Consider the following 1,153,433-nt stretch of genomic DNA (forward strand, 5'->3'; position numbering starts at 1 on the left):
AAAATGTCAAAACTCGTATTGCAGAAAAAAAAAAAAAATCAGTAAAATAGGGTGCAAAGAGAGGCATTTGTATTAACTTCCTGGGGCTGCCATAGCAAAGTGTCACAAACTGGCTAGCTTAAAACAAGGGACATATATTCTCTTACAGTTTTGGAGGCCAGAAGCTGAAATCAAAGTGTTGCAGGGCCACGCTCCCTCTGAAGGCTCTAGGGAGAATCTGTTCCACGCTTCCTTAGCTTTCGGGGTTATGCCAATCCTTGGTGTTCCTCAGTTTGTGCATGTGTCACTCCAACCTCTGCCTGCAATGTCACATGCTGTTCTCTTTGTGGATCTGCTGTGATTCAATGTGCCCCCTAAAGTTCATGAGTCAGAAGCCTAATCCCCAGTGTAACAGCACTGAGAGGTAGGACATTTAAGGGGAAGAATGGAACGGATTAATGTCTTTATGGTGATAGTGGGTTTGTTATAAAAGCAAGTTTGGGGCAGGTGTAGTGGCTCAGGCCTATAATCCTAGCACTCTGGGGGGCCGAGGTGGGTGAATCACCTGAGGTCAGGAGTTCGAGACCAGTCTGGCCAACATGGCAAAATGCTGTCCCTACTAAAAATACAAAAAAATTAGCTGGGGGTGATGGTAGGCACCTATAATCCCAGCTACTCAGGAGGCTGAGGCAGGAGAATTTCTTGAACCCGGGAGGCGGATGTTGCAGTGAGCCAAGATCACGCCACTGTACTCCAGCCTGGGCGACAGAGTCAGACTCCATCTCAAAAAAAAAGCAAGTGTGGGCTCCCTCTTGCCTTGTGATGCCATTGGCCATGCTGTGACTCAGCAAGAAGGCCCTCACCAGATATCGCCCCTTGATTTTGGACTTCCCAGCCTGTAGAACCATGAGCCAAATAAACTTCTCTTGTTTATAAATGACGCACTCTGTGGTTTTCTGTTATAGCAGCACAGAATGGACTAAAACAGCATCTGTGTCCAAATTGCCCTCTTTTTATAAGGACATTGGTCATAGTGGATTAAAGCCCACCCTAACGGCTTCATCTTAACTTGATTATATTTACAAAGACACAATTTCCAATAAGGTCACATGCATAAGTAACCAGGGGTGACAGTGACATTATATATTTTGGGAGGGACAGAGTTTAGCTCCCAGCAGCCATTTGGAACTGGGATTAAGAGCACAGGCTATGGCCAGGTGCAGTAGCTCACACCTGTAGTCCCAGCACTTTGGGAGGCCAAGGCGGGAGGATTGCTTGAGCCCAGGAATTTGAGACCAGCTTGGGCAACATAGGGAGACCACATCTCTACAAAGAAGAAAAAACCACACATTAAATTAGCTGGGCATGGTGGCACATGCCTGTAGTCCCCGCTACTCAGGAGGCTGGGCTGGGAGGATCGCTTAAGCCCAGGAGGTCAAGTCTGCAGTGAGCTGTGACTCCACCAGTGTACTCCAGCCTGGGTGACAGCGAGCTTGTTTCCAAAAAAAACCACAAAAAACATAAACACACACACACTCACACACACACACACAAACCAACCAAAAAACGAGCAATAGGATTTGGTATTAGACTGTTTCAAAGGCCTCAAATTTGGTATGGTATGATCTTTGCCAAATTAGTTAACATTTCTGGGATAATAAAGACTACCTCATGATATTGTGTGAAGATTTAAAAAGATTATGTGTAGAAAGCACGTGGCTGAGTGCCTGGCAGGAAGAAGCACTTGGTGGCTGGCAGGTCTCCTCCCCTTATTTTTCTTTGCATTATTGTTATTGGCAGTTTAGTAGTAATTATTAACAGTCTGTGGTCTAAGCAGGCCTCATCATGAGGGTGAGGTTTCAGCAGGACTTGAAGGAGGCAGGGGAGCTGGCCCAGCTGGTATCTGGAGAAAATATTCCAGGGAGAGGAAACAGCTGTAGCAAAGCTTCCAGATCCTTCTTACATTGCTCTGCTTTATAATATTTTTTTCTTTTTCCTTTCTTCCCCCACACTAGAATGCAAGCCCCTGAGCATGAGTTTACTGCCTCCTAGATGAGTCCTAAGCCCCCAGAACAGTGCCTGGTGCGGAGCAGGGCACTCTGTGGGCACAGTGTAACAGTTGTTAAAGAAATCAGTATTGGAGCCCAGAGGGATTGGGGATGAAACATCTCTTCTGTGTCTTTTTTTGTTGTTGTTGTTTTTTGAGACAGAGTCTCACTCTGTCGCCCAGGCTGGAGTGCAGTGGTGCAATCTCGGCTCACTGCAAGCTCTGCCTCCTGGGTTCACGCCATTCTCCTGCCTCAGCCTCCTGAGTAGCTGGGACTACAGGCATCTGCCATTACACCCGGCTAATTTTTTTGTATTTTTAGTAGAGACGGGGTTTCACCATATTAGCCAGGATGGTCTCGATCTCCTGACCTCGTGATCCACCTGCCTCGGCCTCCCAAAGTGCTGTGATTACAGGCGTGAGCCACTGCGCCCGGCCTCTTTTGTGAAGTTCTAAAAAGTCATGAGATGATGTGGACTGTGAGCCTCATGAGAGCCCCCTCATTGCAGGCCAGTTTGTTGGTCCTGTTTTTGAGAGACTCCTCCAAACCAGGGGTACCACCTCCCCCTCTTTCCACTGGACATTTCTGATTAGAACTTATTCCAGGGGCTGGTCCTAAAGCAGTATTTTTAAATTAAATTAAATTATGTATTTATTTAAAGACAGAGTCTTGCTCTGTAATCCAGGCTGGAGTGCAGTGGCAAGATCTCGACTCACTGCAACCTCCGCCTCCCAGGTTCAAATGATTCTCCTGCATCAGCCTCAGCCTCCCTAGTAGCTGGGATTACAGGTGTGTGCCACCACACCTGGCTAACTCCTGACCTCAAATGATTGCCTGCCTCAGCCTCCCAAAGTGTTGGAATTACAGGCGTGAGCCACTGCGACCGGCCTACTGTTTTTTTTTTTTAAACAGACAGGACCTTGCTCTGTCACCCAGACTGGAGTGTAGTGGCACCGTCTCGGCTCACTGCAGCACTGATCTTCTTGGGCTCAATTGATCCTCCCACCTTAGACTCCGGTGTGGTTGGGACCACAGGCACACATCACTACACCAGTTATTTTTTTATTTTTTGTAGAGACGGGGGTCTCACTGTGTTGCCCAGGCTGGTCTTGAACTCCTAGCTTCAAGTGATCCTCCTCCCTTGGTCTCCCAAACTGCTGGGATTAGCAGTATGAGTCACAGCATCTGGCCCCTAAAATAGTACTTTAAAAAAGTTTCTGGAAATTGTTTCATCTGGCAAAAGTAAGACAAGGGCCAGAGATGGTACATGGAAATTCTCAAAACATCATGGAATCGCAGGTTTGGATTTCAAGAGGCTCAGGAATGAGCCCATCAGATGTCTCCCTCCGTGCAGGTGAGGCGCAGTCTTTTGTACTTCTGGCTCCCGGAGCCGGCCTTGCTTTTCTTTCTGAGCAGGCACTGGGACACTTTGCTCCCTTCTCCTAAAAGGCAAGGGGGGCTCCCTCCACACACGGCTACATCGTGTTCTTTGTGCACGGTTGGTCTGTGCACTTGGCCACCTCTGGATTTGTCTGTAACGCTGCAGATTATGTGGCATCTCTCTAACTTTATCAAGTCAACTGGCAATCTAGAGGGAAAAGCTTTGTGCGACGGGGACATTGCACCAGCGCCAAAATCCATGTAGATGTGCTGGCCTTCACCAGCCACTGTCCAGACTCTGAACAGACATCAGTCGAGCACCTGCCACATGCCGGATCCTTGCCAGAGCTCAGAGCATCGAGATGAACAGGTCACCCTCCTCAAAGGACTCAGGGGACCACCGTGTCAACAACTGCTACTAACATTTATATGGTCCTTTAGAGCTGCAAAGTGCTGTTGCCTATAAACAACTTGCCAGGTGAGAAAAACCAGTCTAAGCAAGGTAAGGGATTGCACAACAGCTTTCTGGCAGTGACAGCAGTGCTGGGTAGCAAACCCTCCTTTGACTCCAGACGCCAGCTGCTTTCAACCACTGCTCTCCACTGGCCAGGAGGGAGTGAGGGTAGGGAAGGGACAGTGACTTACAATAAATACAGCTGTGTGTGTGTGGCGGGTCTTGTGCAGCATAGAGGGAGGAGGCCTCTGTTTGCTGGGGAGGGTCACAGCAGAAGTCGTATTTGATTCAGGCCTTGAGAGATGAACAGAATTGTTCTAGATGGAGAATCTGGAGACAGGGCGCAGGCAGGCAGGTGTGGAAGCTGGGGACCCTTCTGGAGTGCAGGGGAGTGTATCAGAGTGGGCAGAGGCCAGTGAGGGCCTCCATCTCCCAGCTCAGTAGATAAGGCTGGATTCTCCAGGCAGTCAGGGTTTCCCAGCACTGAAGTGATTCAATTTTGGTTTAAAAATGCAGCCAGGCATAGTGGCCATAATTTGGAAGGGACACCTCTTAGGGCTTACAACTCGAATGCATTCAAAGTTGTTGGAAATGCTGCCCTCTTAGAGGTCTTTTCAAAGGGGTGGGGAGGAGGATTTAAAAATGCACAGAAAACGAGGAGGTTCCTAGCTTTTCTGCTTTGTGTGTGGAGGAGCAGAGGTGAAGGAGGCTGTGTTGGAAACGGGAGTGAGGTGCCCGGCGGCAGGGCTGTAGACAGAGGCGAGGGCTCCTTCCCTGCCACCCTCTCCCCTTGCCTGGCGGGTGAGTGAGGCCCCTGGGGGAGCATCGCTTCCGTGTCTCCTCTGTTCTCTGCAGCTCAGACAAGTCGGCCACAAGCGCAGGGCTGGCTCTGGCCGCTTCTTCCCCAGTGGCCCAAAGGGCACAGGTGAGGAGAGGGACAGCAGGAAAGGAAGGAAGCTGCTCGGAGTGCGGCATCAGCCCGGCTGAGAGCCCGCCGCTGTGTGCCAGGGACAGCTCCCATCCAAAGCCTTTCGCCCTCCAATGCCTGCCAGGCCCAGGCGGTGGCTTGAATGAGCGAGCTAGGGGGCCCAGGTGTGGGCAGAGGAGCAGGGCCTGGCCCATCGCAGCCCCCTCTCTCCACCCTGAGTTGTGACAACCGAAGATGTTTCCACATTGCCAAATGCCCCCCTGGGGAACAGAATCTCCCCTGACCGTGAGGACTGTCTGCTTCCCTGAGTTTAGAAGACTAAACCCTCCTAAGAAATGTCCTTCCCAGCACTTTGGGAGGCCGAGACGGGCGGATCGCGAGGTCAGGAGATCGAGACCATCCTGGCTAACACGGTGAAACCCCGTCTCTACTGAAAAATACGAAAAACTAGCCGGGCGAGGTGGCGGGCGCCTGTAGTCCCAGCTACTCGGGAGGCTGAGGCAGGAGAATGGCGTAAACCCGGGAGGCGGAGCTTGCAGTGAGCTGAGATCCAGTCACTGCACTCCAGCCTGGGAGACACAGCGAGACTCCGTCTCAAAAAAAAAAAAAAAAAAAAGAAATGTCCTAAGAAATTCTATCAGTTCAATACATTTACATTATAAACTCTTCTTAGAGATTAGAATGCGAAACAGAATCAACATCCTTGATTTGTGACATGCACCTGCCCTTATCCACCACCCAGGTGACATTCAGGACAATCCTCTCAAGTGCTCTCAGCTCCGCCTCAGGGCGGGGGTGGGACAGCACAGGGAGCCAGTGCCCACGGGGTCCCTGCGAGCCTCACCATGACAAGGTCAGGGCAGACACCTGGGGGTCAGCCAGCAAGGGTTTCTCTATCTAGAACTACTTAAAACGTATTCCCTTCAAATCTCTCCAATACATATTTACCAATGTGCTGCCTTTAACTAGGCTTGGCCTCTTTCAGGGCCACTTTCCCTCATTCCTACAAAGGCACCGAGCAGGAGCAGCACGCTCACCACAGCCAGGTCTTCCCCATTTGCGAGGAACAAATGCCAGCCCTTCATTGGAAGAGGGTACAGGCCTCTCTTAGTTGTAGTCTGACAACAGGAAGAGAATTCTTCAAGGCCAAGCCCCAGCAAGAGGCCTGTGGTGCGCCATGCTGTGCCTGGTGCCTCGGCACCACTCAGGAGCCCGGAACAAGCTCGCTTGAGGGAGACCAAGCTCTGCTGAACGAGCCTCGTGGGAACAGGAATCACAAGGACCTATGTGGCCCAAAACCCTTTTCTAAAGCAAAAACATGCCATGTCACCTACACATCTAGATATATGCCACATCATCTATGTAACTATACACGTAGTTACCTACAGTCATGTGTTGCTTACCCATGGAAATGCACTGAGAAATGTGTTGTTAGGTGATTTCATTTTTTTTTAGACGAAGTCTAGCTTGGTCGCCCAGGCTGGAGTGCAGTGATGTGATCTCAGCTCATTGCAACCTCTGCCTCCCATGTTCAAGCGATTCTCCTGCCTTAGCCTCCCAAGTAGCTGGGATTACAGGCGCCCGCCACCACGCCTGGGTAATTTTTGTATTTTTAGTAGAGACGGGGTTTCACCATGTTGGCCAGGCTGGTCTCAAATTCCTGACCTCAGGTGATCCACCTGCCTCGGCCTCCCAAAGTGCTGGGAATACGGGCGTGAGCCACTGCGCCCAGCCTAGGTGATTTCATCTTTGTGTGAACATCATGGAGGGTACTTGCACAAACCTAGATGGTGCAGCCCACTACACGCCTGGGTTATATGGTATGGCCTATGGCTCCCAGGCTACCAAACTGTACAGCATGTTACTGTAGACAATTGTAACACAATGGTATTTGTGCATCTAAACATAGAAAAGGTACAGTAAAAAGATGGTATTTTAATCTTGTGGGGCCACTGTAGCATATGCAGTCTGTCCGACTGAAGCATCTGTACACGGCCCATGACTGTACCTGTGTATGTGCCACATCACCTGTATGTAGATATGTAGTCTGCACACACACTCATGTGTTGGGCACACAAACAAGGAACAGATTGATAAATTCTTTGAGTTTCAAAATTGTGTTGTTTTGGCAACTTTGTGACTTTTTCCTTTCTCCCAAATATTACCATTAGCTTAAATCACAACCACTATTGTTTCTATGGGGAAAACATACACATTTGCTGTCTCTCTCATATTTGGCCTACTAGGAAATGAAAAAACTGACAACTTAGCACACATGCAAAAAACCTGTGTGGCAATTTTAAATTAAACATATTCATACTCGGCTGGGTGCGGTGGCTCATGTCTGTAATCCCAGCACTCTGGGAGGCTGAGACGGGTGGATAGCCTGAAGTCAGAAGTTTGAGATCAGCCTGGACAACATGGTGAAACCCCATTTCTACTAAAAATACAATTAAAAAAAAAATTAGCTGGGCGTGGTGGTACACACCTGTGATCCCAGCTACTTGGGAGGCTAAGGCAGGAGAATCGCTTGAACCCGGGAGGCAGAGGTTGCAGTGAGCCAAGATCGTGCCACTGCACTCCAGCCTGGGCAACAGGGCAAGACTCTGTCTCAAAAAAATAAAATAAAATAAAATAAAATAAAATAAAATAAAATAATAATATATTCACACTTAACAGTGGAGACAGATAGTTTACGAATTAAACCCTGACTCTTTTTCCTGATAACGGAAAAGAGATGAAATTCACGTACTTCTTTATTTGGGGAGAAATAGCTAAGTGGAAAACTGCACGTAGAATTTTAATTGATAGGTGCTGAAATACAAGGCATTTTAAATAACTTCTTTAACAAAATGGTAGATAGTAGGATTTATTTTAATTTTTCAATCTGAAAAAAAAACCCAAAAACAAAAAAAACCCAAACTATCCTCATATATATATATACAGTGTCAACATTTTCAGAGCACTTACATTAGGAAACATTGTTTCTCTTCAACTGTATGACAATACTGTATATGCCACAATAAAATTTACAAACACAATCGCATCGGCAGTCATACAAACATCATGATTTTACATTTTAATACACAAGAAAAAAAATAGACATCTTCCCGGCACTTGGCTCCCGCCTGACGGCAACGTCTCCTACACGTTTTGAGAGACCTCAGCTTTGAAAACCCAGCAGCGGCTGTTTCAGAAGTCATGTCCTTTCCAGATCCAAACTTAAATAATGAGAAATTTGCCATTTCAAAATAACTGAGAGTTTATTCATGGGTGTGGTGAAGTTTACCCCACCAAAAGATGTGTAAAAAAATGGCATGAAAGTAAAACTAAATAAAGCTGTTGTAAAGCAGCCTCGTTGACACGGTAGCCCGGAACGAAACACTTACGTGTAAAAGTGTCATTACAGTTTTAAAGTCATTCGTTATATTCAAATGACAACTTTTTGACAAATCTAATGAAAACAAACTGATTTGGTAAAAGGTTCAAAGACTTCCACATTCAAGCTCGGTGTGGCTTCGCACGCGTGCGCCCCGGCTGCGGAGGTGACATATTGCTGTATTCGGACATAAGGCACTGTGATCTGAACATGCCGTGCACTCACCTTATGTCGCATCACCTGTTCCATACCAGTGAACTCTTTGAAATGAAAAATAATGAAAACTTCAGGACACAGTGCACTTTAATGACATACAGCATTTAAAATCCGTCAGACAAAGGTCTGAAAACAGTCTTTTAATGCAAGCCTGAATCTTCAAGCACATAAAATCTTTCTTTTTTAAGCTTAATTCCAACATCACTGGAAGAAATACCCATCATTAAACCCTGATATACATTCTTAACCACTTGCAGCCAGTGTTCATGAGGCAAAACGTGACCCAGAAACTTTGTTCAAGTTCTCCTCCTAGGGCGTCTACATTCACGGCGGTCACTCTGTTTCCGTCTCCTTTTGTTTGGCACCTGTCAGTGGATGGAAGACGAAAGTTTCAAAGCTCATGGTAACAGCAGGGTTCTCTCCCCCAGGGGTTTCTACCTGTGCCTGGCAGTGCCTTAGAAGGATGATCCAGAGGCTTCGGAGGAGGGCAACGTGGGAAGGAGCAGGTGGCCCAAGCTCCCATCTCCCACCCAATCGTTCCTGCAGCTTGGATCCATGTAACATCTTGTCATTCTAAATATGTTAGATTTAATTTGGAAAAAAAAGAGTTCCACTCCTAAAAAAATTTACTAAGAAATATGTAGGTATGTTTTAGTGAAGGTGTGAAGTATTTCAGTTGTGCACACTTAAAAATATGTGTTTAAAAAAGCTTAGGCCAGGCGCGGTGGCTCACACCTATAATCCCAGCACTTTGGGAGGCCAAGGCAGGCGGATCACCTGAGGTCAGGAGTTCAAGACCAGTCTGGCCAACATGGTGAAACACTGTCTCTACTAAAAAGACAAAAATTAGCTAGGCATAGTGGTGGGCACCTATAATCCCAGCTACTTGAGAGGCTGAGGCAGGAGAATTGCTTGAATCTGGAGGCAGAGGTTGCAGTGAGCCGAGACCACACCATTGCACTCCAGCCTGGGTGACGAGTAAAACTCCGTCTCAAAGTAAAAAAATAAATGAAATGAAATAAAATAAAATAAATAAAATAAAATAAAATAAAAACTTTATGGTATTCCTAAGGATAATGGCACCTAACAAGTATCTGGCTAGGACATTCCACAGTGGATTGGCAGGAGAGCTACTATTTTTCTCATCACAGGAGTTTCTCTCCTATTTTTTCACCAGATGCTAGACCCCTGAAAGACATTGGCAATCTATTAGAATATGTGGCTAAAATATTGTAGCTCCTAGCATCAGACTGCCCACGCACTGGATGCACGCACACACAGGTTCATTCAGGCAGTCTAAGTTTGACAGTGAACTATTGCTAAAAACTTTCTGAAAAAGAGAAAATGTTATTGTGTTGAACCAGTATCCCTATGGGGAACGGTGGCCATTGCCTAGTGAAGAGAGTCACCCTAGTACCTTTCAATCAAGTAACAGCAGACGCTTCATCAAACTGCCTCTTACTGACTATTCCACGGACAACCACCTAACAGTGCTGGTCCTGGGCACCGCGCCTCATCGCACACACATGGCTTTCATGCACGGCTTTCAGCTTTTCTCATAGCATCCTAGGAGGGAGACTGGCCTGTATCAGCCCACTCCTTCTCCACTGAAGAAATTGAGGCTGAAGGAGGTGAAGTGACTTGCTTACATTCAGATAGTGCTCGGGTGGGATGGCTGGGACTTGGCCTCACAGTGGGGGCCTCCTCGTTCACTGCTTGTAGTCGGCTGTCCGCTGCACACGGAAGCACGTCAGCGACTGTTGATCAGATGCAGGCGTCCCACTCCAAAAGTTCACGTGCAATCCAGTTATTAGTAATGTGGAATATTTTCCTCAATGAATCGTGTTGTATACGCTGCATCATAAGGAATTCCAATCCAGCTACCCCCATCTTCACGGCACAATTTCTATGGTAACATACATTCCAAATTCCAGCTGGAAATAGATTCCTCCCTGCGCCAGCACGGATGGGAGGGGCATTGCAATGACTTAGAATTTTTGAAATACCAAATCTGGATGGAAATTTGAACTCATCCAGTACAACCGTCTCATTCTCATGGTTTGAGATCTCAAGAAACAGAGAGGATGAATCACTTGACTTGTTTACTCTTTTTGTAATGTCCAAAGAGACAGCCAAGAGCTGACATTCAGCCTGACCCTGCTGGGCAGACTGTGTCCCTTGGTCCAGGGCTGGAAATGGGCTTTTTCTGAAGGTGCTAAGCTATAATACATGTGGGGATAAATCTGCCCAAAGAGGACTTTTTCTAGTGAGCACGAATGTGCTGTGCAGTTACGCCAGCTTGGAAATTTACATGAATTTAATACGATGGTCTGGGTGAGTCGGGTTCCCTCTCTTCAGTGTTGCCTGTGAGATTCCTCCACAGCTGCACTGTTCGTTTTCAATGCTGTGTCGTATTCCATCGAATGAATGTGACACAATTTATCCATTCTTCTTTTCAAAGATATTTGGATTATTTCCAGTTTTATGACGTTGACATGCGTTTAGTTCTTAATATTTCATGATTATAAAGACTATTGTGAGATTCAGGTCTTTCAAACACTTGAAGTTTGCAAGTGACTGCACCAGGCCCCATTTCTAGAGTTTCTGATTCAGTAGATTCGGGGCGGGGCCCCAACGTGGACATTTCCTAATAAATTCCAGGTGGCGGTGATGATGCCTGGCCTGAGGACCACCTCTGAAAAATCACTGCCATACTGGAATTTCTCTTGGTGTTCTCATTTAGTGAATGAGACATGTTTGTTGCAGGTGGTGAAGATTCCTTTAGGGTAGGTATTTTTGGGTTACAGACTGTAGAAACTAGTCTTAGCTGAAATTTCTGAACTAAAGAGAAATCAATACTGTAGTACACACACCATTTAATATTTGATTCTTAGAGTTCAAAGGGCATGCTGTTTGCTCCCACATTGGGTCGATGTGGCCCTGACAAAGGCTGGGTTGTTCATATTTGACTGGGCTGGGGAGGCGCAGGGATGGGAAGAGGAGGAAGAGGGAAGGGAGGGCTGGGGTTTTAAGAACTCTGAAGCCCACCTCTTACTACTGAGTGTGTGAAATGAGAGGACGGCCAGCTCCTCTTGTCCAAAGCCCTCTCCTCCTCTCTCTGCTCCTCGCTGTCTGAGACCCTGGGGGCTTGCTCAAAGTCAATCTGTCAGAAAATGAGTTTAACCACACTCTACTTGAAAGTGAATAGAATTTCTGTGCAATATTAATAAAAGTTTGTGTAAGTATTCTGTTTTATCTACTAAAAAATACAAGGTTTTTATTTTATTTTTTCTCTTTAAGGAAAGATGAAGGTATCAGTAGAAGCCAATGACATTCCCTCTATGTTTCTTATGTTTCACTAGTTCTCCCACAAAGCACAACTGAAGAGGTGTTTTCAGTGGAAAAGGTTATGATGAACATGGCAATGGCTCCCAAGTCATTTAGGGGCCACTGGACCTTGATAGGATGCTCTTAACTTAGAATACATTCTATACACTTTCCTCACTCACGCAGAACACTTAAACTTCTCAACTGAAAAGAAAACGAAAACGGTTTACAAAGTAATATAGTCAAAGCCTTGATCTGTAGGTGGGTGGTGGAGAAATGATGGTTTAAATGCTGCACTTCCTGTTCTGCCCCCCACCCTTCCTAGATGCCAATGGCAAAGTCAGAAACCAGCATTTTACCTGCTGGTGTGAGGATCAGGGCTTGCAGAATATCCGACAGGGAAATAATACCCACGATACTATCTGCTTCATTTACCACCACCAGCCGATGGACCTGCCAAGAGAAAAGCAGGACACGTGAAAATTAACATTTAAAAAAGGTTTAAAATGGACATTAGGAAAAAATATCATGTCATGTTTTTATACGATAAACACATCCCTCCAGCCTGGGGAATATAGTGAGACATCATCTTTAAAAAAATGAGACAGTGGCTGGGTCTGCTGGTGCACACCTGTGGTCCCAGTTACTTGGGAGGCTGAGGTGGGAGGATTGCTTGAGCCCAGGAAGTGGAGGGTGCAGTGGGCCAAGATCACACCACTGCACTCCAGCCTGGGTGACAGAGTGAAACCCTGTCTCAAAAAAAGAAAAAAGCAACACACACACACACACACACACACACACACACCCCATAAATGAATGAGGGAAAGTAGCAGCAGACAGACCCAAACGACGACCCTGGGCTCTAACATTCAATGTATTACTGTCTGATTACCTGGAAGACCCACTGCGTACTGAAGAGTCACAGCCCTGGTGGAAAACAGGGACACAGGCCGGAGAAGGAAAGAGGGGAAAACTATCTATCTACTGTCTCTAATGATACTGATTTGTCTCTAATTCAAGCGGATTTGCTTGATTACTTTTAAGAAAAAAGAGCTAGCTATGCCCTGCTGAGTTTTCAATTTTCAAAATATTAATATAGAAAAGATACACCTCAAAACACGAAGCACAATGTAGCTATAACATGCTCTTAAACATAACAGTTTTAATTTCTAAAAGCTGTATGTCAGTTTCTAATAACTATCAGGTACTTGTCTTATACATGGGAAGGAAGTCCAGATGATGACGGAAATGAAGAAACAAGGTCGTGGCTCTTACAAGGGTTTTATTTTCTGCAGTGTCTTTTCTCTGTGAAGTTCATATGTTAAGAATCGCATTCAGGAGGATAAATGAGCTATAATGAAGTGGGATAGATTGCGTTCATCTCTAGTTCTCTACTCTGAAATCTCTAATGAGTGACTGCAGAGTGTTTTGTGGTGTTTCTGTAACAGGCATTTCATCCGCAGGAAGGGAGCAGTGTCGCTATTCTCTTAAAAACTTCAGAACGGCTGGGCGCGGTGGCTCATGCCTGTAATCACAGCACTTTGGGAGGCTGAGGTGGGTGGATCACAAGATCAGGTGTTCAAGACCAGCCAAACATGGTGAAACCCAGTCTCTACTAAAAATACAAAAAAATTAGCCGGGCATGGTGGTGAATGCCTGCAATCCCAGCTACTCAGGAGGTTAAGGCAGGAGAATTGCTTGAACCTGGGGGGTGGAGGTTGCAGTGAGCTGAGATCATGCCATTGCACTCCAGCTTGGGCAACAGAGTGAGACTGTGTCTTAAAAAAAAAAAAAAAAAAAAAAAGACTTTAGAACTCGGGCCGGCCGCGGTGGCTCACGCCAGTCAATCCCAGAACTTTGGGAGGCTGAGGTGAGCAGATCACAAGATCAGGTGCTCGAGACCAGCTTGACCAACATACAAAAATTAGCCGGGCGTGGTAGTGCATGCCTGTAATCCCAGCTACTCAGGAGGCTGAGGCAGGAGAATCGCTTGAACCTGGGAGGTGGAGGTTGCAGTGAGCCAAGATTGCACCATTGTACTCCAGCCTGGGCAACAGAGTGAGACTTCATCTCAAAAAAAAAAAAAAAAAAAAAAAAGAAAAGGGCTTCAGAACTTGGGCCAAGGCAGCTCTGTGCCAGCTGTGCCCTGGGAGACCCTCTCTGTATTGAACAGCGATACCCCGGTAGAAAACAGGGACATAGAAAGGAGATAGGAAGAGGGGGAAATCCAGTTTTTATATTTTGTCTCAAATAATACTATGTTGGTGATGTTTCTGTCATAGCTTGCTTTAGGTAAATAATAATAATAATGTCTTGGTCATCTTTCATATGGCAGTCAACATAAATTTCTTTTAAACATTTCTCTAAAAAAGCTTTTAGGTTCATCAGTAATCCTGTGATATAACATAGCACAATTATTTGCTAACTATAATCACACATTAAAATGATAGTTCACATTTGTCTTCTACACTGAACACATTTTATTGGTTACATTCAATAGTGGATATTAAACAGTTATCTCTTGAACTCTGAAGGGAAACCATCTCACTCAGAGAATCTCTCAAGGGAAACTATCTCGCCCAGAGAATCAAGTAGTTCTTTCAGACTGAAATGACTTCCCAAATATTTTCTTGTCATCTGCTGCTGAGTCAAACTTATGTATGTCCCTTGTTGGAGGTACCTAAAAGTTAGTGCTCTATTTATGTCATATAAATAAATGGAATCATCACTGATACTGTACACCCTTCTCCTAGCTACATTAAAGCTAAAAACTTATTTTTTTGGTCCTTCTGTGAGGAGTCATCTTGTGAAGGAATTTTTTTTTAGATGGAGTCTTTTATTTAGGGTGTTACACAAAGTATATTTTAAAATCCTATAAGCATTAAAGTCTAAGGAAATCGGAGTGCTGAGGTGCAGGAACCTGGGAGTTACTACATTATTTGCTATTTATCTAATTGAGGAAAAAGAGATACTGGTGGGAAGAGAGAAAAAAGTTTATTGATTTATCATTCACTTTGTTAAAATGTACATTTTGCACTTTAGATTTTGAATTCATAAATACTCAAATGGAACTTAAAGCTTCCGGGACAACTTTTGTTTTCTCAAAACAAAATGTATCTATAGATATAGATACACAGATCTATTTAGAGACAGGGTCTGGCTCTGTTGCCAAGACTGGAGTGCAGTGGCACCACCACAGCTCGCTGAAATCTCAAGCTCTTGGATTCAAGTGATCCTCCTTCCTCAGCTTCCCTATTAGCTATGACTACAGGTCCAAGCCACCATGCCCGGCTAATTTATTTTTATTTTTAGTAGAGACAAGGTCTTCTTATGTTGTCCAGGCTGTCAAACATATATAGTTTAAACTATGAATGTATCTTACCAGTTTATTTGATTTAGCTATGATATCATGACTTTTCAATTCAATTCAACAAATCTTTAGAGATTGCCTATGTGCCAATAGTGTGCCAGGTTCTGGGACAGGAGAGAATCCCATCCGACTGAACTTGGAGGCTGCCTCGCTGGGCCCTTCCTGAGAGTCAGGCTTCCGGAGGCACCATTCACTACTGGGGACTTGTTGCAGTGGCCTTCGGGGGAGCAGGACTGGGAAAGCCGTCTCACCTCAGCTCTCACTATTCTGTCCACAATGGTCTCCAGTATTTCCAGCTTATTGCACTTTACAACACCTTCAAAATACTGTGAACGGTGCTGAAGGGCCTGGGTCACTGTGATATCTAGGTTATTGTATGTTTTCTCAGCAGCAAGATTCTGTAATGAAGCAAGAGAATAAATTATATCCTTTCATTTCAGTTCACTTCAATGACCAAAATTAGTGAGCTTAAGACAGCCTGATTTCTAAAAACTTTAATGCTTATCTGAATTTAGTACCTGCATACATCAGACGTTCGTTCTGGCTTACAACATACCATTGGTACTGTTATTTCATCAACGTAACAATCACAATTAAAGATAATCATGTTACGAGGTCTACCTTCCTTATGAAGCAACATTGTTAAACTTTGATAGCATATCCTGCCAAAGATTGCCCCCCGTTTTTACCCTCTAATGCTCTCTACCATGCATGGATAAAATCTCTGGCAAGGTGGGCTGACACCTGTAAAGCGTGGTGAGTGCTGCAGCAATGGACCTTCTCAACGAGCTCCCTGGGAAACAAGGTTTCTGCTGGGAAGAATTTGGAGGGCCCAGGGGGATCAAGCAACCATGGAGGAAGAACAGGCTTGATGAGCCCCATGGATCCAAACGGCTGCATGGGGCTCTCATTCATTTTAGTGGGTCCCACTCAACCAAAATGCCCATCAGCATATTTCTCGGTGACTATTATGTTTAACATAACAGAATAGTGTGAAGCAAAGGGTTTGAGACAGCTACAAAAGAATGTTCAATGCGGGGTCAGCATTGTGGCAAAAAATGGCGTGCACATTTGCGGCTATAAAGTGTCAGTCCCCTTTTCTTCTTTAGAACAGTGGCTCCCATCAGTAAGCAATGGGATGTGCCCGACAAAGGAGCCATGAGTCCACGTGTGCACTACACATACGCCTAGAGGCGAATAAATCAGTCCTCCTCCTGGGAAACAAGAACATTGAAAATACATACACATGCTGTGGCAGTGCATAAAATATTCATGTATTGTAAAGACGAGGAATTATAAAATGTTGCTAATGTATAACTAATTGCTAAACCAATGCATATTAAAAGTACAATTACTATAGAAGGTCTATAAAATTCTGATAATATCCTCACACCCCAAAAGGTTAGAAATTATTAAATTAAGAAACAAGAGAAACACATAAAAACATATTACATGAATGTTTAAAATGCATTCTAGGTGACAGATCGAACAAAATTAAAATACTTACAATTACATCAAATTTGGAATAAATATCTACAACTTTTCCTAAAAATGAAAAATACATGTTAGAAAAATGTCTTAAAAAAGAAACTCATTTAAAATCAGTTTTAATGACATAATTACTAAAAGTTAAACGCTAATAACCTTGTCTATTTTTAAATGGAAACTTAGATATAAAATCATATTTTAATGGACATATGAAAATAAACCAATTAAACATTTGTATGACCCTTTGTGCCCTTTGGTGCTGAATTTATTCACCATATCCAAGTTTTCATTTTCCCCACGTATCTCCTGTGCCAGGTCATCTCACAATAATTGCACCCTGAGATAAACAATTATTTCTGTCTGACTGTCAGCGCCAAACACACAAACCTGACTCATCCACAACAGGCAGAGCTGATATTCGTCTTTCCACAAATATGTTCAAGGCTTTAATTATGGGAGTGTCTGGATGTATGAAGGCAATGTTGTGGTACGTTCCTATTCCAAGCTCATCCAGGTTCTGCTTCATGAAGGCAGGCTTTGGCATATCAGACATCTAAACAGGAAGATAAGCGCAAATGTTCTAGACCCAGAACACACCCTTTTCATGTTCAAATGTCCAGATGTGAATGAAAAAGTATGTTCAACAAATTAAAGTTCGTTTTTTCTAACAGTCTACCTGGATGCCTGAATTCACATGAGAAATTACAAAGAACTATATCTTTTGTTTGAACCAGTCTGTATGTCTATGCTTATATTTAACCAATCACAAACTCTTGCAAAGCATTAACACTGTAACATTTTTTCATCTCCCCTTCACTCACTAAAAACGTGCATAGAACCAGGGAGGAACAGGTCTATTTGGGATATTAAGACCTGTAAGCCACCAAGAATTGAATCCTTTATTCTTAATTGTTCATGTTAAATTTCTGGTCCTGCTGTCAGGATTAAGTAATATTTATTAAGAACCCACACATTTCCAAACCCAAAGCATTTGACAGCAGCTGTCTGAGCCACTGCTAAGCTAGTCCTCACGCCACCCGCCTCTACATCCTGAATTCTCCTTGGAGAGCTCCAATTTTTGTCTACTAGGAACAAAGCAGCCAGCTGAACAGAATTAAAAGAATCTTTAAAAATTAACTTTTCTTTTCCGGGGCTGTTTTAAAGGAGGAGGGATATGGCAGGAGAGAAAAGTCTAGGGTCATGTTTGAGTATAACAAAATAAGGTCTACGGTTTCAAAAATCCACCTTTTATAAAGGGTATAGTTGATTCCATCCTCCTGGTGTACCTTATAATTATCAGGAAAAGATGAACAATTAGAAGAAACAAAATGTTCAAGTCAAAGAGTTCATCAACATTCAAATCATGAGACTCCTAGAAATTTAGAGAAAAAAAAGAAAGACCTATTAGGTCATCTAGTCCATCTCAATATAGCTAATTCCCTGTTGCATACTATATGCTTAGGCTAATTTTCAAATGTCTTGAAGGGAAATGCTCCTTTTTTTTTTTTTCTCAGAAAATGATCTCATAATTCAGTACAAAACAGGCTCTGAAATTTCTTTAAGTTCTCTATTTTTATCTGGAAACCTTTAGTTAGCTGAATATTCTGGCAGCATGATTCTAATTACCATATTGGCCCAAATATGAGGCAGTGCTGGGCAGGGGCAACTTCCTCTCCTTTCTATAGAAGATAAAAATCTAAAGCAGCTCTGCGAAAGAATGAGCTCATGCTTTGACTCCCTCTTGTGCAACAGCACACTAGCAGAAATAGTTTGGGCTTGGGAGTCGGAGAGACTCCCGGGTTTGAAATCTACCACTCAATATCCACGTAACTTGGGGCAGGTTTCCCAGCCAGGTGTCCTGTGGATGCAAGGTGTGCAAACGCCTCCCTCCCACGGCCCCTGCATGGAGGAAAGCGTCAGCAGTGAGGAACGCTCGACAGGGATGCTGGCTCTACCGCTCCCCAGCCACGCAACCTTGGCAAAGCTACTTAACCTCTCTTAGCTGCATCCCTATAAAATAGGATTAATAAAAATACCTACCTGATAGGGTAGCAGCAAGGATGAGATTATGTAAAGTACTTAGAACAGTGCTGGACATACAGTAATCAGCTCTCATGATTAATATTATTTAAAAATGACTCCAAGGATTAAGTGAGCTGCAGGCCTGGCACATGGGGGCCCTGAATACATCCTTCCCACTCCATGCTCCCTCTGTTCCTATGAAACTTCAACTACTAAAGCGGCTGCATTCCCAGATGTACAGTATGATAATGTGGATGCATCCCTAATCCTTTTTTCCTAGATGATCGCCTTTATTAAACTTCAAACTTTAGTTTTTCGTAAATTATTCTTCCCTACCTTATTTCTTAGCATAGCATGGTTAAATAAAAGTTATTTATATATGTAAATAATTAAAATATAAGACTGGGTTGATTGACAAGGTATTTCTCTCAATCACTAAGCCCTCTGTGCTTCTGTAAGCAAAAGGGGCCCTCCAGCTGCCTCCAGGGCAGGAGCTTCGCTCCTTCACGCTGCACCGGAACGCTACTTTAGGTCCTTAGGTGAAGCCATGGGGAGGAAAATGGGAAAGCTAATTTGAAGTACATTTTTAATATCTGTTACATTCTTTAAAAACAACTCTTCAAATTACCTCTTCAGAACCCCTAAGACCTTCTACTGGTTCTATCTGACTGATTACTTATAACCTCAAATTCCATACATGTAATTAAAAGGAAAACATAAAAAACCCTCTTATAAACTCTCTGTTCTTCCTGAGTCTCTTTTAATGTTTCCAACCAAACACGCTCAAAGTTCTGGATGACTATGGAGGCAGCTCATTTCAAGTAGCTGAGAAACCCTGCAGGTAATACAGGCCTTATTTGGGCCAACATGGTATTCTTGTGTCAAAATTTTATTTGTTTTGGGTTTTTCTATCACTGCTGCAGTTTATAATAAGATAATCTTGAGGACAGTATTTTTTTTTTGGAACATGTTTCTAAAACTGTGACACCAATAAAAGCAACATAAAGCAATTTTTACTCTAGATATTAGTTCAATTTATCTTGTACAACAGTCCTTAATTAGACTGACTTGCAGATTGCCTTCTTTCCCCTATGTTGGTGATAAATGTTTTAATTTAATGAGAGAATGCCGAGTTTTGTTTTTAAAGTTATTTTGATACTTGCACTAAAAGGACATTGCTTTTAAATTGGAATCAACTTTAAGAAAGTACAATTCAGATAGTAGTAAGTTGAGAAACTGAAGTTTAGAAAGGGAGATCTCAAAACTAACAATTTCTTCTATTGAGGGTAACAGGAGCCAATTTACTTGAAGTACATTATTTAATAAGTAAATGCAATTATGTCTTTAGAAACGCTAAAAACAACTTACAAAAAGCTGGAGGAACTTGAGGATTCTTTTGTGGGTGAGTATATAAAGTGCATTCCCACTGATAGGGTCAATAACTGGCAATCTGTGGATTTTATTTTTGATCAAGGAGTATACAGCATCGAAGAGGCTGTGGGAAAAGTCGTTAAGAGTTGTTAGGAGGCTTTCAAGAAAAATCAGAACATTTGGACTACCCCTGCCTTAAAGCACTTCCAGTGTTTTTATTATTACAATAATTACAGTGTTTTGGAAGAGTTTTAAATTAGAGATCTCACCAAATTTTTCATTTTTCACAATCTATGTTAACATATCTCAAATACAAGTGCAAGCTACAAATCTCTAGAAGAGGAGATTTTTTTTTGGTTTGTTTTTTTGAGATAGGGTCTTGCTCTGTTGCCTGCTGTCATGGCTGACTGCAGCCTTGACCTCCCGGGTTCAGGTGATCCTCCCACCTCAGCCTCTTGAGTAGCTGGGACTACTGGCATGCACCACCTTTATTTTTTGTAGACATGGGGTTTTGCCGTGTTGCACAGGCTGCTCTCGAACTCCTGAGCCCAAGCAATCCACCAACCACGGCCTCCCATAGTGCTGGGATTACAGGCATGAGCCCTTGCGCCCAGCCAGGAAGAGGAGTTTTTTTTTGAGTGTATTTAGTGATTTTATTTGAAAGATAATATAACCTAAATCCTTAGAAAAGCAAACAGATGCATCATATTAGCAAGAGAGCAAAGGCTGTAGCAGCAAGCCCCGTGCATTGGTGAGTGGGCAAACTGGCTCTACCCTGGGCCGGCCTGGCTAGTAGATATTGTAGGGCCAACACTTCTGTTCTACTTGGTGCCTCTCCTGGGACTGCCAGTAAGAAGGTTGTTACATCTTTTTGTTAGGACTTGTAAATAAAATGAAAATAAATGCTTTAATCTTTCTCTGTACAGGATTTGAGTTTGAAAGATGCTTTTATACAAATGTGGAAATGTATCACAGCCAAACCAGAAGGCTGGATAAAAAAGGATGGCCCAGACGACTACATAGAAGGCAGCTCACGTTCTGACCACATCTGAACCGACATCTCACATACACTGATGTTTAAACACTAGTGTGGAGCTGAATTGCCACAGGAGTTGTTTAAATGCATATTCCCAGGCCCTATCCTGATTGAGCAGGTCAGGGGTAAAAGCCCAAGAATCTGCAATTTCAACACACCCCCCAGATTGGCCGAGATCTTCATGATGGTTTAGTATGACCCTATTACTAGCCCATTATCAATCCTTAGCAACACAATGGCTGTGATTTTTCTAGTGCTACTAGGTTTACTGAATGCATACAGTGTAGTTGGAATTAAGGAGGCCATGGGAACTGTTTAGAATAAAGAACATGTTTATTTGTTTCTTTCTATCATGGTGATAAAACACATACATCTGAATGAATGTTTTCAAAGGAAAAAAAAAGTTTACCTTGCATCTGGAGATATATTCACTAAAGGCTTAAATGTTTCTTGTAAATAAAGCTCTGTATTTATAGAAAGAAAATATGCAGTTAGTAACACATTTGCTGTTTGCAGTTATTACATAAATTCAAATACCCTTCAGTTTACAGTTAATAGAAGGATTAAAAACTCAAAAAGAAATTTAATTTGCCTAAAACCCCTGCATTAATTACAGTTATGGCTATTTTAAACAACTTCCAAACTGTTTTCAGGATGTTGCATTTGAAGAAAAATTAAATATTAAAAACCAATTTGACAGTAGGTGTTTATAAAATCAGGAAAAAAAGAAATCTGATAAAAGAGCAATACCAGCAGAGGTCACTAGAATGCTATCAGGTTCATATTACTCTCAAGAAATGAAGCAATTATGAAATTAAAAAAATTAATTTCCATAAGTTATAAGATAAAATCAGTTATAACAAACTTTGTTCTTTAAATATTCTTAAGTATTATACCAAATTAATGCTCAAAACCTACTGCATTGTGGGCATCTTTCCAGCATATAAAAACTTTTTTTCTAAAGATATCAACTGCAATTAATTTGCTTTTCCAAAGTTTCTTTTTTTTTTCTGAGACAGAGTCTCACTCTGTCGCTCAGGCTGGAGTGCAGTGGCATGATCTGGGTTCACTGCAATCTCTGCCTCCCAGATTCAAGCGATTCTCCCACCTCAGCCACCCAAGTAGCCGGGACTAAAGGTGCATGTCACTACACCTGGCTAATTTTTTTTGTATTTTTAGTAGAGATGGGGTTTCACGATGTTGGCGAGGCTGGTCTCGCACTCCCGACCTCAAGTGATCCACCTACTTCAGCCTCCCAAAGTGCTGGGATTACAGGCATAAGGTACTGTGCCCAGCTTTTTTTTTTTTTTTTTTTTTTTGAGAAGGAGTTTTGCTCTGTCACCCAGGCTGGAGTGCAGTGGCATCATCTTGGTTCACTGCTTCCCAGGCCCAAGCCTAAGCCTCCCAGGCCCAAGCAAGTCTCCTCCCTCAACCTCCCAAGTAGCTGGGATTACAGGTGTTTGCCACCATGCCTGGCTACTTTTTTGTATTTTCAGTAGAGACAGGGTTTCACCATGTTGGCTAGGCTGGTCTCGAACTCCTGACCTCAGGTGATCCACCCCTCTCGGCTTCCCAGAGTGCTGGGATTACAGGTGGAGCTACTGCATCCGGCCCTAATTTTGTATTTTTAGTAGAGACGGGGTTTCACCATGTTGGTCAGGCTGGTCTTGAACTCCTGACCTCAAGTGATCCACCTGCCTTGGCCTCCCAAAGTGCTGGGATTACAGGTGTGAGCCACCACTCCCGGCCTTGCTTTACCAAGGTTTCTATACAGAAGGTGTTTAAGAATATTTTGGCATTATTATTACTATCAAATACCATGTAATGTCAAAATGTAAATATACTTAAACCTTGGTCTAACAGTACTTGTACAGTAGAACTGGATAAGTATCTATCTTGGTGTTATACAATCTCTGTACAACAGGCCGTACAGATCCCATGACAAATTTGTTTAGCTTGGTTTGACAAAGCCGTAATAAACCAAATCCATCACTCAGTGAAACTTCTAAATCACATGGATTTGAAAGGGCCCCTGGGGTGTAAGAGAACTCCAAGATGTGTTCTGATTTCACAGCCAGTTACAAAGCTTGCTTCTCCTATCAAGCATATTATGGGAAACATAGAACCAAACTCTTCAATTTTGAATTCAAAATTTTCCTTTAGTTGGTCCCTCCATTTCTACCAGTGTTTCCTTCAGCACCCTGCAGACTGGGTCTGCCGTGATTCCCACCCCCGGTCCTCTCCACCAACCCACCATGACAAGTCTCCGTGAGACCACCACCTTCACAATCATGAAATGTGAATTCAAGAAATGGTTCCATGGCAGAAAAGAGTATCATGATTTTATAGGGTGAATGTCAATGTGACAAAGAAAAGAACATGGTCTTCAAATTACTTCCATGCTATTTGCTCCAAGCCATCTAGTTTGAGGTTCATTTGTCCTAAGTTTCTCCATAATTTGTAAAGAAACAATTATTAGGTTTAAATAAGAACAGATGCTTGCTTTGGTTCAAGTTAGGCATGCCTCTGATGCACTTCTTAATACCAAGGCAAATCTCTGAGGGTTGGACTTAGTAGAGAACGGTGGCCCCACTGTGGACAGCGGGGTGGAGCTTGGTTAGCTCATTCATCTTCACATTCCTGGCCCTAGGATAAGGCCCTGCCTGCTGTAGGTGTCCTATACATGTCTATAAACAGAATGGACAATACTTATATTGTTCAGCTTTAGTACAGTAGCATACTATCAAAATTAAGATAGAAATAAAGAGAATGTTTTAAATAACATTTTATGATGAGCATTTTTTCATGTGTCTGTTGGCTGCATAAATGTCTTCTTTTGAGAAGTATCTGTCTGTATCCTTCGCCCACTTTTTGAAGTGGTTGTTTTTTTCTGGTAAATTTGTTTGAGTTCTTTGTAGATTCTGGATATTAGCTCTTTGTCAGATGAGTAGATTGCAAAAATTTTTTCCCATTCTGTAGGTTGCCTGTTCACTCTGATGGTAGTTTCTTTTGCTGTCCAGAAGCTCTTTAGTTTAATTAGATCCCATTTGTCAATTTTGGCTTTTGTTGCCATTGCTTTTGGTGTTTTAGACATGAAGTCCTTGCACATGCCTATGTCCTGAATGGTATTGCCTAGGTTTTCTTCTAGGGTTTTTATGGTTTTAGGTCTAACATTTAAGTCTTTAATTCATCTTGAATTAATTTTTGTATAAGGTGTAAGGAAGGGATCCAGTTTCAGCTTTCTACATATGGCTAGCCAGTTTTCCCAGCACCATTTATTAAATAGGGAACTCTTTCCCATTTCTTGTTTTTGTCAGGTTAGTCAAAGATCAGATGGTTGTAGACATGTGGTATTATTTCTGAGGGCTCTGTTCTGTTATGTTGGTCTATAGCTCTGTTTTGGTACCAGTACCATGCTGTTTTGGTTACTGTAGCCTTGTGGTATAGTTTGAAGTCAGGTAGCATGATGGCTCCAGCTTTGTTCTTTTGGCTTAGGATTGACTTGGCAATGTGGGCTCTTTTTTAGTTCCATATGAACTTTAAAGTAGTTTTTTCCAATTCTGTGAAGAAAGTCATTGGTAGCTTGATGGGGATGGCACTGAATCTATAAATTACCTTGGGCAGTATGGCCATTTTCACAATATTGATTCTTCCTATCCATGAGCATGGAATGTTCTTCCATTTGTTTGTGTCCTCTTTCACTGGCCATTAGAAAAATGCAAATCAAAACCACAATGAGATACCATCTCATGCCGGTTAGAATGGCGATCATTAAAAAGTCAGGAAACAACAGGTGCTGGAGAGGATGTGGAGAAACAGGAACACTTTTACACTGCTGGTGGGACTGTAAACTAGTTCAACCATTGTGGAAGACAGTGTGGCGATTCCTCAAAGATCTAGAACTAGAAATGCCATTTGACCCAGCCATCCCATTACTGGGTATATGCCCAAAGGATTATAAATCATGCTGCTATAAAGACACATGCACACGTATGTTTATTGTGGCACTATTCACAATAGCAAAGACTTGGAATCAACCCAAATGTCCATCAATGATAGACTGGATTAAGAAAATGTGGCACATATACATCATGGAATACTATGCAGCCATAAAAAAAGGATGAGTTCATGTTTTTTGTAGGGACGTGGATGAAGCTGGAAACCATCATTCTCAGCAAACTATCGCAAGGATAAAAAACCAAACACCGCACGTTCTCACTCATAGGTGGGAACTGAACAATGAGAACACTTGGACACAGGAAGGGGAACATCACACACCAGGGCCCATTGTGGGGCGGGGGGAGGGGAGGGGGGAGGGATAACATTAGAAGATATACCTAATGTAAATGACAAATTAGTGGGTGCAGCACACCAACGTGGCACATGTATACATATGTAACAAACCCGCACGTTGTGCACATGTACCCTAGAACTTAAAGTGTGTGTGTGTGTGTATATATATAAAGTATGTATGACCACACACACTGCAGTCTTTCCTGCTACAATTATGATTCTCAATGGAGAATAATGTCAGCACATCAAAGAAGTTGTATTATGGCCAGGTGGCACATGCCTGTAATCGCAGCGCTTTGGAAGGCTGAGGCAGGTGGGTCACCTGAGGTCAGGAGTTCAAGACCAGCCTGGCCAACATGGTGAAACACCATCTCTACTAAAAATACAAATATTAGCCAGGCATGGTGGCAAACACCTGTAATCCCAGCCACTTGGAGTGTGAGGTAGGAGAATCACCTGAACTCAGGAGGAGGAGGTTGCAGTGAGCCGAGATCATGCGACTGCCCTCCAGCCTGGGCGACAAGAGCGAAACTCTGTCTCCAACAAAAAATAAAAAAAAGGAAGTTTTATTAATAAATCAAATTCATACCATTTTACTTTTTTGTACTATAATTTAACAGCAACTGAATACAAAGTACATTAGATTAACTAAATGTAGAAAACCAGGAGAAATCGTGTTTTTCATGGCTCAGTTTAACCATGTCCTCTGGTTTGAAAGTGCTTAAAGAGTGTTACTCCTTGGTCTTTGTTCATTTTGTTCTTTTCTCCATAACTTAACAGTCTCAACTCTTTCTCATACCCCCATTCCATCAGGGCACCTTTGTCTTTTTTAGGTAAAATCTTTTACTTTTTAAATTTTTAAATTATCATTAAAACAACTTTTAAATGTTCAAAAAAAAAAAACATTTTATGGAGCAGAGAGAAAAGGATCTGCAAAATTAAAACACACTTTTCATACTAAGCATAGCTTTCCTGATACTAAAAGATTTTAAAAGTCCAACAGTGCTTACCCCTCCAGGTTTCAATTTTATGTTCCTCTAATTCATAAATCTGTACCTGCAAATAAAAGAATTCTTATTTTTATATATATATATATACGACATAGAAAAAATATTTGGAAAATGAAACAAAACATAGCTTTCATAATAGCATTTTCTATTTACAATTAGAAAATGAGGTGGCCAGGTACGGTTGCTGATGCCTGTAATCTCAGCACTTTGGGAGACCAAGGTGGGCAGATCACCTGAGGTCAGGAGTTTGAGACCAGCCTGGTCAATATGGTGAGACCTCATCTGTACTAAAAATACAAAAATTAGCCAGGCATAGTGGTGGGTGCCTGGAGTCCCAGCTACTCGGGAGGCTGAGGCAGGAGAATTGCTTGAACCCAGGAGGCAGAGGTTGCAGTGAGCCGAGATGGTACCACTGCATTTCAGCCTGGGCAACAGAATGAGACTCTCTCTCTCAAAAAAAAAAAAAAGAAAGAAAGAAAGAAAGAAAATGAGGTGAGATATAGAGGAAAAAATGTATCTGCAAGTTTTTTGTTTTTTGTTTTTTTTTGAGACGGAGTCTTGCTCTGTCACCCAGGCTGGAGTGCAGTGGCACGATCTCCACTCACTGCAAGCTCTGCCTCCCGGGTTCACGCCATTCTCCTGCCGCAGCCTCCCAAGTAGCTGGGACTACAGGCACCCACCACCACGCCCAGCTAATTTTTGTATTTTTAGTAGAGATGGGGTTTCACTGTGTTAGCCAGGATGGTCTCGATCTCCTGACCTCGTGATCCGCCGGTCTCAGCCTCCCAGAGTGCTGGGATTACAGCTGTGAGCCACCATGCCCGGCCTTTTTTTTTGAGACAAAGTCTCACTCTGTCACCCGGGCTGGAGTACACAAGTGTGATCATGACTCACTGCAGTCTCAACCTCCCAGGCTTAAGTAATCCTCTCAACTCAGCCTCCTGAGTAGCTTGGACTACAGATGCACACCACCATGCCTGGCTAATTTTTGTGTGTGTGTGTGTATTTTTTTTTTTTTTTTGTGGAGATAGGGTTTCACCATGTTGCCCCACTGGTCTCAAACTCCTAGGCTCAAGTGATCTACCCTTCTTGGCTTCCCAAAGTACTGGGACTATAGGCGTGAGCCGTGCCTGGCCTGTATCTACAGATATTAGAAAAACTTCGGGCTGCATATTTAGATATAACTGCTTTTTTTGTGATTTTGATATCATAATCTACTGCTGAGATTTCTTATATGGGATTTGCTGCATGTCATAGAAATCTATCTATTCGGCCAGGCGCGGTGGCTCACGCCTGTAATCCCAGCACTTTGGGAGGCTGAGGTGGGCAGATCATGAGGTCAGGAGATTGAGACCATCCTGGCTAACACGGTGAAACCCCGTCTCTACTAAAAATACAAAAAATTAGCCGGGTGTGGTGGTGCGCGCCTGTAGTCCCAGCTACTCGGAGGCTGAGGCAGGAGAATGGCGTGAACCCGGGAGGCGGAGCTTGCAGTGAGCTGAGATCGTGCCACTGCACTCCAGCCTGGGCGACAAAGCGAGACTCCGTCTCAAAAAAAAAAAAAAAAAGAAAAGAAATCTATCTATTCAAAAATCATACTTGTGCTGATTTTGCTAGTTCAAAAGCAGAGGTATGACCATTATAAGGAAAGCCAGTATTCATTTGCATTGGTAATATTTAAGAAATAATAGATTTCATGGGAAATAAATACAAGATATTTACAAAACCTTCAGTAAAACTTCCTAAGAGTATGGGGTTTTTTGTTTTGTTTTGTTTTTCGGAGACGTAGTCTCACTCTGTCATCCAGGCTGGAGTGCAGTGGCACGATCTTGGCTCGCTGCAACCTCCATCTCCAGGGTTCAACTGATTCTTGTGCCTCAGCCTCCTGAATAGCTGGGATTACAGGTGCCCGCTGCCACACCCAGCTAATTTTTATATTTTTAGTAGAGACAGGGTTTCACTATGTTGGCCAGGTTGATCTCAAACTCCTGACCTCAAGTGATCCACTGGCCTCGGCCTCCCAAAGTGTTGGGATTATAGGCATGAGCCACTGCGCCTGGCAAGAATATGTTTTATGAAGAAACTCATTTTTGTATTTTATGTAAGAATTTAATTATTGGATAATATTGAGCATTATGCATAAAGCAGTATTAATTGAATTAACTTATACCTTTTAAGTACCCCAAATAGGACCAGTTAAATAGAGTATGCAATTCTGTCCTTCCTCCCACCCTCATGAACAAACAAACAGAAACTAAAAACACAAAACCAAGCAGGCCGAATCTCAGACACCACAAAGTTAGATGAAGGACAAAAGTGGTTTTGAAGCTACGCTCTTCCAGAACCACTGTACCAGGGACCAGAGAGTTCTACTACTAAAATTAGCCAGTAGCTGTCTTTTCCTAATTAGCAGGAAAATGTCAAAACTGAATTTCATTTTAATGACTCATTTTTTCTTCTTTAAAATCACAAAGTACATAGAATTCTTGTTCTGCAATTGCTGGGATAACTGAATTAAGCTCTACCACATCAACAGGCCTGAAGAGATAAGCAAAACGTACAGAACGTCTAGCTAACAAATAGAATTCTGCTAAGCCGAGGAATTCTGAAAGCTGAATAAAGAATCTATTTCCTTTTATTTTTCCTGAGAATCCCTTCTTTGAGTTTCATATATACGACTTACGGTAAAGATAGTTTTATACTTAAGTTCCCTGCACGTTATATATATTTGGAAAATCAACCACCACCAGCACTCCATACCAAAAAAGAAAAACCTGAAAACATTAAAAATCTTAAAATACACACATATACCTATACACATACATAGATATGTACAGCCCAACTACTGACATAGGAACTGGTGCCACTTACCATAGGCGATTTATAGTATCTATGTAGTATATTTATGAAATCTGTAATTGTTAGCATTCCTGGAACAAAGAATTATATGTTAAAAACAAAGCTATGAAAACATTTTAAAAAATTCCAAATGACAAGTGAGCTTAGAATATATACTAGAAGAGCTTATAAAATACATTTTGAAGATATCAAGCAGAGTTTAATATATTATTTAAAACTATTGATGTGTTAATTGTGCATACCAAATTGGATATACAAATTTAGCTGAAATTAAACCTGACAGTAAGTACTATGGAACTAACCACAGAATTTGGAAATCAATGAGAGAAAACTTATTAACTGATACAAATTTGAAAAAAGAATTGCAGTTACATGCAAATAATTTTAAATACTTTAAGATAAAGTATTCCATAAGCTTGAGAAACGTGACAATTCTGGACACTTGGATTGTTTCCCAAGAAGCATTCTAAACACAATGGTTTTAACAAACAGTTGCCGTGTATTGAGTGCTTTTGATGTGCTGGACACTAGGATGACAGGGATGAAAAAGACATGAACTTCTTCCCTGATGAAATTAAAACCTAGAAGCAGGCGTAACAATCATTTCAAAATCATGTGAAGAATACTAAGAGAGACAATGACATTGTCTGCTGTGATTCATAAGGTAAGTAACGATGGCATTTAGATAGCTAAGTTACACAACAGTTTTAACAGTATAACAATGGTCTGGCAGAGACATCAGTCATGTTTACAGCATCTAATTTGCCCTGCCACAAAGGTGTGCACCAGCGAGATGAGTGTGAGGCCCAGGGATGCTGTATGCCATGTGCGGCCCAAAGTAGGGCGGCTGGCTCACATCTGACTGTGGTGTCCTACGTGGGGTTTGTTCACTGGGCTGGTAAAGACATATAAGCTCTTCAGAGAGCCAAAAAGTTGCTAAATTAAAAGAAATTCAACAACAACAAAAGCTCCATAAAAGTTACAACAGTGTGTATTCTCAATGAGGAAGCAAAGAAAAACAGGACAACAGTGTTTGGACCTTACTAGCAGTTCCACCTTCTTACTCAGTATGTAAAAGCAAGGATTTGTGTGTGTGTGTGCGTGTGTGTGTTTGTTGTTGTTGTTGTCTTTTTGACAGGGTCTCGTTCTGTCACCCAGGCTGGAGTACAGTGCAGTGATCATGGCCTCGATCTCCTGGGCTCAAGTGATCCTCCCACCTTGGCCTCCTGAGTAGCTAATTTTTGTATGTTTTTGTAGAGGTGAGGTCTTGCTATGTTGCCCAGGCTGGCCTCGAACTGCTGGGCTCAAGCGATCTCCCTGCCTTGGCCCCCCAAAGTGCTGAGATTATAGGCATGAGCCACTGCACCCTGCCAGCAAGAAGGTTCTTTAACTTGGAAACATGTTTACTAGGTTGAATTCCAAACTGGCATCTATTAAAATACTTCAGGCTTTCTGCTTTCAAGGTTTCCATTTTCGGTTTTCCTCAGGCCCACACTGCTTACCTACAAAACTTTGTTTTTTACTCTCCCACAGTGGTGCTGCTCGGACACCGTTGGCTACCAAAGCAAAGAAGGCCTTTTTAACCTGAAGAAGAAGAGGAGAAACAAAACACACTTTCAAAGTCCAGGAAGAAAAATATGTTTTTTTTTTTTTTTTTTTTAGACAAGGTTTCACGCTGTTGCCCAGGCTGGAGTACAGTGGCACGATCTTGGCTCACAGTAACCTCTGCTTCCCGAGTTTAATCAAATCTCTCACTTCAGGCTCCCGAGTAGCTGGGATTACAGGCATGCACCACCATGCCTGGCTAACTTTTGTATTTTTGGTAGAAACAGGGTTTCACCATGTTGGCCAGGCTCGTCTCGAACTCATGACCTCAAGTAATCCACCCACCTCGGCCTCCCAAAGTGTTGGGATTACAGGTGTGAGCCACCGCACCTGGCCAGAAAAATACCCTTAACGAACACATTTGACCAAGTCTTACCAGTTATCTTCCACAGTAAGTTTTGTAAGTTTGATAAGCTAAAAATAACAGAATTTATTAACATTACACCTAAAGGCATACAGGGATTAGAAATTATTTTTGAAACTGAAATAATGCAATTAACTTCTATATTTTTCTTATTGTATCTGAAGACTCTTGTCTGCATAGATACTTTATATAATTAAAACCATACAAAAGAATTAAACTTCAGGGTCTAATATCTCTTATATACGGTTATTAATTCATCTGAAAACACTGAAATTGTATCAAATTACCTGAAATAAAAATTTTAATTAATTTTCAGCTCAGTGCTGAAAATGATCCTGTAAATTCAGACAGCAAATAAGTACAGGGAAAATGTCCAACCTTATTAATAACCCAAGAAATGCAAATTAAAACAAAGTATCATTTGTAGATGCTAAATAAGCCAATATTTTAAAGCCGTAGCTCCTAATACAAGGGCTATTATAAAACCACTGGTAGCACCAAACATTGAGAAAATATTTTTTCTAACACAGCTTGTGTCAAGAATCACAAAAGTATTCATATTGCTTGAGCAACAGCTTTTTCTCTTTGAATTATTTTAGGAGTAGGATTCCTGAATCAACAATGTTCCATGTGACATTACTTCTAACCTTGAAAACTGAAAAAAAATCCACCTCCCAAACAAAAGAAAACTTACCAAGTACTAGCATACCAATGAGAAAAAAAATCAAATAATTAACATAATTATGATGTTTTCATAACTATATCAAGAAAGGTCAATGACAATAAAAATGTAACTGTAAAATTATACATTATGATACTTATAAAAATACGTGTTTAAATGGAAACAATGAGAAATGGGCAAAAAAAATTAAACTGATATATTAAGAAGCTGGGATGGTAAAATGTTTCTTTAAAAAAAGTGTTACACTACAATATGGTATAGTTTTTTTTTTAACTAAAAGTAAATTATTCTCTTCTCACTCACTACTTAAAAAAAACTCTTGTTGGCCAGGCATGGTGGCCCACGCCTATAATCCTAGCACTTTGGGAAGCCACCTGAGATGGGCAGATCACCTGAGGCCAGGAATTTGAGACCAGCCTGGCCAACATGGTGAAACCTCATGTCCACTAAAAATACAAAAATTAGCTGGGCATGGTGGTGCACACCTGTAATTCCAGCTACTCGGGAAGCTAAGGCACAAGAATCACTTGAACCTGGGAGGTGGTGGCTGTAGTGAACCGAGATCACGCCACTGCACTCCAGCCTGAGTGACAGAGTGAGACTCTGTCTCAAACAAACAAACAAACAAACAAAACAAACAAAACCTTTGTTAACTTAATAATGAAAACAATTGCAGGAACCTAGGGCAGATTACTTTAGGACTAATAACTTAGTACCTATTTATTCCCTTATTGTGATACACTTTGCCTTATATGGAACTACTCATGATGTATCTAGTTCACCTACACAAGAATATAAGGACTACTGGTGCATCAGGGGAGCTCATCGATTATTTCATGCATTTATTTTAATCCATCCAGCACTGAGTCCTGAATATAGCAGGGATTGTATATATTAGTCAAATGAACTACAAGAGAACGAAGATGGGGAAATGAGTAGAGCCAACCCAGTGATATGGGAGAGCAACAGTAACTGAGCGGCATCCAGAAACTCATCAACTGTTTCTGAATCACACCTTTATCAAAAAGGCACAAATATACACTGTTTCTGTAACTAAATGGCATCCAGGAAAGGTGTGCCCATTTGAATGGTTTGCTATTTGTACCCTGGGCATCTCTGATCGTGGTCCTAGAATATATTACAGAAGAATATAGTGGAGAAGTCGCATGTAAATAGACTTTAAAACACACTGAATATCTAGTAAGTTTGCTAAACTGGTTGGAATAGAATGGGAATGGGGGCACCTTTTATGTTTTATTTATATATATTTTTTTGGGGACGGGGTCTCACTTTGTCACCCAGGCTGGAGTATAGTGGTGTGACCTTGGCTCACTGTAGTCTCACTGCACCCTGCCCCCACCTGCCCCTGCCGGGCTCAAGTAATTCTCCCACCTCAGCCTTCCAAGAAGCTGGGACCGCAGGCACATGCCATCATGTCCAGATAATTTTTTCTTGTAAAGGCAGGATCTTGCTATGTTGCCCAGACTGGTCTCACACTCCTGGGCTTAAGTGATCCTCCTGCCTCGACCTCCCAAAGTGTTAGAATTACAGGCATGAGCCACTGTGCCTGGCCAGGGGCATCTTTTAAAAGCACAAATTGCTTACCGTTTCCTTCAAAATGACAGATTTAGCAGAGAAAATAAATGTTAAAAACCATTCATGAGGATCATTCATGAAACCCTAAGTAGCCATAGGTATTGAAAAGCTATTCCAGAAAGTTCCGAGTTTGGCATAATGAAATAGTTGAAAACAACTATACAAGTTGTACAAAAGCCAGGAAACACTATTTGAAGGCTCTGGAGGGCATCAACACAGGGAGGATTCTGGGAGCCACAATTCTTGAAAGAAAAGAAGGCTATGAACTGAGCACCACATTCATTCTGCAATTTTTCTGAGGGCTTTTCCCACATCATCTTCACACAGGTGAATTTCAACAAGAAGCTGAAATTTATCAAGAAGAATCAAACAAATCCCAGGTAAGATAAACACAAAGAAAACCATAACTAAGCATGTCATAGACAAGATGCTAAAAACCAAAGGTAAAGGGAAAGTCAGCCAGAGGGAAAAAGACACATTGACTTTCAAAAGGGTAACAATCAGGCTGACGGTTGACTTTCCAGCAGAAACTGTGAAGGTCAGAAGACAACAGAAAGAAAACTTTAAGATGCTAAAAGAAAAAACCTGCCAAGCTAGGTTAGAGCATACATCCAGTGAACACATCCTTCAGAAAGGATTTGCAAAATAAGATTTCTCGGATAAACAAAAGCAGAGAAAATTGTCACCAACCAACCAGCATTAAGAAATACTTAAGGGAGGCCAGGCGCAGTGGCTCATGCCTGTAATCCCAGCACTTTGGGAGGCTGAGGCGGGTGGATCACTTGAGGTCAGGAGTTCAAGACCAGACTGACCAACAGGTGAAAAAACCCTGTCTATACCAAAAATACAAAAATTAGTCAGGTGTGGTAGTGAGCGCCTGTAATCCCAGCTACTCGGGAGGCTGAGGCAGGAGAATCGCTTCAACCCAGGAGGTGGAGGTTGCAATGAGCGGAGGCCATGCCACTGCACTCCAGCCTGGGTGACAGAGTAAGACTCCGTCTCAAAAAAATAAAAAGAAATACTTAAGGGAGTCCTTTGCACTGAAGGAAAGATTCTAGACCTGCACAGAACTGTAGGAGGGAACAAAGAGCACAGGAGAGGGCAGAGATGTAGGTAAACATAAATCAATACTGTGTAAAGCCAGAGTAATGATATCCTGTGGGATTCATAACTTATATAGAAGCAAAATATACAACAATAGCACATACGGTAGGAGAGGGTTTAACTTCTGTATACTTTTTTTGCATTGTTTGGGAGATGGTAAATTATTATTAAAAGATGGAGAGTAGTAAGCCAAAGATGCTACGTAATCTGTAAGATAGCCTCTGAAAGATTAACAAAAGAATGTATAACTAAGTTCACATGTTCTCCTTCATTTGTGGGAGCTAAAAATTAAAACTGAGCTCATGGAGATAGAGAGTAGAATGATGATTACCACAGGCTGGGAAGGGTAGTAGGGGTATGTGGGGGGGCAGGAAGTAGGGACAGTTCGTGGATAAAAAATTATAGTCAGCATGAATACGATCTAGCATTTGATGGTACAACAGGGTGACTACAGTCAACAATTATTTATTGTACATTTAAAAATAACCAATAATTGGGATGTATGTAATGTAAATAAATGATAAATGCTTGAGGTTATGGACACCCCATTTATCCTGATGTGATTATTACACATTGTATGCCTGTATCAAATTATTTCATGCACCCCTTAAGTATATACATACGATGTACCCACAAAAATGAAAAAAGAATGTATAACTAAAAAGCTAGCAGAGGAGAAAAATGGGTTAAACATAGTTTGTTAAATCGAGCGAAGAAGGAATAAAAGAACAAGTCAATAGAAAACATAAAAAACACATAGCAAAATGGTAGACAAACCTACCTATAGCAGTAATTGCATGAAATGAAAATGGACTAAACAGTAATTAAATGCTATTCTAGGCATTTATTGTATGGTTTAATTGCAATTGTTAATATAGAAAGTAAATGAACCTTGTATGTGACCTAAGTCCTGGGATCCTATTAAGGACTGCCTTTCTCTAATAAGGGCGGAGGAGTCCAATGGATCTAAACCATAGAAGAGACCATGTGAGAGCCAAACAAGAGGCCTTCCTTTAGTGGACACATTTCTAGAAGCTTCTGGAAGAGACTATTGTATCCAGCTTCAAGACATAAATGACTGAGCACAGTGGACATCTACAATCAAAAATCTCTGGTCAAATGATGTAGTAATTTAAAAAATCCAAGAATAAATATTGTTATTAGCTTAGTTTGTGAATATTTTGATATTTAATGTTTACACCTTGTACAAATGATCACATGTAGATCCAACAGATTTTAATGGACACTTTTACACTACAGTGAGCCTCATCACACCTCAAGCTTAAAAGAATGACACCAACAAAAGCAGGGGTTTAATTTTAACACTCAAATATGATGACTGTTACTTCAGACTCAGAAAAAAAATCCTGCTTCCCTATGATAAATTCTCAGACTAATCTGCTACGAAAACGTTTAGTCCCCCAAATGCTGCAGTTACTGTTTACAGTGAGGCCACTGTGAACAACACAAACAGGAAATAACTGCATAACACCAATTCTTAAGGTGGCAAATACATGTATGGAAACTATACGGGGTAATAATACGGATGTTAGAAACTGATCACGCATGCTGAACCAAGTTAATTCTGAGATGAAAGACACTGATGCTGCATGGTCAATGGCAAGGAGGGATGGAGGGAGGAATTAATTTCAGACAGTATCGGTCCAACAGACAGATCGATGTATGTATGTATGAACGACAGGGTCTCGCTCTGTTGCCCAGGCTGGAGCGCAGTGGCAGGAACATGGCTCAATGCAGTCTCAACCTCCTGGATTCAAGTGATTCTCCTGCCTCAGCCTCCTGAGTAGCTGAGACCACAGGTACACACCACCACAGCCAGCTTTTTATTTTGTTATTTTTTGTAGAGACAGGGTCCCGCTATGTTGCCTAGGCGGGTCGTGAACTCAAGTGATCCTCCTGCTTCTGCCTACCAAAGTGCTGGGATTCCAGAGGCAAGCCACTTCACCCAGCCCAATGGCAAGGTTTATAGAGAGAAAAGTCCCAGTGAAGCAGTAGTTCACGGGCAAAGAGAATGTTAAGAATTTAATGTGAAAAGTGGTATCTCTTCTGCAACAGAAGGTAAAACAACCAGGGCTCACAGAAGTACATGGAGTGAATTAAGACGCCATCCCGCTGCTTGTCAACGAGCTAAGGTGCTACACCTACTGGACTTCAGCTTCTTGTTTTCCACATAAAATGCGTATCTCTACAGAACACGGACACTGCTTCATTTCTCAAACTGAAATCACATGCACAGCAGCTCACTTCATTTTCCTGATGGCCTCAAGCACCAAGGCTTTCCCACAGGCCCCTTCGCCCGCCAGCTGGGTGGTGTCCACTCAGTCACTTAACTCTCTGTGAGCCTCAACATTCTGTTATAAAATGGGGCTAATGGATATTTCCTCACAGGTGTAGCGTGTGGATTGAATGGACTAGTATTTGAAGATATTCAGTATAGTACTCAGCATTAACAGCCAAGAAGAACAAATGCTTAAAATTTCCACCCTATACTGACCAAACCAGAAGCCAACAGAAATTTATTTATTTTTTTTCATTTTGGAGACAGGGTCTTACTCTGTTGCCCAGGCTCGAGTATAGTGGTATGATCATGGCTCACTGCAGCCTCAACCTCATAGGCTCAAGTGATCCTTCTGCCTCAGCCTCCTGAGTAGCTGGGCTCACAGGCACATGCCACCATGCTTGGCTAATTTTTAAATCTTTTTGTAGATATGGGGTCTTGCCATGTGCCCAGGTTGGTCTCAAACTCTAGGCCTCAAGTGATCCTCCTGCTTCGGCCTCCCAAAGTGCTGGGATGAAAGATTTATTCTTTTAATTTCACCCACATACACCATTGACATGTCTGCAGGTCACGGAGGAAGTCTCAGTTCCATCCTTCAAAGACCTCATATAATATTCCAAATGTACAAGACACTCATACAATGCATTAAAAAGCAGTGTCCTGGGCGAGCTCGTGAGGGGCCTGACACTTTTGTGGTTTTGCCGACCATCTTCGCAATAATGAAATCTTCTAAAACTTGGCTTTAAGAACACATGCATGGAGCTGTTTATAAAGCAATTTAAAATTACACTTGGAAAATTCTCCATAATTACAGATGGCACAGGGTGTTCCAATTAACTAATAAACAGGATACAAAGAGGACTAATACAATCTGGTTCTAATTTGCAGGAAAAATCCTGTCAGGGGTCTCGAGTACCTTTGAAAATTTCTTTCCTTTTAACTGATATGCAATTTGCTCGAACTATGATTAATTTTAAAATTTACATTTTAATAGGATTTTCAAACAAGCAAATGTGATAATTAGATAAGAAAAGATGGGAAATAAAATTTTCATAGAGAGGTAAGTTTTTAGAATAGTGGGCAGGCCTGAGCTGCTCTAAGAGACTCTGGCAGTCTCTACCAAGGTGCACATCTGTGTTCCCAGAATGGGAAGCTGGTTCCTCTGATGCCTCACTGCTTTCTACACAGCTTCACGCTGATTTTCAGTAATTGATTGTGAAGCTTTTAAAATTAATGCTGATATCTACTGCATCAAGAAGGGTCCAGCTTCTGAAATATGGTCCTCGAGACTCTTCTCCGTCCAGGCCCAGGCCTCCCTTGCCAGCTGCATGACTCCTTCCTCCCTGAACTCATCTTCCGTGCCCCTCCATGCCCCAGTACTCCTTCAACTTCAGAGGAACAGCTGTCCACCATCATCATGGAAGGACTGTTTTCTGGAGGAAATGAACTGCTCCAGAAAGAAAACACACAGATAGGAACATGTGGCCTCCAGTGAAAAAGACGGCTGGCTACTGCTCTTCAGTGAAGCCCACCAAGCAAGAAGCCCACGTGTGAACTTGGTGTGTCCATGCCAACTGTTAGCGGTCACTCTTAATTATGAATGAATGGGCAGCCATCTGACAGGGCCCTGAATGCTGAAGTCACACAAGTCCCAGTTTCATACAGATCTCACTAGAACGGTTAGGGGAAAAAAAATCTTCCAAAAAGTGGAACAGAAAGAAATGGAAAAAACGATGGGAAAAGAGTATTAAAGATCAACTCAGGGGGTCTCAGAGCTGCTCACTGAAGTTCCAGAGAAAAGCAAGCACTGGGAAGAAAACAATTGAGGAAAGAATGTAAGGAAGGCTAGGCACGGTGGCTTTGGGAGGCCGCAGTGCTGAGGATCGCTTGAGCCTAGGGGTTCAAGACCCATCAGGGCAACATAGCGAAACCCGGCTTCTACAAAAAATAAAAAAATTAACTGAATGTGGTGGTGCACGCCTGTAGTCTCAGCTACTTGGGAGGCTGTGGCAGGAGGATCGCTTGAGCCCAGGAACTGGTGGCTGCAGTGGGCTGTGACTGCACTATCATACTCCAGCCTGGGTAACACAGTGAAACCCTAACTCTAAAATAAATAAATAAAAAATTTAAAAAAGAAACAATGCAAGGACTAGAGACCTGGATACTAAGAGTGTCAGGTTCCAGCAGGAAGTCACCTGCCTGGCACCATGAACTGACCACAAGACACATGATGATGGAATCTTAGGGTACCAGGTAGAAAGCGAGAGCCACAAAAGCTTCAAGGGGGAAAAATAAAATCACATATAAAGGTTGGGGATTTTAAAAAAACAACAGATTTCTTTTTATCAGCACTGGTAGCTAGAAGGAATGGAATGATATTAGTACCTTCCAAATTCTTAAAAATGATTTCTGTTATGGAATTCTAGATGTAGCGGTCTACAGGTTGAACATAAGTGATATATAAAATTTCAAGTAATACATTCCCACGCATCTTTTCTTGGGAGGTTTTATGGACTCAGTGTGTTTGGTTCAACGGCTCAACAGGTTGTTTCTGTGGAATATGACAAGAGTAAGTAAGGCACAGGAGCAGGAGACTATGTCTTTATTGTCAGTTTTTTGGTACCACTTGACAGATGTTATTAATACTGCTTTGAAAAATTCTCAGTCACTAGTCACAGCACATTCCCGAGCCCCAGCCCATGCGTGGCAGGGGCTGCCATTTTCCCTCCCTGGTTCTCAGCCAGTTTTCATCTTTTCTAGAATATTCACATGCTCTCATTTCTTCTGTCCTTGATGCCATATCAAGTGATCCTATGTATAATTTTGCATACTGAGGAATCTTTCTGCATTTCCATTACTATCAGCTACCCCACCTGGTTTCAAGTCATCTGTAAATCAGATGATGCCATCAACAAAATCAATATTCAAGTCATCGTTCCAAAGCTGAAGAGCGTGGGGCACAAGAAAGCTCTGGCGTACCCCCAGTTTCTCAGCTGGGGCTCCCCAGAAGGCAGAGTGTATTTGGGAATGTGATGCCAGGGAGCAGAAGTACAGGAAGGGAGGAAGGAGACGGTGGGTGGGTGAGTCAGTGCAGGACGCGTTCCTGAGCCGCCGCCGCGGGGCCCACTGATGCTGATGCCAGCGAGATCTTCCTAGGACTGCATGTAGCTGCTGGCTCCCGTCCTCCCCTGGCGGAGGAAGCTGGGGCACATGGCATGGTCCTGAGCTGAGGGCCGTCCCACTGCCCCTGCACAGAGTAGGGAGCACTGGACTATGAGGTGATGTGAATGGATTTGGAAATGGCACACGAGAGGCATCCAACACAATTAGAAACCTTACTCCAGGTTGATTGAGATTTAAACATTAATTGTTCACTTGGCTGCCAAGCTGCAGCTCTGCGTCTCATCCTCTGGGACCTCGTGCCAGGCTCTGCCAGCCTAGTCTAGCTGGAATCCAGATGTGCCTGTTGTGGCATGGCCATCTATGCAACAGCCACAAAAGAAAGGCAGGTGAATCTCCTGTAAATTTTGTTTTGGTCAATTCATGACAGATTGCATTCATTCATATATCTCAGCTGGGATTGATACTACATTCCCCAGCCTCTGCTTTTTGAGAAATCTATCTGCTCTTTCAACTCTGGCCTCCGAAATCAGATCTCTTCTCCGCAGTTCCTCTAATACCACGAACATTAGGAATCTCCTTTGTAAGTTCCCTTTGATGCTAGAATGTGATTCATCTGAATCAGAAATGAGACAGGGTTTGTGCTGACAGGTGCTCTCCACAACTATTATGGGCTTTAGTTTCCTCGAATCACTATTACTTTACCTCTTCCACTTTGAAGATCATTTTCCTTGATAATGAACAAAGTATAATTTAAGCTGAACAGTTCTGTTTTCTCTTTGTTGACATCAGCAGCATCAGCCTGGAACAATAGGGCTGGGACTTCTCTTTCCTTCTTGCTTTTAAAATAATCAAGCGCCCCTTCCCTTTGTGTCTCTTAATTTTAACACTAAACTAGGATTGTCCTGGGCAGCTCCCTCCTATTCAAGCTCTCCTTTTACTTTACTTTTGATCATGTGCTCTGCATTCTATATTCTCTACTCATTCTTTGAGGTGGGTGGATCACTTGAGGTCAGGAGTTTGAGACCAGTCTGGCCAACATGGTGAAACCAAGCCTTTACTAAAAATACAAAAATTAGCTAGGTGCCTGCCTGTAATCCCAGCTACTCAGGAGGCTGAGGTGGGGAGAACTGCTTCAAGTGAGCCGAGATTGTGCCACTGCACTCCAGCCTGGGCGACAGAGCGAGAGTCTGTCTCAAAAAAAAAAAAAAAAAGTGCTTGGTAAACAGCCACTTATTTGGATACTTGCTTGGTTTTTATTGGCATTATTCAAAATCACAATGCCTGGAATAATGTAAGCAACAAAATGAAGTTGTTCTGGATTATAACCCAAAGAATAAAATAAATATCCATAAATCCATACTGGAATAAATGACTGAATAAATAAATAGATGGAGAAGAGACAAATCTCCCTTGCAGAAAAATCTCAACGAACTCACGTAGCTGCTCAGCTCTCACAGAGGTGAAGCGTCACTCCCCACTGGCTAAGTGTGGGCTGTAGGTGGTGACTTCCTTCTTGGGACTACGGCATGGAAAGGAGAAAGAAGAAGAAGAATCTCATGGTGGAAATTCCTGGCACACCTCAGCCAGGTAATGGAGAGTGGTAAGTCCCGCAGGCAGTAAGCACCCTGGAGATGGTGTGATGAAAAGGGCACTTTACCTGTCTCTGGCCTTCCTCCTCCAAAGCCACATTCCCAGTCTAATCATGATAAATCATGCAAATCTCAATAGAGGGCATTCTAGAAAATACCTGACTGACACACCTCAAAACCATCAAGGTGTCAAACACAGGGAGCGTCTGTCTGAGAAGCTGTCTCACCTAAGGAGGCATGATGATGAGACGTGATGGGGTAACCTAGATGGGATCCTCCAACAGAAATGGCATTATGTAAAAACTAAGGAAATCTGAAGAAAGCATGGACTTTAGCAAATAATCATGTATCAACACTGGTTCATTAACTGGGACAAATATAGACCCACACTAACGCAAGATGTCAAAATTAAACTGGATGTGGGGTATATGCAAACTCTCTGTACTAGCTTTGCCATGTTTCTGTAAATCTACAACTCTTATAAAACATTTGTTAAAAAAAATAAAGCTATCATTTGTAGAGTGTTACTAAAAGAAGTCACATTGCCACTGTGAGGAAAAGCCTAGATCGTTCCTAATGCTTCCCCCACCAATCCTAGGGTGTGAGAATTTCATTATGAAATTTTATTTATTTTTGGGCCTCTCATAATTCTTGAGGTGTCATCTTTTGGAATCACTAACTGATGTGGTTTGGCCGTGTCCCCACCCAAATCTCATCTTGAATTGAAGCTCCCATAATTCCCACGTGTGGTGGGAGGGACCCAGTGGGAGGTAACTGAATCATGGGGAAAGTCTTTCCCGTGCTGTTCCCACGATAGCAAGTCTCAAAAGATCTGAATTTTTTTTTTTTTAAAGACAGATTCTTGCTCTGTCACCCAGGCTGGTGTGCAGTGGTACAATCTTGGCTCACTGAAACCTCTGCCTTCTGGGTTCAAGCAATTCTCCTACCTCAGCCTCCCGAATAGCTGGGACCACAGGTACCCACCATCAAGCCCAGCTAATTTTCATATTTTTAGTAGAGACAGGGTTTTGCCGTGTTGGTCAGGCTGGTCTCAAACTCCTGGTCTCAAGTGATCCACCCACCTTGGCCTCCCAGAGTGCTGGGATTACAGGTGTGAGACACCACACCCAGCAATCTGATGGTTTTAGAAAGAGGAGTTCCCCTGCACAAGCTCTCTCTCTCTGCTTGCTGCCATCCATGTAAGACATGACTTGCTTCTTGCCTTCCACCTTGATTGTGAGGCCTCCCCAGTCACATGGAACTGTGAGTCCATTAAACCTCTTTTCCTTTATAAATTACCCAGTCTCAGGTATGTCTTTATTGGCAGCATGAAAACGGGCTAATACACTAACTGATACCTATCTTTCTCTGAATTCCTGGGCTTGTCTGGAAGGGAATGGGATGTCCCCCCTTTCTACTGTGCCAGTCATTAAGTTACTGTCTCTTGGCTCCATGTCCACCCCTCTAACTTGGCTCCGTGATGCTGGGACTTTGTAGGCCCTGTTTCGGTGTTGCCAGCTGGCTCTATTTCAGGCTCTGACAATAAAGGAGTCTAGGGAGGGATTCAAAGCCGGAGCAGGAGGAAGCTTGCTCCTCCCGTCAGCGGCCAGCAGGGTTCCTGTCTGCCTGCAGCTCCCGTGAGTTCCACCCAGGCAATGCCTTACCTGGGCACTGTAGGAGCAGCAGCTGAATACAGTTTGTTGTTTTCCCATTTTGTGCGAAATGAGCTTCCTCAAGCCCCCCACTCAGAGACATAAGCACCAGCTAGAAGGCACATGCCAGGATGCCCTCTCCTCCATGACACTGTAGAGTACATCAGACTCAGCATCATGGTAAAATGTGGGTCACTGAGCCTCATCTCCCCATTTCAGATTCGGGTCTGAGATTGGGTCCAATGAGCTGTGTTTTTATAAGTTCCAGTTGATGCTGAGCTACTGGTCTGGGAACCAGACTTTGAGAACACTGCCTTAGAGGTCTTTATTTATCCTTTCAGTTACAAGTTAACTTAGATCCAGTTAACATTTGCTTATGTTCTTTTTCTGTTTAAATAACTGGTGTGGCTTCTGTCTCCTGACTGAACCTTGACTGATCAAGAAACTGGCACCATGGCCAGGCACGGTGGCTCAAAACTGTAGTCCCAGCACTTTGGGAGGCGGAGGCAGACAGGTCAAGAAGCCAGGAGTTTGAGGACAGCCTGTCCAACATGGTGAAACCCCACCACCTCTACTAAAAATACAAAAAATTAGCCAGGTGTGGTGGCGGGCGCCTGAAATCCCAGCTACTTGGGTGGTTGAGGCACAAGAATTGCTTGAACCTGGGAGGCGGAGGTTGCAGTGAGCCAAGATCATACCACTGTACTTCAGCCTGGGTGACAGAGTGAGACCCTATCGTAAAAAAAAAAAAAAAAAAAAAAGAAGAAGAAAGAAAAGAAACGGCCAAGACTGGTTCCTAGAAACAGAGGACTTGGAATTGGTTTCCCATCAGTGGGTTTAACACAGTGTTGAGCTCTTTGTCAGTGGGAAATCAGATTCCTGTAATCCAGGGCAGGCCATGGCACTGTGACTAAACAAGTCATCATCTGTGACTGTGGTGACATCTGGGTGCCAGGGCCCACATGGCCACTGTACTGGCCACTGACACAGAAGCCAGGACCAAAGGACTCAGTGTGAGAGCCTCCTGTGAGTATGCTGGGGCCTCTGAGAAAACCACAAGCCCGGGTACGGGACCTGCACTTACAGACAGAGAACCCAACAGCCTCTATGGTAGTCCCCAGAGAATCTATTTCTCGTAGCTACAGGGCTGTTTCCAAAACCAAACACAAAGCATAACTCTGCGGGGTGTGGATGCACAGGCAGAATTGGCGGCATCTCTGGGTTTGATGGGAAAGCCGGGCATGGATCTGGAAGGAGCGGGACCCCGGCACCGGACAGAGGGACGTCTGACTGGACTCAGATGAAGGTGAGATTCCAGATCCGGGAGTTCCTCCGAGCCTCCCATGGCAGTGGGAACGGCTGGCTCTCCAGTGTCTGAGAATCACCTTTCTTTACTCGAAAGCCTAGTGACAGGATGGGGCAGATGCCTAGCGCAGGCCTCTCACCCTCCCAAAGAAAACCCCAGCCGGCCATTGCCGCCCCTTGACCTGTAACTAGGGACAGGTTTCTGCATGCAGCAGGGGACGAAACCACTTATACGCCAAACAAACTGTGAGATCTTGCCATTTCACAGTTGCAGAAACCCAGGAAGGGAACCGTGCTAGTAAGTCAGGACAAAGACGAGAAATTTAACACTCGTTTGGTGGGACTGATTGCTCTGAGCGGTCTCACCAGTAATTGTCCGTTAACATTTTGCAAACGTAGCCGCAGTGGCTCTAACCGCTCACTTGGTTGACTGCCCGAAGTGCAGGGCACTGCTGAGTCCGTGTTTAATAAGGCTGAGATGCCAGGCTTCTGTGGCACAGTGAACTATACAGAAGGAATCCACAGGCTAAGGGAGACAGGGGCACTGGCACGGATTTGTCACGTGTCACTTGCACATTCCATACCCAGAGGACACTCCTCCTGGAGCCCCTGAGGAACATACAGGTGAGGGACCCCTTCAATCGGAAAAGTGAACTTGTCACTGCAGCAGCTGTTCCCAATGTAGTATCTTGGGGGACCTACAGCCCCTGCCTGGGCACATACTCCTTTCTCTATACCAATCTACAAGGACCCCCAGACAGAGTCTGCTTTACCTGGCAACAGGACATTTTCACCCACATGTCTCAAGGCTGCAGCACCCCCGCTCTGTACATTATGGTCTGCAGAGAAGCTGGCCATCTTCACACTGCACATTGCCACACTGGCCCATGCGCTGATGGCAGTGTGGGCTGGACTGGACAGGCAGGAAGTAGCAGAGCTCTAGGTGCCTCTGTGAGATATGTGCAGGGCACAGCGTGAGGGACAGACCCCAAAGAACCAGCGGTCTCACACCCCAGAATGGCCTGAAACACTGGAGACACCCCTCCAATGAGAGCTTCAAGTTGTCACTCCACACTTCACCTGCCACTACAACCACCAGGCAGGTGTTTTGGAGGCAACGTGCACCACATGTGTGTGTGCTACTCTGACACAGGTACTGAGTGACACTAAAAGCTGTTTTCAGAGAGGCCTGGGGCAAGATCAGGCATGTGGCAAGTCCAGGTTGCTCTTCTGTATAGCCTTAGGATCCAGCAAGGTTGATATCAGGGATGCTGTAGGAAGCCTCCACCAAAAGGAAATTTACAGAGTAGACATTGAGGGTTTTGAGGGAAGATTAACTCCAAAACAACCATATCTTCTCCTACAGATGACTTTCGCTGGGAAACAGTTCTGGCTGATTGCGCCAGGCCCTTGCAGAGACTGAACAAGCTAGCCATGAGACGCGGAGACCATGCAACCTGAGCTCCCCATCGCAAACAAGGAACTACCAGGCCCTCCAGGCCGAATGCTGAGTGTGCACAGCAACCCTCTCTCACCAGGCAGAGACGGGGCTTGCCCAGGCCTGTGAAGCACACGGACGCTGCACGGGTACATGATGCAGCTGCTCTGCCACTGGTGCCTCCCCTACCTCGATCCACACCCAGACTCGGGGGAGCTCCTTATGAGCCACTGACTGACGGAGAAAAAGCTGGGCTTGGTTTACAGGTGCTTCTCCTGCTGGGCTGGCCGCTGCTGGCACTGCTGAGTGTGGCTCTTGAGGACAGTGGGGATTACATCTCCCAGCAGGCAGACCTCCCAGCTGGACATCTGATTTCCACTTTATCAGGACTGAGATGGCCAGGACATATCTACACGGATCCCCAGGGTGATTCCAGTATTAAACCAGGGGAATCTCATGGAACCCAACCGCAGGGAGTCCAGTCGGCCTCTCAAGAGACTGAAGATGGAAACAGAAAAGCCAAGCCCGAGACTGCTCGTCCCCCCTCGTTCTGGCGGCACACCCTCCCATTCTGCTCTCCTCTCGTGGGCTCTGTTCTACTCCTGTCTGCACACACTCTTTCAGCTTCCCTGCAAGTGGCTCGCCTTGGTCCCCAGAGCAGTTATGGCTCTGAGGATGTTGTACCCTCAGAGTAACGTGGTCATTTTGAGTACTGTTCTGCAGCTTACTTTTTTTTTTCCTAATAAATGAATATACTCTTGACAAACATTTTCTCCAGTATGCAGTATTCTGTTATATGCCTATGCAAGGATTTATTTAATCTCTTAGGTTGTTTTGGGTATGCGGCTATTTTCTGTTTGCTTTCTTAGCTCTCGAGGGTGTGTCAATAACTATTACTGCAGCCTGTGTCTAGAAAATACTCAAATCACCCCCTTGCAAATACGTCTTTTACTCTGACTTAACCAATGCCAAACAACTTTCTCCCCCTATTTCCATGGTAATGCATCTCAGCTCCTCTCAAACTCAGAGCCTCACAGGATAAACGGCTTCCCGGAGATGATGCTTACAGCTCCTGTTAATTAGGGAAGTGATATTTACTGGATCGGTGATCTTGGACATCCATAAGGTATCGCATTTTTCATGTATTACTCATTCGATTTTCTTTAGGGTTTAGCCAAAATGAGTAATACGTGGAAAGCTGGGTAAAAGTCAAACCAGCCGTTACTTGTTACTGTCATTTTTTGAGAGTCTTGCTTTGTTGGAGTCTCACTCTGTCATCCAGGCTGGAGTGCCGTGGCACGATCTCGGCTCACTGCAGCCTCCACCTCCTGGGTTGAAGCGATCCTCCTGCCTCAGCCTCCTGAGTAGCTGGGACTACAGGTGCCTGCCACCACACCCAGCTAATAATTTTAATTTTTGTATTCTTAGTAGAGATGGGGTTTCACCATGTTGGCCAGGGTGATCTTGAACTCCTAACCTCAAGTGCTCTGCCCGCCTCGGCCTCCCAAAGTGCTGGGATTACAGGTGTGAGCCACTGTGCCCGGCCTACTGTCACTTATTTTTATGTTGGTAGAAATGCCGGTGGTCAGAAGATCTGGTATTTTACAAAGTAAACCTCCTGGGGGATGGGGGTGAGGCTGAAATAGGCTGAGCCAGTAGTTCCTTTATCTTGGGAATTAAGAACTTCTTGTTAATTTGTTATTGAAACACGTGGTCACAGTTCTCGAGACGCCATCTCTTAAAACGACTGCCTACCATTTTCCCTACTATAAGATTGTATTTGCATGCTTTCCTCTTTGTGTCAAATAATCAGAGAATCTTAGGGTTTTAAAAGTGGCTCTGAAGGTCACCTGGTCCAAAGTGAACTCAGCAAAGACAAAGGATATAAAGCCAATTTGCAAAAATCAATTGTATTTCCATATGTTAACAAGAAACAATTGGAAAATGAAATTAAACGAAAGCAACATCATTTTTGGTCATCCTGTAAGTCCTGGGTGGCAGGCACAGAATACAGGTAAGGTGCTCCAAGAACCCGGGGAGCCCTCTGAGGACGCATGGCAGGTGTGGGGCGTGGGAGCAGAAGCAGGCCACACCTGGGGGTTCCTGGGGAGGTCTAAAGGGTCTGGTGGAGCAGGAAGAGCCTGGGAGGATCACCTAAGGCAGGGCTATGGGAGGGGTTGGACACGCTCCAGGGCACCTTTCAGCCGGAGCTCCCGAGGGCTCAGGCTGAGGCCACCCTTGCAGGGCCCTGGCTGGGTGTCTTCCCCTGCCCTGCTCTTCCTCTGATCCCTTCATGCTTCCTCCTGGGAGTGCATCCTTCATAAACCACTTGCCCGTGAACTCTTGGTTTAGCATTTACTTCTGAGGAACTCGACTGAGGACAATCCTACTTGGAAAATATTTATATAGAAACAATACACTAAATGTATATGCACAGATATGTGGGTAGACACACATTTGATTACATTGAATGTAGTTTGATCACTGTATTGAGTATAATATTTAGGACTGTTCGTATGTGATTATAAGTTACATTGATATAAAGTAAGTTGCAACAAACATAATTTTAATACCAAAATGTTAAGATTCAAATGTTCTGTGAAAAGAGATTGGTAAGGTTCTTCTCTCAAGAGATTGCCCATTTTAGTGATTGTCTTCTTTTTCACCATTATTATTTCAAGTTTATGTATCATATGTTCAACTAAATAACTTAAAGACCATGAGGATATACTGAGTGAGGCTCTACAGTTTAATAATGAACAGCTTAGGTTCTAACACACATTAGACAGCCCTGTGTTCAAAACCCCATCTTGTACTAGCTCTGTGGATTAGGTCCTAGCTTGCTTTCTTTCTGTTTTTTTTTTTTTTTTTTGAGATGGAGTCTCGCTCTGTTGTCAGGCTGGAGTGCAGTGGCATAATCTCGGCTCACTGCAACCTCTGCCTCCTGGGTTCAAGCCATTCTCCTGCCTCAGGGTCCTGAGTAGCTGGGACTACAGGCATGCACCACCGCACCCGGTTAATTTTGTATTTTTAGTAGAGATGGGGTTTCACCACGTTAGCCAGGCTGGTCTCCAACTCCCGACCCTCAGGTAATCTGCCAGCCTTGGCCTCCCAAAGTGCTGGGATTACAGGCGTGAGCCACTGCACCTGGCCAAAGCTTCCTGACTTAAGTTCTTAAACTCTATAATTTGAGCTTCCCTGTCTTCAGGAAGAAGACAGTAATAGCACATGTTAAGAATTCAGATAAAACCTCTGCACAGTGCCTGATAGTGCAAAGGACTCAATAAACGTTTGCTGGCATTGCTGGTTTTAAATGACTGCATAAAGCAGTAGCCATCCAAAAGTGAAACAAAAAATTCATGAAAACTGAGTACACTTACTTGTAATGTAGTATCAAAGACGACAAGCTTTGAACTGGTTGGAACGATGTCATAACACTTGTGTGACCTCATGAATCGCATGTAAACACCACTTTCTGAGTCTTCTGCTATAAGAAAAAAAGGCAAAACATCAGTAACAATAAAGAACACCCTCAATCGGATGAAGAGCATATACATAAACCTATCACTAACAGACTTCATGGTAAAATACGAAATGTCTCAAGGGCCAGGCAAGGATGCTCACTCTCACTAATTCTATGAACACTGTACTGGAGGTCCCAGATGGGGCAATAAGGCAAGAGAAAAAAATGAAAGGCATACACGTTGAAAAGGAAAAAGCAAAACTGTCTTTACTTGCACACTGTATGATTCTCTATATAGGAAAAACCAAAGAATCTAGAAAAAGTTCCTAGATTTAAAAAGAATGAGTTTAGCAGGGTCACAGAATTAAATACGGGGTTAATAAAACAAAGACAAAGCTAATCGAATGGGGAAAAGTTGGAAGCTTTCCCTTCAAGATCTGGAACAAGGCCGGGTGCGGTGGCTCACACCTGTAATCCCAGAACTTTGGGAGGCTGAGGTGGAAGGGTCGCTTGAACCCAGGAGTTCGAGACCAGCCTGGGTGGCATAGCAAGACCCAGTTTCTACAAAAATAATAAAATAAAATAAAAATAAAAATAAAGGGGGAAAAAAAAAGACCAGGAACAAGACAAGAATGCCTGCTCTTGCTACTCTGTTCAACGTAGTACTGGAAGTCCTTGTCAGAGCAGTCAGGCAAGGCAAAGAAATAAAAGGCATCCAAATATGGAAACAAGGAAGTTAAACTGTCCCTGTTTGCAGATGACATAATCTTACATATGGAAAACCCTAATGACTCCATCAAGAAACTGTCAAAACTAATAAATTTGGTAAAGTTACGAGATATAAACTCAACATAAAAAATCAGTAGCATTTCTATACACTAATAGACAACTATCTGAAATAGAAATTTTAAAAAATCCCATTTATAATAGCTACAAAAAACCAAAATACTCAGGATTTAATTTAACCCAGGAGGTGAAAGATCTCTACAGTGAAAACTATAAAACACCGATGAAAGAACTGAAGCAGGCCAGGTGTGGTGGCACATGCCTGTAATCGTAGCACTTTGGGAGGCTGAGGTGGGCAGATCACCTGAGATCAGGAGTTTGAGACCAGCCTGGCCAACATGGAGAAACCCTGTTTCTACTAAAAATACAAAAATTAGCTGGGCATGGTGGCACGGGCCTGTAATCCCAGCTTCTCAGGAGGCTGAGGCACGAGAATTGCTTGAATCTGGGAGGCAGAGGTTGTAGTGAGCTGAGATTGCGGCACTGTACTCCAACTTGGGTTACAAAGTGAGACTGTCAAAAAATAAAGGAAGAATTGAAGAAGACACAAATAAATGGGAAGATATCTTGTGTTCATGGATTGGAAGAATATTGTTAAAATGACCATACTACCCACTATGATCTACAGATTCAACACAATGCCTATCAAAATACCAATTCTTCTCAGGACAAGAAAAAAAAATCCTAATATTTGTATAGAACCACAAAAGACCCCAAATAGCCAAAAGAATTTTGAGCAAAAAGAACAAAGGTGAAGATATCACACTACCTGACTTCGAAATATACTACAAAGCTACAATAACCAAAACAGCATGATGCTGGCATAAAAACAGACACACAGACAAAGAGAATCAGAAAGCCCAGAAATAAATCCACACATTACAGTCAAATGATTTTTGACAAAGGTTCCAAGAATACACGCTGGGCAAAGCGTGGTCTCTTCCATAAATGGTGCTGGGAAACTTAGATATCCACATGCAGAAAAATGAAGCTGGACTCCTGTCTCTCATCAGATACAAAAATCAACGGAAAACAGATTAAAGATTGAAAAATCTATGACCCAAACTATGAAACTACTAGAAGAAAACAGGGGAAATGCTTCATGACTTTGGTCTGGGCAAATATTTTATGGATAAAACTTCAAAAGCACATGGAACAAAAGCAAAAATGAATAAATGGGATTATATCAAACTAAAAAGCTTCTATCCTGCAAAGGAAATAATCAACAGAGTGAAGAGACAACCTACAGAATGAGAAGATATTGGCAAACTATACATCTGATAAAGAATTAATATCCAAAATAGATTAGGAATTCAAACAACTCAACAGCAGGAAAACAACAACAACAACAACAACAACAAAAAACCAAATAATCTGATTAAAAAATGGGCAAAAGAACTGAATACACATTTCTCAAAGAAGACATAGAAATGGTCAATGGGTATATGAAAAAATGTCCACCATCGCTAGTCACTGGAGAAATGCAAATCAAAACCACAATGAGATATCACCTCACTCCAGTTAGAATGGCTATAATAAACAAAACAAACAAAAGATGAATGTTGCTGAGGATATGGAGAAAAGGAAGCCCCCCCCACTTTTTTTTGAACTATTGGTGGGAATGAAATATAAATTAGTATAGCTATTATAGAAAACAGTACAGAGGTTCCTCAAAAAAATAAAAATAGAATTACCCCATGATCCAGCAATCCCACTACTGGGCATACCCAAAGGAAATGAAATCAGAGTGTTAATGACACATCTGCACTGCCATGTTGAGTGCAGCACTATTCACAACAGTCAAGACATGGAATCCACCTAAGTGTCGCCAAAAGATGAACGGATAAAGAAATGTGGTACCCACGCACAACAGAGTACTATTCAAGCATAAAAAAGAATGAAATCCTGACATCTGTGACCACAGGATGAACCTAGAGGACACTGTGCTACATGAAATAAACCAGGCATGGAAAGGCAAATACCATCTCATTCATCTGTGGAATCTAAACAAGTTGATCTCACAGGAGTAGAAAGTAGAGAGTGGTTACCAGAGGCTGGGGAGGGAACAGGGTGGTGGTAAGAGAGGTTGGTCAGTTACAGTCAGACAGGAGGAATGCATTCTGGTGTTCTATTGCACAGTGTGGTGACTATAGTTAACAATAACGTATTGTATATTTCAAAATAGCTAGAAGGGAGGATTTTGAATGTTCCTGCCACAAATGATACATGTTTTAGGTGACAGATACACTAATTATCCTGATTTTATCAGTACACAATATATACATATATTAAAACATCAAACTGTATCCCATAAATATGTACAACTATGTGTCAACAAAAAATTTAAAAAAACGAAAAAAGTACAATAAAGCAAATGCAAATAGAAAAAAAGGCTACTATATTTGTATCTACTAACTCATTGTTAGCAGACAGAAATTTTAAAAAATTTTAAAGGTATTAATTACATAAATGCTGTATGGAAACACGGACCTACACAGGGAACACAGAGCACTGAAAATGGTAACGATGTGGACAAATATATAAATGCTGTCAAAAATTATTTAAATATCTCTAAAAGTTAATTGGCAATTTATTTTTTATTTTTATTTTTTTTAAGATGGAGTTTAGCTCTTGTCACCTAAGCTGGAGTGCAGTGGCTCAATCTTGGCTGACTGCAACCTCCGCCTCCAAGGTTCAAGCGATTCTCCTGCCTCAGCCTCCTGAGTAGCTGGGATTACAGGTGCGTGCCACCACGCCTGGCTAATATTTGTATTTTTAGTAGATATGGGGTTTCACCGTGTTGGCCAGGCTGGTCTTGAACTCCTGACCTCAGGTGGTCTGTATGGCTTGGCCTCCCAAAGTGCTGGGATTACAGGCTTGAGGCACCGCACCTGGCCCTAACAGACAATTTAAACAAAAATAATGACAGTGTGTTGTGGCGTTGATAGCACGCTGATAAGGAAAAGGCAACACTGTCCAACCGATCATGGAAATGTAGGAGTCATCCTTGCCATTGTCCTCTTGTCACCCTAACCAATTTATCACGATCCCTTGATTTTGCACCCCAGATCCCTCCAATCCACTCATTTCTCGGCCTCCATGGCCACCCCCCTAGATATCCTAACTTCCTCATCAATCCTTCTGCCCCCGTATCTTCACAGCTGTCCACACTGCATCCAGGAAGATTTTGCCAGATGCAAATATAATCTAATCCAGCTGCTTTAGAATAAAGGCAAAACCCCTTAAGTCACCTACAACAGCAGTCCTTAGGACTGGTTTTGTGGAAGACAATTTTTCCACGGGGGTTGGTAGTGGGTGGTTTCAGGATGAAACTGTTCCACCTCAGATCATCAGGCACCAGATTCTCATCAGGAGCACACAACCTAGATCCCTCGTGGGAACAGTTCGCAACCGGGTTTAGGCTCCTATGAGACACTAAAGCTGTCCCTGATCTGAGAGGATGCACAGCTCAGGCCATAATGCTGGCTCACCCACGCCTCGCCTCCGGCTGTGCAGCCCATTTCCTAACAGGCCAGGGAAGAGTACTGGTTCATGGCCCCAGGATTGGGGACCCCTGACCTATAAGACCTGGGAGGCCTGGCCCCCCCAACCTCCCTGCCTCTTGTACTAAACACTACCACTTTGTATTTTCTCCAACCCCTATTTTTTTTTCTAGTCCTCCATCAGTGCTCTGCTATCTCTTCCATAAGGCCTGACACTACTGCATCCTCTGTCTGAAATACTTTCTCCATCTCTTTGTGGCCCAGTGAACTCCTTCATTAGACCTTGGCCCAAGGATATGACTGGTGAGTCAGGGAACCTGAATTTGAACTTGAAGCCTCTGGATTCCAAAGCTGTGTTCTTAGCCAAGCTGATCCCCCTCCTTCCCTCGGCCTGCCACGACCGCTTTCCCTGTTCTGCCGAAATCCTTCCCTATCTTCACGGGTCAGTTCAAATTATACCATCTGCAAGAGACATCCTTGACAGCTCCATTCAGCCCACACCGATCTGTGCATTTTAGGAAGATCTGAACTACTTGGGAAATATCTGAGAAGAAGAAATTGTAGTGTATGAGCTAATTAGCAAAACAAGTGCTAAACAAGTGATACTACCCAAGCTCCTTGGCTGTGGAAAGGAGCCCTACAATTCTGTGTATTTCCTACTGTGGACATCCATGCAGCTGGTTTGCCAATTTCATGACAAATGATGTGGACCACTCCCAAGTCTATTTTCATTCGGACCTCTCTTTGGGATATCACAATTTATAATGCAGAGTTTTGTCACTGCAACTGCCTCCTGCATATTTCCCTCTCAAATGCCTCCCTCCTGATGTGAAATAAAGTCCAGATGCCTCCGTGTTTTGTTTATGAATCTCCACATCTGGCTTCTCCGCAGCCTTATTTCCCACCTCCTGGTTTCATGTCTAGGCAAACGGGCTCCCTCTCAGTCTCCTGTAGCCTTTGACCTCTCCCTTGTTCACTCATGTTACCTTAAACATCCTCCTCCTTGACTTTTCCTTGTTCAATTTCAACCCAGCCTCAACTGACATCTTTTCTCACAAAAGAAGTGAACATCTGAGTGCTCATTATGGACCAGGTACCGTAATAAATCACCTCACTTAACTGATGTAACAACCTAAAGGAATACGGCTTCATGTTTTTTATTTTACCTCTGAGGAAACTGAGGCTAGGACAAGCTGTGTCACAAGGCCCAAATCAGACGGTGAAGAAGTGACCCAAGCGGGATTTGAAGCTCTGTCCCAGCCTCCAGCAGCTCCTTATTAAGCTCACTTTCCTGACTCAGTGGTGCACTCATCTGAGCGCACCTGGGGAGGACCTGTGTCCTGGGTCCTGTCCTGGGGTTACTCACAGGGGGACACAATGACCGGTTCTCCACCCTCAAAGCTTATGCATCAGCCCAGGGTGAGCACTGGATCACCTGAGATCACACAGGTGGGTCACCAGCCCTGACCTGGAAAGAGTAAGGAAATCTAAAATGACTTCTTCCCCTGAACGCTAATGGCATCGTGCTTCTGTCTCATCAGTTATCGCCTTCTATCTCGTTAACAGTGACTGTGTATTTCTAATATTTTTTCCTTCCTGGGTGATAATTTATTTGAATGATTAGTATCTTACTCAAGTAATCCATAAGTTAATTCAGTCTATAAATATTTATTGCATATTGTCTTAGTTTACATTCCTCCCAAAGCTGACCCCAAGACCAGGGAAAGTTAGGGGAGAAAAACTCAAAAGAAAGGGTGCCCAGTAAACAGGCTACACCTTCATGACCCTGGAGTGAAGCTACGAGGGAGGATGCTCTGAGGCTGTACAGACCTCAGAGCTGTCTCAGGGGAGGACCCCTCCTGCCCTGCCTGGGTTCCAGGTAATTCCTGGGACATGACCCCTGGCATTTCTACCCACAAGCCCAGTTGCCAAAGAATGTCCTGGGGCACAGATGTTGAAATATGAGAACTTGGGTGTGACAGGAGGATTCTGGTGAGGCACCCGCGGCATCCACTGTGCGAGAGGCGGGGATGCCACAGGGAAGACAACAACCACAACCCTTGTCCTCACAGACACTGCAAACCAATGGAGGGGACACTGACTGTCATCACACTGCCACCAGCACTACCAAGGACAAGCTCGGCGTTCGTGAATGAATAGCAGCGGCTGTCAGGGAGGGAACGGATGGACGGATGATTCCCATATTTCTCAAAACACTGATAGACTAGACAGTGAGGGCTCTGCTAAAGAAAGGCCTGAAACAGCAAGCTCTCATCAGAGCGGCGCAGACAGCTCTGGTCTGGGTCCGCCATCGCCGCTAAGGATGACGCACCTCACGCAGCCGCATGCGCAGTCTCCTCATGCCTACTGAGTGCGGGATTCGTGCAATACAAAAACCAAAGATCACGGCAGTCAAGCATACATTCAACCAGTATTTAAGTTACAAATTGCCTGCCAAATCTATCATCCTAAAATTCAAAAGCAAGAAATCAAGAGGGACGCTAAGTATAGTAAAATGTAACAAACCATCTCCCAGAAAGGAAACCTCTGAAGATATTTTGTTCATTAATTAAATCAAGAATTTTCATAAAAGAGGTACACATATTATAGACGTATTATACATGTTATTACTATATGAATATGTGAAATAAAAATGGAAAATAAAATAGGGCAGGAATGTTCAAACTTACAGAATTTTTGAAAATTTAAGTTTAGTGTTAGATTATATTTTTAGTATATCATTTTAATGTATTGATTTCTCAATTATTTCAATTCACATTGTATTTTGAATAAATGTATGTTCCAGATTTACAAAAAAGTTGCAAAGCTGGAACAGTTCCTATATACTCCATATCAGGCTCCTCCAAGTTTATCATCTTACATTATTGATACGGTTTGGCTTTGTGTCCCCAACCAAATCTCATTTTGAATTGTAGTTCCCATAATCCCCACGTGCCAAGGGCAGGACCTAATGGGAGGTGATTGGATCACGAGGGCAGTTTCCTCCATGCTGTTCTTGTGATAGTGCCTGAGTTTTCAGATCTGAGGGCTTTATAAGGCCGTTTTCTCTGCCCTTGCTCTCTGTTGCCTGCTCCACGAAAGACATGCCTCTTCCCGTTCCACCATGATTGCAAGTTTCCTGAGGCCCCTCTAGCCATGCAGAACTGGGAGTCAATTAAACCTCTTTCCTTCACAAATTATCCACCCAGTCTCAGGTAGTCCATTTAAAGCAGTGTGAGAACTAACACAGGGTTTTCCCCAATCTTTGGGTTACGCAGTTTCGTTCTCATCATCACGTAGAGGAACACGCTCCATCCTCTTCACACACGGAGGGACACGCTCCATTCTCGACACACGCTCCATCCTCACCACGCAGGAAGGGACACGCTCCGAGCTCATCACGCAAGGAGGGACACGCTCCGACCTCCTCACGCACGGAGGGACACGCTCCCACCTCATCACGCAGGAAGGGACACGCTCCGGCCGCATCACACGCGGAGGGACACGTCCGACCTCATCACACGCGGAGGCACACGCTCCTTCCTCATCATCACAGGGAGGGACCCACTCCATCCTCATCATCATATTGAGGGTACACATGCCTTCTCATCCCATCCTATCTAGGGTATCTAAAATCAACATTACTCATCACCTTAATCACCTGAGTGAAGTCATATTTGTCAGGTTTCTCCAAGTAGAGGTACTCTTTCTCTCCTTTATGTACAGTAACCTTTTTAAGGTCACTAGGACCCCTCACTTAATGGCCAGGAGTTACGCGCTACCTCCTTGTTTAAAATAATTATGTACAGGAGAGTTATTTATTCATTTATCTGATCATTTATTCATGTCAGTGTAGATTCATGGATATTTATTTCAAACTCTGAGTTATAATCCAATCCTAGGTTAGGAGTGGTCAGAGGCTGTGCCCCAGCCAGTTAGGCACCCACCTGTGGCTGACAGACCTGTGGGTGGCTTGTGGAGCCATCTCCTAGTTAAGACAGTTTCCAAGCCTGCTGTGGCTTGGACTTTCTAGCAGGTCCTCCAGCACTGCCTTCACACACAGGCAGCCCCCTAGTTGGCTGGGGGGCTGTGGGAGTGCGGCTTGGGGCTTCCTGCGTGGGCTTCCTCCGTCATCCAAGGAGGTGTGGAGAGCTGGGCTCTTGTGCCTGTCCTGCATGCACACAGCCTCCAGAGCAGCTGGAAGTGTGTTCCCCCATCATCAACATCTTGCATTAGCATGGTACAGCAGTTACAGTTAACCAACCAAGAAAATAATAATGAAAGTGTCCAGGCACAGTGGCTCCCACCTGTAATTCCAACACTTTGGGAGGCCGAGGCAGGAGGAGTCCTTGAGGCTAGGAGTTTGAGACCAGCCTGGGCAACACAGTGAGACCCCATTTCTACAAAACATAAAAAAAATTAGCCAGGTGTGGTGGTGCACACCTATGGCCCCAGCCTACTCAGGAGGCTGAAGTGGGAGGGTCTCTTGAGCCAGGAGGCTAAGGCTGCAGTGAGCTGTGACTGTGCCACTGCCCTCCAGCCTGGGTGACAGAGCAAGACTCTGTCACACACACAGACACAAAATAAAACCAACAATGTATTAACAGAAGTCTCCACATTATTCAGATTTCCTTAATTTTTCCTTAATGTCCTGTGTCTGTCCCAGGATCCTGTCCAGGATTCCACATGATGGTTGGGAGCATCTCCTTGGGCTCCTCCTGGCTGCCACGGTTTCTCAGACTCTCCTTGTTGTGATGGCCTTGGAAGCTCTGAAGTTCTGATCAGGCACTTTGGAGGATGCCCATTGGCTGGAAGAGGTCTCATGCTTTTCTCAAGATTAGAACCTCTGTAACTGGGTTCCAGGTTTGGGGAAGGATCTACAACATTTTTTAAAAATATAAAGCACTTGACTAAAGTAAAATTCATTCATTAATTTATTTATTTTGGAGACAGGGTCTCGCTCTGTCACCCAGGCTGGAGTGCAGTGGCACAATCTCAGCTCATTGCAACCTCTATCTCCCGGGTTCAAGCAATTCTTGTTCCTTAGCCTCCCGAGTAGCTGGGATTATAGGCGTGGGAAACCAAGCCTGGCTAATCTTTGTATTTTTAGTAGAGACAGGCTTTCACCATGTTGGCCAGGCTGGTCTCAAACTCCTGACCTCAAGTGATCTGCCTGCCTCAGCCTCCCAAAGTGCTGGGATTACAGGTGTGAGCCACCACACCCAGCTGTAAAATGTTAAATATTTAAATTGTAATAAATCCTCTTTGTCTAAAACTAGTTAAAACTAATTTAAAAAACAAAAATAAAATTTATAATAAAATTTCTTTAAAAAGATGTTTTAAAATTAAATTTTATGACTGGGTGCAGTGGCTCACGCCTGTAATCCCAGCACTTTGGGAGGCCAAGGTGGGTGGCCTGCTTGAGAAGCCAGGAGTTTGAGACCATCTTGGGCAACATGGCGAAACCCTGTCTCTACTAAAAATACAAAAATTAGCTGGGCATAGTGGCGCACGCCTGTAATCCCAGCTACTTGGCAGGCTGAGGCACAAGAATTGCTTCAGGCCAGGCGCAGTGGCTCACGCCTGTAATCCCAGCACTTTGGGAGGCCAAGGTGGGTGGATCACAAGGTCATGAGATTGAAACCATCCTGGCCAACATGGTGAAACCCTCTCTCTACTAAAAATACAAAAATTAGCCGGGCATGGTAGCACACACCTGTAATCCCAGCTACTCGGGAAGCTGAGGCAGGAGAATCGCTTGAACCCTGGAGGCGGAGGTTGTGAGGTTACAGTGAGCTGAGATCATACCACTGCACTCCAGCCTGGCGACAAAGCGAGACTCTGTCTCAAAAAAAAAAAAAAAAAAAAAAAAAGAATTGCTTCAAACCCAGGATGTGGAGGTTGCAGTAAGCTGAGATCGTGCCACTACACTCCAGCCTGGGGGACAGAACAGTACTCTGCCTCAGAAAAAGAAAAATAATAATTAATTTTAAATAGAGATGAAGTCTCACTATGTTGCCCAAGCTGGTCTCAAACTCCCAGGCTCAAGTGATCCACCTGCCTTGGCTTCCCAAACTGCTGGGATTACAGGCGTAAGCCACCTACAAATTATAATAAAATTTTTGTTTAGTGGGAATAAGGACAGATTATTACTAATGTAATAAAACAACATCAATCACAACAAAAGTATAAGCTTTTTAAGTTAGGAAAAGAAAGTAAAATATAAAATGTTCCTTTTTAATGTCGCTTTTCTACTTTTAGTATAAACTTTACGATTATAGGTGGCACCATCTGTGTTAGTTACATTATGGTGAAGTCTCACATTGTACTTGGAGGAAGAAATATATTGAAACAGAGTGAAAATGAGTGTAATTTGGAGTTACACAACAACAACAACAAAACCCACCCAAATTATTCAACAACAGGCTGTTTAAAATATATTATCAAAATTCCTTGGCCGGGTGCTGTGGCTCACGCCTGTAATCCCAGCATTTTGGGAGGCTGAGCTGGGTGGATCACCTGAGGTCAGGAATTCAAGACCAGCCTGGCCAACATGGTGAATCCCCATCTCTATTAAAAATACAAAAGTTAGCCAGGCATGGTGACGTGTGCCTGTAATCCCAGCTACCTGGGAGGCTGAGGCAGGAGAATGGCTGGAACCCGGGAGGCGGGGGCTGCAGTGAGCCGAGATACTACCACTGCACTCTAGTCTGTGCAACAGAGCAAGACTGTCTCAAAAAATAAATAAATAAAATAAAATATATTATCAAAATTCCTGAGAGGGCAAGAAGTTCCAACTCCATATTCAAAAGCTAACTGGGGTTAAGATATTAACACAATGCTCCCTTCTTGCTTTTGATATTTTCAGTGTTATAGGATAGAAGCATAATTACAGAGTATCACACTGGGACTTGAGTTACTGCTCTACAAAAGGAAGAAACCTGTTTGCGGACTGACTTTAAATCTTACTACTCTTTAAATAGATGCCAACCCAACATTATTATGCAAGGGCGTTGCTAAAGAATAATATCAATAAGTAGCAAGTTTATATTAAAGTGTTTAATTCATAAAGGTTAATAACAAACTTTTACAAATGCAACATCTAAGTTTAAATGCAAGCAATTATAAACACTAAATTGAAACATTGGAAGTATTTCTCCTATTAAAAACAAATCTGATTACATAATACGCTTGCTCAGTACCGTGGTTTTTTTGAGACAGAGTCTCACTCTGCCACCCAGGATGGAGTGCAGTGGTGCGATCATGGCTCACTGCAGCCTTGAACTCTTGGGCTCAACCAATCCCAGTAGCTGAGACTACAGATGCGTGCCATTACATCTGGCTAACGTTTTTATTCTGTATTTTTTTTGTAGTGATGGGGTCTCACTATGTCATCCAGGCTGGTCTTGCACTTTTGGCCTCAAGCCTCAGCCTTCCAAAGCACTGTGGTTATAAGCATGAGTCACCGTGCCTGGCTGCTGGGGAACTTCTGACATGTCCTTCCTACCTACACAATATACCCTGTATCATTCAAGGTTCTAGAAATCGAACTCTAACCTACCTTTCTAGCCTCATCTCCTATCACATCCCCTAGGAATCTCATACTCTAGGATCATTTCAACACATCCTTTTCAAAGGAAGGGTTTGAACTGTGGGAAATCCAATTTTGAGAATGCGTTCCCCATGCTTCTGTTCTGTGCCTCTGCACACACTATTCTTTCTTCCTCAACAGTGCCTTCCCTGTTCTCCCATGGTCTCCTGCCATCCTGCTTGCCTTTCTGCAGAGGGCTGAACAGTGGCCCCCACAGAAAGACAGGTCCACTGGAAATGTCAGAATGAGACCTTATGTGCAATAAGGGTCTCTGCAGGTGTAACTAAGGTGAGGATCTGGAGATGAGGTTATCCTGGATTAGGGTGGGCCCTAAATCCAGTGACAAGTGTCCTTATAAGAGAGAGAGAAGATGCAGAGAGGCACAAAGGGGAGGGCCACGTGAAGACAGGTGGAGGCTGGGGCGACGCAGCGGTGAGCCAAGGATGCCAAGGACTGCTGGCAACAGCAGGAGCTGAGGGCAGCGTGGGGTGAATTCTCCCTCAACCTCTGGAAGGAACCACCCCTGCTGATGACTTACAGAATTCTGGCCTCCAGACTAGAAGGAAATAAACTTCTGTTGTCTAAGCCACCAAGTTGTGGCAGCCTGGGAAACTAATAGGCCTTCAAAGTTCAGTTCAAAGGCTACTTCCTCCCATAAAACCTTCCGTTTGAGCCCCTCAGGTTGGAATTAACTGCTCCAGTTTTGACATGCCTTAATGCTTTGTGAGTCACACACACCTTCTACTGAAGTTACAGGTCTGTTCTTCCCTTAGACATGCGCTCCTGGGGGCAGTGGATGTCCCTTGCTCTTCTCTATAATCCCAGGCCCCTGGAGGGTTCCTTGTAGATATTAGGCATGAGTAACGCCTGGTACCTTGTAAGTCACTGAAAGACGCACAGATCAAATTCGAGAGAGGCACGTATGGATCTGAGACAACTATATTACGTTCCTGTCCTCAGAGAGGAAACGTCAGCCAATGAAGCACACGGGTTTAAAAGAACACTGGTGAATCTAGATTTAATAACCAGTAAAAACACAAAACAAAAAAAAACTTTATATACCTTTATAAGATTAAAGGATTAGACTTTTTTTTTTTTTTTTTAAGAGAAATAACGCACCTATGGAAGTGCCTCGTGATTTTTTTCTCTTTCTTTTTTTTTTTTTCTTTTCAAGATGGGGTCGCACACTATGTTGCCCCGGCTGGCCTCAAACTCCTCGGCTCATGGGATTCTCCCACCTCAGCCTCCCACATAGCTGGGACTATAGTCACACACCACAGCAATATTTGTTTTTAAGTGAAACAGCATTGATCTAAATAAAGCTTTAAAATGTTCGCAAGTATATTTTATATTGAAGCTATTTTCTAACTCTATTAGACAAAAAAATGCAGTTGAGTAAGATTGTAGAAGACCTTCAAATGTTCATTCAACCATACACATTTTAAAAACACCTGCAAATACAGCAAACAACTGGACAAGTATGTTTCAGAGATAAGCACTACAGTCACCAATTACTTCTTCTGAAACCCATTTACATAGAATTTTAATTTTGAAAGAATTTGTAAAAAAAAAAAATGTGTTGTAAGACGATGTAATTCTTCAGTCTTCTTGGCCTTAATTCTATGAAAATGGACAAGACAGACTATCACTAATCGTTTATCAGTCAGGCAAAAATACTAAAGGATAATTTAACAGACAGATACCAGTATGAAATTCGTTTTACTTATACACCTTAATCAAACTAAGCGCAGGACAGTAGATGAGACAATGACTCAAAATGGATTTCAAGGTGTCCGATTTATAAAGATAACAACTGCCAAAAGAATCCACTACTAACCAGACAGTTACCATCAATCTGCCCGTCCCAGGTTCTCTCCCCACTGATACCGGAAACACCCACACAGTGAGGGAACTGGACGCCCTGAGAAGCAGAGCTTAAGGACTCACCCCCACCCTCAAGTTCCACATTTCTTTTGGTCCAGTCCTGTAACTCTTGTTTAGTCCAAAAGGAGGCTCATCCCATCACTCCTGGGAATGGTTACTCCAATTTCAGAAGGGGTTGGCCTCAACTAGAAAGGGAAGCTTCTAATGTGAGAAGAAAAAAAGACCTAAGAAAACAGTCCATGCTTAGTGGTTCCGTGCCCACCATTCGGGGCTCCCTCGCCACACAATCTGGGTGACTGACTGCAGACACACCTCTCCTGTCATGAGCAGCCCGAACTTGCTGACCTAGTCCTATCACCTGTGTAGCTCGCTCTACCCCGGAGGCTGCCAGCGCCACCTTTATCTCCTGCTCCACTTTTTAAAATGTCAACATACACGGGGACTGCTGCTCAATCTCCAGACTATAAAAACCTTAGTGTGGGTCACATCTGTAATCCCAGCACTTTGGGAGGCTGAAGCGGGCGGATCACGAGGTCAGGAGGTCGAGACCATCCTGGCTAACACGATGAAACCCTGTCTCTACTAAAAATACAAAAACAAAATCAGCCGGGCGTGGTGGCGGACACCTGTAGTCCCAGCTACTCAGGAGGCTGAGACGGGAGAATGGCGTGAACCTGGGAGGTGGAGCTTGCAGTGAGCTGAGATTGCACCGCTGCACTCCAGCCTGGGCGACAGAGTGAGACCCTGTCTCCAAACAAACAAATAAACAAATAAACAAACAGACATCTTAGTGTGGGCTGGGCGTGGTGGCTTATGCCTATAATCCCAGCACTTTGGGAGACCAAGGCAAGCGCATCACGAGGTCAAGAGATCAAGACCATCCTGACCAACATGGTGAAACCCCGTCTCAACTGAAAATACAAAAATTAGCTGGGACTGGTGGCGCGCACCTGTAGTCCCAGCTACTCGGGAGGCTGAGGCAGGAGAATCGCTTGAACCCAGGAGGTGGAGCTTGCAGTGAGCCGATATCGCACCACTGCACTCCAGCCTGGGTGACAGAGAAAGACTCCATCTCAAAAACAAAAAACAAAACCTTAGTTAGCACATTACAAATATTTTTTCTTTTCTTTTTTTTTTTTTTTTTTTTTTGAGATGGAGTCTTGCTCTGTTGCCCAGGCTGCAGTGCAGTGGCTTGATCTTGGCTCACTGCAACCTCCATCTCCCAGGTTCAAATGATTCTCCTGCCTCAGCCTCCAGAGTAGCTGGGATTTTAGGTACCCACCACCACGCCTGGCTAATTTTTGTATTTTTTTGGTAGAGATGGGGTTTCACCATGTTGGCCAGGCTGGTCTTGAACCTCTGACCTCAGGTGATCCGCCCACCTTGGCCTCCCAAAATGCTGGGATTACAGGCGTGAGCCACCACGCCCAGCCAATATTTTCAATTCAAAGTTGTGAAAATGGCCACAGGGACCTAAATAAGTCATTTTTTAATATTCTCTGCTTTTAAGTCAAAAGAAGGAACAGAGAAGAGATGCCTGCAGGGTGGGAGCAGAGCACACTGGGGTCAGAATGCCAAGGAGGAGTTCCTCATCGAGAACCCACACACTGAGGGCAGGGGAGTGCTGATCAATGGTTACACCCCTCAGCATCTTCCTCTTTGTATTCTATACCATGATGCAAAGATTTTGTCCACAGAACCACCTTCATTACTAAGCAATGCTTGCTGCAGTTTCAAAGGTGCTCGGATCCAGGGCAGTGCAGTGCTTGTCAGAGGCCGCCCTGTTCCAGGATCTATTCCTCAGCTTCATGCTTAATTTTGTAACCATCAGTCTTCTAGGGACTTGGTGATTCAAGCTAAATAAATCAGTAGGTGATAAGGAAACTGCAATATCAATTAAATGGTACAGAGATGGAGGCCAGGTTACTGAGCACAGACAGAAAAAGGAACGATCTGATCCATGAGTGAGGCATGGATCCCGCAGAGTGAGGCCCACCCCATCCCACGAGGACAAGCGGTGGGAACTGCAGGGAAGGCTGGCAACACAACAGCTTTCTTAGAAGAGACACTGGCGCACTTACGTGGGGTGGTCTAGATCTCACACTCATCATCTCAGATGACATTAAGATGGCAAAAATCAATCTTGGGCCAGGCACGGTGGCCCATACCTATAATCCCAGCACTTTGGGAGGACGAGGTGGGCAGATCACTTGAAGTCAGGAGTTTGAGACCAGACTGGCCAACACGAAACCTCAGCTCAAATACAAAAATCAGCTGGGCGTGTGGGTGCACACCTGTGATCCCAGTTACTTGAGACGCTGAGTCTTGAGAATGTCTTGAACCTGGGAGGCGAAGGACGCAGTGAGCCGAGGTCATGCCACCGCACTCCAGCCTGGATGACAGAGTGAGTCTCTGTCAGCACCAATGTTTTACTCCCTTCAGCACTTTCTGTGCTCCCTTTTGTGGGAGGACAGCGACACCAGCATCACTAAAGGAGATGAATTAAATGCAGTGCTTTTGACTTTGGACTTATGTGCAAAGAGAAAGAGGAGAGAGGAGTAACACACTCAGCACGCCTCTCCCCAGGATGCCCATCCTCTGCTGAACCTGCCCTCAGGTTTGGGAGCCGCTGCGTGCGCTGCAGAGTGAGCGTCAGCTAGCAGAGTCCCTTCTTGCAGGGTGTTCCTACTTTAATCCTTATCTGTATTTGTGAAACGGAAGAGAGCTTTTAGGTATAAGGCTTGTCAACTCTAAAATCACACTGCAGAGACCTGGAGTGTGCCTCTCCCCCACTGACCTACACAGGTAGGGGACAAAGCCAGAGACCCCAAGCACAGAGCCCTCCCTAGGCAGGACACTGCCACCGCTGCTCACTGTGAAGCAACCTGGGGACCCCCCTGCTTCCACCTGTTCTGTCCCATCAGCAGGCGCAGGGGCTGCTGCCATGGTCTGGTTCTGACCCCCATCACTCCAGCTCTGTGCACTGCCCAGCAGTTGTCACCAGTCCAGGGGTCTGACCAGCATACCCACCTCTGCCTGCTCAACTTCATGGTGTGCAGCCCCATTTCTAAGATGATGCTCAGCAAGTGACTGTCTATGGGACCATTCCCAAAGGCAGAGGTGCACAGGGAACCCCAAGAAATAGTGCAGTAGCCTGAAGCTGTTACCAGCCCTAGACCTGGAGTGAGGAACAGTTACAAAACCCAGAAGGAGAGAATCAGGTAGAGTCAGTCCCCTTGGGTGGGGCAGCGACCGTCGTTCGAGGAGTCCAGCCAGGTAGAGGCAGCCTCCCAGGATGAGGGAGCCGCAGGAGTAACCGCCTGCCCCCTCTGGGGGCTCCCCACTGGCTAAGCTCAGCAGGACCCCAGAGGACAGAGGCCCAGTCGATGTGTCCTATGCTCAGCCTCCCTGGTGAGAAAGACGGGTGAGGTAGGGTGAAAACGGGACCTGGGGGCAAACAGGAGCGACCTGGGGCGCTCTAAGACTCGGCAGATGGAAGAAAGACAGTTGGGGTTGATGCGGTATCTTCTACAATAACGCCTGAAATAATTTAAACTTTGTTTTCAGAAATTATTATTTGAAATAGCAATAAGAGGCATGAACACGTTTTCTAAAAATAACAACAGTGATATATACAGGTTGAGCATCCCAAATCTGAAAGCCTGAAATCTGAAATGCTCCAAAATCCGCAATGTTTTGAGCATCAATACAACACTCATGGGAAAAGCTCATCAGAGCATTTCAGATTTTGGATTTTTGGATTAGGAATGCTCGACTGGTATGTGTGATGCAAATACTTAAAAATCTGAAAAAAACCCGAAATCTGAAACATTCCCGGTCCCAAACATTTTGGTTTTTATTTTATCTTTTATTTTTTTGAGATGGAGTCTTGGTCTGCCACCCAGGCTAGAGTACAGTAGCAGGATCTCAGCTCATTGCAACCTCTGGCTTCCGGGATCAAGCGATTCTCCTGACTCAGCCTCCCAAGCAGCTGGGATTACAGGCACCTGCCACCACGCCTGGCTAATTTTTGTATTTTTAGTAGCGATGGGGTTTCACCATGTTGGCTAGGCTGATCTTGAACTTCTGACCTCAGGTGATCTGCCCAGCTTGGCCCCCCAAAGTGCTTACAGGCGTGAACCACCATGCCCGGCAGCAGCCCCAAGCATTTTTTGCTTGTTTGTTTTTTGAGATGGAGTCTCGCTCTGTTGCCCAGGCTGGAGTGCAGTGGCATGATCTCGGCTCACTGCAACCTCTATCTCCCAGGTTCAAGCGATTCTCCTGCCTCAGCCTCCTGAGTAGCTGGGATTACAGGCGCACACCACCATTCCTGGCTAAGTCTCGTATTTTTGGTAGAGACGGGGTTTTGCCATGTTGGTCAGGCTGGTCTTGAACTCCTGACCTCAGGTGATCCACCTTACCTCCAACTCAGACACCCCCACTCCAGTGACCAACTCTCTGGTCTCACTGGAGCGGACCAGGAGGCGCCCCGTTCCCACAGCTCTGCTGAGCGCTCTGGCCAGCACCCCAACACGGCCTCTCAGGGGAGGTGACACTGTCTCTAGCTGCATCTTCAAGGCAGGAAAAGGGATTCCAGGCAGAGGCCTGAGCCCCTCAGATCTGAGGGTGTCCTTAGGAGCTGGCAGGGGACACGGCAGGGGCTGGCACGCCACGGCGATAGGGTTGCAGCAGCAGGGCGGCAGGGAGGCCGTGGGGTCAGTTATGTGGGCGCTTGGCATGTGCTCTGTACTTTATCCTGGAGGTGACCAGGAGCCACGCAGGGGCTCACACAGGAGGCTGAAAAAATTAGGGCCGCGTGGACACTGGGTTAGAGGAGAAAAGAGGCAGAGCAGTCAGTGGACGACTCTGAGACCCTGCTCCCTCCATCGTGACTCTCCGTCCCATCCCTGCGTGCTCTCTTTCACCTCTGCCCCTCACCAGCTTGCTTCCTGCTCTCTCTCCCCATCTCCACTTGACCTTGTGGCGGTTCACTCCACTCCACTGCCTTTCTTTCAGAGCAAACAGCTTGCAGTGATGATCTGCGGCCCTGAGCCCACTTTGCCAGGACCGATCCAGTTCAGCGCTGTGGCATGGAACTCCACCTGGGCCCTCTGATCCCCCATCACCAGCAACCGCTTGGCACTAATCACAATGGCTTTTCCACAATCTCCTTGCCGACCACCGATCGCTTGGCACTGGGCTCTCAGCCCCAGTCTCCTCACCTTTACATTGGAACAAAAGATGCCTCAAAGGGGTCATGTGGATCCAGAGGGAACCCCCAGAGAGGAGCTGTGTGGATCCAGAGAGGACCCTGAGAAAGGAGCTGTTTTTTTTTTTCCTGTATTAGTTTGCTAAAGACAATGGCTTCCAGCTCCATCCATGTTCCTGGAAAGGGCATGATCTCATTCTTTTTTTAATGCCTACATAGTATTCCATGGTGCATATTTACCACATTTTCTTTATCCAATCCACCACTGATGGGCATTTAGTTTGATTCCATGTCTTTACTATTGTGAATAGTGCTACAGTGAACATACACATGCATGTGCCTTTATGGTAGAACAATTTGTATTCCTTTGGGCATCCGCCCAGTAATGGGATTGCTAGGTCAAATGGTAGGATTAAAGACTTAAATGTAAAACTGAAAATTATGATAACCTGGAAGACGACCTAGGAAATACCATTCTGGACATACAAATGGGCACAGATTTCATGACGAAGATGCCAAAAACAATTGCAACAAAAGCAAAAGTTGACAAGTGGGATCTAAGTAAACTTAAGAGCTTCTGCATGGCAAATAAACTATCAACAGAGTGAAGAGGCAACCTACAGAATGGGAGAAAATATTTACAAAGGATGCATCCAGCAAAGGTCCAATATCCAGGATCAATAAGGAACTTAAATAAATTGACAAGAAAAAAATCAAACAACCCAATTAAAAAGTGGGCAAAGGACATGAATGGACATTTTTCAAAAGAGGACATACACATGGCTAACAAGAATATGAAAAAAACCTCAACACTACTGCTCATTAGAGAAATGCAAATCAAAACCCTTGATTCTCTAATGATGTTGCTGTACCTTCAACACCACTGGGAACTCTGCCTGTTGCAAGCCAAATGCCCCCGTCTACCACTCGCACACCAGCAGGATAAACACAGAGCATGATCAGAGCCTCTGTGTACAGAGGAGAGTAACTGCTCACTCACACCAGCTCCTGTAGTTGTGGGGCCCTGACTCAGTCAATTACTGACGTCCTCCTTGGCAAGCAGATTTTGCCACTGGTCAGAGGGTTCACTTTAACAGTGCTGTGGGTGGTCGGGGTGTGAAGACCAGGCGGAATGTATGTGTGCCTTGCAGGGCTCAGTGGCTTCTCCTCAGGGTGGGCTTTTGGAGCTGCAGTCCCGCTACCATAAGAGAGAAGCTCGCTTGGCCAGCGCAGGCAACGAGGTCGGGAGGAAGCAGGTGCACATGCATGCACACATGTACACACACACACACACACAGACAGGCACAAACACACATGCACACACACACGCAGACAGGCACACACACATGCAGACAGGACCACGCACACACACACATGAACACAGACACACATACACACATGCACACACACTCATACACCTGACAAGTTAAACCCCCACCTCTTTTATCACGACCACTATTGTATTTTAATACACATATTCAAGGGAAAATAGTGGATAGGAAGCAGGACTGGATTGCAGCTCCCACTCGGATGGACAGAGCAGCATGTGGAAACTTGCCCTGTGAACTTCTGGTCCAGAACTACCACAGGAATAGACCAGGAAAGCTGAGAGAATCCACAGACCCTTGAAGAAGGCAGGTTGCTTCTGCAGGACCCAGGAGACACCCCAAATACTGCCCCGTGGCAGGCTGGTCCCCGCCCTGTAGGAGTGTTTGGACTGTGCAGTGTGATAAGCACTGCGGGTGAAGTACTGCAAAGTGCTACAGGAACACACACAGGAGGAGCCAGAGAAGCCTTCACGGCCAAGGGGATGTGAGCTGGATCCTGAAAGGAAGTGCTTGCGAGAGAAGAGAAGAAGAAACATTCTAGGAAGATGCAATAGCATATACAAAGACAGAGGTCCCAAAGAGCATGGCATGTTTGAAGAATGATGTAGCTCTATCTTAGTCTGAAACAGCTGCAGTCTAGCACTCATGGGATGTGGCTGGAGATGCGACAGGAATGTTACTCAGGACCAGACCACCAAGGGCCTTTAGAAATGCACACTACTAGGCTGGGCATGGTGGTTCACGCCTCTAATCCCAGCACTTTGGGAGGCCGAGGCGGGCAGATCACCTGAGGTCAGGAGTACAAGACCAGCCTGACCAATGTGGAGAAACCACGTCTCTACTAAACAAATACAAAATTAGCTGGGCGTGGTGGTGGGTGCCTGTAATTCCAGCTACTCGGGGAGGCTGAAGTAGGAGAATCGCTTGAACCCGGAGGCGGAGGGTGCAGTGAGCCAAGATCACGCCATTGCATTCCAGCCTGGCAACAAGAGCGAGGGAGGGCGGGCAGGCAGGCACACTGCTTCGTGAAGCACCAAGGCATCACTGGACCTGGGATTCACCTGCAAATAATTCGAGTGTGGGGATGTGGGTGAGGGTGTTGATGAAACAAGGCTGTCCCAAGAATTGATGTGTTGAAGGTGGACGGTGGCTATTTGGAATGCACTGAACCATTCTCTCTACCACTTCATAAGTTTAGAAATTTTCATAATACAATTTTGAAACAAAAAATATCATCTTATGCAAGGACATTCTTTGATGTTATGTAATATTAGGATATTTTTGTTGTTAATAGCGTTGAGTTTTTTTAAAAGAATCATGTTAACAGAAAAAAACCCCACATATTCATTAATCACAGGTCATAGTAAAAGATTCAAAATTTGTCTTAAAGACTAAGTGTATAAGAATAAAATGCATTTTAAAACAAAATTTGTACACTGTCCCAAACTTCACTTAAAAACTCCCCAAACCAAAAAAAAAAAAAAAACAAAAAAACCCCCAATTCCTTATTCACAATTTTAATATGCTGAATTTCACTGTAATTCCAAAAAAATTATCAATGTTAAAATGTATCTTTGTACTTTATTCTGCATTTAGAAATACAAGTTTACTATATTCATATAGTATTTTCTCTTTTTAGAAAACTTAAAAATATCTGAGTAAGAAATAAGCAAAGAGGAATATGAAAGTCAGAAGTATATGGAAAAGAAAAAATTAAACTTATAAGTTGGCTGGGTGTGTTGGCTCATGGTTGTAATCTTAGCACTTTGGGAGGCCAAGGTGGGAGGATCACTTGAGCTCAGGAGTTCAAGACCAGCCTAGGCAACACAGTTAAACCTCATCTCTATTAAAAAAAAATAAGGCCGGGCACGGTGGCTCACACCTGTAATTCTAGCACTTTGGGAGGCTGAGGTAGGCAGATCACTTGAGGTCAGGAGTTCGAGACCAGCCTGGCCAACATGGCGAAACCCCATCTCTACTAAAAGTACAAAAATTAGCCAGGCATAGTGGTAGATGCCTGTAATCCCAGCTACTCAGGAGCCTGAAGCAGGAGAATTGCTTGAACCCAGGAGGTGGAGGTTGCAGTGAGCCGAGACCATGCCACTGCACTCTAGCCTGGGTGATAAGAGCAAGACTCTGTCTCAAAATAAATAAAAATAAAATAAAATAAAAGTAAAATAGGCGAAGTATGGTGGCTCATGCTTGTAATCCCAGCACTTTGGGAGGCCGAAACAGGTGGGTCATTTGAGGTCGGGAGTTTGAAACCAGCCTGGTCAACATGGTGAAACCCCGTCTCTACTAAAAATACAAAAATTAGCCAGGCATGGTGGTGGGCACCTGTAATTCCAGCTACTTGGGAGGCTGAGGCAGAAGAATTGCTTGAACCCAGGAGGTAGAGGTTGCAGTGAGCTGAGATCGCACCATTGCACTCCAGCCTGGGCAACAGAGCGAGACTCCATCTCAAAAAATAAAGTAAAAGTCCATAAGTTTTTCTAAAGTGCCTAGAAACATGAACAGAAACAAAGGCAAATCTTAAACATAATTTTACAGGATTTACAATTATAAGGTAGCAGAGTAAATGAAGTCTGTTAGTATTTTTCCCCTTTCCATGCTTTTTGCATTTGGTTTTGTGTGTGTGGGCAAATGTGTACATGGGCAAGAAAATGCACACGCTCTTCTAAGTAAGGGGGCAGTAGAAGAGTTATTAGGAAAGAAGAAAAAGCATAGGCAGGATCAAGGCAGAGTTTGCCCAATTAGTTCAAAGTGAGTTGCAATCAATGCCAAAGGAAAGTCAAGGACAAAGCAATGACCTTGAAATTGTATGTGGCTCCCGTCAGAGTTTTAAAACGGCTTTGCATAGAATTCTAGGAACTACTAATACATAATTAAAGCACCTACTACAGCCAATGATTCCTTTCTCAGGGAAGAGAACCCAGTGATGAAGCTGGAGCAATGGTGATGGCCAAGGAGAGCTCACAGGGATGAAGCAGCAAGCACCAGCCAGGCCAGGAGAGTGAGAATCACCTTGGCAGGTACAGTGGAGCATCCATAATCCAAAAACGTAAAATCCCAAATGTTCCAAAACGCAAAACGTTCCGAGCACCAACATGATGCCATAAGTTACCCTCAACATGTCGGTTATTCGCTGTATTTATCAGTAGCATATAAGTTCAGAGTCAGGAACCATGGTTATCAGTAGCATATAAATTCAGAGTCAGGAACCATGGTGATGCCAGACTGTCCACAGGGGTGGCTGAGACAGTGGCACCTTTGCTTTCTGATGGTTCAATCTATACAAACTTTGTTTCAGGCACAAAGTTATTAAAGAATTGTATAAAATAACCTTCAGACTATGTATATAAGGTATATATGAAACATGAATTTCGTGTGTAAAATTGAGTCCTCATCCCCAAGGTATCTCATTACGTGTATGCAAATATTCCAAAATCTGAAAAAAATCAGAAAACATGCTAGACGCTGTGGCTTACGCCTGTAATCCTAGCACTTTGGGGGACCACGGTGGGCAGATCAGCTGAGGTCAGGAGTTCAAGACCAACCTGGCCAACATGGCAAAACCCCATCTCTACTAAAAATACAAAAATTAGCTGGGTGTGGTGGCACATGCCTGTAATCACAGCTATTCGGGAGGCTGAGACAGGAGAATCACTTGAACCCAGGAGGAGGCAGAGGTTGCAGTGAGCCGAGATTGCGCCACTGTACGCTAGCCTGGGTGACAGAGCGAGACTCTGTCTCAAAAAAAAAAAAAAAAAAATTAGAAAACCTAAACATTTCCGGTTCCCTGAATCTGGGAGACTCCACCTGCACCAGGAATTAGACAGCTGCTGCCCCTGCTGGCTGTCAGCAGGTATACCTTTAGCAACTTAAAGAAGTTTCCTCATATCCCTGGTTTATTAAGGATTTTTAAAAAAGAACATATGTTGAATTTTATTAATTGCTACTTCAGTATCTACTGAGATTACTACCAGTTTCTCTCCTTTATCAACGACATTAATTCCTTAAGCAATTTATTCTTTTTCTTTCTCTCTCTCATTCTTTCTTTAGAGATAGGGTCACATTATAATGCCCAGGCTGGCCTCAAACTCAAGAGATCCTCCTACCACGGCCTCCCAAGAAGCTGGGACTAGATTTCTTAATAGATGTCTTTGGTTTTTTTTTTTTTTTGAGACAAGGTCTCACTCTGTCGCCCAGGCTAGAGTGCAGTGGCATGATCATTGCTCACTGCCATCTCAAACTGCCGGGCTCAAACAATCCTCCTGCCTCAGACTCCTGAGTGGCTGGGACTGCAGGCATCTGCTACCATACCTGGCGAATTTTTTTTTTATTGTTTGTAGAGATGGGAGTCTTACTATGTTGTTCAGGCTGGTCTTGAACTCCTGGCTTCAAGCAATCCTTTCACCTTGGCCTCACAAAGTGCTAGGATTACAGGTGTTAGCCACCACATCCAGCTCCTTAATAGATTTTTTAAAAATTATTTTTTAATTAAAAAAAATTAAAGATGGGGTTTTGCCATGTTGCCCAGGTTGGTCTCAAACTCCTGGGCTTAAGTGATTCACCCACCTTGGCCTCCCAAAGCCTGGGATTACCTGATCCGCCCATCTTGACCTCCCAAAGGGCTGGGATTACCTGAGCTGCCCACCTTGGCCTCCCAAAGGCCTGGGATTACCGGCATGAGCAACCTCGCCCAGCCTAGGTTTCTTAATCTACAGAAGAATACTTGTATTTCTAAGGTAAGCCTTACTTGACCACAATATATTAGACTTTTAATACTGCATAGCTAGTGTTTGTTTAGGAGCTTTGTCCACATTTTAAATCTAAGACTGATCACCTGTTTTCTTCTTCGTGTGCTATCTTCTTCTGGCTTTGATTTCAGGATCAAGCTAGCCTTACAGAAGGACCTGGGAAGCTTTCCATATTTCCCTGTTCTAAAATAATTTAAATAAAGCATTAACTGTTCCTGAAAAGATTTACAGAATTCATCCATAAACAGGCTGAATAGAATAGCATGCTTTTCTGTAGCAGAAGAAGAATAAGACCTTTCAATTACCTTATTTAAAAAACAGCTTTATTGGGGCTGGGTGCAATAGCTCATGCCTGTAATCCTAGCACTTTGGGAGGCTGATGTGGAAGGATGGCTTGAGCTCAGGAGTTGGAGACAGCCTGGGTGACAGACAGACACATACACACACACACACACACAAAACCTACAAAAATAGTTTGACATATAATTCACATTCATAGAGTTCGCCAATTTAAAGTGTACCATCTCTGTTGCCCAGGCTGGAGTGCAGTGGTGTGGTCTTGGCTCACTGCCACCTCTACCTCCTGGGCTCAAGCTATCCTCCCACCTCAGCGTCCCAAGTAGCTGGGACCACAGGCGTGCATCAGGACACCCGGATAGTTTTCATATTTTTTTTTTTTGGTCGAGGTGGGGTTTTCCCATGGTGCCCAGGCTGGTCTTGAACTGCTGGGCTCAAGGGATCCTCCCACTTCGGCCTCTCAAAGTGCTGGGATTACAAGCGTGAACCACCATGCCTGGCCAGTGTGCTTTGATCAACATTACTTTTAAAGATCTCTGCATTTATAGTTAAGAAGCTTCTCTTCTTTCTAAAGCTTTGCATTTTCACCCATTTTTTTCCTGAACAGACTTGACAAAGGTTTATCCACTTTATTGACTTCTCCAAAACCTAAGTTTTTGTTTGTATTAAGAATGACTACCTTTGTAATCGATTTCATTGATCTATGTCATTTCAGCAGACTTCAGGAGGGAAAAGAGGTAAGTGAATGTATTTAGCAAACCACCGAGTCACAAGAGTGGCAGAGCAATTCGGTGAATTTATTCTGAGGAATCCAAGGTGGGCAATTCATCCAAGTCCCCACAAGAGTCCTGAAGTTTGAGGCTCTGACAAAAGGCTATCCCAACTCGTAATGAAACACTGGAGTTCCGCAGAGATTACACATATGTCCATAAATGTGTGCACCTTTGCGATTTTGCAATATAACGGATCTTTCTGTTGTGTGTCCTCTGGCGGTTTCTACCATGGCGTGCCATTGTTTTTACACTGTGTGACAGCACTGACAAGAATTACTACTGCAAATCAAAACACGAAAAAACCATTGGCAGAGCCATTACAATAAGTCACCAATAGATGTCAGGTAGGAAGCCAGTGTTCACCAAGGGAGACTACCCAAGGTACTCCGAGTTCAAATGGGAGGCAATGGAGAAGACAGACAGAAGCATCTAGACCAACCCTAGATCAGAACTGTTACAGCCTTTCTTGTGAGTTTGAGCAAATTAATACCCTTGAGCCTGAATTTCTTCATTTGTAAAATGGTGACACATCATCTTCCCTGAGGGCATTTCTCAGGAATAGGGATAAGCACAAACATCCAATCGCAAAAGCTGCCAACTGTCTGTGGCATACACACCTGTGTTCACACGGGGCAAAGTCTGACAGTGCAGAGGAACAGAATCGCTGGAATCGCTTAAAATTTTTGCTCGGTTTCTTCTTGTCTTCCTAGTCATCATCATAGTTACTGCTGATGGAGACTGTACTACATCCCAGGCCCTCTACTGCAGCGGTCCCCAATCTTTTTGGCAGGGACCGGTTTCGTGGAAGTCAATTTTTCCGTGGATGGGGGAGTGGGGGGGATGGTTTCGGGATGAAATTGTTCCACCTCAGATCATTTGGCATGAGTGAGAGTCTCGTAAGGAAGGCCGGGCACAGTGGCTCACGCCTATAATCCCAGCACTTTGGGAGGCTGAGGTGGGCAGATCACGAGGTCAGGAGTTCGAGACCAGCCTGGTCAACATGGTAAAACCCCGTCTCTACAAAAATACAAAAATTAGTTGGGCATGGTGGCAAGTGCCTGTAATCCCAGCTACTTGGGAGGCTGAGGCAGGAGAATTGCTGGAACCTGGGAGGTGGAGGTTGCAGTGAACCAAGATTTCGCCACTGCACTCCAGCCTGGGCGACAAAGCAAGACTCTGCCTCAAAAAAAAAAAAAAGAAAGAAAGAAAAAGAAAAGAAAAGCTCATAAAAAGTGTGCAGCCTAGATCCCTTGCTTGTGCAGTTCCCAATAGGGTTCGCGCTCCTAATCTAATGCTGCTGCTGATCTGACAGGAGGCCGAGCTCAGGAGGTGATGCTCGCTTGCCTGCTGCCCACCTGCTGTGTGGGCCGGTTCCTAACAGTAGTGGTCTGTGGCTAGGGGGTTGGGGACCCCTGCTCTAGTGGATGTCATGCCCATGTTATTTAATCCATATATAATCCTCCTGGCCAGATACTATTATGTCCAAGTTACACATGAAGAAACCAAAGCTTTAAGTAACTTACTAAAGGTTTCACAGTCATTAAGTAGAAGAAAGGAGACTCTAAGGTGAATCCGACTCATGCTCTGAATTGCTATGGCTCTAATTACACATGCATTGAAAAAGGGGGGGTACATCGTATGTATAAGCTTCAAAGCTAGAGAAATCAATGTGAAGAATGAGAGTCAAGGAAAGGGGATAAAGAAGCGTGTTAGAATGCGCATGTGTGTACTGGGGAGGAGGTCTTGATGGAACAATGAAACATTCCACTTCCAAGAAAATGTGGAAAAGGATTCATAAAATAACAATTTATTGCTAGCAACTTCCTGTTAGTTACAAATGACCAAAGTACAACCTAAAATAAAATGAATCAGTTAGCATGATATTCAGAATACTCATTGATGTTATATAAATTCAGATACGTGGGAAACAGCTCCAAGTGGGACAGAAGGCAGCGCGTGTGTGTGTGTGTGTGTATGTATTTTTTGAGACAAGGTCTCGCTGTGTTGCCCCAGCTAGAATGCAGTGATGTCATTATGGTTCAGCGCAGCCTCAACCTCCTGGACTCAGGTGATCTTCCCACCTTCCATGCCTGGCTAATTTTTTGTATTATTTATTTATTTTTATAGAGACAGGGTTTCACCATGTTGCTGAGGCCAATCTCGAACTCCTGGACTCAAAAGATCCATCCACCTTGGCCTCCCAAAGTGCTGGGATTACAGGGTGAGCCACAGCACCTGGCCAAGGCAGCATACAAAACAGATTAAAAGGTGACTAAAATTTAGCCAGAAGGTTCCCAGACGAGTTCCCTTCCCCAAAATCGCTCTTCCCTTTTCATATCAGAGATGAACCTGACTGTTTCCCCTAACCTTAGCACAAGTGTAATCACGGCCATGAAAGGAAGGTGTCAAGGCGCTTTCCTCGGATGCCAGATTCCGCAGGCGAGCCGTCCCACTCTACCCACTTGCTACTGCCTTCGAGTTACTCAACTGCGAACGTCACAAGCCCTGACGTCACCGTATGGCGGAGAAGCCTTTCACACCTCCGGGGTTCACTCAGTCATTTCACTTCCTCTGTTGCTCCGCCCTCACTGCTCTTTGATTCGTGCACCGTCAACACAGCAAATGCATTTTCTCTCATTTCTCCAATGCCTCAAATAGAAATGCCTCATGTCTTTGTAAGAAATAACATTAACCACCTGAAGTATGGCAAGCCTAGGTGCCAGAGTAAAAGCATAAGCTCCGAAATACCTACATTCATTTGTGTGACAAATGTTTACTGAAAACCAAGTTTCACTCATCCCGGTAGCCTCAAGACCGGGCAAATACTAAGTTTTCAGTCTCCATCGTCACAGAGCTTACCATGTAATGGCAAAGAAATAGGAGGGACTACTGGGAAATACAAAGAAGTGCGTCCCCCCAACAGCACCTATCAATTGTGAGGGATCATGAGACAGCATGGGAAGTCCTCATCGGGGCTTCTGGGAAGGCTTCCCTGAGGAAGTGGCATCTAACCTGAGACTTGGAGAAAACAAGCAGGTGGCCAAAAGAGAGGGAGGAACGATCCAGAGAGCAGGAGCTGTCTGTAAAGTCCGGCAGGCCTGGAGAAGCAAGGCAGTTTGAGGAAGCTGACAAAGGCCAGAGTAGCTGGAGGGAAATGCAAGGACAGAGGCACCAGGTGAGGCTGGGGAGGGAGGAAGAGGGGGCAAGGAGGGCGTGCCGGGAAGTGCGGACTCCTACAGGCGAAGGAAAAGTACCGGAGGCTTTAGAAATGAAAGTGACGGGATTAGAAATATGTTTGAAGGAAATATCTCCAACAGCAGCATGGCAAATTAATTGGAGGGGGCAGAGCAGGCGCTGGGAGAGCTCGGCTGCTAGAATGGTTCATAGGAAGATGACACTGGCTGGGAGTGAGGGAGAGAGGTGAACAAGCCAGGAGTAGCAGCGAGGAGCTGTTCTCTTGGACCTGGAGTCAAACAGCTTTCCTGTTAGAACAGCTGGGAGGATGCGGGCATTTATGGAATCAGCCTGGTTAAAAAGAAAGAAAACAAACCGAAGAAGGAAGGGGAGGGAAGGAGATGGGCACAGAAAGATCAGTGTCAGGGGAATCTGAGCCCTGAAGGAGAGCACAACCTCCAGGGTGAGGGCACAGGATGAGATGCGGGCCTTGGACAGGGCAGCGAGGGGTCCATACCCTGTGCTGCAGGAGGAAAGGGAATTGCATGGGCTGTGAGTTATATCACAGGGGTCCGAAGCATGGGTAAGGACTCAGCTCAGCTGGCTGTGGGGTTCGAGCTGAACAGCAGTAGGGGCAAGAGGCCATTCTTCAACACATTCACCAGGAAGCAGAGAAAGTTCTGAGATGGGAGGTTTTGTGGCCCTAAAGCAATGGCCAGAGGTGCTCAATGCCCTGGGCCCTGATGACTTTCCAGCTGGTTCCAGTTACCTGCGAAGCCTGGTGACCAGTCCCACTTACAGATACCCCCGAATCCTCCCGGCACTGTCCACTGCTTAAACTAGTCAGGGATCTTCTGGCAACAAAACCTCTATCTACTCCAAGACAACTATCCTACCTCACCAAGTTGGAGACACCACCAAATGTGAAGTCACATCCTGACTTCAGAGATACTGAAATGTGTACCGAGACCCTACGGAATAGGGCAATATGTTACATACGGGGCCAGCTCCAGAGGAACAACTTTAATTACAGGGATGTCATACAATTGTACCTACTCATAATCCAGAAACAATAAGTCTCTTATCTACGAGGAGTGTGTGAACTCAGCAGGGAAGGGTAGAGTTTGGAAAGCAGATAATCACCTGAGCCTTCTCGTGTCATAAGTAATGATCAGCAAGTACCAGGCTGAGCCCACACACCTGCCACTTTGGTATCTCCACCAGCAGAGGTCAGTGCCCCGCAGCAGAGTCAAGAAACTTGCAAGCTAACTCTTGGCTGTGAGAGCCAAGAGACAAGGCAATAATTCAATAGATGACCGCAAATACACAGACAGGCAATTCTCCCTTAAGCAAGTTCCAGCAGCTTCTAAGCCTTGTTTTCACTATGCTCCCCGCCCCGAGTCTTTTTTACACATTCTCCCCCTAACTGTACTAGCCCCACGACATTTTAATAGCACAGATATACAGTGTATTTATTCAGGTACCGTGGCCCTTCGGGTGGCCAAAACCCACTGTAACAGCTGCAATGTTTTTGTCTCCCAACAAGAACCGATCTCCACTTACTCAGGGTGTTGTGCACTCCAGCTGAGAGTGAATGAGTTTTGAGTGAACACACGTTTTTGTTTTGTTTATTTATAAAGAGTGATTATTGGTTGCTTTGAGGTCTGATTTTGGAGCTAGAGAGAAAAGCAAAAGATCAGCGAGTACCGGCCCCCTGGGTTTACAGAGAAAGCTCTTAATGACAGCAGCAACAACAAAACAAAGCCCCGAGACCTCACGGGTTGTCTGAGGAAATACAGGCACTTCATCACAGATCTGGGCCTGAATCCTGGGCCTCACTGAAAAACAATGCTTTCTTCCCCTCCTACGAAACGTGGCCCCTACTTTTACCTATTTTGATCACTATAGGTGAGGTTGACCAGTTTTGCTAGAAACAAGCAAGACTGGCTGGGTGCAGTGGCACACCTCTATAATTCCAGCACTTTGGGAGGCTGAGGCAGGCAGATCACTTGAGGCCAGGAGTTCAAGACCAGCCTGGGCACCATGGTGAAACCCCATCTCTACTAAAAACACAAAACTTAGTCAGGCATGGTGGCGCATGCTTGTAATCCTAGCTACTCAGGAGGCTGAGGCATGAGAATTACTTGAGCCTGAGAGGTCGAGGTTGCAGTGAACCAAGATTGTACCACTGCACTCCAGCCTGGGCAACACAGCGAGACTGTGTCAAAAAAAAAAAAAAAAAAAAAAAAGGCAAGATTGAGGCAAGTTCTGGAAAGAGGATTCTACTTCATTGTTGTTGTTGTTTGAAACACGAAAATTACTCCAGGCTGAAGTACAGTGGTGCAACCATAAGCGCTCGGGTGATCTTCCCACCTCAGCCTCCTGAGTAGCTGGAACCCCAGGTGTGCACCACCATGCCTAGCTAATTTTTAAAATTTTTTATACAGACGGGGTCTCATCATGTTGCCCAGGGTGGTCTTGAACCCCCGGCCTTAAGCAATCTTCCTGCCTCTGTCTCCCAAAGTGCTGTGATTACAATGGTAAGCCACCACGTCCAGCCTGGATTCTACTTTGGAAAATCTTTGCAAGTGAAGAAGAATAAGACAGAATGGCTGAACTGGGATGAAATAAGCGGCAAATGAGGAGGAAGAGGAGACACAGTCAGTCTGGTAAGACACTCTCTGCTAAGAAGCAGGTAAAACTGCCACAGCAAGTTATCAAAAACTTGAAATAGCCCAACTCCTACGGCAGCTGGGAGAGAATGCAGACAGCTCTAAAGAGGCTGCAGACTTCGTGAAGTGGTGCCAGAGTAGAGCAGGTTTATTAATCATGGATAAAACTGCTGAATAATTACCTACTTCAAAAAGCATTTGCGAGTTGTGTTTAGGTGCTTACAAAGTACCCTGTGCTTGGTCCTGGTCAGTAAGTTAGTTCAAAGCAGTTAATACAGATAAACACAAACACAGCGAAGATGTGGTCGGTGTAACAATCACAAACGTAAAAAGCAAACACAGAAAGGGATTGCTGGCTGGGCACCATGGCTCATGCCTGTAGGTCCCAGTAGTTTGGGAGGCTGCAGTGGCCAGATCAGTTGAACCCAGGAGTTTGAGACCAGCTTGGCCATCATAGTGAAACTCCATCTCTACTAAAGTACAAAAATTAGCCAGGCATGGTGGCATGAGCCTGAAGTCCCAGCTACTTGGGAGGCGGAAGCACTACTTGAACCCAGGAGGTTGAGGCTGCAGTGAACTGAGATCGCATCACTGTACTTCACCCCAGGTAAGAGTGAGACCCTGAGGGAGGGAGGGAACAAAAAAAAAAAGGGGGGGGGGAATTGCTATGGGCAAGGCTTCTCATACACAGAATCATTTCCTCCCCCAATATCCCCACAAAGTAACTACAAACACTTAATGAAATCATTGATATCTGAAGCACTGCTGAGAACTTGCTATAGGCACAGGGGAGAGAAAGGTGAATGCCAGAGAAGTACAGAAGTTATCTAGGGAAGGCCTCGGAGACCAGATAAGACTTGAGCTGCGCCTTGAAGTCTTACTAAGATCGGTGTGGCACGGAAAGCACGCAGCCCTAATCACGTGCCACCTCCTAAGGCACAGACACAGTGAGGGAAACACAGAGCAGGGGGCTGGCACACTATGAGGGCCAAATCTGGATTTTGGTAAAGAAGTTTTACTGGAGCCCAGCCCTGCCCATTGGATTGTGTTAGCTGCTTTCTGCTTTCTTACTACAAGGGTAAATTGAGTGGTTGCGACAGAAACTGAGACCATAACACCCACAAAGGCTAAAATATTTACTATCTGGCTCTTTACAGAAAAAGTTGGCCAGCCCATGTCCTGTTATTCCAAGAGGGGTCTGTGAACCCGCAGCAGCAGCAGCCCGTGTTAGGCATGTCCCACCCCAGACCTAGAGAACTGGAATCGGCCTTTTAAAGAGATCTCTGGCTATTCTTATGCACAGAGAGGGAGGGGCACTGAGCCTGCGGAGTAAGAGAAGTCTGCACTTAACGGATATACAGACAGAGGAACTTGGTCAAGACTTTCCCATAGAGCAGTGAGGTCATCAAACCCACGCTTACTTACAACGTCGCTCTTGTGGTAAGAAGAGTTGACAGCAGAAAAGGGATGGCAGCTCCCGTCATAACCCAGGCCAAAGACGACCCAACTAGGTAGGGTGGAACTCAATCTTTCTTCCTAACCTCACCAGTGCTTCCAAGATGTTTCTAACAAATACAATATCAGTTATAACTTATTAGGAAACAGAAAAATCTTGTTAACGAAACTATGAATAATCATGTGTTTCTGCGCACAGCGAATGTATCTTGGTTGAAGCAATGCCTCCAGACATCAATGCATACATGAAGACATTAATGGGGTATGACGGATGCTGAAAGATGAAATGAGGATCTCATCAAGGGCTCTCTATTATGTAAGATATTTAGAGGTGTAATATCTTACTGTTGGGACTTCTGTCCCTGCTAAATAAGTGTGAGATTCTGCTTGATACTCAATTTTCCTGTATTTTGGATGAATAAGCGATTTAAAGTTCAAAAGAAACAAAGCGGCATTTGGACTACCACGCCAACACTGTTCTTTCTTCCAGCTCAGCTCAGCTTCGAAGTCACTGTTTAACATTCTGCCTCCTTAAGAATCTAGAAAAGTTTGACAGGGTTATTCGTGGGATTCAGTGTGCTTCAAAGGAATGACAGACAGCAATACAGATAAAAATAGATGGGTGAAGAGGGGAAATTCCTTTCTTAGATGCTTAGGTTTAATACTTTACATTCATTACATGGGCAGACACAATGCAAAAGAAAAAAAAAAGAGTATATATCTGCTTAGAGAAATGCATAATTAAATCAATAAATCTCAAGTAAGAAGAAGAAAAGGGACAGGACACCAAATCTGTGTTGAGAAGAATCTCTTGTGTTGAGATTCATTACTAAAAGTCTTAAAAAGCTCATGAATTCAGTACAAGCTTAATGGCACTTAAGCAATAATAGTAACTAACATTTATGAAGTACTCACTATGGGTTTACACTGTTTTTAAATGCCATGATATGGATTGTCTCATTTAATCCTCAAAACCCTGATATTAGCTCTATTTTAGATATGAGAAAACCAAGGCACAGAGAGGTTAAGTAACTTGTCCAAGGTCACACAGCTAAATAAGTAGTAGCGGTTCCTCTCGAACAGAAGCTGCTCTCTAGTCTCTTCTTGCCTCCCTGTTAACATGCAAAAATTGTAAATGTAAAAGACTGTCATTCTTACTAACACGAGAGACAAAACCCTGGTGATTTAGACATTCAAAGTCTCATGGAACGGGCACACCATTCCACCCTGTGGACAGTGGCCAAGATTTGGCCTGCAATATAATAAAAGTGAGGAATAGTGAGATGGGTTCGAATGAAGACCCTGGATTATTTTTCTGTAGGATGAAATGCAAATTAAGTCCAGTAAAATTCTGAAATGCATCATTTGTTACCAATAAATATGGACAAACACTTTTAATGACAATGACTATGAACGTATTCTCTTCCAGCTAACGTGTTTGTGAAATGCTGCAGTGAATCTAAAAGATAACAGGCACCCGGCTAATTCTATTGGGTTAACACGTCCATGCTGGCTGTGCAGGCTTATTTAAGTAATTGCCTGACTGTGAATGAACAGAGGTATTAAAGTAAAGTTGGCACAAGGGACAGCATCCACATGGCACATTCTTTGTCTCGAGAGCTTTATTCTATCCATACTCCCGGAAAAAAGAGAAGTTGCTAAATAAATAATGGAAGCACACAAGACAGTGTGAAGAAGGCCTTTTCAAGTCCTCGAATTGTCAAGCATCTTATATAAAGTTCTTTCCCGACTTTGAGCTCATCACATTTCATTTTACATATTAATTTTGCATAAGAGCAAGCTCATCCCCTTCAAATGTTAACAGCTTCAAAATAAGATCCTGGTGAAAGCTCGTCACATTCCATTTTAAATATTAATTTTGCCAAAGAACGACCTCGTGCCTTTCAAATGTTGACAGCCTCAAGATAAGATCCAAGTTATTTACCTGTAAGACACAAGAAGACAGGAGAGGGAAAAAAACAACCGAGAGGAGAGGCGACAGAAATGACGGAGTGAGAGGGTCGCCTGAACTCAACACCGATTCAATAAGCCTCTTCAGGTTTTCCTATTTAACTTTCCCCATTAAAAAAGAAGACACACCCTGCCGGTGGTATCTTCACAGGCACAGATAAGGGCACCAGTCTACGATTAAGGGTCTGGACTGTGGGTATGATTCGGGGTTGCCTCCGAGTGCATGGTGACAAGCACAAACAATTAGCGCTCCCTGACACCTTGCTCTAATTCGAGTTCTGCGAGTAAGGACAAAAGGGCCGCCCATCCGTGCGGATGCCTGGCTGCGGGCTGCGCTCTGGGAGCCCGGCTCGCGTCCCCTCCGCGGACGCCCGGTACCCCGCAGCCCGAGCTCGCCAGCGCCCGCCTCCCCGCCCTGGTCCCTGCCCCGGCCCCCGGGCTTCCGCAGGACGCAACTCGCCGTGGGGCTGCGCCGGAGACGGGGCGCGGGGTCCCCGGGGGTCCAGGTCCTCGGGCGGCCGGGCCGTGGGAGCGCCGGGCCGGCGGCGGGCGGGGCGCACTCACCTTCGTCCTCGAACTCCAGCTTCTCCAGCATGCCGGCTTCCGCGGGTCCCGGGGCCGCCGCCAGCGCCGCCTGAGGGGGAGGAGGAGGACAGCGATCAGCATGAGCTGCGGCGCTCGTCCCCGGCCGGCGGGCTCGCGGCCGGCCGAGCTCTCGGGCCTGGCTCTGCCGCGCCGCCGGGAGGAGGTGCCTGGCGGGGGACGCGGGCGGCGGGGGCCGGGGGCGGAGCGGGCGCGCGGCCCCCACCCGCCCGAGGCCGCCGCCGCCGCAGGTGGCGCGGCCGCGGCCCGCGTGCCCCTCCGCGAGTGGGACACGCCGCTCCCCCCCGCGCCTTGGTACGGCCCGCCCGGGAGGAAGCGTGGGAAGGGACCCGGGAGCCCGAGGGCGGTCGCGCCTGGGCCCGGGGCGCCCCCTTCCGGACGCGGCCCGCGTCCTCCCCTCCGCGCGGCCACTGGGAGAGGCCCGCGGCCCGCCCCCCCGCTCCCACGCCCCCCAGTGCCGCTCACCTTCCCAGCACCGGCGGCCGCGCAGGCTCCACCTGCGCAGGTGTGGGCTCTGCGGCGCGGGGGCGGGGAGAGGGGCTGGAGGCTGCAGAACGCCCCGGGGCGCCAGCTAGGGAAGCCTTTCTCGCTGTCCTCTTCCCTTTCCAAATTTTAGATATAACTGCCCATCCCTGGCCCCCTTAACAAAAATCGTTCCGTTGGCTGCACGTATTGTAGATGCACTTTGTCGCTATCCATTTTTTTTTCCCCCAACATGGAACTCTTAATTCGCGTCCTCTCTTCGAGCCGAGTGTCTTCTCGGTTGGGGAACCGCTGCCAAAAGCGTACACACGCTGAATCTGGCCCTGGCCGCTCAGGAGCTGGGTATCTGAGTCTCTACTATGGCCAACTCAGGTTGGCAGGCGGCGCGGCCAGCAGCCACTAGCTGCCTGGAAGGGCAGGACAGGCCCAGAGGGGACCGAGGTCCCTGGCCCCACGGCCCATCCCTGCAGAGTGCACTGGAGCCGCGAATGCGATTAGCTCCAGCACCGATTAGGGCTGAACGGAGCTTGGCCCTAGCGCTCTTGCAAGCCGGGCCTGAAAGAGGAAGTCCTGAAAATGCCTCTCATTTTGCTTTGTCATCTTACTTGCGCCAATCTCTAAATCTTAAACCCCTTTAAATAAGAAAAGGGGTGGGGAGAGAGAAAGAAAACAAAGCTAAGATGTTTCATGGTAAAAAGCTACAGCAGACATCATACTTCATAGTGAAAGACTGCTTTCCCTACGAGGTTCAGAAACCAGGCCAAGGTGTCTGCTCTCACTAACCCTATTCAACATGGTTCTAGAAGTACTAGGCCCTGCAATAAGGCAAGAAAAGGAAAGAAAACGCATACAGATTGGAAAGGAAGAAAAACACCTATGCAGATAACATAAGTTATCTACATACAAAATCCCAAAGAATCTACAAAAGAAAAAGAGAAAACAGTCTCCTGGAACTAGTGAGTTTGGTAAGATCATAGCATACAGGATCAACACAGAAAAATCAATCACATTTCTACAAACCAACAATGAACACATGGAAAAATATTTAAAACAATATCACTTATTAATACAATCACTTCAAAGAAAATTAATACTTAGGCATAAACTCAAGAAACCATGTATAGTAGCTGTATGCTGAAAATCACAAAATGTAATGAGAGAAGAGCTAATAAATGGAGAGACATTCCTGAGTTGGAAGCCCTAACACAGTAAAAATGACAGTTCTCCCCCAGATTAATCTTTTGGTTTAATGCAATTGCTACCAAATTCGTTTTTTTTTTCTTTTAACATAAATAAGCTTATTCTAAAATATATATGGAAAGGCGCAAGCTCTAGAATTCTTTATTTATTTATTATTTTTTTGAGACGGAGTCTTGCTCTGTCACCCAGGCTGGAGTGCAGTGGCGCGACCTCAGCTCACTGCAAGCTCTGCCTCCTGGGTTCACGCTATTCTCCGGCCTCCGCCTCCCGAATAGCTGGGACTACAGTAGAATGCTTTAATCTTGAAATAGCTCAATATTAAAGCAAACTATATAGATACAGCAATCAAGACAATGGTATTGGCAGAAGAATAGATTTAATAATCAATAGAAATAAATAGAAAACCCAGAAATAGACCCATGCAAACATGGCAAACCAATTTTTGATGGAGGTGTAAAGGCAATAGAACTGGAGTAATTGGATATCAAAAGGTAAAAATACAAAAACAAACCTCAACCTAAGCCTTGCGTTTTACACAAAAATGAGTTCACATTAGATTGTGAACTTAAAACTATGAAACTTTTTGGAGAAAATCTTTGGGAACTGGGGCTAGGCAAAAGTTAGACTTGACACCAAAAACACAGTCCATAAAAGGAAAAACTGATAAATGGACCTCATTAAAATTTAGAATTTTTGCTCTGTGAAAGACCCTGTTAAGAGGATGAAAAGAAAAGCTACACAGTAGGAGAAAATACTTGCGATCCACATAGCCAATAAATTACTAGCACACTGCCTATGGGTTAGCCCTGCTCTCCAATAAATAGCAAAAATAAAATTAAAATGTCTGGAATACATAAATACTATCAATATTAAACAGAAAAAGGAGAAAATAATCAAATTAGAACATAGGCAAATGACACAGAGCTATTTCACCAAAAAAGATACACAGATGGCAAATTAGTGTATGAAAAGATGTTCAAAGTCATTGATCATTATATAAATGTAAATTAAAACCACAATGAGATACCACTACACAACTGTTAAAATGGCTAAAATCTTAACAGTAACAACACCAAATGCTGGTGAGGATGTGGAGAGACGGGATCACTTCTACACTGCTGGTGGGAATGCAAAATGGAACCATTGCTTTTTTTTTTTTGAGACAGGGTCTACCTCTGTGGCCCAGGCTGGAGCACAGTGGAGTGATCTCAGCTCACTGCAACCTCCGTCTCCCAGGTTCAAGCAATTTTCCTGCCTCAGCACAGATCAGCTAATTTTTGTATTTTTAGTAGAGATGAGGTTTCACCATATTGGTCAGGCTGGTCTCGAACTCCTGACCTCAGGTGATCTGCCTGCCTTGGCCTCCCAAAGTGCTGGGATTATAGGCGTGAGCCACTGTGACCAGTCGAAAACCACCACTCTTAAAAACAATTTGGCAGTTTTTTATAAAACTAACCATGCAACTACCATATAACACATCAGTTGTACTCTTGGGCATTTATCCCAGGGAAATGAAAATTTACATTTACACAAAAACTTGTACATGAATGTTCATAGCAGCTTTATTTGCAGCAGTGCGAACTGGAAATAACAGATGTCGTTCAATGGATGAATGGTGAAGCAGGCTGTGGTAGGTCCATCTATACCATAAAATACTACTCAGCAAGAAAAAGGAAGCAACTATTGACACATACAACAACTTGGATAGATCTCCAGGGAATTATGCTGAGGGGGAAAAAGCCAATCCTAAAAGGTCACATACTGTATGATTCCATTTATATTATAGTCTTGAAATAAAATGGTCAAAATGGAGGAACAGATTAGTGGATGCCGCGGATCAGGGGCTGGGGTAGGGGGCCAGAGGTGCCTATGGCTATAAGAGATCTTTGTGGTGACTGAACTGTTCTACATCTTGACTGTATCAATGTCAATCTCCTGCTTGTGATATCACCCTGTATTTTTCCCTATGAGCCAGGCCAAGCTGATTTAATTCTATGGAGGAAATGACAAAAAAAATCTTTTTTTTTTTTTTTTTTTTTTTTGGAGACGGAGTCTTCCTCTGTTGCCCAGGCTGGAGTGCAGTGGTGCAATGTTGGCTCACTGCCAGCTCTGCCTCCCAGGTTCACGCCATTCTCCTGTCTCAGCCTCCTGAGTAGCTTGGACTACAGGTGCCCACCACCACGCCCAGCTAATTTTTTGTATTTTTTTTTTAGTAGAGATGGGGTTTCACTGTGTTAGCCAGGGTGGTCTTGATCTCCTGACCTCAAGTGATCCACCTGCCTCAGCCTCCCAAAGTGCTGGGATTACAGGCTTGAGCCACCGTGCCTGGCCAAAGAGTCTTTATTGAAATATAATTCACATACCATAAAATAACTCACCATTTAAAGTGTACAGTCCAATGATTTTCAGAATATTCATAATTGTGCAACTATCTAAGTTTACATTTTCATCATCCCAAAGAGACAGCTTGTACCCATTAGCAGTCACTTCCCATTACCTGCTCAACCCCGACACCCATCCCTAGGCAACCATTTCCTGTCTCTATGGATTTGCCAATGCTGGGCATTTCTCATCAATGGGATCATACAATAGGTGGTCTTTTGTGACCAGCTTCTGCTTAATGTCAGGGCCCGTTCACATTGTAACACGGATCAGCACTTGATTTCTGTTTACTGCTGAAAGATACTCTGTTGTGTGGACACACACGTTGTTTATCCTTTTGTCAGCTGATGGGCACTCAGGTGGTTTCCACTTTTTGGCTATGGTGAAAATGCTCCTATGGACATTCCTGTGCAAGTGTTTGTGTGGACACGTGTTTCATTTCACATACACAGGAGTGGAATTGCTGGGCCACAGGGTAACCCTATGTTTAACATATATATATTTTTTTAATTTATTTTTGAAACGGAGTCTCATTCTGTCGCCCAGACTGGAGTGCAGTGGCGCAATCTCAGCTCACTGCAACCTCTGTCTCCTGGGTTCAAGTGATTCTCCTGACTCAGCCTCCTGAGTAGGTGGAACTACAGGTGCGCACAACCATGCTTAGCTAATTTTTGTATTTTTAGTAGATATGGGGTTTCACCATGTTGGCCAGGGTGGTCTCAAACTCATGACCTCAAGTAATCCACCCGCCTCAGCCTCCTAAAGTGCTGGGATTACAGGCGTGAGCCACCACACCCAGCCTCTCTACATTTAATATTTTGAGGACCTGCTGAACTGTTTTCCAAGGTGGCTGCACCATTTTACATTTTTACCAGTAATGTATGAGGGTTCCAGTTTCTCCTGTACTGTTTAGTTCTGCAAGATGTTACCACTGTGGGGAACTAGGTAAAGGGTACACAGGACCTCTCTGCATTATTTCTTACAAATATATGTGAATATACAGTTATCTCAGAGTAAAAAGTTTAATTTTTAAAAAGTTTGGTGGCACACAGGAAGTATCTCTTGTTCTATTTTTAAGTCTATGCTTTTGTTTCTTGCAATAATTTTAGTATAATTTTAAAAAATTCTTATCGGTGTTTCTGATAAGCACCATCAATTTCACCTGTAATCGTGATGGGTTGTTTTTTGGGAGGCAGAAATGGGCAAGTGGCAGTATGCCAGGAGGACTGCAAAAGTGGTTCACAGACTGAAAAGACCTATAAACCATCACTAAGAGGTTGGTAGAGAGTAGAAATTGAAACAATTAATGTTTTATGCAATTCCACTTGATAATGGGTGTACAGGAGTAGCCTAAAATAAAAACGTTTATATATAATGTGCTAGTGGGATTGAATTTATTTCCACAGGTTTTTCACTTAGTAAGACATCTCATGTTTTCTTCCTTAGAAAGGAGGCTAGTCATAGAAGAACAGAAAAAGTCATGAGATTTTTTTTTTTTATAACACACTAAGTCAATTTCAGGAATTTGAGGGCTTTTACTTTTTAGGTATGTACATTAATGTGCAGAGTCAAAAGACAGATGGATTTGTCAGCACACAGAACTTGAAGCTGGTGGTCGTCAGTTGCCCTTTTATGGCAATGTTTTCTTAAAGTCTTAACAGACTTATGCCAGACTTAATTTTAGCTATTTCAGGCAGGCAGGGAAAGCCGGGAGAAGAGGCGAAGGGAGGGGAAGGGCGTGGGCAATGTCATGCAAGCAAAGAGAAGGGGCTTGCACTTGTGACACCAACTCATGTCTCGAGCCATCAGCATCAGGGATGTTTGATGTAGCAAAAACAGACCAAATCCACCACCCAAACCCTCCTGATAATCCAGACCGATCTCTCCAGGGAGAACAAAATGGGCCTACCATGGCAGGGAGGCACTGGGTCCTGCTAACAGCCTGGCGCAGTTCCACCACAGGGAACATTTCTATTTGTATAACATCAGCCAGTCTGAGGTTACTGGACTTTAGTGTGGTGGGAGGGAACAGAGGGACCCAAGTTGGACTTTATTGAGAGAATGAGAAACACGGAGCCACCACAAGTGTGACTTCTTGGTTGGTAAAAAATGCTAAATCATTGGCCGGGCGCGGTGGCTCATGCCTGTAATCCCAGCACTTTGGGAGGCCGAGGCGGGCAGATCACAAGGTCAGGAGATCGAGACCATCCTGGCTAACATGGTGAAACCCTGTCTCTGCTAAAAATACAAAAATTAGCGGGGTGTGGTTGCACGCACCTGTAGTCCCAGCTACTCAGGAGCCTGAGGCAGGAGAATCACTTGAACCCGGGAGGCAGAGCTTGCAGTGAGCTGAGATCGCGCCACTGCACTCCAGCCTGGTGACAGAGTGAGACTCTGTCTCAAAAAAAAAGAAAAAAAAGAAAAGAAAAGAAAAAAAAAATCTAAATTATTAAGGTGTGTCTCACATAATTGTGCCCAGGTGCAGCAAAACACTGTATTTTGAATGACTATCAGAAGGGAAAACTTCAGCCTGAAAACTTAATCATAAAACGACTGCCAAAAAAGCACTCCTTTATGCACAGAGGTCGGATATGAGTTTGCTCTGCCTCTTAAAAAGAAGTCTTAAATAGCTCCTGCAAGAAATAAATCAGCCTCAAATATTGGGTAAGGAGCTCCTGAATAATTTAGCATACAAAACTCTGTTTCTGTGCATCCTGCTGTCTTCCTTGAGCTCCACTCTGCTCTGCAAGGGCGTCCTCCAAAGGGAAAAGAAGGACGTGAAACCCCCTGGATGTTGGACAGGAGCTGCACGTGCACTCTGCTCCCATTCCCACTGGGCATTCTCCAAGCACCTCCAACCCACCACTGTGCCTGGCACGTCCAGGTCTCAGTCCCAGCCCAGCGCTCTCCTGAGCTCCACACTGCCTCCTGCTCCATCTCCATTGGAGTTTTCTACACCAACGCAGATGCAGTTTATCTAAAACTGTGCCCCAGTCCTCTCATCTTGTCGTCTTGGTTTCTTTTAAGGCAATCCACTTGTCTCTCTCCCCACTACACCTACCCTGGTTCAGGCTTCCATTTTCTCAGGCTTGGCCAGCGGGGCAGCTTTGGCTCCTCCAGTCTTGCCCCCTTTCCAGTCTACTTGCTTCTGTGTAGCCAGAGTGCCTATGATAGTTAACTTTGAATCCAGTCATCTTTACTGGATTAAGGAACCCCTAGAGAACCGGTAAAGCATTATTTCTGGGTGTGTCTGTGCAGGAGTTTCCAGAGACTGGCATGTGGGTCAGTGGACTGAGTGGGGAAGATCTGCCCCCAGTGTGGGCAGGCACCATCTAATTAGCTGGGGGCCTAGAGAGAACAATAAAGGTGACAGAGGATTTCCTTGCTCTTTCTCCTGGAGCTGGGACACTTTCCTCTTCCTGCTCTTGGGCATCAGAACTCCAGGCTCTCCTGTCTTGACACTGGGACTTAACAGCAGCAGCCTCCTGGTTCTCAGGCCTTTGGCCTTGGACTGAGAATTACACCACTGGCTTCTCTGGTTCTGAGGCTTTCAGACTTGGACTGAGCCATGCTACCATTACCTGCATCCCAGGGACTCCAGCTTGGAGATGGCCTGCCGTGGGACTTCTCAGCCTCCATAACTGCATGAGGCAATTCCCCCAGTAAATCCCCCCTCACCTACCAATCAATCAATCAATCAATCTATCAATCATCTATTATCTATCTAGCTACCTACATACCTATCATCTATCACCTGTTGGCTCTGTCTCTCTGAAGAACCCTGACTGATAGAGTGACCTTTTAAAACTGCAGTCTTGGCCAGGCATGGTGGCTCACACGTATAATCCCAGCACTTTGGGAGGCCAAGGCGGGTGGATCACCTGAGATCAGGAGTTCAAGACCAGCCTGGGCAACATGGTGAAACCACGTCTCTGTCTCTACAAAAAAAAAAAAAAAAAAAAAAAATTAGCCGGGTGTGGGGCATGCACCTATAATTCCAGCTACTTGGGAGGCTGAGACACAAGAATTGTTCGAACCTGGGGAGGTGGAGGTTGCAGTAAACTGAGATCATGCCACTGCACTCTTGCCTGGGTGACAGAGTGAGACTCTGTCTCAAAAAAAACCAAAAACAAAACAGACTTATTTTTCTCTCACTTAGAACCACTCAACGGCTCTCAGCAATCTTTAGGATTTTCTTGGCAAACTCCTGAGCTGGGGAGAAGGGCCTGATTATTTATTCACCTTCTCTTGCCATGTCCCTCTGTGTACCCCACACCTGAACCTTAAGGCATTGTCCTGGAATAGACCATACACTCACTGCTGTAAGGGTTTCTGAGCATTCTGGCCTCCCCCTGTTACTTCCTCCATTCCTTGGCTAGCTCTTACTATTTTTAAAGATTCAGCTCAATCTTTCCCTGAACGCCTTTCCTGATTCTTTTCTTTCACTCTTCTTTTCCTCCCTCCCTCCGCTTCCTTCCTTCCCTGATTCACGACCTTTTCTCACAACTTGCCTGGTTAATTACTTCTCTGAACCCACATGCTTCCATATGGCACTTAACACACTGGCTTGGGATTTACTTTTATGTTTCCTCTTAAGTCCCACATTGCTCTCTGAAAGGAAAGAATGACTCATCATCTTTGTATTGCCTGTGTGTGACACATAGTAGGCACTCAAAAAATATTTGAGTGAAATGAATTGTTCATTCAGACATCCATTAAAACTTGGTAGGGAAACAGTTGAGTTTAGTAGCATAAATGGGTTTAGAAGTTATTTCACTCAATTTACTCATGCTTCCCTTGGACCTCATTCCTGTTTGGAAATCATTATAGTCACTTTCCGTGTAGTGTTGGAATTAACATTTTGAAGGAAAAAAAGTGACTGTGCTAAGAAATGATGGCAGGACAGTTTTTATTGTAATAGATTCTATCTGAGGACCAAAGTTCGCTGGCACTATGAGATCCTGGCATGGGTACTGGCTGAGAGATTTGCCAGCTCTTGCCACCACCCTACAATTTCAATTTCCTTGTTTCCTTCTTTCTTTTCTCTCTCTCTTTTTTTTTTTTTTTTAGATGGAGTCTCCCTCTGTTGTCAGGCTGGAGTGCAGTGGCACGATCGTGGCTCACTGTAATCTCTGCCTCCCTGATTCAAGCGATTCCCCTGCCTCAGCCTCCCAAGTAGCTGTCACTACAGGCACGCACCACCACACCCAGCTAATTTTTTGTATTTTAGTAGAAACGAGGTTTCACCACGTTGGCCAGGCTGGTCTCAAACTGTTGACCTCAAGTGATCCACCCACCTCAGCCTCCCAAAGTGCTGGGATTACAGGCGTGAGCCACCAGACCCGGCCCTTTCTTTCTTTTTTGAGAGACTGGGTCTTGCTCTGTCATCTAGGCTGGAGTGCAGTGGGGCAATCATAGCTCACTGGAATCTTGAACTCCTGGGCGCAAGTGATTTTCCCATCTCAGCCTCCCAAGTAACTGGGAGTGCAGGCACGTGCCACTATACCCGGCTAGTGTTGCCCAAGCTGCTCTCAAACTCCAGGGCTCAAGCGATCCTCTTGCCTCAGGCTCCCAAAGCACTGGGATTATAGGCATGAGTGACGTCACCTGGCCAACTTTAGTTTCTGTTAAGGGAAGACAATTGATTTTTAAAAGTAGTGTAGAAATTCGAAAAAAATCTCAAATATATATTCAACACTATAAGCATTAATTCTTGGCCAGATTACAGCTCATGTCTGTAATCCTAGCACATTGGGAGGTTGAGGTGGGAGGATCACTTGAGCCCAGGAGTTTGAGACCAGCCTGGGCAATACAGGGAGGCCCCATCTTTAAAAAAAAAAGGCGGGGGGGTTTGGGCGCAGTGGCTCACGTCTGTAATCCCAGCACTTTAGGAGGCCAAGGCGGGTGGATCACGAGGTCAGAAGATCGAGACCATCCTGGCTAACATGGTGAAACATCGTCTCTACTAAAAATACACACACCCACACACAATTAGCCAGATGTGGTGGCAGGCACCTATAGTCCCAGCTACTCAGGAGGCTGAGGCAGGAGAATGGCGTCAACCCAGGAGGCGGAGCTTGCAGTGAGCCGAGATCGCCACTGAACTCCAGTCTGGGCAACAGACTGAGACTCCATCTCAAAAAAACAAACAAAAAACAAAACAAAACAAAATGTAGCTGGGCATAGTGGCTCATGCCTGTAGTCCCAGCTAGCTACATAGGAGACTGAGGTGGGAGGACTGCTTGAGTCCAGGAGTTCAAGGCTGCAGTGAGCTGTGATCACGCCACTGCCCTCCGGCCTAGGCAACAAAGTGAGACCACCCCACTCCCCAGAAAGAAGTGTATTAATTCTGTTGATTGTTTTTAATCAATATATTTGGAGAAAAGGTTTTGTTCATTTTGATATCTTTCTAAATAACAGTTTCAGATGCTATAAAAATTAGTTCCTCCCTAACATTTATTTAAGATTTTCTTTAAAGATAATTTATTCCCCAGTATCTTTTCAGAGAGAGTGGCAACCACTTTGTACAGCTCAAGTCAGCTGGAAACATGTTTCAAAGGAAGTGTTATTAAACAAAAGGTGAAGAAAATTGATTAACCTAAAAAGTCCTTTGTCTGGATTCTCTATGTTAAATTATCTTCGAATTTCCAAAATAGGAGACAATGGTAAGCTTTTGAAGACAGTCATTCATTCAGCAAATACTTACTTAATATGGGCTATGTGCCAGGAACCAGGGTAGTTGGTTAATAAAATAACTGTTGAACGAACATGTCCTGGCATGCCTAGAAACTGGCATAGAAGATATAAAGAAGGAGCTCGACAAACATGGAGAATCAGCATCATTGGCTTGCTACCCTTCAAATTCATTAGTTACAGTCTGAAATGTATACATCTCTTGCCTTTCGCAAATAAATCCATTTTTTTTTGCCAATCAAAATATTTTATTATTAGCTTTGTGTTTAACATGACTTATTGGGAGGTGAATACTTATATTCTCTTGTAGGTTGATAACTCTTAGTATTGTCTTATAATACTTCGCAAATAAAAAAATAAGTATTGCTCACCAAGTTCACCTAACCTTTCAATTCTTAATACAGCCAAGTCACAAACTTTGAAATATGTTGTATCTATATTAGAATGCAACACACAGAATTATATAGTGTCACAAGGCACTCTCTCTATTCTCTGCTCCCTCCCCTGCAACTGATCTATTATTCATTAACCCTTTCCAGAACAGATCACTGTTAACTGTTTTTCAGCCCCTTTAAATCCCATATTGGGTGGAAGCTCTATTCCTAAATTGATGAAAAATTACAAACATGATTGAGACAGAATACTTCCACTTCGGTTCTGCTCTACATACTGTGATCAAAAGGAAGTACAATATTCCAGCTGAAATTAAAGGGACCCCCTAATGCCTCCACCACATCTTCTACATTCTGGAGACTTCTGTGGTCTTCATTTACTATCCAGTGTTACGTAGCTACTTATGGTGGATTAGAGTGAACTGCGGACACAGAGCCAAGGAAATGGAGAAGCAGGATCTTCGTACCTTATAATGTAAATCCTTTAAAGAATGACTTGTAGTGTCCCTTTTTATTGTGGTGCAATTTACCTATAATAAATGATTTCTATTCCAAGTGTACAATTTGATGAGCTAGGATGAAATCACCAGTATATGTATACGATGGAATACTATTCAGTCATAAAAAGCAATAAATTAACAGCATTTGCAATGATCTGGATGAGACTGGAGATTATTCTTCTAAGTGAAGTAACTCAAGAATGGAAAAGCAAACATTGTATGTTCTCACTGATATGTGGGAAGCTAAGCTATGAAGACGCAAAGGCATAAGAATGATACAATAGACTGTGGAGACTTGGAGGGAAGAGTGGAAGAGGGGCGAGGGATAAAAGATTACAAATATGGTGCAGAGTATACTGCTCAGGTGATGGATGCACCAGGATCTCACAAATCTCCACTAAAGAACTTAGTCATGTAACCAAATACCACCTGTATCCCAATAACTTATGGAAAATAAAATTTAAAAAGTAAATATTAAAGAGAAAAATTAAAAAATAAAATGTAGAGAAAAAAACATTTTTTATCACTCCAAAAGTTTGCTTATGCTCCTTTGTGCTTCATCCCTTCTTCCAGGCAACCACTCATCTACTTTTTATCACTATGTCACTATAAATATTTCCTAGAATTTTGTGTATATGGAATCATACAGTATATGTGCTTTCGTTCCGGGATTATTTCACTTAGCATAATGATTTTGAGATTCATGTCACTCAGTATACCAGCAGTTTGTTCATTTCTATTGCTAAGTAGCATCCCATTCTATGGATAGACCCCATTTTGTCTATTCATTCACCTGTTGATGGACATGTGGGATAGTTTCACTTTTTGACCATTGGGAATAAAGCTATGATCATTTGTGGTCAAATCTTTGTAGGAATATGCTTTCATTTCTCTTGGGCAAATACCAAGGAGTAGAATGGCTGAGTCATTTGGTAGGTGTGTGTTTAACATGACAAACCGCCCCTTTCGCAGACTGGCTGTACCATTTTACATTTCTGCCCACAGTGGTCAAGAGTTCCAGTTGCTCCATGTCCTCATCAACGCTTGGTATGGTCTTTTAACATTTTTTGTCATTTTATTCATTCCAGTGGGTGTATAGGTTTCTTGCTATGGGTTTAATTTACATTTCCTTGAGGACAATGATATATTTTTGTGTTTATTGGTAATTCATGTGTTTTCTTTTGTGAAGTGACTGTAGACATCTTTTGTGTATTTATTAGAGCTTTTGTTCTTATTGAGTTGTATGAATATGGCAAGCAGACTCTGAGATGGCCCCCAATGAATGATCCCCACCTCCTGGTATTCACGTACTTGTGTATCCCTCTTCTTGAGTGTGAGCAGGACCTAGTGACTTACTTCTAGCCAACAGAATTCAGCACAGGTGATGGGACACCACTTCCATTATTAAGCTTCTGTCTATATACATAAGACTGTGGCTTGTCTTTCTAGCAGATCACTCTCTTGCTGGCTTTGGTGAAGCAAGCTGCCATGCAGGAGAGGCCCATGTCGATGAACTAAGACTCTCAGTCCAACAGCTTGCAAAGGAACTGAACCCTGCCATTAACTACATGAGCTTGGAAATGGATCCTTCACCAGCTGAGCCTTCAGATGAGACCCTGGTCCTGGCCAACATCTTGATTGCAAGCTTCACAAAAGAGCCTGAAGCGGAGGACTCAACTAAGCTGTGCCTGAACTTCTGACCCACAGAAACTATGAGATAATCAATGCATGATTTCAGCCAGTAAGTTTGTGGTAATCTGTTACACAACTGGATAATACAATGGGTTTTAAAAAATGCATTTAGGATGTAAGTCCTTTGTCAGATACATGTACTGTGAATAGTGAATATTTTCTCCCCTTCTGTGGCTTGCCTTTTCATATTCCTAATCATGTCTTTCAAAGAGCAAAAGTTTTTAATTTTGAAAAGATCCCATTTATCATTTTATGACTCATGCTTTTTGTGTCCTATCTAAGAAATCTTCGCCTCCTCTCCTTTCAAGGTTGTGAGGATTGTCTCAAATGTTTCCTTCTAGAAGTTTTACATTTTCCTTTTACATTAGGCCTAGGATCCATTTTGATTTAATTTTTAAGTTATGATATGTGGCAAGGATTGAGGTTCATATTTTCCACACTGAAATCCAATTGTTCCACATTGCTTGTTGAAAAGATTTTACTGCCTCATTGGATTCCCTTGGTACCTTTATTTAAAATCAATTGACCATATGTGGGGATCTATTTCTGGATTCTCTGTTTTGTTCATTGATTTATATCTATACTTTCATCATGACCACACTGTTTTAATTACTGTAGCTCTATAATAGGCCTTAAAATCAGGTAGTGGACATTCTCCAACTTTGTTCTTCATTTAAGAAATGGCTGTGAGTCCGTTAAGTTCCTTATGTTTCTATATACATTACAGAATTTAAAACAAAATCTACTGAAATCTTGGCTGGGGCTGCATTTGATCTACGGATCAATTTGGCAAGAAATGACAACAGTATTAAGTGTTCCAATCCATGACCATGGAATATCTTTCCATTTGTTTAGCCCTTTGATTTCTCTCAGCAATCTTTTGTAGTTTTCACCATAGAGGTCTTAGATATCTTTTGTGAAATTTATTCCTATTTATTTTTTGACGCTCCCATAAATGAAATTGCTTATAAAATTTCATTTCCCAATTGTTTGCTGTTAGCATATAAAGATACAGTTGATTTATACATTAACCTTGTATCCTGTGACCTTGCTAAATTCACTTGTAAGTTCTAGTGGTTGTTTTGTAGATTTCTTAGGATTTTTCTGCATAAGTAATCACATCATCTAGTGCCTCTTAAATTATTTTGCAGTTCCCCGATACTGTATAATTTTAGCTATGTGTTTAGTGTATTATACATAACTCTGATTCTTATCTAAATGTATCATTTCAGTTATTCCTCAGCTCATACATATAAAATATGTACTATATGTTACACATATATGTAATATCACAGATTACCTATGTCATATTACACATGGATAGATGGATATTTGCCGCTGTCGGCTCGCTTGTGTAACCTCAGTAGTGGTATCTACCATCTGACGTGTGCACACTGGAGCCAGTTGGAGTGGGTACTCATGGCTGCCTATTCGGCATCCATTACTCTTCCTCTACCTTCCTTCCTAGAATAACCCAAATGCTGTTGCAGCATATACGCTTTCATGATAGTGACAAGCTCTCTTGAGCTACCCTGGGCTACCAGGGAGGACTCAGGGTTGGAGACAGCCAGGTCCCACATGCATGTGTGCACAGCCCCCTCCATTCCCTGTTCTTGCCACAAGCAAGCACGCAGCCCCGACTGCTATTGAGAAACAGTCTTCCGATGAAGCCATTGCAGACAGAGAGAAGATTGTGCGTCCTAGGTAACAGCATTGAGCAGGGCTGTGTCTCACCTTGCCTGGGGCCTAGCCTGCTTCTGTACCTGTATAGATGATGCAATAGATGTCCTTATCCTTTAAGCCAGTTTGAGTTGGAGTTCTCTGCTGCTTTGCAGCCAGAAACATCCTAGGTAACATTTGGGTATGCAAGGAGATACAGGCTCTGCCCTCAGAAGATTATATTCTAATTAGGTGACAGTTATAACTGGGGAAACCAGATTTCTGCAGATATCACACTGTAAAAAATTACAAAGTAATATAAATAATAAAAAATTATAGCAACTGCATAGTGGGCACCAATGCTGAGGAAATCTTGAGAGGAAGGCTTCCTATAGAAATGTGCAGAGGCAGATTTTGAAGGGAGCAAGGAAAGGTGGGCATTTGGGTGGCGGCTGTGGCAGAGGAAGAGCCTGAAGGTGAGGATGTGCCGATGGCCTGTATCTGAGAGTGGAGAGCATTCTTGTAGAGAAGTGAAGGAAAGATTGGAGGAGACCACTGGGAGTGAAAGGAATGGAATTGGATTTCATAGGATTGCATGTAAGAAGTGAATGTAGATATTCTCAAATCGTTTTTGGCAATATAAAAAAATCGTAATATCTGCATACAGTAGAGAGGGTTGGCTGCGGGAGAGCCTGGAGTCAGTGGGGATATTGAAGACGTCGTTACAGTGAATATAAAAATTAAGGCAGCAGGTCAGAGGTACTGCAGAGATAAGAACAGCTTCAACTTTGTGGATTAGAAAGTAAATACGAAAGAGATTGGGAATGTCAGGGAACAGAGATGGAATGGGCCTGTGTGAGGTAAGAATAAAGGAGGAATGCTGCAATAAATCTGTTACACTTCAGATATTACTTGGCTGTCCAAAAAAAGTACCTTTGGTGTGTAACTAGAGTAGCTTCCAGCGTCATTTGGCGGAGAGGAGGGGTGGGTGGTGTGGATCATGCTGAGGAAGAATGACAGAGGTTTTTGATTCATCAGCTAAGCCTCCCAAACTTTGGGCAGTTGTCATTCTATCATATCCCCATACAACCTACACAGTTATTTAAATTGACTTTTAAAAACCCCCAAGTCTTCCCTTAGGCAACAATTCCATGAAATCATAGGTTTTGAGGTTCTAGATATATTTTTCCATGATATACAAAAACATCGCTATGAAAACATTCATCCTTATACTGCCTGAAAGCATCTTGCATCCCACTGTGGTCCTCATGCCCCCTGCTTTGGGAAAACTGGTGTGTGAGAACCAGCAGGGTCAGCACGAAGGGCTGGGGGCACCTGGGAAAAGTGCGGAGACATTGCTAGGAGGGGCCGGTAAAAGGGAAGAGACATCGATTTAACAAGCAACCCTAGTAACTGCAACAAAAAGACATTTGCTGCAATTGGAATGAGAAACCAGGCTTTAGGGAATGAAAATCTCAACCATGGCTCAAGCCTGTAATCCCAGCACTTTGGGAGGCCGAGACGGGCGGATCATGAGGTCAGGAGATTGGGACCATCCCGGCTAACACGGTGAAACCCCGTCTCTACTAAAAAGAATACAAAAAATTAGCCGGGCGAGGTGGTGGGCACCTGTAGTCCCAGCTACTCGGGAGGCTGAGGCAGGAGAATGGCGTGAACCTGGGAGGCGGAGCTTGCAGAGAGCCGAGACCACGCCACTGCACTCCAGCCTGGGCGACAGAGCAAGACTCTGTCTCAAAAAAAAAAAAGAAAATCTCAACCAGTGTTTTTAAAACTGTAAACTGTGACCCACTCATGGTCATGAAATCAATTCGAGTCGAGTACTGTAAAATAATAGTTTACCTTAAAATGAAATGTAATAGAGGGCTGGGTGCAATGGTCCGTGTGTGTAGTCCCAGCTACATGGGAGGCTGAGGCAGGAGGATGGCTGGAACCCAGGAGTTTTAACCCAGGGCAACATAATGAGACCCCTATCTCTTAAAACAAACAAACAAACAAACAAAAACAACAAAACAGAAAGAAAGGGGGAAAATCAGGTATGTGAGTAGAGGGCCAGGATTCCTTTTTTTTCCTTTTTATGATCAGAGACTAGATAATAAAGAAATAGAGCGCATCTCTTCTGATGCCCCTTGCCTGAAAGATGTAGTCATTCATATGGGATATGAGTTAAAGGAATGTTCTTGTCACTAAATGTGCTCAAATTTCCCTTCACCCGAAGAGCAAGTAGCCAGCATCTGTACTAAGTTAGGCCTGAGGGAAGGAATGATTTAAACCATTTATTTTATTTTATTTTACTTTTATTTTTATTTTATTTTATTTTATTTTATTTTGAGACAGAGTCTCATTCTGTTGCCCAGATAAGAGTGCAATGGTATGATCTTGGCTCACTGCAACCTCCACCTCCCAGATTCAAATGATTCTCCCACCTCAGCCTCCTGAGTAGCTGGGATTACAGGCGCCTACCACCACACCTGGCTAATTTTTGTATTTTTAGCAGAGACGGAGTTTCACCATGTTGTCCAGGCTGGTCTCGAACTCCTGATCTCAAGTGATCTGCCCACCTTGGCCTTCCAAAGTGCTGGGATTATAGGTGTGAGCCACCGTGCCTGGCCAAGACTGCATTTTTAAGTTGCAAGTAATATGATGAAAAATTAGTGTGTACCAACTTTTGTCATGTTGGTTGTGCTTGATATGGTTTGGATCTGTGTCCCCACCCAAATCTCACACCCAATTGTAATCTCCATTGTTGGATGTGGGGCTGGTAGGTGATTGGATCATGGGGGCGGTTTCTCATGAATGGTTTAGCACCATCCCCTCAGCGCTGTCCTTATGATAGTGAGTGAGTTTTCATGAGAGCTGGTTGCTCAAAAGCATGCAGCACCTCCCCTCCTTCTTGCTCCTACTCCCGCCACATGAGGTATGTGTGGCCCCTTCACCTTCTGCCATGATTATAAGTTTCCTGAAGCCTCCAGAGAAGCCAAGCAGATACCAGCATCATGCTTCCTGTACAGCCTGTGGAACTGTGAGCCAATTAAACCTCTTTTCTTTATCCATTACCCTGTCTCAGGTATTTATAGCCACGAGAGAATGGACTCATACAGCGCTTTTTAAAGGTATATGTAGGTATTTAATTCTACATATATGGAGGACGTGTGCCCCCCCAACACACATCCCCATATGGGAGTGGCAAAGCGTAATGACTACTTGGTATTTCTTTTTTTTAAACAGCAAAAATAAAAAAAAAAAAAATTAACCAGACATGGTGGCACACGCCTGTAGTCCCAGCTACTCAGGAGCCTGAGGCGGGAGGATTGCCTGGGAGGTGGAGGCTGCAGTGAGCCGTGATTACATCACTGCACTCCAGCCTGAGTGACAGAGTAAGACCCTGTCTTTAAAAAAAAAAAAAAGTTTAAAAGAAAAATGGTAATGGTTGACTATTTTCCTGCTGAGAAGTGGGCCTGGTGACAGCGAGACCCAGTCTCAAAAAAAAAAATAGTTTAGAAGAAAAATAGTAATGGTTAAGGACTTTTCTGCTGAGAAGTGGGCAATTAAGCAAACTTTAACTCCAGGGAATGGTTTGCATGTTAAGACTGGAACCAGAGCAGGGGGAGGGGTTATGGTCATAAATCCTACCAAATTCAGCAGTTCCTGTCTCTGTGTTCCTAAAGATCTGTGGATGACAGTAATGCTTGACAACAGTGACATACGCTGACACGCTACACTAGCAGTTTGAAAACTGGCCAGAGGACTCCTGAGGTCCATGAAACCTTTTCAGGGAGTCTACAGCTGGAAATTTCTTGTGCCAACACTAAGGCGTCATTTGCTTTTTACCCACCACTGCTTTTCCCCATCAATGTCAGCACCGTGGCAAATTCTGGTGCCTTAATTCACATCAAGGCAGTGGCAAATTGTGACAGCCTCCTACTCCAGGGGAGAAGGCCAGTGTCACTTAAGAAGGTCTTTGATGATGCCATACATTTTATTCATTTTATTAAATCTCAGCTCTTGAGTATGTGTCTTTTTAATACTCTGTGTGATGAAATGAGAGGTGCACATAAAACATTCCCATTGCAAACTATGATGATGTTCTTGAGGAAAACGTGTGCAACTGAGCTGCTTTTAAAACCCTGAAAAATTGTAGTTATTTGGACCTGGGTATTTGGTAGACAGTTTTTTCCAAAATGAATAAACGGAGCCTGTCACTGCAAGGAAAACAACTGACATATTTGTTGTCAAAGTTTGAGTTTTCAAGCAAAAATTAGAATTTTGGAAACCTTGTGTCTGCCACAATAAGCCTGACAATTTCCCCATACTTAGAGATTTCTCTGGGGAGATGAGTGGTGCTATTAAGAAATGCTTTGTAGTTATCGTGTAATAAAATGTGTTCCTATTTGGAAGATCTGCATTAGTCAGTGATCCAATATTTTCCAAATGACTAACGCATGGTATTACAAAATCATGCACGGGTGAAAGATCCATTCGAAACACAAGATAGGGCTGGGCATGGTGGTTCACGCCTGTAATCCCAGTACTATGGGAGGCCAAGGTGGGCGGATCACTTGAGGTCAGGAGTTCGAGACCAGCCTGGCCAACATAGTGAAACTCCATCTCTACTAAAAATACAAAAATTAGCTGGGCTTGGTGGCGGGTGCATGTAATCCCAGCTACTCGGGAGGCTGAGGTGGGAGAATCTCTTGAACCTGGGAGGTGGTGGTTGCAGTGAGCTGAGATTGCGCCACTGCATTCCAGCCTAGGCAACTGAGCAAGACTCCACCTAAAAACAAACAAACAAAAAACCCAAAATGCAGGATAGATGGACAGATTCTAACATAACAGACTCTAGTAACTAGGCTCCTAAAAGTTCATTGATATGGTGTCAGATTTCACATTGCTGCTAACCTTCAAGGAACTACCACTTGTCCTCTGGGTTCATCCATGTTGTCACAGATGACATCATGCTAAGTGAAATAAGCCAAGCACAGAAAGACAAATACTGCATGAGCTCACTTATATATTATAAACAGTGAAACTCATAAAGGCAGCGAGTAGAATGGAGGTTCCAGAGACTGGGGGTGGGGGTGGATGGGGAAAGGTGGGAGGTTGGCCAAAGTGTACAAAGTTTCAGTTTCATGGGAGAAGTAAGTTCTCTTGGATTGCACAACACTGTGACTACAGTTAATAATAAAAACTGCTAAGTGTAGATTTTAAGAGTTCTCACCACAAAGAAATGATAGGTATGTGAGGTGACAGATACGTTAATTAGCTTGGTTTAATCATTCTGCATTGTAGACACATATCATAGCATCACAGTGTACCCTATAATTATATACGATTGTTATTTAGCAGTTAAATATTTAAAAAACCCTACTGCTTGTCAAGAAGGCTATCCACAATTATCTGAAGAGGTAACCAAAACACTCCTCTTTTTGTCCAACTGCCTATCTGCTTGAGGCTTGATTTTCTTCATGTACTTCAACCAAAACAACATATGGCAACAGACTGGGTGCCGAAGCAGATCTGAGAATCCCACCGAATTCTTCTACCCTAGACATTCAAAAGCTTTGTAGCAATGAAAAAAGAGTTCGTTTTCATAAAGATATATTTATGCTAATATGTAATGAGTTTATTATTGATCTTTTCACAATAATATTTAAAAACAGTTTTAATTTATAATATGGTAATATTTTTTTGTTTTGCTAATCTTCTCTGTATCATTCCAATTTTAGTATATGTGCTGTCAAAGCAGGCACATAATATGGTAAATATTAATAGATGGAATCCATACCGCCCAAAATCCCACTGGGTCTTTTTTGAGATGGGGTCACCCAGGCTAGAGTACAAGGGCATGATCAGGGCTCACTGAAACCTCTACATCCCCAGGCTCAAGTGGTCCTCCTCACGAGTGGCTGGGACTACAGATGTGAGCCACCACACCTGGCTAATTTTTTTTTGTAGAGAGGGGGTTTCACTACGTTGTCCAGGCTGGTCCTGGACTCCTGGGCTCAAGTGATCCGCCCGCCTCAGCCTTCCAGAGTGTTAGGATTACAGGTGTGAGCCACCACACCTGGCTTGTTGAGGTCTCAATAATTATGAGTACACAGGGGTCCTGAAACCAACTGATTTGATAACGACTGAACTGCCATACAGCAAGACCTCAAGCTCAGAAATAACTCAGGTGCTAATAAAAGTTAAAGGAAATATCCCTTGCCTCCTTTTCTCTGAATGTACTGCCCTAGAATTGTGTTAGGTAGGCACTTCTTTCCATTTTTATTAAAATGGAAATCTCACTTTGATTATTAACAGAAAAAACTTTAATTTTAATCATCACAGTAGAGCCCAGCACAGCTATAATCCAAATTTCTACTACCTTTTATAAACCAAGAGGTCCTGTTCCCTTTATCTCAACCACATCATTAGTAGTGTTTTCAATGTGAAAAAATTATCATTAAATTTGCTCGTTTAAAAAAAAAATTAGCTTTTTTGCCTAAATACTTTACCACATACATATCTTAAAGTGCAAGGGGTTTTAGACTATTCTAGTGCTGATTAATATAGCTTCTGTCCCCTTTAGATCGAAAACAGGAAAAAAATTTGTCCTTATGAGTTCTGGGTAATTAACAAAATGTACATAATTTAGTTATTCCCACCCACCGATACGACAACCTGGATAACCTCAGACTACCAGAATCTGAATCATGGGTTGGAATGCAACAGAGAAGCAAACAGGAATGGGTTGAAAATTCTTTTTAACATCTTATAGACTTGGGGCTGGGTGCGGTGGCTCATGCCTCTAATTCCAGCACTTTGTGAGTCTGAGGCGGGCGGATCACCTGAGGTTAGGAGTTTGAGATCAGGTTGACCAACATGGTGAAACCGAGTCGCTACTAAAAATACAAAAATTAGCCAGGCATGGTCATGGGTGCCTGTAATCCCAGCTACTCGGGAGGCTGAGGCAGGAGAATCACTTGAACCCTGGAGCTGGAGGTTGCAGTGAGCTGAGGTTGTGTCACTGCACTCCAGTGTAAGTGACAGAGCGAGACTCCATCTCAAAACAAACAAACAAAAATCATAGAGACTTGGTACATGTCTCACTGCAGATAAGCCCAATCCTTTCATGTACTCATAATGACAGAAATCTGTCAAATTTCTATTCCTCAAAAGAGACTGAACCCTACTTAAGTTGATAAATACCCTTATATGCAATATAATTTCACTTGTTTAAAAATTATCGGGCCGGCGCTGTGGCTCAAGCCTGTAATCCCAGCACTTTGGGAGGCCGAGATGGGCGGATCACGAGGTCAGGAGATCGAGATCATCCTGGCTAACCCGGTGAAACCCCGTCTCTACTAAAAAATACAAAAAACTAGCCGGGCGAGGTGGTGGGCGCCTGTAGTCCCAGCTACTCGGGAGGCTGAGGCAGGAGAATGGCATAAGCCCAGGAGGCGGAGCTTGCAGTGAGCTGAGATCCCGCCACTGCACTCCAGCCTGGGCAACAGAGAGAGACTTTGTCTCAAAAAAAAAAAAAAAAAAAAAATATAATTATTTTAGATGTTTTAAATCATGATGTTTTCAAAATGAGGATAATTTCTTTGTGTTTTATAGATACTGGGGTTTTCTTTATCTGTTGCTGGACAGACAAACCCATCATTTTGAAATAGTCATACAGTGTTCATCGGCTGATCATGGATACGCCAACCAGGAAAGCCTTTCTTCCATTTAACTTTGCCTTCAAAGAAATATGTCTACAGGATGTCCCATGGTGAAGGATGAGGGCGGAGCTTGCAGCAAGCCATCCCCCAGCCTGCCTTCTGTGCTGCAGTCTTCTTGCACCCCAGACACAATCACAGCATTGCTAGCTTCTCCTGCTTAACTCATACGGCTCGCTGATGTTAGTCATTTCTATTTTTTTCCCTATGCCAATCAAGATTACCACTCTCAAATGCACCTTGCCCCCAAACCCTTCCTCCCACTGTCCATACAGTTATGACTTCTTTTGCTATGTCAATATTCAGGGTTTCAACTTATTACGACTATGCAACTACTACTGACACCTGAGCCAAACCATATAGTGTACTATAATTAACCTTCCTTTTTGTCATTTTTCTCCTGTGATTTTACTATGCTCAGTCTGATACTGGAGAAAGTGCCAGAGACAGTAAATGGAGACAAAGTAGAGGAGGAGGAGAAATGTCAAAGTATCTCAGGATATGCTGGATTTTTTTTTTTTTTTTTTTTTTTGAGACAGAGTCTTGCTCTATGGCCCAGGCTGGGGTGCAGTGGTGTGATCTCAGCTCACTGTAACCTCCACCTCCTGGATTCCAGCTAGTCTCATGCCCCAGCTTCCCAAGTAGCTGGGACTACAGGCATGTGCCACCACGCCTGGCTAATTTTTGTATTTTTAGTATAGACGGGGTTTCACCATGTTGTCCAGGCTGGCCTCGAAATGCTGGCCTCAAGTAATCCTCCCACCTTGGCCTCTCAAACTGCTGGGATTACAGGCATGAGCCACCATGTCCGGCTGGGATATGTTGTTGTTGTTGAACTCACTCTTGAAAATGAAATATTCCCAAATTTAACCTGAGGAGAGGGACTCAAGCTACAAGTATTACTCAGGAAATATGTGAACAAGTCATTATATTTGTATTTTTTTTACTTGTTTGTTATTTCTTGGGTATTCTTTCAGAAAGAAACAGCAACGTTTTGTATTCTCGAAGGACATCAAATCAGAGAAATGAAAGAGTGTGCCATCTCCGGACAGACAGCCCTGCACTGCCATTCAAAGGTATTCGGCCCAAAAGTACTCTGTGAGGCATTGCTTTTTCCATTTTCCTCTTCAAAATAGCCTATTAGATATGAGCCGATCACCCTTAAGAATCGTGAGTCCTCCTTAATCTCTCTGCTGCTGGACCCTAACACAGCCCACGCAGGATCACCTGTGTGTGAAGTAGCACCCTGGGCAAGTAGCCCACAGCCGCGTGGTAGCTTGGCAGCCTCTCTGGGACTAAAACTCAGTTTCCAAGGGTAGTTCAGCAATGGTAAGGAGTGTGGATTCTGGACATACTACTTGGGCTTAACCCTGGCTTGAGCAATTTATTAAATTGCTCCAGGACTGGCTATATAATTTGCCAGGTCCAGAGCAAAAAGAAAATGAGAGGTCCCTTGTTCAAAAATTGGGAATTTCAAGACTATGACAATAGAGCACTAAATCAAGGATGGGACTCATCTAAACACAGGGCCCTGTGTGCTGTGAAACATCCATGAAGCTGCCCGTGCCTCAGTTTCCTCATCTGTAAAATGGGATCGTAGCAACACCTACCTCATAGAGCAGTAAGGAATATGCGAGTTAATTACACAGAAAGCACTTATAAGAGTGCCAGCACTTAGTAAGAGCTCAGTAAATTATTGCCACACCCCACATAGCCTACACTTTGAGTCAGCCCATCTCGAACGTACTACCCAAATCTGGTGAAAATTCATTTAGTTATTTCTCTGTAACATGGTAAAAGTCAAACAGGCAAACTTAATTTATAAATTTCATTAACAGCAATACAGCTGTTTGAAACCCTGGAATTTTTATCAGTAAACAAAAACTCAGTCTAATTTTTTTAAACCTGAAACCTGAGTAGCACTATATTGTGCTTTATTGTAGTTAAGTTTTAAAAATTATAAGTACATAATCATTTATCATGACCATTGATAACTATAAATCTGTTATCTAATGAGTCAAGAAAAACTGGAAATAACTGAAAATTTTAAAAGGATGACAATACAAACTACGCTTCATGACAATAAGAAAACCCAGAATTTGGCCGGGCATGGTGGTTCACGCCTGTGATCCCTGCACTTTGGGAGGTTGAGGAGGTTGCCCACCACCATGTGCAGCTGTAATCCCAGCTACTCGGGAGGCTGAGGCAGAAGAATCGCTTGAATCCAGGAGGTGGAGGTTACGGTGAACCAAGACCGCGCCACTGCCCTCAAGCCTGGGCAACAGCAAGACTGCATCTCAAAACAACAACAACAACCAACCCGAGGATTTATTCCATATGCAAATATCTTAATCCAACAACACATTTAGCTAAACATAAGCCTTTGAAGGATTGAATCCATTTGTTAGGATGTAGGTAGAGGGATGTCAATGTCTTAGGTAGCATGTGTAAATAAATCAAAAATGTGTTTCCTCTTTTGATGTTGTTGTTTCCTGATTTGAGAATGAAAGGTAACTTGATTATATTGGATCAGTAGTTTGATTCAAGTAACATCGTGGAATTCAAAAGTGCAAAGGTAAAATCTCAAAAGCATATTTAGGCCAGGCTCGGTGGCTCAAGCCTGTAATTCCAGCACTTTCGGAGGCCAAAGCAGGTGGATCACTTGAGGTCAGGAGTTCGAGACCAGCCTGGCCAACATGGTGAAAGCCCGCCTCTATTAAAAATACAAAAATTAGCTGGGCATGGTGGCACACGCCTGGAATCTCAGTTACTCAGGAGGCTGAGACAGGAGGATGGCTTGAACCTGGGAGGCAGAAGTTGCAGTGAGCTGAGATTGCGCCACTGCATTCCAGCCTGGGTGACACAGCGAGACTCCGTCTCAAAAAAAAAAAAAAAAAAAAAAAAAGGTGTGGGAGGGTATTCATCAGCTGTTAACTGATTTTAATTAAGATTTTGAAGAATGTTCTCAAAGTCAAATCATGTGACCAGAGCGTATATAAAATGAAGAAAGCAAACAGTGCCTGTGGAAGAAGACGTAGGTTGGGCCCAAAGCTTGTACCTTTCCTCTCTCAACAGTTCTGGCTCTGAGTCCCAGCTATGCCAATGACTCACTGCTGGACTGTTCTGTGTGTCAGTCTCTGAACCTCGTGCCAATGTCTACTGTGTGCCTGGTATAGGTCTTGGCTCAGGCTAGGTGGCAGGCAATAAATGCTTTTCTTGGTTTGGGGGTGGAGGGTGCCATTTGGTAAAGTGAAAAGAATGTGGATTCCAGAGGTAGGTCTCAATTTGAATCCTATCTCTATCATTTACTACATACAATCTCCAGTAGATTTCATTTTTCTAAACCTTAGTTCTTAACTTGCAAAATGGACGTAATAACATCTCCTTTATAGGACTGTTGTGAGAATGAACTGAACTTGTATATGGCTGGCCCATAACGAGCACCAACAAGTGGGTTTGAATCCAGGCCCCTACCTTCATAGTCTATATACCAGACAGAAGAGACTAACTGCATTGGGCTGTGAGGATGAGACAGAAAAGAAGCTCCATCTACTTTGAGAAGTCAAATGTGTCAAATGCTTGTATTTATTTGTAAAGTAAGACACATAAACAATATTGTGTTTAAAGAATGATGGAGGCTAGGCTCAGTGGCTCACACCTGTAATCCCAACACTTTGGGAGGCCAAGGAAGGTGGATCACCTGAGGTGAAGAGTTTGAGACCAGCCTGGTCAACATGGTGAAACCCCGTCTCTACTAAAAATACAAAAATTAGCCAGGCAGTGGTGCCTGTAGTCCCAGCTACTCTGGAGGCTGAGGCAGCAGAAGCGCTTGAACCCAGGAGGCACAGATTGCAGTGAGCCGAGATTGCGCCACTGTACTCCAGCCTGGCGACAGAACAAGAGTCCGTCTCAAAATAAATAAATAAATAAAAATAAATAAATAAGAACAATGGGGCCGGGCGCGGTGGCTCATGCCTGTAATCCCAGCACTTTGGCAGGCCGAGGCAGGCGGATCACGAGATCAGGAGTTTGAGACCAGCCTGGCCAACATGGTGAAACCCCATCTCTACTAAAAATACAAAATTAGCTGGGCGTGGTGGCGCATGCCTGTAATCTCAGCTACTTGGGAGGCTGAGGCAAAAGAATCGCTTGAGCCTGGGAGGCAGAGGTTGCAGTAAGCCAAGATTGTGCCATTGCACTCCAGCCTGGGTGATAGAGCGAGACTGTCAAAACAAAACAAAACAGGTGGAAAAATGTATTCCACAGATCCCAGAGCACCTATAAAGCAAGAGTTGTTCTATGCATTTGCCAAGTCCATTGAAAAGTATTTTAAGGCTGAAAATGACATTTTCAAAAATTATTTGCCACCAGATATGCCTGATCTAATTCAGTATTGGGGTGCGAACACACGCCGAAACAGTACAAAATAGGCTTATCCCAAGCACATTAATGAAGAACATGTTATAAGATGATTTTAAAATAACCTACAGCTCTACCACTAAGCATCTAGCAGAACACATTATATGCGTTCTATCAGGTTATTTCTGGTGTAGACAAATGAAAAGCCAGTTTCTATTATTTGACTGGTGCCCATTTATATTAAAGGACTAAGCTGGAAATGAGGCAAAGAATTTCCTAATTACCGATGACGATGATCTGCTGAGTCAACTCAGAATGTAATTCAGTAAGATTGGAGGGAAGGGAATGAAATATAATGGATGGGGACAGTACTGCTGGTACCGTGTTGAGCTGCGGGAAGATTTTGCTGACTTTCTTGAGAAGTGAGGGGATCTGATGCCTGAGCAATCAACCATGATTCAGAGTAACTTGTGACAGTGCTGTTTGAACAGAAATAAAATTTGATCTTTTTCTATGCACCCAAGCCACTCAGTGAAATATATTTGTAAATACAATTCCATCTTCTGACATTTGATCTAAGTGGATTATTTAAAAAGCTGTGTCTTTATGATTTTGTTTTGCACAGACTTAAAAAAAATTATTTGTGTTTGTTTTATCCAGGCCATAGATTCCTGTTCTACTGCTCTTTCTGCCTCCTGCTTCTGTTTCTCAGAAAAATAGAAAATTGACTTTGCTCTGTTCAGGGGAATCCATGGCATGAATACCACTCCCATTTAAGTAGGTTAACAGGGTAAATGCTCATGATGTTCTGAGTTTACTGGTTCTAAAAGCCCTTTGCATGTGCTTTTACCACCTTATAAAAGGGCATGGATCAGTATTTGTGTTGACTTTGAAGCTTTTCTTCTCACACCACACAGATGTCTTAACACAAAGGTTCGTACATGGTGACCAGGCAGACAGATGCGTGTGAAACTATTTTGTAGACTAAATGCAATATACAGTTAATGCCTGGTGTGAAATAGAATTTTTCTTTAATTGGTCATTTGTGAGATTGAATAAGTAGGCAGGCAAGCTGTAAACACAGTCCCATCTATAGACATGTGTCCTGGGAACAGAAAGGATCACATATTCTTAAGCTAAGACAAAGGCTTTAGTTTGAAGATAATGTCTGTGATTATTTCAGCACGGAGTGCTATTATAGACATCCTCTTGGAGGCTATACTAGAAAAAATTCTGAATGAATTAAGTATGTATTTTCCCACTAGCTGTGTCCAAACATATCACCCTTGGCTCATGAAAAATTATTTCTCTGCCAGGCATGGTAGTGCATGCCAGTATTCTCAGCTACTTGGGAGGCCGAGGCAGGAGGACTGCTTGAGGCTGGGAGTTCGAGGTTACAGTGAGCTATGATCATGCCACTGTACTCCAGCCTGGGTGACAGAGTGAGACCGTGTCTCAAAAAAAATTATTTCCACAATTCATTCCTACATTCTGGAAAAGAATAAACCATATTAATACCACATCCCAATGCTAGTATTATAAGATCTGAGTAGTGAACACATAGACTGGTATTCAGAGATTCCCCAAATTAATCTTTAATTGTTAGACATAATAAAAGTGAAAGGGCAGATTCAAGTCCAGGAACGTGGACAGATCTTAAGAAGGAAAATCTCCTTTCTTTCAATCTCCCAGCTTCTCAAACTGGCAGCTGAGTCTTGGGCAGGCAAATGACTCAGAAACTTTTACGGCCTGCCTGGTACTGAAGTACTATATACTTAGTTTCTTAAAAGAATTTGATTCATAGTGAACCATTCCACTGAAATTGCACTATTTTTATCCAAATAGCAATACAATCTCTGTCCAATGGTTTTGGTATACAATAAACGCTCTCCAGGCTATATGTAACATTTGTTGTTTACTATATTAGACCCAGTAGTTTGCTTTATAATTTGAATTGTATGGAGCAACACTTATACTGTGTTGCCTACTAGATTTTATGAAAATAAGACTTTAAAAAATGACATTCCTCCAAGAATGAAACCATGTAAATTGAAGACAGGGACCTGATTATACTATTAAGTGAAAAGCTAAGTTGCTAAACAGTCTCTAGCAGGGTCTACATCTGTTATCTGTCCATTTCTCTATTTGTGTATAAAGGAACAACAAAAGTTGGGCAAAAATGTGACACTGGAATTTATCCATTTGTCTCAAAGTGACGGAATTCCAGGAAGTTTTAATTTTCTTTTTTGTGTTTTTCCTTTTATAATCAGAGGAATGCCATTTTGAAAAAGTTTGAGTTGTGGTGTAATACACCTAGCATAATTTGCCATCTTAACCGTTTTCCAGTAGACAGTCAGTACTATTAAATATGCTCACACTGTGGTGTAACCAACCTCCAGAACTTCTTCATCTTAGAGGAATGTTGTTTTTAAGACAGAACCAAATACTTCTCCAGACGTTTGTGATTTGAAAAATCAAATGCAAAGTAAGTAATGGCTTAGTCAGACCAAACCATCATAATTGAATAGCCTGACCAATTCGTGAAAGAACTAGCCATAGGCTTTTCTCACTGTTTTTTTTTTTTTTTTTTTTTTTTGAGATGGAGTCTTGCTCTGTCGCTCAGGCTGGAGTGCAGTGGTGCAATCTTGGCTCACTGCAACCTCTGCCTCCTGGGTTCAAGCAATTCTCCTGCCTCAGCCTCCCGAGTAGCTGGGACTACAGGCGCGCGCCACCACACCTGGCTAATTTTTGTGTTTTTGGTAGAGACGGGGTTTCACCATATTGGACAGGCTGGTCTTGAACTCCTGATCTCTTATGATCCACCCCTTTGGCCTCCCAAAGGGCTTTTGATTCAGCATGTGAAGAGGAAATCATGGGCAGAGCTGTAGAAATCATATTAGAATTTCATCTGTGTAGTTCCTTGGAAAGCTTTTTATTGCACCACCTGTTTCAATTTCCATTTTTTAAAACATAAAATATACCTCTGTCTGTAATCATGCCATGATGAGCAGTTGACATTCTTACTCAGGACTCAGAATAACAATGCTTTAGAGTCCGGCACAAAGCCTCCAAAAGAGTGGAAAAAATACACAACCCTTCAAAACAGGTTTACTCAAGCACGGTGAGAGAGGCTGGGCGGTCATTTATTAACAGGGCATGCCTTCTCAGAGAGATGGCAAAGGAAGCTTGTTCTAAACTTTTCCACCATTTCAATGGCTACTTTCTCCTGAGTCATTAAGGGAACACTGGTATTAGGTTTTGTGTCACAGTCATACCAAGGATACCTCGCCAGCAAAGTTAATGCTTTTCTAAGTGCTTATGAGTCAGGGGACAGTCCGGGTTCTGAGCTGAAGGAATTCTCATCTAAATGCAAATCAAGACAAGCCCGTCTAGGATGCATAAATAGGTACAGTAATTTTTCCACCATTTAATGTTCAGCCCCCCAAATGCATTTTCACGCAACCCTATTGGTAAAGAAGTGTCTCTTATTAGAATTAAACGACATTTGTTTTCTTCTCCACACTGGCAGTTATATAGGTAGAAAGTGTTCAGTCTTGATTTGGTTGATTTAACGCATGGGAAATAAAATGGACGAAGAGAATCATTTTTCTAACCTCGACTTCTCCACACCAGACTTCTAAACCCACATCCGTGCCATTTCTATTTGATGTCCCAAAGGAATGAAAGAAAATGTGCCCCAAATGGAACTTAAGTTTCATCCCAGCTCTACTCCTTTCAGTGTTTTTCTAATTTAATGACACTGTCATCCTTCCTTTCATGCCAGAAATTGGAGAGCCCCCCTAGAGTCCTCTTCCCACACACCACATATCCAGGCTGTACTTTTATAATGAATCTCTTCCTCTAAATCTCCACTCCTGTGACTTTAATTCAGCCTTTTGTCACCTCTCACTGGGCTACTGCAGCACTTTACTGGTTTTCTGGTTTAGTCTTTTCCCCATAAATTTGAGCCTCTAGCCTGTTACTGGAGTAATCATTCCATAAAATGCAAGTCTGATGCTGGGCGTGGTGGCTTCCAGCACTTTGGGAGGCCAAGGAAGGAGGATGGCTTAAGCCCAGAAGTTCAAGACCAGCCTGGGCAACATAGGGAGAACCTACCTCTTCAACAACATAAGAAACCGTAGTCGGGCATGGTGGTGTGTGCTGGTAATCCCAGCTACTCAAGAGGCTACTCAGGATAATTTGAGCCCAGGAGTTTGAGGCTGCAGTGAGCTATGATTGTTCTCCAGGATGAGTGACAGAGGGAGAGTCTATCTCTAAAAACAAACCAACAAACAAACACATTAAAACACAAGTCTGGGCTGGGCACAGTGGCTCATGCCTGTAATCCCTTTGGATTTGGGATTACTTTGGGAATCTTTGGGAGGCTGAGGTGGGTGGATCACCTGAGGTCAGGAGTTCGAGACCAGCCTGGCCAACATGGCAAAACCCTGGTCTCTGCTATAATTTAAAAAACAAAACAAAACAAAACAAAAAAAAAAGACACAAGTTTGAACAAGTCACTCCTCTGGAAACCATGGCAAGAGAGGCAAGGGCAAGTTTATGATGTTCGTCTGTGCCGCTTTAAATGTGTAGCCCTTCCTTACTCAAGGAGGTTAAGGGGAAGAACAAAGACCCTTCCACCTTAACCTTATGTTACTCCAAATCTCCTCAATCAGCCCAAAAGCAGAGTGTATAATTTTATAATGCTCTGAGGGTGAGGAGTATAATCTTCAAGTCCTAACTCTGCTGGATTATTTACCACTTTGCCAACATTTTTTGTTGCTGTTGTTTTTCTCTTTCAAACAGGGTCTCAGTCCTGTCGCCCAGGCACAATCATGGCTCACTGCAGCCTCGACCTTCCAGGCTCAGATGATTCTCCCACCTCAGCCTCCCAAGTAGCTGGGACTACAGGTGTGCACCACCAGCCCAGCTAATTTTTTGTATTTTTAATAGAGATGGGGTTTGGCCATGCTGAGGCTGGTCTTGAACTCCTGGACTCAAATGATCTGCCCACCTTGGCCTCCCAGACTGCTGGGATTACAGGCGTGAGCCACCATGTCTGGCCCACTTTGCCAGCTTAGTGGCCAGTCTGGTTTCTGGTCCTCATTAAGGGCAAGACCAATGACTAATTCCACTGCCCTCTCCAGTGGAATGCACTCCACATCTTTAGTGAGGCAAAGCACCACTGCTTGTCCCTTGCCTTTCTGGGGATGACTCAATCTGCCCCTTTGCATTGGATGTTCCAACAAGCAATCGGCTAGCAGTATAAAGAGAAGCCCTGGTACAGATTAGTCACAGACTGGCAAACTTTCTGAAAAAAGCCCAGATAGAAATATTTCGGCTTTATAAGCCATACAGTCTCTGTTGCAGTAACTCACTCTGCCGTTGCAGCATGAAAATGGCATGGACAATACATAAATGAATGCACGCGGCTGTGTGCCAGTAATACTTTAATCACAAAACCAGGTGGTGGGCCAACTGGCCCATGAGACACCATGTGCCAACCCCCTAATCAGGTATATGAGCTAAGATGCTGCGTCAACCTTGGATCAGCTGAGAATCTCGGACCTCTCCAGAGGTGATAGACAACCATGCTGAGAACATGGGTTCTGGAGCCCAGCTGCCTTGGTTCAAATCTTGGCTTTAGCGTTTGCTAGCTGTTGAGCCTTTGGGGGAGTAACTTTACACGATTGTCTCATTTGAGCCTCACAGCAACCCTGTGAGATAAACCAGATATTCCCATTTAACAGAGGCCCGGGTGCAGTAGGATCCAAGGTTCAGGAACTTTCCATCAGCACAGGAACATGCCGAGTCACTCTCATCTTTTAAAAGAGTGCCCTCCCTGGGTCCCCCTCCTCCTCCAGCCAAGCCCTCACTCACATCTCCTCTTCACACCAAGCTTCTTGATAAAGCTGTCTACATCCTCCACCCATACTTTGTTATCTCACACTCACTTTGCAACCCTCTGCAACTGGCTTCTGCCCCTGGCTTTGAAATTGGTGACAGTTTTATCATGATGGTTTCTTAAACAAGAAATACACATATTTAACGTCTACTGCATACCTAGGCTATGTCCTTTATCGACATTGCCAGCCCAAGTTAGGGAAAAAGATAATCACGGTGCACTCTGCCTCCCAGTAGATGTGCTATATGTAGGTTACCTGTGATTCACTCTAGTGAATATCCCAACTCTACAACACCAATATTTGAGCCCCAGCCTCATCCAGGTGAAGGCAGGGTTGCCTCTCTAGGGTGGAAAAATTCAAGATGAATCCTAAAGTGGCCATCGTCATGATTAAGGGATGCAGATTTTATCTTGAGAACTCTATCAACCAAGAGAGCGAGATAATACACTACTGGACATCTCCATTTTTCACTCTACACTTACATCCCTGTGACCAAAACGATGCTAATCCAAGGCCATGCGACCTGTGGATCTGTAGGAGTAGATATTTCATCTGTTAGTTTCGCTGCCCAGTGAGTGAAGCAGCAGGATGCACCCCCTCAATGGTTTTAGCTCCAGGGTTCTGCTGCAACAGGATGTACCCTCTTCTTGCTGGGGAGACTCTCAAGGACAGGAATGATCTCAACTGTCTCTGAGTGCTCAGTGCCTAGGACAACGCCAGGCAGATAATAAGCTGTTAGGAAATGACTGCTGAACAAGTGAGTCCCCTCATGGGTGGGAGATGACAGAGGCAGGGTGTTTACCACATTAAAATGATCCAACATCTTTTCTTTGGAGCTTGGCTACCCTGGGGAACAGAATGAATAAGAATCCCAAAGAACCCAGCCACTGCTCAGAAAAAAGGGCCACGCTCCCAGTCGTGTGTGTGTCTCTCTCTGCCTTCTTTCTGTTCATTGAGTCATGATTCCAACAGTGCAGGAACATAGGAAGAATGCCAATTATAATATTTTTTTGACAGCTGGGAGAATAGACGCTCTCTGCCTGTCTCTTCAGCACACAGGCAGCACTTGTCTAAGCGCCAGCTCTCGTGATAACCAATCCCACTGAGAATCAGTTCTCTCTGTAGCTCCTACTCCTTGACCCAATGTGAAATTTTTCCAAACTATTTTTAAAGTATCTAATCTGTTGTGAGTCACAGACTATGGAGCTGCTAGTTTACCATTTCTGGGCAGATAGCTTTAACATCAAGACCTTATGAGGTTGTCACTTGCTATTTAAAATGGCAGACAGGAATATAAGAACAAAGTAGTGCACATAAAATCTTTAACTGTTCCTTTATGTCAAGGGATTTGAGATATTTATAGATTTTTAAAGTGCCTATCTTTGAAAGAAAAGGTGATTATTTCACATAACAACCTTGAAAGAGTGGTCAGTGATCTTCTCCCAAATTTTCATAATAGGAGAACTAGGGGTCTTGGAGATTGACTGAATGGCAAAAGACAGTCCATTTTTAAAAACAACCCAAAGCTCTTGAGTTTATTATCCATGGCTCAATTCACTGAGTTATGCTACCTCCCCTCACACCGGATGAAACAAGTATTAGTTATCTCCTGATCTGCAACAATTCACCCAAAACTCAGTGGCTTGAGACAACAATAATTTATTATCTGTTATGGACTGAATTTATGTGTTATGTGTTTCCTCAAAATTCATATGCTGGATCCCTAACCTCCAATGTGACTGTATTTGCAGACAGAGCCTTTAAAGAGGTAATTAAGTTTAAGTGAGGCCATAGGGTTGGCCCTAGTCCAGTAGGACTTGTGTCCTTATAAGAAGGGGAGGAGACACCAAGGATGAGTGCACACAGAGAAATGGCCACATGAGAGCACAGTGATGCCTCTGTAAGCCAAGGAGAGGGGCCTCAGGAGAAACCGAACCTGCCAACACCTTGATCTTGGACTTCCAGCCTCCAGAACTGTGACACATCAACTTCCGTTGTTTAAGCCGCCCTTTTTTTCTGAGCAGTGGCTGGGTTCTTTGGGATTCTTATTCATTCTGTTCCCCAGGGTAGCCAAGCTCCAAAGAAAAGATGTTGGATCTTTTTAATGTGGTAAACACCCTGCCTCTGTCATCTCCCACCCATGAGGAGACTCACTTGTTTAGCAGTCATTTCCTAACAGCTTATTATCTGCCTGGCATTGTCCTAGGCACTGAGCACTCAGAGACAGTTGAGATCATTCCTGTCCTTGTGAGTCTCCTCAGCAAGAGGGTGCATCCTGTTGCAGCAGAACCCTGGAGCTCAAGCCATTGAGGGGGTGCATCCTGCCGCTTCACTCACTGGGCAGTGAAACTAACAGATGAAATATCTACTCCTACAGATCCACAGGTCGCATGGCCTTGGATTAGCATCATTTTGGTCACAGGGATGTAAGCGTAGAGTGAAAAATGGAGATGTCCAGTAGTGTATTATCTCGCTCTCTTGGTTGATAGAGTTCTCAAGATAAAACCTGCATCCCTTAATCATGACGATGGCCACTTTAGGATTCATCTTAAATTTTTCCACCCTATAGAGGCAACCCTGTCTTCACCTGGATGAGGCCGGGGCTCAAATATTGGTGTTGTAGAGTTGGGATGTTCACTAGAATAAATCACAGGTAACCTACATATAGTACCTCTGCTGGGAGGCAACAAACTAATATAGTATCTCTTACGGTTTCCATGGTACAGGAATTCATGACCAGTTCAGTTGGACAGTCCTGGTTCATGGTCTTTCATGAGGTCTCTCAGTTGGGTATGGGTGGGGCTGCCTAATCTGAAGGCTCGATTGGGGCTGAATGATCCACTTCCATGGAATGCTCTCCCATCGCTGGCAAGCTAGTGATGGCTGTTGGCAAGGGGCCTTAGTTCCTCCCTGCCTGGGTCTAATGAAACTTCTTCATTCAGTCCTAACCAACCATCCTGCAGCCTTCCCTTTAGTTTAGTTATATATTAAATATATAATAAAAAGAGAAATAGGACAGCCCTTATTTTCTCCTGTCAAGATTTTGGTATCATAAATTTAAAAATGAAGGGGAGAAAAATTCCATGTATTTTCCATGGAGCACTACCCAGATCCCCTTTCAGAAATGAAGGGTATTTCCCCAGCTGTTGAGAGTCCTTCCAACTGACAACCTTCAACTATTAGCCAGAAATGACCTTGGCTGAAGAGAGTTGCCTTGCCCAAGGTCAGCTCCCTGCCCAGGACAGCTGTCATCTACTGACTGGCTGGTGTCAGAGTATAAAGGTCTAGTTTCTTTGCACCAACCTGGGACAACTCTGATGAGCCGCCCCTGCTTAGCCCTCCCTGTGGGTTAGCTGATGCCTTTGTTAACACCACATTGCATCACAACCTCACCCTCCACCCAATCTTTCTGCCTTCCCTTCTCCCACAGGTGTCAATCCTGAGAACACTTCCTGATAAACATCCTGCACACCAATCTCTTTCTAGAGTCTGTATCTCAGGGGATGCAAACTGCAACAATCTACTTTACAGGAAGATTATTCTCAGAGCTGTCAACCATCTAATTATAGCCAAATGAACCTCCAGATTCTATCTAGTACATCATGTGTTCAACTGCAGACCCAGCTGTTGAAACCAAGTGATAAGGCAGATTGTCTTGGTAGAGACAGAGGTGCCCAATCCTCCATTTCTTCCTGTATCCACTCCCTCTGTGATGTGACTGCCACTTCTGCTTCATTTTGTTGGCCAAAGCAAATCATAAGGCCAACCCAGATCTGGGGAGGAGGAAACAGATTCTGCCTTAGATAGGAGAAACTACCATGTGCCTGCTCTGAGCCTAGGCCTCAAGGGACCTTACATATGCTTCTGTCTCTCCTGGAACCCTGTCATGGACATTTGAACGAGCTGGGACTAGTCTGCTGGAAGAGAGACCATGTGGAATTGAGACAAGCTAGCTGTTCCTGCTGAGGTCACTCTGGTCCAGCCAGTCCCCAAGAAACCTGGTAAGTGACCAAAGATGTCATATGAATAAGCACAGTCAAGACCAGAAGAATGCCCACCCAAATTGCTGACCCACAGATTTGTGAGTTAAGTAAATGGTGGTTAAGTTTTGGGGAGGTTATTGCTATGCAGCAATAGAAAACCTGATGTAGTACCAGCTATGGCTTGGATGTGGTTTGTTCCCATCAAAACCCACGTTGCAATTTGATACCCCAATGTGGCAGTGTTGAGAGGTGGGGCCTAGGGGGAGGTATTTGGGCCAAGGGGGCAAATCCCTCATGAACAGATTAATACCCTCCTGCAGGGGTGAGTTCTCACTCTCACAGGAATGGATTAGTTCCCTTGAGAGCAGGTTGTTAAAAAGTACCTGTCTTCCTCAGTTTCTCTCTCTTGCCAGGTGATCTCTTTGCAGATGTCTACTCCCCTTCTGCTTTCCATGAGTGGAAGAGGCATGAGGCCTTCATCAGATGCAGCTGCTCCATCTTGAGCTTTCCAGCCCCCAGAATCATGAGTCAATTAAACCTCTTTTCTTTATAAATTACCTAGCCTTAGGTATATTGTTACAGCAACATTAAACAGACCAAGATAGTACTCAAATCTGCTGGATACATGAAACAGCTGGCAAAAGAAGAGCATGGAGAATCCAGACTATAGGAGATGTCCTGGATTCATTTTAATGGGCTCTGGTACACCTAGCTGTTGCAGAAGCTGCTGCTGATGGCTCACACCTACAACGTTTTTAGCAGGATTGTTCTTGGGTGATAGAAGCCATCTCAGCTGGAGGGGCATCTCCCTTGTCCTGGGACATCCTATCACAAAAGGCTGTCTTGTATGAAGGCACAAAATCTAGCTGTCTTGCCTCAAGGTAGGGCAAATTCTGGTGCAATTTATAGCACCAATCTCCTCTCCTCTCATCAGGCTGAGAGTGGATCTCATCTGAAACCACATCTTTGCTCAGCTTCTTCTTCCTCTCACCCTCTTACAGGTTCCTTTTGAGAGCACTCCCTTAATAAACAAACAAACTTGCTCCTGAAACCCCAGCTTAGGCTCTGCTTCCAATAAATCAAAAGTGAATTCCTAGGAGAAAAAGATGGGGAGCATGGGAGTGACTGCTATGGAAGGAAACTGGAAAAGCACTGATTATCCTAACACCTTTGCAGTAGAAGTTTTCAAACCAATAGAAGATGACTCTTCCATTGGTCCAAGACAAACATCTCCATCGCAAGTGCTTGATGTGCTCCCACCACCTATGAGGAAACGCACTCCTTCCCTTTGTAAGACCAGGCATGACACTTTCTTTTCCCTCCTATCTTTAATTTTTCCCTCCACTCACTCATTCCCCAGTGGAGTTTGAGTCTATTCCTCTTTGTAGGAAGATGCCATCACCTCCATTCTTCTAGCTACAGCCCCCGTCCTCTCCCTCGCATCAGGATACTTGAGCTATCTACACTAGAGATCCCCACTTTTTTATCCCTTAATCATCAACCCACACTATATGGCTTCTGCTGTCAACCCTGCCACTGAAAGTATCCTTGCCGCAGTCACAACGACCTCAGTCCTTATGTTACACAACAAGTTGGCTGCATTTGATGTCACTGACCGCTCTTAGTACGCGAAACACGATGACACACTTTCCCTTTGCTCCTGTGATGCTCTGTTCACTTGGATTTCTGCCTACTTTCCAGGGAAGTCAGAATCCGTTTCTTTCGATTGTCCCTTAGATGTCCACACGTTTTCTGGTTCTCTTTTCACCATACATTTCTATGAATTATTTCACCTACTATTATAGCACCAATTGCCACTTACATTTGAATGATTTTCAAATTGAAGTTCCAGCTCCAGACTCAATATCCACTTACCCTTTGGGCGCCTCCACTTAAATGTGCTGCAGGCACCTTATTGGACTACCACCACCTGAACACACACCTGCATGCACACACACCTGCATGCATGCCCACACACACCCACACCTGCACGCACACACACCTGCATGCATGCCCACACACACCCACATACCTGCACGCACACACACCTGCATGCATGCCCACACACACCCACATACCTGCATGCACACACACCTGCATGCATGCCCACACACACCCACACCTGCACGCACACACACCTGCATGCATGCCCACACACACCCACATACCTGCACGCACACACACCTGCATGCATGCCCACACACACCCACATACCTGCATGCACACACACCTGCATGTATGCCCACACACACCCACACCTGCACGCACACACACCTGCATGCATGCCCACACACACCCACATACCTGCACGCACACATATCTGCATGCATGCCCACACACACCCACATACCTGCATACACACACACCTGCATGCATGCCCACACCCACACCTGCATGCACACACACCTGCATGCATGCCCACACACACCCACACCTGCACGCACACACACCTGCATGCATGCCCACACACACCCACACACATGCACTCACATATACACCCTGCTCCTCTTCCTCCTTTGTTCCATACCCCCACAGCTGGAACTATCATCCATCCACTTTCCCATGGCAAAACCTTTGGAATCACCCTTGATTCGTCTGCTTCCCCTTCAATTAATCAACCACTACCTTCCAAATTCCTTTCCGTTTTACCTCCACAATAGCCCTCTACTTTTAGACACAATTCCATTTCTTTCTACCTTCAGCTGCTACCCAGGCCTAGATTATTTCGCACTGCATCTCGTCTGGGCTCTTATTCTAACCACATCCAATCTAATTTCCATACCCAGTTAGGGGATCATCCTGAAATGCAGAGCTGATTATTGCTCTTCCCTGCTGAAAACAAGTTTGACTTCCTCTGGGATCAGCTCTTCCACTCACCAAGACAGGATGGGGTTTCCTCCCACAGTAACGGAACGGGTTCTATCACACTCCATTGTAATGAATTAACTGTCTGTTCTTCCCAAAGAAACGAAAGTTCCTTCCTTTGTTCAATTAGTAGCTATTCACTGATGCCTTCCTATGCATAACGCACGGAGCTGTTAATCAAGTGGCAAGTAAAACATACATTGACCTTCTCCCATCAGCACGGCTCACAGATTTGTCATCCTGTTACCCATGCTAGCACAGTTTTAGGCCCATAAGTTGCTTAATAGGTATTTGCTGAATAAATACATGATAAAATGAGTGCTGTTGGCCAGACGTGGTGGCTCACGCCTGTAATCCCAGCAACTTTGGGAGGCCAAGGTGGGCAGATTCACCTGAGGTCAAGAGTTCGAGACCAGCCTGGCCAACATGGCAAAACTCCGTCTCTACTAAAAATATAAAAATTAGCTGGGTGTGGTGGCACATGCCTGTAGCCCCAGCTACTTGAGAGGCTGAGGCAGGAGAATCACTTGAACCCAGGAGGCAGAGGTTGCAGTGAGCTGAGATCATGGCAAGATACTCCAGCCTGGGTGACAGAGGGAGACTCTCTCAAAAAAAAAAAAAAAAAAAAAAAAAGAAAAGAAAAAGAAAAGAAAAAGAGTACTGTCTTTTAAAGACTAATTTTCTCCATTCCTTTCCTTATTTTAGAATGAAATTCATGGGAACAGATTTTATAAAAATGATCTTCATTGTCCATGTTTACAGAAAGTATCTTTTTATTACAAAAGGCAGAGATAAATTATATCTAAATATTTTCAGACCATCAAAAGTCTTTAAGTAACTCACATTCCTCCACAGATATTATCCTGGTAGCCAAATTAACAGAATCAGCCAAGCTCCTAAGGAACGTACCACATAAATTAAAGATACTCGATAAAATCCAATTATAAAGGAGCAAATTTCTATGAACTTGAAACTACCACTCACCCTGCTGCCAGAACATAATGATATGTTCTCTGCATGCCAAACACATCTTCTCCCAAAAGACAACAACTGTTTTGGGTTGAATTGTGTCCTCTGAAAAGAGGTTGAGGTTCTAAGTGCTGGTACCTGTGACTGCAACCTTATTTGGAAGCGGAGTCTTTGCCGAGTAATCAGGTTAACCTGCTGCCAGGACGCTGAAAGCAGAAAGGGCTTGAGCCAAACTGTGGCCACAGAGGTTGTGAACCGTACAGGCAAAGGCAGCCCTTGCAGGCCTGAGGGCTGAAACTTACAAGTGGGGTGAGGGGCTTGCTTACCATCAGGTAACCAAAGAGGACATTCTCTTCCACTCCTTGAAACACATTCTTTCAAAATTTAAGTGGGGAGCCTTGGGCCATCAGCCTGATTTTCAGAAGCTCAAATGACATAAAAATTGGACTCTTGACCAGATCATTCCTTTTATGGTGGTAAATATACATAAAAGTTACCATTTGAACTATTTTTTATCTTTTTTGAGGAGTCTCGCTCTGTCACCCAGGCTGGAGTGCAGTGGTGCGGTGGCGCGATCTCAGCTCACTGCAAGTTCTGCCTCACAGGTTCAAGTGATTCTACTGCCTCAGCCTCCCAAGTAGCTGGGATTACAGGTGTCTGCCATCATGCCTAAGTAATTTTTTGTATTTTTAGTAGAGACAGGGTTTCACCGTATTAGCCAGGATGGTCTCGATCTCCTGACTTCGTGATCCACCCGCTTCGGCCTCCCGAAGTGCTGGGATTACAGGTGTGAGCCACCGTGCCTGGCCACCATTTGAACTATTTTCAAGTGTTCAGTGGCAGTAGATACATTCATAGTGTTGTGCAGCCATCACCACCGTTCATTTCCAGAACTTTTTCACTTTTCCAAACTGAAACTCTGTCTCCGTAAAACACTAACTCATCTTTTTCCCTCCCCGCAGCCCCTGGCACCCACCATTCTACCTTCTGTCTCTGTTTGGATGACTCTAGGGACTCCCATAAGTGGCATTACGCAGTACGTGTCCTTTTGTGCCTGGCTGATTTCACTCAGCACGAGGTCCTCAGGGCCCCTCCCTGTCACTGCCTGTGTCGGAACTTCCTCCCTTTGTAAGGTTGGGTACTCTTCCATCATCTGTATACACCACATTTGTTTACCCATTCACGACATTTGGATTGTTGTTGAAATCTCACTCGACTGCACACTCCTGCTGCCAGCCGCGTGCTTGGCCCAGGGCACGTGCTCTGGGTCAGCCTCTGAGTATGGGACACAGCTGAGCACACTCACTCCCCCTCTGACCCCAGGACACTCCCTCTCTGACCACCGTGGCAAGCCTGGAAGGACCTATACTTGCTGGCCTTGACCGAGGGCTGCATGGTTGTGTGAGATATAAACAGTTGGGTTATAAAGAGTTAAGAACATCACTTTTCTGTTACACTCCCGGGGAGGAAGCTGACGGCAAACCCAGCGCACTCCCTGGATTCTCTTTTCTTTCAACTGGGAAGGCTCTGGGCTTGTCCCCAGCACAAAGCTGCTGCCATGAAACATCAGGGACTCATGGAAGAGCCCTGCATCTGTCACCATCACTTCAAATGATCTCAAATAAATCGTAGTTTTCTCATCAAACCACTGTCTCTTCTTGAATGGGGTTATTCTAATCATTGATCTCTAGACAAAGCCTAATTTTCTTTTCTAGAAGGTTCTCCCTTCCCTCTCCCTTAATGTAAATCCTGACAGTACTCCAGGCTCAGCCCAGCTGGTGACATGCCTTGAAGCTGTCATCGCCCTTATCCGACCAGCAGTTTTCCCGTTTCTCCCTCCTGTAGGGCCGACTGTGCCACTTGTTATCCCGGCCAAACTGCTTTCCCCCTTTACTGAGCTGTTTCGCCCCAGTACTGTTCAGTTCCCAATCAGATTGTAAGCTCTAGAAGGCAGGAACAATACCTTGCAGTTTAACCTTTGGCACCTAAAACAATACTTTGCTACACCTGCGTTTAATAAAATAATTGAATGAACAAGAAGAATAGGAATGGTATGTTCTCAGCACGGCAACACATCTTCTTCTAAAAGATAACAGTTGTTACAGATTGAACCGTGTCTCCTAAAAAGAGATGTTGAAGTTCTAAGTCCCAGTACCTGTGAATGTGGTGGCTTTTGGAAACAGGGTCTTTGCAGATATAATCAGGATAAGATGATAGGGGTGCAGGCTCATCCAGTGTAGCTTGTGTGTGTGTCATTTTGTTTGTTTGTTTGTTTTTGAGACAGTGTCTCGCTCTGTCACTCAGGCTGGAGTGCAGTGGTGCAATCTCAGCTCATTGCAACCTCTGCCTCCGGGTTCCAGCGGTTCTCATGCCTCAGCCCCCCAAGTAGCTGGGATTACAGGTGCCCACCACCACGCCAAGCTAATCTTTTGTATTTTTAGTAGAGAGAGGGTTTCACCATGCTGGCCAGGCTGGTCTCGAACTCCTGACCTCAAGTGATCCACCCACCTTGGCCTTCCAAAGTGCTGGGATTACAGATGTGAGCCACCATGCCCGGCCTTGTGTTCTTATAAAAAGGAAATTTGGATGCAAAGAAAGACAAAGGGAAGATGGCGATGTGAGAACGGGACAGAGACTGGAGTAACACTGTCACAAGCTGAAGCTGGAGAAGGCAAGGAAGGACCCTCCCTAGAGGCTTTGAAGGGAGGGTAGCCCTGCCAACACCTTGACTTTGGACTTTTGGCCTCCAGGACCAGTGAGACAGTAAATTTCTATTGTTTGAAGCCATCCAGTGTGTGGCACTATGTCATCCTCCAGGAAGCTAATGTGGCAACTGAATGGAGTGGTTCCAGCCATACAGGTTGACTCAGGGATGTGGCTCTCACATTGTTGCTGGGCACTGGAATAACACTGGGTACCTGTGCTATTTAAACCAGCAGTGACAGCTGGGGTCTCGGTAGGGCCCATTGTGTTGAAATGGACAGTGCTTAAGTGCTTAGTGAAGCTGTGGAGATTCGCTGCCTCGGTCTCAGGAAGTGCAGGAGGCTACACGGGTCTGTTGCTTTATCCCACTCCTCTGTGAAATGCTCCCCTTCCTAAGAGCGCATCCTAAGTCTGATGATGTCAGACTCGAAATCTTAAACCTCTAGAATAACACTTCTGTTTGTTTTACTTTTTTTTTTTTTTGCTTTTCCTGTGACATTTTACAAATACTAAAGTATCCCAATCAAGGTAAATTCAAACAAAACTTTCAATGAATGATTTTTAAGAAGCCGAGGGGGAAAAAACCTCCTCCAGGTCATGTCCCAGATGTTATCATTTTTCATTTTGTTTCTTTCTCTCTTTTTTTTTTGAGATAGAGTCTGCTCCATTACACAGGGGCTAGAGTGTGGTGTCGCCATCTCAGCTCACTGCAGTGTCTGCCTCCCAGGTTCAAGCAATTCTGGTGCCTCAGCCTCCCGAGTAGTTGAGATACAGGTGCACGCCACCACACCCAGCTAATTTTTGCAGTTTCAGTAGAGACAGGGTTTTGCCATGCTGGCCAGGCTGGTCTCGAACTCCTGGCTTCAAGTGATCTGCCTATCTCGGCCTCCCAAAGTGCTGGGACTACAGGTGTGAGCCATCACACCCAGCTATTTTTTATTTCCATTTGCTATTGTGCCCTCACCATTTCTCCCTCAGCCTGTGATTTATGATACGATATCCTGAAGACGTCGGGAGCACACAGCCTTGGCCTCAGCTGCAGACAGACTGCGCGGCTTGGGGCGATAACTGCTCTGCCCTCCGTCTGCCACCCGGCAGCCCCACCCACAGAAGGGCCCAGACTTACGGCTTTGGAGGGAGCATAGTGTGTCGGTGATGCCAGTGGAGGCCTGGTCGGGCTCTGGAAGGAAGACGGGCAGAACCTCTGCCCTGTGTCCGGAGGGGAAGACGAGGCATAGATGCGATTCTCTAACCGTTCAGGCTCGTGCTTATAGGATTCCAGGGGAAATGTGTGCTGCTTGGTCACTTGGGTGGGTGTTGACGGAGAGGAGGAGAGGCCGGAGGCTGCAGAAGAAACACCAAGGGTGGTCAGAGGTCTGGCCTCCAGGAAGGGACATCGGGGGCGGTCAGAGGTCCGGCCTCCAGGAAGGGACATTGGGGACAGTTAGAGGTCCGGCCTCCAGGAAGGGACATCGGGGGCGGTCAGAGGTCTGGCCTCCAGGAAGGGACACTGGGGACAGTTAGAGGTCCGGCCTCCAGGAAGGGACATCGGGGGCGGTCAGAGGTCCAGCCTCCAGGAAGGGACACTGGGGACAGTTAGAGGTCCGGCCTCCAGGAAGGGACATCGGGGGCGGTCAGAGGTCCAGCCTCCAGTAAGGGACATTGCGGACAGTTAGAGGTCCGGCCTCCAGGAAGGGACATCGGGGGCGGTCAGAGGTCCGGCCTCCAGGAAGGGACATTGGGGACAGTTAGAGGTCCGGCCTCCAGGAAGGGACATCGGGGGCGGTCAGAGGTCCGGCCTCCAGGAAGGGACACTGGGGACAGTTAGAGGTCTGGCCTCCAGGAAGGGACATCGGGGGTGGTCAGAGGTCCGGCCTCCAGGAAGGGACACTGGGGACAGTTAGAGGTCCGGCCTCCAGGAAGGGACATCGGGGGCGGTCAGAGGTCCGGCCTCCAGTAAGGGACATTGGGGACAGTTAGAGGTCCGGCCTCCAGGAAGGGACATCGGGGGCGGTCAGAGGTCCGGCCTCCAGGAAGGGACATTGGGGACAGTTAGAGGTCCGGCCTCCAGGAAGGGACATCGGGGGCGGTCAGAGGTCTGGCCTCCAGGAAGGGACATCGGGGGTGGTCAGAGGTCTGGCCTCCAGGAAGGGACACCGGGGGTGGTCAGAGGTCCGGCCTCCAGGAAGGGACATCGGGGGTGGTCAGAGGTCCGGCCTCCAGTAAGGGATGTCGGAGGCGGTCAGAGGTCTGGCCTCCAGGAAGGGACATCAGGGGCGGTCAGTGGTCCAGCCTCCAGGAAGGGACGTCAGAGCCAGTTAGAGGTCCGGCCTCCAGAAAGGGACATTGGGGGCAGTTAGCGATCTAGCCTCCAGGAAGGGAGGCCAGGGGCAATCAGTGATCTGGCCTCCAGGAAGGGACATTGGGGGCAGTCAGAGGTCTGGCCTCCAGGAAGGGACATCAGAGGTGGTCAGAGGTCCGGCCATGGCAGAGGTAGGCTCTCACCATTCCTGGTGCCCAAAACCTCAAATGGCAAGAAGCCAAATTATTCTGAATGTTGAGGAAAAGCTTTAAAAACCGATTTCTAGTCTCTTAGAATTGGTGTGTCTAGAAACGCCTCACTATCCACCCTCGGTTGTGGGCAGCATCCCCTCGTTGGGAAGGGGGTGCTCACACAGTCCCGAGTTTTCTGGTGAATTTTTACACACACCCTCCAGATGCTATTGTCCTCCATTCAGCCAAATATCGTTTGATCTCCTCTCCTTCCTTCCCCAGCATGGTGCCAAGAGCAAACACAGTGGTGCCATATTTATTGAGGTAAAACATGGGAAAGTTCAGAAAGTGTGTGGCAGAGATGCCAGCCAATGCTGCAGAAGCCACGGGACCATGTACCTGAGAAGGGGGAGGGAGAAGGGAAGGGGGAGGGAGAAGGGAATGGGGAGGAGGAAGGGAATGGGGAGGAGGAAGGGAATGGGGAGGAGGAAGGGAATGGGGAGGGGAAGGGAATGGGGAGGGGGAAGGGAATGGGGAGGGGGAAGGGAATGGGGAGGGAGAAGGGAATGGGGAAGGGGAAGGGAATGGGGAAGGGGAAGGGAATGGGGAGGGGGAGGAAGCAGGGGAGGGGGAGGAAGCAGGGGAGGGGGGAAGGGGAGGAGAAGGGAGGGGGAAAGAGGAGGAGAAGGGAGGGGGAAAGAGGAGGAGAAGGGAGGGGAGGGGGAAAGGGAAGGGGAGGAGGGGGGAGAGGTAGGAGGAGGAGAGGGAGAGAGGTGGGAGGAGGGGAGGGAGAGAGGTGGGAGGAGGGGAGGGGGAGAGGTGGGAGCAGGGAAGGGGAGGGGAGGGGAGGGGAGGGGTGAAGCAGAGGAGGAGAGCAGGGAGGGGTGGGAGCAGGGGAGGGAAGGGGGAGGGGTGGGAGCAGGGGAGAGGGGGAGGGGTGGGAGCAGGGGAGGAGGAGGGAGGGGGGAGGGGTGGGAGCAGGGGAAGGGGAGGAGGAAGGGGAAGGGAGGGGGAGGGGGAGGGGGAGGGGATGGAAGTGCTATTCCTACCAAAACGTGCAACATGAACATCACCACTGTAAGTTCCCAGCAGCAAGACCTCACTGCGAAGATAAATACCCAAGAAGACTTCAGGGAAAGGGTGGGACTAGGATGGGGTCTAAAAAGTGAAACAGATTTAGATGTCAGGAAAAGGGAGGGAGCAAATACTGGGAGGGGCAATGGTGCTAGTGGAGGCCTGAAGGAAGACTGGAGACATGAATCTTCCGGGAGTTAAACGTTGTCCACTTCAACTTATTTCTAGCTGATAGAAACAAGTCTATTTCTTCTATGGACTTATTTATGTCATTGCTAAGTGGTGAGTGTATGCCTTATTCATTACCACGGTGCTTTTGAAAGCAGAGCTGGGGATGCAGAGGCCCATCAAGAGGAGGTTAAATAAATCATGGCACATTGCACAGGCAGAATGTGACCTGTGAATGTGACCCTATTTGGAAACAGGGTCTTTTCAGATCAACCAAGTCTAGACGAGATTTTGCTGGACTAGGGTGGGCCCTAATGCAACATGACTGTGTCCTTATAAGAAGAGAAGAGACACAGAAACTGATACACAGAGGGAAGGCCTTGTGCTGGCAGAGGCAGAGATCGGAGCAACGCCGCGGCAGCCAAGGCGCGCTAGGGATTGCTGGCAACCCCAGAAGCCAGGGCGAGGGAAAGAGGAATCCTACCCTACAAGTTTCGGAGGGAGTGTGGTGCTGCCAACACCTTGAATTTGAACTTCTGGCCTTCAGGACGGGGCTAAATTTTAGTTGTTTTAAGCCACTCAGTAGGTGGTACTTTGTTATAACAGCCTGAGGAGACTGGTACAATCATGGATTGTGTTCTCAGAGAAGCAGAATCTGGCTTTGGGTCTGATATCGCAAATCTTTTTTTTTTTTTTTTTTTTTTTTGAGACAGAGTTTTCACTCTTGTCTCCTAGGCTGGAGTGCAGTGGTGTGATCTCAGCTCACTGCAACCTCTGCCTCCCGGGTTCAAGTGATTCTCCTGCCTCAGCATCCCGCATAGCTCGGATCACAGGCACCTGCCACCAGGCCTGGTTAATTTTTTAAAAATATTTTTAGTAGACCTGGGGTTTGACCATGTTGGGCAGGCTGCTCTTGAACTCCTGACCTCAAGTGAGCCGCCGCACTCATCATCTGATATCTTACATCTTACAGGTAGAAAAAAATTTAAAATAAATTTTGAATTATGCAAGTCAAACCAAAGATGCCAGTGGACATGGCCTGTTAGATGACATTTAGCCTGGAACTGTATGTAACAGGTGGAGGTGTAAACAGACAGTAGCCTACACGTGTGCCAGTCACTGAGTTTTGGCAATCACATGTAGCCAACTGCTCCAACTGTGTTCAAATAAGACAGACGCTGAGCTGTAACCAATCCAGCTGTTTCTGTGCCTTACTCCCGTTTTCTGTGGTCACTTTCCTTTTTCTGTCCATAAATCTTCTTCCACCACATGGCTGAGCTGGGGTCTCTGAGTCTCCTCTGGCTCAGAAGGCTGCTCGATTTGCGAATCGTTCATTGCTCAATTAAACTCCTTTAAATGTAATTCGGCAGAAGTTTTCCTTTTATAAGGCCCAAGAGCCACCAGTCACTGCTTCTATCTGGACGAGGCTGGGTCACCTATAGAGCTGCAGGCCTGGTTCGCCCTCCCCAGGCACCTCTGCTGGGTTCCTCCTCCTCACAGCTTCCAGACCCACTTGTGCCCCTCCTGCTCCATCCTCATGGGGAAGGACCTGTCCTCCTGTCCCTCATGTCACCGAACTCACAGAGCCTTTTCACTGTCCTGTATGTTACCACTTAATGACAAACTGTTTAACGTTCAAACCAAACATAAAAGTATGTAAGTTCCCTCTCCCCACCAAGATCTACCGTCTGTCTTGGGGACGGGGGTCCTGCCACGCTCTCTGGGCCCCATGGCACCCAGTGCTGTCCTGAGCCAAGGGGTCTGGCAAATGCCTGCTGCCACCAGGCAAGGAACAGGAAGAACAGTGAGAGGGCCGGCTCCGGTCAGGGTGATCTGCTCTCCCTCTGTGGAGAGCGGGCCGCATGTTTTGTTTTGTGTGTCAGGGGGAGGTTTAGGAAGTTACCTATTAGAGAAGGAGCCCCCTTTTCCAGGGAGTCCCGTCAGGAGACTGAGCAGTGTGAGTGGAAAGCCCTCTGGAAGCCCCGGGCTGGCACTCGAGAGGCAGCTCTGGGTGGAAGCAGGAGATGGTTAGGACCCGAAACTTAAAATGTAAAAGGCCCTCACAAGAAAGCCCCAAACTCTTTTGAAAAACAGAGGCCAGGTGCAGTGGCTCATGCCTATAATCTCAGCATTTGGGAGGCTGAGCCAGGTGGATCACCTGAGGTTAGGAGTTCAAGACCAGCCTGACCAACATGGCAAAACCCCAATCTCTACTAAAACTACAAATATTAGGCAGGCATTGTGGTGCGTGACTGTAGTCTCAGCCACTCCAGAGGCTGAGGCAGAAGAATCGCTTGAACCCAGGAGGCAGAGGTTGCAGTGAGCTGAGATTGCACCACTGCATTCCATTCCAGCCTGGGTGACAGAGTGAGACTGTCTCAAAAAAAAAAAAAAAAAAAAAAAAAAAAGGAAAAAGGAAAAGAAAAAAGAATCTTTTTCCCAGAAGGTCTTGAGAAGAAAGCCCTGCTTTGAGGTGGGGCGGGAAGGAAGGAGAGGGAAGAGGAAGAGTGGGAAGGTCCTGATGTGGTTTAGCAGCTCTTCAGAGATGGGGGTGTGTCAGCAGGCAGGACCACGAAGGGGCTGCCGGACCATCCAGACCCTTCTCAGGGCCAGGCTCCAACTGCTTGGCACTGAGAAATGGAGACAGTAGCCGGGGCTTGGGGAGGCCTGCCTGGGGCCTCTCAGGGGAATCTGCAGGGGCAGAGCAAGGAAGCCTTGTGTGCTATTTTGGGTGTAGTGTGGGGCACTGCCTGGGGCCTTAGACTCCACAGCCACATCCTTCAGTGGTTCCTGCAGTGACAGAGTCCCCAGCAGGGGCCTGTCCGGGTCCCACAATGTACCTAGGACAGGCTATTTCCTCTCCTGAGAGTCAAGAGGGAATGTTCTCATCCTCCTCTCCCAGCCCCTTCCCCCACTGGACACAGGGCCCCTTCGGTGACGCTTCCCAAGGGCTGTGCCCCCATTTCCCATAGGCATGTGTGGGGACCTGATGGGGCAGAGCTGAACAGGATGTAGTGGGGGGCATTTTAGGTTCAAAACCCTGTGCCACCCCCCACATCCTCATGACCTGCAACAGCCCTGTAGGCAAACCCCTCTGGGGGGCTGGGGTCTTGGTGTGTAAAGGAAGGGGCCAGCCACAGAGAGCTCTAACGCCTCCTCCATGGACAATGCTGAAAAGGACCTATGTCCGTCCCTGAGCAGGGCATGATCACAACTAGCCCTGGCCAGGTGCGGTGGCTCATGTCTGCAGTCCCAGCACTTTGGGGGACTGAGGGAGAAGGATCGCTTGAGCCCAGGAGTTTGAGACCATCTAGGGCAACATGGCAAGACTGTCTCTATTAAAAACAAAATTGGCCAGATGTGGTGACATATGCCTGTAGTCTCAGTTACACGACAGGATCACTTGAGCCCAGGAGTTCAAGGCTGCAGTGAGCTAGGATAGCACCACTGCACCCCAGCCTGGGTGACACAGCAAGACCCTGTCTCACAAAACACAACACAACACAACACAACAAAATGAGCCCAAACAGCACCCATGCAGGCACTGGGCAAAGGCCCAGAGGAAACAGGTACTCTGTGGTACCTATCTTGGCAACACCTATCAAAACCACAAGTGCCCATGTTCCTGGACCCAGTAATTCCATTTCTGGGGCTTTCTTCCATAGACTTATTTGTGTAATTGCTAAGTGTCTAGTGTACAGCTTATTCATTACCATGGTGCTTTTAAAAGCAGAGCCTGGAGACGCAGAGGCTCCTCAAGAAGAGGTTAGATAAATCATGGCCCACTGTAGGCACGGGCAGCCGCCATCCCTGTCGGAACATGACAGGGATCCTCGTTCCTTTCATCTCCAGGATGCAGCGGTAAGTGAAGAAAGCCAACTGCAGAGCCATCTGTATCAAATGATACCATTTGTAGTTTCAAAAAAAGGAAAGAGAATATCTATATTCTGCCTGTCTGATTTTGCCTAGACTATCTCTGGCAGGATCTGGAAGCGCTGGCTGTCTCCAGGGAAGGGAACAACTGGCAGGGAGGGCTTTCATCATATGCCCTTTTTGATTTTTCAGACTTTCTATCATGGGAATGGATTATCCATTCAGAAAATGACTTCTTTTCAGCCACTGTTTTGCTTTTGAGCCAAGAGGCTGGCGAAGGCCGTATTTAAGCACTGACCTGCCTCCTGCCCTGACTGCCCCAACGCGGCCCCCAGCTCTGTGCAGGGGTGTCTCCCACGAGGACCAGGACCAGGACCTCTGTCCTGTCTCCCGCTAGAACCAGGTCCATGGCTGTGCCTTCCTGAGCTCCCCTCTCCCTTCCTCTCTCTCTGAGAAGCGTTTCCACTTCCAACATTCTTCAGGGATGAAGCTTAGTCACTGTTGTGCAAGGGATATTCACAGACCATGAAAACTCCTTGCTAGTTCTTTGGGTACAGAATGTTCATCTTTCGAGTAAATAGTTTAAAGAGAATGGAACTGTGACCAAGCCCCCCGCCCCCATGTGAGTACTGGAATGATCCTAACCCAGTCCCAACGGAGGTGAGAGAGGTGGCGTGATGCAGGAGTGAACCTGTAGGGGCGAGGAGATGAGAAGGCGGACTGTTCATCTGGGGGTGGGAACACCTCATTTCTGGTGGGGCTGAATGATCCTCTATTATTACAATCTTTCCAAGTTCAGAAGCTGCTCCCATCTTTCCACCTGGCCTTACTGCTCCTTCCTGTTCCTTCCAGAGCTGGTGACTCCTGTGGGGAAAACAGGTGACACTCTGGACCACAGAGGGGGAAGGGAAGCTTTTAGGAGAACAGATAGGTGAAATGCTAAGACTCACAGTGTGTGCATTAGGGATGTGTGTGTAGTTTGGGGGCACAGGGAGTGAATCTTCCTGGAACCAAACATATGCTCTGTTGACTGATACCTGAAATGTTTTTAAGAGGGGGTAGAATCTTGCAGCATCGATGCTTTTTTATTTTTTTATTTTTTTGCACAATGCCACCCTGTTTACAGAGGGCTTACACACTCTGGCTCCATCTGCCCCTCACAGATGAAGAAACTGGTGGCTGGAGAAAGTTCAGTTACTTATCCACGGTCCTTTAGCGAATACACGGCAGGGGCCACACCTCAGCTCCACTGTCCTGACTGTAAAACCCAGACACTTTCTGCCACAATCAAACTGGGGTATCACCAAGAGAAAGAACATGAAGACTTAAAATTACATTTCAGCTGTAGGAGTTACTCTCCCAGAAGTGGCGCTTCACCGGCCAACAGGAAGGAGAGCTTGGATGACACTGGGTGACTGCAAAGGGAAAGAAGAGGTGCCACCTCGGCCTCCTAAGTAGCCGGGACTCCAGACAAATACCATTACACCAGCTAAGTTTTTTATTTCTTATTTTTGTACAGATGGGGGTCTATGTTGCCCAGGTTGGTCTTGAACTCCTGGTATCAAGTCGCCTCCTGCCTCAGCCCCCCGAAGTGCTGGGAATATAGGTGTGAACTGCCATGCCTGGCCCCCCATTACTTTTAAATAGACCAATTTATTTCTCAATCATAGGGTCAACTGGGGAACTCAACCTTGGGTCTGATCAGGAAATGAACAGCTCCCGGACAGCTGCCGTGGGCCAAGCATGCTGGGGGTGTTGAGGAAGGGGGTGTGAAGATGGATTAGAGCAAGTCCCTGTGGTCTGGGGCGGGGGAAATGGGGATGAAAACAAAAAAGCAACCCCACCACCACCATGCAATAAAGCTGAGAACCAAGAAAGCAGGGGGAGCTCAGGGAAGAGAAGAGAGCCTGAGGGTGGGGGTGGGAAGGTGGCTCAGAAACCCCAGGAAAGAGCTGGGCCCCGATGGTGGAGGAGGACACAGATCTGCCCCAGCCCAGGGGCCTCTCTTAAGGCCCCAGGCAGGACTGGGCCATGGCAACTGTCACCCAAGAAGGCTCTGGCCAAAGGACAGACAGCTGCCCCCTTTCTGTTCCTTCTGAGAAGACATCTCCTCCTTTCTCCTGCTCCTTCAGGGCTTTGTTTAGGACACCGCCAGCCTCTGCGGCGAACAATGCCTTTGATTCTCCCAGGGCGGTAGCCAGGCCCAGTGAACAGGCCCAGTGAGGGGAAAGAAACTGCTCCTGGCAGCCACACAGAACACCACGAAAGGGGCTCCAGACACTGGGGAGCCGTGGGCTGGTGACTTCACAGGGCCTGGCCCTGCTGGCAGGCGCTGGAGAGGAGGAGGAGAACAGAGGTGCCCCCGAAGGGAACTGAGCCCTGCTGGCCGTGGAACAGCTGTGCGGGGTGGAAACCGAGGCCTGGCCCTCAGAAGCCCCAAGCTCTAGACCTGGTTTTACCGCCAAGTAGCCATGGGCTCTGGGACAAATCCACCCCTTGCCTTGGTAAAAATAAACCAGGTAGACCAGATGCCTATCTGGTGCAATCCGGCCCCTGCACTGCATACATGCAATGAGCTGGAGCCTCATTCTTGCCTTTTACACGCATAAGGTCTGGAATGACAAGAAGGAAATAATCTGCTGTTGTTTCAAGAGGCAAAGTGAGAAGAGCAGCCTTTCCATTGACACTGGAGGGAGGCTTTGCTTATACAGGGTTTGAAATCTCCCTCCACTCATCAGAGATGAGGAGCCGGGTGTCGTTCTCTACCTTGGAGGGAGGATGGCAAGCATCGTGAGGGGGAACGGTGGCCCAGGGAGGTGCCCAGCGGAAGTGTCACAGCCCGAGAGGGACAGGAGTCCCTGTGCTGGGTAGCTGTAGCACACAGAGCGATGCGACCAGCAGGCAGGCGGAGACCCTGGGTGGCGCAAGTTCAGGCCAGGCAGGTGACCCAGAACCCAGCCTCTGATGTCTGCTTAGGACTCTCTTTTCTCCAGGAGCAAATCCACTGCTTCAGTGTTTTGGCCCTTTCTCAGGTGCCCTCCGGCCTGGCTCCTGCACCTTCTCCCTGCATGGCCCCCATCTCCTGCAGGTTTTACCTTCTCCTACCCCTCATTCCAGAGCCCCACCCTCCAGGGCCGCGGGAGCTGAGTGCTGGGCCCTCTCACTCCAGAATGGCTCTGGGCAGCGCAGGCACCTGCAGGAGCCTCGGGGAGCCGGGGAAGAGAGGGGCAGTATTCTCAGGGCCCCAGCTGCCCCCTCCTGCCTGCCTTGACTCCAGCGACTCCTCTTCCCCTGGTCCCTCCAGGCCTGGGCGGTAATGACTCCTGAAACCCTGCCCACACCCCTGGGAAAAGCCCCTTCAGAACCTCAGCTGCATACCCTTGTTTCCTGCCCCCAGTGATACAGTTTCCAGCCTCCACTCCCAAACCAGGACAAGGACTGACCAGCACTGTGGAAGGAGCTGAGCTCTGGGGCCAGAAACCTGGGCTGGACCCTAAGTCACCACTTGCCAGCGATGCGGCCTCAGAGTCGGCAGCTCAGAGGTTTGGTTCATTCTTTGAACACATGAGCTGCCCGTGGGATTTGTGTGATGAGTAAGAGGTAACAAGCAAAGCACCCTGGGACAATGAACGATAGGGCCCGTATTCAGTATGGGCAGCTGCCATTGATAGCAGGTGATGTCTCTGGGAGAAGACCCTGCTTGTCGGATGCTCAGAGCTGGCTCTAGCTTCTGCCTTGCCTGGGGGACAGGAGTGTAACACACCTAAAGTTCAAGCTGCAGCTCACCCCTGGCCAACTCCACCCTGCGGCCCCTCCACACAGGCGCAGTGTGGAGGTGAGAAATCCCAGTCGAGCCCTCTCTGACAAGTTGGGGTCTCCTTCAGGCAGTTCTGGCCATAGCCATCCCAGCGCCCCCAGCCACAGCTGGCCATGATGCACTCTGAAAGCTGTTTCTGAGGGCGTGGAGGCCAGTCCCTGGTTTCTCATCACCTGGAGATGCAAGAAATTTGAAAAAGCTGGACACCACCAAGACAAGCTCCAGGTGCCACACGTCAGTTCGTTGAACAGCGCCTGGCCTGGGGTGGTGTTAGGTATCACATCACAGTACCACTTAGGCCCAGGAGTCCACTTCCTCTGTAACCCACTGCAGGCTGCTGTTCCGTTTGCACAGAGGCAGGAATACCCTACACAGAGCAGGCCTGCCTGGGCCTTCAGCCATTTCTGCTCTTTCCCCCGAGCCCAAGGTGGCTGTGGCGAGGTCATCTTCAAGACCATTCTACCATTCTCCACCCTCTGTGTTGGTGGATGCATTCCAGAGTGATCCATTCAACCTGAACTATCCTACTTCCTACGGCCCCAACTGCCCAGCACTTCTCTGAAAGTAGCCTGTCCTCAGGGCCGCGCCACCAGCACCCCTACCCCATGCTCAGCTTCTCTTTGAGAACCGCTGCGGTAGACAAACACCTCAGCTTCAGTACCCCTTTACGCTCTTGAAAAATAGGTTAACATGTAATATGTTTATGGTTGTCATTTATAAACGAATTAATGTTTGAAATTTTCTCAGTTTTAATTTCTAACATAGGCTGGGTTTGGTGGCTTAGGCTTGTAATCCCAACATTTTGGGAGGCCGAGAAGGGAGGAGCTGGGACCCCAGGAGTTCAAGATCAGCCTGGGCAACAAAGTGAGACCCCCATTTCTGCAAAAAAATAAAACATTAGCTGGGCATGGTGGCATGTGCCCTTGGCCCCAGCTACTCAGGAGGCTGAGGAGGGTGGACTGCTTAAGCCTGAGAGGCTGAGGCTACAATGAGCCATGACTGCACCACTGGACTCCAATCTGGGTGACAGAAAGACCCTGTCTCTAAAAAAAAAAAAATCCTAATACGGTGAATATTGATTCATATGACCCACAGAAACAAAAGCTGTTTGGGATCCTCATTTTTTTAAAAGTAACTTCTCACCAGTCTATATTTTTTAAAACAAAACAGCCGGGTGCGGTGGCTCAAGCCTGTAATCCCAGCACTTTGGGAGGCCAAGACGGGCGGATCACGAGATCAGGAGATCGAGACCATCCTGGCTAACACGGTGAAACCCCGTCTCTACTAAAAAATACAAAAAACTAGCTGGACGTGGTGGCGGGCGCCTGTAGTCCCAGCTACTCGGGAGGCTGAGGCAAGAGAATGGCGTGAACCCGGGAGGCGGAGCTTGCAGTGAGCTGAGATCCGGCCACTGCACTTCAGCCTGGGCGACAGAGCGAGACTCCGTCTCAAAAAAAAAAAAAAAAAACAAAAACAAAAAACAAAAAACCGAAACAAAAAAGGGGTGGCATTTTCACTTTTTGCAAATGTCTTGAACAGCTGGCTTAATCGAAGATGCTAGGTTTCTGTATCTGTTAGTGCCCTCATTCCCTGTGGGATGGTTTTGCTCTAAACCATTGTCTGGGCAGTCCACAGTCCCTGTTCCCACCGAGTCTAACCCGACATGCTGAGTAGAGCATCTGAGCCACAGGGACAGTTGGGATGCTTCTCAGGCCGCACTTCCCAAACCTGGCTGGGCCGAAAGTCACCCGGGAGCATTAAGAACACATGTGCCCATAGGCCTGAAGATCCTGAGCGATGGGGCCAGGAGGAGCCTGGGGATGTGCTGTCTGACATTCCCCAAGTGATGCGGGTGGTCAGACACATTTTGGAACCATTCATTTAATCCAACTCCCTATTTCATAGATAGGAAACTTCTACAGTAATTTTTAGTTCCCATTGTTTATGGTCATGCGGTGCCAGTGCCTCCATCCTCTGTCTCACGGCTCCCTTCTATGGAAGAGCAAATTCCCTTCCTTCCAAGTCCCCAGTCCCCTGCTTGGTCTCTCCCTGCAGCCAAGGCCAGCTTCATGCAGAAACGCCCTGGAATGATGCCTCGTCCCCGGGTACCAGGTGTCTATGCAGCCGCCGGCCAGGCCAGCTCTCCTGAGCTCTGCTGCTCCTTTCCAGCCAGCTGCTTTGAGATCTTGCCCTGAATGTTCCTAAAAGACAAGTTTCACACCCACCTTGTGTCCTCCCCACCCCACTCCAGCCCTGCCCTTCAGGATCCCCTTTCTCAGGGGGAGTTTCTGGACTCTGGCCCCTTTATAGCTGAATGGCCCTGGCCCTGGCCCTGGCCCTGGCTGAGCCCACTCTCAATTTGTATTTTAATCCGGAGTAAGGTTTCAGGCTGCAGATTTCGGTTCTAGGCTCTAAGAATCTGTTTTATGATCTTTTGTCATTGAAACTATTCAAAATATGTTGGAAATATCTGAGTGATCTTGGAGTCAAAGCATCATGGTAATGTGGAAGGTGAAAAATTATTTCTATTTAAAAAAAAAACTTTTAGGAATTTTTTCAAGGTTCTTATTCTCCTAAAAGGAATCCAGAAAATATCCAGTTTTATGGGGCTTTGTATACCCAATAACATTCTGCACCTAGTTATTAAATAGTTGGCTCTAGCATGTGGGTATTTCCACGGGAACTAACAAAACAAAACAGAAATGGTGGTGGAGGGGAAGGAAACGAGAATCTCACAGGGGCTAATTTTAGATCAGTCCCAACTCTGACAATGTGGTCCCAGCTTCTGCTGTCTGCCCTGTTCCTTCTTCATGCTTGCCTGGAGCTCAGAGTTCTACATCATGGACCCAAAACGCAACCCTAGACACTTCGCTTGAGCAAAAGACAACAGCAGATGTGCGTCTTGATGTTGCACTAGAAAGCAGTCCTGGGGAGGCCCAGGGGAGACCCCTCTGCTGCTTTGTGAGAGAGAGAAACTCTGCAACAGAACTTTTCCTGTACACAGCGGTTTCGGAAAAACAATTCGCTAAGAATTTGTCAGTGAAAGGGAAATGTTAGCAGCCTCAGTCCCTCTAAGTATCAGTATTTGTGGAATCACAAAAGCAACAGGTATTGTTTGGTGCTGTGGAGATGAACCCTGCTGAATGTGACAGAACTGGGACGGGCCCCAGCACGAGAATCATAGGTGGCAAGAATGGGCATGACCTTGGGGGACAAAGGTCTCAGAACCTCATTTTCGGTGGAGGAAGTGCAGGCTCTGAGAGGTGCAGGGTGAAGCCGAGGATCTACCCCCCAGCCCAGAAGCAGGTCCGTGGCCATGACTCAGGTCTTCAGGCCGCAGCCCAGGGTGCTTGCTCCATTCCAGGAGGTTTCCGATGGTGACCTCATCCCTGCAGAATGTTGGGGAGAAGACCGTTTGTGTGGGCAACAGGAAGAAGCCCATGGTCGCACCAGGCGAGGTGGGTGCCTGAGGTCAGAGGTGTGTCTGCCTTGGGCTGCCTCTCTGTGTCCGCCCTCCTCCCCAGCGGGGCTCGCTTGGCCAGGTGCCAAGGGTGTACAGGGTGGAATGGGTAGTGCAAGGCCAAGACTTGACACTTCGGATTTGGAAGGGGAGGGAGGAGGAGGAGGAAATGAGGCCATCCCTGGGGTCCTTGCTGAGTCAGCATGGTGACTCTCATCTCCTAGAAGGAAATAAGGAAGGACACCAATTCAATAAGAGACCTGGGGGACTTTCACACTCTCAGCTGATGCCAAGGTGCCCAGTGAGCAGGGGAAAGGCTTCCTGGCACTGGCTGCAGGATGGGGCCAGAATATTCCTGGGCAGGAGCCCCCCTGGTGGCCCGTCCTGCCTGAACATGTTCTTAGATCAGGACTAGAGTTCAAGATTTCAGAAAGGTCATTCTAACCTTGATCTCTTTGAGATGCCTGTTCATGCCAACTGTTCTGGTAAAGCCAGTATACACGGGTATCGCTATGATGTAAAACAGCAGATCTGATGTGAGGGTAAACTTGGAATTTACCCCGATGAGATGGGGTGTGGGGAGGGTCCGGTGGCTGCAAGGCCCTGGAAGCATGCCTCTTCCAGGGAGGCCCCCATCATCAGAACTTCCACCTGCAATGTCCCTGCCCTGTGCTGGCCAGGGAACTCCGCAGCGGGCTCCCGCACTGTGCCTGGGATTTGGACACTGCTTGCTTCGGACTGTTTCCAGTCCCTCTTGAAATTTCTGGTTGTTGACAAATTGTTTATTATTCTAGCTCTTGAGGAAACTTTCTAAAACTGAGGAAGAAGTAGTTCTTCAACTTTCTTGAATCCCAGGACACTTTGATCATCTGATAAATCTGATAAATGAAGCATGGGTACAGATTTCTCTGTCTCTCAAACCACTTCGGGGCACTTCCAACTCCCCAAAAGTCAGGTTTTAGGAATCTGTATTCCGAGGGGTCTGAAAACGTTTTCGTGGTTCCCGTCTCCTCTAGGGTGGCCTGCCTCCCTGTTCCAGTGTCTGAGAGGAGCTATGCCTATTTTGCACCCTGAACCTCCGAACTCAGAAGTCTCTGAGGAACCCTGAATAGGAGAAAATGTGGCTGAAAATGAAGTGGAAAATCAGTGTGATAACCAAATCAAGATCACGCCTTGCTGGGACCCTGTCACACTAAAGCTTCTAGAGCATAATACTTTTTAAAATCTGTAATAGCACCTGGAGTTTTTTCCTGTGCTTTCTACAATTCAGCTCTTTTAGTCTGCTCTAAACCCTTGGTGGCGGCGGCTCACTGCTCATGAACAGATCCCCTCCTGGGGGGCTCCAGTGGCCCCCCACAATGGTCCCATTCCTGAGCTGTTTATCCTCACCCTGGGGGGCCCCCTCAGATCACCCAGGCTCACTGCTCTGGATGAGGCACAGGTGAGAAGGGCTGTGGGTGAGGCAGGGAGGACTTTGAGCCACCGTCCCCTCCTGGAAGTGTATCCTAGGCCATTTCCAGGTGTACAGCTCTCAGGGGAGACAAGAATGCATTGTTCCACCTGGCACGATGGGCTGTGGGCCACAGAAGCACATTTGCAAACCTCCACTTAGGAGAGCCATGTTCAGCAAAGCAGGAGAAGGCGGCAGAGGCTGGGATGGGGAGACCATCTGTGAGTGTGGTTCCTGCCTGGCTTTCCCCTTCCTGCCAGGTCTCCCAGGAGGCCAGGAGGCGGCTGCAGCCGGTGGCAGACACTCCCTTCCTGGGGTGCTGGCTGCAGCCGGCTGCCATGGGACTCCAACCAGGGCTCTCCTGGGGCTCTGTTGACTCAACACATCATCTGACGCCACCCCGGCAGGCCCTCTGGGTGTCAGGTGCCAGTGAGACGGGTTGGGGAGGCTGGGCCGGTGTCCAGACTGCCGCCTCTGCCCCAGAGCTCGTTTCCATGGTGCCGTTCCCAGCTCTGAGCTCTCCTCATTCACATCACGAAGGCAGGGATCGTGAGCTCTAGGGGTTGTCTGCCTCCAGTGATTAATCGGTACGATTCTCCATGGAGGAGGAAGAGAAGAGGAAGGAAAGCTGCAGATGAAAGGGAATTAAGCGTCTCGTGGTGGAAACAAATGTATTGGTTGCATCCTTTCAAAGACAATCTGGAATCTCAAACCTAGGGTTTATCTCTGCCCCTCGAGAGCAACAACAATTCTGGGAGTTCAGGGCCGTGATAGAAAACGACAGCATCACACCTGAATTGCTGCCCGTGTTTTTAATAGAGAGGTAGCCACTCACCCCGAGGGAGGTGGGAAGGGGGCCCTCTTGCTGGTGAGCTGGGAATTCCTAAGACTTCCTGTGTCTGACACACCGTCACTACCACTGGGAGAGCTCGCTGCGGAGGGAGAACTCAGCCCCCCGTTTGCATAATCTGAGGGTCTGGAAAACCCCCCGCCCGCTTCCAGATACCTCATCTACTTGACAAACTTGCAAGACGCCCTGCCTCCCCTTTCTACACATTGCTCTTCCCTGGAAGATTCCTGCTTTGTTATTCTTGGTCAATCTGCAGAAGGCAGGCTGGACACTCCACAAAGGACCCAAGAGAGGAGCAGCCATTAGGAAGGTGTGAGGCTGGGAGGGAAGAACAGGGCCAGGGTTCCCGGATTCAGTTGTACCACATCATACATGTTGCCTCCATGTATTTTTCTCTTTGGTGTCAGGTTTCTAGAATCAGTGCATGAAAAATGATATCTGAACACGGTGCTTAGGGGAGCCGGGTTTTTTCCACTTATCTTCTGATTCACTCCACAGCTTCCACATCTATTGTCACCTAAGCTCATTGTCTGTGAAGCCCTCACTGGTTCCTAGAGTGAATCATTCCTCCTTTTCATGCACTTAGCACATTCCAACGTTATCAAATGATGGTGTGCTCGGTTGTTTCTTGATGCATCTCGATCCTTCCACTAAGCGTGAATGGCCGTGAGTCTCACTTAGCGCTATCCCATAGGGCCTGGCGCACTGTCCCAGCTCAAGAAAGATTTGCGGAGCTTGCTTTGTGCATAGTGCTCAACAAGTAGACAAATCTAACTTTACATCTTAAGTTCTTTAAAATATACCGTTAGGAAAATGAAACAAGAAACACAGCAGAGGGAAAACACAATTATCCCTCTGTGTCTGCAGGGAATTGATTCCAGAACCCTTCTCAGGCACCAAAGCCTAGGATGCTCAAGTCCCCGATAGAAAATGGTGTAATGAGTGCATAGGACCTATACACACCCTCCTGTATGCTTTAAATTATCTCTGGATTACTTATAATACCCAATATAACGGAAATGCCATGCAAATAATTATTATGCTGTGCTGGTTTTTCATCTGTATTTTTATTGTTGTATTATTATTTTTATTATTATTTCCCCTGAATATTTTTGATCTGCGGTTGGTTGAAGCTGAGGAGGTGAAACCTGCAGATAATGGAAGGCTGACCATATTGCAAAACACATCTATGATAAAGGACCTGTAGCAGAGTATATAAACAACTCTCAAAACTCAGCAACAAGAAAAAAAAATTCTCAGTAAAAAGAAAAAAAGTAGAAGATTTAAACAGAGACTTCAGCAAAGAAGACATACAGATGACAAATAACGATATGACGTTCACCATCATTAATCTTTAGGGATATATAAATTAAAACTACAATGAAACATCACTATTAGACCAACTAACAGCTACAAAAACCTGACAATACTAAGGCTGACAAGGATTTGGAACAACAGGAACTCTCATATGTCACTGGTGGAAATACAAACTAGTATAGCCATTTTGGAAAACGGTTTGACGGTTTCTTCCGTAGTTAAACATACATTTACCATGCAACCTAGCCACGCCACTCTTAGAAGATATGAAACCTTGTTCACAGAAAATCCTGAACGCAAATATTTTCAGTGGCTTTATTCATAGTTGCCCCAAACTGGAGACAACTCAAACATCCTTCAACGGGTGAATTAATAAACTGGTACAGCACTTTGGGAGGTGGAAGCAGGAGGATCGCTTGAGGCCAGGAGTTCAAGACCAGCCTAGGCAACATAGTGGGACCCCATCTCTACAAAAAATAAAAAAGTTGACTGGGTGCAGTGGCACATTCCTGTTGTCCCAGCTGCTTGGGAGGCTGCGGTGGGAGGATTACTTAAGTCTGGGAGTTCGAGGCTGCAGTGAGCCACGACTGTGCCACTGCACTACAGCCTGGGTGACAACCTGAGATCGTCTCAAAAAACAAAAAAAAAAAACAAAAAAACTGGTGCATCTATACAATATACTACTACTCAGTAATAAAAAGGAAAGAACTCTTAATATATGCAACACAATGAATTAATCTCAAACGCATTTTTCTAAGTGAAAGAAGCCAGGTCCAAATATATACATACTACATATTTCCATTTATACAACATTCTGGAAAAGCAAAATTATAGCGGACAGAAAAAAAAGTCCGTGTTTGCTGAGGATGAGGGGAGAAATGGACTATAAAAGGGGATGTGGAAATTTCTTTGGGTGTTGGAATTGTTTTGTCTTGACGGTGGTGCTGATTACACAACCGCAGACGTTTCTCAAAACTCTCAGAACTGCACTTTTTTTTTAAAGGGTGAGTTTTACTCTATGTAACTTATAGCTAAATAGTCCTGACTTTTAAAACAGGGCTCTAACATGAGTTCGGGCAGTCGTCTCTGCAAAGATGGGCCTTGAAGGAGGCACAGGCAGGACTCGGATGGAGACGCCTCAGCGTGATGGTGGAAACCTTGCCTCCGCCCTGGGTCCCAAGACCTGCTCACATAAAAATAGCAGCTGAAATCCCTCTCCCTCTGGCCCAAAGGTCATCTCCTGAAGGTGACAGAATGGAGCCACTACCAGGGGGCAGGGGAGGGCAAGGGGGAAGGAGTGAGGTCTCAGAGGCTCAGGCAGCCCGGGGCCTGTCACCCTGACACCTCCTCCCCTCCTGGAGACAGCTGTGCTCAGACAGCCTGTGCCCCGCCTTCCCCTGCTGTTGGGAAAAGGGGAGGGGGCAGGAGAGAGCTGAAAGGTTAGGCTGGGAGCAGAAATGGAGATCCCATTCCTCCTCTGTGAGGCCCTGGCTGGAGGCTCATCCACCCTCACCTTCCACCGGACTCAGTCACCCAGTGCTCCCGAGGACAGGGGTCTCTGGTGTATCTCTGCATATCCTTGAAAGCTGTGGACAAGTCAATGAGTCTTCTCTACAGGGGCTCTTGGCACAGGTCCGAGCAGGCAGAAAGCCTGATGATGTCCTGCTGCCCAGGGCAGGCCTAAGACCCGTAGCACAGGAGGCCCAAGGCAGCCATAAGGAGACCCAAGGCCCTCTGAGGGGCACACGAGGGGTTCCAGGGAAAAGTGAGAGGGCGAAGCCCTCACCAGGAGGCTGCTCATCCCAGAGAGGCATTTGCAGGCCTGACCATGCCCCACCCGTCCCTCCTCCAGTCCCATCACCTCCCCGGGCCATCAGCGGCCACGCCAGGCCCACAAGAGGGTTCTATGCAGTGGCCGCAACTTGAGAGCTTGCTTTATTTTTAGCTTTAAAAGTTGTGTTTTAAAGAAATCTATATACTGAGTATAAAAATACTTACGAATACCCAAGAAATATGTTAGTAAAACTTTCTGAAGGCTGCGGTCTGAACGTGTGGGTCCCTGCCGAGTCCTTATGTGGAATTCTACCTGCAAGGTGATGGTGTTGGGGGCTGGGCCTTGGGAGGTGAGGAGGGTAGAGCCCCATGCCCTTACAAGAGGGACCCCAGAGAGACCCCTCCTCCTTCCACCATGTGAGGACGCAGCCAGGAGGAGCTGAAGCGAGTCCTCAGCAGACACAGAATCCACTGGCACCTTGGTCTTGGACTCCAGCCTCCAGAACTGTAAGAAAGAACTTTCTATTCTTTTTTTGTTTTGAGACAGTCTCGCTCTGTTGCCCAGGCTGCGATCTTGGCTCACTGCAACCTGTGACCCCCAGGTTCAAGCAATTCTCCTGCCTCAACTTCCTGAGTAGCTGGGATTATAGTTGCTTGCCACCACACCCAGCTAATTTTTTCTATTTTTTGTAGAGACAGGGTTTTGCCACATTGGCCAGTCTGGTCTTGAACTCCTGACCTCAAGTGATCTGCCTGCCTCGGCCTCCCAAAGTGTTGGGATTACAGGCATGAGCCACAGTGCCCGGCCACAATTTCTGTTCTTTTTTTTTTTTTTTTTTTTGAGACGGAGTCTCGCTCTGTCGCCCAGGCTGGAGTGCAGTGGCGCTATCTCAGCTCACTGCAAGCTCCGCCTCCCAGGTTTATGCCATTCTCCTGCCTCAGCCTCCCGAGTAGCTGGGACTACAGGCGCCCGCCACCTCGCCCAGCTAATTTTTTGTATTTTTAGTAGAGACAGGGTGAATAGAGACAGGGTTTCACCGTGTTAGCCAGGATGGTCTCGATCTCCTGACCTCGTGATCCGCCCGTCTCGGCCTCCCAAAGTGCTGGGATTACAGGCTTGAGCCACCGTGCCCGGCCCAATTTCTGTTCTTTATAAGCCACCCAGCCTGTGGTATAGTTATGGCAGTCTGAACAGACGAAGACGCCGAGTTAGTCAATTTGTTGATCCAAACAGTCCACTCTTTTTAAACATTTTTGATTTTGTTAAAATGCACACAACCTAAAATTGACCATCCTCACCATATTTAAGTGCACAGTTCAGTGGCATTAACCACACTGCTGTGCAGCCGCCATCACCACCGTCTCCAGAACTGTTTCATATTTCAAAACTGAAACTCCGTCCTCATAAAAAATAACTCATTTCTCCCTACCTGCAACCCCTGGCAACCATCTTCTACTTCCTGTATCTGGGAATCTGGCCACTCTAGGGACTTCATATGAGTAAAACCCGGCACCATCTGTCCCTTCATGACTGTATTCTCTCACTCAGCACAATGCCCTCAAGGTTCATCCACAAGGTAGCACCTGTCAGAATCTCCTTCCTTTTGAAGGCTGAATACTATTGCACCACATATACACACAGCACGGAGGGCTTTCTCTTACAATTCCCTCCCGGCTTTGCCATCGCTTTGCTATTGCTCTGTTTCTCCCAGGAGATCGCTGCCCCTCCTAGGTCTGCAGCTTCCCTTTCCTGTGGTGACAGCAACTATGGTTGCCGTCTGCATGGCCTGGTGTCCCCATGTGCCCCCAACGCCGAGGGCCAGAGCAAGGAGTAAGGACATCCGATGCAAACACTGTGCCCATACGTTTCCTGGGGATGCCCCAGTCCCTCTGGGTCAGAATCCGTCAGTCTGTGCCCATGCCGGTCCCTTTCTTCTGGGCCACGGTCACAGGACTTGGGTCAGCAGGCCCGGGCAGGGAGGGAGCCCGGGACTACGCCAGACATTCCTGCCCTCCTGCAGCCAAGTTTCCGATGCGCTGTTGGAGGAGTCCTGCCAAGGGTAATGTGACATTTACATGATGCCTGGCGGGGCTGCCCAGTGACATAACAGGGGGGTTGGGGGTGTGTCTCTGGGCACAGAGCCTGCAGCCCGGCAGAGTCTGATGACACTGTGTTGTGTAAATTAAAGCAACAGTCACCTGTTTCTCTAAGTCATGGCTCAAACCTGTTTCCTCCGACATGACCATAAAATCACACCGCCTGTCGCCTTGATCTTTGGGACTCTTCTGTCTTCCTTCTGAAGAAAGCTATTTGGTAAACACCCATCCACTTCCTGCAGGGGGATAAGGCCAAATGCCCTCATGTGCATTCTTTCGAGAGAGTCCAGAGAGGATAAGCCCAGCCGGAAGCAGGCATTTGTGATGGCCTTTCTGTGCACTTGCACATGCAAACATTCTCGTGTGGGTGCCCTGAGTGCCGGCATTGTGCTGGGGGCTGGGAGCACACAGGTAGCACACACCATCCCTGCCCTCTTTCGACTGATTTTGCAAGGACTTCAGGAACACATTTTAGCACTATCACTAACCAGAGTTGCTCACTTATGAGCAGAGCCTCAGTTCAGCCACCAGTGCAATGGACATATCAAATAGGAACTCTTGAATGGGCCACCTCCCCTGGGCAGCAGGGTGGCGTTGCTTCCAAGGTGTGCTTAAAGCGGGCTCTCTTCTTTGTGGTCTGAGCAGAAGCTGTAAGGCTAGGCACTGGCCTTGTTCTTAGCTGTCCCTGGCCTACAGACCTTTGAACTAATCCTGGTGGTCTGAATTCTCTGTAGATGGCGGAAACCGTAGGCGCTGCATCCTCCAAACCTTAGCACAGCAAGAACACTCTGGTGTTCATCCGGGTGGAGGAAGCAGACCCCACCCTGTGTTTACACGACACCAGCTCTTCAGGGGTCCAAGGGGGCGGGCCTGATGCCGGCATAAGGTTTGATGTTGCCAGCTAGAATCGCCAACACATCCCCGAAAGCCCAGTGGCTTAGCCTCCTATTGGTGCCTTCTCTGCAGCCCCTGCCAGGAGCTCAGCCGGCCTTTATTCTATTTCACCCCCCCCCCCAAATACCTCCTCCTCCTCCCTATTCTTTAAAATTCAGCGCATGATGCTGGCAAGCTTCAGCGGCAGCTCACAGCACTTTCAGAGGGAAACGTGGCGTGCCCAGGGCCTTCTCACGGCCATCGTGCAGCGGGCTGGGCTGCTCCCAGCTCCAACGGCAACTGGTAGCATCGGGAGAGTATGGGGTTCCCCAGCGGGGCTCCGGGGCAGCGCGACGCCACAGGACCCTGCTGTGGATGTGGAAAAGCATCTGCTCTGGTGGCCTGGGGCAGGTGAGGAAGTGAGGGCTTCTCAGGAACAGAGCCAGGTCGTCTCTGTGGGCCCAGGCCTGCCGGCGCCTCAGCCCTGATGCCATCATCTCTCCTTTGACTGAGAACAAGGACCTCTTTCCTTGCCTAAATATCCTACGGCTAAGAGGAAATCACCCCCAGTTACAAGAGGTTTCAGGAATCCCCCCTCAACCTTCCATCCACCATCATCAAACTTTCAAAAGCAGAGCGTCTGGGATTTTAAACCCCTGTCTGAAAAGCAGGTTTCAGATCCACGGGAGGGCAGGGTCAGGGCAAACCTCTCCTCTCTTCTCAAGTCAGATAAAAATGATCACACCCGGGAGGAGAGGCCTGAAAAGGGGCAGCTGAAGGGAAAAAGAGCTGGAGAGAGGGGAGCAGCCCGGAGTGTCTCCTCTGGCTGGGAGGGGCCCTGTGGAGCTGGGAGCAGCAGCTCTTGTGAGCAGACGGAAGGCCGCTCCTCAGGATGGGGCGCTGCCACCTGCAGGCTCAGGCCCTGTTCACCTGCCACAGATTGCCTGAGAGCCAGGCAGAAAAAGTGGACCCTGCCCCCAGATGCAGGCCCAGGGAGAGGCAGGCAGGTGGCCAGTCTGAGTCAGCGGGATGGAGATGCCTGGCATGGGGAGGGGTGTGTAGCCTGGGAGGGGCCTTGGGCGGGAGCATCCCTGGGGAGAGAGCCAGAGCCAGTTCCCTAAGGACACGTGATAACTGGCAGAGGAAGAGCAGTTGCTGGGGAATTGGTGGCACGTAGGGAGCTGCACACCCTGGGGTGGTCAGGGCAGAATGGGCACCAGCTGCGGCCCACCAGGCCTGCTCTCTGGGTCCCGACAGGCAGGGAGAAGTGGTGGACCTGTGTCCGAGCACCAGGGGGCGCTGCAAGTGGGCACGCTGGGTGCCCAGCAAGGCACCATCACTCTCCGGGGGTGTAAAGGGGGGGCCGGGCCCAGGACCCTCCGAGGAGGCTCTGCCGCCACCTGGGGGACAGCAGGAGGAGCCTGAACTCTGCAGGGCCTTGGACCAGAAAGGACCCGCTGGAAGTGAGGGTCATGGGAGAAGGGAAGCCCAGGAGCCCCTGGTTCTTGGCTTGGAGAGCTGGGTACACAATGATGCCCAACCCTCATGGGGTCCACATATGACAGGGTCTCTCCAATCCACTTTGGACGGGGACAGGTGAGCAAGGGTCTGACATAACCCCTTGGCTGTGGGGGGCACACAGGATGGGCATGGCTGGGACACAGAGGTGCGCTGGGTGCAGGGAGTGTGGACACAGGGAGGAGGCAGGTGCCAGGAACAGACATCAGAGCCCAGAAAATGCCACAGAAATCGAGCCTCTCTCCACCTCCCTTCCGACCTCATCCACCAATGGCTCAAGGCTGCCAGGATAAAGAAGGATGGGGGTAACGGGTCAAAGCGAACCCAAGCTTTGAGGTGTGCAGGTACCGAGGCCTCTTGTGTGGTCCCCACAGCCGTGGGCGCGCATGTGCGTTCAGGAGACATGGCAGAGGGAGGCGCATTTTTGTGCTGTTTTCCTCTCTGCCAACCCCCTGGGAAGCAGGCACTGTCGATGCCCTGTCCCTAGGTCTCACTTCTGAGTTCGCCTGCAGCTGGGGGGCAGTTCCCATGGGCACTGCGGCTTCCCACCCACTCAACCCTGCATGAGAGTTTCCTTTGGTGGCCAGGAGCTCCCTCAGGAGGAGTGCTGCCAGCTTGGGGAACTAGGGGTTTGGTCCCCACAGGGCCACCTGGGCAGACAAATGCCCCTGGGGGCACATTCAGCCAGTACTTCACCAGGTCCCTTGTGAGGCCTCAGCTGTCCCCACTGGTCCCTCTGAGCCTCCACCTGGTTTTTTCCCTTCACTGTCCCATCCCCACCCCCTCGCTCGCGCTTCCTGGGGTCATCGCTAGTATGGTTTAGGTGTTTTGTCCCCTCCGAATCTCTGTTGAAACGTGACCCCCGAGTTGAAGGTGGGCCTGGCGGAAGATGTCTGGGTCATGGGCGTGAATGTCGTGGTGCTGTCCTCGTGGTAGTGAATGAGTTCTCGCTCTATGAGTTCACACGAGGCCTGGTTGTTTGAAGGAAACAGGCACCTCCTCCCTGTCTCTTGCCATCTCACCATGTGACACCCCAGCTCCCCACTTTGCCTTCTGCCATGACTGGAAGCTTCCTGAGGCCTCACCAGGAGCTGACGCTAGCACCATGCTTCTCCTACAGCCTGCAGAACTGTGAACTGAAATCAACCTCCTTTCTTCATAAATTGCCCAAACTCAGATATTTATAGTGACACAAATGGACTAACACAATCTCCCAAACCAACGCCCTGACCCTTGTCACCAGCTCTGCTTCTGAGAGAATCCACATTACAGGCAGGAGAATGGGTGCAATGGATACCAGCATCAGCCCCTTGGAGACCTATCCAGATGCAAGGACTTGGCCCTTTGGCCCGCTCCAAGCCACCCCGAGATGCAGTGTGGAACCCTAGGGAAACCCACCTCTGCAAGAAGGTCCTGAAATCAGGTCACCTCTCGCTGCAGTATAAATGACTGACAGGCTCAAATGGGCCTTGGCAGGGTTTCAGGAGAGGGTACAGGAAATGACCCGCAAGTCTGCAGAGCCGGTCTGCAAACTCCGGGGAGTGCCCCTCAGTGCCCTAAGCTGTGTCTCCTTGACACCTGGGATGTAGGCTGTGAAAGCTAAACTGCACTGTAGCTGGAGACTCTTGAGGAACCAGATGAAGAATATTTCTGAAAATCTCCCACGAACATTGCCTCCCTCCCTGGGGTGAGGCTGCCTGCGGGCCCAGTCCCAGCAGATCTCGGGGAGATGCTGACTGCTGGCCAGATGCCCGTGTGGTTACAGTCCAGTTACATCTCAGCCCCCTGCTGAGAAAGAGGCGCTAAGGTGGCCCTGGAGCCGTGGATTCACTTCTGGGGCTAAGATCATCTCAGCAACTTTATCATGAAGGCCAGCACAGGAGGCCCCTCCTTCCTGTTGGAGATGTTTATTTTTATGATTAAGAAATGGCAAAGGGCCTTTTCAGACTACTTTTACTTTGAAATAAATCAGTGAATCAATGAGATGAGAAGTATTTACTGGGCACCGGCTGTACAGGGAGGAAATGGAAGTGGAATACACAGGACCTGGGCTTGGGGTAACAGAACCCAGCCTAGGGGCCAGAAAGAACTACATGAGCCATTAAGACAGTGCAGGAAGCGTCTGATGGAGGACACATCAAGCCTTTCATCAATCAGTGAAAGCAGGACGAGGAGGCTGGGACACAGCAAAGTGCTTAGGCCCTCAGAGGAGGCAGTGGGGAGGTTCTTGAAATAGGCTGGTCTTTAAGAAGGACTAGGACTAAGATAAACTGGGGGACATAAGGGAGGAAGAAGGGAGTAGAGGGGCAGTGGTCTGCTGCCACAGGTGGCCACAGATGAGTGCTCCCACATTGCAGAAACAGCCTCAATAGGAGCCTTGTGTACCGGCCAACATTTTGCTGCATATCAGATTAATGAAATGGTTGCACTGAAACCTGGTGATGGAGTTTTTGGCAACGTGGTTTTTGGCTTGTCATTCCATAGGAAACAGGTCTTTGAATAAGTCATTGCATCATTGCAAAATGATGTTTCCTCCCTAACAAGGGAAATAGGAGGTGACATTTAGCAGCTCCTTCTGCAGCACCCCAGTGTTTTAAGTTGAGAGACTAGAAAAGAAAGAGGCGTATTATACGCTGGGCCCTGTTCTGGGTGCTGGGGACAGTCAACGTGACAGAGAAGAGCCCCAGCCCTTGTGAAGCTCAGGTTTGTAGACCCTGGCTCCTTGGAGTATGGTCTGAGGACCAGCAGCCTGTTTGTTAGACATGCAGACCTCCAGGCCTCCACCCCATACCTATGGAGCCTGAATCTGCCCTTTGACAAGACTCTTCAGTGACCGACAGACATGTCAGGATGAGAAATGTGGCTCTAGGCCAGGAGTTCTGAATTTTAGCAAGAATCAGGACCACCTTTTCAAGGCAGCTTGTGAATCTGTGGATTTCTGGGTCCCACCCCCAGAGACTCAGATTTGGGAACTGGGATAGAGGTCCAGAAATTTGCTTTTCGGACAAGGTTTCAGGTAATGCCAGGCCTGCCGGTCTGGGACCCACACCCTGAGAGCCACCTGCTGTAGGAGATCATCTGAGTTCTGAGTGAAGACTGGGGCTATCTCGGCCACGCGTCCCAGGCCCTGGAGAAGCTCACAGTAGCTTCCACACTTCCCCTATGTGGCCAGGCCATGGTTCCCTTGACCTCCCACACCCATCCCCTCCATGCAGGGGGAATCCAACCTTGTGCTGAGCCCCAAATAATCCTCAGTGCTTGGCCTGCCCATTTAGAGGCCAAACATCCATGGAGAATCCATCCAGCCTGCCTGGGAAATCTGAGCAGGGATCACACAGGATGCCCCGGGTTTCCACACAGGCAAGGCCACGGAGCATTACACAGCCTTGATGTGCCAACTGAGTCATGTAATGAGCTACACACACGAGCACCCAGCAGACGCCTATCCTCTCCTCCCCTCAGCTGTCAGGTGTGAGAGTCCACCCCTTTCCACCTCCCACTCCTCAGGGGCTGTCGCCCAGGGAAGCCCCATTGGAGAAGGCACCTGACCTTGACACGGGGCCCAAGTCACTGGGCCAGGGGAGGGTCTGAACAGAAACACTAAATTAGCCGCCTTCTCCCTCCAGTCTCTAGCTGTGCTGTCCAAGAGGCAGCCACTGGCCTCATATAGCTATTTATTTATAAAATTAAAGTTCAGCTCCTTAGTTGCTATTATGGGTTGAAATGTGTCTCCCCAAAAATATACACTGAAACCCTCACCCCAGTACCTGTGCACGTGACCTTAGACATAGGATCACTGCAGATACAGTCAAGTTGAGATGAGGTCATACTAGAGTGCGTCCTCATCCAGTGGCTGGTGTCCTTATGAGGAGGAGGAAACGTGGACACAAATACACAGGGAGATGGAAGCTGAGATTGGAGTGGCGCATCTTTAAGCCAAAGAATACGGATTGTTGAGAACTGCCAGAGGCCAGGAGACAGGCGGCGAGCAGGTTCTCCTTCGGGGCCTGCAGTAGGAACCAACCTTCCCACACCTTGCTTCAGCCGTCTGGCCCGCAGAACTGTGAAGGAGAGTCAGTTTCTGCTGTTTGAAGAAACCCAGTGTGTGGTGCTCTGTTATGTACGGTAGCCCCGGGTGTGAACCCAGCTGCACTGTCCATATTTCCAACGCTCAACAGCCAGATGTGGCCAGTGGTTACCAAGATGGACAGCACGGAGAAGAACACTTCCCCCTGTGCAGGGAGTTCGATGGGAGGGTGGCGTTCTGCAGAATGCTTTCTAAGAAAGAAGCAAAGCTTAAAAGTTTAATTTTCAGAAAAAGTTGCTGGGGTAGCCCAGTTGCATCTTCCACATCCTTTATGTCCCTAATGCCAGTCCCCCGAAAGAGAGAGGAGGCTTCATCATCAAAAGGACATCAGCAGGCACATGCTGACTCTCCTCCCTGACATGAGAAAGTCCACCTAGACATTCAGGCCGGAGCTTTCATCCGTGCCAACAGCAGACGGGCGGGGATGCAGGTCCACACTGATCCCGTGAGTCCCATCCACAGAGGGAGCCCCCACAGCAGTCTCTCCAGGTCCCTGCCCACCGGCTTGCCTTCCTTCCCCTTGGTGCAGGCCTATCTCCTCTCCCCATCTGCCAGGAAGCCCATCAGGGCACTGCCGGGTCCGCGCTGTGCACAGACAAATGCAGCTTTGAAGTTTCACACTCACCAGCTGACAATGTATTCCTTAGGATGGAGGCATTCATAGTCCCAAGTTAAAATACTCTCAGGAGAAACACCAAGTCCCGTTACTGGATAATAAGACTCTAGCATGAATTAATGATCAGAGTGAAGGCCTCGGGGGCACAGCCCCGAGAATAGCAAAGTTTTGGTTGAGGGGATGAGGTGATGGCAAGGAGGGCAAGGACCAGAGGCTAAAGGTCTCCTGGGAAGGGTCCAAGTTCAGGACCGTAGGTCTGGAATGCCAGAAGCTGGGGGTGACACCTCTCGTCTTCCGGTTCTGAGAAGTGGAGCAAGTAAAGTGAATGTCAAACCGCCAAAGGCACAATTTTGCCTCTGAGCACCCGTTCATGTACTCACCTCTGCTCATCTCTCCAGGGACCCAGCCTCTATGCTGGGGTCCCTAACCTGCCTGTCCAGAGAGAAAAGGGAACAGCTGGCAGAAGATACCTCTGTTAGCCCTTCAGCCTCTCACACTGCCTGCTGCTCAAATCGCTCATCTTTCTTCAAGGCCACGTCGCCTTCTTTGACTCACTCATTAGTGCACGCGAGGCAAAGAAGGAAAGAGGAAAAGCTCCCCTTTTCCGTCACAATGAATGGCGCCTTGCAAAGGACTGCAGCTGCTCTCAGAAAGGAAATCTGTTTTCAGAGCTCCTCCGGCTGCTTTTCAGTGTGTCTTCAGTTTATTTTACCAATGAGCAAACAAACGGGTGTTTCCCCTGCAGTGTCTTCTGCCCAAATAGCAGCGATTCTGCTCTCTGCTGTGGCTGGAGCACTGCAGGGCTCCATCAAGCCCCGCGGGTGTCTCACTGATGAAAATAACTCAAGGAACTTCTCCCACATCATCTGGCTGCTTGGGCTTTAAAAAATGTTTTACTGGAGCATAATATAGAAAAGTGCACACATTGAGAGAGTACAGCTTGACATCTGCACAAAGTTCATGCATCCATGTAGCCAGCACCCAGAGAAGGAAAGGAAGGTCACTCCCCCCACGGCAGCCCCCTTCAATCTCCCTGCCGGGTACCACCTGCCTCCTCAGATAATCATCATAATTCTTTTTCTATTTACAAAATGTTTTTTTGGCTGGGTGTGGTGGCTTATGCCTGTAGTCCCAGCACTTTGGGAGGCCGAGGTGAGCGGATCACAAGGTCAGGAGTTTGAGACCAGCCTGACAATATGGTGAGACCCCATCTCTACTAAAAAAAAAAAATAGGCCGGGCGCGGTGGCTCACGCCTGTAATCCCAGCACTTTGGGAGGCCGAGGCGGGCGGATCACAAGGTCAGGAGATCGAGACCACGGTGAAACCCCGTCTCTACTAAAAATACAAAAAATTAGCTGGGCGCGGTTGTGGGTGCCTGTAGTCCCAGCTACTCGGGAGGCTGAGGCAGGAGAATGGCGTGAACCCGGGAGGCGGAGCTTGCAGTGAGCCGAGATCGCGCCACTGCACTCCAGCCTGGGCGACAGAGCGAGACTCCGTCTCAAAAAAAAAAAAAAAAAAAAAAAAAAAAAAATATATATATATATATATATATATATATATATATAATAGCCAGGCGTGGTGGCAGGTGCCTGTAATCCCAGCTACTCAGGCAGCTGAGGCAGGAGAATCGCTTGAATCCAGGAGGCGGAGGTTGCAGTGAGCCGAGATCGCACCACTGCACTCCAGCCTGGGTGACAGACCAAGACTCTGTCTCAAAAAAAAAAAAAAAAAAAAAAAGGTGGGTACATAGTAGGTGTATATTTTTGTGGGGTACATGAGCTGTTGTGAAACAGGCATGCAATGTGAAATAAGCTCGTCATGGGGAATGGTGGATCCATCCCTTCAAGCATTTATCCTTTGAGTTATAAACAATCCAATTACACTTTTTAAGTTATTTTAAAATATACAATTAAGTTATTCACTATAGTCAGCCTACTGTGCCATCAAATAGTAGGTCTTACTCATTCTTTCTAACTAATTGTCATGATTCCAACATCACACGTTTTGCCTGGCTGTGTATTTTGTGACCCGGAGCCACACATTTTTTCTTTTGCTTCAGGCTTCTCTTGCTCAGTGTTGGTTGTGAGATGCAGCCACACTGCTGCGTGTGACTGTAGACCATTTCTCCTTATTGCTGCAGGATGTTCCATTATGCAAATTTACCACCATGTGTTTACCATTTCGACTGCTGATGGGCACCTGGGGAGCGTCCACTTTGGGGCTATCATAAATGATGCTGTATGAACATTCTATACATATGTCCCCCAGAATTGCTGCTTGCTTTTAGTTGATGTATTTATTCAGCACAGAAGGCATTATAGAGAGATGAGGAGAAGGGAGGGGCCCAAGTTTGAGCATTTGTGGAACATCTACACAGTGCTGGGCCTGCATATCTGCTGTAATCCACACAGCGCCTACCGGCTAGGGATTTACAACTCTCTGCCTCCCGGGGTGCCACGGCTTAGAGAAAGAGAGTGAGTATTGCCAAGAGAGGCACAGGAAGAGCAAGGCTGCTCAGCGGTGCACCAGGTTTTGAACCCAAGTGTAACCACCCCAAAGCCTATGATTTAGTGGACAGAGCACGTCCCCAAAATGTTAGCGCTTAGAAGTCCTGCCCCTGGTAGCCTCAGCAACGGGAATAAAAGAGCCATGAATGAAATGAGGTTTCTTTGGTGTGTCAGATGCTATCTTCTATCAGAGATACCACCGAAATTACCAGCCAAATGCTGAACACATTTTTGACGATTAGCAGGTTAATGAGAATTTTTCAACCTTCTGATAAAATGTAAATGCAGGCCGGGCGCGGTGGCTCAAGCCTGTAATCCCAGCACTTTGGGAGGCCGAGACGGGCGGATCACTAGGTCAGGAGATCGAGACCATCCTGGCTAACCCGGTGAAACCCCGTCTCTACTAAAAAATACAAAAAACTAGCCGGGCGAGGTGGCGGGCGCCTGTAGTCCCAGCTACTCGGGAGGCTGAGACAGGAGAATGGCCCGAACCCGGGAGGCGGAGCTTGCAGTGAGCTGAGATCCGGCCACTGCACTCCAGCCTGGGCGACAGAGCGAGACTCCGTCTCAAAAAAAAAAAAAAAAAAAAAATGTAAATGCAACTGAGTTATATACTTCCAGCGGCTCTGAACAGAGGCCTGGTGTCTGAAACGTACAGGATAAAATGTTCAGGTTATCAAGCTGCTCTGGAAATCCCTCTGGTCTCAGAGTTGGCTGAGAACATCAGGTTCCCTTTTCATTCCTACCGATAAGCCCACTTCCTCTTGAGCAACACCAAGGAAATGAGGGATTATGGTGTTTTTTCCCTTTTCTCAATCAGGTTGTAAAACACACACACAGATGTACATGGATTGGAAATTAATCCAGCCGGGAAAGTTGGCTGGCGAGCACTAGGTCCCAAGCAGGATCACCCCGCTATGCCAAACAGCAACCGGCATCTGGCCACAAGCATCTGTCACACACAGCTGGGCGAGGGGACAGTGGACTGTCTGGGACAGACACTCCTTAGGGAGACAGATGGCGGGGGGGCTACGTCTTTTCAGAGAGAAAGAGACATAAGAGGTAAGCACAGTTTTCCCAAGGGCCCATAAAGAAAACAATTCTATGTGTCCAAGATCAGCTCCCTAAGATCCTCCTAGAGCAGGGAGTTCGGTTGGAGGGTGGTCTGCTATTCAAATTTCAGTCTCCCTGCTTAACTCTCCAGGCTCTGGGGTCCCCTCCTAGAGCAAGAGCCTTGACTCCTCCTCACACTGCCCTCTGCAGGTTGGTGGCACTTCCCTGTAGAAGTCTCATGGACAGGGTCAGTTCTACAGTGGCCCTTCTTAGCCGACCTCATCTCACCCGCTGTGTTTTATTTGACATTCCTACATGTTTTATGATTTCACAACCCCCCACCCCCTATCTCTGCACCTGCAACTCCCAAGTTCACTGTTGTTGAGGGTAGAATTTCAAGCCGGGAGCCTGGGTCTCTCAAGTCCTGCTGGTCAGGGTTAAGATGAAATGACAGGTATGTGAAACCACGTTGTACCCTGCAAAGCATGTTGAAAATGCTTCCTGGAGTAAAAGGTTAGGTGCCAGCTACTAACACAACTTCAGTGTGACTCAGCACAGCAGATTTGCAGCACAGAGAAGACCCTGGGACATGCCCAAGGCCACACAGCTGGCTAGTGTCAGTCAGAGCTCCAGCCAAGCCTTGAAGTCTGGCTCTGGATCCAAGCTCCCGACTGCTGTCTCCTCCTGCCTCTTTGCCCTGTGGCACCAAAGGAGAAATTAATCTTTCCTCATAGGTGGTAATGACTAGCTGCAATCGAGGCTGCAGAGAGACCCACTCATAGCCCGGGACCTGGAGGTCAGGCTCCTGCCTCGCCCTGCCTTTAACAAGTCAGATTCTCCAAGACATCCAACTCCACTCATCTCCCAGACCGTGAAACAAGGGGCCTGAAAGGGTCAGGACTGTCTCCCCGCCTGGGACAGCACCTTGCTGTAAAGATTAAGTCCCAGGAAGACACCGAGATCTCCCACCACCAAGCTTCTTGCCGGAGGCCAGAGTGCGAGCAACCAGCACCCTGACCTGCCTCCCGCTTCGAGCAGGTGTGCACTGGAAATGCAAATGATGGTTTTTATAGAATTTCAAGCTGAAATCTTCTTTCTTCCAAGGAATGTATTCGAAGGAAAGATGCAGACCCATTTTGGCTGCCTCCCAGACTAGGCGTTAGCTGTGGCAGTAACAGCAGCTTCAGCAAATGCTCAACACAGGCTGTGTCTAGAATATGTTCCGGCAATGGCTTCTGCTTCTCCAACCTGAGCCAGAGGCCACAGTGGTTCCCCACGCATCTCAGTCCAATTGGAGCCACCTGGCCTGGCCAGGGCACTCAAATACGCCCTCCAAAGGCATCTACCGTGAGGGAAGGGGGTGCCTCTGGCCCAGCGCTGCATCAGCCTCAAATGTTGGGACCTGCCTGCGGTCACGCAGAGGAGGCCTTCCCCCTTGGCTGCATCCTGGGTGCCCCGGGCTTACTGAGCTCAGCACTGTCTCAGTTTCAGAAGGAAATACTCACAGGGGACCACAAGTCCCCAGGACATTTAGCACCTGGTCAGAGGACAAGTCCAAGCACCTGGATAGCAACTGGACCATGTCATGAAACCCAGTCCTCCTCCCTCCAACGCTGCCCAAACTTGAGCTGCCATTGTCCGGGCTGGATGGCAGCCTGGCGGCAGGAGAATGAAGAGCAGTGTCCCATTCATTCAACAGATGAGCAGGGGACCCCGATAAGGCAAGTCCCTGATAGGACATTCCCCAAAATGGAGCATGGAGCAGGGTAGCTGAGGTGTGGCTGCAAATTCCCAGCAGGTCCCTCCTACTAAATGGTGGTCGGAGAAGCCACTATATAATAACCATTCAGTGATATTCCTAGAAATGTTTCTTCCTGCCCGCGAGCCTGCATTTCAGCTTCCAGAGCTCTCCAAAGCTCGGGAGGGTGACACTGTTGGCTCTGGGGGAGATGAACGGGAATTTGAAGGCCAGAGGCTCTCTGGCTCGCACCCGTCACCCTCTCTCCTCTCTGGTGGGGTGCTCCCAAAGGTGACTCAGTTCTCCAAGCCAAGTGCAGCCATCTGATGTCACCACCTCATCTCCGGAAGGAGCCCTGAGAGAGGACTGGGTCCTCGCCACTCCTGCAGTGGCAAACAAAGGACACAAAAATAATTGAGTGGCTGGTCAAGAACCAAATAAAACCGGCCAGCCAGGGAGCTGGGCCTGCGTCAGTAGGGGGCTCAGAATAGCCACAGAGCCTGTGATGTGCTCAACTCCCCCCAGGGCCACCAGGGCCAAAGAAAGCCCAGGCGCGAGCCAGCACCAGCCCCAAGGCAGGAAAGCCCAGTAGCGAATGCGGTGGACATTTACCCAGAGAACTCTCGGCCCAACCCAGATGGGGCGGGGGAGGACGCGCAGAGAAAATGAGCAGACGGTCCACCTGCAAAGGCGCCCGGACATGACCACTGGGTGTGAACTGGCCTCCACCGTCCACAGGGGTGGTGCTGTCCCCGTTGAAAGCTGGGGAAATGGAAGTAGGAAGAGATGAAGGGACTTGCCCAGCATCATTTGGCTGACCTGGACCTGAACCCAGGCTTGTCAGGCTCCAAACCTCAAATTGCTTCTCACCTCAAACTCTCCATGCAGCCAGCTACTGTGAGGTATTGTGAAAGGAAAGTCTGATGGATCTTATTCTCTTTTCTTTTTTGGTTTACTAGACTCCAAGAGGCCACCTTAGTGAACTCGGGACTCTAATAACTCCTAGTGTCAGGCCTCACCCTCAGAACGATCGTCCAGTGAGGCACGGTGTGGCCCCTCAACCCATGCCAACCTGTCACCTGCCAGCCATCGAAGACAGTAGAAGCAACAAAAAATAAAAACCGTAAATGTACCCAGTATCCTCTACGCAGGGTAAAGATGGTTTTCACTCTTCAGCCTTCTCTGTTTAGCAAAGGAGTGCATTTGTAATGATGGATTTTCAGCCACCGAGCCAGCCAGGTAAAGGGTATTTGGAGCCGGAGGGTCCTCATGGTACACCTGTTGGGGCCCGGCAAGGGAGGATACACTGTCCACATGGAGGGCTTTCCTCTTGTACCCCATGTTAGCCATGTAACGTGGGCAGTGACTAGAGGAGATGACAAAGGTAAAATGTCCAGCAATTCATAGGGAACTTGAGCACAGCAAAGTCACTGGGTAAGCGCAGTGGCTGGCAGCTGCCTTTCCAGAGTGCCCTTGGTGATGCAGGGCCTTTTAAGTTCCATGTGAGCCAACAGCCTGGTGCTGCCACCTGACACTAAACCCCAGCACAGGTTCAGCTCAGGGCACCCATGGACAGAGCCGAAAGGAAGCCTCCAGTGCACGCCACTGCTCCCATCGGAGCCCAGCAGACCAGCTACCCAGTCCTGTGAGAATACCAGAAGCAAAGGGGCCAGAAACCATGACATTGTGTGATGGGTAATGGTGACACTGTGTGACACTGTCACATTGCATGACATTGAGTGACGTGTGTGACACTGAGTGACACATGATATTGAGTGATATGTGTGGCATTTTATGATGGTATGTGACATTGTGACAATGAACAATGTATGAACTATATGACATTGACACTGTGACACTGAATGATATATGAACTGAATGACATTGTGACAGTGTTGTGACACTTTGTGTGACATCGAGGTGTGACAATGTGTGACACTGTGTGACGATGAGGGATGTATGGTACTGTAGGACATTGACACTGTGACAATGTGTGACATTGACAATGTGACGATGTGTGACATTGAGTGATGTTGTGACATGATATGCAATGTGTGACACTGATGTATGATACTATATGACAGTGACATTGAGTGATGTATGTGATATTGAGTGCTATTTGTGACTGTGTGACACTTGGTGATGTTGAGTGATGACACTGAGTGATGTGGCATTCTGTGACATTATGTGTTGGTGACATGAGATTGACACTGAGTGACCTGTGTGACACTGTGACATTGAGTGACTTTGATATGTGTGACATTCTGTAACACTGATATGACAGTGACATGTGATACTGAATGACATGTGTGACACTGACACATGTGACTGTCAGTGACATGTGATATGTGACATTGAATGACATGTGTGACATTGTGTGACACTGAGTGAAGTGCACGACATTGTGATATTGGATGTTTCTTACACTGTGACACTGAGTGAAGTGATATGTGTAACACTGACACTTAGTGATGTGTGATGCTGTGATATGTGACACTGAGTGACAATGACGATGTGAGACTGACATTGAGTGATGTGACAGTGACACTGACATGTGATACTGTGTGACACTGAGTGATGTGTGACACTGTGTGCCTGGGGGACTCAATGGCCACTTTGCTTTCCAGAGGGCTTTCAGGAGGAAAAGCATTTACAATAGAGCCCCACAGAGCACTCTCGAGTCTAGAAGGATGACCGGAGCCCAGCGAATAGAAACTGCACTGGTGTCTTCAGCTCAGTTCCCAGTCGGAGCAGCTACCTCAGCAGAAGGGCCCGTCTTTGGGCGCCGCCTCTGCCCTGAGCTGAGGCTTGGATGCACCAGTGGAGAGATGGCAGAGGCAGGTGGAGACTCAGGAGGCACCTCTTACATCAGGATCGAAACCAGAACTCTAGGTCCAGGACTTTCTGCCACCCGCGCCCTGCCCAGCCTGTCTCCATCTCAGTGCATGGCACCCCTGTCCGCCGGCTGCCTCAGGCTTCGCTCTCGCCCCCCACCCCGAGGTAGCACACCACGTGGTCACCCACCAGTGTCCCCACCACAACAGACTCCCCTCCCCTCTGCTGCGCTGCCACACCGAGGCCACATAAACCTTCGTGGGAAGAGAAGATCCCGTCACTCCCCTGCTTGAAGCTCTGCAGTGACCCCATCGCACTTAGAGGAAGACTCAAGGGGCAGCCCCTTCAGGGCCCGTGCATGTGCTGTTCTCCCCTCCCCGGGACCCCTGCCTTCTCCCTGCTCTTGCATCTCTCCCAGGGCCCAGCCACCAAAGTGAGGCCTCCCGAAGCATGCCATCTAAGAGGGCACCACTCACACACCCCTATTCGCCACATGCTCATTCAGCTTCGTTTTTCTCTGTTCACTTGTCATTACCCGCCCAGATACACACATGGAGATGTCATGACATCTAACATACTCTGCCTGCCCCTACAAGCAAATAGGCTCCACGAAGCCAGGGACTTTGTCCTCTGTACCTCTGTGTCAGCAGAATCTAGAATATTGCTTGGCACAGAGCACTCATAGTGGTAGGCAGAGAGTGCCAGCAGTGCTGGGTCCAGAGTACTAAGAGTGCTAGGCTTACAAAGTACTAACAGTGCTAGGCATACCAGCAGTACTAGGCCTAGAGTACTGCGAGTGCTAGGAAAAGAGTACTAACATGCTAGAGTTAGAGTACTAAGAGTGCTAGGCTTAGAGTACTGAGAGTGCTAGGCTTAGAGTACCAACAGTGCTCGGCCTAGAGTATCAACAGTGCTAGGCTGAGAGTACTAATAGTGCTAGGCTAGAGTACTGACGGTGCTAGGCTTAAAGTTCTAAGAGTACTAGGCTGAGAGTACTGAGTGCTAGGCTTAGAGCACTAACAGGGCTAGGGTTAGAGTACTGAGGGTGCTAGGCTGAGAGTACTAATAGTGGTAGGCTAGAGTACTGAGGGTGCTAGACTGAGAGTACTAATAGTGCTAGGCTACAGTACTGAGGGTGCTAGGCTTACAGTGCTAAGAGTACTAGGCTTAGAGTACTAAGAGTGCTAGGCTTAGAGCACCAACAGTGCTAGGCTTAGAGCACTAACAGTGCTAGGCTTAGTAGTAACAGTAATGGGCATAACAGTACCAGTGATCACTAAGCACTTTAGTGTATGCACTTCAGAAAATAGTCAAAGAGTTAATATTCAAATAGGTTAATATATTTCAACACTTTAAATCTATTGCTTCCTTTAATCCCCATCCACCAAGGAGGACAGCAATGTTATCCCCATTTTATGGAAGGTAAAACGGAGGCACAGCAAAGTTAAGCAACCTGTAGATACTTATCAAATGTGTTGAAGGAATGAGGAAGAGAACAGGCTGTCCATCACAGAAGTGTTTAAACTACTTATTAGGGTCACTGTGAGAAGATTAAACTCAGATGCAGGTTCCTAAGAGCCACTAACCTGTCTCAACTCAGATGCGAGTTCTACAATCTAGAAATCTTTGGACCCCAGGACTCCTCCTAGCCACAGCCTGGTGCTAACTCTAGACATGGGGACACAGGTCCAGTGTTGGTGGCCTGCCACCGACTGGGTTTGGCACCATCACCCGGAAGCCACCCTCCTCTGGGTTTCCCAGACGCCCCAGGTAGCTGGGCTGTGTCGCAGGTGACGGAGGAGCTGTACAGATCCCGTGTCAGGGTGTGACTGCCTGGAGGCAGTGGTGGCAGAATGTCAGGTGCCACCAGGGACTCCGGGCCTTCCTCTGCAGCGTGTGCATCACGTGGTGTAACATGACCGGGCGGCTCAGTGTGGCCCCCACCCTCACGTGCCCTCCTGGCCCCCGGCCTCCACCCGACACTCCGACAGCTCTGGGTAGTGTGAACAATGGGATGGGCTCAGGCTCACTCTCCCGGGAGGGACACGTTGCTGGCTCAGTAGGAAGGGGCCTGGCACCCAAAGCCTGGACATCCTGCATGGCCTGGAGTGAGAATCAGATGGGGTGGCCACTGCGGGAGAGTGGGTCCCTCTCTTCCACTCCCTGGCAGTGACTCCACACTCAGGCTCCACGAGGCTGCTAATGGTAACCACAGGGACAGCCCTGAGGGGGCCTTGCTCTGGCCCACTGTGAAAGGGAAAGTCCCCTCCTCCACTGATGTAACAAAACAAATCTGCTCTTGTTGGCCCTGATGAGCTGACACCTGGCCAGAGCCAAGCCCAGGGATGGGAGGTGCCCGCTGGTCTGACCTCGGACACCACCAGCTCCTGGGCTTCAGGTCCAGGAGGGACCCAGGCACAATCAGGCTCCTGTTGCCAAAAAAGGGAGTGCATGCAGAGTAACCAAAACGAGTGTGCCCCATGGCCACATTCAGTCACCTGGGGCCACACTGTGCTGAGGGAGGGTGTGGAACACACCACAGCCCTCTCCAGCCTCCATCTCTGTCTTTCCTGGGAGAGGTTCTGAGGCCTCCTGGAGATTTACACACAGCGCGATGCTTGAGAGGGGAAAATGCTCTGGCCATGCAAATTCATTCCGTTTTCCATCACTCATTTGGGTGCAGGATATTTTCAGCACTTTCCCAGCATGCAAAGCAAAGACAGGATTGTCATGGAGAGCCCTGTGTGCTTGGAACGTGCCAAGAGCAGAGGGGCGTGAGCTGGGTTGGGGCGTTCTCTCTGCTTCCCTACCAATGCCCAGTGGATGGCCCTTCCTCGGAGCTGAAGCAGTTCCCATTTCTCCTGTATGGCACTGTCAAATCGAGGCAGAGAGATGGGAAATGGTGAACAGAGAAGGAAGACTCAAGGGCAGAACTCCCAGGGGGACGGGGGTCATGGAAGAAGGAATTCTGAGCCTGACATCTTAGCAAATGGATATGCAGTTTGCAGATCTACACCCCTCACACTGTCTTCTGGGAATGGCAAGAATTGTGGACTTTGTTTTCTTCTGCTCTGGTATCTTTTCCCCCAACAAAAGCAGACCCTTTTGTTTAATTGTTTAATTCTGATGTTGTAGGACACATCCCGGCTTGCAAGCCAGGCTGTGAATCAGCAGTTTTTAAAAAGGATATGGTACCACAGCTCACACATATATGTAATGCAGATTTTTTTTTTTTTACTTTTTTAGTATGGAAAAATTTAAACACATACATGAAAGTAGACAGAATAATGAACTCCATTTCTCTAGCATGCCATTTCAACTACTATTAACTCATGAGGATGGTGTTTGGTTTTGCTTTAATGTTTTTTTTTTTTTCTTTTTGAGACAAAGTCTCACTCTGTTGCCCAGGCTGGAGTGCAGTGGTGTGATCACAGCTCACTACAACCTCAGGAGGCTCAATGACCCTCTTGCCTCAGCTTCCTGAGTAACTGGGATTACAGGTGCATGCCACTGAACCCAGTTAACTTTTAAATGTTTCATAGAGAAGGGGTCTATGTCGCCTAACCTGGCCTTGAACTTCTGGCCTGAAGTGAACTTTCTACCTTGGCCTCCCAAAGTGCCAGGATTACAGGCATTAGCCACCGCACCTGACCCCAGTGTTTAAATGAAGCTACCACGACGTATGCATCAAAATCACTTACAAGTCTTATGAAAAATGCAAATTTCCTGGATCCCACCCCGGATCAAATATATCACAATTTGGGGGTTCAAGTCCAAGAATCAGCACATTTCCCCAAAGGAGTCTCACAGTCAACTGTGGGGGACTGGTCACACTGGTAGGGGTTAGATAACTTGGGCTGGGGTCCCAGCCCTGCCACTTACTAGCTGGGTAGCTGAACAGGTGTCTCCATTGGAACATGGGCTTTACGTGGTTGTCATGCGGAATAAACAAGATCTCATGAGAAGAATACCTAGCACAGAGTCAGCGCTCATTAAACATCTTATGCAGCCACTCACCAGCCTAACTCACATTTGACTCCTAAGCCTTGAGGAAAATTTGTGCCAAGGGGAGGAGGTGGCAGGGCTTCCGGAAGAGCCGTCCTACCACCCACACGCCACCGTCCTCCCATCTGTGCCCGGCCGTCCTCCCATCCACACCCCACCATCCTCCCATCCACGTGCCGCTGCCCTCCCATCTGCACCCTGCGGTCCTCCCATCCGCACCCTGCGGTCCTCCCATCCGCACCCCGCGGTCCTCCCATCCGCACCCCGCCATCCTCCTATCTGTGCCCTGCCGTCCTCCCATCTCCACTCAGCTGCCTCTCCCTGGTGGCCATGCCCTCCGTGAATCTGTTTAGGGCCACTGACCAACAGAGGAAAAAACTACTCTAGGGGCCACACAAGTAAAAAGCAAGTTTACTTTCATTTTAAAGAAAAGTGAAATAGCCGGGCGCGGTGGCTCACGCCTGTAATCCCAGCACTTTGGGAGGCCGAGACGGGCGGATCACGAGGTGAGGAGATCGAGACCATCCTGGCTAACATGGTGAAACCCCGGCTCTACTAAAAATACAAAAAACTAGCCGGGTGTAGTGGCGGGCACCTGTAGTCCCAGCTACTCGGGAGGCTGAGGCAGGAGAATGGTGTGAACCCAGGAGCGGAGCTTGCAGTGAGCCAAGATCGCGTCACTGCACTCCAGCCTGGGCGACAGAGCAAGACTCCGTCTCAAAAAAAAAAGAAAAAAAAAAAAAAAAGAAAAGTGAAATACGTTGTTAAACCTCTACATCTAAAATTAAGAATAAGTGGGCTGGGCGCAGTAGCTCACGCCTGTAATCCCAGCACTTTGGGAGGCTGAGGCAAGTGGATTGCCTGAGGTCATGAGTTTGAGACCTGCCTGGACAACATGGCGAAACCTCATCTCTATTAAAAATACAAAAATCAGCCGGGTGTGGTGGCACACACCTGTAATACCAGCTACTTGGGAGGTTGAGGCAGGAGAATCGCTTGAACCTGGGAGGTGGAGGTTGCAGTGAGCCAAGATCGTGCCACTGCACTCCAGCCTGGGCGACAGAACGAGACTCTGTCTCAAAAAAATAATAAATAAAAAATAAATAAGAATAAGTGATGTTAAATTCTACCCAATTAAAAGCAATTTTTTTTCTTTGAGATGGAGTTTTGCTCTTGTTGCCCAGGCTGGAGTGCACTGGCGTGATCCTGGCTCACTGCAACCTCCGTCTCCTAGGTTCAAGTGATTCTCCTGCCTCAGCCTCCCAAGTAGGTGGGATTACAGGTGCCTGCCACCATGCCCAACTAATTTTTGTATTTTTAGTAGAGACGAGGTTTCACCATGTTGGCCAGGCTGGTCTTGAACTCCTGACCTCAGATGAGCCACCCACCTCAGTCTCCCAAAGTGCTGGGATTACAGGCATAAGCCACCACACCTGGCCTAGAAGCTTTTTTTTTTTTTTTTTTTTAAGACAGAGTTCCTGTCTGTTGCCCAGGCTGGAGTACAGTGGTACAATCTCAGCTCACTGCAACCTCTACTTCCCAGGTTCAAGCAATTCTCCTGTCTCAGCCTCCCAAGTTGCTGGGACTACAGGCACATGCCAACACACCCAGCTAATTTTTTATATTTTTAGTAGAGACAGGGTTTCACTATGTTGGTCAGGCTGGTCTCAAACTCCTGACCTCAGGTGATCCACCTGCCTTGGCCTCCCAAAGTGCTGGGATTACAAGTGTGAGCCACTGCGCCTGGCCAAAAGCAAATGTCTTTTAAACTTCCAATTTGAGTTGTGATCTAGAAAGGGAAGAGGATTGAGTGGAAGAGAAAACTAGGGGGAAAGCTGAAGAATTAAAGATCATGCCAGGGAGGCAACGAACAGGAAAGCCGAGACCACAGAAAACAGGTGCTCAAGGCGAAAGGCAAAGGCAGGAGAGAGGGCGGGGTGGGAGCCTCGGTGTGGGTCTCCTCCACTCTCCTCGCTCACGGGGTGGCGGGCCTATCTCACGGCATCTTAGGATTCCAGGAAGGATTTTCGAGAGGCACTTTCATATATTTATAGATGAAATGATATGTCTTGGATTTGCTTCAAAATAATCCAAGGGGCAGGGGAGGTGGGTGTGTGCAGGGATGGAGCTTGATTGCCCTTGAGTGTGTAGTTGTGGGGTTGAGCGGAGGACACACAGGGCTTCAGTACGCTCTTTTCGCTTTGATATGCGCCGGAGATGTGCTTAATACAAGTTTAAGAAGTTTAAAAATTCACGACTATACAGAAATCAGGAAGCTCACAGGCTGATGTCAGCCCTGTGGGTCAGATGTGGTGCCGAACCTGAGGTGCCCTTGGCCTTTAAGAAAACCCAGAGATTAGAGGAGGCTGAGTGTGAAAGTGTTGATTATGACACGTCAGACAAATGTTTGCCAACTGAATGGATAGAGACCTCCGTCAGGTGAAAACGCTTTGTATTCAAGCCCCCGTTGTGACCCTGGGCATCTGTTAAAGAAGCAGGAGCTGGGCAGGGGTCCGTGTGTGGACTCCTAACAGAGCAAGCCCACCTTGTCCAGGCAGGGCTTGGATCCACAAGTCCTGGCCTCACTGCTCCAGGCTCAAAGGGCAGCCAGCCAGTTACACACTCGTTCCCATACTCGACACGCACAGAACCCCGCCCAGCCTTGCACTTAACAGATGCATAATAATCTCTTAGGAAGGAGGGTGCGGGACATTGTTTCCCCATTCTGTAGATGTGGAAACTGAGGCTTAAACATAATCAACCTAAGAATGGGACTTCATATAAATTCATTCTGCAAAGAACAGAGACTAGTGAAATTAGCAGTCAGTGTTTTGAATTCCTCTAAGGAAACAGCGTCTGAAACACAGAGTCCTGCAGAAAGCACGTAGGCCAGAGCCACGCAGCTGCTCCCGCCCCCAAGCCCGCATGGAGCAGAGACGGGTACACACCCCACACCTTCAGCTTCCAGAGCATTTTAGGGAAATGAGTGTTGGCAGGAAGGGGAGCAGCGGTGACTTGCTCCACAAGAATTTGAGGTAACAAAAGAAGGAAAGAGACACGCCAGGTGCCGTGGCTCAGGCCTGTAATCGCAGGACTTTGGGAGGCCGAGGCAGGTGGATCACCTGAGGTCAGGAGTTCGAGACCAGCCTGGCCAAATGGTGAAACCCTGTCTCTACTAAAAATACAAAAATTAGTCGAGTGTGGTCATGCATGCCTGTAATCCCAGCTACTCGGGAGTCTGAGGCAGGAGATTTGCTTGAGCCTGGGAGGTGGAGGTTGCAGTGAGCCGAGATCGTGACGTTGCACTCCAGCCTGGGCAACAGACCAAGACCCCATGTCAAAAAAATAAAATAAAAAGAAGAAGGAAAGAGGTTGCCTTCATAAAGCTGTAAAATCACATAAAAAGAGGATGCAATCAGTCATTGATGAGAGTTACCCAAGAGACTGTAATTACATGGTTAAAGAATTTGGAAACACCTAGAACTCCACTCAAGGTGACTGGGGTCATTTGTAGGGAGGCAAGAATAACATTTGACTTGAATTTCATATGCAGGAACTTTTTGGAGAAATGCCAGGTGAAGAGAATGGCAGAAAGGTGGTGACCCAAGGGCAGAAAACAGGAGGCTCCAGATGCCTTTTAAGAGAAGGGCTGCCCCGGCCCCAGACTCACCGGCTGATACAGTGACCACGCGGCAGCTCTGGTCTGGCTCCCGTGTGGCCCTGCCAACAGGATGGGGAGGCCTTGGCATGCATGGGTAGCCACGCCCACCCACATATTTGCCCACTATGCCTGCCAACTGGGATGAAAAAACTGGATCTAAGTTTCAGTGAACCAAGTAATACATCTGTTCTTGGTGTGCTGAAAATTGTGGGTTTTTTGAGCCTCTAAAGCTGATGAGCCATCATGAGCCTCGGTGACCCACCAGGGAAGAATCCCCTCCTGAGAAAGGAGCTGGCCTTGACCTTGCTGGGGACCTGCCTCAAATTCGCTGTCTCTGCGTGGGTGAGTGCTTGTCATCCTTTCTGCCCACGCAGCGTCTTTTTACACCTTCCCTATGTCTGGCCTTGGGAGTGGGGGGGAGGGAGCTCTGATGTGAGGGTTGTCCTGGGCCAGACTCAGCTTCTACTACTTGGAAGCAGATGCCAGGCAGGAGGTCCTGGCTTCCAGAGTGGGCTTAGTCATCTTGGGCTGGCAGAACAGGGCACATAGATGGGGTGGCTCACACAACAGAAGTTGATTTTCTCATGGTTCTGGGGGCTGGAAAGCCCAAGGTCAGGGTGCCAGCATGGTTGGTTTCTGGTAAGGACTCTCTTCCTGACTTACAGATGGCCACCTTCCCATGGTGGTGGGTGGAGGGGGGTAGATCTCTTCCTCTTGTTATAAAGCCACAGTCCTATCAGATTATAGCCCCACCCTTATGACTTTTTACCCTTAATTACCTCCTCAAAGCCCTATCTCCAAATAAGCCACATCGAGGGTCAGGGCTTCGACATATGAATTTGGGGGACACACTCTGGTCCATAGCATGGCACAAGTCCTCCAGCTGCATGCAGGTCATGGTGGCTGTGCCCAGTGCCACATGGGCCTCTGTGTCCCCACTCTGGAAGTCACAGTGGGCTCCTCTCGGAAACCCACCAAAGTCCCCAATAAAAGTACTGAGTAGCTCACAAAGTCCCCAGGACACAAAACAAAACAAAACAAAACAGGTTTTTTGCATCCTAGGGACTTTGTGAGCTACTCAGTGCTTTTAACACATTTTTGGGATCCACAACTAGCCAGAATGAATCTCTGGACCCATAGCTAAGAATACCTCACGGGAGGCACCCCCTTCCACAGAGTCCAAAGGTGACTGCTCAATGGGATTCTCTCGTTCTTGTCCATCAAATCAGAAGGCAGGTCTGCCCACCTCCCATGGCCCTTCTGTTCAAGAGCTGGCTTCATGTCTCTCTTCAGCATCGGCCTTTGAGACCTAAAGGGCTGCCTGTTTCCCTGTGTTCCTGAGGTGCCAGCCTGCATCTTGCCAAGTGGTTTCTCAGACTCGGATGATTCCTGTTCTCTACACGCTCAGACTTTCCAACCCACCCACAAACATTCATTAAGCCCCTGATAAGTACAAGGCCCCAAACTCAGGGAAATGGAGGGGACCAAAGGAGATGCGTGCCACCCTGTTCCCTGAGCGTTGCTCCGGGAGATGAGATGTATCTTGCAGCCAGCTCAGCGGTGGAAGCAGTGGAGGTGCAGACAGAAAGCCCCATGGCAGAGGGGAGAGAGGTCCTGCCCCACTCCTGGTCTCTGCAACACGCTTCCCAGCCCCGGCACGCTCAGCCCTGGCCCAACTTCTCATACAAGTTCTCGGGCAAGTGGGACTTTATGAAGGAGGTGGTCACAGAAACCACCGCTCAGGCCTCCTGCTGGGGGAGCTGGGCTACAACTTCTGCTTCCCCCTTCACACAGAGACCATGCTCCCAACCCACCCAAACCCGCCAGCACCCTCAGCCCCCGCCCTGGGCTGCTCCCAGCCAATGCCTAGGCGCTGGGTGCTGGGCCACCCTGAGACTCTCACTGTCCAATCTTCCCTGCCACTGTGGCCGCAGGGGTCAGAAAGAAGATGCTCCCTGTCTTCTGCCTCCTGTCCTCACCCTTCCCAGGCAGCTCCCCCAATGAGTCTGGTGTGTGTTGAGTCCTGTCCTGGTGCCTGCCTCTCAAGGGACCTGCATTCCTACCTGGGTCCCGCCCACAGCACCACTGTCTTGAGATGGGAGCTGTCACTCCCACCTGGCTTCCCAGAGCCTGTGTGGTCCTGGCGCCCTGATCTGATCCCAACAAGAAACTGGAGCCTGCCCCTCCCCGAGTCTGCCAGGCAGCCTGTAAGTCGGGGCTCCAAGTAACGCCTTCCCTGGTCCCTGTGCCTACTGAGGTAGTCCTGCTATTTCACTGGGGCCGCCACACTCGATCTGCGCATTCCTATGGAACTCTTCCGATCGGCTGTGCTTGCTCTGCCCAGGTCCAGCCCAGGGGCAGCTCTGGCCCAGTCCTGGGCTCCTCCAGGTCTGTGAGCACCCCCAGGGGATGTGCTTAAGTCAGGGTGAGGCCTGGGTGCTAGCACTGGCCCAGGGGCGAGCCCTTCCAAGATGGTCCAATCAGAATCAGGGAAGGACCCTCATTCCACAGTGGGGGAAATGCCCTTTCTTCTTTCTCTCCCACCTGATCATAAATCTACAAACTCCTCCAGCAGCTGCAGACAGCCGTTTGTGACCACGAGGAGAGGTAGTGGAAGCCCAGATGGACAGAGAGAGAAAGAACACGGACTTGCTGGTCTGGGACAAGTGTTGTTGTTCAAGCCAGTTCACGTTCCAGTTTCTGTTACTTCCAGCCCCAAAAGCACCCTAGATAGGACAGTCTACCTAATACAGTGAAACCATGGCCCTTTCCAGAACGGGCGGAGGCTGCTAGCTCAGGAGGTCGGTCTATAGGCAATTAAATCTCTGTGGGTGTAACACAGACTGCGTTCTTACTGCTATTTGTGGAAAACAATTTTCTTAAAATAGATAACTCAGAACAGACCTTGACACCCTGAAGTCAAGCACTGACAGCCTCTGTTTTGAAAACAAAGCACTGTCAAGCTCTAGAAAATGCATTCAGGGCTCTAGAGTCCATCCAGATGAGCAGAAATGGCAGAGGGGGACAGAGGGGGATGAAGGAGGACAGAGAGGATGGAGTGGGACAGAGGGATGGATGGGGACAGAGGGGGATGAAGGAGGTCAGAGATAGTGGAGGGGATGGAGGGGGATGAAGGGGACAGAGGGGATGGAGGGGGACAGAGGGGATGGAGGGGGACAGAAGGGGATGAAGGAAGACAGAGAGAATGGAGGGGATAAAGCAGGCAGAGGGATGGAAGGGGATGGAGGGGGACAAGGGATTGAGGGGAGAGAGGGCATTGGAGGGTTTGGAGGGGATAGAGGGGGACAGAAGGGGATGGAGGAGAATGGAAGGGGATAGAGGGGGCCAGAGGGGATGGATGGGGACAGAAGGTGGTGGTGGGGGGCAAGAATGGGAGATGGAGGGAGATGGAAGGGGATGGAGGGGGGTGGAGGGGGATGGAGGGGGGTGGAGGGGGGTGGAGGGGGGTGGAGGGGGGTGGACGGGGTGGATGGGGTGGACGGGGTGGACGGGGTAATAAGTGCAGAAGGAACAGAAGGAGATGGAGCAGGCAGAGGCGATGGAAGGAATGGAGGAGAATGAAGAACAGAGGGGGATGAAAGAGGACAGAGCAGGGTGGAGGATGATGAAGGGGACAGAGGGGATGGAGGGGACAGAGAGGGCAGAGGGGGACACAAGGATAGAGGATGTCGGAGGGCTGGATAGGGCAGCCTGGCCACCTACCTGGGCACAGGAGCCAGAACCCTGTAGCCAGAAGCAGCCACCCAGCACTCACCTTTTCTGTGGTCCCATCCCTGCAGCCACCCATCCTGCATCCTGAAGTGGCGGCCCTTCTCCCCCCTCTGCATCTCGAAAATGCCCCTCCCTGCTTCCTCTGCCATCTCCTTGGTCACTGTGGAGCTGCCTTCTGTTTACAACTGGAGCTCCAAGGCCAGCAGGAAAGGGCTGAAGACAGGGCCGGGGCCGGGGCCAAGGCCAGCACAGCGCTATGGGGCCCAGCTTGGGTGCCTGAGGGCCTGGCTCCCCCAGAGCACGTCCTCCTTTCAAGGCCTCTCATGCAGAACCGAGGGTGACCAGCCACCTCCCACAGGAAGCGTGCTGCCCCTCTGCCCCACGGTCACCTAATGTCCCCCTCCAGGCCTGCTCCTGTGACAGTGGGGGACACGCGCTAGGACCCTCTGGGGCAGTCAAGGACATTCTACTCTGTTAACCAGGGAGCAGCAGGGCAGGTCCCTCTAAAATCTGAGTAGAGATTTAGTTTGTCTGGAGCAGACAGACATTTTGGCCTCTGGTATTCACAGTGTCAGGCCAATGTCCCATCAAGCATGTACCAGCCAATTACGTTTGCTTTCATAGACGTTATCTGGCCTTACCATTCCTCTCTGACCCATGTCCCCTAGTTCCCATGGCGACTCTGTACAAACACTACACATACTCTGTGTCCTAGATTCTTTCCCCTTATCTGCCTATCCCAACCCTGCTACTCCCTCGAGGCCCAGTTCAAGGCCACCTCCTCCATGCAGCCCACCCTGACTACTCCTTCCCACACAATCACCTTGCAGAATTCCTCAAGTGTGGCTGTGGCATTCTGTCTTGTGGGTGAGCTGGCTATTGTCTCCTGCATGTGAATATGATGGATGTTGTCGAATACTTCCTGGCATAGCTCCTACAGGAGGCCTAGTGCCCACAGCACAGTGAGCCTGTAACCCGTATTTCTCATTAGCTGGCTCTCTCATTTACCCCCGGAGACACTCTTTACAATGCAGGTGTAGACTCAGATGTGACCAAGACTTTGCTATCTTATAAAAGGGGTTCAGTCCATTGCAGTCTGGTTTTCCTAGCACCCTTCCTCCTGACGAGCTGTGGTCAGGGGAGCGTTAGTTTGCTATCTGCTTGACATGGCACTGCCTGCCAACCTCGCCTTAGGAAAAGGGGAAATCGGTTTACAAACATTAGGATAGGTGAAAGCAGCCATCTTTCAGCCAAGGATGCCCTGCCATTGGCATCCTTTCCTCTCCTACTCTCGGCATCAAAACTTCCAGCAAAAGGACTATCATCACTTACCCCCGCTCCCTCCCCAGGGGCCCGGCTTTGATAAAGGAATGCTAGACTTTAAGCAGGCCAGTGGCGGGGGTAGGATCCTGTCTATAACCAGAAATGCCATGAGACTCCAGTGGGGACACGCGGACACGCAGCCCCATGCTCTGCAAGGTTCGTGTGCAAGGGAAGCCGAGCGTGTGCGCTGCCGCCTCCCCACCGTCGGCCAACAGCTCAACACTGATTCCCAGTCCTGGCTGTCACAGGCACTTCTTATTATGGACGTGCTACTAACACACAGCAAAACTGATTAGACAGGCACAGGCCCGGCAGGTCCCGATTAAAGGACATTCCTCCCTGCCCCAGGGGCCTGTTAATCCTCCAGCTGCTCCCCGCTTCTGAGCACCCCAGCCCCACAACCACATCCTTGGCTCCTCTTTTCCTAGGTCTCCACCTCCCAAAAAGTGGAACACGGAAAGACACGCCCCGCAGCCTGCCCACTCCTCCCCTCCACGGAGGAGGAACTGGAGAAATTCTATGCTAGTCACTGTCTCTGTCTGCGTCCACGGCCCTGGCTCTGATGGGTGGACCACAGTGACGTTGTGCGTCTCCTTGGCTAAATGTCAGTTTAGAATCGGTGTTCTGTCGTCTCCAATACCCTTTCCCTAATGCCCAGTTGCCCTGGTAAAAGCCATAAGTCCCTTTGGGGAAGAATGGGAGAGGTTAACAGTATACATTTTGGTAGTGCGGTAGAGTCCTTCTTCAAGGGTACCCAGCCTCCCTTCCACTCAAAGAGTTCTGGGTCTGGAAACTGGCTCAAGCCTAAGAATTGATTGAAGGACCATGATGCATTCGAGCTAGACTTTTGTTCACTTGGCCTACTCTTCTGCTTATACAGGTCAAGTTAGAATGTAGTAGGCATCCCATCGACTTCACTTCTAAGAACATGGTGGTGAACTGGCCCAGGCCCTAGGTCACATGACCCACCCCAAGGAGTCCATTCTGACGCTCTTGATGGCTGCTTGGCCTCTGCTTTCGCCGATGGGCCACACCTGCCTTGCCTTTGGTGATTGTTTCCACTTGGCCCCTGCCATGCTGGGACCCAGATACTTCCACTTCATTTAGGATCCCTGGTCAGTGGCAGTAGGTCCCCCTGTGATTTCCAACCTACAAGGAGCTCTTCCAGGGCACTGGGCTCCCTCAGCAGAGTCTTGGTGAAAGGCGTGTGAGTGGTGGGTGAGTTGATCTCAAATGGCAACTCCTCTCCAGTCTCCCTAAGCCATGATGCCTCCCCCTGCAGCAGACCCAGGCGGTTCTGGTGTTTCAGCTCCATTCAACATGGGCCACCTTTGGGTCCATGTTTCAGCCAACCGATCCGTGGAGCCTGAAGCAGCTCCATCTGGGGGTGAATCCTCCACCTTGGTTTCTGATCAACCCCGGTTCCAGCTGATCTATTGTTCCTGTGTAAGAGCAGGTACTTGCCATAAATCCTGCCCTCAGGGCAAATCAACCTTGATAAACTCCACGGTAAATCCTGCCCTTAGGCATATTCCTACACCTTCCCTCTGGAGCACCATACCCTTGTCCTCTGTACAGAAGCCCTGGGTCTGGGGGGTGATGCTGGGGACCTATCTGTCTTGTGGTTGCCCAAGACCACACTTCTGCAAGTTCCCCCCAAAAAATCACCCTGTAACAACATACATGAATTTGTCTTATCTTGTTCTTTGGTTTCTGGGCTCTTTCTGCATTTGGGGTTCGCTTTGCATACAAGGCCCTTTCACAGACACAGCCGGACAGACTGCAGGGCCCTTCCAGCTCCCAGTCCCTTTGTCATCCTCTCAGCAAGCCCAAGGATGGGCATCTCCACAGTGAGTCTGTCGGCCCTGTTGTCCCTCAGAGGTTGCACCTGCTCCTGTTCTCCCCTCCTGAGGAAGGGGGTGACTGGTGACTTGCCAAGGCAGGAAGGTTCCCACAGGCCATGCTGCTCAGAACCCTAGGATGGGAACTCCTGCGTGGGCCCTTGGAGGGTAGAGATGGTGCTGGCTCACTTCTGTCTCCAGGTCCCGACGTTGCCCTCCCAGGCACTCCCTCCCAGGCACTCCCTCCCAGGCACTTCCCAGGCTTCTTGGGCACCCTTGCTTCCCTCTTTCCAAAGGACCCTGTGCTCTCGGCCCCTGCGCAGGCTGTGCTGGGGTTCTAGAGCTTGCACACTCCCTAGCCAGAGTGACGGCCTGCCCACCCCACAAGTACTGCTGTCTGCGCCGCGCTCCCTCCTGCTCGGGCTCCAACTGCCAACTTGCAGAGCCCTTGCGAGTGAAAGTGGAACAGAGGGTGGCACCGGGACCAGAAAGCACCCCCTGAGCCTGGACTTCTACCTTCAGAAACTCCGACAGTGGGGACTCGAGGTGCAGCGGGGCTGCTCACTGCGTCCCAGCTCCTCCTCAGTGCCCAAGGGGGCTGCCACCGTGGCCGTGAGCTCAGGGGAGGCCTCCCAACCCTGGCCTGCGGAAGCATCGACCCCCTTCACCGCGCCTGACCTGAGTACTCCTGCCCCTTCACGGGCCAACAGGAGCGAGGGCCGCCCTGCCTCAAAGGGCCTGCGGTCTCCCTGCCGAGCGCAATGATATGAAGAGCAGGCGGGAAGCAACCCACACGTCCATCGACAGATGAACAAAATGTGGTCCACGTGCATGCAGAATATTAGCCTTCAAAAGGAGGGGATCCTGCCACCCGCCACACACATGAAGCACATCCGTGCGGACACGATGCTTGAGGGAAATAGACCGCTCACAAACAGACAAATACTGTCTGATTCCGCTGACGAGAGGCCCCTGGAGTCATCGAAGGCATAGAGACAGGAAGTAGAAGGGTGGCCTCCAGGGGCTGGGGAGGAGCATGAGGAGGCAGGGTTGATGGGCCAGAGTTTGAGTGTTGCAGGATGAAAAGGGTTCTGGGGACGGACGGATGGCTGTCCAGCCATGGGAGGGTACTTAACGCTACTGAGCTCTATACTTAAAGATGGGTACGTTGGTAAATTTTATGTTATGCATATTTACCACAGTGGGGGGGAAAAAAAAAAAAGCCGGGCTGGGTGTGGTGGCCATTTACCATTCCACAGAAGAGCTAATATCAAGAAATCAAACAAAACCTAGGCAAAAATACAATTATTTATAATTTGTATTCAATTGTATACACAGTTCATACCAGCCAGGAGCAGACAGACAAGGCTTGAAGCGTGGGGAAGACCTCAGTGCCCCGGGCCCCCGAGGCTGCACGGGGGCTGGTCTGCACCCTGCTGTGCCCTTTCTGCCACTGGTGGAGAAAGAAGCCGGGAGGAGCTATGTCACTGTACCTCGAAATGCGGGCGGCTGAGCAGGTTGGGCCCTCCCCCACTTTGATTTTCTTTGATTTTTTCTATCCTAGGGATGAAGGTGATCTATTTTTAGTGTAGAGGCTGGTATAAGGAGTTGCTATAGCGACAGCTGGTGGTTACAAACCAGGTCCTGCTACAGTTCCCATGAATAAATCCCAAGGCTGAGCCCGAGGAAGGAGGCAGCCTCAGAGACAGAACTCCCTCTCCATGGGGGTCCCACCTGCTATCTTCATGGTGTGTCCTTCATAGGCAGCATCTAAGTCCTGCTAGTGGGGAAGCAGCTCAGGATATGGGGCGCTTGGCACTGCCCATCAGAGGAACCGAGGGCTTCAGCAGAAATGCATGCTGAGCCTCAACTACCAGGTGAGGCAAAGCACCTGTATGTGTGCAGAGCCAGATGGTGGCAGAAGAGGGCTGGCGTGCAGGACACCAGGTTAGGAAGCCTGGGGAAGTGAAGACACAGCACCTGCTTACAGAATCACCAGGGAGGCAGGACACACACACACACACAGAGCTGATGCCACATTATTTACTATGGCTGCGTGCATGCATACCCTACTACCAGCAATCTTAGTACAAGTCCAACAGAAAGGCACGCCAACGCACAAGAGTGTGCTTGACAGCACTCTGTCACAGCCCCGACTGGAAACCACGGAGTCCATTAACCACCGGACGGATGCAGGAGTCGTGGTCTGTGCAGACAGTGGAGGGTCCTGCAGCAATGAAATGGAGTTGATGAACTTCCACACCGCGCACAGGCACGGCTGCATCTCACAAAGTGCAAGTGAAAGAAGCCAGACAAATAAAAAAGATCATGTAAATTCAAAACCACACAATGCCAATCTTGAGGGGAAGTAGCTGAGAGAGAGTGTGCGGAGCTTCTGGGGTGCTGGCTACATGAGTGTGTTCAGTTTGTGCAAATTCATCATCTATGATCTGTGGTCTTCTCCATATGCTTATACTTCAGCAAACTTTGCCTCAAACATTTTTAGAAGTTAGGATGGCATTGTTAGTCAAGTATCAAAAAGGTGATACTGGCCGGGTGTGGTGGCTCATGCCTACAATCCCAGCACTTTGGGAGGCTGAGGTGGGCGGATCACCTGAGATCAGGAGTTCAAAACCAGTCTGACCAACATGGTGAAATCCCATTGCTACTAAAAATACAAAATTAGCTGGGCATGGTGGCACACACCTATAATCCCAGATACTCAGGAAGCTGAGGTAGGAGAATCGCTTGAACCCAGGAGGCAGAGGTTACAGTGAGCCAAGATTGTGTCATTGCACGCCAGCCTGGGCAGCAAGAGTGAAACTCTGTCTCAAAAAAAAAAAAAAAAAAAACACTTAAAGGTATTTGGTGTTGGTGGGCTTTAAGGCAGACCTGCCTGTGGGAGACTGGGACCTCCAGGAGGAGGCAGGACCCTATGCCCCTCCAGGCTGTAATGAGTACAGAGGCAGAAGCACCCAGCCATTGGGATGGGGGGGACCCCAGGCGAGCCACCAGCAGCCACAGGAGGCCCGTGGTAGAGGAAGGCAGGCTGGGGTAGCAGGAGACCAGAGCTGGGGTGCCCCTGGACGGGGACTCTGGAAGGCTCGGAAGCTGAGGCTGATCACCCTCCAGGCTGGCACACCTCGGGGATGCCTGGCCCACGGGTGCCCACCTGGAGACACAGGGGTTTGCTTTTTTCTGTGCTGCCAGCTGGACATCCCTCCTCAGGGTCACTGGCCACAGCTGCTCAGAGGCCACCCCAGACTGCAGCCACTCCCTTTCCATCAGCCTTAGCTATCCTGTGACCAAAACCAGGGCTGGCCAGGCCCAGGAGTGAGAAGCAGGGAGGGCGGAGGGGCCTTCGGGCCCTGTATCCCCTGGGAGGCGCAGGGCAGCCCGGGGCAGCCGCTGGAGTGTGGGTGAGGAATGTGGCAGAGGGCGTATGTCCTGCTGCTGCTGCAGGAGAGGGGCCTGCCTCACGGGAAGCCCCATAGGAGTGACGGTCACCCATGGGCACCGCGGCCGGGACGTGGGCTGAGGGGCTCCTCCTCTTCTGCCCATCTGCTGCTGCCAGGTGTCACGGACACATCTTGGCCTCTCTGGGCCTCAGTTTCCCCATGTGTAAGAGGGGAGCACCACTTCCACCACCTACTTTACCTGCCTTAACAGAGTTATCAAAGGTAAAAACATAGTAGAAGCTGCGCCATGTGGTATCATCATCAGCGGCTGACGATGGCGTTGACCCAGGCCAGCACTCACGGCCCTGGCCACATTCTGGTCTCAGCCTCCCTTCCCCAAATGGCCTTCCTTCCTCTGCATCCCTAAATGATGGACTCCATGTAGCCCCCAGTCCTGGCCTGGCTGCTGCATAGCCTCTTCCCCCTCACGTCTGTCTCTCAAGGCACGAAACGCAGCTCCCCACATGTGGCCTGGGCTGGAGTCACGCCAGCCCACAGGGATGGGGCGGCCATCACCAAATGGCAGGAGGTACAGGGAGGGCTGCTCCAGGCTCCCTCTCTCAGGGACAGTGAAGGAAAAGTGACACAGAATCTCTGGAAGACAACTGCTCACAGGAGAGACCACCCTTGGTCCACACATGGCAAAGCCTGTAGCCCTCCCACACCACAATCTCCTGACACTCCACCCCTGCTCAGACCCCTTCCCCAGCCTGGCAATCAAGGGTTTCTAGAGCCTGGCCTTGTCTTCTCTTTCTGGACTTTTCTTTGACTGCTCTCCTCCCAGGTCTCTACCCATTCAGCCTTACCCACAGGGCCCAGCGGAGACGTCATCCCCATCTCACGGAGCCCCAGAGCACGTCACATCAACAGCTATTGCTGGGGCCTTCTCTTTAGCCAGGTGTTCCTTAACCCCCAGCTAAACTACAAGCTGCTATGAGCCATGTCCTGTAGGTCTTCGCTTCATTTGCAGAGCCAGCCTGACACACAAGCATAATAAATACATTTACCAGACTGAGTATTCTGTAGGCGTTTGGCTTATCCGATGGTATGCATGCAGTCAGATACGTGTCACAAAGGCACCAGGTTGATAAGGAGCCTGTCCTTCATGGCCTACTTCCCAGCTAGACACAGGTACCCAAAAAGCCAGTCTGAAGTTCACCGCGCACCTGCAGCTGAAACGGCACACTCACGTCTCCATGGGTGAACGCTTCTCAAACTAAGTGATTTAAAAGTCCCCAGAGAGGGATATGGCAATTTCAAGAAAATGATCTGTTTGTACACTGATATGGTCTGGCTCTGTGTCCGCACCCAAATCTCATCTTGAATTGTAATCCCCACAATCCCCACGTGTCAAGGGCGGGACCTGGTGGGAGGTGATTGGATCATGGGGGAGGTTTCTCCCATGCTGTTCTCGTGATAATGAGTGAGTTCTCACAAAATCTGACGGTTTTATAAGTATTTGACGGTTCCTCCTACACATAGGGTCTTCTCTCTTGCCAGCCACCATGTAAGACGTGCCTCTTCCCCTTGCTCCATGATTCTAAGTTTCCTGAGGTCTCCCCAGTCATGCAGAACTGTGAGTCAATTAAACCTCTTTCCTTTATAAACTACCCAGTCTCGGGTATTTCTTTATAGCAACGTAAGAACTGACTAATAGATACACTAAGGCATCAACCGGTCTAATTTTATTTTAGTCTAAATTTGGAATATCAGAGTTTTCTGAAAGTGAGTCTGCTTGCAGTACAGTGAACACACAGCTCTAGGTCACATGGAAGGGGACAAAGCTCCCTGGGGGTGACCTCAGAGACCAGCCTCATCCCAGTCCTGGCATCCCTCACCTCGCACCTCATCATCCTCAGTCTAAAGGAGCCAAGACTACACATGGGGAGAAGCTCAACACCCCAACCCCACTTCACCCCACCTCACTCAGTGGTTCAGTCACCAAGTAATTATTAAGTGCCTAGTACAGATCAAGTTCTGTGCTAGGCTGTATCAGTTAGGATAAAGTTTGTCTGCATTTAACAGGAGAATCCAAAAGTAAAACAGCTTAAGGAAGAAAGATACTTCTTTTTCTTTCACATAAAAGACACCTGATAGGTAGGCAGTCCAGGACCACGATGGAAACTTCACAGTGGTAACCCAGGCACCTATTTTTTTCTCCACTAACCTCGGCATGTGCCTTCTCTTCTTGGCAGTCACTCTAAGGTCCAAGGTGGCTGCTGGAGCTCCAACCATCACATCTACATCCAAGACAAGGGGAAAAAAAGTGACAAGGAGGGACTCACCTCTCTCCTCTTTTAAGAGCTTTCCCATAAGTCTCAAAAGCTCACTGAATACTCAAGTCCCATGGCCACTGGGCCACATGCACTGCCACACAACACACAATGAAACCTGGGGTCTTGCTATTGAAGAAGACAGGGAACACGAATGTGGATAACAAATAGCAATATGGCACAGGCAGAGGGAAGAATGAGACAGTCTCCACACCTGAGGAGTTTAACGAGGCGCCCCCATTAGACAGACCTGATGCAAGTTATCATTTAACCGCAAACATGGCTGGCACAGTGGCAGGCACTGGAGTGCCCAGGAGAGTCTGGAAACACCGGGACAGGTGGTGGACTTGGAGGAGGAGGGCAGCAGGAAGGGCCTTCAGGCCAGGGGAAAGCACACTCGGCCCCATCCTCCTTTATGACCTTCTTAGGCCGGTGGCAGAGCTGGAAGGGACCCCTCTCAGCCACGTGACCTGAGCAGTGGCTCTCCTGAGAGGGGGCTGCTGGAATCTCGGCCCCAGCACTTAGCACAAAGCAATGTGGAGGTGGAGCAGGGACCATGCTGGGCCCAGGAACCCTGGAAGGGCAGCTGTGGGCCCGATGTCACCGAGAAAACCCACTTTGCCCTTCATCTGCTGCCCTTAACCAGCCCCTGCCCTTCAGGCTGAGCCCACACTTACAAGCCCAGACTCATTTCCATAGGAGAGTCGGGAGCGGGGACACCCTGGGTGAGGGGTGTGACTGGATAGGCACCTGCCGAGGACACACCCGTGCTGTCTGGGCAACTCCTTTAAGTGGTCCCCACCTACCAGGCCGCCCCTGCTGCAGGAATGTCCCCAGGGCTGTGTTCCCACTACTCCGTCCCCTCCCTCCTGCCATGGCCGCTTCGCTCCTCAGGGCCTGCTCTTGCCCAGACCTCGACTGGCCTTGGGGCTTGCGCGTCCCCCTGCTGCCTGCACGGTGCACCCTCTATTCCTGTTCAGGGACAGAGGGGAAGCAAGACTTGTTCTATCAGGCACCTACCCTGGATATGGATCTAGGTGCTGGGAATATGGTGTGGAACCAGGATGAGAACCAGGGAGGAGAGCACAGAACTGAAACTCCAGGCAGGGCTGAGGGCTCGAAACCAAGCTGGAGTCGGGTGGTTAATGAGAGCCCGCTGGAAGGATCCTTGGCATCACAACGTCTCTTCTGCACCTTGCCAGGTTCACAGGGTGGCGCCCCATCCTCAGTGGGCCCTGTGTTCAGCCTGGCTTCGCCTTCCTGTCACTCTCATCCAGAGAGAAGGCCACCATTAGGCGCGTCCCAGACTCTAGGCAGCACTGGGTTATGTTTGTACCCACGGTAGCAGGGTAGTTTTCAGAATGCCTCCACCCCCGCCCCGACCCCTGACCCATCCTCCAGCCACTGTCAGAGCGGACTCCGGGTTCCATGAAGCAGCATTAGTGGCAAATGGGAGACAGAGGCACCCACAAGCCTGCTGCTGCCACTCGCACTGGCATTTTCTGCAGCCTGGAGCTGGGTGGGCGAGGACCTGAGGCAGCCCTGCCAGGAGCAGACGGCCCTTTAGGTCGTCCCCGGAGGAGAAGGCTGAGCTGCTGGGGCTGTGAGGCCCAGAGGAGAGTCCAGAGCATCTGGGCTTAGGGACGCCAGCCCCGCTCCCTAGGCCCTCCCTGCCGTGAGGCAGGACCTCCCTGGAGACTCGGCTTGGCTCAGAGGAATGTGGACTCCCTAGCCAGCCGGAGCCCCAAACACTCAGAAACGAAAGGTGAAGAGAACAAGTGACCGTAGGGAGCGCCATCTTGCATAAACTCTGTTTCCTTATTTTCTGCATTCTTGGTGCTCTGGCACCTTGGAGCCCTGCTGACTGGAGAGCAATGGGTGCTCCCAGCGTCGGTCAGTTCTTAGAGATGGCAAGGGGCTCACTGAGAGCCCATCTTTGATGTGCAAACCAACCAACCCAGAGCCCATGCTGCCACTCGCCTATCTAGCTCTTACAGCCAGGAGGCAACGCTCCCTGTGTAATCATCCCAGGGCCCGGGACCAGATAACTCGAGACGGTCCCCACGCCCAGAGCCCACCAAAATGATCCACACTCGCCAGTTCTAAGCCTGCATACTCTGCCTTGTGGTCCCTTCAGACGCCGCAGCAAAGACTCTGGCCGCACTCTTCGCCTCACTCCTCTGCCTCCCGACGGACCCTGCTGATTCCCCAGTCCCCTCCCCTGCCATGGTGTGGCCCTTGGGAACTGTGAGTAACAAGCTATCTTTTTCATGGCAGCTGTCTCCTGATCTGCTGGCCTTGCCATACCTGAATAATAAAACCTCTGTTTGAGAACACATCTCCCCATTGTCCATACCAGGCAGCTACCTTTTCCTTTGCTCTGAACTAGCAGACATTAACATGTTCTAATACACACAACATACTCACTCACTCACTCACTCAATAAACTACTTGTCAGGCATGGCGCGGTGGCTCACGCTTGTAATCCCAGCACTTTGGGAGGCCAAGGTGGGCAGATCACTTGAGGTCAGGCATTTGAAACCAGCCTGGCCAACATGGGGAAACCCCGTCTCTACTAAAAATACAAAAATTAGCTGGGCATGGTGGCACACGCTTGTAATCCCAGCTACTCGGGAGGTTGAAGCAGGAGAATCACTGGAACCTGGGAGGCGGAGGTTGCAGTGAACCGAGATCGCGCCATTGCACTCCAGCCCAGGTGACAGAGTGAGACTCCGTCTCAATTTAAAAAAAAAAAAAAGAAATTGCTTGTCAACATAAGTGCTTCAAGGAAAACATGCATTTAAATCTACCAGAGGATTTCTGGAAACCCTGGATGGAGCCTGCCCTGCTGACACGGCTTCCCAGAGCCTCCCTTTCCCGGGTGCTGGCTACGGAGACACAGTCAACACTACGCCACTAGGAGCCCAAAGCTTAGAATTCAGCCGTCAGGGGTATTGTTCTCTGGCTGTTTCAGGCTTGTCTCCTGCACAAAGCAGGAAACGTCTGGAAGGGAGGAACCAGACATTATTTGCATGATGGACACAAAAGTTACGGAAAGGCTGAAAATACATGAAGCTGAGCCCCAGTCGTGTAATCACTCATTTGCTGTTCATTGATGAACTCACTAGCATTAGCTGATTTGTTATCTCTTCCAGCCAAAAGTGGGGCCCAGTCAAGCATCTTAGGGACGTGAGTCATCAAAACTTCCTCCTGGGTCTGCTTTGAGCCCCACCTTCTTCCTCCTGCAGCAGTGCTCTTAGCCTTGGGGCCCTGGGGCGGATGCCCGGACACTCCCCCAGCAGCCTGCTTTCCAGAGGCCACTGTGCTGCTCAGCTCCGGGGGCCGTCCTCCCTGGATCCCTCCAGGCCCAGCAGAGTGTTTGACCAGGGGCCTGACCAGGAAGGGAGACGCCACCTCCTGGGGGCTTGCACCCCAACCAGCACCACCGTCAGGAGACACCCGGAGGCCAGCAGTCCCCAGGGTCTGGGCCGAGAACACACAGAAGCACCAGAGACTGCCTTGCCCTCAGGGAACATTCACGTTGATTTACGCTGAGAGCACTTGGACTTTGCCTATTTTTTTCTTCTCAATCACTAAAAGACAAATTATTACCGCAGGGCAGAATTCATCTTGCTCTCTGAATGTACTAAGTGCTCATTTTCATCTGGAAGTTGGAAGCCTGAGTGACCATCCTCGGGTGCCGAGGCTCCCTGGACCCATGCACATGCCCTGAGTGAGGTCCTGTCTCATAGGATGGGGGTGACAGAGCAACAGGGGCTGGCCAGCACCCAACCAGGCTGCGGCCCCAACCCAGGTCACCAAGCCGTGGGGGTTTCTCTGTCACCGTCCAGAGTCACGATTTTAAAAATATACCCCCTTTTGAATCTCCTTTCTCCCTGTTTCATTATTTACCCCTTCAGGCTCTGAAATCTCCCCCTTTCGTCTTCGGATACTTTCAGACGCTGCAGTCCTGGAATCGTTTGTCCAGTGTCTGGCTTCTCTGCTCAGAACCTGGGCTCTCCACTGGGCGGCTGCTCCCAGAGCCACGCCACTGTCACGACAGCTCACCTTGCACAGCCCTGAGGAGTGCGCCTGTGAGAGCACGTACCTCGCTGACGCCCCACCAGCGCCCAGCCCTGTGCACAGGCGATGCCCACCTGTTTATGGGGCTTTAGTCTTCCTGACACAGAGCAGCAGCTCTGGGTGACTGGGATGGGGGCAGAAAAGGGAAAGGGGCACTTGACTGTGACATCCAAGGACACGCACCACAGTTGCTTTGCTCCCCTGCCACCCTGTGAGGTGACAGCTGCCTGACCTGCTGAGTGACTCCGGGAGTCCTCGGGGAGCAGCACCTCCAGGAGAGCTGGGCCACTTGTCCAGGGTTCCTCCAAGCAGCGCTTGGTGACGGTGACGTAGGGAGAACAGGCAGATGGGTGATGAGCTTTTTCAGGCATGGATAAGAGTGGGGCGGACAGGGGGTGGCAGGCGGGCCTCACGGAACCCACAGCTGGGAGTGGAACGTCCTCAGATTGTGGGAACACTGCCTCATCATCCCAAATGCCTCTCTACTCACTGGCTACAGTGTCCGAAATCCCCCAGAGACCCATCCTCACAAACAAGGATGCTACACCCCAGGAGTCTTGTTTGGACACATCCAGCAGAACAACGGGCACCAGGGCTGGACGGTTTTGGGTAGGAACTGGCAAAAGGAGAGGTGGGTGTGGGCTAGGGCAGGGCCTTGGAGCCAAAGGGGTTGGGGGAGGGACAGGCTCAGCCCCAGTTCTGTCCTCGCTCCACTGTGCCTTGGGCAGGCCCAGTCCTCAGCCTATCCATGCTCAAGACCCCAGAGGGCCTTCATCTCAAGCAGGTGTGATCCAGAGCCCTCCCATGATCCACAAGAGGGGCATACACTGGCTGCTGTGCCCGGCCTCAGCCTCATCTCCTACCTGCCAGAGACAGGCTCCTGTGGCTCTGCCTCCTGCCATCCAGCCCTGCAGGCCTCTCAGAGTCCCTAGAACACACCGCAGGCTCCCTCCTGGGGCCTGGCCTCTCCAGCTCTCAGAAGGGTCTGAGCAGAGGCATCCACACAGCCCTCTCCCCGTCACCCAGTGAACTGATCCCTCACCCTGCCTCCACGGCATCACCACCACCTGACCTGACAGTGAAAACACATTTGCCCATCAAAACAAAGCAGACTCAAAAGGACAAACACTCTGTGACTCTATTTCTATGAGGTCCCTGGAGTTATCATATTCGTACAAAGTAGAATGGTGCTTGCCAGGGGCTGGGGCCAGGGGAGTTGGGAGTTAGGGCTTAGAGGAGACAGTTTCAGCTGTGGGTGATGGAAGAAATGGCAGGTGGTAATGCCTACACAATAATGGGAATGCACGTGAAATGGCGAAGATGGTAGTTGGTGTTATGTACATCTGACCACAGTTAAAATCCTCTCATTCATCTGCCCACCCTCACCAGCCGTGTGCTCCTGAGGGTGCCCGCGTCTCTCACTCACTGCTGCCCCTAGTATGGAAACAGCAGCTGGCACAAAGGCCCTGAGGATGCATTGCTAACCCTGGAAGATGGATGCTTTTATACTATTCTCCCTACTTCTGTATTCTTTTGAAAATTTCTGGCCAGGTGTGGTGGCTCACACCTGTCATCCTAGCACTTTGGGAGGCCAATGTGGAGGATCGCTTGAGCCCTGCAGTTCGAGACCACCCTGCGCAACACAGGGAAACTCTCTTTTTAAAAATAAATTTAAAAAGTAAAACAAAAAGAAAATTTCTATTGGAAAAAGACAAACATATATTGGGATATTTCAGGGCAAAACCAATCAAGATACCAGCAGCCAGGTCAGCAGATGGGCACCAGAGGCAGTGTGAGGACTATGAGGGGTGAGGAGGAGCGGGGGGCTGGATGGGGGCATGATAAACCACAGGCTTCTCAGCCCTGTCCTCTGCTGAGGTGAAGAGCACGAGGTGGTCCCCGCAGGGCCATACTCAGCCAAGGGTGGGAGAGCCATGGCACATGGTATTGGGTGACCTGAATGTTCTGGGTCAGGAAGGATGCTGGCGTTCTGGCCAGGAAGCCATTGCATAGGCATGTGGCGTGGGCTCAGGGAAGGGGAGGTGGGTATAAGGTCCAAGCGTCCTCAGAGGACGTGGTCTCCAGTCTTACCGGGACCCTGGGCACCCAAGGATGAAACACCAGCTTCCTGACGCACTCCTTGCACTCCTGGCTCCAGTGCTGGCCCGCAGAAAGGAGCCATTAAGACGCTCAATGGTTTTTATTTAATTACTGTCCTATAATTGCAGAGGGTGAAAGTGCTACTACAGTTATTGCTCTTTGATCTGATTAGCATAATCCTTTCCTAATCTTCCTTCTACGTTTTTATTATTGTTGCCACACACCCTTTGTCGACATAATCTGGATTTCTCTTTGCCAAAGAGGCCGAAAGAAAGGCTTAGCCAAGCTCGTCACTTGTCTATCGCCTGGAGCCTGAAAGCTGGAGTGAGGAGCTTCCCTTCTGTGCCAGACACGGCTCCCTGCCTGGCTCTGCAGCCAGAGAGGGGTAGGGGCTGAGTGCTCCTGAGTCAGAGCTTCCAGGGCGCTGTCACAAGGCTGGCGGGTGAACATTTCCAGCGAGCGCCACGGGCTTTCCAGTGGAAATGCCATCTACAGCAATTACGAATGGACCTGGTGACTCTGGGGCTGCGGGCCTTGATTTGATGGTTGTGGGGAGAGCTGTGTGTGTGTGTGCGCGCACAGGTACATGACATGTGTGTGTGGATGTATACCTCTTGACCTGGGGAACCGCGGGGAAGCCCCCAGATGAAACAGGGTGCACCTTGTCGCCGGGGGAGCAGCTCCATGCTGAGTTAAGGCAGAGGAGCCTGCGGTTCCTGGATAAGACCCAGCCACAGAGGAAACCCAGTGGATGGGGGGGACCTGTGCTGACTGCCTAGGTGGTGTCCTGTGGAGAGGAGGGAGGAGAAGTCAAAGACAGGGATTTCATGCCCCTCGCAGAAGCTTTCTCAGGGAGAAGAGGTCTCATCTAAGATTTTTGTTTGTTTTTTGAGACAGTGTCTCGCTCTGTCTTCCAGGCTGGAGTGCAGTGGTGCAATCTTGGCTCACTTCAACCTCTGCCTTGTGGGCTCAAGTGATCCTCCCACCTCAGCCTCCCCAGTAGCTGGGACTGCAGGTGCGCACCACCACACCCAACTAACTATTTTTTTGTAGAGAAGGGGTTTTGCCATGTTGCCCAAGTTGGTCTCAAACTCCTGGGCTCAAGCACTCCTCTACCTGCGTCAGCCTACTAAAGTGTTGGGATCACAGGCAAGAGCCACAGCACCTGGCTTTTTTTTTTTTTTTTTTGAGACAGGGTCTAGTTCTGTCACCCAGGCTGGAGTGCAGTGGCATGATCACTGCTCACTGCAACCTTGACCTCCACAGGCTTAAGCAATCCTCCCAACTCAGCCTTCCAATTAGCTGGGGCTACTGACATGCACCACTATGCCTGGCTAGTTGTATTTTTTGTAGAGACGGGGTTTTGCCACATTGTCCAGGCTGGTCCCAAACTCCTGGGCTCAAGCGATCCATGCACCTCTGCCTCCCAAAGTGCTGGGATGACAGGCACGAGCCACCGAACCCAGCCCTGAGATTCTTTTAGCTCCAGGAATAACTGTGTGAAGGAGAGGGCGTTGCTGAGAGGGAATTTAAAACACAAAACTCTGAAGCAATCCTTCCTGGAGAACAGGGAGTGACCCTGGGCTGGACCATTTTCTAGCCATGGCAGAGCCAGGGGTTTTTATGGAGAAGCTGTGATACTACGAGGCCTCGGGTTAGAGCTACAGACCGAGCTCCTGAGACATCGCCCCTGTCCACGAGCAGCCAGGAGATCACAGAAAAGGCAGCCAGGGTGGTTTTTTTTTTCCTTTTTTTTTTTTTGAGACGGAGTCTCACTGTTATCCCCTGGGCTGGAGTGCAAATGGCACAATCTCAGCTCACTGCAACCTCCGCCTCCTGGATTTCAGCAATTCTCCTGTCTCAGTCTCCCGAGTAGCTGGGATTACAGGCACCTGCCAACACGCCCAGCCAATTTTTGTATTTTCAGTAGAGACAAGGTTTCATCATGTTGACCAGGTTGATCTCAAACTCCTGACCTCAGGTGATCCACCTGCTTCGGCCTCCCAAAGTGCTGGGATTACAGTTGTGAGCCACCGCGCCCGGCCCTCAGGGTGGTTTTCTAGACAGTGATCGTTCAGCTGGGTCTTGAGAAATGCGTAAGGTTTAGACAGGCACAGGCTTGGGAGGGAGGGTTTGGTCAACACTCTTGGACTGTTTTTCCTCACTCAGTGTATCCACACCCAACACTGTCTGCGGGGCACAGGGCTCCCGCCTCCCAACCCAGCCTAGCTCTTGGCTCTTCTCACTGGGACACTAACCCAAGTCAGACATACTATTAACCCAGGTCCCTGGGCTCCTGCTGCCTAAGAGGAGCCTCAGCCTGAGCAGGGGCTGTGGCCTCTAGCTGCTTCCCAAATCCCAGAGGAAGGCTCTGGAGGGACCTCCGATTTTCTCAACCCTGTGGTCAGAGCTGGCATCTGCATCCAGGCTCTTACAAAACTTGGTTGAGTGCAAATCTTGTTTTTGATCTCAGAAGCGTAGGAGACAGGATGACAGCCAACCGTTAAACACAAGTGGGGTAGCCACTGTCTGGCACATGATAGGCTCTTAATAACGGGCCTGTCCTTCCCCATTAGCAAAACCCGATTTTTAGTTAATAACAGGTTCTGGTTTAATTCTACAGTATATAAGTGTTTATTACTTTATTACTTAAATAAGAGTCATCTTTTTAGACCATGTCAATGAGCCTCCCGTCTAGGATTCCATCCCTCCTCTCCCTGCTCAGGGCTGGGCATCCTATTTCTGTGCACAGTCACTTTTTTTTTTTTTTTTTTTTTTTTTTTTTTGAGGGTCTTGCTCTGACTCCCAGGCTGGAGTGCAGTGATATGGTTAGAAATCACTGTAGCCTCCACATCCCAGGCTCAAGCGATCTTCCCACTTCAGCTTTCTGAGTAGCTGGGGCCATGGGTGTGCACCACCATGCCTGGCTAATTTTTTATTTTTTTTGTAGAGAGGGGTCTCATGACGTTGCCCAGGCTGGTTTCGAACTCCTAGGCTCAAGCAATCCTCCCACCTCAACCTCCCAAAGTGCCGGGAATGCAGGCTTGAGCCCCCGTGCCTGGCCTAGCCTCACCTACATGTGATCCCCCCGCCTTAGCCTCCCGAGTAGCTGGGACTCTACTCGATTAGACGCTGCTCTCTAGTTCTCTTTATGGGACTTTCTTCTTCACAAGACTGAACACCCTCTGGGTTCAAGAACTGCTGTCTCTTTGACCTGCTCTCCCCCAAGGACTCAGCACGCTCTGAGCCTGCAGAGCCTTCCAGGAGTGCTGGCTGAAGAGGATGTAGCAAGAAATACAGGCGGATTTTAGATTTATCTTTTTCTTTTTCTGCTCTTCCAGTTTTCATTTACAGTTCAGAAGTTATGCCAAAGTCACCTCCCTGTTACACAGAGTGACAATATTTTTCCACTTAACACATCACATTCCAGTCAGGGGACACGGCTTCACGTACCCCCGAGCCTCATCTTTACTCATCCCCTGGGTTGTGTCTCCCCAGCCCTGGTGAAACTGAGCCAATAAATGACAGTGCTGGTTCTGCTGTTCCATCTTGCAGCAGGCTCTTCAGAAATAACCTATGCCATGCAAGCAGTAACACCAGAAATGGGCTGACTCTGATTTCTTTGTTTTTGTTTAGACAGGGTCTAGTTTTGTCACCCAGGTTGGAGTATAGTGGCCCAATCACAACTCACTGCAGCCTCGACCTCCTGAGCTCAAGGCAGCCTCCCAGCTCAGCCTCCTGAGTAGCTGGGACTACAGGCATATGCCACCATGCTCGGCTAATTTTTTAATTTTTTTGTAGAGACAAGGTCTCACTATGTTGCCCAGGCTTGTCTCAAACTCCTGGGTTCAAGTGATTCTTCCTCCTTGGCCTCCCGAAGTCCTGGGATTATAGGCCCAGACTAAATCTGATTTTTTTTTTTTTTTGAGGCCGAGTCTTGCTCTGTTGCCCAGGCTGAAGTGCAGTGGTGTGACCTGGGCTCACTGCAACCTCTACCTCCTGGGTTCAAGCAATTCTCCTGTCTCAGTCTCCCAAGTAGCTGGGACTATAGGTGCACGCCACCATGCCCAGTTAATTTTTTGTAGTTTTGGTAGAGACAGGTTTCACCATCTTGGCCAGGCTGATCTCAAACTCCTGACCTCAGGTGATCCGCCTGCCTTGGTCTCCCAAAGTGCTGGGATTACAGGCAAGAGTCAACGCGCCCGGCCTCTCTGATTCTTAATAAATGAAATCTGCCATCTAATTTTGAGTGGGCAGGTCTTAACCAGGTGTGGAGCTAAGAAAACTTTGGAATTGACCTCTGCGGCTGCAGACAGACAAGGGCAAAACCCACTCCAAGTCTGCAGGTCCTTGGAAATACTTAACCACAGATGCTTCACCACTTGTTCCATTTGCCCGGACCCCAACCCCCTGCACATGAAGGAGCTGCAGAAGTTGCCAGAGACCAGGGAGACCACAATGCAAGCTTCTCCCCATGGGACGCAAATTAGGCAGGTGTTTCCCCTCCCACATTAGCCCACGATCTGTCAGATTACCCCGCTACAGAACCTGGGAAGACCTCTTTCTTCCTGACCTCCAACAGATTCCTCTAAACATGCACGTTTCATTTTTAACAGCTGAAAACAACAGTGCCAATCCACTCTTACTTTCCCCAAGCCACAGTTTTTGCATAAATGAATGAAAATCCAATCTATCACTAGCCTCCTGGAGCCAGGTGGGGCAAGAAAGGAAACAGCTTCAGAAAGAGTATTGTCAGGCGGCTCCCCACAGCAGCACCGCCAAGAGCAAGGAAACACTTCCCACGTATTCCTCTAACCACTGCCTGACGTTATACCCCCGTTGGAAGGGAGTGGCTGGAAACAGCTACTGTTTAGGAGGGTGTGCACACACGCCGTGGGGTTCCCTCCCAAGGACAGACCACCAGGGGCTCGGGAATGGGCAGAGTCCTACCGAAAAGGCCATGGGGCTCCGACTGGCGCCTCTCCGTGCTTCGATTTTGGTCCTTGTGTTTCTTGTTGCTCCTGAGACTCCCAAAGCGCCTCATGGGTAGCTGTGGCCACAGGAGTGGCGACAGGTGAACATATCAGGACCCACAGAACCGGTGTCAGCCCCAGGTGGCAGGGAGCCCGAGGAGCATCAGCCCGACAGGCACAGGGCACCCCAAAAGCTCACAGTGGCAGCCTGTGCTCAGGTGACAACCCGGGTCCAAGCGTCCTCACCAGGGGGTCTTCAGGGCGACCTCACCGCAGCCCCAGAGTCTGTGAGGCGCCAGGGAGTGGAGCCGTCCTGACGGGGCTGCACCTCCGGCCACAGCAGCTGGAGCGTCAGCTCGGCTGTCCTTAAGTAGCAAGAAGCTGCCGGAAGCGCAAACAGAACTTCGCAGGGGATTTGTTGATGTAGTTAAGGTCAGCTGCTCACTGCTACTCTCCAGGGCTTTTTTTTTTTTTTTTCTCCTTAAAATTAAAAAAAAGGAGGGAAGACCAGATAGGCAAAGGAGGCACAAGCCTGCAAGTCATGTGCAGCCGTGCATGATGTCTCTTTAAACAGACTGTAAAAGGAAACCACCCTGGGCAGACAATTCTTGGCACCAATTGGCCGGAGCACATTCCCATTGTGACATGACATCACACAACTATTTTGATTCATGGGTTCCAGGGCCCCACGGGGTCAGAAGGCTCCGGCTGCTGCTGGGTGGAGAAGCCACACAAGTCCCTGGGCTGGAAATTGCTGAATCTACTTTGACTCGGTTCCACTCAATGAAAGTAGCAGCGCCGTCTTCAAGGAGGGGATACGGCTGCCCGACCGGAATTTAACGGAAGGTCTTCAGCAAATGCGTAATTTGAGCTCTGGACTTGCTGAGAATTGCAGCCCGACAGAGCTGGAAGAGATTTTAGAGCGACCTAGTCCAACTCCCTTCTATGACAGATGGGGAAACAGGCTCAGGACAGGGAGCTGACTTCCCCAAGATCCTGTGGCCAGTGGTAGAACCAGGACTGGCGTTTTCAATCTCCTTGACTCCTAAGCCAAACCGCTGATCAAATAAAACCTAAAACATTTATAATTTGTATATATTTTGCAACTAAATAAAACAAATTTTGGAAGCACAAGATAGAAAAAAAAAATCCTCGACTTTTTGGCTGATAGCCTCACTAAAGTTATCTGCTTTGCTACTAACCAGCTTTGTGACCATCAAAGAGTTACTTCCCATTTCTGAACCTCAGTTTCCCCCTTAGTGAACTAAGACAAGACCAGGTCGTTTTAGGATTTAGTCTAGGACCATGCACAGTGGCTCACGCCTGTAATCTCAGCACTTTGGGAGGCTGAGGTGGGAGGATGGCTTGAGCCTAGGAGTTCAAACCCAGCCGGGGCAACATAATGAAACCCACATCTCTATTAAAAAAAAAAAAGAGAGAGAGAGAGAGATTTAGCCAAGTTCCAACAGTCTGAACCTCTCACAGTAATTGATTCTTCTCAAATGACTATGCACATGAGGAGGAGACTATGTCAGACCAGTTAAATAACCCCCGAGCTAAAGATTAGTAGCCTGGGTTCTCCTGGCCGCCCATTAGGGTGGGATAACCTCCCAAAACTGCAACGCCATCAGTTGCTTCAGTGGAATTGTTATTATCTACAGTTCGTCCGAAAACAAGGGGATGGGGTGTGCGGTGGAAGCACCCCAGCCACTTGCCACTGGAGCCCAGGCCTCCCCAGGAACCACGGGTCCAGCCTCCCAACTTGGGTCTGGCTGCTTTTCATGCCTTTTCTCTCGCCTCTTTCACTTGCAGGGCTCAGTGCCACTGGAGTTGTTGGCCCAGTCACTGCAGATGCCTGATGAGATAACGATGGCTCCAGGCTAGGACAGCAGGAGGGAGACCAAGGGAAGTCTTCGATTCTACCCTGTGAGATGAACCCCTGGAATCTCAGCTCCCACCCCAGATCTGCCACTCCCATGGGGCTTCCATCCACAGAAGCCAGAGACGCCTCAGATATGCCATTCCCACAGGGCCAGCATCCACAGAAGTCAGACATGTCCCAGATCTGCCACTCCCATGGGGCCACAATCCACAGAAACCAGACACATCCCAGATCTGCCACTCCCATGGGGCCACCATCCACAGAAGCCAGAGGCGCCCCAGATCTGCCACTTCCACAGGCCCAGCATTCACAGAAACCAGATGTGTCCCAGATCTGCCACTCCCATGGGGCCACCATCCACAGAAGCCAGAGATGCCCAGATCTGCCACTGCCATGGGGCCTCCATCCACAGAAGCCAGAGATGCCCAGATCTGCCACTGCCATGGGGCCTCCATCCACAGGGGACACACTCCAGCTCCCAAGAAGCCTGGTCGGCCCTGGCGTGGCTTCTGTGTGGCTGGAGCTGCTTCTAGCACTTCAGATGCCATTGACTGGTAGAGCAACTGCTCACGTGATTGGACCTGACCCATTCTGTCAAGATGTGTGAGTCTGTCCTTCCCCGCCTAGGGCACCTGGCCCATCTCTGTCTAGAGTGACCTCATAGTCATACCATTGCTTAGCAGATCAAGAAACTATGGTCTCAACTTTTCTCGTGCAATTTCTACCAAATGGACTGAGTGACAACTGTCTACTTGGTGCTGTGCTGAATGTTGTAAGGTCAGGAAGTCCTACAAGGCATGACCCAGCCTTTATTCATTCATTCATTCATTCATTTATATTGAGACAGAATTTTGCTCTTGTTGCCCAGGCTGGAGTGCAATGGCACAATCTGCAGCCTCTGCCTTCTGGGTTCAAGTGATCCTCCCACCTCAGCCTCACAAGTGGCTGGGACTACAGGTGCACACCACCACGCCCAGGTAATTTTTGTATTTTTTGTGGAGATGGGGTTTTGCCATGTTGCCCAGCCTGGTCTCAAACTCCTGGCCTCAAGTGATCCACCTGCCTCGGCCTCCCGAAGTGCTGGGATTACAGGTGTGAGCCACCACACCTGGCTGGAATTTTCTAACCTACCTGCTTTCGTTTACACCATTTGCCCTGCCTCCTAAGCCCGTGGTTTTTAGCTCTGCCTGCTGAAACCCTGTGAAACCCTTACAGCCCAATTCAGAGACCGTGCCTTCCCCCAAGTGAAGCCTCCCTCATCACTCCCCAAAGAAGGGACTTTTCCCTCCTTTGAAAGATTTTAGCTCTTCTACTCTATATGTGAATGTGGCCCTTGCCACAGAGAAGACTGGGAACCCCAAAAAGGTAGGGGCCCAGGCCTCACCCATCGTGGGGATCTCCCAAGCCTCCAGCAAGGCATCTACTTTGGGAGGCACTGGACAGTCACCCTGAACCCCTGCAGTCCCTCCAGCTGCCCCTGCTCCCTGGTGGAGCCGACTGGAGGGGCTTCACGGCCAGGCTCCTCCCAGGCTGCTGGTTAGCTGCAGCCAACAGTGGGCACAGCAGATGCCAGAAGGAGGGAGGAGCTGAGGCTGTCATAGCCCCCTACATCCCTGCAGAGTCACTCTGGCCTCACTGTGTCATCTCCCAAGGGAAGAATTCAGCTCCTCTCAAAGAAACCCTCCCCCAGCCTTCTGTCTTGGGTCAGGGACCAGCTCCTTCATCGTCCGGGCACAGCACTGGCAGCAGCCCTGCTGATATGAACCTGAGTTACTACACCAGCCCTGGGGGTTCCTGGCAGCCTGCCCACACCTTTGAAAGTAGTGTCTTTATTCAATTCTCCTCCAACGATCCAAAAAGTCCAGTGTGCCTCCTTTCTCCTGCTGGGACTGATAGATAGATATGGGGATCAGGTATTTGTAGCACGGATGCATGAATGAACACACAAAATAGGTCTTGCTCTCAGTGACTTTGCAAATGAGCTGGAGACAAAGATAAACAATGCTAACTGCATGCAAAAGCTGTGAGTATGTGAGCTGTGGCTGCAAGTGTCGCCAGCACAAAGGAAGGAGAGGAGAGGGCCCGTGTGGCCCTGCCTGGAGAAAGGGAACTTGAGATGGGCCTTTGGGGTTGGAGGGTGTGAAGAAGAGGGGAGAACCCAGGCCAGGCCAAATCAATGCCTGGAGTGGGGGACCCCAGCCTTCAGAAACAAGCCACAAAATCTACCGCCAGCTGGGTCCTCGGTATACTGTTGGATGATTTCTGTTGTTAAATACAGTAGCCCAAACGTACTGTGATTAAATTCTGGAAGTAGGTAAGTTTAGGAGTTTCATGTGTAGATGTCTTTTTCTTTTCTTTTTAAAAAATCAGCTTCTAACAAAAATTGTTTTCTCAAGCTAAAAATAAAATAACACCCAGTGTGGTGGCTCACACCTGTAATCCCAGCACTTTGGGAGGCTGAGGCGGGAGGACTGCTTGAGCCCAGGAGGTCGAGGCTCTAGTGAGCCATGATCCTGCCACTGCACATCAGCCTGGGTGACAGAGTGAGACCCTGTCTCAAAAAATAAAATAAAATAAAATAAAATAAAATAAAATAAAATAAAACAAAGCAAAACATCTTTATGAAAAGACCTGAACAAGTATCCCAATAAGAAAGAGGCAGATTTGATTAAAAGGCAAATGAAAAGGTTTTGTTTAAGCCAGTGTACTATTCTTACACTATATAATACAACGGACAGAAAGAACATTTCAAGGCCGGTTGCGGTGGCTCACACCTATAATCCCAGCACTTTGGGAGGCCGAGGCAGGCAGATCGCCTGAGGTTGGGAGTTCAAGACCAGCCTGACCAACATGGTGAAACCCTGCCTCTACTAAAAATACAAAATTAGCTGGGCATGGTGGCGCGTGCCTGTAATCCCAGCTATTAAGGAGGCTGAGGCAGGAGAATCGCTTGAAACAGGAGGCGGAGGTTGTGGTGAGCCAAGATCACGCCATTGCACTCCAGCCTGGGCAACAAGAGCAAAACTCTGTCTCAAAACAAAAACAAAAACAAACAAAACAAAAAAAAGAACATTTCAAAGTTTAGTGACTGAAGGTAAATGTATTTAAATTTGTGTGGAAAATAACCAGCAACTTAGGCAGGCCTGTTGGTTCTGTGCTTGAGTTTAAATGGTCATTCATTCAACAGGTAGTTATTAAACCTCTAGCAAGTGTACAGGGCAGTTGTTGATTGAAGGGATGGGGTACTACAAATAATTCAGACATTCCTGTCCTCTAAGAACCATATTTTATTACTAACATAATAACTCCCATTTACTGAATGCCTAGCATACGCCAGCTGGGGTGCTGGTCACCTTACAGTTATTATTTTATTTCATTCTTCCCACACATGAGCAGGGTAGGCATAATTAACAACATTTCATTGAAAGACGAATAACTGAGGGTCAGAGAACTAGTTTGACCAGGATGGCACAGCTGGCAAGTTGACAGAAGATGGACTTGCCCCTCATGTGGACCCCTGATTCCCAAATTCACATCCTTCCACTATTCCATACTTTCTCATCGATGTGCACGGGAAAATTCGTCAGCCATTGAACACCCTACCCTGAATCCCACAGGACTCCCAAGGACCACTGCGGACTGAAGGGATTTGGAAAATAATTTCTTTCTACATCCTGAGTTTTGATTTCAGGCTGGGAAATTAAAAGGCAAAAGAAGCAGCATGTTTAAAAATCCTGACTACAGCGCATGCCTGTAATCCCAGCACTTTGGGAGGCCGAGCCGGGTGGATCAAGAGGTCGAGAGATCGAGACAATCCTGGCCAACACGGTGAAACCCTGTCTTTACCAAAAATGCAAAAATTAGCTGGGTGTGGTGGTGGGCACCTGTAGTCCCAGCTACTCGAGAAGCTGAGGCAGGAGAATCACTTGAACCTGGGAGGCGGAGGTTGCAGTGAACGGAGATTGTGCCACTGCACTCCATCCAGCCTGTGCAACAGAGCGAGAGTTCATCTCGGAAAAAAAAAAAAAAAAAAGTCCTTATTTGCATTAAAGCCATCTCGTAACACAGACTGGACGAGTCAGGTGACCTGCCACGTGGGTGCACCATGCTCTGGAAGCACAAAGCCGGCCGCTTCCTCCCCGAGGCCACTTCGAGGTGGCCGAGCACAGAGGTGGGGCACGAAAAGCTCCTCACTGCTGGGGTCTTTCTGTTTGACTCACACAGGCCTGAAATTCCTCACATGAGGGACAAAGCTTTGGATCCCATGATTAGTGATGAACGCTGATGGGCTGGGAGAGGTGGCGCCTTCCCATTGCAGGGCAGGGGCTAAGGACCCGTTCTTTGGCACATGTGGGCGGGGGAAAGTTGACCACTCACAGGTGGACAGGGACACCAAACCCCCTCTTCTGTTTCCGCCAGCCGCTGGTCCCACATGAATACAGGGGAAACTCGCTGCCACACCTGTGACTCCGCTCAGAGTTCGTTCTGACAGAATGCTTTCCACACTCAGAATTCTTTTTTGAAGGGAGGGGCTGAAAAAGGAAGGAACGAATGGCTCCCAAATAGGAACCGTATTTTCTAATGTATTTTAAAAGGGCCAGGGCCTTTTTGGATCACAGTTTAAAACTCACACCCCTGGTTGGTGCTGCAACCCAAAGCCTGGCACGGGACCAGGTAACTGGGGTGCCAGATGCCTTTATCTCTTAGCAATGCCCCGTGCTGTGTGGCCAAGGCTTCCAGGTCACCATTCCAACACTAGGTTTGTAAGATCTGGGAAGGGGTGACATCAGAGCTCAGCTCATTCAACGCATGTTCTTTACATGTGTCTTCTGGTGGCTGTTCTTTAGATTTCTGACTACAAACCTACCTTTGACAACTCGAAAAATAAAACAGTGTGGAAGAACACCACCACGAGGCGTTTCACACTGTTAGTGTGCTTCATTGTTTTCTGGCTTTTGGTTTAATTTTCTCCCCAGTGAGACTGAAAGCTCCCCCATGGCAGGGATCTCACCCACAGAAGAAAGGAAAAGAGCGCTTACTGAGTTCCTCCAGGTGACTCAGGAGCAGCACGGTGGGCCAGGGCTCGGCAGCCCTGGGAGCAGCATGTCGTGTTCCTGGGGGACACTTTGGCGGCTGTTCTGGAGCCAGGGAGTTTGTGCTGACTGTTCCCCTGCCCTCGGCAGGGCTTCAGGCTTGGCCAGCCAGGGCTGGGCTGCAGGAGGCCATGGCACTGGGTCCCGTTCACTCTAATACTTGGATTCTACCAGGTGCATCAGCACCCCCATCTGGATGCTGCAAAACATTCCACAGCCAGACTGTGCACTACACAGCGGAGCTGGGGGCGAGAGAGGTGAGGAAGGAGAAGTCAGGGGAATTGCAGATGGGCTCGCAGATGGAGCGTGGTCACCCCTGCTTCCTGTGCATTAGGATAAATGGCGCGAAGGTGTCCACCCTTCCACGAGAGAGACGTGACGGCGCTCCTGTGGCTCTGATATGTAACCCCCACCCCCAAACTCTGGTGACCCAAAACATGTGAGTAAACCCTTTAATTGCTGGAGGTTCTCCACCGGTGCCCCGGGGGCCACATTCCAATGGCATGGGAGAAGTGCTAGGACATGTGGCACATGTTGTCCCACTAACCTGGTGCTAGTCCAGGCTGCAGGTTGGAGCCCCACCCCAGGCTTGTCACCTGGTGAATGGGACTCTGGGTCTCTGTTGCAGACACCATGGTTGGCGCCCAGCCTCCACTTGTTCCCCACCCCACCCCTGCAGTGGGTGTCTGAGAGCCGAGGGCCTCATCAGGCCAAACTGCCTCCTCCTCCAGGCAGCCCATGAATAACGACAGGGTCAAGCCCCTTGAAGCTCACCCTATCTCTGGACTTCCAATTATATCAAAACCAAATTTTCAAAAAGACCCCAAGCTTTCCTTCTCATCGAAGCCACTTTGCATGTTATGTGAAGCTGCAAATAGTTTCCTTGAAGTTGTCACTGGGGACCCAGATGAGAGAAGAGTCACTGAGACTCGGTGTAACCACCCTCCCTCCACACGCCTCCATTCATTCATGAGACTGGCGCTTCCCAGGGCAGGGCTGCTGAGGCCTGGGAGCACCGCACAGACAGAATCAGTGCGGCTGACGGAGAGATCTGCCAGCAGAGCAGGGCAGCGGGAACCCTAGTCACCCGCACCCTGCAGTTGTACAGAGCTGGAGACTTTGCCCACAGTGGTTTCCTACATTCTTCTCAACCGTGCTGTATGGTAGGGAGGCCAGCCACGACTATTCAGCTCAAGAACTAAAATTGTTTTAAAACCCAAGAGTTCAGAGGTGCTCAACGATTTGCCCAGTATCTGCGGGCAGCCTGTGGGATTGTGGGGGTTGATGCTGGCTCTGCTGGTTCCTCATCCGGGGGGCATCAGGAGCCGGGCTGCCCCTGCTCCGACACACTCAAGGTCACTCACAGCCTCCTGGTGACCACAGGAACTGGAGCCTGAGTCTCTGAGTGACAAGAGGGTGACTTTTTGGGTAGACCGCTGCAGAAGCAGGTGAGGACGCACCACTCAAACACTTCCGGCTCCTCCTGAACCTTTGTGGATCACGAGGCAGTACCTGAAAAGCACGCAGTCCCCTGCACGGCTGCATTCCAAACCACATCTCATTATGTAAGAGGGCACGGGTCCCCTCCAGGCCGGGGAGCAGCAACACGCGTTAGCACATATTTGCTAGAGCTCTCCTGCTGGTTGCAAAATACTGTGTCATATTTCATGGAAAGTTCTAAAGGTCACTGCTGCACTTGACTCTGAGATCGCCACATCGCCTCTCTGGGGCCTCCCCGTCCCTGCCCCAGGAGGTGTTTATGAGCCGGCACCTCTGTGGAGCACCCTCCGTCCTGACTCAGGCCCCCATGCCTCTGTTCCACGTCAGCCCGACACACTCATGGTCACGCACAGCCTCGTGGTGACCACAGGAACTGGAGCCTGAGTCTCTGAGTGACAAGAGGGTGATTGTTTTGGCAGAGACAAAGCACCTCAGCTCACACAGCTCCACTCACACCAGCGACATCTAACGCCACTGAGAACTGGCAGAGACAACAGGGTATCTTGATTTTAAAAACACAGATAAGTACTAAAAAGGAGAAAAACAATCGCAATAATTATTTTTAGCATGCCGAAATGCAGCACCCAAAAAGTAAGAAATCCCTGGATCTCCTTAAAATCTTGAAGGGGCATCACATTCCCCCATGAGGGCTCGGTGGGGCCCTTTGCAGTCCCTTCTCACGGTGCCTGGCATCCCTGCAGTTGCTCAGCATCCAAGAGCACACCAGGCCAAGAGCTCTGAAGGCTCCACCAGCAAGAACCTGCCCTGATTCCAGCTGCTCCATGGCCCAGAAGCTGAGCCCTTGGCTCAACGGGGGCCACCAGGCAACGGTTTCTGAAAACCAGATTCGGAAACTCTGCAGGCCAGCCATTTGGGTTTTCTGTTTAATTCTCTTTAAGTTATTCAATTCTCTTACAAATGCTGAAGTGAGCTGGGAATGCACCGAAGCCTTGGAGAAGGACCCGGTTAACTCCCGGGCTCAGCAGAAAGCCAGTTTGATCTGTGGTCTCTGACTTCCAGGTGACGGGGCAGGATTTCCAGTGTCCGGACTTGGGCCGGTCACAGAGCAATCCACCTGCTCCTGCATGTCACTCATGAGGAAACCCCTAGCTTAGATTATGAGGGGGGCTGAGCTGAAGTTTGCCTCAGATCTGTTTCTTCTTACAGTGAAATATATTTGAAAACAAGGTGACAGGTAGAAAGGTTTAAAACACCTAGGTCAAACATAGAACCCTAAAGCAACATCAGTTCACCCACTGGCATGCAATTCTGAGCTAGTTTATTCTTCCACATTTCTCCCATAAGAGAGACCATTTTACAGGGTTTCAAGGTGATTAAATGAGATAGAATAGCAAAAATATCCTGTAAGCTGCAGAGCATTTCACAGAGGACATGGCCATTCTCTGTCCCTGAAAGCAGGTTCTCAGGAGCTCCACTAGTCAATGTAGAATTCATGATAAATTTAGATAATCACTTTTTGGTAATTACTATACTAATTATAGTACTGTAATTACTATAGTAACAATTCAGGCAAGAAATATGGATCGATCCTAAAACTAGCAAGTGAAAGTCTGAGGAGAAAGAAGATATTTACACAATCCCAAAGCAGCTTCCCCTGAAACCCTGACTGGTGACAAGGGGGAAGTACTTTATTCAAGTAGAGAACTTTATAGCGGCAGACACCCCCTTCACCAGGTGACTGGCACCCACTTCACCGGGAAGGTGTCGCGGCCGTATCGGGTGCCCGGGCTGAGATGCGGAAGCCCAGGGCAGCACATGGACAGATGGACGCCCTCCTGAGGGTGCAGGCTGGCTCTGATGGTGAGGAAATGTCAGGCAAACGCAAAGCCAAGGGCAGGCGACACAAGAACTGGCCTGTGTCTCCCTGAAAAAGGCTCAGGTCGTGACAGATGAGACAGGACTGAGGAGCTGTTCCCAATGAAGGGACTGAAGAGAAAGGACAACGAAACAAAACGTGTGGCTGGGGATCCCCTCTTCCAAGAAATGATGCCCCAAAGACAAGGTGCAAAACGTGAATGAAGCCTGCAGCTTAGCTGATAGCATATTAGCGCTAATTTCCTGATTTTGACAATTATACTGTGGTTAGGAGAATGACCCTGTTTTTATGAAATATCCACTGAAATATTTAGGGGTAAAGGGATATGATGTCTGCAAATTCCTCTCAGGGGTTCAGAGTTCATATAAACACACAGTGAGAGATCATGAGAAATGAGATACGGGCAGATCTGCTGAAATGCTAACATCGGGCAATCTGGGTGAAGAGGATATGAGAACTCTTTGTATTATTTTTGTGACTTTATGTTTGAAATTGTCAAAATAAAATGTTATTTATTATTTAATGATTTTTTTTGTTGTTGTTAGAGACAGAGTCTCACCATGTTGCCCAGGTTGGTCTCGAACTCCTGGGCGCAAGTGATCCACCTACCTTGGTCTCCCAAAGTGCTGGAATTACAAGCATGAGCCACCTCGCCCAGCCCTAAAGTCTTATTTTAAAAAAGGAATTAAGAAATACAGGCTGAGCACAGTGGCTTGTGCCTATGAGGCCAAGGCAGGAGAATCGCTTAAGCCCAGGAGTTTGAGACCAGCCTGGGCAACACGGCAAAACCCCGTCTTTACAAAAAATGTAAAAATTAGCTGGGCATGACGGTGCACACCTGTAGTCACAGCTACTCAGGAGGCTGGGGTGGGAGGATCGCTTGAGCCGCAGTGAACTGTGATCGCACCACTGCACTCTAGCCTGAGAGACAGAGCAAGACCCTGTCTCGAAAAAAGAAAAAGAGCTACAGTGGGCCTTACTTACGGGTCTTACTTACTACCACTCTTACTTACAGTGTTAAGTGACAGCACGTGTTAGCGCTGCCTTTTACTGTCTCCCAAGGTGGGAGCATCACTGAAGCAGGCCCTGAGGGAACTACAGGACTCTCTGACTCGCTGAGGGCAAGGAGATTCTTCTGGGAATTTTTCCTTGGCTTCTCCCAAATCATAATAATGGCCTGGACACAGGATGTGCAGGCCAGCCCTAGTGGGGGACATCTGCCAGGCTGGCGCCAGAGGGCGCTGTCCCCAGGGACCACACAGGGTGCCAGGCCACATAACTCTGCAATGTGTTGGCTGAACTTTTCAGGAAACTTGGATGCCACACATACTTTTCCTTTCTTTGTGGGCAGGCAAGATGAGTCACGTTTTTCCGGAGTCTGCTCGGCCCCAGTATTCAGACCTCATCAGCTGCCCTGGTCTGGAAGGCTCCAGCGGGGGCCAGTGAAAGGGGGACCAGGGTGCCTGCATTAGCTGGGCCAGCACTGGGGCTTAGGGGCAGCCTTGGGCAAGCCAGAGTCAATCTTTTTTGTCGGGTAAAGGGTAAAGCTCACAGTAATTCTGGATCATGGCAACATTTTCGGACAGACCCAGGGCCCTTTGTACAACTCACAGGGCGCAGCCCTGAGGGAGGCTGGGCTCTGGCTTCATATGGTCCCTGTTCTCCCGCCCACCTGCCCCCCCTCTGCTGCACCTCACTCCCCAGCACCTCTCCAGGCCCTACCTTCGAGTACCTCACTCCCCAGCACCTCTCCAGGCCCTACCTTCGAGTACCTCACTCCCCAGCACCTCTCCAGGCCCTACCTTCGGGGTCCCCTCAGTTCCCCTGCCTCCCTTCCTTCCGAAGGCCACTGTGTTATTGGGACGACGGAGCAGAGACCTAAGGAAGGGACCCCACCTGTGTCCATCTGCAGGCAGGGTCGCTGCAGGCTCCCTGAGAGGCAGGCTCTGGGATGGAAATGAGCACGTTGGATGTACATCAGGGAGTGCTCTCGGGCCCGACAGAGGAGCGATGGAGACCCCGTGAAGTCCCGACAGAGAGTTCTGGCGTTCGGATGCCCCTTTAGAGCTGTCCTGAGCGGGGGTTGGGGGCTGGTCCTTTATGTCCATACATCGGCCGGTTATTGGGCACAGACTGGCTCTGGGAGGGGCTGAAGGCTGGCGATGTGGCGCTCCTTAGCTGAGGGAGGGCTGTCTGTCACACCCACAGCTGGGAGTGAGTTCCTCATTCTTGAAGGAATCGGGAATCTGGGAGGCACAGCACAGCCTCAAGGGTGTTCTGGCTCCAGGGTGTTTTGAGCAGAGGGCCTGGGGACATGCTGAGCATCTCAGGGTGTTTCAGGCAGAGGGCCTGGGGACATGCTGAGCATCTCAGGGTGTTTCAGGCAGAGGGCCTGGGGACATGCTGAGCATCTAAGGGAGCCTGAGCAGAGGAAGATGGGGGGTGGGTGTGCACCAAATGAAGTCAGAGCCAGCCCAGGGTTACCTCAGAGGACCTCAGAGGCCATGTGTGGTGGGGTTTGGAGACTTAATTTAAATGTGCTGGGGAGGCGTCAAGGGGTTGAACAGCAGATGACATGATCAGATTTATGTTTTAAAAACAGGAGTTGGCAAATTACTACCCAATGGCCCAATCCTGCTGGCCACCTGCTTTTATAAATACTTATTGGGACACAGCTGCACCATTAGTTTATATTTTGTCTATGGCTTCGTAGTTGCAAAAGAGACCACGTGGCCTTCGAAGTCTAAGACATTTACCATCTGGCTTTTTACAGGAAACATTTGTCAATTCCTGTTTGAAGAGACCCCTCTCCTTGCTGGGCAGAGTCATTTCCAAGGCAGCAATGGGGCTCCCACGAGGGCCACGGCCCCTCACGCGCCTCCCCAGCTTCACAGCCATGCCTAAAGCAACTCAGTTTAGCAGTCGCTCGTGTTCTTTGGTATTAATGATATAAATCACCTGTGCACACCACGAGGTTCCTCCAGGAGGCTGCAGGGCCCTCCCCGGTGGAAATGGAGAAAAGTCCTCAGTGTCTCTACTCATGTGCAAACACAAACACTTCCACTGCCCTCTCCCGCCTCCTCTCCCATCCCCCATCGGTCTCTTCCTCTTCTCAGGCCTCTCCTCCTGGACCAGCAGTGATGCCAGCAGCCACAGGCCCCTCTGCCCCCAAAACAGGTCTCACCTCTGCAGCTTAAGTAGAGTCCCACAGGCCCCCGTGGCCTCTCTGAAAATGAGGAGTAAAATGACTCATGTGTGGGGCACGCGAGCAATGCCCCAGGAACACACATCACATGTGTGACTGCAATGAAGAAAGTGTGGGTTCCTTTTAACGTCGGAGCCGCCAGAGCTCCCCCAGGAACCTCTCTGCCTCCGAGGCACCAAAGGTTTCCTGTCCTTGCGATGCTGGGAGGGACCCTAGATGGATTTGTGGGTGCATCTCAGGCACCCAGCTCAGCACATGGCTCAGGCACACGCAATGACTCAGTGGTGCCTCCAGGCGAGCGGGTACCCTGCGCTGCTCTCATGCTCAATCCTCACCCCTACTCTGCCTAGATGCAGGGGCTGACCTTTGACCCCTGCTGCCACATGTCCAGGCTCCCACTGGGCAGGGGACAGGGAGACACCTTGGGCAACATCTGACCTTAGCTACAGTCCCTTTGGCTCCCGTTCCTGCCAGACAGACCAACTGCAGCTCCTGGTTCCAGCCCCGCCAGGGCTCCCGGCGTTGCCCTCTTCCCTTCTCCCACCTGGGGTGGGAAAGGATTTTCCTTACTCATAGCTGGGTCGCTTCCCAAACTCTAGTCTGGAGTCTCAGCTCTTTCCTCACCTTTATAACCACGCAGCCACATAATCAGAACTGTGACGTCCTTGTATTAAACTCCATCTGCTTTTAGTATGTAGAGTAGCCCTATTCCAGGTAGGACCCGGGCTGACAGCTGAGCGAGGGCCATCTGCAGGAGACGATTCGGAAGGGGTCAGTGCTGCAATTCTGCAGAGTAATCAGCAGCAAGCTTCAGGTCTAAATTCTGGAGTTCTAAAATTACTCGAGTCTGACCCCCTGGTTTTTGGTCTTGCTCTGTATTTAGGGACAATGGCCCTATTGATGCCCGCTGAACCACTGCCTGGCATTTGTTCTGTAGGGAAAGCTGGAGCAGGGTGCTCCTCAGCCTCGGGAGCCCGTGGCATGGAAATGCAAGACTCAGAGGCTCTAGATTAAAGTCTTAAAAGCTTGGGCTCATTCCTCCACACAGAGCACAAAACCTTTGGCATTTTACAGGAAAACAGACTTTTATTTGAAAAATAAACTCAAGTTGCTGGGATATAAAGGAAGAGCTGTGTGTGATCCAACGCGGAAATGGTGTGAAAGGACCCGAAGTTTTACAAGTTAAATAAACTTCTCTGAAAGACTCATTCGAATTTCAAACAGCTCTCAGCACAGACCCTCTGGAAAAGATCCCCAGATGTAGCAGAATGAGATACAGCGCCCGCCCCAGGCTGGGGGTCAGCCATGTGGAATGGGAGATTTGGATTCAACCACGAACAGAGAAAATTAAATTTCTTTGGATGTTCAAAATACACATGACCTCGGTCATAGTTGTGAGCTGGTCTTGGAAACGGACAGGGGGAACATGTACCATTCCTCATCTCTGGCAGAAACCCAGCACTGACTTCCATCCAGTGGATTCTCTGCGCCTCAAGAACCCCCCAAACCAGACTCGCCTCAAAGGCATTCCAGACGCATTCTGCTGTTCTCTGACCATCTAGGGTGGTGTTTTCCAAACCGCAACCACTGCCCCCACCACCCATCATGAAATCAACTGTGTGGGTCAGATAAAGCAGCTGAAACAATAGAATTGAAAAGAAAACACATAGTCGGGGGTCAATACTGTTTAGTAAAAAAATGGGGTTTTTGTTGATGTGTTGTACGTGCTGGATTATGACATCAGATGGATTTGTTACTGTGGGCTGCAGTCAAAACATTTTCAAACCACTGCTGCGATGAAGCCCTGTGGCCCTGCTTTACCAGCTCAGTGCTACAAACCTTCCCTGGGCAGTGGCAAACTCCCCGGCTGTCGGAGTATATTCTCCGCCTTTTGCTTTGTGCTTGTCCCTACCAGACACCACGGTCATCACAGAGAGTAGCCTTCAGTGTAATCAAAGTAGGTGGCTGTCTAGGTCAGTGATTTTCAACTCTTTTTTTTCTAGTAGGACAGAGAAAATGTCCCAATGTCCAGCAGGGCTGATTCCGTCAGTAGCAGTTACTGGGTGTGCCCTGCTGCCCCCATCAGACAAGATGCCATTTCTTGCTCTGTGGGGGCCAGCTGGCCAAAGGCCACCTTGTCTCACTCCCTAAAAGCCACCACTGCATGATTTTAGGGTTCTGGGAAGACAGTCGCTTACAAAAAGAGAATCTGTGGCATCTGGTTTTGATGCTAGGAATTCTTTCTGAGTTATGAGATAAATGTGTCGACTACCCCTGAAATATGTCACCTTTAAGTTCTGTAATGTCCATCTTAAATATCTTTGCCAGAACCGTTTCCATCTGAGGGAGGAGGGAAAAGGATAAGGGCATGTTGAGCTCTAGGAGCTGGGAGCCCACAGACAGGAAAACAGAGCAGGGAGATCCAAAGTCCCCAGAGATATGGCGTTCTTTCCACGTTGGGTGACCATCAATGTACCCCGAAGGTACCAAACCCCGAAGGCACTGACTGGTCCTGGGGGGATGAGGAGGTACGAACTGGAAGAGCTTGGGAAAATAAGAGGCAAGTGCATGAAAAGCTCAGTGTGTGATTTTTAAAGAGACAAGAAGGCAATAGGAAGTTATCACGAGAGAACACAGACTGCAAAGAGACTTAAAATAACAGCTATATTTCAGGGCTCTGGCAGATTGCTCAAGGCAAACAGAATCCAGTAAGGCTTTCTGGAGCGGGCAGGACTTGAAGGAGGTCGCTGAGGAGGCGGGAGACCACACTAATGTATCTCCAGATCCACTGCAGACACCCCTCGCTGTTCACCCCAGCTCTGTCTCTACCATCTGTTTCCTGCACAGTTGCCAGACATCTCTCTGCATTGCATCCGATCGACATCTGATGGCTTTCTGTATCGCTCAATTAAAACCTGGAATCCTGACCTCTCCTGCAAGGTCCCACCCCACTCCCTGACCTCACTCCTGCACCTGTTCCCTCCCCACTTGGTTCTGGCCACACTGACCAGCTCCCTGCAAGCTCAGAGGCTGCTCCCGTCTCCGGACATTTGCACTACGGGTCCCGCCGCCAGGCACGCCATGGCCCTCACCGGTCCTCTCCCTGGCTGTATCACCACTGGCCAAACGTCTCCATGCCAGAGATGTTGCTGACTTGACCACATAGAGCAGCACCCCTGCAGCCCCTCTCCTTTGACTGTTTTTCCTCCTGGCACTTGGGACATATAACACTTTTCCACATATGGTACCGATTGTCCCTAGAATGGAATCCCCACGAGGGCAGGGATGGGCTCATTCACTGCTGCATCCCCAGCTCCCAGCACTTAGCAGGTTCTCACATAACGTGGTGCGGGTGAATGTCCTCTGTGCCAGACAACTCCCCTTTGAAAGGCCTGGGCAGGCAGGTATCCTTGTCTCCTCCTAACACCAGCTTTCTTCTGTCTGGGAGGCACATGTGAAGGTTCACACGCTGGAAAAAACCCAGGCAGGAACGACCCCTGCTGCTTTCCCCCAGGCAGGAGCAACCTGCCCTCAGTATCAGACTCAGCATGTGAGGCTATGTCACCCCCTAGTGGTCACTCTGTCACAAAGCCAGAAAAACCAGAGATGTGCTCGGCCTGGCCAGTTGTTCCCAGGGCCAAGGGAACCCAGACCTACTCTCTCACCCAGAACTTTTTCTACAGGTGAAATCAGATGTAAACAAACATTCAGAAAATAAAGGTGAAAAGGCGTCCAATATTGAGTCCACATTGTCTTGAATGAGGGAGAGACTGAACATCCACGTTCTTCCTTCTAGTACGGGGTTCCAGGTTGAGCGGCTGTCCCAAGATGTTGACTGTGGTGGGGTAGCATCAGGTCATTCCTACAGAGCTTCTCCGTTCATTGCAGATTATGTGGGAATTTATCAAAAATTAGCCTTTCCTTTTTTTAAAAAAGGAAGCTGAGATGGGAGGCGTGCCAGAGAGAACCTAGAAGTGAATACACAGCAGGCAGAGCTCAGACCTGAGCAGCTGGGTCTCCAAGAAGCCTGTCTCCATCAGCTTGCTTGCTTACTTCTTCGAGACAAAGTTGGGTGTTTTTTGTTTGTTTGTTTGTTTTGGAACAGAGTCTTGCTCTGTTCCCAGGCTAAAGTGCAATGGCAGGATCTTGGCTCACTGCAACCTCTGCTGCCCAAGTTCAAGCCATTCTCCTGCCTCAGCCTCCCGAGTAGCTGGGATTACAGATGCACACCACCATGTCCAGCTAATTTTTGTAATTTTAGTAGAGATGGGGTTTCACCACGTTGGCCATGACCTCGAACTCATGACCTCAGGTGATCTGCCCACCTCAGCCTCCCGAAGTGCTGGGATTACAGGCATAAGCTACTGCGCCTGGGTGAGAGAGTTTTTTAAAAGCTGGGGACTGCCCTACAGCATGAGGCTTTTGCTAACACGCACTTAGCATTTCCTCTGCCCCAGACCTCTGAGTGGCTCTCTCTCTGGCTCCACTGTGGTTTCCTTACCACAGAAGACTTCCCTCGCCATTCTATCCAAAGCAGCACCCACCCCACTACCCAGTCTCTCACTCTGCTTTCCTTTCCTTGACAACATGGGGGCAGTTAAAGTCTATCTGTGCTCCCATGCTCCACCCCTCTTCCAGCCCTCTGTCTGGAAGATTCCAGACTAGCTCTGCCAGCTTGGCCATGATTGCCTTCAGCCAAACAGCACACCTTGTCCACAGCTCGCCTGGGGCAAGGAGATGTGTCAGGATAAAGTTAGGATGGCTTAATGGCAGGTACAGAAAAAAATAACTGGAAGGAGGCTAAACCACAAGGATGCTTATCACCTACAATAATGACCAGTTAGTAGGTAGGCAGTTGCAAAGCAGGTCAGCTTAGTGAAACTGCCTTTGCAAAGTTATCACTGTTAAGAGAAATCTGACATAGCTGATTCCATATTGCTTCTGACCTCCAAGTGTCCCACTCCTGGGCACACACAGGCCAAGCTAATTTTGGGAGAAATTTAGTTTATAGTTTAACCTTAAAGCCAGGATGATACTAGCCCTTCCCCAAACTAAAACACCATTGCAAAACTAATGAGAAGCCACAAGGTTAGGATTATGAGAGGGGCCTAAATTCTGCTACGATGTAGGTGTCGTTAAATGATAAGCAGCCATTGTCCCGAGGTCACAAGATTTGTAATTTCCCCAATTACTCCTGTAGATAACATCACTATTGGAGAACCTAAGATTGGCCTTTTGAGATGTCTTTCCAGACTTTTGCTTTTCTGGCAACCAGTTGACCTCAGCTGGACTCCTGACTCACCACCCAACCGGTCCTGTGGCCCCACCCAGAGGCGGAGTCAGTGTCATTTTCCACACCCCTCTGAAGGCATCCCCAACCAATCAGCAGCACCTATTCCCTAGTCCCTGCCCACCAAACTATCCATGAAAACTGCTAACCTCCGAGCCTTCAGGTAGACTGACTTGATTTGATAGATAACTGTCTCCTGCATGGCATGGCCGAACTCATGTCAGTTAACTCTTTCTTTGCTGCGATGCTGTGGTCTCAGTGGATTGAGTTTCCCTGTGCAACAGGTGGGAGGACCCATCAGGCAATGACATCAGCGCTGCCAACTGCGTGGAGAATCACCTGCCCAACTTTCTACTCAGCCACCTTGTGCCTTGGCCTTTGTCCTCGTGGCCCTAGAAACCATGTCCCCACACCACAAAGGAAGAAAAGGAAATTTATCCTCGTGTGTCTTTTTTGTTGTTGTTAGGGGAGGCACGTTTTTCTTAAAACCCTAGCCGACTTCTCCCATTCACTGGCATGTGGGAAAGGGATACTTTCGACTGAACTAGACCAACTACAGCTCATGGCCTGGGGCCAGGCCCTGAGTAAAACCAGGTTCTGCTATGAAGAAACAAGAGGCAGCCACTGTCCGACGGGTTAGCACAGTCTGCTGCGCACCTCAGAGAGGAAGAAACTGTGCACACGGACAAATGTGATAGACTTAGGGGTAGAAAGGGTCCAGGACAGGTGGGGAGAAGACGAGAGGAAGGCCCTGTGTGGTAGCCGAGGGCAGCAGCTTCCCCCACACGCATCTCCAGGGTGGAGAGTGACTTTCTGCAGTAGGCAGGCAAATGTTGCAAGAATGCGCCCAATGAAGGAAGGAGCCTTGGCTATCTCACAGCATTGACACACGTGCTCACACATGTATGTCAATTCTTACATATACAATGTATATGTCAGCTTAAGGAGCAGGCACAAGAAGCCCAGCTGTGGCCCACTGGGAGCCTCTAAGGGAGCCACCACTGAGAGACAGTGTCAGTTCAGTGAGGACAGGGGCTAGGGAGGCTGGCATGGGCAGGTCAGCTATTCATGGGAGCAAAATACAGGGGTTTGGTGGAAAAGAGGCAAACTATGCCAAGCATCCTGTTGGGGCAGACTAGCCCACACACATCGACCAGCACCCCTGAGCTGTGTGCTGTAGAACAAGCCACTTGCCTTCTGCCAGGACGAGCAGCTGCCTTGCAGGATTGCCATGTGTTCAGAATTGGACTCAAACCCCACTGAAGCTCACTGCTAAACACTGAGGGGTGGGGGACACAAGAGAGGTCCATCTGTAACCCTAAGAAGCATCCTTTACAGAGCAGACGGCACATTCAGACGCATGCCCAAAGCGCGGCTCCCTGACTGATGGCTGGCTGGGGTAAGGGCAGGTCTGGGAGGACAAGCAGCCTCATCAGGACCATGGAGACAAACGGGAGGCATCCCCTAAAGCAAATGAGCCAGCAGCCTGAGCGGGACAAAAGCCAGCACTAGAGATGGGCAGGGCCCCCGAGTCGTGACAGCTCTGTCCCTGCTCCCTCTACCGGCTCCTCCCCTCCCAGTTTGCATGTGGTTCTCCCATCTTACAATGAACCAACTGAAAACGTCCATTAACGTGAATCCATCCCCTCGCTACCAGCTCGCCTTAATTGTCAGATGGGCTTGGAAGTGCCACAGTAAGAACTAAGCCCCGGAATCTTGGCTGTTTGACCTAAAAAGGCCATGCACAGTCAGACGCAGCCAAGGCAGGTCACCCGCTGTCCTGCTCCCTCCTCACCTGTGTCTCCACCTCCAGCCATCCTGGCACAGAGTCACAGAGTCGAGGGCACAGGTTGCTCTTGATGTCTTGGGTGGGAAGTGACAACTGTCCTCTCCCTTTGGTGAAACTCCATCATGTGGTCCCACCCTGACCGCAGGGGTGGGCTGGGAGAGGCAGAGGAGCTCCTGGCTCTTGTACAAGCACCAAGCTCCTGGCACAGATGCATCCACCTGCACGTCTGACCCCAGGGTCTTGAAAGAAGTTTGCTGGCTCCTCAGCCACTGCCCCACGCGCTTTCTTTCCCTTCCTGGCTGCTGAAGCTGCTCTCTTGGAAATCACCAATGACCTGCCAAGTCCAAAGCCTGGTCGAACCTCCAGGGCTGATCATCCCCTCTCTTGAGGGACTCTTCTGGGCCTCTGTGACCCACATGCCTCCTTGGCCTCTTTCATGGACCTGGGCCTCTGCCCTCCCTCTTGTGCCAGCCATACCCAGCTGTCTGTCTCCAGCTGCCGTGCCCGGTCTGGCTGATGCCGTCCAGGGCTATAGCTGCTGCCTGTGTCACCTGATGAGCTCTAACACCCATCTGCAGCTGACAGTGCTCTGAGCCCAGGCTCCCTTTGGGGCTTGCAGGCTGGAAACCCACAAGCTCTGGACAGAACATGCAGCCTCATTGCTTTCCTCCTTGTGCGTCTCTACAAGAGTTGGTGTCTAAAAGGGACAAAGGCACACTCCAGGTGGAGAGGGGCACAAATAAAGTTAAAACCAAGTTAGACAGGGCTGGGACGGGCAGAGAGCCTGGCAGAGGAGGGAGGCAGTGTCTGCGCAGGTGGACGGGGTCTGAATTGGGGGGTGAGGCTGGCTCTGATCTGGCAAGCAGTTCGAGATTTCTAACGTCTCCAGCAAGGGAATGACATAGTAAAAGTGGTGATGGAAACATCTGTGCAGCAGCCGCTTGACAAATCTGCAATCACAGCTTTAATGGCCACAGAGGACACTTCAGGCCACTGCCCTGGGCCAAAGCTAGAGCACGGCCCAGCCCAGGAGAGTGATGGAAAGACCAGCACTCTAGGAGGGAGAAAAGCTGTCCAGAGACCCAGAGTGGCGCCCTTCCCTGGGTGCTTTTTCATTTTGCTTTGTCCTTTAAGCTAACGAGCACTCAACTCCAGCTCCGATTTGCTGACACCTGGGCTGAGGGCCTAAGGACCTGTTACCACCACCCAGTACTTTCTGACCATTCACCCCCCAGTGCCAAGAGCTCTCCACCTGTCAGATGACCCAGGGAGAGCAGGGAGGTGCCTAGAGACATCCCAGGACTGCGATGGCTACATGGGTGCTGTCAACTCCTTAGTTCATGAGTCCCACCAGCAGTCCGGAGACCTCATGACCCACTGACACTGCCCTCCCTCTCACCCAACCATGCTCCCAGGAGCAAGTGGGTCAGGGGCAGAGCCAGGAGGTGGAGGCGGTGCCAGGATGGTCAGGGCTTAGCCCCAGGATGTGGGGGCAGGGCCAGCAGGTAGAGGCAAGGCCTCAAGGTTGGGGACAGACAGGGACTCCTTCCCCATCTGTGAAGCATGGGGAGGCTGGAGTGGGGACACCAAGGTAACACACCTGCCTTCTGCTTCACTGAAAACAAGAGAAGATCATGGCTGAAAGGCCGAGCATCCTGTCTGCTATGCTTTCCCAGACATTTGCTGTGTCTGTTCTCTGACTGCTGTCTACGGCCGGGGGGGCTTAAGCAATGGGATTTATCCCTTCACAGCTCTGGAGGCTGGGAGCCTAAGTCAAGGTGTGTGTGGGCCCGCAGTCCATCTGTATTAGTCCGTTCTCACACTGCTAGAAGGAACTACCTGAAACTGGGTAATTTATGAAGAAAAGAGGTTTAATTGACTCACGGTTCTGCAGGCTGTACAGGAAGCATGGCTGGGGAGGCCTCAGGAAACTTACAATCATGGCAGAAGGCGAAGAGGAAGCAGGCACGTCTTACATGGCGTCAGGAAGGAGAGAGTGAAGGGGAAGTGCTACACACTTTTCAACAACCAGATCTTGTGAGAACTCATTCACTATCACAAGAATAGCAAGGGGGAAGTCTGCCCCTATGATTCAATCACCTCCCACCAGGCCTCTCCTCCAACATGTGGGGATTACAATTCAACAGGAGATTTGGGTAGTAACAAGAAGCCAAACCATATCACCATCTGAAACCTGGTGGAGCCCTTCCTGCCCTGCAGCTCCAGGGATCACAGGCACCACGGCATCCCCATCTCAGCTCCACCAGCTCCCTGGGTGTCCGTCTTCATTTGACACCAGTCATTCTGGACTGGGAGCCCACATGAATGACCTCATCTTAAATAATTACACCTGCCATGACCCTATTTCCAAGTCAGGTCACATTCTGAGGTCCTGGAGGTCAGGACTTCCACAAACCAACCATTTTTGCCGGGAACATAGTACAACCCATAACAGTTACTGTAGGGTTAAATGAAATCCTACAGTGTATTTTAAAACTCTACCTAATTGCACCTAAAATAAATTCTTCATCTTGCCTAATTCCCCAATTAGCCCTGGCCTGATAACTTGATTTTCATTCCTGTGTGACCCCTGGCACTCCTGACCCACTAACTTGATGCTGACGATGGCATCATGTGTCTGGACTGGGGACCTCCCTAACATTGACAGACGATTCATTTGATAATGGTTTCGAGTAGCTATTGTATGCAGATCCTACTCAGGTATTATAGCATCTCCAGGAACTGTAATAAACAGCAATTTCAGACTCAATTCATCTCCTTCATCTGTGACACTGTGTGAACAGGAACACAACGGACCAAAAAGCACACTCAACCCATGCCAAAGTCTCCCAAAGGACACAGAAGTGTCACTGTAACTTCTCACATATGCGCTGCACAAGGACTTAGCTGGGCTGCAGATCTGAAACCTCTGTTCTTCCAACTTCTCTTACAGCAATTAAGCCCATTTATCAAAATCCATTTCCTTTACATGATGGTGGGGAGGGGGAAGAAGTGAGGTGGGGGAGAAACTTACAGGAAGAGTCTTGTCAAAAGGGGACATTTTGGAGTTAACAATGGTAGGTGGGAGGTTAGTGGGAAGTGAGGCTCAAACACAGTTCACTTAACAACTTGTACTCGGTAACAAGAGACATGTTCATCTCACTGAAAAGGAGGAAACCAAAGGCGAGGAGCCCGGATCGTGGATAAGTCCCAGGAGAGAGTAAAAGCAGAGTGCTGAGACCAGCTATCACTCTGATTCGGAACACTGGCTCGGGCCACTTTAGAAAGAGGAACTAGCGATGACCTATTCCCAGGCACTAGTGTGTTTAAAGACATCAGAGGATTCCAAGTCCACGGACACCTGAAGACAGTGGGGTCTGCTACTGTGTGGAAGGCTCCCTCTCATTTATCCTTCAAGGCCCAGCTAAAGTGTCTTTATTTATCACAACACCTTTCCTAGCCAGTCTGGCCTACCACAAACTCATCTTTCTCCAACTCTGTCCATACCTACCGCCTGTGTTGTTCCATGTTCCATTCAGCACATCGATCGTGGAGCAGGCAGGACATATCCATTCCTTGTCATGGGTTGAATCGTGTCCCTCCAAAAGTCACATGTTGAAATCCTAACTCATAGCACCTCCAAATGTGACCTTATGTGAAAGTAGGGTCATTGAAGATGTAGTTAGTTGAGATGAGGGTTATACTGGAGTCAGAGGGTCCCGTAGTCCAACAGGGATAGTCTCCTTAGAAAAAGGGGAAATTTGAACACAGAGATATGTGCACGGAAAAACCTCTGTGGAGATGAAGGCAGAGACTGGATGCTGTGCCTCCAAGCCAAGGAATGGCAATGATGACCAGCACAGACCAGGAGAAAGAACAGAGGCGTGGAACAGACCCCCTCACAGCCTCAGAAGGAGCCAGCCCTCCCCACACCCTGATTCCAGGCTTCCAGCCTCTTGAGATATAAACTTCCGTTTTGTTTTGTTTTGTTTTTTAAAGATGGAGTCTCACTCTGTCACCCAGGCTGGAGTGCAGTGGCCTGATCTCAGCTTGCTGCAATCTCTGCTTCCTGTGTTCAAGCGATTCTCCTGCCTCAGCCTCCCGAGTAGCTGGGACTACAGGCACCTGCCACCACGTGCGGCTAGTTTTTGTATTGTTAGTAGAGATGGGGTTTCACCATGTTGGCCAGGCTGGCCTCAAACTCCTGACCTCAAGTGATTTGCCTGCCTTGGCCTCCCAAAGTTTTGGGATTACAGGCATGAGCCACCATGCCCGGCCAACTTCTGTTGTTTAATGCATGCGGTTTGTGGTGCTGTTATAGTGGCCCTGGCAAATGAATACACGTGTCATGATTTGTAGTCATCCACATTCACTTAGATATCAGTGCATATGAGTGAGGCTCAAAGAGTACCAGCTAATTGTTAAATCCTGTGGCAAGTCACTTTGTGACGTGAGTCATTACTCACTGACTTTTTTGAAACCAAATGTTTCTTAGATCTGCTCAAAGGAAGAACTGGCTGAAGCTCTGGTTCCTTCTTATTCTGATTATGGACCCACAATTAAGTGTTGCTGCCCAGAGATTCTCATTTCTCCACAGCCTCCTTTTTCTCTCAGCCATTTTCCTCTAGAAGCAGAGCCTGAGGCAAGGATTAAGATCAGGGTGAGGTAGGGCAGGAGAAGCAGCAATGAAATGAGTTGTCATGCTGGCTGCTGATGCATGATAAGCTGCAAATAATAAAACAATCAGAATAAAGAGCAGGGGAGCTCAGAAAGTGTGTTCACTTGTCCCATGGGACTACTCCAGGAGGGCTCAAGAAAGGAACTATATCTGGGGGGATCCACAGCCATCATCAAGGAGAAGGAGGTTTCTGCCCAGCTTCCTTAAAGCCATAGTTCCTACTGGTCAAGTATTACTCTGTGGAGAGCTAAACTCCCCCATACTTCTAGGCTGTGTCATCCAGCCCCTTGTCATCATTCAAGAGGCCAAGCTTCCTGCCCATATTTTAGGATATTCTTGAGGTAAGGAGAATACGGCCTACAATGACCCCACCAAAACCCCATTAGCAATGGCAAAGCTTAAATAAATCAGAAGTAAGTCTTCATCAATAAAGCTTAGAACCCTTGGTCTTCAAGATCTCTCTTCCCTTTCTTTCTTTTCTTTTCTTTCCTTTTCCTTTCCTCTTTTCTTTTCTTTTCTTCTTTCTTTCTTTCTTTTCTTTCTTTCCTTTCTTTCCTCTCTTTCTCTCTCTCTTTCTCTCTCTCTCTCTTTTTTTTTTGATAGAGTCTCTCTATTGCCCAGGCTGGACTGCAGTATCACTGCAGCCTCTGTCTCCTGAATTCAAGTGATCCTCCCACCTCAGCGTCCCTTCGTAGCTGGGATTACAGGCACATGCCACCATACCTGGCTAATTTTTATATTTTTAGTAGAGACAGAGTTTCGCCATGTTGGCCAGGCTGGTCTTGAACTCCTGGGCTCAAGTGATCTGCCCACCTCAGCCTCCTAAAATGCTGAGATTATAGGCGTGAGCCACTGCACCTGGCCAGTTTTCAAGATTTTTTTCCAAACAGACCAAGAAGGCTGCAGGTGGTGCCAGGAGTCAATTGGAAAAGGACAGCCTGTGCCAGAAGAAACAGCCTTGCTCCTTCCTCCCATCCTGGGCCACTCTGTCATGATTCTTACCCACTCCCAATCCAATCCCCACTTGAAAGACCTCAACAGACTTGGAGTTCTAATGCACTGTGGTCTTCCTGTCCCCCTGAGATGCTCCAAACTCCATGGAGGGTATTCCCCCAGTGCAGGGAGCAATAACCCTATCTGGTTTTACCAAAGGGCTGTGTCAGCTGTGCTGGGCAGGCAGCTTTCCACAGTGTTTTGCTGCATTTAAGAGTCACAAGAAGAAACTAACTCAGGCAGAAAAGCTGAGAACAAGCCTCGGTCAAGCAAAGAAGAGAAGACAAGTGAAAGTAAACATCAAAGAAAATGGCCCAGGAACTTTGGATGCAGTTGACACCATGGTTGTGGATTGCGCCGGGTTAGATAGTGCCCCCACCAATTCATTTCCTTTCCAGAACCTCAGAAGGTGACCTTATTTGGAAACAGAGTCATTGCAGATGCAGTCACTTAAGTTGAGGTCGCAGTGGAGTAGGGTGGGCTCTTAATCTCCTTTGACTGCTGTCACTTTAAGAAAAGGAGAAGAGACAGACACACAGGGAAGGCCACAGGATGATGAAGGTAGAAGCTGAAGTTACGCATCTACGAGCCAAGGAACTCCAGGGTTTGTGGGCAACTGCCAGAAGCTAGGAGGGAGGCCTGGAACAGAGTCCTCCCAGAGCCTTCAGAGGGAGCATGGCCTTGCCGACACCCTGGATTCCAACTTCCAGCCTCCAGAATTGTGGGAATAGGAATCCGGGTAGCTTAGGCCATGTAGCCTGTGGTGCCTGTATGGCAGCCCCTGAAACTAACCTGTGGGCCATGAAGGCAAGGATGCTGCAGCTGCATCTGGGGAGGTGTGGTGGAAATACAAGGTGGGCAGGTGGCACTGCTTGCGGGGCTGGGGTGCTGGGCTGACACAGCAGAGGGCGCATGCCCACCCCACAGAGTGGGCACCTAACCTGCTGGCCCCAGAGTGCGTGTGTCCACTGCTAGGGACCACAGAGGCCAAGTTCAGTACCTTTTGAGAAATAAAGCTAAAATCCTAAGCCCCCAACCAACTGAAAGAACCCCCTCTTGGCCACGGGGACCCCAGAGAAACCTTAAAACTGAATTCCCGGCCATAATGGGATGAGAGGTCAGATGTGCCTCATTATACCCCCTCCCTTGCTAACCACCATTAGCCTTCCTTCCCCAAGGGTTAAATGGAAACCAGCCCTTTGGAAAGATTTGCTCCATTCCTAAGATCAGCCAGCTGTCTAATGCTGCCCCTTCCTTTTGCAGGCTCGACACAACCAACCAGCATTCCTTCCTGATAAGAGACCCCTGACCATGGGGTGGCTCTGACCAGTTGATGGAGCCTGCACACAGACGGTCTTCGCATCCTCGGCTTTACCCTCTGACATATAGGGCCTACTGTAATACATTTAAAGGTTAAGTCTCCACCCCAGAGTGGAGTGGGTGCTGCACACACATTAGCCAGTTATGCATGTCTATGCTTCCTCTTTCTGAATATTCATAGCTCCTCCTATAACCTGTTGAATATGTATATTTGGCCACCCTGTTCAGCATCAATCTCTGTCTTCCACTCTCGAAGTGCCTGTTTCCAGTGTTTGGCTGGAGGCTATGCTTCCCAGCCTGTCAGAATGGCCACCTGCTGGCTGCAGCCTTTTTTAAGAAGCGATCCTTTTCAAATGTAGGAACCTCACCATTCTTCAATTGACACTTTGCTGGTCACTGAGCAAGGTGTGCTGGGAGGAGTGAGGGCTCTGAGGTCTCGCAGGTTTTCTGGGGAGCTTGATTCTTGGGGAGTGACCTACAAATAGCACACGTATTGAAAACACATCAACCAGTCTCAGAGCAGCCCTGTCTCTTGGGTTTCAAGAGTTCTACCTGGAGCTGTAGGGGGGTGAGATAGAAAGTAGCCTCCCTCCTGGAGAACCCAGTGAACAAATCACCATGCCCTACGCCCCGTCCCCAACTTGAGCACTAAGTGCTGCAGAGGCTGAGAAGTAGGGGTTCCAGCCACAGTTGAGTCTTGTGTTGACCATTTTCTAAATCAACCACAGGCTCCCTAAGATTCAAGCAGCACTGTGGGCTTAAGACGTCACACACTGACCATGCTGCACGTGGAAATTATGCCAAAGCATGATCGAACTACCTGCCCAAAATGTATAGGTTGTTTACAAAAATAACCAGCCCTCCTCTGTTCCTTACTTCAGGCTCTAAGATCTGCCTGATTTCTACCACTGTAAGAACACAGAATAATCTCATTACATGCATGATTTTTACCCTATCTTCATTGCAGCTATGTTATTCTTTATGCTTTTCCTTTAGGTAAAATTTCAATGTCCGCTTTACATTTTTGGCATTTTAAAAGAAAACATTATATCACTTCTACCAGCACCACATTTCTTGTCTTTCCCAAGTCTGCTGATGCTTTCAAAATCCCCATATCCCAAACTCAGCGCCATTAAAGTGGAGTGAAGCTGGTGGTGGAATGGGAGGTGGGTGCTTAGGGATTATTCCACTTCCTCCCTCCCTCCTGCACTGTGTTGCAAAGCCAGAGAGCTCCATGTTCTTTTGCTGTACCTGAACAACTGTGGGAGGAATCATTTCATACGCACGCAATACATACAATGCCATCTTTCCTAGAAGTCTCAAGCTCCAGGGTATATATCAGTATCACCTGAGGAGCCTGTTAAAACTTTTGATTCTAAGACTCAGGACATTGAGTCATTTGTTTCACTGGTATGTAAATATCCTTGTACATTAGGGATGTTAGTCCTGCGTCAATTCATCATTTACTTCTGGTCTAGCACGTGTTTTTCACATTTATATTGTTGTTTTGTTTCATTTTCCATTTGGAGTGGGAGGCTGTATGGAAGTGGTCATCTTGATGTCATCAATGATATTACTTCTGTCCCTTCACAGTTTCTGAACCTGGTCAGGCTTACACATGACCCACTGAAATCCCTGGTCAGTATAGCCATCATCCTGTATTCAGAAGCATCAGCCCACATTTTAGAAAGCATTGAAAAACAAGTTCAGTTATTGGTGAATTAATTTCAAACAACTTGCTCAGTGCCTTCGGGCGCCATTCTAGACCCTAAGAAAGCTTTGAATAAAACAGAATCTCTGTCCTCAGACAGTTTACACTCTGATGGGGAGAGACAGGCAAGTGAACCAGTAAATAGACAGTATATCCTATGGGGAATCAGTAGTGTAGATGCCTGCAAGGAGATTGCTACTACTTTATCCAGGGTGTCAAAGGAAGGCCTTTCTACTAAGATGAGTCCTTTCAGGAAATCTGAAGAGGTGTCTGGAGAGGCTGCCTGGGAGCCAGCAGTGGGCTTATATTCCCAACACACATAATGCCCCTTTCAGTGGGTCATCTCTTCTATCCCTCTTCCACCATCCTACACAGCACAAGAACTGGGCTTCAATCTCTGGTATGATGCTCTAAAACTCTCCAAAATCTTCTCCAACCAAAACTCACCTTCTAGAATCTTCCCTTCACTCACCTGGACCCCAGTTATGCATTTCTCTCTTAGACAGTTCTTCATTTTTTCTAACAGGAATGCATCCAGTTCTCCTCTACCTCATCAATATAGCAAAGCTCTGAGAATCAAGCCTGCAAACTTCGAGAGAAGGCAAGAAAGGCTGTGGATATTTATATCACAAACGTAAACATATTTTTTGCCCCTTCTAGAAAGGTCTGACATCCCAAGATTTAGATATTCAAACGTTTTGGAGGTACATTACTTAAAACATTTAAAGTTTAGTTCCACACGGAAATTATCTTGGTGTGACCAAGAGCCAGGTGTGGTGGCTCACACCTGTAATTCCAGCACTTTGGGAGGCTGAGGTGGGAGGGCCACTTGAGTACAGGAGCTCGAGACTAGCCTGGGCAATACACTAAGACCCAATTTCTACAAAAAGTTAAAAAATTAACCAGGCATGGTGGTGTGCATCTGCGGTCCCACCTATTGTGGGCGAAGGGTGGGAGGATCGCTTGAGCCTGGGAAGTTGAGGCTCTGCAGTGATTCTGCCACTGTGCTCTGGCCTGGATGACGGAGACCCTGTCTCTAAATGAAAGAAAGAAAGAAAGAAAGAAAGAAAGAAAGAAAGAAAGAAAGAAAGAAAGAAAGAAAGAAAGAAAGAAAGAAAGAAAGAAAGAAAGAAAGGGAGAGAGAGAGAGAGAGAAAGACAGAAAGAGAGAGAGAGAAAGAAAGAAAGAAAGGGAGAGAAAGAAAGGGAGAGAAAGAAAGAGAGAAAGAGAGAGAGAGAGAAAGAAAGAGAGAAAGAGAAAGAAAGAGAGAGAAAGAGAGAGAGAAAGAGACAGAAAGAGAGAGAGAGAGAGAGAAAGGAAGGAAGGGAGGGAGGGAAGGTTAGGGAAATGACCAAGGAGCCACTTTTATCTATTTTTTTCATAAATGGCTAGCTGGTTATCCCATTATTGGTTTATAGATCCCTAAGATCTATTCCATTAAAGCAGAGTCTCAGCCCCTGGACTAAAAGCGGACTTGGGAGTTCAACCACCTGACTTCACATTTTGGCTTTACCACTTGGTAGCTGTGAGGCCTTTGTTCAACAACTTAAGCCCTCCGTGCCTCAGTTTCTAGTTTGGGAAACATTGTACAAACACAAGAGTTGCTACGAAGATTGAAAGAATTATATACAATGCACTTAGAACACACACAGATTTTTATAAGGAGCAAAATTTAGCAACACGTGAAATTAAACCATTCTGGAGGTCATGCCATGCTGACTATGTGAGATTCTTTTTGCTTTTTAAAAGACTTTAATCTTATTATTTGCAGTTCATGAACACACAGACATGCACTTTCCTTCCCTCATCTTCAAAGGCAAGAGCACCCTAAACCAACTTGCAAAATCTTTTGAAGCTAAAGATTCACTGTTTTGGAAGCTCCTGCAGCCACCCAGCCACTTAAGAATTCTTGTGGCACAAGGTCAGCCAGGTAAACATTTCAGGCTTTGCAGGCCATGGGGTCTCTGTTGCACCTGCTCGGTTCTGCTGTTGAAGTGTGGAAGCGGCAGGAGAGGAACACACAGATGGGCATGACTGTGTCTCCATGACAGCTTTGTTTACAAAAAGAGGTGGCAGGCCAGATTTTGTCCTGGGGCTGTCATTTGCTGACCGCTGCATTAGAGGGAGAGATGGAAAAGTGGGGCATTGTTTTGGTTGGGGTGTTTGATCATCAAAGCGAAGTAGGTTTGATACTCCACGGTGCTAGAAGGAGTATGATGAGAATGCCAGCCACACCACGAATTCTCACGCTACTGTTCCTCTGTCCAGAGGCAAATGTTAGTGAAAGACTATGGCAACTCCATACAGGCGCCTCCAAGAGGTAAGATCCTTCCAGAAGAAAGGTCTGGTTCTCTTCCCTGGTCAAAAAACACCAGCCAACCTAGGTACTTGCTGGTCCCAAGACTAGCTGTGGAATCCAGAACTGTGGTCTCCATCTGTGTTCCCCCTCCCTCCTGTCTTATAGTATCTGAAGATTGAATTATCTCTTTTTCCTTTTTCATTTTTCCTTCTGAAATGATAGTGATCATAATTTCCATCTTCCTGCTTTCTTTCCCCTTAATAATAGAAAACAGTGTTTATCGGCCAGGCACAGCGGTTCATGCCTGTAATCCCAGCACTTTGGGAGGCTGAGGCCGACAGATCACTTGATGTGAGGAGTTTGAGACCAGCCTGGCTAACATGGCAAAACCCTGTCTCTACTAAAAATACAAAAATTAGCCAGGCGTGGTGGTGGGAGCCTGTCATCCCAGCTACTCAGGAGGCTGAGGCATGAGAAATCGCTTGAACCTTGGAGGCGGAGGTTGCAGTGAGCCGAGATCTCGCCATTGCACTCCAGCCTGGGTGACAGAGTGAGACTCCATCTCAAAAAAAAAAAAAAAAAAAAAAAAAAAAAAAAAAGAAAGAAAGAAAAAGAAAGAAAGAAAACAGTGTTGATCAAGCTCTGGTGTATATCAGTATCACCTAAGGAGCCTGTCAAAACTTTAGATTCTACGTTTGTCCTGTAGGCCATAAATTATAGGACAGAAAGATGAGATGCAAACAGAACTTGAGGAGAAGTGGGCATTACCTTGAGACTGAAGACTCAGAAAACAGGGGGTCATAACCACATCCTCCTTAATGTCAAGGCTGGATGTGAGGCTGCATCGCCCTCCATTGGGGAAACAGTTCACACAATTGTATGTAGGCTCACTGGGCCACGTGTGATGAGGGCATCCTTGCATGCACGCACACATGCTGGCCAAGGAGGGCGGAGTGCCACAGTCCCCTTTCGGTTGCCAGCTGGAACTCTTATCCTGGAACTTCCTGCCCTGCCTCCCGGTTCCTGGTCATTCTGTTTCTCCTGTGTAATCCTACCCCCTAACCCCCACCTGACCCTGATTGATTCCGGGATCCTAACTGGGCTAATCAGATATCCTGTGACAAGGCACTTAGGACAGTAAATGGAGAGACACACAGACTAGGACTTCTCTAGATCTCTTGTAAAGATCCATGAATTCTTGCTGCTGAGGCCTCAGGGCCAGTCTGGTTCCTTCCATTTCTGAGTCCTGAGGGTTCAGCTCTTTTATGAATTCCATAAATGACTCCAAATCCTTCCAATACATTGTCTGCTTATTAAAAAGTAGTCGTGTGTATATAAAAGAAAAGGGACCGAAACTGGATTCAGAAAGGCTGGAAATGCATTCCTAATGCCTTTTGCCCAGATTTGGTTCAAAGGCTTCTAGCAACCAGTGCAGACAGAGGAAACTGTGCTATTACACGATTAATGTCTGCTAGAGACAAAAGCAGTCCCGTTGATCAGAAGTTCAGCTATTCTTGGTACCAAGACCAGACAGCAAGTTCCTCCCAGGGGCCCTGTGTAACGAACGAAGTCTTCACGACATCCCCCAGTGGACACAGTGGCTTTCATGGGGCTGTTTCTTCCTGAGACCCTCCAGATGGGTGGATGGCATTACTCTCAGGCTCAATTTCATGAAGTTAGTTCTGGGGCAGTGGGGGAGCAATCTATAGTCTGGGAACCTTGATCCAGGAATGGATTTTCAAGTACGGAGGAAAGCAGACAGATTTTGCCTCCTCCAGGCCAGCCTCATGCCAAGCACAACTGAAGGGCCATCTGGAAGGAGCTCAGGGTGACCTCCCAGTCACGTAACACCACAGCACAGAGACCTGGAGCTTCGTGCCTCATCAGCCATAGGACTGGGGGAGGGATGGCTTCTTTCGGGGAAAGCCAAGGAGCTGGGTTCGATGATTCTCAACGGCACTAACGTGAGCAATGCCCTGGGGCCAGGCTTGCTCTGTTCTGAACTCCCCATCCCACCGGTCTTCTCTGAAGAAGCATGCCCTCACCCCAACCTAATCAATCCTTGCCCTTGTGAGCGGCTCAGAGCCATGCCATAGCCTTCCGGAGCCCAGCCCTTGGCTGTCTATCCCGACAGCAAAACTGGGCTGTAACAGGCTCTACCTTCTCCACGGTGCCTAACAAGCCAGAACGGTGAACCTGGGATTTTCTAGCCAAGGACACTGAAGGGCCTTGGAAATATTCAACAGAAAAAGGCAGCTGAAGGGAGTTAAGAGTAAGGCCCATCTTCCATGCCCAACGTCCCACCACGTCCACCAACAAGAAAGAGCTGCGGTGCCTGACTCCCTGCATCCCAAGGGAGGGCCCAGGCCCTGGGTGCATACGGGCCCCAGCAGGCAGCCCCAGGTCCCGCTCCCTTTGCAGCTGTCTGCACTTCTGCCATCGGAAAAAGCAATTCGCAGGCTCACTGAGCTCATAGACTGCACTCAGGCCTGGAGGGAGGTGCAAATGGCAGTGCAGGCCCCCTCGGTGAGGAAGCAGCAGTTTTAGGTTTCTGGAATGAGAGGTAGCTGAGGGGCTCATATACCCCAGCACGTGGATTGGGGGCACAGGGGTGTGGAGCTATGAGTGGACTGTGGGCCCCCACCCAGCAGTGAGGCCTTCATGTGCATGGCTGAGGAGGATCAGGGGCCTCACCGTCTCTGCTTCTGAGCCTCACCCTCATCCCCAGGACCCCTTGGCTGCTGGACACTGCCGGGGTGAGGCCTCTTGAAGGTACAACCCCCACATTCCTCAGCCTGCAGCTGGAGCTCCTGCAGTATGGGAGATGGGTTTGGGGGCTCACTCTCTGACTCCACCTGCCTGTCTCGGCCCCTGGCTTTAAGGAAAGAGTGGAGGGGAGTCTGGGGAACATCCTCCTGTGCAGACCACAGGCCCCGATGGAAGGGGCCATGGCCAGGTTCAGCTTGGGCCCCAAGGTCTAGCTCTTCACTGCTGCAGCACCCCATGCGGACATCGGCAGAGTCCGCCCCAGGCCCATGCCTGCATTCCCTCGCTGTGAGCACAGGGTCTGCTGGGACCCGCTCAGATCCAGAGGTGCTGGGAGTCTCGGATCACCTCTGATAGAGGTTGAGTGTTTGTCCCCTCATCTCAGGTTGAAATTGGATCCCCCGTGTTGGAGGTGGGGCCTGGTGGGTGGTGTTTGGGTCTTGGGGGCAGATGCCTCATGAATGGCTGGGTTGCCTCCCTGCAGCAGTGAGTCCTGCTCTCTTAGCTGGGTGTTTTAAAGACTCCACTACCTCTCCCCTCTCTCTTGCTCCCTCTCTCGCGTGTGAGCTCTGTACACCCCGGCTTTCCTTTGCCTTCCTCCATGAGTGGAAGCAGCCTGAAGCCCTTGCAAACACCTTTGCAGAGACCATGACAGCAGGAGAAGGTCCAGCCTGGCTCACTTCATCCTGCATCCAGCCTCATAGGCTGGCTGGCTTTGCTCATTACCTGGGCGGAGGCCAAGCTAACCCAGGGATAATTTAGTTGATAGTTTAATTTGAAAGCAAGGATGATAATAGTACCTGCCTGAAACCAACTCCCTCCTTGCTCAGGGACCAAAAACCAGCTTCGTGAGATGAATGAAAGACCACAGATTAGGATTATGGGAGGGGCCTGAACTCTGCGGACATGCAGGTGCAGTTTCTATGATCTCTTACTGCTCTGGGGTCATGGGGCCAGAGGTCACAAGACTTGTGACATCCCTAGTTGCTCCTGTTGATAACATCACTATTTAAAACTTAAGATTAGTCTTTTGAGATAATTTTTTAGACTTGAATTCTGGCAACCAATGGACCCCACCCAGACCCATGACTCATGACTCAACTGACCCTGTGGCCCTCACCTAGAGGCTGACTCAGTGCCGAAGGACTGTTTCTACACCACTATGATCTCGTCCCCCACCAATCAGCAGCACCCATTCCCTAGCCCCCTGCCCATCATATTGCCCAAAAAAACCGTAAGCTCTGAGCCTTTGGGGAGACTGACCTGAGTGATGGCTCCATTTCCCATGTGGCTGGCCTCATGTTAATTAAACACTTTACTACAACACCATGGTCTCAGTGAATTGGTTTTATCTGTGCAGTGGGCATGAGGCTCCCATCGGATGGCTGCGCCCTCCCCAGAAGCAGATGTTGGCACCATGCCTCTGTGCAGACTGCAGAACCATGAGCCAAATAAACCTCTTCTCTTCATAAATGACCCAGCCTCAGGTATTCCTTTATAGCAATGCAAAATGGAGCAACATCACCTCCCACCCCGAACCTCCACACTCAGCCATCTGCAGGTTCTCCCCATGCCTTCTCCAAGCCCTGCTACATCTCAGCTTTCCCTAGCCAGCCCTTAAGCCTGAGCACGGGGCCTTGGCTGTCCCCAGGCATTCCCGGTGGCTCTCTTTCTCCTGCTGCTACCAACACCCACAACTTCTGTTCCACATCTTGCCACTGGCCCAAAGCTTAGGTCTAGGAGCTTGACTTTTTTTTTTCAGGATGTATTCATTTTTAACTACCAATACGTGAAGATAGTCTCAAAAAATTGGAATGTCAGATAAAGCAACATTTTCCTTCCACCCATCCACTCCTAATTCTTCACTTAGAAGCTGCTGCTAGGCCGGGCGCGGTGGCTCAAGCCTGTAATCCCAGCACTTTGGGAGGCCGAGATGGGCGGATCACGAGGTCAGGAGATCGAGACCATCCTGGCTAACACGGTGAAACCCCGTCTCTACTAAAAAATACAAAAAACTAGCCGGGCGAGGTGGCGGGCGCCTGTAGTCCCAGCTACTCGGGAGGCTGAGGCAGGAGAATGGCGTAAACCCAGGAGGCGGAGCTTGCAGTGAGCTGAGATCCGGCCACTACACTCCAGCCTGGGCGACAGAGCGAGACTCCGTCTCAAAAAAAAAAAAAAAAAAAAAAAAAGAAGCTGCTGCTAGCAGTCCAATGCACGTCCTTTAAAAAAATAAAAAGGTAGGCCGGGTGCGGTGGCTCAAGCCTGTAATCCCAGCACTTTGGGAGGCCGAGACGGGTGGATCACGAGGTCAGGAGATCGAGACCATCCTGGCTAACACGGTGAAACCCCGTCTCTACTAAAAAATACAAAAAACTAGCCGGGCGAGGTGGCGGGCGCCTGTAGTCCCAGCTACTTGGGAGGCTGAGGCAGGAGAATGGCGTAAACCCGGGAGGCGGAGCTTGCAGTGAGCCGAGATCGCGCCACTGCACTCCAGCCTGGGTGACAGAGCCAGACTCTGTCTCAAAAAAAAAAAAAAAAAAAAAATATATATATATATATATAAAAAAAATAAAAAAATAAAAAGGTATGTGTGTGTACCTACATACATATATGCACATACATACACACATACATCTACACAAATCCAACACATACACATACACACACACATATACCCCATATATGCTGTGTTCAAATTATTATATGCATATGCTTGCTTTCCCCATAAATGGTTTCCTTACAGTCCCTTCAAGCTTTGATTACCTATCTGTCTGCAATTCTGTCAGTTACTGGAAGAAAACATTTGAAAGAGGATGAAAATCTAAACATAAATAACAATGAAAGATAGTGAAAAGGAGGAATACTTTAAGAAATTGATATGGTTTCAAGAGGAGATCTTTCTGGACTCAGTTTCTAAAAGAACAGGCCATTTCCCAGGCTGGACAGTGGGCAGCACCAAACCTCCCACTGAATGCTGTACTGAGCTGCAGCCTAGGCCCTGGGGACCAGATAACTTCTCCTGCACCTCCTGGTGCCACTGCTGGGCTCCCAAAAGGGACCCTCCGCCTGCAGGGGCCCCTCCTCCTTCTCTCCCGACTCCTCCCTCTCGCCCTCTCCTCCCACCCCCGTGGAGGGCTCTGTGCAGGAGAACAATGTAGAGAGAGGCAGAGGGTGATGGCCCTTCCCATGGGAGCCAGCTCACAGCTCCGACACTCCTCTGGGCACCCTTCCAATCATCAGGTTCCCTGTGCTGCTGTCTGCCCTGCTCAGCGAGCCTGCCCTGTCCTAACTCAGCACAGGCCTCACCAGGGAGACAATCTCATCCTTTCTTCTAAAGCCTGCTTGCCCCTGACTAGGAGCCCTTGAAGGCAGGAATTCTGTCTTTTCATCCACCAATTCCAGCACTTTCAATCTACACAACATCTCAAGTTCCCCAACAAGGCAAACTGTGGACCCATCCTCCTCCTCTTCGACAAATCCCGCCTGCGTGACGTGGAACTCTCACCCAGCTTTCCCATCAGGCCAGGCCTGATTTCCTTCCTCCGTGCAGCATTTGAGCCCTCATCCCTAGATGATGTTTATACAGGGAGATGGGGGAAGAAAGGGGCATCCTAGGGCTAAAGTGCACAAACTTAAAGGAAATTGTGACAACCCCACAGCCTTGAGGGGTGTGTGCAGAGAATGGTCAGGACCTGCCCCCCAGAACACACACACAGTCCACAGGCAGGAGCACCTTCCTTTGTTTTACGTAGAAAGACAAAGTACAAAATCTGTCCAAGAGATAGATCTGCTCCACTCACACACAATACGACGCACAAACCCCTCCGCCTCCGAGGTGGTGGATGAAGAAGCGAGGCAGACAGAGACCTGGCTTCTCGTCCTACGGCCAACACTGCCTGACGAAAGAGTTTGAAGTCAGAAACACTGAAATTCCCCTCTTGCTGCCCAAAGGCAAATTTGTTTTCCACATCACTATCTTCCCCAATACAAATGTTCTAAGTCAGTAGAAAGAATTGGAAAGAATAGACAAAGGAAAGGAGAAAGTAAACGCCATAAACTTTACAGTTCGTGGTATATTTCACATTATCATCGACGGCGCTCGAGTGAAAATACCTTATCCTTAGATCACAAATACTCATGAGCCTACGGAACTATTTCTTAAACACTCACATTTCCTTCTTCCGTTTCTCCAGCAAATCCCTCCTAGCTTCCATTCCCTGCTGCCCAGAGCCCCAAACAGAAAAAGTCAGGATTTGCCAGAAACAGGTGTAGTCAAACCCCCAAATGCCAAACCATGGAGAACGGGAGCCATACTGGGCTGACCAAAACAGTCTGGTCTCATGGCCCTGGGTGAGGGCCTAAGCTTGGCTCCATGCCTGCAGTCTCCAGAGAAGGCTGGAGGCAAGTGTGCCATCTGATTGTCCATACAAGCCGTACCGTGAGTATCGGGGTATTTACAGTTAACCCAACAACCACGCCGGACCAGAAGGATTATGCTTTGATAGACTGGCATAGGAAGAAAGTGACAGGTGGAAACTGATGTTCTGGAGAGAGATTTGTTTAGTGGGGAGCCGGTGGGGAGAAAGAGACACAGGCACTCAGCACCAAGCCGCTCACAGCCACCCGGCAGCTTCGGTGCCACCATGGATGTTTGGCTGCAGAACAGGCCCCCAGCATCCCAGCACCCACCTGAAACAATAGCATCAAGGTCTTACTTTTTCTGGAGCGGGAGAAAAACCTGATGCCCCCGGGCGAGGTAGCAGGGTTGGAGTTGGGGGAAGACTCTTTGGAGGAGGAGCGGAAGATCCCGCTGAAGCTCATGCGTCGAGGGGAGCGCGGTGGGGACTCCTGGTAGGAGAACGGGAACACGGTTTTCGGAGAGCCGGGGCTGGTCTTGGGCCTCACGGGTGCAGACATGGGGCTGGAGGGCCGGGGCTGGGGGCCTCTGGAGAAGAACCCTTTGGAGGGGCTGCCCGGGCCGAAGGGGCTGTCCACCTGCAGAAAAACAGACGAATGGATGCAGTCACTCCACGCTCCGGACACGCTGCCTCCTGCCCTGTATGGAACTTCTCATCATTGTCCCCTCTCACCACGCAGGCCCCCCATAGTACCCTCCCCGAGAAACAGCCCTAAGCTCTTCCACAGAGGCGGCCACTGAACGGTCTGCAGGTAGCACCTGCCCCAAGGACAACCCCTCACAGGCTGGCAGCACCACATCCTGGAGGTCCACTAACCATCCTGTCCCACTCCTTAGAAGGGGCTTCCAGGAGGTTGAGGGGAGGAAGAGAAGCAGAGCTCAAAATGAGCATCTCCCTCCTTTATTACGGGCCTGCCTGCCTTCACCTCTCAAGACCTCACGTCCGTCCAAGGTCTGACCACAGAGGACCGCAGTTCTCTTCCCTGCCTATGAGATCCCTATGTTCCAGAACAGAGCGGGCCTAGAACTCCATCCTGAGACCTCAGTCCTAGGAGAAGACGACTTTTTCACCTCTAAGCTGCTTCAGCATTTGAAAGACTGAGGTTGCCGACAGAAGTCAGGAGAAAAGTTAACAAAGCTGGCCAGGTACGGTGGCTCACGCCTGTAATCCCAGCGTTTTGGGAGGCCGAGGCGGTGGATCACCTGAGGTCAGGAGTTTGAAACCAGTCTGGCCAACATGGTGAAACCTCGTCTCTACTAAAAATACAAAAAAAAAAAAAAAATTAGCTGGGTTTGGTGGTGGGCGCCTGTAATCCCAGCTACTTGGGAGGCTGAGGCAGGAGAATCTCTTGAACCCGAGAGGCAGAGTTTGCAGTGAGCCAAGATGGTACCATTGCACTCCAGCCTGGGCAACAAAGCGAGACTCCATTCAAAAAAAAGAAAGAAAGAAAGAAAGAAAGTTAACAAAGCCCAACACCTCTGAGACTCACTTCACCGACGATTTAAAATTCTAGTCATGGCTTAAAAAATTATCAGACTCCATAACTTTAAGCCAAGGCACACAGCTCACAGTAGACTTTGAGAAACATCCCACGTGCCCGCAGCCATGTTCTTGCCGGGTGCGTGGAGGAGCTCGTGCCCTCCCTCTGGGTGCCTGTATTTGGCCCCAGCTCTGCCACCTGCTGAGCCAACCTGGGCATGTTACTTGGTCTCACGAAGCCTCAGCTCCCTCAACTATAAAATGAGGACGGTCATGCCTTCACCTCGAGGGCTGCTTGAACGTCAGACGAAGCCACGTGAGGCCGGGAAGCACACGGGCGTGGTAAACAGCTCTTGCCCTACCACTTGGGAAACTTGCAAGCTACACCGAGTGGAAAGGACCTCAGAGATGACCCAGTTCAGAAGCAAGAAGGGCGAGTAACCCGTCCGCAGGGCTCACGGGGTGCCAGGACCAGGGCAGATGTGGGAAATGCTGCATTCCGGCGGCCGCGCTGAAAACGGAGCACAGGACACCCCACAGGCAGCCTCGGTGCCACTTCAGGGTCTCTCTGTTCCACCTCGCGGTGCGCTGTCCGGACCGCAGCCTGGGGACGTTCTTCCGCCACTAGAGGGCGGCCCAAGCCCCGAGCCCGCGGCCCCGGGAGGACAGGATGCCCGTGGCGTGGACCTGCGCAGCACAGCCTCCCTGCGTGGCCTCTCCAGCCGAAAGAGCCGGCGCCGCCACGTGGAGGTGCAGGGCTCGGTCTGGGGCGGACACCTTCGTGAGTGGGCCTGGCAGGAAGACGAGTGTGGTTCTGTAGGACCTTGTAACTCAAACTCTCCTGGCTATAAAGAAATTTGAATTTAAATTTTTTGTGTAGTTCTTTGTTTTTTGTTTTTGTTTTTGAGAGAGGGTCTCCCTCTGTTGCTCAGGCTGCAGTGCAGTGGCGCAATCTCAGCTCACTGCAACCTCCACCTCCCGGGCTCAAGCAATCCTCCTGCCTCAGCCTCCTGAGTAGCTGGAATTACAAGTGTCACCACCACGCCCAGCTGATTTTTTTTGTGACCATTTACTATGAAAAGCATTTAGATTCTCTGTTTATAGAGTATTCCATTTAGCCACCATTCCACCTAACTATGGGAATCAGGACAAATCCTGAGAATAAATTTACAAACAAGAGATTCTTCAGGTGGGGGGTGGTGGCTCACACCTGTAATCCCAGCACTTTCAGAGGCCAAGGTGGGTGGATCACCTCAACTCAGGAGTTCGAGACCAGCCTGGGCAACATGGCAAAACCCTGTCGCTACAAAAATTAGCCAGGTGTGGTGGCCTGTAGTCCCAGCTACTCAGGCGGCTGAGGTGGGAGGATCACTTGAGCCCAGGAGGTGGAGGTGGAGGCTGCAGTGAGAAAGGTGACACCACTGCACTCCAGCCAGCCTGGGTACACAGCAAGACCTTGTCTCAAAAAAAAAAAAAAAGAGGTTCTTCTTCAAGAGGTGGGTACTGTGTGTGCAGGTCTAGGGTGGGGTGGGGGCTGAGAGAAGCCAGTAGGAACAACACACACAGGGACCAGGGTGGTCCTATCACAGGGTGATACAACAAGCTGGTCCTGGGCAGAGGCCCGGGTTTGGTCACAGCTCAGTTTCCCGCAATGTGGACAACAACTTGGTTCTCTAAGCTTCGTTCCCAGGGCTGTGACAATCATGACAGCAGCCTGGAGGGTACGAACCAGAAGAGGAGCCGAGGTCACATGGGAGGACCGGAGGGAGGGGCGGGATTTTGGAGCTGCTGGAAAGGTGAGCCCGGACTCGGTGCCTGGATGTGCTCTGTGTACCGCAGAGCGAGCTTGCTGGGGGGCTGGGGCAGAGGGCCGAGACAATGCAAACGTCCACTCCTACAGGGAAACAGACACACACAGGGGAGTGGGGCCCCAGGAGAGCCTGCAGAGTGCCTGCAAGGCCGAAGCACCATAAGCACCATGCAGATGGATAAAGGACCCAGAGCTGAAACCTGCCCCTCAACAGAGGCCCCAACGCAGAGGAGGCCCTGACAGCTAGCTGGGCTTCAGAGAGGCGATGACAGGGCCGGGGAGGCGTCCAGTGCCCAGAGACAGAGGAGAAGGGGTGTGAAGCACAGAGACAGAGGGCCATTCACTTGGGCCACCATGAGGGTGGGGGTCATGGGGGAAGTTGAGCCATGGGCTCCTGGAGAACCAGTCACGAAAGGCCAGTTTAACCATGTATGATGGGCAAGGGGGATCCCAGGATTATCCTCAATGGGGTTCCATTCTGTATTCTGAATCCAGGCCAGTGGAGTCAGGTGCCCAGTGATCAGGGCTGAGGAGGGAGCCCTAGGAAGCAGCCCTGCTAGTCCTGTCCCTGGAAAATAGCCGAAGCATGGTGGATGCTGGGCCCTGCCTGACCCCTCTCACCGGGAGCCTCGGGGGCCAGCTCACACTCCCGGACGGTGGGAAAGCCAGGCGGAGGGACAGGCCTGCTGGGGTGGGCTGTGTGGCGGTGCAGATAACAGGCGCCAGCTGAAGCCACCAGGGACAGGGCCTCAGCCCTTGCTCTTGGGCAAGCTATAGCTAAATGATATGTTGGTGAATGCAACCGGATGATTCCTCGGGTATTGACGAGACTCCCAAGTGTGTGCCTGGCTCCACAGAGCTAATGGAGAGCAGGCACTCAGGCGTCTGTGGAGCAGAGCTCTGCCTATGGGGCCATTTGTCATGTAGCTGCTGGAGAGGAAGCTGGGGCCAGGGCCAGGCTGTGGCCTGTATGTCTCTTCCGCAGTCTCAGATCTTCCATGCAAGGTTTTCACTGGAAAGCAGGGTTTTGCAGAGTCAAACAGGAGGAAGATGACCCGGCGCCTGTGGGGCCGGTCCTGCAGCCTTGCACAGGGCTTGGGCTTGGTGGCCCCTTCCTGCCACTCCACTCTCTGCTGGCCCAGAAGCTCAAGGCCATTCCCTGACAGTCTTTGCTGGATGGGTCATAAGAGCTGCTAATAAGGTTGCTTGTTGAGGACAGGGCGGGGCAGCCCTATAGGCCAACACCAATTTGATTCAGTTGTGTGTAATTCAAATGATTAAAGAGGAGATTTGCTTTTTCCAGCATGGGAACTCCTGCCCTCATCCCAGGCTGGCCGGCACCCAGAACCCATGCCTAGACCCTGCACGCAGCCCCCAGATCACTAGCTCTGTCCGCTGTCACCTGCCGGAGGGGTCTGTGGGTGGCAGAATGCCAGGAAGTGTGTCCCCTACCAGGCCCCCGCCCACCCTTACTTCCTGGCTGCAGGAGAAACCTGCAAGAAGCCCGGACCTCTGTGTCCTGCCATGGCCACCTCGACCTTCACCTGATGCTGTGCCTCCCTCTCCGGAGCCCCCACCCCACCCCACACTCTTTCTTGGCCACCTGACCCTACACAGTCAACAACCTCCTTGAGACACTGGTTTCCTAATGGGAGGGAAATTCACCAGTAGGGGAGGGACAGCGAGGAGCTAAAGAAAGGAAAGGAAATGTGGAAGGAGAGAAAAAGGCGTGTAGAGAGGGTGCAACACGAGGTGGAAGGAGAGAGCCCAGCACTGGGGGTGGGTGCTGGTGGACAGCAGGGAAAAGTCCTGCCAGTCGAGTTCAGCCCAAAGACCACAGATGGTCTGCAGGGACCGATACCTTCCACTGGGCTTAGCTCATTGCTCATCTTCCTCCACTGCCTCTGCCCACATTAGGGGGGTCTAGTGGGCCACAGTCAGTGCCACGCGAGGAGAAGAAAAAGGAGTGAAGCCCAGGAGGCTCTCCAGTTGGACAGCCTGGCTAATATGCCAGGCTTGGCCATGGTAGGTGAGCTGTCCCAGGATGGGCTCAGCTACGGCCAGGCATGCAAGCGGGCAGGCAGGTGGGCGTGTGGGTGAACACACAGGTGGACGTGGTCTCAGGCTCTGCCTGCCTCCGTGGCACCTCAAGTGAGCTGTGAGCAACTTCCAGAAAGGAGGCCTTACCTTTCGAGAGGAATGCTTTCCGGAACCCTCCAGGTCTCCGTCCAGGAGCGGCATGGCAAAGGAGCTCAGGTCCTAGGGTGGACAGAGAGCACGTGGTCAGTGACAGTGGCCCTCGGACCCAGGGGCTGCAGGAACTCTGTGGGTGTCACCTCCACCTTCCCGAGTCCTTATCCTCCAAATCCACCATAAAGGGACGTGGATGTGTTAGCCACACCCAGCCCCCAAAGCCCCTCACCACCATGCACATTTGCTTCCAGAATGTGCAGTCAAACTTCCAGTAGCAGCCATAACCTCCTATCACCCCAGGGAGGAAGAAAGAAGAAATGGCTGGGACTAAAGGAGACAGGCAGGCAGAAAGGGTGGAGGGACGAGAGCCCCATCTCAGACTGTTCTGCTGATGGACATGATTTTACCCCACAGCACGGAACATGGGTCCAGGGCCATGTGTCTGCCTGGGAAGATGATGGGACAGGGATGGGGAGGGTGACACTGGGGTGGCGGCTGAGGCAAAACTATCAGCAGAGTCTAATGACATCGTGGCCAAAACAGAGTCTAAAACAGATTGGGGGAAAGTAGCTCCCCACACACTCATTGCGTCTGAAACAGCCCTGCCCCTTCTTCCTCTTGAATCTTGCCTTGTGAACGCCTCCACACCAGGCAGAAACCCGCCCAGCCATCCTCAAATCGAGCAGAGCTGCATCCCTAACCTTTCTTTTTTATTTTAAAGTTTTTAGTTGTGGTAAAATACACATAACATAATATTTGCCGTCTCAGTCATTTTAAGTGTGCGGTTTGGTGGCAGGAAGAACATTCACATTGCTGCGTAGTCGTCACCACCATCATCTCTAGAACCTTTCCACCTTCCCAAACCAAAACGCTGTCCCCATCAAACACTAACTCCCCATCCTCCTCCCCCCAGTGCAAAGAGATAATTCCTATGTCTTTGAATCCGACCACTCTAGGTACCTCATATAAGTAGAATCAGACAGTATATGTCCTTTTGTGACTGTCTGATTCCACTTAGCATAATGTCTTCAAGGCTCCTCCATGTGGTAGTGTGTGCCACAGTTCCCTTCCTTTCGAAGGCTGAATAATGTTCCATTGTATGAGTAGACTACATTCTGCTTATGCATTCATCAGTTGATGGACATTTGGGTTGCTTCTACCTTTTGTCTATTGTGAATAACGCTGCTATGAGTATGAGTGTTATGGTATGAATTAGTGTCTCCCTTCCCACCAAAAAACTCCATATGTTGAAGTCCTGATCCCCAGGACCTCAGAATGTGACTGTATTTGGAGATAAGGTCTTTAAAGAGGCAATTAATTTAAAATGAGGTCATTAAGGTGGGTCCTAGTCCAATATGACTGGTGTCCTTCCAGTAAGAGATTAGGACACAGGCACCTACAAGACAGAGACCACACATGGAAACACAGGGAGAAGACAGCCACCAACCCAAAGAGAGGGGCCCCAGAAAAACCAACCCTGCCGACACTTTGATCTTAGACTTCTAGCCTCCAGAATCATGAGAAAACACATGTCTGTTGTTTAAGCCACCCCACCTAATCTGTAGTGCTTTGCTATGGCAGCCTAGCAAACCAATATAACAGGTGTAAAAATATCTCTTCAGGACCTTGCTTTCAATTGTTTTCATTTATCCCCGGAAGTGAAACTGCTGGACATCAGGTCATCCTACTGTTAATTTTTTGAGGAGCCATTCAACTGTTTTCTGCAGCAGCTACCCCATTTTACTTTCCCACCCACAGTACACAGGGTTTCAATTTCTCCACACCCTCACCAACACTTGTTATCTTTGGTCTTTGTTTTCTGATAGCCATCTTAAGTGGGTGTGAGTTCATATCTCATTATGGTTTTGATTTGCATTTCTTGGATAACTAGTGAAGTTGAACATCTTTTCATCTGCTTATTGGCCATTTGTATATCATCTTTGGAGAAATGTCTATTCAGGCCATTTGTCTATCATCTTTGGAGAAATGTCTATTCAGGCCATTTGTCTATCATCTTTGGAGAAATGTCTATTCAGGCTATTTGTCTGTCTTGTTTGGAGAAATGTCTATTTAACTTATTTGCCCATTTTTTAATTGGGTTGATTATGGTTGACTTGTAGGAATTCTTTATATATTCTGGTTATTAACCCCTTGTCAGACACATGACTTACAAATATTTTCCCCCATTCTGTGGGTCGCTGTTTTACTCTGCTGTGTCCCTTGATGTACAGAAGTCTTTGATTTATCTAATTTTCCTTTTGTTGCCTGTGCTTTTGGTGTTGTATTCAAGAAATCACTGCCAAATTAAGTGTCATGAAGGTTTTCTCCTATGTTTTCTTCTAAGAGTTTTATATTTTATGGTTTTAGCTCTTATATTTAGGTCTTTGATCTATGTAAATTTTTGTATATGGTATAAACATAAGGGTCCAATTTCATTCTTTTGCATGTAGATATCCAGTTTTCTTGGCACTACTTGTTGAAAAGATGGTCCTTTCCCCATTGAATAGTCTTGGCGTGACTATGGAAAGTCATTTGACTATATCTCTGAGGGTTTATTTCTGGGCTCTCTGTTCCCTTCCATTGGTCTACGTGCCTGTTTTTTTGGTAGTATCACACTGTTTTGATTATTGTGGCCTTACAGTAAGTTTAAAATTGGGAAATGTGAGACCTCCAACTTTGTTCTTCTTTTTTTCAAGATTATTTTGCCTAGATAGGGTCCCTTAAGATTCCACGTGAATTTTAGGATAGACTAATTATTCTATTTTTGGGAAAATTGATAGGGATTGCACTGAATCTATAGACCACTTTGGGTAGTCTTGACCTCTTAACAATATTGCCTCCCAATCCATGAACATAGGATGTGTTTTCATCTATTTGTGTTCATTTCCATCTTTCATTTCCTTCTGTAGTGTTCGCTGTACTTAACCTTTTTTTTTTTTTTTTAACCCATTCCCTTCTCTCCATGTCCTTGCCCCGGGGGTCCAGGCCTATACCCACTCTCACCCAGTTCCCTCTTGGGCCACCTAATTATTGTACAAATCGTTCAGCCTTACTCGTTCGGATCTGTGCTCCAAATCTCTGCTTAAAGAGCGACCCCTGAAAGGGTGAGCCCCATCACGTCAGTCCCCTGCTAAGGCCCCAGCCTTAGACTCTACTGTCACCTCGGCAATGGCTTCCAGGCCTGGCTGACTGAGACATGCTGGTGAGATCTCAGGTGTGCAGATTCCAGACTCAGCCTTTCTGGTGGTGTTTATCTCCAAAGTTCTCAGCCCTGGCTGCACATTGAGATCACCTGGGGAGCGTGGGGAGCATGCACTGGCCTCGGTACAGCGAGGGCATTTGGAAATTCCACCATAGCCCAGAGGAAGAGCCGTGTGCCTCCCATGAAGGAGTCTCGGGAGTCTCAAACACAGTCAGGAGCTCCCAGCCAGCCCTGCAGACTGCAACCCAAGCCCCACAGATGAGCTGACCTCTGCAGCCTTATTTCTGATGTTCTCTGTTCCTGTCTCCTCCTTTCAGCAACAGCCCAGGCAGAGGGTTTGTCATTTTCCAAACACAGCTATGTATCCATGGACATCCCACCTGGAATGCTGTCTTAACTCCTCAGACACTTCTGTTCATGACTACCATCCACCCGTCCTGTGAACCGCTCCCGCTTCACTTCAGCCACTCAGGGATAGCTCCAGGGTCCCATCCCCAGCCCCCAGCATGGAGCCCAGCCCATAGCAATGCAGGAACCACCCTGGTGCCATTCACCAAACACCCCTAACCCTTTCCTTCCTCCGAGCTCTCTTTCCTTTCTCTTGCTCTTCCTGCCCCGTGCCCCCAAATCCTGGCTCACAAAGTAAACTCCTATGTGTCCTGCAAAGCCCAATTCAAATACACTCTCTTGCTGAGAGTCACCCTCAGACAGAATTAATTATCTCTTATTATTCTAGACTGTGTCCCACAGTACTTCAGACACACCTTTATTACCGGACTCATAACCCCGTATTATCCTCATCTATCAGTTTATTTCTCTAACTAGACTTTGAATCCATCACTGGCAAGAGGAAATCTACCCACCTCTCTATTCTTGGCCTCGTACTGTACCCGGCAAGCAGCAGGTTCCAGACGTGTTTGAATTAATTCCCCGACTAAGCACCCTCTTGCGCCTGCAGCAAGCATGGGGGCCACAGAGTCTGTGCCGCCGGGCCAGTGAACGATCAGGCCACACGCAGTTGCAATTCACTAGGAAGTGACGAGGGACCAGGGTGGGTCTCTTATCGCCCATTTTAATGAGCACATTCCTCTCTGGTTTCAAATTCTCATTACCCTCTAACATTCGTTCAGCAACAGCAGTTTCCACATGCAGAAGCTTTTTCACAAATCCTCGCTTGCTCCTCATGCAACCCTAAGCAGCATCCTTCTCTAACAACTGAGGCTGAGGAGGTTCAAAGGGACTCACGTCAAGATGGTTTAAAAGAGCTGAGGGCAGGATGCAGGGCTTGCTGCTAGCTCAGGCTGCCCACGGGCCCCAGGCGGCTGCCCGGAGTGGCGGAGGCAGGTCCCAGGCAGGTGTCTCGGGCCGGAGTGAGTATGAAAGCATCAAGTCAGGTCCAACATTGTGGCCTGCTGTGAGGCTGCTGGACTCAGGTGTGTGTGCCTGCCTGGTCATGCAGCCCGACAGGGAAGTCCCCTGGCACAGATGGCGGGGTTTGCTGGAAGGCTCCCCACCCCCAATCCCACCTCCCAGCAAGTCCCAGTATTCTAATCTTGGCTCTCATCTCCAGAGCTCACCAGGAAACATCACGCACCTTGGGGCCGGTGTGGGAAAATCTCTAACTGCAACTATGGCAACTAGAGTCTTGGCGTGTAGAATACTTAGGACCTGGCCTCTTAGGTGACATGCCAGAGGCCCAAGCTCCTGGATTTGCCCCATTCCCGTGATTTCTAAATTTAAAACTCCTGCCAGAGCTTTGGGCCTTCCCCACTACCGGTCTCCACTCCCATTCCAGTCCTTCACTTCCTCTTCCTGTCCGCCAGCCACTCAGGCCCTCACAGGACTGGGAGGATATTTAGGGGACAACGCTGAGGTACCAAGAGATGCTGAACTCCTGATCTCTGCCAAGAGACAGCTTTAGCACTCTGATTTTCATCTGCTGCACAAAATGTCAGTTAGACTTTGACCACATGTGTTGGAGATAAAAAAGTGAATTTTCAGGATTTGGACTGATAAAGTCACCTGTCAGGAAAGCATCAGGACCAAAGAGAAAAGCCCCAAATCTAGAGAATTCCTGAGATGTAAGCTGACCTTAAAAGCAACTCATTTATCCATCTCACCACCTTAGAAATCCAGGCAAAAACCAAAAGTCTATCACAAAAAAAGTGAGGTATTAACAACAGAGCCATCATTAATCTGACATTAGTATGTCCTTCTGAAATCTCCGAACTGTTGCCTCATTTGGTCCTTACAGCAACCCATACAAGTGGGAAAGAAAAGTGGTATCATCCCCGACTACAGATGAAGATACTGAGGGTCAGAGAGGTTAAGTCATTTGCCCAGTGCCAGAGAATCAGACAGTAGAAGGCATGTCCTGTAACCAGGTCCACCTACTCCCAGCTCAGAACTCTTTCTATGAAACTCCACCACCTCCCTGGAGTGGCTCGGTTCCAGTAACAGAAAAACAATTTGGTATCAGAGGCTATAAAAAGAGAGCTTTTCTTCCTAAAACAAGTATCCTTGGCACAGTGCGACCTCAGGGGAAGGAAGGAAGGATACATAAGGATTTGTATAGTCCTGTGATTCATTCCCCAGACAGCTTACCATACTAACTTTCTCTTCCAAGTTCTTCTTAACTAAAAGTAACTCATGCTGGTGTTGCAAGGAACAGGAAAGTCTAAAAAATCCCACCACCAAATGCAATCACTCGCGTTCTTGCACTATCCACATTTTGGAGTCATATACAGCTCTTCCTGCCCCCGGTCCCCTACTTATCCCAATATTTCCCCATAGGATAATAGACTTTCTATGTTTGCAATCAACTAATTTGTGTATTCTTGAAGGATGGGGATGGTTTTACTCACATCTTAGCCCTGACAGCAGGTGCTAAGTGTGTGTCGATCAGATGCAGTTCCGACCTTCCAGCGTTTCTGATGTTTTGTCTTACAGAACTCCTTTGTTGAAGCAGCTGGGATACCCCAGAAAGAAGACAGACAAGAGTGCAAATACAGGACAAATAGAAAGGCTGCCAGTGGCAGGGGCCCAAATGGCCCCCACCTCAGGGTCAACTTGAGGTTTAAAATATCAGGATCATGATACAACATTCCTGTTTGATTCCGACCGAGGAAGCAACACATTGAGGATGGTTTGCATTCTCCGCTCCCGCTGAGTGAACCCCAGCACAGAGAGCACCATCTGGAGCTGCTGGGCCGTGCGTCCGCCGAGGCCAGGGCCCCTCCCTGGCATATTCAAGCCCCCGTGTCCCTCAGGCCCGCGAGAACACAGCCTGCAGCGGGGAGGGAGCCGGGGGCTGAGCCGGAGCCCCAGCTCTGTGATCTGCGATCTGGGGCATCTTGGGCATGTCTGGACTTCAGCTTTTCTTCTGTCAAATGAGAGGGTTGAACTGGAGAACCTGTGAAGACGCCTTTTAGCTCACACGTTCTCTGTTTTTACCCGCCGAACTGGGCAACAATAGGTGAGATCGGGAACATTGTAAAGGAACCCCACTAGATTCAGAATAAGATGCACATTCTCATCTCCTATCTTCATCATCAAAATAATTTCCTCCTACTCTCAAACGACCAAAGAAAGACTCTCCACTGCTCTCAGAGCCACAGGGCCTTTGGGTGGAGTCTTGGGGCCTGCACTGCGAGGGAAGGAAGGAACTTCCTCTGCTGCCTTCACAACGCTATCTAGGTGAATGGCCAGGACCCAGCGGCATTTCTGCCTTTCCATCTTCACATGTGTCTTGATATGCCTCTTAGGTTCTAACCCTTAAGGTTTCTCAACTGATTGTTCAGCTCCCTCAATCCTAAGGGCCTGGGCTGTGGGATCGAGTGCTAGGTGGGTTCTATCAGATGCTTAGTGACCCTGGGACAACTGCATGTGGCATCTCCAGCTACAGGCCCGAGGCCCGTAGTTCCCACCTGGACCCTGTCCTGCCCACCTTGCCTGCCCTCAGTCACTGCCCGGGGAGTGGCCCATAGGCTCTGACCATGGCTGAGTGGTGACTGTGGCCTGGAGCTCGCCACAAGTGGTGATGGCCTTGGCAGGCCCCTCTGCTGGGAGGCACAGGGGAGGTGTCTCCGGACAGGCCGGCCTTGCGCAATCCCCAAAACCAAACGGGCAATTCTTGGTACTGATGGGTGGCAGGAGGTGACCAGAGCCAGGTCAATTGGAGCCTTTGAAAAACATTCGTGTTATATAACCACTCTCAGAAAAATAAGGAACAAATATTGAATCACTGGAACCAGGCAGCAGGGGAGGGACAGTGGCCAAATCCGGGAAGGCCTAAGCTCCACTCTCCGAGAAGTTCCAGAGCCGTTTACTTTCCACAGAGGACACAGAGTTTCTCACTGCAGCCTAAGCAACTTCCTGATGTCAAAAGAAAAATCCAACTGTTTTTCACTCCCGCGGCCACCCTTCACCTGGTGGTCCTAGTTCCCACAGCCACCTCGGGGCTCCACCTCCCCGCCCCCCAAGGCCAAGGACCCCGGTCTGGCAACCTGAGCCTTCCCCGGCTTTGAGTACGTCCCCTGCTCCACCGTATTCCCAGTTCCTCATCTGGCCCGAGGCCACCTGGGGCTTCCCTAGCTCCATATCAGCACCAGACATGAAACTCCTTTTGCTCAAAACCAAATAGCTGCAGAATCCCTGGCCCGGAGTGCCCAGGAGACCTCGATCCTCCCCACAGTTCTGCATTCATGTCCTATATGGAGTGCGCCCTTGAAAATCCAGGAGCCTCCACTTTCCAGCGTGTAAAATGAGGCCATCATCCTTCTTATCATGGGCTGGTGGGAAAGCAGACCAGAGGATGTGATCAAAGGCCGTTCCCGCAGTGTGAGCCCCCATGGCACTGGGGATGGCAAGGGCCGCTGGCCGAGGGCACACTGGGGCCTGATGATGAAGGCCGTGGGGAGCGACAAAGGCATCATCACCGGGGCAGCCAGGCCCCTCGTGTGGCTCCCCGCGGAAGCCAGGGCAGTTGCTCACACTCAACCAAGGCCTGAGATCGGGTTTCAGAGGCTTCTGCAAAGACACTGGCTGCCCCCTTATAATTAGAGAGCTGTCTTTATCCCTTTCCCAAGGTGAAAGCCAAGATGATTCATCACTTGTGCACGGCAGTTCTAAAGAGGATCACAGCGTGGCTGCTGCCGGAGTCTCCGGCTCTCTCCTTGTGCAAAGGGCCGCCGAGGTTTTCCCTGCCCACCCAGGGCAGCCTTTACTTGACCAGAGCTCCACGGAAGCTTGGAGGGACCCCACTGGCCTCCTCACGTTGTGGTGGAGGATGCTCTGCAGCGGCCAGCAGTGCCTCTTCTGACCAGCTGGGGGTGGCCATCCTAAACGTCCTGACCTCAGGGCTTGTGCTGTGGGATTCCTGAGAGCCCCTTCCTAGTTCAGGGCCCCAGGGCAGGCTCTTACAGGCAGCTGCTCCCAGGCCAGGTTGAGTCCAGCCTCTGCTAACCACACACGCTTGTCTTCTTCCAGCCTGTCTGAGATCCCCCAGAAGGAGGGAGAGTGGGGGGCAGGGGCACTACCTAGAGGCGCAGGTTGGGTGGAGGCTACAGGAGTCTGGGTCAGCTCACAGTTCATGAGGAAGGAGGCAAGTACCCAGGAGGCCCCAGGACATGCAGGTGTGGGGCGTGTTTGCATGGTCCATGCAGCTGCCTCCCTGGGGACCAGCAGCAGGCAGCCTCCCAGCTCCCTTCCAAGGCTGTGGCCTGGGCTGCAGGTTGCCGCCTCCATCCGGAGTAGCTGTGGTCTCCACAGGTGGCACCCTACGCCTCAGCCAGGGCACAGGGGAGGGGATGTTATGGGACAGGGAGCGCTGGGCTCCACTGACCACATCCCATTGTGGAGTTGGTAACGGCTAATTTGACGTGTCAGCCTGGCGAGGCCATAGCACCCACTGATTCAATCAAACACCAGTCAGGTGGCTGCCGTGGGCGTATTTGCAGACGTGGTTAATATCTACAATCAGTGACTTGAAGTGAAGCAGATCATGCTGAATGATGTGGGTGGGCCTCCCCCAATCCGCAGCAGGCCTGAAGAGGGAAAACAGAGGGTTCCGGAACGGGAAATTCTGCTTCATGATTGCAGCATCGACCGCCTGAGCTTCTAGACCATCTGCCCAGTGGATTCGGGACTTTTCAGTTCCAATCAACGCATGAGCCAATTCCTTCCAACAAATCTCACATATATACATATATATATAAAAAACAATACTATGTATATATTAATCATGTTATATACATTAGATATAGTTAATATGTGATTATATCTCCTTAATATACATATTTTTCTTAATATATAATATATGTAATTATATATATATGTAATTATATATATATATAATACATATGTATATTAAGAAAAATAGGAGATCTATATGCTTGGATCTCTCCTCTTGGTTCTCTTTCTCTGGAGACCCTGCCTAACACAGAGCCCCAGGCCTCCTCACCCCAGCTGGTGGGGACAGACATGGGGAGAGTCCAGGGTAAAAGCAGGCCACTGTTTGGAAGCTCTTAGCCTTCCCTGCATAGATGGATGGGGTCCACTCAGTCATTAGGTGGGCTCTCCGTCCACACTATGGCTCTCTGTCCACACTATGAAGCCTTCACTTTGCCCAGGCCCCAGTGAGACACCCAATGGCCCCAGCTGGATGAGAGGACAAAGACCGATGTGAAGGGCCATCATCCTGGCAGTGCTTGGAGAACCAGAGGAAATAGCCAAATGCCCTGCTTTGACTGTCAGAGAACATTCGCAGTACGTGAAGGGCAATCACAGGTTTAGAAAAGCACCACGATCGCCTTCTAGCCTCATCTCTGAGCCTTGGCAGCAGAGTGGGGCAATCCTCTTGCCTTTGCAAGCTGGGTAACGGTCACACAAGTATCTGTCACAGCATCTTGTCACCCTGTCACTGAGGGCCTGTCTCCTTCCACACCCAGTTGGAGTTCGGCAAGGACCGTGTCTCATTCACCAGCTCCTCCCAGGGCTGGATTCCATGAGCCTCTGTCCTTCCCCCTTGCAGAGCTGACACTGGGAGAGTGGTCATAAGCTGGGGCGTAAATGACTGAGGATGGCCCAGGGGCCAGTAAACACCAAGACCTCGGGATAAGGGAATGATGTCCTCATGCGCCACCTCCAGCCCCTGTACGGAGGGACAGCCCTTCACTTCTAGGGCTGTCTTCAGCTCTGACATTATGATGCTATTAAGACAGGGTGTGAAGAGGCCAGCTCTGGGGTTCTGGGGAGGTTTTATTGGCTTACAGATAAAATGTCAAACCACCAGCTAATACCAGCATAGAGTCCTCCATGGGCACTAACGACCCAAGGGAGAGGCCCCGAGGCCCCACACCCTGTCCGGCCGCCAGCTGCAGCCACACCCTCCAGTCGTCGGCCGCCCAGACTTCAGAGAGGAAAAAACCAGCCACGAGGTGAAAGTGAGCTGGCCCCGGCCTGACCTCTGCCGCATAGGCCCAATGGCCCTGGTCAGATCTGAGGCTTCCCCCACAGTCAGCTTCCTGCCACCCCCTACCCTCCACTGCCGCCTGGTGCTCCCCGCTGGGTACACATCCAGCAGTTTTGGTTAATGCTTGAAGACAAACTGCAGGAGGGACACCGTGAACTACAGTAAAATTGGGCACCCCGGGGACATTTTTGTAAGGTCACAGAGCTGCTGGCTGGCTCGGAGACACACCCTCCTCCACATAGGAGGACCTTGTGTGAGAGAGGACACCTCTGAACGAGGGCTCAGGGACCTCATTTCTGCTCCCAAATAGCTACCCAAGATGTGGCTTTGGGATTCGGCCCAGAGCTGAGGCCTGCAAAGGCTTCCACGTCAGTGCTTTCAGAATCTCAACTGTCCATATTTACAGAGCCCTATATCAAAAGATTCTTCCCCAACACTTTCTACGGGGACCCAAGGATTCCTTCCACTCTGTCTTGTTTCACCCACCTGCTCCGTGCCAGGCACATTATAGATCAAAAGGTACAGGGAGTTCAGAGGAAGGAGGAAATACCACGGACTTAAAAAGCAAGCCAGGGCTTCCCACGCTGAGCGTGGTGAATAGAGGAGCTTTCATGTGTCTCCTCACTTCCATCCCGGGGTGAGCTGGCCACTCCCGAAGCATCTGGCCACGGCTCTTCACACTGACAGTCCCAACTTGTTAGTGGATTATGAAATCAATTTAGTGGATTGCACAACCACCTAAAACTGAATTACAATAAGAATGCATCTTGTGGTTGCATGAAGCCTGTGTCTCAATGATCCACACACACATAGAATAAAATGTACCTTTTGTTTGTTTTTTTTTTCCCCGAGACAGAGTCTTACTCTGTCACCCAGGCTGGAGTGCAGTGGCGCGATCTCGGCTCGCTGCAACCTCCATCTCCTGGGTTCAAGTGATTCTCCTGCCTCAGCCTCCTGAGTAGCTGAGATTACAGGTGTGCACCACCATGCCTGGCTAATTTTTGTATTTTTTAGTAGAGATGGGGTTTCACCATGTTGGCCAGGCTGGTCTCAAATTCCTGACCTCATGATCCACCTATTTTGGCCTCCCAAAGTGTTGGGATTAGAGGCGTGAGCCACCACACCTGGCCTGTTTGTTTGTTTTTTTGTTGAGATAGAGTCTCACTCTGTCACCCAGGCTGGTGTGTAGTAGTGCAATCTTGGCTCACTTCAACCTCCGCCTCCCAGGTTCAAGCGATTCTCATGCCTCAACCTCCCAAGTAGCTGGGATTACGGGTGTGCACTGCCATGCCCGGCTCATTTTTCTATTTTTAGTAGAGATGGAGTTTTCCCATGTTGTCCAGGCTGGTCTTGAACTCCTGGGCTCAAGGGATAGACCCGCCTTGGCCTACCAGAGTGCTGGGATTACAGGCATGAGCCGCTGTACAGGGCCGGAATAAAACGTACCTATTGTGTTGTGGGTGAAAAAGTCTGAAAAATTCTGCGTTAGATGAGCTTTGAAATTGTGCAGGTAGATTTCAGGGAACAGAGAGGAGCTGACCTTCTGTCCCCAAGGTATCACCAGAAGTGTGGAACAATGGGTACCATCTGTCCTCCTCTCCTGGCTGAAGCCCTCTGGCCCCTCTCCATACTTTGTGCCCAGAAATATTCATGGAGTTAAGAACACAGAACATGACATCTCTTTATTACCACAAGGATGTGGTGATTCCCTCCCTCCTCACCTCTCACCCCCCGCATCTGCACCTCCCCTGGCCCTGTGACCTGCAGGGCAGCTTGGCCTTGTCCCCAGGCCACCTCAGACCCAGAAAAGCAATTATACCTTTGGGGACAACCACCCGCCCCAGCCGCCTGCTGAGCAGTGCCTGTCAGCTTCTGTTCCCCACTGGCCCAGGCCTGCTGCGGATGCCCTCATCTCTAGCACCTAAACCCAGAGAACTGGGCAGTCACGGGGTGTTAGGATGGAAGTGGTCTCAGAAATTCTCCAAGGCCCTTGTGTTACAGGTGGGGTAACAGATGTCCAGAGATTCAAGCAAGTTACTCAAAACCACATGGTAGAGCTGTGACTCAGCCAGAACCAAATCCTGGTCTTGCAACTTCTAACCAAGGTCTCTTTTGATTACGTCATGCTCTTCTAGCTGCTTCTTTCTAGTTTATGTTTCCACTACATAAGCCGGTAACAGCAACTCTTACAAGATTGCAACGGGCTTGCCATCCCTCACATGGGCCTGGCTATACTGGGCACATAGCAAATGTTATAATTCTACAAAGCCATGCTCTGACTTGGGTTCTGTGGGCACTTTTGCATCTTGTCTCCAGCGACAGGACAAAGCCCATGCTCCAAATCCCTTTCTGGTGTCATTCACTGTGTGTGAATCTGTTACTTCCCCAGAGCCCTTCAGCCTGTGATCTCAGCCATGCAGGCAGCAGCTGCTCCAGGAACTCCCCAGGAGCCATGGAACCTGTCATGTCCTCCAGCCTGACGGGCGTGGACACTCTGCACGCAGGGGCTCCAGGTGCCGCCGGCCAGCATCTAGCCAGCAGCAGATGCGTGGAGACCAGCCAGGCCGGGAGAAGGTGTCTGCCACTCCCCATTCCAGGCCACACCACCAGGGCCACTCTGCAGGCAGCTCCCAGGTGGGATGTGAAGATGCCTGGCAGGTACGCTGCCCCTCCAGAACCTCACACCAGCCAGAATCCCTCACAGACGGGCTGACGACACTAGAACCAGCCATGCTGCTAACTCTTTTACAATTTTGCTTTTTGGTCTTTTTGTAAGTTTAACTCTTGTTTAAAAAGATAAATTGAACCTCTACCCTCTCAGCGAGGCAGGCCTGGATATAGATTTCTGCCTAACCAGCTGTGTCATTTGAAAGTCACCTCCCATCTCTGGTCATCAGTTTCCTCCTCTGAGACAGGAGGTGTCTAGACCCTACCCCTCCAGCTCCTCCAAGGCCTTCCCAACACAGATTCTGTTCCAGGCTGTCCCTCCTTCTGGCACTGCAACGACACTCCTTCGAACACATCCAGGTGGGCGCCAGGGCTGCGCTGGTCACTGCCACCTGGTGGGTACAGCCTGTGTTCAGACTCCAGGGCATGAGCAGTTCCAGGACAGCGCAGGACGAATGCCGAAGGAAGTGATGGCAGCCGGGGCTTGGGTGAGGGAGGGAGGGATGGGCAGGTGGCGCACAGGGGATTTCTAGGGCGATGAAACTGCTCTGCATGAGAGTGTAATAGTGGACACACAACATCACACACACAACATCACACGTTTGTCAAAACCCACAGAACGTACAACACCAAGAGTGAGCCCTAAGGTCGACTATGGACTTCGATTAACAGGAAGGTGTCAATAGAAGCTCAATGGTAACAGACATGCCACCGTAATGCAAGACACGAACAACAGGGTAAATTGGCATGGGGGCTGCAGGGTCAGGGAGGGGCAGATGGGCACCCTCTGTACTTTCTGCTCCATTGTTCTGTAAACCTAAAACTGCTCAGAAGTAAAATCCACTAAATTTTTAAAAAGCAATAGCAGCAAATGGCCAGAGATGGCCTCAATTTCATCTGCCAAACAACTGCCCATCACGCCAGGCCTGGACCGCCCACCCCGCTCCTCGGAGATGCTGAAGGTCATAGGTTCATCAGGAAACGGGAGCTGGAGAGGTCAATTCCTCCTGTGTCCATGGCTTCAGGTCCTTCCAGAACACAGAGGAAGGTGCACGCCAGGCTCCCAGGCTCAGGGTCAGAAGATCGGTGGGATCCGGTCTGAGGCTCAGCGCTCAGACCAAGAAGATAAATGAGATTAGAGACACTCAGAGATGAAACGCCTTGCTGGGGCTGGGCAGCAAGGAAGCTGGGAGAAGGGTCTGAGAACCCAGGTCCCCATCTCTCAGGCCCAGGCCCTTGGCCCCGCAGGCTGGGACAATGACGACCAAGTACAGAGGTCTCCAGATGGAGGCCAGGGACCAGCTGCAGGCACCAGGTGGCCTCAGAATGTGTGGGGCTAGAGGACCCCTCACAGGGCTCGCTGGGCAGCTGGTTCTTTGGGGAGACCACGTGGTGCAGAAAAGCTTGAGTTTCTTGGTTGGGGACTCGAGGCTGCAAACCATGGCGCTAATGAACCCAAACAAGGGAATTTGCTAGGTTTTCTTATTTTTGGTGTTTTGTTGCCAAGAAACTCATTCTGTTTTAGAGGGGCTTGTTACATAAGGAGGCGAGGGAAGAAAACTGCTGAGATGTGAGGCCAAAGTCACCAGAGGAGAGACTTCCAGATCAGCTGCGGCGCCAGCGGGGAGTCAGGTACAAAAAACAGGGGGTTGTTTGCGGCTTTGTTCTTCCAAAAAAGAAAAAGCAAAAAGCCTGCATCTCATGTCCTAGGAATGGGGTTAAAAGTCATCATCTCTTAGGACAGAGTTTGGACCCCTCCGTGAGCAGGGCCTGGTCACTGAGGTGCCCCTGACTCGTGTCCTGTGTGCAGGATGCAGTCCCCGTGCAGCCCAGGCCCCTCTGCAGGGCCTGGTGGCTGCTGAGAGGCAGGAAGAAACCCCTCCCTGAGTGTGGCCTCCGCGTGTGTCACCTACATCTGTCAGAAGGGTTTGGGACCTTTCTTTCTCATGGAGAAAGTGCAGAAGATTCTGGGTCAGGTCCTGTAGGACATCCCTAGAGGCAGAGGACCATCCCCTTTGTGTAGTTTATCCCCGGCATTGCCAGAGCTTCTGGTTTCACTCTTGGTTCTCACCAGTGGATCCCGGAAGCCCCCTGGATCGTGAACCTCTGCCCTTTGCACTCATGAGGCCCAGGGACACCTCCCCCTGCTTGTGCAACACGAGGCTGCCACGTCCCAGGTCTTTGTACCCAAAGTGAGTGGACTCTGACCTTCCAGATGGCCAAGGGTGCCAACATTTCCCAAAGACCTGTTTTCAAACAAATATGGGAGACAGCCTTTGGAGAGATCCATGAAGAAAGGGGAACTCCACAGGTGGAGGGAAACCGAAGCTACCTGGGGGATACTCCCCGCGGCCCACCTGGCCCCCTCTTACTCTGCACTGCCCTATTTTCAAGGCTGAAAGGGCAGAGTCAAGAGATCACAGTAGGGCAGTTCTCCCCAGGCTATCTGCGTGCCCAGCCTAGAGAAAGGAATGAACATTGAACACTGGGCTGGGCTTTTGCTGGGTTGGTGAGAAGTGGCATCTGTGTAACCCAAATTGACATTTGTTTTCTTTTTTTTGTTGTTGTTTTTATTTTTTTGAGACGGAGTCTCGCTCTGTCGCCCAGGCTGGAGTGCAGTGGCCAGATCTCAGCTCACTGCAAGCTCCGCCTCCCGGGTTCACGCCATTCTCCTGCCTCAGCCTCCCAAGTAGCTGGGACTACAGGCGCCCGCCACCTCGCCCGGCTAGTTTTTTGTACTTTTTAGTAGAGACGGGGTTTCACCGTATTAACCAGGATGGTCTTGATCTCCTGACCTTGTGATCCGCCCGTCTCGGCCTCCCAAAGTGCTGGGATTACAGGCTTGAGCCACCGCGCCCGGCCCTACATTTGTTTTCTTTAGTCTGTGGTGTTCCATCGCAGCACAGAGTTGGCACTTGAGGTAGCATCGTGTGAACTGCTTCTCAAACTGCAAGTAGGACATAGGTCATAAAATCCACTGAGGACACACAGGTTTTGCTGCGGCTGCTGTTCATGGAACAAAACCAGAGCTCCAGGAGTTTTCTGGGATGTGAATATCCAACAGGTCATGATGTGAAGTTCCTCGCGTGGCTCTCTGTCAAAGTCTGAAAGCCGTTGCGGAAGCGGCTCAAGGCATGGCGGGCACAGGGGCTCCATGGCGTGAGTGGTCCTCAGGACAGCCACTAGGAATGTGCTCCCTCCCTGCATACATATGCTGTCTCCTGTTGAGTGGGTAAATCTGTTCTTCCATCCTTGAGTTTGGGCAGCTGTGCTCAACAGAAATGCAGCAGAAACCACACCACCTGACTTCTGGGTTAGGTGAGAAGGAACCTCGCAGTTCCTCCTGGATCTCTTGTAATGTCTGCCATGGGTAAAACCAGCTGCCACGTTAGGAATCTGCACCAAGACCACCATGTTATCTGGAAGCTCAAGCCAGCCACGTGGAGAGGCCGCACGGATGGAGGAAGAGCTGCGCAGCCAGCCCAGGGGCCCAATGTGAGAGTGAAGGAGCCTCTAGGATGAGCCGGGCTCAGCCGCCACCTGACTTTTCAAATAGGAGAAACCCCCAGTGAGAACTCAGCTGAGCCAGATGACCCCTAAATCCATGAAAGATGATTTCAAATCATATTTTTAAGTTTTGGGGTGGTTTGCTATGTAGCAACAGGTGATCTTGTGACTATGTAACCCTAGGAAAGTTACTTCATTTCTCTGTTTTTTAATCTAAAAACTGGGAATCATGGGAGTGTTCCTACTGGAAAATGAGTTAACATATAGAAGTATAGAAACACATATGAGTTAACAAAGACACGGCTGTGATGCCTGGGACTCATCTGGAAAACATGAGTGATCACTTTAAAATACTTCGCTGAGTTTAGGGGCAATATGCTATAATGACTGAACCCAGGGATACCAGCGTCTTCCTTCTCAGAGATTTCATGAGAGGAAAGAGGCAGGTCCCACCTTACTAGTTTGCCAAGGTCCTTCCCCAATGTACAAGTGAAAGGAAGCTCAGGAAGGCAGAATGAAGGGACACATCAAATCCTTGGTGACAGTTTGGGACAGGCCGGGCACAGTGGCTCTTGCCTGTAGTCCAAGCACTTTGGGAGGCCGAGGCGGGCTGATCACCTGAGGTCAGGAGTTCTAGACCCGCCTGGCCAACCCTGTCTCTACTAAAAATACAAAAATTAGCTGGGCGTGGTGGTGGCCGCCTGTAGTCCCAGTTACTCGGGAGTCTGAGGCAGGAGAATCGCTTGAATCCAGGGGGTGGAGGTTGCAGTGAGCCGAGATCGCGCCACTGCACTCCAGCCCTGGCGACAGAGCGAGACTCCATCTCAACAACTACAACAACAAGAAACAGTTCGGGACAGAGAAAAATCCCTGTAAACTTCAAGCCTTTTGGGGTGCTCTCGGGTGAGCTCCTAAATTGCTCAAAGGCTAACTTCCTCATTTATTATTAAAAGAAAAAAAGAAAAAGGCAGAGGCCAGTGATGAAGGCTGGCGATTTCTGGTCTAGGGTGAGAGATAACCGAAAGTAACAATGGAGGCTCTCGCAGCGCTCAGAGGCACTCAAGGAGTGGAAAGGAAATTGCACATTTCACCCGTGACTGCATAGGCAATCGAGAACAGCAAGCCTCTGCTTTCAGCTGGAATGTTATCAACTTCAGTCACGCTGATTATCTCATGCTGATCAGGAAGGCAGGAGTGAGTGACTAAATGAAGAAATTACTAATTAACAAATGCCTGGGTGGACAATCTTTCAAAACTTAGGATCAATGGAAGGAGACAGAAGGAGTCTTGGGAGGATTTTTAAAATATGCCAGAGCTGGCTGGGGACAGTGGCTCACACCTGTAACCCGAGGACTCTGAGTCTGAGGCAGGTGGATCACCTGAGCTCAGGAGTTCGAGACCAGCCTGGGCAACATGGTGAAACCCCATCTCTACTAAAACTACAAAAAGTAAGCCAGACATGGTGGTGCATGCTGTAGTCCCAGCTACTCAGGAGGTTGAAGCCCGAGAATCGCTTGAACCTGGGAGATGGAGGTTGAAGTGAGCTGAGATCGCACCATTGCACTCCAGCCTTGGAAAAAACAAAACAAAAAGCCAGGGCTCCTAATGTACTCATTTAAACATCACTTGTGTCCACACTGGGTTCGGAATTGTGCTGGACATGGGATATACAAACGTAAGACATGGACCCACCCTCAAGTCTTAAGGTGGAGGTGGGGGAGGGCAGAGGCTGTAAAGGGTCAGAGGGACCTTCTGGAGCGGCGGAAATGTTCCAGATCACACTGTGGCAGTGGTCACATGACTGTGCACATTTACGACAATGCACCTAATTGTATACTGTCAATCGAGGGGCATTATATGTAAATTATACCTCAATAAAGCTGACCAAAAAGTGGCCAGTCAACTACCAGCAGACCCATGGGGTAGGGAAAGAAAAACAGGCAATCTACAGAACGTGGGAAAATGCCTATATTAAGAATCCTGGAATACTCCATGTGCTTTTTCATGCAGTGGGAGCAGAATTTTCAGGAAGCAGCTGTGCTGTGGGTGATAGTCATACTTTATTCTCTAAAACTCTCCAGTTTCAATTGGCCTCTTGGTGCCAAAGCACCATGGCGTGTTACACCTATCAGATCGGGCACAGTGCCCCTTCTTCCCAACCTGTGATCTGAAATGGCCAGCACTGCGCCTTCCAGAACCCAGCTTAGATGCACAGTTGCCACAGAGGTAGGAAGAATGATTTGTTCGCCACCAAAAGCCCAGTTTCTCCAACAGGTAAGTCCTAGCAGGGTGTGATGTCCCAAACCTACACAACCGTTTCCACTGCCTATTCCTGGGCCCCTCACTTGGGTCAAGGCAGCATTTCAAAGGAAGCTAAGAGAGAGACTTGTGCATCCAAACCCTTCTCTGACTTGGCGGGTTATTGGATTAGCTACTCTCCGAAGAAGACCCAAAAGGCCTAGGGGAGAGAAGAGATAAATCTGGATGCGGCGGAGACGATGGCCAAACAGAAAAATCACTTGGCGAAGAAAAGTCGGCGGAAGCCTGTAGTGGGGACCCAGGACATGAGGGAAGGGCCTGGAGGAGGGAAGGGGCTGAAGCCATAATTTCCTAACCCCTCCCTACAAACTATGCCCTTCCCTCTGCCCAAGTAAGTACAGGGACCGCCCTGCAGCAAGAAGACAGCGGATATTTAAATGTGAGGAACCCTGGCCACAGTGGGCTGGACTCCCCATCCATCACCTAGTGTCCTCACTCACTGCACTCCAGACTTTGTCAAAGTGGTGGCAACTGAGTCCAGCACCAGAGATTGGATGATGCTCAGGTTGATTTCATTGTCAAGTGCATCTGGCAGGACTCTAGTTTGTTGACAGTATTCCAGACAAGGCGTAGCTGGCTGAAACGCAGTGCCCCGGCATTTGGGATCGTTGGGATCATCATGCTCTTTAGAGTCTTTTTTTTTTTTTTAATTGCACAAGGATTTACTTATCTCTCTTCATGGGTGAAACTGATTTGGTGGGAAACTGCTAGACTCAATGACCAATTGGACTGTAGGCAAGAAGGCCCATGATCTTGCTCTTCAGATAAAAGAACAGCAGGGAAACAGGAGGCCTCCCTCCTGCAAAGCCGGTCTGAAGTGCACACAAGGCACGGCTGAGTGCCTGGTGACGCGCATGCAGCAGGTGGGCAAGACCCAGGAATGTGTACTGTAACAAGGGAGTCTAGTGCAGGTTGCGGGGAATTTGGAGAAACACGAGGGGCCCTGGGCATCTTTTCTCCCCACGCAGGAGAAAGTAGGGGAGATGGTTTTCATAGATCAAGTCGGGCTTTGAGAAGGAAGGTGAACAGGAAAAAAAAAAAAAAAGAAGCCTCAGAAAGCGCCCCTTTCCCAAAACTCTCCTCAGAGGCGAACCACGACAGATGGCCGCGCGGCCTGAGGCTCGGCCTCCAGGCAGTCAGGGAGGAGCAGCTGCAAGTCCTGCAGCCTGTGAGACCCCCGAGGGGCCTGGGCCAGCATCCAAGGCTATCCTAAGCCTTGGCTATCCTAACGCCCCAGTGGGGCACATAAAGCTCCTCACGCCCAGGCCCAGACCCAGGCCTGCTGGGAGCACAACTCTCTCCCGTGCTCCCCCTCCTCCACTCCAGGGCCACCCTTCCTTCCAGTCTTCCCCGTGGAGTTCGTGTTGGAAGATGCCAGCGAGCACGTCTCGGGGCTCTACGCCTTGCGCATATGAGTGTGGGGTGACTCAGAGGAAGGGGGTGGTGGCAGATGCCTGCAGCTGGCTCCCAGCCAGGCTTGGCCATCCTGTATAAATGCCTGGCTTGGGTCTTGGCCTAACATTAAGGGCAAATCCCAAGAGGGGCGAGTGGGCTTCTTGAATCTGAACAATTCTGCTTTCAAAACAGGTGAATCCCTAGGCCAGCCTAGCCCCTTCCCTCACACCCCTACCCCGAGATGGGTGCAGCATCAGCAGCGGGGATTATCCAGAAACTCTCGCATTCCACAGCAGGTGTCAGAACGGGCCTCATTCCAGGGTCGTGGTGGCTGCTCCACCTGGCGAGCTTCGAGGGGCTCTGGCAGGCCCTCGCTGCAGGGTCCTCCCGCCGGTCTTCTCAGCACAGGAACGTTGCCTTCACATTGGTCTTCTGTTAAAAACATGTCATTCCTGCTTGCTCTTCAGACACAAACACCCACTCCAAGGATACTCCAGGTTCCCCGCCAGCTCACTCGACTCTGACGTGGCAGCGCTCACCGGGCTGAACCCAAATCAAGCACCGTTTATTAGGGGGAAGCTCCGTTATCCAGAAAGCTCACCTTTGAAGAGCTACCTATTTCCTGCCAGAGTTGTGGAGGGAAGGCCTTAGGTGCTAGAAAACCTTGGGGAATTTGGGGAATAGCAGTTAAAGGTTATCGTTCTTACCTATTTGTTTGGATAAGTAGTAATCACCCTTCGGATGCTTATTGGTGAAAATATTTCTAAGTGTCTCTGCACATTTCCCTGCTTTGATGAATGGAACGGGAGGGCAGGATCTAACCATCTGATGGCTACGGTTTCGGGAGAGTGCCACAGCCTCCAGGTCAGCCATCCCGGAGCCACAGGCAGAGTACGAGCCACAGCAACGGGTCCCGAGAAAGAGCCCCACACCTACCACGGTCCACGGAAGATGCTGCTCACTGGCCCCAGGTTACCTGGAGTCTTGTGCACTCTCTTTACACCAAGCGAAGATAATATTTTGTTTCCTTCCCACTTTTTCTCTAACACAAGCCACCCCAGTTCTCCCTTCTGACAACACGCAAGTGGACCCTAGACCTTCTAGAAAAGCCTTAGAGCACCCCCAAATGCTCACATTTGTCAGCTGCAATTCCACCCCCAGTTAAAACATGATTCTGAATGTGACTTGGCCAATGCAGCTTGCAAAGCAAGAACGTCTTCATTTAAGGTCGAAAACATCAGCTGTTTGGGTTGTGAGAAAAGAAAAGCCCACACAGTTTCAGAGGCTTGGTGCTGCGTCTCGTTGTCCTCAGCTCCTGATTCTGCAGCTGGTTCTGTCTCTGAGCACCAGCAACATCCTGTCCTAGGAGCCCCCAGACTCTAAGAGCCCATGACCAAAAAGGAAAGGAAAGCCAAGTTGGGAAGAACCGGGGCCCCCAACTCCACAGCCCTCCACTCCGCCCAGAGGGCCCACCCTGGGCTGCCTGGAACCCCCTAAAGTTGCCACCCCCACAACACAGTAGTGGGGCAATTCCTGGCAGCGCCTGCAGCCCATGGGCTGGCTCTGTCCCCGCAGCCCCGCCGAGCGTCTGTTATCTTATTTACTGGAATCTGCACAGCCAGGCTCTAGCTCACTGGTGACTCAGGAGCTGCAGCCATTATCACCAGGCAGATGGCAGACTCCCTAAAAGCAGACATTAAACAATAAAATGCCACCACATACCTTACCCACAAAATAAAACCAAAACAAACACCTAAGTCTGGCTTTGCTTTTCTTCTGCTCTCTCCCTACCTCCCCTGTGCCAGAACACAGGGGCAGAGGTGCATGGGGTACCGAGGAGGAGATGTATGATCGAGGAAGACCATACGGACATGCCCAGTGACCTGCAGAAGGTGGCAGTAGCAGAACCACCATGGGACCCCAGGCGGCGGAGAGGGCAGACCCTGTCCATGTGTGACAGGTGGGGCAGAACCACCAGCTAGGACAGATGGGATTGGAGCAGCAAGGGAACTACAGGGACCCTGCGGAACCCAGAGCCCTCTGGCCCCGGTCACCTGATGAATAATCAAAGTGCTAAGACCTGGAGAATTCCACCAAAAACTCAGTTGCTCCCACTGCTTTGGAAGGTGTTCTGCTGGGTCCTGCCAGGACAGGCCACAGCTGAAGGCTCACCTGAATAAATAGGACCTCCTATTTATTAAGCATCTATTATGTGCTGGCAGCTGCCCCCTAGTCCTGTGAGGCAGGTACTGTCTCCATTTTTAGAAGAAAAATCAGGCTCAGGAGAAGGAAATGATTTGCCCATGGTAGCCAGGGGATGAACAGCAGAATGCTCTGCCAGGCCCACGCCACGAGGCCTCTGGGGTGAAGAAGGAACACCCCCCAGTTCTTGGGGCCAAGGACTCTGGAGTGAAGAAGGAACACCCCCAGTTCTTGGGCATCAGGTGCTTTTGATTCCATTCTATTTTTCTCTTAACTCAAATTTCAGTAATTGAGGCTAGAGCTTTGCAGTCTCACATTAAACCCTCTTAGGACTCCAGGGTCTTAACTCACACTCATAGGAAGGATGTTTGGTTCAGGCTGATGAAAGGCTTGGCTGGAAAGTGCAGAGAGCTGACAGGTGTGCAGGGCTGATGACAGGTCAGTGCCCTGTCCCACTGGTGCTGGGCTGCTAAGGCCTCAGGACAAGTCTGCCCACTAGGAAGGGACGGAAGGTATCGAGCCTTGAACGAGCCATTTGCCTGCGGGTCCAACCTAGGTTTCCTGCTAAGTCACCAGCCCCCAACAAGAGCTAAAAGCAAGTTTTCACTACCAGACAATTTACCATGTGGCTCATAAGTGCAGTCGGAGGGACAACTCTGGAGTTGTCTGAGGGCCTGAGTTTGAGCTCCAGTTTGCCATTTACTGGTTATGCAATGTCAGTACATTATTCAAATTCATGGAGTCTCAATTTCCTTGTATAAAAGGGAAATTTCCCAGGATCATCATGAAAATTATAATAATTAACATTCATGAAATTGCCACACATGGTGCCAGATGCCTAATCAATCAATAAATATTTACCAAAATACGCAATACAGACAGCTAACAGCAGTGCAAGAGGTAACGTGGAGACAGATCCTTCTAAGAAAATAAGACCCCTACCTGACTGCATTAGGATTCATCATTTCAATCTACCGACAAGAACTGAACACAACTTAATACAAAGTAATGCATAAAAGTACAGGTATTCACCTTTGTTAGGCCCAGGCTGAGTCTGAGAGGAGGTAAAGGGGTTTGTTAGAAGGGGGTGTGGTGAGACTGGTCTCTGGGGCATCTCGTGGGAGGAGGGACCTGAATACTTTTTTTTTCTTTTTTTTTTTGAGACGGAGTCTCGCTCGGTTGCCCAGGCTGGAGTGCAGTGGCGCAATCTTGGCTCACTACAAGCTCCGCTTCCCGGGTTCACGCCATTCTCCTGCCTAGCCTCCCGAGTAGCTGGGACTACAGGTGCCTGCCACCACGCCCGGATAATTTTTTTGTATTTGTAGTAGAGACAGGGTTTCACCGTGTTAGCCAGGATGGTCTTGATCTCCTGACCTTGTGATCCACCTGCCTCGTCCTCCCAAAGTGCTGGAATTATAGGCGTGAGCCACCGTGCCTGGACAGGACCTGAATACTTTTAAAGGAAGAAAAAGATCAATAGTTTGAAAGAGCACTGTGAGGGAGTTGGATAAATCCAAGATGGATTCCATTAGTTACCAGCTGAGCTGAAAGAATAACACAAAATTAGAACCCGCAGTCCCAGTGACCCCTGGTTATCCAACACTATCAAGTGAGGAGGTCAAGCATCTTCCTCTTGTTGGAAAGGCCAATGCCTCGGACACAGGACTCAAGAGTTTGTTTTGCTAGAGTGTTGATGTTTTATTTCACCCTGGGACAAGACCTGAAGAGAAGCCAGAGCTGGGATAACAAACACAAAGACCAGGCTTAGGGACTGGGTCCACCCAACCTCAGTCCACCAGCCTCCATTCCCCTCCACCACCCACCCCACTTCAAAAGACCAGGCTGGACCGCAGGACACCTGGCTTCTCTTTCCAGCTGAATCCCTTTGTGACTTTAGGCAAAGAAGATTAAATATTTTAGATTTTCAATTATGTTCACTGAATTTAACCATTGAACCCTCAGTTTCCTCTTTATAAGTGTGTGCCTCTCAAGGTCTACTACTGCTGGGCTGGAAAAAAAAAAAAAAAAAAAAAAAAAAAAAACACCACCTGAGATTTCTCTAGTCCTTGGAAGTTTCCATGCAAGTTGGGGAAGCAGTTGGAAGGTGAGAAGCCCCCAGACCTAAGAGGCCTACTGTGAGGCCTCTCTGGTGAACTGGAGCCTGCCCAGGGTGTGTGGAGCCCCAAGGTGCCGGCTCACTCTGACTGCATCCCAGGGAGCTTCCCCCTCTCACTTATTCTCACCTATCACACCTAGCAGTCCCCGAATTCTCAATTTATGTTTTGGGGCCTCCTGCCTGCATCCTGGTTGTATCCCTAGGCCTCTCCCCATCTTCCAGCACCTACAATCCGTAACGCTGTCAACGCTGGATTCCCTGCTAGCCCAGGCTTCTTCAATTGTTTACTATCACCTTTGCTCTCCACCTGGGTTGAAAATTCAGATGCACAGAATCAAGCCTCCCCCCAGGAGGAGGGTCGAGTGACCCCTAGGTCACTCCCAATCACCAAGACTCAAGGACCCTGAATCACAGACTTGAAGCAGACAGACAGCCTCTGGCTTATGGAAGGCGATTGTAAGGAATGAAAAAAAAAGAGGACATGGCTTACTCAAAGTGCCATGCATCAATGTCAGTGGAGGGCGAGAAGAGGGACACTGGGTGAGCTCCAAATCTAGCACTTTCCAGCCTGCAGCTCTACTTGTTGCTGCAAATTCACTCAACAGTTAGGGTTTCTGGTTCCCAGCCTCTCCCTCCTCCTCTCCACCAGACAGTGCAGACAGCCCACGGTTCAGTCATTGAGGAGGCCATCTACCATCTTCTCTTCCTTCCCTTCCTCTCTCCCCCACTCCCCTCCCATCTGCTTTTTCATTGGATTCCTCACAACTTCAGCAAGCAACAAGTAAGCTGTTGGGCTCCACGATCTGCAGGAGGCCAAGATACCCTTCAATGTGCATGGGGTCAAGAGAGTCCCCAGAAAACGGTGGGCCATCCCCAAAGCCCCCACATCATCCCCAGTCTTTTCCGTTTGGGCCAAATGTAATAAGTGATGACTCAGGAAAGGCAAGGCCTGGCAAAGAATGACAACTTCGCTAAGATTTCAGCTCCAGTAAGGGGAATTCAAGCCAGGGTGGGAAGGCAGGGAGGAGACCCCGTGCCCAGGACCCAGTGTGTGCAGCAGCTCTGCTCAGCCTGGCAGCCTGGCAGGGGAGGAGAGACAGACTCAGAGAGGAATGGAGCTGAACACGCCCACACACGCGCCACCTTCACTAGTGATGCTCTTTAAATCACCCAGAAAAAGTTACGTAAGGAGAAAACATACAGCTCCCGTGGAGAGAAGGAACATTTTGTTCAGCCTTGGGGTATCTGATTTAATAAGAGGCTCCTGGAGAACAAAGCGACAATTCAGCATCAGTCTTGCACACCAAGGAGACAAAGCATCGTGAGGGGAAAACCACACACCCAGGGATGCACAATCACCACACATTTAGAAAGCCAGCTCCCGAAGGTCTGCTTACTCAGCCCCAAGGGGTCCTGGAGGTCCTCTCTTCCAGATGCTAATAAGCAGTGCAGGCTTGTAAGCTGCTGGATGGCAGGATGCGAGTGGCAGGGACGAGCGGCACTCCCAGCTCTGACAAATCCTGCTGCTTCACTCGAAAGGCCCATCAGAGAAGGGGTTTCCCAGCCCCTTCAGCACAGGCAATTTCTAGGGTTCGGCTGTGCTCCGAGCTGCTGCCACTGCATGTCTGCAACAGATGGGGACTGGGGCTGGGTGTGTTCCCAGTCCCCAAGGCAGCGCAACAAGCGGCTGGCAGACAGCATGGGCTGGCCTAAGACAGCACAGGCAACGGTCTTGGTGGCTGGAGCTGGTTTGCTGCTCAAAATGCAGGCAGAGCTCGGGCAGATTCCCTCATTGATGGGACTGCAGCAGACTGTCATTCCCACCTGTGTCAGGGGCTGCTGGGGAGGAAACTCCTTACCACACGGCAAGCCAGCAGGAGGGAGGGCTGGACCAGAGCTTTTAAAAAGACAGGCAGCAGGATGGAGGGAGGCAGGAACAGAGGCCAATGATGCAGCAGTGGACAGCTCTGGGCTCCAGGTCCTCTGGCCAGCACAACCCCTGCACTGTTCCCATCTAACTTCAGGCAAAGGCTTCAGAAATCTGAACTCCCTGGGGATTCCTGTCCTCGGAGTATAAAGAATGAGGGGTTTTTTTCCCCTCTGGCCAGAAGGATGGGTGAGGCTTTCCAAAAGGCCCTGCCAGTGAAGTCCCCATCTACAATTCATTCCTCCAACTCCAGCCAGACGGCCTACAAACATCATCCAGGAGACAACATGGTTTCTGCCTGTATCAGCCATGTCTCTGATTTTCTGTATTCTGATGCTTTGATACCTGGCACCTTGCTGATCCTGGAGGAACTGCCCTCCCACGGCTGGGCAATTCCGGGAGATAGTAAGAAACTCACCTGTGAGCTTGCTTTTGCTATGCAAGCCAAACCACACAGACCCCCTCCTCGCCTCCTCCTGGGGGCTCTCACACCCTGGGCCACCACCCACTACCCTAATCACCCCAGGGCAGGTACCAGACAGCTAGGGACAGCCCCTGTACCCACAGTCCCCTAAAATTCTTCACAGAAACCACAATAAAGGCTCTTGCCCGCATCTCCCTCTTGCGCCCTCTGCCTCCTGCCCAACCCCTGTGCTTCCCCACGCGGCAGTGGTGTGCCAAGCCTCCTGCTTCCAGGGATCTGTGAGTATCATCAGTTCCTTCCTTTGTGACACTCATTCCTGAGTCTGCATGTCTTCCTGTACCTGATTACAACAAATCCCAGGTGACCTGAAAACAGGCTCTAAGGATGTACAAGCTGGTGGGGCAGAAAATGAACTTGAATTGTTAGGAGAAAATGAGGGTCCCCATTTCAGAACCCCACCATGTCCCTCATTAAATAAAACTTGCTCAAGACTTGAACTTCTCAGCAGTGGAGGAATTGCTTCCAAAGATATCGAGTGACCTGTTCCTGCAGGTATTCAAGACAAGGAGGTTTCTTCCACGAGCCTATGACTCAAAGGCAAATGTGTTATTCAGGTAAGGGTGATGGCAGCACAAGGTGGAAAAAGATTAATGTGGATGATATACGCAGGAAGGCTTCCGAGAGGGGACAGAAGGACGTTGCATGGCCATCCACTAAGACTCATGGACAAAAAGGCAGCTGAGTGAGCTGGGACTTGGGGGGCTTCTCTAAGGGTTGGAAGTCTGAAGCTTTCTTAAGGTCACTTTCAGCCCAGGAGGGTACCAGGCAGTCATGGTCCATCCAGCTGTCCACGCGGAGACCTGACAAATCACAGACCTGGAGCGCCATGGCCAGACAGCTCCAGGAACTCACAAGCCTGAGCTCTGGCCTCACCTACCTGAGCAGGCCATTTTAAGCAGAAACTCTTTTTTTGTCCGTAGAATGAGCCATGTGTTATGTGATGTTCCTCAGGTCTCTTTCAGACCAGGGCGCTGATACTCTGTCAACAAACCAAGTCCAAGTCCTGGCTCAGTCATTTCTCTGAACCTCAGTTCTTCCTCTGAAAAACCAAGCTGAGTGGAAACGCTTATTCCGCACACCTCCCAGGGCTGCTGTTGGGATCATGGATGAACAAGCATCAGGACAGAAAAAAGCATCAACTTGGGATGTGCGGGATTATTCTGGAACCAGAGGGCAGTGCTAGCATAAACCTGAGGTTTAGCAGAAAGCTGGCGCCATTTGGCGAAGATTGAAGGGCCAAACCGCCTGCAGCCTGCAGCCTGCCCCATGGGCACCCTGGGCACCCATGCAAGTGGTTGACCAGAGATCCGGCCAATCTCAGTATTTTCTCCTGCTGGTTCTGGAACTAGCCTTGCTGGGTGAGCTGGGCGTTTTATTTTCTGTGTGCTTTATTCCAAAGCATACATACAAGCCTGAGGAAAAAAAGCCTAATTGGTTTTGCTTGGAAAAGCTGGAAATGTCAGGGAAATGGGCACCGTCATCCAAAGGATTCAGAGGTTTGCTGCACTTGGAGACAAGCATCTGAGAGTGACTTATGGGGTGTGATGACGCTGCAGTTCTCACAGCAGCAATTCCACGTCTCAGGGACTGGGATCATCCATTAGAGATTAAGGAACATAAACAACTCTGCTGCCGCTTGCAAGCTGCCCTCCGCAAACACGGCCACTGTCTTCACCTGCATTTCTCCTTGCTTCCAGAACCTCCACTGCACTCCGCATGCAGGTGGCTCTGAGCTTTCCACCTACTCTCCCTGGAGGGCAGAGTCAGCTGTCTTGTACAACAGAGCCCAGTAGATCACAGATACTTAGCAAAGCCTGAAGACCATTTTGGTGCACCGGGCTGGTGTAAGAACCAGAAGTGGAAAGGAAATGCCTTCCTGAGGCACATCCCCTCTGACTCACCGCTCTAATTCATCCTCCTAAACTCCATTTTTCAGGCATTACTCTTCACACCCTCACCAGACAAAGCAATAACAAAACAGAGCCAGAAAACCTTCACCGGCTCCAAGCCATCTACAGAGCAAACCCTACTTCTTCAGCATGGGCTGCCAGGCCCACAGGAGCCTGGCCCACGGTCATCCTTCCACGCCCCCAAGCTTCCCAAGGCTATCAGGCCTCATGGTCCCTAGGCTCCCCATGGGGGCACCCTCCTGACCCTAGGGCTTGGCATCCCTAGAAAGCCCAGCCCTACCCCTAAAAGCCCCTCCCTGGCACCTGTAGGTTGTTACCAGGCCCCTCTCCTGGAACTCATTCTTTGAGTGTATTCTGAGTGCTGAGTATTTTACATATCCTATCTCAACCTGCACAAAATACTGTCTACTGAGGCCCAGAGAAGTGAAGTCACAAAGGTTACAGAACATACGAGTTGCAAAGCCAGGATTCGATCACAGTTATGTTCCCCTCCCCAGCCTGGCTCTGTACAGCACGTCCTACAGGGCCACTGTCCCTTTATTCATTTTTGTTTATGTTTATCATCTAGTTTTTCTGTGGCCCATGCTTGTTTATTACTTGCATAATTAAAAATAAGAGGAAGACGCTCACACATCGCAAGCTGAAAGTCCCCCTTTATAGGTCCAGCCTATAACATCCGAAATGAACAAAGTCTGCAGCAACACGGAAAGGATCAGGTACCCTCTGAGTGTGCAGAAATGGGATATTGTCAAGTATGTTCTGATAGAGCCAGACACTGGGGCCTTATGATATTACATAACAAATCAAAACCATGACTTCAAAGAATTACAAATGGCAAATGTGACAGGAAAATCTCAAACGACGCATGGTACTGCCTGAGCTGTGTAAGTGGCCTAAAAAACTAGACATACGTGAGCACACATGTGTAAAAGGCGTGTCTCCCAGCCCCACCCCCGAACCCCCAAATAACAGTCCTGGGTTAGATTTCTCAGCATCCCAGAAATCTAGCACAAATCCTTGCCAAATCCCATGCCGCCCTTAGCCCTTCACCTAAAAGTCAAATGCTGCATGCCAAGCTCACGTCCCTGCGACGAGGCACTGCTGTGCAGGACTATACTGCTGCAGGCCTAGTGGCAACAGGACCCCAGAACCCCGTGTCCACAGCCAATCTCGGCACCAGGCCAGCAGGGTAACTTGCAGAGGGAGTATCTGTAAAAGGATGGATGGCAACTGCCCTGGGCAGAGACACTGACCAATAAAGCCCATATTCTACCCCCCTTTTACGTGCCAATGTTGTCCCTGCCCTCACCGTCCTGCAAGATCTGTGCAGGGGAAAGCCAGAGGCCAGAGCAGTTGAAAGAAGAGGGAACACCCTGGGCTCAAGGCCCAGCCTCATTGACCACACTTTTATTTCACTTAGGACCAGCAGCTGGGGATTCGGGGCATGAAATGGCACTGGCTGGGGCCAGCATTTGAGATTGACTGGGCCTGGTGGGATGTAGACAGTGTGGCATTTTACTTCGGAACCCCATTCCTACGACAGCTTGAGGCCAGTGCCCTGCACTCATGAACTCTACAATATGCCAGGTCCTGTGGTTGCTTCTGAAATACCCCGACTGGGAACCAACGTGCCAAAGAGGGCCGCTCTGCACCGTGAACATCCTTGTTGAAATCCACAGCAGAGGGCTTGCTAATCAGCTCCCTGGCAAAATGAGGGGTGTGCAGAGTGAGTCAGGAGGACGGCACAGGCTGCAGCCCCCTTGGATGAAGAGACAGAGAATCTGGCCGGCCCACAGCCCACCCAGCTGCAGCCCTGGTGACCTGGACGCTGTTGGTTTGCATCCTCCACCTCCAAGGACCTAGCTGCTGCATCTGCTCTTAGCTCGACCCGTCCTGCCCATCCTAACACCTCTGGGCCCTGCTCAGGGTGCAGCTGCCAGAGGGCAGCATTGGGACTTCCTCTGAGCTACAAGAACAGGTTGGACCTGCCGCCTAAAATCGCCTGTAGGGATTTGGCAAACCCTGCTCTAGGATTTCCTTTTGTTGTCATTGACCACCAGTCCCAAGGCTGTCAGGGGGACACACAGCCTCACCCACCTCCAGTTGCTAGAGACCGCCAATATTTACCAAAGTAACCAGATGTTTGCTGAGCGGCTGAGCTGAGATTAGATTAGCTGAGAATAGTTCGCCACCCTGCCCCTCCCTGAGTACCTCCATCCAGGTAGAACTAGTAGTTCTAAAACTGCAGGATTGCAAAGACATTTGGAGTCATTAAGACCTTGTGTCCTGATTTTAATGGAGTGGAAACAAAAACAAACCAGCCCCCGCAAAGGATAACAGTTTCTCTATCTTTCAAGGCCAAGTTCTGACCACCTGAAGGTCTTGAGATACTTGGGCTACTGCCTGGAGCCTTATGGGTGAAAACTGCTCCCAGGTCACAGGGTCCCCTGAGCCTCAAATGTGGGACGGGGCCCCAGAGCCCTCTGTCCAAAGAAGAGCCATGTGTACTGAGTGTGCACACAGCTCCTGGGGTGGCTGACTTGGGTTCGGAGCGTGTCACCTGCCCAATCAGGGACCCACCTGTACCCAATAAGCCAGCAGGTCTATAAATGCTAAGTCATACGTGACCAATCAGTTTAAGTGATGTGCCCAAGGTTACACGGCTGTGTCCTTAGAGGGCCAAGGCTAAGACCAGGTGCTCCTGATTTTATGCCAGTACCTGATAAGGAAGAGATAGGCCTATCCACTGGGAAACCAGCTGAGACTTTGTCCCGTGACCCCACAGTGACTTGTCTAACTCCAGTCTGAACAAGCCCGATGTGTGCAGGGAGCAGAAGTGAGAGGAGGAAGGACTCGCCGTCCATGCTGGCAGCTGGAACCTTTTTCTAAAAAATGGTGCATACCAAAAGGAGTGCTGATGAGCTTAGCGTAAATTCAACAGGGACAGGCTTAAGCAGCTGTCAGAGCTTCACTCCTTCCAAGGACTTCTCTGACCTTGCTCCTACCCCCATCACGATGACTCCCCAACACCCACTGCCGTGGGCTCCTTTGACTTCCATCATTTTGATGCTTGGGGCCTGGCCCCTGTGGCTCCTGCAGGAGACACTCTACTCGGAACACCACTCTGTGGTCTCCAACTTCGCATCTCCCACAGGGTCAACAGCCAGTCAAGGGAAGAGCTCCTCAGACCTGATAAGCAGGAGCCACTGTCTGGAGACAACCACCACCTTCAACAGAAAGCACTTGGCACTTGGGAAGCCCCATTTTCTTTCTTCTTCCATTTTTTTTTTTTTTTTTTCCTGAGACAGAGTCTCACTCTGTCACCCAGGCTGGAGTGCAGCGGCTGCAGTGGCGCCATCTTGGCTCACTGCAAGCTCCACCTCCCAGGTTCACACCATTCTCCCGCCTCGGCTTCCCGAGTAACTGGGACCACAGGCACCTGCCACCACGCCCGGCTAATTTTTTGTATTTTTTGTAGCGATGGGGTTCCACCATGTTAGCCAGGATGGTCTCGATCTTCTGACCTCGTGATCCACCCACCTCAGCCTCCCAAAGTGCTGGGATTACAGGCATGAGCCACCGTGCCTGGCCTCCTCTTCCATTTTTTAAACAACAATAAGCCGGGCTTCTCTCCTAACCCTGAGGCCCACCCTGCCCTAACAGCTCTCAGTGACCTATCGCCACTCCCACTCTGTCTCTAGGCACCCCCTCTCCAGGTCAATGGATATTTTGAGGACCCCCCCCAAGCCAGGTACCTGCCTCATGCTGCATTGCTAGGACCCAAGAAAAGTGGAAGAGCCTCCAACCTCACGGACCTCAGTCCTGGCCAGAAGGAAAGCTGTGGAGACAGGGAACAAGCAGGCTGAGAGTCCACACAGCATCGTGTGTGGCATGGACAGCAGCCACCACCATAGAAGTTTCCAGAAGGAAGGAGCTACTTTGGAAGAAAGTCTTAAAAAAGAACTTCATGAAAGGAGTAAGACTGAGGCTAAGATAAGCAAGATCAGGTAAAAATCAGAGGCACTGAAGGGTCCTTGCATTTTGTAAGGTCCTAGAGCATCCTCCTCCTTTGTTCCCTAGACACACTGCCAAGGCTCTGGAAAGCTCTAGAAGGTTCTGGAAGGCTCATGGCAACTCGATCTTTCTTTTAAGCTGGGAACCAGGAATGGGCCCAGGCTTGGCACTGGCAGAAGGCCGACAGGCTGTAGCACAAGCCCGGCTAGTCTCAGGCAGGTGCTCTGAGGCTGAACGTCTGTGACCTAAAACAGCTTCAATGGCACTGCTGAGCAGAAGGCCCCGGGCTGCCCAGGTGGTAGAAGTCCAAGCTGTCGTTTAGCATGCACAAGGCTCCCCAATTTAATTGAAATCAACAGAAACCACACTGGTGCACAAAACCAATTTTTTCCCACAAGTTGCCCTTTATAACGATGCCCCTAAGAAGTCCTCTCTAAGACACATTGGATTCCTTGTCCCGAGCATGCCACGAAGGAGAAAATGCCTCCACTCGCCCTTTGAAGTGGATGCTCTTTCTCTACAGGTTCAAATTCCAGCTTTGCTTTGCCAGTGCTGGGACCTTGGCTAAGTTATTTAGCCACTCTATGCCTCAGTTTCCCCACCTGTAAAGTGGGGTTAATAATTATGCCCACCCCACAGTTACTGAGGATTAAATCCGTATGTATGCACATGCATACACATACACACACGCACACATGTGCACATCTGTATGCTGAGTTTTATGGAGGCAAACAGGGCCTGGGAGCTGTTGGGAGCCAAGGATCTGGGAGGCACCTCAGTGCGTTCCAGTGCCATGTGACTCAGGTGTCAGAGAAGCCCATTTAAGGAACTCACCCATGACAACTGCCACTGGGGAGAGATACAGAGACTCTGAACCTTAAGGCAAGGTAGGAAACGGCAGAAAGTAAATAATAGAATGTTCCAGAAACAGACACCTGTAGCCCCCCCGGGGTGGGATGATGTTCTGGCCAGGACTGGGGCCAGAGCGCAGCTGCCACCACCCCAGGAAGCCTCAAGCCCAGGAATGAGGTGGCGTCAGGAGGACAGCAGGCCAGGGTGAAGGCCGGGGGTGACTTTACTGTCCCCAAGGCCTGCTTTAATCAACTGACTGAGCACCACGTACCCAGCGCTGCCTGGGTGAAGGCGCTGTGGGAGTGAAAAGGAGCAAAAGGCAGCCGCGGCCCTGAGGAGGCGCTGAGCCAGTCTCGGGACAAGGCTCAGAGCACACGGGTGGCCCAGGTCCAGGGGCTCCCTTGGGGCTGGGCTGCACAGCTGAGACTGTGAAAAGCTGAGGGCCAGGGGGCGAGGGGAAGGCTGAGAGGAAGGGTGAGCCGGCCCCGCTGCCCAGGCTTGGGCACCTGGGGCAGCTGGCCTGTGAGATGGTGCTGCTTCCGGTGGTGGAAGATGGACAGCATCTTCCCAAGCTCCGACAGACACACTCAGTGCAATAGCCTTGGCTGTGTGGGGTCAGGATCAGGGGCGTAGACCCATGTGGATGCCACCTGCACCCTGGGTCAGGTGACAGGGACCCGCCTCCACAACCCCACGTCTCACTCCCCCCTTCCCCACAAAAGGCTACTGGGGAATGGGTGCCCAATGAGTCCACAACACAGAATGTTCAGCCCTGATTCAAAACTGAAACAAACAAGAAAACAACCTCCAGCAACTAACTAATCAGCTTGGGGAAGCTGAGTGGCCGCCAAGCCCGGCTCTATCACTTGAAAATCTAGGGCTCCTAGAATTCCTCCCAGCGACCTGGTTTTCAGACCCCACCCTATCCCACCCCACCCCACAGTGGAAAACTCAAGCTCAGCTGCAGAACCTGCTCCCTGACCCCTGGCTTGTCACAGCAGCACGGGCCAGGCCGCAGCCGGACTCTGCCAGGCGTGGCCCCTCTCCCCACAGCCGCCTGGGGACACTCTCTGTGAAACTCAGGAAGAACAGGAAAAATGTGTATCCAGTTTTGTTGGCTACAGGGATTTTGTATCAACATTTTTTTTCCCCAAAACTTGAATAAACACTAAAACTTAAGCTGAAACTTCTTAAACGTTTTAATGATTTTAAAAGAAACATCTCAGTATGCATTGTACTCTGCTGTCACGGGTTAAAGTGCTTGCACCCGCAAAAAAGACATTGGAGTCTTCACCCCCAGAAGCTCAGAATGTGACCTTATTTGGAAATAGGGGCTGCTGAATTTGGCCCCATTTGTGAGTGGTCACATGGGCCAGACACCGTGGTGGGTGCAGACCCCTCTCCCAAGTCAGTCCAGGGACAAGAAAGTAGACCCCAAGGAGATGGAACCTCGCTCACCCTCTGCCTAACCAGCCCTGGCCTACTGGGCCATCTGGGGGCCTCATCTCTGATTAAAACGTCAAACTCCACATCAGAGGCTAGGGAGGGAGGTGGGAAGAGATGACACCCTCCATCTGTTTCTGGAGCCTTCCGTAGCCTGATCCTATGATCCTTTACCAGGGCTGTGCCCAGGGACGTGGGGCCCAGAGTCATTCCTGGTGGATGGGGGCTGGAAAGGTGGTAAAGTCCATACCTGGCTAAATAATTCATCTACCTAGAGAGAACATTAGAATCTCTGGAGCATTTTCAAAAACTAGATCCCAATTAAGAACTACTGAATCAAAATGTCTGGGGCTGAGAACTGGGTGATTGAAATATTCTGCTAAGTAAGAACCACTGATAGCACCCACCCACCTCGCTGTAAAGATGGGGAAACAGGCACAGAGGGAAAATGGCACGTGGGAGGCCCCCAGTTATTCTTGGTATAACTTATGGAGGCAGAACCCAAGGAGCCTCTGAGAAGGGAACTGTGAAGTCGGAAATCTGAGCTTTCCCTTTAAGAAGGAATCAGCTTTTGATTTCTAGTAAACCGGGAAGCAATCCCTTGGACTTCGGGGACCCAAGGGCATGCCGTAAACTGCCCTTGGTCCGGAATATTCATAATATTCTATGACTTGGAAAGCTTCTTAGCTAGAAGCTTCGTAACTGGTTCAGGTCAAAGATCCCGATTCAGCCTGCGTTTTGCTCCCCTTGGCTTTTCCCCACTTCCTGTCATCCTGCCTGGTTCCAGACATCCCCATTCTAAGAAGATATACGAGTGATTGGATTATGCTGCTTGTATTAACATCAAGGTTGGTGGAAGGTAGTGCAGATAGTTGCTGGAACTCCTAAGCCGTGGTGAATGGTATCGACTGATCCTTTACATCATGATGAGACTGTAATGAGATCTTAGTAGCCTCTGTGTGGAGCCCCTCCCTCTAGGAGGGTTATTACCCCCACTACCCCCATCACACTTGGCCGTGTGCCTTGCGTTTCCCAGAAGTGATGTGTGCCACTTCCCAGTGGAAGCTTTTGGAGCTGTCCCGTGTCTGACACCTCTCCTCTGTCCCTCTCACAGCAAGGACCCAGACAGGAACCACTCCTTCAGCCTGGGTTCCCAAAATTAACAGGACACAAAGCAGAGCCACAGCTGTTGGCAATGCATGTACAGCAGTAGCGAGAAATGCACTTCGGTCCCGGCTTGCTGCTGAGGATGTGGGGCCACCCACTACCCTAGAGGAACTCAGCCGACACTCGTGCGTGATCTTTCTCCCACCTCCTTTTCTCTCCTTCTTCTGAGTCTATTCCCTAATCCTAAATAAACTCAGTGTAATTTACAGCGCTTAAGAAGGTCATCTAGGGCCGGGCGCGGTGGCTCAAGCCTGTAATCCCAGCACTTTGGGAGGCCGAGATGGGCGAATCACAAAGTCAGGAGATCGAGACCATCCTGGCTAACATGGTGAAACCCCGTCTCCACTAAAAAATACAAAAAACCAGCCCGGGCGACAAAAAAAAAAAAAAAAGAAGGTCATCTAGGCAGGGCGTGGTGGCTCATGCCTGTAATCCCAGTACTTCGGGAGGCTGAGGCGGGCAGATCACTTGAGGTCAGGAGTCCAAGACCAGCCTGGCCAACATGGTGAAACCCTGTCTCTACTAAAAATACAAAAAAATTAGCTGGGTGTGGTGGCATATACTTGTAATCTCAGCTACTCAGGAGGCTGAGGCAGGAGAATGACTTGAATCCAGGAGGTGGAGGTTGCAGTGAGCCAAGATTGTGCCACTGCCACTCCAACCCGGGTGACAGAGCCAGACTCTGTCTCAAAAAACACAGAAGGTCATCTACTTGGCTTGTTTGCCCTGGCATTGCTATTTGAATCAAATTTGAATTAGGGCCTTTGAGAGTGAAGTCCTAAATCCAAATAGGACGTGATGCTTTGTTTTTCTTCATCAAATTCACTTTATATTATTCTCTGATTATAAAGACTTCAAGTGTATGATTCGTACCCTCAACGATACCTTAAAATAATGTGAGGATGGCAGTCTTTTTGTATAATAAATACTCCCGACCCTGACACAGAGCCAGACACCAAACGCGTGCTTCCTCTGGCCCAGATTTAACACGCACTGGCCGCTCCCCGTGCACCGGGCACCCTAGGTGACAGGGGTACCAGATGAAGCACAGGGTCTCCGCCCTCCAGGTAACTCCCAGCACAGTGGGAAGAATACATTTGAAGTCTGTTTTTTCCCCTTTCATGTTAGAACAGAGAACTTCCTGCCCTGTTTGTCTCTGGGATGCTCCTCAGGCCCACGTCTCCTTTCATGTCCCACCCTCTGAGCTGGGCGTTTGTTCAGCAAGCCCTTTCCTGAGCACAAATGTCCAGCATTACAGACACCAGAGCATAAAGCTGTGTGGCTCAGAGCCAGGTCAAGCTTCCCATCCCAGCCTAAGGCTCCTTCACTCCCTTTCCTGGCCCCAGATGCCTCCAAACAAACATCAGCAAGCAAGCAGCCAGTAGGTCCTTGGCCAGAGTCAGGGTGACCAACTAGTCTCGGTTTGCCCAGGACCGTGGGAGTTTAAAACAGGAAGTCCCACATCCGAAGAAGCCCCTCCATCCCAGAGAACTGGAGCAGCTCACCCTAACAGGTAGAATACCTTTCCCCCAGTTGGTGTGCACAGCGGTGCACCTACCACCGCCCTGCCCTAAACACCCCACCCATCCATTCCTTCTTTCTCTGTCTCTCCTGACTTCCAGTTCCACGTTTTTTTTTGACTGAGTCTTGCTCTGTCACCCAGGCTGGAGTGCAGTGGTGTGATCTGCGCCCACTGCAAGCTCCACCTCCTAGGTTCAAGTGATTCTCTCACCTCAGCCTCCTGAGTAGCTGGGATTACAGGCACTGACCACCAGGCCCGGCTAATTTTTTTGTATTTTTAGTAGAGACAGGGTTTCACTATGTTGGCCAGGCTGGTCTCGAACTCCTGACCTTAGGTGATCCACCCGCCTTGGCCTCCAAAGTGCTGGGATTACAGATGTGAGCCACCGCGCCTGGCTCAGTTCCATTAATTTCACCCATTTCCTCTTTCCATTTCCAGCTCTTCATAAGGAGGAAATTCCCTCTCACCTTCCCTTCCTCTCTCTTTCCTTTATGAGGTGAAAATGTACCCTAATCATTAATAAGAAAAGAGCTAGGGATTTGTATGCTATCAAGGAAAAGTAATGACTATAAGTGAAAATAAATGTTCTAACGGGAGATTAAACAAATATTAGAGGTGATACATCCTCAAATATTCGGAACCCTCTTCCAACATTCTCTATTTTTTCCCTTCCACTGATCAAACTTGTTTTTCACAAAATACCACTTTTGAGTTAAATAAAACACCATTGCAATTCCATTTTCTCTCCTGCTTCCTAATTGCTCTATTCACTTATTTATCCACCCAACAGAATGTGTTTCTGTGTTGCACACACACATCACAGCAGAGGCTGTGGTGAGGAAAGGCTGTATTGAAAAAAAAAGGCCACCTTTCCATAGGCCAGTGGAAATCAGGTTTGGAAAAAATTCAACATGGAAGGCTGGAACCAGAGAACACAGCTGTGTAGGAGGGAACACTACAGCTAAGTCATATATTTGGGTCCAGACTTCCTGCAGACCACTGGCTCTCAACCCTTGGATGCACACGGAAACCACCCCTGGAGTTCAAAACAACCACCACAAAAACTCCAATGCCTGTCTTGGAGTTTCTCATTTAATCCATCTGGGGTCCAGTGGGAACTGGGATTTTTATTTATTTTTATTTATTTATTCATTCCTTTATTTTTGAGACAGGGTCTCACTCTGTTGCCCAGGCTGGAGTGCAGTGGTGCGATCTCAGCTCACTGCAACCTCTGCCTCCCAGGCTCAAGTGATTCTCTTGCCTCAGCCTCCTGAGTAGCCAGGATTACAGGTGCCTGCCACCACACCCAGCTAATTTTTGTGTTTTTAGTAGAGACGGGGTTTCACCATGTTGGCCAGGCTGGTCTCAAACTCCTGACCTCAAGGGATCCGCCCACCTCGGCATCCCAAAATGCTGTGATTACAGGCGTGGGCCACTGCACCCAGCTGGAACTGGGGTTTGTTAAATGCCCCTCAGGTGATTCTAACGTGCAGCCAAAATAGGTAGGTAGACCTAGAGAAAGGAAAACACAATGGGTTGCAGGATGTTTATTTTACATAAAGAGAAAATATGCTTTTTACCAGGAAAAGGTCCTGGGTAGAGGCACAGCTTTTCCAAACACATATTCCAGTAAGAATTTCTTGAGGTGGCCTTAGGTAAAACAAACAAACAAACAAAAAACTGCCTTGCTATAGCCTGTCGTGGCATGACTTCCAATGCCAGAGCCTGTGTACCTCCAAGGACAGCCCCAGGAGGACCATGTGGCCTCCGTCTTGGTGCTGTTCTTCCTGAGATTGTAACAATGGATGTGGGGGCTTCCCTGGGTTCCAGCTTTGCAGCAGATGCCATGGGTTCCCCATCACGATGCTTTCTTTCCCTTTCCACCCAGTCCAGGAAAACTCCCAGGGTGATTACTCAGGTCAACGTGAGGCTGGGGTGTGAGCTCCCCTTGGAACAAAGGAGGAGTCCCAAGTGGATACAGGTGTGCCGGGTCACCCATTCACTCAGCAAGCACATAGCAAACACCTGCTACCCAGGGCAGCCCCGACCCCAGGCTGGCCCTGGAATGAGTGCAGCTCCTTGTCCAGGGGTCTCCACGCTTTTGTGAGGAAGAGCTACCTCTCCTTCCCACAGAGCCTGGAGATGGGTCCCTGGACAGAGTGGCATTCTGGGGGTTTTGAGAGAGTCCTGTGATGTATATCAAATCCTAGCCCACCAAGGGGTGAGGGGAGGACTCTCCTCGAATTCAGGTCGATGTTGTATTCATCTCTGCACAGTTCCTGACAAACAGTGCATGCTCAGCAAATATTTGTTGAAAGAGAATGAATAGTTTAATGCATGAAGAAAAAGAATGACCCTAAAAGCCATCTCACAGAGGTGACACTGCTATAAAGGCTAGCAAGGCAAACTTAGGAGAGAAAGGAAGGAATTTTCATAGTCTTAGAAGCCTACAAACTGACCGTGGCCTTGCCTCATCTCTTCTTCCCTTCTTTTAAGGGCCTTTGACTCACCACGATATCAATATAAAACTGCCAATACTTGGGCCTGGCATGGTGGCTCATGCCTGTAACTCTCAGCACTTTGGGAGGCCAAGGCGGGAGGATTGCTTGAGCTCAGGAGTTTGAGACCAGCCTGGACAACACAGAGAGACCCTGTCTTTACAAAAAAAAAAAACTTTAAAAGTCAGTGGAGCATGGTGGCTACCCAGGAGGCTGAGGTGGAAGGATCACTTAAGCTCAGGAGTTTGAGGCTGCAGTGAGCTACATTCACACCAATGTACTCCAGATGGGGCAACAAAGAAAGACCTTGTCTCTAAAAACCAAAACAGAATAATAAGAAATAATTGCTGATACTTGTGTTTATTTGATGTGTTCTCAATGTGTTAGAAGGATTCTTAAATGGGATACCGAAAGCACAGGTAACAAAAGAAAAAACAAAAGCAACTGGACCTCATCAAAATAAAAACTTTTACGCTTCAAAGCATACCATCAAGAAGATGGAAAGACAACCCAAAGAATGGGAGAAAATATTTTCAAATCATATATCTGATAGGGACTTGTATTCATAATACATAAAGAACTGTTCAACTCAATAGTAAAAAGACAACCCAATTTAAAAACAGGAAAAGGATCTGAAAGTCATTTCTCCAAGAAAGATTCACAAATGACTCATACGTATATGAAGATAAGCTCAACATTAGTTATCAGGGAAATGAACATCAAAACCACAATGAGAAACCAGTTCACACCCACTAGGACAGCTAGAACATAAGAGAGACAATTACAAGTGTTGACAAGGATACTAAGAAATTGCAGTCCTCATAATCCTGGGAATTGCTGGTGGGAATGTAAAATGGTGCTGCCAGTTTGGAAAACTGCCTGGCAGTGCCTCAAAAGTTAAACATAAAGCCACAATACGACCCAGCAACTCCACTCCTAGGTATATTCTCAAGAGAAACAAAAACATATTTCCTTACAGAAATTTGTACACAAATGTTTATAGCAGCATTATTCATAACAGCCAAAAGGTGGAAACAACCCAGATTTCCTTTAACTGATGAATGAACACAACATGGCATATTCATACAATGGAATATTATCCAGCCCATAAAAAGGACTGATACATGGTACAACATGGATGAACCTTAAAAACATTTCGTTATGTGAAATAAGTCATAAAAGACTGAATATCATGTCATTCCTTCCTGGGGACACTGCAGGTGGGGAGGGCATGAGAGGACAGGGTTGACGGGAGGAAGCCAGGCAGGAGAGTCCTGGAGGGGGACGGTGGCCCCATGCACAGCCTGTGCAGCTCCCAGCGTTCCTGGGGAGACCCAGGCGCAGACACCCCCCCTGAGGCCATCTGACAATGAGCCTGCCTCCATTGGTCATTAGTGATGTCAGCTGGTGAGGGGCCTGGACAGAACCACGCTGAGTTACAGAATCCAAGGTTATTGAGGATTTCATTCTAGACGGAGAAATCGAACGGAATGCCTTCTGTTCAAATGTTGAAGACTGTTCCGCCTGGTTTTTTTTTAACCATGCTCACGAGGGGACACTTGAGGTCACTGATAGAAGTTCAGCAGTTTGCCATTCGCCATTCTCAGGCTTGAAACCCTGTACCCGGCCCAGGCTGAGAGGACCCCATCTGTCCACAGGCTGACCGGGAGCCACCATTCCCGCCACCTGCACGGGCCAGAGCCATGTTCCGCCACCCGCACTGTGCTGTGTGGGCCACGGAAAGGCCAAGTGACCCAGGGTGCACCTCTCTCCTCTCCAGGGCGCCCTGAGGTGCAGGGAGAAGGCCGAAAAGAGGGAGGCCAAGGAGAGAAGTGAGCCGAGCCCTGAGTCTAAGCAGGCTGCACCTGGCATCCGTCAGCATCTCACTCAACTTTGAGGTAACACACGGAGCTGGAAGGACCGGGGGACGGAAACTCTGAGCCCTGAAAGGCCCCTACAGTGTCATCTGAGAAGATCTCTCAGAGAAGCTTCCAGAAATCTGGGCCTTCCCAGCCCTTCCTCGATGGGACTCATCAGGGGCAGCACAGAGCCCCGGGGTGGAGAGGAAGAGGAACCAGGGCCTGGCCTGAGGCCTCCTGCGGGATGGTGCGCAGCTGGGGCTGTTCTGGAACACTCCTTCTGGCCGAACTTCCCTCTTTTATGCTTCTTAGGAATGGGGGGCGGGGTGGTTGTGATGAGAGGGAGGAGCATGGTCCCTTCTTCCACTATTTATTCTACACGTGTTGTGCTCTCTCACCTGGAGTGACTTGGAGTCATCCAGTGTCACTAAAAATCCTTTCTTTTAGGTGAAGGAGTTTCCCTCACTTAATTCTCCCAAGAGGTGGTCCATTAAAGTGGTTTCTGGTCATCACACCTTAGAGTTAATGACTATGGTCAGTGGAGTTCTGGGCCGATCCTTATAGCAGGTTTAGGCAAACACGTGCCCTCGTTTCACTGATGTGGCAGGAAAACGTGTTGTGATATTCATTTGTATTTTGCCCCCCTGCATGCCCTGCCCCTCCTCCAAGCTGGTCTCGGGTCCTGGCCTTGCCCCCTGGAGGGAGTTCTGTGTGCCCAACAGGTGCTGTGTCCCAGGCAGGTGCTGTGTCACTGGCCTGCTTGCACCAAGGTTGGGGCATCCTGGCAGGATCAGAGGCCGCTAGGGAGGTGAGGGAGTGGGGAGCAGAGGACACTTCCCCAGAACCGAGATGGGAGAGAGGGGCCAGATCTCAGAGCGGGCTGGCTGCTGCATCCACCAGAACAAACTCACACACTGGGGCCTCCACTCGGCAAAGAATCTCAAACTCAGGCCTGGCTGCCGCCGGAAACCTCCAAGATGGAGGAATCTCAGGAGTCTGGACTAGAAGAGTACAGGGGCCACCAGATGGCTGGAACCCAGACTCTCCTGAGGCCTGGGGGAAGGGGAGGAAGGTCCCTCTCAGAATGCTTAGAAGTGAATTTCCCCTCAACCCAATAAGGTGGACATTAGTGACCGATTAGAGGGAGGAAGAGGAGGGAAGGAAGGGAGGAGGAAGGGAATAAATCTGACACTCCTTTCCCCACTGAGTTTGTGGACACCAGTCCACACCAAGGAGACCTGCTTCTTGGGGGCGAAGCAGAAGCTCTGAGTTCTCGACAGTGTTCACAGTACCTTCCCAGGCAGCCAGCAGACCCTCCATAGACACCTGCCCACTGTGGGAGGCTTGGAGCAGGGGCTGTCAGAGGTTAGGTCTGTGAGAAAGGGAGGAGGGTCAGGATGGCTGAACACGCCCTCAGAGGAAGGAGCCTAGGGGTGCTCCACCCTTCCCTTGGGGCTGGTCCGCAGGGCACTGACACATCTCTGGGGGGCTACCAGCACAGCCCACCCTGGGTCCCTTCCACAGCGTGAGCCCCCCGTGCCTGCAAGGGTACGCAGAAATCTCGTCCACTCCTGAAGGGCCCGCTCTCAGGTGCTACCTGGGACTGAGCGGACAAAACCTCAGAGCCCATCTCTGAGGCCAGTCCTCAGACCTTCCCTCCCTCGTCTCTAGATAATAAATGGGCAGCCTCCCAGAGACCCCTATCCCAGGCGAGCAGTTAGGACGGTGGCCGTTTCCAGGGAGGCCCCATGCCCTGACCCCACATTGCAGGACCCGCTCCGGACTAGCCTGGTATTTCTCCCAGGACACCCACGCCGTCTCCTGAAAAGTGGGGGGCATCTTGGAGGAGGTGGGCAGATCAGGTGTCTGAGGTCGCTGGCACTCACTCGTTTATGGCACATCAGCCCTGGAAGATTCAGGAACAGAAAGACAGAGTGTCCGTCACGAAGCTGGCATTCCAGTGGAGAGGCGCGTGTCAAAATAAAAAGCTAATTTCATTCCGGTAAGAACTGTTAAGAGAATCAGGTGTGATCGGTGCAACAGAGCGCATGTGAGTCTTTTGATTAGATGGTCAGGGAGGGCCTCACGGAGATCTGTGGGGTGGACCTGAAAAGGGGAATTGACCACTTGGAAGCTGGGACAGAGCACCCCGGGCAAGAGGGTAGTCAGTGCAGAGGCCCTGAGGCAGGGCTTGGGGGTGTGCAGCGAGAAGGGTTCTCATCCCAGGGGCAGGACAGGGTGTGACGAATGATGCTCAAAGGCCGTTTCAGCTGCTGAGGGGAGGAGGGCCTGGAGAGGAGAGGGTGGAAGCGGCAGGGAAGGCCCTGGGAAGTCTGCAGGGATGGTGCGGGTGAGAGCCCTGTGGCTGCTGCCCTCACCTGTGCTCTGCTGTGGAGAGGGGAGCCACAGCAGGGTGGCGGGAGTGTCCATCTCAGCTCCCAAGCTGATGGATGCTCCGGAAACCCCTCTGGTCCCCACCCCGCTCCGCCCCCAGCACCAGCCGGGGTCCTTCTAACTCCTGTGGGCTTTTCAGTTGTTGTGGGGGTGGGGAGAGTTTGGAGAAATAACACTTCCCCTGTGATTGACACATTCAGAAAGGGGCAAAGGGGAGGTTGGCACGAGGCAAGCCCAGAATCCAGCTGGCATAAAAAGTCCTTAATGAGGAAAAGGTTCACAGCCTCCCTGCTGTGCCTTCCCCAGATGGCGGGGGGTGCGTTCTGTGGGGTGCCAGTGCACTGGCACACAAGCACACGGCCCCTGCTGGGAGCCCGAGGCCACAGCCAGTGTTTCCACCTCACCGTCCATCTCTCCTTCCTCCAGAAGGCCTCGCCCACGGTGGGGGCCAGGCAGGGATAAGAGAATAGCAAATCTACTTAAAAAGTTACCTTTGCCAAATACTCACCTTACTGCCAGTTTCTGGAGGAAAAAAAAAACAGAGAGAGAAAATGGCAGCAGGTGGATCATTCCCCGACAGCAGTTAAATGCACCTTGGAAAGAGCAATGTTTCTGCCCAGCAGCCCCCAACAGGGCTGACCCTGAAAACTTAAGGTCAAATTCAAACAAGGTGTCAGCTCAAGTCACAGAATCTCATGATCATGATTTGTCTTAAACTGACTCCCACTTCTAGGACAATGAGAAAGTACACCCAAGATGACCTGAGCCACAATTTTTGGTAAATTAAGTCCTGTAACCAGGTACAGGTGATTCCCGTTATCCCAGGCGGTTCTGCTCCACAAAGTCGTCGGGCACACTGAGTTGGCAAATGCTGAGCCATTGTTTTCAGGGGAGGTGCACGGTTGGCTTCCTGGGAGCCTCTAGCCACGTTTTTGTCAACCAATCAGTACATCACCGTGTTTGATGTGTGTTTCTGCTTAAAAGAAAGGCATGGGCCTTTGTTGCAGGCACAGCACACCCTCAGGTGAGAGTCTTCCGGGCTGAACATCCCATCTCGACATGGTGGGAGGAGAAGCACCAGCACTACCCCTACTTGCTGGAATGTGGACCATCTGGGGTCGGAAGGGACCCCGGAAAGCGTCTGATGAGGTGCAGAGAGGTTGAAGCTCCCAGCCCAGGAACAGCGTGGAGGGCTATGGCGCAGTGCGGCCCCTCTCCATCGCTGTGGGTGAGTCTCCTGGGAGGCTTCAAACAACAGAAACGCACCATCTCCCGGTTCCGGAGCCCGGAAGTCCGAGATCAAGATCTCGGCAGGACTGGGTCTCTCTGAGGCTGACAGGGAGAATCTGTCCAGGCCTCTCTCCCAGCTACGGGTGGCTGCCGGCCATCTTTGAGGTTTCCTGGCTTGTAGAAGCATCACCCCAATCTCCACCTTCATCCTCACCGGAGGTTTCCCTAGGCACGTGTGTGCAGAATCCCCCTCATACGCGGACACCAATCGTATGGAAATGGGCCAGCCTGCTCCAGTGTGGCCTCATCAAAACTCATCACATCGGAAACGACCCTGTTTCCAAATGAGGTCACATTCACAGGTACAGAGGGCTCGGATTTGGACACATCTTTTGGGAGACATACAATTCAACTCCGAACAGCGTGCCCTTAGAAAGGCTTTATGTTCGTTTGTTTTCAGGGTCAGGGTCTTGCTCTGTTTTCCAGGCTGGAGTGCCATGCTCTTGGCTCACTGCAGCCTCGACCTCCCGGGCTCCAGCGATCCTCCAGGTTTTTTTTGTTTTTTGTTTTTTGTAGAGATAGGTCTCCCTATGTTGCCCAGGCTGGTCTCGAATTCCTTGGCTCAAGTGATCCTCCCACCTCGGCCTTCCAAAGTCCTGGGATTACAGGCATTAACCACCACACTCGACGCCCTTAGAAAGTTTTCGAAAATTGCTCTTCTCTGTCTGCCTGCTTACCCTTCCGAGGCATCTAACAGCATCCTCCCTGGCCTAAGCCTGGGAGCCTTTCTAAAGGTGTAAGCTTGCCCTTAGGAACCACTCTCGTTGTGGTTTTAAGTTGTCATCACTTGCCAGATAAGGAGAGGTTGCTGTATGGACAGATACACAAGGAGACTAACCCAGGTCCTGTTGCAGGACAGAGCTGCCCAGCGCCCCAGCCCCACCCTGGGCTTCCATTGGTCTGGGCTGGACACCCTGGGGGCTCTCGTGGGTGGCCTGGTGATGCCAGGAGGAAGGGCCCACTGTGATGGCAGATTTCTGGCTGCTCACCATGATGAAAGTGCATCTGTCCCACAAAGGGCAGCCTTTCCATATTCAAGAGTGGGGTGCAGCTTAGGGAGGTATCTGAGGTGGGGACTGTGACGAGGCTGAGCCACAGGCATTGATTGCTCCATGGACCAGCGCGTCTGTCTGAGCTCCCTGTGAATGCATCTAATTTAGGGGACTTGCAGGACCCAGTGCACATGCTGGGTCTAACTCACCCCGACATTTTTTGGTTTTAAACCAGTGAGATCTGGTTAAAATGAACATCCACGACCACTTCCCATATCCTGAGTTTTGTCTTCGGCTGTGTCTTTGGATCATTCCTTCCCCTATAGCATGATTTCTCTTTTATGTTGTGTCTGTCATCTCTTCCCCACGAACCTGAGAGACTCGGGGGAGCAGGGGCTGGGTCGGGACCCCCTTTCTGCCGCCCCCAGCACCAGCCTGAGACTGACTGCAGGCTGACACATCTGGGGCCACAGGCTGGATTCTCAAGAGGGGCGAGAGAATGGGGTGGTGGCTCCCCCAGGCCAGCTGGTCCAGGCAGCTTCCTGACCTCTGCAGTGATGCTCCTGCTCAAGCTGGGAGAACCAGGGTCAAATCCCTTCACTCAGTCACCAAAACAAGAAACAAAACAACAACAACGACAAAAGAAAATGGAAGCCGGACCCATCACTGGCTCCTCTGCCTCCAGGGGATCAGAACTTGGCCCCCTTCCCACTGTGAATCCCCTCCGACGGGGGTGGAGGTTGGAGCAGTCTCCAGGCTGTCCCAGCTGTGCCTCTGGCCTCCTGTCTGGGTGCAGCCCTGGCGGGGAGCAGGAGGGCGTGTAAGCGGGTCCTCCAGGGTCCTCAGGCCACAGCTCCTGGGCTGGAGAACCGTGAGGTAGGACCTAGCCCCTAGGGTCCCCTGCCCTCTCCTCCTGGCAGTTTCTCTGGCTTTAGGTAGTAAGGTCCTGTGACAAATTCACTTAGAACTAAGAAGCTGCTCAGAATATTCAGTTCTTGGATCGCCCACAACAGCAGAAACAGAACAGAGTGGGCACTCCAGACACAAAAGGGCCCGGCCCAGCCAGCTTGTGGGGACCCGCCAGGCACGGTCCCTGCCTGACTGCCAATGTTTATTTGAGGCTATTTGTTTAAATTCAGTTTGAACCCCGGTTACCTCCAGCTCAGCCCTGCCCTGGGCGCTGTGGGGAAAACAAAGCTACACCACGCCGTGCACGGCCGTCCTCACATCTCTGGAAGACATCACCATGCGGGAGCAGTGGGGAGACGGACTGGATCCCAGAAAGTGTGGCCTCCTGCCACTGCCAATCACAGCCAGGGCAGAGTGCCCTTCGGGGCTCCACAGCTCCTCCCCCGACCCCGATCATTACAGGAGAAGGCAAATTGGTGAGATCTGGTATTTTTCATTAAACAGATAAAGTTTATTTTCTTCAAATAATATCAGAAATATTTTGAAATGGCCCTCAATTCCACATTGGGGTCAATTATGAGGGAGGGAAAGGGGGAAAGTGGGCAGGAAGATATAAAGGGGAAAGAAGAGGGAAAGAAAGAGGCAGTGCTGGTCTACAGGGATGGCGGCTGGGGGTGAACCCAGGCAACCCTCCCTCCATCCAACCCTCAGCGCTCCCAGGGAGTGCTTCACACAGACGTAGAGAAATGGTTGATATTGGTATAGTCATAGTTGATATAAACCTTAAATACCTTTTTAAAGATCAGAAGCTGAGCTGGGAAAGGGGCAATCAGGCAGCCGCAAGGGGGACTGCAGGGAGCAGGGGATCGGCTTAGAGATTTCTGAATGCCACACATGAGGCGCTTTTCTCAGGGGCTCTTAAGCCCTAACACCGTTATAATTTCCCCCTTAAGATGCTAATGATCTATTAATCACTGTTTCTGGCTGACTTCCCTTTATACCAGCACCTTCAGAAGCTCCCCTACCAAGTGGGCCTGTCTTAGGGAGGAATTACTTCCCACAGCTAATCCAGAGTTCCCGCCCCCTGGAACAAAACCCACAGCAGCTCCAGCTTCTCCTCGGGTAAAGCCGGGATCTGAGCAGACAGCCACTCCTGCGGGCAGTGCTGGCCGGACAGGACACTGGAGCAGGCCACACCTGGGCCTTGGGAACGCGCACAGGACCCCGGAGGAGGCCACGCCTGGGCCTTAGGAACAGGCACCAGCAGAGGCAGGGCTGGAAAGGACAGGAGAGGCTGGGCCCACATTTAATCTCTGCTCCCTCTCCCTCCACAGTGGTGCCTTTATTTCTAGAAGCAACGAAGGAAGCACAGTAGCCTCAGAGCCAGAAGAGGAAGAGGAGGCCACCTCCCACTGCCGCAACACTCAGCCGAGGTCAGCCGGGCCGTGGCGCTGCGTGACTCCATCAAGGGCCTGGTGTCCCTGGACTTGGACACCCTTGACCCTGCCAGGCTCGGCCCCACAGCCTTGCTCAGTCCCCTCAGCATCCTGGTCTCCAGCAGATGGGTATCCCGGACACATCTCACCTGACTTACTGGATACAAGACCACCAAGACAAGGGGCAGGCCGAGTGCAGTGGCTCACGTCTGTAATCCCAGCACTTTGGGAGGCTGAAGCAGGAAGATTGCTTGAGCCCAGGAGTTGGAGATCACCCTGGGCAACATGGTAAAACCTGTCTCTACAAAAAACACAACAATTAGCCAGGTGTGATGGTGCATGCCTGTGGTCTCAGCTACTCAGGAGGCTGAGGTGGGAGGATCGCTGGAGCCGGGGAAGTCGAGGCTGCAGTGAGCTGTGTTTGCTCCACTGCACTCCAGCTGGGGTGATAAAGCAAGACCCTGTTTCAAAAAAAAAAAAAAAAAGAAAGCACGTAAAGAAGGCCAGGCACAGTGGCTCACACCGCTAATCCCAACACTTTGGGCGGCTGAGACAGGCAGATCACTTGAGGTCAGGAGTTAGAAACCAGCCTGGCCAACATGGCGAAACCCCATCTCTACTAAAAATACAAAAATTAGCTGGGTGTGTTGGCTCATGCCTATAATCCCAGCTACTCAAGAGGCTTACACAGAAGAATCGCTTGAACCCGGAAGGTAGAGGCTGTAGTTAGCAGAGATTGAGCCATTGCACTCCAGGCTGGGCAACGGAGTGAGACTCCATCTCAGAAAAAAAAAAAAAAAAAAAGGGACAGCTTCCTCTGAAGCCAGCTCTGCAGACTGGCAGCTGCCCGACATCTCAGCTGGGCCATTTCCTGAACTGCTTGGCAGGAGCACATTGGGCTTTAACTGCCCCCAGCCCCACCCCAACCAGGGCTCGCTGCACCAGAAGCTACCTAGAAAACCAGTTTGTTTCTGTTAAGAATCAGGAAAGTCGTGATATTCTCAGACATCAGCCAACTGCAGACTGGCCTGCAGAAGGAAGGAAAGTAGAAGGAGGAAGCCAAGTGATGCTGGGGCCGGGCAGCGTGGCCAGGCACTGTGGTCGGAACTCTCGTGCTGGTTTGCAGCTCAGAAGCCGTCCGCAGCCCTTGCCGTGCAGCCCTAACCCTGACCTCTTTGGGCCTCAGTTTCCCCACCTGGAGAAGGATGATTGTACATGAGTCTGTTATTTTTTCAATCAGCAACCTTGTACTCAATGCCTGTTTAGAATGAGAATAGTAGTGTCTACAGTTCCAACGCTTTCTCCACGCCTTACTCATGTATTTAAATCCGGTCTGATGATTTACATAATGCTTCACCCACGAGAATTCCTTCAGCAGGGAACGAGGGTGTCAGAGAGACGCTGCCTCGGGCCTTGGTAACCACTAGGGAAGGAATGCCAGGGACACCTGGTCCTGACTTGGGATCTGGTGCTCCAGGCTCTAGCTCTGTCCATAGCCCAAGGGTGCTGAGCTCCAACTGGTCACACCTGCAATGTCACTGAGCTTGGGGAGTGGTCCATCCAGGGCCTGCCTTCCCCAGGGACATCGTGTGGCTCAGGAGCCACAGCAGAGGAAGCTGAGCAGGGTGGCTCCCTGGGAGGTCGCACCTGTGCCCCAGGGGTTCTTGGACAATTGGGGACATGGCTCAAGAGGGAGGCCAGATATCCCCCTAACAAAGACAGCAGGGGCTGGAGTCATGAATGTGGACACTGAAAGAGGAGTGACTGTATTTGTACCCTGAGTGTGTGCGCCAGTCCTTGAGGACATTACATTTTACATTACATTTGTAATCAGAAAAGTAGACTTTCAAAAGAAGACATCATCTAAGTTACTTGTTAGGAGTCACAGATTCATCTACCCGGAGCTGGTGGCAGTAGGGAGGCATTTGAAAAGGTGCCTGGACAGCACAGGCCCTAAGGGAGGACAGGTCCTCCATGCCCAGAATGCAACTGGCTGGCCAAGGTGCCTTTGAGCTTCCCCAGGCCGCCTGTGTAGAGAAAGCAGCAGCGTGGCCGGACGCGGTGGCTCACGCCTGTAATCCCAGCACTTTGGGAGGCCGAGGCGGGCGGATCACAAGGTCAGGAGATCGAGACCACGGTGAAACCCCGTCTCTACTAAAAATACAAAAAATTAGCCGGGCGCGGTTGTGGGCGCCTGTAGTCCCAGCTACTCGGGAGGCTGAGGCAGGAGAATGGCGTGAACCCGGGAGGCGGAGCTTGCAGTGAGCCGAGATCGCGCCACTGTACTCCAGCCTGGGCGACAGAGCGAGACTCTGTCTCAAAAAAAAAAAAAAAAAAAAAAAAAAAAAAAAAGAGAAAGCAGCAGCGGGTCCAGCAGCCCAACTGCAAAGGGCCCTCACATGCACCAGTTAGTTACTCATTCATTCATTTGGATGAGGTCTCGCTGCGTCATCCAGGCTCATTCATAGCTGGGTGGTGCAATCATAGCTCACTGCAGCCTCAACTTCCTGGCCTCAGGTGATCCTCCCATCTCAGCCTCCTGCCTCTGTGCACCCGTTCTGAGGCCCCAACCTGCAGTCCTGAGACTACAGATGCATCTGGCCCCCAGACCCGCACTGTGCGGATGTGGCTTCTGTCAGTTCACTGCCTCAGGAGCAAGAGTAGGAATGGGAGGTCCTCCCAAGACTGAAGTTTAGTGTTCTCTGAACCGTGAACCCCCCGGACCTCAGTCGCCAGAGTGGTCCAGCAGCGTGCACAAGGGCTCCGGCCCCAAGCCGGCCTGCTTCTGATGGAGGGGTGTACACCTGAGCGAGGAGCTGCCCACCCGAGCGTCAGGTTCCTCATTCATTAACTGTGGACGTTAAGGTAGTTCAAGAATATAAAGTGCTGCCGGGCACAGTGGCACCTACAGTCCCAGCTACTTGCAAGGCTGTGGCAGGAGGATCACTGGAGCCCAGGCGTTCAAGTCCAGCCTGTGAGACAGAGTGAGACCCCATCTGATTGACTGATTGATCGGTTAATTGATTGATTGATTGGTTGAGACAGGGTCTCACTCTGTTACCCAGCCTGGAGTGCAGTAGCGCGATCTCAGCTCACTGCACCCTTGGCTTCCTGGATTCAAGCGATTCTCCCACCTTAGCCTCCTGAGTAGCTGGGACTACCGGTGCCTGCCACCACACCAAGCTAATATTTTTATTTTTTGTAGAGACAGGGTCTCCCTATGTTGCCATGGCTGGTCTTGGACTGCTGGGCTTAAGCGATCCTCCCATCTCAGCCTCCCAAACTTCTGGGATTACAGGCATGAGCCACCGTAGTGATGGTAGTAGTGGTGGTAGTAATGGTAGGTAGTGATGGTAGTGATGTTAGTAGTGGTAGGTAGTGATGGTAGGTAGTAATGGTAGTGATGGTAGGTAGGGATGGTAGTGACGGTAGGTAGTGATGGGTAGTGATGGTAGCTAGTGATGGTAGTGATGGTAGGTAGTGATGGTAGTGATGGTAGTGATGGTAGGTAGTGATGGGTAGTGATGGTAGTGATGGTAGGTAGTGATGGGTAGTGATGGTAGGTAGTAATGGTAGTGATGGTAGGTAGTGATGGTAGTGATGGTAGGTAGTGATAGCAGTGATGGTAGGTAGTGATGGGTAGTGATGGTAGGTAGTCATGGTAGTGATAGTAGGTGGTGATGGTAGTGACGGTAGGTAGGGATGGTAGTGATAGTAGTGATGGTAAGTAGTGATAGTAGCAATGGTAGGTCGTGATGGGTAGTGATGGTAGGTAGTCATGGTAGCGATGGTAGGTAGTGATGAGTAGTGATGGTAGGTAGTAATGGTAGTGATGGTAGGTGGTGATGGTAGTGATGGTAGGTAGTGATGGTAGTGGTGGTAGGTAGGGATGGTAGTGATGGTAGGTAGTGATAGTAAGTAGCGATGGTAGCATGGGGATGCTGCCGAGAAGCAGAGGAGGCTGAGGAGTACAGTGGTGGAGGCAGGGAAGGAAAAAAGCACAGAAGTCATGTGACATGTGCTGCTGAAAAATGCATGGAGCTCATTGATAAGCACCTTGCCTGCAAATTTCCCTGTTAAGCAACTCTGATCTTCACAATTCAGGTGGAACGTGTCTTTAGGACAGAAAACAAGAAAACTGTAGGATTCCCTTCAAGGTCCATTTCTTCCCTGTCCCTACTTTTGGATGCTGCTGAACAGGCTCCATCTGAATTCAAGAATCTGGGTACACCTGTGCAGGCCAACAAGCCAGTATACCAGGCATTTGAAAGACACACGTACAAGCAGGCCACACGTTTAGTCATGCAAACACACAGTGTCTAGATATCTATGTGCACAGATTTCTGGGCGTGAATATATGTGTTCCAAGCCCCAGTGTACCTACAAGTTTTTATATGAACTATACACAGACATGCAGCGTACACAGATAATACTTAAGAGTCCACATGTCTAGAACCTGGAACAAAGCTGCATATAAAAGCAGACGGAACACAGCAGCAGGGCTATGTTTCACGTTGTCGTTTTCTGAAGCTGATATACACGAGACACCTCATTCTAGTTCTGTGGTTTCTGCAAGGAACTGGTGGGCCAACCATTCCGAAGGAATGTGGTGTTGAAAAGCTGAAGACAGGCTGCGCCATCACACGGCTACAGCTGTTGTTCTGAATTTCAAATCTGGTGGCTTCGTTGTTGTTTTCCCAAAAGTTTCGTGAATTACATCACCAAAAAACCCACTAATTTATGGAGTAAAGGTGAAGCAATATCTAGTTGGTGTGTTTTCAGAGGGAATAAATGGATTTCTGCTTGCATTCCTATTCCCAGAGCTGAGTATTTGAGTATTTGTTCTGGGATCTGGTATCACACAGCCTTATCTCTATCCCCACTGGGGTGAGGCCTCCCAAGGAAGTTTAGACTGGAACTTGAGACCACTTATTACCAAATTAACAAAATAGATTCATTTGGAATCAGCTGACTCAAATCAGGAAGACCTGGACCCAATTCAAACATCTAGACCAAAACCTACACTCTCTTTAGTTAAGATCGGATGGAAATTCTTCCTCTTCACATCTCCCATCCATGGATACGTCATGGCAGAAGGTTCCATCGTCCTCAGAACCCAGCCAGGGAAGGTGAGGAGGAGGCAGGAAGCCACACAGCCGCCCCACTCTGTAGAATTCCAAGGAACAGAAGCTTTTTAAAAATTCAGATTCTAAGGCCTCAGCCTGGGCCTCCTGACTCCTGGCCAGGGTTTGGAGAGGCAGAAGGAGGTAGAAGGAACAGGTAGAAGGAGGTGGAGAAGAAGGCACGAGTCAGTTCCCTCCCACCCTCCAGGCCTTTCCCAAGGGTTGGGGAAGACCTTGGGAAGCTCTCCTCTTTTGCTGCAGGGATGGAGAAAGAGCGTGGCTCGGAAGTTGTGGCAGTGCCCCTCAGAGACTGGTCACTTACTACTAGGGCCCCCAGGCAGGCCGGTGCTCCCTCTGGGCCTCAGTGTACTCTTCTGTGAAATGGGAAGATCATACTGGGTGACTTCATCCCTAACACCTCGTCTCTAGCTCTCAGCTTCTACCACTCTGCGGAGCCGTGTGGGCTGGAAGTCAGAGCGGCTCCCTCAAAGAGGTGCAAGAGTACCCATGATGTGAAGAAGGGGCTGGTTTGGCAAGGCAGAGGTGGGGAGGAATGGGGTAAAAACCTTCCTACCTGGGTGAGGGTGTCCATCGGAGCAGTGGTTCTCAAATGTGAGGCCCTCCCCCATGAGTGAAACACAAAATTATTTTAGGTGGGTGATATGAAATAGAAACAGATATGAAATAGAGAACAGACCATAGCTCAGTGCCTGGCATACAGTGAGCACTATGCAAGCACGAGTTACTATTATTTCTATTGTGCGTCATCGTCCAAAAGTTTGAAATACACTAACTTTCTGTTGTCTCTATTTTGTCACCAGCATGTAACCTCCGTAAGCGAGGGATTTTTGACAGTTCTGTTGACTCTTAAAGCCCCATGTCTAAAACAGTGCCCAGCACAAAGTAAAGGCTCAGTATTTATTAGATGAATAAATTGGTATCATTCCATGCAATTGTTGTCATATATATATATTCCCTCTTGGGCTAGACTGCCTGGGTCTGAGTCTGGCAGATGAACTCTGTGCTCCCCAGCCCTGCAAGCCTCCCTGGGACCCGGGGACGTCACAGCTCCTCTTCTTGGTGCTGCTGAAAAGAGTGTATGAGGAGCTCTAGGGATGGCAGCAGGCAGCCTCCATCCCACACAAGGGTGCTGGGAGACATCTGTCCCCTCCCCACCTGCCCCTGTTCCCAGCTGTCCCCACATCTCAACCCCACAGTTCCCTTTCCTGCAGGATCACTGCTCAGCATCCCTCTCCTGGCAGGGACAAAAATGGCCCTCTTCACCCCGACAACCTCTTCTCCTCGTCGTGGCCTGCTTTAGCCAGGATGGGACTCACTTCCTTCTCAGGTGAAGACGTTGTTAATGGAGAAAATGGATCTTGGGCTAATGAGCTGATCAGAACCTTGAGCTGCAAGAGGGCTCCAGCTCTCTTCAACTCCTGGCCCAGAGGTCCTCAGAGAGTGGTTCCCGGACGAGTAGCGTCCTGGTCAACCTAGGAACTTGCTAGAAAAGCACGTTCATGAACCCGCCTGAGACCTACTGAATGGAAAACTCAGCGGTGGGGCCCAGCCGTCCATGTGAAGCCAGAGCTTGCTCAGGTTTGAGAACCGCCGGCCTAACTATTGTTGAGGAGGGAGGAAGCGGTGGTGGCCCCACTTGGAAGTCTGGGCCCTGGCAGCATCAGGACTGACTCGTGGCGGAGGCGCTGGGAAGGGAAAGGTGGCGGCTGCCGTTTTCAGATGCCTGCCCCTCTTCCCAACGCCATCATCCTCACAGGGGGAGGTGGCTGCTAAGTCATCTAAATACTGAGGGCGGCAGATAGTGGGAGGCACATTTCCCAAAACACTGGTGGGGGGGTGGGCAGGAAAGGCCCCACCGCGGAGATCAGAGCTCTTCCCGAATACCAACAGCAAACCCTAGCTCATCATAGCCACTAGGAATAATTCTCGTTATTAGCCCCAGAGTCTGCCGCTCCCTCAGAGCCCCTCTCCCTGCATCCGGGGGCTGGATTCTCACACACACCATGTGGATGGTCCCGGAGCACAGACAGGTGCTGTCCTCAGAGTGAGGGCTACCAGGTTCTGGAGGGAGCCCTGCTCAACAGATGAGTCCCTGTGACATGACTTTCCAGAAGCTGGACCTCCCGGCCTGATCAGTGCCCACCCCCACTTGCGGTGTGTGAGCTGACACAATTTACCCTGATGGCCAGCTGTTTATTTTTACAGTTTATGGTGAACCATGTTAGAGGTTTTCCATTTCTGCTAGTCTTAGAAAGTTTCTTTTAAAAATAAATGTAAGACCGGACGCGATGGCTCACGGTTGTAATCCCAGCACTTTGGGTGGTGGGCAGATCACTTGAGGTCAGGAGTTCAAGACCAGTCTGGCCAACATAGTGAAATCCCATCTCTACTAAAAATACAAAAATTAGCTGGGTGTGGTGGCGCACGCCTGTAATCCCAGCTACTCAGGAGGCTGAGGCAGGAGAATCTTGAAACCGGTAGGCAGAGTTTGTGCTGAGCCAGCTTTGCACCCACTGCACTCCAGCCTGGGTGACAGAAACTCTCTCAAAAAAATTTAAAAATAAATATAAATAAATATAAGCTTACAAATTGCACTTGGATATAAAAACTGTGCAGGTATGAATGACTGCAATTTGGGACTGCCCTATCCCACAATGCCACCTCTGTTTCTGAGGGACACCGTAACTTAGGACGCTGGCGGGAGGTGGCATCTAAGACCCTTTGTGCATGTGTGTCTGTATGTGTAGGTATGTATGCATGTGCATGTGGATGAGTGTTTGGATGTGTAGATAAGTGAGTATTCTTCCAGTTACCTTTGTAAAATGAATCCTCTCTTATAATCGCCATAGGGCTTCATAAATGCCATGTCCTACAGTATTCTTCTGTAGTTGAATTCTAGGACATTTGCATGACTGTTCTAAAAAGCTTGGTCATATATGAAGAGGAGGACAGTTCGCTAACACCCATAGATGGGAATGAGATCCAGTTTTGCAAAGGGATTTGTGTTTTAGTGACACAAATGTTGAGTCCTCATCTGCTTCTTAAGCTGTCAGCAAGATCACCAAGGCGGTTACTAATGCAAGTGTGTATGGGGGTAAGCGGCTGGGTGAGGGACTGCTAGGTAAATGCTCTCAGCCTTGTACCTGTGCAAAGCCCGCGCTTGACAGAGGATGCCTGGGAGGGAAATGGTTCTGGAGTCTCCCAGTGAAACCACCCAGACTTTGTGGGAAGACTGCAGCCCTAGGCTGGGGTCCCTGAAATCTAGTGTTATTCTGGGTACACAGCAGTGTCCACACAGCAGATACCAGCTTAACCGTGTGGTTGAGATGGTACAGTTAAGAATATTCCTCTTGGCCAAGCATCCAAAGAGAGTCCCTGAGCTGCCAGTAATTTTCCTCTGGCCAAGGGTTAGCAGGCTGGGGTGACAGGGACCTGCTGGGAGTAAATTACGCAGGTGGCCGTTAGCTGACTTTTCCTCCCATGATCAGCTCTGTTCCATTTCTCAAGCCACATCCTCACGGGACGCTGGCCTTGAGCTCTTGTCCCCGAGCCTCTCTCTAGGAACTTGTCTTTCCCATGGGCCCTCGATGCCTGAGACCCTGTGAAGCACCCCACTGAGGCTGTACCCCCGGCCTTCCCAGCCCTATCACTCGTCCTGGGGTGCTGCTCATCTTCTGAAGGCTCAGAGCCCTTTTCCTTCCAACATGACAATGAGCTCACCTGGTATACCCACGCAGCAAAGCACCGACAAGCTCCGCTGGGGCTGCTCCCGCCCTTGCTCCCAGCCTGGGCACCTGAGTCCTTCTAACCGGCTCTTTCTTCCAGACACAATGCTTGTGTCCTCTGGGGTTTCAGGTCTAGAGAAAAGGAGGCCACCTCTGAGGCTGGCGCCCGGAAGCATCCATTTAGGCAGGTGAAGCTGGCAGCTCACACGGGCTCCCCGGAGCGGATTGGGGCTGTCTTTCCCCAGCTCCAACTGAGGCCATGTGGAAATCGTCCATGGCGGGAACATTTACACCACAGCAGTCAGGAAACACTATGAATCAGAGCTGCTCTTCTAGAGAGCCAGTTGTTAAACCTTTACCAGCACCCCACTGCCCACGGTCCAGCAACTTTTAAACCACGCCACCCCCTTCCTCCTGCGCTGTGAAGTCAGATTGCAGAGACGAGGCTGAGGAACTCAGCTTTCAGGAAGGGAGCAGATGAAACCTTGGATAAATACTGCTATGGTTTGAATGTTTGTGCCTCCTACAAAATTCGTGTTGAAACTCAGTCCTTCATGCCACAGTATTAAGACGTGTGCTTGGGGGTCGTTAGGTCAGGAGGACGGGGCCCTCAGAAATGGGTTACTACTCCTAGAAAAGAGCTGGAAGGAACCAGTGAGGCCTCCTTTGGTCCATGTGAAGTCACAGTGTGCAAGGTGCCACCTTGGAAGCGGAGACCAGGCCCTTGCCCGACACTGAACCTGCTGGCACCACCCTTGTCTTGGACTTTCCAACCTCCAGAACTGTGGGAAATAAATTTCTATTCTTTAGAAATCACCCAGTCTCAGGTATTTTGTTACAGCAGTACAAACAGATGAAGAAAATACTGCATGTCTTTTTTTGTTGTTTGTTTTCTTTTCTTTTTGAGACTGAGCTTTGCTCTTGTTGCCCAGGCTGCAGTGCAGTGGCGCAATCTTGGCTCACTGCAACCTCCACTTCCCGTGTTCAAGCGATTCTCCTGCCTCAGCCTCCTGAGTAGCTGGGATCACAGGCTCCCGCCCCCACCCTTGGCGAATTTTTATATTCTTAGTAGAGACAGAGTTTCACCATGTTGGCCAGGCTGGTCTCAAACTCCTGACCTCAGGTGATCCTCTCGCCTCGGCCTCCCAAAGTGCTGGGATTACAGGTGTGAGCCACTGGGCCCAGCTTACTGCGTGTCTTTTGATCTATCTAAAAACAAGAAAACTATAATAGGGATAACAAATAACTTTAAAAATTAAATTGGACTTCCGTCAGCAGACATCATCTCATTTGATCTTCACAGCCCGCAGGTGAGGGGAGTTGGGGAGGCCAGCCACCGAGCCGTACGGGCTGGCCCAGGCAGGCCCAGGGCCTGGGTACTGCTCCACGGTTCCTCTCCCAACGGCTCCTGCAGGGTGTTCTGAACAAAAATCAGTTCCTGTTTAGGAAGTTCTTTGTGATCCTGGAATACAGGGGCGTGGTGGAGACTTCGAGAATTCTAACTGTGTTGGGGAAAGGAAGACACAGAGGCAGCGCCCTCTGCCTGGCAGGCCGCAGGCCCTGAGAAGCAGGCTGCCTGGGGAAAGGGGTGTCCGATGCACGTGCTTTGGAGATAGTTTCTGGCAGGCCCATGCTCCCTTCCACGCGGGGCAGTCTGGCCAAGCCAGCTAGGCTCTGTTTTCTGGAACGTGGCCCTTCCCTTCTGCAGGAATCCAAGCGATACCAGGATGATGGTGGGGAAGTTCATAGTCAAGAATCTCTGTGCCTCTGTTTCTCCATGTCCCTGTTAGTCTCTGTATCTAGATGGACAGGAGACCAAAGGCCTGCTCCCCACGGGCCTGTGTCTTCCGTCTTCTTGGGAGGATGCAGTTGTGCTGGATTAGGGCCCACCCTGCTCTAGGATGACCTCATCTTCACTAAGTGCATCTGCCAGAGACGCTATATCCACGCAAGGTCACATTTACAGGTGCTAGGGGTTAGGACCTCTATATATATTTTGAGGGACACAATTCAATCCACGCCACTTGTGCACACTGGGCTTGTTCACACCTGGGGAAGCTGCTCCCTGCTCAGCCTGCAGCACTTTTGCCATTTCCCAGAGCGTGCTGTAGCTAGCCACAGAGAGGTTTCGCTGGGCTGTGGGGACGGCGGCGAGACACACCAGGGAGGCAGAGAACCCACACCCCCTAAACCGAGGGGCTGTGCACACAGGTGGCTCAGTGTCTGCAGAACGAGGCAGGAGGAGGGCGCGGGGGAATGGCAGCACCAACTGCCCGTAGTGGGTACATCAAATGATTACATAGGGACAGTGGGTGTGAATCGGGTGGGCCCAGAAGAAACCGGGAGGTACAGTCCCCTCACCTAGAACGCTGCTTGAGTGTTTAATGGAAAGACGCCTGTCCGGAAGGTTTATTCTGGAAAGAGGGATCAAATCTGCCTGTTGAAGCTCCAAAGTAACCCTGCTCAGCTAATGGGCTATTTCCTCATCTTAGAAAGGAAGAAATGAACAGGAGGCAGAAGGGCAACTTGTCCCATGCTCTGCCTCGAAGCACACCTAATCTGGTGAGCAGCCCTGCCATCGTGGAGGTGGGCAAACCCAGGTTCAGAGATGGCATTGGCCATGCTCATCAAAGCAGCCCAAGTTCATACTCAGCCAAGGAGCCCCAAGCCTGGATTAGAACCCTGGTGGACCAATTCCAAAATCCTCAAGTTCTACACTCCTTCCGCCTGCCCCACCTCCATCATCCTGTGTCCAGGAACATGGCCCCTGAGCCCCACCAGGGTCCACCTGCCCCACTGGCTTCCACCAGAGGGAAGAGTCAGAGGTGAGAGTCTGGTGCTCTGAGCGCTGCCTTGCAGTTGTGCAGATCAGTTTAGCTCAGTGAGTTTTAATTAAGTGTCTACTTTGATGCTGAAGATCTAGTCCCTCCCCCCACAGTCACTGACGGTGTCACTGAAAGCCGAGTCTGACAATACGGAATAAGAAGTCCTCGATGAGCCGCCGCGATGTGACCTTAGGCCCGTCACTTGAGCTCCAAAGCACAGCCCACAGGGGCACCCCTGCTCCCCAACCCGCAAATGGGTGGTGAGACCTGAGGGACTCTCAAGTTCCTCCAGCGATCCCGCCGTCTGTGTGCCTGGCCCTCTTTATCTGGGATGGAGCCACTCACACCCTTAGTGTCATCTCACTTTTCTTAATGACCTGTTAGGGAAATATCACAAAACAAACACATACAAAGCAAAGAAAAAAGAAACGGCGCCCATGCCAGAGTTCAGCGTGGCTCTGACATTACATTGGTGCCTCTGGCTGGGAGAGGCCAAAACCACAACTTTCCGGAACTGGAGTGAGCCTTCCTGCCATCAGAGCACACTTGAGCATTTTGCTAAGAACGGGTTTTCCCGGTTTGAGACCAGCCAGTTTAGGGCCTCTGGCAAAAAAAAAAAAAAAAAAAAAAAAAATCACTTCTGCTTTTGCCAAGCAGCTTCCCTTTTTCTGGAAACTGCCCGATCCCCGCCTCGCTGTGGGCACCTCTGCCAGCAACAGCTGCTCCTGGCCGGCCCAGGCTGGTGCGGGGATCTGAAACATGGAGTCGCAATGGCCAGTGTGGGCGAGTGGCTCTTGTGAAGTTGGCCACGCTCGTCTCTCCAGAGTCGGCTGCAGATGGAAATTTCCATATGCCTCTGTTCAGCCAAAATCACAGGCTTTTGGTTTCGTTATCACTGTCAAACCATTAACCACTAACCCCTGACACCCAGGGGAGAGCGCTCCTGGGGCCCCACTCTGCATGCTGGTGAGCTTGAATGTCTTAGAAGTGGATGCTTCTAGAAGGAAGGATGGGAAGCCTCCCTCCCCATGGGTCCCCCTCCACAGCTCACGTCCGAAACGCCTTATTCTGTATCATCATCGTCTATGAAATGTGCACATCCTCACTCCCATCACTGCTAAAACACTCCTCAGATTCAACTTCTCCAGGGGAGTTCACAGGAGAGGGAGCCGGGCCTTCCTGCTCTGGTGAGGGGCTTCCCTCCACTCCCTCTCAGCTGGAGGGCAGGGGGCAGTGAGGGGAGAGGCAAGACTGAAAACAGGTGGCAAGCTCTTGCCTGTGCCCTGTGCCTGCTCCATCCATGTCTGGAAGAATGCCTGCCTCAAAGCAAACCCTCAACAGTGCTGCTTACTGAGTGACAGGACGGACGCACAGGAACCCAGGTTCCTACACAAGCCTGTGCCCTGTGTGAGGTGCCAGCTCAGACCGAGGCATTGGTCGGGGGTCCCTGGGGCTAGGGGGGACAGAATCCTCAAAAATGTAAGCCCTGGCCAGGCACAGCAACTCACGCCTGTAATCCCAGCACTTTGGGAGGTGGGCAGATCACCTGAGGTCAGGAGTTTGAGACCAGCCTGGCCAACATGGCAAAACCCTGTCTTTACTGAAAATACAAAAATTAGCCGGGCATGGTAGCACACGCATGTAATCCTAGCTACTCGGGAGGCTGAGGCAGGAGAATTGCTTGAACCCAGGGGGTGGAGGTTGCAGTGAGTCAACATCGCACCACTGCATTCCAGCCTGGGCGACGGAGTGAGACTCCATCTCAAAAAAAAAAAAAAAAGAATGTAAACCCTACGAGGGCAGCAGCCTCATGTGCACCAGGGACTTGTAGGGGGGCATGTGGTAAGCACCCCGTCATTAGTGGGGCCCTGAGAAGCCACAGGACAGGCTGAGACCATACGAAGAACCGCCCCAGGAGCACAGAGATCCCAACCCCAGATGCCTGAGGGTCGTATAGGAACACAACAACCTGGAAGTGCTCCCATCCTACAGAGAGACGGGGGAGGCCAGGGGTGTGCACGGAGCTTCCGCCCGGAGCCCTGCACTCCACAAGAATCGGCTTAGATCTTGACCTCCTCCTCCTTCCCCAGGGCCCCACCTCTCTCCCATCTCACAGCCTGCACAGCCCCGGGAGGGACACCTGCTCTTTCATACGTGACCCACCCGGCATGGCCGCAGCTCAGCGGGCAACCCCAGGACTGGCGCTTCCAGCTTGGACTAAATTTAATTTCACCCTCCAAAGGTGGGGGTGGCTGCCTTGAATGGATTCCAAGAATTTCAAGGGTAAACCTTGTGTCTCTGGACTCAGCCCTAAGTCACTTTTTCCTGTGTCCCTCGGAGAGCTCGGGACCCAGGAGACGCTGAGGCTACAACATTTGCTCTGAAACTTTTTAAAAGTAGGCGATGACTGTGACAAGGCCGACAAGGACTGGATGCACGAGTGTGCTGTCCCATAGGCACGGCACCCTGGAGGAAGAGAAGGGGGCTACAGCTGGGTCGACACAGCAAGATTCCAGAAAAGAGAAGAGAAAGTCAGTTTCAGAAAAGGGTAAAAAAGTCAAAATGACAGGTTTGTCAGAAAAATAATTTACATTCTAAAACCTTAGTTGCTTAAAAATAATTTATGTATATATTTTTCAGATGACAATTCTGACAATTTTATATGGTTGATGGGTCAGATATTAGGTTGAACTCTGTAAGATTATCATTTTTGAGGTTAGAAAATAGTCAAATGTGGCTCACGCCTGTAATCCCAGCACTTTGGGAGGCCGAGGCGGGCGGATCATGAGGTCAGGAGATTGAGACCAACCTGGCTAACACAGTGAAACCCCAGCTCTACAAAAAAAATACAAAAAAATTAGCCGGGCATGGTGGCAGGTGCCTGTAGTCCCAGCTACTCGGGAGACTGAGGCAGGAGAATGTGTGAACCCGGGAGGTGGAGGTCGCAGTGAGCTGAGATTACACCACTGCATTCCAGCCTGGGCGACACAGTGAGACCCCGTCTCAAAAAAAAAAAAAAGTCAAATATTGGCTGTTCCACACAGTTTAACCTAAAATTATCACCCGCTCTTCACTGCTGAGGAACCTGGGCTGAGAAAGGATGATTTGGGCTCAGAATAAGACCTTCTGACCCCAAACCCAGGCTCCTCCTACCAAATCATGCTGCTTCCCACCAAAAAACCAACAACGAATAGAATCCAGGCCCGCTTTATTTTAGAGGCAAGGATAACCTGGGTGTTGAGGTCAGGCCTGGCCACCCACGGGGGCCGGTTGGGTCATTCACCGTCAGCCCAAAGGCAAAGCCCACTCGTGTCACCTCACCCAGCCCCTGCTCTGCAGTGCCACCATGCAGTGCCCAACACGGGCAGAGAGAAGAGGTCTCCACCCCGTCTGCGGCTGTTTATTTCTCTAAAAATCACATTAGAAATGAGCCTCCAAGGAGCTTGACTTGAACCTGGAACTTTCTAAAATGCAGAGTATCTGTGTATCTCTATCTACATGCATACCTCCCTTCCCCACACACACATGCACACACACACACACAAACACACGTGCACATGCACACACACGTATGCACACATAACCCTTCTGGACTTAGCAGCACATGGACCAGCTGGATGCTTGTGGGACCTGAGGGTGGACGGCTCCTCCATCCCATCGGGGCTGCTGTGGGAGGCTGGCCCCCGAGAGCCTCTGGCCAGGACACAGCTTTCCCCGACACATCATGGCACAAGGAGGCATCTGGAGCGCCTGGGGATAGGGCTGTGTGACATCCCTGGCAAGGCCCAGGCAATGGGAATCCAGCCGCCAAACTCGAGGGCCTCATGGAATGCTAATGGCTATGGACAGCGCTGCCACAGATTTGAGTGACGTCACCTCAGTTTGTACAATTGGGCTGGGACTGGAGCTCAGCCTTCCTGGATCCCAGTCCTTGAGCTCAGGGCATGAATATGGCCACAGAATCAGGGTGCCCAGTTCTTAGGTGCACCTCCTGTGGTTCAAACACAATGGCCTCAAGAGAGGGAGGCAGTGGAGGAGTCACAGGAGGAGGGCTCAGCGAAAGAAAGGACATCTCTGAGCAGAGGGATGGCCTCAGAGCCCAGCTCCAGGATGGCTGCAAGCGCCATACTCCAGGGCTGGAGCTGGGGGAAGAACACACACCATCTTACACACACACACACCACCCTCCACACACACCACCCTCCACACACACCACCCTCCACACACACCACCCTCCACACACACCACCTTACACACACACCACCCTCCACACACACCACCCTCCACACACACCACCCTCCACACACACCACCTTACACACACACCACCCTCCACACACACCACCCTCACAACACCACCCTCCACACACACCACCTTCCACACACACCACCCTCCACACACACCACCCTCCACACACACCACCCTCCACACACACCACCTTACACACACACCACCCTCCACACACACCACCCTCCACACACACCACCCTCCACACACACCACCTTACACACACACCACCTTACACACACCATCTTACACACACACCACCCTCCACACACACCACCTTCCACACACACCACCCTCCACACACACCACCTTACACACACACCACCCTCCACACACACCACCCTCCACACACACCACCCTCCACACACACTACCTTACACACACACCACCCTCCACACACACCACCTTACACACACACCACCCTCCACACACACCACCTTACACACACACCACCTTACACACACCAACCTCCACACACACCACCCTCCACACACACCACCTTACACACACACCAACCGCCACACACACCACCCTCCACACACACCACCTTACACACACACCAACCTCCACACACACCACCTTACACACACACCACCTTACACACACCAACCTCCACACACACCACCTTACACATACACTAACCTCCACACACACCACCTTACACACACACCACCCTCCACACACACCATCTTACACACACACACACCACCCTCCACACACACCACCCTCCACACACACCACCTTACACACACACCACCCTCCACACACACCACCTTACACACACACCACCCTCCACACACACCACCTTACACACACACCACCCTCCACACACACCACCTTACACACACACCACCTTACACACACACCACCTTACACACACCACCTTACACACACACCAACCGCCACACACACCACCCTCCACACACACCACCTTACACACACACCAACCTCCACACACACCACCCTCCACACACACCACCTTACACACACACCACCTTACACACACCAACCTCCACACACACCACCTTACACATACACTAACCTCCACACACACCACCTTACACACACACCACCCTCCACACACACCATCTTACACACACACACACCACCCTCCACACACATCACCCTCCACACACACCACCTTACACACACACCACCCTCCACACACACCACCTTACACACACACCACCCTCCACACACACCACCCTCCATACACACCACCTTACACACACACCACCTTACACACACATACACCACCCTCCACACACACCACCCTCCACACACACCACCCTCCACACACACCACCTTACACACACACCACCCTCCACACACATCACCCTCCACACACACCACCTTACACACACACCACCTTCCACACACACCACCCTACACACACACCAACCTCCACACACACCACCCTCCACACACATCTTCCACACACACCACCCTCCACACACACCATCTTACACATACACACACCACCCTCCACACACACCACCCTCCACACACCACCCTCCAAACACATCACCCTCCACACACATCTTCCACACACACCACCTTACACACACACCACCTTACACACACACCACCTTACATACACATACCACCCTCCACACACCATCTTCCACACACATCACCCTCCACACACATCTTCCACACACACCACCCTCCACACACATCACCCTCCACACACATCTTACACACCACCTTACACACACACCACCTTACATACACACCACCCTCCACACACATCACCCTCCACACACATCTTCCACACATACCACCCTCCACACACCATCTTCCACACACATCACCCTCCACACACCATCTTCCACACACATCACCCTCCACACACATCTTCCACACACACCTTCCACATACATCTTCCACACACATCACCCTCCACACACATCTTCCACACACACCTTCCACATACATCTTCCACACACACCACCCTCCACACACACCACCCTCCACACACACCACCTTACACACACACCACCCTCCACACACACCACCCTCCACACACACCACCTTACACACACACCACCCTCCACACACACCACCCTCCACACACACCACCCTCCACACATCACCCTCCACACACACCGCCCTCCACACACATCTTCCACACACACCACCCTCCACACACATCTTCCATACACACCACCCTCCACACACACACCACCCTCCACACACACCAACCTCCACACACACCACCTTACACACACACCGCCCTCCACACGCACCACCTTACACACACACCACCCTCCACACACACCACCCTCCACAACACCACCCTCCACACACACCACCCTCCACACACACCACCTTACACACACACCACTTACATACACACCACCCTCCACACACACCACCTTACAGACACACCACCCTCCACACACACCACCCTCCACACACACCACCCTCCACACACACCACCCTCCACAACACCACCCTCCACAACACCACCCTCCACAACACCACCCTCCACACACACCACCCTCCACACACACCACCCTCCACACACACCACCTTACACACACACCACCCTCCACACACACCACCTTACACACACACCACCCTCCACACACACCACCTTACACACACACCACCCTCCACACACACCACCCTCCACACACACCACCCTCCACACACACCACCTTACACACACACCACCCTCCACACACACCACCCTCCACACACACCACCCTCCACACACACCACCTTACACACACACCACCCTCCACACACACCACCCTCCACACACACCACCCTCCACACACACCACCTTCCACACACACCACTGCAGACACTGGGATGTTTTTGCCAAGCAGAGAAGCTGCAGGCAGACAGGCATGGGCTGTGCCACAGCGGAAAAGTGGGTGGGTGGGGGCGGGCAGAGGTGTTGGGCGGCAGGAACCACAGGGACGGGTAGAGCCACACCTGCTCCCGACCATATGGACCTCACAGATGAGTCTGTGTCCTGGCTTAGGTGAAAGCTGAGCTCCATGATGCTATGTGCACCCTGTCTCCATTTCCAAAAGGATGCTTGCAGTGCAGTGAGATAAAATACCTTAAAAGGGGGGAAAACAGTAGCCACAGGAAGATAAAGTAAGGCGGTCTCCGGAGCGAGGTTAAGACACAAAAACCCGTAGTCCTACACACTCCCCAGACACAGCCACACATTCTGCCCTTGGGTTTCTCCAACAAATGAAGAAAGACGATTTCTTAAAAATTACAGCACACTCAAGTTTGCTCCATGGCAAGCGCTTTATAGGACATCATTTAATTCTCATGGCCACCTGCAGGCAGGTATTCTTATTGCTGTTTCACTAACAAAGCAGCTTAGGTTCAGGGACATCAGGGAGCCTGTCCAAGGTCACACAGCCAGTGAGAGGTGTGGCAGGAGGGAAACCAGGTCCCCAAAGTCCTGGCTCCCCGTGGTGATCTTTCCAAGGCCCACCCTGACGAGGACGCAAGCACAGGTGCCATGAGCACGCCGGGGCGGCCCCGAGGCGGGCCCCAGGGGAGGCTAGCAGCTCTAGGGAAGGTATTCTGCCTTCTTCGTTGCCCCAAATTAGGATGTGGAGGGAGACAAAAAGACGTCCAGCAGGGAAGGGCACGGATTTTGGAGGCAGCCACACCGGGTTCACACATTGGCCTTGCCATGGCCCTCAGGCAAATGACTCATTCTATCTGAGCCTCCGTTTCTCCAACTGTAAAACCCGGGTGAATACTAGGAACAGGCAGAGTTGCTGATGAGTTAAATGGCAAAACATGTGAAAGACGTGAGTGTGGCACCCACACCGAATAGAACTCAGTGAATGCCCGCATCCAAAAACAAGACCACCCACGGATACGGTCACAGCGTCCCCACCGGAGCACGGTGGCCTGTGCCTCGTCAGCCACCGTGGCCGCCACAGGGAACAGAACTGGATCACAAGGCAGGTGTTTCAAGCCTGGTGAAACTCAGCTCTAAGGAGACAAGATAAAGGCGGAGAAGCCACAGGACAGAAGGCAGAAGACAACAAGAAGGGCGGAGAGAAAACGGAGCAGAGGAGGAAAGAAACAGAAAACAGTGACAAAAGAAACTACTGGACGGCAGCCCAAAATCTCCTTTTTTCAGCTTTGTGTAAAAGGTGGTATCTTTTATGGCTCCAGAGACATAAACCAGTGTCATTTTTGCAGGCAACATTAAAACAAAAAACAATCCTAAGACCCACCTATTTTCAATGAGTCAAGAGCTCATCACTGCTGAAAACAAAACAAAACAAAAAGTCAGCAGGGAGTGTAAGAGGCGGGCACAGAACGCACAGCATCCCGCGGAAGACGGGTGGGAGATGAGAGCCGGAAAAGGTCAGTGCTTTTTGCTGGGTGACATTCAGGACCTTTCTGCTCCTGCCAGCTCCCAGCTCCCAGGCCACTGAGCCCTACAGAGCTCTGCACAAATGAGGAATGAGGCCGATGCCCAGGTCTGCCTGTGAGAGGTGGCTGTGCCCAAGGTGGACCCATCAGCAACTGGAAGTACCAAAAAAAAAAAAAGACTTCATATAAATAAATGCATCTATAGTCAGCCTAGAAAAATGGCTGGAAATCAACAGCACGCTCCTCTCCACGCATTTTCTCGGGTTGCACGCTGCCTTCCGGCACCATCTGTCTGTTCAGCACAGTGGTTTCATGTGGGCTCAGGCGCCAGACGGCTCCGGCTTGATGCCCGGCCGTGCCACCTCCTGCCAACAGCCTCTGCTGTGCAGATTTTCCCATCTGTAGAATGGGGACAACAGCAGCACCAGCACATGGCTGTGTGGGGGTGAAGTCGGCTGCGACCCACGCGTGCTGAGGACCTGCTGGCTTGAGAACGCTCCCTCTCTCTGTGGCCACTGATGCTCTCCTTTTCCCTTCAGATCTGACCTGGAAAGTCATCTGAACCAGGTGCCACCTCGCTAGAGCATCGGAAGGCAGGCATACAATTTCTAACACCTTCAATACAACCCTGAATGGTGATTTTCTGTCCCTAGGAAGGAATGGGACATAGCAGACAAAGAGTTGTGGGTTTTACTCCTTTGGCTGCTCCCTAAGGGGTACAGGGTACTGGGACTTGCCTCGCCCATCTCTCTTTGGGAATGAAGCACTCCTTTCCCTACTGCTGGTGGTGCTGTGGCCCCTCGGCTGCCAGCCCCTTGTGGGGACAGCCCAGGCTGGAGGAGCCACCTTCCCAAGGCCCCGGCCTCTTCCACAGACAGCTGCATCCACCGATGATTGTCCCCAGCCCCTGCTGCCATCCAGCAAAGCTCGGAAGGGTGGGCCGAGGCCCTGGCTGAGACTGCGGGGCAGCCCAGCCTCTCCTGCACCACGCCTACCCCTCTGCTTCCCTCCCTTCCCCTCCCCAGGGGCTGATCCTGAGCTCCCCAGTACTCATCAGCACCCTGCCAGCCCCGGCCACCGCTGTCCCCAGCCAGCTCATTCAAGGGCCCCATCTGTGCCACTTGGTGGGAAGGTGACTGAAGCTACTGGCTGCTTGGAGCTTTACGCAGTATGGAGATTATTTTTATTTTTGTTTGTGTATACCTTGTGCCACTTTCGGTATCCAGGTGGCATAAAAATACGTGTAAGGGATTGGACTAGGTAAGCCTCAGTGGATATTTAAATACCCCTATCTCCCACACCCCATTATTCCCCTCCCCTATTCACCTGCCCCCCGACACACACCACCCCTGCTCTACAGGAAGAGAAAGATTCACAGGGAAAGGGAAGTCCTGCCTCCTCAATGGTCCTGGACCATGGCCATGCCTGACGCCATCGCTGCTGGAAAAAGCGTCGACACCATCGTTCACTTCGGCCATTTCTCGGCTTCCTGTGATTTGAAAGTTTTCCAGTGCTGAGATGGGTTTGGTTTGAGCCCCCAATCCAAAGGTGCTTTGCTGGTAGCTAGGAGGTATTCAGCAAGCACCTACTATGCAGAATGCACAGTGTGGAGCACTGGGAGGGACCATAAAGACGAACGAACACAAATTCTGCCCCCAGGAGTCTTGATGGAGCTGACGGGTGCCCAGGCCTTGCCTCGCCCCTCGGTGACCCCTCTTCCTGCTCCTCTGCAAGGCTGGCATCGACAGCAGCTCCAACCCCATCCCTGGCCTCAGTGACTCAAGGGGAGTTTTCAGAAACTTCTCAGATCAAGGAAAGCTCAGAAAGTCCAGTGTCTCCTGAGGAGGAGCCAGACCCTGGCCAGGTGTCTCTCGAGTCTGTCACAGAACAGACTCAGGAAAAACAGGTCGCTGGGGCCTCCAGCAAAGAGCCGACACCACATCTGTACACATCATCCTGTGGTGCCCAGTGAATGTGCTTCGAGGGCGCTGCACAGCGGTGGCACCAGAGAACACTCTGTGGGGAACGGTGTCAGACGGGGCGGGGCGAGGTGAGACCCGCAAGCCAGCCCCTGCTGCACACGGTGGTGAAGGCGGAAAGCTGCGGCAAGACCTTCCCACCATCTCCATGAGGCCTGTGGGTGGAGAGGGTGGGACGCGACTGCCAGCCCCGTGGAAAGGTGTGATTCTCTAAAGAAGACAGAGGTGCTGGCCAGGAATCATGGTCTTCAGAAGGAGGGCAGTGCCCAGCACATCTCTCCATGTTCGCTGAGACACAGCTAAGGACACACGCTTGAAGGGCCATGGGATGACCGAACAGGGAAGGACCTCCCGGTGGCGAGGGCTGTGAAAGTGGAGGTGAGGGATCCGGCGGCACCTGCCTGAAGCTGTGTGCCCAGGCCCAGCTGGCTCTGCTGCCAGCCACAGTTCACAGTGCCAGAGCTGTCCCTTGGCGCTATCAGAAGCGGAGTGGACTTGGATACCTTCAGCTCCCCTTCTGCTCTCATCAGTCACTTGCCAGCCAACCTCTTCTGTCCCAGGTGAGAGCTGCAGGTTAAGGCACCGAGGATGTATCTCCATCTCTGTCCAGAGCGAAGCAGTTGAATGATCTGATAAACAGCCATCTCCCACTCCCATCTAGACAGTAGTCATGTCGGTATGAGCTGGAAATCCAAGGCCATGGGACTCCCCTGAGTCCATGCCGCTGGAGGGACGCAGGGTTGTAGGACGGGAGAGCCCATCTTCTGAGGTAGTCCAAGATTCCCTGTCTGCCACCTGCAGGGGGGACTGTGGGCTGAGCTGACGGAGGTGGCCGGGCACCTGGAGTTGTAGCAGATATCACAGAAGCCGGGAATGCTGGACCTGGAGGGGCCTTTCCAGTCACTAACGGGGCTCCATCTGCCTGTCGGACGCTTTCATCCACCTTCCATTAAGCACATTAACCGGCAGCTGTGATGTGCCCAGCCACTGCGATATGCCCAGCCAGTGCCCCTTCTCCAGCCTCTGTGGAGCCCCTCCTGCCAGAGGCAGGGCAGAAAGGGGGCACCAGGACAGGCCCACAGAGAGGCAAGACCACAGGCTGGGCATGCTTTGCAGCAGAGAGAACCAGAACTTCTTGCAAACACCTCACTCCTCCAACACCACACACGGCCACCTGCATCTCTACACTGCTCGTCCTTCCCCACCCCCTCTCCTCCCTGGCGTCCACGCCTGTACCCATGGACAATCAGAGACAAGCACTGATGGGTGCCACCTGTGGTGCCCAAGGCCTCAACTGTGGAATGGGGTGTGGGTTTCATCTCTCACTGGGAATGAACCATCCACAAGACACGAGGGAGAGTATGGCCCCCAGCCCACCCCACCCCACCCGAGGCCCACTGCAGACTAGAAGGAGATGACTTGGGGGCCTGAGTGTTCTCTAAAAGCCTCATAATATTTATTTTCTGGAGTCAAGGTGTAAAATCTCCATGAGTTCCCTATTAGACGGCAAATGCCCCAAGGAGAAGAGGACAAAAAGCATATTAACCTGATGAACTGATGCCCAAGGATACCTGCTGTGCCCTGCCTCTCCTAGAGGGTACTGTTCTAGCCCAGGGAACACTGTCTCCCCTTGTCTGCCCACCTGTCTTCTGTGCCATGACCCTAATGGGGTCACGATAGGCTTGTGGTAGAGGCAGGTGGAGGCAGACAAGACTGCAGGGACCCTGAAGTCCCAGTATTCTGCTTCCAGGTAGAGCTTGCCAGGTTAGATTTCTGCCCACCACCTCAACTCTCAGCAGCCCCACCCCAAGACTCTGCCTTCAAGTTCCTGGCACGTGGACCCAAGGCCAAGGCCATTTCTAAGCACTCTCAGTTAAGGGCTCAGTACCTTCAGCCCTGGAGGCTCAAGCTGACTTCACTCTGGGGTCAGGACCTTGGCCTGTCTCAGTGTGAATAAGGAGACCTGTTGAACAAATTTGCAAGTTATTCAGCCAAAGCCTTATGAGGGATTAAAAAGGAAATCTCCTTCAAATTATGATTAAAGAATCACCTGCAGGATGGGCATGGTGGCTCACGCCTGTAATCCCAGCACTTTGGGAGGTTGAGGCGGGTACTTGAGGCCAGGAGTTCAAGACCAGCCTGGGCAACATGGCAAAACCCCGTCTCTACCAAAACTACAAAAATTGGCTGGTCATGGTGGTGCGCGCTTGTAATCCCAGCTACTGCAGAGGCTGAGACATAAGAATTGCTTGAACCCGGGAGGCCGAGGTTGCAGTGAGCCAAGATGGTGCCACTGCATTCCAGCCTGGGTGACAGAATAAGACTCTGTCTCAAAAAAAAAAAAAAAATACCTCAATTGAAAAGAATAAAATTATATTAAGCTGGGGCCATCTCAATCATGCTCCCCCACATCCTGCGAGGTGGGGATTATATTCTATATTTTACCTGTGAGGAAACTGAGGCTTAGATTGTGCCAGTAAACTGCCCAATAGGACACAGGGGGCAATCAGTGGCACTGGGGTTGCGACCTTGGCCTATGGCGCCCGAACTCATGCTCCCTCCCCTGCAGCCACTCTTCCGTTGGCAAGATGAAAACCATCCCATTTTCCTGCTCGCACACAGGACTCTGTTCCTGAGAATCTAGTTATGAGGGACAGCTAGGTCCATGCCCATCCCTTCGGTGGATGGATGCTCCCTCCTCCAATGGCACCAGGAAATACAGAGGTCCCTGAAGGACATGAGGCCCGAGGCACTGGCATCTGGCCCCCGGGCTCTGCATTGCATGAAAGTCTAGGCGCCCGGCCGGTCTCCAGGTAGAGGACCATCCGCCACGGCAGATGCCTCCTGCCAGACACAGGATGCTGTTACTAGTCAATCAGCCTGAGCCAAAGCCCAAGTAACTTTCCCAAGTGGGAGGTGAAGGAAAAAAACAAATAGCACAATAATGTGCCTAAAATCCGCCCTTTTTATTCTGGCCAGTAGATTGGATGGAAAAACAATGCCTCTTTTTGAAACCAACAAGACATGATTTGTCGGCCGGGCGCGGTGGCTCAAGCCTGTAATCCCAGCACTTTGGGAGGCCGAGGCGGGTGGATCACGAGGTCAGGAGATCGAGACCATCCTGGCTAACATGGTGAAACCCTGTCTCTACTAAAAATACAAAAAAAAAACTAGCCGGGCGCGGTGGCGGGCGCCTGTAGTCCCAGCTACTCGGAGGCTGAGGCGGGAGAATGGCGTGAACCCGGGAGGCGGAGCTTGCAGTGAGCCGAGATCGCGCCACTGCACTCCAGCCTGGGTGACAGAGTGAGACTCCGTCTCAAAAAAAAAAAAAAAAAAAAAAGACATGATTTGTCTGAAAATTTTCTCTTTGAGATATGTGGCTCCCCTAAGATTTGTAAGTAGCGGGTCTACTCAGACTTTTCTAAATTGGGTTGTAGAGTTAACTAAGCATTTCCATTCTCAAAGATGGCCCGTATTGTGTTCCTTTCCCCGTCTGTCAGTTCAGCTTCTGCATTTCCTCACCATCATCATCATCATCATTGTCAACATTCAGGTCGGCTGTGTGAGAGGTGGCTTCCTCAGGGCTGGGACATGACAAAGTGTAGATGCATGCCATCCTTAAAGGAGCTTATGGTTTAATTAAGGAGACGGGCTGGACACTTCGCAAGAAAAATCGTGAGATTTTATTATGAGAAAGGGACGCAATGCTGTGGATGCCGTGGTGTGGCTCCTGGATCCCCAGGTGCAGGAAGCACTGGTAGGTCCCTGGGTGCAGGGAGCACTGGTAGATCTCCGGGTGCAGGGGGCGCTGGTAGGTCCCAGGGTGCAGGGGGCACTGATAGGTCCCCGGGTGCAGGGAGACTGGTAGGTCCCCGGGCACAGGGGGTGCTGGTAGGTCCCCAGGTACAGGCAGCACTGGTAGATCCCCAGGTACAGGGAGCACTGGTAGCCGCTGGTACTCAGCTGAGCGCCTGGCTGAGAACTTGCCCTCACCAGATGGGATCTGCCTCAACCAAGTTTACATCCTCTTCCCAGGGACAGTGTGGGAGCCCTTTGCCTCAATCTGGGACAACTCTGAAGGGCCATCCCAGTTCCAGAATGTTCCAAGGGGTCAGGTGAGGCCTTTGGTGTGAATGCTTCACAGCCCTTCCCCTCTGCTCAGTCCAGCTCGCTTCCCTCTTTCACCACTGAGCGGCCAAAGCTAGAGGCACAGACTCACCAGCTGAGCATAACCTTCAGGTGAAGGTGACAAAGGCTACTGGAGGGTAGACCATCATTTAACAAGGAATAGAACCAAATATGAGGCCAGCACGGTGGCTCACGCCTGCAACCTCAGCACTTTGGAAGGCCACAGCAGGAGAATTGCTTAAGCCCAGGAGTTTAAGAGCAACCTGGGCAAGATGATGAAGCCCCTTCTCTATGAAAAATCAAAACATTAGCTGGGCATGGCGGCACCTGTGGTCCCGGCTACTCAGCAGGCTGAGGTAAGGGGATCGCTTGAGCTCAGGAGTTCCAGGCAGCAGTGTTCGAACCACCGCACTCCAGCCTGGGCTACAGAGCAAGACCCTGTCTCAAAAAAAAAAAAAGGAACCAAGAACCAAATATGTCCACCTGCCTTCATGCTGTATTTTATCACAGTAGTAAACTCCATGCCTGCATGCGGAGCCTACAGAACATCGCTTTGAGCCTTTCCTGAGAACTGATGTTGCCACATCTAGAGGAGAGGAGAGAGGAGGGAGGTGATAGAGAATGGAGTCTGGAGCCCACAGCCCTTGTCTTGAAACAGCACGAAACAAGCACTGCTGTGAACCGGCTTCCTGACCTCCAGCCTGAAGAGCAGGCATCTCAGGCAGAAAGCCACGAGGCCGGCAGACGGCACTGCTGGCTCCCAGAAGCCCTTCCCTGACAATAGCCACAGCTGTTGGCCGGCCAGGATGGGATTCCTCTCCTTCTAACACACCTCCAATGCAAAAGCCCGGGTTCAATCCTTGCTTTGCCACTGACCAGCCATGCAACTTGGCAGGTCGCTTAACCTCCTGGGGCTATTTCCTCATTATACGGCGGTCCAGGGTGCAGCTTCCTGTTTCTCTTCTCCCAGGGGCTACCATGCGTCCTCTGCGCCACTTCCACACCTGGCAGGCACCCTGCAACTCTACGGGGGAGGTCACCTGGCCCAGTTCTTTCCCTAGACCTGGTTGTTATCACTGCCCAGCATTTCCCTCTGTCTTTGAAACTATTCTATTACCTGTGCCCCAAGGTCATGTCAGAAATCTCAAAATACACGTAACATGCAAAGCAGGGTGGTGAGGAGACGAGTGGCTTGTCTGTTCTCCTGGTGCTGGCAGCTCCCCAGGGGCGAAATATCTCCTCAGACACTCACTCATCTTCAGTGGCGCAAACGGGAGGGCTCAGGTAACACTCTCAAAAGCCCAGCTTTGGAAGGACCCAGGCCCCATCACTGCTCTGCATGCCCCTCACTCACAGCCCCTTAAAGGCCACTTGTCCCCAGGACAAAGCAGTTTCCATACAGCCGTGGTGCTTGAGCCAAATGGAGACTTAGGCTCCAGCCCTCTTTTTCAAAGTGTATATATGTATATTACATATTATACATATCACATATAGGATATACTTTAAGTAGCATATGATTAGATAACAATTTTATATAATATTAATTATATAATATACGAATGTATTATATATGTAAACAGATCTAGACAGGTTAAGTGACTGGTTCCGCTCAAATCCTTCCGGCCCCTGAGCGTGACCTTGCCACGTGACCTTGCTTTCCATCCCTCGAGTCTCAGCCATGTGACTTGCCATGGCCAAGGGGCCTGAGGAGCCCCTGAGCTTCAGGCTGGCCCTCTTGCTGCTGCCTGGACAGCCTGCTGGACACACGGCCCAGTCGTCCCCGTGGCTCGGCTGGCATGGAGCTGACTGGGCGATGGACAGGCATGCGGGCAAGTCTGTCCTGGGCCCCAGCTGCCAGCTGAGCCCAGATATTGGCCAAGCCAGCGCCAACCGTGAGAACTTCCCAGCCGACAGAGAGAAGAGTGACAAAGAAGAAATTCTGTGGCTTTCAGTCCCTATGATTTTGGTGTTTTGGTAGCGGCAGACGTGAACCGATAGGGTGACGGCGTGCCCCAGGTTAAGCCTTGTGAGGGGAGAGAGGGGCCCATGTGGGTCACAGTGAGACCCCTGACCCTGGCACACAACAGGCTGCGGTCAGTACCGGATGACTTGGTGGGAAGAAGCCCCTAGACAGGTGACAGAGGCAGCAGGCAGGGCCTCCTGCTTCCGAGTGTAGTGTTCATTCTAATATCCATTATTTAAGAAGCAAAAACAACAAACTGAAAAAGAAGAACCAGAGAATGGAACCTATGCAAGTGGAGAAGGCAGGTTATTTATTTTTGAAATAAGAAGGGTAAAGAATATCTTTCAATGACCTTCATCTAGAAAGGGGCCGAGTAAAGCGTATGGAGACCTGACCCACGCAGGACAAACTGCAGGGAGGCAGCAGACACCGTCCTCTCGGGCCCACAGCCCAGCCTCAGCCTGACCGTCCAGCCTCATCCCCTAACCCAAGGAGGCACTGGCTGCTTGGGCATCTGGGCCATAGCCAAGCAGAGATATAAAAAACCAACAAGATGCAACAGATATTTTCTCAGCAGGTTGGGCTAGAATGGTTGTGAACCTCAAACTGTCATTTCTACAGTAAGGATAATAAGACTAATAGCAATACTAATATTTCACATATTACTTTAGAGATAAAGAGAGACGGCTTATATAAAAGCACACATCTGGCATATAACAAGTGCTTCAGCAATATTAGCTCAATCTGATGACAACCGTGCCACCCCAGATGGTATCTGATACAATCAAGAATATGAATCGGTCATCAGCACCGTGAATGCAACTCCCCATCAAGCATATCCAGGTTGCATGGAGGAAGAAGGCTCTCTAGGGTGCTTATTACAACATATGCTACAGATGAGGATGGGAACCAGGTGATGTTTGCTTCAAGCCCACCACCCCATGGCTGCTGGCACGGCTGAGGTGGTGAGCAGGGTGGAGCTGGGTAAATGGTTTCCACGTTAGCCCAATAGACAAACGGCTGCACGGAGCCTGCCTGCCTGTCTTCTGGAAGTTGAGCAGGTGACAGAGCTGTCCTCCCACCCCCACCCCTCGTGCACACCTCTTCGCCCCTGGCCCCAGGAGGCTGAGTCTTGGTGGCCACCCAGGAGGGGAGAGCAGGCAAAGAGGAGGTGCTCTGGACAGAGGGAGCAGGCCCGGGTCCCGGAGCTGCCACACCAGCCTCCGACATGTCACGTTGGTTTTCTCACAGCCCCGCCACACTAGAACTTCCAGCAGTGGGAGGAGGGGACACAAGGAAAAACCCAGACCTTGGAAGGGAGCATCAAAGCGCTGTGGGCAGTGGGACACTGGGACCCCATCCTGGGGCCTTGGCCCCCTCTCCAGGACATGCTGTGGGGCCCCGCAGCACAAGCCCTGCCCTACAGCTCTATCAGGTGGAGGCTGCAGCCATGCTGTGCTTCGAGGGCAGGGCGCTGTTGGATGAGGTTGCGGGGCTGTGGTAGCGTGGCACCACATACTGGGGGCTTTAAAATGGAACGGATTCTCTCGTTGCTCTAGAGGCCAGAGGTCTGAAATGAAGGTGCTGTGAGAGCCACACTCCCTCTGAAACCTCCAGGAGGATCCTTCCTCGCCTCTTCCACCCTTCAGCGGCCCGTGTTCCACGGCTCGTGGCAGCAGCTCTGCAATCTTCTGCCTCCGCCCTCACAAGCCTTCTTGCCTCTGGATGCAATTTCCCTCTTCTTAGAAGGACTCCAGGCATAGTGAACGTGAACGAGGGCCCGTTCTAATGGCCTCATCCTAATTTATATGTTAATCACCTGCAAAAACCCCCTTTCAAATAAAGTCTCATTCACAGGTAAGAAGTGTAGGGAGTGTGGAACTTCGACCATTTTTTTGGAGAATCCAATTCCATCGCACTGTTCATCTTTGTGTCCTCGACACCCAGCCCAGTCCCTGGAAAGTACACAGAAACGAGTTGACTGCTTTCTGGTCCCAGCACTAACCCTGTGGAAACATGGTTCTTAGCCATGGCTCTCTGTTTCTTTATTCACAAGTTGAGAATTTGCGTCCTATTTTCTCAAATTCTCCCCTCACGCTGTTGCATCCTTCCTCTTCCCCTCCCCAGCACAGTGGAGGTCACTGCAGAGTTACCCCCTACAAAGAGCTCCCCAGAAGAAGGCCAGCAGAGCTGCAGGGCACCCCCCTCCAGGACCAGGCCTCTGGCTCATGGAAAAGACGCTGGGAGCCTGGGGTTACAGAGCAAACTGGTCTTTGTCGTACATTCATCAGCAACTTCACTGCCAGGTCAGAGTATATCAAAACACAGAGGCCCTGGCAGACGCCCCAAAGCCTGGTGATATCCGATTGGTCCGTGACCAGCCATGGGTTGGCAGAGAGGGCTTCCTGTCAACAGGAAGTAAAGGACAGGGATTAAATTATTTTCAAAGTAGGTAGTGGAAGAAAGAGATGAGTGAGATTCCAATTAACCATTCCAAGGCCAGGCTAAAATACAGTTCCACCAAAGCACCTTCTTCTACCGGGGAAGCTCAGCCAGTGAATAGCTAACCCCTTCCTCCGGTCTGGGCGCACGAGCCGTGCAATGAGAAACAGTGCGGGCTTCTAAGAACTCCCTGTGGTTAAGCCCGAAGGACACAGCTTAACTCTCAGGTGGCCCCTCTGCTCATCTCACAGCGAGTCACAGTTAATGAACCAAGCAAAGTCACGACTCTGTTTCAACATCACAGCTCAGCTGTCCATCGGCCTTTGTTCGTTCCACATTTTAAATGACGTTGACGGAACTGTGGGGTTATCAGGATGGGCTGGTTCACCGTCTTGAAAGGAACGAGAGACAGCTGGTGCTTCATCAGTAATCGCGCTCACTGGCCCCATTTTGGCTGAAGGGAGAGCGGAGGGAGGAGAACGGGTGAACCAGATTCTCACTCCGCTCCTCTGTCAGTGTCTGTAGCTCTACTCGGTAACCTTAGTGGCCCCCATAAATGTAAAAAGGTGCCTAGAAACAGAAAGACACTGGCCATGAGCTGAATACACCAAAATCAGCTCTTATAGGAAAACAGGGAAAGCAAAAGAAAATAAACAGCCAAGAAACAGGAATATTTAAGAGCACATGTATTTGCCTGAAGGTTTTAGAAGAGACAAACGGATTTACAAATTATGTAAGTGAAGTCTGAGTAGATGAAGAGGCGTTGGCCAATAAAAAGTGGTTCCAAATGATTTCTTCAGCCAGTCTAGTGTTTAGCACAGTAAAAATTGCAAACCCTGAGTGCAAACTAGCAATATTGTTCTGCTAGGGTTTATTGGCGGGCGGGGCGGGGGCGGGTAGTTCAAAGAGGCAGGAAAAGACACTAGTAATGCACTGAGAACCCTAACAAGTTGGTGATGTGTGAAAAGATGCAATATTGATTGAACTCACGAACTCGGTTGGGCTGCTGCTTCTGTTTATGTCAATTCAGTACTCGAGGTAGGAAATCACGATCCGGGATTTAACTCTTTGCATTCATCAGCAGGCTGCTCCTCTGCGGTATGCAGAACCTTGTTTATACAAGAATCTTGGAACCCTCCACAAAGAGGTTCTAGCGTGAATAGGGCAGCAGGGGCTAGATGAGGGCAGAGATGCACATTTCACCTCCATGTAATTAACCCTGTCATCTACCATGTCATGATGAACAGGCTTTTTCTGAGCTGGGCATTTGTGAAGTAGGGATAAGAGGATGAGGCAGCTCCAGGATGACTCCCGCAAGTCACTGAGCATGCGACTCTGCAGGCCCATGGGTTTGTGCAGGTTCTGCACTACTCCCCCATGTAAGCTGCTCCATGGGCGTCCCTGTGCCCTCTGTGTGCCAGAGTCTTCGAGGAAGTGATCACGCGTCACTGTTTAGCTGCCCGTTCCCTCTAGGACCAGCACTGGGCTGTGCTCAAGCGGCATTGAGCCAATGTGCTGTGCCCCACTGAGGACGTCCTCTCGCTGATCAGCCCTCTCACACCCCGCGTGCTGCAGAGCGGCAACCAAGCTTCGTCAAAAACCCTGGAGCCACAGGCCAGTCTGAGGTCCCCATCACTGAGAAGTTTGACTACTGAAGGTCCCCATAGCATACTCTGGGCCCTACTGGAGCTTATGGCAGAGCATCTAAGATGCATCAAGCCACTGAAGGGCTGAGTCAAGAAAGCTTGCAGTGTGGCCTAACGGGCTGGCCCACATGGGCAGCTCTGGCTACAGGCTGGTTTGGGCATTCATCTTTATTTGGAAACCAAATGTTGAATTGCTTTGTTGAATAGTCAGAAGTCAAGGATATCTCTTCTCAATGATGGCTGAAAAGGTACAGATGATAGATAGATAGATAGACAGACAGGCAGACAGACAGAGGAATAACTCATGGGGGCAGAAGAAATGGAACAGTATTACACCAGGGAAGCTATTAATAGTACCCAATTGTTTTTAAGCCCCAGTAGGTACAAGAATCACTGGAGAACTTAAGAAAAATGCAAACTCATGGATCCCACCCTCAGACATTCTGATTCAGCGAGTCTGGGCTGAGAAGCAGGATTTTATATTCTAAACAAACACTGGGTGCTTCTACTTAAGCTAGTCCAGGAACCACACTTTGCAAAACATTGCCCTAAACCCTAATCCAGCAAATCTTGCTCAGGATGGTGCAAACTGGCCAAGGTCAAAGCTGACGCCTCCACTGTGCCCCACAGCATTCCCCTTCCCTTTGCCGAGGCTTCCATCCGGAGCATTTCAGTGGTGTGAGGGGCACAAAGCAGTCATGGTTGCATCCTCCAGCTCCGGGGCAGGACACAGCTCCTCTTCCCACCCTCATCCTGGAGTTCCCAGCGGCTCATCCAGCCAGATAGAGGCTACAGGGCAGGAGCTGGGTGCAAAGGTCCTAGGCCATCACCAGCACGGAGGGTGCGTGGCCTCCTCACTGCACATGGCTTTCCTCGAGGCCATGCAGCAGGGGGAGGCATGACTGGCAACAGGCCCGCCCAAGCCCAGTCCCATCTCTGCAAACGTTGTGACTGCCCAGCTGCCCTGGCTCTATTTTTAGTTTGTCTCCAGTGACTATGCAGGCTTTCTGGAGCACCTCTCCCCAGAGGGCCAGCGACATGTGCATTCTGACAGAAATGCCCCACTCAGTAGCAACCATCTGAACTCCTCCAGCCTGCCTCAGTGTCCCCAAAGGCTTCTGCCTTGGGTCCATCTGTCTGACGTCTTCCCTCCCCACCGGCCTCCTGCTCTGTCATTGGCTTGAAACAGTTCGAGAGATGCACAACATGCCAGCCAGCCTTGATTAAAGCATGTCTATGGGATCTATGAACTTTAGCATTAATAGGGAAGCTGCTTTTTCTTAGAGTGACATAAAGAAGAAAGAACATGCTTGCTACTAAAGTCTCGGCAGAATACCACGCACAGCTATGCTCCCAGCGAGTGATTTCCGAAAACCATTCCATTGCCTTCATGATCAGCCATGCCTTACAAGAGGCATGGAGGCTCAGAGCAGGGAGCCGAGTCAGGGTGCCAACAGGCCAGGACTCTGACCTTTACGGCCCTTTGTTACTTTTAAAGGTCAGCATGGCCTCAGGATAGAATCTGCCTTCAGTCCTTCCCTTTCCTCTCCTTTGCATCCTCCTCCCTCCACCTCCAAGACCCTGTAGCTGCGCCCATAAAGGTGACACAAAATGCCTAAGACTGAAACCAAGCAAGGCAACATCTTCATGGTCCAAGGGCCGTGTTCCCTTCCCCAGTACGCAGCCATCAACTGAATTCAATTGATAAATTACTTAGTAGTTCTAGGTCTCCACTACCAGCCACTACCCACTGGCCCTAGGCTGTCCCCTAAAATGGATTCTTCCTTCCTGGTGTCCCAAAGCCTAGACGGGCTGTTGACAGGAAGAGGGTAGTGGGGACATTCAAGATCATCAGAGCCCGAGAGAGGAGGTTCGCAGTAATTGCCTCCAACACCCTAGGCCACGGTTCTGTTTATGATATGGGCTGGAGGCTGTGGTCCCCAAAACGACTCACTCGAATTCAATGAAGAGACAAGCTGCTTGGGCACCAGGGGTCCCTGGAGGCCACCAAATGACCCCAGTCACAGGACAGCCAGCGCCGCAGTGTCTTTCAATGAGAGTTACTCCTCAGAATCCAAGATGTCCTTGGCAATGGCAGTCCCTGGACACCACAATCCTCTGAGGCTGGGGTGAGGAAGTAGACATGATTCCCCATGGACGTGCTGCCCTCTGCTGAGATACACCTGGGCTATGACCAGACTCACCATTTCCCCAAGAACCAGCCCGTTATCCCAAATACCTCCACATCAGCGCCTGCTAACTCAACCCCCTGCCGTCCACTAGGTTGGCCTTCTCACGTCCCACGTCTGCCCTTCTGCATTCTCTCATTGCAACTGCAGTTCAGGCTCTCGGACCCTTACCCTGGGCTTTTGCCAAAGGACTTGGGTTGGTTCCCTTGACACCAGCCCCTTTCCCATCACTCCACTCTGCACCGGAGCGTTGTTTTCTTTACCTTTAATGGCTTCTTAGTTCAGTCCCCCAACAGAGACACTCAGACAGGAACGTAGGTTCAGGAGTTTATCCCAGGAAGTGCGGGCAAGGGAATGGGGAAGCTGAGGCAGGAACTGGCCACAAGGACCAGTAAGGTACATTATTGAGTGAGTTACACTGTGGATCCCCACCCTGCTAGGGATCCCCCTGAGGCACCCTGCAGAACCCAGGTCAGAACTTCCCACTGAGAAGCAGGGTGGCTGGGCCATTGGCCACCAACTAGACCTCTCCTGGGTTGGGGGTTGCCCCTCAGGGCATAATCCCAGCACTTCCAGGGGTTCCCGCACTAGGCTGAGCAAGCTGCCAGGGTCTGAGAGGATTCCTTCAGGTGAGGAGGGAGACATGAGTAAGACGCTGTCCACCGAGGCTGCAGGTGGGCTGGGCCCCGGGCACCAGAAGGAGGCTATCCACAGCGTCCACCGAAGCTTCTTCATGCCTTAAGGAGGGGGTCCTCACTCCTTGGGCCTGGCCTTCAAGGCAACATTGCCAGATCAAATACAGGACACCCCCATTAATCTGGGATTTCACATCAACAATGGATAGTTTTTAGTATATCCCAAATATTGCATGGCACATACCTATGCTAAAAAATGATTCATCCTGTATCTGAAATCTAGATTTAACTAGGCATTTTGTACTTTTAGTTACTACAGCTGGCAACCCTATGTCCAGGTGTTGCCTGATCCGGTCTCAAACCATTTTCTATGACCCTGGCTCTCAAATCCTTTCTCCAGGAGGTGTGGCTCTTCAGCCGGAAGCAGCCATCCCTCCTGCCTGATTCTGTGGGGTGCTCCCACTGGTTCCTTAGTGAGAGTATCACCCCCACTTCTCCTACATGACTCCTGCCTGCCATCTCTGGGTGTACAGTCTCTCTGAACACATCAGGCACTGTCATCACTCCTGCCTCTAGAAGCAGGTGTGGTCTGCACTGGTCATCGTATGCCCCTGGATCATTTGCTAGCCTTTGTCTGAAAGCCTCATTTTCCCAGCAAGGTTATAACTGCCACCTAGCCTGGCACAACGATCAATAGGTAATGACCATTTGGCAGATGAGGGGACCTCCCTGGTGCCCCCAGCAACTGCAAGCCCTGTGAGGACTTGGGCCGATCTTCCCCAGATCTCACCCTAACCAGAGCCTGGGCACGTGGTCACCCTCAGCCACTGTGGAATAACTGAATGAATACTACTTTTGCGGCGGGCTGGCTCATGCCAAGAACGTTATGAAAAACTGCCAAAGTCACCAATAGCAGGAAGAAGGGTGGTCTAAGGACCCTAACTATAACATGGTTTTTCAACATTCACAGCCTGGCCTCACAATCCTTTTTCTGGTCCTGGATTTTGTCTCACATTACCGCTGGCACCACCCCATGGGCACACCCACACATCACTCACATCCTGCATTTGGAACCAGCCTCACCATGTGGCTGCCACACAAAATGGCCCAACCACTGGACAATGGCATGTTCTTGTTACTCTCTATACATTTTTTTAAAAACTAGGTGTCTGATGGATATGTATATGTATATGTATTCCCCATACATTTATAGGACACTTTACATTTGTCAGGAGTTTTTCCGGGACGGGTGTGATGGCTCACGCCTGTAATCCCAACACTTTGGGAGGCCAAGGTGGGCGGATCGCTTCAGCCCAGCCCATGTGTACCAGCTTTGGGCAACATGGTAAAACCTCATCTTTACAAAAAAACTAAATAAATTAGCTGGCTGTGGTGGCACATGCCTGTAGTCCCGGTTACTCAGGAGGCTGAGGTGGGAGGACCACTTGAGCCTGGGAAGGCTGAGGCTGCAGGGAGCCATGACTGCACTACTGCATTCCCACCTGGGGAACAGAGTGAGACCCTGACTCAAAACAAAACAAAACAAAAAAAACAAAAAACAACAAAGAAGAGTTTCCCATGAGTCATTTTATTTCAATATCCCTATAAAGCAGGAAAAACGGGTATTATTTCCTGCATTTCACAAATGGGAGAAACGGTAGTTACACGGTTAGCTCCAGTGATCACTGTTTAAGAGGTCTGTGGCAGCAACATCTAACGTGTAATTCAAACACGGTTTTAAATGTCTTACATGAGAGATGTAAACAAGAATGTTTCATTTTCAAATAGAGCACTTATTCCCGCATAATCGGGTCACCACCGTGGGGGCCACACAGCAGCCGGGGGTCCAGGTTTCCTGCCCCAGAGCTTCCCAGCCGGGGAGGGCTGGCCCAGGGGCCGTGTGGGGTATTTGGCATCAAGTGTCTGGAACCCCGCCCCTGGACTCCACCTTCTTCATCCAAGCGTTAGACACGTGTGGGCCGAAATTTACACAGGAGGACCTTAGCGGGGCGTCCAAAAGAAGGGTGGTTCAGCAAACACGGGGCAGTGCCCCCCTGGAATTCACAGTGGGAAGTGAGTGGCCTGCCTCGGCCATGCCAGCTGCGCCTGACGCTGTCGGGAAGGCTTAGCTTTAATGAGGGGTCCAGACAGCCCATTCACTGTGCACTCCCACCCTGCCCCGGGATAGCAAAATAACTTTCTCCACAGAGCACTCTGCTGTGTGTGTGTGTGTGTGTGTGTGTGTGTCTGTGTGTGTGTGTACACAAACACAAACATTTACTTGGTTGGCTGAGGCGGAGGGTGTGACCCAGTGGGCCGCCACACCTCCCACCACCCGACCCCCCTACGCGGCGGAGAGGAACAGTGGCCGCGGGCTACCTGGGCGCCGTCCCGAAGGGAGGAAGCACCACCCGGCCCGCCGCCCCTCTGGCTGGACAAAGTGAAGCCTCAGATAGATCCGAGTCGCCAATGTCCTCCCGGGCGGCCGTCGCGGCCGGGGCTGAAGTTCAATGCAGCCTGCATGGGTTAGGGAGCTGCGAGTCCCCAAATACCACAGAGACCCAAAGTACACTCCCGGGGCGGGGGAAGGGAACGGCTGCAGAGGACACCCCCGCTCCAGGCCCAGAAACACCCCGAGGGAGACTGGGGTGGAGGGGGTGCATTGGAAGGCGCAGCTACACAGCTCCCCCCACCTCCCGCCCCGCTGCTTTCCCCACCCACCGTCCCTCCCCTCCTCTGCCCTCCCCTCCCTCCTTCTCCGGCAGCCGAGCGCGGGCTCCACCTCCCCGGAGCGCAGTCCACACCGTCCCTTTTCAGCAAAACAACACAACGCACCGCCCCCCGCACCAGCACCCGGCTGGATACCGGGCTACGCCCAGCCGCCCACCAGCCGCGCCCGGCGCCCCCTCTAGTCTGCAGCCGCCTAGTCCCCGCCCCAGGCGTAGCCCCAGCCCGGGCTGCACGCGGGCAGAGAGAGAGATCGAGCCCCGGCTCCGCCAGCCCAGCTCGGGCCCTGTCCCTCTACCCTTTCCCCGAGCCGCCCGAAGTGACAGGAGGGGCACGCACGGCGCGCGCGGGGCGTCCAGCGTTAACCGCTTCGGCGCCGGGGACCGGAGCGACAGGAGGGCTGGGGAGCAGGGGACCGAGAGCTGGGACTCACCGGAATGTGCACGCGCAGAGAACGCCTCTTCTGGCTGGCATTTTTCTTGCCGCCGCTCCCGCCGGGGCTGGAAACATCTTTTTTCTTCTTGGTGTCCATAACCGCGCTTCCCATAACTCTAACCAGAAGTTGATTCTGGGTAACTCCTCGGGGGTTCGGTCCCCTCCTTCCCTGCCCCGGCCGCTGCCGTCGGACTGGAGCCGCGCGCTCTGTTACACCCCGAAGCCACCTCGTGGGGACTTCCGCGGGGAGGGAGAGTGAGCAGGGAACTCGTGCCGCCGCCGCCGGAGCGCCGAGTTCAAGCGTCCTTTCCTACGGAACTCTCGCAGGCAGAATCAGTCAAAGCCCGTCCCGGTTCTGGTGTCTCGCGGGTTACGCGTGGCTGAGGTCTCCCGCTGGGTGACAAAGTTTTCTTCCTTTTGCAAAGAGAAGAAACATTTTCCACCCTCTCGGCTCCTCCCACAGATTCCCAGAGGTAATCTGAAAGGCAGGTGCAATTAAAACCAGCAATTTGGAAAACAACCCTCCTAGCCTGTGCCCAAGTGGGGAATCTGGAGCCAGCGAGACCGTTCGTGCATAAATGTAATCCTCGGCCGCAGAATAAACCAGCTCGGAGCCTGCAGCTGGGTCCGTCCTCCTTTCTGGGCGAAAGGGAGGGCGACGGGGGAAGAGGAGGTGCAAGGCGAGCCCTCTGCGCAATTGGGCTACGGGCGGCCGCTGGCAGAAGTTCTGGCGGCGGCGCTCGCGGCCCTGCGCGCCGGAGGGGGCGCCCGGAGCCCTGCGGGCCGAGAAGGGCAGGGCGCCCGCTTCTCGCCCCCCGCCGCGCGGCGGCCCCAGGGGACCGCGAGGGGACAGTGAGGGGCCGGGCCTGGCACCGACGCAAGCTCGGGGAGCGCGGGCGGTGGGAGGCGGCGCGTGTTGAACAGGAAGTGCGCGGCGTGCAGCGCCACCGTCCCTCTCCCCGCCGCCCCACGCCGCCCTAGTCGCCGCGCCCCGTCCCCTGCGGCCGCTGCCGCTCGAGACTCGCTCCGAGCTGGTTTCGGACCCATCCCGCCTCCCGGCGTCTCAGTGTGTGCTCGACCCCTTGAAACACGCCCCCGCCGCCGCCCCGCCGCAGACCGGGCAGCCAGGAAGCCCACGGCCTCGGGGGGCTGCGCGCGGAGCAGCACGTGCTTCGCTAAACACCGCAGCCGCAGGTCCTGCCCCGCCCCGCGCGCGCACTCGAACCCGCCCAGAGAGCTGTGCGCGGCGCTGGGTGCGAGCAGGGTCTCCCCATCCCCACCCCCACCCCCACCCCACCCCACCCCACCGCACCCCGCCCGGCTTTTTTCAGGTTCATTAAGGTTTGCATAGTGGATCCGCGGTAAGTGCGTGTCCCCCCGCCGCGGGAAACGTGGGGCTTCTGAGACTGCGGAAAGAATTGGGAGAAGGAGAAGGAGAGGGCTGGAAGATCCGGGCGAGGGTTCCCCGTGCTGCCCAGGTCCTTTAGAGCCCCTGGTGGGCATCCGGTACCGCCTGCTGCCGAGGGCCCTAGAGGGGTTAGGGGAGGGGGCTGGTGGGTCCCTGTCCCCAGATGCGCCCCAGGATGGCGCAACCTCGGCTCCTGGGTGGAAAGTAGGGGGAGCGCTGGCTTGGGGGTCGCTTCCCCTCCTGCTCTAGTTTCTGAGGATGTGATGACCCCAAAGGTCATTGGCGCTCCCAGAATGCTGACGTCAGCTCAGCCGCTCGGAGTAATCAGTAATGCAGGGAGGCTACCCGCAGAGTGAACGCGACAGGGGTCGCTTTGGGGACACCATAGGGCCTTTACTCGTGTTGAGGTGCGTGCTTTCGCAGGACTCCCTCCTCAGGGGAGGAGGCATTATCAGCCCACCCGAAGGATCACCCCTTAGGAAGCAGGCGTGCACACCCTTCCTTTCAGCTGCTTGCCGGGTCGCTTTTCCAACCCAATTCCAGCAGCTTGCACAAAATCTTACAGCTTGGGTGGTTCCCTGGCTCACAGGGGTGGGTTTATATTCTTTCTCCTTCTCCTCTGCTCTCTGGTCCAGAATGAAGCCAGCCTGGAAGATCCCCAGTCTCCAGACAGAGCCTGACAGGGGCAGATGCTCTGGGAGGACCGTGTCTGGGTTCAGCACCAGGCAGCCATCCTGGCCCCACAGGTGTGGGACGCCTGGGTCTTCTCCTGGCTGGCTTCTTGCTGGAGGATTTCAAGAGACCCAGCAAGACTGTATTGTCCCACTGAATGCTCAAGATATTGGTTAGAAGTAGAAAAGGGGAGGGGCTAGTATTTAGCCTCTGTCCCCGCTCAAAAGTATTCCCAATTGTCATTTGTGTCGTCTCTTTAGCTTACAGTTTTAATCCTTGTCAAAATGATCATTTGCCAGGGTGCGTAAACCTGATGCAGGTTTGATGAGAACTGGTTTGAAAGGAAAATGGGGCCATCAGAAGGAAGCTGGCTGGAGTGAAGAGACATCTGGGAAGAGCCCCTGGCGGGGGCCCTCATTCCACTGGGTGACCCGGAAGGAGAAAACCGCCATGGCGCTTCTCATTCGAAATGTTTTCTTGACGGACAGTGTTGAGCAATTGTTATAATGTGTACTTTTGTTGATTGATCTGTGTAAATATGTAAAATAATTTGTTCTCTGAGTTAATTTTGTTGGAACAAAGACTTTAGTGCTTCCTAAATTAAAACATTTTACTGTATTTTAAGAGCCTTTCTTTTTTTTTTTTTTTTTTTTTTTTCTTTTTTGGTGCTTCTGATATTACAAGGTATAAATACTGGGTTTTGTCCGGGGTTCCTGGCTCAGCACTCCTGTCGTCCTCATCACAGTCATTGTGATAATGTTGGGGTGCTTTAGGCCTCAGAAGCAGGCCCCAGGAAACAATCTCTCCTCTGAACTTCCCATGCCCCCTCTTCACCACCTCACCAGCCCAAGGCCGGACTCTAATCCTCCCTCATCTGTCTGACTGTGGGACTTAAGACCCTCTGTTCCGAAGGAGCCCTGCCCCATTCCTGAGAGGAAGAAATCCTGCACGGAAAGGCCAGTAACGATCGGAATAGGCAGGCCTTGTTGGGTGTCCACACTTACTGTGTCAGTATTAGATCATACCTTTTTGTTTGATCACATTTCTGCATGGTTGTCAATTGTGCCTGTCCAATGAAGTCTCCATAAGAAGCCCAAGAGGTCTGGGTTTGGGAGCTTCTGGATCCCTGGACACGTGGAGGCTGCTGGAAAACAGCGTGCCTGGGGAGGGGTTGGAAGCTCCCTGCCTGTTCTCCCTGTACATCCCGTCATCTGGGTTCTTGGTAATATGCATTATAATAAACCTTTAAATGTACATTTCCCTGAGTTCTGTGTACCACTCTAGCAAATTAATGAACCTGAGAGGGGGTTGTGGGAACCCCAGCTGAGAGCCCAGCCTGTCGGTCAGAAGCTCCAGATGCCTGGACTTGCAACTGGTATGTGAAGTGGGATGGGGGGCGTGCCTTGGGGACTGAGCCCTCAACCTGTGGGATCTGCCGCTATCTCCAGGTAGACTGTCAGAAATGAGTTGGAGGACACCCTGGTGTTTCCTGCAGAACTGGTTGCTTGCTTGGTAGTGGGGAGAACCCCCCAGCACACACATTTGGTGACATGAACCTTCCGCGTTGATGATTGTCGTAATGTGAAAGCAGAGGAAAAAACAATTTGGGATTTTTCCCTTCAGGGTTCTATATGTGAATATTTCTGAATTATGGGGGTTGCTTATAAATGATGTCAGAAGAAGCTTACCTGCCATTTTTTTCCTCCTAAAGATATATTAACAAATTGATCACAAATCTGACTGGTGGAGTCTCAGAGTGGAAGAAACACAGTAATTGTTTTGATTTGAGGTGTTTTCTGAAAACCCCCACCTTCCCCTCCCATTGGTGTGCACACAGTTATATGTGTTATGTGGCGGGCCCATGCGACGTTGTCCATCTAGTGACCCCTGACATTCACTGTTTCTGTATGCCCTACCTATGACCTCCTTCTCAAAATTAACGCAGTAAAATCTGTGCTGAACAAAAGGCCAATACTTTAAGTAAGGCTCTGACAATGTCACTGATTCTGCCTTTTGCCTCAGGTGCCGATATTGCTCGGCTCAGCACCGTTACTGATTCTGTCTTTATGTAGAATTCTGATGTTTAGAAAGATATTGCATTAAATATTCTTTATCTTGGTGAGTGAGTTTTTAAAATTTGCGCCTGAGGCCAGTGCCTCATTCACCTCTCCCTCGTCTTCCGGGAAGGATGAGGAGAACTTGGCCAGGCCTGGAGCTGGGGCTGGGGCTGGATCTGGGGCTGGGGTCAGGGCTAGGGCTTGGGCCAAAGCACCTAGCTTGCTTCAGCCAGAGGAGCCGCCTCTGATCAGCTATGCCATGGGGGCAGGCCCCTTAGTTCCCCATCTGTAAGAGAGGTGGTCTTCAGAATATTTCTGTGGCCTCTTTAAGGAAGCGTGTATTTTTGTCCTGATTGTATTTGGTATGTCTTTGTTAAATGTATTGCTCTAGTAATTTATTTTTTATTGAATTTTACAAAGTATCATTCCACAGTAAGTTGGAAATTAAAAACAAACAGAAACAAATAAAAAATCACCCAAGGGCCGGGCGCGGTGGCTCACACCTGTAATCCCTACACTTTGGGAGGCCGAGGCGGGCGGATCACGAGGTCAGGAAATCGAGACCATCCTGGCTAACACGGTGAAACCCCGTCTCTACTAAAATACAAAAAATTAGCCGGGCGTGGTGGCGGGCGCCTGTAGTCCCAGCTACTCGGGAGGCTGAGGCAGGAGAATGGTGCGAACCCAGGAGGCGGAGCTTGCAGTGAGCCGAGATGGTGCCACTGCACTCCAGCCTGGGCAACAGAGTGAAGACTCCGCCTCAAAAAAAAAAAAAAAAAAGAAAAGAAAATCACCCAAGGCCCTTCCTACCGATGGTTTGGGATAGCTTGTTGCAGAAAGGGGCATGTTTAGTATATTAGTCTGTTCCCATGCTGCTGATAAAGACATACCTGAGATTGGGTAATTTATAAAGGAAAGAGGTTTAATTGACTCATAGTTTCACATGGCTGGGGAGGCCTCACAAAAGCAAGGAGCAAAGTCACATCTTACATGACAGCAGGAAACAGAGCATGTGCAGGGGGACTCCCATTTATAAAACCATCAGATCTCACGAGACCTATTCACTATCACGAGAACAGCCTGGGAAAGACCCGCCCCCATGATTTCTCCCACAACACATGAGAATTATGGGAGCTACGATTTGAGATGAGATTTGGGTGGGGACACAGCCAAAGCGTATCATCGAGGCGGCTTCCTTTTGGGGGTATCATTGGCCCAGACTGGTGAGCATGAGAGTTAATAACATGCAGCTTCTATTAGGTGACAGTGCTAAGGGCTCTTAAACATCATGTTAGCACATTGAATGCGGGGGAAAGATATGATTGGCACGTTTTATACCACACATGTGTTTGTGTCATTGCTGTCCCACTATACTAGTATCCCAGACCAACATCACCTGCAAATACTTGGGGTACCCATTTCTGAATGCTGTCACCTCCCAGGGCTCTAGCTGAACACACTGGCCCGCCAGGGTGAGCCACCTCTTCCCCAGCCAGGCAACATTTCGTTCAGAGGTGATCGTTTAAAATGCTGCACCCGGGGCCAGGGCCTACAACCCGCTGAGAAGTGAAATACCCAGAGTAGGAGAGTTAACATAAAGGAAATCCTCGATTAGAGCTTATGAAGGGGACACTGGCTGTTTAATTTCACTTAACCTAGTTTTCCAAACTTACTTGTTCCCTTATACCCACCATGCTTTAAAAAAAAAAAAAATTTTTTTGTCTGTTATTCCATATAAATGAAAATGACTTTGGAAACCGTGAGTCATCTTTATATAGTATTGACAATTTAGAAAGTCTTGGAATTGGGGGTGTCCTCAGGGGTTTGAAGTCCACGTTTACCCTGGGTGCTTAGAATGTTGCAGTTAGAAGGAAGCTCTGTGATCGTGAGATGGATGTCTGTGTCTGATGAGTTCCCAACCTGAGTGACAGTGGATTCCACATTGCAAAGAAGAAAGGAACTTTTTGATCATCAATGACATGCAGGCACCATGTTAGGTACTTCATATCAACTGTCTCACCTAATTTCCACTAAAATCCCCCAAGAGAATGATCACATCCATTTTACAGATGAAGGGAACAGAAACCTAGTTACTGGAATCTGCACTGACATTCATTTCACTTCTGCCCATGAGTATGAATTGGCTGTGCCCTCAAGGAAAACATAAAAAATGTGGCTCCCTCTGCTTTTAAGAACTTTACTGAAGACTCTTTAGGAAATGCCTTTGGGGTAACCTTGGACCGACTAAGAAGGACCAACCAACTGAGAACATCTTAGCTGCCTTGGTCTATTTGCCTGTGACACAAATGGAGAGAACAATGGTCTGTATATGCAGGAAGACGGCGGCTCAATTTTACAACTCTTAGAAAAACTAAACAGCAAAGTCTGGGCTCAGGACTCTGTAAATACTTTGATAACTTATTGAATACCAAGCTAAGGGGGTGTTATCTAATCGTGAAAAACAGGGCAAAGAGTCACATTCCAGTTTTTATTTCCTTTAAGCTTGGGCAATGATTGTGTAACCTTGTGATGGCTTTTGCTCCCTGGTACAAATGGAGTCATCAGTATCGATCCACGCAGAGAAGTGGAGGCAGGGCCCAGGACCAGTGGGAACACTGCTTTGGGACAACACATCTCCTGACTGCCCCTTTCTGGGTCCGTTTTTATTTTTCCGGGCACCTGTGCCAGCCACCTCCTTGGACTGTGCTCCAGGTAGCTCTTCATCCATGATGCCAGTCAACCACAAGGCAGTCCTCATCGTGAAATCCAAGAAGTACTTTGGATGAAGGTAAAGGTGAACGCTGTAGCAATGTTCTCCCAAACGACAGATTTGCTGTGCATATCTTCTCTCTAGAGAATAGCTTCGTGTCTTGGCCAGCTCTGTATCTAAGCACACACTCAGCAGTTCTACAGAATGACAGATTCCCCAAGAAGGGCACGTGTATCCACAAGTGCTGTGCAGTGAGGAGGTGCCTGTTTGACAAATAACAGAATAGGGAATCCCCAGCAATGATGCCCCCTTCCTGACTAAGGGTAGTAGTCATGTAAACCGCGTTAGTTGGGAATAAAGTCCTTGGTTCTGCCAACAGCTGCCTTTATAATTGTTTTGCAGAGTGTCCCATGTGACTTTTATCCTAGTGATCCAGCATTACCTCCCATTGGGGTGGAAGGCTTGGTCTCCCTGGGCTGCAGAATTTGACTCAAGGTCTGTGTGTGTTGGTTCTTGACTTTGTTATTAGCTCTCAACATGCGATAAACATCCTGATTAACCTTGGGAAATCCGAATACTACTATTACCTGAATATGGCTCTTGACTGGTTTCTGACCTCTCACCCATCTATGGGCACATGATTAAGTCATGTAAATTAATTGTAATAATTTCCTAAGCAAATAAAATTACTTTGGTGACGATATTGGCCTGAAAGGTCCTATATTGCAATGCAAATCTGACTGTTCACTTACATGTGAGGGTCTGTCTGAAGCTGTGGTTTGCCTGCACCATTGATACCATCCATTCCAGTGATATGCAGCTGAAAGCCAGACCTGTTCTCTAGAATGCCAGTCACGGCTTTTCAACAAGACTCCAGAAAAAACAGATTTGCATGCTATGCCTTCGGACTTGGTAGCATTTGTAGAGCAGAGCGCCAGGTGCACAGAGGCGGAGACCCACTGACCTCCAAGCCCTGCTAGAGAGGCACAGCATCATCCTGACTCTCTGCAGAAGCTGTGTTCCTCCCAGAAGCCCCTGACAAACCCTGAGTTAGACTCACGCATGACCTTTCCAGAATTTATCTCTGTCCCTGTTCACTAGCACTTTATGCCATAATCAGTAAATGCCCATTTGGTGCACGCCAAAGCCCTCAAAGATGGTTAGTTCAAAAACTCTAGGCATGCAGGTGGTTCTCAAGGACATAGTGGTTTATGACAACACTTCCTGTGCCATGTGGGACAAAAGGTAATTTGTAAAATGTTCCTAAATCTAACTCCTAAGAATTGCCTAAGATCTTGGGACAGTGAGAAAGTTTCCAAGTAGAACTCTGTACCATGGGCTTGCATAAGGTTCTTTGAAATCATTGCAACACGTGCTCCTGATAGCACCATTGTACGAAAGGTCTTGCCTTGTTTTTTTCTAGCTCCAGTCATTGTAGCTTTTTACCCTTTAGGTCAAAAAATAAAGCATAATTACAAAACAAAGTTCGTTGTTCTTTGACCTGCATGAGAGAACATTTTCCTGACACTGTAGAGCTTATGCACCCATGACCTGAAGGAGTTGCCAATATCTTACAGGGATGGATGCAGACATTTCTTTGGGTATCCAAAAGATAACTGTGTGCAGTGAGGAGTGGGTGGGGTTCATTGCCAAAGCACAGCATTTGCCAAAGGCCCCCGGTGCTCACTGTGGTCAACACTGAGGCCGGCAAATTTGTCTGTGATTCTTGTAGTTAGGATGCAAGGAGAGCAGCTGTTTCTCACGGAGCTTCAAGGAGAGTCCGTCTCAGTAGGACCATTGGTTTCAACCCTATTGTTTATCTTTGCAGGTTTAAGAAGCTGGTGCAAATTGTTCACCAAGATGTTCCTGACACATCTCTAGAATTGTGTCATGGTAACCATTTCCCCAAAGACTGACTTATGGGCCAATATGGGGCTGTGCTCATTTGCATGGGGGGTCTATTTTTGTGTGGCCCATTGCCTCTCCTCTTAGATCCATTCCCTGACCTGCCCGGCTATGGACTACCAGGGCCTCTAGTCCCAGGATCTTTCACCAACTGGTGAAAGCTCTAGTCCGGCGAGCTTTGGCCAATAGAAGAGAGTGGGAGAGTGGGGTGGAGGGGTAGGAGGACAACAGAAGCCAGGGGTTTCTTCTGCTGTTATTTTGCCTTGAGCAGCATCATGGGAAGCATTTCCTGCCTCTGTGGCTGTCGCCCCACTAGCCTGACCCTCCCTCAGTGGGCTCAGCATCTGCCGGCAGCCTTGACTGTGACCCTAGAGTCACGGAATATTTGAGTAGAACTCTGAGGGACATGGTGGGGTGAGCCATGTGGGCCGCTGGGGATAGGATTCCATAATAGAAGGGTGAGATCGGGGTGTTTGAAGCTGGTGAGAGAAAGAGTGGTAGGACTTAACATATTGGACGGTAAGGGCCTTGGCTTTTATCTGAGTGAGATGAGATCATGTTGGAGAGCATCAACTAGAAGAATGACACGATCTGGTTCAGGCTTTTAAAGGATCTTAGCAGCCTGGCTGCATGGAGAGAAAAGGCTGTGCAAGTGACAGGGAAAGAACAGGGAGCACAGTGAGAAGGCCATTGTGTCATCAGGCAGGAGGTGACAGTGCTCAGGCCAGGGTAGGAGAGGAGCAGTGGCGAGAAGGCGTTGCTGTTTCTGAATATGTTTTGAAGACAGCTCAGAATTTGCTGATAGATTGGATGTGGGGTCTGAGAGGAGGAAAGGGCAGCATGGGAGCACCTGGAATGATCCCACTTACTGGGACAGGAGGGGCAGGGAGGGGCTGGGGAAATAGTTTGCTTTTGGATACTGTAAACTTCAGACATACATCGAATACCCAAGTGAAGAGTCCAGAGAGACAGGGGTCAGGGTGACAGGAGATGCTCGTGTGGAAGTCGCCCACCTAGGGATGGAATTTGAAGATGTGACATGGGAGGAGAAGGTCTCAGATGAGAGTGTAGATAGCAAAGAGGTCGGGACTGTACCTCACAGCCTCCAATAGCTGGAGGCTGGGGAGATAAGAAAGAGCCAATGAAGGGACCAGGAAAGAGCAGTCAGGGGGTCATCAGGGAATTGGGAGAAAGTGTCCCGCAGAGAGCAAGGGAGAGAAGAAGCAGTGAGTTAGAAGAGGAGGCCTGGAGGCCGCTGGTTAGCTTGCAGGAGCAGAGGAGCGTGACAGCAGTAGCCTGCTGGGACTGGCTCAGGACGTCCAGAGGAAAGGACGTGGTGAATAGTGAGAACTACTTCTAGGAACTTTGCTGTATGGGGGAGCAGAGAAATGAGGTGGTGAGCAGGGAAAAATGTGGGTCAAGAGAGGGCTTTTTTTTTTTTTTAAGATGGGGATATGGCCAGGCACGATGGTGCACGCTTGCAATCCCAGCACTTTGGGAGGCCAAGGCTGGTAGATCACCTCAGGTCAGGAGTTCAAGACCAGCCTGGGCAATATGGCAAAACCCCATCTCTACAAAAAAATTCAAAAATTAGCCAGGTGTAGTGGCACAGGCATGTGGTCCCAGCTACTCAGGAGGCTGAGGTTCGGATCATTTGAGCTCAGGAGGTCAAGGCTGCAGTGAGCCAAGATCCAGCTACTGCACTCTAGCCTGGGTGACAGAGTGAGACCCTGTCTCAAAAAAAAAAAAAAAAAAAAAAAGATGGGGGATATTACAACATGTTCGTGTGCTAACAACCCTGTAACATTCAGGGGAGGGAGTCGTGTTGATGGGGCAGGAAAGGAAGGGGAAACCTCACAGACAAGAGAGAGGAGCTGAACCGGTGGCGTGGCCAGCCGCCAATAGGTGGGAGGTGGGACAGCTCACCCAGGTGACCGGAAGGGACCCCGTCGAATGCAGCCTGGGAGACACAGCTTGCGAGGCTCTTTCCTGAGAATTTCTGTTTTCCCCGTGAATAAGAGGCAGTACCACCAGTGGAGGGGAGGTTTGAAGGGAGAGAAAAGGTGAGATGGACTCTGGAGGGGCGTGGGAGGGTGAGGTCCATGCAGACGCTCTCCCCCGACAGAGGAGACCTGCTGTTGATGATGTTCTCTATCTTTTCTTCCAACTCAGCGGTAAGTCTTGAAGACTGTATATATCCGTTTATAGAGAGCTGCTTCATTCCTGAGAATGGCTGCCTAGTATCCCAAGGTACAGCACTGCATAATTTATTATCGTTGTTTATGTATTTATTGTATTTATGTGTGCAGTCCTCTACTGAAGAAAATGTGGGCTGTTTCCAATGCTGGAATGCCATGCATATGTCATTTCACGCGTTTTGAAGTGTGCTGAAGGACAAATGCTTAGATAGGGACTTGCTATAACAAGGTGTGAAGACATGATTCAGTTTCAGAGACAAGCGATTTGTTCTTGGGACGTTCATCCGTTTGCAGTCTCACCCACAGTGTATGAACGTGCTTGTCTCTCTACACCTTCATCGACACAAATCTATTTCTAACTTTTTGATATTTGCCCATCTCTTAGGTGAAAACAGTATTTCGCACTTTTACTGTGCATTTTTCTTGTGACAAGTAAGAATGCACATCTTTTTACACGTTCGCGTGTCTTTTTTGAGTTCCCTTTCCATCCTTGTCTATTTGTGAGTTTTGCCTATTCTCCTATTGGGTGGCGGGTCATTTTCTTATCTACTTACGGGCACTTTTTATATATAAAGAAATTAGCTCCTCATCAGTGGGTGGCAAATATTTCTTCCCAGTTATTTGTCTTCTGAGTTTGTTTATTATGCCTTTTTTCCGTGCAGGATTTTTTTCTTTTTATAGGTTTTATTTTATTAATTTATTTGTTAAGTCTATTTGGGGTTTTCTGTCGTATTTAGAGAAGCCCTTCCTACTTCAAAATTATTTTTTAAATCTCTCCCATATTTACTTCTGCATTTATATGGTTTCTCTTTTTTTTAACATAAAAATCATGTTACATTTAAATCGTTTTTTTTTTTTTTCTATATGGCATTTATTCTGGAAAAGATGTGAAGCAGTGGAGGAGGAGATTGACTTTCACAGTAATTTCTGTCCTATTTATTGATGCTGAGCAGGCAGGCCTGGGCCCTGGTCCTGGACCGGTGACCATCCCATGCCAGACTTGGCAGGCACGTGCCTCTCTGAGCCTCCACTGTCTTCATCTGTGAAGTGAGACTGCCAGGCGGGGTGATTGCCAAGGTCCTTGCCCTCAGACCATCGAGGAGTCTGTTGAGGACGCTCTCTCCCTTTCTCTCTGGACTCGGAGAACTGAGTTGTAAACCAATTTGTGTGGTAAGTACAAGAAGTGGCTGCCTCTTCTTCCCGCACTCCGGCAATAAATATTTATTGAGCGCATATGCTGTGCGATGAGTCACCAGAAATCCATCTGCACTGATTGAGCCGTCAAATGCCCATCCTACTGATGGCAGATCAATAGGGCCTTCCTCTACAGGAGCCTGGGAATGAGGACCCCATGGACATGCAGACAGGAAAATACCGGCTGAACCCACTCCCACCACAGAGTGAGAAACACAGGCGGGCAGGATTTTCCATTTCACGGTGTGTTCACGGATGTCAGCTCACTTCATTCTTACGGTAAGAATTATATGCCCCATCCCTACCCCACCACACACAAATACAAGGTTTGAAAAGGCTGAGTGACTTACACAGGGGTCCTGTTGGAGATCACCGGGCTAGCAGCCATCAGCGGCAGGTCGGAGCCAGGGTGTTGTGGCTCAGCATGGAGCCTCATGCTGATTTTAGGGGCTCTGTCATGGCTAACGTTAAATGTCAGCGTGGCCAGGCTGCGGCGCTCAGCTGTTTGGTCAAATGCCAGTTACATGTTTCTGTGAAGGTCTTTTTTAGATGAGATGAACAACTAAATCAGTGAACTGAAAACAGATCACCCTCCATCGTCTATAGCAGGGTGGGTCACATCCAATCAATTGGAGGCCGTGGGAGAAAAGACTCGGACGCCCCAGGGAAAAAGGAATTCTGCCTCCAGACAGCCTTCTGACTCAAAGCCACAACCTCAGCTGACACCTGAATTTCCAGCCTGCTGGCCTGTCCTGCAGATTTCAGGCTTGGCAGCCCCCATAATCACAAGCTAATTCCTTAAAGTGAATCAGTCTTATCAATTTCTCTCTCCTCTGTCTCTCTCTCTGTGTGTGTGTGTGTGTGTGTGTGTGTGTGTGTGTGTGTGTGGTGGGGGGAGGTGGGTAAATTTAAGGAATGCCTGCGATATACTCATATATAAGTATATGTATATACATTATACATACACACATGTATATACACACACTATTGCTTCTGTTTTTCTGGAGAACCCTAATATACTTTTCCTCCCAGGAAAGTAATTACTAATGGTGGAATTTCCGCCTCTGCAGAAGAAGTAGGGGCCGGGGCTGCGGTTCCTTTTGGTTGCTTCCCTAATGACACCACCCAGGGCTCTGCCTCTGTGTAAGCTGGCCTTGAGACTTTAAAGAGGCGCACAGGAAGGAGCCTGGGCTCCGGAATCAGACCCGCCTGGCTGCTTGCTGCTGGTGTGACTGCAGACAAGCCCATAGCCACTGAGCACAAAGTAGAGAAGGATGCCTAGGTGTTTGCAGGCAGCAGGGCTGGCAGAGGCTCCATGCACATTCGTTCCTGTCTCTTCCTTGATGTCAGTGCAAATACCAGACACACAGCAGTAGCACCGTCAATGTGGTTTGCTTTCCAGAATCTTCTGGAAAATTGCAAAAAGTCCACAATGTCCTGGGCACGTGCCCTGTTGCCCTCCGAAGCTAATACACCTGGCCCCCAGAGGCCACCCTCACCACAGAGGACACTGTGTTTCCTAGAAGGCTGTTCCCACGGGTCCAGGGCAGCCGGGGACCTGGCACCTTGGAGTTAGGAGCAGAGTTTCTCAGAGTGGCCCTCAGGCCCTGCTTCAGAGGGCCGGGGGAGGTGCCTGGGCTCCTTCCCCAGGCTGTGGTTGGGGAATTTGGGGTAGGGCATGTGTGTGCATGTGTGTGTGCTTGTGTGTGCATGTGCAAGCTTGTGTGTACATGTATGCGTGTGTGTGTTCGTGTGTGCACATGTGTGTATGTATGTGCATGTGCATGCGTATGTAAGCACGTGTGTGCATGCGTAAGCATATGTGTACGCACACGTGTGTGCATATCATTTGAGATCCACTGCCCTGGCCCTTTCTCTGATCCTTCTCCTGGAAAGTATTTTGGGAACCAGAAAAAAAGCAGTCGCACACTTCGCATCTGTCTTTCCTGCTAGAGAATTGCAGGTGCCGTGTGGAGCCACCCTGCTGTCACCTGACAGGAGTGCGGCTGTCAGGGATGCCGTGGAGAACGCCCTGCCCCACAGGGGCTCTGGGCAGCAGAGCAGGGCTGCCTCCCACCACACTGTGTGGGCCGAGCTCCTTCTCCCAAAGAGGGGAATGTGGAGAGGGGACGCCAGCCTACTTCCCCTTTCCATTTTATGCGGGTGATATTTGTTGTTATTTGGACTATCATTGACATGTTTGCAAACATCTTCAGATCTTTGCTAAAGAGAGACTACGCCATGTGAGGTGTAACGGTGGGGGTGTTGGTTGTTATAGGAATTGTTGATTTTATACAAGTCTTTCTCCAGTGACTTTTCGATAACTGAGTGACAGAATGAGCTCAAGGCCCGTAGATGTGATCTAGTTCAGGGCCAGGCAGAAAGAAGGGACTTTTATTCAGTCAGACGAGGGATCACATGGGATTTGAGGAGCGCGATCCTTAGCACAGCTGGGCTTTGCACTGGGGACTCTGGAGGGAGAGGGGACCCAGGGGCTGTTTGGGTCAGGGCTCCGAGAAGAGGGGACACGGGGCTGCTTGGGTCAGGGCTCCGAGAAGAGGGGACACAGGGCTGTTTGGGTCAGGGCTCCTAGAAGAGGGGACACGCGGCTGTTTGGGTCAGGGCTCCTAGAAGAGGGACACAAGACCACCACGGAGAGTGCTGTTTCCACCTGGAACTCTTGGAGAGGACTCCGTTTTGTGACAGCGGCCAGAGCTCCATGGTTGCTAAGCCAACTTGGGGATTTGATAGTTTGAAACAAAAAAAAAGACATACGCTAAGATCTCTAGAGAGAAATTCCTGTTCGGTCTTAAAACAAGAATAGTTGTCTTTCTCCTGAACTCTTGGTGTGTTTGTATCTTGTGAGTCCTAGAGCTGACTGGAACATAGGTCATCCAAGCCATGGCCCACCCACAGCACGTGCGTGCTCCTGGCTTGACGCATGCACACATCTGGCGTACACTAATTGATGTATCTTCCTTTTGGGGGAAATTACCTCTTCCCAGCACAATATTTAGGTCTCGTAGGGGACGCCAGTATTCTGCCTCCCTGGTCCCTGGCTCAGCCTATCATAATCACCCCCAGTCGGGAGACTTGGTCCTTGGTGGCCAATCAGAGCCTTCCTTGGGACTCTGGCACTGACAGAGCCCTTTCCCTTCTTATCTCAAGGCGGTAAGACTTCAGCCTGGCACTACCCCGGCTCCAGGGACGGCCAGACTGGGAGCCAGGGTACAATACTCAGAGATGGGAGGAACAGCAAAGCCTGGGTTCCTGTTGTCCTTAAGACCGGTCCCTCCTCTGCTTCTCCCTGTGAGTCAAGAACATTCCCGTATATTCCTTAAGACAGCATGAGATTCCTGTCTCCTGCAATGCAAGAGTCCTAACGAATAAACTTCTCACCTTTAGTTAACTTAATCACGTTGTCATTTTTGTCCATTTGTAGGTTATTCTTTCTAGAACAAGTGGAGGAGGTAAAGAAGCGTGGCAGGGAGGAGAGAAGCAAAGAAGGAAAGACACATTGTGTCAGCAGAGTTGTAACGAACATGAGTGCCTGTTATTGAGCTGCCACAGCCTCTCCTCTGCCCCACAGCCCCCACAGACTTCACTGAGGTCAGGTAGCCCTGCCCTCCTGACGGGCGATCCCCCCGGGCAGCATCAGGATGGGAGCAGTGTCGAACAGAGAACGACTTTGGTTTATCACAAAGCCTCCATGCTAGGTGTCTGTGGGGATGGCAAACTTGGTGGTTCATAAAACCCCGAGTCTTTGGGTGGGTGGCCTTCTGACTCCAATTGGTGCTTGTGGGATGCCAGGGTCATTTCCGGGCTCAAGTAAAGCAGAGGCATTGGATCTTCTTGTTACTCTGGGGATTTAGATGAATAACTGGTGGAACCTGAGTGCATTAATCTTCCTCTATCGGAAAAGAACTTTTCCCTTTGTAGTTGAAGAGAGCCTGACTAAAGCTTACTAATGACTGGGATTAGCAATGTCCATTAGTAATTTTTCAAGTTACTTGAGCAAGAAAAAAAATAGTGACTGCAGAAGCCAAGACTCAGAACCATCAGCTGATGTTAGTCACTTACTTTGACAGGCATAATTCAGATTCAATTTATTTATGGTTAAATTCCCACAGCACTGTAACCAGATAACTCTGGGCTGAGGGTATGGGCTGAGGAGTAAGGAAAAAAAAAACCTACTTTCCTTTTGGTGTGCTCTTACCTCTTCCTCATTGTTTTGACCCTGGTATCTCTTTCCATTTTAAAAGTCAGGTTCACAAAATGGGCCGGGTGCAGTGGCTCACGACTGTAATTCCAGCACTTTGGGAGGATGAGACGGGCAGATCACTTGAGGTCAGGAGTTCGAGATCAGCCTGGCCAACATGGGGGAAAGCCCATCTCTACTAAAAATACAATAATTAGCCGGGTGTGGTGGCGAGTGCCTGTGATCCCAGCTACTCAGGAGGGTGAGGGAGGAGAATCGCTTGAACCCGAGGGGCAGAAGCTTCAGTGAGCTGAGATGGCATTGCTGTACTCCAGCCTGGGGGACAGAGCAAGACTCCGTCTTAAAAACAAACAGACAAAACAGATTAGCAGAATGGTTGATCCTAGGACTACATGAAATTGCAAAGTATCCTATCTTGTGTTCACTTCTACCATTTTACTTTTATTGAGAGTGAGGGGGAGAATGTCACAGAATACAAACACCAGCATTATAATCTTCCATTGGGAAGATCCATGTGTACTCGAACGATTTTCCCAATGTTCAAAATATTTTAGAACTTCTTTTTTTTTTTTTTTTTTTTGAGATGGAGTCTCGCTCTGTCGCCCAGGCTAGAGTGCAGTGGCGCGATCTCGGCTCACTGCAAGTTCTGCCTCCTGGATTCACGCCATTCTCCTGCCTCAGCCTCCCGAGTAGCTGGGACTACAGGTGCCCACCACCATGCCCAGCTAATTTTTTGTATTTTTAGTAGAGACGGGGTTTCACCATGTTAGCCGGGATGGTCTCAACCTCCTGACCTCGTGATCTGCCCGCCTTGGCTTCCCAAAGTGCTGGGATTACAGGTGTGAGCCACCGCGCCTGGCCTAGAACTTCTTTTAAAAAAAATGTAGCACCAGTTTGTAAAATGAATAATAGCAAATATGTCCATTTCAATAAACTTGTGGTGGAATATTTGCAAAGAAGTTTAGCAAAATCACCAGTATAGAAGAGGCACGTAAATAATCCTGTTGAAATTCCTGCAGCAGGTCAAAGTGAACTCCTTTATTCCAGTCTCTGTCCCCGTCTCTCTGGTTGTGGATTTTACTCTGACTGACCCTTATCAGTGAAAAACCGGATCTGCTTCAGACTGAAATCCTAGCATCACAGGGATTGCTCCGTTCAGCTCTCTCTTAATACAAACAAACAGCTTGCCTCCCTGTTTTCTACTCTATTTGCACAGTCACGAGGCCATGCCAAGATGGGATTAGATGTGCAAGAGATTTAATGGAAGTAATGCCTGTGAAGGGTAAAGGGAGAAAGAGCAGGAGTACATTCAGACCTCTGGGGAGCCGGACACCTGGGAAGGCGTAGGAATGAAGGATTGGGTAGGAAGGGACTCTGGCCTGCAGCTCAGTTCTGAGCAAGTCTTGGCCAGACCAGGGGGGTCACCAAGCACACTCTTCAGTTAGAGGATGCTGGGAAAGGGAGGAGTGGGCCGGCTCTGGGCTGCCCCCCTGCCCTGTCCTCGCCTGGGGACAGCTGGGGAGAGTGTGAAGGACCCAAGGGAGGTTCTGGGCCATCAGTCAAGGATGCCAGATCCCCGGGTGCCTGCATTGTGATTCTCCCCTGGGCTAGCCGTGACCCCCACGCTACATCACCCCCCACCTCTACCCCACCAACGCGGCGGCAGGTTCTCAGGGAGGAGACCCTGGTGGCCACCGCCATGGCTGTGGTGGCATCTTCGAGATGACCACCCAGAACTCTGCATGCCTCACATCCTCCTCCAACCTCATTCCCCGATGCTCCTCAGCAGTACTTCCCCCGAAGGTCAGGCAGGCTGGCCTCTCTGGCCTCTATTGATGTATAGGTTAAATTGTGTTCCCTAAAAAAGCATGTGGAAGCCCTACCCCCAGTACCTGTGAATGCGACCTTATTTAGAATAAGGTCTTGGAGATGTGATCATGTAAGAGGAGGTCACACTTAATGAGGGTGAACTCGAATCCAATAGTCCTTAGAAGAAGGAAAAACAGACACAGACAGAAATCCACGGGGAGAAGCTTGTGTGATGACAGAGGTGGAGATTGAAGTGATGCTCTGTAAGCCAAGGGACGCCAGGGGCTGCCTGCAGCACTAGGAGCTGGAGGAGGTGGAGAGAACCCTCCCATGGAGCCTTCGGAGGGAGTGCGGCCCAGCCCACACATTGACTGCAGACTTCGGCCTCCAGAACTATGAGAAAAAGTTCTGTTGTTTTAAGCCACCTGGTTTGTAGTGCTTTGTTACCCAGGCCTTTCTTAGCTGCCCTCTCTGCCTTTGTCTGGGCCCCCTCCTGCCTGGAACACCCTCTTTTCTCTCCCGCATCACCCTGGCATCTGTCTCCTTCCAGCCCCACCTGGAAGCCCCCACAAGGGCTCAAGCCCTCCCTGATCCCCTGCCGTCTCTGCTCCTCCGTCCTCCCCATTCCTCTGCCCTCCTGGCTCCTCTGCTCTCCCCGCTCCTCTGCCCTCCCTGCTCCTCCATCATCCCTATTCCTCTGCCCTCCCCACTCCTCTCTCCTCCCCGCTCCTCTCTCCTCACCACTCCTCTGCCCTCCCTGCTCCTCCATCCTCCCCACTCATTCTCCCTCCTGCTCCTCTGTCCTCCCCACTCCTCCGTCCTCCTGCTCCTTTGTCTTCCCCACTCCTCCACCCTCTCTGATCCTCCGCCCTCCCCGCTCCTCTGCCCTCCCCACTCCTCTGCCCTCCCCGCTCCTTTGCCTTGCTGTGTGCCCAACACTTTCATGGGCTGTGCCACACCCTTCAGGTTACGCTTAATTATACACTGCCTTGCCCCATTTATTTTCCTCTCTCGCCTTGCTCTGTAAGAGGCTTTTAGGCAACGACTCCTCCTATTCTTTGCCGAGAGGTTTGTTTCTGTTATAACTTTTCAAGACTGACTCGATTGTTTATTTTTGGAGCCAACTAGTCTCAGACCTCAGACCTCAGCACACACAACAGGCCTCAACATGTTTGGAGGGCCTGCCGGAGAAGCGCCCAGGCCTCAGGGGGGCAGGTCCTACAGAAACCCAGCTATCTGAGAGCAGCCTCTGTCCATGTTCTGACACAGGTCAGACCACACCTGTGCAACACTCACTCCCGGTCCCAGAGGACATTTGGTCTTTTAGGACTGACTACCTCATTTGACCAGTCATGGTCTCAAGCAGACTAAAGCAAAAGCTATGAGTGGTGGGATCTGGGCAGAGCCCCAGAGTTAAACCCCCTAAAGCGTCAAACTCCAGAAAAAGAATTCCAGATCTTGCCACATTACAGTTATGCACAGAAAGGGGACATGAGGACCCATTCCAAATGTGAATCAGAGGTAATTTGCATTCAGCATTTCAGCAACTACATTTAGTCCCCGTAAGCTCAATTAAGGCAGACAGCAGCTCATCTCCAATCACGGCCAGTGCATCACCAGGCTCTCATGACACACCGTGTAAGCTGGCAGAACGGCTTTAGAGGGAGCTGTGGGATGTGATGAGCCTGCCCGGGCCCAGCTGTGCTCTCCCGGCGCCACGTGTCTGTGTGCCCGGCCTCTGGGAGGGCTCCGGAGGGCTCCTTCTGACCTGTGACTTAGAAACTGAGGGTGCAGCATCACTCTCCTTGCTACAGGATCCCAGAGGAGCCTTGGGGACCCTCTGCTGTCATCCCCACCCCCACCCCCCAACCCTCACTTTTCATTGAGGAAGATACTGAGTCCAGAGATGAAGAATGACTCATTCAAGGTCAGAGGGCCACAGAGAGCCACGCCGAGCCACTACTCACAACACAGCCGGCTTCTGCTAGACAGACACTCTGCATGAAGCCTCTCCCCGAAGCCAGGCGGGTTCTGGGCTCCAGTCACCCACCAGCCCCAGCAAGACTGTGCGCCTGCCTTGGCTTCCTCAACCACACAGTCAGCACCCAGGGCACACAGTCCTTTATTTATTAATTTTTTTATCTTTTTTTTTGAGACGGAGTTTTGCTCTGTCACCCAGGATGGAGTGCAGTGGCACAATCTTGGCTCACTGCAACCTCTGCCTCCTGGGTTCAAGTGATTCTCCTGCCTCAGCCTCCCAAGTAGCTGGGATTACAGGTGTGCATCACCACACCCAGCTAATTTTTGTATTTTCAGTAGAAATGGGGTTTCTCACCATGTTGGTCAGGCCGGTCTCAAACTCCTGACCTTGTGATCCACCCACCTCAGCCTCCCAAAGTGCCGGGATTACAGGCATGAGCCACTGTGCCCAGCTTCAGTCCTTTATTTTAAGCCTTGAAGGAGGAGGCCCATGAGGCAGCATCCTTATGATCACTGTCATATCCCACAAATCACAGGAGCCCTCAGAAGGAAGGAACCAAGTTCCTTCATGAGGATATCAGCTTGGCTTTGTCATGCCTGCTGGGACGGGCATTTCAGAGCGCCGCAGGGCAGGAGGAAAGTCCGGCCGGGGCAGAGGGAGGTGAGGGGGGAGCAGTGAGGAGGCTCAGCCCCAGGTGTCTGGGTCCCATGTGATCCTTATGGTCACAGAAGCTACAGCAGATGTCACGACTCCAGTCAGGGGGCCCCAAGGCAGCTTCTCCCTGGATGGTTCCTTTGCCTCCTTATGCAGCAAAGGGGTCCTTGGGACTCCTTAGGAAGGGACAGTCCCCAACTTCAGGCACACCCACCACTGAGTTTGCTGGGGGGGCCCTGAAGGCAGGCCTCTGTGTTCCTCCCGTCTGTTGGTAATGGGGTGCTGGGGTGCCCCTTTTCCAGGAGGCTGCTCATTACTAGCCCAGAGGTAGGAAGGGCCCGCACCCCTCTTTACTTCCCCATGAGTGGGCTTCAGCGGCAGAGTGAAGACACCCAGACGCTCAGGGGCTGTTCCCAGGGCCACCTGGAAGGAGTGTCTTAGTGTGTCTGTGTTGCTATAAAAGAACACCTGAGGCTGAGTGACTTAGAGAGAAAAGAGGCTTATGTGGCTCACGGTTCCACAGGCTGTACCCAAAGCATGGAGCCAGCATCGGCTTCTGGTGAGGCCTCAGGCTGCTTGCTCTCATGGAGAAAGGCGAAAGGAGGCTAGTGTGTGCAGAGCTCACAGGGCGACAGTGAGAGCGAGGGAGTGGGGAGGTGGGGCTGGAGAGGGAGCGAGGGAGCCGGGAGGTGGTGCGGGCTCCTTTTCACAGTCAGTTCTCACGGGAGCTAAGAGTGAGCATACACTCACTCCCTTGCAAAGGGCACTGAGCCACCCAGGAGGGATCCGCCCCCACCGTCCAGACACCTCCCACCAGACTCCACCTCCAACCCTGGGGATCACATTCCAACAGGAGATTTGGAGGGGACAAATATCCAAACAGTGTCACCGCCTCCCACCCGGATGAAGCTGTGCCCTAGACGGTACCTGAAACCTGCCATATTCTAAAACACAGAAAAACAAATCATGGTTGATCTAGACAAAGATACTGCAGATGTAGCGTGCTGTCTTCAGGCGGATCAATGCACGCCCTCCACCTCAGCAAGTCCGATGTGCACGCACAGGGCGTCTCTCCTGCCGCCTCCAGCTCGGTTGTCTAATCGTGTTTCTCACCCTTGTTTGAATGACTCTATTATATCTGTGCCTTGCATTGTATGTGATCTCACATATTTTTCTTCTAAGTAGGAGAGATACAAATCATACATTTTATTTATAACTGTGCAGTTAAGATCAGAATCAGACAGTTCAAAATGGCCGAGGATTCTAGAGAAAAAACATTGCTGGTGAAGCAGGCTGATGTGTTCACCTTGCTTTTGCCCTCGTCTGGGTTTTGATAGTCTCATCACTCACACAAAGACAGATGCTCATTATGTAGTTCATTATTCAGCCGAGAGGCGTTTATCGACTGTAATCTCCATGTGGCCCGCACATAAGTGGCATGTTTTTTTGGAGGACACAAATAGAAAATACTGGTCCCAAATGCTCACAGAGGGGAGAACACGGCTCCTTTCCGTCAAACACAAACACTCCGGCCCTAACTCATTAGTCCTTATAGCTGTAATCCCAGCACTTTGAGAGGCCAAAGCAGGCAGATCTCTTGAGCCCAGGAATTTGAGACCAGCCTGGAGAACATAGTGAGACCCTGTCTCTGAAAAAATAGTAACAACAAAAAATCCACCTCTGATCTTTAATGCATTTTTGGTGGCAGGTGTTGTCACTACTTCACAGACGAAGAAATGGAGACTCAGGGAGATGAAACAGTGTGCTAGAGATCCCACAGCAGTAAAAGGCAGCGCCGAGACCTCAGCGCTCTGTGGACCCCAAAGCAGCTGCCCAGGAGGGGAGCCGCAGGGGAGCCAGGCAGAGTCGTCCCACTTTAGATGACTAATCCCAAGCCTAAGTGGCCCCTAGGTTGCCCAGGACACAGTAGACTCCCCAGGACCCGCTCTCCCAGATGGCCATCTTGCTGCCTGAAAAAGGAATCCTGATCCAGACCGCGAGAAAGGGATCCTGGGTCTTGGGCAGGAAATAATTCAAGGTGAAAATTCAGAGTGCGGTGAGAAGAGATAATTTATTGAAAGCTGCTCAGATACAGAGTAAGGGGTCCTCAGAAAGCACAAGGAGGAATGTGCCATCTTGGTTTAAAACTCTTCTTACACAGGGGTCTTATCTATGAAAAAGCTAAGTTATGTCCATGTGCGGGTGGGCGGACAGCGTGAAAAAGTTTATTACTTTGTTGATTTAGATAAAGTTATCCTTGGCATTTTAGCGCATAAGTCCATCAAAGCATGACTATAACTACCTCAAAAACACATATTGTTGGTCTGGGCGTGGTGGCTTATGCCCAGCACTTTGGGAGGGCGAGGCAGGCAGATCACTTGAGGCCAAGAGTTCGAGACCAGCCTGGCCAACATGGCGAAATCTCATCTCTACTAAAAATACAAAAATTAGCCAGGTGTGATGGCGGGCACCTGCAATCCCAGGTACTCAGGAGGCTGAGGCATGAGAATCGCTTGAACCCGGGAGGCGGAGCTTGCAGTGAGCTGAGATTGTACAACTGCACTCTAGCCTGGGCGACAGAGCGAGACTCCATCTCAGGGAAAAAAAAAAAAAGCATGTATTGTTATGTTTTATCTGTGCATCTGGGCATTTTGTTGTGACAGGAGTCTGTCCTTGCAGGCATTATTAAGCTGCTTCCTTAACCATAAACACTTCACAACCACGGGTCATGACTGACAAGGAATATGCCTTACCAGTTTTAAGATGCAGTTGATTTGTGGAGTGATGTCATCCTGGCTCTCTGATGCTCCTGTTTCCCCAACAACCTCCAACTCCTCCCTCCCCTCACTGCCAGCTGGTAACCTTTGGTCCTATGTCTCTGACAAAAGGGACAACCAGAAGGGACCGTTCTCCAGGCCCCATGGCACATGTCCCCTGCCAAGCAGCAACACGTACAGGCTCTGCTTCTCTCCCACTGACAGAGGCAAACCATCCAAGCTCCCTTGAAAGACCCCCTTTTCTTTTCACTGGACGCCACCCCCTCTCCCCCATTCATGAAATTGTTCCTGTGCTTGCCTGCTCCACTCATCCTTTTTTCCCCTAAGACACTGGTTCTTCATCTTGGCTACATGTCACAGCCATGGCAGGTTGTGTCAGGGGAGCTTTTAACAATACAGATGGAGGACCTGTCTACAAAGATGCTTACTTCATTAGCCTGGAGTTCACCCAGGCTTTGGGAGACTTCAGACTTCCCAGGTGGTTCTGGTGGGCAGCCCCAGGCGGGAGGACCCCTCCTAGATCCTTCTCAGCAGCCGTGATGCCCTACATGCTTTCCTCTCTCACCCCCCAAAATTCCGTCCTGGCCCCCATCCCCCTCCAGGTACTGCCCCCTTTCTCTGTTCCCTTTACAACAACACTCTTACAAAGTGCTCTCTAGCCTTACAGTCTCTTGGGGGTTTTTTTCCTGATTTTTTTTTAATGGAGTCTTACTCTGTCACCCAGGTAGTAGTGCAGTGGCACAATCTCAGCTCACTACAACCTCCACTGCCTGGGTTCAAGTGATTCTCCTGCCTCAGCCTCCAGAGTAGCTGGGATTACAGGTGCCCACCACCATGCCTGGCTAATTTTTTTGTATTTTTAGGAGAGACAGGGTTTCATCATGTTGGCCAGTCTGCCAGGCTGGTCTCGAACTAATGGCCTCAAGTGAGCTGCCTGCTGTGGCCTCTCTGGGATTACAGGCGTGAGCCACCACGCCCAGCCTCCTGATTTTTCTCTAGCCCTCCTCCAATAGGACTTTCTTATCAATGCTCCATTGGAAGGCTCTGATTATCTTATCACTAAATCTGCTGGCTGGTCCTTGACCCTCATCCTACACGCCTCCCAGCACCTCCCAGCAGTGCCAGTGGTGTAGTCTCTCCCTCTTCCCTGAAGCCCTTTCTGCCCTCACTTCCTGACGCCGCGCTGTGCTTTTCCTTCTCCATCCCTGGCTCGCCTGCTTGTTCCTCCTGACAGACCAGTGATGGTGGCTCCAGGGTCCATCCTGGGACCTCTTGTCACTCGCTTGGTGCACTCATCCCATCTTGTGGTTTCATAGATCACCTTGTCAGTGATGACTCCCAAGAGGTCCATGGACTAGATCCCTCCATGAACTCCAGACCCGAATCTCCAAATACCTCCTTGACCTCTCCCCTTGGGTGACTCATAAATCCAGACTGGAAGCCGGGTCTCCCACCACACCCCCAGCTGGTCCTACCCTCCACTTCCCCTCTCTCATGACCTTGCCAGCCTTTCGGGGACTCAGGCTGTGGCGGAGTTGCCCCGGTACATTCTTTCCTCATACCCACTTCATTCCTTCTTCATGCCCACTTCCAATCCATCACCAAACAGGTGGTCCTACCATCAAAGCACAGCCAGAGGCCACTTGTCACCACCCCATCTGTGCCAGCCTGGTCCAAACTGGATCATCTGTCAGGTGGCAACAGGTTTCTACTTCCACCCCCACCCCTGCTGTGATCTATTCTCAAAGCAACAGAGTGATCTTCTGTCAGAAACCCTCTGAAGGCTTCTTGCTCACGTAAAAGCCGGTGTCCCCGCAATGCCCCACAAGGCCTTAAGGATCTGCCCTCCTCTCCTCTCTGAGCTTGTCTCCCCCAAATCAGCCCCTCCTTCCCTCCACTCCAGAAGCTGTCACTCCAACATGCCAGGCTCCGTCCTACCTCGGGGACTTTGCGCTGGATGGCCTCTCTGCCTGGAACGTCCTTTTTTCTAGACACTCAGATGACTCACCTTCTCCTTCCCTGCAGTTCTCCACTCACAGGTCTCTTCTCTGTGAACCCTTCCTGGACCCCTCTTTAAAATGGAAATCCCAGTGCTCCCTGTGGCCGCACATACACTACAATTGGAACAATACGGAGAAGATGAGCACAGCCTCTGTGCAAGGATGACACACGGATTCGTGGTGTTCAAAAAATAGATGCGTAAATAATGGAAACCCCCTTTCCTGACACTCCCTACCTAGCCTTTGCTTATTTTTCTCCTTGGCATGTGTCACCTTCTAACGCACTACCTACCTTACCTATATACCATGTCTACCGTCTGCTCCATACAAGGTTTTAAGCCCCATGAGGACAGAGACGTTTGTCTGTTTTGTTCAGGCTCCAGAACCCAGTACAGTTGCCTGGCACTTAGTGGGTGGTCAATCGATGTTGAGTGAGTGAATGAATGAATGAATGAATATGGCACAGGCCAAGAGCTGTGGGGCATCATGGAGAAAGCCGGAAGGCATGTATTCCCCATTGAGAGTGCTTCACCAAGGAGACTTGAGCTGAGCCTTGAAGGACGGGTAAGGTTCAGTGAAATCATAATAACGGTTGGGATAACTACTAGGGTGAGACTTGTGAAATCTTAGGCACTGCTTCCTCAGGTCTCCTCTCTCAGGGAGAGGAAGGGGCAAGCCCTGGAGAAGCCAAGTGCAAGGTGGGGTCAGGAAGTCGGCAGGTGAAACAAGACTCTTGGTGCACTAGGGTTTGAAATGGAGCTCCGGGGATGTCCAGGGAATACCGCAAATCATTAGGTCCCTGTCATAAGCTGCCTTTAGCAACAAAATAACTTCCCTTGGCCCCAGTCAAGAAAAGAAAGTGATTCACATTGAGCGATAGGAATCATGTCGGCCTGAAGTGCCTTCTCGTGGCTATGCCTGTCTTCCAGGGAAATCTCTTGCAGGGGAAGAAAGGAAAAGTGTGCGGACCAATCGTCAATGATTGGGCAGTGACTCTCAATTCCAGTCAAGCCCTGGGAATTAGGCATTGCCATGACAACTGCTGCACTCCAGACGAAGCTGCTTTTAACTCCATCAGAGGCAGACGCACTCTGTGCACTTTTCAACCTCAGTCTGAAATGCTGAAACCACAAGCTTCGGTCTCAGGATCCCACGTAGAAAGCCAGAACTCCACCTTCAGGAAAGGGAGGGCTCGGGGGCACATTCCCACCCTGCTCAAAAACCCTCTCCAGAACACTGCTTCCGTGACTCCAGCGCTCCCACCCTCCTGCCTGCCATCGGTTCCCTCGCGCCCACACCCACCTCGCTTTTGCCAAATGTATGTGCTCATCCCTTTCTGAATGCACTGGGAAGGAGAGCAGTAGATAGACAAACTGAGGAACGAAACAGCACAGAATGTTCTGGAAATCGCAGCAAATCTGGCTTGGGTTGGAGCACATGGGGACGTCAGGGCACGTGCTGAAGAGGAAGGACATTGGGGTCCTGGGTTGACTCCAGCTCTCCCACTGGCCAGTGGCGTGTGAAGCAAGTTCCTCAGCCACCTAAGCTCGAGTTCCTCACCTGTAAAATAGAGAAGACAATACCTCCTTGCAAATACGTGGCCAGAACTAAATGAGGCCAAGTGTGAGAAAGCGTCTAGCACAGAAGGAGACAGGAGGGGCTCTGGATGCTTCAGGGGGGTGAGGAGGGAAGTCCTGTCACTCCTCATCGAAGATCTGGGTTTTGTCAGGTGAGTGGTGGGGAGTCAGGGAAAGAGTTAAAGCTGGGGAATGGCTATTGTTATTATTAATCCCATTTTACAGATGACAACACTGAGGCACAGAGAGGTTAAGTAACTTGCTCGTGGGTGGCAGAGCTGGATTTAACCCCAGCTCCTAACCACCATCATGGTTATTCTTCCTTCAGCTGAACAGAGAGGAAGAGGAAGGACTTGAAGACTAAAGAAATGTCAGGCATTGAGGTAGAAGAACTGATTGATATCCAGAGGAAAAAACTGAACTTGGCCGTGGTTCCAACCTAGTGGTTAAGCTGCCGGAAAAACAAGAAGAATTTACATAATCTGTATATTCATCAATGGAGCATCTTGAACCAAGATAGATCCGTGGAGCCAGTGGCAGATCAACCCCTGGCCAGACATTTCACACATGGGCCTATCTAAGCTCTGCTTATTCCCTAGGCCAACCACGAGGGCTTGTTGAGCTTGGAGAAGAATCTGAGTCAGCTGCCGTCGCCCGTCCTCCAGCATAGCAGACTCTGGAAGGAAGATGTCCCGGTGTCAGGATTCAGAAATGCTCACCTGCACGTATACCAGAAAGAAATGTGTGCCAAGAAAAGGAAAGCCAGAGATTCGCGACAGGGGAGCTGCCACCATCACTGGTTACATAATCGGTGGGGCCCCTGCAAAACGAACATGCAGCGTCCCTTTGAAAATTATTAACAGTCGAAGACGACAGCAGAGCCTGGAACCAAGAGCAGGGCCTTTGACGATGTTCAGGGGTGATGACGCCCTCCCTTCCTCCCGCACTGTGCCTCTGACCCTGTATTTTTTGTTTTATTTTGAAACAATGTCAAGCTTATAGAAACGTTTCAAGTACTATGCAAATAACACTTTTTTCTTACTGAACTGTTTGATAGTAGATTCGAGGCTGAGACATCTGACTTTCCAGGAAACCTCAGTAATTTAGGGGGACAATAGAAGAGTCTGTTTGATGCGGTGGTTTTTTCCATTGCATCTTAACAGCTGGGGCACAACCGTGATGTGTCGCGTTTCTGATGTTCACGTCGATGACGTGATGAGAGTGGTATCCAGACTTCACTCTTCTGTCCTTTGTAGTTAGTTTCCTTATCCCTATTCTGTAGAAGAGGCAATAAAGGCCTTTTGCATTTGTATTGGTGCCCAGATCATTAAGATTATTTGGAGAAAGATATTTATCCATACATGTGTATACGCATATGCATATTTACAAATAGATGTATAGGTCTATGTATGTTTGTATACATACACTTATATTCTATTATGTTATCTGGTTTCTAAAACAGATTTGCATCAGTTTAAGAAAAAATAACAGGATGGTTAAAAAATTGTGCAGTCATTTAAATACTTTTATTTTCTGCTGATGGGAGTGCCAATTAGTATAATGTTTCTGAAATTCATCTTATTATATCAAGAGTCTTAAAATGTTTAAATATTGGCCGGGCATGGGGCTCACACTCACTCTCACCCCACACACACTCACACACACACACACACACTCACACACACACACACATTCACACACACACACCCCCTCCCACACACACATCCCCTCCCACGCACACATATGGGATTGTCAGCTGAAGAACTTAGAATGCCTAGAAAAATAAAAAGAGGCCGGGCGCGGTGGCTCAAGCCTGTAATCCCAGCACTTTGGGAGGCCGAGACGGGCGGATCACGAGGTCAGGAGATTGAGACCATCCTGGCTAATATGGTGAAACCCCGTCTCTACTAAAAAATACAAAAAACTAGCCGGGCGAGGTGGTGGGCGCCTGTAGTCCCAGCTACTCGGGAGGCTGAGGCAGGAGAATGGCGTAAACCCGGGAGGCGGAGCTCGCAGTGAGCCGAGATCCGGCCACTGCACTCCAGCCTGGGCGACAAAGCGAGACTCCGTCTCAAAAAAAAAAAAAAAAGAAAAAGAAAAAGAAAAAGAGATCAAACAGAAAAGAGAGCTTAGAGACAGAGCGGGTAGAATAAGCACTGCGGTAGGAGTTCCGGAGAGGAGACTGCCCTTTTCCTCACTTGTGCTGCTTGGAGTGTGTAGCCAAAAGCCGTATGCCCGAGATCTTCTCCAGAGTCATGTGCTCAGCCTGCGAGAGCTGCCCTGCTGAGAAATTATACTCCTCCACCTAGGGCACGGCTGGTGGACACAGGGATACACAAGCCCAGTCCTCGGTGGCTCACGCCTGTAATCCCAGCACTTTGGGAGGCCGAGGTGGGCGGATCACCAAAGGTCAGGAGTTCAAGACCAGCCAGGCCAATATGGTGAAACCCCATCTCTACTAAAAATACAGAAACTACGCCGGCATGGTGGCACACACCTGTAATCCCAGCTACTTGGGAGGCTGAGGCAGGAGAATCACTTGAACCCAGGAGGTGGAGGTTGCAGTGAGCCGAGATTGTGCCATTGCACTCCAGCCTGGGCGACAGAGTGAGACTTGTCTCAAAATAAAATAAAATAAAATAAAATAAAATAAATAAATAAATTAAAAATATTGCTTCAATGATGCCAGTTAGAGCAGAAATTCAGAGCACTTCAAGACGAATGCATTGGGTAGGCAGATGACAGATGATTACGAAGTCAAATGACCTAATGATCAGGAGCAGAGTATTATTTCGTCAAACACACACATGCAAAAGGTCAACTGGAACTCCAGAATAAAAATCTATGAGAAACTTGTGATCTAATGAGAAGCACACTTAAATGTAGAATGATTTGGAGCAATTAAAGGCATAAGAAGAGAGAATCCACTGGCGTCAGCTCTGGGCATAGCAGCAGCAGGCGTGTCTGTTCTCTCGCTGGTGGGTCCAGTGGTGCACCCTGGCTTTATTGCAGATACCTGGCATGGGGGATGGGATGGATGGAATGGCCCTCAGTGGGGGTCCACTGTCTTCTTACTGTGTCTCCCAGTTTTGCAGAGACTAAAAAGCAAAACCTACAGTTTCAGACTCCCTCCCAGTGGAGTTGCATTTGTGATTTATGTTTGGCCACCAGATGCGCTTCATGGAAGGCAGAAGTGGGGTGGATGTGTGCTTGTCTACTCTCTTTTTGTCTGCTCCTTTTGCTAACAAGTGTGGTCACCAAGGTACTGGGTTGTCTGCTGTTTTTTCTGTGGCAGGGTTAACAGCACCATGATGCCTAGAGACAGGGCATCAGGCTTCTGTTTTCTTTCTGAGGTGGACGTTGCTCTTGCAGCATGGTTCAGGAGCCTATAGAAGCATGAGGGGCAGCTTCTTGACTCTTGTGTCACACTTGAACTGGCTTCCTGGAACCCAGAGCATGCCTCACTTCCCCACTTTCCTGTTGGGGCAGAGATGGTAGCTGCCCTGGCTGGACACTGTGGGAGTTGTCCCTTAAAGTCCTATCTAGAGCCTTTCCTGCCAGCCCTTTGAAAACATTTTAAAGCATCTAGTTCCTTCTAGTAAATCTCTTTTGGTTTAAAATAGCCACCATGGCTCCTATTAACTGCAACTGACCAGTAAAATTAGTTTTCAATATTTTAGAATTAAACTGTATAAAAATATTTTAAAGTTACAGAACAGGATATAGAAGCTATAAATCTTAACTGTAAGAGAATTAGTGAGGCTGAGGGACTCAGGAAGGTGAGAAGAGGTAGAGAGAAGTGGGAAGTGCTCAGTCCTGCAACTTAACTATCTAGTTCATGGATGAAGAATAGATGTTTTGGTTTCTTTTATATTTTTTAAATTATAGATGCAATTAATGGATGAGCCAAAAGCAAAAATATAATTTAAAAAACTTGGCAGAGGATGAGAAAGAGGAGGGAAGATAGATGAAACCTCATTTCTGGCAATAATACTGTCTAAAGTTAATTAATAGAAAAACAGGGTTAGCACACACTTATAGTTAGAATGTAACCACTGGTTTGTTGAAGATTTGCTGGTTTTAAGTGTGTGGTCTTATTTCTGGGTTCTCTGTTCTGTTCCATTGGTCTATGTGTCTGTTCTTGTGCCAGTACCATGCTGTTTTGGTTACTGTAGCCTTGTAGTATAGTTTGAAGTTGGGTAGTATGATGCCTCCAGCTTTGTTCTTTTTGCTTAGAATTATCTTGGCTATTTGGGCTCTTTTTTGGTTCCATATGAATTTTAAAATAGTTTTTTTCTAATTCTGTGAAGAACGACAATTGTGGTTTAATGGGAACAGCATTGAATCTATAAATTGCTTTGGGCAGTATGGCCATTTTCACAATATAAATTCTTCTTATCCATGAGCATGGAATGTTTTTCCATTTGTTTGTGTCATCTCTGATTTCTTTCAGCAGTGGCTTGTAATTTCTTTTGAAGAGATCCTTCACTTTCCTTGTTAGCTGTATTCCTAGGTGTTTTATTCTATTTGTGGTAATTGTGGATGGGAGTTCATTCACGATTTGGCTCTCTGTTTGCCTGTTGTTGGTGTATAGGAATGCTAACAAACACAGCAATCCCATTACTGGGTGTATGTTCAAAGGAATATAAGTCATTCTGTTATAAAGATACATGCATATGTATGTGCATTGCAGCACTATTTACAATAGCAAAGGCATGGAACCAACCTGAATGCCCTTCAGTGATAGACTGGATAAAGAAAATGTGGTACATATACACCATGGAGTACTATGCAGCCATAAAAAGGAATGAGATCATGTCCTTTGCAGGGACATGGATGGAGCTAGAAGCCATTATCCTGAGCAACCTAACACAGGAAGAGAAAACCAAATATCACATGTTCTTACTTGTAAGTGGGAGCTGAATGATGAGAACACGTGGACACACGGTGGAGGGGGAATGACACACACTGGGGCCTGTTGGAGGGCGGGGGCTGAGAGGAAGAAGATCATCGAGAAGAATAGCTAACGAATGTTGGGTTGAATACCTAGGTGACGGGATGGTTTGTGCAGCAAACCACCATGGCACACTTTTACCCATGTAACAAACCCGCGCAGCCTACATGTGTACCCGTGAACTTAAAATACAAGTAGGAAAAATAAATGAAAGAAAGAAAAAAAAATTTTTTTAAGTAATCACTGGAAGAAGAGAAACAAAAGTTGTTAAAATGGGCTAACTCTGAGAGAGGGAGACTATCAATGTATTATAGGGAGAAAGATTTTTACTTTTCATTTTATACTTTACGTACAGTCAAAACTTCTATTACATGCACATAATTACTTATATAAAATACATTAAAATTATATAAATGTTCAGTTATAAACACAGTGATACCTGGAGTTTTTGGCAGAGCACTTTTCCAGAGTAGATATTTATGAGTCCTCGTCGATCTGAGAGTGTCTTTCGGCTGCACTTGCAACTGAGTAACTTGGTTGGACGTAGATTACGGAAATCACAATCTGTTGACCTAAAATTCTGTAGCTGTTGCTCCACTTGGCATTTCATGTTGTAGAAAAGTCTAACGTATATCTAACTTTTTCCCTTTGTAGACAAATTTTTTTTCATTATACATGTATTTTGTTTCCTTTATCCTTAACATTAAAAACTTTCACCAGGATAAGTCTAGATGAGATATCCTTTACTATTTTTTTTTAAATCAGCACTTAGTGGTTCCTTTCTAGTTGAAGATAAAGTCTTCCTCCAGTTTAGGAAATATTCCTTCTATTTCCTTCTCTCATCTGGTGTCTCTTCCTTCTCCTCTGTTGCTTTTTTTTTTTTTTTTTTTTTTTTGAGACGGAATCTGACTCTGTCACCCAGGCTGGACCTTGGCTCACTGCAACCTCCACCTCCCAGGTTCAAGCAATTCTCTTGCCTCAGCCTCCCAAGTAGCTGCGACTACAGGTGTCCATCATCATGCCCAGCCAATTTTTGTATTTTTAGTAGAGACAATATTTCGCCATGATGGCCAGGCTGGTCTTGAACTCCTAACCTCAGGTGATCCACCTGCTTCAGCCTCCCAAAGTGCTGGGATTACAGGTGTGAGCTACCAAGCCCAGCCTTTTTTTCCTTAGAATTCTTATTGTGTAGCTGTCTATTAACTTCTCCTCTGAGACTCCACTTGCCTGGTTTCTCCATCTCTGATCTCAGCCTCCAGGCCCCTCACACACGGATATCAGATTTGTCTTCCTAAGGCACAGCATTCCATGTTCTGCATGCTTGGTGCAACCTGGCTTCATACAGAGCCTTCATCCGAACCAAACCAGCATCCTTCCCTGAATTAAGCAAATCCATGGTAAAATAGTAATCAAATGTTATTTCCATAACGTGATCAAAAACATACCCAACAGAGTCATTGAAGCAAGAGAGATATTCTCATTAATTTCTGGATAAATCAATAATCATAAATATTAAAAAGGAGTCAAGATTTTCTATTTGGTAATATAATCACCTACCCGGTAAACAAATTAAAATCTACTGAAAAACTCTTATAACCAGTAAGGTAATTCTATACAGTGACTGGCTGGAAAATAAATACACAAAACTTTTGCTTTTTAAAACTGTAATAACAATAATCAGCCAGAAAGTTAAAGGGAAGAAATACGTGATTCACGAAATCAAGGCATAAGTGAGCAACATGCAGCTCCTAGATGTGGAAAATAACAAAAACTTCAGCTTGAGACTCGAAGAAAACTGGAATAAATGGAGGGGCAGTCACATTCTCGGGCGAGGAGACTTAAGGGTGTAAAGTCTCCATTCTTCCCAAAGTACTGTCTAAAGTGAACAGAAGTGAACCATATCACTCCCAGAGGACTCCTAAACTTTTGAATGTGTACCTTTAAAGTTTCTCCAGAATGCTAAATATAAGAGAAAAGGCATTATGGCTTGGAGGAAGAGTGTGTAAGGAGAGGAGACTTTCTTTAGTGGGGCAACCAAATTACACAGTGGGGCCACGAAAAGATGTGAAGTGGGGAGTGGGAAGCATTGGGCCAAGAAAACCCTAAAGAACTGTGCAGCCGGGGCTTCACTGTGACATTTGAAATCATGACGATGTTCTGTATAATTTATAGAACTATCTAATAGTGTCCTTACAATTTAAAATTAGATGTATAATTTAGGCCAGGCATGTTGGCTTATGCCTGTAATCCTTGTACCTTGGGAGGCCGAGGCAGGCAAATTACTTGAGGTCAGGAGTTTGAGACCAGCCTGGCCACCATGGCAAAACCCTGTCTCTACTAAAAATACAAAAATTAGCCGGGCATGGTGGCACATGTCTGTAATCCCAACTACTTGGGAGACTGAGTCAAGAGAATCGCTTGAACCCGGGAGGTGGAGGCTGCAGTGAGCTGAGACTGTGCCACTGCACTCCAGCCTGGGTGTCAGAGTGAGACCCTTTCTCTAAATAAATAAATAAATAAATAAATAAATAAATAAATAAATAGTACTATATATATATATATAAAATACTGTGGTTGAGAAGGTAACACTGGCTGCTGTCATTAAACAGCTTTCATAGGCTAACACTGTGTCCCCAATCCCTTCCAAAGTGGGACTGGGAGGGAAGGAGAGACTAGGAAATCTTGGGGGCCCAAAGAGATGAAATGGACTTCCTGGCAGGAATTCAGGCTCTTCTCTTCCATTAAAATGGATCTGCAGAAAGGATCCTGGGGGGTCATTATCAGCTCTGCGGGAACCACCATACTCCCTCCTAGAAGGGTTTGACTTTTCATAAGTCTTAACCTTCAAGGTGAAGAATTGGTGTCAAAGGAATAAAAGACACCTTTGGGGTGGGCCCTTTGCCCTTTGCTCCATGCCGTCCTTTTTGCTCAGCAGTAGTAGTTCAAAGACTGTCTTACAGGGGTATTCTCATGCCAAACACTACAAATGCTCCAACAGAGAGTATTTTAAGTCTGCAAAAGGCAACATTTTAAGAAATAATTTAAAATACACTTTTCTGGCCAGGTGCAGTGGCTCACACCTGTAATCCCAGCACTTTGAGAGGCCAAGGTAGGCAGATCACCTGAGGTCAGGGGTTTGAGACCAGCCTGGCCAACATAGAGAAACCCTTTCTGTACTTAAAAACACAAAAAATTTAGCCAGGTGTGGTGGTACACACCTGTAATCCCAGTTACTCAGGAGGCTGAGGCACAAGAATCGCTTGAACTTGGGAGACGGAGGTTGCAGTGAGCGGAGATCATGCCATTGCACTCCAGCCTGGGTGACAGAGGAAGACTCTGTCTCAAAAATAAAATAAAATAAAATACACATTTCCTGGACATTGACTCTAGTATTTCAGCTCTGCCCTTCAAACCTGCTGCTGTGGTTTGTCTATGGTTTGTCCCTGCCTAAAATTCATGTAGTTGCTGGTATTGACAGCTAGTAGGACCTTTAAGAGGGCATGTTCGTCATGAATAGATTAATGCTGTGTCTAGTGTCTTTGTGGAGTGAATTCTTGCTCTCACAGGACTGGATGAGTTACTCTGGGCATGGGATTTTTATGAAGTGAGGCTTGTCCTCATATTTCATTGCTTTTGCACACATCCATTTGCCTTTCTGCTTTTCTGCCATGAGGTGGAGCAGTACCAGAAGCTGAGCAGACAGCAGCAGCATGCGTCTTGGACTTCCCAGCCTCCAGAATCGTGGGCCAAATAAATCTCTTCTTAAAAATAAATTACCTAACCTCAGGTATTCTGTTACAGCAACAGAAAATGAACAAATATACCTGCCATGACAACTCTGAGTAATGAACTGCCATCATCTGGATATTTGTTGAGTACCTTGCCAATAGGAGATTTCTTGGCTCAATATTTAGAACTTTCAAAACTATGGCACTGGGTTCTTTTCTCTTTCAAAAATCATCGAATATCAAGCATTGGAAATTGGATTAGTAATAAAATGTAGAGCCACTTAACCTTGAAAAGCCCACAGAGATATGTGATATGGAGGTATATATCTAAAGAACCCATTTGAAAAATGTTTTTAAAGTAGTTGCTCTTAGAAGGCGTTAGGAGCAAACAGCTTTTTGTTTATTTGTCTTAATAAGAAGTCTCTGTCCAATGTTCGTCTCTTCAATTTGACTTTTCAACCAACTTGACTATTTTGTGCAATTATGATAAAAAATAAAAACTAGGCCAGGCACAGTGGCTCATGCCTATAATCCCAACACTTTGGGAGGCCAAGGCAGGTGGATCCTTTGAGGTCAGGAGTTCAAGACCAGCCTGGCCAACATGGTGAAACCCTGTATCTCCTAAACATACAAAAATTAGCTGTGCAGTAGTGGCATGCACCAGTAATCCCAGCTACTCGGGAGGCTGAGGCAGGAGAATCGCTTATCCCTGGGAGGCAGAGGTTGCAGTGAGCTGAGATTGTGTCACTGCACTCCAGTCTGGGTGACAGAGTGACACCCTGTCTCAAAATAAATAAATAAATAAATTAGTTAATTAACTAAATAAAACAAAAAACCCACAGTGCATCATTTTCCCACTTCTGGCCTTCTACCTCCCAGTTTTCAGTTGCCTTGTGGTCACACTCACCAACAGACAGCAGTTCCTGGCCCTTTGCTCTGCTGTCCTGAATTGCCTTCTAATCACAGTGTTGTAGGGACTGCAGGTTGAAGGAAGAGCACCAGGCTGTTTAGCCCAGGATGGAAGACTGTGTGTTGGCTATTCTGAGGTCAGAAAGGAAACTGTATTTCCTTACTAAAATGATGAGTAAAACTGTTAAAAAGAATCAAACCTTTGAAGAATTCTAAGCTGGAGTTAGGCACTAGCCACATAAGTAGGTGAGGATGTTGTTGTTCTTTTTAAAGCTAGGTATTCTCCAAGTTCTTAAAAATTAATCACATAGGCAGTTAGGGCCCTATCCCTCAACCTAGACATTGTATGCAAGGATTGGGCTACTGGAAACCTCCACTCTCTTATTTTCTTGTCTCAAATTCAGCCAGTAAGAGTCACATGGGCATGAAGACTGACATCAGCAAATCGATGTCAAAACCTAAACTCCGATGCAGAAAAATTCAAGTTTAACCTTATACTGGGCCAACTAATCCCCATAATATTTGGAAAGTCATCACAAGGCAGGGTGAAACCCAGCACTGATTGTGCTTTATAGATGCCTTTACCCACCCCTCTAAGTTAATAGAATAAAGTGGAATTAATTAGGTTAATAAAAATCAGTATGCCTGTATCCATCAGGGTTCTCTTGAGAGACAGACCCAATAGGACCTAGAGATAGATAGATAGATAGATAGATAGATAGATAGATAGATAGATAGATAGATAGATGTGATATCTATCTACTCAATCTGTATATCTCGAGTTAATAGAAGATTTTTATTTTCAGATTGAGAAAAAACAAAGTTTTTACTTAATCATTTCTATATTCCACTTGTATCTTCTTTCCCCCACACTGAGAATCCTACTTCTCAAAGATATGTGGGATAATAGAATTAAAATATCCCATAATTATACATTTGCTTTATGCCACATACTGTATTCTCAGAACAATACTAATACTACCACATTATCATTATTAAAACACTTAAAATGTTGTTTATATATGTTATCTCCATTCTTTGTCATAATTATCAGATTATACAGGTATCACATTTTACAATCTCTTCTTTTAAATCCTCACTCATGTTGGTTTTACAAGTAACTACATACTTCTCATCACCAGTCCTTCTATTGATATTTGCAGAAATTTAGTTGTCTGAAACTTATTCTTTAGTAGATTCCTTCAAAAGAAGTCAAAGGAACAATATTTTCTGAGTTATTCCATGCTGATAATGATACTTAAAAAGGTTTTGGCTTGATATAAAATCTTAGGTTCTGTATTAGTCCATTTACTCAGTCTTGGGTGTGTCTTTATAGCAGCGTGAAAACTCCTATAAATTAATAAAGAAAAGAGGTTTAATTAACTCACAGTTCCACATGGCTGAAAGGCCTCAGGAAACTTACAATCCTGGTGGAAGGGAAAGAGGCACATCTTATATGGTGGCAGGTGAGAGAGAGTAAGCAAGAGCAGGGAAAACTGCCTTATAAAACCCTCAGATCTCGTGAGAACTCACTCACTATCACGAGAACAGCATGGGGGAAACTGCCCCCACGATCCAATCACCTCCCACCTGGTTCCTCCCTCATCACATGAGGATTATGGGGATTACAACTCAAGATGAGATTTGGGTGGGGACACAGAGCCAAACTATATCAGGTTCCCATCTTCTTTCTTTGAATAACTCAAATTTGTTACCTTTGCAGCATAAAGTATTGCTGTTGAAAAGCCTTACGGTAACCTAGTATTCTTTGGAAGTCAGTTTCTCTCTTTGATCTAGATACTCAAAGTTTATTTTTTTTCTTTAAAGTCCTGTAATTTTCCTAGAATATATTTTGGTGTTGATTTGTGTGGGTCAATATTTTCAGGTGTTCTCTTTCAATATACAGTTTTCAATCTTTGTTATTTCAGAAATGCTTTCTTTAGTTTTCTTTAGTTTTTTGAATTACAGTTTTTAGTATTTGTTCACACCTCTCGGTTTGGTTTTCTTCTTCAGGGACTCTTGTTATTCATGAGTTGGGTCTTCTTTGTCTATCTTCACTATTTGTCACACTCTTGAATCTTCTTACTATTTGTCCTTTTTGGATTTTTAAATTTCCCTTCTATTGTCCTTATTATTGGTTGCATTTTTCTTGTGTTTCTCCTAGTTTAATCTTCATTTCTAAGATGGTTCTTTCTAGTTCTTTTTTGTATGTGTCAACTCACTTTCTAATTGTAATTTATGTTGTTCTTTTGCATCTATGTCATTTTCTTAATGCTTTTAGCCTTTTTCAGTACATTCTAATAAGCCCCCACCTGTGTACATGCCATGCATAATTCCTTTCCCTTGAGCATGGGCAGGACCTATTGACTATGAAGGGGTATTACTGTCAGAATTAGGTTACATTATATGGTAAAAATGAGGGGACTTTGCAGATGTAATTAAGACTCTTAATCAGCTGACTTTAAGTTAATCAAGATAGTCAGAGGGAGCCTGACCTAATCATATGACTCCTTTTAATAAGAGCCTATCGGTCAGAGACAGAGAAGTCAGAGAGATTCAAAGCAGCAGAGACACTCTCCTGTTGGCCTTGAAGAAGTAAACTGCCGGGCCATGAAGGGGCTATGTGGCAGGGACTAGTGGGCAGCCTCCAGCAGCTAAAAGTCTTAGTTCTATAATCACAACAAACTGAATCCTTCCAATAACCAGTGAGCTTGGAAAACGCCCTGAGCCCCAGTGAAATTGCAGCCTCAGCCTTGTGAGACCCTGAGCAGAGGACCCAGCTAAACTGTGCCTGGGCTCCTGACCCACAGAAACTGCGCAATAATAAATGTGTGTTTTAAATTTGTGGCAATTTGTTATGCAGCAGTGGAGATGCAGCATTACACCTTTGATCGGCCCAGTGAGCATGTCACTCCAGTGCACCCTCACGGTTTGTAAGGATGTTATTCTACTCTTGTTCTTTTTCTAAATAGTACCTTTATATGGGATTTAATCTTGATATTTTTCTGCTGCTACTTTTTATATGAAGTTGGTTTTCCTGACTTTTATAAGAAGGCTTGGTTCGAATAGCTTCTTCTTTCTTTTTTTTTTTTTTTTTTTTTTTGAGACGGAGTCTCGCGCTGTCACCCAGGCTGGAGTGCAGTGGCCGGATCTCAGCTCACTGCAAGCTCCGCCTCCCGGGTTCACGCCATTCTCCTGCCTCCGCCTCCCGAGTAGCTGGGACTACAGGCATCCGCCACCTCGGCCGGCTAGTTTTTTTTTTGTATTTTTTAGTAGAGACGGGGTTTCACCGTGTTAACCAGGATGGTCTCGATCTCCTGACCTCGTGATCCGCCCGTCTCGGCCTCCCAAAGTGCTGGGATTACAGGCTTGAGCCACCGCGCCCGGCCAGCTTCTTCTTTCTTTTTAACTTAACAGAGATCCTTCTGTGGTTTTCATGTAGCAGCTTGCTTGCCTGGGTTTACTGGCGTGGTTTCCCTGCTTTTATCTGGACGTTCTCTTTTCTTCACTTCTGTTCTCCCTCTTCCGCTCAATCTTGATTTTACTCCAAGACATTTCTCCTTAGTGTGGGGCCCTATCCAGGCAGGGGCCCTTGTGGGACAGTTTCAAGAGTTTAGAAGGTTGGACCGATCCTGCCCTCGAAGGTTTTGCAGCAGAACCCTCATATTCTCTATTGGAATAGACAAAGCACCTCCCAGTTCCAGTCACCCTCCTAAGTCTTCAAACCAACCAGCCCAGCTCAGCCAGGTGCTGCCTATTGTTCGGTTAGATGCCCCATTACTCCCCTGCATTCTCCCACGCAGGTGCTAACGTTGTTCAGGTCTTATGGCTTTAGTGATTGGTCCCACCCGCATGTATTTGGGGGTTGATGAGGACACTTGACATCTAATTATTTTGTAAATGCTGTGCATGGGTGTTTGCTTTTTCCTATTTAGTTGTTCTGTATGTTTTTAATTGGAGATTTGAGTAAATCCGAAGACTGTGCTGCTACCACCTCTGTGCATCTCCCAGAATTCCCCCGGCGCCTCTTTTTAGGCCTTGAGAAAGCTTAATTCCCAGAGAGGTGAACTAATGTAAGTCACACAGCTAGTGAGTGGGGAAATCAGCATTTGGACCTGGTTCTAATTTCAGAGCCCTTGGTTTTGTTTTGTTGTTGTTTTTTTTAACTACATTTTGTTAAATAACTGCATTTGCTATAGCAATTCCCAGCTTTAAAACTTAAATCAGTTTCCCATGAATAAAACCAATCAATCATTTTAAAGACCTTCGGCATTCAACACTTCACGCTGCCTGTCGAGCCTCATTTCTGCTACTCCCTCAAACATACCCCTGCTGTGGTCCCGAAAAGCCATCCTCATTTATTCCCTGATGGCCTGTACTCATGTTTTACCTCTTCTTCAAAGTTGGAATCAGCTGGTCCAATGGTGTTATTGGAACTTGTTAACATTAGTGTCACTAAAATTGGTATATAGCCCCCCACTGCTAAATTTGGCCTTAAAAAACAAAGCCCGAATCTACTGTCTCTCTGCTAACCAACTAACTAGTAACTTCAGTAATTTTTGGTTTTTTCTTCATGATTTGTGGAGTGAGGGGAAATATTTTGAGGCATAATCTGTGCTTTTCAATACCTGTCTACATTAGTTTCCCTGCAGGGCCGTGCTCCCTCTGAAGCCTGCAGGAAATTCTTCCTGGCTCCTGGTGGTTGCTGCAACCCCTGGTGTTCCTCAGCCTTAGATGCATCGCTCCAATCCTCCATCTTCACATGGGGATCCCCCATGTGTCTGATCACGGCTCACTGCAGCCTCAATCTCCAGGGCTTAAGGGATCCTGCCTCAGCCTCCCCAGTAGCTGGGACTACAGGTGTGCGCCACCATGCCCAGCCAATTTTTTGTTTTCAGTAGAGATGAGTCTGATGATGTTGTTCAGGCTGGTCTCAAACTCCTAAAAGAAAGAGATCTTCCTGCCTCGGCCTCTCAAAGCACTGGGATTGCAGGCGTGAGTCACTGTGCTCAGCCAGGCCATCTTCTTATAAGGACACTGGTCCCAATGCATCAGGGGCTCCCCTACTCCAGGTTGACCTCATCTTAACTAATTGCACCTGCAATGGTCCTGCTTCCAAATAAGGTCACATTCTGAGGTCCTGGGGATTCAGACTGCAGTATATTAGTATCTTTTGGGGAGGACCCACAGCACTTGTTCCCACTTTCCTTTCTCCCACTTAAGCAGGAAATCTCTTTTTTTTTTTTTTTTTTGAGATGGAGTCTCACTTTGTCACCAGGCTAGAGTGCAGGGGTACAATCTCAGCTCACCGCAACCTCCGACTCCCTGCCTCAGCCTCCCAAGTAGCTGGGATTACAGGCACGTGCCACCATGCCCAGCTAATTTTTGTATTTTTAGTAGAGATGGGGTTTCACCATGTTGGCCAGGATGGTCTCAATCTCCTGACCTTGTGATCCGCCCGCCTCAGCCTCCCAAAGTGCTGGGATTACAGGCTTGAGCCACCGCACCTGGCCAATCTCTCTTTTCACTTTTTGCTTCGGGGAGGGATGGGAGAGCCAGTAAGCCCCTGTGGCTTTTGTGTTTTCTAGAAACCTAAGGACAATTGGGACGGGGACTAGCGCCTTGGCCAGAAGCAGAGAACACACAGGGGCTTCCCTCCAGATTTGAAAAATCCCCCACAGCGTGGCTAGGGTGGGTTGCAAGATCCTGACAGTCCCGAAGGCCTATTTTTCTGCCGCAAGGCTTGAGGAATACCCAGGTAAGCCCTGGACTTACCAGGGGACAAGGGCCCCCCCAGGGCTGAAGGCCCATTATGGTTGCTTTAGCTTCCTCTTCTCACAGTGGATTTAGTGAAACAGATATCTTAGGTGACAATGCACTGGGGAATAAAGTCCACCCTATTATTCCACGTGTCTGAGACATTTCACCAACATCTCGTTTCGTTTTGCAGCATCTCTGTGTAGTAAAGCAAGGGCAAGTTGCACTCTACAGGCATCAAGAAGTCAGACGACCTTTAGAAAAATCCCCTAAGTCAGCAGCAAACCTGGGAATAAATCCAGGGTTTTCTGATTCAACTTTTGTATCTGCGTGTGAATGTTTGCTCTAGACCTTGCTACCTTAGTAAAATAGAACAAAGTACTGTGTAAACAGCCAGCACCTTGTAAATTCTAGATAATGACCCTGCTCAGCCTAGAAGAGATGGTCTGTTCACAACGGAAGTATTCTCCTTTTGGGGTTCTACACCCATTCCCAGTGCTGGTGGAGAAGGTGTGGCTGGACTGCTTGGGCACAGCTAGCCCCAGGCATGGCAGGAACGCCCTTGGCTGTGCACAGCTGCTGGGGTTTTATTGCATTTGTTTGGGAGACTCTTAGACAAAGCACTACTTCTTGAAGTCAAGTTCCGGGGAAAGCGCAGTGTAAGGAAATAGTTTTTGTCCTTTTCCTCAAATGGAACTGCATATTCAAGGGGTAAACCCAGATCCACAGCCTCTGTTCACAACAGGCTCTGAGGCTTGTTCACTGGTGAATAAATAAATAATTGAGGACCTTCTGTCTAACAGAGCCGGGCCCTGGACTAGCGGGTGCACATGCTGCAGGGAACACAGCTGAGCCTCTGTCTTCAAGAAGCATTCCAGAAGCAGGAGTGAGACTCACTTAAGCAAACACACGCAGAGCCCGTCAGACAGGGATAGGGCTACAGAGGTGATGTGTGGAAGCGTGGAGCAGAGGGGCTGCTCTAGCTGTGGCCGACTGGAAGAGCCTCTCAGAAAAGACCGGAGAGACAAGAACAGAGCCAGCAACCGCCTGGGGAAGCATTGGAAGCAGAACAAACACCCACAAGGCTTCCTGTGAAAACATGAAATGAGACGTCTGATGTGCCGGCATGGCAAGGGTTTAGTGAACCACAGCTGCCTTCGGCTCTTCCCGCCCTCTGAGCCTCAGTTTCCTAATCTGTCCAATGGAGATAACAGAGTCATACCATAAAATGCTGCTTGTGGGTTCAAAAGAAAACAATAGATGTGAAAATAACCTGTAAATTGTAAAGTACGATAAAGCCGGGCATAGCCGCGTGCACCTACGGTCCCAGCTACTCAGGAAGCTGAGGAAGGAGGATTACTTGACCCCAAAGGTTGAGGCTGCATTGAGCTATGCTGGGGCCACTCCAGCCTGGGTGACAGCACTCCATGCTGCTCTAAAATTAAAAAATAAATAAATAAAAGTGTGAAGAGAATAGCGGTTACTGTCCAAAGAGGTGCTGGATGAATGTTCGCCACCGGGACGCATTGGCAGCACTTCTTCAGGACCTTTTTTTTTTTTTTTTTTTTTGAGACAGAGCCTTGCTCTGTCACCCAGGCTGGAGTACAGTGGCATGATCTCGGCTCACCGCAAGCTCTGCCTCCTGGATTCAAGCGATTCTCCTGCCTTAGCCTCCAAAGTAGCTGAGATTATAGGCACGCACCACCATGGCTGGCTAATTTTTGTATTTTTAGTAGAGATGAGGTTTCACTATGTTGACCATGCTGGTCTTGAACTCCTGACCTCAGGCAATCTGTCTGCCTCAGCCTCCCAAAGTGCTGGGATTACAGGCATGAGCCACAGTGCCCGGCCTCAGAAGTTTATTTAAATAGGAGAGCTGCACTTTGTCTCTCATCCCGCAATGGGACAGGAGTGTGGTCTCCCACACGGGCCCTCAGAACCAGCTTAACCCCGGGCAAGAGTCAGCGGGAAGGCCAGGCTGGTAGTGGGCAGAGCAGGAAGTAGCAGCACAGGGCCGCTGCCCTTTGGCAAGTACCTTTCACCTCTGGGTCAGGAGAGGCACACTCCAATTTCCTCCATAGAACAGCCGCCCCAGCAGCTGCATGCAGGACGCCCTGTATGTGAGGAGTCCAAGCAGAAGCTGGGACACAGGAAGTTGTCCAGGTGAGAGATGATGGTCCAGGCCAGGGCTGATGGGGACCTGCACTGAGGTTCTAAGTGGCTGGGCACGGTGACTCACCCCTGTAATCCCAGCACTTTGGGAGGCCAAGGCAAGTGAACCATTCGAGTCCAGGAGTTCAAGACCAGCCTGGACAACATGGTGAAACCCTGTCACTACAAAAAACAACTAAATTAGCTGGCGGTGATGGCATGCATCTGTAGTTCCAGCTACTTGAAAGGCTGGGGGGAAGGATCCCTTGAGCCTGGGAGGTCAAGACTTCAGTGAGCTGTGATTGGGGGACTATACTCCAGCCTGGGCGACACAGCTAGACCCTATCTCAAAGAACGAAAGAAAAGAAAAAAGAAAAGAAAGATGATAGAGGTAAAGTACAAGAGAACATGATGAGTTTTGCCTGAGAAATTGCATAGGTTTTATTTACTGAGCAGGGAGAAGGCTTGCAGGGGGCAGATTTAGGGGCATTCAGGAGTTCTCCTTGGGCCATGGTAAGTTTGAGGCACCTTTTGATATCCAAAGGATGATGCTGAGCAAATGGTTTGTAGTCCTGTCTGGAACTCAGATACAAGGAAAGCGGTGAAGTTATGTATTTTCAGTATCATCAGTGCAGAGATGGTAGAAGTCAAAGGATTACTGTGTTGGTTTCTTGTGACTGTCATAACAGAGTGCACAAACTGGGGGATGCACAAACTGCTTATGCTGTCAAAATCCTGGAGGCTGGAAGTCCAGGATTGGGTCTCAGCAGGCGCACGTCCTCTCCAAAAGCTCTAGAAGAGAATCTTTCCCGGCCTCTTCCAACTTCTGGTCCATCTTTTACATCATTGGAAGTTCTCAGCCTGCAGTTGCGTCCCTCCTCTCTGCCTCTGTCATCAGATGGCCTTTTCCCCTCTATGTATGTCCAAATCTCCCTCCTGTATAAAGACACCAGTCACTGGATGAGGGTCCACCCAGCTCCAGAATGACCTCATCTTAACCTGCTTACATGTGCAAAGACCCTATTTTCAAATCAGGTTCTGGTGGACAGGAATGCTGGAAGGACACTCTTCATTTCTGAACAGTTAGCTAGGGATGGGGTATAGACAGAGATGAAACCCAAGTACGGGACGTTGAGGTCCCAATGTGTAGAGGACAGAGAGAGAAGGAGCTCCCTGGTGACATAGGCAGGATGTCGGTGGGACTGAGGTCCAGAAGATGGCAAGCCCTTTTTTTTTTTTTTGAGATGGAGTCTGGCTTTGTTACCCAGGCTGGAGTGCAGTGGCGCAATCTCCGCTCACTGAAGCCTCCGCCACCCAGGTTCAAGCAATTCTGCTGCCTCAGTCTGCCAAGCAGCTGGGACTACTGATGCAAGCCACCACACCCAGCTAATTTTTGTATTTTTTGTAGAGATGGGGTTTCACCATGTTGGCCAGGCTGGTCTTGAACTCTGACCTCCAGTGACCCGCCCCCCTCAGCCTCCCAAAATGTTGAGACTACAGATGTGAGCCACTGCGCCCAGCCTGATAGCACATATTTTATCTGTCAGCTTTGGTGAGGTCATCAACTGAGAGCTGGGAAGTGCAGCTGGGTCAAGCACCCATTCGAAACCGATTTGGAAGTTTCTCCAGCCACATCCAGCAACTAATGTAGCGTGAGAAATGGCTGGGCTTGATCATCATTGAGGCTATATGTCAGGGGGAGAAACGAGCAAGGGAGGTTAGGGGATTCGTGAAGCAGCAGTCAGAGTGAAACTGGGGCTTGACGAGGCAGGAGGTGATAGCGGGAATGCTGAGGAGTGGGAAGACATAGGCTGGGGAGGGGAGCCTCATCTGGGTTGGGGGGATGGTTGACGTGGGAGTGCAGAGCCAGTGAGTTGGGACGACAGAAGGCGATGGCAGCGGATGCTGGGAATTGAGGTTTCAGAGGTGGTACAGGGCTTGGTTGTGACAAAATCTAGTGTCAGCGGTGTGAACAGGTGGCTGAGGCTGGTGGAGCTGAAGAATAGGAATCGTAAGGCTGAGGCGGCACACAGAACTCCGGGGGGAAACTGCTCTCCTGCAAGAAAACATGTGGCTTACTTGACTTCCACCCCCAGCTCCAAATGGGAGGAAATAAAAGGCAAAGGAAAGAAAGTCAACTTTCATTGCCAGGACTTCAGGGCCAAGATCCCTGAGGCAAGGGAAGCTGGCCTGTTGTCTGTCCACCGTCCAGGCTCCCAGGCATTGGCTAAGTCCTTCCTGCACACAATGGTGAGAGGCCAAGAAACCAAGAAGAGGGAAGCTGCAAAGAGGCCACACAGAGCTTCCGGCAGCCTCGTAGAGCCAGGAGGACCAGAGCCTGGAATTCTGGACCTGCCTGGGAGGAGGCGCCCAGGAAACACCTAAACTTACTTTCAGGAAGGGCCGACTGGAAATAGACCATCCCTCAGAGAGTCTGAAATTCAACTTGAAATGGGAATGAAGGAGCTAGACACTAACAGAAAGAAAAGTTTAACAGAAATAGGGACTGAGGTGGGAGAATCACCTGAGTCCGGGAGGTCAAGGCTGCAGTGAGCCGAGATTGCGCCACTGCACTCTAGTCTGGGCAACTGGAGTGACGCCCTGTCTCCAAAAATAAAAAATAAATAAAAATAAAAGAAACAGAGGTTCCAATAATTTACTAATTGTTATCAGAGAAGCAGTGATAATTGGTGAGGCCCCGCCAACTCTTCCTCTTAAGCAGTTTCACTTGTTTTATTATGATTATTCAGCTTGAAATAGAAAATCCTGTCACTGGATAAGATTTCCTCAGGTGCATCAAGACTTCTCCAAGAAGCGGATTTGTTAAATATTGAACAATCAAAAATCTGTAGGAATTCGGCCAGGGGCAGTGGCTCACACCTGTAATGTAATCCCTGTAATCCCAACAATTTGGGAGGCAGAGGTGGGCAGACCATGAGGTCAGGAATGCGAGATCAGCCTGGCCAACATGGTGAAACCTTGTTTCTAATAAAAATACAAAACTTAGCCGGGCGTGGTGGCAGGTGCCTATAGTCCCAGCTACTCAAAAGGCTGAGGCCGGAGAATCGCTTGAACCAAGGAGGCGGAGGCTGCAGTGAGCAGAGATCATGCCACTGCACTCCAGCCTGGGCAACAATGCAAGACTCTGTCTCAGAAAAAAAAAAAAAAAAAGAATCTGCAGGAATTCGAGGTGAATCTGACACGTGCATTTGTCTTGGTTCTGGAAGTCTTTGGTCACAGTTCCAGCTCCCTGTCTCCTGCTGGTGCCTCTGCCCTTTGGTCTCTCTCCATTGTAATCTTGCACTTTTCTTAATAGAGCACTTAGCTTGACCTTCTTTTCTGGTATTTTTCCCTTTTCTATCTCAACACAATTGCCCAACATATTCTTGGGTAATAATGCTACTGAAAAAGGGAAGAGAATAATAGCGACAGAGCTGTGAGGATTAGAAACACGGGGCTAAACCTGTAAGAACCCGTGCCCCTGTTATGCAAAGAGGGAACTGAGATATTAGGGAACATGCTCTGAAAACCTGGGAAGTATAGGAGCAAAGCCCGACCTCTTTCCCTTGCAGCCTGTTGCCTCAACACCAAGCTGGGGTGGCACATTCTGGCACTTTCATTGGCACCCTGGGGTGTACATCAAAGATGAGAGAAATTCACACCCCTGGGCCAGGATCCAGCCTTCACCTGCTGTCTTGTTATTCGTTCATTTTCTTATGTTCCGCAAATATTTCTTAAGTGCCTATTCTGTGCCAGGCATTGTTAGGAGCTGGGCTACAGAGACAAAGGAACTCAAGGGCAAGACAGTCTAGAAGGAGGCAGACAGACAGCAGACAATTACAATGCCAAGTGGCAAGTCTGTGGGGAAAGGGAGGACGTGGTGTGCTACAGCAGACCATTACCAAACCTGAAGACGTCAGGGTGAAACTTGGAAATGACCCAACTGCTAAATAAGAGAACGGCTCATTGTCATGACCCCATGGAAGAATGTTAATCAGCCATTTAATTTCTGGAGACATGAAAAAGGTGTTCCCAATATGATGCTCTGTGAACATGGCTGGCTGGGAAACAGAATCTAAATCTGAGACCCCTTAGGTTTTTTATAAACCAAAATTCTGCTGAAGGTCGTTAGATGTGCTAAATACCTTCTGTCTGCAGATGCATGAGCTGCCTCAACGGGCACCTTGACCTCTGGGTTCTGGTGGGCTTGGATGGGTGGACGGCACCCCTGGGCCACTGACCCGAAGGAGGAGGAAGACGGAAGTTGGGAATGTGTTCTCCCCGTTCCCTCCCTGCGGTGGCCTCAGTGCTGCTGGGTCCCCTGGCCACTGCTGGCGGGTCCTACAGGCTCTGGGAGCTGCTCCCTTCACCTCTTCAGGCCGGGGGAGACGAAGTGCCTTGCTGTCACCAGCTCCAGGACTCTGCACCATCCTCTGGGGCTCCCTACACTCGTAAACAATCCCTTTATTAATCTCTCCTCAAATTACTAAATTATGGGTGCCAACTATTTCCTCCTGGACCCCTGGTGAACAGACACCTGGTTTGTGCGATTGTGGGTAATTTTTGTTGTTCCCTCATGTGTGTGGCCAGCTTTGTATAACGGTCACCTTTTGGGGGTATGTGGCCAACTCATGACCCCTCATCTTCTCTGAGAACTGTCCCCCAAATCACAAGGGTGGGCCCAGCACGCATGTTTGCACCAACTGCCTATAACCGATTGGGCTGGAGTAGAGATCAAAGGTCAACGAGGCCAGCCAGCTGCCCTCTCCTAGGGGCCCGGTCAAGACTGGAGAAAGCCCAGCCAGTCTCGGTGGATGGATGTCCTGTGAACAAAGAAAGAGGAAAAGCCGGTCTGCAGAGGGATTAAAGGGATGGCCTTGGACTTTTGGACCGTTGTTTTGTGAGAGGCACATTTACAAGTTTTTCTAATCCAAATTAAGATAATAGCATACATATTGTTCTGCCATCAATTTTACAACTTGTTATAGTGAGAACAGTCTTATCATGAAATAGGCTTTTTCAACGTGATTTTTAATGACTGCGAGATTTTTGTTGTATGGTTATTATCATGATTTATATCTAGAAACTTGTCCAGGATTAAAATCAATTGTATTGGTCTATATTTTGTTGAAACACCTGCCTCTTTTGGAGCTCAGGACCACAGTTGCTTGTCTTTAGTTTTCCTGCACTTTTGCTGTTTTCCAGCATTCTTTATTTTATTTTATTTTATTTTATTTTATTTTATTTTGAGACAGAGTCTTGCTCTGTTGCCCAGGCTGGAAGCGCAGTGGCACAATCTTGGCTCAACACAACCTCCGCCTACCTCCAGGGTTCAAGCAGTTCTCATGCCTCAGCCTCCCAAGTAGCTGGGACTATAAGGTGTGCACCACCATGCTCAGCTAATTATTGTATTTTCAGTAGAGACAGGTTTCACCATGTTGGCCAGGCTAGTCTCAAACTCCTGACTTCAAGTGATCCACCTGCCTTGGCCTCCCAAAGTGCTGGGATTACAGGCATGAGCCACCACACCCAGCCTCCTGCATTCTTTAAAGCACATCATACATCCATCAATGTCTTCTGTATATATTACTTCCTTCACCCTCTGAAATCAAATTTGTTCAAATCAGATGGTCACATGACCTCCTCAATAAAAATGAACATTGGTTGAGTGTAGCTCTGTGCTGGGTCTGAGCTATCTCATTAACTGTCACAACATCGTCTTCTTTAACCTTCAGATGGCCTGTGTGCTTGTTTTTATTTTCTCCTGTTAGCGCCGGACACCATCTTGGAGGACGAGTGTGGGCTTCCTGCATTAAAGCAGCTGGCCAGGCAGAGCTGAGCAAACCCCGGGACTTCTGACTCAGAGTCTATGCATAACACAGCCTCCCTCGGACTGATGTTTGCTCTGCCCTTCATGGTTTGAAGATAATGATCCTTGATAGAATAGAAGCCAAATAAGAGTTCGGCAGCTCTGTTTTTTCATCTGTTAAATTTCACCATCTGTCCCAAGCAGGGAGCCTCTCCTTTCTTGTTCCTGTTTTTCTGAGCATAACTAAAATCTATTTTAAATGTTGACTCAGCGTGACTCGCAAGCCCTGGTTCAGGATGGCTCTTAGCTTTTGTGACGCGGTTTAGCCTCTGCCCCTCTTTTCTGTGTGTCCTGGGTTATGATCAGTTTAGCAGCAGGGAACAATCTGGGTTTGAAGTTTGGCTGACCTGAATTTGAATCGCGAATCTTGGCAATAGACCAGTCAGCAGCTACATGAACTCAAGTGACTCCATCTTCCTGAGCCTCTGCCTCCTCGGGTGACCACCACCCCTGCTGTGCTCCACGTCCCTGTACGGCTCCTCCCACTCTGCAGCTGGGCTGGCCCTGTGCCTCACTTTGCCAACACAAAGTGGCAGAATGATGCTGTGCCACTCCCAGTCTAGGCCATAAGAAAACCTGGTGGCCTCTATTTTTGTACTTTGGGAAGCTCTGCACCATTGAGGAGGAAGCCTGTCTGCCCTGCTTCTCCACCTCCAGGTGAAAACGCTACATGGAGAGGTGTGTAGAAGAGGGAGAGGCCCAGCCATCCCCAAATCCCAGCACAGCCTGGCCTTCCACCTGTCCCTGCCAGGGCCCCAGACCCAAGTGAGCAGTGCAGGACAGTCCCCAGGTGGCCGCAGCCTCAGTGGACACCACGTGGGACAGAAGAATGTCCCACTGAATCTAGTCAACCTTCAGAATCCTGGGGCGAACTGAATGGCTCTTTTCAGCCACTGAGATTTGGGATGGTGTGTACACAGCAATAGGTACCCAAACACTGTTAAATGGGAGGATAAACCAAGACTTACAGTGCTCAGCGTGGTGCCTGGCACACGACAAGATGGGAGTTACTCTTATTTGACTTTGTCAAAACTGTGCTGGGTTGAATGCTCCTTTGAGACTAATTCCCTGAACACGTACTTTGTTTTTTGAGTTGTTTTGTTTTGTTTTGGTTTGGTTTGGGTTTTTTTTGAGATGGTGGCTCACTCTGTCACCCAGGCTGGAGTGCAGTGGCGCGATCTTGACTCACTGCAACCTCCACCTCCCCGGTTCAAGCGATTCTCCTGCCTCAGCCTCCCAAGTAGCTGAGTAGCTGGGATTACAGGTACCTGCCACAGCGCCTGGTTAATTTTTATATTTTTAGTAGAGATGAGATGGGGTTTCACCGTGTTGGCCAGGCTGGCCTTGAACCCTCGACCTCATGTGATCCGCCCGCCTTGGCCTCCCAAAATGCTGGGATTACAGGCGAGAGCCACCGTGCCTGGCCCTTGAACACACACTTTGAACAGGAAAGTCTTGAGTAATCTCAGAATCATCACTGTATCTCCGCTTGGCACCATGGCCAGAGGGGAATTGCTCTCCATTCATTCTCCACTTTAAGATATTACACTGGCAGTCAGGGAGGTACAAGGTAGATCAAGGCCTGAACCCACTGACCTAACAGTGTCTTTCTTTTGACATCTCTGTTGCTTTCTAAATCAGTGCTAGGGTTTCCACAGCTCCATGACCTATAACAGGGAGTTTCTTGTCAGCTGTGAGCCCCTAGGAAGATGACCCTCTTTGGTGAGACCAGCTTCCTTCCCCACTACTTGCCTTGCCCGTGCAAGAAGGAATGAGGCAGAGGGTCTACAGGCTCCACCTGCCCCTTTGCTTCACAGAGCACTTCCACCTGTATTCGTGAAGTCCACTGCTCCATCACCTAAGGTCTGCATAAGGAGAAGCTGGAGCTGGGACCCCAGTCTGGTTTGGCCAGGGCTCCTCCAGAAGTAGTGGCAGGCACAGAGGCTCACCCAGGAAGGTGCTGGGGCACTGCTGTCCATCCAGTGACACTGGATAAGATTTGATTCTGAGCCCTACATGCATGAGTCACGATAAACCATACTGTAGTCATGTTAAATTATTTGATAATTATAAAGATAAAACTCTTCTTTTGCAGTCATAGTTTGCAATTCACAGCTATTTTCATAGTTAAAATCACTTTCTTAAATGATTAACACATGCTGAGACTTTGACGCACTGTGTTGGACTGACGGTCTGTTTTACCTTTCACGAGCTAATGAGAGAAGAGCAGCGTAACATGTACATAAAGGTTTGCAGCAAGTAAAGTCCAATGATATTAACGTCACTGAGCAAACGCAGGTTTCCCAGCAGTTTGGATACTTTAACGTGAAGACAAAGTGAAAACGACAGTAAGAAAGCCCAAGTTATGGTCAGACCATGCTTGGAATTGAACAAATGCATCATTTCCAGCGTTCGTTGCTTTCCTTCCACAGCCTATGCTGAACTGAGACTTATTTTTCTTTCTGCCAGGATTAATGACCAATTTTAATTTCTATTCCTGAGCCTGGCAGTATTAAACTAGATATTTTTTAGTGTAGACAACAACATCACCCTATTGCTAACTTTATGTGAGCAATGGTTTTACAGTGTGTAATGATATCTCACTTAAATTGACATTTCAGGTTGCCTGGTAGCAGAATCTGGTTAAATGCAAGGTGTGATGAATCTAAACCAGCTAACAAAGCCCTTACGTTAATCATGACATTTTGCACAATATACTGATATGAAAAGACATTATCTATATTATTACTAAAGCTAAAAATACTAAAGCAGATTAAATATTAAACCAGACCTATGACTGCATTATTTTTTCCCTATTAAAACAAACTTTAGAGATTGTGTTTCAGCCAAAGAGGATCATCCCCCACATTAAATTATTCCGCTCTACAGGATTTGAGGTTTTGTTTGTACATATGTTTCCCTGGTTAACTACAAGGAGTTCAACCTTTCACATACTTAAAGTACTTTGCATTTGCGTATTTAAAGTACTATTGCCATAAAAATAAGTAAATCTACACCAGAGGTGCATTTCTGAGCTGGGGCAATGTGGTCATCTATAGGAGGGGTGGGGCGTGGAGGGAAATAGCAGAGGGGAGGGATGATATCGCCACCTGCCACCTGCCACCCCACACCTCCTTGCAGCTCCCAGGAAGCTTCAAGGACTGCCAGGGAGAGCGTTTGTGCTACCCGGGGGCCCCATCAGGTGGAGGGAGGTGTTTGGACGCTGGGATCTCAGGGATCTTCTGGACAGGGACTAAAACACAAGGAACAGTGTTTAGTTTTTGGTTTTGTTTTTTAAGACGGAGTCTCACTCTGTCACCCAAGCTGGAGTGCAGTGGTACCATCTCGGCTCACTGCAACTTCCACCTCCTGGGTTCAAGCGATTCTCCCGCCTCAGCCTCCAGAGTAGTTGGGATCACAGGCTCGAACCACCACAGCTGGTTGATTTTTGTATTTTTAGCGGAGGCGGGGTTTCACCGTGTTGGCCAGGCTGATCTCAAACTCCTGACCTCAAGTGATCCGCCTACCTCAGTCTCCCAAAGTGCAGGGATTACAGGCAGGAGCCACCACACTCAGCCAGGACTGGTGTTTTTATCCCTGTCATCATCACCCACACTTCCCGGAGTGACCTTCCTTGGGCTGGCCCTGGAGGTTGGGGCGAGGGTGTTGGACGAGGGGATTCAAATGAGGAAACGCCACTGGCCCTAGGCCCAAAACAGTTCTTCCTCCCGAAGATCTAATACGGGACTAGACAACGGGAACCGTGTCATCCCTTCTACTTCCCGTCTTTCCGAACTACCAGGAATATCGCACACATGGAATACTCAAATACAAAGGCACTGTTTTCTCAGGTTCTGGTGAAAATACCCGCCCTGTTCTCATTCATTCACTCAGCAACATTTGTCGTTGTTGTTTTGTTTTTTGTTTTTTGAGATGGAGTCTTGCTCTGTCACCCAGGCTGGAGGGCAGTGGCGCGATCTCGGCTCACTGCAACCTCCGCCTCCCAGGTTCAAGTGATTCTCCTGCCTCAGCCTCCCAACTAGCTGGAATGATAGGCGTGTGCCACCACGCCTGGCTAATGTTTGTGTTTTTAGTATAGACGGGGTTTCACCATCTTGGCCAGGCTGATCTCGAACTCCTGACCTCATGATCTGCCTGCCTTGGCCTCCCAAAGTGCTGGGATTACAGGCATGAGCCAATGCGCCCAACCTCAGCAACATTTTGTTTTAGGAGCACGCTGTCAGCCCCATGTGCTCCCGAGGTGTGGGGACACAGGTGCCTCCTGGAGGAGCCACAGTCCACTAGGGCCCAGACACGGAACACGGACACCAGCCCAGGTAACGGGGGACTGCGGGGAACACCCGGCAGGACACAGAGGACGTCCAACTGTGGACACTGGGGCGGTGTTTCCAAGAAGAGGCCTCCGAACTAAATCTGGGATAGGAGGACAAGAGGCACTGCAGGCAGAAAAGCACCCAGCCGGGGACGCGAGCCACCACAATGTGGGACAAGGGAGCAGGTGGCACAGGGGCCATGGGAGAAGTACAGTAAGTGACCCAGCAGCGGGCCGAGGGTGGCAACAGAGGACTTCAGGCAGGCAAATGAGTCTGTACTTCGATGATGAGATCATAACCCTGGCAACAAAAGTAGAGGAGGGAAGAAACAGGGAGAAGGCAGTTTGGCAGCTGCTGGAATAGGTGGATGCAGAAGTGATGCAGGCTGGACCAGGGTGGCTCCATACGAGCCCATTTCTGAGGTCACACCTAGGGCTCCATGACTCAGTGGGTTGGGAGGAAAAGATGGAAAAAGATAAGAATGATGTAAAGTTTTACCTTTAAAGGTTTTGACCTTTAAAAACCAGGTGAGTGCTGGCATAATGGGGGAAGAGAGAAAAGGGGGAAGGTTCTGAGTAGGAAGAGAAAGGGAAGAAAGTTCAGTTTGTACCTGTGAAGTTCAAGACGCCTAATAGCAAGACTAGATGGAGTGGAATAGATGGGTAAGGAGGTGAGAGAGGGAAAGATGCTGGGATGTAGGCTTGAATCATTGGCATGAACATGAAAAGTGATGTCATGGGAATGAGGGCAATTATCAAGGGAAACGTAGAACAAAGATGGCAAGTGTATAGTGCACATGGCCCCACTCCTGCTCTCCATGCCCATGGCAGGCATTGTCAATCGATCACAGCACTCTTCTCGCACAGCCAAGGGCTGCAGACATCACAGGAAAAGGATTGCTGGAAGCAGGAATGGTCCGCAGCATCAGATGCCGCAGTTAGCTCAAACAGGATGACGTCTGAAACAGGCTGGGGGGGTCAACATCTGGGAAGGCATTGATCTTTTCTTACCTCTCTCACAGAAACTATTTTTTGTTGTTGTTTTAATATTATGTTTATATTTTCTTTTATGAAAGTAACCTTCTAAAATTTGAAAGTACTGAATCACACAAAGAAACGGTGAAATTATAGGTGATAATGTCCAGTCTGTTTTGTGTGTGTCTCTATAGCTATACATAGTTGCAGTCATACTATATACACAATTTGTGTCCTGATTTTTCACTGGATATTATAGCATTTCCAATTATTTATTTACCTTTTCTCTTCACTGTTGAGCATATGGGCAGTTTCCATATTTTGTTGTTAAAATGATGTTTGTAATAAACTATTTTAAAACATAGTTTCATTTGACTTTTAATATTTACTTAGAATAGATTTCTAGAAGTGGCCAAAATAAACATTTTAAGACTCTTGATATAACAAAATACATTTCAGAAATGTTATGCTGATTGGCACTCCCACCAGCAGAGAATAAAAGTATTTAAATGACTGCATGATTTTTAACTGTCTTGTTGTTTTTTTCTTAAACTTATGCAAATCCCTTTTACAAACCGGAATATAGTATAATAAACATACACACACCTAACATGTATTTATACATGTGTTATTTGTATACAATATATGTTTGTATATTTGTATACACATATATACATAGAAATATCTTTCTCCAAATAATTGTAGTGACTGGGGCACCAATATGAATCACCATCTCTTCTACAGGACAGTAATCACGAAACGAATTCCTTTCTCCCTTGTTTAGGGGAAAGGAAAAACAAACTAACATTTATGGAGCAAATTCTTTTTTTTTTTTTTTTGAGACGGAGTCTCGCTCTGTCACCCAGGCTGGAGTGCAGCGGTGCGATCTCAGTTCGCTGCAAGCTCTGCCTCCCGGGTTCATGCCATTCTCCTGCCTCAGTCTCCCAAGTGGCTGGGACTACAGGTGCCCGCCACCATGCCCGGCTAATTTTTTGTATTTTTTTTTTTTAGTAGAGACGGGGTTTCACCATGTTAGCCAGGATGGTCTCGATCTCCTGACCTCGTGATCCGCCCGCCTTGGCCTCCCGAAGTGCTGGCAGTCTAGGCGTGAGGGGAGCAAATTCTTGATCTGGTATACCGTCATTTCTTAAAAATGAATCCGGGAATGTGCCACTCTACTAGTGCCCATTTCAGTCTTAGAGCAACTTGCACATGGTGTAAGTAATATTTTCCCAGTTTTACAAAGAAAGGAAATAAACTTAATGAGGCTAATTCGCTTCCCCAAGGGCATGCAATTAGTAGGTGGTGAAACCAGAATTTACACACACCCCTGTCTTCGTTGAAACGCAGTGCTTAGTTTCCTGTGAGCTACATTGGAGAGAGCTCCATCCTTGAAAGGCAAGATTTTCTTGGTTCTTTCAAAGATGACATTACAGGGGTGGTGCCTGCTATTTTCTAAGACTCACTTCTGGTTTCTGGTTGATTAGGTCTTTAGCAGAAGGCTCCCAATCCTCAATAGGAAGCCCAGCCTCCAAAGGTGGCCAGAACACAGTCCCCTCTCTTTGGGCATTAGCCCGGATAAAAGCCAGCTCTGAGGTCATGTTTATTATATGATTGTGCAATAAAAGCTCTTTACTGGTGAATTGGCCGCTGGCAGCCTTTTTCTGAGAATTCTAGAGAATCAAATGTACAGAATAGCAAGAAAAACAGTGCGTTAGGAAGTGTCCCAAAGGAGTGGGGGGAGCACCCGCCATAGGTGCCAGGGACACCCGGGGGTCGCGCCTGTTTGCCTGCACTCTCAACTCCCTTCCTCTAGCTGCTGGGTGTTACCTACTTTGCCAACAATTTGTTACATTGTGTATTTTAAAACACTGTTCAGGCAGGGTGGGGTGGCTCACACCTGTAATTCCAGGACTTTGGGAGGCTCAGGCGGGCGGATCACAAGTTCAAGAAATCGACACTGTCCTGGCTAACATGGTGAAACCCCTTCTCTACTAAAAATACAAAAAATATCCAGGTGTGGTGGCGCGCGCCTGTAATCCCAGCTACTCAGGAGGCTGAGGCAGGAGAATCTCTTGAACCCGGGAGGCGGAGGTTGCACTGAGCCCAGATTGCGCCACTGCACTCCAGCCTGGCGACAGAGCGAGACTCTGTCTCAAACAAAACAAAACAAGAAAAAACAACACGGTTCAGATTGTCACTGTGCCCTGTGATGTGTCCTCTTTACCATGAGGAGTTGTTCTGTAGGTTTGGGAACATGGGGTAGGAGCATTGCCTCTGGTGCCAGAGGGCCGTGGGAGTGTCCGATGACACCTGGTTTCCGTAGCACTCCTGCCAAGCCCTAGGAGGCTGTTCTCGTTACACATAATTATTCTACATCTCCCTCTTGTGGATCATCTATGAAATAAAATACACCAACCTTTTTTTTTTTTTTTTTTTTTTTTTTTTTAAACAGAGTCTTGCTCTGTTGCCCAGGCTGGAGTGCAGTGGTATGATCTCGGCTCACTGCAATCTCTGCCTCCTGGTTTCAAGTGATTCTCCCTCCTCAGCCTCCTGAGTAGCTGGGATTACAGGTGCCCGCCATCACGCCCTGCTAATTTTTGTATTTTCAGTAGAGACAGGGTTTTACCATGTTGGTCAGGCTGGTCTCAAACTCCTGACTTAAGGTCATCCCACTTGCCTTGGCCTCCCAAAGTGCTGGGATTACAGGTGTGAGCCACGGCCCCCTCGCCAAAACCAATCATTTTTAATAGCTACAATGAAGAATATTACAGGTTATAAGGAATTAATTTATGTGAGTACTATGAGTTTCAACGTGTAAGACCTTTAGTTGTTTTTATTATGGAATATTACAGACTTTTTAAATGTATATGGAGAATAATGTAAAAATACCCATGCACCCACAAACCAGCTTTATCAGATCTTAACATTTTGTCCCACATTTACTTCAGATCCTTTAAAAAAGTAAAATAGATACAGTCGAGGGTCCCTAAATATATCCTCTCCCTAAAGCAATCATGGTTCTGAATGTATCTGTATTACTCCCATATATATGTTTATACTTCTCTACATGTATGTGTGCCGATACAATCCACACTGCTGTTTTATGTGTTTGAAACTTAATAAGAGGTTACTATCACCCTGCATGTGTTATTCTGCAATCGGTTTCTTTCCCTCAATATTATACTTCTGAAGTTTTTCCTTGTGTTTCTGTTTCATTCATTTTCCTCTTCTGTATGCTATTGGTTGTATAAATATCACAGTATATTTACTAGTTCTCTTATTCTGGGACATTTAGGTTATTTCCATTTTTCCTCGTAACAAACAACGCTGTAATGAACATGCTTGGTCTTGCCTCCTTGTCTCTCCATGGGAACTTTTCTAAATATCCTGAAAGTGGAGTGCGAGCTCATTACGTTTGGCTTCTTCAGCTTTACTGCTCATAGAGGATGGTACTATGTTACCTTCCGACCATCAGCAGAGCTCTTTCCTTTCCTGTCTTCTGTCCTCCTAGTGGGCAGCCAGGTGGAAGGAGCAGTAGCCACCATCAATCGAGACTTCGCCATGTGCCAAGCAGCAGGTTACATGAATTGCATGAATTTTCTTGTTTTAAAATGACAACAATCTTATGGGGGCAGCATTAGCAAGCCCGGTTTACAGGAAATCAGAGAGGTCCTGGACTCTAACCAAGGCCACACAGATGACGAACTGCAGAGCAGAAGTGAAACTGACGCAGCCTCACCTGTCTGCCCCCAGAGCTGCTATTTGACCACTGGGCTATAAAGATGGTGAAAGACTCACCTGCAGAATGCTGGGATGGAGGAGGACACATCTTCCTAGTGAAGCCTCTAAGCCAGGTTGCTGAAAGCTGAGAACGAAAATTAGAAGGAAGAGGCTGGGTGCGGTGGCTCATGCCTGTAATCCCAGCACTTTGGGAGCCGAGGCAGGCAGATCACCTGAGGTCAGGAGTTCGAGACCAGCCTGGCCAACATGGCAAAACCCCATCTCTACTAAAAATACAAAAATTAGCTGGACACGGTGGCACATGCCTGTAATCCAGCTACTTGGGACGCTGAGGCACGAGAATCGCTTGAACCTGGGATGCAGAGGTTGTGGGGAGCAAAGATCGCACCCCTGCACTCCAGCCTGGGCAACAGAGCAAGACTCCATCTCAAAATAAATAAATAAATAAAAATAATTCCAAGAAAGAAGGAATAAGCCATTTAAAGTTTTTAATTATGAAAGTCATTATTCAAAAGAGTACATTTAATGTTAATGTATAAATAAGGAAAAATAATAAAATGAAGGGAGTGAGAGAAATGGAAATTCAAGGTATCTAGATACCTAAGAAAAATAGACTTCAGTGTGAGAAAATAGCAGTGGAGGATTTGATAGCGTTCATTCATTTTCCTTGCAATTACTAAGGCTCAGCGAGTGTTTTTCGACAGTGCAGGAGTCTAAAGCTGCTTTGCCGTGTGCTCAGAACAGCTGACCTAAATCTGGCATGACAGAGGAGTGGGGACCATCACATCAACGAGAAAAGGTGGAGTGTGCACCTGCCTGGAAACAAAGCAGAAATGGAAATAAGGGCCGGGTGGAAGACAAGAAGAGGGAAAAGGAAGTGAATTCTCCAGCTGGTCTCTCTGCTCAGCCCTGCAGGAGCTGGGGATTTCCCCTGAGCTCCCTGGGCAGCTGTCTGTCTTGCCCTGGTTTGACCAGAGCCTGACTTGACCTGGGCACTTGGCTTTTATTTCTCCCTGTTGTGTGTGTGTGTGTGTGTGTGTGTGCGTGTGTTTGTTTTTGAGATGGAGTCTTGCTCTGTCTACCAGGCTGGAGTTCAGTGACACGATCTCGGCTCACTGCAACTTCTGCTTCCCAGGTTCAAGCAATTCTCATGCCTCAGCATCCCAAGTAGCTGGATTACAGGCATGTGCCACCATGTGCAGCTAATTTTTGTATTTTTAGCAGAGATGGGATTTTACCATGTCGGCCAGTCTGATCTCGAACTCCTGACCTCAAGTGATCCACCCACCTCAGCCTCCCAAAGTGCTGGGATTATAGGTGTGAGCCACTGGCCCCAGCTTCTCTCTCTCCTTTTATTCTTAAGAGAGGGAGCTAAGTAATGCAAAAATCAATGGGCCTAGTCTGCCATCTAGTAGTGAACATCTAGTTGAATTAGAGAAGAAAAGTGCTAGGGTGTTTGTATTGTTTTGACTAAGATACAGAGGTATAAGTTGTATTTTAGAGTTGTTCATGTTTACTTTACTTGAAAACGAAATGGCTTCCAAAATAGGGAGTCAAAGCAAACCAGAAGTGAAAGTTAGCAAGTATTACAGGAAGTCGAGAGGAAGCAAGTGTGTTGATATGAAAGGGAAACTGCTTTTTAAACAGCGCATCAAGAGCAGAGTGGGCAAAGCGGGTAGTTTTCTTGGCATGAGTAAAGGATATAGGTTGTCTTATGTGCTCTTACACAAGAAAAGTATAACTGATGCCTTGATCTTAACTTTGTTAAACTGTGAAAAGAGAAAGACATTGGTAATGTTAAGATACCTCGATACCTTTAGCTTCAGCAAAAATGGGTCACGTGCCTTGACCCTGACTTACTCATTTTTCCGACCTCTACGCCTATCATTTCCCCGCTTAGAATGCTTTTATGCTATTCACATTTCCCATCAGAATTTCAACCATCCTGTTAAGGGCTTTGAAAACTTGACTTAATTGTTTGTTTTTGTTTTTGTTTTTGAGACAGTCTCATTCTGTCACCCAGGCTGGAGGGCAGTGGTATGATCTCGGCTCACTGCAACCTCTGCCTCCCAGGTTCAAGCGATTCTCCTGCCTCAGCCTCCCAAGCAGCTGGGATTAGAGGTGCAGACCACCGTGCCTGGCTAATTTTTGTGTTGTTAGTAGAGATGGAGTTTCACCATGCTGGCCAGGCTGGTCTTGAACTCCTGACCTCAAGTGATCCGCCTGCCTCGGCCTCTCAAAGTGCTGGGATTACAGGCGCGAGCCACCATGCCTGGCCAAGAACGTTTTCTTTGCACTCGCAATTTGGTAACTATTTGGCTCAAGTCGCCTAGCTTGGGGCCTATCTCAGCTTTCAGCATGCCTTCCTCACTTAGCTTAATTACTTCTACCTTTTGATTTAAAGTCAGAGGCCTGCGACTCTCCTTTTCACTCGAACACTTACAGGCCATTGCAGGGTTATTAATTGTCCGTGTGACTCACTTTATTGCAATATTTGCCTTATTGCAGTAGTCTGGGCTGAACCAGTGTCTCTGGCATATCCCTGTAGACAGAGGACAGAATATGGTAGAACACACTTGGAATATCCAAAGCTGACAAGGGATGAGTGCCTAGAAAATTCAAGGAACTCCTGCAAATCAAGAAGAAAAAGACAGAAATTGGAAAAAGGGATAAGATAAAGTACTTCTGATTAGTTGCTTTTTGCAACCAATCAGATGTTTGAAGAAGAGAGCAACTTTGTAACTTCACTTCAGCCTCCGATTGGTTGCGGGCCACCTCTTCATTGACATGGGGTGAGCATGAATGTGGCCAATGGGAAAGCTCTAAGGGGTATTTAGATACGTAATTCATAGAAGAAGACATGCCAGAGACCACCAAACAAGAAGAGAAGCTTAGCTTCATCTGAAATCAGAGAATGCAGGTGAAAACCACGTTCCTTTGCATCCATTCATGGCTGGGTCCCTGCCAGAGCAGCCTGGACCAAATACTGGAGCTGGACTCAGGACAGCCCATGGATGAGGCTGCCAGCAACAGAGGAGTTGTCTCGTCTGACTCAGAAAGACTTTTTTATTGGGAATCTGTTTGACAAATTGAAAATTAGATTAGTGAGTTTGAAGGGAAGAAAGATAAGAGGTAGAGCCAGAGCAAGAGGGCCCAGGAGGGTGCAGGGCAGTGTGTGGGGTGGCTGGGCATGGGCACACGCTGGAGCATCCAGTGGGGGCTGCGGGAGGTGAAAGCCAGGGGCCCAGAGAGGACAGTCAGAGATGCTAGGAGAGTGGCCGCCAGTCCTGGGCCACTTCAGTGTTTCTCAGCTCTGCTCTTGGATTTTTAATACAATTTTGTTACTGGTGGAGGGTGTCCAGGTTCTTGGCATTTTGAACAAAGAATTGGACAAAACGTACAAACAAAGCAAGGAAAGAATGAATCAACAAAAGCAGAGATTTATTGAAAAGGAAAGTACACTCCACAGGAGGGGAGTGGGTCGGAGCAGTGGCTCAAGGGCTCTGGATACAGAAACTACTCAGGTCTAAATACCCCTTAGAGCTTTCCCATTGGCCACATTCATGCTCACCCCATGTCAATGAAGAGGTGGCCCGCAACCAATCGGAGGCTGAAGTGAAGTTACAAAGTTGCTCTCTTCTTCAAACATCTGATTGGTTGCAAAAAGCAACTAATCAGAAGTACTTTCAATTTCCCATCTGTGGGGCACAAAAAAGGTGGGGGTTTGCAAAGGGAGTAGCCCCTGGTCCTTTTGTTACTTAGGCATGGAAAGTTAGGGTTTTCCTTTCAGTCTAGTTCCAAGAAGTCAGCGTGAAATGGCCTAGGTTCCCTGCCTCTAGACCCTATTCTCCTGCCTCAATTTTCCTGGCTATCTTCAGGAACCCTCCTACCTCCCCATCCCATGCAGATATGCCCCTTTATTTGAATTAGCTTAGTGGGTACCTTTTCCTTGCACCCCAAAAGAGACAAGAATCAAAGGGCCAGGGATCCCAGAACACAGGACTGGGTCTGAAGCAGTGGAGGGAAGAACTTGCAGTTATTGGAGCAAGGCCCTCAAATACTGAATAAAAATCAGTCAAAGACTTTTACACCTAGGCAGTCAGTGATGTTTTAGCACTTATAATATCTAAAATATCTTACCTCCTGTTCCATAGGGAGGGCCGTAAGTGCAAAGCATCCCCAAAATGCAGAAGGAGCCAAGAAACCAAAGGAGCGGGCAGACAAATCCAGTTTGTCAGTTTGGGGTGATTTATTAGGGGAACTAACAGACAGAAGCCTGGTCATGGGCAGTGCAAAACGGGTAGATCTCCGCATTGCAACCCCCCAGAGCCAGGGCAAAAGTAGACCTCAGGGGAAATGTAGGTGCTTCGGGCATCACAGTGTATGATTTCTACAACGAAACCAAGAGTTGTTTTGGAGGAAACTTAACAATGAATGGATGTTCTTACATAAAGAGTAACACAACAGCCAAACGTATTATCTCACACCTGTAATTCCAGCACTTTGGGAGGCTGAGGTGGGCACATCACCTGAAGTCAGGAGTTCGAGACCAGCTTGGCCAACATAGTGAAACCCCGTCTCTACTAAAAATACAAAAATTAGCCAGGTGTGGTGGTACACACCTGTAATCCTAGCTACTTGGGAGGCTGAGGCAGGAGAATTGCTTGAATCTGGCAGGCGGATGTTGCAGTGAGCCGAGATCGCGCCACGGCACTCCAGCCTGGGTGGCAGAGCCAGACTCTGTCTCAGGAAAAAAAAATAAAAAATAAAAAATAACACGTCAACTCGACATTTTATAGCCATTCTCAGATTTGGGGTTTGCCAGGTGGTAAAATAAGGTCACTCTTGCACCCATACCTCCCATCCCCGTTTCTTAGAAAAATTCTGGAGTAGATGCTGCACTGAAACAAATGAGTAAACTTAAAAGGTAGAAGTCAAGATACAGGGAATAGAAAGTACAATGCACACACGCACACACACACACGCACACGTGCAAAAGGAAGTACAACACAGGAGCAAGGCAAGGGGGCGATGGAGAAGGAAGATTCTGTAGTGACACCGGGGCAACCTGTCTAGACTGGGTTCTGGATGGAATGTTTATGAAAAGAGAAAAAGGAAGGGAGAGAAAGAAAAGGAGAAAGGGGGAAGAAGGAGAGGAGGAGGGAAAAAGGAGGATCATGTTATTCGATAGCCCCTGTGCTAGCTGCTTCTATTAATTTTTTTTTTTTTTTTTGAGACAGAGTTTCGCTCTTGTCACCCAGGCTGGAGTGCAATGGCACAATCTCAGCTGACTGCAACCTCCACCTCCCAGGTTCAAACGATTCTCCTGCCTCAGCCTCCCAAGTAACTGGGATTACAGGTGTGCACCACCATGCCCAGCTAATTTTTGTGTTTTTAGTAGAAATGGGGTTTCACCATGTTGGCCAGGCTGATCTCGAACTCCTGACCTCATGATCCACCCGCCTCGGCCTCCCAAAGTGCTGGGATTACAGGTGTGAGCCACCAGGCTCAGCCTGTTCTTAACCTGTTTTGTTCATTTAACTCAAGGCATGACTTTCCTGGAGGCAATCAGTTTGTCAAAGGGATTGGTTGGGCCTGAGAAGACAGTCAGTGTTGTTCTGAGATATTCTCGCTGGCAATGTAGTTAATTTTTAAGATTTGATAATTCGATAATTAGGAATATCTGAATTACTGACCAGGGGGATTCAATTACTGATCACGGTCCCCAACGAATCTTCCAGCTTGGATGTTGTATTACTTTAAGGGAAAGCTAGAGAAGATTCAAGAAAATATGACAATGTGATTCTTTTAGAAGAATGTCCGTGGAGGATGGAGAGTCATCCCAGCTTCCATGGAGATTTCATTAAAGCAGACAAAAGCAACACAATAGTCAAACATAAAGAAGACCTCTTGGGTTCATTGGAATTCTGTTTGGCCACATCCCACCAGACCAGCTCCCAGTAACTGAGATCCTGTTTGCTTTAAATATATTTCATTTTGAGAACGGTCCTCAAGAATGTACATATCGCTTTCATCCACTTTACTTCATTTGTCTGATTTCTCACAGTGTTGCCTGAAAAGATGATTATTTGGCACATGAACAAAGCTATCAACATCAAAAGTTTCCAAATGGACTACTTCTCGTTAAATTCTTCATATTTTCAATAACTTACCTGGGGTCCTAGGGTTTTTCTAACTTTCATCTTTAGAGTATCTTCATTCAGCAGATGTTCTTTCCATCTCATAACCAGAGTTTGCTAGTTTTTAATTAACTGCAGACAAAACTGATCATTCACTCAAGAGGCCACTGATTAACATCTACCAAGAAAAGCCCCACAATTTTTGTATGAATTATCTAGGGAAACCAACCTCTTTTGATCAAATCCATCCATGGGAACTGAACCAAAGAATTTGCCTTGAAAAAATGTCTCTTGCCCTTTTGAAGATGTAGGCAGCTCTAGAAGAGGACTGTGGACTCTCTTCCTGTGTCCCTGGCATAGCCTAGCACAGGGCTCGGTACATAGAGCCATTAGCTAGTGCAACCAGGTATCACATAGGAGGTACTTAAAGATGAAAACAGCATCTTCCCCCTTCCTCAAAAGATTTGCATTATGCTTTTTCTGGTTTGGAATAGAAGCAATCAGCATGCGGTCTATCAAATAAGATGATCTTCCCTGGATATTAGCCAAGGGAAGTCCTCTGCCTGACACTTAGGATAGATCCCCCTCCTCCCCAGTCCCACATCCCCAGCCCCGGGCCCACACTTTGAGATGGTAAGCCCTTAATTTCTAACGAAAGCCTCTGCAATTACAGCCCAGTTGGTGAGTTTCCTGAGATAACAGCCCACCTCCATGGAGAAAGTTTACTACACAGTTATTGGGGAAAATATTGCTTGTACCCTGAGATGATCAGATCCCACATGATGGATGGCAATGGATTACTGGAATGGCTGCGTACCCAGAGTGGGTGAGAACTGGATTCTTCCGAATGGTTTTTAAGACAAAAAAGAACATGGGTTGGGAAGGTTGACGACTACAGAGGAACTTGGAGGTCAGAAGGAACTTGGAAGTCAGAAGAGTGTTTTGGGAACAGAAGAAGGTCTGCAGGCCTTTCCCGCTAGAGCAGAATCAGACAGAATGCACTGGAATCTTTGCATAGATGCGCCCATAGTGGTTGGAGGGAGTCAGAACTAAGAGTAAGGCCACTTTAGTAACTTTTAATTCCCTTTTTTCCCTCTTCCCCACTTTGATTTTTCCTTTTTCCCCTATAGATAGTCATATTTGGCATTGTTTACCAATTCTATTGTCTTGTTCTAAGCTTTATAATTATTTGAGAATGTGTCTAGCGAGTGCCTGTTAGCACCTGTCATATGCCAGGAGCGTGTCATAGAACATGTCTTAAAACAGAAATGTATCCTCTCTCAGTTGCAGAAGCCAGGAGTTGAGACCAAGGTGTCAGCAGGGCTATGCTTCTCTGACACTCTGGGTGGAAAATCCTTTCTCACCGCTTCCAGCTCCTGGTGTTGCCAGCCGCGCGTGGTGCTCTGCGGCTTGTAGGCGCACTGCTCCAGCCTCTGCTCATCACCATGGGGGTTCTCCTTGTGCGCCTCACTTCACGTGGGAAGACAAGAGACAGACAAGCCTGGGGTTCTGCCCTCCAAGAGCTAACAACTCTCAAAAATGGGTGGAATGGTTTGCAAAAACTGGCAAATTTTATTCCTAAGTGTTTTTTCCTGCTTGCTTTCTCTTTCTCCGTCCCTTCCTTCCTTTCCTCTTTTTTTTTTTTTTTTTTTTTTTTTTTTTTTTTTGACAGGGTCTCGCTCTGTCGCCCAGGCAGGAGCGCAGAGGTGCAATCACACAGCTCACTGCAGCCTGGATCTCCCAGGTTCAAGCCATCCTCCCATCTCAGCCTCCTGAGTAGCTGGGACTACAGGTGCACACCACCATGCCTGGCTAATTGTTTTTATTTTGTGTAGGGACAGGATCTCGCTATGTTGCCCAGATTGGCCTGGAACTTTGCCTGCTTTCTGTTAGCTTGCATCCCCTTTTCCGCTTCTCTGCCCTTTGTTAAAAGTGTTGCTTTTCTTCCTCAGGAGATACAAGACCAGAGACGGCTTTCCTGGCTCACAGGTTGAAGTTTGATCTGTTTCCTTTTCCTTCTCAATCTGAAAAGAAGCTCCTGGGTGCTTTGTTTCTCTCCATCATTGTTAAGTTAGAACTGGCTAGGATGGAGCTTGCCTACTAATTGGAGAGAAAATGTACAGTGTCCTCTTCCTAATCCTCTTTTAGCTACAAGGAAATTTCCAGGCTTTGTGGTCACTACTGCCGAACTGACCTCCATGGTTCACTTGCACCTACTCTCTCCCACCTTCCCTGCCCTCCATAACTTTTATCTTTCTCTTCCCAACTTCCTCCCTTCAGCTCCCGCCAGCTACCTGCTTTGGGTCATGACTTTATGCTATGCCTTTTTTTAACATTATCCTTTCCGCTTATGAATTGATTCTGGCAACTACATCCCCTGACATTGGCCCAGTTTTCTTTCCTTGACACCAGGCTGCAGCAACTCAAGTCTGTACCATGCAATTCAACACTTTTAATCTTGTGTCTTCCCCTAATTCCTTCACATGGTTATTCTAGCTTCCCAGTAACCCTTAAGCAATTCCTGGGCAGCATCCACATCTCATACGTCCTTCATATCACAGAAAAATATTGACCATCTAGCTTGTTCTCGGTGTTGAATTGTTTATTTCACTTTACACCATTCACTTCTTTTTCATTTTTATCCTTTTCTTTCATGTCTCTTGTATTTGGGGTAGGCTGAAGCCCTTTTCAAGAGTATCTGAAATATGGTGAAGCAACTAGATAAGACTCTATTTCTTGCTCACTTAGCTATCCAGGGTGGATATTCCAGGTTGCTCCACACGGTCATTCAGGAACCAGGCCGATGGTGGCTCTGCCATCTGGAACACGTGGTTTCTGATGCTGTGTTGATTGTCATCGTCCCAGGCAGAGCATGGGCGGAAGCTCCGGGGAGGCTTTCGGGTCAGGCCTGGCAGTGGTGCAGGGCACTTCTGCCTGCCTGCCATGGAAGAGATAGCAGTCATGGTCACCACCAGCTGAAACAGGGGACCTATGCCCAGCTTGTAGGAGAGAAGAGGAGACTAGGGTAGGAGGAACAACCAGCGTTCTCTTCCACAGCCCTGATCCTCCCCATCTCATCATGTTGTTCCTTGTATTCTACAAAAGGATCATTCTTGAATGCAGCTCTGTTGAGCAGCCGCATGTGAGAAGACATGTTTCTGCAACAGAGAGGTGCATCAGGCAGCCTCGGCTGCTGTAATAAAGACCTCAGACGGGGGCTTAAACAGCAGAAACTTAGCCTCTCACAGCTCTGGAGGCTGCAGATCCAACATCAAGGCCTCCGTGGGTTCAGCTTCTTCTGATGCCTGTCTCCATGGCTGGTAGACGCCATCTTCTCCCTGTGTCCTCACAGGGTCATCCCTCTGTGTGCGTCTGTGTCCTGATCTCTGCTTATAAGGACACCAATCATGCTGTTCCTCCATATTGATGATGTCACGTCAATTAGAGCTGGTGCCACAGCAAGACACTCAGGAAGACACATGTGCACCAGTTGGGAGATACACCCTATGAAGATTCAGGAGCTTTGACACTGAAGCTTTTAGAGGTCCTATAGTCTGTGGCATGCCAAGATATCGATTCTAAGATAAAGGACAAGTTGTTGCCCTTTGCGGCTCCTACCAAGAAAAAGACACAGCGTAGAGTGAACCTCTGTGGATTTTGTAGGTAGTACAGACTTCACATAGGAGTACAGATCCAACCCATTCTGGGGGTAACTTGAAAAGCTGCCAATTTCAGGTAGGCTCAGAGAAGGAGAAAGCTCCACAACAGGTCCAGGCTACAGGTTGCCCTCCCACTCCGGCTACATGACCCAGCAAATGGGATGGTGCTGGAGGGACCTGTGATGAAGAAGGACACTGTTGTGGGGTGGCGGGTGGTTCCTGGCAAGACCCATAGGAGAGCTATTCTGCAGACTTACTAGAGTTTGAGAGCATGGATATGCCTCTCTAAAAACAGCTCCTGGCTTGAACCCTGATAGAGATTGAGCTTCTGACCATTAGATATCAAGTGGCTATGTGACTAGAGCTGCCCACTGCAAGGTGGGTTTTACCAGAGTCACTGAGTGTTAAGGTCAGGTGGGCAGAGCAACAATCCACCAAATGATAGGAAATGTTATACACCTGAGAGGGAGAGTTGGCCTGAAGTACAAGGACACCTGGAGCCTTAGTAAGAAATGTCTTGGGATTGGAAAGAGTATGATGGAAAGGCCGGAGGCAAAGAAGTCTGAGGATGGACCCATGCTGGTGGCACAAATGGAGCACACCATAGTGCCTCGAGTTAATGCTCATCAGAGAATGTACACCTGAGCCTCTCCTTGGTCACCAGTGCTGGTGCAATGCTCCTGCAACAAATGACACAAGTAGAGACCATTCATGAACTCAACAACATGGTCTCCCTCTCACCAAGGCCAATTCGGTTATTATCGCTGCCGGATATCCAGCCTGTCTATAGCTAAAATTAAAAAGACTGACAATGCCAAATGGGAGCACACATGGCACTACCACTTTAGTAGAAGGTCTGACCACTTCTCAAAAGACTTAACACTCCTGGGTGTTTACTCAGAGAACCAAAAACATTGGTCCATAAAAAGGTGAACGGGAATTTCAGAACAGCTTGATTCGTAAAAGCTCCAAACTGGAAACAGTGTGGTGCTATCAACTGAACTGCATCCCCCCAAATTCATATATTGAAATCCTGACCCTTGGTACCTTAGAATGGTACTGACTGTGTTTGAAGATAGGGCCTTTAAAGAGGCAATTAAGTTAAAATGAGGTTGTTAGAGTGAGCCTTAAATGCAATCTGATTGGTGCCCTTTTAAGAAGAGGAAATTACAAACACCCAGAGAGAGAATCTCATGGGTGTGTGCACACCTAATAAAGAGCATGTGAGGACACAGCAAGAAGGTGGCCAACTGCAACCAAGGAGAGAGTCCTCAGAGGAATCCAACCCCACTGGCAGCTTAATCTTGGACTTACAGCTTCCAGAACTATGAGAAATTAATTTCAGGCCAGGTGCGATGGCTCACGCCTGTAATCCCAGCACTTTGGGAGGCCAAGGTGGGCGGATCATAAGGTCAAGAGTTCAAGACCAGCCTGGTCAACATGGGGAAACCCCATCTCTACTAAAAATACAAAGATTGCCCACGTCTATAATCCCAGCTGCTCGGGAGGCTGAAGCAGGAGAATTGCCTGAACCCAGAAGGCAGAGTGCAGTGAGCTGAGATCGCGCCATTGCACTCCAGTCCGGGTTACAGAACGAGAGACTATCTCAAAAAAAAAAAGAAAAGAAAAGAAATTAATTTTGGTTGTTAAACCACCACGCCTGTAGTACTTTGTTATGGCAGCCTGAGCAAACTAAAATACCCAGGTATTCATGAACAAAATAATGAAGAAACAAATGGTATGATTTTAATGATAAAAATCTACTCATCAATAAAAAGTAAACTACTGATACATGAAACAGTAAGTCTCAAAAATATTACGCTGAATGAAAGCAACCCTACGCAAGGTTTCCTACCACATATCATATCCTTTCGGTTACATGAAATTCTACAGCAGGTAAAACTAATGTATGGTAAATAAAATTAGAATAGTGTTTGCTTCTGGGGCCAGATTGTAATGAGCACTGACAGGGAAGGAGCGTGCAGGAACTTTCCAGGTACTGGATTTTTAAAAAGGGTTCAGTTACACAGGAGTATGGGCTTGTTAACCTGAGAAACAGAACCAGCAAGAGATACATATGAAGAAATGTATTGCCAGGAGTTGGTTGGTACACAACAGTAGAGGCTGGCAAGGCAAGTCTGAAATCGGTAGGGCAAGCCCTAAGGAAGGGCTGTTTGTGACTCGTTTTCCTCTTGGAAATAAAAATTCTATGGTACAGCTGCTTTATAAAACAGCCTGGCAATTACTCAAAAAATTAAACATAGAGTTACCACATGCAATTCTACTCCTATGTGTCTACTCAAGAGAACTGAAAACTTATGTCCACACAAAAACGTGTACAGGAATATTCATAGCAGTACTATTTATAACACCCCCGAAGTGGAAACCAGCTAAATGTTCACCAGTTGATGAACAGATATATAAAATGTGGTATTTTCAAGCAATGGCTCGTTATTCCGCCATAAAAGGGAATGAAATACTAACAAATGCCACAACATGGATGAAAGATGAATTGAGCGATATGTAATATCTCAATTAAAAAATAAAGTTCCAGGCCGGGTGAGGTGGCTTATGCCTGTAATCTTAGCACTGAGGCTGAGGGGAGTGGATCACAAGGTCAGGAGTTCAAGACCAGCCTGGCCAACATAGTGAAACACCATCTCTACTAAATATACAAAAATTAGCCGAGCACAGTGGCATGCACCTGTAGTCCCAGCTACTCAGGAGACTGAGGCAGGAGAATTGCTTGAACCCAGAGGTGGGGTTTGCAGTGAGCCGAGATCTTGCCATTGCACTCCAGCCTGGGCAACAGAGCAAGACTCCGTCTCAAAAAAAAAATGTTCAGGCACAGTGGATCATGCCTGTAATTGCAACACATTGGGAGGCCAAAGCAAGCCTCTGTCTCAAATAAATAAATACGAATATAAATAAACGCAATTTGAACTATTGTCCTTGAACATGGTAGATGTGCACCTTTCTCAGAAAGGAAGATTTTACTTTATTACAGCAACCAAACCATGTTAATGGTTGCAAAATTCCCGCAATAAAATATTTGTCCAAAAGTTGTGTTGACTCACTTTTTTTCCTTTGTGTTTTAAGGATATGACATACATACAGTGAAGTATATACACTTTCAGTGACCAGCCCAATGCACGTTTGTACAAGTAGGCTCCAGGAAGCCTTCACTCCCCCAGATCAAGAAGACACAGAACATTCTGACACTCTAAAAGCCTCTCTCTTGCCCCCTCTCAGTAACCAGCAACCCTGTTCTGGCCCCTAAACAGAGCTACTGGTTACTGAGAGACAGATAAACTGCTCTATCACTTTAGAGTGGCTTTGCCTTTTCTTGCTCCCTTCCACATGCTGTGAGAATTTGGGCTGTGACATCAGCAAGCTCTCGTTCTGCAGAAACTTCACAGAAATAGAATCGTGCTCTCCCATGGGCTGCTTCGGTCTCACGCCATGTCTGTGAGAGGCATCCATGTTGTACGCAGCTGCAGTCTGGTCTTTTCCACTGCTGGTTTGCATTGCATTCTGTGAATATGCCACAGTGGGTCCATTCTACTGCAGATGGATATTTGGGTTGTTTCCAGTTTGGGGCTATTATGAATAAAAGCTTACTTTAATATTAATATTATTAATGGGCAAGAAGGACCTTCCCATTGAGCCTGCAGAAAGGAGGCTCATGAGTTTGGCTGGGAAGTCACTGATGCCCATCTGTCTGCCCCAGGAGGTCATTATGGCCCATCATGTTGTTACTGAGCAAAAGAGGTCACTGACCTGTGCGCTAGAAGCCAATACTAAGACACTGGGTTTTAGAGAAAAGAAAAGCTTTTCACTGCAAGTTGACCAACAAGGAGACCGGAGTCCCGCTCAAATCTGTCTCGCTGTGCTGTCTTTAAGGAAATAATTTTGTTAGAAAATGGTTAGAGGGATTATGTCCACACAAAAACGCGTACAGGAATATTCATAGCAGTACTATTTATAACAGCCCCAAAGTGGAAACCAGCTAAATGTTCACCAGTTGATGAACAGATAAATAACGTGTGATATTTTCAAGCAATGGCTTGTTATTCAGCCATAAAAGGGAATGAAATACTGACAAATGCCACAACATGGATGAAAGCTGAATTGTATGATATGTAGTATCTCAATTAAAAAACGAAGTTCCAGGCTGGGTGAGGTGGCTCATGCCTGTAATCTCAGTACTGAGGCTGAGCGGAGTGGATAACAAGGTCAGGAGTTGCTGGGACTAGCAAGAGATTGGTGGAAGGAAAGAGGAGGTCTGGCAAGTCCTCAGACATGTGCAGTTATCTCTTCCTGCCTCCTCGTGGGTGCTGTATGCAAATTAAATTCTGGGGCAGTTAATAAGAAACATGTGTGGAAATTCAGGCTGTGATATCAGCAAGCTCTTTCTACAGAAACTCCAGTTGGCCATTTTGGGTCCAACTGATTTCTGCCAGTTTTGTTATCACTTGACGTAGTTTCAGTATCTACCCCAGGAGGTCACTATTACCCATTGTGTCTGCCCCAGGAGAGGTTGCAAGAGGTCCCCACCCATCCCCCTTCCACTCACAGACCCCGAAGCAGAGCTTGTCTGGTTTCAGGCAAAACAGAGTCAGCATCCTCAAGCCGGGAGGGTCAAGTCCCCTGGGATTTGTTCAGAAGAAATTTCACAAGCGTTTGGCTGAACTTGTGTTCTAAATGTTACGTACTGTAAAAAACTTTAGAAATATTTGTGTTCTAAATGTCTTAATGTACTGACATCTAAATGCTGAGTAATGTAAAGAATTAAAAGGCAATTTAATAACCCTTTGGCTCATCTGTAAGCTTCTTCATGTTTTCTGAAAACTTGTTCTTTTTCTTAAGTTTGTTTCAAAAATGCTAAAAAATTCGCCAGGCGTGGTGGCTCACGCCTGTAATCCCAGCACTTTGGGAGGCCAAGGTGGGCCAATCACGAGGTCGGGAGATCGAGATCATCCTGGCTAACACGGTGAAACCCCATCTCTACTAAAAATACAAAAAATTGGCTGGGCGTGGTGGCGGGCGCCTGTAGTCCCAGCTACTCGGGAGGCTGAGGCAGGAGAATGGCATGAACCCGGGAGGCGAAGTTTGCAATGAGCAGAGATTGCGCCACTGCACTCCAACCTGGGTGACAGAGTGAGACTCCATCTCAAAACAACAACAACAACAAAAAAAAAAGCTAAAAATTAGGCCTTGCCTAAAGAAAAGAGTCACCCTGGATTCTAACCTCACCTAATATGAGGCTTTCCCTATATTCTCAGCTGAGGGGTAAGAACCTCGGACCTTGGCCCTTGGAACTCCTGGATTCCACCTGCTGGTTGGAGCTGACAGGCAGGGGTCCCTGGGGGGCTGTGACGCCCTGTGTGATGTCATCAGGCTTTGTGAGGTGGCTGTACTGCCCTTTGAGTACTAATGTGTGACCCAGCAACCCAGCACAACCAGGCATCTGCTTGGAACCCAGCCACCATAAAGCCTGCTAACTAAAAAAAATTTTACGTCTCTCAGTTCATTCAGCACAGACCTCTGCCTCATTCACCTATGACTCTGCTTGGAAAATACATCAGTTGCAAAGCAGTCAATGCAATTCTCTCAAGGGTAGGTGAAGTGAGCTCCATGTGCTAGAAGTGGGAACAAAGATGGGGGGAATGTCTTTCACTTTGAATCAGCGGAAGCAGTACATCAAATCCCTGTGTCTTGAAGGAGATCATAGCTCTGGGGATTAGGATTAAGAAGATTTATTTTTTAAAGGAGGAGTAGCCTCCAAGCTGGTTACACCACCCTAAACGTGGACTGGGTGTTGTAATGGCTTTAGTTCATGAAAAATAGGGAAAGTTTTCATTATATGCGTCTTTATGCTGTTAATGTTTATACAGTGAACATATTATTTGGGGAAAAAAAAAGGGAGAAAAGGCTCTTAGCAGTGTCATAAAGTCCTAGATCTTATATGGAGATCAGTATTAAGATGGTCCTAGGAAAACCAGGGGTTTAAAAATGCTGATTATAAACTGGGCACGGCGGCTGGCATCTGTAATCCCAGCTCCTGGGAGGCTAAGGTGGGAGGACTGTGTAAATCCAAGAGTCCAAGATCAGCTTGGAGGAAAGAGTGAGACTCTGTCTCGAGGGAAAAAAAAAAAAAGAAAAAAGTGTTGATTGTTTACAGAAAAATAAGTTGTGATATTATCTAAAGCATTTTCATGTTTTCCTGACTCAACAGATTCATATTTTTTTTAAAACTTGGCCAGGCACGGCGGCTCACGCCTGTAATCCCAGCACTTTGGGGGCCATGGCAGAACAATCACTTGAGCTCAAGAGTTTGAGAACAGCCTGGGCAACATAGCAAGACCTCATCTCTATTAAAAAAAAAAAAAACAAATTAGGCATGGTGGCACTCACCTCTAGTACCAGTTGGAGGCTGAAATGAGGATCATCTGAGCCTGGGAGGTTGAGGCTACAGTGAGCTGTAATTGAGCCACTGCACTCCAACCTGGGCAACTGAGCAAAACACTGTCTCAAAAAAAAAAGAGAAAAAAATAAAGAAACTCAATGATTGTAAATGCATATTTAGGCTAGGGTTTTGGGGTGTGGCAGGGGTGTGTTGGTGACTACTAGCTGCATCCTTTTCTCTACAGGATTTTTTAAATCATCTGCTAAGTCTCTTTAATGCACTTAAAATTTTATTTGCTGTACATATGAATCCTCATTGAAATATATTTTACAAATTCTGTGCTTTTCTAGCATTGAATTCAGCATCTTTTACTGAAGAAGATAACTAAACATGGTTGTCTTCTGAAGACACAAAGTCCAAAGGCCAATCACACACTTCTTACATCGATCTCTCGGTAGGAGGGGTTTTCTGTGTTTTGTGGGAGTGTAGGGGGTAGGTTGGGAGGTGAGGTGCTTGTCCCAGAGAAAATATAATATAAGAACTCATATTAGTAAAATAAGAAAATTAAGGAGGTTGGGGATATGTTCATAAGTGTTCACATCTAAATAGAATTCCCCCCAAGTTTTCCTGATATATTAGAATCTTTCTAGAGAATAATTTATTTTTCAGTAATAATCCTATTGACACAGGATTCTTTCAGTGCCACTTTGCCTGCCGGAAATTTCCCAGCTGGCAGCACCCCTCCTGGGCCTTGCTTGGCTCTGGGCTCACCTCTGGGCTCACTCTGCCCACTCGACCCAGCAGGCTGTGCTCGGCTGGCACTACCAACCGAGATTCCGCACACGCAACTGCTCTGTGCTTAGTCCATGGCTGGTCTGGGTGTGCCACAACCGTCTTCCACCTTGGGCACCAGCATCTGGATGAGGCGGAACGTGGTGGTGCCTGAAAACTCAGAGATGCCAACAACCACAGAGCCCCAAGGGGTGTTATGGCTTTCACTTGGGGAGTCCCAAGGTCTGAGCCCCCAAGGACTGTTACAGCTCTCTCTCTCCTTCCTGCCACCTGCAGCATGGTGAATGGGGTCAGGGAGGGGGGTGTGTTATGGCTCGTTTTGTTGTGGTGAACAGTGCAAGGGGTGTGTTGCAGTTCATCTGTGCTACAGCTCATTCTGTCCCACCTGCTCCAGTCCACTGCTCCTGGGCTGTCCCAGCCCCACCACCACTTCCCATCATGTGGGGTGGCCACCTGGCACTGATGGAAGGTGGGAAGGCTATAGTGTTCCAGCTCCTTTTGCACCTGCCATTTGGTGGGTCCCAGGTCCTTGTCCTGTGTCCAAGAAGAATGAGGTTACACAGACACTGGAGAGTGAGCAAGGCAGAGGAGGGTTTTATCGAGCAACAGAACAGCTCTTGACATAAGAAGGGATCTGAAGTGGGTAGCCCTCTGTGTGAGAGGGGGCTCAAAGGTGGGTAGTCCCAACATGTGGCTGAGTCTGGGGTTTTCATGGGCTCAGAATGGGGAAGTGTGTGCTGGAAAGAGCACCAGTCCTTCCAGGTGGGCCTGGAAATAACACCATTTGATTGGCTAAAAGGCATTGAGAAAGTTCTCACTCCGGTTGTGGACTCTGGCAACTCAGTTGTGGTAAAGTAAATTAAAACAGTTTTATTCCCTTTTCAGGTGTCCTAATCCACCATTTTCCCTACTTTGCCTTCTTCTCTTCATATATTTGATACTTTTAATTGGCATAATCAAATATTTCATTCCTAAAGTGCTACTTATTCAGTCAATGAATCTCTATTTTGCACCCAGGATCTTGGCCAGAGTGTCCTGGGGGAGTATTTCTGTTGTAATAAATGCTCCCAAATCCAACTTTACATTCCCCCTCCCTTATTCCGTATCCTCTGGACTCAGTCCCATATGTGTGCCCTGGGTGCCTGCTGGTTCAAGATGGCTAATTCTGCAGCTCCTTTGGGAACACTCTCCTTCTTCTCTTAGCAGGGTAGGACTTTCCCACACAGGCTAAGTTGTAATGTGACCCTACTTATTGATCTGGTGGCCAGGAGGGTACTGGGGGGAAGGTCCTGAGGGAGGGCATGTGTTGCCTTGCAAAGCAGAGAAGGAGAGCTAGTCTTCTTGGGGAGCAGCGGGCCATTTCTGTAGGTTCAGAGGATTCCTGTGGACCTGGGCCTTCCTGGTCTCCGGCGTGTCTCTACCCAGATATCCCCATCCCAAATGTCAGAGCCTGCCTCCTTCCCTGGATAGCAGACCAGGCAGGCTTGAGAATTCAACCTGCCCTGGAGCTCTGCTGCCCTGATAATCAGGCCCTGAACATGACCCTCAGCTCTACCCGCCCTTAGGTTGTAGGAAATGAGATCCTTCATATGCTAACAAGGGCCTCTGACTCTGATACTTTGCTTTCAATTGGTGATTACCACCCTCAGCCTTCCTTGCCTTTTTCAAATGCAACCATAGCATCCGACAATAGCCGTCTATCCTGTAATATTTATAATTACTCCTCCCTGTTCCTCAGTCAAGTGCATGAACCAGAACATTCCTTTCCACCTGTATTTCATCCTGATTCACAGCCAGTGAGATTTTAACAAGCACATATCAGCCATAGCATGCCAGGGGCTTTCAGAACACCACCTTTCCACCAGCGATGGGATGCTCAGGGCCAGCCACCTGGAGGGTGGTCTAGCCCTAAAATCCTCTTTACAGCCCATTTTCCTGGACCATTAGCAACCGTCATACTAGGTCAAGTTCCCCAGGAAAAAGACTCTTAGATGAACATTTGCATGGAAAAGTGTATCAGGAGCGGATCTGGGGACAAACACTGCAAGGCAGGGAGACAAGTAGGTTCAATCAGAAGAAGAGGCTAGATGGTGATGCAATTTCCAGAAGAGACTCTGCCCACCCCACAGGCAGCTCGCACTGAGGGCTCTCCAGAGTCCCCCCAGATAGACAAGGGAGCTGTACCCATTGACCAGTCGTTGAATGTGAGATCCCCAGGGCGGGGGACGCTTGGACAAAGCGGCTTGACTAGGTAATGAGCTGTGAGTCTATGGCAGCTACTTCTCGTGGCAGCTGGAAGAAGGAGTGTCTCTGCCCTGAAGGCGGTGTCTGGGTGGCGCAGCACAGCATCCCATGCATAAGACATTTTGTGCAGGTGTGTTCAAGTCTCTTTGAGGGGACAATGTCCTGTTCTGGTGGTTTGATGCCATGGAATTGTTCTGGATACCAGGTTCTGTCAAGCAGCGTGGGTTTCCTACTGAAGCTACAATGTATATGCAAGCCAGTTCCTGGGACATGCCTAAGGTCAAAACTGTAGAAGCCAAAGCCAAGCATGGGGGCAGGCATGTGCCTACAGCTCCAGCACTTTGGGAGGTCAAAGACAGAGGATCACTTGAAGCCAGGAGTTCAAGGCTGCAGTGAGCAATGATCATGCCAGCTGCACTCAAGCCTGGGTGACAGAGTGAGATACCAACTCACAAACAAAACAAGGCCATGCACAGTGGCTCATGCCTGTAATCCCAGCACTTTGGGATTAATCCCTTGAGAGGCCAAGGCAGGCAGATTGCTTGAGTTTGGGAGTTCGAAACCAGCCTGGGTAACATGGCAAAATGCCATCTCTACAAAAAAAAAAAAAAAAAATACAAAAACTAGTTGGGTGTGGTGGTGGGCGCCTGTAGTCCCAATTACTTGGGAGGCTGAGGTGGGAGGATCGCTTGAGCCAGTGAGCTAGGTCAAGGCTGCAGTGAGCCACGATCACACCACTGTACTCCAACCTGGGTGACAGAGCTAGACCCTTTCTCAAAACTGTAGAAACCAAATTATGTTCTCAAGTCAGAGAGAGGACAAAAATGGGAGACAATACTAAATGTTCAAAGGTCAAGAAGACACTTGAGCAAACCAGAGTGTGAGACGAAGGAGGACAGAAGCTGAGGGTCCTAGAGCTTGGACTGACCTGCAGGGCCTAAGGCTCATTTCAGCGACTACCTTTTCCAGGTGCCGGGATGACATGTGATGGAAAGGGGCAGGGTCCAGGGGACAAGTGGCCGATGTATTCTTGTGTTTACCAGTATCCATGCTGTTTGATATGGTTTGTTTGCATTTCTAATCTGTTTAGACAATCTTTATTTTAAAAATATCTTTCAGTGTAATGCATACATATAAAAAATAAAATAAAAACAAAAAATTATAAAGAAAATCAGCAGGTCCCTGCCCAGTTCCTGTCCAGCCCCCAGTTCAACTCCCTCTTACAACCACTTTTGACTCTTCAATCTATTTCTTATGACAGTTACCCTTTTTTTTTTTTTTTTGAGACAGAGTCTCGCTCTGTCACCCAGGCTGGAGTGCAGTGGTGCGATCTTGGCTTACTGCAACCTCCAACTCCTGAGTTCAAGCAATTCTCCTGCCTCAGCTTCCTGAGTAGCTGGGATTACAGGCACACGCCACCACGCCCGGCTAATTTTTGTACTTTCAGTAGAGACAGGGTTTCATCATATTGGTCAGGCTGGTCTTGAACTTCTGACCTTGTGATCCACCCACCTCGGCCTCCCAAAGTGCTGGGATTACAGACGTGAGCCACAGAGCCCGACCCACCTTCATATTTTAAAAGGGGGTTGTTAGAGTTCTATTTTTTGATTAATTTCATATATCAACTTCATTTGTATTATATGACCTCCATTTCTTCTAGTTTATTTTTCCTAAAAAAAAAGTCTGTGTGTGTGTGTGTGTGTGTGTGTGTGTGTGTTTGTGGTTAATGTAGTAATCAGTGTTTGCATTTTACCACTCTGTAAATATTGTTCCTTAATTTTTTTTTTTTTTTTTTTTTTTTTTGAGACAGAGGCTCACTCTGTTGCCCAGGCTGGAGTGCAGTGACACAATCTTGGCTCTCTACAAGCTTCGCCTCCCACATTCACGCCATTCTCCTGCCTCAGCCTCCAAAGTAGCTGGGACTGTAGGCGTGGGCCACCTTGCCCAGCTAATTTTTTGTATTTTTAGTAGAGATGGGGTTTCGCCGTGTTAGCCAGGATGGTCTCGATCTCCTGACCTCGTGATCTGTCCGCCACAGCCTCCCAAAATGCTGGGATTACAGGCGTGAGCCACTTAATTTTTACCATCAACTGTGTCATCCACCTAAACTTCTCCATCCCACATACTCTTCCTCTCAACGGGGTTGCATTCACCGTCCTGGGTCCATGTCTGGGTTTTTGTTTGTTTGTTTGTTTGTTTAATAGACAGTCTTGCTCTGTCTCCTAGACTGGAGTGCAGTGGCATGATCTCAGCTCACTGCAACCTCCACCTCCCGGGTTCAAATGATTCTCTTCCCTCAGCCTCCCAAGTAGCTCGGATTATAGGAGCCAAACATCATTCCCAGATAATTTTTGTATTTTTAGTAGAGACAGGGTTTCACCATGTTGGCCAGGCTGGTCTCAAACTCCTGACCTCAAGTGATCCACCCACCTCGGCCTCCCAAAAGTGTTGGAATTCCAGGCATGAGTCACTGCGCCCAGCCCATGTCTTTATTTACTTTTTCCTTTATTGCCATTTGCAATCCCCAGGTAGTTTCCCAAAAAAGAATACATGGAGAGTAATTTTTCTGAGCCCCTTTATATACCTGAAAATATTTTTATTCCACTCCCAAGTTTGATTAAATTTTGACTAGATTGAGAATTCTAGGTTGAATATCATTTAACATAAAATTTTCAAGCTGTTTATCTATAGTTTCAGAATCCAGTGTTGCTGTTGAGAAGTTTGATGTCATTTTGATACTCTTTCTTGTCTCATTCATTATATGGGGCATTCTGTGGGTCCCTTTCATTCTGGAAATGTTTGCATGATTGCGTTGACCATTTCCTCTCCACTTTTCTCTCATCACCTTGTGGAACTCATTACTGGGCAGATGTTCTTTCTACCTTCTAGAATGAAACACCACAGGTCTCAACTTTCTTTTAGGCTTCCCTCTGCCATTTTCTTGTGCATTTCAAAATATTCCTTTCTCACCATTTTTCTAATTATTTTTATCATGTATTTCTTTATTTTGAGACAGAGTCTCACTGTGTTGCCCAGGATGAAGTGCAGTGGTGCGATCTAGGCTCACTGCAACCTCGGCCTCCCGGGTTCAAGCCATTCTTATGCCTCAGCCTCCTGAGTAGTAGGGATTATAGACGTGGGCAATCATGCCCAGCTAATCTTTGTATTTTTAGTAGAGATGGGGTTTCACCATGTTGGCCAGGCTGGTTTCCAACTCCTGACCTCAAGGGATCCGCCCACCTCGGCCTCTGAAAGTGCTGGGATTACAGGCGTGAACCACCACGCCTGGCCATTTATTCTGATTTTTAAATGTGAACAATCATGTTTTAAATTTCAGTTTCCCCTTTTTATTCTCTCAATGCTCCTTTTTCATAGCCTGTTCCTCTGGTTGTATGAGTGTAGCATCTTCTTTGATCTCTCTGAGCAACCAACATTATGTTTTGATATTTTCAAAGTTCTCATTTCTTTCTTCCCCTTTCTGGTTCTATTTGCATTTTCTTTCTTTCTGGAGGCTTTCCTTAAAAGTCTCGGGCAATCCTTGGCAGCTGTAGGAGTCAGCTCCGGCTGCCATAACCAAGTCCACAGACTGGGAGGCTTGGCCAACAGACACTGATTTTCCCACAGTTCTGGAGGCGGGACTCGGCATCCAGCTGCCAGCAGGCTTGGTTTCCCCGAGGCCTGTCTTCAGGGCTTGCAGGCGGTTGCCCTTCCGCCCTGACCTCACAGGCCTTTTCTCTGTGCAAGCACCTGCCTGGGGACTTTTCCTCTTCCCATAAGGACGCTGGTCCTATTGGATTAGGGCCCACCCTGTGACCTCATATAACCATAATCACCTCTTTAAAAGCTCTGTCTCCAAATACAGTCGCATCGGGGCTTGGTGTTTCCACATGTGAGTTGCGGGGGAACACGGTTCCGTTCATAACAGCATTCGATTCTGATATGGTTTGGCTGTGTTCCCACCCAAATCTCATCTTGAATTCCCACGTGCTGTGGGAGGAACCCGGGGGTAGGTCATTGAATCATGCGGGCGGGTCTTTCCCATGTTGTTCTCGTGAGAGTGAGTAAGTCTCACGAGATCTGATGGTTCTATGGGTGGAATTTCTCTGCACAAACTCTCTCTGCCTGCTGCCATCCATGAAGGTGTGGCTTGCTCCTCCTTGCCTTACACCCTGATTGTGAGTTCTCCGCAGCCACGTGGAACTGTAAGTCCATTAAACCCTTTTTCCTGTATAAATTACCCAGCATTGGGTATCTTTATCAGCATGGTGAAAACAGATTAACACCGATTCCAATCCCAAAGTGAGACGCCAACCAGCTGAATGGAATCGCTGAGTGTTGGGTCGACCTTGGCCACAGGTGTGCTGTCTTCAGGGGGACGGCCCAGGGAGCCGGCTGCTTTATTGGAAGCTCTTACATTTCAGCATATGGAGGTCTTTTCTCTGGGCCCTGTCTTCTCATCCCAGAACGATTCTCCTATCAATCCCACCTCAGACGTAGCAACCTGGCTGCCAGGATCCTGTGTGGGAGGAGGGAAAGAAGACAGATAGACCCAGACACTCCACATCCACACATTCTAAGTGACACTCTTGCTTTTAGCCACAAGCTTTCCTTTGTAGAGGCTCAGCCTCTCCCAGTCTACTTCTTCAAAGAAACCACTCTGACTCCTGCCTGGATTTTGCTGTGCAGGGCTGGGTGAAGAGAGCTGACTATTCTGAATACTAACGTGGCTTTCCCCAAGCCCGCAGCCATGAGTCCACTGACTCACCAGGGGCCTCCAAGCCTCAAGCTTCTCCAGGGTTAGCAGCCTTCTTTCCTCATCAGAGTCCTCTGTCTTTTCACATTGTTCTCATCCGTCCAATAACGTTCTCTCCTCCAGACGTGTTAAAATCTCACGTGCGTTGCTGTTCCCTCTACCACTCTCTTTTCCCATGAGAGTTTTTAGCTTTATTCTTATTCACAGTTGAGTCAAGAGAGAGAGAAGACACACACATTCAATCGATCATCTTTAAAGGAAACCTCTCAAGACTTTCTTTTTAAAATAAATTACAATTTCAGACAAGGAAAATATAGAGAAAAATATGAGCACTCTGAGTTCTCATTTATCAAGCTCAATCAAATCACATCATTTTGCCACATTTTCTTCAGAGCTTTTTTAAAAAGTCAGCATTAACAGTAGGAGGCTGGACATGGTGGCTCACACCTGTAATCCCCACACTTTGTGAGGCTAAGGCAGCAGAATTGCTTGAGTCCAGGAGTTCGAGGCCAGCCTGGGCAACACAGTGGGACCTTGTCTATATCAAAAAAAAAAAATAATAATAATGATAATTAGCCACACATGGTGGCATGTGCCTGTGGTCTCAGCTATTCAGGAAGCTGTGGTAGGAGGATCCCTTGGGCTCAGAAGGTCGAGGCTGCAGTGAGCCATGTTTGTGCCACTGCACTCTAGCCTGGGTGAGGGGAGTGAGACCCTGTCTCAAAAAAAAAAAAGGATACAGTATGAGTTCTTTATTCTCCTCCCCTCCACCATGAAGGTAATCACTGTTATGTAAATTCACTATTTTATATATATATATATATAAAATCACTATTATGTAAATTTGTGTACATCATTCACATGCATGTTTTTTTTTTTAACCATGCATTTGCTACATATTGGTGTACCATAAATAATAGCACTCTTTTTCATGTTTTCCAGATTTATATCCCACTGTACTTGCTTTTCGCACATGACGTTTTTAGACTTTACAGCACCAGTGCACATAGCTTCAGCAGATTCATTTCCATCATTGAAAGAGTAGCCTCGCTTTATTAGTTCATTTCCATCATTGAAAGAGTAGCCTCGCTTTATTAGTTCTCCTGTTGAGGGAAACTTCAGCTGTGTCTAATTTTCTTTTTTTCTTTCTTTCTTTTTTTTTTTTTGAGACGGAGTTTCACTCTTGTTGCCCAGGCTAGAGTGCAGTGGTGTGATCTTGGCTCACTGCAACCTCTGCTTCCCAGGTTTAAGCGATGTTCCTGCCTCAGCCTCCCGAGTAGCTGGGATTACAGGTGCCGTCCACAATGCCCGGCTAATTTTCTGTATTTTTACTAGAGACAGGGTTTCACCATATTGGCTAAGCTGGTCTCGAACTCCTGACTTCAGGTGATCCACCTGCCTTGGCCTCCCAAAGTACTGGGATTACAGGCGTGGGCCACCACGCCCGGCCAGTATCTAGTTTTCACTATGACAAACATACTTCAATAAACATTCTTGTACCTGTCTCATGATACATCTCTTTAGATGAGAGCTGCAACTTATGAGTCTCTTTTTTTGTTTGAGACGGAGTCTTGCTCTGCTCTGTCGCCCAGGCTGGAGTGCAGTGGTGTGATATCGGCTTACTGCAAGTTCCGCCTCCCGGGTTCAGCCATTCTCCTGCCTCAGCCTCCCAAGTAGCTGGGACTATAGGCGCCGGCCACCTCGCCTGGCTAGTTTTTTGTATTTTTTAGTAGAGACGGGGTTTCACCATATTAGCCAGGATGGTCTCAATCTCCTGACCTCGTGATGCACCCGCCTCGGCCTCCCAAAGTGCTGGGATTACAGGCGTGAGCCAATGCGCCTGGCCAACTTACGAGTCTGTTTAGGATATATCCCTAAGGATGGAACTGCTTCATCATATCATATACATATATTCAACGTGACTAGATAACGCCAAAACGATTGTACCATTGTGCCATCCATCAGCAGTGGGCCATGGTACTCATTGCTCCCTTCATTTCCAGCATGTGATATTGTGTGTTTTTACTTTTTTTTTTTTTTTTTTTTTTGAGACGGAGTCTCACTCTGTCGCCCAGGCTGGAGTGCAGTGGCTGGATCTCAGCTCACTGCAAGCTCCGCCTCCTGGGTTTACGCCATTCTCCTGCCTCAGCCTCCCGAGTAGCTGGGACTACAGGCCCTCGCCACCTCGCCCTGCTAGTTTTTTGTATTTTTTAGTAGAGACGGGGTTTCACCGGGTTAGCCAGGATAGTCTTAATCTCCTGACCTCGTGATCCGCCCGTCTCGGCCTCCCAAAGTGCTGGGATTACAGGCTTGAGCCACCGCGCCCGGCTGTGTTTTTACCTTTTTAACAAGCTGCTTGATGTCAAATCAGATTTTTTAGAGATCCATACTATCACTCCGAGGTGGACTGGATATGGATAAGGGATGAGAAAGCCTTCTTTGATGGTATTTCCTATATGTACAGGAGTATGGGCCAATGTCTTGAAATGACACTGTATGTTTTATTAGCATGTTATACATTTTGATGTCAAGTAATCTTAGGAATATCAGTTTTAGGAATTTGTGCTAATAGAAATAAGGACACACTTTATGTATATGATAAGGACAGTCAACGTGGTTGTTTTTAAAACACTGAAAATGGAATTTAAGCCAAGTAGGTGATTTACAAACCATTGGAATATCTAATACTGCTTCTCTTAAATCATTCAGATTTAGGAAATTGAAAAATGGACCTTTGAAAATGCCAGGTTTACAATGAGAAACGCCATAATTCGATGTTTATTCTATGGGTCCTTGATATTTGGGATCTGGACAGCTCTGTTATTCATATATTTGCACCATAATCATGTGAGCAACTGGCAGAAGAAAAGCCATGAGCCTCTGTCAGCTTGGTCTCCTGGAAAAAAAGTGCATCAGCAAATTATCTATGGCTCAGACCAAATACCAAAACCGCATGTAATAGTCAAAAGGACTGATGAAGATAAAGCAGAGTCTACGCTAGGTAAGTATTTGGATTTTTTTCCATGAGCCATTTGAAGGGAAAAATACACCATAATATTTAATATTTGGAAGAGTATGAGAATATCCTTTTTAAAGCAATTTACTTTTTAAGTTATAAATTATTTTATATACCTGTATATGTCTATACATAGAAAATAATAAAACAAGTATGCATGTATTTACCACTTAAATTTATCATTTTAAATATAGTTTTGCTATATTTGCTTCAGATAGCTTTCTGTTTTTCCAAGAAATAAGTTGTAATAGTACCGTAAAAACCCTACCTCCCTCCCGTCCCCACGCTGCCCTCAGAGGTTGTCTGGCCTGAAGTGATGGGTGTCTTTCTCCTGCATGTCCTTCCACTTCCTCTGCATATTATCCCTAAGCAAAATATTGTGTTCTATGTTTTTAATACATTTTTAGATATTCTGATATACGTATCATTTTGGAACTTGCTTTTTTCCCTCATCACTATGTTTGTAAGATTATTTTCCCATGTTCCCACACATGAAGATCTGATTTTGCCAGGCACGGTGGCTCACACATGTAATCTCGACAATTTGGGAGGCAGAGGCAGGAGGATCACTTGAGGCCAGGAGTTCAAGACCTGCCTGGGGAACATAGCAAGACCCCAACTCAACAAAAATAATAATAATAACTAGCCAGGTGTGGTGGTGCATGCCTATAGTCCCAGCTACTTGGAGAGCTGAGGTGGAAGGATCGCTTGAGCCCAGGAATTCAAGGTTACGACGAGCTATGATTGGGCCACTGCACTCTAGCCTGGGCAACAGAGTTAGATGCTGTCTCAAAAAAATAAAAAATAAATAAAATACAAATATGAAGACCCAGTTGAACAAAATAAACCCAAAGAAAGATGAAGAAAATAAGAGTAGAAATTAAAGCCTTAACACACAGGCCTACTATTTCTGTGGATCCCTGCTCTGAATGGCCCTCCCACTAGATGGCCAGGTAGGTGTGGGCCTGAAACCCTACCCTAAGCACTACTCCAGCGTGTGACACACAACAGCCCCTTGGCAGGTCTCCTGCTCATTGCCCCGAGGTCACACTCTAATTCTGGCTCTCAGTCTTACCTATCGGATGGTGACAGGAAGGAGAGAAACAGCAAACCAAGGATGAGTGCCAGGGGACAGTGTTGCTTTCTGGGATGTGAGTAGAACCTGATTCTCTGCCAAGTGAAACAAGTATTGGGATGGCCAAACTGTTTCCCAAAGTAGCTGGGCCACTTTATATGAGTGTGCGAGAATCCCATGTTCTCTGGATCTTTGCTAACACTTGACATGGTCCAGTTTTCAAATTTTAGTTATTCTAATGGGTGAGTAAGGCCATCACTTTGGTCTTAATTTGTATTTCCCTGATGACTAATGATTTTGAGCACCTTTTCATGTGCTTGATAACCACTCATATACCTTCTTTTGTAAAGTATCTTTTGGAGTCTTTTGTCTATTTTTAAATGGGATGTTTTTCTTCTTAATTTTTAAGACTTCTTTATATATTCTAAATTCAAGTTTCTTGATATGTGAGTTTCAAATGTTTTGGACAAATCTGTAGCTTGTCTTTTTATTCTCTTTAATGGCATTCAAAAAGCACAATTTTACATTTTAAAATTTGGGGGTTTTTATTTCATAAGTCCCCAAAATGCCTCACAATGTTACATTTTGATGCTTTTCTTTTATGATTTATGGTTTTTATGTTTCATCTGAGAAACCTTTGCTTACCTCAAGTTCACAAAGATTTCATTCTGTTTTCTTTTGGAAATGAATTTAAAGTTTTAGGTTTCACATTAGGGCCATGATCTATTTCGAGTTAATTGTTGTGATGATGTAGGGTAAGAATAAATGCTCACTTTTTCCACATGGATATTGTGAGAAACAAACTCACCCATCCAAACCCAAAGAATGGACTCAGAGACCCAGAGAATAGTGGAAGTGAGACTTTTAATGGCAGTGATGCAAGACCGGGTGTCTGGCACGCAGACACACCCAGCACAGTTTCAACAAGCAATTTATCCCCTAGTGCGCAGATCCCTCCCCCTTCCTCATAGACTTGAGTACTGTGGGGTCATGATCTTCCCGGACGTTGCCTGTTGGTTGTTAGGCAGGGGCTTCAAGTATGTTCTTTAGGGTCTTTGTGCTGCATTTTATTGCAGCCCACAATGCACTGCAACTCTCTCAGGACCCTTCAAACATTTGATTTATGGCCCTAGTGGCGGCACTTAGCTGATAAGAAAGGATACAATTACGTATGTTGCAAGCTAACCAAAACTAAATTCTTTTTTTTGTTTTGTTTTGTTTTTGAGACGGAGTCTCGCTCTGTCGCCCAGGCTGGAGTGCAGTGGCGCGCTATTGGCTTCGCTTCCTGGGTTCACGCCATTCTCCTGCCTCAGCCTCCTAAGTAGCTGGGACTACAGGTGCCTGCCACCTGTAATTTTTTGTATTTTTTGTATTTCTTTATTTTTATTTTTATTTTTTTGTTTGTTTGTTTGTTCAGTAGAGAGGGGGTTTCACCGTGTTAGCCAGGATGGTCCCGATCTCCTCACCTCCTGATCTGCCCACCTCGGCCTCCCAAAGTGCTGGGATTACAGGCATGAGCCACCGCGCCCGGCTCCAAAACTAAATTCTTTGGTGGGTGGGGAGGGGGTAGTTGAGGGGGCCCCGATCAATAGACGCCTGGCTACTGGGTGAAAGGGAGAGCAGGAAGGGGCGGGGGACGGGAGTGGCTCAGTACATTCTGCTTCTTTATCTCTCTATTTCCATGTAGCCTGCTTAAACCTATACTAGGGCACTTAGAATTGAAAATGGACCATCACATACAGGTTATTTTCTACAGATACCCAGTTGATCCAACACCATTTGTTGATAAACTCCCCTTTCCCCACTGATATAATCAGAATATTTATCCCTCCATGTCTCATGTTGAAATTTGGCCCACAGTGCTTAATATGGAGCCTGGCAGGATGTGTTTGGGTTACATGGGCAGATCACTCGTGAATGGCTTGGTTCCTGCCTACAGTAATGAGCTCTCCTTCTATTAGCTCATGGGAAAGCTGGTCGTTTCAAAAGCCTGGCATCTCCCGGTCCTTGCTCCCACTCTCACCGTGTGACTTGCCTGTTTCCTCTTTACCTCCTGCCAAGATTGGAAGCTTCCTGAGGCCCCCACCAGACGCAGATGCCGGCCCAATGCTTCTTGCACAGCCTGCAGAACTGTGAGCCAAATACATCTCTTTTCTTTATAAATTACCCAGCCTCAGGTATTCCTTTATAGCAATGCAAAACGTACTGAAACACTCGCCTTTGCCAAGAATTATTTGACCATTTTTGCACAGATCGATTTCTGAATTCTATTCTGGTTCTTTTAAAAAATTATTTTGGTTATCCAAGATCTTTCCTTTCCTGCATCACTGCTAGTAAGCCTTTACTTATATGACTCTAATTACTTTTTCTTGCAGGTATGGATTTTAACCATACAAACCCAGAACTTCATAACGAACTTTTAAAATACGGATTTAATGTGATTATCAGTAGAAGCTTGGGCATCGAAAGAGAAGTGCCAGATACCAGGAATAAAATGTATGTTCTCTCTTTCTCTCATTCTCTAGATAGGTAGGTAGGTAGGTAGGTAGGTAGATAGATAGATAGATAGATAGATAGATAGATAGATAGATAGATAGATAGATTAAAAAGTTACCAACCAGATTTTAATTTTAGCATACTAGAAATGTCATAGATTCCTATTTTTAGGACATGAAGTCAGATAATGTCAAGATTCTATTTCAAGATTCTAATGCTTATAATGTAGAGAGTATCTTCTTCATGGGCACAAAATGTGTTCTAGAGGTTTCCAAGAATTGAGTTAGCCACAGATCTTTTTATTAAATCACCAATAAGGGCTTCTGGCCAAAGGGGAATTCATTCCTGATAGAAAATGCTCTGGACAGCTACCTTTTTTCCCCCAAAATTTTACTTTTTTCAAAAAAATTGTTCCTTCAATTGTTGTATTAATAATTATTATGTTAATGATTAACATAATCATTAATTATGTTATATAAAATAAACATAACATAAAATTTGCCATTTTAATCCTTTTAAAATATACAATACAGACATTCACATCGTGCAGCCATCGATACCATCCATCTCCAGAACTCTCTCACCATCCCAAACTGAAATTCTGTACCTGATATGGTTTGGGTCTATGTCCCCACCCAAATCTTATCTTGAGTTGTAATCCCAGGTGTCAAGGGAGGGACCTGGTAGAAGGTGATTGGATCATGGGGGTGGTTTCCCTCATGCTGTTCTCTTGATAGTGAGGGAGTTCTCATGAGATCTGATGATTTTAAAAGTAGTAGTTTCCCCTGCATTCTCTCCCTCTCTCTCTCCTGCCACCATGTAAGACGTGCCTTGCTTTCACTTTGCCTCCTACCATGATTGTAAGTTTCCTGAGGCTTCCCAGCCATGTGGAACTGAGTCAATTAAACCTCTTTTGTTTAGCAATTACCCAGTCTCAGGTAGCATCTTTATAGCAGTGTGAAAATGGATTAATACAGAAAATTGGTACCAGGAGTGGGGCACTGCTATAAAGATACCTAAAAATGTAGGCCGGGCGCGGTGGCTCAAGCCTGTAATCCCAGCACTTTGGGAGGCCGAGACGGGCGGATCACGAGGTCAGGAGATCGAGAGACGATCCCGGCTAACACGTGAAACCCCGTCTCTACTAAAAAATACAAAAAAATAGCCGGGCGAGGTGGCGGGCGCCTGTAGTCCCAGCTACTCGGGAGGCTGAGGCAGGAGAATGGCGTAAACCCGGGAGGCAGAGCTTGCAGTGAGCTGAGATCCAGCCACTGCACTCCAGCCTGGGTGACAGAGCAAGACTCCGTCTCAAAAAAAAAAAAAAAAAAAAAAAAAAAAAAAGATACCTAAAAATGTAGAAGCAACTTGGGAACAGGGTAACAGACAGTGGTTGGAATAGACTGGAGGTCTCAGAAGAAAAGGGGAAGATGTGGGAAAGTTTGGAATTTCCTAGAGACTTGTTGAATGGCTTTGGTCAAAATGTTGATAGTGATAAGGACAATGAAGTCCAGGCTGAGGTGCTCTCAGATGGAGATGAGGAACTTGTTGATAAATGGAGTAAAGGTGACTCTTGTTATACTTTAGCAAAGAGACTGGTGGCATTTTGCACCTACTCTGGAGATCTATGGAACTTTGAACTTGAGGTTTGGAAAATTTGCAGCTGACCATATAGTAGAAAAGAAAAACCCACTTTCTGGGGAGAAATTCAAGCCCAATCCAGCTGTGAAAATTTGCATAAGTAATGAGTTATGAATGTTAATAGCCAAGACAATGGGGAAAATGTCTCCAGGGCATTTCAGAGATCTTCATGGCAACTCCTCCCATCACAGGCCCAGAGGCCTAGAAGGAAAAACAATTTTGTTGGCCAGGCCCAGGGCCCTGCTGTTCTGTACAGCGTTGGGTCAAGGTGCCCTGTGTCCTAGCCACTCCAGCTCCAGCCACAGCCAAAAGGGGCCAAAGTATAACTAAGGCTGTGGTTTCAGAGGTTGCAAGTTCCAAGCCTTGGTGGCTTCCATGTGGTATTGGGCCTGTGGTGCACAGAAGACAAGAGTTGAGCTTTGGGAGCCTCCACCTAGAATTCAGAGGATATATGGAAATACCTGGATATCCAGGCAGAAGCCTGCTGCAGGGGCAGAGCCCTCATGGAGAACCTCTACTAGGGTAATGCAGAGGGGAAATGTGGGGATGGAGACACCAAACATAGTCCCCACTGGGGCAATGCCTACTGGAGCTGTGAGAAGAGGATCACCTTCCTCCAGACCCCAGAATCGTAGATCCACCGATAGCTTGCACCATGCACTTGGAAAAGATACAGGCACTCAACACCAGCCCTTGAAAGCAGCTGTGGGGGATGTAGCCTGCACAGCCACAGGAGCAGAACTGCCCAAGCCCTTGGGAGCCCACCCCTTGCATCAGTGTGTGAGACTTGGAGTCAAAGGAGATCATTTCAGAGCTTTAAGATTAAGGGGCCAGGCACTGTGGCTCTTGCCTATAATCCCAGCACTTTGGGAGGCTGAGGCAGGCAGATCATGAGGTCAGGAGTTCAAGACCAGCCTGGCCAGCATGGTGAAACCCCATCTCTACTAAAAATACAAAAAGAAATTAGCCAGGCATGGTGGTGCATGCCTGTAGTCCCAGCTACTCAGGAGGCTGAGGCAGGAGAATTGCTTCAACCCAGCCAGCAGAGGTTGCAGTAGGCTGAGTTCACACCACTGCACTCCAGCCTGGGTGACAGAGCGAGTTCTGTCACACACACACACGCAAAGATTTAATGTCTGCCCCACTGGGTTTCAGACTTGCATGGGGCCTGTGGTCCCTTTGTTTTGACCAATTTCTCCCATTTGGAATGGGAATATTTATCCAATGCCTGTACCCCCATTGTATCTTGAAAATAACTAACTTGATTTTTATTTTACAGGCTCATAGGAGGAAGGGACTTGTCTTGTCTCAGATGAGACTTTGGACTTGGATTTTTAGGTTAATCCTGGAATGAGTTAATACTTTGGGTGACTGTTAGGAAAGCATGATTGGTTTTGAAATGTGAAATGATATTTGGGAGGGGTCGGGGCAGAATGATATGGTTTGGCTCTTTGTCCCCACCCAAATCTCATGTTGAATTGTAATCCTCAGGTGTTGAGGGAGGGAGCAGGTGGGAGGTGATTGGATCATGGGGGTGGTTTCCCCCATGCTGTTCTCATGATAGTGAGAGACTTCTCATGAGACCTGATGGTTTTTAAAGTGGTAGCTTCCCCCATGCTCGCTCGCTCTCCTGCTGCCATGTAAAATGTACCTTGCTTCCCCCTCACCTTCTGCCATGATTGTAAGTTTCCCAAGGCCTCCCCAACCATGTGGAACTGTGAGTCAATTAAACCTCTTTTGTTTAGAAATTACCCAGTCTCAGGTGGTATCTTTATAGCAATGTGAAAACGAAGTAATATAGTACCCAGTAAACAACAACTCTCCATTTCCCAACCCCAACACTTCCTGGCAATCACCATTCTACTTTGTGCGTCTATGAATTTGATTACTTTAAGTACCTCATATAAGTGGAATCATACAGTATTTGTCTTTTTTTGTGACTGGCTTATTTTGCTTAGCACGATGCCCTCAAGGTTCATCTATGTTGTAGTGTGTATGTGCTAATGCGTTTTTAGTTTGTTTTAAGTTCTGATGGTTTCCAGAGAAAAAGGCCAATATTCTCCTTTAACTAAATGAGAAATACTTACATTAAGGAATATCCATGAAACAGGAGAAAGCAGGGCCACTTTGCCTTGTTGCAACCTGTGTGCAACACAAACATTTGAAGCCACAGATATCACTTATGATGTGGTACACTCAAGAGACGTGGAGTTTGTACATGATTACACAATGTATCTGGGTCATGATAAAATAAAAAACTTAAATTTACTCAAACCATAGAACATGGTATTAATATGGAGAACAATATTTCACTGAACTGAATATTTACTACAAAGGTCAACATTTTAAAATATCTTTTATGTTATGAATTTCTCTCTGTATCATCATTTGTTCTTCCTAAATCTCACCTTCTAAAATAGTGTGATTGTTTTTGCTTCCCTTCCCCCATCACATGATTATTGTTCAGAAAAACAAAGTTTAGAGAGATTCATCCAAAAAGAAAAGTGGACTTGGCAGTTTTAATATTTAAACTATAACTTTATTTAATAGGAAATTCAATTCTGTACAAAGAACCCACTACTATGTTTAAAAATTAACTTCTAAGAGTAGCTACCACTATCTGGAGTCCAACCAGGTTTTTAGCCATTATTGTAATAGCCATATTATGTCATTAAATGGAATTTTCATTTTAGCTTTGCCTTACTTTTCAAAAAAATATAATTTGATCTCATAAAATGAGTTTGGAAGTGTTTCTTCCTCAATTTTTTGGAAGCATTTGAAAAGAATTGGTATTTATTCTTTAAATAAATTCAGCAGTGAACCCATTAGGTCCTGGGGTTTTCTTTGGTAAGAAATTTTTATACCTGATTGAATGCCCTTACCCATTTTCGGTCTGTTCAGATTTTCAGTTTCTTCTTGATTCAGTCTTGATATGTTATATGTTTCTGGGAATTTATTCATTTCTCCTAGGTTATCCAATTTGTTGGCATATACTTTTTCATAGCGGTCTTTTATGATTCTCTGTATTTCTGTGATGTCAATTAGGTCTCCTCTTTCACTTCTGGTCTTATTTTTTTGAGTCTTGTTTTTTCTTAATTAGTCTAGCTAAAGGTTTGTCAAATTTGCTTATCCTTTTAAAAACCCAACTCTTTGTTTGGTTTGTCTTTTCTATTGTTTTCCTAATCTCTATTTCATTTATTTCTGCACTTTGTCATTTTCTTTCTTTTACTAAATTTGGGCTTAGTCTGCTCATCTTTTTCTTGTTCCTTCAGGTATAACATTAGGTTGTGTATTTGGAAACTTTCTTTTGCTTTGATACAGGTATTTATTCCTATAATCCCCAAACTTAGTACTGCTTTTGCTGCATCCCATATGTTTTGGTATGTTTTTTCATTTCCATTTGTCAAGATATTTTTAATTTCCATTTTAATGTCTTTTTAAAAATTTCTTCTTTGGCCCATTGGTTGTTTAGGAATATGTTGTTTAATTTCCATATATTTGTGAGTTTTCTGAAATTTGTCTCATTATTGATTTCTAGTTTTCATACCATTGTGATCAGAAAAGATACTTGATGTGATTTCAATCTTAAATTGTTAAGACTTGTTCTGTGGCCTAATATTTGATCAATCCTGGAGGATATTCCACGTGCACCAAAGAAGAAATATATGCTCTTCAGCTGTTGAATAAAATGCTCATATGTGTCTGTCAGTTTCATTTGATCTAAAGTGTAGTTGAAGCCCAGGATTTCCTTATTGATTTTCTGTCTGGATGATCTGTACATAGCTGTAAGTGGGGTATTGAAGTCCCCTACTATTACTGTATTGCAGTCTATTGCTCACTTCAGATTATTAATATTTGCTTTATGTATTTAGGTTCTGTGATGTTGGGTGCAGACATATTTACAATATGTCTTCTTGATGTTATATCTTGGTATTATATTACCAACTGGCAATATAATATTGTTATATCTTCTTGATGAAATGGGCCCCTTATCACTGTAAAATGACCTGTTTTATCTCTTTTTAAAGTTTTTGACTTACTATTTTACTTCAGTATAAGTATACCCTGCTCTCTTTTGGTTTCCATTTGCATGAAATATCTTTTTCCGTCTCATCACTTTTAATCCTGGTATATCCTTAAAGGGGAAGTGAGTTTCTCGTAGGCAGCATAAGTTAGGTCTTGTTTTTTTAATCATGTGATTTGAATTGAGATTTATGTATGTATTTTCAGAAGTCTGCAAATTCTTAATGAGATTCTCCATGAGAATTCTAAAATTCCATCTTCCCACTTACATATGTATATTTTTTGAGATGGAGTTTTGCTGTGTCGCCCAGGCTGGAGAGCGATGGCACAATCTCGGCTCACTGCAACCTCTGCCTCCAGGTTCAAGTGATTCTCCTGCCTCTGCCTTCTGAGTAGCTGGGATTACAGGTACGTGCCATCACACCTGGCTAATTTTTGTATTTTTAGTAGAGAAGGGGTTTCGCCATGTTGGCCAGGCTGGTCTCGAACCCCTGACCTCAGGTGATCTGCCCGCCTTGGCCTCCCAAAGTGCTAGGATGACAAGCATGAGCCATTTAAGCCTTTTAATTATTTTTCCACATGTTTCTGCACAGCCGCATTTTCCCATTCACCGTTCCAGACCCAAGTGCAGTTGGTGCAGGTGCCCTCATTCCCATCTGTTCTGGTGCTTCCTTGGCCCTGTCCCTCAGACTCTCCATTCCCTTGAATCTGATGTCAGTTCCACTCAGTGGACATGACTTCTCTGTCTTCATCTTGCCTTGGATGAAAATGAAGACCAGGATAAGGCCCTCTCCTTCCCTGGTGACTTCATTTTGTGAGTACCCTGAGGGGATGCCTGTAGGATTGCCTGCCCAGCACTCCTTTCCCACTGTTTTTCCCCCCTTTCCACGTGATTGCAGTGGTAACAATGATTTTTTTTATTTCGACTCAATTTTCTGGCCCCAGTTGATTAACCCAGGGATGGGCACCTATGGCAGGCTGGGCCAATGAATCTTTTCTGGTCAATATTTGATCTTGGAAAAGGTAAAGTCCCATCAGTTTCTCCTTGGGTACTTGCCTATGAGATATGAGATATGCCGATGTCAATCACATTTCCCACTGAAGAAGTGGAAACAAGCCCAGTTGCAAAGGAAGATGATAATCATGTCATGAGCCTTCTATCTGAATACTTACTGCATGCCAGGCACTTCTCTAAGTGTTGTAGACATGTTAATTCATTGCATCTTCACAGCCCTTGGAAGTAGGTTGTTATTGCTACTATTATTTTTCCCAGATGTAAACACAAAAGCAGAGATGGAGAGTGTCCAGATGTCATTCAAGCCTCTAGTTCTAATCATTCCTTAAGGCTCCAGCTGCTGCAGTTGCTAGGTCCTATGAGACATTTGGGTCAGCTCACAATACATCTCTCCCTTCCCTTCCCTTCCCTCCCCTCCCCTCCCCTTCCCTCCCCTCCCTCCCTCCCTCCCTCCCCTCCCGTCCCTCCCTCCCCTCCCCTCCCCTCCCCCCCTCCCCCTCCCCCTCCCCCTCCCCCTCCCCCTCCCCCTCCCCCTCCCCCTCCCCCTCCCCCTCCCCTTCCGCTTCCCTCTCTCTCTTTCTTTCTCTTTCTCTCTCTCTCTCTCTTTTTTTTTTCTTTGGAGGCAGTGGTATGATCTTGGCTCTCTACAACTTACCTCTCCCAGGTTCAAGAAATTCTCTGCCTTAGCCTCCTAAGTAGCTGGAACTACAAGTGCATGCCACCACATCTGGCTAATTTTTGTATTTTTAGTAAAGACGGAATTTTGCCATGTTGTCCAGGCTGGTCTCGAACTGTGACCTCAGGTAATCCACCTACCTCAGCCTCCCAAAGTGCCAGGATTACAGGCATGAGCCACTGTGCCAGCCACACCTCCCTTTCTTTTGCTAAAGTTAGCTCTTTAATTTCTTTAATTTATAACCAAATATATTTCAGAATACAACCAAATAATATATCAATCTAATAATTAATAACTAATATTACTAGAATTCCAGAATTCAGCTTCTGTATTTCTCTCATGTGCACACACAAAAAATAAATAAAGCATTTTTGGGCCAGGCACATTGGCTCATGCCTATAATCCCAACACTTTGGGAGGCTGAGGTGGGTGGATCTCCTCAGGTCAGGAGTTCAAAACCAGCCTGGCCAACATGGTGAAGCATTGTCTCTACTAAAAACAAAAAAAATTGGCCAGGCGTGGTGGCGTGCGCCTGTAATCCCAGCTACTTGGGAGGCTGAGGCAGGACAATCACTTGAACCCAGGAGGCTTGCCGTGAGCCAAGATGGCACCATTACACTCCAGCCTGGGCAACAAGAGTGAAACTCCATCTCAAAAAATAATAATAATAAAAATAAATGAAATAAAGCATTTTGTCAAATATTCAGAAGAAATCCAATTAGACCATATCTGCTACACTTTTTTGTTGTGATGGACTCCACAAATACAAGAATAAAGTTGGAGTTTTCTCTGAAGACAGCACAATAAAGTTAATGTATACCTTTTAATGTGCGAGCTTAGTAATTCATTTTTATCTGTTCTGCTGTGGTGACAGCAAAAAAAGAGAGATAAAGCTAATTCATTTTTATAACAGAAGCTAATATATGAATATAATTTGTGTTTATACTATGTTTAAAATAGAACTAAGATTACCAACACAGTCTCAGGAAAGAGTAATTATTACTGACATTAAGAAGGAGGAAATGATTCAGAAAATACTAGAACAACATAAGAAGTTAAATACATTTTTGTAATTTTAGATATACTGTCACCTACTACCATAATGATCAATTGGAGGAAAGAGTAAAAAAGATGCAAATAAGAAGAGGTGTTTGAATGAGATGACAAAATATCCAAGGCATTTAGATGGATTGTTTTCTTCATGTTACTTCTGCCTGCAGGTGTCTTCAAAAACATTACCCAGCCCGCCTCCCGACTGCCAGCATTGTCATTTGCTTCCATAATGAAGAATTTCATGCCTTGTTTCGGACCGTGTCCAGTGTCATGAACCTCACGCCACACTATTTTCTTGAAGAAATTATTTTGGTAGATGACATGAGCGAAGTTGGTAAGATAGAACACTCATTATCTAATCTACTTTGTTGTTGTTGTTGTTGTTGTTGTTGTTGTTGTTATGGAGTTTCACTCTGTCACCCAGGCTGGAGCGCAGTGGTACTATCTCAGCTCACTGCAACCTCTGCCTCCTGGGTTCAAGTGATTCTCTTGCCTCAGCCTCCTGTGCAGCTGGAATTACAGGTGCGCGCCACCATGCCCGGCTAATTCTTGTATTTTTAGTAGAGACAGGGTTTCACCATGTTGGCCAGGCTGGGTCTGGAACTCATGACCTCAAGTGATCTGTCCGCCTCAGCCTCCCAAAGTGCTGGGATTACAGGTGTAAGCGACTGTGCCCGTCCATCTAATCTACTCTGAAGGTAGTGCTCTCCCTGATGGCACTTGAGTATTTTGTACAAAGAATCTTTTTGGTGGGTGTTGGGGCAGGCACTGCACTAGGGGACAAAGAATCTTTTTGGTGGGTGTTGGGGCAGGCACTGCACGAGGGGCTCTTGGTGCATGGTGGACATGTGAGACCTGGGCCCTGTACTTGGGCTCATGGCAGAGGGGTGGAGGGGCGGTGCTTCCACAAGCTAAACATAGGGGCACTGGCCACATCCTTGGAGATAACTTCAGGAAGAAGTGACATGTCAACTGAGGTCTGAATGATGAGTTGTAATGCTCCAGGTGGAGAGGAAGGAAAAGGTGTTTTAAGTAGCTTAAGCAGCACTGCAAAGGCCCACAGGCAAGAGAAGACATAGTGAGCTTGAAATACATGCTACCATATTTTATGTAGTTTATATATCAGTATAGAGTTGCAGGAGGAAGGTGGGCAAAACCAAAGTTATTAAAAGGGAACTCCCAGCCCAGCCTGGTGGCTCACACCTGTAATCCCAGCACTTCGGGGGGCCAAGGTGGGCAGATCCCTTGAGCTCAGGAGCTCCAGAGCAGCCTGGCAACATGGCAAACCCCATCACTTTAAAAAAGGCGGGGCAGGGGGATAACTGCTCATAAAGGGCATTATTTGAATTTTATCTTGAAGCTGTGAGGAGCTATTAAGGGCTTAATGCAGGAAAATGAGATGATCTAGGAATTCCATGAAAGAAGTGGAATCAGACCAACCACTGTTAAGAGCATATTCTTTCATGCTTATGGGTTTTAAAGAATTGTGATACTAGCACTAGTTAGCTACACTTAGAATTTGAAATCACTCATCTAATTTACAATGGAGTATAAACCTTAGGCAAGCTAGGAGTACCAAAGCAATGATGTCAATATTAAGTAAGTTTCAGGCTGAAAGTCAACCCAATCCACTGTAAATGTGACCCACTATGAGCTCAGAAACAAAAAGATGAGGAGAAGCAGTAGGAAGAACAGGCAGAGAAAGAAGCCATCCCATGAGGTTCACCCTGCGGGAAAGTGACTCTAGGTGACTCCTGAATGTGACTCAAGTCACTGGCAGTTGTGTGGTGGAAATGTAGATGTTGGCCAGGCACCTATCATAAATAACACTGTTTCTAAGGGGGTCACCAATGTCTGAGGGCACAGGACTGTCTATTTCTAGCCTCGTGCATGGGAAGAGTGTGGAGTGAGGGCCTGGCTTCCCTGCTGCCCCTGTGACCCACGCTGCCTCATCTGTTCAAAAGAAGGAGCAGCATGTTTGGCAACTTGCTGGGCAAGAAGTCACCGGGAAAGCCACCAGCAGGGGACAGGTTGGGATAACCTGACAGATTGTGGAATTCTAACTTTTCTCCCAGAAGTACAAGGATGCTGCCATGGGGACACAGTGCCAGGAATGACCAGGGGATGGATACCTCCCCCAGCCTTTCAGAAGCACACCATGAATTTAGAGACATATCTGGTGTCTTAGTCAGCTTCGCTGCTGTAACAAAACACCACAAATGGGGTGGCTTAAACAACAAACATTTATTTCTCAGAGTCCTGGAGGTTGGAAGTCTGAGGCGAGGGTGCCAGCACGGTTGAGTTCTTAGAGAGGGCCCTCTTCCTGGGTGCTAGACAGCCATCTTTTTGCTATGTCCTCATGTTGTCAAGCTAGCTCCATGACCCAATTATGCCCCTGCAAGGCCGCACCTGCAAATACCATCATACTGAGGGGCACTTTGAATTTTGGTGGGGACACAAACATACAGGCCATAAGATCTGTCAACCTTCTTATACATTCATCATACATTGTGGTCCCCTTTATAAGAGACTAGGGGGTCGCTACTGCTAACATGCGGTTGTACTGCCCAACCAGACACCTCTGCTTTTCCTCCTTGATCTGAGCCTTTGACCCACGCAGAGCCTCAAACGCAGGATTAGGGTGTTCTAGGCTCTGCTGGAGATCAGGTTGACACCTTCCTCCTTTAATTCACAGTGACTTCATCATGGGTTTAAGGACAATTTCTTCAACAAAACCCTGTCTTCCCCAGCTGACACTCATAGGTAAGGCTGATAGACTCCTCAGCTTGGGGGAGCAGGGCCAGGGGCCCAGGGAACTGCCCCCACTGAGTTACACAAATGGCCTGTCCATGACCTGCTGCCATCCACTTTTCCTGTAGTCCTGGTCCCTCTACACTGCAAGCCAACAGCATGACCATCTTCTGAAAACCCCACACCCTCCACTTCATGTCAGTGACTGCTGCTGCCCCAATTGCCTTTATCTCCTCCAGGGCCTGGCTCACGGCGTCCCACTTCTCCTTCCTCCTACTGCCTCCTACATCCTGGATGCGAGTGAGGTGTCTGCAGACCTTTGAGCTGAGATGCTGCCCAGGCCTGCAAGCACAGCTGTACAGCTTGTATCCCTGCCTCTTTTTAAAAACAAGGAAGGAGATCCCTCCTTCTGCTGAGATTACCATGAACCTGTTCCCATTGAACTTGCTCCTGACCCGGATTGCTGGGACTTAGGAATTTAGATCTCTGAGGCACCTGCATCCATCTCACCTGGTCCCAGCCTCCTTTATCATCATCATATTAACCTCCAAATATTAAGTGACTGTTGGGTGCCAGGCTCTGTGCTGGGTGATATATTTCTTCTTCCTCATACTAGAGTACTGCCAGGAACACGATAGTCATCCCTTCTCTGAGCTAACGAAACTAAGACTCTAGTGGTTCGATAACTTTCCAAAGAGCTACTACAAAATTAGAAGCACAGATAGTAGCAAACCCAGATTGCGCCAAAGCTCTATAATGCATGCTTTTTCTATTAAAATGTTAATAGTCATTTACTAAAATAGAGATATTTCACTAGAACCATAGAATATTATTTACAGGGCCTGACATGGTGGCTTACAACTATAATCCCAGAACTTTGGGAGACCGAGGTGGGAGGATCCCTTGAGGCCAGGAGTTCAAGACCAGCCTGGGCAATATAGCAAGACTCTATCACTACAAAAAATTTAAAAATTAGCCAGGTGTGGTGATGCACACCTGTAGTCCCAGCTACTTAGGATGTTGAGGCACGAGGATTGCTTGATCCCAGGAGGTCAAGGCTGCAGTGAGCTATGATCATGCCACTGCACTCCAACGTTGGTAACAGAATGAGGCCCTGTCTCAACAAAAACGAAACAGAAAAATACTTACAGTTGATTTTTATAATGAATCACTTTTGTTTCTCTCCCTTAAATAGGATAAAAATTCGGCCGGGCGCGGTGGCTCAAGCCTGTAATCCCAGCACTTTGGGAGGCCGAGGCGGGCGGATCACGAGGTCAGGAGATCGAGACCATCCTGGCTAACACGGTGAAACCCCGTCTCTACTAAAAATACAAAAAACTAGCCGGGCGCGGTGGCAGGCGCCTGTAGTCCCAGCTACTCGGGAGGCTGAGGCAGGAGAATGGCGTAAACCCGGGAGGCGGAGCTTGCAGTGAGCTGAGATCCGGCCACTGCACTCCAGCCTGGGTGACAGAGCAAGACTCCGTCTCAAAAAAAAAAAAAAAAAAAAAGGGAAATTCTATCTTCTTTTTTTTTTGAGATGGAGTTTCGCTCTTGTTGCCCAGGCTGGAGTGCAGTGGCGCCATCTTGGCTCACTGCAACCTCTGCCTCCCGGGTTCAAGCGATTCTCTTGCCTCAGCCTCCCGAGTTCCTGGGATTACAGGCACCCACCACTACGCCTGGCTAATTTTTATATTTTTAGTAGAGAGGGGGTTTCACCATGTTGGCCAGGCTGGTCTCGAACCCCTGACCTCAAGTGATCTGCCTGCCTCAGCCTCCCAAAGTGCTGGGATTACAGGCATGAGACACCACACCTGGCTCCAAAATTCTCTTTTAAAGTTAGAACTTCTGTGAAATAGCATGGATTTTAGGAATAAGTCATAATGATGATACACCGTTTCAATTTCTATAGTTGCGGTTTATACATTCTCATGTGTTGAATATTTTCCCAGATGATTTGAAAGAAAAGCTAGACTATCACCTGGAAACTTTTCGGGGAAAGATTAAAATAATAAGAAACAAAAAGAGAGAGGGACTGATCCGAGCAAGGCTGATTGGAGCTTCTCATGCTTCAGGTAGGAATATTCCTGGGGACAAGAGCCAGTGACGGCGTCACAGAGATCTTCCCTTCTGAGCTGGACTCCTCCGGAGGGAGACCTTCTGTGTCTCTGTCTGCTTCAACAGAAGATTGGAAATCTATTCCAGCCATACGAGCCTTTAATCTTCTTTTGCCTCTGAAAGCGTCCTGCTTTAAAATGTCCATTTGCTATTTTGGGTTGAAGATATTCTTTCGCAGGGACCTTAATGTCAGCACTTCTCACAGGCTGAGTTCCCCAGGACAAAGTCTGAGATGGAGTTTCAACCACAGGGGGTCCACTGGGAGCCACAGGAGTGAGGAAAGCAAGACTGGGGGTGGGGCGGTCGGGAGGGAGCTGCAGCGCTCATCCACGGGGAGCTCTGAAGCCAGGACCCCACAATGAAACGACAAGGAGTTTATGGGGCAAGAGATAGGAGAACAGAAGAAAAAGTGTGAGCTGATGCTTCTGGCCTGACACACGTGGAGGAGGAGAGAGAAGGAAGGAGGTTTACTTTGAAGAGCTTCAGACAAGGTGCGGGTCTCAGAAAGGCTCAGTGGGTTAGCGGGAGCCCCATTGCAAAAGTCGCGTGTTAGGGAGACCTGCATTGGGACCAGGTGGTGCATCTCCATTTCCTCCCCACCACCACCCACACACTGTGCTTAGTCATTGGGTGGGAGCACCCTGGGAACGGCATGACCTTGGCATGAGCTTCAGTAGATCCAAAAGCTTTGGCAGGGGGAAGCATTCAGATCCATCCCCCGCAGCAGGTTCTTGTGAAGGGACATCTGAGCAGCACACTCCCAGAGCTGCCCCAAGAGCCATTCAAAGGGATCCCAGTTCCAGGTAAGGAGACCAGGCATGGACCAGTCATTGGATAGGAACACCACCCTCCCTTGGGAGCAGGTATGACCTTGGACATGGTAGCCATGGCTGGCCAAGGACAGCCCCTGGGGAGGGACTCTGTTGTGAGCCATTGGCTATCAACACTGCTGGGCGGCTGAGTCCCAGGAGCATCTGAGCAGCTTGCGGGGCCCATGCCTCCTACGATCATGCCTCCGGCCACATGTAGGTTAATGTTGGCAGAACACTGAGCTGGAGCCACAGGAGGTGAGTCATTTGTAAGGGCATTCCTCAGGCTGCACTGCAAGCTGATGAAATGTCCCTGCTCCTTAGCAGGAAACACCTCCTTCAGGAATGGAAGGCTGAGCAAAATGGGATTCTCTTTTTCCATGTTGGCCTGATCGGTGGACACATTCTCTTATTTAACTGCAAAGATAATACATGTTCATTGTCCAAAACCCAAGAGAAACCAAACACGATATGGAGTGCGTCTTTTCAGACCCTTGTTTTTATGCATTTATTTTTATATATATATATATACATACACACACACACACATATGCACACGTACATACACAGGGTTAAGGATTTTTATTTATTTTACTTTCTTTTTTTTTTTTGAGACAGTTTCCCTCTGTCACCCAGGCTGGAGTGCAATGGCGCAATCTCTACAATCTCTAACCTCCTCCTTTTGGGTTCAAGCAATTCTCCTGCCTCAGCCTCTCAAGTAGCTGGGATTCCAGGTGCCTGCCACCATGCCGGCTAATTTTTGTACTTTTAGTAGAGACGGGGTTTTGCCATGTTGGCCAGGTTGCTCTTTAACTCCTGGCCTCAAGTGATCTGCCCACCTCAGCCTCGCAAAGTGCTGGGATTACTGGCATGAGCCACCACGCCTGGCCTGGGATATTTATTTATTTATTTATTTATTTTTGAGATGGAGTCTCGCTCTGTCGCCCAGGCTGGAGTGCAGTGGCGCAATCTTGGCTCACTGCAAACTCCGCCCCCTGGGTTCATGCCATTCTCCTGCCTCAGCCTCCCGAGTAGCTGGGACTACAGGCGCCTGCCACCACGCCCAGCTAGTTTTTTTGTATTTTTAGTAGAGACGGGGTTTCACCGTGTTGGCCAGGATGGTCTCAATCTCCTGACCTCGTGATCCGCCTGTCTTGGCCTCCCAAAGTGCTGGGATTACAGGCGTGAGCCACTGTGCCCGGCCGAGGGATTTTTAAATATATGGAATCATACTATCTGTACTGTCCTGAGACTTACTCTTTTATTTTTAATTTTTGGAACTTTTCCCATGACAGTACTTAAGACTTACTTCAGTTTTGAATTGCTGTGTTTTATGATATTTCTTACGGATTTTCTTTTTTCTTTTTTTTTTTTTTTAGATGGAGTCTCGCTCTGTCTCCCAGGCTGGAGTGCAGTGGTGCGATCTCAGCTCACTACAACCTCTGTCTGGCAGGTTCAAGCGATTCTCCTGCCTCAGCCTCCCCCAAGAGCTGGGATTATAGGTGGGCACCACCACGCCCAGCTCATTTTTTTGTATTTTTAGTAGAGACGGGGTTTCGCCATGTTGGCCAAAGTGGTCTCTAACTCCTAACCTCAAATGATCCGCCCGCCTCAGCCTCCCAAAGTGTTGAGATTACAAGTGTGAGCCCATATGGATTTTATAATTGATTGTCATAACTTCTTTAGCCATTTCTGAATAGGTTATTTTTCTTTTTTACTATGACCTAAAAAATGCAGCAGTTACAATTCATGCACATATATCTTTGTGTGATTGATTGTGCCTATAAGATAAATTCCTAAAAGTGGAATTGCTGGGAAAAAGGGAATTTTTATTTTAAATTTTGAAAGATAATGCCAAATTGTCCTTGAAAAGTTTCACCGATTAACAGTCTCATCACACAGACAAAGTGTCCCTTCCCTGCAGCCAGAGCTGAATGCGACCCGTGACCCGTCTTTCTAATGTTGGCCACAGCTGGCCAAAAAATAGGCTACGTTTTCTTGTCTTGGTATTACTGGCCATCGACTTTTTTCCTATTTTCATAGATTGCTTACAGATCATTTTTCTGTCGATTTATCTGTTCATATCCTTTGCCACTTTTTCTAATGTGGTGTTTGTCATTTTGTTATTGATTCACACATGTCCTTATAACAGAAATTCTATATGATGAATACTGAGAATATCGGTCCTCAGGCTACAGCCTATCTTTTCTTCTTCTCTGGGGGTGTCTTATGTTCAGCAAAATTGTATTTATTTATTTTGAGACAGGGTCTCACTCTGTTGCCCAGGCTGGAGTGCAGTGGCACAATCTTGGCTCACTGCAACCTCCACCTCCCAGGTTCAAGTGATTTTTGTGCATCAGCCTCCTAAGTAGATGGGATTACAGATGCCTACCACCTCAACCAGCTAATATTTTGTATTTTTAGTAGAGACGGGGTTTCACCATACTGGCCAAGCTGATCTCGAACTCTTGACCTCAAGTGGTCTGCCTGCCTCGGCCTCCCAAAGTGCTGGGATTACAGGCATGAGTCACTGTTCCTGGCCAGAAATTTTTAAGTATTTAAGTTCACCAAAAAGCCCATTTCCCTGGCTAACACGGTGAAACCCCGTCTCCACTAAAAATACAAAAAATTAGCCGGGCGTGGCGACGGGCGCCAGTAGTCCCAGCTACTTGGGAGACTAAGGTAGGAGAATGGTGTGAACCTGGGAGGCGGAGCTTGCAGTGAGCCGAGATTGCACCACTGCACTCCAGCCTGGGTGACAGAGCGAGATTCCGTCTCCAAAAAAAAAAAAAAAAGCCTACCTCCTCTTGCTGGGCACTAGACTGAACTTCCTAGCCTCTCTTCAATAGGAATAGCCTTGTGACTAAGTTTTAACCATGGGATGTGAGTGCAAGTAACATGTACCATTTCCCGACCAAGGCTCTTAGGAAACTGGTCTGTCCCCTCCACACTCATTTCCTGTTCTGGCTGACTGGGGCAGAGATGACTAAGTGACTTCGGGTGCTCTGGGTTGAAGAGCCTCTGCCAGCCTGCATCCCTGAATGACCACATGGAGGGCTTCCCCCAGTCAGGAGCACCCGCCTTGGATGGCTAAATGCATAGAAATAAACTTCTATTGCATTTGAGCCATTATCATTTTGGAATCTTACTATTATAATAGTAGCTAGCTTTAACATAATAAAACAAAAAAAATATCGCTATTTTTTCTTTATGTTTTTTGGGTTTTGTCTCCTGTTCAAGAACTTTTTCCTTACCCTGAGATCATGATGATACTGTTTTTTCTGGTTTGTTTTTGTTGTTGTTGTTGTTGAGATGGAGTCTCGCTCTATCAGCCAGGCTAGAGTGCAATGGCGTGCTCTTGGCTCACTGCAATCTCCGCCTCCCAGGTTCAAGCGATTCTCCTGCCTCAGCCTCCTGAGTAGTTGGGATTACAGGCACCTACCACCACATCCGGCTAATTTTTGTATTTTTAGCAGAGACGGGGTTTCGCCATGTTAGTCAGGCTGGTCTGGCTGGTCTCAAACTCCTGACCTCAGGTGATCCGCCTGCCTCAGCTTCAAAGTGCTGAGATTACAGGTATGAGCCACTGCGCACGGCCCAATACTCTTCTCTAGTTTCTTCCTCATGTAAAAAAAAAAAAAAAAAAATCGGTTTTTACATTAAACTTTGAGTCTACCTGGAACTGTTTGTTCTGGGAATGGTGTACGTTAAGAATGTAATGTAACTTTTTCAGAATGAATAGCCAATTTTCCCTACACCATTCATTGAATAGTCCACCGTTTCTTCATTGGTTGCAATGCTGTTTTTATCATTTTATCAAATATCTGTGTATTCCTGGGTCTATTTCCAGCATCTCTCTTCTGCTCTATGATGGTATTTTTGTATTTCTAGGCTAATCACGCTATCTCTTGATTAGTACAGGTTGATAAGAAGTTTTTATATCTTCTTATTTTCTTGATAAGAAGATTTGTGGGACAAATCTTTCCACTTCATTCTGCAAAATGTCTTAACTAGGATTGTCTTATCAAGTTCCAGGAAAAACGTGTTGAGATTTTCACTGGAATTGTATAGAGATGATAGATTAAAATGGGAAAGAATTTACATCTTTTTGATGATAAATGTCCCCACCTATGGGCATTTATTCAGATCTGCTTTTACATTCTTTTGGTGTTTTGTCATTTGCTCTGTAGATATTATGTACGAAGATTTATTTCTGTTTATCTTGATTTTTTGGTTGTTTTAAAAATTGTGATTTGGGACCTTCTTGTTATATTTTTTAATTATTACTGGTACATAGGAATGAGATCTTTTGGTATATTTCATCTCGTAAATAGAAACCTCAGTAAACTCTTAATTGTTAGTGGTTGGTGGGTAGAGTTGCTTGCATTTTCTATCAGCTGAAGATAATTTTCCTTCTACCTCGCTAATGTTGATTAGAAATGGCGGTAGCAGGCATCCTTTCTGCTTTTGACTTTCATGGGAATAATTCTGACTTATCATTTAGTTACTATGTTGATGTGTATTCGTTTCCTAGGACTGCTGTAATGAAGTAGCACAAACCAAGGGGCTTGAAATAACAGAAATTCATATTTTCCCAGTTTTGGAGGTCAGAGGTCCAAAATCAAGGTGTGAGCAGGACCTTACTCCTTCTGAGACCTGAAGGGAAGGCTCCTTCCCCGTCTCTTCAGCTTCTGGCGGTGGCTGCCAGCTCCGCCTCTCTGTTCACCGGCGTCCTCCCTGTGTGTCTGTGTCTGTGTCTCCCCCAACCCAGTCTCAGAAGGACACCAGTCACATCGAATGAAGGGCTCCCTCTACCCCAGTATGACCTCATTGCATCTGCAAAGACCTTGTTTCCAGATCAAGACACATTTTGAAGTTCCTGGGACTTGAAAATATCGTTTTGGGGAGCACAGTTCACCCCATAACACTATGGTTTAGATTGGTTTTGTTTTTTTATTTCAAACATTTTCAAACCCACATAATACCCATAGAAACGCTCCCCTAGAGTCGCTAGATGTAGACGTAAATATCTCCCAACACCCACTCACACACATGCTCTCCACCCCTTCTCACCCCGCGCACACGCATCACATCTGTGTTCAAAAGTAAGATGTGGATCAGACACAATGGTTCATGCCTAGAATCCCAGCACTTTGAGAGGCTGAGGCGGGTGGATCACCTGAGGTCGGGAGTTCAAGACCCACCTGACCAACATGGAGAAACCCCGTCTCCACTGAAAATACAAAAATTAGCCGGGCGTGGTGGCGCATGCCTGTAATCCTAGCTACTCAGGAGGCTGAGGCAGAAGAATCGCTTCAACCCAGGAGATGGAGGCTGCAGTAAGCCAAGATCATGCCACTGCACTCCAGCCTAGGCAACAGAGCGAGACCCTGTCTCAAAAAAAAAAAAAGTAAGATGTGTTTATGATTTTCTTTGTACCGTATTCCTATACTTTTCAGTTTACCAGACTCATAGAACAAATCGTACGGTTTTTCCTTTTTTCTAAAACTTTACATAAGACAGAGATTAACTGTGTTTGGGAACTTGCAGAGAACTGGCCTATAAACTTCCCAGGCACTGGTGTCTTTTTTGGTTTCTTCTTTAATCCAGATTGGTTTTTTTTAGGAGTGATTTTGAAAGTTTCCAAACAATTTTAAGAGATTTTTAAAATTATTTTTTGTTTCTTACTACTTAACTGTATTGTGGTCAGAAATTTGAAATTTCTGTTGTGTCTTAAGCTGGGTCAATTTTTCACAATGTCTATGTGTATTTTATACCTTTTTTCTTTTTGAGACACGATCTCTCTCTGTCACCCAGGCTGGAGTGCAGTGGAGTAACTGAAGCTCACTGCAGCCTCGAACTCCTGGGGTCAAGCGATCCTCCCACCTTAGCCTCTCAAATGTTGGAACTGCAAGCATGAGCCACCACACCTGGCCTATTTTCTTAACTTTTGGTAGAGATGGGGTCTCACTATGCTGCCCAGGCTGGTCTCAAGCAATATCCTCCCACCTTAACCTCTCAAAGTGCTGGGATTACAGGCATGAGCCACCACACATGGCCCTTCTATGTGTATTTTCTTTTTTTTTTTTTTTTTTGAGAGGGAGTCTCACGCTGTTGCCCAGGCTGGAGTGCAGTGGCGCGATCTCGGCTCACTGCAAGCTCCGCCTCCTGGGTTCACGCCATTCTCCTGCCTCAGCCTCCTGAGTAGCTAGGACTACAGGCGCCCGCCACCGCGCCCGGCTAATTTTTTGTATTTTTAGTAGAGACGGGGTTTCACTGTGGTCTCGATCTCCTGACCTTGTGATCCGCCCGCCTCGGCCTCCCAAAGTGCTGGGATTACAGGCTTGAGCCACCGCGCCCGGCCTATGTGTATTTTCAAAGAATGTATATTTTTTCTTTTTGATTGTAGGTTGTGTGGGTGTATAATTTTGTTCATATCTTTGATATTCTTACTGATGGAATTCGACTTTATTTCTAAGTTTCTTAGAGTTGTCCTGAAACCTTCAGCTGTGACTGTGGATGTGTGCACCTGCCTCTCCTGGCCCTTTGCCAGCGCTTGCTATCTGTCAGCCTGTTTGTTCCCCACACCCCCAAGTGATGTAGGTGGCTGCCTGAGCCAGGCATGCTCCTGAGTCACAAGTGTGGGATCCTGTTGTGTGGGCAGGTGAGGCAGCAGCCGGCGGCCCTGCCTTCACATATGCAAGTATTCACTCATCCCTCCAGGATTTATCTCTTGCCGACTGTGTGCTACCCATGCACGTTTACTCTTTTTTATCAACTGTTTTGAGATGCAAACTGTACCTACTGAGGCTAGAGACAGGTTTTCACATGATGTTCGTGTGTGCACACTCCTTTGGAGCCAGGTCGTCTTCCTGGGAGCTATTTGCATTATTACAAAGCAACACTGTCTCTCCAGTAGGGCGCGCCGTGGTGTGTTCCCTGCTTTCCCTGACCTTTCTCTTCCTGCCTCCCTCACCCACCACACAGCTGCATGGGCCTTCCTGCTTCTCTCCCAGCCTGCCAAGCCTCATCCTATCTCAGAGCCTCTGCACGTGATTGGCTTCCCCTGGAATGTTCTTCTCCCAGGCATCTGCATGACCTGTTATCTCACTTTGTTCAGTTATCTGATCAAATGCCACTTTATCACAGTGGTCTTTCAAACCACCCCATATTAAATAGCAGAATCCTATCCCTCTCTATCACCCTTACCCCCAATTTTTTTTTTTTTTTAGACGGAGTCTGGCTATGTCGCCCAGGCTGGAGTGCAGTGGCGCGATCTCAGCTCACTGCAAGCTCCGCCTCCCGGGTTCACACCATTCTCCTGCTTCAGCCTCCCGGCACCCGCCACCACGCCTGGCTAATTTTTTGTATTTTTAGTAGAGACGGGGTTTCACTGTGTTAGCCAGGATGGTCTCAATCTCCTGACCTCGTGATCCGCCCGCCTCAGCCTCCCAAAGTGCTGGGATTACAGGCGTGAGCCACCGTGCCCAGCCTCCCTCCATTTCTTTCTCTTCATAATTCTCATCACTATCTGTCCATTTCTTTGGGCCAGTGGTGCTGTCCACGTGGCTGTTGAAGCCGCCCACAGATTGCAGGAGCTGAGGTGGACAGCCTGCGGTGAACGCTGTGCTGTACCTGCAGGGCATGAAGGAAACCGCCTGAGATGCAGGCGGATAGATAACCCCACGGAGGAGAATGAGAAGGCAGGGGTTTTGCAAAGCGAAGAAGAAAGAGAATGTTACAACCAGATGGCTTCAATCTAAATAAATCTACAATCAGTTGGCATGATTTTTTTTCCCCCATGGGAGCAGAAGTGTCATGGTTTGGAGGCAAACATGCAAACATGAGTGATGATTAAACCATGGGTAATGATGAAATGCTAGTGATGCGGGGTTCATGCAGTTTGGGAGAAGGAGTTTTTTTTTTTCTATCAGTAACATTGCAGGGAAGCAGTATCTTCCAGGGAGAGTTAGACAAGCCACTCTTCTGAGCCTCAGCCTCCTAATCCAAAATATGGGAATGATGCTATCGAACTAACGTGGCTGTTACAATGATCAGATAAGGATATTACCTACATTTTTTTTTTTGCAGTATATACTAAATGCTTATTATACAGCAATTAGTACAAATAAATAAAACATAAACATTGAATTTTATGCTTCAAAATGATAAAATACGTAAAATTAAAAGGGTACAAATAATAAAATACAAAATATTAATGGTGGAAAGGCTCTCAGAGGTTTTAGAACTCATCAGCCTTTTATCCCAGTTAAAGAAGCTAAGCTCCCGAAAGATTAGAGACTGGCTGTAGGTCACGTCACTCCAGGCTCAAACCCAGGAATTCTGATGCCATCTCAGTTGACAGCATCATCCCACCACCAGATTATGAGGATGTAGCGTACAAACAAAATTTAGAATGTTTAATAGTATCGTTGCTTTGATTTCTTTTTACAAAATCCAAATGGCTAGGTTTAACAGATTTATAGTGAGTTAAATAGAAATGCTTATGTGTTTTACAAAAACTGGTTATATGCTTAAGCACAGATTCTCTGTAAATCCCCTGACATAGATTTTGCACACCACATGCTTAAACACCAATACCAAAACATTGGAAAGACAGAGCAATAACAGGCTGGGTGCGGTGGCTCACGCCTGTAATCCCAGTGCTTTGGGAGGCTGAGGAGGGAGGATTGCTTGAGGCCGGGAGTTTGAGACCAGCCTGGGAAACATGAGAAGACCTCATTTCTACAGAAATAAATAAATAAGTAAAAATTAGCCAGGTGTGGTGGCCCGTGCCTGTAATCCTATCTATTTGAGAGGGTGAGGGAGGAGGATCACTGGAGCCCAGGAGCTCAAGGTTACAGTGAGCTATGACTATGCCACTGCACTCTAGACAGAGCCACACATCACAACCCCATCTCAAAAAACAAATAAGAAAAAGATATAGCAATAACATAATGTGTAGGTAAAAAAAAAAAAACTTTTTTTAAGACTTTAAAAATGCTTGGTTGTAGAGACCAAACTGAGAATTTTAATGTTATGTAAAATAAATTATATATAATGAGTTATGTTTAAAGGTAAAAATATGGACACTAACCAAAGAACAAAAATAAATACAAAATAGAGAAAAACAGGAAATACTGTGAAACTGATACATACGATATTTGTTGCTTTTCAAAAAACAAGTTAACAAACCTTGCAATCCACAATCCCTAGAGAAATGGTGCAAATAGACTACTACAGGAGAGCAGAAAAGAAGCTTCTACACAGGGTAAGATGGAGAACGTAGCTCCCAACTCCAGACTTTAGGGAGCAGTGGAACTGTTTAGAATATTTCCACACACACTCTCTGGAAGCAAGTAGGGGAAAAATCTCTCTATCAGGCAGGCTTGACCTCATTCCCTTTACTCATCGCAGGCCCGAAAGAGAATCTGATGAATGTGTGATAGGTCATCTAGCACATGAATGATAGGCTCTCTCTAAAAACGGTAAATAGCACAGTCCTTTCCAAAACTCTCAAGGGCGGCAGAAGTAGAGCAACTGTCCTTTCCTAGCAAGAAACTTCAGATTCCCACAAAATATTCCTGTGAAGGAGAGAAATCAGCTGAAGAGGGACCTCACCACTACTTTGCTCTCCTTATATGATGTAAGTTTCCCCCGTTAAATACTTTATGATGAGTGAAAATAAAATCTCATTGAAATGTAGGTGCTAGGTGGCCTGTTCCCACATATTTTTAACTTAAATCAGCATTCAGGAATACCTGAATAAAGGTATAAATAAAGTATATTTTAAATTATTCTGCAATTTTTAATATTGCATTTATGGTCTTTCTGGGTCATTAGAATCCTCAAAGTTGCAAATATTTAAATTTTTCATATTAAGGGTACAAGTGTACACCATATACATTAAAGAGATACTACAAATCTGTATGGAAAAAGACTTTTAAAATGTTTTTGTTGTATTTGTTGTTTAATGCTGCTTAAACAGCCATTTGAGAAAATTCTAGGTCTTCATTTCATACCATAACACAAATAAATAATAACTGGATTAATGTTAATTTTATTTTAAAAAATCAAACCGTGGTCAGGTGTGGTGGCTCATGCTTGTAATTCCAGCGCTTTAGGAGGCGAAGGCAAGAGGATTGCTTGAGGCCAGGAGTTCTAAGACCAGCCTGACAACACGGTGAGACACCATCTCTATAAAAATTTTTGTTAAAAAATTAGGCGAGTGTGTTGGTGCACACCTGCAGTCCGAGCTACTCAGGAGGCAGAGGTAAGAGGATTGCTTGAGTCCAGGAGCTGGAGGTTATAGTGAGCTATAATAGCGACACTCTACTCCAGCCTGGGCAACAGAATGAGACTGTCTCTTTAAAAACATCACCATCATAAACTTCTTAAAGGAGAATTACAAAATATAAAAACATAGATTAATACTTGTCTGTTCTATGAAAAAAGAAGAAATTTCAAAGCTTAAAGCCAATGGAAAAGGCAGCTGAAAAACGTCTTTTTTTAAATCAAAAAAATGTAAAATTGCTGCAAATGAAAAATAATAAAATAACAATAGGCTAGGGGAAATATAACAAGACAAAAAGTTAATATTCTTAGTCTGTAAAATGTACATTTAAAATCCATTAAAAATATGACTCCAAGCTGGGCATGGTGGCTCACGCCCATAATCCCAGCACTTTGGAAGGCCGAGGCAGGTGGATCATATGAAGTCAGAAGTTCGAGACTAGCCTGGCCAACATGGTGAAACCCCATCTCCACTAAAAATAAAAAAATTAGCTGGGCGCGGTGGCAGGCGCCTGTAATCCCAGCTACTTGGGAGGCTGAAGCAGGAGAATTGCTTGAAGCTGGGAGGTGGAGGTTGCAATGAGCCAAGATCGTACCACTGCACTCCAGTCTGGGTGACAGAGCAAGGCTTTATCTCAAAAAACAAAAAACAACAACAAAACTACTCCAATAGGCAAAGGACATGAAAATTTCATTTACAAATGGCAAATCGTGGACAATTCAACCTCACCAGTAATTTAAAAGAAAATTTAACCAGATTTTTAAAATTGAGGTGAGATTAACATAAAACTAATCATTTTTAAATGAACAATTGAGTAGTATTTCACACCTTCACAATGTTGTATAGCCATGACCTTTAACTCCAAGACATTTTAATTACCTGAAAAGAAAATCTTACCCATTAAGCAGCTTCTTCCCTCCAGTCCTTGGCAACCACCAGTCTGTGTTCTATCTCTTTCTAGATATTTCATATCAACGGAATCATATAATATGTAACTTTTTGCATTGGGCTTCTTTCACTTAGCATGATATTTTTGAGGTTCATCCACACGGTGGATGTGTCAGTACTTCCTTTTTTATGGTTGAATAATATTCCATTCTGTGATATACCACAGTTTGTTTCTCCATTCATCCATTGATGGGCATTTGGGCTGTTTCCATCTTTTCGCTGTTGTCAATAGTACTGCTGTGACCATGCACATACATACATTTGTTTGAATTCTTTTGGTATGTTCCTAGGAGTAGAATTGCTGGGTCTTACGGTAATTCCAGCTTTAATTTTTGGGGGAGCTGCCAAGCTCTTTTCTTCAGTGACTGCACCATTTACGCTCCCATCCGCAGTGTGTAAGAGTTCAAATTTCTCCATATCCTTGCCAAAACTTAGTTTTCATTTTTTAAGTTCTCACCATCCTAATGGAAGTGAAGTGGTCCTTCACTTTGGTTTTGATTTGTATTTTCCTAATGACTAATGATGTTGCCCATCTGTTCGTGTGCTTGCTAGCCATTTGTACATCTTCTTAGGAGAACCAGATGTTATTTTTCACCTATCAAATTAGTAGACATGATTTTAAAATGCTAATCATGTTATGTAATATTATAGAAGCTATTTTAGGTGAAAAATGTGAAGTATAAAACTGTGTGTGTGCCGCCAATAGTATGAAAACTTTTATGTGTTAAAAATGGGACTCTTCTTAGCTCAGTTTTGGTTGAGGCATGAAAATCAAAGCTGTAATATTCCAAAGTGAGTTGTTAGACTGACCACGATAAAGACATTTCAAAATAGAGATGTGAGAACCAGTGAGATGGCTCAGCCACATTGAGTCATATTGTCAGAGATTAAAGGAGATTTTTGGAGAAAGCTACTGCTCAAAGCCTGGTGAGAGAGACTTGATATGAATTCAGCACATTCTCAGACATCGATACAATGAAATTGGAAATATATTGGGATTGAGGAGAAGTGAACTAATGTTAGTTTTTTGCCTGAAAATCAAAAGGATAAAAGGACCGTGACCAGCTGAAGAACAAAGGACACTTGCTTTTAGGTTAGTAGCTGTATTTATGGCAGGGTTTGCTTTGGCAGTGTTGGAGAGAGAGAGCCATAGGGATCATCTTAGATGGTGTCTGGTAGGACTATCTAGAAGAATGGACAGGTCTCAGCAGAGAAGCTGGAGGCAGAACGCAGGAGCTTAAGGAGCTGAGAAGACAGACTGAGTCACCAGAATAGAATGCACTTGCCCAGTTTGTGAGGACTGCCAACAAGAGACCACCAGGGATGGGAAGGGAGGTCCTCAAAATTACTATGCCAGCCACACCCTCAGAGAACTCAGCCCAGAGAGTGCCAAGTCCAGGCAAGAAAGAACTTTCCTGCTCCCTGTACTCCTCCCCTCTCACCCATCATTCCCAACAGCATTGGACAAGTGTTTCAATTTCTCTACGACCTCCCCAACACTTGCTATTGTCTGTCTTTTTCATTCTTGCCATCCTAGTGGATGTAAAGGGATACCTTGTTGTGATTTTTATTAACATTTTTCTGATGACTAATGATGTTGAACATCTTTTCACATGCTTATCAGTCATTTATATATCTTCTTTGAAAAAATGTCTATTCAAATCTCTTGCACATTTTAAATCAAGTTATTTGTCTTTTTATTACTAACTTGTAAGAATTCTTTATACTCATACAAGTCCTTTATTAGATGTATGATTTGAAAATACTTTCCCCCATTTTGTGGATTCTCTCTCTCTCTCTCTCTCTCTCTCTCTCTCCCCCTCTTTCTTTTTTTGACAGAGTCTTGCTCTGTCGCCCAGGCTGGAGTGCAGTGGCATGATCTTGGCTCGCTGCAACCTCCGCCTCCTGGTGTCAAGAGATTCTCCTGCCTTAGCCTCCTAAGTAGCTGGGATTATAGGCACCCGCCACCACACCCTGCTAAATTTTTTTGTATTTTTAATAGAGACAGGGTTTCACTACGTTAGCCAGGCTGGTCTTGAGCTCCTGACCTCAGGTGATCCACGCGCCTCAGCCTCCCAACGTGCGGGGATTACAGGCATAAGCCACCGTACCAGCCATTTTTTTCATTTTCTTGATTGTGTCTTTTAAGCACAAAAGTTTTTGCTTTTGATAAATTCCAACATATCTATTTTTTCTTATGTCCCCTGTATTTTTGGTGTCATATCTAAGAAACCATTGCCTCATCTAAGGTCATGAATGTATGCCTATGTTTCCTTCTGAGTTTTATAATTTTAGCTCTTACCTTAGGTCTATGACCCATTTGATTTGATTTTTAGTATGATATGAGTTAGGGGTCTAACTTCATTCTTTTGCGTGTGGATATTCCATTGCCTCAGCACCATTTATTGAAAAGACTATACTTTCTCCATTGAATTGTCCTGGCCCTTGTCAAAAATCAATTGACCATAGACACATGGTTTATTTCTGGTTTCTGTGTCTATCCTTATGCCAATGACACATTGTTTTGATTATTATCACTTTGTAGTAAGCCTTGAAATCAGAAAGCCCTTCAACCTTATTTTTTTCAAAATTATTTTGGCTAATCTAGGTCCCTTGCCTTTTCGTGTGACTTTTAGGATCAATTTCTTTAAAAAGAGCCAGCTGGGATTGCAGTAGGGATTGCACTGAATCTGTAGATTAGTATGGGGATTATTGCCATATTAAGTCTTGATCGAAACATGGGACTTTTTTATACCTTTCTAATGATTTTACATCGGCTACAAAAAAAAGTCTAAACTCTGCTACTTGAAGTTTGGGGTTCCTTCTACATTAGGCCCCTAGTGTACTTCAATAATATACCTTCTTTACTTTATGCCAATTATTCCCATGTCCTCTAAGCAAAATAGGTCCCCACTAAAGCTTGAACTCAAAGGCTGAGGTGGGCAGATCACCTGAGGTCAGGAGTTCAAGACCAGCCTGGCCAACATGGTGAAACCCTGTCTCTACCAAAAATACAAAAATTAGCTGGGCGTGGTGGCAGGCACCTGTAATCCCAGCTACTTGGGAGGCTGAGGCAGGAGAATTGCTTGAATCCGGGAGGCAGAGGTTGCAGTGAGCCAAGATTATGCCACTGCACTCCAGCCTGGGCAATAGAACAAGACTCCGTCTCAAAAAAAAAAAAAAAGCTTGAACTCAAGAGCAAAAGTCGTAATGCATGTCTGCATCCCATGCACCAAACTCAATGCCTAAGATGATGTCCTCTCAGTAAAAATTTGCTAATTTTAAGCTGATCAGTCAATACCAAGTTAAAATCATTTTTTAAAATGGAAGTCCAGTTCAGTTCCACCTGCTCCTTTAGAATTCTCCCCGAAACCACTCTCTAACCCACAATTACTGGCTTCCTCTGAACATCTATAGCACATGATGTCACATATTTTTGCACATAATAATGTATTTCTTGTTTCCTCCCAATGAAACTGAAAGCGCTGTAAGAGTCAAACACACAGTAAATGCTCAAGAAATATTCATTGCATTGAACTTTGATTCGGATTGCCATATTTTTCAGCTATGTGGACTAACATTGCCCTGTTCTTGCCTCCCCAGGGGATGTTCTGGTGTTCCTGGACAGCCACTGCGAGGTGAACAGAGTATGGCTGGAGCCCCTGCTGCATGCCATTGCCAAGGACCCCAAAATGGTGGTGTGCCCTCTGATAGATGTCATTGATGATAGAACTCTGGAGTATAAGCCCTCTCCTGTTGTAAGGGGAGCTTTTGACTGGAACCTACAATTTAAATGGGATAATGTTTTCTCTTATGAGATGGATGGACCAGAAGGACCTACTAAACCAATCCGGTGAGATTTCTTCTGGTTTTGGAAAAATATAGCATATGTGTACTGAGACCCAGGGGGAAAATACCTCCAGAGATTATTCTTTCAAGTTCTTGGGCTTAATGAAAATGTTCTGTTACTTGTTTCTAGAAGTCTTTAATACAGTAATGCAATTATTGTCAGTAGAATCACGTAGTACTCAATATGTAATGTGATATGACATTTATCTTCACATGATCTTTAACTCTTTGATTTGCTGGTACTGAACACAATCCTATATGGATTCAATCATGACTCTGAGGAGCAATATTTAATTTTGACTAAAAGCTCAAGTCAAAGAGACCTAGTTTGCAGGAGGGACTCCATCATTTGTTAGCGGTTTAGGGCTGCCATGTACAGTTGCACCAGCTGTGCACTGCACATATCCAGGAGATACTGTTCACATAAAGACCATAAGGTCAATAGCATGTCTGGAATTGTACATAAAGACAGCCCTCAGTTGGCACAGTTACCTCTCTCAGCTTCAATGTCCTCATCTGTAAAACAGTGACAGTAATAATTAACACATGTCTCTTAGGATTGTCGGGGGGATTAAATGAGCCAATACATGTAAAACACATAGCTGAAGGCTTGACACAGAGGAAGTGAACTGATCAATATCAACATTAGATAGGGTATTGTCACAGACTTCAGAACAAGGGTGTACTTTATTTTAATAAAATGTAATAGGTAGAAATCTCAATAAAAATAAAACACAGCATTAATCTTTTAAGTTATCTCAAAATGATTTTAAATAAAGTTACTTTGAGTAAAAAAATAGCTATGGTGTTCCAATTACACAAATTTGGTTTATAATTTTTGTAATATTTCCATCTCACATATAAAACATGTTTAGGCTCTAATGTAAAAATAACTGATATTCAACATGGAAACTGTATTTCTAATATTTATTTGCTAAATGGTAAAATGTTTAGAATTCTAATACACGGCTCATGTGTATATACATCGGTTCATCCTTTTTGAAAACAATTTGGCCATGCAAATTAAGAATCTTATAAATATCCTTATTCTTTGATGCAGTAATCCACTTGATTTTATTTGAAAAGAGTCAGAAATAAGCAAGGAGATGTATATAGTGTGTCAATATTTATATTAATAAAAAGCTGAAAACAACATAAATATTCAATACTATTGAGATGGGTAAAAAAGTATCTTCATTTTTATGGACTATCACATAACCATTAAAAGTAAAGTTTTCAAGGGCTAATTAACTAGGAAGAAAACTTCTCACATGTTAAATTTAAAAATCAAACCATAAAAAATGTTCTGTTAGTATGATACTTTTGTGTGATTATATATGTACATATTATATGTAATATATGTTATACATATTACATATAATCATATGTTACACTAAAATATATAATAATATGTATAAGAAAAAAGAAGTTATTTTTTAAAGGTTAAAAGAAAAAATAAATTTTATTTTATTATTTTATTGTTTTATTATTTGTATAAATATAAGGGGTACAAGGGCAATTTTGTTACATGGTTATATTCCCTAGTGGTGAAGTCTGGACTTTTCAAGTATCCACCACTCAAACATTGTACACCATACTCATTAAGTCACTTCTTGTCATCCACTGCCCTCTTGTCCCCACGCTTCTGTCTCCAGTGCCTGTCAGTCCACACTCTATGTCGATGTATACACATTATTTAACTCCCACTTATAAATGAGAGCATGTGTATTTCTCCTTTTGTTTCTGAATTGTTTCACTTAAGATAATGGCCTCCAGTTCCATCCATGTTGCAGCCAAAGACATAATTTCATTCTTTTTTATGGTTGAATAGTATTCCATTGTATACATATACCATATTTTCTTTATCCAATCATCCACTGAGGGACACTCAGGTTGATCCCATGACTTTACAATTGTGAATAATGCTGTGATAAACATACAATGGCAGGTATCTTTTTGATATAAATGATTTCTTTCCTTTTGGGAGGATACCCAATAGTGGGAATGCTGGATCGAATGGTAGTGCTACTTTTAATTCTTTGAGAAATCTCTGTACTGTTTTCCATAGATGTGCTAATTTACATTCCTACCAACAGTGTGCAAGCGTTCCCTTTTCTGCTTATCCTCGCCAGCATCTGTTACATATTAATCATAGTATTAATTAGCATTCGTATCTGAAGATACATTTTTCCCATAGTTCTAATGATGACCAAATAAGCTAGGTGCAATGAGTTTTGGAAAACTTACAAAAAAAAAAAAAAAAGAAAAAAATCATGCCTAGGGCTCATGCCAATGATAACTCAAGACCTCCCCAACTCCCTGACATGCAGGCATCACCATGACCAAGGATCATGTCCTTCCCCCTGGGCCCCCTGCCCTTTTTTAAGGGCAGAGCAAAGCCCTTTCACTTTCTCCCTGCTGTCTCAGACTACAGCCTTGACTAACCACTACCCGACCTTTCTCCTGCTGAGACAGACACACACATACATGCACATGCGTGCCGGCACACACACACACACACAGTGACTTCAAGATTTTTAGAGTGAACACTTTCTCCCCTGAAAGGAAGATATAACTTGAATCCTTTGAGCCACACATCTTTTCACCCTATTTTCAATGGTACAAAACGGCATAACTTTAAAAAAAAAACTGTTTTGTGAAATTACTTAATTTGTAAATTTAATGAGTATTTATTGATGACCTATCATGTGGCAGGCATTGTATTGATAGGAAACACGATCCCAGTCCTCAAATGTGTATAGTCTAGAGGGGAGGTCAGGCAGGTAAAAACAGACGATCAGGACAGTGCTATGGCAGGGGAGTGAGCATTTCCTTCCAGGCTTTCTGGGCTGCCTGGAATCACAGTCTCCTTCTAGTGTACCAGTGCCAGATAGAACGCATGTTACCCAGCACACCAGACAGGATATACAGCACCTACTGCACCAGACGTGACGCACATTGCCCAGTGCACCCGGTAGGAACATTCCTATCAGAATACAGTTATCCTGTTATCTCTGCCAATTGCAACATCAAAACCACCTTATTTTGACCCTACTTCCTGTCAGTTACATCCTCTTTTCTCTCTTTCGTATTAAAGCCTTAGAAAGATTTGTCCATCACTATCTCCAATTCCCTTAAACTCACTTCCATCAGGCTTCGCCCCCTGCCATTCACAGTTAAGACTTGTTCATGACCTTCTCTGGTTCAGCCCAGTGCTCAGTTCCAGTCCTTATCTCGCTGATCCAGCCACCATGTAGGATGCTGCTGGCCACGCCCTTCTCTTGGACACCCATGTCTCCCTAGGCCTCCAGGGAACCAGTTTCCTGGTCCTTCTCCTCCATCCCTGGTTGCTCCTTCCTATCTCCTTTGCCAGTTCCTCTCCTCCTCTCAACTGTCAATGTTGAAGCACCCAGGGCTCAGGGCTGGTCCACTATGCTTCTCCACTCACTCACACAGTGATTCTCATCCACCTCATCCATGACTCCCTGAGGATGTCTCCAGCCCTGACCTCTCTCAGAACTCCACACTCATGTATCCAACTGCATCCAACTACCTACTTCATAGCCCCACTTGAATGCCAAATAGACATCTCAAACACACCCCGAAGAGAATCTTCCTGCCAAAAACCTGCTCCACCCATAGTGTTTCTCATCTCAGTGCACGGCAATTCCGTCCATCTGGTGTGCAGGCCAAAAACACTGGAGTCAGCCTTGACTCTTCTCTTCCTCCAACACCCACACCCCACCCATAAGCAAATCTGTTAGCTCTGTCTCCAAAATATACCAGGAATTCAACCGCATCTTACCATCTCCATTGCTGCATTCTTATCCAGGATCCCATTATTTTTCTCTGGGACCACTGTTGCCCCTCTAATTGGTCTCCCTACCCTTTCCCCTACACATGGGTCTTGCTTTGTGTGTTGAGTGACTCATATCCCTAAAACATAGGTGCTCAGTATATGCTTTTTTAGACAGATTCTCACTCTCTCGCCCAGGCTGGAGTGCAGTGGCATGATCTCAGCTCACTGCAGCCTCTGCCTCCCAGGTTCAGGTGATTCTCATGCCTCAGCATCCCAGGTAGCTGGGATTTACAGGTGAAGGCAACCACATCTGGCTAATTTTTGTATTTTTAGTAGAGATGGAGTTTCCCCATGTTGGGCAGGCTGGTCTTGAACTCCTGACCTAAAGCAATCCTCCTACGTCGACCTCCCAAGTGTTGGGATTACACGTGTGAGCCACCGCACCCAGCTGTGACTATTTTCAAATGACTTAGTTTGGTATTATTTGGCCCTACTATTGGTGGACAAAACAAGATGCTTTTTAATATTATGGTTTGTCCAGAAGTAAATATTATAATTCACCTAATATCTTTAGAAAGGGAGAGCTCTGAACCCTGCTACCCAGTTCAATTGTCATCCTCATGGGAAACTCATATTCCAAATGTCATTTTCCTTCTCATTACGAAAACATTTAGAATATATCGCATACATATTTTGGTGAGAGCTAAGTAAAAGTTACTGCCTACTTTTGTTGTGGTTTTTGGTAATTTTATATACTTAAATGTATAATAAGATAATTTTAGTATTGTTTTCTCTCTCTTTTTTTTTTTTTTTTTTTGAGACAGAGTCTCGCTCTGTCATCCCAGGCTGGAGTGCAGTGGCACGATCTCAGCTCAGTGCAACCTCCGCCTCCCAGGTACAAGCATTTCTCCTGCCTCAGCCTCCCAAGTAGCTGGGACTACAGGCGCGTGCCACCTCACCTGGCTAATTCTTTGTATTTTTAGTAGAGATGGGGTTTCACCGTGTTAGCCAGGATGGTCTCGATCTCCTGAACTCGTAATCCACCCGCCTCGGCCTCCCAAAGTGCTGGGATTACAGGCATGAGCCTCCACACCTGGCCTGTTTTCTCATTTTAAACTATAAGTTATTACTAATTCAATATAATTTTGAGGAGAATACAGAATGACTTTCTCTGTGAAATTAATTTCATATTTATGTCCCCTTTCTAGGTCACCTGCAATGTCTGGAGGAATTTTTGCTATACGTCGGCATTATTTTAATGAAATTGGACAGTATGACAAGGATATGGATTTTTGGGGAGGAGAAAATTTGGAACTTTCACTAAGGGTAATTCAGATTTTATTTTTAAAATAACTATAGAGAGTGAAACCTAACTTTGTCACATACAATGCTGTGGTAATTATGCTAAATTTTCCTACATGAACATCCCATACCATTCCAGTGGCACATGCAATAAACAATTTATGGGGCTTCTTGTAAAAATGGAAAACATTTAATATTAGATTATTGGCCTGGTGTGGTGGCTCATACCTGTAATCCCAGCACTTTGGGACGCTGAGGCAGATGGATTATTTGAAGCCAGAAGTTCAAGACCAGCCTCGGAAACATAGCAAGACCCCATGTCTCCTTTTTTTTTTTTTTTTTTAAAGGAGATGGGGTCTCGCTATGTTGCCCAGGTTGGTCTTGAACTCCTGGGCTCAAGTAATCCTCCCATCCTGGCCTCCCAAAGCACTGGGATTATAGGTGTGAGCTACTGTGCCTAGCCTCTACTTCTTAAAATAAATATATTTAATTTAAAAATATTAGGTTCTTATACCATATGTTTTGTTATTTCTGATGTATGGTATATCAAATTAATATAATATTTTAAATCTATTATTTTTACTGTCTCAGTAGTTGTTTTTTCCAATTTTTTCTGTTTTGGATTTTATTTTCTCTCTCTTTTCCTTCCTTCTTTTGGCCAGTTATTTGTTCACTTTTAAGGTTCCCAAGCAGACTTCTTTCATAATGCTTCAGATACTTGATTATGCATATAAAAATATCTAGAACAATATCGTTTCCTCCAAGCCTCTATTTGATGGTCCCTCTTAAGCTTGTTGGTTTTTTTTTTTTTTTTTTTTTGCTTTGTTTTTTTCATTCTCAAGTTCCCTTTGGACCAGGGCATTATTTCATAACGCCCATGCCTTTGGCACATTTTATTCTGTTTGGTTGATTATTCCTTGTTTTATTATATTGCACTCTAAGAAAATGGCTCAAGGAGTTTCCCTCCTTTCATGATCTAATAACGTGATCAGTTTTGTGTATTATACAGGCAGAGGTGGAGAGTCAGTATATTCCTTCTTCTGGCCCTACATTCCCTATACATAGCAAATGACAACTATTATTTGAACATCAATTATTCCTACTCCAATATTTCAATGGCACCTTTCCTGATGGCCCGTCGTATCTTTTAAGTATACCTGGGTGTCTTTTTATAAAGAAATATGTAAATGAATAAGTAGCTGAAATAGTCTCTTGACACCGGCAGCTGTCACTAACCACGACAAGTAACCTTGTCTTTCCTGAGGAAGAACGATCTCCGCACCTGCATACACCTCTTCATTTCTCGTTTACTCCTCATTCCAGTAAATCGACATCCTAGAAGGCCCTCAGCTTTCTGTGACATCGTTCCAGGAACTGCCACCAGTTTCACGTTGATGTCCTTAATGGATGGCTTTTGATCTTCCATCTGTCTGAGGTCATTGCAGCATCTGACACTATAAACCGTCTTTTCCAGAAGTTTTCTTGGATGTTAGAACAGTATTCCTGGATTGCTTTCCACGCTCAGTTGTTCTCAGTTTCCTTTGCAGGAATTTCTGCTGCTGCTCATCAGTTAGACACAGGTGTCCCCAAAGTTTCCATCCTTGTCAGACTTTGCTTCTTACACCATGTGCTCTTCAGGGCTCAGGGCCAGCATCCAGGTCCTCTGCACCTGTGAAGCCATGCTGGTTGTTAACATAACGCAGTCTTTCTGCATCTGGTGTGAAAAACCCTCTACTCAGAGCCAGCCAAATACCTTCCACTTGTAGCCCAACCATAGGTCCAGGCTCTCTGGACCTTCCCATGTTCCAGTAACTAAGGGAATAGCACTTGGCAGGGCACATCTACTCTGATTGCCGAGGGTCTGTGCTACACCCTTGTTAATATTTTTAGTAGGATACTTGCATCAATCCCCATGGCTGTAACTAATACCTGCATCATGATAATATCCAACTCTATAGTTTCGGTTTAGGACTATCTCTTGAGAGTAATATTTAAGCTCAATCTAGCCCTCATTTAAGGAGCACCTCCTTTGAGTCAAACTGTGCTGTATGCTGATCATTGAGAAGAAGACACAGTCTTCATTAATTCATCCACGCAACAATATGTATTGAGTACTGATATGTATGAAGCACTGTGCTGGGTGCTAAAATACAGCGGCACACAATACAAAAGTGGCTTTTTTTTTTTTGAGTCTTGCTCTGTTGCCAGGCTGGAGTGCAGTAGTGTGATCTTGGCTCACTGCAATCTCCGCCGCCCAGGTTCAAGCGATTCCCTTGCCTCAGCCTCCCGAGTAGTTGGTACTACAGAAGCACACCACCACGCCTGGCTACTTGTTTGTCTTTTAGTAGAGATGGGGTTTCACTATGTTGGCCAGGATGGTCTTGATCTTCTGACCTCGTGGTCTGCCCACCTCAGCCTCCCAAAGTGCTGGGATTACAGGCGGGAGCCACCGGGTCCGGCCAAAAATGGCTTCTAATGTCATGAACCTTCTATCTATTGAGTAGGGTGAAATTATCAGATATTTAATTTTGTTTTTGGCCCAGGTGCAGTGGCTCATGCCTATAATCCCAACAATCTGGAAGGCCGAGGTAGACGGATCACCTGAGGTCAGGAGTCCGAGACCAGCCTGGCTAACATGGTGAAACCCTGTCTCTTCTAAAAATACAAAAACTAGCTGGGCATGATGGTGCATGTCTGTAATCCCAGCTACTCAGGAGGCTGAGGCATGAGAATCGCTTGAACCTGGGAGGTGGAGGTTGCAGTGAGCCAAGATCATGCCACTGCATTCCAACCTGGGAGATAGAGCGAGACTCCGACTCAAAAAGCAAAACAATTATTTTTGATAAGTGCAATAGAGAAATACAGAGTATTATGGGACCCTCTAAAAGGAGAACCTAGCCTTCTCTTGGGGGATGTATGTGTCTTAGATGACTTCCCTAAAGAACTCACATTTAAGATACATGTAAAGGATAAAATGTATTTTAACAAGTTCTTATATCTGACATGCACTGCTCTAAAATCTTATAGATATTAACCCATTTAATCCTCCTAACAAACCTGTAAGGTAAGTACCACCATTATCTCCGACTTGTAGTGAAGAAACTGAACCACAGAGAGGTTGAGTAACTTGCCCAAATTCACGGAACTTGTAAGCACTCTGCTCCTAACCTGTCGTTTCCTGCCTCATGCTGTCTGCTCAGCTTCAGGTCTTGAGACCCCACCAGCTCAGTTCTACCCTCTTTCTAAGTCACTTCCATCTGAGGCTGGCAATGGATTGGAAGCCTCCAATGCTCTGAATTTTTTTTTAGTTGCCCTGAACTCGGTGCTACTCTTGCTCGTGGAAAGTGATGGTTCGTGGATGCCCACAAAGCTACAGGTTCACTTCTAGTCTCTGAATGGTTCTCCTAACTGAGCTTCAACATGGCATTTCAATTTTCCTGGCAAAGCAGAGGCTGGCCTCAAACAGTCCCAACAATCTGCAGTCTTGGTTCACCCGATCTCCCCCACACCTGCAGTCTATCCTGCCGTCCCCAGATGCTGGCAAGCTGTGCTGCTCCAGGAACTGGGGCCTCGCCCTGCACTTGAAAGATTATCCCTAGAGAAACCCTTTTCTCTGCCTCTCCCCCATGCTGAACCTCTTAGATATCAATGCCAGTTTAGATTCCACCCAAGGTTGCTAACTCTCCTTGATGCTGTGGTGTGAAAACAAACCATGTGTTCTGTAGTAGAGAAATAGTCAAGCAAATTCACAAACACCTGCATGAGGGAGAATTAGGAAAGGCACTCAACACTCTTCTCCCTCTCTGCCTGGAACACTCCAGTACCTCAGTGGGTTACCCTTGGCCCATCTGCTCAGAATTTCTATTCCCAAGAGTTTTAGGAATCAGACAGTTACTGTCACAGCAGTAGTCAGCTATTGCCACCATGATGTTAGGTAATAAACTACCTCAAAACTGAGTGGTTGGGAGCAATAAGCGTTTACTTTTTCTTTCATCTGTCCATGGTTGACCAAAGTGGCTCTGCCTCAGAACAGAGGTTGTTGGGCTGGCTCTAGTCTCTGAATGGGATCCAGATCTGATTATCATTCTAGGAGTAGCAGCGACTCACAGCATATTCTTCTCACGCTGAATGGCAGGAATTCAAAAGTCAAGCCAAACCACACAGCACATTTACACCTCTGCACGCGTGACGTGCGCTCACGATCCATTGGCCAAATGTGTCGAACAGAGAAGCCCAAATTCAGTCGGTCAGGGAAACGCGCTGTGCCCCAAGATGAGGGACGAGGAATGAGCTGTTTATTGAACAAGGTTTCAATCTATCACACCAAGTTTCTGGAATGACCAACTAAGTGGGCAGAGGTCTTATTTACTTGAGTAAATAAAACTGGTGTTAGCCAGTCAGGATGGCGATTATTAAAAAGTCAAAAAAATAACAGATGCTGGCGAGGCTGTGAAGAGAAGGGAATGTTTATATCCTGCTGTGGGAGTGTAAATTAGTTCAACCATTGTGGAAAACAGTTGGGAGATTTCTCAAAGAATTTAAAACAGAACTAGCATTTGACCCAGCAGTCCCATTACTGGGTATATACCCAAAGGAATATACATTGTTCTACCATAAAGACACATGCATACATATGGTCACTGCAGCACTTTCCATAATAACGAAGACATGGAATCAACTTAGATGCCCATCAACAGTGGACTGGGGCCAGGCACGGTGACTCATGCCTCTAATTCCAGCACTTTGGGAGGCCAAGGTGGGCAGATCACTTGAGGTCAGGAGTTCAAGACCAGCCTGACCAACATGGTGAAACCCCGTCTCCACCAAAAATACAAAAATTAGCCAGGTGTGGCAGTGTGTGCCTGTAATCCCAGCTACTCAGGAGGCTTAGGCACAAGAATTGCTTGAACCTGGATGGTGGGGCATCCAGGCTGGATGACAGAGCAGGACTCAGTCTCAAAAAAACAAAAACAAAAACAAAAGTCAGTGGATTGGATAAAGAAAATGTGTTACGGATATACCATGGAATGTTACACAGCCATTGAAAAATAATAAAATCATGTCCTTTGCAGCAAAATGGATGGAGCTGGAGGTCATTATCCTAAGCAAATTAACACAGGAACAGAAAACCAAATACTGCATGTTCTCATTTATAAGTGACAGCTAAACATTGTACACGGACACAAAGCAGGGAACGACAGATACTGGGGCCTTCCTGAGGGTGGATTGTGGGATGAGGGTGAGGATAAAAAATTACCTAGTGAGTACAATGCTCATTACCAGGGTGATGAAATAATCTGTGCTCTAAACCCGCAGACATGCATTTTACCCACGTAACACACATACACATGTACCCTTGAACTGAAAATGTAAGTTGGAAAGAAAAAAAAAACAAAACTGGTGTTAGGAGGAAAATGCTCCTTCATGGATCAGCTAGCTTTTGCTGTATAACAAACCATTCCAAAACACAGTGCCTTAAAACAACAAGCAATAGTTATTTCTCATAATCCATTGTATCGCTAAAGTGGTTCTTCTAGGCTTAGCCAGAATGGCTGAGTTGTGCTGGTGTGAGAACTACTCATGGAGTGGTTAGAGTAATTAAACAAAAGAGTTATGGCAAGTGTACTGTAAGATGAGAAATCAGGTGCAAAAGATTTATATCATAAGCATGTTCTTTGGGGTATTATTTTTAATAATAAAAATCAGAAGCTACCAAAATGTCCAAACAACTTAAGACTTCGAAAATAATTTCATACACCATCAAATGAAAAAAAAAGCAAGTTATCTTAATGTTGTTATGTCTACATGAGTTTACCTATGTATCTGGGTTAATATTGACTTACTCAGAATGTTAGGACAAGAAGTGAATTATGTTTTCTTCTGTGTGCTTTCCTGTATTTGCCAAGTTTTCAATGGCTATATTTTACTTTTGTGTAGTAAAATTAATAGTGATTAAAAGTGAGCAACATAAGGAGTTTTAGGTATTAAAAAAGATGAATAATTGAATTCAGTCATGATTAGCATTTCTCTTGTTTCTTGCCTACATCCAGCAATTCCTGTAGGTAATTATGAGAGAGGCAGAACCCCTTTGTCTTCATTGCTGGCTCTCAGTCAGGCTTTCTAAATTTGAACCTTGCACTCTGCTGTGAAACTTCTGTGTCATTGGGCAAACTTGTTAACCAATGTGTTAGTTTCCTAATCTGTAAAATGGGAATAATCACAGAATCTGAATTATAAGGCTGTTGTAATAATTAGCCATTTTTATGGGTGGTGGTGGTGGTTGTTTTTTTTTTTTGTTTTTGAGATGGAGTCTCGCTGTGTTGCCCAGGCTGGAGTACAGTGGCACGATCTCGGCTCACGACCTCTGCCTCCCAGGTTCAAGTGATTCTCCTGCCTCAGCCTCCCAAGTAGCTGGGATTACAGGCACCTGCCACCACGCCCAGCTAATTTTTGTATTTTTAGTAGAGACGGGGTTTCACCATGTTGGCCAGGCTGGTCTTAAACTTAACTCCCTTCCTCAGGTGATCTGCCTGCCTCAGCCTCCCAAAGGGCTGGGATTATAGGCATGAGCCACCACACCTGGCCATTATATTTGTTTAAAAGCAGTTGCCTATTACCAGTAATAATGCATTCATATGTTTTTTATTCTTCTTATGCCTAGATCTGGATGTGTGGAGGCCAACTCTTTATAATCCCCTGCTCTCGAGTAGGACATATCAGTAAGAAACAGACTAGAAAAACTTCTGCAATCATCAGTGCCACGATACATAACTACCTAAGACTGGTGCACGTTTGGCTGGATGAATATAAGGTGGGGAACACATCCTTGACTTGGAAAATGCACGTGAGGCTGGAGCAGGACTTGTTCTGAGGAAGCCTGCTGCTGCCTTTCCAGATCCAGCGTTTGTTCTGGAGGTCATTATCCTAAGCAAATGAACACAGGAACAGAAAACCAAATACTGCATGTTCTCATTTATAAGTGAGAGCTAAACATTGTACATGGACACAAAGCATGGAACAACAGATACTGGGGCCTTCTTGAGGGTGGACTGTGGGAGGAGGATGAGGGTAAAAAACTACCTATTGATAGTTATTGATAGTTGTTCTTTTCTCTGTTTTTCTTGAATACAGCACCCCTCTAACCCCTCATCAATCCATCCCCAACCCTATTCTCAGTTCATCCTAAGCTGCTACTCTTACACCTCATTATTTTTGTTTTAATTTCTGGGAAAACTCAAGTCTCTCAGAAGTAAATCAACCAACATGAGCAGTCATTTTATGGAGGTGCTGATCTATTCCCTCCGTTCCCACCTCCAGGGAATTGTCCCACACCTGAAGCAAACAGCTTCTCCTTGCCCTGTCCCCATGTGCAACTCTTTTTTTTTTTTTTTTTTTTTTTTTGAGATGGGGTCTTGCTCTGTTGCCCAGGCTGGAGTGCAGTGGTGCCATCTTACCTCACTGCAACCTCCGCCTCCCGGGTTCAAGTGATCCTCCTTCCTCAGCCTCCTGAGTGGCTGGGACTACAGGCACGTACCACCATGCCTGGCTAATTTTTATATTTTTAATAGAGATGGGATTTCACTATGTTGGCCAGGCTGGTCTCAGTCTCTTGACTTCATGACCCGCTCACCTTGGCCTCGCAGAGTGCTGGGATTTACAAGCCTGAACCACCGCACCTGGCCCATGTACAACTCTTGAGATTCTTTTTCTTCCCCGCTGATTTCCCAAGCGATGTGGATGCTGCTGGTCATGGGACTGTGTGAGAACTTCCACTACCACTTTTCGACCAGCAGCCAAAGATTTCCATATCAAAGCTATACCCTATTATCTGTGCATTTCCCCAGGAATTAAGTACCTTGCCAGGACTTACAAGGGTGCATGTCCATCCAGAAGCTATGTGTAAATAAATACAAAATCCCCAGCAAAATCTCATTTCAGACAAAGAAATGGAAATATGTAAGAATCTCTCTGACAGTGTATGTCCTGGTCTTCATCTTATGTTTCTCTAATTGAAAAAACACACTTTAATTATGAAGGTAATAATGCTCCATTTCTTTTGTAATTAGAGAAATGTGAATTAAAACTTCAAAGAGCTATTTCAACATCGCCGCTTAGATTGGCAGAATTTTAAAAGTCTGACAGGCCTGGCTGGACACAGTGGCTCATGTCTGTAATCCCAGCACTTGGGAGGCCGAGGAAGGCAGATCACCTGAGGTTGGGAGTTCAAGACCAGCCTGGCCAATATGGAGAAACTCCGTCTCTACTAAAAATACAAAATTAGCCGGGTGTCGTGGCACACTCCCATAGTCCCATCTACTCAGGAGGCTGAGGCAGGAGAATCTCTTGAACCTGGGAGGAGGAAGTTGCAGTGAGCCAAGATTGTACCATTGCACTCCAGCCTAGGCAACAAGAGCAAAACTCTGTCTCAAAAAAAAACAAAAAAACAAAAAAACAAAAAAAAAACCTTATAGGCCCAAGTGTCGGTGAGCAATAGGATCTCTCAGCTTTTGCTTTATGGGAGTGTTGACTTTTACAAAATTGCATCTGAAAACAGCATGGCAGCATCTACTAAAGTAAAAGATCTGAATACCTTGTGATTCAGCAGTTCTGCTCATGCATATGCTACAGAAGTGAGTGCTTTTGTGCACCAGGATACATGAACAAGAAAACTTCTACACAGCATTATTTCTTTTAGCCAAAACTTAATACAATACAAATACTCATCAAGAGTAGAGTGGACTGGCCGGGCGCGGTGGCTCAAGCCTGTAATCCCAGCACTTTGGGAGGCCGAGACGGGCGGATCATGAGGTCAGGAGATCGAGACCATCCTGGCTAACCCGGTGAAACTCCGTCTCTACTAAAAACTACAAAAAACTAGCCGGGCGAGGTGGCGGGCGCCTGTAGTCCCAGCTACTCGGGAGGCTGAGGCAGGACAATGGCGTGAACCCGGGAGGCGGAGCTTGCAGTGAGCTGAGATCCGGCCACTGCACTCCAGCCTGGGCGACAGAGCGAGACTCCGTCTCAAAAAAAAAAAAAAAAAAAAGAGTAGAGTGGACAAATGTGATATATTTAGTTGCTATAATCCTACACAGCAATGAAAATTAACTGGGCAGGGTGCGGTGGTTCACGCTTGTAATCTCAGCACTTTGGGAGGCCGAGGCGGGTGGATCACCTGAGGCCAGGAGTTCGAGACCAGCGTGGCCAACAAGGTGAAACCCCATCTCTACTAAAAAGACAAAAAAAAAATTATCCGGGCATGGTGGTGAGCATCTGTAATTGCAGCTATTCGGGAGGCTGAAGCTGGAGAATTGCTCGAACCCAGGAGGTAGAGGTTGCAGTGAGCTGAGATCACAACACTGCACTCCAGCCTGGGTGACAAGGGTAAAGCTCCATCTCAAAGGAAAAAAAAAAGAAAGAAAATTAACCAACTATAGTGTATAGTCATGTCTCACTTAACGACGGGAATATATTATGAGAAATCATCATGAGGTGATTTCATTGTTGTGGGACTGTACCTACACAAACTGGGATGGAGATGGTATAGCCCATTACACACCTTGGCTCTATGGTATGGCCCATTGCTCCCAGGCTACAAACCTGTATGGCATGTGACTCTACTGAACACTGTAGGCAGTTGTAACCCAGTGGTAAGTATTTGTGTATCCAAACATATCTAAACAAACGGCACAGTAAAAATATGGTATTGTAATCTTATGGGACTACCATTATGAACGCAGTCAGGTGTTGACTGAAACATCATCACATAGTGCGTGACTGTACCACAAGAGCATAGGTAAATTTCAGAGATGTGATGGTGAATGAAAGCAGCCAAACACAACAGAACTTATACTGTATTATTTCCTTCCTGTAAAGTTCAAATGGGTAAAATTAAACCATATTAATTTGTGCATGAATAATCAGATATCAAAGCTAGAATGAAAAGAAATGAATTTGTAATCAAGATAGCATTTAAAACAAAGGAAAAGGGTTATGATCAGGAAAGAAAAGGCAGGGGGATTTCAAGTTGTCCTTCAAAATTAGAACATATAAACACATCTTATTCTTTTAAATAGTTCCTTTAACTGGATCTACCAAAATTGATCCCATTAATAAATAGTACCAGTTGATAAGCATTCTGATTTCCCCGGCTTTTTGCTATTTTCTTCACAATCCTCAAACGAGAATTCTTTTGTTTTTTCTTTCTTTTGAAACAGAGTCTTGCTCTGTCACCCAGGCTGGAGTGCAGTGGCACAATCTCGGCTCACTGCAACTTCCGCCTCCCAGGTTCAGTGATTCTCCTGCTCAGCCTCCCGAATAGCTGGGACTACAGGCGCGTGCCACCATGCCCAGCTAATTTTTTATATTTTTAATAGAGATGGGGTTTCACCATATTGACCAGGCTGGTCTTGAACTCCTGACCTCATGATCTGCCTGCCTTGGTCTTCCAAAGTGCTGGGATTGCAGGCATAAGCCATTACGCCTGGCCTTGAAATGAGAATTATTGACATACTTTTTTGTGTATATTTTTGCAAATACATCTTTGGAATAAATTAAAGACATGAACTTGCTGGGGCAAGAGTTAGTGTATTTTAAATCCTGATGGGATAACATCCAAATGATCTTCACTGTGTGTCTCGTCATCTGTGCTGCCATCAAATGTATATGAAAGTGGCTGTCTCCTCATATTGGTTATAATCGAACTGTTTGTTTTAATCAGGTAGGTTAAAAACATCTCATTGTTTAAAATTGTATTTCATTACAACAAATCTTGAGGTTATTTTCATGTTTGTTGATTTTTTTTTTCTGTGAACGCTGGTCATGGATCTAGATGGTTGAATTGAATATAGCTATTTCTGCATGGTTTACTGAATTTCACAAAGCATATAGTGCCAAAAAGTTAACTTAAAGGCATATGATGTTAAGTATAAAAACCAATGGATTGCATAATACAGCACAATGGGAAATTTAGTGACTGATTGGGACAAGAGAGGGCTTTGGACAGGAAGATGTGCCTAAGGTCATCCATGCTGTCTTGTCTCCAAAATGATGGCACCCTCCCCCATCTGCAGGCTCGTCCCCTGCACCAATCCACCCTGGGGACCTAGGGGTGGCAGAATGTGATGGTAAAGACCTACGGTGGTCATGGATCCCCAGGGAGAATCCAACATGGCATGCCCATAATACATTAATTTGGATGAGCAAACTCCTTCTGTCATTCAACACTATCACTATTCCCAGGTCTGCCAGGCCTGGGAAAACACAGATGAAAAGATAAGGGTTCTGTTCGCAAAGGGCTTCAGTCTACTTAGAATACCTTTTTTCAACAGGGGGCCAGCAGAGTCCATTAGACATTCATTCTCGGGGCTTCCTCAAGTCAGAGCACACAAAAAACTAACCAAGTGTGGTGATAATAATGACCATCTCAGACATGACGGTTAGTATGTGCCAGCCATGCTCGCCCAGGGGCTTTGCATGTCCCTATTAGACTGTTCAACCCTCACAACCACTTTGCAAGGGGAGGACTTGCCTAAGGTCACGCAGATCCTGAATGTCAGAGCCAGACTTTGAACCCAGGTTGTACTCCTGCAGGATCTATTCTCCCTTTACTACATCATCCCGCATTTCTGAAAAGACAAACATACGATCAGGACCAGGGAGTAAGGGGGTTTGTCCTTGGGTATTGTTGAAAAAACAGGAGAAAGAGGATACCACAATAGCTGGCTGTGATTCTTTGGCTGAGAAGCAGGACCCAGTCTTCCTGGATCCCGCTATGCCACTTAGGGTGTCGTGACACGTGCTGTGAACATGTGCATGGTGGGTAAATCCGAGGTCCCATAGTATGTCTCTGCCTTCATTCCTTGGACAGAAAAAAATTGGGATCTTGAGGGCTTTTTTAGTTCACATGATGAAAATACATGTGTCTATGTTAGATATAATCATTTGATCACCGAAGATTTGTTTGGCTGAACATAATGGCTGACTCTGTATTTTCATGTAGGAGCAGTTTTTTCTTCGAAAGCCTGGTCTGAAATATGTTACCTATGGAAACATTCACGAGCGTGTTCAGTTAAGGAAACGACTGGGTTGCAAGTCATTTCAGTGGTATTTGGATAATGTCTTCCCAGAGTTGGAGGCATCTGTGAACAGATCATGAAAGGAAAACAAATCACTTTGATTAATAAAGAGTTAAAAGTCTCCTAATCATTCAACATAGTGGCACAAGAATGTAAGATTGGAACATCATGGAATTATGTGAAATGCAATTAAAAAAATATGACCAGAATGGTCTATGATGTGGGTGCCTTTATTTCCCCTTTAATGAACATTCTTAATACTTTGTTACTCATCTGCTACTGAATTTCTGAGGTGACAAGACCTTGAACATTAGAAATGTCCTAAGTGGTCACACAGTTACGACTCTATCATACAGCTGACTGAGTTTAAGTAAAGCGCATTTGTTTACCACACCCACCTGGCCCTGGTGGACTGTAGGGACTGCTTTCCCTTTGCCAACCCGGCTTCTGCCCCAGACAATCTGTTGCGATTGCCTTCTTAGGGAGCCATGTTCTCATGACTTTGGCTGAGCTGCAGCAAGCTCCTTTCTTCCTGCCAGGGTAGATTCTGGTAATGACACCTTGCTCAGCTGCATACCTGAACGTCTGGTGTCCAGTCCACCTGCCTGGGTGTCTGGTCAGCTCTCCAGGCCAGCTTCCCCATGTGTCCCTGCCAGCCCTTCTGTCATCTGAAGATACTCCCTCTTCCAGGAGTCTCACTCTGTCACCAGGCTGGAGCATAGTGGTGTAATCTGGGCTCACTGCAACCTCTGCCTCCCGGGTTCAAGCAATTCTCCTGCCTCAGCCTCCCAAGTAGCTGGGATTACAGGTGCGTGCCACCACACCCAGCTAACTTTTGTATTTTAGTACAGACGGGGTTTCGCTATATTGGCCAGGATGGTCTTGATCTCTTGACCTCGTGATCCGGCTGCCTCGGCCTCCCAAAGTGCTGGGATTACAGGCATGAGCCACTGTGCCCAGCCGATTTTGCCTTTTTCATGTCTGTCCCCTCCTATGGCTCTGGCCTCCAGCTCTCCAGACACTTCTTGACTCTTGGTAAACGGTTTAGCTGGGATCAGGGAAGCAGCAGCTGGGTGCCTTGTCTGTCCTGTGTAAACACATTCCCAGATGTCCAAAGTACTTCTTTGGCATCTTTGGGGTTAGACAGATCACTGTTGGTTTCACGCTGATGATGGTGGCTAAGAGGTGAAAGACACTGAATTCAGAAAGACAGAGACAGCTAATGAAAGAAAAAAACACATTGAAAGGGGCCAAAAAAAAAAAAAAAAAAAAAGTGGAAGAGAATAGTCTATGCTGGAAAGAAGGTAAGTTAGTTTTTACAGCAGAAAAACAATTTGAATCATCTATTGAGCTCATTCAATCAACAATGAGTGCTTGCTTGAAGCCAGGTATTCTTCTAGTTGCTGGTATACAGCAAGGAATGAAGTTTTTTGTTTTGTGTGTTTGTTTGTTTTTGGAGACGGAGTTTCACTCTTGTCGCCCGGGCCGGAGTGCAGTAGCCTGATCTCGGCTCACTGCAACCTCCACTTCCCAGGTTCAAGTGATTCTCATACCTCAGCCTCCTGAGTAGCTGGGATTACAGGCACCCACCACCACGCCCAACTAATTTTTGTATTTTTAGTAGAGATGTGGTTTTGAGAGGTGGCAACATGCTAGCAGCCCTCGCTCTCGGTGCCGCCTGGGCCTCAACATCCACTCTGGTGGCGCTTGAGGAGCCCTTCAGCCCGCCACGGCACTGTGGGAGCCCCTCTCTGGGCTGGCCGAGGCCCGAGCTGGCTCCCTCTGCTTGCCGGGAGGTGTGGAGGCAGAAGCACAGCTAGGCGTTCGCAGGCCAGTGTGAGTTCCGGGTGGGTGTGGGCTCGGCGGGCCCCGCACTTGGAGCCGCTGACCGACACTGCCGGCCCCAGGCAGTGAGGGGCTTAGCACCCAGGCCAGCAGCTGCAGAGGGTATGCCCGGTCCCCCTGCAGTGCTGGCCCACTGGTGCTGTGCTCGAATTCTCGCTGGGCCTCAGCTGCCTCCCCACGGGGCAGGGCTTGGGACCTACAGTTGCCATGCCTGACCCTCCTCCTGCCACCTCCCCCAACCAGGGCTCCTGCCCGGCTGGATCCTCCCGGATGAGCACCGCCCCCTGCGCGGTGGCGTGGGTCCCATCAACCGGCCAAGGGCTGAGGAGTACGGGTGCAAGGCACGGGACTGGCAGGCAGCTCAGCCTGCCGCCCCAGTGTGGGATCCACTGGGTGAAGCCAGCTGGGCTCCTGAGTCTAGTGGGGACTTGGAGAACCTTCATGTCTAGCTAAGGCATTGTAAATACACCAATCAGCACCCTGTGTCTAGCTCAAGGTTTGTAAATACACCAATCAGTACTCTGTATGTAGCTAACCTAGTGGGGACTTGGATAACTTTTCTGTCTAGCACTCTGTGTCTAGCTAGAGGATTGTAAATGCACCAATCAACACTCTGTGTCTAGCTCAGGGATTGTAAACACACCAATCAGCACTGTCAAAATGGACCAATCAGCTCTCCGTAAAATAGACCAATCAGCTCTCTGTAAAATGGACCAATCATCAGGATGTGGGTGGGGTCAGATAAGGGAATAAAAGCAGGCTACCCAAGCTAGTCAACAGCAGCCTGCTCAGTCACCTTACACAGTGTGTAGCGACTTTGTTCTTTTGCTGTCTGCAATAACTCCTGCTGTTGCTCATTGTTTGAGTCCATGCCATCTTTATGAGCTGTAACACTCCTTGCGAAGGTCTGCAGCTTCACTCCTGAGGTTAGCGACACAACAAACCCACTGGGAGGAATGAACAACTCCAGACGCCCCACCTTAAGAGCTCTAACATTCACTGCAAAGGTCTGAAGCTTCATTCCAAAAGCCAGTGAGACCACTAACCCACCACAAGGAAAAAACTGCAGATACATCTGAACACCTGAAGGAATGATACTCCAGACTGCCATCTTTATGAGCTGTAACACTCACCACGAGGGTCCACAGCTTCATTCTTGAAGTCAGCGAGACCAAGAACCCAGCAATTCCGGATACAGTTTCATCATGTTGGCCAGGGTAGTCTTGAACGGCTGACCTTCCAAAGTTTGGCATTACAGGTGTGAGCTACCGTGCCCAACTGCTGCAAATAACATCTTTATACCTGTCTATTTAGGAAAATACTGTATAAAATCTATTGCTAGACAGACATGGGGTGATCTATTACAGCCCCTTGATTCATCCTTTAAAAGGTTGATTGGGCAGCACGAAACAGGTGCCACGCTGTGATTGTATTCTTGGCCCATATATTATACTTTTCCTGTTTGTAGAAAGTCATTTAAAAATTAATCATAATAAACCCATGCGTCTACTAAAATTATGATAAAATGCAAAACAGGCCAGGCGTGGTGGCTCACGTTTGCAATCCCAGCACTTTGGTAGGCTGAGGTGGGCGGATCACGAGGTCAGGAGTTCGAGATCAGCCTGGTGAATGTGGTGAAACCCGGTCTCTACTGAAAATACAAAAACATTAGCCGGGTGCGGTGGCGTGTGCCTGTAATCCTAGCTACTCGAGTCTAAGGCAAGAGAAGTGCTTGAACCCAGGAGGCAGAGGTTGCAGTGAGGTGAGATCACACCACTGCACTCCAGCCTGGGCGACAGAGTGAGACTCCGTCAGGGAAAAAAAAAAAAAACAAAAAACAGAACACGGGCTCAGTGGCACATGCCTGTAATCCCAGCTACTCGGGAGGCTGAGGCACAAGAATCGCTTGAACATGGGAGGCGGAGGTTGCAGTGAGCCCAGACCAAGATTGCACCACTGCACTCCAGCCTGGGTGACAGACTCTGTCTCAAAGAACAAACAAAAAGCAACATAGAAATCCTGTAACTGAAAAAATAAAAGAGAATTATAGTAGTATAAATATGGAGTTTTTTTTTTTTTTTTTTTGAGATGGAGTCTCGCTCTGTCGCCCAGGCTGGAGTTCAGTGGCCGGATCTCAACTCACTGCAAGCTCCGCCTCCCGGGTTTACGCCATTCTCCTGCCTCAGCCTCCCGAGCAGTTGGGACTACAGGCGCTCGCCACCTTGTCCAGCTAGTTTTTAATTTTTTAGTAGAGACGGGGTTTCACCGTGTTAGCCAGGATGGTCTCGATCTCCTGACCTCGTGATCCGCCCGTCTCGGCCTCCCAAAGTGCTGGGATTACAGGCTTGAGCCACCGCGCGGGGCCTGGAGTATCTTCTTAAAGCCACAACTTTTTTATAGTGTTGAAGTTTGAGAATATATATGTGTAATATATATAATTATATGTAATATATAAATGATATATATGCAACATTAAAAAATATGTATATTTTTTCTGGTAAGCATAAAGAATGGATGCTGTAAATACCAACTTTCCCAAAAGCAAAAGATAAGAGTATTCTCTTTTCTTAAAAGCCATGAGCCTAATATTAAGTCTTAGTAGATAACACACATAAGTCCTAGAAATTGTTTAGCATGTCCCTTGGACAGTATCTTCTTAAATATTGCTTCAGTTGACCCTAAAAGAAAAATCAGAATTAATATCCAAATATTTGGCGTGATTAAAGGGAAATTGATACTGGCCTATAGGTGGCAATTTTTTGTTTTTGTATGGAAATTAAAAAATCTAATTTGTATTCTGAAGCTAGTTGGAAAGTATCTGGTAACCTGCTTAAGGTTTTTTACAAAACAGTTTTTGGTATGATGGAATGCTCAAACAAGTTTTTTTTTTTTTGGAGACAGAGGCTTGCTCAGTCGCCCAGGGTGGAGTACAGTGGCCCAATCTTGGCTCACTGCAAGCTCCGCCTCCCTGGTTCACATCATTCTCCTGCCTCAGCCTCCCGAGTACCTGGGACTACAGGCGCCCACCACCATGCCCGGCTAATTTTTTGTATTTTTAGTAGAGACGGGGTTTCACCATGTTCGCCAGGATGGTCTGCGATCTCTTGATCTCGTGATCCGCCCGCCTCAGCCTCCCAAAGTGCTGGGATTACAGGCGTGAGCCACCGCGCCCGGCCATCAAACAAGTCTTAAATTAAGCCCAGGAGTTCTGTAACTGAGACATCCTTCTAGGAATTTATCCTAAGACACACCTGTATGAAATAATAACTAAGAAGAGCTGACATTTGCTGAGATTTTACTATGTTTCATACTCTGCTGTAAGTCGTCTGCATGGATCATCTCGTTTCATTCATACAACAACTTTATGAGTTCTGCTATCCTCATTTCATAGATAAGAAAATGATGGTTAGAATTTGCCCAGGTTAAGGTTGCCCTATTTGGCTAATAAAAGCACAGGATGCCTGGTTAAAACGTGAATTTCAAATAGACAATAACATTTTACTGTACATATGGCTATATTTTGAATGTATCCTCCGTGATTCATGTTGAGACAACTGACAATGCAACAGTGCTACAGTTTGAATACCTTTTATCCCCACCAAAATTCATGTTGAGGCTTGGACCCCAAGATAACAGTGTTGAGACAGAGGAGGACCTTTAACAGGCTTTGGAGTCATGAGGGATCAGCCCCCATGAAAAGATTAATGTAGTCACTGAGAATTCCCAGTCTCTTGGGACTGGATTAGGTACCTTGAGAGCGGGTTGTTAATAAAGTAACATTGTAACATTGCCCCTTTAGCCAGTGCCCGCTTCCCCTTCGGTTCTCTGCCACATTATGATGTAGCACAAAGCCCTCACCAGCAGCTTACCAGATATGGCTGCTGGATCATGTACTTCCCAGCCTCCGGGAGAGTGAGAAAACAAATTTGTTTTTAAACCACCTAGTCTCAGGTATTTTATTACAGCAGCACAGATGAAGACAAGCCTCTCACATATTGCATAGGATCACAAAACTATTGCATCACAAAATTATTCTTAATCTGAAATTCCAATTTCAGGCCACCCTGTATTTCATCTGGCAACTGTATCCAAGGACAAACAATAACACAGCCCTTATATGATCCTAATCAGCCTGGCCTCAAAGATTGTGTTTAACCAGAATGATACACTGAAAAGAGCATTTTAGTGTCATTCTGTATGATAGTGAAAAATTGGAGCTAACCCATAGTGAAAAATTGGAGCTAACCCAAATCCTCAATTATGAGAATAATGGTTAAGTAGTTATTGTACATTAATTACGTAGAATAGTATTTAAAGTAATAGATATAAACAGATGCATCTCATACTCATCAGATTGGCAAATATTTAAATATCTGATACTATCAAGGGTCAGGAGAAGATGCATTAATGGAAATTTACATGCCCTGATTATATCCTAGAGCATGATTTCAAATGTTAATTTGTGTATAAGTCACCTGGAAATCTTGGTAAAAATGCAGATTTTAATTAAGTAGGTGGAGCACAAGACTCACCATTTCTTTTTCTTTTTTTTTTTTAAAGGAAAGAAGTTTAATTTACTCCATGTTCTGCCAGCTTAACAGGAAGCATGTCTAGGGAGGCCTCAGGAAACTTACAAGCATGGCAGAAGGGTAAGCAGCCACCTTCTTCATGAGGCAGTAGGAAAGAAAATGAAAAGCTCAGGGGAAACTGCCATTTATAAAACCATCAGATCTTATGAGAACTAACTCACTATTACAAGAACAGCGTGGGGTAAACTGCCCCCGTGATTCAATCACCTCCCACAAGGGCTCTCCCTCAACACCTGGGGATTACATTTCAAGATGAGATTTGGGTAGGGATACAAAGCCTAACTATATCGGTCTGCCCCTGGCCCCTCCCAAATCTCATGTTTCTTTCACATTTCAAAACCAATCATGCCTTCCCAACAGTCCCCCAAAGTCTTAATTTATTCTAACATTAACCCAAAAGTCCAAGTCCAATGTCTCATTTGAGATGAAGCAACTCCCTTCCATCTATGATCCTGCAAAATCTAAAACAAGTTAATTACTTCCAAGATACAATGGGGGTATGGGCACTGGATAAATGCTTCCATTCCAAGTGGGAAAAATTGACCAAAACAAAGGGGCTAGAGGCCACATGCAAGTCCTAAATCTAGTGGGGCAGTAATTAAATCTTAAAGCTCCAAAATAATCTCCTGAAGACTCACCATTTCTAACACACTCCCAGGTGACGCTGATGCTGCTTGTTGCTGGACCACCATTTGAGTAGTGAGGCCCTAAAGCTCTGGTCTTCAAACTCTTTTGCTTGAGAATATACTAAAATAATAATAAGGTTTAAATATAAGAACTTAGTATCCCCTTATACATGTTTAAGGTGATATTTAAAATTTTTCATTACTAGTTTAGGTAGTTGGAAGGATTCCTTTCTGGCAACATATTTGTGTAAATAAACTTGTTATACACTTTTAAATATACTTAGTAGACTTCGCCCTAGTTTGCCTGCCACTGCTGTGAATAGTTTCTGAGGGAGGTCCCAGCAGGACTGATTCCCAGTGAGGCTTATTTGATATCATACTATGTATATTTTACATGATCTGCAACCATGGAAGGAAACTGGGCAAAGATACATGTGTGCTCTCTGCACTGCCCTTGCAAGAGAAACTCACACCTGAAATATCTGTCAATTTCCAGTCAAGACACAAACATGGTACAAGGGGTCAAAAGCATTCAACTTGGCACCCAGCAGCAGTTCTCTTTGGCTGAGGGGAGTGGCCACAGGACTCAGCTGGGGGCCATCAGCTGCCTACACACCCAACAACTGGAGAAATGAGTCCTCCGTCCTTAAGGGGAAACCTGGGTGGCACAACATGGCACCCCCTACACCCTGACAACCCCATGGGGTATTTGGCAGGGCCCGTTATTCAGTGGAAGATGGGCTGGGGAATGTGGTTAGCTCAATTCAGCTCAAGGCGGCCACTACTTTGGTTCAGGTGCTGCTCTTTAATTTATATGGGCTGTAGAATTTCCTCCATTGCTACACGTGTACCCCATCAGACTTTCATTGTGAAGCAATGAGTTATTTTAAAAAGTTTAAAAATACTCTTAACCAAGTGGGGCTTATTTCAGAAATGCAAATAAGATTAACATTAAGATATTCTTCAATATAACTTGGCATTATTGGTCACAGATGAATGCCTACTCCACTTTTCTTAAAAATTGCCAAATTCCCCTTTACGGGATTTGTATACATTGCACTCTTATCACCAATGTATGAGTGTTTTTTCACAACTTCTCTCTTTACATTTTAATCAACATTTTCTTCTATCACAAGTGACATTTAACGTCTTTTAGTATGTTTAAGGGCATTTGTCTTTTTTTTCACTTATGGGATCTCGCTGTATTGCCCAGGCTGGAGGGCAGTGGCCACTCACAGGCGCGATCCCACTACCGAGCAGCACAGGAGTTTTGCCCTGCTTGGTTCCCCCCTCCTTGGGGAACCTGGTGGTTCCTGCTCCCGGGAAGTCACCACACCGATGCGGAACTCGGTGTCGCCGCGTAATGGGCACAGCGCATACAGCGCAGAGCTCCCGGGCTCAAGCGCTGCTCCCGCCTCAGCCTCCGGAGTAGCCGAGGCCACAGGCAGCGCATTTGTCATTAACGGAGTCTTTCGAGACCGCGGGCAACAGACAACAGGGCCTAAGCCACGCGCGTGCGCGAACGCTCGGTACGACTCAGCGGGCGGCGGCCGGTGACGTCAGGGCAGCGAGAGGTGACGTCACCACGGAGCAGGGGCGGGGCCGCCTGACGCGCGGCGCTGGGCGGAGACGGCGGCGCGGGGACTGGGCGAGGGCCCTGGGCCTGAGGAGGCGCGGCCGCCAGTGCGCCCGGCGCGTGCGCGACGCCTGGCTGCTCGGCCCCTAGGTAGTTCAGCCCGCCGCCGCTCTTGGGGGTCGGACTGGGGCTGGCGGGAGAGATGCCGCAGCCCGAGTTCCGGAAGGCGGCGATCCTGGGCTGCGGGCAACGCGGTGAGTACCCGCTCGGCGGCGCCCTCCTTCGCGCGGTCTCCCCGCGCCCCTCAGCACCTCGAGAGCTGCGGCGGCGGCGCGCGGGGCCTGGGCAGGCTGGGGGCAGCGCCGGGGCAGCGCCTGACTCCCCGCGGGTCCGGGGCTCCCGCACGCTCCCTGGGCGAGGCTGGTTCCTCGAGGAGACGCCGCTGCCCCCGCGCCTCCCCCGGCGTCTCCTCAGGCGGGTCCGCGGTGTGGGGAGCGAGAGCCAGGGCGCGGGCCTGGTTTTCGGGCATTTCGGACGGAGGCACACCTGATTTACAGCCTCCCGCAGCATTCCCTAAAATGAAGTCCAGAGCAGGGTTGTCCACTTTTTAAAATTAAAAGTGCCCAGAAATAGAACATTTCACACATACACAAAACTAGGGAGAAAAGTGTGAAAGGAAAATGAATCTCGGGACCCCAGATCGCTAAGCCAAAGTCAAGCCGGGAACTGCGTCAGGCAAACCTGCTCCTGTTTTATTCCTAAGACAGCTGCAGAGCTAAAAAGCCACACAGCTCCCTCACCGTTTGCCCCGGAAGAAATTGGCTGTGGCCTCCACATCTTTACCCTGAAACAGTTGCGTCGAATTTCACCCTGGCAGTGGAAATGGACAGCTTGTCTTCGCAGGTGAGGGACAGGGACAGACCGCCAGTCATCCCCCTGCCCACCTGAGACAAATGCATGTCTGATGGCTTCACGTGCCCTGTATTTATGTAAAAATGCAGGTTTACTGAGCCAGGCTAAGGCACAAGTAACTATTCCTCTGCCCGCCCCGTCGGGTAAATTGCGTATTCAGTAGAAGGCAGAGCAGAGGCTCAAAAGAATGCAGCCGTTTGTCTCATCTGCCCGTGACCTGGAAGCCCCCACTTCGAGTTGTCCCGCCTTGCCCGCCCAATCCAGTCTATACCTGTGTTTGATTGAAGTCTCAAATGTTCCCCTAAAATGTATACTACTAGGCTGTGCCCCCACCACCTTGCGTACATGTTCCCGGGATCTCCTAAGGGCGGTGTCATGGGCCATAGGCGCTCATATTTGGCTCAGAATAAATCTCTCTACAAAATTTGTTTTTAATTTTTGTGGGTACCTAGTGGGCGTATGTATTTATAGGTACATGAGGTATTTGATATGGCGGAGAATGCCTAATCACATCAGAGTAAGCGGGGTATCCATCCCCTGAAGCATTTATCCGTTGTTAGTGGTGCAGACAATCTGCCAGGCTCTTGTATTGGTTGGAACGCGACAACGTGCCAACAACCCCGACACCAGGAGGCGGTGTGGAGCAACACGCTGTTTTAACAAGCGCCTGGGGGCAGACGGGTTTAGGTCTAAAATGGCCTCAGCCCCAAGTGAGGCGTGGCAGGGGTTTTATAGTCCTCTGTAAACAGGAAGTGTCCCAATCTGACGTGGCTGCTGCGTAGTAGTACACGCTGGCCTCCCTCTGGATCTTCAGGGCGTATGTGTCTTCCCGCAACCTCTCTTCCTGCTTCTGTTAACTTGCTGACAGCGCGCTGCTGGCGCAAGTGTCCTTGCACCTTGGGACTGGGCTTGAGGAGGGAGGAATTATTCATTCCCTTAAGCTTTCAGGCTTGGGGGAAAATCTTTGACAACCCAGTGATACCCTTAAAGTTACTTTAAAATGTGCAATAAAGTATTGTTGACTGTAGTCATGCTGTTGTGCTATCAAATACTAGATCTTATGCATTCTATGTAACTGTATTTTTGTATACATTAACTGTCTCTCCCCTCACTCCCTTCTCAGAATCTGGTAACCGTCATCTAGTCTCTCTCTCCATGAGTTCAGTTGTTTTAATTTTTAGCTTCCACAAATAAGTGACAACAGGCAAAGTTTGTCATTCTGTGTGCCTGGCTTATTTCACGTAACATAATGACTTCCAGTTCTGTCCCTGTTGTTGCAAATGATGGGATCTCATTCTTTTTTATGGCTGAATAGTACTCCATTGTGTATATGTATCATCATGTTTTCTTTATCCATTCATCTGTTGATGGACATTTAGGTTGCTTCCAAATCTTGGCTATCGTGAATAGTGCTGAGTCATGTGGTAGCTCTATTTTTAGTTCTTGGGGAACCTCCAAACTGGTCTCCATAGTGCTTGTACTAATTTACATTCCCACCTATGGTGTATGAGGAATCCCTTTTCTCCACATCCTCACCATCATTCATTATTGCCTGTCTTTTGGATATAAGCCATTTTAACTGGGGTGAGATGATATCTCGTTGTAGTTTTGTTCTGCATTTCTCTGATCAGTGATGTTGAGCACCTTTTCATATGCCTGTTTGCTATTTGTATGTCTTATTTTGAGAAATGTCCAGATGTTTTGCTCATTTTTTAATAGGATTATTAGATTTTTTCCTATAGAGTTGTTTGAGCTTCTTGTATGTTCTGGTTATTCATCCCTTGCCAGATGGATAGTTTGCAAATACTTTCTCCTGGTCTGTGGGTTGTCTCTTCACTTTGTTGTTGCCTTTGTTGTGTAGAAGCTTTTTAACTTGATGTGATACCATTTGTCCATGGATGCTTTGGTGGGGTATTACTACAGAAATCTTTGCCCAGTTCAATGTCCTGGAGATTTTCTCCAGCGTTTTCTTTTAGCAGTTTCATAGCTTGAGGTCTTAAGTCTTTAATCTATTTTAATTTGATTTTTGTGTATAGCGACATTACGGGGTGGGGTTGAGGGGTTGTCTTTGCTCCCAGAGCTCCCAAAATGGTGGCGGGCCGCTTGCAAGATGGTGGCAAGCCTCCTGTTCTCTGACCTGGGGTTCTTGGCCTCATGGATTCCAAGGAATGGAATCTTGGGCCATACGGTATTATAGCTCTGATAGAAGCCGTGGGTCATGGAAGAGAACCGTGGAACCCAGTGACTAGTGTTCAGCACGATTAGGACGAACCCGGGCACTTAGCCGTGCAGGAACAATGGCAAGCCTTTAGCCTGATTGGGAGCAGCAGTGGGAGCCTCGCTGGACACCCTGCCGGATCTGGAGGGATGGAAGTCAGTGGCAGGTCTGCGACAGTGGCAAACAGCAGTGGTGAATGGCGAGCAAAAAGCTCAGCTTGTGCTGTAACAAATATGGACCAGAAGAGAGTGCAGTTGCAAGATTTAATAGAGTGAAAACAGAGCTTCCATACAAAGGGAGGGGACCCAAAGAGGGTAGCCGTTGCTGGCTCGAATGCCTGGGTTTATAGCACAATCATTGTCCCTCCCTCTGTGCTCTCAGGCAATAGATGATTGGCTATTTCTTTACCTCCTGTTTTTGCCTATTAGCATTTTAGTGAGCTCTCTTTACTACCTGATTGGTCGGGTGTGAGCTAAGCTGTAAGCCCAGTGTTTAAAGGTGGATGCGGTCACCTTCCCAGCTAGGCTTAGGGATTCTTGGTCGGCCTAGGAAATCCAGCTAGTCCTGTCTCTCAGCGAGACATAGGGGTCTAGTTTCATTCTTCTGCATATGGATCTCCAGTTGTCCCAGCACCATTTATTGAAGAGACTCTCCTTTTCCCAGTGTATGTTCTTAGCTTCTTTGTCAAAAATGAGTTCACTGTAGATGTATGGATTTGTTTCTGGGTTCTCCATTCTGTTTCATTGGTCTGTGTGTCTGTTTTTATGCTGATGCCATGCTATTTTGGTTACTGTAGCTCTTTAGTATAATTTGAAGTTGTAATTTGGAGTCAGATAATGTGAAGTTAGGTAATGTAATTCCTTCAGTTTTGTTGTATTTGCTCAGATAGCCTAGGCTATTCTGGGTCTTTTGTTATACTATGTAGGTTTTAGGATTGTTTTTTCTATTTCTGTGAAGAATGTCATTGGTATTTTGATAGGGATTGCATTGAATCTGTAGGTTGCTTTGGGTGGTATGAACATTTTAACAGTATTGATTCTTCCAGTTGGCGAATGTGGAACATCTTTCCTTTTGTGTGTACGTGTCTTCAATTTTTTTTTTTTTAAAATTTTTTTTTTAAGATGGAGTCTTGACTTGTCACCAAGGTTGGAGTGCACTGGTGTGATCTTGGCTCACTGCAACCTCCACCTCCTGGGTTCAAGTGATTCTCCTGCCTCATCTTCCCAAGTAGCTGGGATTACAGGTGCCTGCCACCACACCCAGCTAATTTTTGTAATTTTAGTAGAGATGGGGGTCTCGCCATGTTGGCCAGGCTGGTCTTGAACTCCTGACCTCAGGTGAGCTGCCTGCCTCAGCCTCCCAAAGTGCTTGGATTACAGGCCTGAGCCACTGTACCCGGCCTATCTTCTTCAATTTCTTGTATCAGTGTTTTATAGTTTTCATTGTAGAGATTGTTGAAACCAGCTTGTTCATGGATACCCTAACCCAGCGGTGCTAGAGGAATTAAAGACACACACAGAAATATAGAGTGTACAGTGGGAGATCAGGGGTCTCACAGCCTTCAGAGCTGAGAGCCACAAACAGAGATTTACCTACATATTTATTGACAGCAAGCCAGTCATAAGATTTACTAAAAGTATTCCTTATGGGAAATAAAAGGATGGGCCGAAATAAGGGGATGGTCTCTGGCTAGTTACCTGCAGCATGAACATGTCCTTAAGGCACAGATCACTCATGCTATTTGTGGTTTAAGGATGCCTTAAGTGGTTTTCTGCCCTGGGTGGACCAGGTGTTCCTTGCCCACATTCCGGTAAACTGACAACCTTCCAGCATGGGCATCAAGGCCATCATGAGCATGTCACAGTGCTGCAGAGATTTTGTTTATGGCCAGTTTTGGGGCCAGTTTATGGCCAGATTTTGGGGCCTGTTCCCAACATGTCCCCCCTTTGTTTTGCAAAGTGATAAAAGCAAAGGCAGCTTTGTCCCAGTGAGCTACTTCTTGCAGGAGTCAGGATCTGCAGACTATACAAAGACAAACAACACAGATTAAAAGCACAATCATCATTGAAATCACAGAGCTTCCAAGTATTTTTATCCATTTTAGTGGGTTACTAGCTGCTAATCTGTCTGCAGCTCCTTCAAGCGCTCCAGTTCCTGGCATTAAGGTCACTTTTGCCTGGGATGCTTTAAATATTTGTTCTTTTAATTTTGCAACAGCCAAAGACAAGTTTGTAGAGTGTCCTTCTAGATGCTTTTTTATTCTTTCCTAAATTTTGATATTATTAAGAGCTATTAATAATTTCCACAAATCCTTATGTTCAGCTCCTACAATGGGCCATATCATTTGAGGCTGAGGTGCCACTGTACTGCCATGGTTCCAGATAATAGGAACTCTTGCCGTACTTTACCATTTCTACCATCTGACTGTTTTGTTCAGACCAGCTGAACATAGTGTGGCCGTGGCACACAAACTGAGAGGTGCAATTCAAACTAAACATCCCCTAGGGGACCAGTTAATTCCATAGGAATTGCTGTGCAGCACCTCTGCCTGTTCTCCAATGCAGTTTTCCTAAACAAGTCCATTCACTTTTTCTGGCCAGGTTCAATTTTGTTTACAAATAGGTTTTTGAGGGTGGTATGCCTCAATTATAGGAGCAGATTCATTATGGGAAATACTGAGATCAGAAAGCATGTGTAACTGTGTCGTAGAGTGATTACATCCAGGCATTATTGCTAGCCACGATGGATAAATATGCCCAATAAGTATAACTGTTTTCTCTGTCAGCCCTTGTTGAAGGAATACTCACGGCAATGGTGATCACTGCTATCATAGATATCATTAAATTACTTATTTGACTGGTTGTCCCTCCTTCCTCAGGTTTTCTTCCGCCATCTGTGACAGCTTCTTCATCTGTCCCCAGGTGGGTGGCTGTGTTTGATGGGTGTTGCTCGTGACAGTTGGGGTCCTCCTCAGTGTCAGTCTTGACGTGGCTGCAACTGGGGGTCCTCAGGATCCTCCCAGAATCTCTTCCTCAGCATCTGGCTTGTGATAAGGTTTCAGGTGTCTTGATGGTATCCAAATTGGCTGTTGATTCGGTCTTGTAGAAACACAAGCATAACCTCTACCCCAAGTTATTATTTTACTTATTTCCCAACTGTTTGTTATTGGGTCTCTCCACCAAACCAGTTCAAAAATTGAAACAGTTTTGTTTTAGGAAAATGGTTATCGAGAAGACCCACAAAGTCAGCTAAATGGGTTTGCCAAGTAAAACTATTTATAAAAGCTTGCTGTATTTGCACCTTCGTGAGAGGGACAGTAATTTTTTCAGGATCATATCCATGTAATTTAACAATCCGAGTTCTCCCATTTCCTATCATATCGCTATTATAGTAGCAATTTGATCCAAATAAGGAGTTAGAGTCTGTGAATTAGTATGTGGAAGAAAAGCCATTCTACTAAGTCCACCTCTTGGACAGTAACAGTAGTAGGTGAATGCTGAGTTGGAAAAATTAGCAAATCTAGAGTCTTCTCTGGATCTATTCTATTTATTTGAGCTTTATGGACTTGCATTTCAATCAGCTGTAACTCTGCCTCAGCTTCCTTTGTTAACTACTGAGGGCTAGTGAAACTAGGATTTCCTCTAAAGATAGAAAATAGATTACTCACGGCATAGGTAGGAATGCCTAGAGCAGGTCATATCCAATTGATGTCCCCTGGTAATTTTTGAAAGTCATTTAATGTTTTCAGTTGATCCCTATGTTTGGCTACTTTCTGTGGCACAATGGTAGTGTCATTTACTAAGGTCCCCAAGTAGGAGTAAGGAGTAGTAGTCTGAATTTTGTCAGGAGCTATAATTAAGCCAGCAAAAGAAATCGAATTTTGCAAATGATCATAACATTGGAGTAATATTTCTCGAGTGGGGGCAGCACAAAGTATATCATCCGTATAATGAATAATGTAACATTGTGAACATTTTTTACCAGTAGGTTCAGTTGCTTGTCCTACGTACCTCTGGCAAATTGTTAGACTGTTTAACATGCCTTGTGGCAACACTTTCCAGTGAAAACGCTTAGCAGGCTGTTTACTGCAGGAATTGTAAATGCAAACCATTCACAGTCCTGCTCAGCTAAGGGGATATTGAGGAAACAGTCTTCTAAATCTGTGACTATTAAAGGCCAATTTTTTGGAATCATAGCAGGAGAAGGCAATCCTGGCTGTAATGTCCCCATAGGTTGTATAACTGAATTAATGGCTCTTAAGTCAGTTGACATTTTCCATTTACCTGATTTTTTTTTTTTTAATTTTGAAAACTGGAGAATTCCAAGGGTAAAATGTTGGAGCTATGTGTCCCTTTTCTAATTGTTCAGTAATTACATCTTCTAAAGCCTCCAGTTTCTTTTTACTCAGCGGCCATTGTTCTATTCAAATTGGCTTATCTGTTAACCATTTTAAAGGTATAGGTTCTAGAGGCTTAACAATGGCCGCCATCAAAAATGATATCCTAAACCTTGGCGAGAACTTTTTCTTTCCCCTTGAAGCGGTTCCTTCAAACCTTGGAAATTTTTTCCTAGTCCCATACCAGGGACATACCCCATTTCATGCATCCTATGTTGACTTTGAGGGCTATATAATTGCTCTGGAATTAGAACTTGTGTTTCCCATTGTTGTAATAAATCTGTTCTCCATAAATTTATAGGTTCAGAAGTTATAATTGGTTGAATAGTCCCAGGTTGTCCATCGGGCCCTTCACAATGCAAAATATAACTACTTTGATATACTTCAGGGGCTTTACCAACTCCAACTATGTTAAATTGAGTGGGTTGAATTGGCCAGGTGGATGGCCAGTGCTGTAGAGAAATGATTGAAATGTCCGCTCCTGTATTTACCAAATCTTTAAATTTCTTTCCCTGAATAGTTATTTCACAGGTAGGATGTTTATCAGTAATTTGATTCACCTAATAAGCCACTTTGCGTTGTTTGTTTGTGCTTCCAAATCCTCCTGTTTGTTTAATTTCACTTTTCCACATTTCCACATATGGCACAATTAGGAGCTGTGCTATGCACTCTCCTGGCTCTGCTTTCCAAGGAACAGAAGGAGATATAACAATTTGAATTTCTCCATTGTAATCTGAATCAGTGACTACTGTTTGTATTTGTACCCCTTTTAAATTCAAACTGGACCTGCCTGGAAGTGATCTGGTCGTTCCCGCTGGCAAGGGTCCGCAGGCTCCTGTTGGGACCTTCTGTAGGGATTCCCCGGGCAGAAGACTCACAGCTTTTGTGCAGCACAAATCTGCAGCACTGCGGCTGTGGCGGGAGACAACATTGTGTAAGGGTGAGGGGATGGCCTGAGCCGGAAATGCCCTGGTTGGAAACGGGGCTGGGGACTGGCCCCTCATGGCGTTTCCCAAATTTAAAAGGAAAAGGCTCAAATGTAGCTATAGCATTTCCCTGTTTATCTGGGGGGTGTATTCTAACAGGGAACTGCCAAGCCTCTAAATCACCCTCTCATCTATCTTGCTGAATTCCTGCCTGAATGGAACTGAGAGTGATTGCTTGAGACGCTGCTCAGTCACTGGGGCAACTACTTTTTGCCCAGGGTCCTCTGGAAAAGAAAGATCTGGAGGGTCAAACTACTCTTTTTCTTCAAAATAATGCGGGGGTGCAGAAGGGTAGGGATGAACCTCTCCCTCCTTTGCTGCCCTTAGCTTCAGCTGGCAAACAAACCTGCTCTTTTACTTTGTTATACTCTCCTTCCTCCTCATGATCAGTGTGAAAAGGTTCCAAGGTGGAACGAACCAGAGCCCACACTTGTCCCATTGTTACCCTGATGCTTCTGAGCTCCCCTTCTCACCACGGGGACTGCTTAAGAGTATTCGGGTGTCCAGTACTTAGTTCTATGTTCTCCAACTGTTGCTCTGGTGACCCTTTGACCTGGGTTCGAGCCCCACGTGTGGGCACCACTTGCTGAGACCAGCTCAGTCATGGAGACCCTAACCCAGTGGTGCTAGAGGAATTAAAGACACACACACAGAAATATAGAGTGTAGAGTGGGAAATTAGCGGTCTCACAGCCTTCAGAGCTGAGAGCCATGAACAGAGATCTACCCACATATTGACAGCAAGCCAGTCATAAGATTTACTAAAAGTATTCCTTACGAGAAATAAAGGGATGGTCTCTGGCTAGTTGCCTGCAGCATGAACATATCCTTAAGGTACAGATCACTCATGCTTTTGTTTGTGGTTTAAGAACGCCTTAAGTGATTTTCCACCCTGGGTGGACCAGGTGTTCCTTGTCCTCATTCCGGTAAACTGACAACCTTCCAGCCTGGGCGTCAAGGCCATCATGAGCATGTCACAGTGCTGCAGAGATTTTGTTTATGGCCAGTTTTGGGACCTGTTCCCAACAGTTCACTTGGTTAATTCCTGAGTATTTAGTTTTATTTGTGGCTATTGTAAATGGGATTACTTTCTTGATTTCTTTTTTCAGATTGTTTGCTGTTGACGTAGAGAAATGCTCTGATATTTGTATGTTGATTTTGTATCCTGCAACTTTACTGAATTTATCGGTTCTAATCGTTTTTTGGTGGAATCTTTAGGTTTCTCCAAATATAAGATCATATCATCTGCAAACAAGGGTACTTTGACTTCTTCCTTTCCAATTTGGATGCCCTTTATTTTATTCTCTTGTCTGATTGCTCTAGCTAGGACTTCTAGTACTGTGGTGAATGACAGTGATGAAAGTGGGCATCCTTGCGTTCTAGATCTTAGAGGAAAAACTTTCAGTTTTCCCCAATTCAGTATGATACTAACTGTGGGTCTATTGTATATGGCTTTTATTATATTGAGGTATGTTCCTTCTATACCGGTTTTTTGAGGTTTTTATCATGAAGGGATGTTGAATTTTACCAAATTCTTTTTCAGCATCAATTGAAATGATCATATGGTTTTTATCCTTCATTCTGTTGATGTATCATATCAATTGATTTACTTATGTTGAACCATCCTTGCATCCCTGGGATAAATCCCACTTAGTCATGATGAATGACCTTTTTAATGTGTCGTTGAATTCAGTTTGCCAGTATTTTGTTGAGGATTTTTATCAATGTTCATCAGGGATACTGGCCTGTAGTTTTATGTTTTTGATGTGTCTTTGTCTGGTTTTGGTATCAGGGTAATATTGGCCTCGTAGAATGAATTTGAAAGTATTCCATCCTCCTCTGTTTTTTTGGAATAGTTTGGGTAGGATTGGTATTAGTTCTTCTTTAAAAGTTTGATAGACTTCAGCAGTGAAGCCATTAGGTCTTGGGGTTTTCTTTGCTAGGAGACTTTTTATTACAACTTTGATCTTGTTACTTGCTATTTGGTCTGTTCAAGTTTTGGATTTCTTAATAGTCCAGTCTTGGCAGGTTGTATGTGTCTAGGAATTTATCCATTTTCTCTAGATTTTCCAATTTATTGGCATATAGTTGCTCATAGTAGCCTCTAATAATCTTTTGAATTTCTGTGATATCAATTATAATGTCTCCTGTTTCATCCCTGATTTTATTTATTTGGGGCTTCTTTTTTTCATTGTCTGGCTAATGGTTTGTCAATTTTGTTTATCTTTTCAAAAAATGAACTTTTTGTTTCATTGATCTTTTATATTGTTTTCTTCATTTTAATTTCTTTTATTTCTGCTCTGATCTTTATTATTGCTTTTCTACTAATTTTGGGTTGGTTTCTTCTTGCTTTTCTCCTTGCTTTTTCTGCATCTTTAAGATGCATAATTAGGTGTTTTATTTCGAGTTTTTCTACTTTTTTTTTGATGTAGGTGCTTACTGCTATAAACTTATTGCTCTATAAACTTACAAACTTATAAACTATAAACTTATAAACTTATGCTTATATAAACTATAAACTTATAAACTTATGCTTATATAAACTTATAAACTTATAAATTTATAAACTATAAACTTATAAACTTATGCTCTATAAACTTATAAACTTCTTGCTTATTGCTCTTAGTTTTGCTTTCACTATATCCCATAGGTTTTGTTTGGTATGTTTCCATTATCATTTGTTTAAAGAAATTTTAAAATTTCCCTCTTAATGTCTTCATTGACCCACTGGTTGTTCAGGTGCATATTGTTTAATTTACATGTGTTTGTATAGTTTCCCAAATTCTTCTTGTAGTTGATTTCTGGTTTTATTCTGTTGTGATCAAAGAAGATACTTGATATAATTTCAGTTTGTTTGAATTTTTAAAAACCTGCTTTTAGACCTCAAGGATAGACCTAACATATGGTCTATCCTTCAGGATGATCTATGTGTTGAGGAGAAGAATGTGTATTCTGCAGTCATTGAATGAAGTGCCCTGTAAATATTTATTAGGTTCATTTGGTCAGTAGTACAGATTAAGTCTGATATATCTTTGTTGATTTTTTTGTCTGGACGATCTGTCCAGTGCTGAAAATGAAGCATTGGGAGTCCCCAGTTACTGTATTGGGGTCTCTCTCTTTAGCTCTAATAATATTTGCTTTATGTATCTGGGTGCTCCAGTGTTGGGTGCATATATATTCACAGTTGTTATAGCCTCTTGCTGAACTGACTTCTTTATCATTATATAATGACCTTCTTTGTCTCTTTTTACAGTTTCTTCTTGAAATCCATTTTGTTCAATATAAATATAGCTACTCCTGCTCTTTTTTGGTTTCCATTTGCATGAAATATCTTTTTCCATTCTTTTGTTTTCAGTCTGTGTGTCTTTATAAACATACTTTATAGGTAAAGTATGTTTCTAGTAGGCAACAGGTTGTTGGGTCTACTTTTTTCTCCATTCAGCCACTCTGTGTCTTTTGATTGGGGAGTTTAGTCCATTTACATTCAGTGTTATTACTGATAAGTAAGGTCCTACTTCTGCCATTTTATTATTTGTTTTCTGGTTGTTTTGTGGTCTGCTTCCTTCTTTCCTTCCTTCCTGTCTTCCTTTTAGTGAAGGTGATTTTCTCTGGTGGTATGTTTTAATTTCTTGCATTTTATTTTTTGTGTATCATATGTTTTTAGATTTGAGGTTACCATAAGGCTTGAAAATAGTATCTTGTAACTATTTTAAACCAGTGGCAACTTAACACTGATTGTCTAAACAAAGAGACAAGCAAAAAGAAAATTAATAAAAACTACATGTTAGCCGGGCGCGGTGGCTCAAGCCTGTAATCCCAGCACTTTGGGAGGCCGAGGCGGGCGGATCACGAGGTCAGGAGATCGAGACCATCCTGGCTGACATGGTGAAACCCCGTCTCTACTAAGAAATACAAAAAACTAGCCGGGCGAGGTGGCGGGCGCCTGTAGTCCCAGCTGCTGGGGAGGCTGAGGCAGGAGAATGGCGTGAACCCGGGAGGTGGAGCTTGCAGTGAGCTGAGATCCAGCCACTGCACTCCAGCCTGGGCAGCAGAGCGAGACTCCGTCTCAAAAAAAAAAAAAAAAAAAAACTACATGTTGGCCAGGTGCAGGGGCTCATGCTTGTAATCCCAGCACTTTGGGAGGCTGAGGTAGGTGGATTACTTGAACTCAGAAGTTCAGGACCAGCCTAGGGGCCGGGCGTGGTGGTTCATGCCTTTAATGTCAGCACTTTGGGAGGCCGAGGCTGGGGGATAATTTGAGGTCAGGAGCTTGAGACCAGCCTGGCCAACATGGTGAAACCCTGTCTCTACTAAAAATACAAAAATTATCTGGGTGTGGTGCCACACACCTGGAATCTCAGCTACTTGGGAGACTGAGGCAGGAGAATCACTTGAACCTGGGAAGTGGGAGGTTGTAGTGAGCCAAAATCGCACCATTGCACTCCAGCCTGGGCGACAAGAGGGAGACTCCATCTCAAAAAAATAAACAAAAAGACCAGCTTGGGCAACATGGCGAAACCCCATATCTACAAAAAATACAAAAATTAGCCGGGCATGGTAGTGCACACCTATAGTCCCAGCTACTTGGGAGGCTGAGGTGGGAGGATTGCTTGAGCCCGGGAGGTTGAGGCTACAGTGAGCTGTGATTGCGCCACTGCACTCCAGCCTGGGCAACAGAGTGAGACTGTGTGTGTGTGTGTGTGTGTGTGTGTGTGTATGTGTGTATGTGTGTATGTGTGTGCGTGAGTATGTGTACCCTGTATATGTAAATATGTAAATAAATACATTTTAACTTCATTACATTTTAACAACGTCTGCATTTTAACTCCATCCCCTGCTTTTAAACTTTTTTTGGTTTCTGTTTATATCTTATTGTATTGTCTATGTCCTGAAAACTTGTTGTAGTTATTATTTTTGATCAGTTCATCTTTTGGTCTTTCTACTCAAGACATGAGTGACTCACACACCACAATGACAGTATTCTAATATCCTGTGTTTTTCTGTGTACTTGCTATTACCAGTGAGTTTTGTACCTTCAGATGCTTTCTTATTGTGCATTAACATCCTTTTCTTAAATCTCTTTCAAAAAGAGATTTAAGAACTCTCTTTGGCATTTCTTTTAAGATAGGTCTAGTGTTGATGAAATCCCTCAGCGTTTGTTTCTCTGGAAGACCTTTATTTCTTCTTCATGCTTGAAGAATATTTTTGCTGAATATGCTATTCTAAGATACGTGGGGAAGAGAAAGAGAGATCAGACTGTTACTGTGTCTATATAGAAAGAAGTAGACATAAGAGACTCCATTTTGTTCTGTATTTGAGATGCTGTTAATCTGTGACCCTACCCCCAACGTTGTCCTTGCAAGAGACATGTGCTGTGGTGACTCAAGGTTTAACGGATTTTGGGCTGTGCAGGTTGTGCTTTGTTAAACAAGTGTCTGAAGGCAGCTTGCTGGTTAAAAGTCATCACCATTCTCTTAATCTCAAGTACCCAGGGACACGTACACTGCCAAAGTTCGCAGGGACCTCTGCCTAGGAAAGCTAGGTATTGTCCAAGGTTTCTCCCCATGTGATGGTCTGAAATATGGCCTCGTGGGAAGGGAAAGACCTGATCGTTCCCCAGCCTGACACCCTTGAAGGGTCTGTGCTGAGGAGGACTAGTATAAGAGGAAAGAAGGCCTCTTGGCAGTTGAGATAGAGAAAAGCATCTGTCTCCTGCCCATCCCTGGGCAATGGAACTCTGTTGGTGTAAAACCCGATTTGTTCTGTTTACTAAGATGGGAGAAAACCGCCTTAGGGCAAAAGCTCTTTATGCACTAAAAAGGTTTATGGAGATGTTTGCATATGCATATCAAACTTTTCCTTAAACTCACAGAGATCTTTATTCATATGTCTTACTGCTGACCTTCTCCCTACAGTGATCCTATTATCCTGCCACTTTCCTTTTTCTAAGATGGTAAAGATAACAATCAATAAATACTGAGGGAACTCAGTGCTGGCGTGGGTCCTCTGTATGCTGAGTGGCCGTCCTCTGGGCCCACTTTTTCTTTCTCTATACTTTGTCTCTGTGTCTCATTTCTTTTCTCAAGTCTCTCCTTCCACCTAAACGCCCACAGGTGTGGAGGGGCAGGCCACCCCTTCAAGACAAAAGTTTTTTCCTTCAGCACTTTAATTAAATATGTTATGCCACTCTCCTGGCCTTTAAGGCTACCATTGAGAAATCTGCTGCCAGATGTATTGGAGCTCCCTTATATGTTACTTGTTTCTTTTTTCGTGCTGCTTTTAGGATTTTTTCTTTTTTTTTTTTTTTTTTGAGACGGAGTCTCGCTCTGTCGCCCAGGCTGGAGTGCAGTGGCGCGATCTCGGCTCACTGCAAGCTCCGCCTCCCAGGTTCACGCCATTCTCCTGCCTCAGCCTCCCGAGTAGCTGGGACTACAGGCGCCCACAACCGCGCCCGGCTAATTTTTTGTATTTTTAGTAGAGACGGGGTTTCACCGTGGTCTCGATCTCCTGACCTTGTGATCCGCCCGCCTCGGCCTCCCAAAGTGCTGGGATTACAGGCGTGAGCCACCGCGCCCGGCCTAGGATTTTTTCTTTATCTTTGACCTTTGGGAGTTTGATTGTTAAATACCTTGAAGTAGTCTTATTTGGGTTAAATCTGCTTGATGTTCTCGTACTTAAATATTGATATCTTCCTCTAGGTTTGGGATGTTCTTTGTCGTTATCTCTTGGAACTAATTTTCTACCCCCACCTTCTGTCTACTTCCTCTTTAAGGGCTACAACTTTTAAATTTGCCCTTTTGAGGCTGTTTTCTAGATCTTGTAGGTGTGCTTCATTCTTGTTTTTTCCTTTTGTATCTTCTGACTGTGTATGTTCAAATGACCTGTCTTCAAGTTTCACTAATTCTTCTGCTTGATCTGTTTAGCTGTTAAGAGACTGGTGCATTCTTCAGTATGTTGTATTTTTCAGCTCCAGAATTTCTGCTTGATTCTTTTTAATTATTTCAATCTCTTGTTAAATTTGTCTGATAGAATTCTGAATTCTTTCTCTGTGTTATCTTTAGTTTTGTTGAGTTTCCTCAAAACAGCTATCTTGAGTTCTTTTTTTGAAAGGTTACATATCTAGCTCTCCAAGATTGGTCGCTGATGCCTTATTTAGTTCATTTGGTAAGGTCATGTTTTCCTGAATCATCTTGATGCTTGAGGATGTTTTTTGGTGCCTGGGCATTGAAGAGTTAGGTATTTATCATATTATTCACAGTCTGGACTTGTTTGTACCCATCCTTCTTGGGAAGACTTTCCATATATTCAAAGGAACTTGGATGTTGTGATGTAAATTTTTCGTCACTGTTGCCATATCTGCCTTAGATGACACCCCAAGCCCAGTAACACGGTGGCTCTTGTAGACTCATAAAGGCACTGTCTTGATGGTCTTAGATAAGATCCGGAAGATTTCTCTGGATCACCAGGTAGAGATGCTTTTTGTCTTTCCTTACTCTCTCCCAAGCAAACGGAGTCTCTCTGCTGAGCTGCCTGGCGATGGGGGAGTGGTGAAACAAGCACTGTTGTGGCCACTACTGAGATTACACTGGGGCAGACCTGAAGCCAGCACAACACCAGGTCTCAACCAAGGCCCTTGGTAACCACCGTGGCTACCGCGTATATTTGCTCAAGGCCCTAAGGCTCTATATTCAGCAGGTAGTGAAACCAGCCAGGCTTATGTCCTTCCCTTTAGGATGGCAAGGTCCCCTCAGTCTTAGGTCCAGTGGTGTCATCCTGGAGCCAGGTCTTGGAATTGGAAATGTTAGGAATCTACCTGGTGCTCTGTTCTACTGTGGCTGAGCTGGCACCCAAGCCTTCCCACTCCTCCCTTCCTTTTTCATGAGCAGAGGAGTCTCCCCCTTAGCTGCCACTGCCCTAGGTTCATGGCAAGTACTGCCTGGCTACTGCCAGTGTTCATTCAAGGCCCAAGGGCTCTTCAATCAGTTTGTAGTGAATGCTGCCAGGCCTGAGACTCTCCCTTTGGGGCAGCAGGCTCCCCTCTGGCCCAGGGCAGGTCCAGAAATACCATCCAAGAGCTAAGGCCTGGAATCAAGGACCCCAAGAGCCCGCTTGGTGCTCTACCCCACTGTGGCCACATTGATACCTAGGCTGCAAGACAAAGTCCCCTTTGCTCTTCCCTCTCCTTTTCTCAAGCAGAAGTCCCTTTCTGTAACCACCACATCTGGGAGTGTGCTGGGTCACACCTGAAGCCAGCATGTCTCTGAGTCTCACCCAAAGGCCCGTGATGAGTGCGGCCTGGCTACTACTGCTGATGGTTTGGGGCCCAAGGGCTCTTTAGTCAGCAGGTGATAAATCCTGCCAGAACTAGGTCCTTCCCTTCAAGGTAGCTGGTTCCCTTGTAGCCCAGGCTGTGTCTAGAAATGTTATCTGGGACATTTGTCCAGGTCTGGAATGGGAGCCTCAGGACTTTGCCTGGTTCCCTATTCTGTTGTGGCTCAGCTAGTGTCCAAGTTGTAAGAGAAACTCCTGTTTACTCTTCCCTCTCCTCTCCTGAAGGGGAAGGAAAGAGTCTCCCCGGAGCTGCACTGCCTGAGGTCGAGGGAGGGGTGGCGCAAGCACTCCCTTGGTGGTCGCGCTGGTGTCTTACTGGGCTGCGTGCCCCCCAAGTCCATTGGCTCCAAGCCCAGCCCAACACCGACTTGCCCAGGAATTGCAGTCTTTGTGGTCTGGACTGCTATTCAGGTTTATTTTGAATCCCAGAGCAGTTTAGCCCCCGGGGGTAAGTCTTGCTGGAACTTGAGTTTCCACCACCAGGATGGGCAATTCCCCTCTGGCTAGGGCTCCTGTAAATGCTTCCCCTGTGGGCGCCCACTGAATTCTGCCTTGTGTTGCTTTCCGCTGTGACAGAGCAGCACTGAGTCCCACAATCACTGCGCTCTCCCTCCCCAAAACACAGAGATTCTCTCTCTGTGCCACAGGGATGGGGGAGGGGTAGTGTCAGCAATTCAGGACTTTTTTATCCTCTTCAGTGCCTCTTGCAGTGATATGTTAAAACCATGTGATTGCTCACCTGATTTTCAGTTCTTATGAAGGTGCTTTTTTGTGTGGATTGTTGTTTAATTTGGGAAGATGATTGGGGGAGGCTTCCATTTGACCATCTGGCTCTTCCTCTCCTCCTAGATATATATATATATATATATATATATATTTTTTAATAGTTTGTGCCAGCTGGGATTTTGATCAGATCCACTTTTATTTGGTTGATATGCGTCTTAAGTTTCTTTTTTGATTTCTTTGCAATATGTTTGTTAAAGAAATTGGGTTATTTGTCTTGTACAACTTCATATATTTTTTAAATGCATGCTGTTCAGATAAATAGAAAAATATCAAGGCCCCCACCCTCCAGTGCTGGTAGACTTTACCTTTTGAGGGATATTAATATGCTCGTGATGGACTAGTTTTGCTTATTTTTACCATAAAAGAAGATTTGGTCTGGCATTCCTTTCTGCTTCACATTATGAGAACAGTTGGTTGGTTGGTTTTCCAAACATAAAATGGTATTATAATTTGGAATATGCTTTTCATACTACTGTGCACTCACCAAAATATTCTGGTATTACTCCCTCAGTATGTATCATTCAAGCTTTTCAAGTTAAATGTCATCAAGCTGTAGGTGTCTGTTCTTCACTTCTGACAATTTCTTTGCTGTTCCTTGTAAAAAGTTCTACTGCACTTTTTGTTGTGGTAAAATATACAGAATGTAAAGTTTATCATTTTAACTATTTTTAGCTGTATAATAAAGTGGCATTAAGTCAATCACAGTGTTATGTCACTATCACCAGAACTTTTTCATTACCCCAAACGGAAACTCTGTAACCATTAAGCAATAACTCCCCATTTTCCCAGCCCCTTTCTGTTTGTGTGAATATGCCTATTTTAGATACCTCATATAAGTGGAATTGTATGGTATTTATCCTGTTGTGTCTGATTTACTTCACATAATGTTTTCAAGATTCATCCATGCTGTAACATGCATTATACTTCATTCTTTTTTATGGCTGAATAATATTCCATTGTGTGTATATATCACAGTTTGCTTATCCATTCATCCTCTAGGATATTGGACTGTTTCCACCTTTTGGCTATTGGGAATACTGTTGCTGTGAACATGTGTTCACAGGCATCTGACCCCTGTTTTCAATTCTTTTGGGTATACTGTATACTCAAAAGTATATTGTATATGTATATGCTATATATTTATACAGTATACCTATATATAGTGGAGTGGCACTGCTGGGTTATATGGCAGTTCCATGCTCAACATATTGAGGAACTGACGAACTCTTCTTCACATTTTAAAAACTGCTTTCTTAAAGATCTTCTTACCTTACTAGTTGCTAAATCTGATGGCTCTACCTCTCTTCTCACCTGTCTTTGTTTCTCTATAAATCTTTGTGGCACCTCACATTGCTGTCGATAGACCCTCTAATTATTCTGCTTTGTGGTTCTTCTCAGGCCCTTCCTGGGTTCTTCCTCCTCCACACAGTCCTTAAATGTGCACGTTCCCAGAGGTTCAGTGCTTGCTCCCTAACTCATTTTGCTGTCTTCGTTACTTAAACTCTCCTTTGCTGTTATTTTCCTGTAACTTAAACTATCCTTTTGGTTTTAAACACCTCTCTCAGGCTTACATTTGAACTTGAATCTCATGGGCATTTCCATTATCAGTGTTCTTTTTAATGTGACATGTCTAAAACAACATTCATCTTCTGTTAATCCTCTCAAGCCCATTCTCTCCGTGGTCCCTGTCACTGAGGCTTGAAAGCTGTGTATTGATTTCATTATCTGTTTGTCCCCTGGGGGCCCATGCCCTGTACAGTTGATGAGTGTGGGCAGTTCTGCTGGTCCTCCTTTGCACTCACTTTCACAGTTCTAAATCACGCTATGAGAGCCTCTTACTTGAATTTTTCTAACTATATTTCTTGGTTCTAGATTTTTTTTTCCCTCTGTTCCAAATCATTTTACACACAGCTGCTAGAATTTTCTCGAAAGACAATACCCCTTTTGCGTGCAGAACAAGTTAATTCTTTTCATCCTCAGCATCAGAGCCCCTTCCTGTCTTCATATAATTAATTACCTTCCAGTAACCTTATCTTGCGCTGTGATTCATCTGTAGTCATTATTACAGCCAACCATTCTACTTGCTTTTCTCTTTGGAAAACTGAAAATGTACAGGTTGCAGTTGTCCAAGACTTGAACTTTCTCCTTGAAATATTTCAGTATTTGGCCACTGGAATTTTAATCCTTAAAGCCAACACTTAAATCTCAAGTTACCTCAGAAGTCATCTGCAAGTGTTTCATGCAAAATTAATGTCTCCATCCTCATTTCCATATAGTTTGCTTATATCTTTATTGTAGCACACTTCGAAGTTTGCTTCAGGATATGCTAAAGTTTTCCACCCAATTTATTGTTTCTTTGTGATTTTTTTTTTCCCTAGAGAAAAAGATTACTGACCAAAATGTGTAATGGTTTCTAAGGCGTTCATGATGTTGTCAGACTGCTTTTTAAAAACTCTGCACTTTGGCTGGGTGACTCAAGCCTATAATCCCAGCACTTTGGGAGGCCAAGTTGGGAGGATCGCTTGAGGCCAGGAGTTTGAGACCAGCCTGAGCAACATAGTGAGACCCCTGTCTCTATAAAAATAAATAAATAAACCTTGCAATTTATAATTTCATCATTGATAAGTATATCATGTAACTACTATGCTTTGAATGTAAGTATTTAGAAAAACTTTTCTAGTTTGTGTTAGAAAATAGTATCTTATTTTTTTTTTTTTTTTTTTTTTTTTGAGAGGGAGTCTCGCTGTGTCTCCCAGGCTGGAGTGCAGTGGCGTGATCTCGGCTCACTGCAAGCTCCGCCTCCCGGGTTCACGCCATTCTCCCGCCTCAGCCTTCCCAAGTAGCTGAGACTACAGGCGCCCGCCACCACGCCCGGCTAGTTTTTTTTTGTATTTTTAGTAGAGATGGGGTTTCACCATGTTAGCCAGGATAGTCTCGATCTCCTGACCTCGTGATCCACCCGCCTCGGCCTCCCAAAGTGCTGGGATTACAGGCTTGAGCCACCGCGCCCGGCCAAAGAAAATAGTATCTTATTTTTATTTGCTTGTTTTTGCTAATTATTGAGACTGAAGACTTTTCCAACATATTTCCTTGTTTGTTTCTCTGGTGAAGTCTTTTTTATATACTTGTTCCACTAATCTAATACTTTATTCATTTATCTAATCCCATGACTCATTTGCTATAGATATTTTTTCTGTTTTTGTCCTTTTGCTTTTTAATTTTGGCCATCACCTTTTGACTTATAGTAATAGCTTTAATTGATTTTTAAGATTAATATTTGTAAATGTTTTCTTTAGTTTTCAGTATATTTTTAGAAACTTGGAAAGAGTTGGTAAAAAGACAAGGGAACTTCATTATGAATTGCATTTTAAAAGAGAAAGCATGTATTATCCTGACAACCTATTGATCAGTTAACTTAAAATCTTTAGGATAGTAAAAAGGTCTACCTAACTTTTTTCTGTTTTTGCTCCTTCCTGTACACCTTCCTGCACACTGATCTGTTTTTTTTATTGTGATGAAATATAGATAACATGAAGTTTATAGTTTTAATGATTCTTCTTTTTTTTTTTTTTTTTTGAAACAGGGTCTCGTGCTGTCTCCTTGGCAGAAGTGGTGCAGTGGCCACGGTTATGGCTTACTGCAGCCTTGACTTAGTGGGCTCAAGTGATCCTTCTGCTGCAGTCTCCTGAGTAGCTGGGACCACAGGTGCACACCACGTCTGGCTAATTTTTTTTTTGTATTTTTGTAGAGACAGGGTTTCACCATGTTGCCCAGGCTGGTCTTGAACTCCTGGGCCCAAGCAGTCCGCCCACCTCAGCCTCTCAAAGTGCTAGGACTACAGGCGTGAGCCACTGAGCTTGGCATGTTCATGTTACTAAATCTGTGAGCCTATTCATGCTATTGGAAAGGCTACTGTGTTTGTTAGTCAGGGTTCTCCAGAGAAACAGAACCCATAGGATGTGTATATACACACACACAAACGCACACACACAGATTTATTTTAAGGAATTGACTTAAAAAAATTGTTGGGAGTGTGTGGAGACTAGCAAATCTGAAATCTGTGGAGCAGACTTGAGACACAGGGAGGAGTTACTGTTGCAGTTTGAGTCCAAAGGCAGCACGGAGGCTGAATTCCGTCAGTATGTGTTCAGATTTCCTCTTCTTATAAAGTCACCAGTCCTATTTAACTAGGGCTCAGCCTAATGGCTTCATTTTAATTTAATTATTCTTTAAAGACTCTACCTGTAAATACAGTTACATTCTGAGGTACTAGGGGTTAGGACTTCAACATGAATTTTTGGGAAAACACAATTCATCCCATAAAAGATGCCAAATAATCTACTTTGGGATGGAGTGGGAGGAAGCAAACCAGCAGATATTTTCTTAAACTCATTTATGGAATTCATAATTTGGTATGAAGTGCATTTTATAAATGGCTAGCAAGTCACTTTTATTATCTAATGTTATATTTATAAATTGCTAGGGAATCTATTCTCTGTCTCCAAAGTGTTTCCAGAAAATTCTGACTTCTTATTTCATATTAAGTTACCAGGTATTTGGTATATATAAAGCGTGTGTGTGTGTGTGTGTGTATATGTATATGGTATATATAAAGTACCAGGTATTTGGTACTTTTTGTTGAGGATACTTTTTAAATTAAATATTTTTCAAAAACTAGAATTGGTGCTTATTACTATTTTATTCTATAAAGTATATAAACTCAACATTAAATCTCACAGAAATATTAAAGTCATTAGCATTTCCATACTGACAAGATTGGACTTTCAAATTTTTGCATCATGGGAACTAAAAATTCGTCTTTTTAAAATAAAATAAAGCATTTTGTTTTGTGATAATTGTAGATTCACATGTAATTATAAGAAATAATATAGCCGGGCGCGGTGGCTCAAGCCTGTAATCCCAGCACTTTGGGAGGCTGAGACGGGCAGATCACAAGGTCAGGAGATCAAGACCATCCTGGCTAACACGGTGAAATCCCGTCTCTACTAAAAAATACAAAAAACTAGCCGGGCGAGGTGGCGGGCGCCTGTGGTCCCAGCTACTCCGGAGGCTGAGGCAGGAGAATGGCGTAAACCCGGGAGGCGGAGCTTGCAGTGAGCTGAGATCCGGCCACTGCACTCCAGCCTGGGCGACAGAGCCAGACTCCGTCTCAAAAATAAAAATAAAATAAAAAATAAAAGAAATAATATGAAGAGATCTTGTGTACCCTTTACCTAATTTCCCCCAATAGTAATATCTTGTGAAAGTATAGTGTAATATTAAAACTAGGATATTGATGTCCCACACCCATCTTCAACCCTTCCACAACCCCCCGAATCCCTGTTGTCCCCAGTTCATGGCAGTCACTAGTTTCTTCTCTGTTTCTGTACTTTTGTCATTTCAAGGATGTTATATAAATGGAATCATACAGTAAGTAAGCTTTTAGGATTAGACTTTTTCACTCAGCGTAATTCCTTTGATTTATCCAGGTTGTCACATTTATGGGTAGTTTGGAAAATGCTGTTTTTAGAGTCCCAGCCCCAGCATCGCAGAACAGGGTTTCTGAGACTTGGCACTATGGACATTTGGACTAGATAATTCTTTGATATTGAGGACTGTCCTGTGCATTGTAGGATATATTGCATCCGTGGCATTTACCCAATGCATGCTAATAGGATCCCCCCCAGGTATGACAACCAAAAATGCCTTCAGACATTGCCTAAAGTACCCACGGGTTGCTACATTTTCCCAGAAATTACCAAATATCCTATCCCTTGGGTGAGAACCACTGGAGTAGAGTGTAGAAAGTGGACTTGGAGTGAGGAGACTACAACAAAATCCATCCCTCAGACTATTCTGCATGTCTACGCACCCTTCTACACACATGTCCATGTGAGCGTTCCCTTACCTAGAGACTACCTTGTAATGTTACAATGGAATTTGTACGAAATAATAAAGAAGCAGCAGAAGTAAAGAGAAAATAGTTAACATATACAGAGACACACACCAAACCCATGAGAATGGACTCTGGAGGCTGTGTCCTTTGACTCCATGGACAAGACTTAGTTGAAGACTAAATCATGTAGACACATTATAACCTCTAGAAACCAATATGCATACAGAATCCAGCACCTTCATATAAGTGTCAGGCTTAAAGGAACAGTAGTTTGTTGGGTCAGGTACTTTTATTTTTTTTTTTTCCCCCCCGAGACAGGTTCTTGCTCCGTCACTCAGGCTGGAGTGCAGTGCATGATCACTTGGCTCACTGCAGCCTTGACCTCCCCAGGCTCAGGTGATCCTCCCACCTCAGCCTCCCAAGTAGCTGGGACCACAGGTGTGTACCACCACGCCCAGCTAATTTTTTTTTTTTGTATTCTTTGTAGCGACAGGGTTTTGCGATGTTGCCCAGGCCAGTCTTGAACTCCTGGGCTCAACTGTGCGCCTGCTGGGCCTCTGAAAGTACTGGGATTACAGGCATGAGCCACTGCACCTAGCCCAGATGCTTTCTTTTTTAAAAAGCGTATCATGGAAATTTTCCGTAATAGATTTTTAAAAATCTATTAGTAATTTTTTTTTTTTAACCCATAGCCCTGCCCTTTTTGGTTAATTGAAACAAATCTCAGATATTAGATGGGTTTTCCTTTTTTTTTTTTTTTTTTTTTGAGATGGAGTTTCACTCTGTCGCCCAGGCTGGAGTGCAGTAGTGCCATCTCGGCTCACTGTAACCTCCACCTCCTAGGTTTAAGCGATTCTCCTGTCTTAGCCTCCTGAGTAGCTGGGATTACAGGCGCCTGCTACCATGCCTGGCTGATTGTTGTATTTTTAGTAGAGATGGGGTTTCACATTGTTGGCCAGGCTGGTCCCAAACTCCTGACCTCAAATGACCCACCCGCCTCAGCCTGCCAAAGTGCTGGGATTATAAGTGTGAGCCACCGTGCCTGGCCAGAATTAGATGATTTTGGTGATATAAAATAATCTATGTCCTAATCTATGTCCCGACCCCCATTCTTTTTAAAATAAACTTTTAGTTTTAGACTAGCCTTAGATTTATAGAATATTGTGACGATATTAGAGAATTCCCACACATCCCATATCCAATTTCCCCTGTTATTAACATCTTACATTAATATGGTATATTTCAGTTAATGCTAATGTCCATACTGTATTCAGATTTTCTTAGTTTTTACCTAATGTGCTTTTGCTGTTCTAAGGACAATAGGTAAAAGCTAAGGCTCTCATCCAGGATACCACACTGCATTTGGTCATTACGTCTCTTTAGGCTCTTCTTGGCTGTGACAATTTCTCACACTTTCCTCGTTTTTGATGACCTTGACAGTTTTGAGAAACACAGGCATACACTGGTGATATTGTGGGTTCAGTTCTGAGCCATTGCAATAAAGGGACTATCACAAAGTGAGTCACACAAATTTGGGGGGGGTTGCATAGAAAACTAATGTTTACATTATACCATAATCTTTTAAGTGTACAATAGCATTACAGCTACAAAAAAAAAAAAAGCCCAGTGTGCATGCCTTAATTTTAAAAATACTTTGTTGTTCAAAAATGCTAATGATCATCTGAGCCTTCAGTGAGTGGTAATCTTTTTGCTGGTGAGAGTCTTTTCTCGACATTGATGCCTGCTGATGCTTCCTGAAGGTTAGGATGGCTGTGGCAAGTTCTTTTTTTTTTTTTTTTTTTTTTTTTGAGATGGAATCTTGCTCTGTTGCCCAGGCTGGTGCAATCTCAGCTCACCTCAACCTCTGCCTCCCTGCTTCAAGTGATTCTCCTGCTTCAGCCTCCTGAGTAGCTGGTACTACAGGCATGCGCCACCACACCCGGCTAATTTTTTTGTAGTTTTAGTAGAGATGGGGTTTCACCATGTTGGCCAGGCTGGTCTCAAATTCCTGACCTCAAATGATCCACCTGCCTTGGCCTTCCAAAGTGCTGGGATTACAGGCGTGAGCCACTGTGCCCGGCCAAGTTCTTAAAATAAGGCAGAAGTAAAGTTTGACATATTGATTGACTCTTCCATTCACAAAAGATTTTTCTGTAACTGTTTGATAGCAATTTACCCACAGTAGAACTTCTTTCAAAATTAGAGTCAATCCTCTAAAACCCTGCTGCTGCTTTATCAACTAAGTTTAGTAATACGCTTTTTGTTATTTGAACAGTGTTCACAGCATCATCACCAGGAGTGATTCCATTTCAAGAAACCATTTCTTTGCACATCCATATCTTCTGTCTCTATTTCTAATTTTGGTTCTCTTGCTATTTCACCCTATCTGCAGTGACTTACTCCACTGAAGTCTTGAAGCTGTCGCTCATCCATGAAGGTTGGAACCAACTTCTAAACCCCTGTTAATATTGATATTTTGTTGTTCTGGCAAATGTGGACTAAAAAAAAAAAATGGTATTTTGACCTCCTCTAATGAGTGGGTTTTTGTTGTTGTTGTTTTGTGAGATACAGTTTTGCTTTGTCACCCAGGCTGGAGTGCAGTGCTGCAGTCATAGCTCACTGCAGCTTCAAACTTCTGGGTTCAAGCAGTCCTTCCGCCTCGGCTTCCCGAGTTGTTGGGACTACAGGCATATGCTACCATGCCCAGCTTTTTTTTGGGTATTTTTTTGTAGCGATTGGGTCTGTTGTCCAGGCTGGTCTTGAACTCCAGGCCTCAAGTAACCCTCTGTTGTCCAGGCTGGTCTTAAACTCCAGGCCTCAAGTAGCCCTCCCACCTCCAGCTCCAAAAGTGTTGGGACTACAGGCATGAGACACCATGCCTGGCTATGAATGTTCTTAATGGCATCTAGAATGATAAAGCTTTTCCAGAAAGTTTTCAGTTTATTTTGCACAGATCCACCAGAGGAATCACTATCCGTGGCAGCTGTCGTCTTATGCAATTTACTTCTTAAATAATTAGACTTGAAAGTAGAAATTATTCCTTGATCCATGGGCTGCAGAATGTACAGTGTGTTAGCAGGCATGAAAACAACATTTATCTCTTTATATATCTCCATCACAGTTTGGGGTATATTGTCAGTGAGGTATATTGTCAGTGAGCAGTGATATTTTGAAAGCAATCTTTCTGATTAGTAGGTCTCAACAGTGGACTTAATATATTCAGTAAACCATGCTGTAAAACAGATGTGCTGTCATCCAGGTTTTGTTGTTCCATTTCTAGAGCACAGGCAGAGTAGATCTTGCATAATTCTTAAAGGCCCTAAGATTTTCAGAATGGTAAGTGACCATTGGCTTCAACTTAAAGTCACCAGCTGCATCAGCCCCTAACAAGAGAGTCACCCTATCCTTTGAAGCCAGACTTTGATATCTCTAGCTATGAAAGGTTCTAAATGCCATCTTTTTCCAATAGACGGCTGTTTAGTCTACATTGAAAATATATTGTTTAGTGTAGCCAACCTCATCAGTGATCTTAGCTAGATCTTTTGGATAACTTGCTGCAGCTTCTCCGTCAGCACTTGCTGCCTCACCTTGTATTTTATGTTGTGGAGATGATACCTTTCCTTAAACCTCATGAGCAATTCTTTGCTCGTTTCAGACATTTCTTCTGCAGCTTTCTTACTTTTCTCAGTCTGCATAGAATTGAAGAGAGTTAGGGCCTAGCCCTAAGACTGGTTTAAAGGAATATTTTGGCTGGTTTGATCTTCTATCTGGAGGACTAAAGCTTTCTCCATATCCGCATTAAGGGTGTGTCACTTTCTTATTCCTGTGTTCACTGGCATAGCACTTTTAATTCCCTTCAAGAACTTTTCCTTTGCGTGCAAGAGGCCTAGCTTTCAGCCTGTCTTGGCGTTCCACATGCCTTCCTCACTAAGCTAAATCACTTGTAGTTTTCTATTGAAAGTGAGAGATGTGTGACTCTCCTTTCCCTTGAACATTTACAGGCCATTGTAGAGTTATCAATTGTCTGGATTTCAATACAGTTGTGTCTTAGGGAACAGGGAGGCCCAAGGAGATGGGGAGAGACAAAGGAATGGCTGGTTTATTTTTTTGTTCAGATGATTGTCACGGCTATGGCTATTATGAGCTCTTCAGTTGGTTCCATCTGTCCCTTTGATCTGCCCCCGACATTGTGGTTTTGGTTTGTTTTATTGAGCACTTCCTTATTTTCTGGCACTGCAAGAGCCATCTTGCGTATTTCCTGTCCGAGTCTTAGAATCAGCCATTTTCCTAAGGATTCCTGGTCCTTTTTTATTGGAGAATGATATTAAAAACCAAGATCTGGGTGTGTGTTAGGCCATTCTTGCATTACTATAAAGAAATACCAGAGACTGGGTAATTCATAAAGAAAAGAGGTTAAATTGGCTCAGAGTTCTGCATGCTTTATAGGAAGCATGGTGCTGGCATCTGCTTGGCTTCTAGGAAGGCCTCAGGAAGCATCCAATCATGGCAGAAGGCGAAAGGGGAGCAGGTGTGTCACATGGTGAAAGCAGGAGCAAGCAAGAGAGAGTGGTAAGGGAGGTGCCACATACTTTTAAATGACCAGATCTTGTAAGAAATCCCTGTCAGGAAGTCAGTACCAAGTCATGAGGGATGGATTCACCCCCATGATCCAAGCATCTCCCACCAGGCCCCACCTCCAGCACTGGATCATGTATCTGCCTCTGTCATAATGATTACACAGAAGTTATCCTGCCCTAAAAATTTCTCTGTGCTTCATATTGAACCCTCTGCCTTCCCACCCTATGAGCCCCTGACTACTGCTGATCTCTTTATCATCTCTATAGTTTTACCTTTTCCAGAATGTCATATAATGGAAAGCATACAATATGTAGCCTTTTCAAGCTGGCTTCTTTCATTTAGCAATATGCATTTCAGTTTCTTTCACATCTTTGTGTAGTTTGATAGTTCTTTTTGCTGAATAAAACCGCATTGTATGGATGTACCACTGTTCATTCATCTTTTGAGGGACCTCTTAGTTGTTTGTTTCCAAGTTTTGGCGGTTATGAATAAAGCTGCTGTAAGGTTTCATGTGCAGGTTTTTGTGTTGGTGAGTTTTGATAGTTTAAAGAAATCGATACATTTCGTCTTGTATTTGTGGGTATAGTTGTTTGTAATATTTCTTTATTATCCTTTCACTGTTCATGGGAGCAGTGTGATGACTCATTCTTCATTGCTGATACTGGTAATTTGTCTTTTCTCTTTTTTCTCAGGGAAGAGAGGGTACAGTCTAATCCGTTTACCTGGCTAGAGGTTTATCACTTTTTTTGATCTTTTTAAAGAACCAGCTTTTAGTTTTGTTGATTTTTCTCTTACTGTTTTCCTTTTTCCAATTTCATTGATTTCTACTTTAATTTTTATTGTATTTTTTCTTCTGATTGCCTTAGGCTTAAATTGTTTTCCTTTTTATTTTTAATTTTTAAAATTTTAATTTTTCTACTAAGTTCATGTCAGACAAGTAAAATGGGCCGACTTCGTAATAAGATTTGAGGGAGGCATATTTCCCACAAGCACTTGAAAACCTGATCACCACACTTACGAACTACAAAAGAATCAAATTGTTCTTCTTTCTCTCATTTTCAGAAGTGAAAGCTTAGGTTATTGACTTCAAACCTTTCTTCCTTTCTAATATTTTCATTTAATGCTGCAGGTTTTTCTCTAAACACTGCGTGCTTTGTATCCCACAAATGTTGTTATATTTTCATTTTTACTTTAGTTCAATATGTTATTTAATTTTTGAGACTTCTTAGACCCATGGGTTATTTAGAAGTGTATTAATTTCTAGATATTTGGGGATTTTCCAGATATCTCTGTTACTGATTTCTAGTTTAATTCATGTTATTTGAGACCATGCTTTGTATGCTTTCTAGTCTTGATTCTAGTCTTGAATCTGTTAAGATGTGTTTCATGGTCCAGAATGTGGTCTATATTGGTGAATGTGAGCTAAAGAAGAATGTATATCTATATTGTTGAATGGGATTTTCTATAAATGTCATTTAGATCAGGTTGATTGATAGTGCTGTGCTGTTGAAGTTACCAGTTTCTTCACTGATTTTCTGTCTGCTTGATCTATCAATAACTGACAGTGTTGACGTCTCCACCTGTAGTAGTGGATTTGTCTCTATATTTTTCTTAGTTTTTGCCTCATGTATTTTGATGCCTTCTTATTTGAAACATACACATTCAAGATTGTTAATGTCTTCTTGGGGAACCGACCTCTTTATTATTATGTAAGACCCTTTTTATCCCTGATTATCAGACAAAATCTGTTTTGTCTGCAGTTAAAATTACTCCAGCTTTCTTTTGAGTAACATCAGCATGATACATCTTTGTCCATCCCTTTACTGTTAGCATATCTAAATCTTTATAGTTCAAGTTGGTTTCTTACAGGCATGATATGGTTAGGTCTTTTTAAAAAATTTGTCCACTGTGGCACTCTCTTTTGATTGGTATATTTAGACAATTCACATTAGAAGTGATTATTAATATCGTTGGATTAGCATCTTGCATCTTTGTAACTGTTTTGCATTCATTGCTTTTTAATTTTTTTTAATTGGGCATTTTATGTGATTCAACTTTATCTCATCTCTTATATGAGCTTCCTATTCCTAACAGCACAACTTATCTTACAGTTCTAGAAGTCAGAAGTCTGAAATGCGTCTCAGGGGACTAAACTCAAGGTGTTGGCAGGGCTATTTCCCTTTTTTAGGTTCTGAGAGAGAATCTGTTTCCTTGCCCTATTGAGAAGCCACCTGCAGTCCTTGGCTTGTGGCCCTCTTCTTCCATCTTCAAAGCTAGCAGCAGGTCGAGTTCTTCTCACATTGCATCACTCTGATCTCCTCTTTTGCCTCCCTCTTTGACATTTAAGGACCCTTGTAATTATATTGGGTCTACTCACATCTGATACCTTAATTCTGGGGATTAGGGTGTGTACATTTCTGAGGAGACCATTATTCTGTCAGTTACCATGTAGCATATCAATTATACTTTTAAAAAGTTTTTAGGAGGCTGAGGCAGGAGAATCGCTTAAACTTGGGAGGCAGAGGTTGCGGTGAGCCAAGATCATGCCACTGCACTCCAGCGTGGGCAATGAGAGCAAAACTCTGTCTCAAAAAAAAAATTCTTTTTTTTTTTAAAGCTGGGTGCTGTGGTTCACCCCTGTAATCCCAGGATTTTGGGAGTCCAAGGCAGGTGGATCACTTGAGGTCAGGAGTTTGAGACCAGCCTGGCCAACATGATGAAACCCCATCTCTACTAAAAGCACAAAATTAACTGGGCATGCCTGTCGTCCCAGCTACTCAGGAGGCTGAGGCAGAAGAATTGCTTGAACCTGGGAGGCAGAGGTTACAGTGAGCCAAGATCGTGCCACTTCCAGCCTGGGTGACAGAGTGAGACTCTGTCTCAAAAAAAAATAATAATAAAAATAATGTGTAGAAAGCGAAAGTTCCTCTTCAAAGCTTCCCCTTTAAATCATAAATGTTATTGATATCTTTTCTCAGAACTAACTTTCTTCAAGTTTCTTACAGTAATGACTCTCTGTTAAGCCTTATGTAGCGAATGTGACAGAATAAGCATACTCTGACTTCAATATCTGTGTTAAACATGCTCACAGCCACGTAATAAATTCTGTGTCCTTGTACCTTAGTCAAATTATTCATGCTGAACGTGCCCAGGCATGTCCCAGCTTGCAGCCTCTTCCCTTATTTGGGAATATTACTACTTTTCTAAATCCTTTCATAAGCAACTTCCTTTTTTCCTTTGTTCCCCACTGCCTTTACCTATTTAGAAAAGTTTTGAACTGTTAGCCAATCGGGTTTTAGTTTAGGTTGTGAGCTCTGGCTCCAGCCAATGGAGTCAGGACACAGCAATAGGGACCTCATGCGTAAAGGATAAATATTCTAGTGTCTTTTTTACTTTGTGTGTGCTCGTGGCAGGATTGCTGACGGGCACCACCCTTTCTGCAGCGTAAACGTCACCTTGCTGAGGAAACTTTGTCTGATTGCTGATTCTTCTCTGCGACATTGGGGAATAAGCATTTGTTTCCATCATAGTGTTTACTCTTGAGTTTACAGTATACATTTTATTTTATTTTTCAATTGGCATATAATTGTGTATATGGGGTACATAGCGATGTTTCTATACATATAATAATGTATCAGTGATCAGATCAGAGTAATTAGCATATCCATCAACTCATACATTTATCATTTCTTTGTGTTGGGAACATTCAATATTCTCCTTATAGGTATTTGAAACTGTACAATATGTTATTGTTAACTGTAGTCATCCTACAGTGCTATAGAACACTAGAACTCACTCCTCCTATCTAGCTGTAATTTTGTATCCTTTAACAAATCTCTTCCTATCTCCTCCCTTCCCCCTACCCTTCCCAGCCTCTAGTACCCTCTGTTCTAATTTTTCTATGAGATAACTGTTTTTTCAGCTTCCACATGTAAATGAGAACATGTGGTGTTTAACTTTCTGTTCCTGGCTTATTTCACTTAATATCCTCCAGTTCCATCCATGTTGCTGTGAATGACAGGATTCCACTCATTTTATGGCTGAATAGTATTTCATTGTGTTTATATTCCACATTTTCTTTATCTGTTCATCTGTTGGACACCCAGATTCATTCCGTATCTTGGCTGTTGTGAATAATGCTGCAGTTAACACGGGGATGTAGATGTCTCTTCGATATACCAGTTTCCTTTCCTTTGGATAAATGCCCAGTAGTGGGATTGCTGGATCATACGGTATGCTATTTGCAGATTTTGAGGAACCTCTGTACTGTTTTCCATAGTGGCTATACTAGTTGATATTCTCACCCACAGAGTATGAGAGTTCCTTTTTCTCTGCATCCTCCCCAGCATTTGTTGGTTTTGTTTTATTTGTCTTTTTGGTAATAGCCACTCTAACTGGGATGAGATGATACCTCATTGTGCTTTTGATTTGCTGTTCCTTGATGATTCGTGATAATTGAACATTTTGTCATATATTTTTTGGCCGTTTGTCTTCTTTTGAGAGATGGCTGTTCAGATCATTTGCCCATTTTTAAATCTGATTTTTTTTTTCCTGCTGAGATGTTTAGTTCCTGGTTTATTCTGGATATTAATCCCCTTTTGGATGAATAGTTTGCTTATATTTTCTCCCATTCCGTAGGTTGTCTTTTCACTCTGTTGATTGTTTCCTTTGCTGTGTAGAAGTTTTTTAATGTGACATAATCCCATGTGTTTGTTTTTGCTTTTGTTGCCTGGCGTTTTGAAGTAGTATTCATAAAATATTTTCCCAGATTAATGCCCTGAAGCATTTCCCCTGTTTTCTCTCAGTAGTTTTATAGTTTCAGGTCTTACATCAGGTCTTTGATCCATTTTCAGTTGATTTTCATATAGAGGAGGGAGGCTAGTTTCATTCGTCAGCATATGAATATCCAGTTTTCCCAGTACCATCTATTGAAGATACTGTCCTTTCCCCAGTGAGTATTCTTGGCATCTTTGTCAATAATCAGTTGGCTGTAGATACTGTGGATTAATTTCTGGGTTCTCTGTTCTGTTCCATTGCTCTGTGTGTCTGTTTTTATGCCAGTACCATGTTTCCATCACTACAGCTTTGTAGTATATTTTGAAGTCTGGGAGCATGATGCTTCCAGCTTTATTCCTTTTTTTTCCTCTTTGAGTTGTAAGCCACTTTTAGTATATTTGGAACTCTGTGGGTGTGGTGGTAAAGTGTGAGGGAGGGTGGGAGTTCTGGAATCTGGTTAAATCTCAGTCTGACAGCGGGTCTGGGTCTCACATAGGTTCACTCTTACAGTGGGTGGTGATCTTCACAAGTATTTCTCTAGTGTTAGAGTTCTTCTCCCCTGTCCCCTATTCCCGCCCTGTTTCCTTGAGGCCCTGACCTTTGCAAATTTTTTTGCCCTGTAGGTATGACAGGAAGGCTGGAGGGAACTGGAGTGGGAGGAATGCCCTTTGCATTCACCTAGTTAGGAGAAGGATCTGGCAAAGCTTTTTTCCCCTGGAGCAAATGACTTTGTGGCAGAGAAAACTCTGGGCTTATTACTCTTCCCCTCCCCTGCCAGAAGGGATCGTTCTGGGATCTTCCACCTTAGTGCCTGGTGGAGTTTCTGGAGGTAAAGCCCACAGAAGTGTGGGTCCCGCACCTCCTGAGACTGCTTCCCCGAGCTTCTCACTGTCTCACTAGTCCACATCCAGCCTCCAGCACCAGCTTATGGCTCCCGCAGTTTCTGCTCCAGGTAAGCGGATCTCGTCTGTGTCTTTCCAGGTTTCCAGCACAGTTTGCCCTGTTAGCTCCGCTTTCTGATGGTCCCAGAAGAGTCATTGATTTTGAGTTTTCCCAGCTTTTTGTCATCATCAGGAGTGAAGGCTTCTATACTCATTACATGTTGCGGCTGAAAGCGAAGTCACCACCTTCTTTTTAACTTGTATTTTGTGACTTGTTACCACTTCAGTGCTTTAGACACATAGGTTCAGTGCTGCAGTATTGTGTCTAGGTTTGATTATGCTAAATTTAATCTTTCTTATATATCACCTGATTAATAAGGATTTCGAACTATACTGCCTGGTAGCTTTTGTTTTCCTTAGAAAAGCTTATCACTTTTTGACTGGGTGCGGTGGCTCCCGCCCCATAATCCCAGCACTTTGGGAGGCCAAGGTGGGCGGATCACCTGAGGGCGGGAGTTTGAGACCAGCCTGACCTACATGGAGAAACTCATCTACAAAAATACAAAATTAGCCAGGTGTGGTGGGGCATGCCTGTAATCCCAGCTCCTTGGGAGGCTGAGGCAGGAGAATCGTTTGAACCTGGGAGGTGGAGGTTGCGGTGAGCTGAAATTGGCGCCATTGCACTCCAGTCTGGGCAACAAGAGTGAAACAGTCTCAAAAAAAAAAAAAAAAAAGAGACAAGGTTATCACTTTTTAATGTTCTGTTCTTGCAAGTATAAAGGTATCTTACTACTTTTCAGTAAAACGTTTTCCTATGCATTAGTTTGCACTTTAAGGCAACAAAAGCTGTAAAGGCTCTCTTTATTAGATTTTTCATTAGTGCGTCTAAGGATTTGTCAAATTGTTCCTTTTCTGTTGAAACCTGAATTGATTAGTTTTCATTCCTCTAGAAGCAGATCTTGAGATTGAAATCTGAATCCAAGTTGTGTATTTGCCAGGTAATCCCAGGACACACCAGTAGGGGAATGCAGTGTGCCATCTAGGAGAGACAGCCAGTAAAGGGCATGTTTTCAAGCCAGGTCCCGCTGTGGACAACTGAAGCTTCATTGTGCTGGGGAATTCTATAGCCAGTGTAGAATACGTATGTCTGAGTTGTTATTTTTCCACTGGGAGTTTGGAGGGAGGCTGTATTTAAGGAAGCTGGGGTCGTTTTTATCAGTATATTGTGAGGACTGCCCTCAGGTAGGTCGGTACACATTCCCTTGTAGTTTGGGCCTGCCCTGCATGTGGGTAGATGGGCTTCAGAAGCCAGAGAGATACAGGTACTGGCAGTTGGAATTCAGAACACTGTGTGGGATGGTAATGCTCCACAGGACCTGCAAACGACAGTAACTACGATGTTTATTTACTGGGCTTGGTTAACAGCATGAGCTGGGATCTGGTGATTTGCCAGATTGATTAAGTCTGTCAGCTTTCTAAACTGTTGAGGTGGTAGATACTCAGAAATTAATTTCCTATACAGTTCACTATGTATGGAGAAAAAGATTTTTCTGAAAAAGGCCGATAGCTAGGCATGGTGGCTCATGCCTATAATCCCAGTACTTTGGGTGGATGAGGTGAGGATCGCTTGAGCCCAGGAGTTGGAGGCTATAGTAAGCTATGAGCATAACCACTGCACCCCAGTCTGGGTGACAGTGAGACCCTGTCTCCAAAAAAAAAGGCCCAAGATTTTGGTCAAATCACAAGTTTGATTTGCTGATTTTTTTTTTTTTTTGGGCAATACCTAGCCTGCACACTTTGAAATGCAAAAACAACTCTTTAGAAAATAGCCCTGGCCTTGTGCTTCCGATAATGGTCTGAGTAACCTAGTTAAAGCCAGCTGATACTTTTCTGAAAAGCATCAAGGAATTTACAACATAGTAAAGAATTACTGGGCTAAGATTAGGGAGGTAGAAATCCAGAGACATGAGCCTCTGACCCAGGGCCGCTTTTGCCCGCTATTTGCCCGCTATTTGCTGTTCTGGAAGAGCAGGTGAGAGGCTGGGGAGTGTAGTTAACTGACTCACAGGAGGACAGGAACAAAAACTGGAGTCTAGGACTTGCCGTGGGTAAGAAATCTGGTGAGCCACCTAGGGTTAATGTTGAAGCCTTGAGAGACTGCCGTCCAGAACACTCATGGGCTGGGAGTGCGCCCGCCTTTGCCTGGACTGAAGCTCCATGGGGTCACCTGGGGGTTTAGTAGATCTCAAATGGTGAAATGGATTAGGGTAATCTCAAATTGCTGGTGACCCCAGTCACCTAACAGAGGCAGATGAAAATCCTCTCCAGAGGAAGATAACATCTCATGTCTCAAGTGATTTCTGAAATGATTTTTCAACTAGAGTGTCCACCACACAACCAAGTCAGTGTAACCAGGCCCAGTGGGAGACAACCTTAACAAGAACCCGCACAGATAACAGAGTATAGAAACAGGCTTTGTAGACAGTGGAATTACCAGACAGATGCTAAAGCATATGTTTATTATGTTCATGGAGATAAAAGTTGAATAAAAACATTTCAACAAGGAATTGGAAACTTAATATGAAGGGGCAAAGCAGACCTGAAAAACAACGAAATACTAGATCTAAAAAATACAGTAGCCAAAATAGAGGATTCAGTGGATTCAGCAGATCAGATACTGCTGAAGAGAAAAGTGAGCCCCCGGAGAGATCAGAAGAAACCTCTCTGAATGACGTGTGAGCGGGGAAAGGCTGGGCAACACTGAAGAGGCTGTAAGAAATACACCCCATCCTTAGAAAGTCTGACGTATGTGATTGGAATTCTAGAAGGAGAAGAGGGAGTGGGGTAGAAGGAATATTTGTTTTTGTTTTTTTTTAGACGGAGTTTCACTCTTGTTGCCCAGGCTGGAGTGCAATGGTGCAATCTCAGCTCACCTCAGCCTCCGCCTCCTGGATTCAAGCTATTCTTCTGCTTCAGCCTCCTGAGTATCTGGGATTATAGGTGTGTGCCACCATGCCTGGCAAATTTTGTATTTTTAATAGAGACGGGGTTTCTCCATGTTGGTCAGGCTGGTCTGGAATCCCCGACCTCAGGTGATCCACCCGCCTCGGCCTCCCAAAGTACTGGGATTATAGGCGTGAGCCACCGCGCCCGGCCAGAAGGAATATTTGAATAAATAATGGCAGAGATTTTTGAAACCCCATGTAAGATGACAATCCACAGAATAAGAGATTCTAAATATAGCATAAGGTGATTTTTAAAGTTTTCCACTTCTAAGCAATAGTCTGATTCATTTTCCTCAGATTGAGCTTCCTTCCTCTCTTGCTCTCTAATTTTAGCAGTGGTTTTCAGAATTCTGCTGAGAGTGTTTTTCTAACAACTGATGAATTACATGGTTTTTTTTTAATCACATTTATAAAATAATTTATGTACTAGAGTTCCAAAAATTTTGATTGGACAAAAAGGATGCAACTTCTATTTTGATTGAAGACCACGAGATAAGAACATCTTTTTTTTTTTTTTTTTTTTCTCCACATGAAAGTTTTTAGTTTATTAATCTGCTTGTGAAAAATCCATAATGGACACAGGTAGCCTTTTACTGCAGCACCTTTACTCTTTCGGCTGTGATCCAATCTCCAGCTCACTTTTTGCCAGCACCAACATTGGCCTTTGCAGTCCCCCTGACTTTCTTCATTCTGTTCTTGCATTCCTTTCGTTGCTTTCTTGAGGTCTTTTTCTTCTCATACAGGCCATGTCTTGCAAGTCTATGTTTGGGTTCCTTTTTCTTTGCATAATCCAGGGAGTCATAAATCATGCCAAAGCCAGTTGTCTTGCCACCACCAAAATGAGTTCTGAATCCAAATACAAAGATGACATCCGGTGTGGTCTTGTACATTTTGGCTAGTTTTTCCCGAATTTCTGTCTTAGGCACTGTTGCCTTCCTGGGGTGAAGGACATCGATGACCATTTGTTTCCTCTGAAGTAGTCGGTTGGTCATGAACTTTGAAGTGCGGACAGTTACGGTGTCCATGATGGCGGCCTATCTTCAGACAGTCAGGGAGGAAAAGCAAGAACATCTTAAATAAAAGACAAGCTTTCCAGACCCAAAGGATTATTTTATAATGCAGGAATTTCAGCATAATGGGCAGTTAGGGGGCAGAGCCCCTCACTAGCACCCCTCAGTCATGGTTTATAGGTAGCTCTTACTCTGTCTCTCCCGGCCAACTAGGAAGAATGCCTCTCACAGATGAATGGCATACCTGACACAGGAAAGAGTATGTGTAGGATGCAAGTGAAGACCCTTGTATTAATACTACTATTAATATTTATGTATAATAGCTGGACACAGTGGCAGGTGCCCATAGTCAGTTTATTTCAATTTATATTATTTGTTTTCCTTACTGTTCTTTTCTACCCCATAGAATTAGGAGGTAACTGACCTCATGCTTGCTCCCTGAGGCTATGGTAGCTTTTACCTTCTTGTCTTCCACAGGTCTATAGTGAGCGAGAGCTGCTACTTTTTACTTGGGCATTTGTTCAAAGTGTTGAAGAATAATGGTCAGCCTCTACCATCCCTTGTTCACTGGCTCATCAGCTGCCCCAGGTTTTGCTCTTTTAGCTATTTGCCATGTTGTTTGTCCTTTTAGTTTATTTTCTGTGTGTTTGATTAAATTTGCTTCTTTCTCCCATCAGCATTACTTTGTGGTTTTCTTCTGCATTTGAGACACAGTGTTAGACATTTCATGCGTTCATGTTCTTTTTGACTGTTTTACAGAGAAGAGATTCATAAATATCAGGGATGTCTGAGGATCATTCCCAGGGAGCATATGATGTCTGGAATTTGCTCTGAACCTTTCCTAATTCAACAGTCTCCTTATCTGTAATTATAAACTACTATTGGTAGCTGTAGTTTATTTCTTCTAGTTTTCAGGGTAGATAAGGAATGAGAAAGAATAATGTGTATTTTTATGTTGTCATCACCTGGTAATTTCACAGGGGTATGTAGGTACTGTACTGTTGTGAATTAATATTTGTACTCACATGACTACAGCTGAGTTAAAATATGAATGTGCCTCTTGTATGGAAAAAGCTAACAAATATTTGCTGTTTGACAAGTTGTAATACAGGGTATCTTACAAGAAAATAGCTGGAAATTACCAAAAAGTAAATATTTAAATACATTTTAAATGCATTAAATATTGTGAAAATTATTTTATGCTGGTAGAAAATGAACGTTGTCCTGTGAAATAGAATTGTCTCATTAGTCTTGTGGTAAAAGATGGACATTAAAAGGTGATTATGAATTTCAGATTAGATAATGATTCATAGAGGAAAAACTATTCTTCAAATTGTGCTTTTAGAACATTTGTTCAGTACTCAAATTTTATTCTCGTATTTTTGACATATTGATGAAATTAAAATATTCTTTCAGTGTGCTTAAAACCATTTGGTTTTCTTTGGACATGTGGCTATGGAAATCCCCTTTGCTTGTGAAGTTAAAATGATATGGTATCCTATTTCTTTCATAGCCTTAAAGTATTTAATCTTTTCCATAGTTGTTCTTATATTTTCAAGTTAGGGAGTTTTTCCCTAAGAAATTTTTTATCTCGTTTCTTAAATCACTACATATTCCTTGTAGAAAATGTTTTAAATAAAAGAAAGAACAAAGAAAATTAGCCATAATGCCGCTAACCTAAGTCGATTAATTTTTTGGTGGTTGCCAAAAGCAGTATAGCATTTTGTAGATAGTGAAGAAAGATGAAAAATAAGTAGTAGATTATATAGCAGAACATTGAAGTGGTGAGACTTCTAGTGATTTTTAAATAGTTTTCTTTTTGCTTCTCTGTATTTTCTGAGCTTTTAGCACAATAGCAAAAGCTATTAAAACATTAATTGTGGGCCAGGTGCAGTGGCTCACACCTGTAATCCCAGCACTTTGGGAGGCCTAGGCGGGCAGATCACCTGAGGTCAGGAGTTCAAGACCAGCCTGTCCAACATGGCGAAACCCTGTCTCAAAAAAAACACAAAACATTAGCCGGGCCTGCTGGTGGGCCCCTGTAATCCCAGCTACTCAGGAGGCTGAGGCAGGAGAATCGCTTGAACCCGGGAGGCAGAGGTTGCAGTGAGCCAAGATCTTGCCGCCGCATTCCAGCCTGGGCGACAAGAGTGAAACTCTGACTCAAAAAAAAAAACAAAAAAACAAACAAACAAAAACATTAATTGCCAGTACCCTGAATGGAGCCTCGCCTGTAGATCTTCTATTGTATTCCTAGTTTATCAGCCTTTTCTTTAGGATTATTTAATGATTTTCATTAAATCATTCAGAAATAACTTAGATTTCTGAAAGATTAAGATTTCTGGAAAACGTTAGATTGTTTAAACTGGAAGATTAGTGGAATTAAGCCATCATCTGTAGAGTGACATTGCATAACAGGCATTGTCTTAGTGACTTTTATGTAATTTAACTGCTTTATGGAGCACGGTTTTATAGCTGGTGTGGACTACGTCCTCTAATAGAGGGCCACTACAAAAAGCATTTCAAAAGGAGCCTTCTTACCTCAAAGCCCAGTATTGTGCTGTTGAGAAATACCCCTCAGGCTAATCTGATGATGATGCCGGAATGTAAATTGGGTGAGCTGAGATTTTAGTCCTTTTGCGACCTAAATAGTTCACCAGAAAACATTTTAGATATTAACAACAGTTTTTAGATATTAACAACAGTAGATGCTAACAGTCACAATAAAAATTTGCTTTTTGTGCAGATTTAAGTATGTATGTGCTTAAATTGTTATTTGCATGTTTTTGTATACACATTTTTCTAGTTTCCTGGATTGCATAGTAGTATAAGGCTACTCTTCACTTACAAAGATGATGTCAGCTTCCAGCCCTGACCCCATACCACTCTATCTGTTTTCTTCCTCTTCTTATGGATATCAGCTTTTTAAAAATGGTTTATGGGGGATGCTAGAAACCAACCCAAAATTATGCTTTGTCTTTTTTTTTATCCTTTGTTTTATAATATAGGCAGGTGTGTGTACTTACATGTAGCATCCTATATATATACACTCTTCTCATCTTTTTTCACCTGACAACATAATTTACAGATTAATCTATAATTAGCAATTAATAAAGACACTTTCCTTTTTATAGCTGTGTATTGCTCTGTTGTGTGGATAGTTGTTAGTTTGTTCAACCAGCCCCTTATTAATGGACAATTGGGTTGATTTTAGCCTTTTGCTATTATAAATAGTTCTGTAGTGAGTAGGCCTATGCATATATTGTTTCCTATTTTTACCATCTGCGGTATAGATTACTAGAAGTAATATTGCTAAGTCAGAGAGTAGATAGTGTATTTTTGCTGGATATTGCTAAATGAACCTGCATAGAAAGTATACTATGTGTTAGAAATGCTTGTTCCTCGGTGATGTAAAGAAATAGCACTTGAACATAAATTTAATTTCCTCAGCAAGGCCATTTTTACTTTCTGCAGAAAGGGTACACTCACCAGCAGTTTTGCCACGAGAGTACACTGAACAAAGGAGACAAGGTCTTTTAAAACCTGACGCATCCACCCTACTGCTGTGTCTGGTTTCCATTGGCTGGGATGGAACCTCACATTCTGTATTTGTCCCGATTGGCTAGCAACTTAGAACTTTTTAAAAGAGGCAAAGGCAGAGGAGAACAAAGGAAAGAGGAAGTAACTTGTGGAATGCTGAGAAAGGTAAAAACACCTTCAAATAAGGAATAGGAACAGGCCATGACCTAATGCTTGGACCAGTATAAGCATGCCAGGGCAAATATTTAGGCTAAATTGTGGGAGCTAAGAACATAAAGTACATTGATTTCTTTATCACGGCTAGCAGATATTTAAGAATGTTAGCACAGGTCTTTGAATAAATTTTGTTTCTAAGAGAAGTTACTATTTATTCCTAATTAGATGGGGAGGAAAGTTTTTGAAGAGGAACCTCTACTTTGCTTTTTACAAATGTATGAAAGTTTCTCTACAGCCTCACTGTCAGAATATGTTGTCAAGCTTTTGGATTTTTTCAGTTAAACGGGTGGGAAATGATATTTCAATGTAATTTAAATTTGCATTTCCCTTAGTATAAGCAGGTTTGAGCATTTTTTTCATATAGCTAAGAACTACTTGTGTTTCTGTTCTGTGAATGGTTTATAAGGTGGTTGTTCCTTTATTTTTAGAATCTCTTTGAGATTGTGACTCACAGACCCTAAGGTGACCCCCAGTAATTCCCTTCCCTGCAGTGGGGACGGGTCCTGTGACTTGCTTGTAACCAACAGAGTATAGCAAAGGTGATAGAATGTCAATCTCTTGATTAGGCTAGGTCATATGGCAAAAATAGGAGGCCACTTCCTGTGACTACATCAACGTTATAGAAGACTGTGTCTTAAGCAGACCAGAGTAGGGAGACTCCTCAGGGTTGGTTTGATGAAGTCAAGAGCCATATTGGTGAAGCCCATGTGGCAAGGAACTGCAGGGAACCTCTAGGATCTGAGGGTGGCCTCCAGCCGACAGCTATTAAAAAGCCAGGGCCCGTCAGTCCTGAGCCACAAGGAATTGAATTCTTACAATTTGAGTGAGTTCAGAGCAAATTCTTCCCCAGTTAAGCCTCTAGGAGAGAACACAGCTTGGCTGACACCTTGTTTGTAGCCTTGGGGACCCTCAGTAGAGGGTCCAGCTGAGCTGTACTCACTCTTGACCCACAGAAATAGCAAGATAATAAGTGTGTGTTGTTTTAAGCCATTAAGTTTGTAGTAATTACATAGCAATAGAAAACCAATATTGAGATATTACTCTTTTGTCTGTGATACCAATGATAAGTATTTTTTCTAGTTTGTCACTTGTCTTTTTGCTATTCTTTTTATGTCTTTTAGTATCCAGAGTTTTTTGTCTTTATGTAATCCAGTTTCTTTTCCTGTATTCTGATCTTTTTTAGTCCTAGCTAGAAAAATTTTGGCCAATCCCAGATAATAGAGGAATTTACTCATATTCTCTTCTAGTACTTGTATGGAGTCATGTTTTATAATTAAATATCCAATTTTCTTGATAAATGATGGGAGGAGTAGACTCTATTGTTTTTCCATATGGCTAGACAGTTGGTCTGACATCATTTAGTTGAAAGTCATTCATTTCCTCTCAGGTTTGTGATGTTGTCTTTATTTATACTAAGCTTATACTAAATTTGTTTATAGCAAACTTATACTAGATTTCTAAATTTCTAAATGTAATTGGGTCTTTTTTCTCTTCTTTTCCCATTGGTTTGTCTGTCTGTGCGTGGGCCCTGCTGTGCTGTTTGAATAGAGAAGCCCTGGAGTTCGCTTGCTCTGCAGTGGGGCTCACATCCCGCTAGTTCTTTTTCCAAAGTTTACCTGTCTATTCCCTGCTTATTTATTCTTTTCCAAATGAACTTTATAATTAACTTGTCTATCTCCAGAAAAAAAAAAACTGATAATATATTTAACATGATTGTGTAGCACATACAAGTTAACTTAGGGAGAACTGACGTATTTATTAGGATTTTGTGTCTTTTTGTCCAAGAATATGGCATGTACATCTTTCCATTAGTTCAAGTCTTCCTTTGGGACCTTTTGGAGTTTCGCATTGTTTTCCTCATAAATGTTTTAGACATTTATTGTTAAATTTGTGCTTAATATTTTAAGATGTTTGTCTTGATATAAATGAGATTTTTTGTGGGGGAGGTTCAGTCTTTGTCAGGTTTTTGAAATAAATGTTATGTTCATTTCATAAAACAAATTGGAAAGCTTTCCTTTAAAAAAATATTTGGCTTAAGTAGCAGTAGGATTTCCTCTGACACTCTTCTGTGTGCCTGGTGGTTTGTTTTGTTGTTTTTTGTTTTTTTTCTTTGGAGTTTTTGTTTTGGGGAACTCTTTTACGACTTTCTTTGGGACTGGGGTCAATTTTAATAAGTCGTATTTTCTTTAAAAGTTACTCTCTTCTAGCTAGGTGCAGTGGTGCACACCTGTAATCCCAGCTGTTCAGGAGTCTGAGAGAAGGATAACTTGAGCCTGGAGTGTGGAGTTTGAGTCTAGCCCGGGCAACAGAGGGAGACCCTGTCTCTTAAAAGAAAAGAAAAGAAAAATTTACATTTTTAAGTTGATTTTGTTAGAACTATACAAAATCACCTCTTTTTAAAATTTCCTCTCACAGTGTTTTCAAATTTATTGTTAAGAAATCATGGACTAAGAGGAAGACTTGGTACTTTTGCTGGCGTGTTGAGTAGTTTGTTTCATAATGAAACCGTCTAATGAAACTGTTTAAACTGGTTAGCAGCGTTTCTTGCCTCTCCTTCTTGCCTCTCCTTCTTCACAATAAACACTCATTTCCTAGGATGTGGTCTGCTTACATATTATACTCTTCTCTAAGATTTCACATTGCACAGAATGTAAACAATGTCCTTTAACCTTTTCTGGAACAGAAATACACTTCAAAAAATACACTTCAAAAATTATACGAACAAGTATGTATTAATTGTTAATACTAAGCACTATGCTAAACATATGGGTCTGAAAAGATGGAAGTGACCCCTGTCCTCAGGGGGCTCGTTTATGGTAAGTATAGCAGTGCTTACCCTACAGGCAAATTGTCTGTTGGGATATCTTGGGTTCACATATCTGTAAAGGATGATTCTGCTGTCATTAATTGTCCCCCTCCAAAATCACAGTGTTGAGCATCTCATTTTCCAGCCATGACATTTCATCTTTCTGGTTCCCTCTGTCTGGTAACAACTCCAGCAATTATTTAGCCACACCAGGACCTCTAATCCATTGGCCTATTCACATTTTTCATCTTGCCTCATACTTCCACATCCTCATATCTCTGTTTCCCTGGCTTAAATCTGTGATTTGTCATAATCATCCCACTGTATATACTTGCCCCATTCCTGTCTGTTGTACCTCCCTGGCAAAAACCCACCTCTCAGCTTATAAGGCACCTATCCCTGAGCAGCTACCAGACCATGACTGAAGAAAAACGTAAGACCATAGTGACTTGTCTCACTTTAATAAATTCAGGTTCACGACTGGTTAGCCTTTTATTCATTTAACTTTGAAGAACGTATTAGTTGATGTCTAACTGCTGAAGTTTTGGCCCTGTTAACTATTCAAGTTTATGATTGAAAGAATTTGTCACTAGTTGTTTTGCCTTAAGTAACCTGAGATACTTGCTTTGACTGTCCTTTCAAAGGCTTTCAGACTTGGATATTAAAGGCATGGTAATTGCCTTTAGAAGGGATAGCAAACAGTATGAAACAAAAGGATTTTGTTATGTAGATACTAGATTCATTATTCATTCATTATTAGTTTAGATTTTGATTTTAGCTTTTGATTTTTGTTTGGATGTTTTTAGTTTCTTAAGCAGGTGAGAAATTTATTGAATAATAGACATTTGATTTCTTTGCATTTCCTTCATATTTGGGTGTTGGCTTCTTTTTTTTATTTTTGGAGACAGTCTTGTTCTGTTGCCCAGGTTGGAGTGCAATGGCATGATCTTGACTCACTGCAACCTCTGCCTCCTGGGTTCAAGCGATGCTGAAGATCCTCAGCATCCAGAGTAGCTGGGATTAAGGCGTGTGCCACCACACCCAGCTAGTTTTTGTTTTTGTTTTTGTTTTTGTTTTTGTTTTTGAGACAGAGTCTCCCTCAGTTGCCCAGCTGGAGTGCGGTGGTGCAACCTCGGCTCACTGCAACCTCTGACTCCCTGGTTCAAGCAATTCTCCTGCCTCAGCCTCCTGACTAGCTGGGATTAGAGGCACGTGCCACCACGCCCAGCTAATTTTTGTATTTTTAGTAGAGACAGGGTTTCATCATGTTGGCCAGGATGATTTCAGTCTCCTGACCTTGTGATCTGCCCGCCTCAGTCTCCCAAAGTGCTGGGATTACAGATGTGAGCCACCACACCTGGCCCAGTTTTTGTATTTTTTTAAGTAGAAACCGAGTTTCACCATGTTGGCCAGGCTGGTCTTGAACTCCAGATCTCAGGCAATCCACCCACCTTGGCCTCCCAAAGTTCTGGGGTTACAGGTGACAGCCACCGCACCCAGCCCTAACTTCTTGACCTATCTGAAAAGAGATAGTGCCTTTGTTGCTTCTGAACACCATTATGCTTAATTGTATAAAAGAAATTATGGGATTTTATAAATGTATATGTTTTTAAATTTAGTATTACGATTTACTTTGTAAAAAATACTCTCTAAAGAATTATAATATGGTTTGGGAAAAAGAGTAACATCTGCCTGATAGAGTTGTTGAGAGTTAATATATTTTACAGCTCAGGAAACCAAGGAATCATGATGTTGAGCTGTTGCAGATAGGATGAGCCAGGGTGGTTATTCCATGAAGAATCTGGACAGAGCTGCCCAAATCCTGTTGGTGAGGTCTTTGAGCAGAAAGCTTTTTCATTTTGCCCTTAGGTGCTGACAGGTAGCCAAGAGGGAACCTAAGGAAAGTAGTTTCCCGGGGTTTTTTTTGTTTGTTGTTGTCAGTGAATTCTGTAAGATTAGTCTGCCTGTTTTTATCACAAAGACCATTATTTAAGTTTTGAAATTGGACAATAAATTCCTGAGTTGTTTCTTGTACCTTTTCCAAAAATAAACATGATTGTTGTTCTGAGCTAGTTTTTATACAATTGTTGAATAAGATGGTCATGACCTCTATGCACAGTATTAAGGTATGGCTTAGCCCAAACAAGATAGTAACAGATTTGTTTAGAAATTTGCAAGCATGACCATATTACAGTAATTTTTTCATTTATTAACAAATATTTTTTCATTAACAAATATTTATTAAATTGTTGCTATATTCTATGCATTATTATAACCTCCAGGGATAGACAAAAGCTCTTGCCCTATTGGAGCTTACTTTCTGATATGGGAGAGATAAACAATAAATTAAAAACTCAGTGAGTAAGTAATTATGTATATGTAAGAAGGTGATAAATTCCATGGAATAAGGAAGACCAGTTTAATGTTTAGTGACTGGGTTGAAGTTTTAAATAGGGTAATCTTGGTAGGGCCTTATTGAGAAGATGATACTTGAGCAAAGATTCAATGGCAGTGAAAGAAGCCGTCATGAAATTACCTGGGAGGAAGAGTGTTCTAGACTGAGTGAAGAGCCAGTGCGTAGTCCGTAATGGAGTATAATTGAAATGTTTGACCCACAAGGAGACCTGTGTCTAGGACAAAATGAATGCAAAGAGAAGGTAGTGGGAGAAGTGCTCAGAGAGATAATGCCAGATTATGTAGGGATTTGTAGGTCTTTGTAGGGAACAGATGGGTGGTCATGTCTACCATTGATATTATATGTTAAGTCTGGATCGAATGACAAAAAAATTAATATTTGTTCAGTTTCTACTGTATTCATCCTATAGATACTTTTCAGCATTTTCTGTGGGCTATTCATTGTGCTAAGTTAAAGGAAAACATTAAACAAGAAAACAAACAGCAAAAGCAAGTCACAGCCCTTGTGGAGATTGTCTTGGTTCAGTGCAAAGGGTGGTGGTTTGTGTGCCAGTCATTGTATCTGGCACTTTACATATTTTACCTTGTGTAATTCTGAGTATTTCATTTCATTCTGATTATCCAGTAAGATGGACAATGTCGTTAACTTGGAATACAGTTGATGAAAATGAGGCTAAGAAAATCTGCTAATTTTTCGAAAGTTGCATAACTGATATATGGCAGAATGGGATTAGAATTCAGTCGTGTCTTTTCATTATACCATTGATCCCCAAATCTGGCTGTGCATCAGAGTTAACTTGGAGGCTTGTTGAAGCTAAAGATTCCTTAACCTAACCTCTGGGAATTCCCATTTAGCATAGCTGGCGTGGAGCCCTGGGAATCTGTAGTTTTGATAAATACTCCAAGGATTTCTGTATTTTGAAACTACCGCCCTCCATTATTATATTTATGGTAGTGTGATACAAGTGATTATGGGAACCTTTGTCTTCTATTTTTAAAGAAAATGGTTTTGTTGTTTCATTGTTTAGTATCATGTTTGTTACAAGATTTTTAGAGATGCTCTTTGTCAGGCAAGGATTTCCCTATTTTTCCTAGTTTGTTAAGAATTGAGTGTTGAATTGTAATAAATTATTTATCTCCATTGATCAAACCATGTGTTTTTTTTCTTTTAATTTATGGAGGTGGTAGATTACGGTTTTTCAAATATTGGACCAGCTTTGAGTACCTGAAGTAAATACAACGTATTCATGGTATATTCAGTTTTTAAAAACATGGTTGGTTTCAGGGCTTTTTTTTTTTTTTTTTTTTAAGATTTCTGTAATCTCTCTGAGATTGTCTTTAATATTCTTTCCTTAAACTGCCCTTGTATCAGGGTGGTAACAGCCTCAGAAAGGGACATGGAGAATCTTTCCTCATTTTCTGTCCTCTGAAGGCCATTCCGTCTACCTAAAATCATCTGTTCCTTAGATACTTGGTAGAACTCACTTTTTAAATCACCTAGAAATGTTTTTACGATAGTTTAACATTCACAGGGACTATAGGGCATCCAGGTTCCTGATTTTCCAGAGCTGGTGTTGTGCATTTCTGTTTTTCTAGGAATTTGATCATTTTACCTGAATTTGTAAACAGTACTCCTATTTTAAATGTGTCTGTATTTATGCCTCTTTTTCATTGTTTTCTTATTTGTGCATTTTTCTTGATGTTTTGCCAGTGTTTGTGTAACTGCCCAATGGGTTCTTCCTGCCCACTCCACAGAGAAAATCATACCCTGAGACCATAGCATTGCAGGCAAGAAAGAACTTCATTCACGTGAAGCTGGCCCAGGCGGAGAACTGGGCTTATCACTCACATCCATTTTCCTGAAGGCTCAGGGTTTTTATGGACAGTTTGGTGGGCAGGGAGCTAGGGAATGGGTGTGGCTGATTGGTTGGGGATGAAATCATAGGGGGGTGGAAAACAGTCTTTGTGCACTGAGTTCACCTCTGGGACCAGTTGAGTCATGAGTCACAAACCTGGGTAGGAGCCGTATGAAAGATATCTCAAAAAACAATCTTAGGTTTGCTATATGTAAAATGTTCGTTCCCTGGTGCCATAAAGAAATAGCACTCGAATATAAATTTAATTCTCTCAGCAAGGCAGTCTTTATTTTCTGCAGAAAGGGTGCTCATCACAGATGGAATAATGGGGAGAGCACATTCGAACAAAGGAAGTAATTTTTATCCCTTATGCTGTTCCTGCTACTGTGTCCTATCTCCATTGGCTGGAGCCGGACCGCACAATCTAAACTAAAACCTGATTGGCTAACAGTTTAAAACTTTTCTAAATAGGTAAAAGTAATGGAAAGACAAAGGAAAAGAGGAAGTTGCTTGTGCCAAATAGGGAAGGGGCATAGGCTGCGAGCTGGAACGTGCCTGTGAGCATGACCAGCACAAATATTTTGGTTAAGGTACAAGGACATAGAATGTACTATGTGCCTATGAGCATGTTTAACAGCTACGCAGGATAGGGCTTAACAAAGAGTTATTAGCATAAAGAGGCTTAAAGGAAGTTAGTCTTTAAAAGAAACTGTTATTTCTAACACGATTTACTCTTTAACAAGAAGGGAAACTTTGAAGAGGAACTTTTTACTTTCTACAGGTTCTACAATAATGATGTTATCTATAGGAACGATGGAGGAAGTCATGAATTTTGCGACGTCTGGCCACATGACTCCCGAGCAGTAAGGGATTATAGAAACTACACCTACATTTCAGTGGAGTTTAGGCCCTTCCAGTTCCCATTATCATATTCTTGCTTACAAAGGTGGTTTTCAGTCCCTGATCAAGGAAAGGGGCTAGTTACAGGGAGGGGCTGTTAATCATCCTTGCTCCTAAGTTAAACGGGAAACCACATTTCTCCTAAAGTTAGCTTGGCATACACCCAGGAGTGACCAGGGACAGTTTGGAGGTCAGAAGCAAGATGAGGTCAGCTATGTCGGATTTCCTTTACTGTCATAATTTTGCAAAGGCAGTTTTATTTTGTTAATTTTACTGATCTTTTAAAGAACCAGCGTTTGGCTTCTGTTGTCTTATCTTCATTTTCTATTAATTCCTGATAATGTTTTTATTATTATTTTATGTTCCTTGGGTTTATTCAGTTATATTTTTCTTAATTCATAGTTTGTGGTCATATTTTCTAATATAGGCATCAAAAGCTATAAATTTAGCCATATCCTATGGGTTTTTAAAAAGTTGTATTTTCACTCCTTAGTTCTGTAGAAATCTCTGTAGTGTTCATTTGCACATTTTGTAACCTTTCTAGTTACTTTGTTACCATTGGTTTTTGGTGGACTTGTCTTGGTCACAGCATGTGGCTCCTTGACCCCACTGGTCGCACACCTCAAGAGCCTTTGCTCTTACTCCACCCTCCCCCAGATAGCTTTTCCCCACATAGCTGCAGTACTCACTAGTTTACGTCTTGACACAAGTATCACGTTTTCAGGGAGGCCTTCCCTCTCCATCTTCCTGAAGCTTCACACACCTTCTCCTTGTTGCTCTTCCCTGCTTTATTTTCTCTCCTCAGAGCTTATCACTTTCTAATGTGTTATTTAACACAGTGTTCCCAGCTGGATAGAGAAGGAAGTAAAGCCATTACGGGGTGTATAGCTGGAGACAGAAATGGATTTAAATCGTAAGGAAAGTGGGGAGGGCTGAGTGCCTGGACTTTGCCTGTCATGAGACTGAAGACATAGGGGTAGATGCAGCTGAGGAGTCAGTGTTGTGGTTGGAGAGGAAGATTTTTTTTTTTTCATATGGAGTCTTACTCTGTCACCCAAGCTGGAATGCAGTGGTGCGATCTCGGCTCACTGCAACCTCTGCCTCCCCGGTTCAAGCAATTTTCTCCTGTCTCAGCCACCCAAGCAGCTGGGATTACAGGTGCCCGCCACCACGCCCAGCTAATTTTTTGTATTTTTAGTAGAGACGGGGTTTCACCATGTTGGCCAGGCTGGTCTCCAACTCCTGACCTCAGGTCCTATGCCTGCTAAAGTCCTAGAATTACAGGTGTGAGCCACCACACCCAGCCGGAGAGGGAGGTTTTAACTTAGAAGTGAAGAGGTCATCACATCAATCCTGGATGATGATGAAATTGAGGGTAGGGCAAAGTTCCTTATGTGGAATTTAGGTAAAGGTGACAGCAGGAACACTAACCAAGACATTTGGAGGCAGGTTGGACATGGTCCAACATGATAGTGGGAATCAGGCTAAAGAAAACGTGAGAAACCACATCGGTGTCCATCTTTCATAGCTGCTAATGGAGCAGCCCTTGCTTCCTTCAGGGTCTGTTTTGGGTGGTTCCCTTTTGTGAGGGCCAAGCAGCTCATGGTGGAAGTGGGAAGGCTGGGAGTGGTTTGAGGAAAACAGCCTGTAAGTGTGAATCTTGCTGTGTGGTTGAAGAAGGGGTTGGCTCCCTAGGTGCCTAGTTCCTCGTGGATTCAGAGCAGCCTGTCCGGTTACAGTCTTCAACTTTAGGATCTCATGGCCTTTGGAAGAAGCAGTGCTTTTTTGTTGTTTGTTTACTTGCGCTTTGTCTAACCCTAAGCAAACATTTTAGGGAGTTATAATGTCTGTTTCACCTAAATGTTACTGCTCTGTACATTTTTGTTGCAATATTTTTGTTGCACGTTGCATTTTTTTTTTTTTTTTTGTCTTTTCCTTTGCTCTCATGGGCTTCCTTACTTAGAGAACATTTTCTTCTACTTCAGGTGTTTTGTGTTTTTCTGTTTATGTCTTTAGTTTTAAAAGTGCCTGCAGCTAACATAGCAGTGCTTTCATTGGCGCCTGATTTTCCTTTGTACTATTGTCATTTTCAGCCATGCCTCTGGTATTACTGTTGGTGGGAGTTTTTGTTTGGTTGGGTTTTTGTTTTGTTTTGGTATGTTACTGTTGTTTTGTTTTTTTACTTTTTAATTGACTTGTAATGGAATACTTAATAGTTCTTGGTTGGCAGACAGTTAAGAAACAGAACTGTTTACCATCGTCTAGGCTCATGGCATAACCTTGTACAAGAGAACCTGATTTTACCAGTGGTGCTTTACTGATGCCGATGTGCTTTGTCCTGATCTTTTGGGGATAATACCATTTTTAAGATGATGTTATGCTGTAGAAATAAGTAACTTAAACGCAATATCTCTGTGCAGTTTTCTTATGTGTCCACATTGCTTATAGGGTTTCTCTGCCGTAAGTCTATTTAGTGAGATGATTTTATATGTGCATTGGGCTCCTTAGAAAGAATTCCTTAGGGGCCGGGCGCGGTGGCTCAAGCCTGTAATCCCAGCACTTTGGGAGGCCGAGATGGGCGGATCACAAGGTCAGGAGATCGAGACCATCCTGGCTAACATGGTGAAACCCCGTCTCTACTAAAAATACAAAAAACTAGCCGGGCGAGGTGGCGGGCGCCTGTAGTCCCAGCTACTCCGGAGGCTGAGGCAGGAGAATGGCGTGAACTCGGGAGGCGGAGCTTGCAGTGAGCTGAGACCCGGCCACTGCACTCCAGCCTGGGCGACAGAGCGAGACTCCGTCTCAAAAAAAAAAAAAAAAAAAAAAAAAAAAAGAAAGAATTCCTTAGGAAATTGTATTAGCCTCCATGAAGATCAGATATCAGAAAGTTTAGGAAAAATCGCCAGGCACGGTGGCCTCACGCCTGTAATCCCAGCACTTTGGGAGGCCAAGGCGGGCAGCTCACCTGAGGTCAGGAGTTTGAGACCAGCCTGGCCTACGTGGTGAAACCCCATCTCTACTAAAAATACAAAAATCAGCCAGGCATGGTGGCGCACACTTGTAATCCCAGCTACTTGGGAGGGTGAGGCAGGAGAATTGCTTGAACTCGGGAGGCAGAGGTTGCAGTGAACCAAGGTCCCGCCACTTTACTCCAGCCTGGGTGACAGAGTGAGACTCTATCTTTAAAAAAAAAAAAAAAAAAAAAAAACTAAGGAAAAATTGCTGTTCGGTGCCACATCTAGTTCTTCTTGCCTTGTTTTATAGGTGAGGGAACATAATTACTTGAACTCTTTATTTGAAAATAACTTAGATCTAGAGTGGACACTAGGGCAGGCATAACCTTGATTGGAAAGTAGAACTTTTTTTTTTAAGTTGCTTATATTTATTTTTATTGTTTTGAGACAGAGTCTTGCTCTATTGCCCAGGCCACAGTACAGTGGTGTAATCTTGGCTCACCACAACCTCCGCCTCCCAGGTTCAAGAGATTCTCCAGCCTCAGCCACCCAAGTAGCTGGGATTACAGGCACCTGCCACCACCCCCAGCTAATTTTTATATTTTTAGTAGATACAGGTTGGCCAGGCTAGTCTGGAACTTCTGACCCCAAATGATCCGCCTACCTCAGCCTCCCAAAGTGCTGGGATTACAACCGTGAGCCGCTGTGCCTGGCCAGAGTTGCTTAGAGTTGCTTATTTATAATAATAGATTTTAAGATCCTTGGATTACAAAAAGAATCTTGCAGTTGTATAGCTGGAAGGGACTTTAGTTGTCCTGTTATGATACATGTGGTACTTGTTATTTTCCTTGTGAAAAGTTATAACCTGATGAGAAAAATTACCCAAGTGAAAGCAGTCCAGAACAAAGGTGAAGAAGTATCCATTAACATGGGCAAATGAATAAATCAGCTATTTCACTGCCATTGGTTCTCTGAGCATTAACCCACGGGCCTGAGGTTTTCATTGTTGAACCCTTTTTAAAAACTCAGTACTATCCATATATCTTCTTGTATTTCAATCTGCGTTAACTATATGCATAGTGGTCCTCCTTGTTGGTTTGGAAAACATTGATTCTGTATTTGGTGGATGATTTAAAAGTGTGCTAAAGTGTCTAACATATTTATTCTTCTTTTTTAGGAAATTGAAAATGGCCCTTCAGCTATGCTAGGTCTATAATGGGAAGTGTCACAGTTCGGTATTTCTGTTATGGGTGCCTTTTTACATCTGCGACCTGGACAGTTTTGCTTTTTGTTTATTTTAACTTCAGTGAAGTGACTCAGCCACTTAAGAATGTGCCCGTCAAGGGGTCTGGGCCCCGCGGACCATCTCCAAAAAAATTCTATCCTCGTTTCACTCGAGGCCCAAGTCGACTACTCGAGCCACAGTTCAAAGCAAACAAAATCGATGATGTGATAGACAGTCATGTTGAAGATCCAGAGGAAGGCCACTTGAAATTCTCTTCTGAATTAGGTAAGTATATGATGTTTACCAGCAGCCATATCAATGTATTTAATCAACAGAAGTTTGATTAATTAGATTAATTAGGAGATTAGAAATGCTGCATCATTTTTTCCCACACTGATTTATTTTGTTTGTGAACTAGCTGAAGTTCTGTGGTTTCTGCGAGGGGTGTCAGTGGGGATTTATATTCTAATTTATCCAGTTCTGACTTCAGTGTTTTATGAGAAAATAAACAAGGTCCAGTGAAGAAAAACAAAAAAAGAAAAGAAAAATTAAAAGGCTAGAAAGAAAATGGAACCTATGGGAGAAGGGGTTTGTTTTTTGTTTGTTTTTTTAAGAGATGGGGTCTCACCATATTGCCCAGGCTGTCCTCGAATTCTTGGGCTCAACTGTCCTCCCACCTCAACCTTGAGAGTAGCTGGGACTACAGGCACGTACCAGTGTGCCCGGCTCGGGAAGAAGGTTTTAATTGCTAGGAGTGTTAATAAGGGAAAGAAATGGTTGAAAGTTTCCTTGACTGTGTTTAACTTATTTTTAAGGGTACATTTAATTAATACAGAACATAAAGTACTGAGTTTAAAAATAAGCTGGGGTTATTTACATCTAATATGATTTTCACTTAAGAGTTACTAAGGTGCTAGAAAAAAATATATGTATATATAATATAGTTTATTAAATCTTAGTATAAAATAGAAAGCTCTTTTTCCTCTTAAAAAATTATATTCTCTTCAACTTGGATGCAAGACTCTATTGTCTATGCCTTTGAATACTGCAATTTTAGAGTGTTGATTTTGACAAATTTTAAGAGATAAATGAGCAATATTTGTTATCATTAAAACTTAAAGAACTTGGATCTTGTCACAAAAACATCAAATAATAGGTAATTTAAGAGTAAAATAAAATACATTTTTGAGAGATTGAGAGAATCTTAGAATGTGAAAGAAATGTTAAAATAGTTTTTACTTCGTCATAGTTTCAAAGAAATAAGATCAGTTCTTAGGACTTAATGATTTTCTAATAAAGGAAGTCAAAAGTATGTAAAATTTTGTGAGGAAACAAGCTAATATCTACTTCAGTTTTCATTTAAAATATTTTTAAATAGAGATGTCTCACCAACTTCAATTTTCATAAAGTACAATTTTCATAAATCTTTTTCAAATAGCCAGTGGACTTTTTTTTTTTTTTTTGAGACAGAGTCTCACTCTGTCGCCCAGGCTAGAGTGCAGTGGCCGGATCTCAGCTCACTGCAAGCTCCGCCTCCCGGGTTCACGCCATTCTCCTGCCTCAGCCTCCCGAGTAGCTGGGACTACAGGCGCCCGCCACCTCGCCCGGCTAGTTTTTTTTTGTATTTTTTTTTAGTAGAGACGGGGTTTCACCGTGTTAGCCAGGATGGTCTTGATCTTGTGATCTCGTGATCCGCCCGTCTCGGCCTCCCAAAGTGCTGGGATTATAGGCTTGAGCCACCGCGCCCGGCCGCCAGTGGACATTTTTAAAGCATTAATGGGAAAATATCTAGCTCTTTTATTTATTTATAGTTACATTGGTAAAGTTTTTATCAAGAAGTAATACTGGGTTTACCATTTTGAATAGACTCTGTATTTGCTTTTGAAAGAAGTAGTCAGAGAATTGTAGATATTTGAATAACAAACTCCAGCTGCCTAACTGAAAAACTAAATTCCTTATAGACTATCCTAAAGAATCCACCAAAAAAACCTATTAGAGGTAATAAATGAATTTGGCAGTTGCAGGTACTAGATCAACAGGCAAAAACCAGTTGCATTTCTATACTGTAGCAATGAGTGGCCTGAAAATGCAGTTAAGAGATCAATTTTATTTACAATAGCATCAACAGTAATGAAACGCTTAGGAATAAATTTAGCCAAGGAGCTGCAAGGTTTGTATGCTGAAAGCTGTAAAACATTGCTGAAAGAAATCAAAGAAAACCTACATAAGTGGAAAGATATTCCAGGTTCACAGAATGGAATGCTAAATACTATTAAGTTGTAGATATCACCCAAAGCAATATATAGATTCAGTGCAATCCCTATTAAAATGTCAGTGGTCTTTGTTGTAAAGAGGGGAAAAGGTTATCCTGAAATTAATATGGAATTACAAGAGGCTCTGAATAGCCAAAACAGTCTGGAAAAATAACAAAAGTTGTAAGACTCAGACTTTCCAATTTTAAAAATAAATTGGACTACATCAAAGATAAAAAACTTCTGTACATCAAATAACACATCAAGAATGTGAAAAAAGGGCTGGGCGCAGTGGCTCATGCCTGTAATCCCAGCACTTTGGGAGGTTGAGGTGGGTGGATCACCTGAGGTCAGGAGTTTGCGACCAGCCTGACCAACATGGTGAAACCCTACCTCTGTAAAATACAGAATCAGCTGGGCGTGGTGGCAGGCGCCTGTAATACCAGCTACTCGGAAGGCTGAGGCAAGAGAATCGCTTGAACCCAGGAGGTGGAGGTTGCAGTGAGTCAAGATCGTGCCATTGTACCCTAGCCTGGGCGACAGAGCAAGACTCTGTCTCAGGGGGAAAAAAAAAAAAGTGAAAAAAGACAACCCACAGAATGGGAAAAAATATTTGTAAATCATATTTCTAATAAGGGTTCATTATCTAGAATATATAAAGAATGCTTGTTTGTAATTTTATTTCATTTTGAGACAGGGTCTCGCTCTGTCACCTGTGCTGGAGGGCAGTGGCGCAGTCACGGCTCAATGCAGCCTCAACCTCCTTGGCTCAAGTAATCCTCCTGCCTCAGCCTCTCGAGTAGCTGGGGCTACAGAGGTGTTCCACTGTGCCCAGCTAATATTTGCATATTTTGCAGAGACAGGGTTTCACCGTGTTGCCCAAGCTGGTCTCGAACTCCTGGGCTCAAGCCATTTGCCGGCCTCGGCCTCCCAAGGTGCTGAGACTATAGGCATGAACCACTGTGCCTGGTCTAAACAATTCTTAAAACTCAATTATAAAAAGACAAATGGCTCAATTTTAAAATGGGCAAAGGATCTGATAGACATTTCTCCAAAGAAGGTATACAAATGGCCAAGCAGCAGATGAAAAGATGCTTAATATAATTAGTGATTACAGAAATGAAAATAAAAACAACGAGATAACCATCTCACACCCACTGGGAGGGCTATAATAATAAATTTAAAAAGGAGAGTAACAGGCAACAGTGAGGATGTGGAGAAACTGGAGCCCTCACACGTTGCTGGTGGGAATGGAAAATAGTATAGCCACTGTAGACAGTTTGGCAGTTCCTCCACAAGTTAAACGTAGAATTTTCATATGACCCAGCAGTACCACTCCAGGGTTTGTACTTGAAAGAATTACCAACAGGTGCTCAAAAACTTGTATTCAATGTTCATAGCAGTACTATTCTCAGTAGACAGAAGGTGACAACATGTTATCCAAATATCCATCAACTGATGAAGGGATAAACTAAGTGTGGTCTATCTGTACCATGGAATATTATTCAGACAGAGAAAGGAATGACGTTGTGATACATACTACAACATGCATGAACCTTGAAAACATTATGCTAGTGAAAGAAGCCAGACACAAAAGGTCACATGTTGTAGGGTTCCCTTTATGTGAAATGTCTAGAATAGGCAGGTCCATGGAGACAGAGGGCAAATTAGTGGCTGCCAGAGACTGGGGAACAGGAAGAATGGGAATAACTGTTTTAATGCGTATAGGGTTTTCTTCTTTGTTGCTGAAAATATTCTGCAGCTAGATAATCGTGCTGGTTGTACAGCATTGAGAATGTACTAAATGTCTCTAATGGTACGTTTTATGTTATGTGCATAATTATCACAGTTAAATGAAAAATCCAAAATTTCTTACATAAAATAAATTTAATATAGAAGGAATTAGTATAAATAATATAGCAGTAGTTAAAAGTATGCAGATTTCTGAGTAGAGAATTATTGGACAAGCAGGGAAAGGAACCTATGAAAAGGTACATTTGAGAAAGATTATTGGCCAGGCGTGGTGGCTCACACCTGTTATCCCGGCACTTTGGGAGGCTGAGGCTGGTAGATTGCTTGAGCTCAGAAGTTTCAGACCAGCCTAGGTGGTATCTACCGAAAGTTTAAAATTTAGCTGAGTGTAGGGGCACATGGCTGTAGTCCCAGCTACTTATGAGGATTGTTTGGGGCCAGGAGGCAGAGGCTGCAGTGAGCTGGAGGCAGATTGCACCACTGCACTCCAACCTGGGGGACAGAGCAAGACCCTGTCTCAAAAAAAAAAAAAGAAAAAAAAAGAAAATCAACCATAAATTTAAAATTAAAAACATTTTCTCATTTAATCTGAAATTAATTATAAAATTAATCGAAAAGGGTCCTCTGGAATGTTAATTGAAGTTTGGCTACGATTTTATTTGAGCAGGGGAGTAAGAAAAGTAAGCTAAAACAATCTTTTCGTATGGCATCTTTTCATCAAGAGACCTATAATAGAACATGATCCTTTGAGTATTCAGCATGAGGTCACCCTCTGATACTTGTAGAATTAAGGAGTATTTATTGAGACTCTTCTTTGTGCAAGGCTCTGCTCTGGGTGCTAGGTATCAAGCAATTTTAATTTTATTTATTTTATATTTTGGTCATCACCAAAGTGTCTTCTCTTCTGGAGTTTCCTTGTATAAAATGCTAGTGGAGGTTTGTTGTTTTGTGTCTAAAAAGGATGAACTGCAGTTGAAACAGTTTCAGAGAGAAGGCATATTAAGATATAATGTTTCTCAAAGTGGATTTAGGGACATTAGTTAGGTTCAAATAAATTGGGGAAACACTGCATTCTATTTTGTTTTGAGACAAAGTTTTGCTTTTGTCACCCAAGTTGGAGGCATGATCTTGGCTTCCTGTGGTCTCCCTCTCCTAGGTTCAAGCGATTCTCCTGCCTCAGCCTCCCAAGTAGCTGGGTTACAAGCGTGTGCCACCATGCCTGGCTAATTTTTGTATATTTAGTAGAGAAGGGGTTTCACCATGTTGGTCAGGCTGATGTTGAACTGCTGACTTGCCACAATCCACCCACCTCGGCCTCTCAAGGTGCTGGGATTACAGGCATGAGCCGCCATGCCTGGCCGGAAACACTGCATTCTATCTCTCATCCCTTTACACCTGGATAAAACATGCACTGTATTAAAGGAACAGAGTTCTACTATTTTAAAACAATGGGCTTTTATTTATTTATTTCGAGACAAAGCCTTGCTCTGTTACCCAGGCTAGAGTGCAGTGGTGCAATCTTGGCTCACTGCAACCTCTGCCTCCTGGGTTTAAGAGATTCTCCTGCCTCAGCCTCCCAAGTAGCTGGGACTATGGGAATGCACCACTACTCCTGGCTAGTTTTTGTTTTTGTTTTTGTTTTTTTGTATTTTTAGTAGAGATGGGGTTTCGCCATGTTGGCCAGACTGGTCTTGAACTCCTGACCTCAAGCAATCTGCCCGCCTTGACTTCCCATAGTGCTGGGATTACAGGCATAAGCAACCACACCCTGCCTGATATCACAGTGACTTTGATTAGGCCTGTGGAGGAATTCCCTAACAGTTAAACCAGAAACTGTGAAGGTTTTTTTTGTTTTGTTTTGTTTTTTTTATTTAAAAGACAGGATCTCACTCTGTCACCCAGGCTGGAGTGCAGTGGCACAACTGTGGCTCACTGCAGCCTTGATGTCCTGGGCTCAAGCAATCTTCCTGCCTCAGCCTCCTGAGTAGCCAAGTCATGGAGACTACAGGTGTGAGCCACCATGCCTGGCTAATTTTTTTTTTGTAGTAGAGACAAGGTCTTGCTGTGTTGCCTAGGCTGGGCTCAAGTAATCCTCTTGCCTTGGCCTCCCAAAGTGCTGGGATCATAGGCATGAGCCATTGTGTCTGACCTGGGAAACTCTTTTTATAGAAAACCTTATCAATTGCCTTTTTCTGCAGAGAGACTCCTGTAAAAACTTGGATGTAACTGAGGCCTGTTGAGGGCCATTGGGGTTCTAAAATCTATTGCTTTAATGGAAAATTATAAAAAATTTTTTCCTGGTTGCTGGTAAATTTTTCTCTTGAATATAATAAACTATTAAGATTATGGCTTGTGGCCGGGCGTGATGTCTCACGCCTATCATCCCAGCACTTTGGGAGGCCGAGGCGGGCAGATCACGAGGTCAGGAGATCCAGACCTTCCTGGCCAACATGGTGAAACCCTGTCTCTACTAAAAATACAAAAATTAGCAGGGCGTGGTGGCATGTGCCTGTAGTCCCAGCTACTTGGGAGGCTGAGGCAGGAGAATCGCTTGAACCAGAGAGTTGGAGGTTGCAGTGAGCCGAGATTGTGCCACTGCGCTCCAGCCTGACGACAGAGGGAGACTCCGTCTCAAAAAAAAAAAAAAAAAAAAAATATGGCTTGTGAGCAGATGGTGTTTATAGTTAAGACACACTTGCTTTGACCTAGACTGACAAGAATTTGACTTCAACCTGGAGACAACCTAAGTTTGAGAAAAGAGATATTAGATTATAATAGGATAAAGTCAGCATTTTCTGAAGATCATAATATCATAAACAGTAACTGGTGATACTTTCTAGATTTAATTCACTCACTTCACTCTTTTGCAGGTATGATTTTTAATGAACGCGATCAGGAGTTGAGAGACTTGGGCTATCAGAAACATGCTTTTAATATGCTTATCAGTAACCGCTTGGGCTACCACAGAGATGTGCCAGACACAAGGAATGCAGCGTATGTGCCTTATCGGATTTGCAAATACATTTTAACAGCACGATGTTTTTAGTGTCAGTGTAAAAGGTCACGAGGATGGTGTTCCTATTTCCCAGTGTAGCCCTTTATTCAGCATACTAGGAAACTTGAGACAGATTTTCACTTGTGTTACATGTGAAGCCACATGGTCTGAGATGTACCAGCAGAGTCCTAGAGCTTGCTGTGTCTCCTTTAACATTTCAGATCACCTGGGGAAGGAGAGTAGGGTGCTAATTAAATAACCTGAGTATAAGTTTGTTCTAAGGTGCTAATTAAATAACCTGAGTATAAGTTTGTTCTAAATGTTTATTGATTGGCTTCGTGGCAAATAGGAATTAAAATCAGTGAAGAATTTTACTCCTCATTTCACTTTTCTGTTTCATTATTTTTGTTCCATCAAAGGCTTTTCATGCATGTGGTCAGTCATTCGACAGACAGACATTTGTTGAGCACCTTCTATTTGCTACATGGCTTCTTGAGCCCTGGAAGAAACAAACAAATGTAGTAGTTTCTGAGTTCTCAGGGCTCGGAGTCTAGCAGGGGAAGCAAATAAGTCAACAAGTCCTGGCGGTAGCACATGAGTAAGGGCTGTGATAGGGTTTGGGGAAATGGGGGCATAGTACTGGAGTGGTCCCTGCAGAGAGGTGACAAGGCTGGAGGGAGGCAGGGCTCAGATGCTGGAGGGTTGTGTGTGTCCTGGGAAATAATTCAGGGTTCTGGATTGTGTTCTCTAAGTTCATGGCTTTTTTTTTTTTTTTTTTTTTTTGAGATGGAGTCTCACTCTGTTGCTTAGGCTGGAGTGTGGTGGCGTGATCTTGGCTCACTGCAACCTCCACCTCCCAGGTTCAAGTCATTCTCCTGCCTCAGCCTCCTGAGTAGCTAGGACTACAGGCGCACACCACCACGCCTGATTAATTTTTGTAGTTTTAGTAGAGAGGGTTTCACCATGTTGGCCAGGCTCGTCTCGAACTCCTGTCCTCATGATCCGCCCACCTCGGCCTCCCAAAGTGCTAGGTTTACAGGCGTGAGCCATTGCGTCTGGCCAGTTCATGGCTTTTTGATGTTGCTTAAAGCTCCTTCCCCTTTTTTTCCAAATAGTTGCTTAGAATGATTTGTTACATGGAAGCTCTTCTGTTATCTTGTTATATCATAATTTATTCAAATCTTTTTTATTATTGGGCAAAAAAATAAAATTTCAAATATAAAGTTTTATATTTGTTTCCTTTTGAAACCTCATTGAGGAGAAGCTGGGCATCAGCTTATGAGTGCTGCACGAAACACTTGGCGTGATTTTGGTAAAAAGAACTTATATTTTTATGTAACCTCTCTTCCAAAAAAGAAAAAAACCCCTGAAGTTTAAAAAATGTTTATCCGGCCGGATGCGGTGGCTCATGCCTGTCATCCCAGCACTTTGGGAGGGTGAGGTAGGTGGATCACGAGGTCAGGAGATTGAGACCATCCTGGCCAACATGGTGAAACTCTGTCTCTACTAAAAATACAAAAATTAGCCAGGCATGGTGGCGCATGCCTGTAATCCCAGCTACTCAGCAGGCTGAGGCAGGAGAATCACTTGAACCTGGGAGTCGGAGGTTGCAGTGAGTTGAGATTGCGCCACAGCACTCCAACCTAGCAACAGAGCAAAACGCCATCTCAAAAAAAGAAAGTTTATCCAGAAGTAAACAAGATAGCAGGTATAGGAGGGAGACATTATTAAGAAAATGTAAACTCTTGAAGAAGAAACTGTACTGTTTTTGTAAATGCTTTTAAAAAAAAATTGTTGTTCCCATAATGTTAGAAAGAGGCTGAACAGGCTGGGCATGGTGGTTCACTCCTGTAATCCCAGCACTTTGGGAGGCTGAGGCGGGCAGATCAGCTGAGGTAGGGAGTTTGAGACCAGCTTGACCAACATGGAGAAACTCTGTCTACTAAAAATACAAAATTAGCCGGGCGTGGTGGGGCATGCCTGTAATCCCAGCTACTCGGGAGGCTGAGGCAGGAGAATTGCTTGAACCTGGGAGGTGGAGGTCACGATGAGCCGAGATAGCGCCCATTGCACTACAGCCTGGGCAACAAGAGGGAGACTCTGTCTCAAAAAAAAAAAAAAAGGAAAGAGGGTGAATAAGGGGACAGTAAATCTGTAGGTGAATAATAATCTAAACCACTTGCACCTTTTAAAATGTCAGAATTTCTTCATCTTTATCTTTACAGATGTAAAGAAAAGTTCTACCCACCTGACCTGCCAGCTGCTAGTGTTGTTATCTGTTTCTATAATGAAGCGTTTTCTGCCTTGCTTCGGACAGTGCACAGTGTCATAGACCGCACGCCAGCACACCTGCTTCATGAGATCATCCTTGTGGATGATGATAGTGACTTTGGTAAGGAATGCTATAACTGGTAACAGTGGATGCAGGCTGTCAGTCAGTCACTACAGCACTGACAAACATTAACACAGCTGAGCTTTCCAGTACGTGGTAGGTAGGGATCCTACACATGCAGTCATAGCTGGGCTGACTACAAATAAGTTTGAAGAAATTCGTTATCTTTGTAACCTGCTTATAAACTATGCTAACCAAATTTGGCCCTTGAAATTTTCCCCGTGGCTTACTTTAAAAAACACACCTCTTTTTATTTGAAATAACTGTAGATTCACAGGAAGTTACAAAAACAGTCTGTGTACCCTTCACCCAGTTTCTCCATCATAAAATTCCCCTGTCAGAAGCAGGAATCCACATTGGTACAGTGTGTGTGAGGTCCAGGGTTTTTCTGTCAACAGGTGGACCCACAACCCTCACTGCAGTGATACAGAACTGTTTCCTCACCTGGAGGGCCCTCATGTTGCCTCTTTCTAGTCGCACCTACTGCTTTCCTCTACTCTTCCCCAGTCCCTGAAACTACGACTCTATGATTTTGTTTCCATCTCTGATTTTGTTATTTCAAGAATGTCATATAAATGGAATCACACAATATGTGACCTTTTGAGATGGACTTTTTTCAGTTGGCATGATGCCTTGGCTTATGCCTCTCTTTTAAGTCTCTTACACTGATTGTCCCCAGATAAAAGTGGATTGCATTCTGATAGCTCCTCAACCAACTCTGAATGCCAGTATTTTATGATTCACTACATACTCTATATTCTATACGCCTTTCTTTAATTTGACATAGACTCTTGCTAAGAGTGGCTTTGTGTACCCAAACAGGATAGAAGGCTTTTTATTACACTGCTCATTCAGCTCTCAGTGACCTTACAAGAAAGGCCGGAAGCCCATTTTATAGAGGGAGAAATATAAAAATTAAGTAATTTGCTCAGGACCCCATAGCTGTTAAGTAGTAGAGTGGAAGTGAGACCTGTAGTCTGCATAGCTCCAAGCCTTCTGCTCTTTTCATGACAGCAGCCTACAGAAACACAGTGGTACAGGTGTATGCCAGTGACTTTTTCACACACTCAGGCATTTCTTAAGTGCCACTTGTATCAACATCAGAGTTGGTATATCAGTATACTTAAATATAGATGGTAAAGAAATGGACAGAGACTCATGGGAGCAAAATTCTCAAACCTTGGCTAAAAACAAACAAACAGAAAACCTAACAAATAAATCTGGGTCTGGACCAAGTAGAAGATTGGTTAATACTGATTTCTAGAATTTATGGTGGTTGTTTTTTTTTTTTAAGTCAACTTGTATTTTGGTTTTCACTTTGTGGCTATTTTATCTAAAAGGAAAAATTCATAATTTGGGGTGGTTTGTATATTAACTATGGAAAAAATTACTGCTTATTATCTTACATGATCTTTCAAGTTATTATGAAATATACAGGTGAGTGACATAGAATTCCTTAAAAAATATTTAGCAACCTTGGAAGAAAGATGCTGAATTAATAAAACAACATATTCAATGCTCTTCTTGTTATTCTTGGTAGGGGCAGTAGAAGTTTCTTAAATATTTTGAAATGGACTAAGACTTAAATTCCTTTGTAATAAAAGGCATTTATATCTCATTTTCTTTGTTATCACTGTGATTTATATACAGTCAGCTGAAAATTTATGCACTCGAAATACTCATTCCAAACATTGTTTATGCAAAGTATTGTGCTTGATGCTATGGAGATACAAATAAGTCTATAACTAAAGTAAGTATTCCTCTTGGCTAATATTCCAGCTCTTACCCTTCATTTCTTTCCTTCCTTTTTCTTCCTACAGGATAAGCTACAATACTCATTTAAAATAATATTCTATATTTTGTTTTATTGATGTGAATTTTAGCAAGTACTAGATACAACTTTAGCTGTAAAGTGTCTTTATATATGTCTCATACAGCTTGAATAATTGTGGGACTCTATTTTCAGATGATTTGAAAGGAGAACTAGATGAATATGTCCAAAAATACCTCCCTGGAAAAATTAAAGTCATAAGAAATACAAAGCGTGAGGGATTGATTCGAGGAAGAATGATTGGCGCGGCCCATGCAACAGGTATCACTTGTTAGCTTTGCTCAACTGGTGTTGGAAGACAAGGGCTCGAGCCTCAGCCCCTGTCCTGATTCTGCAAAGTCTATGAAAAGTGGTGTTTCAAATGGACATTGCCAGCAGGAGAGATGAGGCTGCTTCTGTTTGGGAAAGGCCTGTTCATAACTCCAGGCCTGCTTGCTACCCCAAAGCACGTAGTGGACGTAGTGGACGTAGTGCACGTAGTGGACGTAGTGCACGTAGTGGACGTAGTGGATGTAGTGCAGGTAGTGGATGTAGCGCAGGGGGCTGAACTCTCAAATCCTCAGTGTCTGTTTTCATAGCGACGCTTTTTGGATAGTTATTGCCCCTCAAATAGATTTTATATCTTGTTCACTTATATAAGCAGAAAAGCCCGGACCAAAATGTAACTGAACTTTTATGTTTTTAAATACAAAATTTAAAAGTATGAACCCAAACTGTTGAACTATGCTTTTAATTCTTAGTGCAGAGTGCATCCCTCTGGAGCTACACATCATTACTTTAATTGGTAAATGGATGTAAGATTGACTTACATAACTATATAAGGCATTTTCTTTAAAATTCCCTCTTAATTCTTCTGATTCCATCAAGGAGAAAGTCTCCATTGTTACTGGTATATCTTTAAAACCTTTCCATCATACACTGATCTCCCCCTTTAGAAAGAAATAACATCTCAATTTCAGTCTTCTGTAGAAAATATATCTGGTTAGTCTTCAATTACATTATAGATTCTGTTGTATTTCGTTTTATGGTTACCTATGTGTAATTGGTCTCCCTGAGTTTCATTTATGATTATAATTTTTAAAAAATTTAAAATAAATTTAAAACAAATGAATCTGTTTAAAAATGTTAGGTGTATGACATTGCAGGTAGTGCATGGACATGGCAAAAAAATTTTGAAAGTCATTTGAGAATGACGGAACTTGGTGGGGACATTCCCTAGCAGTGACAGCATCTACTGCAGTCCTTCCTGTATTCCACGCTCTTCTAGATAACCTGCCGCTGGGTTCGTGGTGGTCGGCACTGCTCACCGCCGCTCCCCCTGTGGAGCCACTGGTTGTGCTGGGCTGAACTAGGACTTCACTTTTAGAATCTGTCTTCTCTTCTTTCTCTGAAACCCACAGTGACCTGAAGCAATTAACAAAAAAGAGAAGCAGCTCCTCTACATCCCATCTGCAGTGGATGCAGACTGAATTCAAGGCTTCTGAGACTATTTTTTCTAGGTTTCTAGTCACGTAAAGATTTACTGAATTGACTGTGTGGAGTTATTCAAGGCAAAGCAATAGAGTGAAAATTGTGGGGTATTTTCAGTATTAAGCCACTCAAAACGTGGTTCCATTAGAATGCATGTTTACTGTGAATTGACTGTTTTTAGATAGCAATAGTTATTTAGGTTTTTTTCCCTTTATGATCTCTTCAGGTCCTCATTCAGATATAGTTTAGGATCTGTCAGAAGCAAGTCAGTTTGCGTGGAAGTCATTGTTTCAGGTTCACTGTGACCAGGTATAGTCTTCATTTAGTTAAATTGGTGTTAATTGGAAAAAGTAACACTTTTAGAATAAGAAAAGCTCTGAATCCATTTTCTCCTCTAAGCAATCATGATTGAATTGATCCCACCTCACCCCCACTGATGTGCATATGGGAGGTTCTGCCTTTCTGCATTCAGTGACAGGGGGGAGCTGCCTGCTGCCTACATCCCCACAGCTTCAGGCTGTTTACAGACACTGATCTGTGGGACTGATTCACGGGCATCATTGAAAACTGAGATACTGCTTTTATCACTAGTTGAAGTTGGATAAATAACATCTGGTGCTTTAAGTAGTTCATGTAAAATCTTGATACATTTCCCGAGTGCACTTTTAGAAAAACAATAATGCGACCTGATGATGAGATTCTAAGTTTCTCAACTGCTCAGAACAACCATGGAGCTCTTAAATTTGAAATTATATGTTAAAAAAAAAATCCTCAGTTCTGCTCACATTTATCGAAGGGAGCTTAAAGTGCAGGATAAAATGTTGATGATTTATATTTTGCTAGCTAGAAGAAAGGTGTATCCCATTGGCAGATGAGAGCCACTGAAGCGAAGAGGGTGGGGGGCAGTAGAAAGGAAAGGTGGGAGATGGAAGAAACAGAAATGAGCAAGAGGCGTCCCCGACAGCGCCCCCGGCTGCACCTCCCTCTGCGGGCGAACTGCTGTGTGGCAGCAGCCAGCCATGGTTACAGTGCATTTCCTCGTCACCAGTGAGAAGGCAGCTGTGTTCTCTGTACTCTGTTTACTGAGGCAGAGAGATGTATTATAAGTGTGTGCTAAATTTCGAAATATTTTGATTAAAATAATTGTAATAAAAATATCTACACAACTGGCCACTGTCGTGGCACCAAAACATCTTGAAATACTCAATATCTGGCCTTCCAGAGAGCTGACTTGTTCCTGTGAGACTGACTCCGTTTCCTGAAGAGAGTGAATTGCCTGTCCGTTTTCTCAAGAGGCGCGCCTGTGATTTGTATGGGTCCCTCAACTACAGCAGGACACTGCTAGCAGCATTACTGGCTGAGGGACGTCCTTGCTGACCATCAGCAGTGAAGTGTGGTGCAGCAGTTAAGCCGTCTGGGGCTGGCAGGGTGGCAGTTCGTGTTTCGTGCTGTGTCACCGCATCATCCCATTGGACGGGTGGCTGTGCCTAAATTGAGTGTTGCAACACTCTCCTGAGCCTCTGTTGTTTCCTCCCCAGGAGAAGTCCTTGTGTTCCTGGACAGCCACTGTGAAGTGAATATGATGTGGCTGCAGCCCTTGCTGGCCGCCATCCGTGAGGACCGGCATACTGTGGTGTGCCCAGTGATCGACATCATCAGCGCCGACACCCTGGCCTACAGCTCGTCCCCTGTCGTCCGCGGAGGGTTCAACTGGGGGCTGCACTTCAAATGGGATCTTGTCCCCCTTTCTGAGCTAGGAGAAGCGGAGGGAGCCACTGCACCAATAAAGTAAGATCGCCCCTTTGTTTGAAAAATTCCTACCAGTGGTTCCTTACAAGAGAAAAAAATGATATGAAAGATAATTCCTCCTTTGTAAGGAGCAAAAGTGTTGACTTAATTTGTACATTAAAAAATTCTTGAGTATGTATTGAATTGTATGCAGTCTGCCAAGTCCTAAGGAAAGATTGATGAGTAAGATACTATATGTCCCCTCAAGGACTTAGAGCCTTGTGAGAAAGGCAGACAGACCACGCCACCATTGCAGAGGAAGCCCTGGGAGGGCCCATGTGGTGTTTGCTCTTGGTATGTCAAACACCGTGGTGTATTTATTGTTCACTAACTTACCTTCAGTTGTTTGGTAACCTGAGTGATGCTGTGGAAAACATTAATGCGTAAGCCTTTGCTTCCATTAGGGTTTTGAAGTTGTATTCCTGCTAGTATAATTATTAAAGTCATAGTATAGGAATTATTTTATGTTCTCATCTGTGTTTCATCTTCTGTAATATAAATCTGCCCTTCTTTCTTATTTTTGTTTTCTTTAAAAATTTCTTATGTAGATTGAATTCAGAGAGGTTTGCCTGTATTTTAACTTTTTAAAGAATGCAACATTTGTTCTTGATTTGCCAGAGTGTGATCAAAATTGGTACTTTCTCCAAACAATGCCAGGATCTCAGAATGTTCACGTTTCAGTTATTTTTCCCCCAATTTACTTGTTATTGTTGCTGTCCATATAATTTAAAACCCAGAAGCCATTTCTTACATAGCAGTATTCACACAGGCTTGCCCAAGTATCTCCCCTTTATGTTACCCTGTTCCTTCTGCAGCTGCAGGCTCTATCCGGGATTGCTCTCGTCCTGGCTGAAGAACACTCTTAGTCGTTCCTTTAGTTGGACCTCCTAGTGATTAGTCCTCTGTTTTTCCGAAAATGTCCTTGTGTTTCAGCATTGTTTTGAAGAACATGTTACTCAGTATCCAGTTCTAGGTTGGCAGTGGCAGACATGCATGTTCTTTCAGCGTTTGAAGGCATCATTCAAGAACCTTCTGGCATTCACCATTTCAGACAGGAAGTCAGCGTTGTTAGTCTTACTTTGCTTCCCTTAAGATATTCTCTTTCTCATTGGCTGCTTACATTTTTTTGGTCTTGTTTTTAAAAAGTGTTTTTTGGATATGTATAAACATTGTTACTTTTTTGAAGTAACTAATTTGCTGCCAAATTCTGCCTTGTCTTTTTCTTTGAATATACTGAGCAATTAAAGTCTTTGCTTGATGATTCCATATTTGAAACCCCTGCGTATCTGTTTCTGTTGTATGTTGTTTCTCTCATTTTGCTTTCATATGATTTTATCTTCCCATTTGCCTGGTTATTTATTTGTTGCTTATTTATTTTTGCTTAGTGCCAGACATGATGTATGAAAAATTATAGAAATACATTCATACCTGGGATGATGTTTTTTCCCTGCAGAGATAATTTTGCTTCTCTTCTGCAGGCAGCTTGGCCCACTAGAATCCACACTCCCCTCTGTCTAGTTTTAGGAAGTGAGCGGACTGGAAGCTAGCTCGAGTCCCTGAGAGGACCAGTCTACGGCTTTTCTCAGTCCAGCACAGCGCTTCTCAGCCTTGGCACTACTGACATTTTGGGCCAGATAATTCTTTGTTGTAGGGGCCCTCTTGTGCATTTTAGGATAGGTAGCAGAATCCCTGACCTCAGCCCAGATTCTGGGAGCACCCTGCCACACAAACACATCAAGATGTGACAGCTAAAAATGCTCTCAACATTATGAAATGACCGTTGGGGACACAGTCATCCCAGTTGAGAGCCACTGGTCTAACGTGTGAGTCCAACTCCCAATGTGTGATGTTTGCCAGGTCTCTCCTTGGTGGACCTTAGAGCCCAGTTTTGATCCCCAAGGCTCTGTGAGATTGTCAGAAGGAATGACCATATCAGGTGGCTTTCTATCAGAAATGGTTATAATAGGAAAAGAACCTCTGAGACTTAGAAAAGTAGCCTTCGTATGCCAGATACTAGCATATTATTAGCAATCTAGAAAATTCAGTTGTATGGCCTGGCTCATTCTCTGATACTGGATAACATGTTTCATAATCATTAATTTAATTTTTATTAGTTATGTTCCAAAATGACACTGAGTATTTTAAAAAAAAGTAGTAGGTAAGATAACTGACTATGTGGAATGAGTACAGTAATTGTTTTCCTTTTTCGAGGTCACCAACAATGGCTGGAGGTTTGTTTGCCATGAACAGACAGTATTTCCATGAACTTGGACAGTATGATAGTGGCATGGATATCTGGGGAGGAGAAAACTTGGAAATATCATTTCGGGTAATTTTTTTGCATGCTCAATTGATAACTGTGTGTAGTGGAATATGATTTTCATCCATGATCTCATATTTTCTTTATGTTCTCCTTGATTATTATATTTTTTGAGATAGGGTCTTTCTCTGCCGCCCAGACTGGAGTGCAGTGGTGTGATCATAGCTCACTGCAGCCTTGACCTCCTGGGCTCAAGCGATCCTCTTGTCTCAGCCTCCTGATTAGCTGGGACTGCAGGCATGTGCCTGTAGTTTTTCTATTTTTTGTAGAGATGAGGTCTCACTGTGTTGCCCAGGCTGGTGTTGAACTCTTGGGCTCAAGTGATCCTCCTGCCTCGGCCTCCCAGAGTGCTCCATGATTATCTTTATTGACAAATTGTCCTTAATGAATGCTACCTTGCCAGAATCTGTGATATGGATAATATCTATTCGAAACGTCAGAAGTGTACATGTTGATCCATTGACTAGGAAAACAACAACAAAATGAAAAAGCATTTAAGAAGCCATATATTTATTCATATTTTTTTTTTGAGACAAGGTTTTGCTCTGCTGCCCAGGTTGGAGTAGAGTGGCATGAGCACAGTGGCTCACTGCAGCCTTGAACTCCTGGGCTCAAGCAACCCTCCCACCTCTCAGCCTCCTAAGTAGCTGGGAGTAGAGGCGCATGTCACCACACCTGGCTAATTTTCTATTTTTTGTAGAGATGCGAGTCTCGCTATGTTGCCCAGGCTGGTCTTGAACTCCTGGACTCAAGCAATCCTCCTGCCTTGACTTCCCAAGGTGTTAGGATTCTAGGTGTGAGCCACTGTACCTAGTCTGTTTCTGTGGATTTAGAGGTACAAGTGCATAGTGTGTGGTGGTAAAGTCTGACTTTTAGTGCACTCATCACCGGAATAATGGACATTGTACCCAATAGGTGGTACTTCGTCCCTCACTCCCCTCCCACCTTTTAGAGTCTCCAGTATCTGTTATTCCACTCTGTGTGTGTGTGTGTATATATTTAAATTATAAAAAGTATTGTTGTGAAGAATGGTTGGATATAAATTTAGAATATCTTAGTGTGCTAATTTAAAGGTTTGTTCTTTTTTTGTTGGTTTATTTTATCGATACTACCTGATACATACAGTCAGGGTGACCAGATTTCCCTGAGGCCTAAGACCATCCTAGTTCATCCCTGTTCTCTTGGAAAAATTAATAGCTTCCCATTGTACTTTCAGAAACAGCTCAGTTCGATGCTGCCTTATACCGTCACCCCGTGTATAGCTTACTAAGTCCTTTGTGTATACAGGTACCCCTGTCCTGAGGAAGAAATCCACCTTGCATTATCTGTCTTCTCCAATTGCTTAGGTTTGAAAGGTAACAGTGTAGGTGGGTTCTGTGGCTCAGAGGACCATGGTGCAGACAGTCTTTGGAAAAGGCAGAAAGAGGGCAAGGGGAGAGCTGAGACTTCTCCTTCCAAGCAGATATCCCAGTATTTCTCCCAACCATCTCCTAGTCCAGTTAGCAGAATCCCTATCAGATAATACCATGATACTTGTTCATATGTCCTTTTGTATTTCTGCAAATGTATTGACTACAGTATTTCTAAAAAGCAGGTTTTGGCTGGGTCCGTGGTGGCTCACGCCCATAATCCCAGCACTTTGGGAGGCCAAGGTGGGCTGATCCTGAGGTCAGGAGTCCAAGACCAGCCTGGCCAACATGGTGAAACCCCGTCTCTACTAAAAATACAAAAAAATTAGCTGGGCGTGGTGGTGGGTGCCTGTAATCCCAGCTACTCGGGAGGCCGAGGCAGGAGAATCGCTTGAACCTGGGAGACAGAGGTTGCAGTGAGCCAAGTGCCACTGCACTCTAGCCTGGGGGACAAGAGCAAGGCTGTGTCTCGACAACAACAACAAAAAAAGCAGGTTTTCATTCTGTAAGTTTTAGAATGTTAGGGTTAAAGGCGTAATAGATTTTATTGTGCATCTTATTTAATAGATTTTATTATTAAAAGTTCAGTCTCTTTTATTTTATTTTTTTAAAATAAGGTAATCAAGTCCCACAAAAACGAACTTAACTCCAAAGTAATTCAGATAGTCAAGGACAGAATTTAGACCAGAGCTAACGTCTTTTGAATCTTAATCTGGAGTTATTCTATATATTTTATATTTAAAAATCTGTTTTCTAAAAAAGAATATGCATTGTATAAGCAAGTACCTGTGAAACTGAAATGAGAAGACCAGGTAATAAGCACTTCTTGTCCTTAAGTGCCTAACATCAAGTCTCTTGATCTGTTAAAGCGACAGAGTTGGGTAAGTGCAATTTCAGACACATGGTAGTAAATGCTTACTATGTGCGTTGTTTTAGAATTCAGTTCCTTGTAATGATAAAGACAGGTAATTTTTAACAATGTGTGCCTTCTCGTTTTCTTCTGTTTGAATATTTGTATCTAATGAGATGTAAATATCTTGCCAAGTTTCATAAACACCTATTGAATAAAGATTAATTTCATTGAAAATTCATACATTGGTTTCACAATAACATGAGGCAACTGTTCACACGTGTTTTTGCTTCTGACCAGATCTGGATGTGTGGCGGTAAGCTTTTCATCATCCCTTGCTCTAGAGTAGGACACATTTTCCGAAAAAGGCGACCATATGGATCTCCTGAAGGCCAGGACACCATGACACACAACTCTTTGAGGCTGGCACATGTCTGGTTGGATGAATACAAGGTGAGATGAAATTTCTTGTTTAGAAGGATGAATGATAGGCCAGTAGTGACTGGCCTAGTGATAGCTTTGGTTGCTTTACTTTTCACTCTGGCATATTTCTCTTGGTTAACCTTCACCTTAGGGCCGACTCTTTCTAGTTTCCCCCCACCCTCTTCACCTAGTACTTCACTTCTTTTTGGTTCTAATCTGACTCTTGTAATTTTGTAAGTGTCTACTCATACAAATGGAATCATAAACCACGTGGTCTTTTCCATCTGGCTTCTTCAGTTGAGCACAGCGTTTTCGGGTTTGTCTGTGCCGCACCATGTATGGGTCTGCATTCCTTTTCATTGCCAAATAATATTCCATTGTATGAACAGACCACATTTTACTTTATCCATCCAGCTGATCAACATTTAGGCTTTTTCCACTTTTTTTTTTTTTGAGACAGAGTCTCACTCTATCACCCAGTCTGGAGTACAGTGGCGTGATTTTGGCTTACCGCAGCCTCCGCCTCCCAGGATCAAGTGATCCTCCCACTTCAGCTCCCTAGGGACCGCAGATGCACGCCACCATGCCCGACTAATTTGTGTATTTTGGTGGAGATGGGGTTTTGCCGTGTTACCCAGGCTGGTGTGAAATTCCTGAGCTCAGGCGATCCACCTGCCTTGGCCTCCCTAAAGTGCTGGGATTATAGATATGAGCCATCACGCCTGGCCTGTTTCCACTTTTGACTGTTACGACAAATGCTGCTGTGAATTTTTTTTTTTTGAGACGGAGTTTCACTCTTGTTGCCCAGGCTGAAGTTCAGTGGTGCAATCTCGGCTCACCGTAACCTCCACCTCCTGGGTTCAAGTGATTCTCCTGCCTCAGCCTCGGCCTCCCGAGTACCTGGGATTACAGGTGTGTGCCACCATTCCTGGCTACTTTGTTTTTTTTAGTAGAGATGGGGTTTCACCATTTTGGTCAGGGTGGTCTCGAATTCATGACCTCAGATGATCTGCCAGCCTTGGCCTCCCAAAGTGCTGGGATTACAGGCGTGAACCGTCGCGCCCGGCTGCTGCTGTATTTGTGTAGTTATTTTTTAAACATTTGTTGTGCACCTCCTGTATGCCAGGCTCTGTGTTAGGTTTTTGAGGGATAAAAGATGAATAAGGGAGTGCACAGTAATGTTTCACACCGTGAGGAAAATGTAAACAGAGACCTGTAGTGTGTGCTGGAGTGAGAGGGACAGAGCGGTGCGCTGTGTTTGGTGGCAGTAGGGACTCCACGGTGTTTCTTCTATAGCACTGTTTATCTCCCTTCTCCCTCCTTGACCAGACTTTCAGGTCTAATTCCATGCTCATCTCTGAACCATCACTGGCTACCATAGTTCTCAACACATGGTCCCAGTCCTAGCCACTCTCTGAGGAGGTCTGCCAGTTTAAAATCATTTTCAGAGGTTAATACAGTATTTGCCTCTTTGACCATGTTGACATTGCACTGAGTGTGTAAAATCAGGCGAGTAAAGTGGCTAGTGCCTTAGCATAAATCGAGGCATCATCACCCATACTGTAGTCACTGCATTCTTCACCAGCACTCACTCAGAAGACAAAGGCCAGTTTCATTTCTGAATGTCATTGATATAATAATAATTTTAGTAAATCTCAGTGTGCCTTTTTAGTATCCTGTGTGAGTACGCATGCTCACACAGAACGCACTTCTGCTGCGTACTGAAGTACAGTGGTTGGTTCAAGGAAAAACACTTGTGCGGCTGTTTGGGTTGTGGGCGGAGCTAGCCACTGCTTTCCAGGAACGCTCTTTTTATGTGTTAAGACTGACTGACTCACAAACCATAATTACTCATATTTGGGTAAAACGAACTAAATAATGAAAATGAAAACAACTGACAGTATTTGTTGCAAATGATAAAATTCAAGCTCTCAAGTGAAAATTAGAATTTGAAAAACTTACATTTACCACCAGGAGCTTGACAGCTTCCTAGTACTTAAAAATTTTACTTGGCCGGGTACGGTGGCTCACGCCTGTAATCCCAGCACTTTGTGAGGCCAAGGCAGGAGGATCACCTGAGGTCGGGAGTTCGAGACCAGCCTGACCAACATGGAGAAACCCCGTCTCTACTAAAAATACAAAATTAGCCGGGTGTGGTGGTGCGTGTCTGTAATCCCAGCTACTCAGGAGTCTAAGGCAGGAGAATGGCTTGAACCCAGGAGGTGGAGGTTGTGGTGTGCTGAGATCGTGCCATTGTACTCCACCTGGGCAACAAGAGTGAAACTTCATCTCAAAAAAAAAAAAAAAATTTCTTTACTGAGGAGATCAGTGGTTTTATATATATATATATATATATACACACACACACACACACACACACATATATATATATAAAATTTTTTGATATTGTATGGTGAAATTTTTCAGTATTTGGTAGAACAGCACAATCCAGTGGACTAGTATTTTCCAAATGATTAATGCAGGCTGTTACAAAAACGGGTGGAAGATCCATTCAGAGAGCCATACAGACCATGAGATTTTATTTGTCTTTTTTGAGTCAGAGTCTCACTCTGTCGCCCAGGCTGTAGTGCAGTGGCACAATCTCAGTTCACTGCAACCTCCACCTCCCGGGTTCAAGTGATTCTGCAGCCTCAGCCCCCAAGTAGCTGGGATTACAGGCATGCGCCACCGTGCCCAACTAATTTTTCTATTTTTTTCATAGAGAGGGGGTTTCACCATGTTGGCCAGGCTGGTCTCAAACTCCTGACCTAAAGTGATCTGCCTGCCTTGGCCTCCCAAAGTGCTGGGATTACAAGTGTGAGCCACCATGCCCAGCCAATAGACCAGTACATTTTAATGCAACCGTGTAAAAATCTTAGTATGATTTCATATTCCGCGTTGTAACTAAACTTCAAAAGTTATTGAATTTTGGAGTAGTGTTAACCCCATAATTATATATAGGTTGTAATCTTAAAAATATATATATTTAACCAAAACAACACACAGCAGCAGGCTAAATGCAGATGTGAGAATTTAGCTGACTTGTTTTAAGCCAGCCAGCCAGCAAAAAGGTTTGCAAAAATATAAAGCAATGTCACTGTTCTCACTAAATCTTGTGTTTGTAATGAGTTTTTAATTATTTTAAGGAATTAATAATTTGTAGGTTTCTCTGTTTTAATTTCTGTATGATAAATATGAACAGACACAGCCCACACACGCAGACCCTCCTGGGAGTTTTCCGTAATTTTTAAGAACATCGATTACTGAGACTCATGAGTTTGAGACCCACTGATCTCATATATACGCCTGTTTCAGTGATTCTCAGATACAGTTTAAGGTACATGTTATCATCATTGTTAGTAATGGACTTCATCGTGTAAAAAATACCTATATCATTGTATAATCATTTTTAGCAAAAAATTTGATTTTCTTATTTTTACTTTTTTAAAATTCAGGAGCAGTATTTTTCCTTAAGACCTGACCTGAAGACGAAAAGCTATGGAAATATCAGTGAGCGTGTTGAATTGAGAAAGAAGTTGGGTTGTAAATCATTTAAATGGTATTTGGATAATATATACCCAGAGATGCAGATATCTGGGCCCCACGCCAAACCCCAACAACCCATTTTTGTCAACAGAGGGCCAAAACGACCGAAAGTCCTTCAGCGTGGAAGGGTAAGAAAGCAAGTCTTTTCCAGGTGTCTTATGAAAAGCGTTTGATATGAAAAGTTTTGAAGTGTCCATAAGCTTTAACAGATGACACTGTGGATTTAACAGAGTCTAATGACAGACTTCAGCTTGCCTTTCATTATATTGTTTATGAGAACTTCCTCTACGCAAGTGTAGGACCTCAAGTGTAGATCCTTGCCTTGCCGGCATAGTTGCCTTCTGTGAGGCTAAGTTATGTGACAGTTTCCAAGAGTGCAGAGGCACATGGGAATACACCCTGGACAGAGGCCATGGAATTGTCAGAGGACAGGCCAAAAAGGAAAACAAGTGGAGCATGGGGCAGTGATCTGCTGTTTGCTCTTAGTTCTGGGAACCAAGTCACAGATAGTGCGGAGGTGGTAGTGAGGGCCAGAGTGGGGGAATGGGGTGGGATTTCACGTCTGGTGTTCCCAGAAGTCACCTGAGCTCAGCAGAAAGCACATTCATCAACCACATTTCCTTAGCTGTCTTTGTGTCTTAAACTCATTACAGTTATATAGTCACAGGGATCCGGCCAGAAAATCATCCCTTTCTCCTGAGTCATCTCTTAGAGTTGGCTTCTAAAAGCTAAGGGCATCTACTGTCTGTGTTGCCCAGTGTCCCTTCTTTTATGAAGAAGGCACTTCTGCCAGAACAGTGCCAACTCTCCCTCAGTGGCTAGGAGGAAGCCTAGAGCTTTTCCCTTTCCTCTTCTCTCTACTCTATAATAAGACAAAAAAACAAAAACAAAAATAAAACAAAAACCCAGCATCAAGATGTTTAGTATTAGGTATTTTTCTCTAAGTAAAAGAGAGCAGTGTGTGCCCATGTAGTTGATCCCTTACCATTATTACTTCTTGCTGTTTGTCTCGCCCTCACAGTTCTGCAATAGTTGTCATCTGTGTATCTCCAGTGTAGCCTGCATATTGCATTTCATTGTGTACTTTTTTACACATGTTGTTCTTATATCCCTGACTTCATTTGAAAGTTCTTTAGGGCAGGGATGACATTTTAATTTCCTTCATCTGCTATAGATTAGTGAACATGTATATGCAGCTAGAATTCCTAGCTGACACTGCCTGCATGTTAAAATTGCTAATAACTTTTGGAATTGTAACTTTTGTCTATCTTGATGCTCCTGTGTTCTGAGGCTAGAACTTAGGAATTAAAAATGCATATCTTGGAATTCGTACCTCCGGAATAACCTTTCACATTTCGCCCAGAACCACCTCCAGGCTTGGGAGGCGTCTCTGGGATTGCTTCCCGCATTCTGAGCTGAGTGCCTTCTTTTACAGCTCTATCACCTCCAGACCAACAAATGCCTGGTGGCCCAGGGCCGCCCAAGTCAGAAGGGAGGCCTCGTGGTGCTTAAGGCCTGTGACTACAGTGACCCAAATCAGGTGAGTGAGGCCTCAGAGCTCACAGCCAGTGCCTGCAAAGTGGCTTCCAAAGAAGGGAAGCTGCTGGCAGTCACTCCTGAGGGCATCAGTGTCTACTATTCTGGCTTTTCTTAACCCATTTATGCGTAGTGTTCCGTTATTGGAACACTAAGCTTATGGGGCTTATCTGTATCCTACTGCTCAAGGTCATCGCCAGGATCTGATTTTTCACCAAAAAAAATTACAGCCTTCGGCATAGATGGGTTAGAAGGATGAGAGTGGCCTTAGATGACACCTCAGTCAGCTACTTTCGTCTTCTTTGTATGTTTTTCCTACCTCTGCTCATTGTCATGGAACATTTTAATTGTTTACACCATTATTTGTACTTTCTAATATTATAGGGAATAACTTGTGACTTATGAGCCATAGGAATTTGTTAGAAATGGCCAAGGGAAGCACTACAGAGTTTCAGTTCATTCCATTCACATAATTTAATTTCAGCTTATGTATGCCTCCTAAATAATATTAAAATGGGCCTAAAAATCAGCAAATAACTTGGACTTCAATTGAGAACAGCAATTTCAAACTCGTTTGTGTCTGATAAAATAGCATAGTGTAACAGCAGTCTAATCTCATAAACTGTAGTGTCTCATTTTTATTTTAGTGGTGGGTTGGTGTCACTCAGAAAAAACAAAAGCCACTTGGACTTTTTGGTAAATAATGTATACTGTGACATTTCTTCAAACATTCTTCCAGAAGAGTTCATGCCCACTGTCTCAGGTGATACATGTGTTGAAAACATGGTTAAAAAGGGATGGTTAAAAAGGGATTTCTGGGGCCCAGCGCGGTAGCTCATGCCTGTAATCCCAGCACTTTGGGAGGCTGAGGTGGGTGGATCACGAGGTCAGGAGTTCAAGACCACCCTGACCAACATGGTAAAACCCCATCTCTACTAAAAATACAAAAAAAATTAGCTGGGTGTGGTGGTGCGTGCCTGTAATCCCAGCTACTCCGGAGGCTGAGGCAGGAGAGATTGGTTGAACCTGGGAGGCAGAGGTTACAGTGAGCCAAGATTGTGCCACTGCACTCCAGCCTTGTGACAGAGTGAGACCCCGTCTAAAAAAAAAAGGCGGGGGGGATTTCTGTGCAGCTTCTGGGTAGAAGAGGTGGCAGTGTTGTGGAAGTATTAAAATTGTGGTGACATTTCAGTGGTGTAGAGGTCACAGTGAGATGAGAGCTAAAATTTGTTCCAGAAAATATAAGTTGGGGTGATGGAGTTATCCTATTCTAAAGGTACTGTGTTGTCACTTTATAGTTGTGCTAATTCTGTAGCCACCAGTCACATTTCAAGTGTACAATAGCTGCATGTGGCCAATAGGTCCCTTACTGGACACACAGGCTATGAAACAATAGCAGTGTTGCAGAAAATTCTCTCACAGCTCCCTATGACTCTGATCGAGGGTCTTCATGTTCGTGAACACTGCACACATCCATTTGGAGTCTGTAAGTTGAAGCAATGAGTAAATAGGAGAACAGAAGAGAACAGATTCCTTTTGAGCATAGTGATGGCGCATGTTGGAGAGTGAGGTGTTCACTGCACTTGCCATGTCACCCAGGTGTGTTCCTGAAGATAATCTGTGTTTCAGTCTATGCGCTTCCTAACTGCCCCACCAATGAGGAATCAATGAAAATGGCAGCCATGTGCCCTTCTGTCTCCAGAGGGTCAGCCAGAGGCTTGTTGGGCTCCTCTATCACCTACACAGTCCAGGAATTAATGTTGTTCAGTCTTAAAATTCGTTATCTAAATTTAATTTTTTTTTCTTCTCTAGATCTGGATTTATAATGAAGAGCATGAATTGGTTTTAAATAGTCTCCTTTGTCTAGATATGTCAGAGACTCGCTCATCAGACCCACCACGGCTCATGAAATGCCACGGGTCAGGAGGATCCCAGCAGTGGACCTTTGGGGTGAGGAGTGCTCGGTGATGTTGGGAGAATGTGCAGAGACCCACAAGGTTGAGTGAGGGGTGCAGCAGATGAACTCATTTTCTACCTTGGGGGTGATCTTCTCAGATTGCAGTACAGTGGTCCCCCTGAGTGGATGCCTGAAACCACAGGCAGTACAAACCCTGTATATACTCTATTTTTTTTCTAGAGAGATACCTGTGATAAAATTCATCAGTTAGGCACAAGAGGTTCACAACAATAACTCTAAAGAACAGAACAGTTACAACAGCATACTGTGGTTGTGCAGTGGCTCCCACCTGTAATCCCAGCACTGAGAAGGCTGAGGTGGGAGGATTGCCAAAGCCCAACAGCCTGTTTGTTTTCTCTATAAAAATAAATCAATATACTATAATACAAATTGTGATTGTGGTCAGAAAGTATCTTACTGTACTGTATTGCAGGCAACAAAGAGCAGAAAACTAATCTTTGGATAAGAGAGACTATTGTATCCCTTAGTCTGAATTCTTAAATGTTCCATATCTCTTCTGGATTTCCACGTTTTGCCAGTAATTGGCAGTATTTTTTTTCTTGCTACCTTTTTCTTTTTTTTTTTTTTTTTTTTTTTTCAGAAAAACAATCGGCTATACCAGGTGTCAGTTGGACAGTGCCTGAGAGCGGTGGATCCCCTGGGTCAGAAGGGCTCTGTCGCCATGGCGATCTGTGATGGCTCCTCTTCACAGCAATGGCATTTGGAAGGTTAAGGTGGATGCTGTGGCGGGAGCGGTGCTTCATCAGGTGTTGCCTCCTGTGTGGAGTTTGGGGCTTTAGGAACGCCTGGGTTGCGTAGAGTCGAGTCATCTTGGAGAGGATGACATTTCCCTGTCCTCCCGGAGATGCCTGGGCGTGTTAGCAGAGGTGACACGCGTCTGACAGAGATGGGAGCTCTGAGTGTCCACAGGTGAAGAAGTTGGTTTCACCCAGACATTAAGGTTATTTCTGAGCTGCTGTTAAGGAATTTCTTGCTTATAGAGGCAAACCAGAATATCATTTTAACCCTAGAATTGGGCTTGTACAGAAGGATAAAACCCAGGAAAATGGATATTTCTATTCAGATTTATTTATGCCTCTTTTTAATCTTCTTTAATGATGCTGTGGTTTTTATCTGATCAGGAACTTGTCATGATTTCCTTTCTTAGACTTCATAGGAGATAGTGCTAAAAAAAAACTATTATTGTTTAGTATGTTGTGAGTAGATCATCTAAAAGAACTGAAGCTACATTATGTTTTTAACTTCAGAAGGCATCGTTTATAAGACAGTATAAGAGGCAGTTAAGTATTATAAATTATTTTGATGAATTATGATACTATCTACATTTAAAATAAAAAATCCTTTTGATTATTTAGGATATTTTGTCTTGTATTGGGGCCTCTGGTCTGAGGTGTGTTGCATGCTCTTGGAGTCAGCTCATGACCCAGTAGGCTTGGTAGAGTCCTCTGCCTCTCAAGACGTGTCCCAGTTTCTTAGCCTGAGCTGTGTGACCTTAGATACTGGACATCAAAGTTGCCTGTGCAGCACCCAGGAGAGCTGTTCAACAGGCAGTTGGATATAGAGGTCAGACTCTTGGAAGATGTAGCTCAATTAGAGATAATACATTTGGGAATCACTTGCATATACTAAAAATTCTGAAATATAAGGTGAATTTTCCTCCCAAACCACATCTTAAGAGGAGAGACGGTCTCATATTGCAGAGTATACACTCAGATATTTTATCTGAACCACAAAACAGTTTAAGCACCACATCCTAAATATTTTATCTGTGATTTGATTTCAAAGGCCAGGATGGTACATATGGAAAACAAGAGCAGCAAGATGGTAGATTGAAATCCAACAATGTCAGTAATCACATTAAGTGTAATGAATGTAAATGCCACAGTTAAAAGGCAGATTAGATAAATATGCAAGATCCAACTATATGCTGCCTATAAGAAACTCACTTTATGAATACATTAAAAATAGAAGGATGGTAAGATAGATGAAAGACATCTGAATAGATATGTTAGACAAAGTAGATTTCAGCACAGAGAATATTACTACAGATGATATAGAGCGTCATTTCATGAATAAAAGGTTCAACTTAATCCCAGTTTTATCAGTTTTTGTGGCCTTTATTTTGAAGTTCTGTTAAAACTGCAAGAAGTACACCCACCCACAGTTGCAGTAAGAGGTTTCAACACACCTCTCAATAACTGATAGAACAAGTAGACAGAAAAACAGTATAATGTAGAAACCTTGAACAATACTGTCAACCGTCATGGCCTAATTGACACTACCCAACAACAGAATACATGGAACATTTACCAAGATAGACCATATTCTGGGATATTGAGCAAGTCATGCCAAGTATAATATAAATCAATAACAGACACTTGGAAAATCTCCAAATATTATTAAAAACTAGCACACTTCCCAGTACCTTAAGGGTCAGAGAAAAAAATCAAAAGTCTATTTTGAACTGACCAAAAATGAAAATACAACAGTGTGTGGCATGCAGCTAAAGCAGTACTTGGAGGTTTTATAGCATTAAGCACCTATATTAGAAAAGGATACAAGTCTCAATGACTTTAGCTGCCATCTTAACAGAAAAAGAGCAAGTTAGACAAAGAGGCAGAAATGAAATATTAAATACCAGAACAGAAATGAATGAAACAGAGAAAATAAAGCTAAAAGCTGATTTGAGAGATCAGTAAAATTGATAACCCTCTAGCCAAAAAAAAAAAAAAAACGGAAATTGCTAACATCAGGAATGAGTTGCAAGCGCACTAGAGTCTACAGATAATAAAAAGGATGCTGAACGGCAGGAGCTCTGATTCCCTGCTGGTGGGAGCGCAAAGTGGTACAGCCACTTTGGCAAGTTTCTTCGTAAACATACTCGTACCCTGTGATCCAGCAGTTGTGCTCCTTGGTGTTTAGCCAAAGGAGCTGAAAACCACACGAAGCCTGCACATGGATTTTACAGCAGCTGTATTCATGACTGCCGACACCTGGAAGCAAGATGTCCTTTAGTGCATGCATGGATGAACTATAGTACATTCAGACGATGGAACATTCAGTGCTAAGAAGAATTAAGCCATAAGCCTTGAAAAGTCATGGAGGGATGTTAAGAATATATTATTCAGTGAAAGAAGCCAATCTGAAAAAGCTATGATTCCAACTATATGACATTCTGGAAAAGGCAAAAACACAGAGGCAAAAAGATCACTGCTTGCTAGGGGTTATGGGAGAATGTGATGTCAACTTGACTGAGCTAAAGAATGCCCAGGTAGCTGGTAAGACATTATTTCTGTGAGTGTCTGTGAGGATGTTTCCAGAGGAGATTATGTTTGAATCAGAAGACTCGGTAAAGAAGATCCGCTCTCAGGAATGCGGGTGGGCACCACTCAGTCCATTGGGAGCCTAAATAGAACGAAAAGGTGAAGGAAGGGGGACTTGCTCACTCCTTGGAGCTAGATGTCAGTGTTTTGGCTCTCAGGCCTTTGGACTCAGACGAGGACCTACATCATTGGCTCAGGAGGCCTTCAGCCTTGGGCTGGAACACTACCACTGCCTTTCCTGGGCTTCCAGCTTGCAGGCAGTAAATCATAGAGCGTCTCAGTCCCTCATAATAAATCTCTTTCTATATTTCCGTACATCCTATTGGTTCTGTTTTTCTGGAGAACCCAGATAATAGAAGGAGGGAGGGATGAGCAGATAGAGCACAGAGGATTTTTATATCCTACATGAATATAGAAGAAAAATTTCCTTATAAAAATTAGCAAATCAAATCCAGCAACATATAAAAAGGATGATACATTATGAACAAATTGGTTTTAGTCCAGGAATGCAAAGATGGTTTAACACTGGAGATTTGATTAATATAATTTACAGTGTTAGTAATACAAGGGGAAAGGCATATGCGACCTTGCAGGAAAAAAATGTAGAAAATTGACAGAATTCAACACCCACTTATGATAAAAACTCAGCAAACTAGGAATGGAAAGAAAATTCCTCAACCTCATAAAGTGCATCTGTGGAGATACTATAGCTAGCCTCATGTAATGTGAAAGATGATTGGGAACAAGGCAAAGACACCTGTTCTTACCACTCCTAGCCAGTGCAATACAGCAAGAAAAAGAAAGGCATGTACATTAGGAAGGAAGAAGTAAAAGTGTATTTATTTGCAGACTATGATCAAGTATGCAGAAAATCATAGGGCATCTTCAAAACTACTATTAGACATAGTAAGGAATTTATCAGGACCACAAAAAAAAATATAAAAATGAATTGTTCTTCATATTGGCAACAAACAGCTCAAAACTGAAGTTCATGGTATTACCATTGCAGTTTACAATAGCATCCAAAATATAAGAATTTAGGGTACATATGACAAAATATGTGTAAGATTTGTATGATGAAAAGTAGAAAACGTTGCTGAGAAGAGTTAAGATTAGAGAACTATATTACATTCATGATTGGAAGACTCAGTGTTAATAAGATGTTAATTCTCCACAATTTGATCTATGAATTTACTGCTACTTTTAATCAAATTCCCAGTATGCTTTTTGTGGAAACTGATAATTTTAAAATTGATATGGAAATGCATAGGCCTAAGAGTGGCCAAAATAATTTGAAAAGAATAAAGTTGGAGGATTTACACTAATTCAAGACTTACTATGCTGCTGACTTAAGGATAATGAATTGATTGGTGGAAGAGAAATAGACCCAGACATACATGGCCAATTGATTTGCAGCATAGGAGCCGACACAATGCAGTGGGGAACAGAAAATTATTACAACACATGGTGCTGCAAGAATCTGATATCCCTGTGGACAAAAAATTACCTGTGACACCTCTGCTACCACCTTGTACCACCAATAAACATTATTTTAAGATCTAAACATAAAAACTAAAATTATAAAGCTTTTAGAAGAAGATGTAGGAGAATATCTTCATGACTTTAGGGTAGGCAAAGATTCCTTAAGCACTCATTAAAGAGCCAGCCATTGGCCAGGCATGGTGGCTCATGCCTGCAATCCCAACACTTTTGGGAGGCCAAGGCAGGAGAATCGCTTGAAGCCAGAAGTTTCCAGACCAGCCTGGTCAACATAGTGAGAACCTGTCTATTTGAAAAAGAAAAAGGCCAGGCACAGGTGGTTCATGCCTGTAATCCCAATGCTTTGGGAGGCCAGTGTGGGAGGATTGCTTGAGCTCGAGTTAAGAGACCAGCCTGGGCAACATATTAATAAAACTTTTTTTTAAAAAAACTAGCCATAAAATATTAACAAATTGAACTTCAGAATTAAGCTTCTGCTTATCAAGACACCACTGAGAAAATGAAAAAAGCCACAGAACTATATTCAAGGGTTTGTGCTTAAAATTCAATACTAAAAAGACAACCCAATTTTCAAAATGGACAAAATACTTGGATACTTCACCAAAGAAGTATAAATAGCTCAGTGTATGAAAAGGTGTTCAATATCATGGTCACCAAAGAACTGCAAATTAAAACGACATTCGGATGCCACTTCACATCCATTAAAATGGCTGAAATAAAACAGACCCGACATGGGGGCTTCTCAGGAAATTGCAGAAAAGGTGGCAGCACAGCTTTCAAAGTTTGCCCAGTCAACATCCACATAAAATTAGAGCAACTAGACAGACAAACCCCAAACCCATGGATGGTATTTTCAAAGTAGGTAGGTGCAAGGTAGCTGCGAATTCTTTGAAGTGGGTAGGAGGAGCTGGACGCCCGAGACCTGTGTGCCCGAGACCAGGCAAGCTCCAGGCAGATGGTGTGTTGAGGAGTGGAGATAGGAAAAGGCAACGGTGGCCGCAGGAAACTGGGGAGTCAGAGCAGCCAGCACTGTGGGGTCGTCTGCCTCTCCAGCAGTGGGTAGCAGCAGGCGTCCCTGGGGAAGGGAGGGCTTAGGGGATGAAGGCTTCTAGTTCCTTTGAACTCTTGAAACTGCCAGGGCATGGAGTCGAAATTGAGCAAGACAGCAATAATAGAGAAACAGTAGTAAGTGAATAATAGTAAAGAAAAAGGAAAGACACAGCTTGGAGAAGTAGAGGGAAGTGAAGCCAGCCATTGGCAGGAGTGACCGTAGCTTTAGCAGTGCAGGAAAAACAGAAGAGAAGAGGGAGCTTTGCAAGGCTGGGAAGGCTGTCTGAGCCACGCTCCCCCACGTGGGAAGGCTGTCTGAGCCACGAGGCTGTCTGAGCTACGCTCCTCCATGTTCAGAAACTCGGTTCCCACCAGATGAGCAACAGAAGAGGATCAAGGCCAAGTCCCATACAAAGTATAAGAAGAAGAGCTAAATGACATTTGTATAATGAAAGCACTCCAGAAGGATGTGCTCACAGAACCGACCCAAACTGTAACATACTGATTCAAAAATGAGTTTAAGGCATGAGGAGAGTGACATGAGAGGACTAAATAGAGCAAATCTGAAAACTCAGAATGTGGTGACAGAACTCAAGAAGTGTGAGAAATTAAGAATAGATAAGGAGGAACATGGGGGCCAAGAAATAATAAGGCCTTTAAAGAGGTAGAATTTGACAAGAAGGAAACATTTTAAACAAAAGACACAAGTTCTGCTCCTGGCCAAGAAGGAGTAATGGGACCTGGGCTTGTCTTCCTGGAGTAAAAAACTAGAGACTTAGAAAAACATGCAGCACCTCTTCAGCCAGTGGTTCCGAGGGAGGCTAAGGTGGCTGGAATTTTGCATCGGAGGATGAAGGAGAGGAAGGAGCTAAACAGAGAGAGGGCCCAGAACCTGCACAGGGGTCCCTGGAGTCTGGCTATGTTTCAGTCTGTCTGTGGAAACTTACGAGGCTGGGAGACTATAAACTGAACAGCTCCCAAAGATCAGGTGGGGATGGAAATCATTGAGGCTGCCACCAGCCAAGTAACAGGCCCCACTGAGTATTCAGGGTGCCCAGGGTATTCCCTGAAGGGCCATGCCTTAGGAGTGGGGCTGGACTTGGCCAAGGGTAAAGGCGCTGTCAGACTCATTGGAAAAGTGCTTCAAGAACAAGCTTCAAAAGGAAGAAACCAGTTGGGCGCAGTGGCTCACGCCTGGAATCCCAGCACTTTGGGAGGCCAAGGCAGGCGGATCACCTTGAGAGCAGCCTGGCCAACATGGTGAAACCCCATCTCTACTAAAAATAAAATGAGCCGGGCATGGTGGCGCATGCCTGGAATCCCAGCTACTCGGGAGGCTGAGGTGGGAGAATCGCTTGAACCCAGGAGGCGGAGGTTGCAGTGAGCCGAGATCACGCCACTGCACTTCAGCCTGGGCAACAGAGCAAGACTCCAAAAAAAAAAGAAAAAAAAAAGGAATATAACCGTCACCAGGAGAAAAAGGTGATTTAAACAGGCCTAGAGAGTTCGATTGGGAGCGGGGAGCGGATCCCAGAGAGCCCTGGGCAGCCCCACCGCCGCCATGGCCTAGTTGCCATCACACCCTGGGAGGAGCCCAGGCACCGTCACCCCCAATGCAGGGGACAAGAAGGTCGTCATGGCAAAGGTTTTGGGAACGAACGGTTCAGGGTAAGGAACAGATAGGGTTTCACACCAAGGAAGATGTTTCTTCACCAGACTGCCGTGAAGGAGGAGGACCCTGGCAGTGCAAGAGCTGGGAAGGCCGCAGAGTCTGATGTTGAAGGAGAAAAGGGTGAGGAGGCAGCAAATGTTACAAGGCCTGGTGCGACCCAGGTCAAGGCAGTAAACCTGCGGCCACCGTAACCACTACAGACGTGGGTCCTCCCCGCAATCACCAGAATCCTCACTGGGGAACAGAAGGAGGGATCAGACGGCACTGCCACAGGCCAGGCCCCACCACGCCGGCCCCTCCGCAGAGTCCCACTTTTCCTCCATGGAGGCTGCAGTTCTCCAGCCTCCGGGCGGCCGGGAGCAGCGATGCAGGGGTGACAGCCAGGGAGCAGGGAGACCAGCGAGGCAGCGAGTGTACCGGGGACACACACCACGATTCCGCAGGGCCCTCCTCACCCAAGACAGCCCGGAGAGGACAGCGAGGAAGAGGATAAAGACAATCCAGGAGATGAGACCCAAGGTCACCAGCCACCTCAGCACCGGGGCCGCCACGACTTCAGGTACTGACGCAGTCGCCCAGAAAACCCTAAACCACAAGATGGCAAAGACACAAGCAGCTGATCCACCAGCTGAGAATTCCTGACTCCAGGCTGAGCAGGGTGGGCCGAGCAAATGCCGGCTGCTATCTCTACCATCACCCGGTTTAGTCATCAAACAAGAACTAGGAAATTCCAGCAAGAAGAAATGAACGAAAGATTGGAGCTGAAGACCTTAAGTCCCTGCTTTTTGTCTGTTGACCAGATAACTAGAACTATCTGCGTTATCTGTGGGGCATGGGGTTTTAATTATTTTTACCTAAAGACGTCACTTTTTGGTAATAAAGTGTTTTTTAAAAAAGCCTGGTTTTTCTCAATACGCCTTTAAAGGTTTTTAAATTGTTTCATATCTGCTCAAGTTGAGATTTTTTAAGAACTTCATTTTTAATTTGTCGTAAAAGTTTACAAGTTGATTTTTTCAAAAAAAGTAACAAACTGAAAACCACCTGTTAATAAAAGTCTTAAATAAAACCAAACAGGCCTAGCAATGAAAGGATGGAATTAGCACACACTGATGTTGAAAACAGCTTTGACAAATATACTAAATTATAGGAAGACTTGAAGATAATGAGGATTGAAACTATCAGAATTGGTCAAGGTCACGAAAAGTAAGGCAAATCTGAGAAACTACCAGATTACCGGTGTCCAGAAGAGGCTAAGAGGATGTGATGACTAAACGCCGCGTGGTGCCTGGAACGCATCCTGGAATAGAAAAAGGACATTATTGGAAAACCCGGTGAAACCTAAGTAGCCTGCAGGTTAGTTAACGGCATGGACCAATGTTCATTTCTTAGTTTTGACAAATGCGTCACAGTTAACATCCGGGGAACGGGAGGAGGAGTGTATGGGAACTCTACTTCTGCCACTTTCCTAAAAGTAATCCCAAAGTGCTCCCAAATACTGTATTATTATGAATATAAAGTAATTCACTTTAGAGATATGAAAATGTTTTCCATAAAATTGACAAGAAAAAATTGTAAACTCCCTAAACATCTTTCAGTTTCCTTTTTGTCCTCCTTCCCCATTTTTTCTTTATAAATACGTTTTTTTAATAAAAAAACATTATTTTTTACACATTATATTAACTTACGCTGTCAAGAGTATGTGTTTCCAAAAATCCTTCCTTCCTGTCTGAGTCAGGGTCCCGCTGGCAAATGAGAAGGCGCATATCTCTGCATCTTGAAGAGCTGTGAGGGAAGGGCCTGTGACAGTGTTAGCAGCCTCGGGGCACTGCCACCTCTGAGCCTGAGGGGTGAGCAGCAGCGTCCGGAGCCGTGGGCCTAGACACAGGCAGCTCCACCACCAGATGGCGGGAGCAGAAACGCCCAGGGCCCCTTGTCCTGCCTCCCGGCCTCCCCCAACAGCGCCCACCGGCTGAACTGAAGCAGCAGCCAGGAGACCAGAAGGGTCAGCCCTCCGGACCCGGCAGAGCAGGGGAGATTGCGGGGAGGGAGTTGACCACCTGGCACTCAGCATTCTGCCTGCCCGCCCGCCCTCTCTATTGTGCTGGAGAACTAGTTGCAAGCTAAAATTCCCACCTTCAGGTGAAAGGAAAGCTTAGAAATGAAGGTGAGAAATGCTCTGATAGACTCATGCACCAAGCAAGCACAGAACAGGGCTGCACAATCCCACAGCGGGTGAGAGGGGAGGACTTCCTGGAGCAGGCCGGGCGGCCTTGGGATGGACAAGGGCCGGGCAGAAAGCACAGCAGTGAGGAAGCATCGAGGCACGCGCATGCATTCCAGGATCCGGGAATAGCAGGTCGTTCTGTTCTGAAAGTGAAGGGTCTTCCTGGCTGGGGCTGCTGGGATGAAGCCCTGAGCCAGGCGGGCTGCAGAGCATGAGGATGGCCTGGGGCTCTGGTGTGGGCGCCTGGGAGCGGGTAGCTGCCATTCCGAGTGAGGAAGGATTGGTGGAATCGTTCTTGGGAAGAGAAAAAGCATGAAGTCTCTGCAGTGGTGCTTTTGCAGGCTCCGTGAGCAGGCTGCAGGCTCATGCCAGGGTCTAGAGCTCAGAAGGGAGGCATTTGGAACTCTTTTCCCACCATGTTGGGTGAAGTTGTAGGTTTGGATGAGGTCAGCGTGGCGACAGCAGAGGATGAGAAGAGTTGAGGAAAGTGTGTTTGGGGGGGGGGGTGCTGGCATTTAAAAGGTACACAAAAAGTTGAGGCTGTGGAGTTGGCAGCAGTGGGAATAGTAGGGCTGGGGTGAGGGAGAGGGGGTGGAAGGAAGAGGGGTCACCTATGAGTGGGGCCTCCCCCGAGAGGAGGTCATACACCCCGTGTGGTCCGCCTGCATCAACTTGTTCTTCAGGAAGCAAAGTTTCGTCAGGTTGCCATCGAGGAGGAAGGAATACTTTTTTAACATGTCTGTGGTTAGGATAAAAACTAGGTTAAAAGAATTTCTGGGACCCAGGAGCAGTGTCTTCAAAAACGAGAACCTTGCAGGAACAGAGCATCAGGAACTCATAGGGAGTGGCGAGCAGGCCTGCCCTAGGCAACGAGGGTGCTGGACCTGGGACGGATGCGGGAGCATCCTCAGGACAAAGCGGGCGGCGTCTGTAGTACCAGCTGGGACATGTTACAGGCAAAACCCTGGCACCAGAGACAGGGTCCCAGTGATCTCTTGGCCCCTGAAGGGCTCGATGGACCCACCATGGGGTCTGAGGGTGCAGGAGCAAGCAGGGCTGGGGTGCAAGATTCCCAGAGACCTGGAGTAAGGCTGTGGCTGACCAGGGATGAGGAGACAGCTGACCCTCCTAGCAAGTAGAACGTGGCTTCCATTTTAGAAGATCCTGAACCTCCAGGAACTACACATAAATCGGTGCTGTCAATGGCATGGCAGAAAGAAAATGAAACTTCAGAGTGGCGCTGGGCACTTCGCTAGAGCACGGAGCACATCGTGCAAACGGGCACCGTGGGTCTACTCACCTCCGCACGAGAAGAACCTTGCTTTGCTGACATTTACCCAATTCCTTTAGATATCTGGGAAAGGATTCTTCAACTCTGCCAGACGGTGATGGGAGCAGAGTCCTCCCAGGCAATAGCTGGAAAGCCGGATGAAGTGCTGAGGCCACCTTGTCTAGGAACACATTGAAGTCTACTGAACACACTTAAAGACATCATGATTCTGCCTCTGGTAACCGTAAGTCTCTCTCGTTACATAGTTGTAACTGAAATACTCAAATTTTTAATGTTTTAAATGTAGCACTTCTCATTTCAAATCAAAGCTGCTCCCAGCGTATGTGACAATGGGCCCCAGGGAACAGGCCACCGTGGGCTTCACTGCATTGCTGTGAAGCTGAGGGAGTGCTGGTGAGTCTGCTGTTGAGACTGTCCTTTCCTATTACAATAGGGTAGGATGGCCCTAGGCTCAGGGCCAAGGGATCAAGTCAGACTCTTGTGCCTTTTTTCTTTCCATGGTATTCACAGTAAACAGCCCTTTCTTTGGAATTTGTCTGTATTGTTCCTGGGCATTTGAAGTGGGACCGTTTTAGTGTTTGTGTCTGAGCCTAATAAAAAATGCACCAGTATCACTGTAGCCATGACTGACTGCATAGCTGTGGTTTCCTGAAGAGTTGGCTTCTGTTATTACTTTTTTAATTGAGACAAGGACTTGCTCTGTCACCCAGGCTGGAGTGCAGTGGTACAATCCCAGCTCATTGCAGCCTTGACTTTCCAGGCTCAAGTGACCCTCCTGCCTCAGCCTCCCAAGTAGCTGGGATTACAGGTGCACACAACCTCACCTGGCTATTGTTTTGATTTTTTGTAGAGAACCAGTCTCACTATGTTGCCCAGGCTGGTCTTGAACTCCTGGCCTCAGTGATGCTCCCACCTTGGCCTCTCGAAGCTGTTTTTCAGATTACTATTAAATACATGCCTTTATGATGAAAAAAGAATGGGGTAGAGCCCTTAGAGGGAAAAGATTAAAGCAGCAATGTGGGAAGAAAGCCAAGAAAGGGTGCTGCTCCACCAGCAGGGGCTGGAGGGAATTTCAGAGACAGTGGCCGCCACCGCCACCAGGGACAGGAAACCCTAATGGCCAGATGATCATCTGCTGCATTGGACACCACATCAGACTAAGTGTGTTTCTGCTTGGTGACTAGGACAGAGCGCAGTGCAGCCTCCAATGACATGGGGCCCAAAGGAGGAGGATAGGAGGAGCTGAGGAAGACGGAGACAAGGCGCTTTTGAAATGGAAAATTGTTGAGCAATCTACATGCAAAACGCCTCAACTGCTGCCTGTCGTGACCATCGCCCAGCCCAGGGCACCCCTCGCTGCTCCTGGGACTCGTGCGGAGCCCACTCAGCCTCTGTACACACGCTGGTGCCCACAGGCAGGCTGCCTCTTCTGGGCAGCACGTCGCCTCTGTGAAGTGGGAACTCAGCACCGTCCGGCAGTGGCTTCCTGCTGACCCAGGCGAGCTGAACCTGAGCCACTCACCCTTGCTTTTCTCTCATCTCACGTCTTGCCACTCTGTCCCAGCCATACCTGCCTTTCGGTTACTGGTGGCATCAGCCTCTTTCAGATCTCAAGGCTCCGGCATGAGTTGTCCCCTCTGCCAGGCAAGCCTCTGCCACGCTCCTGAGGCCAGCTCCTCTTCATCCTTCAGGTCTTGCTTAAATGTCACCTCCTTAGGAATGCCCCCATGGGACTCCCAAGCCCACCTCCCATCTACAGCAGTCACCTGTTTTTGTCCATTCCCCTCATGGTGGACTAAGAATGCTTGCTATTTTAGTGTTTGTCAAGTCCAAGTTAAAAATCTGTCCTAGAAACTAAAGGGGATTCTGAGCAGTTTTTTTTTTAACCCCTTTATATTTAATATGTCAAATAATTCAATATGATAGAAAGTCTACCACAATAGAATAAGTCTGACAAGCTGCCTCAAAAAAAAAACCACAACATAACCAAGACTAAATTTACCAATTAAACAAAAACAGGCTTTGAACAAGGCACCAAGGATATTCTGAATTTGGTAAACACCCTAGAAAGATACAGCAGTTCCCTTCTTTATTCAGTTGAAGGGAAGAAAAAGTGTCATAATTAGATTGAATTACAAATTTACATCTAAACTTTTGAAAATCTAAGAGAACCAAGTTGATTACATCAACACTCTCATTGTGAAAGATATATCAGATGGTCAGTGAACTTCAATCATCAATTTAAGAGCTCAAATTTGAACATGAGGAGTTAACACAGAAGCTCTAGGCAGCTCTTATAGACGTAAAATATTTTATTTGTAAATGGTGATCTTCTAAATCTGTGTCCACAAATTCCAAAACCCATAACACTCTGTATACTTCAAAAAATTCAATTTTTGCCAACATTAGATACTATTATACAGAACAGAAAACAACAAAAACCCGGTAGGACAAATACTGGTAGGATGTCAGGATATTGTACAAGAGAAGAAAAATATTCAGGAAACAAATTTCATACAGCTATTTATCAAGAGAAAAATATATACAATTGATTTATTCTGTAAGATAAAAATACATCATGCCATATACAAGTTCAGAACTGCATCACTGAATATACCAACAGTTTACAGTCCACTTGAATTGTGCACACAAAACTTCATTTTATACTTAGCCTGTGAAGTGTCAGTACCAGAATTTTAAGTACAAAATAAAAAGCTAACCTGGTTCAAAATGCTGATTAAGTTTCTACAAGCAAACACAAAACAGTGTTTTTTTTATTAAAGAAATGTAAACAAACAGTTCATACAAACACATTTTAAAATTACATCTTCCAAAAACCCTATTGCCAGAGTCCTGCAGCTGTAAGCATAGTCACATCTCCTTTTTTTTTTTTTACTTTTTCAAATTTTTGTGTTAAATAGAAGGCTAGAGGGTTAGATTTAAGTTTCTGCTACATGATCCTATTATGTTTACATGATTCTCTATGGCCTGAAACAAAGTTCTAATCAAAACTACTTTTGCTGAAGAAAAAATTCAGCCTCCATTTGGGTGTATTTTTAAGCAGTTATTCACAGTTATCACAAATTGTAAGCACAAAAAAACCTGACTGAAGAAGTAGGGATGCAACAATATAATATGAAAAAATTAGTTTAAATTACCAAAACAGCTATAAAAGTTGTAGCATACGCCCTGCTCGTCAGAAGGAAGGTGTATAAAACCATTAAGTACTAATAGACTGCAGTTTCCAAAAAACCCCAAACACTCTAGGTTGAAATTTTGGTTATTACATAATTATAATGGCATATTTTATAACACAAAATTATATTGTAACATCCCTATGAACATTTTATAAGCACCCGAGCCGCTGCAGAGCCTGGTAGCATTTGGTCAATAACTATGTTTATACTGTATTTTTTCTCAAAATATTTACATATCTGTACAGAGTAACAGGTTTGTTAGTTCTGCAGGGAACAGCAGCAGCTTGGCTTTCTTCTAACTTTATTTAAAAATAGCTTCATTCACTTATTCAATAATAAATACAAAAGTTTCTCTTATTTTACAGAAATCAAAAACTACAATAAACTGACTCATGGAATCAAGTATTTAAATGTATTTAGTGCAAGTTATTATCCCTTAGCTCTATCCCTAAGGAAGTCATTTCAGTACATTCCTTGTTCAGTGGTGTCTACTTTATTTAAAAACATTTTGAAGTTAGAGGGCCTGCCCCTTTTTAATAAGGCCGTGGCCAGCACTCTCTGTCCCCTTCGCTGGTGATTTCAGTCTTACATTCATAGGAAGGCCCCCGCCCGGGGCAGGGCAGCCATCGGCTCTTTGCCCCAGTAAAAGTTTCTCCTTAGTGAGACTAAAAAACCAAAACTACGAAACCCACCCACAAGGGAAAAAAAACAAACAAAAAAAGAAAGAAAAGGAAAAGAAAAGAAAGCAAAGTGCTGGACTGTTCTGAAATTCTGTTTCACCTCGGCCACTTCAGGAGCGCTGCCTCTGCCAGCTTCCGCCTGGCGCTGCTCTAACCTAAAGGACTGAGGAAATCAGAACTCCCAGAAGCTTTTTCAAAAAGTCATAAAACAGAAAACAAAAATATCTTTCTGTCTGCAAAATTCCAATGGTGTGTTGAATCGCCTCTTCCTAGGGACAAGCCGCCCGCTGAGATAGCAAGGAATGCATTTCAGTTCATCCACTTCCGGCAGTTAACAGCTCCACAGTGACACGGAATCTTGTGCTGGTCATCTTCAAAGTCAAACTTATAGTCATAGCAGAGCTGCCCACGGCAAAGACACAGGGTAAGAAACGACAGCAAGGAAGGAAATGGCGTTTCTGCCTCCTCCATCTCTCTTGCATTTTAAAACCAGCAAACAAAACAGATGTAAATTAAGGAAGACCTGATTTGTTGAGGTTCCATGGGACCCTGGGGGAACCCTGAAAAGAGACCCTGCGCGTGCACAGAGGACATGAGGGAGGCAGTATTTTCAAACAGCCAGATCTGAGAAAGGGGAGCCTAACCGGAGAAAGCTGTATTTCTGTGACTTCTCATAATGCTGTCCCTGCAGGTGGATGGAGGGGACGGGAAGGGCAGCTGCTTTCCTGCCCCTCTCCCTAAACCCAGGAGGCTTTCACCTCCCCTCATTTGCTGAATGGGGCATGCAAGTCTGGGTGAGAGGAACTGCCCTTGCCAGCTAACACTGTTTTTCCTCTTTCATTTTTCCACACTCAAGACTGAAAGGATGTCTTTCTATTTAGAGGTCACCAAATGAACATCTCAGACCAAGGTAGGTGAGAGTCTGCATGAGTCCCACGGTACAAGCCTCACCGCGTGGCCCCTGCAACCCCCACCACCCCAGAGAGACCCGGCGCTGCGAAATGAAGGGGAGGACCAGTAATTTCTAGGTCTCTTCTGATTGAAATTATTCTAGAACACTTGCTGGAAAGACCTTCTACACAGAAAGGAAAGAAACCATGTTTATTGAGTAGCTGTTCTTGGCAATGATTCCACTGCTTTCTTTCAGGTATCTGCTGAGTCCTTGTCCTTACAGGAAACTGGTAAGGAAATCATCTTCTCCGTCTTGCAGAAGATAAAATAGGGGCTCAGATTAAACTATTGACTCAAGAATATTCAAGTAGGAAGGGGGCAGGCAGCCCTGGGCTCAGCTGAGTCTCTTCTGACCACCATAGTAGCCATCGGTTACTGGCACCATGCCAGGGCTCCCACACCCGGTCTCATTTACACGTTACTTTGAGATGTATAATGGGCCTTGGGTCTAGTCAGATCCTTATTCTTGACTAAGAAAGGAGATTCCACAAAGACCCAAAATACAGATAGAATCCCATGAAGGGATAGGAGCACCAACAAAGTCAAGTCACTCAGGTGTGTCACTCCCCAAACGCGGGACGTTCCCTACAGAAGCCAAGCCTGCTGCTCAGTAGGCAATTCCAGAACCAAGGTACCTGAATCATGATGGGAAAGACCAAGTTGGGAAACAAATGCAGCAATTAAGGCCAATAATAATCCCAACGGGTGAGATGCTGGACCAGAGTCTCCTCTGAGAGCACAGAGACAAATGGCAAGCGTGGCACTCGGCATTTTGAAGACAACACACACCTGGACTGCTGGAGAATGTGTGGATGTGAGCACTTGGTTAAGCATGCACTGATCGTCAGCGTGAGCACACAATTCTCAGCAGCACAGCTGCCCAGATTTGCCGCCCATAGCCCAACAGCGCCATCCGCCCATAGCCCAACAGTGCCATCCGCCCATAGCCCAACAGCGCCATCCCAGGAGCCACAGCCCTCGTGGAGACGGATGGGGATGCTCTTTAGAGAGGGGACGCTGCCAAACTGTCCAGGTTAAGGGGATAAAGAAGGATCCTATGGCACACAGAAATGGTACCACCTGGGTGCCACGCGGATGCTGAACCCATGGCACAGAAAGGAAGGGGGAGGTGACAGCAAATGCTTACAGAGCTGCCATGTGGAGGAAGGTGGAACTGGAATGCCCAAAGGGTGAAATATTACAGGGTGGGAACATCTGGCCTACTATAGAGACAGTTTTTATCACAACAAAGAATAGGGAAACAAGTGAGCAAGTTACCTGTGTGAGGAGGAAACTATTCACCCAGGATCTAAACGACATGGCAGACACAATCTCTCAGACTCTTACCTCTTCTCCTTTCTGGATTCTCCGATTGGAGCTGATGATAATTTTGTGTCCTCTCTCAAAAGTCACCACTTCAGCCACACAATTAGGTGCACATGAATGGTTGATATACCTGCAAGCCACCATGTCAGAAAACTATATTGTAAAACAGCTAGAAGCAGGTTTTAAAGCTTTCCATTTATTGAGAAAGCAGTTTTTGCTAATTAAATTTCTATTTGCCCATTAGTGGAAGTACAAATATAAAATTTAAATAAAAATTCTCAAAACTCATTGCTCTGAATTTTTAATCGCTGCCAGCCTGTAGTGAGAGCCTGTCTCCTGGCTTCAGTGTTCACTGCCCCAGCACTGGCCCCCTGAGCAAAAGCACTCCCCATCAGGTCCCTCGCTGCCTCACCTTGCAGGCCCTCCTGTGAGTGTCGCGTCAATCACGTGGTCGTTATCCATGCGGAACATGTACACACCACGGTTCTGAGGGAAAAGTCAGGCAGTCATCAATGTCGATCTGAAACTCCCCTCTGTGTTCCTATCCACACCAGGAGGACTCAGTCGAAACTGAACGGAACGGCACCCTGATCACCCTTACTGTGGATATTCTATTAGGCACAGATGACATTTACATGGCACAAATGGAAAGCATGAAATCAGCAGGTTGTGTGTGAAGCCAGGATCATTAATTTACAGTTATCTATCAGAGTAAACCATAACACCACTTGAAAGAGAGAAAACTGATAAAGATACAATAATATACAGATATTGCTTTTGTTTGAAGCTGGATGCAGCATGACAGGCTTCATTCTGCCTTTCAGGGTGTTTGGTCGGCATGGAGAAAGGGAGAGGGCGATGGTGCTGTTTATACAATCGCAGGGACCAGACACCTACCTGAGACTCATAAAGTTTCTCTTTTCTGTTTGCTACTTCATTTCGAATGATAGTCCCGATATACTCAATGACCATGGTGTGCTTCTCAATGTCTCTAGCAGCATACAGGCCCAGCCCCTTAAAAAAAAAAAAAAAGTGTTTATATACTTCCAATTTATTTGACAACAAATCTATTTTCTCTTTCTCATACAAAGGTTTTACCCTTGGGTCTTATTAGAAGCCATACTGAAGTTTCACTTGAACTCAAATCATTTTTGAATATGCTATTTTCTGAAATTTAAAAAATTGGACATTTTTACTACTTAAAACTAGGCCATCACTAGCTTCTTCCTATGTCTTTTTTAGCACTAAATTCTTAGGGTCTATGTACAAATACTGTGGCTTAGCTGTCTTACGTATTAGACTATCTAATCTTCCAGATTAGATAGCTGAGTTCCCACCAACTAAATAAGCTTATTGACTTGTGGTGTTTATTTTACCCCAATACTATTTCAAAAAAGACATAATAAATTTAATAACACAGAAATCGGGCTAACTATAACCAATCACTGATACTGTAAATAGTATCTGAGTTTCCCAGGAGCCAGGGCAAAGAGCAGACACAGGAAACGTCACTCTGCTGTAAATACCAGGAACGTTGGAAACAAATGAAGCTCTTGGGGAAGGCAGATTTTTCACTAATACAAAATTCTGAGCCTGGGAAAGAAGTCTGAAATGGCTGAAATGGAAGCAGCTCTCACTGCGCAGCTTGTACTCCCGTGCAGGTGGCCTGCTAGGTGCACTATTTTAGGTTGGTAGCACTGCTTGTAGAGAAACATACTAAAACACTATGGGTCTTTCCCACACATAGTTGTATTTTCTTGTCCCAATTTTGGGTTTTTGCTCTTAATTCCGACTAGAAGGCAACTGAATGCAAAAGTACTAGACTAGATGTACTAGACTAGATGCAACTGAATCAGAAGTACTAGACTGGAATGCAATTCTAGAACTGAACTGAATTCTAGAATGTAGCAATCAACTGCATTCTAGTCGGAATTCCTAGGACCATGTGCTGCCCCAGCTGCGTCCTCATGAAGCACATCCGGGAGCACACGGTGGGAAGGGCCATGTGACTGACTTTAGTATGTGAACTGACTTACCCTCTGAACAATCATCTTTGGTTATCTGTTCTACTCCAGATACAACTTACAAGTGAATGAACCAGATAACACACTTAGTATGTATGGAGATCAATATAGTGTGGTTTCAGAACAAACAAGATCAGTGGAAATGAAGAGATTCCAAATAGGCCGGGCACAGTGGCTCACACCTATGATCCCAGCACTTTGGGAAGCCAAGGCAGGTGGATCCCTTGAGGTCAGGAGTTCAAGACCAGCCTGGCCAACACGATGAAACCCCGTCTCTACTAAAAATACAAAAATTACCTGGGCATGGTGGTGCGTGCCTGTAATCCTAGCTACCAGGGAGGCTGAGGCAAGAGAATTGCTTGAGTCCCAGAGGCAGAGGTTGCAGTGAGCTGAGATCATGCCACTGCACTCCAGCCTGGGCGACAGAGCGAGGCTCCAGAAGCTGAGGCATGAGAATTGCTTTAATCTGGGAGGCGGAGGCTGCAGTGAGCTGAGATGGCACCACTACACTCCAGCCTGGGTGACAGAGTAAGACTCTATCTCAGAAAAGAGAAATAGATCCCTGCATATATGAAAATTTAACATATAGTAGTAACTGGTATTAACATTCAGTTTATAGTCTAGATTTTGTGGGGTTAAAAGAAGAAGAAAAAGGCTGGGCGCGGTGGCTCACACCTGTAATACCAGCACTTTGGGAGGCTCAGGTGGGTGGGTCACAAGGTCAGGAGTTTGAGGACCAGCCTGGCCAATATGGTGAAACCCTGTCTCTACTTTAAAAGAAAAAAAAAAAAAAAAAAGCCAGGCATGGTAGTGCACACCTGTAGTCCCAGCTACTTGGGAGGCTGAGGCAGAAGAATCGCTTGAACCTGGGAGGCAGAGGTTGCAGTGAGCCGAGATCATGCCACTGCACTCCAGCCTGGGTGACAGAGCAAGACTCAGACTCAAAAAAAAAAAAAAAAAAAATTCGGCCAGCCATGGGAGCTCATGCCTGTAATCCCAGCCCTTTGGGAGGCCAAGGCAGGTGAATTGCTTGAGTTCAGGAGTTCAAGACCAGCCTGGACAACACGGCAAAACCCCATCTCTAAAAAAATATTTTTTAAAAATTAGCCAAGTATTGTGGTGTGAGCCTGTAGCCCTAGGTTCTCAGGAGGCTGAGGTAAGAGGATTGCTTGAGCCCGGGAGATCAAAGCTGCAGTGAGCTGAGATTGCACCACTGCACTCCAGCCTGGGTGACAAGAGTGAGACCCTGTCTCAAAAAAGAAGAAAATAAATCAGTTAAATGAGAGCGGGTTACTTCTAAATGGCCCTTCAACAATTGGTTATCCAATGGAAGAAAATGAAATTATATTTAAAAAATTTTATGCAAGAAAAACTCTACAATACATATACGATCTAGGGTCTTGACCAAGACTAGATGCAATAGAAAATTATGTATGTTTGTCTATATAAACATTAACTTTTACAAGAAAAAAGATGTCACACTTGCTGGTAGGCAAAGGGTATTTTGTAAGGGAAAATTCTGAACAGTGTAAACTGCTACAAATTGAAAAATGGACAAAGGATATGAATATGCAATTCCTAGGAAAGCAAATCCAAATGGCCGACATGAAAAGCTGCCTATTCAATTAAGGTAACAACATCAATCTATATTTATCAGGCCAACTGAACAAAAAAATAGTAACACCAACCACAAGTGGGAAACAAAACAGTCTCACATGCTGCAGGAAGAGGTGTGCAACGAGGGCCTAGTTAGAAAAGCGGCAATATCTATTGAAATGAAAAGTTCACACACTTTTACACAGAAACCTTCCTTTTGGGAATATAGCCCATAGGAGTGAACTATTAATTCATTTTGATATTTGTACAAGATATAGCAACAGTTTGTTACGAGAAAAATTATAAACACCATAGTAGTGCAATGGTTTAACTGCAGTTCATCAACACTATGGAACATCACATAGCCATTCAAGAGAATGACATGAAGCTACCTCAGTTGATGTAGAGGGACCTCTGAGTATTACGGAGAAAAGGAAGATGGAGAAAAAGAAATATAACATGATTCCATTTTTATATATGTACATAAAAGTGTATATATTTCTAAGATATTAGCACAGAAAAGCAGGATACGTATTAGATCATCCACGGGACCCCCAGGGAGGTGGGCAGATGGGAGGCTGGCAGGATGAAATGAGTAAACAGACAGAAACCAGAGCCTCAAAAATGCTTCAGGTTCAAGATGACAGGTTGAACACAGTTAAGACATCCACTAAAATCACAGTAAAAGCACATTCCTCAAGAACACGAATGGGTATAAGAGTGAATGGACTATTTAAAATGAAAAGTAATTGACTTAGCAGGAGAAAGCTACAACTGGAAGGAGGAGAGGCAAAGCACTAATTCACCTACAGAATCCGAGAAAGGCTCAACAGAAAGGGGCAACAGCAGAGAAAAAACAAAGATACTCCACTCATCACGTAAAAACAGAATGCCAAACATAAAGATTAAGAGCAGAAAGGGCTCGTAGCTAATCTTTAAAAATGGACAAAAAAGATTAGCAGATAAAGTAGAGGAAGTCTCAGAAAGAATAGAGAGACGAGGAAACCAAAAACAGAAGGGGAGAAAGGATATAAGACACATTATTCTCTGGCATCCAGGGGGCCCCACCTCCAGAGCTGGATTCAGTAAGGCTGGGCTGGGGCCCCCAAACCTGTACGTCCTAACAAGCTCCCTGGGTGATGCTGCTGCTTCTAGTCTCAGGTCCACACTTCGAGATCCTGAATCTCAGGGGTCTTCGTGCAAACACAGAGGGGACAGAGGGGCAGAACTTGCAAAAGAATGAACACAAAACACATTTCTCAGACGGAAGGTCACGATGCTCCAGGTTGAAAGGGCTCATCAAGGGAGGAAAGCAATCAATAAAAAGACCTTCACTGAGGCATAGTTCTGTGAAATGTCCAAATATCAATAAAGAGAAGATCCTACAAACATCTAGTGAGGAGTAAAAGGGTTCCGACAAAGGAACAAGAATCTGAATGAATATAGACAAAGGAATGCTGATCCAATTTATATGGTAAAGGTATTTCCCTGGCTGCTGAGAAGGAACTGGATGGGAGGAGACAGCCAGGCCTGGAGTGGTACAGGTAAGTGAGATGTGGATCAAGATAGGGCTGGGAACCTAAGGGTGGATCTGAGGGAATTTTTAGGAGAAAACAGAACTTGATGATGCTTTAGGTTTAATCTGGGGGTACTGAGACCAACGTACACAAACGGTGACATCACTGAGTAATCCAAGGAGCCTGTAGGATGGCGGGGTTTAGGAGCTGGACAAGTTTGACAAAGTAAGAGCTTTGTAATTCCATTCTGAGACATCCAAGGAGAAAAATGCTGAACAGGCATCTGGATATTTGGGTCTGCAACTCAGAAAGTATGGACTATAGGTGTAAACTCAAATGCTCAGCCTATACATGGCCTTACTTATAAGACAGTCCACAGTCTACCAAAAAACGTGCAATGATTTCATAAAACAGTAGCTTCCAAAAGATAAGGTAACTTCCAAAATGGGTGTACCTTTTGAAAATATTTTCATTTGTATTTCTCTGAAGTGCTTGAAACAGCTCTACTGAGCACTCCACAAATCCAGAGTGTGCAAATTACAATGCTACCTGCCTCCCAGGAGCTCTCAACAAGATGCAAAGATGTGGATTCCACTGGTCTGCTTTCCATTTGGGGAAGCCAATCACTAAGTTCCAAGACTACAGATTAAATCCCTCGTGTTATGAAGGGACAGGATGTGAAGTGATTTTGGAAACAGGTTTCTGTCCGCGCAGCTATGTGAAATCATTTTCACATACTGGATGTCAACGGCTTCAGACGGCTAGACTCTACCCTGTCTCTCCACTTCCTGTACACAAAGTATTTCTTCACCTGAATCCGAGACCGTGCTAGATACACGTTGGATTTCCATTCAGTCTTCATCTTCCGGTACTGCGAGGACTTGGAGTGAACAAACTGTTTACTATAAGGTGCGTTCAGTTCTCCAGTGACTGTGCTCTGAAATGACTTTGAGGTGCTGGTGCTGTTTAAGGTGTGAGGCCTGCAGACAATGGCATATCAACAGGAAAAAAATAAAAGGAAAACTGAAGATACCTCTGAGTAATGCCCAAAACCAGGTTAATTCAAATTCTTACTGACAGAAACATACATGGAAAGCTGCCTAGCAGAGACACACGGTGAGTTCTCTTATGTAATTGGGCACATACACAGCCAGACAGCAGGGTTTGTAAGCAGCAGACAAATCAAGCACAAGAAACCACTAATACGCCTAGAAACCCTGGGCTGTACTATGTGAAGTTAAAACAAAATACCTTAACACAAACCTCTTGACATGGGCACTCATTTTAGGTTCAGAACGGGCACAACCTGTGGGGTTAACGGCAAGAGGAAGTTCCATGAGAGGATTTCGGCCGTATCGGAAGGTATAGTTTTCACATGCCTCAACCCCAGGTAGCTGAAAAGAAGCAAAGTAGACACAAAGTCAACCCATCTGATGGAGACTACAGACAATCTCAAGCTGGTCAAAGGATGGCCCACAGCAGAAATAACTCGTCAACATTTTCCTCGATACTAAAATGGTCTTCTAGCTTATGTTCACACTATCAGCCTGCAGGTAGATCTACTTAAATATGAGTAAGCAAATTCAGTTTCAAAGCCACACTTAGGTAAACCCTGCCAAATGCTCCTTGAAGAAAAAGATTAGCCCATGCAACAAACACTGGCTGACCAATGTACACGCTTGTGTGATTTCAGGGTCTGCCTATTCCAATACCCACAACACAGGGCATGTAGTGATTCGCATTTAGTTCTTTCACCTGGATTAATGCCAACTTTTCTATCTCTGTGTGGAATTTTACAATTAAGAATAGCTTAAAAATCATGTATAAGGTTTCTTTCTTGATCATTTCTCACTTCTTTCAACTTGACTTTGATATGATGAGGTTGTCACTCTCCATGTCCTGGGAACACAGAGCACAGGTGTTAACTCAAGGTTTACTCAAAGTAATTTACATGTTAAACGTCTTTTCTGGAAGACATTGCTTGTGAAATTTATTTCTCTACAGTCATAAAAGATAAGCATCATTTAGGCAGGGCCATTCCAAAGAAAACAATTAGGCACATTACTCAGTGGCTTTTGGGGCTTCCTCTGCTTCTCCAAAGAAAACACATCAATGATATTTTTATTCTTGAAAACAACGCCTTAGAATCATACAATTTTCTAAAACTATTGTGTAGATATGGTTCAGTTAGACTCACTGCCAAACAGGCTTGTAATCTTTTAAGCAAAGAGATGTCAGAGGACATAAATCAGTGCTGCTGCCATCTACTGCCCTCTAGTGACTTCACCCTAGGAAGAGGGCAGGAGAGTGGCCATAAATACCTAGTGTCAGGAAATGGGCACACTGACATTCTGAGGTGGGAGCAACTTTAGAAAGGCAAGGGAAGAGGAGAGTGTCCTCACCCATCCAGCACACCCAGAAGATGTGACAAGCCTGGTGTCCTTCACCCCTGCTTGCCTCCAGCCTGGAAAAGAACCTTAAGTTTGTTAACTACCTCACTGGGTGAATACCACGTACTGAGTTCTCCCGATAAATCACCAATGCCTTGTTTCCTCTAAGACAAACAGGTTAATCCACAGGCTAAGTCACTTTCTGAAGAGTGCCATAAATGTTACAGCGTGTGTTCAAGAGGTCACACTGAATTAGGAAAGCAATTCCAACCTCAAAGCCTGACCAAGACACTCACTGATTCCGCTATGCGTGCCACTGCAGAGACGGTCAGGCCAAACAGATCCTCTCCTTTTAAATATGCTGGGAAAAGCTGGAGCATTTCAGATTTTTTTCTCACACATGCCACAGGCTCCAGTATCTTATCCCAGACACCTACATAGGGACAAAAACATAATTTTTATGGGAAATAGGATACAGTATAAAAAACAAGAGCAAAATGAAGAATAACCACTCACAAAGATTTACTAATTTCCAAATAAATCCTGTTGGGCAATAATCTAATAAGTCTGTTTGGTAATAATCTAATGAATTTGTTTATTAAATGGCAGCGATTTATTTTAAAGACCTAAATTTTGGAGAAAATAATAGATTAAGGACATTAAAGTGGAAAAATTTAATATAACTGAAATTCATGCAAACAGTTCATTACTTTCATACTGGCCATATAACATATCAGATTATAAAATGATTAGTCTAATTGGTAATGTCTATAGGTATGTTCCTTTCCCCTCAGATTTAAAATGTTAAATTGATATCTTCTTTGGAATTATCTTTAGAGCATTTTCAGCCTTTTTTTTAAGTGCTAAACTTAAGAAAGCAGCTCTACATACTTTTGTTTGTGTACTTTCTACATAAGCAAAAGTGGCAATCTAGACTTAACCACGGAGGTCCAGACTAAGTGTTTAATTTCCATCTCTAAACTGAAGTAATATCTGATGCTAAGATAAGACAATGTATACAGTATGGTTTAGATGTCATTCCTGCCTTCTAGAAGCTGACTTTAAGAAAAATGGGGTCCCCGCGGGGTGCAGTGGCTCACGTCTGTAATCCCAGCACTTTGGGAGGCTGAGGCAGGTGGATCACCTGAGGTCAAGAGTTTGAGACCAGCCTGGCCAACATGGTGAAACCCTTAAAATACTAAAAATACAAAATTAAAAACTACTAACAATACAAAAATTAGCTGGGCATGGTGGTGCATGCCTGTAATCCCAGCCACTCGGGAGGCTGAGGCAGGAGAATCGCTTGAACCCGGGAGGTGGAGGTTGCAGGGAGCTGAGATCGCACCATTGCAGGCCAGCCTGTGCAAATAGACAGAAACTCCATCTCAAAAAAAAAAAAAAAAAAGGAAAAAGGAGGTTCCCAATGCAAATGACAGGCAACCTTTATCTACAAATCATTCTCAGATTTACTTCACCAACTCTTATGTTCAAAGATATATTGACAATGAAAGTCTTTAGACAACTGTATAGCAGAGAGAGCAAGGTGTGAGAACACAAAGAAGACTGGCATTTGTGAATGAAAAATACACATTATAAAATATAAAATGAACACGAGACAAACATGAAAAACTGACAAAATGCATTCGTTAGCCTGACATCAGAGTAAGTAGTCTGCACAGCATGTGAATGGCAGACGTTACCTTTAGGTGAGATGTCACTTAGAACCAGGTCTTCATGGCCTTGTTCCACAATCCTGATGACAAACACCGGGCGCCCGTCCTTCTCCTCAATGGAGCACAGGTAGCGGCAGCGCCTGTTGGCATAACGCGTGCTCCAGTACAGCCGGCTGGCTTCATAGCCCACAGGGAAGAGTGCTTTAGGAGAATGGAATGCTTGCATCTGCTGTGGAAGCAGCTGACCGATTGTGTGGAAGATGAGGCTACCCACGCGAAAGGTATGGTCCCGTTCTCCTCGTTGCACGATGCTAGCAATCTGTCGCACCTCATCACGCTGAACATAGACCCTCCTGAAGACTGCAAAGTAACTTAATTCTTGCTCATGAATTCCCTTTGGTTTGTGCATGGGGCAAAGCATAGTTTTGTCCTTAAAAAACATGCATTGTGCTTTAATGGCGCAAGTAAAGTGATAAATGTTGGTGCATCGAAATCTGTGGCATCCACTAGTGGCACCTGTCTTGTGACAGAAGACGCATTTCATTTGTAGGCCTCTCCTCAGAGCTAGCTCCACATTTATTAAGGCACCAGCCTGAGTCTCATAGACCTCCGTGGACCACAGAGCGCAGTTCAAGTGGACCCACAGATCCAAGTCAAGGTTGAGTAGCCTTGCTGGTCCATCTGTCAATCCATCACCTTCTTCATGACAAAAGCAACATTTCCGATAGTCTTTGGGCACAGGATCAGGTTTAAGGGAAGTGCCCAATTTCTTCAGAAATTCATCTATTTCATCCTCACAAGGTGGTTTAAATGTCCCCTTAGGGATTACAATATGAATGCTCCACTTCTTCCATTTCATTCCTCTCCATTTTTTATTCAGCGGCCTACAGTCTTCAAACCCACCATGGACAGTTCTTAGCCGAGGCTTCAGCTTGACTGTTACCTTCAGCTCATCTGGCTTGGCCTCTACTTTGGCTGCTTCAAAAGCAGGAGGGAAGGCGATAGGCGGTGAGGCAGGGGGAGAAGCTTTCTCCTGGAGCTGGGGGAGACAGTGCACATCCAAAGTGGAGACGTTGTTGCTGTACTGATGAAATGCTTTGGAAGGCGTTTCTCTCATAGGTGATTGTGGCAATGAAGGAATGGATTCCTGGGCAACAGAAAGAAACCATGACAAAGAAAAATAATTCACAAGCCCGAAAAGCAATTCTTGTTAAGAAACTGAGCAGTATGACTGAAGAGGATGTGTGACCTGAGGGGCAGAGGGAGAGTCAGCAGTAAGTGCTGGGGCTCACGCATCGCAGAAACTGACCCTGCTCTAAGGTGCACAGGGATAGAGAACGGGTGACGGCAGCTGTGCCGCATCCTTTCCAGGCCTTATCCACAAAGCCATAATTCTGGAGAATATTCTGTTCTTACACTTTCTGGGACAATCCCCTTTCTAACTATATTAAAACCAGAAAAAGAAAGAAAGAAAAAAACCCACAATGCTTTCAGAAGAACTAATATAATTTGTACAACGGAACAGTGTTTTTTGTTTAACCAAATAAGAATGCTGCAACATCACTTCTTGAGAGCTTATCTCCTCTCTAAAATTCACATCTGTTAATCTCAGGCTTAATCAACTGGTGTAAATGTCAGAGAAAGGGAAGGAGCCCCTGTCAACAAATGAATCATATTAACTTTTCTCTGAGGCTTCTCAGCTCTGATCTGGCTGCTGAAAGAGTTGAGCTGAGAGGAAATCTCCAATAGCTTATTTACTTTATGGTACAGAGTATCATAAACTAATAAAAACCAACCCATGGGGGCTGCCCTCTCTTCACATGCCCCAATCCTGACAAGGTACCTGAAAAAAGACATGCCTCACACCAAATCAGGCAGGGACTGCAATCAACTTAAACTATATGGTGAAAAAAAACCTCCTTGCATTTAAGCTGATACATTTTAAGGTCTAAATTTATCTGTCATATAGCTTGGATTTTATTACAGGCATACTACACACAACTACCTGTTAGAAGAAGTCTTCAGAATGTTCTTCTGTGAAAGACATACTAGAGCAATAACCTGGATGGAGGACTGACTGGCAGTAATAATGTAAAGGAAAAGCTTCCTTCAAAACATGATTACGAACATATCATTTGTGTCAACTGTTCAGCTGGACACACTCAAATTACACAAAATTAAGTAAAGCAGACCTCTTTCACCATACTGTGAGCAAAATGTTTTCTCTTAAAATGCACACAAATAGTCTTAAATTTTATCTTTAAACAGGTTTTCCTATCGGGGTAACATCAATAGAAGTAATTTTAAAATACTGATTAAGATATTTACGGCTAGGTGCGGTGGCTCACACCTTTAATCCCAGCACTTTGGGAAGCCGAGGTGGGTGGATCACAAGGTCAGGAGTTGAGACCAGCCTGGCCAACATGGTGAAACCCCATCTCTACTAAAAATACAAAAATTAGCTGGGCATGGTGGCGCGCACCTGTAATCCCAGCTACTCGGGAGGCTGAGGCAGGAGAATCGTTTGAATCGGGAGGCGGAGGCTGCAGTGAGCCGAGATGTGCCATTGCCCTCCAGCCTGTGGGACAGAACGAGGCTGTCTCAAAAAAAAAATATTAAACTGGTAAAATTAAAGATTTTAGTATTAGTGTTCTATTTACTTAACTTTTAAAAAGTAACTCTGCCCACTTTTGTCAAATAACTAAGTTGAAAGGGCAGCACGACTCAAGGCTCTCCACACCTTCTCCTCCTCTGCCGCGACAGCATCTGCCTTGGATTTCCCACACAGAGCTCCATGAAGGCAGGGACACATCTGTTTATTCACTCCCACATGCCCAGAACAGAAATCACTTGTTATACATTGTTATCAGCTGAGATTATCCTCATCTCACCTTGTTTTCTGAGTTTTTTGCTTGTGCAGTTGATGAATAAAGAATAAAGCAGTTATTACTACAAAAAACAATATCCTTCTCTACCCTCTTGGTGCTTTCTCGGGAATCCTGAAAAGCAAAGAGAAATGTGTGGGAATCTCAGCAAGTCAAAATTTAATAAAAACAGGATCTATACATTGTTTTTATGTTATATTCAAAAGCGACAATGATTCTTTATCTTAATAGCAGAAAGAAAACTATGTCCCAATATTTAGCATGTGATAATTTAGCTAGGGAGAAAATAAACGTACAGAACCAAACTATGTGGTCCACAGTTCACTCTATTTAAAATATGTAGTCCTCATAATATTCCATTTAACAGCCTGTTGTAGGTCTTTGGTGTTCAGCTCAAGCACGTCTAACATATGCTGATGCCACCACCAGGAACATGTGTCCATCACACCACCATGAGTGGTGTCTCTCTCTGATGTTGGAAGAGACACTGCCAAGGACAATCTCCCTGGAGGTAGGAGGTGGGGTCATAAAAGGAATAGCAAAGTACCTTGTTCAAAAGGGTCAGATCTTTGAAAGATTTCCGCACACCACTTCCAAGAATAACCACTTTACAATGACAACACCACTGTGGTCTGAGTGCTGTGCTTTCTGCAATACCATGACTAGAATCCTTATATCCAGAAAGACCTAAAGGCAATCAACTTTTGTTAGTAATTAAAACTGACTAATGACACAAGGTGGCACATGGTGAAAAATTATGTAACATCAACTCATTACAACATGGTTCATTAACTTTACATTATTCTTTAATTAATTAAAAAAACTTATCTTTTAAGCAATGGTTACAGAGTCAATTATCTGACACTAGGGCCGAAATAAAGAAACATTCCTATTCTCAAATAGCCGGGAAAACAATGGCAGTATAAAAGAAGAATCTAATTAAACTAAGTCGCCAAGAGAGATTACTATTCAGTCTAAGTGCAAAGTAAGACAGAGGGGGAAACAGATATTACTTTTGCTTGCAGGTTAAGATGGTAAAAAAACATTTTATGAAAGATACAATAATAAATGTGTAAGAGTCTTAAGTAAGTGTGACTTACAGAGTCAGAAATGAGGAAAGAGCCAAGGCCAACGATAAGAAGGTCAGGAATTAGAAAGCATCATTCAGGTGCAGTGTGAAGGCAAAAAAGAACAGGGAAAAAGTGACAGAAACAGCTAGAAGCCAAGAGGAGGAAGCCAGGGCCTGGACTGAGTATGCTTGTAAGACTGCCAGCAAGGCAGGAAGGAAAGCAACATCATGGTTGGTCTAAGGAAGTTGTTCCATTCTCAGAGATGGGAGGCATGAACACCTCTGTGGGAAGAGAAAGGCCCTGTAGAGCTGGTGCAGAGGTAAAACAAGAGGGAGGTGAGGATGGAAAGCGGAGAATGGGAAACAGAACCCACGTCAGGTCGCCAGCTCCATCTGTACCAGGTGGCCCAGGCGCAGTGGGATGGGGGTTGGGAGGCAGGAAGAACAAAAGCTGCTCGAGGGCAAGCCCATCACAGGCTTCTTCTGGCAGCCTGCGCAGATGGCTGGCACCCACATGGTGACAGCATGACAGAATACACAGGCCAAAGCACCAGAGGTCAAATCACACCACAGAAAACAGAACGCCCACACATGGTGAGTTCACCAAGGACTATACACCAGCATGTTACCTGTCCATAGTTAAAAGATAATTGGTATCTCAAAGAGTAAGCTTAACTTTTGAATCAGGAATGGATATGGGGTTAACAAAAAGCTCATTAGCTCACCATTGCTTGTTGGAGGAAATGGTACATTAGGCTGCTTCAGCCGGTAAGAGCTCACTAATCTGGGAGGGTTTGCAGATCCTGGCGGAGGCCCACGGAGAAGTAAATGCTGTCGATACTCCAAACCCGGGTTGATTCTGTGGCTACTGACCAAACCCATGGATGGGACATCTGGAGCATTGCTAACCTCATAGCTGTTAGGGATTCGGACGTGAAGAAGGTCGGAAAACGCAGCCACAACACTACTAATGTTCTAAAACCAAATGCAAATGCTGTGTTATTCACCCAGAAGGCAACAGTGAACCACTGAAGAAAAATACACACTTAGGATAAATCCTCTTTGCATGATACATAGATTCTAAGAAAATCCAACAAATTTTATTTAGACTCAAAGAGTCTCAGGAAAAAAATTAGCTCTAACGAACCAATATCCAAAAAAAACAAAATTTATGAACAGAAATCCTCTTAAAGGGATTCCAATTAACATTAAATATCTAGGAACACATTAAACTATTTTAGGTATTGTAACATCGGACAGGCCCGTCAGTTCCCACAGGTGGTCAGAAAGCTTCCTTCCAGGGGCTTCCCTCCAGCTCTAGCCAAATGTGACACAACCCATAAGAACAGACAAAGGTCTTGCTATTGCTGTATTTTGTTGATAACCAAAATATCACATCATTGGACTTTAGTTTGGTCTCTACTGAAATGTCTTCACAGAATTCAGAGTTAAAAAAATAAAAAATCCTCAGCAAATTACTAGTGTCTGATACAAGCAGATGCTACTTTAAGAACATTTCTATTGCTTCTGCAAAACTGTTATTGTTGATGAAGTTCTTTTTCATTAATTTTCTTCTCTGTTAACGGTTATAAAGAAGTTTTTCTCTGAGCTGGACATGACGGCTCACACCTGTAGTCCTAGCTACTGAAGAGGCTAAAGCAGAAGGATGACTTCAGCCCAGGAAGTTTGAGGCTGCAGTGATCTATGACTGTGCCACTGCACTCCAGCCTGGGTAACAGAGGGAGACCGTGTCTCTATTAAAAAAAAAAAAAAAAAAGTTCTCTAAAGTGTACGTCCTTTAATAAGAAAATGTGAGCTCTAATTTCCCTTTTTACTTGACGTAGGCTGAGACCAATTCAGTGACAAAGGATGGCACTCAAAGGCAGGTGGGAGGTCTGCAGTGAGCATCAGCCCTGCTCTCTGACCCTTCATCCCCAGTGATCCTGTTGTGTGTGTTTCATGGTAGACACCTGACCCATCTTTTAAAATTGGGGACATACTGTTTAAGAAGTCATTTAATCTTTTACCTCAGCAGCTGTAGGATGCAGAGTAATTGCTACAGATATAAGACCCGATCTGGGACCATTTGGGGAAGAACCAAAAGGTGATGCAAAATATAAAGTGCCTGGCTCAGTTTTGATGTCATTCCTTCTTGATTCGGAACCTTAAAAAAAGAGAGGGAAAAAAAAGAGGAAAAAAGTGTTAATAATGGATTTTCAAAATCAAAATATTTACATTGGTAAATTGGCATAGCGTAAAGGGAAATAATAAGGTTAAGTGTTTTTCTTACTTTTCCCAGCAGTGCTAGGAAGAATTGGAATGATGGGGGATGGCACCGGTTCTGGAGGCTCCTCCTTGACCAATGACAGATCTGGGTACCTGCTCACTTCTACCCCAACCACACTCTCAGGAGAGGACGAGGGAACAAAACTGTCAGGAGTGTCTCGATCACCACAGTGATCCTGTATCCTGAAAAAAATAAACACACCATCAAAGTGTGCAAATCCACCCGTGGGGGCTCCCTGTGCCAACCCTGCTGACATCTGTGAGTACAGCTGTAAGGACACTCTGGCAGCAGCACCTATACGATGCACAGCAAATGAATCAGCTCAGAGCCACACTGGGAAGAAAATACAAGAACAATATTTAGCTACAAAATAATCTAAATGGTATGCTTCCTTTTAAACAAGGCTTCAGCACCAAAGTTTGAAGACCTGCCAAAGAGGAAGATGTTCTGATTAGCACATAACATAGAAAGCATCAAAGCACCTTTTCAAAATCCCAGATCACTGAGCCTAGGGCAGCACTCCTGTAGCTTGAAAAGGAAAGAGCTGCTGGTTGGATTTAACTAAAAAGGAAGACTTTAAAAAGATTTTAAAAAGGAAACAGCAGTCCAAGCACATATGCAATGGTCACACCTGCACACACCAGACAGGGAAAACAGCCGTCCTACTGCACACGCCTGACCGGGAAAACAGCCGTCCTACTTCACTCACCTGACTGGGAAAACAGCCGTCCTACTGCACACACCTGACTGGGAAAACAGTCGTCCTACTGCACACGCCTGACTGGGAAAACAGCCGTCCTACTTCACTCACCTGACTGGGAAAATAGCCATCCTACTGCACACACCTGACTGGGAAAACAGCCATCCTACTGCACACACCTGACTGGGAAAACAGCCATCCTACTGCACACACCTGACTGGGAAAACAGCCGTCCTACTGCACACACCTGACTGGGAAAATAGCCGTCCTACTGCACACACCTGACCGGGAAAACAGCCGTCCTACTGCACATGCCTGACCAGGAAAACAGCCATCCTACTTCACACGCCTGACTGGGAAAACAGCCGTCCTACCTGCACACGCCTGACTGGGAAAACAGCCGTCCTACTGCACACACCTGACTGGGAAAACAGCCGTCCTACTGCACACACCTGACTGGGAAAACAGCCGTCCTACTGCACACACCTGACTGGGAAAACAGCCGTCCTACTGCACACACCTGACTGGGAAAACAGCCGTCCTACTGCTGCTCTTTACACTGGCAAGACGGGAGAAAGCTTGGCCATTGACTTCATCGGCCCTTATTTTTCTTAACTGATTTAAGTGAGGTGAGAAAAACAAAAGACTGGTCCCTCCTATTGAGTTCAAGTTCGAGTCTACCAGGGCAATTGTGAGGTCTCAGACTGAGTCACAGAACAACCCTGTGGAGCTGCTGTCTCCCACTCCTCATGCACAGAAGTTGCTGTCATGCAGGAGACCCAAGAAAGGCTGACCTGCTGAGGTACAGTAGAAAGGGGACCTGGATCCTCAATCCGGACAGATTATTCTCCACTTTGGTCCATAGTTTCCCCATTAATAAAGTAAGGGACTTAGCTTAAATAAATGTCTGATCAAATAGAGGGTAGTGGGCAGATTTTCCAAGGAAGAGGGAATTATTTGATGATGTTGTAAGAACCCTCTGGATCTAAAGAGTTGGGCAGCAATTATCTTAAACTCTCTTCCACAATAGCATTCTCTGATATCAGCAACTTCTGCTCTTTCATTTTAGACACCTACAAACAACACTAAATCGCATTAATAGCCTTTAAAGGACAATGATCTCTGAAATATGTTGCATGGAGATTTTCCATTGCCTTAATGTCTATTATTGTCATGTAACTCTCTATAGGATGTAAGCTTAAAAAAATGCAAACTAATTATGTTTAATGGTAACAATGTCTTAAAAACTTTAAATCCTAAAGATTCACCAAATTTTACTCCTCAAATGTTTTTACATGCTATTCCTAAAGACATTATGCCACATACATACTTTTTTTAAAAAAAGAAATAATTAAGAATTATTTGAGAAGAAAATAACCTGTACCTTAATTCTTCCTGATTGTTGTGAGGTGGTGTTGGGAGGGAGGCTGGCACATCAACTGTCTTGGGGCCCTGAGCAAGCGCTCGGGCCAACAAGTCATCCTGGGGTCTGAAGGGCAGCTGAAATGGTTTAGGTCCTAGAGTTTTGGTAACTGGAAAAGCAAAAACACAAAACCATAAATACATTTAGTCAACATTGATAAACAGGTAGAACTTTACAATTATATTGCCATTTCACAATACACAACTGGCAGAGGTACATTTCGCCGAGGTGTGAAATTTGGAGGCTATAATCATACCTTCGTGGCTCACTAACACTCCGGCTTTTCCAGCAAGTTCTTCAGTTGTTGCAAAACCATTGGCCATCTTCTGACAAGCCATAGGAGGTGGTGTAGGAGGAAGAGAGGCAGGGGGTGTTGGAGGATTACTTAAATTATTCTGCTGCAGGAGACCAAAAAATTTAAATTATATGCTACTGAGCAAATATGCAATGACCTTGCTAAAACTTAGTTCTGTGAATTTTATGCACATAGAAGCAAGGCTACAGAAATGTAATCAAGAGGTACCTTGCACTCTAAGAAAAATAATACATACAAGGCCAGGAGGCTTCTTAGTGGAACAGATTCTCGTGATTTTATGGACATATCAACTTGCTTACTTTATCCAACTTGACTACTTAAGCTCTGAAATTAAGAAGCTAATTTTCTTTATACCTGACTTTATTTATGCAATTCTTCAAGTTTCATGGTTATAGCTAGTGAAGGATAACTTTAAAATGCAATCAATAAGTTGCAAAAAATTATCAAAATTTCCTTTCAGTTATCATTAAGATACGTCCCAGTTCTACAAAAAACTTAAGAATTTCTGGTCTTAAACTTGTAATACAACTCACATCCAAGATATGAGAATCTGGATTGACTAAGACCTTTAAAAGAAGCAACAGTCGTAATACTAAAGTAACAAAATCATTAATGTAGTTCCTCTTCAGACACCTCTCCCAGGTTCACAGTCACCACCAAGTTGTCATTTACTGATTGGTTTCTCAAGGAGAGAGTTGGAATCTACCAATAACACCATGTCAATCAAGTGCAAGGTGAAATTACAAATTTTGTAAAGATAAAGAATTTCATGAGGATGATAAAGTAAGGTTGGAGAACAGCTTATGCCAGAAGAAAAGATACTTGTAAGAGTTAAGATAGGTTTTTTTTTTTGGAGACAGAGACTTGCTCTGTCACCCAAGCTGGAGGGCAATGGTGCAATCATGCTCACTGCAGCCTTGACCTCAGGGCGTGGTGGTGCATGCCTGTATTCCCAGCTACTTGGTAGGTTGAGGCACTAGAATTGGTTGAATTTGGGAGGCAGAGATTGCAGCGAGCTGAGATTGCACCACTGCAATCTGGCCTGAGTGACAGAGCGAGACCCTGCCTCAAAAATAAAAAAATAAAATAAAATAAACCTACAATAGTCTAGGAATTAGTTGTAATACCTAAATTATTAGATGAGATACATTTAAAATTGTTTAATTTCATTTTTCAAGGTAAAATACTAACTGCTTTTTAAAAATCCCCACCATTTATAATGATTTTGAATTCATTTTAGGAGTTAATAAAGGTTATACGGAAATAAGGATTTCCATTACCATGGAAGTACATAATAGATATTTCTTGCAATTTGTATTCTTACCTATAAAAAAAACTTCAAATGTTTATGCTAGAAATACTTCAGGTAAAATTGTAACCCTGTAGCTGAACTTGTTTTAATAAAACTTGGAAGAGTAGATGTAAACTAGATACAAAAACAAGACAAGCTCTATCAATTCTGACACGTTACCCAAAGATGAAACAAGACAACACCTTGGCAGAGAAACATACCTTGTAGATCAACTGAGAATAGTAGTCCGAAACCCCTTCCAGGGTAGCACTGCCAAAAGTTCCTAGAAGCCGATTCCCACTATTAAATTGGCCACTGCCATAAGGAAGAAAGTGCGCAAAGTTCACTCCAATGATTGGTTCCATTAGAGGGAGCAGAGAGAGCTGCTATTAAAAAACACATTTAAGAGTAATGTACATGATAAAAGGGACTCAGTGTAGCTCAACTTTCTAAGACCCGAAGCAACTTTGCTGAATAAGGCTTCAGAAAAATGAGACTTAAAATTTTCAAGTATCAAAATGCTGGAGTAAGTGAGAGAGACTACAGACCTTTGAGACTTAAAAATAAGCTTTGTACTAAATGGACGCTGCCAGGTATCTAACAAGAAAAACATATTTCTTATCTTTGCTCAGCAAGAACGGGGGCATAAAACGAGGCTGAGTACCACCAACAGCACTGTTAGCGACTGTCTCCCACCTTCTGTGACAACTACAGAGGTGTAAGAATAGAACTGACAATGCATTTCTTTGGATCCAGAGTCACAACAAAGTACTGAGGACAGATTTTTCTGGGTACTGAGGCTACTCCTTATGAACGTAAGAAAATCTTGACTATCACCTATCAATCTATTTGTATTACCGTAAATTTCAGGTGCCAATAGGATATGGTGCAATTCTGCTTGGAAAAAGTCTACTAGGTTTCTTGTTCAGATGTCTTTTAGCATTTGATCTCTCGTGTCCTTGAATTGTTTTTTTCTTTTTTTTTTGAGAGATTCTCATTCTGTCACCCAGGCTGGAGTGCAGTGGCACAATCTCGGCTCACCGCAACCTCTGCCTCCCAGGCTCAAGCAATTTTCATGCCTCAGCCTCCCAAGTAGCTGGGATTCTAGGCATGTGCCACAATGCCCAGTAAACGTTTGTATTTTTAGTAGAGATGGGGTTTCGCCATGTTGGTCTCGAATTCATGCCTCAAGCGATCCACCTGCCTCAGTCTCCCAAAGTGCTGGGATTACAGGCATGAGCCACCGCGCCCGGCCTATATCCTTGACTTTTTAGAGGGGCTGCTCTAAATGACTCACCCTCACCTGTTTCAAGTGGGTAAACGTATCGGTGCTAGAGTACATAGCTTGTTTCTCCTCTTCGTCCTTTTTCCTTTTCTTTGAGCGAGGTGCTGCTTTCTCACCCGTCCTCTGAGTCCGTTTGCTTCGCTGTTTCTTGGTTTCACTTCCTCCATCTGTTTTTGGCAACTGGTTGCCACATCCAAAACCACCTTGCATTTGAGCCCCCAAAGTTTGCTAATGTAATTGGAAAGGGTAAAAAATAAGTGAACAATTTGCACATTTGGTTTTCAGCTCATGCTACTTCAGTGCCAAGCTATGACGCACCATCCTAACATGCCACTAAAAATTAAATAAGGAGGGAAGATAGAGTGGTGTCAAATGCTGGTTTTCCGAAAATATCATCCTTTTCTTCAAACATTATTCTCAAGTATGGAAATCAGTAAGCTGCAAAGCTTGAGGAAAGAGCAGAACTCATTAGTAAGGCCATAGCCCTTTCTGGCAAAGCATTACCCCTCATGCTGACCTCCCTGGGGCTGGAGCCCCTTATTCTTGCTCACTGACTCCAGAAGGGAAGGAGATGCTTGTAGATGGCTGTAGGAGCCTCTGCATAGTGGTCTTGCTGAGTTATTTTTGGTTCCCCTTAGGAACCAGTGAAATACGAGGTATGCTGAAACAATTCACAGGCTCCAGAAAAGCTTTATAGCCTATGCATCTTAGGTGAGAGAACAGATAGCACCACACAACAATAAAAAGAAAAAACAGCATTTCTTCAAATTAGTTCACAACTATATTTGACTGAAAAATAATGGCCACATACTTAAAGTCAATGGGAGAGAACCTAGATGATAACAAATAAACCTTTTCTTTACATTTATCATTACAAAGTGAGAATAAGCCAAGCCCTGAAAAGGCCTTTAAGAGTAGTCCTATCAATACCTTAAAATAAAGGAATATTTTCAGGCTCCATTATTTCTAAATTTAACAGCAATACTTTGCTATAGACAACTATAGTAGCTGAACTTACTGTAATGAATTCTGTATCGAATCTTTGAGGGTTCTGAAAATTAGTTTCCAGTTATATTCTAAATAGTTTAGCGCATAGATGGCAACATTTTTATGTAAAGAGCCAGATGGTAAATACTGTAAGCCTTTGTAGGCCATATAGCCCCTGGCATAATTACTCAACTCTGTCCTTGTACTTCAAAAGCAGCTATAAACAATTCATACAAAAATGAGCTTGGCTGTGTTCAAATAAAACTTTTAAAATTCACGGACACGTCTGAATTTTGTGTAATTTTTATGTGTCACAAAATACTACTCTTCCTTAGATTTTTTTTCAACCATTTAAAAATGTAAAAGCCATTCTTAGCTCATGGAGGGAGACGAAAGCAGGCTCAGACTACTCATCTCCAGGCTAGTTCTGTGGCTCTCAAGGGGAGTCTCCAGGGCAGAAGCAGCATCTAGAACTGGTTTAGAAATGCAGATTATCGGGTCCCACCCACACCAACAGAATCAGAAATGCTGGGGCCCAGCAATCTTGGTTTAACAAGCCCTGATAGTGATCCTCACACTTTAGCTTTGAGAATCACCGGCCTACAGCAATACTTCTCCACCTTCAGATGCACAGGAGTCACCTGGGGATCTTGCTAAGTCTCACGTTCTGAGAAGCAGGTCTGTGGTGGGAGACTCTGCATGTTACAAAGCTCCCACCCGATGTGGATGCTGCGGATCCCCAAGGACTGCACTTTGAGGGGCAAGAACCTAAAAATTTCTTAATTATATATGTGTATATATAGACTTAAATAACTATATACATACATATATACTTATTTATTTAAATCACACTTTAATTAGGGGGGGCCTACATTTTTAAACTTGACATGTGGTTGTTCCCCATAGCATTACACATTCTTATACAGCACGAATTTTAATATAAACATGCTCAAAATGTAGTCTACATCCTTCAAGGAGCTATTTAAATAATGTTAAATGGTACAACAGAAACTGCTATGTGAGAACATGGGCATCAACACATATTTGAGATTGGAAGAGGTGAGAAAGGTATCTGGAAAAAGATGATTCAAGAACTGCGTTTTAAAAGATAAAAATATATTGGCCAGACATATATAAGAAAGGAGAACAGAAGAGGCAGAAGCAGCAGCATGTGGTATACATAGAAGGGTAAAAAGACAGAAGACTGCAAGTTATTCGATACTCCTCCGGGTATAAGATGTCTTAGAGAAAGCGGATGGAGACTGTGCTGGAGAGTTGGCTGTATTTACTGGTGACAAATAACTGTAAAAGCATAACCGCTAAAATTTACAATAATTACACAGGTCTACCAAGTCAACACTCAATCTTTACTGAATGGTCAAAGGCAAGAGAAAGAGCAACACTTGCAAAAAGATGAGCTTCATTAACAATCTTAAAACGAAAAAACTGGACAACTAAATATACACTCCACCCTTAATTAAAATATGAAAATAAAATCCAATTTGAGAAGCTCTCTAGGGACAGCTTTATGAATGCACTGGTAATGGCGCTGTACCTTCTGAAAGATACAAAAGGCAAGAGCTATTAAACAGACCAATTCCCATGACTCAGAAACTCCAGTTTTGGAAATATCTTAATGAAGTTAACTGAAATAAAGGGGAGGGATTCTTGTAAAGGTATATTTACGACTTAGCTCTTCATATAAAAGAAAGAAAAAGCAAATTCAATGTTAATAACTTAAAACTGATAGAAAATTGATACATGGAAAACTACAAAATAGCATCCACATGTAACATTACGTTAAGTATCAATGCAACACTGTAACACAACAGGTTCCCAGTGTGGTATCCCGAAGAGTGCCAAGGGTATTCATAGGAGTGCACGGGCTATCCTCCGTATTTTAAAGAGGTGAATGGAAATTAATCACTTATTTACAATAAAGTACATAGACATTTACTTACTTTGCTTTAGTCATATCAACCAGTTGCTACACATCACATTACATATGAAATGCAATACATGCCTTTGCCTTTTAAAAAACAGTAAACAAATTATTTAATATAGTTTAGATATAAGTAAAAACATGGGTTCCAGAGAGGTAGAAATGATAAAATAAGAAATGGTCCTTTAGAATAAAAAGGTTGTAGAATAATGTGGAAATATAGTTGTTGGTACTAATCTGCTGTAAGTATAATTTAAAACAAAAGAAAAAAGTTGTCATTTTTATCATTTACACTTACCAGTCCTTCAGCTGGGTTCTGCTTCTCAACTAGTTTATTATCCTTCGTACAGTCATCTTCTGAACAAATATTGCCCTCAGGTTTTTGATTTAAAAGAGAAGATGACTTTTTATTTTTCAATAAGTGTTTCAGAAGTTCATTCCCTGAGTCTCCTTTGGCAGCAGGGGCCCCAACAGAATGGGGAGGACTCTGTGCTGAGGAGACAGGACAGGCTACAGCATTTCCTTCTACCTTACTACCACTCTGTTCCTCCAATTTAGGCTCCTCTTGGCCCGGGCATGACTCTGTCTCAGGCTTTTCCAGTTTTATCTCTTCTGTTTTGGCAGGGGTTTCCATGGAGAGCTTATCTACTTCTGAATTTGCATAAGTCTGTTGATTTGGAGTTGCTTGAGAGAAATCACTATTGGGCAGTTTGTTCTCTACTTCTGTACATAGCTGGCCTGCTGCCATACTGGGAGTGGATGGGCCGACTCGTTCCACCGACTCTTGGTCGGCCTGTTGAGGAAGCTCACTGGGTGTGCTCACTGCAGGAGTAGAGGTAGTTTCTGAGATGCTTGGAGTCGGTGGAGCAGTTATATCTGAATGGGGAGTTGATGGAGCCTTGGTGGATTCTGCATCATCATCTCTTTTCTTTTTTCTTGTTCTTTTCTTTTTCCCTTTTTCCTCTGGGATTATATCAGAATACAACTGAATAAGCGATTGGGTTGATGCCGGATAACTGTGTCCATGGGTTATAGTAGAATCTTGGCCACATGGGAGACTGCTATTAGCTACTGGAGGTGCTGCTGGTAAAGCAGGTGTAAAAGAAGGCCTCACTGGAGACTGTTGGAAGCTGGTCCCAGAAAGACTTCCATGTCCCTGCTTAACAGAAGAAAAATTTGGGCTTCCAACAGGGATTGATGGTGAATCAGGAACAAATGAAGGAGGTCCTACCTGCCTTCGCTCATTAGTCTGCATGAAAGTTTGGGTGGAGGGTGAATTAATCGATCCTTGTTGTATATTCTGTTGCTGTAAAACCTGTCCCATTTGCTGTTGGTGTTGTGGAGACTGCTGAAGGGGTCTTGGAGGTTGCATAAAATCGCAAGGTAAGTCAGAACTGTAGAAGGGAATCTGGGACACAGATGTCCTACTACTACTTATCTCAGAGCCCACCATGCCATGCTGCTCCATTTCCATCCTCTGCTGCAAAGCTCTTTGTCTATCTACCTCTTGCATGAGTTGGATCCGTTGTCTCTCTTGCTGTTCTCGTAAACGTTCCTTACGTTCCCGTTCTTGAAAACTTTCACTAAAGGGATTGTTGTCATCAAATTCTACCCGAGGTGGTGGTCCACTCTGTGGATTTGCATTTGAGACTGTCCCTGGGGCTGGTGTACAAGTTTTTATTGGTAACTGGGCAACTGGGGGTTGAATTCTAGGAGGATTGAGGGGCAGGTGGGCAGGAGCACTGTTGGGCTGCCACCCAGGTAAATTAGGCATTCTAACAGGGCTAGTATGGCCAGAAATAACTGTTGTGTGCTGCTGGTGCTGGTGCTGAAGCTGCTGTGGCACCATGGGAAAGGAGGGTTGGCTCATGGTGGGTGGAGTGGCACCTGGAATTAGGGGTGGCTGGGGCTGGACACTGGGCATCATGGTAGGTGGGGCCATCGCACATTGCTGCTGCTGTTGCTGCTGTTTGATCCGATAATCTTCAATCAATTCAGCGTGTTCTTTCTGTTGTTTACGAATCTGGAATAACAAAATGCCTCATTACTCATTTATATACAGCAAAGGTATTGAAGTAAAACACTGGCTGATGACTTTGGTTGAGGTTATACAGAGGGCAGTTTGGCCCCGTAGAAGCAAACATATTTTGCTTGGGTAACTGCAAAAGTCACAAAAAAGTTGAACTGATGAGGCTTAACTAATGACTATCAATCTTTCTTTAACAACAGGATTTTTATAAAGTTATCTGTAAAAGCGCTTCACATATGAAATATCAAAAACGGTTTTGTAAAATAAGTATTAAAATCTTGTGAAACTCATATATACTATTTATACTATACATCAAAAATACACAATAAAAAAAAGTTACACAAGCAGCTAATTTTGATGTTCTAGAAATTACATTAATACACAATGTTAGAATAACAGACTTAACTCAAACTTGAATCATTTAAATATGTTAAGATTTCATTTCTTAAATATATAAATTGTACAACATTTTAAGACAAGATGAATTACCAGCATGAGTATCACACCATCCGCCCAGATGAAAAAGACTAAGTTTATAGAACACTTTCAATTTAATGGCTAACACTCAAATTGTAATTTTTGAAATCTACACAAGCTCTGAGGTAGTATTTTGAATAGTCTATAGTCTTTTTTTTTTTTTTTGAGACAGAATCTCGCTCTGTTGCACAGGCTGGAATGCGGTGGCCGGATCTCAGCTCACTGCAAAGCTCCACCTCCCAGGTCCATGCCATTCTCCTGCCTCAGCCTCCCGAGTAGCTAGGACTACAGGCACCCACCACCATGCCTGGCTAATTTTTTGTATTTTTAGTAGAGACGGGGTTTCACCATGTTAGCCAAGATGCTCTTGATCTCCTGACCTCGTGATCTGCCCACCTCGGCCTCCCAAAGTGCTGGGATTACAGGCGCGGGCCACCGCGCCCGGCAACAGTCCCTTAATATAACAGCTGAGTAATATCAATTAATTCATTCCAAAAACCTTTGTGTCCCAATGTGCTCAATACTACAGACCAAGTATCAACCAAAATGGAATCTATGTTCCAGAGGACCTCACCATCTCATTCAGCAAGCTAGAGAAAGAAGGAATGCAAAATGATGTGTATATCTTTCAACATCATTCAATTTTTAGACAAATATGCTAATATGCTAAACCCAGGAGTTCTAATCATTTTTCAAAGTATTTTCTTGGGTTCCCCAGGTAAACCAGTATTTTCTGCAAATAATGATGTTTGATCTCTTCTTCAACAGTTGTGTAACACCTATTTTATTTTCTTATTTTTCCTGGCCAGTTTACTGGTTAGAACTGAGAAATTACCATTGGTTGGTGAAGTAGTAAGGAAGTACAGAAAGCACCTATAACAGCATCTGGGATATATAAGGTGGTCATCCATGTCTTTCCCATGATATTTTATAATACTTTTTAAAACATTACCATCAACTGCTTATCTTAATATGATTACACTGGATCTTTGGCAACTATGTAATAGATGATGTATCCCATTTTTCAAGTATTAGCTTCTAAATAGGATTTGATCTATGGATATGCAAAAATTAGGCCCTTATCAAAAGACCTTGTACAAATATGCCAGAAGGCAATAAAAGTGACAAAAAACAAAAACTTTATTAAACATATCTTTACAAGAATATTAACCTACAGTAAACATGAACCCAGAGAGTAGATTTAAAGAGAAAAGAAAACTTTCATTCTGGAATAATCTTAGTTTTAAACAATTGGAATTATAATCACCTTATTGTTGGTACGTTATTGTGGTAGCTGCGGTTTGAAGATAAGACACTTGAGTCCAAATCCCTAATCTAATAGTTATGAGCAAACATGTACAGTGGGGGTATTTTTTGGGATTTTTTTTTTTTTTTGAGACAGAGTTTCGCTCTTGTTGCCCAGGCTGGAGTGCAATGGCGCAATCTCGGCTCACTACAGCCTCCACCTCAAGGGTTCAAGCAATTCTCCTGCCCCAACCTCCCAAGCAGCTGGGATTACAGGTGCCTGCCACCATGCCTGGATAATTTTTTGCATTTTTAGTAGAGATGGGTTTCGCCATGGTGGCCAGGCTGGTCTCAAACTCCTGGCCTCAGGTGATCCGTCCACCTCGGCTTCCCAAAGTGCTGGGATGACAGGCGTGAGCCACCACACCCGGCCACATGTACACAGTGTTTATAACCCCTACAATGAATCAGTTTATAAAATGGTTTGTAAAATCAGTTTGTAAAAAAATGGTGATAATACTAACTCCTTCAGAAAGTTGTAGATAAGACAACATAAGTGGAAGTGCTTCCTGCAGTGCTCATTATAGAGAGTACTCACATCTTTTTTTTTTTTTTTTTTTTGAAATGGAGTCTTGCTCTGTTTCCAGGCTGGAGTACAGTGGCACAAGCTCGGCTCACCACAACCTCTGACTCCTTGGGTCAAGGGATTCTCCTGTCTCAGCCTCCCAAGTAGCTGGGATTACAGGCACATGCCACCATACTTAGCTAATTTTTATATTTTTAGTAGAGACAGAATTTCACCATGTTGGCCAGGCTGGTCTCCAACTCCTGACCTCAAGTGATCCACCCACCTCGGCCTCCCAAAGTGCTGGAATTACAGGTATGAGCCACCGTGCCTGAATTGAACCTAAGTTTTTAATTTACTTGGGTAAATATACCTAGGAGTTGGCTCTGAACCCATTTTGTACACTATTATTGTTTTATTTTAAATAAAATTTTTACGTGTTTCTTCTTTTCCAGTATATTATTCAGTTTGAACATTCTGATAAACATCTGGTTTATAACAGAAGATAATGGCAAAAGGATTTTATTTTTCTAGAATGAGCCCTTCGCGTAAGATATACCAATGTATTTTAAGACCAAAACATTAAGAAATAATATCAACTCCAAGTAAACAAAAATACTTCCTGGGCCCCCAATTCTTATTCCCAACTAAACTCAGTATCTCCTCATAAGCTCGGTCCTCAGTTAAGTTGAATACTCTCAATGATGTATAATAGAAACATGGTCTTTGCAGTGATTTCTTAGTGCAGAAAAAACAACATCTCTAACTATACCAAGGCTGAAAATTGTTCTTCGAAGTCGAAATTAGGAGACTCAATCTCTGTTGTGTCATTTATTGAGTATGTGCTGTGACCATCACTCTAAGTAAATGATTGGCGCTGTTATGGCTACAGGTACTAAGGGGTCTCAGAGCTGTCACTTTTTGGCAATATACTTTTAATGCCATTTACTACTCGTCAAAAAAAATCACTAGTCAAAGTCACTAATGAATGACATACCAAAACATTCTACTCATTAATTGTTGGTAGTTTCTATTTTGCAAACCTATTTATTACCTGTTCTAGCTGTTTCTGAACCATGCTTTGCTGTTCAGTAACATGCTTGAGTTGTTCTGCATCTTCCTCTGGAAATTCACGCCCAGCTTTCTTGGCGGTACGCTGTTTAGCTGAAAGGGCCTTCTTAGATTTTCTATGAGCACCAATTTGTTCTTCAAGATACTTCTGCTGCATTTGAAGCAGCTGTTGGGTCTCCTGGAGCCACTCTTCATACTGCTTACGCTGTGAATCATCTGAGGAAAAATTAAAATTCAGTTGTGTTAATTTTCTAAAGGGTCCAACATTATAATAAGCTACACAAATCTATTTTGTAAGGAAGTAGTTTCACCATGACCATATAATAGGAAATTTGAAAACACAATACTAAATATTAGACCATTATGTAATAAAATATCAGATTTTAGAAAAATATTTAATTGAGAAAGCCAGAGAATACACATTCTTAAGATGCTGGTTAACTTAGCACTTATAAATATTACAAATCCAATCTTGGAAAAGCAGAAGACTTATGTAATGAAATTCTCTTTTTTTACTAAACAAATTCTCTAACCCACAAGCCAAACTACATACTAAGGTATACAGGCATTTTATGAACACAACTTTACAGATTTTGAAGAGACAAAGACATATCCCATTAAGGTCTAGCGCATAGACTAGGAAATCACTTCCCATGTTAATTTTCCTGAGTTTATTAGTTCTTTCCTATTTCTTAGTAACGAAAAAATATTCTAAATGGAGAGAAAGGGAACCCAGAATGTTTTAGAAGGGAATAATTTAAAGTCCATGACTTATAAAGGAAATCCATAAGTTGAAAACATTGGTAATTATTATTTTGTAGTTTATATTTTTTAAAATAAGGGGAGGGAAGAGTTAACCAAGCAAAATATTTTCTACTTTTACAACTGCCATTAATTCTCCCCAAATGGTTGTATCTCTTCATTTTGTACCAATATTCTCTTCTTTATTCTTTAAGGGCACTTTACTTCATTGACACCAAGTCCAAGGGGGGAAAAAAAAAAGTCATCGTATGTAGTGAAATTCTGAATATACCTTTTTGACTCACTACAAGACAAAGAAATGAATAAATACATTTCTAAGAAGGACATTCGCTGAAAATAACATCAATGATAACAGAATATTGTCATACATTAAGAATCCAACCAAAGCCAATGGGCACAATAAAGCCAGAAAAAGCCAGTTGGTATAGTTGTTTACTTGTTTTTAATGCAAATACGTATTCAAATTATGATAACAATTAATGTAGGGGGAATTGCAAAAGGTCAGACTTTGGGTTTGTTCCTAAACCCAGAAGTTCCAGTACATGTATGAACTTGAAATCTAGTCTACTAAATTTGAAGGGCATTTTTTAAGAACAGGCTTTTTCACAAGATTTCAGAAGTTCTGCTTCTGGTAGAATGAGACCTACCGCAAGGAAAGCCTTTCTGGTTTCTGGAACCAGGAGAGCAGAGGTGAGCAAAATGAAAAATAATGGTGAAAAAAAAGTTAGCTAAACAGTCTGAAGATTTCAGAAAGGTTCAGTTTGGGGAGAACTTTAAACACTATCCTGAACCACCTTGGGACCCCTGCAAATAACTAGAAAGGATTCAGGGGCACCTTGCATACCTGACCTTTACACCATGCTGCTAACCCAACTTACTGCTAAGTATAATCCCTTTGTTTTTCCCATTTAGTGTCCTTGTCACTTAGGAAGACAGTTCTTAGAGCAAAACGTGATTTAATTCTACAGATTGTAAAGTGCCCAATCTATATACAAAAACAGCAACAACAATATTGAAGAGAATGGGGAAGATGGTTTTTCTGTATTAAAATACTTTCCTGTAACTATAATTCTTCATGCACAGTGAAAAAAGCAATGAAAACACACGCCTTGAAGAAGAGTTGCCTAATAGGGCAGTGATGTTTAATAAGACAGGAGGGCACCTGGGCTTGAACTGGTGTACCTACACTCACTTCAGGTTTAGAACAGCACACATAGAGTGCAGACAAGCAATCCCCAGAAAACATTAACTTATTAGATTTATACTTACTGACAAAGCCTGGACCAAAATTTGGAGGATTAGGCCTAGAAATCTGATGTGTTATACTGCCATCCTAAAATAAGTAAAATTTACAAATATGTTTATTCCACATTTCAGTTAAAGGGGGGAAAAAACTTTAAAAGAAAGAAAGAAAAAGAAATGGAAGAAAAAACCCTTTAATTTCCTAAGATATCTTTTAAAGTTTTGATTTTTATAAAAAGTAGAATGAATTTAGTGGTGGCAACCTAATTCTGAATTCTTACTACTATCTCTGAACTATTATATTGTCTAGATTTGGGCTGAAAACAATTATACTTGAGGTAAAGGATTATTCATCAGAAACATAATACAGGGCAAATCAATTACTGCTAACACTAAGCTAGAGATCCACATAAAAAATCTCACTTTTTGATGAAGTTTACCTGGTTTCTTCTTCAATCGAACACAAGTTCCAGATTGACTAAATGCCACTCCACAGCATGGTTATTTATAAAAAAACTAATGTCTCTAACATGCACAAATATAAAAGAAAAATCTGTTAATAAAAATATCAGTCTTATTTTCTACACACGCCTGTAGTCCCAGCTACTTGGGAGGCTGAGGTAGTAGGATCGCTTGAGCCCAGCTGTTTGAGGCCAGCCTGGGCAACACAGCAAGATCCTGTCCCTAAAATATAAAAAAATTAAAAAATTAAAAAGTATTTAATTAGTTTTATTTTTGAGTTAAAAGTCTTATTTCTTCCTGGTGACTGAACAAGCAGTTATTAATCTCACAAGTCCCTGATAATTACCTGACAAATTAATGTTGAAAACTGTTTATCCAGTTGTCACAAGTTCTCCTTAACATGAGCTGTATACAAGGTAATAATTATAAACTATACTAGCAGCCAGAATGTATTTTGTGCAATCTTCACAATACTGCAAAGCAGTTGGTTTAACATTTGACAGATTAAAAAACAAGAGGCTAAAGAATTTACCCAAAGTTGCACAGTAAATTCAGAGTGGAACTAGAATTTCTTTAAAAAACTCAGCTATAAAGGCTATGCTTTTCCCATTATATCAAATGGTTTCTGTTTCCTCTTTTAATAATGAGAAGAATATAATTATCAGCATAATAAATCTAAAGCATAACTGGCAGGGCAAGGAAGAAAACAGGACATATACTATAGTAGGTAGCTCCCTTTTTAAAAAAAAAAATCATTGACAAAAATACTACATGAGTTTTACTTCCCCAGATATTGCTTAAGAATATAGCATATCTTTCAACAAGGATGGAAAGAAAAACGGGAAAAAACAAATATAGCATATTGTTTTCTAGTTTTTTGTTGTTGTTGTTGTTTTTGAGACGAAGTCTCACTCTGTCACCCAAGCTGGAGTGCAGTGGCGCAATCTCGGCTCACTGCAATCTCTGCCTCCCCAGTTCAAGCGATTCTCCCGCCTCAGCCTCCCAAGTAGCTGGGACTATAGGTGCGCACCACCACGCCTGGCTAATTTTTGTATTTTTAGTAGAGACAGGGTTTCACTATATTGGTCAGGCTGGTCTCAAACTGCTGACCTCATAATTCGCGTAAGCCACTGGGCCCAGCCGTTTTCCAGTATTTACAGAAGTTTTACATTTTAAATATAATGGGTTTAATTCTAAAATGCAGGACATGAAAATGTCCTTCTGGAGTTAAAAATAAGTAAATAAAAGTAAAACCAAGAGTCCTGAGCACTTGGTTTTCCCATCAAGTGACTTTTTACCCTTAGGTATATAAATCCTTTTCAGAAATCACAGCCAATTTTTTTAACCTTAATTTGTCTTTTGTTTAAAAAGCAATAAAATGTCTTTTTGGTTATTTTTGGCTGTGCTGATAATATGTCTTGGCTCTTCTCAGGCTACTATTTAGGTTGGTGCAAAAGTAACTGCGGTTTTTGCCACTGGCAAATAGCGTATGGCGAAAACCGCAATTACTTTTGCACAAACCTAATACTACTCTCTAGCAGGGGCCTTACTATAAAGCATGAGTTTGATAGAAAACAGAAAAGTGTGCATTCTAGAGTGACTCATTATAGGCAGTGTTACCTGAGGAATGGCTTGTGGTCCAAGGTTCTGTCCTTCACTATTCTGAGTTCCAGTTACCGCCTGGCCCATAAAAGGGAACCTGTCAAAACAGGGGACACAAGTATCAAATTATGAGTGTTTAGAAATTATTGTTTATTAAAAACTATATTAGGTGCTTAACAGTTTTCTCTTCCAGAGAAGAGTAGTAGCAATTTCTTCTTCATCAAAACACTAAAGCCCTACCTTTCATGTACTGAGCAGATGTGATCCTCACTGTAACTCTATGAGGTGTGTGCTCTTAGCACCCTCATGTTACTTATGATGAAAGTAAGATTCAGACATATTCCGTAACCTTCCCCACAAGGACTAGTAGGACTGCAATAAGAAGCTAGCTAAGCTGACTCTAGAGGTGTTACTCTCTATTATGTGCCTCACTCTACTATAAAATGAATTCTAGCCTTCAGAATAAAAATAAATTGATTCAGTTTTATAACATAAACTCTAAGAAAATGTTTTCTCATTCCAATCTTTATTAAAAACTAATTGGCAGCTTAGCTATTTTATATTCTAAAACAAAAGATATTTCCCAATTTAAGAATTTTCATACATTTCTATATCTAATTTTAGAGCATATCAAAAACTGACCCCTGGCCAAGATGAGTCTGCATGGTTAAACCTATTTAGAGAAATGTTACTCATTCTAATTAAAACTATAAAAACTTCACAGAAGCATTACTGCTGACATGAAAATATTTTCCCTGGCATTATCAAAAGCTTTAATATATCAAGATACACATACAATTTTCAAAATGTATTCCAAATGCTGTATATTACTATTTAAGTACTATTAGGATATAGAATATGTTTTTAGTTTTTTTACTCAGGTTTTTCATTCATCTATCACCCTGCCCTCTGCTACAGGTCTGGTCTAAATGATCTTCTAATCCAAATGCCACACATGGTCTATCATGCTAACTCAACGTATCACACTACTCTAAGGAGGAACTATCACTTCCATTTCTACAAAGCAGTCAGTAGAATGGAAAGTCATCTACCTGACGCATGACTAATGTATCTAACTGGAGGACACACGATGCTGAAAGAGCATCAGATACTGGAAGGTCTCAAATTCTGAGGTCCATATTTAAAACTAAGTGCTGGTCAGGCGCGGTGGCTCCTGCCTGTAATCCCAGCACTTTGGGAGGCCGAGGCAGGTGGATCACCTGAGGTCAGGAGTTCAAGACCAGCCTGGCTAACATGGTGAAACCCCGTCTCTACTAAAAATACAAAAATTAGCTGGGCATGGTGGCACATGCCTGTAATCCCAGCTACTCCAGAGGCTGATGCAGGAGAATCACTTGAAACCTAGAGGTGAAGGCTGCAGTGAGCCAAGATCATGGACTGCACTCTATCCTGGGCAAAAAGAGCAAAACTCCATCTCAAAAACAAAAACAAAAGCAAAAAAAACCTAAGTGCTAAATAAAACTCAGCATTTCCTTCTGTTTTGAATAAACGTAGAAACTACAATATTATTAGCAGTACCACGGCTATCACCAATAGAAGACAGATTATTTTCCTATCAAGTGTTGCAGGTACCTAACAGATTAGTTATATTCCCCATTACTTTTAAATTATGGCTTATTGCTAATTTGTTAATTAAGGAGCATATATACTATAAATTTAATCATATTTTAATAACTATATTTCAAGTATAATCATTTCCTTTGTAATACTATGTTTTTAATTTTCTGCATATAAAACATTCTGAGAATTTCAAAGGCTTTACTGGAATCCAAAAAGATTCAAGACATAAAACAGTTAGGAACCTCTATGATAGACAAATAGTGTTAATAAGTATTGCTCAATAATGAAAATCATTGGAAACCACTATCACTACTTTGATCTCCAAAATGCTTCTTAACCATGTCCAAAGTATCTCAACAACTGAACAGAACTATACCGTTAAGAATTCAAATTTCTTTGAAGTATATACATCTTAAATTCATGCAAATTTTATATTCAATTCTATAATCATCCACATTTCTTTTTATATAAAAGTTTTTCAACAAGATAATTAGACTAAATTGAGGCTTTATGCTTATTGACAGAGGTTCTCATTAGTAATACATATAAGCCTCATTCATGAAGATTGTTAAAAATACAGACACACAGGCAACCATCTCCAGATATTCTTATTTAGTATGCCTGCAGTAGAGCAAAAGAATCTGCACTTAAAAAAAAATTACCATATAATTCTCATGGTGTTCCATGATCAAAATTTAAGAAACAGTGCCCTGTGGTTAATAACCCTTAGAGGGCATAATTTCAAAAATTCAGATATTGAAATAAATCCTATTGTCTTATTTAATGTATAATTTCTATTTTCCTCCTAAGACACAAAAGACAAAAATCTGTAACTCTTAACTTCCAACTGTCCTCTTACCTATTCCTTGTAACTTTATTTTTCTGATTCAAAACCAGTTTGGGAACCTTTTATTTTAGAGCTGAATTTATAGTTGCCTTAATCACTCAGTGTCTTAACTGAAAAAAATCTTAATTAACATGAACAATTGTAAAAGTATTTAAAAGAGCGCAAACTTAAATACCTTGAGGAATCAGGAAATCCAATCTTCCAAATCTTTTTAAGATGTTTTACGTTTACCATCCTTTAGACTAATGCTCTTACACTGGTTCTTACACTAATTTCTTACATTGGCATAGCATTTTATATCTGATCATATCGAGCTGATACCATGACAACTTAAATAGTATTGTTCATTCCTAGAACAAGGGCTTTCAATTTTCTGTATGTGTTTTTATAAACTAGTAATGATTTCATGAACGTGTCTAGATGCCCAGTAAAAACCATCAGCCCCTCCCCCTCCACCTACCTGCTCATCACCATTGGTGGCATGCCCAGATTGTTTTGTGCCATCACTTTATTTATGCCTTTAAGAGCCACCATTTTGGCTTTCATTATCGGATCTGTAATTGCATCAAAATCTAGAAAAGAAATATAAAGTTACTTATTTCATAGTAATTGGTTCAAGCTAATTCAAATATCACAAGCATTATGTAATTTGCAGGCTCTTAAACTTTTACTATTTAATAATCATTACAGATTTCTGAGATGGCAACCTTATCCTCGGTTTAATCACATCTCAGTAGTTCTTAGTTGAATCATGCTTTAATACCTTAGTCCTGCAGGAATTAAAACAAAAAGTCAAATTTAAGGGAGATTATAAGCAACCATCTAAAGCAATGCAATTAATTCCCTTTCATCCAAACTTTTGCAATGCTAATCAGAATGGCTTCTTCAGTAAATATAACATCACAAATAAGAATTTGCAATACTAAGGAATTCTACTAAATTAGTTATCACTCTTAAAAGAAAAATGTACCAATTTCTTAAGGGTATACCCTCACAGTAAGAAGCTACTAAGAAAAAACCTATTTGCATCTAAATGAAAAAAAAAGGAGCAAAATGATGAAATTGGGGATATATAAAATGGAACATCAATTTTATTATTTAGAACAAGACACGTTGCTTAGACATGTGCCCTTTGATTGCTAATTCTTATTCTTAGAGGCACTGAGGCATTTTGACTGCATTGCTTCTGTTGTTTTTAGAATCAGTAAACCATTAGAAACAAGTTAAAGAGGTTTATATAGCAAAAAATTGCCAGGCATTTGTCATACACAAAACGACAGTAAAAAGCTTTCTTTTTTTTTTTTTGAGACGGAGTCTCGCTCTGTCACCCAGGCTTGAGCGCAGTGGCGGCGATCTCGGCTCACTGCAAGCTCCACCTCCCGGGTTCACGCCATTCTCCTGCCTCAGCCTCCCGAGTAGTTGGGACTACAGGCACCCGCCACCTTGCCCGGCTAGTTTTTTGTATTTTTTTTAGTAGAGACGGGGTTTAACCGTGTTAGCCAGGATGGTCTCGATCTCCTGACCTCGTGATTTGCCCGTCTCGGCCTCCCAAAGTGCTGGGATTACAGGCTTGAGCGACTGCGCCTGGCCAAAAAGCTTTATTTCTATCATAATTTTCTTAAATTCATCCCTCCATGACTGAAAACATATGGCAACAATGGTTGGAATGTAGGAACTAAGGAGACATCTAGTTTCTATTAAACAATTCCATAAATAATAGAATTGAGGCAAGTTTGTAACCCAGTTTTGAATCTCTTAATTTACCTGGAAAGAATCTAAAACTCATTGCTTTCTTTTTTTTTTTGAGATGGAGTCTTGCTCTGTCGCCCAGGCTGGAGTGCAATGGTGCCATCTTGCCTCACTGCAACTTCCACCTCCCAGGTTCACACCATTCTCCTGCCTATGCCTCCCGAATAGGTGGGACTACAGGCGAGCACTGCTATTCGCAGCTAATTTTTTGGGTTTTTAAAAAAATTATTAGACTTTTAAGTTCTGTGATACTTGTGCAGAATGTGCTGGTTTGTTATACAGGTATACACGTGCCATGGTGGTTTGCTGCACCCATCAACCCGTCATCTACATTAGGTATTTCTCCTCATGCTATCCATCCAATAGCCCTCCACCCCCGACAGGCCCCAATGTGTGATGTTCCCCTCCCTGTGTCCATATGTTCTCACTGTTCAATTCCCACTTACAAGTGAGAACATGCAGTGTATGGTTTTTTGTTCCTGTGTTATTTTGCTGAGAATGATGGTTTCCAGCTTCATCCATGTCCCGTGTTGCCCAGGCTGGTCTGGAACTCCTGAGATGAGGCAATCTACCTGCTTTGGCCTCCCAAAGTGCTAGGATTACAGGCATGAGCCACACTGTGCTCAGCCAACTGCTTTCATTTTAAAGCTCAAAGAGGGCCAGGCATGGTAGCTCATACCTGTAATCCCAGCACTTTGGGATGCCAAGACGGGCAGCTCACCTGAGGTCAAGAGTTCGAGACCAGCCTGGCCAACATGGTAAAACCCCGCACCTCTACTAAAAATACAAAAATTAGCCAGGCATGGTGGCACGTGTCTGTAGTCCCAGCTACTTGGGAAGCTGAGGCAGGAGAATCACTTGAACCCAGAAGGTGGAGGTTGCAGTGAGCTGAGATCACCCCACTGCACTCCATCTTAGGTGACACAGTGAGACTCCATCTCAAAACAAAACAAAACAAAAACCCTCAAGGAGGAATAGAAAAACTCAGTGCTCTGTTCCAACTGTAATTCTAATAAAATCTTATAAGCATATCGCATGCCACTCTAATACCCACAGTAACATATGCTGAGACTCAAGAAAATTCCTACCAATATTAGGGAAGAATGGTTCTGATCGCTGACGAATCATGGCTTGCATCTGTCTTTGCTGCTGCTGTTCTTGCCTTTCTTGATCCAAAAGATCCTGTAGAAGCAGCGGCTGTTCTTCTAGAAGAAGGGGCCTCTCTCTATTCTGCTGTGCTAATGTTTGAGGAATCATTAGTTGTTGGGGTCCAGACACGCTACTGGTACCAGACTGACTTGTGAGAGACCCAGTTTGAGTTGTAGGTTTTCCTGTCCCCAAATTGTGGTTAACTGTTGACTGACCTGGAATGAATCCTGGATTTACCTGCACACCCTGAGAAAAAACATGGTTTACCCTAGAGACTACTGTTACATTAGAATTCACGGTATTATCCAAAACATGGCCAGGCGGTGCTATTAAAGGAGGCAAACTTGACACATGATTAGATGGTGAGGCCGGCAGAGTTGGTGGTGGAGACCCCAATGGCCTAATGTCTGAATTATCAGATTTTTCATTAGCAAGTAAACTTGAGAGAACTGGAGTTGATCCAGTTATGCCACAAGAGTTTATTACATCTTGAGCAGGTAGTTGAGTGGATCCTTGAATGACATTTGCACTGGAGTCAGCGGTTTCTCGATTCGTTCTTTTCTCAAATAGATCTGGATCACAAGGATGCAAAGAAGTCTTTTCTCCATCATTTAGGTCTGAGTGAGCAGAAGCCTGTGAGCAGGGAGGGTCAACATTATCTTTATTCTCATCACTTTTTGCAGTTTCACATTTGGATTCCACCTTAGAATTTGGAGACAATACTTCCATTTTTACCTCATTGGTAACAGTGGATTTTTTCTGTGGTGAATGTTTATCAGAGAGAACCAGAGTTTTGTCTTCTTGTTCCTTTTTTTTGGGTTCAACAGATGCACACTGATTATCTAACTTATCGTCAATTGGAAGATCTAGCTCCTCATTAAACATGCTTTTCTTATCTCCCAGATCAAGTTCTGGATCTGTATACGCAATGATATCAAACTCTCCTGACCTTAAGAGGTCATCCAGGTTGGGATCATTAGTTTCCAAATTATCTAAAGTATCCAATTCAACTACCTTGCCATCCTCTGTATCTAAATTTAAGTTTTCAAGATCTTCATCATCTAAGTCTTTGACTTCAACCCCCTCAAGGTCTTTAACATCCAGTTCTTTCACAGAAGGGTCATCAGAATCGAGTTTTTCTTCGAGACCATCAGAAGGTTGGGTGGTTATCTGTAAATTATCAGACGTTGTTTCAGATGGTACAGATGTTGACAAAGGAGCTTCTGAAAATTCACCACCTAGTGGATGATTCAGAGTCCTCATGACCACAGAAGATGAATGGACAGAATGACCTTGCTCTTGTTGAGATGGTGGCACTTGTTCCAAATCTGGGTGCACAGGTAGCTGATTAGGTAGACCGTGGGGAGGTCGTCTCATGGGCTCTGTGTGTCTAGGGCCCGGAAAGTCTGGCCGGGGAATGAAGTTTCCATGTCTCAGATTAGAAGACGCCTCTACAGCGCCGCCAGGTGGAGCACTGAAAGGCAGCCGTTGCCTTCCGTCAGGAGCCCTATGTCTCAGTTCAATATATGCTTGGCCCAGTATGTTGTGCTGCTGAACTGGCAGGCTCTGTGGTGAAAAATGCTGAGGAAGTCCAACTGGATTATTCATTTGTGAGTTATTTAAAGGCCTAGGCATATCTACAGATATTGATCTTCTTAGTTGTGGAGAAACTCCAGATCCCTGTATTTGTTGAGGAGGCACAAGGAAGCGCTCTTGACTCGGCATGGTACCATGACTACCTCCTGGAAATCCAAATCTTAAAAAAATAAAAAATAAAAAAAGCAAAAGGTACTATGTTAAATTTAGAGTTAAGTTGAAAAAAAGGGGAAGTTTTCAATTAAATTGTAGATACAAAATTAATGTTGCCAAATACAATGACTTACAAAAGCAAAGCTATCGCCATTAAAAAGTATTTACAGATACTAATATGCAAGTAAGATTTTGCTAAGTATCCTACAACGAACACCATATCTGAGCTCTAAAGGCTTAAGATTTAACAGATAACAAAAATGAAGACAAAGGAACAACCACCAAGCAGATGAAATCAATTGTTTAGAGGTAAGAACAATACTACTCGAGTTTTTCAGGAAGAGTTTCTTTTATCTATATTTAGGGAGGTTCAATGGAGGAAGCTGATTTGGGGAGGATGTTTGAGTTAAGATAGGTCTTCATACCTATTGAGGGACTTACAGGCCTCAGTACGTGAGACTACAAAGGCAGAGGTTTGACGATGGAATAGACTAAACTTATAGTCAGAGAAAAAGACGAGTAGGCCTCATCTATAGAGATTAAGTAAATGAATAAATTGTTGGGCTATTTTATATTGTACTTCCTTCTAGATAGGATTACAGGCAACTTACACAGAATATAAAGCATAGCAAGAGGCATAAATTATAATAAGGTGGAAGAAAAAAGGGAAATTAAGAATAAGATTACAGGCAACTTACACAGAATATAAAATGTAGCAAGAGGCAAAAATTACAACTAAGGTGGAAGAAAAGGAAACTAAAAGAATATAACATGGAGGTAGATATAAGACTAAAAGACATAAAACTAAAAAGCATATCTTAAAGAACTATTTCCTTATTATAACTAGGGCATAGGTTTGGCTTTGACTTTAGCCACTTTGAAAAAGGAAACATTCTTATGATTCATCGCCACTAACTTACAACCCTATCTCACCATGGAAAGTTCCCAAAGGGAAAGTCCTTTCAGTTTAGAAATCTCTAAAATTTATTATTATTATTATTTTAATTGAGACAGAGTCTTGTTCTGTCTCCCAGGCTGGAGTGCAGTGGCATTAACTCAGCTCACTGCAACCTCCACCTCCTGGGTTCAAGCAATCCTTTTGTCTCAGCCTCCCGAATAGCTGGGAACACAGGCGCGGCACATTTTTTATTTTTACTAGAGACAGGGTTTTACCATGTTGGCCAGATTGGTCTCGAACTCCACCTCAAGTGATCCGCCCACCTTGGCCTCCCAAAGTACTGGGATTACAGGCATGAGCCACTGCACCCAGCCTAAAATTAATCTAGAATGTAAACTTAAAAGGTAGAAATTTGGAGAGAGGACAAGTCTCATCAAATCGTAGGAGGCTTTGCCTACACAGAATAGCTACATTTTGAGGATGTCGTATGATAAACTACATCATTAAGGGTGCAAGGTAGTGCTAATACAGTTAATACTTAAAAACAAAGGTAACGTTTTCAGAGTATCCAGAGTTCTTAGAGGGGGAAAAAATGTCTATGACCTCTCATTAGCAGAAAATAACTGATTATATATATATCAGAGGAGAGAAAGAAATAGAAAGCAGTAATAGCTTCCCGATTAATACTAACTTCATTTGTATATATATTTTTTAAATTTTTAAATTTTAAATTAGTTGAAGAGGTGGGGGGGGGTCTCACTATATTGCCCAGGCTGGTCTCAAACTCCTAGATTCAAGCAATCCTCCTGCCTCAGCCAATAGCTAGGATTACAGGCACAAGCCACCACACTTGGCTCTGTTTCCCTCTTCTAATAGCAATTTAAATTTGGCAGGAAATTAAAAGCATTACCTAAATCCATGAGGTCTCATCCCCATACTAGCAACATCAGGAGGATAGGGTCCACGCTGATCTTTTGGGAAAACAGCATATCTAGGTCCTAAAGGAGGGGCAACAGGAGACCTAATGTTCCCAGGATAAGGAGGTGGGGGTCTGGCGAAAGCCTGGTTAATATTCTCTGGTTGCCAGTGTTGAAGAGGCCCTGGATGAGGCACTGCGGGTGAGTCCTGTGACCCCTTCTCCTGCCGACCTGCAATCTTCTTCTGCTGTTGCTGCTGAAGAATAATTTCACGCAACTTCTGCCGCTAAATGGGAAGAAACAAAAATCACTGGAATTTGTGGTAATTAATGGCTTTTTAAGGGTTATTGGCTTTTTATTTTTAGATAGCCCAGGCTGGCCTCAAATTCCTGGGCTCAAGCAATCCTCCTGTCTCAGCCTCTCAAGTAGCTGGGATTACAGGCATGTGCCACTGTGCCTGGCAGGTTAGTGGCTTTTTAAATCCTGATACTTTCATTATGTGGCTACTGTAATATTTCAAAGTCTGATGAAACACCAGTTACATTTAACTCTTCAATATATTAGGAAAAGTAATTTGATGATTTGGGTACTTTTACTTGCCAGACAACTATCAGAAAACAAAGCTCCAATATTTAAGGATCCGATGTGAATTCATGAAGACTGAAATCAGATACAGAATAAATTAAACTGGTGTTAATCTCATCAATTTCATTTTTCTTTTTTGCAGTATGACAAACTCTACAGAATTAAAAAAATAAGAAATTAACCACTGTGTAGAAATTACTCAGTTTGATGAAATGAACAGCTTCCTCAAATAATACACTTAAAACTGAGAACATACAATGTGTTTACCTGTCTCAATTTTTCTGTATCTGCTTGGGCCATATTCACAGTATTCTGTGTATCAGTTACTCCTGAAGTTGGCACAGGTCCAGGAAGCTGGGAGACACCAGAGAACTGCTGGCCTTGGGAGTGCATTGGAGAGTTTGAAGATGCACAGAAGCTCCCCTCTGACCCAGGCCTTGGCTGATCAGCAACATCATGGGCAGCTTGACTGGTTCCAAAAGAGTCCGACTGAGATCTTGGAGTCACCGGAGGCTGATCATAGGGATCACGGGCAGCAGATGGGGAAACACGGCTAAATGTGTCTGAAAGGCCAGGTCCAGGGGGCCTAGGTGTCTGGGAACATGTATCGGGTGGCCTTACTAACGGGCCAGGTAAAGCTGGTCCTCGGTTTTGTGCTGCTTGCAGGAAAGGATCCTGATTTGGCATGAGGACTGGTCTTGTCATTGAGGACCTAGTAAAACCCTCTGAAATCCTTGGCCTTGGTGTTGCTGGTGGCTGAGAGTAAGGGACAGATATTCCAGGTCTTGGTGTTCCGGGAGGATGAGCATATGGATCAGAATGCCTCTGATTAGTTACAGATGTAACAAACAAGTCCGTCTGTGTAGATGGTCTTGGGGTTGGGGGCTGCTGACTATATGGGTCAACAGTAGCAGGCCGGGGAGTTCCAGGAGGTTGAGAGTAAGGGTCTGTATTAGACCTAGCTGTTCCTGAAGATTGGGAATAAGAATCTACAACAGGTCGTGGAGTTCCTGGGGGCTGGGAGTATGGGTCCTGAGATGTTGGCCTTGATATGGTTCCAGGCTGGGAAAAAGCCCTTGAAGGATGGGCAAAAGATTCATTCATTGTTGGATGTGGGGTTAGGGGAGGCTGACTATAGGGATCATTTGACTGACTATGAGAAAAATTATCTATAGGTCTTGGTGTCAAAGCAGGCCTTTCATAAGGGTCAATAGACAATCGCCTTGATGCCTGTGACACTGATCCATAAGGATCCTGAGAGGATGGAGGAGGTTGCATTGGAGTCTTAAAAGGTCCAGGACCACTATCAAGAGGTGCAGGTGTCAACAAGGGTCGTGCATATGGGTCAGGTATCCGTTGTCTTTGAAACACATCTGCCCTAGGAGATGGTTTAGTAAAGTGATCATTGGTTCCAGCTGCTACAGGGCCTTTTGCAGTTTGTTCTGAAACTATAGGAGACCGGGAGAGGCCCAAGGATTTGGGAAATTGATCTGTCATCACAGGCCTAGGTGTGTCTGGAGGTTTTGCATAGGGGTCATTATTTGTCATGGAGGAAGAACATAAATCTCTGACTGGGGATGGCCTATTTGCTGTTGTCTCATTCATTTGAAGGGGCCTAGATACCGATGATAAAGGTGTACAGTTTTCCACTGGTGCAGCAGAATTTCTTCTGGAAAAACTATGGCCCACAGGAGGTGGTCGAGGGGTACCAACCATTTTTGCATACGGATCCATTGGAGATGGTGGTCGTGAGTTGGAGGACCCAGGTGAAAACACTTGTGGTGAAGGTGGCTGAGAAGTCTGAGCCTGAGAAAGACCCTCCTGAATGGGAATCCGGGATGGGGCTGGAGGAGGAGGTGGAGCTTGTGGTTTTACAAACACATCATCTGATGTAGATGTAGGGGTACTGGGTGGCTGTTTTGTAAACAGTTCTTTATGGAATGACTGTGCAGGAGACATATTTCCATTGCCAGGCTGAGGTGTCAAGGGACTCTGTATCCCACTACTTGGTGTATCTGAACCAGACTGCACCAGAAGATGCTGAGAACCAAACTGCTGTTGTTGCTGCTGCTGCTGCTCATTTTTCACCTGTTCAAGTTTCTGTGTGGCTTCAATTTTAGCTTGCTGCTTACTTTTCTGACGCATTTGCTATTAAAATAGAAAGAAAAAGCAATCACATTTAGGTTAAGGAAGAAAACTACCATCATGGGGGGAAAAAGCAACAGAAAGTTAATTTGTTTGATGTCAGCAGCTACCAGATTGCTCCCATATTAGATTATGAATTCCTGAAGAAGAGAAATTACTCATCATGGCATGTTCCATTTGTGCCTAGGGCAGTATATTGTTTATAATATTTCAATAAACTTCCCAAATCAATTTAAATATATTTTACTGAAAAGAGAAACAAGTCTATCCTTAATCAAATTTTCATGGTCTAAGAACTATATTCTAAAATAATAATGCAAAGACCTCCCTCTCAAAACATAAAAATGCAACTTCAAAAAGTAGATTATCCAAAAATTCCATACCTGTCTAAATTTCCATTCCTGTTCATGTTCTGATTCTCTTTGCTTTAATGGATCTTTAAAAAGCTCTGAATCAATACGAGAGCTGGGATCGATGCTATCTTGCTGTTGCTGCCTTTTCATGGAATCATTTGACATCTGTACTTTATTAATGCGTAAAGCAGCTCTGTTATCTCTGGCTTTTTGCTTTGACAAAAGAAGACAAAAAATATTCACCAGATTATGTTAAACGTTTTAAGGAATAAAATAAAACTATCATGAACTTTCTCAAATAAAAGAAAAAAAGTCAGGTAAAATGCTGAAATACTTACGGCACCTCCCAAAAAAGGATCTGGACACTAACTCGTCTTCTCTCTTTACAGTGCACAGTATCTATCAGTTGAGGATATAATCCTCTCTATGTATTTGAATTAAGCTTAAAGATCCCAGGTGTGATTTAATATTTTAGCTCCTAGTTTTCTTAATACATCCTTAGAAATCACGTCTCCTTCAATTTAGAAAGAAGGGGCTGGGGCCAGGCATGGTGGCTCATGCTCTAAATCCCAGCACTTTGGGACGCCAAGGCAGGTGGAGCGCCTGAGGCCAGGTGTTCAAGACCAGCCTGACCAACATGGTGAAACCCCCACCTCCACTAAAAATACAAAACTAGGCCGGGCGCAGTGGATCACGCCTGTAATATCAGTACTTTGGTAGGCTGGGGCGGGCGGATCACCTGAGGTCTGAGGTCAGGAGTTCAAGACCAGCCTGAACAATATGGAGACACCCTGTCTCTACTAAAAATACAAAATTAGCCAGGTATGGTGGCACATGCCTGTAATCCCAGCTACTCGGGAGGTTGAGGCAGGAGAATCACTTGAACCCGGGAGGCAGAGGTTGTGGTGAGCCAAGATCGCATGGTTGTACTCTAGCCTGGGCAACAAGAGCAAAACTCTGTCTCAAAAAAAAAAAAAAAAAAAAAAAAAAAAAAATCAGCCGGGCATAGTGGCACATGCCTGTAATCCCAGCTTCTTGGGAGGCTGAGGCAGGAGAATCGCTTGAATCTGGAAGGCAGAGGTTGCAGTGAGCCGAGATCGCACCATTGCACTCCAGCCTGGGCAACAACAGTGAAGCTCCATCTCAAAAAAAAAAAAATTTTTTAGAAAAAAAGAAAATATCCAATCAGTCTTTAAAAAAAAAAAAAAATCTGGATATTTGAAACGTATCGTTAATGAAATCACTTAAAAATTTAAAAAATTATGTCATTACCTAATTAAAGTCAAGATAAAACAGAGCATATCAATACATCTATATATATATGTGATAAAGCATATACACACATATATGCTCTATTCAAAATAATCACTGTAACTGAAAATATGCGCACTGGGGAACAAGCTGGAAAACAACTATATATATTTTCCAACAATAATACACATTTAATATGCTTTAAAATGAAAGCAAGGACTTGGTTCCAGCTGACAATCTTAATTTGGCTCTTTGGGAGAAAATAATTTACCATATGAACTGCGAATCTTATAAAATTACCTAATAGTTCATGGCAAAGATCATGTGTCAAAAACTCTTTAAAGATGTCTAAATATTTCTCTTTGAAGATGCACAGATTCGCTATGAAACCTAACAAGAAAAGAGGTGACTGTGGAAGACACTGAGGCATGCCTCTCTCCAAATTGAGTACAGCTGTCCCTCTGTATCCATGGACTATTGGTTCCAGGATTCCCTGCAGATACCAAAATCCACAGATGCTCAAGCCCCTTATAGAAAATGTCATAGTATTTGCATATAACCTACATATATCCTCCTGTATACTTTCTCCTTTTTTATTTTTTGACATAGCAGGGTCTTGTTCTGTCACCTAGGCTGGAATGCAGTGGCGCAATTTTGGCTCACTGAAGCCTCAACCCCTCAAATCTCTCAAGTAGCTGAGACTACACAGGCATGCGCCATCATACCCAGCTAATTTTTTCATTTTTTTATAGAGATGAGGTCTTGGCTATGTTGCCCAGGCGGGTCTTAAACTACTGGGCTCAAGCCATCTGCCCACCTTGGCCTCTCAAAGTGCTGGAACTACAGGTGTGGGCCACTGTGCCTGGCCCCTCCTGTATACTTTAAGTCATCTTTAGATTACTTGCAATACTTAACACAATATAAATGTTATGTAAATCGTTGTTATACTATATTGTTTAAAAAACAATGACAAGGGAAAGAGTCTGTACAACTTCAGTATAGACGTTTTTCTAAAATATTTATCTATGGTTGGTTGAATCCACATATATAGAACTCATGGCTACAGACTGCCAACGGTACCTCGACTGAAGAGATAAAACAATTTTGAAGTGAAATGAATTCATCCTGCCCCCTATAATAGCTGATTTTCAATCTTCAACATTTTGGTTCTGTTAACTTGCTTATAAAAATGTCACACTCTCTATTAAGACATAAGGAGTTAGAAAATCACTGTAAAAATAAAGTTGCTTGTTGTACAGGTACTAAAAAGCATTTTCTGAAATGGAAATTTGTTTTTTTATTAACCTAATACAAATAAGGTTCAAGCATTGTATTTAAATATTTAAAAGATAGGAGTTTCTTAAAATACCACATATGGTGCTCTTTCCTGTGAGCTTGCTTTTCTCCACAATTTGGCAATTTGCTTCACTCTAGTAGTCCAATCTGCAACAAAAGAACAGAGTATAACTGTTTCTCAGAGTCATGCTAATGACATGCTGTAATAAAAAATGTTGATGAACTGCTGACAGTTAATCTTATTCAGGCCGTATTCTCATGAGGTAGTAGACCTATATTAAGTTCTTTACAAAGAACAAAGATGCTGGCATACTGTAGGCCAAACAAATGTTTTCTAAATGAAGTGTTGCCTCATTAACAACCTAGCTTGTAAAGTTGGGAAGTTTTTTTTTAGATTCAAGGGACAAAGTAGCAAAAATGTAAGCCAAACACAATAAATTCCCTCTGGTGGTAAGATACCACCAGAAACAAAATGTAAGTTTGTAAAACATCTGCGCTAAACAGAAGTCTATCAATTTGACCTACCAGAAGTAAACAAAGTCATTAATAAGCATCTCACTAGCATTTGCGGACAAACATATGGAAAAGTAATCAGTTCAAACCATTTCTATGAAATTCAGTGTCATGATGGTATACAAAATGAAGATGCTTGGCTACGATCAACAGTTAACGATAAGATAAATATAGAAATTATTTATTCCACATTACAAAAAGAAAGCAAGCTTCCAAAAAGCCAATGAAAATGAAAAATCAGTTCATAGACCAACAGCTTTAACACAGTATTTCATGAGGTTCTTGAATCACAAGTAAAATTATTAAAGAAAAACACTTTTAAAAAAGTTATAGCTCTGCTGTAAGGACAATTTGTGCTGACACAAAATGACAACATACCCATATATGTTCATAAACAGCAAATGTAAGCATGGAAAGAAAGTGGCTGAAGAATGGGACACTGCCTTCACAGGTCTCCCTGCATCAAACCATTGATTTCTATTGTTGGATAAAAAGCATTTCATTTATTACAATACATAAGGAATAAAGTACCATGAAGACGCCAATCCAAAAAGGTACCTAAAAACCAGGGGTCATCCAAATGAAAAGTCACTTCCAGGTACCCCTCTAGTAATTTAAGAGTTTGTGTACTGATAGATAGCTGGGAAACAATTGCAAAACTGAGTCTGAATAACTTTTTCAATCCTGGTTTGTCTGACACCATGAACTCAAAATAATAAAACTGCATTGCTTGCATATATTCAATAATTTACATCTCATTAATCCAAATGTCTCATTCACTGGTTAATCAGAATTTTCACAAACTGTACTATTATTTTATCATCTGCTTTTTTCAAGAGGCAGTGGTAATAGCTGGACAGTCAGGGAAGGTGAGGGGAGAAGAAGGGAAGACAATATTGAATTCGTTTCCTATAAACACTACTTAGAATTCACTGATTTAGCCTAGCAATATTTTTGATTAAATGATAGTTTGGGTTTTAGAAATTTTTGAAGAATCACATAACACTGATTTCCACATATTAATAAGCACTGCTAGGAGCTGAAAAACTGACCATTTCATTAATTGAAACTAACTTTTGGGAAATATGAGAATGGATGCACGGTCTAGGACAAAGTAAACATGCTAGATGTTTCTAGATATCTAGGGAATCTTCATATTGTGGGTCATCATAGATGAAAATTAGTTAAGCTACCTCTCTATTGCAGGTAAAAAAAAAGTTATTGCACATGTGACAAGTTGGTAAAATAGAGAGAAATAATATATTCATGACTTACCAGGGAATTCTTCCTTTAAGTTGGGGAAATTAATATTGGTGTACAGAACCGGTGCAACTGTGGCCATTTCACCCAGAGCCTCCTCTTTCTCCCACTTAAGCGTGCTTCTCTGAGCATTCGACAGTGTGTCATTTTCTCCTTCCACAGTGGGAGCTGATGATGTCCAAGAGTTGTTAGGATCACTTGCCATTGGATTAAAGGCTGAATTTTTATCCCTGGGAAAAAATAAATATCTTCACTTTATAAACATAAAATAACTTTTTAATATATGTCCAAGTACAGCTTTCAGTAAAACCTATTACAAAATAGTTAAAAGTAACATGTTTATAGCAAAAGCCATAATAAATGCAACTTACAATAATATCATACACAATCATTTAAGCAGACTAATTTATATATAAAGCAAACAGAAATTAGTGCAATTTAAGTTTCCATAGAAAATAAGGCTTGTACCTGGCATCAGGATAAGGGGATTGTGCAATTGCAGAGAAAGTTCCCAGTCCGCTTCCAGGTGGCAAAGAATTATGTGGGAGATGAGGACTGGGTCCAATAAGGCCATTCATGAGTGGCATCCGTGAAAAAACATCTTAACAGAAAAAAATAATTCCGTTTGCATAATATTCATAAATAACAAGGAGCTGATGTAAAGTTGACCCTTGAACAACATGGTTTTTAATTGCATGGGTCCACATAAACACAAACTTTTTTCAAACTGAATGCGGATGGAAAACACAGTGAAACCCATGCATAGAGAGGACCAACTTTTCTTGTATGCCAGGTTCCACAGGGCCAACATTTGACTTCTGTATTCTCAGATTTTGGTTATACCTGGGGGTCCTGGAACCAAACCCCCAAGTATAGAAGAGATGCTTGTACTTCTAAATCAAAATATTTAATGCAATTTAAAAGTAGGATTTTTTTCAGTATTATATAATACTTAAAGAGTCACTTTTGGCTACAAGATTTTGAAATATGATCTCTACAGCTGTGATCCTCTATTTCATTATTGTGTACTAGAAATAGCAAGTGTCCTGGAGTCCAAAAGCCTGGGGTGTGAACCTCAATTTTACCTGTTAGAAGCAGAATCAATTTCTATTTCTGTAAACTGCAGGTATTCTGTTATTTGGGTTAATTGAGATAATGTATGTACAGCTCTGAACATAGTTCCTGGTATGGAGTAACTAATCGATACATATTAACTCCTAAAAAATGAATGAATCACAGCAAATGCTAGTAAGTTTTATCAAATATTCTTTCTCTTCATTAAAAATTTACAAACAGATGTTTCTTATATTTTATTCCTGTTCCTCTTAATACAAAAAACCATCTATGATTCTTTTATTCTTTTTTTTTTTTTTTTGAGATGGAGTCTCACTCAGTCACCCAGGCTGGAGTGCAGTGGTAAGATCTCAGCTCACTGCCACCTCCGCCTCCCAGGTTCAAGCAATTCTGCCTCAGCCTCCTGAGTAGTTGGAATCACAGGCACCTGCCACCATGCCCAGCTAATTTTTGTATTTTTAGTGGAGGTGCAGTTTCACCATTTTGGCCAAGCTGATCTCCAACTCCTGCTTCAAGTGATCCACCCGCCTCAGCCTTCCAAAGTGCTGGGATTACAGGTGTGAGCCACTGTGTCCACCCCATCTGTGATTCTTAAACTGATACTTTCTCTAAATAGTTTTGAGTAAGCAATATATCTATCACTATCAATCAGATGATTATTGCTAAAAATATATACACTCCGGTTTTGGCTTAATTTTTATAACTTACAGTTCAGCCCCCAAATGTATTTGAATTCTCATTCGAGCTTATTCACAAACATCAAATACCTTATCGTTTTATTTCTAAATAAACATTAGGCAAATAAGAAGACCATCTCATGTTTCTTTACAACACTACTTTAAGCATGTAACTTCAATCCTTATTGTGAAAGTCTACTTGTCTAAACTATTTGGAAATATGCCAACTGTCCATATTGGAGCAGTTTCCAGAAAAAAGAAAGAACAACAACAAAAACTTTGTGTGCCTTCAAAAAGCCCTCCAATTAAACTTGATGATTTGTGGAAATACACAAAGCCTCTGTTAATTGTTGCAACACTTAGAGCTATACTATTACAGGAGATCCACATCACCAATTAATTACACAAATGGCAATACGGAGTTGACTAATACTTGGTATAACTAGAGAATTCCTAACCTGATCACCTGATTTTTTATCTAATGTCACTCCATGAGATTAAAAGTCTCATAAACGTACATTGTCCAATGCGTAATGGTCTTTCACCTAAACCACATCGTGTGAATGTTACAACACTAAAGCCTACATAGCTCCAGCGTGTATGTGCAGATACTAAGGACGATCACCGACAAGTTTAAAAGATTTTGTCTCAAAGACTTCCTAGAACTCTCTGACTTCCACAAAGGGGCTTATGTTACTAAATACCACAGCTGGGTCCACTGGATCAGGTTTTCACAATGACAAATGTCTCATGACACTTACATTTACTCCAAGGATTAAAGGGCAAGATTTCTGCTTTTTTTCAAACTAGAATACTACATCTATTTTCAACTTCAGTGAAAAGCAGGTTCCATTAAGGCAGGGGTCCCCAACTCTGGGGCCATAGACTGGTACCAGTCCATAGCCTGTTAGGAACCCGGCCACACAGTAGGTGAACAGTGGGCAAGTGACCATTACGGCCTGAGTTCCACATCCTGTCAGATCAGCAGCAGCATTAGATTCTCATAGGAGCACGAACCCGATCAGTGGCAGCGTTAGATTCTCATAGGGGCGTGAACCTTGTTGTGAAGTGTGCATGCGAGCGTGTTCGTATGAGAATCTAATGCCTCATGATCTGAGGTGGAACAGTTGCATCGCAAATCCATTCCCCAACCCACCAACCTGGGTTTGTGAAAAAACTGTCTTCCTTGAAACTGTTCCCTGGTGCCAAAAAGGCTGGGGACCGCTGCATTAAGGAATGTGGAATTTTAATAAACAATATCTAATGTCTTTCATGTAATTAGGAGAAACAAGAGTTTATTGGCAAGGAGAATGTGATCCATACTGTAGCCATCTATCAGTGCCATCTACTGTAACTACAATATTACCATGTTGAAACTTTCCCAATAATATTAGCTATTATTTGTTAAGTACTTTATGCTATGCTAAGCAGTCTTAAAAGCTTTACAGCTTCACGAAAACCCACTGAAATAGGTTATTATGTTCAACTCCATTTAAGCAAAGAGGACCCACAGAAATTAAATAATTTGTTCAAGGACAAACAAGTAAAAGCAAAGTATTCCATCTTATTTTATTCAAGAAGTGGTCTCTTTTTTTTTCCCACCATATCTACCCAAACTAGTCATATTAGTTTATAAAAGTTCAAAAGCTACTTCACAACTTTTACATAAAGGGACTTCAAGTTACTCTACCTCAATCTTGAAAATTCTATTCTCTACTTTCTGAACTTTATTACCATCAGATAATAAAGCATATTACATATTACATAATAACATATTACACTTTGCCTCCCCTTTCTCATAAATTCTACTGAAGTTACTCCACTGAAGATTACCAACAACCTTCCCATGGTCCAATGAAACAACGTTTTTCAAGTACTCACCTTACTTAACTGTACAACCTGTCTCTAATGATCATTCATTTCCAAGATCCTATACCTCTCACTCAATGTCTCACATCTCTCACTACTTTTTTTACTTTCACCTAAACTTTAAAAGGAAGAACGATAAGAAACATGTAATGTGCACACCTAATATAAATCAGATGAGTTAAGCATATACTTAATTACATTTAATTAAAAAGCACTGCTCAAGATTCTATACTCTACTGGCAGTATATTCTCTTAATAAATCTCATCCTTCCCACATCTGCAATTAGCATAATTACACAGATAATTCCTACATTTTCATCCATCTCCTTGACTAACTGCAACTGCCTGTAAGTCAGAATAGTGTATATGTCCCATTTCTACCAACCTAAAAGAGGTCTAAAACTAAATTCACTAGACCTCCACTACCTTCTACCAGCACACACACAAAGTCTTTGTTCCATCTTTCATGATTATCCTCTGGGCCCCTGGTTTATACATAGTCTAATTCACTTTAATTTCCCCCTTTCCTCACACCTTATATCCATTCAGTAGCACAGTCCTACTTGTTCTAATGTCATTTTCTCTCGTATCTATTCTTTCCCTTCAATCAGCACCGAAGTATCTTTACATGGAACCTACTTTTTAACTTAGTCTCAACCACAATAACCTCATTAGTACTCTTCTTGTCCCAAATTTATTCCCAATATTGATACCAGAGCTACCTTAGCAAAACATGTAAGTGATCAGATCACACCACTGGTGTGAGGTCTTCAAAAGCTCTTAGAAGCCTGTAGGGAAAGGGCCAGCTGCCTCTGCCTATTTCTCATAGCCCTTTACAATCAGCACCAATGTCCACTTCTAGTTTTGCTTCCTTAAACAATGCCCACTCCCTTTGCTCTGGAGAATGTTAAAGTTGCCATATTGAATAACTATGTGTCACCCTATATGTAACTTGATCATGCTTTGCCCTTACATTAGAACTACTATTCTTTCAAACAAGAACAATGAAATCTTAGTGATTCATAAGGCTGTACTATTCTGTACTATACTACACATTAGTTGTATACCTGAAAGTCTACATTATTAGCATTACAAACTCCTAATGGTAAGCAGCCTTATTCACCTTGTATCACACATTAACACCTTGCAAAAAAAAAAAAAAAAAAAAAAAAGAAAAAGAAGTCATCCTCTCAAGACCTTTTAAAAATGAGACTGCACAATGAAGTGATTTTCATAATGACTATAAGATGTTTTTAATAAAGAAATACATCTCTGATTTTTAAAATATGCACTTTCAGTTCAGAAAACATAAAGACAGGTCATTTTTATAAGTTGAAAAGAGAAATACTGAATAGTTCTTAATCATTAAAAAAGCATATGGGGGCAAGGCATGGTGGCTCACGCCTGTAATCCCAGCACTTTGGGAGGCCTAAGAGGATGGATCACAAGGTCAGGAGTTTAAGACCAGCCTGACCAAGATGGTGAAATCCTATCGCTACTAAAAATAAAAACAATTAGCTGGGCATGGTGGCAGGCACCTGTAATCCCAGCTACTAGGGAGGCTGAGGCAGGAGAATCACTTGAACTTGGAGGGCAGAGGTTGCAGTAAGCCGAGATCGCACCACTGCACTCCCGCCTGGGTGATAGAGTGAGACTCCATCTCAGAAGAAAAAAAAAAAAAGCATATGGGAACAATTAAGGCAAGAAGTAGTTATGATGAGTATAATACCCACATGTAAATCACATGTTGAACCTAGCAAAATTCAAGGTAAATTTATGTTTAGAGGCTAAACTGGTAAAAACTCAAATATTTCCATTATGTGCATTATGTAATTTTTCATGTATATACAAAGTTGTTAGTAAAGGTTACAAATTATTCACACACTTTAGCACTTATACAGGAAAAGGATAAGATTCATGTTATTCAATTCAGGATATAGTCATGAGGTAGTGACAACAGGATACAGAGAAATGTTCCTATGCTCAAATCATCAAAAATATATACTAGCTGGGCACAGAGGTCCACGCCTGTAATCCCAGCACTTAGGGAGGCCGAGGTGGGAGGATCACTGGAACCCAGGAGTTCTAGACTGGTCCGGGCAACAAAGTGAGACCCCTATCTCTGCAAAAAATCAAAAAATTAGCCAGGCATGGTGGTGTGTGCCTGTGGTCACAGTTACATGGGAGGTTGAGGACAGGAGGATTGCTTGAGCCCAGGAGATCGTGGCTGCCGTGGATTGCGTTCATACCACTGCCTGTCAGCCTGGGTGACAGAGAGAGACCCTGTCTCAAAACAAAACAAAACTACATATAGAGTTATATACACGCCACCATGCAACTCCATTAACTCCTTCCTATAGGAGATTCCCATACCTGTAACCAATTTCCCTATCTACTCATACAGACCTTAATCCTAGGCTATCAAATTTCAGCTCTACAGAAAACGGGAGAAATTGGTAGCTAGTTATAAGTAGGCAGAAGAGAAATGAACAAAATAGGCAAACGTCCACAAAATTTCAGTGTCTACATGGATAGAAAGGCCACTGATTTATTATGAAAGTATGTACTGAACACATACTCTGTGGCAGGGCATATAAGCAAGACATGTATGACCCTAGCTTTTAAAGAGCTTACAATCCAAAGGGAAGACCTTAATTACCCAAACAGGTATTATATTTGTGACATGTGCTACAAATGAAAAACATGGGGTAGGGTGGTAACCAGCTAACCTCTGAGAGATGACAGTGAAACTGAGAGCAGATCAATGAGTACAGGCAGCTAGGTGAGTGGGGACAGTTCCACACATATGGAAGTGCCTATGTGGGAAATGACTGGAGTGGAGTGAGCTGGGAATGGGACTTGCAGGGAGGGAAGGGGGCAGGCACCGTTACATCCTCCCTACTGCCAATGAATGAGCAAAAGAATTCTGGACATAAGGATAATGACAGAATTACAGAGAATTTCAGGGAGACAGCTATGTGACTGAAGTTAGTATTTTTCTATCATCACAAAAGGGTTTTTCTCCCTATCAGTTTGTATATGTGACTACTAAAGAACAGGGCAAAACTTGCTTGTGTGTGTATATATACCCACATATATACACACGTGTGTGGATATATACCTACATATATACACACGTGTGTGGATATAATATACAATTATAAAGTCATAACATACCCTGATTGTGTATTGGCAACAGCTGTGTTGGTGGGGGAGGCTGTGGCAATGGAGTTGGCTGAGTGTTCGCAGGACTAAGTACAGCTGTAAATAAGTCTTCAACATCTTTTCCGCCAAGCTCTAGGAGATAAAACAGTAATAGTAACAAGATTAAAAGACTAGTAGGGTCATGGTATGGGGAATGCCATTTTCGTAAACTAAAAAATCAAAACACATTTACCTGGAATTTTATATAATTTTCCAAGAATTGCTCCTAGAATAAATTAAAAAAAAAATAGAAACATTAACAGCTAATTCAATATACTGATACAAAATAGCATTTAACTGACACAGAAATAATTAGAAGTTAAATTATAACCATGCAAAAGTCTTTAAAAATCATATTTACTCAGGTCTTTTAGAAAGCCTAGATGTAGGGCAAATATTTTACCATCTGTGACCATTTTGTCTAGTTCGGGACTGAGGATCCCATCTAGCTGTTCTTCACTTAATGGTCGTGAACTCTGATTGACACTTGGCTGAGGCAAAGAAGGATCATCAGGGACAGGACCAATATCTAAAAGAGTAAGGAAAATAAATTTAAAGGTACATTCAGAATACTCACACAAAAATGTATAGCACTATTTACCTGTACTTAATATACAACAATATGATTAAAACAAAGAAACAGAGTCTGTAATTCTGAATTAGAATTCTCATATCAATTTGGAGAGTCACTCAGTAAAAATTAGGCACAATATATTTGTATTAGGTGCCATGTAAAGTTCTATCTTAAGTAAAAACATTTCCTGAGGAACAAAAGAATACATCTGATTTTAACTTGCCAACTTCTGCCAAAAAAAAAAAAAGAAAGAAAAAAAAAAGCTTCATTAAGATAGGAGTTTGTAAGAAATCTATATACAAATAATTGCTTTAATTTGGAAAACAGTGGTATCAAATGTACAGTTCAATTATGCACAGTATGTAAAAAGGAATACGTTTCGTATAAATAAATGAAAAGTCCTAAAATTCTCAGTGTTTAATATTGTCCTTTGTAAATAACTTCAATCATAGGTAATATTTTTAAAATATTCTGTAGGCACATTCTGATTATGTACATTACATTTACAAAACTATAACATGCTGTAGCTCACATTGTTGAGAGTCACATGTAAAAATGGTTTATCGTCTACATTTTTTTCATGCTTTCTCAATATTATTACTATTAAAAAGTAAAAATTTAGTCTGTTCTTATTTGATCTTATATTAGGAACTAGCTCTACAACATTTAGGTAATACTATAAATCACATATTAACAAAAAATTATTCATTAAAAGAAAAACTATTGACAAAGTCACCCAAAGTACAGTACAGCTATGCTTTAGCCACACACAAAAAGGGAAAAGCAAAGTATGGATTAGTGACACATTAGCACTACTGATAAACAGCATGCACCTACAGGTTGTTTCAGCTGAAATCACTATAAAAAAAGAAGACTACTTCTAGTCAGCCGTCATCCATTGCTCAGTTTCTTACCAAATGGAAAAGGTGAGCTCTCAACCTGGAAAGTGCATAAATCAAGACCTATAAGACCCAAACCAAATAAAATGGATGATTACCACAGGAGCGGGAAGTGAGGGAAAATGCAAACAAAAGAAGAAACAAGATACAGCAAGACTTTAAGGCAACGTGCCTTAAATGTGATGCAATTAGAAAGACAACAGAAATTAACTTGCTATATCCCCTCCTAAAGCAGGAAAGCTGAGGTAGATCAAATAAAATGCTGAGTTCTTTAACAAAGCCAAAAACAAAAACAAAGTTACTGGGAAACACACAAAAGGCTAAACTTGTTCCACACACCATACACCTCTCACTCACATCAGAAACCAGAGAAAGGGCAAACAGCATTCATATATACCTGAATGATCAACTGATTTTGCTAGATCATCTGAAATTATTCCAAGAATGTCATCATCTGTGTTTAAAACTTCAGAAATATCAGCTAATGGGTCATCAGCAGGACCTAAATATAGTAAATATGTTTTTTTAAATTTCAGTATTTTCTCAGATATTAAGCCATTTGCTAAAAACCTAGAGTACAGCAGATACTGAGGCAAGTGCTAGAATAAAAACCTGAGACTCTTAATTTTACAGTAAAAGTTTTTCATAGCAAAGGAAACATTTTGAATTACAAAACTTTACTAAAAATTCAGACTATTTTGTCTTGTGACTAATGTATATTGAGACAAAATTTCAAGACCTGTAGGCAATAAAAGTGAAACAGAGTAAGAAACAAAGCAACTTGCTTTGCTGTAAGAAACAAAGCAAAAAAAAAAACATTTTGCTTAAGAAAGTGGCATGTCTAAAAGCGACATTGAGAAATTAAAACACAGTAGGAAAAGTTAAAATACGAAAGACAAATCTCTCACTCTTCAGAAATTCCACAGGGAGTGCAAGCCAGGTACCATCTAGTTAGTACTTCCAGCTTTGCTGTTCATAATGATTACTCATTCACTCATTTATTTAAAAAAGTATTTCACTACCCACAGAACTGTGTCTATGGATCACATATGAGCCACTGCCCACTGGGCAATGACTGAAACAAAGTGCACGCCCTCAGAGGGCTTACTTTCTCGGAGGGAGTTAGTAAATAAATGACATAGCTATAAGTGCTATTTAAAGAAAAAACAAGGAAAAAGGATTAAAAATAAGCCGTGGGGATGTTGCATTAGACAGAGTGATCTGTGAAGACCTTTAGATGACTGAGCAGAAAACTAAATGAGGGAGTAAGTTATATGCACAAAGATGGAGATAACCCTCCAAACTAAGGCAAAGCAGACATAAAGCCCCTGGGGCAAGCCGGGTTTGCCAACAAGAGAGGCCAGAGCGGTAACAGAAAAACTGTGGTAGGGATAGAAGAGGCAGCTAGGGCAAGACTGTGTAAGATCTTAGAGATCATGGGGAAGACTGGGTTTTATTCTGAAGTGTAATGAGAAGGTGTTGGGAGGTTGAAAGATAGGAGATGACTAATATTTTAAAGGGAACATACTGGCTGCTCCATGTAGAGCAGATGTGGGGTGGGAATTGGGGAGGGCTGGCAAGATCAGAAAAGGGCACTGGTGCAGTCTGAGAGGTGAGGTGATGACAGCACTAGGGTTCTAAGGAAAGCTGAGACAAGTGGTTGGCTTTGGGATGTATTTTGAAGGCAGAGACAAACACGTGGATGAACAAAAGGGAAAGAAAAGTCAAGGAGGATTCTAAGGGTTTGGCGCTTAACCAAGAAACTATTGCAACTCTTGTTTAGGCTTGCTTTAATAATTATATTAGTCATTCAGTAAAGAGAAACTGAAATTTTTAACCCATCTCAAGTTTATTTTTACTTAAAAGGGGGAGGAGGGCATAAATGTAATATTCCAGGTCAAATATTTCTGTCAAACAGTCGTGGTTCCATTATATAGTTTCCAAAATGTAATTCATACATAATATATCACATTAAGTTTTGTGTGCCCAAATATCCAGGAACTTTTTAGAGAAAATTATTTCAATAATGCATTTTCTAGATAACACTCCGGTTGAAAGAAAAAAATTCTGGGTAATTTTTTTAGGGGTCATATAGCAGTTTTTTGTTTTAAAGTAATGGAACACTACTATACAAATTATAACTAATTTTTTAAAGACTGTTTTACAAGTTTGCTCCTACCTAAAGGATTTTATATCTGAATAAATCATTAAAATTGATATAACAGGCTATAATGAGTGACATGTTTTAAAAAAGGCTTTAGTCATTAATTTTCCATTATAAAGTGAAAAGAGTGGTTCAACTGCAAAGAACAATTAACCTAGGTTTTGAAATGGGTGTATTTTTCTGTCCTCCAAGTTTTGGCCTTATTGTAAAACTGTTCTCTCTTCAGTAGTTTTGTGGAAAAAAATAATCAAATTAAGAAAAAAATAACTTATATCAATAACTTTCCTATATGTTCTCTGTCCAATTTTAATCATTCTCCTTTTAAAACTCAACTGCAAAGAGCTCCTATTTAAGTCTTCAAGTGACTAGTTATGATAGTTACAAGATATACTTTATCGTAAAATATCCTTTGAAGGACCCACAGGTCTTTCATTATACATTATTTTAACAACATATTGACAAGGACAAGAGCAGGTCAATACTTAAAATGACAGAATTAAAGTATGAGTTAAAAAATATCTAAAACTGAACAAACAAGAAGCATGACCTCACTACAAACAGTGAGGCAGACTGGACAAGCATGTGTCCAACAGAGGGTAAGATTGCTTCCAATTATTTCAAAAAGTCAAAATCAAAAATGTCAGTATTTCAATTCAGGATAATGCCAAGTTAATGAAGCATTAACTACTTAACAACAAAAGTCATTCTTCAGTGGAAGATTGCTTTAAAATTGTTTTTCAAAATGAGTTTATAAAATTAACTGAGTAACAAATGCAATCAATGGTAAAAAAGGAAGCTTACCAGAAGAACAATGATTTACAATTGACAGTGCCATAAAAATCCAAGAAGTGGGAGAAACACTGATCACAACACTTACCTACCCAATGAGTTAAACTCCTAGAGCCTTGCTGACATTGCTGTAACCCTGTAAATATATCAAGTTCTCATACCTTTCTGATTGTTAATAGTTCCTATAGGTACTGCATTTAGGATAATGATTCTCAACCGGGGGCGATTTTGCTCACCAAAAGATATTTGGCAATATCTGGAGATATTTTTGATCATCATGAGGCCAAAGATGCTGTTAAACATCCTTCAATACACCAGAAAGCCTCCCTCCCACAACAAAGAATTATTGGCTCAATCTGTCAGTAGTAAGAAACCATGACCTAGGTCAACAGACTTCACTGTACTAAAACAGTATGCCAGCAAGTTCCTAACTACCCCCACATCCATTTTGGTTTCTCTGTTTTGAATTTCAGCTGTATGATTAACAAAAATCTATCTTAGATTTTTAGTAAAAAAAAGTCACTGTTGGCCAAATTATAACCCCTCACATTGCCCTCAGCAAAGTGTAAACCAAAGGTTTTCTTTCACAACTCTTGATGTTGGTACTAGCTACACAGGTAAATTAATTTGCTACATCTTATACACCTGTACACTTAAAATAGTTCCATTTATTAAATGTAAGTTATACTTCAATACAGTTGATTTTTAAAAGGCATATGAGGCCAAACAAAAACATTTCAAAAAGATTTAACTGAAAGGGAGACGTATGTCATGTGATATAAATAAAGTATCCGTGAATGATTCTACATACCGTGAGTTCCAGATTTTGCTGGAGCCGAGGATGAACTTAGTGGATCCAACGAAGGATCCAAGAAACCTGCGTTCATGTTTGTTTTATATGAAAGCTGAGCTGCATCTTCTGATAGATTATCTAAACTTATCTTGCTTTGTCTACTTGTATCTAGAAGATCTTTTCCAAAGAAAGCTTCCTAGATGAAGATAAGCACATAGAGAAATGGTTAGTTACAAATTCTAAAAGGACAATAGATTATTCTGTCATGGTTTTTGACAAGGAAGCAGAAATAACAGAAAAGGTTTACATTTTAACAATACAGAAACTGAATACAGAAGTATAAAAACACCATAGAAATACGCTGTCAATTATTTTATACTCCTTATTTTAAAAATAAGATATTTTTGGTAGTTTTACTAGAGAAAAAATTATGGAAATAAAACCACATAATTATGCCAAAGATTTCTAAAAACTGCAGAATAGCTTCATGAATATTATTAATTTTTAGAGATTACCTGCAGAGGACAGCATAAGACTTTGATCTACAGCTTTAATATTTACTTCAGGTAGATTTGTAATCTACTGATACATATAATCACACTTACACTATAAGACTACTTACACTATCAGTCTGAAAGAGGGTTTTAGAGTCAGTTTAGCCATACTATGTGTGCAATATTTACAGCTACTAAAGGCTTGTGGTTTTCTATTTATTTACACATATTAACATTTTTCCATTTCAAAATATTTTTAAGCTGGGTTCCTTGCAACGCCAAGATCTCTCCAAAATTTCTCAAAAATCAATACCGAAGACAAAAGGGAAGCACAGGTCCACCCCTTTACCCTGCTTCAACCCAGGAGTTCTGCTTTAGTCTATTTCCTATGATGTGGTCTATCTGGAAAAAGGATCCTTCATAGAGGACAATTTTGCAATAGTTATCAACATTTAACACACTCTTGCCAAACATGCACAAAAAAGTTCACTGTAGCATATTTTGTAATGTCAAGAAGTAAAAATGGCCTTAATGTCTGTCAACAGGCAAATAACTATCCAACTTATAGACACTCATATTACAAAATACAATAATTTTTAAACAGTATATAGCTCTATGTTATCAAAGAAAAGCCCTAAAATACGTTACTAAAAGAAAGCAAGTTGAATTATATATACAGTAAATTATAAAATACAGGTCGGGCGCAGTAGCTCACGCCTATAATCCCAGCATTTTGGGAGGCTGAGGTGGGTGGATCACTTAGGCCCAGGAGTTAGAGACCAGCCTGGGCAACATGGCAAAACTCTGGCCCTACACAAAACACAAAAATTAGCCAGGTATGTGCCAACATGCCGTAATCACAGCTACCTGGAAGGCTGAGGCACGAAAATCACTTGAACCCAGAAGGCAGAGGTTGCAGTGAGGTGAGATCACACGACTGCATTCCAGCCTGAGTGACAGAGTGAGACTTGTCTCAAAAAAAAAAAAAAAAAAAAAAAAATTACAAAATTCAAATCAAGACTAGTATAAGTTTGAAAAAATAAATTATAAAAAAGTTTCTGAAGGATAAATGCCAAATTATTAACAACACTACCTTATGAGAAAAGAGATTGGGAGTATGTGAAGTCTGGTAGAGGTAATGATATATCTGATTTGAAATTTTCACATTTTAAATGAAAAAGTTGTCTCACTTTGAAAAACCTAAAAATCCACAAAACTAGAGCAGCAGGTAGAAGAGGATTCATTTCTTATAGTAAGCAATGCTTTTATCATTAGAAAAAAGGTTGAACAGCAGAAAGCATTTTAGAAGTTTAGAAAATCATTTAATGCCTTCAGTATAAATTTGAGAAATCTTAGATCATGATCAGCAAGAATTTTGTCTAATGACTCATGACTTTACTAGTGTTTATCAAAAACTGTATCACCCTTATTAATTTAGTGGGTTTTCCATTCCCTGTAGATAACATAAAGAGGTGGCTCCATGCACATGGTCTCTAAATGTCCAAGAAAACAGTACCATTAAAAAGACTTCCCTCATATCACACATAAACACACACACACACGTGCTGAAAGTTACTGATGTGCAACAGGGGAATCAAGACAGCCCAGGAGACTAAGATCACAGCAATAATTGGGAAATTAGACCTAATAATTTTAAAGACTCTTTGCCAAAGTATTAAATGGCCAGTTTTCATACTTGCATAAACACCTAAAGAAAGTTTCTTAAATTTATATTATACTTTACACAAGGATCAATAGGAGGAAAGGCAGGTTGCCATCACAATATTCCTAGAAAGGACTATTAAGAAGGAAGGTAAAGGGAATCCCAGGAGAAAACAACAACAAACATGAAAAAAAAATGGGGGATGTGCCCAAGATGGCCGAATAGGAACAGCTCCAGACTCCAGCTCCCAGCGTGAGCGACACAGAAGACAAGTGATTTCTGCATTTTCTTTTTTTTTTTTTTTTTTTTTTTTTTTTGGTATTTTTTAGTAGAGACGGGGTTTCACCGTGTTAGCCAGGATGGTCTCGATCTCCTGACCTCGTGATCCGCCCGTCTCGGCCTCCCAAAGTGCTGGGATTACAGGCTTGAGCCACCGCGCCCGGCCGATTTCTGCATTTTCAACTGAGGTACCAGGTTTATCTCACTGGAGCGTGTCGAACAGTTGGTGCTGGTCCAAGGGTGCAGCCCGACCACCAAGAGCTGAAGCAGGGTGAGGCATCACCTCACCTGGGAAGCGCAAGGAGGAAGGGAATTCCTTTTCCAAGCCAAAGGAAATTGAGACAAACAACAACTGGAAAATCAGGTAACTCCTACCCTAATACTGTGCTTTACCAAGGGTCTTAGCAAATGGCACACCAGATTATATCCCACACCTGGCCCAGAGGGTCCCACACCCATGGAGCCTCCCTCATTGCTAGCACAGCAGTCTGAGATCTAACTGCGAGGTGGCAGTGAGGCTGGGGGAGGGGCGCCCACCATTGCTGAGGCTTAAGTAGGTAAACAAAGCCCCCTGGAAGCTCGAATTGGGTGGAGCCCACCACAGCTCAAGAAGGCCTGCCTGCCTCTGTAGACTCCACCTCTGGGGACAGGGTGGAGTCTAAACAAAAAGCAGCAGAAAGCTCAACAGAGATAAATGTCCCTGTCTGACAGCTTTGAAGAGAGCAGTGGATCTCCCAGCACAGAGGTTGAGATCTGAGAATGGACAGAATGCCTGCTCAAGTGGGTCCCTGACCCCTAAGTAGCCTAACTGGGAGACATCCCCCACTAGGTGCAGACCGACACCTCACACCTCACACAGCTGGGTACACCCCTGAGATGAAGTTTCCAGAGCAAGAATCAGACAGCAACACTTGTTGTTCAGCAATATTCTATCTTCTGCAGCCTCCACTGCCGATACCCAGGAAAACAGGGTCTGGAGTCGACTTCAAGCAAACTCCAACAGATCTATAGCTGAGGGTCCTGACTGTTAGAAGGAAAACTAACAAACAGAAAGGATACCCACACCAAAACCCCATCAGTACGTCACCATCATCAAAGACCAAAGGCAGATAAAACCACAAAGATGGGGAAAAAGCAGTCCAGAAAAGCTGGAAATTCAAAAAATCAGAGCGCATCTCCCCCTCCAAAGGAACACAGCTCATCGCCAGCAACAGAACAAAGCTGGACGGAGAATGACTTGGACGAGTTGAGAGAAGAAGGCTTCAGTCGATCAAACTTCTCAGAGCTGAACGAGGAACTATGTAACCAGCGCAAAGAAACTAAAAACTTTGAAAAAAGATTTGATGAATGGCTAACTAGAATAACCAATGTAGAGAAGTCCTTAAAAGAACTGATGGAGATGAAAACCATAACATGAGAACTACGTGACAAATGTACAAGCTTCAGTAACCAACTCGATCAACTGGAAGAAAGAGTATCAGCGATTGAAGATGAAATGAATGAAATGAAGTGAGGAGAAGTGCAGAGAAAAAAGAGTAAGAAGAAATGAACAAAGCCTCCAAGAAATATGGGATTATGTGAAAAAACCAAATCTACGTCTGATTGGTGTGCCTGAAAGTGACGGGGAAAATGGAACCAAGTTGGAAAACACTCTGCAGGATATCATCCAGGAGAACTTCCCCAACCTAGTAAGGCAGGCCAACATTCACATTCAGGAAATACAGAGAATGCCACAAAGATACTCCTCGAGAAGAGCAACTCCAAGACACATAATTGTCAGATTCACCAAAGTTGAAATGAAGGAAAAAATGTTAAGGGCAGCCAGAGAGAAAGGTCGGGTTACCCACAAAGGGAAGCCCATCAGACTAACAGCAGATCTCTCGGCAGAAACTCTATAAGCCAGAAGAAGTGGGGGCCAATATTCAACATTCTTAAAGAAAAGAATTTTCAACCCAGAATTTCATATCCAGCCAAACTAAGTTTCATAAGTGAAGGAGAAATAAAATCCTTTACACACAAGCAAACGCTTAGAGATTTTGTCACCACCAGGCCTGCCCTACAAGAGATCCTGAAGGAAGCACTAAACATGGAAAGGAACAACAGGTACCAGCCGTTGCAAAAACACGTCAAAATGTAAAGTCCATTGATGCTAGGAAGAAACTGCATCAACTAATGAGCAAAATAACCAGCTAATATCATAATGACAGGATCAAGTTCACACATAACAATATTAACCCTAAGTGTAAATGGACTGAATGGTCCAATTAAAAGACACAGTCTGGCAAATTGGATAAAGAGTCAAGACCCATCAGTTTGCTGTATTCAGGAGACCCATCTCACATGCAGAGACACACATAGGCTCAAAATAAAGGCATGGAAGACGATCTACCAAGCAAATGGAAAACAAAAAAAGCAGTGGTTGCAATCCTAGTCTCTGATAAAACAGATCAAAGATCAAAAGAGACAAAGAAAGCCATTACATAATGGTAAAGGGATCAATTCATCAGGAAGAGCTAACTATCCTAAATATATATGCACCCAATACAGGAGATCTCAGATTCATAAAGTAAGTCCTTAGAGACGTACAAAGAGACTTACACACCTATACAATAATAATGGGAGACTTTAACACCCCACTGTCAACATTAGACAGATCAACAAGACAGAAAGTCAACAAAGACATCCAGGAATTAAACTCAACTCTGCAACAAGCGGACCTAATAGACATCTACAGAACTCTCCACCCAAAATCAACAGAGTATACATTCTTCTCAGCACCACATTGCACTTATTCCAAACTTGACCACGTAATTGGAAGTAAAGCACTCCTCAGCAAATGTAAAAGAACAGAAATTGTAACAAACTCTCTCTCAGACCACAGGGCAATCAAACTAGAACTCAGGACTAAGAAATTCAATCAAAACCGCTCAACTACATGGAAACTGAACAACCTGCTCCTGAATGACTACTGCGTACACAACGAAATGAAGGCAGAAATAAAGATGTTCTTTGAAACCAATGAGAACAAAGATACAACATACCAGAATCTCTGGGACACATTTAAAGCAGTGTGTAGAGGGAAATTTATAGCACTAAATGCCCACAAGAGAAAGCAGGAAAGATCTAAAATTGACACCGTAACATCACAATTAAAAGAATTAGAGAAGGAAGAGCAAACACACTGAAAAGCTAGCAGAAGGCAAGAAATAACTAAGATCAGAGCAGAACTGAAGGAGATAGAGACACAAAAAACCCTCCAAAAAAATCAATGAATCCAGGAGCTGGTTTTTGGAAAAGATCAACAAAATTGATAGACCACTAGCAAGACTAATAAAGAAGAAAAGAGAGAAGAATCAAATAGATGCAATAAAAAATGATAAAGGGGATATCACCACTGACGCCACAGAAATACAAACTACCATGAGAGATTACTATAAACACCTCTATGCAAATAAACTAGAAAACCTAGAAGAAATGGATAATTTCCTGGACACTTAAACACTCTCCCAAGACTAAACCAGGAAGAAAATGAATCCCTGAATAGACCAATAGCAGGCTCTGAAATTGAGGCAATAATTAATAGCCTATCAACCAAAAAAAGTCCAGGGCCAGACGGATTCACAGCCGAATTCTACCAGAGGTACAAGGAGGAGTTGGCACCAGTCCTTCTGAAACTATTCCAAGCAATAGAAAAAGAGGGAATTCTCTCTAACTCATTTTATGAGGCCAACATCATCCTGATACCAAAGCCTGACAGAGACACAACAAAAAAAGAGAACTTTAGAACAAAATCCCTGATGAACATCGATGCAAAAATCCTTAACAATATACTGGCAAACTGAATCCAGCAGCACATCAAAAAGCTTATCCACCATGATCAAGTGGGCTTCATCCCTGGGATGCAAGGCTGGTTCAACATACACAAATTAATAAACATAATCCAGCATATAAACAGAACCAAAGACAAAAACCACATGATTATCTCAATAGATGCAGAAAAGGCTTTTGACAAAATTCAACAGCCCTTCATGCTAAAAACTCTCAATAAATTTGGTATTGATGGAACGTATCTCAAAATAATAAGAGCTATTTATGACAAATCCACAGCCAGTATCATACTGAATGGCCAAAAACTGGAAGCATTCCCTTTGAAAACTGGCACAAGACAGGGATGCCCTCTCTCACCACTCCTATTCAACATAGTGTTGGAAGTTCTGGCTAGGGCAATCAGGCAAGAGAAAGAAATAAACGGTATTCAGTCAGGAAAAGAAGAAGTCAAATTGTCCCTGTTTGCAGATGACATGATTGTATATTCAGAAAACCCCATTGTCTCAGCCCAAAATCTCCTTAAGCTGATAAGCAACTTCAGCAAAGTCTCAGGATACAAAATCAATGTGCAAAAATCACAAGCATTCTTATACACCAGTAACAGACAGAGAGCCAAATCATGAACGAACTCCCATTCACAATAGCTTCAAAGAGAATAAAATACCTAAGAATCCAACTTACAAGGGATGTAAAGGACCTCTTCAAGGAGAACTACAAACCACTGCTCAGTGAAATAAAAGGGGACACAAACAAATGGAAGACCATACCATGCTCATGGATAGGAAGAATTAATATTGTGAAAATGGCCATACTGCCCAAGGTAATTTATAGATTCAATGCCATCCCCATTAAGCTACCAATGACTTTCTTCACAGAATTGGAAAAAACTGCTTTAAAGTTCATATGGAACCAAAAAAGACCCCACATTGCCAAGACAATCCTAAGCCAAAAGAACAAAGCTGGAGGTATCACGCTACCTGACATCAAACTATACTACGAGGCTACAGTAACCAAAACAGCACGGTACTGGTACCAAAACAGAGATATAGACCAATGGAACAGAACAGAGCCCTCAGAAATAATACCACATATCTACAGCCATCTGATCTTTGACAAACCTGACACAAACAAGAAATGGGGAAAGGATTCCCTATTTAATAACTGGTGCTGGGAAAATTGGCTAGCCATTAATTAGAAAGCTGAAACTGGATCCTTTCCTTACTCCTTATATGAAAATTAATTCAAGACGGATTAAAGACTTAAATGTTAGACCTAAAACCACAAAAACCCTAGAAGAAAACCTAGGTAATACCATCAGGATATAGGCATGGGCAAGGACTTCATATCTAAAACACCAAAAGCAACAGCAACAAAAGCCAAAACTGACAAATGGGATCTAATTAAACGAAAGAGCTTCTGCACAGCAAAAGAAACTACCATCAGAGTCAACAGGCAACCTACAGAATGGGAGAAAATTTTGCAATCTACTCATCTGACAAAGGGCTGATATCCAGAACCTATAAAGAACTCAATCAAATTTACAAGAAAAAAACAACCCCATCAAAAAGTGGGCAAAGGATATGAACAGACATTTCTCAAAAGAAGACATTCATACAGCCAACAGACACATGAAAAAATGCTCATCATCACTTGCCATCAGAGAAATGCAAATCAAAACCACAATGAGATAACATCTCACACCAGTTAGAATGGCAATCATTAAAAAATCAGGAAACATCAGGTGCTGGAGAGGATGTGGAAAAATAGGAACACTTTTACACTGTTGGTGGGACAGTAAACTAGTTCAACCATTGTGGAAAACAGTGTGGCGATTCCTCAAGGATCTAGAACTAGAAATACCATTTGACCCAGCCATCCCATTACTGGGGATATACCCAAAGGATTACAAGTCATGCTGCTATAAAGACACATGCACACGTATGTTTATTGCAGCACTATTCACAATAGCAAAGACTTGGGATCAACCCAAATGTCCATCAGTGACAGACTGGATTAAGAAAATGTGGCACATATACATCATGGAATACTATGGAGCCATAAAAAGGGATGAGTTTGTGTCCTTTGTAGGGACATGGATGCAGCTGGAAACCATCATTCTCAGCAAACTGTCACAAGAACAGAAAACCAAATACCGCATGTTCTCACTCATAGGTGGGAATTGAACAATGAGATCACTTGGACACAGGAAGGGGAACATCACACACCAGGTCCTATTGTGGGGAGGGGGGAGGGGGAGGGGGAATGGGGGAGGGATAGCATTAGGAGATATACCTAATGTAAATGATGAGTTGATGGGTGCAGCACACCAACATGGCACATGTATACATATGTAACAAACCTGCACATTGTGCACATGTACCCTAGAACTTAAAGTATAATAAAACTAAATAAATAAATAAACAAATGTAAGGAAGAAAATTTTAAAAAATTAAAAAAAATTTATGAGGCACAATGTTGTTCAATTAAAAAAAAAAGATGAAAAATAAAAAAAAAGGTAAACCAAACTATAAATGGATTTTTTTCCTGACCAATTAAATGATTGTTTAAAAAAACAAAGGTACAAAGCTAGGATATAAGAGATTGAGGGGAAAAATATCTATAAAGGATATACAAAAGGTAAGGCACTGGTTAGACACTTTACATACATACTCTTACTGAACCTCTGAGCATTTCTGAGAGGCACCATTATGTCACAAATGAGGAAACCGAGACAGAGATGTTAAATAGAACAAAATCACACAGCTAACTGGTAGTGGAATGGTATTTAAACCCTCTGACTTTCTAGGCTAAACTCTAACATCAACACTGCCATTAAGATGTTAGTAGCTACTGAAAAAGAAAATTGAGGAAGTTGTATGTTAGTTGAAAGGCAGTGTATTTTAAAACCAATTAAACTAGTAATAGCTAACTGGAAAATTAATGTAAAAAATAAATACAACTCAGGCAATGAACAGTTATCTATGTAAGCCATAGTTTCTTAGGAGGAACAGATCAGATGAATAGTTTTCTACACTGAAATTAGGACGGACTCTCAATGATAGTCTGTTCCAGTTCAATTTTAACACATGAAGAAATAGAGACCAGGAAGGATGAATAACATGCTTAGGAATTTACAATTAGTTAGATGCAGAGCCAGATGTTTAATCTCAGTACCATTTCTAATATTGAGCTATTTCCATTGTATCGCATGGCCTTAAACTCTGACTTAATGTTTACAAGATGAACTAGAAAAAAACTTTTTTGGAGTCTACATCTATCAAACATAATTTCTTCATACTGAAAGATATTTTTCTGATGTGTATTTTGGAAAACAAAAAGAATACTGTTTAAATCTTTGGTTCACCAGGCCTCTAAAAGTGGTTAACGATTATTAAAGCTATAACTTTGACTGAAAAACCTATCTTAAATCAATGAATATAACTACTGTAACTTGTATTGGCAAAGGAAATTTCAACAGAACTTGGGTGTGGGGTATACATAGCTATAAATGGCTTGAAGATTGAGTTTTTCCTACCCCAAAGTCTCCTTGTTACATCTTATAGAATACTTAGAAGTGAACAACTGGGATTAAAAAAGCAATTTATGGCAAGTATCAAAGCGCACAAAAAAGTAAATTTAATTTTTACAGACCCCTGGAAGGTAAAAATGGCATTTATGATGACTAAATGAAAACAAAACAAGTAAAACATTAACAAAAACAACAAACCTATGTTTTATAACTCAATACATTCTATTTCCTCAATTAACAAACCATGTAAAATAATGTAAAGCAAAATATTACTTGTAAATAGGCAGGGAACGTTTCTTCAAGCTTATTTTTCCTTTTTCGGTATCTCTTCTTTATTTTTTCAGTACTTTCAGTAACAGAAACAGATTCATCAACTAAAGTATCTGGTAACTGCTCACTCCAGCCTGAAACAACAGTCACATTTACACATATGTGGCATTTAAAATTTCTAGACAAACCCACTGAAGGTAATTTTATACCTTACCAATGTACACACAGTTTCATATAAACAAACAAGCTTTTTCAACAAAAAATCTCAAATCAAGTTTATTACTTTTAAGTGCCAAAAAATTTTCATTTCATGCCTTATTTAGTATTAGCATGTTTCCCATTTTCTTAATAACAGATTTCTTTACAAAGCAAAAGCTTATTTATTTATTTAAACACATTTTGTTAAAGAGTAAAAAGATAATAATAATAATAAATACCCAAAGCTCATGAGTATGAGGAAATGGCAACTTACAAACTATTAAGGCAAATTCAGTGGGTACAATTTTTTTGTAGGGTGGATTGAGAATACTCAACAAAAACCTTAAAGAAAAAGTGTGTCCTTTAATACAGCAATTCCAAGCTCAGAAATTTATTACAAATTAATTATTTGTAGGATATACACATTGTGAAAACATGACTATGAATATGCCAATAAATATGCAATGAACACTCATTCTTGAAATCAGAAACAGAAATAAATTTGGGGACGATGAAACTAGCAAAGAAACAAGAACACAGCTTAAATTTGACAAACAATCAAATGATATTCTCAGATGCTTCGTGATGGCAGGGCAAACGGTACATCCCTCTGAAAATCAGTATGAGCACTCTACCACCAGACTACATAAGTGAACTGACTCTTCTGAAAACTAGAAACAGACAAACATTTTTTACAACCATCTTTTTAAATGCACCGTAACCTAGCCAGAACATAAGGAATCCATGAAAAACAAAAATTAAGGTAAATAAGGAACCACAGAAGTAAGCAAAAAAGTAAAAGCTCTCCAAAATTTGCTGAAATCCAATGACCTCAAACTCTATACGCACTCAAATCCTTTCATCAATAAAAGGTAGTAAGGCTTTTATTGAGTAACAATAAGAGGCAATAAGGCTCTTATTGACTGTAACATTTTAGGAAGCTCTTTCCAACAGAAGTATCAAGACCAAGGGGTTACATTAAAAAAAAAAAAAAAGTTTTAAGTCAGTACTATACCATCATCTCTGCAAGGTAACTGCTCAGAAATAGAGCCTGAGGAATCTTTCCTGATCACAGATCTTTTGGTTTTCCCTTGCCCAGTTCGACTTCTTTGCCGCACCATAAATCCACCAATACCTATCCAAAAAAGAAATTGGGTAAACTGATAAATAATTTCTCCCTACATTTCCACAGTACATAGGATAAAACTGCTTTATCTTGAATAGTAAGGCATTTTCCAAAATTAAATCTGTGCTAATCTAAATCAATAATCTGATTTTTAGGTAAAATAGAAGTTAAAAATAAGCAAAAAAAAAAGAAAAAAGAAAGAAAAAGGCAAAGCCACTGTTATCACTTATCAAACAGAATATAAAAAGACCTGTGTGCACTTCCTCTTCTAAACAGTATCGGTGTAAATCTCAAACACTAAATTATGCTGGTTTATCTATTTGACAAATATTAGTACCTCATACATCAAATTACAGTCATGCACTGCATGATGATGTTGGTCAACAAAGGCCTGCATGTTAAGACAGTGGTCCCATAAGATTATAATGACTTTATTTTGTAAAATGGATTTAGGGTACCATGCAGCCTAAGTGTGTAGTAAGCTATACCATCTAGGTTTGTGGAAGGGCACTCTGTGATGTTCACACAAGGATGAAAACGCCTAATGATGTATTTCTCTGAACTTAAGTGATGGATGACTGTATTTGTATACTAACCGGCTAGATGACAGAAACATTCTTTGACTGATATGATTTCAGGGGGATGGTGTCCAGTATTCCAAGGTATGAGGGTATTTATACATGGGATACATAGAGCCCTGAGGTTAAGAGCATGGAATCTGGAGTCAGACTATGTAATTCTACTCACTCACTAAATACTTCTCAATGCCTCAGTTCTTTCACTGGTTAAAAATGGGGGTAAGGCAAAGCAGTTTCTCATACATATGTTAAATGGACAAATAACATAAGTGAATTGCTTAGAATAGAGGTCTGGTACACAGTCAACACTATAAGCTTTTGTGAAATGATATCGCTGTCGAGCAATATACTCCGTGACCTAATGGGCCCCTCAATTAGAGGGCTGACTTCCATGTGAGGCAGAGGAAAAGAAAAAAAAAACAGTAAATACAAGTTCCTGGAAGAAATCTGCAATGTCTAAAATTTAAAGTGCACTTATAAGCCTCATGATTAGGAAGAAATGAAATCATTTTCATAAAATGATTTAGATGCAACTAATCTTAGGTCCTTATTATAGATGTGACCTATTTAAAAGACGTTATCTTTCAAGGTCTCACAGAATACAAATGAAGTAAGAAAGTTCTTCCTTACATAGCAAAAGGGATTTAGGTCACTCTTACCAATAAAATGTAAGCAATCAGAAGCATAAAGATTGTACCAATCCAATTTAAAACCTCATTGGTAAACAGACATTAATAAACTGCCTAAGGAAAGCCTACTCAATACCTGTGAAAAGCGGGAAAAAAATTTTTTTAAATAAATACATAAAAGCCTACAACTTCTGTATTGTGACAATTTCAATAATTTTTTCCAATAAGGCAAATAAAATCGACAAGCAAGACCACTTTTCTCTCCACTCCTGAGGCAGATAAGAAATAAGAGTGTTTAATCCGTCATAGTTTTAACTGGACTATAAATTCTAGGAGGCATAATAACTCTCTTGTTCCCTTTCACGTTGTATACTTACTGGCACTCCTACATAAACACTGAAATCAGTTTTTTCAAAAAAAGATATTAGAAAGTGAATACTGAAAACTAAAAGCATTACAGAAGTACACATCCAGAGGAACTACATAAAATGGCCTTCAAAGTCCAAGTATGAACAAAAGCCAATCTAGTAAAGCATTTAATAAAATGGTTAACATTTGGGATAAGGTATTCAATAATAATTCATTGTGAAGTATTCACATATTCAAAATAAAGAACTCTTAAGCTAAAAAATCGTATTCAAATAGTTTAGTTCTTTAATTTATATGCACATATTTTTGTTTAGACAGTTCTTAATCCTGAATAGTTCATTTTAATTGAAGTCTTCAGTATTGTATTTTTCTTAAATTAACCAAGTATTGATGATATTGAAATGTCTACCTCAGACACTATACCTGGTCTGTATGGTTTCCTTTTTCTCTTTTTGACACCATCTGTTCCTTCTACTCCCTTAGTTTCATCATCCACAGCTTCCCGCTCAGGACTAGATTCTGATTTTCCATCACAATCCATAAGTTCTCCTTCTGGAAAAAAGTAAATGTATACACAAAATTGGAAAAACCTATCAAATACATAATCCCTACATAATGGGGAATACAAAGCAGGGTTGTTACTGAGCCATTTTAATTACACATCCCTGTTGGTAGGGAAAGTATGAAAGCAGACAGAAGCCCCAAATGGTTGCAGAAATTGTGCTGCTTAGTGCAGTGTTCCCATGAAATAAAACATAATAATCAGAGAAGGGGAACACAGAACTCAGAAAGAGTTCTGTTAAGTGCAATCCATTTGCACTTAACAAATTCACTTCTTTAATTATGTCTTCAGGTCCAGGTCTCTAGACCAGAACTCTCTTCTGAGCTTCAACCACAGCTATAATTGAATACTACCTAGTTACTGAAAACTGTATATCCAAAATGAACTACTGATTTAAAATAAACTTTCTCCTTTTTCCCATGTTACCTATCATCATTAAAAGGCATGGACATGTAACCTGGAGAAGACAAAGGCCTGGAAGACCACCATAATCATTCCTAATCTCTTTCCTCCCACAACCAAGACTCCTCAATACCTCTGAAATGCATTTTATCACTCTCTATCACCATCTTAGTCCAACCTCAGATGACTCACTATTAATACAACATGCTGCTATCTAGTTCCCCACCTCAAAGCTTACCTCTCTCCAATTAGTTCTTTAAATTACTGCATAAATGATCTTTCTATAAATATGTATCAATTTTCTGCTTAAAATCCTTTCATGTCTTCCCAATGCCCTCAAAATAAACTTCAAATTGCAAGGCCCATTACAACAGCCTTTTGTAAACTTTCCAGCTTCATCTCACTCCCACCAGTGAACTATATTCAGTTCTTTGGATGTATCAAGCTCTTTCTTCCACTGTCTTCCCCAATTTCTGCCTTCTACCTAATTTATCTTTCATGATTTATTCTAAACTTCACTGTATTGAAGAATTCCTGATATTTAGATAAGGTTATGTCAAACAGTGTATGTTCCTATATATGAATGTCATGCTTCATTTTAATTGGTTCTTTAAAATCTGTGTCCCTGCTGGACTGTATTCTCCTTGAGAACAGGTACACAGATTTTCTTAGTAACAGATGTATTGTTAGCAGGATACCTAATACATGTTCAACAAATACTTCACTGAATGTGGTAAATGGAATGCTTAGAGAATGCTATTTTAGAGAATGCTATTTTAACACTATGTAATCAAACTTTTCCAAGTTATATATGCTTTACATTGTATTACAGGAAAAAGACATGTTTATCAAATACATTTTAAAATCAAGTTGTTAACTCCTTCAATATTCTCAGTATTAGAGATAACATATTTCTGTAATGGCATGAACAGGGTATGCGTCTGTTGTTTTTTATTATATTTGAAGCCAATTCCACAACAATCTGATAATGGCTATGAACTTATGACTAAGCCATGAAAAGAAAAGTTTATAGGCCAGGCAGGGTGGCTCATGCCCATAATCCCAGCACTTTGGGGGGGCCAAGGCAGGTGGATCACTTGAGGTCAGGAGTTCCAGACCAGCCTGACCAACATGGTGAGTCTCTACCAAAAATACAAAATTATCCGGGCGTTGTGGTACACGCCTGTAATCCCAGCTACTCAGGAGACTGAGGCAGGAGAATTGCTTGAACCCGGGAGGTGGAGGTTTCAGTGAGCTGAGATTATGCCATTGCACTCCAGCCTGAGCAACAAGAGCAAAATTCCGTTTCAGAAAGAAAGAACGAAAGAAAGAAAGAGAAAAGAAAAAAGGAAATTACTGAAACACAGCAACCACCAAAGATAACAATACCAATTGTTTACTTCCAAATAAACCCACCTAAAAGTTAATGACAGGGAATTTGGGGTGAAGGTGGCAGGCTAAATTCATATATTAAAATTTCATTCTCCTGAAACTCTACTAAAAACACACTAAAATAATCCATTTTTAAAAGATAAAATCAAGCAGGGGCATGGTGGCATGCCTGCAATCCCAGCTATTTGGGAGGCTGAGGTGGGAGAAGAGAATTGCTTGAGCCAGGAGGCTGAGGCTACAGTGAGTTATGATCACACCACTGCATTCCAGCCTGGGCAACAGAGAAAGACCCAATCTCCTTTTAAAAAAAAAAAAAAAAAAAAAAAAGACTATAGGAAAGGAGAAAAACAACAAAGTTAAATTCTCAGTTGAAGGCAGAAAGAACTGAAAAAAAGAATGCAGTTTATAACAATCCTCAGAAGGCTGAGAAACTAGGAAAACTGGCTACCTTTGGAAATAAGTGGGAGAAAACCGAAGCAACAAGAGCTTTATTTAATTACCTACAGAAGTCATACTCCCTACACCTGCTTCCTAGGTTTACACACCGAGAAGCTGCTACTCTCATTCATGGGATGCAGGATTCCTGGGTGACCTTAAACGCAACAATGGGATAAAGACTGAAAATAGGATGAAGAAACTATACTAAATGTGGGCATACTAAATGTGGACAACCCCATCCTGCTCCTGCTGCCGTACCCCATGTTTCCCCACTAAATTCTCAGAAAGTTAGCAGCCAGATCTCCAGCCTCCAAGTATGAGGTTTGAAAAGACTGTTGTGGGGAACCTGATCAGTTCAAGAAGAGCATCTAAAGATACTGAAACCAGAGGGTTCCCCAAATGGTCAGCACAAATCACCCCACTAAACTTACAAATTGACAAGCACCACCACATACTCAAAGCTTTCCAATCAACTACTTAATTCCTTTTTTAAAAAATAAAAATAGTATCTATCCAGCCTCCATCTTTAGTTATTCACTTTTCATCATGCAGGTACAATAAAGATTATCTGATGATGGTCTGTAACAAGTTTGTCCAACCTGCAGCCCAAGATGCTTAAAATGTAGCCCACTGCAAGTTCATAAACTTTCATACAACATTATGAAACTTTTTATAAGTTCTGTTTTTTTTTGTTTTGTTTGTTTTTTTTTAAAAAAAGCTCATCAGCTATCATCAGTGTATTTTATGTGTGGCCCAAGACAATTCTTTTAATGTGGGCCATAGAAGCCTGAAGATCTGCAACACCCCTGACAGAGACCTGAAAACACAAAAGACAATTTGGAATTAATAGACTAAGTAGGAAGAAAAAAATTTTTAAAAAGATTAAAATCCTCTGAGGGATAAGATAAGATACCCATGAGGCAAGAATAGGATGCTACAAAAGAAACATTCAAAGGAAGGAAAGAAAGCTCATGAAATAATTGAAACAACAGAAATAAAAACAAAACTCAGTAGAGGAAGATAAAATAAGGACATGAATTGGAAAGAAGCAGAGAAAAATTGAGTACGTTTCACATCTGAAAAGCAGAATTCTAGAAAAAGAGAGGGAATTGTTGTCAATAATATAGTTCAAGAACATCTCCTGCCACTGAAGGATGTAAGATGGCAGACTGAAAGAGACCACTCAGTGTCTAACAAAACAGATTTTAAAAATCCAAAATAGGGGCCGGGCGCGGTGGCTCACGCCTGTAATCCCAGCACTTTGGGAGGCCGAGGCGGGCGGATCACAAGGTCAGGAGATCGAGACCACAGTGAAACCCCGTCTCTACTAAAAATACAAAAAATTAGCCGGGCGCGGTTGTGGGCGCCTGTAGTCCCAGCTACTCGGGAGGCTGAGGCAGGAGAATGGCGTGAACCCGGGAGGCGGAGCTTGCAGTGAGCCGAGATCGCGCCACTGCACTCCAGCCTGGGCGACAGAGCGAGACTCCGTCTCAAAAAAAAAAAAAAAAATCCAAAATAGACAAAAACAGACGTTATCCTCATGAAATTTTAGAACACTGAGGACAAAGAATTTCCTAAAATCCTAAGAGCTCCTAAGAAAACACAGGTCACATAGAAAGAATCGAGTTCTTCATATACTAGAAACTAAAAGGCAGTGGATCAATGGACTAAAAATGATAAATGAAAACGTATTTCCAACCTGGAAAAGATCAGTCAGGTAGGAAGGTAAAATAAAGCCATTTTCAGAAGTATATAATGCCCAAAACTTACCTTCCACACCTTCTCTGTCAGGGAGCTATGGAAGATACGTTCCACCCAAATTGACGGAAGAAATAACAGAAATTAATGAAACTGCAGAAAACACATGTAACACAGGAGAGAACACAAGATGATCTCCAAGATGATGAAGAAGAAATCCCTAAATTAATCATATGTAATGGTTTGTGGCCAAGGATAGCACTGGATCTAATACAAAGACCACCTATCAACTGAAACAATGCACACAAGAACAGTAAAACCCAAGAGAGCACTTTTATTGATGAGGTTCATAGTGACACCAGTAAGCATACATGTTGAGACAAATGGCATAAAGTAGCACATACAGTGCCCTAACACAAGTGGTATCACTGAAGGCTAAAGTCTCTTCTAACCAACATATTCACAAGGGCCTTCTGATTCCCACAGGCCGCAATAAAGAAAAAGACCATATAGGCCAGGCGCGGTGGCTCATGCCTGCAATTTCAGCACAGCACTTTGGGAGGCTGAGGCGGGTGGGTCATGAGGTCAGAAGATTGAGACCACCCTGGCTAACATGGTGAAAACCCGTCTCTATTAAAAATACAAAAACAGCCGGGTGAGGTGGCGGGCGCCTGTAGTCCCAGCTACTCAGGAGGCTGAGGCAGGAGAATGGCATGAACCCGGGAGGCAGAAGTTGCAGTGAGCCAAGATTGCACCACTGCACTCCAGTCTGGGCGACAGAGCGAGACTGTGTCTCAAAAAAAAAAAAAAAAAAAAGGAAAAAAAAGGAAAAGACCATATCACCCAAACATGAGAAATTCTTCCATATATGCATACTTGTATCTAGATGACTAATCTCTGGAAAGTTATAAGAAAACCACTGGTTCTTTCCAAGGAAGGGATGGCCGAGAAAGGTAGACTAACTTAACATTGTTCACTCTTTTTAAGACCTTTGTATTTCTTATAGCTATTGCCTATTCAAAAACAAACCTGTAACAGGGAAAGAATGAAAGCTTTTCTTCAACATTTGGGACAAGGCAAGGATACCTAATCTTAACACTTATATTCAACATAGTCCTAGCCAGAACAATCACATAAGAAAAGGAAATAAAAAGCATCCAAGCAGAAAAAAAGGGGCAAAATTATCCCTGTGTGCAGATGACATGATCCTGTATGTAGAAACCCCTAAAAATTCCCCAATTACTAAAATAAATGAATTCAAGTCAAGTAGCAGGATACAAAATCAATATACAAAAATCACATGCATTTCTTTATACCAATAATGATCTGAAAAAAAATCAAGAAAACATTTCCACTTAAAATAACACCAAAAAGAATAAAACACTTAGGAACAAATTTAATGAAGGAAGTAAAAGGTTTATATACTAAACATTATAAAATATTGACAAAAGAAACTGAAGACACAGAGCCGGGCGTGGTGGCTCACGCCTGTAATCCCAGCACTTTGGGAGGCCAAGGTGAGTAGATCACCTGAGATCAGGAGTTCAAGAGCAGCCTGGCCACATGGCGAAACCCTGTCTCTACTGACAATACAAAAATTGGCCAGGTGTGGTGGCAGGCACCTGTAATCCCAGCTACTTGGGGGGCTGAGGCAGCAGAACTGCTTGAGCCCAGGAGGAGGTGGAGGTTGCAGTGAGCTGAGATCGCGCCACTGCACTCCTGCCTGGGCAACAGAGCGTGACTCTGTCTCAAAAAAAAGAAAAAAACTGAAGACACAAATAAATATAAAGATATCCCCATGTTTGTGGACTGGAATAATATTGTTAAAATGTCCATACCATCCAAAGTGATCTACAGCTTCAATGCAAATTTCCAAAGGCATTTTTCACAAAAATAAAAAACACAAATTTGTATTAAATCATAAAAGACCCTGAATAGCCAAAAGAATCTTGAGAAAGAAAAAGTAGAAGGTATCACACTACCTGATTTCAAGTTATATTACAAAGTGATAGTTATCAAGACAGTATGGTACTGGCATAAAAACAGACACATGGATCAATGGAACCGAATACAGAGCCCAGAAATAAACCCAAGCATATATTACAAGCTAATTTTTGACAAGTCCAATAAGATACAACAGGGAAAAGATGGTCTCCTCAATAAGTAGTGGTAAGAAAACTAGATATCTATATGCAAAAGAATGAAACTGGACCTGATGCCTATCTTACACATCATACACAAAAAGCAACTCGAAATGGATTAAATACCTAAGACTTGAAGTCATAAAGCTCCTACAAGGAAATATAGGAGAAAAACTCCTTGATATCCTCCTTGACAATGATTTTTTGGATATCACACCAAAAGTTCAGGCAGCAAAAGCAAAAACAAGCAAGTGGGACTACATCAAGCAAATAAGCTTCTGTATAGCAAAAACAAAAACAGGGTAAAAAGGTAGCACAGAGATTAGGGGAAAATATTGGCAAACCACACATCTGATAAGGTGTTAAAATCCAAAACATATGAGGAACTCACACAACTCAGTAGCAAAAAACCCCCAAATAACTGGATTTTAAAATAAACAAGGGACCTGAATAGCCATTTTTCCAAAGTCACACAAATGGTCAAATGGTGTATGAAAAGATGCTCAACACCATAATCATCAGGAAAATGAAAATTAAAACCACAATAGATATTATCTCATGTCTCTTAGAATGACTATCATCAAAAAGGCAGAGACAAAAGTGTTGGTAAGGATGTGTAGAAAACGAAACCTTTGTACACGGCTGATAGGAATGTAAATTAGTATAGCCATTATTGAAAACAGTATAGAGGTTCCTTTAAAAAAATGTAACTACCATAAGATGCAGCAATGCCTCTGCTGGGCATATATTCAAAGGTAAAGAATCAGCACCCGAGAGAGACATCTGCACTCCCACATTCATGGCAGCATTACTTACAATAGCCAAGATATGGAAACAAACTAAGTGTCCTAATGGACAATTTACTTATCCATTCAAGGACAGATGAATGGATGAAGAAATTGTGATGTGTGTATGTACATACATAAGTCCTCCCTTAATGTCATCAATAGGTTCTTGGGAACTGAAATGTTAAGCTAAATGAACATACAGCATGTTCTCAAGTAACACTGTTTCCTTCAATCTAATTTTGGTATAATGCAATGAAAAAAAAAATCGGTTTTGTCATACTTTTTTTCCACCTCTTAACCACAGTTTCTAAGAACTTACTGATGACAATGAGGACTTAACTATACAATGGAATAGTTGGCCTTAAGAAAGGAGATACTGCCATTTGTGACAACATGGATGAACCTGGAGGAAGCTATGCTAAGTAAATTAAGCTAGACACAGAAAAATACTGTATGATCTCACTTAATAAGCAGAATGGGAGGCGGGGGGTGAGAAGCTGTATATATAGAGAGCAGAATGGTGGTTATCAAGGGTCTGGGGATGGGGGATGGTTGGGATGGGAAGAAGTAGGTCAGAGGGTACCAATCTGCAGTTAGGTAAAATGAATAATTCTAGAGATCAAATTACTACACAACATGAGAACCATAGTTAATAATACTGTGTATCGAAAATTTGCTGAAAGAGATTTTACATGCACACACACACGCACACGCACACACACGCGCGCACACACACACACAGAGTAACTACGAAAGATGAAGGATACAGACATCTGTCTGACTATAGTAATCATTTCACTATGTATACAAAGCATGTTGTATACCTCAGATATGTAAAATAAAAATAAATAAAAAAACAAAACAAAACAAAACCCGTATCCTACTTGCAAAAATAGTTTCAAATGCATTATGTCTTTGGATTTAGCAAGGAATTCACCTTTGCAGGCCCACCTACATACAACATTATAAATATACCAGGTGATTCATTGTATTATTCACAGTAAAAGATTGAAAGAAACCCAAAGGTCTCTCAACAGGGGAAAGAACTGGTAAATTAAGTTGCTTATATTTCCATATAAAGGAATATTTGCAGCCATAAAAAAATGAAGGACAGTAAAAAGTAGCAAGACAAGAGGAACAAAAAACATATATATATACACATTTCCTTGTACATGCATAAAACCCATCCGGAAGGTTACAGAAGAAACCTCCGAGGTTTCTGGGGATGTAAACTGGGGGCATGAAGGCAGGGGAAAGGGAGAGACTTCACTGCTTACCTTTTTATTCTTTTCCAATTTTAAATCATTTGAATGTGTAACTTGTCTAGAAATCTAATTTTAACAGTTGAGGGAATTAACACTACAGAAAGTAACAAACTTCAAGAAAGCAGCCACCTTCACCAGGTGGATAGTTTACCGCACTCTTCCCACTCTACAGTAGTTACTGAATGCCAGTCTCCTCCCTCCACTCAGTCTGCCCCACCTGCTGGCCTGCTACAGCCTTGGTGCAGTCCTATTCCCGCACCTCCAAACACGTCCATACATTGTGATGGTCTCTCTGGGGCCACTGATTGAGAGGAAATGTGCTGTGTTTCCATTCTTGAGACAGAGTGTTTTTATTTTCTTGAGGTTTGGGATTTTTTTCTTGCAATAACAGGGTTTCTAGATCCCAGTAGGTGAGAAAGAAGTATGCTTTTATTGCATAAGGAATTTGTTTCCAATATATCAAAGTGATGATGTATGACTTTTCTTAAAGAAGTGGTTATTAGAAGAGTTAAAAATCAATGGAAACAAAAAGTCATAGGTATTGTTCCAATACTCCAGGAACATCACAGTTTGGATCCTGCAGCGGTGTGTAAAATAATGTGTAATATTACATTCTGACAACCTCAAATTGAAAAATGCACAGCTGAAGATCACTTATAGTCAATACTACTTTTCAAACTTTAAGTTCATCAAGTCTCTCCCTAATGTATTGTACTTTTTAATAAAGGAAACTGTCAGATACGCTATAATACAGAGGAAAACGTTTATATACTCTTTCATTATAATTTTTCCACAACTTCCAAAATGAAGAAAAAGACATGGAAACATTAAGTTTGGAGAATAATTGTGGCAGGCAATTCCCCCATCCTAAAAGTTCAATTACCCAAACACAGGCATGATTTCTTACTAACTGAAAAGGAACTGAATTCACATATAAAGACAAGCGTGGGATTCTGTTGAGTTCTGCTGGACACAGAACACAACTGCCGAAGCACTGGTTGAGCACTTGTATTCTAATAGCTCACGGTTACTGAGCACTCTACGTGTGGGAAGAGCCAGTGCCGGGTGCCTGGCACGCATCCTTGCACCTCATCAGCACAACTATCCTGTGGGCTCATCCTGGTTCACCTATTTTATAAATGAGAACACTAGCACTAGAGAAGTTAAAAAATTTGCCTAAAAACATCCAGAGTAGGTTTCAACATTGCCCACTACTTTATAATGCTTTCCCAAGAGCACTGAGACATTATCAAAACACGTTAGTGAAACAGTCTAAAACATCACAAATTTTAGGTTTAATACAAAATGCCCAGAAAAGGGCAGCGTTATGAGAAATCTCAGCATAATGTAATAATAAGAACTTATGATGATTGTATCCTTTTCCTATTTTTTCTCCTGTACAGGCATATTAAATACCATAAAACTTATTTTAGGGGTGTGTATATGCAGTTTCAAGATAATAATCTAAAACATTTTTAATATGACGAAGTATGGCAATACTAAATTTTTTTTTTTTTTTTGAGACGGAGTCTCGCTGTGTCGCCCAGGCTGGAGTGCAGTGGCGCGATCATGGCTCACTGCAAGCTCCGCCTTCCAGGTTCACGTCATTCTCCTGCCTCAGCCTCCCCAGTAGCTGGGACTACAGGCGCCACCACCGCGCCCAGCTTTTTTGTATTTTTAGTAGAGACGGGGTTTCACCCTGTTAGCCAGGATGGTCTCGATCTCCTGACCTTGTGATCCGCCCGCCTCGGCCTCCCAGAGTGCTGGGATTACAGGCGTGAGCCACCGCGCCCAGCAGCAATACTAAATTTTTAAAAGGGATTTTTATTTAGCCAACAGCAGAAAGCAAAAATGTTGTCCAAGTAACATGCATTTATTTTATCCCTAGGAATGTACCCTTCCTTCCACAAAGCATGTGAGATCCTGGCATGTAAATGAACATGACAGACTAGTCATGAAAATAGTGTATATTCAATTCCTTAAATTCTAAAATTGTCTTAGCATTTAACATCCAACACACTAAACAATCCTTTTTCATATTCAAAAAAATAAGGACAAATTCAGCAAATTCAGATGGGCTATTTTATCACCTAAAGTTAAAAAAAGTAAGGGTAATTTTTCAACTGATTTTCTTTTACCCTGATACAAGTCAATGAGAAAGTATGAAATTGAAACATATCACCATTTCTCAGTGCTTACAAATGGTAGTCACAAGGAAAAGCTTCCAAGGTCTTTTGTGTTGTTTTTAAAAGATATTATAATCTCATAATTTGGGAAACAATGTGTACTATTATCAAGAAACCTTTCGTATTTTGTGAAATGGAGCACTTCCCTAATTTAAGAGACTATGGAAACCTTTTTCAGACATTTTTTTAACATCCTCAGAAATGGAAATTCTTGTTAATGCTGATCTGATCAATTCCTCCTAAGTTTATGGACTATCTCTTCACAAACTACAAGCCCCCAAATCAAATTATCTGTTCAATGGTATCTGAAATCAGTTATATACAAGCATCAGAAAGCTTTTCTCCCAGCAACATAGACCCAAAACACACTACTACAAAACAAAAATTATCAAGAACATACAAAAGACATATCTTTTTTTTTTTTTTTTTTGAGATGGAGTCTCACTCTGTTGCCAGGCTGGAGTGCAGTGGCTCAATCTCAGCTCACTGCAACCTCTGCCTCCTGGGTTCGAGCAATTCTCTGCCTCCCGAGTAGCTGGGATTACAGGCACGTGCCACCATGCCCAGCTAATTTTTGTATTTTTAGTAGAGACAGGGTTTCACCATGTTGGCCAGGATGGTCTTCATCTCCTGACCTCAGGTGATCCACCCACCCTGGTCTCCCAAAATGCTGAGATTACAGGCACAAGCCATCGAGCCCGGCCACAAAAGACATACCTTTTCAAAGCCACAATTACCTCTCACCTGGACCACTGTTCCTCACTGATCTACCTGCCATAACTCTTGCGCCTAATCATCTATTTATATCATAGGAGAGTGTCCCTCTTAAAATATAAATAAGATCATGGTGTTCTTCTTTTCAGAAACATTCAATGGCCTCCCATTCCATTGCTATTAAGCACAAACTACTGACACATCACCTTATGGTTGTGTTGAGATATACTGAACTGCCCTTCTTGTCTGTCCATCTCTAATCTTCTCACCTTCTGACTGTCCGCTCTGCTCACTCTCTTGGTCTCCACAACATTCTTCAAATAAACTCAGCACACTCTCACCCAGAGCCTTTACACTGGCTTCCTCACTGTCTGGGATGCTCTTCTCTCAGGTAATCAAGTGGCTCACTCACTCACCTCTTTAAAATCTGTGTTCAAATACTGCTTTCCATTCATATGGACCCTAAACACCCATCTGTACTTCCAATTCCTTTTTTTTTTTTTGGAGATGGAGTCTTGCTCTGTCACTCATGCTGGAGAGCAGTGGTGCAGTCTCAGCTTACTATAACCTCCACCTCCCAGGTTCAAGCAATTCTCCTGCCTTGGCCTCCCGAGTAGCTGGCATTACAAGTGCATGGCACTGAGCCCAGCTAATTTTTGTATTGTTAGCAGAGATGAAGTTTCACCATGTTGGCCAGTCTGGTCTCGAACTCCTGACCTCAAGTGATCTACCTACCTTGGCCTCCCTAAGTGTTGGGATTACAGGCGTGAGCCACTGTGCCCAGCCAGCCAATTCCTCTTAATCAAACTTTATTTTTACCATGGGACTTGCCAAACATGTTATAATTAACTGATTGTTTTTTAAGAGTTGGGTTACCTAACATTAAAATATAAACTCTCTGCAGAGAATTCTACCTGCTTTGTACACTGATACGATTTCCAACATCTGACATATAGTAGGTATTCAATAAATTCTATTGTCTCAAAGCCAGCTGCAGTGGCACATGCCTGTAGCACCTGCTACTTGAGAGGCTGAGGCAGGAGGATCACCTGAGCCCAGGAGTTGGAAACCAGCCTGGGCAACATAACAAGACACAGCCCCTTAAAAAAAAAAAAAACAAAAAAAACAAAAAAAAAAACCTATGAAATAAAATATAATGGAACAGAAATAATTATCACTTCATTTCTAAATCAGTTGAAAATAAATATCCGCCCCAAAAATGAGCAAACCTATAGTAATCCTCTTTAGGATATAACTCATATTGGATTTTAAATTACTATTAAAATATTTTGCTATCTCAAGAATTTAGCAGGCTGAGCAGACCAGATGGCTCGAGCCCAGGAGAGTTCAAGACCAGTCTGGGCAACACAGCAAAACCCCATCTCTACAAAAAAAAAATACAAAAATTAGCCGGGCGTGGTGGCCCGCATCCATGGTCCCAGCTACTAAGGAGGCTGAGGTAGGAGGGACACTTGAGCCCAGGAGGCAGATGTTGTAGTGAGCCAAGATCGTGCCACTGCACTCCAACCTGGGCAACAGAGCGAGACCCTGTCTCCCCACCCAAAAAAAAAAGAAAAAAAAATTCAGCTAGAAAAATGTTACATTTACATCGATCAAGAAAATGTTTATAAACCAACAGTTTATGATGCACACTGGTGAATATGAAGTTATACCTGAAGTAATATCAAATGACAGCTTTTCCATTTCTTGAATGTATGCATCAAGTTCTACATTAACTTAAACATGGTATTATCCAAGCTCACAGTATCTGAGAAGGTTTATGTTATCTAGCAACCTAAAGTCAAGCCCTCTGTATTTCCCCACCTGTGATCTTCAAAGATACGGTGCTCCTTGAGATTTCTGAAAGGTAGGTCTGTTCTAAAATGTGTGAAAGGAAGAGAACCTGAAAAGGCAAGGTCTAAGAAGATCACTCATTTGGAAATGGCAAGGGTCACATCAGGGGTTATCTAAGTTAGTGTGATTTACCCTTTGGTAAATCATACACATATTTCAAAAGTTACTTTATATGCTTTAATTCTTGCACACATATTTCATGGAAAATAAATTAGTATTACCTCGACTATCATCCATTTCACCATCCCTTGAATGCTCTGATTGGATGTCTGGAGGGGTCTGAAGGACGGCCACGCTATTCTGATTTATAATCTTCAATTTCAATTTTGGTTTTGACCGTTTTCTTCTTGGAACTGTAACTGTGAGGCTCTGTAACTGAGTCATCCCTGATTCAGTCAAACACACACCATCCTGGGTATAAGTCTTGGGTGGGTCTAAAATTACAAAATCCCAAGAATACAAATTTAAACTTTCATTTTAAATTTGACTGATTACTGTTCCAAAATACCCATGTCAAGGGAATGTGACCGTAGTTCTAGAAAGCAATTACGTATCTATGAAATGCATGAATAATTAACTTCATGATACCCAATAAAAACTAGGAACAATAGGTCAAACTTTCTGGGATTATAGGCAAAAAGGCTGCATGTTTTTAAAAAATGGTCTTCCTGGGCCGGGTGCGGGGGCTCACACCTGTAATCCCAGCACTTTGGGAGGCCGAGGCGGCAGGCGGATCACGAGGTCAGGAGATCGAGACCATCCTGGATAACACAGTGAAACCCTGTCTCTTCTAAAAATACAAAACATTAGCCGGGTGTGGTGGCATGCACCTGTAATCCCAGCTACTTGGGAGGCTGAGGCAGGAGAATCGCTTGAACCCGGGAGGTGGAGGTTGCAGTGAGCCGAGATCATGCCACTGCACTCCAGCCTGGGCGACAGGGCGAGACTCTGACTCCAAAAAAAAAAAAAAAAAAGTCTTCCTGGCATTTCTATTTTCATGTCCCAATAAAAAGAGTTAGAAGCACTGCAACTAAACGCAATGCTCAGCTAATCCACTATGAGCTTTTTCCTAGAAAAGATCAAAAGATAGGGATCTATTTACATAAGAGAAGAGAGAATACTCCAGAAGTTCATCTGGAAAAATCAGAGTACCAACATAATTACTAATAGGGAGAGGTAATAAATAAGTACAAATCCTGCAGATTTAATTTTAAATGTACAAAACTGTTGTTCCTTAGAACAATTCCTGTACTATCCAAATGTTTTTGTATCAGGTGCTATTAAATACAAGTATTCAAAAGAATGATTGTTTAATAAGAATATCATATTAATCACCATACTAAGTTTATTATTTTAAAAATTAAGACATTGAATTAACTCTAAAACAAATCTGTTTGCTAACTAGGCCATATTTTCTGCTAACTGATAATTAAGCACAGTAATATATCAATGAATCCAAAGCAAGTATGGCATTAATGGTTATTCTAAGAGCTGTTATTTTTGTTGCCAACTTGCTGAAATTTATAGGAGTACTGCCCCAGTAAAGCTGGACGACATTTTATGTATCATTGTGGAAATGATTACCAACATGAGGGAATTTGGATAGAACACCCATATGATTGAAGCAGGTTTGACGAGTGGTAAGCCAATTATGTAAAAATTAAGCAAAGTAAATTAATTAAATTACATAAAGCATTTCAAATTTTACCTAGCTCTTTTACTTTTGTGACAATTTGTGCTACAAGTGAAGATTCACAGCAGTCTGAGGAAGGCACTGAAACGAAAAAAAAAAATCCAGGTAATTCTTTTCAGAAAAAGTAAAGTGTATTTAAATACTTATATATGATTAAAATTTGTTTCTATACTCATTTTATTAAAATAAATGTTTGAACACTAAAGTTAAAAGTGGTTTTTAAAGCAACAACAAAACAAGAAGTGGTGAAGGAAATACTCAAGTCATGGAGGAAAACCTGGCTAAGAAAGAATCAATATATTGGATTTTGACATATTGTCAATAACTACAAGATCATGTTCCCTGGAAGCAAAATTATAGTTTACATCTAAAGTATATGCTTTTTATTGTTTCATGTCAATTGTTTTATTAAAAGTTGTGATAAGTCATGTGTAACCAAAAGTAATATTTTTTGTAAAATACTTGTCAAAGTAAGTTTCACAAAGACAAAATAGAGTATAGCTAAGCTAATTCATTGGTTATGGACAGTAAGGTGCAAGTGAGTGGTACAACAGTGCAGACTCACAGTTTAAATTATTCTCTTACCATTAGACGCAGGCATATAGGGTCTGCACATGCTACAATCAAAACCAATGTCTGCTACATTTTCCACTTCTTCCTCAGTATTTAAGTTTTGACAAACTGCATGCATCCATCTAAAAAGACCATATTTGTACATGTTTTTTAAAAAATGGAATATACTGAGAACTGCTACCTTTTAAAACCTGTAACACTGACAGTCTTCAAACTTAAAAGCCCTAAGCCTCACATGCTCCTCCTACCTTGCCCTTTTCTCCTAACTATCCCTATTAACAGAAAACTTTCATAGCGCTAAGAAGGAAATAAAAGGAGTAAGAACAACTATTAGAGAGGAAGCAAAGCACATTACATAAGGAAGCCAATTATTTTATCATCATATATTAAATATTTCAAAGACAGCAAGGAAGCTAGTTAGAGCAAACAGGAAGGTATTCAGAAATATTGCAAATGGCAGTGCTAGCATATATGTGCTCCATGCAATGCATCTAATTTGAAGTAGATATATCTCATGTAAAGCAATGTTGAATGGTAATTGGGAAATAAAGTAAAAAGTTGTCTGGCATTGGAACAAAGAATTAGTAGGCAGAGTCCCAAGAATACTGTACTACTGATGAAATAATACTATTAATAATAATATATGTTCACTGCTTAACTTCTAAAAGAGTACAACAATATACTAATGAAAGCAACGAAATATTCTTGATTTTGAAATTCCACATAATTACGTAGGGCAGGCAGAAGGTGGTATCTAATATCTAGATATCTAGTATTTAGAGCTTTAAGAAAAAGTGGTTTAAGGAGAACAGAATGTGTTAGATATTCTTCATAATTTATTAAAAGATTCAGAAACCTTCCATAAGAAATGGCATAGATGAAGGCAATAATTCTCCATCTAATTTCAAGGGACTTCTAAACCCTCAAAAAGGCCTAAATTAAAAATCTTTAGTCTTGGCCAGAAGCAGTGGCTCACGCCTGTAATCACAACACTTTGGGAGGCCGAGGTGGGTGGATCACAAGGTCAAAAGATCGAGACCATCCTGGCCAACATGGTGAAACCCCATCTCTACTAAAAATACAAAAATTAGCTGGGTGTGGTGGCACGCGCCTGTAGTCCCAGCTACTTGGGAGGCTGAGGCAGAAGAATCGCTTGAACCCAGAAGGCGGAGGCTGCAGTAAGCCGAGATCGTGCCACTGCACACTCCAGTCTGGCGACAGAGCGAGACTCGGTCTCTAAATTTAAAAAAAAAAAAAAAAAAAAAATTTAGTCTGGAATTGAGAATTCAAAACAGGAAATCACTTCTGTAAGTTTCTAGGTGACTAAAAATCTACAAAGCAAAAAGTTCTGTACCTAAAACTTATGATCAAGGAAAAGCTATTTTCCATTTTCTTTTTGCTACATTTCAAAGAGAAAAGCTTTAAAAAGATGAAAAAATAGCACAATACCTATCACATTGTCTACATTGCAGAATAAGATCTTCTTCTCTATAGTTTCGATAGCAGACTGGACAGGAAGATAAGCTTGCACAAGGAGCGCACTGTGTGTAATTGTTCTGCCATTCACATCTTAGACCTGCAGATGTTGCTCCACAGTGTCTGCACCAAACACACCTGAAATCCAAATCCCCCCGAAAAGTCTCAATTTTATTTTCTTAGTTATTCAGTTACTGTAATTCAGGAAGCTACATACGAACATAATGGGGGAATGATTTAATGTGTATGTGAAAATTTTTCTGATTAGTGATATCTATCATAGCATACGTGTATTATTCAATTAAATAGATGTGGCTAATTTTTAAAAACTAAAGTGGTATGAGAAAGTTCTGAACTTGAAAGACTAGCAAGGCAAACAAATCCTAGAGTACCATTTGCACTTCCAGCCTCCTTTGGGAACTGTCTGCAATGGAGGGTCTAGGCAGTAGGTGTGATAACTTATGTCACAATCATCACACAGCAGGAGTCTTCCTGGGTCAGTTGCCTTCCCACAGGCCTCACACACAGTGCACTCAAGACACCTCCAACCTTTGCTAAGAACCACTTTAGTGATCTGTAAAAGAAACAACCAATCCATGTGATTTATGCATTAACCTAACATAATCAAATATACTATATAAATTAGTATGGTGCTTATGTACCTAGAAGCAGAAAAGAGGCAATCAACTAACATTTATTGAGCACCTACGGAGGCCCAATATTGGGTTGGGCATGTTCATATGCACTTTTAGGAGCCTACTGAGCAGAATAATAGAAAGTGGCATATATTTTAATGCCTTTTTAAAGTCCACATAATTACCTTATGCTGTACATTTAATGTCCACTATATTTATAGATATAGTGACCACATTTTAAAGAAATCAAGTAAGTTTCCCTATTACTGATACATAATTTGAAAATACATCAACAAAATCTCCATCTACGTTTCCATGCTTAAAATCAATAGAAAAAATACCAAAAAAAAAAAAATAATGTAAAACATGAGTTCTTAGGGACATTTTATTATCTTAGAGGATTTCTATTTAGACTATGAAGCTAGGAATTCCGAAGTTCACATTCACTCCTCTGTTTATTCTTCTCTCTCTCAAGGGTGTTAGTAGAATATTTGGGAATCTCCAAATCCCTAATCAACTCCTGAAGGAAGTCACACCATGTAATATTAAGATTGTGGAACTTCTTAAAGATCTCAAGAGACTAGGGTGTACAGATAGAACCAACCAAGTGCCCACATGATAATGACACAGCAGGTAATGAGGGTGGAGAATAAAAATTCAGATCATGAGGTACATGAAAGCCTAAAAGATACCAGAGAAGAAAACAAAAGAGTTAAATTCAGAGGAACACCTATCAGAATGGCACCAAACTTCCCAAATCCAGATGCATAAGTTTCCAATTCTACAAGAAAACACTTTTCAAAGTACAATTCTCAACCTAGCTACACAAGCAACTGTGTGTGAAGACAGAATACGTTGTAGACACAGGAAGACTCAAAATTCAGCTCCCTCATTCTCCTTCTAATAAAGTTACTGAGAGATATGTGGAACAGAATGAGGATAAAGAAAAGGAAGATTTGGGATCTATAAATCAACAGATCCAACAAAAGACATCAGGCCAGGAAAGTTTAAGGATGAGAACAACACACCTAGAAGCTACTGGCATGTTTCAGAGCAGGAGAAGGGAATGTCCAGGAGGAGGGTAGGACTCTTCCCAGAAAAAAACGGTACTTTAAAAAATAATCTTATATGATAGTTGTATAGTAGGCAAAAACAAAGAACAAATGGAGAGTCACTATTACTTTCTTGTTATTAAAAACTCCATGAAAGACAAAAGAAACTCATAGTACACTATTTAGATCTGCAGTGAACATTCACTGAGTCAAAATCAACACCTTATTAATTGAACTAAACATAGTAATACAACTATATTGGGAGAAGGAAGGAGGTGTATTTTAAGACCTAAATCAGAATTGATTTATTCATAGCAGAAAGTCGACAAAATCTAGCACTGATAAAGCAGTAAACCAGTTTATCATTTAGAGCTATAGCACTAACTACAAGAAAAAAGACCTGAAAAGATGAAAAGTGATTGCCTCAGACATGGAGGTAAAGTAATACAAGGGTTGGTTGTTCATTACAAGGCTTTTTTTTTTTTTTTTTTTTTTTTTTTTGAGACGGTCCTGCTTTGTTGCCTGGGCTGGAATGCAGTGGTGTGATCTCAGCTCACTGCAACCTCTGCCTCCCATGTTCAAATAATTCTCCTGGCTCAGCCTCCTGAGTAGCTGGGACTACAGGAATGAGCCACCACACCCAGCTAATTTTTGTATTTTTAGTAGAGACAGAGTTTTACTATGTTGGCCAGGCTGGCTCGAACTCCTGACCTCAAGTGATCCACCTGCCTCGGCCTCCCAAAGTGCTGGGATTACAGGTGTGAGGCAACACGCCCGGCCCATTACAAAGCTTTTCATGTCATTTGATTTTTAAACATGTATATTTATTAATTTGATTAGCTTATATGATTTTTAAGAATTTGTCTTAGATTACCAAGTTAATATATTATTTGCCCACATGAAGGAAATGGCCTAGGAGTAAGATCAGGGTGGCTTACAGCAGGAGCCAGCAAACATTTCCAATAAAGGGCCAGAGAGTAAATAGAAAGTTCTGAGGGCCATATGACCTGTTGCAACTTTATAAAAACCCTGCCAGTGTAAGGCAAAACCCACTACAAATATATGTAAACAAAAGAACATGGCCATATTTCAATAAAAGTTTATTTGCAAACAAAGGAAATGGGTCAGATTTAGTCTATGGGCCAGTCTGCCTAACCCTGGCTTCAATGATGATCTGAAGATAAAGTGGCAGACAGATCTGAGGTGTTTAGTGGCAGAATTTTTAAAATATTTATTTTCATTCCTCCTAAGTTTTCTTCACAGATACCTGTGGCCCCTTTTACAACCAAACTCTCCAACTTTCTCAATTTATATTCACTCTTCAACATACTACACTATGGTCTCTACGCCCACATCCACTCAAAACTGCTTAAGCCAGGCTCATCAGACCTTCTTATTCTCAAATCTAATGGAAACATTAGCGTTTGTGTTTCTTGATTGCTAGTACTTCAACACTTGAACAATTTCTCCCTCTGTGAAATTTCCTTTTAACCTAGGTACTGGGGTTGTACTATCAAGTCATTTTTTTCTTCTGCTGAACCAGTTTAGGCTTAGTTTTAAAAATTTTTTCAAATAAGATGTCATCCAGGATTCCATTCATGGTACCCTGTCCAAAATTGTTACAGATCTGTTTTATAATCTAATACGGATACATGCTTCAACTATAATGGAGTAGGTGGGACCAGCCTGTTCTCCCGTAAGATACTAGAAAATTGGACAAAATGTATGAAACACTTGTTTTCAGATATTGGACAACACATAACACAGGAGACAGTGGTCTCTGAGAGGAAGGAAACACTCAGGGGGTCCTGTGATTCTCCACCTAGAAACAGTTTCCAGACCGCTGCCCAGGGAAGGAGAACCTCATCAGAGAACAATCCATGGCCTCCCTGGGGTTAGGGAAGGTGAGGCAGTGGAATGTGCAGGACACAGTACTCAAAATGAAGAAGCATAAGGACTAAGAGCTCCAGAAATCTAAAGGATTCCCCTGAAGTCTTTGGCAGAACACCAAGCTGCACTGCTATAAGGCCAAAGACCCCCAACCACGGGAAAGTACACCTACTGGGAATTTGTAAGCTGCACAGTTACCGAGCTTGCAAAAGGCTCAAAGACAAGTGAAGCCCAACCAGTCAGAGTACAAAGACAATGGTGAACAGGGGGTAGAATTCAGTAGAGATCCCAGAAAGGCCAAGTCTTAAGTATAGGGTTAAACTAATGCTAGGACCGCAGCTACCAAAGTGTGGTCTAGGGAACCCCAGTGGGCCTGTAAGGTTAAAACAAGTTTAAATAATACTAGGATTTAATTTGCCTTTTTTTCACTTTAATTCATTCACAATTATACAGTGGTATTTATAGAGGCTACATGTTGTATCATATCATTACACTGACATTATGCAGGTTGTGCTTCTGTAGTCTTGTGTTATAAAATGTTCCTAGTTTTAATTCCTAAAATGGTGAATAGTCCATAGTTAAAATCCTCATAAACAAAAACTATGGAGTCCTCAGGAATTTTAAAGAGTGTTAAGGTTCTAAAACCATAAAGTCTGAAAACATCCACCTGAGAGTGAAGGCTTTCTAGACTTGCCCCAGCAAGCTTAAAAGGAAGCTTCAAAGGTATCAAACTTATCCACAAACAATCGCCTCCTACAACAAAAATTCAAACTGAGTCAATTCAAATATCCCTAGTATATTTCTAGATACTGCTGTATTTCTCAATCAATGACACTGCAGTATCCTACACTGTCCAAAACAGCGTCATCGTATAAAAGGAACCACATACAACTTTTAAAAATAGGAATTCATATTCTAGCTCTACCAGTAACTAGGTGTTTGACAGTGAACTAACTGTCCAATCTTAACTTATGTAAGTCATATTTAACTCATCTGTAAAATGGGAATTCGGTAATTGTTGGATGGGTTAAAAGAAATACATTACTACCTTGAAAGGGATCTTATTCAATTTCCTTCGGTCCAAAACACTAAGTATTCTAAAACACAAAATCTAGTAACAGCAACTTTTATACAAAGTACAAAGAAGAAAAGAAACATATTTTATGCATATATAACTCTTATTTTTTAATTGGCTTTATATACTCTTTTTCAGTCAAATATCACGAGCAACTAATTTTAAAAGACTACATAAATTAACCGTACTAGTCTTCTATTTTGGATAGTATTAATTATAATCTTTCATTTTGATTCCTAAATTCACAAAAACCTATAATACCCTATAAAAGAAATACTAGTGTAGTTATCAACAAAGAATTCTGAGGGAGATAATGTTGATTTATTTACTACACTGACATTTTACTGACAATGATATAATACAGTCATGTTTGAAGGGCAGGGGAGAAAGGTATAAAAATCACTCATAGTTCATGACCTATCACTGAAACTGAGGTTAGTATTTATAGTACATGGTATGGCAGTACTAGAAAAGATTTACTTGTGGAGTACATTAAGACCTCTGCTGTACAGCTATACCTCCATGCTTGCTTCCAGTGGCCATGACACTTTATTCAAATATGTAAGTTTTATTAAGACTGAGTTCTTGGCCGGGTGCGGTGGCTCACGCCTGTAATCCCAGCACTTTGGGAGGCCGAGGCAGGCGAATCACAAAGTCAGGAGATCGAGACCACGGTGAAACCCCGTCTCTACTAAAAATACAAAAAATGAGCCGGGCGAGGTGGCGGGCGCCTGTAGTCCCAGCTACTCGGGAGGCTGGGGCAGGAGAATGGCGTGAACCCGGGAGGCGGAGCTTGCAGTGAGCCAGGATCGCGCCACTGCACTCCAGCTTGGGCGACAGAGCAAGACTCCGTCTCAAAAAAAAAAAAAAAAAAGACTGAGTTCTTAAAAAGAAAACATCAAGAACCTTAGATTCAACTACTGAAGTATTGAGACCTGTCCATATTTAAAACCAAGCACACGATACCACTTAAAAGGTTCCCCAGAAAGCCTCTATCCTGAAATGCTTGAAAGTGAGCAGTGCTGACTCTCGATTATTACCAATTGCATTAAATATGACATTTGTTTTGTTTCTTTTGGCTATAAGGAGAAAATGTCTTTTTGTATATGAGTGAGCATAGAGGAAAGAGAATGTGGGAAAGAACAGAATGGGCTAATAATTTTTTACTAAATACTCCAGTTCTCAGCTTTTTAAATCAACAGACAAAATGAATCAGTTAAACCTAAAATCTTTGTGAATAGTATAAATTATCTTTTAAGTTAAATGCACATATTTTTATGTTTTACTTTTTCAAGACAAAAGCAGGATATTAGTATAATATAAGATTTATAGAGGAGCAAATTTCTTGAGATAGCAAACCCTTAAAAGCAGTATTTAAAGTACTTAAATACTGTCACATATGTATAGTATTCATCATACTTAACTGTGAGAACTGGGAGTTCATGTTACCACTCAAATCAAATAAAAATTCACTACATTTTTGTTAATTCAATTTAAGGATGTTTACCTTAATACTGACACAGTATGGATGGTAACACTGACCACACTGAGAACAGGCAAGTAATCTTCCTTCTGCTCCTTGGCCAAAACTGCCACAAACTACACACATATCCTGAAGTTAAGAAAACAGAACATATTTTAAATGGAGACTAAGCTAAAAATCTACAAATTTTACTTTAAAAATACCTTATTAACTAATATAGCTCTATAGCTAGATATTGGATGACTTCTGTATATGAGATAAAGCAGAAATGTGCAAGGAGGAATTCAATGAGGAAGACAGTAAATTGTTAAGTTCAAACCTGATTCAAAGTGAACTTGTCACTACTAGAAAACAACACAACTGTATTGTGCATAGAGTTTTCTTCATCATCCTTATTTGATGAAATATCTGCAGCAGACACCTATAAAAAGCAAAATACACAAAATACGAAGTTATATTTTTCACTTGTTTTACACTTAACTGGAAAGCTTCAGAAAATTCATAATCAAAACATATATTTTTGCCAAGGTCTAGAATAACAATTCCAAATACTATTAATGCTAAAATACTACCATAAAATGGAGTCATAACATTTTATTATTCACCTAATTCTCTCTTTAGAGGTAGAATTCCTATAGACCAAGAAGTAATGAGAAAATACAATAAACCTGTCTTAGCAAGACTTGATCATGCAGAATTCTAATCAAGAAACTATAAATGATAATATTACATGTATGTACACACACAAATCTATCACTCTATTTTAGTGACACACACTTGGGATCTGCTATGTAGCTAGTCTGAACTGAGATGTACTGTAAGCATAAAATACAACACGTAATTATATATTACATGTTGAAATGGTAATATTTTAGATATATCAGTCAAAATGAAAGGCATTAAAATTAATTTAGCCTGTTCACTATAACTTTTATTTTGTTTTGAGAGGGAGTTTCACTCTTGTTGCCCAGGCTGGAGTGTAATGGTGCAATCTCGGCTCACTGCAACCTCAGCCTCCCGATTCAAGCTATTCTCCTGCCTCAGCCTCCCAAGTAGCTGGGATCACAAGTGTCCACCACCACACCCAGCTAATTTTTGTATTTTTCGTAGAGATGGGGTTTCACAATGTTGGTCAGGCTGGTCTCTAACTCCTGACCTCAAGTGATCCACTGCGCCCAGCTCACTGTAACTTTTTAACGTGGCTACTAGGAAGTTTTAAATTGCATATGTGGTTCTCATTATATTTCTATTATACCACTTTAGAATATTATTTTGAATAATATCAAAATTTCAGTATTATCCAAATGATTATCAACCAATATTGTTGAGTCTGGACTTAGTTCTATTTGACTACATCAACTAAGTACCCACTGGTTTGTTACTAATTTCTAGAGTGATTATGAAACAAAATAAAGCTCTGAACTAGAAGTTGTAGAAGAAGACAAGGAGGACAGTGCCAAAATCATAAAATACAATCCTCTTTCTTTAAAAAGCTTACAACCTAAGCCTGGAAAGACAGAGTTGAAACACAACAGGTTATGTTCAAGGTCAAAACATAAAACAATAGAATTACTTTTCTTGAGGAACAACTGAAAGAAGATTAACCAGCTGGGTGTGGTGGCTCATGTCTATAATCCTAGCACTTTAGGAGGCTGAAGTGGGTGGATCGCTTGAGCTCAGGAGTTCAAGACCAGCCTGGGCAACGTGGTGAAATCCCGTCTCTACCAAAAATACAAAAAATAGCCAAGCGTGGTGGCACACGCCTGTAGTCTCAGCTACTCAGGAGGCTGAGGCAGGAGAATCACTTGAACCCGGGAAGCAGAGGTTACAGTGAGCCAAGATTACACCATGGCACTCCAGCCTGGGTGACAGAGCAAGACCCTATCTCCAAAAAAAAAAAAAAGAGGAAGAGAGGAAAGAAGGACAGAAGGAAGGAAGTTAGGACAGAAGGAAGGGAGGAAGGGAGGAAGGAAGGGAGGGAGGGAGGGAGGGAGGGAGGCAGGCAGGCAGGCAGGCAAACTAAATAGAAGGACTACATCTCAGTATTTTTCAAAACAAATACATTTAAAAGCAGTTTTTTTGGTTTTTTTGAGACAGTCTCGCTCTGTCCCCCAGGCTGGAGTGCAGTGGCGCGATCTCGGCTCACTGCAAGCTCCGCCTCCTGGGTTCACGCGCCTGCCACCACGCCCGGCTAATTTTTTTGTATTTTTAGTAGAAATGGGGTTTTACCATGTTAGCCAGGATGGTTTCGATCTCCTGACACGGTGATCCGCCCGCCTTGGCCTGCCAAAGTGCTGGGATTACAGGCATGAGCCACCGCGCTCGGTGTAAAAGCAGTTTTAATGGACAGTACTAATGCTTTATAAGAGCAATTTACAGTCATATGAACCCTAATAATGCCGATATTCATCACTACGGAATAAGTAAAACAATGGCAAATCCAAACATTAGAAAATTATGCAACATTTTAAAAGCAAGGAGGCAGAAATTTATATGGACTCTCATGAAAGAAATTATCAAAAGACATTGTTGAGTGAAAAAATAAATTGCAGAACAGTATGTGAGGTGTAGCACTTATAAAAACATGCAAAGTCATTATATGTAGTCTATGGGCACATGTAAAACGTTGAATCATAAGAAACTGCTGCTTTTCATCAGTTCAGAAATAATATTGGCAATTTCATACAGATCAACCTAATATATAAATATACCAAACTGGTAACAGGGAAATAAGAAGGACTGAGGAGTTAGTAATGGTAAATTCTGATCTACCTATAATGCTTTAATTTTGTAAATAGAAAAAATGTATTGATGTGTTATATGCATACCTCAAAATTAGTTTTCTAAGATTTTAGAGAATCATCCAAGATGATTCACAAAAGTAGAATCATCATGATCAGTAAGAAATTAAGTGACCACTAAAAGTAATCATTAATTCAGCCATAGGACTAATGATGCATTGAGAAGACTATTAAGATATATAATTGTGGAAATGGCTAAAATAGAGATAAAGTATCTATTTCTACCTCCCAACCACTAACAGAAATTTCGACACTTTATACACACTGAGTAGCTCAAAGAAATTGTAAAGATCCATTATTATTTTTAAAAGGAAATTTAACCAGTGAATGCTTTCACTGAAAATGATAACAATATATTCCCAGTATAAACCAGAAACAAAGTCTGCAATAAAAAATTACAATGTCCCTAGATTCAAGTGGGAGGTGGAGAGTCATATTTAAATAATAAGTGCAGAAAAACCAAAATATTTTAAAATAATTGTCCATGCAAGAAAGAAAACAGTATCATCTAGCTTGAGGACCCACTGTTTTTATTTTATAATTTATTTCATGACCTTTAGACTGCTAGAAAAATAAATTACCTTGAGGGCAAAGGTAAACTTTGAGAAAATAAGTGTTATTGTTGCCTGCATAGATAATAGTGTGATTTATTCAGAAGGTGATAGATATTTCATTTTCTTAGACCACAGATGTAAGTCAAGGAACAGAAAGCTCTGACCTAAACTTCACAAATGTCCCTTCCAAACAGGGACACAAAAGAGTAAACAAAAAAAGAAGATCAAATTAAACTCAAAGTGAGAAGATAGGAAAAAATAGATGAGGATATAAATCAATAAAACAGAACGGGGAAAGAAAATAGAGAAAAGTCCATGAAAACAAAGGCTGACTCAAGAAGATCAGTAAGATTGATAAATCTCTAGCCAGACTGATCAGGAAAAAAATAAGACAAGATACAAATTATTAGTATTGAGAATAAGGAAGGTGAAATCACTACAGATTCTACAGGTATTAAAATAGTAAGAAATATTATGATCAACTCCATTCCTTTAATTTGTCAAGATAGACAAAATGAACAAATCTCTTGAAAGATGCAAATTTATGCAAGGGGAGACAGATAACCTAAATAGGTACCTATTAAAGAAAGAAAATTTGTTGCTAAAAACTGTCCCATAGGCTGGGCGCGGTGGCTCATCCTGTAATCCCAGCACTTCGGGAGTCGGATCATCTGAGGCCAGGAGTTCAAGACCAGCCTGGCCAACATGGCGAAACCCCATCTCTACCAAAAACACAAAAATTGGCCAGGCATGTTGGTGCACACCTGTAATCCCAGCTACTCAGAAGGCTGAGGCAGGAGAATTGCTTGAACCTGGGAGGTGGAGGCTGCAGTGAGCGGAGATCACTCCACTGCACTCCAGCCTGAGCGCGGTGGCTCACGCCTGTAATCCCAACACTTTGGGAGGCCAAGGCAGGTGGATAACCTGAGATCGGAAGTTTGAGACCAGCCTGGCCAACATGGTGAAAAATTGTCTCTACTAAAAATACAAAAAAAAATTAGCCAGGCATGGTGGCGGGCACCTGTAATCCCAGCTACTCAGGGGGCTGAGGCAGGGGAATCACTTGAACCTGGGAGGCGGCAGTTGCATGAGTCGAGATCGCGCCATTGCAATCCAGCCTGGGCAACAAGAGCGAAATTCCATCTCAAAAGACAAAAAAAAAAAAAAGAAAACAAAACAAAAACCACCCCACAAAGAAAATTTCAGGCCAAGACGGTTTCACTAATAAATTCATGTATAATATAAGAAGAAATATTTCCACTACTACACAACTTTTCCAGAAAACTGAAGAGGAGAATATACTTCCTGATTCATTCTAAGAAGCTGGAGTTACGCTGATACCAAAACCAGACGAAGACATTACAAGAATGTAAGACTACAGGCTGGGGCATGGTGACTCATGGCTGTAATCCCAGCACTTTGGGAAGCCAAGGTGGGAAAACTGCTTGAGCTCAGAAGTTCGAGACCAGCCTGGACAACATAGTGAGATGCTGTCTCTATTAAAAATTTTTAAAAGGTAGTTGGATGTATGTAGTAGGACACACACCTATGGTCCCGGCTACTTGGGAGATGGAGGTGGGAGGTCGAATCTGGAGTGAGCTATGATCATACCACTGCACTCCAGCCCAGGAATTAGAACAAGAACCTGTCTCAGAAAAAAAAAAGAAGGAAAAAAAAAAAAAAGTGCACAGGTCTACAACCGTGGTGCATACACAGTTTTATTAATACTCAGCAAGAAAAGGGAGTACACTGTTAACAAACGGCAACAGCATAGATGAATCTCCAAATAATTGTGCTGAAATAAATCAGTCCAAAAAGCATACAATTCTGTATGATTCCACTTACATACAACTCTAGAAAATGCAAACTAATCTTGGGGACGAGGACGGATGGCAGGGGAAATGCAGAAAATTACAGAGGGGCATGAAGAAACTTTGGGAGATGAATATATTCACTATCATCATTGTGGTTTCGTTTTCAAGGGTGTATACATATATCAAAGCTTATGGAATTGTACATGTCAAATATAGCTTATATCAACTATACCTCAATAAGCCTTGTTTTAAAATTTTTCTTTTTGAAAAAAGGACAAGAATCTAAGCTTCCTTACTCCTCCTGGTTTAGTAGTAAACTTGGACAATTTCACTTGTACTTAAAATGACATTTCAGAATTTTAAAAATAGGATTTTAATAAAATAGTGAAGTTATTACACAAAATATTTGCTAGTAGTTAGCAAATATGTTTGTAATGCACATATAAATAAAGCCTCATAACATGATATAAACAAATATCTATCAATCTTAAAATTTTTTAAATGAAAGAGCAACTATATTACACATTGACTTTTTAGAGAGGGTTGGCATAGAAAGATAAGGAGTCAAAGAGGAAGGTAAGGAAAGAGAAAGGATGAGAAAGTAAATATACAAGAAAATGTAACCCGAGGCTCAAGAAAAAAAAAAAGCAAAATAGAGACAGAATAAAATAAAATAAACATTTTGGCCTATTTATATGATTCTTAAGATCAAAATAACTTGCTGTGAGATTTTCATAAACTGACATTTAGATTAGAGAAAATATACATGAAGCAAGCCTCACCCCAGGCAATACAACAGCTCCGATTCCACTTTTCAGCTTTGACCTGCCTCGGCCACCTCGTCCCGACAGTCCTGCACCTCGAGGTCTCCGCTTTCCTGGAAATCCAGACCCACGGCCCTATGTAACAGATTAGGAAAAGTCAACATTCTGTGACAGCCGAAAAGAATTTTTAAATCCAAATGCCACTGAGATAAAACATTTTATCAAATGTTACACAAACACTTCTTTAGGTAAGTATTAAGAAACCTGGCTTATTATTTGTATCTTTAAAAGCATACTCCACAACTTAAAAATCTAAATATAAAATGTTTACAACCTTAGAATCATACCTTGGGCCTGTCACTGTGAACGCTTTCAGCAAGCCTTTGCATGATTTTTCTCTTTCCCACTCCTACATTCTCGGTGGCTACAACAACTATAGCCTAATCCAGATATTTCGAAGTGCAACAAATTATATTTAATATAGAGTACGTATAAGGAAGAACTCTCTCATTAACTGGTCTTGCAGTGATTACAGTAATAGCTAGTATCTATTGAGTACTTACTATGTACTAATCTAAGAATTTTTTACTCTCAACAATCCCATATAGCAGGTTTTATTATCCCCATTTTAGATGACTTTGCTGAGGAGTAAAAAGGTTAAGTAACTTGTCCAAAGTCACTTATCTAGCAAGTCTGGCTCCAGCGTCCCTGGGTTGGAACCATATTCTGTACTGCTACATCAGCATGAAAGCTCATTTTTGCTAGTGTGTAACAGTATTCTTCCTGTCATTAAAATTAAGTCAGTTTCCTTCACTATTCAACAGTTCTCTTATGAACTCAACATTTCTACCTCATTCACCATAGTACTTAGAGGAAAATTTATTATTATTACTTTTATTTTTGAGACAAGAACTTGTTCTGTCATTCAGGCTGGAGTGCAGTGGTGTGATCACAGCTCACTGCAGCCCAGAACTTTTGGACTCAAGTGATCCTCCTGCTTCTGCCTCCCAAAGTGCTGGGATTACAGGAGTAAGCCTAAGCGTCTAGCCAGGAAAAAATATTTGAGGATTATGGGAAAGCTGGCAAAAGGCTTTGTGAAAGCTTTGCTTTAAATAATCTGAATAAATACTTGAAATGGAAATAATTTATCTGACTTCTTACACAAAAAATAAACGTATGGGAAAATGTGTTAGTTAAATTCCCTGATAATTTAAGAACCAGAGTATGGTGCTCCCTGCTCCCCCACCCTTGTTTGTACTAATTAACTACTCCTTGAAAAAACCTGGCACCTACCTAAGTAGATGAATTATGTATATTTAAAATTATCCAGATGCTCAGGAAAATACTTTGATGTTTCCCTCCCAACAAGTTAAATAATATGTCATATCTTCAACTGATGTCCCTTATCATAGTTTGAAATGAACTTATTCCCTATTTAGCAGAATGATTTCCAAGTAAAACTTTATGGTGATACTGTAAGCATAAAATAGATACACGTGAATAAAAGGAACGGGAGGAATGGTTTTTTTCCCTTTGGATGTAATAAATACAGCCAGCTTCCAGTTTCAAACTGCCACTCCTGTCTTCTCTTAACCTGCTCTCCTTGAGATCCCTTGAGAGATGCATCAGCTTCTTTCAACAACAGATGTATGGGATCAGCTTAGTTTTTTGGGTTGTTTGTTTGTTTTTTGAGATGGAGTCTCACTTCTACGCCCAGGATGGAGTGCAATGGTGCGATCTTGGCTCACTGCAACCTCCACCTCCTGGGTTCAAGCAACTCTCCTGCCTCAGCCTCCCTAGTAGCTAGGATTACAGGCACATGCCACCATGCCTGGCTAAATTTGTTTGTATTTTTAGTAGAGACAGGGTTTCACCATGTTGGCCAGGTTGGTCTCGAACTCCTGATCTCAAGTGATCCGCCCACCTCAGCCTCCCAAAATGTTGGGATTACAGGCGTGAGCCATGGCGCCTGGCCAAGTTTGTTTTGTTTTTAAATTGGTATTAAAGATTTTTGAAAAATTAAGTCAGTGATTAAAAACCAATACTACAGTAATCTCTCAATTATTTTCTCCAACATCAAATGCTGACCCAGAAAAACAAAAAGTGAAAACTGGTGGTCTATATTACAAAACTGTCAAATGACTCTTAAAATATTTATACCTCAATATCTTGGATGATATCGGGGGAGGTAGGGAAGTTAAAAAAAAAAAAAAAAAAAAAAAGAATTGTTCTTCCAGTCATGAAAGAAAATAAAGTATAATCTAGAATTCCTTAAAATCCTTGATGAGTCTAAATTAAACAGTCATATTCCAGAATATTAAATATGGAAGATGAAGAAAAATTGTCACCTCTAGTCAATGAGGTATTTTAACTTTTGAGTTAATACTTTTCCAAATTAATTTTTTTCTCTTCAAAATGCATCACACTACTTACTTCAAGGACTGACAGAGTCACCAACCAATGGCATGGGGGGAAAAGCCCTGTCACTTTAAGGTATTAACCACAGACAATGAAATCTGCCACAATTTTGGTATTTCTTCTCCATGAGAACATAATACATTAATGGAGTTTTTCTTTTGCTTTTTTCTAAGCAACAAAGTTTTATGATATCGTGAATGAAAATGTCCGTAATTACCTTTTGGTCTACATGTCAAGGACTTCTCCCTCATAAAAACAGTAGTAATCACAACAAAAGGAATTAACCATAAAAAGAGGTATTAAAAATGTGTACTTGATTTTTAAACGCATATTATTTCTTTACATTAAAATTTTTAGATTTAAAAAGTGTCTCTGGAAGCTCAATCTAGAAAAGAAAGATTTAATTCTTAACATCCAGTAGGGCAAAACAATCAGACAGAAATGATATATGAATGTAAATGCAATTTTATTTACCACTTTGATGCTCCAAATGGCACTGCCAGGAAGCTGCCTGGGTTTAAAAATTTCCCGACCTTCTGAAATGTCTGGGGACCAGGAAGGTGGGCTCACTGTATTATGGGTACTCCAAGCCCCCTAGGATATGGCAGTTGAGAAAATAGATGTGTAAAACTCAGCAACATAAAAGGTCAAAGCCAGCAACTAAGGAATTTTAGAACAGCAAAAACAAATGCAAACGTATGGAAATTTAGGACAAGTTGCTTCAAGGAAGGCAAAATAAGCTTATCACTAACAGTGACTTAAACATTTAAGTATAACTTAAATAACTTAAATGTTTGCTGCTACAATTTACATTAAATATTTAATTCTGGCTGAGACATCACTACAATGAAACATTAAAAATTAAGGTTTATATGACATCAACATTGACTCATGAACTGCAATTACCGCACCAAAAAGTAAATAAAGGTCAATCACACTTTAAGGATTAACACTAGAAGAAAGTACTGGGGGATTATTTTTCTTCTAACAACTATCATTCTACTTAAAAGGAGAAATGGATAACCATAAGGAATTCTATATTCTATAGCTATAAGCGACCAAAACCAGTAGGCCAAAGAATGAGATGAGAAACATAAGCAATCGATAAATGCATAAACTTTAAACTGTGGAGAGTTGGTAACATTAAAATACAAATACCATTATTTGTGTTAGCATTTAATCACTCCTCCTTCAGTGACCATTAGTTGTGGGTTTGGGTTTCAGTTTTTACTTAGGGAAATGAATATTTGTGGAAATTACATCCAATGGACAAATACGAAGAAATGTTAAAGCAAATTGTCCTAAATTTGCAAATTAAAATGCCTAAAGTATCTGATAAATTATATAGAAAATAGTATCTTATTAAAAGCTATATAACTAAAACTAAAGCATTCTACATCCAAATAACCACATTCAGCAACACCCTGAACTAATCTGATGAAGATGCTAAACAGCATACAAAAAAATGTTTACTCCACAAAGATAACATTTTAAAGAAAAACACAAGACAAATGTCAAACAATAAAATAATCTATTTTGAATTAGGTAAATCAATGGTGCATGCTATAATTTTACCAATTAAGTAACCAAAACTTAAGACAAGGTACATAGTACTTACCGGGTTTCTAGAATATTATCAAATTAACAAGTAGTATCTCATTAATCACATAAAAATACCACCAGGAATTAAAATAACTAGAAACAAGAATGTGACTACTCTTGGAGTAAGAGACAGGTAATGGAATAACAGTATTTTGAGAAAAGCCATGCAAGCAATAGACTGGTTTCATTTTTAAGTCACAAACTCAATCCACAGACATTGAAGTCCGGCTATCCAACTCACTCTCTCCAGCAAAGACTTTATTTATTTTCCCTCCAGGATCACCCTTGGGTATTCTTTCTTACCCATCAAATCTCTAACCTAGCTCACGTAATCACTATGCTGATTTCACTAAGCAGCAACCACTGCAGGTCAATTACCTCACTTTCATAATCTCAAATCAACTTGAATCTGTACCTATGTCTTCTTCCCTACTATTAGGAGTCCAGGGTCTTAGGTAACCTCTGTATTGTCAAAAGCCATTTCTCTTTTCTCATTTTACTCATGCTCCTAACATGTGGCATACTATTCTGCTGGATTTGGCAGCAGCACACCTGTGGATGTTTCACTGACTTCCTCGCTAATCTTTCTTCATCTCCCGTACATGTTCTTCCTGTATTTGACTTCCAAAGCCCTGGAGTTTCCCAGGGCTTGAGCCTAGACCTGAAATGGTATTATCTACAACGAGGGTGTCTTGGAAGTTGTTGCCTCTTAACATTCTTGTATCTAGTTTTAATCAGGTATCTCCAAATTAGCAGGATTTTCAACTTCCTTCTTAGCATTTCCATTTTCTCACACAAAACCTCTTAAGTTTGCCATGTTTAAAAAATTTCTCCCTTAACCGGTTTCATCCCAGTCTTCCCCATCCTTATAAATGGCACCCAGTCCCTTGTCACTCTCCTCTGCTCCTTCAGTCCTCTCCCCCAACACTTCGTCAATGCAGATCATCAGTAAATTCAAGACTTTTTATCTTCAAGTTTTGTCTCTGATCCTTCTACTTCTTGTCACTTCCACCGCCAGCAGCCCAGTTGTCGCCACCACCATCTCTCGCCTAACATGCTGCAAGAGTCTACTGCTGGTTATGCTGTTCCCAGCCTGCATCTACTCCAGCCTTTCCCCACAGCAGCCAGAGGACCTTTGCGCAAGTACAAATGTGATCAAGCAAGTCACTCTTCTATTTCAAACCTTCACTGCTTCTCAAAGCACCTAAAAGACAAACCTTTCCCAGTGCCTTTCTCCAGCCTCATCTTGTGGCACTTGTCTCCCTGCTACTGTGCTCGGCTACTCTGGCTTCCTTCTGTCCTTCAAACATGCCAAGCTCTTTATCAGTCAGAGCCCAACTGACTCAGAACACTTTACTATACCATTCCAGTCCTTCAATAAATGTCTGCTGCTTTTTTGTTTGTTTGTTTTTGAGATGGAGTCTCGCTCTGTCACCCAGGCTAAAGTGTGGTGGTGCGATCTCGGCTCACTGCAACCTCCACCTCCCGGGTTCAAGTGATTCTCCTGCCTCAGCCTCATGAGTAGCTGGGATTACAGGCATGCACCACCATGCCCGGCTAATTTTTGTATTTTAGTAGAGACATCATGTTGGTCAGGCTGGTCTCAAACACCTGACCTTGGGATCCACCAGCCTTGGCATCCCAAAGTGCTGGGATTACAATCGTGAGCCACCAGGGCCAGCCATGTCTGGCGTTTTCTAACCCTTCAGGTATGGCCTTAAATATTTTCTCATCAGGAGACCTTTCCTTAGTACTCCCAATGAACCATCATCTCTCTTACCACGACATCAGTACCCTCTCATTCCATCACCACCTGGGACATTTTATTGTTTGCAATTGTATTTAGTGGTAGGAAGTGGGGAGCAAGAGATATCTAAATTTAGTTCTCTCAATATTTCCGTTGGTTTTTCTCTGAGATTTGGCTTACATCTTAAATTCCTTTTAGTCGATAGTTTAATATTACATTGGCAGTAGACAGTTCTCAAAAATATGACACAGAAAGTCATACTCTAAGATAAAAATAATGTTGAATAATTTTATTTCAGAAATAGGAATTTTCTGGTAATTATGTATTATTCATCATAATTTAAAAGTTAGCTTTGATGCCAAAATTTTCTCTCATTTCAAAAAGAAGACAGACTTTGTGTAATTTTATAGTTCTGAAGAAAAATTATCATTATACTTGATATTCTGACAAATTATCTAGTATATTCCTTAGACCTTAAAACTAAAATATAGCTATAATTATCAAAGTTTAAATTGTCCTTCAGATCTTAGCTTTGATCAAGAACTTAATTCAGAAAAGGTTAGCCGCCCCTATAATATATGGGCTCTCCTCCCACAATCCAGCACTTTCTATACTGTAATTGAAGATCATGCTCCTTTCTGTTCAGTGCTATGTTAAGCACTCTGTTCAGCACTTACTGAACTTTTTTTCTGCTCAGGATCTATTGTCTCTTTTTGCATCTGTGTATGAATTCATCAATAAACAATGAACTATGACATGAAATACACTAATGCCTCCACCAGTAATAACCTAGCATTTTGAATTTTTTCACTTATAAAAGTTACTAAAAATTACTAAAAAAAAAAAAATCTATATAATGCCCCCTTAATCTATCAACTGAACTAAAAGCAAAAGAGTTCCTAATGTAATCATTAAGTTGTAAATAGAACCAACTTGCTATCAAATACTACAGAAACTAAAAAAATACTACCTGGCAGGGACTGAATTTGAACCCAAGAAAAATAATTTAACCCCAAAATCGTTTAATATTAGCATTAAATTTCTTTCTGCTTTGAGGCCAATTTCCCAGGTAAACTGTCCAAGCTAGTAGGTTATACAGGGACTGTGGGATGGGGAAATAAGAACAATAATGACAGGTGGAGGACAGGCTATTTAGAAGCAACTTTCTATTAAAAGTCATATTCTATTGCTGGTTGTTAAATATGATCAAAGTCACTCTTACAGCCCAAGAGTACTATCAGTTTTAAAAGCAGCCAGAGAAGGTCTGGTGTCTCACTGGCAAACTTTACACCTCCAAATCCTAAATCAATCCCGGCCCCACACTCTTCCAACATACTATGCAAAACCAAGGTTGCATATAAACAGTGAGTCTACTTTAGGAAAAGTGAAAGCAATGAAGAGATAGAGCAGAAAGGAAGATAACTAGTAAAAGAAACAAACAAGTTTACAGTTTGTCTTTTTGGTAAATATAATCACTTGTGTACATTGGAGCTACAGCAGCAAACACTTCACTATTAAAGGAATTCTTAAAAGAAGTCTCATATATAAAATTGAGTTCAATATCAAGTAGAAAAAGAAATTAGACCTAATCCTGTTTTGATAACAAAAGAAACAGTTTTATCCGCTTTAGCCTTCGATAATTTCAGAATACAAATTAGGTGGCGCTACCAACAGTAATGTCTCCAAAAATACCACAACAAGCACAAGTAAACTAAAAGGAAAGTCTGGTACTTCTAACCTGCTGTATCGTTAGCTTGATGTTCCAAAGGGGTAGATATGTTTTAGGTTTAAAACTATGCTTCTCTGGCTACTTTTAAAACTGAAAGTACTCTTCTTATAATATAAAGTAAACTTGTTATAATTTGTCCAAGAGATATCAAAATACATTACCTATGTTTTCATTTATGAAATTTTCTTGAAATATTTACTGCAGGCCAGGCGTGGTGGCTCACACCTGTAATCCCAGCACTTTGGGAGGCCAAGGTGGGTGGATCACCTGAGGTCAGGAGTTCAAGACCAGCCTAACCAATATGGCAAAACCCCGTCTCTACTAAAAATATTTTAAAAATTAGCCATGTGTGTTGACGTGCACCTGTAGTCCCGGCTACTCGGGAGGCTGAGACAGGAGAACTGCTTGAGTCAGGCAGGCAGAGGGTGCAGTGAGTGAGGTCACGCCACAACTCCAGCCTGGGCAACAGAGCAAGACTCAATCTCAAAATAAAAAAATAAAAACTAAAAAAAATAAAGAAATATCTCCTGCAAATAATATGTTTCATAAAATGCCTAATAGAATCTTTCAATACCAACATGAAAGCAATTAGAACATGAAGGTGTCTGAACTAGATCACAGTAGTGTGATTACATTTAAATATCTTTCTATAAGATGTGATGATACATACAGGGTAAATAATACAAGAAGACCTAAGATTATTATGATCTCAGAATTTCCTAATCAGAATGGGAATACAACCGTGCAATGAGAGAAATGGACTAAAGACAGAAATAAAAACAAATGATATGATTTAATATGATAAATTTAAAATTTCCACTTTATTTTCCACCATTTTAAAAGACCATTCCTTATAGTATTAAGTTTAATGCATTTTTAAAAATCAATAAAACAAGTAGCACATTTCTCTAGTTCAGGACTCCGCTTTCAGGGTTATAGTCAAAGATGATCCTAGAAGTGCATTTTAATTGGTCTAGGGTAGGACCATTAGACTGATGCTCTAAAATCTACCAAGCTGATTACAATATGTGGCAGTGTCAATAACCACTTTCTTAAACCCAAGTCGCAAAGTACATAAACCTACAAAAATGCTGAAAAATGGGCCAGGCGCTGTGGGGCTCACACCTGTAATCCCAGCACTCTGGGAGACCCAAGATGGCAGGATCGCTTGAGGCCAGGAGTTTGTAACCAGCCTAGTCTACACAGCAAGATCCCCATCTCTATTAAAAAATAAATATTTTTAAATGCTGAAAAATGAAATACTAAATTTTATAAATATATAACTTCAATAAAAGATGTGAAAATACAACTAAGTCATTATGACAATTTGTATGAAACAACATCCAATTTGCTGTCTGTTACTTCTCCTACCTTATCATGTCTAATTTTTCCTCATCTTTGTGAAATCCTGCGTCTACAGTAGGCAAGAAAACAAAAAACAAAAGGAATCTTACTCTATTCACAGCCATCAGAAAAATGTGTTACTATTCCTGTAGTCAGTTAGGTTCTAAACCACACATTTGAGATATATTTGAAACATGTCATAAAGAAAATAAGCATTATATTTCTCACTAAATAGCACCTAAAACATTCCATATGAAAGGAAAAATACAAAAAACTAAACTTTAATTACTAACCTCCTTAAAGGAAAATAATTCTATATGATTTGATGTTTGATAATGGATGTCCAATACCTGAGACATAAATTCCATTTTCTGGGTCCTAACATCTCAACTTCAGAAAATCCTCTATATTGGGTTACTTGGATTATATATTCAAAACTTAATATATTTGAAAATGTGCAGAATGATTTGTTGCTGCAACAAATGGTTTAGCAATTATCTACATTAAAACGTGTTCCATGAACAACAGAAAAAGAGTATTTCTACTTCAGTCCTTAAAGACTGTGAAAGCACAGCAACAGTCTTAGTTTGTCGATCTTGAATTCTTTTGGTATTTTAATTTCACCAGTAATTCTGGAACTGCTTTTTTCATATTTCTCAAAATGTTTTGTATTGCATTGTCCAATAAGGCAGCCACCATCATATGTGACCACTGAGCACTTCTAACGTAGCTAGTCAGAATTGATATGTTTTAAGTATAAAGCATCTTGTTCATTTTTATACTGATTAAATGCTGAAATATTGTTTTGAATATACCAGGTTAAATAAAATAGATTAAAATTTATTTCACCTGTTTTTGTTTTTTTAAGTGTAACTACTAGAAAATGTAAAATTACACACATGGTCTGCATTATATTTATATTAGATAGCACTGGCTTACCATTCTACTGGTTGGTTAGCTTGTACCTCCAGATAACATCTGATAATCCAATTACTAGCTATCACAAACTAGATCTTTCAGATGTTTCCTATTAAAATGTTCATTTAATTTTGAAGTGAATTCCTCGAAAAGCTCATATAATACTATTACAGAAAATCAACTTAACAATTTGCCCACCATGGAACATAACTTAAGGTAAATCTACATTTCTCTGGTTAGTATTTACCGTACTGGTAAAGACCAAAGAATTGGTAAGGTTCAACAAAATATGAAAATGCCAGTGATGTTAACAAAAAATAGCTGGAAACCAAAGAATCTTGCTTACATCACAATCACAGCCAGGAAAATGCAGCTTATTTTATAGCCAGTCTCCAATGTGAAGAATATGCAGAAGAAACAATAAAAACATAAGTATAATACAGAAATGCCTGATATCAAAGAAATTAATGTAACAGAATACTGAATTTCAGTATTTCTAATGTAAGGATATACACACTCCTATCTGTAGAATATTTCCTGCAAGTTATGGCCCCAGTACCTCACTAATGGAAGATCTATCTTGTACTATTCAATTCATACTCTCCCTAATAACAGCACTGTATTAGTAGGTTCATCATCAAGTGAAGGCTGTTTGCTACGTAACTAAAACCAAGACTGGAAAACTAAAAAGCTGGAGGGAGGGAAAACACAGCCTACAAAATGCTTACAAGATTAGCAGCAAATGATGAAGTAGTAACAAGAGGGGCAGAAAAATAGATTATCATCAGATTTGGGAATTGAAAGACAGCTCAGCAAAATACTAGGATATGGTTCATATAAGATGGAATAAGCCTGGAAATACACCCCCCTCCCCAATATTTCAGAACATAAAGTCTACAGAAAAAGAGTCCTAATGTATTGAATCTGGTTTCTCAACTGAAACAAAAGTCTTCAAGGAAGAAGATACATGTAAAATTTTACAGGAATACATATGAAGTAGTATCTTTAAAGAATGTAAATATATGAACCAAAAGTAAATGTGAGATTCAAATTTCCATTGCTAAAGTCTTTTCAGAGTCACGACGACATTATTATTATACAACCATTCAAAATAAAACAAAAAAACTTACTGGAAAGGAGAACAACTGGTTTGAGAAGAAAAACCTTTCTTGGTAGAGCAGAAACAAATGTCAAGGAAAATACTTAGAAAAAAGGCATATATAAAGAATGGTCTAGTTTTACTGCATACGTCTTTGCCATGCAGGAACAGCTAAATCCCATCTGACAACTACTTTGCCTTTGGTGTACCTTGTCTTTAGAGAACAAAATATATCTGGGTTTGATATAGAGGAGACTAATTTTCAAATTAAAAAATGATTTTTCTTAAAAGCCTGGCCTTACAGTTTAAAAATTATATGATTAAAATCAAGATATTATTCCTATAAAAGGCCAAACTTTAATCCATTTAAATCATGAAACTTAAAACTTAACTTGAAGCAATTTAAATCATGAAACTTAAAACTCCATATTACCACCGTGAATTAACACTTCTCCACTACCTGTTATCTTGCAATTTTAAAAAACACTTCAGAAAGTAGCAATTTCATAAAATTATGAATAGTTCATACCTATAGTATCTTCATTTTGCCATGCAGTTTTACTTAAATCTCACTTAAAAAGAAATGGAACTCATTCTTAAAGGGTAGAATGTACATAATGTAAAGCAGTCACAGGAAGATTTATCTTTACTTACTGAAAATCAACAGTACAATTCTAAGATTTTTTTCTCATGAAACTATTGAAATAAGTCCTACTTGAAAAAAGAAATCCCACAAGAGTTAGCAATTAATAAAAACATCAAAATGAGAAATTTCCCAGCAAGGAAAATTCCTGTCATAAATATTGATGTTTATGCGGTTAAAAATATACACAATAACTATACTGCATTTTAGGCTCTATTTTTACTGTGGCACAGAACTAAAAGAATTTTTAAAGCTCTATTAGAAACTATTATCAGCCGGGCGCGGTGGCTCACGCCTGTAATCCCAGCACTTTGGGAGGCCGAGGCGGGCGGATCACAAGGTCAGGAGATCGAGACCACAGTGAAACCCCGTCTCTACTAAAAATACAAAAAATTAGCCGGGCGCGGTGGCGGGCGCCTGTAGTCCCAGCTACTCAGGAGGCTGAGGCAGGAGAATGGCGTGAACCCAGGAGGCAGAGCTTGCAGTGAGCCGAGATCGCGCCACTGCACTCCAACCTGGGCAACAGCGTGAGACTCCGTCTCAAAAAAAAAAAAAAAAAAAAAAAAGAAACTATTATCAAATAGGTTGCATCTTTATGGCCCAACTGAGTTGAAATTCTAAATAAGATCACTTCAAATTTAATAAATGACATTCTTCATTAACAGCATTTTTAAAATGGCTGAAACACATAAGTCAACATTACACTGAAGTTCTATCTGCAGACAGAAAAAGTTGCCATTCACACCAAAACTACACATATACCTTCTGATTTTATAGAATTGTTCCAATATCTTTTCTGTCAATATCATTAAAATCACCCTACCTGTTTGGACCGAGGTCTACCAGGAGAAAATTTTCTTTTAGTAATAGCTGGTTTACCCATGCCAATTTTTGGAGTGACTGAGATGTAAGTTGTTGGCATGATGTTTCCAGCAGAGGAACTAAGAGCTGAAGGGTAATTGTGCAGCATGTCATGCAAAGGCAAGTCTGAAGAAGGTGTTGGGGAGGAAGACACATCTGCCTTGCTTATGTCTGCTGATGATGAAAATGATGACTCTGTCTCAGATGATAACTTTATAGATTTGTCTCCTTGGTATGAAACATCTTTCACACAACTCTCAATTGTAGGAGTCATTTCAGAGTCCATCAATCCAGTAGAAAGTTCAGAATTTTCTTTCTGTTCCTTTTCTCCTTGTAGTCTTTCTATAACCAACTGTTCCTCAGGACATAGTGAAATACTTCCCTCATGTGGGGACACTAAGGTTTCCAGTGGAAGAGTGACAGATTCAATGACTAATTTTGGAGGCCCCGATTCTTCTTTGGATACCACTGTTTTAGGTTCCTCTAACAACTGCAGTTCCTCTTGCTGCACAATGATCTGGTGTGTAACGACTTCAATGTTTTCTGTCACTTCCATTTTATCTTCCATTTGATCTTCGCCACAAATATGCTTCACTTCAGAAGACGTTTTCATTTCTTCCCTATCAACTTCATTAGAAATCTGTTTTTCCAATTCGGTATTCATTTTATGTTGGGATGATACTACAAAATTCAGAACATTTGTTACAGTAATGTACAAATTTTAAATTTTCTAACTATAGATATATAAAACATTTTGCTACACTAGAACTTAAATCAGAAGGTATTCATCAAAGCAGGCAATTATTAAGTGAATGAAAGCCAAAGTACACAAGGATTTATGGATTAGAATCAGCCCCACACATGAAAACATGATGTTTTACAATTTAAGTACTTCCAAAAGGACTGAAAATTATACAGGAAAAGTTCTCATACTCATTTTTTAGTTAAGAAAATGAGGATCAATCATGTTATGTGAGATACCTAAGTTAAAAAGTAAAGACTGACCTAGAATGTGAAGGCATTTTCTAATAGCAGATACCCAGATGTAACAAAGTTACTATAGACTCAAAAGCACAGACAGAAAAGATTTACTAACCACCAATATTTATTTTGCTTAACCATACCTGCCAACCTACCCAAAACATTCTTTGGATATAATCCTTGTTCCTCATCAGTCTATAACTTAAAAGACTAATCTTAGGAAATCTATAAACTTAGATATCAGAAAATACAGTCACTGGCTGGTAAATTTTAAATGAGGATACCAGCATGTTAAACCTTTAAGTCAATCTTGCTTAAACGTTAGAGGTGCAACTGACATGAGCTATAAGTGGTTCTATAAAGTAGGACCGCTGAAGATAAAAAGCATTTATTCCAAATCTCATCAAGGTAATTTTTAAGTTATAGTAAAACGACACTACCATCCTCATTTACCAATCAGTGACTAAAATTTATCTATGTTCTTTTTTTTTTGAAACAGGGTCTCACTCTGTCACCCAAGCTGGAGTGCAGTAGCACAAACATGGCTCACTGCAGCCTCAACCTCCTGGGCTCAAGTGATCTTCCCACCTTAGCCTCCCAAGCAGCTGGGACTACAGGCATGTGTCACCATGCCCAGATACTTTTATTAATTAATTTATTTATTTATTTAGACAGAGTCTTGCTCTGTCGCCCAGGCTGGAGTGCAGTGGCGCGATCTCGGCTTACTGCAAGTTCTGCCTCCCGAGTTCATGCCATTCTCCTGTCTCAGCCTCCCGAGTAGCTGGTACTACAGGCGCCTGCCACCACGCCCGGCTAATTTTTTGTGTTTTGTAGAGACAGGGTCTCACTATATTGCCCAGGCCTATACATGTTCTGATATCAAACTGAAATCTCATCTTCTTTCTCACTTTATTGAAAGACTACAGCTAAGGATAAAAGAAAACTACCAAATAACAGATCTGATAGTACAATATATTTTTAACCACAACCGCCTCCCCCAACCCTCTTCCCCCCCAAAAAAAAAAACCCTTTCAAGAGAAACTAACCTCCTTTAGATCTACTGTCTCTTTAGATCCAGAATCTCTTAACTAAAAGATTTAGTTACTGTAATGTGTATACATACAGCAATTGCAAAAATGTCTTTGGAATAAAGACATTACCTTGTAACATAAAGACATTATCTTGTAACTCAATCAAATTAGATAACATGAACATACTGCTTACCAGCAATGAGAAGACTATCTGTGTCAAGACTTTCTGAGGGATGACTCTTCTGTTGCTCTTCAGTGTGGACTTGAACTGCTGTGAGTAACACATTTATAAAATCTCTAAGAAGGAGTCAAAATTTTTGTAACGCTGTTCCCTCAACAGTAATTTAAGTAAAGAGTTTTATTCTACTAAATGTCAATTTCCAATATAAGCATGAAACATTGTACCACTTGTTAGTAAGTTATGAAGACAAAATTAGAAGTCTTTGCACTATGGTAAAATTTTTTTGTCTTTTTCTCTTTTTCTTTAACAACTAGACCTCACGAGGAAGATTATAGAAAATAACTTTTAATGAGAGTTGTTATATGTGAACTTAATAAATTTCAAAATATCTCAGTGGCTTTTTATGTATACATTGTACTTTTTACGCATACTATATAATTGAACATATAACTCCACATACAACACCAAAGACTTTCAAATGAGCCTGTGATTAAATGTAGTAAGTAATTTTCCCCCGACAAGGTCTCTTATTAATTCTGCAAGTACAGTAATAGCTCTTATCAATATGTACTACAAAAAGTTTAATTGAAATATCATGGAAATCAGTGAAATAACCCTCAATAGGACTGCTGAGATGATCCAATACAGCAAATTTTTCATTATCTTAGCATGAAACATCTCATCATCATCAACAGCTCTACTTAGCAACTACAACTAAAGAAATAAAAACACAAATTGCTTTTTAACGAAAAATCACTTGATACCTTAACGAAGTACTTATGATTAAATCTAGATGATAGCTGAACTACAAATATACGCATGTCGTTTCTCCTATTATTTGTCTAAGATTATTTTACTAAAAAACTCTTCCTAAGTGACTGCATCTTGGTTTTTATTTACTGAAGTTTTAGTCAATATTCACATATTTATTGTACATACACATTCTCTTCAAAAACAGAGTATATCCATTAAATATTCTTACCATCTGGAACAATTCCAGGAGTGGACTCCTGATCGTTGACATCTTTACTAACTGCATGCTCTGGGAATACCATTTGATCTTCAGGGCCTTCAACTTCCATTTCATTGTTATAATCTTAACGAAACATTATTAATTCTTTAGCTCAGAATGAGTTTTTTTTGTTGTTCATTAAGTCAACAATTATGATTTTTGTATGAGTAAGGGCAAATCATCAAAAACGCTGTAAGTTTTTCTTCAGATTTTTCTCTTTTGAACCACATATATATTTACATTTTTTAAAAACATGAAAATTATAATACATCAAAAGGTGGGCCACGTGTGGTAGTTCACACCTGTAATCCTAACACTTTGGGAAGCCAAGGTGGAAGAAACACTTGAAGCCAGGAGTTCAAGACCAATCAGGCCAACATAGTGAGAACCCATCTCTAAAACAATTTTTTTAAAAAGGTAACTGGCACATTATTTTAAAAGGGTATTTCAAAACTAAATACTGATGGCATCCTGGAAATGAAACGTTAGTAGTTAAGATGCTTAGTTACCCTTTTGATAAAGGGTATGATAAAGAGAACTTTTATAAAAGCTACCACTCGTAGTGATGAAAATGAAAAACAATCTGGTGAGCAGTTCTATTTCCTTTATGCTCCAAGACTCATGTTTATAACAGTAGGCTACTACTAAAACTATTCCATACCTGAACAAAATCTTGGGCTGAAGAGGTGATAATTAACTTAAAAAGGACATTACAAAACTACAACACGCTTAGAGAAAACTCACATTATAAAGAACAAACTAAGCAAACCCAAAGACTGGGGAACTTCCACTGTCGGCTTAAAGAACACAAGTGAAGGAAAGCATGATAGACCTGGAATTCAAATACTAAAAAAACTATCTTAAGTTACATTCGATTTTAGCCATCAGATTCAGAGATGACCAACATAACAAATACATTTAAAAGTTGAGAAACTGAGAACAAGATGGAATCTGGAATACAGGATCCTCTCTTCTTGATTAAAGCAATATATTGGTGACACATTGGCACAACATTACAAAAAAAAAATCATTCTCAAGTTTACCTGTAGTGAGCTCAGCTATCTCCACTTCCTCACCTGGCTGTAAAGGATCCATCTCAGCTCCCAGGTGTTTACAATACATGCAGATATACTCTTCTTTGAGCTGAGGATCCAGTTCATGATCTGTTGGTTTGTCACACTCTAGGTGAACCCACCTGCAGTGATAAGCATACTTAAATAAAAGTTTCTCACGTCAAGTTATTGTCTAGGTAAAGAGAAGGCATTGCTGAAAAGCTAGATATGAAAATGGTTAATTAAGGATGAGAGGAGAGACACTAGAGGGGTTGCTAACTGACAAAGGTTTTTTAAAGGATTTTTTTAAAGGACATCTGTGGATGTCACTAGAGATGCTGCCGTATTTTTTACTTGACATTTTTAAGCTATTTTTTCTTTACTTTCCCTATCAGTGCTCATTTCTGATGTGGTCTGGTCTTATCTTTTGCCCATTTACTTCCTTATGCCTTTGAGACTCAAAACCATCATTTAATTCCATCTATAACAGCAATCAGTACTGATGGAATTGCTACAGTGATAAAAACTTAGAAGCTGTAAGATGGTAGAGCAAATGACCACATGAATAAAACAACTGACAAAACAACTGAATAGAATAACTATCTTCTTACCTTTTGCACATATTACAATGAAGCATGTCTTTCTGCAATTCTGGATGATAGCACTTCCCACAGAAGGGACATAAGTTATCCTGCTGTTGGTAACAACTGTCACATATCAGGCAATTGTGATGCCACTGAGAACTAGACCGTGTGCCACACTCTATACATATTCTGCAATTCTAAACACGAGGAAAAACAAAAACAAAAACACTTTGTTATGCATTTGTAATTGTAGTTCTGATGTAAACCTTTAAAAAAGTCATGAATCATTTGTGGATTGTACGTTTAGCTTTTATTTTCATGACACTAATTGAGGGTATAGGCTATTTTTTTTTTTTTTTTTTTCTTGGCTCACTGCAACCTCTGCCTCCTGGGTTTAAGTGATTCTCCTGCCTCAGCCTCCTGAGTAGCTGGGACTACAGGTGTGCGCCACCACGCCCAGCTAATTCTTGTGTTTTTAGTAAAGACAGGGTTTCACTATGTTGGCCAGATTGGTCTTCAACTCCTGACCTCAAGTGATCTGCCTGCCTCAGCCTCTGAAAGTGCTGGGATTACAGGTGTGAGCCACTGTGCCTGGGTATACACCTTTTAAAAAGCCGTTTTCAATGTCTGATGTGACCTCACAAAATCTGCACTGAAATCTCCAGGAAAATGTAAATAAGGGAATGGGGATATCCAGGAAAACATATAGGTGGAAGAGATGAAACCAAAAAGACAGCAACCCAAAACTCAAAAAAAGAAACATATTCTAGGATCAGGAAGTAATTTTTGTGGAGTAAGTCTACTCAACCTATTACACTGCAGAAAGCAAAATGGTGTTGCTACATATAGTATTCTTCTTGCTTCTTGGTAGCTTAAGAACTAAAAACTAAAACTAAAGAACTCTCTCTTAAAACAATAGCATGGCCAGCCTGGTGCGACAGGTTGATGTCAGTAACCCCAGCACTTTGGGAGGCCAAGATGGGAGGATCGCATGAAGCCAGGGATTCGAGACCAACCTGGGCAAGAAGACAAAACACCCCTTTTCTACAAAAAAAAAAAAAAATTTAAATTAGCCAGGCATGGAGGTGCACACCTGTAGTCCCTGCTACTTGGGAAGCTGAGGCAGGAGGACAGCTTGAGCCCAGGAGTCTGAGGCTGCAGGGAGCTATCACGCCACTACATTCAAGCCTGGGCAACAATGCGAGACTGCCATGGCGGGTGGGCAAACACAGAGCATGGCCAACTCCATGTGACTTGGTGTCTGAAAATGTGAAAATAAATTGCTCCACATCAAAGTCCAATGATGGCCCTTCATGTTTTTAGAATAGAGGGAGTGGTCCTATCCTTACCAAATTAGAATCGTTTATGAAGTAAAAGGCCAACCAGAGGCCAGCCAAAACTACTTCTGTGCCTGTGAGCTAGTCAGCCTTAAAATCCTGGGGATAAGGTTAATAAATTGTGGGGCTCTCATTACCCACCCCAAATTTCTAATCTAAAACATCAATAAAAAGGAACTTTATCTTTCTGTGCTACTGGGCTGATATGAAAGGGATGCTCACTTAAAAAGAGAAACTACTAGGAACCATAGATCAGAAGTCTTAAAGATTAAAATGAATGCACTTTAAAATACTGAGGGAAAAAATACTAAATAGCTGGGCATGGTGGCACAGAACTGTGGTGTCATCTATTTGAGAGGCTGAGGCAGAAGGATCTCTTGAGCCTAGGAGGTAGAATTCAACCTGGGCGACACACTGAGACCCCATCTTTTGACTACATATACATATTTTTTTAAAAGAATGTATTATCCTTTATCGAATGAGAAGGAGAAAAGAAAAACAATCCTAAATAAAATACTATCAAACAGATCAATACCACGTTAAGAAAATAATAACTATGCCCAGGTGGAGTTTATACAAGAAATTCAAAGATATTTAATATTAGAAAAACCCATTAATAAAGTTTAACAAATTAAAAGGGAGGAGAAAAAAATCATTTCAATGCAACAGATGCTTAAAGAAAGAAGTCTTTGGGAAGAATCAAAACCCATTCCTAATAACTCTTGAGAAAGTAAAAATGGATGGGTATTTCTCTAATGTGATCAACATAAATACTTCAATTCTAAAGGCAATACCTTATTTTATGGGGGAACCCTAGAGGTATTCCCACTAAGGACAGGAAAAAGCAAGGGTGCCTACTATCTCCACTACTATTTTAACATGTTTCTGGAGCCAATGCAAACATGGAAATAAATGAAAGCAGAGACATTAAGACCAAGAAAAGAAAAAACTCTATTTGTAAATAGAGTTGGAACATCCTAGAAAATTTTTCAAAAACTCAATAAAAGAATTCAACAAAGTACTAGGATATAAAATTAGCACGCAAAAGACAACAGAATTCACACACACAAATAACCAGTTAAAGGAAAGTAAGAAAACCCCCTTTATAACAGCAGAAAAATAAATATTCAAGAATAAGCTTAAATGTTCAAAATCAGTATTAAGACAATTATAAAACACTCCTAAAAGACACAAAACTAGACTTTAACAAACTTGTGAAGACATCCCTTGTTCTTGGTTAGGATGTCTTAAAATCAAGATGTCAATCAACTCTCACTAAATATATATATTTATGTTTTGGAGACATGGTCTTGCTTTGTAGCCCAGGCTAGAATACAGTGGCATGATCACGGCTCACTGCAGCCTCGACCTCCTGGGCTCAAGTGATCCTCCCACCTCAGTCTTCTGAGTAGCTGGGACTACATAGTGAGACCCTGTCTCTACAAAAGCAAAAAATTAGCTGGGCTTGGTGGTACACATAACTCCTAGCTAACTCGGGAGGCTGAGGCAGGAAGATTGCTTGAGCCCAGGTCAAGGCTACAGCGAGCTATGACCATACTACTGTACTATGGCCTGGGAGACAGGGTGAGACACTGTCTCAAACAAATAAGCAAAAAAAAAAAAAAAAAGAACAAATAAACTAGCAGAAAATATTTGCATCATGTAACACAGATGAAGGCCTTACATCCCTAACTTATAAAGATCTCTTAAATTTAGGGGAAAAAAATGCCAAAATCTTCAAAAACAGGCAAAACACATGAACAGACAATTCACAAGAAGGAATAAAAACTGACCCTTAAACACACGGAAAAACGATCAACTTCACTCTTAGGAGAAACAAAAATTAAAACTACATTGATATACCACTTTTCACCCAGAAGACAGGCAAACATTCAAAAGCTGAACAAGTCATCCTGTTAGCAAAGATGTAGGAAAAGTTCTCTCATACATCTCTAGTAGCAATGCAAAGTACCATAAGCCCCAAGAAAGGAAATTTGACAGTTTCTAACAAAGCTACATATGCGTACACTCCTGAGACAATAATCCTACTTCTAGGAATTTACCCTATAGATTTGTCCCTGAGAATTCAAAAATACATATGCACAAAGCTATGGACTGTAAAATCATTTATAATGCAAAATATTGTAAACTATCAAAATACCAAAGCACAGGCCACTGGTTGAGTAACCCATAGCACAGATACACAGTGGAGTGCTATGCAGTTGTTTAAAAGCAGAATGAGATCTCTTGAACTTGCCTAACTTGCCTGGAAGTGATTTCCAGATTTTATTACATGAAAACAGCAACATGCAAAAGAACATATACAACATGCTACCTTCAGTGAAAGTAAGAGCAATATATCTTCTTAGAGGAAAAATAACAGGAAGTTTAAAACAGAAAACAATGAAGTTAGTTACCTCCAAGAGGTTGAAGGAAATGGGGTATAAGTAATAAACAAGAGGCAGTGACAATTCTGAGCAAAACTTTATATAGCTTTGAGTTTTGAAAGTATACTAATATATTCTATATTTAAAAAATTAAATCACTAAGAAAAGAAAGGGGAATAAAATCTATTACTGAGAGCAAACTGAAGCAGATTTGCTTTTTAGATGGAGCAACTGAATAAATGTGCTGACGTTGCTGCAACCCAGAATTTTTATTGTAGAAGAACAGACATGCAAGAATGAGAAGGCAAAGAACTCAGTGGAGAAGGATAAGAACTGGGGGTACTGGTGTAAATTCATTATTTCTAAGTAAGGGTATATGAATATTTATGTGTACAAATGGAAGTGTAGGGGTATCCAATCTTTTGGCTTCCCTGGACCACACTGAAAGAAGAATTGTCTTGGGTCATACACAAGATACACTAACACTAATGACAGCTGATGAGCTATGCACACCCCCCCCCCCAAAAAAAACACCTCATAATGTTTTAAGAAAATTTATGAATTTCTGTTGGGCCACATTCAAAGCCATCCTGGACCACATGTAGCCTGCGGGCCATGGGTTGGAAAAGCTTGTGTAAGTGTATACACATGCATGTATTTCCTGACACCACCAGGTGAAAGGGTGAAGAAGCAAACACCCTCCAGTGGCAACGAGCACACCCAATACCCACTCCCCACTAAAGGAATCCAGGACTGGGGCATGGGAGGTATAAGATGAGCTTGTAACATCTTGTTATACCAAAAAGTAATGAAGTGTTCACATAAGTGGTGAGGGCAGAACACTGGCACCAGCTTGAAGGAGCAACTGACAGCAAACATGGGACCATGTGAACACAAAAAATAATTAGGTAATGAGTTGTAAATGACTGACTGAAGATAATAGGAGCTCATGAGTCAATATCAATAATTAGTAAGTTTAACATGTGAAAGAAGTATTCTTGCTTACAAAAGAAAGCAGAGGGCTAACTGGTAAATGTGGTGGGAGTGCTAAGAGCTGGAAATGCATCATTTGCAACCAAAAGAAAGCAGGTTAAAATGGCATCATCAGGCAGTAAGTTTTTTGTTGCTGTTGTTCGAGATGGAGTCTATCTCTGTCACCCAGGCTGGAATGCAGTGGCATGAGCTCAGCTCACTGCAAACCTCTGCCTCCCGGGTTCAAGCGATTCTCCTGTCTCAGCATCCTGAGTAGTTGGAATTACAGGCAGCCGCTACCATGCCTGGCTAATTTTTGTACTTTTACTACAGACAGGGTTTCACCATGTTGGCCACGCTGATCTCAAACTCCTCACCTCAAGTGATCCGCCTGCTTCAGCCTCCCAAAGTGCTGGGATTACAGGCGTGAGCCACCACCCCTGGCCTAGGGAGTAAGTTTTTAAAATCTAGAAGGAAGTTCTGAGGAAAAGCAAGATATCTGCATGGTCTTAAAGTGTCTCCTCACATACTGCTTTATTAGATACAAAGGAGGGGGAAAAAGAAGAAATTGGGCAACAGCCTGACCAGGTGATTCCCATGAGGGAAAGTGGAATAATGTATGCTTCCAGCTGTGATACCTTGAGGATGGATCAGCACTTTGCAGTATTCTGGCCAATAATGCATGCCTCTCATCTAATCATAAGGGAATATCAAAGACAAAATGGGGAAATTTCTGTTTGAAAAAAGAAAAAAACAAGTATATTGGGAAGAACTCTATTCTTCAAAAATACCAATGACAAAAACTAAATCCTAGAACCTACTTGGAGGAAGGGGTAGGTTATGAATGACATAAGATCAAATGACATAATTGGAATACGGCTAAACATACTACACTGATGTAAGTTTAGGAAGTTGACAAGAGGATTGTGATTTTTTAAGAATATTTCTATTATTAAGAAATACATATTGAAATAGTGGTAAAAAGGCGTAAGGTATGTAATTAACCCTCAAATGGTAGGGGACTGGGGGGAATAGAGACACACACATACATACACACACAAAGTGAGGGCATGCCCAATGATAATGAAATGCTAACAACTGATGAATCTAAGTAAATGGGATACGGGTATTATTTTTATTTTTTCCAACTTTTAGAGTTTGAACTTATTTTCAAGTAAAAATTTTCTAAAAATGCATAACACACCAACAGACAGACATTCTTGAGATAAAAATAGGACAAAGAAACCTATCTGACAACGACTGGTTTACAATAAAGATCCTGAAAAGATCACCCTGACTCCAGTTCACTAGAGAGCAGCCCCAAACTAGACCGACAGCCCCTTGGGGGCACACCGATTTGCCCCAACATCTCCAGCCTTGACCACAGTGATATTCACACACAGTAAGCACTCAAATGTTAAATGCAAACAAATGAGCAAATTATGACTCAAGACTACAGAGAGAACTACAGAAGAATTTAACAGCAGAGAAATACAATCATTCTTCAAATGGTTCAAAGGACAAACCTTCCAAACCATGAAAAACTCTATGGTAACTGTTTCTGTGCTTACTTTGTGTTAGGCATTGTGCTGGGCACTTTATAGACACCACTTCATTAAATCCAACACCCCTGTGAGGTAACTACTATTAACCTTCTATACACTGACTTACGGAAGTTATATAGGTAGCCAAAGATCATAAATTTAATAATTGAAGAAGCTGAAATTTGACTCCACAGCATAAGCTTTTAACCACCACATTATAGTGCCTTCAAAGAACAGAATAAAAAGATTAAGTACCCAATAGTATTCCCAGAAATTATGTAATTCTGTCACTCTGAAAGAGAACAGCAGATTACAAAGAGCAAATTAGAAAGGAGCACACCAAAGGGGAGACACAACAAGCTGAGAAAGAAAGAAACCCAGAATTCTCTACTAGTTCTCAAGATAATGAAAACCGTAATAAAGAAGATTAAGAGCAGGAGACAAAAATTATCCAGCAGTTACTAGATGCTATTAGAGAGTGTAAAGAAGGTAATTTTTTAAGTAAATATATATTTTTAAAAAGGTGTTGGGGCGGGGGGGACAGGGACTCACACACATCTCCCAAAGCTTTCAGGAAGGAAAAAAAGGATTATGATTAAATTTTTTAAAGTAAGATTTTTCTTGTGACAGCATAAATGAAAAAACTGAAGAAAATGTTTTCAGAGTATAAAAAAGAAAAATTTGTAATATGAAACATTATACTATGCCAAATTCTTATAGTCTAAAGGGAACAGTCTCTTTCAGACATGTAGGGTTTCAGAAAATTTATAATTCTTTTTAAAGGAACATAACCAAGACTCCAAAAGATTGAGGGTAAAGTTGGAATTAACAGAGGAAATATATTTTTTGCAAGAAAATTGTGTCAAGGTTTATAATCTAGGTTAATCAAATCAAACAGAGAAAAGGGGAATAAAAACTTCATTTTCGGTGGGGAAGGGGAGAGGAGAAAATCTATATATTTAACATTCATAATCATTTACATTCACAAAATGAGATTCTGAATTATAAATCATTGCGGGAAGTAAAAGAAGAGAAAAATAGAAAGAAATTGTATGAACAATTTTGCCTCAAAATAGCCAAGCATTTCAATTACAACCATCAATCCAGATACCTCTATTAAGCTTTTCAAAAGATACATTTAAAATAACACAAAAGAATCCAAAATAAAAAGATGTGAAAAGATAACTATTCAACTGGCAAACTAACACCCTACGTGGCCATAGTGTCAGGCAAGACAAAATACCTGCCCTTCCTGATCCCTCAACAAAAAACACATTACATAGAATAAAGAACAATTTTATACTGGCAAAAAGCACAACATACTAACACTGGCCTGACCTACTTGCTAAATAACAGCCACAAGGTATTTGTTTAAAAATATGATAAACTGATAGGAACAATTAATAGTGGTCAATTGTAACAACTTGTTAAATCAACATGTCAAAAATAAGGTAAAAGGACTTCATCTAACTAAATGAAATTAATAAACACAAATGCTACACCTTTAAAAAGTCACTGCTTCAAGTATCAAAACATTTATTTAAAAAAACCTACTTTAAATTATCTGATTAAATGAAATTAAAGCATAAATTAACATACTTCAGCACAACTTAAAAAAAGATAAAGCTGTTCCGTAAGGTATATACATACATAAAGTTACAAATACAATAAATTTGGCTTCAGCCAAAGCTATAGCCTAAGGTAAACTTACCGTCTTAAATGTCCTTTTTCCTTAGGGAAGGAAAGAAAATGAATTACAAATTCAACTTCGTATTAGAAGTAAAAAGGCAAGTAGAGGAACTGAGTGAAGAGTATAAATATGCAAATCAGTCAAACAGCAGAGTTTTTCCTTTCCAATAAGTCATTCAGCAAGAGAAGGAATCTGAACTACCTGAGGAAGCAGGCCAGAGGGCATCACAATTCTTCAGCCCTCAGGCTCCACTTCCCAGGTAGCCACAGCTGAGCACAGTTACCCAGCAGCTCTTTTTTTCCCCAGGAGAGAAGGCCCCTCCCCTCAATCCCCACCACTCAGGCTGAAGACCACAATAGAACCTGGTAATACGGCTTTCAGCTCTAGGTCCAAACCTCACTGGCAGGGGCAGGGCGCAGGTGTGGAATCTCTGCTTCTGCAGCCACCTCCTCCCCATCCTCCACCCCTCCCCCCGCCCGCCCACCTCGGGAACCTGAGGTTCTGGCCACATCACCTTCCTTTCCCAGGCCCACCGCCTCCTCACTAGAAAAAGCAATTCCAAGAAGGGCAATGACGACGCTGTGCCTTCCACTCCCGCGCACGGGCCATCAGGCCCTCTCCAGCTCCAGGAAAAACCCACTCCAGGCCCATGCAGCACCTGAGGGTCATCTCCATCCCTCAACCTCTTAACACCAGTAGCCCAGGAAGACTAAGCTTAAAAGCTAAACCACACCTCGGATTCCAAGGGCCATCTCCACCACCCCACTGCCCCCCACCCGGCTCTGAACACCTCACCCTGGAGGGGCAGAAGCCAAGTGAGATAGGAAGTAAGTTAATAAGTTCATCGGCATATTTTATAATAGCTCAAAATTTTAAACAACCCAAATGTTCACCAACAGGTGATTCAATAAACAAATTGTGGTATCTCCAGCACTCAGTAATAAAAAAGAACCACTACTGACCTGTGCAGCAATATAGACGAATTTCAAAATAATTACACTGAGTTAAAGAAGCCAGACCAAAAACGAGTATATACTATATGAAGCTTTTATTAAACATTCTAGGAAGTGAATACTAATCTATAGTAGAAAAGCAGACTGGGAAGACAGAGGTGTTTGAACAGCCGCAAAGCAAGCCAACAGGCACCATGAAACTTTTGGCGGTGATGACTATGTTCATTATCTTGAAGAGTGTACAGTTTATTGTATGTCAATTATAAGTCAATAAAGCTGTTTTTTAAAAAGCTGATGGTAATGTGTAGATTTGAATAGGTATCCGATTTGTCCGTTCTCTATATAAAACATACAGAGGATTTAAAAAAAATAAACAACTTACTTTGCATTTCCAGCCATTAGTTGGTACTGATTTCATAACTGGTTGAAGACAAAAAGTATGATACCCTTTGTCACACGTATCACACACTAGCATCTTGCTATCTTCTCCCGATTGTCTAAAAAATAAGATAGCATTAATCTTATCTTTAAACTTATCTTGCCTTATCTTTAAACTTAAGTTTTGTAACATAAGTAATCATGAAAATAATCAGTCCTGGGAATTGCACAGTTCATAAATACCTCAGTATCTGTTTTGTCTCTGCAGATAATAACAGAGGTAACCCTGCCATAAGGATTACCTCCTAAATGGTAATCTTTACTCAATGCTCACTTATGGTTAACTTGCTCTAGCCATTTTAGGATTCATGCAAAGGAGGAAGAGTTAAGGCAAGATGAATAGCCTCTGGTCTTTTCTTTTAGAATATAACTTTCGAGAGGAAGGCGCTATAACTGCTAGGTGCTACTGTGTGGAAAGGAACAAATCTTGAAAAGACACTGTCATATAATGTAAAGATGATCAAGTTTGGCATCAGATTTCTGTTTGTATTCAGGCTGCTGTTTTCTAGCTGTGTCACTGAACAACTTAGACTAAAGCTCTCTGAGTTTCAGGTATAAAACGGGAATAAAAAAGATTACTGTGAGAATTAAACGTAATGCAGGTTCAAGTGCTTAGAATGTCTATTAAGCAATTAAATGCTGAATAATTATTTCAAAATACAAACCTTGTCATAATTATTAAGAATTACAGTTGAAAACCTAAAACCTTTCTCTAAACACTCTTCTGCCCCCAAAGATTAGGCCCCTGTCCGATAGCATTATCTCTGTTGAGATTTTTGACTATTAATCACTTTCAGATACTATGATTTTAATGTCAAGAGGAGGGAAAAGAAAAAATGGGGAATGCAAGAAGAGTTGAGAGAGGAATCTCTGAACGAAATCTGGGGGATAAATAGAAGTCAACAGGAAGATGGGTCAGTTGGCCTCCAGTTATTATTCAGTTCAACCTCTACATAAAAAGTCACGTTTTATCTCTTCAGCTACATGGAAAGATCTTGGAGAAAAAGCACTCTTCCTTCAAGTTCTTTCAATCCTTCCCAAGAAACTGAGTGCAGATACAAGGTATCAAATAAATGTTTACTGATATTTTATCTAATTTTTACCAAAATATGAAGGTATGTAGTCCTATTTATGTCACATAACTCTAAGATATCAATGCTTATTTCTTATCAAATTAAATAATAAAAACAGACTGATCATGGCAGTTGGGCATAATTCTTGCTGGTTACAACAAAAATCCTGAGCCTGTAAATGAAGATGCTGGTAACATCCCCAAATCATCGAGGTCATTAGAATCATGGGGGTGCAAGGGGAAATCACAGAAAAGACTGGAGAAATGACCAAGAGATTAAATACAATAGGAAAAGATAACCCCCTTACAAATTTGTAAATGCCACACATTTCATTTTGGAATCATGCTGACCAGGACCTACTCAAGGTGGCTTTTAGAGAGATGCAGATGTACATTAAAATAATAGAAACTGTCCTTCCTGGAATGGAAATTCAAACACATGACTGATTTTTTGGTTCAACTCTAATTCTTCTACTTCTGTAGTTAGAGGTTTAAATCCTATTAAATCTCCTCCCCAGTCCCCCTTAAGAAAAGCTGCTTTATTCTTCTAATGCATGTTTTAAATTGTTAACATCGCTTATTTTTTAAATTGTTGGCAAATTTAAATTAGCTTTTTAGACAATCAGAGCAATTTAAATTATTAAAATCAGTTTTGTTTAAACTTCTTTCAAAATAATATAAATGTTAATATCCAGTAATGTTTTAAAGTATGATGAAGTCACTCTGAATGAATATAGCTAAAATATGAACAACCTTTATTATACTACACAAACCTTTAGCACCTATTAATAGGATCCCTCTTAAACTCAATACACAGCTTTGAATTGAAATTAAAACTTACTTGCAGTTCTGGCACACTTTGCACTCAGGACATTGCCAACCTGCACGTTTTAATGGAGTAACCGCTATATCCAGGCACATTCCATGATAGTGCTGACCACAAGTAGTACAAAAGAACTGATCTAAGAGGTCTCCCGGGCTGTCGCACACTGCACAGTTTGCATCTTCCTTTGCTATAATTAACAGTAAAACAATGAAATTATTGTATAAGAATTTAAAATTTTTCTGACTTTACAGTAAAATCATTTGAAAGGATTTGCATCATGAACCTTTCAGACATTTGAAGTTATTCACATTGAATTGTCATCTAATCAGAAAGAGGTATCAATAAAAACACTAGGGAATTTAATCTAAATGTAACCACATTAAATTTAATCGTATAGTTTTGCAATTATTTGTGGCTATATCTACTTGAGACCATAAGCAGTTCTTTAATTTTCTATTCCTAATGCCAATGATAATGCTGGATACCTAATTAATGCTCAATATATGCTGATTGGAAAGAATCAAACAAGGAAAATACCAACTGAGAAACACTTTGCAGTATAACATAAACATTTTCTTTGAATGTTAAATTTATTTTGAAATTACAAAATCAGGTAAGAGACAAAATCAAGAAACGTTAGTATCAATTAAACTAAGATGCTTCTTAAGCATAAACAGACTATTCAAATCACATAAGGGCTTTTTTTAATTACTGGAAAATGTCTTGTGTAGAAGAACATTAAAGACAGAAGCTACACATTCATACATAAACAATTACTTAATATACTAAATTATATATTCATCTATATTAATTTCTAGTTGTAAAAGCATTAAAATCCACATAATTATGGACATCATCCATCCCTAAATGTGGATTAAAACAAAATGTACTAACAGTTCTTTTAACATATAAAACAGAAAATAAATATAAGGATAAAGTGCCCTGCCAAATATACAATTAAACTTATGCATATTGAAAAATAAGAAGGAAAATAATTCTAAAATCATACCAATCTTAGATAATATATAAAAAAAATGCCTGTATATAACAAGTATCACAAAGTATATGAATCTTTTCATTTTTTGAGGGTTTGATCATTCCTATTATTGACTCATATGTTCTTTCTTTTCCAGTCAAGCATATCATACCAACCTTAGATAATATATATAAATATGCCTGTATTTAACAAGTATCACAAAGTCTATGAACCATTTTTTTTTCCTTTTTTTTGAGACCGAGTTTCACTCTGTCACCTAGGCTAGAGTGCAGTGGCATGATCTCGGCTTACTATAACCTCTGCCTCCCAGGTTCAAGGGATTTTCATGCCTCAGCCTCCCCAGTAGCTGGGATTACAGGCATGTGCCACCACACCCATCTAATTTTTATATTTTTAGTAGAGACGGGGTTTTGCCACATTGCCCAGGCTGGTCGCAAACTCCTGAGCTCAAGCAATCCTCCTGCCTCAGCCTCCCAAAGTGCTGTGATTATAGGTGTGAGCTACTGCACTCAGCCTTTTTTCCATTTTTGGAAGGTTTGGTCAGTCCTATCAATTCCTCTCTGACTCATACGTCCTTTCTTTTCCAGTCAAGCATCTTAAAACAGAGTAAAAATATATTTCCTTTATTTGTACAGGAGTCTGCAAACTTTTCCTGAAAAGGGCCAGATAGTAAATATTTTAGGCTTTGTGAGCCACAGCAGTCTCTGACAAAAAGTCTACTTTTTGTTTTTATTTACACGCTTTTAAAAATGTAAAAATAATTCCTCGCTTGAGGGCAGTTACCAAAAAACCGGCTTCAAAATTTGGACGCTGGCTGGACCTCTGATACATTTCACAGAGGCTGGCTTAGCACCTACTACTCATCTGAAGCTACTTGAGTGAGGCTGCCAATGCACACAGGAAACCAGATGGTTACGTTTTAGTCTTTGGTTTTTTTTTTTGCACTTTGTAGCATTTGCATTTCTAACCACTTCCACATTAAAATGCCCCCTTCCTTAGTTTCTATCATGGCAACTCTCTCCCAATTTCTCCTTAGGTTTTCCCCTACTTTCGTCTCATCCACCTTTGTTGGCTGGCTTTTGTACCTATGCAATCTTTCTAAATGCTGGAGTTTCTTAGGATTTCATCCTTTTCCTTCTTTCCTAATCCCCCATAGTTTCCCTTTGTGATCACATCAACTCTCACACCATAAAATGCCACCATGATTCCCAAATCTATACTATTGGCCCTAGAATTCTTTCGTAAGCCCCAAACCTTTATTCTTCAAGTCTTACTGGATCTCAATAGCCAGATGTTCTAATAACATTCAAACTCAACTGCTCAAAAGTGAAACTTTTTTAAAAAACCAAAACATCATCCATTTTTCTCAAGAATGGATAAAGGCAGAAACCTTAGTATCATTGTTGACACAGAACTCGGCCCTGACCCAACACATCCAGCCAGATCCCAATTCTTATGTATTAAACTTCCTATACATACATCATTCTTCCTTATATGTTTATAGTTTAGTCTAGCATACTAAGTTGGTGCAAAAGTAATTGCAGTTTTTGACATTACTTTTAATGGCAAAGACCGCAATTACCTTTGTACCTACCTAATATTCTGTCTTGCTAATTGCATTATCTTCTGCATCAAACCATCCATAGTTATGGTTCTGACATCCTCTCTAAATCATTTTCTACACATCCAGAACAATCTTTCAAAAATGTAAATCTGTTAACCTCTGTATAAATTAAAACTCTACCAATACCTCATTTTTCACCTAAAAGAAAATCAGAATTTTCAAGTATAAAGCAAAAAGGCCCTTATCTCCCTTTCCGACTGAATCTCAGAACAACTCCCTATTGTGTGGTCATGGTGGGTTGTCTGCCACGCACCTCACATAACCTGCTATTCATGTTTGTGTGGTCGCACACATTCTGTTCCCTCTGCTTGAAATTTTGTGTTTCTGTCGAGCTTGCAGCCTTCAAAACTCTGCTCATGGCTGGGCACGGTGGCTCATGCCTATAATCCCAGCACTTTGGGAGGCCAAGGCAGGTGGATCACTTGAGGTCAGGAGTTCGAGACCAGCCTGGCCAACACGGTGAAACCCAATCTTTACTAAAAACACAAAATTAGCAGGGTATGGTGGCACACACCTGTAGTCCCAGCTACTCAGGAGGCTGAGGCAGGAGAATCGCTCGAACCCGGGAGGTGGAGGCTGCAGTAACTGGAGTTTGCGCCACTGCACTCCAGCCTGGGCGACAGAGTGAGACTCTGTCTCAAAAACAAACTCTGCACATTATTTCCTGAATACCTATTACCACACCCAAATATTATCCATTTAGTTGTTGAATATTACGTTTTCCCATATGCTTATAAGAAACTTCTGTTACATAATCAACTAATTACAGCACAACTCTGTGAATCCTTGAAGGACAGGGGCCTTAACTTTTTTAACTTTGTATCCCCAACTGCCTAACATGAATCAAGTCTTATTGAACATATTTTAAGTGAAGGACTTAACTGCTAAAATCACTTTTAAATGGCTCCTAAAGTGACAGGCATTTAAAATAAATCATTAATCTAAAAATGAAAGCGTCATAAATTAGTTCATTTTTGATAGAAAGGACATAATTGGGATAATTTATTTTTCTTAATATTAAAGAGTACCAGTATTTATCTTTCAAAACATGTACATTTAAAAATTGATCTGTTTTTGCTCACCTTAAAACTGTTTAAAAATTAGGGGAATACTCAACTAATTATCAGAAACTAATTATCAGATAATCAATTCATTTTTCTATTATACTTTCCTAGGAACACTAAAATGCTTCTGTGAAACTTCCTAGAGTTTGCTCCCCTGACACTTCAACTTGCCATGGCAGCTACTAGCGACATGTGGTTTCTGAATAAGTGAAATGTGATTAGTTCAAATTGAGGTGTGCAGTAAACATAACATGCACGCTGGATTCCAAAATCTTAATAGGGGAAAAAAGTCAAGTCTCTCAAAATTTGAAATATTACTATTTTGGATGATTGAATTAAATAAAATTTATTACAATTATTCCCAAATGTTTCCTTTTACTCTTTTTAACATGCCGACTAGAAAAATTACTTATGTTGCTCACATTATATTTACACTGCACAGCACTGTTTATACAACAAAGCCCACTCTGCAACAAGACAACTGTCACTGTCACAAAACCCCCTTTTTTTTTTTTTTCTTTTTTCAGACGGAGTCTTGCTCTGTTGCCCAGGCTGGAGTGCAGTGGCCGGATCTCAGCTCACTGCAAGCTCCGCCTCCCGGGTTTACGCCATTCTCCTACCTCAGCCTCCCGAGTAGCTGGGACTACAGGCGCCCGCCAACTCACCCGGCTAGTTTTTTTGCATTTTTTAGTAGAGACGGGGTTTCACTGTGTTAGCCAGGATGGTCTCGATCTCCCGACCTTGTGATCCGCCCGTCTCGGCCTCCCAAAGTGCTGGGATTACAGGCCTGAGGCACCGCGCCCGGCAAAACTCACTTTTTAAACTATGATGATTTCCACCAATTCCTTACTGACAACCTTGCTGTGTTACTGTATTACTATGGATCATTGGTAATAAATTAGTCAAAGAAAAACATCCATGTAATACATCCGGTGCAAAAACACCTAATATGCCTTCCTTATGTGAAAAACAATAATCTTTAAAAGCACTACACAAACAAATGAGGTTGGTTCCAACCCTCCCAGTCAGGGAGATGTGTGGGAATACTGAAACAACCTTTTGGAGGTCATGTATAAGAAGATTATCGATACTACTAGACAGCTTTGGTGTCATGTCAGAAATTAACTATGCATATTTAGAAACACATATGTCTGTAAGCCAGAGACATTAAGTTTAAAGTAATACTCAACTAAGAAATTTTTCTTTAAACAGCTGAAAAAGCAAAAAGACAGGCTATAACTAAAGATAATTTAAGAGGGGACAGGAGTAAAATCCAGGTCTATGTGGCTTCTAAGATCAGGCTCTTGACTACTAATCAAATTGACTCCTCAGCAAACTTCACTACTCATCAATGAAAGTGATGAGTATTTGAGTATACACAAAAGTAGACATGAAATGCCAACAGTGGCATACAATGAAGAAGTTAAATGAAGTAAGGGGAGCAAGGTTCTTATGGCAGAAGAAAAGTGAGAGGAAACAAAATAATCATCTTTGGAGAAAGTCATTTCCTAAGAGACAGCTGAAAAAAGAGAAGAGGGAAATAAAAAAGACAAAAACATTGAGCTTAAATTAGAATGGAGCTTATCATAGATCCTTAAACTTGATGAAGCTATTGTTTAAGAAAGTCCAGACAACACGTAAGAATAAAAGCATTGGTGAACAGCAACAAAAGTTAAAATAGCTGTCATATAGTGTGAATTTAAGAAGGACCAAATCGGCATTGCTTTCTAATTTCCATCAAACCCTATCATCTGCCAATTTTCATTACTGGCAGGACACTGTGCTGGGTGATTTGCCTATGAAAGGGAATCTCTGGAAAGAAAAAATAAATCATGGATGTCATTCAAAGAGGCTAGACCATATCATTGGCAGGTAGATAAGAAAGGTCAGAGGACTGACAGAATTTAGGGTAAAAGAAAAGCAGCAGGACTTAATGTCAAGAAATACAAAGATAACCAAAGAAAAGAGGCTGGAGTTAAAGCTTAAGTGAAGTAAAAGGAATTAAGCTAAATGATGAGTAAATACATTGAGGAACAGGGGGTGAATTAAGATATGTAGCATTTCCACGTTTAAACCCTGCAAAGACTTCTCATTGCAGACTGAATAGAACCCAAACTCCTTCCCTTGCTTACAAGGCCTACATGATCTAGCTTTTGTTCGCCTTGATGATGTCTCTACTGCCCACCTAGTAGGCTACTACGCTCCAAGTAAAATGACATGCTATCTGTTCATGAATCATGCCAAGTCCATTCCTCAAGGTCTGTGTAGTAGTCTGTTCCCTCTCCCTGGAATGCTCTTTCCTCCTGGTCAGGAGTTCAAGACCAGTCTAGCCAACACAGTGAAATCCCATCTCTACTAAAAACACAAAAAATTAGCCGGGTGTGGTGGTATGCGCCTGTAATCCCAGCTATTTGCGAGGCTGAGGCAGGAGAAATCACATGAGCCTGGGAGCCAGAGTTTGCAGTAAGCCAAGATCACACCATTGCATTCCAGCCCAGGTGACAGTGCGAGACTCCATCTCAAAAATAAATAAATACATACATAATCCCAAAGAAATCTAATTTAGTCATTTAGGCCTTGATTTTACACCACTGACTTAGTTTGAAGGCTGTTATAAGAACCAGCCCTATGAAACTGATATTTTTCTACTACAAGGTGGCTATACTTTAAGACAATTTTTCATTGCATTGTATCAAGTGACGTCTTATTATATCATTATCTCAAGTGACGTCTTGCTATAAATAGTAAGAATCAGATTAAGGGTTCATATTTCCTTCTTTGTACTGACTGCTAAAAAGGTATAGGGCCAAATTTGTGGTTATGTCTAAAATTATATTTTGGGGGGGAGTCTATTACCTTCATATTTATCCTATCTAAATTTTCCATTGTCAAATTTCCTTACTTATTTTTAGTTTTATCCTATTGCTCATGTATTTTTATGAGTCTCTATAAGTCTATTTTGGAAAAAGGCAGAGTACTCATAATTTTAGTATATCTTTTAGCTTTATGTTGCCATAAACCTTTCATTACATACATGATCAACGATAGCAAATTATCTCACCTCAGTACTTATTTTACTATTCTGCAAACTGATTCATGATTGCTAACATTAACTGAAGGTATACACTACTAGAACACAGTTTTCAGTAGAAAGTAGCACTGCCATTAAGTAATAAAATGTCCTAACATTAGAAAAACATTCTTATAAAAGTTTGCATGTTGTTTACTGAGGTCTAAAGCATAACTACAAAAGGCTGAATAAAACTCAGATGCTTACACACGCACAAAATTGTTTTATTGAGATGACAAAGTGTATTTATTATACCGCCCAGAATATAATCCACTCTGATAACTGCCAGTTTATGTACTTGCTGAAGTAACTTGGTACATAAATAGTAGCCGTAACAGTTGCTGTGCATGAAAGTTCTTTTCTTCCAGATTTAAGAGTGTGCAATCCAAAGCATTTTAAAACTTTAAATCCCTTATTTATTAGCCTAAATGTAAGTTAAAATTTAAGTTTGCCTTACCTATAATTTGTCTGTACACTAGGTTACTAAGGGCAGTATGATTACATATGTGAACACAAAATAATTTTAACAGAAAATGAAATCATTGTACTCAACAAAGATAAGGGATAATGATCATGTAGACGAACTGTATTTGAGATTAGTTTAAGCCTGGGGTAACTATATTTATGTTTCACAGACCTGGAGAAGACAGGAAAAAAGCTTTTATCAACATTGCTAAGGAACAGGTAAAAGTTAACATTAGGTAACTGAGAGGTGACATAAAAAAGATTGAATAAAGTATCATGGAGATTTCATAATGAGATTGGAAATTCAATAGACTACAGGAAAAAAATCCCAAAACATACATGCTCACTGGGAAAACACATAGTAAGAAAAAGGAGAGCTCTCTCTTTAATGATACAATAGTAAAGAGTTATAATTTCCTGTATAATGTAAATTTCAAGCACTTAAACATTTTCATTGAATTATAAAATACTATTTGGAAAAGAAAGAAAAACTGCACAACTGCAGATTACAGATGACCAAGATAGATGAATCATGAAAAGGTGCTAGCAGAGATTTCTGTCACACCTATCAGGGATACACAATTTCTAAGAATTTCAGAAGTGTTTGGTGTTCCTATTAATGTAAATCCTGAAATAACACCTGAATGAACTGTATTCTAATTCTTCAACTGGATGGCTTTTTAGTGTAAAAGATGTTGAATACTGATTAACTTTTTAATAAATTATTTTATAGTATAAATTAGAAATACTGCATAGTCAGTATTTACGTCTTTCTACAGTGGTTTTTAAAATGTTTTAAGAAGAAAAAAGTATGCAACCTTTATTTGATTTTTCTGAGGAAATAACTTTTTGGATTTAACTTCAATGAAACCATTGATAACATTTCCCTCCCCAGGGATCTCTGGCGAAGATCCCTCAGATTTTAAAGATTATGTATTATTACCTTTTAATACAAGTAGAATAACACTCAGGGAATTTACAACATTTGTTATTGTAAGTACATTGGTTGAAGTTTTTAAAAAATCTATCCGTAGTAAACTTACATCTTTCGGGAGCTTGGTCAATGTGTTCTGGACAAAGCAGGAAGATGTGACTGAAATCCTGAAAGGTGCCGGCTCCCGCAGCACAAGGATAATGATACATCTGGGTACATTTCTCTTCACAGCATTTGATAGTGGCTCCAAGGTGCTTACAAAATGCACATCGCTGAAAGGGGTAAAGGAGAGAAATCTCTTTATAAAACCTTGAAAAGGGATATTCAAATATAAGCTGGGAAGGTGTAAAAAACTCTCTGTATATCACAAGTAAAACAAATTGAACCTGCAAAATATTAAACAAAGGATTAGTTAAAAATAACAAAATCTACATTACTCAATTTAGTACTTTGTGTGCTACCAACTCATCCTTCCATTCAAATTAGAAAGTTAGAATTTCACTTTTTCCTTATAGTTTCAAAAATAAATTCTGAAGCATTTTTGAAACAAAAACCTAAAGATTTTTTAAAAAAGCAAATAGTAATGTGGTTAAAAGGGCAGGTTTCTATATTGAGGATTATTATAAAGTTTTTAAATCCCACCAAAACCAGTAACAGGAATATATATTATTTATGAGACACATTACTATTTTTTACCCAGCCTAGAAATAAATACAAAATAAACTCATCAATTATAAGTTAACAGGGACACAAATGGTTAAAGACTCACACACAAAAAATTACATACTTCAATGCAGCAATCAATTTCAAATTTCTTAACAAAAGATGGAAATGCGGGGAAAAAAATTAGTCATCTGATATCTTTCCCATTTCAACCTGCCTCCATTATCTTGCAAGTGGTAAAACACACAGAAATAAGCCCCAAACAAGAGGGGCAGTCTAGGGTAAGTGAACACATAAGAAGTCAGAACAAATTATCTAAAATGTTGCATTTACTTATTCAGTTTTCCCTTAGAATGATTCATAAACTCTTCCTCATTCTCCCAAGTCCACTTTGAGCATCATTTTCTTTGAGCAGAGTTTGATGGACCCTGTACCATACAGTATGAAATCTCTCTGTGGGAAATGCCTATCTAATACATATTTTTGTTTACACCATTACATGATCATTGTTTATCTTTTCCTCATCCTAGTCCAAGATCCTTCAATCGTGGTGCCATACTATCTTTGTATCCAAAGCACCAAAAATGCTGCTTGATATAGGCCCTAATAGATAGGTGTTCCTGTTTATATATACCAAAAAGACTTAACTTTTGGTGATCTTGTAAGTATGGCTCATAAATAGCTTAGTTGAGATAACTGGAGCCTCATGTAACAGAGACAGTTGGACCCTGCTAACATTACTGTGGATATCTTCACATGTTACTACACTGACTCTATATTCTGCTAATTAACCAGAAACTACAGTAGTTAAAAGTATAATTGTTTTCAATGTTTTATGTATAAATCTGTATATCACATAATATCAAACTCTTCCTCACTGTCATCAGTCCACTGCATTGAATCAACATAACAAAGCTAAGTGACTCGAGGGCTGAATCAGAAAGAACTAAGAATAGAAAAAGATATAAAAACTTGGCCGGGCACAGTGGCTCATGCCTGTAATCCCAGCACTCTGGGAGGCCAAGGCAGGCGGATCACGAGGTCAGGAGATCGAGACCAGGATAATCCTGGCTAACATAGTGAAACCCCATCTCTACTAAAAATACAAAAAATTAGCCGGGCGTGGTGGCAGGTGTCTGTAGTCCCAGCTACTCGGGAGGCTGAGGCAGGAGAATGGCATGAACCCAGGAGGCGGAGCCTGCAGTGAGCCGAGATCACGCCACTGCACTCCAGCCTGAGCAACAGAGCCAGATTCCATGAAAAGAAAGAACAAAAGAACGAAAGACAGGAGGGAAGGAGGGAGGGAGGAAGGGAGGAAGGAGAAAGAAAGAGAAAGAGAGAGAAAGAGAGAAAGAAAGAAACAGAGGGAGGGAGGGAGGGATGGAAGGGAGGGAGGGAGGGAGGGAGGGAGGGAGGGAGGAAGGAAGGAAGGAAGGAAGGAAGGAAGGAAGGAAGGAAGGAAGGAAGGAAGGAAGGAAGGAAGGAAAGAAGGAAGGAAGGAAGGAAGGAAGACAGAGAGGAAGGCAGGAAGGCAGGAAGGCAGGAAGGCAGGAAAAAGAAAGAAAATTAAAGCAGAAAAAAAGAAAGCTAAGTGACTCTTGGTGTATCTTCCACAAATTCTGACTGCAAGGCAATAGACCACTATAGCTTCTAAATAACTCATAAACACTAATTACAGTTGTGACACTTTAATTTTACATAAATATACAGAATAACATTTCAGTTCTATTTTGGCACTCAAGGGTATTAATGCATTAGAAACACAGAAAAAAATAAATATCTGTCTTCATTGATAAAGTGTCATAACAAGCTTTCACAATACAGGTAATTTTTTGTATTATAACTCCCAAGGTATCTATATAAATATGTTTAGTGCATTAACGGAACCCAGAATTAACTACAAATACAACACCTTGGGTAGTCTAAATGTCTGAACAGAAAGGCCACATAAATGTCGAGAGAAAAAGTACAATCAATCTGTTGAAAAATGTTTATAACAACTCATTAACATAACAAAATAATTTCTGCTGAATTGATAAAATCTAAAATCGCTTATTTTGATACCATATGGAAAGTTTTGCAGAAGCCTTTTGCACTAAAAATCATCTTGGCAGACAAAATATAATGAAAGGTAAGTATATAATAACATAAATAATTTAAATTCACCATCTTCTTAGTGTCTTTCTCATTTTAGAAATACAAATATGTTCTCTTAATCAAACCTACAATGAAAAATATTATATGACATTAGCTAAACTACTATGAAAAGTACTGGAATATATCTAACATACTAATTTACAATATCATATAAAGATATCAGTGAATACAGGAAGGAAAATATAACACCACATTTAGGAGAACACTTCAAACCCATCGGTTACAATTACATAGCTAATGAAGAATATTCGGCATTAAAAGAAAATGTTTACTATATATACATAGTCTGGAATGTATCTTCCTAAACCAAATAAACAGTACTTGTAAAATTGTAGACAATATCAAAGAATGAATTTCGACAGGGAACTTCTCAAATGTCAACACTCTTATACACTACACGTAAAAGAAACCGAGCAAGTTAAAATATTAATAATATAATAAGTAACATATATAATACATAAGTAACAATTCCAAAGCTAATTAACATTTGGGGAGGAGGGATAAAGAAAATAGCTCTTGGCTGGGCATGGTGGCTCATGCTTATAATCCCAGCACTTCGGGAGGCTGAGGCAGGTAGATTATTTGAGCTCAGGAGTTCAAACCCAGCCTGGGCACCATGGTGAAACGCCATCTCTACAAAAAATACAATAATTAGGTGGGCATGGTGGCGTGCACCTATAGTCCCAGCTACTCACGAGCCTGGGGTGGGAAAATTGCTTCAGCCCAGAAGGTTGAGGCTGCAGTGAGCTGTGATCATGCTACTGCACTCTAGCCTGGGCAACAAAAGTGAGACCCTGTCTCTAAAATTAAAAAAAAAAAAAAAAAAAAATTAGTATGTTATAATGTTATAATATTTTCCCATATTAATCCAAGAACACAATAACAATAACAACAAAAACTCAGTGAGAGCTCATATTACCAGTTTTAAGAACAAGTCTGAGGAATTTTCAAAACTTTTCTTTAACAGATTGAAATAAGAATCTGTCAAAATATATTTATAAAACAAAACAGAATGAACAAAATTTCTGAGATTAAAGTTGTATCATAAAAAAATACCAAGAAGTTAAATATTCCACAGTTCGTTTAATTAACTATCCAGTATTTATTCTGTATCAACTATAGCAATGGTCTTAGGCTATGTACTCTAATAAATAAGTATTATAAGGCTCCCCATGCTCCAAATTTGTTTTTAACCTTCACCAATCTTTTCTTAGTATTAGGCAACTAGGATTCTCCCAGGATGCAGTAATAAAGAACAAAGATGGAAAGTAAGAGAAAGAGGTAAAATGACATGAAAATCTGATCCAGAAGGTCCAATGTCTGTTTTATATGAGTACCAGAAAGCGAGAAAACGGGAGGGATTTTAATCACCAAAATTCTAAAGGAAAAGTTATGAAAATATCTAATAATAAAAGCTGACATTTAATTAAGCATAATCCTCATTCAACAGATGAGGAACCTAAAACACAAAGAGTCATTATCACTGTTCCACTTATCTCTACATCCCTACAAAAATACCCACTCTTAATCTGTAACAATGCCTCCTTAAACTCCCTGAATGGCAGCTTCAGGTAAAAACTTCCCAGATAGTTTGAATAACAAGGATAAAAGGAAAATTCTTGGAGCCACATAAAGAAGAAAACAGATCATTACAAAGAAAGAAGAATCAGGCATCAGTTCTCATTACCGATACTGAATTAAAAAGAAACCCAAAATAATCATTATTTTCCTAGGTCTATAAAAAATTATTTAAAACCAAAATTTTAATGCCTGTTAAGCTAACATTCAAGTCCACAGAAAACAAATGTAAACAGGTTAAATTCTCTAGTAAAAGATAGCAACTTTCAAAACATGCAAAATATACTACTTACCACATATACATATTTTACATAAAACTACACTACAGACTTTTTTGTATGTATGTGTGTGTGTGTGTGTGTACAACATATATAATTAAAAAATGAACGAAATACTTTGGATATTTGTCCCTGCCAAAATTTCACAGTGAGCTGTAATTCCCAATGTTGGAGGTGGGGCGTTATGGGAAGTGTTTGGTCATGGGGGCAAATCCCTCATGGCTTGGTGCTATCCTTGCGATAATGAGTGAGTTCTCACAAGATCTGGTTGTTCAAAAGTGTATGGCACCTCCACCCCTCTCCTTTGCTCCTGTTCTTGCTCTATGAGATGCCTGCTCCCCCTTCTCCTTCCACCATGATTTCTAACTTCCTGAAGCCCTCACCAGAAGCAGATGCCAACACCACACTTCCTGTACTGTCTGTGGAATCTTGAGCCAATTAAACCTCTTCTTGTTATTAATTACCCAGCAATAGGTATTTCTTTATAGCAATACAGGAGCGGCCTGATACTATATATATATACACACACTCATACACAGTGACATACACAACTCAAAAACAGACTTGAGGGGAAAAAACACAAACAAATGCTATCCAAAAAATGCAGGTATAGCAATAATTCCAAAGGAATAGAATTCAAACGAAAAAGCAATGAACAAGTCAAAGATAGTATTTCATAATAACATGTTTTATGTTACAGTGTGAATTCCAAAAGAAGCCATAGTCATTAAAGTTTATACACCTAATATATATATTTCACATATAAAAAGTAAAGCTGAATAGAAATAACATGCATAGATTAGACTTTAACATAGCTCTCAAATCAGGATATTAAATAGATATTAAATAAATAATAACAATGATCAGGTTTGATTCAAACTGACACATAAAATACACAGATTTCTGTATTTCAAAAATAAAGAAAATATATTCTATTCAAATGTACATAGAATTTTCAAAAAAAATTCACATATATGGTCATAAAGAAACGTCCATGTATTTGAAAAAGCAGGTATTTCCTAGGTTATACTCAGTAAAAGCAGATGTGTCCCTAGACCTAACACAATAAAAATTAGAAATTCACAATGTAAGGATAAACTCCCAAATCTATCCACTGGCAAAATTTAAAACTCCTTTCTATATAACAACAGAATTTTAATCAGGAAGAAAAATCATGTTTTTTTTTTTTTTTTGAGACGGAGTCTAGCTCTGCCGCCCAGGTTGGAGTACAGTGGCCGGATCTCAGCTCACTGTAAGCTCCGCCTCCCAGGTTTACGCCATTCTCCTGCCTCAGTCTCCCGAGTAGCTGGGACTACAGGCGCCCGCCACCTCGCCCGGCTAGTTTTTTGTATTTTTAGTAGAGACGGGGTTTCACCGTGTTAGCCAGGATGGTCTCGATCTCCTGACCTCGTGATCCGCCCGTCTCGGCCTCCCAAAGTGCTGGGATTACAGGCTTGAGCCACCACGCCCGCCCCATGTATTATTTTTAAATGATTAAGAAACATCAAAAAAATCTGAGATGTGGCAAATGTGGTATTCAGAGGAAAAAATATAGCTTGAAAAATACAAAACTGTAAGACCAAAGAATTAAAATAAATAATGCTCGATTCAAAAATTAGGCCAATAAGAATCAACATAGAATCCATGAGATTCGCAATGTGGGGAAGTAAACCCACCTTAATACTGTGTTTATTAAAATGCTATTAATGAGATTCGGGTGTTTAAACAACTGTTCACTTTAGAAAATGAAATAAAACTGACTGAAATAAAACCTAATCTATGAAATCATTCTGTATATGAATTGACCTGAAGTAATGAATATTTCAATGACTGATTCCTAATTCTTGTTCTGGCCCAGGCTAATTATTCTAGTTGGCATACTATTAAACACACATTTCTGATTGAAACATCTGCTAAAAAAATAACATCAAATGACATTACAAAATCAAAATAGAGACTGCTAAGAGTGGAATTTTTCTCCTGCCAGTATCTTTCCTTTCTGACCCATCCTCCTCACTGCTGTCACAGTAATCTTTCTAAAGGAATACAAATATACTCTGAATCAGATGCAAACCCCTCAATACAGAAAGTGTGGTAGGCAGAATTCTAAAATGCCCACATACCACCAACCCGACCAAATTTCCTACCCTAATACAGAGGCTGTAAATATGGTGAAATATCATGGCAGGGATAATGCTATTAATACATTATATGGCAAAGGAATTCTGCAGATTAAAGTCACCAATCAACTGCCTTTGCATTAATCAAAAGGGAGATTTGCCTAATCTAATCAAACAACCCCTTTGAAAGCAGAGTTTTCTCCAGCTAGTAGTAAAAGGGAAATTCACAGCAAGGGAACATTTCAATACACTGTTGCTGTCTTTGAAGATTAAAAAGAGCCAGGAGCAAAAACCAAAGAGTGGCCTCTAGGAGCTGAGAGTGACCCAGGCCAATAGGCAGTAAGAAAATGGTGAGCTCAGTCCTACAACTGCATAGAACTGAATTCCTCCCACTCCTGAATGCACCTAGAAGAGGATTCACCCCCAGAACCTCCACCCAGGTAACACCTTGATTCGAGTCTTGTGAGACCTTAAACAGCACAATTGAGCCTGATGCCCAGAGTTCTGACCTAAGTAAATGGGTGCTGTTTTAAAATATTAAGTTTATGGTAACTGCTTTATAATAATAGATAACAAATAGAGCAGCATTTCAAGGCCCTCCATGCTTTGGTCTCTGCCAAATCACTATTACATTTTTAAGATTTTTTTTAAACACTATACTTACATTACACAATGTCTTAATACTATGAAGGAAAAATGTAAATATTTTAAACTCCGGCTTGGAAACGAGGAGGCACAATCTCAGAGATTTTTCTAAAATAAAATAGGAGAGGCAAGCTTTCTGAGTCCACAAAAGTGCCCTCTACCTATTGGGTCAAAGAAAAAGTAGTTTCTCTATTTGTAACAACATACATAAATTATAAACCCTGAAGAAATATGTCCCGAATAGCTATCTTTAACATAACCATAAATAAAAACATGAATAAATCTGACTACATAAAAATGTAAAAACTTCTATGTGGTGAGAACACACATTACAGAAAAAAAAAAAATCAAATGACAAAAAATAACCTCCAATTTGAATTACAAATATCTAGTATCCTGGATATATAAAAATAAAGCTTGTAAGTTATAAAAATGAGTATAATTTTAAAATAGACAAGGATACTTTATAGAATTTCATAATTTAAGGAAGGCATAAAGTTAGCCAATAAAATATGGGTAATATGAAAGAATCAGTAAGCATTATTATTTGCCAGCAACTAAGCCAAGTACTTTATAAGAATTACTTTATTCCCATCTACGCCAGGCACGGTGGCTCACGCCTGTAATCCCAACACTTTGGGAGGCAGAGGTAGGTGGATCACTTGAGGTAAGGAGTTTGAGGCCACCCTGGCCAACATGGTGAGACCCCATTTCTATTAAAAATACAAAAATTAGCTGGGCCTGGTGGCAAGCGCCCGTAATCCCAGCTACTCAGAAGGCTGAGGCAGGAGATCAGTTGAACCCAGGAGGTGAAGGTTGTTGCAGTGAGCCGAGATCGCGCCACTGCACTCCAGCCTAGACAACAGAGTGAGACTCCATCTCAAAAAAAAAAAAAGTAAGCAAGAAAAGAAATTACTTTATTCCCATCTAACCACAACCATTTTAGGTAGATACCACTATTTTTCATTTTACAAATGAAGCAGAGAGGTTAAATTCCTTGCTCAAGCCTGTAAGTCAGGAAATGAAAGAGGAATTGAACTCAAGGAGTTCATAATTAGTTACATACAAGTAATAAAGATAAATTCATCGACTATGGAAATGTACTGAATACTCTGTCTTGTTTACATAATGGCTTTTATTTAGGTTGTAAGAAAATAACATACAGCCAGGCATGGTGGCTCATGCCTGTAATCCCAGCACTTTGGGAGGCCAAGGCAGGTAGATCACTTGAGACCAGGAGTTTGAGACCAGCCTGGCCAACATGGCGAAACCTCATTTCTACTTAAAAAAAAAAACAAAAATTAGCCAGGCATGGTTGTGCATGCCTGTAATCCTAGCTACTCGGGAGGCTGAGGCAGAAGAATTGCTTGAACCCAGGAGGTGGAGGTTGCAGTGAGCCAAGATTGTGCCACTGCACTCCAGCCTGGGCAACAGAGCTGGACCTTGTCTCAGAAAAAAAAGAAAGAAAAGAAAGTAGCCACTCTGGGATTAGAATCCATAAAATGCTCTCAGTGTCAACCAAAAGAAATGTACTGGAATGTTCAAAAACATAATTCATAATGACCTCAAATTGAAAGTCCCCAAAATGCCCAACAGTAAAATAAATAAATTACGGTACTCTTAACAACAAAATACTATACATCAATGAGAAAAATAAACAACTGGAAGCAACAATTTGGATTTATCTCACAAATACATATGTGAAAGATGACAGAAAACAGTACTTAGTAGCTCAATTACACAAAGTACAAACATGCAAGACTCACCTATGTTGTTACTAGTGATGACAGTGCATGTCTTTGGGGAGTTAGGAGTAGTAACCAACAGGAGTCTTGAATGGAATTTCTGGGATGCTATTATTTGTTTCCTGATGTGATTTTAGTATATACGTTCTAATATTTGGGGTATTCCTAGAAATGTATATCTATTATTCACTTGCTATATATATAGCCTCTATATATGCTATATGCTATATATATGTAGCATATACCATAGAGCATATAGCATATATACAGCCTATATATAGCTCTATAGATACAGCCTATATATACAGCAAAGTGAATTTTATATATAATTCTTCAAATTATATATGTAATTCTTCAACATATTTTTAGAAAAATTAAGGTTTTTCTAGAAAATTAGGAGAATTTTAGATAAAAACTCAACTTTTAATGGAAAATATTTTCCTTTTTTTCCTCACATGAAATTCTGTATCAAAGTTAGTATCCTACCTGCTCTCTCTCCAACAGTGGGTTAAGAGTTTGTTTTCTTCAAGTAACCTGTATTATATTAAGATGATATTAACTGAAATAATCATATAGATGAATGCACCATAAAGCTAATTCTAAGATATCTGTCCGTAGCCAAAAGCAGAAAAGAGATACACATAACTTCCACATAAAACATCCACTCCCGTTTTTTTGGTTATTCCTAAAAGCTCATAATGTATACGATGATAAAATTTATTGTTTGAAATTAGGGTTTTTGAAATTGAATTATTAATTTAAACATGTTTGCTTAACACAACTTTAAAGTTAAAAAACACTGCATAGTACAGAAGAGTTAAACACTTCAAAAAGTGGGAAAAAATTTTAAAGCTTTCATTTGAGTAGGAGTAAACACAGACACAGTAAGAATCAAGTTAGTTGGATACACTTAAATCACATCTTTTAAGAACATAAGAACAGATTATTTGCTTTCTCTTTAGTCCAAAACCTTGGGGTAATTTTAGTCCAAATTTGAAACTAACAGAAGAATACTCAGCTTCTTAAAAGTTTTATTTCAAGAACAGTAAAAGAACTTCTGGTCTTACAAACATTACACGGATAAAACGAGTTTCTCCAAACAGATTTATGTAAAAATCTAGTACATATATCCCCAAGTTGAGTCAATAAGGTGAACCAGATTCTGGTTGAATGGAATCCTTGAAATATAACTTTGGTGAACAAACTGTTTGTGTTTTCCACTTTTCTTAAAAAAGAAGTGATAAAGCAGATTCCCAGTACCTGTCAACCGACAAAATGCTACTTGCCAGGTAAAAACCACTACCAAAAATCAGAATCACAGAAGGGCTATCAGTAAAAATATTAATGCCACAAATTAACATGATCCTAACAGCTGAATTATGCATCAAAAGAGTATTTATATAATCACAGCAAATAAATATCTCTTACATCACTAGTAAACTCAAAAAGAGATAGCAAAACACAGTATTAAATTTCATTACTGATCTACTAGCTTTAACTATTTAATACTTGTACACTTAGCTTTGATTACTTTTAAATTGAAACAAAAATAATCTTTTCTTCTTTTAATGACTTTTTCAGTTATGGGAAAGATGACATTAAAAGAAAATATACAATTATAGCTTAGCTACAGGTATAAAGCTGTTTTAAAGATGTAATTGTGATATTAAATTAAACTGAAAACATAAATATGAACTTGTGATTTTGAAAAAAAAATCTATTTTGTGTTTGGTTTTGGTATAAGGAGAGAAAAACAAGTCAGAAGAACAGAAAATACAGAAATAGACTCACTTTTCCATATTCAATTAACTTTTGACCAAGGGGCCAAGATAATTCAAGAGAGAAATAAATAATCACTTAGAATGATGCTGGAACTGCTAAATAATCCGTATGGAAAACAAAGAAACATGAATCTTATCTCATATTCTCTTATCATATGTGTAATTTAACCATAAATGGATTTTTTAAACCTACAAGTAACCCTGGGGCAGGCAAAGATTTTTTAATAAGGCATAAAAAGCATAATTTTTTCAAATCCCAAAAAAATTAACAAATGACAAATGTCATCAAAATTAAACCCTCTGCTGTTCAATAAACATTGCTAAATAAATGAAAACAAGTCAAACATTAGGCAAAAATATTTATAAAACGCATCTCCAATAACTGACTTCTGTGAATAATATATAAAAAACTCTTACAACTCAAGATGACAAGCAGATCAATTGGAAAAAAATGGTGGCAGAGACAAAATATTTTAACAGACATGTCACCAAAGATATACAAATGGCAAATAAAGACATAAAAAGATGCTCAATCTAATTAATCATCAGGGAATGCAAAAATCAAACCACAATAAAGTATCACTAAATGCCAAACAGATGGTTAAAATTTAGAAACAGTGGCAATATCCAGTGCTGGCAACAATGTACAGCAAATGGAACTCTCGGATCTCTAGAAATGGAAAAGTTATACAGACACTTTTTAAGAAACTGTGAAACTGTTTTCCAAAGTTAAGAATATATTTCCAACAAGTCAGAAATTCCAGTCCTAGGTATTTACCCAAGAAACATGAAAAGATACATCCACATGAAGCATGTTATATAAATGCTCACACCAGCTTTATATACTAGCCAAAAATTGAAAGAAACTCAACTGTAAGCTAGTGAATGGACCAATCTCAAAACTATTATGCTAAGTAAAAAGAGGCAGACAGAAAAGATTCCATACTGTATGGTTCCATTCATGTACTAGTCTAGAAAAGGCAAAACTATACAAAAGCAACAGATCACTGATTGCCAGGAGCTGGAGTGGGAGGAAGGCAGTAACTTCAAAGGGTCATGAGCAAATTTATGGGTAAAGGGTATATTCTGTATCTTGACTATGATGGTAGTTAAATTACTGTTCATATTTACCAAATCACATTCAATACACATCTAGAAGGGGTGAATTAGAGCGTATGTAAAATATACCTTAATAAAACAATGACTCTCACACATAAATTTATTTATTTATTTATTATTTATTTATTTGGTAACAGCATAGGGACTAATACCAGAATAACTTTCCTAAAATGTCTCAAATCTGAATAAAATGTAAAAGCTAACTAATTGAAGTTACTTGTAAATAACCAAAAACTGGCTGGAATGGGAGGACATTTTACCCTTGGGAAAAAAAAGCAGAATATCATTGGCTAAAATCTATATTTAAATAGAGTTTCAGTGCTGGGTGCGATGGCTCCTGCCTGTAATCCCAGCACTATGGAAGGCCAAGGAAGGTGGACCACCTAAGGCCAGGACTTTGAGAGCAGCCTGGCCAACATGGCGAAACCCCATCTCTACTAAAAATACAAAAATTAGCCAGGCATGCTGGCGCACGCCTATAGACCCAGCTACCTGAGAGGCTGAGGCACGAGAATCGCTTGAACCCGGGAAGTGAAGGTGGCTGTGAGCCGAGATCGCACCATTGCACTCCAGCCTGGGTGACAGAGCAAGACCCCGTCTCAAAAGAAAAGAAAAGAAAATTCTACAACTAGTAAGTATAGTTATTTCAATGATAATTTTAGTGGATGGGCTTAACAAGAGATTGGTAGAAAAATGGTCCATCTCCTTGAAATTGCATGAATAGTGTACCTATTCTGAGGTACTAAAAGTAAAAACACTGGGAAGCAAACAAACAGACTCTCAGTAGTCTATAAAATATCAAATATACTAACATTCATATAATTAGAGTTACAGAGGAAGAGGAGAGAGAAATGAGACAGAAAAAGAGTAAGAAATAAAAGTCAAGCTTATCACAAATTTGGTGAAAAATGTCAACTTACAGTTTCAAGAAGCTCAGCAACCCCCAAGCAGGATGAATACAAAGAAAACCACACCTAGGCACATCATAGTCAGACTGCTGAAAACCAAAGATAAAGAGAAAATCCTGAAAGCAGCCAGAGAATATCAAAACATTATTATATACATGGGAATAATGATACTACTGACACCACACCTGACTTCTCATTAGAAACCATGGAAGACAGGAAACAATGCAATGTCTTTTAAATGCTTGAAGAAGAAAAACATAATCATCCCAGAACTCTATATTCAGGGATAAAAGGCAAAAATGAATGCAGACTTCCACTTCCAGACAAAATGCAGAAAATGTACTTTTCTCTGTTCTTTCCACTAAATACAGCTTTAAAAACCCTTGGCCATGATACGTAAGACAAACAAGACAACAGAATGTAGAGAGAGGGCAGACCAATGAGGGCTTCAGATGCCAAGAAACAAAAGAGGATGAATTCCCTAGGTTTCCTTTCTAACTCATATACACAAGAAAAGTTGCTAGAGAAGCAGACAACTCAGAAACACCAACAGGCACACACATACACAAAACTCGAAGAAAATTCTGCTGTGTCTAGTCAAAAAAGCAGGGAAGCAGCAGGCTACCAAGACAAAAAACTCATGGACAACAACAAACCAGTTTAAGCCAAATGGCACAAATAAAAGCCCAAGCCATATACCTTTTGCAAAGACTTAAAAGGAGGACATAGTCAGCCATTCCCCACTCCTACCCACAGAGAGCATGATACCAAAGAAGGTCAAGTGCGGACACATAACATTCATACCCACTGAGCAATAACGTGGCTTCCTCCCTCTAGAGTGTGGGTGGAAGAAAAGTGGGGAGCCTGACTTCAACACCCACCCAATGATAAGGACATACCCCTACCCCTCCCTCTACAGAGATATGACAGGAGAGGCCTACTGGATAATCAAAACTCAAAGCACTGCCCAGTGATAACTTACCCACCCCTCCATCCCAGTGGCAGTGGAGGCCAAGTGAAAAGCAGGAACCCTTTGAGCCAGGGTAGTATCCACAAAGGTATAATGCAAGTCCAGAGTTTTCACTCCTACTCAGCAATTACTAGGTGTACGTCTCCATCAATGAGTCAACAAAAGCGTATTAAGGAACTGGAATCTTAACTTACACCTGGGAGTAGTAACAAGGCTGTGCCCCGCCTCCACCCTAAAAGCAAAGTTTCAGATAAATCCTACTAAAAGGGGGGATTTAAATAAAATGCAGAGCTTCATAACATAACACTTAAAATGCAAACAATTCAACCAAATATAACACGTCATACCATACTAAGAACCAGGAAAATCTGAACAAGAATTTGAAAATGTAGTCAAAAGGTACAAACAATGAGAATTCATAGATGTCATAATTATCTATCAAAGATTTTAAACTATATATTACAAAACTGCTTCAACAAGCAATTACAGCCAGACACGGTGACTCACGCCTGTAATCCCAGCACTTTGGGAGGCAGAGGCAGTCGGATCACTGGAGGTCAGGAGTTTGAGACCAGCCTGGCCAACATGGTGAAACTCCATCTCTACTAAAAATACAAAAATTAGCCAGGCATGGTGGCACACACCTGTAATCCCAGCTACTCGGGAGGCTGAGGCATGAGAATCACTTGAACCCAGGAGGCAGAGGTTGCAGTGAGCCAAGAACATTCTACTGCATTCCAGCCTGGGCGACAGAGCAAGACTCCATCTCACAAAGAAAAAAGGCAATTACAAACATAATTTTGACACAAAGAAACAACGCAAAGTTTCAGCAAAGAAATCAAGAAAGAAACAAATACCAAGTTGAAAACCAAAAAATATGCTAACAAAAATAAAATACAAACTGAGTAAGCTGAACAACAAAATGGGAGAGATTACCCAACCTAAACAAGAGAAAATAAACTGATTAAAAAAAAAAAAAAAAAAGGTGGCTGGGCGCAGTGGCTCAGGCCTGTAATCCTAGCATTCTGGGAGGCCGAGATGGGTGGATCACCTGAGGTCAGGAGTTCAAGACCAGACTGACCAACATTGCAAAACCCTGTCTCTACTAAAAATACAAACATTAGCTGGGCATGGTGGCACACACCTATAATCCCAGCTACTTGGGAGGCTGAGGCAGGAGAATCACTTAAACCCAGGGGCAGAGGTTGCAGTGAGCCAAGACTGCACCACTTCACTCCAGCCTGGGCAAAAGAGCGAAACTCTGGCAATAAATAAATAAATAATATTTGTTTAAAAAAGACATTAAAGATACTTGTGGGACTATAATAAATGACGCAACATTCCTGCCACTGGAATCTCAGAAAAGGAACAAGATGCAGCTGAACAATTATTCGAAGATCTACAGATTCAGGAAATTGAATAAATCCAAAGAGGATACACATAAATAAATCAATGCTAATATATATCATAAACTTCTGAAAACTAACGACTAAACTGAAAAACCTTGAGAGAAGTAAGAGAAATGACACCTTATCCACAGATGAAAAACAACACAAATGACAGATTTCTCGCCTGAAACCATGGAGGCCAGAACAAAGCAGGATAACATTTTTGTAAGTCCTAAAAGAACTGACAACAAACAATTCTATAACCAGCAAACATCCACTAGTAATGAAAGGGAAATCAAGAAATTGCGAGATGAATGAGAACTAAAAATTAGTCATGAGACAAAACTACATCAAAAGAATTGTTAGAAAAGTTAAAAAGAAGGATTCTCAGAACATCCTGAAGGAATAAAGAACAAAGAAATAGTAAAAATATGGGCAATAAAACAGACTTTACTATTCTTTGAGTTTTCAAAATAATGTTTAACAATTGAAGCAAAAATTGTTACATGATGCAAAAGCTATGGTGGGTAAAACCGTTGACGTATTTCCAAAACTGAAGGCAGTTGGCACGAGGCTGTACTAGAAGTTACCACATTCTCAACTGGCACTACAATTATAGTAAAAATGATGTAAATCTAGTATCATTGAAAATATCCCTGATGAAGCAGCAAGACTCATTAATGTTTTAAGTCTTGATCCATGAATACACATCTTTTAATTATCTGTTTTACAAAACGAGAAATAAAGCATAAACTAATTCTGTTATGCCATAGTTTTTCTTGAGGAAAGCAACTTCCGTGATCATGTGATTTATAAACTGAAATAACTGCTTTTTTCAAGGAACACCATTTGTACATGCAAGAACAACTAACAAACCACGATTATTCAAACTTGATTATCTAACACATTTCTTCAAAAATGAAGAAAGTGAGCCTGTCACTTCAAGGAAAACAACTTAGAACATGAGTAGACAATAAGAAGATTTGAAAAACTTACCACCAATGTAGGGGTTAACTAATTCCAACACTTAAAAGACTTTTCTGATGAGATCAGTGGATTATAACAAATGTGAATTTTGTTATTTATTAAAAATGTGTAGGGCTAGGCAAGGTGGCCCACACTTGTAATCCCAGCACTTTGGGATCACTGGAGGCCAGGAGTTCAAGACTAGCCTAGCCAACATAGTGAAATCCCATCTCTACCAAAAGTACAAAAATTAGCTGGGCCTGGCGGTGCATGCCTGTAGCCCCAGCTACTCTGGAGGCTGAGGCATAAGCATCACTTGAACCCAGGAGGCGGAAGTGAGCTAAGATCACACCACTGCATTCCAGCCTGGGCAACAGAGTAAGGGCCTATCTCAAACAAACAAAACAAAACAAACAAACAAACAAACAAAACAAAACAAAACAAAACAAAACTGTATCAACAGTTGGAATATCTGGATTACTCAGTGAACCAAGATTTTCCAAAGACCACTTAGTAATGTTATAAAATCATATATGGGTAAAAGAACCCCTGAAATTGCAAGGTAGTCTAATAAATTTTATACACACACACACACACACACACACACACACACACACATTTTTTTTTGTCTGAGATGGAGTCTCACTCTATCACCCAGGCTGGAGTGCAGTGGTATGATCTTGGCTCACTGCAACCTCCACCTCCCGGGTTCGAGCGATTCTTTGCCTCAGCCTCCCCCACAGGTGGGACTGCCGGCGCCTGCTACCATGGCTGGCTAATTTTTGTGTTTTTAGTAGAGACGGGGTTTCACCATCTTGGCCAGGCTAGTCTTGAACTCCTGGCCTCATGATCCACCCGTTTCAGCCTCCCAAAGTGCTGGGATTACAGGGGTGAGCCACCATGCCCGGCCCATAAATTTTAAAGCATAAAGATATAAAGTTCATTGATGGGACTGCAGTCTTCAGATTGCACCAAACCACTTGAAAAACTTGAGAAACTACCACTTCTCAAGCTTTGGTGTAGTATCAAACAGGAATATTCATTATTCTGAAATGGTTATCAACATACCTTTCCTTTTTCCTAGCGTGTATCTTTCTGAGGCTAGTTTGTCTTCATATATGTTACCCAAACCAACATATCAAAACATACTGAATGCAGAAACAGATGAGATATTTCAGCTGTCTTATATTAAGTCAGACATTAATATTTCAAAATAAGAGGAGTATACAGGTGTCCTGAGACCAAAAAGTTTGAGAACACTGGGTTATTAAGGCATATAAATAGGAATGGAACTGTTTTCCCAAGTGTTTGTTCACATTTTCACTCTCTCATCAGTTGAGTAAAAGAGTTAACATTTATCCAAATCCAGGCCAACATGGACTACATTTAGACTCAATTTGTGCTTATCTGATAGGTATCCAATACTATCTCACTGCAGTTTCAAATTTGCAATTCATGATTACTAATGAGATTGTGTACTTTGTCATGCGTTTACTGGACATTTGGATTGTCTGTTCTATAAATTGCCTCGTTGGGTGCTCTGCTCATTTCTCTATACAGTTGTCTCTTTTTATTTTTTGCACCGGAGTCTCACTCTGTCGCCCAGGTTGGAGTGTAGTGGCGTGATCTCAGCTCACTGCAAGCTCTGCCTCCCAGATTCTCACCATTCTCCTGCCTCAGTCTCCAGTGTAGCTGGGACTACAGGCGCCCACCACCACACCTGGCTAAATTTTTTGTATTTTTAGTAGAGACGGGGGGTTTCACCATGTTAGCCAGGATGGTCTTGATCTCCTGACCTCGTGATCCACCAGCCTCAGCCTCCCAAACTGCCAGGATTACAGGCGTCAGCCACCGCAGCAGGCCAAGTTGTCTTTTTCTTATCCATTTGTAGTTGCTTATTCTAGAACCAATTCCTCTTTTTGGCCATTATGTGTTACCATTATCTTCCTTTCTAAGGCTTGTGCTTTCATTCTTACAGTATGTTTTAATAAACGGAAGTTATTTCTTGAATGTAGTTGAATGCTCCAATATTCTCCTTTACATTCAGTGCTGTATCTCAAGAATTCTTTTACAAAAATATTCTCCTATGTTATCTTTTTAAAAGCTTATGAGTTTAGGTGGAAATACGAAGGGCCAAAAGGAATTGAAAGACATTTTCCTACCATTTGTTCTTTCTCTTGATTTTCATGACTTGATCTTATCTTCTAGTATGCCTGATAATTTCTGACTTATTGCTAAATTTTGTTTCTGAAATACCTGTAGAGATATTTTGAAACACTAGATGATGCCAGTTACCAGAGATTTTTTTTTTCCTCCACATGGGTCCTTGGGCTAGAAAAGATCACATTAATTTAATATGCATATGAGCTGCTTTGAAGCTCATGATTATTCAAAGTTGAGTCTTTGTAAAAGCAGATTTTTTTCCACCACCTTCCCGCATTTCCAAGGTGCAGGCCTAGGGATCAGCAAACTTTTTCCAAAAAGCCAGATAGCAAATACTGTCGGTTTTGTGTAACAAGGGGCAAAACCGGGGATATCTTGAGAGCGTATCTGTATATATCTGATGAGAGCAAATAAATTTCCACAAACTTACTGATAATTATTCAGAATATGATGATTGAATACAATTGTTTGTAATATAGGTCTACTAATGAAAATAATAGAATTTGGAAGGGGAAATAACATTTCATTTAATTAGGATTCAAAGCTATTTTCCTTATCATTGAAATTGATATAAGTGTTCATTTGTACATTCTGATCTACAATGAGATTTTCTTTTTCTTGAGACAGTCTTGCTGTGTGATCCAGGCTGGAGTGCAGCGGTGTAATCTCAGCTCACTGCAACTTCTGCCTCCCAGGTTCAAGCTATTCTCTTGTCTCACACTCCAGAGTAGCTGGGATCACAGGCATGAGCCACTATACCTGGCTAATTTTTGTATTTTTTAGTAGAGACAGGGTTTTGCCATGTCGGCCAGGCTGGTCTCAAACTTCTGGCCTCAAGTGATCGACCTGCCTTAGCCTCCCAAAGTGTTAGGATCACAGGTGTGAGCCACCATGCCCAGCCTACAATGAGATTTCCTATATCCACATTTGAAAAATCTTTTTAACATAGAGGTCTGATAGAAATCCACAAGCATGTAATTTTAATTGAGCATATTCATCTTTGAAAGTTAATTATAAAATTTTATTAGAGTCTTCTCTTCACCTTTGTCTTTTAGCATGTCATTATATTGCAGAATAATCACTTCCAATTAAAGGACAGATTGAAGCTCCTGATTCAGAGAGTTAAATGTATTTTGAAATATGGAAATTCTTTTTTTTTTTTTTTTTTTTTTTTTGAGACGCAGTCTCACTTTGTCAGCCAGGCTGGAGTGCAGTGGCGTGATCTCGGCTCACTACAAGCTCCGCCTCCCAGGTTCACGCCATTCTCCTGCCTCAGCCTCCAAGTGGCTGGGACTACAGGCGTGCACCACCACGCCCGGCTAACTTTTTGTATTTTTAGTAGAGACGGGGTTTCACCGTGTTAGCCAGGATGGTCTCGATCTCCTGACCTCGTGATCCGCCCACCTCGGCCTCCCAAAGTGCCGGGATTACAGGCATGAGCCACCGTGCCCGGCGGAAATTCTTTTATACTTCTCTTGAGGTCCAAAACCTGCTACAGGAACTGCAGTCTGAGCTTGGAAAATAACTCTGTAGCAAATTTATACGGGAATAGAGATGGTGATTTTTATTTTAACTTCTGACAGCATATAAACTGTGTAAAGTAACCTGCCATCACTTGTGATCGAAACAATAGTTGTAGAAGTGACCTTACCACAGTTTAAGACTTATAATCACTGTTCTGCCTTGTAATTTTAGGTTGAATTTGTTACAAAATATTATGAAATCTATAGGAAAAGTCAACTTTCAAAGCTATTAAGTATTTGACTTAATAGTTGAGGGTAATCTTATTCAGAAAAATTTCAATCTCATTCCTCAATACAAAAAAAACTGCAATAAAACTTTACCACTGCCAAGTCATTAAACTGCTATGTAGAAAGGTAATTCAGTATATTCTGCCTCTATATATAACAAAAATTCATAGGATTTGATGATGAAGTCCATAAACGCAAGTCAAAATCACCGCTGACACTATTATATAATAGCTCACTAAAACATGACAGATTTAAATATTTTCTGCAAAGTACCTGCTAATAAATAATACAATAAATAATCAGGCTTTAAACACCTGACATTTAACAAGCTTTATAAATTTGTCCAACTAAAGTCTTTCTGCTCCACACTTATTTTTGCCACTATCAACTGTAACACATCTTAGCAGATTCCACTTCAGGTTGCACTAAATTAGTGTTTGCTCAACTTTTCTGAAAATATTTTCTCTTGTAGTTGTTTCACATAGACTATGCATAAATACTAATTATTCAATCATTTCAAACTCAGTGACTTCTGGAATATGTAACAACTGAATAGTACTGCTAACACCTATTCATCCATCAAAAGCCTAAGAAAACCATGAAAAATCATTCACCCTCCTTTCTAAAATGACTTGATATTACTCCCAACGTCCTTAACTTATAGAGCAGTTACTCTCGCTGAAAGGCTAATAGTCTTTTTTAAAGTTTATTTCCTATGAACATATCTTTGGTTACCATAATAAAACATAATTTAATTAACTACTGTTGGTAATGGTTTTCCTTGCTTGGCTAACAAATAAGCCATTGAAAAACTTACTTTAATTATAGCCTAATTTCCATTTTTTGTTTTTGAGAAAAAATTCTGCTGTGATAAAATTTTGCTTTAATTTACTGTTTTTTTTCTGACCTTTTAGTTTTATTCCTGTTGGTTGGGAATAATGTGAGAAGTGCCCAGTCTGGTAATGTTGATATATATTGTATTCTTTTAGCACAGCCATAGTCTTCTGGCATAATAAATACAATGCTTTGCTATCTAATTTGTTGATAACAGTATACATTCCACTATGCCTCAAAAGTGTTACATATCAAGTCTACTTTTCTCCTTTTCTTGTTTTAACATGATAGGTAGGTATGCACTGGTAATGAGAGAAATAAATAAGATGCCAGGGCAATATGCGTGGCACGCACACACATACAGATACTAACAAACTGTAACTATGTCATTGTGATTTGTAGCACGCAGAGCAGCAATTTGAAATATATGTGCTCTCTGTAGCAACCAACTTTAACACTGCAGTGCAAAAGAAGTCATATATAATGCCCAAATAAATGGGTGTGGTTTTGTTCCCATAAAATTTTAGTTTTAAACACTAATATTTGAATGTCATATGATTTCCTATGTCATGAAATTATTATTCCCTTTTAAATTTTTTTCAGACATTTTAAAAGGTAAAAAACATTTTTAGCTCATGTCCCATAGCTGGAGGACTGAATGTGACCCACAGGCTGTCATTTGCTGACACCTCCATCCACCCTTCTGTAGCCTTCAGGGTCCTAAATAAACTTCTATAATATTTAACGGCCCCTAAATTCCCTTTTTGTCTTCTCAGCTATGCAGACTGCCAGAAGTTTCTCAGCTTTTCAACCTCTCAGCTGGATTTTTATGAACTAAGCAATTAACTCAAGGGGAAAAGAAAATTTAAAGACAGGCCAACTTCTGTACAACCTTACCCTCTAAGTTCTCACTCCCTCAAGTCCTCACCACTCTTCTAGTTTTCAGATTTCTTAAATATTTATTTGAAACAATATTTTATACAGCTTTTCTAAATTATTTTCAGTGGAAAGGCTAATCTAAACCAAGTATCTCTGCCATAGGAAGAGGTGGAAATAATACTTACACTACCAAATATAGAGACTTAGTATAAAGCTATAAGAACTATTAAGTTATCGTGAAGTTACTGAACTACCCATTACCCTAACTCCTAATTTTCTATTGTGAAATAACGAACTTCTTAGTTACTTGCATAATACTTCTAATTCTGGCCAAGATGGAGTCACAGAGACCGGATTACCAGATTTATGCTCCTCCTGAAACAACCATAAAAAACAAAGACATGGCAGGGCATGGTGGCTCACATCTGTAATCCCAGCACTTTGAGAGGCTAAGACAGGTGGATCACTTGAGGTCAGGAGTTTGAGACCAGCTCTGGCAAACATGGTGAAATCCCATCTCCACTAAAATTAAAAAATATATATATACACACACACATATATGAGAGACATGTGAATATATGTGAACATATATATGATATGTGAACATCAGACAACAAAGGACTGTGGAGCTTTGAGAAATGAGAAACAAAAGAGGTGAGCTCTACATATGCCCCAGCACACAACCATGAGAGAGTTTCCAGGCCATGGCATAGAGAGTGGCAAGTGAGGCAAATCTCAGCTGACTCCTGAGCTGGAGAGAGAAAGTTAAGAGCCAGTAGAGAAAAAAGCAGCAAGGAATAACTGCACAGAACACTGGGAGGAGAGAGTTGCATAGAAAAGAATCCCAGAGGTCTATGGAGGTCCCCTCTCAAGCATTCACCAGAGAACTGATCAGCATACACATATGAGGAAACTATCAGAGACCAGAAACAGAACCATCAGAAAGAATGGGAGGGAACAGGGCCTGATATTCATACAAAGCCAAGAATATTGTCTGTTCCCACTAGCCAAACTGGGAAAACTATTAATTCATGGAACATTCAACAGAGTCCATAGGAAAGTTTTGCCTCAGTAGTGAGGAATAATTAGTCCTGGATTAAGCACTCTTTCATATCTGCCTAATAAATCATAAAAACAAAACTGAAAAGAATGAAACTGTTTATAAGTAACTCAACTACATCTCAAAACAAAGCTCAAGAAGATTTATAGAATAAAGAAAACAACCAGAACCCAAGGTAAATTTTACAACTAAATAAAGATTATCAGGCATAAAAAGAAGCAGACAATCATGATGCAAACTGAAACTAATCAAAACTGACCCAGAACTTACAGAGATGTTAAAATTAGCAGAGGAGGACATTAAAACTGTTTTTCGGAGGCTGAGGCAGGAGAATGGCGTGAACCCGGGAGGCGGAGCTTGCAGTGAGCTGAGACCCGGCCACTGCACTCCAGCCTGGGCGACAGAGCGAGACTCCGTCTCAAAAAAAAAAAAAAAAAAAAAAAAAAACTGTTTTTATACGTGTATCCCATATAATCAAAAAGTTAAATAGAGACATGGGAGATAAACAAGAAAAGCCAAAATCAAACTTTCAAAGACAAAAACATTTGAGATGAAAATTACATTGGATGAACTAATGCAGATTAGAAATTGCAGAAGATTAGCAAACTTGAAGATATAAGAACAGACACCAGCTAAAGTACAAGAAGAAAAAAAAATCTTTAAAAATGATTTTTAAAAAGCATCAGTGAGCAGTCAGGCAGCTTCAAATGGCCTAATATACAGGTAACTAGAGTCCCCAAAGGAGAGAAAAGAGGAAGAGAAAAAAATACTTGAAGAAATAACTGCTGAAAACTTTCTGGCCATAACAAGAACTATTAACTCACAGATCCAAGAAACTCAGCAAACCCCAAGCACAAGAAACATGAAGAAAATTAGACCAAGGGATAACATAATCAAACTGTTCAAAATCAGGGAAACATTATTAATAGCAGCCATACAAAAAGACATGTTACCTATAGAAGAACAAAGATAATAACAACATCAGATTTCTTATGAGAAACAATGCAAGTGAGAAGACAGCAGCATATCTCTAAAGTTCCAGAAGAAAAAAAGCCAACTAGAATTCTATGCCTGGCAAAAATATCTTTCAAAAATGAAGATGAAATAAAGGCACATCTGAAACATAAATAATGAAATAATTCATCAACAGGATGAATCTTAAAGGATATTCTTAAGATCCTTATTCTTAAAGGATCCTTTAAGATTTCTGCAAGAAATCTTAAAGGATATTCTCCAGAAAGAAAATGATGTCAGATGAAAATCTGGATCAATACAAAGAATAAAGAGCACCAAAGTGGTAACTATATGAGCAAACATCTTTTAAATTTTTTATTATTTAAATCTCTAACAGATATATATTTAATAAACAGCAAAAAATTAGAGTTTATAACATATGTAAAAGTCAAATGCAAGGCAGCAATAGCACAAAGTGCAGGAGGGAAGAAAAGAAAGTAAATGAAGGAATGGTTTTATTATTGATGAAGTGTACAATATTACCTGAAGGTAGACCTCTGGAAATGTACACTACAAATCTTAAAGCAACCACAAAAATAATTTTAAAAAATAGGTGAAAGTAATAAAAAGAGGCAAACTGGACTCATAATAAATAATGGAGGCTGGGCGTGGTGGCTCACGCTTGTAATCCCAGCACTCTGGGAGGCTGAGGTAAGCAGATCACGAGATCAGGAGATCAAAACCACCCTGGCCAACATGGTGAAACCCCACCTCTACTAAAAATACAAAAATTAGCTGGGTGTGGTGGGGTGCACCTGTAATCCCAGCTACTCCAGAGACTGAAGCAGGAGAATCTCTTGAATCCAGGAGGCAGAGATTGCAGCGAGCCAAGATAGCGCCACTGCACTCCAGCCTGGCAACAGAGCAAGACTCCATCTCAAAAAAAAAAAAAAAAGTAAAAGAATGCAAGAAGGCCAAGTGCAACGGCTCACACCTGTAATCCCAGCACTTTGGGAGGTCAAGGCAGGAGACTCACTTGAGCTCAGGAGTTTGAGACTAGTCTGGGCAACACAGTGAGACCCCATATATAAAAAAATAAAGTAGCTGGGTGTGGTGGTGCACAACTGTGGTCCCTGCTGCTGGGAGGCTGAGGTAGATCACTTGAGCCTAGGAGGTCAAAGCTGCAGTAAGGTATGATGACACCACTGCACTCCAGCTTGGGTGACAAAGCAAGACCCCATCTTGGCAGGTGGGGGATGCAAGGAAAATGATGCAAGGAACAGATGTAGACAAATAGAAAACATATAAGAAGACAGTCATATTAAATGTACATGGTCTAAATACCCCCAATTAAAAAGCAGAGATTTTCAGACCATGTACATTTAATGTGATTGTCTCTTATATGTTTTTATCAGATAAATAAAATTATTGCCTTCAAGAAACACAAGTTAAATACAAAGATGCAAACAGGTTAAAATAAAAGGATGGAATAATATACGTCATGCTTACACTAGTCAAGAGAAAGCTAGAATGGAAATATTAATATCAAGCAAAGCCTATTTCAGAGTTAAACACAAAATTTTTCCACTACTTGCAGTCAAAAGTATCGTTAACACTCTCTTTGCACTCTGCTCAAAGCTACAAAGTTCTTTTGTATAAACATTAGAACACTTACCACAGCCTGCCTATAATGGAGAATAATTTAATGTTATATACTATACAACACTCATACTATAGCCCATTAGACAGAAATATGTAGCATTTGAGACACCTTCCAATTATATTATAAAACTCTATGCAAACAAAAATTAACAAAGCAGATCTGAGACTATTATATTATCCTGTGAAGGAGGGTCTGTGTGTTTGCACAGTTGGTCCTAGGCTGGCTTCTGAGAACTTGATTTTCAGGAGGGTTCCCTATCTGATAATCATGGTTTACTGTACCTAGACTATGGAAATAATGTGGCTTATCCTATTCTTTTTATGAGACTGGAAATTTCACACATGCTAGGCAGAGAGTATACCTACATGACCAGCCTAGATAAAAACTGTGAGTTTCTTCGGCAGTCACATATGTTGCTGTATTTTCATTAAGGGGAAAGAAGGTAATCTGTGTGATCCTTATGGAAGGCACAGCACATAAGGAAGCCTGTACATGAATTTTTCCAGACTCTGTCAGTGTTTTTTTCCATTGAGATCTTTCTACTATATATCCATACTATGTTACAGTAATAAATCTTAGCCATTACAACTCTAAGCTGATCCCATGAGTCCTTCTAGCAAATCTCCAAACATGGAGGCAGTCTTGTGGACCCCTGACACAAATATAGGGTTGTGATCTCTTAAGGTTTATCCTTCCTCTTAAACTATAAAGGGCTGGCCAGGCACAGTGGCTCACGCTTGTAATGCCAGCACTTTGGGAGGCCGAGGTGGGTGGATCATGAGGTCAAGAGATTGAGACCATCATGGCCAACATGGTGAAACCCCATCTCTACTAAAATTACAAAAATTAGCTGGGTGTGGTGGCACACGCCTGTAGTCCCAGCTACTTCCAGGAGTCTGAGGCAGGAGAGTCACTTGAACCAGGGAGGTGGAGGTAGCAGTGAGCCGATATCGTGCCACTGCACTCCAGCCTGGTGACGGAGCGAAACTCCATCTCAAAACAAAGAAAAAACCTATAAAGAGCTAGGCGCAGTGGCTCACGCCTATAATACTAGCACTTTGGCAGGCCCAGGTGGGAGAATTGCTTAGGCCCAGGAATTGAGAGCAACCTGGACAACAGAGCAAGACCCTGTCTCTTTTAAAAAAAAAAAAAGAAAGAAAGAAAAGTTGGCCAAGTGTGGTGGCTCACGCCTGTAATCCCACCACTTTGGGAGACCAAAGTGGGCAAATCACAAGGTCAGGAGTTCGAGACCAGCCTGGACAACATGTTGAAACCCCATCTCTACTAAAAAAATACAAAAAATTAGCTGAACATGGTGGCGGGCACCTGTAATCCCAGCTACTTGGAAGGCTGAGGCAGCGGAATCACTTGAACCCAGGAGGCAGAGGTTGCAGTTAACCAAGATCACGCCACTGCATTCCAGCCTGGTGACAGTGTGAGACTCTGTCTCAAAAACATAAAAAAGAAAAGAAAAGTTAGCCAGGTGTGGTGGCATGCATTTGTGGTCCCAGCTACTCCAGAGGCTGAGGCAGGAGGACTGCTTGAGCCTAAGAAGTCGAGGTTGCAGTAAGCCATGATCATATTACTGCACTCAGCTTAGACAACTGAGATGCTATCTCTTAAAAACAGAAGTAAAAACAAACAACTATAGGGGAAAATAAGGGATACATACTTTAAGAATTTTTTTTTTAATTTACATGGAAAAACACTAGGATTCTACAGAAAATAAAACAGTATTAAATAACACTATTTATAAAATAGATATAGCAAATTACCTTACGTAAAGATCCAAGTCAGTCACTTAAAAGATCTTACATAAAAGTGCTTTCCATTGGTTGGAGGAGAGACTTTTACTATATACTGTTCTTCCATTTTTTTAGACAAATTACATTTAAAAGTTTAAATTTGCTTATCTACATTCTTAATGTAAATTGCCACCTTACTATAGGAAAGCTATTTTTGTTTCTGCAGTCTACAAAAAGAACAAAAATATTAAAAACATACAACTCTTCTCACAGAACTAAGTTGGTTTTACACAAAGACATCTGGCACAAAATACAATGAAATTTTAATACAGAATTACAGCAGGGGATGAGTGTGGAGAAGGAAGAGATTACCAATTCTAAGAGGGGAGACAACAGAAGTACTTTTTATATGTCTTATTTTAAGAGTAAAACTTTTTTTTTTTTTTTTTTTTTTTTTGGAGACAGAGTCTTAGGCCAGAGTGCAATATAATGATCTCAGCTCACTGCAACCTCTGCCTCCAGGATTCAAGAGATTCTCCTGCCTCAGCCTCTCGAGTAGCTGGGATTGCAGGTGCATGCCAACACAGCAAGCTAGTTTTTGTATTTTTAGTAGAGATAGGGTTTCACCACATTGGCCAGGCTGGTTTCAAACTCCTGACCTCAAGTGATCCGCTCGCCTCAGCCTCCCAAAGTGCTAGGATTACAGGCATGAGCCACGAGCCCAGCCAACACTGAACATTTTATTCAGAACTAGTTAAGAAAACAGAAATGTATGTTGGGGGTTTATGGACTACTTCCTTTTGGGGGGCAGTACTGGGAATACAAGAGAAAGGAGATTGATTGATGGATGGATTGATTGATTTAGAGAAGGAGTCCTGCTTTGTTGCCCAGGATGGAGTGCAGTGCCACCTCCTGGGTTCAAGCAATTCTCCTGCCTCAGCCTCCCAAGTAGCTGGGATTACAGGTGTGTACCACCACATCTGGTTAATTTTTGTATTTTTTTAGTAGAGACAGGGTTTTGCCATGTTGGCTAGGCTGCTGTCGAACTCCTGACCTCAGGTGATCCACCCGCCTCAGCCTCCCAAAGTGCTGGGATTACAGGCATGAGCCACTGCGCCTGGCCAAGAAATGAGCTTTAGATAAATAAAATGATTAAACATTTGTAGCACGTAGAATGAAACTATTCCCTCAGTAATACTCAAATTATCCATATTTCCAAGATGTTGGTAACACCCCGAGAGCTTCAAAAGGGAAATTAAAAGAAAAACACCGTTAGCCTTCCTGAAACACAGATTCACTGTTTGCCATATTCTTTTCTCTAGTAAAAGATGAATAAAATTTCCCCTGGAAAAACTAAAAACAATCTGAGGTATATTTCAGAAAAAAACGAAATTGCATGATAAAAATGTCATGTAACAACTGAGGAAATTATTTTAAATATATTAACATAGGAATAATATCGTTAAACCAGGATTTTTCAACCTCAGCACTATCGACATTTTAAGCTGTGTAGTTTTTGGTGCGGGAGGCCGTCCTGTATATTGTAGAATGTTTAGTGGCAGCCCTGACGTCTACCCAATAGAGGCCAGTAGGACCTACCTCCTCATTCAAGCTAATGCACTAAATTTTGCCCTTCATTGACAAAACCCATTAATGCATGTATTTATCCCATTAGTGACTCTCTTGTGTTCCAGGTACTTTGCTAGGCACCAGAGAAAATATTATAAAGCAAAACAGCTATTTTCCTCATGCTCATGGTGCTTACAGCCATGGTGGGAAAAATCCATAGAAAAAGACTCACATACACAAATGGAGACAGAAGAAAAAACTCACACAAACAAACGTTGCCAATGTTGTTAAGTTACATAAAGGAGATACGCATGGCTGCGTATGGTGGCTCATGCCTATAATCCCAGCACTTGGGGAGGCCAAGGCAGGCAGATCACTTCAGGCCAGGAGTTCAAGACCAGCCTGGCCAACATGGCAAAACGCTGTCTTTACTAAAAACACAAAAATTAGCCAGGCGTGGTGGTGCATGCCTATGATCTCAGCTACTTGGGAGGCTGAGTGGTGGGAGGATCACTTGGGCCCAGGAGGCAGAGGCTGCAGTGAACTGATACTGCACCACCGCACTCCAGCCTAGGAGACAGAGGGAGACCATGTCTCCCAAAAAAAACAGAAGACATACATATTCCACTGAGAATGTATAATAAAGCTGCATACTCAAACATTTCTTACTAAAAGATGTGCACAACCAAAAAATTTACGAAGTACTGCAACCCCTCATCTGAGCTTTATAGTATCTCATTCCTTTCCATTTTCTTATATTAAAAAGCCTAATTCTAACTTGGGTTTATTTTAATATCTAGTTTCCATGGCTCTCATAGGTTTAAAAAACAGGTTCTCCCCAAAAGTAAAATAATCTAATTAGAAGTAGTACATGATTTCCACAATCATTTTTGAATCTCAACCAAAATTATCAAAATTGAAGCAAAATTTCACCCTAATAAAAATACTGAATTTTTAATAAGTGGGCTTAAAACAAACCAGAGCTCTTTAGAATATTTTTAACAAATCAGAAAATTCCATGTTCAAGTTTTTTAAGATGACAAACATGAGTTTTTTGTTTTGTTTTTACAACCTTCACTATTTCTGACAATAAAATATCAACATAAATAGTTCAAAACATCTGTTTTCGAAATGTTCAACCCCCCAGGACATGTTTCTTTGAAAAGTCACTGCATTCTCAATGTTGAAATGTCAACTTTATCTTGAAGGGGCAGGTTAAGTGTTTGTTTTCTTTGAAAATAGAGCTAGGTATCAGAATATACTCAGCTACATGTCAACATAAGAAAGATCAGCAAATTTAATTTTTTATTTTTTATTTTAATAGAGACGAAATCTCACTATGTTGCCCAGGCTGGTCTCAAACTCCTGGGCTCAAGAAATCCTCCCATCTTGGCCTGCCAACATGGGAGGTGGGAATTATAGGTGGGAGCCACCGCACCTAGCCAAGGTCAGCAAATTTAGAACATCTACCTTTTGGCAAAATATAAATGTCTTCTAAGTTCAATAGCTATATCGCCCCTAGGGAAACTTTTGTGATAGCAGAAATTTTCCTTGGCTCCTCCTTCCCAATCATTTCTGTAGAACTGTAAAGATTTGCTCTATTTAGAGATTAAGTATATAAACTTTCATGTAATTAGCCACATTGATAACCTCCAGTAACACTTTTGGGTACTTCAAACTTATTTGCTGCCTATGAATGATTCCATGAATGATCTTCAGTGCTATCAATTAGTCTACAAATATTTACTGAGGAATAACCAAAACAGAAAAAACCCCTATCCAAATGGCACTACTATACTAGCAAGAGGGAGATGAACAATAAGTAAGATTATTAAGTGAATATACACTCTGTCAGAGGTGATAAGTACGAAAAAGAAAACAAAAAAGCAGGTATTACGGGAAGAGAAGGCATTTGGAATCTTTGACAGGAAGCCTAGCAAAGGCCTCACTGTAAAGTCACGCTTGAATAAATACATAAAGGATATGAGGGGACAACTCATGCATTATGAAAGGCCCTGAGGTGGACCTGCGTCTGCGTACTTGAGTAAGACCAACGAGGTCAGTGTGGCTTAAGGAAGTAAATGAACAGTTACAGTGAAAGATGTCTGAGAAGTACATGTGAGGCGTGGTGAAGATCATGTAGAGCCTTACAGGTTAGTAAAGAATCTGTTTTTTTTTTCCTCAGAATAAATTGGGAAGTCACTGAAAAAGAGTGTTAAGTACAGCAGTGACGTGACTGGACAATCTATATTTATTTACATCAGTATGGACTCGTGTACTTATTCTATGGATGAAAATGCAATATTATCATTATTTTTGTGGTTGCTAAAATTGGTCCAGTTCTTAGGAGCTCCTTCAGGTTGGCTGCCATGCTTTGAACAGGTTTCCATCTTTTTAAGCACTTCGTTACTTTCTGGCACCACAAGATGATCTAGGCTTACCTTATATTTTCTCTGCATCAGTCCTGTAAGGAACTACTTCTCAAGGAGCCCTGGTTCCTTTCATTGAAGAACAATGGTTAGAGACCAAGATCTAAGCACTAGGCATTCTCAATGCTACTGTGGTGTGCCATTTCTATGCCCTCTCAGGGGATAGAAGCAGGAAATATACATATTCAAATTAACTCATACATATGCACACATCTATATTTCTGTATGTCTGTGTAAATATTAAAAACCATGAGTTTATATTCATACTTCTGATCTCATTTCAACACTACAGCATGACCATGACTATACACTTCTTTTTGTCTCAAGATACCATTTTCTACAGTTACTTAGGTGAGTTCTTTCCTTCCCTATCCAATTCTATGTGAATTTTACTATTCCTTTTTGGGTTCTCCTGCATCTGGGTTGGTGGTAATTGCTTATTTGGTCCCCCACATCCTAGTTCATGGCAACTGCATAGAAGCATGTAAAATAATCCTATGGTTCTAAGAATTAGAGTTATACTAACAAATATATTCTGAGAAGTGCCACTCACATTTCATCCATGCTACACAGATTTCCATTCCCTTCTTCTCCCTCCCACTCCCTATAGGTAACCAATCTCTAGTTTCTGATTTATCTGCATGGCACTCCATTATATGGATGTATGGATGTAACAGCTTATTCAACCATTCTCCTCTGTGTGGGCATTTAGTTTGTTTCCAGTATTTCACAAATTAAATAATACTATAATTAATAACATTTAATAACACATAATTTGTATTGTTAGAGGCATATTCAGGATAGATTCCTAGAATAATTGAGAGGTAAATGCATACATAGTTTGTTAGGTATCACCAAATTTCCCTCCAAAAGACGTGTACCAATTTGCATCCGCAGCAGCAAAGAATGAGAGTACGTTTCCCCACAGCCTTGTCAACAAATGCGTTGTTTTATGTTTGAATTTTTGCCAGTGAGACAAGTCTTCCTTTCTTGAGACAAAGTTCTAACTAACGGGTCCATCTTGTGCCTATTTGATAACGAAGAATAATGAACAAAAGCCAGGCGTGGTGGCACACGCCTGCAATCCCAGCACTTCCGGAGGATAAGGTGGGAGGATTGCTTGAGCTCAGGAGATCGAGACTAGCCTGGACAACACAGCAGAACCTAGTCTCTGCAAAAAATTTAAAAACTAGCTAGGCAAGGCGGTGCATGCCTGTGGTCCCAGCTATTCGGGAGGCTGGGGGAAGGATCGTTTGAGCCTGGGAGGCCAAGGTTGCCAATGAGCTGTGATCACGCCACTGCTCTCCAGCCTGGACGACAGGGTGAGACCCTGGAAATAAGGGCGGAAAGAAGAGGAAGGAAGGAAGGAAAGAAGAGGGAGGGAGGGAGGGAGGGAAGAAAAGGAGAGGAGAGGAGAGGAAGGGAGGAAGGCAGGAAGGGAGGAAGGGAGGAAGGGGAAGGAAAGAAGAGGGAGAGAGGGAGGGAGGGAGGGAGAGAGGGTGGGAGGGGAGAGGAGATGGGAGGGGAGGGGAGGGGAGGGGAGGGGAGGGGAGGGGAATTGAAGGACAAAACAAACAAAAAACAGTACAAATGGCAATACAAAACTGACCCTCCTGTGAGTTTTGAGTGATTGAATCTAGCGGAGAAGTAAAGGTTTGACAGAGTTAACACTAGGTCCCTTCTAATCCCCACACGGTCTACCTACTCCAAGTACTCAATCTGCATTTAACTTGCTTAGGCCCACCAAACACCAATGCCTAAACAAAGTCAGAAGGGATGCAATGTCTCCTAAGGCCTTGTAATTCCTCTGCTAGTGGTAGGATACAGTCTTCATCTCTAAATACAATTTAATTATTAATCAGGAAGAACAAAAATGGTAACTTCTGTCCAAAAGGGACAGGGTGAGGCAAGTTTTCTTTTAACTACCTTCCCAGCAAACAGAGGTAGGAAATGTGTGTATACATACAAACTCAGCCAACTACCTACACCTACATTTCTGTACTAAGTATCAAATACTATGAGTTTATATTGATTCCTCTATTTCCAATCCACCACCAAAAAGCTCATTTAGCCTTTGTTACCTTCCCTGTAATACTTTTCACTGTCACAAAATAGCCCAAAATAAAAATTACTTTTGTGAAGTAATTCATAAAAGAGATGGTTTTCACTGTAATATCATTGTCTTAATCCAGCCTCTAAGAATGCTCAGGCTGGGGAAAATACTATTACGCATTAAACTGTTCAAAATTTGATGACATATACACTTTAATGTAAAATTTCCAAAACAAGCACTCTGACTTCACTACTCTTGAGGTGATGGTTACTCATCTATGTAAATCAGGTCGTTTTGATAATCCGAGGAAAGCTAATGTTCTAATGATTGAACTATTACTTGAATGTTAAGTCCTTGTCTCAACTATACTTTTGAAAGCTTTGCCTATGTTCTATCTATTAAAGCCCATATAGTTTCTAAGGTCAAAATTTCCAGTTTTAATGTTTCACTGGAAGGGCTGTCTCACTTCTCCCAAAAAAACTGTTAAAAACCAAAAGTGCCGGGCGCAGTGGCTTATACCTGTAATCCCAGCACGTCAGGAGGCCGAGGTGGGCAGATCACCTGAGGTCAGGAGTTCAAGATCAGCCTGGCCAACGTGGTGAAACCCCATTTCTACTAAATATACAAAAATTAGCCAGGTTGGTGGCACAAGCCTATAATCCCATCCACTCAGGAGGCTGAGGTAGCAGAATCGCTTGAACCAGGGAAGCAGAGGTTGCAGTGAGCTGAGATCATGCTACTGTATTCCAGCCTGGGCAATAGAACAAAACTCCTCTCAAAAAAAAAAAAAAAAAAAGGGAAGGCCAAGCACAGCGGCTCACATCTAAAATCCTAACACTTTAGGAGGCCAAGGAGAGAAGAGAGGATCCCTTGGGCCCAGGAGTTTGAGACCAGCCTGGGCAACATGGTGAGACCCCATCTCTACATTTTAAGAAAAAAGAAAAAGAAATTTGTAGACAGCAAAGCAATATTACTTCATAGAGTTTGCTGTCTTTATAAATGGGAGGTAGCTATTGAATTTGTATTTGTTTCAAAATATATATAGTTTCAAAATTACATGAAAATCACAGGAAAAGCTCTGAAAAATGGAACACTATGCACATATTTGATACAATGCAATGAAGATAAACTGAACTGCCAACCGGACTAAAAAAAATCTTTAATCACTTTTTAAAACATCAAACAAAGGTAGTCCACATTATGGACTACTGACCTTCAAATCTTTTCAAATATTTTCTCTCATTTTAAATTATTATCAAATAGTTTTGTCTTAAAAAGTAACCACATGAATTATAAGCATAGTTCAAATTTTTCATTTCTAAAATTTTCATTTCTAATTTAAATGTAAACTACTTATTTTAAAAGATTCAAGTTCACTGAATAACAAACTACACTCCAATGGCTTACACAAATTAATTTTTTTTTTTTTAAGGCAGGGTCTCACTCCAGCACCCAGGCTGGAGTGCAGTGGTGCAATCATGGCTCACTGCAACCTCAATCTACTGGACTCAAGCAATCCTCCCACCTCAGCACCCCAAGTTGCTGGGACTACACATGTGCACCAGCATGCTCAGCTAATTTTTGCATGAAATAACTTTTTTTTTTTTTTAAAACAGCATCTCGCTCTGTCACCCAGGCTGGAGTGCAATGGTGCGATCTTGGCTACCTGCAACCTCCCCCTCCCAGGTTCAAGCAATTCTCCTGCCTCAGCATCCCAAGTAGCTGGGATTACAGGCGACTGCTACCATGCCCAGCTAATTTTTGTATTCTTGGTAGAGAAGGGGTTTTACCATGTTGGCCAGGCTCGTCTTGAACTCCTGACCTCAAGTGATCCACCCGCTTCAGCCTCCCAAAGTGCTAGGATTACAGGTGTGAGCCACCGTACCCAGCCTAAAATTACTCTTAATAAAAATTAATAATTTCCTATTTTGGGAGCTTTTACACTACAGCAATCATTTAATAATTCTTTCAAGTGAACTTCTGATTAAAGTGAATGTTATAAAACTATGATTTAAGTATTTGCTTTGGCTACTTACTTCTGTGCTCCCTGAGACAACAGCTTTGTCCACGTTCACTGACAATGGTTCTTCCATCTGGCATACTCCTAGTGACCACTCCACACAACGGTGATGAGCCCAACAAGTGCCTAAAATGGGAAAAACAAAAAGGAGCAAATGAGCAAACATTAAAAATATTAAAGCTAATAAAGACATAAAACTTCAAAATCAACTCTAATATGTAAATATACAATGGCATCCTATATTTGTGATACCAGTAAAGTGGCCCTCCTAAAAATGTGGACCAACCACTGAGTGCCAATATCAATATCAACCTGAGAACATCTTAGAAATACAGAATCTGTCTGGGCACAGTGGCTCGCTCCTGTAATCTCAGCACTTTGGGAGGCCAAAGCTGGTGGATCTCTTGAGCCGGGGGAACTTGAAACCAGCCTGGCTAACATGGTAAAACCCTGTCTCTACAAATTAGCTGGGCGTGGTGGCGCATGCCTGTAATCCCAGCTACTCAGGAAGCTGAGGCACGAGAATCACTTGAACCCAGGGGACAGAGGTTGCAGTGAGCTGAGATCACGCCACTGCACTCCAGCCTGTGCAACAGAGCAAGACTCCATCTCAAAATTAAAATCAAAAAAATGAAGACGTGCAGCTCACAACTGAAATCTACTGAATCAAAAACTCCTGCAGTGAGGCCCAGCAATCTGTGTTTGGTTCTTTTTTTTTTTTTTTTTTGGTTTTGGTTTTGAGACAGGGTCTCACTTTGTCACCCAGGCTGAAGTTCAGTGGCGTGAACACAGCTCACTGCAGCCTCAACCTCCAGGGTTCAAGCAATCCTCCTGCCTCAGCCTTGCCAAATAGCCAGGACTACAGGCACATGCCTCCAGATCCAACGAATTTTTTCATTTTTTGTAGAGAGAGGGTTTCACGATGTTGCCCAGGCTGGTCTTGAACTCCTGAGTTCAAGCAATCCACCTTCCTCAGCCTGCCAAAGTGCTGGGATTACAGCTGTGAGCCACCGTTCCCTGCCAGCAATCTGTGTTTTAACAAGCCGTCTGGTTATTATGATGCTCATCTGAAGAATCACTGAATTAGTGATTATTTCTTCAACAAACAAAATTAGTTTTTAGTCATTTTATTTAAATATTATATATGTATTTGGTATGTTTCTGGTATCTTTAAAACAAACAAAATATTATTTAGTACTCTGTTACGGTGATATACAAAGGATATGTATAGAAAATAAACTGCACATACACCTCTACTTCCCTCATCCCACAGTGAGAGCACATATCAATGATTATTAACGCTTGAGCCTTTAAATTATCCACCACATAACACTTGAACCACTATCAGTCAATCTGCAGTTCAACTATAAAATGAGATGCACTTTAAATTCCAGTAGCACCATATCATGAGTGCTGAGTTATAATACTGATATAATAAGATAATCTACCTGGCTAAGACCTATTTTCATTCATGCCCAAATAAAACAGACTCAGAATGCCACATTCCCCAAGTTCTCACTTTAAAATTTTCCCCTTTAAAATATTCCTTTTCCTCAATTGTCAGATCTCCATGGCACTGCTATCTACACAAGAATACAAGTATTTTAAAAAGCATCCAGTCTGGTGGTGATACTGTACAGATTTTAAACAAATTAGATAAACCTTATTAGACAATTTATTTTACCTAACCAGGCATATTTAATAATTATTTCTTATAGTATGATTCTAATTATTTCTAGATGAAAGGTATTTATTATTGAGGACATTAATAATGCATTAAAATTAAAATGCTTCCAGAATTAAGAGGCAGTTATTATTGAAAACATGCCCATACCTGTAGAATCAAATAAGGCTTGGACATCAATGGCATCTGGAAGCCCAACCAGACTGAGTTCATCCCACAGTTTACCAGCCTGATCATCTGAAGCTGTCTGGGTGCTTACACTTACACAAGATACTATATTCTGCTGAGGAGATCGTTCTCTGAAAATAAAATAAAATAGCTGTGAAAGTGAAAACAAGCAGAAAATTGTTTCATTTTTAACTGTTTAAATGCAATGTACTGCCAAATCAATTTTAATTTATCAGGCATTAACTGTCATAAACCAACTTTTAGAATTCATCTGTTAGTATTATCCATGGTATAATATTAAACTGGGTTGCCATATTATATAAGTAACAACTAAGCAAAAGAGTCTCCAAACCCATAGGGAAGTATTAGATTTGTTTTTCAATTCCATAATATAATGTTTTTAAAACCGACTCTCATATCCTAGTCAGGAATTGTATTTAACACATGAGTATTTCCTTTCGCTTTACTTAAATGCTTACAAAACAAACTTGATCAAATCAGAAATGTTTAGTTTGCTGTATCTTGACTGAGGACTGCCACAACAGAGGTGGCAGTTAACTATGTAAAGAAAGGATATTTTCCAGGGAAAATGAAAACCCACTACAGAGTGTGAAAACAGAGGCAGGAGGAATGGAATGTATCAGCTGTAGCTTTCTTATGATCCCGTCAACAAATCTCAACAGCTGGTCTGTGGCATGACGTTGCAAGTACTCAATCAAGACTGTACATCACAAATTGAAAGTAAAAAGCAAAAAAGAAAATAGCTACCAAAGGTATGTAGAATAAGGAAGATAGTATAACAGCAAAAACTATAGTCTAAAAAAAGAACATTGAATAAAGTAAACAACATATGGGAGATTTCAGGCTTTCACGCTCTAACACTTTAGGTATTATTTAAGACCATTAAATAAATAAAAATGGCTATTGTACTTAATATTAAATATGTGTAATCAGATGACTACCACTAAAACTTAAATCTTCTCCTAATACCACAGTATTTAACCTGATCATAATTCTGGATTAAATCACTATTGAATATAGATCATAACTCACTGCACTTCTGTATGCTGGATATTTATCATGATTCCTATTAAGAGAAAATCAGCACAATGACCAGGGTACTAAACATTTTTATACCTGGAATCATTGAAAGAAAAAAAGTATTAACATATTTCAATAAGTACATTTAAATATCAAACCATATAAAAATAACCAGTAATGTTTTTATGTTCAGCATTAGAAATGCATAGACTTTTTAAAAAAAGGTTTAGCATGCTATGCTAACTCTAAATTCTCATTTTAATAAATGCCCACAGTAAAATGAGAACAAATTCTTTCCTATAAGTATAATCTCTATTCCTACAAATATATTCTCTATTACAAATCATTGTTATTTTAGTTGGAGAAAAAAAAAAACAGTTCATCTATAATCACTAAGTGTTGTTTTAACATACTGTTTTGCACTAGTATTTGATGAGGGAAAGGGGTGTAAAAAAACCAAGAGAATGACTAATTTATTACGAATCAGGTCCTAACCAGCAGCTTAATCAAATTCAACCTTTAAGTTTTGAGACTGGTTTGTATGTATATACCATATCAGTAAGATATCAGTGTCAACACTAAGGATGACAGCAGCTCAGCTTAGAAAAAGATATCGGGGCGGATCACGAGGTCAGGAGATCGAGACCATCCTGGCTAACACGGTGAAACCCCGTCTCTACTAAAAAAATACAAAAAACTAGCCGGGCGAGGTGGCGGGCGCCTGTAGTCCCAGCTACTCGGGAGGCTGAGGCAGGAGAATGGTGTAAACCCGGGAGGCGGAGCTTGCAGTGAGCTGAGATCCGGCCACTGCACTCCAGCCTGGGTGACAGAGCAAGACTCCGTCTCAAAAAAAAAAAAAGAAAGAGATATCAAGAGGAATCAGCTGAAATGCATACCCCACAAAATTCTAAGTTATAAAACAAAGAGTTTGAAAAAAAAAATCCTGATTTTTTAGATAGTGAAAATGAGAGGAAAGACATTTTCAAAATCTCCTTTGTGAAACTGTTTTTTAAATTCGCTATTTAAACTTCATTAGTAACATACATTTTGTAAATATTTGAAATAATTACCAAGCTAAATTAATTGCCTACCCTTAAATGATGCCAAATTTTTAAGTGTACTTCATTAACTGGCATGTTATCATTACTTATTAAGTTGGTAAGCACTAAGTATATAGAAAGACTTTCATTTAACAAAGGCTATTTTTATATTATTATCTGAGCTCATGAGAATTTTTCACTAAAAATTAATTTCACTTTTAAAACAAGGAAATGAAACCTATTTCTCAAGACAGGATTTTATATAATTGCCATTATTTAAGGCAGAACATGAGATATAAGATACAGCCTGATTCAGTCCGTTAAGTTTGCTAATACTAATAAGTTTGCTGGCCTTCTGATTGTTTTATTAAGATGCGTGTACTCTATTGATAACTAAAGATAAGGCTATAGCCTCCAAAGCATCACAACTCTCCAAATATAGTACTTCTAAGCTTCCTTAAACTGTTGCACCTTAAATTCTTTTAAAAGATCCTCCCTCTTTTTTTGTTTCATTTCCTACTTCAGGTCTTCAAGGCACTGGCAGCAGTTCAAAACAAGGAGCCGATCAAGTAAGTACAACACAACAATGATTTAGTACTTAAATTTGGATATAAGCCAGATAAGCACTTGAGTGATTACATCATCACCCTCAAGAGGCAGAGTCTGTTAGCTTTGCAAGCTAAATTAATTTTTACACATTCTCATCAACTACAGAAACTTCTACTCCCTTAACCAGCACAGCCAAGTCTCCGTATTAATATGGTCTTTAAACACAACTATACAAAATATTTTAAAATATATTAGACAAGAGCTTCAGGTAATTACAATGTGCCCGTGAATACAGACATACATATATAATTACAAAAAAAAAAAATCCTTAAAAAAGAAAAAAGCATCTTCTGGGAAGGAAGGCAGGGGAGGGAGAGGGAAGGAAGAATGTATAGGACAGTGCAACATTTTCTGAAGCACACAAACATATATATAAATTAAATTAATTAAATGATTGAATGGATCAATGAATGAATGACACAAAAGACATGAGCAATGAAAACCAATTCTGGATTTGCTATTGTATTGTTAGATTCTTACAATTACAAGCTTATTTAGAGAAACAAAAGAAGGACTTCATTGATCTGTTTTATTAATATCTTCTTTCCATTTATAAATTCCATGAACTCCCTCCCTCTCAGCTTGTGTTACGTTTTTTGAAGTTTTCTTCCAAAAGTTTGGTTTTGTGATCACACCGATTTCATATACAATTAAGATAAACTTTTTTTAAAATAATAAGAAAAATTTGTGAAAAGGACAGTTTGTTGGATTAATTGGGTTAATGGTGAATCAGAGTATCCCATAAATGTGGAAAACATGAGACACTGTTCAACAAGAACAACCCCATTTGAAAATTTATAAACATTATAATGGAAATAAATTATATGCAGTCTTAATCTATTCCAACAATTTAAATTCAAAACTGCTTACTTTCTCTGTCCTCTTTGTTTTCGTGGTGCTGAGTTTTGCATTTTCTCATAGGTTCCATTGCTGTTGTCATCAATGTCCTTCTTGTTAGAAGGTTGGTTTCTCCATGGCAAGATAAATCCAGGCGTTACTCTGAACTGTTTTAAGTCTCCTTGTCCTAAGGAACTTTTTTCCCCACAGTAACAAAAAGCGCAGAGCTGTTCACTAGTAAAAATGAAATGTAAGTCAGAGAAGAAGAAAAGTAGCTTTATTCAACTACTTTAAGTGACAACCACAGATACTTGTGCTTTTAAATTATGTCTAAAGTGCAAGCTAAGCTTTTCGATCTATTTTCTACAGTCTATTCAGTGATTACCCATAAGAACAATTAAGTTTAATAAATCTGGAATTCTACTTTTCCATAGCATTTTTAAAAGTGGTACACATATCAAATCCAAAAAATTCTAGTCAGTACTTAGAAAAGTTATTTTCTTTCATATTTGACTAGGAAAAAATCCAAGTAAGAAAGCTAAAGATGGGGGCCAGGCACAGTGGCTCATGCCTGTAATCCCAGCACTCTGGGAGGCCGAAGATCGAGACCAGCCTGCCCAATGTGGTGAAATCCCATCTCTACTAAAAATACAAAAATTAGCTGGGTGTGGTGGCACACCCCTGTAATCCCAGCTACTCGGATGGCTAAAGCACCTCACTTGCATCCGGGAGGCGGAGGTTGCAGTAAGCTGAGATCGAATCACTGCACTCCAGCCTGGGTGACAGAGCAAGACTGTCTCAGGGAAAAAAAAAAAAAAAAAAAAAATGCAAGCTAAAAATGGGAAAGAAGGTAGAGTTTAGTAGCCACCCAACTGCATGACAGCTCTGTAAAACATATGGTGACAGTTTTATTTAACCACTTGATGGAACGTTCATTATGCATGATATATATATACCACACACATGCATACACACGGGGAGATATAAAAATATAAACTTAAATAGTTCCTGGGTTGAGTGGTAGGAGATTTTTGGGGAAGCAGAAGAGCTGAATAGGAGGGAAGAAAGGGATTAGGAGCAAAGGGGATTTTTTTAGGCCAGTGAAACCATTTTATATGACACTATAATGACAGATACTGAGCCCTAATGTAAACTATGGACTGTAGTTAAAAATAATGTATCTATATTGGTTTATCAACTGTAACACAGCACGCAATACTAATCATGAGGGAAACTGCCGGGGGTGGAGTTGGGAGAATTAGCTCAATTTTTGTGTAAACCTAAAACTGCTCTAAGTCTATTAATTTAAAAAAAGTGAAAACATTAAAAAATTAAGAGACAACAAACAATATACATAATGGAATATACACTTACTAAGAGATCTTAGAAAGAATGAAATTAAAGGACTGCTTCCTCTTGATTATATTTACACTTCACAAGATATTTACTGCTGCTATACCCAAATCCTTCTTCTGGGCATTAAAGTTACCTCTACGGTATTTACCCCATGATCTTACGTATCTTGCATTACCAGGTGACAGAACTAACCAACAGCCTTTTGAGGTGATCTTTTAAAACTTAGCTTTAGTTCATATTGGACTCTCAACTAATTACTTTTATCAAAATTAGCTTTTGTTTTTCTAATAAATTACCTACTTCAAGTTCACGATAAATTATGTTGTCTGCTGGTACTGAGACATACACATATGCACAAATTAAATGTAATCTAATTTCAAAAAAAAAAATCAAGTCAAGTTGAAAAAGAAAATTTCTTCTTGCCAAAAAGAGACCACCACCATATGCTTTGCCAGTATCTTACTATACTCTTATTTGTAATTTTCACTGACTATTAAGCTTACATTTATTTCACCATATCCCATTTCTGGTTTGTTTCTTCCCCTAGAAACACTACACATGAGAAGCAACAATCAGGTTGACATTAGCCTTATCAACACTGATTGTAACAGCCCTGATTAGAAAATGGAACAACATTTTAAAGCTACTGCAGAAAAATACCTTAGCCTTCAATTTTATATTCAAAACTATCGCTTAAATGTGAAGGTATAATAAAATTACTCTCTGGCTTAGAAGACATCAGAAATTTTGCCACACAACAGATCCAAAAATGAAAATACTTTTAGAGAAGTACTTAAATTATTACAGAATTAGAAAAGGTTGTATGAAGTAAGGGAGGTCAAACACCTCAGAGTAATTTATTGTTGACTTTTTTTAATACAAGGTCAAAGGAAATTTCTAGCTTTTGGTCTGGCTGTAGAAAGCTCCAGACAACATTGTGCCCAACCACACAACATAATCCAACCAGAGAATCTGCAAATTCACTATTCTGAAACCCATCAGAGGGCAGAAATCACAGGGCAACCAACTCACCATCAGATGAAAGACACTTCCATAAAGAAATGAGACAAAAGTACCTCTCAGGAAGAGGCCAGTGAATATCACACAAGCAGGGTAATAAGAATTCAGTAAAAGTTTTTAAGAAATTGCTAGAAGCCAAGTGTGAAACACAGTGAGACTATGTTAACACCTGTGACCACAGACAGGGGAATTCTAACCCACACAAAGCCTCCTCTCCATGTACCTCATTAGGTGCTCACACACAACCAAGAAAGAAAAACATATATACAGCAACTCAGCCAGGAACAGTGGCTCACACTGTAACCCCAGTGCTTTGGGAGGTCAAGGCAGGAGGACTGCTTGACCCCAGGATTTTGAGACCAGCCTGGGCAGCATAGTAAGACCTTGTCTGTATTTATTAAAAAAAAAAAAAAAAAGAGGCCGGGCAGAGTGGCTCACATCTGTAATTCCAGCATTTTGGGAGGCTTAGCTGGGCAGATCACAGGTCAGGAATTCAAGACCAGCCTGGCCAACATGGTGAAATCCCATCTCTACCAAAAATATAAAAATTAGTCAGGCGTGGTGGCAGGCGCCCGTAATCCAAGCTACTCAGGAGGCTGAGGCAGGAGAATCGCTTGAACCCAGGAGGCGGAGGTTGCAATGAACTGAGAATCGTGTCACAGCACTCCAGCCTAGAGGAAAGAGCAAGACTCCCTCTCAAAAAAATAATAATAATAAAGAAAGAAAACACATGTATACAGCAACTGAAAAACATTTTCTAAAATAGCATACAAAATCTTACTAGCCATTACAATAATGTAAACCAAAACCACCAATTAAAAGGCAAAAACCAACAATTTTTTTTTTTTTTTTTTGAGACAGAGTCTCGCTCTGTCGCCCAGGCTGGATGCAGTGGCGGGATCTCAGCTCACTGCAAGCTCCGCCTCCCAGGTTTACGCCATTCTCCTGCCTCAGCCTCCCGAGTAGCTGGGACTACAGGCGCCCGCCACCTCGCCCGGCTAGTTTTTTGTATTTTTTAGTAGAGACGGGGTTTCACCGGGTTAGCCAGGATGGTCTCGATCTGCTGACCTCGTGATCCGCCCGTCTCGGCCTCCCAAAGTGCTGGGATTACAGGCTTGAGCCACCGCGCCCGGCCAAAAACCAACAATTAAAAGACCATTTTTGAGAATAGATTAAAATTAGATCTAAAAATTGGTTGCGGCGGCCGGGCACGGTGGCTCAAGCCTATAATCCCAGCACTTTGGGAGGCCAAGATGGGCGGATCACGAGGTCAGGAGATCGAGACCGTCCTGGCTAACACGGTAAAACCCCGTCTCTACTAAAAAAATACAAAAAACTAGCCAGGCGAGGTGGCGGGCACCTGTATGTAGTTCCAGCTACTCGGGAGGCTGACGCAGGAGAATGGTGTAAACCCGGGAGGCGGAGCTTGCAGTGAGCTGAGATCGCGCCACTGTACTCCAGCCCGGGCGACAGAGCCAGACTCCGTCTCAAAAAAAAAAAAAAAAAAATTGGTTGCGGCTGGGTGCAAATACAAAAAAACTTAGCCAGGCATGGTGGTGCACGCCTGTAATCCCAGCTACTCGGGAGGCTGAGGAACGGGAATTGCTTGAACCAGGGAGGTGGAGGTTGCAGTGAGCCGAGATCATGCCACTGCCCGCCAGCCTGGGTGACAGAGCAAGATTCTGTCTCCAAAAAAAAAAAAAAAGGTGCAAAAAATGTTGGAAGTATAAACACAAGAGACACATAAAACAAGGACAAAAATATTGATGGGAAAGGACATAAAAAGATACTAGGCAAACATAAACCAAAAGGAAGTTTGAGTGGCAATAATTTTATCAGACAAAATGAAAGTTAAGTCAAAAAGAAAACACAGCATTAGAGATGAAAACGATGTTATGCACTAACAAAATGATCAATAGCAGTATAATAGATATCCATCATAACTATATACTCAGACCAACAGGCCTCAAAATGAATCTCTAATCTGAAAGAGATGGTTAAGCATCTCTAATCTGAAAATCCAAAATCTGAACTGCTCCAAAATTCAAAACTTTTTAAGCACCAACATGGTATCACAAGTAGAAAATTTCACATCTAAGTACTTAATATAAACTCTGTTTCAAGCATAAAATTACTTAAATATTCTATAAAATTACCTTCAGGCTATGTGTATAAGGCATATACGAAACATAAATGAATTTCATATTCATAAATGTCTCCCATCCCCAAAATAACTATGTATGTGCAAATATTCCAAAATCCAAAAAAATCTAAAATCCAAAACACATCTGGTCCCAAACATTTTGTTTTCGGTTTTTTTTTTTAGATGGAGTCTCACTCTGTCGTCCAGGCTGGAGTGCAATGGTACGGTCTAGGTTCACTGTAACCTCCACCTCCTGGATTCAAGCAATTCTCCTGCCTCAGCCTCCCAAGTAGCAGGGAATATAGGCACACACCATAACATCTAACTAATTTTTGTATTTTTAGTAGAGACGGAGTTTTGCCATGGTGGCCAGGCCGGTCTCAAACTCCTGGCCTCACGTGATCCACCTGCCTTGGCCACCTAAAGTGCTGGAATTACAGGCATGAACCCACTGCGCCCGGCCTGTCCCAAGCATTTTGGGTAAGAGATACTCAACCTGTACTAACAAAACTCGAAGATTAAAAAAAAAGATCAACAACACTGGAAGATTTGAATTATTTTTCTCAGAAAATACTACATCAAACTGATAAAAATTAAGTATTGAACATCTTTACTGTTCATTATTTATTAATTACCTGAGCATAATAAATTAGTTTGAGATACTATATTCAGTTCTATCTACAACTAAAAGTTCACATTCTTTTCAAGTATATTAAAATATTTCAAGAGTGGATTACATAGTAGGCCATAAAAGAGTACATGATACATAGCAAGTGACCAATATCATGCAGGCAATATTCTCTGACAATAATGCAGTAAAACTAAAAATGGATAATAAATGGATAACTTAAAATTTTCCAGCCAGATGCAGTGGCTCATGACTGTAATTCTGACACTTTGGGAGGCTAAGGCAGGTGGATCACCTGAGGTCAGGAGTTTGAGACCAGCCTGACCAACATGGCGAAACACCATCTTTACTGAAAATACAAAAATTAGCTGGGTGTGGTGGTGCACGCCTGTAGTCCCAGCTACTCGGGAGGCTGAGGCAGGAGAATCGCTTGAACCTAGGAGGCAGTGGTTCCAGTGAGCCAAGATCGCACCACTGCATAGCCTGGGCAACAGAGCAAGACTCCCTTTCAAGAAAAAAAAAATCCAAATATTTGGAAACTAGAAAAGATATTGTTTAAGATCTTTCACTTAAAATGGAAATCCCAATATCTGAAATAAAATCATAATGAAAAACAATATAAAATTGATATAAAATATAAAATACTGAAATAAAAATTTCAATATATTACTGTAAGTCCTAGCAAGAGCAATATGATCAAGAGAAAGATATAAGGGATCCCAGCAGGAAAGGAAGAAGTGAAACCGTCTTTATTTGCTAACGGCATGATCTTACATATGCAAAACCCTAAAGACTCCACCAAAAAACTGTTAGAACTAATAAACAAATTTGATAAAGTAGCAGGATATAAAGTAAATATACAAAAATCAGTAGCATTTCTATATACTAACAGCAAACGATCCTAAAAGAAAATTAATACAATCCCATTTATAATAGCAACAAAAAAATTAAATACTTAGGTGTAATTTCAACCAAGGAGGTAAAATACCTGTATACTGAAAACTATAAAACTCACAAAAGAAATTTAAGAAAACACAAAGAAATGGAAAGATATCTATGTTCATGGACTGGAAGAATTAATACTGTGAAACTAACTGTCCATACCCAAAGCGATCTACAGATTCAATGCAATATCTATCAAAATTCCAATGTCAATTTTCACAGAAATAAATTATCCTTAAATTCATATGGAAGAACAGAAGACATCAAACAGCCGAAACCACCTTGAGCAAAAAGAACAATGATGGATGCATCACACTGTCTGATTTCAAAACATTACAAAATGATTGTAACCAAAATAGTATGGTACTGGCATTTTAAAAAAAAAGGAAAAAAACACACATCTGGACAGGCATGGTGGTTCACACTTGTAATCCCAGCACTTGTGTAGGCTAAGGCAGGCAGACTGCTTGAGCCCAGGAGTTTGAAACCAGCCTGGGCAACATGGTGAAATCCCATTTCTACTAAAAATACAAAAACAAGCCAGGGGTGATAGTGAACACCTGTAGTCCCAGGTACTCAGGAGGCTCAGGTGGGTGGATGGCTTCAGCTCAGGAGGCAGAGGTTGCAGAGAGCCAAGATCACACCAGCGCACTCCCGCCTGGGCACAGACACCACCCTGGCTCAAAAAACAACAAGACACATTGACCAATGGAACAGGAATGAACTCACGCATTTACACTCGGTTGATTTATAACAAAGGTGCCAAGAAAACACGATGGGTAAAGAACTGACTCCTCAATAAACGGCGCTGAGAAAACTGTATATCCATATGCACAAGAACAAAATCATACCCTTGTCTCACATAACACACAAAAATCAATTCTAAATAAAGTCTTACGTTTAAGATGTCAAACTATAAAACTACTAGAATAAAACATAGGGAGAAAGTTCCATGTGGGCAATAACTTTTTGGATATGACCCTGAAAGCACAGGCAACAAAAGCAATAATAGACAAATGGGATGGCTAAACTACAAAGCTCTTTATGGCAAATGAAAATATTAACAAAGTAAAGAGACAACCCACGGAATGGGAGACAATATTTAGTATCCAAATTATATATGGAACCCAACTAAACAGCAAGAAAACAACCTGATTAAAAAATGGGCAAAGGAGCTGAATAGACATTTCTCAAAAGAACACATACAAATGGCCAACAGGTACATGAGAATATGCTCAGTATCACTACTCATTAGGGAAATGAAAATTAAAACAACAATGATATATCACCTACCACCTGTTCAAGTAGCTATTAATAAAAAGAGGAAAGATAAGTATTACCAAGGATACAGAAAAAATGGAAGTACTGTACATTGTTGTGGGGGTGTCAATTAGTACAGCCATTATGGAAAATGGTAAAAAGGTTTCTCAAAAAACTAAAAATAGAATTACCATATAATCTAGTAATCACACTTCTGGGTATATATCCAAAGGAACTGAAACAAATGTCAAAAGGATATCTGCATGCCCACGCATACTACAGCATTACTTATAATAGCCAGATATGGAATCAACCTAAGTATCCATCAATAGACGAATGGATAAAGAAAATATGGTATATATAAACAACGGAATACTATTCAGCCTTGAAAAGCGGGAGAATGGTGGCTCATGCCTATAATCCCAGCACTTCGGGAGGCCAAGGCTGGAGGACTGCTCATGCCCAGATATTCAAAACCAGCCTGGGCAACATAAGTAAGACTCCATCTCTACATAAAATTTAAAAAATTAGCCTGGTGTGGTGAGCGCACACCTGTAGTCCCAGAAGGCTGTGGTGGGAAGATTGCTTGAGCCCAGGAAGTTGAGATGCAGTGAGTTGTGATCACGGCACTGTACTCCAGCCTGGGTGACAGAGTGAAACCCTGTCAAAGAAAAAAAAGAGAGAGAGAGAGAGAGAGAAAGGAAGGAAAGAAGAAAAGGAAGGAAGGAAGGAAGGAAAAAAGAGAGGGAGGGAAGGGGGGGTAGAAAAAGAGGGGGAGGGGAAGGGAAGGGAGGCAGGGAGGGGAGGAGAAGGGGAGGGAGGAGAAGAGGGGAGGGGAGGGATTAAGGAAAGAGGGAGGGAGAGGGGGAGGGGGGAGAAAGAGGGAAAGAAGGTGGGGGGGGAGAGAGAGAGAGAGAGAAAGAAGCGGGAGGGACCCGTCATTTGCAACAACTCAGAAGAATCTAGAGAATATTATGCTAAGTGAAATAAGCCAGGCACAGAAAGACAAATACTGCATGATCTCACTTATATGCGCAATCTAAAAAAGCTGAACTAATAGAACTGGTAGTATAGTGATGGTAACCAGACACTCAGAGAAAGTAAGGCAGGAAGAAAGAAATGGTAAGTTGTTGGTCAAAGGATACGAAGGTTGAGATAGGAGGAATAGGTTTTGAGATATACTGCAGAGCAGGGTGATCTATATTTTAAAATAACTATTAGTTTGGTGCAAAGGATACAAAGGTTGAGACAGGAGGAACAGGTTTTGAGATATAATACATAGCAGAGCGACCTATATTTTAAAATAACTATTAGTTTGATGCAAAAGTGATTGTGGTTCTGCCATTAAAAGTAATGGCAAAAACCGCAATCACTTGTGCACCAACCTAAGAGTAAATGTCAAATGCCCCACCATAACAGATGAGAGGTAATCAAGGTAATGGATCTGTTAATTTACTTGATTCAATCATTCCACTTTGCATTCATGAATTGAAACATCATACTGTACTCATAAATGCACATTAGGATCTGCCAATCAAAAATAACATTAAAAAATAATAAATGTATCATGAATCATTTTAGATAAAATGTATACGTTCTGAGAAAAATATAACATGAGAAAACTGGTGCAGATGAAACAGCTGAATAGAAAAAAATTTGGAAGTCGGGAGCAAATTTAGGGAATACATATTCAAAGAAAAAAACATCTTTGAATTGAACTGGTAGCGACTTCTCTTATTGTAAGAAACCCCCCAGACTCACATAATTTTATGACAGTTACTTCAAACTTTCATGGAGTCAATACCTATCTTACAGATATTGTTCCGGAAAATATAAGAAAACTGAAAGATGCCTCATGTACGAGGCTAGTGCAATTTTGTCTCCAAAACTAGGACATTACAATATTACAAAAATTCATATTGCTTAGGAAGATAAATATTATCTAACTAAAATCCAACAGCATGTTTAAAAAATATGTCATAATCAAGTAACGTTTATTGCAAGTAATCAAGTAATGCTTACTATCTTCTACAGAAGTGGTTTTTCTTACTGAATTGTTCTGCTTCATTTTAAATACATATGGACATAAGTTCTTTGTCAGATATATGCTTTAGAAATATTTTTCCCTTTTCTGTCATTTATCTTTTTACTCTTGTTTTGGTATTTTTCATGAAAAGTTTTAAATTTAAGTATAGTGGTATTAATCAATCCTTTTCTTTTTTTTTTTTTGAGACACAGTTTCTCTCTTGTTGCCCAGGCTGGAGTGCAGTGGCGCGATCTTGGCTCGCTGCAACGTCCACCTCCCAGGTTCAAGCAATTCTCCTGCCTCAGACTCCCAAGTAGTTGGGATTACAGGCACCTGCCACCACGCCCAGCTAATTTTTGTATTTTTAGTAGAGATGGGGTTTCACCATGATGGCCAGGCTGGTCTCGAACTCCTGACCTCAGGGATCCACCTGCCTTAGCCTCCCAAAGGGCTGCAATTACAGCATGTAACCCACCGCACCCGGCCTCTTTTCATGTGTGTTTTCTTTTTTTTGAGATAGGGTCTCACTCTGCCACCCAGGCAGAAGTGCAGTGGCAGGATCACAGCTCACTGTAGCCTCGACCTCCTGGACTGAAGCGATCCTCCCACCTCAGCCTCCTGAGTAGCACCACCATGTCCTACTAATTTTTGTATTTTGTGTAGAGATGGGGTTTTGCCATGTTCCAGGCTGGTCTCGAACTCCTAAGCTCAAGCAATCCTCCTGCCTCAACCTCCCAAAGTGCTAGGATTACAGGCATGAGCCACTGTGCCTGGCCAATCAACCCTTTTCTACAATTAGTGCTTTCCATTTGTTTTTTAAAAGTCTTTCCTTACCCCCAAAGCAATGAAGAAATTCTTCTACATTAACTTCTTTTATTAATTTGCTTCTCACATATGTCTATAACTGGAGTTGACATGAATAAATTAGGTCTACTTTCTTCTTTTTTTTTAAGTACATATAATTTTTCTCACACAACTGTTGAGAGACTTCCTTCCTCACTAATTTGTGATGCCCCTTTGTTATAAATAACTTGTTCACATTACGCATGTATCTGTATCTGGGTTCCCTATTCTGATCCACTGGTCTATTTGTCTATTTCTGTGGTAATACAGCACTGACTTAATTTACTAGCATGTTACGAAAAGTCTTAGTATCAAGTAAAGCAATCCTTCCTCTTCTTCGTGGGTCCTTTGGTTTATCCTGTCTTTTGCATATTCATATAAATTAAAATCAGCTTGTAAAATTTACTGTAGAAATTTTTATTAGAAATTTCTTGAACCTACAGATAAATTGGGAAAGAATATCTTTAAAATACTGAATCCCCTAAAATGTGAATATTCTATTTCTATTATGTCTGTGTTCCTTAATCTTTCCAGAAAGTTTTATAATTTTCTCTAGTAAAATAAAAGTCTTACATTTTTGCACATAATCCTAGTCACATATAATTTTATATTATTGGAAAATAATATGCTAAAAAATACCATTTGAACTCTGTCCTAATATATATATAAATACATGTGATTTTTGCATTTTGATTTTGTATCTAGCAATCTTGCTAAAATCCTATTAATTGTAATAGGATGATTATCTACAGATTCATTTAGAACATTTTATATACTGCACCATTAAAATTCATTAAATTCCATCTGTACATCCTTTTAAGGAAACTATGGGACAGAGAGATAAAAATGAATAAATAAAGGTCAAAAGTGGTGGAGCTTGGAATAAACATCAGGTCTGTATTTATGGTACGCTGGCCTTCTCACAGTGTACATTCACTCTGTCCTGTCTAATGAAAGTAACAGTGGTAGTGGTAGTATAGCCCAGGATAAATAAATAACAGTGGCATTGCTTATTAATCTACCTCAAGGTTACGTTTCCATGTGGTATGAGCATCAATCTACCTATATTTTTTATGTAGACAGCCAATTATTGAGTAACCTATTCTTTTCCACTGATAGGCCATGATTATTATAAATGAAATTATCATATATTCATGAGTAGCTTTTAACTTTCATTCTTTGTACAAGTATTAGATGAGGACTAACAGTGACAGTGTGCTACTCACAGGGGACAAAAAGATAAGTCAGTCAGGCATATTCTGTCCTTAAGATCTGCAGAAGAACCAAGCAAGGAAGTTAAGAACTACAATGGGTTCCCGAAGTAGGCCTAGAGGATACAGAGACACAGAATACTTTCAGAAGGCTCTCAGGCACCTACTCTAAACTAGCAAATATTCTGCATTCTGTACCTCTCAATTCCACATATGCATTACACCATTTTTAATTTCTACAGAAAACATAGTAAAAATTAAAGTTTATGGTAGTATCAAACTACAAAAATTAAGCAGAATTTTAAATGTTTTTCAATCAACTAGAACTCATTATTCATTAAAAAAATATTTATACAGCACCTAATCTCTGTCAGGGACTACTAGGTGCAGGACACAGTGCAGTGAACAAAACCCACCAGCAAAGTGCCTGCCTTCAGAGTTCACATGACAGTCAAATGAACTGTTGGAAAATAATAAGTGCCACAAACAGAAAGGGGAACATCACACACCGGGGCCTGTTGTGGAGTGAGGGGAGGGGGGAGGGATAGCATTAGGAGATATACCTAATGTAAATGACGAGTTAAGGGGTGCAGCACACCAACATGGCACATGTATACATATGTAACAAACCTGCACATGTACCCTAGAACATAAAGTAAAAAAAAAAAAAAAAAGAAAAGAAAAAAATAGCAGGTTACTATGTAAAATATGGTGGGAGCTGCTGCTGTTTTCTTTTCCATCCTACTCCTTTATTTTGAAAATGTTCAAACCTCCCAAAAAATACTGGAGGAGGAGGAGAGGACTACAGTATAACAAACATCAGTGTGTTCTTTACCTTGATTCACACTGTATGTTCTTTTTCCTGACCTGACTGAGACTAAGCTAAATGTGGCCCTTCAGAGGAGGATAGTATTATCAGCAAGGTGTCCTCTCTGGGAGGTAAACCAGGAGACAAGCAAAGCAAGCACCAAAGCTCTCAGAAACCCCATCAGCACATATAAAGGAGTGAGGCCAATGTGGTGAGAGCACAGTGAGTGACAAATGACATGAGAGAGACAGTCAGGAACAGATCACACCTTGTAGACATGGTAAGTACTTGAAATTATGAATATAATTTAAATATTTAATTTAAATATAATAGTCATGAAAGAGAGTGGATAGTGGGGACCTGATTATCATTATTAGAATAATTTTTGCAACTGTGCTATAAACAAATTGTACTATGGAAAGGTAAAGAGAAGCAGAAAGACTGGTTAAAAGGCTACTACAACTTCCAAGGGATAACAGTGACTTCAACCAAAATGGGAGGCAAGTTAAGGCAGTAACAAGTTGCTTGGGTTATCAAGTTGAGCTATAAGGTATGAGAAAAGATAGAAATCAAGGATTAACTTCCAAAGTTTCTGGACTAAACAACCGAGTGAATACTGGCATTATTTACTGAAATGAGGAAATCTTGGGGAGAAGCAGATTTGGGGCAGAGGTGGAGGCAGAATCAAGCACGGTATTGGACATGTTAAGGGTGAGGTGTCTAACACACTTCCAAATGGAGATGTCAAGCAGACAACTGAACATAAAGGTCTGGAGATCAGGTAAAGAAGAGTAATGGAAATGAACACATGAGACTCTTAAGGGCACACACAGAGGTTACAGCTATCAGAATGAATGAGCTTTCTTTCCTAGGGGGTGAACAGAGACAAAAAGTAGACAAGATATCTGAGGATTTATCCTTAAGAATTCCAAAATTATAAACATGTAGAGTCTCCACAGCAACTAGCAAAAGACAAAATGAGGAGTGAGATGTCCCAAACGCAAACGAAAGAAAATGCTTCAAGAAGATGAGAGAGGCCAGGTGCAGTGGTTCATGCTTGTAGTTCCACCACTTAAGGAGGCTGAGACAGGACTGCTTTAGCCCAGGAGTTCCAGACCAACCTGGATAACATAAAGAGACCCAATCTCTACCAAAAAAAAAACTTAAAAATTAGTCAAGTATGCTGGCACACACCTGTAGTCCCAGCTACCTGGGAGGCTAAGGTGGGAGGATCACCTGAGCCTAGGAGGTTGAGGCTGCAGTGAGCTGTGATCACACCACTGCACTCCAGCCTGGGTAAGAGAGTAAGACCCTGCCTCAAAAAATAAAAAAATAAATTAAAAAATAAAAAAAAGAAAGGAAAGGAAGAAAAGGAAGAGGAAAAGGAAGGGGGAGGGAAAGGAAGGGAGGAAGGAGGGAGAAGGGATGGAGAGGAAGGAGGGAGGAAGGGAGGGAGGGAGAGAGGCAGGGAGGGAAGAACATGGGAGTACTAAACCGATGGATAATTTCATTATTTTATTCATGCTTTTCAAACAAGGTCTAAAAACTCTTAAGACTTCAAAGCTGAATTACAGAATGATAGGTTACAGGCCCAGTGTAATGGCTCGTGCCTGTAATCCCAGCACTTTGGGAAGCCAAGGCAGGCAGATCATGAAGTCAGGAGATCGAGACCATCCCGGCCAACATGGCGAAACCCTGTCTCTACTAAAAATACAAAAATTAGCTGGGCATGGTGGTGATGCCTATAATCCCAGCTACTCGGGAGACTGAGGCAGAAGAGTCGCTTGAACCAGGGGGTCGGAGGTTGCAGGGAGCCGAGATGGCGCCACTGCACTCCAGCTTGGTGACAGAGCAAGACTTCATCTAAAAAAAAGGGGGGGGGTGTGGGTGGGGTGGGGGGAAAAAAGAAAGAAAAAAAAATAGGTTATAATGTCCTGTGATTCCTTTTTTAATGAATGGGGAGAAGGTAAGGAACAAAAGTATAAACTTAAGTTTACAGGTAAGTATCAAAAATTAATCATCATGCTAAACGCTCACATTTATGTCTTCTGCCAGGAATAGCACATTGGTAACATTCTGTACTGGCCTGAGGTGACTAGAGTAAAACTCTAGTATGCTGCCGTGTTCTACAACTGCCTAAGCCCACAGATGTACTCAACCCAATTACACACAGAGGCATCAGCTTCAAATTCAGCTACTAAATCATAAAAGTCCACCCAGATTTTCATCCTAAACTCATACTCCTTGAATTTTCTCTATAGTCGATTCACTGTTTTATTCCTGTCACTAATATCCCATCCAGCTGCCTTCATTCTCTAACCTGATTTTGGCTTCTACACCAACAGAGACCAGGGAGTTTGCCGATTCCTCAGACACAGATCGCTGAAGAGCTGGAATTAGCTGTTTGCTGTTATCCGCTTCTGCTTCAGCATCCTCTTCTGCAGACTGTTCTTTGATTTCCGCTTAACAGTAAACAAGAGAAAACAAAGAGTCATTTTTGTATTTATATTAATCACTGGTGAATTTATCTATAAAGCATAGGTCATAATGTAAAAAGAAACAACAATACTTCACTGATACAGGAAAGTTTATGCACATAATTAGTGGTACTGTGCATCTTTATTCTCTACTGCAAAATGATTACCAAAATAATGTGAAGCATGGTACACTTTTACTTGCGCCCAAATTATAGCTGATTCAGAGAAGTTTCATCCTAGCAATAAATGTTAAGAATCTTGGCCAGGCATCCCTGCACCAATTTGAGAGGCCAAAGCAGGCAAATCCCTTGAGTTCAGGAGTTTGAGACTGGCCTGGGCAAGATGGTGAAATCTCATCTCAACAAAAAATATAAAAATTAGCTAGGCAAGGTGGTGAGTGCTTATAGTGTCAGCTACTCAGGAGGCTGAGATAGAAGGATATGCCTTGAACCTGGGAGGCGGAGGCTGCAGAGAGCCAGGATCATGCCACTGCACTCAGACCTGGGTGACAAAGCCAGACCCCATCTCAAAAACAGAATCTTATTTTTGGCCAGGTGTGATGGCTCACACATGTAATCCCAGCACCTTGGGAGGCTGAGGCAGGCGTATTGCTTGAGCCCAGTAGTTCAAGACAGCCTGGGAAACATGGTGACATCCCATCTCTACAAAAAATTAGCCAAGTATAGTGGCACATGCCTGTAGTCCTAGCTACTCAGGTGGCTGAGGTGGGAGAATCAATCAAGCTCCGACAGTTGACGCTACAGTGAGCTGTGATGATACCACTAGACTCCAGCTTAGGCAACACATCCAGATCCTACCTCAAAAACAAAAATAAAAAATCTTTTTTTTTTTTTTTTTTTTTTTTTTTTTGATGGAGTCTCGCTCTGTCAGTCAGGCTGGAATGCAATGGTGCGATATCAACTCACTGCCACCTCTGCCTCCCAGGATCAAGTGATTCTTCCGCCTCAGCCTCCCGAGTAGCTGGGATTACAGGCGCCCACCACCACGCCTGGCTAATTTTTGTATTTTTAGTAGAGACTGGGTTTCACCACACTGGCCAGGCTGGTCTTAAACTCCCGACCTCAGATGATCCACCCACCTCAGCCTCCCAAAGTGCTGGAATTACAGGCATGAGCTACTGTGCCCGGCCAAAAAAGAATCTTATTTTCAGGATTATAGCAATTGGTCTACAGAACAAATGTATTTCAAAGTGAGTCATTAAAAATCGTTTCACACTTTATATTATCATTAAAAGACTCATTATGTATTCTAATTATTAGTCATTCTAAAAGCTTAATATTTGAAAAGGGCAAACCTTCACCTTACTGCCTGTTTCCATTCTCCTTGAGTCCAACCCCAAACACCTTAAATGTTCTTTCTCAGGAGGCAACCTAATAGCTGAGAGGATTTCCATACACCACTACCCCTAGCATCATTCTTCTCATTTAATAAAAATTATATGCCCACTCTGTCTGTCATACTCTATTACTAGAATGAAGGGACATTACACCTCCCCACCAGTGCTCATGATGCAGTTCCATGTTCTTGGCTGGCTCCTTCTTTTCTAACTTGAAATTTATTTAGACCTTTCTGCATCACTAACCCCAAACAAACAAAAAAATCTTAAAGTCCTTTCAAGCTCCTTTTCCGTCTTTCCTTTTACCACCAAATTCATAAGATGGCACAATAAATTGACTGAACTCTACTACCTTCCCCTTCAACTATACCTTTCTAATTGTATCCAGCCTATTATAACAATTATTCTCAGCCGGGTGTGGTGGCTCACACCTGTAATCCTACCACTTTGGGAGGCCAAGGTGGGCAGATCACCTGAGGTCCGGAGTTCGAGACCAGACTGACCAACATGGTGAAACTCTGTCTCTACTAAAAATATAAAATTAGCAGAGCATGGTGGCACATGCCTGTAATCCCAGCTGCTCAGGAGGCTGAGGCAGGACAATCGCTTGAATCTGGGAGGTGGAGGTTGTGGTGAGCCGAGATCATGCCATTGCACTCCAGCCTGGGCAACAGGAACTAAACTCCATCTCAAAACACACACACACACAGTTATTCTCATCAACACCACCAATGGATCAACGGCAAAAGCATTAACAATCCAGTCACCACTCACAAGCTTTCTTCAAACATCCTAAAAATTCATTTCACATCAAGACCACTTCCTCCTTAGTGAAATGTTCTTCTATCTTTTATAAGTAGGGAGATATAATAGTCTAATATCTGTCTCTTCAGCTGATTTCCTTTAGGCCTCTAAATATAGGTACAGCCTACATCCTTTTTACACTCCTGGGTTGATTGGTTGTTTCTGTTTTTGAGAAAAGGACTCACTCTGTCGCCCACACTGCAGTGAGGTAGTATGATCATTCACATTCTTGGGCTCAGGCAATCCTCCCGCCTCAGCCTCCCAAGCAGCTGGGACTACAGGCACATGTTACCACATTCTTTTTCATCTTTTTGTAGAAATGGGGGTCTCACTATGCTGCCCAGGCAAGTCTCAAACTCCTGGCCTCAAGTCATCCTCCTGCCTTGGCCTCCCAAAGTGCCAGGAATACAGGCATGAGCCACTGCGCCCAGCCTATAAGCTCCTCTTTGAAGAACTTATTTATTATTCACATTTCAACAGTTCCCTCTGGACTTAATGATTTGTAAATCAACATCTCTAGCACCAACTTGTCTCCTGAGTTCCACACCATATTTCAACTATACACTAGACATATTTAGCATCTTGAACACTAAATTTCACACAAAACTTGATCTCTTATCACTCAGATTAGCACTTCAATCTGACTTTCCTTTTTTTTTTTTTTTTTTTTTTTTTTTTTGAGACGGAGTCTCGCTCTGTCACCCAGGCTGGAGTGCAGTGGCCAGATCTCAGCTCATGGCAAGCTCCGCCTCCCAGGTTTACACCATTCTCCTGCCTCAGCCTCCCGAGTAGCTGGGACTACAGGCGCCCGCCACCTCGCCCAGCTAGTTTTTTTGTATTTTTTTAGTAGAGACAGGGTTTCACCGTGTTAGCCAGGATGGTCTCGATCTCCTGACCTCATGATCTGCCCGTCTCGGCCTCCCAAAGTGCTGGGATTACAGGTTTGAGCCACCACGCCTGGCCTGACTTTCCTTTTTTTAAAAAAAAAAAAAACTATCTTCTATAATCAAAACGAATTTTAGAAAAATATTGTGAAAAACGAACAATTTGTGTAACTATGCTTGCGTAGTTAGAAAAAACTACAAATAACTGTAAATCTCATCAAATCATAAAAGTAATGATAACATGAAGCATCAAACAGATGGTTTTGGTTTTCATACTTAACATGTTTCCTTTCTTTTTTAAAAAATTGAAATAGGAAAGCTGACCTTAAATTATTTATGCAGTCTACCAATAAAGGTGTCCTGTCTATCCCTAGAGACAAAATTGATAACATATCTAGAATCAAATCTACAAATACGTAAGTCTGTATTCAAAAGGAATCATAAAATGAAAATTTACATTTCTATGTGACAAATGACCTCATGAACAAAATGAATGTGTCGCAGATGAGAGAAAATAAATACAATTTGAATCCCTCCCCCCAAAAAAGGTATTCAGATCAAGAATAGCTAAAGAACTCCAAAGATGAACAAGGCACATAAACCTGCAGAAAGCACACAAAGGACAAAAACCATACTCTTCATCTTCTATACTTTTCAAGTTTTAGTAGGGCACATAACTGTTCAGCTAGAGACTTTATTTCCCAACCCTCTTTGCAGCAAACCATGGCAAGTTCTTACCAAAAGAATATGACCAGAAGCAACTGTGCAACTTCATCATCTAAAAGGAAGTGACCTGCTCTTAACTAAATTATAGTCCCCTTTCCTATGTACTGGAATGGACATGACAGCAACCCAGCCGCAATGCTGCCAATGAGGGGCAATGCTCCAGGTGATGGCAGAGAGACAAGATAGAAGAAACTTGGGTCAACAAACAATAATCTGGAGCAAAAGACGACTCATCAACCTAAGCTCTCCATCCTCAGAAATACTACATGAGAGAAAGATCAATTTGTTTTATTTAAGCCACTGCTACATTTTGGGATCTCTGTTACAGCAGCTTAACCCATGCCCTAATTAACACAGAAAACTAGTATTAAGAGTGAAGAACTGCCATAACAAAAACTTCAAGTGGCTTGGTGATCAGGCCATGAGACACTGATAATGGAGTTTGAAAATCAACTGACCCTTTTTTGTATTAAAATATTTAATACAGCTACAACCTATTTGGAATGCAGACTGTACCTACAGAGCCTGTAGCTCTAGGGAAAGCATCTGGAATGAGCCAAAGGGTATTCTGTGTTGCCTCTCTCTAGTATTTTTACAGCCAAAGATAGAAAAGAATACAATTCTGCTACAGAGACACTCTCTGCCTGCCTATTATATTCAAAGTACTATAAAATTATCATATATATAAATACCTTTATGAAAGCATTTCATTTCTACTCAGAGAGGCCCAGACACATTTTGGGATAGACCCATTTTATACCATTCTTACTACTGGGTAATAAGAAAGGGGAAGAGAAAAATAAGTGACAAACGTAAAGGAGGAGTAAGAATAGTGCCTTCAGAAACTCACAACGAGTCAAATGGACCGGGGTCAGAAATCATTACATTACCCTGGAAACATTTTTCTTCCTGGAGCCAGATCCATTTATCCCCACTCCCAAACTGTGCTCCCTCCAATAAAGTATGACTTATCTGTTTCCTTTTAGTATGTTGCTATCTACCATATATGACCTCTAGTCAAAAATGTCCTTCTCCTAGCACAGTATATAACAGTCTCAGCTTTTTCCTTATTTTTGTTCCCACAAAAGAAAATACACAGCACTTTTATTATTTTTAGGGGAGTTTTATTGCTTACAGCTAAGGGAAAACAAGTAGGACAGTGTCTATCTCTCCCTCAAATTAGAGCCAGAAGGAAACAGAAAAGTTAAACGTTAATGTTACTGGTTGGTCAGCAGGTTTGCAGGTATACAACCTTTTGAAATTATGTTTCCTGCATTTCAAAGAGGAAAAAAACAGATTCAGACTATAGAGTTTTTTTGTTTTTGTTTTTGTTTTTAAGAAATAGGATCAGCACCAGATCCGATCCCACAAAGCAGGTAAGAAGACAGGCTTTCAGAGTTCATCCTGCTCTCTTTTCTCCTCTAGCTATTATCATTACTGGCTCTGCCCACGATTCTAACCTGGATCTGCTACAGAAACAGCAGGGAGTGGTAAGTTTTGGTTTTACTTTTGGTTTAGATTTTGTTGTTTTGGTCTTGTGTTCTTTAACAAATAAGGAGGACTCTATGACTGCTTCTTAGGTAGCAGTAATTCCTGCCACGAAATAGAAACAAACAACAAAAAAGGTATCACTAAATATGTGATACTTCAGGTAATAACAGAAGCTATCTTTAACTGTCACTCTTCATTTGGTAGAATATGTTAGATCTTAGTATCTGTCAAAGTCAAGGCAGGACAATTGAGTGTTTATGTCTCTCTCTCTTCTACTAATCCTAGTCTTCAAACAATTGTCAGAGTTTGGCAGCAGAATGTGAAACACACTGCTCTGGATAAAAATGATGTCAACCAGGGATCCAACCAGAGATGTCATCCAGAGATGCTCCGGATAAAATGACTATAAACCCAGTGATATCTGAGGAAATACTCCTGATGCCAGTACTTAATTATCTCTAGTTTATTATTTTAAATGTACTCTTGAATACTATCCTATGTTTTGCCTAAAGAAAGAAGTTTGCCAATAAAGTAGTCCAGGTTTGGCTACTCCAACACTTCGCAGTTTTTGCCTTCCATAAGGTTCAATTAGCTCAAACTGCCTGCAAGCCAAACTGTGGAAACTGGAGCAGACATTTAAAAATTTACACTGCATTTTTAAAACTTCAGGGTGGTATTTTTCTTGAATATAAAATCCCCAATATATCTTTCCCCTTACTTTGAACCTGACCTAAATACAGGCAATGGCACTTGGTCACAAAATGCGCCAAAGTCATTTTGGTGGACCACTGCAACCCTGGGACAAGGACAGGTGAGGCAATTTCATCTGTAGCCACTATCTATGGATAATCTCCATCCACTAGGTGGCACATGTACAGTGGTAGCATACTAAAGAACCTAATCATTGACCTGGCGTGGTGGCTCAAACCTGTAATCCCAGCACTTTGGGAGGCAGGAGGATCACTTAAGCCCAGAAGTTCAAGATCAGCCTGGGCAACATGGCAAAAGCAAAAAAAAATTCAGCCGGCCTTGGTGGCACACACCAGTAGACCCAGCTATTCAGGAGATTGAGGTGGAAGAATCACTTAAGCCTGGGAGGCAGAGGTTGCAGCTGAACCAAGATCATACCACTGTACTCCACCCTGGGCGACAGAGCAAGACCCTGTCTCAACAACAATAAAAAAGAGAACCTAATCACATGTAAGTAAATTCCTAAGAGATTGTGCACTTCATTAAATAGCATCATCTATGTGCCACGCATATCTCTGGGGATGCAAAGATAAATTAGATCTAACTCTTTCCCTTAAATAATTTCATAACATACCCTCTTTTAAACCTTTACTTTTCCACCTCCAATGACTCTAATTTATCCTACACAAATTGGTTCTAAGACATAAGAAAGTTTAACAGCAAAAGTTGTCTGCTGTGTTAGTTAAAATCAAAGGCCTGGAATTCAATGGTTCCGAGTTTGCATTCTAGCTCTGCCATCTGCTAGCAATGTGACCTCTGGCAAGTTATTTAACTTCATCTCAATTTTACTTTGCTCGTCATTTAAAAGACAGACAATACCACCTAGTATAAAACTGTCTTTATGATTTAAAAAAAAAAAAAAAGGATGCATGAAAAGCACTTAGCTCAACATCTTAAGTGTAGTGATGTAGCTGTTACTCTGATGACCTCTATCTACATTCACACACTACAGTCTATGGATTTACTTGTCCATCTCACCTACTCAATTTTTTTTTCTTTTTTTTTTTTTAATTAAAGACGGAGTCTGGCTCTGTCACCCAGGCTGGAGTGCAGTGCTGCGATCTCGGCTCACTGCAAGCTCCGCCGCCCGGGTTCATGCCCTTCTCCTGCCTCCCTAGTAGCTGGGACTACAGGCACCCGCTACCACACCCGGCTACTTTTTGTATTTTTTAGTAGAGACGGGGTTTCACCGTGTTAGCCAGGATGGTCACGATCTCCTGCCTCGTGATCCACCAGCCTCGGCCTCCCAAAGTGCTGGGATTACAGGCATGAGCCACTGCGCCTGGCCTCACCTACTCAATTTCTAACTCTTGATGTCATATCACGAATTGTTAAATTGCATTATGAGAAGTAACGGGAATAAAGAGAACATTTATTTAGCCCCTCCTGGCTCTATGCTCCAGACTTAATATATCATTAATTTAGAATGGTTATTTACCAAACAAAATTTTGAGTAACAACTACATACTATAATTTCTATTCAAATGGCAGTCATTACAAAGATAGTCAAGATCCCTACGTTTAATGGATCTATGTGAAAGACTGAAAATAAAAATAGCATACAATAGGCCAGGCGCAGTAGCTCACGCCTGTAATCCCAGCACTTTGGGAGGCCGAGGTGGGTGGATCACGAGGTCAGGAGATAGAGACCATCCTGGCTAACTTGGCGAAACCTCGTCTCTACTAAAAATACAAAAAATTAGCCAGGTGTGGTGGTGGACCCTGTGGTCCCAACTACTCAGGAGGCTGAGGTAGGAGAATGGCGTGAACCTGGGAGGCGGAGCTTGCAGCGAGCCAAGAGCGCGCCACTGCACTCCAGCCTGGGGGACAGAGCAAGACTCCGTCTACAAAAAAAAAAAAAAAAAAAAAAAAAAAAAAGGACACAGTAATAGTCATGATGCTGGTAAGCACATGGTATGATGGGAGTTAAGGGGAAGAGGTGGGTAATACAGCTCAGAAAGACTTCAGAAAGGTGTTAGAAGCCCAGCTAAAACTAAAAGGATAAATCAAAGTGTGCCTAATAGTTCTCTCTCAAGTCTTCTCTTTTAAAAAAAGAGTAACATCTAACATATTTTCTTCATTTAAAAGATAAGGAAACTAAAATCTGAAAGTTTATTACAAGCTCAAGATCACAAAGCTAATAGGAAACAAAGCTGGGATCCAAAATCAGGTTGTGCAACTCTAAAGCCTGATGTGCTCTTTTCACTACTTCCCCCACCTGGCATAGCATCAGGTGTAGCTTGTAAGTTTTATAAATACATCAATATTAAAGAGAAATGTTAACAGTCTTACTAGGACCATGTTACTGAGTGACCATTTACTGAATATAAAGACTATGAGATGATAACTAAAAATATAGTTTTTCTCTTTTTTAAGCACTGCTGAATATAATTATGAAGTGGAGAGAATATTTATCTCACAGTCAAGTTCACAGAAATAAAGCATTTTGATTTTTAACAATTACAAAAGTATTTCCCTCAAAGGTTAAATACTTATTTGAAAGGACTGTATGTAGCCTACAAATATACTGAACAAACTTACCAACATTGATAGCATAACAGACTATGTCAAAAATATTTTAGGTCAATTATGGACTCCCTTATCAATACATTAGTATATTCTTTCAAAGTACCCTACTTTTTCAATGGATTTTTAAAGTTTGCTTATTCAAGGGTTCCGGGATTTTAGAGGGAGAAGTTACTTCTTTATTTTTATTAACCTCTCATTTTTACTCACTTCCAAAATTTAGAATTCTAAGAAAACATTAAGAATGTAAGCAGCAAGCACAGTGGTATTAGTGGATACCTAAGTCTTTGTCACCAACAGAAATCATGGATATTTTCTTATCACATGCAGTTGTGGCAGATATCCCAAAATATCTTTCACCATCATCAATACTTCAAAATTACAATAGTTACAAAATTCACTGCTAGATTTTATAATTTAAGTGTGGATTAAAAAGATGTTACAAAATTACAAGTTTGGCTTATTTTTATTTCAATGCAATTGTTTATCTTTGTAATCCTATTTTGGTATATTTTTATTTTACTCATTTAAAAACACTATTTGAAAAAGAGTCCATGGACTACATCATACTACCAAAGGGGACTATGGCACCGAAAAAGTTAAGAACCCCTGTTCTACATGTGCCATTCACAGGAGACCACACCCCCAGTTTGACTATATGCTCTATGAAAACAGGCGCTGTATCTGTTTTTATAAACCAGAGCTATCACAAAACCTGAATGATGTTCGATAATTGCTTAATGTTAATTATATAATATAAAGCAAGCAGATAAATCGTATATACAGACACAAAGATTTACAAAAGCACAGAGAAAAATAATGTATTTTAAAAGAACTCATATTTACTAACTATGCAAGTAAATACTGACATTCATTATCAACCAGTTATCCAAAAAATATGCCTTCCTCCCTCTATGCTTTAATCAACTTTCTTTTTTTTTTTTTTTTTTTTTTGTTGAGATGGAGTCTTGCTCTGTCGCCCAGGCTAGAGTGCAGTGGCACGATCTCAGCTCACTGCAAGCTCCGCCTCCCGTGTTCACGCCATTCTCCTGCCTCAGCCTCCTGAGAAGCTGGGACCACAGGCACCCACCACCACGCCTGGCTAATTTTTTGTATTTTTAGTAGAGACAGGGTTTCACCGTGTTAGCCAGGATGGTCTCTATCTCCTGACCTCGTGATCTGCCCACCTTGGCCTCCCAAAGTGCTGGGATTACAGGCGTGAGCCACCACGCCCAGTCATTTTTTGTTTGTTTGTTTTAAAAAGAGATGGGCTCATGCTCTGTCACCCAGGCTAGAGTACAGTGGCACAATCATAGCTCATCATAACCTCAAACTCCTGGGCTGAAGGTATCCTCCCATCTCAGCTTCCCCACTAGCCAGGACTACATGGCACATGCTATCATACCTGGCTTTTTTTTTTTTTTTTGTAGAGACAGGGACTCACTATGTTGCCCAGGCTGGTCTCAAACTCCTGGGCTCAAGTTATCTTCCCACCTCAGCCTCCCAAAGTGCTAGAATTATTCCAAGCATGAGCCACCATCATCATGCCCAGCCTAATCAGCTATTAAATAGAATAACTTACTTCCCTTACCTTCAGAGAATGGCAATATTTTTCATGCTTGCTTCCTACTAAAACTACAGAAGAAAACATAGCTAAGAAATTGTGTAACCATGTCCCTTCCTTCTTTTGAAAGAAGTTTGTCTCCTGACAGTTATGTTTTCTGGATGTATCTCATTGAATCTAGTGTATCCAATGTCATCAAAATTGTGTTGTAAAGCTAAAGCATTAGCACTACATTAGAAAAAAGCAAATTATTTATTAACCCTATATTCACTAAACTAATTAAAATATTGGCACTGATTAATAATACGAATGTGGTTGCTGCTTTCACAGAACAATGTAAGCAACTAAAAGTAAATACACAAAAAAAGCACTAATTTTCTCTGGGAGTTAACAGTTTTACCGATGACTTACTCTATACTTATCCACAGTTCCATAAATTTCTACAAATATACATTACTGTTACAATATTTAATGTGATGTTTTAATGCAAACTCAAAAAGCTTAAGAGTCCAATACTTGTCAAAAGCCAAAAAATATATGGGCATTAATTTAAACAGTAATTGTTTAAGCAGGATAGACTGCTAATAAATGAAAAAAAAATAGTAATTGTTAGAAGTCAGCTGTTCTCTAGGTGTTTTATTTAGCTGTTATCAATATTTCCTTCAGTTTTCCTACGTAACCTTTAAATGTTTTTAATGGAGTTTTTTGCAATTAATGAAAGAAACGAAAATAAAATCAACAAATTAAAACATACATCTTTATAACAGTTATTTCTACCAATACTGATCTTCTTCTGAAATTTAACTTTAGGCCTTAAAAACAAAAATCAACCAATGAAACTGTCTTGGATCCTCTAGACCAGCCCAAGTGTCACCTGAATAGCAACGAATGACTCTGGTTGATGCCAGCAGAGCATCAACCTGATGCCAAGCCTGACCTAAATTCCTAACCCACAAGATCATGAAATATGTTTGCTTTTTAAGCCATTGTGTTCTGAAATAATTTGTTACATGGCAATAAGTAGCTGACGTTTTCATTTTAAACTTCAGTTTGAAGATTATATATGGCTTTTCAAAGACATATAGGTGGCTTTGCTCCAACATCTCTTCATCTAAACCGGCGAAGCAGTCAGTATTTCAAACAAGGACTACAAAAGAAAAAAGCTCAGGAGGGTTTTGCTGCAGTGCAGAAGTGACCCATATGATTTCCACCCACAATTCACTGGACACAATCATATGGGCCCCTCAAGCAGGCTTGGAGCTGTGTAATTCCACCACATATCCAGAAGGGAGAGTGCCAGAGCTATTTGACAGACACCACCAATATCTACCACGACAATACATAATTTTAAATAATCTACTAAAGTTAGTGGAAAATATTATCCGAAGAAAAACCTGATAATTCAAAAAGACAAGAGTCAATTACAAACTTTCATACCCAAAAAAAGATAAGAAAGGATAGGTAAAGTTAAATTGTTAGGCCAATTAATGTAACAAGAATCCAGGCTTTTTCTTTGTGCCAAATGTCACCATAACCTGTTCAATGAGTAGCTATACTCAAAATGTACAAACAGTAATTTGGGGTGTCGACTTTTTAAAATAATATCACTAAAGTTTCTATTCTTGTAAATAAAGGCATATATGGGGTTTATACAAAGTTGAATATTTAAAACATATGCAAATAACCAAAAGGCACTGAATTAAAGTAACATACGCAAGGCTTTGGAACTCCAATTCCACCTGTCTCATCAAGTGTATGGACAAAGCAAAAGACCCCTATCTTGTCTTTGTCAATTAAACACTAACATCTGAAAGCCACCACTAAATAAGAACCAACAGTTATTACATAAGCAACAGCGAAAAAGTAACAAATGACTAGACCAGAAGATAATCGAAGATTGTGACACATAAATAAGGCAGTATGATAGACATCATTAGTGGAAATCCCTCAAAGGTTACTCACAAATAGTAATGTTGATATTAAATCAAATAGTTTTATTACTTTAATAAGATTATTATTTATGAGACATATTTATACTAATGGATAGATATTAACTATTGTTAACTATTATTTTAAACAATATTGTTAGTTATTGTTATTGTTATTGTTAACTATTAATTATAATCCATTCCACTAGTTATAACTGACTTACCAAATTAGAAAAGGGCTATAACTATAGTTAATACATTTAAAAAGCTAAACTGAAAAATCAACAACTCTTGCTAGATGCATAAGGTCATTAAGGTCACAGGGCAAACAGGTACCCTCAGAATTGGAAGACAGACAAGAATCACAACTTACCTGACCAGAAACCCATGGGTAAAAACCTCCATGGGTACAAAAACCTGAACCATAATTGACAAAACGCTGGAGGTTCAGTGTGGAGAAGTCTGGAAGATAAAAACTACAGAGGGACGCCGTCATTGTGGGGCTCAACAGTTTTGTGTTTTACCTCTAGGAGTTCTACCAGTTTCTCACAGTGAATTTCACAGAAAAATCCCTTCTTGCTTTCAACAGCAGGGGGGGGAAAGGAACCATTTCTAAATACACCAGAGCATTCTCTTAACAAGGCCTGCCTTCAGGAGAAACTATTTAACTAAAGCCTAACCTACAAGAAAAGAAATAAACTCCAGACAGTTCTAGCCTAAGAGAATTATCTAACTCTAGCCCATTCTAGGCCATTCTGCCCCACCTAAGAGCAGTGAAAGCGCAGGGCAAGGAGGAAGAATAAAAAACTCAGACTTCCCCCTCCTCCTACAAGGCTCACCACATTACTAAAGGCCTATTTACAGCTGTTGTCTTTACCCAGTGCATTACATCTGGCTATTGAGAAAAAAAATTACAAAGTATACTAAAAAGCAAAAAAACACCGTATAGAGCAACATCAGAACTAGACTTGGATGTAGGAGGGAATTTGAAATGATCAGATGAGGAATTTAAAGCTACTATGATTAATATGCTAACGGCTCTAACAGATAAAGTAGATAGCATGCAAGAAGACATAGGCAATGTAAGCAGAGAACTGGAAATTCTAGAGATTAAAATGATAGAGATTAAAAAAAACTTTAACAGAAATGATGAATGCTTTCAGTGAACCTATCAGTAGACCTCACATAGCTGAGGAAACAATCTCATTGCTTCAAGATATTTCAAAAGAAACCTCCAAACATGAACAGCAAAGAGAAAAAGACTGGGGAAAAAAAAAAAAAGAACAGAATGTTTAATACAGAAAACTACAAAAAGATAACATGTAATGGAAATATTAAAAAAAAAAAGGAGACGAAGAACAAGAAATGTCCTCAAATTAATCTCAGAAACCAAACGACAAAGAACATCAAAAAGGATAAAGTCCCAAAAAAACTACACCTGGTCACATCATATTCAAACCACAGAATACTGAAAAATCCTGAAAGAGCTCAGAGGGAAAAAAAATTCCTAAGGTAATAATTACATCAACTCAGAAACCATGCAAGCAAGAAGAGAGGGAAGGAAATATGTAACACGTTAAGAGAAAGAAAACATCAACCTATAATTCTGTACTCTGCAAAATTATCCTTCAAAAGTGAAGGCTTTCTCAGGCAAACAAAAATTGAAGAATTTGTTGTCAGATGACCTACCTTGCAAGAAATCCTTTAGAGAGAACAAAAATGGTACAGGTCAAAAACTTAGATCTGTATCAAGAAAGGAAGAGCATCTCAGAAGCGGTAAGTGAAGATAAAATTTTTAAAAAACTTTTTTCTTATTGTTAACTGATCTAATAGGTAAGTTTGTTCAAAATAATATCTGCAACAATGTATTCAATTATGATTGCTTATGTATAAATACATATGCTTATGTATAAGTGAAATGACTGACAGCAACAATACAAGAGATAGGAGGGAGGAATTAGGATTATTTTGTTCTTATAAAGTACTCACATTAGAAGTGAAAATTACAGTGGTGCCATCTTATCCATGGGGAACATATTCCAAGACCCCCAGTGGATGCGTGAAACCAAGTAATAGCAAATCCAATATATCCAGTATGTTTTTTCAATCATACTAAGATGGCTACTAAGTGAATAACGGGCAGGTAATATATACAGTATGGATGCACTGGACCAAGAGACGATTCACATCTCAGGCCGGAAGGCACAAGATTTCATTATGCTACTGAAAACAGCATACAACTTAAAATTTATGAGTTGTTCATTTCTGGAATTTCCCATTTAATATTTTCAGACCATGGTTAACTGGAGGTAACCCAAACTGTGAAAAGCAAAACCATAGTTAAAGGGGGACACTACCGCACAGTGTTATTAGAAAGCAGACTTGGACTTGTTGTAAATATATATTACAAACTCTAAGGTAACAACTCAAAAAAAAAAAAAAAAACTGTGCTAAGAAAGGAGAGAAAACAGAATCATACAAATTACTCAATCAAAACCACAAAAGGCAGGCTGGGTGCAGTGGCTCACACCTGTAATCCCAGCATTATGTGAGGCCGAGGTGGGCAGATCACGAGGTCAGGAGTTCGACACCATCCTGGCTAACACAGTGAAACACCGTTTCTACTAAAAACATAAAAAACTAGCTGGGCAGGGCGGCGTGCGCCTGCAGTCCCAGCTACTTGGGAGGCTGAGGCAGGAGAATGGCGCGAACCTGGAAGACGGAGCTTGCAGTGAGCTGAGATGGCGCCACTGCACTCCAGCCTGGGTTACAGAGCGAGACTCTGTCTCAAAAAATAATAATAAAACAAAGTAAAACCACAAAAGGCACAAATAAAGTGGAAGACAAAAATAGGAACAAAGAATAAGGAAAACAAATAGAAAACAGTTAACAGATATGGTAGATATCCATTCCATCAACAATCACTGAAGCTGGGCATGGTGGCTCATCCCTGTAATCCCAGCACTTTGGGAGGCCGAGGCCAGCATGTCAAGACCAGCCTGGGCAACACAGCGAGAACACATCTCTCCAAAAAAAATTTTTTTTTAATTAGCCAGGAGTGGTGGTGTGCACCAGTACTCTCAGCTACTTGGGAGGCTGAGCACTGGTAGTTCCAGCTACTTGGGAAGCTGAGGTGGGAGGATGGCTTGAGCCCAAGAGTTCAAGTTTACAGTGAACTATGATGGCACCACTGCACTCCAGCCTGGGTGATACAGTGAGACTCTGTCTCTAAAAATAAAAAAGAATCACTATGAATAACAACAGTCTAAATATACCAATTAAAAGACAGAAATTGTTATAACAGGTTGGTTTTTTTTCCTTTGAGAGTCCTGCTCTGTTGCCCAGGCTGGAGTGCAATGGCACGATCTCAGCTCACTACAACCTCCACCTCCCGGATTCAAGCAATTTTTGTGCCTCAGCCTCCTGAGTAGCTGGGACAGGTACCCGCCACCATGCTCGGCTAATTTTTGTATTTTTAGTAGAGGTGGGGTTTCACCATGTTGGTCAGACTGGTCTCTAACTCCCGACCACAAATGATCCACCTGCCTCAGCCTCCTAAAATGCTGGGATTCCAGGTATTAGCCACCGTGCACGGCCTAGAATAGATTTTTAAAAAAGAAAACCCAAGTACATACTGCCTACAAAAAAAACCACTTTATAATAATATAAAGTTACATATAGATAAGAAATAAATGGGCCAGGCGTGGTGGCTCAAGCCTGTAATCCCAGCACTTCGGGAGGCCGAGACAGGCGGATCACGAGGTTAGGAGATCGAGACCATCCTGGCTAACACAATGAAACCCCGTCTCTACTAAAAAATACAAAAAACTAGCCGGGCGAGGTGGCGGCGCCTGTAGTCCCAGCTACTCGGGAGGCTGAGGCAGGAGAACCACATAAACCCGGGAGGCAGAGCTTGCAGTGAGCTGAGATCCGGCCACTGCACTCCAGCCTGGGCGACACAGCGAGACTCCCCCCGAAAAAAAAAAGAGAAATAAATGGATGGAGAAAGATATTCCAGGCTAACAATAATCAAAAGAAAGCAGGAGTAGCTATATTAATTTCAGACACCAGATGTCAAAGTTGTCAGGAGTAAAGAAAGGCATTTTATAATGATAAAGGGGTTAATTCCCAAGACATAACAATACTTACCATGTGTGTCTAAACAGAATATCGAAATATGTGAAGCAAAAAAATGATACAATTGCCAAGGAGTAAGAGATGAATCCCCTATTATAGCTGGAAAGTTAAACACTCCTCTCAGAAACAGATCTGGCATGCAGAAAATCAGCAAAGACACAGTGGAATCTGACACCATTAATCAACTGGAAATAACTGACATCTAAAGACTACTTCATCAACAATAGCAGAACACACATGCTTCTCATCCACATGGGACATTTACAAGGTAGACCACATTCTGAGACATAAAACATACCTTAACAGATTTTTAAAAATAGAAATCATACAATGTCTGCTCTCAGACCATATCAGAATTAAACTAGAAATCGGTAACAGAAAGATAGCTTAAAATTCCAAAATACTGAAACATTAAACAATACACTTCTAAATAACACACAGGTGAAAGAAGAAATCTCAAGAGAAATTGAAAAATACTTTAAACTAAATGAAAATAAAAAGAAAATTTGTGAGATGCAGTGAAAGCAGTGCTTAGAGGAAAATTTATGGCATTTAACACATATCCAGCTGACCCTTGAACAATGAGAGGGTTGGGGCTCCAACATCCCCCACCACAGTAAAAAATCTGTATAACTTTTGACTCCTTGAAAACTTAACTACTAATAGCCTACTGTTGACAGAAGCCTTACCAATAACATAAACAGTAGATTAACATATATTTCTGTGTTGTATTATATACTATATTCTTACAATAAAGTAAGCTAGAGAAAAGAAAATGTTATTAAGAAAATCATAGCCGGACACAGTGGCTCACACCTGTAATCCCAGCACTTTGGGAGGCCGAGGCGGGCGGATCAGGAGGTCAGGAGATGGAGACCATCCTGGCTAACATGGTGAAATCCCGTCTCTACTAAAGATACAAAAAATTAGCCAGGTATGGTGGCAGGCGCCTGTAGTCTCAGCTGCTCATGAGACTGAGGCAGGATAATCGCTTGAACCCGGGAGGCAGAGGCTGCAGTGAGCCGAGATCACGCCACTGCACTCCAGCCAGGGCAACAAGGAAAAGGAAAAGGAAAAGGAAGGAAAGAAAAGAAAATCATAAGGGAGAGAAAATATATTTACAGGACCATACTGTATTTATTGATACTATAAGTTTATGTCACCTGTTTACAAGACTGTCTAGCTGAAATAGTGGGCAACCTCAGGTACAGACATCCATCTATGGTATAAATCAAGCAATTCAACTTTTTCTTGTATGTCATGACTTTGCTTCTTGTGGGGAGCACTTTAGGCATCATTAGTGGCACTTCATATGGGTCCCGTGGTGTTATGCACAATTTATAGCATTGCACTAAACATGATGAAAGATACATGAAAAGCGCCAGAGATCACTTTTTACCAAGATACCCAATTTAGTGGAGAGATGAACTGCTCAAAGATGATTGGTATCCCATGGTGTTTTAATCAGATACTTGCAACACTTGAGTGCACTGCAATAACAACAGGAGGTGGCCACATAATTATTACAGTTGTACAGTATGTACTACAGTAAATTTTATTCAGTTATTATTTAATACTACATCTTTACATTTGTTTACATTTCTCTCAACTGCCAATGGTACCACATACAGTCTTTAAGTGTGTGCTTAAGTTTTGAAAAATTTTAACTTTCAGTAATAGATTAGTGTATATTTTATGGTAGTAAACAATAAAACAGACAAGTATCTACATATACTTTATGCATTAATGCACATCTTTTTCTTAATTTTTTAAATATTTCTAGGCTACACAGTCCAGCTACGCATTTTTTCAAATTGTCACAAATCTCAAAAAACATTCCCAATATATTTACTGCAAAAAATCCATTTATCAGTGGATGTACACGGTTCAACCCCAAGCTATTAAAGGGTCGACTGTTTCAGAAAGGAGGGAAAATCTACACTCAGTAATATCAGAAATGAAAAATGGGACATCACTACAGATCCCATGGAATCTTAAATAATCAAGAAATACTATTAACAACTGTATGCCCACAAATTTAATAACCTAGATGAAATGGACCAATTACTTAAAAGACACAATATGCTCAAGCTTACACGAGAAGAAATAATCTGAATACGCCTAAACCTATTAAACAAATGGAATCAAAAATTAATAAACTTCCAATATTAAACATACCCAGTTTGGTTCACTGCTGAATTCTCCCAAACATTTAAGGAAGAAATTATACCACTTCTCTATAATCTCCTTCAGGAGATAAAAGCATAGGGAAGGCCGGACACAGTGGCTCACGCCTGTAATCTCAGCACCTTGGGAGGCCGAGGCGGGTGGATCACCTGAGGTCAGGAGTTCGAGACCAGTCTGACTAACATGGTGAAACCCCGTCTCTACTAAAAATACAAAAAATGAGCCAGGCAAGTTGGCGGATACCTGTAATCCCAGCTACTCAGAAGGCTAAGGCAATCGCCTGAACCTGAGAGGTGGAGGCTGCAGTGAGCGAGATCGCACCATTGTACTCTAGAGTCTGGGCAACAAGAGCAAAACAATGTCTCCAAAAAAATAAAAGCATAGGGAATAAAGACACTTCACCAATAAGGATACACAGATGGCAGATAAGCATATGAACAGATGTCCCACATTATACGTCATCAGGGAAATGAAAATGAAAACAATGAGGCATCACTACACACCTATTAGAATGGCCAAAATCTGGAACACCAACACCACCAAATATCAGTAAGTACACAGTGCAACAGAAACTCTTATTCATTTCTAGTGAGAATGCAAAATGGCACAGCCACTTTTGGAAGACAGCTTGGTGGTTCCTTACAAAACTACAATACTCTTGCCATACAATCCAGAAATCATGCTGCTGGTATTTACCAAAATGAGTTGAAAACTTACATCCACAACAAAAACTGCACATAGATATTGATAGCAGCTTTATTAACTGCCAAAACCAGGGTGTAAATAGAAATTCCGTCAGTAGGTGAATGGATAAATTGTGGTCCATCCAAACAATGCAATATTATTCAGCACTAAAAAGAAATGCACTATCAAGACATGAAAAGACATGGAGGACCAGGCACGGTGGCTCACGCCTGTAATCCCAGCACTTGGGGAGGCCGAGGCGAGTGGATCACCTGAGATCAGGAGTTCGAGACCAGCCTGATCAACATGGAGAAACTGTCTCTGCTAAAAACACAAAATAGCCAGGTGTGGTGCATGCCTGTAATCCCAGCTATTCAGGAGGCTGAGACAGGAGAATCACTTGAACCCGGGAGGTGGACATTGAGGTGAGCCGAGATCGGGCCATTGCACTCCAGCCTGGGCATACACAGCAAGACTCCGTCTCAAAAAAAAAAAAGAAAGACAAGACATGGAGGAAACATAAATGCATATTATTAAGTGAAAGAAGCCAGTCTGAAAAGGTTATATATCCTATATGATTCCAACTAACTGACATTCTGGAAAAGGCAAAACTATGGAGACAGTAAAAAGAATAGTGGTTGCCAGAGGTTAGCAAGGAGGGATAATAGGTGGAACACAGAGAATTTTTAGGGCAGTGACTATGATACTATGATAGACACATTTCATTATACATTTGTCCAAACCCACAGAATGTACACCAAGAGTGAACCCTTATGTGAACTATGAACTGTGAATAATGTGTCAGTGTAGGTTTAAAAATTGTGACAAATGTACCACTCTAGTATAGGATGTTGATAATGAAAAGGGCTATGCATGTGTGGGGAAGGGGATTTATGGGAAATTTCAGTACCTTCCTCACAATTTTGCTACAAACCTAAAATTGTCCTGAAAAATAAAGGCTATTTTTGGCCTGGTGTAGTGGTTCACACCTGTAATCCCAGCACTTTGGGAAGCAGAGGTGGGCGGATCACCTGAGGTCGGAGTTCGAGACCAGCCTGACCAACATGGAGAAACTCCATCTCTACTAAAAATACAAAATTAGCTGGGTGTGGTGGCGCATGCCTCTAATCCCAGCTACTCGGGAGGCTGAGGCAGGAGAATCAATTGAACCCAGGAGGCGGAAGTTGCAGTGAGCCGAGATTGCACCATTGCACTCCAGCTTGGGCAAGAAGAGTGAAACTCCGTCTCAAAAAAAATAAATAAAATAAAGTCTATTTTTAAAAATTTATGCTAGAAGTAACTGAATGTATCGATGTGAACTCACATTTGTAAGTGTGTGTATAGATCTGTGTAATTACAGTCCTCTCAAAACAGGGATATGTTCTGAAATATGAGTCATTAGGCAATTTTGTCACTGTTACACAAACCTAGGTGGTATAGCCTACTAAAAACCTAGGCTACTTGGTATAACCTAGTACTCTAGGCTACAAACCTGTACAGCATGTTACTGTACTGTTTACTGCAACTATAACACAATAGTCAAGTATTTGTGTATCTAAACATATGTAAACATAGAAACAATGGTAAGAATACAGTGTAAAAACACAAAAAATGGTACACTATATAGAGTACTTACCATGAATGGTGCTTGTGGGACTACAAGTTGCTCTGGGTGAGTCACTGAGTGAATGTAAAGGCCTCAAACATTACTGTACACTAATGTAGGCTTTATAAACACTGTACATTTAGGCTACACCAAATTTTTAAAATATTATTTTTCTTTGCTCAATAAATTATCCTTAGCTTACTGTAACATTTTTACTTTATAAATTTTTTAAAACTTTTTGACTCTTTTGTAATAACACAGCTTAAAACACACATTGTACAGCTGTATCAAAAAAATCTTCTATAAGATTTTTGGTTTTAGGGTTTTTGTTTTCTTTTTTTATTTTCTGTTTTTGTTTTTTTTCTGGGGTTTTTTTTTTTTTGTTTTGTTTTGTTTTGTTTTTTTAAACTTAGTCCAGGCCTACACAGGGTCAGGATCGTCACTATCACTGTCTTTCCACCTCCACATTTTGTCCTACTGGAAGGTCTTCAGACAAGGAACTGTCATTTCGTGTAATAATGCCTTCTAATATAGCTCCTGAAGGTTCTGCCTGAGGCTGTTGTACAGCTTTTTTTCTTAAGTAAAAGGAGTACACTCCAAAATAATGATAAAAATTATAGTATAGTAAATATACAAACTAGTAACATAGTCACTTATTATCAAGAGTTATGTACTGTGCAAGAGTGTATGCAGTATACTTTTGTATAGTACATATAACTGGGAGTACACTAGGTTTGTTTATACCAGCATCACCACAAATATGTGAGTAATGCACTATGTTGCGCTGTGCTATGACATCACGACAGCTATGACATCATGACAGCTATGACATATTGAGGTGACAGAAATTGCTCAGCTCCATTATAATCTTATGAGACCACTGTCATATATGTGATCTGTTGTCATTATGCAGTGCATGACTGTACTAGTATATGACTAAAGTGGACTCACATAACTAATTCTCAACAGAAACAATTGTAATATGCATCCCTTGAGTCTAGATTTTTGTTCCTCATACTATTCTCCACTAAAAAACTACAAGTCCTTAGAGAGCAGCTGATTTCATACCTTGGGGCAGGGAGAATTTTAAATGGGCCTGAAAAATGAAACTTTTGCCAAAGAGCATAGAGCTCTGAAAGGTTCTGAGATGTTATTTAAAAGGACTCAGAAGCCAGCTGACAAGAGGCTCCCATGAGCCAAACTATGACAACTTGAACACTAGGAAAAAATGTTTAATTATAACTAACTGAATTATAATTAGCTAATTATAATTAACTAAAACAAGTCTGCAAAGACCTGATTATGTGATTCTCAAGAAAAAAGAAGTTTCTCTCCTCCTCAAGTAACTAGCACTTTACTCAAGTTTATTTTATTCATATAAAAAATGCGCAGAGACTGGTAACAGCCACCACCTACAAAAGATGAAATTTTCTCGGCTGGGTGCGGTGGCTCATGCCCGTAATCCCAGCACTTTAGAAGGCCGAAGCAGGTGGATCACGAGGTCAGGAGTTCAAGACCAGCCTGGCCAAGATGGTGAAACCCAGTCTCTACTAAAAATACAAAAAAATTAGCGGGGTGTGATGGCAGGCACCTGTAATCCCAGCTACTCAGGAGGCTGAGGCAGAGAACTGCTTGAACCCGGGCAGCAGGTGAGATAAAGTGAGTGCAGTGAGCTGAGATAAAGATGAAATTTTCTTAACATAAAATATTACCAAATAAGGTTTCTTATTACTTTCCCAATGGCTACCCCTAGATTACTCATTCCCATCCACCCACCATGGTAGGAGATTAATCTTAATTAGTATTCTTTTCTTTTTTCTGAGACAGGATCTCACTCTGTCGCCCAGACTGGCGAAAGTGGTGCGACTGATTACAGGTCACTGCAACTGGTGTCTCCTGGGATCAAGCGATCCTCCCACCTCAGCCTCCTGAGTAGCTAGGACCACAGGGGCACACCATCACACCCAGCTAATTTTTGTATTTTTTTGTAGAGGCGGGTTTTCGCCATGTTGCCCAGGCTGGTCTCCAACTCCTGAGCTCAAGCGATCCACCCACCTTGGCCTCCCAAAGGTCCAGGGTTGCAAGTGTGAGCCACCACGCCCAGCCTAATACCCTTGTATTACTACAAATCATTAAGTAAGCATGTCAAGGCACAGCATTTACAGGGAACAAGAGAACCTTCAAATAAACCCTGGGGTTTTGAGACATACATAGAGAGGTTAAACCCTTGCAGCAAACTTGAATTTGCTTTTAAATGAACTAGAAATTTATGGAACTCTCTCTGTCTGGGTTTATTTGCAGGTTAGTGGTTGTAACAGTTATTCTTTCTTTCACTGTTCTCCTTGCCCTATGTTCACTATGTTCCCTAAAAGAACTGAACAATGGCCTTTCCAAGGACAAAGACAAAACAAAGACTAGTACACTTGGCTGTATTAACTTTAGTAAAAGGCCAGGTTAAAAAAAATAGTTTTCTGCTCCTATTAAAACATTTCTCTAAACTGTATTTGCCTTGACATCTCATAGAAGACAGCATGAGAAGAGAGTCCATGTGTGGGGCTTACTACTCTCAGATAAGGAAAAAAAAACGCCAGGAATTTAGTTTTGTTGTAATGTTTTAAAGTTCCAAGAATAGCAGGTAGCTTAGAAAACATAAAAAATGAAAATTCAAGAACACAATACTGCTTCACTTAGTGAATCCAATTCCTCCTTTGTCCCTAGAAGTATTCTTGGCACTGGGGATAAATGAGCTAACAAGACAAATCCCCTGACTTCATAAAGCTTACATTCTAGCGTGGAAAGCATACAATAAGCCAATATGGAATTAAACGTCCTATCTGTTAAGTACTAGGAGGAAAATAAAGCAGGAGAAGACAAAGTGACAAGTGTTACTTTTTAGAAAAGTTTGTCAGGAAAGGTCTCTGGGAAAACTAACTGAGTAGAGACTTAACTGAAGTAAGGGAATAAGCTGTATGAATATCTGAGAAAAAATTTTTGCAAGCAAAGAAGACAAAAAGTGCAAACGCATAAGAAAGAAGTATGTTTGGTGGGCTCCACGAAAAGCTAGGAGGCCAGTAGGGATGGAGCCCAGTGAACAAGGGAACGTAAGATATGGTTATACAGGTGGCCACGGTCAGATCAATGAAGTCTGAAGACAGTGGTACTGTATGAACTTTGAATTTTATTCTAAATATCACTGGAGTCTTTGGATGGTTGACAGAGGGATTCACTTTGAATTCGGAAGGATCACTCTGGCTACTATGTGTGGGACAAGAGTAGAATGAAATGAAAAGGAAAGGAGCAAGACCAGTTAGGAAGCTATTGCAGCAGTCCAGCGGAATGACAGTGTGAAGTTCTGGAGTAACAGCAGTGGAGGGGTCAAAGTAGTTGAATCCAGGATACACTGGATAGGCAAAGCCCTCTAGTGGGCTGGATGCCTAAAATGTGAAAATGTGAAATGTGAATGTCTAAAATGTAAAACATGAAAATGTGAAATCAAGAAAGATTCCATCTTTTCAAACCTGAACAACATACAGTGGCAATATACCAGAGGTGGTAACATTGGAAGACAGGTTTTCAGGATAACAACAAAAATTTCCAGAGAGGACAGACATCTAAGAGGAGATATTAAGAAGCAAAAGCTGAAAGATACAGGTTGTGTTCAAAGCAAGAAAGAGCTGGTGATGTAAGTTTAGAGTCATTAGCATTTCAATAACACAATAATAGCACAAAAATAGATAATAAGCCATCAAACTGAATAAGACCACCTAATACATAAAATGAGCGAAGAGAATGAGGAAAAACCAGTGGAGGAGGAGTAGGAAAAAAAAAAAAAAACCCAGGAGAATGCAGTGATCTCAAAGTCAAGTTTAAAAAAAAAAGTTTCACTCCTGAGAGTGGTTAGCTGTGTTAAATGATCCTGAAAGGTTAAGGAGGATGAAGACTAAAAGTTGGTTTGGGCAATATGAGATAATGACATTGACAAGAGTAATTTTAGTAGAATGGGAGGAAGAAAGCTTGATTAGAGTGAGCTCATGAGAAAATGGTGAAAAATAAGTAGTAATCACAGGTATAAATAACTCAAGGATTTTTGCTATGATGGAGCAAAGAAGCTGTAGAGTACCTAAAAGGGGATGTCAGATCAAGAGAGCTATTTGTGCTGAAAGGGGGTGGTTCTGCAGCACCCTCCTTATGCTAATGAAATAAATCCTGGAGAGGGAAAAGTTATTGATGCAGGAAAGCAAGGACAACTGCAGAACCAAATCCATAATACGTGAAAGGAGACACAATGTAAGACACAAGCAGAGGAGCTGGCCTTACCCACGGACAGTCTTTATCCCATTTTACCAGGACAGAAACTACAATATATGGGTAGGGATACAAGCAAGAAAATAGATATGATGGTGGATGAATACAGAACTTCTTTTCTAATTGTTCTTTATTTTTTATTTTTTCACTGAAATAAGCAAGATCCATCACTAAAGAATAAAAAATGAGGAGTGTTGGAAGTTTCAGGAGAAAGAAAACGTGGTGAAATAATCATCTTCAATCATCAAAGGGCTGGACACGATGGCTCACGCCTGTAATCCTAGCATTTTGGGAGGCCGAGGTGGGCGGATCACCTGAGGTCAGGAGTTTGAGGCCAGCCAGGCCAACATGGTGAAACCCTGTGTCTACTAAAAATACAAAAATCAGCCAGGCATGGTGGCGGGTGGCTGTAATCCCAGCTACTCGGAAGGCTGAGACAGGAGAATCACTTGAACCTGGGAGGTGGAGGCTGTAGTGAGCTAAGATCACGCCACTGCACTCCAGCCTCGGCAACAAAGAGCGAAACTCTGTCTCAAAAAAAAACCGAAATTTTAAAAAATAATCAGGCCGGGCGTGGTGGCTCACACCTGTTATCTCAGCACTTTGGGAGGCTGAGACGGGTGGATCACAAGGTCAGGAGTTCAAGACCAGCCTGGCCAACATGGTGGAAACCCGTCTCTACTAAAAAATACAAAAATTAGCCAGGCTTGGTGGCGTCTGCCTGTAGTCCCAGCCCAGGAGGGAGACTGAGGCAAGAGAATCACTGGAACCCAGGAGATGGAGGTTGCAGTGAGCTGATACCACGCCACTGCACTCCAGCCTGGGAGACAAGAGTGAGACTCCATCTCAGAAAGAATAGTAACAATAGTCACAATAATAATAATCAGAGCCAGACACGGTGACTCACACCTGTAATCCCAGCACTTTGGGAGGCGGGTGGATCACCTGAGGTCAGAAGTTCGAGACCAGCCTGGCCAACACGGCAAAACCCTGTCTCTACTAAAAATACGAAAGTTATCCAGGCGTGGTGGTGTATACCTATAATCCCAGCTACTTGGGAGGCTGAGGCAGGGAGAACTGCTTGAACCCGGTGGGTGGAGGTTGCAGTGAGCCGAGATCGCACCACTGTACTCCAGCCTGGGCGACAGAGCAAGACTCTGTCTCAAAAATAACAACAATAGGCCAGGTGTGGTGGCTCACGCCTGTAATCCCAGGACTTTGGGAGGCTGAGGTGGGCAGATCATGAGGTCAGGAGATCAAGGCCATCCTGGCTAACACGGTGAAACCCCATCTCTACTAAAGATACAAAAAATTAGCTGGGCGTGGTGGCGGGCACCTGTAGTCCCAGCTACTAGGGAGGCTGAGGCAGGAGAATAGCGTGAACCCATGAATCCGGGAGGTGGAGCTTGCAGTGAGCCAAGATCACACCACTGCACTCCAGCCTAGGCAACAGAGCAAGACTCTGTCTCCAAAAAAAAAAAAAAAAAACACTAAAGCTTCAAAAAGACTTTTCACTAGTAAAAGTAACAATACATAGTATAGAAAAAAATATGAAAAAGAACAGAAATTATGTAAATTCAAGTTTAAAGTAATATAGTAATTAATGAATGTGCACAAAAGGGTGAAATTTAGTATTCTGAACTTCCAAGTGTCATTTTGTTACTCTAACTAGACCTTATTGGAAAGAAAAGAAACTATAGATTATTTGAAGGCTTTCCAAGAATTATACCTATATAATAGCAACACATCTGACAACCATAAGGATTTCTGGGAAAATGTATTTTAAAATATGTAACAATTTTTAATTTTTCTCATAACTGTATGATATTCTGTAAGCATCAAGATGATATTCAACTTCAGAAACAAAGCCTATCACTGTGTCTAAACTCTATCAACTATTGAAAACTTTACCAATGAGAGACTATCTCCTACAGGTATCCTCTAAATACAATATGAATCCTAGTCCCTTTGATAACTTACCACTGACCTGTAAATTTTGGAAACTGCTTTGGGCAACGAACTCTAGCCACCTTTTAGCAGATGTACAACATACAACAGCTTATTTAAGGGCACCTAAAAGTCCAACAGACCAGAAACTATTTGGTCTAGTTTGGCCTAGCCTCTCACAACATTAATTCCACGATGAAACATATTACTTTTTTCAAAACACATATTAACAAAATAAGCTTTAAACAAACACTAGATGGTTCACAGGCCAAAATATACTATGAGCAATCATACTAACAGCCTGGATTACTGTTTCTCCCAGTCTCTATTTCCTTGATAAAACATTTATCTTCAGATATGAAATAATTATACTAAACCAGGGCGTAGGGGAAAAAAGAGAGACACAGAACTCAGTGTTTTTACTTTGTCATTAGTCATCAAAACTACTTAGGCAGATGAGAAACTTAGAGTTCAGTATAAAAACAAATGCTTAATACAGAATATTGTTATACAGATGCTACATGCAGTGCATAGACATATGCAAAGTATCATATACATTCTTATAAACTCTTGAGTTTTGATACCTGTTTCCACAATCGTTTCTGTTTCTGTTGTCTCCAGCCCATCCATGCTGTCCTCATCTTCCACTGCAGTTTTTCCCCTACTTCGAGGTCTATAGGAAAGAAAAAATAAGCACATAGAGTTACATGTTAAATTTTAAGGCTTAGACTTATATTCAACATAAAGCACAATTTGAAGGTATACAAAATAAATAATTCGGGCATTTTTCCAGCATTTTACCATATCAAGTAGAAAATATCAGCGTTTACAATCATTTTCTCCCTTAAATCCAGCACTTCCTTATACTCTCAATGTGAGGACAGACCCACATGAATATAATTGTGTCCTCATAATTCACTTAAGTACTCCTCACTCTGGTTTTGCCCCTCTTTTAGGTAATATTCTGATGTCTCCCTCTGTCTACAGTAGTGGCTTTTAACTACATAATGGGTTCTTTACAAAGTTCACATACCAGGTTTGACTTCTACATTTAATAAAGTTGATGCGAAATGACCAGATACATGTATTTTTAAAAGCTTTGTAAAGGGTACTTTTGGTGACTGTGATGCAGATGACTAAAAAACAAAATTTTTTAAATTAAGCACAATTACAATCATGTCCACCTTACAACATATAATTATGTATTATATAATATATAAATTAGTATATATTTATAATATATACGAATTATATATTATAAATTTATAATAAAATTTAATTTATAAACACTTCAGGAAAGTAAAATAAAGGTAAGAGTCACATAAGGTGAAATTCCTGACCAAAAAAAAGCCAAACTAATGCCTTTAAATTTTTTTAATTATCCTAAATAAGGTACAGAAATGAGTAATAGAAAAATTAGTAACACATAAGAGCAACAAGATATTACATATAAAAACTTAGAAACTGACAAAGCAGTACTCAGATAATTTCAGTGTTTTAAATTATTTCACAGTATTTTAAATTCTTTAAAAGAAAAAGGCTGGGTAGGGTGGCTCACACCTGTAATCCCAGCACTTTGGAGGGTCGAGGTAGGTGGATCATTTGAGTGTAAGAGTTCAAGACCAGCCTGGCTATCATGGCGAAACCCCATCTCTACCAAAACAATTCAAAACGTAGGCAAGCATGGTGGCATGCCAGTAATCCCAGCTAAAGAAAAAAAACAAGGAAGAGAGGGAGGGAGGGAGGGAGGCAACAGAAAGAAAAAATACAAATCAACTCAGTATTTAATCGAAAAACATAAAACATTTAAAAAGTGAAAAACAGCCAACTGTGGTGGCTCGCACCTGTAATCCCAGCACTTTGGGAGGCTGAGGAAGATGTATCACCTGAGGTCAGGAGCTCAGGACCAGCCTGGCCAACATGGTGACACTCCGTCTCTACTAAAAATACAAAACTTAGCCGGGCATTGTGGTGTGTGCCTGTAATCCCAGGTACTTGGGAGGCTGAGACATGAGAATCGCTTGAACCTGACAGATGGAGGTTTCAGTGAGCTGGTATCATGCCACTGCACTCCAGCCTGGGCGACAGAGTGAGATTCTGTCTCAAACAAACAAAAAAAAAAAAAAGGGAAAAACAATATGAAATACAATAATAATATGAAAAAAGAATAAAACAAAGAACTATGTTTTAAACAACAAGAAATCCATTTAAGTCTTGTTCTCATAAAAAAGTTAACCAACCTAGGCCAGGCGCAGTGACTCAGGCCTGTAATCCTAGCACTTTGGGAGGCCAAGGTGGGTGGATCACCTGAGGTCAGGAGTTCAAGACCAGCCTGGCCAACATGGCAAAATCCCGTCTCTACTAAAAATACAAAAATTAGCTGCACGTGTTGGCACACAGCTGTAACCCCAGCTACTCGGGAGGCTGAGGCAGGAGAATCGCTTGAACCCGGTGGGCAGAAGTTGCAGTGAGCCAAGATCACACCATTGCACTCCAGCCTAGGCAACAAGAGTGAAACTCCATCTCAAATAAAAAAAAAAAAGTTAACCAACCTAAACGATGAAGGAGCTATAACATAAAAATATATTAAAAATTAAAGTGACTAGCTGGGAGTGGCAGCTCATGCCTGTAATCTCAGCACTTTGGGAGGCCGAGGCAGGCAGATCACCTGAGGTCAGGAGTTCAAGACCAGCCTGACCAACATGGAGAAACCCCGTCACTACTAAAAAAATACAAAAAAAAAAAAATAGCTGGGCATGGTGGCACATGCCTGTAATCCCAGCTACTTGAGAGGCTGAGGCAGGAGAATTGCTTGAACCTGGGAGGCGGAGGTTGCAGTAAGCTGAGATTGCACCATTGTACTCCTGCCTGGACAATAAAGGTGAAACTCTATCTCAAAAAATAAAAAATTGAAGTAATCAAAGTCTAAATCGTTTTATAATTAAATTACTAAAAACTATCAAAAGGTCGGTCTTCCCAAAAATGAAAAAAAAGGACATATCTGACTCAGAATTCCAACAAACATTGTAAAAACTAATGAAAATAAAAAACTGAGAACAATCCTATTGAATATAATCAGAATGCCAGGATGTCAATATTAGAAATTTGTTAATGTTACATAACAAGTCAAACAGTCAAAATAGCATCACTTCAAACTTCACAGGGGGAGAGGGGAAAGAAGGCAGAACTAAATAAAAAGACTACAAAACCAGAAAGATGAAACAGGGTGATTAAGGAGAGAACACTCTAAGGTGAATCTTATTGTTCACGGACAAAAAGAAAGAATATCTTTAGAATTTATTAAGTAGTTGTTTTTAGGCTGGGCACAGTGGCTCACGCCTGTAATCCCAGCACTTTGGGAAGCCGAAGCAGGCAGATCACGAGGTCAGAGGATCGACACCATCCTGGCTAACACAGTGAAACCCCATCTCTACTAAAAAAATACAAAAAAATTAGCCGGGCATGGGGGCAGGCAATTGTAATCCCAGGAGAGGCTGAGGCAGGAAAATGGCGTGAACCCGGGAGGCGGAGCTTGCAGTGAACCAAGATCACGTCACTGCACTCCAGTCTGGGCGACAGAGAGAGACTCCGTCTCAAAAAAAAAAAAAAAAGAATTTATTAAGTAGTTGTTTTTAAATGTGATAGAAAACATTAAAGTAGAAAGAAGGGATGAGAAAATGTGATCAATCCAACAGCAGGCAGAAAAGGAGTGAAAACAAATGGTACACAGAAAATAACATAAAAAGGTAAATAGAAATATGAATTTTCACAGTACACATAAATGGCTTAAACTGTCATAATGATAAAAATTAATTCACTTGGATAACATGAGAACTTCAGATTATATAAAGCAAACATTTGCAGAACAAAGAGAAATTGATAACTAATCATTAGAGAGACATTAACATCCCACTCTCAGAAACTGATAGATGAAACATTATAGTTTGAAGCATTTTAAACAAGTATTTGGACAACACATTGAGCAAGCATCACTAGATTACTCTATCAATCTTCCTTTATGTCTGTGTTCAAACACAGTGGATACAGAAATAAATAAAACAAAATCCCTCCCTTCACAAAACTACATTCTAGTGAGAACAGACAACAGTAAACAAGTATTACACATACAACATCCAAGAAAAGAAAGCAAAGAAAAAGGGACTATTTTAAATAACAGATTTATAAAATAAATGTTTTAAAATACAATTTTATTTCAGGAGCCACTTCAGCACAGACCTGAAGATGAAGCAAACCATACAGATATCTGGGAGAACAGCATTGCAGCAGAAGGAACAGCAAATGCAAAATTCTTGAGATGAGAGCAAGTGAAGGGGGTTAGAGGGACAAGAAGGACATCCGGTGCCTGGAGCAGAGTCAGCGGTAGGAGGTAATAAGGCTTGAGGTCTAAGAATTTTTTTTTAATAGGATCACTTTTTGTTTAGAAACCTGTAGACCAATACAAGAATTAGGGACAGAGAGACTAGAAATCCTTGAAAGAATCCTAACATGGCCGCTTCAACGACGACAGAGAATAATTCATATGCTATTATGGAGGTAGAGTTTACTTTTCATCTTTCCTTTGTGATTTTTCATAAACATAAACATCCATTTTTAAAGAAACTGAAAATCATATGGTTTAGCTGACTTTTTAACTTAATCTCTCAGACCAATGTTTTGCTCTATTGTGAGTTTTTTTCTCCACTACCTTGACCATCGCTGTCTATGCTATTGTTTGTTTGTTTGTTTGGCACAACTGGCTTTATTTCAAGCTTGTTCTGTCTAGTTTATAATCTCTATCAACATATCAGTTATCTGCATTGCTCTACTTACTCCTTAAAAAAGAATTTTGATTTTAATTTTTGCTTTTAAAATTTTTCTTCTGATTTCTTCTATTCTTGGTTTTGGCACTAGGAAGACATGCTTTTTACGTTGATCAATTCATCGGAATTCCTTTCCTTCTGGGCAATGAACCAACTTATTGACATCATGTCATTTTCAAATTTCTTTTATTTCATTGGTGTCCTTCTTATTGCTGCTCATTGGCTTATGGCATGTGAGTTTTCTGACTAATCAAACACTATATTCTGAATGCAAAGATAATGGTCATACTCTTCAAAACCCTATCAGTTGCCAACTTCCATATGTAAACAGCAAAATAGATACATGTTTTATATTTCCATATTGAGTCAGTTATTTCCAGTTTCAGTGTTTAATGAAAGTTTGACGTCTAATTACAAATGACAACATGAAGATTCTTTATTTTAATCCTTCTCTGGGTTTTCTTCCTTCCCCTCTTTTTCCTGTCTCTTAACCCTTTCATTTCAGTGTTCTTCACTTCACTTTATTACTAAGAAAGGTTAAGTAAAAGAGTACAACTAACTTTATTTGAGAAAAATTTCTACCAAAACTTAATGTTCCACAGTAATCTCCGAATCTGAAACCAACTTGAGTACCTAAAGTAATATAGGAGACTTCTAATAAAGCCACACGGGAGTAAGACAAGTCAAAATTACCCTCTAGCCCAAACAACTAGGAAACCAGACAAACATTAAAAAAACAACCATTATCAGACACTGGACAACAGGTAGGGCAAAGGGAACAAAGGGAAAGAAACACAGTGACCCCTACCACGGCACAGGCTTTCTGCCTGGAGTTAATTTAGAAACTACCACACAGAGAGATGAACCCAAAATGAGAACTGAAATGAGAAGACAAAAATCATAGGTTCAGGGGGCTCAAGAAGACTAGAATTTGTGGGGCAGAGTACCCAAGAGAAGAGAGGTATTCAGAGAAAGAGCTCCAGAAATCTGCACAGGGATAGCCTTCAGTTTCAAATGAATACCAGTCTGCACACATGTGATGTGAAATCCCAGAAGACTGAACAAGAACAACTTCCAGGGAGAAAACAATTACAGAAGAACAATTTCCAGAGCTCACAGAAAGCTGCGAATCAACTGTATTGTCACTAGCCAACTGTGTTGTCTCTAGCCAGAGTGGCGAGACCTCAATGACTATGTAACACATTCAGCAGAGACCAGAGTGAGACACACCTTTAGGAGCAGGGCTAAATGAGCCATAGAACAAATGCTATTCTAGACCATCCCTAAAAGAGCTGACAAATAAGTCTCAACTTATCCTGAGAGTGACTCTGTATGAAAAAATAAATAAGTCTCAACTGAACAATAATGATTCACAACTACTGGGCATAATCCAATAATCCAGCTATTATAAGCATGCCTCATATGCACAAGAATGTACAGAAAACATGAATATGAGGAGAGAAATAGAAGATATTAAAACTAACATGGAACTCAAAGGTAATATCAAAAAGATAACATCAAATGGAAATTTCACATTGAAAAGTTAACATGTGATTAGAAATGACAAAAGAAGATCACTATCCCTAAAGACATAACACACAAAAAAAATCTATTCAAAATTAAGAACAGTATGAAAAATGACAACACAGCTACAGTGCCCTGTGGAATAACAGTATCCTACCTAATATGTGTGAGGTTGGGGTTAAAGGGATGGGGACAAAAAAACTGTTTAGTGAAATAATTAGCTGTAAATTTTAAAAGCTGTATGATTATAAACCCACAGATCCAAGCACAACAAAATCCGAGACAGACAGACACACACGCACGCACGCACGCGCGCGCGCGCACGTACCAGTAAGGTACTTTATAGTCAAACTGCTGAAAAAGATTAATAAACAGAAAATATTAAAAGCAGCCACTTCCAAAGAAAATACACATTGCTTAAAGAGGGACTAAAGTAAGAATGACTGCAGGTTTCTCGCCTGAAACTATGTAAGCTAGAAGGCAGTAAAAAACATATTTAAAGCACTAACGGGAAAATTAAAGGAAAAACCCCTATAAACACTGAACAAAACATGCAGCAATAAAAAGGATCCTTCAAAAACAATAGGAGGCTGGGTGCAGTGGCTCATGCCTGTAATCCCAGCACTTTGGGAAGCCGAGGCAGGCAGATCACCTGAGGTCAAGAGTTCGAGACCAGCCTGGCCAAGATGGTGAAACCCTGTCTCTATTGAAAATACAAAAATCAGCCAGGAATGGTAGCAGGCGCCTGTAATCCCAGCTATTCGGTAGGCTGAGGCAGGAGAATTGCTCAAACCAGCGAGGTGGAAGTTGCAGTGAGCAGAGATCACACCACTGCATTCCAGCCTGGGCAGCAGAACGAGACTGCCTCAAAAAAACAAACAAACAATGTTCATAGCAGCATTATTCACAACAAATAAAACATAATTAACAGTTAAGTAAAATATGATACCGACATACCACAATGGTGGTATGTCTATGGTGGAATACTATGCAGCCTTAAAAAGAAAGGAATTTCTGACATATGCGATACAACAACATAAATGAACCTTGACAAACTCCTAAATGACTTAAACCAGTCACACACACACAAAAAAAATAGGGGATTCCACTTACATAAGGTACTAAGAGTAGTTAAAATCTGAGACAGAAAGCAGAATGGTGGTTGCCAGAGGCTGACAGAGGGGAGAAACTGGGAGTTACTGTTTAATGGCCATAAAGTATAAGTTTTACAAGATTTAAAAAAAGCTATGAAAATGGATAGTGGTGATGGTCACATACATTATAAATGTATCTAACATCACTAAAATGTACACTTAAAAATAGTTAAGGGGTTGGGTGGCCACAGACGGCCGGGCGGGATGTAACCAGCCTCTGAGCTGCGGCCCTCCACCACCGCCCATAAGCTACCAGGAGGAGCTTTACGACTTCCCGGCCTGCGGGGCCGGGCGCACCAAGGGCCAGACGCGGTGCGTGCCAACCGGCCGGCGCCTAGCAGGTAAGATCTCAAGGTCGCGCAGAAGCTCCTCAAAGGCCAGCGCCAGCTGCAGCCACGGTCGCGCACTCGCCTCACCTGAGCCTGGGCTCTCACTCTAGGGGAATCCACAGGTCTTTCTTGAAGAAATCTGTAGTCAGAACTTTGTGCTGCATTTTTATCTAGGGAAGGAACAGGAAGAGAACAGTGTGGTCTCCTAGAAATCTAGCATTGGAGAAACGAGGAAAATTCTTCCAAGGATGGTCTCCCACTCAGAGCTGAGGAAGCTTTTCTACTCAGCAGATGCAGTGTGTTTTGATGTTGACAGCACGGTCATCAGAGAAGAAGGATTCTATGTACAAAGCAGCTGCCAACTATTCCATGTTTCCCAGCTGGAGGAGCCCTGCCCTGCACCTTCGCAGCAGCCATGAAGCAGACACTCCAGGGAGCACCTACCTGGGGCACCCCCAGCTGGCACAACATACAAAGTGAGACAGGGTCTCGCCTTATTTCGCAGGCTGGTCTGGAACTCCTGAGCTCAAACCATCTACCTGTCTCAGCCTCCCAAAGTGCTGGGATTACAGATGTGAGCCACCTTACCCAGAGAGGCGAACCTGGATTAGGAAAGTTGACATTAATCAACTCTTTACTCCTCACAGATTTGTATTCTCCAGAGTATCCAGGTCCTTCTCATATAATTAAAAAGAATGTACAGGTGGACAATCCAAAGCTTTAATCAAAGAACGTGGTGTCCAGGTGCTGCTGCTCACAATAGTTGATACCCCAGGATTTGGAGATGCACTGGATAATAGTAATTGCTGGCAGCTTGTTATCGATTACATTGATAGTAAATGCAGAATCGTGAAGGAACAGACGTCAGATGCCTGATAGCAAGGTGCAGTGTTGTTAATACTTAATTGCTCCTTCAGGACATGGACTTAAACCATTGGATATTGAGCTTATGAAGCGTATGCATGAAAAAGTGATTATCATCCCACTTATTGCCAAAGCAGACACACTCACACCAGAAGAATGCCAACAGTTTAAAAAACAGATAATGAAAGAAATCCAAGAACATAAAATTAAAATATATGAATTTCCAGAAACAGATGATGATGAAGAAAATAAACTTGTTAAAAAGGTAAAGGACCGTTTGCCTCTTGCTGTGGTAGGTAGTAACACTATCATTGAAGTTAATGGCAAAAGGGTCAGAGGAAGGTAGTATCCTTGGGGTGCTGCTGAAGTTGAAAATGGTGAACATTGTGATTTTACAATTCTAAGAAATATGTTGATAAGAACACACACGCAGAACTTGAAAGATGTTACTAATAATGTCCACTACGAGAGGTACAGAAGCAGAAAACTGGCAGCTGTGACTTATAATGGAGTTACTAACAACAAGAATAAAGGGCAGCTGACTAAGAGCCCTCTGGCACAAATGGAAGAAAGAAGGTCTAAAATGAAGAAGATAGAGATGGAGCTAAAATGAAGAAGATAGAGATGGAGATGGAGCAGGTGTTTGAGATGAAGGTCAAATAAAAAGTTCAAAAACTAAAGGACTCTGAAGCTGAGCTCCAGCGGCGCCATGAGCAAATGAAAAAGAATTTGGAAGCACAACACAAAGAATTAGAGGAAAAACGTCGTCAGTTTGAGGATGAGAAAGCAAACTGGGAAGCTCAACAACGTATTTCAGAACAACAGAACTCTCTGAGAACCTTGGAAAAGAACAATAAGAAAGGGAAGATCTTTTAAACTATTGACCACCAGTTACGTATTAGTTGCCAATATGCCAGCTTGGACATCAGTGTTTGTTGGATCCGTTTGACCAATATGCACCAGTTTTATCCATAATGATGGATTTAACAGCATGACAAAAATTATTTTTTTGTTGTTCTTGATGGAGATTAAGATGCCTTGAATTGTCTAGGGTGTTGTGTACTTAGAAAGTAACAGCTCTAAGTACCTTTCCTACATTTTCTTTTTCTTTTTTTTATTAAATGGTTATCTTCAGTTTAATGCAGGAGAACATTTTACTGTTGTACAATAATGTTCTGGTGGTTTGACTGTTTACAGGATATTCCAAAATAAAAGGACTCTGGAAGGTTAAAAAATAATAATTAAGGGCCAGGACAGTGGCTCACACCTGTAATCCCAACACTTTGGGAGGCCAAGGCAGGCAGATCACTTGAGGTCAGGAGTTCGAGACCAGCCTGGCCAACATGGCAAAATCCTGTCTCTACTAAAACTACAAAAGTTGGCCAGGCATGGTGGCACGTGCCTGTAATCCCAGTTACTCAGGAGGCTGAGGCAGGAAAATCACTTGAACCCGGGAAGCAGAGACTACAGTGAACCAAGATCACGACACTGCACTCCAGCCTGGGCAACACAGTGCGGCCCTATCTCAAAAAAAAAAAAAAACCAGTTAAAAGATGGCAAATTATATTTTGTGTATATTCTACCCCAACTTTTTAAAAAGTCAAATCAAAATCTGATTGTTTGTAAAGATCAATAAAATTGACAAGCTTCTAGCAAAACTAACACATAAAAAATGACTACTATGGTTTGAATATCATTTGCCCTCACCAAATCTCATGTTGAAGCTTGGTCCCCAGTGTAGCAGTGTTGAGAGGTGGTACCTTTAAGAGGTGATTAGGTTGTTAAGAGGGATTAATGTTGTTCTCAAAGCAGTTCTCACTCTTGGAGGAGTGAACCCACACGAGTGGGTTGTTATAAAGTGAGGATGCCTCTCATGTTTGGCCTCTCTTTGCAAACATGTGCTTCCCCTTGCACTTCTCTGCCACATTATGACATAGCACAAAGCCCTCACCACATGTGGCAACCCATCTTAGATTTCTCAGCCTCCAGAAACATAAACCAAATAAATCTTTTTCCTTTATAAATTACCAACTCTCGGGTATTTTGTTATAGCAATAGAAAATGAACTAAAACAGGAATAAAAGAGGGAATTTCACTATAGACCCCACAGACATTAAAATGACAATAAGGCGGGGCATGGTGGCTCACACCTGTAATCCCAGCAGGCAGATCATGAGGTCAGGAGATTGACACCATCCTGGCTAACACAGTGAAACCCCGTCTCTACTAAAAATACAAAAAAATTAGCCGGGTGTGGTGGCGGCGCCTGTAGTCCCAGCTACTCGGGAGGCTGAGGCAGGAGAATGGCATGAACCCTGGAGGCAGAGCTTGCAGTGAGCCGAGATCGCACCCCTGCACTACAGCCTGGGCAACAGAGCAAGACTCCGTGTCAAAAAAAAAAAAAAAAAAAAAAAAAAAGACAATAAAATAGTATGAACAACTCCACATATTTAAGTTTGATATCTTTAAATGAAATGAACCAATTCATAGGAAACGACAAACTACCAAAACTCACCCAAGATGAAATATGTAACTGAACAGTTCTGTAACTATTAAAGAAATTTAATTTATAGTACGAAATCTTCTGAAATAACAATCTCCAGGCCCAGATGATTTCACTGACTAATTTATAACCAACATTTTAAGATGAGGTAACACCAACTCTACAGAATCCCTTCCAGGAAACAGAGGAGGGAACAACATTTCTCCACTCATTTAATTAGGTCAGCATTATCCTAAAATCAAAATCAGGTGAAGACAGTACAAAGAAGCAAAACTAAAGACCAATTTCCAAAGTGAACATAAACATAAAAATCATCAAGAATATATTAGCAAATCAAACTTACGAACATAAAAAGAGTAACAGACCACACCACGTGGGGTTGGTTTATCCCAGGAATGCTACACTTGTTCAATATTCAAAAAATCAATCAATGTAATCTACCAAGTCAGAAGTCTAAATCACTGGTCAGCAAACTGCAGTCCAGAGGCCAAATCCAGTTCTGTACTTGGTCTTTGTAATACTTTTATTGGAACAAAGCCATGTATATTTGTTTACATACTGTCTACATCTGCTCTCATGCTACAATAGCAGAGATGAGCAGTTACAACAGACAGCATATTGCCAGCAAAGCCTAAAATATTTACTATGGGACCCCTTTACGGAAAAAAATGTGGGAGGTCACCACCATCAGACCTGCCTTACAGAGAAATGCTAAAGGAAGTTCTTCAAATGGACACAAAAGAACTCTAAGAACATAAAAACATATTAAAGAATAGAACTCATTATAAAGATAACAATATATTCAAATTCAGAATACTCCAATACTGTAACGCTGGTCCCTAAATCACATTTAAGTCTAGTATAAAAGTAAAGAGACAAAAGTATTAAATATTAACTATACACACAATAATTTGGTAATGGATATGTGATATATAAAAGATATACATTATGAAATCAATAATATAAAATGTGAAACGAGACATTAAATGTAAAGTTGTGGTACACTGTTGAGGTTGTCAGCTTAAAATAGACTATTAACACTATAAGATGTTTTATGTATGCTCCATGGTAACCACAAAGAAAAAGCCTGTAGTAGATACATAAAACAGGAAAGAACCAAAGCATATCACTATCAAAAAAATCATCAAATCACAAAGGAAGACAGCAAGAGAGGAAACAAAGAAACTACAAGAGTCAGAAAAACTGACAAAATGGCAGTAGTAATTACTTAACTATCAATAATTATTTTTTAAATGGAAATAAAGACTCCAGAAGACACAGATTGGCTGAGTGAATTTTTATTTTATTTTTTCATTTCTTTTTTTTTTTTTTTTTTGAGATGGAATCTCGCTCTGTCGCCCAGGCTGGAGTGCAGTGGCATGATCTCAGCTCACTGCAACCTCGGCCTCCCAGGTTCAAGCAATTCTCCTGCCTCAGCCATCTGAGTAGCTGGGATTATAGGCACATGCCACCACGCCTGACTAATTTTTGTAGTTTTAGTAGAGATGGAGTTTCACCATATTGGCCATACTGGTCTCAAACTCCTGACCTCAGGTGATCCACCCACCTCGGCCTCCCTAAGTGCTGGTATTACAGGTGTGAGTCACTGTGCCCAGCCGAGTGGATTTTTAAAAACAAGATCCAACAATATGCTGCCTACAAGATACATAAAACATAGAAAATCAAAAGCCTATCACTACCAAAAAATCATCAAATCACAAAGGAAGACAGCAAGAGAGGACGACTGGAACGAAGAAACTACAAGAGTCAGAAAAACTGACAAAATGGCAGTAGTAACTCCTTACCTATCAGTAATTATTTTAAATGAAAAGAATTAAGTTCTCCAGTAAGACTCAGATTGAATGGAATTTTTTTTTTTTTGAGATGGAGTCTCACTGTCACCCAGACTGGAGTGCGATGGCGCGATCTCGGCTCACCGCAACCTCTGCTTCCTGGGTTCAAGCGATTCTCCTGCCTCAGCCTCCTGAGTAGCTGGGATTACAGGTACCCACCACCACCCCCTGCTAATTTTGTATTTTTAGTAGAGACGGGGTTTCACCATGTTGGTCAGGCTGGTCTCAAACTCCTGACCTCAGGTGATCTACCCGCCTCGGCCTCCCAAAGTGCTGGGATTACAATACAAGTGTGAGCCACTGCGCCCGGCCAAGTGGATTTTTTAAAAACAAGATCCAACTATATGCTTCCTACAAGAGACTCTCTTTAGCTTTAAAGGACTGAGGCTGAAAGTGAAGAGATGGAAAAAGATATTCCACACAAATATTAACCAAAGAGAGCAGAGGATCCTTATATAAGATAAAATAGACTTTGAGTCAAAAAGTGTTACGAGAGATCAGAGGTCAATCCATCAAGAGAATGTAACATTTATAGATATATACACATGCCCCAATTTGGAGCACCTAAATATATAAAGCACTATCAACAGAACTAAAGAGGGAAATAGCAATACAGTAATAGTGAAGAACTTAAATACTCCACTTTCAACAACGGATAAATAATCCAGACAAAAATTAATAAGGAAACACAGACTTGAACATTACAGACTAAATGGACCTAACAGACACATACAGAACATTCTAGCCAACAGCAGCTGAATACACATTCTTCTTAAGCAGACACAGAATATTCCCCAGGACAGATCATATGTTAGGCCGCAAAACAAGTTTAACAAATTCAGGAAGAATGAAATCATTTCAAGTATCTTTCTAACAACAATGGTATAAAACTAGAAATCGATGACACAGAAAGCAAGCTAGAAAATTCTCAAAGAAATCTAAAGGGAAAATCTGTTAATATGGTTGTCATATTTACAAATCAAGGAAAAATGATCATCTCAACAAATGCAGAAAAAAATCAGATATAAATGCAGTAACACTTCTGTGTCCACGGGTTCCACATCTGTAAATCCAAATGACTATGGATCAAAAATATATATTTGTTATTTTATTACTATCTCTTTAACTGTATACTCCATGAAGACTAGAAATTTGTTCTATTCACTGCTGCACCCCCAACACCTAACAGCACCAGGTAAAACATAAGCACTCAATGTATGTTTTGTCGAATGAGTAGATGGTTCTACAACTCAGGACAAAAATATGGATTCAGTAACAAATATTGAGATAACAGCCTAACAATTCTGAAAAGCAAGTTATAAGCCAGGCACGGTGGCTCATGTCTGTAATCCTAGCACTCTGGAAGGCCAAGGCGAGCGGATCACCTGAGATCAGAAGCACAAGACCAGCCTGGCCATGGTGAAACCCTGTCTCTACTAAAAATACAAAAAATTAGCCGGGCATGGTGGTGCGCACCTGTAATCCCAGCTACTCAGGAGGCTGAGGCAGGAGAATTGCTTGAACCCGGGAGGTGGAGGTTGCAGTGAGCAGAGATCTTGCCATTGTGCTCCAGCCTGGGCAACAAGAGCAAAACTTCATCTCAAAAAAAAAAGCAAGTTGCAGTTCGGTCTCCCACTGAACAAAATAATAAAATTTCACAGGGAGTCAAACTTTAAAACAAAGTCACTTAATACTGATGTTGTGTCATTATGCTAAGCGATAAGAAATAAGACACTTTAATACCATAAAGGAACAGGCTAAAGTGTCATAATTAGCAGAAAGTATCACCAATGTCTACTTAGAAAATACAAGTTTATCAACTGAAATGTTAAGAGTTCTTTGTCAGATCAACACAGTAACATATAAACATCAATAACTTTCCTATGCAGTATATTGAAGAAACAGTAGAAATAATCTATTCTACTGTATTGGAAAGAGATATCAACAACAATAAAGTTACTAGGAATAACTTTAATAAGTAATATAATATAAAACTCTACTTATGAACATGAAGTATCTCAAGACACAAACCCAGTTTTTTTAAAAAGGGACAAAGGATATGAACAACTAATTCATTTTTGAAAAAGAAATTCAGACAAAATTAATCAACCTACGGAATATGATAAAGTGCTCAACTTTACCAAGTAATCTGGGAAATCGAACAATGATATGAAAATGAAAACTACTGGCCAGGTGTGGTAGCTCAAGCCTATAATCCCAGGACTCGGGGAGGCCAAAGCAGGCAGATCACTTGAGGCCAGGAGTTCAAGAAAAGCCTGACCAACATGGTGAAACCCCGAGGTCGCTACTAAAAATATAAAAAAGAGCCAGGCATGGTGGCACATGCCTGTAGTACCAGCTACTCAGGAGGCTGAGGCACAAGAATTGCTTGAACCTGGGAGATGGAGAATGAGGTGATCCGAGATTGCGCCATTGCACTCCAGCCTGGGCAAGAGAGCAAGACTCTGTCTGAAAAAATAGTAATAATAATAACAATAAATAATAAAATAAAAATTGAAAAGAAATGTTAAAAATAATAATTTTAAAAATGACTGAGAAAAACAAAATCTCAATAGAAAAATAACAAATACAGTCCAACAACTGAAAGAGTGAAATAGTCTCTAAACACATGTGTTATTCAACCTCACTAACAATTTTAAAAATGGAAGTGAAAGCAAGGAGTATCGTTTCAGATACCAAATTAGCAAAGAGTGATAACACACTCTGCTAGTCAGGTTATGGGAAAATCGACACTAGTAGGAGTGTAAACTGAACAACCAGGACGGGCGCGCTGGCTCATGCCGGTAATCCCAGCACTTTGGGAAGCCGAGGTGAGTGGATCACTTAAGGTCAGCAGTTGCAGACCAGACTGGCCAATATGGTGAAACTCTGTCTCTACTAAAAATACAAAAATTAGCCAGGCATGGTGGCATACTCCTGTAATCCCAGCTACTTGGGGTGGCTTGAACCCGGGAGGCAGAGCTTACAGTGAGCCGAGATCGCACCATCGCACTCTAGCCTGAGTGGCAGAGGGAGACTCTGTCTCAAAAAAAAAAGAAAAAAAAAAAAAATGAAGAGAAAAACACAAGGAAAAGATCCATGCAAAATCGATTTTTCAGAAGTCGCCGATTAAAAATGTCAAACATTAAGAGGAATATCCATTTTGCTTACAGACACACCGCATTTTATTTCACGTCACAGATAATAAGTTTGTTTGTTTGTTTGTTTGTTTGTGGACGAAGTCTCACTCTGCTGCCCAGGCTGGAACGCAGTGGCACAATCTTGGCTTACTACAACCTCCACCTCCCAGGTTCAAGCGGTTCTCCAGCTACCCAGGCTGGAGTGCAGTGGCACAATCACAGCTCATTGCAGCCTCCACCTTTCCTGACTCAAGTGCTCAGCCTCATGAGTAGCTGGGACAACAGGTATGTACCACCACACCCGGCTGATTCATTTTTTATAGAGATGGGGTGTCACCATGTTGCTCAGGCTAGTCTCAAACTCAAGTGATCCTCCTGCTTTGGCCTCCCAAAGTGCTGGGATTCCAGGAGTGAGCTACCATGCTATCTTTGATGTTACTATTATAATTGTTTGGAACACCATGAACCACGCCCATATAGTGGTCCATATGGAAGGTCAAACCAGCGACAACATTCCCTTAAGCAAAAAGCCTAATCCAGACAAAGACTCTAACTTTCTTCAATTCTATGAAGGCTAAGAGAGGTGAGAAAACTGCAAAAGAAAAACTGGAAGCAAGTAGAGGTTGGTTTGTGAGGAAAAATGTTCTACATAACACTGGAAAGTGAAGCAGCAAGTGCTGACATGGAAGCTGTAGCAAGTTATCCAGAACGTCTATCTAAGATCATTGCTGGAGGTGGCTATAATAAACAAGATGTTTCATGTAGACAAAAGAGAAGATGCCATCTGAGACTTTCACAGATAGAGAGGGAAAATCAATGCCTTGCTTCAAAGGTCAGGCTGGGGACAAACCTGTAATCCCAGCACTTTGGGAGGCCAAGGTAGGAGAATCGGCTGAGCCCAGGAGTTCAAGGCCAGTCTGGGCAACAAAGCAAGACTCTCTTTTAAAAATAAATAAATTTTAAAAATTGACTCTCTTGTTAGGGGCTAATGCAGCTGGTAACTTGAAGTTGAAGCTAATGCTCATTTGCCACTCAAAAATTCCTAGAGCTCTTAAGAATTATGCTAAATCTAATCTGCTTGCTGTCTACATATAGAACAACAGTCTCCTGGATAACAGCACATCTGTTTACAGGATGGCTTACTGAATATTTTCAGTTCACTGTCAAGACCTACTCCTAAGGAAAAAAAGATTCCTTTCAAAACATTAACACTCACTAACAATGGACCAGGTCACTTGAGGGCTTTGATGGATATGTTCAGAAAGAAGAATGTTATTTTCATGCCTGCCAGTACAACACAACATCTATCCTGCAGCCCATGTATCAATGTGTAATTTCAATTTTTAAGTCTTATTGTTTAAGAAATACATTTCGGCCAGGCACGGTGGCTCACGCCTGTAATCCCAGCACTCTGGGAGGCCAAGGTAGGCAGATCACTTGAAGCCAGGAGTTCAAGATCACCCTGGCCAACATGGCAAAATCCCATCTCTACTAAAAATACAAAAATTAGCCGGGCATGGTGGCATGTGACTACTACTAGAGACGCTGAGACAGGAGAATCACTTGAACCCGGGAGGCAGAGGTTGCAGGGAGCCGAGATTGCACCATTGCACTCCAGCCTAGGCAACAAGAGCGAAACTCCGTCTCCAAAAAAAAAAAAAAAACCACTAGCCAGGCACAGTATTGTGCACCTGTATTCCCAGCTACTTGGGAGGCTGAGATGGGAGGGTCATTTGGGCCCAGAAATTTGAAGCTGCAGTCAGCTATGATTGTGCCACTGCACTCCTGCCTAAGTAACAGAATGAGATCTTGTAATTTAAGAAATAAAAATAAAAAATAAAAGGATAGGTAGGATTTATAGACTGGAAAATGGGAAAGAGATGAGAGTGGAAAAAGGAAGGCGGGGTAGCAAGAATGGCGGGCAGGTAGACATAAGGGTAAAATTCAGCTATGTTCAAAAGGGAACAAATAAAAGCACTAAAAGGTAAGACAGACCCAGTATATTTATGACTTGAATCCCAAGCTAACAAACTGGAACACAATTTAGCAGAGAGACTCCAAAAGTTTTACAGCAAAAAGTATTAGAATCATTTATATACTGGGAAAAAATAGCCTCCTCATTTTAATAATCCAGATTGGGAAATTAGATCTAGCAAAGGTGTTCAATGGACATCCCATTTCTTTTGTAAAGCAACTTGAATGATCAGTCATCAAGTTTTGTTCTGTTTTTAAATCACAATGAAAATCTGACTACTCATTTATTTAACAAATATTTGAGAGCCAGCTATGTGCTAGGCACTATTCTAAACACGCCAATAACATTTATTTAGTGGTACTGATTCTGTACTCTAGAACAATGGTTCTTAACTGGGGAGAGGGAGCAATTTTTGCTGCCCAAGGGACATCTGGCAATGTCTAAAGACATTTTTGGTTGTCATGGGGTGGGGGGGGTGGTGCTGTATCTAGTGGGTGGAGGCCAGGAATCCTGCTTAACATCCTGCAACACACAGGACATACTGCCCGTGACACGGAATTAGCTAGACCAAAATATCAATAGTGCCAAAGCTGAGAAACCCTATTCAAGAGCAACACACTTCTATTCCCTCTTCTATAGTAACAGTTAATAAACATTAGTTCCATTTTCTCCTATTTCTGTTCTACAATAGAGGCTTTAAAGTATCTTAAGAAATCTAACACCATTTTAATAATTTGGCAAGTAGAAGTAAAGATACCATGAATCCTGAGATTTCACTTTCAAAAATGTATAAGCTACATTTATTTTACAATATAACTTTTAGGAAAAACCTGTTTTCTCCTTCTGACGCTGATTGTTCTCAAAAACTGTGCTAAAAGCTTTCCGTGATGTTTGATTATTCCTTTTATTTTGGGGTCCTTATAGCAGTTAATTACCACATTCTGCCAGTTCTTTCCATGTGAATGCCTCATATTTCAGTGGATCCTTTTCTATTACCAACGCCATCATCTGAAACATTTTACTAACTGGTTTCTCTGGAGCTGAATGTCTGTATCTCCTTCCCTTCCAGGCTACCCCTACTCATTAATACTGTATTTTTTCACGTGCTCAAAAGTCCATATGGGTGCCTATAACATACCAAATAAGAACCTAATTCCTGAAGCTTGACATTCAAGGCCTTTTTTCAACAACTAGCTACAATCCACTTTTCCAGCTCTTTTTTCCACTGCTCTCCCTCAGGAGTAGCCTTTTTTAGCAAAATGACTTATTCTGAGATACACAAACAACCTTTCCAGATCAGAGACATCAAAAGCCATTCAGGCTTCATTGAGACAAAAGATATGCTTTCAACTCAGAATAACAATAAGGGATCAACTTATAGGGAAACCGGATCTAGCCACGTTCTTTAAATATGAGAGATAACCCCCTTGGCACATGCCACTGTCCTTATTTATAACAGCCCCTATTTGCCTTTCCACTTCTCTGAACTCCTTATCCTTCAAATCTACCATCTTTTCAAAAACTCAAACACAGAGTCATCTCAGTCACCACTACGTGCCCTTCCCCTACCCTACCCAATGCCGGTGGCTTTCAGGTCATTTATTTTGCAATAAACTTGTCATCTCAACTTTACTGGTTCTCTTTTAGATTCAGACGGCTAAGATTATGATAGATTCATTAGTAAGCTGAATGGGGAAGAAAGGGATATTTACATTCCCAGGCCAATTTTCAATGCTTTTTGGAAGATTCTGTTAAATTCACAATTTCCAGAACTGGCAAGGAATAGGTAAATACATACACTCATATATTACTGGTAAAAGTATAAATTGGTATAATTATCCTATAGTGATATCTGCCAACATTGAAATCTGTATATCCTTTGGCCTAGGAATTCAACTTGGAAATTCATCATGAGTAAATAATAAAATGTACAAAGGTTTAACTATAAAGACACTAATCTCTGCATTGTTTCTAACTCTCAAAGATTGAGGGAGAGGGGAAAATTCCTTGTCCAATAAAAAAAGACTATTCCATGAATCATTTATTTAAGTAATGTATATTCTGCAGCTACTAAAATCCTATGGCATCATGGTTATTGACATGTAACTCTTTTAATGGCTACCTTTCTTTCCTAAGTGAAAAAAATACAAACAAGATTCCACATATTTCAAATATTTGTATACATTTTTCTACTTTTCTATATTTTCTACACACATATATATAAAATTTGTGTGTGTGTGTGTGTATGCATGTAAATATACCTTTAAGTCTTTGTAACCTTAAGATGGTGGGGCAAAATATTTTTATTTTTTGTTATTTATAATTTAGCTATATTAAATTTTTTCTGATTTAGTAAACATACATAAGGTCTATTTATAGTTGAATGGCAGTCTTACAAAACCTAAGCAACATTGGTTTACTCTATCTGTGGGAAAAGCATTTTTAGTAGGAATGCTACCGCATCTTCCTACATTCCTATAATCAAACAGTACTTATCATTAACTATGCTGGCGACTCTCACTTTGACATAAGCTAGGCAGCTGCTGGACCAGAAATCCCAGGAAAAACTGATGACAGAAAGGTAAGGGGAAGGATAGGAAGCCTGGAAACCCTGGGAAAGGAGGGATCATATGACACATGCTGTGGGAACTAGTATGAATGTGTGGGGCACAAAGCACACACTAGATAAGAAGGAGGTCATAAAACCAGAAAGGCAATAAATAGAATGTTATGAGCATGAACTCCAGATGCAGAGTTCACCACCACACTGCACTGATCCATCATTAGCCAATGACTCCTTTAGATATCTTGTCTTTGGGTATTTCCAGATACTTTCCTATACAGTAACAAACACATTAAAAATAATAATCTTAAAAATTTATTAATCACAGCTGGAAAATACAGTGAACCTACTGGCTACACTGGAAACTGGTAAAGAAATGTAAACAAGCAAACATTTATTCTGCCTTTCCCATATGAACAGTTACACTGGGCAACCAAGTAAGAGGTGATGGAAACTTTTCTCTTTATAAAACAGTCCTCCAGATAATAAAATGAAGGAATAACACAACTAGAACATTATCATTTTACAACCCTTAATGAATCAATGGATCTTGGCACTGGTCACCAACAGTTGCTAGCGTCACAAAAAGAGACAACCACATTTTGTGCTTCCTGATGAAAGAATGCACTACAACATACGAAGCAGTCTTGTAAAATAAGACTGAACCTGACTCTGACCAAGCCTCTGGTTCCAAGCACTCATTTGGAAATACAGAAAATACAGAAACATCAGGGATAAACCTGGTATTGAATCTCAGGAATCAGCAAAATCCTGACTATGGGAACTCTACAGGGCAAATAACCCATTTCTTTAACAAATAAATTGTGAGAATAAAAAGGAGGGTGGTAACCTACAGATTAAGAGACTTAATCACAATATGTAAGCCTTATTCAAATACTTTAAAAAATTGAGACATGTTTACCTGAATATAGAATATTTGATGATATTATGGATTTAACTGTCAATTTTTTTTAAGTATGATGGTGGTATCAGGTTTTTCTTAAGCCTTTACTTTTTAGAACTACATTCTCTAATATTTATAAATGATACCACATTATGCCTGAGGCCAGGTACAGTGGCTCATGCCTATAATCCCAGCACTTTGGGAGGCTGAGGTGGGTGGATCACCTGAGGTCAGGAGTTCAAGACCAGCCTGGCCAACACAGTGAAACCCCGACTCTACTAAAAATACAAAAATCAGCCTGGCGTGGTAGCACTCACCTATAATCCCAGCTACTTGGGAGGCTAAGGCAGGAGAATCACTTGAACCTGAGAGGCAGAGGTTGCAGTGAGCCGAGATCGCATCACTGCACTCCAGCCTGGGCGAGAGAATGAGACTCCATCTCAAAAAAATTAATAAAAATAAAAATAAATAAAAACACAGACCCTACAGTGAAGACTGCCTGGGTTCAAATCCTGTGTCCGTGACTCACTCTGAGCCTTAGCTTCCTCAGCTGTTAAAAAAGAAGAAAAAAAAAAGGACAATAATAGTCTTTACTTCAGAGGACTTTTGTAAGAATTAAATGAGTTAAGATAGTTGTAACATACAGTTGTCCCAAAACAGTGCTTCATAGAAGTTTTCATTATCACCCCCTTCCCACTTTATAGCAAGAAACACAGACCTGGAGAGGTGAAAAGTGACTTGCTTAATGACTTGAAAACCATCTTCCAGGAACTGTGCTTAGCACTGGTGGCAAAAACCAGCTACTCACCAAAGCATTTCCTTTTCCTCCTGGCATATGGCTAAACTACATTTCCCAGCTTCCCTTTCACATGACTATTCTGAACAATGAAATGTGAGCAAAAGTGAAAGATGCCTCTTTACTACTCCCAGGCCTTGTCCACAAACCTCCCATGCAATCCCTCACCACGTCTCACCCCCATTTGTCAGGTGGACATCAATGCCTACGGCAACAGAGAAAAGATTAGCCTGAGTCCCAGTATGACTTAACTGTTACTATGTTACACTCTTGAAATTTCGGCCATCATAAAGTCAGTAAGACAGTATTTTTTATGGACTCATCACAACAATCATTATTCCTATTCAACAGTTGGGGAAACTGAAGTATAAAGAAGTCATGGTCAATTATTAAATGGTAGATCCAGAACTTGAATGAGCACAGGCTTAATACACAGCTCAGAATCTTAAGTGACTTCCAAGATCATAAGACCAGTAAGGGCACCAAGATTTTTAACTTAGAGTAGATACATTTTATATAGAATTTTGTTAAGTGTTCCTTAAAATATCACTTTAATATGCCATAAGAATAACCACAGAATAGTGTTACTTTAAAATAAAAAGATGTAAGTAGGAGCCCAAAATGTTAAGTGGGGTTTTACAACCAACAAGACACATCAGAATAAGATATTTTTAAAATATCATGTACATTAAAGAGATCATACTTCCTTGCCCTAATAGCCATGTAGTACAAGTTTTAACTTTTTAATTAAATATTAAAATTATTTAAAATATTAAATATACAACTTCTATTTGGTGTTACCTGAGCCATTCCTTTATACTGACAGTTATATAATGTGATTTTTGTTACATATGTAGTTATTGGTAATTTTTCAAAAATAGAATATAATGAAAAAATAACTTCATTTCAATCGTTACTGAACTGCACCTACATTAATCACGATATACCTATGAAAAGATGTATAACATATACTAGTATGCCAAAAAAAAGTAAGTTACAAAACAGTATTTATAGTATAATTCCATCTGTTTTCAAAGAACATATAGGCCTATGTCTGTATTTTTTTCTATGTACATACATGTCTTATCTACAAACCAAAAACATCTGGAAAAATATACAAAAAAGAACCAGTGATTACCTCTGGGGAGTAAAACTGAACTTGTGATGTATACCTTTTGTTAGAATTTGGATTTATGAAAAGCACATATACCTTTAGAATAAAAAATACTTTAAAATAAAGCTCTATCATTTACAATAATGCAAAGCGATCCAACTCTCAAATTCCCACATAACCATGTTATGTAGTGAAGCTTTCTAGGTTGGGGAAAAAATGTAACCCCTTATAACGAATATATATATATATAATTTCATGAATTTCATTCATTATGGGTATACATTTATACATCTATCTACAAGTAAATCTATTTAAATACACGTATCCACACCTGCTAAATAAGTATGCTCTGGCTGGGCGCAGTGGCTCACACCTGTAATCCCAACAGTGTGTGTGTTTTTTTTTTTTTTTTTTTTTTGAGACAGAGTCTCGCTCTGTCCCCCAGACTGGAGTGCAGTGCAGTGACGCGATTTCCACTCACTGCAAGCTCCGCCCCCCCCCCCCCCCCCCCCCCGGGTTCACACCATTCTCCTGCCTCAGTCTCCCGTGTAGCTCGGACTACAGGTGCCCGCCACTGCGCCCGGCTAGTTTTTTGTATTTTTAGTAGAGACGGGGTTTCACAGCGTTAGCCAGGATGGTCTCAATCTCCTGACCTCGTGATCCGCCCGTCTCGGCCTCCCAAAGTGCTGGGATTACAGGCGTGAGCCACCGCGCCCGGCAATCCCAACACTTTGGAAGGCCCATGTGGGTGGATCACCTGAGGTCAGGAGTTCAAGACCAGCCTGGTCAACATGGTGAAAGCCCGTCTCTACTAAAAATACAAAAATTAGCCAGGCATGGTGGTGCCTGCCTGTAGTACCAGCTACTAAGGAGGCTGAGGCAGGAGAATCGCTTGAACCCAGGAGGCAGAGGTTGCAGTAAGCCGAGATTGCGCCACTGCACTCCAGCCTGGGCGACAGAGTGAGACTCTGTCTCAAAAAACAAAAACAAAAACAAACAAAAAAAGTATCTAATCAGGAGATTTTGGTAAGTTTTTCAAGTACATCCTTTTTTGTGAAACTAAGATCTAACCTGAAGAATACCTGGGATTATATGGAGAAAAAACACAATATATTAAAATTTTAAAACGGTTCTCATTTTAGGCTAAAAATTTATGTTTTGCGGACTATTTAGACTTTTCTTTTCTTTTTCTTTGAGATGGAGTTTTGCTCTTGTCGCCCAGGCTGGAGTGTAATGGCACGATCTCGGCTCACTGCAATCTCTGCCTCCCGAGTTCAAGCGATTCTCCTGCCTCAGCCTCCCAAGTAGCTGGGATTACAGGCATACACCACCATGACCAGCTAATTTTGTATTTTTAGTACAGATGGGGTTTCTCCATATTGGTCATGCCGGTCTCGAACTCCCAACCTCAGGTGATCCGCCCACCTTGGCCTCCCAAAGTGCTGGGATTACAGGTGTGAACCAACATGCCTGGCCAACTTTTTGTATTTTTAGTAGAGACGGGATTTCACCATGTTAGCCAAGACAGTCAATCTCCTGGCCTCTTGATCCGCCCACCTCAGCCTCCCAAAGTGCTGGGATTAGAGGCATGAGCCACTGTGCCCAGCCAAGTGTCACTCTTAATTTTTTAAAATTAAAAGAAATTAAATTTATCAATTCTGGAGGCTGGAAGTCCCAGCTACTTGGGAGGCTGAGGTAGGAGAATCACTTGAACCTGGGAGGCCGAGGCTGCAGTGAGCCGAGATCGTACCACTGCACTCCAGCCTGGCGACAAAGTGAGACTCCGTCTCAAAAAAAAAAAAAAAAAAAAAAAAATAGTGATACTTATGTCACTCAGTTTGTGGTATTTTGTTATGGCAGCTCTAGCAAACTAATAGGAGAGGCTTGTAGTTTATACTATTTAAATTTTCTAATTATTTACTTTTTTTTTTTTTTTTTGAGGCAGGATTTCGCTCTGTAACACCAGCTGGAGTGCAGTGGCACAATCACAGCTTACTGCAGCCTCTAATTCTTGGCCTCAAGCAATCCTCCCAAGCAGCTGGAACTGCAGGCATGCACCACCACACCTGGCTAATTTTTATTTTTTTGTAGTGATGAGGTTTCACTATGTTACTCAGGCTGGTCTTGAACTCAGGCTCAAGTGATCCTCCAGCCACGGACTCCCAAAGTGCTGGGATTACAGGTGTGAGCCACCGTGCTCGGCCTACATGAACTTTTTTTAAACTAGCAGGGATTATGTGAACCGTGGGATTACAGACATTTTCTTCATTATGCTGGTCCGTATTTAAACCCTCTCCCCCTCACAAAAAAAAGGTAAAAATACGCAGCCATAAAAAAAGAATGGAATCATGTCCTTTGCAGCAACATGGATGGAGCTGGAGGCTACATTGTTTTTCATCCTTCATCCTAAAAGAAGTAACTCAGAACCAGAAAATCAAATACCACATGGTCTCACTTGTAATTGGGAGCTGAACAATGAGCACACGTGCACATAAAGATGGAAGTAATAGACTAGAGATTCCAAAAGAGAAGGTAGAAGAGGAGGATGAAAACTACCTATTGGGTACTAGGGTCAGTATTTGGATGATGGGTGCACTAGAAGGCCAAACCTCGGCATTACATAATCTAGCCACGTAACAAACCTGCACATGTACCCCCTGAATCTAAAATAAAATAAATTTTAAAAATCGTAAACAATAAAATGTATTAAATCATATAATTAAATATTCCAGACATCATTCTACCATACGTTGTCCAAGAAAAACCACATTTTACCTTACTGTTTATCATTTGAAATAAAATACTATGTTAAGATATTTTAAATTTTTACCAGTTCAGCAAAGGAACTGGGAAGTAAAAACTGAAGAACACTTTGTTAAACATTTCCTTGGGGATTAAAGAATAGCAACAAAGTATACAACAGTATGATGAGAGAATCCTTCTCATATTGGGGTTAAAATGGTCATTGTAGCTACTCCGTACCACAAATCCAATCAAGTTAGGCATTCTGTATACATTATCATTTAATTCTCATTACAACCCATCACAATAGATATTAATTAATATGTCCCCTATTTTTCGGATAAGGAAATTCAAGATCAAAGAGATTAAGTAAATGGCCAAGGCGATACAACTAAGAAATGGAAGTGCTGAGACTCAAACCCAACCAAGTTCATGTCTTAAATCCCATACTGTTTGATATTAAGGACCACGTATGTTTAACAAATATTAAACACTTGCTACATACACACACTGTGCTAGATGTATTAGAGCCATGACCCAAGAAACACAGTCACTATTCTCAAAAAACTTAGAATCTCTGCCAGGAGCAGTGGCTCATGCCTATAATCCCAGCACTTTGGGAGGCAGAGGCAGGTGGATCACGAGGGTCACCAGTTCAAGACCAGCCTGTCCAAGATGGTGAAACCCCATCTTTACTAAAACTACAAAAAGTAGCCCGGCGTGGGGGCAGGTGCCTGTAATCCCAGCTACTTGGGAGGATGAGGCAGAGAACTGCTTGAACCAGGGAGGCGGTGGCTGCAGTGAGCCAAGATCGCACCACTGCACTCCAGCCTGGGCAACAGAGTGAGACTGTCTCCCCCCACCAACAAAAAAAAAAAAAAAAAAAAAAAAAGCCTTAGAATCTCTTTAACATTCTGTCGCATGGATGTTTTTCCTGGGTTTGTTGTTGTTGTTGTTTGGTTTTTCTTGTTTGTTTGTTTTTGTGACACAGTCTCGCTCTGTCACCCAGGCTGAAGTGCACTGACTGGTGCCATCTCAGCTCACTGCAACTTCCGCCTCCCGGGTGCAAGTCACTCTCCTGCCTCAGCCTCCCAAGTAGCTGGGATTACGGTGCCTGCCACCATGCCAGACTAATATTTGTATTTTTAGTAGAGACAGGGTTTCGCCATGTTGAACAGGCTGGTCTCGAACTCCTAACCTTAAGTAATCTGCCTGCCTCGGCCTCCAAAAGCAATGGGATGACAGACATGAGCCACTGTATGACCGGCCTTTTTTATTTTTTTGACAGAGTCTCACTCTGGCACACAGAGTGCAGTGGCACAATCTCGGCTCACTGCAACCTCTGCCTCCCAGGTTCAAGCAATTCTTCTACCTACGCCTCCTGAGTAGCTGGGATTACAGGCGCACACCACCACACCGGGCTAATTTTTGTATTTTTAATAGATACGGGGTTTCACTATATTCACCAGGTTGGTCTTGGCCTCAGCCTCCCAAAGTGCTGGAATTACAGGCGTGAGCCACTGTGGCCGGTCTTGTTTTTCCTGTCTTTGTAACTAGACTTTCAAGCTCCTCAAAAGAGCTGGAGTATAAATGAAAACACAAAGAGCTTTGAGTCTCAGATCTGGAAAAATTCTGGCTCTATCATATACCTACATAAATTTAAATGTTGGATTCCTCACCAGTAAAAGGGTCTTGAAGTAAATGATATAAAGTAGTCCTGAGCTTATCCACAAGACATACATTTAAACCCCATACCCCACACTTGCCTGGCTCCCATAAATGCCTGAAACCATGGACGCTACAAAGCCCTATATACACTATGTTTTATATTTTTCTTTGTCTCCAATGAATTCCCTCTCTTGGCAATGCCTTATAAGTTACCATGCAAAAAAATAGAAATGTATCTCATCTATCTGTTCTCTCCTACCCCCCACAATCCTATCTACCTCTCACAGGACTAAGAATTGGAAAGGCCTTAGTGCACCCACCACCAAACCATAGAAATGATCCACACTCACATACTACTATTTCTTTATTCTTCAGTGAAGTTCTCCAAACTAAAATGAAATACGTAGTTTAAAAATATGTAGTAAAACTACAGCTTTTTAAATATATCCTCTATGCTATTTCATAGCCACTTCACAAAGACCCTACTTCCCCATTTACAACTCACCTAGTTAGTTATTAGTAAACAACTCTTAATCAAAAGTAAAAATGAAGGGCTATGGAACTGTTCTTATTTCCCCTCAAGTGTTTTAAAGGCACTGTGCTTAGCATTCCACATGCATTATTGTATTGAAAGCGCAGTGTTTAATGAACTTGCCTAAAGTCACATCAAAACCACCAGGAAGCACAATTTCATTGTATTTTGTGTGAATGCCGTCCCCAGCAGAAGAACGCAGCTGTACAATGAAGTGGTCTGGGTCACACAGCTAATTAAGTAATGGAGTTAAGGCTCAAAAACTCTTCAGTGATTAGAAAGCTCACACTCAAAATCTCCAAAAAACACCGCTTAGCATCATTGAAATTAAAGAATAAATAATAATACAAAATAAATAGAATAAAATGAGAATTCTTTGTTATATAATAAGCCAGTTTATCAGCTTTTTTTTTTTGGTGAAGGAAGAAAGGGCAACAGTGAAATCTTGTCTCTACTAAAAATGTAAACATTAGCCACATGTGGTGGTATGCACCTGTAGTCCCAGCTACTCTGGAGGCAGAGCAGTGGGAGGATCACTTGAGCCAGAGAGGGTGAGGCTACAAGGAGCCATGATTGCGCCACTGCACTCCAGCCTGGGTGACAGAGTGAGACCCTACCTCAAAAAATAAATAAATAAATAAATAAATAAATAAATAAATAAAAATAAAAACTGCCTCTGGCAAAATTGCACATATAGAGGCATACGGTGTTTTGTTTTTTTCCACCACCCCAATGCTGCCTCTATTAACTCACACATGATAGTTTTATAAAGATAACTACCTGGCATTCAGGTTAAAATGACAACTGCACCCAGAATAGGAAAAACTATAAATTATGCATTGGACTCTGCAATCGCCAGCCCCTACTTGTAAACTTCAATGGAGATTCACTTTATTTCAAAATTAGAAAACTGATCTCAGAGTTTAAAACCTCATTTACAGCTTCAAAATATTTAGAATCTAGAATTATATAACAAATACTTATTTCCTTACCATGCAAAAATTATTTACAAATCATTTAAAAAGGATGACCAACTTAACAGAAAAATGGACCATGACAAATAGACTATTAGTTACCAATAACCACACCGCCTCACAGCCTGTTCCTTATAGAGTCCACCTCCCATTATCATGGCTGAAAGGAACATCCTTGCTCTCCCACCCTCACTTGTATCTAGGACATGGATGGATATCAATCATGGCTGAAGAGATTTAAGAAAAAAACCTGCAGGCCAGGCGCGGTGGCTCATGCCTATAATCCCAACACTTTGGGAGGCTGAAGCAGGCAGATCACCTGCCTGACCAATACGGAGAAACCCTGTCTCTACTAAAAATACAAAATTAGCCGGGCATGGTGGTGCATGCCTGTAATCCCAGCTACTCGGGACGTTGAGGGAGGAGAATCGCTTGAACCCGGGAGGCAGAGGATGCAGTGCAGTGAGCCGAGATCATGCCACTGCACTCCAGGCTGGGCAACAAGAAGCAAAACTCCATCTCAAAAAAAATCTGCTAAGGGCTTCCAGGAAAGGTTTTTAAGTCCAAATAAAATAGATGTGCACGAACAAATATACTTCATCTTTACTGGTTGTGGTCACTGGACCTGGTGTGAACTATGAATCCTCTTTTTCGCACATCCCACGTCCCTCAACAAATCCTTCCGACTCTGCCTCAACATATGCAAAATTACTTCAACATTTCTCTGATGTCTATCATGCTTCAAATCATCTGTCACCCTGCTAATATTATCTTAACTAACATGCCTGCTTCTTCCTTGATCTCCATTCTAGTCTCAACACAGCAGCCAACATAACAGTTTTAGAGTCTTGGTCAGATAAAACCACTCCTCCACTCAAAAGCCCCCAAAGGAATCTCATCTAATCCAGAGTAAAAGTCAAAAGATCTCATAATGGTCTACAAGGCCCTGCACAATCTGACTCCCTGCACTACTTCTCTTAATGATGTTTTCTCCATAACTCAGCTCCTGCCACACTGGCCCTTTCAGTTCTATGAACATGCTAAGCACATTCCTGCCTCAGGGCTTTTACACTCACTGTTCCCTGCATCAGCAATGCTCTTTCCCCAAGTATCTGCCTTTGCATTCTTATTTAAGATGCTATTCAAACATCAGCTCACTAAGGCCTTCTCTGATGGCCCCACTTAAAATAATCCAACCCAGCCCTTCCCGTCCCTTCCATGGCTTTATTTTTTTCCCACAAACTTAACATCTTCTGACAATCTATAAATTCTACCTATTTGTTTGACTGTCTTATCCCTTATCCCCATTAAAATATAAGCTCCATGAAAGAAGGCAATGGACTCTGTTTTGCTCACTGCTGTATTTCCCGTGCTTATAGAATACTGTCTAATACATTTTAGGTGCTGATTATGTAAATGAATTAATTTAGCAACTATCGACAACCAGCTGAGTATAAAACAGCAGGAAAATGAAAACCACCTAGGTCCGTGACAATTTAATTGAGCCACTGAATTACACCTGGACTTCTGGTCATGTGAAGTAAATTTTATTTATGGTTTAAGCCATTTTTAATTAAAGTTTTTGTTACTTGAAACTGCAAAGTACCTGATACAGGGTATTGGTAGGCAGTGTGCAAAAAAATACAAGTGACAAATAAAATCAATGTAACTCAATCATAAGGCATGCAAATTAAAATAACCATGAAATAATGTCACTCAGTAAAAAATAAAAGTTTGATACATGTATAATCCCACTTAATATGACTCACTACAACATTAGTAGCATTAAAAGTTTTTTAAGGGTTTTTTGTTTGTTGAGACAGGGTCTTGCTCTGTCGCACTGGCTGGAGTGCAGTGGCGCAACCACGGCTCACTGCAATCTAGACCTTTTGGGCTCAAGTAATCCTCCCATCTCGCATCCCAAGTAGCTGGGACTATGGGCACATAGCTGCAACCTGCGTTTTTGTTTTTGTTTTTTATTCCTGTCAGAGACAGTGTTTCACTATGTTGCCCACCAGGATGGTCTCGAACTCCTGTGCTCAAGTGATCCTCCTGTCTTGGCCTCCCAAAGTACTGGAATCATGAATCACAGTGCCTAACCATTTTTAAGTTTTGTTTTGTTTTTGAGACAGTCTCCTTCTGTCACTCAGGCTGGAGTGCAGTGGCACCATCTCGGCTCACTGCAACCTCCGCCTCCTGGGTTCAAGTGATTCTCCTGCCTTGGCTTCCCGAGTAGCTGGGATTACAGGTGCCTACCAACATGCCAGGCTAATTTTTGTATTTTTAGTAGAGACAGGGTTTCACCCTGTTGGCCAGGCTAGTCTCAAACTCCTGACCTCAAGTGATCCGCCTGCCTCGGCCTCCCAAAGTGCTGGGATTACAGGCGTGAAGGACCGTGCCCGGCCCCACTTTCTAAGTTTCATACCTAAATATTAATATATATATCTCAGTAAGAGTGTGATATCCTATCACCAGTATTTTCCCCACACTTTGAGTGCTAGATAGGACTGGCCCACTCTTAGCCAATTATGTAAAAACAATAGTTGACCCTGATAAAGTTCTTCCTCTTATACTTTTACATGTATAACTTACTGCCCACAATAATCCTACCACCTACAAAACCTTGTTTTCCCATTTTAAAGCTCAGAAGACTGAGCTACAAAAATAGATCATTGATCAGCCCCAAATCAAACAGCTACTAAGTGTGAGGCTAGATTTGAACATAGGCAGTTCTGACAACCAAAACCCAAAACATTACAAACACTTATCACCCATAAGCAGAGCATTCTCCTCAACTGAATGTGCCTTTTCCTGCCATTTATTCTGTGTTTGGATTCCGACCCACAACTACCGACAAAAGGTATTGAAGTAACAGTGCCAAACCTCCCAAAAAGATACTCTGACAGAAAATAAATAAATAAATAAATGAAAAGACAAAGATTGGTGGACGTCCTCTGTCTCACTTCAAGAAATCGAGATAATAATAGTAATTGCTTTTAGGTTGTTGTGAGGATTAAATAAATTAATATGTTACATGTAAAGCACTTAGGATAGTGCTTGACATACATTAAACCAATTAACAGTTTTTATTTTCACCGTAATTATCATAATTATTATGAAAGGCTTCATAAATACCACTAAGCCTAGAAGGACTGCCCAACAGCTATATGATTAGTAACTGGAAAAAACTATGGCCAGAAACATGTTATGACTCAGGGATACCAAAAAGAAAAGGACAATTGCTGGTTTTCATTATCGGAACAGAGTGCCAACGTGATTTAGTAAAGAAAAAATGTTAGAACTCTCACTCCCATTTTCAGAAATGTAGGCCTTGCCTACTTCCTCTCCCACCAGCATATGCTGTTAGTGAGGACGCCAGGAAACAGGCATACTCTGTTGGGGGAACCCAAGCCAACACCTCATTTTTGGAGGGCAACTAATGAATATCCATCAAAACTTGAAACATATGTACTGTCCTGTTCGATGAGAGAACTTTACATCTAGGAATTTATCTTCCAGATGTCCACACGTACAAATACACAAGTACAAGGATATTCCTTACAAAGATAATAAAACTGGAAATCAACTAAATGACCATCAATAGGGGAATGGTTTAACTAATTAGGGGGCCTTCAATCTAGTTTAAAACCTGTTTCTCCACTAAGATCAATCTCTAATCTAAGTAAATGACATTTCTGTCCACTCAGTTACTGAAGCCACAAATCTAGAAGACAATTTTAATTCTTCTTTATCTCATATCCATCTCATCAAATCCTTTAGATCTTATCGTGGTAACTTTCCAAACTTTTTATTTATTTTTTTTTTATTTTATTTTTATTTTTTTGGAGATGGAGTCTCACTCTGCTGCCCAGGTTGGAGTGCAGGGGCTTGATGTCAGCTCACTGCAACCTACACCTCCCAGGTACAAGCAATTCTCTCCTGCCTCAGCCTTCTGCGCTTTCCAAACACTTCTGATTGCCTTCTCCTCTGCCATCACCCTACTCTAAGCCATTATCTGTCAAGATTACTTTCACAGCCTTACGGATGTCCCGGCTTATAATCTTCTAAGGGCTTTCGCTGCACTAAGGATAAAATCCCAGCATCTTACCATGGTGTGACGGGCACTGTTTGGGCTCCTGCTTGCCTCTCAAATATGGTCTCCTAAGTTCCCCTCACTGCGCAGTAACACCAATTGTTTGTTTTGGGAGATGGGAGGATCCCTTGAGTATAACACACTTGATATGGTTTGGCCGCGTCCCCACCCAAATCTCATCTTGAATTAAAGCTCCCATAATTCCCACGTGTTGTGGAAGGGACACAGTTGGAGACAACTGAATCATGGGGGTGGTTTCCCCCATACTGTTCTCATGGTAGTGAATAAATCTCATGAGATATGATAGTTTTATAAGACGAAACCCCTTTCACTTGGATCTCTCTCTCGCCTGCCACCATGTAAGACATGCCTTCGGCTGTGAGTGCAAGGCCTCCCCAACCACATGGAACTATGAATCTATTAAACCTCTTTTTCTTTAGAAATTACCCAGCCTTGGGTACGTCTTTATCAGCAGCGTGAAAAACACACTAATACAACACTCATTCTTGTTTTGGAGTCTTCACAATAAATCCTGCTCTTCCTAAAATGCCTCCACATCATTCACGTGTGTTTCAATGCCATCACATCATACAGACCTTCCTGACCACCTTAGCCACATGCATTCTCTCTCATACCATTAACAGACACACTCAGTACAGTACCACATTTTATTTTCTTCATAGCACTTCTCAGTATTTGAAACTAATTACTAGAAATGCATTTATTTTGTGTTTCTCACCGTTGAAATATTGTTCCATAAGGGCAGGAGCTCGGTCTCTCTTGTTCACCACTGAATCCTTAACACCTACAACACTCCTTGGCAAATTAAGCACGTGATTCAAATCTTTGGATAAATTTTGAAAAGAATGAGATAGATATGAATAAGCTAAAATGGAAAGATGCCTAAGATAAACTGCAAAGTGACAAAATCAAATCACAATATAAATTAAATGACCCCATTATCACAAAAATGGATATAAGTACACACACACACACATAGAAATAGTGAAGGTACATCCATAACAAAAGTCAAGGACACAGTATTGTCTCTGAAATGTGGGGCAAAACAGGGAAAAGAGGGTCTTTCACGTTTTTTGTTTTTTATTTTTGATAAGAGGCTCGCTCTGTCACCCAGTGAAGCACATGTTGCCCAGGCTGGCCTCAAACTACTGGCCTCAAGTGATCCTCCTACCCTGGCCTCCCAAAGTATTGAGATTATAAGCATGAGCCCCCTGCAGCCAGCCCCTTTTACTTTTTAACTTATGCCCTCCTATGCTCTTTAAATATTTTTAGCAGCATGTATTACATTCATAACTTTTTCTGTGACACCTTCTAATCTTCCACATACTGTAAAAGGCTTAACACACATCACAAGTACTCGGTTTTGTTTTGGAGACAGGGTTTCAGCTCTGTCGCCCAGGCTGGAGTGCAACAGCACAATCTTGACTCAATGCAACCTCCACCTCCTGGGCTCAAGGGATCCTCCCACCTCAGCCTCTGAGTAGCTAGGACTACAGGTTCACATCACCAAGCCCCGCTAATTTTTGTGGATTTTTTTAGGGGTGGGGTTTCACCACGTTGCCTGGGCTGGTCTCCAACTCCTGAGCTCAAGCGATTCACCCACCTTGGCTTCTCAAAGTGCTGGGATTTCAAGCGCTCACCACTGCACCCAGCCATTACTCGCTTTTATAAACACGCAAAACACCTCATACACAACTTAAAGCTGCTATTACATTTCTACAACCTAACACATTCTGAAACACTGGATAAATAAATATCTAAATATTCATTAGTTTTTGGTCTAGTCCAATTTGAGAACTGAAAGAGATTCTCTGGCTCAAATAGCAGAACAAACATATACATTTATCTCCCTTCAGCAAACGACCATTTTAAACAGTAGTTTAAAAAAATTTTAAGCCAAATTATTATTTAAAAAAAAAGTAAAATGAATGGAAAGATATCTCTTCTAAAGAAAAGAAACTGGAGTCCGGGAAAGAGGAAACTAGTGAACCTAGCATGGGAGCTGGCACTTTGGGGTAAAACAATGGACTTTTAAATGTCAGAATACAAAAGACTAATTAGCAGCTTAACCCTAATGTAAAGCCTGCCAACCATTAATTCCCACCAAGAGTTGATTGTGAACCCTTCTACTAAATCTTAAAGCTGAGTGATATCCAAGATCAGCGGATATTTGGTTAAAACCCTACAATGAGCCGGGCACGGTGGCTCAAGCCTGTAATCCCAGCACTTTGGGAGGCTGAGACGGGCGGATCACAAGGTCAGGAGATCGAGACCATCCTGGCTAACACGGTGAAACCCCGTCTCTACTAAAAAATACAAAAAACTAGCCGGGCGAGGTGGCGGGCGCCTGTGGTCCCAGCTACTCCGGAGGCTGAGGCAGGAGAATGGCGTAAACCCGGGAGGCGGAGCTTGCAGTGAGCTGAGATCCGGCCACTGCACTCCAGCCTGGGCGACAGAGCCAGACTCAGTCTCAAAAAAAAAAAAAAAAAAAAAAAAAAAAAAACCCTACAATGTAAATGACACTAAGATTAACAACAAAAATTACAATAGAGTTGACAGGCAAGAGGGAGGGCAATAAAATTTTTAAAAAATAAATAAACCTTATTAACATTTTCAGAGATTCAAGATTATTAACGCATAAAATGGGAAAAGATATTGGAGGGGGAAGAAACGAAGGAGAAGTCTCAAACATTTAAAATATAACTTCCAATATAAAATTAAAAGGTCCAAGAATAAAGTAGAAGAGATGGCCAGAAAAGAAAAAAAAAAAAAAAAAAACAGAACAAACAGATAAAAATATTGGGGAGAATTAATTCAAGAAATCTAATAACCCAACTAAAAGGAGCTATAGAGAAAACAAAGAAAAGCTCACTAGAGGCCGGGCGTGGGAGCTTACGCCTTTAATCTCAGCACTTTGGGAGGCTGAGATGGAGGTCAAGAGATCAAGACCATCCTGGCTAACACGGTGAAATCCCCTCTCTACTAAAAATAGAAAAACTTAGCCAGGTGTGGTGGTGGACGCCTGTAGTCCCAGCTACCTGGGAGGCTGAAGCAGAATAGCTTGAACCCAGGAGGCAGAGGTTGCAATGTGCCGAGATGGTGCCACTGCACTCGAGTCTGGGCGACAGAGCGAGACTCCATCTCAAAAACAAAAAAAGAAAGAAAAGATCACTAAAGCCATAATATGAAAACTTTCAAGAAGTGAAGCACATGAGTATTTTGCTTATTATAATGGAAAAGAAAATACATCTGGACATCTTTGAGAAATTTCAGTTTAATGAGGATAAAAATGAAGGCTCTAAAGGGCAGCCATGGATGAAAATATAAAACACATCACCCACAAAGGAAGAAGAATCATACAGTATCCGACTTTTCCTCACCAACAACAATTGACATAGAAGACACTGGAGCAATCCCTTCAAAGTTCTGAGGGAAAATAATTTTCAGCTTAACTGGACTTGAATAAAATAATATCAGTCAACTGTAAGGGCTAATGAGGACTTTTTCAGATAAGCAAGGATTCAAAACTTTATCTCTCACATATTGTTTCTTAGATACTTATGTGGGGTGTACTGCATTAAAACAAGTTAGTAACTCAAGAAATGATAAAGATCTAATAACAGTAGTAGCATTGTGCAAAAACAGTAAAGAACTTTAGGTTCAGCACAAAAGCAAGGCAACAGGTCTAAATACTTCTAGTCCAAACTAAGGAAATAGGACTAAGGGAAAGCAGGGGAGGGTAGAGGGGGAACTTGATATGCATAAAATAAGCAATAATGACAAACCACAGAAAAACGTTGATAAAATGAAAGAATGGTGAAAATATGACAAGAAAAATGCAATTACAGATTCAAAAACCAAGAAACAATACAAAGAAATGTAATTACATACTACTTGCCTCTGCTGTGAAAAATATTACATGATCATAAAAACGTAGAAACTATTCATTAATTTTTTTTGTTTTTTTGTTTTTTTTTTTTTGAGACAGAGTCTCACTCTGTCGCCCAGGCTGGAGTGCAATAGCACCATTTCGGCTCACTGCAACCTCCGCCTCCCGGGTTCAAGCAATTCTCCCTGCCTCAGCCTCCCAAGTAGCTGAGATTACAGGCATATGCGACCACAAATTTCTGTATGTTTAGTAGAGACGGGATTTCACCATGTTGGCCAGACTGGTCTCAGCCTCCCGACCTCAGATGATCAGCCCGCCTTGGCCTCCCATAGTGCTGGGATTACAGGTGTTAGCCACCACGTCCAGCCCATTAACTTTCAAGTATTAAAATAAAGTCATACAGGCCAGATGCAGTGGCTCACACCTGTAATCCCAGCACTTTGAGAGGCCGAGGCGGGTGGATCAGTTGAGGTCAGGAGTTAAAGACCAGTCTGGCCAACATGGAGAAGTCCCGTCTCTTCTAAAAGTACAAAAATTTGCCAGGCATGGTGGTACGCGCCTGCAGTCCCAGTCCCAGCTACTAGGAAGGCTGAGGCAGGAGAATAGCTTGAACCTGGGAAGTGGAGGTTGCAGTGAACCAAGATCACAGCACTGCACTCCAGCCTGGGCAAGAGAGCAAGGCTGTCTCAAATAAATAAATAAACAAACAAAGTAGTAAGGAAGACAATACAGAGCATAACTATTCTCAACCTTGACAATGTCAATGTTAGAAATGACAGACGTAAGCACATAAAGGAAAGGTAAAAAGAAGAGTTGTGGCCGGGCATGGTGACTCACACCTATAATCCCAGCACTTTGGGAAGCTGAGGCAGGTGGATCACCTGAGGTCGGGAGTTCGAGACCAGCCTGACCAACATGGTGAAACCTCGTCTCTACTAAAAATACAAAATTAGCCGGGCATGGTGGCGTCTGCCTGTAATCCTAGCTACTTGGGAGGCTGAGATAGGAGAATCACTTGAACCCAGGAGGCAGAGGTTGCAGTGAGCCAAGATGGCGCCATTGCACTCCAGCCTGGGCAACAAGAGCAAAACTCCATCTCAAAAAAAAAAAAAAAAGTTACTGCTTGGTAAATCAAGATCAACAGCCTATATAACATGAAGGAACATTTTAATATATAAACTGCAGAGATAACTAGTGAAGAAATTAAAAGTGATTTTTTAAAAATCTATTCGGGAAGCAGATGTAAAGAAGTCAAATCCTTTATCAGAGCAGAAATCAATCATAAATCATAAAATAAGTATATTATATAGTCACTACAATACCACAGGAAGAAATAATTCAAAAGTTTCCTTTGGAAATTGAACCCCTATCTCTTACCATATACAAAAATCAACTCAAGATGGATTAAAGACTTAATCAAAAGACCTGAAACTAAAAAAACTATTTGAAAAAAACCTAGGAAAAACTCTTCTGGACATTGATCTACACAATTCATGACTAAGAATTCATGAACTGAAAGAATTCATGACTAAGACCTCAAAAGCACAAGCAAAAAAAACCAAAAATAGACAAATGAGACTTAATTAAGCTAAAAAGCTTCTGCATAGCAAAAGAATCAGCAGACTGAACAAATGACCTACAGAATAGGAGAAATAGTTTCAAACTATGTATTTGACAGGGTACTAATATCCAGAATTTACAAGGAACTCAAATAATCCCATCAAAAAGTAATCAAAGGGCTGTTCCGAATACCTCGCTACTGATAACTGGTAGTGAGTTATCCCAATAGATGGTTCAGAGTCAGTTACAGATCAAACTCCTTGTTCACTCCCCTTTCACTACTGCACTTAGCTAGTCTTAAAAAAAAAAGTTTAATAAAAAATTTTTAAGAATTTTAAAGTTAGCAAAGGACATTAACAGACATTTCTCAAAAGAAGACACACAAACAGCCAACAGGTATGTGAAAAAAATGCTCATCACTAATCATCAAGGAAATGCAAATAAAAGCCACAATGAGGTATCTATCACCTTACACCAATCAGAATAGCTACTATTAAAAATGATAATAATAAAAGACGTTGGGGAAGATGCAGGTAACAGGGAACACTTACACACTGTAGGTGGGAATGTAAATTAGTACCACCTGTATGGAAAATGATATAAAGATTTCTCAAATAACTAAAAAATAAAACTACTGGCCGGGTGCAGTGGTTCACGCCTGTAATTCCAGCACTTTGGGAGACCAAGGCGGGTGGATCACCTGAGGTCAGGAGTTCAAGACCAGCCTGGCCAACATGGTAAAACCCTGTCTCTACTAAAAATACAAAAATTTGCTGGGCATGGTGGCAGGTGCCTGTAATCCCAGCTACTTGGGAGGCTGAGGCAGGAGAATCACATGAACCCGGTGGGCAGAGGTTGCAGTGAGCCGAGATCATGCCACTGCACTCCAACCTGGGCGACAAAAGCGAAACTCCATCTCAAAAAACTAAAACTGATAAAAATAAAACTGCTATTCAATCCAGCAATCCCACTACTGGGTATCTACCCAAAGGAAAATAAATCATTATATCAAAAAGATAACTGCACTCGTACATTTATCACAGCAACACTCACAATAGCAAAGATAGGGAATCAATCTCTATATCCAACAACAGATGACTGGATAAAGAAAATCTGGGATACACATAACACATACACACACACACACACACACACACACACACACACACACGCACGCACACAAAAATACTATTCAACCATAAAGAATAAAATCATGTACTTTGTAGCAACATGGAAAGGACCTGGAGGCCATGTTCTCACTTATAAGTTGAAGCAAAACAATGTGTACACATGGGCACAGTGTGGAATAACCACACTGGAGACTCAGAAGGTTGGGAGGGTGGGAGGAGGGTGAGTGACAAGAAATTACTGAATGAGTACATGTACATTATTTGGATGACAGATGCACTAAAAGCCCAAACTTCAGCACTATGCAATGTATTCACGTAACAAAACCGCACCTGTAGCCCTTAAATTGATACCAAGAAGTTGTTTGGAGAGTGGCACCAAGGAGCGAAACAGAATTCTTGATCCTTATTATAAGCATTCTGGGCTATTGACTTTTTTCAACCATGTACATATATTACCATGTCAAGTTTTTAAATGGACTTAAAACCTGAAAGAATACTGATATTTTCATGAAAAACAAAACCATAAGATATGCTGCCTAAACTTTCCCCCATAATGCAATGAATAAAACTTTAGTTTAATCTTCCTCTTCAGGATAAATAATTTCTGAGGCTTTAGAACCACTTTAATAGGTATTTGTAGGCCGGGCGTGGTGGCTCATGCCTGTAATCCCAGCACTTTGGGAGGCCGAGGTGGGCAGATCATCTGAGGTCAGGAGTTTAAGACCAGCCTGGTCAACATGCTGAAACCCTGTCTCTACTAAAAATACAAAAATTTGCCAGGCGTGGTGGTGCATGTCTATAATCCCAGCTACTCAGAAGGCTGAGGCAGGAAAATCTGAACCCAGGAGGCAGAGGTTGCAGTGAACCAGGATCACACCACTGCACTCCAGCCTGGGCAACAGAGCAACACTCAGGTCTTAAAAAAAAAAAAAAAAAGGTATTTGTAGACGACTAAATAAGTCAGGTTACATGATGTATAGACTGACTATCACCAAAATTACTGGACTGTCACTCCTGATCAAAATAAAATGTAACCAAAAATTTAATTCACAGTACTTCAACCAGACCAAAACATCCATATTCATCCATAGTTTCCTAATTTTAATACTTATTTTACCATAAGTATGAAAACCTTTTTTTTTTTTTTTTTTTTTTTTTTGAGATAGGGTCTCCCCCTGTTGCCCAGTTTGGAGTACAGTGGCACAATCCCAGCTCACTGAAACCTCTGCCTCCTAGCCTCAAGCAATCCTCCCACCTCAGCCTTCTGAGTAGCTGGGGACCACAAGCGTGTAGCACCATGCCTGGCTAATTTTTGTATTTTCTGTAGAGACGGGGTTTCCCCATGTTGCCCAGCTGGTCTGAAACTCCTGAGTTCAAGCAATCCACCCGCCTTGGCCTCCCAGAGTGCCGGGATTACAGGCATGAGGCACCACACCCCACCAAAAATGTATTTTTTAACACCTGTTCTCTAGATTGATTTAGGTTTTACTGATCTTAGAGGTATATACAACCATCATTTCAAACTCAACAGACCTAAATTTAGTTCAACTTCGCTATTTTTTTTTTTCTTTCTGCCCAGGCTGGAGTACAAGTGGCTCAATCTCTGCTCACTGCAACCTCCACCTTCTAGGTTCAAGTGATTCTCATGCCTCAGCCTCCCAAATAGCTGGGATCATAGACATGCACCAACACACCTGGCTAATTTTTGTATTTTTAGTAGAGATGGGGTTTCGCCATGTTAGCCAGACTGGTCTCAAACTCCTGGCCTCATGTGATCTGCCCACGTTGGCCTCCCAAAGTGCTGAGATTACAGGCATGAGCCACTACACCCCACCTAGTTCACTTCTCATTCCACTTTTTCCTTTGTACCTTTAGAATAAGCTTTTAAGTAATATAAAGACTTTTTTTTTTTTTTTTTGAGATGGAGTCTTGCTCTGTCGCCCAGGCTGGAGTGCAGTGGTGCGATCTCAGCTCACTGCAAGTTCTGCCTCCCAGGCTCACGTCATTCTCCTGCCTCAGCCTCCCGATTAGCTGGGACTACAGGTGCCCGCCACCACGCCCAGCTAATTTTTTTGTATTTTTAGTAGAGACGGGGTTTCACCATGTTAGCCAGGATGGTCTTCATCTCCTGACCTTGTGATCCACCCACCTCAGCCTCCCAAAGTACTGGGATTACAGGCGTGAGCCACCACACACTCGGCCAAGATTATTTTTTTTAAATCTGTCAGAAATTGACAGGGAAATGAACTTAAAGTTTAAATACAAGATACAAAAAGATTAAAAAGTTATTGCAAATTGGCAGGGGGCGGTGGCTCATGCCTGTAATCCCAGCACTTTGGGAGGCCGAGGTCGGCAGATCATCTGAGGTCGGGAGTTTGAAATCAGGCTGACCAACTTGGAGAAACCCAGTCTCTACTAAAAATAAAAAATTAGCTAGGCATGCTAGCGCATGGCTGTAATTCCAGCTTCTCGGGAGGCTGAGGCAGGAGAATCACTTGAACCCAGGAGGCGGAGGTTGCAGTGAGCCAAGATCATATGCGCCACTGCACTCCAACCTGGGCAACAAAAGCGAAACTGTCTCAAAAAAAATAAATAAATAAAAGGTTATCATGAATCACTGCTCAAAACAGTTTAGTTAAAATAAAGAATGTATGTTAAACTACAGAGTAATAGCTTGAAAGCAAGACAAAATTTTTTTAAATTATAGGAGAAACATGGCTGACTAAACTATGATGAAAGATCTGAGATATCAAAAATGGGCTGGGTGCAGTTGACTTATGCCTATAATCCCAGCACTCTGGCAGGCCAAGGTGGGCAGATCACGTGAGCCCAGGAGTTCAAGACCACCCTGGGCAACATGGCAAAACCCAGTCTCTACAAAAAATACAAAAATTAGCTGGGCATGGTGGTGTCCACCTGTAGTCCCAGCAACTCAAGAGGCTGAGGTAGGAGAATCATCTGATCCTGGGAAGTCCAGGTGCAATGAGCCATGATCACATCACTGCACTCCCACCTGGGAGACAGAGTGAGAACCTGTCTCAAAAAAAAAAAAAAAAAGGCATCAAAAATGGTTAAAGAAAATCTTAAACAAACCATGAGTTAACAGATTAAAAAGGTGTTTTTATTTGTTTGTTGAGACAGAGTCTTCCTCTGCTGCCCAGGCTGGAGTGCAGTGGTACGGTCGTGGTTCACTGCAGCCTTAAACTCCTGGGCTCAAGTGATCCTCATGCCTCAGCCTCCCTAATAGCTGGGACTATAGGTGTATCACAACACACAGCCTTTTTTTTTTTTTTTAAGTAGAGATGAGGTCTCCTGATGTTGCCCAGGCTGGTCTCGAACTCCTGGTCTCAAGAGGATCCCACCCTGGCCTTCCCAAGTGCTGGGATTACAGGTGTGAGCCACAGTGTGGAGTCAAAAAAGGGTTTATTTTATTTTTTTATTTTTTTCTGTTGTTAGAGGTGGAGGTGGTAATCGTTTCTTTTTTGCAGGGAGAAGAGGTAGTGGTGGTAATGGTTTCTTTTTGGGAAGTAGAAGACAGCTAAAGGGTACTGCTATGGTATTATGGTTTATAGTGTTTACCATTTTGTTTAACAATATTCTACTCTAGAAACTGAAACTATTTTTTAATAAAACATCTAAAATCCTACTATGATTTACTTCTCCAAAATACGAATTACATCACAAGTAAGCCTCCATGCAATGACATTTTTATCTTTATAGAGCGTCATCAATATCAGTTAAATTAATGCAACTGTTCCTAAGGAGAAGTTTAGATTCCACTTCACTATTAAGAGCCAAGTGCCTATGATGCAGATGAATGCATGGTATAATATATTTCAATCAAGTCACAGACTCACTTCCCCACTATCCATGAAATATAACAAAGGGCTAAGAAACACTAAAAAATAATGTATCAAACTTCCCACAAACCAAAAGACAGGAAGCTACTGAATAATCTGATACTTGGATTACATTTTTGTTACCACTAAAATGTAGCAAAGGGGCCGGGGCACCGGGGATCATGCCTGTAATCCTAGCACTTTGGGAGGCCAAGACAGGCAGATCACTTAAAGTCAGGAGTTTGAAACCAGCCTGGCCAACATGGTAAAACCCCATCTCTACTAAAAATACAAAAACTTAACCAGGCGTGGTCACGCGTGCCTGTAATCCCAGCTACTCAGGAGGCTGAGGCTGGAGACTCACTTGAACACGAGAGGCAAAGGTTGCAGTGAGTTGACATCGTGCCACTGCACTTCAGCCTGGGTGACAGAGCAAGACTCTGTCTCAAAAAAAAAAAAAAAACCGGTCAGTGTTTAGAAAGGATACAACTATATCATGTCTTTTACTTATTCTACATTTTGTATCAGTCTAGAAGTTGAAAATATGTGCCCAAAACACCTATACAACTGAGCAGTGATTTGAAAACAAATATGACCCTTTACATTAGAAGCAGCAACTGTTTATTCAGAAACATACACTATTAGTTACATTTAAAATTTATCTTGTTACAATACAGTTTCCAAATCAACAGTTCTTACAAAACATGGAACATATACTTCAGAATTATTTAGCTTTACTTTTGCAATAGTGGCCAAGGTGGCTGGGTGTGGTGGCTCACGCCTATAATCCCAGCACTTTGGGAGGCGGAGGCAGGCGGATCACAGGGTCAAGAGTTCGAGACCAGCCTGGCCAATATGGTGTAACCCCGTTTCCACTAAATATACAAAAAGTAGCCGGGCATGATGACGTGTGCCTGTAATACCAGCCACTTGGGAGGCTGAGGTAGAAGACTCGCTGAACCCAGGGAGGCGGAGATGGCAGTGAGCCGAAATCATGCCACTGCACTCTAGCCTGGGTGACAGAGTAGGACTCTATCTCAAAAAAAGAAAAAAAAATAGTGGCCAAGGTGGATTTTGTACTCTGAGTATAAACTATACACATGTAGTTTATATTACATATATACCTATTTATAAACTAGGCACTACTGCTTCAATATATTTAAAAAATTATTCTAGAAGATGGTTTATCGTACGCAGGGTTTCCCCCACCTCTCACTGCAGACCAGTACCAATCGGTAGCCTGTTGGGAACCAGGCCGCACAGCAGGAGGTGAGCGGCAGGCAAGCCAGCATTAACACCTGAGCTCCGCCTCATCTCAAATCAGCAGTGGCATTAGATTCTCATAGAAGCACAAACCCTAATTTGAACTGCGCAAGCGAGGGACCTAGGCTGCGTGCTTCTGATGAGAATCTAACTAATGCCTGATGATCTAAGGTGGAAGTGTTTCACCCCAAAACCATCCCCTCCCTGCTCCCCCTAGGGTCTGTGGAAAAAACTGTCTTCCACAAAACTGGTCCCTGGTGCCAAAAAGTTTGGAGACTACCGACATAAACTACAAGGTTTTGTTAAAAAACAAAAAACAAAAGAAAAAAATTTAGCCAATGTCCCTTGAGGGTTAATATTAAATATCTGAGAATAAGTAACAGTCTAATATGAATTTAATTGTGAACATAAGTTAATTCTACACTATCTGAAAAAGTCACTTAACATGTATCTAATTCATCAAACTGGGTAGCTTTCTCTCTCTCTCTCTCTCTCTCTCTCTCTTTCTTTTTTTTTTTTTTGAGACAGAGCCTCCCTCTGTTACCCAGGCTTAAGTGCAGTGGCACCATCTCCACTCACTGCAGTCTTGACCTCCAGAACTCAACCTGATCCTCCCACCTCAGCCTCCCGATTCGCTGGGATCACACAAGAATGTGCCACCACACCTGGCTAATTTTTGTATTTTTTGTAGGGACAGGGTCTCACTACGTTGCCCAGGCTGGTCTTGAACTCCTTACCTCAAGTGATCCACCTGCCTCAGCATCCCAAAGTGCTGGGATTAGAGGCGTGAGCCACCAAGACCCACCTTAAAACAAGTTCTTTGAAAACACATTTGCTATGTAATAGTTATCAGCTTTTTAAAAAATTTCTTCTAACGTAATGAAATTCTGGCAATCAGATTTTCAGAAGAAATATGTTAAAATGCTGGTTAAGTGACCAGAGGTTTTATTTCTTGGGTTTTTTTTTTTTTTTTAATCATAATGGAATTAAACACACATGAAGAAATCTGTTGAAATCCCTCAAACCTGCAATGCTATACCTGAATCACAGTGTTCTTTCAGAGGCTTTTCAAATTATGCAAATATTTCAAAATGCTGAGTTACTCTACTATAGCTAATAAAACTAAGTGGAAAACCTTGAGAACCATAGGCGGAGGGGGCATTATTTATTCTCATTACTCTTAAATCAACCAACTTCCAAATTCAGAATATAAAACTTTTACGATTATTTGTTCTTTCCCTGTTTACAAACATAGTTCTGATTTCATTATTAAATATATAGGCCAGGCATGGTGGCTCATGCCTGTAATCCCAGCACTTTGGGAGGCCAAGGCAGACAGATCATGAGCTCAGCAATTCAAGACCAGCCTGAACAACACGGTGAAACCCCGTCTCCATTAAAAATACAAAAAAATTAGCCGGGGGTAGTGGCGGGTGCCTATATTCCCAGCTACTCGGGAGGCTGAGGTAGGAGAATGATGTGAACCCGGGAAGCGGAGGTTGCACTGAGTCGAGATCGCACCATCGCACTCCAGCCTGGGCGACAGAGGGAGACTCCGTCTCAAAACAATAAATAAATAAATAAATAAATAAATAAAAATTAGCCAGGCGAGGAGGCATACCCCTGTAATCCCAGCTACTCAGGAGGCTGAGGCACGAGAATAACTTGAACCTGGAAGGCGGAGGTTGTCCAGCCTGGGCGACAGAGCAAGACTCCATCTCAAACAAAATTTTAAAAAACAATTTAATATATACATTAAATCTCAGCCAGGCCCAGTGGCTCACACCTATAACCCCAGCATTTTGGGAGGTTGAGGTGGGTGGATCACTAGAACCCAAGAGCTCGAGATCAGCCTGGGCAACATCGAGAGACGCCGTCTCTACAAAAAAAAAAAAAAAAAGAAAATTAGCTGGTGGTGATAGCACACCCCCACGGCCCCAGGTACTTGGGAGGCTAAGGTGGGAGGATCACTGGGGTCGGAAGGTCGATGCTGCAGTGAGCCAGGATCTCACTCCTGCACGTCACCCTGGATGACAGAGCGAGATCCAGTCTCAATATATATATGTGTATATATATGTATATGTGTGTATATGTATATATACATGTGTTTGTGTATACACACACAATTCTCTATACTAGTGCTATATTTAATGCTTTAATAAGGTTAAATACATTAAAACATAGTTCTTTTCATTTTGTCTTTAACAGTACAATCCAAGTCAAGTCATCCTTCCAAACCAGCTACAAAAATATCCTATGAAAAGAAACAAAAATTTTTTATCCTTAGGGTATTTTGGGGTTCTGGCCTTTTGTTGTGCCAGATCTAATGCCACTTGATAAGACTTTCAGCTTCATCCCATCCCATCCTGCAACAATGTTTTCTGTAGGGCGGGATCCTTGGCTCCCAATCAAGTCCTCACAACCTGATCTCATGGCAGCGCCCACACAAGAAAAAAAAAAAAAACAAGAGCATTTTATTTCGTGCAACTTTTATGGCCCTGAGAATCTCCTGCCCCCCACCCCCTCAACATACAATCAATCAATTGATCTCCCTCTTCGACTCTCTCCCCCGCCTCCCCACCATCTACAAGAAAGAGGAGGGAGAAGAAGGTAGAAGAAAAGGCATGAGTAGAGAAAGTAGATCCGACGTAAAGCAGGCGCCTAAAAAAGGTGGGATGGATTTCTCCCAAGCCCAGATCAGGGACTCTGCTACAGTCAGCCAGTGGAGAATGCCTCTAAGGTTAACACTTTAGTAACCACTTACAAGAACTTCCCGTCTGCTGCTTAATTTCAAATAACCCAACAGGTCCATTTAATTAATCCCTTATTTCTTTAAGTAATAAAAGGGAAACAAACACGTTTTAACATCATTTTGCATCACAATGTCAAAATCTTGGGTTAACTCCCTCAGTACATCTCTAAATCCTTTCCAGTCTACTACCTCTGGCCAGGAAGTCGAAACTGAAATATTAACCAACTAAAATGATCTTCATACTTTGGTCAATTTTGCAGAGCAAAAAATCTAAATAAATAAATAGATCTTCAATGTGTATCAAGGATGTCCTACTTGAGCCTCACTCTCCCAAAGAGAGCCTATTTTCTTCCATTTAACAAAGGAAAATTTTCAGTTAAACAAGCCTAATGAAGATGTCGCAACCAGGCCAAGAGGGGTGGTTCATGCCTGTAATCCCTGCAGTTTGGGAGGCTGATCACTTGAGGCAAGAGTTTGAGACCAGTCTGGCCAACATGGTGAAACCCGATCTCTACTAAAAACCCAAAAATTAGCCGAGCATGGTGGCGGGCACCTGTAATCCCAGCTACTCAGGAGGCTGAGGCAGGAGAATGGCTTGAACCCGGGAGGCAGAGGTTCCAGTGAGCTGAGATCCTGCCACTGCAGTCCTGCCTGGGCAACAGAGCAAGACTCCCTCTCAAAAAAAATTTTTTTAAATGTTGCAACCAATTTTTCCTCCTCATATTTATAGAAGTTTATCATGGTTTTTCTTAAGTTTCTTTTTTTTTTTGGGGGGGTGGGGGGGACGGAGTCTTGCTCTGTCACCTAGGCTAGAGTGCAGTGGTGCGATCTCAGCTCACTGCAAGCTCCGCTTCCCGGGTTCATGCCATTCTCCTGCCTCAGCCTCCCAAGTAGCTGGGACTACAGGCGCTGGCCACCACGCCCAGCTAATTTTTTTGTATTTTTTTAATAGAGGTGGGGTTTCACCATATTAGCCAGGATGGTCTCGATCTCCTAACCTCGTGATCTGCCCGCCTCGGCCTCTCAAAGTGCTGGAATTACAGGCGTGACCCATGGTGCCCGGCCAGTTTTTCTTAAGTTTTTTAAACCACCTTTTCCAAACCTCAAAACAAGCATCTATAATTATGGGCAATTATTCTCCTGGCTCCATAAACAATTTTATTTTTCCTTCTCCAACTTTCTAATCCTCTTATGAAGCTGGCCATTCTTCTCCTGACACCAAACAACAAAAAAAGAAACAAGTAACTGCAGGCTACTTCTTTTGTTTTAACAAATAAACTAGCTTAAATGAATAGTGGTCTTGGATCACGTAAGAATGTCAAAATAAATGATTTAAAGACTTTAAATATTGTCGGAGGGGGGAGGTGGTGCTGGTAAATAAGGGTCAAGTTCTGCCTTAAGAAATTACTTTTTTCAGATCTATAAAATCTTACCAACTCAGAATCCTGATTATAGATTATCATCTCCTACTCAGTACTTACCAAATGTACAGTGATATAGGAATCTCACTAAAAATTAAAAATAATTAAAAGGAGTTAAGATTTAAGACATAACCAAAAACCAGACCCTCTACAAAGCTGCTGACCGCATGGTTCATGCTTGTATACACATGGACAGACTAAGAACAAACCCTACAATTCTGAGAAAAAAAAACTGAACAATGTAAATCTATTCTTTCATTATAACAATTTCTTTTTTCAGAGACAGGGTCTCACTTTGTCCAGGCTGGTGCGATCTTACCTCACTGCAGCCTCCACCTCCTGGGTTCATGTCATCGTCCCACCTTAGCCTCCCGAGTAGTTGGGATTACTAACGCGGACCACCACAGCTGGGTAATTTATGTGTTTGCTATAGAGACAGGGTTTTGCCATATTGCACAGACTAGTCTTGAGCTCCTGAGCTCAAGAAATCCACCCGCCTCAGCCTCCTAAAGTGCTAAGATTAAGGCGTGAGCCACTGCGCCCAGCCACAAAATTTTTAAATGTCATTCCAAAGAACCATCTATAATGAACTGTGAAATTATGTTAAATACGTATGTTTAGAAGATACAATGTAACTTTCTAGTTTTTATTTCCACCGTAATGTAATTAACTTCAACTACAAATAAAATTCTATGTAAATTTCAATCCCAGGATTTTTGTTCTCATTAAAGTTACAAAAATTAGCCGGGCGTGGTGGCTCATGCCTATAATCCCAGCACTTTGGGAGGCCGAGGCAGGTGGATCATCTGAGGTCAGGAGTTCAAGACCAGCCTGGTCAACAGAGTGAAACCCCGTCTCTACTAAAAATACAACAATTAGCCAGGTGTGGTGGCAGGGGCCTGTAATCCCAGCTACTTGGGAGGCTGAGACAGGAGAATCGCTTGAACCCAGGAGGCAGAGGTTGCAGTGAGCCGAGATCGCGCCACTGCACTCCAGTCGGGGTGACAAGAGCAAAACTCCGTCGAAGAAAAAAAAAAATTTACCAAAGTAATTTAGAAAATGTATGAGACCACACGCGATGGCTCATGCCTGTAATCCCAGCACTCTGGGAGGCCAAGGCAGGCGGACTACAAGGTCAGGAGTTCCGAGACCAGCCTGACCAACATGGTGAAACCCTGTCTCTACTAAAAATACAAAACTTAGCTGGGCGTGGTGTCACACACCTGTAATCCCAGCTACGCAGGAGCCTGAGGCAGAAGAATCGCTTGAACCCAGGTGGAGGTGGAGGTTACAGTGAGCTCTTATGGCGCAACTGCACTCCAGCCTGAGTGACATACTGAGACTCTGTTTCAAAAAAAAAGAAAATGTATACGAAACACAAAGAGCTGGGTGTGGTGGCTCACACCTGTAATCCCGGCACTTTGGGAGGCCGAGGGGGGGGCAGATCACCTGAGGTTGGGAGTTTGAGAACAGCCTGACCAACATGGAGAAACCTCGTCTCTACTAAAAATACAAAATTAGTGGGGCATGGTGGCACATGCATGTAATCCCAGCTACTCGGGAGGATGAGGCAGGAGAATCATTTGAACCCGGGAGGTGAAGGTTGCCATGAGCCAAGATCGTGCCATCATACTCCAGCCTGGGCAACAAGCACGAAACTCCGTCTCAAAAAAAGAAAGAAACACAAAGAGTTGCCGACATGAAAACTACTCAGTAAGATTTAATAAAAATACTGTAATTGGAAAAAATATTTTTTTCTTTTTTTAGACGGAGTTTCGCTCTTGTCACTCAGGCTGGAGTGTAATGGCTCGATCTCAGCTCACTGCAACGTCCAACTCCAGGGTTCAAGCGATTCTCCTACCTCTGCCTCTCGAGTAGCTGGGATTACAGGTGCCCAGCACCATGCCCGACTAATTTTTGTATTTTTAGTAGAGAAGAGGTTTCACCATGTTGGTCAAGCTGATCTCAAACTCTTGACCTCAGGTGATCCACCCGCTTCAGCATTCCAAAGTGCTGGGATTACAGGCGTGAGCCACTGCACCGGGCCTTAACTATTTTTCATTAAGGTAATGAAATAAGTTAACTTCTCAATACTTTCTTTCTTTCTTTTTTTCTTTTTGAGACAGGGTCTTGCTCTGCTACCAAGCTAGACTGCAGTGGCATGATCACAGCTCACTGCAGCCTCAACCTCCTAGGCTCAAGCAATCCTCCCTACTCAGTCTCCCAAGCAGCTGGGGCAACAGGTGCATACCACATCCAGCTAATTTTTTATTTTTTTGTAGAGATGGGATCTCACCATTTTGCCCAGACTGATTTTGAAATCCCGAGCTCAAGCAATCAGCCTGCCTCAGCCTCCTAAAGTGCTGTGATTACAGGTGATGACGTCTGGCCTTCAATATTTTCTTGATAAAAGAGAGGATTTGTTACTAGTCCTAGGTTATTATGAAAAACAGCAATATCATGATTAAAATTTTGTTCCTCTTCCCAGTACTGTGTTCTAATAATTAGATAGGAAATGGGAATGAAAACTTCCAATGCTTTGTTTCCCTAATCTACAAATATTTCTCTTACTACTTCTATAAATAATTGAATAAAATCTTAAATGAACTAAAAGAAATAATGGGACTTTTCACCACACAAAAGATAATTATCTATACAATGAAATGAGATAAAATTCTTAGAGCAAATGTCTTAAAATATGTTATACAATAAGCTTAAATTAATAATACAAAACAGAATGCCCTCACCCCAATAAACTATGGGCAAAACACGACTGGGCAATTCACAAGAAATACAAGTAATAAAATTCAAAAGTAGGCTGGCACAGTGGCTCACACCTGTAATCCCAACACTTTGGGAGGCCAAGGCGAGTGCATCACGAGATCAAGCATTCAAGACCAGCTTGGCCAACATAGTGAAACCCCATTTCTACTAAAAATACAAAAAATTAGCTGGGAGTTGTGGTGGGCACCTGTAATCCCAGCTACTTGGGAGGCTGAGGCAGGAGAATTGCTTGAACCTGGGACACGAAAGGTTGCAGTAAGCCAAGATTGCGTCACTGTACTCCAGCCTGGGCAACAGTGCAAGACTCAGGTCTCAAAGAAAAAAGAAAAAAAAAAATTCAAAATATTCATTAGTCCTACTAATCAAGTAAAAACTAAGAACTAAAGTACTTTTTTTCAGTTAAGATAAAGATTTTAATATATCGTACATGACAAAGGTTTGATAACACCAGACCTATCGCACATTGCTACTGACATTACAAACTGATGCAGCCTTTTTAGGGAGTGGCATTTCAAAACTTTAATAAAAATACTCTTATTTTTATTATACACTATATTATATATTATATAAAATAAGAGTATAAAATACTCTTATTTGATTATTTCAGGGCTGGGCATGGTGGTTCATGCCTGTAATCCAAAAATTTTGGGAGGCCGAGGCAGGGGACATCACTTGAGGTCAGGTGCCCGGAACCACGCCCAACTAATTTTTGTATTTTTAGTAGAGACGGGGTTTCTCCATGTTGATCAGGCTGGTCTCGAACTCCTGATCTAGGTGATCCACCGGCCTCAGCCTCCCAAAGTGCTGGGATTACAGGCGTGAGCCACCGTGCCCAGCCAAATGCTTATTGGCTACCGTGCCCGGCCACATGCTTATTTTTTTAACCTAATTATCCGGCCTATGGTAATCTGTCCTATAAAAATAACCAAAAAATGAAAAGGGCTTTATCTACAGAACGGTCAGCCAGAGCATTACACATAGTAGCAAAAGGCAGTAGGGTGAGAAAGGGGATAGAGGAAAAGGGGGGATAGGTGTATGGTTACATAAATGATAGTGTCGTTACTCAGTTTTTTGTTGTTGTTTTTGAGACAGTCTCACTCTGTCGCCCAGGCTAGAATGCAATGGTGTGGTCTTGGCTCACTACAACCTCCACCTCCTGGATTCAAGTGATTCTCCTGCCTCAGCCTCCCCAGTAACTGAGAATACAGGCGCATGCCACCACACCTGGCTAATTTTTGTATTTTTAGTACAGACGAGGTTTCACTATGTTGGCCAAGCTGGTCTCAAACTCCTGACCTTGTGATACGCCTGCCTCAGCCCTCAAAGTGCTGGGATTACAGTCGTGAGCGACAGCGCCCAGCCCTGTTTTACTTAATGGAAACTTAAGCACCCTTCAAAATGTTATAAAGATTAACAATATGGAAATGTTCTTTTACATGTTACAAGGGAAAGTAGGCTACAAAATTCTACATGTACGTAAGTAGTATCACAAAAACAAACTGTATATGAAAAAAGTTTGAAAGAGAATAGATCAGGCTGGGCATGGTAGCTCATGTCTATAATGCCAGCACTTTGAGAGGCCAAGGTGGGAGGATCACTTGAGCTTAGGAGTTTGAGACCAGTCTGGGCTATATAGTGAAATGACTGTCCCTACAGAAAAAGATTTTTTTTTTATTAAAAAAAAAAAAAAAAAAGACTGGGCTTGGTGGCTCATGTCTGTAATCCCAGCATTTTCGGAGGCTGAGGCGGGCGGATCACAAGGTCAGAAGTTTGAGACCAGCCTGGCCAACATGGTGAAAGTCCGTCTCTACTAAAAATACAAAAAATTAGCCAGACATGATGGCAGGCGCCTGTAATCCCAGCTATTCAGGAGGCTGAGGCAGGAGAATTGCTTGAACTCGGGAGGCAGAGGCTGCAGTGAGCCGAGATCATGCCACTGTGCTCCTGCCTGGGCAACAGAGCAAGACTCTGTCCCAAAAAATAAAAAAGAAAGAAAACAATTACATTTATAACAACATCAAAAACAATGTAATACTTAGGAATCAATTTAACAAAAAAGTACAAGACCTGTGCATTGAAAATTATAAAATATTACAAAGAAGATCAGAAGTTAAACCTCATTTGATACTTAACCACATGCAATAAAATCATTAGTTCCAGTTTTATAGTTGTTGTCAAAGTTGTTTTTCTAACACGGGCACAATGTTATACCTCTGTTTAACATCTTGAATGGCTCCCTGTTGTCTACAGTTAATATTCAAAATGCCCAATTTACTTTCCCTTCCTCATTTCCTGCCATACTGGACTGTGTAGTCTCTTACAAAGCAAAGGTGAGGGTCAGACACACCTGGATTCAAATCCTGACTCAATCACATACAAGCTATATAAAAATTAATCCTTCATTTGTAAAACATACTAATGATTCAACCCCATGTGATTAGCAATTATCAAAACAGGTAACTTCTGGTAAGCACTGGTAGTGCCTAACACATAATAGCCCTGTACTAGTTTCTCACTCCCCCTTTTCTCTTCAGTAAAGTCTGTTTTCATTTTTAAAGACTCAACACAGATGTCTTCTTTCTTCAGTTCCTCTGGGATGAGTCCCTTCCTTCTCTAAGCCTCCTCAGCACGTTCTGAAATCTATTGTAAAATGTGTCATTTGCATTACAGTGTGCACTGAGTTATTAGAAATTGAGGATAGGGATCTTGCCTTGTTTTGGTCTCTCCAGTGTGTAACTCACAGCAGATTCTCAGTATTTGATTTCACCTAACATCCTCCTTGGGTGATTAACACAGAACAAATAGGAAAAGCAAATCTGACTAAGAATAAACCATGCTTTAGGAATGCACTTTGAAAGGAAGAGATTTTAAGTCACCTATAATCTAACACCCACGCGGATCTGTGATGAACACATAACACGAGCAAGAAATGAACCTCTGTTGACTGATGCCACTAAGAATTGGGATTCTTTGTCACCACAACATAGTCTATATATTCTGATATACACATTAAAGCAGTTTAGTATTTCTCTACATCATCCCTATCTCCAGTGTTTAGAATGTTCTGCACAAAGTGGGAACTTTTGCACAGCAAAAGAAATTATCAACAGAGTAAACAGATAACCTAAGTAAACAGGAGAAAATATCTGCAAACTATGCATTCAACAAAGGCCTGGCCTGGTGCAGTGGCTCACACTTGTAATCCCAGCACTTTGGGAGGCCGAGGCAGGCGGATCACAAGATCAGGAGATCGAGACCATCCTGGCCAACATGGGTGAACCACCATCTCTACTAAAAATACAAAAATTAGCTGGGTGCGGTGGTGCACGCCTGTAGTCCCAGCTACTCGGGAGGCTGAGGCAGAAGAATCACTTGAACCCGGGAGGCAGAGGTTGCAGTGAGCCGAGATCACACCACTGCACTCCAGCCTGGTGAAAGAGTGAGACTCCATCTAAAAAAAATAAAAAGTAAATAAAAATAAATTTTAAAAACAGGCCTAATATACAGAATCTATAAGGAACTTAAATCAACAAGCAAAAAACAACCCCATTTAAAAAATGGGCAAAGGGCATGAACAGACACTTCTCAAAAGAAGACATACATGTGGCCAACACGCCTCTGAAAAAATGCTCAACATCACTTATCATTAGAGAAATGCAAATCAAAACCACAATGAAATACCATCTCACAAGTCAGAATGGCTATGATTAAAAAGTCAAAAAAAAAAACATGTTAGCAAAGTTGTAGAGAAAAGGGAAGGCTTATACACTGCTAGTGGGAATGTTAATTAGTTCAGCCACTGTCAAAAGCACTTTGGGGATTTTCTCAAAGAACTGAGAACTACCATTCAATCCAGGAATCCAATTACTGGGTATATACCCAAATTAATAGAAATTGTTCTACCATAAAGACACACATACACATATGTTCATCACAGGACTTTGCACAATAGCAAAGACATGGAATCAACCTAAATGCCCATCAACAGTGGACTGGATAAAGAAAACACGGTACATATACAAGATAGAATACTGTGCAGCCATAAAAAAAGAATGAAATTATCCTTTGCACAGCATGGATGCAGCTGGAGGCCATTATTTGTAAGCGAATTAATTAACAGAAAACCAAACACTGTGTGTTCTGACTTCCAAGTGGGAGCTAAACACTAAGTACAGGTGGACACAAAGGGGACCAAGAGACACCAGGGCTTACTCGAGGGTGGAGGCTGGGAGGAAGGTGAGGATCCAAAAACTACCTACTGGGTACTCTGCTCACTATCTGAGTGACAAAATCATTTGTGCACTAAGCCTCAGCGACACACAATGTGCCCATGTCAACAAATCTGTGCATGTAACCCCTGAACCTAAAATAAAAGCTGGAAGGAAAAAAAAGAAGTGGGAACTCAGGTTTACTAGAAAACTTTAAAATATGGGGCCGGGTGCGGTGGCTCAAGCCTGTAATCCCAGCACTTTGGGAGGCCGAGGCGGGCGGATCACAAGGTCAGGAGATCGAGACCATCCTGGCTAACACGGTGAAACCCTGTCTCTACTAAAAACACACAAAAAACTAGCCGGGCGAGGTGGCGGGCGCCTGTAGTCCCAGCTACTCGGGAGGCTGAGGCAGGAGAATGGCGTGAACCTGGGAGGCGGAGCTTGCGGTGAGCCGAGATCACGCCACAACACTCCAGCCTGGGCGACAGAGTGAGACTCCGTCTAAAAAAAAAGAAAAGAAAAAAAAAAAACTACATTCCCAGACAGATGTGGTGGCTCACGCCTATAATTCCAAAATGTTGGGAGGCCAAGGCGGGTGGATTGCCGGAGGTTAGGAGTTCGTACCAGCCTGACCAACATGGTGAAACCCTGTCTCTACTAAAAATACAAAAATTAGCCAGGCATGGTGATGCATGCCTGTCATCCCAGCTACTTGGGAGGCTGAGGCAGGAGAATTGCTTGAATCTGGCAGGTGGATGTTGCAGTGAGCCGAGATTGCGCCACGGCACTCCAGCCTGCATGACAGAGCGAGACTCTGTCTCAAAAAAACAAAAACAAAAACAAACAAACAAAAAAACTACATTCCCAGCCTCCTTTGCAGCTACAGGTGGCCATGTGAACTCTGTGATAGTTCTAGCCAATTATACGTAAGTGAAAACATACCATACTTCTTCAAAGGACAAAGCTGTGTGCCCTTGGACTCCTTTCTCTATTTTGCTTCATGGGACATGCATATAATGTAACTGGGACTTTAGTAGCCATCAAGGAATCTTAGGGCAAAGGCCACACCCTAGAAATGTCTGAGAAGTGAGATAAAGGGAGACGCCCCTGATGACTTTGCAGTGCAAAGGGACAATACCAGCCTCAATACCTACACTCCAGACTTTGAAGTGAAACAGAAATAAACACTCCTGTTCAAGTCATTATTATTACGGGGTTTTCAATCACATAAAGACGAACCTAGTCCTTACTGACATACCCAGCTGTCAAGAATTGGCTCAGAAATAGAAATCAGTTCTTCTGTCAAGAGTCCAGGATGCTCAAATATATAAAGATCTCCGCACAAGTCAAAAAAAAAAAAGGTAAAATTATATCCTTTTTAGGGTTATTTGTAATTCTTTTATCTTTCTATTCCGTATGATCTAACTATAGCCCAATCTACACTGTGACAATTCCATTTTTAAAGACTATTTAAACTCCTCAATAATAAAAATCTATCAGCCGGGAGCGGTGGCTCACGCCTGTAATCCCAGCACTTTGGGAGGCCAAGGTGCACGAATCACCTGAGGTCGGGAGTTCGGGACCAGCCTGACCAACATGGAGAAACCCTGTCTCTACTAAAAAATGCAAAATCAGCTGGGCGTGGTGGCACATGCCTGTAATCCCAGCTACTAGGGAGGCTGAGGCAGGAGAATCTCTTGAACCCAGAAGGCAGAGGATGCAGTGAGCCAAGATCGCACCATTGCATTCCAGCCTGGGCAACAAGAGCGAAACTCTGTCTCAAAAAAAATAAAAAATAAAAACCTATCTCTATTTCAAAGTACTTTAGAAAAATAAAGGGCAAAGTTAAGGAGCAACTTCATTTAACTACTTCAGTAAAAGAGGTCAGAAAATAAAGATTTTTATCACTTGTATCCCGAATACTTTTTTTTTTTTTTTCTGAGACCGGGTCTTGTTCTGTCACCCAGGCTGGTTGGGGTGCAGTGGCAGGATCATAGCTCACTGCAGCCTCCGAGTCCTCTGCTCAAGTGATCCTCCCACCTCAACCTCCTGAGTAGCTGGGACTATAGGCATGTGCTACCACACCCAACTCCAAATACTCTTTGTTCTTAGAGTCCCTGAATTCAGAAAACCATCTGCTCCAGCAAAACAGATTAAAACAACCCGCATTTTACTTATTTATGATTTTGTAAACTGGGCTGAGCTTAGCTACGTGGTTCCTGTTAATCTTTTGTGTGCATGTGAGAGAGAGAAATGAAGCTTCGCTCTGTCGCCCAGGCTGGAGTGCAGTGGCACGATAATGGCTCACTGTAGCCTCGACCACCTGGGCTCGACCAATCCTCCCACCTCAGTCTCCTGAGTAGTTAGGACTACAGGGACATGCCACCACACCAAGCTAATTTCTGTATTTTTTGTAGAGACGGTGTTTTGCTATATTGCCCAGGCTGGTCTTGAACTCCTGGGCTCAGGTGTTCCACCTGCCTTGGCCTCCCAGAGTGCTGGGACTGCACAGTAATAAGCCACCATGCCGGCCCCTTCGCTAATCTTACTAATCACTTGTGTGTCTATATTCAACAGGCAAGTCAACTAAGAGCTGAAGGCAGCAAAGACACTGGATAGTTAGGCCTCCTTCTTTCCATATGGTCTTGGAATCTCTTCCTCTCCAGCAAGACATCAACTCTCCAGCAAGGTAAGACGGCTTCTTGCATGGCAGCAACTCAGAGTTCCCAAGAGTACAAAAGTAGAAGCTGCCTGACATGCTCAAGGCTTGTACCCAAAAATAGCAGAGTGTCATTTTTGCTATGTTCTACTGATTAAAGTGAGTCACAAGGCTAGGCAAGATACAAAGGGAGGTGACTATACAATAGCATGAATACCAGCAGGCATGGTTCACTATGGGTCACCAATACAGTAGACTACCATCTCCTCCTTTTATCTACTGTACAAGTAACACCTTAATATATGACTTCTAGCATTCCATAATCTCTCTGGGGCTCAGTTATCTATAAAATGAGGGGTTACACTCAATCTTCTTGAATTCTCATCTATTAATAGTTTTAATATTCTACAACTCTATAAGGTGAAAGTCTAATGTAAGAAAAACTTAGGGCCAGGCACAGTGGCTCACACCTGTAATCCCTGCACTTTGGAAGGCCAAGGCGAGTGGATCACCTGAGGTCAGGAGTTCGAGACCAGCCTGGCCAACATGGTGAAACCCCATTTCTATTAAAAATACAAAAATTAGCCGGACATGGTGGCGGGGTGCCTGTAATCTTAGCTACTCGGGAGGCTGAGGAAGGAGAATCGCTTGAACCCGGGAGGCTGAGGTGGCAGTAAGCCGAGATCGTGCCACTGCACTTCAGCCTGGGCGACAAGAGCAAAATTCCAAACAAAAACTTGGCCATACTAACCAAACACTTCAACTATGGTAGAACAATCCAATGATGAGAACTTTAAGGTAAAAAATATGGTTATGTTTCATTTTGTCATTTTATATTCAACTATGTGCTTATTCCAAATGTGGTACATATGATTAGAATCCCAAAGATCAGGAAATCAAGGAAATTCTTTTTTTGCTAGGCTCCACTAAAAGAACAAAACCACACAGACTTCACTGAGACCATCAAGTATGCTGCTTCTAATGTAAATCGATTACAATAAGGTGTAAAGATTTAAAGTGACCAAAGACAAAAGATGTAAGAAATCATTTTAAAACCACCTAAAATAAGTCTCACTGAGGTAGGCCTACTAATAAAACCCTAGCCAGCAGAGTTATAACATGTAAAAATCTACTCTAACAACATTTAAAGGTTTGAGCAATAAAAAATTTGGGGGCTGGGCACAGTGGCTCATGCCTGTAATCCCAGCACTTTGGGAGGCCAAAGCAGGTGGATCATGAGGTGAGGTCAGGCGATCGAGACCATCCTGGCTAACATAGTGAAACCCCATCTCTACTACAAATACAAAAAATTAGCCGGGCGTGGTGGCGGGCGCCTGTAGTCCCAGCTACTTGGGAGGCTAAGGCAGGAAAATGGCGTGAACCCGGGAGGCGGAGCTTGCAGTGAGCCGAGATCATGCCACTGCACTCCAGCCTGGGCAACAGAGCGAGACTCTGTCTCAAAAAACAAAAACAAAAAAATTGGAATATTATTACTACATATACAACTCCTAGGGAATTGCTTTGGTTGTTTTTCGTGTATTGCTCATAATGAAAAACACTGCAGGCCGGGCGCGGTGGCTCAAGCCTGTAATCCCAGCACTTTGGGAGGCCGAGACGGGCGGATCACGAGGTCAGGAGATCGAGACCATCCTGGCTAACACGGTGAAACCCCGTCTCTACTAAAAACTACAAAAAACTAGCCGGGCGAGGTGGCGGGCGCCTGTAGTCCCAGCTACTCAGGAGGCTGAGACAGGAGAATGGCCCGAACCCGGGAGGCGGAGCTTGCAGTGAGCTGAGATCCAGCCACTGCACTCCAGCCTGGGCGACAGAGCGAGACTCCGTCTCAAAAAAAAAAAAAAAAAGAAAAAAAGAAAAACACTGCATAGAGATTTCTGTTGACCTAGCTTTTTAAAAATGTTTCTTCTTTTTCTCTTTATTGGGGACATCTGCACACTAAGAAAATCTTTGCCACCCCACTATCCCCGCCTCCAATAACAACTGCATTATTTTACGTCATAGTTTTTTTTTTTTTTTTTTTTTTTGGAGATAGGGTCTTGCTCTGTCACCCAGGCTGGAGTGCAGTGGCATGATCACGGCTCACTGTAGCCTCCAACTCCTGGGCTCAAGCAATCCTCCCATCTCAGCCTCCCAAGTAACTGGAACTACAAGTACATACCACCGCATCCAGCTATTTTTAATTTTTTGTAGAGATGGGGGGGTCTCACTACGTTGCCCAGGCTGGTCTCAAACTCCTAGACTTAAGCAATCCTCCCACCTTTGCTTCCCAAAGCACTGGCATTACAGGTGTGAGCCAACATACCCAGCCTTGTATCATGGCACTTTTAGAGTGAATTTGGTTTCTAATCACTTCTGTCTCTAAATAGTTGATAATAGGCAACTGGTTGATGATTGATGATTACTGGCAATGATAGTAACAACAGTAGTTAAATCCTTACAATAGCACCTCTTAATGGAACTTAGTCTATACCAGAAACTGTTCTAAATTCTACACATATATAAATTCACAACAATGCTAAATTAGGTGTATTATTATGTCCTCTCTACAGGTGAGGCAACCATGGCACAAAAAATTTAAATAACTTGCCCAAGGTCAAACAGCTAATATGTAGTACAACCTAGACTTGAATCCAGAAGGTCTTAGCTCTATAATCAGTGATGCCCACAGAATTTGGTTTTCTCATTTGTCAAATGATTTACTTTTTTTGAACTATTAGTTTTTTTTATTTTTATTTTATTTTATTTTATTTTTTTTTTTTTTTTTGAGACGGAGTCTCGCTCTGTCACCCAGGCTGGAGTGCAGTGGCCGGATCTCAGCTCACTGCAAGCTCCGCCTCCCGGGTTCACGCCATTCTCCTGCCTCAGCCTCCCGAGTAGCTGGGACTACAGGCGCCTGCCACCTCGCCCGGCTAAGTTTTTGTATTTTTAGTAGAGACGGGGTTTCACTGTGTTAGCCAGGATGGTCTCGATCTCCTGACCTCGTGATCCGCCTGTCTCGGCCTCCCAAAGTGCTGGGATTACAGGCTTGAGCCACCTCGCCCGGCCTAATTAATTATTTTTTGAGACAGAGTCTCGCTCTTTCGCCCAGGCTGGAGTGCAGTGGCCGGATCTCAGCTCACTGCAAGCTCCACCTCCCGGGCTTACACCATTCTCCTGCCTCAGCCTCCCGAGGCTTTTTTTTTTTTAATGCATAGATGTATATTGAAAGAATATACTCCTCAGAGTTTTTTGTTTTTTTTTTTTTTTGAGACAGAGTCTCACTCTGTTGCCCAGGCTGGAATGCAACGGCACAATTTCAGCTCACTGCAAACGCTGCTGCCCAGGTTCAAGCAATTCTCCTGCCTCAGCCTCCCGAGTGGCTGGGATTACAGGCACCTGCCACCATGACCGGCTAATTTTTGTAGTTTTAGTAGACATCGGGTTTCACCATCTTGGCCTGGCTGGTCCTGAACTCCTGACCTCGTGACTCACCCTCCTTGACCTCCCAAAGTGCTGGACTTACAGGCGTGAGCCACCGCGCCAGGCCCCCAGAGTATTAATATTATGTATCCTTCCCAATATTTTTATATGCACAAAATACATGCACAGTTCGGGTTTACGTGCTTTTCACAAAATAATGTTACTACTAAACTTACTGCTTTAAACTTTTGGAAAGGTTTTTCTCTAATTCAACAATATATCATAGACATTCTCCCACTTCAGGGTCCACAGATCTATCTCTCTGTCTTGATTTAAAACTGCAAGGTAGTCCATTAATGGGTATTTTCTTGTTGCCAACTTTTCTCTACTACTAATACTGCTGCCATGAGCATCTCTGTATGTGTATGTTGTCCACTTGTAATGAGAATATATTCTGATTTCCTTTCTTGTTTTTCTGGGTATAATTGGTCCCCCATCTCCTAAGGGCAACAAAGCATCCTAATCCTTTACTATTTCCCATACCCCATATTCTCAGTGACTACATGTTAAGTAACATCTTTAAATACTTACCCTAATCAATTACTCAACTCCAGTCCTACTTCCACAAATGCTTAGCAGGCATCCAATCGATCTGGATGCCTGCTACAACATCTATACCAGAAACTTCCGAATTCCTCCTTTGCAGGGACTGGGATCTTCCTCCCCATTCACACTACCAACATTCTACGCTTTGGCTTGATCACTCATACTACTATTGTAACAGCCTATTATCTCTGCCTCCAGGTAACTCCTGCCTCCATATTATTACCAGAGTGTTTTTTTTAATAATAGTCATCATTAAATCGCCAAGTACTTGAGTGCCTACATTCAAATGCATAAAATGCTAAACAGAATACAAAGAAATTTAGTAAGGTTCCTATCCTCAAGAATACTGTAAATACCTACTTTGAAAACTTTCATTTAAAAAATAAAATAATCGGGCATAAAGCAGAGATTGAGACCTGTAGTCCCCTGGTGGTCCATGGATTAAACCTAGTCTAAAAGGTGTAGTCACAAATACTGTTTTAGATTCTAATTAATGAAAAACATCTAAAATCCAAGTTTAAAAATCATAAAAAGGGCTGGGCACAGTGGCTCATGCCTGTAATTCCAGCACTTCGGGAGGCCAAGGCGGGTGGATCACCTGAGGTCAGGAGTTCGAGACCAGCCTTGCCAACATTGTGAAACCTCGTCTCTACTAAAACTACAAAAAAAAAAAAAAAACTAGCCGGGCATGGTGGTGGGCGCCTGTAATCCCAGCTACTCGGGAGGCTGAGGAAGGAGAATTGCTCGTACCCAGGAGGAAGAGGTTGCAGTGAGCCGAGAGCGCACCATTGCCCTCTAACCTGGGCAACAAGAGTAAAACTCCATCTCAAAAAAGAAAAAAAAAAATCATAAAAATCCAAGTTTCCATCCACCCTCTTGAAAAATCTAGAAACAGCATCTCAAATAGCAACCATCAGCCAGAATTTTTTATCAGTTTCACCTTAAGCAGAGCATAAGAACTCCTAGACTTCCCCAAGGCTGTTTTTATTTCCCATTTTCTCCCCAACCCAAGGTCTAAAGTGTCAGTTGTCATTCAGATTCTTAGAAGCAGCCTACTATTCATTTAAATTGCTTAGCTGCTCCCTGTAAGCAGTTTATAACTCCTGGCCTACCAGATAAAGCCCTAACTCATGAGTCTGGCATTCAAGAACTATCACAGCTTGGCCTCACCACTACACGCAGCCTCTGTTCTAGTCAGACAGTCACACGCCACCCCACCTTTTACACCTCCTTCCCTCAATAATTTCATTCACATTGCTCCCTCACACACTTATTCTCTTGTCATTCTACTTAGCTAAATCCCACCAATCCTTCAAGGTCTAATTCAAATACTACTTCCTCCAAATCTTTGAGCACCCCTCTAGGCCACAATGAATCTTCCAGGGTTGACTGTTCATCCCAGGACATACTTTGCACTTTGTAGCTCTTTAAATAACATGTACCAAATGAAAGACCTAAAAAGTTACAGAAAAGTATAGAAAACTTAAGACTTGCTAAACAATTTTTACATTTGTGGATCATATGTAGTTACTGCCATCACAAAATTAACAGCAGAAACAAAGTGAAACAATTTTCCTACCTTTTACATGAGGCTTTTTCTAGAATATTACAAAGTGCAAAAAGAGCTGTGTCATTTCTGTTTCTCTTAACTTGTGCTCTTAAGTCCCTCAAATTCTGCAAATAAAGGGATCCACACTTCCAGTTATAAATTCAAGATTGGTCTATTACTTTTTCTTTTTTCTTTTTGAGACAGGGTCTCACTCTGTCACCCAGGCTGGTGTGCAACAGCGCAATCTCAGCTCACTGAAACCTACGCCTCCTGGGTTCAAGCGATTCTCCTGCCTCAGCCTCCCGAGTCACTGGGACTATAGGTGCCCACACCACACACGGCTAATTTTTGTATTTTTAGTAGAGACAAGGTTTCACCATATTGGCCAGGCTGGTCTCGAACTCCTGACCTTGTGATCCACTGGCCTCAGCCTCCCAAAGTGCTAGGATTACAGGTGTGAGCTACCACGCCCGGCCTTTCTATTACATTTTTACAGATAACCACCAGCTTACATCTATAGGCAATGGCCATAATAAAAAAAGAAATCATCTCAGCCAGGTGTGGTGGCTCATGTCTGTAATCCCAGCACTTTGGGAGGCCGAGGCGAGCAGATTACCTGAGGTCAGGAGTTCGAGACCAGCCTGGCCAACATGGTGAAACCCCCATCTCTATAAAAACACAAAAATTAGCTGGGTGTAGTGGCATGCAACTGTAATCCCAGCTTTTTAGGAGGCTGAGCCAGAAGAATCGCTTGAACCTGGAGAGTGGCGGCTGCAGTGTGCCAGGATCACATCGCCACACTCCAGCCTGGGCAAGAGAGTGAGACTCCATCTCAAAAAAAAAAAAAAATCTCTATTCTACTTCATAACTTTTCCAACTTATCCTGCCAAAAAGTTCTCAAAATAACCACTGTAACACAAACATGATAAAGAAAATATTTAAAGAGAAAAGGAAGAGATTAATCAGCTTTCTGAAATTAAAAGATAAAAATGGACCAGAACAATATACAAATAAAAAAAGTAAACGCAAACACAAACTCACACACTGACTGGCAAGTTTATTCCATGGCAGCTAAAAATTGTTTGGCCCAAACATCTCACAGATTAAAAACTAAATCACAACCTAGCGAGGGTATCTTAACACGTCCGCACCAGGCAAGAGCGCAGAGAGACCATCTAACATTCCTATTTATTTATTTAGAGAGTCTTGCTCTGTCACCTGACTAGAACGTAGTGGCGCGATCTCGGTTCACTGCAGCCTCAACATCCAAGCCTCACACAATCCTCTCTCAGCTTAGCCTCCATAGTAGTTGGGACTACAGGTACCTACCACCACACCCAGCTGATTTTTTGTAGAGACAAGGCCTCACTTTGTTGCCCAGGCTGGTCTCAAACTCCTTTTAAATAAGGATCAAGTGAGCCTCCTGACTCAGTATCCCCAAAGTGCTGGGATTACATGTATCAGCCACCAGACCCATCCTTAATGTCCTTTATAACTGAAAACTGACCAATTTTCACCTTGGAAGGTCAATGAAGTTTCACAAAGCCTCTCCGTCATGAATTTAAAGTGACTTAAGTTTACAAAGTTGAACAACCACTATCTATCCAGAGAAACCTGACTGTGGTCTGGGAAATTTTGCAGTTTTGCGGAATAGATGAATGAGAGGAAGCAGTGTGGATTGTCACTCGGGAAATTGACAACAAATCTGGCATTATGGAATTAACTGAAATAATAGGAAAATGTAATAAAATCACAAGTTTCAGAACGGGAAAACAAATTGTGATACTTTTAAATTTCCATGGAAATTCGTGTTTATCAAGTTTACATAGTAGTAACCAGTACGTTTTATATGAATTTGTATAATAGACTAAAAACAACATCTTCTCAAATATTAGAAATTCCCTGGGCCAGGTGTAGTGCGCCCGTAATCCCAGCACTTTGGGAGGCCGAGGCAGGCAGATCACAAGGCACAAGGTCAATAGATTTAGACCATCCTGGCTAACACGGTGAAACCCCGTCTCTACTAAAAATACAAAAATCAGCCAGGCATAGTGGTATGCACCTGTAGTCCCAGCTACTCCAGCTACTCAGGAGGCTGAGACAGGAGAATCACTTGAACCTGGGAGGCGGAAGCTGCAGTGAGCCGAGATCACACCACTGCACTCCAGCCTGGGCAGACAGAGCGAGACTCGTCAAAAAAAAAAAAAAAAAAAAAAAACCAGGTTCTTATTCATGGGCATTTCAGGTCAGGTTAAAGAACAACCTCCTAACAGGTAAGAGAGGGTAGCAATCCTGAACCAGCTTTTCAACTGAATTAAAACATTTCAGTGCCTACTGAGTCCCAAAGACCAATAGGTATCAAAAATTTTACCAAATCTCTTGGACAATAAATTACTAAGAATTGCTGTCATAAAAATTACAAATTTGCATTATCTCAAAAAGCATGAATAATAGTGCTATCTCTCAACTATAAACTTGTTTTATTAAACGATATATATTGTAATGCAGTACAGTTTTCTATCACTTATTTCAAATTCACAGCTATGAAAAGGAGAAATTTTGTTGGGGGAAGGGCATTACAAATACGGAGTAGCAACCTAGCCATTTTTGCTGGTCCTTGTAATGGCAATCACTGGTTGTGCCTAATTTTTCTACAATAATAACGCTTAAGGTGGCTCTCTAATAATAGCAATTGCCCTCTGAAAAGAAAGTGGTTCAGGGTATAAAGAGTTTACTCAAAAAGGGCCAAGGATAGTGCTTCAGAAATCCTATCCCTACCACCTGCTGCTTCTGTACACCCACCCCTATCCCCCACACCCACACCATTTCTTTTTTTTTTTTTTTTTTTTCTTTTTTTGAGACGGAGTCTCGCTCTGTCACCCAGGCTGGAGTGCTGTGGCTGGATCTCAGCTCACTGCAAGCTCCGCCTCCCGGGTTCACGCCATTCTCCTGCCTCAGCCTCCTGAGTAGCTGGGACTACAGTCGCCCGCCACCTCACCCTGCTAGTTTTTTTGTATTTTTTAGTAGAGACAGGGTTTCACCGTGTTAGCCAGGATGGTCTCGATCTCCTGACCTCGTGATCCGCCCGTCTCGGCCTCCCAAAGTGCTGGGATTACAGGCTTGAGCCACCGCGCCCGGCCAACCCACACCATTTCTAACATCAATTTTCATGAACTGGTAAGAAACATAGTACAGTAGACTGTTTCTTTGGCTTCCCAACTTGGTAATGTGAATTTACGGTGTAAAGATGGAAAAAATAAAATATTCCGAAAAATTTTTTAACATTAACACAAAAATAATCAGATCTTTAATACGTGCATATTCTGACAGAGGCTTGCTAATGGTTAAGACCTATGCCTCTGATAAAAATTATGAACTACTCCAAATTATCAAATAATTTGATATTCTTTACAGTTAAGGGGAACTTTCAAATGAATGTAAATTTCACTGTGCCACCTGACATCTGTACAACAGAAAATCTCTATGTACTTACCTTTCCAACTCTAAGATTAATAGCTTCAGTTCAAATTTCTTGATTTTAGGTAGTAAACAAAATTTAAAAGTATTTATAGTTAATGTAAAAGCAGTAACTACACAGCTATGCTTTTAATTCACGATAAAACACACAAAAACAATCTAGCTAACACTGTAAGACAAGAAAATGCTTTATTTATTTACCTAATTATTAAAATTTTAAACTTGAGGAAAGTGTAATTGGTGGTGCATGGGTTTTTTTTGTTTTTTTTTTTTTTTTGAGACAGAGTCTCACTCTGTAGCCCGGGCTGGAGTGCAGTGGCCGGATCTCAGCTCACTGCAAGCTCCGCCTCCCAGGTTTACGCCATTCTCCTGCCTCAGCCTCCCGAGTAGCTGGGACTACAGGCGCCCGCCACCTCGCCCGGCTAGTTTTTTGTATTTTTTAGTAGAGACGGGGTTTCACGGTGTTCGCCAGGATGGTCTCGATCTCCTGACCTCGTGATCCACCCGTCTCGGCCTCCCAAAGTGCTGGGATTACAGGCTTGAGCCACCGCGCCCGGCCGGTGGTGCATGTTTTTTTAAGCCAAAGATAAATACACAAATCCACTTTAGTGTCAAAAGGCATCTTCTCAGCCGGGTGCGGTGGCTCACGCCTGTAATCCTGGCACTTTGGGAGGCCAAGCCGGGTGGATTACCTGAGGTTGGGGGTTCAAGACCAGCCTGGCCGACATGATGAAACCCTGTCTCTACTAAAAATACAAAAAATTAGCCGGGTGCAATGGTGCTTGCCTGTAATCCCAGCTACTCTGGAGGCTGAGGCAGGAGAATCACTTGAATCCAGGAGGTGGAGGTTGTGGTGAGCCTAGATCATAACACTGCACTACAGCCTGGGCTACAAACCAAGACTTCATGGCGGGGGGGGGGGGGGGGGGGGGGGGGGGACGGGACATCTTCTCTACTTAATGTAACTCACTAAGTTAATGAACATCTAAGTAACGTTAACAACTTAAAATACCTCTATGGTATTTAGCAAAGAAGATTAATTTTCATTTCTCAGGTGAATTATTTGCAATTTCACATAATTTCAGTCATTACAAACCTCATTTACACTGGTTACACATAAGTTTCACTTTCAGAGTCTTTACTACTCAACTACAGGGTCTTTTCTGCATGGATTCTTAGACAATATAGAGATAGACAATTGAAAAACCTTCTCTTTTTGCTTTCCAACTCATTTGTTAGTTTCCATTTACGTTTCTAAATACAACTGGAGATTCTATTCCCTTCAAAAGACACAATTTCAAAAAAAAAAAAAGCTCTAAAAAGTTTAGACCTGTCAAATTTACCAGTAGACTTTACTTTCCTACAAAGAATGCAGTACTAGTTTTCAAATCTAAAAGAAAAAGCTCTCTAAAGACTTACATTTGTTCTACATATTTCCAAAAGTTTTGATGTTTCATAGTGTTAGGTTACACTGTCATTCAGCAGAAATTTATTTTCTCCAAAGGCTACCTATTTCTTCATAATATGAGATTAAGAATTAAAATAATAAAGTGGTAATATCCTCATCGTCCAGTGCACCCAGGAGCTGCACTAATACAAATGAGCTCATTTCAAAAGTAGAGTGTGTGTGCGAGTGTGCGCGTGCGTGTGAGTGTGCGCGTGTGCATGAGTATGGGGTGTGGGGTGTGACAACATAGATCTACTCTTTCTAGGGTAAGAATTAAAATGCAAATTTAAAACAATAATCGCAAATTAATGTTCAGTAAAAGATGAAGAAATGCTTTTCAAATAGTGAAATGGGAGGCAATCAAGGTAAAACCCCAATATGGCTTGTCCTCAGTTGCTTTAAAGGATGCAAAAGTGGCTTAGACGTCTAAAAATTACTTAAACCTCCACTTCCTTCTCCAAATTTCAGTTAATATAGAGTAAGGGTATTTTATATTTGCCATTATATTACAACGCAAGTGGCATAGTAAATAAGCCCTAACTCTGTATCCCGAAGAAGCTACCGTAATAATGTATACACATCCTGTACTCGCTTCCCTCAGGATTATCATAGCTAGGTAAGAGCTAGCAATAAAATATGGAGGCAAGTTGAAGGCCCTGAATCATTTCATAGTAAAAGGACACCCGGGCAAGAAAAGAGCACATTCAAGTCAAGAGCTTAATGGGTTCCCACAACCCACCTCTGCTATGCCTCAGTTCACGCTACTATTTTTACTACAAATCACCAAACAACAATATTATTACTAAATGAATGCACCCGAACCAAAGAAACAGCCTATCCATGAACGTGCTGGCTTCCTTCACGTCTCAGCGCACCCTTCCAGTCCCGACAGTTCAATGAGAATATCATATCATGAAATGAGTAAGCACACACGCCATTCTACAACTTCGAGAGACAGTCACAGTTCTTCCACGGCACACACAAGAGCCACAGAAGCCAAGCAGTTCGCTGGCACTAAAACGGGTTTCTTAATTTACAGGCAAAGCCGTCAAATACCGTTCTGTAAGACATTTCTGGTCCTCTAATAAGCTGGTGTCGAGCCCTACTGTATGATCAAAGGCAGGCGAACCTATTCCCAAGCCCCTTACAGCTAAGACTGACGAGAGAAGCCACATTTACATCTGCACTGTCTCCGAATAAGCGCTCTTGGTATTCTGCCTTACAAGGGGACACTGGCTACGTCTCCAAAACTTGGGCAGGCCGTTCCCCGAAGCTATGGGATCCCACAGAAGTTGTGCTTTCGGAGCCCGGGCGTGCGGTTCTGGGTGTTGGGGGAGGGGGAAGGAAGAAGTCAAATGGCTTCCTAATATATCATCAAAAGAAGAAAACACAGGTTTGGGACCAGGAAAAGTTCCAGGAGCAAGTCGCTGACAAACAAAAGCTGCACTCGCCCGGCCGCTTTCTTCTCGCCCCCAGCCCGCGCCCCGAGACCACCCGGTCCGGGCGTTTTGACAGCTCCGAGAGTTTCCCGAGCGCCGACGGCTCGGCGGTTCGCCCGGAGTCCGTCCGGGGACTACCTGGGCGCGCTCCGGGTTTGTTTTCTCAATGATCCAGCTAGGCCAAGACGCGGCTACGAGAAATTTCTCCAAAAGAAGACTCGCGGAGAAGACCCAGCGAAAAGGCCCGACTGAAAAGTAAAGTGTGCGGAGCCCGGCGCCGGCGGGAGCCCGGGCGGGCGGCGCGGAGCGGGGGAGGCCGGGCGCGGGCGGCTACCGAGGGGCGCGGGGCCGGGGCCGGGAGCCGCCGCCGCCCGCGGGCCCGCCCCGCCCCCACCCCGCCGGGGGGCGCCGGGGCGCGGAGGCCGCGGGGCGGGCGCCCGGTGACAGCTCCGGCCCGGCGCCGCCGCTGGCTCCCGGCCTGGCTCCCTCGCACTCAACTTACTTCTTTCTGGCTCTCTGGAAAGGGGAAGCGCCATCTTTGCGAGGCCGGCCCCGAGGTCTTTTGTCTGCGGCTGCGGGGCTCGGGGCCGGGGCTCCAGGCTCCTCGGGGGGTGGTGGCGGCGGCTGCGGCTGCTCCACGCTCTTGTCCTCCTCCGACGACATCCTAGTCACCAGGAAAGACACATGGATCCCGGTCCTCCTCCTGGGGGGCTCCTCCCGCCGCCGCGGCCGCCGCCGCCGCCGCTGCTGCTCGGGTTCCTCCTCCCCGGCTCAGCCTCTCGCATTTCCCGCAGCCCCGGGAGCAGCAGCAGGTACCGGGAGAGGCGGCAACATGGAGCGAGCAGGACACGCACTCACACACATCGGCGCGGGCGCGCGCACCTCCGCGCGCAGGGGCCGGGCGGGGGGCGGCGGGCGGGGCGGGCGGTGCGGGGCGGGCGGGGCCGGCGGGTGCGGGCGGGCGGGGCAGCCGGGCGGGCGGGCGGCGTGAGGGGCGCCGGCCCCCGGGGTCTCCGCCCGCGGCCCCTCCCCCGGGCCGCCCGCGGCGGGAGGAGAAAGGGGCCCGGCGCGGGGAGGGCGGGCCGCGGGGCCGGGCGGGGGCGGCGAGGGGGTCGCGCCCCCGGCCGGCCGCCCCTCCCCCGCGCGTCAGGCCCGTCAGGCCCGGGCGGCGGCGGCGAAGTTTTGACAGCTGCTCCAGTGGCGGCGCTGGACGCCGGGCCGCGGCTCGCTCCTCACACTCGCTCTCTCACACACGCTCGCTCGCTCTCCCGGAGCAGGGGAGGAGGAAGTTTTGCGGGTGTGCGTGGACCCCACACACACGCCGCGCGACCGTGGCCGTCGCGCGAGGCCCGCGCCGGGGCTCCCCCGGGGCGACCCGCACCACAGACCTCTCCAACTCGCAGCCGTCGCGCCCACACACCGCCGCCTCGACGGCCCCCGCCCGCTCCCCCACTCTCGGCCCCTCGCCCGCCCCCCGCTCGCCGCCGCTGCCACTCACGGGCCTCGCTCCGCGCATGCGCCGCTCCCGCCGCCCGCGGACGCGCCGCCGCCGCTGACCTCACCGCCCCTCCCCCTCCCCCCGGGTTCCCTCCCCCTGTGACGCGGCGGCCGGGCCCAGCCGCGACTCCGGCTCCGGCTCCGGCTCCGGCTCCGGCTCGGGAGGGAGCCAAGCTGTGGACCCAGAGATCCGGGATCGGGATCGGGGGACTGCGGGCGAGGGCGGGAGGGAGCCGCGGACACACGCGGAGGCTGCCGCGGCCGCCCGGGGCAGCCCGGCGCGGGGAGCAAGTGTGCGCCCGCACGGCAAGGGCAGCCCGGGCTTCGCTGGTTCTCGCCGAGGTCTTTCCTCGTAGCGCCCACACTACGGGGAGGAAAAGGAATGGAGTCAACTTCGTCCTAATCCAACGCCAGTTAGAGTTTCGTTATTATAACGTCATTTTTTTAATCCAGAAAAGGTTCATAAGGATGTAATACGAAAAGAACGATGACAGCTCGAGAAATAAAACGGTTAAAGACAAAATAAGCCAATAAAAACCCAACCACTTGATTTTAACGTTCAGTGTGTTGTGACGAAGAGGCAAATTTCGAAGTATTTCTAAGCCACCTCTTATATGTAAAAATGGTAAAAAGAAAAATGGGGCTAGAATCTGCCTGAAAAATGCACTTTCTCAAGGAGGACAGTTACAAATATGGGATTCTGGATTTCTCAGGCTAATACCTGATGCTTGGACGATGATCTATTTTGTGCTTTCCATTCACTATCGATTAGTATATGGGAGTGAACAAATTCTAGATTTGAATAGGGGAGAAATAGTAAGACCTATCAACCATTTGTGAAGGATTGACTCATTTAATAAGCATCTACTTTGGGCCTGGCATTAAGAGGCACACTCTCATCCTGATTTCTTTTGATCTTCGCAATGTAGTTTTAGTGTAAGGTAAAAACGATAGGCTCCTTTTCCAGCGATGTTGTTCGCTTTCCCTTCTAGTAGCTAGGATGTTAACTTTAAACTGTGTCTTCCACTTGGGCAAAATATACACACTTTGATTCCCAGAGCCTATCCTAAATGAAAGCATAATTTTTTGAAATGAGGAATAAAGTCAGAGAGTCATTTGAATTCCTTCAGGGTTTAATCCCTGCTGGCTCTTTCAAATTTACTAAATTTATAACCAAAGGAAATTTGGGGTTGAGGAGGAGGCTGGCATGGTAAATGCAAACTAGAAATTAAAAGTGCCTGACGATTACACATAGAAATACAACACATACATGACTCGTGATAAACATACGATGTGATCTAGTGAAAGTTTACTAGGTACAAATTTGAAAGCACCCTTTCTTTTTTCATTTTTTCAGCACATTGTACTTTAAATAAAGTACGCTTTCAAAACTGGATTATTAATCCAAATGTTTATCTGTGTTCCGTACTGAAATTAGAACAGGCACTTCCACTGTGAGTTTTACATGCACAAAATTATACATCAGGATAATTTACTTTGATACACTTCTCCAGCACTTCCAAGAACTTAAATGTCAGTGTATACAAATTGCAAGTCACTCCTGCTGGAGAGTTCACAAGAAACGAAGGGTACCAAGAGCAGAAAAGTGAGCCGATTGAATGGAAGTGTAGAAACAGAGGTTTGTGCAGCGATGCTTCCTGGAAAGATGAAGATGATGCAGGTAAGTAAACTCAGCCTTAAATCTCCATTCCTTTGGCCACTATGAGCAGGGAGTTGGGATCTGTTTTAAGAGAATTGATAGCAGTCTCCTTGGCATGAAGGTATCATGAGCAGAGCAAACAAATATAACCCAGGATGCTGAGGAAGGATTCAAGGAATACTTATTCAACGTAAATAAAGGTTTTCCAGAGGTTTTTCCATCTCAGTCATCCAAATTACACAGCTCTGAGACCACAGTGGCAAAAATCTAGGAGGCAGGGAGCTGAGGTCCTTCAAAATCATAAAACCAAAAAGGCAGGAGCATCTGGAAATAGTACCAAATGCCATAGAAAAATATTAGAATGACTACTTTCTGATAAGTATACATGTTAAATATGGGATTTTAAATTTAGGTAGATGTGCAGTAACCTGTTAACCAATCATCTGCAAAGGGTTGAATTACAAGGGACTTTTACTGTCTATAATAGTTGAATATTTCAAAGCACATGTAGTAATCATTTAATCATATATAAATATATATATATGCAGTTTTTAATGGGGAGATAATGAACATTGTTATCTGTGACACAGAAAAACCAACATCTCAGGAAACAATAGGCAAGGAAGATTGTCAAAGCATCTAGCAAACAAGTGACAGTGAATAAAAAATCATAGTCCAATATTCATTCTTAGTAATTGAAGGCCTATAAAATGTCATTGATACTGTCTTTATTTAGAGTGCACAGGTTCACTAGTAAATGATGTCTGTCTCTTTTGTTTTCCCATAAATTCCTCAAGGCTTTTTAGGAACCAAACTTTCACAGTTATAGAAGGACCACTGAGGCCGGGCGCGGTGGCTCAAGCCTGTAATCCCAGCACTTTGGGAGGCTGAGACGGGCGGATCACAAGGTCAGGAGATCGAGACCATCCTGGCTAACACAGTGAAACCCCGTCTCTACTAAAAAATACAAAAAACTAGCCGGGCGAGGTGGCGGGCACCTATAGTCCCAGCTACTCGGGAGGCTGAGGCAGGAGAATGGCATAGAACCGGGAGGCGGAACTTGCAGTGAGCTGAGATCCAGCCACTGCACTCCAGCCTGGGTGACAGAGCGAGACTCCATCTCCAAAAAAAAAAAAAAAAAAAAAAAAAAGAAGGACCACTGAAAGCTTAAATTTTAGATCTTATAATTTTTGTGTTCATATTGTTATTATTAAAGTTGCACTGTAGGCTGGGCACCGTGGCTAACGCCTGTAATCCTAGCACTTTGGAAGGCCAAGGTGGGTGTGTCACTTGAGCTCAGAGTTCCAGACCAGCCTGGGCAACATAGTGAGACCCCAATCTCTACAAAAAAAATACCAAAGAAAATTAACTACACATGGTGGCACATGCTTGCAGTCCCAGCTACTTGGGAGGCTGAAGTGGGAGACAGTCTCGCTCTGTCGCCTATGCTGGAGTGCAGTGATGCAATCTTCGCTCACTGCAACCTCCACCTCAAATTTGCCTGGCAGGGTAGCGCACACCTGTAGTCCTAGCACTTTGGGAGGCCAAGGCAGGCAGATCACCTGAGGTCAGGAGTTCAAGACCAGCCTGGCCAACATAGCAAACCCCCATCTCTACTAAAAATACAAAAAATTAGCCTGGCATGGTGGTGTGCGCCTATAATCCCCACTACTCTGGAGGTTGAGACAGGAGAATCGCTTGAACCCAGAAGGCAGAGGTTGCAGTGAGCCAAGATCAACCATTGCACTCTAGCCTGGACAACAAGAGCGAAACTCCATCTCAAAAAAAAAAAAAGAAATTCATATTGCTATATAAGTTATTTCAGGCCGGGCGCGGTGGCTCAAGCCTGTAATCCCAGCACTTTGGGAGGCCGAGACGGGCGGATCACGAGGTCGGGAGATCGAGACCATCCTGGCTAACATGGTGAAACCCCGTCTCTACTAAAAAATACAAAAAAAAACTAGCCGGGCGAGGTGGTGGGCGCCTGTAGTCCCAGCTACTGGGGAGGCTGAGGCAGGAGAATGGCGGGAACCCGGGAGGCGGAGCTTGCAGTGAGCTGAGATCCGGCCACTGCACTCCAGCCTGGGCGGCAGAGCGAGACTCCGTCTCAAAAAAATAAATAAATAAATAAGTTATTTCAGTAATGTATATCATATGTTTGGTGGAAAAGTTAAAGGAAATACCAGGAAGGAAACAAACAGAACAGTCATCTTCAAAAGTAATTTGTGTTTAAGAATGTGAGGACTAAGTAGATGTTTTGCAGTACATTTTATATAGATACAAATCTTGCCCTCTAGGGATCTATACTTTAAGCCTGGCAGTAGTAGTTAACAAAGATAAACACAAAAGGACAAGTAGGCAACTAGAAAATAAACATAGAGGCCGGACACGGTGGCTTATGCCTGTAATCCCAGCACTTTGGTATTTGGGCCAAGGTGGGAGGATCACAAGGTCAGGAGTTCAAGACCAGCCTGGCCAATATGGTGAAACCCTGTCTCTGTTAAAAATACAAAAACTAGGCCGGGCGCGGTGGCTCAAGCCTGTAATCCCAGCACTTTGGGAGGCGGAGACGGGTGGATCACGAGGTCAGGAGATCGAGACCATCCTGGCTAACATGGTGAAACCCCGTCTCTACTAAAAAATACAAAAAGAAAAAAAAAAATACAAAAACTAGCTGGGCGTGGTGGTGGGCACCTGTAGTACCAGCTACTCAGGAGGCTGAGGCAGGAGAATCCCTTGAACCCAGGAGGCAGAGGGTGCAGCGAGCCGAGATTGCGCCACTGCGCTCCAGCCTGGGCAACAGAGGGAGACGCCATCTCAAAAAAAGAAAAGAAAAGAAAAGAAAGAAAATAAAAGAAACATGGAAAAACATACAAATAGAAAGATTAAATATTTACATCCATTGTATACAAGATCATATTTTAAAAGAAATGCATCTGTGGGATTCAGGGGGAAGGGCAGGGCTGAGAGTAGTCATAGCAGACAACCGTATCTATTCAGAAGAGGGTGACAGAACACATTCTGCTGGCAAGTATCATAAACTAGAAATTTTCAGGCCAGGCACGGTGGTTTATACCTGTAATCCCAGCACTTTAGGAGGCTGAGGCAGGCAGATCAGTTGAGGTCAGGAGTTCAAGAACAACCTGACCAACATAGTGAAACCTCGCCTCTACTAAAAATACAAAATTAGCCAGGCGTGGTGGCAGGCGCCCATAATCCCGGCTACTCTGGAGGCTGAGGCAGGAGAATTGCTTGAACCAGGGAGGTGGAGGTTGCAGTGAGCCAGGATCATGCCACTGCACTCCAGCCTGGGCGACAGAGTAAGACGCTGTCTCAAAAAGAGAAAGAAAGAAAAAAAAGAAAGAAAAAGAAAGAAATGGAATAGACAGCCCTATTCATCACCCTGCAGGCTGAAGCCTAAATTCCTTGGCTTGGCTCACTAGGTCCTGGAGAGCCCCTGCTACCCTCTGGCCAATGTGCTCATCTCTTCCCCGGCTTTCCCTCTCACCTGACCACCAGTTTTCAGAACTCCTTCTGGTGGGCTACAAACCACCAGGCTGTCCCATCTCCCTTCCCCTTTCCACGAGGCCAGTTCCTACTTTTTCTTCGGCTTTCGCTTTAGACCTCTGCCCTCTGTGAGAATGGCTGTGTCCACCTAAATGCTTCTGCCAACCTCGTGCTTTCCCTACTCACAGCTCTCATTGCCTATAATGAAAGTGCCCAGATAAATGTCTGTATCGTCCCTAAGCCCAGCGGAGATGGCAGTTGTTATCTGCCTTATTTCCCCTATTCAGCAGCAGCTCAATGAACAGTTGTAGAGTAACTGAAATAAATATGAAAATATAGGTTAGGTGTTAGAAAAAGAACTAAGAGGATCCTTTATAGGAGTGTGTATCTATTTTATTTTATTTTTTGAGACAGGGTCTCACTGTCACCCAGGCTGAAGTGCAATGGCACAATCTCAGCTCACTGCAACTTCCACCCTCAGGGCTCAAGCAATCCTCCCACCTCAGCCTCCCAAGTAGCTGACTACAGGCACACACCACCATGGCCGGCTACTTTTTTGTATTTTTAGTAGAGACAGGGGTCTTGTTATATTGTCCAAGCTGGTCTTGACTGCCTGAACTCAAAGCCATCCACCTGGCGCAGGCCTCCCAAAGTGCTAGGATTATAGGCTTGAGCCACGGCCACTGGCCAGGAGTGTTTATTTTATTTTATTTTATTTTATTTTATTTATTTTTGAGACTGAGTCTCGCTCTATTGCCCAGGCTGGAGGACAGTGGCACAATCTCGGCTTATTGCAACCTCCACCTCCCAGGTTCAAGAGATTCTCGTGCCTCAGCCTCCTGAGTAGCTGGGATAACAGGTACCCACCATCACACCTGCCTAATGTGTTTATTTTTGAAAAAAAGAAACTGTATCTTTAGAGAAAATGTATACATGCATACTTTGCTACATTTTTGTTGATTGTTACGTTTTACATTTGTGTAACAACACAAGCAAGTCATCTTTGGGCTCCTAACCACATCTTTCATGGAACATCAAGCCTACGCTGAGGTACAGGCTTTCAGAAGCCTGAATTTGGAGGACCATGCCTGATCCAAATGGAGCCTCCAGAATCAAAAGTGGTCAAAATAATCATTCATGGTCCCCAGACCAAATAAGATCTCCTTAGAAACATTTCTCAGGCTGCGCACGTGGCTCGCAGATCGGGCACGGTGGCACACCCCTGTAATCCCAGCACTTTGGGAGGCCAAGGCGAGCGGATCACCTGAGGTCAGAAGTTCGAGACCAGGCTGACTAAACATGGAGAAACCCCTTCTCTACTAAAAATACAAAATTAGCCAGGCGTGGTGGCGGATGGCTACTCAGTCCCAGCTACTCAGGAGGCTGAGGCAAGGGAATTGCTTGAAACCAGGAGGCAAAGGCTGTGGTGAGCTAATATCGCACCATTGCACTCCAGCCTGGGCGACAAGAGCGAAACTCCAAAACTCCATGTCCAAAAAAAAAAAAGAAACATTTCTCTGAGCCAAAATAATGATGAGGAGGAAATGATTACAGAATAGCATATATGTATCATAATCTTATGTAAAATGGTGTAAATCTATAATTATGTATGCGTACAATATGTGCAAAGTAGTAATGTTCATCAAGTTGTAAACAATGGTTGTCTCTGGACTAGGATTCCAAATGACCTTTCCTTTTCTTTCTTTTTTTTTTTTTTTTGAGACAAGTCTCACTCTGTTGCCCAGGCTGGAATGCAGTGGTGCAATCATGGCTCACTGAAGCCTCAACCTCCTGAGCTTAAGCAATCCTCCCACCTCAGCCTCCCAAAGTGCAGGGATTACATGCATGAGCCACCACGCCCAGACTAAATATGTGTTAAACTAAAGCAGAAGCATCATTACCCAAGTAGGCTCTATAGGAGGAAAGAGGAGAGGAGTGAGGAAAGGAGAGAGAATGAAAAAAAAGAGCCGGGCGCGGTGACTCACGCCTGTAATCCCAGCACTTTGGGAGGCCGAGGTGGCCGGATCACAAGGTCAGGAGATCGAGACCACGGTGAAACCCCGTCTCTACTAAAAATACAAAAAATTAGCCGGGCGCGGTTGTGGGCGCCTGTAGTCCCAGCTACTCGGGAGGCTGAGGCAGGAGAATGGCGTGAACCCGGGAGGCGGAGCTTGCAGTGAGCCGAGATCGCGCCACTGCACTCCAGCCTGGGCGACAGAGCGAGACTCCGTCTCAAAAAAAAAAAAAAAAAAAAAAAAAGAGACTTAAATTATAAGCATTGAAGTTTAGGGTGGGAAGGCGATTGGCATTTAAACCTCAGGGCCCCATTTAGGCTTCTACTTCCCTGACCACTGGGAGGCTGGTCGCTTTTCACCCCTCTGGGTTCACTTCTATTTGCCTGTGAGCTGTCAGCATCTTTCCCCCCGGTTACCTTGCCCTGCCTCTGCCAGGGAGGTAGAGATGAGTGGTGGCACAGGTATGCACACTGTGCAGCCTCCCACACCTGCACCCTGAAAGACCAACAGATACCCTAAGAAACCTGATACACAAGCACAAACTGATAAGGTACCCAAAAAGGCAAAGGCAGATAGATAGCAAAACAAGGATAATATTACATAGTACTGCAAGTGAAAGTAACACCAAAACAAAACAAAACACAGACATCATCTCTCAGTTCCTTCTCAAAAAAAAAAAAAAAAAGGTCAGGTGTGGTGGCTCACACCTGTAATCCCAGCACTTTTGGAGGCCAAGGTGGGCAGACCACTTGAGGCCAGGAATTCGAGACCAGCCTGGCCAACCATGGCCAACATGGTGAAACCCCCCATCTCTGCTAAAAATACAAAAAATTAACCAGGCGTGGTGGCTGGCGCCTGTAATCCCAGCTACTGGGAGGCTGAGGCAGGAGAATTGCTTGAACCTGGGAGGCGGAGGTTGCAGTAAGCTGAGATCGTACCACTGCACTCCAACCTGGGCAATAGAATGTGACTCTGTCTCAAAAAAAAAAAAAAAAAAAGATAGGGTGGGTGTGGTGGTGGCTCACACCTGTAGTCCTAGCACTTTGGGAGGTCAAGGCGGAAGGCTCTCTTGAGGCTAGGAGTTCAAGACCTGCCTGGACAACATACAGAAACCCTGTCTCTACAAAAAATACAAAAACTAGCTAGATGTGGTGGTGTGCGCCTGTAGTTCCAGGTACTTGGGAGGCTGACCAGGAGAACTGCTTGAACCAGGGAGTTGGGCCTGCAGTGAACCATGGTCATGCCACTGCCTCCAGACAGGGTGAAGTGGGTAGTTTTTCACTTGATCTCCTCCTCACTGTCTCTAACGTTTAAACAAGTCTCAGACCTGGTGCAGAGGTGCATAAACCTCCATTGCTGGACAAGGCCTGACTTTTGCCTGCTGGTAGGGCCTCCTCAGTTCTAACCAGCCTTCCGTGACCTCATTCTCTACCCTGGTTCCATTTTCCACTTTGTGACTTCATCAGTTAAAGATCCCATTTCAGTCACCAAGGTTGAGAGGCCCCAAGAGCCCAGTTCCTTTACAGAATCAACCCTGGGGTGGCTTTAGGACTGGGCTCTTTGGAGCTCATCCTTGGACCCACAGTGGAGCGCCGGTCCGTGCTGACGTCTTCAGATACCAATCAATGGGCATTTGGCTCCTTGCTTCCACTGACCTCCTGAGTACTTTCAACGATCAGTGTCAGGGGTGCCCCTGCTGCTCTTTCTAGAGCATCTCTGCAACTCACGGTGGCCTCTCTCCTCTCTGCGGGCCATGGACAGCACAGTCTCTTCAGCCCTGGAGCTGCCCCAGAGGCTGGCACTGCACCCAAGGGAGAGCCCGAGGAGTCCGGAAGAGGAGGACCCCCACCTGCTGAGCAGCTTGGCTGCAGTCCAGACCCTGGCCAATGTCATCCGGCCTTGCTACGGCCCCCACGGCCGGCAGAAGTTCCTGGTGACCATGAAAGGAGAAACAGTGTGCACAGGGTGTGCCGCTGCCATCCTCAGGGCCCTGGAGCTGGAGCACCCAGCGGCATGGCTCCTCCGGGAAGCAGCCCAAACCCAGGCAGAGAATAGTGGGGACGGCACAGCCTTCGTGGTTCTGCTGACAGAAGCCTTGCTGGAACAGGCAGAGCAGCTGCTGAAGGCCGGCCTGCCTCGCCCGCAACTCCGGGAGGCCTATGCCACAGCCACGGCAGAGGTCCTGGCCACACTGCCCTCCCTGGCCATCCAATCTCTGGGGCCTTTGGAAGATCCGTCCTGGGCTCTCCATTCTGTGATGAATACCCACACCTTGTCCTCCACGGACCACCTGACCAAGCTGGTGGCCCATGCCTGCTGGGCTATCAAGGAGCTAGACGGCAGCTTCAAGCCTGAGCGTGTTGGGGTGTGCGCACTGCACGGGGGGACACTGGAGGATTCCTGCCTCCTCCCGGGGTTAGCCATGTCTGGCAAGCTCTGTGGGCAAATGGCCGCAGTGTTAAATGGTGCCAGGGTGGCTCTCTTTGCTTGCCCCTTTGGTCCTGCCCATCCAAATGCACCAGCAACGGCCCGGCTTTCTAGTCCTGCTGATCTAGCTCAGTTTAGTAAAGGAAGCGACCAATTACTGGAAAAGCAAGTAGGCCAGCTGGCAGCCACGGGAATTAATGTGGCAGTGGTGTTGGGGGAGGTCGACGAGGAGACCCTCATGCTGGCAGACAGGTATGGCATCGTGGTGATCCAAGCTAGGTCTCGGATGGAGATCATTTACCTGAGTGAGGTGTTGGACACACCTCTGCTGCCTCGTCTGCTCCCTCCCCAGAGGCCAGGCAGGTGCCAGAGGGTTTACAGGCAGGAGCTGGGAGATGGTTTGGTTGTGGTATTTGAATGGGAATGTACAGGCACACCTGCCCTCACCGTGGTCCTCAGGGGAGCCACCACCCAGGGGCTGCGGAGTGCAGAGCAGGCCATCTACCACGGCATTGATGCCTATTTCCAGCTATGTCAAGATCCCAGACTGATTCCAGGAGCTGGGGCCACAGAAATGGCTTTGGCAAAAATGCTCTCTGATAAAGGAAGCAGATTGGAAGGGCCCAGTGGGCTTGCATTCCTTGCATTTGCCCGGGCCCTGAAGTATCTTCCTAAAACCTTGGCAGAGAATGCAGGCTTAGCTGTCTCAGACGTGGTGGCGGAAATGAGTGGAGTGCACCAAGGTGGGAACCTCCTAATGGGTGTGGGAGCTGAAGGGATAATAAATGTGGCCCAGGAAGGGGTGTGGGACACCCTAATAGTCAAAGCCCAAGGATTTCGAGCAGTGGCTGAGGTGGTGCTGCAGCTCGTGACTGTAGATAAAATTGTAATGGCCAAGAAAAGTCCCACACATCAGCAGATCTGGAATCCTGACTCTAAGAAGACAAAGAAACGCCCATCTCCTGTGGAAAACAAAAAAATCCTTGGAATGAATAAGTAGTGATACCGTCAATAAAACAGGGATTGCCAAGAAGGGAACAATCACCCCAAAAGTGAATGTTTGCCTTTATTCCGTGTTTGGTACTTGATTCAGTTTCTTTAAATAAAAACATGAAGGAACATAAAATTTCTTTTCATGCACTTAGTTCCTTTCCAGTTCTCGACTTTTTTTTTTTTTTTGGAGAGACAGTCTTGCTCTGTTGCCCAGGCTGGTGTGCAGTGGCACGATCTTGGCTTACTGCAACCTCTGCCTCCCAAGTTCAAGCGATTCGCCTGCCTCAGCCTCCCGAATAGCTGGGACTACAGGTGCACACCACCACGCCCAGCTACTTTTTGTATTTTTAGTAGAGACAGGGTTTCACCATATTGATCAGACTGGTCTCGAACTCCTAACCTCATGATCCTCCCACCTCGGCCTCCCAAAGTGCTGGGATTACAAGCGAGAGCCACCGTGCCTGGCCAGTTCTTGACCTTTTCATTTTCTGTTTCTACCAGATTGTGTTCCTTTCCTATGATAAGAGCAGGATTCAATTCTATTAAGATTTTTAAACTGAGTATCTATGTGGGCTTTGGATATGCAAAACACAGTGCAGCAATCTCTTCCTATTTGAGCATTCCCTGCGTGATATTCTGATATATATGGACTTATTTCTAGAAGTCACTTTGGGAGTCTGAAAACATCAGTTGCAGCTTACAAGAGTGGCCAGTCATTCCCGTTGTGGTTATTTGAAAAAAAAAGAAGGGACTATCATCTTAAAGCACAAAGAGAGAGAGAGAGACAGAGAGAGAGAGACAGAGAGAGGAGGCAGGAAAAGGAGCTGCTGTGGTGGCAGGCAGAAATTTAACTTAAAAAAAAAAATCCTTGCCTGGCACAGTGGATCATGCCTATAATCCCTGCACTTTGGGAGGTTGAGACAGGAAGATCGCTTGAGTCCAGGAGTTCAAGACCAGCCTGGACAACCTAGTGAGACCCTGTCTCTACAAAAATAAAAATTAAAAAATTTAGCCAGGTGTGGTGATGGATACCTGTAGTCCCAGCTACTCAGGAGGCTGAGGTGGAAGGATCACTTAAGCCCAGGAGATGGAGGTTGCAGTGATTGTGCCACTGCACTCCAGCCTAAGTGACAGAGCAAGACCCTGTCTCAACAAAACAAAACAAAACAAAAGCCAGCAAACATCCTTGGCATAGATAACAGAAGATAAGAACACATACCTTAGGACTATGCTAAGGTTGTTGTGTAGGTGAGGAGAAAGCTGAGGGTAGGGGGAAGGGCTAGGATTGGACAACCTTGGGCATTAAAGAAGGGGTCTGAGCAGAGCTGAGTGGGTTCAGCACCTAATACCCAAAGCCTTTTCCACTTTTTTAACCATCCAGATTACTCTAGGAAAAGATCAGAACCTATGGGACAGAATCTAGGAAATGAGAAGGTGCAATCTCTTAGAATCATAAAAATAAAAAGTTTTAGGCATATGCAGAGAGAATGAGACTCAAGAAACCATTGTCTTATAGCATGCATATTAGCTGCAACACAGTAAAACAAAATTTTATTTATTTATTTATTTTGAGACAGAGTCTTGCTCTGTCGCCCAGGCACAGTGACTGGTGTGGCCCAGGCACCAGTGCAGCGGTGCAGTCTCAGCTCACTGCAACCTCTGCCTCCCGGGCTCAAATGATTCTCCTGCCTCAGCCTCCTGAGTAGCTGGGACCACAGGTGTCCACCACCATACCTGGCTAATTTTTGTATTTTTAGTAGAGATGGGGTTTCGCCATGTTGGCCAGGCTGGTCTCAAACTCTGGACCTCAGGTGATCCACCTGCCTCAGCCTCCCCAAATGCTGGGATTACAGGTGTGTCCCACCCCAATTTGCTGTATCTTGATTTTGTCTAGAATCTAAGTATCCTCTTTAATGTCATCTTTGAGTGTCCTTTTTTTTTTCTTTTTCTTTCTTTTTTTTTTTTTTTTTGAGACGAAGTCTCACTCAGTCACCCAGGCTGGAGTGCAGTGGCATGATCTTGGCTCCCTGCAACCTTCACCCCCCCGGTTCAAGCGATTCTCCTGCTCAGCCTCCCAGTATCTGGGATTACAGGTACCCGCCACTAAGCCAGACTAATTTTTTGAATTTTTTTTTTTTTTGAAATGGCATCTCACTCTGTCACCCAGGCTGGAGTGCAATGGCGTGATCTCGACTCACTGCAACCTCCACCTCCCAGGTTCAAGTGATTCTTCCGTCTCAGCCTCCTGAGTAGCTGAGACTACAGGCATGCACCACCATGCCCGGCTAATTTTTGTATTTTTGGTAGAGACAGGGTCTCACTATATCGGCCAGGCTGGTCTCGAACTCCTGACCTCGTGATCCACCTGCCTCAGCCTCCCAAAGTGCTGGGATTACAGGCATGAGCCACCGTGCCCAGCCAATTGTTTTGAATTTTTTGTACAGATAGGGTTTCACCATGTTGGCCAGGCTGGTCTTGAACCCCTGACCTCAAATGATTCGGCCACATCGACCTCCCAAAGTGCTAGGATTACAGGCATGAGCCACTGACCCCAGCATAAGTGTCCTCTTTAGTTGTCGAAACATATGACTCAATCATCAAGTTGTTTTTTTTCTCCTACTGACTATGGAGAAGTTAACCAGAATTTGACCTCAATTTGGCCAGATCCAGATTCTTCTTCTGAGGTTACAGGATCAGGGTCTCCTAGCATACTAGGTCTCAGTCCTCAAAGGCTTTGGCTTTGGGGTTGGCTACAAATTTCTCTTCCAAGACGAGCTGCTTGCTTCAATTCTAGAAGCAGCTGAATTTCAGAAATGACAATTCCTGGAGGACATTTTCTTTTTTCTTTTTTTTTTGAGACGGAGTTTTGCTCTTATTGTCCAGGCTGTAGTGCAATGGCATGATCTCGGCTCACTGCAACCTCCGCCTCCCAGGTTCAAGTGATTCTCCTGCCTCAGCCTCCCTAGTAGCTGGGATTACAGGCACCTGCCACCACACCCGGGTAATTTTGTATTTTTAGTAGAGACAGTTTTCTCCATGTTGGTCAGGCTGGTCTCGAACTCCCGACCTCAGGTGATCCGCCCACCTCGGTCTCCCAAAGTGCTGGGATTACAGGCATCAGCCACCGCACCTGGCCATTCCTGGAGTATATTTTCTACAAGAACTTGTAGCTGGTGGACTCATCCCAGACCCCTTCCAGCTTTGTGACACTGCTTTACTGTGCTCCATATTGATCCAGCAAGCAGAGAACAAAAGCCACAATCCGGAGAAAACAGGGGAGAAAAATGAGAACTGTGTTCTGGGAAATGAAGGAGATGAGAGGCTGAATTGGACAGTGGAGGCTGGGACTGAGCCTTGGGAACTGCTCATCCATTTGGGCTATATGTAGGCCAGTCATGGCCTCTAATCCCAATAGTTTGGAAGGTCAAGGCAAGCAGATCGCTTGAGGTTAGGAGTTTGAGACCAGCCTAGACAGCACACTGATACTCTTTTTCTGCAGAAAAATAAATTACCCAGGTGTGGTGGCATGCACCTGTAGTCCCACTTATTCAGAAGGCTGAGGCAAGAGAATCTCTTGAACCCAGGAGGCGGAGGTTGCAGTGAGCCGAGATGGTGCCACTGTACTCCAGCCTGGGCTACAGAGCAAGGGCTACAATCTCAAAATAATAATAATAATAATAAATTAAAATAAAAATTAACTGGGCATGGTGGTGCACACCCGTAGTCCCAGCTACTTGGGGGGCTGAGGTGGAAGGATTTCTTGAGCCCAGGAGATCGAGGCTGCAGTGAGCAGTGATTGTGCCGCTGCACTCCAGCCTGGGTGACAGACTGAGACCCTTTCTCAAGAAAACAAAACAAAACAAAAAAGACTTCAGTCCACGAAAACTCTGGAGTTCTGATGAAGAGAAAAAGTGATCAATTCCAAACTGTGAAAAGAACTGTAAAGAGAAGGCTGAAAACAAAACAACGGAAAAGAGTGGTCACAGTTTGCCAGTCCTTTCTCTACATGGACCAGCCTCTTCTCATGTGTATTGTTTCTCCAGAGTCTTTTTTTTTTTTTTTTTTTTTTTTGAGATGGAGTCTTGCTCTGTCACCCAGGCTGGAGTGTCGTGGTGTGATCCCGGCTCACTGCAACCTCAGCCTCCTGAGTTTAAGTGATTCTCCTGCCTCAGCCCCCCAAGAAGCTGGAATTACAGGCACCCGCCACCACACCCAGCTAATTTTTGTATTTTTAGTAGAGATGGGCTTTCAACATGTTAGCCAGGCTGGTCTCAAACTACTGGCTTCATGCAATCCACCCACTTCAGCCTCCCAAAATGCTGGGATTACAGGCGTGAGCCACCGCACCTGGCCTCAACAGTCTTTCCTGGGCTCCGAGAGCTCTTCATGACAGGAGCTCTGCCTTCTAGGCCTACAGACCTGAGGGTCATGTAGTGCAGAGGCCAAGAGATAGAGAAAGCTAATATTCAAAAGAGGAGCAAACCCAGAAAACTCCAAAACAGGGCATCTGAATGGGAGGGAAGGAGAATATCAAGGCTTGAGGTCCCAACTGTTTTATCTGTAAATAAGCAAAACGAGTTTGAAAAAGTCTTGCTTGTGCTGTGTTTGCTGGACACTCACCGCACACGTCTGCATCCCCAAACCACTCCCATTTCTGCTCGAGCCTTGCCGGAATAGCGACCAACTATTGATGATGCTGCAGCATGGATGTGAGGGAGGCGACACTTCAGTGTTACAACTGATGGGCTGGCTTCCCACGTGATTTGCTGCAAATTTCCCCTTGTACTGAGTTGAAAGGGTGCCACTGCCGAAAGGGAAAGCTGTCCCTGTTGCACTAAAATGCCAAAACACCAGTAGACAGGTATGACAGATATTCCAAAAGTAGCTGAGTCACCTTTTCCCCTGAAACATCAAGCATTCCCACCTCCACCCCCTGCCGCAGGCTAAAGATCCTCTTTCCTAACTAGGGAGGAAGAGGAAGAAGTTTAGGGTAAGAATGAGGGAGATGGTGGTAGAATCTCAGAGAGGGATTCTACTCACCTCCCAGTGGGTTCCAAGGAGTGAGATGGGGGAAAGGACAATAGAATCCCCAGCAAAGTTTGGGCGTCTTGAGGAGATTCTCTGCTTTCAATCTGGAACCCTGGGGCCCCGAGGAGTTCCCTGTGCCAACAGGACAGCAGAGCTGTAGAGCAGGAATGGCTGAGGCCTCCAGCGGAGATGGGCCCCAGGTAGTTGATGGGCTATTCAGGGGTGCTAAGCAGCCTCAGAGAGCAGCCAGGGTCCCCCATGAAGCAGAATTGGGTGTTAGATATTTGCGGACATAGCCCCCGAACCTCAGGGCATTTCAAGGTTATGAGAAGAGGTAGGATTGTAAACTTTAGCCGAGGCTTGAGAAAGACAGAACATGACCTCAGACCACAGGACACCAAGATGCTGCATCAGCCTGTGGACTGGAGGCTGATGGGGTGGGTGAATGAGGAATGAGAAAAGGAGGTGAAGGAGGAGATCAAGAATGGACTTGGTTGAGGTTTGGCCTGATCAGGAAAAATCGTAAAGGGCCGAAGTTTACCTGGAATTGACTAGATTAAGTATTTTCCCATCAGGCAGAAAGGGGGCTAGAAATAGAAATACTGAGATGATTTAGTTATAAAAGCGTAGTACGAATACTTCCCACATATTGGAGTGTAGAACTTAAGAATTTAAACACGGCCGGGCGCGGTGGCTCAAGCCTGTAATCCCAGCACTTTGGGAGGCCGAGACGGGCGGATCTCGAGGTCAGGAGATCGAGACCATCCTGGCGAACACGGTGAAACCCCGTCTCTACTAAAAAAATACAAAAAACTAGCCGGGCGAGGTGGCGGGCGCCTGTAGTCCCAGCTACACAGGAGGCTGAGGCAGGAGAATGGCGTAAACCCGGGAGGCAGAGCTTGCAGTGAGCTGAGATCCGGCCACTGCACTCCAGCCCCGGCGACAGAGCGAGACTCCGTCTCAAAAAAAAAAAAAAAAAAAAAAAAAAAAAAGAATTTAAACTCTCAGCCAAGCGCAGTGGCTCACACCTGTAATCCCAGCACTTTGTTTTTTTTTGTTTTTTGTTTTTTTTTTTGAGACGGAGTCTCGCTCTCTTGCCCGGGCTGGAGTGCAGTGGCATGATCTCAGCTCACTGCAACCTCCCGCCTCCTGGGTTCAAGCAATGCTCCTGCCTCAGCCTCCCAAGTGGCTGGGATTACAGGCTTGAGCCACCGCGCCCGGCAATCCCAGCACTTTGGGAGGCCGAGGCAGGTGGATCACCTGAGGTCAGGAGTTTGAGACCAGCCTGGACAACATGGTGAAACCCTGTCTCTAATAAAAATACAAAAATTGTACAAGCGTTTTGGTGGGTGCCTGTAATCCCAGCTACTTGGGAGGCTAAAGCAGGAGAATGGCTTGAGCCTGGGAGGCAGAGGTTGCAGTGAGCCAAGACCCTGCCACTGTACTCCAGCCTGGGCAACAGGGTGAGACTCCATATCAAAAAAGAATTTAAACTCTCTACAAATGTGAATTTTCTTTTTCTTTTCTTTTTTTTTTTTTTTGAGACAGAGTCGCTCTTTCCCCCAGGCTGGAGTGCAGTGGCACAATCTTGGCTCACTGCAACCTCCACTTCCCGGGTTCAAGTGATTCTCCTGTCTCAGCCTCCTGAGTAGCTGAGATTACAGGCACCCACCACCACGCCCGGCTAATTTTTGTATTTTTAGTAGAGACGGGGTTTCACCATGTTGGCCAGGCTGGTCTGGAACTCCTGACCTCAGGTGATCTGCCTGCCTCTGCCTCCCAAAGTGCTGGGATTACAGGTGTGAGCCACCACACCTGACCAAATGTGAATATTGAATAAGGACTTCAGACACTGTCCTCTGGGTATCACCAACAGGTGATACCAACTAGCGCCACATAAGAGAGACCAGACGCTGGTTAGTGAAACAATGGTAAGCTTTTGCAATGCAGCACATGCTTGAGAAGCAATTTCATACAGTAGACAGGGTGGAAAAAACGGATCTTCGGAAGTTTTCTTCTAACTCACAGAATGCATCAGCAAGGAAAGGTGGATCCTGGCAAGTTCAGGGGACATATGCCTCTCTATCGTGACAAATATTTTCTTTCTTTTTTTTTCGAGACGGAGTCTCCCTCTGTCACCCAGGCTGGAGTGCAGTGGGGCGATCTCGGCTCACTGCAAGCTCCGTCTCCTGGGTTCACGTCATTCTCCTGCCTCAGCTTCCCGAGTAACTGGGATTACAGGCCTCCACCACCATGCCCGGCTAACGTTTTGTATTTTTAGTAGAGACAGGGTTTCACCGTGTTCTCGATCTCCTAACCTCGTGATCCGCCCACCTCAGCCTCCCAAAATGCTGGGATTACAGACGTGAGCCACTGCACCCGGCTGAAAAATATTTTCATATCCAGATCAACATTCATTTCTTAAAACATCTTAACACATGTCCTCTGCCTCCTGTGTCCACAGGCTCCAGAACCCTAGCATTCCAGAGTCCCCCCCTCCTTACTGTGGCTACTCCCATCTTGGCAGGCACCCCAAGTTCTGGACTAGTATTTCCCCTACAGAAGAGAACAAGATCTATCAGTCTCAGACTTCCCTATGCAGATGCAAAATATAGGTTTCATATCTCATTCCTAGTCAGTCATTTTGATTGCAAACCTCCTTCTATTTCAATATTACTGTAGGTTTTTGTTGTTGTTTTGTTTTGTTTTTTTGTTTTTTTGAGACAGTCTTCCTCTGTCACCTAGGCTGGAGTAGAGTGGCACGATCTCGGCTCACTGCAGCCTTGACCTCCTGGGTTCAAGTGATTCTCCTGCCTCAGCCTCCCAAGTAGCTGGGATTACAGGTACGTGCCACCACACCCAGCTAATTTTTTTTTTTTAATTATTTGTAGAGATGGGGTTTCATCGTGTTGGCGAGGCTCGTCTCAAACTCCTGACCTCAGATGATCCATCTGACCTGCTGGGATTACAGGCATAAACCACGTACCAGGCTATTGTAGTTTTATTTACAAGAGGCATAACAATCCATGAACCAAGATTAAAATATTGTTTCAGGTGAAAATAGTTTCCAAAACTACTTGTGATATTTTCTACGTTAGATTTTGAGAAGAATCTATATTTGTCTTAATTCCCTTAATTCCTAAAACTAAATAGAAAACATTTCAAAATATACCCATATGTTAAAAGTCTTTTTTTTTTTTTTTTTTTTTTTTTTTTTTTTGAGACAGAGTTTGGCTCTTGTTGCCCAGGCTGGAGTGCAACAGCATGATATCGGCTCACCACAACCTCTGCCTCCGGGGTTCAAGCGATTCTCCTGCCTTAGCTTCCTGAGGAGTTGGGATTACAAGCATGTGCCACCACGCTCAACTAATTTTTTTTTTTTTTTTTTAAATAGAGATGGGGTTTCTCCATGTTGGTCAGGCTGGTCTCAAACTCCCAACCTCAGGTGATCCACTCACCTCAGTCTCCCAAAGTGCTGGGATTACAGGCGTGAGCCACCATGCCTGGCCTGAAATGTAAAGTCTTAATTTAGATGTTCAGCATCATACAACAAAAATACAGTCTATGAAGTCTGACGTTCTTTTTTTTTTTTTTTTTTTTGAGACAGAGTTTCACTCCGTCGCTCAGGCTGGAGTGCAATTGCACCATCTCTGCTCACTGCAACTTCCACCTCCCGGGTTCAAGTGATTCTCCTGCCTCAGCTTACCAAGTAGCCGGGACTACAAGCGGGTGCCACTACACCCAGCCAATTTTTGTATTTTTAGTAGAAATGGCGTTTCACCATGTTGGACAGGCTGGTCTCAAACCGCTGACCTCAAGTAATCTGCCTGCCTTGGCCTCCTGAATTGCTGAGATTAAAAGTGTGAGCCACCACGCCCAGCCCTGGATGTTCTTAAATTAAATTTCTCTTCTTTCATTTTTTTATCTCTACTGAGTACTTCAGCTTTTAATAAAATTTTCTTCTTTTATCTAGTGAATACTCGTAAACTTTTTTGGGGGGAGACTTACCCAAATGATGAGCTTCTGACAGTGTTGAAAGCTAAGAATCTCCTCTCATTCTGCATAGAAACAGTGGAGTTCTGGACCCAAATGATGAGCTTCTGAGGGTGTTGAAAGCTAAGAATCTCCTCTCATTCTGCATAGAAACAGTGGAGTTCTGGAAGTAAGTGTAACTATTTACATTTCAAGTCAATAAACCCAAGGGTGCACTTGGGTTTATTGTTCGAACAATTCGAACATTTATTAAGTGCCAACCCATGTAAAGAATTACCCAGCAACCAGAATTCAACTTGGTCAGCAGGCAAGGAGTCTTGATCAGACAAACTCGCCATTTTTAAATATGAAAAATTACATGGAAGGTGGCTGGAGCAGACAAGGGTCACATGCTTCTGTGTGCCACCACCACAGAAACATCCTGGATGGTCAGCCCCTCAGTGAATGAATGGAGCTATTTTGAAACTGGTGGGATGATGACAATTGTGAAAAGACCCCACTCAGATCTCCTGCTACAGGTGTAATTGACTGAGAACCTCAACTGCTGTCCTCTGAATCTACCACCACCACATTTACAACAAGACCATGCCCAGCCAGCCACTACGGGATAAGAAGGTCACTTCCTGCCGGGCGCGGTGGCTCACGCCTGTAATCCCAGCACTTTGGGAGGCCGAGGCGGGCGGATCACAAGGTCAGGAGATTGAGACCACGGTGAAACCCCGTCTCTACTAAAAATACAAAAAATTAGCCGGGCGCGGTTGTGGGCGCCGGTAGTCCCAGCTACTCGGGAGACTGAGGCAGGAGAATGGAGTGAACCCGGGAGGCGGAGCTTGCAGTAAGCCGAGATCGCGCCACTGCACTCCAGCCTGGGCGACAGAGCGAGACTCTGTCTCAAAAAAAAAAAAAAGAAGGTCACTTCCTGCCAGATTCTAATGGGGACTTGGGTCAGCCTGGCCAAAACCATCTGAGAGCTGCACTGCAGTCTGGGGCCCTCCTACTTACTCTGTTCTCTTTTCTTTCTAGGGGGTCAAATTTCCTCATTCTGGCCACTCGAGGTGGCTCACACCTGTAATCCCAGCACTCTGGGAGGCTAAGGAGGGCGGATCATCTGAGATCAGGAGTTTGAGATCAGCCTGGCCAACATGGTGAAACCCCATCTCTACCAAAAATACAAAAGTTAGCCGGGCATGGCGGCACACACCTGTAATCCCAGCTACTCAGGAGACTGAGACAGGAGAATCGCTTGAAGCCAGGAGGCAGAGATTGCAGTGAGCTGAGATCTCACCACTGCACTCCAACCTGGGTGACAAAGCAAGACTCTGTCTCAAAAATAAATAAATAAATAAATAAATAAATAAATAAATAAATAAATAAAAATAAATTTCCTAATTCCTCCAACTTTCTCCACGTTTTTCCCCCTCATCAGTGTTTCTCCCATGAATCTCTTGTATGACAATCTTCTTGGCATCTATTTTTCAAAGGACCTGAATCAACACAGGGTGGTAAAATATTAACATAAAATGACTGATTTAGTCGGGTATAGTGGTGCACGCCTGTGGTTCCAGCTACTCAGGAGGCTGAGGTGGGAGGATCACTTGAGCCCAGGAGGTGGAGGCTGCAGTGGTCCAAGATAGCACCACTGTGCTCCAGCCTGGGCGATGGATTGAGACCTCATCTCAGGGGGGGGAAAAAAAAAGTTAAAATTAAAAATATAAAAAAAGATGACGGATATAGTTTGGATATTTGTCCCTGCCCAAATCTCATATTGAAATGTAACCCCTAAGGTTGGAGGTGGGGCTGGTGGGAGGTGTTTGGGTCTAGGGGTGGATCCCTCATGACTTGGATAACCAGTGAGTTCTCACAAGATCAGGTTGTTGTAAAGTGTGTGGCACCTCCTCCAACCCTGCTATAGCTTCTCCTTTCCCCATGAGTAAAAGCTCCCTGAGGCCTCCCCAGAAGCCAGGCAGATGCTGGTGTCATGCTTCCTGTACAGCCTGCAGAACTGTAAGTCAATTAAACCTCTTTTCTTTTTTTAAAGATGGAGTCTCACTCTGTCACCCAGGCTGGAGTACAGTGGCACAAACTCAGCTCATTGCAGCCTCCGCCTCCCAGGTTAAAGTGGATTGCATTGGCATGGCTCACTGCAACCTCTGCCTCCCAGGTTCAAGCAATTCTCCTACCTCAGCCTCCCGAGTAGCTGGAACCGGATGCGTGCAGCACCACACCCAGCTAATTTTTGTATTTTTAGTAGAGACGGGGTTTCACCATGTTGGCCAGGCTGGTCTCAAACTTCTGACCTCAGGTGATCTTCCCACCTCAGCTTCCCAAAGTGCTGGGGATTACAGGTGTTAGCCACTGTGCCTGGCCTAAACCTCTTTTCTTTATAAATTACCCAGTCTCAGGTGTTTCTTTATAGCAAGGCAAAGAATGGCCTAATGTGATTTCTCTTTAACAGGTTGCCTCTTCCTAGTACTTGATTTGCCCTACCAAGTCAGCAACTCTCCTCAAATGTCAGTCAAGGAGAGACAACTTCAATTTATAGCCAACTACCACAACAATCCCTCTCATCCTAAGAAAAATTCCCTATGCCACTCCTCAATGGTACACGAAGGGCCATGTCTCAACTACACCTTCCCCATCTTAACAAGAACATGAACACACACACACACCACACACTCTTTCTCAAGTGCCATTATTCATTTTGAACCAAGTAAGCTTATCCTTTGAAGGCACTCTCCATTTCTCCCCTTAATGAGGCATAATTACTACATTAATAATAACACAAATAAAATGCTTCCCATAAGAATAGCATTTCCAGGCGGGCATGGTGGCTCACGCCTGTAATCCCAGTACTTTGGGATGCCGAGGCGGGTGGATCATCTGAGGTCAGGAGTTCAAGACCAGCCTGGCCAACATGGCGAAACCCCATCTCTACTATAAATATAAAAATTAGCCAGGCATGGTGGACACCTGTAATCCCAGCTACTTGGGAGGCTGGGGCAGGGGAATCGTTTGAACCTGGGAGGTGGAGATTGCAGTGAGCCGAGATCGCACCACTGTACTCCAGCCTGGGCAGTAAAAGACTCCGTCTCAAAAAAAAAAAAAAGAAAAAAGAAAAAAATAGCATTTCCAAGCCTTGTACATAAACAGTACCTCATTTGATCCTCATCATAACATCAAGGGTAGAAATGACCAGTATCATTAGCCTCACTTCACAAAGGAAGAAACAGACTCAGACTGATGTCACTGGGTGTCAGTTTCCAAGTCTGTCCAATGAAGGATTGAGCCCTGTGACCTTTAAGAACTCTTCCACTTCTAAAATTGTATAATTTCCATAATTTGTCTGAAATCACTAAGCTAGCAGTGGCAGATTAGGGACCTGAGAGAATGACTTGGTGCCAGGCTGATTCTCCCACACCGTGTTATCTTTGCTGCCAATAGCAGTAGCTAACATCAGCTATGCGATGTGTCCTGCACTGTGCCAGTTACTTACAAGGCATTGTTATTTTATTTTATTTTATTTTTTTGAGATGGAGTTTCACTCTTGTTGCCCAGGCTGGAGAGCAGTGGCGCAATCTCGGCTCACTGCGACCTCCGCCTCCCAGGTTCAAGCGATTCTCCTGCCTCAGCCTCCCAAATAGCTGGGATTACAGGCGTCCACCATGCCTGGCTAATTTTGTATTTTTAGTAGAAACGGGGTTTCACCACATTGGTCAGGCTGGTCTCAACTCCTGACCTCAGGTGATCTGCCCGCCTCAGCCTCCCAAAGTGCTGGGATTAGAGGCATGAGCCACCGCGCCAGTCTAGAGCATTGTTGAATACCTACTCAGCATTGTCCTCCATCCCACTGTGTAAACGTATTTACATTTCAGTTACATACATACACATGTAATGGAGAAGGTGACACCAGCCCTGCTCCAAGGCTGTACTCCGATCGACACTTTCCATTCTTCCGGCCATAGTCACTGGATGACTTGGGGGCTCTGGCCCGGAATGCCGGAACAGAAGTACACCCTCTCCTACTGAACATACATTAGGAAGCACTGGCTTCTACTGCTACTGGCAGCCTCTCTGTGGCCCTGAGGGGAAGCCTCAGGATCTTGTTTGGAACGGACAGTTTTTAGTAGCTAAAATCTGAGGCGTCTATACTTATCCTTAAAACTCTGAACAAACAACATAGGCAAAGACAGATGATGTCACGGAGACCCAGAGAGGATATCAGACCTTGCCTAGCATACATTACCTATTGGGAGCCAGTTAGGACTAAATTACAAGTCTCCAGCAACTGACCTGGGGTTCTTTTGCCTTCAGCATGTAGAAAGGGCCCCGTGGGCAAAGGTTCCGGATAAAGATCAGACGGTGATCTGGCCGATGAACAGAACCCAGAAGTATGTTTGAGGGGGAGGAAGGAGGAGGGGAAGAGAAGTCTTCTGTTCTGCTTTTTTTGCCCTGCGGGGATGACACTTAACCACCGCAGGGGCTGCAGCTGAGCCGTAGGGATGGTCACACTGAACCAGGACTTCTTCCCTTCCCCCACTCTAAACCTCTGCCAAGCAGAGAGCCTCTGAGACTGCTCTAGAGAAAGGGGCTGCCTGCCAAGTATCTGCCCACCTGGGGCCAGGGTGAGGGCAAGGCCAGTGACTACATTCTGTGAACAGCTGGAAAAAAAGTGGGCAACACAGTGGCCTTGGGGCAATGGCCTTCCCACTCTCCTTGTCAAAAAATAGCAGGATTCAAAAAAAAAAGGGCGGGGGAGGATATTTATTTAATCCTTTTGTTACAAATTAAAGTTGCTTGTTTTCAAAAATTGCAGGAAATAAAGTACGCGAATCAAAGAAACACAAAATATTTAAAAACAAAATAGCTATTTTCCCAGCTCTCTTACTTATAGGTATGTCTATACAATTCTGGCAGAATCCAAAGGGAAGGACAGTTTGGTTAGTCCATTCAGTCACAGCAAATGTACCTGTTCATTTGTTCAAGGATTTGTTGAGCACTCACCTTGTGCCCTGAAGATACAGCTCTGAAAAAACACCAAAAAGGCCCCTGTGTCCAGCAGCTCACATCTTAGTGGTGGAAGGGAGATGAAGGGGAACAGACCATAATAAGTAAGTAAACAATGATTTCCGACTGTGCCAAGAGCTCTGAGGAAAACAGGGTGATATGATAGGGAGCGGTGAAAGGTACTTTAGGTACGTACAATGTCAGAAATGCTCCCCCAGGCCAGGCGAGGTGGCTCAAGCCTGTAATCCTAGCACTTTGGGAGGTTGAGGTGGGCGGATCACTTGAGCCCAGGAGTTTGAGACCAGCCTGGGGTTTCACCATGTGAAACCCAGACTCTACAAAAAAAAAAAAAAAAAAAAAAGGAAAAGAAAAAAGAAAAAAAATCGGCTGGGTGCCATGGCTCACGCCTGTAATCCCAGCACTTTGGGAGGCCAAAGCGGGTAGATCACCTGAGCTCAGGAGTTCAAGACCAGCCTGGCCAACATGGTGAAACCCCATCTCTACTAAAAATACAAAAATTAGCTGGGCACTGCGTAGGGCGTTTGTAATCCCAGCTACTTGGGAGGCAGAAGCAGGAGAATCGCTTGAACCCGGGAGGCGGAGGTTGCAGTGAGCCAAGATCACGCCACTGCACCCCAGCCTGGGTGAAAGAGCAAGACTCTGTCTCGAAATAATTAAATTAAATTAAATTAAATTAAAATTTTAAAATTAGCCAGGTGTTGTAGTGCATACCTGTAGTCCCCACTACTTGGGAGGCTGAGGTGGGAGGATCACCTGAGCCCAGGAGGTCAAGACTGCAGTGAGCCAAGATTGCACCACTGCACTCCAGGCTTGGCAACAGAGTGAGACCCTGTCTCAAAAAAAAAAAAAAAAGAAAAAAGAAAAAGAAAAGAAAAGAAAAAAGAAAAAGAAGCCAGGCGCTGTGGCTCATGCCTGTAATCCCAGCACTTTGGGAGGCCGAGGTGGGCAGATCACTTGAGGTCCGGAGTTCGAGACCAGCCTGGCCAACATGGTGAAACGCTCTCTCTACTAAAACTACAAAAATTAGCTGGGTGTGGTGGCAGGCACCTGTAATCCCAGATACTAGGTAGGCTGAGGCAGGATAATTACTTGAACCTGGTAGGCAGAGGTTGCAGCGAGCCAAGCCTGGGCAACAGAGAGAGACTCCATCTCAAAAAACAGAAAAGGAAAAGGAAAGGAGGAAGAAACAAAGAAATGAAGGAAGAAAGAAAGAGAAAGAAGAAAAGGGAGAGGAGAGGAAAGGGGAGGGGAGGGGAGCAGGGAAGAGAGGAGAGGAGAGGCTGGGCCCAGTGGTTCATGCCTGTAAGCTGAGGTGAATGGATCACCTGAGGTCAGGAGTTAGAGACCAGCCTGGCCAACATGGTGAAACCCTGTCTCTACTAAAAATACAAAAATTAGCCGGGGGTGGTGGCACATGCCTGTAATCCCAGCTACTCAGGAGGCTGAGGCAGGAGAATCACTAGAACCTGGAAGGCGGAGGTTGCAGTGAGCTGAGATCGTGCCATTGCACTCCAGCCTGGGCAACAGGGCAAGACTCGGTTTCAAAAAAAGAAAGAGAAAGAAACAAAGAAAGAGAAATGCCTCCCCAAGGTGACAGATGAGCGAAGCCAGGTGAGAAGTCTAAAGAAATTCAAGTACAAAGGCCCTCTGACAAAAAGGTCTTGGCAGAAACGTGGTCAGTGCGCTTGCTGCATTGAAACTGCTCCTGTAAGCCAGGGATCCTATAAGGTAGGCCTTGAATTCCATGGTGGGGAGCTCGGTTAAGACCCCCACGATAGGCAGGAAGGCAGCTGGAAAGAGCAGTTCTGCCATTCTTCCGGATATATTAATGAGCCATGATGGGTCGTCCTGGTGGACCTCTGGAGTCTGAGCTGGGTCCACGTTTGAGGTCTCCCACTTTAGTGACCCTGGGAAAGTTACTTGAGTCTCCTCATTTGAATAGCCAAGGGTTTCTCGTGTTTGATGCCAAATGCCTTGGGCGGGGATTGGCTCCAAACCTCAGCCTCATCAGTCAGTCAATTTATCCTCACATTCAAGAGCAGCCATTTACAAAACGAGTTCAGAAAATTAAAAAAAAAAAAAAAAAAACAAATTTTAAATCGTTAGAATACTGCATAAACAAACTAGAAGTAGGCCGGGTGCAGTGGCTCACGCCTGTAATCCTAGCACTTTGGGAGGCCGAGGCGGGCGGATCACCTGACATCAGGAGTTCGAGACCAGCCTGACCAACATGGAGAAACCCCGTCTCTACTACAAATGCAAAAATTAGCTGGGCGTGGTGGTGGGCGCCTGTACTCCCAGCTATTTGGGAGGCTGAGTCAGGAGAATTGCTTGAACCGGGGAGACGGAGGTTGCAGTGAGCCGAGATCGCGCCATTGCACTCCAGCCTGGGCGACAGAGCGAGACTCCATCTCAAAACAAACAAACAATAAAAACAAAGTAAAAGTAGATTCCCCAGGCAAAGCTGATAATATTGCTGGGATAATCGACTTTGTCACTACAGTCTCACTTGGTACTTTAAGAAACTCCATCTTGATCCTAGGTCTGGGTTGATCTGGGCGTTCCTGCTAATTTTGTGTTTTAAAAACCTAAAGCAATAAAAATGTTGATATTGACATTTATCATTTTTATCCTCGCCCTCTGCCTTGTTTTGCTGGGAGATCTGTTCCACTTGGCTGAGTTTAGAGAGGGCGGGGAAGCGGGGGAGAAACCGAGGCGCAGGGTGGAGAAAGGGAGAAAAGCCTTGCAGACTGAACACACGAGAAAACCTGGAGAAGGGATTCGCTGTGCTTATTTCAGGGAAGAAAACCGAGAAGTGAAGCACAGAGGGGTCAGGTTCCGGGAGCAGCGGGAAGGTTGCAGGGGGCCCCAGGGCAGGTCGTGGAACTCAGGCAGCGGCACTGGGGGCCCAGTTCAGGCCGCAGGGTGCAGCCGGGCAAGACCGCTCGGGCTGCCGAAACGGGAGGAGATCAGAAAAAGGAGAGACATGGAGAAAAGGAAAGGAACAGGAGCAACACTCGGGAGGGAAGGAAAGAGACCGAGACAGAGGAACACCCGCAGCCGAGCAGCCAGCCCGGCTGGGCGGGGAGAGGGGGCTGCGGAGGAGGCGGGGCGCCAGGCGGCGCGAGGCCAATGAGAGGGCGGGCCGGGGCGAGGGCGGGGCGCTAGGCGACATGAGGCCAATGGGAGGGTGGGCCGGGGCGAGGGCGGGGCATTAGGCTGCGCGAGGCCAATGGGAGGTCGGGCTGGGTCCTCTGGGCTGAGGCTGGGTGCCAGGCGGCGTGAAGCCAGTGGGAGGGCAGGTTGGGGCAGGGGCGGGGCCCCAAGCCAATGGAAGGGTGATACCGAGGGGGCGGGGCGCCAGGCGGCGAGAGAGCCAATGGGAGGCAGAGTCGGGGACCGCGGGCCGTGGGCCGCCCCGCGAGGGGAGGGAGACCCGGAAGGCGGTGGGGGCGGGGAGTGGAGCTGACAACCTGTCAAATCCACTTTGGGACGAACTAGGTCACGCGCTTCCCGGGCCGGGCACCCCCGCCCGCGAGGCCCGGCCGCGGTTCCTTCCTCTTCCTGCCCGCGGCGGTGGGGGTGGGGCGGGCCTCGGGACACCTGCCTCCGCCGCCGGCCGCCGGCCTCGTGCGGCTTCCCGGGCGGCTCCGCCTCGGCCGTACACCCCCGGCCCGCTCGCGGCGGGTGGAGCCGTGGTCCCGCGGGCTCAGTCGCGCTGTCTCCCTGGACACTGGGAGCCCCGCGCGGCCTCGCGGGCAAAACCTCTGGACTCCCCGCACCCCCGACCGTCTCCGCGCCGCTCCTTCTCGCGCGCGACCGTGGACTCGTCCCCGAGGGCCCGGGTTGGCAGAAGCTGCGGGGGCCGGGGGCGCACTACTTGGCGCGGAAGGGCCAGCGGCGGGCGGAGGGATCCCCGGCCGCGGGGTGAGCCGCAGGGAGGGGTCGGGAGGAGCCGCGGGGGAGAGTCGGGAGGAGTCGCAGGGGGGAGTCGGGAGGAACCTGGCGCCCGCACCCACGCGCGCCGTGGTCACCTGTTCCCCGCGGGAGCCCGGCCGCGCTCGGGGGGAGGCACGCTCGCAGCTGGGGCTGCCGCTTTGTGCCCGTGGAACCGCGGGGAAGGCGCAGCGCTCTCGGGTCTTCCTGGCGGGTGGTCCTGCACTTTCCCACTCTCTGGTACGGACCGCCGCGATCTGTTTCCAGGCAGAGGAAAAGACGTCAAAGACTCAGACAGAAGGCAGCGTGAATCCAGGGCCCGGGATGCAGGGTTTGCTGGAACGCCAGCCGGTGCGATCGCGCCCCTGGGATTCCGCTTGGCCCGCGCGTCCATTTCCCTGCACGGTGGACTCAGTAAAGCCGGATCTGTCCAGCGCTTACAGCGTGGAGGTGGAGGCGGACTAATCAAGCAATGCTCTGTTATTATTTCTACCCATCCCCTTTTCTCCATGCTAATTTGCTTAGAACTTTAACGTCGAATGGACAGCAAATGTCATGTTGTTTAATTTTCACTCCTTGACCGTTATGTTAATTTCTCTCCCGAACAAGGTGACGCATTGTTTTAAGTAACAGTGATCAACTCATGTACTCTTTTTGCAAATTGTATGAATTGAAGGGTAAAATGTGGGAAAACGCTAAATTTGAATGCTAAATTTGAACATTTGACACAATATTTTGAAATGCTTCTTTGCAATATTATGGCATTTCGGAACAGATTAAAATATTTCATTTTCAGACATTTCTTCGGTCAACAAATACTTCTTGAACGTTTATATGCAAAGCAATGCATGTAACATTTTCATTGCTTTACAAGTGTATTTATCAGTAAAAGAATTTTGTTTTAAATTCTAGCCTTCATTTAAATGTATTTTAGTTATCACATTGGGAAGAAAATAAAATATTACTGTGTACGGAATGTACAGACATGTTTTTATATTTACAAAAAATAGTCATTAAGAAAGAAAATATGGCCGGGTGCTGTGGGTCACGTCTGTAATTCCAGCATTTTGGCATGCCGAGGCAGGCGGATCACCTGAGGTCAGGAGTTGGAGACTAGCCTGACCAAAAAGGTGAAACCCCGTCTCTACTAAAAATACAAAAATGAGCCGGGGCGTGGTGGCGGGCGCCTGTAGTCCCAGCTACTTGGGAGGCTGAGACGGGAGAATTGCTTGAACCCGGGAGACGGAGGTTGCAGTGAGCCAAGAGTGTGCCACTGCACTCCAGTCTGGGCAACAGAGCGAGACTCCGTCTCAAAAATACATATATACAGGTATCTATATATAGAGATATCTATATAGATATATAGGTATATACAGATTATAGTATATATAGGTGTCTATATATGGATGTATATTCCTTACATTCAACATAAGAATGAGCTTATTCATAATTATCTGTAGTATTATTGCACTTGAAGAACTACCATATTGATTACATTTATAAATACTATTTATAAGTATTGAAATAGAAATATTTTAAGTAGAAATTAAATGCAAACAAAGCAACAAAAAGAGGCCTTTCATACATGGTTATTGGCTTTTCACTGTAGCCAGTTCTTACTGCCAGCTAATTTTCCAAAGGGAATCGTTGCTTTCTGTTTTGACCAATTGGCAACCTATACAGTGCTAGAAACTCTTAGCCCTCATTGGGTGTATAAATATATATCTTATTTCAAATGTTTTGTTATCTATTCCTACTGGAGGTTGTTTTCTTCTCTCTCTCTTTTTTTTTTTTTTTTTTTTTTTTTTGTTTTTGAGACGGAGTCTCACTCTGTCACCAGGGCTGGAGTGCAGTGGCAGCATCTCAGCTCACTGCAACCTCCGCCACCCGGGTTCGAGCGATTTTCCTGCCTCAGCCTCCTGAGTAGCTGGGATTACAGGCGCCTGTCACCACGACCAGCTAGTTTTTTGTATTTTTAGTAGAGATGGGGTTTCACCATGTTGGCCAGGCTGTACTCAAACTACTGACCTCGTTATTCAGCCGGCGCTGCCTCCCAAAGTGCTGGGATTACAGTCATGAGCCATCGCGCCTGCCCTCTTTTTTCTTTTTCTATTTCTTTTCCTTTTCTTTTCTTTTTTTTTTTTTTTTTTTTTTTTTTTTGAGACGGAGTCTCGCTCTGTCGCCCAGGCTGGAGTGCAGTGGCCGGATCTCAGCTCACTGCAAGCTCCGCCTCCCGGGTTTACGCCATTCTCCTGCCTCAGCCTCCCGAGTAGCTGGGACTACAGGCGGCCGCCACCTCGTCCGGCTGGTTTTTTGTATTTTTTAGTAGAGACGGGGTTTCACCGGGTTAGCCAGGATGGTCTCGATCTCCTGACCTCGTGATCCGCCCGTCTCGGCCTCCCAAAGTGCTGGGATTACAGGCTTGAGCCACCGCGCCCGGCCTCTTTTCCTTTTCTTTTCTTTTCTTTCTTTCTTTCTCTCATTTTGATCTTAATACCCACTAAAAAGATAAAACTACGAGTGTTTTTCTTCAGATCACGAGATTGTCAATAATAGAAAGTCAACACTGCCAAATCATGAGAATGAATTGCATATCATTGTACAAAAAATGAATACTGGAAATTAGCTCCTAGATCTATTATATTACCATAATAAGAAAAACTAAAGAATTAAAAAATCTAAACAAAATGCAATCCTAAATTATGCTGCAGCCAGGCAAGGTGATTCACACCTGTAATTCAGCATTTTGGGAGGCCAGAGCCGATGGTGTCTTGAGCCCAGGAATTGGAGACTAGCCTGGGGAACATGCCAAAACCTCATCTCTACAAAAAGGAAAAAAGTACAAAAAATTAGCTGGGCGTGGTGGCACATAGCTGTAGACCTAGCTACTCAGGAGGCAGAGGCAGGAAGATTGCGTGAGACGGGGATGTCGAGGCTGCAGTGAGCCATAATGGTGCCACTGCACCCCAGCCTGGGCAACAGCCACACCCTGTCTCGAAACAATAACAACAAATTCATCTTGCTGCATTTCAGTATTTTTAACTCGTTTAACATAGTGTAGACAGTTTTGATGTGATGTGTCACATCTTTTTTTAACATCTAATTTCTTTTTTTTTTTTGAAATGGTGTTTCGCTCTTGTTGCCCAGGCTGGAGTGCAGTGGCACAATCTCTGCTCACTGCAACCTCTGCCTGCCGGGTTCAAGCAGTTCTCCTGTTTCAGCCTCCCAAGTAGCTGGGGCTACAGGCGGCTGCCACCACGCCCGGCTAATTTTTGTATTTTTAGTAGAGACAGGGTTTCATCTTGTTGGTCAGGCTGATCTCGAACTCCTGACCTCAGGTGATCCACCCACCTCGGCCTCCCAAAGTGCTGGGATTTTAGGCGTGAGGAGCCCAACCTTAACATCTAATTTCAGAAGAAAGCTAACTCTTTCCGTTCTTCTTAAAGATGAAAATTAGAAATATTCTGCCTTAATTATTTCTTTTTTCTTTCTTTCTTCCTTTTTTTTTTTAGAGACAGAATCTTGCTCTGTTGCCAGGCTGGAGTGCAGTGGCATGCTCTCAGCTCACTGCAACCTCCGCCTCCTGGGTTCAAGCAATTCTCCTGCCTCAGCCTCCCAAGAAGCTGGGACTACAGGCTAGCGCCACCAGGCCCATCTAATTTTGTTTTTTTTTTTTAGTAGAGACAGGGTTTCACCATGTTGGCCAAGATGGTCTCGATCTCTTGACCTTGTGATCCACCTGCCTCGGCCGCCCTAAGTGCTGGGATTACAGGCATAAGCCACCATGCCTGGCCTTTGCTTTAATTATTTCTTCTGTTGTATTCCCTGCTAGCAAACTTTTGGAATAGATTTGGGAAATTAATTACCTTTATAAATGGAGTTACTATTTTGTCCAAACGTTTCATGTATAATTCTGTAAGGAAGATTTTTATAATTCCCTACCCAAATGTCTTGGCACAGTTTTATTTCTTAGTCGGTAGTGAATTTCCTAGACTAGGATGAAAAAGCAGGAAGTTTTCTTACTGCTTTTGGGGAGGAGGGTGGGTGGCTTTACCTTGGCAAGGACATTCTCATGGCAGCTCAGCCTGGACTCTGTGGTTGAAAATTCAGCTCGAACCCAAAGGGGTAGAATATTTTGTGAATGGGAAACAAATATACCTTGAGTTAGAGGTTACAAATCAGTGGTCACAGATATGTATTGTTTGTCTCTACAATGTCTAGACATTTTTAAATTAGTTTCCAAGATTTAAAAAATAAGAGATTTCAGGGTTGGCCATGGTGGCTCACACCTGTAATCCCAGCACTTTGGGAGGCCAAGGCGGGTGGATCACTTCAGGTCAGGAGTTTGAGACCAGCCTGGCCAACATGGTAAACCCCATCTCTACTAAAAATACAAAAAATTAGCTGGGTGTGGTGGCGTGTGCCTGTAGTCCCAGCTACTCGAGAGGCTAAGGCAGGAGAATCACTTGAACCCAGGTGGTGGAGGTTGCAGGGAACTGAGATCTTACCACTGCACTCCAGCCTGGGCGACAGAGCAAGACTCCACCTAAAAATACCAAAATTAGCTGAGTGTCGTGGTGGGCACCTGTAATCCCAGCTACTCAGGAGGCTGAGGCAGGAGAATCGCTTGAACCCAGGAGGCAGAGGTTGCAGTGAGCCGAGATCGCGCCACTGCACTCTAGACTGCCACAGAGTGAGACTCTGTCTCTAAAACAAACAAACGAACAAAAAAACCAAAGAAAAAAACAAAACCAACAAAGCCCAATGAGAACAGCAGCATGTTGGAAAAGATTCCGGGTTTGCGGGAGGCGGAGTTTGCAGTGAGCTGAGATCCGGCCACTGCACTCCAGCCTGGGCGACAGAGCGAGACTCCGTCTCAAAAAAAAAAAAAAAAAAAAAAAAGATTCCGGGTTTGTTCAGATGGGCTGTGCGTTACGATGATTGTGAGTAGTGTGAAGAAATAGAACAATTCTGTGAAATTGCATTTAGTTCGGATCTACATGCATTGATAGAGAAATGTTTAAATAAAATGTATATCTTTGGTTGGGCACAATGGCTCACGCCTGTAATCCCAGAACTTTGGGAAGCCAAGGAGGGTGGATCACGAGGTCAGAAGTTTAAGACCAGCCTGGCCAACATGGTGAAACCCTGTCTCCACTAAAAATACAAAAAATTAGCCAGGCGTGTTGGCAGGCGCATGTAATCCCAGCTACTCAGGAGGTTGAGGCAGGAGAATCGCTTGAACCTGGGAGGCGAAGGCTGCAGTGAGCTGAGACCGCACACTACAATCCAGCCTGGGCAACAGAGTGGGCCTCTGTCTTAAAAACAAAAACAAAAAAAAGTGTATCTTCATATAAAGAAATGCTTATGAGAAGGTTTTAATAAAATGGCCTAATACCATATGTTAGATGAACAAAGAACCATGAAATAAAACTATGTATAAAAACACATTTAGGAGTTAAAAGATGGTGTCAGTTCTTTGTTTTTTGTTTTTTTTTCTGAGACAGAGTTTCACTCTTGTTGCCCAGGCTGGAGTGCAATGGCGTGATCTTGAGTCATTGCAACCCCCGCGGTCCGGGTTCTAGTGAGTCTCCTATCTCAGCCTCCTGAGCAGCTGGGATTACAGGCGTGTGCCACTACGCCCAGCTAATTTTTGTATTTTTAGTGGAGACAGGGTTTTCCCATGTTGGCCAGGCTGGTCCCAAACTCCTGACCTCAGGTGATTTGCCTGCCTCAGCCTCCCAAAGTGCTGGGATTACAGGCGTGAGGCACCGTGCCCAGCTGGTGTTAGTTTTTTAATTAATTAAAATACATTTAAAAGGATAGAATAAAAGGGCAGAAAATATGGCAAAATCAAAGCGGTTATGGATTTCCAAAAATTTTTCTAGTGACATGTTGTACGTACACAATCAGGGAAGAAACTAAAAATCAAACTGAGCATGTGCTTATTGAGTTTTAATTCCATAAAAGAAACAAAAAAATTATACTGTAGCTACAGATGTTACTGTCTCCAGATTTCAAAAATGTTTTCCAACTATCTCAAGGGGACTGGGCAAGAGAGAACAGATGGCTGAGCATAACCTACTCCCAATGCTAGAGAAGTAAATCAAAGTGCATTTCATACTGATGCTACCTCAGTAATACCGGCTTTGAGCAGAGAAGGATGGTGTAAATCGCTTTCCCCCACTGTAACCCTTAAAGCCCGCTCGTCCCCCAGCTTTGTTTGAGGAAGGATAGTTTGTGATCGATCAACAGCATCTAGGAAGGGATGTTAGTTTGCTAGGGCTGAGGTAACAAAGTGGCACAGACTGCATGGTAGCAGAAATGTACTTTCTCTTGGCTCTAGAGGCCTAAAGTCCAATATCAAGGCATTAGCAGGGTTGGCCTCTCCTGGGGGCGTCTCAGCTTGTAGATGGTGTCTTTGCTTGTGTCTTCACATGGTTTTCCTTATGTGTGTGTCTGTGTCCTGATCTCCTCTTGTTATGAAGACACCAGTCATATTGAATCAGGGCCCACACTGAGAACTTTTTTTTCTTTTTTTTTCAGACAGGGTCTGATTCTGTCGCCCAGGCTGGAGTACTGTGGCTCCATCATGGCTCACTGTGGCCTCAACCTCTTGGGCTCAAGCGATCCTCTTGCTTCAGCCTCTCAAATAGCTGGGACTACAGAAGTGTGCCACAATCCCTGGCTAATTAAAAAAAATTTTTTTGACTGGGACGGTGGCTCACGCCTATAATCCCAGCACTTTGGGAGACCGAGGTGGGCAGATTACCTGAGGTCGGGAGTTCTAGACCAGCCTGATCAACACGGAGAAACCACGTCTCCAAAAAAAAAAAAATTAGTCAGATGTGGTGACACATGCCTGTAATCCCAGCTACTCGGGAGGGTGAGGCAGGAGAATTGCTTGAACCTGGGAGGTGGAGGTTGCAGTGAGCCAACATTGCACCATTGCACTCCAGCCTGGACAACAAGAGTGAAACTCCATCTCAAAAAAAAAAAAAATTTTTTTTTTTTGGCCAGGCATGGTGACTCACACCTATAATCCCAGCACTTTGGGAGTCCGAGGCAGGTGGATCACCTGAGATAACAAGTTCGAGACCAGCTTGACCAACATGGCAAAACGCCTTCTCTACTAAAAATACAAAAATTAGCCAGGCGTGATGGTGGGCGCCTGTCAACCCAGCTACTCGGGAGGACCCCTTGACCCTGGAAGGTGGAGCTGAGATGATGCTACTGCACTGCAGCCTGGCTGACACAGCAAGACTCCGTCTCAAAAAAACCAAAAAAACGTATAACAACAAAACAAATTCCAAACTGCATTGACTTTTTCTACAGCAAGGAAATTTTGATGTGAACCAAAGAATTCTTCTTTTCATTTTGTAGCAGGCTCCAGTCCCTTTTGGAAAAGGTGAGGGTATATATAATGAATAAATAAATAATATCACTGTATTTTGCATTGGCAGAAAAAAATCTGCATGTGCAAGCAACAATCTTTTCCTTGTTTCAATATTAAATTGCTTACTTGGACTAAAGTAAACCTTTAAAAGTATAAAACTGCTTGGCATTCGTATCAGTTAGCGTAAATTCAAAGGAAATCAATCAGCATAACCAAGTGACATTGAGTCAATGTTGATTTTTCTCTTCTACTGGACTTATTTATTTATTTATTTATCTTTGAGACAGGGTCTTGCTCTGTCACCCAGGCTAGAGTGCAGTGGAGCGATCCTCACTTACTGCAACCTTCACCCTCAGCTCAAGTGATCTCCCACCTCAACCTCCCAAGTAGCTGGGACCGCACCGCCACCATGCCCAGCTAATTTTTTTTTTTTTTTTGAGATAGAGTCTCGCTTTGTCCCCCAGGCTGGAGTGCAGTGGCGCAATCTTGGATCACTGCAACTTCTTCCTCCCGGGTTCAAGCCATTCTTCTGTCTCAGCCTCCTGAGTAGCTGGGATTACAGGCACAGGCTGCGATACCCGGCTAATTTTTCTTTTTATTTTTTGGCAGTCAGGGGACGGAGTTTCACTCTTGTTGCCCAGGCGGCAATGCAATGGCGTAATCTCGGCTCACCAAAACCTCTGCCTCCCGGGTTCAAGCCTCCCAAGTAGCATGGATTACAGGCATGCGCCACCACACCCAGCTAATTTTGTATTTTTAGTAGAGACGGGGGTTTCTCCATGTTGGTCGGGCTGGTCTTGAACTCCCAACCTCAGGTGATCTGCCCGCCTTGGCTTCCCAAAGTGCTGGGATTACAGGCATGAGCCACCGCACCCAGCCACTGGGCTAATTTTTTGTATTTTAGTAGAGATGGGGTTTCATCGTGTTCCCGGGCTGGTCTTGAACTCCTGAGCTCAGGCAATCTACCCACCTTGGCCTCCCAAAGTGCTAGGATTACAGGGGTAAGCCACCACGCCGGGCCAATTCTTTGTATTTTTAGTAGAGATGTAGTCTCACCATGTTGCCCAGGCTGGTTTGAACTCAAATGATCCATTCTGTCCTCCCAAAGTACTGGGATGTACTGGTGTGAGTCACCGCTCTCGGCCAAGACTTCTTTTATTTACACTTCATGGGAATTATGTTTTGGAGATGCCTAAGGCACAGAAAAATTAAATGATGCTGTAGACTGAATTGTTTCTCTCCTACCCATTCATGTGTTTAACCCCTAACACCCAATGTCACTGTATCTAGAGACAGGATCTTTAGGAGGTAATTAAGGTTAAGAGAGGTGCACTGGAAACCCCGTCTCTACTAAAAAATACAAAAAACTAGCCGGGCGAGGTGGCGGGCGCCTGTAGTCCCAGCTACTCGGGAGGCTGAGGCAGGAGAATAGCGTAAACCCGGGAGGCGGAGCTTGCAGTGAGCTGAGATCCGGCCACTGCACTCCAGTCTGGGCGACAGAGCGAGACTCCGTCTCAAAAAAAAAAAAAAAAAAAAGAGAGGTGCACTGATCCTAGCCCCCTCTCTCTACCACGTGAGGATACTTAGAGAAAGTGGCAGCTACAAACCAGGAAGACCACTCTTGCCAGAGGCAGCAGCTGCAGGCACCTTGTTCTTGGGCTTCCTACTCTCCAGAACTGTGGAAATAAATGTATGTTTATTTATTTGCAGACAAGGTCTCGCTCTGTTACCCAGGCTGGATTGCAGTGTCATGATCATAGCTCACTGCAACCTCGAATTCCTAGGCTCAGGTGATCCTCCCACCTTGGCCTCCCAAAGTGTTGGGATTACAGGCATGAGCTACCATGCCCAGCCAATTCTGTTGTTGAAGCCCCCCCGTCTGTGTTTTGTTGTAGCAGCCCAGGCAGGCTCATACAAATGACCTGCCTAAACCCCTGACTGTCTCCTTTGTAGCTTCCAGGTCTTCATCTTACATATGTCTTCATTATTTCCTTTTCTGAAGAAATGATGCCCAGTCCACCCTAGCAAATGTAAGCCGCATGCTCATTCTCTGTCAGAGCACGTTTTTATTTCTTTTTTTTTGAGACAGAGTTTTGTTCTTATTGCCCAGGCTGGAGTGCAGTGGTAATCTCAACTCACTACAACCTCTGCCTCCCAGGTTCAAGTGATTCTCCTGCCTCAGCCTCCCGAGTAGCTGGGATTGCAGGCACTCACTACCATGCCTGGCTAATTTTTGTAGTTTTAGTAGAGACAGGGTTTCACCGTGTTGGCCAGGCTGATCTTGAACTCCTGACCTCAGGTGATCCACCCGCCTCAGCCTCCCAAAGTGCTGAGATTATAGGCATGAGCCATTGTGCCCGGCCATCAGAGCACTTTTTAGAAAGCATTTATCCTGGCCAGTTGCGGTGGCTTACACCTGTAATCACAGCATTTTGGGAGGCCAAGGCAGGTGGATCCTGAGGTCAGGAGTTTGAGACCAGCCTGACCAAGATGGTGAAATCCTGTCTCTCCTAAAAAAATACAAAAATTAGCCGGGTGTGGTGGTGGGCTCCTCTAATCCCAGCTATTCGGGAGGCTGAGGCAGGAGAATCACTGAAACCTGGGAGGCGGAGGTTGCAGTGAGCCGAGATTGCACCACTGCACTCTAACCTGGGCAACAGAGTGAGACTCCATCTCAAAAATAAATAAATAAGGCCGGGCGCGGTGGCTCAAGCCTGTAATCCCAGCACTTTGGGAGGCCGAGACGGGCGGATCACGAGGTCAGGAGATCGAGACCATCCTGGCTAACACGGTGAAACCCCGTCTCTACTAAAAAATACAAAAAAACTAGCCGGGCGTGGTGGCGGGCGCCTGTAGTCCCAACTACTCGGGAGGCTGAGGCAGGAGAATGGCGTGAACCCGGGAGGCGGAGCTTGCAGTGAGCTGAGATCCGGCCACTGCACTCCAGCCTGGGTGACAGAGCGAGACTCCGTCTCAAAAAAAAAATAAAAAAAAAATTAAAAAAAATGAATAAATAAATAAAAGCATTTATCCTAGTCATATCGATTTGTTTTACTGGTTGATTTTCACTTGCATGTCACAGAGACCCTCTCTCTCTTGCTCTGTCAGGCGCCTTCTCAAGGCGGAAGGCCTCGCACATGGCAGGCAGTACAGGGAAATGTTCTGCTTATCAACAGCTGTGCCCTAACGGGGTGAGCAGACAGGCCTGAGGACTTTAGTTTTTCAGTCACAATGAAGAACATGTATTAAGTGGGGCCAGTGGAAGCTACTTCCAACCTAGGCTAGGCAATTGACCCACTGACTCAATATGATGATGCTGTCTTGATTTGATTCTCTACTTCATTCAAAACAGGCTCAGACTGGATAGAAAAGAGAATCTGTTCAAAGTTTGGTTATAGGTTCCACTTGTTAATTGATGATGATGGTGAACGAGCAGAGTGTATGACATTTTGCTAAGTGTTCATTGTGAAAACAGTTCAGAGCTTGGATCCAGGAACTTGCCCACCAATGGGGTTTTGCTGTAGGCTGCTGTGTGGCCTTGGGCTAGGCATTTACCCCTTTCTCTCTCTCTGTTCTTTCTTTCTCTCCCTTCTTTCTTTCTTTCTTTCCTTCTTTCTCTCTCTCTCTCTCTCCTCCTTCCTTCCTTCCTTTCCTTCCTTCCTTTTCTTTGAGACAAGGTCTGCCTCTATCGCCCAGGCTGGAGTGAGTGGCATGATCTCTGCTCACTGCAACCTCCACCTCTCGCAGTCAAGCAGTTCTCATGCCTCATCCTCTTGAGGAGCTGAAACTACAGGTATGCACCACCATGCTCGCCTAATTTTTTTTGTTTGTTTTTTAAGAAACGTGTTTTTGCCTGCCATGTTGCCCAGCCTGGTCTCAATCTCTTATAATCTCAAGTTGCCAGAAGGTGCTCCTTTGCCTCTTAGGAGGGTGACAAGGTGGTAGATAAACTTTCTCCATGGCCGAAGATGGCATGCTCCCTGTAGAACCTGCTCCCTTCAGAACCTGCTCCCCACACCAGGGCTGGGCGCAGTGACTTATACCTGTAATCCCAGCACTTCGAGAGGCCAATGTGAGAGGATCACTTGAAGTCAGGAGCTCGAGACCAGTTTGAGCAATGTGGTAAGACTACCCCAACTTCTCTATAAAACATTGAAAAAATTAAAATAACAAAAAAGCAAGAACCTTCCCTACCAGAATATGAATTAAGGTGTTTGCCCATGAAGAAATCACATTGTAAAATAGCATGATCAATACAATCACATTGTAACAATAGCATGAGTATTAGGTCAAGCCTGGTCACACCCTCCAACTCTGTAAAAGAAAACTTAGCTGGGGGCCGGGCATGGTGGTTCACACCTGTAATCCCAGCACTTTGGGAGGCCGAGGCGGGCGGATCACTTAAGGTCAGGAGTACAAGACCAGCCTGGCCAACATGGCAAAACCCCGTCTCTACTAAAAATACAAAAAGTAGCCAGGTATGGTGGCGCATGCCTGTAATCTCAGCTACTCGGGAGGCTGAGGCAGGAGAATTGCTTGAACCCAGGAGGCGGGGGTTGCAGTGGGCTGAGATCGTGCCACTGCACTCCAGCCTGGGAGACAAGAGAGAGACTCCGTCTCAAAAAAAAAAAAAAAAAAAAAAAAAAAAAGGCACGGTGGCTCATGCCTGTAATCCATCCCAGCACTTTGGGAGGCTGAGGCGGGTGGATCACGAGGTCAGGAGTTCAAGACCAGCTGGACCAGCATGGTGAAACCCTGTCTCTACAAAAATTAGCTGGGCATGGTGGCACCCGCTTATAATCCCAGCTACTAAGGAGGCTGAGGCAGGAGAATCGCTTGAACCCAGGAGGCGGAGGTTGTGGTGAGCCAAGATCACACCACTGCACTCCAGCCTGGGTAACATAGTGAGACTCCATCTTAAAAAAAAAAAAAAAAAAAAAAAAGGGCCGGGCGAGGTGGCTCACGCCTGTAATCCCAGCACTTTGGGAGGCCGAGGCGGGCGGATCACGAAGTCAGGAGATAGAGACCATCCTGGCTAGCACGGTGAAACCCCATCTCTACTAAAAATACAAAAAAAAAAAAAAATTAGCCAGGTGTGGTGGCGGGCGCCTATAGTCCCAGCTACTTGGGAGGCTGAGGCAGGAGAATGGCATGAACCCGGGAGGTGGAGCTTGCAGCGAGCCGAGATTGTGCCACTGTACTCCAGCCTGGGCGACAAAGCAAGACTCTATCTCAAAAAAAAAAAAAAAAAAAAAGTGTCGAGAAAGGAAAGGGAAAGGCTCTTTTCTATTAGAGTTCAGTGAACTGACTGTAGAGCTAACAGGCAACTTGCAGGCCAGCATTCCCTCAAGTAGAAATGCACTCTAATATCCATGATCAAGCCCAGAAACGTGTTGGTTTCTTTCTTCTACGCCGCTGAGAAGTTAATTATTTCCAGCTGAGTCCTAGCCTTTCCTGGCCAACGTACCTGGCTATCTCCGCAGTCAATCCCACACCTATGAAAGCTTATTCTTTTTCTAAGGGATGGTGTAATAGTTGGGAGAGCTAACCCAGGATTAGACAGGCCAAGAGGGTCTGAGTTGGGAATTTAATTATATAAGTGCATAACTCACCATTTTCTACTTTTCCTGACATATGGCTACAAACCCTCAAAATGACAGGAAAGTAAATTTAAAAATGAAGCACGGGCAGGAAGGAAGAAAAGAAGAAAGGGAGTTGAAATGTTAAGCATTAGAATGGTCTGTTCTCTGGAGTACACCTGCAGATATTCCTCAAGTTCTAGCACTGGCCCATCTCTCTCTCTCTCTCTTCTGTGATGATTTTGTAACTTAGGTACTGCTTGCCAAATACCCAACCTAACTTTCAAACAATATTCAGAGCAGCTGTTTTCAATTCTCATCTCTATGCAGTGAACTCTGAAATCTACATCTCTATTTTGTTTTTTGTTTTTTGAGATGAGTCATGCTCTGTTGCTCAGGCTGGAGTTCAGTGGCGCGATCTCAGCTCACTGCAACCTCCGCCTCCCGGGTTCAAGCGATTCTCCTGCCTCAGCCTCCTGAGTAGCTGGGATTACAGGCGCCCGCCGCCACGCCCAGCTAATTTTTGTATTTTTAGTAGAGACAGAATTTCACCATTTTGGCCAGGCTGGTCTTGAACTCTTGACCTTGTGATCCACCCACCTCTGCCTCCCAAAGTGCTGGGATTACAGGCGTGAGCCACCATGCCCAGCCTTACACCTCTATTTTAAGCTTCTCGGTAACTCTGGGTCTGTATTTTCAGCACTTACTGGACACCTCCACCTGGATGTGCCACCACCCTTGGCCTTGCTGGGCCCAGGAGGACCTTCTGCTTCCTCCCAAACCAACATCTTCTGTGTTACCTATTCCCGTTCGTGATGGACTTCTGACGGGCCTGGTCACCCGGGCTCTCTGGGTAAGTGGGTCTCAACTTGGCTGAACACTACATTAGCAAGAGGGACGTTTTTTTTTGAGATGGAGTTTTGCTCTTGTTGCCAAGACCGAAATGCAATGGTGTGATCTTGGCTCACCAAAACCTCCACCTCCTGGGTTCAAGTGATTCTCCTGCCTCAGCCTCCCGAGTAGCTGGGATTACAGGCACGCACCACCACGCCTGGCTAATTTTGTATTTTTTTTTTTAAAGTAGGGACGGCGTTTCTCCATGCTGGTCAGGCTGGTCTTGAACTCCCGACCTCCCGACCTCAGTGCCTCCCAAAGTGCTGGGATTACAGGTGTGAGCCACAACGCCCGGCCTAAGAAGGACATTTTTGAAAGCTCCCTAGCTGATTGTGACGTGCAGCTAGTGTTGAGAACTACTCTGCCTTTCTTTTTCTTTTTTTTTTTTTTTTTTTTGAGACAGAGTCTCACGCTGTCACCCAGGCTGGAGTGCAGTGGCGCGATCTCGGCTCACTGCAACCTCCGCCTCCTGGGTTCAGGCAATTCTCCTGTCACCCTCCTGAGTAGCTGGGAGTACAGGTGCATGCCCCCACACCCGGCTAATTTTTTGTATTTTTAGTAGAGACAGGGTTTCACTGTGTTAGCTAGGATGGTCTCCATCTCCTGACCCCATGATCCTCCCGCCTCAGCCTCCCATAGGGCTGGGATTACAGGTGTGAGCCACTGCATCCGGCCTACTCTGCCTTTTGCAAGATCACAGTTGCGAGTCTAATCTGTGACTTTTACCGCTAACGTAGCTCAGAAATCTCCCTTCCTTCCTTCCTTCCTTCTTTCCTTCCTTCCTTCCTTCCTTCCCTCCTTCTTTCCACCCTCCTTCCTTCCCTCACTCCCATCCTCCCTCCCTTCCTTTCTGACAAAGTCTCTGTCACCCAGGTTGGAGTGCAGTGGCACCATCGTGGCTTACTGCAACCACCACCTTCCAGGTTCAAGTGATTCTCCTGCCTCAGCCTCCTGAGTAGCTGGGATTATAGGTGCCTGCCACCACCCCCAGCTAATTGTTGTATTTTTAGTAGAGATAGGGTTTCACTATGTTGGCCAGGCTGGTCTTGAACTCCTGGCCTCAGGTGATCTGCCCACCTCAGCCTCCCAAAGTGCTGGGATTACAGGTGTGAGCCACCGTGCCCAGCTCTGTCTCCTGCTTTCTATTCCCAGTATTATCCCTTTAGTTTAAGCACCATGAAAGCACATCTTGGCTTCTTATTTTTCCTGCTCCTACTCATGCCTGACAAATCCTTCCAACGTATGGTTCTGATCATATTAGCCCTCATTTGAAAACCTTCCCGCCATGTGCCTTAGTCAGGCAGTCAATGTCTGTTAATGACAGGCCCTGCCTCTTTGCCAAGCTTGGTAAGTATCCTCTACTCCCCCCATTTAAAAAAAAAATAGGCTCGGTGCAGTGGCTTATGCCTGTAATCCCAGCACACTGGGAGGCCAAGGTGGGTGGATCATGAGGTCAAGACCATCCTGGCCAACATGGTGAAACTCCATCTCTACTAAAAATACAAAACATTAGCTGGGCATGGTGGTGCACGCCTGTAGTCCCAGCTACTTGGGAAGCTGAGGCAGAAGAATCGCTCGAACCTGGGAGGTGGAGGTTGCAGTGAGCTGAGATCGCGCCACTGCACTCCAGCCTGGGCAATGGAATGAGACTCCATCTAAAATAAAAATAAAAATAGTAGAGACAGGGCCTCACTATGTTGCCCAGGCTGGTCTCAAACTCCTGGGCTTAAGTGATCCTCCCACTTTGGCCTCCCAAAGTGCTGGGATTACGGGTGTCAGCCACCTTCCTTGGCTTCTACTCCCTTTAGTGAACCCTTATGACAACCAAGGGAAGTTGCTTGCCCTTCCCTACACATGCCCTTTTCCTGCCTCTGTGCCTTTGCTCACGCAGTTTCCGCCCCCTGGGGCACCATTCTGCACATGTCTCCATCCTGTGTTTTCATCAAGGGCTGGCTCAAATGCCACCATCTCCCAGAACGGCCTTCCCTGATCTGTCCAGCTAGGAGTAAATTCTTCCTTTGAATTATCTTAGAATTTACATATTCTGTCAAAAAACCACTGAAGAGAGAACAATTTGCAAAATAATGAATTGTTTTTCTGCTTTAGGACATTGGTTCTCAAAATTGAGTATACATGAGAATCATTTGGAGAACTCATTTCAAATGCACACTCCAGGCAGAGCGTGGTGGCTCATGCCTGTAATCCCAGCACTTTGGGAGGTCAAGGTAGGAAGATTGCTTGAGCCTGGGAGGTTGAGGCTACAGTGAGTTGTGGTTGTGCCACTGCACTTCAGCCTGGGCAATAGAGCAAGACCCTGTCCCCCGCCAAAAAAAAAAAAAAAAAAAAAAAAAAAAAACAAAGAAGAGGAGGAGGAGGAGGAGATTGCTTATTTCAAGAGATTCTCAGGCTTATTTCCAGAGATTCTCAGTTCACATGCAGTTCCTGTCCACCATACTTTGAGAAACATTGAGCTAACAGGTTCTTTGTTAATATCATGTCAGGTGGGATCCATGAATACATTGACTTGTTGGAGTTTCGTGATATAAATCCAGCCATACTAGCAAACTGTTAACAGTCCTGAAAACAGTGTCAAGTTTCTCATGTACCAGGAACTGAAAACTCAAATGACTGTAAGGATGGGTAGGTTGAGGATTCACTGCTGGGGACCACAGGAAGTGGTAGGACTTCAAGGGACTACGGAGCGTCTCTGGTATTCACCTCTCGGTAACGATTTCCATCTGAGAATTTGGCGCGAGTACTGCCAGAATTTCCATTTTCCCAGAAAGCTGGAAATCCAGAATTTTAGGTGACATTTCCAGATTATTACACCGTAACTTAAGGTTTTAACAACACTGTGACGTTTGATATAACCCAGTTGCAATTGATTTAATCCAACAATTAGCTTTCATAATTGAAGTGTAAATAGAAGTAAATATTGGTTTGTTTTGCTGCAGAATGACATAAAACATTATTTCATCTATATAGTGACAAGAAATCCACAGAAATGAAGAGACAGGCTCATTTTAGTATTTCCTGAAATCATTAATTTTTTAAAAATTGTTTTCTCTCCCCTTCCTTCTTTCCTTCCTTCCTTCCTTCCTTCCCTTTTCCTTTCCTCTTCCTTTCCTCTTCCTTTCCTTTCCCTTCTTCCCTTCCCTTCCCTTTCCCTTTCCCTCCCCTTCCCCTTCCCCTTTCCCTCCCCCTCCCCCTTTCCCTTTCCTTTTATCTTTCCTTTCCTTTTTCTTTCCCTGTATCCAGGGGCCTGATCTCAGCTCACAGCAACTTCTGCCTCCCGAGTTCAAGTGATTCTCCTGCCTCAGCCTCCCGAGCAGCTGGATTACAGGCCCCCACTACCATGCCTGGCTAATTTTTGTGTTTTTAGTAGAGATGGGGTTTTGCCATGTTGGCCAAGCTGGTCTCGAACTCCTGACCTTGGCCAGGAGTGCTGGCTCATGCCTGTAATCCCACCACTTTGGGAGGCTGAGGCGGGCAGATCATGAGGTCAAGAGATTGAGGCCATCTTGGCCAACGTGGTACAACCCGTCTCTACTAAAAATACAAAAATTAGCTGGGCGTGGTGGTGTGCGCCTGTAATCCCAGCTACTGAGGAGGCTGGGGCAGGAGAATTGCTTGAATCCAGGAGGTGGAGCTTGCAGTGAGCCGAGATGGCACCACTGCACTCCAGCCTGGGTGATGGAGCAAGACTCTGTCTCAAAAAAATAAAAAAGAAACAAAAAACAACTCTTGACCTCAGGTGATCTGCCTGCCTCGGTCTCCCAAGGTGCTGGTATTACAGGGGTGAGTCACCTCACCTGGCCTACAGATTTAAAGTATACAATCTTTTCATATTTTTAGTACTCAGGGATGGATGATTAGATAAAGTGTCTCTCTCCATTAAAGTCAACTACTGTGGGCCAGGTACAGTGGCTCATGCCTGTAATCCCTGTACTTTGGGAGGCTGAGGCAGGAGGATCACTTGAAGCCAGCAGTTCAAGACCAGCCTGGGCAACATAGGAAAACCCCATCTCTACAAAAATATTTGAAAATGAGCCAGTCATGGTGGCACGTACCTGTAGTCCCAGCTGGTTGGGAAGCCAAGCTGGGAAGATGGCTTAAGCCCTGGAGTTTGAGGCTGCAGTGAGCTCTGACGGTGCCACTGTACTCCAGTCTGGGAAACAGAGTGAGGCCTTGTCTAAAAAAAAAAGAAAAAATCAACAACTGTGGCTGGTGCCTCACGCCTGTAATCCCAGCACTTTGGGAGGCCAAGGCAGGCAGATCACTTGAGGTCAGGAGTTTGAGACCAGCCTGGCCAACATGGTGAAACCCCGTCTCTACTAAAAATACAAAAATTAGCCAGGCGTGCTGGCATATGCCTGTTAATCCCAGCTACTTGGGAGGCTGAGGCAGGAGAACTGCTTGAACCCAGGAGGCGGAGGTTGCAGTGAGCCGAAATTGCGCCATTGCACTCTAGCCTGGGTGAAGAAGTGAGACTCCGTCTAAAAAAAAATAAAAATAAAAATAAATAAATAAATCAACAACTGTATTTTAAATTATAAATGTAGCCCTTTTTTCATTTTACTATTTAAAAGACATGAGTCATACTTCTATGCTGTGCTGGAAATGGGGAAGAATTGACAAGTATGGAATTTCCCAATCCCCAACTGTAGGATCCTGAAAATGACAGAATTGTAAACAGATATTTCACATTAATACAAAGACCTCAGAATAGGCTTTTTTATTCCCACCCTAGCCCCATCTTTATTGTCATGTGCCAAGCTCCAGTGCAGCGGTTCTCAGCGTGTGGTCTGAGGACCCCTGGGATTCTGCAGACCCTTTCAGTGGACCTGTGAGGCCCTTCGTTTTCCAACTTCATATCCGTGTGAGGCCAGATTCTCTTCATGTCATTCAACCAAAACACCATACTGCAATAGATTGAATGCAGATATGAGAACCAACTGTCCTCTATTAAGCCAGATAGCAAAGAGATTTATACAACTGTAAAACAATGCCACTCTTTATGGTGTTTTTTGTTTTGGAGAATATAATTATTTTAAATAAAAATGTGTTATTTACATTAGCATGATGGGTTTATTGTTCTTTTAAAATGAATTAATAAAGAAGTGTTTTTAAATTTTCTCAATTTTAGCTTCTAATACGGTAAATATCAAAAAATATGATACACATAAACGAACCTCCTGGTGGGTTCTTTGTAATTTTTAGGAGTGTAAAAGTGTCCTGAAACCAACTGGGCATGGTGGCTCACGCCTATAATCTCAGCACTTTGGGAGGCCGAGGTGGGCAGATCACAAGGTCAAGAGATCGAGACCATCCTGGCCAACATGGCAAGACCCCATCTCTACTTGCTCTGTTGCCCAGGCTAGAGTGCAATGGTGTGCACTGCAGCCTTTGCCTGCTGCCTTGAGGTGATCCTCTTGCCTCAGCCTCCCGAGTAGCTGGGACTGCAGGTGTGTGCCACTACACCTGGCTATTTTTTTGTATTTTTAGTAGAGACCAGGTTTCACCATGTTAACCAGGCTGGTCTCGAACTCCTAACCTCAGGCAATCCATCTGCTTCGGCCTCCCAAAGTACTGGGATTACAGGCGTGAGCCACTGCACCCGTTTTTCATATACCAACATTATCTCTTTTGATCTCACAACTCTGATATCTAGTCAGGAATCCTTCTTTTTTCTTTCTTTTTTTCTTGAGACAGGGTCTCGCTGTGTTACCCAGGCTGGAGTGCAGTGGTGTGATCATAACTGGTCTTGAACTCCTGGACTCAAGTGATCCTTCTGCCTCGGCCTCCCAAAGTTCTGGGATTACAGGCATTAGTTACCTTACCTGGCATCCTACCCCAATTTTAAAGTTGCAGAGGCCAGGCACAGTGGCTCACTCCTATAATCCCAACACTTTGAGAGGCTGAGGAAGGAGGATGACTTGAGGCCAGGGGTTCTAGACTTGCCTGGGCAACATAGTGAGACCCTGTCTCTCCAAAAAAAAAAAAAGTTGAAGAAACTGAGATTCACAGGTTACTGAATAACAGGGTTAGTAAATAAATAAATCAGGAATAAGATTAATCTTGTGGGGCTGGGTGTGGTGGCTCATTCCTGCAATCCCAGTACTTTGGGAGGCCAAGGTGGGTAGATCACTTGAGCCCAGGAGTTCAAGACCAGTCTGGGGAATGTGGCGAAACCTATCTCTACAAAAAATAAAAAAATTAGCTGGGCATGGTGGCATGTACCTGTATTCCCAGTTACTTGGGAGTCTGAGGTGGGAGGATCGCCTGAGGCCCAGGAGGCAGAGGTTGCAATAAGCCAAGATCACAACACTGCACTCCAGCCTGGGTGACAGAGAGAGACCCTGTTTCAAAAAAGCAGAAAAAATGATTAATCTTGTGGCTCTTCCATTACAATTTATGTCTTTTAAAAATGCTCCTCTCAGGCCGGGCGTGGTGGCTCATGCCTGTGATCCCAGCACTTTGGGAGGCCGAGACGGGCGGATCACGAGGTCAGGAGATCGAGACCATCCTGGCTAACACGGTGAAACCCCATCTCTACTAAAAATACAAAAAATTAGCCAGGTGCAGTGGTGGGCGCCTGTAGTCCCAGCTACTCGGGAGGCTGAGGCAGGAGAATGGCATGAACCCGGGAGGTGGAGCTTGCAGTGAGCCAAGATTGCGCCACTGCACTCCAGCCTGGGCAACAGAGTAAGACTCCGTCTCAAAAAAAAAAAAAAAAAAAAAAAGCTCCTCTCTTTTTGTCTTTCCTTCCAAGTATTTTTTTCTATCCTCTCTCTGAATTCAACAAGAAGGGAAGTGGGGAATGGAGACCAATAGCCAAACAGAACCATTTCTTCTAAACCTTTTGCCTTGCCCCTCTGCTTAAAGCTGCTATCATTTCATCATTAATTAAAAGCAATGGAGCAAAGGTCCCTGGGTTGTCATTTGTTGCTGTTGTACTGTCTAACATTGATTTGAGTATTTATAATGGGGTTGGTACTATTCAGAACATCCGATGACAAATCTTGGCTTGTATCTTTTTTTTTGTTTCACTCTGTCGCCCAGGCTGGAGTGCAGTGGCACAATCTCGGCTCACTGCAACCTCAGTCTCTTGGGTTCAAGCGATTCTCCCTTCTCAGCCTCCCGAGTAGCTGGGACTACAGGCACCAGCCACCATGCCCACCTAATTTTTGCATTTTTAGTACAGACAGGGTTTCACCATGCTGACCAGGCTGGTCTCAAATTCCTAACCTCAGGTGATCCACCTGCCTCAGCCTCCCCAAGTGCTGGGATTACAGGCATGACCCACCGCGCCGGCCAATTTGTCTCACCTGAGGTCAGGAGTTCAAGACTAGCATGGCCAACATGGTGAGACTCTGTCTCTACTAAAACTACAAAAATTAGCTGGGCATGGTGGCGGATACCTATAGTCCCAGCTACTCGGGGGGCAGTGAGGGTAGAATCGCTTAAACCTAGGAGGTGGCAGTTGCAGTGAGCTGAGATTGCCCCACTGCACTCCAACCTTGGGGACAGAGCGAGACTCTGTCTCAAAAAAAAAAAAAAAGAAAAAAAAGTTGGTCTCTATCTTATTGCAGTGTTTACAGCAACATGGGTAAACCCAAAGTATCAGCTACTCCTACAATTATTTATAATTGGCTTATAAGATGTTCTTTATAATTACCGGAGAATTTGGGTCTATCTGAAGTTTAGGGCATCATAATACTTCAAAAAAATAACAAACTCATGCTGGGGTGACTCCTATGGGAGATTTAGAGCTCTGTGGAATTTCCCACACCCACCCTCCACTTTGCTCCTCCCAGCCGCCCGACCCATGCTGGGAAATTCATCCCTTCTCATCCCACTGCAAGGTACCATTCTATTTCTCTCACCCTAAAACTGCTTTCTTCCAAGGGGTCCCTGGGGCTGAAACAGATCATTAAGAATTTTTTCGCTGGGCATGGTGGCTCACGCCTGTAATCCCAGCACTTTGGGAGGCCAAGGCGGGTGGATCACCTGAGGTCAGGAGTTCAAGACCAGCCTGGCCAATATGGTGAAACCCCGTCTCTACTAAAAATACAAAAAAATAAATAAAAATAAATAATTAGCTGGGCATGGTGGTGGGCGCCTGTAATCCCAGCTACTTTGGGAGGCTGAGGCAGGAGAATCGCTTGAACCCGGGAGGCAGAGGTTACAGTGAGCCGAGATCGCGCCACTGCACGCCGGCCTGGGTGATAAGAGTGAAATTCTGTCTCAGAAAAAAAAAAAAAAAAAAAGAATTTTCTTTCAAGAGGAAGAAATCTCCAACTTCTTTCTCTGGGCTACCATTATAATATAAAACCAATAATTCAACAGAGATAATAATGCCTTAAACTTTTTAAAAGGATTACTAGTTGGAGCTTTTCTTACTTTTCTCAAGTATATATTCTTTACTATAATATCTGTTCAGCTTTCAGAAAATTGATGGGTTATATTGTCAAAAAGGTTTTCCAAAGTTCTAGATTATAAAACTACAGCTCTGTAACAGGAATAGGGGAGGAAAAAGGAGGTTAGAGACATTCCATTTTTTACTTTATAGTTTGAAAATTGCTTTAATTTTCATACACGAAGCATGTATTGCTTTTGTAATTGAGGCTTTTTTAATGAAAAAAGAAAAATGTTCCCCAGTGTTTAATATCTGGAAAAAGAAACCTTAACTTCAAAGTGTTAGCTATCATCCTATGTTGTTATAGTAGAGAGCTTTTTGAGACAAAAATTGCTTCCAGCTGATGTTTTATAATCCAGAATCAGATCTTAAACCAGGTGCAGATCCTAAGTGAAGCACAAGCCTCTGTCTTCTTGAAGTAGGGTCACATTTTCTGGATTCTGCAGCTATGAATTACAGGATATAAAACTTACCAGGCAGCTCTCAGAACCAGGACCGGCTCAGAGGGGTTCCAGGACAATATGTTCCTTGTCCTTTTCTCATTAGGAATTCTTTTTTTTTTTTTTTTTTTTTGAGATAAGATCTCGCTACATTGCCTAGGCTGGAGTGCAGTGGCTATTCATACGTGCAATCATAACATAGGACAGTCTTGAACTCCTAGGCTCAAGCAGTCCTCCTGCCTAAACCTCCTGAGTAGCTGAGACTCCAGGCATGGGCCACCATACCTGGTTTGATATCTAGAAATGTATCAATACTTTGCAGTAGTCTAAAAAAGCAAACTCATCAATTTACTGAAAACCTAACAGATATATGGTAAAGCATATACACTTGAGAAAAGTAAACAAAGCTCCAAATAGTAATCCTTTAAAAAAGTTTAAGGTGGAGGGGCATGGTGGCTCATGCCTATAATCCTAACACTTTGGGAGGCCAAGGCAGGTGGATCACTTGAGGTCAGGAGTTCAAGACCAGCCTGGCCAACATGGTGAAACCCCGTCTCTAAGTGAAGCACGAACCTTTATCTTCTTGAAGTAGGGTAACAAATACAAAAATTAGCTGGGCATGGTGACAGATGCCTGTAATCCCAGCTATTCGGGAGGCTAAAGCAGGAGAATCGCTTGAACCCGGGAGGCGGAGGTTGCAGTGAGCCAAGATCATGGGCCTGCACTCCAGCCTGGGCAACAGAGTAAGACTCTGTCACCAAAAAAAAAAAAAAAAAGAAAAGAAAAAAAGAAAAAAAAATTTAAGGTGTTATTATCTCTGTTGAATTCTTATTTTTATATTATAGCAGTAGCCCAGGGCAAGAAGTTTGAGATTTCTTTCTCTTACTTAGACACCTTCTTAGCCTGATGCCAGAAATCTACAGCAGATTTTGAAGGATGCAGAAATTTTAGAATTTTAGATGCTTTTCTTTCTTTTTTTTTTTCTCCTTCTCTTCCCTTCCCTTTCCTTCTTTTCTTTTCTCTTTTCTCCTCTTCCCTTCCCTTCTTTTCTTTTCTTTTCTTTCTTTTACAGGGTCTCACTTTGTCACCCAGGCTGGAGTGCAGTTGTGTGATCGTGATTTGCTGCAGCCTCAACTTTCTGGGCTCGAGTGATCCTCCTGCCTCAGCCTCCTGAGTAGTTGGGACCACAGGCATGTACCACCATATCCTGCTAATTTTAAATTTTTTTTTTTTTTTTTTTTTTTTTTTTTTTTTGAGACAGAGTCTCACTCTGTCGCCCAGGCTGGAGTGCAGTGGCCGGATCTCAGCTCACTACAAGCTCCGCCTCCCAGGTTTACGCCATTCTCCTGCCTCAGCCTCCCGAGTAGCTGGGACTACAGGCACCCACCACCTCGCCCCACTAGTTTTTTGTATTTTTTTAGTAGAGACGGGGTTTCACCGTGTTAGCCCGGATGGTCTTGATCTCCTGACCTCGTGATCCGCCCGTCTCGTCCTCCCAAAGTGCTAGGATTACAGGCTTGAGCCACCGCGCCCAGCCATTTTAAATTATTTTTAGAGACAGGGTTTTGCTATGTTGTTCAGGCTGGTCTCAAGCTCCCAGGCTCAAGCAGTCCTCCTGCCTCAGCCTCCCAAAGTGCTGGAATTACAGGCATGAGTCACTGCGCCAAGCCGATGCATTTCTTTAAGATAGGGAACATGACAATGTTCCCTCCATTGTCCTTGAGGTCACTTACCTTTGTCCTCCCTGTCCTATGTCCTGCTGCCAATTCCCCCCAACATTTGGCATACAACAGGAGGCTTCTAGCTCTATGCCAAGAGAGGAGCTACATGCAAGAGATAATAGCAAGAGATAAGATAAGGAAGGGAAATAGCAAAATGATCAGTATTTCAGATAATATTATCATTTCTATTAAAAATTCAATAAAATTGGCCAGGCAGGGTGCTGTAATCCCAGCACTTTGGGAGGCCGAGGCAGGCAGATCACCTGAGGTCAGGAGTTTGAGACCAGCCTGGCCCACATGGTGAAACCCCATCTCTACTAAAAATTAGCTGGGCATGGTGGCATGCGCCTGTATCTCTCACTACTTGCAATAGTAACAGTGATAGGCTACAATAATGGGCTACTTCACTGAGCACAGCCAGAGCTGGGAGCTGGATGGTATGGGGGTCTCTCTAATTGAGGAGATGGAATTGAAAGTTTAGAGAAATCAAGGCAGGCAGTTTATAAGGCAGAGAACTGGAGAGGAGACAGCTGCACAAGTCAAGGCCTCCAGAGAGCTGCAGAGGGGAGGGTGCCCCTAAGCTGCCCAGGGCTTACGGGGGACACAAGCATCTAAGGTCAGGGAAAGAACTACCTGAAACAAGCAGGCACAAGAATCCAAGCTCCCAAAGGGCTGGGAGTAGTTGATATTTTCAAAAGGCGGTGAGAAAAAAAATCACACCAGAAAGGGATTGCCTCAGGAATAAAGAAAAACTAGCCTAAGACATCGAAGGTGGCTCAGGTCCTATCTGGTAAATCTCCAGAGGATCACACTGTTCCCAAGTAACTCAGCTGTGTCCTAGAACAGAGCTCAAGAATTTTTTAAAAATATAAGAATTTGGAAACTCAGTCTGAAAAAAAAAAAAAAGGAAGAATTGGTATAGTAAACTTCTCTAGATCCAGGTAGATCGTCTACTCCCCAGGTAGATATTCAATAAAGATTTACTGCTTGGCTCTTTGAAAGAAAGTGGCAGCAGAGCCCAGTGGCTCACACCTGTAATCCCAGCACTTTGGGAGGCTGAGGCGAGTGGATCACAAGGTCAGGAGTTCGAGACCAGCCTGGCCAATACGGTAAAACCCCGTCTCTGCTAAAAATACAAAAATTATCTGGGCGTGGTGGCAGGCACCTGTAGTCCCAGCTACTCGAGAGGCTGAGGTAGGAGAATCACTTGAATCCAGGAGGTGGAGGTTGCAGTGAGCCAAGATTGCACCACTGCGCTCCAACTTGGGCAACAGAGTGAGACTTTGTCCAAAAAAAAAAAAAAAAAAGTCAGTGAACTTAAAGACAAATTAATAGAAACTTTAAAATGAAACAAAGAGGAAAAAGCCTTTAAAAAAATGAACAGAACATCAGTAAGTGAAACAACTTTGTATACCTAATATACATGAGGCTGGAGTACCAGAAGAAGAGGGGAAAGAGAAGAGACATTTCTTTTTAAGAAGTAATGGTGGGCTGGCATGATGGCTCATGCCTGTGATCCCAGTACTTTGAGAGACTAAGGCTGGTGGATCACTTGAGCCCAGGAGTTTGAGACCAGCCTGGGCAACTTGACAAAACCTTGCCTCTACAAAAAGTACAAAAAAATTAGCCAAGAGTGGTGACGCATGTCTGTAGTTCCAGCTATGTGGGAGGCTAAGGTGGAAGGATTGCTTGAGTCTGTAGGCAGAGGTTACAGTGAGCTGAAATCTCACCACTGCACTCCAGCCTGGACTACAGAGTGAGGCACTATCTTAAAAAAAAAAGAAAAGAAAAGAAAAAGAAAGAAAAGGAATAATTGTCAAAAATTTTCTGAATTTGATGAAAGCTATAAACCCACAGATCCAAGAAGTTCCATGAACCCCAAGCAAAAGATAGAAACAAAAAACCTGCACTGTCACAAATACAATAAAAATATATAAAACTAGTATTACAGAGAAAATCTAAACAGCTGAGACAGATAATTGATATAATTTGTCCAGAGGGATAAAAATAAGAATGACAGCTCACTTCTTGCCAAAATGTTGTTATATGAGATGAGTTGTGCTTAGTTGTGTTTTGTGTTTGTTTTTTGGTTTTTTTTGAGACAGGGTCTCACTTTGTCGCCCAGGCTGGAGTGTAGTGGCATAATCTCAGCTCACTACAAGCTCGCCTCTCGGGTTCAAGCGCTTCTCCTGCCTCAGCCTACTGAGAAGCTGGAATTACAGGCACGTGCCACCATGCCCATCTAATTTTTGTATTTTTAGTAGAGACGAGGTTTCACCATGTTGGTCAGGCTGGTCTTGAACTCCCGACCTCAGGTGATCAGCCCACCTCGGCCTCCCGAAGTGCTGGGATTACAGGCATAAACCACTGTGCCTGACCTACTGCGTTTTGTATTTAACTGAATTTTCCATTTCTAAGAGCAGAAGACATCTTTCCTGATGGAATAGTGTTTTGTATATATCTGGTAAATTATGCAGAATACACATTTTATTTATTTTACTGTCTTAGTTTTTATTCCAAAGGAGGAAAATAAGGATATATTTTCTGTTGCTCATTTAGTAGAAATCTCCTACTTAAAGAAATAATAAATTAAGACCATGATCCTTTTTAAAAATTATTTATTTTTATTTTTATTTTTCGAGACGGAGTCTCGCTCTGTCGCCCAGGCTAGAGTGCAGTGGCGTGATCTCGGCTCACTGCAAGCTCCACCTCCTGGGTTCACGCGATTCTCCTGCTTCAGCCTCCCGAGTAGCTGGGACTACAAGTGCCCGCCACCATGCCTGGCTAATTTTTTGTATTTTTAGTAGAGACGGGTTTCACTGTGTTAGCCAGGATGGTCTCAATCTCCTGACCTCATGATTTGCCCGCCTTGGCCTCCCAAAGTACTGGGATTACAGGCATGAGCCACCGTGCCCAGCCCTAAAATTATTTCTTGAGACAGAGTGTCACTCTGTCACCCAGGCTGGAGTTCAATGGTCCTATCTCGGCTCACTGCAACCTCCACCTCCCAGGTTCAAGTGATTCTCCTACCTCAACCTTCTAAGTAACTGGGATTACAGGCACCCACCACCACGCCTGGCTTATTGTAGACAATGATCCGTTTAAGGGCAACACAAATATATGATAGTGATGACAGTAATAATTAGTGTTTTGTGACTGCCTTTGTATAGAACTTTAGTAGAGATTTCATAGCTATAATCTAATGACTTATCCTCAATATCTGTGATCCTTTTCTTTTTCGAGATAAAGTTTCACCCCGTTACCCAGGCTGGAGTGCAGTGGCTTGATCATAGCTCAAGCGATCCTCCTGTATAGTTGGGACTGTGCGCACATGCCACTGCACCCTGATTTTATGTATGTATATGTGTATTTTTTGAGATGGAGTTTCACTCCTGTTGCCTAGGCTGGAGTGCAATGGCACGATCCTGACTCACTGCAACCTCTGCCTCACAGGCTCAAGTGATTCTCCTGCCTCAGCCTCCTGAGTAGCTGGGGTTACTGGTGCCTGCCACCACACTCAGCTAATTTTTGTATTTTTGTTAGAGATGGGTTTTCACCATGTTGGCCAGGCTGGTCTTGAACTCCTGACCTCATGATCCACCTGCCTCAGCCTCCCAAAGTGCTGGGATTATAGGCGTGAGCCACCACACCTGGCTTTTAAATCTAATTTTATTTTATTTTTAGTAGAGATGAAGTCTTGTTATGTTACCCAGGTTGGTCTTGAACTCCTCCCAAAGTGTCGGGATTACAGGCGTCAACCACCGCGCCTGGCCTTTTTTCCTTTTCTAGTAACAAGATTCCTGACCCTTTTTTTTTTTTTTTTTTTTTTTTTTTTGAGACAGAGTCTCGCTCTGTGGCCCAGGCTGGAGTGCAGTAGTGCGATCTCGGCTCACTGCAACCTCCATCTCCCAGGTTCAAGTAATTCTCCTGCCTCAGCCTCCCAGGTAGCTGGGATTACAGGCACACGCCACTATGCTCAGGTAATTTTTTGTATTTTTTAAAGGGGAGACGGGGTTTCACCATGTTGGCCAGGCTGGTCTCGAACTCCTGACTTCGTGATTCGCCTGCCTCGGCCTCCCAAAGTGCTGGGATTACAGGCGTGAGTCACTGTGCTCAGCCAGATTCCTGATTTTTTTGCTGGGCACCTGGCTGTGAACACTACAATGCTCAGCCCCTCTTACAGCTGGAGTGGGTACCGTCTGGAAATCATCCTTCCCTTTCTCCTCTTTCTCCTGGCCAGCACGCAGAGGAGCAGGCCAGGGCTGAGGCAGCTGGCCTGGACCACTGAGGCCATGGAATGATGTGCAGCCGAGAGCCTGACAGAGGAGTCAGGGTCGCACACCCAGGGATGGCAGAACCAGCCTTGAGCCGCCTACCTGGGATTTTATCTAAGGGAGAGATGGACTTCCACCTGCTCAAGCCACTGATGGTTGGCATTTTCATTACTTGCTGCTGAACCTTATCTTCATTAATACATTAGGTTGTTATGTATTTTCTTTTTCTTTTCCTTTTTTTGAGACAGTCTCACTCTGTTGCCAGGCTGGAGTGCAGTGGCGTAATCTCGGCTCACCGCAACTTCTGCCTCCCGGGTTCAAGCAATCCTTCTACCTCAGCCTCCCGAGTAGCTGGGATTACAGGTGTACGTCACTATGCCTGGCTAATTTTTGTATCTTTTGTTTGTTTGTTTTTGAGACAGAGTTTTGCTCTGTCACCCAGGCTGGAGTGCAGTGGCACAATCTCAGCTCACTGCAAGCTCCACCTCCCGGGTTCACGCCATTCTCCTGCCTCAGCCTCCTGAGTAGCTGAGACTACAGGTGCCCGCCACCACACCAGGCTAATTTTTTGTATTTTTAGTAGAGACGGGGTTTCACCATGTTAGCCAGGATGGTCTCAATCTCCTGACCTCATGATCTGCCCGCCTCGGCCTCCCAAAGTGTTGGGATTACAGGCGTGAGCCACCGCGCCCGGCCAGTATCTTTTTTCAGTAGAGACGGGGTTTCACCATGTTGACCAGGCTGGTCTCGAACTCCTGACCTTGTGATCCGCCTTCCTCAGCCTCCTGAAATGCTGGGATTACAGGTGTGAGCCACTGCGCCAGACCGTCATTATTTATTTCCTAAAGGCATTAGGCAAGTTCCTAAGACATGGCTAAGTTTGGATATGAACCAGGTCTGTTTTCTCTAAACTTTGTTATTTTCAGTAAATTATTCTTCTTACCATTAATGTTTACAAAAATGGCAGCTGTACACTATTAAAGATTTGCAGAGGATACAAAGTCAAAATATCAGTAGCCACTGAGAGCTTTAACTGAAGCTCTCAGATAAATATTTAAAGACCTAGGTCTTTTAAAGGGAATATTTACATTGGAATAGTGTCATAAACTGAATTTTGAAAAAACAAACAGAAAATGTAAAAGAAAGCTCTCCAAGGGACCAATACTTTAATTTCAGGAGTGTTCTTATCCTTTGTAACATGGTATTTTCTACATAGTGTGAAAGGAAAATAAATCTTGGGGACCCAAAATTACTAAGCCAAGGAAAAAGTCAGGCTGGGTAGTGTCAGGCAAACCTGCTTCCCATTTTATTCCTAAATAAGATAGTTACAAAGATAAAAAAGCTACATACCTTATGTAGTCATGATTGTGGTATTTTTTTAAAAAAAGAAAAAAGAAGTAAAAAAGAAGCTACATGCTTGGGCGCGGTGGCTCACGCCTGTAATCCCAGCACTTTGGGAGGCCGAGGCAGGCGGATCACGAGGTCAGGAGTTTGAGACCAGTCTGACCAACACAGTGAAACCCCGTCTCTACTAAAAAAAATACAAAAATTAGCTGGACGTGGTGGCACACGCCTATAATCCCAGCTACTTAGGAGGCTGAGGCAGGAGAATTGCTTGAACTCAGGAGGCAGAGATTTCGGTGAGCCGATATTGCACCACCGCACGCCAGGCTGGGCGACAGAACAAGACTGTCTCTAAATAAATAAATAAATAAATAAAGCTGCATACCTTCCTCACAATTGGCCCACAAAGAAATTCCTTGTTGGCCTCAAGATGTTTACCCTACAACAGTCCTGTTGAATTTCACCCTGGCAGTGTAAATTGATAGCTTATCTTCACAGATATGGGACCAAAGTCAGATCCGCTCACCTGAGACAAAGGCGTATCTGATTGCTTCCTCTGCCCTATTGGTCATGTGAAAATGCAGATTCACTGAGCCATGCTCCATTATGTATTCAGTGGAAGCCTGATCAAGGACTCCAAAGAATGCAACCTTTTGTTTGTTTGTTTGTTTGTGTTTTTGTTTTTTTTTTTTTGAGACGGAGTCTCGCTCTGTCTCCCAGGCTGGAGTGCAGTGGCCGGATCTCAGCTCACTGCAAGCTCCGCCTCCCGGGTTTACGCCATTCTCCTGCCTCAGCCTCCCAAGTAACTGGGATTACAGGCGCCCGCCACCTCGCCCGGCTAGTTTTTTGTATTTTTTAGTAGAGACGGGGTTTCACCGTGTTCACCAGGATGGTCTCGATCTCCTGGCCTCGTGATCCGCCCGTCTCGGCCTCCCAAAGTGCTGGGATTACAGGCTTGAGCCACCGCGCCCGGCCTGTTTATTTTTTTTTTTTTGAGACAGAGTCTAGCTTAGTTGCCCAGGCTGGAGTGCAGTGAGGAGATCTCGGCTCACTGCAGCCTCCGCCTCCCAGGTTCAAGTGATTCTCCTGCCTCAGCCTCCTGAATAACTGGGACTAAAGGTGTGTACCACCATGCCCAGCTAATTTTTGTATTTTTTTGGTAGAGAAGAGGTTTCCCTGTGTTAGCCAGGTTAGTCTTGATCTCCTGGTCTCAAGTGATTTCCCCCGCCTTGGCCTCCCAAAGTGCTGGGATTACAAGTGTGAGCCACCACGCCTGGCCTAGAATGTAATCTTTTGTCTCTTATCTACCTAGGACCTGGAAGCCTCCATTTTGAGTTGTCCTGCCTTTTGGGACCAAACCAATAAACATCTTTTTTTTTAATTTTTTAATTTTTTTGAGATGGAGTTTCGCTCTTGTTGCTCACACTGGAGTGCAATGGCATGATCTCGGCTCACTGCAACCTCCGCCTCCTGGGTTCAAGCGATTCTCCTGCCTTAGCCTCCCAAGTAGCTGGGACTACAGGCGTGCGCCACCATGCCTGGCTAATTTTGTATTTTTAGTATACACGGGGTTTCTCCATGTTGGTCAGGCTTGAACTCCCGACCTCAGGTGATCCACCTGCCTCGGCCTCCTGACCTCAGGTGATCCACCTGCCTTGGCCTCCCAAAGTGCTGGCATGAGCCACCAGGCATGAGCCACTGCATCAGCCTGGACCAAACCAATGTACATCTTACACATATTGATTGATGGCTCATGTCTCCCTAAAATGTATAAAAGCAAGCTGTATCGTGACCATTTTGGGCACATGTCCCCAGGACTTCCTGAGGCTGTGTCACTAGTGGTCATTAACCTTGGCAAAATCAACTTTCTGAAATGATTGAGACCTGTCTCAGGTATTTTGGGTTGACAATACACACACACACACACACACACACACACAAACACAGAGTTTTGGTGACAGGGTTAGAGAAAAATAACATTTACTTTCATGGCTTACAACTCTGGTTTTACAATGGAAGTAAAAAAATTTTATTCTAATAGCATGATTTATCTTTGCTAATTTTTGAAAATTTTTATTTTATTTTATTTTATTTTTTGGAGAGAAGTGCATAATCATAGCTCAGCAGAAGAGAATATCTTGGGCCGGGCGCGGTGGCTCAAGCCTGTAATCCCAGCACTTTGGGAGGCCGAGACGGGCGGATCACGAGGTCAGGAGATCGAGAGACGATCCCGGCTAACACGGTGAAACCCCGTCTCTACTAAAAAATACAAAAAAAATAGCCGGGCGAGGTGGCGGGCGCCTGTAGTCCCAGCTACTCGGGAGGCTGAGGCAGGAGAATGGCGTAAACCCGGGAGGCGGAGCTTGCAGTGAGCTGAGATCCGGCCACTGCACTCCAGCCTGGGTGACAGAGCAAGACTCCGTCTCAAAAAAAAAAAAAAAAAAAAAAAAAAAAAATTAGAGAATATCTTACCAGGAGGCATGTCACCCTTGTCTCCTTAAACCCTTTCCCTGCACACACACAAACCACTCTCATTTTGGTTTTTGTGCCTATGTTCATGTCATTCCCTCTGTTTGCAATTGCTTTCTTTCCCACTAATCAACTAACTGCACTAATTACCAAGTCTTGATCTTCTCCTCCATGAAGCCTTCCTGGATTGGTCTAGTCTTTACCAGTAGTTCTCAAAGCACAGTACAGCAGGAGCAGTGTTACCTGGGACCAGAAACTCACTCCTGCAACCCCGGACCTACTGAGCTGGCAACCCCGGGGGGCCCAGCACTCTGTGTCATTGAGTCTCAAGATGATTTTGATGTGACTCAGATTGGCTTGTCACTGCTCTAAGGCCATATTGATCCCTCTGTTCTCTGGGCTCCCATGCCACATACAGTTCACAGTACATACATCACTTGGAGCTGAATCCCCTTTTCAAGAATTGTTAGAGTAGGCTTCCCTAGATTCAGGTAGATTGTCTACTCCCCAAGTAGATATTCAATAAAGATTTAGTGCTTGGCTCTTTGAAAGAAGGTGGCGGCCGGGCATGGTGGCTCACGCCTGTAATCCCAGCACTTTGGGAGGCCGAGGCAAGCAGACCACAAGGTCAGGAGTTCAAAACCCACCTTCCCAATCTGCTGAAACCCCATCTCTACAAAAAATACAAAAATTAGCTGGGCGTTGCGGTACATAACTGTAATCCCAGCTACTCGGGAAGCGGAGGCAGGAGAATCACTTGAACCTGAAAGGCGGAGGTTGCAATGAACTGAGACTGTGCCATAGCACTCCAGCCTGGGCAACAAGAGTGAAACTTCGTCTCAAAAAAAAAAATTGAATGCTAAAAGTCACTCCAGCAATCAATGTCATCTGTTGCTATGGATGTTTATATTATTATTATTATTGTTATTATTATTGAGACAAAGTCTCTCTCTGTCATCCAGGCTGGATTGCAGTGGTGTGATCTTGGCTCCCTGCCACCTCTGCCTCCTGGGTTCAAGCAATTCTCAAGCCTCAGCCTCCCAAGTAGCTGGGACTACAGGCCTGACTGATTTTTGTATTTTAGTAGAGACAGGGTTTCACTATGTTGCCCAGGCTGGTCTCGAACTCCTGGCCTCAAGGGATCTGCCCACCTCGGCCTCACAAAGTGCTGGCATTACAGGCATGAGCCACCATGCTTGACTGGATGTTTGTATTAGCACAAGATGCTGTATCAAGACCCATGCAATACTGAAGAGACATGACCCTTATCCTTACATGTGAAGATGTGGAATGTCCTGTCAGCTACATGACTCCACAGGGGACATATATATTGTCATAATAATTATACTAGCTAACTTTGGTTGAGCACCTATTGTGTGCCAGGTAATGTTCAAATGTTCTCAGCAAGACTAGCTGCTAATTTGCAGGGCCCAGTGCAAAACGAAAATATGGGACTCCTTGTTCGAACAGCAGAGAAAAGTGCTGTTAAAGGTACCAAGTACAGGCTGGGGGCAGTGGCTCACGCCTGTAATCTCAGCACTCTGGGAGGCTGAGGCGGGAGGATCATGTGAGCTCAGGAATTTGAGACCAGCCTGGGCAACATAGTGAGACCTCATCTCTACTTCAGGAAAAAAAAAAAAAATTAGCTAGGTGTGGTGTTGTGCACCTAGTCCCAGCTGCTCAGGAGGCCAAGGTGGGAGGCTCGAGCCTGGGGGGTTCAAGGCTGCAGTGAGCTATTACTGCACCCCAGCACGCCAGCCTGGGCAACTGAGCAAGACCCTGTCTTTAAAAAAAAAAAAAAAGGTACCAAATGCAAAGTGTTCTTTTCTTCATGGTCTATCTCTGTAACTGCCCTGTTTGTAAATTTTCTGTTGAATGTCATACTCCCTGCAGCATCAAGGATACTCCTGAAGGAGTGGAGACCCTCCCAGGTGCTGGGTTCCCTGCCCTATCGTTCTGTGTTCACAGGCACATCATCTGCCACCGAACGGTACTCTGGCTAGCCACTAGACCAATGCACCATGCCCTGGCTAGGGGCCAGGAGCCTACCACCCAATCTGTGGCAGAGAGGTCACCCCCAAGGCATTGCAAAGTCTGCACCAGCACACGCTAGGTACCTGGGTAGGCGGTGGGCAAGAGGCCCGCACCCACACTCAGGCCTGCCCAGAATGAAGGGTGGTCAGGTGGCCAGGTGGGAGCGGGAAGGGGACCATGGGACCCAGGGTGCAGGGGACAGGGGAATGGGCAGTCAGGAACCTGCCAGTGGGAGGCAGGGAGGTGGGACCACACACTACACTACAAGTCCATGATGCATGCATGCTCCATTGCCATGTGGAAACAGAAATTCAAAGACAAGATCATTACGAATTTCAGGCTGGGTGCAGCGGCTCACGCCTGTAATCCCAACACTTTGGGAGGCTGAGGCAGATCTGAGGTCAGGAGTTCGAGACCAGCCTGGCCAACATGGTGAAACTCCGTCTCTACTAAAAATACAAAACTTAGCTGGGTGTGGTGTCAGGCGCCTATAGTCCCAGCTACTCAGGAGGCTGAGGCAGGAGAATCACTTGAACCTGGGAGGCGGAGGTTGCAGTGAGCTGAGATTGTGCCATTGCACTCCAGTCTGGGCGACAAGAACAAAACTGCATATCAAAAAAATTAAAAATATGGAATTTCAAGATGACTGCGGAACATTCAGTCCCAAGTGTGGGACCCTTTTGAGCATGGGGACCTGTGTCACGGCACTAACAGCATACCCCTGAAGCCAGCCTCGTTCTGAGACTTTTGTGGGATCTCCACAACAAGCCTATAAGGGTATTATCCCCAATTAGCAGTCAAGGAAGTTGAGGCACAGAAGGCATAGACAAGTGGCCTGCCCAAGATTGCTGAGCTGGGCAGGTGGGTGGGGTGGTACCAGCCCAGGCAGTCTCACCCACATCTGCCTGCTTCACGTTGCTCGTTGCTGCTCTTCAGAGAATATTCGCAGAGCAATAGAAATTGAGAAGGACAGCCAGATAGTTACAGCTCATGCTCGTCCAGTTGGCATTAAAGCTCTGTCCTCACTGCAGTCCCTACCCCCGACCAATGGTTTGTTGATCCTCTCCCGTAGCAGAAACAGGAACACTGAAAGGATGATAGGTATGAGCTCAGGAGAAGTTCCCAGGAGACCTGCCTGTGGCCTTAGGGAAAACTGGTAGAGCTGGTTGGAGCTGGCCCTCTCCCCAGCTGCCTTCCACGATTAGCTCAAGGGGCACACTTAGTCCCTCCGGGGGGTTTTACGACCTGGCACCAGATGCAGACCCTTGTCAACTGTGTTAAGGAAGGACTCTGTGAGCAGGTGCTGGTGTCAGCCAGGACTTGGGGTAATCTTCTAGAACTTTCCTGTAGTTTTTTCAGTGTCGACACTTCCTGGAATTCGTCTAGTTTATTTCACTGAAAGTGGGCAGGATCTTTGAAAAGGCAGTCTCAAAAGAGTTGGACTCCCCTTATCTGTTCAGCATTTCCATTGTCACCAAAGTGGTCAGTGAGAAGTGGTTAGAAAATAGCCTCAACATGGCTGGGCACGGTGGCTCATGCCTGTAATCCCAGGACTTTGGGAGGCCGAGGTGGGTGGAGCATGAGGTCAGGAGATCGAGACCATCCTGGCTAACACAGTGAAACCCCGTCTCTACCAAAAATACAAAAACTTAGCCGGGCGAGGTGGCAGGCGCCTGTAGTCCCAGCTACTCGGGAGGCTGAGGCAGGAGAATGGCGTGAACCCGGGAGGCGGAGCTTGCAGTGAGCTGAGATCCGGCCAGTGCACTCCAGCCTGGGTGACAGAGCGAGACTCCGTCTCAAAAAAAAAAAAAAAAAAAAAAAGAAAATAGCCTCAACATGGCTGGGCACGGTGGCTCATGCCTGTAATCCCAGGACTTTGGGAGGCCGAGGTGGGTGGAGCATGAGGTCTGGAGTTCTAGACCAGCCTGGCCGACATGATGAAACTCTGTCTCTACTAAAAATACAAAAATTAGCTGGGCACAATGGCTGGCGCCTGGAATCCCAGCTACTCAGGAGGCCGAGGCAGGAGGATCACTTGAACCCGGGAGGCAGAGGTTGCAGTGAGCTGAGATTGCGCCACTGCATTCCCGCCTGGGCTACAGAACGAGACTCCGTCTCAAAAAAAAAAAAAAGTAGCCTCAAAAATTTAGACAAACTAGTGGTGTGCTGGTAATTGTTTCGTAAACAGCCCTCTGGAATACATTTTTTTCTTTTCTTTTCTTTTTTTTTTTTTTGAGGCAGAGTCTCGATCTGTTGCCCAGTCTGGAGTCCAGTGGCCTGACCTTGGCTCACTGTAACCTCTGCCCCCCAGGTTCAAGCGATTCTCCTGTCTCAGCCTCCTGAGTAGCTGGGATTACAGGCGCCTGCCACCACACCTGGCTAGTTTTTGTATTTTTAGTAGAGATGGTGTTTCACCATGTTAGCCAGGCTGGTCTTGAACTCCTGACCTCAGGTGAGCTGCCTGACTTGGCCTCCCAAAGTGCTGGAATTACAGGTGCCACCGTGCCTGGCCTGGAATACATTTTTTTCAAAGGCACTGTTTGTAGCTTTTAATGATTTCTATGGCGCTGATATTTCACTAAAACAAATTTCAGGCTACCAGGGTGATATCTCTCCCTGGTTGCACAATCCCTGAAATGTTGACAGTCTGCTCCTGCAGGCTGCTGAGACCCAACGTGTTTCTGTCCAGCACACCTCTGGACATGGACCTTCCATCAAGGACACCAAAGTGCTTTAGGTGAATGTCCTAATTGTTCCAGTGATTTGGGGGCAAGCTGGGACAAGAAAAAAGAGCCATAATATAGTCATATCAATTTTACAGCTGAGCATACTAAGGTTCCAACACATAATATTTTGCTGTGGATGCCCAGCAAAGGCCCAAGCCTTAGATCAGAAGGCTGTTCAACAGCATCCAGCTGAGACCATGTCACATGGCTGAGGTATGGAGATGGCTGAGGTGTGTCACCCTAGAGGCTATCATCTTTTTTTTGTTTGTTTTTGTTTGTTTTTTTTTTGAGACGGAGTCTTGCTCTGTCGCCCAGGCCCAGGCTGGAGTGCAGTGGCACGATCTCAGCTCACTGCAAGCTCCGTCTCCCAGGTTCACGCCATTCTCCTGCCTCAGCCTCCTGAGTTAGCTGGGACTATAGGCACCCACCACCATGCCTGGCTAATTTTTTTGTATTTTTAGTAGAGACTGGGTTTCACTGTGTTAGCCCGGATGGTCTTGATCTCCTGACCTCGTGATCTGCCTGCCTCAGCCTCCCAAAAATGCTGGGATTACAGGTGTGAGCCACCGCGCCTGGCCGAGGCTATAGTCTTTAGGAAGGAAAGACCTTGAGAACAAGATGAAGTAGAGACCGGATGCCTACATGATGTGATTGTTTGATTGACTAATTGATTGATTTTGAGATGGAGTTTCACTCTGGTCGCCCAGGCTGGAGTACAGTGGCATGATCTCGCTCACTGCAACTTTGGCCTACCAGGCTCAAGTGATTCTCCTGCATCAGCCTCCCTAGTAGCTGAGAATACAGGCGCCCACTACTGCGTCCAGCTAATTTTGTGTATTTTTAGTAGAGACGGGGTTTCATCATGTTGGCCTGGCTGGTCTCGAACTCCTGACTTCAGGTGATCCACCCGCCTCGGCCTCCCAAAGTGTGGGGATTATTATTATTATTATTGAGACGGAGTCTCGCTCTGTTGCTCAGGCTGGAGTGCAATGGCACGATCTCGGCTCACTGCAACCTCCACCTCCTGGGTTAAAGCAATTCTCCTATCTCAGCCTCCTGAGTAGCTGGGATTACAGGCGCCTGCCACCATGTTTGGCTAATTTTTGTCTTTTTATAGAGACAGGGTTTTCACCATGTTGGCCAGGCTGGTCTCGAACTCCTGACCTCAAGTGATCTGCCCCCCCTCGGCCTCCCAAAATGCTGGGATTACAGGCATGAGCCGCCGCTCCTGGCCATTGTTTTTGAGACAAGGTCTCTGTCATCCAGACTGGAGTGCAGTGGCATGATCATGGCTCACTGTAGCCACAATCTCCTGGGCTCAAGCAATCCTCCCATCTCAGCCTCCTGAGTAACTGGGACCACAAGTGTGTACCACCACGACCGGCTAATTTTTTTGTTTTTTATTTTTTAGTAGAGACGAGGTCTCACTATGTTGTGTAGGCTGATCTCAAACTCCCGAGCTCAAGTGATGCTCCTGCCTTGGCCTCCCAAAGTGCTGGAATTACAGGCATCAGCCACTGCACCTGGCCTACACGGTGTGGATTGAAAGATGCTACAAAATTCTCGGAGGAGGGATAGATCCTCTAGGCCTCTCCCCCATACTCAGGAAAGATAACATGGGGTTGGTGGCAAAAAGAATCAAGTGACTTCAAAAATTTCGTTTAGTTGTAGAAAAAGCATTGACCCTGGCTGGGTGTGGTGGCTCACACCTGTAATCCCAGCACTTTGGGAGGCCGAGGCGGGCAGATCACGAGGTCAGGAGATCGAGACCATCCTGGCTAACACGGTGAAACTCTATTTTTACTAAAAATACAAAAAATTAGCTGGGTGTGGTGGCATGTGCCTGTAGTTCAAGCTACTTAGGAGGCTGAGGCAGAATTGCTTGAACCCGGGAGGCAGAGGTTGCAGCAAGCCGAGATTGCGCCACTGCACTCCAGCCTGGGTGACAGAGCAAGAGTTTGTCTCAAAAAAAAAAAAAAAGCAAGCAAGAAAAAAAAAAAAAAAAAAAGCATTGACCCATAAAGAACGAGTTTATTTGCTCCTCTGTATTTAAATCAGATTTGGCTGGGCACGGTGGCTCAGGCCTGTAATCCCAGCTCTTTGGGAGGCTGAGGCGGGCAGATCACTTGAGTCCAGGAGTTCAAGACCAGCCTGGCCAACATGGTGAAACCCCATCTTTAATAAAAATACAAAAATTAGCTGGGTGTGGTGGTGAGTGCCTGTAATCCCAGCTACGTGGGAGGTTGAGGCATGAGAGTTGCTTGAACTTGGGAGGCAGAGGTTGCAAGATTGCGCCATTGCACTCCAGCTTGGGCAACAGAGTGGGAGTCTGTCTCAAAAAAATAAAAAATAAAAACAAATAAATAAACAACTCACATTTGACTACCAGCTGGATTTCCCTTGAGTTTTTCTTCTACCACCCTTCCTCCAATATTATTACCAGTATCGCCATCGTTACCAGTATTCATCATCATATATATTCTCAGAGTTTTCTTTAATCAAACTTGGCCTTGCTAGCTCTTTGAAAGAGTTTCCATTAGGGCAACATCTCTATCAAATCTTTTTTTTTTTTGAGACGGTCTCACTCAGTAGCCCAGGCTGGAGTGCAGTGGTGCTATCTCAGCTCACTGCAACCTTGGCCTCCTGGGTTCAAGCGCTTCTCATGCCTCAGCCTCCCGAGTAGCTGGGACTACAGGCATGAGCCACCACATTCAGCTAATTTGTGTATTTTTTTTGTAGAGACAAGATTTCACCATGTTGGCCTGGTTGGTCTTGAACTCCTGACCTCAAGTGATCTGCCCGCCTTGGCTTCCCAAAGTGCCGGGATTACGGTTGTGAGCCACCATGCCCAGCCCCGAATATCTCTTTATATAGTTATGGATGGCTACAAGGGACACATTTGATGGAATGCAATCCGTAGGCCTCTGGAGAGATTTTTCATGGGCCTGTATCTCTCTGTCGGGAAGAACCTCATGGTGGAGGCCATTCCTCTTTCTAAATTAGCTAGTGTAAAAAACAGGGCAAAGTTCTCATAAAATTTCTAACATCGACGAGAGTGTTGACATTAGAAAGAGAAGATAGAAAAAGTATGAAAATGCAGAAATGGAAAATGTACATAAATTCAAATTTTTATCAAATAGTATTCATTGATTTTAAATTTGTACAACATGCTTGTTGGTATTTAAAAATAGAATGATGGAGGATGATTTTGTGGGAGTAATTGTTTGAAAAAAAAATCAATTTAACATCACTTTGCTTTCCATTTCTGCTGCCAAGAAAGCTCATGCAGTATCTTCTAATTCAAACATAAGTGTCTCCAGAAACCTTTGGATCACATATTACAAAGCCCCATCTGTTTTACCCTCTCAAAATTAGCATTTTAGCTTAATTCACTTATAAATTTTCTGACATTAGCTTGATTCTTCTCCTCTTCCTTTTTGTCATCTAAAATCGCACCTGGCATCTTTAGATTTGCATTCAACTGAAAAAATAATTTTTAGCTATTTTAAGTCCTTTTTAGTAGTAAGCAGAGTGTAAATAAAATTTAAAGCATAATGATGCAAACATATATGCAAATAATATTTCTTACAGGATTGTTTACAATAGCAAAACATGGAAACAAATGTCTGTGGATTGAGAGGTGGTTAACACAATAATTGCTAAATCATTAATAATTGTTAAAAGGAGTAAAATATATATGTGTGTGCATATATCTATATTCTGATATGTATGCAAGGCTGTATATGATACATGTAAGTGGAAAAAAAGCAAGTTAAAAAAACAACAAACAGATAGTTTTATATGTTGAAAAAAAATCAAGGGTTTTCAAAAAAGGTATCTTTGTATAAGGGCACAGAAAGTAGCTTGCAAGGCACACACTAAGTGAGGAATGTGATTTGCTCTGGAGGGGGACAGGGTAAAGGCAAAGGTAGCAAGGGGACATTTCCATTTATCCTGTAGGCTTGTGGTATGCTTGAATTTTCTACAGTAAGAATATGTGGGCCGGGCGTGGTGGCTGATCACAAGGTCAAGAGTTCCAGACCAGCCTGGCCAACATGGTAAAACCCCATCTCTACTAAAAATACAAAAATTAGCCAGGTTTGGTGGCATGTGCTTGTAGTCCCAGTGACTCGGGAGGCTGAGGCAGGAGGATCGCTTGAACCTGGGAGGCAGAGGTTGCAGTGAGCTGAGATCATGCCACTGCCCTCCAGCCTGGGTGACAGAGTGAGACTCTGTTTCAAAAAAAAAAAAAATGTGTGGATGTATGTGTTATTTTGCAATTAGAAAGTCCAAACCAAGGCCAGGCATGGTGGCTCATGCCTGTAATTCCAGCATTTTGGGAGGCAGAAGCAGGAGGATCACTTGAGCCCAGGAGTTCAAGACTAGACTGGGCAACATGGCAAAACCTCATCTCTACAAAAAAAAAAAAAAATTAGCGGAGTGTGGTGGCTCATGCCTGTAGTTCCAACTACGTGGGAGGCTGAGATGGGAAGATTAATTGAGCCCAGCAGTTAGGGGCTCCAGGAGCTGTGTTCACACCACTACACTCCAGCCTGGGTGCCAGAGGGAGACGCTGTCTCCAAAAAAAAAAAAAAAAAAAAAAAAAAAATCGAAAGCAAAAATGATTAAATAACCAAGCATATATAATAAAATAACAAATGACACAAGGGTCATCGCAAATTTCTGAAGGTTTCCTTTCTATTCCTATTTTGAATCATTTCCTACTCAAGGCAAAATAAAAATTTTTGTTTTTTTCTTAATTTTAAAAATAGAGATGGGGCTGGGTGTGGTGGCTCACACCTGTAATCTTAGCATTTTGGGAGGCCAAAGTGGATGGATTGCCTAAACTCAGGAGTTTGAGACCAGCCTGGGCAACATAGCAAAACCCCATCTCTACTAAAAATACAAAAAAAATAGCTGGGCATTCTGGCATGCACGTGTAATCCCAGATACTCAGGAGGCTGAGGCAGGAGAATTGCTTGAGCCTGGGAGGTGGAGGTTGCGGTGAGCCGAGATCGTGCCACTGCACTCCAGCCTGGGCAACAGCACACACTCAAAAATAATAATAAAATAAACAAAAATAGAGATGGGGTTTCATCATGTTGCCCAGGCTGGTCTTGAACTCATGACCTCAAGTGATCCTCCTGACTCAGCCTCCCAAAGGGCTGGAATTATAGGCGTGAGCCACTGCAGTCAGCCCATTTCTCCCTTTTACACAATCCGCTTTTCCTTGTTATCCTTGCACCTAGCCTTCCAAAGTGTTGGGATTATAGGCATGAGCCACTGCAACCGGCCCTTGTTCCTTGTTTTTTGGTCCTGTACTTGGTTGAGGAGGGCAGCTTGCCTTGAGAAGCAATTATAAAAAGAGAGGAACACTAGAGAAACGGGGGTCTCAGAGTTGTGATGGTGGTTTGGGGCAAGGAATAGGAAGTAATGAGGTCACCATGGGACACTGGTAGAAGTGGAGAGGAAACTAGGCCGGGCGTGGTGGCTCACGCCTGTAATCCCAGCACTTTGGGAAGCTGAGGCAGGTGGATCTTCTGAGGTCAGGAGTTTGAGACCAGCCCGGCCAACATGGTGAAACCCCATCTCTACTAAATACAAAAATTTAGCCAGACATGGTGGCACATGCCTGTAATTTCAGCTACTCGGGAAGCTGAGGAGGGAGAACTGCTTAAACCCAGGAAGTGGAGGTTGCGGTGAGCTGAGATTGTGCCATTGCACTCCAGCCTGAGCAACAAGAGCAAAATTCCGTCTAAAAAAAAAAAAAAAAGGTGGAGGGGAAACTAGGCGGGAAAACTATGACTTAGTAATGAATCAGCAGCAGCAGCAGGTGCAGGAATAACCCTTAGGCTTTCTCGTACATGGTTTTGTTGAACTGGCTCTGTGGTGGAGGATTGTACCTATCACTTTTTGTAGATGAAAAGGAAGTAGATGAAGTTGAATAATGAGGAATCAAAAAATAAAAAAGGAAGCAGAAGTCAGATCCCAAACTCAAGGAATTTTTTTTTTTTTTTGAGATGGAGTCTTGCTCTGTCATCCAGGGAGGAGTGCAGTGGCATGATCTTGGTTTACTGCAACCTCTGCCTCTCCGGTTCAAACGATTCTCGTGCCTCAGCCTCCCTCGTAGTTGGGATTACAGGCGCCCACCACCACAGCCGGATTTTTTTTTTTTTCATTTTTAGTAGAGACAGGGTTTCGCCATGTTGCCCAGGCTAGTCTCAAACTCCTGAGCTTAGGCAATCTGCTTGCCTCGGCCTCTCAAAGTTGGGATTACAGGCGTGAGCCATCACACCCAGCTGAAACTCAAGGAATTTATAAATTATGGTAATATGATAATGATATCCACAGATGAACACAGAAGACAGATGGTGCTTATTGCCAGTAAAGAAATAAATACTGGCCAAGTACAGTGGCTCACGCCTGTAATCCCAGCACTTTGGGAGGCTGAGACAAGTAGATCACCTGAGGTTAGGAGTTTGAGATCAGCCTGGCCAACGTGGTGAAACCCCGTCTCTACTAAAACTACAAAAATTATCCGGGCATGGTAGGCGCCTGTAATCCCAGCTACTTAGGAGGCTGAGGCAGGAGAATCGCTTGAACCCGGGAGGCAGAGCTTGCAGTGAGCCGAGATGCTGCCACTGCACTCCAGCCTGGGCTACAGAGCAAGGTTCTGTATCAAAAAAAAAAAAAAAAAAAAAAAAGGAAAGAAAAAGAAAAAGAAATACTAAGCAGAGGGTTTGGGATTTGGGCTTTGGATCACACACATGTCAGCTCCAGCTTCATTATCCCATCTGGGGTAGCCTCCTTCACCTTTCCGAGAGACTGTTTTCCCAGCTTTATTACCGGTGGATGACTCCTATGTCACTGGGTTGCAGTGAGGACTAGAGGAGGTAACACACATAGAAGAGACTTGTAGAGCCCCCCTGGGGGGCTTCCTCCCCAATCCCTCCTTCCCTCCTGCCCTCCACAGGTGTCAGACCCGTGTCTCAGTCAGAAGACTTTCCCTGCTGACGTATGTTCCCTCTAATTCCACCCTGGCATTTGTTTCCCAGAAGTCTGGCCTCGGGGCTTTGGAAGTAGCAAGCAGCAATACAGTAGCAACAATGAGAGGTGGAGCTGATAGAAGACACGGTCACTTTGGTTAGGGGTTGGCCTGCAGGAGATGGCGAGATGGCGTGGGCATGTCAATCCGAGGTCTCTGCCTCTGGGAGACAAGATTTCCATGCATGAAATAGAGTCCTGTTTCAGCCCAAGACCGAAAGGGCTGCCAGGGTTAAAGAACTCAGGGCTGCAGATCAACTGGGATCTGCTACATTCAGAGGACATTGGAGTTTGGATCTTGCTCATGGCTGGCAAAGTGTTTAGATCCTTTTGGATATAAGTGGTCCTCTTCTTTGTTTACATCTTTTACAGAATTGTCCAGTCTTATTTCAGGGGCTGGCGGTGGTATTTGCTCAGTCAGTGAGCTAGAAGCTGTGAGGCCTCACCCACATTCCCTTTTTTGGGCCAGCACTCCAGCCCCAGCCGCCAGCGCTCATGGCTGCCCCTCCTCTGGGCTGTCATCCTTGGCTGGCGGAAGCCAGTTTGCTCCAGGTTTCTGCCGTCCTGCCCCTGCCCCTCATGACAGATGTAGAGGCACAGAGGGTGTCCCTGTATCTCAGGAGGGGTGAATCTGCCATGGACACCTGCTGCGTGGATCAGGCTAAGATCAGACTTCTGGAAATCCTCCCCGCTCAGCTGCATCTCCTTCCAAGCTTTGCTTCACTACCTGCCTTGCGAGTCCTTCCAGAAGAGCACTCCCTCATCAAACCACGGGCACCTGAATTCCCACCTCACACTCTGCTCCAGGCGCGCAGTGTCTACAGTGTCTACGGGGGCGACGCTGAGGATGGCTTCTCAGGTTGGGTCGCTCGCCCAGCCACGAGGACCTGACTTAAAATTGTTGGTGCATCCTAAGTGTGACCCAGGGACCACCTGCGTCAGAAGCACCTAGAATGCTGTGGAAGCATCTTAAAGGCAGATTCCTGGGCTCAGCCATGGTTCTGCTGAATTGGAATCAACTGGTGAGCCCGATAATTGGCATTTTCAACAGCTTCCAATCGTACTCCAGAATATTCCAGCTTGTGTCCCCCGCTCACTGTTTTTCTCATCCTCCCTCACTCCCTGCTGAGTACATATGTATTTCGCTACTTTTAGAGATACTTTTACAATAAAGGCACTCTTGAAAGCATTTAATCAATTGGATTGTGTCCACCAAACAAGAACAATGTAGTCATCTTTGTACCACCAGAGTCTAACACTCTGCCTGGCACCTAATATGTGCTCTGTAAACTACAGAATGAATAAAACATTAAATGCTTGCATCGTGTTGAACAGGGGAGACAAAGAAGTTTAAGCCACTTTCATGTTCCCTTAAGCAGATCAGGGGCCGAGTGTGGTGGCTCACACCTGTAGTCCCAGCACTTTGGGAGCCTGAGGTGGGCGGGCACAGGAGTTCAAGACCAGCCTGGGCAACATGAATACATAGTTCTTGTTAAGGATTTTGTTATTTATTCCAAGAACAATAGGAAGCCAGGGAAATGGGTCAGTCAATGTGACAGGGGCAATGAAAGGCCTCTCTGGCTGGAATTTGGGATGAGACTGTAGGAGCACTGCCAGGGTGCTGTGCGGCTTGGCTCCTGCTTGGCCCCAGGTTCACCCCTCCAGCTGCCTCCACCTGGGCTCTTTCACCCGGGCTGGTCCAACACCTGGGAAGGCTCTTCCCAGATCCGTTGAAGGAGCTGCCTGAGGTAAGAACGGCAGAGCCTCCCAGGAGCCTGCCCACCCACACTCTCCTCATGAGGTCCCCTTTCATTCTCCATCTTAGCCTGAGATTCTTTCCTTGCTTGTGCTGATTACAACCTGCGATCATTATATGGATTTGATTGTTTGCGTTTCTTTCTAATCTCCCTCATATAAGCTTCAGGAGGGAAAGAACCGTAACTGCTTTGCATCCCCTTTGCCTGGGACAGTGACTGGCACAGGATGGATGCTGAAGACATTGGGGCAGCAGGGATGAGTGACAATGGGTCAAGTGAGTGCCTGGCAGGATCCCTCTGGGAGGGCGTGAGTGATGACAGGTTCTAGGTTGACTGTGGTAGAGACAGCGAGAAGAGGCTGAACTCAAGCAACCATTGTCAAAGTTTTTGATTTCAGGACCTCTTTTTACTCTTAAAAATTATTGAGGATGGCCTGGTGCGGTGGCTCACGCCTGTGATCCCAGCACGTTGGGAGGCTGAGGTGGTCAGATCACCTGAGATCAGGAGTTCGAGACCAGCCTGACCAACATGGAGAAACCCTGTTTCTACTGAAAACACAAAATTAGCCGGGCGTGGTGGCGCACGCATGCCTGTAATCCCAGCTACTCTGGAGGCCGAGGCAGGAGAATTGCTTGAACCCAGGAGGCAGAGGTTGCAGTGAGCTGAGATCGTGCCATTACACTCCAGTCTGGGTAACAGGAGCGAAACTCTGTCTCAAAAAAAAAAAAAAAAAAAAAAAAAAGAGGACCTTAATGACTCTCATTTATATGAGTTACAGCTATCAAAATTTATCATTTTTGGGCCAGGCTCAGTGGCTTACACCTGTAATCCCAGCACTTTGGGAGGAAGAGACCGGAGGACTGTTTGAGCCCAGGAGTTCAAGACCAGCCTGGGCAACAAAGGGAGCCCCAGTCTCAAACAAATAAAAAAAATGTTAGGCCGGGTGCGGTGGCTCAGGCCTGTAATCCCAGCACTTTGGGAGGCGGAGGTGGGCAGATCACCTGAGGTCAGGAGTTCGAGACCAGCCTCTAACATGGTGAAACCCTGTTTCTACTAAAAATACAAAAGATTAGCGTGGCATGGTGGCCCGTGCCTGTAATCCCACCTACTTGGGAGGCTGAGGCAAGAGAATCACTTGAACCCAGGAGGTGGAGGTTGCAGTGAGCCGAGATCACGCCATTGCACTCCAGCTTGGGCAACAAGAGCAAAACTCCATCTTAAAAACAAACAAAACAAAACAAAACAAAATTTTAAAAGACTTATCATATTAGAGTTGGGCATAATGGTGTGCACCTGTAGTCCCAGCTACCCTGATTGTTTGAGGTCAGCAGTTCGAGTGTGGGCTGGATAATATAGCCAGACACCATTTCTAAATTTAAAAAAAGAATTATCATACTAGAAATTAACGCAGAACATTTAAAAGTATTTATTTTACTGGTTTAAGATGAACAATAATAAACCCATTATATATGGGGTCATATATATATATATATGGATCATGGCTCACTGCAGCCTCAACCCCCAGGCTCAGGTGATTCTCTCACCTCAGCCTCCCAAGTAGCTGGGACTACAGTCTCAAGCCACCACACCTGGCTAATTTTTGTAGAGACAGGGTCTCACTGTGTTGCCCAGGCTGGTTTTGAACTCCTGGGCTGGCTCAAGTGATCCTCCCGCCTTGGCTTTCTAAAGTGCTAAGATTACAGGTGATAGCCACCAGGCCCAATCTCACTATTATATATTAAGATAATTTTTATAAAAAGAACTGTGTTGGCCAGGCGCAGTGGCTCACGCTTGTATTCCCAGAACTTTGGGAGGCCGAGGCAGGTGGATCATCTGAAGTCAGGAATTTGAGACCAGCCTGGCCAACATGGTGAAACCCCGTCTCTACCAAAATATATAAAAATTAGCTGGGTGGCCGGGCGCGGTGGCTCACGCCTGTAATCCCTGCACTTTGGGAGGCCGAGGCGGGCGGATCACGAGGTCAGGAGATCGAGACCATCCTGGCTAACACGGTGAAACCCCGTCTCTACTAAAATACAAAAAATTAGCCGGGCGCGGTGGCGGGTGCCTGTAGTCCCAGCTACTGGGGAGGCTGAGGCAGGAGAATGGCGTGAACCCGGGAGGCGGAGCTTGCAGTGAGCCGAGATTGCGCCACTGCACTCCAGCCTGGGCGACAGAGTGCAGACTCTGCCTTAAAAAAAAAAAAAAAAAAAAAAATTAGCTGGGCAAAGTCCGGGCATGGTGGCTCAGGCCTGTAATCCCATCACTTTGGGAGACTGAGGTGGGCGGATTATGAGGTCAGGAGATCAAGACCATCCTGGCTAACACAGTGAAACCCCATCTCTACTAAAAATACAAAAATTAGCTGGAGGAAGGCCGGGCGCGGTGGCTCACGCCTGTAATCCCAGCACTTTGGGAGCCGAAGCGGGCAGATCACGAGGTCAGGAGATCGAGACCATCCTGGCTAACACAGTGAAACCCTGTCTCTATTTAAAAAATACAAAAAAATTAGCCTGGCAGGCGTGGTGGCGGGCACCTGTAGTCCCAGTTACTTGGGAGGCTGAGACAAGAGAATGGCATGAACCTGGAAGGCAGAGCTTGCAGTGAGCCGAGATTGCACCACTGCACTCCAGCCTGGGCGACACAGCGAGACTCTGTCAAAAAAAAAAAAAAAAAATTAGCCGGGCATGGTGGAAGGTGCCTGTAATCCCAGCTACTCAGGAGGCTGAAGCAGGAGAACTGCTTGAACCCAGGAGGTAGAGGTTGCAGTGAGCCAAGATTGTACCATTGTACTCCAGCCTGGGTGACAAGAGTGAAACTCCGTCTCATAAAAACAAAACAAAAAGAACCAAAAAAACTCTGTGTTTGCCAAGAGAAAAAAAAAATGTAGTGAGATGAATGACATTGTTATACATTTCTGCACATCTTTAATGTCTGACTTATTAGTAGCTGTTGGATTATTGTATCTGCTCTGCATTTAATTGGTTGCTATACCATAAGCCATGCAGCTTCTGGGAAGCTCTGCTATATGTTTGTGAGAGAATGAGAATGGAAAAGACAAATTAAACTCCTTAGTATTCTGTGAAAATAGTTTTGACCTTTTGGACTTCCTGAAGGGATCTCAGGACCCCTTTTTCCCCATTCAAGGGACCCAGGTCAAACTTTGAGAACTGTTGGATTAATGAGGTATTTAAGAGACAAGATTGACATGCTTTTGTTATATTATTATTATTATTGCTAATATTTATGAATGTTTATTATATGCCAGGCATGTTTTTAATCTTCACAATTCTATGCAGTAGGCACCATTAGTGTCTCATTTGACACATGAGAAACTCTGATTTTAGCACATACAATTTTTTGCAATGCATAAATATGTGTTTGTGTATACTTTTTTCACAAAGAAATTGGACATTGTTATTTTTGCGAGAGAGACCAGAATGACTAAATTGACAAATGTATAGCCTTTGGATGGTGCAGCTGAGCCCAACTCCAAACAGTGAGTCTCCAGGATAAAAGTGCCCTCCACCACCTTCTAGAACTCAATTACTTTTGAAATCTAACTTTGATTTAAATGTATTTTTGGGCCATTTCATTTTTAAGAGCTCATTTGCAGAGCTTAAAAAATTAATTAAATCTTTTGTCTTTGAAGTTTAATTCTTCCACTTCTGGCATATTATCTATGGCTTATGAGAAAAATTGCCAATTGCTTGGGTAATTTGCACCTAAAATAAAGGTGCAGGAAAGTTGAAATTAGAAGCAGCTAGAATATTAGTTCCTTGGTTTCTCCTGCCAGGGCTTTGGACCAAAATTCACAGAACTTTCCTGTATTTTCACATTTTCCTTTTTCAGGCACTTCTAGGAGAAAGTGGTACTTGAACCAAGTCCTGTTGAAGGCTCTACTTTCAAGGTACCTGGTCACCACCAATGTCTCTCTACTTTGAATATGGGTGGTTAAGAATGTTTATGGGTTTTAAAACATTTGTAGCAACAAGTATCTATAGAGAGATCTATAGGATATAATTTTGAGAAAAATGGCCACCTTGGTGTTAACTACTATCCCAATGGTACTGATTAGTTGTCTGGTTGGTCTTTAATGGCAGGGGCACACCTCTCTACACCCTAAGATTAAAAAGATAAAGTCATTATGGTGCTCATGTTGTGAACATCTCATTGATGAAGGCTTTGCCTCAATTGTCTATGATTATGATGCTGTTGGCCTCTGCTTTGCCCCACAGTTAAATACATTAAATAAACGTTTCTGACTATCAGTGCACTTATGAGGGCCCTCAGCTTAGCTGGGACGAAATGGCTTCAAAAGTAGGTAACGGAATTCATGTTGCATTTGACAAACCTTCGCTCCTACCTAAACCCTAATCTAAATAAGATATTTCTCACTGGGTTTCTAGAACTCTGCTCCTGGAAGGCAGAGATAAGCACATTCATTTCTGTGTCTTCAAACCTGCCTGATACACAGGAAGTGCTCAGCAAGGTGGTTTTATGAATGGCTTTCATGCCTGACATGGACATGCCACTGCTTCCATTTACATCAAGACATGCCAAGTTGCAGGGATTTCTCCTGCAGAGGTATTTGTGGTGAGGAAGGAACCTTCATGCCTGTTAAGTCAAGAAATCTACCTGCTGTGTGCTCAGCCTTGAGTGTCCATAGGAATGAGTACGTGGACAGGTGAGATCTCTGGCTGTCCTGCACGTTGGCTGAAGCTCTGTTATTGTTTTTTTGTTTGTTTGTTTGTTTTCTTTTTTTTGAGATGGAGTTTTGCTCTGTTGCCCAGGCTGGAGTGCAGTGGCACGATCTTGGCTCACTGCAAGCTCTGCCTCCTGGATTCATGCCATTCTCCTGCCTCAGCCTCTCAAGTAGCTGGGACTACAGGCACATGCCACCACGCCTGGCTAATTTTTTATATTTTTAGTAGAGATGGGGTTTCATTATGTTAGCCAGGATGGTCTCAATCTCCTGACCTCAAGTGATCCGCCTGCCTCAGCACTGCCTCGCAAAGTGCTGAGATTACAGGTGTGAGCCACGGCACCTGGCTGTTTTGTTTTCTGAGACAGAGTTTCACTCTTGTTGCCCAGGCTGGAGTGCAGTGGCATGATCTTGGCTCACTGCAACCTCCACCTCCCAGGTTTAAGCGATTCTCCTGCCTTAGCCTCCAAAGTAGCTGGGATTATAGGCATGCACCACCATGCCCAGCTAATTTTGTATTTTTAGTAGAGAAGGGGTTTCACCATGTTGGTTAGGCTGGTCTCGAACTCCTGGCCTCAGATGATCTGCCCGCCTCAGCCTCCCAAAGTGATTACAGGTGTGAGCCACCACTCCCGGCCTTGAAGCTCTGTTATTGTAGCATGAGATATCTGGCAGCCTTGTCTTCTAAGGGAGGGCCGAGTAGTATGGTGGGAAAAGCCTGAGACGTGGAGGACCAGGCATGGTGGCTCACACTTGTAATCCCAGCACTTTGGGAGGCCAAGGTGGATGGATTGCTTGAGGCCAGGAGTTCAAGACAAGCCTGGCCAACATGGTAAAACTCCGACTTTACTAAAATTACAAAAATTAGTTGGGGCATGGTGGCATGCACCTGTAATCCCAGATACTCAGGAGGCTGAGGCAGGAGAATTCCTTGAACTCAGGAGGCAGAGGCTGTAGTGAGCTGAGATCAAGCCACTGCACTCTAGCCTGGGCAACAGATCGAAACTCTGTCTCAAAAAGAAAAAAAAAAAAAAGCATGAGACACGGACTCTGAGAATCTGCTTCTGTATCTTTACTGTGTGCTGTTATCTACTGTTGCAAAACAAAGTACCCCAACACAGTGGTTTAGAACTATTGACAAAGACCTTCTCTTTGAACAAACTTGAGTCAGGCAGGCTCCCCTGAGTCTTCTTCTCAAATAGACTTTAACCTTGCCTGTGAAAACCGCAAAATCTCGACAGAAACAATTCTGTTCACCCTAACACTAAGAGACTTGAAAACACACTAGCCTGGTTTCTAACGGCTCAAGGCCATGTCCCTAGCACGACCCAGCTCCTCTTCAGTTCCTGCCTGGAAAAGCTCAGGGCTGCCAGAAGAATTTACTGTTTGATATTTGCACGGACCCAGTGACTGCCTTGTCTAACAGTTCTCTGAAAAAAGCCCCCCACCTACTCTTAGTAAGTTTCCACTTACCTGACTCCACCCAACTCCATCCGAGCTCCTCCTGCTTGTTCCTCCTCCATCCTCCCTCATCGTCCCCTTAAAAATGCCCAGTCACTGCTGGGCGCGATGGCTCACGCCTGTAATCCCAGCACTTTGGGAGGCCGAGGTGGGTGGATCAAGAGGTGAGGAGTTTGAGACCAGCCTGGCCAACATGGTGAAACCCCATCTCTATTAAAAATACAAAAATTAGCCAGGCATGGTGGTGCGCGCCTGTAATCCCAGCTACTCAGGAGGCTGAGGCAGGAGAATCGCTTGAACCCAGGAGGCAGAGGTTGCAGTGAGCCGAGATCATGCCACTGCACTCCAGCCTGGGCAACAGAGCGGGACTCCGTCTCAAAAAAAAAAAAAAAGCCCAGTCACCTGTGCACGGCTCAGAGTTGAGCTCAGCCTGCACTGATGTCTGTCTCCCTTACTGGAGTAGTCTCAGTAAAGTCCGTCCTGCTGTCTTTAATAAGTGTCTGGCTCTGTTTCTCTTTGACACTGCAATAAACTCTTATTAACTCACACAGCTTCAGTGGGCCAGAAATTCAGGACAGCCTTAGCTGGGTGGTTCTGGTTGAATGTCTCTCATGATATGCACCAGGGCTGCACTCATCTGCAGGCTTGTCTTGGACTGGAGGGTCTGCTTCCAAGGTGGCGCGCTCACATGGATAGCTTGGCACTGGCTGTTGGTGGCAGGCCTCGGTTTCCACCATGGGGGCCTTGCCATAAGTCTGAGTGTCCTTGTGACATGGCAGCTGGCTCCCCCCAAGAATGAAGAGAGAACAAGCTGAGGGCTGCAGAATCTTTCATGACCCGGCCTTGGAAGTCCCACATGGTCACTTCTGCAGTGTCCTGTTGATTTCAGAGATTCTATTGCCTGTGGGAGGGACTCCAAGGGTGTGGACACAGAGGCAGGAATCACTGGGGGATATCTTGGAGACTGGCTGCATGACTCTTCTTGTTGTGACCTTGGGCAGGTCACTGGAACTCTCTGGGCCGGAACAATAAGGGTAGTGAGGCCTGACCCGTGAGGGCCCTCCTGGGCCTGACTTTACCTTCTTTTTTGTTTTTTGTTTTTTGAGACAGAGTTTCACTCTTGTTGCCCAGGTTGAAGTGCAACGGCGTGATCTCAGCTCACTGCAACCTCTGCCTCCTGGGTTCAAATGATTCTCCTGCCTCAGCCTCCCGAGTAGCTGGGACTACAGGTGCATGCCACCATGCCCAGCTAGTTTTTTGTATTTTAGTAGAGATGGAGTTTCACCATGTTAGGATGGTCTCCATCTCCTGAATTCATGATCCGCCTGCCTCGGCCTCCCAAAGTGCTGGGATTACAGGCGTGAGCCACTGCACCCGGCTGACTTTACCTTCTATGAAGCGAGAGAGTGATGCACTGAATGAAAGAGTTAACGTGCCTACAGAAGCATTTCTCACAGAGAGGAGCTCATCTGCCAGGGTCTGGCCCAGTTCCTAGAATTGGACTGCTTGTTTTGTGGGGGAGCGGGGAGGGGATCGCAGCAGCTGTCTGGGTTTCCCGTCATTTCTCCTCTCACTTCCGAGGTCAGGGAGATAGGAGGGGACATGAACAGGTGGCTCCTGACGAGGCTGGCTGGGATCAGCCCTGATACAAAGACACCAAGGATTTGGAAATGAAAATGCAAGTGGGGGAGATTGGCAGGCTGCCCTCGGAAGGAGCTGCTCCTAGTTTTGCTCCTTTGAGGAGTTTTGCACCTGATTAATGATTCTGTTCAAGATGGATTAAGCTGCTGGAACCTTTCTCCATTTAGCAGTGCCAGCTCTCTCCTCTTAACACTTTTTTTTTTTTTCCAGTCCCAGTCTCCGCCACCCCCAGTTTGTTCTTGGGACAAACCGTCGGTCTAGGATGAACTCGGTTTTCCACTGCAAGGTCTCGAGAGGCTAAAGACACCCCACGGCTTCTCCCCGAGGAAGGGACTGAGGACAGAGGAGGGCCACAGTTGCAATGAGGAGAATTCAGGCTCAAAAGCTTCCCTGGACCCTTGACTCTGAGCTTCTCTCGTCTTCCTTAGTGAATTTCAGTCTGAACGACTATTCTCACTTTCTGGGGACAGTTCCTGGCTCTATTCTACTTTCCCCTGAAATGATCAGGAAGAAGGCAGGGAGCAAGCAACTCAACCAAGAAGCTGAGAAGGAATTGCTGTTATTCAAGATGGAATAATAATAATAATTCTACATTATTATTATGCCTGCAGAGGCTACATTTCCCCCTTTTCTTCTGTCGTCTTCTCCCATTCCTTCCAGTGTCATACAGGGAGCGGCAAAGCTTCAAAACCACAGCCTCATAATTTTTGCCATCACTGGAATGGATTCTCAGTTTCTTTTCTATTCTTCTCCTTCCTGCAAGAACATGCTTTTCATATGCATTGATTAGCCGTTTGAAATATTTTTCTTCCTGGTTTTTGTTTGTTTGTTTGTTGAGACAAGGTCTCACTTTGTCACCCAGGCTGGAGTGCAGTGCTGTGATCTTGGCTCACTGCAGCCTCAACCTCCCAGGTTCAAGCAATCCTCCTACCTCAGCACAAGCTGCTCTTCGTAGTGGACAGCTGTCAAAGTGAGCTTCTGATTGGACCTTGGTTATTTTGGGATGATGGGGAGCAGTAAAAACACAGGAGAGCTTGGTCTTCGCCTTTGATTCCCTCCCATCCTGCTGCAGTCCCTGTTTAACAGCACTTTCCCCTTGGCTCTGCCCACCCCTCCCCCTGCCGTGTCCCCCCCAGTCTCCCTCGCCACGTTCCAAGTTGTTCTTTATTCAGCTGGGATCCAAGGATCTCCCTCCAGAGAAAGCGGATCATTGCCGGCTCCTTCGAGTCCCGGGGTGCCAAGTCCTGCGCCCGGCACAATGGTCCTTTATACCTCGCTGTGTGCTCTCTTTCCTGGCCCCAGCTGCCCCCATGCCCTGTTTTTCCTTACTCTTTTCTGCAGTATTTTTTTTCCAGTTGACTTAGTTATTACAGTACATGGACTGGGGAAGAAAGCTCCGGAGCCTGGGCCAGGCGCATGGAGTCTGAGAGCAAGTGTGGCTCCCTGGTCCTGCCATGGAGCTACCGGGAGGTGATTGGTCACATTCCTACACAGAGGGCCTGGGCTGGCTTTGCTTTCACGGCAGGGGACACAGGCAGGGCTTGTCTCCTGATAGCCAGTTTCGCTGTGGGGTCCTGGCCCTGCCAGCCTAGGACATTTCCACAAACAGAACTGAGTATTGAGTGGTGAGTGGGTGAGGCCATTGTTTCTCAACTCCAGCTTAGGATGAAGTGTAATAAATAAGACTGACACATTTGAAAAAGAAAACAGCTCCAATTAAAGGGAAGGGGTTGAGGCTGAGCATGGCGGCTCACACCTGTAATCCCAACAATTTGGAAGGCCACAGCCTGAGGATTGCTTGAGCCTAGGAGTTTGAGATCAGTTTGAGCAACACAGTGAGACCCCTGTCTCTATTAAAAAACAATAGGCCGGGCGCGGTGGCTCATGCCTGTAATGCCAGCACTTTGGGAGTCCGAGGTGGGCAGATCACCTGAGGTCAGGAGTTCCAGACCAGCCTGACCAACATGGTAAAACCCTGTCTCTACTAAAAAATACAAAAATTAGACTGGGTGCGGTGGCTCACCCCTAATAATCCCAGCACTTTGGGAGGCTGAAGCGGGTGGATCACCTGAAGTCAGGAGTTCGAGACCAGCCTGACTGGCATTGTGAAATCTCGTCTCTACTAAAAATACAAAAAATTTAGCTGGGCATGGAGTTGCATGCCTGTAATCCCAGCTGCTTGGGAGGCTGAGGTAGGAGAACTGCTTGAACCCGGGAGGCAGAGGTTGCAGTGAGCTGAGATTGTGCCATTGTACTCCAGCCTAGGTGACAACAGTGAAAATTCATCTCAAAAAAGCAAAAAACAAAAGTTAGCCGGGTGTGGTGGTACACCTGTAGTCCCAACTACTCAAGAGGCTGAGGCGGCCGGGCGCGGTGGCTCAAGCCTGTAATCCCAGCACTTTGGGAGGCCGAGGCGAGTGGATCACGAGGTCAGGAGATCGAGACTATCCTGGCTAACATGGTGAAACCCCGTCTCTACTAAAAATACAAAAAACTAGCCGGGCGTGGTGGCGGGCGCCTGTAGTCTCAGCTACTTGGGAGGCTGAGGCGGGAGAATGGCGTGAACCCGGGAGGCGGAGCTTGCAGTGAGCCGAGATCACGCCACTGCACTCCAGCCTGGGAGACACAGCGAGACTCCGTCTCAAAAAAAAAAAAAAAAAAAAAAAAAAAAGAGGCTGAGGCAGGAGAATCACTTGAACCTGGGAGGCGGAGGTTGCTGTGAGCCGAGATTGTGCCACTGAACTCCAGCCTGGGTGACAGAGTGAGAGTTCGTCTCAAAGAAAAAAAAAAAAAGCACAACAACAATAACTGGGCAGTGGCCCATGCCTGTAATCACAGCACTTTGGGAGGCTGAGGCAGGCAGATATTTGAGGCCAGGAGTCAGAGATCAGCCTGATCAACATGGCGAAACGCTGTCTCTACTAAAAAGAAATACAAAAATTAGCCGGATGTGGTGGTGAGCACCTGTAGCCCCAGCTACTCAGGAGGCTGAGGCAGAAGAATTGCTTGAACCCAGGAGGCTGAGGTTGCAGGGAGCCGAGACTGGGTCACTGCACTCCAGCCTGGGCAACAGAGTGATACACCATCTCAACAAATAAAAAAATTAAATTAAATTAAATTAAAAAGATTTTAAAAACCAACAATAATGAATAATAAAATAAAGAGAAGCAGTTGATATTGGAGTAGATGAAAGTAGAGGTGCCACCATCAGGGACTTGGAGACTTTCTGTCTGTGGGTGGGAGTGACCAGCGGCGAGGTGTTACTACCCTGCCCTGGCCGCCGGGGGAGCCTGGAAGGCAAGACGGATACAGGCCCCTTTCAACTCAGAGATTTGACTTCCTCCTTCCCTCTTGTTTACAAGGGGCTACCAGAACTTCCAAGAGCTACCAAGGGTGATGTTGACACGAAACATCTGCTTTCAATTTTTTAAAATTTTTAAATTAAGCTCTTTAAGTTTGTAATAAAAAAAACCTAGGGTTTCGGGGTCGGGTGCGGTGGCTCTCGTCTGTAATCCCAGCACCGTGGGAGTCTGAGGTGGGTAGATCACGAGGTCAAGAGGTTGAGACTATCCTGGCCAACATGGTGAAACCCTGCCTCTACTAAAAATACAAAAAAAAAAATTAGCTGGGTGTGGTGGTGCACACCTGTAGTCCCAGCTACTCAGGAGGCTGAGGCAGGAGAATCACTTGAACCTGGGAGGCGGAGGTTGCAGTGAGCTGAGATTGTGCCATTGCACTCCAACCTGGCAACAGAACGAGACTCCGTCTCGAAAAGAAAAGAAAAGAAAAGAAAACTGGGGTTTGATTTTTGAGGTCCTGGATTTCAGGAAGAAAATGAAAAAGTCTAACATGGACAACAAAGATCGCTCAGAACAAGGAAGACAAAATTCGCTACCATGTTGGTTTCCCTCATTTACGCACTGGTGAATATTTGCAGGGTACATTGCCTAAGGACTAGGAGCAGGTGACTGATTTGTATGCAGCTGACACTGAGGAAAGAGGGTGGAGGGTGACCGAGGGCACGTTTTTAGGTGTGATGCTGTTGATGAAAACTCATCCAGAATGTTGGACACAACTGAGAAAACACCATCAGCTGGGCGCGGTGGCTCATGCCCATAATCCCAGCACTTTGGGAGGCCGAGGTGGGCGGATCACCTGAGGTCAGGAGTTTGAGACCAGCCTGGCCAACATGGTGAAACCCCATCTCTACTAAAAATACAAAAATGAGTCAGGCGTGGTGGTGGGCAATCCCAGCTACTCAGGAGGCTGAGGCAGGAGAATCGCTTGAACCCGAGAGGCCGAGGTTGCAGTGAGCCAAGATTGCACCACTGGACTCCAGCCTGGGCAACAGAGAGAGATTTCATCTCCAAAAGGAAAAAAAGAAAGAAAGAAAAAACACCATCACCACTACCACCGCCCTGGGACGAGAAAGGCAATTGTAATCCAGGCCATTGCCGGGCTGCCTGGGCGGCTGTAGGTGCAGTGGACACTGGTAAGTGCTGCACCATACTGCATACAAAAATATTTGCCTACATCTCTACCAGTCGTTAAATAGATGCTGCTCCATCTCTCCCCACACCCCAAAATCTGCCTCTTCTGGCCCCTCTCTGGGGACCTCCTGGAGCTTCTTAAAATCCAGCTGCTAAAGGGCTAAGTCTGGCAGAGCTGGGGTCCAGGACCTTGTTTCAGAGTGAAAGCTGGTATCCGTTGTTAGACATTTTGGATATTGCCCCCGCTTATACCGATGACTGCAATATGTGTTGGCAGAGACATCTGGAAGGAGCTTTGCTGTGGCAATGCTTGAAGGCTGATCCACTGAATCTGAGAGTGAGTTCTGGTACATGGGAAGGGGGGCCATGGCATGAAACCCGTTCCTAGACATCGAAATTTGATTTATTAACATTGGCAACAGATACGGGCCATCTTGCCAACAAACTTTCTGAAATTGAAATCACATGAAACTTTCCGAGTTCCTGCTAGTGCCACATACGCCCTTTTCTTTCTAAGGCAGCAAATTCACTTAAAAATAATTAAGAAAAGATTGATGGGATTTTGGAATTGTAATGAAAAATATGATCTCATTAGTAAGTCATGAGTCAGGGCCAGGCACTCTCAGATGTACGCACTTCTGCATAATTAGAAGCTGATGCAAGGAGAACTAATAATGGCATGAATTAAAAAATTAAAATGGTTTCCCTTTATACTTTTTTGGCCGTGCTGAAATTCTTCCTTTTGCAAAGATTCAGAAAGAGATCTCTTTCAAAAGACCCCATCACACGCGACAGAGCTGATGAAAAAGAAAATGGCGGCGAAATAATTGAAAGGGAGGCTGGGGGGTGGCTCACGCCTGGAATCCCAGCCCTTTGGGAAGCCAAGGTGGGTGGATCAACTGAAGTCAGGAGTTTGAGACCAGCCTGACCAATATGCTGAAACCCCGTCTCTACTAAAAATACAAAAATTAGCTGGGCGTGGTGGCCTGAGCCTTTAGTTCCAGCTACTCAGGAGGCTGAGACAAGAGAATCGCTTGAACCCGGGGAAGGCAGAGGTTGCAGTGAGCCGTGATCGTGCCATTGCACTCCATTCTGGGTGACAGAGTGAGATTCCGTCTCAAAAAAAAAAAAAAAAAAAAAAAAAAAAAGAATTGAAAGGGCTAAATGGATTTCCACTAAATCCGCCGGGAATTCTCAATTATGCCACCAGTCCAGGGTGAGAACTGCTGCAATTCACTTGTCTTCGAGAGGGTAAATACATACCTGAGGGGAATATGTTTTGAAAAGAGCCACTAGATGAATCATGTAAATGTCATATAATCTCTGACTTACCCACAGAATAAATAAAACAATTACCCTGCAGAAGCAGCCTTCATGCTTTTTGAGTTTGGAGTGAGACACAGCGGGCAGCACCCTCACCTCTGCCGCTTTGAGTGGGGTGACCTGACTGACTGAATTAGTCTAAGCTGTGATTTACTCATTTGTAAAATGAGAATAAGGAAACTATTCTCTCAGGTTTATTACAGGAATGAAATCACATAACATTCAGAGGGCAGGCATTCATTAAAAATTATTTATCCCTTCATGAAAAATATTGCAGAGGAAACAAATAAATAAAATGTATCTCCCTCTGCCTTTTTTTTTTTTTTTTTTTTTTTTGAGACAGAGTCTCCCTCTATCACCCAGGCTGGAGTGCAGTGGCGTGATCTGGGCTCACCTCATCCTCCACCTCCCAGATTCAAGCGATTCTCCTGCCTCAGCCTTCTGAGAAACTGGGATTACAGGTGCCTGCCACCACCTCTGACTAATTTTTGTATTTTTAGTAGAGACAGGGTTTCACCATGTTGGTCAGGCTGGTCTCAAACTTCTGACCTTGTGATCCGCTCGCCTCGGCCTCCCAGAGTGCTGGGATTACAGGTGTGAGCAACTACGCCCCATCGTTGTTTGTTTGTTTGTGTTTTTTTTGAGATGGAGTCTCGCTCTGTGGCCCAGGCTGGAGTGCAGTGGTGTGATCTCAGCTCACTGCAACCTCTGCCTCCCAGGCTCAAGCAATCCTCCCACCTCAGCCTCCCACATAGCTGAGACCATGGGTGTGCGCCACCATGCCTGGCTAATTTTTTGTATTTACAGTAGAGATGGGGTTTTGCCATGTTGGCCAGGTTGGTCTCAAACTCCTGAGCTCAAGCTATCGTCCTGCCTTGGTCTCCCAGAGTGTTGGGATTACAGGCGTGAGCCCGTGTGCCCAGCCATCTTTTCCCTTCTCTTTAGGTACCTTACTCTGTTGACATTTGAAAGTAGAACATTGGCCGGGCACGGTGGCTCATGCCTGTAATCCCAAGAGCAAAACTCCATCTAAAAAAAACAAAGTAGAACATTTTCCCTTATTTTTTTTTAGACGGAGCTTTGCTCTATCACCCAGGCTGGATGGAGTGCAGTGCCTCGATCTCAGCTCACTGCAACCTCTGCCTCCCGGGTTCAAGCAATTCTCCCGCCTCAGCCTCCCGAGTACCTGAAATTACAGGTGCGCACCACCATACCCAGCTACTTTTTGTATTTTTAGTAGAGACGGGGTTTCACCATGTTGGCCAGGCTGGTCTCGAACTCCTGACCTCAGGTGATCCAACCACCTCGGCCTCCCAAAGTACTAGGATTACAGACATGAGCCACCATCCCCGGCCATTATTATTATTATTATTATTATTATTTTTGGAGACAGAATTTCGCTCTTGTCACCCAGGCTGGAGTGCAATGGCATAAACTCGGCTCACTGCAACCTCTGCCCCCTGGGTTCAAGCGATCCTCCTGCCTCAACCTCATGAGTAGGTGGGATTACAGGCGTGCACCACCATGCCCAGCTAATTTTTGTATTAAGAGTAGAGATGGAGTTTCACCATGTTAGCCAGGCTGGTCTCAAACTCCTGACCTCAGGTGATCGACCAACCTCAGCCTCCCAAAGTGCTGGGTTTACAGGCGTGAGCCACTGTGCCTGGTTACATTTCTGTTTTTTGGTTTTTTTTTCAGACTGAGTTTCTCTCTGTCACCCAGGCTGGAGTGCAGTGGCACAATCTCAGCTCACTGCAACCTCCGCCTTCCAGGTTCAAGCAATTCTCATACTTCAGGCAATTCCCAGCCTCCCAAGTAGCTGGGATTACAGGCGCCCACCACCATGGCTGGCTAATTTTTATATTAATGGTAGAGATGGAGTTTCACCATGTTGGCCAGGCTGCTCAAGCTCCTGACCTCCGGTCATCCACCTGCCTCAGGTGTGAGCCACTGAGCCTGGCCCATATTTATCTATTCAGTATATTTGCATATGTGAATTTTATCAAACATTTTAATGCATCTATTGAGATGGTAACATAGTTTTCTCCTTTATTTTGCTAATGTGCTGAATTACATTGTTTTTAGTAAACCAATTTAACATTCATAGCATACACATAAATTGGTCACGCTGCATTAGTTTTCTCATACATTTGTAGAATTGGTTTGCAATATGTTATTTGGCATTTCTGCATCTATGTTTATGAATGATATTGGCCTGTAATTAAAATTTTTTAAGTAATATCCTTGACAGGTTTTGCTACAAAGTTATGATGGCCTCATAAAATGTACTTTGTTTCACTTCTCTGGGAGAGTTTGTGTGAGATTGTTTTTAATTCTTCCTTCTATGTTGATAAAAATTACAGAAAAAGCCATCTGGGCTTAGAGTTTTCTTAGGGGGAAGGTTTTATATATTTTATATTAAAAGATTTAACCTCTTTTATAGTTATAAAATAATTCATGTTTTCTGTGTCCTTTTGTGTCCATTTTGTTTTAGTAAAAATGTTCAATCTTTACATAAAGTTATTTAAAGTGTATACCTATTTTTTTTTCAAATATCTGCAAGATCTGTAGCAATGTCTCTTTTTTCATTCCAAACATAGTTTTTGGTTCCTCTTCTCCTTTTTTCTTGAGCAGTTTCATCAGAGATTTATCAATTTAATTTTTTTTTTTTTTTTTGAGATGGAGTCTTGCTCTGTCGCCCAGGCTGGGGTGCAGTGGTGCGATCTCGGTTCTCCGCAAACTCTGCTTCCCAGGTTCAAGGGATTCTCCTGCCTCACCCTCCTGAGTAGCTGGGATTACGAGCATGTGCTACTCCACCTGCCACCACACCTGGCTAATTTTTGTGTATGTATTTATTTATTTTGAGATGGAACCTTGCTCTGTCACTCAGGCTGGAGTGCAGTGGTGCTATCTCGGCTCACTGCAACCTCCGACTCCTGGGTTCAAGTGATTCTCCTGCCTCAGCCTCCTGAGTAGCTGGGATTACTGGCGCATGCCACCATGCACAACTAATTTTTTTGTATTTTTAGTAGAGACAGAGTTTTACCATGTTGGTCAGGCTGGTTTTGAACTCTTGACCTTGTGATCTGCCTGACTCAGCCTCCCAAAGTGTTGGGATTACAGGCATGAGCCACCGCACCCAGCCTAATTTTTTTTTAAGAGAACCAATTTTTGGTCAAGTGCAGTGGCTCACACCTATAATGCCAGCACTTTGGGAGGCCATGGTGGGAAGATCACTTGAACCCAGGAATTCGAGACCAGCCTGGGCAACACAGTGAGACTTCTTCTCTACAAAAATAGAAAAATTAGCTTAACATGGTGATGTGAGCCTGTAGCTCCAGCTTGTTGGCAGGCTAAGATGGGAAGATCAATTGAGCCTGGGAACCTGGGATGTTGAGTCAGCCATGAGCCGTGATTGTGCCACCACACTCCAGCCTGGGTAACACAACGAGACACTATCTCAGAAAAAAAAAAAAAAAGAAAAACACTTTTTTGCTTTACTGATTTTCTCTATTTTCTGTTTGTTTTCTACTTCATTAACGTATGCTTCTATTGGCTGGGCGCAGTGGCTCACTCCTCTAATCCCAGCACTTTGGGAGGCCGAGGCAGGTAGATCACCTGAGGTCAGGAGTTTGAGACCAGCCTGGCCAACATGGTGCAACCTTGTCTCTACTAAAAATACAAAAATTAGCCAGGTGTGGTGTTGGGCACCTGTAATCCCAGCTACTTGGGAGGCTGAGGCAGAAGAATCACTTGAACCCAGGAGGTGGAGGTTGCAGTGAGCAGAGATAGGGCCACTGTACGCCAGCCTGAACAACAGAGTGAGACTCCGCCTCAAAAAAAAAAAAAAAATATATATATATATATATATGCTTTTATGTATATTATTATTATTGAGACAGAGTCTCACTCTGTCACAGAGGCTGGAGTGCTGTGGCACAATCACGGCTCATTTCAGCCTCAACCCACCGGGCTGAATCGGTTCTCCTTTCTCAGCCTCTCGAGCAGCGGGGACCACAGGTGCCACAGCTGGCTAATTTTTTTTATTGTTGGTGGGGACAGGGTTTCCTTATGTTGCCAAAGTTGGTCTCAAACTCCTGGGCTCAAGCTGTCCTCCCACCTCAGCCTCCCAAAGTGTTGGAATTACAGACATAAGCCACCATACCTGGCCATTAGCTATGTTATTTTCTTCCTTCTACTTTCATTTAGTGTTTTCTCCTACTCCTGTTCTAACTTTTGAGACAGATGCTTTCAGTCTTTCTTCTTTATTAATATAGCATTTTCTTTTTTTTATTTTTAAGCCAGTCAAATTTTAAAATAGTACTTAAGACTACAGATTCTTTCACCTAAATAATGCTTTAGCCGACATCTCACCAACTTTATATGTAATATTTTATTTGTCATTCAGTTTAAAATAGTTTATAATTTCAGCCAGGTGTGGTGGCTCATGCCTGTAATCCCAGCACGTTGGGAGCCTGAGGCGGGGGGGGAATCACCTGAGATCAGGAGTTCGAAACCATCCTGGCCAACATGGTGAAACCCTGTTTCTACTAAAAAATACAAAAATTAGGCCGGGCGCGGTGGCTCAAGCCTGTAATCCCAGCACTTTGGGAGGCCGAGACGGGCGGATCACGAGGTCAGGAGATCGAGACCATCCTGGCTAACATGGTGAAACCCCGTCTCTACTAAAAAATGCAAAAAAACTAGCCAGGCCTGGTGGCGTGTGACTGTAGTCCCAGCTACTCAGGAGGCTGAGGCAGGAGAATTGCTTCAACCTGGGAGGCAGAGGTTGCAGTGAGCCGAGATTGCACCACTGCACTCCAGCCTAGGTGACACAGCTAGACTCCGTCTCAAAATAAAAAACATTTTATAATTTCTACTGTTTTCCTTGTGTTAATCCATTAGTTATTTAGATTTATATTTCTTATTTTCTACCAATATGGAGATTTTAAATTTAACTTTTATTAATGATTTCTAGCATAATTGCATTGTGTCAGAGAAAGCATTCTGTGTTACTTCAATTATTTGAAATTGTTGAGACTTCCTCAACAATTGTCAGTTTATGATCAATTGTTATAAATGTTCCTGGTGTGCTTGACAAGAGTATATATTCTGCAGTTTGGGTGGAGTGTTCTATTTGTGTCCTTTAGGTTAGTGTCTTAACTTTGTTGTTCAAATCATATATACTGTGGTTTTTTTTTTTTCCTGAGATGGAGTCTCACTCTGTCATCCAGGCTGGAGTGCAGTGGCTCAATCTTGGCTCACTGCAACCTCCGCCTCCCGGGTTCAAGCCATTCTCTCGCCTCAGCCTCCTGAGTAGTTGAGATTACAGGCATGCACCACCATGCTCGGCTAATTTTTTGTATTATTAGTAGAGACCGGGTTTCACCACATTGGCCAGGCTGGTCTCGAACTTCCAATCTCAGGTGATCCACCTGCCTTGGCCTCCCAAAGTGCTGGGATTAGAGATGTGAGCCACTGTACCCAGCATTTTTTTTTTTTTTTTTAGTCAGACTCTCATTCTGTCACCCAACCTGGAGTGCAGTGATGTGATCTCAGTTCACTGCAACCTCCACCTCCCGGGTTCAAGCAATTCTCCTGCCTCAGCCTCCCAAGTAGCTGGGATTACAGGCACCCGCCACCATGCCCAGCTAATTTTTGTATTTTTAGTAGAGACAGGGTTTCACCATGTGGCCAGGCTAGTCTTAAACTCCTGACCTCAGGTGATCCACCCACCTTGGCCTCCCAAAGTGCTGGGATTACAGGTGTGAGCCACCGTGACTGGCTCAAATCATATATATTCTCAATAATTTTTTGCTTCTTCCATTAATAACTGAAGAGGAGGGCCGGGTGCAGTGGCTCATGCCTGTAATTCCAGCACTTTGGGAGGCTGAGGCGGGCGGATCATGCGGTCAGGAGATCGAGACCATCCTGGCTAATATGGTGAAACCCTGTCTCTACTAGAAATATAAAAAATTAGCTGGGCATGGCGTCATGTGCCTGTAGTTCCAGCTACTCAGGAGGTTGAGGCAGGAGAATCACTTGAACCTGGGAGGCGGAGGTTGCAGTGAGCCGCGATGGCACCACCGCACTCCAGCCTGGGCGACAGAGCGAGACTCCATCAAAAAAAAAAAAAACCCAAAAAACTGAAGAGGGGTATGTTTAGCATCTCCCAGAGTAATAGTAGATGTCCAGCCACCACCAGCCTTCTTGTCTGAGATTTGACTATTTCTCTTTGTAGTTCTGTTGAATTATTTGCTTAAAGATGGGTCTAGTCTAATAGTTTAATAGTTTGGATTTTGGGCTGGAAGCGGTGCCTCATGCCTGTAATCCCAGCACTTTGGGAAGCCAAGGCGGGCAGATCATGAGGTCAAGAGATCGAGACCATCTTGGCCAACATGGTGAAACCCCGTCTCTACTAAAAATACAGAAATTAGCTGGGCGTAGTGGCGCTTGCCTGTAATCCCAGCTACTCGGGAGGCTGAGGCAGGAGAATCGCTTGAACCCGGGAGGCGGAGGTGCCGTGAGCAGAGATTGTGCCATTGCACTCCAGCCTGGTGACAGAGAGATACTCCATCTCAAAAAAAAAAAAAAAAAAAAAAAAAAAAGTTTGGATTCTTAGAATGTGTACCTCTCACTTTTGAAAACTGCAGACACCTGGAACGTCAGGACACTCTTCTGCCAACGCTCCATCTATCCTTCCCAACTCCTCCACTGACCTTCTTTTTTTTTGTTTGTTTGTTTGTTTTGAGACAGAGTCTCACTCTGTCGCTCAGCCTGGAGTGCAGAGGGGGCAATCTTGACTCACTGCAACCTCTGCCTCCCGGGTTCAAGTGATTCTTCTGCCTCAGCCTCCTGAGTAGCTGGCATAATAGGCGCCTGCCACCATCCCCGACTAATTTTTGTATTTTATTTTATTATTTTCATTTTTTTGAGACAGAGGCTCACACTGTCACCCAGGCTAGAGTGCAGTGGCATGATCTTGGCTCACTGCAACCTCCGCCTCCCAGGTTCAAGTGATTCTCCTGCCTCAGTCTCCCAAGTAGCTAGGATTACAGGCGTGTGCCACCACGCCCAGCTAATTTTTTGTATTTTTAGTAGAGATGGGGTTTCAACCATGTCAGACAGGATGGTCTCGATCTCCTGACCTTGTGATCCGCCCACCTCGGCCTCCCAAAGTGCTGGGATTACAGGCAGGAGCCACTGCGCCTGGCCTTCTAATTTTTGTATTTTAATAGAGATGGAGTTTTGCCATGTTGGCCAGGCTGTTCTGAAACTCCTGACCTTAAGTGATCCATCTGCCTGGGCCTCCCAAAGTTCTGGTGTTACAGGTGTGAGCCACTGCGTCTGACCACCACCAGCCTTCTTGTCTGAGCAACTCCTGTTGATTTTTCAGACCTCAGCTTAGTGCTGCCTCTTCCAGGCGGGCTTCCTTCATTCCCCAGATTTGGGCTAGATGATCCTCCTTTGTCTTCCCGAAGCCCCTGTTTTGTTTTATTTCCTGCTATCTGGAATTACAAACACTATTATAGTTTCTTATTTGGTTTTTTCGTCTGAATCCTCCAATCCTCAAAGTCTTGTGGGAACATGAACAAGACAGGTGTTGCCATCAGGCTGATCTGTGCAAAGCCCTAGAATTCAAAGGATGATTTAGCATTCTGGGTTTTGTTTTCACGCCTGTAATCCCAGCACTTTGGGAGGCCGAGGTGAGCGGGACACTTGAGGTCGGGAATTCAAGACCAGCCTGGCCAACATGGAGAAACCCCATCTAAAAATTAGCCGGTTGTGGTGGCAGGCACCTGTAACCCCAGCTACTCGAGAGGCTGAGGTGGGAGAATTGCTTGAGCCTGGGAGGCAGAGGCTGCAGTGGGCCGAGATTGCACCACTGTACTCTAGCAAGTAGAGAGCAAGAATCCATCTCAAAAATAAATAAATAAATAGTGATTTTGTTTTATTTACTTGTTACTTTTATTTGTTTACTCAAAGGGAAGTGCATTGGATTGAGATTACATTGTATGTTTATTTGCTACTGACAATGGCTTACATTTGTGTTTTCCTTGGCTAGACACTACTCCACCTGCTTTATATGTCACAGTAACCTATTAAGTAGATACCTTATTGCTCCCATCTTGCAGATGAAGACACTGAGGCAGGATTCCATTAAGTAACTTGCCTAAAGTCACAGAGCTAGTTAGTTAGTGTTACAACTGGACCATCTGGCTCCTGGGCCTGAGTCTTAACCATGGCTACACTGCCTATTCTGACAGCTTTTCTTCTCTCTCTTCCCTCTGTTTTCACTGGGAGAAACCTTTGATACATCAAGACACCCTTAAGAGTCATTCGTCTGGCCAGGTGGGGTGTAATCCCAGGACTTTGGGAGCCCGAGGAAGGCAGATCACGAGGTCAGGAAATGGAGACTATCCTGGCCAACATGATAAAACCCCGTGTCTACTAAAATGCAAGAATTAACTGTGCTTGGTGGCGCATGCCTATGGTTCCAGCTACTTGGGAGGCTGAGGCAGGAGAATGGCATGAACCCAGGAGGCGGAGGTTGCAGTTAGCCGAAATTGTGCCACTGCACTCCAGCCTGGCAACAGAGTGAGACTCCAATTAAAAAAAAAAAAAAAAAAAGAGTCATTTGTCTCCTGGAAGAGCTCAGGAAATGTTAGAATCTGTCTTTTGCTTCTCTCCCTCTTGCTGTGCTGTTCCTATTAAATCGTAATTATTTGTTTACATGGCTGTTCCACCTTCCCAAGTGAGTTATGTGAGGCAAGGCTTCATGTCTGGTCATCTAGTATCCTCAGAAGACAGCACCATGCCCGGCATATAGTGGGTCAATAAATGGACTCTAGTCCTGTTTCATAGATAGTAATTGAATGCATCTGAAAAAAAAAATCAATCTCTATAGGCAAAAACTCAGTGCCATCTATCTATGGAATGTTTGCTTTCATCATGGTTAATGGATGCTTTAACTGGTCCTTGCTTGGCCCAAATGATTAGAAAACAGTCCTAAACAGTGGCTCATGGCTGTAATCCCAGCACTTTGTGTGGCTGAGGGAGGTGGATCACTTGAGGTCAGGAGTTTGAGGCCAGCCTGGCCAATGTGGTGAAACCCTGTGTCTACTAAAAATGCAAAAATTAGCCAGGTGTGGAGGTGGGCACCTGTAATTCTAGGTACAGGAGAACCCAGGAGGCAGAGGTTGCAGCGAGCCAAGATCATGCCACTGCACTCCAGCCTGGGTAACAACACAATACCCTGTCTCAAAAAAGAAAGAAAAAAAAGAAGAAAGAAAAGAAGAGAAAAGAAAGGAAGAAAAAAAGAAAGAAAAAATATTCATAGAGGTAAGCCTGAGCTTATCCTTAGCAAAACTGTGAAGCTGGTGACATCTGTGGTTTTTTGTTTTTTTTTTTTTTTTTTTTTTTGAGAGGGAGTCTCTCTCTGTCACCCAGGGTGGAATGCAGTGGGGAGATCTTGGCAACCTCCACCTCCCAGGTTCAAGCAATTCTCCTGCCTCAGCCTCCGGAGTAGCTGGGATTACAGGCATGCACCACCACACCCGGCTGATTTTTTTATTTTTAGTAGAGACGGGGTTTCACCATGTTGACCAGGCTGGTCTCGAACTCCTGACCTCAGGTGACTCATCCCCCTTGGCCTCCCAAAGTGCTGGGATTACAGGCGTGAGGCACCGCGCCCAGCCATCTGTCTTTGTTTTTGAACCTGCCTGGCTGCATCCTACTCTTGCTTTCTGTGGCCGTCACTAATCCAGGCACCTTTTCCATCCTCCACTTGCCCTCAAGGCTGGAAAACACAACATGTGGATTCAGCTTTAAGGCTGAAAAGCATCCAACACTCTGGTCAGTCATGTGTCCTGGATGGAGCTGGGAACTCTGAATGCTTCTTTCCTTAATTTGGCAAAATAAGAGGACAGAAAGAAATATTTATCAGGATTACAACAGCCACTATCTATTGAGTCAGACACTGTTAATCATTTACATGCATTGTTGCATTTTTGCAATCTTGACAACATTTCTATGAGGGAGATACTACATTGTTCCCATTGTTAAGGTTAGGAAATAAAGACTGACCAGATATGCCCATAGTTCTGCATCTAACAAACGGCAAAGCTAGAATTCAAACTTACCTTCTCTGGATTAAAACTGGTGCTTTTTTTTCTTTTTTTTTTTTTTCTGAGACACAGTCTTGCTCTGTCACCCAAACTGGAGTGCAATGGCACAATCTCGGCTCACTGCAACCTCCACCTCCTGGGTTCAAGCGATTCTCCTGCCTCAGCCTCCTGAGTAGCAGGGACTACAGGCGCCTGCCACCAAGCCCAGCTAATTTTTGTATTCTTAGTAAAGACAGGGTTTCACCATGTTGACTAGGCTGGTCTTGAACTCCTGACCTCAGGTGATCTGCCCGCCTTGGCCTCCCAAAGTGCTGGGATTACAGGCGTGAGCCACCACACCTGACTAAAGCGGGTGCTTTTAACCACTATTCCAAATTCCCAAATGTACAGACTGTGACATTGTCTGAACTGGAAGGCATGGTCAAAACTGTAGTCTGAGTTATTAAAATCTTATTGAAGAATTTAATAACTGAGGAAAATAAGCAGAGAAAATATGTCTGGACAAAGGGACCAATTTGTTACTTCTAAAATTATATCACACAATATTTTGCTTACTAATATTTGAATTTGGCAATTGTGAGGCTAAGAAAATGGAAATGGGGCTGGGCACTGTGGCTCACGCCTGTAATCCCAGTACTTCGGGAGGCAGAGGTGGGCGGACCACAAGGTCAGGAGCTCGAGCCAGCCTGGCCAACATAGTAAAACCCCACTCTACTAAAAGTGCAAAAATTACCTGAACATGGTGGCACACGCCTGTAGTCCCAGCTACTCAGGAGGCTGAGGCAGGACAATCGCTTGAACCTGGGAGGCAGAGGTTGTAGTGAGCTGAGATTGTGCCACCGCACTCCAGCCTGGGTGACAGAGTGAGACTCTGTCTCAAAAAACAAACAAACATAAAAGAAAACGGAAATGGATAAGTTAGGGGAGCTGTAGACCAACTCAGTACTCCAGTGACCAAGTAACCCTCCTCAGTTTTTTTTTCTTTTTGAGATGGAGTCTCACTCTGTTGCCCAGGCTAGAATGCAATGGCATGATCTCAGCTCACTGCAACCTCTGCCTCCTGGGTTCAAGCAATTCTCCTGCCTCAACCTCCGAGTAGCTGGGATTACAGGCGACCACCACCACATCCAGCTAATTTTTTTTTTTTTTTTTGAGATGGAGCCTTGCCCTGTTGCCCAGGCTGGAGTGCAATGGCATGATCTCGGCTCACTGCAACCTCTGCCTCCCAGGTTCAAGTGATTCTCCTGCCTCAGCTTTCAAGTAGCTGGGATTATAGGCGTCCACTACCACGCCCAGCTAATTTTTGTGTTTTTAGTAGAGATGTAGTTTCACCATGCTGGCCAGGACGGTCTCGAACTCCTGACCTCAGGTGATCCAACTGCCTCGGCCTCCCAAAGTGCTGGGATTACAGGCATGAGCCACCAAGCCAGGCCCACCATGTTGGTTTCTAAGATTTCCTGTTTATCTATTGTTCCTTGTGTAAGAGCAGGTATTATCTTAAATCCTGCCCTTAGGGCAAATGACCTTGAAGTCATCATACTTCAGTTCCTGAAGCCCTTCTGAACCACCCCTCCCCTAAGCTACGTAAGCCCGGAGTAGGGAGTGGCGGCCTGCGAATCCACCACCTCCATTAGCTTTTGTTTATAAGTCTCCATGAAGTGATTCCGGCTAAGAAACCGGATTCCTCAGCCTCTTTCTTTTTTTTTTTTTTTTTTTTTTGAGACGGAGTCTTGCTCAGGCTGGAGTGCAGTGGCCGGATCTCAGCTCACTGCAAGCTCCGCCTCCCGGGTTCCCGCCATTCTCCTGCCTCAGCCTCCCGAGTAGCTGGGACTACAGGCGCCGCCACCTCGCCTGGCTAGTTTTTTGTATTTTTTAGTAGAGACGGGGTTTCACCGTGTTAGCCGGGATCGTCTCTCGATCTCCTGGCCTCGTGATCCGCCCGTCTCGGCCTCCCAAAGTGCTGGGATTACAGGCTTGAGCCACCGCGCCCGGCTCCTCAGCCTCTTTCTTTGGCCTCTCAGCTTTCTGGGATTCTGGGGCAGGTTTGGATAGTCCTGCCCACGGCAGAACACTCATCGAGGAGGGAGTGGCAAAATTTGCTGCAGAGGAGAATCCGTGTGTGTTTGTGCTCTTACCCCAGGCTGGGATGTGAGGCCCATCCTCAGTTTTTAACAGGACAAGGCCAGAAGTGTGTCAAGAATCATGCATCCTGCGGCCGCAGAACGAACCTGCCACCGCTCCCTGGAGAACAAGACAGTTTCAGAGGGGAAAAGAGAAGCCTTCTTCTGAGCTTTCAAAGAACTTAACAGGGAGGCAAAAAAGAAAACCAACCAAACAAAAAAACGATGCTTTCAAAACTGAAGGAAAAAAATCTCTGGCTAATCTGATTGTTAAAGTGATTGTACCGAATTAAAAAATCCCTCAAACATTTGATCATTCCTACTCTTGGAGTTAATACTATTAAACATATATTTGCAACATGATTGTTCATATTTTAATTGTAGGTTAACAATGGTGCGTGCATGCGGCATTTGCTTGCTTGAAGAAGTTGCTCTAGAATTAATATAGTATTAGCATATCATTGGAAACAACTGGCTGGACGCGGTGGCTCACGCCTGTCATCCCAGCACTTTGGGAGGCTGAGGTGGGCAGATCACCTGAGGTCAGGAGTTCGAGACCACCTGGTTAACATGGTGAAACCCCGTCTCCACTAAAAATACAAAAATTAGCCGGGCGTGGAAGTGCTTGTAGTCCCAGCTCCTCGGTAGGCTGGGCAACGAGAGCGAAACTCATCTCATAAACAAAAACAAAAAAGAAAAACAAATAAAGCATGAAAGATGTAATTTTTAAAATAAATATAATTAAAAATAATTGCCTGTTGCCCAGGCTGGGGTGCAGTGGCGCAATCTCGGCTCACTGCAACCTTCGCCTCTATCGCAAGAAGTTCGGAAGGGCACAAGTCATATTGCACAATGAGCGTGAGAAGCCTCTGCTTGTTGATGCCAATATTCCTCAGACTCACTTGATCTGGAGGTTTTTGTGAAGGCCACAGCCAGGTACCCAGTAGGCCGTCAGTAAGCATCTGTGGTGAGCAAATGAGCCTAGCAGACCATGCACTGGGAGATGCTGCTGTAAGGCAGAGGATAGTCTATGATAATATTCAATACGCAATGCAGGAGATACTCTTTGGAATAGGCGGCCTCTTACTACTCCTTCAAACCACATACAATGTTAGCATCCCCACCAAGTCAGCCCTACTTTGGTATAGACTCAGTTTCCCTAGAATGGAAACTCCTTGAGGGAAGGGATTAATGAACGCTTAGTGGATGAATAAGTTCACAAATGAATATCAGAATTGCTTGAACCTGGGAGGCGGAGGTTGCTGTGAGCCAAGATCACCGTGAGCCAAGGCCGCACCACCGCGCTCCAGTCTGGGGCACAAGAGCGAGACTTCATCTCAAAAAAAAAAAAGTTAAAAAAAATGTAAGCATGTTGGGCAGTAGGGAGTTGGAACTGAAATGAAAAGCTATGAGTGCTCATATTGTCCAACATCTTCAATAGAATTAGAATAATACGGCTCCATCAAAGCTGTCTTCTCAGACACTTGATTTAAGGTAGTCTCTTCCTTGAAATGGCATTCATTTCAGGACAGAATTAGAATATTAGAGGAACTAAAGTTAGTTATTAAAGCCTTAAAAGAACGGGGCTGGGCCTCACCCTAACCAGTGGCATGGTCTTTATGTTTTAATTTAATTAATTAATTAATTTTTTTTTTAGACAGAGTGTTGCTCTGTTCCCCAGGAGATGGAGTGCAGTGGCACAATCTCGGCTCATTGCATCCTCTGCCTCCCGAATTCAAGCGATTCTCCTGCCTCAGCCTCCTGAGTAGCTGGGATTACAGGCGCATGCCACCATGCCTGGCTAATTTTTGCATTTTTTTTTTTAAGTAGAGACGGGGTTTCACCATGCTGGCCAGGCTGGTCTCCAACTCCTGACCTTGTGATCTGCCTACCTCGGCCTACCATAGTGCTGGGATTACAGGCATGAGCCACAGCACCCAGCCTATTTTTTTATTTCCTATGTTGGCCAGACTGGTCTCCTGACCTCAGGCAATCCCCGGCCTCAGCCTCCCAAAGTGCTGGGATTACAGGTGTGAGCCACCACACCCGGCTGGCATGGTCTTTATTAACAATGAGGCCATGCCGGGCATGGTGGCTTGGCCTGTAATCCCAGCACTTTGGGAGGACGAGGTGGGCGGATTGCATGAGACCAGGAGTTTGAGACCAACTTGAGCAATGTGGTAAAACCCCGTCTCTACCAAAAAAAAAAAATTATCCGGGCGTGGTGGTGTGCACCTGTAGTTCTAGCTACTTGGGAGGCTGAGGTGAGAGGATCTTGAGCCCAAGAGGTCAAAGTTGCAGTGAGCAGAGATCATGCCACTACACTCCAGCCTGGATGACAGAGCAAGACCCTCTCTCTCTCTCTCTCTCTCTATGTAACAACGAGGCTGTTATTTCTGTATGGGGGACGTCTCTGTCCCCAGTCTGCTAGAAGAGAACTGGCCAAAATATATTAATTGGATGAAATAGGAATTACGGGAATTTGGAAATGGAGCCGATGAAAATGCAGCCAATGCTAATTCAATGCTAATCCAAGGCTTCCACGGGGAAGATGACTACGTGGGGGTGTGGGTTGCCCGAAGACAGAGCAGGGGAGGAGGAAGGAAGGACCAAGGCCAGGCCTGGATGCCACTGCAGGGAGGATGGACTTTTCCTTTTCTGCGAGTGTTTCTCATTAGTCAAAAAATGTGCCTGGGTTTATATCCTCTTGTTTACCAGATGAAGGGTTGCCCTGGGGGGCCTCTGGGCTCTGGGCTACAGTAATGATTGCGGTGAAGAGGATGACAATTTACATTTCTATGGTTCTCCCTAGAGGACTCAGCCTGGGGAGGAGCGTTCTGACTACATTTTAGTGTTAGACGATAAGATTAAAATGAAGGACAGAGAATCTCACAGAATGCGAAGCGGAGGACCGGCTGGAGGAGGGGGTGGGGAGGATTTAGGGCGACTGTTTCGCAGGTCAGCACTCTGCCCACCATCTGCCTAGTTCTCTGCTCACTGCAACTTCCGCCTCCCGGGTTCAAGCAATTCTCCTGCCTCAGCCTCCCAAGTAGCTGGACTATAGGCACACAGCGCCATGCCCAGCTCATTTTTTTTTTTTTTTGTATTTAGTAGAGGCAGGGTTTCACTGTGTTTCCCAAGCTGGTCTCAAACTCTTGAGCTCAGGCAATCTGCTTGCCACAGCCTCTCAAAGTGCTAGGATTACAGGCGTGAGCCACCATGCCCAGCCTCTTTCTTTCTCTTTCTTCCTTTTGTTTACTTTCTTTTTCTTTCTTTCTTTTTTTTTTTTGAAACAGAGTTTTGCTCTTGTTGCCCAGGCTGGAGTGTAATGGCGCGATCTCAGCTCACTGCAACCCCGGCCTCCTGTGTTCAAGTGATTCTCCTGGCTCAGCCTCCTGAGTAGCTGGGATTACAGGCGCCCCTCCACCACGCCCAGCTAATTGTTTGTATTTTTAGTAGAGACGGAGTTTCACCATGTTGGCCAGGCCTGTCTTGAATTCCTGACATCAGGTGATCCACCCGCCTCAGCCTCCCAAAGTGCTGGGATTACAGGCGTGAGCCACCGCGGCCGGCCGTTTCTTTCTTCTTTCTCATGCTTTTTTTTTTTTTTTTTTTTTTTTTAAGATAGGGTTTAACTCCATCTCCCAGGTTGGAGTGCGGTGGCACGATCTTGGTTCACTGCAGCCTCTCCCTCCTGGGGTCCAGTGATCCTCCCAACCTCAGCCTCCCAAATAGCTGGGACCACAGTGTGCACCACCATGCCTGGCTAATTTTTAATTTTTTAAATAGAGATGAGGTCTCACTATATTGCCCAGGCTGCCCCAAAACTCCTGAGTTCAAGTGATTCAGCCACCGTGGCCTCCCAGAATGTTGGGATTACAGGCATGAGCCAGGGTACCCGGCCCGTTTCTTTTTCTTTTCTTTTCTTTTTTTTTTTGAGACAGAGTCTCACTCTGTCACCCAGGCTGAAGTGCAATGGTGCGATCTCATCTCACTGCAACCTCTGCTTCCTGAGTTCAAGCGATTCTCCTGCCTCAGCCTCCTGAGTAGCTGGGATTACAGCCATGTGCCACCACTCCTGGCTAATTTTTTTTAGTAGAGACGGGTTTCGCCATGTTGTCCAGGTTGGTCTCGAACTCCTGACCTTGTGATCTGCCCACCTTGGCCTCCCAAAGTGTTGGGATTACAGGTGTGAGCCACGGCGCCTGGCCTTGGCTTCTTAATGTGTGGTCATGTTTTTTTTTCAGACAAACGCTGAAGTTGTGGCACTTCGACATCAGTGGGAAGGGAGCGCTTTGTAACAACAGGGAGGAAAACTGACTTGTAAATACAAGAGCTCAGGAACCCCATGCGGCCAAATTCAAATACCAGTGGGAAAAGCAGGGGTGTTCCCTTCCACTTGGACGCCCGCTGCCTCAGCTGGAGAGTCTGTTTGTCCAGCAGAAAGAAGAGGGAGAAGCATATAGAGCTGATACAGCTTCTGATCGGGCAAATGAAGAACCATAACTATCTTAGCCGGGCGTGGTGGTGCCCGCCCGTAGCCCCAGCTATTTGGGAGGCTGAGTCACAAGAATCGCTTGAACCCGGGAGGCGGAGTTTGCAGTGAGCTCAGATTGTGCCACTGCACTCCAGCCTGGGTGATAGAGCGATACTCTATCTAAAAAAAAAAAAGAAGAAGGAGAGAAGGAGAAGAGCCAGAAATATCAACATAGAAGGAATTCAAAAGAAAACAAGTCACAAAAAACGATAGCATTCATCTAACCCAGCCTTCCCCGGGGTGCAGTTCTCTCTGCTGCCTGTGCAACCCGCGCTTGAAGGCATTTATTCAGGAGGAATTTAGGAGCTACCTCCCAGGCAGCTCTGGTTTGTGATAAAAAGTTCCTTCTTAGATTAGGCCAAAATTTACTTCCTGGTAACTTTTACCCTTTGGAGTAATAAGAGCGAATCCATTCCTTTTTCCTTCTACATCGTTGCCTTCCTACTAGTTGAAGACAGTCCCTAGTCCTTGTAAACACTCTCTTCTCAGAGGCAGGGAAAGCCAGAGGCAGGAAACAGTGAGTGCCATCCTGAGTTGGGGCACTCCCTCCCAGCATCCCAACAGGGACAAGCATTCTGGCCTCTATGTCCTGAGGTCACGTTGCTGGCCACAGCCTTTAGGAGATGCAAATATCAAACTAATGGCGATAACATTTGGACAAAATAGTATCCTTTCTTCTCTATTCTTGTCAAACCTCTCAAGTAAAGGTTATATTGTGAAAAATTCTAAAAAAGGAAGGCAAGGCAAAGATTTGCAAAGTACATGGTAAACGTATACTATCCTTAATGAAGTGGTGTTTAAAAGTTGTTTTAAGACTTTTTTTTTTTTTTTTTACAGGTGCAATGGCTCACACCTGTAATCCCAGCACTTTGGGAGGCTGAGGTGGAAGGATCACTTGAGCCTGGATGTTCAAGGCTGCAGTGAGCCGTGACTGCACCACTGCACTCCAGCCTGGGAGACAGAGTGAGACTCTGTCTCAAATAAAAAAAAAAAATAAAAATTGGTTTAAGTTTTTTTTTTTTTTTTTTTTCTGGGGCGGAGTTTTGCTCTTGTTGCCCAGGCTGCAGTGCAATGGCACGATCTCAGCTCACCATAACCTCCACCTCCCAGATTCAAGCGATTCTCCTCCCTCAGCTTCCCGAGTAGCTGGGATTAGAGGCATGTGCCTCCACGCCCAGCTAATTTTGTATTTTTAGTAGAGACGAGGTTTCTCCATGTTGATCAGGCTGGTCTCAGACTCCCAACCTCAGGTGATCCACCCGCCTTGGTCTCCCAAAGTGCTGGGATTACAGGTGTGAGCCACAGCGCCTGGTCTAAATTTTTTTTTTTTTTTTGAGATGGAGTCTTGCTCTGTTGTCCAGGCTGGACTGCAGTGGCCTGATCTCGGCTCACTGCAACCTCCGCCTCCTGGGTTCAAGCAATTCTCCTGCCTCAGCCTCCTGAGTAGCTGGGATTACAGGTGCCTGCCACCACGCCTGGCTAGTTTTTTGTATTTTTAGTAGAGATGGGGTTTCACCATGTTGGCTAGGCTGGTCTCGAACTCCTGACCTCATGATCTGTCCACCTCAGCCTCTCAAAGTGCTGGAATTACAGGCATGAGCCACTGCATCCAACCAATATATTTTTTTAAGAGCAGTTTTAGGTTCACAGCAAAATTGACAGGAAGGTCCAGCGATTTCCCGTATATCCCTGTCCCCACACACTCACAGTCTGTCCCATTGTCAACCAGAGAGTGACACATTTCTTACGATGAATGAGCCCACCATGACACATCGTCACCCAAGTCCACAGTTTCCATTCATGTTCACTCTCGGGTTGTACTACATTTAATGGACAAATAAGAGCTAATACTTCTGAAGTGCTTACTGCAAGCCAAGTACTGTTCTACGTGTTTTGCATGTGCTATAAAGTCATTTAAGTTTTACAGTGACTCTATGCATTACCTGATATCCCCACTTTACAGACAGGGACACTGTTTGGGATTGGTTACTTGTTTGAGATCGAACAGTGGATGAATGAGGCAGAAGTGGACGGAGCTCAAGTGGTCTGGCCCAGTCTGTTCCTGTGCTCCTCACCACGCTGCTGTGCTGCCTCTATGGATGGGGACACAGAAAGAGAAGTCAACAGGGGAAAGGGAGAAATCTCACCAGCAACTAGGGACATTTAGGGTGAGGCACTGAGACACTGTCTGTTTTGAACCTTCAACTGAAAAAATCTCATGCTTATGAAGTCACAGGGAAAAGGCCATTTTCTGTGCTGCCAAAGGCTTGCCATCCTGAAGGACGGGCTAACACCAGGCACCAAAAAATGTGTATCTCAGGAGTGCTATTTATAAGATCTTGGTGGCATATGGTGGCTCATGCCTGTAATCCCAGCACTTCAGGAGGCCAAGGCAGGCGGATCACTTGAGGTCAGGCATTCGAGACCAGCCTGGTCAACACGGTGAAACCCTGTCTCTACTAAAAATACAAAATTAGCTGGGCATGGTGGCGGGCACCTATAATCCCAGCTACTTGGGAGGCTGAGGCGGAAGAATCACTTGAACCTGGGAGGTGGAGGTTGCAGTGAGCAGAGATTACGCCATTGCACTCCAGCCTGGGAAATAAGAGGAAAACTCCATCTCAAAAAAAAAAAAAATTAGTTACAAACAATCTCCGAGTTGGTATGGTAGAGTGGCTATGATAGAGAAAAGTTAAGAAAAAAACAAACTTGTGGCCAGGCGTGGTGGCTCTCGCCTGTAATCCCATCACTTTGGGAGTCCAAGGTAGGCGGATCACGAGGTCAGGAGTTCAAGACCAGCCTGGCCAAAGAGACCAGCATGGTGAAACCCCATCTCTACTAAGAATACAAAAATTGACTGGGCATGGTGGTGGATGCCTGTAATCCCAGCTACTCGGGAGACTGAGGCAGAAGGATTGCTTGAACCCAGGAGGTGGAGATCATGCCATTACACTCCAGCCCGGGTGACAGAGACTCTGACTCAAAAAAAAAAAAAAAAAAAGGAAAAAAAAAAACTTTCAACACAAGGAAATTAGTTAGCAGGACACATTTCTTTTTTCTTTTTTTTTTTTTTTTTTTGAGATGGAGTCTCGGTCTGTCGCCCAGGCTGGAGTGTAGTAGCCAGATCTCAGCTCACTGCAAGCTCCACCTCCCGGGTTTACGCCATGCTCCTGCCTCAGCCTCCCAAGTAGCTGGTACTGCAGGCGCCCGCCACCTTGCCTGGCTAGGTGTTTTTGTGTTTTTCAGTAGAGACGGAGTTTCACTGTGTTAGCCAGGATGGTCTTGATCTTCTGACCTCATGATCCACCCGTCTCGGCATCCCGAAGTGCTGGGATTACAGGCTTGAGCCACCGCGCCCAGCCAGGACACATTCTTTTTGTTGCTGTTGTTGTTTTGAGATGGAATCTTGCTCTGTTGCCCAGGCTGGACTGCAGTGGCACGATCATTGCTCACTGCAACCTCCACTTCCTGGGCTCAAGCAATTCTGCTGCCTCAGCCTCCCTAGTAGCTGGGATTACAGGTGTGCACCACCACGCCTGGCTAATTTTTGTATTTTTAGTAGAGATGGGGTTTCACCATGTTGGCCAGGCTGGTTTTGAACTCCTGAGCTCAAGTGATCCGCCCACCTCGTCCTCCCAAAGTGCTAGGACTACAGGCATGAGCCACCATGCCCGGCCTTAGGACACATTCTTTTTTTTTTTTTTTTTTTTGAGGCGGAGTCTTCACTCTGTCGCCCAGGCTGGAGTGCAGTGGCACCATCTCGGCTCACTGCAAGCTCCGCCTCCCGGGTTTGCGCCATTCTCCTGCCTCAGCCTCCGGAGTAGCTGGGACTACAGGCGCCCGCCACCGCGCCCGGCTAATTTTTTGTATTTTAGTAGAGACGGGGTTTCACCGTGTTAGCCAGGATGGTCTCGATCTACTGACCTCGTGATCCGCCCGCCTCGGCCTCCCAAAGTGCAGGGATTACAGGCGTGAGCCACCGCGCCCGGCAGGCCACATTCTTAAAGTGGGATGCCAGGCAGTCAACAGAAAAACTTGCCAACATTTTTAATTTTTAATTTTAATTTTTATTTTCAGACAGAGTCTCGCTCTGTTGCCCAGGCTGGAGTGCAGTGGTGCAATCTTGGCTCACTGCAACCTCTGCCTCCTGGGTTCAGTTGATTCTCCTGCCTCAGCCTCCAGAGTAGCTGGGACTACAGGCACACACCACCACGCCTGGCTACTAAAGTTGCTAACATTTTGCCAGACAAGAATTTCAAGACACCAGACGTGGTGGCTCACACCTGTAATCCCAGCACTTTGGGAGGCCAAGGTGGGAGGATTGCTTGAGGAAGGAGTTCGTGACCAGGCCAGACAACAAAGGGAGACCCCATCTCTACAAAACAAATAAATAAAAAGAATTGCAAAAGAGTTTCTCATACATGGCAATGTGTTTGTGATATAAGTGGGAAAAAAACAGGTTTCAATATAAGAATAAATCACTATTTTCTCATTGTTCTGTTGAGAAATGATTGTAAAGATTTATGCCAGGCCGGGTGCGGTGGCTCATTCCTGTAATGCCAGCACTTTGGGAGGCCGAGGCGGGCAGATCACCTGAGGTTGGGAGTTCGAGACCAGCCTGTCCAACATGGTGAAACCCCGTCTCTACTAAAAATACAAAAATTAGCCAGGAGTGGCGGGACGCGGCTGTAGTCCCAGCTACTCGGAAGGCTGAGGCAGGAGAATCATTTGAACCTGGTAGGCGGAGGTTGCAATGAGCCACAGGCCACTGTACTCTAGCCTGGGTGACACTGTGAGATTCTGTCTCAAAAAAAAAAAAAAAAAAAAAGATATATGCCAAGTTGTAGCTAGTGATTATTTCTTAATGAAGTAATGGTGATTTGATTTTCTTCTTTGAGTCTATTGTATTTTTTTCTAAATTCAACACAAAAAAAGTAGTCATAGGAAAGTAAACATTATTTTTAATTAAAAATAGTAAGCAGAACATTTCAAAATAAAGCACCTATTGGGACTCTACGTTGAGAAAAATAGCCCATCTCCCATGGTACCTCGTTGTCAAAGTCCACAGGGGGTCTCTGAAAAATGGTGATTATACTTTTGTCTCACTATTAACACAGAAATCCCATCAGAATGCAGTCATTTTCTTGTAAAGGAGAAAGTTCTTGGTAAGGAAGCCACAAATAGAAATAGTTTTCCATTTTCCTTAAATTTGTCCATGAAAGTTTTATACCCGAATATGGACTCTCTCAAGCAGCTTTCCTAAGGAGGTCAAAGTGCTGATGCTGAAGTTACGTCTCTATTGCTCCTTAGGACCACCACCTTTACGGGGACTGAGAGTCTCCAGGGAAATTCTACTTTGTAATAAGATGTTTTCTTCCTATATTAGATGATGACTCCTAAGCTGGACAAAATCTGTTCTGTAAATAAAGGTGGCGAATGCTTCAGTCTGTACTCCTGGGTCCTGTTTGAAGCAGAAGAATGCGAGAGGCTCGTAGCAATGCACTTTGGGCCAGGGTGTGTCTGGTGCATTGGTGGCTCAGCCCAGACCGCCAGCACCCCACATCAGGGAGGGCTGATGGCAGCTTTCTTCACAGCTTGAGGCTACAGGATGCACATCGGGTCTATGCTAGACCTGCTGGTAGAAATGCTCTTTCACTGAATGGTTCTCTTTCTTGAACTTGCCTATTCCAAGGACAGAAAAGAAACATGGGGCTTGGGCTTTTCAATCAGGTTGTGTATCTCCTCACTGATCTTCCTTCCCACTCTCCCCACCCGGATGGCCCAGGCCTGCTCCTTCCTCATTTGCACCGTGAGCACCACATCACACAGTCCTCAACAACCCCAGGCTCTGCCCCCACAAACCCAGTCTGCCCACTCTCCCTCGAAGACATCCTTCTCCATGTTCCTGCTGACGTTGCCTTTCTTGTTTGTGTTTCATCCACCTGTAAAATACAAGTTTCAAGGCCAACTCAGAGGACAAAGAAACTGCTTCAGGCCGGGTGCAGTGGCTCACGCCTGTGATCCCAGAACTTTGTGAGGCCGAGGTGGGCAGATCACCTGAGGTCAGGAGTTCGAGACCAGCCTGACCAACATGGAGAAACCCCTTCTCTACTAAAAATACAAAATTAGCCAGGCATGGTGGCGCATGCCTGTAATCCCAGCTACTCGGAAGGCTGAGGCAAGAGAATCGCTTGAACCTGGGAGGTGGAGGTTTTGGTGAGCCGAGATCGTGCCATTGCACTCCAGCCTGGGCAACAAGAGCAAAACTCCGTCTCAGAAAAAGAAAAAAAAAAAAAAAATTAGCTGGGCGTGGTGGCGCATGCTTGTAATCCCAGTTACTCAGGAAGCTGAGGCAGAAGAATTGCTTCAACCTGGGAGGCGGAGGTTTCAGTGAGCTGAGATCACACCACTGCACTGCAGCCTGGACGACAGAGCAAGACTCCATCTCAAAAAAAAAAAAAAAAAAAGGAAAGAAAACTGCTTACATTCATCTTTGGAGCTGGAGAGTTAGCCTTTAATGAATGCTGTCCTGCAGCAGAGATGCTCTATGGACACTTAGCAGGAGCTGAGGACAGCAAGCTTGCCAATGGATGAGAAATTGAGGAAAACCGAGGAGACTAATCAAAGTCAGAGAACATCATTTAAAATGACCAAGTTGGCCGGGCGCGGTGGCTCATGCCTGTAATCCCAGCACTTTGGGAGGCCAAGACCGGTGGATCACGAGGTCAGGAGATCGAGACCATCCTGGCTAACACAGTGAAACCCCCGTCTCTACTAAAAGTACAAAAAAATTAGCCAGGTGTGGTGGCGGGCACCTATAGTCCCAGCCACTCGGGAGGCTGAGGCAGGAGAATGGTGTGAACCCAGGAGGCGGAGCTTGTAGTGAGCCGAGATCACACCACTGCACTCCAGCCTGGGCGACAGAGCAAGACTCCGTCTCAAAAATTATAAATAAGTAAATAAATAAACCAAGTCAACCAGGCGTGGTGGCTCATGCTGCCCAGCATTTGGGAGGCCGAGACAGGAGGATTGCTTGAGGCTAGGAGTTTTGAGACCAGCCTGGGCAACATTGTGAGACCCTACCTCGACAAAACATAAATAAATAAATAAATAAAATAAAAAGACCACATCAATGTGTTTTGCAACTTACACAGTGTTTGTCTCAATGTGACAGGATCCTGTGCTAGGTTGTGTATTTAGCAGACAAAGCCCCAAGATAAGAAATAAGCTTGGCAGGTAGGTATGGAAGAAGGTCAGGTGGCTGACAAAGTTCAAGGTAGAACAGAGGACTCAGTGCCAAGGGTGGCAGTGAAAACCGATGATATCAGTCTGGAATTACCAGACTAGATTTTTTTTTTTTTTTGAGACGGGATCTCACTGTGTTGCTAAGGCTGATCTTGAACCACTGAGCTCAAGCAGTCCTCCTGTCTCAGCCTCCTGAGTAGCTGAGACTTCAGGGGCACACCACCATGCCGCTTTCAGCCCAGATTTCACTGAAGAAGTGCAAGTGCAAGTACAGAAATGCAAATTTTAGGGCCAGCGTGGTGGCTCATGCCTGTAATCCTAGCAGTTCGGGAGGCTGAGGCGGGTGGATCACTTGAGGTCAGGAGTTCAAGACCAGCTTGGCCAATATGGTGAAACTCTGTCTCTACTAAAAATACAAAAAAGCCGGGTGTGGTGGCACACACCTGTAATCCCAGCTACTCAGGAGCCTGAGGCAGGAGAATCACTTGAACCTGGGAGGTGTAGGTTGCAGTGAGCCAAAGTCACACCATTGCACTCCAGCCTGGGCAACAGCGAGACTCTGTCTCAAAAAAAAAAAAAAAAAAAGTGCAGAGATGGTAGAAAACCCAGGGGGTGAGCAGGGGGGAGAAGGGGGCATTAGGAAAAATGTCAGGTGACATAAGGCAGCCTTGCCCTGGCTGCTCCCTCTCCCTGACTTAAGCATGGCTGGCATCTTTGCTTCCTGCCCACCTCTTCCACGAAGCCCTGTGTGACCCCTTGGTTTGAAACAGCTGCCCAATCACTCTGTCCATCAGGCTATTTCATATCTCGGCCACGCACTTATCACTCCCTGTTATTTTCTTGTTTGTCAGTTTACTCCCTGTCTCTCTCAAAAAGGATGTCAGTGCTCTGCAAGCAGAGACCTTGGGTGGCAGAATCCAGAACTGCCTGCCCACAGGACATGCTCAATAAGCATTGCTGAATGTGTCCACCTCTCCCATTCATCTTCGAATTTAACTACCAAGCAACATGGCTGGATATAAAGAAGGAAACCCATAAGTTACTGGCACATAGTTTGCCTGATGCACATTTTGCCATTAAATATATTAACACTGACAAGTCCTTCCCTCCTGTACCTGTCGAATGAATGTATCTTGCACTATTCTCCAGCGAACTCTCCTATTCATGCCAGCCTTGTCATTTCGTCATTCTCCACACATCCCCACACTTGCCTGACTTCTCTGCCTTTACACACAGTGTCCTCAACACTGAGGCACTATTCCTTTTCCTTCTGTCTATGGACAGTCAACCCATGCTTTAAATACCAGTTCAGATCTTTTTTTTGAGACAGCGTCTTGCTCTTGTCGTCCAGGCTGGAGTGCAATGGCACGATCTTGGCTCACCACAACCTCCACCTCCTGGGTTCAAGCAATTCTCCTGCCTCAGCCTCCCAAGTAGCTGGGATTATAGATGCCTGCCACCACATCCAGCTAATTTTTGTTTTTTTAGTAGAGACGGGGTTTCACCATGTTAGCCAGTCTGGTCTTGAACTCCCGACCTCGTGATCCGCCCACCTCGGCCTCCCAAAGCGCTGGGATTATGCTTCATCATCCTATTGGGAGCAGACTCCACAGCTGGGTGCAGGAGTGGTCTGCTGCTCCTGTCTGTCTGAAGACAGCTTCACACTCCCCTCAGCACAGAGGTGGCTCAGGGATAGGCACACGACTCTGCAAAGCCAGTCAGGTACCAGGAGGATTTTGCTGAGGGCGTTGGGATTATGGCAGGTGCCCCTCCTTGTGGTGCTTGATTTGAGAGCATTAAGGCCTGGAGCTAAATAGCCACTGATATGGTTTGGCTATGTGTCCCCACCCAAATCTCCTGTTGAATTGTAATTGCCAGCGCTGGGAGAAGGGGCCTGGTGGGAGGTGATTGGATATTGGGGATGGATTTCCCCCTTGCTATTCTCGTGATAGTGAGGGAGTTCTCGCGAGATCTGGTTTTTTAAAAGCGTGCAGCACCCCCCCCCCCCCCCCCTTTACTCTCTTCTTCCTCCTCCAGCCACGTAGGCTGTGCCTGCTTCCCCTTCGCATTTTGCTATGGTTGGAAGCCTCCTGAGGCCTGCGCAGCCCCGTGAGTCAATTAAACCTCTTTTCTTTATAAATTACCCAGTCCCAGGTAGTTCTTTATGGCACTCTGAGAACGGACTAATACAGCCACCTTGTGAGCCTAAGGGAGAAGCATGCTGGGGACGTGCCCCCCAACAAATCCCTGTCTCCTGTGGAGGGAATGGTGTGTTTGAAGGAAAAGGCCTGGCATTTAGGGGAAATGAAAGAAGTTGTGTGTATGAAATATTTGGAGGGAAGAGGCAGATGGGATAGGGTGGGGAGAGGCTCTATATGAAGGAAGAGAGGTAGGCAGGGTCCTGATCATATAGGACTTTGAGGAAACCAAAGGACCTTATCCCTTATTTCCCCTGAGCTTACATTCTAGGAGCTCTAGGTTAGACAGGACCATACGAAGCCTTTGAGCTCCTGGGGAAATACTGATATATTTTTGGGTGTTTGAAAGAGCGCTATGAGAATTTTGCAATTTTATATTTTAGTTTTGAAAAACAATGTGACTTTTACTTTTATAAAATTTAAAATTTTTTTAATTTGGCAAATAAAAATTGTGTGTGTGTACGTATATATATATGTATACATTTATTTATTGAGACAGGGCCTTGCTCTGTTGCCCAGGCTGGAGTGCAGTGGCGCCATCTCGGCTCATTGCAGCTTCAACCTCCTGGGCTCAATTGATCCCCCCACCTCAACCTGTCGAGTAGCTGGAACCACAGGTGTGTACCACCATGCACAGCTAACTCTTATTTTTTGTAGAGATGGAGTCTTGCTATGTTGCCTGGGCTGATCTCAAACTCCTGGACTTAAGAGATCCTCCCACCTTGGCCTCCCAAAGTGCTGGGATTACAGGTGTGAGCCACCAACCCTGGCCTAAAAATTGTATCTATTTATTGGGTACACCATGATGGGTTTTTTTGTTTGTTTGTTTTGTGAGACAGGTTTTGTTCTGTTGCCCAGGGTGGAGTGCAGTGGTGTGATCTCGGCTTACTGCAACCTCCTCCTCTTGGGTTCAAGCAATTCTTGTACCTCAGCCTCTCAAGTGCTGGGACTACAAGCGCATGCCACCATGCCTGGCTAATTTTTTTTTTTTTTTTTTTTTTTGAGGCGAAGTCTCACTCTGTCGCCCAGGCTGGAGTGCAGTGATGCGATCTTGGCTCACTGCAATCTCTGCCTCCCGGCTTGAAGCAATTCTCCTGCCTCAGTCTCCCGAGTAGCTGGGATTACAGGTGTGCACCACCATGCCTGGCTAATTTTTGTATTTTTAGTAGATACGGGGTTTCACCATGTTGGTCAGGCTGGTCCTGAACTGCTGACCTTGGGCGATCCGCCTGCCTCGGCCTCCTGAAGTGCTGGGATTACAGGTGTGAGCCACTGTGCCTGGCCAATTTTTGTATTTTTTAAGTAGAAACAGTTTTGCCAGGTTTGCCAGGCTGGTCTTGAACTCCTGACCTCAAACGACCTGCCCACATTGGCCTCCCAAAGTGCTGGGATTATAGGCATGAGCCACTGTGCCTGGCCCACCATGATGCTTTGAATAGAATGGCTACATCAAGCAAATTGACATATGCATTACCTCCTGTACTTACTTGTGTGTGTGTGTGTGTGTGTGTGTGTGTGTGTGTGTGTGTGTGTGGACAATATATTTTCTTTTTTTTGTGAGACAGAGTCTCTCTCTGTTGACCAGGGTGGAGTGCAGGGTGCGATGTTGGCTCACTTCCACCATCTGCCTCCCAGGTTCAAGCAATTCTCTGCCTCAGCCTCCCGAGTAGTGGGATTACAGGCGTGCGTCACCATGCCTGGCTAATTTTTGTATTTTTAGTAGAGATGGGGTTTCACCATCTTGGCCAGGGTGGTCTTGAACTCCTGACCTCACGATCCACCTGTCTCGGCCTCCCAAAGTTTTGGGATTACAGGTGGGAGCCACCGCGCCTGGCCCACAACACATTTTCTAAACTGGCTGGTGATCACCCATGACTGAGTGTCCGCATACCATATCAGGCTTGCGCATGTGTCCTGGTACTGGTTGTCATTCATTTGCCCTCCTCCCTCTCCGGTCTCCACCCCCGACCCTTCTCCACCCGGCAGAAGCTGACCAGCATGGGCGGAATCCATGGGCCACCTTGCCTTTAGCTTTGTGGTGTGAGGAGCCCTGGCAGGAGAGGATGACAGCAAGAGTGAGGCCTTTCCCAGCAAGCCTGGCCCTGGCTGTCTGTGCCCCTAGACCAAAGGTCACGTCTCCTCTCACAGTGGCTTCTCTCCTTGACTCCCTCCTCCTGTTTGGGGGCCCCTCACTCTCCTGTGTCCTGTAAGCCTAGCAGTTCCTCTGCCATCAGCCCCTGGTTTCCGCACCACCTCAGCACATGCCAGGCGTCTCCTTGTAAGTCAACCCTCCCCCAATTACCCAAGGCTCGGTGAGCTGTTGGGATCCTGACTGATACAGGCATCGAGTAGGGTAACTTTTGCTTTTCCACATTAATTACAAGAGAGAGATAGTTGGACAGAATCTGGGAAAGATTCATTTAAATTGAATGAAGGGTCGATGACATCAAGAGCCCTGTGCCTCGCACTGTTCATATAAGGATACTGAGCAGTTTGAATGGAGAAAAGCAGTAGAGAAACCGACTTTGCACAGCAGTTGCTGGTGCCTGCCAGGCAGTGGCAATCTGTACTGTGTTCTTGTATGGAAAGTGATTTCATTTCAGCAAAACAACATCAACTGTTACATTCAATTAGAGCCGTTAATTTGACTTCTATTTGCCTTGTACTTGTGTCTGTATATTATTTGCAAATTGTTTGGTTTTATTATCGTATAAAATTCATGATCTTCAGAGTTTATACCTAGGTTCATGTTTGTTACTTTTTTTTTTTTTTTTTTTGAGATAGAGTTTCACTTGTTGCCCAGGCTAGAGTGCAGTGGCATGATCTCAGCTCACTGAAACCGCCACCTCCTGCGTTCAAGTGTTTCTCCCGCCTCAGCCTCCCGAGTAGCTGGGATTACAGGCGTGTGCCACCACCCCTGGCTAATTTTGTATTTTTAGTAGAGACAGGGTTTCACCATGTTGGTAAGACTGGTCTCGAACTCCTGACCTCTGGTGATCCACCCGCCTCAGCCTCCCAAAGTGCTGGGATTACAGGTGTGAGCAACAGCACCTTGCCCATGTTTATTACTTGTAAATGATACTACGATAAAATAATTTGATTTTTTAAAAATGGCTCCATACATCCCTCAGCTTGAGAACACTGATCTAGTCCAACATTTCCTCTGCTGCAGAAATGCTTCTGATCCACCAGGGTTTCCATATCCATTTGTCAAAAAAGTTTGACCTTAAACTAAAGTTAAACATTTCCAATCATGCATCCTGATTTTGTCCACTGTAGTGACCCTCATGAAAACTCCAAGCTCTTTTCTGTGGAACAGTTTTCCATCGCTAATATCCCATAATAGCATTCTCGCCTCTCCATTCCTGTTTCTCAAACGCTTACCCCTCTCCCAGGTCTCAGTGCGAACGCCCTCCTCCGTGAAGTAGTCCTTCACGTTCTCCCCCTAACCAGAAGCGGCCTCCCCTCACTGGGACTTTCGCAGCGCATCATATCCCACTGTTTGTGCTAGTTACCAGTGTACGGCTTCCCTTCTCCTGTTAGTTTTTGCTTTTGGAAAGCAGGATTTGTTATTCATTCATTTGTACTCACTGTAGCCCTTACCAGTGTCTAACATATATAGTTGTTTAATAAATATTGAATGAAAAGAATCAGTGAAAAGTGTAAGAATATATTATACACACACACACAATACGAATGAAAAATAGAAAAGTTCTGCGTAAACGTATAATACACATTTGCCTCTTTTTTTTTTTTTTTTTTTTGAGACGGAGTCTTGCTGTGTTGCCCAGGCTGGAGTGAAGTGGTGCGATCTTGGCTCACTGCAACCTCCCTCTCCCAGGTTCAAGCAATTCTCCTGCCTCAGCCTCCTGAGTAGCTGGGACGATAGGTGCCCGCCACCATGCCCGACTAATTTTTGTATTTTTAGTAGAGACGGGGTTTTGCTGTGTTAGCCAGGCTGGTCTTGAACTCCTGACCTCCAGTGATCTGCCTGCCTCGGCCTCCCAAAGTGCTGGGATGACAGGTGTGAGCCTCCGCACCCAGCCTGCCCCGTATTTTTAATATTTGTTCCCTCTGAATCAGGAGCCCGGTTCAGGCTGCTGTCCAGCAGCACCACTGAATGTTATATGTTAATCTGCCACCTTCAACTTCTCTGTGCTAGAGACCACCTTCGTTTGTAAAGCACCAGAATTTCTTTGTCCCCTCACACCACTTCTTCTCTAAATGGAGTCTAACATCAGCCTCTTTTTTTTTTTTTTTTTTTTTTGAGGCAGAATTTCGCTCTTGTTGCCCAGGCTGGAGTGCAGTGGCACGATCTCGGCTCACTGCAACCTCTGCCTCCCGAGTTCAAGTGAGTCTTCTACCTTAGCCTTCTGAGTAGCTGGGACTATGCCCAGCTAATTTTTGTATTTTTAGTAGAGACAGGGTTTCACCATGTTGGCCAGGATGATCTCGAACTCCTGACCTTGTGATCTTCCTGCCTCCGACTCCCAAGGTGTTGGGATTACAGGCGTGAGCCACCGTGCCTGGCCGGATTCAAGCAATTCTCCTGCCTCAGCCTCCTGAGTAGCTGGGGCTACAGGTGCCTGCCACCATGCCCAGCTAATTTTTGTATTTTTTTTTTTTTTAGTAGAGATGGGGGTTTCACCATATTGGCCAGGCTGGTCTCAAACTCCTGACCTCAAATGATTCACCTGTCTCAGCCTCCCAAAGTGCTGGGATTACAGACATAAGCCACCGCACCCTGCCCAAAACTCAGAACTTTAAGAGATAGGGAGTCACTGATTATTTTACCGCAGATTTTAAAAAATACCTGGTTTCCCAAGTTATTTGAATCCTCATTGATTTTAAGGCTGGATAGTCCTTAAAAATTATCTACAATACTTTAACACTTAATGTTTTACAAGTGAAGAAATAGGCCATCTGCTTTGTTCCATCTTATTCCGGGACTCTTCAACCCTGTGGGTAGAAAATCACAGAGCAAAGCAGATGAATGTCATTGCCAAGCAATGAATGTCATCACTAAGTTGAAGGCCAGCTTCATTTAGGGGCCTCAGCATTACTGAGTGATTGAGCAACCTTTTAACTACCCTTTGATCACCACTCCTACCTTCAAACACTATTCCAACCTGCCTCACACTCTCTTCCTTTTTTATTCCCTTTCCCAAACTCATTCTTCACAGCCAACCTTGTCCTCATTCAACAAAGATTTATTAAGTGCCTTCTGTACTGCTGTCCCCATGGCTTCAGATGCCGCGGGGACAGCAGCACCTTAGGCCAAGGTTCCTGATCTCATGAAGCGTCTTTTTTTTTTTTCTTGAGACAGGGTCTCACTTCGTTACCCAGGCTGAAGTGCAGTGGTAGGAACATGGCTCACTGCAGTTTCGACCTCCTGGACTCGAGATCCTTCTGTCTTAGCCTTCCATGTAGCTGGGACCACGGGCCCACGCCAGCATGCCTGGCTGAGTTTTTGACTTTTTGTAGAAGCGGGGGGTCTCACTTTGTTGCCCAGGCTGGTCTCAAACTCCTGGCCTCAAGCGATCCTCTTGTCTCAGCCTCTCAAAGTGCTGGGATTACAGGTGTGAGCCACCATGACCTGCCAGAAGCTTCTAGTCTTGTCGGGGGCCGGAGAAGCCAGGCAACACATAAACAGGCAAACTCACACTTTTTTTTTTTTTTTTTTTTTTTGAGACGGAGTCTCGCTCTGTCGCCCAGGCTGGAGTGCAGTGGCCGGATCTCAGCTCACTGCAAGCTCCGCCTCCCGGGTTCCCACCATTCTCCGGCTTAGCCTCCCAAGTAGCTGGGACTACAGGCGCCCACCACCTCGCCCGGCTAGTTTTTTTGTAGTTTTAGTAGAGACGGGGTTTCACTGTGTTCGCCAGGATGGTCTCGATCTCCTGACCTCGTGATCCACCCGTCTCGGCCTCCCAAAGTGCTGGGATTACAGGCTTGAGCCACCGCGCCCGGCCCACACTTTTTTTTTTAAACACATTTTTTAAAGTGATGGTGAAAGATAATTAAAAATAGACTGGTGCAATGGCACATGACTATAATGCCAGCACTTTAGGAGGCCAAGGTGGTAGGATCACTGGAGGCCAGGAGTTCAAGACCAGCCTGGGCAACATGGTGAAATCCCCTTCTCTACAACTCTACACACACACACACACACACACACACAATTATCCGGGCATGGTGGAGTGTGCCTGCAGTCCCAGTTACTTGGGAGACTGAGGCAGGAGGATTGCCGAAGCCCAGAGGTTGCAGCTGCAGTGAGCTATGATTGTGCCACTGCACTCCAGCCTGGGCAACAGAGCGAGAACCTGTCTGGTTTTTTTCTTTCTTTTTTTTTTTTTTTTGAGACGGAGTCTTGTTCTGTCACCCAAGCTGAGTGCAATGGCACGATCTCGGCTCATTGCAACCTCTGCCTCCCGAGTAGCCAGGATTATAGGCGTGCCCAGCTAATTTTTGTATTTTTAGTAGAGATGAGGTTTCGCAATGTTGGCCAGGGTGGTCTCGAACTCCTGACATCAGGTGATCTGCCCGCCTCAGCCTGTCAAAGTGCTGGGATTATAGCCGTGAGCCACCAGACCTGGCCTCCCTGTCTTTAAAAAAAAAAACAAAAAGAGTGATGTGGTACAGTGACTAGTTTACATGAAGCGATCCTTAAAGGTTTCTAGGAGGGGAGATGTCTAATCTGAGTTCTGGAGGAACGAAAAGTTCAGCTTTTCAAAGTTCAGAAGGCTATCCCGGGCAGTGGCACAAGTGAAAAAGTATCAAGAACTATGTACAGAAAAGTAGACAGGTGGCAGGTGATGTTGAGCTTTTCAATTCAGGGGATAAAGTTTAGATATTATTCCAAGTGAGGCTGGAAGCCATTTGAATAGCTTAAGTGGAATTGCGGCAAATTTTCATTTAAAATTTTTACTTTAAAATGGGGGCCCCCAATCCCAAGGCCGTATGCCAGTACTGGTCTGTGGCCTGTTAGGAAGTAGGCCACACAGCAGGAGGTGAGTGGCGGGAGAGGGAAGCTGAGCTCCACCACTGTCCAATCAGTGGCGGCATTAGATTCTCATAGGAGCTTGGGCCCTATTGTGAATTGCATACGTGAGGGAGCTAGGTTGCGTGCTCCTTATGAGAATCTAATGCCTGATGATCTGTCCCTGTCTTCCATCACCCCCAGATGGGACCATCTAGTTAGAGGAAAACAAGCTCAGGACTCCCACTGACTATGGTGAGTATGTAATAATACAACTAAAGTACATAATAAATGTAATGGGTTTGAATCATCCTGAAATCATCCGCCCGCCCCCATGGAAAAATTGTCTTCCATGAAACCAGTCCCTGGTGCCAAAAAAGTTGGGGACTGCTGGCTGGGTGCGGTGGCTCACACCTGTAATCCCAGCATTTTGGGAGGCTGAGGTGGGCAAATCACCTGAGGTCAGGAGTTCGAGACCAGCCTGGCCAACATGGTGAAACCCTGTCTCTACTAAAAATACAAAAATTAGCCAACTGTGGTGGTGGGCACCTGTAATCCCAGCTACTTGGGAGGCTGAGGCAGGAGAATCACTTCAATCTGTGAGGCAGAGGTTTCAGTAAACCAAGGTCATGCCACTGCACTCCAGCCTGGGCAACAGAGCAAGACTCTGTCTCAAAAAAAGAAAAGAAAACAAAACAAAACAAAATTAAAATTAAAAAGTTAGCAGATAGACTAAATGAAAGGTTGGACAGGGCTAAAAGTGAATTGATGACCTAGAAGATTTTATTGACATATTCTGTCAGACTATAGCATAACATAAGAACAGATGGACACTATTATAGGGAGGGTAAGCATCATGGACGTAATCCTTTAAAAGGAATACCAGAAAGAGAAGATGGAGTAGGGAGAAGTAATGACAAAGATCACAGAATTTTCTAGAACATAGTTCACATATTAAGAATCTCACCCCGTCTCTACTAAAAAATACAAAAAACTAGCTGGGCGTGGTGGCGGGCGCCTGTAGTCCCAGCTACTCGGGAGGCTGAGGCAGGAGAATGGCGTAAACCCGGGAGGCGGAGCTTACAGTGAGCTGAGATCTGGCCACTGCACTCCAGCCTGGGCGACAGAGCGAGACTCTGTCTCAAAAAAAAAAAAAATCTCACTGAGTCCTGAGAAGAATAAAAATAAGCAAAAAAACTCCACACCTAAATAGGGGGTAGTTAGGAATGGAGAGAAAATCAGGCAGATTACCTACCAAAACATGAGAGTGAGACTGACGTCAGCCATGGGGCCCATAAGAAGATAATTTAGTGGAGCCATCAAAGTGCTGAGAAAAATATTTTTGATCTTAGAGTTTTATTCTCAATCTTCCAGTCAATATTAAGAGTAAAATAAAGACATTTTGGATCTTCTAAGAGTAAGTGACATTACGACCTACAAATGCTCTCTGAGAGAACGAATAAAGGACATTCTCCGAGAAGAGAAATGAACGCTGGAAGATATAATGGATTGCAAGAAACCAATGTGTGCAAAGAAATTAGCAGACTTGGTGCGGTGGCTCAAGCCTGTCATCTCAGCACTTTGGGAGGCCAAGATGGGTGGATCATTTGAGCTCAGGAGATCAAGACCAGCCTGGGCAACACAGACTAGCATTTCTATTTTTTTTAAAAAAGACAGAGAGCTGGGTGTGGTGGCTCACGCCTGTAATCCCAACACATTGGGAGGCCAAGGCAGGTGGATCCCCTGAGGCCAGGAGTTTGAGATCAGTCTGGCCAACATGGTGAAACCCCGTCTCGACTAAAAATAAAAAATTAGCTGGGTGTGTTGGCACATGCCTGTAATCCCAGCTACTTGGGAAGCTGAGGCAGGAGAATTGCTTGAACCCAGGAGGTGGAGGTTGCAGTGAACTGAGATCGCGCCATTGCACTCCAGCCTGGGTGACAAGAGTGAGACTCTGTCTCAAAAAAAAAAAAAAAAAAAAGAAAAGAAAAAAAGACATTAGGCTGGGTGCGGTGCCTCACACCTGCAATCCCAGCACTTTGGGAGGCTGAGGCAGGTGGATCACCTGAGGTTAGGAGCTCAAGATCAGCCTGGCCAATGTGGTGAAATCACACCTCTACAAAAATAGAAAAATTAGCCAGGCGTGATAGTGGGCACCTGTAATCCCAGCTACTCGGGAGGCTGAGGCAGGAGAATCGCTTGAACCTTGGAGGCGGAGGTTGCAGTGAGCTGAGATCAGACCACTGCACAGCCTGGGTGACAGAGCGATACTCCCGTCTCAAAAAAAAAAAAGGACATTAGCAAAAGTTGTCTAAAGAAATATGGACTGTGAATTGTTTTGACGTTTTAAAATTATAATCTGTAGCTAGAAGGAAACAGGGACTTAGGAGAAAAGTAGCTCTCTCAGAGCCAAAGCTTTTAGCCACTTGTTTTTTGTTTTTGTTTTTTTGAGAGTCTCACTCTGTCACCCAGGCTGGAGTGCAATGGTGCGATCTTGGCTCACTGCAACCTCTGCCTCACAGGCTCACGTTGATCCTCCCACGTCCGCCTCCCAAGTAGCCAGAACTACAGGTGCGCGCCACCATGCCCAGCTAATTTTTGTATTTTTAGTAGAGACTTGGTTTCATCATGTTGCCCAGGCTGGTCTCAAACTCCTGAGCTCAAGTGATCTGCCCTCCTTGGGCTCCCAAAGTGTTTGGATTACAGGCGTGAGGATTGGGGCCTGACCTAACCACTTGTTTTGTAGACCTGGTTCCTCAGTGTCTAGCACAGGGCGCAACACAAACCCAGTGCTTTGCAACCACTTGCCAAAAGAAGGAATGAACGGACTGATGAATGGTGCTATCAGCATGCAGCCTTTCCAGAATATTGCCATGTTCACAGAGTGAGATTTGCCACCTCTGTGAGTCCACTGAGGTCCCTGTAGCCAGTGAGCAGGGACACGGGCAGCCAGGAGTGCTGTGCCGCCGACTCTTCTAGAAACAAGTTTGGATTGTGCTCCTTCCAAGGGCTTCTGGGAAAAATGCCTGTCTGCTGGCAGCTCTGCCCTTCTGCGTAAGGCCAAGAACCCTCTGAACAAATAGCAGCTTAGTGAGAGGGCAGGAGGGGACAGCCACATGTCTGGAGAGCACACACTTCCTGTTCACTGAGTGCCATATGGGACTTTTTTCTACTTATTCCAGAGCCGGTCTAGATTCTTGACCAAACAAATAGGCCCCTCCTGTGTGCAAGCCCACTTCTAGACCTATGGGGAAAAAACTCAGTAATGAATCAAAAGCCTATGCTGCAGTATTTCCTGACCCCATTTAATTCTGACACTCCAAGCCTGAGCTTTCACAAATACATAGTGACTTAGAAACTAGAGGATGCTCTTAAATGCCATTTATTCCAGATGCAGAGATGCGTTTCAATGCAAGGCACAAAAAACGAAATTACTCAGCTTTTTCTAATGTTGGGATGAAATATGGCCACAGGGAGGGCAAACTCCACTCATTATTTCCCAGGGAGAGATCACGATATTTTAGAAAGGGTGGGGAGAAGTCTTGAACACCACAACTAATGTCTAACACAACAATCGCATTTCCAGAAAAGTTCAAAACCAAGGGCAAGACAAATAGGAGATGTGACTTGGCTTGGTCACGGACTGCCAGTGTGAACGGCTCTGGCGCCTGCCTTTCGGGAGAGGATTCCCTTTTCTAATCTATTGAGACCATTGTGACTCCATCTTTAAAGTTCTTTCTAGTCCTAAAGTTGTACAATTCGCCATATTTTGGCTGCAATAATTTCCTAGTCTCCCCTGGCCATTTCTATTCATTTACTCACTTTTAATTAAATGAGTGTTACCTGAATTCACCCTTGTAGGAATTGTATATAGTTGCATCGCTACTTTTCCAACCACGTTCCTGCATCAACCAGCCACCGGCGCTCTCAATTCCTGCACAGCCACCAAACAGCCAACAAATATTTATCAAGTTCCTAACATGAGCCAATCAATGTTGGACAGTAAAGAAAGCAAACAGACCCTGCATCCAAGGAACTTATATTTCATTGGGGGAAAACAAACAGTAAGTGTGTAAACAGATACATACATAGAATGATTCCAGGTATTAGTAAACACTAGGAAGATGTGGATGGTGGAAACAGCCACAGTGACCAACCAGGGGAACAATCTTCTAAGCATAGCAACGGCAACCACACAAGTCCCAAGACAGGAAACAGCCTGGCACCTCTGAGGATGGAGGGGACCGCAAAGTGGCTGGGGCACAGTACATGAGGGAGAAAGTGTAGGGAGATGGGGTGAGTGCCCCGATCGTGCCGGCCTTTGAATTGTATTCTGAGGACTTTGGTCTAAGTGTAGTGGTACCACTGGATGGTCTTAAGGAGGGGAGATGATGTGAGCTGACATATTTCCGAAAGATCACTCTGTCTGCTGTGTAGAGGGCTGGGCTGGAGAACACGGGGACCATAAGAAAAGTTCTTAGCCGGGCGCGGTGGCTCATGCCTGTAATCCCAGCGCTTTGGGAGGTCGAGGCGGACGGATCACGAGGTCAGGAGTTCGAGACCATCCTGGCTAACACGGTGAAACCCCGTCTCTACTAAAAATACAAAAAATTAGCCGGGCGTGGTGGCAGGCACCTGTAGTCCCAGCTACTCGGGAGGCTGAGGCAGGAGAATGGCGGGAACCCGGGAGGCGGAGCTTGCAGTGAGCCGAGATCGAGCCCCCCCCCCCCAAAAAAAAAAAAAAGAAAAGTTCTTGGCTGCCTGGGCTAATGTCAGCATTGGAGAGGGTGAGAGGTGATTTGGGACACACACACACAAAGGCTGCTGAGTGCAGCTACAGAAACTCACGGGGTTGCCGTCACTCTCCACTAAATTCTCGGTAATGCTGGCATGTTTTCGCCTGTCGCTGCTCAGGACACTCTCAGCACATTCTGCCTCAAAGCCTTCTACCCTGCCTCTTCCCTCTCCCCTCCAGACGTTAGCCTGCAGCTTCTGTAAAGTAAAAGGATGCCACCCACCTTGGCATCGCGCTCCACTTCGTGCCCCGCGCATCCTCGTCTGGGAACCTGGATTCCATGTTTTCAGGCTCCGAGGAAGTCCCTGGGAGGCGCCTCTCTAACCCCCACCCCAGGTCCTCCTGCTGACATCCTCTGAGCCGCTGCCCCTCCCTGGGGCCTTCTCTTCCACACGCGCCACTTCCTGAACTCTGTGGGTGCCTTCACCTCATCTTAGGAACTTGCCCAGGTCTCTCCCAAATCCAAAAACCAGCTCCCACTTCCTGCACTTCCCGCCCTCCCTTCATTCCCTCCTAGCCGTCTCAGTGCCGTCGCCTCCCATTCGCTCCTTGGTTGGTCCTCCCTGCAGCCATTCCTCCAAATCCTCACCCGCAACCTTCTAACACATGGACACGCGTGACTTTTCCTCTCCTCTTATTTCAGCTCCCCGGCGAGGTAGCCCCCTCACCCAAAGAAGGGCTTCGCTCACTTTGGGGCCCCTGTGCACCTCTAGCTTCCCTGGAGCCCGGAGCCAGCTGGCTGCCACTCCCAAGCTCTGCCCACTTCACCTGCGCGCTGTTCCCAGGATCCTGGGCTGGCTTCTTGATAGTCTCACTCGGTGGGGTCTCTGTGAGTGATGTTCTCTGGGATCAGAACTTCAGCCACCACGTTGCCAATGACTCAGACCCCACCTCAGGTCTCCCTCAATGGCTCCCTCTCCTCTCTCCTCCCCTCCCCTCCCCTCCCCTCCCTCCCATCCCCTCTCCTCTCCTCCAGTCTCTTCCTTTTCCCATGGCTACTGTTTCATTCGAGCCTTCCTATTTTCTTCCCTGGACTATCATAGTAGCCAACACATTGATCACACTGTCTACAATTTTTTTTTTTTTTTAGATGGAGCCTCGCTCTGTTGCCCAGGCTGGAGTACAGTGGCATAATCTCGGCTCACTGCAACCTCCTCCTCCCAGGTTGGAGTGATTCTCCTGCCTCAGACTCCTGAGGAGCTGGGACTACAGGTGTACGCCACCACACCCAGCTAATTTTTGTATTTTTAGTAGAGATGGGGTTTCACTATGTTGGCCAGGTTGATCTCGAACTCATGACCTTGTGATCTGCCCGCCTCAGCCTCCCAAAGTGCTGGGATTACAGGTGTGAATCACCACGCCTGCCTGTTTTTTTGTTTTTGTTTTGTTTTGTTTTTTTTGTTTTGTTTTTGAGACGGAGTCTTGCTCTGTCGCCCAGGCTGGAGTGCAGTGGCCGGATCTCGGTTCACTGCAATCTCTGCCTCCTGGGTTTACGCCATTCTCCTGCCTCAGCCTCCTGAGTAGCTGGGACTACAGGAGCCTGCCACCTTGCCTGGCTAGTTTTTTGTATTTTTTAGTAGAGACGGGGTTTCACCATGTTAGCCAGGATGGTCTCGATCTCCTGACCTCGTGATCCGCCTGTCTCGGCCTCCCAAAGTGCTGGGATTACAGGCTTGAGCCACCGCGCCCAGCCTTGTTTTGTTTTTTTGATGGAGTTTCTCTCTTGTCACCCAGGCTGGAGTGCAATGGTGCACTCTTGGCTCACAGCAACCTCCGCTTCCCAGGTTCAAGCAATTCTCCTGTCTCAGCCTACCCAGTAGCTGGGATTACAGGCATGCGCCACCATGCCCAGCTAATTTTTGTATTTTTAGTAGAGACAGGGTTTCACCATGTTGGCCAGGCTAGTCTCGAACTCCTGGTCTCAGGTGATTCACTCGCCTTGGCCTCCCAGAGTGTTGGGATTACAGGTGTGAGCCACCTCGCCTGGCCTAGAGTTGTTAATCCTCCCAATTCATCCTCTTTAAGCCACTAGAGTAATCTTTTTAACAGTGAAATGCCACGCCATGGCATTTCACCTTTTATATCCTTCAGACTGGGTTTAGTAGCTCACGCCTGTAATCCCAGCACTTTGGGAGGCTGAGGTGGGAGGATTGCTTGAGCCAAGGAGTTTGAGACCAACCTGGGCAACAAAGTGAGATCCTGTCTCTACCAAAAAAAAAAAAAAAAAACCATACAAAAACTTAGCCAGGCTTGGTGGCACACGCCTGTGGTTCCAGCTACTCTGGAAACTGAGCTGTGAGATCACTTGACCCCTGGAGGTCGAGGCTGCAGTGAGATGTGATTGTGCCACTGCACAACAGCCTGGGGGACAGAGCAAGACCCGTCTCCACACAAAACCAAAAAATCCTTGAATGTCTCCTTTCGTACCTCTAGAGCAGTTTTTTTTCTTTTGTGAGATTGAGTTTCACTCTTGTCACCCAGGCTGGAGTGCAATGGCACGCTCTCAGTTCACTGCAACCCCTGCCTCCTCCTGGATTCTAAAGTTTCTTAGCTAGAATCTTACATCTTTCATCCGGTCTGTCTGTCTTCTTTAACTTCATGTCCTGCCATTTTCCACCAAGCACCTGCGCCCACCACCTGCTGGGAATTTTCTGAAAATGCCATGCTTCTCAGAAGCCCAGCCTAGATAATTTGCAAGGCTCTTATTTCAGCTCCCCGGCGAGTTAGCCCCCGTTCTCTGTGAGAAGTACTTTGCTCACTTTCAGGACTTGATGCACCTCTGGCTTCCCTGGAGTCCGAAGCCAACTGCGCTGCCACTGTCAAGCTCTGCCCCCTTCACCTCTGCTGCTGTGTCCAGGGTCCTGGGCTTGCTTCTCTGATTCTTGTTAAGAAATCATCAACCGGCCGGGCGCGGTGGCTCAAGCCTGTAATCCCAGCACTTTGGGAGGCCGAGACGGGCGGATCACAAGGTCAGGAGATCGAGACCATCCTGGCTAACACGGCGAAACCCCGTCTCTACTAAAAACACAAAAAAATTAGCCGGGTGAGGTGGCGGCGCCTGTGTTCCCAGCTACTCGGGAGGCTGAGGCAGAATGGCGGGAACCCGGGAGGCGGAGCTTGCAGTGAGCTGAGATCTGGCCACTGCACTCCAGCCTGGGCGACAGCGAGACTCCGTCTCAAAAAAAAAAAAAGAAATCATCAACCGGGCACGGTGGCTCACGCCTGTAATCCCAGCACTTTGGGAGGCCAAGGTGGGCGGATCACAAGGTCAGGAGATCGAGACCATCCTCGCCAACATGGTGAAACCCTGTCTCTATTAAAAATACAGAAAAGTAGCCGGACATGGTGGTTGGCACCTGTAATCCCAGCTACTCGGGAGGCTGAGGCAGGAGAATCACTTGAACCCAGGAGGTGGAGGTTGCAGTGAGCCGAGATTGCGCCACTGCACTCCAGAGTGAGACTCCGTCTCAAAAAAAAAAAAAAGAAGAAGTTGCAGGGTGACGACAGCAGCAGCAGATGAAGGGAGCACAGGCCCTCTGTGTCGCACTCTGTGACTGCATAGGTCACATGCCCACAAAGCCACTTTACTTCTTTCTAAACTGTGTGCCGTGCTGGAAATGACCCTTCCTGTGTTGCCTGCCTGGCGAAATTTTAGTTGTACTTCTAGATCAGTGTAGGTAGCTCTTCACCTTCTGAGGTTGTCACTAACCCTTTAAGTGTTGGGGCTGGGCACAGTGGCTCATGAGTGTAGTCCTAGCACTCTGGGTGGTTGAGGCAGCTGGATCGCTTGAGCCCAGGAGTTCAAGACCAGTCTGGGCAAAACCTTGTTTCTACAAAAAAACACACACAAAAATTAGCTGGGCATGGTGGCACCCGCCTGTATTCGCAGCTACTTGGGAGGCTGAAGTTGGAGGATTGCTTGAGCCCAGGAGGTTGAGAGCCAATATCGCACCACTGTACTCCAGCCTGGTAACAGAGTGAGACACTGTCTCAAAAAACATACGAACAAAAAAAAGTATGTTGGAAAGTATGGGCCGTCGATATGCATATAACTTAAGGTTTGGAACACAATTGAAGAGACCTCATGTGCTCTCTGATGCCCATAACCTGAACCTACAGAGGCTCATGAACCCAGATTAAAAGTCTCACTTGAGATTCAGTTCGAATGTCACCTTCTCTAGTAAGCTTTTCTGGCCCCTACTGGGCAGGAGAAAGCACTCCTTCCCCTGCAGGGCCTCGTCCATCCCTTTGTTGTTATAATAATCGTAATCAATTATGGACAACGGTTACCGTTTCTGGAGGGCCCACCATCCGTTAGACACATTTCAGAACTTCCTGTAACTTGGCCCATTAGGCATTTTATCACCACCTTCACAGATGAGGACCTGAGGTTCAGAGTTTAAGGACCAGAGCTTAAGAAAAGGGGCGGGGTCCCTGAGGACTGCAGAGTGCCCCCATGGCTGTGGCGCCCCGCCCTCAAGTCACCTGTCTTCCTAGACTGACTGATCTCATAGCCTGAGCCCTGGGAAGGTGCAAAGATTGTGCCGTGTTCATTTCTGCACTCCCAGTGCCTTTCCAGAAGATGGTTGCTACTAAATAAATACTTGACTTTATCCACAGGTTTTTTTTTTTTTTTTTTTTTTTTGGAGACAGGATCTCGTTCTGTTGCTAAGGCTGGAGTGCAGTGGTACAGTCTCAGCTCACTGCAACTTCTGCGTCCTGGGTTCAAGCGATTGTCTTGCCTTAGCTTCCCGAGTAGCTGGCATTACAGGTGTGTGTCACCACGCCCAGAGTTTTGTATTTGTATTTTAATTTTTAAAATTATTTATTTTAATTAATTAATTAATTTTTTTGAGACAGAGTCTTGCTTTGTCACCCAGGCTGGAGTGCAGTGGTGCAATCTTGGCTCATTCCGACCTCCACCTCCAGGTGCGAGCCACCATGCCCGGCCACCGCAGCTCTTTTTATAGCCCTAGATCAGTCACTACTGGGCATCCGCCAACGATGATTGGAGAAAACCAGAGTGTGACTTCCACAAAAGATGCCACATCCTTATATCTGGGCTCTGAGATTCTCTTAGACTTGAGCCAGCACCAAGTGACTGCCCACAGATAGCTTTGAGTCAAACCACATTAACCAAACTCTGAGGTTACCAGGCCAGAGCATTTCTCTTCCCTAGAGCATCTTCCTCTTAACCATGGGTTTGCCAGCTATTGCATTTGTTCCTCAGGCATTTCTGATAAGATATTGGTGGTTTTCTTTTTTTTTTCTTTTTTATGGAGAACAGGGTCTTGCTATGCTGCTCAGGCAGGTCTCGAACTCCTAGGCTCAAGCAATCCTCCCGTCTCTGCCTCCCTAAGTGTTGGGATTACAGGAGTGAGCCAATACACCTGGCTTCTAACGAATTTTTTTAAAAAAGCAAACACGCTGCACGGTGGCTCACGCCTGTAATCCCAGCACTTTGGGAGGCTGAGGCAGACGGATCACGAGGTCAGGAAGTTGAGACCATCCTGGCTAATCCGATGAAACCCTGTCTCTACTAAAAATACAAAAAATTAGCTGGGCGTGGTGGCAGGTGCCTGTATTCCCAGCTACTCGGGAGGCTGAGGCAGGAGAATTGTTGAACCCAGGAGGCAGAGGTTGCAGTGAGCTGAGATCACGCCACTGCACTCCAGCCTGGGCAACAGAGCGAGACTCCATCTCAAAAAAAGAAAAAAAAAAAAAGAAAAACACAAATTCTAATCACTTTGGTTGAGTATTTGCCCTAAAAACATTACTGTGATTTGGGGTTTAGGTTCCTAAGTGTCTTGATATTCAGGTTTAAATGACTTAATATTTGGATTCTTGCTGATTTTTCATTTTTTATCTGAATGCCTAGTTATAGGGGTATCCAATCTTTTGGCTTCCCCAGGCCACATTGGAAGAAGACGACTGTCTTGGGCCACATATAAAATACACTAACACTAATGATTGCTTATGAGCTAAAAAAGAAAAAAAAAAACAAAAAAACTCTCATAGTGTTTTAAGAAAGTTGATGAATTTGTGTTGGGCCGCAGTCAAAGCATGCCTGCAGGCTGAGGCCGTGGGTTGGACAGCTTGGCCTAGTAAGTATATCAAATGTCCTATGGATAGAATTAGAAATGATCGTGTTTTTCAGCTTTGGAAATATTCATTGAGCTGCCTAGCTTCTGATCTCTAATTGGTGTAGCTGACTCTGATGTATCCATCCATGGCACTAAGATTCAGGAAGAGAATGGACATAAAACACTCAAATGTCTGTGAAACCAGTAATTTCATTCTTCTCTTTCCCACACTTGAAAACCCACCCCTCCTGTGGAGTTTTCCTAGCTGACTCGGCTGAGCAAGGTTTCCCCTGGGAGCGGCTGGGAGACTCAGGCAGCAGCTGGGGCTCCAGCCTGACTCGGCTTCAGAGACCCTCTGTTTCAGGTCTGCTGATCTTCAGCCACTGCAGGGAGCTGCTCGCTCTGCCTGTTTCAGCGTGTTCCAGGCCAGACTTGCAGAGGTGAGGAGGACTGAACTATGGGCAGTAGAAGGGTCAGCACTTGATGCACGATCCTGCTTTTCCTCTTTCAGAAGCTGCACCCACTGTAGTCAGCAACAGCCAGCTCAAGACCAAGACCAGTCAATTCTTTGGGTTTGTTTTTGTTTGTTTTTGAGACAGATTCTCACTCTGTCACCCAGGCTGGAGTGCAGTGGCGCAATCTCGGCTCACTGCAACCTCTGCCTCCTGGGTTCTAGTGATTCTCTTGCCTCAGCCTCACAGGCGCCCACCACTATGCCCGGCGAATTTTTGTAATTTTAGTAGAGATGGTTTAGTAGAGACGGGCGTGGTGGCTCATGCCTTAACCTTAGCACTTCGGGAGGCTGAGGTGGGCGGATCACAAGGTCAGGAGATCGTGACCATCCTGGCTAATAAGGTGAAACCCTGTCTCTACTAAAAGTACAAAAATATTAGCTGGGAGTGGTGGCGGGCACCTGTAGTCCCAGCTACTTGGGAGGCTGAGGCAGGAGAATGGCATGAACCCAGGAGGCGGAGCTTGCAGTGAGCCGAGATCGCATTACTGCACTCCAGCCTGGGCGACAGAGCAAGACTCCATCTCAGTGGGCAGGGCGGGAGATGGAGGGGGAAGTAGAGACAGGGTTTCACCATGTTGGCCAGGCTGGTCTCTAACTCCTGCCTGCCTCAGCCTCCCAAAGTGCTGGGATTACAGACGTGAGCCACCGCGCCCGGCCCCAATCGATTCTTTTAAGCAGCTGCTAAGAAAAGAATAGATTGTAGGTAAAAATAGATTGTAGGTGGGTGCCTTTTTGGGAACTCTTTGTTATTGTTGTTAACGACATTAATAGACTTTTCTTAGGTTTTATCTAGTGTCACGAATGACACAATAGCGAGAATAAAAAGCTCCAGTTTATTTGGGACTTTACCACATTCCAAGCGCCGTGCTAAGGCTTTTAACACACATTTTCTTATTCTCGTAGTAACCCTATGAGATGGGTTTTAGATTTTCATATCTATATTTTATGAAGCAGGAAACCAAAGCACAAGGTTAAGTAATTTATTCAAAGTCATGTAATTAGCAAGAGGCACAGCTGGGACTGGAATGCACTCAATTTGGTCTCAAAGCCAGTCTTCCCCACCATAGTGACCTATTGTCTCTTAGTTGTGGAAAAGCCACCAGCCTCCAACTGATGTACCACCTCCCGCTTTCCTCCCCTCCATTACGTCCCTTTTAGAGACCAAGGCCAGATTAAAATTTCCTGAAATACGACTTTAATCCTTCCACTGCCTACTCGAAATGTTCCTCTTACCTAGAGAAGCTGGATCATGTTCTCATTCCTTCTTCTGACAATCAGTTGTCCTCATCTCACAGAATATCTGTTCCATAACGTCTCCAGCTTGCAGCTGAGGAGCATAAGAAATCTGGAGCTGGCCCAGCATGGTGGCGCATACCTGTAGTCCCTGCTAATTGGGAGGCTGAGGCGGGGGATGGCTTGAGCTCAGGAGTTTTAAGTTGCAGTGAGCTATGAATGCACCAGTCCACTCCAGCCTGGGTGACAGAGCGAGGACCCCAACTCAAAAGCAAACAAAAGAAATTCAGAGCTGCAGGGTGGCATGCGCCTGTAATCCCAGCTACTCGGGAGGGTGAGGTAGGAGAATCACTTGAACCCGAGAGGCGGAGGTTGCAGTGAACTGGGATTGCACCGCCTCACTCCAGCCTGGGCGACAGAGTGAGACTCTGTCTCAAAATAAAAATAAAAAAAAAAAAGAAAAAGAAGAAAGAAAGAAAAAAGAAATCCAGAGCTAAAATTAGGAGAGGAGAGGAAGGATGTAAACTTTGAATGAACCTATATAAAACTGTATGAATATTTTCTACTGTCATTAAAATAAGACACTAAAGGAAGCATTTTATTTTTATTTTTTATTTTTTTTTAGTTGGAGTCTCGCTGTATTGCCTGGGCTGGAGTGCAGTGGCGCAATCTCGGCTTACTGCAACCTCCACCTCCCAGGTTCAAGTGATTCTCCTGCCTCAGCCTCCCGAATAGCTGGAGTAGCTGGGACTGCAGGCACACGCCACGACGGCCGGCTAATTTTTGTGTTTTAAGTAGAGGCGGGGTTTCACCATATTAGCCAGGCTGGTCTCGAACTCCTGATCTCAAGTGATCTGCCCTCCTAGGCCTCTCAAAGTGCTGGGATTACAAGTGTGAGCCACCATGCCAGACCTAAAGGAAGCATTTTAAATAAACAGTATATCAGTGACGTTTTCTACTTCTTAAATTACTAATGGTGGCTAAGGCACAATTAATTCTCTTTACCATCTGTTGCTTGCTAAAAACTTTAGTATGCCTTTCCAAGGAAATTTTAATCAAGGGCTTAAAAAAAAAATTTATTTTTTCCAGGTGTGTATACTAAATTTTTTTCTTGTGTGATTCTCTATTCACTGTTTCAAGTTGTTTTGATTGTAAAATGTATTTGAAGAGCCTCACAATCTGAACAAACTTGTTTTAAATACTCTTCTGTTGAATGAAAGGTATGAGGAAGTACGTCAATACATTTTTCATTTGCTATGTTATGGTTCAACCAGTTTTCTCTGGTTGTTACTAAACTCTCTTTCCAATAATCTATTGATTCTCCTCTGTGTTTACTAAACATCATTTTTTTTTCTTTTTCTTTTTTCTTTTTTTTTTTTTGAGACAGAGTCTCTCTCTGTCACCCAAGCTGGAGTGCAGTGGCACAATCTTGGCTCGCTACAACCACTGCCTCCCGGGTCCAAGCGATTCTCCTGCCTCAGCCTCCAGAGTAGCTGGGATTACAGACACCTGCCACCAAAGTCCAGCTACTTTTTGTAGTTTTTTTTTTTTTTTTTCTGAGACGGAGTCTCGTTCTGTCACCAGGCTGGGGTACAGTGGTGCTATCTCGGCTCACTGCAACCTCTGCCTACTGGGTTTAAGAGATTCTCCTGCCTCAGCCTCCTGAGTAGCTGGGACTACAGGTGTGCACCCCCCATGCCCAGCTAATTTTTGTATTTTTAGTAGAGATGGTGTTTCACCATGTTGGCCTGGATGGTCTTGATCTCTTGACCTCATGATCCACCCTCCTCGGCCTCCCAAAGTGCTGGGATTACAGGCATGAGCACGGCACCCAGCCTTTTTTAGTTTTTTAAAAATTTTATTTATTTTTATTTAAGATGGAGTCTCACTCTGTCACCCAGACTGGAGTGCAGTGGCATGATCTTGGCTCACTGCAACCTCCACCTCCTGGTAAACATCATTTTTGTAAAGCTACAGAAAAATTATGTTGAGAACAAATGCTGTCATATCTGTTTTGTGTGTGTGGGAAGAGGGGTAGCTTTTAATTTTTTTTTTTTTTTGTCTTTGTTGAAGGTGAAGGGGAGAGATCATGACATGTTTCACCTGACAAGGGGGGACCGAGCCCTGTCTGTCGGCTTCATCCCTGCCACATACCCTGGCTCAGACAGGAGCCTTCCCAAGCAGCACTCCCAAGGAGAGTAGCCATCATTTGGTCCTCGCTGGACATGGGCATTCCTGCATTAGGGAGAAAGCCAAACCTTCTAATCCCACGTTTCCTTCTTATCCCAAGGTGCTATGATGGCCGTTGCTGGTCCTTGCTGGTCCTTGCTGGTCCTTGCTGGCCATTATGGCAAGTGATCACACAGCAAGGTCATTTACTTACTTAGACCTCAGTTTCCTTGTCTGTAAAATCAGCATGTTTGTTCATGTTATCTCAGAGGGCTTTTAGAGCTGTAAAAGCAGAAGCCACAGAAAGCCTGAGAGGAGCACAGGTGAAGGCTCTGGGGGGGGTGGCTTTGCTTCTTCCATTAGGTCCTCTTCCCGCAGGTACTTTCCAGAGTGCCTGTAATTAACACAGTGGGAGAGCAGAACCGCCGTAAACCCTGTTCAAGCAGGAAGGGAATGGAAGGTCGAGGCGTCCCAACTGCAGCCGCAGCTGTGCTCGGGGCTGCTCAGCCTGGGCTTCACCCCTCCAGGCAGCTGGGGACTGTTGTGGGTTTTGCATGGTTCACAGAATTAAGTGCAAACGGGGGCCTGTCATTTTTTATTACTCAGAGCCGCTTTCACTAAGCTGGAAAGCTTGTCTCTTGGTCGATGAAAAGTCTTTGTACCGTGGACCCCCGAGTCTGGGCTTCCCCTCACTGAGCAGCTGTGTGACCTGGGGCACATCAACCTCTGGGCCTCACTTAATGGTTATATGATTCACTGTCACCTGAGGCCAAGTTGAAAAACAGTCTTAGACACCTATAGACACCTTAGACAAAGCACCACCCTTTGTCCCCAGAATCATCCTTGGACCACCCACCCACATCTGCCCTGGGGGGTTTAAATGCCCCTCCCAGGCTCCAGCCTCTTACAGGCTGGGTCACGCTGCCCTGGGGAAGTCTATCTGGCTCCTTACAATAGGGAGAGCAAATCCCTGCTACACCTACCTGAAGCCCAGGACAAACCCCTTTCTGCAACTACAGAGAACCCCATCAGTGTTTCATTTCAGTCACAATAACCTCAAACAGACTCTCAGAATCTTCCTGCACCACTCCTGCTCTGACAAAAAGAAAACAAAAAAAGGCCAGGCACAGTGCCTCATGCTTGTAATCCCAGCACTTTGGGAGGCTGAGGCAGGTGGATCTCCTGAAGTCAGGAGTTCAAGACCAGCCTAACCAACATGGCAAGACCTGCCTGGCCCACATGGCAAGACCCTGCCTCTACCAAAAAATACAAAAATTACCCAGGAATGGTGGTGTGTGCCTGTAATCCCAGCTACTCGGGAGGCTGAGGCATGAGAATCACTTGAACCCTGGAGGCGGAGGTTGCAGTGAGTCGAGATCGTGCCACTGCACTCCAGCCTGGGCAACAGGGAGACCCTGTTTCAAAAAAATAAAGAAAAAAGAGAAGAATCGTACTTATGTTCAGCTGCAATTTACTCAGCAGAGTGATTAATCAATTAATTATTCCATTCACTGAACTATTCAAAAGCATTTGCGAGTGTTTACCATATGCCCTTGTATTGTTGGAGGGTCTGAGCAGCCAGGGCCAGGAGGCCTGTGATGAAAGAGATCTGGACAGTTGACAGAGACACATTTGCAAGTGGGCCTGGGGCCAACCTCAGGACTGGGGGCCGGTTGGGCACTCTGCCTCTCACCACCAAACACCTGCAATTCTTTTTTTGTTTTTTGTTTTTTTGAGACAGAGTCTTGCTCTGTTGCCCAGGCTGGTGGAGTGCAGTGGTGCAATCTCGGTTCACTGCAGCTTCTGCCTCCCGGGTTCAAGTGATTCTCTTGCCTCAGCCTCCCGAGTAGCTGGGATTACAGGCATGTGCCACCATGCCTGACTAATTTATGTATATTTAGTAGAGATGGGGTTTCTGGCCATGTTGGCCAGGCTGGTCTCAAACTTCTGACCTCAGGCGATCCACCTTGGCCTCCCAAAGTGCTGGGATTACAGGCATGAACCACCACACCTGGCCAAACACCCGCAATTCTAAGGGGTTCTTAGGCTGTCCCCACCTCCACCGTGACCCTCCAGTTTGTCTTTCTTACAACTAACAGAGTGATCACTTGAAAGTGAGAATGTACCTAAAGCTCTTCTTGCTTTCCTTAGGTTTCTCCTGCCCTTAAGGAAAAAGGGCTTCTGCACAGGCGTTGGAGACCCAGCACAAATGGGTCTCAGCCAGCTCCCCAGCCGCATCGCCCTGCTCCCTGCTTCCTGTGTGTTCTTCTGGCAACCAGACCTTGAGCCACGCCTGCCCATGCACACTGTGTGGCTCTTCACCACTATGCTGAGGCCCTTCTCCCAGCTGCCCCTCCCAAACCACCACCAACAGCCTGGCTAAGACATCATTATCCTCCAGGATTTTCCAGTTCTTCAGAAAGCTGCTGCTGCAGTCACCGGATGGGTTCTCCTGCCTGCTGCACAGACAAAACCAGTGCCCTCAGACCATGGCATTACCACAGAGAGAGCTTAATTGGAGGCCTGGCAGTATGCCTCACACCTGTAATCCCAGCAATTGGGGAGGCCAAGGTGGGAGGATTGCTTGAACCCAGGTATTTGAGACCAGCCTGGGCAACATAGAGAGCCCCAGTCTCTTAAAAAAAAAGAGAAAAAAAAATGTTTAGTAGAAGCCGGCCACACCATGAGGGAGATGGAGCTATCACTCAAATCACTCTCCCCTGAAGGCTCGATTGAACTTTAGGGTTTTTATGGGCAATTTGTTGGGCAGGGGACTAGGGAATGGGTGCTGCTGATTGGTTGGGGATGAGATCATAGCGGTGTGGAAAATAGTCCCATGTGCTGAGTCTGCCTCTGGGTGGGGATGTAGGACCACTTCTTATGACTCCCAAGTCCAGGTGGAGTCAGTCTGAAAAATATCTCAAAAAACCAACCTTAGGCTTTACAGTAGTGATGTTATCTGGCCGCATGATCTCTGAGCAGTAAGGGATTATGGAAACACCTATCGGGCAGGGTGTGGTGGCTTGTGCCTATAATCCCAGCACTTTGGGAGGTCAAGGCAGGAAAATCACTTCAGGCCAGCAGTTCAAGATCAGCTTAGAGACAACAAGATATTATCTCTACAAAAAAATAAAAAATTACCTAGGCGTGGTGGTGCATACCCATAGTCCTAGCTACTAGGAGGCTGAGGTGGGAGGATTGCTTGAGCCTAGGGAGGTCAAGGCTGCAGTGAACTGTGATTGTGCCATTGTACTCCAGCCTTGGTGACAGAGGGCAAGACCCTGTCTCAAAAAAAAAAAAAAAAAAGATTAAATACAAATTTTTTTAAAAAGGAAACTACATCTATCTTACGGCCTTGCACTCATCTTATAAAGCTGGTTTCAGCAGCCCAGAACAGGGAAGGGATTAGTTTTAAGAAGGGATTATTATCACTCTTGCTTCAAGGTTAAGCTATAGACTAAATTTCTCCCAAAGTTAGCCTGGCTCAGGCCCAGAAATGACCAAGCACGCTTGGAAGTCAGAAGCAAGATGGTGTTAACTATGTCAGATTTCTCTTACTCTCATAATTTTGCAAAGGCAGTTTTGCTCCAACGTTATTAGCCTACTTTCTTTTTTTTTTTTTTTTTTTTTTGAGACGGAGTCTCGCTCTGTCGCCCAGGCTGGAGTGCAGTGGCCGGATCTCAGCTCACTGCAAGCTCCGCCTCCCGGGTTCACGCCATCCTCCTGCCTCAGCCTCCCAAGTAGCTGGGACTACAGGCGCCCGCCACCTTGCCCGGCTAGTTTTTTGTAGTTTTAGTAGAGACGGGGTTTCACTGTGTTCACCAGGATGGTCTCGATCTCCTGACCTCGTGATCCACCCGTCTCGGCCTCCCAAAGTGCTGGGATTACAGGCTTGAGCCACCGCGCCCGGCCTACTTTCTTTTTTTGAGACGGAGTTTTGCTGTTGTCACCCAGGCTGAAGTGCAATGATGCGATCTTGGCTCACTACAACCCCTGCCTCCCGGGTTTAAGCGATTCTCCTGCCTCAGCCTCCCAAGTAGCTGGGATTAAAGGCACCCACCACCACGCCCGGCTAACTTTTTGTGTTTTTAGTAGAGATGGGGTTTCACCATGTTGGTCAGGCTAGTCTTGAACTCCTGACCTCAGGTGATTCACCTGCCTCAGCCTCCCAAAGTGCTGGGATTACAGGCATGAGCTACAATGCCCAGCCTATTAACCCACTTTCTACATATCTCTACACCCTCACCCTACTGCATGACAATTATCTGCTTATTTTCATGTCTTTTCCACTCCTTGCAACCTAGAGGGCTGTCCTTATTTGTAACCCCAGTGCCAGGCATGGATAGGTTTGAATTAAAGTGAGCCCTCAATATGTGTTGGTTGACTGAATTAATGTGGGATGTGTAATTACGCGTCTGTGCCTATAGTGATTTTTGGTTGGAGAGGCCAAGGCAACAGTCTATACTTCTGAATCCAGAAGATAAGAGAAACTAAGATTTTGAGAGCATCAGGTGGGTGAGAAAGCCACGCCAGCCCAGTGCCTGCCTTGCATTTCACCTGGCTCTCTGTGTCAGGGTGAGAAGATGTTTGTTTGCTTTTAAGTGCTTGCAACTCTCTAAAAAAAATGTGTATTATTATTGTATACCCAGGCCAGGTTCTTCTCCTTAACTTCTCTGGAATCAGAGTTAGAAAAACTGAAGGACTGTTCCTGGGCGTCTTGTTCTTCATTCAGTAACAGAGCTGGCCATGTTCTTCCACCGATGCCCCCAGTGTAGATTGTTAGGATTAGGTCAAAGATGTATTCGCAGTATTTGGCATCACATCTGGCCTGTAGCATGCGCTCAGTAAATGCTGCTCTTATTATTGTTGTGATTGATGAGGTGTGCTGGAAATTTTGTTTTGGCTCCTCTCCAGGACACTGGTCATCCTTGGGATATGAAGCCTGTTCGCCAGGGCGGCCGTTTGCTGGATTCCCAAAAACTCTGTGTTCTTGGGTGGACCTCCTAGAGAGAGCACTGTCCCAGCAGTTTCATGATGCCACCGTCCCTGCTGGGGACTTGAGCTTAAGGGACTTGCTGGCTGCTAATGAAGACCATCCAGCCACACTCTTTCCAGTGATCTCGTTTCACCATCTCAGGTAACAATGCCCAATGCCTTCTGTCTTCATTTTTCACTCCTTTTTTTTTTTTTTTTTTTTTGAGACAGTCTCGCTCTGTTGCTCAGGCTGGAGTGCAGTGGCACAATCTCGGCTCCTGCAACTTCCGCCTCCTGGGTTCAAGCGATTTTCCTGCCTCAGCCTTCTGAGTAGCTGGGATTACAGGTGCCCACCACCATGACCAGCTAATTTTTTGTATTTTTAGTAGAGATGGGGTTTCACTATGTTGGCCAGGCTGGTCTTGAACTCCTGACCGAGACAGGGTCTCACTCTGTCACCCACACTGGAGTGCACTGGCACAATCAGAGCTCACTACATGCTTGACCTCCTGGGATCAAGTGATCCTCCTGCCTCAGCCTCCTGAGTAGCTGGGACTACAGGCACACACCACCATGCCCAACTAATTTTTTGTATTCTTTTTTTTTTTTTTTTTTTTTGAGACGGAGTCTCGCTCTGCCGCCCAGGCTGGAGTGCAATGGCTGGATCTCAGCTCACTGCAAGCTCCGCCTCCCGGGTTCACGCCATTCTCCTGCCTCAGCCTCCCAAGTAGCTGGGACTACAGGCACCCGCCACCATACCCGGCTAGTTTTTTGTATTTTTTAGTAGAGACGGGGTTTCACCGTGTTAGCCAGGATGGTCTCGATCTCCTGACCTCGTGATCCGCCCGTCTCGGCCTCCCAAAGTGCTGGGATTACAGGCTTGAGCCACCGCGCCCGGCCATTTTTTGTATTCTTTGTTGAGATGGTTGTTTCGTCATGTTGGCCAGGCTGGTCTGGAACTCCTGATGTCAAATGATTCACCCATCTCGACCTCCCAAAGTGCTGGGATTACAGCTGTGAGCCACTGTGCCCAGCCATTCACTCCATTTTGGATATTCAAATCTATCCTCACTGATGTCTTTGAAATCTCAGTGTAGCCACTTGGGTATCTGTTTTGTGTGCTTTTTCCCGTTCATGAATGTCCCAGACAAATGCAAGGGTGATTAGGCTGCTCTCTGCCTCTCCACATTCTATGTGGATGTGCATGGGGGTCAGGAAAGAGGAAGAAACACAATTCAGGGGATATTCTGTGTGGATATCACTTCATTTCCCCCTTTTTCACTAGGGGGAAACATGTACATGGGTTACATGTACTAGGGGTTAAAATGTACATGAAATTTACATGAGGAAACAACATGTACTAGGTGTTAAAATGTACATAAAAGGAGGCAAAATTGAAAAAAAAAATTCAGCTTGACAGGCATATGTGGAAAGAAAGAAGGAGTGGTGCCACCCTTTTATTTTGGGGACAGTGCAAATATTACGGACTGATTTTTTTTTTTTTTGAGACAGAGTTTTGCTTTTGTCACCCAGGCTGGAGTGCAATGATGCGATCTCAGCTCACCGCAACCTCTACCTCCTGGGTTCAAGTGATTCTCCTGCCTCAGCCTCCCGAGTAGCTGGGATTACAGGCATGTGCCACCACACCCAGCTAATTTTGTATTTTTTTTTAAGTAGAGACAAGGTTTCTCCATGTTGGTTAGGCTGGTCTCAAACTCCTGACCTCAGGTGATCTGCCCACCTTGGCCTCCCAAAGTCCTGGGATTACAAGCGTGAGCCACCGCGTCTGGCCATGGACTGACTTTATGTAGAAGAGGTTATTTTTTTTTAACCCAGCTGAGCCCATTCTTTACCCTTGCCAACTGGTATCATTAGCCATTTCCCAGCATGGGGAGTCCAGGAAGCCTCCCAAGTGTGGGACCTGGGCCTCACCCTGCTGCTCCACGCACAAGCCTCCCCAGCAATCTCCATTTGGACAGTGGTGGTAGCATCCTCAGGGGACTCCCTGAAATTCACTTACACTCTTGGTGGAAAAACAACCTTCTTTAATCAAGGAAGATTGTTCTCTGTGGATGAGTGCTCAGGAGAGTTTCTGTGCCCCATCGGCAAGGTCAGCTAAATACATCCATCCAGTGAAAGACTGAGGTGGGAGCTGAGCTCATGCTCAGGCCTTCTGTGGAAGCACAAGTGCCCTGCCCTGGAGAATCACGCCAAGAATACTGCATGCTTGGGGGCAGGGGCTGGGGGAGTAGCGTGAATCTAGCCTCAAAGGTGGGAAATAGTCATGGCATTGGTAAAGGGCTGTCAACTTACATTCAGGTTAAAATTCCAAGGCAAGCCCCCCAAACGGTGTGTAGGTTGAAGTGGCAACTGAAATTGCTCAGAATCCTACCATTCTGGTAGGTTTTATATAAAAATAGCTTTACTGAGATACAATTGATAGACGATAAATTACACGTACTTAACGGGTACAACTGGATAAATTTTGACATATGCATATACTCATGAAACTGTCAACACTACCAAGATGGTGAACACATTCATCACTCCCAAAAGTTTCCTTGTGGCCTTTTGTAATCTGTCCCTCCTGCCTTTCCCCACTACTACGCTCTCAGCTGTGTCCTCACAGGCTCTCTCTCTCTCTCTCTCTTTCTCTCTCTTTCTCTCTCTCTCTCTCTCTCTATATATATATATATGCCTGGTATATAGCTGGGATTACAGGCACCCACCACCACACGTGGCTAATTTTTGTATTTTTAGTAGAGATGGAGTTTCACCATGTTGGCCAGGCTGGTCTCGAACTCCTGACCTTGTGATCTGCCCGCCTCAGCCTCCCAAAGTGCTGGGATTACAGGCGTGAGCCACTGAACCCGGCCCCCCACAGGCTCTTATAGATCAGTTGGTATTTGCTAGAAGTTTGTATAAATAGAACCATACAATATGGATTATCTTACATTTGTTTTTTTCTTTTGCCACATAACACAGTTATTTTGAAATTCATCCATACTGTTGCCTGAATTTCATTGTAGGAATGTATTACTTTACCCATCACCTGGTGAAGGACATTTGGGTTGTTTCCAAATTTTGGCAATTTTGAGGAGAGTGGCTATGAATATTTGTATACAAGTCTTTGTATGTACTTGTTTTAATTTCTCTTGGGTTGATGGCACATCTACTCAGTGTATGTTTAACTTAGAAAAACCCAGCTAGCCAGGAGCGGTGGCTCAATCCTGTAATCCCAGCACTTTGGGAGGCCGAGGCAGGTAGATCACGAGGTCAGGAGATTGAGACCATCCTGGCCAACATGGTGAAACTCAGTCTCTACTAAAAATACAAAACATTAGCTGGGTGTGGTGGCATGCACCTGTAATCCCAGCTTCTTGGGAGACTGAGGCAGAAGAATTGTTTGAACCTGAGAGGCAGAGGTTGCAGTGAGCTGAGATTGCGCAACTGCACTCCAGCCTGGGCGACAGAGTGAGACTCTGTCTCAAAAAACAAAAACAAAAACAAAAAACCAACCAAAAAAACCCCACCCGCCTGACTTCCAAAGTGGTTGTTATATTTTACATTGCCAACAGCGGTGTATGAGAATTCAGGTTCTCTAACAGCCTCATTAATGCTTGATACAATCAGTCTTTAAGCCATTCTAATAAATGCACGGTGGTATCTCGTTGTGGGTTTAGTTTGCGTTTCCCTAATGGCCAATGACTTGAACATCTTTTCATGTGCTATTTACCATCCATCTAGGTTCTTTGGTGAAGTGTCTGTCCAAATCTTGTACCTTTTTTAAAAATTAGGTAGTTTACTTTCATTTTAATTTAATTAAATTAATTAATAATTTATTATCGAGACTGGGTTTTGCTCTGTCACCCAGGTTGAAGTGCAGTAGCGTGATCTCAGCTCACTGCAACCCCTGTCCCCTGGAGTTAAGCAATCCTTCCACCTCAGCCTCCTGAGTACTTGGGACCACAGGCATGCGCCACCACACCTGGCTAATTTTTTGTATTTTTTGTAGAGACTGGGTTTCACCATGTTGCCCAGGGTGGCACTGAGCTCAAATGATCCACCTGCCTTGGCCTCCCACAGTCCTGGGATTATAAGTGTGAGCCACCACGCTTGGCCCTCATTCTCTAATATGCCTTTGGAAGGGCAAAAAATTGTTAACTTTGTGGAAGTACAACTTATAATTTTTTTTTGTTTATGGATTATAGTTTTGGTTTTCTAAGAAATCTTTGCCTTAGGATCAATAGATTTTCTTTTAGAAGTTTTAAAGTTTTAGGTTTTTTTTTTTTTTTTTTTTTTGAGACGGAGTCTTGCTCTGTCACCCAGGCTGGAGTGCAGTGGCCGGATCTCAGCTCACTGCAAGCTCCGCCTCCTGGGTTTACGCCGTTCTCCTGCCTCAGCCTCCCGAGTAGCTGGGACTACAGGCACCCGCCACCTCGCCCGGCTAGTTTTTTTGTATTTTTTAGTAGAGACGGGGTTTCACCGTGTTAGCCGGGATCGTCTCTCGATCTCCTGGCCTCGTGATCCGCCCGTCTCGGCCTCCCAAAGTGCTGGGATTACAGGCTTGAGCCACCGCGCCCAGCCTAGGTTTTACATTTAGAATTAATTTTTGTGTATGATGTGAGTCAGGGATCTAAATTATTAAATTTTTTTTTTTTTTTTTTTTTAAGTTAGAGATAGAGTTTGGCCATGTTGCCCTGGCTGGTCTCAAACTCCTGAGCTCAGACAATCTGCCTACCTTGGCCTCCCCAAGTATTGAGATTATAGGCATGGGCCACTGCGCCAAGCCTTAAATAATTTTTTGCACGTGGATATCTAAGTGTTCCAGCACCATCTGTTGAAAAGATGATCCTTTCCCTTAGCTGCCTTTGCAGATCTCTTGAAAATCAGTTGGTGTCTGTATATATGTATGGGTCTATTGCTACATTTTATTCTGTTCTATTGATCTGTTTGTCTGTTTTTATGCCACTATCACATTGCTTTGATTACTGAAGCTTTGTAATAAGCCTTGAAGTCAGGTCCTTTGCATTTCTATATGAATTTTAAAATCAACTTATCAATTTCTACAAAAAAGCTTGCTGAAAATTTAAGTGGGATTGTGTGGGATCTAGCAATATTGAGTCTTTATTTTTTATTTTTTATTTTTGTTTTTGAGACAGAGTCTTGCTCTGTGGCTCAGGCTGGAGTGCAGTGGTGTGATCTGGGCTCACTGCAACTTCCACCTGGGTTCAAGCCATTCTTCTGCCTCAGCCTCCTGAGTAGCTGGGACTGTAGGCACATGCCACTGTGCCCGGCTAATTTTTGTATTTTTAGTAGAGATGGTGTTTCACCATATTGGCCAGGCTGGTCTTGAACTCCTGACCTTGGGTGAGCCACCCACATTGGCCTCCCAAAGTGCTAGGATTACAGGCACGAGCCACTGCGCCTGGCCACTGAGTCTTCTAATTGGTGAATAAATACATTTATTGTCTAGGCATGGTAGCTCACACCAGTAATCCCAGCACTTTGGGAGGCTGAGGCAGGAGGATCACTGGAGGCCAGGAGTTCGAGACCAGCCTAGGCAACACTGTCTCTACAAAAAAAGTAAAAAATAAAAATAAAAAACTGGGTAAAAAATATATTTCTCCATTTATTTAATCCTTTGATTTCTTGCAGCAATGTTCTATTAGTTTTCAGTGTATAACCTTTGTTCATCCTTTGTCAGATTTATGCCTAAGTGTTTCACATGTTTTAATTGTTATTTTTTAAATTTCAAATTTCAATTGCTCATTGTTTGAATGTAGAAATATTTGTTTTTGTATTCTGATATTGAATCCTCCACTCTTGCTAATTAGCCTTTTTGTGGATTCATCAGATTTTCCAGAGCTGATTACATTACCTGTGAGTAGAGACAGTTTTACTTTTTCCTTTGTTTTATGACTTCCTTACTTCTATTGATTGATTGATTTTTCAGGCCTTATTGCTCCATTGGAGCATCCAGGGCACTGCTGAATGGCAGTGGCGAGAGTGGACATCCTTGCCTTGCTCCTGCCCTTAGTGGAAAGCATTCACTCTCTCGCTGTGGAGTGTGATGATAGTTGTATGTTTTTCATAGATGCCCTTTTTTAGGTTGAGGAAGTACCCTTCTTTTCTTAGTTTACTGAGAGTTTGTTAGGAATGGATGCTGGATTTGGTCAAATGCTTTTTCTATGTCTATTAAGATAATGTTTTTCTTGAGTCTATGAATAGAGTTTACTACATTGATTGATTTGCAAATGCTAAACCAACTTTGCATTTATGGGATAAACCTCACTTGGTCATGATGTCTTTCTTATCTGTTTTACATATTGGTGTATTTGTTGAGAGCTTTCGCATCTATGTTCGTGAGGAATATTGGTCAATAGTCTTCTTTTAATGTCTTTATCTGGTTTTGGTAACAGAGTAATACTTGCCTCATAGAATGAGGGAATGGGAAGTGGTCCCTACTTTTCAATTCTCTGGAAGAGTTTGGGTAGAATTACTATTATGTATTTCTTCAATATTTTGTGGAATTCAAGAACGAATTCTTACTAGCTTGGAGAAAAATTGTGGAAGACTGGAATGGACTGAAAGGATTAGAAAGTACATCCTGTCTAGCTCAGCTCCTAAGCTGAGCCTGTCATTGTCTTTGGGATGGTTTACGACTCTGTGAATTGTAGAAAATTGATTCTTGTCCATAGAAATGCAAACTAATTGTGTCTGGTGGAACACAATTTATTTTTGCCTTGTGGATTGACCTATCTTGTATATATCATAAAATCATTTTACATTATTGCCTGTTTGAATTTCTTTTGAATCACTTGTAACATTTTACTGGTTCTCCCATTAGATAATGAGCTGAATGAAGTCTCTGACATGAGTACATTTTATATTTGCAGAGCAATTATAATTTTACCTTTAAAATTATCTTTTATCTTTTGGCTGGACGCAGTGAAATCCCGGCACTTTGGGAGACTTGAGGTGGGAGGATCACATGAGCCCAGGAATTTGAGGTTACAGTGAGCTAAGGTTGCACCACTGCATTCCAGCCTGGGTGACACAGGAATGATGAAAATTCTCAGTATAGGCTTTGTTTGTTCTAAGGGTTGTTATGTTGGTTAGTTGCTAATGACATACAAGGTCATTTATTGTAGATGGCAAAAATGATGATACCCAGAGAAGAGGTATTTTATAGTTAAGATTAAAGAGAAGATTGAAAATTGTTTTTGCAGCTGGGCATGGTGGCTAACACCTGTAATCCCAGAACTTTGGGAGGCTGAGGCGGGAGGATCACCTGAGGTCAAGAGTTTGAGACCAGCCTGGCCAACACGGTAAAACCCCATCTCTACTAAAAATACAAAAATTAGCTGGGTGTGGTGGTGTGTGCCTGTAATCTCAGCTACTGGGGAGGCTGAGGCGGGAGAATCACTTGAATCTGGGAGGCAGAGGTTGCAGTGAGCTGAGATTGTGCCATCGCACTCCAGCCTGGGCGACAAGAGCAAAACTCTGTCTCAAAAAAACAAAAAAACAAAAAGAAAGAAAATTGTTTTTCATCTTCAAAAAGAGGTATTTGGATAGATACTTTTTTTTTTTTTTTTCTTTTGAGATGGAGCCTTTCTCTGTCACCCAGGCTGGAGTGCAGTGGTACGATCTTGGCTCACTGCAACCAACCCCCGCCTCTCCCCCAGGTTCAAGCAATTCTCCTGCCTCAGCCTCCTGAGTAACTAGGACTACAGGCACATGCTGCCATGCCCAGCTAATTTTTTCTATTTTAGTAGAGATGGGGTTTCACCATGTTACGCAGGCTGGTCTCAAACTCCTGAGCTCAGACAATCTGCTCGCCTCAGCCTCCCAAAATGCTGGGATTACAGGTGTAAGCCACCGTGCACAGCCAATACTTTTTTTTGTGAGAGAGAGAGAGAGGGATTTGCTCTGTTGTCACCCAGGCTGGAGTGCAGTGGTGCAATCATTACTCAGTGCAGCCTCCGCCTCCTGGGCCCAACCTATCCTCCTACCACAGCCTCCCAAGTAGCTGCGATAACAGGTGCTTGCCACCACACTGGCTATTTTTTTTTTTTTTTTTTTTTTTTTTTTAGAGATAGGGTCTCCCTATGTTGCCCAGGCTGTTCTTGAACTCTTGGCCTCAAGCAATCCTCCTGCCTCAGCCTTCCAAACTATTGGGATTACAGGTGTGAGCCATCATGACCAGCCTGAATAGATACTTTCTAAGGTCCTTTCCTATTCTAACCACCCAACTCCAACCCACTGATTTCATGATGAATTTATTTTAATTTCCAGAGTTCAGTTTCACAATTTGCTGTGTTTTTTGTTTTGTTTTTGTTTTTGTTTTTTTGTGTGACAGTTTTGCTCTTGTTGCCTGGGGTGGAATGCAATGATGCGATCTCGGCTAATCGCAACCTCCACTTCCCGGGTTCGAGTGATTCTCCTGCTTTAGCCTCCCTAGTTACAGGCATGCGCCACCACGCCAGGCTAATCTTGTACTTTTAGGAGAGTCAGGGTTTCTCCATGTTGGTCAGGCTGGTCTCCAACTCCCGACTTCAGGTGATCCGCCCGCCTTGATCTCCCAAAGTGCTGGGATTACAGGTGTGAGCCACCATGCCCAGCCGGCTGGTTTCATTATTTGTTAAACAAGATAGTAACATCTGGCTGGGCACAGTGGCTCATGCCTGTAATCCCAGCACTTTGGGAAGCAGCTGAGGTAGGTAGATTGCTTGAGCCCAGGAGTTTGAGACCAGGCTGGGCAACATGGAAAAACCCCATCTCTATAAAAACTAAAAAATAATAATTGGCCAGATGTGGTGGTGTATACCTGTAATCCCAACTACTTGGGAGGCTGAGGTGGGAGGATCACTTGAGGCTGGGAAGTGAAGGTTGTTGCAGTGAGCTGCAATCGCACCACTACACTCCAGCCTGGGTGACAGAGCAAGACCCTATCTCAAAAACAAACAAACAAACAAAAACAAAAAAAAAAAAAAAAAGAAAGAAAAAAGAACAAAGAAAAAAGGGCAGGAACATCTTCTGTATGCATTTCAGATAATTAAATAATATGGAAAGCAAAGATAGATGTTCCTAACTCCAATTCCCTCATTTTGGCCATAGATTAAATTTTGTCATCCATGTAATCTTCCAGGAAACCTGAATAAGCTGATTTTAATTTAATTTTAACAACTGGTAATCAATTTATTAAAATAGTCGACTTAAGCATCTGCGGTGATGACGTCCACCTCAGCTCCCCGCTCAGTACCGATGGAGTCACCTGCTTAGCCATCTCAAGGACTGTGCGAGTCAATGAGTAGCTTGTGGATTCTCATCTGGAAGCGATCCCATGTTTTAGAACCTTCACCAAAAGGAGTTTCTCTTATAGTGGTTCTCAAAGTCTTGGTAGGCATTCCAGCTGGTCCCTTCACTTTGAGATTCTTTTCCTTTGCCCCTGTGATCAAATGGGCACATACCGCCAGGGATTTTACCTTGAGACTCATTAGAGTGGTTCGAATTCAGTGAATTGCCACCTCAGCTCCACGGGTGTTTTTATGGCATCTTTAAATGCCTTGACTGTTGTGCAGCTTCCTGACCGACTTGTTCCTGGGCAAGAGCGAACAGCGGTGTGTGAGGAGCGGGAGCGGGTGGATCCGAGCTCCTCACCACCTACCACTGCAATCTCCTCAAAGAGTGAATTTTTTTCTGTTTGTGACGGAGTCTTGCTCTGTCTCCCAGGCTGGAGTGCAGTGGCGCCATCTCAGCTCACTGCAACCTCCGCCTCCTGGGTTTAAGTGATTCTCCTGCTTCAGCCTCCCAAGTAGCTGGGATTACAGGCACGTGCCACCACGCCCAGCTAATTTTTGTATTTTTGTTTCGCCATGTTGTCCAGGCTGGTCTCAAACTCCTGACTTCAGGTGATTCGCCCATCTTGGCCTCCTAAAGTGTTGGGATTATAGGCGTGAGCCACGGCGCCTGGCCTAGTCTATGTTCTTAGTAGCTGAGCATATGTATACATCCTTTGAACCTTTGTGGACCTGTTTCCTTATATGTTTTTCCCTTTCTATTTATTTATTTTTTGAGACAGAGTCTTGCTCTGTCACCCAGGCTGGAGTGCAGTGGCATGATCTCAGCTCACTGCAACATCTGCCTCCTGGGTTTGAGCAATTCTCCTGTCTCAGCCTCCCAAATAGCTGGGATTACAGGTGCCTGCCACCATGCCTGGCTAGTTTTTTTTTTGTATTTTTAGTAGAGACAGAGTCACCATTATTGACCAGGCTGGTCTCCAACTCCTGGCCTCAAGTGATCCACCTGCCTTGGCCTCCCAAAGTGCTGAGACTACAGGCATGAGCCACCGTACCTGGCCTGCTTCCTTATCCTTAAAATAAAATTAGGTTGGATAATATTTAAGTTCTCTTCCGATCTAAAGTTCAGAAAAAAATTTTATAATGTGAGAGAAAAATAGGAAGTATATCATACATTTTCATGTCTATCAGTCTATCCACCAATCTTCCATCCGTTTACTCTGTAAATATTTTCTGTATGCAAGGCACCTTGCAAGCTACAGAAACAATGTCTAAGATGTAGCCCTGCTTTCAAGGATGTTATGGAAATCCTTCTCCTGCCAGGGTGTGAGGAGGTGGGGAGAGCGGAGAACTGGGGAGAACTCCTTAAAGGGGCCTTTACTAGCCAGTGCTAGAGGAAGCTGCTAATCAATCAATTAATTAATTAACAATCAGCAAATGGCAGACAGTGGGGAAGTGTGGCTTAGCTTCCAAATGCTAATTACGGGCCCCTTTATGGAGCCGAGACAGGGCAAATCATTGCAGGATCCCAGATGAGCTGGCACACAGACATTGCGAGGAGGGTGCGATTCTCCTCTGTACCAGCATGCTTGCCAGCTTTTATCTGGTGAGATTAATTAGAACTTTTAGAAGTGCAAGTTAGGGCCATAAAATATTAACATTCCTGTCACTGGTGATCTGTAAGTGTACTGAGAGAGCCCGGAGCAATTTTAGGGTATTGTTGCTTGAACAGCGATCTGGAGGTTTAGATTTCTTTTCCAGTGACGGTTTCTCAGTGGCTGCTCAGTGACTGTGGATCCTCACCAAACCGACCCCTGCCACTGAATGTCCCTTGCCTCTGTGAGTTCATGCATTCGTCTCTCTCATCCCTTTCATGCTTCCTAGAAACTGTAACGTCATGTTGGTACCTTTGTCATACACCTACGTTTGGAATCCCGGCTGTGGGTCTCTAGGAAAACTGCCTGGCTCAGTGTTTCAGGTTGTTCCTCCCATCGTTATCATGACCTCTGATGCCCCATCACAGAAACTCCCACAACTAAATGCTCCCGGAAGGTGATGTTAATAATGGACTGGTTCATTTGCCTTACTTTCCTTTTTTTTTTCTTTCAGAATAGCTGGGATTACAGGCACCTGCCACCACACCCAGCTAAATTTTGTATTTTTGGTAGAGACAGGGTTTCACCATGTTGGCCAGGCTGGTCTCAAACTCCTGACCTCAGGCGATTCACCTGCCTCGGCCTCCCAAAGTGCTGGGATTTATAGGTGTGAGCCACCATGCCGGGCCACGCCTACAGCACCCGGTGTTCCCAGGCGGTCTCCCATCCAAGTACTAACCAGGCCTGACCCTGCTTAGCCTCCCAGATCAGACTAGATCGGGTGCATTCAGGGTGGTATGGTGGTAGACTCTTGCTTTTTTTTTTTTTTTTTTCTGAGATGGAGTCTTACTCCATCACTCAGACTGGAGTGCAGTGGCGCAACCTCAGCTCACTGAAACTTCTGCCTCCTAGGTTCAAGCGATTCTCCTGCCTCAACCTCCTGAGTAGCTGGGATTACAGGTGCCTGGCACCACACCCAGCTAATTTTTGTATTTTTAGTAGAGACAGGGTTTCACCATGTTGGCCTGGCTTGTCTTGAACTCCTGACCTCAGGGGATCCGCCCGACTCGACCTCCCAAAGTGCTGTGATTACAAGCGTGATTACAAGCATGAGCCACCACACCCGGCTGCAGTATCATGGATTTACATGAAAAGAAATATACAGTATTAGAACGCTGGGACTTTGAGATGTGCTAGGTAAGATTTCGCAGGTACAAATGGATTGTCTCAGACACAGAACTGTCACAATGCACTGCTGGGGAGACGCAGAACCCCTGAGGTATCCCCTTCCCATTGCTGCCTTCTAAGGAATGACAAGACCTGACCACAACTAGACCCAATGGGCTAATGTGACCATTTCAGCTCCATCATGTGAGGGGACATTTGTCACACCCGAGGTTTCCCATCACCCTCTGGGCGCCTTTCTCCAGTGAAATTTCCATGTTCTGAACTCTGCCGCCCCTACCAAGAAGTGTGAATTCAGGGCTGGGCGCGGTGGCTCATTCCTGTAATCCCAGCACTTTGGGAGGCCGAGGCAGGTGGATCACTTGAGGTCAGTAATTCAAGACCAGCCTGGCCAGCATGGTGAAACCCCATCCTACTAAAATACAAACATTAGCTCTACATGGTGGTGCATGCCTGTAGTCCCAGCTACTTGGGAGGCTGAGGCAGGAGAATCACTTGAAACCGGGAGGCAGAGGTTGCAGTGAGCCAAGATTGTGAGCCACTGCACCCCAGCCTGGGCAACAGAGCAAGACACCTCCTGAAAAAAAAAAAAAAGAAGTGTGAACTCAGACTCCTAGCCTCTCTGCCAGGAGACATGGACACGCTTCCCAGCTCACACCCCTCAGATGCACCTGTTTTAAGCTTTGACATGACAGGGGCCAGTTGATGGAGAGGCTCTGTGTGCGGATCCTGCTCCGCTGGTGCTGGTGGTGGCGGTGACACCTGGCTGCTGGGGGCAGCAGTGGTGGCAAGAGTGAGTCCCTGAGGCCCATGTTGGGTTCAGCTATGCTTGCAGGAAAGTCACGCCCCCAGGCTCAGGTCTCGGGAGAGGCTGTGGCCATGGCCGTGAGAGTTGCCGCAGGAAGCTCAGTCTCAACACTTTTCCTCTGACCCCTCTCAAGGGGGGTTGAGCCTGTGAGTTACTTGAGGTCTTTAGCAAATCTTTTGTGTCTGTCTTTTTCTGCTTAAATTAGCCATGGTGAATTGTGTTTTGAGTTTTGTTTTTGGTAACTAAAAATCCTGACCCTTACACATTGGTACCAGGAGTGGTCCCAAGCAACAGACCTTCAGGAAAAGCGAGATCTGAAATTTATTATCTGAAATGAGTGGGTCTGATCACAGAGAGAATGCATTTTGTGTAGAAGGGTGGGCACCAGGGGCAAAACTGGTACTTCAATGAGGGCTTTGTCATGATCTGGACAGTCCCAACCGTTGAAGGCAAGGCTTTGTGGGGAATGAAAGGGGACAGCCATGGAATGTGATGGAAACAAGAAGGTTAAACTTGGCGGGTTGTTTGGCTGCTTTTAAACACACTGGAGGACCCTCTGTAGTTCCCGAGCATGATGATTGAGTGTTCACGTGCATGTGTGGGATGTGCCACCCTCTGAACCTTATTATGATGTTGGCACATTACTCTGGACCTGACCTTGGATAAACAAACAAACAAACAAACAAACAAACAAACAAACTGGAGGCCAGGTGTGGTGGCTCACACCTGTAATCCCAGCACTTTGGGAGGCCATGGTAGGCAGATCACTTGAGGTCAGGAGTTTGAGACCAGCCTCACCAATATGGTGAAACGCTGTCTCTACTAAAAATATAAAAATTAGCTGGGTGTGGTGGCGGGCACCTGGAATCCCAGCTACTCAGGTGGCTGAGTCAGGAGAATCACCTGAATCCGGGAGGCAGAGGTTGCAGTGAGGCAAGATCGCACCACTGCACTCCAGGGCGACATAGTGAGACTCTGTCTCAGAAAAAGAAAAGAAAAAAAAATTGGCCAGGCATGCTGGCTCACACCTGTAATCCCAGCACTTTGAGAGGCTGAGGCAGGTGGATCACCTGAGGTCAAGAGCTCGAGACCAGCCTGACCAACATGGTGAAACCCCATCTCTACTAAAAATATAAAATTAGCCTGGTGGCGGGCACCTGTAATCCCAGCTACTCGGGAGGCTGAAGCAGGAGAGTCACTTGAACCCAGGAGGTGGAGGTTGCAGTGAGCCAAGATTGTGCCATTGCACTCCAGCCTGGGTGACAGGAACAAAACTCCATCTCAAATAAAAAAAAAAAAAAAAAAAAATACACTGGAGACAATAAGTCTTAAGTTTTGGCTTAAGATGTTTTCAAAGAACTGGGGAATTTCTGACTCTTCTGAATGGGAATCTCTAACAATGGCAGCGTGGGGCTGCCGGTCTGTGCAGCCTGGCTCCTGTGTACCATTTACGACCTGTGACAGGCTGCGCTCTATTTCATGAACAGCAGGACTCCCCTCAGGAAGACTCCACAGGGTCCTGTGGCTTGGAGGGGGCCATGCGGAGAGATCTGGATGACCTGGAGCTTGCTGTATCCCCAACCCACAGAGTGCCCCTTGCAGCAGAAGCTGCCCCCGTTCTGCCTGATGGAGCTTGAAGACCCTGTAATAGGCTCACAGGACTGTCACATGCGAGAAGGAGCCAGCTGTCCTCATGCTAAACTCTCACCCACCGCCTGCCTCCAAGCCGGTGAGTAGATTCCAGGCTGTCTGTCGCTGAGCTGGTGGTTATTACTTGCCCGGAGAGTCTGACTAATGGATTGCTGCTTTAGGCTCCTGTTGTCACAGGGAGTTCTGCTATCAAAACAGAACAAAATAAAACTGGCTGGGCACGGGTGGCTCATGCCTGTAATCCCAGCACTTTGGGAGGCCCAGGACGGTGGATCACTTGAGGTCAGGATTTCGAGACCAGCCTGGTCAACATGGCGAAACCTCGTCTCTACTAAAAATACAAAAATTGGCCAGGCGCGGTGGCTCAAGCCTGTAATCCCAGCACTTTGGGAGGCCAAGACGGGCGGATCACGAGCTCAGGAGATCGAGACCATCCTGGCTAACACAGTGAAACCCCGTCTCTACTAAAAAAAAAAAATACAAAAAACTAGCCGGGCGAGGTGGCGGGCGCCTGTAGTCCCAGCTACTCGGGAGGCTGAGGCAGGAGAATGGCGTGAACCCGGGAGGCGGAGCTTGCAGTGAGCTGAGATCTGGCCACTGCACTCCAGCCTGGGTGACAGAGTGAGACTCCGTCTCAAAAAAAAAAAACCAAAAAAACAAAAAAACAAAAATTAACTGTGTGTCGTGGAGCATGCCTGTAATCCCAGCTTCCTGGGAGGCTGAGACAGGAGAATCACTTGAACCCAGGAGGCAGAGGTTTCAGTGAGCCAAGATGGCACCACTACACTCTAGCCTGGGCACAGGGTGAGACTCTGTCTCAAAACAAAAAAAGAACACAACCAAACCCAGCCTGCTCCCTCTCACCGCTGTCACCTCCCTCCTTCGCCCTCCTGGTTTGAATTAGTGGCAGTGGTGGAGGGTGGGGCAGAACAACTGGCTACAACAAGAAACAAACTAACCAAAATGTGCGTACATGGGTACATGGCTACCAGGCAGTTACTGTGGTGTCCGGCTCAGCCAGGGCCCACGCTGGGTGATCGTGTCTGTCTGTCTGTTTTCCTTTGCATCTTCAACTAGACGTGGGCGTTCCTTACTCCTGTACAAAACTTCCGCTTGCTCCTTGTCCCCTGTGGCAGAAGCCTGCCTGCACACGCCTGGGGGGGATTTCTCTTCCCAGGAGCAACTAAGTTTGTCCCTGAGCAGTTCCTAGATTTGTTTGTGGAGACTTTAGGGAAGATAAACATGGAAATTCTGATACAAATTTGAAGCCCTGGGAGTGGTGATAATGAGCGTGGCTGTGAACATCGCTTCCAGTTCTGGAAGGACCTGTGCGGCTGCCGCTCTCAGGGGGCTTGTGGGACCGGCCTGGGACCCAGCCACTCTCAGCAAGGTCCCCAGGCCAGAATTGGGCTGTAGGTGTCTTTCTTTGTTTTTTTTTTTTTGTTTTGTTTTGTTTTTGCTGAAGTCTCACTCTGTCGCCAGGCTGGAGGGCAGTGGCGTGATCTCGGCCCACTGGCTCACTGCAACCTCCGCCTCCCAGGTTCAAGCCATTCTCCTGCCTCAGCTTCGCGAGTAGCTGGGATTACAGGCGCCTGCCACCACGCCTGGCTAATTTTTGTATTTTTAGTAGAGATGGGGTTTTACCATGTTAGCCAGCATGGTCTTGATCTCTTGACCTTGTGATCCGCCCGCCTCAGCCTCCCAAAGGGCTAGGATTACAGGCGTAAACCACTGCACCCGGCTTTGCTTGTTTTTTTTTCTTTTTGAGATGAAGTCTCGCTCTGTCGCCCAAGCTGGAGTACAGTGGCGCGATCTCAGCTCACTGCAACCTCTGCCTCCTGGGTTCAAGCGATTCTCCCGCCTCAGTCTCCCAAGTAGCTGGGATTATAGGCACACGCCGCCATGCCTAGCTAATTTTTGTATTTTTAGTAGAGACGGGGTTTCATTATGTTGACCAGGCTGGTCTCGAACTCCTGATCTCATGATCCACCTGCCTTGGCCTCCCAAAGTGCTGGGATTACAGGCGTGAGCCACCGTGCCCGGTGAAACTGTCTTTTGAGATTTTTCTTGGTCTTTAGTGTACATCTCAATATTCACATAAATGCTTGCTTGAGTGCTGTTGAAAAGGGAAAAAAACCTTGGAAATAACGTAAATGCCTGCAGCAGGAGAAAGTCTGAATTTATCACGGTAGAGCCAGGAAATCTAGGTGTTAGGTAGATGTCGGCAAGTTGGAGGACTAAGTTTCGAAAGAGTTTGTCAAAAGCAGAATGTCTCAAAGACGTCACTGCAAACGGCTGCATCATATTTGATTATATGGATACACAGGACTGGAACTTCTTTATCCGGTTTCCTCTTTTTAAGTAGTAAAGTTGTCTTCAGTTATATTTGCTATTAGAAATAACTTGATGGTCTTTTTTAATACAGAATTTTCTATTGCTTAAAACTTTCCTTAAAATAGATTCCTAGAAGGGGAATTTCTAGATCAAATGGTTTGGATTTTAAGGATTTCCAAAATGCTTTTCACATTTGTGCTGATTTACCCCCCTGCCACTGTGTAGGAAAATTGAATTCTATTTTCCCCAACATTATTATTATTATCTTTAATTAGAATGACTAAAATGCTGTTTCATATTGTTTTAGTTTACACTTCTGGATTATCACTTTGGCCGACCATTTGTATTTTATTTTTGTTTTTTTGAGACAGGGTCTCACTCTGTCACCCAAGCTGGAGTGCAGTGGCGCAATCACGGCTCACTGCAGCCTTGACCTCCTAGGGTCAAGCAATTCTCCTGCCTCAGCCTCCCAAGTAGCTAGGACTACAGGCGTGTACCACCATGTCTGGCTGATTTTTGTATTTTTTGTAGAGACAGAGTTTCACCATGTTTACTGATCTTGAACTCCTGGGCTCGAGCTCAAGCGATCCTCCCACCTCAGCCTCTCAAAGGGCTGAGATTATAGATATGAGCCATCGTGCTCGGCCCAGCTGACCACTTTTAATGATTTTTAAAGTTACTTGTGTACTTTCTGGGAATTACCTGTTTGCACACTGGGCCCATTTTTCTATTGAGTTTTAGTGTTTTTCCTATGAATTTATACAAACTGTTAACTAGGGCAGTTCATGGTACTGCACACTGCCTACCTGCAGCTGGCCTTTGGAAACCCTTTAGTTCAATAGTAACGAGTGGCCTCTGCCTTGTGCCAAAGTGTTCTTCCGCTAATCCCAAAGTTAAGAGCTTATATCTTGTCCAGGCAAAAGGAGACGTGTCCTATGCAGATTGTTTGTATGTAACAAGAGTGTATTTTTAAAACCATGGGAATAACTCAAATTACAATTCATTTAAAATGTGATCCTCTTGCATGGCTCCTTAAGTGAAACCTGAAGGAATCAATATTAGATTTATTTGTTTGTTCATTTATTTTGAGACAGACTGTCTCTCTGTTGCCCAGGCTGGAGCGCAGTGGCGCGTTCTCGGCTCATTGCAACCTCCCACTCCTGGGTCCAGTCGATTCTCGTGCCTCTGCCTCCCAAGTAGCTGGGACTACAGATGTGCACCACCACACCCAGCTAACTTTTTTTGTATTTTTAGTAGAGGCAAGGTTTTGCCATGTTAGGCAGGCTGGTCTCGAACTCCTGGCCTCAAGTGATCCGCCCACCTTGGCCTCCCAAAGTGGTGGGATTATAGGCGTGAGCCACTGCGCTTGGCCAACTTAGATTTATGTGTATGCAGTGAGTAACTGATCTGTTTTATTTAGACCATGATATTGTAAGTATTTCTTGTCTTTAGAAAGTGACAGTCCCAAAGCTGCTGTATCAATAATTTTGTTAGATTTGACAGCAATAGAATATTTTGAGGATATTTATTTGTGATAAACCACCAAAAGGGAGGGCAAGTAGGAGCCTGGACTGAAGGTCCTGAGTGGGTGTGTGACATCTGGGAGTCCAGCAGCCGCTGCAAGGCACTGGGATAGCATACGAGTTTTAACTGACCTCCAAGGAAAATTTCATTACTAAGAGGGGACTTTTAAGACAAAAAGTAATGTGGTATTGTTAGACGCCGATTCAAAGGATACAAAAATGATTTTTTTTTTTTGAGACAGAGTCTCACTCTGTCGCCCAGGCTGGAGTGCAATGGTGCGATCTCAGGTTACTACAACCTCTGCCTCCCGGGTTCAAGCAATTCTCCTGCCTCAGTCTCCTGAGTAGCTGTGATTCAGGCACTCTCCACCACACCCGGCTAATTGTTTTTGTATTTTTACTAGAGATGGGGTTTCATCATGTTGGTCAGGCTGGTCTGGAATTCCTGACCTCATGATCCACCCACCTCGGCCTCCCAAAGTACTGGGATTACAGGCGTGAGCCACCACACACGGCCCATATAAAACTGATTTTTAAGAGAAGTCATAGGAAAACCACAAACTTAGTCTTGCGTAGCAGAGCCTCATTTACTGTCCAGCTCCCAGGAACTAGTCAGAGTTGGCTGGGGACTGGTTCTCTAGTCTTCCTCACGTTTACCTGAGTGAGCTTGCTGTTGCTAGTTGTGCACTAATGGAAGATGACTTCACACTGCCTTTTGTGACTTTTCCTGTCACCACCCTCTTTGGACAGATGCAAACTGTGCACGCAGCAACTCAGTTTTCATGAAGCCAGGTTTTCTTGCCTCCTTTTTTTTCTTGAGTAAATGCTATCCTCTTTTTACTGGGGTGAAAGCCTTTGTAGTCATCCCTAATTCTTTCTCTCCCATTCTACATCCACGCCATCAGCCTAACATGAAATGTGCGTCTGCCGTCTTCCACGACTTCTCCCCCTGACGCTGGGGCCGCCTGTCTAAGCCACCAAGGCCGCGCGTCTTCTCTGCAGAAGTTGCCTCCTGACTGGCTCTCTGTGTCCACTCAGGCCCTGGCAACTGACTCTATGCACAGCAGCCAGAGTGATCCTTCCAGAGCATGAGTCAGGGAATGGCACTGCCCAGGACAAAACTTTCCAATGACTTCCAATGACTTTTATTAAATTAAAAATAAAAATAAAAATCTTTACCACGACCTTCCAGATTGTTCCTGCCCTGGCCTCTCACTCCCCCTGAATTTGCCTCCCAGCCTTCCCTGTTGCTTCTTGAGTCCCTGCTGCCCCTTGAGCAGGCCAGTCCCCTCCCATCCAAGGGCCTTGCAAATATCTGGGCTTTGCTCAAATGCTCCCTCCTCAGACATGCCTTCCCTCACCACCTCATCTAAAACAGTACCCTCTTCATCACCTGTCACCTCTCTCTTCGTTATTTTTCTTCCTAGCACCTGTCACCACCTGACATTAGATTATATAATTGTCTGTTGATGTGCTTGTTATTATCTGTGTACTCTCCCTACTCCCATCTTGTTCACTGTTACACCCCCACTACCGAGAACAGTATCTGGCCATAGTACGTGCTCAGTAAGTTCAACATTAGTTAAATGAATTTTTTTTCCTTTTTCTTTTTTGAACATAAACTCAAGATTTTATTATGTCTTCATAATAAAACAAAAGATGACACTTAGAACTGGATCACTTGGCCCTTTCTCTTCTTCCTTCCTCCCAGTTCAAAATGCTCACATCTTTAACAGCCAGCACTCTCTTAGATGTGCAGTTGGGCTCAACGCACTCAAGCCTTAGCACAATCTTCTTTGTAGTTTTAGCCTTTTTCTAGAAAATCGGCTTAGTCTGCCCACCATAGCCGCTCAGCTTCCTGTCATAACCCGCTCTCCCTGGGTGTACAGAGAATCCTTGTCCTTGTACTGTGTCACTTTGTGGGGATGGTGTTTGCCACACTTCTTACAGAAAGTCCCGTGGGTTGGCCAGGCATGGTGGCTCACACCTATAATCCCAGCACTTTGGGAGGCCGAGGTAGGCAGATCATTTGAGGTCAGGAGTTTGAGACCAGCCTGGCCAATATGGTGAAACCCCATCTCTACTAAAAATACAAAAATTAGCCAGGCGTGGTGTTGAGCGCCTGCAATCCCAGCTCCTCAGGGGGCTGAGGCAGAAGAATCACTTGAACCCGAGAGACTGATGTTGCAGTGAGCTTAGATTTCACCACTGCACTCCAGCCTAGGTGACAGAGCGAGACTCTGTCTCAAAAAACAAGCCAGCAAACAGACAAACAAAACAGAGTGAGATGCTCTCAAAAAAAAAAAAAAGTCCCAAAGGTTTGAGGAACCTTCACCATGTTTGCGGGAGCGCTATTGGCACAGAAGGCAAATTTTTTTTCTTTTTTTTTTTTTTTTTTTGAGACGGAGTCTCGCTCTGTCACCCAGGCTGGAGTGCTGTGGCCGGATCTCAGCTCACTGCAAGCTCCGCCTCCCGGGTTCCCGCCATTCTCCTGCCTCAGCCTCCCGAGTAGCCGGGACTACAGGCGCCCGCCACCTCGCCCGGCTAGTTTTTTTTTTGTATTTTTTAGTAGAGACGGGGTTTCACCGTGTTAGCCAGGATGGTCTCGATCTCCTGACCTCATGATCCGCCCGTCTCGGCCTCCCAAAGTGCTGGGATACAGGCTTGAGCCACCGCGCCCGGCCAAGCAAATTTTTTTTCTTAATCTCAAATGCGATAGTAGAATGAATGAATGTTTGAATCCACTTTTATGTTTTCTACCTTTAAATCTGAGAGGAGAGAGACCGTCTGAGCTTTGGAGTGACCTAGGTAATAAGATGGATAATGAGAGAGTTTCATTTCAAAGAAAAGCATCCAAATAAGGAATGTTGTGGGCAGCGTGTAGGAAGAAAGGTTAAACAAGACGGCAGAGCTCAAGTGAGTGGGCAGCAAGAGAATCGAGAGGGAACGTTAACTTGGAGAACTTTGAAACTCTGATCTGGGCTTTTAATTCTGCTTCAGATGATGCCAGAGAGATGAAGCAGATTTCGAAGGTTTCGATCGTTTTGTGGATGTTGTTGCTATTGTAGTTACCATTTTCAGCAAGATAATTTGTTAAGCACTTAATTGGTAAATAGAGTTTTCTGGGCAGCTACAAAAAATAAGTCAAATTAATATAGTCAGTAGAATAGCAAGATTGAGTGGAACTACTAAATTGAGGGGGCAAAGGAATAAAGAAAATCAGATCAAAGCAGCAAAACACAGAAGGGGGAAAAAGCCAAACCATAAAAAGCAAGAAGGATCATTAAAATTTTAAATAGATTAAATTCTATTAAAGTACAAACAATCTCAGATTGCTTTAAAAAGTTATAAGCTTTTTACAAGACATACATCTAAATAGAAAACATGAAGATATTAAAAATTACACCAGCCATATCGAGGAGCATTAAAAACTTAAATAGGCCAAATAAAACAGTTAAATAGACCAAATTCTATTAAAATACAAAGAAACTTACATTGCATTTAAAAGGTTATGCTTTTTACATGAAGTACATCCAAAGCAGAAATTTCACAGCAGGGCTGAAAGTATAGGATGGACAAACAGAAGGAAAAATAAAGAAAGCAAGACTTGCAATAGATATGACAAAAAGCATTAATGGGACTAAAATAGATATTTATATTAATAAAATATATTAATTAAGATACAATAATAATTATTTATGAATTGAGCAGTATAGCTTTAAAATAATAAGGTAAGCCCTGTTGGAAATAATAGAATTTGACAAGGCCATGACAATTAGAGACATTAAATTCTTTAAAAAAATTAAAAGATCATATGCTGGGCACGCTGGCTCATGCTTGTAATCTCAGCACTTTGGGAGGCCTAGGCGGGTGGAGCACGAGGTCAGGAGATCTAGACCATCCTGGGTAACATGGTGAAACCCCGTTTCTACTAAAAATACAAAAAATTAGCCTGGCGTGGTGGCGGGTTCCTGTAGTCCCAGTTACTCAGGAGGCTGAGGCAGGAGAATTGCTTGAACCCAGGAGATGGAGGTTGCAGTGAGCCGAGATTGTGCCATTGCACTCCAGCCTGGGGGACAAGAGTGAGACTTCGTCTCAAAAAAAAAAAAAAAAAAAAAAAAATTGAAATGTAGTCAGAATAATTCTGACTTTATTCAAAATAAATTTGGGGAATTTATTCCCCAAAATATTCCAAGCAAATTTCATGTTTAATAGGTAAATTCTATCGAAACTTCCAAAAAATTATAGGTAACATAATTTTTTTGTTATTTAACTGCTCCAGAGAATAGGAGGAAAAATGGAAAGAATTTCAATTCATTCTACAAGGTTAGCATAACCTTGATAACAAAATTGGGCAAAGATACACTAAAAAGAAAATTATAAACATTGATTTAAAATGCCAGATAATACATTAGCAAATCAAATCCAGTAATCAATTAACAATTAATAGGTAGGGAGACATAAAATTGTGAAATCTACTACCAATGTAATTTGCTATATTAATAGATAAGCGTAGAAAAACAAAACTATTTCAATAGATGCGACAATCAGTCCTAAAAAGTCCTTAGTAACCTAGGAATACAAGGGATCAGGCGCAGTGGCTCACGCCTGTAATCTCAGTACTTTGGGAGGCCAACGTGGGTGGATCACCTGAGGTCAGGAGTTCAAGACCAGCCTGACCAATATGGTGAAACCCTATCTATACTAAAAATACAAAAATTAGCTGGGCATGGTGGCTGGCATCTGTAATCCCAGCTACTCAGGAGGCTGAGCCAGGAGAATCACTTGAACCCAGGAGGCCAAGGTTGCAGTGAGCCAAGATCAAGCCACTGTACTCCAGCCTGGGTGACAGGGCAAGACTCTATCTCAAAAAAAAAAAAAAAAAAAAATGGAATACAGGGAAACTTCTTCACTTTGATAAAGAAGTAAACAGCAGCAACCACACTTAAAGGTGAAAACACAAGCCATTCTCCTTAAAGTCAAGAATAGGACGAGGATGCTGTGTAGCTCTACTACTAGTCAGTATCTTACTGTAGGCCTAGCCACTGTGAGAAAATAAGGAGAGCAAACTAACTTTATAAAAGGAAATGACAGACTTATTGCTTACGGATGATATGATTGGTTATTTATGAAATCATAAGAATCAACTAGCCAGGTGCGGTGGCTCACACCTGTAATCCCAGCACTTTGGGAGGCCTAGTGGGCAGATCACTTGAGCCTGTGCGTTTGAGACCAGCCTGGGCAACATAGTTAGACACCGTCTCCACACACACACACAAAACTAACTGGGCGTAGTGACGCATGCTTGCAGTCCCAGCTACTCGGGAGATTGAGGTGGGAGGATCACTTGAGCCCAGGAGGTCGAGGCTCCATAATCGTGCCACTGCACTCCAGCCTGGGCGACAGAAAAAAAAAAAACAAAAGAAAACAGAATAATTCAACTAACTGAAAATTTTTCAGATAAAAAGAGCACAACAGGATAACCAGTTATGAGTAAAACACGAATAGATTAATAGTATTGGCAGGCTGGGCGCGGTGGCTCACGTCTGTAATCCCAGCACTTTGGGAGAATGAGACGCTGTCAAAAAAAAAAAAACAACATAGTAATAATAACATTGGCAATAATGATAAATCAGAAAACTTAATGGCAATAAAATTTTATTTATTAGCAAAACAAAAGCCCACCAAAACCATGAAATATTTAAGACTAGGAATAAGAGTGAATGTGTTATGTTTATTTTCTCTGTTATGTTTATTCTCTAAAACTCAGGAACATGAAGAATATCTGAATCAATGGAGCTCTGCATTGCTTCCTAGTCAGGAAAGCTCATTCTTATGAAGATGCTAATTCTTTCCAAACTGATTCATAAATTCAATGCAATTTTAAGATGAAATACAACTCATTTAAAATTGTATCTTTATAAGTTGATTTAAAAGTTTATTTGGAGGCTGGGTGCAGTGGCTCACACTTGTAATCCCAGCACTTTGGGAGACCGAGGCAGGCGGATCACAAGGTCAGGAGTTCAAGACCAGCCTGGCCAACATAGTGAAACCCTATCTCTACTAAAAATACAACAATTAGCTGGGCGTGGTGGCAGGCACCTGTAATCCCAGCTACTCAGGAGGCAGAGGCAGGAGAATCAGTTGAACCTGGGAGGTGGTGGTTGCAGTGAGCCAAGATGGTGCCACTGCACTCCAACCTGGGCTACAGAGCAAGACTCTGTCTCAAAACAAAACAAAACAAATGGTTTTGGAAAAATAGCTTGTGGAAGAAGAGCCAGATATATATTGCTTGAGCCAAGGAAATATATATTGCTTGAGCCCAGGAGTTCGAGATCAGCCTGGGCAACATGGTGAAACTCTGTCTCTATTAAAAATACAAAAACTGAGGTGGGAGGATCACCTGAACTTGGGGAGGTCAAGGCTGCAGTGAGCTGTGATCGCGCCACCGTACTTCAGCCTGGGCGACAGAGTGAGACCCCATCTCAAACAAATAAATAAGTAAATAAAACTATAAAAATACTAGAGAAGGAGATGTAAGAGGATGTTTTTGTAATGTTGGTGTAGGGAAGTCACTCCTACACAAGACGTCATCCAGAAGCCATAAAGACAATATTTTTAGATTTTGTCACAGAAAAAAATTTAAGTTCTACTTAGTGGGAGATATCATAAGTAAAATGAAAAGATGACCATCTAGGAAAGGCATATAATGATAAAAATAATAACAAGAGCCAGCATGAATATAGGGGTTATGATGTGCTGGGAATGGTGCTAGGTGTTTTACATGCATTATCTAACAACTGCTGGTAGGTACTATTATTGTTCCATTTTACAGATGGAGAAACTGAGGTCTAGGAAGTTCACATATATGCTAAAAGGGTTAATAGTGTACTGAGCATCTGCTTTTTTGGGTTGTTCAGCATCCCCTTTCCCTAAGGAGAGTCTCTTTTTGGCTTTGGAGTTCAAGAAGAATGGACCTTACCTTTGGGTTGACAAAGCCTGAAGGACTGAGTGTCCTGTGGCCGCCAATGATTCTGGCTACGGAAGGAAAAGCTAACTGCAGAAGGATGGCATCAAGTCTAACAGAGATGAGGGAAGGTGAAAGGTAAATGGAGAGAAAGGTTTGAGTTATTGATAGGGTCCCTGGATCCTGTTGCACCTGAGTGTAGATCTACTCTTGGGCTTCCAGTTATGGGTCAGTGAATTCCCTCTTTTCTTCTTTCTTTCTTTCTTTTTTTTTTTTTTTTTTTGGCAGTCTTACTCTGTCACCCAGGCTGGAGTGCAGTGGCGTGATCTCAGTTCACTGCAACCTCTGCCTCCTGGGTTCAAGTGATTCTTCTGCCTCAGCCTCTCTAGTAGCTGGGATTACAGGCCCCCAGCCACCACACCCAGCTAATTTTTGTATTTTTAGTAGAGACAGGGTTTCATCATGTTGGCCAGGCTGGTCTCGAACTTCTGGCCTCAGGTGATCCACTTGCCTCGGCTTCCCAAAGTGCTGGGATTACAGGCATGAGCCACCATGCCCGGCCAATTTCCCTCTTAAGCTAATTTGGGTAGTTTATTCAACCCTAAGAATCCCAAATGCCCTGGCTAGGCTGATATAATATTCTTAGTGTGTAAAGACTTCAACTACTTCAACTACAGAACAAAGACCGAGATAGCCAATGGGCAAAGCATGTGAGTAGAAACTCAATGAAGAAGCATGAACAGGGGTTAGTTCTGAAGCTCCTTTCTGGGGTCCATGCCTCCCGTGCGGAGGACCAGTACTGTTTTTACCCGCTTCTCCTGAGGTCTCCCCACTGCTGAGACGGCATCCACAACCATCTGGGTGTGCACAGGGTTTTTCTTGAGCTCACTCTGCCTTACTATATGGACCTCTTATTTGGTTCTCGGAAATAATCTTCCTCAGAGAGTTAGAAAAGATGAGAAATTGGTAGTGGCATATTGTTTCTGAAATATTAAGGAACTGAGAAAAGATTTCCCCCATCGTGTGGCTTCTGAGAACACCACGTGTGTGGGGGGGATCAAGTGTGCCACGGGAGGGGTTTTGCTCATTAACCCACTCCTTCTCCAGGATTCGACTGCCCTCCCACGTGGCTGACTGCGGAGCCTGTAATGAAGCTGACAGCACTTCCAGGCACGATTTTTCTTCCTTAATGCATGGCTTCTTCAGAACAGAACCAATCAGAGCTTTATTTTATTCCATTTCGATGAATCGGTTGCGGGATGAAGCTTCTTTGATGTTGGAGAAAAAGTGCCTGGATGAGGGATTGATGAAGAGCAGAGAAAGCATGTCACCACCAAGTATGTGGCATGGCCAGCGACTTGTGATAATTCAGTTGCAACCTTAGCGAGGACATACTCTGTGTTCAACATTGTGGAAGATTCAAAATGAGTAAGAAAGGTCATTCTTGCTGTCCCAAAGCTTTCAATCCAGTTGAGGAGATAAGATAGGGGACCAGGAGGCAGTAGTGGGCATCTCTGATTCACCCTCAGAGGGGATGAGGCTGAAGGTTGGAGAGAGTGAGGCGATAATGGAAGTAAAGACATCAAAAGCATGTTTTAGACTCTGGTTCCTTTGGGGCAGGAAGGAAGCAGTTTAAGATGGGTGCAGATGTATTTACATTTGTAGGATACTGATACCAGACTGAATTTAATACAGGTTCACTTCGTCTCCTTAAACATAATAAGCTGGACAAGAAGAAATGACGATCTGTTAGCAAGGAACATTGTAATTCCCAGTTCTACTGAAAGGAACATGGCACCTTGGAAAACTATTATTCCAAGCACGGGACAGAAAAATGTCAAAGACTAGTAGGGCAAATCAGAAGGGTACACGACCCTTTCCTGGGCCCCGTTAAGGCTGATGCAATGCTTTAAGAGGCTAACACAGAAGGGTAAAGCTTTCTTTACCCTTTGGGTAAAACCCAAAGAAGAGATTGTAAACTTCTCTTTGGATCCTGTCTGAAGTCACAGCTGGAAAAAAAAAAATGAGTAGGGGTCCTAACAGAACAAATTTGAAAAGGCGATTATTTTTTGTTTTATTATCATTATTATTATTATTATTATTTTTGAGATAGAGTCTTGCTCTGTCACCCAGGCTGGAGTGTGGTGGCATGATCTTGGCTCACTGCAACCTCCGCTTCCCGGGTTCAAGTGATTCTCCTGCCTCAGCCTCTCGAGTAGCTGGAACTACAGGCGCCCGCCACCACGCCCGGCTAATTGTTTTGTATTTTTAGTAGAGGGGCTTTTGTCATGTTGCCCAGCCTGGTCTCAAACTCCTGGCCTCAAGTGATCTGCCCACCTCAGTCTCCCAAAGTGCTGGGATTACAGGCATGAGCCATCATGCCCGGTAGAAAAGGCTATTATTGAATAAACGTGGGATAACTTTAGTTTTAGAAAGTAGGACTGCAAAAATTGAAACACATCGAACGTACAAAAATCCATGAGTTCATAATGATATTCCAAAAATATTTTCATAGTTAAAGGTACTTAAGGAATCAACTCATTAATTCGATATCAATAAAGGGAAGGAATCAAGTATTTATGCTGCCCTTCCAAACATGACGGGGGAGTTCTCTATAGAAGAGCTACAGCTAATATATGCCACAGGAATGAAAACACTGGAATGCTACCATTTAGTAAACCCTAACAAAATCATTCTAGCCACTGATGATCAATATCTGCTAAAATTATTGGGTGAAATGTTAATAGGGAACTTTAGAATAGACGGGTCAGGCTGACAACATTTGAACTCTTTGATCAGTTCTAACATTATTGGATAGTGAGAGATTTTGTGCCTCCTGAATAAAAAGCAAAAGGAAGTTCACAGCACCACCTATAAAGTATTCTTGGGTTTTTTGTTTGTTCTTTGCATTTCTTTGTTGCTGTGTCACCCAGGCTGGAGTGCAGTGGCACGATCTTGGCTCACTGCAATCTCTGCCTCCCAGGCACAAGCGATTCTCTCACCTCAGCCTCCTGAGTAGCTGGGACCACAGATGCGTGGCACCAGGTCTGGCTAATTTTTTGTATTTTGTGTAGAGATTGGGTTTTGTCTTATTCCCCAGGTTGGTTTTGAACTCCAGGGCTCAAGTGATCCTCTCACCTTGGCCTCCCAAAGTGTCAGAATTACAGGTGTGAACCACCATGCCTGGCCCAAGGTATTCCTGAAAAAAAAAAAAATCAAACCTAACTGTCATGAATGGTCTAGATTTTTCTACCAGTTTATAGAAAATATGGGGGCTAAAGGAGCACATAAAGAAACACTGTGAGGTGGCCGGGCACGGTGGCTCATGACCGTAATCCCAGCACTTTGGGAGGCCAAGGCAGGTGGATCGCTTGAGGTCAGGAGTTCGAGACCAGCCTGGCCAACATGGTGAAACTCCGTCTCTACTAAAAATACAAAAATTAGCTGGGCGTGGTGGCGGGTGCCTGTAATCCCAGATACTTGGGAAACTGAGGCACAAGGATCGCTTGAACCCGGGTGGCAGAGGTTGCAGTGAGTCAAGATTGCGCCACTGCACTCTAGCCTGGGCAACAGAGGGAGACTCCATCTGAAAAAAAAAAGAAAAAAAGAGCACTGAGGATATAATCTGACACATTTAGACTGTAAAATTGTGTAGGACAAATGATGACCTCGTCATTCAATCACAACTAAGTTCAGGGTGACCTTGATTTGATGATGATTCAAACAACCTGAAGAGGCTGGGCGCAGTGGCTCACGCCTGGAATCCCAGCACTTTGGGAGGCCAAGGTGGACGGACACCTGAGGTCAGGAGTTCAAGACCAGCCTGACCAACATGGTGAAACCCCGTCTCTACTAAAAATACAAAAAATTAACTGGGTGTGGTATTAGGCACCTATAATCCCAGCTACTTAGGTGGCTGAGGCAGGAGAATCACTTGAATCTGGGAGGCAGAGGTTGCAGTGAGCGGAGATTGAGCCACTGCATTCCAGCCTGGGTGACAGAGCAAGACTCCATCCCCAAAAAAACAAACAAACTGAAAAGACATTTTAATTATTTTAGGTGTTTGGTCTTTTATTTTTAGAAACAGAGTCTGGCTCTGTTGCCCAGGCTGAAGTGTGGTGGAGTGATCATAGCTGACTGCAGCCTTGAATTTCTGGGTCTAAGTGATCCTCCTGCCTCAGTCTCCTGAGTTCATGGGGCTACAGGTGCACGCCACCGTTCCTGGCTAATTTTTTTATTTTTTGTGGAGACCGCATCTCCCTCTGTTGCCCAGGCTGGTCTGGAACTCCTGGCTTCATGCAGTCTTTCTGTCTTGGCCTCCTATGGTGCTGAGATTACAGTTGTGAGCCACCGCACCCGGCCTAATTTTTAATTGTTACGGGTACATAATAGGTGTATATGTTCATGGGCGCATGTGATGGTAAAGTTAGACCATGTGTAATAATCACATCGGGGTAAGTGGGGTATCCATCACCTTGAGCATTTATCATTTCTTTGTGTTAGGGACATGGAAAATTATACTCTTTTGTCTATTTAAAAATATACAATATGGCTGGGCACGGTTGCTCATGCCTGTCATCCCAGCACTTCGAGAGGCCCAGGCAGGCGGATCACCTGAGGTCAGGAGTTTGAGACCAGCCTGGCCAACATGGTGAAACCCTGTCTCTACTAAAAATACAAAAAAAATTAGCCGGGCATGGTGTCAGGCACCTGTAATCCCAGCTACTAGAGAGGTTGAAGCAGGAGAATCACTTGAACCCAGGAGTCAGAGGTTGCAGCGAGCCGAGATCGCATCATTGCACTCCAGCCTGGGTGACAGTGCAAGACTCCATCTCAAAATATGTGTGTATGTGTGTGCGTGTGTGTATAAACACAATAAATTATTGTTTAGTGTAGTCACCTGTTGTGCTAGATCTTATTTATTCTAACTATATTTTTGCCCCCATTAACCATCCTCACTCCCCTCCTACACCTACCACTACCCTTCCCAGCCTCTGGTAACCATCATTCTGTTCTCAATCCCCATGAGTTTGTTTTAAATTTTAGTTCTCACATATGAGTGAGACATGTGCAATTTGTCTTTTTGTGCCTGACTTATTTCACTTAACGTAATGTCCTCCAGTTCCATCTATGTTGCCACAAATGACAGAATTTCATTCTTTTTTTGGCTAATAGTCCATTGTGTACATGTACCACATTTTCTTTATTCATTTGTCTGTTAATGGACACTTAAGTTGCTTCCAAACCTTGGCTATTGTGAATAGTGCTGCGATAAACATGAGAGTGCAGATATCTCTTTGATACATTGATTTCCTTTCTTTGGGGTTGATATGGTTTGGCTGTTTCCCTAGCTAAATCTCAACTTGAATTGTATCTCCCAGGATTCCCACGTCTTGTGGGAGGGACCCAGGGGGAGGTAATTGAATCATGGGGGCTGGTCTTTCCCATGCTATTCTCATGATAGTGAATAAGTATCACGAGATCTGACGGGTTTATCAAGGGTTTCTGCTTTTGCTTCTTCCTCATTTTCTCTTGCCACCACCATGTAAGAAGTGCCTTTTGCCTCTAACTATGATTCTGAGGCCTCCCCAGCCATGTGGAACTATAAGTCCAATTAAACCTTTTTTCTTTCCAGTCTTGGGTATGTCTTTATCAGCAGTGTGAAAACAGAGTAATACACGCGTATATACGTAGCAATGGGATTGCTGGATCATGTGGTAGCTCTATTTTTAGTTTGTTGAGGAACCTCCACACTGTTCTCCATAGTGACTGTACTAATTTACCTTCCCACCAACAGCGTATGAGGGCGCCCTTTCTGCCACATCCTCGTCAGCATTTGTTATGGTCTGTCTTTTGGATGACAGCCATTTTAACTGGGGTGAGATGATATTTCATTGTCTGGTTTTTTTGTTTGTTTGTTTTTTGTTTTTGAGACAGAGTCTTGCTCTGTTGCCCAGGCTGGAGTGCAGTGGCGTGATCTCGGCTTCCCTGCAACCTCTGCTTCCTGGGTTCAGGCAATTCTCCTGCCTCAGCCTCCCGAGTAGCTGGGACTACAGGCACCCGCCACCACGCCCAGCAAATTTTTGTATTTTTAGTTGAGACAGGCTTTCACCATGTCAGCCAGGATGGTCTTGATCTGTTGACCTCGTGATCCGCTCACCTCGGCCTCCCAAAGTGCTGGGATTACAGGCATGAGCCACTGTGCCTGGCCCTCATTGTGGTTTTAATTTGCATTTCTCTGATGGCTAATGATGTTGGCCATTTTTTCATTGAAAAGACGTTTTTGAGGCATTGTGGAAATGTGAACATGCCTGAATAATGGGTGATATTAAGGAATTGTTTATTGGGGGTGTAGTAATTATGTTATGGTTATTTTTGAAATATCTTTTCCAGGCTGGGCAACATAGCAAGACTGTGTCTCTACAAAAAAAAATGTTTTTAATTAGCTGGGGGTGGTGGTGCATGCCTGTAGTCCCAGCTACTTACTTAGGAGGTCATGGCAGGAGGATCGCTTGAGCGTAGGAGTTTGAAGCTGCAGTGAGCCATGATCAAACCACTGCACTCTAATGCACTTCACTCTGGGCAACAAGGCAAGACCCTGTCTCAAAAAATAATTGTATTAAACTATATTAGAAGGACACACTAAAGCACTTATAAGTAAAATGATATGTCTGGTATTTGCTTTAAAATTCTCTAGTAAAAAGAAAAAGGTGGAGGTGGGGGGAATAGGTCAAAAAGAATGGCGGAAGGTAGAGAATTCGCTGATGGACAGGTATATGGGGTATATATAGGGTATATAGGGGCTTATCCTACTTTTGTGAGTTTCTGAGAATTTCCATAATAGAAACAATTAAAAAAAATTTTTTTTGAGACAAGGTCTCTCTCTGTCACCCAGGCTGGAGTGCAGTGGTGCGACCTCGGCTTACTGCAACCTCTACCTACCAGGTTCAAGCAATTCTTGTGCCTCAGCCTGCTGAGTAGCTATGATTACAGGTGTCCAGACTAATTTTTGTATTTTCAGTAGAGTTGGGGTTTCACCGTGTTGGCCAGGCTGTTCTTGAACTCCTGACCTCAGGTGATCCACCTGCCTCGCCTATCAAAGTGCTGGGATTACAGGCGTGAGCTACCACGCTGGCCTAGAAACCATTTGTAAATCCTGCTTTGCTTTTTCCTCTCTGAGGTATTTTCCTGCTAAAGAGCAGGGTTGAGCACTTCACATTTTATCTCAAAGTGTCTTTGAAGAGTAAAGCAAATCTCTCAACAGAGTATTCCAAGATAAAGAACAGCCATGTCCAAACTCATGCCACAGTGAGGAACTGTGCTAGGTCAGGAGACTGTTTGGAGCCTGGGACACTGGGGGTTAACAGCCTGTCCCTGGCAGCTGAGCGTCCCCACAGCTGCCAGCAATTAGACTAGCTGGCAGTCCCCTTAGGAAACTCCTGCTGCCTGATGAGGACTAATTGCTTGCCGGCATCTAAGTCCCCAATCGATAGAAATGGAAATCCATTAGGGAAAGGCTGGCGGGAGGGACTGCCTTCTGGGGAGGGCGCAGCCCTGCAGAGGCACAGGCCCGGCCAGGGTGGGTGCCGCCAACACTGCCAACACACCCCACGGTGGGTGCTGCCAATGCACCGTCCCTGGAAAACCACCCGGTGAAAAGCTATCCCCCATAGAGTGTTCCTTTCCTCCTGATTGTGGTCTACTACTGAAGAAGCCTGTTCTGCCCAGCGTGGCATTATGACAATTGCTTCTCAGAGAAACAAACCATGTGTCCTGGGAGAGTGGCAGAGGCCAAGGTCAGTGCAGACAGGGCTGCTCTGTAAAGCTCGGTGCAGCTCAGCAAGGGGGCTTACCTGAGATTTGAGTCCGGCAGTTTTCTGCAACGAGCAGACTCAGCATAGTGACTCGTAAGTAGCTACTGAAAATCTGTACTTCAGATCCCTGTCAGTTAGAAACTGTGACCACACACTGGAGAGAAAGGCAGTTTTCATGGCAATTATTTCAAACAGTGATATGCTGGTTTCTGAGAAAACAAAGATGAGTAAGACCTGGCCCTTACCTGAAAGAATCCTACCATCCGTGCACGTTCAAAAACAACGTGATTCCGGAGGGACAATTTAAAGTGCTTATGAAAACAAAATAAAACAAAATGAGGATTTCTAATCCCACCACCACCACCACCACCAAATTTTCTCACTTAATTGAATTTTTTTTAAAAACTACCCCTCGCACTCACAAGGAGTTTTGTTTTCAACCTATTTGGAAATTCAGGGCTATTATAATGAACTATGTATTGTATTATTTGAGAAAATACATTTGTGAACTTACTTTAGATAAGTTGCACAAGTTGGACATGGGTCACATAGAAAGTTCTTATCGGGAGTTCAGGAGCAAAAAGTCCTGCTGTAAGATTATATATAAAGATTATATTCAATTCAAACTGTGATTTTGTTTCTCCAGAAATAACATGCCTATTGTTAAGGGTTTATGAAAATGAGACAAGAAAAGCAGCACAGTATTATTTTGCAACCTTGTGCAGAGGTAGATTCTTGTCCCTCTTGCACTACAAGTGCAAGAATTCGGAACAGGGGCCGGGTACAGTGGTTCATGCCTGGAATCCCAGCACTTTGGGAGGCCAAGGTGGATGGATTGCCCAAGCTCAGGGGTTCAAGACCACCCTGGGCAACATGGCGAAACCCCGTCTCTACTAAAAGTACAAAAATTAGCTGGATGTGGTGGTGAGTGCCTGTAGTCCCAGCTACGGGGAAGGCTGAGGGCAGGAGAATTGCTTGAACTGGGGAGGCAGAGGTTGCAGTGAGCAGAGATTGCGCCACTGCACTCCAGCCTGGGTGACAAAGTGAGACTCCGTCTCAAAAAAAAAAAAAAATTCTGAACACGATTGAAGTAAAACTATTGTAAAGTTAAAAATTAAAGTGAAATGTGTTCTTATTATTGACCTCAAATATAATCTGGAACAACCTGTTTAAGCACTTAAAGCATTTGCTTTGTAAGGCATTGGGTTCACAATCAGGTTCATTGCAAATGATCCATTCATTAAAAGCAGGCCTGGCACCCACCACTCATTTAAGTTGTATGTATGTGTTAGAGGAACACTGAAACTGCATTTCTGTTAAAACGTCGATTCATATTTTCCCAAAGTAGTACCATATGACTTTCCAATGTAGACTTAAGACAATTTCAAATGCCAATTACCACATTATAGAGAAATCCTTAACATTTCACCAGTGTTTTCTTTTAGAGTAAGTGCTGCAGACAGGCACAGAAGAGATGCCTGTGGAAATGGTCTGGATTTCACTGTACAGTTATGTCTCTGAGGTGACTGCCTATCAAACCACTTTTTGTTTAGGAGATTGCTTAATGGGAGTAAATTCTTACTATTCTTCCGTGCTGCTGAACAGGGTGAGGTCATGCAGGAAGCCGAAAGGGACTGATGAATTTCAGCGACAGAGCTCAGGAAGCCATCAGGAGAAGAGACTGTCAGTGACTTGCAAATTCACTTGTTTAAAGTATATATTTTTTTAGTGTTTTCGTTTTTTTTTTTTTTTTTTTTTTTTGAGATGGAGTCTCGCTCTGTCGCCCAGGCTGGAGTGCAGTGGCTGAATCTCAGCTCACTGCAAGCTCCGCCTCCCGGGTTCACGCCATTCTCCTGCCTCAGCCTCCCGAGTAGCTGGGACTACAGGCGCCCGCCACCTCGCCCGGCTAGTTTTTTTGTATTTTTTAGTAGAGACGGGGTTTCACCGTGTTAGCCAGGATGGTCTCGATCTCCTGACCTTGTGATCCGCCCGTCTCGGCCTCCCAAAGTGCTGGGATTACAGGCTTGAGCCACCGCGCCCGGCCTAGTGTTTTCGTAAAATAGCCTGATTATAAAGTAAGGAGGCTGGTTTTACAAACTTCAAAAGAAAACAAATCTCATTGCTCTATGCTCAAAACCTATACTTTGTCATTTGATCCAAAGGAAGACATGTACTACTTATTACTGTGTTGGTCAATAAGAGGAGAAGAAGGAAAAGAAAGTGATCTGCTGGAGATGACACAATTGATGAACAGCAGGGCTGGTCTGAGAACCTGATTCCATCAATTTCTAATTCAGGCTGGGCGCGGTGGCTCACGCCTGTAATCCCAGCACTTTGGGAGACCGAGACGGGCGGATCACGAGGTCAGGAGATCGAGACCATCCTGGCTAACACAGTGAAACCCCGTCTCTACTAAAAAATACAAAAAAATTAGCTGGGCGAGGTGGCGGGCGCCTGTAGTCCCAGCTACTCGGGAGGCTGAGGCAGGAGAATGGCGTGAACCTGGGAGGCGGAGCTTGCAGTGAGCTGAGATCCGGCCACTGTACTCCATCCTGGGCGACAGAGCAAGACTCCGTCTCAAAAAAAAAAAAAAAAAAAAAAAAAATTCTAATTCAATGCTCATCCTTTACTTTTTTTTTTTTTTTTTTTGAGATGGAGTCTTGCTCTGTCACCCAGGCTAGACTGCAGTGGTGTGATCTCGGCTCACTGCAAGCTCCGCCTCCTGGGTTCAAACAATTCTCCTGCCTCAGCCTCCCGAGTAGCTGGGATTACAGGTGCCTGCCACCACGCCTGGCTAATTTTTGTATTTTTAGTAGAGGTGGGTTTCACCATCTTGGCCAGGCTGGTCTCAAACTCCTGATCTCGTGATCCACCCGGCATGGCCTCCCAAAGAGCTGGAATTCCAGGTGTGAGCCACCGTGCCTGGCTGAGCATCTTTTCATGGGGGTATTAGCCATTTGCATATTCTCTTTGGAGAAATGTCTATTTAGATCCTTTGCCCAGTTAAAAAATTGGGTTATTTATGTTTTTATAGAATTGTAAAAGTTCTTTATATATTCTAGATATAAGTTGCTTATCAAATAGATAATTTGCAAATATTTCTCCCATTCAGTGAGTTGTCATTTAATTTTCTTGATGGTGTCTACTGAAGCACAAAAAGTCTCAATTTTGATAAAGTCTACTTTATTTTTTCTTGATATTTGTGCTTTTGGTGTCATATATTAAAAAACCCATTGCTGGCCAGGCATGGTGACTCACGCCTGTAATCCCAGCACTTTGGGAGACCGAAGCGGGCAGATCACCTGAGGTTGGGAGTTTGAGACCAGCCTGACCAACATGGAGAAACTCCATCTCTACTAAAATACAAAATTAGCCGGGCGTGGTGGCGCACGCCTGTAATCCCAGCTACTCAGGAGGCTGAGACAGGAGAATCGCTTGAACCTGGGAGGCGGAGGTTGCAGTGAGCCGAGATCACGCCATTGCACTCCAGCCCGGGCAATAAGAGCGAAACTCCATCTCAAAAAACAAACAAAACAAAACAAAAACCATTGTCTAATCTAGGGGCACAAAGATTTACGCTGTTTTCTTTTAAGAATTTTATTTATTTATTTTACCTTATTATTATTATTTTTTGAGACAAAGTCTTGTTCTACCACCCAGGCTGGAGTGCAGTGGTACAATCTTGGCTCACTGCAACCTCCACCTCCCAGGTTCAAGTGATTCTCCTGCCTCAGCCTCACGAGTAGCTGGGACTACAGGTGTGCGCCACCGTGCCCAGCTAATTTTTGTATTTTTAGTAGAGATGGGGTTTCACCATGTTGGCCAGGCTGGTCTAGAACTCCCGACCTCAGGTGATCCACCCACCTCAGCCTCCCAAAGTGCTGGCATTACAGGCGTGAGCCACCACCATGCCCAGCAGGTGTCTACTGTTAAAGTGAGGGCATTGATTGGAAAAGAACGGGACGCTGCAACTTGGAATGGGAATATGTGGGAAGACCCTGATGAAGCTGGGGTCAAGACAATGCTGATTCTCCTCAGGACCTACCCGACACCCCTGTTTGTTTCTAGACCTCTAACTAAAGTCCCGTGGGCCGGCCTCTAGAGGTGATGTTCAGAGTGTGACCCATGACAAGGTGTACTACACTTGAAAAGAACTGCTGGAGTTTTCTAATTTCTATAAGCAGCAATCTGGAGAGCAGGCATGGGAATAATATCAAGGGTGTGGGATAGTGGTGGAAGGAATGTAAAGTTGGATCAGGCTGAATTTTTCGGTATGGGCCCACTAAGCAGGGATTCTGCATTTAATGTTGCAGCTCGGGGAGTTAAAAAAAAAAAAAAAGGTTCTAATAGTTTATTTGCTGGTTAGCTGAAATGTGGATCAAAAGATGGCCCACTGTGAACAAGCTGGAAGTGCCTGATCTCCTTTGGTTTAATGTAGAGGAAGGGATCCAAGGGCTTAGGGAGATTGGGATGGTGGAGTGGATTAGTCACTTTAGATCTACTCATCCCTGCTGGGAGGCTCAGCAGACATACCCCTGACCAATGCTTTGTGAAACAGATTTGTGAGGGGAGCACCCGCATCCTTGAAGAGCTCTGTGATGGCTCTTCTCTGTGTGTCAGATCTTACAGTGGGAACCGCAGTCACTCAATTCGAAAGTTTAAATGCAATGGGAATAACTGGATCCTGAAGTGGCAGGGGCCAAGTGGCAGCACTCAACTGTCAAAGGCAAGTTTGTTACCATAATGGGTGTAGTTACCATAATGGACAGCAGAGGCAAAGCAGCAATCAGAATAGTCTGGCTGGTGTAGAGCTCTGGCATTGGCTAATTAATCACAGTGTTCCTAGAAGTGAAATTGATAGGCAGCCTATTGCATTCTTACTTAATTTGTATTCAAATTAGTCTTTTGTTGCGGTCGAGTGGAAAAAAGACTAATTTTGAGTTATAAAAACAGAGAATCACGGTCCCTCAATCAAATTCCAGACTTGAACCAGTCTATAGACTCAGAACCCTGGAATGAAGGGGAGGCCGGGTCCCCTTGAGGAAGGACCCCACTACACCACCGACAATTTATATGGTTAATACTTCTCCCATCCTTCCCCAAGGAGACCTCCAGCCTTTTACCAGGGTAACTGCACTGGGGAGAGGGAAATGATCAGATCTTTCGGGGACTACTGGACACTGGCTCTGGGCTGACGCTGATTCCAGGGGACCCAAAACATCATTGGGGCCCTCCAGTTAAAGTAGGGGCTTATGGAGCTCAGGTAATGATTGGAGTTTTAGCTCAGGTCCAACTTCAGTGGGTCCTGGACGCATCCTGCGGTCATTTCCCCGGTGCCAGAATACATAATTGGTGTAGACATACTCAGCAGCTGGCAGAATCCCCACATTGGCCCCAACTGGTAGGGTGAGGGCTATTATGGTGAGAAAGGCCAAATGGAAGCCATTAAAGCTGCTTCTACCTAGAAAAATAGTAAATCAAAAACCATATCACATCCCTGGAGGGACTGTGGAGATTAGTGCCACCATCAAGGACTTGAAAGACGCAGGGGTGGTGATTCCCACCATATCCCCATTCAACTCTCCCATTTGGCCTGTGCAGAAGACAGATGCATCTTAGAGAATGACAGTGGATTATCGCGAGCTTAACCAAGTGGTGACTCTAATTGCAGCTGCTGCACCAGATGTGGTTTCATTGCTTGAGTAAATTAATCGTCTCCTGGTACCTGGTGTGCAGCCATTGATTAGGCAAATGTCTTTTTCTCCATTCCTGTCCGTAAGGCCCACCAGAAGCAATTTGCCTTCAGCCGGCAAGGCCAGCAATATACCTTCAGTGTCCTACGTCAGGGATATATCCACGCTTGGCTTTGTGTCATAATCTTGTTTTCAGAGGTTTTTTAAAAGTTTTTCTGACTGTAAGTTTATTCAATGCTAAATAATCCTCTCCGATTTTACTGACGCGGCTGAGCACGTCCACGACCAAATCCACCTCTGAACTAGGATTTGGTTGCTGACCCAGCCCCAGCTTTGTCTTTCTTGTGGGTGCCAGGGGGCACAGCGCTCCGTCTGTAGGTATCTCTGTTGGCTTCCCTTCTTGTGAGTCTTGCAGGTCGTTTACCCTCCAGACCTTTAGGCCGAGGCCTGCCAATGTCTGGACGGCTGTGGTGTGTAGGGTAGCAGGCACAATCTCCGGGGTCAGATGGAGGCAATCACGGAGGTACTGGATACCCTCATTGGTAAAGGTACCAGTAGAAATGTCTCCGGGCAAACTGTTCCTTCACGTAGCCTCGGGATTTGAGAGACTGCGTGGCCTTCATGACGTGAAGATTAGGCACACCCCTGTCCGCCAGCTCCGGGTCTTAAGCATGTGGCCATCCTTCTTGGCAACCATGACTCCCTCCTTAAAAAAGAGGTCACAAAAGGCAATCCGGTTCTCAGGCAGCAGTGCGGCATCGCGCAGCTGTACCTTAAGGTGCGCAGGCAAGGCCCAGGCTGGAGTGCAGTGGCCGGATCTCAGCTCACTGCAAGCTCCGCCTCCCGGGTTCCCGCCATTCTCCTGCCTCAGCCTCCCGAGTAGCTGGGACTGCAGGCGCCGCCACCACGCCCGGCTAGATTTTTGTATTTTTCAGTAGAGACGGGGTTTCACCGTGTTAGCCAGGATGGTCTCGATAATACCCGCTTCTTGACAGGCGGCAGACCCCAAACCGAAGGGCTTAGGCCTTCCCACCCTCGTTTCCTGCCACTCCTCCCCCAAACTAGAACTCCAGGGCCGGGCAAGGAGGCAGTCGGGGGAGTCCCGTCCCCAGGGAAAACGCGTGTCAGCGGGACGCCGGCTCCCTGGTCTTGTCTGGCTGGTCTCTGCCACGCACTGGCTTCATCCTGCCCTCCTGCCTCAGGCAGTCTTCGCCTACCAGCAACTTTCTACCCCGTAAAACAAGCCTCCAGCCCCTGTGGCTACTCAGAAATGGGTGTGTGGGGAGTAGGAGAGAGGCCCCTGCGGCACCATGGGGTGGAGCAGTCGCTAAGGCAGCAGGGTGGCCCGGATCGGGGAGGATGGAAATCCAACTTCACTGTTTGCAGAGATCTGGATCGCTTTTCTCTTCCGCAAGATGTCACCTGTCCACTAGATGGATGACATTGTGCCGACTGGACCCAGGAGTGAGATGTAGCAAACACACCGGACTCATTGGTGAGACATTTGAGTGCCAGAGCATGGGAAATCAATCTGACTAAAAATCAGGGACCGCCTACCGCAGTGAAATGTCTAGGGGTCCAGTGGTGTGGGCCTGTCCAGAGACTGCTTTTAGGTGAAGGTTAATTTGCTGCATTTGGTCCCTCCTTCTGCCAAGAAAGGGCATGACACCCAGCGGGCCTGTTTGAATTTGGAGACAACACATGCCTCCTTTGGGTGTGTTACTCCAGCCCACTTATTAAGTGATCCAAAAGGCCACCAGTTTTGAGTGGGGTCCAGAACAGGAGGCTCTGCAGCAGGTCCAGGCTGCTGGAGGCAGGCGCCATTGGATCTGCCACTTGGGCCATATGACCCAGCAGATGCAGTGGTGCTTGAGGTGTCGGTGGCAGACAGGGATGCTGTTTGGAGTCTTTGGCAGGCAGGCATGAGCCACAGTGCCAGGTGCAGGCCAAGACTTTAAATAGTGTTTTTTTCAAAAGTAATTTTCACCAGTTATAGTTGTTTCATTAGAAAGAGGGTCTGCAGATCTTCTCACCGCCTTATTCCAGAAATCTTCTCAATGGATTGGATTTATTTTTCAATCTCATGTTCTGTGTAAGACAATTGTATCTTATAATATTTGGAAGTTATCTAATGTCAGTGAGGTCAACTTCCCAATCCATGAAGACATACCTAAACATCCTAGACACAAAATCCTTTCATTTCTGCTGGTGACAGAATGACTCATGACTTCTGGCCAGGCGCAGTGGCCCACGCCTGTAATCCCAACACTTTGGGAGGCTGAGGCGGGTGGATCACCTGAGGTCAGGAGTTTGAGACAGGCCTGACCAACATGATGAAACCCTGTCTCTACGAAAAATACAAAATTAGCTGGGCGTGGTGGTGCATGCCTGTAATCCCAGCTACTTGGAAGGCTGAGGCAGGAGAATCTCTTGAACCCAGGAGGCGGAGGTTGCAGTCAGCCGAAATCGTGCCATTGCACTCCAGCCTGGGCAACAAGAGTACAACTCCATCTCAAAAAACAAACAAACAAAAAGATTCATGACTTCCTCTGCAGGCAACTGATTTTTGGGGGGACAGAATCTGGGCTCTGTCACCCAGGCTGGAGTGCAGTAGTGCGATCTCTGCTCACTGCAACCCTGCAACCTCTGCTTCCCAGATTCAAGCAAGTCTCGTGCCTCAGTCTCCTGAGTAGCTGGGACTACAGGCGCACACCACCATGCCTGGCATTTTTTTGTTTTTTTTTTTTTGTTTTTGGAGATGGAGTCTTGCTCTGTGACCAGGCTGGACTGCACTGGTACCATCTTGGCTCACTGCAACCTCCACCTCCTCGGTTCAAGCAATTCTTCTGCTTCAGCCTCCCGAGTAGCTGGGACTACAGGCACATGCCACCATGCCCAGCTAATTTTTATGTTTTTAGTAGAAATGGGGTTTTGCCATGGTGTCCAGGATGGTCTCGATCTCTTGACATCATGATCCGCCTGCCTCGGCCTCCCAAAGTGCTGGGATTACAGGCGTGAGCCATCACGCCCTAATTTTTTTTTTTTTTTTTTTTGTATTTTTAGTAGAGACGGGGTTTTGTCATATTGTCCAGGCTGGTCCTGAACTCCTGACCTCAAGTGATCAGCCCACCACATCCTCCCAAAGTGCTGTGATTACAGGCATGAGCCATTGCGCTCGGCCCCGGGCAACAGATTTGATCCTAGGTAGTTTGAATTGTGAAGAGTTCATTTTGACCTGAACTATGCCTCCAATTAATAACAGTTTGAAAGTATATAAATTATCTAATCCACATTGTATTAAACAATTTGTCAAATATTTGAGGCCAGGCATCAATTCTCTCTTTATTATTTTCTTTTTAAAGTTAGTTAACCTTCAGCTTTTCTTCAAATGAGGAAGTTTCTGAACCTCTAAACACCCGGGTCACCTCTCCTTGAAAGTGTCTCTTAAAATCAGCCTTAAATAAAATGCAAAAATCTAAATGTAATTTGAATAATTCAGTTTATGGGATTATTATTTTCAGTATAGATGTATAGAAAGTAAATAAATGGATGGATAGAGTAATGACATAGATAGACAAATGATTAGATGAATGCCTTCCAAAAATATATTTACTCAAACTGCAGAAGACAAAATAGTATATTTTTATAGTATATATAGATATATATTTGATATGTAGTATATATTATATATACTTTGATAGTATATGTAGATATATATTTGATATATAGTATATATTATATATACTTTGATAGTATATGTTTGATAGTATATATAGATATATATATTTGGTATATAGTATATATTTGATAGTATATATAGTATACATATTTGATAGTATATATATTGAATAGTATATATAGATGTAACATCCACTGTCTATTTAGAGCTGGGATGTGAGGAGCTCAGCTTCCCTACAAATCTCACTTCACACAGGATCAAGCCCTTCAGATGCTTCTGGGTGAGTGAAATTTGCTTCTCGTTTACTTCAGAAATAGTAAGTACACGAGGTGAGTCTGAGAGGAGCCAAGAGGGCGGAATCTGGCTGTAGTGTCCACCCTGCACTGACACTGGAAATGTAGTGACGTAGCCTCTTTGGGTGTGTGCTTCTGGCAATTGTCTCAGTAACAGAACTCAGAATGGCCACTTGGGTAGAACCAACACAGGCCATGTGTTGCCAAACAATGCTTACGTCTAGCCCGGAAGTTTGTGTCCAGTCAGAGTGGACTGCTGCTACAGACTAGATGTTTGTGACCACCTCCAAATTTGAATGTTAAATCCTAAGTCCTAATGTTATAGTATTTGGAGGTGGGGGTGTTGGGAGGTGATTAGGTCACGAGGGTGGAGCCCTCCTGAATGCAATTGGTGCCTTTTTTTTTTTTTTTTTGAGACGGAGTCTCACTCTGTAGCCCAGGCTGGAGTGCAGTGGCATGATCTCGGCTCACCTCAACCTCTGCCTCCCGAGTTCAAGCGATTCTCCTGCCTCAGCCTCCTGAGTAGCTGGGATTACAGGTGCATGCCACCACGTCCGGATAATTTTCATATTTTTAGTAGAGGCGGAGTTTCACCATGTTGGTCAGGCTGGTCTCAAACTCTGGACCTCGTGATTCACCCACCTCGGCCTCCCAAAGTTCTGGGGTTACAGGCGTGAGCCACTGTGCCTGGCCACTGGTGCCTTTTTAAGGAGAACCCAGAGAACAGCCTTGCCCCTTCCACCAAGTGAGGTTACAATGAGAAGGCTCCATCTGTGAACCAGGAAGCAGGCCCTCACCAGATATCCAACCTGCCAGTTCCTTGATCTTGGACTTCCCAGGCTCCAGAACTGTGAGAAATACATTTCTGTTGTTTGTAAGCCACCTAGTTTATGGCATTTTGCTGTAGTAGCCCAAATAGACTAAGACAACCACCAAGTTCTTCTGGGAGGGAGGGTCCTAGACCAAAACAGATCTATTTTTGATTTTTTTTTTGAAACGGAGTTTTGCTCTTCTTGGCCAGGCTGGAGTGCAGTGGCACCATCTCAGCTCACTGCAACCTCTGCCTCCCAGGTTCAAGTGATTCTCCTGCCTCAGGCTCCCGAGTAACTGAGATTACAGGCATGCGCCACCACGCCCGGCTAATTTTGTATTTTTGGTAGAGACGGGGTTTCTCCATGTTGGTCAAGCTGGTCTCGAACTCCTGACCTCAGGTGATCCGCCTGCCTCGGCCTCCCAAAGTGCTGGGATTCCAGGCATGAGCCACCGCGTCTGGCCCTGTATTTTTGATTTTAACTAAACTCATTTGTTTATGTTCTTGGATAGAGAGCATAATCTCTGAATCTCAGATTGTCAAATATTAAAAGAGGACACTGTTCTCAGAAGGTTGCTTGGTGCTGGGAGGGGTAGATTACAAAATAATGTGTATGTAGTACCTTGCAATTGTTTACATGACAAATCATCCTTAACTACACATAGTAGTAACTGGAGAGAAGTGGAGCCGTGGAAGATACATATGAAACTAGGAGAAGCTTTGTCTTGGACAATGAATATTTGGAATGTGGAAGCTTGTGAATGGCCCTGAAGTGGAAAGACCTTGAAGTTATCTCTTCCTTGCCTGTGGCATGTCCAAAATGAACCTATTTTAGAGGAAGACCAAATTTTGTTTCCTAGATTGCCACTTTCATAGGGGGGAACAGTGACAAAGGAAGAAGGATTAGACAGCCAGCAACAATGTGACACTCTAAAATGGGTGTACAGCCTAACACATCCTCCAAGGTTATCTCAGGCTTTCTTTTTCTTTTTTCTTAATTATTTTTTTTTTTTTTTTTTTTGTATCTCAGGCTTTTTTTTTACTTGAATTATTTAATAACTTTATAAATTGTAAAAAAAAAAAAAAAAAGGTAGAAATACAAATAACTTGTTCAGAGAAATGGAAATGAACTTTTTTGGTGGAGGAGATGCAATTGATTATTGCCTTGTGGGATACTGACCAGTTTTGCACTGTTAGGAAATTTATTTCTGCATTCTTGACTGCCTGTATATGTGTGTTATTTGACTTCTCTTTGAACCAGTTATAACATCTTATTGGTTCTCTCATGAAGCCATGAGTTTAGTAAAATCTTTGACGTGTTTATTTTATATATATTTCTATGAGTGTCCCAGTTTTTTTTTTTTTTTTTTTTTTTTTTTTTTTTTTTTTTTTGAGACGGAGTCTCGCTCTGTAGCCCGGGCTGGAGTGCAGTGGCCGGATCTCAGCTCACTGCAAGCTCCGCCTCCCAGGTTTACGCCATTCTCCTGCCTCAGCCTCCCGAGTAGCTGGGACTACAGGCGCCCGCCACCTCGCCCGGCTAGTTTTTTGTATTTTTTAGTAGAGACGGGGTTTCACGGTGTTCGCCAGGATGGTTTCGATCTCCTGACCTCGTGATCCACCCGCCTCGGCCTCCCAAAGTGCTGGGATTACAGGCTTGAGCCACCGCGCCCGGCCTGAGTGTCCCAGTTTTATCCTTTAGATAATTATTATTGAAATAGTTCTCAGGCTGGGAGCAGTGGCTCACACCTATAATTCCAGCAGGCGAGCTGGGATTTGGGAGGCCAAAGCAGGTAGATGGCTTGAGCTCAGGAGTTTGAGACCAGTCTGGATAACATGGCAAAACCCTGTCTCTACAGAAAATTTAAAAATTAGCCTGGCATGGTAGTGCATGACTGTGGTCCCAGCTACTTGGGAGGCTGAGGTGGGAAGATCACTCAAGCCTAGGAGGCAGAGGATGCAGTGAGCTGAGCTTAGGCCACTGCACTCCAGCCTAGATAATATAGATAACAGAGCAAGACTCTGTTTAAAAATAATAATAATAATAATTAGGCCAGGCATGGTGGCTTACGCCTGTAATCCCAGCATTTTGGGAGGCTGAGGCAGGTGGATCACCTGAGGTCAGGAGTTTGAGACCAGCCTGACCAACATGGTAAAACTCTGTCTCTACTGAAAATAAAAAATTAGCTGGGTGTCGTGGCAGGTACCTGTAGTCCCACCTACTCGGGAGGCTGAGGCAGGAGAATTGCTTGAACCCAGGAGGCGGAGGTTGCAGTGAGTCAAGATCACACCACTGCACTTCAGCCTGGGTGACAGAGCAAGACTCCATCAAAAAAAAAAAAAAAAAAAAAAAAATATATATATATATATATATATATATACACATATGTATACATAGTGGGATAGAATTTCAGCCAGGTGTTTCATCTTTATAACTGCTGTGAAATGCCACCGTGGCTCACAGGTAAATCCTTGCCTGTAATGTAAAAGTCCCAATATTTGTTGGCTGGAATAATCTCCAATGCAGTGAATTCACGTCTGTGGAGCATGTAACACGTCACTTCCTGATCTTGTCCTGTTTTTTCATCACAAAGAAATTATTATTGGAAAGGAAGGGGCTGAGTTCTATTTTGTTTCGGGGAAGTAACAGGGATGCCTGGTAGGGAGCAGGCCCAATAGCCTCATGGGCCAGAGCATGAAGAAAACAAAGAGAAAAAGAGCTTCGGGAATAGGGTAGATCTAGGGCAATCCTGAGAGGTCTGAGAATTCCAGATTCTCTAAGGCAAGAATTTTCAAAGTGCAATCCCAGGCCAACTTCAGCGACACCTGGGAGCCTGTTAGAAATGTGGAATCTCAGCCGGGCACGGTGGCTCGCACCTGTAATCCCAGCACTTTGGGAGGCTGAGGCGGGCGGATCACGAGGTCAGGAGATCGAGACCATCCTGGGTAACATGGTGAAACCCCGTCTCTACTAAAAATACAAAAAATTAGCTGGGCATGGTGGCAGGGGCCTGTAGTCCCAGCTACTCGGGAGGCTGAGGCAGGAGAATGGCGTGAACCCGGCAGGCGGAGCTGGCAGTGAGTCGAGATCATGCCACTGTACTCCAACCTGGGCGACAGAGCAAGACTCTGTCTCAAAAAAAAAAAAAAAAGAAATGTGGAATCTCGGCCAGGGTGGTGGCTCATGCCTGTGATCCCAGCACTTTGGGAGGCCAAAGTGAGTGGCTCACCTGAGGTTAGGAGTTCGAGACCAGTCTGGCTAACATGGCAAAACCCCTGTCTCTACTAAAAATACAAAAATTAGCTGGGTGTGGAAAAATTAGCTGGGCATGGTGGCGGGTGCTTGTAGTCCCAGCTACTTGGGAGGCTGAGGTGGGAGAATTGCTTGAACATGGGAGGTGGAGGTTACAGTGAGCCAAGATCGCCCCATTGCACTCCAGCCTGGGTGACAGAGCAAAACTCCATCTCAAAAAAAAAAAAGAAAAAAAGAAAAGAAATGTGGAATCTTAGGCCTCGCCCCAGATACTGAATCAAAGTCTGCATTTAATGAGGTCACCTGGTAATTTGTATTCACATGAAGTTTGAGAAGCACTAGTAGAAAACAAGAGTTTTACCGTTTTGTGTCCTAATGGTCTTGCCTTACTTAGGACTCTATAATAGAGTCACTCTAAAATGCACTTGGACTTGGGAAGTACTTGGAACAGGCTCATGATCGCATAGAGTAAAGTGGTTCCTTATGCTATCTGTCCCTGTGTTAGCTTACAGCTGGCCTTCAAGACTCAGTCAAGGAGTATTTAATAAGTCCTGTAAGCAAAGTACTAAGACATATGTTATGAAGAATATTTTTATATTATTTAATTAAATTATTCATTTTTGGAGACAGGGTCTTGCTCTGTCACCCAGGCTGGAGTGCAGTGGCACAATCTTGGCTCACTGCAGACTTGACCTCCTGGGCTCAAGCCATCCTTCAGACTCCAAGTAGCTGAGATCACAGGTGTGTGCTACCGTGCCTGGCTAATTTTTTATTTTGTGTAGGGACGAGGTTTTACCATACTGCTCAGGCTGATCTCAAACTCCTGGGCTCCAGCAGTCCTCCTGCCTCGGCCTCTCAAATTGCTGGGACTACAGGCGTGAGCCACTATGCCTGGCCAAAGAACATATATATATATACACACACACACACACACACACACATATACGTGCACACACACACACACACATATATATATTTTAATGAAACCTCAGTTTTTGTGATAGAGACAGACTGTCCTCAAATGAGGAAATAATCTAGCTATTACCCTAGGCTAAGGTTAGTCTCTACACTAACACTCTAATGAGACTTTTTTACATTCTAACACGAGTAGCTACCATGAGAAATGAGGCATGTTGCTTTACTCAATGTTTCATTCAGCCAAATGTAAAATACATCCTATTATATGTGTTCTTATTCTGTGCGCACTCTGTTCTTCATTAGATGAATCAAATTTAAATACGACATTGACGATTTAAGAATAGTTTCAGAAGCTGTCTGCTAAGTAAATGCAATTTCAATTTTAAGACAATACTGTATAAAGAAAACAATAATAATGGGTGTGGATGGCTGAAAAAATGCTATACAGAGGACTGTACTAATTGCTTCAAGATTATCCAGAGAAAGAAATTATATCATTTACCAATGAATTTGATTATCTTTCAAAATGGTCAGACTATAGTTTCTTTTCTACCAATACTGGCCAGGAGTAACCCGCTCACATGAACCAACCAACAGGCATTCATTATTGAGTGCCTACTGTATAACAAACACTGGGGAAGATATCCAAGCAGAGGATACAGAATTTGTTTTCCAGGGATTTACAGTCTGGACTGGGAGAAAAAGTACATGCACATAAAAATATAAGTCTTAAATGAAGGATACAGACAAGTCAGAAGCCAACTCTGGCCCAGGATGATCAGGAAAGCATCACAGAATGTGTAGGATTTGAGCTGGGCCTTGAAGCTCAACCTAGGTGGAGCAAAATGATAGACTCAGTGGCCGCCTTGAGTGACATACTCTCCCTCAGACATGGTACTCATGATGCTTTTCCCAAAAGAAAGGTTTTCTGATGACCTTCCCTTATCTGAGGTCCAATTCTAAAGTCCAAATCTGTTATACTAGGGTATTAGCCATCCTGTAAAGAAAGCGATCATTTTGGGTGATGGATTAGTCTGTTCTCATACTGCTATAAAGAACTACCTGAGATTAGATAATTTACGAAGAAAAAAGGTTTTTGTTTTGTTTTGTTTTGTTTTTGAGATGGAGTCTTACTCTTGTTGCCCAGACTGGAGTGCAATGGCGCCATCTCGGCTCACTGCAAACTCCGCCTCCCGGGTTCAAGCGATTCTTCTGTCTCAGCCTCCCCAGTAACTGGGATTACAGGCACCCACCACCACGCCTGGCTAATTTTTGTATTTTTAGTACAGACGGGGTTTCACTGTGTTGGCCAGGCTGGTCTTGAACGCCTGACCTCAGGTGATCTGCCTGCCTTGGCCTCTCTAAGTGCTGGGATTACAGGAGTGAGCCACCAGGCCCGGCCTTATTTTTATTTTTTAATTTCTTATTTCTTTTGGAAAAAGGGTCTCACTGTGTCTCCCAGGTTGGAGTGTAGTGATATGATCTCAGTTTATTGCAACCTCTGCCTCCTGAGCTCAAGCAGTTCTCACACCTCAGCCTTCCAAGTAGCTGGGGCTACAGATGTGTGCCACCAGGCCTGGCTAATTTTTGTATTTTTAGTAGAGACAAGGTTTCACCATGTTGGCCAGGCTGGTCTCGAACTCCTAACCTCAAATGATCCGCCCACCCCAGCCTCCCAAAGTGCAGGGACTACAGACGTGAGCCACTGTGCCACCACACACTTTTAAACCATCAGATCTCATGAGAACTCACTCACTATTGTGAGAAAGGCAAGGGGGAGGCTAGGTGCGGTGACTCACGCCTGTAATCCCAGCACTTTGGGAAGCTGAGGTGGGTGGATCACCTGAGGTCGGGAGTTCGAGACCGGCCTGACCAACATGGAGAAACCCTATCTCTACTAAAAATACAAAATTAGCTGGGTGTGGTGGCGGGTGCCTGTAATCCCAGCTACTCAGGAGGCTGAGGCAGGAGAATCGCTTGAACCTGGGAGGCGGAGGTTGCGGGTGAACCAAGATTGCACCACTGCAACCTGGGCAACAAGAGCGAAACTCTGTCTTAAAAACAAACAGACAAACAAACAAAAAACCCAGCAAGGGGGAAATCTGTCCCCATGATCCAATCACCTCCCACCAGGTCCCTCCTCCAGTTCGACAGGAGATTGGGATGGGGACACAATGATGTCACATGATAACTTAGCTAACGTGGCAGGGGGCTTTGTCCACTTACTTGGCCAAAATGCTAATGTATTAACTTCATTTTATTATTCTTAAGGATTTTTTTCCCCTTCTCCTTTGGCCAAGCACAATTCTAGTTGAAAACAATAACATGAAGCTATACAGCAACCTCTCCCCCACCGCTTTAATTACGTGTTTACTATGCACTCCAGGCCGTGCTCTTCACACACGGGGCTTCATAAATATTGCAGGCAGATGGATTAACTGAAAGAACTATCTGGTGAAGCTCTCTAGCCTATATTTTCTAGGTTACAAGAAGAGAAAGTATGCAACAGCGGAAGAGGGAAAGAAGTCTGGGATATGATTGCCAGTTGGCTTTTATAGTAGTAGCAGCAGCATGATTTTTTGTTTCTCAAGCAACCTAACCTACTTGAAAGCTAAATTTAAAAGAAGAGGTCTCTAACAGTAGACTAAAAAATCACTTTCAAAAGATGAAAAACATGATCTCATACAAATATAAAATGAGGCTGGGCGTGGTGGCTCATTCCTGTAATCCTAGCACTTTGGGAGCCTGAGGTGGGTGTATCATTTGAGCCCAGGAGTTCAAGACCAGCCTGGAAAACATGGCGAGACCCCACCTCTACAAAAGATTAAAAAAAAAAAAATTAGCAGGTGTGTTGGCACATGCGTATAGTCCCAGCTGCTCTGGACACTGAGGTGGGAGGACCACTGGGTCCAGGAGGTTGTGGCTGCAGTGAGCTGTGATCATGCCTTTGTATTCCAGCACAGGCAACAGAGTGAGACCCTGTCTCAAAACAACAAGAAATAGATATAAAATGAACATGTGGTCAAACATTCTATTGAATTTGTTAGTTAATGAGGGAACGGTAAAAGACTAGTTCAAATAGGAATTTGAGTAGGTAGGTATTTATACCAATGTAATAAATAAATATTAGATTTTTTTTTTTTTTTTTACCGTCTCACTCTGTCACCCAGGTTGGAGTGCAGTGGTGCCATCTCAGCTCACTGCAACCTCCGCCTCCCAGGTTCAAGCAATTCTCTGCGTCAGCCTCCCAAGTAGCTGGGATTACAGGCACCCGCCACCACATCTGGCTAACTTTTGTATTTTTAGTAGAGATGGGGTTTCACCATCGTGGCCAGGCTGGTCTCAAACTTCTGACCTTGTGATCCATCCACCTCAGCCTCCCAAAGTGCTGGGATTACAGGAGTGAGCCACTGTGCCTGGCTGAAATGTTAGATTCTTTATATGATCAGTAGGTTAGATATAAAACTATTTAATGTCATACAGGGCCACAAGCCACAACCTTTGGGGTTCTCTTTCCCAGTGGGCGGAAATTACTTCCATCTCTAACTGGACAAGAACCTACAGGTTAACCTCTGCACCTACAGAGTTGTCAAGCCAGTTATTAGACAGTCAGTGAAAGGAACAAGCCTAGCGGTGCACTGAAAGAACACCTAGACTATTAGGCCGTCCTTGGACTGCTGTAAAGAAGGACCTGAGACTGGGTAATTGATGAGAAACTAGGTTAATTGGCTCAGGGAGCTGCAGACTGCATAGGAAGCATAGCAGCTTCTGCTTCTGGGGAAGCCTCAGGAAACTTCCAGTCAAGGTAGAAGAAGAAAGGAAAGTGGGCACATCACATGGGGAAGCAGGAACAAGAGAGAGAAGCGGGGAGGTGCCACATGCTCTCAAATGACCAGGTCTCCTGTGAGCTCAGGGCGCAAGCTCACTTACCACCAAGGGGCTAGCCCAAGCCATTCATGAAGGATCCACCGCCATGATCCCAACACCTCCCTCCAATCCCCACCTCCAACACTGAGGATCGCATTTCAGCATGAGATCTGGGCAGGGACAAATACCCAAACTGTATTGCTTAGGAATCTTGTGTATCTCCTTCCAAGTTTTGAATAATTTCTCTGACATTGAGAGGAGGCTCTCAAAAGGCAATGGTGAAGGTCCAGCATCATATTAGAATAGTATGCAGATCTTTACAATGAAGATGACACTGGACCAGCTAGAGAAGAACATGGTCAGGAGAGGCACTGATCCTGTGCAGTTTCAGGAAACAGTTGAAGTAATGACCAGACTCAGAGAAGTAGGGCAAAAACAATATTCCAGTGAACAGTAATGGCTGCAGAGGTCACCTACATGCAGCCTCAGTGACCTGGAACCCAGTTGAGCGCCAATCTAGTTATAGACTTAAAGCGTATTTAAGTCCAGTTTTAGATTTAATCCTAATAATTTTACTCATTTGGAGAATGCTAGCCATAGTCATATAGCAGCAGAGATATGCCATTATAAAGAAATACATAATCTATAAGCATCTAGGCCCTTTTAGTTATAGCCTATAGCCTTGTAAACCAGCATCTTATAGCAGAATCCTTATAGCAGAATCCTATCCATCATCTTTATATGTTGGATATATGTGTCAATTACTAAAAATTATAAATTGTTTTTCAGTAAACTCTACTTGAAAAGTATGCACTGTGAAATCCCATCTCTACTAAAAATACAAAAATTAGCCGGGCTTAGTGGCATACGCCTATAATCCCAGCTATTTAGGAGGCTGAGGCAGGAGAATCGCTTGAACGCAGGAGGTGGAGGTTACAGTGAGCCAAGATAGCACCATAGCATTCCAGCCTAGGCAACAGAGTGAGACTCCGTTTCAAAAAAAAAGTATGTAAATAAGCCAGGCGAGGGGGTTCATGCCTGTAATATCAGCACTTTGGGAGGCTGAGGCATGTGGATCGCTTGAGTCCAGGAGTTTGAGACCAGCCTGGGCAACATGGTGAAACCTCATCTTTTCAAAAAATTAAAAAATTAGCCAGACAAGGCTGGCGCGGTGGCTCACACCTGTAATCCCAGCACTTTGGGAAGCCGAGGTGGGCAGATCACCTGAGGTGAGGAGTTTGAAACCATCCTGGCCAACATGATGAAACCCCATCTCTACTAAAAATACAAAAATGAGCCAGGTGTAATGCAGGTACCTATAATCCCAGCTACTCGTGAGGCTGAGGCTGGAGAATCGCTTGAACCCGGGAGGCAGAGGTTGCAGTGAGCTGAAATCATACTACTGCAATCCAGCCTGGGTGACAGAGCGAGACTCTGTCTCAAAAAAAGAAAAAAAAAACTTAGCTGGACATGGTGGCATGCGCCTGTAGTCCCAGCTACTCTGGAGGCTGAGGTGGGAGGTTCACCTCAGCCCTGGAGGCTAAGGCTGCAGTGAGCCATGATTGCACCACTGCATTCCAGCCTGGACAAAAGAGTGAGACCCTGTCTCAAAAAAAAAAAAAAAAAAAAAGTATGCAAACACATAATCCAGAAATATTTCTCTCAAAAGTATTCAAAAATTTAAAAGCATTGGTAATTAAAGAACAAATCAAGCCCTTGTATTGAATATAGGCTCTGTGTAGAGTCCTGGGTTGTATTCATAGAAATGAGATATTGTTCCTGCTTTCAAAAAGCTTATAATAGGATAAATATCTTGGTAAACATATTTCATACAACAAAGTGTGAATGAAGTGCTAAGTGTGCACGTGGGAACACGGGATGGATGATGGATTAAGTGGTGCTTGAGTTAGAGGAAGTCAGGGAAGACTTCATGGCGAAAGGGACATTTGAGCTGGGTCTTGAAGTGTTTAATACCCATTTGACGAGAAAATTCTCTAAAAGGAATGACTGTGAATAAATGAAGAATTGCTGTAATAATTTTTTCTCAAAATGATTCTAATTATGTAGAAAAACATATTAACATGATACTATAAACAAAGACAAGTGATAGATTGAGATAAAAATACTAAGATAACGCCAGGCTCGGTGACTAACGCCTATAAATGGCAGGAGATGCCATTCTCCTGCCTCAGCCTCAGCAGCAGAGCGAGACTCCATCTCAAAAGAAAAAGAAAAGATAAACAGACCCAGCCGGCGGTGGTGGCTCACGCCTGTAATCCCAGCACTTTGGGAGGCCAAAGCAGGGAGATCACGAGGTCGGGAGATCGAGACCATCCTGGCTAACACAGTGAAACCCCATCTCCACTAAAAAAAATACAAAAACTTAGCCAAGCATGGTGGCGGGCGCCTATAGTCCCAGCTACTCGGGAGGCTGACGCAGGAGAATGGCATGAACCTGGGAGGTGGAGCTTGCAGTGAGCCTAGATCGTGCCACTGCACTCCAGCCTGGGTGACAGAGTGAGACTCTGTCTCAAAAATAAAAAATAAAAAAAGATAAAGAGACCCATGTTGTAGACAGTTCACAAAACAAATAGAAATGGCCAATGCACATTGAAAATTGTATGTGATAATGCTATTAACCAAAGAAATAGAAAGCAAAATGGATGCCATTTTGAACACAGGAGTATGACCAAGATTTTCCAGGAGAGGTAATACTCGTGGCTTGCAAGTATATAAAGAAACTAATGTTTTCATATACAGTATAGGAATATAAACTGGCACAACTTCTAGAAATGCATTTTCAATACTAAGAATTTACCTTATGAAAATAATTAGACATTAGTACAAAGACTATATGTAAAGGTCATCAAAACACAGCAAGTTTTAAAGAGAAAAAGCAAAGAAATAGGCCGGGTGCAGTGGCTCACGCCTGTAATTTCAGCACTTTGGGAGGCTGAGGCAGGCAGATCACCTGAGGTCAGGAGTTCAAAGCCAGCCTGGGCAACATGCAGAAACCCTGACTCTAGTAAAAATACAAAAATTAGCCAGGTGTGTTGGCGGATCCACATGGTTGCATGACTGGGTCATGGCATCTCAACACGCTCAACCGACTGCCTGGTCTCATGGGGACCAGTGACGTCATAGGAAACGCTGCATTCAGGAGGAAGAAAATGACTTCCACGCTTCTTGTCTTCTTTTCCTGACTCTCCTTAGTTAAAGTCAGCCCTACAGGGAGATCAGTGCCCTAAACATTCAGGATGTGTTACCTCGCCACTCTGGGCAGCTATTGGGGAGGTAGGGCCCCTGGATGACCGGTGGGCAGGCACAGGCATTGGCTTTTATTGTCTTCGAGAGTCCTTATTTGCAGGGCAGTGGTGGCAGCAAGCAGGACTGGTTCTACAACCAAGGGAGGAACGTGAGCCATGCAATGTTGGTCCAATGTGGAAGCTGAGAGACAGCGGTGTGGAGAGGCAGGGCGTGAAATGGGCGTGGCCATGTGAATTTTGGTTGGCACATAAACACTGGGTGGGACAGTCAACCCTTTGTACCACTCCAGTCTACTCACTTCCTCTTATGATATCCAGCTGTCACAGGAGAATAATGCTCTCACTTCTTCCCCACAAGAACAAATGAAAGCGTAGTGTTAACAGTAGTGGCCGTGGCCATCTCCCAGGCCATCTCCCAGGCATACCCAGATCCAGTCCCTGCCACTACAGTGGCTCCCAGCCCGTAACTGGTGTCTGTTATCTCCCTCTCACCATCCATTCCAGGTTGTCCCACTTTCAGCCAAAATTTTGGCTGGTCTGGCTCGTTTACCAGCTGAGGGGATCCAGACTTTCATCTGCAAGGGGTCCGAGCCCTTCACTGCCTTGCCCTTGCCCGGCACGACTGCTTCAATTCCTCATTGACAGCTATCAGTGGGCATGGGAGCATCACAGGAGATCCTCATTTTACCCGAGGGATTTTTCTCACCCATACCAGACCTTATTATGGCACACTGCTGCTGGAGGTGGAATCTTTTGAGCACCAAAAATAAGGGGTGGCAGGGAGACGGGGATCAATTTAAAACACTGATGTCTGTGAGGATTCCTTGAATCAAAGAACCACGAACCCATAGTAGAGTTTCATGTTTTCCCCTCTCATAGGTTAAAGGTGGGCTGTCTTTATACAGTGGGCCAGTGGAGAAAAGAACAGTTCTCTTAGTGACCTAGTATCTCTGATTATTGAGAATGCATCGCTTTTGGGGAGAATACTGTGTGCAAAGAGGGGTGAGTGGAAATGACTGAAGGCAGTGGAGGTTCATCCAGGCAATGACATGGCCATGCTTGGTGATTCTGTCTGTCTATCATCTATTTATCATCTGAGCACCTATCATCTATATATCTAACTATTATCTATCTATCTATCATCTACCTATCATCTATGTATCAATCTATCTGTATCATCTATGTATCAATCTGTCATCTATCTGTATCTATCATCTATCATCTATGTATCAATCTATCTATATCATCTATCTATTGTCTATGTATCAATCTATCATCTATCTGTATCATCTACTATCTATCTATCTATCACCTATCTATCAGCCACCCAGCTATCTATTCCATCCACCCCACCCACCCACCCATCTATTCAAGCATCTATCTATCCAATAATTAAAATACTCAATATGTGTAGATAACATTTTGGGGGATGCCAGTTTCTTACAAAATGCATTTTCTCTGTAATTTCAGAGTTCCTGATAATGGGAAAGAACTTGACGATTATGGTCGTTCACTTGTGTCTCAGTTGCATATTTTGACCGACTGCAAGGAAGAAGCGTGAAAATGTCCATGTTTTCTTTTGACAGATAAGTGAAAGGAACATAAACTCAAGGTAAGTTAATGTTTTGTGTTAATGTTACAGTTTCATTAACTTTTAGCTTGTTGAATATTAAAATCCATATTTATTTTTGAACTGAGGCAAGTCTCCTTCCTGAGGTTACGGATCAGCTAATTATGTTCATTTATTCAGTCCTATTATGTACTTACTATATTTAGACCTAACTGACAGATCTTATTAAGAAATACGTTTCTGACACATTTTGCTTTTTGTTACCCATTATTTATCAATATCTGAAACATTTAGGTTGTTTTGATGAATTGTGTCCTACTAGTAGCTATTACAATTACTCAGTTACTTAATATTTGGAGTCTTAAGGTCATGGGAGAAAATGGTTCCTTTCTTTTTTTGTTTTTGACACAAGGTCTTGGTTCTGTCACCCAGGCTGGAGTGCAATGTTGCAGTCGTAGCTCACTGCAGCTTGGACTTCCCAGGCTCAAGTGATCCTCCCATCTCAGCCTCCTGATCAGCAGGGACTCTAGGTATGTGCCACTGTGCCCAGCTAATTTTTAAAAATTTTTCTTATAGAGACAAGGTTTTGCTATCTTTCCTGGGCTGGGGAGAAAATTTACATTTATATGCACGTATTTGTTGCAGAGACCTGTGACTGGGCCAACAAAGTCAATAAAGGACTTTCAAATATAAAAGGCACAATTATATCAGATTAAAACTCTTTGGGGAATAGGAATGGAATAGAAATGAATGAAACTAGGAATTATGTAAAAATTCTGACAAGTACAAGCGTTACTTTTATAATTAATTTTTAATTGTAAAAACATTGTGGTAAAATACATGTAATATTTACCACATTCACCACTTAGAAGTGTACAGCTCAGTGTGTGAAGTATGTTTACATCATTCTACAGTTTCCAGCACCATCCCCAGCCCCTGCACCCCCCCTTCTGCTTCCTGTCTCTGTGAATGTGACCACTCCAGGTACCTCCCATAGGTAGAATCATGGAGCTTTATTTTTGTATTTTAGAAAATGTATGGTGCAGCCGGGCGTGGTGGCTCATGCCTGTAATCCCAGCACTTTGGGAGGCCAAGGTGGGCAGATCAGTTGAGGTCAGGATTTCGAGACCAGCCTGGGCAGCATGGTGAAACCCTGTCTCTACCAAAAAACACAAAAATTAGCTGGACGTGGTGGTGCAAGCCTGTAGTCCCAGCTACTCGGGAGGCTGAGGCAGGAGAATCACTTAAACCTGGGAGGTGGAGGTTGCAGTGAGCCAAGATGGCGCCACTGCACTCTAGCCTGGGCGACAGAGCGAGACTCCTTCTCAAAAAATAAAACAAAACAAAACAAAAAAAGTATGGTGGGTATCAAACTGCTGTGATATGTAGATTTTATTGGATATTTCAAATAAATGCTTTATTTTAAAATGTGAATATGCCATAAATTAAATACTTATGAATGAAAGTTTGAATGTTAAGTCAAAACATGTAAGGGGATACATAATTTTCCAAATTTCTTTTAGCGAATGCTTTAGTAGAAAAGAAGCTAGTGATCCTAATTCAGACTCTTTGTCTTATCCATGAGATTAAGTAGCTTGCACAGTCGCACATCCAGTGGGCTACGCCACATCAGCAAGATCGCAAGGCTCCCGACATCCAAGAGCTGCTTGCGATCAGATTCTGTTGTCCACACATTGTAGCTATTTATGTTTTCAGTGCACTATTCATATATACCCTTATGTATGAATACTTCTTATAGTCAAGAATCCATAAGTAATACGCTATAATTTATCTCTGGCATAAGTTAGATTTTTATGGAGAAGATTTAAATAGACAAACCCGTATTTGGTAATCTGTGTTTTAAGTAAGATTAAGCATATCACCCTATAAATGATCAATACCCCAATATGCACTTGGAGAGGTAGAAGTGACGTGAGAGGTCAGCCAGTCAGAAATACAGAAGAATCAACTTTGGCACAGTGAATTACCCCCAAAAAGCCTTCAGGAAATTCTGAATCATATTTGAAATGTTAAAGGCATGAATTATGTGACTATCCATAAATATTTCTGAATCTTTAAAGAAGATCCTTTTAAGAAATTTCAAAATAAATGAATGGAATCCAATAATTTAAAACTCAAGTGCTGTTATTTCTACAAGATCTTGGATTATATGTTCATTTGTTCATTGGAAGAAAAATCACATTTTCATTTCTTATATTTTATTTATATTAGAAAGAGCACTTCAATATTAATTCAAATATCTATCCATTAAATGCAAAAATGTTAATGCAATATTAAAAATGAAATTTAAATGAAAGCAAGGGAATATCACATTAAGGTTCCCATGGCAACCCTCCCTACACTTTTCAGCTTCTGAATTGTAATATGGTCATTTATTACTGGCTCATATAAAATATAATTTTGCAAATATTTAAAGATGTATAGGTTAATTCATGTCAATTCAAGCCTTCAGATGCAATATAATATAATACATTAGGCTAAGAATACTCCAAATATTAACCCATATTCATAATTTAAACATAGCTACATAAAACAGATGCAAACTTCCTAAATTTTGAATGATTTGTTAGCATTCACATGAATCATACCATTTTACAGTTCCCATCACAGCTGAAATTTGAGCTTTATGTTACTGAAATACTAATACAGGTATAGTTAAGTGAACTGTCTCACTTTAGAAAGAATTTGAAATTACAAATGTCAGATTTTGCCAGAATAGGCAAAATGTAAATCATTACCTCATATAAATCAAAAGTCCAAGAACTGAGTTTTGCAGATCAAATGATTCTGCCCAAGACCTGCTTTATCACTGGCCTCGCTTTTTTCTACCTTTAGTGGTACATATTAACGTGTTGAAAACTCAAAAAAGTAAACATCCTTTAACCAAGAAGTATATCTCTTCATTTATCTAAAGGAAATAATTGGGTAATGGCCAAGCTGTGTGTATAAGGATTTAGGAAAAAATATAAACAATTTAAATGCCCATCAATAGCAGTGGGTTAAGCGAAGTATGATGTACAGAGCTTTGAAAATGATTGGATAGATATACTGATACGGAAAGATGTCCAAAACCCATTGTTAAGTGAACAAAGCAAATAAAAAACTATGTCCAGCAAGGAAAAAACAACTAAACGCCAAAACACTCCCTCAAGAACAATGTGGGCCACATGCAGTGGCTCATGCCTGTAATCCAGCACTTTGGGAGGCCAAGGTGGGAGGACAGCTTGAGGTCAGGATTTCTAGATCAGCCTGGGCAAAAGAGCAAGACTCTCTCTCTCCAAAAAAATTTTAAAAATTAGCCAGGTGTGATAGTGCGTGCCTGCAGTCACAGCTACTCAGGAGGCTGAGGTGGGAGGAACACGTGAGCCATGATTGCGCCACTGCACTCCAGCCTGGGTGACAGAGTGAGACCCTATCTCAAAAAAAAAAAAAAAAAAAAAATTATAGAGATTCATCTGGAATGATGCACTCCAAATGATAATGGTAGAGATCTTTGGATGGTGAGGTCATGGCTTTTTATTTTTCTGAATTTTTTCAAATGAATGTAATTAGGAAATAAGACAATATAAGTACTGCCTGCTGTTTTGAGTGTGAAAATACTGATACTCTCCTCCTCTGAGGGTAGGAGCATAAGTTGATATAAATATTCTTGCGTTTTTTTTTTTTTTTTTTTTGAGACAGAGTCTCACTCTGTCACTCAGGCTGGAGTGCAGTGGTGCCGTCTCAGCTCACTGCAGCCTCTTTGGGTTCAAGTGATTCTTGTGCTTCAGTCTCCCAAGTATCTGGAATTACAGGCATGTACCACCACGCCCAGCTAATTTTTGTATTGTTAGTAGAGACAGGGTTTAACCATGTTGGCCAGGCTGGTCTCGAACTCTCGACCTCAAGTGATCCGCCAGCCTCGGCCTCCCAAAGTGCTGGGATTACAGGCGTGAGCCACTGCGACCAGCTGATTTTTTTTTTTATTATTAGACAAGATCTCACTCACGTTGCCCAGGCTTGAGTGCAGCGGCCTGATCATGACTCACTTCAGTCTTGACTTCCCAGGCTCAAGCGATCCTCCTCTCTGAGCCTCCCAAGTAGCTGGGACCACAGGCATGCACCATCACATCTGGGTAATTTTTAAATTTTTTGTAGAGGCCAGGCGCGGTAGCTCATGCCTATAATTCCAGCACTTTGGGAGGAGGAGGTCGGGGGATCACTGGAGATCAGGAGTTGGAGACCAGCCTGGCCAACATAGTGAAACCCCACCTCTACTAAAAATACAGAAATTAGCCAGGCGTGGCAGCTTGTGCCTGTAGTCCCAGCTACTCAGGAGGCTGAGGCAGGAGAATCTCTTGAACCTGGGAGGCGGAGGTTGTGATGAACTGAGATCGGGCCACTGCACTCCAGCCTGGGCGACAGAGCGAGACTCTGTCTCAAAAATAAATAAATAAATAAATAAATAAATAAATAAATAAATAAATAAGTTTTTTGTAGAGATGAGGGTCTCACTATATTGCTCAGGCTGGTCTTGAACTCCCGAACTCAAGCATCCTCCTGCCTTGGCCTCCCAAAGTGCTAGGATTACAGGTGTGAGCCACTGTGCCCAGTTTGAGATGTTTGATAACATTAAAAAACTGTAGAAAAATTGTATAATTCTTGTAAACTTTTTAAAGTTTTTTACTTCTATAATTCTATTTTCAAAAAACAAAGAAATTGAAAGCCACTCAGATATTTCAAGAGTGATTAAATAATTACATATTTATTCCATAAGAGGAAATACGATGTACTCATTAAAAATCATAAAATATTTCTGTGGGTAAATACTATTGCAATTCCGTCAAATCAAGATTATTTTAACTGCAAGGAATAGAAAACCCAGAATCAGCTTTAATGATAAAACTTCTGGATAACCACTGCAGTTGAACATGCCTGTTAACCAGTAATTCCTCCTGAAACCTACTAAAATCACCGGAAAGGGGAAAAAAGCATAAACCCATAAAGACAAAAAAAAAAAAGAAAAGGAGGGAAGACAATAGCAATTCCCCCTCTTTTTAAAATAGGGTGGTTTCCCAAACCAGAATAGGCTCATAAGCTCAGAGTTTCCCTAATTCCAATTAATTTTTAAAAATTGTTATTTTCTGTATTTTGTTGAAACATTCCAGTATTTATTTACTTATTTATTTTGAGACGGCGTCTCGCATGTTGCCCCAGCTGGAGTGCGGTGGCACGAGCTTAGTTCACTGCAGCCTCTGCCTCCTGGGTTCAAGCGATTCTCCTGCCTCAGCCTCCCGAGTAGCTGGGATTACAGGTGTCCACTATCACACCCGGCTAATTTTTTTGTATTTTTAGTAGAGACAGGATTTCACTCTATTGGCCAGGCTGGTCTCAAACTCCCGACTAAAGTGCTGGGATTATAGGCGTGAGCCACCGCCCCCGGCTGAAACATTCCAATATTTAAAGCTGGTAAAGTGGGGTAGGTCTGTGGACATAACAGAGCAGATGCTGTGAAAGCTAAGCAGAGAACTGGACATGCTTGGAAGCGGGAGTGCGGTGGGACAGAAAGGGAGAAGGTGGACGAGTCTGTATGAGAAATGAGAACTCAGGCTCCCCTAAGAAACCAAAGTCTACTTGCACTTTCTAAAGGCTACTTTCCCTCCCACATCCAACCGTGAAGCTTTTTACAAAATGTGGAGGCCGGAACACCCTATTCGTATGTGTGCGTATGTTATGATTATTGTAATACGTGATGAGTTATGAGGAATATTAAAAAAATAACCTCGATGAACTTACTGGAACATTCCCAAAGAGCACGCTGCTGGTCCCTTGCTTTTCTTCTAATTTTAGCATATATTGTTTAGTTTTGTTTTTGAATCTTATTTTAAAAGGCATCTCCACACAAAGACTTGTAAATTGATATTCATTGCAGCATTCATCTAAATAGCCCCAAATTGGAGACAACCCAAATATCCATCCATTGATGATGGATTTTTAAAAAGTGGCGTATTTGTGCAATGGAATATTATATAGCTATAAGGACTAAACTGGCTGGGTGCAGTGACTCACTCCTGTAATCCCAGCACGTTGGGAGGCTGAGGCATGTGGATCACTTGAGCCCAGGAGTTCAAGACCAGCCTCTGTAACATGGCAAAACCCCATCTCGACAAAAAATACAAAAATTAGCTAGGCGTGGTGGTGCATGCCTGTAATTCTCCCAGCTACTCAGGAGGCTGAGAGGCAGGAGAATCGCTTGAGCCCAGGAGGCGGAGGTTGTGATGAGCTGAGATCATGCCACTACACTTCAGCCTGGGTGACAGAGTGAGACCCTGTCTTGAAAAAAAAAAAAAGGAATAAACTATTGACATATATTATGACATGGATGAATCTTGAAAACATTATACTAAATGAAAGAAGACTCAGACCACAGAGTATATAAGTCTATGTATTTGAAATGTCCATAGCAGGCAAATGCAGACAGAAAGCAGGATAGGGTTACCAGGAGCTGGGGAAGAGAAGCGTATGAGGAGTGACTACTAAGTGCTATGGGGTTTCTTTTCTTTTCTTTTCGGGGTGATGACAATGTTCTAAAATTAAATAGTCGCAGAACTTGGAGTTTACTAAAACCACCAAATAGTATACTTTAAATGAGCGAATTGCGAATTGTATAGTATGTGAGTTATGTCTTTTTTTTTTTTTTTTTTTTTTTTTTTTGAGATGAAGTCTTGCTCTTGTCCCCAAGGCTGGAGTGCAATGGTGTGAACTCGGCTCACTGCAACCTCTGCCTTCTGGATTCAAGTGATTTTCCTGCCTCAGCCTCCCAAGTAGCTGGGATTACAGGCACACGCCACCATGCTCAGCTAATTTTTGTATTTTAAGTAGAGACAGGGTTTCACCATGTTGGCCAGGCTTGTCTCGAACTCTTGAACTTAGGTGATCCGCCCACCTTGGCCTCCCAAGTGAGTTATCTCTTGATAAAGCTATTTTAAAAGGTATTATATTGAAGTTTTTTTTTTTTAGACAGAGTTTTACTCTTTTTGCCCAGGCTGGAGTGCAATGGTGCCACCTTGGCTCACTGCAACCTCCATCTCCTGAGTTCAAGTGATTCTCCTGCCTCAGTCTCCCGAGTAGCTGGGATTACAGGCATGTGCCACCATGCCCAGCTAATTCTGGATTTTTAGTAGAGATGGAGTTTCACCATGTTGGCCAGGCTGATCTCAAACTCCTGACCTCAGGTGATCCACTCGCCTCGGCCTCCCAAAGTGCTGGGATTACAGGCGTGAGCCACCGCGCCCGGCCAAAGGTATTATTTCAAAAGGTATTATATTGAAAGTATTCCTTTGTAAATTCTTTAAGAAAAATCAGCAGACTCCACCCCTAGCCCCTTCCTCTCCCTGCCCAACCCACCCCTTCCTTAGCCTCTGAAAAAAAGAAAAAGTTAAAAAAAAAAAAAGAAAGAAAATTCAGGATTACGTTTGTATGATTTATTGACTGTTTATGCATCCGATAGTAATGCGTTCATTTTTAATGCTGTTGAGTGCTTCCTTGTATGAATATGCCACCATTTGTTTATCCATTCTGTTGTGAATGGATGTTTGATTCTGGCTTTCGTTGTTATAAATAATGCTAATATAAATATATTTATGCATCTTTCCTGATACACATGAGCAAGAATCTCTCAAAGATATATGCCAACTTGAAGGGTATATGTGTATTTAACTTTGAAAAATAATGCCAAGCCGGGCGCCGGGGCTCACGCCTGTAATCCCAGTACTTTGGGAGGCTGAGGCGGGCGGATTACGAGGTCAAGAGATCGAGACCATCCTGGCCAATATGGTGAAACCCCATCTCTACTAAAAATACAAAAATAAGCCGGGTGTGGCGGCGGGCGCCTGTAATCCCTGCTACTCAGGAGGTTGAGGCAGGAGAATCGCTTGAACCCGGGAGGCGGAGCTTGCAGTGAACCAAGATTACATCACTGCACTCCAGCCTGGCATCAGAGCGAGACTCCATCTCAAAAGAAAAAAAGAAAGAAAGAAAGAAAGAAAAATAATGCCAAGTTCGTTTTCCAGGTGCTTGCGCTTCTTTGGTTTGACTTTGCCAGCAGCACAGAGTTGGCGTTCTTTGTTGCACAGCTTCTTCACTACTTGTTAATGTCAGCCTTTAAATTTCTGTCATCCAAGTGTGCGTGAAATGACACCTTACTGAGCTCTTAATTTGTATTTGCAATTACCAAGGAGATTGAACATCATTTCATGTTTTTTGACCAGTCCTGTTTCTTTTCTGTGAAATGCCTCTGAATATCCTTTGCCCATTTTTCTACTTAATTTTTCCTTGATGTATGTATACACACATAGTTGTGTGCACATATATACACACTTATGAGCATATACACTACATTTTGGTTTTAATATGAAACGTGTTGTTTGCATGGGTTGCAAATATACTGTCAGTTTGTAGCTTCTCTTTTTGTTTTGTTGATGGTATCTTTGATGACTAAAAATTGTAAATACCAATGTAATCCAGTTTTCACCTTCATCTTTTTCCGTGATGTAACATCCATCCTTGCTACAAGGATTTGAATAGTCCACCCTTTCTACATGATTTGCTGCTTCTGAAATACACTGAAGTCCATACGTGTGGGTTTCTTCTGAAGCTCTATATTCTGTTTGACTTGTGTATCCTTGAACCAATAGCATAACATATTCTCGCTTTAGCTACGTATCTTTTTTTTTTTTTTTTTTTTTTCCCTGAGACGGAGTCTCACTTTGTCGCCAGGCTGGAGTGCAGTGATGTGATCTTGGTTCACCGCAAGCTCCGCCTCCCGGGTTGAAGCAATTCTCCTGCCTCAGCCTCCCGAGTAGCTGGGACTACAGGCGCCCACCGCCATGCCCAGCTAATTTTTCTATTTTTAGTAGAGATAGGGGTTTCACCATGTTGGCCAGGATGGTCTCGATCTCTTGACCTCATGACCCGCCCACCATGGCCTCCCAAAGTGCTGGGATTACAGGCCTGACCCACCATGCCAAGCCTTAGCTACGTATCCTTACATTTAATAGGGTGAGTTCCCCTACCTCAGCCTCCTTTAAGAACACTTAGCAGCCAGGCTGGGTGCGATGGCTCACGCCTGTAATCCCAGCACTTTGGGAGGCCGAGGCAGGCAGATCACTTATGGTCAGGAGTTCGAGACCATCCTAGCTAACATGGTGAAACCCCATCTCTACTAAAAAGACAAAAATTAGCTGGGCGTGCTGGCATGTGCCTGTAAGTCCAGCTACTTGGGAGGCTGAGGCAGGAGCATTGTTTGAACCCAGGAGGCAGAGGTTGCAGTGAGCTGAGATTGTGCCACTGCACTCCAGCCTGGGCGAAGAAGCAAGACTCCGTCTAAAAAACAAACAAAACAAAACACTTAGCTCTGATCTCCCTTTGAAAGTGAGTTATCTGGCCGGGTGTGGTGGCTCACACCTGTAATCCCAGTACTTTGGGAGGCCAAGGCGGGCAGATCACGAGGTCAGGAGATCGAGACCATCCTGGCTAACACAGTGAAACCCCATCTCTACTAAAAGTACAAAAAATTAGCGGGGCGTGGTGGCCGGCGCCTGTAGTCCCAGCTACTGGGGAGGCTGAGGCAAGAGAATGGCGTGAACCTGGGAGACGGAAGCTTGCAGTGAGTCGAGATCGTGCCACTGCACTTCAGCCTGGGCGACAGTGCAAGACCTTGTCTAAAAAGAAAAAAAAAAAAAGAAAGAAAGAAAGAGAGTTATCTGACAGCCTGCAGCTCAAGTGCCTTTTCTCTGCCACATTATTTGAGCTGAGATCATGTGCTCCTCAGGCAGCTCACGAGCACCTGAGCAAGGCAGAGGGGCAGGGATACTTCTGCCCAGTGAGGGTGTCCTCCAGACAGTCTTTGCATAGGAGTTCCCTGGTGGACAGGCCAAGACTTTCCCCGAGCTGCGCTGCCAGTCTCAAGTTTTTCCTCCCAGTTCCTCCTGCCGCCTTCCTTCCACAGGTGTCAGCCCGAAGATTTTCCCTGCCTCATTCTGCCCCTCTTGTCTTTCACCTCTTAGGCTTCTGACATCATTTTTGCATCTGCCTCCTGGCGGACCTGAGCGGATACAAGCGGCTCCAGGATTCCTGGCTCCTCGCTGTATACGTTTAAGAATCAGTTCCAAAATGAAGCAAAACAAAAATAGTTTTGTTGGGATTTTGACAGGAATTGCATTGGATCAAGTGCTCAGTTACAGAACTGACATCTTTATGTTAATGACAGAATCTCTCAATCACAAGCATGCTACTTCTCTCCATGTATTAGGGGTTCTCTACCCTTTTCCCATTTGCCCTGAGAATGCTCACCGGCGGTGCTTGCAGCTGTAGCGTTTACCCTGAGATAACTTTGCCACAAAATGTCTCGCTTTTATGATTATTTTCACATCGCTCTAGTAGATCGACTTCGGAAACAAAAGCCATTATTCTAATTATAGCATTCTGTCTTTAGTAGTAGTATTTCCATTTACAAAATATAGTAATTCTCGATCGCCGGAAATGTCAAATCCTAGACAATGCAGCATTCCTATACATGATGTTAACATTGTTCTCGACAGCTGGCCAAAGATTCATTCGATGAATCCGACTTTTCTGAAATAGATGATTCTGATGATTCAGACAATTCTGATGTTAGTTCTGTTTAGAAATAACTCCAAGAACAGTGTTTATATTTTATTTTCACATTGAAAATCAGTCAGATTTGCTTCAGTCTCCAAGAGTGTGTTTATGTAAAATTAAATGAGCGCTGGCAGTGGGCTGCACTTTTTTTCCTAAATGGGAAAAGGGTTAAACTCAGCTTCTTACAATATAGCTTTGTAATTTTCTCCAAAAAGGTCTTGCACATTTTTATTAGATTTATTTCTAGGAACTTTATATTTTTAGTTATGATTAAATATTATATGTGTTTAAAATTCCATTTTCTTTTTAAAAATTTATTTTTATAGAGACAGCGTCTCACACTATGTTGCCCAGGCTGGTCTCAAACTCCTAGGACTCAAGCAATCCTCCCTCCTTGGCCTCCCAAAGTGCTGGGACTATAGTTGTGAGCCACTGCACTCAGCCTAAAACTCTGTTTTTTAATTCTGTTGCTGGTACTTAGAAAAACTTAAATGTTGATCTTTTAGCTCGCAAATTTGCTAAACTCTGAATTCTAATAATCTGCTCATAGATGATACTGGATTTCCATACACACAGTCATCTAATCTTTAAAGAATGATAGTTTTGTTTCTTCCGTATGCCTTTTTTTTTTCATTTTCCTTGCTTTACTGTGTTGACACTTTCAGTATAATGTTGAATACAAGTAATGAGAGCAGGCACTCTTGTTTTTTATTTTAAACGAGACACTTCTAATATTTCACTGTTAACTAATGTTTACTGCAGGATTTTTGTATATGCCTTTTATCAATTCAAGGGAATGAGCTGGGCAAGGTGGCACACACCTGTAGTCACAGCTACTTTGGAGGCTGAGGTGGGAGGTTCACTGGAACCCAGGAGTTTAAGGCTGCAGTGAGCTATGATGCCACTGCACTCCAGCCTGGGCAACGGAGCGAGACCTTGTCTCTAAAAATAAAGCAGCAAATATGTATTTTAAAAAACAGTCTAAAACTGTCATTTTAACTGGAGTCCTCAGTCCCTTTGCATATAGTGTAATGATTGGTGTGGAAGGGGTTAAATACACCATCTCCTCCGTGCTTTGGATTTGTCCTGCTGTTTTCAGTTCTTTTAAATTTAAAAATCAGCCCATCATTGTCCTGTTTCATTTTAAAGTTATGTCCCTTTTTCTATCCTTGAGTGGTTAAGAAATCAAAAGGTGCAGACTCTTTATCAATGTCTAATGTTGATACTTTTCCCCTTCTCCCGGATAATGCAAGGACCTTAGAACACCAATTCTTCTGCTCCCAATGTCAAATTATATGCTGTTCTTGCCACGTGTTCTAAGTCTGTGAGAGGGTGTGCGTGTGTGCGTGTGTGCATGCACATTTTGAGGGAGTCATTTGTTTCTGCAGTTTCTCATTCAGGGAGACTTGTGTTGTTGTTGTTTTGTTTTGTTTTGTTTTTGAGACAGAGTCTCGCTCTGTCGCCCAGGCTGGAGTGCAGTGGCGTGATCTCGGCTCACTGCAACCTCTGCCTCCCAGGTTCAAGCAATTCTGCTGCCTCAGCCTCCCGAGTAGCTGGGATTACAGGCAGCGGCCACCATGCCCAGCTAATTTTTGTATTTTTAGTAGAGACAGGGTTTCACCATGTTGACCAGGATTGTCTCGATCTCTTGACCTTGTGATGCGCCTGCCTCAGCCTCCCAAAGTGCTGGGATTACAGGCGTGAGCCAAGGTGCCCAGTTGAGACTTGCCTTTGTATGTGCCATGTTACCGATTGTACTTCAGACACCACATTTGAAAATTCACTTTTGGCCGGGCGCCGTGGCTCAAGCCTGTAATCCCAGCACTTTGGGAGGCCGAGGCGGGCGGATCACAAGGTCAGGAGATCGAGACCACAGTGAAACCCCGTCTCTACTAAAAATACAAAAAATTAGCCGGGCGCGGTGGCGGGTGCCTGTAGTCCTAGCTACTCAGGAGGCTGAGGCAGGAGAATGGTGTGAACCCAGGAGGCGGAGCTTGCAGTGAGCCGAGATCGCGCCACTGCACTCCAGCCTGGGCAACAGCGTGAGACTCCGTCTCAAAAAAAAAAAAAAAAAAAGAAAATTCACTTTTACAAACAAATTGAGGCCTAGGATGATATTATCATCTTCCAGAGATAATTTTTATTTTCATAGGGTCTTAGGGGCACTAAAAATCAGAGATCACCTCAATTGGTACCATACCCTAACAGTTACCAATATTTTACCACTTTCCTTTCATCTGTCTATCCCCAACTTTATTTTTAAAATATTTTTGTAGAGACGGGGGTCTCACAATGTTGCCCAGGCTGATCTCAAACTCCTGGCCCCAACTAATCCTCCCGCCTCGGCCTCCCAAAGTGTTGGGATTACAGGCCTGAGCCACTGAGCCTGACCAGATTTGTTTTTTTTTTTTTAATATTTTTTAAGGTTTGTGACTTGTGACTTTTTTTTGAAACGTGTTCTCACTCCCTCACCCAGACTGCCTGGTCTGGACTGCAGTGGTGCGATCATAGCTTGGCTTGTGACTTTTTTTTTTTTTTTTTTGAGACGGAGTCTCGCTTTGTCACCCAGACTGGAGTGCAGTGGCACCATCTCGGCTCACTGCAAGCTCTGCCTCCTGGGTTCACGCCATTCTCCTGCCTCAGCCTCCGAGTAGCTGGGACTACAGGCACGCACCACCACGCTTGGTTAATTTTTTGTATTTTTAGTAGAGACGGGGTTTCACCATGTTAGCCAGGATGGTCTCGATCTCCTGACCTCGTGATCCGCCCGCCTCGGTCTTCCCCAAGTGCTGGGATTACAGGCGTGAGCCACCGCGCCCTGCGGCTTGTGACTTTTTAAGCCACTCAAATGATGTGAGACTGAACTGCAGTCTGGGTAAGAGGCTGGTTGACTTCCACTTCACCCTTAACCCTCGGGCACCACTCTTCAGGGTCCTAGTGACAGTGGGCTGTGGTTGACTGCTCCCCCAGGGACACCACCAAAAGCACAACTCACTCTGGGCTGCTGCAAGCAGCGTACGGAATTCCACGTGGCCTCTTCAGGATCTTCACCGGCTTCTTCACCAACTGCTTTGCTGCTCTTTGAAGTGTCAAATACGTTTGTATTTTATCCCGTTTCTTCATTTTAGGGGGTGAGTTTATCTAAATTACATATTTTATTACTGAAAATGGAAATCTCCCTAAATGTCTGGGGAGAGCTCAAATTACTGATTCAAGGCTTGTCATTATAGTTGCTTTTAAAAATATGTCCATTTTAGAGAGAGTTTTCCTGTTTTCTTGGAGACAGTTTTAGTAAGATGTGCCTATTGTGTTTTCAAATTTATCCATATAAAGTTAATATTCTAAAAAAAAAATCTCTGCTCTATCTATAATTCTGTCCTCTTACTCATGCCTCCTACTGTTTTGAACTTAAGTTTTAAACGTACTCTTTGTAATCATACTTGAATCGAACCGGCTTTCACCTTTGTTGTTCCTGTTTGGTTTTCTATTTAATTAGTTTCTGCTGTTATTTCCTCCTTCTGTGTCCTTTGTTTTTCTTTATATAATTTAAGTTGTATATTAGTGTTTTTAAATTTTGAATATGATTTCTTTTCTTTTTTTTTTTTTGAGATGGAGTCTTACTCTTGTCACCCAGGCTGCAGTGCGGTGGCACGATCTCGGCTCACTGCAACCTCCGCCTCCAGAGTTCAAGCGATTTTCCCACCTCAGCCTCCTGAGCAGCTGGGACTACAGGCGCCCGCCACCACGCCCAGCTACTTTTTGTACTTTTAGTAGAGATGGGATTTTGCTATGTTGGCCTGGCCTCAAACTCCTGACTTCAAGTGATCCGTCCACCTTGGCCTCCCAAAGTGTTGGATTACAGGCGTGAGCCACGGTGCCTGGCCTCTGTTGTGACTTCCGACAATTGCATTATGACCAAGAAAAGTGGTCTCCATTATAATAATTCTCTAAAATTTGATGTGTCAATTTTTTTTTTTTTTTTTTTTTTTTTGAGACAGGGTCTGGCTTTGCTGCCAGGCTGGAATGCAGCGGCGTGATCTCTGCTCACAGCAACCTCCCAGGTTCAAGTGATTCTCCTGCCTCAGCCTCCTGAGTAGCTGGGGTTACAGGCATGATTACAGTGACTGGGGCTCAATGCAGTCTTGTCCTCCCAGGCTCCTGTGATCCCTCCCACCTCGGCATCCTGAGTAGCTGGCACCTGAGTAGTAGGCACGTACCACCGTGCCTGGCTAATTTTTGGTTGTTGTTGTTTGAATAGAAATTGGGTTTTGCCACGTTGCCCAGGCTGGTCTTGAACTCCTGGGCTCCAGCTGCCTGCCTCAGCCCCCTAAAGTGCTAGGATTACAAGCGTAGCCACCATGCGCAGCTGAGGCTGTCTTACAAGCATTAAGTTTTCATAGATTTCTCTTGTGTGTGTAAGAATTCTACACATGGCCGGGCGCAGCAGCCCACGCCTGTAATCCAGCAGTTTGGGAGGCTAAGGCAGGAGGATCACTAGGAGTTTGAAACCAGCCTGGGCAATGTAGGACTCTATTTCTACAAAAACTACAAAAATTAGGCCGGGCGCGGTGGCTCACGCCTGTAATCCCAGCACTTTGGGAGGCCGAGGCGGGCGGATCACAAGGTCAGGAGATCGAGACCACGGTGAAACCCCGTCTCTACTAAAAATACAAAAAATTAGCCGGGCGCGGTGGCGGGCGCCTGTAGTCCCAGCTACTCAGGAGGCTGAGGCAGGAGAATGGCGTAAACCCAAGAGGTGGAGCTTGCAGTGAGCCGAGATCGCGCCACTGCACTCCAGCCTGGGCGACAGAGCGAGACTCCGTCTCAAAAAAAAAAAAAAAAAAAAAAAAAACTACAAAAATTAGCCAAAAAAATGTGCCTGTAGTCCCAGCTACTCAGGAGGCTGAGGCAAGAGGATGGCTTGAGGCCAGGAGTTCGAGACCAGCCTGTGCAACATAGTGAAACCCCGTCTTTACCAAAAAAAGGTCTATTTATACAACTACAGGAGCTTTATTTTGGTATTTCTCTAGTATATCTTTTTTTCATCTTTTGGTTTTCAACATTTCTGTATCTTTGTTTTAGATGCTTTTTTTTTTTTTTTTTGAGATGAAGCCTTGCTGTTGCCCGGGTTGGAGTGCAGTGGCATGAACTAGGCTCACTGCAACCTCTCCTTCCTGGGTGCAAGCGATTTTCCTGCCTCAGCCTCCCAAGTAGCTGGGGTTACAGGTGCCTGCCACCCATACCCGGCTAATTTTTGTATTTTTTAGTTGAGACAGAGTTTCACCATATTGTCCAGGCTGGTCTCAAACTCCTGAACTCAGGTGATCGGCCCGCCTCAGCCTCCCAAAGTGCTGATATTACAGGCATGAGCCACTGTGCCTGGCCCCTCTTTTTTTTTTTTCTTTCTTAGTTTGAGACAAGGTGTCACTCTGTAGCCCAGGCTGGAGTGCAGTGGCACAATCATGGCTCTCTGTAGACTCAACTTCCTGGGCTCCAGTGATCCTCCCACCTCAGCCTCCTGAGTAGTTGGGACTACAGGTGCTGCCACTATGCCTGACTAATTTTTAAACTTTTTTGTAGAGATAGGCTTATTCTGAAGGCGAGTAAAGATATGGACCAAATTTAGCCTTGATTATGAAGTTGAAATTTGGAAGGGCTGCCTGTAAAAGAAATTCTACCAGTTTGGAAGGCTTAGGCAGGAGGATTGCTTGAGCCGAGGAGTTTGAGACCAGCCTGGACAACATAGCTAGAACCTGTCCGTAACCCTGCCCCCAAAATAGTCAGGCGTGGTGGTGCACACCTGTAATTTCAACTCCTCAGGAAGTTGAGGTAGGAGGATCACTTGAGCCCAGAAGGTGCAGGCTGCAGTGAGTCAAGATCACGCCACTGCACTCCAGCTTGGGTGAGAGAGTGAGACCCTGCCTCAAAACAAAAAAGAATACTACAAGATCTTCAGGTCGAGTAAGTTCAGTTACCTTATATATGCTAGGCTTAAAGGAGACAATGGGCTATCTTGAATTTTAACTTTATGTCATGTTTTTCCCCCACAAATCAAATATTGTTTTATACTATCAACTTTTCAAAAATGTTTAAGTTCAAGGGTACGTGTGCAGGTTATATAGGTAAACTTGTGTCACAGGGATTTGTTGTACAGATTATTTTGTCACCCAGGAACTAAGCTTAGTACCCAGTAGTTTTTCTTTCTGCTCTTCTCCCTCCGACCCTCCACCCTCATGTTGGCCCCAGTGTGTTGTTCCCTTCTTTGTGTCCATGAGTTCTCATCATTTAGCTCCCACTTATAAGTGAGAACATGCAGTATCTGGTTTTCTGTTCCTATGTTAGTTTGCTAAGGATAATAGTGTCCAGCCTCATCCATGTCCCTGGCAAAGGTATGATCTTGTTCCTTATTTTTTATTTATTTATTTATTTTTATTTTTTAGAGATGGAGTCACCAGGCTGGAGTGCAATGGCGCGATCTCGGCTCACTGCAACCTCTGCCTCCCAGGTTCCAGCAATTCTTCTGCCTTGGCCTCCTGAGTAGCTGGGACTAAAGGCACGCACCACCATGCCCAGCTAATTTTTTTGTATTTTAGTAGAGACAGGGTTTCACCATGTTGCCCAGGCTGGTCTCGACCCCTTGAGCTCAGGCAATTCACCCACCTCAGCCTCGCAAAGTGCTGGGATCACAGGCATAAGCCACCATGCCCGGTCAATCTTGTTCCTTTTTATGGTTGCATAGTATTCCCTGGCATGTATGTACCACATTTTTTTAATCCAGTCTGTCACTGATGGGCATTTAAGTTGATTTTATGCCTTTGCTATTGTGAACAGTGCTGCAATGAACATACACGTGCATGTGTCTTTATAACAGAATGATTTCTATTCCTTTGGGGATATACCCGGTAATGACATTGCTGGGTCAAATGGTATCTCTGTCTTTATCTCCACACTGTCTTCCACAATGGCTGAACTCATTTAATTTACACTTCCACCAACAGTATATAAGCATATCTTTTTCTCCACAACCTCACCAGCATCTGTTATTTTTTGACGTTTTTATAATAGCCATTCGGACTGGTGTGAGACGGTATCTCATTGTGGCTTCGATTTGCATTTCTCTAATGACAGTGATGTTGGGCTTTTTTTCATAGGATTGTTGGCCACAGATGTCTTCTGAAAAGTGTCTGTTCGTGTCCTTTGCCCACTTTTTAATGGGGTGGTTTTTCTTCTGAATTTGTTTAAGTTCCTTATAGATGCTGGATTTCAGACCTTTCTCAGATGCATAGTTTGCAACAATTTTCTCCCATTCTGTAAACTGTCTGTTTACTCTGTTGAAAGTTTCTTTTGCTGTGCAGAAGCTCTTTAGTTTAATTAGATCCCATTTGTCAATGTTTGCTTTTGTTGCAATTGTTTTTGGCGTCTTCATCATGAAATCTTTGCCTGTGCCTATGTCCTGAATGGTACTGCCTGGGTTGTCTTCCAGGATCTTTATTATTTTGGGTTTTACATTAAGTCTTTAATCCATCTTGAGCTAATTTTTGTATATGGCATAAGGAAGGGGGTCCATTTTCAATTTTTTTGCATATGGCTGGCCATTTATCCCAGCACCATTTATTGAATAGAGAATCTATTGCCCATTGCTTGTTTTTGTCAGGTTTGTCGAAGATCTGAAAATTATAGTTGTGTGGTCTCATTTCTAAATTCTCTATTCTGTTCCATTGGTCTACGTTTGTTTTTGTGCCAGTACTATGCTGTTTTGGTTACTGTAGCCTTATAGTATAGTTTGAAGCTGGGTAGCATGATGCCTCCAGCTTTGTTCTTTTTGCTTAGGATTGCCTTACTGTCAATATTTCTTTTTTTTTTTTGAGACAGTCTTGCTCTGTCGCCCAGGCTGGAGTGCAGTGGCCGGATCTCAGCTCACTGCAAGCTCCGCCTCCCGGATTTACGCCATTCTCCTGCCTCAGCCTCCCGAGTAGCTGGGACTACAGGCGCCCGCCACCTCGCCCGGCTAGTTTTTTGTATTTTTTAGTAGAGACAGGGTTTCACCGTGTTAGCCAGGATGGTCTCGATCTCCTGACCTCGTGATCCGCCCGTCTCAGCCTCCCAAATATTTCTTTAGATTTACTCAAGTACTTACCATTTACTCATCATTACTTCTGACATCTCAGATTTACTTTCTGGGATAATCTTTTAAAAGTTCCTTTAGTGAAGAAATTTTTGTGGTAAATTCTGTTTTTCTTTATCTGAAAATGTCTATTTCACTCTCATTCTTAGATAATCTGTATATAACAGAGTAGTCTACATAAAAAATTAATGATATTGATCATACAGCATCTTATAGTTGAAAGCAGAAAACTATATATTTGAAGCGAGTGATAAGGCACATACCCTATTTTTGTATAGTATATATGGAATGAATGTCTGGACTATTTTTCACATGTATTTTTTTCACTAGATTCTCAAAATGACCCTGAGAAGAAAAGTATTTTATGATCCCCATTTTTTGTTGTTGTTGTTTTTTGCAGGTAAATAAATACATGGGATATTCTAAGATTTGTAAACATGCACTTCTATTATTCTTCTGGTTCTATCCCACATCCCTGGTGTCTGCTACATATGTAACTTAAAATGTCATATCTCTCTTTCTCTTTATAAGGTAAATTCTTTTTACAAGTGCTAAAATTTTTTTTTTTTCCTATTTTTTTTTGAGACAGGGTCTCACTGTTGCCCAGTCTGGAATGCAGTGGCACAATCTCAGCTTACTCCACCCTCCACCTCCCAGGCTCAAGCAATTTTCCTGCCTCAGCCTCCCGAGTAGCTAGGATTACAGGCACATGCCTCTACCGCCTGGCTAACTTTTTTTTATATTTTTAGTAGAGATGGGGTTTCACCATGTTGGCAAGGCTGGTCTCAAACTCCTGACCTGAAATGATCCACCTGCCTCAGCTTCCCAAAGTGCTGGGATTACAGGTGTGAGCCACCATGCCAGCCTTAAAATTTCTAGTGTATAAGTCTTTTTTTTTTTTTATTAACCGGTATTCTTTTCTTCTTTTCTTTTTTTGAGATGCAGTCTCACTCTGTTGCCCAGACTGGAGTGCAGTGGCACAATCTCAGCTCACTGCAACCTCTGCCTCTGGGGCTCAAGCAATTCTCTTGCCTCAGACTCCCTAGTAGCTGGGATTACAGGTGTGCACCACCACACCCGGCTAATTTTTGTATTTTTAGTAGAGACTGAATTTCACCACATTGGCCAGGCTGGTCTCTAACTCCTGACCTCAAGTGATCCGTCCACCTCGGCCTCCCAAAGTGCTGGAATTACAGGCATGAGCCACCGCACCCGACCTAGCCAGCATTCTTAATTCCTTCTAACATGTCAAATAACAAATCTTTTTAAGATAATGAAGTCTTTAGTCTGATACATTAATATATAATTGATAATTTAATATGAAAGCTCATTATTTTTTAATCATGTTCCTGAAGAATAAGTTATAAATCTGTGAATAACAGTCCATTAAATTAACACTTCTTTTATAGAAAGGGGAAATGGAAAATCCTATCATATTCAAGGCTAGACTTCTGCTGTGAGCTGCTGAGTTTTTCATACACACTTGGCATGCACAATTTAGAGCTTGAAAGGGAAGGTAACTGAATATTCACATCTTTTCTGCAGAGCTGAAAGTAGGAGTCTAGAGTAGAGAAAGATTCTGAATTGTACTGACCATACACCCTGATGGGGGAAAATTAGCATATTTCCCCAACTTACAAATGTTTATAAATTACTTAAGTATAACATGTATTACATATAATAAAAGTACACAAAATTCAGAAAGATGAACTATTAAAAATATATATATTCATGGCCAGGCGCAGTGGCTCAAGTCTTAATCCCAGCACTTTGGGAGGCAGAGGTGGGTGGATCACCCGAGGTCAGGAGTTCAAGACCAGCCAGGCCAACATGGTGAAACCCCGTCTCTACTAAAAATACAAAAATTAGCCAGGTGTGGTGGCGGGCGCCTATAATCCCAGCTACTTGGGAGGCTGAGTCAGGAGAATCGCTTGAGCTCAGGAGGCGGAGGTTGCAGTGAGCCAAGATCACACCACTACACTCCAGCCTGGGTGGCAGAGACTCTGTCTCAAAAAAAAAAAAAAATATATACACACACACACACACACACACACACACACACACACACACACACACACACACATATTTTCATGATAAAATATTTAGTGGGAGCGTACAGGTGTGTGGGTGTGAACAACTGCCATCCGGTTTAATTTCGTAATGTGGCTGAAGGGCAAACACCATTGAAGGGCTGTTAGTCTGATGACTTTTTACTGTCTGCTGACACGTTCCTAAGACAGGCCTTGTTCACGAGGGAGACATCCCAGGAGGCCCCTGAGAAAGTGGGAAGTGAGGAATGGAAGGGAGGAAGGGCAGCAAGTGATGTGTCCATGAAGAGGTTATCGCTGTAAGCAACTGGGAGTGCCTCCTGCTGGGGCCACTCTGAGCAACAGCTCAGTGTCCTCTCTGAGGGCTGAGCAAATCCAGGTGTTTATGCACCAAATGCCCCTCGTTGAAGGACAGCCCAGCTTGCCCCACATGCAGCCCAGCAGGCTGTGACGTCCAGAAGACACCCTCAGAAGCCCTGGCTGTTTGGAAACAGTGGTGGGCCAGAGAACTAGGACTGGTGGGTGGGCACGGACAGGACCTGCTGCATCTGCTAGGCTGCGTCATGAAGAACATGATTTCCAGCTCAGTTTCTTTGCAGTGTTCCTCTTAAACCCTTGACAAGAACGTTCATGAGATAAGTGCATTTACAGTGAAATAGTTTTAACTGAAGAGGTAACATACAAATGAACAAACCCATGAGAACACTACTCTAAATCCCTTCCGTTTTTCCCGTGGAGTAACTCAGATACATATGTGACATATGACACTCTGACATACAGATTGAAGGAGACTGCTGAAGCCAATCTAAATATCAAACCAATATAAATGGATCTTTTCTTGAATTAAAATGTATTAATAGAATTTCTAAAATTTTCTTCCTCCACCATATCACCTTGTGTACCCCTTGAGGTGCACACTCCCATTCGGGCCACCCCTGCACCAAAGTTCCTGTCCATGCCAAGTGCGGTGGCTCACGCCTGTAATCCTAGCACTTTGGGAGGCCGAGGCAGGCGGATCACTTGAGGTCAGGAGTTCAAGACCAACCTGACCAAAATGGCAAACCCATCTCTACTAAAAATACAAAATACAGCTGGGCGTGGTGGTGCATGCCTGTAATCCCAGCGACTCGGGAGGCTGAGCCAGGAGAAGCACTTGAACCTGGGAGGTGGAGATTGCAGTGAGCCGAGATTGTGCCACCGCACTCCAGCCTGGGCAGCAGAGGGAGAGAGTCCATCTCAAAAACAACAAAAAAAGAGCCTGTCCAGCTCTCAGCTGGAAATGATTCAATCCATTTTGAGGTATGCCTGACTATTCTAAATAGGTAAGAAAATACTAGTAATTGGCTGGGCATGGTAGCTCACACCTGTAATTCTAGCACACTGGGAGGCCGAGGTAGATGGATTGTTTGAGCCCAGGAGTTTGAGACCAGCCTGGCCAATGTGGTGAAACCCATCTCCACAAAAAAATACAAAAATTAGCTGGATGTGGTGGTCCATGCCTATAGTCCCAGCTACTCAAGAGGCCGAGGTAGGAGGCTCACTGGAGCCCGGGAGGTCAAGGCTGCAGTAAGCTGTGATCGTACCACTGCACTCTAGGCTGGGAAACAGACTGAGATCCTGTCTCAAAAAAAAAAAAAAAAAAAAAGAGACATATGAGAGAGAGAAAAAAAGGAAAGAAAAGACGCCAGGCGCAACAGCTCATGCCTGTAATCCCAGCACTTTGGGAGGCCGAAGCGGGTGGATTGCAAGGTCAGGAGACCAAGACCATCCTGGCTAATACAGTGACACCCCGTCTCTACTAAAAATACAAAAAATTAGCCGGGCGCGGTGGCGGGCGCCTGTAGTCCCAGCTACTCAGGAGGCTGAGGCAGGAGAATGGCGTAAACCCAGGAGGTGGAGCTTGCAGTGAGCCGAGATCGCGCCACTGCACTCCAGCCTGGGCGACAGAGCGAGACTCCGTCTCAAAAAACAAACAAACAAACAACAACAACAAAAATTAGCTGGGTGTGGTGACGCATGCCTCTACTCCCAGCTACTTGGGAGGCTGAGACACGAGAATCACTTGAACCTGGGAGGCGGAGGTTACAGTGGGCCAAGATCACGCCACTGCACTCCAACCTGAGTGACAGAACAAGACTCCATCTCAAAACAAACAAATAAATAAATAAATGCATTTAAACTTTCTTAAACAACAAAGGACTTAACTGAATTCCAAAAATGTGACACAAAGTTAAATATGTCCATTTTATTTAGGCAGAAAAATAAGTATATATTATTTATTTCCTTTTAAAGCAAGCTTAATACAAAGTTTAATTGCTAAAATCACTTTGATTCAACAGCCTAGAAACAGAATAGTCTTTAGTTTTACTGTGCTAGTTTAACAAATCCATTCTGTAAAGAAATACTGTTAATTCCCCTGGAGTTTAAAACTTTAGGGCCAGGCACGGGCCTGCAATCCCAGCACTTTGGGAGGCCGAGGCGGGTGGATTACTTGAGGTCAGGAGTTGGAGACCAGCCTGGCCAACGTGGTGAAACCCTGTCTCTACTAAAAATACAAACATTAGGCCGGCGTGGTGGTGAGAGCCTGTAATCCCAGCTACTTGGGAGGCTGAGGCAGGAGAATCGCTTGAACCCAGGAGGCAGAGGTTGCAGTGAGCCGAGATCGTGCCACTGCACTCCAACAGCCTGGGAAACAGAGTGAGACTCTGTCTCAAAAAAAAAGAAAGAAAGAAAGAAAAGAAAACTTGTGGCCGCGAGCAGTGGCTCACACCTGTAATCCCTGCACTCTGGGAGGCACACATAGGAGGATCCCTTGAGGCCAGGAGTTCAAGGCTGCAGTGAGCCATGATTGTGCCACTGCACTCCAGCCTGGGAGACAGAGTGAGACTCTGTCTTGAGAAAGACAAATTTTAAGGTTTGCATAGTACCCTGCAAAAGACTATTTTATGATACATATCAACAAAATTCAACCCCACTTTCTCCAATAATAAAAAAATGTTTTTTAAAACTGTTACTTTTTAAACAACGTGAAACTAATGAAAATTGGTTGCTGCTTTGAGAATCATCTTGTTTGGAGAAAAAGATCCTGTGCTTCACCAGTTGCTGCCATGCCTTACAGAGATAGGGTCTGTAGTCCACGTCCACGTCACGCAGGCGTCGGGAGGCAGGAGAAGGTTCTTCCGACGAGTTCAAGGCTTTCTGCATTATCGTTTGTGTCGTTGCAAAAAGAACCAGGCGATAGTCATTTACAAGCTTCTCTAAGCACTGAGAACATTTCCTCAGAGTAGACTCCTGTAAGTTAACACTCTCTCCTCCATTGACACGGTCTATCCAGTAAAAAGCTGACAGGCTATCCAAAATCAAAAGGCAGAGAGACGGGTGACTACAAAACATACTTTCTAGCGAGTAAAGTGTAAGAAGCAGGTGGGTGCTACTACTGCAGTACACCAAAAAAAATCTTCCCAGGCAGTATTTGATTATTTCTTCAGAGCTTTGGGATAGTCTGTGCTCAAGAACTGTAACCAGCCGGAGCATATCGAAGTGGTAATCTGTGTCAATAAATAAGACTTCCACTTCCAGGCCACCTTCTGATTTGGGAAGTATACATCGTGCTGTTAGGTGATAAAGCATTTCTGTTTTTCCTGTTCCTTCTGAGCCATGAAATTCAAGAATATCACCTGTGTAAAAATTTAAAAATCTCAGTCAAAATGCAGTAGCTCAAGGGTAGGCTACAAAATGCAAAGTCTGCAAAAAAGTTTAAAAAGACGTTCACTGGGCCGGGCGCGGTGGCTCAAGCCTGTAATCCCAGCACTTTGGGAGGCCGAGACGGGCGGATCACGACGTCAGGAGTTCAAGACCATCCTGGCTAACACGGTGAAACCCCGTCTCTACTAAAAAATACAAAAAACTAGCCGGGCGAGGTGGTGGGCGACTGTAGTCCCAGCTACTCGGGAGGCTGAGGCAGGAGAATGGCGTAAAAACCCGGGAGGCGGAGCTTGCAATGAGCTGAGATCCAGCCACTGCACTCCAGCCTGGGCGACACAGCAAGACTCCGTCTCAAAAAAAAAAAAAAAAAAAGACGTTCACTGGAATGTGAAAGAAAATCTAAATACACTTTTGCCAAAATGGAGCTGTACAAGCAAACACAAGAAACAAGGAAATCAGAGCCCGGTGAGAAGACTGGGAGAGGCTAGGGGACTCTCCTCGGGCCAGGCTCACATGCACTTCCACTTCAATTTGCGAGATTTGAAAATTAAGAGCCACAGATCTAGGGCCTTTCAAAAATCTGATTACTACAGTACACACCATTTCTGGTAGTTGATTACATCATATCCATTCTTCCCCTCTTCCTAAAGTATAAAATCCTAATTTGATGAGGAGGGAAATGTGTCCACTTTAAAACTATTTTTCATGGTCTCCTTTGAAAAGAAAGGTTACCAGGTAACACAGCTGTCACCAGTGAGATGCAGGCTGCTCTCTGTTGATGATTCTTTCCTATCCAGGGACACCTTCTGCCCTGCCGCGCCCTCCTGTGGGGGTGGAGCAGCCAACTGGAAGCAGTGAGGATGAAAGCCCCCGCTCAGGATGGTGGCGTGGAAGACAGAAGGTGCCCAGGACTCTGGGCATATGGAGCCCCCACCAGCCACGCACAGCCTGCCTCTGTGCCACTCAGGATGTGAGGAAAACAAGCCTCCACCTGGGCAAGCCACTAAGTTGGACTTCTATGACCTGCAGGTGAAAGCACTCCCTAATTAGGGTTTCTCAGTGTTACTGATGTTATGGGGTGAACAATTCTGGATTTTGTGGTTTCACACATTACTGAGGCAAGAGCCCATGGCTCGCAGGCCCTAAATGCCAACAGCACCCTTCAACTGGAAACAACCTCACACGTTCCCAAACTGCCTTCAGTTATTCTCTGCTATTGGAATTATCTCTTGAAACCATGTCCAGCTGCATTAGAAATTATTTTCCTAGCATTAAAAATCAAAGTCAACTACTCTCAACGTTAAAGACTCCAACTCTCCTTCTATATAGGCTCAAATAACTCATTGAGGACAGCACAAGTTAAATCAAACGACACTGGGCAAGTTGCCTTGTTTCCGGAGCTTTTCAAAATGCACTCAACAGTGGCATTCAACTCTTGCTTGTCATTATTAATGTATGGCTGAACTACCTGATTGGAAACACTATGTTAAAATGCCAACTATTATCCCCAACCAAATGATGGTCTATATAAGAATTCAAGGGCTGGGCACAGTGGCTCACACCTGTAATCCCAGCACTTTGGGAGGCAGAGGCGGGCGGATCACCTGAGGTCAGGAGTTCAAAGAAACAGCTGGGCGTGGTGCATGTGCCAACATGGTGAAACCCTACTAAAAATACAATAAATTAGCTGGGCGTGCTGGTGGGCGCCTGTAATCCCAGCTACTTGGGAGGCTGAGGCAGGAGAAACACTTGAACCTGGGAGACAGAGGTTGCAGTGAGCTGAGATCACGCGATTGCACTCCAGCCTGGGTGACAAGAGCGAAACTCCGTCCCAAAAAACAAACAAAAAAAGAATTCAATTACTTTGTTTCTTATGATTAATTTTAATTTTTTTTGAGATGGAATCTTGTTCTGTTGCCTAGGCTGGAGTGCAGTGGTGCAATCTTGGTTTACTGCAACGCTTCCCAGGTTCAAGCAATTCTCCTGCCTCAGCCTCCCGAGTAGCTGGGATTACAGGTGTGCGCTACCACCCCCAGCTAATTTTTGTATTTTGGTAGAGATGGGGTTTTGCCATGTTGGCCAGGCTGGTCTCAAACTCCTGACCTCAGGTGATCCACCCACCTCAGCCTCCCAAAGTGCTGGGATTACAGGTGTGAACCACCGTACCCGGCCTTTCTTCTTCTTATTAACAAACCGTTGTAAGTTGGAGTATTCACAAATAATGTTTAAGAAATCTAGGTTGGGTACAGTAGCTCATGCCTGTAATTCCCTGCACTTTGGGAGGTCAAGGCAGGAGGATCACTTGAGCCCAAGAGTTAGATATCAGCCTGGTCAATATAGTGAGACCCCGACACTACAATTAAAAAACAAAAACAAAAAACAGCCACCCATGGTTGTGTGCATCACTAGTCCCAGCTAATTGGGAGGCTGAGGTTGGAGAATCAGCTGAGCCCAGGAGGTAGAGGCTGCAGTGAGCCAAGACTGCACCAAATTTCTACCATAATCTTACATACAACTTGCAATTCTAAATTTACCTTAAGAAGAACTTTAAAAACTGATTCCACCTCAGCCTCTCAAGTAGCTGGGACTACAGGCATGTGTCATCATGCCTGGCTAATTTTTGTATTTCTTGTAGAGACTGGATTCCATCATGTTGCCCAGGCTGGTCTTGAACTCCTGGGCTCAAGTGGTCTGCCTGTGTCAGCCTCCCAAAGTGCTGGGATTACAGGCATGAGCCCCCACACCTGGCTTCGGCTTTCTTACAGCGCAGTATGTTATCAGTTCTCATAGACTTCTCTTTTGTATTTAAGAATTCTACACATGGCTGGGCACAGTGGCTCAGGTCTGTAATCCAGCACTTTGGAAGCTGAAGTGGGAGGATCACTTGAGCCCAGGAGTTCATGACAAGCCTGGGCAACATAGGGAGACCCTGCCTCTACAAAAAATTTAAAAAAAGAAATAGCTGGGTGTGGTGGCATGTGCCTATAGTCCCAGTCTCAGCTACTCAGGGTGAAGTGGGAGCCTGTGAGGTTGAGGCTACAGTGAGCCGTGATCATGTCACTGCACTCTAGCCCAGGCAACAGAGGGAGACCCTGTCTCTAAAAAGAAAGAAAGAAAAAAAAAAGAGATTCCAGGCTCAAGGAGTAAAATTATTTTCATATTAACAACTGTCCATCTAATTAAAAGTTAACAGAGCAGCTAAACCTGTATTCCACCCAGATGTTCAGCGTGCCCTCTCCTACTATGTTACTGAGGAGCTACGCTGAACCCACCACTCCTACCAAGCGTCTTTTACTGCCCTGTGTGATAGAGAACAGGGACCATGCAGAAGCGCAGACGGGAAACCAAGAAGCAGACCACAGCAAATCCTCCCTCTCCTGCTCCCAGAGAGGCAGCCAGGGAGGCTGACCCACAGCTACTCACCTTTCTAGAGTACTGCATGCCTTAAAGAGGCTGCTTCAGACATGTCCTGTTTGCTCCTAATAACACTGAGGTAGGGAAAATAACAAACTCTGTCGTCTCCCATCATCACACGGATCACACTATATAAGCACTGACTATTTACTTGATTACATTTCCTGTTAGCTTCTCTAAGGTTGGGACTTGAGTATTCTGTCCCCAGCACAAAACCCAGGATCTTCTGAATGTGCTTCATCAGTTACCTTCTTCTTAAGATCCTCATGAGAGACATCTAAAGAATAAAAATACGAGTTTTGGTTTGTGAGGGTTAAGGGCCTAAAAGCCAATTGTTAAACTGGCATTTTAAATGGAAGCAGGTCTGGTAGGGAGCGACAGGTGGGGTGTGTGGCTTTGGTGGCAGAGCTCAGCAGGTAAGAGGGTCCGAGACCAGGGTTAACACGGGGACCAACATAGGAGGCAAAGCAAGAGAAGCAAACTGCCTGGTGTGGGGCCTGCTGCGAGAGACCACAGGGTCTCACACTTAGCGTGGTGAGGGCCTCAGTCCTGCAGGTGATAGGGTTTGGCTGTGTCCCCACCCAAATCTCGTTTGAATTCCCACGTATTGTGGGAGGGACCCAGTGGGGGGTAATTGAATCATGGGGGGAGGTCTTTCCTGTGCCGTTCTCGTGATAGTAAGTCTCATGGGATCTGATGGTTATTATAAGGGAGAATTTTCCTGTACAAGCTCTCTTTGCTTGCTGCCATCCATGTAAGATGGGACTTGTTCTTCCTTGCCTTCTGCCATGATTGTGAGGCTTCCCCAGGCACATGGAACTGTAAGTCCAATTAAACCTCTTTCTTTTGTAAATTGCCCAGTCTTGGGTATGTCTTTATCATACCCCTTGGGTATGTCTTTATCAGCAGCATGAAAATGGTTACCTTTTACAGCAGGTAAACCTAATGTGGTGATTTAAAAGTTCTTCTAAAAGATAGGCTTGGAAGTACCTGCACACATCAAATATAGACACAAAGTAGACTTTTTTTGAGACAGGGTCTTATTCTGTCACCCAGGCAAGAGTGTAGTGGCGTGACCTCAGCTCACTGCAACCTCCGCCTCCTGGGCTTAAGCCATCCTCCCACCTCAGCCTCCTGAGTAGCTGGGACCACAGGTGTGTGCCACGACGCCTGACTAATTTTTGTATTTTTTTGTAGAGACAGTCTTGCTGAGTTGCCCAGGCTGATCTCAAACTCCTGGGTTCAAGCGATCCACCCATCTCAGCCTCCCAAAGTGCTAGAATTACAGGCATGCACCACCCCACCCAGCCCAAAGTAGAAATTTTTAATTCACATAATTCACATTGAGTATTCCAGCAAAAATTTAGCTTTCAAAATGGTATTTTTTTTTTTAATGTATCTCTAGGTGTCACAAAATGAAAATGTCCTACAGCCACTAAGACAAAAGATTCAAGATGGTAAGCCAGGTGCGGTAGCTCACGCCTATAATCCCAGTACTTTGGGAGGCTGAGGCATGAGGCAGGTGGCTCACCTGAGGTTAGGAGTTCAAGACCAGCCTGGCCAACATGATGAAACCCTGCTTCTACTAAAAATATAAAAATTAGCTGGGCGTGGTGGCACGCGCCTGTAATCCCAGCTACTTGGGAGGCTGAGACAGGAGAATTGCTTGAACTTGGGAGGCAGAGGTTGCAGTGAGCTGACATCGCGCCATTGCACTCCAGCCTGGGCAACAAGAGTGAAACTCCATCTCAAAAAAAAAAAAAAAAGATTCAAGATGGTAATAAGGGGCTGGTTATAGCAGTCTAGGAGTAATCCACATAGAAATAATAAGAGAAAAAACAAAAATCTCTTTGATGGGTGGGTAATATGGACCTAAAATTAAGGCCAAAACTAAATTTTTGAGATATATCCACAGTTAGAAGAGGCATTAGAAGACAGCTAAAACAGAAACTTAATAGGAAAACCAGGAAGAAAAACATTACCGGGCAAAAGAGACTGTTTCAAGAAAATGAAACAGCACTAAATAATAAATGCAGCAGAAAAGTCATGACAATGAAAAATGGCGGGAAAAGATCACTGAGTTTGTCCAAAATAGTGGCCTTGGGGCATTAATTGTGTAGTCCGCAAAAGCATATTTAACATCTTATTTTGTGAACCAAACTTTTAAAACTGAGATACTCAGAAGACAGGAGACAACAGGACTAGCCTAGGCATTCACTGCTTCTAGAGTAACAGCAAGGACAGAGCAGATTCCCAACCAGTGAAACTGAGGCAAAGAAGTTGAGGGTTAAATCCCTGCCTAAGAGATACTCTTTTCCTTTTACACATTAATAGCAAATCAGGTATAAAAAAGGCATTTATAACAACCAGGGAAGACACTGCAAACTTGCAAGAGACACATGAATTATTATTAAGGTCCTTGAACTAAATTCCTCACAAATACGTTTAATGATGAACTGAAATCAGTTTTACTGATTTTATAAACATTTACTGTTTGATCCTCAAGATCAAAACCTGTGATCAAATATTATGTCCCACAGAAGGGACATCATCCTTTTCAATGTACTTGGAGTCACCACCTCATATGTTTCTGTGGCTGCTACAGGATGCTTGTCCAGCCAAAGTATGGAACGTGACGACTTGCAGTAAAAAAATCCCTAAGGTTTGGCACTTGAAGATATTAAACTAAATCAGAAAATCTGGATGATTTGGCCTTGACAGTTACTCTTACAAATAGAACGCTGTAAGGAGTTTGGGTAACAGATTGTCAGAAAGAGTTATGAATCTAAAGATCCTTCAAAATAAGGAAAAGAAAGGAAAAGCCAAAAAATCTATCATCTTGGTACCAGCCTACCAACTATATAACAAATATGTTGAATTTGCAGATTATAATCATTACAGAAGTAAAGAAGTAATGAATTGGTACATGGTACTGAATAACTCCTATCCAAAAAAGCATTAAAAATATGTTTACAGGTTGGACGTGGTGGTTCATGCCCATAATCCCAGCACTTTGGGAGGCTGAGGTGGGCAGATGGCTTGAGCCCAGGAGTTCAAGGCCATCCTAGGCAACATGGCAAAACTCCATCTCTACAAAATATACAAAAATTACTTGGGTATGCTGGCACACATCTGTGGTCCCAGCTATTAAGGAGGCAGAGCTGGGAGGATCACCTGAGCCCGGGGCTGGTCGAGGCTGCAGCGAGCCGTCACTGCGCCACTGCACTCCAGCCTGGGCAACAAGAGCGAGACCTGTCTCAAAAAGAAAAGTTTGGCACTGGGCACAATGGTTCATGCCTGTAATCTCAGCACTTTGGGAGGCCAACACGGGTGGATCACTTGAGGTCAAGACCAGCCTGGCCAACATGTTGAAACCCTGTCTCTACTAAAAATACAAAAACTTAGCTGGGCATGGTAGCACCCGCCAGTAATTCCAGCTACTTGGGAGGCTGACGTTGCAGTGAGCAGAGATCAAGCTGCACTCCAGCCTGGGTGACAGAGTGACGCTCTGTCTCAAAATAAAAAAATAAAAAAATAAATAAAATAAAATAAAATATAAAATAAAATTATAAAATGTAAAATATAAAATATAAAAAATAACATAAAATATAAAATATAAATATAAAATATAAAATAAAATAAAATAAAATGAAACGTTTGGATGAGAACACATGGACACAGGAAGGGGAGTAACACACACCAGGGCCTGCCGAAGGCATGAGGGGAGGGAACGCATCAGGACAAATAGCTAAGACAAGTAACCTAGGTGATGGGTTGATAGATGCAGCCAACCACCATGGCATGCATTTATCTATGTAACAAACCTTCATGTTCCGCACATGGATCCCAGAATTTAAAATTAAATTAAATTAAATTTAAATTTAAATTTAAAAAAAGTTTGGATGGGTGCAGTGGCTCACACCTGTAATCCCAGAATTTTGGGAGGCCAAGGTGGGTGGATCACCTGAGGTTGGGTGTTCAAGACCAGCCTGGCCAATGTAGTGAAATTCCATGTCTACTAAAAATACAGATGAGACAGAGCAAGACTCTGTCTCAAAAAAAAAGTTTACAATGGCATCGAGACTCTATAACCCCTAAATCTCTTACTACTTCAACTTAAGCTTTTCTATAACAAGTTCTGATAAACTTCTATTGTTGATAAATAATCTTTATAATCCCAGTCTTCTACCTGCTGTTGTTCCAATGGAGTACTCATCTAACTAGTTTTACAGCTACAGGATCTTCGGTAGTTTTCAGTAAACTTTTTTGTTAGTGACTAAACATGATGATGTTTTTCAATGTTTCTATAATATTCTAATGTAGAAGTTGTTCCACAAACACATTTTAACATATTAATGTCAGTTTCATAAGGCTCACCTTATTAATATCCTTCCCTATAGAGAGTGTACAAAGACCATTCTGTTTTTTGTCTTACATACTCGATCAAAATTTGTGTTTTATTATGGAGAATTTTGGTTAGCAAATCTGCTGTACAAGAAACACTAAAGGGAGTGCTTCAGGCTACATGAAAGGACACTAGACAGTACCTGAAATCCAAATGAGAAAATAAAAAGCATAGGGAAATGTAACTATCTATGTAAATATAAAAGACAGTACAGGCCGGGTGTGGTGGCTCATGTCTGTAATCCCAACACTTTGGGAGGCCAAGGCGGGTGGATCACCTGAGGTCAGGAGTTTGAGACCAGCCTGGCCAACATAGTGAAACCCCTCTACTAAAAATAAAAAATTAGCCAGGTGTGGTGGCACACACCTGTAGTCTCAGATACTGGGGAGGCTGAGGCAGGAGAATCACTTGAACCCAGGAGGTGGAGGTTGCAGTGAGCCGAGATCACACCACTGCACTCCAGGCTGGGCAACAGAGTGAGGCTCCATCTAAAAAAAAAAAAAAAAAGATAGTATAAATGTGTTTTTATATTTGTAACTATTTTTTCATCTATCTGATTTAAGAAGGAAGTTGTTTTTGCGACAGAGTCTTGCTCTGTTGCCCAGGTTGGAGTGCAGTGGTGCAATCTCAGCTCACTGCAACCTCTGCCTCTCGGGTTCAAGCAGTTCTCCTGTCTCAGCCTCCCGAGTAGCTGGGATTACAGGCACCCGCTATCATGCCCGGCTAATTTTTTAGAGACGAGGTTTCATCATGTTGGCCAGGCTGGCCTTGAACTTCTGACCTCAGGTGATCCACACACCTCAGCCTCCCAAAGTGCTGGATTACAGGTGTGAGCCACCGCACCTGGACAGAAAGTATTCTTAAGTAATCATTTTAATTATTTTAATTCAGTAATAATATTAAATGTGCTGAGGACCAGACGATGTATAATCATGTAGGGAATAGCTACACAGTAAACAAAGCTTTTTACAAAATATGGAAATTAAGTTTGTATTAATCCAAACTAGATTGTTAGAAATTATGATGCTACTTGTAATCCCAGGGCAATCACTAGAAAAATAATTCAGAAAAATATAGTGAAAATCATGACAAGGGAATTAAAATGGTACACGAGAAAACAACACAAAAGAAAACAGTAAAGGAGAAAGAAACAGAAAAGACATAAGACATATATAAAAAACAGCAAAATGACAATCATAAGCTTTTTGTCTTTGGTTTTGTTTTTTTTTTCCTTTTTGAGACAGTCTTGCTCTGTCACCCAGGCGGGAGTGAAGTAGCACAATCTCGGCTCACTACAACCTCTGCCTCCCAGGTCCAAGCGATTCTCCTGTCTTGACCTCTCGAATAGCTGGGATTACAGGCATGAGCCACCATACCTGAGTAATTTTTCTTTTTTCTTTTTTTTTGAGGCAGAGTCTTGCTCTGTCACCCAGGCTGGAGTGCAATGGCACGATCTCGGCTCACTGCAAGCTCACAGAATCCCTCCCGGGTTCACGCTATTCTCCTGCCTCAGCCTCCCAAGTAGCTGGTTAAATTACAGGCACCGGCCACCACGCCCAGCTAATTTTTTCTATTTTTAGTAGAGACAGGGTTTCACCATGTTGGCCAGGCTGGTCTCCAACTCCAGACCTCAGGTGATCCACCTACCTCGGCCTCCCAAAGTGCTGGGATTACAGGCATGAGCCACCGTGCCCAGCCTGTACTTTAACCATTTAGAAGTGTACAGCTCAGCGGTGTGAAGTACATTCACATTGCTGTGAAGCAATGAAGCAGAACTCCACAACTTTTCCATCTTGCAAAACTCACATTTTGCATCCATTAAACAATGACTGACTTCCTCCACCTCCCCAGCTCCTGATAACTACCATTTTACTTTCTTTTCTGTGAATTTAACTACCTTAACTACCTTAGAAACTACATGTAAGTGGAATCAAGCAGTTTGTCTTTTTGTCTGGCCTATTTCATTTAGCACTATGTCCTCAAGGTTCATCCATGTTGTAGCAAGTGACAGAATTTCCTTCTTCTGTAAGGCTGAAATATATCAATTGCATGTATATATCACATTTTGCATATACCACTCAACCATTGATGGATACCTTTCCCCCCAGGGATTCATTATGAGTACACTGACGGACATTTAGGTTGGTTTTACCTCTTAGCTATTGTGAATAGTGTTGCTATAAACAAGAGTGTACAAATATTTCTCCAAGATCCTGCTTTCAATTTTTTTGGATGAATACCCACAGGTGAGATTATGGGCTCATACAGTAGCTCTATTTTTAATTGTTTGAGGAACCTCCATACTATTTTCCATAATGGTCGCACTGTTTTACAATCTTACCGACAGTGCAAAAGGGTTACAATTTCTCCACATCCTTGCTAACACTTGCTATTTCCTGTTTTTTTGATAGTAGCCTTCCTAATGGATGTGAAGTGACGAAGAAGAACATTTTTTTTTTTTTTTTTTGAGACGGAGTCTCGCTGTGTCGCCCAGGCTGGAGTGCAGTGGCCGGATCTCAGCTCACTGCAAGCTCCACCTCCCGGGTTCACGCCATTCTCCTGCCTCAGCCTCCCGAGTAGCTGGGACTACAGGCGCCCGCCACCTCGCCCGGCTAGTTTTTTGTATTTTTTTAGTAGAGACGGGGTTTCACCGTGTTAGCCAGGATGGTCTCGATCTCCCGACCTCGTGATCCGCCCGTCTCGGCCTCCCAAAGTGCTGGGATTACAGGCTTGAGCCACCGCGCCCGGCCGAAGAAGAACATTTTATAATGATAAATGGGTCAACCAGCAATAAGACAAAATAAAAAGTTATGTGTGCTTAACAATACATGAAGCCCCAAAATACAAAAGTAAAAAATGATAAAACTCAGGAGAGAAACAGACAATTCAACAATAACAGTTGGAAACTTCATTTTTAGTAGAGATGGGGTTTCACCATATTGGCCAGGCTGGTCTCTTGGCCAGGCTGGTCTCGAACTCCTGACCTTGTGATCCGCCTGCCTCAGCCTCCCAAAAGTGCTGGGATTACAGGCGTGAGCCACCGCGCTTGGCTATAACTTGATTTTTTAAATGAGCAAAGGATCTGACGTTTCTCCAAAGATACACAATTTGCCAATAAGCCTGTGCAGATACTCAACATCACTGGCCGTGAGGAAAATGTAAGTCAAAAACCACACAGAGATAACACTTCCTACTGACTAGGATGGCTATTATCAGAAAGACAGACAATAACAAGTATTCCCAGAATATGGGAACTGGAACCATCATTGCATTGCTGGCAATGCAATGACGGTGCAAATAAAATGTGAAGCTCCTCTGGAAAACAGTCTGGCAGTTTCTCAAAAGGTTAAATGTAGAATTGCCATATGACCTAGCAACGCCTATGCTAGGTATTACCCGATAGAACTGAAAACATCTATCCACAGAAAAACACGTACACAGATAACCACAGCAGCATTATGCATAACAGCCAGCAAATGAAACAACCCAAATGTCCATCCGCTAACAAACGGATAAGCAACATGCATACCCATGCAATGAAATATTTAACAAAAAGTGAACTACTGTGTTATGATGTGGTGACAATGAATTATACAATGCAAATTATTCAAAGTAAAAAAGGCCAGTCACAGAAGATCACATATTACATGATTTCCAGTTATACGAAATGTCCAGAAAAGGCAAATCTATAGTTAGAAAGTAGACTAGTAGTTGCCTAGAGCTGGGGAACATGGGAGATGACAATGATTAGAAATGAGCTTCTTTATGAGGAGATAAAATGCTCTAAAATCAGTTGTGGTAATGGTTGCACAACTGTGTAATATACTAAAAATCACTTAACTGCACACTTAAGTGGGTGAATTTTATCTCTGTGAAGCCGCTACATTAAAAGAAAAAAAATCAACCTAAGCACACGCCCTTTGTAAGTTTTCCCTGTTGTAGAAATACTAAGAGAACAATTGGGTACCTAAGGACTTCCCTGTAACTCCGCAAACTTCTAAAGAAAAATAATTTCAAAATAAACTATAATAGCAGGACTTGCATAAATATTGTGTGTTGGGAATAAGACAGAGGTCAAGGCAGACTCTGAAGATTTACTGCAGAGAAGCAAACTTATCTTGTCTGATACCGGTGAGGAAAGCTTAAAAGCTTCCTGTCACAACCTGTGTCTCAGTTTTCAACTGGACAGTTTAACCTGTATAAGCCTCTTGCAGGAATATGTGTATACATGTGAGCTGATGTGAAAAATCCTTTTATAAAGCTTTATTTGCATTTATATTTTTATAAAGGTTGTATTTTTACCATGCACAGGTGAATCTTCATCAGCAAACAGATTTGGTTCTATTTCTTTCAAGGAACTTCTACCTTCAAGTCGGGCAAGGAGCTTACAAAAGAAAAGAGAGAAGGAAAACTCATTATTTAAAAATAGAAAATCCTACACATCTGTATTTATACCATTTTCCGAAAGTCTGTAAGATTTCAAAACTTTAGGCTGGGTGCTGTGGTTCACACCTGTAATCCCAACACTTTGGGAGGCCAAGGTGGGCAGATCACTTGAGTCCAGTTTGAGACCAGCCTGGGCAACATGGTGAAACCGACTCTATAAAAAAATACAAAAATTAGCTGGGCATGGTAATCCCACGGTAATTACCTGAGACACGGTAATCCCGGCGACTCAGGAGGCTGAGGTGGGAAGATCACTTGAGCCCAAGAGGCAGAGGCTGCAGCCTGGGTGACAGAGTGAGGCCCCATCTCAAAAAAAATTTTTCATAATTTTGTGGATTTGGAAGAAAATATGAAATAGGAAATCTAGTTTAGGAGAAATGCTGTGTTTACTTATTTTTCAGATATTTTACTTTTTGTTTATCTACCAAATACTGACAGTATGAGTCTGTACCCTCAAAGGAATGGATAGTCTAGTTTAGGATATAGGACAAACTGCTATGGAAAAATTTTTACCTTCCTTATAATTAACTCTCACATTGTAATTCTTACCACACTTGTTACAGTTACCTGCCTTCATTTGTCTGCCCCACTCATTGTGAGCTCTTCATTTCACTGGGGAAGGGGACAAAGGAGAAAGGTGGAGGAGAACTTCCTTGAGCAGTCACCACCTGAGCTCTCTCCTAAGTAAGACTCTGCCAGGTGAAAGGGGTACAGGCAGGCCTAGCAGACCTGCTAGCAGGGACAGGAGCAGCCGCAGTGCAGAGGCTATAAACAGCACTGTGCGCAGGGACGCTGTGCGCAGATTTGAACTCCTAGAGACTATAGCAGCACCAAACAGGCAGGACACAGGGAAGCCCTAAGAGCAGAAGTCAGAGCATGGAAGGGCTCAGATGTCATGTTTGGGAGCTTATCTTTGGCTTGTAGACAACAGCCAACAGGTGTGACACTAAGCAGTGAGAAGTATTTAGCACATAGTTAAGAGGAGACATCTGGGACCCCAGAGCCAGACCTGCTAGGTCACTGAGGTCCTCAGGCTTCTCATCTGTAAAGTGAGGATAACAAACAGCACCCTCCCTCGTAAGGATGGTGAGGATTAAATATGTGAAAAGAGTACCTGGCTTATTATCCTTTTTTTTTTTTTTTTTTGAGGCAGAGTCTTGTCCTGTTGCCCAGGCTGGAGTTCAGTGGTGCGATCTCTGCTCACTGTAACCTCTGCCTTCTGGGCTCAAGTGATTCTCCTGCCTCAGCCTCCTGAGTAGCTGGGATTACAAGCGCCCACCACCACGGCTGGCTAATTTTTGTATTTTTAGTAGAGATGGGGTTTCACCATGTTGGCCAGGCTGGTTTCAAACTCCTGACCTCAAATGATCCGCCCCTACCGGCCTCCCAATCTGATGGGATTACAGGCATGAGCCACCGTGCCCAGCCTATCCACGTTTCAAACAGACCATCTTGGTGGTTACTAGGGAACAGATGTGAGGAGAGTAAAACCATACGTGGAGAGGGCTGGAGTCTGTCACCCTAGTCTGGAGGAGGAGTGTCTGCACCATGACAGAAGTCATTAGGATCACAGGCGGCAACCTCGGTGAAGGATTTAACTGTCACAAGAGAGACAAAACTGATTCTCAAGTTTCTTGGGAATCAGCACAGATTTGACAACGCTTCTATATGACAAAAGAAAAAAAATCTATCACAAATGGGAAGAAAAAGTCACCTTTTATTTGCATTTTTTAAAAACCAAATCAAGTTGTGGAAAGACTTCCTAAAGTGATTAAAAGTTCTATGCATTCATTTAACAGGCGTTCGTTGAATTTCTGTTGCATATGAAGCACTGTGCTAGGTAAAATATTGACTACAAAGATGAAGATGGCAACCTCCCCTCAAAGAATGTACAGTCTCGGTCCTCTTGCTTTATGTCATAAAACAAGGTAAAGATATAGGGTGCTTAGCTAGAGCAGAGGTTCTGAGGGCATAACCGTGGCCGAAACTATTTTCGTAAACAGAAAAAGTAAAAATTAAGATGTTATTTGCCTAGTTTGACATTAAGGTCGTAAAAGCAATAGTGGGTACCTGCTGACAGCTAGCGTAATCAAGGCAGTGGTGTGGAAATGTATTAGCACACATCGCCAAGCACTACCTGCACTCAAGCAGAACAAACAAAACCAGTTTTATGTAAGAATGTCTTTGATGGAAAAAAAAAAAAAAAAGGCTGGTTTTACTAAATCATGACCCTTGAGTACACTGTAAAAAATATTTAAAAAATATTCTTTGTGATGACATGAGAAACATACTATGTAGTGAACAATTTAACCTTGCCCAAAGGGAGGTCTGGTTTTTGTCCTTGACTCCTGAGCGGTAATTCTAAACCCTTGGAATGTCTTGCCTGATAAAAGTGTCTTTGGGCAGGGCACAGTGGCTCTCGCCTGTAATCCTAGTACTTCAGGAGGCCAAGGTGGGAGGATCGCTTGAGCCCAGGAGTTTAAGACCAGCCTGGGAAACATGGCGAAACACTGTCTCTACAAAAAATACAAAAATTGGCTGGGCATGGTGGCATACGCCTGTAGTCCCAGCTACTCAGAAGACTGACAGAGAAGAATCGCTTGAGTCCTGGAGGTCGAGGCTGCAGTGAACCAAGATTGTGCCACTGCACTCCAGCCTGGCAACAGAGCAAGACCCTGTCCCCTACCACCCCCCACCAAAAAATAGTGTCTGTTTACAAGGGAACCTTGGGCTACACAAGAATGATTTATGGTGGGGGCTTTGGGTCATGCAGTGACAGGCCAACCTGGAGGTGCTGGAAGCTAAGGTCAGCTATGCAGGCAGTTGACTATGTCCACATGGCAGAGCCCCAATAAAACCTTTGGACATCAGAGTCTAGCTGAGATTCCCTGCTTGCCAATATTCTGTCTATTGTCACACATTGCTGCTGGGAGAATTTAGCACTGTTGATGACTCCACTGGGAGAGGACAGCTGGAAGCTCTGTGCTTGGAACTTCCTGAACTTTGTCCTATTGTGTCTCTTCCCTTGGCTGATTTTAATCTATATCCTTTTGCTGTTGCAAACCATAACCATGAGCATAACAGCTTTCATTGAGTTCTGAGTTCTTCTAGAGACTTATTAAGCCTGAAGGTGGCTGTGATGGTTAATTGTATGTGTCAACTAGATTAGGTTAAGAGATGCCCATATAGCTGGTAAAGCATGATTTCTGGGTGTGTTATGAGGGTGTTTCTGGAGGACATGAGCATTTCAATCAGTAGACTGATTAAAGAGGATCCATCCTCACCAATGTGGACGGGCATCCTCCAATCCCTCTTTTCTTGAGCTGGGACACCCATCTCCTGCCCTCAGATATCGGAGCCCCTGATTCTGGGACTTACCCCAGTGCTGCCTGTCCCGCAACCCTTCACCATTCTCAAGCCTTTAAAGCCCTGGACTGGGAGTTCCACCATGGGCCCTCCTGGCCCTCAGCCCTTCAGACTCAGACTGAATTACACCACAGGCTTTCTGGTTCCCCAGCTTGCAGATGGTGTGTCTGGGAATTCTTGGCCTCCATAATCATGCTGTTAGAGTAGGTAGACAGGCAGGTATGAGTGGGGCAGGACAGGCCCCAAGGAATGTCCAGGTGGCCTCTTCAGGAATGATAACTGATTGCAGCTGGCACCAGGGAGGGGAAAATTTCCTAACAGGAAACATCTTGGGCTTATGGGCAACAACTTCCTGATAAGATCCTAGGAATTGAGCAAATATGTCCAGGAATGTGCAGTAAGGAGCAAAATGGTGGAGTGTGACCAGTACATGACCCTCCTCTGGGAGCAGTAGACCAGTAAGGGAAAATTGCCCTACGCAAGCATGCACAGAACTCCAAACACCAAATGGCACCTGTGGACCCTTTCAGATACTGGCAAGTCACTGCACATGAGGCAATTAGCCAGCAGCCCACCCAAGGAGAAGGATGAGAGGAGACCGGGAAGGATCAGGAAATAGGGGCATTCAATATTTCAAGTTGTCCATTTGGTCCCTTCCAAATGAACGTTACTTCAAAAAACCTTCACTCCTGCCTTGAATCTTGGCTGAATTCTTTCTTCCAAGAAGACAAGAACTGAGGACTGTGGATCCCAACCGGACTTGCCGCCCTGGTAACAATGTGAGCCAATTTCCATAATAAATTTCCTCTTAGGTATCTACATGTATCCTATTGGTTGTGTCTCCTCTGGAGAACTGTGCCTAACACATAACTCAGTGAACCATCCAAAAGATGCATGATGTGAAATCATTCCTGGGTAGATTTCACTCCAACTGTAAGACAGACTTTTTTTTTTTTTTTTGAGACAGGGTGTAACTTACTCCCATCACCCAGGTTGGAGTACAATGGCACGATGAGCCTCAACCTCCCAGGCTCAAGTGATCCTCCCACCTCGGCCTCCCAAGTAGCTGGACTACAGGCTCGTGCCACTATGTCCAGCTAATTTTTTGTTATTTTTAGGAGACAGGGTCTCACTGTGTTGCCCAGGCTGGTCTCGAACTCCTAGGCTCAAGTGATCCACCTGCCTTGGCCTCCCAAAGTGCTGCAATTACAGGTATGAGCTACTGCACCTGGCCAAGGTCTTAAGATTTTATATCCCACATTATAGTTAGCCTTTAGGAAAACTACTACTTGTCAAGGTTTGGTACAGTAACCAAGAAGAATATCTATAATTCTCTGAAAAGGTCTTAAAATACTCCTCCCTTTCCCAACGTGACTTTCTCTGAGAGGATGGATGTTCTTCGTGTACTTTAACCCGATCAACATATGATAACAGACTGCATAAGAACCCAGTTCTATTAAGCCAGATATTAAAAAGATTTGCAAATATGTAAAACGACATCACTTTTCTAAGATTTTTCTTAGAAAAATACAGCTATTTTTCATAAAAATGTTTTATGAAAATATTCAATGTGTGTGTCACTGTACATGAATGTAAATATTTTAAAAATTTAAATTTCTGTTTCATGGATACATATAACATAAACAAAAGCTCTTTAGATTCTTCAATTTTTTTTTTGAGACAGGGTCTTGCTCTGTCACCCAGGCTGGAGTGCAGTGATGCCATCATGGCTCTCTGCAGTCGTGACCTCTTGGGCCCATGAGATCCTTGCATATCAGCCTCCTGAGTAGCTGGGACCACAGGTATGTGCCACCACACCCGGCTAATTTTTTTACTTTTTGCAGAGGCAGGGTCTCCCTGTGTTGTCCGGGCTGGTCTCGAACTCCTGGGCTCAAGCAATTCTCCCACCTTAGCCTCCCAAAGTGCTGGGATTACAAGCATGAGCCACCATGCCCAGTGGAATCTCCCATTTTTAAATGTGTTCTGTAGTCCTAAGGCTACAACGTATAAGAACCACTGGGCTATAAGACCGCAAGAATATAACTCAAAGAAAAATACAGATTTTTTTTTTTTTTTTTTTGAGACAGAATCTCGCTTTGTCATCAAGGCTGGAGTGCAGTGGTACAAGTTCGGCTCACTGCAACCTCTGCCTCCTGGGTTCAAGCGATTCTCCTGCTTCAGCCTCCTGAGTAGCTAGAATTACAGGCATGTGCCACCATGCCTTGCTAATTTTTATATTTTTAGTAGAGATGGGGTTTCGCCATGTTGGTCAGGCTGGTCTCAAACTCCTGACCTCAGGTGATCCACCTGCCTCAGCCTCCCAAAGTGCTGGGATTACAGGCGTGAGCCACCGCGCTCAGCAAGACGGAGAGGCTTTCATGGACAAGAAAAAGCACGTGGAAACGACTACAAAATATCTTCAAAGGCATGTATACGAATGAATAACATCATCATTAGATTAACTTGGGAAGACACTCCAATTGTTTACTCTTACTGTCATTACTCAAAACACTTTAGAATCCTCACCCCTGAGAAATCCTGGCAAAATAATATTCAAGAAAGTATTATAGGCCAGGCGTGGTGGCTCACGCCTGTAATTCCAGCACTTTGGGAGGTCGAGGGTGGATCACCTGAGATTGGGAGTTCGAGGCCAGCCTGCCCAACATGGAGAAACGCTATCTCTACTAAAAATGCAAAATTAGCCAAGTGTGGTGGCACATGCCTGTAATCCCAGCTACTCAGGAGGCTGAGGCGGGATAATCGCTTGAATCCGAGGCAGAGGTTGCGATGAGCCGAGATCCCACCACTGCACTCCAGCCTGGGCAGCAAAAGCGAAACTCCATCTCAAAAAAAAAAAAAAAAAGCATTATAATTTTATTGACAGGACTCTTTTGAGTGAAGATAGTATTGCTCCTCTTAGTTACTCACAAGGATTAGGCAATCTGCATCAGACTTTCCTCTGTTACTTAAAAAATCAAATTTATTTTCAAAGGAGAAAAACTGTCCACCATTGAGAATATCCAAAGCAATGTTTTACAATGTCAAAGCAGAGTATACTGAATTATAAAGGGGGTGAAAGAACCTCCCAGAAATAGGAAATGGATTTAAATTTACAAGTAATGGATAATATTATTACAATTCACAAGCCAAGCGAATTGTTAATATTACAATTAACAATTGTAATTGTGGCTCACACCCATAATCCCAGCACTTTGGGAGGCCGAGGCAGGTGGATCACCTGAGGTCAGGAGTTCGAGACCAGCCTGGCCAACATGGTGAAACCCCATCATTACTAAAAATACAAAAAATTAGCCAGGTGTGGTGGTGGGCGCCTGTAATCCCAGCTACTCGGGAGGTGAGGCAGGAGAATCACTTGAACCCAGAAGGTGGAAGTTGCAGTGAGCCGAGATCGCACCACCGCACTCTAGCCTAGGAGACAGAACGAGACTCCATCTCAAAAAAAAAAAGAGAAACTTCTAAACATAAGCAGAAAATACACTTGTCCCCCCTTATCTGCAGTTTCATTTTCTGTGGTTTCAGTTATAGCCAACCACAGTTCTTAACTATTAAACAGAAAATTCTAGAAATATATAAGTTTTCAATTGCATGTCATTCTGAGTAGCATAATAAAATATCGTACCATCCTGTTCTGCCCCAAGTGGGACATGAATCATCCCTTTATCCAGCATATCCATGCTGTATTCACTACCTGTTCATTACTGTATGGGAAAAAACATAGTGTATATAGGGTTCATTACTATCTGTAGTTTCAGCATCCACTGGGGGTCTTGGAACATATCCTCCATGGACAAGAAAAGAGGTACTCCAAAAATCTGACATAGGCCTATTATAGAAAATTAAAATTAATGATGTCCAGATTCAATGAAAGAGTCAATAGAAGCAAGGTATGGTCAACCTGCAGTTTCAGAGCGAAAGAAGAGTTTGTTAAGTGTCCAGGATAAAGGGAACCCAAGTAAATTCTGCTTGACGTGACAGTTTAATCCTCTTAGGGAAGACTAATACATCAGGCATCAGAGCTTGGTGATGGTAGCCATTATGACAAACTGTCTCTCTTAATTCTCTAAGCAACCTTTCCAAGGCAAAATTTCCTAACTAGAAAAGAATACACAGTGGACATAACAATTTTAATCTATTTGACAGTTTCACTAATATTGTGGGTCAATAGATTTGATATTTGGATTGTAAATCAGCATCTGCTAAGTTCTATTATTGTAACAATAGCTATCTAATAATAGTTATTTGAGCTTACTGTGGTATCAGCAGTACATTCTTTATATTATATCCTTTAATTGTTACATCAACCCTATTTGTTACTATTCTGCTTTTCACATGAGAAAACTGGTAAATGCCAGAGCCAGGATTTAATCAAGATCTCTGTGATTCTCAAAGCCTGGAATTTTTCTACTACACTATACAACCTCAGTATCACTAAGACTAATCAAATATGAGTACAAGGACTAAACTGAGTTTTTGGACCTATTAAACTGAAAATCAGGCCAGGTGCAGTGGTTCACACCTGTCATCCAAGCACTTTGAGAGGCTGAGGCAGGAGGAGTACTTGGGGCCAAGAGTTCAAGACTAGCCTGGGCAACATAGTGAGATCCCACCTCTACAGAAAAATAAAGGTAAAAATTAAAAAACAGGAGGAAAGCCATCTGAGGTCCTGTCTGGGCAACTATCTGACTTCTTTCAACCATTCCTTTAGTGGAAACTTGAACACTAACAAGGTGTCCCAAACGTCTTCAGCAGCAGCAGCATTGCTGGAGCAAGCTTGTAGTCTGCAAAAGGGATAATGCTCAATTATACAGACATTTAATGGTAAACATTTTACGGAATCTCACTCTGTCGCCCAGGCTGGAGTGCAGAGGCGCAATCTCAGCTCACTGCAACCCCCTGGGTTCAAGTGATTCTCCTGCCTCAGCCTCCTGAGTAACTGGGATTATAGGCGCCCACCACCACATCCAGCTACTTTTTCTATTTTTAGTAGAGATGGAGTTTCACCACGTTGGCCAGGCTGGTCTCAAACTCCTAACCTCAAGTGATCTGCCTGCCCCAATCTCCCAAAGTGCTGGGATTAGAGGTGTGAGCTACCGCGCCCGGCCATTTACCGGTGAACATTTCATGCAAGTCAAGTATGCTCCAGGAACTGCGGTAAGTGCTAGGGATATAAAGATGTAGCCAACACAGTTGCTGTTTTCAACTAAACTTGATGGGGAGGCAGGGCATCGTGGCTCATGCCTGTAATCCCAGCACTTTCTTGAGCCAAGGCTAGCAACACAGTGAGACCTCACTAGCAACATAGTGTGACCTATTTAAACTAAGGAGTCAAAAAGTTGTAAAAAAAAAAAAAAAAAAAAAAGGTACAATAAAGTTAGGCAGGTGCTGTAACAGAAATACACATGGGGCATTGTAAAGGCATAAAAGAGAGTTGGCCAATTCTAACCTGCATGAGAGTGACTTTTGAGTGAGAGATTTTGGTACATAGTTATTTCAGGTACATATAAACTGTGCATTGATAGAGAAATGCCTTTTTTCCTTCTACCTGGAATATCTTTACCCTATTTCCTCCAACTAAATTCTCTACTGAATGAATGAAAATTCTGGGCATTCTTCAAGGCTCCTTCCCTCCATGAAGCTATTACTATCCTTAAGAACATATTGCCAGCCAGTCTCCCTCATCTGGATATAAACACTTAAAAGGAAAGAGATCAATACTGGCTTGGTTACCAATTCCAAAATGCAATGCTTTATGCTTAGTAGAAACTTAATAGCTGCCTATTAAACTATAAGCAAACAAGGCATGCGCAGGCAGAACTGGGAAAGAATGGGGAGAGTAAAGAACCTCCAACTATTTAGATGTTCAGGTTTGGATAACTGATGCAAACCTCTATTACACAGAAGTCCATGAGTACACATCCTTATGACTACCATCAAGGTACTGACAAAACATTGCTCTGTTTTAGGGCAATCAGTATATTGCCTATTTAGTAGAATACATATTATATAGACTTTCTTTTTTTTTTTTGAGACCAAGTCTCACTCTATCACCCAGGCTGGAGTGAAGTGGCATGATCTCAGCTCACTGCAACCTCCGTCTTCTCGGGTTCAAGCAATTCTCCTTCCTCAGCCTCCTGAGTTGCTGGGATTACAGGCATGTGCCACCATGCCAGGTAATTTTTGTATTTTCAGTAGAGACAGGGTTTTGCCATGTTGGTCAGGCTGGTCTTGAACTGCTGAACTCAGGTGATCCGCCCGCTTTGGCCTCCCAAAGTGCCGGGATTACAGGCTCACTGAGCCACCATGCCCGGCCCATATAATTGCTTTTAAACATCATTTAGAAAAGCTTACGCTAGTCTGGGTGTGGTGGCTCACGCCTCTAATCCCAGCACTTTGGGTGGCCAAGGTGGGTGGATCACCTGAGGTCAGGAGTTCAAGACCAGCCTGGACAACATGGCAAAACCCCCTCTCTAATAAAAATACAATAAATTAGCTGGGCGTGGTGGCAGGTGCCTGTAATCCCAGCTACTCAGGAGGCTGAGGCAGGAGAATCGCTTGAACCCAGGAGGTGGTGGTTGCAGTGAGCTGAGATCATGCCATTGCACTCCAGCCTGGGTGACAAGAGCAAAACTCCACCTCAAAAAAAAAAAAAAGGAAAAAAAAGCTTACACTAAAGCAGGGAGTGCTTAAATTAACCAGAAATGAATGACATGTATAAAACAAACATGTACATAAGACCTGATATAGTTTGTCTATTTGTTCCCACCCAAATCTCATGTTGAATCATAATCCCCATTGTTGGAGGTAGGGCCTGATGGTGGGAGGTGTTTGGATCACGGGGGCAGATCCTTCTGAATGGGTTGGGCCCATCCCCTTGGTGATAAGTGAGCCCATGACAAGAGATCTAGTCACTTAAACGCGTGTCACACATCCCTCTCCACTATTCTCTCTCCTCTTGCTCCTGCTTTCACCAGGTGACGGGCCTGCTCTAGTGCCTTCCACCATGATTGGAGGCTTCCTGGGGCCTCCCCAGAAGTAGATGCCACTATGCTTTCTGTACAGCCTGCAGAACCGGGAGCCAATTAAACCTCTTTTGAAATAAATTATCCAGACTCAGGTATTCCTTAGGAATGCAAGAATGGCCTAAGACAAGACCCATTTGGATAAAGGTTTATCTCCTCACCCCTTTTGTGATTAAATCTGCTTGGAAATGGACCCCACTCACTGGCAAGGTTTCAAACCAGTTTAAGCAGTGGAAAAGGCTACCTAAAGCAGCAAACATGCAAAACCAAATATTCCCAACCTTGCTCTGTAAGAGGCCTGGATTTCCACCGACATGTTGAATATTTTTTTTTCCTTTGTCTTTTTTACCCCTGAATACAAAACAGTGAATACAATTCTTTTTTTTTTTTTTTTTCCTGAGACGGAGTCTCGCTCTGTTGCCCAGGCCGGAGTGCATTGGCAGCATCTTGGCTCTTTGCAACCTCCGCCTACCAGGTTCAAGTGATTCTCCTGCCTTAGCCTCCCAGGTAGCTGGGATTACAGGCGTGAGCCACTACGCCTGGCTAATTTTTGTATTTTTCATAGAGATGGGGTTTCACCATGTTGGCCAGGTTGATCTCGAACTCCTGACCTCAGGTGATCCACCTGCCTCGGCCTCCCAAAGTGCTGGGATTACAGGCCTGAGCCACTGCGCCCGACCAAATACAAGTCTTAATAGTTGTACTACTGATATGTAGAGGCAGTTCACTTCAAGCAAAAATGTGTGTGTAACCTGGTAGCACAGGGAAAGCAGAGAGCAGCTGGAATGAGTAGGAGGCAGAGGAGAGCTGTAGTGATGTGAGGACATGTGGGATCAATGTAAAGCTTGGCCCTTATCACCGCATTTCCTAGAATCAGAGGACTAATTCTCCATCACATGTGAAATCAGACTTCTCTGCCACTTTGAAAATTCAGTTGTCCTTCAAGGCATGGTACTGGCTCTTCAGTAAAGCATTTGTCTAAATTTTATGGAAAAGACAACTATTACTCAAATACCATTGTTTTCTAAGTATATTCCCTGAAGGGCTGCTGCTTTCTTAATTACTTTTTTTTTTTTGAGACGGAGTCTTATTCAGTCACCCAGGCTGGAGTGCAGTGGCACAATCTCAGCTCACTGCAAGCTCCACCTCCCGGGTTGACACCATTCTCTTGCCTCAGCCTTCCGAGTAGCTGGGACTACAGGCACCCGCCACCATGCCTGGCTAATGTTTTTTTTTTTTTTTGTATTTTTAGTAGAGATGGGGTTTCACCATGTTAGCCAGGATGGTCTCGATCTCCTGGCCCCATGGATCCACCATGCCCGGCCTTATAATTACTTTTTAAAAAGCAATCATCCTGTAAGAGGAAAGGGAAAATAGAATACATAAAAAGTCAAGCGAAAATTATCTATACGTGACTATTTTTTAAAAGTTTTTTTCATGGACAGTTTATCATGATTGTAGTACTAAATTTTAAATTTAAGAAGTTTCCCAGTTTGTTAATTCCATTAAATGAATCCTTAAGATTAGAAAATTTTATCAGACTGCTTCAAAATTTCATTTAGACATAAAAATAATCTATATGCAAGATCATAGCAAGAGGCAGGAAAGCACAAAATCAAAACTGCAGGAGCTTCCTGATGGTGAAATACTCATTACCCCATTTGTATGGGAAGAATTCCGCTGGAAAAATACTTCTGGCATTTTCTCCCATCTTTTCCTTCTCTCTTCTTCCAGGAAAGAGAGATTTTTCTACGGGTAATTTTAAGAGCAGAAACTAGACATGCATGAATCTGCCCCCTCCTCAGACAGCTTGCCTGCAGGAAGCATGCATTTTCCTGTATTCCTTTAGGCCTAAGTTGGACTGAGGCAGGCCCTTAAGAGTCCTGAGGGAAGGAAGATACATGATCAACTGTGAGGTCCAGTAGGAGGAGGACACAGAAACGAGTGCCGCACTGGCAGCTGGTGGTTGATCACCGTGATGGGAGCATTTTCAATGAACAGGGTGGAGAGGGAAGCAGAACACAGTGGGCTAAGGCTGCTGTGAGAGGAGGAAGTGGGGGCAGAGAGCAATGACCACTCATCGCTGTGACGAAGGGTACAGAACTGGGGTGGGGGGTGGTGGAGAAGGAGGTCTTTCGTTTGTCTTGTTTCCATTGTTTTAGGATGGGATCCTGATGGAAAAGACGGGGAGAAAAAAAATGCAGAAGGCAGAGAAAAACGACTGAAGTGGGAAGGACGGCAGGTGTGATGTCCTTGAGGAGGACGCATGGGACGGAGGGGACCCATCTCACAAGTACAGAAGTTGCCCTTTCCTAGGAGCAAAAATTATGACTCTATTATTTATTTACTTTTATCTTCTTTTGGCCCAAGAAGAGAAAAAAATATTACTCTACTTTAGGAAGAGGAAATTCTGAAAAGAATCAGTATATATAATTTTCAGAAGGACAAAATCATAATTCCCCCCCTTTTTTTAGGAGCAACCCTTATTAACTGAAAAATCATAGTATTTGAGTAAATATAAAATGAACACTTGGCCGGGTGCAGTAGCTCACGCCTGTAATGCCAGCACTTTGGGAGGCCAAGGCAGGAGGATCACCTGAGGTCAGGAGTTTGGGACCAGCCTAGCTAACATAGCGAAACCCGGTCTATACTAAAAATACAAAAATTAGCTGGGTGTGGTGGTACACACCCATAGTCCCAGCTACTCGGGAGGCTAAGGCAGGAGAATCGCTTGAATTCGGGAGGCAGAGGTTGCATTGAGCCGAGATAGCACCACTGCCCTCCAGCCTGGACAAGAACAAGACTCCACCTCAAAAAAAAAAGCAAGACTCCATCTCAAAAAAAAAAAGAACAAACGGTAAAGGAGTCAGGGCTGACAGGAGGGCTGCTCCACACAGATGAGCAGGAAAGGCTTCTCCTGTTTGCTGACATCTGAGCGGAAACTGGAAGCACCTGAGGAAGTGAGCTATGTGAATTTCTGAGGGAAGCACAATCGAGGCAGAATGATCAGGAAGTGCAAACAGCTCTGACATGGAACCATGTTTGGCATATTCAAGGGACAATATCTGAAGAAGACTGGGACAGCAGGAGATGAGAACAAAAGGGCAGGAGACTGAGACAGAAGGTATGGGTGGGACTACAGGGTGATGCTATATCAGAGGATAAGGACTCTGGATTTTACTGTAAATGATACGGGAGCCTCTGGGAAGCTTTTGGCAGTAGAGTCTGCTTATGTTTAAAATGAATCACTCTGGATATTATGTAGAAAATAGCCTGGGGTAAGTGTGGAAAGGTTGGAAGCGGAGACCATTTAGGTTGCCGCAATAAAAGGAGGTGCTGGCGACAGCAGCAGGAATGATGGCTGCGGTAAAGACAGTGAGGAGTGGTCAATTTCACAATGTATGCTGAATGTACAGGAGACAGAATTTGCTTATGAATCAAGTGGACTGACAGGAGATATGTGAGAACAAGCAGAGTCAAGGAGGACTCCAAGGTGTTTGGCTTATGCACCAGGTAGAATGAAGCCGCCGTTTAACAAGACAGGGAAGACCTGAAAAGCAGCAGGCTGGGGGTGAGTGCACGTGTGTGGTAGTCAACAAGACTTCAGTTTGAGGCACATTAAGTTTTTGCCCCCAAGTTTTAAATTTTGAAAAATTTGGCCGGGTGCGGTGGCTCACGCCTGTAATCCCAGCACTACGAGAGGCCAAGGCGGGTGAATCACGAGGTCAGGAGTTCAAGACCAGCCTGGCCAATATGGTGAAACCCCATCTCTACTAAAAATACAAAAATTAGCCGGGCATGGTGGCAGGTGCCTGTAATCCCAGCTACTCAGGAGGCTGAGGCAGGAGAATCACTTGAACCCAGGAGGCGGAGGCTGCAGTGAGCCGAGATCAGGCCACTGTACTCCAGCCTGTGCGACAGAGCAAGACTCTATCTCAAAAAAAAAAAAAAGGAAAACCTCCAGAGAAAGTGTAAGAATAGTACAGTGAACACCCAGTAACTTCACCTAGATCCACCAATTGCTAACATTTTGCCAAATTTGAGTTAACTTTTTCTTTTGTTGAACTTCCCCTCATTTACTTTAATATGTATCTAAGCAAAAAGATATTCCTAACAAACAAAAACAAACAAAACCAAAATAATAAACTCAAAAAAGAGGAAAAAGGTATTCTGCATAATCACATTACAATCACAATCATAAATTTAACATTGATACATACAAGACCCTTCTCTAATACATATATTCTTTATTATATTTTCCCTGGATCTAGACACAATTGAGGATGAATATGTTAAATCTGGGATTCCTATTAAACATACACATAGTGATGTCAAGATGATAGAACATGAGTCTGGAATTCCAGGAGAAGGTTGGATGTTTTGTAGTGAGAAAGTGAATTACTAGAGAAATATAGTTAGACTGGGTGCCCATTTAAGATTGATGAATATAAATTTAAAATGGAGCCAGGCACCGTGGCTCACACCTGTAATCCCAACACTTTGGGAGGCCAAGGCAGGTGGATCACTTGAGCCCAGGAGTTGAGACCAGCCTGGGAAACATGGTGAAACCCCATCACTACAAAAAATACAAAAATTAGCCAGGCAAGGTGGTGTGTCCCTTTAGTTCCAGCTACTCGGGAGGCTGAGGTGGGAGAATCACCTGACCCCAGGAGGTCAAGGCTGCAGAGAGCTGTAATCATGCCAGTGTCATCCAGCCTAACAGAGCGAGACCCTTTCTCAAAAACATGAAAATATACAAATTTAAAATAAAATCCAGTCAGCCTAGTTGTGATTTTCTCTAGTAATATTCAGCTGAGTGGAAGTAGACAGTTGGTTTTCACTATGGTTGGGTAAATAGATTAGAGGTGTTAAGAGGCAAGTAATTTGATGGCAATTATAATGGAATAATTATAATGAAGGAATATGGATTCTATTCTGGGTAAAAAGGAAGCAAAGATAAAAGGTGATAAGCATTATTCTAAAAGTCTGTGATTACACAACACCAATTATTATTTTACAAGAAATATTAAATATTTGTCTTATGTAATATTTGCCTCTAGCAAAAAGACCACCCTGTAGCTTTTCTTTTTAAGAAAAGCCAACCTTTATTATCAGTAAATCTTTACGTTTACTATGCAGACACTGTGTTTAGTTCAAAGGATACAAAGAAGTATATGAGCTGTAAGGGAACTGAGAAATCAGTCTACCACCCTCATTTCACAAAAGTACAGCAAAGGTTAAATGACTTATCCAAAATCACAATGCTTGCTCCTGGCAGATCCAAGGTTTCTGAACTTCTAGTCCAGTATTCTCTATATCTCAGCCTCCAAAATATGTCATTAGAAAATTCCTGGAAGAATGTACAGATATTCACAGGGCTATCCTTGGGTAATGATAATGTGGAGACATTTCCTACTTTTCACTTCAGTGCTATTGGAATTTTCTGCCATGTACATGAACTGCTTTAATAATAAATATAATTGAGTTAGTTTTTTAAAGAAAAAAAACATGGCATGCTGTGCATAGCAACCAAAACTGGACACACTTCCCATTTTTTATCTACCAATTATTTTTAAACTCAAGGCATATTACCATTCTTGAAAAAATGCAAAGTACACCATTATTTAACAACTATACGCAAATGAAGCCATTTAGTGGATGATACCAAACTACTGCCCAAATCACTGAATCTTTTCTCACAATCTCAATGAGACATAAAAGTAAAAATCTGATTGCTACTATGCAAAGGTAAAAATAGATTGTCTATTGTAAACTGTAGTCAAATGCTTGTCTTCTTTAAATCAAGGGCGCATATGTTCTCCACTCTCCACCTGGCTTACCAAAAACTTCATCCCTAGAATCTGCTAAAAATAAATTCGTTTTTTTTGAGACCGAGTCGTGCTCTGTCACCCAGGCTGGACTGCAGAGGCGTGATGTCGGCTTACTGAAACCCCTGCCTCCCGGGTTCAAGCAACTCTCCTCCCTCACCCTCCCAAGTAGCTGGGATTACAGGTGCCCACCACCACACCCAGCTAATTTTTATTTTTAGTAGAGGCAGGGTTTCTCTCTTAACTCCTGACCTCAGGTGATCTGCCCACCTCAACCCCCCAAAGTGCTGGGGTTACAGGCATGAGCCACCACACCCAGACTAAAAAAATATTCTTACAACTTTATTTTCTTGAAGACCCCGTATGAAATGTATTTTCCCTGATATTCACAAGAAAGGTTAACTATTTTATTAGGTTCTAATTCTAGCGAATTAAAATTTTAAAGGAGGCTGGGCGTGGTGGCTCATGCCTGTAATCCCAGCACTTCGGGAGGCCAAGGCAGGTGGATCACAAGGTCAGGAGTTCAAGACCAGCCTGGCCAACATAGTGAAACCTGGTCTCTGCTAAAAAAAAAAAAAAAAAAAAAAATTAGCCAGGCAAGGTGGCGTGAGCCTGTAGTCCCAGCTACTCAGGAGGCTGAGACAGGAGAACTGCTTGAACCCGGGAGGCAGAGGTTACAGTGAGCCGAGATCGTGCCACTGCACTCCAGGCCTGGGCGACAGAGTGAGACTCTTATCTCAAAAAAAAAAAAAAAAAAAAAAATTTAAAGTAGCTTATTTCAGTTTCTTGGGTTAGCTTATGGCTTCAGATATATTCGTCAACACAATCCCTCCAAGTAAACTCAAAGTAGATGAATGTGCAAAGCAGCTAGAGTTCAAACAAATTTGGCAGTGGCCACACAGTTCCCCAAGACACTTAAAGTGAAAGAGGCTGGCTTAACGGGTTTTGTTAATAAAAAGGAAAACAGAGCAGCGCCAATCGCCTAGCTCCTAGTCTCCATTCCACCCCACTCTACTCCAGAATAATATGAACTAGCTTAGGATTGCCACACAGACAAGGTAGGCAAATGATATGATGTTAAGTTCTTTGTTCCATGACTTAACTGTGCTACACTCCCATTTTTTGGATGTGAGGCTTGTTCTGATGGCAAAAATCATCAGACCTTAACCTGGGTTTCAAATAATCATTTAAACATAAGGTTTTGGCAGGGCGCAGTGGCTCACACCTGTAATCCCAGCACTTTGGGAGGCTGAGGCAGGCGGATCGCCTGAGGTCAGGAGTTCCAGACTAGCCTCGCCAAAACAGGGAAACCCCATCTCTACTAAAAATACAAAGGTTAGCTGGGTGTGGTGGCACATGCCTGTAGTCCCAACTACTTGGGAGGCTGAGGCAGGAGAATCGTTTGAACCCGGGAAGCAGAAGTTGCAGAGAGCTGAGATTGCACCACTGCGCTCCAGCCTGGGAAGAAGAGCAAGACTTCATCTCGAAAAATATATATTTATATATAAAAAATGTGTTTTTATATATTATATACTTTCTATATATTATATATAAATATATTTTTAAACATATATATATATATGATTTTAACTGTAGCCGTTCTTATACTAAGCAGTGGCTCTACTTTTTAGGAACAGGGATTGTCAAACTATGGCCAGAAAGCCAAATCCAAAACACAAAGCTTTCTTGGAACGCTGCCATGTGCCTTTATCTATGACTGCCTTCCCATTAGAACAGCAGAGTTGAGTGGTTGTGACAGAAACGGCATGGCCTGCAAAGCCTAAATATTTACCATATGGCCCTCCACAAAAAAGTTTGCTGACTCTTTTGAGATTGCTTCCTCTCTCATCTACATAAAAGATCCTTCAGGCCAGGCGCGGTGGCTCAAGCCTGTAATCCCAGCACTTTGGGAGGCCGAGACGGGCGGATCGCGAGGTCAGGAGATCGAGACCATCCTGGCTAACACGGTGAAACCCCGTCTCTACTAAAAAAATACGAAAAACTAGCCGGGCGAGGTGGCGGGCGCCTGTAGTCCCAGCTATTCGGGAGGCTGAGGCAGGAGAATGGCGTAAACCCGGGAGGCGGAGCTTGCAGTGAGCTGAGATCCGGCCACTGCACTCCAGCCTGGGGGACAGAGCAAGACTCCCTCTCAAAAAAAAAAAAAAAAAAAAGATCCTTCATACCCTGCCCACTGCTGAGCGCTAACTTCCCAACCTATTGTCCCTCACTCCCTTTGTTCCAATTTTACAGAAACAGTTGCAGTTATCTAAATAAGCCATGCTCTTGCTTAATTCAGAATCCATGTACTCCCCACTGTCTCCGCTCTGAATGTCATCCCCTCCTTGCCAAATCATTTCAAATGGTCCTTGGAACTTCAGTCATCTCCTCCTGCATCTTCCATGATGCCCGCCCCTCTAATGCACAACAAACTTTTGTGCAATACTGTAATTCTTACAGCAGCCTCCCTTACTAGTTATTTAATGGCAGAAGTTGTCTTTTGTTGCTTACTCCTATCCCTTAACCCGTAGTTGACACAGAGTAAGCGCTGGACACTTAGTTCAATTCTTGAGAGGCCTCCATCGGCTTGTGTGGCTCTGGAGCTACCTGGGCTGGAAATGAATACTGGGGGGTCGCGAGACCCAGATGCCCTAAGCTGAGACACGTGGACTACAGGGAGGTGAGGCAACCTCCGCAAACACCACCTGTTCCAGAAAAGCTCCAAATGCTCCAACGGGCGACCCCTCTCTTTTCTAGCTTTTCTTGCATAGCTTGCCACTTCCAACAGTAATCTGTGACGGGTTTTTAGACCATCACTCTTGGGAGGAGAGACCTCCTATGTTATATCGATCTGGGCAGACAGCAGGTCTTCCAAACTATCCAGAAAGACTTCCTCCACCTCCGCCCGGTCCTCGCACCTCGGAGGACTCCAGGTTGCCCAGGGGCGGACCCCTGGGGCCCAGGTGAGAGGTGGCAGAGGGTGCCAGCATCGCCGGTGTCCAGGCCGAGAGCCCGGTCCCAGCCTGGCCAGGCCGCGCCGCCCCAAGCCTCCCAGCCCCCCGGGTTCCCTCGGCTCCCCTGGCCACCTGCGGCCTTGTTCCCATCTCCCTCGCTCCCAACCCGGCGGCTCTCACCTCGGTCCCAGACTCAGCCCTATGGAAGTCACTACACATCGCCCCGAAGGCTCGGCGCAGGAGACACTCAACTTTCCCGCCACCAACGCCATTCACCAACGGCGCAGACGCCACTGCCAGTCAAACCAGCCCACGCGCGCGCGTGCGCACTGTGCCAGGCCGCGCCGGGAGGCGGGAGCATGCGCAATAGGGTGTGCGGGCCACCACCGCCCCCAGTTCCTGTGACGTCAGACTCCCGCGGCCCCCGTGGCGCTCTCCAGCGTCTCCTTGGAGACCGGGCAGGGGTGGCGGGGACAGCTGGTGCTTTGCTTTTCTTCCCTGTTGTAAACTTTGGTTCGTTATTATTACATTAGGTAAAACTGACCTTATGTACTTAATTTGTTTAACCTTTAAAAATACTTGTACTGCACAAGCAGGCCCCTTTGTCCGTTCTCGGGTTAAAAGCCTCAGGCTGTGTGTGCGATTCCTGGTTAATTCTGGAAAAAAAGAGAAAAGTATACTATATTTAAAAGAATTTTAAAAATATACCGGGCCTGTGGATTTATCAAGTTGCTTTTTGAGGTGGGCAGGAGGATCACTTGAGGTCAGGAGTTCGAGACCAGCCTGGCCAAAATAGTGAAAAACCCTGTCTACACTAAAAATACGAAAATTAGCCGGGCATGGTGGCTAGCGCCTGTAATCCCAGCTACTCAGGGAGGCTGAGGTAGGAGAATCGCTTAAACCAGGGAGGCAGAGGTTGCAGTGAGCCAAGATTGTGCCACTGCACTCCAGCTTGGGTGACAGAGAGAGACTCTGACTCCAGAGTTACATGCTGGAGAAAGAGCATGTAACAATGAAGTATTTCTCATACATAATATTAAAGTTGCTCGTTTTGTAAGTTAGAATGGTTTTGGTTGCAAGTCACGGAAAACCCAACTCCTATTTACTGAAACAAATGGGCTTTACCGGGTGACATCACGAAGTCCAAGGGTAAGACAGGCTTCAAGTTTAGTTTAATTGAGAGGCTTGATGAGGCAAACAAGTACCTCATTTCTTTTTACCTCAGATTCATATTTTCTACCTTGGCCTCTTCTCTACCTAGGGTTGCAGACCCACATCTGAAACATTAACAACCATCAGGAGTGAGATTGGTCTGGTTAGCTTAGGCCTGAGCCGTGTGCCCCACTTCTTTTTTTCCTTTTTTTTTTTGAGACTGAGTCTCACTCACTCAGTCAGGAGTGCAGTGGCGCGATCTCGGCTCACTGCAACCTCTGCCTCCCGGGTTCAAGTGATTCTTCTGCCTCAGCCTCCCAAGTATCTGGGACTACAGGCACACCCCACCACGCCTGGCTAATTTTTGTATTTTTAGTAGAGACGGGGTTTCACCATATTGGCCAGGCTGATCTCGAACTCCTGACCTTGTGATCCGCCCACCTCGGCCTCCCAAAGTGCTGGGATTACAGGTGTGAGCCACTGCACCTGGCCCCATGTGCTCCACTTCTATCCGGAATACAGACATATTCTTTCAAAGCACATAGGCTCTGTGGAAAGGTGTGCAGAACAGTGAATGACAACAATAACAACAAATTGTGAATCACTAACAAGAGGAGTGAGAGTGGATGCTTGGGAGGCCACCTCTACCGTCTTTTTTTTTTTTTTCTTTTTTCCCTTTCCTATGGTGCCGAACCACCTCTATCTTCATTATGCCCTCTGTAATGAGGATATGTGTGTACCAAACCACATATGTAGGTCAACCCCCTCGTCCATTCCACACACTTCTATACAAAGTAAATATTTCCTCACATAGTAAATCAATATTTGAGAAAGGAGACTTTACAATTGAATAGCTGCTCTAGGCTAAATTAGCTTTTCAGTCTCCACACTGTTCCTAATGAAGACGACATGTCAGCTGAACTAGTTTAGTCCATTAAGTGCACACCTGTTTGTGTGAGCACAACATGGTTTTGAAATTACTTCAGTTTTAATGCTCCAGAAACATCCCTTCTTGTTTAAAAGGATACTTGAAGCGCTCTCAGAAATTGCTGGTAGACATGAAAACATACGGTCTTTTTGGAAAGGAATTTGGCAATATCTTTTTTTTTTTAATTAATAGAGATGGGGTTTCGCCATGTTGCCTAGGCTGGTTTACAACTTCTGGGCTCAAGTGATCCTCCTGCCTCCTAAAGTGCTGGGATTACAGGCATAAGCCACTGCACCTGGCCGAAATTGGCACTATCTAACAAAATGATGCATTTATTAACTCTTTCACTCAGCAATCCTAATTCTAGGAATTTAGCTTGAAGTCATATTTCCAACATTGCAAAAACATGTATGCAAAAAAGCATATTGCAGCATGGTTTGTAATTGCAAAATCCTGGAAATGGCCTAAATGCGTATACGTAGGAGAGTGGTTGAAAACAATATGGCACTGCCACAAAATGGAGCACTATGCAGCTGCAACAAAGAATGGTCAAGATCTCTATACATGTGTAAGGAATGATTTCCAGGATATAGCATTAAGTGAAAAAGGCAAAATGGGAAGGGGTGTCTACAGTTTGCTAGCTTTCTTGTAACAAGGGAGGGGGAAAGAAAAAGATACACATGTCTCTGCTCATCTGGGTAAAAAGAAACACAGGAAGAATACATGAGAAACAAACAGGATTCTTTATCTACAGAGGGTGGATAAAAATAGGTTGGAAAAAATAGAGGATGAAAATAGGGTAAAAGAGATGGGGTGAGGGATACTTCTCTACATGTAACTTTTTTTGACAGCTCCAATTTTTTTTTTTTTTTTTTGAGTCAGAGTCTTGCTGTGTCACCTAGGCTGGAGTGCAATGGCACAATCCTGGCTCACTGCAACCTCTGCCTCTGGGTTCAAGTGATTCTCATGTCTCAGCCTCCTGAGTAGCTGGGATTACAGGCTCCTGCCACCATGCCTGGCTAATATTCGTATTTTTAGTAGAGATGGGGTTTCACCACGTTGGTCAGGCTGGTCTGGAACTCCTGATCTCAGGTGATCCACCAACCTTGGCATCCCCAAAGTGCCAGAATTACATGCATGAGCCACCATGACTGGCCAGCTCTAACTTTTAGAATCATACTAATGTTTTACTTCCTAAAAAAGAAATTATCAGTTGTTCACGCCTGTAATCCTGGCACTTTGGGAGGCCAAGGCTGGTAGATCACCTGAGGTCAGGAGTTTGAGACCAGCCTGGCCAACATGGCAAAACCCTGTCTCTACTAAAAATACAGAAATTAACCGGGTGTGGTGTGCATGCCTGTAATCCCAGCTACTCGGGAGACTGAGACAGGAGAATTGCTTGAACAAGGAGGTAGAAGTTGCAGTGAGCCGAGACCATGCCCTTGCACTCCAGCCTGGGCAACAGAGTGAGACTCTGTCTCAAACAAGAAAAAAACAAAACAAAAACAAGATCATGTCCTTTGCAGGAATATGGACGGAGCTGGAGACCACTCTCCTTAACAAACTAACACAAGAACAGAAAACCAAATACCACATGTTGTCACCTATAATTGGGAGCTAAATGATGAGAACTCATGCACGAAAAGAAAGGAACAACACGCACTGGGGCCTACTTGAGAGTGGAGGGTGGGAGGAGGGAGAAGAGCAGAAAAAATAACTATTGGATACTAGGCTTAGTAGTGACAAAATAATTCCTACAACAAACCCCCATGACATGAGTTTATCTGTATAACAAACCTGCACATGTACCCCTGAACCCAAAATCAAAATGTTTACAAATTGCCACAGTAGGCCAGGCACGGTGGCTCATGTCTATGGCGCCACTGCACTCCAGGCTGGTGACAGAGCAAGACTCTGTCTAAAAAAAAAAAAAAAAAGAGAGAGGCTGGGCATGGTGGCTCACACCTGTAATCCTAGCACTTTGGGAGGCCAAGGCGGATGGATCACGAGGTCAATAGATCAAGACCATCCTGGCCAACATGGTGAAACCCCATCTCTATTAAAAATACAAAAAATTGGCCGGGCATGGTTGCTCAAGCCTGTAATCCCAGCACTTTGGGAGGCTGAGACTGGCAGATCACGAGGTCAGGAGATCGAGACCATCCTGGCTAACACAGTGAAACCCCGTCTCTACTAAAAAATACAAAAAACTAGCCGGGTAGGGTGGCGGGCGCCTGTGGTCCCAGCTACTCCGGAGGCTGAGGCAGGAGAATGGCGTGAACCCGGGAGGCAGAGCTTGCAGTGAGCTGAGATCCAGCCACTGCACTCCAGCCTGGGCGACAGAGCGAGACTCCGTCTCAAAAAAAAAAAAAAAAAATACAAAAATTAGGCGGTGTGGTGGCATGTGCCTGAAGTCCCAGCTGCTCAAGAGGCTGAGGCAGGAGAATCACTTGAACCCGGGAGGTGGAGGTTGCAGTGAGCTGAGATTGTGCCACTGCACTCCAGCCTGGCGACAAAGTAAGATTCCGTCTCAAAAAAAAAAAAATTGCCACAGTAATAGTTTGGAAGAGATTAAGGATAATCAATTGATACTAAAATTATTAGATAAAAGTATAATTAAAAACAGACTATAGCCTAAAGTCTGTCCCTAGAAGATACTTGTTAACTACAAAGAAAAGAGTGACCATGCCATGGAGAAAACTTTTTTCTATTTCTCTTTTCTTTTTTTTTTTTTTATTGAGACGGAGTTTCACTCTGTCGCCCACGCTGGAGTGCGGTGGCGCAATCTCAGCTTGCTGCAACGTCTGTCTCCCGGGTTCAAGTGATTGTTTTACCCCAGCCTCCCTAGTAGCTGGGACTACAGATGCGAACCACCATGCCCGGCTAATTTTTGTATTTTTAGTAGCGACCGGGTTTCACCATATTGGCCAGGTTGGTCTTGAATTCCCGACCTTGTGATGTGCCCGCCTTGGCCCCCCAGAATGCTGGGATTACTACAGGTGTGAGCCACCGTGCCCTGCCGCCCAGCTAATTTTTTTGTATTTTTAGCAGAGACGGGGTTTTACCATGTTGACCAGACTGGTCTCAAACTCCTGACTTCAGGTGATCCACCCGCCTCAGCCTCCCAAAGTGCTGGGATTACAGGTGTGAGGCACCATGCCTAGCGCCATGGAGAGACCTATCAAACATCACCTTAACCATGTGATCCAAGTTAACATCACCTGTAATGAGAAAAATAGGTATCACGTGCCTCCTAGTACCGTGCACTGGGAAGAACACAGCATCCCTTCTGTGGTATTCCCACCAAAAACGCATAACCCCAATTTAATCATGCACAAACATTACACAAACGCAAACTGAGGTACATTATATTCTAGAATGTAACCAACCAGTATTCTTTGAAAAATCTAGATTAAAAAAACAAAAACAAAAACAAAAAAAACGTGGCTGGGCACAGTGGCTCCTGCCTGTAAGCCCAGCACTTTGGGAGACTGAGGTGGGTGGATCACCTGAGGTCAGGAGTTCAAGACCAGCCTGGCCGACATGGTGAAACCCCGTCTCTACTAAAAATACAAACATTAGCCAGGCATGGTGACAGGTGCCTGTAATCCCAGCTACTCCAGAGGCTGAGACAGGAGAATCGCTTGAACCCGGGTGATGGAGGTTGCAGTGAGCAGAGATTATGACACTGCACTCCAGCCTGGGCAACAGAGTGAGATTCCATCTCAAACAAAACAAAACAAAACAAGGACTGAGGAAATATTCCAGATTAAGAGTGACTAAAGAGGCATGACACCTATATATTAATATAATGTGTGATCCTGAACTGGATTCTGAACCAGAAAAATACATTAGTGAGACAGTTGACAAAAGTCAAATACATCTGTTATTTATTTGTTTATTTTTCGGAGACAGGGTCTTTCTCTGTTACCCAGGTTGTAGTGCAGTGGCACCATCTGGGCTCACTGCAACTTCTGCATCCTGGGCTTTAGTGATCCTCAGACCTCAGCCTCCTAAGTAGCTGGGATTACAGGCATGCACCACCACACCTGGCTAGTTGTTGTATTTTTGTAGAGACAGGGTCCTGCTATGTTGCTCAGGCTGGTCTCGAACTCCTGGGCTCAAGTGATTCTTCCATCTTGACCTCCCAAAGTGCTGAGATTATAGCTGTGAGCCACTGGACCTGGCCACGTATATAATTTAGATAATTTTTTTATCAATATTAATTTCATAATGTTGAAATGATGCTCTAATGTTCTGAGAGAAAGCCTTTGTTTCAAGAAAATATACACTGATGTCTTTAGACATCTTTTTTTTTTTTTTTTTTGAGACAGAGTCCTGCTCTGTCACCAGGCTGGAGTAGTGGCACGATCTCAGCTCACTGCAACCTCAGCTTACCGCAGTTCAAGTAATTCTCCTCCCTCAGCCTCCTGAGTAGCTGAGACTACAAGTGCACACCACCACGCCCAGCTAATTTTTGTATTTTTGGTAGAGACAGGGTTTCTTCAAGTTGGTCGGGCTTCTCTCAAACTCCTGACCTCAGGTGATCCACCCCCCTCAGCCTCCTAAAGTGCTGGGATTACAGGCAAGAGCCACCGCACCCGGCCAAGATTTTTTCCTAAAGATATTTCTATTAGTATGAACTAATTTCAAATTCACTTATTTAAAATCATAAGAAACAAATAGAAAGTCAATCTACAAAGCTAAGCCTGGCCAGGTATGGTGGCTAATCCCTATAATCCTAGCACTTTGGGGGGCGAAGGTGGGACGATTGTTTGAGCTTAGGAGCTCAAGACCAGCCTGGGCAACATAGTGAGAACTTGTCTTTAAAAAAAAAAAAAAAAAAAATTGCCGGGGTAGCTCAAGCCTGTAATCCCAACACTTTGGGAGGCCGAGGTGGGTGGATCACCTGAGGTCTGGAGTTCCAGACCAGCCTGACCAATATGGCGAAACCCTGTCTCTACTAAAAATACAAAAATTAACCAGGCATAGTGGTGGGCACCTGTAATCCCAACTACTTGGGAGGCTAAGGCAGGAGAATCGGTTGAACCTGGAAGGCGGAGGTTGCAGTGAGCCGAGATCATGCCATTGCACTCCAGCCTGGGCAACAGAGCAAGACTCCATCTCCAAAAAAAAAAAAAGAAAAAAGAAAAAAACCAAAAAACCTCTGCCTAAAGAGTCATTCAATCGTTGGCCTTTCAATTAATACAGTTCAGGGTGAAGCAGACAAACAGAAGCAGCATAGCCGGGTGGAATGTTTCTGGAATGAGGATCAAGAGATTCAAAATCTGTCATCAGCTCTGCTCTCCCTACATGATTCCGGGCCCAGCCTCTGAGACACGATGGCCTCCACTTCTTTCTTGGTGAGGTGAGGGGTTTGGATGAGATGACAGATCTTCCATCAGACTATAAGGCCTGTGGTCTTTCTAACATGTTAAGTTGCTTCCAGATGATTCCAAGGATCGAAGGCCATTTACAAGGCTAGATTCTGTGATTCTTTAATATGAAGAAGCAAGAAGATCGAGGAAATGGGCATGTTTATTAAGGTGCCAATAGGTCATAACCTAAATTTCCACTCCCTTTTCCCAGAGGAATAACAACAGCTAAATGAGTATCAGCTAAATGAATATTCCCTTATGCTGAAGTCATTCTCACTGAACTTCTTTTTTATGTACCTTGGGGTTAGTTAATTGCACTTTTCAGTTTGTGGCCAGTTCTCGGCTCCTGCAGGCCCTGCTCTTCTTCATTTATTTATTCCCTTTTAGTCCCATTTCTTACTCCCTATCTCATCCCTGCATAGGCAATTACTCTAATGTATTTTAAATATTTACTTGTGTCTATAACTTCCTTGCCAAAAAAAAGTAGTTTTGTTTTGAATGCGTTCTTATTTGTACTTTGTACGAAGAGTTGTGATCAGTCGGTGTTCAGGCTGGTACCTTTTACTCTCAAATTCTCTTCTTCTTTCCTTGCTCTGCTTTGTATCGCAGGAGAGGGCAGGGGACGGGAGAGTGGGGTGGCAAGGAGGGGAGGCATGGGCTGACCTTTCCAACTGCGTTTCCAGGTTCCCAGGTGAGCTTCCTTCTGTGCTTACAGTGGGGAGCCTAAAGGAGGGAGGAAGAGGAAGGCGGCAGATGCTCCCTTTCCAGAAGCAGCCCAAATTCTAGTTTAAAAGTACTTAAAGTCTAAATGAGTTAATATTTATAATAAAAAAATAATTAAAGGGGCTGGGCATGGTGGCTCATGCCTGTAATCCTAGCACTTTGGGAGGCCGAGGTGGGCAGATCACCTGAGGTCAGGAGTTTGAGACCAGCCTGGCCAACATGACGAAACCCCATCTCTGCTAAAAATACAAAAAAATTAGCCGGGTGTGGTGGTGCATGCCTGTAATCCCGGTTACTACGGAGGCTGAGGCAGGAGAATCGCTTGAACCCGGGAGGCAAGAGGTTGCAGTGAGCCGAGAATGCGCCATTGCACTCCAGCCTGACAAGAGTGGAACTTTGTCTAAAAACAAAAAAAACCTTAAAGTAGTTTCTGTTTTCCTGATTAATCCCCCGCTGATACATTTAGTTTTCCCCCTTTTTATGGACACCATATTTTAAGGCCTAACTGTGCTTTTCTTTTTTTTTTTTTTGAGACGGAGCCTTGCTCAGTTGCCCAGGCTGTAATGCAGTCGCGCGATCTCGGCTCACTGCAACCTCCACCACTGGGTTCAAGTGATTCTCCCACTTCAGCTTTTTGAGTAGCTGGGATTACAGGTATACACCACCACACCCGGCTCATTTTTGTATTTTTAGAAGAAACAGGATTTCACAATGTTGGCCAGGCTGGTCTTGAACTCCTGACCTCAAGTGATCTGCCCACCTCAGCCTCACAAAGTGCTGGGATTACAAATGTGAGCCACTATGCCTGGCCTTAACCAGTGGTTGTAAAAGTATGATCTAAAGACCCCTGGAACCTGGGAGGCGGAGGTTGCAGTGCGCCGAGATCACGCCACTGCACTCCAGCCTGGGCAACAGAGCCAGACTTTGTTTCAAAAAATAATAAAAAAAAATAATGACCCCTGAAGACTTTTCAGGATGGCTTTTCACAGGGTTCACAAGATCAAAACTATGTTCCTAAAAATACTGAGAGGTCATTTTCTTTTTCTGTTGCGTTGGCTATTCGCATTACGTTGGTACCATGACAGACTGAGTTCAGAAGCTGGCATGAGCTTGCAGCTAACCATTCAAGTAAGCCAGCCATTAAAGAGATTTGCAAAAATGAAAAGCAATGCTACTCTTCCCAATATTTTATTCCAGAAAATGTTTCTAATAAAATAAGTTTTTTATGTGCACATGTAATCGGTTGAATAAATAAGGAAAATTTTGATTTCTCCATTTTACTTGTAGTATGGTAAATATCAGTTGATATAACCTTCCTGAACAAAAACCTTGTTGGGGTCCTTAATATATATATATGTGTGTGTGTGTGTGTGTATATATATATATATTTTTTTTTTTTGAGATGGAATCTTGCTCTGTCACCTAGGCTAGAGTGCAATGAACTCACTACAACCTCAGCCTCCTGGGTTCAAGAGATTCTCCTACCTCAGCCTCCCGAGTAGCTGGGATTACAGGAATGCTCCACTGAGCCCAGCTAATTTTGTATTTTTAAGTAGAGATAGGGTTTCGCCATGTTGGTCAGGCTGGTCTCAAACTCCTGACCTCAGGAGATCCACCTGCCTAGGCCTCCCAAAGTGTTGGGATTACAGGTGTGAGCCTCTGCACCTGGCAATAATTTTTTTAATTTCTTATTTATTTATTTATTTTTGAGACAGAGTTTTGCTCTTGTCGCCCAAGCTGGAGTGCAATGGTGCGATCTTGGCTCACCACAACCTCCACCTCCCCTGAGAGACAGGACTAGCTGGATTTCCTAGGCCGACTAAGGATCCCTAAACCTAGCTGGGAAGGTGACCGCATCCACCTTTAAACTCGGGGCTTGCAACTTAGCTCACACCCGACCAATCAGGTAGTAAAGAGAGCTCACTAAAATGTTAATTAGGCAAAAACAGGAGGTAAAGAAATAGCCAATCATCTATCGCCAGATAGTGCAGCGGGAGGGACAATGACTGGGATATAAACCCAGGCATTCGAGCCAGCAACGGCTACCCTCTTTGGGTCCCCTCCCTTTTATGGGGGCTCTGTTTTCACTCTATTAAATCTTGCAACTGCACTCTTTTCTGGTCCGTGTTTGTTACAGCTCAAGCTGAGCTTTTGCTTGCCATTCACCACTGCTCTTTGCCGCTGTCGCAGACCCGCTGCCAACTTCCATCCCTCTGGATCCGGCAGGGTGTCCGCTGTGCTCCTGATCCAGCGAGGCACCCATTGCTGCCCCAATCAGGCTAAAGGCTTGTCATTGTCCCTGCACGGCTAAGGGCCCGGGTTCATCCTAATGGAGCTGAACACTAGTCACTGGGTTCCACGGTTCTCTTCTGTGACCCATGGCTTCTAATACAGCTATAACACTCACCGCATGGCCCAAGATTCCATTCCTTGGAATCCGTGAGGCCAAGAACCCCAGGTCAGAGAACATGAGGCTTGCCACCATCTTGGAAGTGACCTGCCACCATCTTGGAAGTGGCCTACCACCATCTTGGGAGCTCTTGGAGCAAGGACCCCTCCCCCGGGCCCCCCACCTGCCTCTAATACCAGGTTCAAGTGATTCTCCTGCCTTAGCCTCCCAAGTATCTGGGATTACAAGCATGCGCCACAACGCCCGGCTAATTTTGTATTTTTAGTAGAGATGGGGTTTCTCCTTATTGGTCAGGCTGGTCTTGAACGCCTGACCTCGGATGATCTGCCCACTTCAGCCTCCCAAAGTGCTGGGATTACAGGCGTGAGCCACCGCACCAGGCCAGCAATAATTTTTAAGAGTACAGAGTTACTGGCCCCAAAAGTTTGAGAACTGCTACACTAAAATAGTTATTCAAATCCAGTCTGGATAGTTTTTTGTTGTTGTTATTTTGATTTTCTTTTTTTGAAATGGAGTCTCACTCTATTGGCCAGGCTGAAGTGCATTGGCGTGATCTCAGGATTACAGGCATGAGCCACTGCTGCCAATTTTTTTTTTTTTTTTTTTTTGAGGCAGAGTCTCGCACTGTCTCCTGGGCTGGAGTGCAATAGCGGGATCTCGGCTCACTGCAGCCTCCACCTCCCAGGTTCAAGTGATTCTCCTGCCTCAGCCTCCAGAATAGCTGGGATTACAGGTGCCTGTCACCATGCCCAGCTAACTTTTTGTATTTTTAGTAGAGACGGGTTTCACTTATGTTGGTCAGGCTGGTCTTGAACTCCTGACCTTGTGATCTGCCCACCTCAGGATATAAACCCAGGCATTCGAGCCAGCAACGGCTACCCTCTTTGGGTCCCCTCCCTTTGTATGGGAGCTCTGTTTTCACTCTATTAAATCTTACAACTGCACTCTCTTCTGGTCCGTGTTTGTTACACCTCGAGCTGAGTTTTTGCTCCAGCCTGGGTGACAGAGTGAGACACCATCTGAAAAAAAAAAAAAAAAAAAAAAAGGCTACAAATTGGGTGGTTCATTGTGTGCTTGCTCAGGTGATGGGTACACCAAAATCTCACAAATCACCACTAAAGAATTTACTCATATAACCAAATACCACCTGTTCCCCAAAAACCTATGAAAATAAAACAAAAACAAATTAAAAAATAAAACAACAACAACAACAACAAAAAACCCTGTGCACCTATTAGTGGGAACACACATCCTGGTGGAGAAGATGGTGGGAAGCTTAGGAAAGCAGAAATGGAGAAGGGAGGTGACTGTAGGGACAGCCGGCCAGAGACTGCCAGGCCCATGGGGAAAATGAGAGGCAAAGCCAGCCCAGGAGCACACAAAGGGTTAAGCCGTCTGCTCGCTGGTGGATATCTCCTGTTGGAAACAGCATCTGATACAAACTTTACTTGGATGTAACAAAATTTAAAAACTGTTCAAAGGGATGTTAAATGAGAGGAATTGTTACATAAAATTTAATTCTGGGCCAGGCTTGGTGGCTCATGCCTGTAATCCCAGCACTTTGGGAGGCCGAGGCAGGCAGATCACTTGAGACCAGGAGTTCGAGACCAGCCTGGCCAACATGGTGAAACCCCATCTCTACTAAAAATACAAAAAATGAGCCAGGTGTGGGGGTGCATGCCTGTAGTCCCAGCAGCTCGGGAGGCTGAGGCAGGAGAATCGCTTGAATTCAGGAGGTGGAGGTTGCAGTGAGCCGAGGTCATGCCACTGAACTCCAGCCTGAGTGACAGAGCAAGATTCCATCTAAAAAAAAAAAAACAAAAAACCTTAATTCTGCAACAACTTAATTCTGACAGAGTGGAAAGGGCAATGGAAAAAAAGCTTGTAATCTTAGAGGAAGCATGGGGTCCAGTCGGATATGTCCTAGACCTAAGAATAGTAGAATTTCAGAGAAGGGAAAAAATAGAGCTAAAACTGTGTGGGTAGATAATTTGAAAGAGAATAGGGTCAAAGAAAGATAAGTCTCTAAAAATGAGTAAGCCCTTTTATCATGCAATTGTCATAGAGATGATATATTTTTATTAAACCAAGCATTTAATAGTTCGTGAATAAGATGGAGAAATAAGACTAACAAAACAGATTCACTATTTCAAAATCTTTATTTCTAGAAGGCTTAAAAGACTACAGCCAATATCCTGGGACTCCTCAATGCCCCTCTAAGTATCCATCTGTCAGAAATACTAGCACACTGGCCAGGTGCAGTGGCTCATGCCCGCAAACCCAGCGCTTTGGGGACTTGAGTGGGAGGATTGCTTGAGGCCAGGAGTTCAAGACCAGCCTGGACAACATAGTGATACTCCATCTATACAAGAAAAAATCTAATAAAATGAAGAAATAATAGCACGTATACATAAATATTTGCAAAGATGTGTACTGTATCTTTGTACTAGAAAAAGTAAAATAATACAAATATCTGTAAATGAATGCTTAGCTTAATAAATTATGGTGATTCCATGTAACAAAATAGTACATAGCTCTCATAGTGGATGTAAATCTATATATAGGTATGAAAATGGTATAGACAGAATATTGTTCAGTAAAGGCCAGGCCTGGTGGCTCATGCCTGTAATCCCAGCACTTTGGGAGGCCGAGGTGGGCAGATCACTTGAGGTCAGGAGTTAGAGACTAGCCTGGCCAACATGGCAAAAACCCGTCTCTACTAAAAATATAAAAATTAGCCAGGAGTGGTGGCACACACCTGTAATCCCAGCTACTCGGGAGGCTGAATCAGGAGAATTGCTTGAACCTGGGAGGCAGAGGTTGCAGTGAGCCCAGATCATGCCTGTGTACTCCAGCCTGGGCAACAGAGTGAGACTCCATCTCAAAAGATAAACATAGACAGACAGACAGATAGATAGATAGATAGATAGATAGATAGATAGATAGATAGATAGATAGTGAATGATGGGAGCCAGGTGTCTCACTGTTGGGGTGGGAATTTACATATAAGCAAGGGAAGTAGGCTAGGACAATCATATGGTAATGGAATAGAGTTAGATGGATTAGTAAGAACTCGTATGTTGCTTAATATAGATACATGTAGTAACATATATAAATATTTACAGATATGAGGAGGGTTATTATACTCATGCATATTTATGTGCTCTGTCATCTGAGAGGTCTTAGGAGCAATGATATCACAGTAGTAGTGAGCACATCCAGACCATGATTTCTGATATCATTAGAATACAATAGCACCCAGACCATGATTTCTTTTCTTTTTTCTTTCTTTCTTTTTTTTTTTTTTGAGACAGAGTTTCACTCTTGTTTCCCAGGCTGGAGTGGAATGGCACGATCTTGGCTCACCGCAACCTCTGCCTCCTGGGTTCAAGCGATTCTCCTGTCTCAGCCTCCTGAGTAGCTGGGATTACAGGCACATGCCCTCATGCTTGGCTAATTTTTGTATTTTTAGTAGAGATGGGGTTTCATCATGTTGGTCAGGCTGGTCTCGAACTCCTTGACTTCAGGTGATCCACCTGCGTTGGCCTCCCAAAGTGCTGAGATTACAGGCATGAGCCCCAGTGCTCGGGCTAAGACCATGATTTCTAATACCATTTTCCTACAAAAGGAATCAGGGTTCCTCAGAGAAATGGTTGATTCTAGAACTGGGGCAGAAATGTACAGAATGAGTCTGAAGCTTTTTTTTTTTTTTTTTTTTTTTTTGAGACAGGATCTTGCTCTGTCACCAGGCTGGAGTGCAGTGATGCAATCTCTGCTCGCTGTAGCCTCAAACTCCCAGGCTCAGTGGTGAATCCTCCTGTCTCACCCCCCGAGTAGTTGAGATTTCAGGAGTACACCACCATCACTGCTAATTTTTGCATTTTTTTTTAGTAGAGATGGGGCTTCATCATGTTGCCCAGGCTGTTCCCTAACTCCTGGACTCAAGCAATTCACCTGCTTTGGTCTCCCAAAACGCTAGAATTATAGGCATGAGCCACCACACCCAGCCTGGAGCTTTTTTTTTTTTTTTTTCAGTGAGACGGAGTTTTGCTCTTGCTGCCCAGGCTGGAGTGCAATGGCGGGATCTCTGCTCACTGCAACACTGCAACCTCCATCTTCCAGGTTCAAGTGATTCTCCTTCCTCAGCCTCCTGAGTAGCTGGAATTACAGGCATGCGCCACCACGCCTGGCTAATTTGTATTTTTAGTCGAGACAGGGTTTCTCCATGTTGGTTGGACTGCTCTCGATCTCCAGACCTCGGGCGATCTGCCAGCCTCGGCCTCCCAAAGTGCTGAGATTACAGGCGTGAGCCACTGCACCCAGCTTAATATTTTTAAATGTAACAAATATACCATACCAACGTAAGATGCCATTCATGGGTGAAACTGGGTGCTGGGTATATGGGAACTCTGCACGATTGTCTCCACTTTTTTTTGTAAATGTAAAATTATAGAACTAGGCCAGGTGTGGTGGCTCATGCCTGCAATCCCAGCACTTTGGGAAGTCGAGGTGGGTGAATCACTTGAACTTGGGAGTTGGAGACCAGCCTGGCCAACATGGTGAAACCCCGTCTCTACCAAAAATACAAAAAAAAAATTAGCTGGGCGTGGTGGCACATGTCTGTAGTCCCAGCTACATGAGAGGCTGAGGTATGAGGATTGCTTGAACCCAGGAAGCAGAGGGTGCAGTGAGCCAAGATCATGCTGCTGCACTCCTGCCTGGGTGACAGAGCGACACCTTGTCTCAAAAGAGAGCGAGAGAAAAAAAAAAAAAATATATATATATATATATGTGTATATATATACACATATATGAGCACAAATGAAACATTTAAGGATAAACAGATTCTATTTAAAGTGATAATTTATTGTATTCGATCACCTTTTGTATTAAAGCAAAAATGAAGGGCAAAGTGTGGCAGATATCACAATATATTTGCCAGTTATAGTAGAGAATCCCAATGATTCTCATGTTAAAAGACTAAAACATTTCATATAAATTATAAATTTCTCATAATTTATACATTTATTTATTTATTTATTTTTATTTTTTTTTATTTTTTTGAGACGGAGTCTCGCTCTGTCGCCCAGGCTGGAGTGCAGTGGTGCGATCTCGGCTCACTGCAAGCTCCGCCTCCCGGGTTCACGCCATTCTCCTGCCTCAGCCTCCCGAGTAGCTGGGACTACAGGCGCCCACAACCGCGCCCGGCTAATTTTTTGTATTTTTAGTAGAGACGGGGTTTCACCGTGGTCTCGATCTCCTGACCTTGTGATCCGCCCGCCTCGGCCTCCCAAAGTGCTGGGATTACAGGCGTGAGCCACCGCGCCTGGCCTATACATTTATTTTTAACTACTGGTGGCAAAAGAGTATTCTTTGCCTTGTTTAAAGTATAACCATTTTACTCACTTTGGACTTGAAAGTTTTTTTATTCTTGCTAGTCTCCCAAGACCTCCTGTCAAACTGAAATATGTAACTTTTTTTTTTTCATTTTTGATCTTAGCATTTGTAAGGGATAAATAATTGATTAGCATAGGAATTATGGGAATATATTTAGCTGATGCTCAGCACTAAACTATTTTTAAATGTCCCCAGGCATCAACCCAAAATGTACATCCAAAGGGTGTCAATTGGAAATTGGGAAGTGGAGTGACAGTATAGATTAGAACTATGAAATGGAAAATGCAACCAGAGGAATAGCAGTTGTCAGTTTCACTGCGACTTTAACAGTCAGTCTACCTTTCTGTATTTTTAAAAATTCCTTAAATGGGCCGGGCGCGGTGGCTCACGCCTGTAATCCCAGCACTTTGGGAGGCCAGGCAGGCTGATCACCTGAGGTCAGGAGTTCGAGACCAGTCTGACTAACATGGTAAAACCCCGTCTCTACTAAAAATACAAAAATTAGCTGGGTGTAGTGGCGGGTACCTGTATTCCCAGCTACTTGAGCAACTGAGGCAGGAGAATTGCTTGGACCCAGGAGGCAGAGGTTGCAGTGAGCCGAGATCACACCTTTGCACTCCAGCCTGGGAGACAGAGTGAGACTCCATCTCAAAAAAAAAAAAAAAAAAAAAAAAAAAAAAAAAAAATTCCCTAAATGTCTCTCTGATAAGACTATAACCTCAGGCTAGGCGTGGTGGCTCACGCCTGTAACCCCAGCATTTTGGGAGGCTGCGGCAGGTGGATCACCAGGTCAGGGGTTTAAGGCCAGCCTGGCCAACGCTGTGAAACCCGTCTCTACTAAAGATACAAAAAATTAGCGTGGCATGGTGGTGGGCACCTGTAATCTCAGCTATTCGGGAGGCTGAGGCAGGAGAATCACTTGAACCTGGGAGGCAGAGGTTGCAGTGAGCTGAGATTGAGCCATTGTACTCCAGCCTGGGCCACAAGGCAAGATTCTGTCTCACAAAAAAAAAAAAAAAGACTAAAACCTCTTTGAGGGCAGAATCTTCCCTTCTAATTTCACAAAATTTGGCTGAAAGCAGAAACTTCAGGCCAGGTACGGTGGCTCATGCCTATAATCCCAGCACCTTGGGAGGCTGACGGGGGCGGATCACTTGAGGTCAGGAGTTCGAGACCAGCCTGGACAACATGGTGAAACCCCATCTCTACTAAAAGTACAAAAATTAGCCAACAGAGCCGAGTGCGGTGCCTCACACCTGTAATCCCAGCACTTTGGGAGGCCGAGGCAGACAGATCACGAGGTCAGGAGATCGAGACCATCCTGGATAACATGGTGAAACCCCGTCTCTACTAAAAATACAAAAATTAACCTGGCCTGGTGGCGGGCACCTGTAATCCCAGCTACTTGGGAGGCTGAGGCAGGAGAATGGGGTGAACCCGGGGGGCGGAGCTTACAGTGAGCTGAGATGGCACCACTGCACTCCAACCTGGGTGACAGAGTGAGACTCCGTCTCAAAAAAAAAAAAAAAAAAAAAATTAGTCAGGGGTGGTGGCATGTGCCTATAATCTCAACTACTGGGGAGGCTGAGGCAGGTGAATTACTTGAACCCAGGAGGTGGAGGTTGCAGTGAGCCGAGATCATTCCACTGCACTCCAGCCTGGGCCACAAGAGCAAGACTCCATTTCAAAAAAAAAAAAAAAAAAGCAGAAACTGCAAAATGAATTGAAGAAAAAGTAAAATTTTAAAAACTTTATTTTAATATAAGATAACATGAGGTCTATGCTCCTAATACAGTGTGTTTTTTTTTGTTTTTTTTTGTTTTTTGAGACGGAGTCTCGCTGTGTTACCCAGGCTGGAGTGCAGTGGCACGATCTCGGCTCACTGCAAGCTCCGCCTCCCGGGTTCACGCCATTCTCCTGCCTCAGCCTCCGGAGTAGCTGGAACTACAGGTGCACACCACCAAGCCTGGCTAATTTTTTGTATTTTTAGTAGAGACGAGGTTTCACCGTGTTAGCCAGGATGGTCTTGATCTCCTGACCTCCTGATCCTCCCGCCTCGGCCTTCAAATTGCTGGGATTACAGGCGTGAACCACCATGCCTGCCAGCTCCTAATACATTTTAAGTGTAAGATATGGTACTGTTAACTATAGGGACAATGTTGCACAGCAGATCTCCAGAACTCACTCAGTCCCCATCATCGAAACTTTATGCCTGTTAATTAGCTGCTCCCCATTCCCCATCCTCCAGCTCTTGGCAGCCTTCATTCTACTCTCTGATTCTTTGAGTTTGACTATTTTAGATCTCTCATATGCATTCAGTCATGTAGTATTTGTCCTTCTGTGACTCGTTTAATTCACTTAGCATAATGTTCTCCAGTTTTGTCCACGTCCTTGCATATTGCAAGATTTCCTTTTGTTTTAAGGCTCCACGATATTGCATTCTATGTACATACCACCCTTGCTTTATCGACTCATCCATCTATAGACATTTAGGTTGCTTCCACAGCATTGCTATTGTGAATAATGCTACAGTGAACATTTGATAGGGGTTGATTTCTAAAATATATAAAGAACTCCTACAATTCAACAGCAAAGCAAAAACAGCAAATAACCTGGTTTTACAAAGTATATGGGACATGAACTCAAATATGAAGAATTTTTTTTTTTTTGATACGAAGTTTTACTCTTGTCACCCAGGCTGGAGTGCAATGGTGCAATCTCGGCTCACTGCAACTCCAGCCTGGGCAACAAAGTGAAACTCTGTCTCAAACAAACAAACAAACAAACAAACAAAAACACAAAACCCAGTCTCTGCTAAAAATACAAAAATTAACCAGGTGTGGTGGCGTGTCCCTGTAGTCCCAGCTACTCGGGAGACTGAAGCAGGAGAATCGCTTGAACTGGGGAGGCAGAGGTTGCGGTGAGCTGAGATTGTGCCATTGGACTCCAGCCTAGGCAACAAGACTGAAACTCGGTCTCAGAATAAATAAAGAATGAATGTGTTGAATATTGAATGGAATAAAAAGCCCATCTTCCAACCATCTCAAGGCCTGTATTAAATTAACACTGGAATTGCCAGTGTCCCTAGGCTCCTGCCAAAAGCATGTGTAGATTTTTTCTAGCAAAAGATAACATCATGGCCGGGTGCGGTGGCTCACACCTGTAATCCCAGCACTTTGGGAGGCCAAGGTGGGCAGATCACAAGATCAGGAGTTCGAGACCAGGCTGGCCAACATAATGAAATCCCATCTCTACCAAAAATACAAAAAATTAGCCTGGTGTGGTGGTGTGCACCTGTAATCCCAGCTACCCGGGAGGCTGAGGCAGGAGAATCGCTTGAACCCGGGAGGTAGAGGTTGCAGTTAGCCAAGACTGCGCCACTGCACTCCAGCCCAGGCAACAGTGTGAGACTCCGTCTCAAATCAATCAATCAATCAATATCAATCAATCAATAACATCATAGTAGACTCAAGTTATTTCTTCAATAATTAAGACAATTATTACTTCTACTTACTTTGCTCCTCATGAACCTATTTATTTATTTATTTATTTATTTATTTATATATTTATTTTTAAGACAGGGTCTCATTCTGTCGCCTAGGTTGGAGTGTAATGGAGCGATCTCAGCTCACTGCAACCTCTGCCTCCCGGGTTCAAGTGATTCTCCAGCTTCAGTCTCCCGAGTAGCTGGAACTACAGGTGTGCACCACCATGCCCAGCTAATTTTTGTATTTTTAGTAGAGACGGGGTTTTGCCACGTTGCCCAGGCTGGTCTCAAACTCCTGACCTCAAGTGATCCACCTGTCTCAGTTTCCCAAAGTGCTGGGATTACAGGCACCTGGCCTGCCTATTTACTTTTCACTATGCAATACATTCTGTAAAAACGTAAAAATAGAAAATAAATAGGCTCATGAGGAGTCAAGTAAGTAGAAGTAATAATTGCCTTAATTATTGAAGAAATAATTTGAGTCTACTCTGATGTTATCTTTTGCTAGGGAAGATCTACTTATGGTTTTTGCAGGAGCCTAGGGACACTGGCAATTCCAGTGTTGATTTAATTTAGGCCTTGAGATGGTTGGAAGCTGGGCTCTAGTTCACCCTTATTCCTAGGGTCTAGCCCTTGAGTTTTCCCAACCCAAAGCATGATTTTTTTCCCCCAAGATTTCTTCTCATTTGTAGGTCCTCCTCACCACATTTTGTGGAAACATCTGCTCAGCTTCTCAATCTTTTGTGACCTTGTTAAATGCCCTGCGAGAACAGTAGCCCAAACCGGACACATCTTCTTCTGTGGATCTCAGTCCTGTAACTCTTTAATTCTTTATTGTGTTGTGAGCTCCCCCAATGCCTTAAAGCAAATTATTCTTAGCCTTTCTGCTGCATTTGCAGTTGTTTTCAGTGGAAGGGTGGTTCCTCATTATCTAGTCTGTCATTTTCAGAGAGATCAAACTCAATGCTTATGAAAATTTTATTCTTACCAGACAAGCTGATAGTAAACAAAATACAGGGTTGCTTTTTTTTTTTTTTTTTTTTTTTTTGTTTAATGCCACTTTCTGTTTCTTTAGTCATTGGTGAAGATGCTATTAAAGCACTTTCTAAATAACTGAGAAGCAAGGCAGATGGCCAAACAAGACAAAGGAAAAGATCGGGTTAATTCACAAACTATGTAGTCAGCCTGAACAATGGAGATAAAAGAGACGTTCCCCAAATTAGACTGAGCAGACATCCTCCTTTTTAAAGGGCAATCCCATTTTCAGTATTTATGTCTTATTTGTTCCTTGAGGCAAATGTCTCTTTATGCAAAGCATAAAGTAATCAGGTATTTTATCAGGTGGGAAAGAGCTTGTTTTTTACTCCCTCTGTGACCTGGAGTTGTGCACAGCGTACGTCACATCAGGGGTGTCAGCAGCACCAAGGGGAAGATCCAAGCAGGGCAGGTGACCTTATAAAAAGGACTATGCAGAGTCAGGCATCAAAACAAAACACGGCATTCTAAGCTGGGCCAGAGTAACTCAGCCAAAGTGGGCATGAGCTAAGGAGGGATGGCATTGGCCGTCACCAGAGGTCAGCAGACCTGGACAGGGCCACGGCAGCTGGAAGCAGCTTGGTGAGACACTGTACCTGGGACAGTCTGCTTTCCTCTCCTTGTCCAGTGCCAGTCTCTTTCTCGATGGGACCAGTCCAAAGGAATGCAAGGGAAGGGGATTTCACACTGGCTTCTGTGGGCAAACAGGGAAGTGGAATTTTTTTTTTTTTTCTTTTTTTTTGAGACAGAGTCTCACTCTGTCGCCCAGGCTGGAGTGCAGTGGCGCAATCTCGGCTGGCTGCAGCCTCGGGAAGTGGAATTTGATACCTCTCCTCACAGGCAATTGCAGCCTCCAGAAGCAAAAGCCAGGGTGCTGTTTCCCCAGAGTGGATCCTCTTTCTCTCCCTGGCTTGACAACTGCTTCAGGACAGGGAAAATGTTTGTTGATGGGATCTGCTATGGTGCTGATTTGAAACTGAAAAGGGGATGAAATGCAAAAGCAGAAAAGCGTAAGGAAAGAATCAAGACAGGGTCGCAACCTTCTCTCCTGCCTTGGTCCGACAAGCACTGCTCATCCGGCGTTGCTGTGCTCCTGAGAGGCGAAGGCCCCTTTCTCCCCTCCTCTGGAAGGAAACGGGGCAGAACAAGACGATCTCACTTCCCCTGCCTCTCTCGCCTCTTCTGTGTCCACCTGGTAAACCGTAAATTAATAGGGAACTTTGTGATACCGTCAGGACCCCATCCTTACTCAAAGCAGGAATTCCTTTTACAAATTTGTGTCTCGTGAGCCGGGCGCGGTGGCTCACGCCTGTAATCCCAGCACTTTGGGAGGCCGAGGCGGGCGGATCACAAGGTCAGGAGATCGAGACCACGGTGAAACCCCGTCTCTACTAAAAATACAAAAAAATTAGCCGGGCGCGGTTGTGGGCGCCTGTAGTCCCAGCTACTCGGGAGGCTGAGGCAGGAGAATGGCGTGAACCCGGGAGGCGGAGCTTGCAGTGAGCCGAGATCGCGCCACTGCACTCCAGCCTGGGCGACAGAGCCAGACTCCGTCTCAAAAAAAAAAAAAAAAAAAAAAAAAAAAATTAGCCTGGCCTGGTGGCGGGCACCTGTAGTCCCAGCTACTCGGGAGGCTGAGGCAGGAGAATGGCATGAACCCGGGAGGCAGAGCTTGCAATGAGACCAGATGGCGCCACTGCACTCCAGACTGGGCGACAGAGCAAGAGTCCCTCTGAAAAAAAAAAGAGAAAAATTTGTGACTCCTGATTGACAAGACCCTGCTTAAGTGCTGTCAAAATCAGAAAAACTGTTAGGACATTCATTTATTTTTGTTTCATTGTATATTAAAATACATGCAGGGCCGGGCATGGTGGCTCACGCCTGTAATTCTAGCCCTTTGGGAGGTTGAGGCAGGCTGATCAATTGAGGTCAGGAGTTCGAGACCAGCCTGACCAACATGATAAAACTCTTTCTCTACTAAAAATACAAAAAACATTAGCTGGGCATGGTGTCACATGCCTGTAATCTCAGCTACTCAGGAGACTGAGGCAGGAGAATCACTTGAACCCAGGAGGCAGAGGTTACAGTGAGCCCAGATCGCACCATTGCACTTCAGCCTGGGAGACAGAGAGAGACCCTGTCTCAAAATAAATAAATAAATAAGGCTGGGCACGGTGGCTCACGCCTGTAATCCCAGCACTTTGAGAGGCCAAGGCGGGTGGATAAACTGAGGTCAAGAGTTTGAGACAAGCCTGGCCAACATGGTGAAACCGGATCTCTACTACAATATAAAAAAATTAGCTGGGCGTGGCCAGGCGTCACGCCTGTAATCCCATCACTCTGGGAGGCCGAGGCAGGCAGATCACGAGGTTAGGAGTTCGTAACCAGCCTGGCCAGTATGGTGAAGCCCAATCTCTATTAAAAATACGAAAATTAGCCAGGTGTGGTGGCGGGCGCCTGCAGTCCCAGCTACTTGGGAGGCTGAGACAGAAGAATCACTTGAACCTGGGAGGTAGAGGTTGCAGTGAGCCAAGATCACATCACTGCACTCTAGCCTTGGCAACAGAGTGGGACTCTCTCAAAAAAAAGAAAAAATATATATGTAAAATAAAATAAAATAAAATAAAATACAGGCAGAACAAAAGAGTGTGCTGGGCAGGCCATTCCCCACCCTTTTTCAGTCTCCCTCCCTGTGGCAACCATTGTCAGGTTTCTACGTTTGTGTGTTTTTTTTTTGAGATGGAGTCTCTCTCTATCGCCCAGGCTGGAGTGCAGTGGCGCCATCTTGGCTCACTGCAAGCTCCACATCCCAGGTTCACGCCATTCTCCTGCCTCAGCCTCCTGAATAGCTGGAACTACAGGTACCCGCCACCAGGCCAGGCTAATTTTTTGTATTTTTAGTAGAGACGGGGTTTCACCGTGCTAGCAAGGATGGTCTCGATCTCCTGACCTCGTGATCTGCCTGCCTTGGCCTTCGAAAGTGCCAGGATTACAGGCGTGAGCCACTGTGCCTGGTCGCTATATGTTTTTAATAGGAGGGTTTTGTACACGTGGAATATGATAAAGTACACTTCCTTCAGCCAGCACCACACATGTATTTTTATACACAAATGACAATAGGCTGTGCATGGTGGCTCACATAGTACTTCAGGAGGCCGAGGAGGGAGGATCGCTTGAGGCCAGGAGATCGTACCAGCCTGGGCAGCATAGCAAGACCCCATCTCCACACACAAAAAAGAAATTAGCCAGGCATGGTGTCACACATCTGTAGTCCCAGCTACTCAGGAGCCTGAGGATGGCTTCAGCCCAGCAGTTGAAGGCTGCCGTGAGGTATGATCGCACCACTGCCCTCCAGCCTGGGTGACAGTTCGAGTCCCTGTCCCAAACAACAACGACAACAACGAAAATGACAATATAATTGTGGATTAATTCCATTTTTTCTTTCTTTTGAGATAGGGTCTCACTCTGTCACCCAAGCTGGAGTGCAGTGGTCTCAGCTCACTGCAGCCTCGACTTCCCCAGGCTCAGATGATCCTCCCATCTCAGCTTTCTGAGTAGCTGGGACTGCAGGTGTGTGCTACCATGCCTGGCTAATTTTTGTATTTTTTTTTATATATAAAGAGAGGGTTTCATCATGTTGCCCAGGCTAGTATTAAATTCCATTTTGAGCACTCAAATCGACAGAAAGTTGTACCTAAAGTTGAACTGGTCAGGCGCGGTGGCTCACGCCTGTAATTCCAGCACTTTGGGAGGCCGAGGTGGGCGGATCATGAGGTCAGGAGACTGAGACCATCCTGGCTAACACGGTGAAGCCCCATCTCTACTAAAAATACAAAAAATTAGCCGGTTGTGGTGGTGGGCGCCTGTAATCCCAGCTACTCGGGAGGCTGAGGCAGGAGAATAGTGTGAACCCGGGAGCCGAGATCGTGCCAGCCTGGGCAACAGAGTGAGACTCCGTCTCAAAAATAAATAAATAAATAAAATAAAATTGAATTAAAATCTTGGTGGATTTCAAGTGGTTAGTCTTTGTTTTGGCTTCCAGAACATCATAGAATGAGTGGAGCTCTTCTATGCACTGTGGAGTGATCTTGCTCTGCAAGATTTTCAAGACAGCGATTTCGTTTCTCCTCTAACGTCTACTTCTCTCTCGCCCATCCCTGTACCACTTTATTCATTGCCAGTCAAAATAGTTCCAGTTTTTGTTTTTTTTCAAACAATTCCTCCTGTGGCATTGTGGAATTGAAATAACTATATGTATTTCTTGCCAAAGAAAAATATTCAGAACAGGAAGTTTGCTTTGAGTTAGATAAAACCAGTTAATTACTTTTGGTGAAAGGTTTGTGTGTTTGTTTTTGCTGTTATAGTATCATTATGCTCTTATGTAGCCTATATTATGCCATAACACTAGGTTGTGGAGTAAAGACTTTCCATATCTGAATTATCTGTATTTCGCCTGTATCAATAAGATACTCAGATACTCATGTGATTGTTTTTTTCAACTGGAAAAGTAAACTTTAAAAATCAAGATAACTTTTTTTTTGACAGTTTCAAGTTTTGCTCTTTTGCCCACGTTGGAGTGAAGTGGCGTGATCTTGGCTCACTGAGACATCTGCCCCCTGGGTTCAAGCGATTCTCCTACCTCATCCTCCCAAATAGCTGGGATTACAGGCGCTGCCACCACACCTGGTTGATTTTTTGTATTTTTAGTAGAGATGGGGTTTCATCATGTTGGCCAGGCTGATCTTGAACTCCTGATCTCAGGTGATCCACTTGCCTCAGCCTCCCAAAGTGCTAGGATTACGAGCGTGAGCCACTGCACCTGGTCAACTTAAAAAATATATAGAGTACGCCTTCTAAATTGAAAAAAAAGTTTTAATACATTTTATGGTATGGCATGTTTATAGATAGTATCAAATTTACTAATTGAAAAGAAAATACATGGACTAAATGAAAAGAAATTATAAATCCCCAGCTGTATAAACTCTCCATTTACCTGAAACTGGTTAACTATAATAATCAGTAAATTTGCCAGGTGTGGTGGCTCATGCCTGTAATCCCAGCACTTTGGGAGGCGGAGGCGGGTGGATCACTTGAGGTCAGGAGTTCAAGAGCAGCCTGGCTAACATGGTGAAACCCCATCTCTACTAAATATACAAAAATTAGCCAGGCATGGTGGCAGGTACCTGTAATCCCAGATACTCGGGAGACTGAGGCAGGAGAATTGCTTGAACCTGGGAGACGGAGGTTGTAGCGAGCCGAGATTGCGCCACTGCACTCCAGTCTGAGCGACAGAGCAAGTCTCCATCTCAAAATAATAATAATAATAATCATCATCATCATGATCAATAAATTAGGCTTTCTTCCTCAGAGTTATGCAAGTGGAGCTACTTCAGGATCTGCATTTATCAAATAATTTGTGCTTTGACATAAAGATCAAGACACAAAATTGCAGGAGATATTTCAGGACAGGTGGAATTTCCTAAATTCTGAAAATGCATGAGCAAGGGTGTTAAATATAGTGAACCCCAGTTTCTCTTCCAAGAATCAGTATGTCAGTATGTTCAGCTCTCTTATTCTTTGATTCTCCATTTTAAAGTTTAACTTCCTGGTTCTCTTTGCCCCCTTGCTTCTAGTTTCAGTAAACAACTTTCCCACCAGTCCTAATCAGTAGTTCACATCTGTCCCCTGGTCACCTGCTTTGACCTGAGTCACCTCTGGTCACCTGCTCTGACCTAAGTCACCTTTAGTTACCTGTTCCTAACCATCCTTCCCACCAAACTACTCACCCGCCTGCCACTCCAGCTCATATTCCTGCTCTCTTTAACATAACCAATCAGAATTAGCTTAGACTGTGTGGTCCAACCCTAGCCAATAGGGGAATGACACAGCAGTAGGGATTACCTGCAGCAGGAATAAGAACTCCTGCCTCTCCCCTGTCCAGGTGTGCTCTCACCATTGTTCCATCTGCAAGGAGCACCCTTTCTGTAGAAAGTAAAAATTGCCTTGCTGAGAAATTTTTTTTTTTTTTTTTTTTTTGAGACGGAGTCTCGCTCTGTTGCCCAGGCTGGAGTGCAGTGGCGCGATCTCGGCTCACTGCAAGCTCCGCCTCCTGGGTTTACGCCATTCTCCTGCCTCAGCCTCCTGAGTAGCTGGGACTACAGGCGCCCACCACCGCGCCCGGCTAATTTTTTTGTATTTTTAGTAGAGACGGGGTTTCACCGTGGTCTTGATCTCCTGACCTTGTGATCCACCCGCCTCGGCCTCCCAAAGTGCTGGGATTACAGGCGTGAGCCACCGCGCCCGGCCAGAGAAAATTAAATATATGTTTGAGTGCTATATCTTTGTGGCACCAAGGAACAAGCATTTTGCATTTCTAACAAAGGTAAAAAACACTGTGTTTGAATAAGAAGACTTGGGGTTGTGTCCCAGATGTGCCTCTTTTAGTTGTTAGTGTGTTTGAACTGCAGTTTCCTCATAATGTCATAATCATCATTAACTATTTAGTGAGCATTTACTATATGCCAGTCACTGTACTAAGTGCTTTACAGAGATGATCTATGTAATCTACACATCAACCCTATGAGGTTCATGCCCTTATTAACCTTGTTTTACAGATGAGAAACAGGCTCAGAGGGGTTAACCAGCTTGCCCAAGGACACTCAGCCCTGGAAAGAGTTGAAATTTCATATGCAAATAGCCCGAACGTTGCCTCTCCCATTCCAGAGGTAATTCTGGTATACTTTTTTGTACAGTTCTTTCTTGTTTGTATGTCCTTCAGTCTATTCTACCTTACACAGTCAGCCGGGTCTTCTTTCAAGATACTTCTCAGATGATTCTTTTCTAAAAACTCTAACTGGCTTTTGATTTGCATATGTAAAACTTCATATTTTCTAACCTGGCATTCAAGGCCTTTTACAATGTGCTCCAATTCATCTTTGGAGACACAGCTCCTAGAGATTTAACTGCTGCCACTCAAACTTACTGAAAAGACTCTCAGGTGTCACCTGCCCCCAACCTGCTTTTTTTTTTTGAGATGGATTCTTGCTCTGTCTTGCCCAGGCTGGAATGCAGTGGCATAATCTTGGCTCACTGCAGCCTCTGCCTTGGGGGTTCCAGTGATTCTCCAATCTCAGCCTCCTGAGTAGCTGGGACTACAGGCGTGAGCCACCACACCCATCTAATTTTGTATTTTTAGTAGAGACAGGGTTTCGCCATGTTGGCCAGGCTGGTCTCAAACTCCTGACCTCAGTTGATCCACCTGCCTCAGCCTCCCAAAGTGCTGGGATTACAGGCCTGAGCCACGGCCCCCGGCCGGGTGTCACCCTTTTGTGAAACGAGATTATTCCTGTCCAAAGGGATCTCTGCCTACCTAAATGGAAATCCTAAGGCAAAGACAGTGGAATTATTGTATTTCCCTAAATGTAATATTGCATATAGTTATTTGTGTGCATGAATTATCTCCTTTATTCTCCTGTAAGAAGATAGAGACCAATGTGTAGAAAGCTCTTTCCAAGCCCATTTTGGGGGTTCAGGGAGTATTTCCAGAAGACATGGATTGCTGGCTTTTCCCAGAAATGAGACCTGCAGGGAGGTGTGGCCCCTGAGGGGGTGGAACCGCTGAAGCTCAGGATCACTTCTACTTTGCTTTGCTAACCAAAGAAAGCTGTTACGCCTCCGCCATAGGAATCGAATGGAAATGTCCCTCCCTTCTAGGCAGAGCTAGTGCCTTGGCCCTGTTGCACTGCAAGTTTACTTGGAAAAAATTTTTTGAGCTCTTATTCAGTATTTAGACAGTCATTCCCTAGAATCTCTTTCATCCTGTCTTGAAACTAGAATTTGACACAGTGGATTTAGGTTGAACGGTTTAGGCAACCAAATTAATCATGGCAGTCAAAAGTCCCTTTGCATTTTTCTTTCACAGTCCTCCCATCAAGCTAATATATATATATATATATTTTTTTTTTTTTTTGAGACAGAGTTTTGCTCTTGTTGCCCAGGCTGGAGTGCAATGGCACGATCTCAGCTCACTGCAACCTCCGCCTCCCAGGTTCAAGCGATCTCCTGCCTCAGCCTCCCTAGTAGCTAGGATTACAGGCATGTGCCACCATGCCTGGCTAATTTTGTATTTTTAGTAGAGACAGGGTTTCTCCATGTTGGTCAGGCTGGTCTCGAACTCCTGACCTCAGGTGATCTGCCCGCCTCAGCCTCCCAAAGTGCTAGGATTACAGGCATGAGCCACCATGCCCGGCAAGCTAATATATTTAAATGGTTGTGAGATAGACAATTAAGCATGGCCCTTCACCTTTTTACAATAAGGGATCACAGCGAGTGGGACTGAGAGAAAAAAATTCCTTGACTTGTGGCCTTGTAAAAAGACAACTAGCCAACGCTGCCTCCTAGTGTCTAAGGTAGACACTGCTTGAGAGATTTGGATGTGAAGCTGTGGTTTGTTGGAGGGGAGGTTTTGCAGTATGTGTGAATATCTATTAACTGGCCAGCACAAGCTATGGATTAAAAAGTTTAATCATGGCTGGGCGTGGAGGCTCACACCTGTAATCCCAGCACTTTGGAGGCTGAGGTAGGTGGATCACCTGAGGTCAGGAGTTCGAGACCAGCCTGGCCAACATGGTAAAACCCCATCTCTACTAAAAATACAAAAATTAGCCAGGCATGGTGACACATGCCTGTGATCCCAGTTACTCAGGAGGCTGAGGAAGGAGAATTGCTTGAACTTGGGAGGCAGAGGTTGCAGTGAGCTGAGATCATGCCATTGCACTCCAGCCTGGGCAACAAGAGCAAAACTCCGTCTCAAAAAAAAAAAAAGAAAAAAGAAAAAAGAAAGTGTAATTATACAATGGATCCCAAGCAAGGAGCAAGGAACTTTTGACTTTTTGTGACCAGGATTCAAACCAGGTCTACACACTCCCACGCCTTCGTGAGCCTGGCACGTGGAAGTGACATCCCAGGAGTGGCAAAGGCAGGCCCTGTGTGAAAGTGCTCAGTTTCCTCAATTTTTAAAACATCGTGTGAGCTCAGAAACATGTCTGAGGACCACATCACTAAGGTGCAAATTTACATTTAAAGGATTTTATTTATTTATTATTTTTTTTTTTTGAGACGGAGTCTCACTCAGTCACCCAGGCTGGAGTGCAGTGGTGTGATCTCGGCTCACTGCAAGCTCCACCTCCTGGGTTCAGGCCATTCTCCTGCCTCAGCCTCCCGACTAGCTGGGACTACAGGAGCCCGCCACCATCCCTGGCTAATTTTTTGTATTTTTAATAGAGACGGAGTTTCACCATGTTAGCCACCATGGTCTCGATCTCCTGACCTTATGATCTGCCCGCCTTGGCCTCCCAAAGTGCTGGGATTACAGGCGTGAGCCACCGCGCCTGGCCTAAAGGATTTTAAATGGGAGAAAAGAGATTTTCTTTCTCTTGGAGCTTCTTTTTAATTCTAAGAAGTTGCCAAACCTAGTGAACTCTGCTACTGAGTTTGCGAACCTGAGATACTCGTTTTTCCCAGTGGGTGCCTCAGTACAATAGGTGACATGGGCTCTTGTAACCTTGGTTGGCTTTGTGGGTATGTGACCCGTGCAAACAGGTCCTAAACACGCTTAGGAGTCCCACACTTGGTTCAAGACTTCAGCTGCTATCTTGAAATTCTGAATGCTTTCTGACCAGGGGATATGCATCTTTGTTTTGCATAGGGAACTGCAAATTATGTGGCGGGTCTTGGATGTAATAGAATTTGCCACCGTTGCTTCCGTTCTCTTCTGCCTATTTCCTGCCCATCCTCTATGTCTTTGGTATGGGGCTATGCCCTAAACCTTACCCAGAAAAAGAGAAGAGTCTTGGCAATGGTAACAGAAATCTGTCCCATCTTTTGCCTCCCAACTCCAGAGGAGTTTGTGTCTTCTTTTGATTTTTTTTTTTTTTTTTTTTTTTTTTAATACGGGGTCTGGCTCTGTCACCCAGCCTGGAATGCAATAGAGCAATGATGGCTCACTGCAGCCTTGACCTCCTGGACTCAAGAAATCCTCTTGCCTCAGCCTCCTAGATAAAACTACAGGTGCACACCAACACGCCTGGCTCATTTTTTATTTTTGTAGAGACAGGGTCTCACTATATTACCCAGGCTGGTCTTGTACTTCTGGGCTCAAGCAATCCCCCCCACTTGGTTTCCCAAAGTGCTGGGGTTAAGGCATGAGCCACCGCACCCCAGCCACATGTCCTCTGTTGAAGTGCACCTGCCAGAGTCACCACACAGTGACGATGGCAAGGCCTGTGCATCCTCATGGTTTGTTTTGTTATCACTTAGTGGCTCCTCTCCAGTTACCATATTTATACCAGCACTATCTTTTTTTTTTTTCTTTGAGGCAGAGTCTCCCTCTGTTGCCCAAGCTGGAGTGCACTGGCATGATCTCGGCTCACTGCAACCTCCGCCTCCCTGGTACAAGCGATTCTCCTGCCTCAGCCTCCCAAGTAGTTGGGACTACAGGTGTACACCACCATGCCCAGCCAATTTTTGTATTTTTTGGTAGAGACAGGGTTTCACCATGTTGGCCAGGCTGGTCTCGAATTCCTGACCTCAAGTGATCCACCTTATAATCACTTGTGTGCTCATCTGATGTGATGGCATGGTAAGAAAATGAGACTGGGCCGGGCGTGGTGGCTATTGCCTGTAATCCCAGCACTTCGGGAGGCCGAGGTGGGCAGATCACCTGAGGTCAGGAGTTTGAGACCAGCCTGGCCAACATGGTGAAACCCTGTCTCTACTAAAAATACAAAATATTAGTCGGGCGTAGTGGTGGGCACCTGTAATCCCAGCTACTTGGGAAGCTGAGACAGGAGAATCGCTTGAACCCAGGAGGCAGAGGTTGCAGTGAGCTGAGATCACGCCACTGCACTCCAGCCTGGACAACAAGAGCAAAACTGTCTCAGAAGGAAAAAAAAGGAAAGAAAAGAAAATGAGACTGGTTTCCAGAAGCCATTCAATAGAATCAGCCTCAGGTTTTCTTCTTTTTATACAGTCACATCAACTAGCTGATTAGACATCTGCTGTTGGGAGACAGTCTGAGAGGCATTACCAACACTTTTGCAGCCCAGTAATGAACATTCCTAGTGACCCAGAACAAACTCCCAGTAACCCAGAAACCACTTTTCAGTGACTGCAAGAAGAAAAGCTCTACCGTAAAAAGCAGAAAGCTTTTTAAATGACCATAGAATCACCTTTCGAAAAGTTGCCTTAGGGCCAATTTTAGAAGTAGACAGGTTCTCAGCATTAGGGCCTTAATGACACAATTACCACCACCCTCCTTATTTAGTCGGATTCATTAAGCCCTTGGTTTCCATGAACTAAATCCAGCCCTTT

The 1,153,433-nt window shown here is 44.6% G+C and overlaps 7 protein-coding genes, 6 long non-coding RNA genes, 4 other non-coding genes and 4 pseudogenes across 87 annotated transcripts; 12 read left to right on the plus strand and 9 right to left on the minus strand.

Annotated features, from left to right (window-relative positions):
• Nucleotides 1-7,642: 7,642 nt before the first annotated feature.
• Nucleotides 7,643-330,877, minus strand: PRKAG2 (protein kinase AMP-activated non-catalytic subunit gamma 2). Of its 15 annotated transcripts, XR_012433086.1 has the most exons (17): nucleotides 330,276-330,877; nucleotides 242,203-242,274; nucleotides 237,024-237,303; nucleotides 130,023-130,240; nucleotides 85,348-85,417; nucleotides 49,298-49,404; nucleotides 30,663-30,744; nucleotides 29,173-29,231; nucleotides 26,302-26,347; nucleotides 21,408-21,462; nucleotides 19,960-20,086; nucleotides 17,815-17,941; nucleotides 16,957-17,122; nucleotides 16,589-16,626; nucleotides 15,333-15,479; nucleotides 12,071-12,164; nucleotides 7,643-8,749 (listed from the first exon to the last, which is right to left on the minus strand). XR_012433086.1 is itself a non-coding variant. In XM_074036384.1 (16 exons), the coding sequence occupies exons 1-16, from the start codon at nucleotides 330,387-330,389 to the stop codon at nucleotides 8,718-8,720; spliced, it is 1,704 nt and encodes a 567-aa protein (XP_073892485.1). In that variant the 5' UTR covers nucleotides 330,390-330,877; the 3' UTR covers nucleotides 7,643-8,717. The 15 variants fall into 15 exon arrangements, 14 of the variants coding, with proteins under 14 accessions (XP_073892485.1, XP_005551276.1, XP_073892487.1 ...); XM_074036384.1 differs by lacking the exon at nucleotides 17,815-17,941 and having other exon boundaries at nucleotides 49,298-49,401; XM_005551219.4 differs by lacking the exon at nucleotides 17,815-17,941.
• Nucleotides 106,058-106,155, minus strand: LOC123572615 (U6 spliceosomal RNA; annotated as a pseudogene).
• Nucleotides 330,878-342,135: 11,258 nt separating the features above from the next.
• LOC123572226 (uncharacterized) lies at nucleotides 342,136-343,193 on the plus strand. The gene is made up of 3 exons (XR_006696606.2): nucleotides 342,136-342,397; nucleotides 342,558-342,700; nucleotides 342,960-343,193. It is a non-coding gene; the product is annotated as an uncharacterized lncRNA (long non-coding RNA).
• Nucleotides 343,194-355,951: 12,758 nt separating this feature from the next.
• On the plus strand, nucleotides 355,952-356,058 carry LOC123572585 (U6 spliceosomal RNA). The gene has a single exon (XR_006697153.1). It is a non-coding gene; the product is annotated as a U6 spliceosomal RNA (small nuclear RNA).
• Nucleotides 356,059-357,189: 1,131 nt separating this feature from the next.
• Nucleotides 357,190-358,750, plus strand: LOC141410019 (uncharacterized). Its single transcript, XR_012433236.1, has 2 exons — nucleotides 357,190-357,590; nucleotides 357,767-358,750. It is a non-coding gene; the product is annotated as an uncharacterized lncRNA (long non-coding RNA).
• A 57,814-nt stretch (nucleotides 358,751-416,564) lies between these two features.
• On the plus strand, nucleotides 416,565-466,999 carry GALNTL5 (polypeptide N-acetylgalactosaminyltransferase like 5). 2 transcript variants are annotated; one of them, XM_045388087.2, is made up of 8 exons: nucleotides 416,565-416,856; nucleotides 420,322-420,442; nucleotides 429,015-429,181; nucleotides 433,548-433,670; nucleotides 449,368-449,617; nucleotides 454,621-454,738; nucleotides 461,376-461,525; nucleotides 466,713-466,999. In XM_045388087.2, exons 1-8 carry the CDS (start codon nucleotides 416,610-416,612, stop codon nucleotides 466,866-466,868), a joined length of 1,332 nt encoding a protein of 443 aa, XP_045244022.2. In that variant the 5' UTR covers nucleotides 416,565-416,609; the 3' UTR covers nucleotides 466,869-466,999. The 2 variants fall into 2 exon arrangements, with proteins under 2 accessions (XP_045244022.2, XP_045244023.1); XM_045388088.2 differs by lacking the exon at nucleotides 416,565-416,856 and adding an exon at nucleotides 419,908-420,078.
• An 8,534-nt stretch (nucleotides 467,000-475,533) lies between these two features.
• Nucleotides 475,534-557,002, plus strand: GALNT11 (polypeptide N-acetylgalactosaminyltransferase 11). 18 transcript variants are annotated; one of them, XM_045388085.2, is made up of 14 exons: nucleotides 475,534-475,678; nucleotides 476,188-476,327; nucleotides 481,433-481,475; nucleotides 529,063-529,395; nucleotides 535,985-536,108; nucleotides 538,335-538,501; nucleotides 540,468-540,593; nucleotides 543,341-543,590; nucleotides 545,802-545,919; nucleotides 548,470-548,622; nucleotides 552,048-552,266; nucleotides 553,574-553,678; nucleotides 555,487-555,624; nucleotides 556,233-557,002. In XM_045388085.2, exons 4-14 carry the CDS (start codon nucleotides 529,101-529,103, stop codon nucleotides 556,362-556,364), a joined length of 1,827 nt encoding a protein of 608 aa, XP_045244020.2. In that variant the 5' UTR covers nucleotides 475,534-475,678; nucleotides 476,188-476,327; nucleotides 481,433-481,475; nucleotides 529,063-529,100; the 3' UTR covers nucleotides 556,365-557,002. The 18 variants fall into 18 exon arrangements, with proteins under 18 accessions (XP_045244020.2, XP_015303796.3, XP_065397191.1 ...); XM_015448310.3 differs by lacking the exon at nucleotides 481,433-481,475; XM_065541119.1 differs by lacking the exon at nucleotides 481,433-481,475 and having other exon boundaries at nucleotides 529,193-529,395.
• Nucleotides 504,454-504,559, minus strand: LOC123572692 (small nucleolar RNA U13). The gene has a single exon (XR_006697238.2). It is a non-coding gene; the product is annotated as a small nucleolar RNA U13 (small nucleolar RNA).
• Nucleotides 512,716-513,228, minus strand: LOC102131225 (small ribosomal subunit protein eS24). Its single transcript, XR_006696667.2, has one exon. It is a non-coding gene; the product is annotated as a small ribosomal subunit protein eS24 (transcript).
• Nucleotides 557,003-566,059: 9,057 nt separating the features above from the next.
• Nucleotides 566,060-570,311, plus strand: LOC141409960 (uncharacterized). Its single transcript, XR_012433091.1, has 2 exons — nucleotides 566,060-566,935; nucleotides 567,897-570,311. It is a non-coding gene; the product is annotated as an uncharacterized lncRNA (long non-coding RNA).
• Nucleotides 569,007-867,814, minus strand: KMT2C (lysine methyltransferase 2C). Of its 37 annotated transcripts, none has more exons than XM_074036412.1 (63): nucleotides 867,768-867,814; nucleotides 866,772-866,933; nucleotides 795,842-795,930; nucleotides 768,205-768,346; nucleotides 753,681-753,881; nucleotides 750,103-750,251; nucleotides 748,285-748,394; nucleotides 725,837-725,913; nucleotides 712,940-713,102; nucleotides 704,692-704,863; nucleotides 702,723-702,837; nucleotides 693,485-693,654; nucleotides 692,865-693,016; nucleotides 691,792-691,905; nucleotides 690,822-690,899; nucleotides 688,579-689,297; nucleotides 679,148-679,267; nucleotides 676,274-676,390; nucleotides 670,642-670,743; nucleotides 670,347-670,451; nucleotides 664,580-664,761; nucleotides 664,161-664,325; nucleotides 662,724-662,833; nucleotides 662,154-662,219; nucleotides 660,667-660,879; nucleotides 647,429-647,557; nucleotides 645,319-645,438; nucleotides 644,109-644,239; nucleotides 634,061-634,238; nucleotides 630,694-630,798; nucleotides 630,312-630,359; nucleotides 629,185-629,352; nucleotides 629,017-629,049; nucleotides 628,797-628,916; nucleotides 622,468-622,600; nucleotides 622,015-622,229; nucleotides 620,300-620,373; nucleotides 617,710-617,892; nucleotides 615,449-617,329; nucleotides 614,590-614,882; nucleotides 610,972-612,788; nucleotides 608,595-608,706; nucleotides 605,725-605,803; nucleotides 603,670-603,733; nucleotides 601,622-601,854; nucleotides 596,550-598,274; nucleotides 593,341-593,550; nucleotides 592,259-592,423; nucleotides 590,687-590,828; nucleotides 590,392-590,539; nucleotides 588,311-588,489; nucleotides 588,048-588,184; nucleotides 586,746-586,995; nucleotides 585,499-585,638; nucleotides 584,958-585,065; nucleotides 582,094-583,213; nucleotides 580,690-580,826; nucleotides 579,255-579,397; nucleotides 578,815-578,983; nucleotides 573,764-573,880; nucleotides 573,279-573,352; nucleotides 572,888-572,996; nucleotides 569,007-570,991 (listed from the first exon to the last, which is right to left on the minus strand). In XM_074036412.1, the coding sequence occupies exons 9-63, from the start codon at nucleotides 713,037-713,039 to the stop codon at nucleotides 570,899-570,901; spliced, it is 14,082 nt and encodes a 4,693-aa protein (XP_073892513.1). In that variant the 5' UTR covers nucleotides 713,040-713,102; nucleotides 725,837-725,913; nucleotides 748,285-748,394; nucleotides 750,103-750,251; nucleotides 753,681-753,881; nucleotides 768,205-768,346; nucleotides 795,842-795,930; nucleotides 866,772-866,933; nucleotides 867,768-867,814; the 3' UTR covers nucleotides 569,007-570,898. The 37 variants fall into 37 exon arrangements, 34 of the variants coding, with proteins under 34 accessions (XP_073892513.1, XP_073892515.1, XP_073892512.1 ...); XM_074036414.1 differs by having other exon boundaries at nucleotides 692,898-693,016; nucleotides 867,658-867,790; XM_074036411.1 differs by having other exon boundaries at nucleotides 867,658-867,790.
• On the plus strand, nucleotides 801,523-804,824 carry LOC102132636 (septin-7-like; annotated as a pseudogene).
• A 1,471-nt stretch (nucleotides 867,815-869,285) lies between the features above and the next one.
• On the minus strand, nucleotides 869,286-892,469 carry LOC135969799 (uncharacterized). Of its 2 annotated transcripts, none has more exons than XR_010585205.2 (3): nucleotides 892,391-892,469; nucleotides 887,405-887,531; nucleotides 869,286-869,424 (listed from the first exon to the last, which is right to left on the minus strand). It is a non-coding gene; the product is annotated as an uncharacterized lncRNA (long non-coding RNA). The 2 variants fall into 2 exon arrangements; XR_012433090.1 differs by lacking the exon at nucleotides 869,286-869,424 and adding an exon at nucleotides 886,781-886,904.
• Nucleotides 869,324-888,552, plus strand: LOC135969800 (uncharacterized). Its single transcript, XR_010585206.2, has 3 exons — nucleotides 869,324-869,447; nucleotides 887,463-887,558; nucleotides 888,413-888,552. It is a non-coding gene; the product is annotated as an uncharacterized lncRNA (long non-coding RNA).
• On the plus strand, nucleotides 875,855-878,501 carry CCT8L2 (chaperonin containing TCP1 subunit 8 like 2). The gene has a single exon (XM_005551230.5). It carries the CDS (start codon nucleotides 876,702-876,704, stop codon nucleotides 878,373-878,375), a length of 1,674 nt encoding a protein of 557 aa, XP_005551287.1. The 5' UTR covers nucleotides 875,855-876,701; the 3' UTR covers nucleotides 878,376-878,501.
• Nucleotides 892,470-894,011: 1,542 nt separating the features above from the next.
• On the plus strand, nucleotides 894,012-897,149 carry LOC135969975 (uncharacterized). The gene is made up of 3 exons (XM_074036535.1): nucleotides 894,012-894,025; nucleotides 895,214-895,349; nucleotides 895,916-897,149. The coding sequence occupies exons 1-3, from the start codon at nucleotides 894,012-894,014 to the stop codon at nucleotides 896,813-896,815; spliced, it is 1,050 nt and encodes a 349-aa protein (XP_073892636.1). The 3' UTR covers nucleotides 896,816-897,149.
• Nucleotides 897,150-977,798: 80,649 nt separating this feature from the next.
• On the minus strand, nucleotides 977,799-994,945 carry LOC135969929 (uncharacterized). Of its 2 annotated transcripts, XR_012433092.1 has the most exons (4): nucleotides 994,834-994,945; nucleotides 994,119-994,262; nucleotides 978,714-978,793; nucleotides 977,799-978,533 (listed from the first exon to the last, which is right to left on the minus strand). It is a non-coding gene; the product is annotated as an uncharacterized lncRNA (long non-coding RNA). The 2 variants fall into 2 exon arrangements; XR_010585285.1 differs by having other exon boundaries at nucleotides 977,799-978,793.
• Nucleotides 994,946-1,020,625: 25,680 nt separating this feature from the next.
• On the minus strand, nucleotides 1,020,626-1,020,744 carry LOC123572546 (5S ribosomal RNA; annotated as a pseudogene).
• Nucleotides 1,020,745-1,022,479: 1,735 nt separating this feature from the next.
• On the plus strand, nucleotides 1,022,480-1,022,586 carry LOC123572691 (small nucleolar RNA U13). Its single transcript, XR_006697237.1, has one exon. It is a non-coding gene; the product is annotated as a small nucleolar RNA U13 (small nucleolar RNA).
• Nucleotides 1,022,587-1,036,284: 13,698 nt separating this feature from the next.
• LOC123572659 (small nucleolar RNA SNORA26) lies at nucleotides 1,036,285-1,036,413 on the plus strand (annotated as a pseudogene).
• Nucleotides 1,036,414-1,088,616: 52,203 nt separating this feature from the next.
• On the minus strand, nucleotides 1,088,617-1,121,894 carry XRCC2 (X-ray repair cross complementing 2). The gene is made up of 3 exons (XM_005551231.5): nucleotides 1,121,734-1,121,894; nucleotides 1,102,225-1,102,306; nucleotides 1,088,617-1,090,075 (listed from the first exon to the last, which is right to left on the minus strand). The coding sequence occupies exons 1-3, from the start codon at nucleotides 1,121,770-1,121,772 to the stop codon at nucleotides 1,089,354-1,089,356; spliced, it is 843 nt and encodes a 280-aa protein (XP_005551288.3). The 5' UTR covers nucleotides 1,121,773-1,121,894; the 3' UTR covers nucleotides 1,088,617-1,089,353.
• Between the last annotated feature and the right edge of the window lie 31,539 nt (nucleotides 1,121,895-1,153,433).

Source organism: Macaca fascicularis, chromosome 3, assembly GCF_037993035.2.
Source record: "Macaca fascicularis isolate 582-1 chromosome 3, T2T-MFA8v1.1".
NCBI lineage: Eukaryota > Metazoa > Chordata > Mammalia > Primates > Cercopithecidae > Macaca > Macaca fascicularis.

What these genes read in the sequence shown, in the direction of transcription:
- GALNT11 (XM_065541111.1), top strand. Translation starts at nt 475,627, where the DNA reads ATGCCGCAGCCCGAGTTCCGGAAGGCGGCGATCCTGGGCTGCGGGCAA. An exon ending in GGATGATGATAGTGACTTTG is followed by an intron (nt 538,502 to 540,467) that starts GTAAGGAATGCT and finishes CTCTATTTTCAG; the next exon opens with ATGATTTGAAAGGAGAACTA. An exon ending in ACTTGGAAATATCATTTCGG is followed by an intron (nt 545,920 to 548,469) that starts GTAATTTTTTTG and finishes GCTTCTGACCAG; the next exon opens with ATCTGGATGTGTGGCGGTAA.
- LOC135969975 (XM_074036535.1), top strand. An exon ending in AGGCCGCAGGGTGCAGCCGG is followed by an intron (nt 895,350 to 895,915) that starts GCAAGACCGCTC and finishes GGGACGAACTAG; the next exon opens with GTCACGCGCTTCCCGGGCCG.
- XRCC2 (XM_005551231.5), bottom strand. Translation starts at nt 1,121,772, where the DNA reads ATGTGTAGTGACTTCCATAGGGCTGAGTCTGGGACCGAG. An exon ending in GGGCTGAGTCTGGGACCGAG is followed by an intron (nt 1,102,307 to 1,121,733) that starts GTGAGAGCCGCC and finishes TTCTTTTGTAAG; the next exon opens with CTCCTTGCCCGACTTGAAGG. An exon ending in TGAAGATTCACCTGTGCATG is followed by an intron (nt 1,090,076 to 1,102,224) that starts GTAAAAATACAA and finishes ATTTTTACACAG; the next exon opens with GTGATATTCTTGAATTTCAT.
- PRKAG2 (XM_005551219.4), bottom strand. Translation starts at nt 330,389, where the DNA reads ATGGGAAGCGCGGTTATGGACACCAAGAAGAAAAAAGATGTTTCCAGC. An exon ending in AATATATCTCCAGATGCAAG is followed by an intron (nt 20,087 to 21,407) that starts GTAAACTTTTTT and finishes CTTTTCCCACAG; the next exon opens with CCTCTTCGATGCTGTATACT. An exon ending in ACAGAATAGTGAGAGCTGAG is followed by an intron (nt 12,165 to 15,332) that starts GTGAGACGGCTT and finishes TTCTCTTGGCAG; the next exon opens with GTCCATCGGCTGGTGGTGGT.
- KMT2C (XM_065541094.1), bottom strand. Translation starts at nt 866,932, where the DNA reads ATGTCGTCGGAGGAGGACAAGAGCGTGGAGCAGCCGCAGCCGCCGCCA. An exon ending in GGAGGCTGGAAGTGCAAATG is followed by an intron (nt 664,326 to 664,579) that starts GTACTCTAGGAT and finishes TTTGGATTTCAG; the next exon opens with GTGTGTTTGGTGCAGACACT. An exon ending in AGCAAAATCTGGAACTCACG is followed by an intron (nt 630,799 to 634,060) that starts GTATGTAGAATC and finishes TACTATATTTAG; the next exon opens with GTCCTGCTGATGACCCATTA.
- CCT8L2 (XM_005551230.5), top strand. Translation starts at nt 876,702, where the DNA reads ATGGACAGCACAGTCTCTTCAGCCCTGGAGCTGCCCCAGAGGCTGGCA.
- GALNTL5 (XM_045388087.2), top strand. Translation starts at nt 416,610, where the DNA reads ATGAGAAACGCCATAATTCGATGTTTATTCTATGGGTCCTTGATATTT. An exon ending in TAAAGCAGAGTCTACGCTAG is followed by an intron (nt 416,857 to 420,321) that starts GTAAGTATTTGG and finishes TTTTTCTTGCAG; the next exon opens with GTATGGATTTTAACCATACA. An exon ending in GGACCTACTAAACCAATCCG is followed by an intron (nt 449,618 to 454,620) that starts GTGAGATTTCTT and finishes TCCCCTTTCTAG; the next exon opens with GTCACCTGCAATGTCTGGAG.